This window comes from Neofelis nebulosa, chromosome 7, assembly GCF_028018385.1.
Source record: "Neofelis nebulosa isolate mNeoNeb1 chromosome 7, mNeoNeb1.pri, whole genome shotgun sequence".
In the NCBI taxonomy this organism is placed as follows: Eukaryota; Metazoa; Chordata; class Mammalia; order Carnivora; family Felidae; genus Neofelis; species Neofelis nebulosa.
Genome location: NC_080788.1, coordinates 56,411,871 through 57,565,303, shown reverse-complemented (window position 1 = coordinate 57,565,303; position 1,153,433 = coordinate 56,411,871). Strand labels below are relative to the sequence as shown.

General features: G+C 38.8%; 1 protein-coding gene, 1 long non-coding RNA gene and 1 pseudogene across 13 annotated transcripts; 2 read left to right on the top strand and 1 right to left on the bottom strand.

Annotated features, from left to right (window-relative positions):
• The first annotated feature begins 222,631 nt into the window (after nucleotides 1–222,631).
• SEMA6D (semaphorin 6D) lies at nucleotides 222,632–802,464 on the top strand. Of its 12 annotated transcripts, XM_058737838.1 has the most exons (22): nucleotides 222,632–222,747; nucleotides 423,006–423,086; nucleotides 494,082–494,153; nucleotides 626,952–626,983; nucleotides 787,792–787,954; nucleotides 788,370–788,481; nucleotides 789,041–789,101; nucleotides 789,201–789,263; nucleotides 789,372–789,473; nucleotides 789,699–789,789; nucleotides 790,460–790,579; nucleotides 791,272–791,360; nucleotides 792,097–792,314; nucleotides 792,424–792,555; nucleotides 792,862–793,017; nucleotides 793,108–793,281; nucleotides 794,078–794,218; nucleotides 794,314–794,391; nucleotides 794,832–794,932; nucleotides 795,297–795,353; nucleotides 796,815–796,982; nucleotides 798,767–802,464. In XM_058737838.1, exons 5-22 carry the CDS (start codon nucleotides 787,846–787,848, stop codon nucleotides 800,053–800,055), a joined length of 3,261 nt encoding a protein of 1,086 aa, XP_058593821.1. In that variant the 5' UTR covers nucleotides 222,632–222,747; nucleotides 423,006–423,086; nucleotides 494,082–494,153; nucleotides 626,952–626,983; nucleotides 787,792–787,845; the 3' UTR covers nucleotides 800,056–802,464. The 12 variants fall into 12 exon arrangements, with proteins under 12 accessions (XP_058593821.1, XP_058593824.1, XP_058593820.1 ...); XM_058737841.1 differs by lacking the exons at nucleotides 222,632–222,747; nucleotides 423,006–423,086; nucleotides 494,082–494,153; nucleotides 626,952–626,983 and adding an exon at nucleotides 748,236–748,432 and having other exon boundaries at nucleotides 796,815–796,970; XM_058737837.1 differs by lacking the exons at nucleotides 222,632–222,747; nucleotides 423,006–423,086; nucleotides 494,082–494,153; nucleotides 626,952–626,983 and adding an exon at nucleotides 748,236–748,432.
• Nucleotides 802,465–853,602: 51,138 nt separating this feature from the next.
• On the bottom strand, nucleotides 853,603–853,729 carry LOC131518564 (U2 spliceosomal RNA; annotated as a pseudogene).
• Nucleotides 853,730–996,816: 143,087 nt separating this feature from the next.
• On the top strand, nucleotides 996,817–998,657 carry LOC131518155 (uncharacterized). The gene is made up of 2 exons (XR_009264949.1): nucleotides 996,817–997,052; nucleotides 998,429–998,657. It is a non-coding gene; the product is annotated as an uncharacterized LOC131518155 (long non-coding RNA).
• The last annotated feature ends 154,776 nt before the right edge of the window (nucleotides 998,658–1,153,433 follow it).

The following is a 1,153,433-nucleotide window of genomic DNA, read 5'->3' as shown; positions in this document are numbered from 1 at the left end:
ACTAGATTGTCCTGCTCAGGATTTAGCCTATAAAGTACCAGTAGACTGTGTTCTCAGCCAGTTTTTTCTACCAATCTCCACCTTCCAACAAAACAGTCTGAAAGAGTGGGAATAAACATAAAGCTCACTACTCCACTTCTCTTAAGTATCATAGACCCTGAATCCCTGCCTGCATTGGTTGCTCTCCATTGCCTTCCAATAGTTTTGTTTGTTTTCTAACCTATTTTTTTTCCATTTTTTGTACTCTCTACTACTATTCTATACCTACTACTATACCTCCTATTCCCTCAGTGGGAAAGTTAATTTGATACAAACTTTTCTGTTATAGCTAGGACCTGAAGTCCATTTGTCTTCTTCACATATGAAGTATAATAACTTTAGGGGTGAAGAAACCTATCACATACTTCTACAATTCTTAGGCTACCTAATTCATTTCTCATGTCACAGTTTCTGCTCAGAAGTTTCTTGATTGCTTCATTTGAACTTGAATAAAGGAAAGAAAAACTGCAGACAGCAATTGTGGGCAAAGCACTGTGTGATAGAGAACCTCAATTAAATCCAGGGTTTCCTTCAGGTAGATGGATCTGTGGGAATCATCTTTCAGTGAATCAAGATTTTCTGATGCCTGGGGGTGCCTGGGTTAAGCATCTCACTCTTGGTTTCAGCTCAGGTCATTATCTCACAGTTCATGAGTTCTAGCTCCACGTTGGGATACATGCTGACAACGTGGGGTCTGCTTGGGATTCTCTCTCCCTCCCTCTCTGCCCCTACCCACCCCTCTCAAAACAAATAAATAAATATTTTTTTAAAAAAGATTTTTTAATGCCTCTCTGTATACCTTTCATTAGGAAATATGGGGCAGGAATGACAATTCCATTCAACATTGCATTTGTGATTCATAAATAGAAATGTGATCTACTTTCCTGAGAGGTTTCCAGAAACTTTATTCATAACAGAAGAGGCAACTAGGAATCAGAAAAGATAGAAACGTGGAATATGCAGCTGTCACTGAGTCCACACTGAGAATCATTACCCAGGTTTCTTATACAAAGTGTATTTTTTAATTCTCACAGTAATTTTCAGATAAATTAATTTTTTTATTTCAGTTTCTCAGGTAATAATAAAATTGTGCTGGAATTTGAATGTATCTTCTGGTTCATGCTCCAGTGCAGGTTCAGATATAATACTAATAGTACATATTAACCATAGAACAAGGTACTCAAAAACTTCCTGTATATTAAATTTGAAAGTACTAGAAGCAAAATATACAAGAACCACAAAACTGCTGATTGAAAACAAATTTAAGAAGCTCTTTGTGATGCAAGATAACTGAATATCAATGTGTGCTTTGGAACAACTCTCTTCTTTTCTAAAGGTGTAAGCATTTTCAAATGCGTCACCTAAGTACTGCATGTAGAGCTTGAAGATTTGCTGGAAAGTGCTACCATAAAACTAGAAAATATAAATCTAATATCACATGCTACCCAATATTTTTCTCTGAGGTTTTATGCTATTTAAAGGTAAACTACTCCCATTTGACCTACATCAGCACAGTGAACTGCAGCAGATACTTTAATTAAAACAGATATGAAAATGTATTTAAAAATTATAGGCAGTCTAAAAATACATTCACTGAAGTCAGATGGTCGAATGATTTACTGCATAATATCCTTTAGAATTTGGCCTTAAATAAAATCATAACCAACATGAAAATGGGAAAATTTTTTATAGTGCATAAAAATAGTTTTGCTAATCTCAAGTAATGAAATCAGTAGAGATTGTATCCTTTGATTATGAAATAGCATAAGAACTTCTGAATTTCCCACATGTGCTTCAACTGCACAATCAGATCCTGATTAGGTGTGCATGTGAGGGAACATGGGGAGAGCTAGAAAGAAGGATGGAAAAGTTTGTCACATTCTGGCCTTCAAGGCTGAGCCGCTCCTCCCTGTACTAAGTAAATACTGTCATGTTCTCCAGGAAACATGTTCTCCAGGAAAACTCCAACACAATCAAGTCTGTAATTTCTTCAGGTCAAGCAAGGAACCTTGATGTCTAGTAGAGAAGGCTTGCCCTCGCAACCATCATTTTCTTCTAAGGTTTTAACTTTTTCCTGCTAAGATATAGTGTTCCAAATCATAAAATCATTGACACTGAACTCCTTCCTGAAGCTGACTAAACTTGTGAAGGTCTAAGGTGATCACAGCTGTTCCAGATGAATGCCACGTAGGCCTCAGCAAACAAAACCTAAGATTTATACAGGGCCTTATTTAGGGAGGTCCAAGTCAACTAACATATTACCTCATTTATCGAAACACATAACCAAAAAAAGTATTCTAAGAAGGCAAACAAATACAAAAACATTCCATTCTTGCAAACACATTAAGTATTTATAGAAGTTCTAACGTACCACATTTTCCTTATTTCTCTCTTAAATATCAACAATCATCAGTGAAATATAAAGAAATAACTGGTAACATTATTCTAGCATCATCTTTACTATTTTCAGGTAACTGTTTTGTGGCTGTTCTATTTCATATTTTACCCTAACATTTCTTTTAAGGAATTAATTTCATTTTAAAATTCTCATGAGTTCTAGACATATCATACATTTAGCTTCTCTTACTGGTACTTGTTTTATTAAAGATTAACTCTGAAATTTCAACCTTTGTGTCTCTGGGACACACAAATTTTCCTCGAGACGGTTCTCCAAATCCTTGACATTCGAAATGTTCATATGTCAGTGTGTTAGTATATTTTCCTTTTTCCATATGGACCTCTCTTCAGTCAAACACCATGCTACCTACCCATTAAATCTATATCCTATTTCTTCTCTTTATTTTCTTCTTTATGACTCATCTTACCAAAAGTGTGGTTTTGGGCACCTGGGTGGCTCAGTCGGCTAAGCATCTGGCTTTGGCTCAGGTCGTGATCTCATGGTTCCTGAGTTTGAGCCGCATGTCATGCTCTGTACTGACAGCTCAGAGCCTGGAGCCTGCTTGGGATTCTGTGTCTCCCTCTCTCTCTGTCCTTCCAGCCCTTGTGTGCTCACTCACTCGCTCTCTCTCTCTCAAAAAAAAACATTACAAATTTTTAAAAATAAAAAACTGAAGTGTGGTTTATGTTTTTTCAATTATGTTTTTTTTTCAATCTGACTCACTCCCAGGATAATTTTTGTTTATATTTAGTTTGTTTTATATTGAGATCAGCAATAGCCTCTTAATTGCAAAAAAACGTCCTGTTTTAGGCCTGTCCTATTGACCATCCTCTTATCAGGTAAAAGCTCTGTTTCCTTAGCTTTTACTACACTGTCTTCTCCTGGCTCTTCTCCTCATTTTTATAACTATTCTTTCTTCATCTTGTTAAAGGACTCTTTATCCTGCTGCCTTTTAAGATTTATGTTCTAGTGGGCACTGCCTTTGAAACTCTCTTTACCACAAGTACCCTTTTCAAACTCTTTTTTTGTAGGTAGATACGTTGCAAAAACCTATTTTCCAAACTAACTTCTCTCTTGAGCTCTAATTATCCACTGAATATCTCCACCAAGATAGTCTTCAGACACCTCCAATGTGCTGATTTCCCCAAAAGGCATCTGATTCCACAGTCTTTGTATGTGTCCTGTACTTTTCAAACATGTCCTATATTACACAAATCAGTACATTCCAGTTGAATAATATACATTCCACTTCACCAGTGGAGGAAGTTTTGAGAACTGCACACTCTCCTAATTCCAGGGACTATCCATGCTGTATCTACCACCAGTGACGTGACATTCAGCTGCGTTGCTACACATTCAGCTTCAAATCCCACTTCAAAGTCTGCTTTTTCAAACTACCAACTATTACAGATCCAGTTTCCTAAGAACAGACTCTGAGATGAAATCTGTATAAAATAACTTAAATGAAAAAGCTCTCTGAGTCAGCACTTGTCAGAGAGAGTTAAGTAAGCAGAATTGGGCACAGAGAGAAGCTGAACTGTGATGCATTTCCTTTAGGGGCTCCGGCCCATTTTATATGATACTCTAGAGCTGGGAAGCACCTTCAAAATTTTCCTGACATTAAACAAATGGTATGAAGTCTATTACTCTTTCATTGACTGGTCATTAGATATGTGCTGCTCCCAAGAAAGTGGCGTGACCTTGAGCAAGTCCCAGGGAGGGATTCAGCTGAGGTCTGTCACATGGCAATATTCTGAGAAGCTAAGGAATGAGTGCTTCTGTCCCAGGCAGCATTCCCGTATCCCCTACCAGTTTCCTGTTTCTCTCAAACGACTTCCACCATATCCTTGTCTCAAGATCTGCTTCTGAGAGAGCTCTACCAAAGATAATTCTATTATAAAATAGGAAGCACCCTCAAAATATCTACCATTAATCTAACAAGCATTAAAAGAGTGCAGAGTAATGTAGTGGAAAGTGCAAGTGCCTAGAGTTAAAATAGCTGGGTTAAAGCTGTCTCCATGGCTTACATAAAGTGCTCGAACTTGAGTAGAGCTCCTAATCTATCTGAGTATCAATTTTCTTACCTATCCAACTAAGAATAATCATAATTCATTTCAATGTATCTCATAGAAGTACTAAGCTATCAAATGAGATAAAATTTTGCAGAGCTTTTTACATTACAGTTCTTACCCATAGAATCTAAACATAAAAAGCCATTATAGAAAATTCTACAAAACAAACTAAGTAGTTTTAAAAATAGTTTTGTTAGATTAGTACCTGCTAGAATTTCTATTGTCAGTCTGCAAAATATGAAGATATAAGGAGAGGCCTGACATCTTTGTAGAAAATTTAGAAATAGAAGGTTCTGTAGGAATTAAAATCAGAGAAATTATGTTTCACTCTTAGTCACCACTTCAAAATGTACTTTTAGATAAATCACTTAATCTCTCAATATCTAAATTTACTTACCAGTAAAATAATAAAAATAATATTAAATTGTTTATGTAAGATCTGCTTTCTCTGGCATGTAATATCAAATTATTAGCCATTACACTCAATCTTTATTGAGCACCTACTATGTGTTGATCATTGTTTTCAGTGTTAATAGCTATTTTTGTTCTTAAAATCATTATTTTTACTATGAATCCTTATTATTTTGCCATATGAATCCAGAAAACAAAAAGGGAAATGTCATATCTACTTATTTGCTTCCTGGTCTGCATTAAACTTTTGGGTCTTTAGCAGGGTATTTTCTACAAGAAGTTCTTTAATTTTATACCACCTGAACCATGATATTCCATGAAATTGGGCAAGATTTCCTGATTGTACAATTAACACATAACCAGTTATTAAAAGTTGGAAATGCTGTTTATTGTCTATTTGTTTTTGGCTTGTCTGGTTTCCTTAAATACCTGGCAGTCAGAGGTGTAATGAGCAGGCGTGGAGCCTCGAGCACAGTGACTTATTTTTAAATTCTCTGCTGGGTGACCTTGAAAAAGTTATCTGATCTCTTGTGCTTCAGTTTATTTATCTACAAAATGAGAAAGAATACTAGTAACTACTTTTTAAAGCTGTTGTAGAAATGAATTAGTATGTTCAAGGTGCTTGGAATGGAGCATGGCCCATAATCAGCACTCAACAAATGTTTCCTGTTCTTATCATGATAGTAGAATGTAACAAAAGATGGTCTCTAGTATACAACACTTGTGAATATTCTTATTTTAAGTTTATTCAATGGGACAGTATTCCATGGAGCCCCTCAAAGATTACTGCAATCCCCAGATACTCCATCATGGATTTCTTCAGTTATCAATTAGATGAGAGTTCAGACTTCCTTTCCCACTGGCAATGCCAACAACATAAAATTATGTGTCTTCACATCTCAGAGATTGAAGGCTAAACAGACAATAAGCAGCAAGAACATTTATTCAATATTCTTCACTGTTTTTCCTTTTAATCAGAACAAGATATTCTATAAGACATAGATTGCACAGTGACATAATTTTGTTTGTAGATCTCTTTTCAGAGAGATATTTGCCATAATGATGATAAAAGTATATAAAAGGTAAACTGAAAACCATCTGATAAACCATCCCAGTTAAACATTATACATATTTCAACAGTATTAGATCTTATGATCTCTTAGTCTTGTTTTTATTCTTTTTCATTGCTAACACTATTTCTACATTAATAGATTAATAAAATATTTTTATACTTGGTTATTTATTCTTTTGCTCTGTCTTTACTTAATTAACCATTCTGCATATGCTTTTATTGACCTCAGAACTAATTGCTGCTGTGCTCTCTCCAGTATACAGTACTGTAGTAAGCGTTGAAAGCTACAATGCAATATCTCAATCTCTCTTATTATTATTTGCATACTCCCTTATTCTCATTTATCAAAGAGTTGTCAAAGTTAATGATAGCTAAGTTTTATTGAATCCATATTATGTGCCAAGCATTGTACAATGCACCTTACATGTTATTTGTTATTCACAAAGTCTTTGAGGTCATTACTACCTCTCCCACTTGCAGTTAATAAAACTGATGTTCAGAGGATTTAAAATAATTTCCCTCATGTACATACAGCTGGTATCAAAAATACTATTCAAATAAAATTATATTTTTCACCAAAGCTCAGCATTGTATGGTCTTCCTCTGAGATTTCAATATTTTATGGAAAATACCCCTTGGATTAAATCATCTCCTCCTGTTACTCTTTCGTAGTATTTCCCTATAACAATAAAAATGTATTGGGTGAAAGGATTTATTCAGTTTTCCTCATCCTTGTTTTCCAGCACTAGCACAGTGCCTGGCACATAAGAGACACTCAATAAATATGTACTGAATGAATACATTTTTTATTTTTATTAAGTTATTTATTTTGAGAGACAGAGAGAGCAGAGGAGGGGCAGAGAGAGAGAGGGAGAGGGAGAATCCCAGGCAGGCTCCATGCTGTCAGAGTGGAGCCCTATGTGGGGCTTTAACTCAAACCATGAGATCACGACCTGAGCCAAAACCAAGAGTCAGACACTTAACCGACTGAGACACCCAGGCGCCCCTTTTTTTTAAAGATATATTTTTGCCTGAAAATTGAGGTCTGAATAGGAAGACATGCTTTACTTCTGCCATTCTAAAGGAATGGTCATACCTTCTACTGTAAGCATATCTTAACAACACAGGAGTCAATTACAGCTGAGAATTAGTGCAACATTGACTTTAAAATAAGGCAAAATTTTCTATTCTGAAATAATTATAGACTCCGAGGAAATTGCAAAAATAGTACATAAAGTCCCATGAAATTATTTTTAATAACATATACTGTATTGTCATTGTAGAGGATTTAAGGGAAAGTGAAGTTACAAAACCAAAATAATGATTTTTCTCCACAATGACAACAAGCAGTATCCATTGTTATTTCAGTGCATTACCTTCCACAATTGTCTATGTGTAACCATTTCTACAAAATTGGAATCAAATTGCATATAATTAGTATCCTGGTATTTTCACTCCAATTATGACATGAGCTTTTTCTTATTATATAAGGTAGCTCTGAAAAATGCCACTATAATGCCTAACCAAATAAATCGATCACAAATAATTTAATCATTCTATTATTTGGGTTATTTGGTTTATTCTTAATTTTATTTTATAAATAATGCTAACAATTACAGTTTGAAAACTCATCTATGACAAAAGTTTCTATTTCCCTAGGAGAGATTCCTTGATAGTGAAATATTTGATAAACAACATGATTACAAAAATTCTTGATTCATACTAGCAAATTTATTTCCATTAAACTTTAGTCAATTTATTTTTATGTAAGAAGTTTATGAGAATGATTATGCTAAATGACTCATAAAAAGTAGCTATTATACCTTTAAAATTTTTTTTGCTAATTTGATAAACAAAAACTAGGGTTTTAATCATGTTAACAAAACCACAGTATCAATGATGGACCTTGTCTTGTCCTAGAGCCAGCAGAATAGTTAGTGCATCCGGGGTGTAGAAGGAACCAGAAACTAGTACGATGTGGGGAGGCCAGAGACCCCAGGATTCCCTTCAGAGACTACTTCATCATATTTCTCTACCTATGCAGATCTTTGAAGGACAGCACTAAAGAACATCCCCAAAAAATCAGACACCAGAGAGTCATCTGATGGCATCACGTAGGGTCTGGTCACTGAGGAAAACAAAGATAGAAACTCTACCTTGTATAAATATAACCAGGTCTTTGTGAAGAGTAGCTCTTCACAACGATGGACACAGCTGCATTGTAGAAACAAAAAATCCAGGAAAAAGTACCCCAAGTCAACAGCTCTCCAAGAGAATCCATATACCTCTAGCTGCTCTAAGCTCTTGGGTTGGGGATCTTCCTTTCACAGGGAACCCACCTATAACCAACTCAGCCTGTTGACATACTGTGGAAATAAATGGTCTGTCATCCCTCCACAGACAGCATCCATAAATCAAGTAGCCCTAGCTCCTTAGGTTTTCATGTGGGGCTATTTTGAGGGTTATCTTTGGTTGGAACCTCCACTGCAGCCACTTTTAATCTCCTGTAATGTCATGTAGAGACACCTTCTGTCATTGTGCTAGGGCAAGATATCAGTCTCCTACCAAATGAACCTCTGGGGCTTTAACTAGGAATTACCTTAGAGTAGTTTCACATAATATGAACAAAGTTTCTCTATCAAAATTGGCCTATCAGTTCAGAATTTGCATACTCAGACTTTCCTCCAATACAAAACTATGCCCATCACCAAAACTGGCCACTTTCCTTTAGCCCATCACCAACTCCCCAGTTACTCCCACCTACAGTGAAGTCTGCTGCCACAGTTTTGGACACTGATTAGTCCCCCTTAGAAACCACTCCATATAGTCTAGTCAGCATTTATTGAGTTCTGCCTAGACACATCCATGTTGTAAATTTAACTTTGTTTATGTACCTCAGATATATTTATTGACTTCAGTAATACATACTTAATTCATGGATGTTTATGATTAATTCAGGCAAGGCCACTCCTTTACTTTTTAACTCATTAACCTCAAAACCTAACACTACTAGTCACCTACCAAATTACATTTTATAGAGATCTGTGACAACACACATATATAGGAGAACTACTATTTCTACTGTAAGGACTTAACTGCCTTGGACTTCACACCACAAACAACTATAAAAAGATGTAAATACCTACTAAATAGCTCTTTTGTTATACATTTGACTAATATAGAATGGGAATTGCTGAGATAAAGAAAACAAAGGGAGCCCTGCAATCACCCTTGTTTTTCTACACCATTCCAGCCTGTGAAAAAAAAGACAGCGAACCAAAGCAGAAAATGTCAATCACAATGAGTTGAGAAGACAGAGATTAGAGATGGGGAGAAAAAATAAGGTATCTGGAATTTATCGGGGAAGGTACAAAACCGAAGGGAGATCAGCAGAGATAGATCCAGAAATTGGTAAAGTTACACTTTGAGTCTGTCCCAAACAATAAATTGCAATGTATATAGTGAGATTCCAAGCAGCTAGGCAGAGGCAAGGAATTATCCTAGAGCTCATCCTGCACTAAGAGTCAAATTTTGAAAAACGAGAGTGGAGAGACCTGTGGAATATACAGGAAATTCACTAGAAACCCCCACAAGAGTTATGCTTTAAGAGTAAGATTAGATTGCTCTTAGCGTAAAGGCTACTCTAGATTTAACATAACAGTTCTTAAACCCAAGTCTCAAATGATCAACTTATCCACAAGTTATACATCTGCAAACTGCAACAAAACTCAATTCTCTTTTAAAAAGACAACAAAATACAGACACTCAAAAATGTAATATTTATAACAATAAGGATCCAATATTATTAGATACATGAAGAAGCAGCAGGAAAATCCATAACATGGAGAAAAATTGGTCAGTAGAAACATTAAAAAATGACAGAATGGTTGGATTAGCTGAGAAGAATTTTTAAATAATTACTACAAGTATATTCAGGAACTTATTAACATAGTGAGTGAAGGGAAAAAAAAAAGATAGGGTATAGAACCAGATGAAATTTTTGGAGCCAAAAAATAACATACTTGAAAAACTCACTGAAAACATTGTTTGGGCTAAAGAGAAGATAGGACAATACAAAGGAAATTATCACTAAACCTGCAAACAAAAGTAAAAGCTATTCATAGTGAATCACACAAGTAAAGCACTAAAAAAAACCCAACAGAGTCACAGTGATTTCTGTGATAATACAAAGCAATTTGACAAAAAATATAATGAGAATGACAGAGGAGAAAAAGGGGAGAAAAGTATCTTAAAAATAGACAAAACATTTCAAAACTTGATGAAAATTGTAACTCCCCAGGTTAAAGAAGGTAAATGAAATCAAAGCAAGATAATCACAAAGAAAAACACACTAACGCACATCATGATCACAAATAGTGCAGGCTAGAAGACAAAGCAATGAGATCACTAAAATGCTGAAAGTAAAACAAAGAACCTGTCAACCTAAAATTCAATATATAGTAAAAATATATTTCAAATACAAGTGGCAGAAAAATAAGCACTAAGAGAATTGGTTGCCTTCATACATGCACTACAAAAGATTTAAAGAAACTTCTTCAGAACAAGGAAAATTATATCAAAGGAAAGCTTATGCAAAGAAATGTAGATTACTGGAAATGATAACTATCTGGATAAATAAAAAAGACTTTTCTCATTTTTATTATTTCTTTAAAAGATCACTGATTAAAGTCAAAATAATATAATAATACATATAAAATGATGAATCTATAAAATATATAAGAAAACTATGTTGTGGGTTTAGGTTTCAAAATATATAGAGAAGCAAAATATATTATAATAAATGGAGATACATTGTAGTAAGGACACTGAATTGTATGTGAATTATTATGTTGTTATTATGAAATAGATTGATGTGCTAAATATGTATGTTGTATACTCTCAAGTAACCACTAAAAAAGCAAAACCAATAGGTTATAGCTAATAAGCTATAGCAGCTGGATCATTCTTATAATTAAAGTCATTAGCTCATCTTGTTTTGAACGTTAGATCTGTCTTTGTTGAGTTCTTGATTTTAGTAATTATGTTCTCTGTAAGATCTAAGCTGGTGTTCTTCAACTTTTCATAGCTTTACTGTTGGCTCTTTATTTCTGATGACTATTTATTTGGACTGTTCTTGTCTAACAATGACTCAAGTGTTTTCATACCAGTTTTGCACAGAGAGAGCTAAGCTTGTCAAAGACTTTAATTTCCCTTGAATTAACTCATAAAAGTTTTGGGGCAAACTTTTTTCTTTTATATAAAATAATCTTTCAACTGACTGAAAAAGTCTGAAAAAAAATTTGTAAAAGCCATACAAATGCCAGGTCCTGCTGCACTTCACACTGCCTCCCACAGGAACCTAAGTCTGAGCCTGACTTGCAGCACCATGGTGTATGGCTTTCCAAGAATCAGATGGAAGCCAAGCTCTGCTGTGTTTCAGAGTCTCTCCTTAGTGCCACAGCTTACCACAAAGCCCCATCTAGCCACTATGGTTCCATAAATCACAACAAATTAGAGAATACCTTAGATTTTTCCTGGAACCCAACCTGCATAGAACCATAACAGATCATTTATGGAGCTGGACAAGTTGAATACACCAGTAAAAAAATGTGCATATCTCCATTAATATTCATATTATTTTCCTCTTCTTTGTCTTAAAATTTTTTAATTAAAAGACATTTTTATTTAAAAATATAAACATAGGGGCACCTGGGTAGCTCAGTCCATTAAGTGTCTGACTCTTGATCTCAGCTGAGGTTATGACCTTACAGTTTGAGTGAGAGCCCCGCGTAGGCTCCATGTTAACATCATGGAGACTGGTTGGGATTCTCTCTCTCCCTCTCTCTGCCCCTCCCCCACTCCACTCTCTCTCAAGATATATATACACTTTAAGATATACACAAATATATGTTCACAATTATAAAATATATACTTTTATATGATACTATAAATATTATGAAATTAGAAACATTATAAAATATAAGCCTGAATTACAATATATTTCCTTCTTAGGACTGCCTTTGCTGCATCCCAAAGGTTTTGGACTGTCATGTTTTCATTTTCATTTGCTTCTAGGTATTTATTAATTTCTTCTTTAATTTCCTGGTTAACTCATTCAATCTTTAGTAGGTTGCTCTTTAACCTCCATGTATTTGAGAGCTTTACAAATTTTTTCTTATGGTTGATTTCAAGTTTCATAGCATTGTGATCTGAAAATACACACGGTATGATCTCGATCGTTTTATACTTGTTAAGGGCTGATTTGTGACTCAGTATGCAATCTATTTTGCAGAATGTTCCATGTACACTAGAAAAAAATGTGTATTTGGAGCCTTAAGATGCAATATCCTGAATATACATGTTAAGATCATCCAGTCCAGTGTGTCATTCAAAGCCATTATTTCCTTGTTGATTTTCTGCTCAGATGAGTTGTCCATTGTTGTAAGTGGGGTGCTGAAGTCTCCTACTATTGTATTGTCATCAATGAGTTTATGTTTGTTATTAATGGATTTATATATATATATATATATATATATATATATATATATATATATATATACACACACACACACACACACACACATATATGTGTGTGTGTGTGTGTGTGTATACACACATACACACGGGTGCTTTCAAGTGAGGGCATAAACATTTAAAATTGTTAAATCTTGATGGATAGATCCCTTCTTCATCTCGTTACAGCCTTTGTTTTAAATCTGGTTTGTCTGATAAAAGTATGGCTATTCTAGCTTTCTTAAAATATATTATACTAAAATTTTTTATTAAAAAAAATTTAAACATAAGGAAGAATGGGGGTCATATATCTGACTCTTCTCTTTCTCATTATAGAATGTGGATACAGATAAATATATAGATATAAATATAAATATTTATGTTTCCTAAGCCATTTTAAAATAAATTACAGATACTTGACACGTCAATATGCACCTATATCTTCCTGCATTATAAATACCCATATTATACATAAAAAAATAATTTCCTAATAGTATCTAACATTCAATCTATAGTCAAATTTTCACAATATAATCTCACTTTTTAAAATGAAATCTAACCAAGGATGGGCATTACATTTGGATGTTACATCTCTTAACCCTTTCTTTGTACAATTTTATTGATGCATACATACTTACATTCATACATATGTTTTGAGTCTCTTACTTTAAACAGAACCCTTCTCTTTATTTTTTATAATTTTTATTGCTGTTGAGATAAAACATATCTACAGCAAGATGTATATGTGACTATAAATGTTTCTCTAATAACTGATCTAACTGTATCCAACAAATTTAATATATTTCTTCTCATTATCATTATCATTGAAATACTTTAAATATTTTCTGGTCATGTATTTCTTTAAATCATGATTTATTTATAAGTGTATTGTTTAATTTCATCTGCTTCACTTTACTTTTTAAATCTATCATAAATGTTTTAATTACATATGACATTTAAGGGTGCCTGGTAGCTCAGTCAGTTAAGCATCTGACTCTTGATTTTGGCTCAGGTCATGATCTCATGGTCCTGAGACTGAGCTCTGTGTTGGACGCCATACTGAGCATGGAACCAGTTCAAGATTCTCTTTCCTTCTCTCTCTGCCCCTCCCCCACTCAATAGCACTCTCTCAAAGCAAACAAACAAAAACAAAAGTATATGTATTTAAATTGATTTAGACTAAACATGAGCTTTACCTTATGTTTTTATTATACAGTACTGTTCCATAGTCTTACTTTTAGACTGATTTATCAGTTGGAAGATTTACATTTAGCTTGTATCAGATTAAAGATTATTGCCTATATTATTGCTAATTGTTTTCATATCACAAATATTGTTGAAACTTATCAAATTATTTCCCTGAATCTATTAACATAATCGGATTTTTCCCCTAGGAGTCTAAAGAGTAATAGTCTAAGAGAGTGGTAAATCATATAGGAAAAAAAGTAATATCTCATTGTTGATTTATATTGGGTTTTTAATCAACAGTGAAACTGAAAGTTAAAGACAGAGAATAAGAACTCAGAGTGAGAAAAACTTGAACATTGTGTGGAGTCAATGAAACCAATGTTAAAGGTGTTTCTACTTCATTGATAAAGGATGAACAGTGAACTAAAAAGAGTGTTAATAAAGTGTCCAGTAAATTGTGCAACCCAAAAGGCAAATCTAGAAATATTAATTTTGCTGTGCTTTTGTGTAGTACTCTTTAAAAAAAGTAGTCTAAAGATATAATAGGAGGTGTCAAAATAAGAACTAAGCTTAATTATCTTCAATTATATACCTCTAACCCATAGGTTTTTGGTGTTTTTTTTTTTCATAAGAGAGAAGAAAACCTACACCATGGCAATTGTACCTTTCTTATCCTAAGTGCCATCCATCCACTGTCACACACACACACCACACACAAACCAAGTTTTTTTTTCCTTCAAGTCTCAAAAAAATAGTATGTACTAAAGAATTAACTGGTGCAAACATAACTGAGTATCATCCTAATGTGGCATTCTTACTTATCAGATATTGTCTTTGATTTCAAAAAGCTATTTACCATAAATATAAAGCAGAAAATTCTGAAGAAAAAAAAAGTTTATTTTTATATCTTAATATTATTTAATAAAGTAAAGCCGCATGTGACCGACCTTCAGGCAGAGGAAAAAAAATTGCATCTAGTAATTTGAAGCCATTTTTCCATTTCTCATAAATAGTCTGTTATTATATTACTTCCCTATAACAACCTAATTCTCGTTGATATTTTACTAAGCTCCCTCCAAAATTGAGATGTTAATCAAGACATGGATGGGAAAATGATGTAAATCCTTATGTTCAACACAATGAATATCTGGTTTATTCTTGCATAGTGACTTAAAAGATCTTATCCACAGGCTTTAGACCAGAATTAGTGTAATCACCCATTTTCAGGTCTAATGGATAGCAACCCAGCCTCCATTCAGCATTAATGTTAGTGGTACAAAACATTTAAAACCATTAATGGGATTTATAACTTAATGAACAAATTCTCTATTCATTTGCACTTCCATAGTTATGATAGAGTTCTTTTACATTTTTCTAAATCTATTAATTTGAATTTTGAAATATTAGATGGTGATTCACAAGTAGTTTTCCAATGTATAATATTCTGTCTTTTTAAATTCCTGGCAGACTTCCATGCTTAACCAATTTTAAGATTGCTGCCTCATGTGTGTGAAACTTCAAACAAGTAAGAAAACACAAGACCAGAAATACTATACATAAAGTACAACTATCAATTTCTTGAGAGAACCAAATGATAATTCTCACATCAAAAAAAAAAAAAAAAGATTCAAACTGTCATGGCTTTCCTTATTTCTAATTTTTGTTTTGGGAAATGGAAAGAATTTTTTTTTCAATCACTATTTACAGTAGAATATAATTGTGCTTGTAGAATATAATAGACCTAGAAATATGACATTTTGTATTTGACTACTTCCAAAGTTACATGCAAATAAAAAGTTCTTTCCTTGATATACATTTGTAGTGTCTTTATAAATTTTGGAGCTATTATGTAATAGATGAAGTTAGAAATTATGTTATGTGACCTATATTGCATTACTGAAATGACAAGTGCTTAAAATTATATAGTCACAGAAATGTCAATTTCTCACAGAAATTCCCTTTTAAACCAAAATTATATATAGTCAGTAAATCAGACTAAACTGACATCATCCACCTATAAAAAAAATATACGGGAATTTCAAAGAAAATATGAAAAAATATTTATATTCCAGAGCTAAGCTTGAAACCAAGAAGAAAAATATCTAGGTACCTAAAGTAGTTTACCTATAATTTAGAAGAGAATTGTAGGACCTGGAATCACACCCTCCACGCTCTTTACATTAAGAATGTTTCAAATGTTCAAAGGTAATTTTAAAAATGAAATGGAAACCATAAGGCAAGAGCAGGACAGTATGAAATAATTTCCTTTGTACTGTAAGTTAAGAAACAAGGGCTTTAAGCAGAACACTCAAAAAGATTAACATGTGTCCCTAAAGTCTGGGATAAGTCTCTGAATCTAGTCTAGAAAATTATAAAGGAATAGGGATTAGTGGATGGACCTGCTAATCCAAAGGTGGAACTGAAGGGTGAAGTGCTATTCCACTTTTACAGGCATTATCAGCGTCTTTCAAACACAAGAATGCATGAGTAATTCCCTTGGATTAGATGTGGGCCATATGGGAGACAAAACATCCCTGGAAGAATAAACATAATCATAATTGGAAAGCTGACATATTGCTAAATAGCTAGGCAATTAAGAGACAGCAACAACCTGTCATCAGGATGCATTCTTTCTAATCTGAGAAATGCAGATGGAAGTTCCCCACAAATTAAGCAGAGGTGAAGGAAATTAAAGAAAAAATATCTGAAGCCCCATTAAAGCATCCATGCGAGAAAGATTTAGCCCTATAGAGCTGATCCTGCCCTATATTCTTGAAGGCTGATCCATGTGGAGTGCGCCAAACCTCTTTCCAGAGGCTGGTTGGTTTCAGTGAGTAGAAATTACACACAGGATACTGGGGAAGAGGAGAATGAAAGAGAATTCGGTTTATTTATTCCCTTGGTTCCCTGCCAGCCCAGCTGTAAGCTGGCAGTGTTTGTATTTCTCCACCTAAGGCCAAAACTGTTGATGAGTGACCTATGATATTGTGGTATCTTTTCACTCTTATTAGCTATGGGGGGCTTTACCTTTTCTTTGAAAACACGTTCTTGACTAAACTCTTGGTAATCATTCCTTTTGGATGTGTCATCTATTTCCTGTCATGATGACTGATACAGACCTTTATCTGCTAAATCATATTTTTCTTCATCCCCTTATATCTCCTTCCCACCCAACCTCCTTTAACTCTGAAGGCCTTATAAACCAAGAGAAGCCCTATAGACATTCAAGGCAGAGAGAAAAGAAACAGGCTATATCTGTTCCATGTTAACCTCACATTTTTATTCATGCACCTGGCTCAAGTCAAGGTGGGGGAAGAGTTTCAACATTAAATGAAGTTTAGAGATTTAACTATTACACAAGACTCTAATGATCTCATAGAACTTGAAAATTATATTACCAAATTGAGACAGTATTTGGTGTCTCTAATAATCATATAATTCTTTATTAGCCACGGGCAGCCAGAAATGTCATCAACTACCAAGAATATTTGCCTGTTTCTTGGGAAGACTAAACACCCAGAGCATCAGCACAAAGAACAGGGGAGTCACAGAAGTTGCTTCATGATTAAGTCCCATATATTCATGTTTGTACAATTTACCAGTTATATAAAGAGGTAAAATGGAGGTTGGAAGGATATGCACCAAAATCCTGATGGCCCCTGGGCGGGGGGGGGGGGGGGGGGGGGTCAGAGTTAGTTTACCATTCATTACACAATCACCTACTTTATATCTTTTATCAGAAGCTATTAAAGCAGCAATGTTAATCCTTGTTTAAAAACTGTGGATGTGTGGGCATATGAATGTTTATTACATTATTCCTGATATTTTTCCCTCTGTCTCTTAAAACTGGCCTCTTATTATTAAATATATTCTTAGTCTTCACTAATCCTACTTTGTTTAATCTACAAAGACATGTTAACTTATATTGCTAGCCTGAAAAATGGCCCTACTTTTGGTCCTATCTTAGTTTACAATCTGTTTTCCAATTTCAAGAGTCCTCACAAAGACAGGAATTCAAAAATCCACTGCAATGATATAAATGCTAATGGGGAGCTAAAAGACATTGTTAGATATAGCTCATTTTGCAGTTTTAATTAGGGGCAGTCAGACATGGGGCTGTAACTCAAGAACTTATTAATGGGAATCCCTGAAGCAGAACCATTGAACTGACAAGTATGTCTGTAAGACTAGACCTAACACACCCCCAACAAGAATCTTTCACTGAAATGACTTCCTAAATTTAGAAATTGACACTTGTCTGTTTGGTAGCTCCTATTTAGAAAGAGATTTTTCCTTCACAAACCACTCCAAACCATTCAGTCAATATTAAATTGTTGTTTTCCAACTTTATTAAAAGCAAAATGGAAGCATTTTTGGTCTTTGACAAGATAGTCCCCATGCTCTGAGAATGATCAATGTGCATTGTACTTTGGTGCTACCTAAATTAAACTGAGCCATTAGTTGCCCAATTCCAGCTAGATGTCAAAACTTAAAAAAAAAAAAAACAAAAACAAAAAAAACAAAACCAACATGTTACCTGCACACCAAAAAATACATACATACATAGATACATTCACATAAAAAACTAGTAATATATTTCCTGAAGCCTATGGATGAGACACCAAAAGAGAAATTAAGCTGTATAACAAAGAGGAAAACTTTCTAAAAATTGTCTTTACACAATTCTCTTCTAAACCTCCTCATAATTTGGCACTACTCCCCAAACTCCCCTCTATCTCTGCCAAAGCTTCAACCCATCATTACATTCTATCTCTACCCCACTCCTCTTATTCTTATTCCAATCCTCACTTATCAGATCTACTTTCTTCTTCAGAAAGGATACTCCTATTTTTCTACTCAAAATAAATGTATCTTCTTTTACTAATTATTTAGTCTCTTCTTATCCAATACCCTAGTCAGAACAATAAAATCCCAATGGTTTTCCTAGGAGAACCTGGAAGAAGGGACATAGAGTTGCCAGGTTTTGCAAATAAAGAAACAGTTAAATATGGATTTCAAATTAAAAAAAATTTTAGTATAAAAATATCACAAAGAAACATTTTGGATATACTTATACTAAAAATATATTTGTTCTTTACCTGGAATTAAAATTTAACTGCTGTCCTGTATTTTATCTGCAACCCTTCAAGGGAAGATTTGTAAATATTTTCTGTTACTATTTTTTCCTGTGACACCTGTAAAACACAGGATCTTAGTAACACCCATGGTTGTTTACCTCAGCCTACTGTTAAATACTTGTGACAGAACAACTTCAATTCATATAGCACGCTACCTTTCTATGGGTTGGTTTCCTAAATTTTTCACTGGCATTTTTCATGTTTGATGCCTACAGTGAAGTCCTGCAAATCACTTAAGAAAATATTCTCACTTTTGAGTGCTTGTTATCAACTAAGGGACATTTATAGAAAACTGTAAGGACTGTCATTCAGGTCATCCCACTATTAAAAGCAAGGACTCTCATTGTTGTTGAAATCAAAACCTACATTAAAAACACTAAGACCTCTTTGCACTCTAAGAGAAAATAAAGGAAGATGGAAGAACTCAATTTCTAAAATGCCTTTAAACTGAGCACAAGGTAATTGATGTGGTCTAGAACATTCAGATTCAATTCCTGTGCTGAATTAGATGAATGATCTAATTTTCCTCCTCAATCTTTCCTAAGGAGAAGGAGGAGGAGGAGGAGGAGGAGGAGGAGGAGGAGGAGGAGGACGAGGAGGAGGAGAAGGAGGACGAGGAGGAGAAGGAGGAGGAGGAGGAGGAGGAGGAGGAGGAGGAGGAGGAGAAGGAGGAGGACGAGGAGGAGGAGGAGGAGGAGGAGGAGGAGAAGGAGGAGGAGGAGAAGGAGGAGGAGGAGGAGGAGGAGGAGGAGGAGGAGGAGGAGGAGGAGGAGGAGAAGGAGGAGGAGGAGGAGGAGGAGAAGGAGGAGGAGGAGGAGGAGGAGGAGGAGCGGAAGGAGTAGGAGGAGGAGGAGGAGGAGGAGGAGGAGGAGGAAGGGAGGGAGGAAGAAAGGAAACAAGGAAAGAAAGAAGAAAGAAGGCAGGGAGGGAGGGAGGGAGGGAGGTTGGAAAGGAAGGAGAGAGGGAGAGAGAAATTAAAAAAAAATTTAACAACTAAGGACTTTTAAAGCAATTGACCTAAAGTTCTCTGCTTTTGTGGCTTTCCTGTTAATGTACTTGGGCCAAGTTACTTAAGTTATAAAGCAATAGATTTAGGACAAATTTGAAATTGTTGGATTTTATTTCTGATTACACAGGCCATGCATACTATTAATTAAACTGGTTAAAAACACATTTTGGGGCAAGTGGCACATTTAATGCCAGAAGTTGCATATACAAAAATTAAGTGAAACTGGGTATGCCTTGACTTTATAGCTAATGCTCTATTAGCTGAAGAATGAATATTAAGAAAAAGGAAGATGAGGGTGTCTGAGTGGCTCAGTAGGTTAAGAGACTGACTTCAGCTTAGGTCAGGATCTTGCAGTTGGTGAGTTCGAGCCCCGTGTCAGGCTCTGTGCTGACAGCTCAGAGCCTGGAGCCTGCTTCGGATTCTGTGTCTCCCTCTCTCTCTGCCCCCTCCCCTGCTTGCACTCTGTCTGTATCTTGCAAAAATAAATAAACATTTTAGAAAAAATTATTAAAAGAAAAAAGGAAGGTGCAATGTGTTCATGTTTACAGAATTCGCTGTTCTCAAATTATATCCCATTGCCCCTTTAGTGAGAAGAAGGAAATGCACTGCTAAAAGTTAACCTATGGCAACAACATACAGACAACCCTATGGGTTTAGTACGCTATTTTATAGGATACAGCATACCTTTTAAAACAGGAGTCAAAATATGGTTCTTTCTCCATATAAGCCTAAGTTTCAAAAAAAAAAAAAAAAAAGGTAGGACTGACTTTTCTCCCTATTACTCCAACTAAACTAGTTGAAGAATCTGATTCCCGTCACTCTGATGTTGAGATCAATGGATTTACAGATCCTAAAGATAAGGGAAAGAGTATTCTTATTACCAAACACCATCATAATTCAAGTGATTTGGATTCTGCTACTATTACTGGCCATCTTAGATTCCATATAATACTAGACCAACATTCAGAGAAGGAGGTCATTTTACAGGTTAGGGTGATTTATCATGATTAGCAGGGCAAACTGTATTGGTGCTATGGAATAGACACAAAGAATACTATTTGGATCCCAGGAAATTCGTAATATTACTTTGCCCAAAAGTTATAATAAATGGGAAACTGCAGCAACCCAATAATGACTACGGAGTCAGATCCTAAAGGAATGAGGTGCTATGTCACCCAAAAGGTATAGGTAAGAATCACCATTAAGTGGATATGCCGGCAGATGGTATGGACAATGCGGAATGAGTATTGTAAGAGTATAGGTATGACTGCTGAGGAGGAGTAACCCATAACCAGCTACAGAAATGGTAGCAATGGTTTATACAGCAGCATCTATGATTTATATTAATTCATTATTTCATGTGCCTTCATTTTTCCCCATTATATAGCAGCTAACATTTTCAGTTTTAGATGAAAGTATGACTAAATTGAGATCATTCCATGGTGATGTGATAATTAATGTGACTTTGCATCCCCCCACATTGGACATGTAAACTTCTACCAGAGTAAATCAAGGGTGAGTGGATACTAAAGAGAACAGCGGTGAGAGATGCACAACCTAATTTACATTTGTCCTCCATATCCAGTGTCCACTTTTCTTTTTTTATTTAAATTCAATATTGGTAATTGGTGTAATATTGGTTTTAGGAGTAGAACCCAGCGATTCGTCACTTTCATATAATACCCAGTGCTCATCCCAACAAGTGCCCTCTTATGCCCCACCCATCCCCTCTCCAGCAACCCTCAGTTTGTTCTCTGCATTTAAGTCTCCTGTAGTTTGCCTCCCTCTGTTTTTATCTTATTTTTCCTTCCCTTCCCCTATGTTCATATGTTTTCTTAAATTCCACATATGAGTGAAATCAGAGGATATTTGTCTTTCTCTGACTGACTTATTTCACTTAGCAAGATACACTCTAGTTCCATCCACAGTGTTGCAAATGGCAAGATTTCATTATTTCAGATTGCTGAGTAATATTCCATTCTATATATATACCACATCTTCTTTATCCACTCATCAGTAGATGGATATCTGGGCTCTTCCCATAACTTGGTTATTGTTGATAGCACTGCTATAAATCCATTTTCTACTTGTCTTCATCTTGCTAGGGCTATGTACTAGCTTGGAAATCTTGGAAAGGATACTCAACTTTTTAAATATTAAGTTCTATATGTTATTTTATAAAGAAGACATATAATGTTAACAAAAGTTTTAAGAAATATAAAAAGACACACTTAATATTAATATAGATTTTAAAGGATATTTTTAATGAGCATCTCTAAGACCTCTACCCAAATAAAGAATGAGAATATTACCAACAGTTTTAATGCTGTACTTTTCATTCCTTTACTTCTGGTTATTTAACTTTTATAAACATTTGTTTTCTTATATATAAAAGAGATAATAACCTATACATCCTCAACTCTCATTTGTTCAATCTTCAAAATAAATCCAAAATCTAATCATACATTCTTACCTCTACCACTGAAACCTTAGACTCCCTAGACCAAGTCACTATATCTCTTGTTTGAACTAGTGTTGTAACTTCCTAACTTGTCTCCTAGATTTGTCTTTTGTCTCTTTGACCTCTTTGCTTCCTATACAAGCCAAAATGATTCTTTTAAAATACAAGTCAAATCATGTGATTCCTTGGCTGAATCATATCCTACTTCACTTAAAATAAAACCCTAATATCTCATAATGGATTAACAAGTGCCACATGATCTTGTCACTGCCTCCATCTCTAACCCCACCTTTTCCCACTCTTACCTCATCCATTCCACTTCAGCCACCTTTGCCTTCTCTCCATTTCTCAAATGTCTCTTTTGACAGTCTAACTTTTGTACTTACTGTTCCCTCTGACTGGAATGTCCTTCACTCACATTTCCTCAAAGCCCATTCCCTCACTTAGTTTACTTCTTGGTCTTTTTAAAAGCCATCTTCACAGAGAATCTTTTAGATAATGCTACTTAAAATAGCACTTGCTTATTATACCATCATTTTTTATCTCTTTTTCCTATAGCTATTCTATAGACATATTATGTATTATTCACAGTAAATTATCCACCCATATAATGTAAACAAAACAAAGATAGGAACTTTGCCTGTTTTTCACTGTTATGTTGTCAGCATGAAGAGTAATGCTCAGATACTGATCCTTGATACCACAGTTTCTGGATGGCTGAAGCCCCAGACTGTTTGCTGGAAGCAAACAGCATGTTTACTCCTGGTGTATTAACATAATAATTGCTTAAATGTACTGTCTTGTGATAATGCAAAATATTGGAAGGACTTGATTACAGAGAATAAAATAAATATGATATACAAATTCAACCTTTTACAAAAACTACTATGACAGTAATGCAAAACCTATAAAAACATGAAGATAAGTAAATACAAAACATAAAACACTGTGTCAGCAAATGTTTAATTCATAAATTAGTATCTCTGAAAATCGAATGCTGTTACAGGCATTCAATGTGATAATAACGTACCATGGGATGATATCACAAAGTTTTTTGAATGAAAGAAAACAGACACACAAATATCAATAGCAAGATTAAGATAATCCATGATATAAAGAACCACTATGTGATCACAAAAATATCAGTGGAAGGGATTTGAAAATAATGGAAGAGGTTACTGAGTATCTTTTCTTCACGTGCTATTGACCACAAAATACTGGACCTTTAAAGAAGGCAATGAAGACAAACTGGGCAGAAACATGCTACTTTGTTTTATTTAAAGGTATAGCTTTACAATCAGTGGAAACTCTGTAAAAGAAAGCTCAGACAGATAAAATATGTCTAAAATAATTGAAGGTACTGTAAAGACACATTCCATATAAGAATTCTTTAGGACATCTGCATGTATAAAAAGTTCATCAGAGAATCAATTCTGTATAGTTATAGGTAATTAAAGGTGTGTGTCCTTTTTATAAAAATCTTCTGATAGTATTTAAGTGCTATAATAAAACAATCATTTTATATCAATGTAACATATCTCCTATTTTTGAAGTCTCCACAGAGAAAAAGAAGAGTGGTAATGTCAGTTACCACCAACAGAATTTATTTTCAGTTCTGTTAAATATAATAGGAAAAACAAAATATAATAAGAATTAAAATTTAAAAAGCATGTGGATCCTGAGAAACTTAACAGAAACCCATGGGGGAGGGGAAGGAAAAAAAAAAGAGGTTAGAGTGGAAGAGAGCCAGAGCATAAGAGACTCCTAAAAACTGAGGACAAACTGAGGGTTGATGGGGGGTGGGAGGGAGGGGAGGGTGGGTGATGGGTATTGAGGAGGGCACCTTTTGGGATGAGCACTGGGTGTTGTATGGAAACCAATTTGACAATAAACTTCATATATTGAAAAAAAATTTAAAAAGCATAATGAACACAGACAGAAGCAGGTTATGACTTCAGAAGCTCAGTAAAATGTATGTAAATTTCCCCAAGAGGAGAATTCTGAACAAGACAGAGCTCAGTCACTTAAAAAAATTATGACCAAGGAGCAACATATTTGCCTATCAGGTGTACAACATCATCAATTTCTTAAACCATTCAAAAAGTTGCACAAATGCAATTATAACTTTTTTTTAGTGTAAAGACTGCACATTTTTCACTTCCCTCATAATATTTTTAATAATGTCCTATCAGATTTAGCATCTTTGCAGGAGCTTCTTCATGAATTTTCAGCATAAAATGGGGCATAGATGTTACACAGGAGTCATTAATCTATCAAGTAAATAGTAAACAGTGTTAATTTTGTCCACATACACTGCCACATCACAGTTCATTAAAAACAAGAAATCCTAGACATTGTGTCAAGTAAATTTGGACAAAATCTGTACCATGTCACAATGAAAAGAATATGTGTGTGTATACATGTATGTATATACACATACACACACACACACGCACATATAGAAGTCTTTCCCAAGAGACCTTTGTTGATATATTTATGGTGAATGTTATATAGTAAAAACAACTATAAAATTATTTGTATTCAAAATTCATGTGGCAGCCACTTAATTTTTTTATTACATATTGTTTACACTTCAAAGAGATGGGAGAATTTGAGTTGAATTATTCATTTTGTTTAGGAATTGTGTTTTGCTTTCAAGATACATTTAATATTTAACACAATTTTTTTTCTTATAATTTCTAACATGTTAATAATTTTCATCAGAAAAATATAGCCAAAGTCATAAAGTTCAACACATTAAAACAAGGGAGAAGATACTTACATTTTGAGGAGAAAATAAGCAGAATTAGGTATGCTCAGTTACCTCCTCCCTTTCTTTCTGATATTCAGAACATTTATTTCTATGTACTAATCTCTTTGCTGTAGAGGGTTGAGCATCATGATTATTTTACTTTTAGAATCTCAAGACTTAAGCATATAGAATCATTTCTTTGGTTTCTTTCAACGTTTAAAGGCTTCATTCATGTTGTTGCATGTATTGATGTCTAGTCCTTTTTATTATGAAATGGTACTTTATCACATGGATAGGCCATGATTTGCTTGTACATTTTCCTGTTACTGGATATTTTACTGTTTATAGTTCTCGGCTATTATGAATAACACTTATATAAAATTCTTGCACAGCTATTTTTGTGGACAGATACTTTCATTTTCCTTGGATATATAGCTGGGAGTGGATTTCCTAGAACTTAGGGATTTCTTAACATGGCAGAAGGGCCCTGCATCTTGATTGGGTGTTAAAGGAGTGTGTACATTTGTCAACATTCATTGAACTGTACACTTAAGATCTACACATTTTACTGTATATAATTTTATCTTTAAAAAAATACTTGGGATGTATTTCTCATAGTTTTACTCATTCATCAATAGTTTATTTATAATGCCCAAATTCAAGCACAGCAAATTATCAGCCCCATTTATAGAGTAATTTATGTTACTTAAAGAGCTTTTATGTATATCATTATAATCTTGAATTTTTGTGGCAACTCTGTTTTCTTGCTGAAGAAAATACTATCACTTATTTGTACACAAGGAAAGTAAGGCATCCAGATATTAAATGGCCTGACCAAGTCACATAACAACAGGTATTAGGAGAGCTCAGAGTCCTTGGTCCAGGGGAACAAACAACAATCAATACCATGGAGGTCTTTTTATGTAAATCCTTCTGTACCATGTTTATAAAATTTCTCAAATGAGTAAGTTTCAAAAAAATAAAGCCTCCAATTATAACCCAATGCACTGCTATTTCAAACTAAGTGCAATGATTAAGAGTCACTGACCTTTAGAGACTTTCTAAATGTACTTCAACCCAAATACTCTCTCATTCTCTCTTACTTGTTCACTGGTGTAATGCTGAAACAGAAGAGGTTTTGCAATTGCACACCCACTGTTGGTTCCATTCCATGAAACTTTTAGAAGGCTGAGGTAGAACTGGTAGAGATTGTTGGATTTACTATACCAATGAGAATATGCTATATGCTAACAAATTGGACAACTTACAAGAAATGGATAATTTATGAGAAATGGATAAAGTACCAAAACAGAAATAGGGAGAAATAGAAAATTTTAACAGACCAATAACCAGCAATGAGACTGAATGAGTAATCAAAATACTCCCAACAAACAAAATTCTAGGACCAGATGGCTTCAACGGGTGCATTCTACCAAACACTTAAAGAAAAGTTAGTCTTCTAACTTCTAACTTCTAACCTGGTCTTCTGAAATTATTCCAAAAAAACAGAAAGAGAAGGAAAATTTCCAAATTCATTCTATGAGACCAACATTACCCTGATACCAAAACCAGATAAAGACACCACCAAAAAAGAGAACTCACCCAATATGTCTCTGATGAACACAGATGCAAAAATTCTCAACAATATACTAGCAAATCTAATCCAACAATACATTAAAAAAATAATTCAGCATGATCAAGTAGAATTTATTCCTGGATTGCAATGGTGGTTCAATATTCGTAAATAAGTGAGATATATCACATTAATAAAAGAAAGGGTAAGAACCATAAGATCATTTCATAGATGCAAAAAAAAAATAAAAAACAAAAGCAAAAAAGCATTTGACAAAGTACAACATCCATCCATGATAAAAACCCTCAACAAAGTACATTCAAAGGGAACATACCTCAACATAATAAACACCAGATATGAAAAACCCACAGCTGATAGTATCATAAATGGGTAAAAACTGAAACCTTTTCCTCTCCAGTCAGGAACAAGACAAGGATGTGCACTCTCACCAATTTTTGAACATAGTATTGGAAGTCCTAGCCACAGAGGTAAGACAACAAAAAGATATAAAGAATATCCAAATCAGCAAAGAACTAAAATTTCACTATTTGCAGGTAACATGACATTATACATAGAAAACACAGAAGACTCCACCAAAAAAATTGCTAGAACTGATAAACGATTTCAGTAAAGTCACAGGCTACAAAATCAATACACAGAAATATGTTGCATTTAAATACACAAATAATTAAGCAGCAGAAATAGAAATTAAGGAATCAATCCCAGTAACAATTGCACCCAAAATAATAAGATACCTAGGAGTAAATGTAACCAAAAAGGTGAAGACCTGTACTCGGAAAACTATAAAACACTCATGAAAAAATTAAAAAACACAAATAAGTGGAAAGATATCCCATACTCATGGTTGGAAGAGCAAATATTGTTAAAATGTGTATACTTCCCGAAGCAACATACACATTTAATGCAATCACCATAAAAATGCCAACAGCATTTTTCACAGAGCTAGAACAAATGATCCTAAAATTTGTATAGAACCACAAAACGCCCAACTAGTCAAAGTAATCTTCAAAAGGAAATGCAAAGCGGGGCGCCTGGGTGGCGCAGTCGGTTAAGCGTCCGACTTCAGCCAGGTCACGATCTCGCGGTCCGTGAGTTCGAGCCCCGCGTCAGGCTCTGGGCTGATGGCTCGGAGCCTGGAGCCTGTTTCCGATTCTGTGTCTCCCTCTCTCTCTGCCCCTCCCCCGTTCATGCTCTGTCTCTCTCTGTCCCAAAAATAAATTAAAAACATTAAAAAAAAAAATTAATAAAAAAAAAAAGGAAATGCAAAGCTAGATGCATTACAATTCCGGACTTCAAGTTATATTACAAAGCTAAAGTAATCAAAACAATGTGGTACTGGTACAAAAATACACACATAGATCAATGGAACAGAATAGAAAACCCATAATTATATGGTCAATTAACCTTCAATAAAACAGGAAAGATTATCCAATGGAAAAAAGACCATCTCTTCAACAAATGGTGCTGGGAAACTCGACAGCAACATGAAAAAGAATGAAAGTGGACCACTAGCTCATACCACATTCAAAACAGATTAAAGACATAAATGTGAGACCTGAAATCATAAAATTTCTAGAAGAAAACACTGTCAGTAAGTTCTGTGATTGGCCATTGCAACTTCTTTCTAGATATGTCTCCTGAGGCAAGCGAAACAACAGTAAAAATAAACTATTGGGACCACATCAAAATAAAAAGCTTTTGCACACGGAAGGAAACAACAACAACAAAAAACTAAAATGCAACCTATAGAATGGGAGAAGATATTTGCAAATGGCATACCCAATAAAGTGTTAATATTCAAAATATGAACAGAACTTATACAACTAACTCAATAACAAAACAAAACAAACAAAAAAAACCAATACAACTAAAAAGGGGCAGAAGACACGAATAAACATTCTTCCAAAGAAGACATCCAGTTGGCCAATAGACACATGAAAAGATGCTCAACATCACTCATCAAGAAGGAAATGCAAATCGGGGCGCCTGGGTGGCGCAGTCGGTTAAGCGTCCGACTTCAGCCAGGTCACGATCTCGCGGTCCGTGAGTTCGAGCCCCACGTCAGGCTCTGGGCTGATGGCTCGGAGCCTGGAGCCTGTTTCCGATTCTGTATCTCCCTCTCTCTCTGCCCCTCCCCCGTTCATGCTTTGTCTCTCTCTGTCCCAAAAATAAATAAAAAACGTTGAAAAAAAAAAAAAATTTAAAAAAAGAAGGAAATGCAAATCAAAACTACAATGAGAAATCCTCTCACACCTGTCAGAATGGGTAAAATTCAACAACACAAGAAACAATCAAGTGTTGGCAAGGTGGAAAAAACAAGTGTTGCACTATTGGTGGAAATGCAAACTGGTACAGCCACTCAAAAACAGCGTGAAGTTTCCTCATAAGGATTAAAATAAAACTACCACTATGATCCAGCAATAACCACTACTGTGTATTTACCCAAAGAATACAAAAATACTAATTTGAAGGGATACATGCACCCCAATATTTTAGCATTATCTGCAGTAGTCAAATTATGGAAACAGCCCAAGTATCCACTGACAGATGACAGATAAAGAAGATATGGTATGTATGTATGTATGTATGTATGTATGTGTGTGTATGTATGTATATTCATATAATATAAATATATGTATAAATATAAATATATATAAAATATATATATCACATACAGTGTATATATATTCAATACAATATACATATTATAATATATATAATACATTATTCAGTCATATTGAAGAATGAAATCTTGCCATTTGCAAGGACATGGATGGAGCTACACAGTATTATGCTAAGTGAATAAGTCAATCAGAGAAAGACAAGTACCATATAATTTCACTCACTCATATGTGGAATTTAAGCAACAAAACAAATGAGCAAAGGGGAAAAAAGAAGCAAACCAAGAAACTTTTAACCGTAGAGAACCAACTTATGGTTAACAGAGTCGGGGGTAGTTTGGGGATGGGTTAAATAGGTGATGGGGATTAAGGAGTGCACCTGTGATGAGCAGCAGGTGAAAAAAGGAACTGCTGTATCGCTATATCTTACACCTGAAATTAATATTACACCTTATGTTAACTAACTAGAATTCAATAAAGACTAAAAAAAAGAAATACAAATTCAATACCCCGAAAATGAATAATATAATCAAATGCAGAAAACATGAACATGTATTTCCCCAAAGAAGACATACAGATGTGGCCAAAGGACACAAGGAAAGATTCCCAACATCACTCATCATCAGGCAAAGGCAAATCAAAACTACAATGAGATACCACCTCACACCTGTCAGAATGGCTACAGTCAAAAACACAAGAAACAACAAGTGTTGGTAAGGATGTGGAGAAAAAGGAACCCTTGTGCATTGTTGGTGGGAATTCAAACTGGTAACAGTGTGGACGTTCCTCAAAAAATAAAAAATAGAACTAGCCTATGATCCAATAATCACATTACTTTTTACCCCCCAAATATGAAAACACTAATTTAAAGGGATACATGTACCCCTATGTTTATTGCAGCATTATTGATAATAGCTAAATTATGTAAACACCCCAAGTATCTACCAATAGATGAATGGTAAAGAACATGTGGTATACATCTACAATGGAAAGTTATTCAGCCATAAAAAGAATGATATCTTGCCCTTGGCTACAATGTGGATAGAGGTAGAGAATATAATGAAATAAGTCAGTCAGAGAAAGACAAATACCATATGATTTCACTTACATGTAGAATTTGCAAAACAAAAGAAATAAGCAAAGGAAAAAAAAAAGAAAAAGACAAACTAAGAAACATATTCAATTACAGAGAACAAATTGATGGTTACCAGAGGAGAGGTGGGTGGAGGGATGGGTGAAATAAGGTAATGGGGATTAAAGAGTACATTTACCATGATGAAAATAAAATAAAATAAAAATAAAAATAAAAATAAAATAAATAAAATAAAAATAAAATAAGGTGTAAAAAAAAGCAGCACTAAGAATAACACAAATATTTAAAGAACTGGCACCTTACAGAGGCATTTCAAAAAGTTCTCCTATACTTTCTTCAGAATCTTCAGAATCAACAAAGATTTTTATTTATTTCTAAATTGTGACTTTGGATGCCATATTTATGTTCTAATTCTGGTTTTACCAGCTATAAGAACTTGGGAAGTTTTATACACTTTTTTGTTGAATCTGTTTCTACTTACATAAAAGGTAAGGGAAATGGAGTTGCATCTAGACCACGGGAAATGCCCAATAAACAGTTAGATGTATGCACATATATAAAAATAAGTCGTTTTATGTCAGATTACTTTCCAACTGAGGCCTCAATTTTCTCTTCCAACTTATTTTAAAAGGTAGGCCTTATATACCTACACTCTTCACTTAATTCATACTCCATTTAGCCTTTCTTTGCTACTACTCCACTGGAATAATTCTTGTCACATTCACAATGACTCCATCTTACCATATCAGTGGTCAACTTTTAGGCTTCAACCTATTTATTCTATCAAAATCATTTGACATATTTAATCAATCCTCCCCCTTGAAATAATGTCTTTACTTGGCTTTAAGGACTCAGTATTTGGGGGTGCCTGGGTGGCTCAGTTGGTTAAGTGGCTGACTTTGGCTCAGGCGTTGATCTCATGGTTCATGACTTCGAGCCCGTCATCAGGCTCGACATTTTCAGTTCAGAGACTGCTTGGGATTCTCTTTGTATCTCTGCCCCTCCCCCACTTGCACCTGCTCCCTCTGTCTTGAAATAAATGAATAAACGTAAAAGAAAAAAGTGGGGGGAGCTCAATACTCTAGTTTTCCCATACTTCATTGTCTGCTTTTTTTTTTTTTATTCCTCTTGTCCCTGAACTCTGAATACTGAATATTGGCAATAAATAAATAAATTTGGGTATGAATATAGACTGGCCAAGTTGTGTAACACAAGGAATTCTGTTAATTAATTCTGTAATATAATTTTATATAACCTCTTTAGAAAATTATTTGGAATTACCTTACAAATATGAAGATAAGCCTATTTTATTTAATAATTTCAAACCTATGTAAATTCCTTGGACAAATATAGTTTATGCTACAGTAGACACATTCATATTTGCACTATTCAGGATAGTTAAAATTGGACACAGTCCAATGCCTATCAAGAACAGAATAGGTACGTTATTGTGCATTCAAACAAAGAAATACAATGCAGCAATAAAAAAGAATGGTCTACAGATGCACATGTCATTATGGCTCAAATGGTATAACAAGGCATTAAAAATATAAGTTACAAAAGAGTATGTTCTATATAATCATTTACACAAAGTAGAAAGAAAAACAGGCAAAATATCAAAAATGTTGTCTTAGAACATAACATATATGGTAAATCTATTTAAAAAAAGCAGTGAAGAAGATGGAAAGTGATCTATTCATGGAGAAAACACATTAAAAATTATGTACTAGTCACTTTCTTATCTTTCTCATGTCATGTGTGATAGTGTCAATTTTATTATAATTTTAAATTATTCATCTGCTTTATACTTAATGTCCACTTTTTATATCTTTGGTATGTCACTAAACAAAAACAAATATAAAAACATGACAACCTTAAAAGTATCTATGGAGACTCCCATTTGAAGATAATGATAATAATTAAACAACTTCTACTTCTCTTTTTGAAATTATCTAAAGGCAGTGAGAATTTTTTAAGATTACTCCATTAGTTATGTAACAAAGACACAGGTAAAAACCTCACAACCTCATAAAAGAGGAAATTGAAATATGCAGTGAAAACAGGCTGGCATGTTTTTGAGAGGATGAGAGCAAACAGTGAGGCTGCTAACGTCAGACAAACTAGCAACCTACAGTCTTCACAGGTAAAAGGCACATCCTAAGGGATAAACCCTAAAATCTTTTTTTGTAAGAGTAGAAATAGGGTACATATGCTGCGATCTGAAATTTTCCCAAATGGGTTTAGAGTCTAAGAAGCACAGGAAATAGGGCTAACTAAAAGTCAGACAGACTAGCCATGTTTTCTAAGTAGTCTGCCTCAGTGGCTTTAAGGGAAAAGGAAGCCACTGCATTGAGAAAAATCCCAGAACCATATACCTATCACATTAAATGGCAAAAAGTAAAGACTACATGATCTCACATACAAAACCCTTGGAAATAAAGAAGATTCCAGCAAGTCACTCTTCCTTGTAATAAGCATTTAGGAAAACCTTTCGACTAGAGTGGGGGATGGGCAGGGGAGAGAATACTAACTTTATGACTTAAATGATTAATCAAAAAGAGAAAAAGAGAAAAAGAGAACAGCAGAAAGTCTGCATTGTACTACAAGAAAAGAAAATCTAGAAGATGGAAATTGTGGCCAAATTTTACCATGAGTTAAAAAAAAAAAAATTCAACCAAGCCAATGTTTCTCTGAAACAAAGCACAAGAACACAGCATGCAGAAGTCCAGGGAAGTGACTGCCAACAGCAAAAGAGCTTAACAGTGAGTAGACAGTGTTCAGGAATGGAAGTGCAAGACAAATACGAAACAAGACCATTACAGAAATTAAGGTAAATTTGAATGGAATGCAAGAAGAAACTGACAAAAACACGGAAATGATCATGAATTATAACAATAAAAAAATAAAGAAAAATAATATCAAAAAAATGTTTAAAAGATTTAAGGAGAAAATACTGGAGGGTAGAGAAAAGGATATCATACACATAAAACTGAGTACTCAAATTTTTTAAAATTTGATACAATAATTTAATTGCCATGTAACAAACTACCCTAAAATTTGGTGACTTGAAATAAGGACCATTTTACTTGCTTGGATTCTGAGGGTGAGGCAGAGCTGTGCTGGACAGCTCTTTTGCTCTCTGTCCCTTCAACTGCAGTCAGCTAGTGTCTAAGCTGGATTACAAATACCAAATATAGTTAGTTTCTATCTTTCTACATGGCTAACTGTGGCTTCATCCAAGGGTAGGCTTACTTACTTATGGTGGCTGGCTTCCAAAAGGGGTGAAAGCAGAAATTTCCAATTGTACAGTTTTACTCCTAACACATTCTCTTAGACAAAGACAGACACAGAGCCAGACCAGATTCAAAGGGTGGGAGAATATTCTCACCACTGAGTTTTGGTGGGAGGTGGCAAAGAATTTACAGCTATCTTTAATCTACTCAGTATGTACAAAATTAAAAAATAATAATACTGGAAACAAAAGAAAGTGTAAATAACATGCTGAAAGTACATGCTGTGTTCCAAGAACAACTGAACCTAAATAATTGTCATTAAAACACAGGCTTACCATTTTCACAGACTCCAAATTATATAGTTAACACTAAGGGTGTTACTTAGGAGCTATAATCTGACAACATAATGTTGTCAGATTGAGTAATAAAAATGTCTCATGCAGTGTTTGGGACATACTTATACTAAAAACAATTCATTGTTTACCTGAAGTTCAAAATTGAATTAGATGCCTTTTATTTTATCTGGCAACCCTTCTAAGCAGTAATTTAAGAAATATATTAGAAGTGGATCTCCAGTCAACTAAAAGATAATTATAAAACTAGAATAAAACAGCTGGCAGTAAGCATTAAATTTACTTAATAGCAATATAATACAACATGGTGATTAGTTTATTAAAACAGTATATAGATATATGCCCTGACCACAAAGAAAACATAGTAAACATTTGGAGAGAGAGAGAGAGAGAGAGACTGTGTGTGTGCATGTGTGTGTGTGTGTGTGTGTGTGTGTGTGTGTGTGTGTGTGTGTGTGTGGTGGGCAGGGGTTGGGGGATGCAATGTAAGTGGTAGCATAAATGTGTAGAGTTCTTAATTTTTAATGCCATGGAACCAGAGTTTACAAGTTGGAGGTGGGTATTATTCAAGAATGTAATAGAGTTTTAAGTATAGGTAATAGCACAATGATAGCTATTAAGAAAAATGATAATTAGATAAAATCCAGCAGTGGGAGAAATGGAGGGAGAGAAAAAAGAAGGAATTATGCTTATTTTAATCATTGCTTATAATAGACTCAGCAGTCAAGGGTCCAGTAGGAAAGAGATGACATACTAAAAATAGGAAAATTTGAGGTAGGTTTGTTTTCAAAGGAATAATGTATAATGTGTGAGTTTAGAGAAATAACAAGGAATAGAGGAAGAACCAGAATTACTACCAGTATCCCAGAAAGAACAAGGGAAGCAGTATAGAGGGTTATGTAGAATCAGTCACCATAAGAGGGTCAGTGATGGTAGGTCAGCAAAACAGACCTTCTCTCCTTCCTCCATACTATTTCTTACCAGAGCTCATCATTGGCTGAGCCGAACCAGAAGCCAGAGGTTATGGAATTTTATTGATATGGTCTGTAACAGTCACACTTCTGGACCAAAGAGAGAGAGTAAGAATATGGAAAGTACACTGAGGGGCACAAATCAGATATGTGGTGTGACAGATAATTAATAAATAATCCTGAAGAAACAGACCATGCAGTGGATAATATGACATTATAATTATAAAAATAACCACTATGGCAAAAATGTATTATGAGAAATATGTTAGTACACAAAACAAATAGCCAGATAAAACATCAAACATTTTTACAAACTATCAAAACACAAAAGAGATGATACAACAATTTGAGATAACTGTTAGACATATATATATATATATATATATATATATATATATACACACACACACACCTGTATATATATATATATATATATATATATATATATATATATATATGTATGTATATGTATAACATATCAATAAATGCAAATGGCTTATACTCTATAAAAAAATTCAGATTACCTTACAAATAAAAAAAGTTTTACATTATTTATAAGACACAATCTAAAACAAAGTGAGTTGGAAATTAAAAGGATTTGCAAAGAAATATTTGTATAATGCAAATTAAACAAACAAAAAAGAACAGTGGGCATAATCTTTATATAAGATAAAGATAAATTCACTTAAAAAACATTAAGCAAATTATAGAAGAGTACTTTCAACAATTAAGGGTAAATTTATGATGATGACACAACAGAAATGATTACCAAATAACACGGCATCAACAATCATAAAGCAAAGATTATTGGAGTTAAAAAGATGCTCACCAAAGAGAAATCATTTAGCACATTACTTTAATTCACTAATTTCAGTCTATAGCAGAGCAATGGATATTTTTTAAAAACCGAAAGATACAGATGACCTAATTGACACAATTAATAAGTTATATTTCTATATAAAACTAATACCATCCCTATTTCCTGAGTTGGTATATTATTAATATTTTTAGCTTTAAATATTTGATAGAATTTATAGGAAAAGCCATATGATCCTAGAGAAATATGTATATTTATCAAAGCTTACTGTGAAAAAATAGAAAATCAGAAAAGATAACTACAAAACAGAAAAAGGTGTCAAAGATCTACTCCCCGAAAAGCACTAGGCTAAGACAGTTTTCAGAAGAGAACTACATTTCCCAAGACCAGACAAGTTAATGCTATTTAATTTTTTCCAAAGCACAGAAAGAGAAAGCTTCTAAATTCTTTATGTGAAGTGAGGATAACAATTTAAAAACAATAGCAATAGCAACAAATATTGCAAGAAAAAATGATGTGGGCAAATTTCATCATGATGACTGATGATAAATTCTATGTAAAATATTAACAAACAGAAAGCAGCAGCATATTAAAAAGATTAATACAACAATATCAAGTGGGATTTTTTTCAAGAAATGCAACAATGTTTAAAAACAAAAGGAAACATACAATTAAACATATAGTTCAAAAAGGAAAAATAGGTTAATTCCTATAGATCACTAACAGGAATTGGTACTGTTATTAATGGTATTAATTTGTATTCCAAAAATATTAATAAAATAGGAAGATATAAATAACATGGTTATACAAATAACTCCAAAGCCAGCATGATGCATAATGAGGAAACACTAAATATATCCCCCGAAAATTTACAAGCAAGGTAAGATGTCAATTGTCACTATGATTATTTAGCAATGTTCTTAAGGTACTATCACTGCAGTTATAAAGCAGGGAAAGGAAAACAGGAGAATTATCTCTATTTTCTGAACACTAAAATTCTACATCCAAAAAAGATAAAACTGAAAATCAGTAAGAAATAGAATCGTGCAATGTGAGTAGATACTAATGTGATGCAAAGAAATCTAGTACAGTCATTTATTAAAACAACAGTTTAAAAGATAAACATCCGTTTTCAATAGAAAAAATGTTGAAGTATATTAGGAATAAAGATAATAAGTATGTCAGACCTCTACAGATCCAATCTGAAAGTTCTCCTAAGAGACTCAAAGTAAGACTATTAGAAACATAAAACAGATTTCTTATGGGAAATATTTTTATTTTGAAAATAAAAGCTTTACATAAAATAACCTTTAAATTTAACATGATTGCAATGAAAATACCAGAAGTACATGCAAGGTGATGTCAAAGATAAGTCAGACATAAGGGAAGAATATTGAGAAATAATCAGTTCAAGCATATATTAACACATATTATAAATATTAAGTAATTAAAACCATGACAATTTTGTTCAAAGATACATCAAAGACATGGAATGGAAATGTATAAACAGATCCAAGTATAGATTAGAATATAGTATATGATAAAATAGAGATCTAAATTAAAAGAGGAAAGTTGGAGGGGCACCTGGGTGGCTCAGTCAGTTAAGCATCTAACTTCTGCTCAGGTCATGATCTCAAGGTTCATGGGTTCGGTCTCTATGTAGGACTCTGTGCTGACAGCTCAGAGCCCGGAGCCTACTTTGGATTCTGTGTCTCCATCTCTCTCTGCTCCTCCCCTGCTCATGCTCTGTCTCTCCCTCTCTCTCAAAAATAAACATTAAAAAAAACATGTTTTAAAGGAGAAAGGATTATTTAATAAACTAAGTTGAAAATCTACATGGAAATAATAATTTTATCCAGATTAAGTTCCAATATAGCAAGCATTTATATGTAAATTAAGTAAATAAGTAAATAAAACCATAGTAGTATTTGAGGAAACCGGAAGAGGACTATAGAACAATGTATGTATGTATTTGATTGTGTATGCATAAAATATTTTTAGAAAAAGATTTAAGGGACAGAAAATATGATTTGTTATAGAGTAGAAAGAATTGTTTTACTGGGATCAGAGGTAGATTGAAAAGTGTTTGCTAAATAATTTCATATAATTTGAATTCTCTGCCATGTTCATGAATTACCTATCAGAAATCAAATATAAAATTCACGGTGAGTAGGAACAATTCTTAATCAAAAAATAAATCCAAAGCATTGACATAGATATTTATTGCATATTATAGGAGGACTTCCAATTCCTAAAATTAGTTGCTTGATGCTACCTGCTTCCTGTGACTACAGATAAGAGTCTCAGAAGAGCCCTGACTTACAATGCCCTATTCAGCCGCTACATCCGAAGGAACCTGGAAATTCATCTTGTGATTTTATTGAAAGGTTTGTTTTTTAAGTTTCCAAGTGTTTTATTTTTTAAATTTTATCTGGATTACTGTAATTAAAAATGAAACGACACAGATAAAAATTAATGTATTTCATGGTTATATTAAACTTTCCAAGAGCACAGAGATTTTGGTGTTGAGGGTTTTATTTCAGGAACCTGGGTCTCAATGGGTACCAAGTACCCACCAGCAGATGCATCTGCTGATCTCAGCTGAGGCCCTATTAGAATGATCTGAGACTCCTTTGTGGATATTTGCCTCTGATACAAAGCAGTCTTAAGTCAGGTTAGATTTATGTGCATTGGCAGAGCCAAGTAACAAAGGGAACGTGTTCTCACAGTATGTCTGGCCTGAGCTTGTGTGATTAAATCCTCACTTTGATGAATCCCAGACCTTCAGGGAGGAGAAAATAAAGTCCAAAGACAGTTGGTTAATAAGAAATTACTGAATCAGCCTGGCTCTAAGATGTAGCAACAGGGCAACCTTTAGTAAGTACACAGAGAAACAGAGAGGAAAAAATAGAAAATAAAGGTTATGTTTCTCAAAAAATGATAGTCCATCCTTCCCTCAATTTTGCTTTCACAACATTTTGGGTATTATAGATATGGAGGATATCTTATCATCCAAGCTAGGTCTTTTATTAAATTCAGAGGATTTAATTGTATTAGGAAAACATACAATCCTAGGACTGCTCTGGGAAATCCAACTTAATTGATTACTGAAAGTATGGCTCTTATTCCAAAACACTGCAAGATTTCTTTTAATGTTCACTTTTGAAAGAGACAGATAGACTGACCGACCAACCAACCCAGGGAGGGGCAGAGAGAGAGAACGGGAGACAGAGGCTCTGATGTGGTTCTGCACTGACAGCAGAGAGCCCAATGCAGGGCTCAAATCCACAAACTGTGAGATCATGACCTGAGCAAAAGTCAGATGCTTAACCAACTGAACCACCCAGGCACCCCAGAAGATTTTGTTTTATGTACCTGCCTCTTCACTATTCAGTGGATTCCTAAAAGAAAAAGACACTATGTGTTATTCTTCCTTATAACACCACTGGCCCATTTAATATTTAGTATATGGCCAAAATTTAATATTTTAGGGGGATAGGGGAAAATGAATGAATGGATTTCTAGATGGATAGATATATACTCGGGACACCCAATCTTTCTTATACTTTTAAATAATTATATTTTCAAATGATATGATAAAAAATGTTAGGTCAAACTAATTTTATTATACACATTATCAAGGCACATATGTATCAGAAAGATGATGCTGTAGTGATTCAAAGGGGTATAGCTGGTATTTTGAATGCTCAGATCTAAAAAACACATTCAACATGAAGTACTGCCCAGGATTTTTAAGTATTCTTAGTGGCCTGGCCATGGGTACTAGTGAGATTTATGCAGACAGCTACAATAATCATCATGGAGCCCCGTAAAATGTTAATTAAGTGAAATGCTTGAGATCAAATCAGCTGAAAAATATTTATGTCAATATCTAATAAAAATTATTCTAAAATTGAGCATCTCATTCTTCATAGTATCCTTAATAAGGGTACTTATAAAGATTTAGTTGTTATAGAACTAAAGGTCATTGTTTAAAACATCCATTTTAATGGCACAAACTGTAGACAGGCTATTTTAGGCTGTATGTGTATCAACACGAGGACAGTGGCTAAATTTAAAGTGTTATTTGGTACTATTTCCAATTAAAATTAGGAAGCCACAATACCAATATCAGATAAGGACAGCATAAGAACACTATCAAAAAATTCTAAATGAAATGTTTCAAAGCTTAAATGCAACAATGCATAGAGTACACATCTGTATGTGCTCAGGTCATGATCTCATGGTTCATGAGTTCCAGCCTTGCATCTGGCTTCTTGCTGACAGCACAGAGCCTGCATGGGATTCTCTCTCTCTTCCTCTCTCTGCCCCTTCCATACTGTCTCCCTCTCCCTCTCTAAATAAAAAAATAAACTTTAAGTAAACAAATAAAAAATATAAGACTACTCATTAAAAAAAAATCTATTAGGAGTGACATCAGTTAATATGGTGGAGCAAGGACCTCAAAAATTCTCTTCTCCACAAGCAGTGAGAACACTGGCAAAAATTATCAGGATAAAATTTTTGAGAATTCAAGGAATTAATGAAAGGTCTGTAGAAAACTAGGGAGAGACGACCCCCCACCTTGCCCACGACCCCGGCGTCCTCATAGCCAGCAGACTCTTAGAATACACAAACTGTTTTGCGTGCCCCACCACAACTATCTCCTCCCCAACCCCAGCGGGCCTTACCTGGTCAGAGGCCTCTGAGCACTGTCGACATCATGCAGGATTGGACCAACTTCAACCCAGGCATCTAAGGCCCAGCAGCAAGTGAGAATGATATTGATATAAAGATAACCTTGAGAGACAGGAGGAAGATGGTGCCGTAGGAGGATGCTGGGCTCACCTGTCCTGCTGATCACTTAGATTCCACCCACATCTGCCTAAAAAGACCCAGAAAACCACCAGAAGACTAGCAGAATGGACTCTCTGGAGCCAAGCATAGACAAGAGGCCCACGGAAGAGGGTAGGAAGGGCGGAGAGGTGGTGCGAGCTACACAGACTGGCAGGAAGGAGCCAGGGTGGTGGAGGGGCAGCCCGCCCAGCAAGGCAGAGCCCCTGAGTCTGGCTTGCAAAAGCAGAGGGGCTGGACGGAGTGTGTTCTGACAGCCAGTGGGACTTAACATCTGGAATAAGTCAACAGCTCTGCTCCAAGAGTGGGAGGGCTAGAGGACAACGGGAGGGAGAGTTGTTGAGCCCCAAGGACAGAGCTCAGCTTGGTGGGGAACAAAGGCGCTCACCAGTACCATCTCCCTTGCCCATCCCCCAGCCAAAATCCCAAAGGGAACCAGTTCCCATCATGGAACTTGCTTGCACCCCACAAACACCCAAGGCTGTGCTTCTGCAGATCCATCCCTCCAACGGTACGCCTCCCTCCCGGTGCCGCAGGGCACATCCTGAAGCAGACCACCAAAGGCAAAGCAAGCTGAGCCTACCCCTCCCACCCCTGTGCACCTTGCGGATCCACTTCAGCTAATACGCCAGATCCCATAAAAGCAGCACAAGCTTGGCAGTGTGCAAGTAGCCCAGACAGAGGCCACACCACTTCACAGTGAGTCCTGCCCCTAGGAGAGGGGAAGATAAGGTATACAACAGTCTGTGACCCCAGTGGTGGGCTGGGGGCAGACATCAGGTCTGATTGTGGCCCCGCCCACCACGCAAGTTACTCCAGACAGCACAGGGGAAGAGCCCTGCAGTTCCGCACCACTCCAAGGACTATCCAAAGTGATGAAACAGAAGAATTCTCCTCAAAAGAAACTCCAGGAAGTAGAGACAGCTAACGAACTGATCAAAAACGATTTAAGCCATATAGCAGAAAATGAATTTAAAATAATAGTCATAAAATTAATCGCTGGGCTTGAAAAAAGTATAGAGGACAGCAGAGAATCTACTGCTACAGAGATCAAGAAACAGGGGGAGCTAAAAACTCCTATAAATGAGGTGCAGAATAAAATGGAGGCGACCACAGCATGGATTGAAGAGGCAGAGGAGAGAATAGGTGAACTAGAAGATAAAATGATGGAAAAAGAGGAGGCTGAGAAAAAGATAAAAAATCCAGGAGTATGAGGGGAGAATTAGAGAACGAAGTGACAATTTTAAATACTATAACATACACATAATTGGGATTCCAGAGGAGGAAGAGAGAAGAAAAGGTGCTGAAGGTGTACTTGAAGAAATCATAACTGAGAACTTCCCTGATCTGGGGAAGGAAAAAGGCATTGAAATCCAAGAGGCACAGAGAACTCCCTTCAAATGTAACTTGAATCGATCTTCTGCACGACATATCATAGTGAAACTGGCAAAATACAAGGATAAAGAGAAAATTCTGAAAGCAGCTAGGGATAAACATGCTCTAACATATAAAGGGAGAGCGATAAGACTCGTGACAGATCTATCTACTGAAACTTGGCAGGCCAGAAAGGAATGTCAGGAAATCTTCAATGTGATGAACAGAAAAACAATGCAGCCAAGAACCCTTTATCCAGCAAGTCTGTCATTTAGAATAGAAGGAGAGATAAAGTCTTCCCAAACAAACAAAAACTGAAGGAATTCATCACCACTAAACCAGCCCTACAAGAGATCCTAAGGGGGAGCCTGTGACACAAGGTACCAGAGACATCACTACAAGCATGAAACCTACAGACGTCACAATGACTCTAAACCCGTATCTTTCTATAATAACACTGAATGTAAATGGACTAAATGCTCCAACCAAAGGACATAGGGTATCATAATGGATACAAAAAAAAAAAAAAAAAAAAAAAAAAAAAAAAACCAAAAAAAACAAGACCCATGTATTTGTGGTCTACAAGAGACTCATTTTAGACCTGAGGACACCTTCAGATTGAAAGTGAGGGGATGGAGAGCTATCTATCATGCTACTGGAAGTCAAAAGAAAGCTGGAGTAGCCATACTTATATCACACACACTAGATTTTAAATTAAAGGCTATAAGAAGAGATGAAGAAGGGCATTATATAGTAATTACAGGGTCTATCCATCAAGAAGAGCTAACAATTATAAACGTCTATGCGCCAAACATGGGAACCCCCAAATATATAAAACAATCACAAACATAAGCAACCTTATTGATAAGAATGTGGTAATTGTAGGGTACTTTAATACGCCACTAACAACAATGGATAGATCGTCTAGACACAGGATCAATAAAGAAACAAGGGCCCTGAATGATACATTGGATCAGATGGACTTGACAGACATATTTAGAACTCTGCATCCCAAAGCAACAGAACATACTTTCGTCTTGAGTGCATGTGGAACATTCTCCAAGATAGATCACATACTGGGTCACAAAACAGCCCTTCATAAGTATACAAGAATTGAAATTATATCATGCACACTTTCAGACCACAATGCCATGAAACTTGAAATCAACCACAGGAAAAAGTCTGGAAAACCTCCAAAAGCATGGAGGTTAAACACCCTACTAAAGAATGAGTGGGTCAACCAGGCAATTAGAGAAGAAATTAAAAAATATATGGAAACAAACGAAAATGAAAATACAACAATCCAAACGCTTTGGGACGCAGCGAAGGCAGTCCTGAGAGGAAAATACATTGCAATCCAGGCCTATCTCAAGAAACAAGAAAAATCCTAAATACAAAACCCAACAGCACACCTAAAGGAACTAGAAGCAGAAAAGCAAAGACACCCCAAACCCAGAAGAAGAAGAGAAATAATAAAGATCAGAGCAGAAATAAACAAAATAGAATCTAAAAAAATTGTAGACCAGATCAATGAAACCAAGAGTTGTTTTTTTGAAAAAATAAACAAAATTGATAAACCTCCAGCCAGGCCTCTCCAAAAGAAAATGGAGATAACCCAAATAGAAAAAAATTATGAATGAAAATGTAATTATTACAATCCTTCAGAAATACAAGCAATTATCAGGGAATACTATGAAAAATTATATGCCAACAAACTGGACAACTTGGAAGAAATGGACAAATTCCTAAACACCCACACACTCCCAAAACTCAAACAGGAAGAAATAGAAAGCTTGAATAGACCCATAACCAGTGAAGAAATTGAATCAGTTATCAAAAATCTCCCAACAAATAAGAGTCCAGGACCAGATGGCTTCCCTGGGGAATTCTATCAGACATTTAAAGCAGAAATAATACCTATTCTTCTCAAGCTATTCCAAGAAATAGAAAGGGAAGGAAAACTTCCAGACTCATTCTATGAAGCCAGCATTACTTTGATTCCTAAACCAGACAGAGACCCAGTAAAAAAAAGAGAACTACAGGGGCGCCTGGGTGGCTCAGTCGGTTAAGCGTCCGACTTCAGCTCAGGTCACGATCTCGCGGTCCGTGAGTTCGAGCCACACGTCGGGTTCTGGGCTGACAGCTCAGAGCCTGGAGCCTATTTCAGATTCTGTGTCTCTCTCTCTCTCTCTCTCTGCCCCTCTCCCATTCATGCTCTGTCTCTCTCTGTCCCAAAAATAAATAAACGTTAAAAAAAAAAAAAAAGAGAGAGAACTACAGGCCAATATCCCTGATGAATATGGATGCAAAAATTCTCAATAAGATATTAGCAAATCAAATTCAACAGCATATAAAAAGAATCATTCAGCATGATCAAGTGGGATTCATTCCTGGGCAGCAGGGCTGGTTCAACATTCACAAATCGATCAACGTGATACATCACATTAATAAAAGAAAAGATAAGAACCATATGATCCTGTCAATCAATGCAGAAAAAGCATTTGACAAAATTCAGCATCCTTTCTTAATAAAAACCCTCGAGAAAGTCGGGACAGAAGGAACATACTTAAACATCATAAAAGCCATTTATGAAAAGCTCACAGCTAATATCATCCTCAATGGGGAAAAACTGAGAGCTTTCTCCCTGAGATCAGGAACACGACAGGGATGCCCACTCTCACCGCTGTTGTTTAATATAGTGTTGGAAGTTCTAGCATCAGCAATCAGACAACAAAAGGAAATCAAAGGCATCAATATTGGCAAAGATGAAGTCAAGCTTTCACTTTTTGGAGATGACATGATACTATACATGGAAAATCCGATAGACTCCACCAAAAGTCTGCTAGAACTGATACATGAATTCAGCAAAATCACAGGATACAAAATCAATGTACAGAAATCAGTTGCATTCTTATACACTAGTAATGAAGCAACAGAAAGACAAATAAAGAAACCGATCCCATTCACAATTGCACCAAGAAGCATAAAATACCTAGGAATAAACCTAACCAAAGATGTAAAAGATCTGTATGCCGAAAACTATAGAAAGCTTATGAAGGAACTTGAAGAAGATATAAAGAAATGGAAAACCTTTCTGTGCTCATGGATTGGAAGAATAAACATTGTCAAAATCTCAATACTACCCAAAGCTAGCTACACATTCAATGCAATCCCAATCAAAATTGCACCAGCATTCTTCTCGAAGCTAGAACAAGCTATCCTAAAATTTGTATGGAATCACAAAAGACCCCAAATAGCCAAGGTAATATTGAAGAAGAAGACCAAAGCAGGAGACATCACAATCCCAGACTTTAGACTCTACTACAAAGCTGCAATCATCAAGACAGCGTGGTATTGGCACAAAAACAGACACATAGACCAATGGAATAGAATAGAAACCCCAGAACTAGACCCACAAAAGTATGGCCAACTAATCTTTGACAAAGCAGGAAAGAATATGCAATGGAAAAAAGACAGTCTCTTTAACAAATGGTGCTGGGAGAACTGGACAACAACATGCAGAAGGATGAAACTAGACCACTTTCTTACACCATTCACAGAAACAAACTCAAAATGGATAAAGGACCTGAATATGAGACAGGAAGCCATCAAAACCCTAGAGGAGAAAGCAGGAAAAAACCTCTCTGACCTCAGCCACAGCAATTTCTTACTTGACACATCCCCAAGGGCAAGGGAATTAAAAGCAAAAATGAACTATTGGGACCTCATGAAGATAAAAAGCTTCTGCACAGAAAAGGAAACAATCAAAAAACTAAAAGGAACCAATGGAATAGGAAAAGATATTTGCAAATGACATATAGGACAAAGGACTAGTATCCAAAATCTATAAAGAGCTCACCAAACTCCACACCCAAAAAAGAAATAATTCAGTGAAGAAATGGGAAGAAAACATGAATAGATACTTCTCTAATGAAGACATCCACATGGCCAACAGGCACATGAAAAAAAGCTCAATGTCGCTCCTCATCAGTGAAATACAAATCAAAACCACACTCAGATATCACCTCATGTCAGTCAGAGTGGCTAAAATGAACAAATCAGGAGATTATAGATGCTGGAGAGGATGTGGAGAAACGGCAAACTTCTTGCACTGTTGGTGGGAATGCAACTGGTGCAGCCGCTCTGGAAACCAGTGTGGAGGTTCCTCAAAAAATTAAAAATAGACCTACCCTATGACCCAGCAATAGCACTGCTAGGAATTTATCCAAGGGATACAGGAGTGCTGATGGACAGGGGCACTTGTACCCCAATGTTTATAGCAGCACTCTCAACAATAGCCAAATTATGGAAAGAGCCTAAATGTCCATCAACTGATAAATGGATAAAGAAATTATGGTTTATATACACAATGGAATACTACGTGGCAATGAGAAAGGATGAAATATGGCCCTTTGTAGCAAAGTGGATGGAACTGAAGATTGTTAAGTGAAGTAAGTCATACGTAGAAAGACAGATACCGTATGTTTTCACTCTTATGTAGATCCTGAGAAACTTAACAGAAGTCCATGGGGGAAGGGAAGGAAAAAAAAAAGAGGTTAGAGAGGGAGAGAGCCAAAGCATAAGAGACTCTTAAAAACTGAGAACAAACTAAGGGTTGATGGGGGGTGGGAGGGAGGGGAGGGTGGGTGATGGGTATTGAGGAGGGCACCTTTTGGGATGAGCACTGGGTGTTGTATGGAAACCAATTTCACAATAAATTTCACATTAAAAAAAAAAAGAAAACTAGGGAGAATGTATTCAAGATAAACAGCTGACTCTCTGTAAGTAACTGTGTTATTTTCACTTGTTCTAACCTCATTTTTCCTACCTCATGAGGCTTGCAGTATTCTTGAAAGCCAAAAAGCCTGCAATCACAGTGAAAATAAAGGACATACTGGTCACTAGAGGGGGCTAGTAAAGGGTTAGGGCTCTTTCGTAGCTCTAGTCACAGAAAAATTTTATTTGACTTACTGGTGTTTCCTTGGAAGATTACTCTTGCAAGGCTATCTTTATGTTCAGTGACTTAGAGAAACTGCATAGTGCTCACAGCCTTTTCCTCTGAGTAAAGGTAGGGGGAACATTTGTCAAAAACAGAGAGAAATGTTGAACATCATGATGGACGCTGAGATGTGGCTTAAGGGGATAGTTAACAATTAAAGTACACAATAAGCTCACCGAAAAGCTTCAAGAAAAAAATTAAGATGTTAATAGAAGATTTGGAAAAAACTCTGATTCACTTCTGGGAATCTAGAATACCATGCACACAGGGCTTTCTGAATTCCCAGTGCTGTGTACCACCTCAGGAAAGAGCTCAAAAGGCCCTACGCTCTCACTTATAGCTAATCATGACGCTTTGCACAAGCAGGAAAGTGAAGGCTAAAGCTGACTTTTAAACTCCCTGGTTGAATGGTAACAGGCATTCACTAACATGCATACAGAGCCCCTTCACAAGCAGCGGAATAATTACTGGTTTCAGATATCTACAAACTCTCTGCGCAGTCTCTAGCTGACCACTAAGCTACCTGAGCTGAAGCCTCTGTAGCCACAAATGACAAAGAATAAAAATTTTACAGAATCAGTTCAGAAAAAGTCACTAAACAAACACACTATAACAAACAGCAAAAACAAAAACCCCAATAAGGGGAAGAACATGAGTTCCCGAGTTTACAAAGCTTACTGTTTTTCAATTAAAAAAATATATATATGTATATATACACATATATATGTGTATATATATGTATAGATATATATGTGTATGTGTATATATGTGTATATATGTGTATATATGTATATGTACATATATACACATATGAGTATACATATATATGTATACACATATACATGTATATATATATATATATATATATACACACATATATATATGGAGGCAGATGTGTATATATACACATATATATATATGGAGGCATATATATATATATATATATATATACTGGAGGCAGAGAGTAATGTGTATGTGTGTATGTATGTGTATATGTGTATATCTATCTAGATCTAGATCTAGATCTAGATCTAGATATATATCTATTTCGAGGCACCTGGGTGGCTTAGTAAGTTAAGTGTTAGATTTTGGCTCAGGTCATGATCTTGTGGTTGGTGAGTTCAAGCCCTGCATCGGGCTCTTGGCTGACAGCTCAGAGGCTGGAGCCTGCTTCAGATTCTATGTCTCCCTCTCTCTCTGCCCCTTCCCACTCGTGCTCCTTCTCTGACTCTCAAAAATAAATTAAAAACATTAAAAAATGTTTATAAAGTGTTTATATATATGTGTATATAATATAGAAAAATAAGAAAATATGGTGCATGTGTATGTATGTGTGTATATGTATGTGTGTATGTATATATGTGTGTGTGTGTGTGTGTGTGTGTGTGTGTGTATAGACAGATAGATAGTAGAAAAATAAGAAAATATGTTCCATACCCAGAAGGGAAAAAAGGCAATCAGAATCTGTCCCTGAGGAAGCCCAGAAGTTGAACTTATTTGAAAAAGGCTTTACATCAGCTTTTCAAAATATGTTCAAAAAACTAAAAGAGACCATACGTAAAAATTTAGGGGAACATATTAACAAATACAGAGTATTAATAAAGACATGACATGGAAATTGTAAAACAAAACCAGGATATACATAATGAAAGCTCCAGGAGAGAGAGAAAAGGACCAAATGAATATTGAAGAAATAATAAAAACAAAAATATTCAAATTTGATGGAAACATTAACTAAATATTCAAAGGTCTCAATTAACTCAAAGTAGGTTAAACTCAGTGAAATCCAAACCTAGACATATCGTGACTAAACAGTTTAATAAACCAACAGATGAGAATCTTTGAAATAGCTACACAAAAGTGCTTCATCATATACAAGTGATCATAAATAAGATTATACTACCCTCGATCTTAGCCAGAAGGCCGAGAAGCGATGCATAAAATTATAAATTAACTTCTCATCAGAACCCATGGGGGTCAAAAGGCAGTGACAATATATTCAATGTGCTGAAAGAAAAAGACCATCAACCAAGAATTCTGTATCAGACAAAATTATCCTTTACAAATTAAGGAGAAATTAAAACATTTCCAGGAAAAACAAAAACTGAGAGTTCATTGTTAGTATACCTGCCTATAAGAAATACAAAAAGGAGTCCTTCAGGCTGAAACAAAGGTCAGTAAAAAGAAATTAAAAGCACTGGTAAAGGTAACCATATAAGGTAAAGTTTTTTCAAGTATAAATGTATGTTTGTAACTCTTTCCTCCTACCTGGTTAAAAGACAACTGTAAAAATAATCATTATACATCTGTGTTCGTAGGCATACAGCAGATAAGAATTTAATTTATATAATAATTACAGCACAAAGGAGTTGGAAGTGAACAGAGCTCATAAAGCAAAGGTGTAAAGAAAACCTACACTACTCATCCTATGTATCTCTTTTACTTGTACACTATCATACTCACAACACTCTGACACCAGATATGTGGGGTTTTTTCCCCCACATCAAACAATTCTACAACACCAGCTGGGAGTCCTACAATTTAACTCCGTTCTGACACTATCTCCTATAAATAGCATCAAATCCCACAGATTAAAAGCTCAGACCCACTTAATGTCCCCCATCCACTTTATATGCCATCTGCAAATCCATGTTGTCACCCATGTTTCTGAACAATCAGGTATAAGGGGTTCCAATCACCTTCTTCTCAAGTTGAATTAATTTGCTAGAGTGACTCACAGAACTCAGGAAAACAGCTTACTATTTATCAGTTTATTATAAAGAGGTATAATAATGGACACAGATGAACATCCAGATGGCAGAGATGTGTAGAGCAATGCCTGTGATAAAAGATGGAGAGCTTCCATGCATTCCCTGTACACACCACTTTCCCAGAACCTTCAGGTGTTCAGCAACTTGGAAGCTTTCTGAATCGCATATTTGGGGGATTTATATTGAGATTTCATCATAGGGGCATGATAGATTGACCATTAAGTCCATTTCTAGCCCCTTGCCCCTCTCTGGACCATGGGATGTAAAATTAAAATTTGCAAGCTTCTCATCATGATTTTGTCTTTCTAGTGACAGCCCCTATCCAGGAGTCAACCCAAAGTTACCTTATGAAGCAAAAGTCACTCCTATCACCCAGGAAATTCCAAGGGATTTAGAAACTCAATGTCAGGAACCAGGATCAAAGACCAAATACTACAACAAAAAAATGATCCTAGTGTTCGTTATTACTTAGGAAATCACAGGGCATTTAGGAGCTCTATACTAGGAACCGGAGGCAGAGAGCAATATATATGTCTTTTTTTCTATTGTTTCACACAAGATTTTGTATATTAATGAATTTGAATTTAAATTTATGTTAATCTGAATCAGATTATTATACATTAAAATATTATTTGTAAATTCCAGGAAAACCACTTAACTCAAAAAAACACCTTAAGAAATGACCAGGGAATAAAAACAGTACAGTAGAAAATGACTACTTAATACAAAAGAAAGCATTAATGGAGGAATAGAAGATAAATAGTGCAAGATATAAAAAAAAAAAGCAAAATTGCAGATGTAAATGCTACCTTATCAGTAATTACATGAAATATAAAGGGACTAGAGATTCCCAACAAATTGAGACAATGGCACAGATGGATTAAAAAAACTGCAAATTTAGTTGTTTAGTTTCACCAAGTAGCTTGAAAGTAAAAGGATGGAAAAAAATATATCATGCAAATAGTAACAAAGAGACAAGTGGCATGGCTAAACTATTAGATAAAATCAACTTTAGGACAAAAATGGTAACCGGAGACAAATAAGATTTTATAATCATAAAAGAGTAATTCCGTTAAGAATATATAACAAATATGAGCAAATATGTATCTAACAACAGAGCCAGAAAATACATGAAGTAGGAATTTACAGAATTAAAGGGAGAAATAGACAAAACAACTAGGATGGGTAGAGAATCCCATGCTGCAGTCTCAAAAATGAATAGCATAAGAAAACCCAAAAGAAAACAACATATGATCAAGACTATAAATCAACTGAACCAAACAGGCACGCATAAAATACTCCACCCAAAAAGAACAGAAATCATATCCTTCTTAAGTGTATAAAAAAAAAACATTATCCAGGATAGACCATAATAGCCCACAAGTCTTAATGAATTTAAACAAATGCAAAGCATACAAAGAATGGCCTCCAGCCACCACAAATGGTATTAGAAATCTACAATAGAAGAAAACTTGAGATTCACAAATATGTGGAAAACACACTTCTAAATAATCAATGGGATAAAAAAAGCACAAGGGAAATGAAAAAAATGTTGAGATAAATGAAGTAAAAACACAACATACCAGACTTATAGGATGCAGTAAGCTAGCTAGGGGAAATTTGTAGCTGGTAATACCTATATTAAAAAAGAAAGAAGGAACAATCATCAATTTTTTTTAATAATCATTAACCTTAAGAAATTAGAAGTGGAAGAGCAAATTATGCCCAGAGTAAGCAGAAGGAAATTGTAAAGAATAGAGCAGAAACATGCAAAATAAAGAACAGAAAAGCATTAGAGAAAATAAACAAGCCAAATGGTTCTCTGAAAAGGTCAACAAAAATGATGACGCTTTTGCTAGACTGACCAAGATTAAAAAGAAGAATCAAATTACTAAAATCTGAAATGAAAGAATAGGCATTACTACTGACATTTAGAAATAAAATGTATTATAAAGGAACCCCAAACTTTTATAAGTAAAAGAGGGAACACTCTCCAACTTATCCTATAAAATCAGTAACACCCTAATAAAAAAATCCCGTCAAAGACATCTGAAAACCACAAAGCAACAAAAAAACTGCAGATCAATATCCCTTATGAATATAGATATAAATATGAAAAGGATTATATACCATGACAAACTGGAATTTATCCCAGGAAAGCAAGACTGGTTCAATATACAAAACCCAATCAATATAATATACCACATTAATAAAGGACCAAAAATACATGGTCATCACAATATAGATAATGGATATACAGATAATACCTAATAGAAAAAAAATCACATCTCAGGAGATGTAGTAAAAGCAATTGAAAAAATCAAACACCCTTTATGATTGAAAGAAAAAAACATACAAAAAACTAAAAGCAGAAGGAACTTCTTCAACACGATAACAGAACTCTATAAAAAAAAAACAACAAAGAAAACACCACGTTTAGTGATAAAAGACCATGTACTTCCCCTTATGAGCAAGAGAAGATAAGGATATCCACTTTCACCACTTCTACTCAACGTTGTACTAAAGATCTTATGCAAGACAATTATACAAGAAACATAATTAAAAAGCATCCAGATTAGAAGGAATGAATTAAAACTGTCTATATTTGCAGATAATGTAATCTTATATATGGAAAATCCTAAAAAATACACTAAGAAACATGTAGAGCTAATAAATGAGTTCAGCGGAATTATAGGATACAAGAAGAACATACAAAAATCAACTTGTATTTTTGTATGCTTACACTGACCTGTCTAAAAATGAAGTTAGGAAAACAAAATTCATTTGCAATAGCACTTAAAAGAATAAAATACTGGAAATATATTTTTTAAGCCATAAGACACACACTGAAAACTACAAAACATCCTTGAAGGAATTAAAGACCTAAATAAATCAAAATACATCTTTTGTTGGATCAGAATGAATACTATTAAAATGCCAATACTCTCCAAACTGGTCTATGAATTCAATGCAATCCCTAGCAGAATCCCACCTCACTGCTTTATAGAAATTGACCTTTTCATTTCAACACACATAGGATTTCAAGGGACCCAGAATAGACAGAAAATCTTAAAAAAGAACAGCATGACGATTCACCGTTCTGATGTGAAAAGTTACTAAAGACAATGGTTCTGGCCTACTACTGACATAGAAGTGAGTGGAGTAGAATTGAGAGTTCAGAAATAGTCCCAAACATTATGGTCATGTGATTTTTAACTAGCGTGCCAACACCATTCAATGCAGAAAGAACAGTCTTTTGAATAAATACTGATAGAGCAGGATAGCCCCATGGGAAAGAATTAAATTGGGCACCAACCTCTTATTACACACAAAAATTAAAATCAAAATGGATCATAGACCTAAATGTATGAGTACAACTCTAAAACTTTGAGAATAAAACATAGTAGTAAATATTTGTGGCTTTGAATGGTCACATTTGATGACCACAATATGATCATCAATTAATATGATGACCACCTTAGATATGATACCAAAGACCTTAGATATGATACCCCACTTCCAAAATGAATAAACAGGATTTCATCAAACTTTAAATCTGCTGTGCTGCCAGAGACACTATAAAGAAACAAAAAAAAGGTGGGAATTCAAACTGGTGCAGCCACTCTGGAGAACAGTATGGAGGTTCCTGAAAAAACTCAACATAGAACTACCCTACATCCCAGCAATTGCACTACTAGGCATTTATCCACAGGATTCAGGTGTGCTGTTTCAAAGGGATACATGCACCCCCATGTTTATAGTAGCACTATCAACAATAGCCAAAATATGGAAAGATCCCAAATGCCCATCGATGGATGAATGGATAAAGAAGATGTGGTGTATATGTATATACAATGGAGTATTACTTGGCAATCAAAAAGAATGAAATCTTGCCATGTGCAACTACACGGATGGAACTAGAGGGTATTATGCTAAGTGAAATTAGTCAGAGAAAGATAAATATCATATGACTTCATTCATATGAGGACTTTAAGAGACAAAACAGATGAACATAAGGGAAGGGAAGCAAAAATAATAATAAAAACAGGAAGGGGTACAAAACAGAAGAGACTCATAAACATGGAGAACAAACAGAGGGTTACTGAGGGGTTGTGGGGTGGGGGGATGGGCTAAATGGGTAAGGGGCATTAAGGAATCTACTCCTGAAATCATTATTGCACTATATGCTATCATGAATGTAAATTTTAAAAGTAAATTAAATAAAAATCAAAAAAATTAAAATATTTTTAAAGAAAGAAACCAAAAAAGGTAACCCACAGAATAAGAAAAAATATCCAGAACAAAGACACAAAGGACTCTTACATCTCAACAATAAACCAAAAATAACCCAATTAAAAAATGTCTCCAAAGGAGACAAAGAAATGGCCAATAAAAATATGAAAAGTTTCTCAACATTTGTCATCAGGAAAATGTAAATTGAAACCACACCATGATTACCACTTCACACCAACTGGAATGACTGAAATCAAAATATAAGCAAAAACAAGAGTTGATAAGACTGAAGATATTAGAACCCTCACACATTATTGCTGAGAATGTAATGTCATGCAGCCTCTTTGGAAAAGTTTGGCACTAACAAAAACTTAAAGACAGACTTATAGCGTGACCCAGCAATTTCATTCCTCAGTATACAACCAGGAGAAACAAAAATGCATATCCAAACAAAAACCTATATGTGATATATAAATACATTTGTCCAAACCCATAGAATATACAACACCAAGAATCCTATGGTAAACTTTAACTATGGATTTTGATGATTAAGATGTATCAATGTAGGTTTATCCTTGGTAAAAATGTACCATTCTGGTGGGTGATGATGATAATGGGAAGATATATATATATCTATATATATCTATATCTATATAGATATATATAGATATATATATATATAGATATATATAGATATATAGATATATATAGATATATAGATACATACATACATACATACACACACACACACACACGCAGGGGGTGTATGGAAAGTATCTGAAACTTCTACTCATTTTTATTGTAAACATAAAACTGCTCTAAAGAATTGCCTTAAAAAAGTTTAATTTCCATATAAATGTTTATAGCAACATTATTCAGAATAGCCAAAATGTGGAAATAACTCAAAAGTCCTTAAACTGATGAACAGATAAATATGGTAAACCCACAGAATGAACTATTATTCAATAATCTAAAAAAAATAAAGCACTGAAACATTCTAAGCATAGATGAATCTTGAAAAATTGTTAGATGTTAAATGAAATGTTAAATAAAATAATTGTTATATTGTTAAATGAAGGAAGCCATTCAAAAGGCCACAGTCATATGATTCCATTCACTAGAAATGTCCAAGATAAACCCATAGAGATGGAAAGGATGAGTGGTGGTGAAGGACTGAGGAGAAAGAATGTCATGGAGGGACTACCCATGAGTATATGTCTTTTTGAGGTGATGAAAATGTTTTTGACGTCAACAATGGTGATGATCACACATCTTTGTGAATATATGAAAAACCATTAAATTGTATACTTTAAAAGGCTAAATTTTACAGTGTTATCTATACTCAATAAAATACAAAAATTAATGTGACTCACAAGTTGATGAATAAATGATGAATATTTGGTAAATTTTAAAACATTTCATAATTTTATTAACTTTTTAATAATTTTTTAATGTTTATTTATTTTTGAGACAGAGAGGGACAGAGCATGAGCAGAGGAGGGTAGAGAAAGAGAGGGAGACAGAGAATCCCAAGCAGGCTCCAGGCTCTGAGCTGTCAGCACAGAGCCTGACACGGGGCTGGAACTCATGAGCTGTGAGATCATGACCTGAGCTAAAGTCAGACACCCAACCAACTGAGCCACCCAGGTGCCCCTCATAATTTTATTAACTTTTAATTTTAATTCCAATATAGTTAACATACAGTTATAACTGTATAATATAGTTATATTAATTTCATGTGTACAATACAGTGATTCAACCATTCTATACATTACTCAGTGCTCATCATGATAAGTAAGTAAACTCTTTAATAGCTATCACCTATTTCACCATCCCCCACCCCCCCACCTCCTCTCTGGTAACCATTAGTTTATTCACTACAGTTAAAAGACTTGTTTCTTGGTTCTTTTTTTTTTTTTTTTCCCTGTGCTCATTTGTTTTGTTTCTTAAATTCTACCTATGAGTGAAATCATATGGTATCTGTCTTTCTCTGACTGGCTTATTTCACTTAGCATTATACTGTCTAGCTCCATCCATGTTATTGCAAATGACAATATTTTTCATCATTTTTTATAGCTGAATATTATCCATTATACACATATATCACATATTCTTTATCCATTCATCTATCAATGGACACTCGGGCTGCTTTCATAATTTGGCTATTGTAAATAATGCTGCTGTAAATATAGGGGTGCATGTGTTCTTCTAAATTAGTGTTTTTGTATTCTTTGTGTAAATAGTAGTAAAATTACTGGACCACGCGGAAGTTCCACTTTTAACTTTTTGCAGAATTTACGTACTGTTTTCCACAGTAGCTGCACCAGTTTGCATTCTCACCAACAGTGCAAGACAGTTCCTTTTACTCCACATCCTCATCAACACTTCTTTTGTCTTATGTTTTTGACTTTAGCCATTCTGACAGGTGTGAGGTACTATCCCATTGTAGTTTCAATTTGCATTTCCCTGATGATCAGTGATGTTGAATATCTTTACATATGTCTGTAGACCATCTAATATCTTCTTTGAAGAAATGTCTGTCTGTTCGTGTCTTCTGCCCATTTATTAATTGGATTATTTGTTTTGGGGTGTTGACTTTTATAAATTCTTTATATATTTTGGATACTAACCCTTTGTCAGATATGTCATTTGCAAATCTCTTCTCCCATTCCATAGGTTGCCTTTTAGTTTTGTTAACTGTTTTGTCATACAGAAGCTTTTTATTTTGAGGTAGTCCCAATAGTTTGTTTCTGCTTTTGTTTGCCTTACCTCAGGAGACGTATCTATAAAAATATTGCTAGGGGTTCCTGTGTGGCTCAGTCAGTTGAGCATCTGACTTCGGCTCAGGTCATGATCTCATGGTTGAGGAATTTGAGCCCCCTGTCTGGCTCTGTGCTGACAGCCTGGAGCCTGCTTCGGATTCTGTGTCTCCCTCTCTCTCTCTGCCCCTCCCCTGCTCCTGCTCTGTCTCTGTCTCAAAAATAAAGAAAAGTTTTGAGAAAGAAAAATATCACTAGGTCTGATACCAGAGAAATTACAGCTTTGTGCTCTTTTCTAAAATGTTTATACTTTCAAGTCTCACATTTAGGTCTATAATCCATTTTAAACATCTTTTTGTATAGTGTAAGCCAGTAGTCAAGTTTCATTATTTTGCATGTAGCTGTCTATTTCTCCTAACACTATTTGTTCAAGAGATGGACTTTTTCTCATTGGATATATTCTTTACTACTTTGTCAAAGATTAATTGACCATATAAACGTGGGATTATTTCTGGGATTTCTATTCTATCCCATAGATCAATGTGTCTATTTTTGTGCCAGTACCATACTGTTTTGCTAACTGAAGCTTTTTAGTATAACTTGAAATGTGGAATTGTAATACCTCCAGCTTTGTTTTTCTTTGGCAAGATTGTTTTGGTTACTTGGGGGTCTTTTGTGGTTCTGCACAAATTTTAGGATTGTTTGTTCCAGTTCTGTGAAAAAATGTTGTTAGTATGTTGATAAGGATTGCTTTCAATGTGTAGATTGCTTTGGGCAGTATGGGCATTTTAACAATATTCATTTTTCCAATCCATTGAATGTTTTTCCACTCGTTTGTGTCATCTTCAATATCTTTCATCAATGTTTTAGTTTTTATAGTACAGATCTTTCACCCTCTTGGCTATGTTTATTCCTAGATATGTTATTATCTTTCATGCAATTGTAAATGGAACTCATTTCTTAATTTCTTTGTTACTTCACTAGTAGTGTATAAAAATGCCACAGATTTCTGTACATAGATTTTATATCCTGCAACTTCACTGGATTCATTTACCAGTTCTAATAGTTTATTGGTGGAGTCTGTAGGGTTTTCTATATATAGTTTCATGTCATCTGCAAATAGTGAAAGTTTTACTTCTTCCTTACCAATTTGGATGACTTTCATTCCTTCCTCTTGCCTGAGTGCTATAGCTAGGATTCCCAGCACTGTGTTAAATAATAGTGGTAAGACAGTGGTAGACACCCCTGTCTTTCCTGACCTTAGGGGAAACACTCTTAGTATTTCCTCCATTGAATATAATGTTAGCTGTGAGTGTTTCATATATGGCCTCCAGTATGTTGAGGTATGTTTCTACAAAGGGCCGTATTTCGATCCTGAGAAACTTAACAGAAACCCATGGGGGAGGGGAAGGGAAAAAAAAAAAAGAGGTTAGAGTGGAAGAGAGCCAAAGCATAAGAGACTGTTAAAAACTGAGAACAAACTGAGGGTTGGTGGGGGGTGGGAGGGAGGGGAGGGTGGGTGATGGGTATTGAGGAGGGCACCTTTTGGGATGAGCACTGGGTGTTGTATGGAAACCAATTTGACAATAAATTTCATATATTAAAAAAATAATAAAATTAAATTAAATTAAAAAAATAAAAGCAAAAAAATAAAATAAAATAAAATAAAATAAACACGTTTGTTAAATGTTGAGGTATGTTTCCTCTAACCCCATTTTGATGAGGGTTTTTTATCATGAATGGTTTTTGTTAAATGCTTTTTCTACATAAATTGAAATCATATGGTTTCTATCCCCTATTTTATTGATGTGATGTATCACATTCATTGACTTCTGAAATATTGAACCCCCTTGCATCCCAGGGATAAATCCCACTTTATCATGGTGAACGATTCTTTTAATGTATCAATGGATTTAGTTTGCTAATATTTTATTAGGGATTTTTACATCTATGTTTCCAGAGATACTGGCCTGTAGTTACCTTTTTCTGTACTATCTTTATCTGGTTTTGGTATCAGGGTAATTCTGGCTTCATAGAATGAATTAGGAAGTTTTCTTTCCTCTTCTAAATTTTTGAATAGCGTGAGAATAGGTATTAACTTCTCTTTAAATATTTGGTAGAATTCACCTGTGAAGCCATCTGGTCCTGGACAATTTGTTTGCTGTGAGTTTTTTGATTACTAATTCAAGTTCATTTTGTTAATTAGTATGCTCAAATTTTCTCCATCATCCTGATTCAATTTGAGGAGGTTATGTATTTTTAAGAAATATCCATTTCTTCTAGCTTGTCCAACTTTTTGGTATATAACTTTTCATAATACTCTCTTACATTCTTTTGTATTTCTGTAGTGATTTATCCCCCTTCATTTCTGATTTTGAGTTCATTTGTTCTTTCTCTCTCTCTCTCTCTCTCTCTCTCTCTCTCTCTCTCTCTCATCTGGTTAAAGGTTTACTGATTTTGTTGACCTTTTCCAAAAAACAAATCCTGGTCTCATTGATCTATTCTATTGTATTTTTAGATTCTAGTTTGTTGATCTTTGCTCTGAACTCTACTATTTTCTTCCTTCTCTTGGTTTTGGGTTTTGTTGTTCTTTTTCCAGCTCCTTTGTAGGTAATTTTAGGCCATATATTTGGGATTTTTCTTGTTTTTCTTAAGGTAGGCCTATATTGTTAAAACTTCCCTCTTATCATCTTTTTCTTTTTATCCCAAACTTTTTAGACCATAGTGTCATTTTCATTTGTCTCCGTGTATTTTGTTATTTTGTCTTTGATTTCTTGGTTGACCCACTCATTGTTTAATAGCATGCTATTTAATCTCTATGTATATGTGTGCTTTCCAGATTTGTTTTCTTGTTGTTAATTTCTAGTTTCATAGAAACTAGTTTCTAGTTGTGGTCAGAAAAGGTTCACGGTATGACTTCAATCTTTTTGGATTGGTTGAGACTTGTTTTGAGGCCTAATATGTGCTCTATTCTGAAGAATGGTCTATGTGCACTTGAAAAGAAAGTGTACTATGCTGTTTAAAATGTAATGTTTTGGATATATCTGTTAGATCCATCTGACCTAATGTGTCATTCAAAGCCACGGTTTCCTTGCTGATTTTTCTGTTTGGATGATCTGACTACTGATATTAACGGGGTATTAAAGTCCACTATTATTGCAGTATTACTATAAATTAGTTCCCTTATGCTTGTTATTAACTGCTTTCTGTATTTGGGTACTCCCATGTTGGATGCATAAATATTTACAATTGTAACTTGTTGTTGGATTCTACCATTTATGATTGTATACTGTCCTTCTTTGTCCATTTTTTTACAGCCTTTGTTTTAAAGTCTTGTCCAATATCAGTATTGCTATTCTGGCTTTCTTTTTCCTTCCATTTTCATGATAATTTTTTTTCCATCCCTTCACTTTTGAAGACTGAAATTACTCTTCAATAGGCAGCATTTAGATGGGTCTTGCATTTTGTTCATTCCATCATCCTATGTCTTTTGATCAGGAATTTGTCCATTTACATTGAAAATAAGTATTGATATGTGTATATTTATTATCGTTTTGTAACTTGTTTTATGGTTGTTTTCTAGTTCCTCTCTGTTCTTTTCTATTCTCTTCTCTCATGATAAGTTGGCTTTCTTTAGTGAAATACTTGGATTCCTTACTCTTTATTTTTTTGCATATCTAGTACTGTTTTTGGATTTCTGGTTATCATTTGGTTTATACATAATACCTTCTGTGTATAGCAGTATTGTTAACCTGATGAATTCATTCTTTAAACCTCTCCACTCCACGTTTCAGATATTTGGTATCATATTTTATATCCTTGCATTTTGTGCTTCTCATAACTGATTTTTACAGATATACTTATTTTTTTCACTTTTCTCTTCCTATTTTTTCCTACTATTACATACGGTTTTTGCTTTCCTCTGAAAGAGTTCCTTTTAGTATTTCTTCTAGGGTTGGTTTAAAGGTCATAATTCTTTTAACTCTTCTCTGTCTGGGAAACGCTGTATCTCTCTATTATAAATGACAGCCTTGCTAGCTAGAGTATTGGCTGCAGATTCTTCCCTTTCAGCACTTTTAAATATATCCTGCCACTACCTTCTGGGCTACAAAGTTTCTGCTGAAAAATCAGCCAAGAGTCTTATGGGGTTTCCTTCATATGTAACTTTATTTTCTACTGCACCTTCAAAATTCTTTATGAATTTTTTTTTTTTTTTTGCCATTTTAATTACTATATATCTTGGTGTGGAGCTTCTTGGGTGGAATTTGTTGGGGGATCTCTGTGCCTCGTGAATCTGAATCTCTGGTTCCTCTACCAGATTTGGGAAATTTTCAGCTATTATTTCTTCAAATATATGTTCTTACCTCTTTTCCTTCTTCTCCTTCTGGGATCCCTGTTTGATTAATGTTATTATGCTTAATGGAGTCACTGAGTTCCCTAAGTCTATTCTCAGTATGAAGTATTTGTTTGTCTCCACCTCTTCAGCTTGATTGCTTTCCATTACTCTCTCTTCCAGGTTAATTATATGTCCTTCTGCTTCTTGTAACCTATTTGTTTCATCTCTTGTATTTTTAATTCCATTAGTTTACTTCTTTATCTCTTTTTTTTATCTCTTTGTCAAGGGTCTCAGTGATAGCCTCCACCCTTTTCTAAAATCCAATGAGTACCGTTATGATCATTACTTTAAACTATCAGACATACTATTTCTGTTTTGCTTAGATGTCCTGCTGTGATTTTGTCCTATTCTTTCATTTGAAACATATTTCTCTGCCCTCTTATTTTGTTTACCTCTCAGTGCCTGGTTCTGTGTGTTAGGAAAGTCAGCTACGTCTTCTGCTCTTGCAAGTAGTGGCTTTAGGGGCACCTGGGTGGCTCAGTCAGTTGAGCAACTGACTTCAGCTCAGATCATGACCTTGCATTTGTAAGTTCCAGCCCCATCAGGATCTCTGCTGTCACTGCAGAGCCCACCTCGGATCCTTGGTCTCCCCATCTCTGCCCTCCCCTGCTCATGCTTTCTCTGTCAAAAATAAATAAAAATTTAAAAAACAACAATAACAAAGAAAGTAGTGGCTTTATAAAGAAGAGGTACTTTAGTGTCTTGCAGTGCAGCATCCCTGTCCACCAGAACCTGGCATTTCAGGAGAGTCTCCTATATGTGTTGTTAGCAACATGATGTTCCATCTGAGTCATTTTTCTATCAGTACAGACATCTGCACTGACTCTTTGCCTAGAGAGATGGGTTGTGACCACAGAAGGGCTCAAGGACAGGGCAAGCAGTATTAGAAAAATATGCAGTATGCCCAGGGACTAGGACAGCAGGTTTGGAGTGTAGGAGTCCTAAGGAGAATGCATAGGTTGGATGTAGCGCTAGCAGGTTAGGTACCAAGTGTCTATGCACTGCCACTTCCTGCAAGTCACCCAATGTTTATGTGAGGGGAGTGGGAGAAAAATGGTGTCTGCCATATCCTCTGTTCCTAGAGAATTCCCCCAACATGCTCTGAAGTTGGTACAAATAGGTCCTCTTATTTGCCCAGCAACTGTGCAAGCTGCCACTTCCATGTTGCCTTACCCATCCTGAGGTTGCTTTAAGGGCAGGGACTCAGCTGTCATTGGCTCTCCTGGCTCACCAGTGCTGAGTCAACTAACTTTTAAAGCTCCAGGCTATAAGTCTCATTGATTATACACATTCATAGAATTCAGCCCTTCTGAATTTCAAAGCCAGACTTTATGGAGATTTGTCTTCTCCATTTGAGCTCCCTGGTGAGAGGGATGATTTCTAGCTTGCTTCTTCTTCTGGGAAGCTCCTGACGACTGTTTCTGCCCTTCTTAACCTCTCAGATGCAACTTCTTCTCTAGTTGTAGAGTTTGTTCTGACAGTTTTCAGATTTCTCTACATTTTATTTACACAGATGTGAGTGATATCTAGCTGTAAACATGGGACAGGGTGAACTTAGAATCCTCCTACTCCGCCATCCTCCCAAGCTCCATCACAATTCATAATCTTTAAATTAGTAGAAAAGTAATATTAGAATTAATCTCACTTAAATTGAATAGTATTCAAAAACATATAATAAATGACATACAAATAACACCCAGGGCTTACTAAAATTTCTAAAAACAATGTCTAAAACATTGTATTACACACATAGCATTTGTTAGGGTGATATGATCAAATATCACTGGAGGAAAGGGAGGTTGGGACACCACAGAAATAAATTTCAAGTAACCAAAATAGCATTAGAGTTTTACACTTGAGCTTTAAAATGATCATAATTAATTGTTAAATGACATAAATTAAAAGATACAAAATCATACCAGAGAACCCATATAAGTAAAAATATAAAATGCAAGTTTCAGAACTTAAATTACTATAAGTAAAGATGAAAATATAGTATATAGGCTTAAAAAAAGAGAAATGTAGCAGATAAAAGGATTAATTGATAACTCAATAGAATATATACAGACTGAAGCACAGAGAGAGAAGGGTATGACCAATAGAAAAATAGAAGTAAGAAACTTGTGGGCCATAGTGAGAAGGTCTATAATATGTGTAAAAGGAGTTTCAAAGGAAAGAAAAGAATAAATGGGATAAAAACAATAGTTGAAATGATATTGGCCAAGAATTTTCCAAAACTGAAGAAAACAACCAGCCACTTATAGATTCAAATAGCTCAATGAATTGTAGAAGGAAAAATACAAAACAAAACAAAATGAACAAACTCACTACCAACAACAAAAGCCAAGGCAGAATCAAAACTACTGAAAACTAAAGCTATAGAAGAAAATCTTAAAAGCAGCCATAGAAAAAAGCAGCACATTGCCTTTAAAGAGGAACAATAACCTTGTAGCTTACTTTGCATTGAAATTGATGAAAGTCAGAACAATAAGAAACAGTTAAAAGTGGCAAAGAAAAACAACTGTGAAATTAGAATTCTATATGCAGTCAGAATGTTCTTGAAGAACACAGTCACATGAAGGTGCTATTCAGCAAAAAAAGAAAAAGTGAAAGAACTCATCACCTGCTGAATCTTACTAAAAGGTTTACTAAAGCCACAAAGTAAATTCATCTGGCAAGGAGATAAATGATGCCCAATGGAAGTTAAAAAAAAAAAAATGCAGGTCGAATAAATGGTATATATGAGGTTAAATATAAGTAAATATTGACTGTATTTGAAGGTAATATTAATTTTGTGGGGTTAAAAATCTTATGTAAAAATAGAATAAATGCCCTCCCAAGCATAAAATTTAGTAGAAAGATAAATGGACTTAAGCATTCCAAGAATATTGCTTTGTCAGCAAAGTTGTAAATTCCCCAATTTAAGTTTTAATAAGTCAAGTATAGCAATTCCTATCAAAATAACACCAGCATTCTTCACAGAGTTAGAACAATCCTAAAATTGATATAGAACCAGAAGAGACCCCTAATAGCCAAAGCAATCTTGAAAGAAGGAAGCATCACAATCCAGGACTTCAAGACATATTACAAAGCTGTAATCATCAAGACAGTATGGTACTGGCATGAAAACAGACACTTGGATCAATGGAACAGAATAGAGAACCCAGAAATGGACCCACAAACGTTATGGCCAACTCATCTTTGACAAAGCAGGAAAGAATATCCAATGGAATAAAGACAGTCTCTTTAGCAAATGGTGCTGGGAAAACTGGATGGTGACATGCAGAAAAATGAACCTGGACCACTTTCTCAACGTTTTCAACGTTTTTTTATTTATTTTTGGGACAGAGAGAGACAGAGCATGAACGGGGGAGGGGCAGAGAGAGAGGGACACACAGAATCGGAAACAGGCTCCAGGCTCCAAGCCATCAGCCCAGAGCCTGACGTGGGGCTCGAACTCACAGACCGCAAAATCGTGACCCGGCTGAAGTCGGACGCTTAACCGACTGCGCCACCCAGGCGCCCCCACTTTCTTACATCATACACAAAAATAAACTCAAACTGGATGAAAGACCTAAATATAAGACAGGTAGCCATCAAAATCCTCAAGGAGAAAGCAGGCAAAAACCTCTTTGACTTTGGCCACAGCAACTTCTTCTTACTCAACACGTCTCCAGAGGCAAGCAAAAATGAACTATTGGGACTTCACCAAAATAAAAAGTTCTGCACAGCAAAGGAAACAATCAACATAACTAAAAGGCAACCTGTGGAATGGGAGAAGATATTTGCAAACGACATCAGATAAAGGGTTAGTATCCAAAATCTATAGAGAACTTATCAAACTCAACACCCAAAAAACAAATCATCCAATGGAGAAATGGGCAGAAGACATGAACAGACACATCTCCAAAGAAGATATCCAGATGGCCAACCGACACAGGAAAAAATGCTCAACATCATTCATCATCAGGGAAATGCAAATCAAAACCACAATGAGATACAACTTCACACCTCTCAGAATGGTTAAAATTAACTCAGGATACAATAGGTGTTGGCAAGGAGGAAGAGAAAGGGGAACACTCTTGTGCTGTTGGTGGGAATGCAAACTAGTACAGCTACTCTGAAAAACAGTATGGAGGTTCCTCAAGAAACTAAATACAGAACTTTCCTGTGAGCCAGCAATTGCACTATTAGGTGTTTACCCAAAGGATAGAAAAACAGATTTGAAGGAATAAATGTTCCCCAATTTTTATGGAAGCATTATCTACAATAGTCAAATTATGGAAACAGCTCTAGTGTTCGTCAACTGATGAATGGATAAGGAAGATGCCATGTATACATACAGTGGAATATTGGCCATAAATAAGAATGAAATCTTGCCATTTCCATCAACCTGGGTGGAAATGGAGTATTATACAAGTGAATAAGTCAGTCAAAGAAAGACAAACACCATATGATTTCACTCATATATGTTACCTAAGAAACAAAACAAATGTGCAAAGGGGGAGTGTGTGTGCACACATGCGTGTGCGCGTGCACACACACACACACACACAAGAGGCAAAAAGAAAGAGGGGCAAACTAGAGAACTGGTAGTTACCAGAGAGTTGGGTGGAGAATGGGTTAAATAGGTGATGAGGATTAGAGCGTGCACTTGCTGAGATGAGCACCAGGTTTTATATGGAATTATTGAATCAATATATTGTACACCTGAAACTAATATTATTATACTGTATGTCAACTAACTGGAATTTAAATTTAAAAAAAAAAATTGACAAGAAACAAAAACGTTAAGACTGATTTTTCTTGTTAACATATATACAAATTCTACTCCAAATAATGGTAAATCGAATTTTAAGATTTAGACAAAATATGAATAATTTGAGTTCTCTCATGAGTACTAGTGTGGTTTAACATTTTAAAATAGTAATGATTAATGCAATTCATTAACAGAAAAAAAATTTATGAACTCATTTCAACATGCCATAAAAAAACTTTTCATCAATTTCAGCATCTACTTAATGATAAAAACTTTCAAGTGACCGGTGGAGTCACTTCCACTCCATATTTGAATTATGAATACCATGAGTCTTTGAGGTAACTCTAAATATTGTGGGTGCAGTTTATCTCCCTGTCCTAGGATGTTTCACTTGACCATGTGGCTGCTTTGACCACTGCACTGTTAAAGAACTCAATCCAAACAGAGGTTTTACATATGCTTGTGTGGTTTAATTTAGCTCTTAGGCTTCTGCCACAAGTCATGAGAAGAATATGTCTTGGGTATCACTGGCCCAAAGAGAATAAGGACACATGTGGAGCAGTCTTGAATCCAAATGTCAGCCAGGAGCTAAGTTCAGCTAATCCCAACCTAGCCTAGCAAAACTACAGCCTGCTTGCACACCAATGAGAAAGAAATATATAGTATTATACCAGTATTATATCAGCTGGAACCTGACCAGTATAGCTTTCAAAAATATAATGGATCTGGAGCACCTGGGTGGCTTAGTTGGTTAAGCATCTGACTCTTGGGGTTCAGCTCAGGTGATGATCTCACATTTTTGTGAGTTCGAGCCCTGTGTTAGGCTCCACACTGACAGAGCAGAGCCTACTTGGGATTTTCTGTCTCTCATTCTCTCTGCCCCTTCCCCACTCACACTATCTCTCTCTCTCTCTCAAAATAAATAAACAAACTTAAAAAAAATTAATGGATCCGTGGGACTTCGAGGACTTTGAGAAATTAAACTAGAGATCATAAAAGACTGGAAAGTCAAATGACAGGTAAAGTAAAATAATATTATTTTAAAACATTATTTATTCTATGGTAGTAAATACTGCATGGCATTTTTATTTTCCACAATATTTTGATGCATTAACACATAGAAATGTATGTGTGATTATGTTGCATGATGGGGGAGGAGAGAAGAGGACACATTTTACCTCAATAGAATAATCCAACACTGCCTTTCTCCCTACAGTGAATGTTAAAACATTAAGAGGGTTCTTATTTACTTCTCCGGACATTTCTGACACTATTGCTCTTGTACGAAGTATGGGTGGAGATTGTAAGCAAGTGCATAGAGAGCCTGAGACCAGACATAAATATTGGTTCTATGCTTTTCTTTGGAAAAGTTTGGAACATCCCAATGTGCATTTTTGGCTTACACACTTATTTGTGACTTTGTCATAGCCTCAGTCTAACTGCATGATTTTTCCCATTATGTTTCTTTCACATGTAGCACAAGATGCCATATGCCAGTTTCCTCCAGCTGGGAGATCCCCAGAATCATATCCACCAGAGTTGCTATGCAGATATATTTTTATCACCACCTCCTCCTCCCAGTGCTGCCAGTAGCAAATGACGTATTAAATCCATTCTAGGCTTTCACACTGAAATCTCTTAGCATTTTGCAAGGCGGAAACACAGATGGGCACTATTTTTAATTTAAAAGCACAGTCAGATGTTGAAAAGCCAAGACTATCTCTGTAATAGGATAAAATTAATAAACATATTCTTTAAAAAAACAACTCAGCATGTTTTCTTTGCCCCAACTTGTAACAACTAGCCTTATTTTTAAATATCTTAATTGTCATTGTCTACAATCTTATTTTATACAAATTATTACATTTTAAAACACTTATTTTATTATATAAATATGGGCATAACCACACACATCAGCTATAGAAATTCTTAAGATGTCAACTGAAAGAAGACAAATATAGACTTTTATTACTAATATCTATTTTAGATGTCTAAAAAGTCTATAGAAATAAAAGACCCTTTTATAATGCTTAGTACCTAGAAGTGTATAAGTGTTTTTTTTTTTCACATCTTTATCCATTGAAAATATGGCAAATCAAATTCCGTGTAATTTTGAATGATTGTAGTATTCACTCTCCAATCATAGCACTCAATCACAGTGTGTCCTTTGTATTATTCTGGCTCTACATTTTTCTCTATTCAGGAGTTAAATTAGTATAGTTTGAGGTTCTTTTCCTCTAATATTTACTTATTTATTTTTGAATGTGAGGGAGAGACAGAGAAAGGGAGAGAAAGAGAAAGAAAGAATGCACATGAGCAGGGGAGGGGCAGAGAGAGACAGAGGGAGACAGAGAATCTGAGAGTCTGAAGCAGGCTCTGAGCTGTCAGGGCAGAGCCCTACATGGGGTTCAAATTCATGAATATTGAGATCATGACCCGAGCCGAAGTAAGACACTCAACTGACTGAGCCACCGAGGCACCCCTGAGAGAAATTTAATTACAAAATCCAATCAGACTTAACTAAGACATGCTCATTTTTTAAATTGAACTTGTTATTTACGATACTTGTAGATACACATGCAATTGTAAAAAGTAACAGAGACTCCATGTAAAATGGTAGTACATTACCACCATTAGAATACTGACATGGATAGAATCAAGACACAGGGCATTCCCATAACCACAATGATCTCACCTGTTGCATTTTATAACCATATTCATCTTACACCCACACTCACCCCCCCCTTAACCCATGGCAAACATTGATATGTTTTCCATTTCTAAACTTATGTCATTTAAATAAAGATTATAGAAATGGAATAATGCAGTATATAGCTCTTTGGGACTGGCTTTTTTCATTCAACACATAGTCCTTAGGAGATACAAGCAGGATGTTGCAGGTATCATTAATTTGTACCTTTTTGTTTCACAGTAGTATTTTGTAGTATGGATGTGTCATATCATAGTTTAAGCTTTGCGCATTGAAAGACATCTGGGTTTTTCCACTTTTGGCTATTGTAAATAAAACTGTTAAAAGCATTCAAGTACAGGTTTGTTTGTAAACATAAGTCTTTATTTCTCTGGGATAAATGCCTGGAAATGTAAGTGCTGGGTCATATGGCAATTGCAATTTTAGTTTTTAAAAAATCTGACAGGCTAGAAAACCAGAGTGAAACCAATCTTTCATCTCTGGAATAAACCCAGAACAATTACAATGCACAACCTTTACTATTGTTGAATTCCATTTGTAGTATATTTACGAGGAACATTAGTTTTTCTTTGGGTACTGTCTTTGTATAGTTTTTATATCAAACTAATACTATAGTTTCTAAAAAAGAACTGAAAAGTCTCTCCTCTACTATTTTCTAGAAGACATTATGTAGAATTTGTTTCACTTATTCTTAAACGTTTGGTAGATTTCTCTAGTGAAACCATCTGGCTTGAAAGATTTCTTTTTTGTTAGTTTTCAAATTACAAATTCAACTCCTTAACAGTTAGAATGCAATTAAAATGATCTATTCCATAATGATGAGCTGTTGTGTTTGCTTTAAAGGATTTGGCAATCTAGGTTGTCATTTATATATAGAGAGAGAATTGTTTGGGGTATTTTCTTTTTAACCTTTTGATGTCTACAGTCTACCTCCTTTTTCATTCCTGATGTTGGTAATTTGTGTCTTCTCTGTTCTTTGTAAGTCTTTTTAGAGGCTTGTCAATTTTATTATTGTTCTCATAGAAACGGTTATCTCCTTGATTTTATCCATTGATTTTTACGTTTTTAATTATTAATTTCTGTTCCTTTGCTTATTAATTCCTTCTGCAACCTATGGCTTTCGTTTGTTCTTCAATATTTATGTTCTTGAGTTAGGATCTTAAATTACTGACTTAAGCCTTTTCCTCTTTTCTGATATATGCATTTAGTGCTTTACAATTCCCTCTCAGCACAGGTTTAGCTTGGTCTTGTATATTTTGATATGCTGTATATCCATTTTCACTGAGTCCATAATTTATTTTTTTATTTCCTTTACAACTTCTTATTTGACCCACAGACTATTTAGAAGTATATTATTTTCCTTCCAAATGTTTGGAGGTTCATAGTATCTTTCTGACATTGATTTCTAGTTTGATTCTTCTGTGGTCAGTGTATAATATCACTGTATGATATCAACTCTTTTAAATTTGTTGAAGTTTGTTTTATGATCCTATACATGATTGGTATTTGTTCTGTAAGTACTTGAAAAGAACGCATATTTTGCTGTTTGAGGGTGAAGTGTTCTACAAATATCATTACATCACGTTAGTTGGTGGTATTGTTGAATTGTTCTACATACTTCTTAATTTGAGTCTAGTTCTTCTACCTAATTTTAAGGCTGTTGAAGTCTCCAATGATAATTGTGTAATTTGTCCATTTCTTCTTTCAATCATATCAGTTTTTGTCTCACATATTTTTGCAGCTCTGTTGTTTGCTGCATAAATATTCAGAATTATTAGGTCTTCTTTGTGCACTCTTTTATCATTATATAATGATGAAATGTCACTGATAATTTTCTCTGAAGTTGCCTTATGCTAATATCGTCACTGCTGCTTTCCTCTACTTAACGTTTACATGATATTTTTTTCTTTTATTTTCAACCCACCTATATTATTGTATCTGAAGTAGGTTTCTTGATATATATGAAGGCATATATATCATTGGGTCACATTTTTAATCCACTGTGCCATTATCTGTCCTTCAATTTGTATATTTAGATCATTTGTGTTGAATCTAATTATTGATATGTCAACGCTGACAACTTATTTGTTTTCTGTTTTCCCTGCTTTTATTTAACTTACTTTTTCCCACAATCCTGTGGGTAATTTGAACATATTTTTTAGAATTTAATGTTTCTTTATATAGTGGTTTTGAGTGTTGTTTATATTAATTTTTTAGTGATTGCTCTAGGTATTACATTATATACATAATTTACCACAGGCTACTGGTGTTTTCATTGACCAGTTTGAGTGAACTATAGAAATCACTTTTTGTGTCCCTTTATCTCCCTCATTTATAAAATAATTGGCATAAATATTTCCCTTTACATACATTTAGAATAAGAGAATGTTGTTAATTTTTGCTTCAATCATCAAACATAATGTAAAAAAGAGAGAGAGAAGAAGTGTCTATTATATTCACGTTTTTGCGAACCATGTTGTTTCTTCCTTCCTGATGTTCCAAAATACCTTCTTTTATCAGTTCAAGTTTAGAGAACATCCTTTAGCCATTCTTTTAGGGTAGGTCTCTTGGCAACAAATTCTCTTAAGTTTTCCTTCATCTGAAAATGTCTAGATCTGTCCTCCATTCCTAAAAAATCTGTCATTGGGTTTATGACCTATGTTGACCTTTTTTTTTTTTTCTTTTGATACCTTAAAAATATTATGTTACTTCTTTTGGGCTTCCATAATTTTTCATGAGAAATTTACTGTCATTCGGAATGCTTTCACCTATAGCTAATGTAGCAATTTTCTCTGAACTTATCAAGGTTTTTTTTCTTTTTGACCTGTAGTCTTCAAAACTGTGATTATGATGTGTTTTGCACTGATTTCTTTGGGTTAATCCAGTCGGGTTTGCTCAACTTCTTGAATCATTTTTTGTCTCTTGGCAAATTTGGAAACTTTACACCCATTATTTCCTCAAACACTTTTTTAGCCCTGTACTCCTCTCTTTCCTAAACTCAAAGACACAAATGCTAGATCTTTTATTGTAGATCCACAACACTTTTTACATTTTTAATTTTTCATCATTTTTTAATTGTTTAGATTGTCAATTTTCATTTTTCTTTCAATTCACTAATTGTTTTACTATTGAGATAATCCTTTGAACTCTTACTTCAGGTACTAGACTCTGTGGTTCTAAAGTTTCCATTTGCTTCTTCATAGTGTCGGTTTCTTTGTTGAGGCTTTCTATTTCTTTGCTGAGGCTTTCTATATTTTTATTTGTTTCAAGGGTGTTCTGTTGACGGGTTTTTATCATAGCTGCATTAAAATCCTTGTCATTTCTACAATTTCTGTCATCTCACTTTTAACAATGATTATCTTTCCTCATGCAGACTTATACCTCCCTGGTTTTTGTAATAACAAATGGTTTTTTTAAATTAAAATCTGGGCATTTTCATATTATAAGACTCTGGGTCTTATTAAGATCTCCTGTTTTAAATAGCTGTTTCTGACACTGCACATACAAAGGAATTGTGGAGACCATTTCTTTACTGCCAGTGGAAGTAGAAGTCCAAGTTATCCACATGGCCTCTATTGACACCAGAGGTGAGGAGCTCCTTGTTGCAAATGGGCAGAAAGGTGGGTTCTGGCTACCCAGATGGTCTCCATTGATAACATGGTAACAGTGGCCTTGTTACCAGTGGACAATGGTGAAAGTCCCAATTCTCCACCAGGCCTCCTCCGACGCAGCAGGGATATTGAAGAGTGTCATGCTTCTTTTCTATTCACAATAAACATGCTAATGAATTATTGACAATTCTTCACACATCCTTAAAATCACAGATGCCAATAATACAAATATTGTGCATTTAGCTTGCATGTCATTGTTAAGCCTACTTAAACATTACCTGAGAGAGTGAAAATGCTGTATTAGTTATTAATGCCACTGGTATTATGCTTGCAGACAATTTTCTTGAATGTTCCAAATATTAACATGATGTTTAACTTGTGCTAACTTATATTTTTTGTTATTTTGGGTACATCTTTGCAATTAATTTTATGAGTCTAGATGTTTTAGACACTTTAATTGAAAATGTGTGCATTACCAGCATAGCAACCATTTCACTTTTAACCTAATAAAAACCTTCAGCACTAAATATACACAAAAACACCAGAAAGTGGTTTTTAAATAAAAAGCATATGCTTCAATGCAAAACAATACGCCTTCATCCCATATTTTATTCCCTATATAATGAATACACCAATTTTCCTAAGGCTTTTATTAAGATTATGAATTCACTGGAAAGAATAGGCTTTTAGTTGCATTCAAAATTACAAGGCAACCATTTTTCAAGGTGAAACCTTGGTATTTTTCCACTTAAATGGTTTATAATGTGCATACAGGGAAATTAAATAGACATATTATTAACTTATTAAATGTTTTATAAAATATTTGATGATAACCAAGCAAAAATATATCAACACTAAGATAAGGGGGGACATTCCCCATATGTGCATTATTATTATTTGAATGGTTCTTCAAATTTTAAGATGCTTCAGCAGAGGATGTGGCTGCATCACTGACGGGTTGTTCTTCGTTCAGTCATTCAGAGCAAAGTGCCATAATGGGTACTGGAAAACAACGATGGCTGAGATACTAAGCCATAGGCAATTGTACAGAGATTGGTGCATTCAATAGATGTATAGGCTAAACTGTAGGCCTGCTAGTTTGCCTGAGATATGGGGGTGGAGGAGAGAGAAGGCCAAAGGGGATGAGAGAAATCAACCTAGAATCAGAAAAAAAATTCAAAATTTCAAATTCTGCTCCCATAAAGAAGCTGAAATTTAAGTGGGTTAGTGTATAAAGTAATTTATACCCCAGAGTATTGTTGAAAACAATGAATTAACCAGCTGTCAATTATGGAACTTAGCAGCTTTGTGTGGTCAGGTGAAGTGGAAGTCAAAGAGAGCCCTACCAAAACCATTGTCATCTGAGGTACAGCGGGCATAACCAAAGCTACACCACTTGGGCAACAACATCAGAGGCTTCACATTAAAATCATCTGGCCGGTCATAAACGTAGCAGCAAATAACAGTAACAAGTTCTAGAGATGGGGAGAGAGGATAGCAGTTTCCAGAGTTGCTACAATTATTATCTAAAATGCACATTTCCAGCATAAAATTATGAGGCATACAAAGAAACAGGAAAGTATGACTCAGACATCAGGAAAACAAAATCAGAGACTGCCTATGAAAGAATCCAGATGTCCAATTTAACAAGGAAAGCCGTCAAAGTATCCATTACAAATATATTCATAGAAAATCATGATTTAAAAAGTAAAGTATGATGACAATGCCACATCAAATAGGGAGTATCAGCAAAAAGACAGAAACCATAAAAAGAACCACAGAACTATTCTGTAATTGAAATAAAAATATAATCAACGGATTTTTTTTTACCTAAGTGCCAATGCCATTCAATGGAAAAGAATCATCTCAACAAATCCTGCTAGAACAACAGGAAAGTCACATACCAAGGAATGAAACAGAACCTTTGCCTTTCACGTATATAAAAATTTATACAAAATGGATCAAAGACCAAAATGTAATAGAGGCAAACATAAAAATCTTAGAAGAAAGCTTATGAGTAAATCTTTATAAACGTGGATTTGACAATGGGTTCTTAGATACAATAATAAAAGCACAAGCAACCAAAGAAAATAGAAATAAACTGGACTTCATCAAAATTAAAAACTTTTCTCTTCAAAGGGCACTATCAAGAAACAACCCACAGAATTTAAGAAAATATTTGCAAATTATATATAATGAGACTTATACTGAGAAAATAAAAACGTTTCTTAACAAATTAAAAAATGGGCAAAGGATTGTAATAGACGTTTCTCCAGGAAATATATACACATAATCAATAAGTACTTGAAAAGATACTCAATATGATTAGTCATCTAGAAAATGCAAATCAAAAGAGCAATGAGACATACCCAAATACCCAAATACATACCCAAAATGGGAGCACCAAAATACATAAAACAGTTAATAACAAACATAAAGGAATAAAAAATAATACAATAATAATAGTGGACTTTAACACTCCACTTGCATTAATGGATAAATGATTCAAACAGAAAATCAACAAGGAAACACTATCTTTGAATGACATACTGGACCAGATGGATTTAACAGGTATCTTGAGAACATCCCATCTTAAAACAGTATATTACATATTCTTTTCGAGTGCACATAAAACATTCTCCAGAATATATCACATATTAAGCCACAAAATTAATCTCAACAAATTCAAAATGACTGAAGGCACACCATGCATCTTTTCTGACAATACTGCTATGAAACTAGAAATCAACCACAAGAAAACACCTAGAAAGAGCACAAATACATGCTTAGTAGCATGTTAAATAACATGCTACTAAACAGTGAATGGTTCAACAAACAAATCAAAGAAAAATGAAAAATTACATGGAAACAAAACAAGAGAACAGAGGTCTATGAAACCAAGAGCTCATTCTTTTAAAAGGTCAACAAAATTGATAAACCTCATCAAAAAGACAAAAAGGGAGAAAGAATTCAAACAAAATCAGAAAAGAAATAACCAAAAGCACAGAAACACAAAGTATTATATGAGAATACTATAAAAAATTATATGCCAACCAACTGGACAACCTAGAAGAAATGAATGAATTCCTAAACACATGTAACCTACCAAAAATGAAACAGGAGGAAATAGAAAATTTGAATGGACCAATTACCAGCAATGAAACTGAATCAGTAATCAAAAACTTCCAATAAACAAAAGTACAGAATCAGATGCCTTCATAGGTGAATTCTCATAAACATTTAAAGAAGAGTTAATACTTATTCTTCTCAAACTATTCCAAAAAATAGAAGAGGAAGGAAAACTTTCAAATTCATTCTGAGACCAGCATTACCCTGATATCACAGCCAGATAAAGCCACCACACATAAAAAGACAACTATAGGCCATTATCTCTGATGAATACAGATGCAAAAAATCTTGAACACATCCTGAACAAAATCCTGAACAAAAGCAAACCAAGTCTAACAATACATTAAAAAATCATGCACCATGATCAAGTGGGATTTATTCCTGGGATGCAAGCAAAACAATCAACATGTTATATCACATCAACAAGAGAAAGGACAAAAACCATGCGATCGTTTCAATAGATGCAGAAGAAGCATCTAAGGAAGGACAACATCTATTCTTGATAAAAGCCCCCAAGAAAGTAGGTCTAGAGGGAACATACCTCAAAATAATGAAGGCTTTGTATGAAAATCCTACAGGCAATATCCGACTCAATAGGGAAAACCTGAGAACTTTACCCCAAAGATCAGGAACAAGACAAGGATGTTTACTCTCACCACTTTTATGTAACACAGTACTGGAAGTCCTAGGTACAGCAATCAGACAAGAAAAAACAACAAAAGACATCCAAATCGGTAAGAAATAAGTAAAACTTTCACTATTTGCAGATGACATGAGACTATATATAGAAAACCCTGAAGACTCCACCAAAAAACTACTAAAACTGATAAATAAACTCACAATTCTATGGTCAATTAATCTTGACCAAGGAAGAAAGAATAAACAATGGGAAAAAGACAGTCTGCTCAACAAATGATGCTGGGAAAACTGGACAGCTACATGCAAAAGAATGAAACTGGACCACTTTCTTACATCACACACAAAAATAAACTCAAATGGATTAAAGACGAAAGTGCAAGACTGAAGCCACAAAAATTTTAGAAGAGAGCATAGGCAGTAATCTCTCTTATATAGGCCATAGGAACATTTTTCGAGACATATCTCCTGAGGCAAGGGAAACAAAAGCAAACTATGGAACTCTATCAAAATAAAAAGCTTCTGCACAGTGAAGGAAACAACCAATAAAACTAAAAGGCAAACTACTGAATGGCAGACGTTATTTGCAAATGACATATCCAATAAAGGGTTAGTATCCAAATTACATAAAGAACTTGCAACTCAACGTCCAAAAAACAAATAATCCAATTAAATAATAGGTAGAAGACATGAACAGACACTTCTCCAAAGATATACAGATGGCCAACAGACACATGAAAAGATGCTCAACACCACTGATCATCAGGAAAATGCAAATCAAAACTACCATGACATATAACCTCACATCTGTCAGAATGGCTAGAATCAACAACACAAGAAACAACAGGGGTTGGTGAGGATTTGGAGAAAGAGGAACCCTCTTTGTACTATCAGGTGAGAATGTAAACTGGTACAGCCACTGTGGAAAACAGTATGGACGTTCCTCAAAAGTTAAAAATGGAACTACCCTACAAACCAGTAATATCGCTACTGGGTATTTAACCAAAGAATAAAAAAACAGTAATTTGAAGGGATACATGCATCCTTATGTTTATTGCAGCATTACTTACAATAGTCAAACTATGGAAGCAACTCAACTGTCCATTGATAGATCAATGGATAAAGAACACATGCTATATATATATACAATGGAATATTATTAAGCCATAAAAAATAATGAAATCTTTCCATTTGCAACAACATGGATGGAGCTATAGAGTATAATGCTAAGTTAAATAAGTCAGACAAAAATAAATATCATATGATTCACTCATATATGGAATTTAAGAAACAAAATAAAGGAAAAAAAGAAACAAACCAAGAAACAGACTCTTAACTATAGAGAACTGATGGTTATTGGAGGGGAGGTGGGTGGGTGAAACTGGTGAAGGGGAATAAAGAATATACTTATCTTGATGAGCACTGAGTAATTTTCTAGAATTGTTGAATCACTATATTATACACATGAAACTAACATAACACTGTATGTTAACTACAATGGAATTAAAATTTAAAAACTCAATAAAAAACTATACTTCAATCACATATTTAAATACTATCAGAAAGGCTTTCCTTGATCACTCTTCCATCATTCTATATACTCCTCCTGGTTTCATTTATATTTTATTACTATTTGAAGTAAAGGGTAGGGAATTTGTTTACTTTGTCCACAGCTATATTCCCAATGCCTAGAATGGTGCTTAATATAGATGTTCAATAAATATTTGTAGAATAAATAATGAATGTGCAAGTCATTTTACAGATATTTTCCATGTTAATACATAAAGATCTACCTTAATATTTCTAATGTTTCCATATTTTTCCTCTGTGCTGACATCTAGTACCATATAGGTAATCTGTCATATTGATAAGAGCCCCTGTGCCTCTACACAGGGTGTGTGTGTGTAAAACCACTGAATTCCAGTAAAAAAATGTTGGGTTGAACTCATGTTTAACCATAAAACAAGTACAACATGCTAAGAAAAACAAAAAAATGAATTTGAAGGGGTGTGTATATGTATATGTATATGTACATATTTGAGACCTAAGTAAATTTTTGTAAAAGAGGGTAGGGTTACCAGATTTAGTACATAAAATATACATAAGATGCTATAAATTGGGATGTCAGATAAACAACGAATAACTAGAAAGGAAAGAAAGAAGGAAGGAGGCAAGGGAAAGAGGAGAGAAATAAAGAGAGAAATAAAGAAACAATGAAATAAAAAAAGAGAAAGGGATAAAAACAATAATTATAGATTAATAGAGGGCTCTTAGAAGTTCAAATCATTGCTCAGATGCAATTTAAACAAAAATTTTAAGACTTTTCTCAAGAAGCAGAGAGAACAAAATTCATAAAATAAGCAAAATATGTTTTAATGCAGAGGATTAAATTAAGAAGCCCATTATCTAACTGATAAGAATTCCAGAAAGCAAAGACTCAATACTCAAATAATGCTATTTTAATGTATTTGGGTCTAAAGATGGAATAGATATGTCAAGTGCTCAGCAAAATGAATAAAAACATACATACATGACATCACCGAAAAGTTTCTGAAAATTAGAGTTAAGAGATGCTCCAAAAACCCAAAAAGGAAGAGATGAGACACAAAGAGACAAAATAAGAAGGGTATGAGACTACTCAGCAGGAGTATTGCTACCTTTTTTTTGATGAATATTTCCTTAGAAACTATCCTCAACCTAGAATTCTATACTCAGTTCTTGGGCATAGAAGTTAAAAAGAAAGCATAGTAAATGTATTTCCAAGCACATAATAAGGGCATAGCAATTTTGCTTTGATATATCTTTCTAAAATAGTGACATGAAGAGGGCACCGGGGTGGCCCAGTTGGTTAAGCCTCAGACTTTGGCTCAGGTCATGGTCTCAAGGTTCATGAGTTTGAGCTCCACATCTGGTTGTCTGCTGTCAGTGCAGAGCCTGCTTCGCATCCTCTGCCCCCCTTTTTCTGCTCTTCCATCTCTCACTCTCAAAAATAAACATTTTTTTTAAGTTACATGAAGGATGTAACAATAGAATAAAGATATAAACACAGAAAGTGAAAATCTTGGGCTTCAAGTAGCAATGAATCCATCCTTGCTAGAATGATACAATACAGTGAGTTTTTTTTATTATTTATTTTTTTTTAAATTTTTTTTTCAACGTTTTTAATTTATTTTTGGGACAGAGAGAGACAGAGCATGAACGGGGGAGGGGCAGAGAGAGAGGGAGACACAGAATCGGAAACAGGCTCCAGGCTCCGAGCCATCAGCCCAGAGCCCGACGTGGGGCTCGAACTCACAGACCGCGAGATCGTGACCTGGCTGAAGTCGGACGCTTAACCGACTGCGCCACCCAGGCGCCCCTACAGTGAGTTTTAAAATAAGCAGCGCCTACTGAACACAGTGGCAGACAGATCTCACTGACCCTCAATACACAGGACTAAAAAATAATTGATGTTAGAACAATTGAAATATTTCAAGAAAACAAAAAGAAAAATATTGAAAGAGAAAGAGACAAATGGAAATTAAAGAGCAAATAGTCTACTGAAGTAAGGAACTATGATTAGAATACACAGGCCAAGGGGGCCTTGGTGGCTCGGTCAGTTGGGCGTTCATTCTACTTTAGCTCAGGTCATGATCTCACAGTTCAGTTCCTGAGTTCCAGCCCCGCATGGAGCACTCTGCTGTGAGCACAGAGCCTCTGTCCCCCTCTCAGCCCCTTTCCCACTCATATTCTCTCGCGCTAGTTCACTCTGGCTCTCTCTCAATAAAAAAGAAAAAGAAAAAAGAATGTACAGGCCAGCTTGGCATCAAAGCATTTGAATAATTATATTAATATAAACCCTTTATATGGATTATAAATAGCGTTTTAACAATTTTGGAGGATGGGATAGAAGATATGAGGACAGTGTAAGAGAACTACATGTTCATCCACCATTTATAGCATATGTAAACAGATCATTTTTAAATTGAGTCTGGGCCTCATTTACTTGTGGATATTTTATTTTCCTTTTTTGTTAGTTACTGAAATTTGCTCTTCATTTTTAAAATTCTACATTAGCAGGGTATGCCAAGGTCTTTCTTCATTCATCATATTCATCCTTTGTTAGACTCTTTCAATTTGAATATTCTATTCACCCAAAACAAATATCCTTCTATTGTCTTTTAGATTTCTTTCCCTTACCTATCTCTGACTCCTTTTATTAGACATCCTATGATACAGATATGGGATACTGTAATCATTCTCCATGCCTCTTAACTTTTATCTCATGTTTTCTGACTTTTAATCTCTTTGCTCAGCATTCATGCAAATTTAGTGCATTTTTTGCAAATTTCCTTGACCTTATCTTACTTATATTACCAGACCTCTTTTGTTTTTTCAGTCACTCCAATAGTTACATAGAAGCATCTCATTGTGATTTTAGTTCGTATGTCCCTAAGAGTTATGGTACTGAGTCACTTTTCATGTTTATTTGTAATCTGTGTATCTTTTTTTGGTGAGGTATATGTTTACAACTCTTACCACTTTATATTAAGTTTTTATTATTCGACTTTTGGGAGTTTTAAAATATATTCTCAATACAAATTCTTAGTCAGAAATGTTTTAGGCAAATATTTTCTCCTGGTCTGTGTCATGCATTTTTATTTTCTTTACAGTGTCTTTCATTGAACAAAATTTTAATGTTGATAAATTTCAATATATCTTTTTTTTGAATCACGCTTTTGTGTTACATATAAAAGTCCGTGCCTAATTCAAGACTCATTTACAAAATTATTTTGATTATTCCACTTTCCATACTAATTTTGGAATCAGTTTGTCAATATCTATTTTTTAAAGTGGATGAGGTATTTGGTTGGAATTGCATTGAACCTATAGAAGAAAATAGTGAGAAGTGACACCAGCACATGAAGACATCTTATCTTATAGAGACATTCTTTGACATGTCTTCAATATTGCTAAACACTTTTGACGGTATATTGGAAATTTGGAGGCAGCCACAGTTATTCAAATGTAATTCTGCTAAATAATGTGGGTTTTCAAGTTGCATAATTCGATAAAGTTATAACTAAAAAGTAAATAGTTGGGGCGCCTGGGTGGCGCAGTCGGTTAAGCGTCCGACTTCAGCCAGGTCACGATCTCGCGGTCCGTGAGTTCGAGCCCCGCGTCAGGCTCTGGGCTGATGGCTCGGAGCCTGGAGCCTGTTTCCGATTCTGTGTCTCCCTCTCTCTCTGCCCCTCCCCCGTTCATGCTCTGTCTCTCTCTGTCCCAAAAATAAATTAAAAACGTTGAAAAAAAAAAATTTAAAAAAAAAAAAAATAAAAAGTAAATAGTGACATCTGCAAGATGACAAGAAGGAAGCCCTCCACCCTCCTTCTGCCAACACACAGAGAATCAGCAACAATTCACAGATAAATTCCTTTGTGAAAACCTAGAAACTAATTGAAAGGTTCCTGCACCCAAAGTGAATACAAAACCAGATCAACTGAAGCCTGTATGGAGATCAGGACACTTTTTTACTGGAGTTCCTGCCTCTGGCACAACACCATACAATCAAAAGAAGACCACTTAGCATCCAGTTTCCTCCAGGGGAGGAAGGAAAGTTCATGGACCTAGTGTCCCAACTTTACTGAGAGGAGTCCCCAGAGAACCGGCTTCTATCTTGGCAATCTTAGAGCTCTGATAGGTCTGGAAAAGTCCAGCAAACCAGTAGTAAACGGAGACAGAGGCTTCTCTGAAGACGGAGGCATGGGCTCACAGACACCATTCTCAGAACGAATGGATGAAAAATCCCAATTCTTAGCTGCCCGTTAGGGAGGCAAAGTGTTGGTCTCTGTGTCCAGTGCTCCAACTTTGTCAGTGTTGAGCAAAGAGCCAGCATCTGATTTACCAATTTTGGACAAATTTAGCTCAAAACCAAATTTGAACAAATTTGGACAATTTAGGTCAAAACCACATTGAGATATCATCTCACACACCTTTTAGGATAACTATTATCCATAATCAAATAGCAAGTGTTAGTAATGATGTGAAGAAACTGACACACTTGAAGACCCTTGGTAGGAATGTAAATGGTGCAGCCACTTACGGAACATAGTATGGAATTTCCTCAAAAAAAGATAAAAATAAAAATAGAACTATCATATGATCCAGCAATGCCAGCTCTGCGTATTTATTCAACAGAATTGAAACCAGCATCTCCAAGAGATATTAACAGTCTCATGTTCATCACGGCATCCCTCACATAAGCCAAGATGTGGAAACAATCTAAATATTCCTCCACAAGTAGATAAGTATATGAGGAAAATGTTGTAAAACATGCAATGGGACTTTACTGAGCCTTGAAAAGAAAGGAAATTCTGCAATATACCACAAGATGGATAAATCTTCAGGACATTTAGCTAAGTGAAATAAGCCAGTGACAGAAAGACAAATACGGCATGATTCCACTTACATGAGATGCCTGAAATAGTCAAACTCATATAATCAAAGACTGGAATAGTGGTTTCAAGGGAACAGAGGGAGAGGGATAGGAGGAGATACAAATTAATGGGAATAAAGTTTCAGTTAAGTAAGATGAGTAAGTTCTATAGATCTGTACAAACTGTCATATAGTCAATAATAATGCAACATGCACTCTATTTGCTAGGAGGATAGCTCTCATATTGTGTTCTTAACACAATAAAAGAAATTCTTAAATAGTTATTAAACAGTCCTCACAAATCTTATGAGGTTTCCAAAATAATTTTTGCAATGGAAATATTATGATAAAAGCTTCCTGAGTTTACAATACTAATTTGTATGCTTAAATATAGAATTATCTGCTCAGAGATTGCATTTTCGTATTTTCTGCTCACATGAACATTAACCTTTTTTACACTTTTCTATTAAACTGCAAATATATCGAGTGGAAATAAAATATTATTGTCATCTCTCCTGTGCCCCTGTCACAAGGATGTGCATTTGGTAGTCAACACTGTTGCTGAAGAAGTAAATTCGTAACAGAACTTGGAAAAGACTAAATGACTCCAAGTCAAAGTACTAAAATTTCCCTTTCATTTCTTAATCCTTCTAGATTATTCAGTCAATGTCAATGGGTTTGTTGGCCATAGTGACAGTACATAATACAGGGTTATTTGTCCTTGAGTTTCATAGATACAAGAAGAATACATTATCTAATTTGCAAAACCCTCAAATCCGTTTTGAAATTATGAAAGCCTACTATACTAAACAAGTATCCTAAAAGGAGGAAGGGGTGGTGGTTTGTTCACACATCCCCATAACAGTAAGCAGGATGGATTATGGAAGATGAGAAGCTAAAAGGACAACAAAATTAGTAGCATGTCTTATACATTATTTTCTTGCTCTGCCTTCATGAAGTAATAGAATAAATATAAGAAAATGTCTTAGTATAGTTTTGCAGAAATTCATTGTGAAAATTTGACATATTGGAAGGGTTTATTTTTGTGTGGTATTTACACATCCATACACTTTGTGTGTGTTTTACATGTGTGCATTATTTCTCTTCTTTGTTCCTTATGGGAATGTCAGGAATAATATTAGTTGCTTTTTCTTTTTTTTTCCTCCAGGGGAGTGACATAAATGATTTTTTTTCTTCAGGGGAGTCTTTTTTTTTTCAGGGGAGTCATTTAAAGGATCTTTTTAGTGTGATACATATATGATGAGTGTGTAAAAAAAACATTCACATCCTTATTAGAAATTTGACACATTGAATTCATAGAGATAAGAATTTTTTTTACTTCTTTCCATTTTGATGTAATAATATTAACTGATAAGAAGAGAGAAAGGAATAGTGTTTCTGATTTCTTCTTGCCAGGATATCTGCTAAAAAATGACCATCTACTTGGCTATTTAACAAAACGTGATTTTATTTGGATTCATGTATTTAATTAAATATAAATGTAACATGTATTACAACATGTAACATGTATTATAAATAAACATGTATTTAATTTAATTCATGTATTTAATTAAATTCATGTATTTAATTAAGAGAGATAACTGTTAATAACTGGAAAGTATGTGGAGGCCGGGTAAGATAAATGAAGGGAATTGTATTTTACTGAATGTCCCTGACTGCCAGACACTGTGTTAATCACTTTTTCAGCATTTTATTATCTTCAGTTTAGATGAAAGAAGTGAACCAACTAGCCTAATGTTCCACAACCAGTGAGTGAGACTCATCTACAGAACTCATGATTCTTCTCTAATTCCTGTACAAACTATTTGATGGCTTTGTGACTGACCAAACATATTTCCACTTATCATGGGATATGTTAGCAACCTTAAATCATGTCCTCAATCAGAATTATATCAAAATTCAAATTGGCAAGTTTTTAAAGATAAACTTATCTATAAAACAATATCTTAATGGATCACTCTTAGAAAAATGTGTAGTTGAAGAAAACTCCTTGGTTCTTCATATCCTTAAGCTTAACAACCAACCAAAAAACAAAGAACTCTCTCAATCTACTGGGCCCAGAGGCAAAAGAATGTAAGTCCCAGCCAGGAAAGGAGGAACTATGAGGACTGAGAAACAAGAGTAGTAGTCAGAAGAGCTCAGTTTGATCTTGTAAAAGGACAAAAGCAGGTGGGAGGCAGGGAGGTTCAGCTGACTGCCTCAGAGAACAAGCATTAATTTTATCTATCTGCTATCTTTGGGGTATAACAGAGGGAAGGGATGATAAACTTGTCACTGATGGAGAGCTACTGACAAGTCATTATTTATCAGAAAAGCTGCTTAAACTACAGTCAGTAATTCCCAGCTACACAGAGGATGAGAGAACCTAGGACAGGCAATGCAGCATTTAAAAAAAAATTTTGTATGTTTTTATTTATTTTTGAGAGAGACACACAGCACGAGTGGGGGAGGGGCAGAGAGAGAGAGAGAGGGGGAGACAGAATCTGAAGCAGGCTCCAGACTCTGAGCTGTCAGCATAGTGCCTGACACGGGGCTTGAACTCCTGAACAGCGAGTTCATAACCTGCGCTGAAGTCGGACGCTTAACTGACTAAGCCACCCAGGCTCCCCAATGTAGCATCTTCTAATACATCCAATGCAAGAGGTTCAGATAGGGACATCTTTATCGCACTACTCAAAGTTCAGGCCACTGAAGACCTGAACAGTGCCACGCTTCTCAAAAACCAGAAAGAGAAAGCTAAAACCTCAGAGGGTAAAAGGATAGTAACTGCTAGGGAGGCTGCTATGGAAGTCCTCAAGAATCAGGGCAAGCTGCCCTCAAACTTCCACTCAAATCATCTTTATGGGCCCTTACATATTTGTCAAGTGGACCCTGAAGTATGGCATCTTACTAACACTGAACAAAGTTAGACAAATCTTTAAAAGTACCAAATTTCTAACAAGCTACTGTAATGTAAGACAATAGAGACAAGAATAAATGCAATGAAATATGTGACATAAAATTACTAGTCTTCCTTTATATGTTCTTTTCCAATCATATTCATTATGATGAAATGTATCACATACTTTGAAATATTTCCTATACCTCACTAAAACATAAAAAAAATAAATAAAATATTTCTTATCTTTGCAACCACAAATTTTTTTCAGGTAGCTAAACAACGAACACACAAGAGAATTCTGAGTATAAATTCCTTTGTTCTGAATGACAGTTTGCATTTTTTTGGTAACATATTCTTAAATAATACAGCATTATCTGTCCTGGGAGAATCTTCCTCATAGTTTGTTTTCTATTTTGTGTAAGAAAATTTGCAAGCTGAATGCTACATTAACATATTCATTTAATAAGGCCATGAGATGCCATGTAAAGCCCCTTTCCTTCCAAATATATAAATTAAAAAAAAAAAAAAAACCTATTCAAATTGCAACCTTCAGGTTTCTGGCAAATGACACCATGCAGGAATTTAAGGATAGACATAATAAAGCAACAATTCTACTTTGCCACCTCACCTTTCTCTCAGCATAAGCAAGCCAGATTCTGTAGCTCAGAGTACAGAATGACGATGAGTCCATTTTTTTTTTCAATAAAGAAAATAACAGTAGGATTGTGATGATTTAGAGCCACAAAGCAAATAATGACAATCTTGTAGAGTCCTGTTCTCTACCACTTGACTTTCAGAAACAACCATTTCATAAAAGTCCTATTTACTTTTGCTTTAATTTACAATTATTGAAATTTTAATAAGGATTTTGCAGCAACACCAGCCATCACATACTTCCAGTGAGGAATTATAACTTTATTGCAGCCCACACTGACAGCCAACTCATAAAAATGAATGACATTCTATATCATAACATCTAGGCCGTTCAGAATGTTAATAGCTTACTTCATCTTTCTTTGGCATAATGAGGCAGACAGTGTAACAATATTCAACGCGAAAATGAAGATTAAGAAAATTTGAATTGAGGCAGGAAAGTAACATTTAACAGGATTCAGACAACATTCAGATTAAAAGTTTCAATTAAAACACTGTTAGCAAGCTTTTTATCAAAGAAGCAAAGCTTTGTCACCCAAGACCAATCACTATTTTGAATAATGTTTATCTGTAGACATTCTTAGATCTTCAGAAGCCTCTATTTCTACAATGTTCCAAAGTTTCTGACCCAGTTCAGCACCGCAAGGTTCAGTGGATCAGATGAAACTATAACAGGTAATTGAGTTAAAATAATGTCTTTGAGTTAAAACATGTCTTTTAGATACAGAAGCTGAGATAATAATTATCTCTATGAAAACCATTCTTTAATCCAGTAGCTTTAAACTTTTATACTTTTTTTAAATTCTGTAGTTTATCTTTGGGTTGAGATTAATCAAAAGGCAGTTGAGAGCAGGAGAAATTTTAAAACTGTAAATATGATATATGAATATAAAGTTTACATAAATATAAAAATATATTAAATAACATATTTTATGTGTCATATATTTTGCATTTCCATATGTATGGGAAAACGCAATAAGCATTAAGAATAATTGAAAACAAAGTTAGATACTCATAGTAGCATATGAAATTTGAAGCTCAGTATCCACCTTTGTAAAATTGTATTTCAACACTAAAAATAAGGTATTTCTGGTTCTCTATATCTTTACATAGAATTAAGAAATTCATTTTTCTCATCTATGTATTTGGGGTATCAATACAGAAAATTTTAGCTTGTTTGCCTGAACTGCCCAAATGAAGCAGACAGAGAAAGTGGCTGAAGCTAGCCACAGGTGGGGTAAATGTATTTTTGTATTCTATAGCTGAATACAGCGGTGCCTGGGTGGCTCAGTCGGTTAAGCGTCTGACTTCAGCTCAGGTCATGATCTCACAGTTCGTGGGTTCGGGCCCCACGTCAGGCTCTATGCTGACAGCTCAGAGCCTGGAGCCTGCTTCAGATTCTGTGTCTCCCTCTCTCTCTCTCTGCCTCACCCCTGCTCATGTTCTCTGTTTCTCAACAATAAATAAATGTTAAAAAAAATTAAAAAAAAAATAAAGCTGAATACAAATTCAGGGAGGTGGAAGGGGTTAGGGACAAATCCTCTATGACTAATAAACTTTCACTACAAATGAGATAATAAGAGAATGATAATGTGTCATATGTAAGTGTTGTCACATTTCTATAGCTTATGATATTAGAGGAAGCAAAATACTAGAAAATACAACTGTTATTTTACATTTTTTTAATTAAAAAAAAATTTTTAATGTTTCTATTTATTTTCAAAGGAGAGAGAGAGACAGAGCATGAGTGGGGAGGAGCAGAGAGAGAGGGAGACACAGAATTCGAAGCAGACTCCAGGCTCTAAGCTGTCAGCACAGAGCCCAATGAGGGGCTCAAATCTACAAACTGTGAGATCATGACCTGAGCCGAAGTCAGATGCTCAACCGACTGAGCCACCCAGGCACCATAACTATGATTATTGTAATCTAATTAAATTTGCTCCTCACTTTTTAAGATATTTAGAATCCCATCAGTAACCTTTTAATAAGTGTTATACCATCATTTGTAATGCAAGATTTTCCAAAATTGCTTATATAGTTACATTATTTAAATTTCTCTTCATTCTTCTTTATTTGAAAGGCATTTTTTTCCTATTCAGATGACTGCAGGATTTCCTGACTATATTAAACTTTTTTTTTCCTGATTTATGCTATTTATGCTAATTGCATTTTGTTTTCATGTATTATCCAATTGTCAGAGATCTTCACATTATAGCTAGTACTTTCATTTAGTACTTCAATTACTATGGACTCATAGGTCATTAAAAATTTTATGTTGGTACAATTACATAGCTACTTTTAAATAGATTTAACGATTTGTTGAATTCTTTTAATTTATCACATTTTGTTAAATTTTTCTTGGAAAATCTCTCTATACCCACCCATTATATTTAATATTTGTTGCATTTATGCATTTTAAACTCTTTTATCTGTAACTTCAGATTTTTAATAAAAAGCAGTAATTGCTTCTATTTTCTTTCCCTTCGTGATTATCCTATGATCCATATTGTATTTTGGATCCTAATCTTGGGAAATCAAAATTTATCCTTTTTAGGGATGGTGACCTCTCAACTTTATCCTTTTCTACAGTTAAGTTTTTAAAGAAAGATCTGCTGTCATTTGTAACACATCTTTGAGATCATGCAGTTTAATGTTCACTCACAGGAACAAAGAGAACACATATTTTCCCAAGAATTAAAATGCAAAGGAGAGGTATCACCTCCTTTACTGGCCCTAGTCATCATTGCTGATAACTGTTTAAGTAATTTAATATTTCAGCACATTAACTTTCTCATACATAAAATAGGTACATTCTTTTTGTTTTACCTATTTTTTCCTCTTTTCTTTCTTGTCAAATTGGAGCAGCTTTAAAAATTGCTACATTTCAAAAGAGTAAATTTACCTTTGGGAGAAACGTAGATCAAATCAAGGAGGGAGATGCAAAGAGGCAGTGCGACCATTTCAGTAAAACAATCAAGAAACAATAAGTAGTTCTATTTGAAGTATATCTCACAAAAGCATACAATATGGTGGCTACAGCATGGTTTTTAGAGTCATAATAATATAGAGACACCTGGGTGCCTCAGTCAGTTGAGGGTCCAGCTCTTGATTTTGGCTCAGGTCATGATCCCAGGGTGGGATGGAGCCCCACATGGGTTCCACACTCAGTATGGAGCCTGCTTGAGATTCTCTCTCTCCCCTTCTCTCCTGCTCATACTCTCTAATTTGTATACATACACATACACACGCACACATAGTCATAATAACATATATTTGAATCACATTTACAGTGTGGCTTTTGACACATTCCCTCTTACATCCTTCTGTATAGTTTTGCTTTTATAAATAAAATAAGGATAATAAAACCTTCCTATGAATGTGGGTACAAGAATTAATAAAACTGTGGAGGCAAATTGGTCAACATCATACTAGCAGATAAGAATTTTAAGTAATCAGCTATATGAATCTGTACGTATTAAGCCTTCATTCATTTGCATTTTAATGACAAGATTGTATGAAACAAAGAAAACCTACCCTGGCAGAACAACCAAAAAGTGACCTTTCTGTTTCATAATGTTTTAGTGGACTGCACTTATGTAAAATTCAAACAGCTCACCTAAGAAATAGCTCAAACTAACCCTTGTGAAAAATGTTCCTTTCTGGAAGAAACTACTTTGAAGATGATGAATGTAAAACTGTCTAGACGTGCAAATCTAGATGTGCAGTTTTCTGATGCAACTGTAGAATTAATCTGATAAAATAACATTATAAATCATTGCAAATGTACACTGGGTAGCTTCTAAAAATTAAATTGACATTCTTGCCTGAGTTGTGAAAATTATGTATTATGGTTTAGGTATGTCAAGTAGTAAACCCTTCTCGTGGAATAGGGGAAGGAAAGACATAAATCAAATCTTTCTGACTAATGATTTAAATAAAGGTATAATTTGATTTAATTTGAATCTCATTGATCCTAACTCTAGTCAATTTCTGATTAGCTGTGAGTAGAGATGCATAAAGCAAACAATTTGAATAGTTTAGGAACTGATGTAGCAAGTGATGTTATATTAGTCAAAGAGCCTCTAGCCTTCTGCTCATTGAAATCAAGAGACTAGTTATCCAATGGAAATCATGGGATAACTTCCAGAGTCATATCTTTATGTAGTAACAAATCAGACCTATTATTACTATGGAAAGAAGATAGCTTGGCTACTTTACAAAATAAAAATGAAAAGAAAAATAAAAGAACCTAAGAACTTACAGATAATATAACCTAAACAAAACCGTATGGCAGTACCCTGGCTTATTGAACTCACTGACATTGGAATCAGTCCAAACTCGGTTTGAATCTTGACACAGTCACTTATTAGCTGTGCTATCTTTAGCAAATCACTTAACATCTCTGAGCCTTAGCTTGGTCATCAGTAAATAGGATTTATAATACTTTATTCACATTGTTGTAAAAAAGATTAGAGATAATATATGCAAAGTATATTGGCAAAGAGTGTTTCATAAATTGTAGCAATTATTATAAATGGATGATGATGATGATTACCTCTTACCTATAAATTGCCCATTCTTGAGAGCCCTTATGATTCTTTTCTCCTGGGAAGCTTCCCTTTATGTTTGTTTTAACTAGATTTCACATATATAAATAAATGGACATAGAAAATAATGTAATACGAATTTTTAGAAACTTGTATTTCCACCCCTATCCTTCAGCCCCCACCCTGGTTGGTACTGCGAAAAGACTAGTAAGCTTGGCAGAAGCAGTTTCCTTTATTCTAATCAACGCTGCTCTCTAGTACATGTCTACTTTCAGTTATACCGCCATCCAAGAATGGAGAAACCAACTTTATTGGCTATCTCCTGCAAATTTACAGGACTAAAGGAAAATAGTTATATATGACAAGGTTCCACCAGCTTATAACACAAAACAAGATCTTGTTATTTGTTAGTCCTAAAATTATAATAACTCATCATCCCATCCCACTACTCTGCAGTAAGTACATTTTTAATGTTTTACTTTTAGTTTTGTTGATTTGTTCATTAGTCTCACTTCCCCAAATGCTTTCTTTATTCCCTAAAATTAGGCATATATATTCCACATATTATGATGACCTTGTAGTTCAGGCATCCAGTTGGTTGGCTATACTGCCCATCACCTTCACAGTTACTGAAGCACTTACACAGGTGCTAATGTGGACTTACATTGTTCCATAGGTGGGAACAAACACTTCCCTTAATCTTAACAATGATAGCTGAGACAATGCTGCACTACTTAAACAAGATTTAATAATTTCAAGTATAAAAGAATGTACATATAGCACACAGAGGGAAGTGCTGCACTTCACTACAAGCACACACACAGATTTAGACCTACAACTATTCTTAGAAGTTTCAAGTAGAATGTCACTTGCCTGATTCCCCAAATGCTCCCCTGAAGCAGAAGGTAAGTTACTTTGTTACCATGATGTATTCTTTCCATACTACACTGATTCCAAGGCCAATAGTCACAAACTTCAGAAAGGAAAAGAAAGGACCTCATGGTCACAGCCCACAATTCATCTTTCCAGTCCTCATGTTGTGTTCAATCTTTTAAGAACCATGTATGGTTGGCATTTTCAAAGCTCTCAGAAGATACTCATCTCCACTTCCTGGAGTGAAACTGCTTGATGAGTGTCCATGGAATAATCCCAGCAGCATACAACTGCACAATATGAACATCTTCCCTAAGAATGGGTATGCAGTCATATTTGGGACACCACCCAGCTAGTCCAAGTTGAGTTTTGGTTGCCCAGTCCAGTCTCCTTTTTACTATATTCTCACTGCTGCAGGATAAAAATCAAGCTTGCATGTCTTTTTTTTTTTTTTCCCTCCAATCTGTGTGGCACTTGTTGCCAATTTAGTAAAATAACTTGTTGGACAAAATAAAAAACAAACATTCTGACCAAGATTAAGTAATGATTTCCAGGGATGGTAAAATCTAAACCCTTACATTACGAAGAAACCACAAACTCACTGCAAAGCAGAATATCTGCCTAGACAGACCACCACTCACATGCACTAACGAGAATACTTGCTTTCCTGGTATTAAACTTTCTATTCACTGGTCCTAACAAGCTCAATTTCTCATTTTTGTCACTGATTTGTAGGAAGTAAATTTATTTTTCTTCTGAAATCCAGGGAAAATGTGTCAACATTTTAAAATAATCTAAAGTTTTGACACTTAGTGACACTGAGAAAAGTGTGTTTATTTTTTAAGTTTATTTATCTTGAGAGAAAGAGAGAGAGTGTGTGAGCAGGGCAGGGGCAAAGAGAGAGAGGGAGACAGAATCCCAGGCAGGATCCAGTTTGTCAGCACAGAGCCCAACACAGAGCTCCATCTCATGAAACTGTGAGATCATGACCCGGGCTGAAATCAAGAGTTGGACACTCAACGTACAGAACCACTCAGGCACCCCAAGAAAAATGTGTTTAAAAATAAAAGAATTCTTAAGTTAACTCAAGCTTTTCCCAGGAATAATTGATGGATACTTGTTTTACATTTATATAATTAAATAATCATATATTTGCAATTTTTTTACTAAGAAGTAAAACCTCAAAAATAAATCCATGTCATAACCTCTTTAAAACTTAAAATTGTACAGATCAGGTCATGATCTCACAGTTCATGAGTTCAAGCCCTGTGTTTGGCTCTGGGCTGACAGTGCAGAGCTTGCTTGGGATTCTCTCTCTCTTCCTCTCTCTCTGCTCCTTCACCATTCACTCCATGTCTCTCTCTCAAAATAGATAAACAAACTTAAAAAATGCATAAAATTGAAAAAAGTTTTGCAATTACTGTTTTCCATTAAATTTTCAGGAATAAAAAAAAGGAAGAGTCACAATATGTAAATATGCTTTTATAATTCTTTATGAAAATATGATATTCATTGTAAGAATTTGCTTTTGAAAGGGTAGTACCTTTGAAAGGGCATTTGGCTATCCCAAATGATTTTTTGTTTTGATATTTGTTTTGAGAGAGAGAGACAGAGAATCTTGAGCAGGCTCCATGGGGGCTTAATCTCACTACCATGAGATCATGACCTGAGCTGAAACCAAAAGTTGGATGCTTAACCCACTGAGCCAGGCAGGTGCCCCTTTAAAATAAACTCTAATTTCCCCAAATCTAAAGATTACTCTTCTGGGCTCTTACTTGTAATGAAATATATTAATTGTGTCAATTTATAATTATTCTGTTAAGTAGTTTATCAATATTTTTAAAGTTTCTTCATTTATTTTGAGAGAGACAGAAACAGTGCCAGTGGGAGAGGGGCAGAGAGAGGGAGAGTGAGAATCCCAAGCAGGCTCCATGTTCCCAGGGCAGAGCCTGGCTTGGGGCTTGAATTCGCAAAACAGTGAGCTCAGGACGTGAGCCAAAACCAAGAGTCAGACACTTACCTGACCAAGCCACCCAGGTGCCCCAGTAGTTTAGCAATATTCAATTAATCTTGTTTTGAATCAAAATAATTGTATTCTTCTAAGTCAAATTCTAAGTCTACTTAGACATTAGCCTGGAGTTCCAAGCTAGAAGCAAGGATTGAAAGGAATAATAAGAGGAAGAACCTAATTTATCAGTTAATTGCCATAGACTCTTTACCATCATAAAAAAGAAATGTGCCCTCACAAGAGGAGAAGCAAAACTAAAATTAACCAAATGTCCATCAAAAGAAATTGTACTACAAATTGCAGCAAATTGTAGTATATCACAGAATGGAATAGTATTCAGCAATAAAAACGAGCAAACTATCAATACACACAGAAATATAATGAATTCCAAAAACATCATCTGGACTGAAAGAAGTCAGACATAAAAAAACTACATATGCTATGGTTCCATTTATATCACATTCAAGAATTGGCAGAACCAGTTGGAGATCTTAGAAGTCAAATCACTGCTTGCCTTAGGCTTGGGGATTATTTCCTGGAACAAAGCATGAAGAAACTTTATGAGATGATAGAAACGTTGAATGTCCTGATTCAGGTGTGGGTTACCTGAGGCATATACATTTGAGATGTCTGTATTTCACTCTATAAATAGAATACCTCAGTAAATATAATAAAGTTGAAAACAGGTAAATAAGAGAAAAAAAAATGTCATGCTAAAGAAGAGGTTTGCCTCCAAAAGAGAAGCCCTAGCAGAGGTGCTTTAGCTAGAACAAAATTAAGACTTCTGAAGAAAAAAAGCAGATATCTGGAAAAGAGTAGCTTCTCTGTAAATCAAAAAAGAAAAAGCAGAAATAGATAAAAATCATTGTGGTTCTTATGACTTTAGTGCATAGCAAAGTAATAGGACTATATTTACAGACTTCAGCATAATGTGCTTTTCCAATCTGGCACAAGGATTTTCAGTCCTGCATCTCTTTGGCCCTAACTACGGAATCTGCTGTAATTGTTCAGTGCAAGAAAAAGTGAAAAATATCGTAAGAAAAAAGAACGAAGAAATCCGTCTTGGAATATTCACCAAAGCCTTAATTTGCAACCTGTAGTAGTGAGGGTACTGAGAAGAAATATAAGATACATTTAAATGGGTAATTTAAATGGAGTATAATAAAATGAGCTATTTCAAAGTCGCAGGTAGTACACAGATAAACCAAAAGGAATAATTCTATACGTACCTTGCAGCTGGTCCCATCTCTAGGCCTGAAGTGGCAGAGAAGAGCAGAAGTTATTCAAACCTGGATACAAAAGTGTTGTATGGCGATAGATACCTTTAAAAGCAGGGACTTTCGTTTCAGTAAGACCCATCCTGTGGCCACCCCAAAAGGAGAGAGATCATTTATCTCCTTCTTTGCTCACCACTGATAACATCCACCAGAAGCCAGAAGACAAGGAAGCACACTGATGTGCTCGATAGCAGCAGATTCCTAAGGTACTAAGTGTATGAACAAGGATGGAAAGAAAATGCCAGAGGGCCAATGGAAAGATAACCAACATTAGAACAACAGTGAGTTTTTCTTGGGCTGGGAGACCCAAGTAACCGCCTCAAAATCAAGCGCCCTCTATTTTCCACTTTACAGTATTCCATAACAGCAGAAAAACCACTATCCTTGTATTCTAGTGTGTTCATACACTCCATTTGCTTCACTTTGACCTATTCATGAAATGATTTAGAAGTGGAAGCAGACTACAAAATACTAAGGTGGTCTACTCAGTATCACAATGCTGTCTTTCTTATATATAAGTCACATAAACATGTAGTTTCTTTATTACAATTTTAAAAACAGAATTAGAATACCTAAGGGTGAAGTTGGCTGAATTATATAACTAGCTAGCTTTAGAAGTAACCACCAAAAAAGCAGAGTAAATTTTAAATTTTATACCTTATAATTTCTCCAGTGATATGTTAATACAAATGTCAAATGCTACTATCTTTCAACCATTGTTAGACTACTCATAATTCAAATCCTACATTAACATCTGTCAAAATAAAACAGAAGACCCCAAGATTATAATGGGAGAACACTAGTATAGAATGTGTCATTGCTATTTTTCCCATATGCTATTATACCTATGCATATACCTCATAGACAACTCCAAAGAAAATAAATACATCACATTATTTGATTTGAGGAGATGATATTCTAATACTCTATCTTTGTCTTAAAAATATAACATGCTGTTTTATATACCAAATGTTCTGCTTAAATATGTTTGCTTTTTATAGGTCTTTATCACTTTACTGTAGAAATATACATGTATGTAGGTATGTGAATACATGCATATATAAACATACATACATAGCCAGAGAACGCACACATCAGAATGTAAGTCTGCTGGACAGCTCTAGTCATTAGGACCATCCGTGGGTTAGCTCCATGGAACAAAGATGCAAACAAAACACGATTAGCTTAAATAAGATAGCTTTTATCTCCTCCACATGAAGTCCACAGTGGTATGGCAACCTGCTTCAAAAAGCCATTAGAAATGGGACCACTCCAGAGTTCTGTCATTGCTGCAAAGACGCAACTTTTTATTATACATTGCCCAAGAGTGTTGCAGCACCACATCCTCATTATAGTCAGAAAGAAAGATAAATTAAATGAGAAAGACACATGCATTCCCTTCAAAGGCATGAAATAGAATGACCCCCATCTCCTTTGCTCTTATCCTTTTATCCAGAACTTATCCACACCTTTTTGCAAGGGAGCATAAGAAATATAGTCTTTTTTTTTTTTTTTTTTTTAATTTTTTTTTTTCAATGTTTTTTATTTATTTTTTGGGACAGAGAGAGACAGAGCATGAACGGGGGAGGGGCAGAGAGAGAGGGAGACACAGAATGGGAAACAGGCTCCAGGCTCCGAGCCATCAGCCCAGAGCCTGACGCGGGGCTCAAACTCACGGACCGCGAGATCGTGACCTGGCTGAAGTCGGACGCTTAACCGACTGCGCCACCCAGGCGCCCCAGAAATATAGTCTTTATTTTGAGTGACCACAAGCTCAACAATGGAAGAGGGAAACATGAATATTGATAACAACTAGCCACCTCCAGGGGGAAAAAAATTCATTTGGAGTGACTCAGAAAGTACTCATCATGAACAATTTGTTCCTCTGCATTAGAAAAAAATGTCACAAGGAATTCATGACTATGTTAATCTAGATAGTACTCTATGTGAATTGTTGACACAGCACTAGGTTTCTCAGGGCTCACATTACCCTCAAACCTGCAAATGAAGGTTAAACATCATATGGGTGCAAGATAAAGTAATATAGACCAAGAAAGAAAATTAGAAAGAAAAATCATTAGAAGGGACAAGACAAGCAAGGACAGAAAAAAATAAGGAAGACAGAAACAAAGAGAAGAGAAGGGCATAGTATAATTGATAATGAATCCAATGAGGCACTGGGGACATGGAAATAGGCATGATTTTATAAATGTGTTTTTTTTCTCTCATTTAATAACTACAAATAAGAAGGAGAAATGAATGCTAATGGAATGTACATGAATAAGCTGGTTACTTCTATGTGCACTGAGGACTCAGTTACACTGGAGACACTGAAAGATGTAAAACATATCTCATAATTTTGACCTTATAAACTGTCTACCTGAGGAGTGAGTAAAATGTGTACTTACTGATTTTCCAATTTTATTTTCTTACTTACGGCTGTACCCTAGAGGAGTTAACTTTCTGGCATTTCTTGCCTGCCAGGAAGAATGCCCAGAGAATGACCTCAGGCAGTAAAGTGTTAAGGTAGAAAGGTCTTTAGGATATATAAAGACTAACAACTAAAGGGGCATATGATTTCCAGGATGGCTTTAAGGGGCATGAGTGGAGAATGAATAGCATTTGTTACAGGAAGTGAACAAGATATGCAATATCTCTGCTCTTATGAATCTGACTGTGCATGGGAATTGAGGTACAATTACCAAATAAACAAACACATGGATGAGGCCATTTCTGAGAGCAAAAGACACATGCTATCCTAACAAAACATAATCATGTGATAAAGACTGGAGGATAGGATGAGGGGGGAAAGGAAAAGGGAATAAACCAGGTTAGGTTCAGTTATCAAATAAAATCTCTCTGAAGAAGAACTTCAAATAAGTTCTGTAAAAATCTGGGAGTAGAACATTCCAAACAAAGCAAAATATAAGAACCAAGACCCTGAGGCAGGATCTTGGCATGCCCAGCACTCAGAAAAGCGAGAGCAGAGTAAGGAAGAGATAGAGAGTGATAACAAATAAAATTGGAGGGGATCAGATTATAGGGATTCATAGATCATTTTAAGCATAAAAATGGTATGATCTCATATTGTTAAAAAATCATTTAGTTACTCTGTAGAACATGTATCTTTTAAGGGCTAGAAGGAAGTGAGTTATCATAGTAAGTAGTCCAGACAAGAGATGGTGTTTGCTTAAACTGAGTTGGTACCAATGAAGCTGGAAAGTGCCAAGTAGATCAAGATATATTCTGGATCTTTAATTCACTGAATATGTTCATAGACTGGAGCATAAAAGGTAAATGATATTCTACTCTCGATCACTGTAAGAGAAATATAGACATATGGGGGGCAGGGCGGGGAATGGAGTATTGGTAGGTCAGGAGACTTAGTTCTTGATTTGACTTTAAATCTATCTAGATGCATGACCTTAGGTCAGCCAAGGAGCCGTTTTAAGGATTCTACTTCTTCATTCCTGAAGTGGTATCAATAATAACATTTCTATGGCAGAGTTGTTAAAGTTAGAAACTACAGAAGGAAAGGAGTCCTAACAATTTCAATGCAGCATATAAATTAAAAGTATTATTAGGGACGCCCTAAGTTGCTTTAAAAAAATTCTATGCTATTACTTCCTGCTCTTTTATAACCTTTTATTTATGGTAATTAATGTGATTAGTGTGCTAATTTTCTACAGTTGCGCCCTGGGGCAATCGTGCAACAGTTGTAATTTTAAAAATTGGGCAAATAAGTAAATGTCAACCTGTAATAAAATCCAAATGAGTCCTTGATGAATGTTGATGGTGACTGGTAATTTACTTGATAAAATATTGTAACTGCCCAGTTACCTTGGAATAGCTGATTTCTCAAAGTAATTACTGTGTTCTGCATATTGAAGTGTCATCAGAGGGAATTTCAACACATAGTGGTGATTTTTAATGTGCTGATTTAAATATCATATTTATTAATGAAATAGTAGCATTTTAATTCAGATTGTTATGTCCAAAAAGAGTAAGGCATATTACATACTATAGAGTGCATTGTGTGCAATGATAAGGCCCTCCCTTGGTCTTTTCCGGATGATTAGCATTGATATGACTTACAGTGAAGTTAGAAGTAATTGTTGCAGAAGAGGCCTGTTCATTTCTTACCTCTTTTTAACTATTATATATATATATATATATATATATATATATATATATATATATATATGTGTGTGTGTGTATGTGTATATATATATGTATATGTATGTATTATACATATATATGTATGTATATGGTAGTTTTTAACCATATATATATAACCATATATATATATATATATATATATATATATATATATATATATATATATGACTTCTCCCTGATAAAGATAAAATCTTATTAGATAAAGAGCTAAAAAGAAATTGGATACAGCCTCTTACTTGGAAGCTGACAAAATCTTAAGTCAAAAACATATTTAAGAAGTCAGTCTCTAATTTTCTGTTGTCTGAGTGTCATATGTTTGATTTCATTAGATCTACAAAGCATACTACAGAAGCCTACTGACAGTACGGTGTCCTAACATTTGCCATGGTAGTGTTCATGGCTCATCAAATTTTTGATTTGGCTTTGTGTTTTGGTTTTCAAAGAATAATTCTCACAGATACCATCAGTTCAAGAACTCCATGGAAGGGGAAAAAGCTTAAGATCCTGACTTGAAAACGAATTAAGGAAACACAAAGAAATTGCTTGGAATAAGTGTGTGGAAAGTAGGGACAAATGTAAAAGGACAGAAGTAGATTAGAAATAAATGTTAATACTTTTCAGTACATTTGGAATTACCTCCTGACAATGTTTTCCTTTGAGCATAATCAAAAACATGTAGTGAAGAATTAATTTTGGTTTGTAAATCTAGTCCAGGAAAATGAAAAATTTTCTCTAATGGCTCAAAAGTGCTTGTTTCTTATTCTTTCTCAGACTTTTTGTAATCAGTAATCACAACTCTGCACAAGTTATTAGTAATACATAGATAAGATACTACAGATTCTACCCATTGGTTTGAATTAACCCTTTCAGTGTTTAACAAACTAAAGATGTAAAACATTGGCAGAATATGAAATACATTTAATATTTTTAATTTAAGAATTTAAAAGTGAGAAAAAATTTGAACACTTCACCAGGTAAGATATACAAATGGCCCATAAACATGAAAAGATTATTAGCAACATTATTCATTTAAAGAAATCAATAAAACCGCAATAAGGTGCCACTATACATAGTTGACTAAAACTTGAAAATTAAATAAGGCTGAAAACACCAGGGCTAATAAGGATTTAGAGCAATAGAACTCTCCTATCTTGCTAGTGGGAATGCAGTCACTTTGGAAAACCATTCGGCAGTTTCTTATAATTTGAAACATATATACATTTAACACATAACCTAGAAATGCCTCTCCTAATAATTTACCCTAAAAAGGGGGTGGAAAGAAGCTCATGTAAATACCATTATGCAAATATTTATAGCATCATTATTCACAATACCCTAAAACAGGAAACAACCTAAAATGTACATCAGCAAACAACCTAAAATGTATATAAATTGTAACATATACAAAATTAATATTAGTAATTTTAAAAGGACAAATTTCAAATCTATGCACAAGTATAAATTAAGTTCCTAAAACACACAAAAAGGATAACTGTTTCATTTCATGATATGATATTCTGGAAAAGGCAGAACTATAGAGACAAATCAGATCAGTGGCTGCCAGGGTCTATAGGTAGGGTTTGGGGATTTAGTACAAAGGAACATGAAGGAACTCATTGGGATGACCGACATCTTCTACATTTTTATTTTGATGGTGGCTACCTATAACATGTATTTGTCAATAATCACAGAAATGATATACCTAAAACCAGTGACTTTTAATTCATGTAGACAATACATTAATAAACGTGATTTTTGGGGTGCCTGGGTGGTGCAGTTGGTTAAGCGTCTGACTCTGGATCTTGGCTCAGGTCATCATCTCACAGTTTGTGAGTTCGAGCCCCATGTTGGGCTCTGCGCTGATGGCACAGAGCCTGCTTGGGATTCTTTCTCTCCTCCTCTCTGCCCCTCCCTGGCTTGTGCTATCTCTCTCAAAATAAATAAATAACTTTAAAAAATGTTTTCTAATAAATAAATGTGATTTTAAAAAAATTATGAAGATGGTCTTATGAACTACTTTATGGCAATAATTTAAAAATTTAGAATAAATTCTAAGAAAAAATATAATACTAAAATAAACACAAGAAAAACTGAAAATCTGAGTACTATGATATATATTAATAAAATTAAATATTTACTATATTCAATTTTGGAATACTCCTAGCCAGAATTCATCTGCAACTTTTTTTTTAAATTAATAAAGTAATAATTCTAGACTAACATTTACAGAGAACAGAAACTGCAAAAACCCTTTCCAACACATTTTATGAAGCCAATAGTATCTGGATAGAATATCTGATAGGATACTGTATGAAAGAAAAACACAATCCGGTCTTATAAAACTTGATGCAAAAATCCTACACAAATATTTGCAAAACAAATCCAGCAACATATAAAAAATTTAATATAGCCTAAAAGATTTATCTTTTATTTTACAAATGTAAGGATGTTTTACTAAAACATCAATAAGTAAATTCTGGTTCTCATCACTGTGCTATGGGTATAGGCAGATGCCCTTTGCTTTCAGGAAATCAAGCTGATTAATTTAGGGATGAAGGCATAAATGTGGCAAATTAGTCTTAAATGATTCAGCAAGAGAGACAGGGAGAATCACAAACAAATGGGCAAATTTAAACATTTGGCAAACTTGAATTTTTTTTTAAGTTTTTATTTAAATTCCAGTTAGGCGGCACCTGGGTGGCTCAGGCAGTTAAGCATCTGACTTTGGCTCAGGTCATGATCTCGTAGTTCTTGAATTCAAGCCCGGTGTCTGACTCTGTGCTGACAGCTCAGAGCCTGAATCCTGCTTAGGATTTGGTATCTCCTTCTCTCCTCTCTCTCTGCCCCTCCCCTGCTCATGCTCACTCTCGAAGGCTCACTCTCTCTCTCACTCAAAAATAAACATTAAAAAATTATAAATAAATAAATTCCAGTTAGCTAACATACAATGTAATATCAATTTCAGGTGTACAATATAGTGATTCAATACTTCCATACAAAACCTTTTGCTCATCATAACTGCACTCCTTAATCCCCATCACCTGTTTAACCCATTCTCCCATCCACTTCCCCTCTGGTATCTATCAGTTTCTTCTCCATAGTTAAGAGTCTGTTTCTTGGCTTGCATCTCTCTCTTTTTTCCCCTTTGCTCCTTTGCTTTGTTTCCTAAATTCAACAAATGTGTGAAATCACACAGTCTTTCTCTCTTTGTCTTTCTCTGACTTACTTCACTTAGCATAATACTCTCTAGCTCCGTCCATATCATTGTAAATAACAAGATTTTGTTATTTTTATGGCTAAGTAATATTCCATTATATATATAAAATCTTCTCTATCAATTCATCAATGAATGGACACTTGGGCTATTTCCATAACGTGGCTATTGTAGATGATGCTTCTGTAAAAATCGGGGTACATGTATCCCTCTGAATTAGCGTTTTTGAATTTTTCTTGTAACTTCTCTGTAATTTTGAAACATTACCCTTGACCATCAAATATGCCAAAAATATACTTGAAAATCATTCAGAATAATCTAGTGAATGAAAAGACAAATCTGATGACATTCTAGTCTATGAAGAATGACATAGACTAGAAATCAAAACCAAGTTAGGTAAAGCCTTAGCAAACTTCAGAAGCAAAGTTTTTAATTTGATAAAATCATCTTCAAAAATATGAACATAATTTTCAGCAAAAATCCTTCTTAATGTGAAATGTTAAAATTTTTCCAAGGTAAAAGTGAAAGGGAAAAACATTTCCCTCCTAGATTACTTACTTTCATCATTTTCAATCCATTTCATCCTATTTTATTCAACTCCAATGCAGTAAAGCAATGAGTAAAAGAGTAATGGTAAGAAAGGGTAAAATGCAATTCTCATTTTCAGACCATATGTTTGGGTCCATGTAATGTCAAAGAGAATTTTCTTTCTACTAAATTATTATAAATAACACAGATTAAAAAAAAAAGAAATAACACAGTTTAGTATGGTTTCTAATATAAAGCCAGTATTAAAATTTTGTATTTCTACAGCAAATAGATTAAAATATAAAAATGATACACTTAGATTATCAAAACATCAAAATACTGAAATAAATCTAATCAAATATATGTAAAATCTCTATAAAACTACATAGCATTGAGTAAAATTGAATCAAACCTAAATAAATGGAGAGATAAAATATGTTCATAGATTTAAAACTCAAATTGATAAATGCAGTAATTTTCCTAAATTAATCTATTGATTACAATAATAATCATAGTTCTAGTAGGCTTATTTTCAAAAATTGACACAACACCTCTAAACTGTAGATGAAAATGCTAGAGACCAAGAATAGCTCACATCTTTAGAAAGAATAAACTACTTCTAGATATTATGTGTAATGAAAATATACAAAAATATAAATGTGAAGATTGTTGACTGACAGAGCAGGATAAAAAACAGTAACATAGGAAGTCTGCATTTGATAAAATACAACATGTAAGGAAGGCTAGAAGAAAATGTATTAATGGTGATCTCCAGGTGGAAGGAATATTTTACATATTTTATTCCTCTATATTTTCTAACTTTGTTACAATGCATTAATACATAGTGCTTTTGTAATAAAAAGTAATTTTTAAAAGGATCAAAGTTTCTGAACATAAAATTACTACACATGTACACATCAGGATAGGTAATAAATAGGACTCTTGTAACTAAATCTGTGCATCATCCAGCCAATATTGATGGCACATCTTACCTTACTTTTAAGATTTAATTATAAAATCCTGTGGCTATTAGTACAATGGATATGTTTGCCGAACTGGAAAAACTTCTAGGGTACAACTGCTTGCTTTTTTCTGAGTATTTTTAAATTATATATTAACTGTTGTATAATTTGGATATTTTGAATATTTGAACAATGCCTACTGTTTATTCAGCAAAATAGAAAATAATTATAAACAAAATGTAGAAATTTAAAATTGCAGGCAACATTAGTACCCAGAAATAATTTCTATTTCAGTTATGGAGTTTGTGTTTTAAATCAATGTATCTATCTATCTATCCATCCACCCATCCATCTGAATAGATATTAAACTGATACTGGCTTGAACAAATAAAATAAATAAAGAGATTTCTGTTTCATAATTTTGTGTGTTTACTTTAGGACTGTCTCTTGTTTTAAGAGCTTAAATAATAGTCTCTCTTTTTATTTCAGTTTAGTTTTTAACAATAACTCTTCAATATGCAAAGAGCCCAAATGTCCATCAAGTGATAAATGGATAATGAAGGTATGGTACATATACACAATAGAATAATACTCAGCAGTCAAAAAGAATGAAATGTTGCCATTTGCAACAATGTGGATGGAACTAGAGTGTATTATGCAAAGAGAAATAAGTCACTCAGAGAAAAACAAATACCATATTTCACTCATATGTGGAATTTATGAAATGCAGCACAACAGATGAACACGGGAGAAGGGAAGGAAAAATAAGATAAAATGAAAGAGGAAGGCAAACCATAAGAGGTTTAAATATAGAGAACAAATTGGGGGTTGCTAAAGGAGAAGTGGGTAGTGGGATGGGTAAATGGGGGCTGGACATTAAGGAGGACACTTACTGGGATGAGCACGGAGTATTATAAGTAAGTGATGAATCACTAAATTCTATTGCTAACACCGATACTACACTACATGTTAACTAACTTCAATTTAAATAAATAAAATAAAAAAACAAAAGATGTAAAAAAGTCATGTTTAAGAGAAAAAAAATAGAATATTGGATTGATTCAAATTATAGTTTTCTATATTCTAATTCACTCATTTCTATTTTTTAATGTTTATTTACTTATTTTGAGGGAAGGAGAGAACATGAGTGGGAAAGGGCCGGAGAGAGAGGGAGACAGAGATTCCCAAGCAGGTTCCCTGCTGTCAGCATACAGCCCAGTGTGGGGCTCGATCTCATGAACTGTGAGATCACGACCTGAGCTGAAATCAAGAGCTAGACACTTAACTATCTATACCACACACACCCACACACCCACCCACCCACACCCACACCCACACACACACACCTATTTATATTTTTATTCCTCATTTATCCTTTCAAAGGATAAACTCATTGTTATATTTTTAATTCTTTACTTGAATGCTCAATTTATTAATCTTATATTTTTATTTTTTATGTCAAATTATGTATTTAAAGTAACCAGCCTCTGAGTGCTACTATAGCCATATTCAATGTTTAAAAGCATGGTTCTTCATTATTATTTCTTAGTTAGATTACAATTTTAATTTTGATTTATTCTTTGTCCCAAGGACAGGACTAAGATTTTACACCAGGTGGCATGGATTTTCTGCTTATAATTATTATTAATAATTACTAGTTTTATTTCCTTGTCATCATAGACTAAGATCTATATTACTTTTCCTTTTTCAAATACTTTGAGGCCTTCCTTGAGGCTCAATACTTGGTCCACCTTAACCCATTCCATGAGCATTTAAATGAACATCCATGTATTACTTCTCTCCCATTAGTTACGTCTTCTTTAATCTCACTTCTGTTTTGCCCATTATAGCTTTCATCAGCTGAGGAAAGAGCACTGAAAAATTTATTTTAAAAATATGTTTATAATTAATGAATTTCTTAATTTATAAATTTTATAAGCAGGGTATTTAATTATTATTTATAAGTGTTTATATTATATAGATATTATCCTCTATATTAATATATACTGTCTCTGTCATATTTAAATATTTTTACCAACCACAAATGAAATTTACTTTTTATTAATATTGTAATCCTTGTTTTTTTCTTAGTTTTAATTTGCCTTCCATACCTTTGCCCAAAGCTTCACTTTCAAGCTTTTTGACTTAATTTTTATTATGTATGTTTCTCGTATATGATAAATCATTGGCATTGTTACTAGATAAAATCCTGAAAGGAATCCCAATTCTTCCCAGAGCATCAACTGCAGAGAACTGAATAAAGAACCTGTTTACAAAGACATAGCTAGGGTTAAAAATAGTAAGAGAAAGAGAGAGATGCTCAATAACAAGGAGACATAACCAACTACAGGAAGCCATGAAGGAACAAAAAGATGGAGAATGTCACCAGAGCCAAGTGAGTACGGGAGCTATGAGGAAAGGAGCCATATATGGAGAAATGCAACAAGAGGCACAGCACCAAAGGAGAAAACAGGAGGAAATACCCAGTTATCTCTCTCCCCACCTAGCTTGAACCCTGAAGGAACCTCACACTGAGTATATTCTGCACCAACTCAGCCGACAAAGAAACTCAGATGATGTAGATTGCAGCCACGACCCTGGAGCAAGTTAGAGAAGCAAAGAAAATAGACCCAGAAAGCAAAGAGAAATGTATCAAAAAACACTTTACCAATGCAGCTTCCATTCTTCGATTTTGCTAAGATTAAGAAATTTGCCTCCCAACCACAGAGGAAACCACAGTCCTATTATGACTTATATTGTGGTGGGGTATCAGTAATTCAGTCAACTCCCAACTAGAACATAAATTTTAATGTTACCTACCATCAGTACTTCCCACACCAGATAGCAAGGAGAGTGGGAGGAAAGAAATACTCAATTCATATAAGTTAATAACAAATGTTAATTAGTTGCCACTGATCATGAGGTCAAATTTGATCATCATTATCTCCTTTTTCTAGCATCCATTCCATGTTCAAACTACACTTTTCTAAACTTAGGCAGGATAGAAATTTTTGTCTCATGAAATGACACAAATCTTCATTTCATAGCACTGGAGTCCTTGGTGATTTGCCTTTATTTGGTGGCCACACTATTTTACTGACTCTTTTTATAGGACATAGCACAAGTGCTAAAAGGTTCCACAATGCATCTCCAGGATTCCAGACCTTCTAGCCAGATTTTCCCTTGTTAATCAGAATTAATCACCCCCCTAGGGTGTTTGGGCGGCTCAGTCAGTTAAGTCCCAGACTCTTGATTTTGGCTGAGGTCATGACCTCACGGTTCATGAGTTTGAACCCCACATGAGGCTCTGCGCTGACAGCATGGAGACTGCTTGGGATTCTCTCTCTCTCCCTCTCTCTCTGCCCCTCTCCAGCTTGCACTCCCCTTGACCCCATCTCTCAAACTAAATAAGTAAACTTTAAAAAAAAAAAATTTAATCACCCTAGCCAATAGAGTAAACTTCATTGTTGCCAGTTCAGTCAATGGTATTATTACAAGCAAAAAATGGTAAGGGTGCATTTTCAAATGCATTTTCACAATTTAACAAAGACCCCTATATTTCTTGGCAGACCTATTTCTCCCTTGGAAAGCAAAACCTCCAAAACCACTAAGGGAAGACAAACAAAATTAGTAAAATACTTCAAATGAAAAGAATACTGTAAATAGGATTATTACGTAAAATAACGAGAAAGATTTCTCTCAATTCTACATCTTAGTTCCTGAACCTGCATATTCTGGCTTTGGGGAATACAGCACCATAGATTGGCTTCTATCTACTAGAAATTAGTTGTAAGTTATTAGGCCAGCACCACCATTTCAAACAATATTATCTACCAGCTAACTGGCACTGTAATGGAGACTACAGGAGGCCATTTTATCATTCTATCAGGCCAGTTGTTTACTGGTGAAGGAAACATTAATTCCATTGCCAGGAATCTACTATGATAATACCTTTGCTGTAAAATGAGTTTCTTCATCAAAGACAATGTAGTATTGACATTATGGCAATGAATAAGGCTTTGTATAAGGCCATGCATGATGATACTGGTAGAAGCCTTGAGGGCAGGGGAAGAGGAAGCCATTTCTAGAATGCCTATTTGTGTTTATGTGGACAAACCATCATTCATCCCATAATGTAAATAGTTCAGAGTAATCACCGTGCCACCAAGCTGGAGTCAATATGGAATGGTGTCATATTAGGAGCTCAGCAATGCCCCTGGTATTGGATGACTGGACACTTAGTCATAGTGGCCAGATCAGGCTTGCTAAAGAGCAGTCCATTTTGTTGATAATGCATATTCACCATTCACGCCACCATGATTATTTTTAACATGGTCCATTAAGTAAGCACCAGGGTCACTTGGAGAAGAGGTTTACAGACATCACTCCATGGGAGAAGTCATACACTTGACCCACCTGATTATTGAGCACCTTCTTGTCAGAGGATTTCTCCAGTGAATACAAATGTGGGTTGGAAGAGATTTGGCAAAAAAGAAGGGGTATGTTATAGGAGTCTGACTCTCCTGCTCATTCAATGTACTTGTGATTCCCATTCCTGTTCACACTCAGTCTCATATATATAATTTCCATTACATATAACTTATAATGCTAACGTGCATGTACAAATTTAAGATTTGTTAACTCAGCACCCAGTTGGTATGAAAGTTCAAATCGCATAGGTACCTGGTGTCGCATTCTCAAGTATTTTATTCCTGAGGTGCCTGGGTGGCTCAGTGAAGCATACAACTCTTGATTTCAGCTCAGGTCATGATCTCACAGTTCATAAGTTCAAGTCCCGCATTGGGCTCTGTGCTGACAGCGCAGATCCTGTTTGGGATTCTGCCTCCCTCTCTCTCTGCCCCCCTCCTGATTGCTCTCTATCTCTCACTCAAAATAAATAAAAATAAAGTTTAAAAAAAGTACTGTATTCCTTCCTGGGCCCAATGGCAAACCAGAAACTGCTTCTCAAATAAGAATATCAAGCGGAAGGGAGTGTGGCTTTGCTCCAAAATCCTAGGTGAGTAAACTGAAATTCTCTTCTAGGGGCAAGCCAGAAACTTCAAACCATCACTGTCAGCCACAGAGATTTCAAGTACCACAAAATCTACTGAGTCCAAATGCACCTACAAGGCAGAAAAGCTCATAGGACTGACTGGACCGGCTGCAATGTGCTCTTTCTGCATGGTGGGCAGTACAAGGTACAGTTGCTTGGCATTCTCTTTACAGGGGATTTTTTTTTAGTGTTTATTCATTTTTGAGAGACAGAGCATGAGTGGGGGAGGATCAGAGAGAGAGGGAGACACAGAATCTGAAGCAAGCTGTAGGCTCTGAGCTGTCAGCAAAGAGCCCGACACAGGGCTCAAACTCACAAGCCTGAGAAGTCAGACACCCAGCTTAGTGAGCCACCCAGGTACCCCTAAAGAGGGATTTTCTTATATACTTCATTTTGTCATAGCTACTATATAAGTCAGGATCCTTGCAAGAAACAGAATTTTGCTTCAATGATCCACCACAGAGACTTTAATGAAAGTATTATTTACTTCAAAGTAAGTAGGTTTAGGGGACTCAAAAAAGGATGCCCCAGTCTAAGAGACCAGTAACAGTGAAAAGCTGTTAACATCCCAAGATCTGAATAGACAAGGAAATAAATAGCATTATTTAAGCCCAGAAGGAGCTGGTGGTATAGAAAGTTATTATCTGGTAGAATATACTCATACAAAAGCAGGAAGGGAATAGGGAAGAAATGCCATGATTCTATTCTCTCTGTGTGCCCAATGACTTCCTGCCAGTACCTTGAATTAATGCAATTTGACTAAAAGCCAGCTAGTGGGGGAACCAAGTGATAGAGTCTTAAGAGTTTGTGTCCTGGAACACAGAAAGCAGCAGCAAAGGTTAGAGAAGGAACCTGAGTAGAAGAAACAAAATAACCAACACATTTTTCCTTGTCTAATAGGAGTTTCTTCTTTAATTGTTAATTTTATTTCACTTATATATAACAGTGAAGATATGTCTAGTTTGAGTTATGTCTTCTGTAATGATCTCTGCTTTGAATGGTTTCATTTCCTTAACATGTTCCTATAATGTATTTCTCTTATATACACATATGTTTGTTTTCCATCATATTATGCATCTATGTATGAGTGTGTGTCAGTTACGAGGATTATTACCAAAAAAATGACAATTTACTTTTAAATTTGTAAATATGAATAAAGTAGAAATGCACCAAATAAATGTTTGGTCAAATGCTGAAAGGATGAGTGTCACTCATAAATCACCTGAAGTTAACAGTACTATCATAGAATGAATCCGAACTTTTATCAAATTCAGTTGTGACTGGAATTTTGTTACTGAAATTTTAAACCATAATTTTAAAGCTTGATATTATAGTTCTGGACAATAATCTCTTAACACTGCCAGCTGCTAAATTGCTCCTATGATCACCATTGCATAGGGAGATACTAACTTACCTACCTACTCTATTATCATACTTACAGAGATGGTTCCACGAAATTATTAAATTTTCCCTTTCTATATTAAAGATCTAAGGTACACATTTGACAATTCTGGATCTTGAAAATGTGGTTGATGATGATAACACAGCTTCACTGGGGCAATCCCACCAGCCAAAGTTTTGCACACTGACAATATTTTCAGAAGCAGAATTAGGATTGTTAACCTGATTTACATCTGTTTTTTTCTATATTTGCCTGTCCTAGTTGCTCCATAAAATCACTTGAGAATATCTGTCTATATGTCTTAGCTTTTAAAATGTGGCAATGGAAGAATGAAATTGGCTTTCAAGATAACTGTCTCTAACTTTTCAGCTACATCTCAAATTTCATCATGCACACTAATTTCAGCAACTTCCCCAGTTTAGGATGACAAGAAGGTCTTCTCAGCAGGTAACCCATAAGCAGTGTGTGCATTCTAAGGAAATATCTTATTATTTCCTCAGAAAATTCTAGGAAACAAACTAATTTCTTTGCAAACAATCATTGGATATCAGTAAGTCTTGTTATACAAAGTATTGTTATTAAGGTTTGTTCCAGACATTTTAACATGCAATTGTTGCTGACTTATCTTGTATAGGCTCATGTTAAAGCAGTTCCAAAATTGTAGGCACATCACATAGTATGTCTTTAGCTGAAGATTTTAAGATTTCACCTGGACAAAACAATTTTTGAAAGTAAATATTCATATATTTATTATAAATCTAAAGGACTGCAGGATCAATGATCTCATTCAAGTTCAAGGATGCCAGAAATGATAGTGTATTGGGTTTGTCTAATTTGATCTCCCAAGTCTGAGGCTAAATCTGAAGGTAAATGGAGATTTGGGTCAATACAGTGAGATAAAGCCAAAAACTGTTGCATTCTTTGTGTGTGCGCACATGTGTGTGCATATATATATATACGTATATATACGTATATATACGTATACGTATATATACGTATATATACGTATATATGTATATACGTATTTATATATTTATATATTTATATATTTATATATTTATATATTTATATATTTATATATTTATATATATGGGTGCATGTCTGTACTTACATGAGAAAGGAAATTTCCAGGGTCCTGGAAAAGCAGTAGCAAACATAGCCTGCTCAGAAATATGTGACCCTACGTTAATATACTTGGAAATATTGGTTCATGAGCTAATTCTACATCTCAGAGAAAGAATACAGATTTCTAATAAACACCAAAGAATTAGATAAGATATTGTTGAAGGTTCACTGCTTATTATGAGTAAAATCTCAAAATTATGGCATTATGGATGGTCTCGTGCATATGTTAATTTCTTCCACTGGGTAGGAAAGGGGGTGCCTTCCTCTTTTGTGAATTTGGATCTTTGTTCTAAATTTGGATTTGGCATATTTCTGGAACTTAAGAGGAACCGCAATCAACCAGAATCTAACCTTTCAATCCAGCCAAGAGTTTACTTCATCCACCCAATTAAAATGTAGCTCCTCTATAATGCCTATTCTCTATAATTCCTCCAGAGGTAATATAATATATATAATTCCTATAATATATATAATACCTAATCTCTTCTGGTCTGCATTTTCTCCATATTGCCCAACTCCCGCTCATCAGCTCCTGATTTACAGTGAAAGCCATTTTTAAGATTGTAGAATTAATTTTTGAATATGTATTTTCTAACTTTAGAGACTCATAAAATCCATCTTCACCTGTGTATTTCATTGCTTATTCATTTAGACCAGTGGTCAGAAAAAAAGATGGAGCATGTTTCACATATAACTTATTCACTGCCTCTTACTTCTTTTTGTTCCCCAGTCAAGGCAACATAAGAAAACAACAGGATGAAGGAGGAGGACAGATAATTGGAAAATATTATCTATTATCCTCCTCTTGAAAAGGTAGTCTAATGTACTAAAGGACGACTCTGTTTCTCAGGCTTTCATCTGTAAATCATAACTACTCTTGCTCTTTCAGTAACCAGAGGGAAAATCCCTTTATTTACGTTATGTTGTTTACCTTGGAAAGGAAAAGTATGAACTTTGTAATAACACCCAAGATAATAGTCTCATAGTAACCTATGTGATCACATAGGATGAATTTTATAGTTGTAGATTCCTTAAAAGACTGGGCTACAACAACTACAGAATATTTGATGTAAGGAGTAAGAACCAGGTAACATGAAGAGCAGATAAAGTAACTAGAGATGTTTAGCTTCAAAGAAAGAACTAAACATATTTGAAAGCTTGTCGGTAGATGATCACAAAGACAAGTTTTATACTGTCATAATGGGGAAAGAAAGAAATGATGGCTAGAAGTTTTAGGATTGCAAATTTGAACTACTATAAGGAATTAATGATAATAGATATTGATTGCGTTAAGGGGCCAAGGATAGAAATAGAAGAGTCATGGCAGTTTTGTTGTTAGCGATGCTGTAGAGGACATCTGGACTGAATGGGGAGTTAGACTAATTAGGCTTTATTGACCCTTTCAGTTCTGATGTTCTGTAATTGTTCAAAATTATACTGATATTTAAAGATCACAGCATTATTTTCATATCGGTTGGGCTAACAGGAGTGAAGACAATGCCTGATGAACATGGTAAAGTGACACCAGATTCAGAGTTGGAAACTTGGGGCTTGAAATCCACTTCTATCACAGACTCTAGTAACTTGGAATTTAAAAAAAAAAAAAAACTAACTTATCTAAGTCTTAGCTCTCTTATCAAAAATAATGATTATCATACTATCTATCTATCAAGGTCATTATGTGAGTTAAATTAGATGGTACCTATTCAATACAGCAAGCCTTTAAGGTAACCTAATGTGTGCAACACAGGGACAAGCAGAGACTGAAACATGAGAAAGAGGAAACTGGATCCTAAACTTTCACCAGGGTTTCTGGCAAATTAAGAAATAGCTATAAATCAACATGGTAAATGCTATAATAGAGGTGAATTTAAAAGTATCCTATGAAAAAATAAAGTTGAAAAAGTCAGTTTGGCTTGGGAGATGAATTAGGAAAAAAATGCAGAATAGATGTGCCATAAATTCCATAAGATAAACAGAATGTAGGCAGTATGCAAAGGATATACCAGAAATACTCAACATGACCAAATGCACAGTAATCAACAAAAGTCTGCCCTAAGCTTCTTCTTCCCAAAAGATAATAAAGTGTAAGTCTTACTTGGAGAACAGCAAATAGCAAAGGCTGACTTGATTATATATTTGAAAATGTTTTGTATGGTGCACAGCAGGTAGCAGGTATATAATACATGCTCTTTTAAAATCAGAGTGTTTGATTCCAGGTTCTGGTCATAACAAAATAATAGACTTGAGGCTTATTCTCTTACAATAAACAACTATAAACCTAGAAAAAATATATCCAACAGTTTCTAAGCATTGTACCCAACAAGCATTATAGAGCTGTGATCCTTAAAGTGAGCCCAATATTTAAGGTTGGACTTCTATATACATCTACTTTTAAAAGTGCAGGGAAGGAAGGAGAAACCCAAACAGATAGTAGTAATTTTTCTGGACAGAGGAACAGATTGTAGGATGAAGCTAAGATGGCTAGACTTTATGAGGAAGGTCCCAAAGAGGAACAAGTTGCAGTGAGAAGGAGATCCAAAATCCTACATATGAATCTTCTTCAAATTTTGACTGAATGCTCAATTGTACATATACAATGTGAGATTTCACATGGCTGGATTGAAAACAGTTACTGAGCACCAATGAGCTGAATGGAGATTCCACTGATTGTATAATGTTGGAAGGCATTACAGTTTCAACTAACCAAAGTATAGAAGACCTCAATCAGCATGCCCAGATATTTTATTAAGAACTCAGAACAGCAATGCCTCTGAATTAGGGATAATCGAGCCTCATCAGAAGTAATGTTCTAAAAGCAACCATAAAAAGCTTAAAACCAAGCAACAATGAATCAAAATGACCTGACAGGAAATTAACTGCCTGCTCAGAACAAAATTCAACACAATTTTATAGAAGACAAAAATCTAACTTCTCAAGTTGGTATGGGACATAAAAAGCATAAAAATAAAATAATTATTTAAAATGCAACAAAAAAGCAGGAAACTGTGACACAGAACAAACAAGCATTAGAAAAAGACCTACAGATAACCAGGAGGTTGTTAAAAGCAGAAAAGCACATACTAGATATTAAAACACATCAAATATTTAAAGGAAAAGATGGAAGAGAAAGAGGATATAGGGAATATCAGCAGAGAAATAAAAATTTTCACATCTTAAATGTAGCTGGCATGGAAGACACAGAACATAAAAGGGAATGATGATAAAGAATGCTGTTAACCTTACATGAGAACAAATTTAAGCCAGATGACACCTGGAAAAATATTTTAAGTACTGAAAAGAAAAAAAAATCATTCAAGAATTATAAAACCAGTGAAAATAACCTTCAAAAGCAAAGGCAAAATAAACAATTTTGTACTAAAAGATGAGAGAATTTGTTACCAACAGAACAGCACTAGAAGAAATGTTTAAAGGAGGTCTTTGAGGCAGAAGGGTAGTGATACAAAATGTAAAGTCAAATCTACTGAAGACATAGAATGCCAGAAATGGGCAAAGTGTGGATAAATAAAAAAATATTTTGTTTCATAATTTAAAAAAACAAATCACAAATAAAAATAATAATATATTGTGGAGCATATAACATATGTGTAATTAAAATACATGAGAGATGGTTCACAAGTGGCAGTAAGGGATAAATGGAAACAACCACACTGGCACATAGGTTGGTGTACATCAACATTAACCTTGCCCTCTTGGGTGTGTTAGTACCCCTGAGTTTATATCTCTACATGTGGTCACATAAAAACATGAGAAAATCCTAGAAAAGTGTTTATCAGTTTCAAATACTTATCTATATAAATAATATATAATGAGGATTGTTTTTCAGTATCTATACAGCAATGTCACCAAGTTTATAAACTGGAGAATCTAGAAATTATGAGAATGACAGTAGTTCTTTAAGTTATATAAATCACATTTATTATGTTTTTATCTTTCTGAATAACTAACCACAAGCGTATATGTGCATATACCTATCAAAATAAAAGCAGGACCACAATTGGTAGCTAATGTTTCTAGGTAGGTAATCTAAATTCAATAGGACTGCTTAAATAAATAAATTGAGCATTAATCTAAGAAAAAATGACTATGAAATGTTATCAAGCCCAGCAGTAATGAAGATAATAGTATCTCTGTTCCCAAAACCAAAAATTAAAAAGGAGTCAAATGCCCCAAAGTGAGATAATTTAAAAATAAAAATGATATAACCAAAAAACTGAGAAGTACTTATAAATACTAGAGCAATGGAAAGTAACGAGCTATTAATACAGACAACAAGAGAGAATCTGCAAAATACTCTGACAAACACACACAAAGTACATACCCTATGATAATAGTATCATATAAAGTTTAGAAAGGGCAAAATCAATCAACTGACTAATGGGCAAAGTGACAGAAATCAGAACAATGGTTGAGGGATGACGGGAATTGGTTAGAATGTGGCATGAGACATTTCTGAGGTAATGAAGATGTTCTTTATCTCGACTGGGGCATGGGTTACTCATATCTATGCTTTTGTCAAAAGTCATTGAACAATGGTTTTTGTATTTCCCTGTACCTAAAGTGTAGCACAATTAAAAAGAAGGGGGGAAAACAGTATCTAAAAACCTGGGAAAGTAAAACTCCATAGGTTAGTCTCAAAAAACAATGATTTCTTAAATTCTTCTTCCTCTCTTAATATGAGATTGAGCCCCATTTCAGGATCTGTCCGTGTCAGGCTCTGAGTTAGGCATGGAGCCTGCTTAAGATTCTCTCTCTCCTTCTTCCTCAGCCCGCTGCCTCCTCTCCCTCTCCCCTCCCCCGCTCTTCTCTGTCTCTCTCACTCAAAAAAGAAAACAAAAGCCCACTTCCTAATTACGGGAAGCTGTGAATATGAAAAAAGCTGTAATCAAGGGTAGCTGTAATTAAGTTTATTAAGGTTAGCTGTAATTAAGGCTACAAACCTTAAGACAGGAATAGTACCCTCGATTACCCAGGTGGGCCCAATCTAATCACATAATTAGAAGCTGAGAACTTTCTCCAACTGGAACAAAAGAAATATGGCAGGAGAAATTGGAGCTTCCAGGTGAGAAGGATTCAATGCGCCATAGCTGACTCCGAGAAGTAGGAGTTCACATGGGACAGGGGTGGGGCTTCTTGGAACTAAAAGCTGCCTCCAGCAGATGCCAGCAAGGAATCAGCAATCTACAACTGCACAAGAAAGTGAGAAAACACCGTAAACAACCTGAATGAACTTAGAAGCAGGTTTTTCCCCAAAGCTTTCCAATAAAAACCCCTCTGGCTGACACCTTGATTTGGATTCTGTGAGACCTCTATCCTAGGGAATTGTGAAGTAATAATTTACGTTGCTCAAGCCATTAAGTTTGCCGTAATGTGTTATGGAGGCAATAGAAAACTAAGACAAGATTTCCGAATGAGATTAGAACATTAAGGGATAGTGATTTTCAGGAAGGTTAAAAAATACCTCACAATATTGTGAAAACATGGAATATCTGGGGGAAAAGATGATATTGATAACATCTCTGACCCTTATATTTAATTTATATGAAATTCTGCTATACTATATCTATCAGCCATCCCTCTCCTTTTTGTTTTCCAAGAGCTTCTCACTGCTTGTATTAAAACCATCTCCAGGTATAAATTTTATTCTCAGTAAAACCTTGAGAATGTGGGTACACTTGGCATTTTAACTTCATTTGTATGTAGGATTTTTTTTAACTCTAAATTCTTCTTTTGATTATGCTTGTAATTCAGGGGAGCTGGTAGGGGAGGGAATGATGGAAAATATAGATATATTATTTGGAAACCGAACCAAAATCTTCGAATATAGCCTCAGGTCCTGTTTGTTAACCTCAAATCAATTTGGGAGAATCTGTATCACAAACTGGCATCAGAGACTGATACCTCAGGTTCCATTCTTGTTATTCTTCTCACCCCTCCCAGAAAATCATTACATCTAATTAAAAATTGAGCTTTCCCATTTTTCATCCTTGTCACCATTTTCAGAGACACTTTTATTGGCCATTGTTATCTAAAGCCATACAATGTCTTTTCTTGCCTATGAAGGGTACTTTCTCTTGCTGGAGAGAAGTGAAAGATTAGAAATTGAACCATATGCAATCTTGTCTACTCTAGTCACCAAGGAGGTAACTTTCCACCACTACTTGAGGCTAATGTTTTGTGGTTTTTGTTTTTTACAACTGAATCTGATCTCAAAATCTCTCAGTAAATGAAAAATACAAATCTAACTGAAAAAGGAACTGTTCCTTGAGTTATTATTCAAGGAACACTAACTTAAATAAGACATCTTCAAATTCTTTAATGTAGAAACACTTTGTTGCTGTTGTTAAAACATTAAATAGTGGCTTATTCACTCCATGATTACAAGCCCCAATGGACAGGTCTGCTATTTATCATTTTTTAAAAAGGGTAACAACTATAGAAGGATACCTGAATTTATTGGTTTTAATTATATGGTTTGTTCTAAACTGATGTAATTTAAACACAATCAATTAAAAAGATAAATCACATAATACTGACTTGCCTATCCACGTAAGGATTTTTATATTCTATTGTAAATAAGTCTGATATAGAGAAAAACATGAAGTCTCTAATGTTATCTGTTTTTTTTCTTTTAAAGCAACGATTTTAACACATTTGCCCTTAAATCTTAATTCTTAATTCAGATATCATTAGTTGCTTTCTGTTAGTAATTATTTTTCAGATATGGTTGTTTTATTTTTTTTAATCAAACTTAATGATGACCAGTAAATTGTCTCACTTATAAGGTTGAGTTCCTTTTTCAGGTATCTGAGAATCTGTCAAATTTGATTATCTGATACTAATTATAGTAATCATCTGAAAAATGGTTTTTGTTCATTAAAATTTTATATTTTTTTAACTTGAGTTTATTTATTTATTTTGAAAGAGAGATCAAGGGAGGGGCAGAGAGAGAGAGAGGAAGAGAGAAAATCTGAAGAAGACTCCAACACAGGGCTCAATCTCACAAACCCTGAGACTGTGACTTGAGCCAAAATCAAGAGTCAGATGCTTAACCAACTGAGCCACCCAGGCAACCCTGTTCATTAACATTTTAAACAAATGCTTGTATGATTTCATAACAATTGAAAAACTGAGGCTTATATTTTATCCCACAAATATTAGGAAGTATTTGTTCAAGTTCATTTCAGATGAATTTACAGGCATTTTTGTTAGTTATGTAAATAACTTTTACAGTTTATGGAGAACAGGTTTAGAAAGTAAAATTAAAATGTTTTCATCCCCTTGTTTCTCCTTTCCAACAAGTAAAAAACACATTGACATTCAGCAATATGAATTTCTGAAATTGTATGTACCATAATAACAATTTAACTGAATACTGAGTTTAGATCAGGAATCAGAGTTTAATAATCCTCTTGGTTACTACTTCCTCCTATGATAAGTAACCAAAGACCTCCTTCCCCTTTCACTATGTTTGAAGTATGAAACTGTTCTGAAACATAACTGTGTCAACTTCAAAAGAAGAAACTCTATCATTGATGTCTATGTAACACGTGACTATAGCAATTAAAAACACATAGAAGCACTGCAAAAAAAATTGTTTTAGTTCTACATCACAGAACTGAATACTACACTCTATGTACCATGTAGCATATTAGCTCTTTGGTATCATGTCGAAGAAAGTTCAAGAGAAGAAAAAGAAAATAAAATTGGTGTTTATTAAGTGCATGCTGTGGACTAGGCATGGGATTTTCTGTCCGTGGCATTTTTTCGCACAAGAACTTTATATATTGAAAATTACCCCCATTTTACAGGCAAGAAAGTTGAGACGCAGACAAGTAAAGTAATTCATCCAAGGTCACATAGGTGGAATTTCTACCCTTATTTGCCAATTATCTGGCTTCCTGGAAGAAGAAGAACAAGCTATAGAAGAGAAACAGTAAAACAAACAAAAAAACAATGAAGCAAGGAATCTCCAAACTCTGTAATGTAGTCAGTGGCATATAGCTATTTTTCTGGAACTAACAACAAAAGAATGGAGCCCTCTCCAAATATCTCTTACCAGCTCTTTGAAGTTGCAGAGAAACACAGAAACAAGGTCTCATCTGGCTATTAAATGCTAAGTGGATATAACTGTGAAATTTCTAGGTCTTGTGTGCAGGCCCTCATCTAGGGTGAAGCAGGCGAGAAGCTTGTCTCAGGTGCAAAACGTAAGAGGTGCCAAAAAAACCTCAGTAATCAAGTTAAATAGTATTATAATGCAGTATTTCGCTACGTCAAAAATAATGCAAAAAACCCATGATGAGCAACATGTCAACATTTTAAATAAAGGTAGAATCAGTGTTACTGATTTTTCCTTTTGCTTCAGGATCCCATATGATTTGCCAAGGCATGGTTACTAATCCTGCCAGACAACTAAAACTACCTCCTAGAGATGAAAAATGCTGAGTCAAAGAATTTATGCATTACAAGTTCAGATAATTATCATCTTTAATGACTGTACCTTTTTACATTTTAACACATTTGAAACTATAACGTATCTTCTAGAGGATCCTATATCATCATCACTGAGGTGAGGCAGCAATATTATATGGTTGTCACTGCTTATGCACGTAAATTTGGTTGTAGTTCTTGGTGGCATGACTAGACAAACACAACCTGCTTAGTTTTCTGACAACGAGCTACTTGTTATTTGCTGTTTGTTATCTGCAAGCCTTCCACTAGCACAAGATCAAACAAGGACTAGAACCAAAACTTGCAGAATGGCATGAAAGAAAGTCCTGATGACAGGACTGGAGCACTGTTTATAAGAAATGATTAATTGCCATGATGGTGGTAGGGTGTATAATGATGAGTGGACGAAGAGAAACAAAGATGACTCTGACTCAAAAAGTATTTAGAATGTTTAGATTGTTAATTCAAGGGAAACTTTTAAATATACCTTCTTTTTAATAGATGCATAATATATAATTTAAAAACCTATAATTAGGCAAATTTAAAGAATATAAAACAAAAACCCAATGTGATAAGAAAGTATTATATCATAGCTAATTGCTAGTATTGTAGTCTTTGTTCTTGGTACATAAAATAAAAGTTTGTCTTATAACTAATGACATCAATAAAAAAGAGTATTGCCAAAATGCACTACAAGTAAGATTTTCCTGTTAGTACTTTGCAGGTAGTTTCTACTAATCTATACCATGTCATTAACTTTGTTTATGATTGCTCTCATAGTTCAAAGTAGTGTTTTCTTAATATATTCAAATATACTCTTTCTATAAGTACTTCTTTTTATTATTTACACAGTCTCCTGTTTCCTACATTACAATATTATTCTATATTTTCTTTTTATACATTAAAAATTGTTATATTAGCCTTTAACATATATAGAATAAATAGAATTTATTTTGGTATATTCTTAGTGTAGGCTTCTAAATCACTGTCTTTGTCAGTATAATTAATAAGGTCACGAAGTTTTAAAATTTCTTCAGAATCTATAATCATAGTACCTTTTTCAATTTTAAAGATTTTCTTCTAATTTTTCCTTGAATTTGCTAAAAGGTTATATATTGGTCTTTTCAAGTATCATATTTTGAAAATTTTGATAAACTCTTCCTATTTCTACACATAATATACATATATGTATTTAATATACATATATATTTCATTGTAGATCTAAAGCTACAACAAGTTAGGGACAAGGGTGAGAGAATAATATGTGTTAAACATTATGCACTGTTTGCTTGACAAAGTAAAAATAATTTATCAAAAACAAGAAGAGTGGCCCCTGGGTGGTTCAGTCAGTTGAGTGTCTGACTCTTGATTTCAACTGAGTTATGATCCCAGGGTTGTGAGATTGAGCCCCATGTCAGGTTCCAGGCTAAGCATGGAGACTGTTCAAGACTTTCTTTTTCTTTTCTTTATCTTCTTTCTTTTCTTACTCTCTTTTCTTTATCTCTTTATCTCTCCCCCTCCCTCCCTCCCTCCTTCCCTCCCTCCCTTTCTCTCTCTCTCTCTTCCTCTGCCCTCTCCCAGGCTTGCATGCTCTCTGTCCCTAATAGAAAAAATAAAAAAATAAGTAAAAATAAGAAGAGAAGGAAAGGGAATAAGCTCATCTTTAAACTGTGTATCCAAGGTGCCTCTCTTGACTCGCCTGAAAAATCTAATAAATATGCAAAGCTGATCATTATTCATTAGGGAATTTCAAATTCAACTGTAAGGAGATACCACTGTACATACACCAGATTCTCCAACATTAAAAATACTAACAGTAACAATTATTGATGAAGATATACAACAACGAGAATTCTCATACCCTGCTAGAGAGAAAATGAGTGGGTAAAGCTATCCGTTTACAAATTTACACTGTAATACATATGCAAAAATGTTCACAGCAGCATTACTTGTAAAAAGAGAAAAAGGGGAATGAATATAAAAGTGGTATATTGAACATTACACAGCAGTGAAAATGAACAAATTAGAACTATATGTACCAACATCAATCTCACATGCATAATGTTAAACAAACAAAAAGAACGTCCATTAGTTTCCTGTGTCTATTCTAACAAATTACCACAAATTTAGTGACCTGAAACAACAGAAATGTATTCTCTCACAATTCAAGATGCCGGAGGTCCAATGTCAGTTTCCTTAGCCCAGTTTCAGAGCTGCACTACCTTTGGAGACTCCTGAAGATAATCTGTTCACTAACTTTCCCAGACTCAAACTGTATTCCTTGGCTCATGGACCCATATTCCATTTTCCAAACTGCAGCATCACACCTTCAGATCTCTTTGCTTCCACTGTCCCTTTGTCTTCTGCCTTCTCTTTGATGAAGACATGTGATGACATGTAGGGCCCCTCCACATAAACCCAGGATAATCTCATTTCAAAATCCTTAACTTAATCACATCTGCCAATACTTTTTTCAAATGAGGTAACACTTACAGGGATTAAGATGTGGACATATCTTTGCGGACCATTATCAGCCTACCACTGAGTGGGTATGTAAATTTCAAAAGAAAAGTATATTACAAATAGTGCATGTCTTTGAAGACAAAGAAAGAGGTGGTGATCTATTTTGCAGAAAATATTTCTTCAACTAAGTGGCAGTTGCTGAAGTGTTTGTTTTGTGATAATTCCTTGAGCTATATAAATTTCATGCACCTTTATGTTTTGGCCTTACATATACTTATATACATATATGTGTGAATAACACATAGATACAAACGTAATTAAAATCTGACAAGGAAATTATAAGGACTCAATCACCAACTGTTTTCCTATTTTTTTCTTAAAAGTGTGATCTTTTAGGAAATAAAGGAGTAAATAAATGTAGTACTTTTACTTACAATATCATAATCTCTATTATAAAATTATTTTGTATTATCTACTCTGCACTCTCTCTATATCCACCTTCCATCTATATACATATATACCAATCTATTCAGACTTTCTGGATGTATGAAATTTGAAACACATGTAACTTTTTTATGGCTTTTACAATAAAAGTACATGCTTACTATTTTTAAATAATACCAAAAAGTACAAAGAATAAACAAAAAAATCACCCAAAATGTATTTTGCCAACTCAACACTAGTTCTTTCTGGCAATTTTGGGTAACTTGTTTCTCCTACGTACATTTTTGATATTGTTCAAATTTTTTTAAATAATCATGTAGTTAGTATTCAGAAGTAACTACAAAAATCACTTAGATGAAACATATGCATACATTATGATGAAAATAACAAAAAGAGGAATAGCTGTAGCAACTTATTTAGTACCTACCATATATTATGCATCACTGTGTATCCACATTTACTTTCTAAATATGACAATAATCTTACAAGAAAAGCATATAAAACAGAGTATCTCATCTATTTTTAGATTGGTAAATAGTGCTTTGTGAGTTCAAGTAGCATAACCAACAAATATTGTTGGAACATATTCCCAAATATAAAAGAAGAAAAAATCTTACATGCTCCACTACCACCTAAAATGATTCAAATTCAGTTGTGATTGCATCAGATCAGTGTATTAGTATTTCATAGGTGCAGACTATTCAGTGAACTCATCATAAATTAGCTACATGTTTGTGTTCTTCCCAAATCTTGCTCTCCTTCTTCATCCTCCATTACCTAACTCCTCCCTCAAAATACATAATACGCACAAATAGTTCCTTGAGTGTTGAGGTCATAACTTACACATATTTTAATACCATACTCTGGCACAGTATCTTGTACTATAGAGTCATTCCCAAAATGCTTATTGTGAATGAACTAGTAATCAGATTTTAGTATAAAGCTATAACCATCAACTCTGCTGTCATCCACTCAGCAAGACTTAGGACCTCCACTGAAGCTGTGCCATTTTACTTGTGCAAAAGCACTGTGACCAAAATGAGAGCTTACGTTATTGAGCAGCAGTAATCCCTTCCCACTTCCCATACAACCCAATGCAACCCAATACAACCCAATCTATAGTTGTCACGTAGAAAGGTCACAAGATAGCAGTTATAAGAGCTCTCACAGCTATAGTCTTCCATAAGTGATGCCAACTGAAATTGAGAAATAGAGGCCAAATAATTATCAAAGAAAATCATGTAAGAGTCTGACCACATTATCTCCTTCAAGGCTTTAGATCGGAGAATATCATAGAGAAAAGCAATTCATAGGTAATCACATGCCTAATGCACAAATCAACACGCTAGTCTAATGCTTGACTTTACTAGAGCAGTGTTTTATAAATGCAGGAAAAACAATCTAAAGCCAAAGTGGCCTCTTACCAGGGAAAGTGCATTATAAGCATGTATTTCCACAAAATTCCAAATAGTACCGATTATTTAAGTCAGTATGCATTTGAAGCAGCAACAGCCACAATGCTCAACCTGTGAGGGGAACGTCATAAATCCCATGAACTCAAAATTTAATATCCCTAGTTGTCCCAATGTAAGTAACCATCAGTGAAAGAGCATGCAACCCTTTCTCTACAGAATCTCTAAGACTAACTTTTACTGAATTTTTAAAACAGTACATAGAAAGAGTCCAAAACACACACACACACACACACACACACACACACACACACAAAGACAAGAATTTCTAAAATGTAATTTGAAAGTCATTAAAATGATAGCACCAAACAATAGTTTTTCACAATTAGAATATTCTCTCAAGTTTATATCTTCTCACTACTGTATTTTTTTTTAATTTCTAGACATATTTGTGGAATTCTTATTTGGAAATCCTAATATCTAGAAAAACTTTGCTCAATGGACTTCCATACAATCAGAAATGTAATTCTAAGATGTAAATATTCTTCAGGACTCATAATTATATTTTTATTCTCTGTTGAACTACTAAAAATTGTACATTTTATTTTTATTTGAATGAAATTGAAGAAAATTAATTTTTTTTAAAATTTATTTATTTTTTTGAGACAGAGAGAGACAGAGCATGAACGGGGGAGGGTCAGAGAGAGAGGGAGACACAGAATCTGAAACAGGCTCCAGGCTCTGAGCTGTCAGCCCAGAGCCCGACGCGGGGCTCGAACTCACGGACCGCGAGATCATGACCTGAGCCGAAGTCAGACGTTCAACCGACTGAGCCACCCAGGCGCCCCAGAAAATTAATTTTTAAGAAATGACACTTTTCAGCATTTTACTCCTAGTAAATAACTAGTTCATCTTTGCAAAGCAAACTGCCCAACATTCTCAAAGAACAACTGTTTCATTATGACAAATAGGCAAATGATAACAGATATGCTTTCTTTGCCTCCAGTATACAGCAAAGAGAGAGACCAACTTGATGGACAGGGGAGAAAGATGATTTGTTCTAGAAGACAGACATGTAAGGTCAGGCATGAATTTTAGATAGGAGAACAGCTTCTCTTGTGAAAAGAGAAACAACTGGGTGATATGTAATGCACTTTCAATGTCAGAAAAAATAAAGCATTATGTCTCATCTTCAAAGTATCAAGTACTATACTATAGTTAAAACAATGGATGTGGATTTTGGGGGGAACCAAGGCCCAAGAACAAGACTTGGCTGCACTTCTTCTAGGTGTTTGCTCTGTGTGTTAATCAAATGAAGGCCCTATTCTATTTGGAGAATCATTGAAAGAACTTTAATAATCTGCTTCATTTTTGCCTTTCATCAGTTTCTTTCTTTCCTAGGAACTGGATTGATTGATTTTGATTTGTAAGAATTTCAAAAAAGATCTTTGGTGCTAAATGAAGGTACCCAATTTTTCAGGTACTGGAAATATTTTGTGAAGATGCATCCTTTCCACTGAGTTACTAAAGAAGTTAATTGGCCTCTCAAGTAATAGGTTTGGTTTAGAGGACTGATGCCAGGTTACAAAGTGTTGGCTAACTCAGATCTATATCTTTCAAGCTTAATGAACAGTCTCTGTTCAGCTTCCAAATACTCCTTATGGTTAATACTTGATAGAGCACAATATTTTCACCCAGAAAGGGAAGTTCAATACATGTACTCATAACTCCTAATTGAATAGCCAATTTAGAGTTAAAATTTAGTTTATATGTCTCTAGTAATTTATATGTTTGGGGGAATTCTAGGTTCACTAGATTTTGTACTCTGGGCACTTGCATAAAATGTGCTGCCAGAACATGCATGATTGATTTGGTTTCATTGCTGACACTTGCAAAATCTTGATTTCCCCTGACTTTCCATATGGCAAGCTAGTAGAGAAATATAATAGTGACAATATCATAGCACTTTTCTCTGAGGAGCTCAAAGTATTTTCCAACATTAATCCTCACAGCATTCCTATGAAGTTAGCCAGCAGAGAGACTACTTCTATTTTAGAGGAGGTATGAAAGTCTTCCATGGATACATTATTTATCCAGAGTTTTGTAGGTTATCAATGGAAAAGCAGGCTGAGAATTAGATTTCTCATATCTTGGATAACCTTATAATTTATTTTTCAAACTATGGCACTATGAAAGTGAAAAGGGCATTATTAATAATTACGCCAAGACAATAGTCATAAGCTGAGACATACAGACACACTACTGATAGCCCAGTGAATGGAATGATGACAAAGCCACAATGCCTACTAGAAAGTAATTGGGTTAAGACAGGAATATTGAACTTATTGATAAAAATAAAATGTGTGAGAACATAAAAATTCACAGGACTTGCTTCATTACTTCATTACAATAAAATTCTATGATGAGTAGTTGCTGCATTTACTTTCAATCTTGTATCATGCATTTTTTAGAAAATAGTTGAAATTATACTTTATATGTAATTTAGTATTCAGTTTTTAATTTGACAATCAAAATAATTTTCTAATTTACTAAAAATGCCTTATAAACTTCAAAAATTATCAAGTTCAAATATATGAATACACCATAATCAACATAACCATAATCTCATTATTGTTTTTAACTTTTTAGATTTACGAATAGTACTCCAATGAGAGTTTTACCATACCTTTTTTAATACATCTCTGATAATTTCATTAGGATATATTTCTTTGATTTTCTCTAATTATATTGTGAGTCTTTACTTATATATCTAATTCTTTATGCTTTTATTGGTACTTGTTTGGGTATTAGGTTGAAAGAAAAAAATCAGATGTTCTGTCACTGTTACTAAAAAAATTCTGTGGCACAAAAACAGACACCTAGATGAATGCAACAGAATAGAGGACCCGAAATGGACCCACAGATGTAGGGCCAACTAATCTTTGACAAAGCAGGAAAGAATATCCAATGGAATAAAGACAGTCTCTTCAGCAAGTGGTGCTGGGAAAACTGAACAGCGACATGCAGAAGAATGAACCTGGACCACGTTCTTACACCATACACAAAAATAAACCCAAATGGATGAAAGACCTAAATGCAAGACAGGAATCCATCAAAATCCTCAAGGAGAAAGCGGCCAAAAACCTCTTTAACCTCGACCACAGCAACTTCTTTTTCCACATGTCTCTGGAGGCAAAAATGGAACTACTGGGACCTCACCAAAATAAAAAGTTTCTGCACAATGAAGGGAACAATCAGCAAAACTAAAAGGCAACTGATGGAATGGGAAAAGACATTTGCAAATGACATATCAGATAAAGGGTTAGTATCCAAAATCTATAGAGAACTTATCAAACTCAACACCCAAAAAACAAATAATCCAGTGAAGAAATGGGCAAAATACATGAATAGATACTTCTTCAAAGAAGTTGGACATCCAGATGGCCAACCAACACATGAAAAATGCTCAACATCACTCATTATCTGTGAAATACAAATCAAAACCACAATGAAATACCACCTCACACCTGTCAGAGTGGCTAACATGAACAACTCAGGCAACAACACATATTGGCGAGGATACAGAGAAAGAGGATCTCTTTTGCACTGCTGGTAAGAATCCAAACTGGTGCAGCCACTCTGGAAAACAGTATGGAGGTTCCTCAAAAAATTAAAAATAGAATTACCCTATGACCCAGCAATTACACTACTAGGTATTTATCCAAGGGATACAGGTATGCCGTTTCGAAGGGGCACATGCACCCCAATATTATAGCAGCACTATCAACGATAGCCAAAGCATGGAAAGAGCCTAAATGTCCATCGATGGATGAATGGATAAAGAAGATGTGGTGTATATATAAAATGGAGTATTACTTGGCAATCAAAAAGAATGAACTCTTGCCATTTGCGTCTATGTGGAATGGAACTGGAGGGTACTATGCTAAGTGAAATTAGTCAGAGAAAGACAAATATCATTGACTTCACTCATATGAGGACTTTAAGAGAAAAAACAGGTGAACATAAGTGAAGGGAAGCAAAAATAATATAAAAACAGGGAGGAGGACAAAACATAAGAGACTCTTAAATATACAGAACAGAGGGTTGCTGGAGGGGTTGTGGGAACGGAGATGGGCTAAATGAATAAGGGGCATTAAGGAGTCTATTCCTGAAATCATTGTTGCACCATATGCTAACTAGCTTGGATGTAAATTAAAAAATAAATACATTATTAATAAGGAATGTGCTGTTCACATTACCCCCCCCAAAAAAATCTGTGATTAGATTTATCAATATTTCATTTTTATTTTTTCAGTTTTATATCAATACATTTTTAATTAATAAAGTCATTTTTATTTTACTTTTCAAAGGGATTATTTTACATTCTAATTTGAGGTTTTTGGTATGAATTATTTTCTTTGATATTGATTCTCTTCTTTATTCATTTCAAGCATTTAATACTATGTACAAAATTCTGAGCAGATCTATCATCTTATCCCCCAAATCCTGATGCAAAGTGTTAGAAATTTCCTAAATTACCTCTATTCTTTTTTGAACTTACCTTTTGAAGATCTCACCTGGTCAATGGTCTTACATAGTGCTCTCACTTTTTTGATTTTCTAGATTACCTATAATTTTTAAGTTCTTAACTCTGAATTTATTGATATTTGGCATGATTATATTAGTCCTTAATCTTGAGATGTTTTTAGTTTTTCTTACCTAAATTGTGGATTCTTATTTCCAGTTTTGGAATATTTTGTTATAAATAAAGAATACCATATGGAGTGTCTGGGTGGCTCAGTCAGCTGAGCATCCGACTTCTGCTCAGGTCATGGGTTTGAGCCCCATGTTGGGCTCTGCCCCAAAAGCTCAGAGCCTGGAGCCTGCTTCAGATTCTGTGTCTCTCTCTCTCTCTGCCCCTCCCCTGCTGGCAATCTCTTTCTCTCAAAAATAAATAAACTTAAAAAAAAAGATGAATACTATACAGTTTGAATTTTTCTATGTAATTGTTATTTCAGGGATATTTACTGACATATGTATAAGAAAGATAATATGGGTAAATATGTGCACGTTCAGTTTGTAAAGATTTTAGTCTTGAATTCTACTCTGAAATTAATATAGCTCATCTGATTTGATTCTTCTTTCCATTAAATAGGTATGTCTTCGTCCATCTTTAGCTCCTTACCCCCTGACAAATACTTGTCTTATTTCACTGGATTTTAAGATTATTTTCGTAAGCATCATAGGGCAAGAGATTGCTTTTTACTAATTCATTCTGGTATTCTTTGCCTTCTGGTATAGTAATAAAACCATTTATAATTGTCATCTTCCCTAATATTTGCTTGGATTTTATCATGTTTTCTATGCTTTGGGATGTTTTATATTGTACCTGAATTTTACCTTGTGTTCTGTTCTTGCAATCGAGTGAGAAAGTCTTTACATATTTTTAATGGCCTCAATTCTATAAAAAACTCCCTGAGGCAAATATCAGAGAATGATCATTCAATCAGGTCACACTATAGGATTGGTGGGAGGAATTGAGCCAGCCAAGTCTGTGACAGTATCTTAATTCCATTGTTTACTAGCTAGAACAGTGGCTTCTTCAATGGGATGGATGGATGTACTCCAGGGATAGAAAAGATTATCTAATTGGGTGCTGAAAAAATATTGTAAAAATTTTATTTACATTTACTTTTAAATCTAAAAATTGGGAAGGAGAATAAGCTTTCCTAACATTACCATATATAATCACACCATTGTCCCCAATTAGTTGATACATCGAAAATTTGTGTTTTATCCACAGCAACTAACCACTCCTGAGGACGATGGGAGTTCTACCTTGCAAAGGGGAGGGCAATAGTTTCTTTTTTTTATTTGTTATCTTTCAGCACATCATGATCTATTGCAACTGATGTGTACTCATTTAAATAGTTGTAACTAACCAACCTTGATAACATAATCAAGTAAATTAAGATTTTTGAAAAGATATTTAACATAATTTTAGTTACGCAAAAAGAAGAAAAAAAGGGCAAAACTGATGTTTTCCCTCCTTTTCAAATAAGCCAAGTCTTTGTCAGCCTTATTTCTAGGGTCAACACTGACAATCTAAACCTATCTGACAAAAGTTAGCCAAAATTATTTTAATTATCAAGAAAATCTTTAAATGGATTTATTCCCATAAATTTCCTTAATGATAGATGAAATGATAGAAATGATAGAAAAGGAAATTAAATACACTTAAAATTATTATTGCTTCATTATCACTTAATTTTAATATTACATTTATATTTCCATGGAGCACATGTACACTTGTAAGTTATATATGCTCAGTTTGCATAAAATGCTTTTACTCAGAGGGATTCAATGAACAAGGTTGGAAACCTTTGACATTTGGTCTTCTCCAGAGCCAGGAATATGTTTACATGGCTTATCCCTATATTCCCAATGCCCAGATCTACATACCATGTTATTCAATTCAAGAACATATACTTTTGCTGTGAACTAATCCCTAAAGATTTTTTCTATTCTCGGGGCACCTGGGTGGCTTAGTCGGTTAAGCATCTGACTTCGGCTCAGGTCATGATCTCATGGTTTGTGGGTAGATCCCTGCATCAGGCTCTGTGCTGACAGTTCAGAGCCTGAAGCCTGTTTCAGATTCTGAATCTCCCTATCTCTCTGACCCTCCCCTGCTTGTGCTCTCTCTCTCTCATAAATAAATAAACATTTTAAAAATATATTTTTTTCTATTCTATTGTGAATTGAGAATTAGTAATGATTCAGTGATTAAAGATAATTTGTAATAATTTCCTGGTTCTGTGTCTACATTTTCATGAGTAATGCATGGTAATCAGTACATGTTACTACTTTATTCTGCACTCTTTCTGGAATTTCTGGTGCCTCTGGAATTTTCCAGGATTTCAGGACATCTTCTTTCTAGGATTCTAGGATATCTGGGCATTGGATTTGGCAGCAACATTTCCTCATGGAGTCAAAAATAAAGTCATGAGGGGTGCCTGGGTGGCTCAGTTGGTTATGACTCCTGGTTTCAGCTCAGGTCATGATCTCACTGGTCATGAGTTCAAGCCCCACTTCAGGCTCTGCTCTGTCAGTGTGGAGCCTACTTGGCATTCTCTCTCTCTCTCTCTCTCTCTCTCTCTCATTCTCTGGCCCTCCTCCACTTGTTCTCTCTCTCAAAATAAACTTAATTTTTTTTTAAATAAAGTAATGAACAAAAAATTCCTAAAATGTTTGCAAATGAGATATCCACTGGAGGAAAAAAAAGTACACTTGACCCATGAATGGTGGTGGGTCCAGGGGTCCCAGCCCCTGGAAAATTGAATACAAATTTTGCCTCCCCAAAAACTTAACTACTAATACCATACTCTTGATTGGAAGTCTTACCAATAGCATAAACAATTAACACATATTTTGTATGCTATTTGTATCATATGTGTATTCTTATAACGTTATTAAGAAAATCCTATGGAAGAGGAAATACAGCATTGTACTATATTTACCTAAAAAAAAAACCACCCATATAAGCGGATCTGCACAGTTCAAATGCATGTTGTTCAAGGCCAACAGTAAAATAGAAAAAAAAAAATCACCTTACTTGATATGTATTACGTTTAAGCACTAATGATGAAATATGAGTAACCTATAGTACCGTCATTTGAAAAACAACATAAGAGCTTCAAAATTTGTGAGGCTACAAAAGCTGGTGCCACTTTATAACCCATGGAAAAAATTGTTTTCTGTAATATTACATTCGCCAACATGCTTTCCAGGATGATATTCACTGATTCGTAAATTCATGCTATTAAATTACGGCAACTGTTGCTTTTGTTTTGCCTTTAAGAATAGTACTTCTCCCAGATCAAATATGTCAAATGATTCTGAGACACTGACAGTTAGGTTTTACTTAAGATACATGCTATCTACACATAGAAACTGTATTTATAGCATGAATACATATATACACACATAGGAACGCACACACACAGATCTCTTGTATGTAGGAATCAAAAGCACTATCCATATGCTAGGCACCATGGATGCAAAGGAGAGTGAACTATCAGTGTAACTAGGGAGACCAGCATATAATCCAATCATTCAAAAACTGTATATAAATAGAAGTAAAAATAACATATGACAAAATGACAAGAAAAAAAAAGTCCCAAGTTCAACATAGAGATGGTATGGTGAATAAGGGCACATCCAAAGATTCAGGGAGGAGTTAACTCTGGAAGGAATATGAGAAAAATACAAGGGGAAAATGGCCATCAGTCAAGAGAGTGATTGCAGTAGGAAGTTGTAATGCATGCTGAAGTGTGTAGATTTCATCCTATAGTCAGTTGTGAACTACTGAAAGGTTTTAGGAGACTGAAGTAAAGGTAAATAATATGATCAAATTTGCATTTCCATAGATAACTCTCATACTAAAGTGAAGGTATGGCTGAAAGTGTCTTGCTTATTTATTTTTTCCACGTGTGCCTCATAAACAGGTTGTCTGAGTTCTAAATGAAAACCTGTGACAGATTGAGTTTTTTGATTAATTTAGGGAGACTTTCTAAAAATTTCTATTATTGAATCTTCTTTATCATCTTTGCCCATCAAAAGGATTTTAGATTTTCTTATTATACATACTTTTCACTTATGTTTTTCCTTAGTTTTTCCTAGTTAATGTTAATAGAAAGAGAAATTATTGATGTCCCTATGTTAATTTCATCACCAGTCACATTTTAAATTTGATTATGGATGTTTTAGTTAATTATTATAGGTTTTAAAATAAATTTAAAATATTTATAAATAATATAAATCTTGCCTCTTTCCAAATTGCCTATTTCTTATATCTTCCATGTTTTATTATTGTGCCCATTTTGCATAATACTAAATAATATGCAATGATATAACATGCAAAAAATAGTATGTTTAGAATTAACAATCTTAACTTTTTTTTCCTGAATTTAATGAAATTCTTCTCCTGTTTAAAAATGGTTCTGAATTTTGGGTTAAATTAGTTGTTTTATTATTTTTATTTTCTATTTTATTATCTATTTATTATCTGTTGCCATTCTGCTAAGATCATTTAATTGGTTATGAGGGTTGAAGTTTCTGAAGATGACCATTGTTGCTTTCCTTTGACCTATTAATATGGTGAATTACACTAAAGTATTTCCTAATAGTCACCATTATCACTACTGATGACTTCCACTTGATAATGAAGTATGATATTAATGTGCTTTGGACGTTTCATTGAAAAATTGATCATTAGAATATTTGCATATTAATATTCATAAGTGAGATAATCCTGCAATTTATTCTGTGTGGGGAGTGGGAAGAGAACGTATATTCAACTATCAGTTTTGGTGTCAAAACAATAATCATTCATAAATAGTTTTGGAAGTATTTTCATTTTCTGTGCTTAGAAACATTGAAGGCTAGGGATCTCTCTCTCTCTCTCTCTCTCTCTCTCTCTCTCTCTCTCTCTCTGTCATTTAGTCCTGCTGATACATTGTTTTTTTCATCAAAAGCCAGATACTGAAATAAAAAATTAGATACCTCCTTCCAAAGAAGTTGTAATTTTCTTTTGGCTTGGAGGCAGATGATCTTGGTCCAGAGACCAACATGAAATGTGCGAGGTTTGATTTCCATCCTTTTAGGGAATGATTCTCCTTTCTAGTTTGCTGGTTCTTTTCTAGGGATTAGCTTTCCAGAACTCTCAGTTCCTAGGATGATGCCTAGGCCCTCTTCCTTGGTGGCCCCTAAATTCTAAATTTTGCCTATCCTTTTGTTTACTTTTTTATTTTAGTCAGTTAAATGTCATTTTGTTTCTCCGTCTCTCACCCTCTGGAACTAGGGAATCATAAAAAGTTTTGAGGGAAGAAGCCATACAGAATGTCCTAGCAATTCCCCTTCTATTGGCCCGTTACCCTCTGTCTACCTTGGTAGTCAAGCATTCCATTTTTGTCCATGTAGATCTATGAAATTTTTACAGCTTTTGAGCCACTTTCTTCCTATCTGCTCAGCAAATGTTATCAAATGAAAAGGGGAGAAGAATGCTGGGATCACATCAATGTGTTTCTTTCATCTCTGGGAATATGGACATTCATTTCTGACTGCTACAATTAGTATCTGAGGCCTTTAAATAGTCTCTTATTTTTAATTAATTTTATCCAACTTTCATAATTATTCTTGCCAAGTATAATGGCTTGATACAATTTTTTTTGTCATAGCTGGATTTGTAAGTGAAAAAACTTTATTTTTTTCAAAGTTTATTTATTTATTTTGAGAGAAATAGAGAGAGAGAGAAAGAAAGAGAGGGAGAGAGAGAGAGGGAGAGGGAGAGGGAGAGAGAGAGGGAGAGGGAGAGGAAGAGGGAGAGGGAGAGGGAGAGGGAGAGAGAGAACCCCAAGCAGGCTGCACACTGTTAGCACAGAGCTTGATGCAGGGCTCAAACTCAAGAACCGCAAGATCATGAGCTAAGCCAAAACCAAGAGTCAGATGCTTAACTGAATGAGCGACCCAGGCGCCCCTGGAAGTAGAAAACTTTAAATGACATTGAGTTGTCAGTACCTTCATGTCTTAATATATTTCTACCTAAAAATATCTGTGTATGCTGCTTTGTTTGGCTTTTTGTTCATCTGTTTGTTGAGAGGAAAATATAAATACGTTTATAACTCTCTGTGTTAATAAGATATTGATTTTCTAACTCTTCTGGAAATGTTGGTCATTTATGTCTTACTAAGAAAAAACAATCTTATCATCCAGGGTTTCCAACAGACCCTTGAACAGTATGGGGGTTAAGGGGTACCAACCCCACACACAGTTGAAAACCTATGTATAACTTTTACCTACCCCAAAACTTAACCTAATCTTGCTTACAGCTGACTGGAATTCTAAACAGTAATATAACCATTCAATTGACACATCATTTATATATGTGTTATATATTCTTAAAATAATTGAAGCTAGACAAAAGAAAATGTTATTAAGAAAATAATCAAGAAAAAGTACATTTACAGTACTGCACTGTACTCATCTAAATAAATCCACATATAGGTGGAGCTGCACTGTTCAAACCCATGTTGTTTGAGGGTCAATCTGTATTTACAAAAGTTAAGAAAGTGATTTTGTGTAATGAGTTAATTTGATCAATATTTATGATTATTTTTCCATTTCTCTTCAATGTTTATTATGGATTTATTGCTTGTTTATCTAGAATGGAACGCTGAAGAATTATTTTACTGTTATAAATTGTTTTTTTTTATTTTACTGAAAGAACCAATTCCTGGGTTTCTTTGTTACCTTATCATTATATTTTCAAATTATGAATTCCTGCTTCAGTTAAAAAAATGTTATCATTCCTTTGAGATTATTTTGTTAGCATTTTACATTTTTTCATTGGCTGTGTTATTCAATATGTAACTTATGAAAATATAGAAGGAGGAGGGGGAGGAGGAGGGAGAGGAGGGGGAGGAGGGGGAGGAGGGGGAGGAGGGGGAGGAGGGGGAGGAGGAGGGGGAGGAGGGGGAGGAGGAGGGGGAGGAGGAGGGGGAGGGGGGGAGGAGGGGGAGGGGGGAGGAGGGGGAGGAGGGGGAGGGGGAGGAGGGGGAGGGGGAGGGGGGAGGGGGAGGGGGAGGGGAGGGGGAGGGGGGAGGGGGAGGGGGGAGGGGGAGGGGGAGGAGAAATTGGAAGAGGAGGGGAAGAAGAAGAAGAAAATATATAATAGGATTTATAAGGATACAAGAAATAAAGGGTATGGGCTTTGAGACTTACATTTGCAGACACAATGAAATAACTATTACCAATATCACTCTCTGGCCATAAAGAAAATTACAAAACTAAATAAAATATGTGCAACAACGTATGTTGGGCCAGTTTTGTCTGTCTTGAAATAACTCTAAATATTTTTCATACTTGTTATCTCTCTATTCTTTTCCATTTTGTTTGCTTGATTTTTTTCCTGCTTCTACTCCACTTAAGTAAATTTTGAAAATGTCTTCTCCATTTTGCTACTGTAATACATGCTTTGAAATTAAAGATATCTATTTCTTCATTTTTTCCTAAGCTCACTTTTAGTATATTTCATTTATCATATATCTACCTTAAGCCCTACTATTATTTTCCTTTTGATTATTTATATCATAGGAGTCCTATTGTTTGTGAAGTTGCTTGTTTTGATTTTAAGGGACAGTGTATTTTTTCATTAGCTTGCAACCTAATGGTAATTAATGTGGTATGTATTCTTGTCTAACTTCTGCTATGTTGCCCTGCTGCTTTTCTGTATTTAACTTGAAGAAAATTTTGCACAGGCCCAATGGTAGTATCTTTTTGATTATTACCTATGAATGGGCCCATTTTTACCTATGTTATTTGTTAAAATGGTAAAGTAGATAAAGCAGAGTAAACTATGTCAACAGGCAGCATAAATTAAGCTTTATATTCCCTGAACATTTTCTATGTCACTTAAATACCTATAAAAGTTATGATTACACCAACTAGTAAGAATATAAAAAGGACTCTGAAAAGAATTATATAATAAATTGATTTTTTAACCCAATCCAGTGCTTCAACAATCTGGACAGGGAGATGAGATATCAAAATCAGGCTGACTATAAGGCAATGTGAATGAGGTATAAGTAAGGTGAATCCAGTGACTATGAGTTGCATACCTATGTCATTTAGAGTTCATGGATTGGAAGCCACCATTTATTAGCATAACTCTATAAAAGTGCCAACTTTTCCATCATATTAATTTTAAAAAATCACCTTGAATACCTGCAGCTCTAGATCTCCTTTTCTAATCAAAATGTGTGTCAGGTAAAAAAACTTGGGAAAGTAGCTACAATTCACTCGGACTGATAACCCCATTCGCTTAAGAGAGCACAGTCATTTTCATATCATTCTTCCTTTTTTATTTTCTTTTCTTTTTTTTAACCTGGAAAACTTTTTTTTTTTTTTAATGGTACAGAGGTGATGTAAATCAAAACTATAATAATCATACTTTAGCGGTGTTAGCTCTTGGTCAGAGCCCATCCAAAGTGTTGCTACAAGCCTGGCATTGAGCAAGCAGCTCTTAACAGGGGTCAGCACCACTACAAAGTGACTTCTGCCCCAGGAAGATAGCCACACAGAACAATGAGACTGCAGCCCTGCAGTGGGCTGATGGCAGAAACCTGGTCTGATTGTAGGCTCACCCACCAATGAAAGCTTCTCAGGGACAACACAGGAAAAGCACTCTACAATTTGGTGCAACTGTATCTCTGGCAAACAGGTCTGACTCAGCTCAAGCCCAAGGCAGCCCCTGACTAGCCCACTAACAACACAGGGAGCAAACACTGCCCCAAACAGGCAAAGAGGCACTGCTGATTGGACAGGAGGCAAAGTGGCTGAGCCACAACAGCAGGGTACACACACCACACATAGGAAACACCCCTGAAGTACCAGGTTCTGGTGAACAGGGGGCACTGCACTATAGGGCACTAGAGAACTTCTTCATAAAGCCACATTTCAAGAATAGATGTGACTTTCCTAACACACAGAAACAGAGGGCTACACAAAATGAGGATGCAGACAAATATGTCCCAAAGGAAAGAACAGGACAAAATTACAGTAAGAGACCTAAGAGAAACAGATAAAAGTAATATGCCACAGAGAAAATTTAAAGTAATGGTCCTAAAGATACTCATGGGACTTGACAAAAAAGTGGAAAATCTCAGCTAAGACTCTCAATTAGTAGATAGAAAACATAAAAAAGAACCAAAGATGAAGAACTCAATAAATGAAATTAAAAATATACTAGAGTTAATAAACAATAGACTAGAAGAAGCAGAAGAACATATCAGTGACCTGGAAAGACAAAGTAATGGAAAGTAATCAAACTAAACAGGGGAGAAGGGAAAAAATAAGATGAAAATAGACTTACGGCACTCCGCTATTAACAGTGAGTGTAATAGCATTCTCATTATATGGATTTCAGAAGGAGAAGAAAGAAAAAAGGGGAAAGAAAATTTATTTTAAGAAATAATAGCTAAAGGCTTCCTGAATCTGGGGAAGGAAACAGAAATCCAGACCCAGGTGAAGGAAATTAACAGTACACTTATACTGATGAGCACCGAGTAATGTATAAGATTGTGGAATCACTATTTTCTATACCGGAAAGTAATACAACACTGTATGTTGACAATACTTGGTTTAAAATAAAATGAAAAATAAAAAATATATAACATTCACAAAAGAACTTTAAGTGATTTTATTAGCTAAATTGAAAATGGAACCAAACATTTTCAAAAATTGCCCTTAAAAATTATTTTTAGGAGCACCTGGGTGGCTGAGTCAATTAAGCAATGACTTCAACTCAGGTTATCTCATGGTTCCTGAGTTCAAGCCCTGTGTCAGGCTCTGTACTGACAGCTCAGAGCCTGGTGCCTGCTTCAGATTCTGTACCTCGCTCTCTCTCTGCCCCTACCCCACTCACTCACTTTCTTTGTCTCTCACAATTAAGTGTTAAAAAAAAATTAGAAATTATTTTTAAATGTGCTACTTTCATAGACTAAGATTTCATATTTCAATTCTGAATTTGAGTGCAGTTTTTTATTTTAATATTTTGCACATTAATATGAAATATATCAATTACTTTTTTTAATTTTTTAAATGTTTATTAATTTTTGAGAGAGAGAGAGAAAGAGAGAGAGAGAATGCAAACAGGGGAGGGACAGAGAGAGAGGGAAACACAAACTCTACTCCAATTGTCTAATGAATCTATCAAACCATTCAGAAGCATTAGGTATTTTATCAGTTTTTACCATCTTGAAGAATTCCTTCTTCAGTTCTGATTTACAATGATTGGCATTTACACATGCTCACTTCCTTAAATACCTGTAGATTCCTATGCCTTATGTCCTTCTCCTTCCCATTTACTATTCAATTTAGTGGAACATTCTTCAGTAACTTACTGAGATACTATGCATTGGTAGTATCATTTTGGATAATTGCATTTAAATGCCTTTTATTAGTTTCTCATATGTAACTGATAGTTTCTCTAGGCAACTGTAGAAACTGATAGTTTTTACATTGGAAATAATTTCTTACAGTTTATTTAGATTTTTTATCTTCTTATAACCTATTTTTGTTTTTCCTCTCAGAAAGCTAGAATTATCCTGTTTTATCTCAGTGTACTATTTTCTTCATTAGTTTTTTGGTGTTGGTATAGGTCTATTTTGATCCACTAGGTTGAACCATGACAAATACATTCAATTTCAAAACTCATGAACTTTAATTTTTACCCCTTTTTAAAAATTATTTATGTATATCATATGCCATTGTATTGTTCTTTCATTACAGATTTCTTTCATTCTATATGTTAGCTGTTGGTACTATTGGACTAATAATTTATTTCATTAAACTTTTCTTTCCTAATTTCAAACTACCTTATTTTTACTCACTTTCTTGGAAATGCAGTTGACTTTATCTTCAAATCAACTGTTAAGTTACACATTTTTGCAATAAAAATTTTAGTTAGCAAGAATTCTATTAAAATTTTTGATAATTCATATCTTATTGTGTAAGTGTATTACTTTTTATTTCAACTGTAGTTCACATACAATATCATATTAGTTTCAGATGTAAAACACTAATTCAACAATTATATAATTATCAAATGCTCACCATTGTAAGTGTAGTTACCATCTGTCACCATACAAAGTCATTACAATATCATTAACTATATTCCTTATGTTGTACTATATATCTGCATGACTTTTTACTTTATAAACTTTAAAACTCTAATCTCCTTCACCAATCTTGTCCATCTCCCCCACCCATCTCCCCCACCCATCTCCATACTGGCAGCCACTAATTTGTTCTCTAGATTTAAAATTTTGTTATATTCTGTTCATTTGTTTTGTTTCTGATTTATTTCACTTAGCTTCACTTTTATCTTCTAGGTCCACCTATGTTTTTGAAAATGGCAAGATTTTCTTTTTATGGCTCAATAGTATCCTACTCTGTGCATGTGTGCATGAGTGCGAGTGCATGTGCATGTGTGTGTAATGTCATCTTTATCCGTTCATCTATTGATGGATACTTACACTGCTTCCTCATACTGGTTATTGCAAATAATGCTGTAATAAAAATAAGGGTGCATAAAGCTTCTTGAATTAGTGTACTTACTCAGGTAAATACCTAGAAAAAAGTAGAATTGCTGAATTATATGGTATTTTTAATTTTCAGGAAACTCCCTGCTCTTTTCCATAGTGGTTGCACCAATTTATATTCCTACCAACAATGCACAATGGTTCCCATTTCTCCACGTCCTCACCAACATGTTATTTCTTCTCTTTTGATACTGGCCATTCTGACAGGTCTGAAGTGACATCTCACTGCTGTCTTCATTTGCATTTCCCTTATGGTTACTGATGCTGAGCATCTTATCATGTGCCTGTTGGCCATCTGTGTCTCTTCTTTTGAAAAATGTCCATTCAGGCTCTCTGTTCATTTTTTACTCAAATCTTTGTTTTTTGGCGTTCAGTTGTAGGAGTTCTTCATATAATTTGCATGTTAATGCATGTCATTTGCAAATATCTTCTGTCATTCAGTAGGTGGCATTTTCATTTCGTTGATGGTTTTCTTCGCTGTGCAAAAGCTCTTAAAGGAGTCTCAGTTGTTTATGCTTTTGTTACTCTTCCATAAGGTGACAAATGAAAAAATATCACTAAGACTGATATCTAAGCATTTATTGCCTATGTTTTCTTTTAGAAGTTTTATTATTTCAGTTCTCACATTTAGGTCTTTAACCCATTTTGAGTTTATTTTTGTGTAAGGTATAAAAAGCAGTCTAGTTCCATTCTTTTGCATGTAGCTACCCAGTTCTCCCAACACCATTTATTGAGGAGACTGTTTTTTCCTCTTTGTATATCTTGCTGTTTTGTCATAGACTAATTGACCATAGAAGTGTGAAGTTAATTCTCAACTCTTTGTTCCGTTGCAATGATCTATGTGTCTATATTTGTGCCACTACTACCCTGATTTGACTACAGTAACTTTGTAGTAAAGTTTGAAATCTGGGAGTGTGATGCCTCCAGTTTTGTTCTTTCTCAAGATTGTTTTCACTATTCAGGGTCTTTTGTAGTTCCATACAAACTCTAGGATTATTTGTTCTAGTCCTGTGCAAATGCTATAAGTACTTTGGGAATGAGGGCACTGTATCTGTAGATTGGTTTGGATAGTATGGAAATTTTAATATTAATTTTCCAATTCATTAACATGGTACATATTTCCATTGGTTGTGTTATCTTCAATCACTTTCCTCAGTGTCTTATAGTTTACAGAATATAGGTCTTTTACCTGCTTTAACCAAGGAGTAACCAAGTGTATTTCTAGGTATTTTATTCTTTTTGATACAATTATATATAGGATTATTTTCTTAATTTCTCTTTCTGCTTATTAGTGTATAGGAACAAAACAGATTTCTGTATATTAATTTTATATTCTGCAATTTTACTGAATTTGTTTATTAGTGTTCAGAGTTTTTAGGTGGTATCTTTAGGGTTTTCTCTACATAGTATCGTGTCATCTGCAAATAGTGACCAATATCCTTACCAATCTGGATACCTGTTACTTATTTTTCTTGTCTGGTAGCTGAGGCTAAGACTTCCAATACTAGGCCAAATGAAACTTGCATCTGTGTTCTGTTTTTCATCCTTGAGGAAAAGTTTTCAGCTTTTTACCACTGAGTATGATGTTAGCTCTAATTCTGTCTTATCTAGCCTTTATTGTGTTGAGGTATATTCCCTCTATGCCTACTTTGCTGAGAATTTCTATCATGAATGGATGTTGAATTTTGTCAAATCCCTTTTCTGTGTCTATTGAGATGACCCTATGATTTTTATCTTTTTTGTTAATGTGGCATATCATATTAATTGACTTGCAGATATTGAACCACACTTGCATCCCTAGAATAAATCTCACTTGATCATGGTGAATGAGCCTTTAAATATATTGATAAATTTGGCTTGCTGATATTTTGTAGAGGAATTTTGCATCCATTTCCAAAGGAGTATTGGCCTGCAGTTCTATTCGTTTGTAGTGTCTTTGTCTGATTTCAGTATCAGGTAATGCTGGCTTTGTAGAATGAACCTGGAAGCTTTCCATCCTCTTCAATTTTTTGGAATAGTTTGAAAAGGGTAAGTACTAACACTTCTTCAAATGTCTTGTAGAATTCCCTGTGAAGCCATCTGGTCCTTGACTTTTGTTTTTTGGGACTTTATTACTGGTTCAATTTTGTTATTAGTAGTCAGTCTGTTCAGAGTTTCCCTTTCGTTCTAATTTAGTCTTAGCAGATTGTATATTTTTGGGAATTGATTCATTTCTTCTATGTTGTCCAATTTGTTGGTGTAAAATTTTTTGTAGTTCTCTCATAATCTTTTGTTTCTGTGGTATAGATTGTAACTTCTCTTTCATCATTGATTTTATTTAAGTCTTATTTTTTTTTTTCGATAAGTCTAAAGTTTATCAATTTTGTTTATCTTTTCAAAGAACCAGCTCTTGGTTTCACCAATCTTTCCTATTTTTTTAAACTTCTATTTCATTTATTTCCACTCTGATCCTATTTCCTTCCTTCTACTAACTTTGAATTTTCTTTGATCTTTTTCTACTTCCTATAGGTGTAAGGTTAGGTTGTTTATGTGTGATTGCTCTTAGTTCTGAAGGTAGGCCTATGTCACTACAAATTTTCCTCTTAGAACTGCTTTTGCTGCATCCCAAAGATTTGGAATCCACTTTTCATTTCTCTCAAGGTATTGTTTATTTCCTCTTTGACTTCTTTATTGACCCATTGATTGTTGAGTAGCATGTTGTTTAGCCACCATGTGTTTGTGGTTTTTTCGTATAATCAATTTCTAGTTTCATACCATTATGGTTGTAAAAAATGTTTCCAAAGGTTTCAATCATCTTAATTTTATTGAGACTTGTTTTGTAACCTAACATATGATCTATCCTGGAGAATGTTCACTATGCACTTGAAAAGAAAGTTCATTCTGCTGTTTTGGAATAAAATGTTCTGTAAATATCTGTTTAGTCCATTCTGTATTTATTTTGTGTCTGGATGATGTGTTCATTGATTTAAGTGGGGTGTTAAAGTTCTTTAATACTATTATATTAATGTCAATATCTCATTGTACATCTGTTAGTATTTGCTTAATTTATTCAAGTGTTCCTGTACTGGGTGCATAGATATTTACAATTGTTATTTCTCATTTTATTGATTCCTTTATAATTATGTAATGCCCTTCTTTTTCTCTTATTACAGTTTTTGTTTTGAAGTTTATTTATCTGCTATAAGTATTGTTATCCTAGCTTTTTTTTAAATGTCCTTTTGTATGGAATATTTTTCTATCCCTTTACTTATAGTCTGTAGGCCTGATGAAAGTCTCCTTGAGGTAGCATATGAATGGGTCTTGTTTTATTTTATCCATTCAGTCACCCTAAGCCTTTTGATTGAAACATTTAGTCCATTTACATTTAAAGTAATTATTGATAGGAATGTATTTTTTGCCATTTTGTTGTCTTCTGGTTGTTTCAGTAGTGCTCTTCTGTTCCTTTCTTCTCTTCCTCTCTTCTCTTGTGATTTGATTACTTGTTTTAGTGTTATGCTTATATTCCTCTCTCTTTATTTTTGTGTATCTATAATAGGTCTTTGATTTGTGGTTACCTTGAGGTTCATATACACCCTATGTATACAGTAATCTATTCTAAGTTGATGGTCACTTAAGTTCAAACACATATTAAAAGCACTACTACATTTTAATACTCCTCTCAATGCTTTATTGTTTGATATCATATCTAACATCTTTTTATTTTGTGTATCGCTTAACTAATTATAAATATATGTGATATTACTACTTTTGTTTTTAATCTTCATACCAAATGTATAAGTGATTGATCTACTACCTTTAGTATATATTTGCTTTTATCAGTGAAATCTTTAACAAATTTCTTATTGCTAGTTAAGACATTTTCTTTTCCACTTACACAAGTCCCTTAAACTTTTCTTATAAGGTTGGTATGGATATATTATTTTATCTCTGAGAACATTAATGATAATCTTCTTTCCTCCCTGTATAAATTCTATTTACTTCTAATGTTTTATTTTTGTCTCTGTATTTCATTTTACTGGTTATCCCAAGATATTCACAGTTCTTAGTTATCTGTTTATGTTCAAGAACAATGTAATAAATTTTGATAGTAGTCTCTAAGTTCATGAGTAATAATTTTCAACTGTAGCTTCACCATGGAATAATCTACATGGATGATTTCCTTGGGAAAGTGCTTCATAACATACCCTATAGCCTATTCTTTGGGGCTAATCATGTTCCTCAAAGTAGATTCTGACAGTCTCCTAGAGAGCAGTAAAGAGGAGATCTTATGTTTCAGCAGTTAGTTTGTTTTAGCCCTTATTTTATATATAACCAACAAAGTTGATATCTCCCATCCTGAAATTCCCTTTTTGACCTCTTCAGAGGACAATACTTTTCTGCCAGGAGGTATAGAACGCACTCACAAGACTTGGTGGAATGGGCATGGCATTACAAACACACTACCAACCAACCTTCCTGAGTTTTATCTCTAGTTTTGCCTCTACTTTCACAGGGGTGATATGAATTTACAACCATTCCCATTTCTTCTGTATTGTTGGTTTCATTCCTCTACATTAAGTTTTATAAATTTTCTTAAAAGTTAATCTCTTTATACATTTTAACATTTGCCAAAATTTACACATTGCATTCTTTCAAAAATCTTAAATCATCCTATTTCTCATTCTTCTTGATGTATAAATCTATATTTTCTTTTTTATTGTCTAATGTATTTGTCTTTTCAAATAAACCTACCCTTGATTTACATTAAATTTCTATTGATTGGTGTGAGGAAAGGTTAAATCCTTAAATAGGAATATATTGCTTTGCAATTATAAGTAATACATGTTAACTGGAAAATAGGAAAATAGTGCAAAATTTCTTAAAATAGTGAAATACTTCATACTGTCGTGTTTGTCCAAAGGCTATAATTGGACCTTCAGACTAAACCATCCTCCCTTAAGTAGGACTATCAGGTCCAATGCAGGATGCAAAGCATCTCTAACCTCTACTTGGTAAATGCTAGGCATATCCTGTCATTGAATAAAACCAAATATGACCTACACTTCCCCAAGTACTCTTAAGAAGTGGTCCTGAGAAACAATCACTAACTCTCATTTGTCTTCTCAAACTGGAGCCTCATTAAATAACTAAACAAATATATGACCAGTATGTAAAAGGCTGTCCATTATACAATAGTTTATAAAACATAAAAAAAAAATGGAAATGCCCTAAATTTCCACCAATTATGGTTTATTTAAATGCAGGTAAAAATTAACACTTTACAATGATTTAAAAATCATGGCAAGGGGCACCTGGGTGGCTTAGTCAGTTGAACATCCAACTCTTGATTTCAGCTCAGGTCATCATTCCGGGGTGATGGAAATGAGCCCTGCATTAGGCTCTGTGCTGAGCATGAAGCCTGCTTAAGATTCTCTCTCCCTCTGCCACTCTCCCCCACTTGTGCTCTCTCTCTCTAAAACAACAACAATAATAATGGTAACATGTTTAATATATCTTTAACAAAGTTTTGATGATTATAAATCACAATTGGTATAATCATTTTTAAGAGGTACATTTATGTCTATTCATAAAATGAAGTATTGGGGACATAATCTAAATTTTTATCAGTGTTTTCTAACAGAGGAAAAAGTTGGCAAGTGGGTTAGTGAAGACAGGGAGATTTCAACTGATATTATATCCACACCTGGACTGTTTGAGTTTTTATAAAGATCCTTTGTAAAATGTTATTTCAATTAAACAGAAAAGAAAAAAAGGAATACCAGGTAACTACTGTAGCTATTTCAGTTTTCATAAATGACTATTTCTTACCTTCATGATGTGGTAACGAGTGCCTACTAAGAAAGAGGCAGATTCGACACTGTCTTTAGTGAGAATATAAGAATACACAAAAGGATGATTTCTCATCTGGGTGCCCTGACTTCCCCTACTTCCTGAGCAAGCTGGGAAGTCACCAGGTCTGAGCTTCTATATATACCACTGAAATAGAGATATCTTAGGCCAAAGGGTATTTTCATGATTTTGAAAATATGATGTTAGGCAAGAAAAAAGTACATTAAATATACAAAGAAAAACTGTGACTCAGTGATGGAAATTTTCAGTCCTCTGAGATCATGTAGTTATAGCCATAATACAAGGTAAGCTTGACTTGCAATAATTTCTGGCAAAAATAAAGAATGCTGTTGACTGCCTGCTTGTCCCCTGCCCACTATTATTCAAAAACTAAAACAAAAAATAATATTAAAAATAAAATCACAAGAGTATACAATTAAATCTTGCCTTTTAGGAGACAGGTTACAAGTACTGTGAAGAAACTCTGAAATGACAATCATCAAGGAGATAATAGGTAAGGAAAGAAGTTAATTAAGCCAGTCAGTGAAGGATGGCTAATAGTTATATGGCAGGATGGAGAAGAAAGAACATTTTGGCAAAAACACAAGAAAGAAGTGGTGGGTTTGACATAAGGAGAACAAATGGGAAGGACAGAAAAAAAAAAAAAAAAAAAAAAAAAAACCTGTCAGTGTGCTTGAGAGCAAAGTTGTAAATTTAAAATTTAAACACCAACTGGGGCGCCTGGGTGGCGCAGTCGGTTAAGCGTCCAACTTCAGCCAGGTCACGATCTCGCGGTCCGTGAGTTCGAGCCCCGCGTCAGGCTCTGGGCCGATGGCTCGGAGCCTGGAGCCTGTTTCCGATTCTGTGTCTCCCTCTCTCTCTGCCCCTCCCCCGTTCATGCTCTGTCTCTCTCTGTCCCAAAAATAAATAAAAAACGTTGAAAAAAAAAATTAAAAAAAAAAAAACCCAACTTGGTTAAATACTGTAGGACCAGAGAATAGAGAAAGATTAAAGCAATGAAGAATTTAAATATAAAGAGAAGAAAAGTGTAGGTTTCTGATAAAAAGATGTAATGATTAAAGTCATATTATAAATTACTCTTTCCAGAATCAATGATGGATTGAAAGGGATACATGTCAGAGAAACTAACTAGAAGCTTCTCTCTTAAGTGAACATAATTCTATTTTAGAGCTTAAAGAATTTATAGATCTATATTAATCAAGCACTAATATATGATTTATACAAAAAGTATATATGTATAAATTTAGGAAACCTAATTGCATGTTTTCCAAATAAGTAAAATATGTGATTTTACTACTTCAAGTAATATTTATTATAGATTAGTCCATCTCCTCCACATAAATCTCTCGATTAGGACTCACATTTCACCACCATGTTTTCAGTCTGATTTCCTTCCAGGAAGATATGACCCGTTACTCTGTCTCTTCAAACCACATAGCAATAATTAATATCGCCCATAACCAGATTTAACTCCAACACAGCAGTTGTGTCCTCGAACATCCATCTTCAAATGGTTCTCCTTTAACTAGCATCTTCACCTTACACTTAACTTACTTACATTTTTAGTCTCTACACTGGAAATGGCCTGAAAATTCTTCTTTAGTTTAAAAACCATGTGACTGTTTCATTCTCATAAGAACTAGACTGTTGAAGAAGGTAGAAACTATTATGGCAGAAAGGTCAATATAATATGAGCTCTGCATTGTACAAAGTTGGATGGAACTGAATGTTCAATAGTTACTAAAATGAGGCTCAATAGAAGATGATTAAAATTCACCACAGAATAGAGGGAGAAAACCTTAAGCTATTAAAATCACAACATATGGGAGAGAGATTTTGCCCATGTTATTCTGCCGAAAGAAAGGATTTGTTTATCATCATGGAAATGGAAATGTTTTAGCTATTTCAATGAGTAGTCTGATAAAAGTTAAAAGGATTTTTTAAAAGCTTATTGCTATAAAATATGAAAATAAATACTGGGTTACCACGTTTATTTGATCCTGCAGTGCCTTATCCATTCTGTTGGCATATAAAATCATTAACAAATATAGATATTTTAAAATACTGCAAATGAAGAATACTAAGTGACTTAATGTTTTTTAATTTTTTATGTGTATTTATTTATTTTGAGGGAGAGTATGTGCACACGCTCACAAGTAGAGAAGGGGCAGAGAGGCAGACAGAGAATCCCAAGCACTGCACTGACAGTGCAGAGCCCGACATGGGGCTGGACCTCATGAATTGTGCGATCATGACCTGAGCTGAAATCAAGCCAGACACTTGAACGACTAAGCCATCCAGGTGCCCAAATAATACTAAATAACTTTAATGTAAAATTTTGTCATATAAAGAATGTATTAATTTTGGTAGATTCTCTTTATTTAAATAGAACTGCTAACATTTTTAAAAGCTCTCTGTAGTTATTCATTATCTAAAAATGTTCCAAAAATTTTTGCTTATTTTGGTAGAATTATTCAGGAATCAAGAAAATTGCTTAAATTTTACTTTAGAATTTATAGATTAGAGTTCTAAAACAAAGTGTAACTCACATTCATCCAGGACATTTTTATATTTCTGGATAAAACTTGCTCCCTGAGTTAACTCACTGACTATTGACTTTCAATCTATTTTAAATTAAAAATAAACCAAACGCTGATAAAACAAATGATGAAAAAAGATGTTCAAAGTGAAAATGGAAAGATGGACCTAGAGCTTATCTGAAATAAGATTTCTTCTGACAGAGTAGAGACGATATTCACACAAAAAGCAAAACTTACAGTCTCTCACCAGAGGGGAAATAAAGCCTATTAGTTAATAGTTGATCTTACATGTATCTTTATTCACATGAAAGTAAAAAAGAAACTTACACTAAAAAGCCCTTTTAAATTCAAAGAGGTCCAAAAGTCTCAATGGTCTAATTCAGAGAATTAACGTCAGCTAAATTCCACCACAATACAATTCTCCATCAACCTTTCACCTAATGGTTTTAGCTTTCATTGTGAAACTTGGCTAACAATTATTTTACGAAATATAAGGGTAGTAAACAGTCTCGTTTGCTCTTTATTAGTGGGTATCATTCTAAAAAAAATTTCTCCCTAATATTTACTGGTTACCCCAAGTTTGAACAGAAAAAAACATGATAAATGCTTGATTTCCTCCCTTTTCAAAATAATGAATTAGTGCTTCAACAACTTTCACTAGTAATCATAAAATTATTTCCCATAACAAAAATTTTACTGTTTGTAAATCAATGACAAATAATAACTCCCCCAACAAATATTTCATGGGTGTCTATTATCTATCAGGGTCTATTCTCCAACAATGAGTAGAGGAGGGCCAGGTTAAAGATTCCTGTCCAGACATCAGCAAGATGGAGGAACACAAAAACCCTCATGGAGACACTGACCACTGACTCAACACCAACACAGACTAATTCTCTTTGTGAAAAATCCAGAAATCAGTTAGCTCCTGCAACCGAGGCAAGTTCTAAACCAGCTGCATCAAAGCTGGTAAGAAAAATTACAGCAACCATTAGTCACACTCCTTCCCCCAGGCCAGCACAATACAGTTGGAAGGAGCTCCCAATTCCTAGCTTCTCTTTCAGGAGAAAAAGACAAATATAGATATGATCATATGGATCAATATCAACAATCTGACTTTTCTGGAGGGACCTTCCCAAGTGACTGCCTTCTGTCTCGCCTGCATCTAAATGCTGACAGGAAAAAGTGTAAGGTGGGGGACCACTGAAAACAAAGCTGATGGTTTGGAGCATTCCTTCACTGTAGTCCCTACCTCTGAATTAGTGTGGAGTAGAGGAAAACTAAATCCTGGATTATCTCTGGGATGGAAAAGAGGTGTACATGTGTCCAAAGTTCCACCTTTTTCAGGGACTACCTAAGAGACTAGTTTCTGTCTTCCTGTCTCAGAGCACTGATGAGACCTGGCATATTCTAGATGCTTGGAAGCCAATAAAAACAAGAGAAGTAGGATGGCTTCCTACTGCTCCAAAGGGTCCACAGTATAACAAACAGAGGCTGATACAGCTCAGCAGCCTATCCCCTAAAGGACTAAAGAATAGAGCATTCATCCAACTTTCAGGCTTTTGTGGAAACTGCCTCCAGACTGTTTTCTGTTTCACCTGACTTGGAGCACTGGCGGGGCACAGCATACTCTACAAGCCCAGGGAGCCAATGAGAACAAAGAGAGGTGAGAAGAGCAGTTTCAGAGAATTTGCAATACTGCAAACAGACACCAGAGGGTGCAAGAGATTATAAACTCCTGACAAAAGGAACTGGCAAATCCCTTACTCTGAAATTAAAATGCATAAATCAGAAACTGCATCCACAGAAAAGGTTTGAGAGGTCCCCAGAATCTCTAGCCAAAATGGCGAAGAGCTTTACCTGTACAAAGCCAGTCTGTACAGACCCGGGAGAAGTGGCAGTTTTTTTCAGATGCTTTGATCCCAACACAAAGTTATAAAGAATTTGAAGAAACAGAGAAACATCCCCAACCAAAAGATGAAATGAATCTCCAAAAATCAACCCTAAAGAAAATGAAGTATAAGAATTGCCTAAAAAAGAATTAAAAGTAACTGCCATAAAGGTGCTCAAGGAACTCAGGAAAGTGAGGAAGAAAATGCATATATCAAAAAAGAGGTACAAAATATAAAAAAGAAACATTTTGAAGCTGAAGAATACAACTGAATTGAAAAATTCATTAGAAGGGTTCAACATCAGATTTGATCAATCAGAAGAAAGAATCGGTGAACTCAAGTATAGATAATTTGAAATTATTCAGAGGAACAAAAAGACACAGAATGCAAAAGAATGAAGAAAGAGTAGGGATTAAAGGACCCTATCAGAGGAACAATAAATGTGTTATGGTACTCCCAAAAGATGGAGAGAGAGAGAAAGGGGCTAAAGTTTATTTGAAGAAATAATGGCAGAAGACTTAAATCTGGGGGAGGAAATGAACATCAAGATTCAAGAAGCCCAACATGCTCCAATTAGAAAGAAACCAAAGAAGTCCAAATGAAGATACACATTATATTATAAATTGTCATAAGTCAAAAACAAAGAATTTCCAAAGCAGCAGCAGAACAGTGACTTGCCACATACAAGTGATCATCTATATAGACAGCATATTTCTCAGCAGAAAACCTGATGCCCAGGACAAGTGGTATAATATATTCAAAGTGATAAGGGATAAAAATAATCACCAAAAATATTATATCAGACAAAACCTTCCCTTCAAATATAAAGGAAAAATAAATATAAGAAAAACTAAAGTTGAAGGAATTTATCACCACTAGACCAATCTTACAAGAAATGTTAAAGGGAGAGGGGCACCTGGGTGGCTCAGTTGGTGAAGCATCAGACTTCGGCTCAGGTCATGATCTCGTGGTTCATGAGTTCTAGCCCCGTGTCGGGCTCTGTGCTGACAGCTCAGAGCCTGAAGCCTGCATCAGATTCTGTCTCCCTCTCTCTCTGCCCCTCCCCCACTCATGCTCTGTCTCTCTCTCTCTCTGTCTCTCTCTCTGTCAAAAATAAATTTTAAAAAAAACATTTAAAAAAATTTAAAAAAAGAAATGTTAAAGGGAGAACTTCAAGCTGCTGAAACAATAGGACACTTGGCATCAACTTAAAAGCATATGAAAGTGTAAAGGTCAAGGTCAAGGTATATATACAGCTAAATACAGAATGCTCTAAGAAATCAACAGTGTGACATAAATCAGTTTTCATTCTGTTATTTAAAAGACAGAAATATAAAATATAGCTATCACTACAAAAATTTGTTAATGGATGCAAATATAAAGAAGAGGTAATTTGTAGCACCAATAACATAAAGTTTGTAAATAGGGGAGAGGCCAAAAATTAGAACTTTTGTATTCAATTAAAGTTATCAGCTTAAAACAGATTTTTATAACTCTAGGATGTTTTATGCAAATTGCATGTTAACCATTAAAGAAAAAGAAGAACCTATAAAGTACACAAAAGAAAACAAGAAATCAAAACATATCACTACAAAAAAAGAACCCTCAAGATAGATAAAAAACATTTAATGAAATAGCAAGAGTAAGGCATTTACCAGTAATTATTTTAAAAGTAAATGAAATAAACAGTCCAACTATAAGACATGGAATGTTGAATGGTAAACACACAGATACAAACAAAACAAACAAACAAAAACAACAAGATCCAATTACATGCTGTCTATAAGGAACTCAGTATAGATTTAAGGACATATATAGGCTGAAAGGAAAAGGATGGAAAAAGATATTCTATTCAAATGTTAACCCAAAAGAGCAAAGATAGACATACTTCTATTAGACAAAACAGACTTTAAGCCAAGAACTGTCACAAGAGACAAGGAAAAACATTATATAATAATAAAAGAGTCAACCAGGAGAATAAAAACTATATAAATATATATGCACCCAACATCAGAGCACCCAAATATATGAATTAAACCTTGACAGACTGAAGGGAGATAGGCAGAAACATAATAATAGTAGGAAATTTTAATACCCCACTTTCAAAATGTATAGAATATGTAAGCAAAAGAACAATATGAGAGGACTTGAACACTATAGACCAAATAGAGCTAAAAGATATATATGCAAATTCCACATAAGAGCTGCAGAATACACATTCTTTCTAGTGTAACATCCTCCAGGATACACCACATGGTAGGTTACAAAAGAAGTCTTAACAAATTTATGATTGAAATTACAACAAGTAACTTTTCTGACCACAATGGAAAGAAACTAGAAATCAGCAGCAGCAGGAAAACTAGAAAATTCACAAATATGTGGAAAAGAAACCATAAAAACTGGAATAACCAATGAGTTAAAGAAGAAATGAAAAGGGAAATTAGAAAATATATTCAGAAAAATAAAAATGAAAACATACCAAAGCCTAAGGGATGCAGAAAAAAACAGTACTCAGAGAGAAATTGTTAGTGATAAATACCTACATTAAAAAGAAGAGGGGCACCTGGGGGGCTCAGTCAGTTGAATGTTTGACTCTTGATTTCGGCTCAGGTCATGATCCCATGGTTGTAGGACTGAGTCCTGCACTGGGTTCCATGCTGAGAGTGAACACTGCTTCTGATTCTCTCTCACACACTCTGCCCCTCTCCTCTGCTCATGCTCTTGTTCTCTCTCTTTCTCTCTCTCTCTCTCTCTCGCTCTCGCTCTCGCTCTCGCTCTCTCGCTCTCTCTAAAGTAGATTAAAAAAAGAAGAAAGACCTCTCAAATAATGAATCTAAATTTATACCTCAACTAACTAGAAAACAAAGAACAAACTAAGCCCACAGCAAAAGGAAGGAAGATTAGAAAAGGAATAAATTACATAGAAAATAGAAAAAAAAATGAAACAAAAAGTAGACTTCTAAAAGATCAACAAAATTAACAAACTTCCAGCTAGATTAAGGGAAAAAAAAGACTCAACTATATGAAATCATAAATGAAAGATAAGATGTTACAAAATATGGAAGTCCTTATTACTGAAATGGAGGGAAAAAATAGGCAAGAAAAAGGAAAGGCATTCAAATCAGAAAGGAAGAAGTAAAAGTATCTTTATTTGCAGATGACATGATCTCACATGTAGAAAACCCTAAGATTTCACACACACACACACACACACACACATCACCTGCTAGAACTAATAAACACATTTGGCAAAGTCACAGGATACAAAATCAACAATACTAAAAGCAGTTGCACATCCATGTACTAACAATGAACAATCTGAAAAGGAAAATAAGAACACAATCCCATTTACAGTAGTACCCAAAAGAACAAAATACTTAAGAATAAACTCAATCAAGGTGAAAGACTTGTACAATGAAACATAAAATGCGCCTGAAAGAGGGGCGGCTGCGTGGCTCAGTTGGTTAAGCGTCCGACTTCAGCTTAGGTCATGAACTCACAGTTCACGAGTCCAAGCCCTGTGTTGGGCTCTGTGCTGACAGCTCAGAGCCTGGAGCCTGCTTCAGATTCTGTGTTTCCCTCTCTCTGTTCCTCCCTCCCTCCCTCCCTCATGCCTCTCTCTCTCTCAAAAATAAATAAAACCTTAAAAGTTAAAAAAAAAAAAAAAGATTGCTGAAAGAAACAACAGAAGACACAAATAAATGGAATGACATGCCACATTCATAGATTGGAAGACTGAATACTGTTAAAATGTCTATACTATCCAAATGGCCCACAGACTCAATACAACCCCTATCAAAATTTCAATGGTATTTTTGCAGAAATGGAAAAACTTGTCCTAAAATTCATTTGGAACCACAAAGAACCCTAAAAAATCCAAAATATTCCTAAAAAGGCTCATACTCCTCGACTTGAAAACATACCACAAACCTACAGTAATCAAAGAAGTGTGGCAGCTGCATAAAGATAGTATACATACACACACACTCTCACCAATGGAACAGAACAGAGTCCAGAAATAAACCCCCTCATATATGGTCAGCGGATCTTCAACCAGGCTGCCAAGGCTACACAATAAAGGATAATTTTTTCAACAAATTGTGTTGGGAAAACTGTACATCCACATGCAGAAGAATGAAATTGGACCCTTATACCACACATGACAATCAACTCAAAATGGAATAAAGACTTAAAACAGAGGACCCAAAACTATAAAACCTCTAGAACAAAACAAGCAGAAATCTTCATAACATTGGTCATGGCAAAGATTTCTTGGATACAACATCAAAAGCACAGGCAACAAAACAAAAATAGACAAAGGGACTACATCAAAATAAAAAGCTACTGTGCAATAAAGGTAACAATCAACAGAGTAAAAAGGCAAACTATGGAATGTAAGAAAATAATTGCAACCTACATATATGACAAGGTGTAGTTCTTCAAAATATATAAAGAAACACAAACTCAATTTCTAAAATACATTTATACATATATACATACAGACACACATAAACAAATTAAATATGGGCAAAGACATGAAAAGTCATTTCTCCAAAGACATACAAATAGCCACAGACACATGAAAAAATGCTCTTCACTAATCATCAGAGAAATGCAAATCAAAACCAGAATGAGATATCATATCATACCTGTTAGAATGGGCATTATCATAAAAACAAAAAAACAAACCAAAAAAAAAAAATCCCAGAAAATAACAAATGTTAGTAAGAATGCGGATAAAGAGGAACTCTTGTGCACTGTTGGTGGAAATGTCAAATGGCACAGCAGCTATAGAAAACAGCACAGAGGTTCCTACAAAAATTAAAAATAGAACTAATGTATGACCCGACAATCCCACTTGTGAGTATCTGAAAGTATTGAAAATTCCAAACAGTATTGCACTCCCAGGTTCACTGCAGCATTATTCACAATAGCCCAGAGATAGAAACCACCTACATGTCCATTAACAGATGAAAGGATAAAGAAAATGTGTTATATCCATACAATAGAGTATTATTCAGATTTAGAAAAAAATCGTTTCATATGCTACACAACGCAACTTAAATGAGGTCTCTGAATTAGTAAAACACATAGACATAAAAAGTAAGATGTTGTCTGCCAGGGGCCAGCAGGAGAGAGAAATGCTGTTCAATGGGTATAGAGTTTCAGTTAAGAAGATAAGTTCTAGCGATAAGCTGCACAACACATGCAAATAGTTGACAATACTGGTATATACACTTTAATAATATTTAAGAGGGTAGATTTCATGCTGTGTTTCTTACAATAAAGAATAATTCTGTCCACATTGAACTTACATTTTAGTGGGAAAAGATGAACTAGTAAATAATAGCAATAAATGCTGCAAGGATGTTAGAAGTAAAAGAAGAAACTAAGGATGTGTGTGCAATTTTAGTGAGTCAGTATTTCTGTACTAAACTGGCATATGAGTGAAGACCTTGAGGGAAGTAAGGAAGTAAGCCACGTGGAATGCCCAAGGCATTCAGCAAGGCATGCAGAGAAAATAGTAAGGATAAAGACCCTGAATTGGAATCATGCTTCACTTACTTTAAAACAACAGCAAGGACATTGGTGTGACTGACAGGAGTGAGCAATGGGGAGGTTGAAGATTTTGTCAGAGAGGCAGCTGAGGGACAGGATCGTGTACAGGCTTGTAAGCTTGGCAAGAACTTTGAATTTTTTTCTGGATGGGAAGCCATTGATAGCAGAAGAGTGTTTTTAAGCTTTATATTTTCACAAGATCACTCTATCTACTCTACTCAAGTAGAGACTGCAGTGCAAACTAGAAGCAGTGAGACCAGCAAGGTGCTTATTGCATACTCCTAGGTGAGAAATAGTGTAAGTGATAAGAGGTCATCAGCCTCCAACTGTCATTTCTTCTAGATATCAGAGCTCAAAGACTCCCTCACAGTTTCCACATTCACTCTTCTGATGCAAACATAATCCCTTCACTTGTGTGGCATCTTAGATCTGGATCCTGGTTGGGGAGTTAGCAGTCCATGCCGGTTTACTATATTTTATCAGTATATATTTTGCTGATTATCAGGTAATGTTTTACTATTACCTGATATACTAACACAGAGGTTAGAGGAATGGCAAAGAGGACAAGTCCTCTCTGTGTTAAGACCAGCACTAGAAGAACAGAGATACATCTACATAGTTTTCTTACTGACATAGGTTCTTACGTTTTGTCAGGAAACCATTACAAGGGAAATATAAAGGACTTCTCTACTTAATTTCAGAAGGTCTTTTCTTGGCAGAAGAAAAAGCATAAAAAGAAGCATGACGTTTTTGCTTCTAATTGTCGCTTTTCACAAAGCCACCACAAATTCCCTACATTATCGATGCTTTCCTTAAACTGTAGCACAATGCTGACCTACATTCTAAATTTTCAGTGGCCTGAGTTCTCACCTTTACATTGCCCTCATGTTCATCTTGGTAAAAGGTTGGGACAGTCTGCAGCGGGGTCCCCTAATCGGATTTTGTTTTCATCTACCGTAATTTCTGAATAAGGTAAAAACATCAACACTTTTCTCCTGACTTTGCAAAGAATTTCCACAGAGAGGAAAAGAAATAAAAGCAGCTGCAAAATGTTACAAACCAAGGGACCATATGAGGTGAAAGTTAAAATGAGAAAAATGTCCACATTACTTTGGGCAATGCAACTCCAGGGAAAAAGTAACTCAGCACCTGAGAGCTAAATAATTCGAGAGGAATAAATATATGTTCTGGTATTCTGGGGGAAAATGACATCATAGAGAGATTAGGTCTATTAAAACATACATTTGTAGACATGTTGGTGTGAAAATTGCTTTTAGAGATGGGAAGAGGAGAAAAGCTCATCTTATTTGTCTAACAATTCTATTGGGTGCTTTTCACTAAAAGAGAACCATCCATATGTTTATAACAGGGAGAGTGTGAATTGCAATATGTTTCAAATTACATGAGAAACTAAAGAAAATTTATCAGTTTCAGGCCATTGAGTAATGCTTCTTTGTTTGGAGTTTGTCCCTAAATTTCGTGATTTTATGAGTAATTCAGAGCAATGATTTTACCTTCTTTCTCTACCATAGCATTTGGCAAGTTTCCACTTCATTTTTGTTACAAAGATACAGCTGAAGTTCTTACAATAGGAAATAATGTTTAGAATGTATTTTTCCATAATAAAAAAATATTATGAACAGGGCAATGAAGATATAGCTTATGGAGCCCTGAAGTATGATACTTAAAACAGTTTGAGCCTCAAGGAAAGCTGGTGTCTTGGTAACTGTTGATGGTGTGAGAAAAAGAAGATACAGCATTGGGCCAGCCTGGGGAAAGGTAAATTATATTTAGTTATAGATCTTTTACCCAAATAAAAACAAATTCAAGTTTAAATGAAACTGATGTTAATACTGAAACATTTATCAGATTGGTGGAGATAGACAAGGATGGCCATGTGAACAATCATTTTATTTTAGAGCAGATTCCAGCCACTGGAATATGAGACCAAAAAGTACTAGGCACTTTATCAGCACATCAATCAAAAACGTTTGGAATAATAATGTAGATCCAACAAAGGAATTGTTTTAATATGTAATCAAGACAAAGCAATAATCATAACTCCTGAGAAAATCCACTAGACTTGGTTCATGAGAAATCTATCATTCATCATGTACCTTGATACTGAACTTAAAGCAACAATCCTAAATCTAAATCTGCCTCAAGTATACTTCCATCTTCTCAAATGCTTCTAGCCTTTGGTAGGGACTGGCTTACTATTGAAGGTAGTCAAGCATGCAGATGTCTGCCTGGAGCAGAAAGAAGCCGGGAGAGGAAGGATTCTACTCTTGGAGAAACCGACCTGGAGCTAATATCCTTCCTTCCCAAAGGGAAGGGAAAACCAAAGTCTTCATCAGCAGCCATACTTACCACCACCACCCTCCCAGATGACCTCAAGGATCCAAGGAAATTAAAAGTAGTTTCTGCTGATAAAACCATTGGATTCTCTGATACTGTTTAAAAAAATTACTCTATGCCTTGCTTCAGCTATCTCCATCCCAGAATAACCTTTCTCTCTGTATGCAGCAATCAAAATTAATGCAATTTTCCAAGAAATCTTCCTACATGATTTCTCTCATCCCAGCCAGAAATTATATATATTTTTTTAAAAGTCAGCAACTAAGCCTTATATTAGATGTGTGAATCTTATCACAATATACATATTGAAAACAGTGCATGTCAAATGCAAATGGAACCCAATAAATGCTTTATCACAATTTCTCCAAAATATTAATCCTTCTCCTGGCATTACAACCAAATTAAAGAAATTTTATCTCTACTGAAAAAAAAAAAGTTTGTTGCTTTCATGCAACTATTGTACAATTGAAAATAATTCATGTTAAAGTTTTTCCTCAGTGTTAAAATTAAGTGTTCCTCTATGTGATTCTGTGTTTGAATTATTTTCTATTTTGTTGATAGACTTTGCCTCTGCTGATGTAATCCATTTAGCATTCTAGGTTTTTTGCTCTTTTCAAATGTGTGTTTTTGACAGGTATCTCAACTTTCAACCTTTGGACTATAGTAAACAGTTTTGAAAAAAAATAGTATTTGTATTGAATCACATATTTTAGCAAAAATTCCCTTGTAGAAATATAGCCTAAAGCCGAATAATAGCCAGCTGACATTCAGAATGGCCTTAGGCGTAAGTGTTAGACATATGAAAATTCTCACACAATGAACTACACAAGTTCATTTGTATTTTCATTCTTTGCTTTCACTAATTTCTTCTTTTTTTAAACTATATTCCAACATTAGCCTTTATTTTGCCAGCCATACCTTAAATTTAGTGTCACTATTTTTCTACCTCTTCTAATTGAGCTAGCTGCTACCACATTATTTAATTAGCAGTGCAACCATTATTCGCCCACCTTATTTTCATTCCATCTGGATTTCTGGGTCATTGTTCACTTTCACATCAATTCATATATGACTCATAAATCCACATAGACTTTTGGCTGATACTAAAATACCATTTGAACTTCCAGATCTACATTTTCCTTTACTTTTGGAAAAATATAACTATCATTGGGGCCTATTTTCTTATCCTTTCTCAAGAGTTGTTCACAATTCTTAATCAAATTCCACTCCCCGAAATGAGTAAAGATCTTCACTAAATGATTGGATTTAATGTATCATGTTTTCTCATCTGGTTTAAATAAGAAGTACTAACAACATCCCTTAACTAATCAATAAGTATAGAGAACACATGCAGTTAGGGGTATGTTTCTTTTCATTCTGATCCAGAATGACAAATACAGTGGTGTGGAGAATGGAGAAAAGAAATTAAACGCAGTTCCATCTGCAAGTAACAATTGCAGCCACTTTGTCAAGGGTAAAACAATCATCAATGAGCAATAGAGATTGTTTGTCACCAGAATAACTGAATCAAGAGGTTCCAATCCATTGATTTTTTTCATTCCCATATGCCTGAACATCTGGGACACAAAGAAACGGTGTGCATTTGTTAATAGGCAATTCAGTGGTAGTGACTTCTACCTACTAGAAGCAGTTATCCATTTTCTCTTTACTATGTAATTTAACAACAAAAAGAGTACATTTAGCTGATTTCTGAGGGAAACTAAGAAAGAATTATGGCATATATGAACATAATGGTAATAGACTATTGACAGAAAATTAGAGCTTAAAAATTTTATATGGACAGCATTTTGGGACAAACTATAAGCTTGATTTGAAAAGATAATATACATATATTGTTGAGTATAATACTCAACATTTTTGTATATAATTTCTAAAATTCAACAACTAGAGTTTAGTGGCAATAAAAATTGTAGAGAATGTTGGATTGCATTTCATGTTTATTGCTCGTCACAAGGCATCACATTTCCAATGGTTCATCAGGTGTTCAGTAAGTTAACATTTAAACTGTGAAAAGTACATGAATCATTATAGAAATACAGTAGGACATATACTTGAGGTTCCTCATATTCTCAAGTTTATAATTCAGTGTGGAGACTACACTATCTACCTGTATAAATACCATAATTATGCTCATAAATTTATTTTTTTGAAACATGCAAATTTATACGGTACCAACTGAATACATAAGTATGGGGACAAAGTATAAAGCAATGATCAATGCCAGTGGGATTAATCAAGGAAGATTTCTTGAGGGAAATGAATTCTAAACTGAATTTGACATATTTGTTTATTTAGCACTCATTTTATGTATTCTAATTATAAAAATAATATAATCTCATAGTAATAAATTTGTAATTTCAAATTAGGAAGAGGAATAAAAGAAACTAAGGATCCACTGTCCAAAGATAATCACTACCTAAGGCTCTGTTGTTTTCACTCCATTTTGTTCTCTGATATTTTCTACACAGATACCATAAAATCACATATTCAGTATTACAATTCTCTTTGTGTTTCAGCAGTGTCTATATGCTCAGACTTTGAACGATATAAATATTTCATAAAAATTAAGTTTAATGACAGTCCAAATATATGTACCATATGCATTTCCCTATAGCTAAATATTTAGGCTTTCCCAAATTTTTGTTAACATAAATACCTTCAAAAAACATTTATTTTCATAACTTTTTTCTTAGTATTGTTTTCTTAAGGTAGATTTCAACCATTTTTTTAAGCCTATTTATTTATTTTTGAGAGAGAGACACACAGAGAGTGAGTAGGGGAAGGGCATAGCGAGGGAAAGACAGAATCCCAGGCAGGCTCCGCACTGTCAGCAGCAGAGCCAGACTCAGGGCTTGGTCCCACAAGTGTGAGATCATGGCCTGAGATAAGATCAAGAGTCTGATGCTTAACCAAATGAGACACGCAGGCACCCCTAGATTTCAAACATTCTTATAACTCATCAGAGGTCATGATCACTTTAAGTTTCCTTTTATCTGTAATATTTATAAATAAAAACTATCATTTCTTTATAATTACTCATTCCTGTTTTTAATGTAATTGCATTGATCAGAATTCCCAGCAATGTGTCAAAATGTTATTCTTAGATTCCTGTCCATTTAATAGTAATAAATTCAGCATATATGATGTTTACAAATGTTATCGACATACTTGATATATTAGCTAAGTATACTGGTATTTATACTTCTATTAATTATTTTTTGTTGCTTTTTCTTTTATTTCTAATCAGAAATCAGTCTTGACCTTTGTTCAATAACTTATAATATTTCGATTTTAATATTACTTTGTTTTAATATAATGTCCAGATTGAAACATAACCTTTATGTAACAGAATAAGAGTAATTTCGCTGTAATATATTTTGGAATTTGACCAGGCTGCTTGGACTCTTAGATAAGTAGTGAAAGACCATTAGTGACGTTTGAGCAGAGAACTGATATGGTCACAGAATCTGATGACCAAAGTCATACACATTCTCAGCTTGGAGACCATGATTTTCAGATAACAGGAGAAGTCTGTATTAAGATGTGGCAATGAAAATGATAATGAAAGGAGAAATATTAAATACATTGCAAAGGAATACAAACTGGCTAGACTTGACAAACAATTAGTTACTCAAGGCATGGAAGAATGACGAACCACAGATGAGTATGAGGGTTATGAACTAGAGTGAATGGGAATAATACAGTATCATTTTTGGCAGAAAGTCTCAACCTTCAGACTTGAGACACACTGATGAAAAATGTCACAAGGAATGTATTACTGATAAGAAAGTCTCTTAATTATGAATAATTTATTCTCTCATGAGTTAAAGAAGATTCAAGGTTTTCCCCAGAATGACACCACCCACTTTCTGTATGCTTTCTTCAGACAGAAAGAGAAGTTTGCAGATGTATTGCTAATGTTGGGACTTAATATCTCTCCCACCCTAGCTGTCATCTTAGCAAATGAGCATAACTTGAATGATAGCAACAATTATACATTTATTCTCCTGGACTTTATTTCTCAGATAAGAGGAACTTTGGAGGAAAAACTAATCTGCAGGACAAGAAAGGAAAAATGATGTTTATGTTATGTGAAACATCTAGAAAGAAGTCACTTTTTAAAGGAGGCTTATGCCAGTAGATCCATGAGTGAAAAGCAGATTCTTTTCCAAACACAACTTGCTTATACTATCCTACTCCACCTTCCATGGGTGCAGAATTACTGCTCTCTGACCTTTGCACTGGACTATTAGAAGTTCCTTTTTCTGAAGTGCACATTTCCTGTTTTCATGTCTATAGCTCCAATACCCAGTACAAGCACAAAACCTGGCCCATTTACAAAACAGTTTTCAGGGCCAAAAGAAAGTCTTGTGGAATTTCACTGAGGAATTTATATTAATTCATATTCCTTTGAGAAGTAATAGTCTCAATGAGGATAGACTATTAATTCAGTACTGTTACTATATGTATTTTGTGAAAGATATACATGGCTGTTGGAAAAGAAAATAGTTTATGCCATAAACCAATATAAAACTATGTTTTCTTGAAATAAGACAATGTTTTCCCTGAAACATATTTATTTAGTAAATATATGTTTTCTTGACATTTTTTCTCATGATTCCATTTTATTTTGCTACATGTTGACTATATTGATGATGTTGGAGACTCTGAGGTTGTAAGAGACTTTCAAATACTGAAATTGTACATGTGAAGTATAGTAATACATTATCATGTGTCATAGAAGTAAAAATTCCTGAGTTCACTTTTTAAACTTCCTGAGTCATTTTTAAACTTAATTATCCTAAATATGATTGATGAATGAGGGATCTTATTAGCCACAAGTCAAATCTTCTCTAATTTTTTATTCACTCTACTTTTGAAAAATTAAATATTCACTGTTCAGCTAATCAGAATCTCAACATTGTTCATTACCCAATCTGTCCTGCCTGAAATAATTTCAAATTCAAATTCAAGTGTATTATTACAATAATGCATTTTTACATCAGTTTATTTGATGTTATTTAAATCTCAACGAGTATTTCATTTATTTTCTATCCTCTAATAAAAAATAAGAAATAATTACTTTGTCCTTACATGCAAAAATAATTAAGTTTTATTAAGTAATTTTTTAAATCCTAAGCAAAATAATCTAAGCAAAATATTTTTAAAATATAATATATTTTAGGGGCGCCTGGGTGGCGCAGTCGGTTAAGCGTCCGACTTCAGCCAGGTCACGATCTCGCGGTCCGTGAGTTCGAGCCCCGCGTCGGGCTCTGGGCTGATGGCTCGGAGCCTGGAGCCTGTTTCCGATTCTGTGTCTCCCTCTCTCTCTGCCCCTCCCCCATTCATGCTCTGTCTCTCTCTGTCCCAAAAATAAATAAAAAAAAAACGTTGAAAAAAAAAAATATAATATATTTTAATACTTTAAAATGAGTTTACTGTGATGAGGTTTTGTGAAGGCAGTATGACAGGTTTTTCAATGACTATCTTAGGAAAAAATAAAATAATTCAATACCACAGTTTCTAAGTTTGGGGCACATAGGATCACACATTTCCGATTAAAACACTGAGAATACTAGAAAAATTCCAAAGGTAATTATTCCTGTTAGTATTTAGTATGTATTTTTCTTTTTGATTTTGCTCACCTATATTTCTAAGTCATTTCTAATGAGTATGTATTATGGTGTAATGTTTAAAGGTCACTTTATTTACAACAAACTTTATATATGTTTTTATTATTTATTCTTTTTAAGCAAGGACTTGGAAATAGTGGAAACAAACTATATTTAAATGAGTCCTCACAAAACCCTGATTTGGGGCTAGTATGATGTGCCTCCTCAGTAAAGAAAACACAGGATTACAGCTATGAGAGTATGTTAAGCCTGGCACATATGAACCCATCTTTAGTTCTTAAAATGCAAATCGATAGAAAATATATGGTTCTAACATGCAGGACTTTAGTCTAAGGGTTACATTTTAGACACATCCTTTGCTTAAAAAAATATATCTATCTGTATTCAAAACAAATCATTCACTGTGAAGCAGAGTAAAATTGATCAGGCTCAAAATTTAAATCAAATTTTATTTTTTGAGGAGTTGTATTATCCTGGTTTGGAGTTTGCACCAGTATAACTCCATGGACATATCACCTTATAAAGACAGTTCTCAAAGTGTAATCTGGGACAACTGGGGGTACCCACACTCAAAACCATTTTCATAACAATGTTATGACATTCTTTTCCTTTTGCACTATCCATTACAAATGTGCAGTGGGATTTCACAAGGGCTGTATACATGTGTTATGAGAACAGATTGAATGCAGACATAAATATGAGATTCCCACAGTCTTCAATTAAGCCAAACATTGAAGAGATTTCTAAAAACATAAATAAATGTTAATCTTTTCACCAATTTTTCTTTGTAAAATATAGTTATTTTTCATTAAAATGTTATTCATTTTAATGTGAGAATAAAATAAATGTATTATGTCTATTATTAAATGAATATACAAATATTTTTAAATTCTGTTTTTAATTTAGAATATGATAAATATACATAGTTAAAACCAACATAAATAAGAGCTTTTTAAACTGTAAAGTGGCCCAGACACCAAAAAAGTTTGAGATACTATCTCTACCCCCAGGTTTAAGTGTCTGTGGTCCAAGTAAATAACCACTAGGTTCATTACTTGTGTTTTTAATACTATAACTTTTTCTATACCAGAGATCACCAAACTTTGTTATAAAGGGCTATGCGGGCCTGCAAATATTTTAGGCTTTGCAGGCCATACAGTCTCTGTCACAACCAGTCAATTCTCCCATAATATTTACAAGCATCTGCAGATACAATGTAAGCAAATGAGTGTGGCTATATTCAAATAAAACTGTATTTACTAAGACAGTAGGCCAGATTTAGCAGAAAGTTTATAAATTACAAAATTTTGACCTAATCCCAGATTTATGTTTTGGAGTATGTGCTTGGGGTAGGAGGGAGGAATTAGAAATAAAACTGATATTTATAGGTCATCTGTTGCATGTTTAACATTTATTAACAACTATATACTTTATAGATTACTTAATAGTTACATTTTTGTTGTTTGTTAAAAACAATTTTTACCCCATTTTACAGATGAGGAAACTATAATATAAAAGTATGGTACCCAGGGTGCCTGGGGGCTCACTTGGTTAAATGTTCAACTCTTAATTTTGGCTCTGGCCATAATCCCAGAGTTGTGGGTTGGAGCCCCACATTGGGCTCCATGCTGAGCATGGAGCTTGCTTAAGATTCTCTCTCCATCCCTCTGTCCCTCTCCCCTCCCTGCTTGCACGCTCTCAAAAAAAAAAAGAAAAAAAAAAAGTATGGTACACACTAAGTATAACAGCAACTTGGATTTGAACTCCAATCTGATTTTCAGTATGCTATAATCCTTGCCATCACCACCAGCACCAGTAGCAGTAAAAGGAACACTTAATATTTCATAGTACTTTTTTAGTATACAAGATGCAATCACACAGATTATCTTATTTACTTTCCACATACACACAAACCTCTCCGCCAGGTAAACCAAGTATTATTACCCCCACTTCACAGAGGAAGAAAATGAGGTTCAGAAAATACGATCTGCAGCTAGTCAGTAGTGGAGCCATGATTCTGACCCATATCTTTTTGTCCCCAATCCAAATGTTCTGTTTTTATAGATCCCATTGTGATTTATCTGAAGACTCCTGAGAATCAAATATTTCTCTCCTTTTTTGGATACTTAATATTTTAGCACAAAACATAAAAGTTATAATGTCCATTTCCCCAGTAGAGATATATGGGATGGAACAAAGAGTGGAAATGTGCATTTTATCTCCATCTCTATGAAACAGAATTCATGCTAAATCAGTGGAAAAGCATCAAAGGTCAAAGAGATGGAAAAGACCTCAGCTCAGAATTAGTAACATTTTCAATGATGTATTCTTCTTTGAAGCAGAAAGTAATGGGGATAACCAGGTCATCTGAGTGACCCAGAGTTAGAGTGGCTTTCATTCCTTTACTCCTACAATAGATGAGAGTAGAAACCACAGCATCCTACAGAACTGTGATTATAATCTGTGAATCTTTTATTGGCCATTTTAAATATCCCACAGTTAAAAGGTGATTCATCTCTTGGTGAATTTCAATATGTTTTGTACACGATACACTTAAAGATCCAATGTGGATAAATATCCACTTCAAGAAGGAACAATTTTCAAGTCTACAAACTGAATTAGAGTTTATATATTTTTCTGAACACTGGTAGTAAATGCAAGAAAGGAATTAACCAAATTCATAAGTTTAACAAAAAGTTCTTTGTGTTAACAATGCCAGGTAAAAAGGGAATATTTGAGGTTCCAAATATCCTCAGCATATTCCTCTAATAAGGCCAATTTTAGGTAACATTGTCTTTAGTGGCCCTCTCTCAGTAGTTTCTGTACTGAGTGATCCCATACTACACATCAGTCAAGCAGATGTCCCCTACTGTCTAGATTATTCCTCTTGGCATTTAATCTCATATGCTTTTCCCAACCCCCTCAAAGGGCTTTTTGGTATGATAGCAATGGGAAAGTAAGACCATTCACTTTTAACTTTTATCAAAAAATCTGACATCAGCGGCCAAGAGGCCACTATTTAATAAAAAGCTAGTGGACATCATGAGTCAACAGATGAAAATAGAAGGTAGAAAATAATTGAAAATATAATTGATCTCTGCCTTGTTTCTCACACATTGCTCCTAAATCTCTTGTAATATGCTAAATGGTAAGAGTACTAGGGACATCTTTAGTGCTAATATCTGATCTCTCTGACCTGGTTCTTGGCACAGAGCTCCTAAATCCCTTGGAATTTGCTGGGTGACAGTAGTGTCTTTTCTTCTGATGAGGCAACTCTTGCTGGGCTCAAGAATAACTTCAAGACGGGGGCTAGTCACCAGAGACCAAGCCATGATTGTAAGTTTGGAACTTTCAGGTCAACCCTTCATCCTCTGGAAAGCGATGAGGGGTTAGAGATTGAGTTAATGATCAATTATGCCTATGTGATGAAGCCTCCATAAAAATCCCAAAAGTACAGGGTTGGCAGAGCTTCTAGGCTGATAAATACATCCACATGCTTTGTGGGTGATATATTCCATGAAGACAGAAGCTCCTTCTGGACCCTTCCAGACTTCACCCTACATATCTCTTCATCTGGCTGTTTATCTGTATAATTTACTATATCCTTTATAATAAACCACCCATTCTAACAAATTATCAAACCCACAGAAGGGGTCATGGGAACCTCAACAGCTTGTCAGTCTGAAGTACAGTGACAACCTGGACATCTGAAGCAGGTGCAGTCTTGTGGGACTTAGCCCTTACCCTGTGAGAGATCTAATGCTATCTCCAGGTAGTTACTGTCAGAACTGAAGTGAATTACAGGACACCTATCTGGTGTCAGAGAATTGTTTAATTTGTGGAAAATCCACACATCTAGTATCCGAAGTGAAGTGTGTTGGTAGTATGAGAATAAAGGAGAAACACAGGAGTGTGTCTTTTCAACTTAGAAGAAATAGTTACATTACAACTCTAGAGAAACTTTGATCCTACAATTATTTGATTGCAGAAAACTCAGCCAAAAGAGCAGAAGCAGCCAGAAGTATAGCAGAAGCCAAATTGCTTAAAGCAATAAACTCAGCAAAACACTCAGTAAGCCTACCACAGTGACCAACATCTCCCTGGCAGGGCTGAAACCTAGGTGGTCTAATAGGTGTTTTCCATCATAATTTTCATGCTTCTCTGATAATTACAACTTTGCTTTCCTGCTGTGTTATTCTCCCCATTCGGAGAAACTACTTAGAATTCTTGAGTGAAATCCTGTGGAAATCAAGCTGAAAGGATTCTGAGAAGAAATGGTGAATGCTTGGTTATTTGGCAAGTTGTGGTTATTTTATTTAAAGGGAAATACTACTGAAATTTTGACTGGCTGTCATTGTAGTACTATTAAAATTCTCCCCCAAACAATTTCAAAATGAAGAAAGTATAAATTTAGGAATGGGGAAAGTATGATGACGAAAATATGCAGTGGTTGATTTCATGGAGGCTGGTTTGACCTCCGTGAGTAAAATCATTAATGCAGGAGAGCTCAAGTTAACATTTGCAACAACATAGATGGATCTAGAGGTTATGATGCTGAGGGAAATATACCAGAGAAATATAAATACCATATGATTTCATTTATATGTAGAATTTAAGAAACAAAACAAATGAACAAAGAAAAAAAGAAACAAAAAAAAGGACTCTTAAATACAGAGAACTGGTGTTTGCTAGAGGGGAGTTCAGTGCAGGGATGGGTAAAAAAGATAAAGAGGATCAAGGGTAACCTTATCTTGATAAGCACTAAGAAATGTACAGAATTGCTGCATCATTACATTGTACACCTGAAACTAACATAACACTGTATGTTAATTATACTCCAATTTTAAATAGCAAATAAAAAATAAAAGATCAACTGGCAACCACATAATGTATTTGCCTAAGATATAAGATGGTTTTAAAATGGGGTCGTTTAGGGGCACCTGGATGGCTCAGTTGGTTGAGCATGAGACTTTAGATTTAGGTTCAGGTCATGATCCCAGGGTTGTGGGATGGATCCCCACATTGGCTCTGCACTGAAAGTGGAGCCTGCTTAAGATTCACCCTGTCTCTCCCTTTGCTCTTCTCTCCCCAACCCTGCCAAATAAGTAAGTAAGTAAGTAAGTAAGTAAATAAATAAATAAATAAATAAATAAATATTAAAATGGGGTAGTTTGAAAATAAAATATTTTTTTTTTCCAATGGGGTAGTTTGAAAAGATTCCATCACTTCAGAGGAGTTCCAACATCAGGCTTCCTTCTGATGATCTCTGCTTCAGAAAGCTTTGGTTCTCAAGTTTTAGTGTGCCTAAAACTTAAATGGCTTCAAAAATAGTATGCTGAGGGAAGGAAAACAGAAGCATAAGACTATCTACTATAGGTTCCATTTTTGATGAGACTTAAAAATAGTATATCTATAAAGTCATACCTGTGTTCAACACAGTTTGGATTTTGAGGAGAATTGACTGGAAAGGGGCAAGAGAAACTTTCTGGAATGATGAAAATGTTCTGTCTTGGTCTTCATGGTCATCACAAATACTTTACTATGTATAGTTTTTTTTTGTTGTTTTTTTATTTTTTAGAGAGAGAGAGAGAGAGAGAGAAGAGGGGATAGGAGGGCAGAGGGAGAGAGAATCTTAAGCAGGCTCCATATTCAGTGCTGAGCCCCCAGGGGCTCGATTCGAAGACCCTGAGATCGTGACCTGAGCAGAAATCAAGAGTCAGACACTAAACCAACTGAGCCACCCAGGCATCCCCCATATATAGTTTTATTTCCGAGTTACTAAAAAAAAGAATCTGGTCGGGGCGCCTGGGTGGCGCAGTCGGTTAAGCGGCCGACTTCAGCCAGGTCACGATCTCGCGGTCCATGAGTTCGAGCCCCGCATCGGGCTCTGTGCTGACGGTTCGGAGCCTGGAGCCTGTTTCCGATTCTGTGTCTCCCTCTCTCTCTGCCCCTCCCCCGTTCATGCTCTGTCTCTCTCTGTCCCAAAAATAAATAAAAAACGTTGAAAAAAAAAATTAAAAAAAAAAAAAAGAATCTGGCTATCTGTATAGAAATGGAAATTCTTGAAACTCAACCTCAGAGATTCTGATTCAGGAGATACATGGGGATGGAGTCTCAGAAACCACAATTTGATCTTCAGTGAGGTAATCCTTGGACCACATTTTGAAATTTGTTGATAGAGTGAATACCAGTTTAATCTCAGACAGAGATAGTATAGGGCCTTCCAGGGCATACTGGAGATTTTTTTTCTCAGTTTCAGGAGGATATACTAGGTTCTTCCCCCTCCACCTCTCCATTAAAGTCAAGTGGATTGTTCTGTTCCTGCCTTTAGTCTCCTGAGGGTAATTAAAGTGGAATAAACATTCCTATCTCCTGTGTCTCTGTTTCCTGGTCTATAGGTTCTCACATGAGCCACTCATGGAGTTGAATCCTAATTTTGATAACTGACACAAGAGATGCTGCATGTTCTGTTTCTAAGTTTCTACAGGGTAATTGGCTGAGTTGTCAGGGTCATGGAAAGAAGCAAAATTTTGGAGTATTGATGAAAATATGTATACAAAGTTGTTATTTTATTTTCTCAAGAGAAATGTCAATTATCTGGAAGTTGACAAACTGTAATTCAAATGTTGGAAATATGAGCTCTAAAATGAGGTAACTTTCTTTTTTTAACTTTTATTTTTCAAAATATTTTATTGATTTATAAGACAGAAAAATTATTGTGTATACATTTAAATAAAATTTAAGAAACTATGGAATAACTTATTAATTTTTAAAAGATAATTACCAAAATAATTACTACTAGATACTATGTTCACACAAAACAAGAAGCTTTATGTATAATTTAACACTGAAGAGCCATTTTAATACACAAGCCATCAAATGTAACCATATTATGAAAATATAGCTTTGAAAAAGCATTAAAAATTAGCAACTTTTATCCAAATTTTGAGTATTTCTTCATAGTCATAAAATTTGGGAGGCAAGGAAGTTTTAGCTGTCTCAGGCTAGTTTAACTCGCTTTAAGAAATCTTTTTTTCCCCTCCCCCAATATATATATAAACCTTATCCCAAATTAGGAATCATGGCTCTAAATACATTTCTGGAAGAAAAAGCATAGTTACAGCATTTAGGTAAAGAAATATTTGTTTACATGTGTTCACATTTATTAATATGCTTAACAATTAATACATTTATATGTTTGTTGCCCAGATTTCTCAGTGCTGAATAACCGCAAAGAACTATCATTTCCTGACTGCCAAGTGTTCTTTCCTCTCCTCTGATCAGGGCTGACTGCCTACGACATTCCTATGATGAAGCTCATCTCAGCATGATTATCACAATCATGGGTAATGTATCTATTGAAATGGACTGTAGAGGACTCTGGGAAGAAGACAGAGTAGGAAGCATCATAAACCTGTCTCCTCACCCAGACAATAACTGCACTGGCAAAATCTATCTGATGTAACTATTTTGAACTCTGGAGTCTGTTAAAAGCTTGCAACTTCAAGAGAAAACCTTGGATGATACAGGGCAGTCAATTTCAGCTCTAAGTGCAGTAACAGCTACCTATCCCTCACCCCTCACCCCATGGCAAGCAGTTGTGCACAAGTTCCCAGAACACCTTACACATGGCTTGCTGGAGCCAGGGTGGACAAAAAGGGTCCTGTCCCTCCAAATATCAGGGATCTATGCTTTGATCACTGACTACTGCTATCGATCACAGTGGTATACACAGAGAGGTGGCGGCCATTGTTGCAACCATTCCTCATTGTTGCATGCCTCTCCCCCTATGGCTGAAGTGACTTCCAGGGAAATTTAAAGAGCCAGTGTCTTTTTCCCCCTTCATTTTTCTCTTTTTCCCCTTTTGGAAGCCAGGCATTGAAGACTAGGACATTCAAAAGCAAGGAGATATAAAGGAAATTACAAAGTCACCATACATGCCCAGGGAAAGGTACAGGGTCAAAAAGACCTGAGGAACCTTAAGTTTACAACTCAGGCTCATCTTCAGTACAGAGATAGTCTACCATCAAAAACAACAGAAAACAGGGGTACCTGGGTGGTTCAGTTGGTTAAGCATCCGACTCTTGATTTTAGCTCAGGTCACAATCTCACAGTTTATGAATTCAAGCCCTGTGTTAGGGTCTGTGCTGACGGCATAGAGCCTGCTTGGCTTGGGATTCTCAATCTCCCTCTTTTTCTGTTCCTCCCCTCTGCTCTCTCTCTCAAAATAAATAAATAAACTTAAAAAAACAAAAACAAAAACAGAAAACCCTGGCAAAGGGGGAGAATTCAAGTTCTAGAATAACCACATTAGACTGAAATAACAAGTTTTCAACAATAACATCACAAGGCATGAAAAGAAACAGGAAAGTATAGATCATTCAGTGGAGAAAAAAATAATAAGATAAACTATTCCTGAAGACCTGATGGTGAATCTACTACATAAAACTCTAAAACAACTTTCTTGGGGCGCCTGGGTGGCTCAGATGGTTAAGCTTAAGCATCCGACTTCAGCTCAGGTCATGATCTCGTGGTTCACGGATTTGAGGCCTGCATTGGACTCTGTGTTGACAGCTCAGAGCCTGGAGCCATGCTTCAGATTCTGAGTCTCCCTCTCTCTCTGCTTCTCCCCCACTCATACTCTGCCTCCCTCTCTCAAAAATAAAACCATTAAAAAAAGTTAAAACAACTTTCTTAAAGATGCTCAAAGAACAAAAGGAATACATGGAGAAAACCAAGAAAACAATGAAGGCACAAAATGGAAATATCTATAAAGAAAGTCTAAAAAGAAACCAAAAAGAAATTTTAGAGATGAAAAGTACAACTAAAATAAAAAATTCACTAGAGAGTCAAAGACATATTTGAACAGGCGGAAGAAAGAATCAATTACTTGATGTGACAGGACAATGGAAATTACTGAATTTGAGAAACAGAAAAAAAAAAAGTTTAAAGAAAAGTAAACAAAGCATAGGGACCTGTGGAACACCACTCAGTGGGCCAAGTTATGCATTAATTATAGGAATTCCACAAAGAGGAGACAGAATTTAAAGAAATAATGGCTGAAAACTTCCAAAATTTGATGAGACACATGAACATAAACATTCATGAAACTCAACAAATTCTATGTAGGATAAACTCAAAGAGACCCACACGAAGACATATTATAATTAAACTGTTCAAAGACAAAGATACAATTTTGAAAACAGCAAGAGAGAAGCAATTTATCACATCAAGAGCTCCTCAACAGGAGTAGCAGATTTCTCATCAGAAACTTTGGAGTCCAGAAGGAAGTGGGCTGATATATTCAAAATGCTAAAGGAAAAAATAACCCTGTTAAAACAAGAATCCTAAATCTGGCAAAAATGTCCTTGAAAAGTGAGGGAGAAATTAAGGCATCCCCAGATAAACAAAAGCCGAGTGTTTCTTAGCAGTAGAGTTGCCCTACAAGAAATGCTAGAGGAATCCTTCAGGTTGAAATGAAAGCACAGTGGCTCTAGTAATTTAAATACACATGAAGAAATAAAGACTTCAAGAAAGGTAAATACATGGGCAATTATAAAAGCTAGTATTATTGCAACAATGTTGTAAGTCTTCTTATTTTCTACGTGATTTAAGAAATTTAACTCTCCTAAAGTTATTTTAAAAGTATTTAAAAATATTACATTTTAGAAATATTAACAAATTAAATGCTTTTAAAAACCAACTATTAGTTTAAAAGCTAATATTACTGTAACTTTGGTTTGGAACTCCACAATTTATTTTCTACCCAATATTCCAGGTTAATGCATTAAAAAATTATCCATGTTTGGGGGCAAATAGGTACAAAGATGTAGTTCTGTAATATAACAACTCAAAAGAGTAAGATGGAGTTGTTAAAGAGTGTATGTTATTAAAATTAAGCTAGTATAAATTCAAATTAGACTGTTATAACTTTAGGATGTTAAATGCAATCCCCATGGTAACCACAAAAATATGGCTAAATAATGTACACAAAATGAAATGATTTTGCTGTACCACAAGTAGGAGAATATATTGACATTGGAATCAGCAATATAAATGCCCAGGCACTAGGAAGCAGAGAAGTGACAGAACATTAAACAGAGATGGCATGAAGCAGAGATGAAAGATGCATTTCCTGGTATAGTTAGATTCTAAAGCTCCAACAGTCCCATTCACCGATATATAACAGGAAGATTAAAATTTAAAAAAAAAACTAATTATTTGAGAACTATATGAAAGTGTGAAGGAGATGGCAGTGTTTTAGACCTTCCAGTGATCCCTCCCCCAATTCTCTATAACCTTTTCAGGTTAGCATTCCCCAGGGTTTAATTCTTGGTTCTCTTGTTTTCACTTTCCATATTCATTCCCTTGAGATCCTTAAATATCAACCATACACTCAAATACACAACTCAAGCCTAGACATTACTCCATAACTCCAGACCTACGTATCCAATCCAACTGTATAGCTAATATCTCTACCTGGATGTCTAATAGGCATCATATATTTGACTTCCACCTCATCCCCTAAGTCCTGCTGCAAATCCAGTTTAAAAAAAAAAGGAAATGAAAAAGGGATTTAAACAGTTCATTATAAAAAATTAAGCACAAAAGATGATAGTGCAGGAAATGAGAGACAAATAATCTATAAAGCATATAGAAAAATATCAAATGACAAAAATTAGAACCTTCCTTATCAATAACTACTTTAAATAAAAATGAATTAAACTCTCTAATCAAATGCTGGAGATTGGAGAATGTATATAAATACCTGATCCAACGGTATGTAGTCTACACCAGATTCACTTCAGAGGTAAAGACACAAATAGACTGACAGCAAAAAAATAAAAATAAAAATAAATAAATAAATAAATAAATAAAGATATTCCACGAAATAGTAACCAACAGCAAGAAGGTGTGGCTATACTAATATCAGACAAGATAAACTTTAAAATCAAAAGAGGTTGCAAGTGACAAAGAAGGTCATTATATATTAATAAAGTTAAGATATAACAATGTTATATATTTACATACCTAATAACATAGCATCAAAATATATGGAAGCAAAAAACTGACAGAATTGGGGAGAGAAATAAACAGTTCTAAAATGATAGCTGGAGGCTCTAATACCCATCTTACAATAATGCATAGAGCAATAAGACACGGGAGCCTGGGTGGCTCAGTCAGTTAAATGTCCAACTTCAGCTCAGGTCATGGTCTCATGGTTCAATTTGTGAGTTTGAGCCCAGCATTGGGTTCTGTGCCTGCTTTGGATTCTGTCTCCCTCTCTCTCTGCCCCTCCCCTGCTCCTGCTCCCAGGAGAGGGATCTCTATCTCAAAAATAGACATTTAAAAAAAAAAAAAAAGAACAAGACAGAAGGAAATAGAGATTTGAACAACACAATAAATCAACCAGATAAAACAGAATTCTCTACCAAATAACAATAGAATACACATTCTACTCAAGAGCAATATGGGGTATTTTACAGAACAGACAATATGTTAGGCTACAAATTAAATCTCACCAGATTTTATTTTTTGTTGTTGTTAAAGTTTATTTATTTTGAGAGAGAGAGAGAGAGAACAAGCAGGGAGGGCCAGAGAGGGAGGGAGAGAGAGAATCCCAAGCAGGCTCTGGACTGACAGTGTGGAGCCCAACATTGGGCTCAAATTCATAAACCATTAGATCATGACCTGAGCCAAGAGTAAGGTGCTCAACCAACTGAGCCACCCAGGCACCCCAAATCTCAACAGATTTTAAAAGATAAATGCCATACAAAGTATCTTCTCCAACCACAATGGTATGAAGTTAGAAATCAGTAACAGTAAGAGGGGTGCCTGGGTAGCTCAGTCGGTTGAGTGTCCGACTTCGGCTCAGGTCATGATCTCACAGCTTCGTGAGTTCGAGCCCCACATTGGGCTCTATGCTGACAGCTCAGAGCCTAGAGTCTGCTATGTATTCTGTGTCCCTTTCCCCCTCTGCTCCTCCCTCGCTGATTCTGTGTCCCTCTCTCAAGAATAAAACAGTGTAAAATATTTTTTTAAAAAAGAAAAAAAATCAGTAACAGGAAGAAAACTCAAAATTCACAAATTAGTGGAAATTAGACAAAACACTCAATCAATGGGTCATGAAAAGGGTCATTAAGTGACCAACGAAAACAAAAATACAACATATCAAAACTTATAGAACACAGTGAAAGAAGTGACAAAGGAGAAATTCATAGCTATAAATGCCTATAAGAAACCAGAAAGATCTCAAATCAATAATTACAAATTAATGAACTAGAAAAATAAGAATAAACCTAACCCAAAGCTACCAGAAGGAGGTAAATAATAAAGATTAGACCAGAGATAAAACAGAGAATAGGAGCACCTGGGTGGCTCAGTTGGTTGAGCTTCCAACTCTTGGTTTCAGCTCAGGTCCTATCTCAGAGCTCCTGGGATGGAGACTCACAAAGGGTTCTGCACTGATGGTGTGGAGCCTGCTTGGGATTCTGTCTCCCCACCCCCCCCACCCCCCAACTCTGCTCCTCCCTGCTCATGCTCTCTCTCCCCATCTCAAAACATATAAACATTTTTTTAAAAATCAGAATAAAAATGAAAGAAAACCAATGAAACTAAAAATTGGTTCTCAGATAAAAAAAATTAACAAATCTTCAGCTAAATGAACTAAGAGGGGGAAAAAGAGGACTCAAATTGATCAGAAATAAAAGTGGAGCATTACTGTGATTTTAGCAAGAAATATATTTCATCTTCATCCACATTTCTAGCACAGAGCTCCTAAAACCCTTGGAATTTTCTAAGGGATGAGAGCCATAAAAGTATCTTTTATTAAATTAATGAGGTGACTTTTACCTTGGAATATTAAAATGGTTCAAACAGGGGGGTTCTCCAATAAACCTCAACAGGTTCCTGTCTCTGAACCTGTTCCCTTTTGTTTAGGCCCTCTGATATACCCACTCTTTTCTCCCTCTTTCTTCCATCTCTATTCATTTCTTGGTCTGAGATTTCTTAGAAAAATATGTGGGAATTTCCTTCTCCCAAAAGGGGGGAAAACTCCAAAATTTAACAGTAGTGACCAAAATCGCCAACCAGGTGAATTAAATGACCCCTCCACATCTTTCGTCTGTTCCATTTATTTTTTTTTAATTTTTTTTAACATTTATTCATTTTAGAGACAGAGAGAGACAGAGCATGAATGGGGGAAGGTCAGAGAGAGAGGAAGACACAGAATCTGAAACAGGCTCCAGGCTCTGAGCTGTGAGCACAGAGCCCGACGCAGGGCTCGAACTCACAGACCGCAAGTTCATGACCTGAGCCGAAGTCGGTGGCCCAACCAACTGAGCCACCCAGGCGCCCCACATCTGTTCCATTTCTGATGGCACTACAGCTAAGTCTGGGAACACAGATGGTTTGTCCCCACTGGATCAGCTACCATCCCCTTTATAGGCAAAATCTTCAACTGATATTGGCAGAATCTACAGTGTACCTCCCATCAAGACTCAAATAGATTCCTCAAAACTTCACCCCCTTCTATAATTAATACTCTATATATTAAAAAAAAAAATCAAGGCATCGAGTCCATAACAAATTATAAGGTTCAGGGCTTCATCGTCTCCTGCATTTGTCCCTGTAATATCCCTATTTTACCTGTAAGAAAATCCAATAGCCAAGGATAGAGGTTTTCCAGGACCTCCAAGTGATAAGTAACATTGTTAACCCCTGACACCATATTGTTCCTAACTCCCATATATTACTAACAACTATTCCTACTAAAAGCAAATTTTTCAATGTAATCCATCTCTGCAATACAATTTTTAGTATTCCATTTAACAATGACAGCCAATATCCTTTTGCTTTCACCTGGGAAGAATGACAACACACCTGAACAGTAATGCTTCAGAATTTTACAGAGTCCTTCTTGCTTTTCAAAAACCTTAAAGGCAGATTTTATACAGGCTCTACTTTGTTACAATGCATAAATGATTTGCTCCTCTGCTCTGCTTCTCAGACCTCTTTGGAGGCAAACATTACCCATCTGTTTAAACTTGTGGCCTTAAAAGGACAAAAAGTGTCCAAAGAAAAATTGCAATCTTAGGTTCAATCAATACTTAGGTTACCTGATCTCAGAACAAGGACAACGTTTAGATCCAGGTGGGTTTCATGGCATCCTGAATTCCCCCAAACCTAAAATTATAAGCACCAATTATAAGGTTTTCTTAAACTAGCTGACCGGCGTCAAAAAAGGTTTGCAAACTTCTCTCTTATGGCTCAATCTATGTTTTACTTAAAAATGAAAAAACATTTGGTCATGATTTCATGGTTTATGGGTTCCAGCTCCGCGTCAGGCCCTGTGCTGACAGCTCAGAGCCTGGAGCCCGCTTTAGATCCTGTGTCTCCCTCTCTCTATTCCTCCCCTGCTCATGCTCTGTCTCTCTCCCTCTCTCTCAAAAATAAATAAACATTAAAAAAAAATTTTTTTAATGACAAAACTGACACTAGTATTTGGAAAGACTGGGATGACATAACTTTTGGGACTTTAAAGAAAAGCCAACTAAAGTCTGGACATCCTAATTATCAACTTCCCTTTTTCCTCTTTGTATGGGAAAAATAAGAAGGGAATGCCCTTGGAGTACTCACCCAAACACTTGGGACCATCATCAGCCTACAGGATATTACAGCCAACAACTAGTCCCTGTGGCATAGGGATGTCCCTCTTGCCCCAGCCTTTCCTGCCACTGCCCTTTTAGTTAAGGCCACTGTAGAAATAATCATGGGATGCCCTGTAACCATCCTTGTACCTCATGCAGTAGAAACCCCCCTAGATTCTCATCATACTCAACACTTTTCAGTCACCTCACCTATTAGGAAATTCTCTTGTTAACTGCTTCTCATATAACTCTGTCGTGCTGCTATAATCTTACCCCTGCTATTCTTCTCCCTTCCATCACAGATGAAACCCTTCAAGACTGCTTAATACCGGCAGATCACCTTTTGACTCCCTGTGACGATTTACAGGAAATTCGTCTAAACAGTGCAGTTTTTTCCTGGATTATTGACGGCTCTTATTTAAAGGACAAAAATGGTAAAAATGTTGGGTATACTATTGCAACTCCTTTGAAGTCATTAAGGCAGCACTTCTATCTTTGGCTACTTCAACAGGCTGAGTTCAATGTCCTTATTCAGTCTTTTACCTTAGCCTCAGGTAGAACTGCAAATATTTATACCAATGATCAGTAGGCCTTTGAGGTAGTTTATAATTTGGGAATGTAAAGAAACAACAATGTTTCCTTACTTCCAATGAGGATACAATTTAAATGGCTCCCATGTCCAAAATTTATTAGATGCTATACTTTCGCTAACTATTCTGCCTATTATTTTTTTTAACGTTTATTTATTTTTGAGAGAAAGAGAGCACACAAGTGGAAGAGGGGTAGAGAGAGGAGGAGACACAGAATCCGAAGCAGGCTTCACGCTCTGAGCTGTCACCACAGAGCCCGACATGGGGCCGACATGACCTGAGCCAAAGTCGGACACTCAACGAACTGAGCCACCCAGGCACCCCTGTTTTGGCTATTATTAAGGTTACTACCTGGCATTCCAAACTCAACACCCTGGAGTTCAAAAGAAACCACCTCACTCATATTTCTGCCAAAAATGCCACTTTCAAGGAAACCAACAGCCAAACCTTTGCCATGGTCCAAAAGGATGTTCCTTGAAATCACCATCAACACTGCCATCACCATCAACACTGCCATCACCATCATCATCAAATAAAAAATTGACCAGAGATGCCCAACAGTAGGCCACAGAAATAGGAAGACAATATTAGAAATCTAATAACCATTGGTTTGATAAAAAGAGAGAACTCTGATTTGGACCACATAACAATCCAGTCCTACCAGAAATTCAAAAATTCCCATAACTTACACTGTACAAGCATGAAACCATAGGCCTGACAAAATTATAGCATTCATGAAGCAATACTGGTGGAGAAATATTAATAAGGCTGGAAAAAGTGCCTACCTCATGTGTCCCACCTGTCCAAAGTGCAATTCAGGAAAACCTATTCAAACTGTTCCCACTTTGAATATCCCAGCTGACCATCTGAGATTTGGCAAATGGATTTCATACAGCTTCCTCCATCTCATGGATATAAATATATTTTAGTCATGGATTGCATATTTTCTCACTGGACCAAAGCCTTCACTTATATACAGGTACTGCTTCTTCTAGGGCTAAAATTCTATTAGAAAAGATTATCCTTATAGGGCGAACCCCTCTTAAACTTTGGGGTACCCATTTTACTAATCAGGTGCTTCAACAAGTCTGTGCTGTTTGGCTGGTTTTACAATACTTTCATTGTGCATATCATCCTCAGGGTTAGTCAAAGGCATTAATGGCACTATTAAGACTGAATTGGCAAAACATATAGACTCTCAAATACTTCACTAAAAGAATTACCATTGGTCCTTTTAAATCTCAGGTCCACCCTACTTGGAACTCGTAGGCTCTCACTCATTAACATAGTCATAAGAGTGCCCAAGGTACTTGGTTCAGCTTCCTTTGACCTATAGTTGATAAAAAACAATATACTTCAATATTGTAAAGACATAATTGCTTCTATTAAAAATAGCTATATATTGGTAGAGCAAATTTTCACAGTGCACTCCCAGGAGATGAAGACCTTAAGCAACACCTTGAAAGCTGGAGATTTCGACTATTGGAAAGACACCTCCAGAAACATTCTCCTAAACTTCACCAGAAAGGCCCCTAGCAGGTTCTTCTTATCAACGCTTTGCCACCAAACTCCTGGGAGCAGACTATTGGATTCACGTGCTACCACTAAAGAACGCACCAAACCCTGACTGGACCACACGCCATTCGGTGTTCAAAAAGTAAAGATTTCCCAGAATTAAAGCAGACAACATTTAATAAGGCAGTTTTCCCAAGATGTCAGAACCAAGCCTAGTAAAAGGTTCAGGATTCACAGAAGTCTTTCTTTTCCATCTGGACTATTAACTGACTCTGGATTTGTATCCAAATTTATGGTTTCTGAACTTAAAACCTTAGAGACTGTATTGCTGATTAACAGAAGACCATGGGGGACAGGAAGGCGGAAAAAAAAGTTACAGAGAGGGAAGGAGACAAACCATAAGAGACTCTTAAAAACTGAGAATAAACTGAGGGTTGATGGGGGGTGGGAGAGAGGGGAAAGTGGGTGATGGGCATTGAGGAGGGCACCTGTTGGGATGAGCACTGGGTGTTGTATAGAAACCAGCTTAACAATAAATTTAATATTAAAAAAAAATACATTTGGTTCCAAATAGTTGTTTTGAAATAACAATACTGTTTTAAAAACATTTTTCAAGTTTTGCCATTTTGCAGGAAGTTCATCAGCTATTGCTTCAGGTTTATACCTTCACAGTACCTACTCAAATGCACTTAATTTTTTCAGTGTGCTTTTGTAGTAGCAACTATTCTACTTTCGAGGCAAGTTTAAGAAGGGACTTTCAAGAGGCATATATGATTCCAGGTTTGTTTCCATTGGGAGAATATTTCTCCTCTAAATTGAAATAAATGCCAATAAATATTTTTAGTTGGCTACTTTCAGACATACGGTCCTGATTTAGAGCCAGCATACAATTTGGCATTGTCATGTTACTTCTGATTCTGTACTTGTCGCTTCTCAAACCTATATAAAAACAGTGCACCCAATAAGGATATGATCTCCAATGTTTAAAATCCTGATAGACTTTAGAAGGAAAGTGACTGAGAGTTCTCCTTCCTACCCCTCCTTCTTACTTGAATGTGATTTTAGTAGGTTTAGAGTCTGCACAATTTTCCTACAAAATGAGACTTGACACCCAGAAAGATCTCTCAGGCACCAAGTGACAAAAGATCACTGAATTAAGAAAACTTGGGGCGCCTGGGTGGCTCAGTCGGTTAAGCGTCCGACTTCGGCTCAGGTCACGATCTCGCGGTCCGTGGGTTCGAGCCCCGCATCGGGCTCTGTGCTGACAGCTCGGAGCCTGGAGCCTGGAGCCTGTTTCCGATTCTGTGTCTCCCTCTCTCTGACCCTCCCTCGTTCATGCTCTGTCTCTCTCTGTCTCAAAAATAAAAAATAAACGTTAAAAAAAAAATTAAAAAAAAAAAAAAGAAAACTTCACTTGATCAGCAATGCTTGTGGAGAAAAATCTTGATCAAAAGGGAGAAATGTGAAAATTAATATAGGAAAGCCTCTCTATAATGGAGTCAGGTGGCCAGAAGGGGGAGCTCTCACACCCTACCACTCAAGGTCAATCACAGAAAGAATTATCAATTACAGACCCCAAGAGGAAAAGATGTACATTGCAACTCCAACAAGAAATCAACTACCCCAGCAATGTATCCAATTAGAAACCATCACCACCTGAACTCTTAAATAGGACTTTTGATCACAACCCCTCCCCACTTTCTCTTTCATTTACATAAAGTAGCATTCCTCTCCTTGATTTGTTGATCTAGCCTATGGTTTTTGCTGTAGCTTGCTTTTTCAAATTGCAATTCTCCGCTATTCCTAAATAAACCTTTTTTTTTTTTTTTTTTTTTTTTGCTGGTAAAATAACTGACTCTTATTTTTAAGATCAATAAAGGCAACCTAGAGAATGGGAGAAAATATTTGCAAATTATGTATCTCATAAGGGATTAATAACTAGAATATATAGACAATTCCTAAAACACAAAAACAACCAATTCAAACATGGGCAAATAACCTTAGTACCCATTTCTCCAAAGAAGATATAAAAGTTGCCAATAAGAACATGAAAAGATGCTCATCATCACTAATCATTAGGGAAATGCAAATCAAAACTACAATGTGATACTATTCATACCCACCGCGGTGACTACTATCAAATAAATAAATACCAAATGTTGGTACAGATGTGGAGAAATTAGAACCCTTGTTCACTGCAAATGAGAATATAAAATGATACAGCCACTGTGGAAAAACAGTATGGTGGTTCTTCAAAAACTTAAAAATAGAATTAACATAGTATCCACCAGTTTCAACTGAACTTGAATTCAAAGCAGAATCTCAAATTGATATTTGTACATCCATGTTCACAGGAGCATTGTTCACAATATCTAAAACAGGGAAGCAACTTAAGTCTCCACCAAAGATGAATGAATAAGCAAGCAAATGCAGTATGCAGTATAATAAGAAAGAAAAACAGAAGGAAATTCTGACATGCTACAACATGGAAAAATCCCGAGGGTATTATGGTAAGTGAAATGGGCCAGTCACAGATAAATACTGCAGAAGTCCACTTATATGGGGCACTTAGAATAGAATCACAGAGAAATAAGATGGAATGGTAGCTGCTAGAAGCTATGGGTAGGAGGAAATGGGGAGTTACTGTTTAATGGAGTTTCAGTTTTATAAGATGAAGAGTTCTGGAGACGGACGGTGGTAAATTACACAACAATATACATGTAGCTGACACCACAGAACTGGACACTTAAAAATAATTATAATACATTTCATGTCATGTGTATTTTATCACAATAAAACAAAATCAAAAATGGAACTATAAGAATGTGAGAACCCTGAGGGTTGTGCTCTAAGAATATCTGGAATACCAAAATATCTCGAAACTTCCAGTTGGATACGTAAACTGATATGTAAATTATAGTCTATTAACTTCACTTATTTTTCATTTTAAAGCATAGACTACTTTATTATACAATAAATAACATAACGAAAATCCCTTCTATGTACTATTCACATTTAAGCCATACTTACAGTTTTCTGTATTTGTTTCAGATTATTCTCTTCATGTAAATGAATAGAAATGTACAAACACAGCTAAACCCACTCCAGAGCCATTTCCCTTCTTTCCTTTTCTAAAGGAACTACCATCTTGAATATGGGAAATATGATTTTAATCCATGTTTTTGTAGTTCTATTAAATATGTAGTTATCTTGAAGTTACACATTTGTGGGAGGGGGTAATTTACATAAATGATATTTCTCTTTTTGAAACTTTTTGCACCCAACACTATGTTTTTGAGTATTATCTGTACTGATTTTAAAAAGGGGAGAGATGGCTCCTCTGCGTGTGGCAGGGTCACCACCTGAACCAGCCTAAGGTCCGGCCTAAGAAACCCACGTGAGGAGCCCACCCGAGGAGCCAGACTGAGGAGGAAGCTACATCTGAAGGCTCAGACCCACGTGTCCACGGCAGGAGTGGTGTGGAGGCGCTCCAAGGGGAGGGAGGGGGTAGCAGACGGGGCAAAGGCGCAAGAGCAGACGCCAGCACCCTTCCACCCCACACCTGTGTGCCCAGCTCACCTGGCCCAGGACTGGGCTGCTGCGGACGTGCACGGTATTCGCGCCGGGCGGGACACAGACTCATGGACACATCGGGCGGGAAGACAACGTCGTCTTGACGGCAGGGCACGCGCTCGGCGTTCAAGGAGAAGAGACCCTTCGCCACGTCCTCTGAACGCCACAGACGCGAGTAGTGCCACGAGAAGGCATACAGGTGTGGAAAGAGCGTCAGGGCGGCTGGGTGGGCGTGCGTCGCTGAGCTCCGCCCCAGACAGGCTCTCCAACCAAGCCAAGTCCTGTGATGTGCCCTCCAATCAGACCCTGCCCCCAAGGCGTGCCCTTCGCCCCCTCCCCCCGCCCCCCAGTCAGGCCCCGCCTTGAGAAAAGGAGCTGGTGTAGCTGTTAAATCGCTGATTTTAATACATTTCGGTGATTAAATACACTTCATCTTACTGAAAAGTCATGCTGCTTGCAATTTTTCCTATTAAAACATTGCTAGTAAGAAGAAATGCTACTACGTGTACACATGTGCAATTTTTTTTTCTACACTGGAAATTAAGCAAAAGGAAATTAATCGATGGTAGTGTAGAGCACACTCATCTTAAACTTTAGGAGGTACTGCCGAATTACTCTTCAAAAAGAGTATTTAAAAACATTTATTAAGTGCACCTGGGTGGCTCAGTCGTTGGGCATTGACCGCCTTAAGCTCAGGTCATGATCGCACAGCTCCTGAATTCAAGCCCCGCGTGAGGCTCTGTGCTGACAGCTGGGAACCTGGAGTCGGCTTCTAATTCTGTAATTCCCTCTCTGACCCTTCCCTGCTCTCTCCCACCCTCTGTCTCTCTCTCTCTCTCAAAAATAAATAAACATTAAAAATAATTTTAAAACATTCTTGGCAAGGTTCTCACATAATGTATTGTGAAGGAAGGTAACGATTTTCTTCAGGAAGGACGTTCAAAAAATTCACATGGGTCAGACCTACTTAATTTGAAAGATCTCACCACTTTTTCTTCCAAGACAATTCTCATAGCCAAAAAGTGGTAGGAAAATTCTACACCTCAGTTAAAATGCTTTTCGACACTGGTAGGAAGGCTTATAAGGACACGAGAGAGGGAATAACTCTCGAGACCTGCAACACGAATGTCAGAGTATGTCTCCATTAGAGAAATACAGTAGATGCTTGAGCAAATTATACACGTAATTAACAAAAGGAAAAGTATATATTATGGTCTTTGATGAAAACTGTGTTAATTATTGACCCGATATATTCACAAATCTAGAGGTAGTCGTCCATAGTATATTTTGGAATGTCATAGTTTTTTGAGTTATTGGCTAACAGTAAGAAGTGAAATAGGGGTTGGGGCGCCTGGGTGACTCAGTCGACTAAGCCTCTGGCTTACAGCTCAGGTCACGATCCCGCGGTCCGTGGATTCGAGCCCCGCCTCTGGCTCTGTGCTGACAGTTTAGAGCCTGGAGCCTGCTTTGGATTCTTTGTCTCCCTCTCTCTGCCCCTCCGCAACTCATGCTCCGTCTCTCTCTTTCTCAAAAATAAATAAACATTATTTTTTTTTTTAAAGAAGTGAAATAGGGGTGCCTGGGTGGTTCAGTCAGTTAAGCCTCCAACTTTGGCTCAGGTGATGACCTGGCGGTTCACAGGTTTGAGCCCCAGGTCTGGAGGGCTCTGTGCCGACAGCCAGTGCCTGGAGCCTGCTTCAGATTCTATGTCCCCTTCTCTCTGCCTTTCCCCCACATATGCTCGCTTGCTCTCTCTCTCTCTCTCTCTCTCTCTCAAAAAATGAATACACATTTTAAAAAAAGAAGTAAAATAATCATTAAATAAATGCCACATTTGTTTACCTGACCTTGAAGTTTTAGACCTATATGATTAGGTGGTGAAAATGAAGGGCCAATGGTACCTTTAATGAGTTTAGGAACTGGGAAGGCAAGGCACGCCTGTTAGAGGCAATGTTTCAGTTATCCGTTGTCCTCCAAAATTCTGTAACAAACAACTTACATATTCAAAGTCACGCTTTATTTACTGCTGGAATGATCTATGGACATTATTCTGTTTTTCTTTTCCTTCTTTCCTTCCTCATTTCTCTGTTTATATGCACTTATCTTAAATGCAATTTATTATTTTTAAATAATAACTTTTGCACTTCAGGGTAACTGACACTTTCACAAAACTTATTTTAAAAATGAGGATACAAGGGCACTGGGTGGCTCAGTTGGTTAGGCGTCTGACTCTTAGTTTCTGCTTGGATCATGATTTCATGGTTCGTGAGTTTAAGCCTTATGTCAGGCTCTGTGCTGACAATGCAGAGCCTACTTGAGATTCTCTTTCTCTCCCTCACTCTCTGCCCCTCCCCCACTCACACTCTCTCTCAAAACAAACTTTAATATATATTATAATATATATTTATATATTAATATACATATATTTATACATATATATCAAGTTAGACCTTATTCTGGGAAATAAAACAAGTTTAAACAAATTCTAAAAGATTCAAGTCATACAAAGTATGTTCTCTAGCCATAAAGATATTAAACTAATACTGTGAACAGGACAATACCCAGAAAATCCCTAAATATTTGGATATTTGAAAACACAACTCTAAATAATCCATGAATAAAAGAGGAAGTCTCAAATGAAATTTAAAAATATCTTAAACTAAATAAATATAAAAATACAACATAGCTGTATCTGTGGGTTGCAGCTAAAGCAGTGTTTAAAGGGAAATGTATAGCACTAAATACTTATATCCAAAGAGAAGAAGGATAGAAAATCACTAGCCCAAACTTATACCTTAAGTACTTGAGAAAGAAGACAAAACCAGAAGTAAAACAGAAAAATAATCAGAGCAGAAATTAAAGCAAGCAAACAAAACAAACAAAAACAAAAAACAGAGATATTCAATGAAACCAAAATGTCAATCTTTGAAAAGATGAATGAAATTGATAGACGTCTATCCAGCTGATGAAAGAGGGATGACACAAATGACTAATAGCAACATTTAAAGAGGGGACATCCTGCTCCTACCATAGACGTCAAACGCAAAATAAGAAACACTTACTATGAACACTACCGCAATCAACTTGACAACTTATATACAATGGACCAGTTCCTTGAAAAAGACAAACTAGCAAAACTTCTATTAGAAGAAATAGATAACATAAATGGTTACATATCTAAAGAAATTGAATTTCTATTTAAAATCTACCAAAAGAGAAAACTGAATGCCCAGATAGTTTCACTGGAAAATCTACCATTTAGAGAAGAAACAGCTCCAAGTCTTTACAGTCTCCTCCAGAAAATAGAAGAAAAGGAAATACTTCAAAATTCATTTTATAAGGACAGCAATACTCCAATAAGAAGCCACACATAGCCATCATAAGGAAGAAAAATATTAATTATACCAATAAATAAAAATAATAATACATCAAGGATAAGGATAATACATCATGCTCAAGTGGAATTTATCCCAAGAATACTAGTCTTGTTCAACATTTAAAAATCACTACATGTAATTTGCCACATTAAACTAAGAAAAAAAAAACATGCTCATGTCAATAGATGCAAAAATATCGACAAAATATTGCAAAATTCAACATCTGTTTATAATAAAAACTCCCAGTAAACTATGAATAGAAATTCCTTTAACTAATAAAGGGCATCTTCAAAAAACCTACAGCTAATATCATTGCGCTATGATTTACACGGAGTTAAGTTTTCATTTAAAGTGTGAGATGTATGTTGAGGGTATGATTGTGGTGGTGGTTTCATGGGTATGTACATAGATCAATATTGATCAAATTGTACACATTAAATGCTTGCAGTTTATGGTATTGCAAGTATAACCCAATAAATTGTTTGATTTAGTGTTGTTAAATTTGGTTCTGGATATTTGACAATAAGCTGATAACCACCATGTCTCCTGCCCCACATTGTCACACACACCCCCAAAAAAATGGAGATTTCATGTGGACATCAATACATGGAATTCTAATAACCCTATCAGGACCAGTTCTTACTCTAAGGTCTATCTTTTCTAAATATATTCCAATAGCAAAGTAACCACATAATCACACATTTATAACCGAACACTCATCTAAGTTAAAGGGATATTTTTCCCCTGGAAGTCATAAATTGTAATGATATATTGCATCAGGCAATTACAATTTTGAAGAATGGATAGTGTCCCATTCAGAGTGGTTACTTAGGACATTATAATGGCAGTGTCACATTCATCACAGCATATAAGAGACATGACACTTAAATACAATGGAAAGGTCATTAATGTAGAAAGGTTTTAAAACTGTCATCAGATCCATTAGAGTTGATACCAGTGTTTTACATAAAAATTGCCTGCTGTGAAGATAAGGTATCTGAGATCAGATCTTTGAAGAAAATCAAATCAGATACTTGATTGCAGATGGCATAGCTGTTAAAAGGACAGACACAAATATATATGAATAGAAGCATGATGCATTGAAGGCAGAAATGTCAAGAGAAAAATTTCTTTAAGAAATAGACTGATTCTTGAGTTGGGAGCTAAAAAAAAAATGGAGACCCATTTTTCAAAATAGATCTGAGGATTATCCTTTTTGTCTATCATGGAAAAATATTCATAAATGTGTTCATATACTCTGGGCTCAGCCAAGTAATTCAATCAAGTAAGTTATCAAAGTGACCTTTGTTCTCTTCTTTCTTAAATCTTGACATGGAAAATGTCACTAGAAAGTTATTTAAGCCCTTAGTCTCTCAGTGGTAGGCTTCAAAATCAATATTAGGTTTTTCTTTCTGAATTCTGACATTGACTAAGGTGTGTAGTCTGATAAAGACCCAATATAAACAGATTAGTGCACAGTGCACTTCAATTTTTAATAACAAGAATGCTATCAGGGCTTATGTTTAATACAAAACTATATATATCTGGTGTCTGGAAAAAATGGGCTTTTTGGAGTTCTTGAATAAACCTTCCTTATCTTGGGAGTTATGTTCGGTATTAGCAGAATTATTAGGAGTTTCTCTAAGGCTACTATATTTCTTGTGCTTAAAAAGTAATAGACGTTTTATAAAGAGGCAACTGAAAAGGGAAGAAGAAAGTTTCACCTAACATGTTATCATGATAAGATCTTAGTAAGTTTATAATAGGGCTGTGATCCAAATTAGTTAATTCTTGAGTTTTCCTATGTGGAACTTCATTCAGACCTCTCCTATCATTAGCATTGCAAACCAGAATGAAGGCACATTCCTATGAAGAGCTCAAGGATCCTAACTTAAACACCTAGAATGTAAATGCCAAACATGGGAAGAAGGAATTAGGATAAAATTGCAAAGGTATATGCTATTAAAAAAAAAAAAAAAAAAAAAAAAAAAAAAAAAGCATTTTTGCCTAGAAAAGCAACGTAGTTGGGTTTAAAAAGGCCCAGGAATGGTCTTGCTCTTGTTCCTGCATCTTCCCCTTAAGAAAGCTGGCAGTAAATGGGGTGGCTCACAGAGTGATCCTTTCAGTTTCCCGTAGTAGTGCCTATAGCCCCTGCACCTTTCTTCAGTACTGTGGTCATTATGTTGCATATGTGGATGTACACCTAATCACCTTAGAGTCTGTATTTGTGCAACACGGTAATAATACCAGGGGATTTCTCAGAGTCATCCAAGCCACACAGGGCATTAAAATGTTAATCACTGAGGAGAAAGATCCTATGTGGTTTTTTTCCTTCTTTCTTTCTTCTACTTTACTCCATACCCAGAATATTTCAACTAAACCTGTGTTTATTTTTCAAAAAAGGAAAAGTTAAAGTAAACTTTAAAATAGGATGAATTCAAACTCACTGTAAAATTCCAGACATAAACCCGGCAGATAGCTAACTAAAGGCAACTTTTAAAACAGACATTACACATCTTCCATAAGACAATTTGGGTACATAATGAAGCAAAAGAAGAAAAGGAATGACCCAGCATCTGACTAATTGCTACAGTCTTCCAGTAAACATCTTTAGTTCAGGTCACTGTTTCCTAATTCATTATTTCATGTAAAACAAGGGCTTTTTACCTTACATTCCTTTAAAAGAAGAAAGAAATCTTTGTCTTAGTTGTTAACACTGTTGCAGACTATTGTGTTTTTGTGGTCATTCTTGGGAACAGCCCCATAAGCCTGCTGGTATTAAGTCCAAGATAGTGCACCCTAATGAGATGGCAGAATCCTCTTGATAGGTCCAATTTGCGATAACCTTCCTCTTAATTCTGTTTTGCAGTCTGTAAATCATTTTAAGCATATGCTACTTTGAGAATGTAGTCGGAAGCACATACTCCACTCAAACTTTTTTTGAATTGACATTTTCAGTTGGGAAATTGCTGTGGGCCATCTGTTAATAGCTTCTTATCTTGTTAGGATTACAAAATTCTTAGACTCATATGGTCACTAATGGTCCCAAATAAATTATGACCCATCATTACTTTGATTCTGATAGTGAAATAAGATATAGCTTTTATTATATATTAATTTTTAGTTCATAATATGAATAGCCCAATTTTGCATGCATATCTTTGTGTGTTTTTTTTATGTTCTGGAATAATGGCTTACACATGGTTGTATCAGTTATTTCCTTTTAATTCTCTTATTAATATCCTTTAATGCCCATTTAAGCCATCACCTCTAACTGGCTAACTGGTCAAAGCCTCAAATCACGCACACACTAATTAGAATGCACATCTTTTCATTTGTTCCGTAAAAATACTTTCTGAAAATGTAACAAAAAAATACAAAGTTCCTGTCTCTCAAATTCAGCTAAAGTTTTCATAGATCACAGACACTGGTAAATGTATTCTGCTAAAGCTGAGAACACTTCTAATTTAAAAAATAAAAAAAGGAAAGAAAGAAAGAAAAAAAGAAAGAAAGAAAAAAGAAAGAAAGAAAACACACCTGTTTTGGGTCCAATTATGAATTGCAGAGACCTATCATTCCTAATTACTAAATAGCTACAGAATTCCCATTTAAGTCAAGTCAGCTACACTTGAAAATAAACCGACAATTTACATGTTATAATTATTTATAATGCATGCTACTTCTGCACACAAAAATACGGCTCAATTCAAAAGCAAGCCTAGGGTAGGAATGTGCCTTACAAATATCTCTAGGTGGTTTTTAGCCCAGATGACACCAAAGACTGAAAAATAATGGGAGGCAGTTTATTTCCCCTTATGTAAATTAATCTTAATTTTGATAGCTTCCTCACCCCTCTACTGCAAAAAAGATAACCTGTAATAATTCTAAACATATTTTTTAATGTTACCACTTAAATCTTCTAGAAAATCCCAATCTGAAAGCATATTCAAGAGATTTCTGAACATAAAATAACTACTAACTTTTAACTCGTAAGAATGGGCATAATTAGATCTCAAAGGCAGAAGCAGAGAGCATCTATTACTTGTACATTAGTAGAATCAATGACCCAAAGAAATCCAATGATAATTTCTCAGGCAAAATTACTGAGGGTATGACTTTTAGACCTCAAATGCTGTTAATGTTCTCTTGGGAAAGACTAAAGGCTCCCGGTATCAATCTTTAATATCTAGGCATATCCCTCTAGATACTACCAATCAGTTCCCCCAATGAAGGCAGCTTTCATGTTGATTTGGAGACAGAAAATATTTCAGTCATTGCTTCTTGCCGTGTATCATGAAAATACACGTATTATAATTGCATCTTTCTTCAAAAAGGCCTTTAATTATACCCAAAACAATATGGGCTGCAATAAAGAATTTTTTGAAACAAAAACCAAAAACCAAAAACCAAAAAACAAAAAACAATAGCCACTTCTTTTTTAACTCGATCTTGTTAACCAAGCCTTCTTCTCTATAGGTGTAGACATGTTTATTTACCGTTACTTAAAATAAGGTCACAAGTAACTTTGCTGATTATACGAAATTCTCTTCCTCTAAAAATCACCTGATACAGCACATATTGTAACAAAAGCACACATTGTGGGATTGATTTATGAGGGAATCTGACACCACTCGGGTTAGGTAGATGGCAAAGTTTAGCATTCCCTTAAGATTCTGTGTGTACCTGACGATTTACAATCAGTTGAGTGCATCTTAAATTAAAACCTGTAGTACATCAACACCAAAAACATAAATTTCTTTGTTGTAATTTTGTTCCGTTTTCTTTCTGCATTTTTCCATGTAAGTAGTAGTGCTCTTGAGTTCACAAAAAAAGGTATGGAATCCCCAGGCCTGTGGTGGATATCAGAATAATCCTAGAAACCCTCACTAACCACTGCTAGGCATTAAAAAAAAAAAAAAATCTTCTGTTTTCTTTCTGCTATGTAGATCTGGGAGGGAGTGGCTCAGTTTACACACCTCATTCTCCAGCTTTTCTCCAATTATAAAGAAATTATTTAAGCAAAGACTTTGGAATTGACAGAAATTATTTGAGTTCTGGTTTTGCCCCTTGCTACGTGTGTAACTTTGGGCAAGTCACTAAGTATCTTTAGATCACTGTGTTATCTACCACTAGAATCAGGATAAAAATTGAATCAAATTTCTATATCAATATAGAGTATTTATAAATCAAATTTCTATATACGTATAGAGTACATATAAGTTGATGAAACAATACATGTAAAGACATTAGCAGGTAACACATAACAATAAATGTTACTGTTGTTATTTCTGAAAGTCCTACATTTTTGTCATGTTTATTACAATAAAATTCACCAGTGTTTACCTTGTATACAGTAACACAAGTAGACAACTGTACAATGTCTGCAATGTAGACAATAGTCATGAATACAACATTTCATCATCCTAAAAAGTTCCCACACTTAGTCAGACTTTTAAGACATGAACAAAGTTTTGTAGTATCTAGTCTAATCTTCTTATATTATAGTTGATGATACAAAGTCCTGTAAAGAACAGGAAGTTATCCATGTTTACCTATCTCAGCAGTGTCGAAGTCTGTTAACTATCTTCCTTGGGACTGAATTATTTTCTGCTTTACTACACCGACTCCAGAAAACCACAAGATTCTGGGGCAGGCTAGATGCTTCAAAGAGCTATAGAAAGAAATGCAGCAATACATAGGACCAGGACCAATGAACACAGGACCAGGAAAAAACAAACAGTGCCCTCATTTGGAATGCAAGCACTGAAGAGGTTATTTGCTCTTTTAGTGTGGCAGCTCCTGTAAAACTTTATTTTTGGAGTTCAGAAATTTCACTAGTGTATGTCGAAGGGCCAAAATTTAAGGAAAAATAATATGCATTTTAAATAAATAACCTATGACTTTGGGAATGGGATGGGTGTACAATAGAAAGACAACATTGTATTGGAAAAACAGGAAAGACTCTACCCACCATAGACACAAAACAAAAATCATATGAGTTTTTGATCAAACTCTGTTGTTCTTGGGAGGATCTAATGTTTCTTTGTTAGGAGAGACATTTGCTTATCTTATGCCAAAGTTTGGTGACCTTGTTTCCTGGCCCTGGTTGGGCTTTTTAAGCATTATAGAGTGTGTCAGTTAAGGTCACAGAAGTCACAGAATTCCAGAACTGCTGGTACCATTGAGATAAAAGGGTCTTGCACTTCCTATCATCATTCCTTCATCAAGAGCCTGGGTGAAAGAAATTAAATCTACATAAGGTAGAAAATATAGCAGCTTTCTAACATTTTATTTATATTCACTAAAATAATTTTGAAAAACTATGCATCGTCTGACATATTTTAAGTTGACATCCAAAGTTTTCTATAATTTTAGCTTTAAATAGTTTTAAATCTGTGTAAGAGCTGATGGTTTTTTTAAAATATTAACGTTTAAAACAAAAATGTTAGATGACTACTTTGCATGTTTTTATAATTAATATAATTATCATGGTGATTTGATGCCCACGATCATCTACTAAGAAAAAAATGAACATGTTAATCTTTAAAAATCTACCATCATTACTTTTTCATCTTGCTCTTGTACCCACTTCCCCATAAAATTTTATCCTTATATAAAATTAGTTTAGTGTATAAAAATCTTTTCCAGATAATTCTATAGTACTTAACTGCAGCAAATATGCACAAACAAATGTATTTGTTTATAATATTCTATGGTCCCTTATGTTGACCAAAGCAAAACAAATGTATTACAAATCTTAATATATAATCATCAAGGGCAATAGGTAAAATGTTAATAGAAATTCATTTCTTAGTGAAATAGATCATGGAGGCTCTTGTTTTGTTTCAATTAGTTTGCACTCTCTTCTAAAATAAAGCAGGTTTCAATATCAATTCTATTTTTTTTAGTTTTTATAGACATATTTATTGAGATAACTTGTTCTCATATAAATAGATGGGAATGAAAGGAGTTTCACTATGGGAAAGAAGCTCAATTCATTGAATTCCTTTCAAGTCTGAAGACAAAAATCACATATTGATCACTCATTAAAAATATATCTGTAGTGATCTAATTACTAGATTAGTTCTTTATTCAATTTTATTGAAAGCAAGAAATTAGAAGCCACCTGATTGGCAAAAGAAATTATTTTCTAGTCATTAGTATCATTTAAATTATCCTTTTGATTGGGCCCTCACCCAGAGCTAATGTACCATATAGATTCCCTTTGTGTGAAATCTATGACTTTCTTTTGTAAAGTGAGAGAAAAGCAATTATGAAAAAAGAAATCAGGAAAGGAGAATAGACAGGAAGCTTCTAGCATGATGCATTGACCACTGGCAAATTGTCAGGCACATCAATTCTAGGAAACTATACATATGGCAGTTGAAGATTTGGAAATGGATTTCCTTAAAATTATTCCTGCCTGAGTGCCTAGTGGAAAGTCTTAATGGACTCTCAGGGGAAAGCATATTCCAGCATAAGGACCACTGGAGTAACAAATATAAATCTAATTTTATCTATGAAAGATTTTTCTCTGTGTTTCTCTTCAGACCTCTATTAATTTACACCATCAGAAAGCTACATGCTACCCTAGAACCTTCCTCATTGAGATATATTCCTGATATTTTTAATGCTAAAACATGAAAAAAAATCATATACCATTAACTAGGAGTATAATTAACTCAAGACTGCACCTGAGGACCAATTGAAAAAAAAAAAAAAGTACTTAAGGATAGATTTGGCATTTTCTGTAAAGTGGTCATTAAAAAAAATTCAATTATGGTCCTTTCATTAAAGTCTCTTGCAATAAACTCTAAATAGTCATTTGCACTAGGAAATGTTTGTCAATCCTGAGTAATTAATATATTTTATTCTATGATATAAAAAAGATCAAAGAACATTTTGTGTTTCTACTTTTGTGTTGACTGCTAGGCTGCTGAGAGCCAAATTTAATGTGAAATCACTGTCAATATTTCTTTTAACTATAAACTATGCTTCCCTTTTTTCTTATGATTGTATCTTCATATAGTTTTCAATAACTTTGCTGCATATATGTAATTCATTTAAGCCAAATATTTTTTTTTTTCACATTTAAAGAGTAAGAGGATGGAGGAATTAAAATAAAAGTAATGAAAATATCCACAATCTAGCCACGTAGATGAGGAGGCTAAATGTGTTCCTATGAAAATTACTACATATTAGGAAACTGGTAGTTTATCTTGTTCAAGGTCAAATAATTAGGTATGACTTTCAAATGCTTGTCAAAGAAGCAGGAGATTACTATAACGTATATTTCACTCATGATATTGATGCTGTTCTGTAACCTAATGTGGATCTATCTACACATGGTAGCAACCAGCCACTGGTTTCTGACTGGAGCGGCTGCCAGCACTTCTGTCAAGACCCATGCCAACAAGAGTAATCACAGTAGGAAGCAGCAGTGGTAAAGAAACCTCATTGCCTTCCTCCTACTCTCCACCAATTTTGAGAGAAAGCTTGCAAATCTTGTCAAATTCACATGAGTTCCAGGATGTGAAAAAGTTATCTTTGGCATTATCCTTAATTAAGGACATACCATAGTTTATTGTTTAAAAACTATGTGAATTTCAGGGTGCCTAGCTGGCTCAGCTGGAAGAGCATGTGACTCTTGATCTCAGGGTCATGGGTTTGAGTCTCACATGGTGTGTAGAAATTAGTAAAAAATAAATAAACTTAAAAAAAATTGTGTGAATTTGGAGACTCAAAAGCCCAGTAGAAAGCCTTGAGCCCATTATGGGAACCTTGTCTATAAGTTCTCAAATTATAGGATCTAGGTCGTCAAACGTTAAAAAAAAAAAAAAAAAAAAAAGCTAGATGTATCAGATTAAAAGTCCATTCACAGCAAATGTTTTAGTTAACAGCCTTTTGGACCATTCTAAACTGAGTCATTCATTATATATATTTTTAGTGCATTAACAGATTTCTGAATGAATACTAACAATTGGAAAACAACAATTATCATATTTATTATGGGTCTAGATTATGCATCTAATGTGATAGATAGTTGTTTATAGGTTGGGTAAGACCCGATTCTCTGAATGTAACTTTATGGGGACAAATACTTTGAATTTAGTTAATGTAAGGAAATTAAAGACATTGAACTCAGACATTCCTATAAAATACTTCAATATTTTCTTTTATCTATAGATACTACTAAATAAAAATCATTAGAGACCTAAGTTCAGAGGATTGCAATATATACTATAAATATAAATATGATGTTTATTAATGAGTTTCTTTATAGCCTATTTATAGACTAATTTCCTATTTCTTTTTCTTTTAAAGTTTATTTATTTATTTTGAGACAGAGAAAGAGAGAGAGAGAATACACGGGAGAGGCAGGGAGAGGGAGAGAGTGAGAATCCCAAGAAAGCTCCTCACCATTAGTGCTGAGCCTGATGTGGAGCTCAAACTCACAAACTGTGAGATCATGACCTGAGCCAGAATCAAGAGTCGGACACTCAACCGACTAAGCTATCCAGGCATCCCCCTGCTTATTTGTTAAGTTCTAGCAGGCATAATGTGCAAAACAATTCCTAAAAAAATATAATTACTTCTATAGAATATGTGATTTCAACCCTACTCAAAAAGAAAAAGCTCATGTGGGGCACCTGGGTGGCTCAGTTGGTTGAGTGTCCAACTCTTAATTTCAGCTCAGGTCATGATCTCACTATCACGAGATCAAGCCTGCATCAGGCTCTGTGTTGGGTGTGGAACCTACTTAAGATTCTCTCTCATTCAGCTCAGTTGATTAAGCATCCAACTTCAGCCCAGGTCATGATCTCACAGCTGGTGAGTTTAAGCCCTGCATTGGGCTCTGTGCTGCATTGGGCTCTCCCTCCCCCTTTGCTCCTCCCTTCCCCCCATCTCTCTCTCTGTCTCTCTCTCTCTCTCGTTAACAAACAACAAAATAAAATGAAATGAAATCTTTAAAAAAATGAAAAAAAAAAAAAAAGTTCATATGTATGTGTGAAAATACCAGAAAACAACATACATATAAAGTGGCAGCAGCTATCACAATACAACTGATTTTTAATTTTTCTCCGTACTTTTCTATATTTTACAAATGCACTATGTGTGCATAAATAAATTTTAATATCAATGAATACAAATAGTTCAATATAAAAAAGTGATAGGATTCTGACTGACAATTTTTTTGTACAAGACAGAGACTTAGAATCACATATAGTCTAAGTTCCAACACTACCATTTATAGCTATACACCCTGTCAGGATATTGATTTATCATAATGTCATATTGTGGTACTGGGAGGATTCATAACAGAGGTGTCGTGTGTCGCTTCAGGACCTTCAGTATGGAGTTTTGCTTCTGTGGTAGGCCGCATGGCTATTGAGTATATGTAAGAATAAGCATCCCATGCCTAACCTGTTCCCTGTCTCTCCAGTCTCCCTACTATTGATTTGGGTGTCCTTTTTCTAGGTCAGACAAAACATGCAATTATCCCAATGAGCAGGAAAGTAATTAACTGGGTGAGAAATACGCCCAGAGTCCATTTTATCCCAAGTGTTCAATTAGTTAAGAGTAACCAGGCAAAAGATAAGCAGCCTTCTGAACAGTCTAATAAGGTAAAAACAGCTGGGTCAACCCCCTTATAACATAATAGGAACAAATACAATTACAATAAAGCCATGCTGAGACACCCTCACTTAAATAATGGAAAGAGTAGCCTTACAAAGGCAAGCTCTGGGACCACCTTACAATTCTACTAAGCCTGAGAAATTAAGGGAAGTCCTGTCCCTGATTCCTATCCCTGGTGGCAGATATAGATACTGTTAAATAAATGCACTTCTATCCAGAGAGAAAACATGGGGCAATATGAAGGAAAAAGTCAAGTGGTCAAACTTGTACAACAATGTGAATAACCAAGTTCCCAATACTGTGTTTAAGAGCATGAATTTTCTAATTGATTTTCTCAAATCTGCTATATATTCATTCATTTGTTCATTCATCCATTTACCAAACATGCATTGAGCACTCTTTAGGTATAAGGACCAGTTCTAAGGAGTTTCAAGCAAGTATCTTAAAAATGGGGGACAGGGCAGGGGAAACACAGGGAGGGGAAAATTTTGGCTTTGAATTTTGGTTCTGATGTAAACTCTTTGCATGGAATAGACCTAAGTTTTGGGATCTGAAGTTTATATAATGTATAGAGTCTGCTATAAGAAAAAGAATATAAAATTGGAACTACAGGCCCATGCAAGTGAGAAGCCTTGGAGCTTAAACTTCATCAAATTCATAGCTGGATGTGACTTTGTGCTTCAGTGTCCTTAGTCCAAAATCCTAATCCCAGCCTCACAGGTAGTTGGGATCTGTGTAAGTTGTGGCATCTGGCACATGGAACCCATGCAACTCTTTGTGAAATCTGGAGCTAATTAAAAAAAAAAAAAAAACAAAAAACCTATACCTGCATGTGTTTGGTCTGTACTTTGTCAATTTGCTCTCACGGGGATATCCTTGGCATTATCTGCCAAAGCAGTCAGCTGGGTGGCCACATGTTTGAGGGGTTAGACCCACTCCAACTAAGGTTACCAAAAATACAGGACACTCAAATGAATTTGAATTTAAGGTAAACAATGACTCATTTTTTGGTGTAAGCATGTCCCATACAATATTTGGGTGTCTTGAATTTCTTTGCTGTTGTATCTTGCAACTAACTAAGAAAGCTTATGTTTTAAGTCTTGGCTTAACTTGGTGGTATTATGTGACCTTACAGCAAGCTCTTTGAGACTCTGCTTTTTTTTTTTTTTTTCTTCTTTCTGTTCAATGGGGACAAAAATGTTCCTTCTAGTACTGTTGTGACAGTTAAATGAGACCATAAATGTATGCAAAGGGCTTTGCACAGTGCCTGGCATCAGGAGGGCTCGCATAAAATGGCAGTTAACAATGCTGTCAGAGAGCAGGCTACGGTGTTAGACCTCCGCATAGTTTACACAACCCACCACAAGCCATCACTGCTCCCTTTATTTTTTTTCTCCCAGAAAAGCACAGATAGTCTAGCTGATTTCTGAGAAGCCGAGACAAATGCTGGAATGCCCGAGTAAGTTTAAACAACATAGTGCCCTCTGGGAAGGAATAAAGGAGTGCATTTGGCCTTAGGTAGTCTTTTCTGCTCAGTTAATTGGATTCACTGAACTCTCTTTCACAAGGACAAAAAGCAAATGTTTGGAATAGAAACCTTTCCTGAGTCTAGTAGAACACCAACATTTCAAATAAACTTTTGATCAAACATTTCATCACACAGTTCGTATTTGCCCACCAAGAAGATTCTGCACCTATGTGCACTGGTTTTCTCCTTCCCAAAATATTTGCTTGGCATTTTCTGGACATGGGTTCAGGACACCAAAAGTGTAGTCTTTCTCTTTTCTTTTCTATTTCTTTCTTTAACAATCTATTGCGGGACTCACTCTCATTGTTTAATGATTTTTTTTTCCTTAGTGTTTTACTTGATTAAGGTTGATGGTACATGGTGAAGAATGCCTCACTCTGAGTGAATGAAATCTTTTACTAGGTTCTTTGGTTAATTTTCTTACTTCCTAGCTTGAAACTCTGGATCTTTCTCTTTCTTCCCATCTTTAGCCCAAGTTCTGCATCTATATTTTCCCTCTTTGATGGTTTCCTCATGTTGATTCTCCTACTTATTCAACAAAACTGTTTTCCAGATAATGTTTTAGACCCAGGAATACAAGGAGAAATAACTTTCAGTCTCTTTTCTTGAGGTGAACAGAGCCTGGAAGAAGAGACAAACAAAGGAGCTTGTCCACTGTATAATTAAAAATACGGTCACAGAAATATGCCCTACATATTAAGGAAGTACAAAAGAGAAAGTCCCTAAATGTGCCAGAGGATAGAATAAGATCAGAAGGGATGAGGACAGAGGAGGTAACAATAAAGACAAGTTTTAGACAGTAGGTGCAGGTTCATTAAAAGTGTACAAATAGCAATTGATTTACCAAGAGGGAAAAATCACATACATAAGAGAAAGTAGAAATAGCTTGATGAAACTGAAACATAAGGTATGTATAAGGCTAGAAAAATAGGCTGCACATGGATTTTTAAGACTTTCATTTCATTCTGGGGAGTTTCGGTTTTACTCTGTAGGAAATTGGGAATTTAGGACAAGATTTGTGTTTTAGAAATATTAGCCTGTAGGTTCTGTGGAAGTTGAATTGGCAGAAAGAGCTGGGGCAGGGAAAACAACTATAAAGGTATTAAAATAGTAAAAACAGGAGATGAGGAGCGTCTGAGCCAAAGTAGAGACACTGAGCATGCAGAGGAGAGGGTAAAATTAAATGTGATGTGGGAAGTAGAGTGAAAAAAATCAGAGACAGGGAAGTCATAGTTGATTCCTAGATTTCTACATCTCTTTGTGAGTCTTATAGAGAAATAGGATTCACATAAACATGCAAGCAAATACACAACACACCAAAGATATGCCTCTCAAAGTATGTTGTATGTATACATTGCACTAAAAATTCCTAAGCAAATTGCACCATTAAATGTGTTTAACCATTTATGAATGTTATTAATATTTAATTACTATGCTATTAATAGAACATGAGGCTAGAAAGCCACATGGCAATTTTCAGAAAATCTGAGATTAGTTACAGATTTTATACCTCTCCAAAAAGTTGCCAAGGTCTATTAATTTCTCGAGAAGAAGCTGTTCGTATGAGAAGTTGTAGTCTAGCCATTATGCTAAGTATGAGTTAAACCTAACATTTCCCATTTCTTTTTGTGTGATGTTATTTTGATTTTTAATTGTTTTATTAATTATTAAATATATGCAAAATTGTATTTATAATATATTGAACCATAATGATAATAATAAAATGAAGATCCAAATATTCTTCTACACAGCTCTAAACATGGAATATGGCCAATACTTTGAACTTTTTGTGTGCCCTCAGTGATCACACTGACATCCCTCCACACTCCATCCTTAGGTAACTACAAATTTGATTGTTTGAAATTAATTGTTTCCTTAACTTTTTTCCAGTTTAACCAATATCTTCATATTCTTAATCAATAGTGATCACTTCACCTATAAATAAATACATAATTCTATGTATGTCCTCTTGGCGATTTTTATCTTTTGCCAAACAACATGTTCTTGTGATTCATCCATGTTGGTGTGCTTATTCTTTCACTCTAGAGTATTTGTTATGAACATATTTTGATTTATTTATCCATTCACCTGTTGATTGGCCTATTATGAACATTCCTGCTTTGGACACTCTTGAGTGTGTTTCCTTATGCATATGGTAAGCTGTGATTTGCTTAGAATTTCCTGTTACATCTTTTTCTATATTTTACTTTCAAAGACATGAGTCCTTATATTTTAGGGATATATCTTGTTAACTTGTTAATTATATAATGATTCCCAATTCATGTATTTCTAAACTTTAGTATTTGTAAATTTTCTATCAAATACAAGTTTACCTACAAGAAAAAAAAAAAAAAAAAAAAAAAAAAAAAAAAAAAAAAAAAAAAAAAAACTACCGCCAACTAGAATTGGAAAGCTGCCGTTGTAAGAAAGAGTAAAATGTCACCCTACATTTAGGAGAAAAAATGAAACTTGATTAACATGATATCTATACTCAGCAGCAAGTAAGGGACACTAGGAAGGAACAGAGTATAAACATATGTAGTTCATCAGGAAATTGTAGCATGTGACAAAAAGCAGTGGTTACTGGAAGGAATTAGAGCCTTGTCTGGAGGAAGAAGGAAAAGAGGTGGTATAAAAAGAGCTTGTGCTTTTTGGGAGAAAGCTTGATAGTAAAGACTATTCTAGTTCTGGAAGATTGCCTGGGGAATGCATGCATCCAGAGGAACAGAATGTGACAATAGACATATGGTTGCATGCCAGGCTAAGGTTGAATGAAATTTACCATAACCATGAGTCAGCAGCACCTCAGAATGCCAGGAGGTCCTGAACTTGGGCTGACCTGGACTAGTTTGTGAGGTACAAGTGTTATGTTGTCTTTGATAGCACCACCATTTTTCTTTATTTGGTGAGGGCCCATTCTTAGGGCCGTCACACTGTCTGCTGACTGCATAGAACCCTTGAATCCCTGCCAACTAGCTGCGCATCCTTCCATCAAACATCAAACAGACATTTTCATTTTCCCATTTCGTTTTCCCACGGCAAACTTGCGCAATGTGCAAGACCAGAAATTCTCAGTCACTGTACCCCCAGATTTTTATCCAAGTATAAAATTTATTCTTGTAACTAAACTGCTCTTGCTTTGGCTTATAAAAGAACAATTTGTTGAATAGTTTGTGAGAGGTATAGAAAGCAAGGGAGCAAGAGATAAGCACTGTACTATGAGGTCAAGCTAATATCACGGAAAGGCAGAATGTTTACCAGGTTGTATGAGAACTTAGCCTCTTTATTATACAATAGAGTTTAGTGTAGATAGTAAACGGTTTTCAGAAAACAGAAGCATGGTATACTAAAGAGGTGACAAGTGAAGTATGTGATAATTGTGAACACTTTTATAGAGATGCAGTCTTACACTATGGTAAGACATATATGATTGTATATGAACATTTTAAGGTTTTTAATCTACGCAAATTCCAGCATTTGTAAGTATGTTGCAAATACCAAATGTCTGAGGATCTCAGCAGTAGATTTAAGCTCTGTTAGGTAGTGACCATTTCCCACTTAGTGAACAAAGGTACATGGGTAGTGCTAATAAAATATCAGTTGAATGAATTAATGCTTTTCCCTGACTTATTTTCTACAAGGGCCAATTTGATAAATTTATTTGGGCTAAGTCATTACGGTTGATAAAAGGTGGGAATTTTTAGCTAGGAGTTAAACATTTAACAGAAACTCAAAAGTTTATCCTAAAGAATCCTATTCAGATGATGAGGAATTTCAGACAAAGGTGTCAAGCTATTGGGAAACTAGGAATAAGGATAATATATAAATTCAGCTTACTTCCTAAATCACAATAATCAAAGACACGAGATTAGATAGGAGAACATGTGGCAGGATTTATTTATTTTATCAATTCTTTAAGTAAATATTAACACATTCTAAAGACAGACACCATGCTTAGTGAGAAGACACTGACAAAAAATATAAAACATGAGAAAATCATGTAGTATGTTAGAATGTGTTAAGTGCCGTGGAAAAAAATATTTAGAGCAACAGGGAGAGTTCAAGAAAGCAGCACAGAGGAAAATTAAACATTCAGTCATTCACTCACTTAGCCACTCAGCCAGCAGTTCTCAAGCATCTATTTTGTCCTCAGTAGTCAGAATATAAAAACAAATTAGACATGCCCCTGCTTAGTCTAGTTAACATACATGAACAACAGGAAGAGCCAAGCTGTTGTTTGTAAATTCTGGAATAAAAATGGGTGTAGAGTGCTATGGGGACTTTCGATAATAGCTAGCAATTCAGAGAAGCCTTCAGAGATAAACACCATTTGCATTAGATCTTAAGAACTGGGTAAGATTTAATCAGTTGAGAGGAGAGAAAGGACATTCCAGGAGGCAAAAAAATGCAACAGCATGGCGATAACAAAAGAGGACTGCAATTCAAGGTAAAGTAAAAAGTTTGTTGTAGTGAAAGCATAATTAGGACAGAAAGCTAACAAGGGGGCGTGGTGGAATCCTGTAGGGTGAAGAAGTGGTTCCTTAGCAAATGAGCTTGGAAAGGAATCCATCTAGCTAATACACATTAAGAGTTTCCACATACACTGAAAGCATTTGTATGCTGCCCTGTATTTTGATCATAGGAAACAGCAGGCTTAAAAGTACCGTGGAACAAAGCAGTATACTTTTGTGTTTACCATGGGTGTGCTTGGCTTTAACTAGACCCAGAATACAAAAATCCAAACTTACAAAACAGATAAAATGGGATGTGATTATTTTGTGAACAAAGGGATTCTTAACTTTATAAAAGGATTTACGTTCTTTGTTCTCAAGTACAAAAGTAGTGCCTGAGCTTGCGAATACCCTGAATGTCAGGAGTCTCCCATAATGGAATTATTCCTGACACGCTTCTGACTCTTCAGCAGAACTATTTTTTTCTCCTGCTTTGTTTTTAAAGTTAATATATATACAGAACCAATTCTATATAAGACATGAATTTGTATTTTCAATGTTTTAGTAAACATTGTGTTTAGCTCCCAGCCCTCCTCTCTCTTATCTATAAACAAACTGAAAAGCAGAAAGGGAAAGGAATCACTCAATGTAGGCTTCATGGGGTCAGATCAGAACATCCTGGAGTTGGGGCTGGAGAAGTGACAAATGAAGCTGATGGAGATGAAGGCCCGTGAATTTGGAAGAGACACCGTGGGCCCAATGGCACTGTGTAATAGCTGCACTAAGATTTCTGGTCACGATGGGGATTTGGGGTACAGGCAACATGAGGATAGTAATGTGAGTTTCTTCGTGAAATGAGATAAGCAAAACAAATGAGATAATCAACATCTCATAAGGAGCATCCGTATCTGGAAGATAAGCTTACAAAACTCCTTACTATAGTCATGTTTCACGGGAATATAGTGTTGCCAGGCAGTGTCTTTATCAGTTGGTATTCTTCAATATTTCAATTTTTAGAGAACTATTCTATGTATTTATTTTTTAATTTAAAAACTGCACAGACATGTGGAGGAATGGACAAAATGGTTGAAAGGGAGAGGCACATGTGGGGTTCCAGTTATGAAATGAATAACGTCATGGAAATAAAAAGCACAGCATGAAGAATATAGTCAATGATACTGTAATAGCAGTGCATGGTGACAGATGGTAGCTATGCTTGTGATGAGCACAGCATAATGCCTAGACGTATCTATTCACTGTGTGGCACATTTGAAACTAAAGCATCATTGCGTTTCAACCACACTCAAAAAATTAATAAGTTAATTAAAAATACATGAAAATAACACAAATAAAGGATTTGGGAATGACCTCCTTCAGGTATGCTTCCTGCCACACCTCTTCAAAATACTAGTTTTAATGTCTTAATTTGTTAAAAGCTCAAAGTTTAATGTTTGAGTTGATAGACAGTAATACTTTAAAAGTAATATTTAAATACACTAATAAGGCGGGGCGCCTGGGTGGCTCAGTCGGTTAAGCGTCCGACTTCAGCTCAGGTCATGATCTCACAGTCTGTGAGTTTGAGCCCCACATCGGGCTCTGTGCTGACAGCTCAGAGCCTGGATCCTGTTTCGGATTCCGTGTCTTCCTCTCTCTCTCCCGCTCACTCTCTCTCTCTCTCTCTCTCTCTCTCTCTCTCTCTCTCTCTCAAAAATAGCTAAACATTAAAAAAATTAAATTTCACCTTTTTTCTATAAAGATATCTATTTAGACATCTAATTGTCTTAACATTATATATTAAATAGACAGCTCAGAGCCTGAAGCTTGCTTCAGATTCTGTGTCTCCCTCTCTCTGCCCCTCCCCTGCTCATACCTGTCTCTCTCTGTCTCAAAATAAATAAAAAACATTTAAAAAATCAAAAAATAAATAAATATACTAATAAGGGTTCATATACACAAACCATTTACTGTACTGACCAAATATCTGTTTTTCCAAAACATTAAAATATGCGTGTGTGTGTGTTCAATACCTAACGGTAATATACTTAATGGTAAAAGACAGAATGCCTCTTAAGAGCACACCCTTGGTATCCTCAGACTGTTCATTCCCAGATGGTTTCCTTACCCAGGACTGCCACTGCGGGCCCCTGGTGCCACCTTTCCAGTCAGCCCCAGTGTGTTGCTCTACCCTCTTCTAGAGACACCTCGGTTCCTTGTCCTTAGCAGGTGTCAACAAAAACCAAAAAGTCATTCTCAGTCTCTGGCTTTATGGAAAAATTTTGTGCCCTGATCTTGTGAAGTGCTCCATTTCTGCCACCTAAAAGCTTGGCTGGGGCTTACCTAGGAATCTCTGCCTTTCATTCAGAGGCTGGTTTTGCTGTGAACTGTTCCTCTTTTTTCTCATCAGCTTCCAGTCTAGGTCTTTGCCATTACCAACGGTGTGGTCAGCTCTTTTCACAATTTTGGAAGGCCCTCTGACTTCTGCAACTTTAAAACTCTGTCCACATGAATCCAGATAGTGGTGTTATACATATAAGATATATATCCTTCATATATCTTACGTTATTCCTTTTGATGGTGGGAAAAAGAGATGCTCCAGAACCTTGAGTTCTTAGGTTTGACTCTTAAATAATATCTAAAGAGCTATTCTTTACATAAGTGAGTGTTGACTCTGATCTGTTTCTGATACCTTTCTAGGAAGAAGTCATTTGCTCAGGTATAGCAAAGAGGAAGAAAATTTGCTTCCCTGCTCTTTATAAAATTTTGCAGAACCTCTGGACCATATTCAGTTTCCAGAAGACACCTGAAGACCTTGGGCCAGAAGATTAAGTAGTTTAACAATGAAATCTCAACAGGCCAATTGCAGGATACTTGCCAGGAAAGATAATGGGCTGGCCAGAGTCATGGTGCTCTAACCTGTCAGACGGAAGTTTCTCCCAGTTGGCCCCTAAGGGCTACAGGCTTAGTTCTTATACTTCATTCATGTTGGACCAACAGTTAACAGAGGACAGAGTTTACGTGGGGGTGGCTATTGGTATGAGTGCCTACAAAGCTAATGCCAGGTGCTAAAGATACCTGCATTATTGTTAAAATTTTGAAAAGCAAAATGCTGAGTTTGTTTAGTCACACTCACAGTGGCCTAGACACTTAAGTGCCCGCAAGAGCCATCTGCTGAGCTTCAGCCCTTACGCATGGTACATTAGCATCTCTACACACGAGTTTGTTAACCAAAGAGAATTTCCTTGCCTTTGAACAGTCCTGTTCACCTGGAAGCCAAGAAACTCATTCCATGCCACTCTCTCAAGTATTTCCTGTCTCCACTTTTCAAATGGCCATTTGTAAGAAAGTTGTTTGGAATTCAGAGCGTATTTTTCCTGCATTAGAGAGTATCATAAATGGTGGTTAGGGTTTAAGCCCAACCACACTAACTTGCTAAACTTAACGCAATGTTCTAATGGTAGAAATGAACTACCATTTATGACTGTGTTTTGTTCTACTTTTTAATATGCAAGAAAATGATTCGTGAATTCTAAATTGGGTTTCCAGGAACCCTGACATGATAGTGCTGGCCCCTGAGGCTTTGCCCATGGCCTCAATGTCCACCCAGCGAGAGGAAGAGCTCTCTAATTCTGTTCACTTGCAGGGATCTCAGGTGGAGATGTGGGAACGAAGGCAAACATGAACTGTAGCAAGAGTCTCTGTGGGGCAAAGACAGATGTCCTGCCTTACTCTCCTCCCTATCTTCCCCTCCCTGGGGCTGTAGAAATGGGTTTAGAGTGCTTGGTAGTCTGGTCTCTGGGAGAAACAGGAGAGGAGTTTCTCCTGTGAGCCCAATGGCGGTGGCCATTTAAATTTGGAAAATGCTCTATACATTAGAAACTGCCTGTGTTTAGAAGATTCATTAACTCTTAGCATCCTGCTCTCAACCTCTAAGCTGCACTGAGAAATCATTAGTCTGCATTTTTATTAAGCCTTAAAACTATTTTTATGTGCATTTGGTGTCGATTTTTTTTCTAGAGCTGTATCAAAAATAAGAAGCCCAGGGGCGCCTGGGTGGCGCAGTCGGTTAAGCGTCCGACTTCAGCCAGGTCACGATCTCGCGGTCTGTGAGTTCGAGCCCCGCGTCGGGCTCTGGGCTGATGGCTCGGAGCCTGGAGCCTGTTTCCAATTCTGTGTGTCTCCCTCTCTCTCTGCCCCTTCCCCGTTCATGCTCTGTCTCTCTCTGTCCCAAAAATAAATAAAAAGTGTTGAAAAAAAAAATTAAAAAAAAAAAAAATAAGAAGCCTGTATTCACATCACAATTTAGTTTTGATAGGGGACATTTTGTTGCTTTTACAAGGCATGAGTGGATATAACCATTAAATTATACTTAGCAATCATGTAAAAAAAATAAGTGAATAATGTTGGGGCGCCTGGGTGGCTCAGTTGGTTAAACATCCGACTTCAGCTCAGGTCATGATCTCACAGTTCATGGATTCCAGCCCTGCATCAGGCTCTGTGCTGACAGCTCAGATTCTGTGTCTCCCTCTCTCTCTCTGCCCTCCTTTGTTCACACTATGTCTCTCTCTGTCTCAAGAATAAATAACCATTAAAAAAAAATAAAAATTATGAATTTAACAATGTTTAATTAACATTAAAAGAATAAACAGAATGATAGATCATTTTAAAAAATGAAAGACTGAAAATGTTAAAAAATTAATTTTTCCCAGATTAATCAATGTATTCAATGAAATCTCAAGTTTTAAAAAATAATTTAAAATGTTTTTATTTATTTTTGAGAGAGAGATAGAAAGAGTGAGTGGGGGAGGGGCAGAGAGAGAGGGGGGCAGAGGATCCAAAGCAGGCTCTGTGCTGACAGCAGAGAGCCCAATGTAGGACTTGAACTCATGAACCATGAGATCATGTCCTGAGCCAAAGTTGGACGCTTGACCAACTGAGCCACCCAGGTGCCCCTGAAATCTCAAATTTTTAGCAATGTTTTTTATTGATGAACTGATTCTAAAATTTATATGAGAAGCAAAAGGATTTAGACTAGTCAAAATTTTGAAAAAGAACAAAACTGAAGGATGTACATTGTCTGATTTCAAGACTTAGAGCTACAGCAATCATGATAACACTGTATTGGTATAATGATAAACCTACAAATCAATGGAACAGATTAGAGATTCCATAAATAGATCATACATATATTATCAAATAATTTTTGAAAACATGTCAATTCAATTCAATGAAGGAAAAAGGCTTTGCAACAGATGTGCTAAAACAACTGGGTATCCCTGTTGAAATTAATGAACCTCAACCCACTATCACATTATACACAAAATTTAATTTGAAATGTACCTGACCTAAATGTAAAAGCTAAAACTCTAACCTTTCTAGAAGAAAACAGAAGAGGAAAATTTCATGATCCTGAAGTAGGCAAAGATTTATTAGATAAGATAACATAAAAAAAGATATAACAAACTTCACCAACATTGATACCTTCCTGTCTTCAAATGACATTATCAAGAGAATAAAAAGGCCATGCATGGACTGGGAGAAAATATCTGTAATGAACGTATGTGACAAAAAATGCTTGAATCCCAATCATATAAAGAATCACTATACCTCAAGAATAAAAAGTCACCAACCCAATAAAAAATGGGCACTCATTTGAACACATACAAAAGAAAATATTCCCAACAAAAATCTTCATTTAGCTGTTACCCTCATAACCTGATCCCCAGCTTTTTCATCATGATTGTTTTCGATGATAACTCGGTGATAATACCCAAGCAAAATCTAGTGACGTAAAGGCAGAGAAACCTTTCTGCCTATAAGGGTAATAAGGTTTTACCGCGCTTGGGTGGCTCAGTCAGTTAAGTCCGGCTCTTGATTTTGGCTCAGATGACAATCTCATGGTTCCTGAGTTTGAACCCCTCCTCAGAACCTGCTTGGGATTCTCTGTCTCCCTCTCTCTGTCCCTCCCCTGCGCACACATGTGTGCCCGCATCCATGCATGCTCTCCCTCTTCCTCTCCCTCTCGCTACGGAGTTATCCAACCCACTACGGAGTTATCATTTAGCTTTATAGCATCACAGTCATGTAAAGGTTAACTGCAGGGCTTCATTCATGCTCTTCCCCTTATCCTGGAATTTTCCCAGGGCTATCCATTGAAGAGCAGATTGATCTCATATCAACCTCAACAGAACTGGATTAGGAATTTTACATTAAATTAACCAAACTGACATAATGCAATCCCTTTGCTGGATAAACAAAAATGCACCTAGAAATATTATTGTATTAGTGTATTTGAACACTAGATCTAATCAGAGCACAATTATTTAATTACTGTTTTATTACACAGTTAAGAAATGTCTATTAAATCAAGCCTCTTAATGTCATTCACACTTACATGATTCTAAGAAATAAGTTCTTGTTAGTTTTCTTAATAGAGGAAAAGCTATAAATAGGCACATCTCAAATTACAGAAGTATTGCCTTTAAATTTATAAACCATGTTATTACAATGAATCAATTTTATTTCCATTAATCTTTTAAATTTGAACTTTTTTCTGATTATGAAGATAATACATACTCATAAGAAAAAAATAAGAGTATGCAGACGTGTAAAGGAGAAAAAAATTTACTTAACCAAGTGATCCAGAAAAATTTTTTTTTAAATTATCAGTGCTACACTCAAAAAAAAAAAGCTTATTTATTTATTTTGAGAGAAATAAAAGAGAGCATGAGCAGGGCAGAGAGAGAGGGAGGGAGACAGAGAGAATCCCAGACAGGCTCCACACCGTCAGTGCAGAGCCTGATGTGGGGCTCGAACTCACAAAGTGTGAGATCACGAACTGAGCCAAAAACAAGAGCTGGATGCTTCACTGACTGAGCCACACAGGCGCCCTTATGAGTGCTACTTTTTATTGTTTTTTATAAATATTTCGTTGTGTACTCTAGATCAGATAGCAGACACATTTTTATGCAGCCTTTTTTATTAACCAATACATAAATTATATATTTTAATTACCTATTTAGTTTAAAATAGGGGTAATTTTGAATATACTTTTGGGACAAACAGACAATTATATGGCCTAAAACAAAAACTTCTCACAGCCAAGAGATGAGTTTTACTGTACATTGTTGTATTTCCATCCAATTCTTTTTCCGTGCTATTATTCCTACTTAGCATGTGTATGAGGTTTTAGGTCCTCAACTAATTTAATAACTATATTGTACACATTTTATTATACCCGTTAATAGCACTAGACCCTATAATTTTTAAAACCTATTGTTTAGTGATATATAGGTTTTGGTATATTAATTTCCATTTCTTTGTTTCTAATGAGGTAGGACATGTCATAGATTCTTTGGTATTTTTCCAATAGAGTATTACCACTTTGTTACTAGTCACACTTTCTTAGTCACACTTTTGTCTGGCGCATCAAACGTATAGTATTTTCCCACTTTGCCTTCTAATATGCTTCGTATTTTGCCATAAAGATGTTTTAAAATGATTGGTCAATCTACTAGATTGTGTAATTTTATATAATGCTTTCAAGCTTAGAAAGCCTCCATATATCCAGCCCTTTGTTGATATTTGCTTATGTTTCCTTCTTTTTAATAATTATATTTCCTAAATAGGTCTATTAAAAAATCCCTGCAAATTTCTATCTATTCACATATTTTTTTTTCCATTTACTGATCTATTACTTTCCTTTTTCTTGCCTTCCTTAGGGCTGCCTTCTTTAAAACTTTCTAACTTAATTTTTTTTTTAATTTTTACTTACTTTTGAGAGAGAGTGAGAGGGGGAGAGAGAGAGAGAGAGAGAGAGAGCGAGTGGGGGAGGAACAGAGAGAGAGGGAGACACAGAATCAGAAGCAGGCTCCAGGGTCTGAGCTGTCAGCCCAGAGCCCAATGCGGGGCTCGAACTCACAAACTGCGACCTCATGACCTGAGCTGAAATCAGAAGCTTAATTGACTGAGCCACCCAGGTGCCCAAAAACTTTCTAACTTCTTAAATAAAATGCTTATTTCATTCATTGATCTTTCTTAAATGATAGTCTAGGGATGTAAGCTTACCTTTGAGTATTTATTTTGGACTATCCTAGAAATTTTGATATATTCTATTCTCATTTCAATTATTTTCTAAAAACATTTTAATTGCATTTTATTCCCTCTTTAAATTGATACAATGGAATCTTAATTAATTTTTATTTTTGTTCATTTTTGGACAAAAGACGTACACTGGCCCTTCCAGCTTCCATTTTTTTTAAGACTTGAGGGTTTTTGTATGGCTTTGGATATGATTAAATTTTGTAGACATTTCTCACACATTTGACAAAATTTATATTTTTTATTTGTGAGGATAAATTTATATTGTTCACAAGTATTTGTGCTTATTTGCTTTGATTTATGTTGATTTGTCACAGTACTAAGCTAAAGCATCTCACTATAATTGTTTTTGTTGTCAAATTATTTATAATATTTTCTTTGTAATATTTTATGTGCGTGGAGATTTATTGTTATTATCTCTTCATAATGGTTTTTATCAAAAGAATTACCCACTGTCCCATTCAATGCTTTTATTCTCCTTGAGTTCCATTTTGCTATTATTGTTGTGACTTCTGCTTCGATCTCCTTCTTTTTTGCATTTGCTGTTAAAAGGGGAGTTTAACTCACATATCAATGTCATAATAAATATATTTAATCTTAGTTCTATTATCTTGTTGTATGCCTAACCTCTTCTTTTTTTTTCCTGACTAGGTACTTTGTATTTTTGTAGTTTTCTTTGTGGGCTTTATTTTATTTACTACCCCCACACCTTTGCCAAGTAGAAATTCTATTTTTAGTTCTACTTGGAGTTGTCCATAGGTTTAACAAATATTTAAATGCATTTCTTACTTTTTGAAGTTAATTACTTGGGAATATGCATTTAAAATAGATGTATTTAAACTGAGACCCAAATGATGCTGTGCATAGTTGGAGTAAGGCACAGCATAATGGATGGCTGATATATCTCTGTAAAAAACTGAAAAACGTGGGGCGCCTGGGTGGCGCAGTCGGTTAAGCGTCCGACTTCAGCCAGGTCACGATCTCGCGGTCCGTGAGTTCGAGCCCCGCGTCAGGCTCTGGGCTGACGGCTCGGAGCCTGGAGCCTGTTTCCGATTCTGTGTCTCCCTCTCTCTCGGAACCTCCCCTGTTCATACTCTGTCTCTGTCTCAGAAATAAATAAACATTAAAAAAAAAAAAAAACTGAAAAACGTAACTATTTATTATGAAAATAGGTCTATGGTTTGTTAATAAAAATATTCTTTGTAATTGTAATTATGCTAGAATTCTTAGACAGAGCATGAGTAGGGGAGGTGCAGAGAGAGAGGGAGTCACAGAATCCGAGGCAGTCTCCAGGCTCTGAGCTGTCAGCACAGAGCCTGATGCCAGGCTCAAACTCACGAATCATGATCATGACCTGAGCCCAACTCGGTCGCTTAACCCACTAAGCCACCCAGGTGCCCCATAACTCATGCATTTAAAATGTATTTAATGATTTCCTATTATGTTTGAGGGACTCGTGAACAAATTAGATGTGCTTCCTACCATTATGAAACATACAGCCTAGTTGGGGAAACGGGTAATAAACAAGTAAAAAAGGAACACACACACACACACACACACACACACACACACACACACACACCTTTTGTCTTTTGAGAAAATTTCAGATGTATTTTAATAAGGTGGGAAGAGACCACATATTAAGTAATACATGTGAATAAGCCCACATATTAACATGGAAGTTCTAACTTAAATTTTATCTTCAGTGGTGCTTTATTTCCACTGCTTGCCTTTCAGCTAGTTATAATCCTTAATATATTCACTTGAAATTTCTCCTGTCAGAATTTCCAGTAGCACTTAATACTTTGGCTTTCACAGAGCATGATACAACTGAAAGGAACCTTAGAGATATTTTAGGCTCAGGATATGGTAAATAAAGGCACTGATGTCACACTGTCACCTCCTAAGCCCATGCGAGACAATGGCAATCAGTATTGATGCCCACTTATTTTAAGGCTGAATATAGCTCGGGAATCACTTTCACCACAGCATTCTAGTTTGTACTAACCACCTGAAGTTTTTGAAATGAGATGAGACCTATTGGAAAAATTCTTGTTTTGGAGTGAGCAAACTTATTGATAACTAAAAATTAAAATATAATTAGTAAATCCATATTTACAAGAATCTTCTTGAGTAACAGTTTTGTGGGTCAGAATTTTCAAACTGGAATTAATCTGAAAGTGAGGCAAATCAAAATGTATTTTACCATTCTGTTTATTCTTAGCCCTATGCCTCTTCCAGCTCAGTTTTTAGGACTATTATTTGGAGATCCTGAACTAGAACTGTGGCATTAGAGCATCTGTACTCTATATTAGCTCAGAACAACACCCTCCTTCTTTTGGTGCAGATCTTTTCTCCAGTTTTGTTGTTGTTTTTTTTTTTTTTTCATACAACTCGCCCTTCATTTCTTATGCCATTAAGCATTATACTCTGTTATAACCACATGGCAATGCAGAGGCTGAACATCAATGTAGTCACAAAAGGCTTATTTAAGAATACATTGCACAAGTGAGAGTTGTATTGTTTATTCAACAAGTATTTATTGAGCGTCTTCTATGTGCTAGGTGATGTGCTGGGCTCATAAGTCATTTAACAGAAATGAAAAGCTTTCAGGCCATTGTAGGGCTTTCTAGGTGGACAAGGCAGAGATAGAACTAAATAATAAAATGCACAGTAAATTATGTTGTCTATTAGAAGGAGATTTTGGTCTAAACAAGACGAGAGCAGAGGAAGGAGATTGGAATAGCGAGATTAGTGGTGGGGTACAAATTTATTTATTTGTGTGTTTTTAAAGTATATTTATTTATTTTGAGACAGAGGATGAGTGGGGGAGGGTGAGAAAGAGAGGGAGAGAGAGAATCCCAAGCAGGCTCCACGCTGTCGGCACGGAGGCCAACATGGAACTTGATCCCACGTACCGTGAGGTCGTGACTTGAGCAGGAACCAAGAGTTGGACACTTAACCAACTGAGCCACCAAGGCACCACAGCCTGCAAATTTACATAGGCCTTTTGGAGAAGGTGAAATTCAGGCAAATATTTGAAAGAGGTGAAAGAGTCATATACACAGATGAAGGAAAGATGTTCCAGGCATCGGAAACAAGTGGGTCTGGTGTGTGTGAGGAACAGCAAAGATGCCAATGTGGCTGGAGCAGAGGAAGCATGAAAGGGGGTAGGAGATGGCAGGGGAGAGGAAGGGCAGATAACTTAGGGCATGTCACTTTGCACAGACAACCAAATTAGAACACAAGAAACAAGGATAGATATTAAATATGTTAATGTAATTATCACACTTACTATAATTACATGTAGTTAGTAGGTTTTAGACAAAAGGACAATAGGAACCTGATTCCATACAGGAATCTCCTCTCACTTTCAAGCCCTTTTAAAATTTTCCCCATCACTCCTTTAATTAAACAAGAGTCCAAGAGTCCTATTTTTTTAAATTTTTTTTTAATGTTTATTTATTTTTGAGACAGAGCATGAACAGGGAAGGGTCAGAGAGAAAGGGAGACACAGAATCCAAAACAGGCTCCAGGCTCTGAGCTGTCAGCACAGAGCCCGACGTGGGGCTTGAACTCAGGGACCGCAAGATCATGACCTGAGCCGAAGTCAGACCGACTGAGCCACCCAGGCGCCCCCAAGAGTCCTATTTTTTGAATGTTCTATTTCCCTAGTCTTTACAAACTGCCTTAATCTTTCCCACCACTTTTTTCTTTTACCCACCACTTTTCTAAATGCAACCTGTATAACAAATTTTCACATTCAGAGTTTTTTTCTACATCAAACATAATTACCTGTGAAGTATTTTGTGATATTCCTGCAAAATACATTATATTGCAGTTCATTTTGGGCTCCATGTACTACCTAAAACAATTGATTTTAATTCATTGCATCCCTGGCATGTGAACTGAAGGGGACATCATTAAAAATGCTAAAGGTGCCCCACATGTTCCCTTCAGACTTCTCTGGTAGTGTTGACACACGGTAATGATTTCATGCAAACACAATCAGCAACCTAAGTATCTCTGTACATCTCCTGCATTTGGTGCAAGAATGAGTCTCAACCCTGGGGGAAGCAGAGTGATGCCTGGAAATTCAACAGACATGAGTAAGACACAGCTCTCCTCCCACTTTCTGCATCCCTTCAGAAATAGCCATGCAGGAGCCGCACTCCAGGGAATACAGCATTCAGTCACACTGTGGGCAGCTAACGTGTGACGCAGTAACTCTCAGCCCAGTGCTGTAGAGGATACACTAAGATAAGGCAGCTCTCACATTTTTAGCATTTGTACCATGTTTTAAAATTTTCAAAACACACTCATGAATTTACCCTAAAAAGCTGTATAATGTGTTGCCTTTAGTTTTTCTAATTGGAAATAATTGGAGAGCCAAAGCTTCCATATGTAAAATAGACAATAATCAAGTTCCAAAATCTGCATCCCTAGCCATTATTGCATTCTCATGATGTGGAGTCAGCATAACTAGTTTTAAATCCTGACTCTGCTAGTTACTAAATCCATGACACTGGATAAATTACTAAAACTCCCTCTGCTCAGTTTCCTCATCTGCAGGTTTGGTCTAATTGCGAATTAGTAAGCATTATGCAAGGAGAGGCCTAATAAGTACTTGCACATTAGGGCTTGTCCTCTCAGAACCCCCCACCACCCCCTTTTTGGAAGCCAACCATCATGATATAAAGACACTTAGGCTAAAGAACAAAATAACGAAAGGCCAGATGGAGGGAGGCCCTAGAGAGGAAGAGGACATGGTGAATGTTTCAGCCACAACAAATCTTCCAGGTGAATGTTCCCACCTGAGTAACGTCAGCTATACTGTGTGCAACAGAACCACCCGGTTGATCCCAATAAACCCGCATAAGTGTGAGAAATAATGAAACATTGCCATTTTCGGCTATTAAGCTTTGGAGTGATTTGTTAGCAACAATAGATAACTGAAAGAGTCAACATTTCTTTCAATTTAATATTTAAACCACTTAAAAACTGCCAATGCAATAGATTTTTATTTATTGTACTGATTTAGACAACAGCAAGTCAAGGAGAAAAGAGAGGGTCTATCACTGGGACTGGGAATGGATTTAGGAATTAGGTATAATAAGATGAAGGAAAAAAGTTATTAATATCTGGCAGAATTTCTCTTAGGCTCAGAATTGCACTTGTTTAGAAAAAAAAGAAAATTCCTTGGTATGTATATCAAGTAGGATTAGGTTTGGCAGCGTGTAATAGAAAAAAACACACACAACACACAGTGGCTTAAATAAGATAGATGTTTATTCTTCTTGCATTCATAAACAAGACCAAAGGAAGGTAGTTCAGAGCTGACATGGTAGTTACTGGTTCTCTGGGACCCAGGCTTTTTCTATCCTGACACTCTGCCCTCTAATGGCTTTGCCTTATGGTCCACAATGGCTGGTCAGGCTCTGCAATCAGGTCTGTATTTCAATCAGCAGGGGGAAGAAAACAGAAGCGTGGAGGAACAAAAAAGCTGCACAAAACTTCTGTTTACATCTCAAGGAAACTAAGTTAAAAGGGCACTCATAGCTCACAGAAATGTAGAGAAAGGTATTCTTTTATATAGCTATGCAACATGTGGTATAATCCCTGCATATGACTGATAGCACTTCGTAAAGACTACTACCTTATTCAAACTACTTTGTGTGAAAGGAATATGTGTGTGTGTGTGCGTGTGTGTGTGATCTGGTGAAATAGTCATATACTAGAAGATATGGATAGCAGATCACCAACATGAGAGAAAACCCCAGAAGCAAAGGTGGCCAACTCAATGTAAATCTCTCAGAGTTTTCTGAAGAAATTTTGGGGAGGCCTTTATACTTCAGAAGTTTGTAAAATAGACACTCAAGCAATTTTTTCTTTACTTTTCATTATATAAATTTTAAGACATCCACAAGATTGGAAGTAATGATATAATGAAACCCACATATCCATCACCCAGTTTCAATAATCTTAACAGATGGCTGTTCTTGTTTCCTTTGTACACCCCTGACTTTTTATCCCTCCTAACCCCGGATTGTTCTGAAAAAAAAAAAATACAAGATGTAATATCACAACCTAATGTTTTCTAGATCACAAAGGATCCAAGACCCTAAAAGCATCTGGATTAAACATGGAAAATGCATAAAGTCAACAACTGCAGAGTCAAAGAACAGAGTTGGGCAACATTCACAGAAAATAGTGGATAGTATGAGCAGTTTAGAATTGAATAAAAATGAAATACATGAAGAACTTTAGGGTGTAACCCTAAAAGTAAGTAACCAATATAGGAAAAGGAAACAGACTGTGGATAACATAAAAGAGAAAGCACTGGGTTTATGGAATAGTGAAAAAGGCACACAGAAAGAGAGGAGATATTCAGGTTACAGAACATTCGATGAGTTGCCAATTGGATAACAAAGGAGGACTTGAAGATGAAAAGGAAAAGTAGAGAGGTCAATGGCAAATACCGCTAGTTGTTTGCCTAATACCCATCCTCTTCTTCCACCTGAGTAACAGAACCCTAATTGTATTCAGGCGGCAGTGTGTCCTGATAAAAGTGGCATTTCCCAGCTTCTCCTTGCACATAGCCCAGGTGAAATTCATTGCAGAGAGCTTTGGAAAGGCTCTTTCAAGAAGGTTGACTCAGCAGTGGAGGCTCACTTTCTACCCTTCCCCCCTTTAACCTTTCCCCTCTATCTCCAGTCTAGAGACAAGAGATAACTGGAATCCGAATGGCCATCGTCGGCCAAGAAGCAGTTCAGGGAAGTTGGAGCTCCCTCATGACTGTAGGGTCACCATATTGGCTATGGCCTGCTGAACTCCACTCTGACAAATGAAAACCACTTTTGTGGGGAAAGGGGGCGGTCTCTGTCAAATCTGAACAAAACTAATTTAGCTGATTATAGGCACAGTAAAAGAAGTAAAAAGCCTCTGAAGGAAGATTGGGAATTTTTATCCAGCAAAGAAGAATGAATGAAACATTTTCCATTGATCAGTAGATGTTGCTGTTCTGTCGACAGTGTCCCTCCCAGTTGAATTTTTAGGTGAAAAAGGTTAGGCATCAAACATTTCTTGCAAAGCAGTTCTCAAAGCTGAACCAGAATCAAAGACTCAGTGGTGTCACCTATTATTACTTATTAATTATTACTATTAGTACCAACCTCTCAAAATTCTATAACATTTAGTCAATTTCACAGCACTTTCATATAAATTACCTTATATCCATTTGTCCATGATTTTAACTAATATGCTTTGAGCACTTAATATGTGCACATGATTGTAGGAGACATGTCTGGGGAAAAAAGTATTTTGGATTCATAGTATCAGGTAAGGCCAAAAAAAATAGCTATCATTTATTGATTGATTAAACTATATGAGGCCTTATGTGAAACATTTTACAGATATTTTTCACATTTAATTTCATAACAACTTTTTAAAGATGATTATTGTTTGTTATCCCTCTGTTTTTGCTTGAGAATCTTTAAAAGAGATTAAAAACTTGCCAATTTCACTCAACCAGAAAGCTAAAGTACTGGTATTCAAATACCATGTCTCCAAATAATTTTAGTTCAAAATGGAGAATGTGAGATGTCTAAAAAAGATATAAATATAAGTGAAATATAAAGTAGAATGAGGATTTGTTTTCTATTCTTTCAGAAGAAGAAACTAAGTCTCAACGTAGTGATTTATCTGACTTGCTTTATTTGTCCTGCTCATGTTTCTAACACAGGCCACACAAATTATCCTTTCTGCCCCTGCTCTTTTGTACCACCCACTATACATCTAACTGCCAGAAATCATAGGGGAAAGGATGTAAAAGGAACAAAGAATATTTACTTACTGCTGGCCAGAATTATTGTACTACATCCAAAGGTCTGTGAATGATGGGGAAGTAGTTCAAAAGGGAAAAACAAGTCTTCACCTTAATCCAATCTACTATTTGTATGATAAATAGTAGCACATCTACTACTTTGTGTCACCTAATGGGAAATCCCCTAATGGTGGACTAGATTTACGCTTTATGATCAAATTTTAGAACACTCACATCATTCTCCCTCTTCTTCTTTGTGGAGCAAGGCTTCAGAACTTAGACCAGGAGTGAGGGGTTAAATTATGCTTTAGCCTTGCTAAGTGAACATAAATTAGTCCCAGTGAATAACTGAGGGGGAAAGGTGGAGGTTCTGGGGAAGGGAGAGAATGGGAAAATGCGTAAGCAACTGAAGAGTCAAAAATAGGATTGTTGGGGCACCTGGGTGGCTCAGTCGGTTAAACATCTGACTCTTGATTTTGGCTCAGGTCATGATCTCACCGCTGATGGGATCAAGCCCTACACCTGGCTCCACACTAATAGTGCAGAGCCTGCTTGGGATTCCTTCTCTCTCCTCTTCTCTCTGCCCCTCCTCTGCTTGCTCTCTCGCTTTCAAAATAAATAAACATTAAAAAAAATAAAGTCCCTCTCATGTATTTAAAAAAAAGTATTTACTAACATCTCTTAGGTATAAGGGATCACAGAAGGTAGAGAAAGAGAAGCCACTGAACAGACTCTCAGGAATCCAACCCTTGTTCTACTAATTACTGGCCATGTGACCCCACCTCTGTGCCTGTTTCCCATGTATAAAATAGTCTGGATAAGGTTGTTGACGATTAAATGAGCTAATATATGTGTAAAGTGCTCAGAGTAATGGCTGGCTGTTAGATGATGTCTCTAACTTAAGGTTAGCTGCTATTTATTTCAATGGAGGAGCCAAAGAAATAAATCCCTGTGTAAGATACAGAATAACTGAGTCAAAATACATGGGGAAAAATAGTAACTTTTTTTTTTTTAAGTGTAAGAGTTAAGACAATAAGTGCTTATAAAAGGTCTGAGTTTAGAGAAGTTTTCATTGTTGCTGTTGTTTTGTTTGTTTTTAGAACTCTGAATTAAGAGGCTCAAGAGTTACAAAAGAGGACAAAGGAAGGGAAAAATCCTACTTTGGAAAAAAGAGCTGTTTGGACAGGCTCTTCCATGGTAGATGACTTCATCATGTAGCATTGGGCAGTCAGGACAGGCTGGTAGTGTGATAAGAAAGCCAACCCCATTCAGCTTGTGCTAGTCTGAAGGAACGTGGAGCCCAGCTCTGAGTTTAGGAGTTTTGAACTTAATGACGTTCACCAAGTTAGAAAAGTGGGTAAAACCTACCAAGACTTGTTTTAAGGATTACATTAAAGAATGTATGAGAAATCACCTAGCCAAATGTAAAAAGGTATTAGTTTTCTCCATGACCTATTAGTTGAGATGCAGACAAGCAGCGCTGGCATCATATTTAAAGGGCATTCATTCCTTGAACAGTTTTTTGAGCATATAGTATGTACTGGGGATTACATTAGATGCTGCTGATAAGGTTAGAGTGTGACAAACTTCTGCCTGGAGAAACTTACCGACCAGTCGTGGAGGCAGTCACAGGAAGAGAGAATGCCACATATGGTATGGGTAGAAAGAATGATCATTGCAATATGAACAGTGCTGTGGGGAGCCCTTAGAGAGAAGTCTTTAAATTTGTCTGCAGGAACAGAGAAAAGTGGATATCAGAATATTTCTACAACAACAACAAAAAACAAAAAAGGAGAGGGGGCTCTCAGTAGAAAGTGGCATTAACAAAAATGGACTGGGCAAAAGATGGTTTTTCAGGAATTTTGCTGAGCTGTTTGCATATGGAAAAATCTGGACTGATAGGCCAGCCCCAAATGTCAATGCATAGCTGTGAGATGTTTCTTAAGTGACACGCAGTAATAAATGTTATTAAGAGTGATACATGGCATATTAAAAATACACATCCTTATATATAATACACAATATTAAGCCATCTTATTAACAAAACCAAAATAACGGGTTCTGCCTACTTAAGTGGTTGGGGGGGGGGGGGGTGGGATGTGGTCGATGACCTAAAGGTCAGCCGGCTGCTATGCTACCCCAGGACCTTCACCGTGCGTGGAGACCTCGGGTTTTCAGAGCAGGGGTGGGGGGGGGGCGGTGCGGGCCTTAGGCAGGGGAAGTTTAGAGCCGAGGGAGCGGCAGAAGCACGTGGGCTGAGGGGGTGGGAGGACGCAGACAGAGGAGTAACCGGTGGAAGTGTCAAAGAGGAAGGAGTGGAGGGCCGCTGAGGTGACAGGGTGTGGTCTGTGGGGGAGCAGCCGAACCCGGAGACGAGGGCAGACAGACCCACCAGGACAGAGGCGGCAGTGGGGAGCTTGCCTGCGTCGCTCGGTGCCGTGACAGCGGGGAGCGCCGCGCGGGGCCGGGTGGCGAGGGGAGTTTCCGTCCTCGCTCAAGTGGAGCCCGGCTCGGAGCTGCGCCAGCGCCTTCCGCCTGGGCCCGCGGTGCCAGACACCTGCCGAGTCCGAAGCGGGAGTCTGGCTGAGCCTTCGGCCGCCAAGTAAGTCTTGCCTTTTCTCTCCATTTCTCCTCCACGCCTAGGCGTCTTTCTCTGCGGAGCGTAAAGCTCCCGTTGGGGGGCTGCGCGCAAAGCGCACCAGGAGGCTCCGGTGGCGTCCAGGGATGCTCCCAGCCTCCGGGCGCGCCCCGGCCGGCGCGGGGACCCGGCCCCGAGGCCCCCGCCGCCACGTTCGCCTACGCAGCGCAGACGGAGGCGGCGGCGGAGTTGGTGGCACTGCTACTACCCGTCTTTTGTGTCTTGCCCGATCCCAGAGCCGTGCCAGGCCGGGGCGGGGGGCGGGGGGGGGGGAGGGAGCGGAAGCCACTTTATGGCTCCTGGCCCCACCTCTTGCCCCCACCCCAAATCCTTCGGGATTTCAATGAGTCGCGGACTCGGGCGTAAGTGCGTGCCAGACCCCCCAACTGGGCTAGTTACATCCGGGTGGCGGCCGGCGGGACCGCCACGCCGCCCCCTCTTCTGATTTTCTTTTTAGACACGGCACCTTTAACCGGGGGGTGCTGGCGGCAAGGCTGACTGAGTGATTACGGGAGTCGAGGTGTAGGGGAAGACCTACCTTCTCGTTTTTCTTGGGTTCTGGAGGGGAAAGGACGGGGGCAGCGGGATCCCCGAAGCCGGAGCGTCCCGCGCTAGCGGGCTTGCGCGCGGCTGGCGAGCAGGCGTTCGCTGGGTGGGTCCCTTCCCTGGCTCATTGTTCGCGGTGACTGTTCTTGGGGCCGGGCTGAGCGACACAGCCGCTGCTCACGGGGCCATAAATAAAAGTGATGAGTTGCAGGAGTGAGGTCAAGGCTGCTTGGAGAAAGGGCTTACCCAGTTTGCAGACGGACTTCTCTGGGCTGGGAGGGCAATAGTACTCGACAGCGAAAACCGCTCCCGAGTGTGAAACTTAGCTGTGACTCTGATTCTCAGAGACAACCCAGTGAATTAAACCCTCGGAAACAGGGCGCGTATTTCCCCGTAGAAATTGTTTTCAGAGTAAGGAAGATGGAGTTTTAAGTATTATTGGCAGCTGGCTGCTTTCTCTTGCTAGCACCTGTTTCTCTTAAAGGTTCCTGGGTGGGGTTTATTTTCTCGCCCCCCCCTCCCCCTCTAGTTTTGAATGTGTATTTATTCTGGTTGCGCTTTCAGCTAGTTGAATTGCATGGTTCTGGGGCGGCGGAGGGGGTGGGGAGTCCGTTTTTAAACACAAAGTGCAATTTCCACTCTACAAACGGCCAAGCACTAGTGTGCACATTCGTTTCTCTTCCACCCTAGCCGCGTGCTAACGTTCATGGAGGCAGACATGTGCACCTGGAGTCAAAGGGAGACGGCTGTCCGTAGTTGGAGATGCCAAAACACAGCTAGCGCTTGTTCGTTTTGTTGGAGAGTAGGACACTCTTGAGTTTTTCCATTTTTTCTAAATTACAGCGATATCACCTGTTCATGATGTCTATTCTTTAGCCCACTACAAAGGAGGGTGCATTTTCCTGAGGAGGATGTCTCTTCTTTCTCCAAGATCCATAGGTACTAATCAGTAAGCTCTTGACAAGATATATATATATATATATATATATATATATATATATATATATATATACACACACACACATACATGTGTATTATATACATACGTATTTATATACATACGTATACGTATATATACACACATATATGTGTGTGTGTATATATATATGTATATATATATACATATATATATACATATATACATATACATATATATATGTATATATATATATATATATATATATATATATATATATTTACTTATTTATGTTTGTAGCTGGTTGTAAATCCCAGGAGCTACTAACACACCCAGCTGCCCAGGTTATATTTTACTCTGACTTGCCTGATGGACGTGCTAAGTGCATCAGTCTGCTGAAGCCTGGAGTTGCAGCCCCCAGGAGAAATAATATGAACACCTCTCTCTGACCACGGTCTGATTCCACAGACGAGACCATGCAGAGTGGGGATGTTGTTTAGGGTATGGAAAGCCGTTTATTCTAGGGAAGGAAGAGAGAGTTAGGTAGAAGATAAATAAAAATGGAAACCTGAATAGGCAGCCAACATACCCAGTTCCATAAATGCACATGTGGAAAGTATATTGTGTTCTATCTCTCCCTCGCTCCTCATCACTCTTAATATTCCTTAATCTTTTCCATTGCAGTACTTGAGCCTCTAGGTTTTTTGTTTGCTTTGAAAAGAACTTTTATTTTCAGTCTGTTAATATTTTACAGTTCCAATATCAGTAGTGCTCATTGAGTGCATAGGATTATCTTTTAAGCTGTTCTATTGTTTGTCTACTTGTGAACCATGCCCAGTTTAGTATGAGACCACATGAACAATGAATCAGTCAGGTTCTAATGAAGATTAAGACATGGAAGGTATCCACAGCTATGTATAAACTGTATACTCATCTAATCACCTTCCCACATGACCAGTTTTATCTAGTTGCTTGTTCATCTTCTGAAATCTCCGGACTCCAAATTCTTACCCAGATTGATTGCTGCACTAAATCTTGATTGTACAAAAAGCAGAACTTAATTATTTTGGCCTCATTTATCAGTCAGCAATGTTTAGTGTTGCCAATTTAATTATATCATTGAAATATGCATGACTTTAAAGTATGTTGAAAAAGGTCCTTTTAAACGTGTTTCTTCGAAAAGAAAAAAAAGTCCTTGTGAAGCCATAATTTCACTGCTGTGAGGCCCCCTAGCCATTTGTGTTTATTGAGTTTACTCTTCCACATGAAGAAAGAACCATTGTTTTGTTGTCTAGGAGCTGAGGGAAGATGGAAAGTGAGAAAAGAAAATCAAGCACTTTAAAATGCTATTATTTTCTCTACTTGGGAAAAATGTATGTATTTTAAGTAAACAGTGATTATTTTCTTAAAGATATACTAAAACCTTACTAAAGGGTACTGAGGAAAAGACGTTTTCAAGGATAGAAATGCTAGCTGTTACTAAATACTCGTAGAAGGTTGTTGGTGCATACATATGTTTTTGAACCAATCTTATAACACATTTTCTTCTTTCTATAGAATTATGAAATGTTATCAAATTATTGATATTAAAATATTGTAATCTTATCAAAATCTATATTTAAATATACTGTCTTTTTGCAAGTGCTTTAATTGTAATAGCCTGTTTGTTGAGATTAAAAAGAACATCATTGATGTCATGGTGTGCTTTGCATTTTAAAATAGTAGCTAATGAATTACAAACATTCATTACTCCACAACCACTTGCTGAAATTTCTCAGGACCCCCAAATAGAGAATTATTTGTACTATATACTATCATTCAGACTCTTGCTGAGTTTATGTTGATCCTCTTTTCTTCTTCACAATTAATTTCCTTTTAAAGTAATACTCTGTTGACTCTGAATATTGTGTTATTTTTATTCTATGTCATAAATTTATGTGCAGATATCTTCAACATTGTCCGTAAGGGACTTCCTGTTGAAAACATGCAGGGATTAGCGGGGGGAAGAGTGAAGAGAGAGAGAACAACTTTTATTAAACCTGGAAAGAGTCAGAACCTAACACAGGAAGTGAAGGGCATGTTTCAATGAATAATTTCGTTGGGGAATACTTCTTTGACCTTTAAAAGCCCAAGCTATGTGGCACATAATATACATTTGAGTATTTCAGGCAGTATCTTCACATATCATAAGGCAAAGTAATAGAGCATCATAGTGCCTTTGCTTTGTTACATTTGAATGGTGACTTTAATTCCATTAATTTTTCTTCATATTAAGTAATGAAAACTACCCACTGTTTTCTTATGCTTTTTTTTTTTTTTTTTTTTTTTTTGGCCAGGTATAGGGTGTGGATGGGAGGCTGGAAAGGAGAGAGAAAACTATTCTATGTATATAAAAATGATAATTGGCAATGTTTATTTTGGAGACATTTTATTTAAAAAACTCAGTTTCCTCCTACACGTTTAGAACTTATTAAATGTTTAATAGGGAAGATGAAGTTTGACACTCAATTTTCATAACTAAATGCAACCATAAACAAATTGGTTAAATGATTCAAATAAGTGCATTTCAATCTTAAATTTAGTTTTCCTTCCCATAAACTAATATGGAAAAAAAGTATTGAATTAGATTTAGTTTTTAGTAGCCGATACTTGTTTAGATTTTCTTTAAAATAAAGATTAACATGAGTAATAATGTAAACACTTATGAAATGAAGATCTAAAGCAATACAAATTAATGATTGTGTATGCTTTTTATACATAGCTTTTTATGATAAATTATTATTTTTAATCTCAGGAGTAATGTGAATTTCTTAACTGATCACATGTCCTCTTTTGCTTTGGCCACTAGAAGGCTCAGAGCCAATCCGAGTCTAATTTGTTAATCATCTAACACTCTTTGGAAAGTGGGTGTATGTATGTTATATTTCTCAGTGACTTTATCTTACTCTACTTATGTATGTATTTTGTCAAAATGTCTATTTTTTATTGTCGGTGGGGGGAGACAGCCTCAAAATTAATATGAATATGTATTTAGAAATACAATCAAATCCACAAATAGTTATTAAGATCTAATATTGCAAATGTTGAGGGCATTAGGCAAACTTAGGGATGGCTTCTGATCTAAAGATATTTATATTTTAGCAGGATAGAGAAGCCATAAACACATAACGAATTAACTAATAGTGAGTCAACATATATTTGCACATCTGTTGCATTAAATTAAAAACCCAGACTTTATCTTTAATGAAGCTCAGCTTCCACTTTCTGGAAAAAAACACTATTAATAGTACCAACCAGTAAAAAAAAAGCGAAGTAACCAAATCTTTTCATTAGAAAGAATTCCCCTCTGGGGATACTAAACTCCAAATAGTCTGAGGATGTGAGAATGAAAATAAGTGTTGGAAAAATCCTTGTGATTCTTTGGTAGTGGAGACTTTCAGACATTTCTCTTCTCCTTCTCTCTTCCCCTCTTCCTCTGCTTCTGATTGGCTTTTCTGCTTGCTACCCAATCAGCCATTGGCTGGACCTGATTGACAGGTATGGCAATTCTGATGGCAGTCTCACTCCACCAGGCTGTCAGCTTATGAAATTTCTGGCTATGTAAATATAATATTTTTTCTAAGTACTGTACTTAAATACAGTAGTTAAATGTACGCGCCCACTGGTTGTTTCCCTTTGTACTTGAATCAACAGCCATTTTAAGCTTTTAGAAGGGACCACCCACAAAACTTCTTTTTGACTGTTGGAAAACTCAGGGAGAGAAAAAAAAAAGTAAAAACTTGAAGACAAATTAGGACTAAATTATTGACGCAAGGTGACATATTTATGGCTGAGGGCACAAACTCTGAATTAAACTTCCAAATCTAACTATAGATACCTCTGGGTATGAAATGATTTTCATCTTCTCTATCTCTCACATAGACACCATTTTTCCCCAGACATCTCAATTATGGTTAATGTTAAAAAATAATTTAGTCTAAAACACGGGTATTTTGTCCTGAACTGAAGCAAACTTTCAAACAGACAATGATAAATACTGATCATTTAAACTTGGCCTTTTAAGAAGCACGTTGGATATGATGAGAATCTGTGTATTGGTACAATTACTGTGCTTCCAATTATGATATAAATAGTGCATAAAGCTTTAAAATTTTCATCAAATTAATGTTTCAATGACATGCAAATTAGCTACTGACATCTAAGGTGCATGCCATGTGATGATTCCTAATTGGCAAGTGAACCTCAGAGGGTTATTTATAGATTACATTGCAACAAAGTACTGGTGTAAATTCTCATTGTGCAGCTCAATTCAAATTGATGTTTTAGCTTTGATTCTCTTCCCTTTTTTTCGTATCCCTTTTGATCTCTAAAGCCTCTCAGAAATAAGCTACCTAAGGTGCTAAATATGTAATTAATAACATTTGGATAGAGAATTTGTCTTCAAATTATCCCTAAGAGATTTGGAGACCAGTTAATATTCCTCACCAACTTGTTCAGGTACGCATAACTCTTGGGACTATGAATTTGAACTCAGAAATTTGGTAACATCCATCCAAAGCACATAGGATAAATGTTCACATAGAAAAAAAGTGAGGAAGAAACTTGGAACATTTATCAAGTGAATTAATTTTTAAGAATAGCTTCCTCTAAAGACCTGAGCTGAAGTCCTATTTTATTCTCTAATGGCCATTGAAGTTTCTTCTCTAGAATGCAGTGAGAGAAGAATAAGGTAACTGCAATTCTCATACTATAGTATTAGGTCAGAATTTGGCCTTTCCTTTCTCTAGTCCATGTCAATATCTTCCTAAAGGTAGAACAACCAAATAAAAAATGAAAAGGCAAATACTTCCTTCATTCTGCACATTTTGGTTCAGTATGTATTTTATACATGGTGTCAGGAAGCAAAGATATATGTGCTATAAATTTCAAAGATATAGCTTATTACAGAAGTTTATTATGTATTAACCTTTTGATTTTTCTTCATGCTATACTCAACTTGAAATGTCCCACTTTGCATACCAAATTGGTAAAATGCCTATCTTTGCCTAAAGGTTTATTTAAAATACACTTTCTGTTTGAAGGAATCCCATAGTTGGATTTGAACTTGACTTTTTTTTTTTTTTTGTAAGGGTGCCTGTGTGTGTATGTGTGTGTTGTGTGTGTTTTACAGCAATATTGTGAGAATAAAAATGTTTAGAAACATTTAAAGAATTCTATACAAATATAGTATTAATATAATAACTATTCTAGATCTACAAAGAGAGAAACTAAATGCCGGATTCAAGCTACACGTGGAAGTAAATACTTTTCTCATTTTGAACCCTTTTGACTGGTAGTTGAATACCAGTTCTGTTCTGGGGCCTGTTACTTTTTATTGAGAGAAGTACTAGTCATGTGTAGTATGGCATGGGTATGGTCAAGGCAACTGGATTTCTTGCTAATGAAGATTTATCAGGAAATTTGGCCTTTAATTAGGAAAATACACTTACCCAAATAAACATTCAATAAGGACTTCCTGTGGATGGGTACATATGCATTAATGTTAAATGTGTTCTTGAAGTTATCAGATACCCTTACTGCATTAGCTTACTTCATTCACTGTATGTCATACTTTCTCTTGTCTCCTTAAACACTCAGTACCTCTGCCTACACCCTCACTCTCAGATGAAGGCATTACTTCCTATTCACTGTGCAAGTGAAACAATCAAAAAAGATTTTTTGCAGACACCCACTGCCACGTTTATCCACCTGCTAGTACCTGCTCCCACATAATCTAATCTGCCTTCTTGCAGGTTCTCTCACACAGCACTGGTGGTATTTCAACTGTTACATTTTAGTGCAATACAAGGTAGAAACATGTAAATGCAGTTTGTCAGGGAATAAAACTATTCCATTAGACCTAAAACTTACAGTTTTAGTTGTTTAGCATTGGGAAATAATCAGGGTTGCAGTCAAAGATGAATGTAAAGTATGTTACTTGGAATAGTGAAAAATTAGAAGCAACACAACGGCCCAAAGATAGAATAAGAACGTACAGCTTGTATTTATAATAGAATGTTAAACATTATTTAAAACTATTTTTTTTCAAAAAATAATTGTTGACAAGGTAAAAGTAGATGATATAGTGTAAAAGAAAAAAAAATCCTAAACTTACATAGTACATCATAAAATTTTGTACGTGTTCATAGAAAAGACCAGATAAATTAGTGAGCCATGTTAAAAGGTTGTTCCAATGGACACTGAGATGAAAAGTGTTCTGTATAGCAAATATTTTGAATGTATTAGCTTGAAAGAAAAAACTTCTTCATGGGAAGATCCTGGTAATATAGAAAATGCACATTGAGTAAACAATAGCAAAAGCCGTCTCTGCAATGTGATTCTACTGTTGTTGAAATATTGGTCCCCACTAGGCATTCCCCTTGCCTGCCATGTTCAGTCCTGCAAGACCCATAGAATTTACCACTAAAATATATCATAAATTCATTTCATCTTTACCATCTTTACTGCCATCCTTCTGGAGTAAGACACCATAATATCTAGCCTGGATCATTGCCTTACCTTCCAACAAGTTCTTCCCACTCTTGCTCTGGCAGAAATGATGACATGAGAGGCTATATTGCATACTGTTTGAAGCATGGACTCCATGGGCAGGTGGCCTGATTATGAATCCCATTACTGCTACTTACTAGCTGTGAGACTGGGGGCAAATTACTTCACTTCTCTTTACTTCCTTTTTCCTATTGATAAAATTACTAATACCTATCCTGTAAGGTTGGTATGAGGATTAAGTGAGTGTCTGGCAGAAAGTAAGTACTAGTATGTATTACCTATTGTCAAGACCTAAATTAGATTTTATCTTTTCTTCTTTAAAACCATCCAAGGACTTCTCATTGGGCTTTGAATTAAACGTTATGATCACATACATCAACTTTAACTCCTGCTACTTTCTGTTTCCTTGCTATTTCCATAAAAACATCAAGTCCATTCTGTCACAGGGCCTTTGCCCATGCTGTTCCCTCTGCCTGCAACACCCTCCTCTGATTGTCCCCATAGTAGCTTTTTGTCCTACAGGTCTCAGCTTCTGCTGCCTCCCCTGAGAGCGCTTCCCTGCCTTCTACTTATCTAAAGGACAGGACACTTCCTTCTAGTCTCTTTTCACTCTTTATACCTTATGTTTCCTTAATAGACCTTATCACAATTTGAGCTTTTTGTTTGTTTGTTAATCTTTTCCCCCTCTATTTGACCACAAGAATTTAAATTCTCTGAAACAAATATAATGTCTTTGATGGTTACATTTGTTTCCCCTAATATCTAGCAGAGGGTCTGACATGTAGTACTAGGCAAATGAATAAATATTGGCTGGCTGGCTGGCTGGCTGGCTGGCTGGCTGAGACTCTGTTATAATCAAGGGATTGCATTTCTAGAAAGGCTAACTTTATATTTGCAAGTTCCATATGTCACTAAGGAGATACAAAAGGTTAAGTTATTAATACTTATCATTTTGGCTCTTAATATACAAGGCCTTAAATATACTTATCAGAACACAAGTACATTTTGAAAGAAATAGATTGCTTGGGAGTGGAGAGGAAAGTGATAGGTGGACTGGGGGACTCTAGACCTGAAGATGTTTCAGGCCAGGGATGGCCTAAGTGGAAACTGCAGTGCTGGGGTAGGGATATATGGTGGGCTTGAGGTGATGTTTCAGACCATTGATAGTTGAGGCATTCAAGAGGAAGTATCAGATTAACATTTCACAAAGAACCCGGTTAAAAATACTACATAAAGCAACTTCCATAGCATCTTACTTCTTAGCTTTAGGGAATGTTAGATTCTATATATACAATGCTAAAATAAGTGGATGAAAGATTTTTTAAGAATTAAAATTAGTTGATGTCGTGAAAAAAACCAAAAAATTCCTTCTTTGGATTTAGCTGGTTTTTAAAATGGAAGTCAGTCATACCTGAGTTTGTGTATATATGAGTGTGTGTCCGTCTTTGCAAACTTTTTTTTTTTAGGCAGGAAAACACTTCATATAAAAAAGATGTTTTCGTGTATTGCTTTTGATCATAAAATTGTAAAGGCATGGCAAGTTTTCTATCAAGTGATGTTCCCTTTCTCTTACCAGGAGGTGTCACTACAGCTCACTCAAACTTACTAGTGCATTCTGTAGGGACAAAGTAGTGCTAGCATTTTATCAGAATGTCAGTACCTACCCACCAAGTTCTCTACTGAGTTAGAGGAAATTTGATGAAAAAAGAAGTTTTTCCAGGTGCCTGTTTCTCCTCCAAACAAATGTTGTAATCATGAATTAGCTGAAAACATAAACACTTGTTTAATATTCTGGAAACAACATTCTTGCTTTCCTTTCAATGTTGAGTAGGGACAATGTGGAAGAAACAACAACAAGGAACAAGATACAGGAGGAGAGACAGTCATAGAGAAACATGAAAAGGAGAGTGAAATTGAAGTGTTTCCAGTGATAACATGCCCTTGAAGATCCCTAAACCCACTATTCTCTCACTGTCAGACTTAGTGTGCATTGTCCCTCTCTTCCCCCCTTCTCTGCCTGGATGAGTCCACCTTGCTCTGCCAGAGATATTATAATCAAAACAAAAACAACTACCTGGTGTTGGGGCGCCTGTGTGGCTCAGTTCGTTAAGGTCCAACTTTGGCTCAGGTCACGATCTCACCTCTTGTGAGTTTAAGCCCGGCGTGGGGCTCTGTGCTGACTACTCAGAGCCTGGAGCCTGCTTCAGATTCTGTGTCTCCCTCTCTCTCTGCCCCTCCCCCACTGTCTGTCTGTCTGTCTCTCTCTCTAAAAATAAACATTAAACATTTAAAAAATAAATAAATAAATAAAAACAACTGTGTTGAGCTGACATACTCTACTAGCTCTTTGACACATGTAATTTCTATCTCCTCTGAAATACCATTTATAATACCATTATAAAATAAGTGTTGTTATGAAAAAATTTCCAGGTCAAGAAAATAAAAGTTGGAAAAGTTGCTTGATTTGTATTTGTAGATATGATTTGACCACAGGCTCATCAGATTTCAAAGGAACACCCTTGTTCCTTCTATGATGCCTGTGAAGAGCCCTTCCCACTGGATACTTTCCTAACATCTCTGACTGATTTAGGTAATCCTTCCACTGTTCCCACAACATCACTTATCATGACTTATCATGACTTATCATGACTTATCATGACTTATCATGACTGGGCCATGACTGACTATTTTCTTTTCTCCCTCTTCACCCAGAGGAGCACTTTGAGAATGGGTATGATGTGTTGTCTCTAGAACAGAACATGAGACACCTAATGTTTATGTTGATGGATGGATGAACAAGAGAAAAGGTGCATTCAAAGATGGGGCTCCAGGATCCTTGAGGATGTGGATGAAGAAAGCATGGAAAGCAAGAACTGTTGGACTGCTGGCCTTCACCCACTGCTGTTGGCATTGCTTGTTCCACAAGCAACTGAACAATGCAGAGGAAAGTCCCAACGTTTTTGAGAGGAGGAAGAACAAGGTTAAGAGTTCAAGAAGGAGAGAATATTCACCATAGCCCACAAGCCTTACAATAGCTTTTCTCTAAAACTGGAGGGAAAAGACTGCCATCAGAGGAGTCGTGTTTTCTACTGACCTCCAGGTGGCAGCATGGCCCAGCTGTCAGAGAACAACTCAGTTCTTGGACACCCTTAATGCCGAAGGACTCAGGACTGTTCTCAGGGCATTTTTAGTGCCCTGGGAATGATTAATGGTGCTGCTCGCTCACTGCACCCCAAGGGTAATTGAGCTTGCAATATTTTGGAGGCTGCAGAGAGACTTCCCAAGCATCTGATAGAAGGGGCTGCAACATTTTGGACATTATATCCCTTCAGAGACCTCCTCGAGGTCTTTTTTTGTGCCCAGAATGCAATATTTGGCAAAACGTTTTAAAGGGGGAAAAAAGACCACATCACCACCTCTAAAATATGGGAAATTGAACAGTCTTTATGCTTTTTCAGATGTTTGGTTTGCTCTGCATTTCATATTCTTTTTTCTTTCCTTAGTTCTGAAATAATATTCCTTTCCACCTGACTTAAAGCAAATCCTCTGGAAGGTAGCTTATGTTAATTGACTGAGTATTTTGAAAGAGTGCAGGCAGAGCTATGTATAATGTCTTCATTTAAATAAGCTCTGCGTCCTTTTATATTGTAAACTGAGGTATTTAAAAGTAAGATGACTGGAAATTTCTAAAGTTGCACACAATTCAAGAGAATGTGAAACATGTTAGAATGAGTGACTGACACAAAGCTACAGCGTCCATTTATTCTAAATATACATGTAATATCAATTATAGAAGACAACCAACAAAAGATCTTAAGCTTGTCAGGTTGGGTTTGTGTGACTGCTTCTTTTCATTAGAATTTTTAGTAACTGGGAAAAATGCCAGATTCTAACCGTTGGAAAATGGTGTCTTGAATAGGATAGGATATACTAGTAGATCTTAGCACTGTTCAGGAAAAAAAAAAAAAAAAACTTAAGGATTCAGGAAATGTTTGTTCATCTATGCATTCAGATGGGGAATCTGAACCTCCTCCACCTTTCTGTAGTTTGGATTTACATACCTCTGATGGTTGGATGTAGGCAGTGATTCATAGCTTCTTCAGTGAATTCTTTAATATCACTTTGGTATTTCTGAGAACAATTGTTCTTGGCCTAAACCTGTGAGATTTTACTCTCCATCACAGAAGATTCCGTCATGGTGGACCATGATGATTTAAAGTTGTGTTCTGTGTGGGAAGTTACATTCTAGATGTTTAGAGAGCCAAACTTAACTGGTTCTTCGTGTGCTGACCCTTTTAAGTTTTAGCAGGCAGTAAATTTGGTCTCTTTAATTTTTTGGAATAGAGTAGGAAATCAGGACTTTTAGGATGGCCCCTCAGATTTTATTTTTAGATTAGATTGCAGGTGTTATACAGACTGCCATTCTGTCTTCCTTTGCTTTGTTATATTTGCCTTAGAGGTTAAGCTTGCAATAGTGTCTTTTTGTGATGAAGACTTAGGCTAGGGATTGAAAGTAAGGGGTGGAATTGGGGAATTAATTGAGATGGGTCTCAATGGTTTATTCATGGCTTCTGATTTAATTCCAACAATAATAACAAAATCAGTAGGAAAAAGATCCCAGCATAGCCTAAAATCCTGTTTGATGATCCGTGACTCACTGAAGGGCCCTTCCCACACTACCAGTTTCTATTTCTTTGAATGTTTTGGGCAGTTTATAAAAAATGTACTGATTTTATCCTTTGATATAAATATCTGAATTTCCATGCTGCCTTTAATTAATATACTGCTTAATGTATGTTACAGTGTTCTAAGTATTATTATTTATATTTCCTATTTTTTTCTAATTTTTCAAAATAGATTATGATTTTTCATTATCAATATTTAATTCACACTTGTATGGAACAGTTCTTGGATATATTTAAATCATTGCCTAATGGAGTCAAGAAGCCATTGCCTTGCAAAAGGACAGAGCTGGTACTACATTAAACAGAGAACTCACTGATCAGCTTTACATTTCAAAGCTTACCTTCTTCTTTCTTTAGAACAATAATGTTCTTGAAAATCAGGTATTGTTGAGGAAAAAGGATTTTCTAAACCCATTAGCTCTTGGGAAATCAAACACATTAACTCCCAACAAATCAAGAAACAAGAATGGTAGAATAGATCAGAGAGTTTTAGTGTGTTCCAAGGGGTAGAACAAACTCAAGATGAGATCAGAGAATATGGAAAACCTGCTCCTTTGGCCCTCAGGAATTTTGGCAGGAAAAACAGTTGTGGAGTTAGGGAATGAGGTGGTGGGTTTTTAAGATCCTGACCCTTGACTGGGAGAAATGGTTGTGCCTATGGACACCAATTGGGGGTACCTGCAGTTTCTTCCAAAAGACTAGGTGGGACACTGGGGCGCCTGGGTGGCTCAGTCAGTTGGGTGTCCGACTTCGGTCCAGGTCATGATCTCACAGTTTGTGGGTTCGAGCCCCGCGTCGGGCTCTGTGCCGACAGCTCAGAGACTGGAGCCTGCTTTGAATACTGTGTCTCCCTCTCTCTCTCTGCCCCTTCCCTACTCACGCTCTCTCTCTGTCTCTCAAAAATAAATAAACATTGTTAAAAAAATTAAAAAAAAAAAGACTAGGTGGGACATTCAAATTTCAGTAGTCACTCATAGGGCTTATATTTAGCAAGTCTACAATGGCATGGCTATATCATGTGTCAGTAACCATAGTCAGTGTCTCTTCTGATAGTTTTTATCGGACGTGCATCTGTTTTGATTGGTTCATGCTATGACATACATACTCATTGTTAAATATTTTGAATTTGCTTCGGAGTATCCACATAGGGAGCAGACTAGTCCTTCCACCCTGTTTCAGCAAGCTGAAAGCATCTGAAGTTAACTGGCATGGATTGAAGCTCCTTCTATTCATTGTCATAAAACCATAGTCAATCTAGGAATTATCTCAGGGAAGAAAGGGAGATGTTGAAGAACTATGAAAGACCGAGTAAATATTTATGATGAAAAGACTATATCCTCCAGAAAATGACTATATAAATTGCCCTCTTGAGTTAACTTTGAATAGACCCAATATTTAAATTCAAGGAGACTACTCAAGCTAGAAAAAAATTAAAATGTTGTGAATTAGTAAGTCCGAGTGGGCAATTTAAAGAATTGTATGAGAGAAATAAAGAAACTACATGTTCTTTTCACATCTCAGAATAAGATGAGTAAATCTCCTCCTACCTCCTACATCCTCCTGCTGAGTCCTCTACAGCAGCAGTTACTTTGGATCTATGGCCCAAGCCAACTCCTGATTCCTTTGTTTGTTCCTCTTGCTACTCATATGTGTACAGAAATGTATAGGGAATCATATGTTGCTCTGGATGGCCTCCTTCCTTAAGGGTCTTGATTATACTAGTCTTTTCCAAGTCTAATCCAGAGGTAGTGCCTTCAGCCCCTTTCCTTTTCTATTTTCCCTTCCTCCAAATACATAAATCCGAGTGGATCTATTTCCAGACCCAGTAATGAACCCATTTGTTTGGATTTGTCTCTTAACCTCTATTCTATTCTTCTCCTTTTTTTTTTTTTTTTTGAAAATTATGGATCCCATTGTGGCTAAGATCATGTTGTTCCCTCTAGATAGTGAATTAAGATGGTGAAACAAGTGGGAATACCAGCACCTTGAGTCTTATCTCTTTCATCTCTGAAACCCCCTCTGCTTAGAAGAGCTCCTGTGTTGGTTAATAGTAGGGTTAACTTTTAACTCTGCAGGTGTACAAAGCAGGGACCTGGATTCTCACTCACAGTTTGATGAGGTAATTTTGTTTTTCTTGCGTTTAGGGGAGGGTGAAAAGAGTTAATAAGTTAATAAGCAAGAGGGCCAATATTGAACCTTTCATTTTTCTGAATCTAGAGCCCCAGATTTTAATTCTAATTCATTGGCTCTAATATTTTTATAAAATTTTAGTAGCAAATGATAAGAAATACATATGTGACAGGAGAGAAGGGCAGCTATATGTCAGTATGTTTTGTGCCTCTCTGAAACCTCTAAGTGACAAAATTTTACTTAGTGTGAAGTCCCTTCCTTGGAAGGGGCTGTCTCTAAAAGCATCCCTCTGAAGACTTTAAATAGGCAAAAGGGAGAGGTGGAAGAGAGGAACCCTAGCCTCTTATATGTTTTCCCCTTACTGCTTGTGCCTATGTACCTAAGCATCTGCGGTAGGTAATTGGCCTTTAAGGCCATTGAAAGTTTCCATCAGCAAGCCCAATTGTTTGTTTGTTTGTTTGTTTGTTTGTTTGTTTCTGTGTCTTTATTTCTAACCTTTCCACAAAAATATTTGAGGTAGCAAAGCTGTTAGGATAGTTCAGCGGGCCTATTGACTAATGAAGAGGTTTATATTAAGGTAGTGAAGAAATTTATGAAAACAGATTGTTTCAGCTGCTTTCATTACCAACCATGAATTACACCACCTGAAAAACTCCACTATTCCTGTGAATTAATACCTTTTCAGCAAGCTGTTTGCTGAACAATCTTGGTGGGCAGATTGGGTTTCGAGGCAAACAAGGCAAAGCTTGACCCACTGACAATCTGTACCTGAGGAAGAGTGCATGTCTGTGCCTCACCTAAAATGACAGAGCATACCAGCATTCTTGTTTTACTTGCAATATGAACGAGCATTTAAATATCTAAGTGTGTGTGTGTGTGTGTGTGTGTGTGTGTGTAGTGTGACATTTTAGCAATGACTTCAAGAAAATGATGTCACTTCATTGTACGAACCTAATTGCAAAAGAGCTAAAGATGTATTTTCCCCAACTTGATCCATGCTGAACTTTTTCGTTTATTTGTTTATTTAGAGAGAGCACAAGCATGACCAGGGGAAGGTGAGGGGAGGAGCTTAGAGAGAATCCCAAGCAGACTCTGTGCTGTTAAGAAGAGCCTGTTGTGGGTCTCTGTCTCAGGAATTGTGAGATCATGACCTGAACCAAAATCAAGAATTGGATGCTTAACAGACTGAACCACCCAGGTGTCCCCATAAAAACTTTTTAAACTGAAGTAGGTCTCTTTTCTTTCATGCCTCCACGGAAAGAAAGTATAGATTTTATTCCAGAGTATTTGTGTATGTGTAAGTTGAGATATCTAATAAAAATAGTTGAAAAAAATTCATGCCATGTGCCCTTTACTCTGTTAGGTTAGGTAGTTACATACATTACCTCATTTTGTGCTTATGAAATTCCATATTAGTGCTGTTCGATAGATGAGAAAACCGAGTCATTGAGAGTTTCAAATAGTAAGTCCCACTTTCAGCTGTTTGGGATGGAATGGAGGCCAATTTCAGAGACCACACTATTCATCACCATGCCTCCTAAAGCAGATCAAGTCTTCAGGAAACTTGGAAGCAAGATTCCTCAAGGAAGGAGCAACAAAAGATTACCTATGTACTTACATTGCCGTAGAATAAGGGAAAGACCAATGGAGTGGATCAGAGGACCCAATGTTTAATCCAGCTCCTCTGCTTCCTCACTGTGTGAATATGTGATGTACTTAATTTATTGGATTGTTGGGAAGACTGACTACATCTCTGAAAATGTAGTTTTAAGACTAATAAAGGGCTGGGAAACAAAGTATAACCAACTAACCAAATTTAAGTGATACTTGTGTATAGGAGAATTGGCAATCCTTCTCTGGTTGGGATATTATATTTTATAAAATTCAGGTATCTTTTAGAAGCAAAATGCTTACTAAAAAGTGTAAAATATGCCTGGATTAAATTCAAAGTGCCACTTTTAACCTAATTCTTAGCATCTCAGTCAATGTTAACTATTGTTCACTACTTGATTTTAGCGAGTGGTTAAAATAAAGATAAATAGTTGTATACTGTTCCCACCAGCTCAGAATTTCTGGGATTGGGTCATTAAATGTTTAAACCTGGCATTAGAATACAATTGCCCATATTCCGCCATTTTACTTGTGCTGACATTTTCAGACTGAGTTTAAAAATCATGGCAGTTTTTTTTTTTAAGTGCCCTATAAACATCATGAGAATATATCCTACACATTTATAAGTATAAAAAGATCTTTCCTAAAGTTAACTTAGAATGTTGCCTTAAAGTTTCTTGGTTTCTATGCTCAACAAAATAATTCTTGGAGCACCTGGGTGGCTCAGTTGGGTGAATGTCAGACTCTTGATTTCGGCTTGGGTCATGATCCCAAGGTTGTGGGATCGAGTCCAGCACTTAACTTTCTTTCTCTTAAGATTCTCTCTGTCCCTCTGCCTCTCTCCCCTGCTCATGTGCTCTCTCTGTGTCTAAAATCATCATCATTATCATCATCATCCTCATCTTGATTGTTTTGAAAAAAAAAATTGCCAGAACACTATGATGCCTTAATGGTTTCTTCTTTTACTAGAGCTGCATGGTTTTCTGAGTGTGCTTAAGGGCAGAGGGGGAAGGGGTCGAGGATATGAGGAGGCAATATGTAAGCTGTACTCAAGGTAGTCTTTGTAGAAACAAGAGAAATCATCTTTCGCCTTGTCTTATCTGTTTAGTGGAAAACTTGTGTGATTTGCATTTTAGAATGTTCAATCCTTTTAATTTACTTCTAAATAATTTGTTTCTCCATTATGCTGCTTTGTTTGTAGAGAACAATACTTACACAAGTGTTTCATGAAGTAAAATGAACTAACACTGCACTCTACAAAGAGAATTTTGAAATAAAAACCATTAAGGATGAATGGCATGCATTGCAGAAATCTCTACCATATGTCTGAATGGGTCTGTTGTACAGGCTTATTTATGAAATTCATAGGCACTAATTTATCTAAGAAAGAGTAATAATGCTTTCAAGTCAAAGGGGGAGAGATGGAGTAAATGGAGAAGACACATTAATCTTTCCTGTGTCCCTGATTTGGGTCTTTTCTTTTTTTTTTCTTTTTTTTTTTTTAACGTTTATTTATTTTTGAGACAGAGAGAGACAGAGCATGAACGGGGGAGGGGCAGAGAGAGAGGAGGACACAGAATCCGAAGCAGGCTCCAGGCTCTGAGCCATCAGCCCAGAGCCCGATGTGGGGCTTGAACTCACGGACCGCGAGATCGTGACCTGAGCCAAAGTCAGATGCTTAACCGACTGAGCCACCCAGGTGCCCCTTGGGTCTTTTCTTTTAGATTTTCCATTATGAATCATATCAGAAGGGTTGGTTTAATGACATAGAAATTATTTAGGCCCACCAGAAATTTGGCAATATCAGCTACTGTTGGAGGTAGTTTGGCGGATGGAAGAACTTGGCCAAATTATATAATTTCTTGAATGACTGGGGTATAAAGCAGATTCTGTAACAATTACATAAAATAATATGTGTATCATTTACTATATTGCATGCCATATTTTAAGCACTCAGTTAATGATGCTAGTTGTTTTGGGGGAGGGTTAATAATGGAGAATAAATTTGTTGGATTATGGGCCTTGGTGGAATTTTTTAGGTGAAAGAATTTGAACCAAAAGAATATATTTACGGCCTTGGGGATGAAGGAGAAAGAGTCATAAAAATCACAATTTATTAAACAATTATTTGGACAGTGTAGCAAGCACAGAGAAAAAGAAAGCCATGAAAGTGGGAGAAGGAGATCATCAAAATGAAGATTTAGCTGATTACATTTCTTACCAATTCATTTATAAAACTTTCTGCCTCTGAAAATAATCTGGGCCATACCTTTAAAAGCAGTTTTCTAATTCATGGCATGGATTAAAAATTAGTTCTGATAATGAGAGAGGTCTAGTATATTTTTCTGAAAGTATGCTATTATGCAAAAATAATGACCTACTTTTTGTCTTCACATCTGTATCCATATGCCTCCTGGAACATGCTGTATTTAAGGAAATGACCACAGATGTGCTCAATGGATTTCTCTCTTTGAGAAACTGTACTATCAAAGGAAGGTATAACTTCAGATAGCCAGTGTCTCATATGTTATCATTCATAGTTGTACACAGTAAAATGTTTTTGAATGAATGAATGAGTGAATCAGTTAGAATGAATTAATGAACAGATGTATCTCCAGTTTAAGTCCACAGAGTTTTTATGAGAAGGGTCAAAACATTTACTGAGGACTCTGTCATATACTTCCTAGTTACATGTTGTATGTAACTACATACAACATGATACATAGTTACATAGTTACAAGGATACATAGTTATATACATCTGCCGGTTTAAAACGCATAAAATATTACATCATAAAAATGATCATCAGCAAAGATGATGAAGTCCTGGTAAAAATGAAGCGTGCATTCCTTGCTGGTGGCATTATCACTTGATAATCCCTTTGGTAACATGACCATTTGTAGCAAAAGCCACAGACATATTCATATCCATTGCCTGAGGTATTCTTCTTTTATGGAAGCATTTGAACAGAACCCAAACAAGCTAAACAGAAAAAAAAAATATTGCAATTGATATTAATAGCAAGAAGTTAGGGACAAAATAGAAGTTGAGCAAAATAATGATTTAATAGATTATGGTACATCAACACAGTTTAGTATTATGAAGCCATTCAAATGATAATTATGTAGAAACATCAAGTTAAGTTTATGAGACAATTTTGTGGAAATAGTGAAATATAAAATGCTATGTATACTATTACTGCGACTATAAATATCTATATGTGTAGAGATAATATGAATAAATAAAAGTAGTAGTTGTGTCAGGGTAATAAGATAAATGATTTTACATTTTGAAAACATTTATCTTCTATTACCTTTCAATACACTTCTAAAAATTATCCCATTTTCTTTTGTCATAAATAGATGCTGCATTGCATTTTCATCTGGTAAGTCAGTGTCTTTATAGGGCCTGCGATTCATCATCAGTTGTTCTCAACATCACTATACGGAAATTTTGTAATAGATGACTGGGTTAAATGTGTGTAATACTGATCTCTGGTTATATGTTTTGAGGGATGTTTTAAAACATAAATGCCTAAAGAATACATTATTTTTTCATATAGTTTGTTTTCCCTGAAAGTCAACTTAAAGCAAAAAGTCAAAGGTAAAAAGCCTTTGACTTTTTACCTTACAGATACAAATGTGTATGTATCTTTGTTAATCTGGAAGCAACAGGGGCGCCTGGGTGGCGCAGTCGGTTAAGCGTCCGACTTCAGCCAGGTCACGATCTCGCGGTCTGTGAGTTCGAGCCCCGCGTCAGGCTCTGGGCTGATGGCTCGGAGCCTGGAGCCTGTTTCCGATTCTGTGTGTCCCTCTCTCTCTGACCCTCCCCCGTTCATGCTCTGTCTCTCTCTGTCCCAAAAAAAAAAAAAAAATCTGGAAGCAACATATTATAATGTAAAAGGAACTGTTGGCCAACACTTGGCTCTGTTGATTCTACAGGTGGGGGAACTCTGTCAAATTACTCTGATGAAGTAATTTGGACAGGGCTACAATGCCAGTTAATGGCAGAGCCGCGATGAAAATGTGCATGTTCTGAGTGAGTTGAGAACTTTTCCACCTACTTCTCATCCAGAAAGCTTTCCCTATCACCCTCAAATGAGCTGTCAGCTTCCTTCCAGCGGCAGAGCCCATGAAGACTTTTCTCTGCCTGCAACATCACATCTGCATTACACTCTCATGTCTGTGGAAAACAGGTGTTTCCACCTCAGTCAGTAATTGCTACTTTGTACACAGTTGTACAGAGGTAAATGTGTAACTCTCAGGTAGTCTTGGCTACATGTTATCATTGGTTGCATCTTCTCGAAATCAGAAGTTATGTTTCTTAGCTCTATAGCATTATTGTGTTCACCTCACGGTAGCATTCTTTTCTGTCTCAGCAGCCTTCCTGCGGCCCCCCTCCCCACCATCCGCAGGCAGAAATCCTGGTCACAGCAAGCTGCTCCCACTGGGGTAGCTTCCAAAAATCCACAAAGAACAAATTAGTGTTCCTGATTTGCTTCAGAAACAAACAGCAAAGAAGCCTCCCTAAAATGCTTGAAAAACAAAAAACAAAAAACAAATAAGAGTGGAAAAATAGCTTCAAGGGAAAACCTACCGCTATTCTTAAAGGGATCTCTAGGAAAAGACTTCAAAAAGATAAATAGTTGCTGAGGAATGTTTGCCCATTAGCCTGTGGTGGGCCAATTAGGCAGCAGTGGAGGGGTAGATGAGTGGGTAGATTCATTTGAGGGTCCTATGGAGCCAGCCTTGAAAGAATTAAAAACAGCTACAATCACTTGAGTTAATGAATGCGGTAAAATGAACATAGATCTCTATATTGATGTGTAGTTTGTCCGACCGGGCATGATTTAAACATGGTTTCCTCTTCTGCTCCCATTTGTTCTTGCTCTTATTCCTTCCTTTGTGTCAAGATCGTGAATAAACCCTCTTACCATCTCCCATTTACAACGTTGTGGGAAAATTCATGATTCTTTTGTCATTAGAGCAATAGGTGATCAGTGGTCAGAAAACCCTTCTTAGTGTTTTTTTGGAAAATCGTTATTTGATTGCCTTTTTTTCAAGAAGATTCACCGAGGAATCTAGACAGTAAGTACTAACTGAGCATCTATGAATCAAGCCCTAGTCTCGCCCATGGAAGGTCCAGATCTGAGTAATGCTATGTTCTTGTCTTTAAGGAGTTCATAGTGTGAGAAAAGGGTATAAAGACTTCTGGGATAAGTTGTGATTTAGCCAGTATGTCTGGCTATGCTTTGTGTCCTTTCTTTCATGGCTTTTGTGATCCAGTGTCTTTGATATATAAGGCTAAGAGAGAAGGGCTCTAAATCCGTGGCTGCCAAACATGGGTCCTGGGACCTTTACCTCCAGATTAACCTGTTGTTCTTTTTGAAATTGCTTGATGTAGTATGGACCAGAGTATCTTGAAGAGAGAACTATGATGTCTATTTTAAAGATGCTCTCTAGGTGATTCTGATACTTCATCAGGTTTAGAAATCAACAATAGAGGAGTCAATGATTGGCAAGAGGGAATGGTTGTGAAAATGGATAAAGTAAATAAATAACCACCAGCAGACATGTATGAGCAATGTACATAATGGTTAAAGACTATCACCCATGGAGCCAGACCACTTGGATTTAAATCCCATCTCTGCTACTTAAAGCTATGAGATTTCGGGCAAGTTTAAAAATCTAGCTGGTTTTTAGTTTCCACATTTTGTATAATGAGAAAAATAATTCTTACCTACCATAAGGAATTATTATAGGGATTAAATGAGTAAACTTATTTAAAGCAGTTAGAACAGTACTGGAGATATAGAAAACACCCAATAAGTGTTACTGCTGCTGCTAATACTACTGCTCCTCCTCTCCCTCCTCATTATTATCCTTATCCTTATCCTTATCCTTATCCTTATCCTTATCCTTATCCTTATCCTTATCCTTATCCTTATCCTTATCCTTATCCTTATCCCTATCCTTATCCTTATCCCTATCCCTATCCCTATCCCTATCCCTATCCCTATCCTTATCATAAGGAAGCTTATGCTTAGAGTCTTAGAGAAATACAGATGAGGGGCAGGAGTTGGGCACTCTTTAACCTCCAGAATAAATAAAACAAAAACTGCTGATACATGAGACTCTATTAAACCCATTATACAATACACTGGGTGATTTCTAACTCATGGTTCCATAGAGCCTTGTAGGTTGTTTTGTGTTTTCTGTGCTCATTAGATGGGTGATATCTAGCAGCTGAACTCACCACTACACTATACTGCTGTGTATTATATTCCTCTCTGTATCTTCACTTCAAAGATCTTAGGATCCATAGAAATTATACAGCATAGAAGAAACATTGAAAAATATTTAAGTGTCTTCAGTTGTCCATTTCTCCACATGGCCTTATATGGGCCCCCAAATAATATTTATGTTCAATCATATTTGAGCCAATTAATCATCTTTCTGTTCATCATTGGGCAGAAGTTGATGTGGGCTGCTAGGAAGGACTCTGGCATCAGAATCAGAAGGCTGGTTCTCACTCCAGGGCTGCTCCTGACCACCAGGGTGGTCTTGGGTATTTTATGTAGTATATATAGGCTTATTATTTTCATTTGCAAATGAGATTGGGTGGATCTCTGGGGAGACTAAAGAACATCCCTCTTACCCCAGTGGTTTGTCTCCCTCTGCCTCCTGTCCAAATTTGAGTCACAATAAGGCAAGAATATCCACTCATGTGCGGTCCAATTTGAGGATGCTGATTGGGTCATAGATTTAGCATGTGGATCTTTCCTTTTTATCCCTTTTCTCTTTGAGATACTCACTGTCTTCTGTGGTTTCTGGGCCCAGAACCATTCCACTGTTCCAAACAGATAGGACTATCTAGTGTTTCCCAAAGTATCCTCTATATAGGACATTTATTCAATGACATTTGAGTAAGCACACAAAGAAAATATTTCCATGATTAAAAAGATTGAGAAATAATAAGTAAAACAAATTTAAACTGGTTCATTCTTTTGACTACTCGGAGTCTGCAATATGTAAATATACACTGTGAATTACCAATAGGAAAATGTAGTACAAAATGCTTCCAAAATGTTTTGATCACGAAATCCTAACTTTGGAGAAATGTCCCACAGGTAAGTATTCGATGGATATATAGTTGACACTTGAACAGTGTAGAGGTTAGGGTCACCAAGCTCCCCCAGTAAAAATCTGTGTATAACTTTTGACTCCCCTGAAACTTTACTACTAGTCTCCTGTTGACTGGAAGCTTTACTGATAACATCAGCAGTTTGATTAACATGTATTTTGTATACGTATTATGCACTGTAATCTTAAAGTAAGCTAGAGAAAAGAAAATGTTATCAAGAAAATCATAGGGAAGAGAAATACACTTACAGTACTATATTTATTGAAAAAAATCAAGTGTAAGTGGATCCACACAATTCAGACCCATGTTGTTCAAAGGTCATCTGTACTTTTGCAAATGTAAGAAGAGTATTTGCCAGTTTTGGCTTCTAAGCAAGTGGTAACCATATAAGAAGCTAGTTTTCTCTCTATGATTCTATGAGGAACAGTAACTTACCCAAAGACACATTCATTGAAAATGGCAAGTTTGAAAACTTTGTGTATTTATCTACCAGTAACACTATAACACATTCTCTTCTTTCAGTTGAAAAGTCTCAGGAAGAGTGTAAATTTTCTGAATATTTTGTTTAAGAATATATACAGATGTTGAATGTGAGGACAAAATCTTAAGCCCAAATTATTTTTTGGTCCCTATTGCCTGTTGAGGTCTGTAGTGCTCACCATCACCAATGTTCATATGCCAAACAAAACACAAAAGAGCTTACCTTTCTGACACCCAGTTTCTAAAAGCCTGCCAACCCTGACTTACTCTTTTTGTAAAAAAGGGAAAGATTGAAATTGTTACTCGTATTTGATTCATTGGGCCAAAGGAGTAATTGCCAAGAGCCCATGAGGCACGTTTTGTTCCAGTGTGAATATTAGGTTTTTGTCCTGGATGAAAGAAAATGTACTACACTCCCTTTCTTTGAAAAAGGGGGTTAGCGTAAGGAAAATGAGATAACAAGTCTGCTTGTGATAGATGTCCTATTTCTGAAAAGGTGCTATATCTCTTCCCTCATGACTTACCCTCTATATTTCAAACTTTAATATTCTTTGAATATAGTTAGCTTCTTAAATTCTCTAACATTTTCTTAAAATAAAGGGAGATATTGATAACTTTTACTGTATCTAGACTTTAGTGGAACCTTGAATGGGTTCAAAATCATATTTCATCCAATCCAGAATTCCTTTTTTTTTTTTAAATGTTTATTTTGAGACAGAGTGAGCAAGCACACGCATGCACACAAGCATGGGAGGGGCAGAGAGAGAGGGAGAGACAATTCCAAGCAGGCTCTGTGACGTTAGGGCAGAGCTAGACGAGGGGCTCCATCCCACAAACCATGAGATCCAGACTTGGGCCGAAATCAAGAGCCAGGTGTTTAACTGACTGAACCACCCAGGCTCTCCAAGCCAGAAATTCTTCTTTGTGCATATTTTTGTTTCAATCTGCAGGAAGGGGAACACACAAAAGGAGGTGGAGATTTGGAAAGTCATCATAAATAAATGGAGGATATTATGTGACCTCCTTTTATTTGAAGATATAAGCTGAGATTTTTGGTGGGGGAGAGTGGGCACTCATGACCAGCTGGTATTTCATTGACCAAATTGTGATGTATCCACACAAATATAGCTCTATTATTTTAGAAGATAACCCTTAAAAATCTAACCATTTGGTAAGGTGAATTTTGCATATAAATGATTGGTTGAACTTTCATCAATAATACAAAATATCATTTATGAAATGTATTTACACTTTTTTTGGGGGGGGAGGGAGAGAGAGTAGGGAAAACAAGAGGATTACAGTGTCAAGGCCCATATAATTCCTGGCGATATTTTCAAAAAGTAATACATGTACATGATTAGAAAGTTTAAATTACACGTTAAGTACAGAATAACATGCAAATTTCACCCCACCCTCCATAGAGGTAACTACTATTAAGAACTTTTTTTATATGTGATGCCTAATGATAATAATAATAATCTACCCACATTCATCCATCACTCTCTCTATGTCTTGTCTATCAATTTGACAATCATTCAGATTTTCAGGTTGCTTAAAAAAATGGTAGCGTGCATACACTTGTATACCTGACTGTGTTCACATAACTGTACAACTTGAATCTCTTTTGATACTAATAATTACAGAGTTTCTTAATTCTCTATAATGACGACACAATATTCTACCACAAAATCTGTCACAAATTAATTTAATCGATGGGGACAGTTTCTAAAGTTGTTTTATTTAAAATTTTTTTTTAATGTTTTATTTTTGAGAGAGAGAGAGACAGACAGAGCTTGAGTGGGGAGGTGCAGAGAGAGAGGGAGACACAGAATCTGAAGCAGGCTCCGAACTGGTGGCATAGAGCCCGACATGGGGCTCGAACCCATGAACCATGGGATCATGACCTGAGCCGAAGTCAGACACTTAACCGACTGAGCCACACAGGTGACCCTAAAGTTGTTTTATACACAAAATAGGAATATATTTTCCTCACTTTGTTTTAGTCCATTGATAAAAGGCAAAGTAGTATATTTCCAAGAATATATTTTCTTATTAAGATACATTTATATGCCTTTGATGTGTGATCCTAATTTGACCATCTTTTGAAATATATATAGCCTAAGTATCCTTTAGCATTAAGAGTAATTATAGCTATGAGATTTGAAAGTCAGAATTGGTAGTTATTCTCCCTATACCGTATTTATAGAAGATTTGGAATAGGAATTTTATTCTTCTCTGGTGACCTTGAGTCAGAGGAAAACAGTTTAGCCAAACTTACTCATAATCACAATTTACATTACAATCTGACCTAGTCAAGGAAGTAAGATTAGGAGAGGGAGATAAGGAACTAATTGTTCAGTGAGTTTTATGTGCCAAGGATTGGGTTTGGTGTTAACACATATATTACCTTTAATCAAGGGACTATTGTCATTGATTATTTAATAATTAGCTTTCCTGAAGTTATTTCCAGCCACTATGAGATGGGTATTACAGATAGTCAAGAGTCTTTATTATTTCCTTAAATGTACTCTCATCCTCTCATCCATAACAGTTCTGCCCCTATGACTGGTGATAAAAACAGCTAGAAAGGAGATAATATTAAGAAGGCCAAGATGGACTGAGATCCTTTCTAATATCAACAATAACCTGACAGGGCTGTTAAAGATGCATAAAAATTAAGCCATTCACCCAAACCTACCGACCTAGCAAATTTTAATGTCAGCTTTGAAAATGATTGTGAACACCACATACAAAGCTTAGGGAAAAAATTAGGACATGTGCAAGGATAATTAAAAAACAGGCAAATTAAAATTTAAATGAGGACTTTCAACAATGGCAGTGCATTTCTTCACTGACTGATATTGGACATTATCTTCTCTTTCATCACTTTGTTGTGTGTACCTGGGCGAAGGCTTTGGGAAATTTCACTTAAAAAGATAAGAAAGAGGTTAATCAGTCAGACCTTTCTGCTTTCCAGACTGCTATTTTATCTCTGACAGTGACATGCTCACCTGCGCTTCAGAGGGTGGCTGATTATGAGCATGAAGTATTGAGCACAGTAAGGATTCAACAAATGATAGCTATTGTTATGATGATCACTGTTACTACAATTTTAGTTTTGGCAATTCACTCATTTCTAGCTTCCGTTAATAATGAAACTATCAATCATTCATTTTCCATAATTCTGTTTCCTTTTAAGCCTATACCATCCCTCCCAGTAACACACTTTGCATGTTTGCTGCTGGATATATAAAACAGCATTTCCTCTTTTTTCATAGGTCTTAACGACATGGGACCTCATTGTTTAATGTACTTTATTCTGATAAATCTGTACTGACCATGTGAACACCATCCATGATTATACTGTGTCAAGAATTAGTGGAAATGAGATGGCAGGACGTGTCACATAGACGTGGATTCAAATGTGTTCTGAGCTTCTGCTGTTAGTTCAATAGCAATTTTGGGGCTGTAAGCATTAAATGAAGTGACATATGGGAAGCACATGACAAAGTGCTTGGCAGATAGCAGGTGGTGAAAAAATATTATTTTTCTGCCCCAGCATCACTCCTATTTCTTACATTCTTCCCTTCCCTCTTTTTGGCATCCCTGCATAAAGGATCCTGTGGTTCTAGAGCAGCACTGTACAGTACAACTTTCTGCAGTGATGGAAATGTTCTATATGTGTGGTAGCCACTGGCCACATATAGCTATTTACATTTACATTTAAATTTAACTTAATTAAAGTTAAGTTAAAATTTCAGTTCCTCATTTGTACTTACAACTATATTTCAAATGTTCGATAACCAGTGCTAGTGGCTGCACATATTGGACAGCACAAATACACAACAGTTTTCTTTTTTTATTTATTAAAATTTTTTTTAAAATTTTTTTAAAATATTCGTTTCTTTTTGAGAGAGAGAGAGAGAGACAGAGTGCAAACGGGGGAGAGGCAGAGAGAGAGGGAGACATAGAATCCTAAGCAGATTCCAGGCTCTGAGATGTCAGCACAGAGCCTGATGTGGGGTTCGAACTCATGAACCGCAAGATCATGAGCTGAGTCGAAGTCAGATGCTTAACCAACTGAGCCACCCAGGTGCCCCACAGTTTTCTTAAAAAAAAAAAAAAAAAAAAAAAAGATTTATTTTGAGAAGGAGAGGGCACAAGCAAGGGAGGGGCAGAGAGAGAGGGAAAGAGAATCCCAAGCCCAACGTGGGGCTCATCCCAAAAATGAACCCTGAGATCACGACCTGAGCCGAGATTAATAGACGCCTAACCGACTGAGCCACCCAGGCACCCCACATTTTGCTTTTCTTACAGTTCAGTTGGACAGCATATCAAACTATAGGCTATAAATGGGATTAGTATAACTACAGAACTGAATTTTAAATTTCATTATATTTTATTTTCATTATATTTAAATAGTCACAGCTGGCTACTGGCTACCTCATCGAACAGCATAATTCTAGAATATCACAAGCACTAGTTGACAACTTTGCAGATTGGCGTTTTGAGATTTTATCTGATTCCAGTGGTTTGAGGAGTAGGTAAATTCATCTGTCAACTCGAAATGTTTGTAATGTGTTTTGGTTCTCTTTCTTCTGCTGTGACTAGGTTTAAGTCTCCCCGTATCTGATATTCTCACATGCTTATCTGTCCCTAATTTTTTAATTCAAAAACTCGTATATATCTGATTGGATTTTACCGACCTCGCTTATTTTTAAACCTAGTTACAAAATCAGTTGTGGTGTGCCTAACATTGTTCATTAAATGACAAGGTTTGGAGAAAGTATATGAGAAAATGACAGTTTATAGCAGGAGGTCTTAACCACAGAAACACAATGCAGTGATGAGCTGTGATCATTTATGTGGTATGTGGTAAGTAATTTGTTGCTATTAATAAGCTGTCCACATTTGCAAATTATTCCCCTTTTTGTTTTAATAAATTAAAACAGCCCTGATCACTGGTATAATGATGTTGGTCTGACTCATTTACATTCTATCCTGCTCTCTTGATGAGAGAGAAAGGTGGGGTGGAGTTGCATCTAACTCACTGGGGTTGCTTCCATACCTGGGTTCACTTAAGAGATTGGGTCATTGATCAGAATGTCACCCATGTGTGTCACCATGGAGAAAACTGTTAAAAGCACCATAAGCAATATGATGTCAAGCAATACATTATACTGATGCCTGGTCTTGGGGACTAATCACCTCTCTCTCACTGCCTGAATCTTCTTATTTAAAAAAAATGAAAAAAGGAAGTTATTTAGTAATTAGACTATTTTAAGTGTAAAAAAATGCCTAACTTAAATGAGTGTGTTTTTAAGGTGAAATAGGGTCAAGGATTCATCTTGTTGGCAGAGAGAAGGGAAAGTGATGCAGTAGAAGAGGTATTAGGGGGATTAGGACAAAGTTGAAAAGCACCCAGTCTGGAAGGCTTCACAAGCAGAGAGATTTAAACATTTAATGGAAAAGGAGGAAAAGGTCACACGAAGACATGTCTGAAGGTCAGGAAGTAATATAATATTGGCAGCAGCATGCAGAATGATTATTTAACTGAGTTCTTGAGTGTGTTCAGGTTTTTGTTTGTAGATTTTGAAGACACTTGTGTTTAGCATGTACATAATGAGGGAATTTGGCATCTGTTCTTGCCTGGTTCCTTTATGTTACTTATGGGCAGAACAAAATTGGTATAGAAAAGATAACACGTTAGAAATTCTCATTGGACTCTGTAATCTTCCAGTCTAGATACAAATAAATGACCATCTACAATGAAGTTTCATCCTGAGGAAAACTGTGATTACTTCTGACTCCTTTTGTTAATAATGTAAACTGCATCAGAAGATTTATGTTTCCCCATTTTCTCAGGATAGCTTGTGGGTTCATTCCAGAAAATGCACATGGGCACAAAGACCATATCAGACCCGTTGACTGCTGGCAGAAGAGGGAAATTTGCTAATGTAGTATCATATGCCCACTTAGTTTGTTCTTTCCTTGATGACAGTTACATGGATTTAAAAGTCCATTAGGGAAGAAGCGTGTTCTGTCTGTAAGCAGTGGAAGCACATGATCTGATGACTGTTCTATAAACAGACCTAAGCTTCATTTTAGACAGGAATAGGTTTTCATTTATTTGGAGGCTAATTATAAATTGGAACGATATTCCTTTTGATGGACAATTCAATTGCATTTAAATTCAAATTAACATCTGCTGTTTATACTTTATATTGTGCAATCTACCTGAACCTAGACAGAAGCTACTAAAGATCTGTGGCTAGAGAATCTTTGTTCTCTGAGGACTTTAAAGGAAAAATGAGCATTTTCTAAACCCTGGTTATTGGAACCAGATTGTAGTTGCCCTTGAAAATCAAGGATGCTTCCCTTTGTCCACAAATGTATTAAAGGGGTTGTGCAACTAAGCACAAACACATTTTTCTACAAGGGGAGCTGTTAAAAATGTTTGGCACTTTTCAAATAATATTTTTTGAATGAATAATGCATACATTATGCTCTTTAATTTTTTTTTTATGTTTATTCCTGAGAGAGAGAGGGCATTAGTGGGGGAGGGGCAAAGAGAGAAGGAGACACAGAATCAGAAGCAGGCTCCAGGCTCTGAGCTGTCGGCACAGAGTCCAACACAGGGCTCCAACTCACAAACCGTGAGATCATGACCTGAGCCGAAGTCAGTTGCTCAACCGACTGAGCCACCCAGGCACCCCTATTATGCTCTTTATATATTTTTTTTGTTCAGATACTGTCTTACATAAGAATTTAGTTCATATACATTCATCAGTACATTTCAATCCATAGATATATTAATTCTATGCATACATTAATTCATTTATAGCTGTACTTCATATATATGAACCATGTACTCATAAATGGTAATACTTGTCAATGGGTAGATGGGTATAGATATGTATGCATGTATGCACATAATAAATCAGTATCAAAAATTTTTTTTTTTACTTTTAATATGAAATTTATTGTCAGATTGGTTTCTATACAACACCCAGTGCTCATCCCAACAGGTGCCCTCCTCAATACCCATCCCCCACCCTCCCCTCCCTCCCACCCCCATCAACCGTCAGTTTATTCTCGGTTTTTAAGAGTCTCTTATGGTTTGGCTCTCTCCCTCTCTGACTTTTTTTTTTCCTTCCCCTCCCCCATGGTCTTCCCTATGACCCAGCAATAGCACTGCTAGGAATTTGCCCAAGGGATACAGGAGTGGTGGTGCATAGGGGCACTTGTACCCCAATTATAGCAGCACTTTCAACAATAGCCAAATTATGGAAAGAGCTTAAATGTCCATAAACTGATGAATGGATAAAGAAATTATGGCTTATATGCACAATGGAGTACTACATGGCAATGAGAAAGAATGAAATACGGCCTTTTGTAGCAACGTGGATGGAACTGAAGAGTGTTATGCTAAGTGAAATAAGTCATACTGAGAAAGACAGATACCATATGTTTTCACTCTTATGTGGATCAAAATTTTAAAACTGGAAATAATTAGCTATTGCTCAGAGTTCTGGGTATTATGCTTTTCTTTCAATAATTCTGATTCCTTACATGCCACATGATAATATAGATCACATAGTAGCTGAGTATTCACATGTTGCCAAATGCTTGAAGAATGTGCTTTTCACCTAAGAAGCATGTAAAGCACAATGACCGAGGAGTAGAGAATCAATTCTCCAATAGAGTTGTGGGGAAAGATATATAATGTCTTATTATATATAATAATCCACTTGTAAATGTTATTTTTTAAATTATAGAATCCTAGAATTGGCATTTCCCCCCAAATATAAACAGATGATTTGTAAAATGACAGGCAATTCTTGTGTCATGACACTCAGGACTAAAATTAGTCCTGATATCTAATTTACAACTCTGCAGAGGTAACTGATCCTGTTGAATGGTCATTTTTATCTTTTAAAAACTGTACTAGGGTGATTTACTTTATTATTTGAAAAGGTTTTTAATGTGAAATGAGAATAAAATTATTAAAAATACAACAGATTGAAAAATACAGGAGATTTTGTATGAACCTGGATAAGACTTCAAGGTTTCAAATTATGTAAGTATTTATTTACTAATTATTTGTTTGACAGACTATGGTTTTGAAGCTATAAAATATGTAACTGATGTTAATCATTAATAATCTTGAACTGAGATGAGTAAATGTGAACCTTTATAAGGCTCTTGGGAAGAGCACAGAGTTCAGAGGTCCAGTGCTCCAAATCCCTTGAATCCTCCCTGTGCAACATCTAATCTTCTCTTTAAATGTTAAAAGCTACCTCATGCTCCTGAACAATCCATCTCCCCAGAATTCTTCCTGGTTAAGAAAGATCAACAATAACCCAAGCCCTACCTTTACATTTTTCTTCTACTGATGCCCAGAATGTTCCATAAAATTTGGAATGAAGAGGTGAAGGCAAGTTTGGAGAATTGCCAGAGAAAACTGACTGGCTGGCATATGGAACCTATGGCGTCACCTTGCTGAGTAGCATGAATGTGGAATTAACAATGACCCCATGAACTGCTCTTAGTCTTTTAGGATCAGAAAATGATTTCTTATCTGAAATGAATATAACACTGTATGTTAACTCTACTGGAATTAAATAAAAATAGAAAAGGAAAGAAAATGATTTCTTAGCTTACCAAAATTGGATCTGTCTCTAAGGAAAGCCTCAAAAATAACAGATTCAAAACAAACATATACACACAAACACACATAATTCTGAGCAGTATATTTAAATCTAGATTGCCAATGTATTACTTGATTAGAGGAAATATACCTCATACACATGCCAGAATATTCCTAATAGCACAACCAGAACATATTCTCTTGCAAGACAATTTAAGAGAAAATCAAATCATAATCAGAGATTTTGTTAAGATGAAATTGAAGTCAACGAGGTGGCTGGTTGGTAAAAAGAAAAAGATATGGAAGATGCATGAGAAACGAAGTGTCAGTTCATTAATTTTCAAAGAGCTTGTACAAATCAATAAGAAAAAATTAATGTCAGGTAAAAAGATGGGAAAAAAGATAGAGATTCCTAACAAGTGAACACAATTTGCAGAAATAAAGTACAGATAATCAGTAAACATATAAAATATGACAAACATCACGCATAATTAAATGAAAGTCAAAATAAGATACAGATTTTATTTTACGAGTTTGGCAGAAATGTAATCCAGTAATATTTAGTGTTGGTGAGTATGTGAAGAAAGAAGCTATCCCAGATAACATGTGTGGAACTAGGAACTGGTGCAACATTTTTGAAAGGAAATTTGTCATTGTTAATTGAAAATTTTAGTTCATAAGACCTTTGACCCAGCAACTTCACAGCTCAGGAACTACCCTAATAGTATGCTTGCACAAGTATGCTAAGATATCTGAACGGGATGTACCGTCAGTAGCAAACAATGGGAAAACACAAAATTCTTCATCAGTGGCGACTTCCAATAAATTAGGTTGCTGGGGTTTTTTAATCAATATGTTTTTTTTTATTTAAATCCAAGTTAGTTAACATATGGTGTAATAATGATTTCATAAATAGAATTTGGTGATTCATCACTTACATATAACACCCAGTGCTCATCCCAACAAGTACCCTCCTTAATGCCCATCACCTATTTAGCCATCCCCCACCCAATGCCCCACAGCAACATTCAGTTTGTTCTCTGTATTTAAGTCTCTTATGGGTTGTCTCCCTCGTTTTTGTCTCTTTTTTTTTTTTTTTGGCTTCCCCTCTCCTATGTTCATCTGTTTTGTTTCTTAAGTTACACATGAGTGAAATCATATGGTATTTGTCTTTCTCTGATTTAGTTTTGCACAGAGTATTCTGCATCTGTGAAAAGAATGAGTTTCATTTATTGATTATGATGTAGAGAAAGGGTTAAGATGTATCATTAAGTAATATACACAGTATGCAGTATATATTCTCCTTTGTGTCAGTATCTACAGTAGTCATATGTATTTTACTGGAAGAATACAGATAAAACTTCTAAGTGGTGGGAGATATTTGGCTTTCATTTTATACCTTCCTGTACTATTCGAAAAATTTTATATAATTTGCCTAGATTTCATTTAATCACATATATCTAAAAATACACATTATATAAATGTGCATATGTATAGGCACACACTTCTGTAGTGTATTCTTTAGCCAATAACTGGAAAGGATCTTCTATTTACGAAGATGGCACCACCTGAAATCTATTAGCTGAAGTTTTGTTTTCTGATCATTTCTCGATTAGTCACTGACCTAACTACATTCAAAATGGTCTTCTCTCATTACCTTCTTGTTATGTGACTTTGGACAAATTATCATTTAATATTTCAGAGCTTGTGGTTGTTATTGCTATTTATTTATGTTTATTGGGGAAATGCCTATGTCAAGGAGATGCTATAAGGATTAAATAATAAAAGTGCTATGCACATGGCTCAATGCCTGGAACCTAATGGATGAACCATAAATGTTATTTATTTTTCACTCATCCAATATTTTGGGATTTTTTTTCCTCTACATTTCCCTTCTCCCCTTCGTCATGACATCTTTCTCTTCTACCACATGAGGCTCTGCTCCTGGGACTCAGACTTAAAGTACTTTAGTCAACCATATTAGGGGTCAAGTTTACTCTTTTGAGGTGGCTTGAGAATCTAACCACCATCTATAAAATTGTTTCCAGAAAATGAGTCACAAATTTAGTTCTGGATTGCAATCCTTTGAAAATTGGAGTGTTCCTGGACTGTGACTAACAGCATGAAATAAAGATGCATTCTTTCTCCATTTTACTTATTATCTACAACTCAGTCATGCTTTTCATTGCCTCCAAAGAGTGTGATTGAGCTCTTGATAAAAATTCTTTCAATTTAAACACTATGATATCCAAAGCAAAGTACTCCAAGTATGCTTTGCCTTCAACATAGGGAACTGACAAGGTAAATGTATTGAGCACTTACTATATGTCAGACACTGTGTCTGATATTTGATGTGTGCCATCTCATTTAATCTTCAGAGTAACCCTCTGAGGCAAGCATTGCTTTCTTTTAAAATGTTTATTTATTTATTTGTGAGGGAGAAAGAGTACAAGCAGGGGAGGAGCAGAGAAAGAGAGGGAGACACATAATCCGAAGCAGGCTCCAGGCTCTGAGCTGTCAGTGCAGAGCCTGATGTGGGGCTTGAACTCATGAACTGAGAGATTATGACCTGAGCTGAAGTTGGGTACTTAGCCTACTGAGCCACCCAGATGCCCCCCAAACATTGCTTTTACCATCTTCCAAAACGTAAAAGAGACTCAGAGAGGTAAGCAATATGGACAAGGCCATCTAGCTTGTAAGAGGCAAAACTGAAGTTTAAATCCAGGTCTATCTGGTGCCAAAGCCCATGCTGTTTCCAGTGGTTGCTGATTGAAGTTTGCTACTCCAAATATACATCTTATACAAATACACATCTTATTTCCAAATCTGTTCTTTATATTTTTTTCTGTCAGCATTAGCACTACAACATTTAACCCATACATAGGCCTCCTGTACAGATTTAAACTTGCTGCTTAAATAAGTAAAGCTTTTCTGACCTTGGTAGAGGAATTTCTCAATGACTATCTTATAGAATACCTTTTTTGTTGGCAAGAGTTATTTTTGTTTGTCTGGTTGCCCATGTACTTGCCAAAAAGCATTTGGAGTGGATTTTCTATAAGGGTACTGTGTCAAGATGCTCACCACTCCTCTCCACAGTTGGCAGAGGTGGACCGTGACCCTAAAACTCTGCCCATACACAAAAACACATTCATTAAGATTCCATGAGGAGGTTAGAGGCCACCAGGTCATAAGCACTGTGGTTCTAGCATGACAAAATTCAAGGTTTTAGAAAACATTGATATAGAATACTTAAGAATGTGTTTTTTATCGCTCCCTTTTCTTTATGGACCGTGATTATGTCACTCCTTACGTATTGTACCTGGGTCTGTAACTGTTTCCCTCTCACATCAGCCCTATGTACAGATGTGAAGTGTTGAGAGTTGAATTTTTGTGCTACTTCCATTTTGTATTTTCTGTCAGAATCTCCTATTCATTTTTCAAGGACAAGAAACCTGACATTTTAATGCTACCCACATTCTTTCAATAATTGTTTTTAAAAATTGTGTACTACACTGAGCCCAGATAGAGTTATATTCTGTGCTTTGCTATATCAGTTAGCTGTTGGTGCATAACAAACCATCCCCAAAAGTAGTGGCTGAAAATAAGCATTTATATCATGGATGTTTGAGTGGGTCAGCAATATAATCTGGAGTCTACTGGGTACTGCTTCTAGTCTTGGCTAGACTTCTTTATTAATTTGTGGTCAGCTCAGGTCAGCTGTAGACCAGCTTTACCGATTTTGGCTTGGCTCTCACACATCTGAGGCCTTGGCGAGGACAAATGGGCTGACTTGATTCTGATCCACATGGTCTCTCATCCTCCAGCAGCTAGCTCAGGCTTGTTCACATGGCAGCTGGGCAGTGTTCCAAGAGAGTGAGCAGATGCAGACAAGGTCTCTTAACGCCTGGGCTCAGAACTGGCATACTGTTTTCCCTGCAATATTTTATTGTCCAAAGCAAATTGCAAGGGCACCAAGATACAGGAAGTGGGAAACAGACTCCACCCCCTTAAAGGGAGGCACTACAAAGCCCCATTGCAAATTGTGTGGGTGCAGGAAGGGGTGCAGAATTGGGGGCCTTTTTGCAAGCCATCAGCCAAGACTTCTTTAGTGTTCTTCTCTACCTCTCAACAAAGTAATTTTTAGCATTTGGCTAATCCATGCCAAGGTCCTGTCCTGGTGAGTCAGGTAACTTCAGTGGCAGGCACACAGTGGTTTATTCATGGTGTTTAAAAGCTGTGATTAGAGTGGTTGCCATGAGCTCATGTTCTCATTGGAAAGGCTGTAGAACACTCTTATTCGCCCAGGACACAAGCTGACCACTTGAGATACGTGAACTTCTTGCCAAATGAGTCTGGAGTTCCTGAGCTAGGTATGAGAAGATGGGCTTTCCATACTGCTAAGATGGCATGGACACTTTCTCAACAATCTCTGATGAAAAAGAAAAAAAAATAAATAAAGAGGACAATTTATTAAGGCCACATAGACATTTTCCTTCCACAGTGCTCATTCTTGACTCTCATTGCTGCCAAATAATTCTAGCTACTCCAGGATTCAGGTCTTTTTGACCTCTCACGGATATTTGCTAACTAATATGCTACCCTGGCTAGATAGCTAAATAACTTGATGCTGTAAAATACATGTCTCCAGAAAATCCTAGAGTGGCATCTGCAAACTTTTGTCCTACAGAATCTTAATCCTCCATGATGCACATTGGGAAATGGATCAAAGATAGCTTTGATAAACACTTCTTATTGAAATAATAATTAATACATGTATTGCGTCACAACAATGCATGCTAGTATTGAAGTATCTAGAAAAATCTACCCTAAAAAAATATCGCTAATGTGCTAGTTTTTCTCATGTTCCTTCCTATGCCAAGCCATTTTTCATCCTTCTTTGCCCTGCTATGGGTCCCCTGGAGGCTAACCCCAGTGAAAAGGCTCATCTAGGCTTTGTGCCAGCTGACCTTTTCTGTGGTTTGGCCAATAGAAGATCTGCAGAAGATAGAAAGGGCAGGAAGGACATGGATTTTTCTTCCTAGCTTTTTTTGCTGCTTTTGTGTCGGTTCTTTGGCCATGGCTGACTTCTTCTATGACCATAGTTACTATGGGGCAGGTCCTTCCCGTGACTCTAGCCCTCCCTCAGTCCTAGAAACACTAGTTCTCTTCCCTCCACTCAACCACAGGCTTCTCTGTTGTGATTCCCTGGGTGTTTCTGCATCCCTTTGATTGTTTTATTCACCCTGTTTGCACTTCCTTAAGACTTTGCATCATTAAAGTCTATCTTTAGGGGTTTTCTTATCCTGGGGTCCAAGGACTTCAATGACATTATAGATAGAAAACAGGAGATCAGTGAGCTTGAATAGGGGAAAAAAACTGTGCTATGAACTTGCTTAGTAAAAAAAAATGTACCTCTTTATTTTCACTAACACCTGAAAGAAATTTAGCATTTCCTTCAGTTATGAATGTAGGTAAAAGACACTAGCAGTACCTCTGATTTTGTCATCAGCAGATCTCACAGATATTTTCCTATCACATTGCATGTTTTATTGATATCTGGAAATATTGTTCATTATTATCAGTGGTTTGAAACTACATTAGTTTTGAGGCCTGCTGCCAGATCATACTATTTAAACAGGTTAGTAAAGAAGCGTACTTATTCCTATATTAAAATTTGGTTTTAAAATATTTGTTGACTGAATTTTAATTGGTATCCTTTTGTAATCTTTATGTATTTTGTTTCACTTATTTTCTGAAATGGGTCTTGTAGGCCTTAACCAGACTCCCACAGAGTTTCATCACACAGATGTATACATATGTATGTGCCACCCCTGCACACACACATGAAATTAAGAACTCCTGAGTCATCTGAGTGAATTATATATCCTGCAGAACCATGACTTATATAACATGAGCTTCCCAATTTATTTAACCAGGAAATCCATTTTTCATGTTCGTGGATTAGTATTTCATGGAACTAGTCTTTCACAAAACACACTTAAGAAAAAAGATATCCTACAAGAATAACCCATTATATGAGATTTCCAGATAAGAAGCAATCAGTCATGGAGATGTCTGCTCAGAAAGGGACTATTGCCCCTTCAGTCTCATTGGGTACAGGACTCAGGCTTCTCAGACTTTCTCTGCCACTTGAATTTTCCCCAACTTGTTTCCTTCCCAGACGCCACTTATTTTCTTCTTTGGTTCCATGCTCTTGCCATTTACCCCCTTTTCATGTTAGAATCTCTGCTTGAACCCCTCTCCCATATCCTGAACACTATCCACATATCCATTTTCCATCCCGTGGTGAGAGCACACTCATGGATTACAATTTTGGCTGCAGCCAAACACACCAAAACAAAACTCACCCAATAGCACCAAAAAGCCTCAATATTCATTTTTATCCCAGAACAAATTTGTTAGCTATTCTGCCTTTGTCACTGAAAACATAATTTAGCCCTGTCAGGATAGTCCAACAGTCTCACACATTTTTTTCTTAGCTCTGGTTCCCTACAGATTAACCACAAGGAGCTAGAGATGACCACTAGTGTGATACTACAAATGCACAATCTTATCCATTAACTGTGCTCTCTGAGAGCAGTGTTTCCCTTCATTTATTTCAGTACTCTCAGGTCCTAATACCAGGAGTTCAATTATGGTTATTGGATAAATAAATGAGATGCAAATTTAAGCCCGGGCAAGGAGGGTTTGCTTTGTCAACAGATTTAGTGACTGAAAAACAATACTGAAGGAACTTTAAGGAGAGCGTTCATAGTTTATTGATCATTAGACCCACTAAGGACCATGTACAGAATGTGGGATATTTCCTGACTGGGTGGTGACTGTGGGTTCCATCCTTATTTCCCAGAGGCAGAGCCAGAGTTTATACATTAACCCTTTACAAAGATAAACTACAATGCTGACCATTTTCCCCAAATATTTTGTTTCTTTGTAGATAATGAGAAAATCTTCACAAAGGTTGTCACTATCTTTGATTTTTTTTGGTCCCATCTAAATCAATGCTGAAACGTATCTATTTGAAGAGTAAGCTCCCAAATAAGAATTTTTGGTTATCTTCTTTAAGGAATAGAGAAAAAATGCATTATTTTAATTCCATACATGTAATATGTCAATATATATCTATAGATATACACACCCAGTAATATATTACATATAAATATTCCACAGTTTTCCCTCTTTGCTAACCATCCTCTATCATTTTCCCTATGCCTCTTTTTGACGAAAATTATTTTGACCTGTGAAAAATTCTGTTTTAAAACTCTTATTAAATTTCTAGAAATCATATATAGTGTCATAATTTGTAAGTTATTTTTATCTTTTAAAGTTAATTTCCTACCACACTTACCCTTTGAAGAATATTTTCTTCTTTTCATCTTGTCTTTCTCTTTTATGTCTCTAATTGTTATTCCCAAATATATTTACAGTCTCTTTTCCCCCAGAGTTGTTTGAGGGTCTTCCTGAAGTTTGAGTTCTCTCTGGATTTTCTCCCTTTGATTTCCATATTTGTTTGTCACATGTGGCAGCGCTCTTTAAGGATTTTTGAACTGTGTTTCACATGGCTGGTTTTCCGACGTCAAACTTGTGTGTTGTCATCTTCTGTCAGATGGGCTCTGAGTTACCCTTCAGCTTTGAAGGGGGAGGCTTAAAGATTGCCTTCCTGTGTGTGCACTCTAACTGTTGATAAGTGAAGTGATCATGTGCCTTTATCTTGCTCTTTTTGGTGGTCACTAGCTTGTTGTGAAACCTAAATTCTGCCTGGTGTATAAAACTGTAGATAGCTTGGCAGAGGATATTGTCCTGCATAATGTAATTCTTGGATTTACAAACGGCACATATATATTTTTGAATTATTCTTTTTATGTCTCCAGTTATATTCCCCTGCTGTATTCTCTCTTCTTTACCTTCTGAGGCAACATGTATAATTTATGAATCTTACCAATAACAGCGAATTCTTTTTTTTTTAATTTTCTATAAGGTTGTGATTAAAACACCACAGCATTTTAATTCTAGACAAATTTGGTGCCTATGGTAGAAAAGATGGAATGCTATGTTATTAAACTTCCATTGCTTTAACTTTCATCCTAATCCAGACTTCAAGGGCCAGGTTGAATATCATCTCCTTGGTGAATCCATTGTTACACTTTTCCCATCAGAATTAATTCTTCCCTTCCCTGTGCTACAGATATAATCATAATAGTATTAATTATTGATGTATCATAATAGCCATAATTATATTCATTTGAACTTAATGTTTTCCAGGCAATGTGCTAAGGACTTTCCATATAGTAGCTAACTTAATTCTAACAATAAAATTGTGAGTTAAATATTAATTATTGTCTCCATTTTATGCATAAGGAAACAAGTACAGACAGACTGAAGATGGGATTTTATCTCAGGTCTCTAACCTCAAAAGCTTAGCAGCCACTCATGACTGATACTTTAAAAGAAAGATTGTGGGGCACCTGGTGGCTCAGTCATTACACATCTGACTTCAGCTTAGGTCATCATTTCATGGTTTGTGAGTTTGAGACTCACATCTGGTGAGCTCAAGCCCTGCTTCTGATGAACACAAGCCCCACAAGCCACAATAAGGGTGGCCCTTATTCTCTCTCTCTCTCTCTCTCTCTGCCCCTTACTCACTTGCACCCTCTCTCTAAATAAATAAATACATAGAAAGAAAGAAAGAAAGAAAGAAAGAAAGAAAGAAAGAAAGAAAGAAAGAAAGAAAGAAAGAAAGGAAGGAAGGAAGATTGTAGTCTATTCACCATTTCATTCCCAGTCACCCAAATTCTTGTCACATGGTAGGTGCTCAGTGAGTATTTGTTGAATAAATGACTAGGAAAGGAAATTTTTCAGATCAATTATTCATTTAAACTTACAAATACTTCTAGGACCTACTAATAAATACAGCTCATCAAAAAATAGCTCTTTTATCCTTATTTAGTCTCATCTTGACCTCCTACTTCTTGTCACTCCATACCAATACTTCTGCCTTTCCTAACTTCTTCTTAGGTGCTCTGTCCCCCTCTTATTGCTCACTGAAGGTGTTGGTGTGTCAGAGGGGACCCCTCTTGGTTATGTACTAGCAGAAGGTCCATATTCTGATTTGTCAGGGCCTGAGCACACTCTACCTCTTCCCATAACACCTGCCTAGAAAGCTCCTGCCATCTTCTAGTCTTGAGTGGAGCAGAGCATGAAGCCACTGAGTCATGTGGTCTGCAAAGATTTGATGGGTCTGCCTTCTGTAACTGGGAACTCTGTCATTTCTAGAGATGTGAATAAGAAAAGGCTCCCCTCACCAAGGTCACATTTATATAGGAACCTAAGTAGAGCTCCTTTGCCTTTATAGAATACACACACACAGAAATATTATTGTTATGGGTTCAATTGTGTCTTTCCCTACTCCCAAAAGATAATGTTGAGGTCCTTACCCACATACCTCTAAATGCAGCCATATTTGGAAATGGGATCTTTGCATATGATCAAGGTCATTTAGGTAGACCCTAATATAATATGACTATGTCCTTACAAAAAGGGGACATTTGGACACAGAGAGACATACATGGAGAATGTCATGTCAAGATGAAGGCAGAGATCTAGGTGATGCATCTCCAAGTTGAGGAACACCAAAGACTGCCAGCAAACCACCAGAAGCTTGGGACAGATTTGCACTCACTGCCCCCAGAAGGCGCCAACCCTGCCAACATCCTGACCTCAGACTTCTATGTGAGAAAATAAATTTCTGTTGTTTAATCCATCCAGTTTGTGGCACTTCGTTATGGAAGTCTTGGGAAATGAATGTAATTATCTATCTATATTTGGCCATCTTCCTGTTTAAAACATAGATGAAATCCAGAAATAAACCATGAACTTATCTAAGTAGCTACAATAGATGTCATGGACAGACGCAGACATGAGTACTATGTTAGCCCTCATAGAAAGCCTGCTCATTCATTTTTAATACAGTGCTATTAACTGTTTGTTTTTCAAATCCATACTGTCACAGATGATTCAAAGGGCAAAGGGAAGTTTCCACATAGATACTGACTGGAAGATAGCAATATTCACTGATAAGATAGCAAGGGAGGAGTCAGAGAACCCATGAATAACCAAGTCAGAGACAATCAGGGAACATTGCTACTTAAGAAGATGAGCAACACCTGGCTTGTCATCCATAGACTTTGCTTTGGAGTCTCCCTTTCTCTAACTCTCTAGAGCCAATTCCTTCATCCCATTTCTTATCTTTACTCTGATTTGCACCAGGTATTGTGGCAGGCTTATATTCTGGCTTTACTTTTCTAATTGTCCTTTTTGGCTCAATCATGTTCTTTCTGAAATTTTAACCTGGCGAGTCCAGCCATTCCAGACAGCCAAGGGAAATAGGACTCATTTGTTAAAATGCCCACGACCACAAAAAGCAAAGTGATCAGGAGCTCATTAGGGTAGAGACATACATCCTTGAACACATGATTATCCTCAAGGGCATCACTGTATTTTACAAAGTACTATATGATTACCACAGTGACCCTGGGTCATTAAAATATTAAAAAGACAGCTACATATATAATAATTCAGCTTAGAAAAGCTTCTATTTTTGTTGTATAAATCATTAAAAGCTCAGTTGCCTTAAAGTCTTAGTGGTCCAAATTAACTCATGGGTATTGGAGAGCTGTTTCTGACTCTCTGTGTCTTGTGTTCTCTCCCTCTCCCTTTATTTTCCTTTTTTTCTCTCCTCCCCTCACTCCCACTTCCTCTGCCACCCCTCTCTCTCTCTCTCTCTCTCTCTCTCTCTCTCTCTCTCACACACACACACACACACACACACACACACACACACACTCCCCTCTCCTTTAAATAGCTCTACATCTGTATAGGACTGGAATGAGGTTCACTTGCCCCAAAGAATCTCCACATTCACCTGATTGCTATTTAGTACTTTCCAATCTTTGTTTCGGCTATAGTACGAATGCATATGGCATTGTGTGAGCAAATATTCCTGTGGCAGGAATTATATGTAACTCCTCACCTTGGGCTATAAATCTCCTACTTTGAACAAGAGCAAAAAAGCAGGTTGGAAGGAAGTCATTGAAGTTGACATTATTATAAATAAATTGATCTGTTTTTTTAAAGACTGTTTGTTACTTCAACTGTTACTAGTTGATATGCCACATGGCTATTTGAAACATACTGGCTACCTGGAGCCATGGCTGTGGATTACCCAATTTACTGGAAAGAGCATTGGTTTGGTATTAAGACAAATCTAGGTTACTTCTGGCCCTGGCACTTTTGACCTGGGGCAAGTTTACTGCATATTCATTCCTTGCCTCAACTTTATCTATAAGATAATAAACTGTTGTCACAAGACGGTTATGCAGATCCTATAAATTGATATGTGATAGCACTTAGCTCTGTCCTAGCACTAACAAGTCCTGATAAATGGTTATTTTCCTTCTGTTTGCTTTGTTTAATTTCAATCAATTTGTGATTGAAGTCATTAATATATAGAAAGGAAAAAAGATATAAGGCCACTTTTACCTTCAAATTGCCTGAATGTTGTCCCCTCCTTTCTTTGTTTAGGGTTTTGACACTTTTGAGTTCATCAGATGAATTAATTCTCACTCTGGAAAGTTGAGACCAGGAACCCCTAGTGAATGAAATGCAGACAGTGGAGTTTCCTTGAGGAAACTTAAGGGAAGGAGTAAAATAAACATAAAGGAGAGACGGCAGAACCAATCCTGGCAAATTGAGTTCAGTAGTCCAGAGGCCACACCCTCTATGGTGTGCCCAAGTAGGTCTCCCAGCGTAAAGATGGAGTAACTCCAAACTATTTGCTTTAGAGTTTTGCCTAGTGATGAATAAATAATTATGAATAAATAACTCTCTTTGTATCCATCACAGCTCCTAGCAAATTGCCTTACATATGGCAGGCTCTCAGTAAGTGTTTAATGAATGGATGATTTATTCAATTAATCACTGAATGTTAAATTGGAAGGGCCCTGAAAGATCATATAATTTCAAACTGTCACATTACATCTGGGAAACTGAAGCCCAGAGACTCACTTGTGAACATACTCAAGAGACTAGGACCCAGATCTACTGACTCAAGACCAAGGTCTGACACCATAGCACAGACCTTCATTTCAAACTAGAATCAGAAAATGCATTGGGACCAAACATTCTCTTATTTTCTAATTAAAAACACCCCAAGCATCAAGTTCTATTTCTTTGTCTTAAAGGCTCAGACTGTCTGGATATCCTGTGGTGTGCTTTGCATTCAAATCTCTCCATGTGGTCCTAGTGAAGTTGAAACAAAATGGGGATACAGTTGATGGTCATGGATATGTATTGAAATATTGATGAGGGTCAGTAATTGGACTATAAGAGGTCTTATGCTATACAGCTGGTGAGGGATTTGGCTCAATCTGTCACAAGTGATCTCCTTCCTTTCCCATTTGCCTGCTGTCCTTGGTCCAGATGCTACACTTCACATTCATGTTGTTTACCTCTTTTCTATAGCTTTATTACCAGATTTGGCTAATCAAATTCCACTTACCTTCAGCACCAGGTGAAGTCATATTTGCTGAAGGAGTTCCCCTTTCTTGGCTCTTCCAGTCACATTGGTCTCCTCTCTATTGCACTTAGAGCCTTTGCCATTTGGCCACCCTTTTATGCTTTGTTGTGTCATGTGGCACAGGATATGCTTTATGTTTCTATCTTCTTTATAAGTCTGATGATATATTAAATGTTCATTGAATGAATGTTTGGTCAGAGTCCCCTTGGATTAGAGTTTCCAGATAAGTACAGAACACCCAGTTAAATGTGAATTACAGATAACCAATGAGAAAGTTTTTAGTATAAGTTTGTTTCAAATAACAGACAAAACTGACATTAAAAAAAAAACAAAAAAAACCTCATTGTGTATCTGAAATTCACATTTGACTGGGTAACCTATATTTTTGTTTGCTAATTATGGCAACTCTAACTTGGATCTGTTTTCACTTTGACCTCTCCTAGAGAAATTCTCCTTTTGCATAAAGACTACTTGGGAAGAGGGGCACCTGGGTGGCTCAGTCGGTTAAGCGTCGGACTTCAGTTCCGGTCACGATCTCGCGGTCCGTGAGTTCGAGCCCCACGTCGGGCTCTGTGCTGACTGCTCAGAGCCTGGAGCCTGTTTCAGATTATGTCTCTCTCTCTCTCTCTCTCTCTCTCTCTCTCTCTCTCTCTCTCTCACCCTCCCCCGTTCATGCTCTCTCTCTGTCTCAAAAATAAATAAACGTTAAAAAAAATTTAAAAAAAAAGACTAGTTGGGAATTAAGCAACCAACTCAACTTTTACCTTTTAACCCTTGGAGTGTAGGTCTACCAGGATTTCTCGATTTAGTGCTCCACCTTTTGCTGTTTGATCCTCATACCTTCATTAATAGAATTTATTGTAACATTTTCTTCTTAAATAGAATCTGATATATGTGAAGTTGTATATCTTGGACTGAAATTCACAATACATTTTACTAATCCTGGACTTCCATGGTTACATATGAGAACAATTAGCATGTAAAATTTAAACAAAAATAACCTCACTACCAACAACTGAGATATAAACGCCTAAACATCAGTATTCTGTCAGCATTATGAGGGTAACTGTTTGCCTGTGCTGCCCTCTGTCTCTCACCTCCAGTACCTAGCACATGTAGCAGGTGCTCTATAAATAACTGGCTTGTGGTCTGCCTTACCTACTTTCACCTATCATTCTACAGACATTAGAGTCATAGGCTGTCAGGATTTCCTCCTTTGCTCTCTGCTTATCTAAGTTAGTGATTCTCAAAATGTGGTCCCTGGATCGGCAACCATCAGCCACACCAGGGAGCTTGTTAGAAATGCACAGTCTTGGGTTCCATCCCAGTCCTACGCCTGAGAAGCGCTAGGAGTGGGGCCAACAATCTGGGTTTTATCAAGCCCTCTGGGCAATTCTGGGACATTCTTAAAGAACCCGTAGGACAATGAATGGTTTCCTATGCCCTTATGTGTAAAATGCAGATAATGGATACGTGGGTAATTTTTGCACAGCTTATATGTAGTTGATGCAAATAAATCAAAGTCACTAGTCTCATTTTACTAGACTTTTCCTCTGTTTTCCTTTTATCGCCTCCTGTATTGTCTTCCTCACAAAGTAAACCTTGTTTCTTCACTTTCACCAAGTAGGTACACTGACAAGAAAAGTTCTGATCATCTTTCCTCTCCTCCTCCCCCTTCTCCTTCTCTTCCTCTCTCCCTTTCTTTTCCTCTCCCTTCTTTTCCCCTTGTCCTTCCCTCTCTATTTTATTTGATTGACATTTCCAGTTTAACCATCAAAATCCTTCAAGTAATTCTCCTATCCTCTCTCTCACATAATGACCCTGGGCTAGCATCTCCTCTGCTAATGCTAAAAACTCCTTCTCAACTCCTGCAACCTGACTGCTCTTAACCAGCCTATCTTGTCCCCCTTTCTGGTTCTGTGTCTTCTATACACTTCTCTCTTTATCATGCGACTCTGCCTTAATCTTTCAGGTCTCTGCTAGTGCCTGCTGTTCTGCAAGTCGCCACCCAGCAAACAATCCCCACTTGAACTATGCATTACCATCACTAAAACCCACTTTTCATCACCATTACTCCCACTTTTTCCAGGCAGGGATGCTTTTAAATTCACACACATAATTGAGGAAATGAAATTTGTCGGTTATACTTTCCAGAATTGGCCATTCACTGAGCTTCTATATATCTAATTCATAATTACTTTTGTTTCCTATGTAGGACAATTCTTCTATTTCTTATTACATGAAACTGTGCCCCAGCAGTTTATCCCTTCAGGAGATGTCAGTTAGAGCAAGAAATATTTCCTAATTCTTATCCTGTATTTGTTGTTTAAAAAAAAAAAAAAACTGTCTGAGCATAACCCGTAGGCTAAACAGAAATTAGAGTCTTTCTTTCGCAATTGATTCTTTATTTTTTGTTTTTTGCTTTACACAAAATTCACCATTTAAAAATATAAATTTCAGTGGTTTATAGTATATTCACAATATTATGTAAACATTACTACTATCTAGTTCCAGAACATTTCCATCACTTCAGTTAGTCCCAATATCCTCCTTCCTCTAGACTCTGGAAACCACTGATCTACTTAGTGACTCTGTAGACTTGCCTTTTCTGGACATTTCATTTAAATGGAGCATACAATATGTGAAATTTTCTGTCTGGCTCCTCTCATTTAGTATAGTTCATCCATACTTTATCATGTATCAGTGCCTTATTCTTCTTTATGGCTGTATAATATTTCACTATAAGAATATAAGGATATGCCATTTATCAATTGATATAATGAGTAGAACCGCTATTAAGTTTTTGTGGTGAAGTTTTTGTGTGGATACTTCTCCAGAGTATATACATAGGGATGGCATTTCTGGGTTATATGGTAACTCTATGTTGAAATTTTTGAGAACCTGTCAAATTGTTTTCCACCATTCCTATCAGTAATGAATGAGGGAATTTTTCTACATTCTAACATTTGTTATTTTATGTTTTGTTTTGTTTTTTAGTATTATACCCAATCTAGTGGTTGTGAAATGGTATCTCATTATGGCTTTGATTAGCATTTCTCTGATAAATAATTGGTGTTGAGCATGTGTTTCTCATCTGTGTATCTTGTTTGATGAAACTACTATTCAAAACCTTTGCCAACTTTTTTTTTTAATGTTTATTATTTTTGAGAGAGAGATGGAGCAGGAGAAGAGGAGGGGCAGAGAGAGAGAGGGAGAGTTAGAATCCGAAGCAGGCTCCAGGCTGTGAACTGTCAGCACAGAACCCTACGTGGGGCTTGAACCCACTAACCATGAGATCATGACCTGAGGTGAAGTCAGACGCTTAACTGACTGAGTCACCCAGGCACTGCAACCTTTGCCAATTTTTAAATCAGATTGTGTTTTTATCAATAAGTAAGAGTTCTTTATATATTGTGGATACTTCTCAGGTATCTATCTATCTATACATACACATTTATTTTATATATCAGATGTGCAAATGTTTTCTCCCATTCTGTGGGCTGTCTTTTCACTTTCTTCATGGTGTTCTTTGACACACAAAAATTTTATTATGATAATGTCTAATTTATTATTATTTTGTTATTGTTGCATGTACTTCTGGTGTCATATTTAAGAAACCACTGCCTGATCCAAATTCATTAGGATTTACTCCTGTGTTTCCTTGTAATAGTTTTATCCTTTTAACTCTTAAATTTAGGTCTTGAATTCATTTTGAGTTAATTTTTATATATGGTGTGAGATAGTGGTCCAAATTTATACTTTTGCATGTGGATATTCAGTTGCCCCAGCATCATTTGTTGAAAGGACAGTTTTTTGCAATAAAATGGGCTTGACATCCTTTATTGAAAATAAGTTGAATGTAGACATACAGTCTTTTTTCTGGACTCTCAATTTTATTCCATTTATCTCTTTATCTTTATGCTGGTACCACACTATTTTGATTACTGTACTTTTGTAATAAGTTTTGAAATCATGAAGTGTGATTCTTCCAACTTTGTTTTCCATTTTCAAGATTATTTTGGCTATTTGCAGTCTTTTGAATTGCCATATGAATTTTAAGATCAGCTCACCCATTTCTGCAAAAAAGACAGTTGAAATTTATATAGCGATGGCACTGTATCTGTAGATGAATGCCATCTTAATGGTATTGAATCTTCTAGTCTGTGGACATGAGATATTTTTCCATTTGTTTAAGTCTTTTTAAATTTATTTCCACAGTGTTTTGTAGTTTTTAATGTATAGGTCTTGTACTTCCTTGGTTAAATTTATTCCTAAGTATCTAATAATTTTAAATGATATTGTAAACGGAAATTATCTTTATTTCCTTTTCAGATTGTCCATTGCAAGTGTAAAGAAAATCAATGGAGTATGGAATTGTTGAATCACTATATTATACACCTGAAACTGATACAGCACTGTGTGCTAACTATACTGGAATTAAATTTAAAAAAATTAATGGGTTTTTGCTTATTGATCCTATGTCCTGCAACGTTGGTGAATTCTTATGGAGTGTGTGTGTGTGTGTGTTTTCTTTAGGATTTGGATATAAAATACCATGTTATCTGCAAATAGAATTAGTTTTATTCCTTCATTTCCAATTAGGATGCCTTTTATTTATTTTCCTTACTTAACTGCCCTGACCAGAACTTCCAGTACAATTTTTTTTTAAGTTTTTAATTTTAATTCCAGTATAGTTAACAGTGTTGAATAGAAGTGAATAGAGCAGATATCCTTGAATTATTCATAATCTTAGGGGTAAAGTTCAGTCTTTCATAGTTAACCAGGATGCTAGCTCTGTGTTTTTGTGGATACCCTTTATCAGTAGGGAATTTCTCTTCTGTTTTTAGTTTATGGAGAGGTTTTTTTCTTTATCATGAAAGGGTGTTGTATGTTGCCAAATGCTTTTGCTACACCTATTGAAATGATCATTTTAAAAATTCTATTAATAAGATGTATTACATTAATTGATCTTCATATATTGAGCCAATCTTTCATTCCTGGAATAAATCCTGATTATTCATGATGTGGGTAATCCCTTTATGCTGCTGGATTCACTTTGCTAACATGTTTGCATCTATATTCATAAGCAATATTTATATGTAGGCTTTTATTTCTTGTGGTGTCTATGTCTGACATTGGTGTCAGGGTAACACTGGCCTCGACAGAACAAGTTTGGCAGTATTCCTTTCTTTTCTATTTTATGAAAGAGGTATAAGAAAGATTGGTATTAATTCTTTAAAAATATTTGGTAGAAGCCACCAATGAAGCCATCTGAAAAGAAAATCCTGGGATACTTTTTGAATTTTTTTGATTACTAACTCCATCTTTTTGCTTGATTTTCTATTTCTTCTTGAGTCAGTTTGATAGTTTGTGTATTTTTAAAACATCATTCATTTCATTTGGGTTATCTTGTTTTTTGGCATACAATTGTTTATAGTATATACTCTTACATATATGTTTTATTTCTGTATAATAACACATATTTTCATTTCAGTAGTAATATCATTCCTGATGTTATCCACTTTCATTCCTGATTTTAATAATTTGAATGTTCTCTCATTTTTGCTATGTCTGTAAAGTTAAATGTTTGCCAATTTTGTTGATCTGTTCAGAGAACCAAATTTTGGTTTAATTTATTTTCTCTATTATTCTTCTGTTCTCTTTCTGTGCTCTAATTTTTATTATTTCCTTCCTGCTACTTGCTTTGGGTTTGGTTTGCTCTTGTTATTCTAGTTTCTTAAGATGCAATGTTCAGTTATTAATTTGAGATCTTTATTATATTTCAGAGTAGGCATTTACAGCTATAAATTTCCCTCCAAGCACTATGTCCCATAACTTTTTGTATGTTGTATTTTAATTGTTATTTATCTCAGTATTTTCTTTTTTTTTAAATTTTTTAAATATTTATTTATTTTTGAGAGAGAGACAGAGTGTGAGCAGGGGAGGAGCAGAGAGAGAGGCAGACACAGAATCTGAAGCAGGCTCCAGGCCCTGAGCTGTCAGCACAGAGCCCGACACGGGGCTTGAACCCACTAACCATGAGATCATGACCGAGCTGAAGTCGGACGCTCAACAGACTGAGCCACCCAGGCGCCCCTATCTCAGAGTATTTTCTAATTTCTCTTGTGACCTCTTCTCTGACCCATTAATTATTTACAAGTGTTTATTTTCTATAAATTTGTGAATTTTCCATATTTCATTCTCTTATTGACTTCTAATTTTATTCCATTGGGGTCAGAGAATATAATTTATATGATTTTATTCTTTTTGAGTTTACTGAGTATTCTTTTTGAGTTATTTTGTGTCTAACATATGCTCTATCCTGGTGGATGTTCCATGTGTGCTTGAGAAGAATGTACATTGTTCTGTTGCTGGGGGGGAATGTTCAGTAGATATCTGTTAAGTCCAGTTACAGTGTTGTCAGATCTTTTGTTTCCTATCTGATCTTCTGTATAGTTGTTTTTTTCTGTAACTGAAAGTGTGGTATGAAAGTCTCTCACTATAATTGTTGAACTGTTTTTTCCATCTCTCGTTCCTGTCAGTTTTCATTTCTGTATTTGGGGGCTCATGACAGGTGCATACATGTTCATAATTTTTCATGAAGGATTGACTCTTGTATCATTAGAAACTGACCCTATTTATCTGGCACAACATTTTTTGTCTTCAAGGCTATTTTGTGTAACTACCTCAGCTCTCTTTTGGTGACTGTTTGCATGGATTATCTTTCCCAACCTTTTACATTCAATTTATTTATGTCTCCGAATCTAAAGTGAGTCTCCACTCAGTAGCGTTTAGTTGGATGTTGATGAATGACCAATTCTGGGACAGAGCAAGTACACGATGATCCTGGAACATCTTGTACCAGAAAGCAAGAAAGTGCTCCTAATTCATAGAGCACATTTATTAAAACTGATAAACTAATAGTGATCCATTTATTATTAACTAAAGTCCATAATAGTTTGCATTATAATTCACTCATTGTGTTGTATAGTTCTTTTTGTTTTGACCAGTGCATGAGGCCAGTGAAACTATTGTGCATGGTACTGCCAAATTGTCTTCCAAAGCAGCTGCACCATTTTGCATTTCTACCAGCAGTGAATGAGTTTCCATTTTTCCACATCCACACCAGTATTTGGTTTGTCAGGTTTTTGGATTTTATCCATTCCAATAGGTGCATAGTGGTATCTCATTGTTCTCTTAATTTGTGGTTCCCTATTGGCATATGATGCTGAGCCTCCTTTCATCTGATTATTTGCCATCTAGTCTATAAATCTTCTTTGAAGGATGTTTGTTTAGATATATTGCCCATCTTTAAATTGGGTTGTTTATTTTCTTAAATTGGGTTGAATTTCAAGGGGTCTTTGTATATTTCAGATACAAGTCTTTTATCAGATATGTGTTCTGCAAGTACTCGCACTCTGTGGCTTGAGTTTCATTTTGTCAACAGTGTCTTTCAGAGTAGAGGGTTTTTATGTTAATGAAATATAATGTCAGGTTTTTTTCTTTCATAAATCATAATTTTAGTTTTATATTTAAAAGTTATTGCCAAATTCAAGATCACCTATATATTGTTCTGTATTATCTTATAAGTTTTATATTTTTGTGTCTTACAATTAGGTTTATGATTAATTTTGACTTAATTTTTATGAAAGGTTTAAGATTAATGTCTAGATCCATTCTCTCATATGTATATCAAAGTGTTCTAAGCACCATTTGTTGAAAAGACTGTCCTTTCTCCGTTGAATTGTCTTTGCTCCTTTGTCAAGGATCAGTTGACTATATTTGTGTGGGTCTATTTCTGGGCTATTTTGTTCCATTGATTTTTTTTTGTCTGTTCTTTCGCTAATACCACACTCTCTTGAACACTATAACTTTATTATAGGTCTTGAAGTCAAGTAGTGTCAGTCTTTGGACTTTGTTCTTTTACAGTATTGTGTGCTATTCTGAGTTGCCTTTCCATGTAAATTCTAGAATCTGTTTGTCAATATTCACAAAATAACTTGCTAGATTTTGATTGTGACTGCCTCACATCTGTAGATCAAGTTGGGAAGAACTGGTATCTTGACAATACTTAATTTTCCTATGCAAAAATATGAAATATCTCCATTTATTTGGATCTTGATTCCTGACATTAGCATTTTCTTGTTTTCCTCACGTAGATCTTATACATATTTTCTTAGATTTATACCTAAGTATTCCTTTTTTCTTTTAGCACTAATATATATAGTATTTACTAACCCAAACCCTTGGTAGGAAAGGCTGGGGAATGAGATACTTTGGGGAATAAGGGCTTTGAAAAATTCTGACATATTTCTGGGGTTCTTGAAGGTAATGTTCCGGCCCAGGGCTATCTACAAATTCAGAAATAGTTGAGCAGGCCTGAAGCTCCCACCTCTGGTTGACCTCCAGCCTCTGTGTACCCAAGAAGTAAAGGCTAGAGGCTAGACTGTAAGTGTTTTTGACAAAATCCCCAGGGATAACAGCTTTAGCACTAGGAAAGTTCCCATTCAGGTGAGATAAAGATAAGCCTTTTGAGCAGGTATTCTGGGGAGTCATGAGACACACCAAAGAAGAATTCTTTGCTAATGTATTCCATTATGTTCCTCAAGTATGGGTATCTTGAATGTGGAGTGTTATTTTCAAGGCCGCTGTTGAGCTGGTATTGAGGGATAGGAGTGGCATAAATTAAGACATAAGTCTGCCCTTCTTACTGAGAGTTAGCCAGTTTGTTTGTTTGTTTTGTTTTATCAAATGTTATTTGGATTGCTACAAAGTTTTAGTTAGATTCTAGAGTTCTGAAAAGGTTGGTTCCAATAGCTTTTGACATAATTTTCATTGCTTTTATAGAGGGGCAAACTTTTGGAGGTCCTTAATTTTTCATTTTCTTTGACATTTGAGAATTGATTCTTAATGGAAGATGAGATCCTCCCTTTCCTGAATAGCTTAAGAAATGGATCACACATATTGGGTATGTTTAGTCCTGCCAGAAGAGGGAAGATTCACAAGGGATTCTCTCTATCCCTGTATCTCTGTATTTATCCAGTATTGAATAGAATAGTATTTTAAGTATTTAATATTATGATTCACAACACTCAATGTGACCAATATCAGTAATAATACAATTAATAACCAAATCACAAATTTACAGTCTTTTAAGACTCCAACAACAGCCATCTATATTATCAGTTTGGTTTTTTATCTCTACCATATTGTATAAAGGAATTATGTTTTTTTCAACCTTCTAACATAAAGAATAAAAATATATTTATGTGACAATAATCCAGACTGCCTTTAGATAAATTCTGCTATTGCTGAAGGTTATCAAGAAGAGTAATTGCTCAAGAACATGTTATATGGAGAAAATCCTGCTGTAGGTGTGATTATTCTTCTTTGTAAAAGGGAATAAGAAAATGCTTGGGAATTCTTTGCCTATCAGTTAATAACTCCTATAGAAAAGAGAAAAACATAGATTATGAAGCTAGTTGGGCCAATAGCACTGGACTGGGAATCAGGATATAGTTAAAATCATGACTGTGTCACTAATTTATTGTATAGCCCCTAATACTCTATAAAGTTCAATTTATCATATAGTTACTGAAGGGATTTGTTAGATCAAAGCCACAAACAGGTGACAGTGACATTGGATCCATTCTGCTGGATAACACTTGCCTTTTAATGAATCAAACGAATACATATAGAACAAAATATTGCCATCCTGGAAAAAGTTTTATGCCCTTGAACAGGGTTTTATCAGAGTGTCCAATGACAAGAGCTAGGTTATATTATTCAACACCACTCTTAAGAATAAGGTTGAACTAGAGATGGGCCTAACCATACCATCTAGAATCCTAGTCAGGTTCTCAGTGTAGCCCAACTTCCTTTTGGCTGCCAGGTGTCAAGGTTACTAGTATTTTTGTATGTTCTATTCCAAGCGTAAGAACACAGGGTAGACATCTTGAAGCTGTTTGCTGTACTTATTGGTACGACATGCAGTAGTTTTCCCAGGAATATCTGACAAACCTCACAGGAGTTCTAACTTGCCAACATTGGAAAAATAGACTGTCATGATAATGTTCCTAATAATTGTCCCTCTTGTCTTTCCTTCAAATTGAAATACAAAAGGAGGCAAAGAGTTTATAAAAAGATCACTGGACTAGGACTAGGAATGTTAGTCCAGCTCTGCTGCTAGATAATTCTGTGGCCTTAGCTACTTCAATCACTGATCCTGCATATATAAAGTGGGCCAGATAAGTGGCTGTGAAGTGCAGAACTCAGAGGGTTCTGTAGAGTTGCTTCAGGCTGCGTAAGGATGTGAGGATGTTCTGAATAGGTAGGATTCCATCACTACCCCCCTTTCATCCAGAACAGTTCTACTATTGTTTGTTTTATAGATTTGAGCTTCTAGGTATGACGCTCTTTGAGGGAAGATTCTGAGGCTCTGAAAGTCTATTACAAATCTCCTTGGCTGAGTGTTGCTGAACTCCCTGTTTCTAGCTTCAGCATGACAAAACTGTACAACTTTAAAATTAATGGGAGTTCTACAAGTAGCAACCAAAGAACCAGCGGCAGCCTTTAAGAAAGGTCAGTAGAAGGAATTGTAGGACTGTGTAATGTGTGGAGCATGCTTGTCAAGTGTTCAATTTATTGATAATGATGATGACACAAGTATTCTGACAGTAGCTAGATATTTTGGGTATATGCGTGTTCTTTTTTGCTGTAGTGCATTTTTATTTTTGTCATATTTTGCCAAACAATAAATAAAGACAGCATTAATATTCATGAGAGGTTGCAGGAAGAAAATGTTGAGTTTATTTTGCTCTCAGGGACACAAACCACTGAAGAAAAGATGCTGTAAACTCATAGTTGGAGAATAAAATAGCAACAACAGTAATAATGATCTACCCAATTCTCCAGGGTATGTTAAAAGCACACAGGCTTGTCTAAATTCATTTATGAGAGTGAAGCACATGGTAAGGCACCATATCTCACCTTTATGTGCCTTGATTTCACCCCCAGAGTGTACCTGAATCTGTTCAAATTTTCCCACATATAGCAGAAACTTGAACTCGGGTACAGAGCCAGAAGGGCTTCTTAGTACTCTAATATGAATTATGCTTAGCTGCCAATATTTATATTTCCCCCACTGTATTGTGCTTTTCGTAAGGACAAGGAATCTGAGTTGTCCAAAATGCCTACCATAGTATTTCATAGCATGTTGTCCACAGTTGGACCTCAATACCTGTTTGTCAAAGTGAAAAGTTAAGGGCGATATAGGTCAAAATTTCATCTTCAGATTTAAAAGCATTTCTGCAGCACCTATTCAGGTTCTCTGACCCTAATTTTCTGGTAGCCATGCTTAGGCTGGGGCCACTGGCAATGGGCCAGGCCCTGCCTCAGTACCTACCCACAAGTTGCCTGATGAATCTGTTGAGAACTAAGGAGAGCTTTCATTCCAAGCAACAGGGCAAGTGCTCATCAACTCTTTTTCCTTCCTTAGGAAAGGTAGGCAACTCAGCTGAAAGCTCCCTTCAGTTTGCATGCATGATAAAATGAGCATATCCCTTCAGTAGAAATCCTGCCTCCCCTGAAATGCTGCCCATATTATTTTAATGAGCAGCCAGAGTTGAGAAACATGAAGACATAGAAAAAATAGTGGCTTTGGAGTTTAGGTCCAAAATTCAAATCCTCCATGGCCACTTACTGTCTGTATGATATTGACTATGGAGCAGTGGTTAAGAGCCTGGCTGTTGGAACCAGACTGCCTGGGTTTGGGGAAGTTACTTAGCCTCTCTGTATAGGAGTTTCCCATGTGGCATATAGGTATGATACTAGTGTTGGCCTCATAGACTAATTATGAAGATAAGGTGTTATATATGTAATATATAAGAATATGTAAGAGAGGAGTTAACGCCTGGCCCATTGTATATTATATACAAATATTTTCTGTTATTATTATTGTTGTTATCCACCTAAGCTTCAGTTACTTCATCTGTAAAATGAGGTTGTGATATTTACCTTTAAAGGTTACATGAGGCTTTGAAATAACATATTTGAAATCCCTGACATGCCATAGGAGTTCAATAAATTGAAGCTGTTATTTTTTTTTTAATTTTTTTTTCAACGTTTTTAATTTATTTTTGGGACAGAGAGAGACAGAGCATGAACGGGGGAGGGGCAGAGAGAGAGGGAGACACAGAATCGGAAACAGGCTCCAGGCTCCGAGCCATCCGCCCAGAGCCTGACGCGGGGCTCGAACTCACGGACCGGACCGCGAGATCGTGACCTGGCTGAAGTCGGACGCTTAACCGACTGCGCCACCCAGGCGCCCCTGAAGCTGTTATTTTTAATACAAGATTATTGTAAGTTCTGATCTCATTTATATGATATGTAGTTGGAATAAGCCTGATGTTCTCCTACATATAGAGTGATGTCATTCCCAAAGAGGGGTACACAGGTAGTCGTATCATTTCCCAGTTGTCTCTGTACAGGCTTTCAATCATGATCTCCCAGAGGGGAAAACTTGTTGGTCAGCTTGTGGGTATTTTGCTCCTGAAAGACTTACAGGTTTTTGGGGTTTGGTCTGGGGTTTGATAATAGCCACACCCCCTGAATTTGGGTAAGTTATTTCACCTTGCTGGCATTCACATTATTCTTAGGTAAAATGGGGGCTGTGATGGAGCAGAGGACTGAATACACGGTACAATAAAGCACTTAGCATCATACCTCTGGCTGCTCAGAACTTTTTGCTTCCCTTTTTTCCTCATCTGTAAAGTCAAGTCTTTGCACTAGCTTTTGGTTGTTCTTGTTTTTGTTTTTTTGTTTTTGTATTTGTTTTTTTTTAAGATCATCTCCTACTTCAGCATTCAGTCCCAATATGATATTATAGATTTGGTGTATTTTAATGCTTTGGCATCAACATGGAACTTTTGCATCTTGATTTCTCATCTCATCAGGGGAATTTTAGTCCAACAAAATGTATTTTAATGCTGTTGAATATTAACACTTATGTTCTAACAGTTGAAACATTTCCCTGACGATGGAGAAAGGGCAGATATTTGAAACATGTACATATTAATTGCTATTTGCCAAAAATTCAAATTCATTGATTAGTCACAGCCAAACATTTTAGGATCATCCAAGGATTTAGGGAAATTAATCCAATTATATGGGTCTGTTTCCTTTGTGAATCCTATTGATGACTGGGGGAAAATAGAATATGAAAACATAAATGTGGTTCAGACAGAAATCTTTTAAGCCAAAACATTATGAAGGGCTTTGCTGTAATCCATTCAGAAATTCTAGAAGTTAGATTGGATGTATCGTCCTTGCTTAACAACTGAGGAAATTAAAACACCAAAAGAATGAGAGATTCATCTATCTCCTAGCACGGCAGAGACAGAGCCAGGATTGGAATGCAAATGGCACTCTTATCCAGACTTATATTAAACAATGTACAGGGCGCCTGGGTGGCTCAGTTGGTTGAGAGTCCGACTGGATTTCAGCTCAGGTCATTTGATCAAGCCCTATGTCCAGCTTTGTGCTGAGCGTGAAGTCTGCTTAAGATTCTGTCTCTCCCTCTGCCCCTCTCCCCTGCTTGTGCTCTCTCTAAAAATAAATAAATAAAATAGGAAAATTAAAAATTAAACTAAAAAACTAAAAAATAAAACAATGTGCAGCCCAAAACATATATTTAAAAGACATTCCTTGTGTTAAATGGTTCTGTTGGAGTGTATTTTTCTTCTAACTATTCAGTAATCCATCCTCTTTACTTCTTGTAGGCACTATAAGACCCACAGAATTTTGAGCATGTAGAGAGCCTTGTAAATCAGAGTCTGTCTACTGGATTTCACAAAGGAAATGACTGAGAGCAAGAGAAGGAGAAAGAGAGCTGCCCACGTGGCAAAGCTAGACTATGTGCTAAGTGGTCACTCCCTACAGAGTAAAAGTGCCCTATATGGTTTTTTTTAATCCTGAAAGCTTTATTTTGTTTGCTAAGAACTGCAATAGGATTCTTATGCCCTATCTCTCTCCTTGCTGTTTTCAGTTCCAAATATATTCTAAGGCCAAGCACATGGAGAGGAACTACTGCAGACATGACCCGGAGTTGGGCTTGATTTTCATTGTGGAACCAGCAGGATTGGGGATGGGGGGCAAGGGAGGGAGGAGAGAAGAAAATGCTGAAAAAAAGAACCTCTAAAATCAACCTGTGACTCAGAGTGCTACTTACCAAATGCGTGGCTGGCTCATGGGGACCTTCTAGTTCTGCTTGAATCTACTTGGGCTACGTTTTCTACGCTAGAACACTTTTCCACAAAAGTCCTTATGAAATTAAGAAACAGTGGACAAAGAGGCTAATTGCTGTAGAGGAGGAAAAGTTTTCCTTGACCTTCTCAGGGGCCCTGGCTGTATCTGAAAATTAAACTGACAGACTAACAGAAGAAAAGCATCTGAATTTTACTGAATTTTTACATTGACATGGGAGCCTTCACAAGAGAATGAAGATCTGAAGAAGTGACCAGAGCAAGAAACTTTTATACCTTTTAGACAAAGAAACAATAGAATTGTAAAGGTTTGACAATACAAAGGGATTTGGGCTAGGAATAGTAAGTGGGGAAGAAGTAACTTGGAAGGTAAGGGTTAGTTCAACAAGGGTAGTTTGTACAGATTTCTAAGGCCCCATTCCCTCTCTCTAGTGATAAGGATGTCTCTTTTCTTCCTGGTATAGAAGGATACATTTCACAGGGGAGATTTATCTCCAGCCTTCCAGGGAGAAGTGGAAGGTGGGGAGGTCAGAGTACCTTCCTGTTTCTCCCATTATCTCAAACACTTTCAGCTTAAGATACTTAGCATGCCAAGGTACCATTTTTGTGCATGTCCTGAACTCCATCACTGGATAGAAAATTCTGTAACACATTAGCTTCCTTCCTTGCATTCCTGACCCTGGTGCTCTGAGTTTCCTGGCGGGACAAGATTCCCCAGGGACAGCTGGGTGTAAAGAAAAGAACTGAGGTCAGGAGTCAGGGAGATGGGTTTGTGAATTCCAGTGTTGCTGTTTACTACCTGTGTGACTTTAGGCAAGTCACTTAATCACTCTGGAATTGTAAACCTGCCTTAAAGGTGGCATAACAATAGTATCTACTTCCCAATGTTGCCGAGATATTGTGACAACAACCTGACACAGGAGTTAGCACTGATTGAGTACTTAAGGTAATAATTATTATATATAATAATTTTCTGGCTTTCATTTCTGTAGTTGCTTTATAAAGTTTTTAAGGTTCTCAAAGCTGAGCTACTTAATCAGAATTTTTCTCCTATTTGTTCCTTCTTGTTCTGCATACTGCTTTATGGACTTTGGTCAAGCTTAATCAAGTAAGGTTTCATGCTAATGACTTTGGTTGGTGTGTGATGAAGAAGGAGCCATAGGGCATATGCATATATATGCAAACTTGGGGGTCAGGATTGAAGTTTTTGTAACTGCAAAACACAGATACTGAGTTAAATTACAAACTAATGGTAATTTGCTCAGGGGTCTGAAGGAGAAAAAGAAATTCAGAGAAAAAGTTATTGGTATCCTTATGGTCAACTATGTGCTGGATTAGAAATACACTTTTTAAAATAATATTGTTTTTGATTATAAAACCAATCCCTGATCATTATAGAAAATTTGGAAAATTGAGACAACTAGAAGTAACCATTGTTAATAAAAAAGTGTATTATTTTAGTGCGTTATCTCAGCAAACATTTTCTTCATAGTGTATGGGTATATCCATTATATAAACTTTTTTTTTAGAAAACTGAAGTTAAACTATTATTTACAGCTGTGGTCTATAACTAAACCTTTTGAGCATAGCTAAAACAGAGAAGTGGGAATCTCCAAGCCTGAGTGGAGTTTGGGATTTAGGAAGCCATCTGGGAAGAAATGCTATTTCATTATTTTATTTTATTATTTTATTTTATTTTGTAATTTTTATTGATATGTAGTTGACTCACAATATTACATTAGTTTCAAGTGTACAGTATAGTAAATTGACAAGTTTGTCCATTATGCTGTGCTCACCACAAGTATAGTTACCCTCTGTCACCATACAATATTATTATAATGCCATTGACTATATTCCCTATGCTGGATATTATATCCTCATGACTTACTCATTCTATAACTGGAAGCCTGTATCTTCCACTCCCCTTTACCTTTTTTTCCCATCCCTCTACCCTCCTTCCTCTGGTATCGATTTGTTCTTTGTATTTATGTGTCTGTTTCTATTTTTTGTTATTTGTTTACTGTTGGGTTTTTTTTTCAGATTTCATAAGCAAGTGAAATCATATGGTATTTGTCTTTCTCTGTCTGACTTATTTCATTTAGCATAATACCATCTAGGTCTATCCAGGTGTATATCTGTGTATACACAGATACACACACACACACACACACACACACACACACACTAGAATATTATTCAACCATAAAAAAAGAATGAAATCTTGCCATTTGCAACAACATGGATAGATCTAGAGTGTATAATGCTAAGTGAGATAAGTCAGTCAGAGAATGACAAATACCAAATGATTTCACTCATATGTGGAATTTAAGAAACAAAACAAACAAAACAAAGGGAAAAAAAGACAAACCAAAAGATAGACTCTGAACTATGGAGAACAAACTGATAGTTACCAGAAGAGAGGTAGGTGGGGAGATGGGTGAAATAGGTGAAGGGGATTAAGAGTACTTATCTTGATGAGCACTGAATAATATATAGAATTGTTGAATCACTACATTGTACACCTGAAACTAATATAACACTGTATGTTAACTATACATGAATAAAAGTTTTAAAAAAGATTCCCTTGCTTCTCATAGCCTCCACTCATGAACTGGTTATTTGTGTATGTTTTGTGTCCTAACTTCTTACACCAGCACTAATTTGTGTTAAAATTTTAAGAACTTGGAAGGCAAAACAGGGACAATTTAATTTTCTTTTTTATAGTACCATGCAGAAATAAAAAACAAATGGTTTGTAATGATCTTATGGGGACCCAACTCTTTAGAAAGAATTGATTTGGACTTGAATAGCTATGTGATAGGAAGAAATGGAAATTTTCATTAGGCAAATTCAAGTCAGAATAGTTATGTTCAAAATAAAACAGGTGATAATAATTAGAATTTGAAACATAGCAGGAAATGAAACGAGTTGGTTTTAAAACAAAATGGGGAAGCTAGTAAAGATCCAGAAATGCCATAGTTAGCAGGTTCGAGTTGAGATATCCCAGCAAATGTCAAACACAGTAAGTATTTAAGTAGTAATGACAGAAAGGGTGGGGTGCCTGGGTGGCTCAGTCTTTGTGTCTGACTTTAGCTCAGGTCATGATCTCAGGGGTCTGGGTTCACGCCCCGCATCGGGCTCCGTGCTGACAGCTCAGAGCCTGGATCTTGCTTCAGATTCTGTGTCTTCCTCTCTCTCTCTCTCTCTGCCCCTCCCCTGCTTGTGCTCTCTCTCTCTCTCTCTCAAAAATAAATAAGCATTAAAAAATATAAAATGACAGAAAGTGTTTTCACTGCTCTGTGTACAGAAAATGATGTTAAATGGCAGAGACCAGCAAAGGGGAGATCTCTGATATGTGGGTATTATGCTCTGGTAAATGATTGTGACTATGAGTCTAGAAAGGAAATCGATAACTATGTGGAGTACTATTGTTGAGTGTAGTCAGTATATACTATTTGTTGAGAGACAGAGTTCCATTCATCCATTCATTCACTCACATGCCATCAAAAATATTTTTGAATGCCAGTCATGTTCTAGAATGCATTTTACATGCTATGTATACATGGGTAAGCAATAGACAAAACTGATCAAAGTCCTTACTTGTATGGAGTGTACAGTCTCAATGAAGAAGATGGAAAATAAGCAATAAATATATAACATAATGTCAGGTAGTGACAAGTGGTATGAATAAAATAAGGCAAAAGAAGCATTAGAGAGTGTGTGGTTATGCTAGTTTAGGATATTCGAAGTAGAGGGGAGAGAAAACCCTACAGTAAAGTAACCTGAGGGAAATGAACCTCAGGGTATTGACAGAACATTGGGATGGGCCATGGGAGGAGCCTACAACCTCACTGTTTAGAATAAAGAGGTCACAGCATGGGAGAGTGTGAATGACAAGCAGGGGTTTTAGGCTCAGGGAGATCTAGGTTTGAATCTTTTTCTACTGACAGGAACTTTGTGACTTTAGCCAACTTTCGTAAACTCTGTGAGCCTCAGTTTTATTGTCCGTAAAGAAAATACCTTTTCTGCAGAGTTTTTAAAGAATAATTATGTATGAAAATACATGACTTAATTTTCCTTTTACTATCCTTAACCCATTTACCGATTGTAGGCATGGTAAAGCCCTTCCTAGATATTGTCTCATTTAATCCTCACGACAACCCTGTGGTGGATACTACTATTACCCTCATCATACAGATGTGAAAACTTAGGCACAGACAAGTTAAGTAACTTGTCCAAGTGTGCACAGTTAAGTGATGGAGCCATGTTTTGAACTCCCAGGAAGCCTGACTCCATGATCCAAACTCTTTCAGGGTTTTCCTTGCCGTCTTTATGGACTGAAGGTGCCAGAGTAGATATTCCCTCAGCACCACCCGTTCTTGTGTTTCATGGCATATGAACACAGAGAAGAAGTAAATCTTACCTGAGTAGGAAGGCCCGGACAGCTGGACAGGGCCAGAATATGGTTATTTGGGAATGTCAGCTTCTGGCCACAGCTCAGAAAGATCTAGAACGCCTGGATATCTGAACTGATAAGGGAGGTGCTGTGCTGTTATTTTCCCTTCTTGTTACTCACAGTGTTTCTTTCATGAATGTGCCAATTTTGCACATGCTGAATATGGAATGTAGTTGGGCATAGACAAATTAGTGATCTTTGTAATTCTTATTCTGAGAATTTGATCTTCTTGTTTTTGGAGATGTGTTTGTGTTCTGAACATTGAATACCAAAAGGTGAAAGAGGATTTTAAGCACAAGAAATTGCAAACACAGAGAGTAAATACCCATCGAGAAAAAAAAAAATATTTCTGTATATAAGGCTGTAGTAGAGGGGTGAAAGTTGGGGTTGTGAGGATATAGGGACATTACAATATAAGGCAAAAAATCGGGGACATGCCTCATGGGAATGGAAAAGTCAAGAAATTCAAGTTTCTTTCAGGGGTCAGATGGTTTCTCACGACCCTTACCCTTGTCTTTCTACTATGTGTTCCTCTCTCAAGTACACATGACCTTTTAACAACCTTTCATAATGCTTTAAGGAAACAAGGCTGCCCCCAGCAGGGAACAGATTCATTCTGGACTGTTCAAATAAAAATAGTGTAATGGGAAACCACTAACAGAGGTGTGGGAAGAGTTAAGTGAACAAACACACAGTAGAGACCCCTCTAGAAACTAGCAAACAGTGGGAAACCATTACTATCTCTAAAGGTGAAGTGGTAAAGCAAGAAAATAGTAATGCCAGAGCCCAGTGGGAGCTGGATACATTGAAGAAGATCCAGCCAGTGACAGTGAGAGTCAGGAGGGGCATAGGTACAGCCAAAAGTACAGGGCTGAAATAGGGAGGGAGCAGGGAAGAAATCCACTCACTGCTCTTTTCTCTTTGTAGCCATACAAAGTCCTACCAGTGCCTCCCACTGACTGAATCCAACAGAGATCCAGCTAGAAGTAGAAACATAGTTATATTTCTTTCCTATTACTGCTGCTGTAACAAATTACCACAAACATGCTGGCTTAACCTTACAAGTTTAATATCTTATAGTTTTTGTAGGTCACAAATTCAACATGGCTCTCTCACTGGCCTAAAATCAAGATGTCCCCAGACTGAGGCCCTTTCTGAAGATTCCAGACAAGAATCAATTTCCTTATCTTTTCTCTCTTCTAGATACCATCTGCATTCCTTGGTGCATGGCACTTCCTCTGTCTCCAAAACTAGTGATTCAACAGGGTTGTGTCCTCATGTCACATCTCTCTGCCCCTGCATCTGTTACCACATTTCTTTTTCTGACTGCAGCTGGGAGAGGTTCTCTACTTTTAAGATTGTGTGTGACTGCATTAAGCCCACCAGAATAATATCCTCATCTCAATATATTTAACCTTAATCACATCTACAAAATCCCTTTTGCCATAAAGTAATATATTCACAGGTTCTGGGGGTTAGGCTATGGGCATCTTGCGGTGGGGAGCTGCTGGGCATTGTTTTGCCTACCACAGTAATCCACAGGGTTCTTCCTCATAAGGCACATAGCAGAGAGGTGGAAAATAGATCTGGGTGTGTGGAGAGGGACAAATGAAGAATAGCACAACAGCAATTTGACATCTGTTTCTCATCTATAAAGTGTACAAATACATCGAACTTGGCTATTTCAATGTTACCAATTTATCGACTTACATTTATTCATTTGTTACTTGATCACCTATTATGTAACTAGACCTTTGCTGGCTGTGCTAACTTCAAATAGAAAAACTATACTAGAAATGTAAGATACAGTCTTTGATCTGAGAAATTTACCATCTAACTGGGTCAAGAGATATATAGACCTGAAACTCTTAATGAGGGATCAAGGCAGGAAGTATTGGAGGAATGAAGAGAAAAGGGAGAAAAGAGTCTTGTGAAAATAATGGAAATTGTTTTATGAAAGTTTTAAGTTGAGCTAAACCCTGAAGGCTGATTAAGGTTTTTAAAAGGGAGAAAGTGTTGTAAGAATGTAGAAAAGGAAAGGAAAAATATGTCATTTTGCATATGTTGTTCCTCCTGGGTAGCAAGAGTAAAAATTAAAAAAAAAAAAATAATAATAACAATGCCATCCATTGAAAGTCAACCATGCCATAAAAATGTGTAATGTCCTACAAAGTATACTAAGGTTTCTTATTTCACACGAGTTACTTAGGAATTCTATTTAGTATACACTTTGACTGATGAAGGAAATGTAGGAGTCACTACAAACATACTTCCATTTTCATTTATGTCTCTATCTACCTATGGAACCATCTGATATTTGCTCACTTCTTGGTCTCATTTGACATTGCTTAATTTCTTCTAGTTCCTAAACTTCTATGTGTACCATGTGTAGCCAGATTAATAGTTGACATTTGATTTTAAAATATGAGAAGAAATAGTCTGAATCTAAGAATTCCATCACCATTTCATCATTTGTGATATTATCAGACCCTGTGGGGTCAATTCACTTTTAATAGACCAGAACATTTGCAGAGTGTAGCATGCTGGGAACTCTGTCAGGTTTTGGGGTCAAGAGTGAAGGGATGAAGTTTTAATTCCCTATATTGACTGTGGGGATGTGAATCTTTTAAGCCTCAAAGTTCTCATCTATGAAATATATGAAATCATTCTCACAGAAATGATCTGAGAAACAGATTGTTCAAATCTATGACATTGTTCTACAAAATACAAATACAGATTCAAATAAATACTTACAAGTCAGCTCTCTGCAACCTCATGGCCTCAACATGGCCATGATCCCAAAGGACCCCAAACTGAATGTCCATTTTAGCAAAAATAGGTGACAAAATATAAGCCAATGAAAATCAGAGACTCCTTGTTCTTATTTATTCCTAAATCAAAAAAAATCTTGGCTTCCCACATTCTAAGTTTGAGCAACTTAGAAGCAAAAACAAAATTAATAATTATAAAGGAAAGACAACAGCTATCATGCAACGAAGCATCACATCCTATTACCAAGCAAGGAGTGAGAAAAATGTTTAGCAAAAAACAATCAAAAGTAATGAAAGACATATTTTGTAGGTTTGGGAAAATCCAGCAGTCAGGGTCATTTCCTGCCATGCAAAGAGCACGATTTACTCCAAAGTGCCAGAAGGCACCACTGTTTATATGGTTTGGCATAATGAATGTTTGCAATGATTACATTAAATTATCAAGGAAAGGTTAAATTATGTTTGCTATGATTTGCTCAAGACAGCAGGGATATACATAATGTATTCTAGAAAGATATTCATTCAAAATGGTTAAAATTTTAATGATATTGGGAGACTTAAAGAGTGATTTGGAAAACAGCTCTCAGTAGCTGAAGTTTTATTACACTATTCTACTGATTTGCAGTACAGAATGTCAGACATGACAAACAGCATTTGTCTGGTTCCCTAAGATGTGTATATTTACAGGGTTGATTATGAGGTAATAGAAGTCTCTATGCTCCACGTGTCCTGTCACCTTGTTTGAAGAAGTTTGGTTAGCCTTGTCTGTAAGACTTTGGTCTCTCTGTGACATAGACAAAGAACTGAGTAGGTTGATGATGTGTTCTTAGTAACAATTACCAAATTCCACAACTTCAGTAAACAGTGGGCTGGCTGTGTTCTGGGGTCTTATAGTTGGCATGCCTAAAGAGAGTTCACCTGTGTTGCCTGCAGTTCAGTTGTATACTTATTAAATATTCATGAGTGCCTACTGTATGCCAGGCCTGTTGTTAGCACTGGGTTAGGCACTGGGGATGCAAAAGTGGATGAGGGGATAACCTGAGAAAAATTGGTTTTATTTTTCTGTGAGATCATTATAAACTTCCCACCCTGCCACACACACACACACACACACACACACACACACACACTTCAAGAAGGTGAGAAGGTGTCATCCTAGGTTCTAGGCCACCCTGTGTTTTAGGAAAGAGCCCCAAATCTTATAATCCCAGGAGCAAAAGATCTAGGCTCTGGGCCAGGAGTCCATGGTGGCTGAGTCCATGTCAGCAGAGGTGGAAGGATCAGAGAAGGGGCATGGGAAGAGATGACACAGAAAAGCTGGTAATCTTGAGAAACACATTAAAGGTCTTTGGCCAGATGAGGTACAGGGAATGTGTTGCTGTGAGAAAAGGAACTCTTACCTTTAACAGGACCTCTGGAATTTGGTTAATAACCTTCTCAACAACTAGTTCCAAGAACTAAAAACAGGGACTATGCCCCATATTTCTGTACAGTCTAAACATCCCTATCAAACAGTACTGGGCAGTAGCGAGCAGGGCAGATGCCTAGTTAGGATGTGGAATAATATTTAATTTTTATCTTAAACATAAAATAAGGTCATATACATGCACCAAGGAGTTGTGAAGCAACTTTATATCCATTAGAAATGAGTAGGTCACAGAGGAGCTAGTAGTCTAGAAGGATAATTCCTAGAAAATAAAACGAATCACTCTGTCAGACTTTTTACTGGCAGGTTTTCAAATGTTCACAGTAAACCTGAAAGGTGGGAATTGTCTGTTCCTTTAGTTATAAAGGAACATACAGGATGATTTATATGTTAATGAAAGTGTGTATGAGTCATGACATACAGTGGATAACCATGGAATGCCTAACTTCCTGGGATGTTGTCTATAAATAGAATTAAAACACACACACACACACACACACACACACACACACACACACACACATAAATGCTGAAAGAAAACACTTTCACATGCTGCCGTGGAGGAATGTTTCCAGTATGTTCATTTGTTTAAAAACTTTCTTCACATAATTTTTTCAAATACTTTGGAATGTGTGTAAAATGAATGACAGTACCTTTAAATAGCAATTGCTGTCACTGGCCTTCAGTTTGACTGAATGTTAGCTTGGAGAATAAAAGGAGTAAACAGTTTCCAATATGCTCCAAAGGTCTGCCATAGAAAGTCAGATGCACTGCCCCAGAGTGAGATCTGAAGACCAGAAGGAATGAAGGTCACCGAGTGTGGCTCTCTTCTGTCACATGCCAAGTGCTATTTGACATACTTGCGGGAACTCTAGCGTGAACAAATGCATGTTTTTGCCTTAGAAATTTTCTAGTTACATTTTCAAAAAGGTGGAGGGATGATGTGGAGAGAACCATTTCTCTCATTTATATGATGAAATATATGATGTGAAATAATTAATGCATTGAAACGTTTGGGGACCTTGATTCACATTGACATACAGTAGTCCCTTGAGCACAGGGTATATGTTCTGGGTCCCTGAGTGGATGCCTAAAACCATGATAGTGCCCTGAGTGGATGCCTAAAACCAGCCCTATGTATACTATGTTTCCCCCCGCTCCTATACATGTGTACCTATGGTAAAGTTTAATTTATAACTTAGACACAGTGTAAGAGATTAACAACAATAATAAAATGGGACAATTGTAACAGTATACTGTAGTAAAAAAGTGAATGTGGTCTCTCTCTCTCTAAATAGCTTATTGTACTTTATTCACCTTTTTATGATGATGTAAGATGATAAAATGCCTGTGTGATGAGACGAGGTAAGGTGGAAGACATGGGCATTATGATGTAGCTCTAGGCTATGGTTGACCCTCTGATGGTATGTCCCAAGGATCATCTGCTTTTGGACCACTAACAAACCATGAAAAGCGAAACCATAAATAAGAAGGGACTCTTGTATTGATTTACATCTTGAAGCATCAAATCAAAGCTGCCCAAGACCTGTCTTCCGGAGAGCACCTACAAGAGAGGGTACAAAGGGATAGGTCAGAAAGTCCCAGATACTCCATATCTAAGATTAATAGCAATTAATGTTTATTTATTTTTGAAAGAGAAAGAGACAGATTGTAAGTGGGGGATAGTCAAAGAGAGAGGGAGACGCAGAATCCAAAGCAGGCTCCAAGCTCTGAGACGTCAGTACAGAGCCTGACATGGGGCTCAAACTCACAAACAGTGAGGTCAGACCTGAGCCGAAGTCAGCTGCTTAACCAGCTGAGCCACCCAGGTGCCCCAAGATTAATAGCAATTAAAAATAGCCAGACACCTTTCTTTTCTTAAAGGTAGAATTCTAGTTAAATGGATCTTGGCAATCTACAATTCTAGTCTCCCTCTGAACTGCAGGCATCCTTTCTACAACATTTCTGACATTAAGTTCATCCTGCTTCTGTTTGAACTCATTCTGTACCTTGTGAGGCAAATTGATTATCAGGAAATCTGTTGCCATGGATGTTCTACTCATAGCTCTTGTTTCTAGAACATAATACGTAATATCTACTTTCCCTTCTATATGACAGCCTTCAACTAAAGTCCACTATTGTTCTTCCCCTCAAGTTACTTTAGTTCAGATTTCTTCAAACATGTCATTCTGTTTGTTCTTTTCTGGATGTGCAGTCATTTCCAGTTTCCTTTCTAGATTGTGTATAAAAGACTCAAATATAATCTATGTTAGTAGAGTAGTAGTATTGCTTATTTTATACTTTATTTTTATTTCAAAATTAATGACTTTATGATCTTTTAAACAATACATTACAAAAGTTTGAGCAATGCAAATAAATGCAAAGAAAAAAACCATAATTTGACCAAATTTCTTCCACCCCAAAAGAGCTAGTTTTTACATTTGGTGATCATTTTACACATCTCTCCATGCATATATACACTTGACTTTACTTGTAAGTTATGTATTAAATATTTCTACTTCTTTTTTCTCTATTTTTTATTATAACTACTATGAAAAGCATGTAGTTATACCTCATTTGGTTTAAATTTGCATTTCCCAGATGGCTAAGAATAATAAACCTCTTTTCATGTGTTTGTTTGCCGTTTGTACACCCCCTTCAATGTATATCATCTTTAGACATATCTGTTAGTATACTTTATCCATTTTCTAATTGGATTAAAAAATTTACTATTTAGTTTTGGGATTTCTTATATATTCTAGATATTAGCCCTTTTTTGTTTACATGGTTTGTAAATATTTTCTCCTGTCTGTAGCTTATCTTTCCATCCTGTTCACAAGATCTTCCACAGAGCTGAAGTTTTAAAATTTGTAACGTTTTTTTTTAAATTTATTTTTCCAGTATTTCTTTTAAGAATCATCCTGTAGTTGTCAAATCTAAGAACTCTTTGCCTACCCCCAAATTTAGAATATTTTCTCTTATGGTTTTTTCTTTTCTTTCTTTTTTTTTTAAATGTTTATTTATTTATTTTGAGAGAGAGAGCAGGGGAGGGGCAGAGAGAAAGGGAGAGAGAGAATCCCAAGCAGGCTCTGTGCTGCCAGCCCAGAGCCCAGTGATGGGCTTGAACCCATGAATTGTGAGATCATGACTTGAGCCAAAATCAAGAGTTAGACACTTACCTGACTGAGCCACCCAGGTGCCCCTCTCCTATGGTTATTTCTCAAAGTTTTATAATTTTGTGTTTTACATGTAAGTGTGATCCATTTTCTGTTAATTTTTATATAATGTGTGAGATTTAGATTAGTTCATTTTTATTGCCTCTGGATATCTAATTGTGCTAGCAGCCATTTCTTGGAATGGAATTGCTCCACAGAATTGTTTTATCACATTTTCCAAAAATCAGTTGAACATTTTTGTGTAGGTTGTTTCTGAGTTTCATATTCTGTTCCATTGATCAATGTATCTGTTCATCAACTAATTCCCCATAGCCTGATTAATGTTGCTATATAATAAGCCTTAATATTAGGTAGCATAATTCTTCTCACTCTATTTTTCTTTATTAAGATTGTTTTAGCTATTTTAGGCATATGTATTACCACAAAAATTTTAAAATAACCTTGTCTCTTTCAAAAAAAAATCTTGCTGAGATTTTGATAAGAATTGCATTAAATCTATAGATCAACTTGGGGAGAATGGATATCCTTAGTATGGTGTGTCTTCTATTCCATGAATATAGTATGTCTTTCCATTTATTTAGGTTACCTTTGATTTCTTTCATCACCATTTTACAATTTTCACTATGCATATCCTGTAACAGTTTTGTTAATTATATAGTTAAGTATTGCATTTTTGGGAACAATTATAATTAAAAAAATATGTTTCTACATGTACACTGTTAGTATACAGAGATGTAATTGATAATTGTGTATTGAATTTGTATTCTGTGACATTGCTGGAAGTACTTCATAAATCCAGATTCTTTTATAGATTCCTTTATGTTTTCTATGTATACAATCAGGTCATCGGCAAATCAGCACAGCTTTATTTCTTTCCAATCTATATGGATTTTGTTGATTGATTGATTTTGCTGTAGTGTGCTGGCTAAGACGTCTAGTGTTATGTTGAATAATAATGACAAGAACAGAAATTCCTACTTTGTTCCTAGTTCTAGGGGAAAGTATTCTGTTTTTCCTCATTAAGTATGTTAGCTGTAGGTTACTTTTAGATATTTTTTTAATCAACTAGAGGTAATTCCCTCTATTGCCAACTTTTATCATAAATGGTTGTTGGATTTTTGTCAAATATTCTTTTCATTGTTAATTGATTTGATCATTTGATTTTTGTTCCTTAGCCTGTTGATAGAGTGGATTATAATTGATTTTCTGTTGAACTAGCCTTGCATATCTGGAATAAATTCCACTTGTAATGGCATATGATTCTTTCTAAACATCGTTGGATTTGGTTTGCCATTATTTTGTTGAGGATTTTGTGTCTAGGTTCTTGAGAGATATTAGATTGTAGTTTTCTTCCTGTGTGCTGTCTTTGTTTAATTTTAAAATCAGGGTAATATTAGCCTCATAAAATGAGTTGGAAAGTATTTCCTCTTCTATTTTATGGGAGAGATTTGTAGAATTAGATTTAATTCTCCATTAAATGTTTTCTCAAAGTGTTTTCTAAAAGTTTGAAACTATCTGAGCATGGAGATTTTAACTATGAGTTCTCATTTTTAAAATGGTTATAGTACTTTTTGGATTATATGTTTCATATTTGTTGAGTTTTGGTAGTTTATGATTTTTGAGAAAATTGTCCAATTCTTCTAAATTGTCAAATTGGGTGGCCTAAAACAATAGAAATTTATTCTCTCACGGTTGCAGAAGACAGAAGTCTGAAATCAAGGTGTTGATAGTGCCATGCTCCCTCTAGAGTCTCTAGGGAAGAATCCCTTCCATGCCTCTTTCCTAGATTCTGGTGGCTGCAGAAATCCTGGCATTCCTTGTTGCCTCCATAGTCACATTGTCTTCTCCTCTCTGTTCTTCTCTCTTTGTGTCTGTGCCAGATCTCTGTGTGCCTCTTCTGGCTATCTGGGATAATCACCTTTTACCATGTAAATTGTATCATTCACAAGTTCCAGAGATTGACATGGATATTAATTGGTGATGATGGGGGAGTGATTTTTCCACCTACCACAAAAATTTTCAATTTTCTTGATCATTCAGAGAACGAGGTTTTGGTTTCATTGATTTTTCTGTATTGATTTTCTAATCTCTATTTGATTAATTTCTGATCAAATCTTTATTATTTCCTTTTTTCTGTTCGCTTTAGGTTCAGTTTTCTGCTTTTCCCCAGTCTCTGAAAGTAGAAGGTTATGTTATTAACTTGAGATCTTTCCGCTTTTTTAATGTACTTATTTTCAGATCTCTATAAGCCCTGCTTTGGCTGCATCCCATAAATTTTGGTATGTTATATATTTGTTTTCATTAAAAGCAAAGGTATGTCTATCCCTTTAAATGTATTGAGTTTTGTTTTATGGGCTAGCATATGCTCTATCCTGGAGAATGTTTCATATACACTTAAGAAACATTTTCTGCTGTTCTTGAGTGAGTGTTCTATTGATCTCTGTTAGGTCTAGTTGGTTTACTGTGTTATTGAAGTCTTCTATTTGTTGATTGATCTTTTGCCTAATTGTTGTTTTTGAGTGGGGTGTTGAATCTTCAATTATTATACTGAATTGTCTATTTCTCCTTTCATTTCTGTCAGTTTTGCTTCATATAGTTTGACGCTTTGCTATTAGGTGCATAAATGTTTATAATTGTTATACCTTCCTGATTTATTGACCCTTTTATCATTATAAAATGTCCTTCTTAATTAACTTAGCATTTTTTTTGTTTTAAAGCGTGCTGTTTCTAATATTATTATAGCCATTCCCTCTTTCTTGTGGTTGCTGTTTGCATTATAATATCTTTTTCCATCCTTCTATTTTTAATCTGTAAGTTTGAATCTAATGTGTCTCTTCCATAGACAGCATGTAGTTGGGTCTTCTTGTTTGTTTTTTTTAAATCCTATCTGACAGTTGATGACTTTTGATCAGATTATTTAATCCATTCACATTTAATGTTATTACTGATGTAAGTTGGGTTTATATCTGTCAGTTTTCTTTTGTGTTCTATGTATTTGTGCTTCTATTCCTCCTTATTGCTTCCCTTTGCATTAAGTGCACATCATCACAAAATCATTTAGTGTTTTTTTTTCAAGAAAAATTCATGCATATTCTCTGAGTTTTTCCATGATCAAGAATGTCTACCTGTTGCATTTGTACTTGAGTAAGATTAACCACTTAAAATACTCATGGTGTGTCCTTTGTTTTCCTTAAAACTTTGTAGACCTTCTTCCATTGTCTTTTGATATTGAAGAATGTTATGGAATAGTCTGGTCTCTGTTATTTTCTTTTTGTACTTTGAAGTAACTTCATTTTTTTCCTGCAAACTTTTTTCTTTATTCCTAAAGTTAAGTAACTTATTGAGGATGTATTTTAACTTATTGAGGATGTATTTTAACTTTAACAATATACATCCAGATGTATATTGTGTCCTTTCAAGCTACAGATTCATTTTTCCTGTTCATTTAAAAGAACATTTTCTATATGTCTCCGAATATCTTTTGATCCACTTATTGGATTTTTAAATTAGGAAATATCAATTATCTGTATTGAATTATCTATATTCCTTCTATCCATCATTTTCTCAATAATTGTTTTAATTTTTGACTTTTTTTTGTGTGGTTCACTCTGGTTATTTCACATCCCTAATTTATTTTTTTATTTTTTGTAAGTTCTTCAATAATTGGATAGCAATTTGTTCTCCATCTTTTCTCCTTAGCTTGGCATTCTCCCTTTCTATTTTTTTAAAAAATCTTTTGTCCTGTCATCTTAACTTTGAGCTGATATTTTATTCCTTTCAAATTCTTATTAAGTTCTAGAGCATATATCAACTTTCTAGATTTTGCTACTTTTTCCTTAATTGTATTTTTTTTCCCACTGGAATTTAACTGCCTTTGATTTTATGTTCCTTATCTTTCTTTCTTTGTTTGTCTCCTTTTTTCTTTTTAAAAAAATATATTGGGGCGCCTGGGTGGCTCAGTCAGTTAAGTGTCTGACTTCAGCTCAGGTCATGATCTCACACTCTATGAGTTCAAGCCCCACGTCGGGCTCTGTGCTGACAGCTCAGAGCCTGGTGCCTACTTCAGATTCTGTGTCTCCCCCTCTCTCTGCCCCTCCCCTGCTCATGCTCTGTCTCTCTCTGGCTCAAAAGTAAAAATAAAAACATTAAAAAAATTTTTTTTAATAAAAAAATATATATTTGTGTAATTTCCATGCTTTTCTCCTTTAATTTTTCTTAACTTTATATTATCAGTTCTATTTAGATTCTTGCTACCCACAATGTGGTCTTCACACCAGAAACATTGGTATCATCTAGAGGCTTATTAGAAATGTAGAATCAAAGACCCCACCAAGGATCTCCTGAAACAGAAACTGCATTTTAACAAGATCCCCAGATGATCATTATGCACATTAATGTTTGAGAGGCACTGCTCAAACTTCACTGCACACTGAAGTAAACTGGGAGCTTTTAAAGAATACTAATGCTTGATATTCTGATTTAATCAGTATGGGATATGGCCTAGGCATCATGAGAGTTATTTTCTAAATGCAGCAAAGTATGAGAATCACTGACCTAAGCCTTCCATTTATTTATGATATTGTGTGGGTCATTTTTTTCATCATTTTTCTCAATTTATTTAGTTTACCACTTATTCCTTCCATTCTACCCTCCTCTGTACATATCCAACAACCTAAGTATTGCTTCTATTTATTCTGTGATCTAAGAGGGAGTATTAAGAGGATAGAGTTGGAAGAGGAGGAGGGGTAGTTCAGTTATGTATGGTGGAACTGGACTCAAGTCCTTCTTTTGATATTCCATTAAATGTCTAACTTCACCAGCCAGGGATGCATCCCAATTCTTGTGGATGTCATCTTTGAAAATGGCAAGAATTTAGCTCCATTCAGTTGGGAGGCTGGGAGCTTTCACTTTTAAGGGTCATTCCTTTACTCATCTCAGGACAACCTATGTACCTTCTAGACAGACTTGCTTCTTCCTATGTTGTAGAAAATTAGTGAACAATTCTTAGGTTTTGTTTGTTTGTTTACCTTCTTGTCTTAGTACTACTGTGGCTTTATGGTCAGGTTAGGAGTTCTGTTAAACCATTTAATAACAAAATTTTCAGTTTCACTTAAAAATGTTAATAACTCAGGGTTGTCTAGCACTCTATCCTTTTTCTGGTGGTGAATGTTTACTCCTTTTTCCCTTCATTTCATTACAAAATTAATTAGATAGCCACTGCTTAATTTTACCATTAGTCTACATGCTATATGGCTATTCACATAAGCCAAGTTTGTGTTTGTATTTTAAGCAAAAATATTTGGCATTTTTGACATACGTTAGGCTGTAACTAGAGACTCCAGTAAGAATTTCTTTAAATATCAGCCATTTCATATTTGATTTTAAAAGTTTTCTATATTATGCTCTTAGTATTTATGCTTTAGTTTAAAAAATCATTATTCAAGCAACATAGGTCTATTTCTCAATCTTATAATTGTAAATATTGTGTGTCTGTGTATATGCACTATAGCAGATATATAAAAATAATCTGTCTTTCAAATAGGAGTACCTGCATATTCAGGAGTGTTCCTATTAATACTATTGTCAGTGCACCAGATGAGATCTATCCAAGCGTAAATAAAGTTGATTTACAACTCAAATAACAATGTGGCTCATTATTGGGAAAAAAAATTAACAGTTAAAAATAGAGCTCAATTAAAGGTAAAAGAGCTAAAACACCCTTACTGATTCTTAAAAAAATGAGTCTTATTACAGATTAAATTCTTTTATTAATATATAATAAATTATTTAAACTCACTATACATTAGTGAAGATTTTATTTTTACTTTAGTTTTTATCCCACTTCCTATATTTTTTAATTATGTAAATGTCTTTTAATTGATTTGTTTCCAGCTTTTAGTAAGGTTTTTCTGGGGTTAAAAAAGTTCTACCAGCTGAATATCTAATAAGTAAAGGTTCAATAATATGTCTAAGGTCAGTGACTAGATATATGGACACGGAAGACACTGAAATATGAGTTACCCACTAATTTAATGCTCCTTCAAATAAAACACCTTGTTTTGATGATACTTTGCAACATCAGCAAATTAAATGAATCCTTTTTATTTTATTTATTTATTTATTCTTTTAAAAAAAATTTTTTTTAATGTTTATTTATTTTTGAGACAGAGAGAGACAGAGCATGAACAGGGGAGGGTCACAGAGAGAGGGAGACACAGAATCTGAAACAGGCTCCAGGCTCCGAGCTGTCAGCACAGAGCCCGATGCGGGGCTCGAACCCACGGACCGTGAGATCATGACCTGAGCCGAAGTCGGATGCTCAACCGACTGAGCCACCCAGGCGCCCCTAAATGAATCCTTTTTAAATAAAAACCAGCTCTGTTGTCTTTAAAAGTCTCTAAAGATTTTCAAAATTTGAATAGCTGACATGTTTTAGTTTATTATTTTACCTTTACTGTCATAAGCCTGAGGTTACTGGAAATTTAGTAGAATATATGAATCAATTTGAGGAGAAGTGACATAAAAATTGAGTCTTCTAATTCAAAAACACATTATAGATTCATTTATTTAGATCTTTATTTTTCTTAGAAATGTTTCATAGTTTACAAAGTAGAGACCTTGAATATCTTTCACTATATTTAATTCCTAGGCATTTGATTTTGTTGTTATTGTTGTAAATGCCATTTAAAAATTTTTACTTTTGAGTATTTGTGCTAATATAAATTAGCGTTCACATATTGACCTTCTGTCCTATGACTTAAGTTTATTAACCAGTGCTAGTAATTGCTTTGTAGATTCTCTAGGATTTTCTACCTAGGTGATCCTACTGTCTGAAAGTTGAAAGTTTTATCTTCTTTATTCCAATTTTTATGCATTTATTCCTTTTCTTTCCTTATTGCACTAAGACCTATAGTACAAATTTGAACAAAAATAGAGAGGTTATCCTTGCTTTCTTCCCAGTCTTAGAAGAAAAGAATTCAGTATTTCACTATAAAGTTTGATGTGTATGCTAATAAACTCACCACCTAGATTCAGTAATTAACCTTTTACTGTATTTGCTTAATCACAAACTATTTAGCAATCCATCTATCGATGGATCAATCTATTTCCTTTTTTGAGTATAATCCAAAGTAAGTTGCAGATATTCATTTGCTTCACCCTAAACAACTAAGTGCACATAGCATTAATTATGGTTAATTGCTTATTTACATTCCTCCTTTTATCCCTTGAATCAAAATTTATATGTAATGAACTCTTCAAACCTGAATTGTGTCATTTCATGATTTTTTTCACAAATGCATGCATGCACTTGTGTATGTGTAACCTAGCCCTATTGTGGAAGACAAAATGCACTAGATAATTAAGGAGATTATTTTATTCAGTCTATTGTAATAGGGGAAATATTCATGAATGAGGAGTATCTCAAACAAAAAGATGTGGGCCTAGCATTTTACAGAGGTAGGTAAACAGGGGAATCATCCAGAAGTCTTATGGGAGTCATAAGGAAGGATAGTCTACAAGAGAATATGAAAGGTATTAGTGGTAGTTGGTAGTTAGCTGTTTTCAGGTAAACAAAAGGTGATGGAATTTAACTGTCTTTGATTTTGGGGAATCACAGGGCTCAGGTAAAATTCGACATTGTCAGTTTCCACTTTTGTTTAAGAAGAATGTTTTTTTGTTTGTTTTGTGGCTGTACTAGATAGTAAGCATCCTTAATGGAGCAAAGAAGAGTTTAAGAAATAGCTTCTCAAGGACACTTGTTGACATCATTTCTGTATAATCAGCTAGACTTATCTTTTGAGAGTTGGTGGCAAAACTCAGTTGTTTTAGAGTCTTAGAGATCAGGTATTTTAAAAGAGAGATGTCTGGGGGCACCTGGGTGGCTCAGTAGGTTAAGCATCCAACTTTGGCTCAGGTTATGATCTCATGGTTTGTGGGTTCAAGCCCCATGTCGAGCTCGAGCTCTGTGCTGACAGCTCAGAGCCTGGACCCTGTTTTGGAATCTGTGTCTGCCTCTCTCTCTGCTCCTCTCCCACTTGTGCTCTCTTTCTCTCTCAAAAATAAATAAACATTAAAAATTTTTTTTTTTAAAAAGTTGTACTAAGAAACAGAGTGGATCCTTGAAGGTAAGATGTGAGTAGAGGAAAATGTTTTGGTTATGAAGTAACATTCATTGAGTTTCTTGAAGCTCTCAAGTTGGGATATTGATGATTTTGGTGGCGTTAGCTACATTGTTATATGGGGGCATGTATGACCCAAGTATTTTGCTCGACTTTCTTTTCAAGGAGAATTTTGGCTCATGCATGATCTTCTGTGGTCTTGAGTTTTTTAGGCCTTATGCCAAATAGCCTGGCTTCCATTTGCAGGACTTCTTTAGATCTTGAGTAACAGGGCCGACTGCAAGGCAGCCAAAGGATGTTACTGGTTAGAATTTAGGTCTTGGTGATGGCAAGTTAGGAAGGAGGGAGGAAAACTAAAGGTGGTTTGTAGGATTATAGCCAGGTATTGAAGAAAACTGAAAAAATTGAAAAATTGGTAAGGATTGTTAATTTGTACAAGGAACAAAATCCAATTTACACCTAAGTACCGAGAATGATTTTTTTCTATCGTTGGAGAAGTTAATTATGTTTCTACCAGACAAAACAGAATTTGCCTATCAGTTACCTAGAATTTAGAGTTGCAAAATAGCTCAAAGATATTGAACAGAGGCTAGTCTCTGGTAAACTCAGAAAAGTTTGCTGGAGACGATAAATAGTTTTCCATTGAATACAACAATTCTCTCTGTAGTCACCCTTCTTTTGATCAAAAATAATCTCAAGGAAAAATTATTTTTAATCACATTAAATTTGATTTCATTATTTACATAGGTGCAGCAAGGATGGTAATATACTATACAGACCTTAAATTTGCTTTGCAGGAAATCTTCATAAGGAATCTCAGATTGGATTCTTTTAAAATTGTATTTTAATTCCAGTATAGTTAACAAACTACATTAGTTACCAAACTAACAATATAGTGATTAAGCAATTCTGTATATCACCCAATAGCCATTATAACAAGTACATTCCTTAATCTCCATCACCTGTTTCACCCATCCCCCCCTTACCTACCTCCCTTCTGGTTACATAAGTTCTCAAAAGTTAAGAGTCAATTTCTTGGCTTGTCTCTCTCTGTCTTTTTTTCCTTTGCTTGTTTGTTTTATTTGTTAAATTCCACATATGAGTGAAATCATATGGTATTTGTCTTTCTCTGACTGACTTATTTCACTTAGTATTATACTCTCTAGCTCTATCCATGTCACTGCAAATGGCAAGATTTCATTCTTTTTAATGGCTGAATAATATTTCTGTGTGTGTGTGTGTGTGTGTGTGTGTGTGTGTGTGTATCACATCTTCTTTATCCATTCACCTATCGATGGATATTTGGGCTGCTTTTATAATTTGGCTACTGTGAATAATAGTGCTATAAAACAGTATGGTACTGGCACAAAAATAGATACATAGATCAATGGAACAGAATAGAAAACCCAGAAGTAAACCCACAATTATATGGTCAATTAATCTTTGACAAAGCAGGAAAGAATATCCAATGGGAAAAAGACAGTCTTTTCAACAAATGGTGTTGGGAAAATTGGACAGGCACATGCAAAAGAATGAAACTGGACCACTTTCTTACACCATACACAAAAATTATTTCAAAATTGATTAAAGACCTGAATGTCAGATTGAACTTTTAAAAGCCTCTTAAAAATAGCAGCCAAGCCAAGAACTTGCCACTTGACTTCACCTATCTTGCTATAAATTTGAGTGAATTCCTCTTTTCTCAAGGTCCTCGCAATATCCAAGCCTGCCAGGACGTGACCTTCCTTATTCCCCCTGTGAGGTTGAGGACCTTTTAAGTTTATTCTTATTTATAACATTGTTTATTCATTAGTTTGTGGAAGCACCATTGCTATGAGTCTTCTAGGGAATTCTATGGGAAAATGTGCCCTTAGTTTCACCCTTCATTTCCAATTTTAATTCCTCAAGAGTGAGCTAACCCTTCTGAAGGGGGACCCTCTTTTGTCCTGCCTTAAGAAAATAGGCCCACAGAAATCTCTAGTACTTACAGTGCCCAAGTCTGTTACCCAGACAACATCTGCACTCTTCCCCTATAACATTAATTTTAATAGAGATTTCCTGGGTTTGGATACTTATAATTTATGTGAAGAGGACCTGAGAAAGGATGGATATCAACAGTCTCTGCTGCCTATGTTGAATAAAAGCTGTTGAAAGTACTAATAATTATACAGAGAGCAAAAATCCTTACCTTAATGAATAGTTGGCCTTTAGAATAACACTAAATCAAGATTGGTAATTTCTATTTGTTCATTCTCTGTAGACGTTAGCCAGAATTCTGTCCTTAGACAGAAAATATATTACTCCCCACATCAAAAAATAATCCTGTTATACTTCCAAAGCACTTAGCAACCTTTTATATGCCATTCAGGTGTAAATTAGTGAATGTTATTTTTTCTAATCACAGTAGCTATCATGATGTATTAACAGGAAAAGCTAATTGAATAGCAAAAATCTTTGCATGAAATAGCTCTTTCAGTCAGCCCTACTTTACCATATCATGGCAGCATTGCATTAAATCCTCATAAAGTACAACTGATTATTTAAAATGTAATAATTGACTGTCCTTGGAAAAGAAGTGATATGTGTAGTTGTGGGGAGGGGAACCTCTGTTATAGGCTATTCTACCTGCTGTTTTTCTCACAGTCAGAGCATCTCTTTGGTATGGGAGGGAGGGAAGCTGAAATGTACTGACCCCTTTGTAGAGCTGGGGATAAGGACCTAAAGGCTTCAGAGAAACATAGCACATGCTGAGCAGCCCACAAAGCCCCCATTATTACTGTGTGGGCAACTCCGTTTGCATCTCATTGAAAATGTTGTCTTGCACATCAACATAAGCAATTAAAAAATAAAAGAGGAAAAACATCCGCCTGCTTGTTTAAGATGCTCAGCAAAAGAAGGGAAGCTTGAGATTTGAGAGAAAAGGGAAGGTTTGTAGTATCAAAATTCCATGCTCACCCCCCCTACTGAAGCTCGCCCATAAAGCTACTTTTTTTTTTTTTTTTTTTTTTTTTTTTTTTTTTTTTTTTTAACATTTTTTATTTATTTTTGGGACAGAGAGAGACAGAGCATGAACGGGGGAGGGGCAGAGAGAGAGGGAGACACAGAATCGGAAACAGGCTCCAGGCTCTGAGCCATCAGCCCAGAGCCTGACGCGGGGCTCGAACTCACGGACCGTGAGATCGTGACCTGGCTGAAGTCGGACGCTTAACCGACTGCGCCACCCAGGCGCCCCATAAAGCTACTTTTTGAAAAGCCTTTAAAACAAGGAGGGGGAAGTACTGAAAGCAGCTTTCATGTCTGCCAAAATGTAGGTTCATTAACCAGTATATAAAGAAATGAAATTTTGGTTCACTTGCTGTGATATTAATTTCAAAATAAATTGAATACAGTGTATTTAATTTTTCAGGATGTTCCTCTGGGGCATGAGCACTGTTTATGGGCTCAGTAAATATATAATACCAAATCTGGATTGATAGAAAAATAGAAACATAAAGCTAAGAAAAATTGAAAAGGAATTCAAGAATCAGGGAGACAGAGCAGGGTATGTGAAAAGACATGGGATAAGAAGTTAGATAACGGGACTGTTAAGAAGATACAGGAGTTGTAAAGAATGCACGGGAATGAAGGGAAAGTAAAGAAGTGACCTTCATTTACCGTCTCATCTCTTCCATCTCTGCCTCCCCAGCTCTGCATAGCTGAGTTCCATAATGTTCCATCACCTCACCCTGGGTCATCCATGTCAGTCAGGAAGTTTGAAGATGTTCCAGTCTCTCAGCAGGTGGATTTGTCTATGAAGAGGGGAATCATTCATTAGCTGACTCTACCTAATTTCTAATAGAAGGGCAGGTTCTCCAAACTGACCTGTGGATGCACTTCATCCACCAGCACTGAAGTTGCAGTTTAGATCAATGGTGGAGGCTAATGAGATTTGCAGACTGGAATGAATCAGACCTGAATATGCTAAGTAGAGTTGAAGAACTATAAGCAAAATAGGCAAAGGAAACATTAATTAACATCCAGCCTCAAAATTCAAGGTAGTGGTTGTCCACGATGCTAACAATATGTGTGTGACAGAGATAGGATTTGGTTTAAAGGTTGCATTGCATGCCATTTTCTGTAAGAAGAGATGGAATGGCCTTGAAAAATGCACTTATAATATGTCACAAAATAGAAGATACACACACACACACACGCACACACACACACACACACACATACTGAGCAAGTGAGAAGAATGAAATTAGTGTTTTTTTCTTAATAGTCACTGTTAGCGCATATGATTTCTTTAAATTTTCACAACATTATAGTGTAGATATTTTTATCTGCACTTTACAAGCAAGGGAATTTAAGCACATAGAGGTTTACGCCATTACCGAACGAGTGGGCAGCTGATTCATGGTTCAATTCAGCTCTAACACCAGACCCTATCCTTTCTCCATTATAATACCATATTGCCTGCCATGGAAGAGTTACATCTATCCTTGTTACTACAAATTGCATGATAATTGCTTAGTGCCCTGCTTTTTAAACATGAAGAATGCATGCGTGCATATGCATGTCTATATTCTCCCTAAAAGCAGGGCATAGGCTAATTTTATGATAACAATTATGGTTAGGAACATTGTCAAGTCTCCAGAAACCTCCTTGTCACGACTCACCCCATCACCAAGAATACTCAAGGAAATTTTATGGAAAGGAAAAGTGCTAACATGTTTTGAGAATCTATTATGTGACACTTTGCCAGTTGCTTTCCTGGCAACTTTCAAGGTGGATGAGGTATGGATTTTTGTCTTTACCTTTCCTATCCCATTTTTTCCTCAAATCAGCTCTAAGATTACAACCATCTCTTTTTCATTTTTGGTGGGCTGTATCAGTGCTGTTAGGCAGCAAACTACACTTTTATGTGATCTCTCTCCTAAGCCCTCTCTTTAAACTAGTTCTCTGGCCACTCTGCTCCCTCTTCCTTGCTTTCCTCAGCCTTCTTCAAATCCTTACTGTCCTATCTGTCTGTTTATTCACCATGATTCCCTGATGTTGAGCATAACAGGATCTGAAATTTCTAGTCTCCAGAGTGACTTTTAGTCCTGGTCTCTCAGATGCAAAAACTGCTAGAAAATCCTCCATAATGGTTTCCTTTCCTTCATTTGAGGAACAGCAGTGCCCCATATTCTACCCTATCCCTATCTTTTTTTGTCCTATATCCTTAAGCCCTCTGAACCCCAACATGGCAGGACCTAGAGTGTGGTTGTTTGCCACACACACTGAACAAAATTGATGGGAGGAAAAGTGTGCATATGTGTGTGTGTTTTTTTACTCAAGCATGTGTCCCATTCTCAGTCACTAAATTTAAATACCCATGGGGGCTGTGGCACCACACGGGTCAGCTATAGGACATTGTGGACTATAGACAAAGAGTGGTTAATTGGTTGAATTCTTCTTTGACTTTCATTTGGAGACTGGTGTTTACGTATAGCTAACATCTATCTTCTTACTCAAGCTCTGCTACTATTCTTCCCATACTCTCATTTTCTTCACCTACAAGTCCCTTACTTCAATGACTTTCACATTCTATTGGAAGTGGTCAGAGGTGCTCTTGGGGTCTACTTGACCCTAAGAAGAAAGCCATGCCTCATTAGTAGTGGGTGGGCTGAGGCTCTGTTTGTTGCTTATGTTTTCCACTACATTAGAAGTGTCCAGCTGGAGAAAATTTGGGGCTAGACCAGAAATCCAGCAAGCACACCAACTTAACACTTCCCATATGTGTGAGCCTGTCTCAATCCTGTACTTAATCATAATCAGCCCACCCACTCGCCCTAATACAGCTGGCACATACAGACCATTCATAGACAGCATCTGCTCCAGGCTGTTACCCCAGACAGGGTCCTGAATACATCTGCTGCTACTCATGCACTTGTCTCCCTAAGACAGGAAGTCCTGAGTCCATAGCCCTGGTTTCTGTTTGACCTCCTATTTTTAACTCGCTTTCTTGGCTGAGTGGGCCTTGGCTTCCTTTTCTATTATCATCTCTACCCATCGCTCTAATTTTGGCTCTTCTATAGAGCCTTGGCCCTAGGAATTGCACAAACCTACCTATTATTCTCCAGACCACTACAGCACATTCAAATTCAGGGGTGTTGGACAGTAATTCTCCTTTTTTCGTGTAAAAAGAAGAACTGTCTATGAAGCAGGGTATTTGGCATTTTAGATGTAAAAAGGGGTTTGAGAATGTCTATGGAGTAGAAATTTAAACACTTGCTATTAACATCATACTATTTTTAAGATAATTTTTAAAAGTTATGGAGTATGGTAGAAAGAATACTGGGTAATAATTGAGTCTATAGTTCTGGTCTTATGTCTGCCACTGAGTCTCAGTTTCTTAACAACTTGTAAGAGTTTATTATAGTGGGTGATTCCTTTGGTCCTTTCTAGGTGTATGAGTCAGCAATGCTATTACTCAATCAGCAGACAAAAATGATAATGCTTCATGATCTAGGTTCTTCTGTAAGTTCTGGATTCTCCGATAAATTTTATGACTTCTTTTTTTAGTCACCCTACAATTAGAGAAGAACAATTCCAAAATAATTAGAAAGACTATATCCTAGTGAATGTGTTCCAGAGTTATGAAAATTTCTTACTCTGAGGCACCGGCTGTCATGACATTCCATTGTTGGTTTTTGCATTATTTTTCATATCTTCCTTTTAACCCAATTTCTTGTATTTCCTAGCAGACATAGGACATGGTTTCTTAAAGTATAACAACAATGATTTCCTTTATCATTCCGTGCTTTAGAACTTTGCTTCAGGTACTTTTAAATGAGCAGTCTCGAAATCTTGGAATTAAACTGCCAGTTATTAGAGATGATATTTCATGCCTCACATGGGGCGCACCTCCTTTTCATATTGCATTTGTGATAGACAGTTCTTTGCATGAATAATAGAATGGCCCTGAATGAATTCACGTCAGCTCTGCCTCAGGGAGAAATGCAAGGTGAGCTCGATGACTCCTAGTGTGATCCTTTGCCTGTTGACATTACTTTTAAACTTTTCTTCTTTAGGCTGCAGCCATGTGTATTAAATAAATGATAAACACCATTTCTCTCACAAGGCCGGCTCACCATTTGAGCGACAAAGAATGCTTTGCAGGTAGTTGAGAGGTTAATATCACTGAATTATTTATCTATTCTGTATAAACATCCCTGTTTTCTGCCTCCCTTTCTTTTTTTTTTCTTTTTTTTTCTTAACTTTTCTAGTGACTGATTCAGAGTAGAAAAAATATATAGTCTCCAGCAGGGACAGGTTACAAAGATGGCCTCTGTCTTGGGTGGAAGAAAAAGTACGGGTAACAAATCTTGCTTCTTCTTGTATTGGAGAGGAGTTCACATTTTTAAAAAACTATGCAAGAAAACATGTGGGAGGATATAGATGTTCAAAAAAGAAGAAAGGGAAGGAGAAGGTACCAGGACATCCTACTACAAGGGCAGACCCCAAAACTGTACAGAACTCTTGAAATCTGTGTTGTACGTTATCTTCATCCCCTCCCCCATATAACTTTTTATATTATTATTATTATTCAGATGAAAAGTGGATAGACTTAACAAGGGCATTCTTGAAGGGTAAATAAGAGAAGAAGAATTACACAAAGCATCACTCATCCTGAGGAATGAACTTGCCAGGCAGCCACTCCTGCACACCTTATCACTCTTTCAGAAGTCCTTCAAGCATCTCCAAATTTGCAAGTGGGAAAATCATTGCACAGGCTCCTGCCTTTCTTTCCTGTCTCATTTCTATCCTATCTTTACACTTTAAGTTATCCTTTTCCTATTAGTTATCTCTTTAATTTTTTTACTAAGACTTTGTAGCACATTGGATGACCATTTTCACAAAGAAGCAAAGTTTTTGTGATCATTTTTATGAGTGATCAAAGAGCAACCACATGGAGCTTATTCACAACTACATTATTCCCACATATCAGCTTTGTTCCTCACTCAGAATGCATGCCCCTAAAAGGACTCGTCCGAACTTTGAAAGTCTAAATTGGACTAGCCTAGCCTTCATGGTTTCTGATCTCAGTTCCAGAATCTACCTGTCTGACCGGCAGAGAATATGAGAACATAGGTTCTGAGTGGGTGCTTCCAGTCTACAGACATTTTGTAGCCCTATCCCCTGAGGGAGATTTCCCAGTGCACAGAAGTTCCAAAGGGCTGTATAAGACCACCATGAATTTGTCTAAAAAGCAGTTGTCAATTTTTTTGCTCGGAGGAAAGGAAATCTTAAAAATTGTTTAAAAACCTGATGCTAACTCTTTGGATGCCAGAGTTCTAGCTCATGTAAGCAGCTAGGTCTTTTAACTCCAGCTGAATAGACCTGTTTCTTCATCTGCCCCTGCTGCCTCCGTTGCTCTGGCTAGCTGGGTCTGAGAGCAGAGTGGAAACAAGGCAAAGAGAAGTCAAGGTGATTCCCTTCATTGTTCTACCCCAGGGTCAGCTCTGCCTCCAGTACTTAAACCTAAATTGCTTGACAAACTAATTTTTCTTTCTTGGTTGCTAGTTTCTCAGTGACACCACCATTCTCTGAGATTATCCAGTTTCAAAACACTGGAGGATTCCTTGACAGTTTCTACTGATTTATCATTCACTGTATTCTATTAATTAAAAAAAGGTCTCAGGGCACCTGGGTGCCCCAGTCAGTTAAGCGTTTGACTTTGCCTCAGGTCATGATCTCAAGGGTCACGAGTTCCAGCCCCGTGTTGGGCTCAGTACTGACAGCTCAGAGCCTGGAGGCTGCTTCAGATTCTGACTCCCTCTATCTCTGCCCCTCCCCCACTCATGCTCTGTCTCTCTCCTTCAAAAAGAAATAAACATTAAAAAAAGGTCTCCTATCTATCCAGTCCTCTTAATTACTACTGCTAAAGTTCCCTTCTTGTCTTGGCTTTATGCTTGAAATACAGCCACACACTAGCTAACACACCTCTGATTTTTCTCTCACATTCTAATGGCATGTGGTACAAGGGAAAGTGAATGAATGGAAGGTCTAACCTGACCAAATCACTGTAGTGGTTGTTTTGCATGATCTATCTTACTTAATCCTTACAATATCTATTTGAGGTAGGTTTTGATGACTTGATTTTACCAATGTTGAAATGAAGACCTAGAAAATTGGAGAAAATTAGTTCCGTGTCAGGTGGAAAGTGGTAGAGTTAGGAACGAAACCAATGTCAGGTTCACCCCAGAGTCGTTAGAATTTCTGTAGTAGCCTGCTGTCTCTCAATAAATATATAACTGAATGGATAAGGAGTGAGTGGGTGAATGTATGAATTCATGCATGAATACAGGAATGAGAGGAATAGTGGGCAAAAGACTTGTAATATAATTTTACGCCTTTTTGAAAATAGGGACTATGGCCTGTTAAGTGCTATTATATCATAAGTAGCTGCTGTCACCACTGCTGTGTGTCTTCAAGCCTGTGACAGTTCTTCCACCTGTACACTCCACAGTCCACATTCTTACTTAGGACAGCAAAGCGCAACTTAATCAGCTAGTATTGAAAGAATTCTGATTGGGAGCATACTAATGCTTCCTTCAATTAGTTTCCTCCAGAGTTAATCCCATTTACTTTTCCTGTTTGGGCAACCAGCTGTTTGAGGTTGCTGGGCAACCAAGAGTTGAAGGGAGGGAGGTTGGAGAGCAATGGAGACCCAGAAGCTTCAACCAAGGTGAATATTAAATGAGAATCAAATGTCAGAGAGGATTTATTTTAGGGCGCAAACAGATCATTCCAAAGTGAACATTAAAAAAGTGAGTTAAATCCAGTTTAGAACATTTGTTTTTCAGTATTTATATTCTTAGCATAATCTATTTTTTTTTTTTTTTCTGAAACAGTGTGGCAACAAAGAGCCAAGGGGATTAAATGTTGAGTGAAAGGAAAAAAGTGTGGCTTCAGGGAAAGCCAGAGCGGTTGTGAAATGGCAGCTCTCCTTTGGGATGATTATGTTGTTTCTGTAGAAGTAGATGAAACACCTGGGTGTGTTCAACCATACAGAAACTTCAGAAGCACAAAGCAGGGGGCTGGATCCTACAGGAGATACTAGTAGTATAGAGATACAAGTAAATAAATAAATGGATAAATAGATAAACAAATACATACATACATACATACATACATACATACATACATACATAAATAAATCAAACAAACAAACCTTGGAGGGGCAGGTGATCAAAGCATTACGTACAGGTACCAAAGATAAGAGGAGAAATGGAATGTGGGCATTCATGCCCTAGCTGCATACACTCTAGATACCCATCCCTTTCTATAGTCAATCCCGGGAGTATTGATGGTGGCGGCTGATCCTTAGAAGGTGGGCCACTATAGCTTCCTCCTGGGAGGAATGAAATAATTGCCTGGAAAAGACAGACTTCTTTCAAATACATTAGCTGAGTGTAAAAGAGAAGGACAGTACAATAACCCAGAAGTAAAGAAAAATCTCTCTGTGATCTTGGGTAAGAAATGTCTTTCTCTTTAGAGCCTCTGCAATATGTCTGCAACATGCTACCTATTTGACAGGGTTATTTTTCATCTAAGAAATACAAGAGTACATTCATGTCTCAAGTTAAGGCCTATACATAACAGAAATTGCAGGAATGGTTGCAAAAATTTCAACCAAAGCTAAAATTTCAAAGCTCACTGGGGGTCATTATGTCACATTTAGCATGTCAAACACTAATCCTGATTTGAAAACAATGCAGTATTCTTTTTCCTGTAAACAAAATGGAACGTTTCACTTAACTTCCATGGTAATTTAACTGAAGTTAAAGAGAGATAGAGAAATTGGGAGATTGAGAATTGTTCCGTTCTATGTAAGTAGAAGAATAACATGCTTGAAATGTAAACAATTATGTTATTTTTTAAGTTCACTTATTTATTTTCAGAGAGAGAGAGGGTAAGAGTGAGTATGAGTGGGGCAGAGACAGAGAGAGAGGGAGAGAGAGAATCCCAAGCAGACTCTGCACTCTCAGCCTGGGATGTGGGGCTCAAACTCACAAGCCAACCAGAAGATCGTGACCTGAGCCAAAATCAAGAGTCAGACACTTAACTGACTGAGCCACCCAGGTGCCCCAACTATATATCTTTTCAGTAATAAAAATTAAAACATTTTAAAACCTAAAATTAAATTATATATGTACAAATTATATATATATATATATATATATATATATATATATATATATATATATGTGTGTGTGTGTGTGTGTGTGCGTGTGTGTGTATGTGTGTGTGTGTGTCACTGGAAGTGATTTATATTTAGTAAATATAAATCTATTGTATATCATATGTATTTAAATATGTATTTGTATGCTTATATTTACATATAAATACATATTTATATATGTATTCAAATTTTATATATATATTCAAATTTAAGTCAAATACCCTTTTTACCATGCTGCTGTCAATTCACTTATTTGAACAAGTGACTGAGACAATATAAATGACCATAGCTTCATGAATTAACAGTTTCCATTAATCTTCTTTTCTCCAGTACATACAGCCAATATGTGGGAGAGTAAAACAAAACATGCACATTCACATATGTACACAGAGTAAGTAAAACATCTGTTCTGTTTGTTTCACATCTTTACTCAGAGCGTTGGGAGAAAGAACCACAGCATTATATTCTTTGTTTTAAAAGCTAGGTCTAACCACCCAATCGTTCAGCATAAAAACATTTCTTTGATGCCACATTAAAGAGGTGCATCCTAAAACTTTAGATCAAAATACAGGTCATTGAATCATCCAGTGCTGGAGCATTGATTCATTATCTCCATATGTGTTTGTAAACATTATGCAGTGTTTAGATGTCTTGATATTATGAGTGATTTTTAACATATGGTTTAGGACTTCCAAGCACAAAATTGGTCAATTGCCTTTGGTTAGTTGCAAGCTTCAGCAGTTGTCCCATGTACTTACACTAAGTTTGGTGGAGAAATTTGGAAGGAAATGATTCCTGGAACTAAGACACCTACTGTGCCCAATCCTTGTTCCATTTTCACAAGACAGAATAAAGCCACCAGAGGAATTGATTATAGAGAAGGGCGGGCACTCTGAGTGGTGATCTGCAGCATTTTCTGAAGCCAGAGATCCTTGAATTTACTTAATGACAATTTTGTCTTGATTCAAAAGAAACAGAAGTGCAGTGTGGTTCCCAGTGACTAGGATTGGTCTTCCATTGGTCTTTTTTGGTACTCAGATCCAAACTTTGTGAACTGGGATGGCTATAGAAGTAAAATTACCATTCTTTGGCCATTGGAACCATGGTTCCATTGAGACCCAGGAGGCCAGAGGAGCTTCATAGTCTTTTTATATCTTATAGAAGTATCTTTTACTAGATATATTACTGTTTGCAATTATTTACTCTCCAGTTTCCTGTAAGAGGATTATACATTCCTACCTTTATTGACTTTGAAGTTTGACAAATTATTTGCTTTAGCCAATGGAATGTGAGTGGTTGTGATCCACACCACTTCTGTGCAGAAGCTTTTAGAGACATCGTTTCTGCCACGACATTTACTTTTTCCCTCTGCCTGTTTCAGATTTGGGCTGCTTATTCAGTTCTTGAATGAGAAGACAGGTAGAGCTATAGCCAAACTGTGTCCAGCTGTAACATGAATGAGCAGTAAATGTGTATTTTGTATGGGGATTATTTGTTAGCAAGGCAAAGCTGACTAATACAGTTGCCTACCTTACAGTAGTCTCCCTTTAATTCTTTCCTGAAATAGCTAGAAAGCACATACACCTCTGATATTATCTATATTAAGGTATAATTTGCTTATCCCCTTCATCCCCTTGTGTCAGCCACTCTCAAATATTTCTTGTGATCCCAGAGACTTCTGGTCACAATAATGTAAATAAATTAGTGAACTGAATAAATGATTTAACTCATTAAGCGTTTTATTTAAGTCAAGCTCTATAAGATATGAAACGGACAAGATAAGGTGACTGTCCTCATGGAGAGGAGGGCCAGTGAAAATACTAATGCAGTGTGATCATTCTGTTTTTCTTTTTTTAAATTTATTTTTGGGACAGAGAGAGACAGAGCATGAACTGGGGAGGGGCAGAGAGAGAGGGAGACACAGAATCAGAAACAGGCTCCAGGCTCCGAGCCATCAGCCCAGAGCCTGATGCGGGGCTCGAACTCACGGACCGCGAGATCGTGACCTGGCTGAAGTCGGACGCTTAACCGACTGCGCCACCCAGGAGCCCCTGTGTGATCATTCTTAAGGTAGAGACACATCCAGGATATTGTGACAGTCCACCCATTCACTCAACAATGTACTCCTATACCTTACTAATCCTTCTTTATTTTCTCTCTACAGTTTTAAGCACCACAAATAAAAATACAGATTTATGCCAAAGGTGACCTAGAGACTGGTTCAGCTTTTGACTACCCTCTTCCTTAACCCCTCTTTCCCTCACATACCACATCATGTATTGCAGCCAGGAAAGAAGCCTGGGCTGAGGCCCAAGGTCTTACATTTGTTATCTGAAGCCTCATTGTCTTCTCCTTCCTCCTCACTCACATGATTCCAAAACCCATCCCCAAGGATGGAGGCTAAGAATTCTAGCAAAAGACTCTCACTCGCAGATGACATCTAACATAGGATGGAATACCTATTTGGGGATGTTATTAAGCCCATATTGTTGTCTACCTTTCCCTCTTCTCTCCTAACCAACTGCCTTTATTTGAAGCATTTGTTCTAGTTTTCTTCTGATGTGAGTTTTAGGGAATAGGGATCCCTCTTTTTAAACTGGTATCATCTTTACTTTTAAAGACTTAACTCTGCCTTTTGACTATTCTATTGTCCCACTAATATCTATAGCTTTTTAAATCCTTTTCTTTCTATACCTCCCACCACTCACACATTCGACATTATTTTAGAAGTTTATTTTTACTGTTCACATTTATTAACATCCTAACATGGTGATAGGTTTCTTGCTGTGTTTGATTATGTCTATCGAAGATAGATCTGTGTTTAGCTATACTCTCTCTGTCTTTTTCTATCCCAAGTGAAAACAAAGTACACAATGCTAAGCAAACTTTTGTCCTCTATTCTCCTGTGAAATCAAGTTATTATGCTTCACCTGTTGATACCTTTGCAAAAGAAATCTTGTACGTATGCCATACATCATTCAGAATTTCTACTCTTTGTTTCTGAAGAAATCTCTTCTATAGTGTAGGAAGAACACATTCAAATGGATAAATAATTCATGTTATTTTTAGTAAAATAAATGAATGTGTGATTTGAAGATGCAGTGTTTCACTCCTGGAAACATTGATTGAACTTTGAACATTGATTGAAAGGCCACTGTGTTCAGGGAAGTGTGACAGAAAATAAAGGATTATATAAAAGATGTGGTACCTTTCTTTTGAAAGGTTTACAGTGGGATGTAGGAAAAAAACACCTGTAAAAGTGAATAGCAGTGTATTTGGTTGATACCTACTGGCTATATAAAATTGCTTTTGGACATGTTTCGTGATTCCTCATAAAGCAAAGGCTTAATAAGTTTACTTGGCAGCTGATGGGCAAAGTTAAAAAAAAATCAAATGAGCTTTTTGTTTTCCTTTAAGCAGTTCCTGGCAATGTTTTCTTTTTTATTTTAAGCAGATGAGTTTTTAAAACAATGATTGCATTTAGGACCTTTATGAAAGCTTGTAAAGCATGGATTTGATGAGCTGGGCCCTGAGATCTGAACTGGGAGCTAGCTTGCTGCAGGCATTGCAGGGCCTAGAAGGTCTGGCATTTCCATGCATACAGACAGACAAACAAACACGATGAGGGCAGACATCAGCCTTGTACTATTTGAGTAGGAACCGTAACATATTTTGTTGCTCCGTGAACACTGGCAGCTTAAGCCAGGGTCTGGGTCCTGTCTACAGGGTGAGCAATGAAGGGTGACTGGACTTAGATGGAAAAAATATCTATCATTAGTTTTGATAGCTTTTTCATTAAAACCCCATTTCCTGAGTGGATGGTTATACCAATTTAAATATTTGCTATTCATTTCATGTTGCTCAGCAGTCTTTGTTTCCTTCGTATCGGGACCCGTTCGCTTGGCCATGCAGTCTGTCTCCCAAGAGTGCTCTTGATGAGATATTTTTTCTTTATCGGGAAATTGATTTTCTTGCATCTCTTTCTGAGATTACTGAATCCAATCTTGGAATGGAATAACTCAATTCTTGGAAAAATGTCTAATTTGGGAGCCTGGTGGTTGATTTTTTTTTCTTCCGGTCACAGCATCAAGGCTCAATGTGAGCATGCCAGTAAGAGAGGCAGAGTAGATGCTGCTTGCCTGCCTGGTCCTTCCCCTTCACGAACTCACCAGCTTCCTCCAGCAGTGCTCTTCCTCACACTGGGCTCTGAGCACCCTCTTTCTTCCCTAGGAAGCACCCTGCTCTGATGTAGCTTTTGACTCTCTTTCTTGTTCTAAATTTTAACTACACTGTCTCAGTCTTACCCTGGACTATCTGCCCTTACAGCTGTGTGTTTTGCCTTTTCGATTAGAATGGCCTAAACTCACCACTTTTCCTTGGTGATGAGAGTTGGATTGCTGGTCTAAGCTTTGGATTAATAAAAGCTGGACTCCTAGGGCCAAGACAGGCACAACAGTTGCACTCTGTGTCTTTCTAAAAGAGATGCACATAATTTTATTATGGGTAAGGGCCTTTGCCATGATACCTTTGAGAGGGGGGGATATGTATATTTATATCTCATCTTGATGTTTTATTAATGACCAATAGTTGTTTAGTCTACAGTGGCAGTAGGGAGTTGGAAATCAGTCTGTGTGTCTGGATCTAGTTTGCTTAAGTCCTAAAATCAGAACTGGTTTAATGCAGCACAATGGGTATGGTTATTATAAACAATTATGGCAAGAATGCCCATTTTTCTGTAATTAAAATGCCCAATGTATTCAATTCATTGGATTTTGTCCTGTGACCATTGTGCTGTTTCTCTCTGTGTGTAAAGAAGCGTATGCAATTAAGTCTTGCATAACATGCACTTTGTCAGTCCAAAAAAATTTTTTTTTCAAGTTGCTCGTGGTGTTGCTGGTATTTATTCTGCAGCATCAGCAATGCTTGAGGGCCAAATGCAGAGTGAAGACTGCAGTTGAAGCAACATTTTTGTTGTTGTTCACATTCCAACATTCTTAAGAACTGCCTGAAAAGAAATGTTGGAACTGTGTTCTGAAAGTACTTTTGAGAGCCCTGTACTATGGAGAAGTTAAGAACCTTATAGTTCTGAGGGCGGGGTGGGGGAGGGAAAGACTGTAGGAATCCTTCTCCCTCACCCTGCTTTGTGACAATGCTAGTTGTTTTAAATCTCTATCTCAAAACTAAAAAATAAAATTAAAAATGTTGCAGAATGAGTTTCGGTGCTGTTTCTCACTTTCTGGCTTCTTCTTATGGTAGGAAGCAGACATGTTTTGTTGTAAATAATGAGATGATTCTGCCTTGCGCAAAATAAAATAAAATAAAATAAAATAAAATAAAATAAAATAAAATAAAATAAAATAAAAAAGAAACTCAATGCACTCTATTGGAAAAATGCTTCTGGGTCTCTCCTGTAGGGCTTTGCCTCTGTAGTTACCAGAGACCTTCATTTCCTTCCTGTTTGTAGCTGAAAGGCCAGGGATAAGGTGGAATGTATATATTGCTTAAATTTTTGTTCTCTTCTTCTTAGCTATTCCCAACAATTGACAAAGACAGAGGTGGGAAGCAGCCATCTCAATATTTGAGAATGCTCATGTCTCTTATCCTGTGCCCAGAGTGGAACAAAATTTGAAACATTTAATTCTCTTGTGCAATATTTCCTTTGTCTTTGCTGCCTCCAATTTGAAAGGAATCGTTAAGACACCTCTCAGCCTTAGCCTGGCCCTAGGCTGTTATTAGAGTAGCAGGAGCCAAGAGTAGCAGAAAGACAGCAGGGCTAGAAAGAGGGGACATAAGGCTTGGAGTCACAGTCACTCACACGCTGGTTGAAAGGCCTGTATTCTCTATAGCAGTTTTGCCCACTTTACATAAATGTAATTATATGTCTTTTACAGAGGTTTGAAAAAATGCTTTGTTACATTTTTACATGTGTGAGTGTCAAGTGAGATCATGAATGAGAAATTATTTTTGAAAATTATAGATTAGGTAAATGTAAATTATTGACCTTCTTTCCCCATCTTCAGTGGGAGCCAGGATCCCACAGTTTGAAGAATGGAGATATTCTCCTTCTCCCACTCTGCTTCCCTCCATCCCTAACTAGACACATGGCTTGGCATAGTTTGGTCCTTTTCAAAGCCTAATATCACTATTAACTTATAGCCCTAAACTCTGGGAAGAATTATTGATAGATCTTTGGGAAAGTAGGCAAGACTTGTCCGTGGAAATAAACACTGTTGGAAGAATGAGGAGAGCTCCTATGGCAGAGAGATGGAGATCTTTAAACAGTAATTTAGAAATTATATTCAAAAACAGGTATGGGATGCTTGTAATGGGCCATACAATTATCCTGTGAAAAGTAAAATGTTAGAACTCAGCTCACTGTTAAAAATGGGGCACAAATCTAGACACAGTTACATTAACAATTTTGTTTGATTTATACTCGGTCCCACCGTTACAAGTCATTTAGTGGGGGCCATACCAAATTGCAGAAAATACTGTTTTTCCTGAGTTTGGCTAAGGGTTTTTTTCTCAGCCTTTCAGATACCTGTCACAAATCTGTTCTCTTTCTAGCTCCACCCTTGGAAGATTCTCCCATTATATATATAGGGGCCCAATATTGCCTCCATGACTAGTCTGTTGCCCTTATGCCGGTCCTTCCAGTTGGAATTTGGTTGTGTTTTCTCTCAGGTGGGTGCGCTCAACTACTCTTGACCCCAAATGGTGAAGGTGTCAGTTTCCTGATTTAAGTATGTACTTATGCTAACATTAGAGGTGGACGTCCATGTATTAAGTTTCTAGTTTTATTAAGGACTTGCATCTCAAGTCCAACCCCCTTTCTGTGGCTCCCCAGCTCACCTTGATTTTTTTTCTAGTTGTTTTTGTACAGGAAGACTTACTGTCTAGTGTAGAAGGTCACACAACTACAGACCTGAACAATATATTGATGTTTTTTGAAGAGATGGATGGATAAGTGTATTTGTGTATATATAACAGTTAGGCTGAGTTCTCCAAGCTTTAGAAATAGCAGTTGCTACCATATCGCCTCCTTTTCAGTAGATACTTGCTTGATACCATTAGGACAACCAGACACAACTTTAATACACTTCAAATTAATCACTTGAGAAAACCCATGGCTGTGTATGCAGTTGAGCCTGTCCAGATAATCAGCTGACATTTATACATTCATAGAAATTTGTGTAGGTGAAACAGAAAATAAAGCAAGAGGGAATGTTAACTAAAAGACAGTTTATGTGCCTGAGCATGTTTTATAGCAATGTAAAAGTAAAGATATATACTAGATATAGAGTCCAACAGAGGATTCCTTTAGAAAGGCAAAATATAATATGGTGAGTGTTTCAAGATATGAGACTTGTAATGGAAAAATATTCTTTCCTTTAATGGATGAGCAAACTCTGCCATAAATATTCACACAATTGGTCACCAAGTATAATTTAAGACCATGTTTAAGGAACATTTTCCATATGAATGTGCTTTAACACCTGCATCCCTTTAAAGCTCAATGTTTCAGTAAAGGAAACTGGTAGGCACGTGGCTGGGTGGAAAGGGAGAGAAGCAAATGGAGTTCTGAAAATCATCTTTACATTTTTGTCTGTAAAAAGGAAATTGAGTGACTGCAATTATAACACAATCCTCTCTTCCCCCAAAACAGTTCTCAACCCATTTTGAGAATTTCTTCCCACTTTTCAAAGTCAGTCATCAGAAAGGAGGTATTTTCCCTTGTTCAAGGGCACACAAACCTCAGCCAGAATCCCCCTTGCAAGCCTGTTTGGAGATAAGGTTATCATTCGTGACACACAGTGTAACGCAGAAATCAGGTTCTTTTAAAAGGAATAAATAACATTTAAAAATATATGTTTGTATTGGAAATATTTAGGCCCTAAAGGTATAAGACATTTTTATGATATCTCAATTGCTTTATAAAGCTGACATTTTACCTACATATATTTATTAGTTTTCAGTTCTGTTTCTTGTACAAGATTCCAGAAACTCTTTTTTAAACAGCTGTTTCCAGGTGATGTAGCTCTAATCAATGATTCTATGGCCTCTTTAGAGAACCCAATATTTTTTTCCCTCCTCTTCCATTCTGTGTGATCTTATAGCTATGCCCCCAAAATGTTTATAAAGAGATTGTGAGCATAATTATGAAACATCCTATTGTTTTGTATAAAATGGGTAAGTCTTGATGGAAACATTCATTTATTAAATGCTTAATCTATATATACTCTGTTGCTAGCATTGGCCAGGGTGCTGTGGATATAGCAGTGGTTTAGATGTTCCTTCTCACAAAGAACCAGCATTTTACTGAGCAAGTAAACGAATATACAAAATGAGTGCCCACTGTGATAAAAACTCTAAAGGTAGTAAAAACACAAATGAGTTAGAGAGTTAGCAGTGGTATTAGCTAAGGATTCCTTTATACTGGATGATCAGGGAAGCCCATCTGAGAAGGTGACATTTGAGATGAGTACAACTAGGCAGGATGGGACAAGGGAGAAAATATTCACACAAGGAGAGATAAATGCTTACAAATGAGGTAGGAAAGAGGTTGGTGTATTGGAATGACAGAAAATAGGCCAGTGGAGGCATGGAATGAGAGATCTATGGGTCCTAGATGAGTTGAAGATGTAAAGAAGGGCCAGAGCATGCTGGTCCCCTACAGCCTGTAGGTTGTGACTGGATTTTATTCTAAAGTGTAATGGTTTCATGTAGGTGAAGCAACATGATCTCATTTATGCTTTAATAGGATTGCTTTCAAAGGGGGAAGTTAATGATTAGGGCAGTATCAGTAAGCAATGGGAATAGGTGATAAGGGCTCATAGGAGACTAGTTCAGGACGCACAGGGATGAGGAGGAGCAAAGCTTGTACTGGGAAGAAGATTGTGCATTGATTACCTTTACATGGCTTCATGGAGCACTTTGGTGAGGTTGTTGGTGATCAGCTTGGACATTTCAGAGCTTAGTCTAATATAGACAAAATGTTTCTGTTGCTCACTGGGTACACATACCTTTATTCCAAACGTTAATAAAGAGGGAGTAAATAAAAAGTACCAAAGTCATTTAAGATAGCTTGCAGCATGAGCTACCTATAGGAAACAACTATTTGCTATGGAATAAGGTGTAATGTAGAGTTCCAAGCAGTGTGACTTAATGACTTGATTATATCCACTAGATAGAACATTCACCCCAGCCTTTCATAGAAGTCGCTGTGTTCTTATTTGCCCAGTGGTAAAATGGCCCATTATGTTAGAGTAATATGCTATCTGCTCTCTCAGCTCTCTTTTTACATCTGTCCTCCAGCAGGCTGAAGGGCTGGTGAGAGTTTGGGTTATGGTCATGTTTCAGGCCTCAGTCTTATATCCCTTTTCCCTCTGCCAGGGTTCCCTTAGCTCTGCTCTCAATAACAAAACCCGGCTCTGTGCCCAGCTTTTCCATCACCTTGATATTACCCATTGGTGAGGAGGATAACGATGATGATGATAGTAACTTACATTAATAAAGTACTTACTGTGTTTCAGACATTGTGCTGCTTTACCTAGTTCATTCATTCCTGAGGGCATCCCTGAAGCTGTCCTTAAATTTATAACATTAAAGCTTAGTATCAGAGGGACTGTGACTTGCCCATGGCCATGGTGGACCAGTGGAATAGATGAGGAAGAAAAAAGTTCATAGAGGAAAACCGGTGTGCAGGAAAGGTGCAGAGGAAAGGTTGGGGTGGGAGATGTTGAGGTGATTTCTTGGTGTGTGGAAACCAGGTGGACATGTGGGTTGATCTAGCCACAATGACACTTAGCACATAAATGAATCATGTGATTCTTAGAGATTAAACTAACCAGACACACCATTGCTTTCAAGATAATCAATTTATTTCCTGGTGTGTGTCCACACAAAAAAACCAGTTTAGGTTGAAATCCAGTATGCTTGGAATGACTTCAATTATTTAGGAACCTCAAACCTACTTAATAAGCCAAGTCTCCTTCATAGCACATAACCTTTGAAGACAGTTTTTACCCAAATGAAAGCAGAAATGATGCCCATATAAATTTTCATTCACTGTAATTTTGGATTCCTTTGGGGTATTTACCTTTGGCAGGGAAACTAAAGCTGATGTGCATGGCCAGTAAATAACAGTTGTTTCAGTAGGAACTACAGGAAGGCTTTGAGTTAAATGAAGATGAAAATAAGTAAATTTTGCTTAATGGACATATTCCAAAATATGGGCTGGTAAGGAAATAATTAGTGAATTCTAGATAAATCAAAATATATATATTGTTATTCTGGATGACAACTGCCATCCTTGGAATCTATTAAATACACTTGAGTAACTTACATCTTTAAAAAAGCTGTTTCTCCCTTATAGCTATTATCTATCAGAAGCCATCTTGTAAAATAATAAGATTCTATAGATACTTGATGAAAAATTGTGGGCACATATGTGCAAGCACTAAAAACAATCTAGAGTTAATGCGGAGAATTATTAAAGACATTTCCATTAGTTCTCTATTTAAGAAACCCTTAGCATTGTATAGAGGAGCCAGTATCCTCAGCTAATGACTGTGGGGTGTACACATTAACAGATTAGCATAAATTTATCCTTGATGTAGCTATTAGTGGGGCGTTAGGGAGCCTCAGAAGATTTGGAGATTCTGATTAATCTGGGCGAACATAGAGAATAATGGCATCACCGAATCTCTGGGATTGGATGTGTTCTGCCTGATCTGTGCCCTCCATGGCTTGGTTGCAGTGTTTGCCTGTCCCTCATGCTGAGGACTTTTTCCAGCAAGTGTTTTTAATGTCTGCTTTTCTAGTCTTTAGGGCATCTTATTCTTGGCTGATTGCTCTTGGATTGTCTGTAGTGCCAAGTGAACCTGGGCCACTTGAAAAATCAAGAGAAAGAGAAATTGAGAGTTTTGCCTATTTTAGGCAAGTGTAAAAGAATGCTGTCAAGTTAAAAACATTTACTGAGTGCCTGTTATGTGTACTGAACAGTGTTGAGTCCTGGGAGTGTTTGCAGAGACCTGGTGATGAGCAGAAGGAAGAGAAAAAAACCTGACTCAAACATAGTTCGTGCCATTCGACAACACACTTGCTTATATCTTAGAACTTTCTTTCTCTAGTTACACGGTTAGATGTTACTTTAATAGAACAGACAGCTTTGACACTTGAGATGAATTTTTTGAGCCTCTTATTCTGGTACCTGTAGATTTCACTTTATTAATCAGTGGTAGGTGCATGTTTGGAACGTGGATCTACTTTTCAGAGAGGATTGAGGAACATGTTTGCTTACCTTCCCTCTGATCACTCATCAACTTTTCCTTCCACCACCCATCTGCCTTCAGTATGTTCTCAAAGGCTAGTTAGGCCAACATAGTTGTATGTAATGTAGCCACCAAGCCCATCCATGGCACTGCATCTTCAATGAAATATTATTCCTGATGATCCTTACCATTCCTCTAAACCACCAGCAGAGAGTTACTGCATTTTACCTCCAGTCTTTTTATCTGCGAGAAAAGAATGTTTAATAGTAAACTCTGAAAATAACATGGTTAATCGCCTGCTCTCTCCATGCAGTGAGTTCATCTTAAGGTACAGAGGACAAGCAGCATAGACTCAAAGTATGAGTGAGGGAGGTGTCATGGAAAGAGAAGTGATTTGGGAGGCAGGTCAGCAGGATTCTAAGTTTTGTCTTTGGGCCAGCCACTCTCCTTTTCTAGGCCTCCATTTCCTTATCCCTCATATTAGGTGGTTGGATTCAGTGATCTCTAAGGAACAGATTGAGCTTTCAGTGGTTCTATGATTCATGTCAGCAAAGGTGAGAGAGAGAAACCAGTGTAAACAGTGACAGCTAGACCTCCATCAACCCCAGTGCTAACATGTGTCTAGATATCGGTCTTCACCCAGTGGGTGCAGAGGCTTCAGGGTCCACGCCATCCAAACTGTGTAATATGTCATATACTAGCCGTACTAGATATCTGGAGTTGAGGCATCTGGAGTTTAGCACCAACATAAGAGATGAACTCGACACTCATCAGAAATAGAGCAGAAGTGACAACAGGTAGCTGCTGTTCTTCCCTCCACCCAGGGTTTTCTGAAGAGGCAAGTGGCCCTGAAGGTCACCAGGCAGGTGTCCAGCTGCCCTAGGGGCAGTCTGATCTTGAATGTGCTTCTCAACTGATCTGAGCTTACTGGCTGCCTTCACCAGGAGGCGGGAGCATGGTTTCTCGGCTGCGCCTTTCTCTGTACAGACAGCTGCTGCCACTCTCTGCCAGGTGACTGTTCCTCTCAGAAGCAGCTGTGAGAGGCAAGAAAAGAGAAGGGGCAGTGACCGCAGGGCAGTTCTCTTAAAAATAGCTTCAGGGTTCATGTCATAGCATACTGATTTGGTGTTTGGGTAGATTTAATTTGCATAGTGAGTTCAAGAGTCCCCCAGACTCTAAAGGAGATAAAAAGCAGAAATATTTATTTAGGTCAAATGCAATATCTAGGACTAGTTTACATTGAAAAATAGTTTAAAACCTAAGTTTTTATTCAGAGACTAGATTAGAGGACCTAGGAAGCAAGCAAAAAGAAAAAAAATGCTGTTGATGATGCTAAGGACAAAAACAGTAACAGCAAAGTAAGTGACCAGTGCAGGCCATTGGCACATCAGTCCACATGGCATACAGGTGGTCCTGTCCTTCTCATAACAGCCCAACAGTTTACTTTAAGGAAACTGAGCTTCATAGTGCTGCACTTTACACATTATTAGAATATCCAAACAGGCAATGGTTACCTTAACTCCTTCATTCTTTCTTTTTAAGATCCTATAATCATATGCTGCCCTTCTAGGGACTATCATCCCAGAAAATTGTTTCTGCTTATATGTAAGAGGACTTTCTGTCTATTGCCAGTTTTTCAGCGACCGATGCAAACTTCTCTTATAAAAATTTGATCAGATCCAGAAAAGTGGGAAAAAAAGAAACAATAAAAAATATTTAAAAAAAAAAGAGCAAAGCATACTATGGTAGGTAGAGTAATGGCCCCCATATATATTCACATAGTAATCCTCAGAACCTATAAATATGTTGTCTTACACAGCAAAAGAAACTTTGCAGGTGTAATTAAGTTAGGACTTGGAGGATGTCCAGGATTACTGGATGGATTGAGTGTAATCACAAGGATGCTTAAAAGTAGGAGAGGGAGACAGAAGGATGTCCCAGAATCTGAGAAGGAGCAAGGTGAATGATGGGCTGTGAGGACTCAACTCAACTTCACTGGCTGTGAGGAGGGAGGAAAAGAAAAAAACAAGGAATTTGGACAGACTCTAGAATAGGGAAAAGGCATGGGAACGGATCCTCCCCAAAGTCTATAGAAAGTAATATGGCCCTGCCAACACCTTTATTTTTACCTGGAGAGTCCCATGTCAGGCTTCTGACCTACAGAACTGTAAGATAAAATTTACTGTTCTAAGCCACTAAGTAAGTGGTAATTTGTTACAGCAGCTATAGAAAATGAATTCACTATAGAAAATAGGGTAAATTTACCAGAAGTATCTGTGGCAAGGACTCATGGCTCCCACCATGAGCTGGTCCTGTGCTTATGCTCGTTGTTTTGGGGCAGATTAAAAATTATGATTTAAACCATCTTGCTTCTCCAGATTCATATGAGAACTTGTCCTTTCTAGGAGAAAAAGGAAAGATAGGAACAAAAATATGCCTGACAAGATTCCCAGAGATATACAGACACCAGACTTTACCACAGCCTTGCTCTCTAGAAGTCTAAGACAACTTAGAAAGCTGTGGAATTACTGAATGCACACTTCTCAGCAATACAATCTGAGAGTACACGTAGATTTGAATTTCCACGGTAGGTATTGATGCCTGTGTTGTGAAGCCACACCACGGATTTAGATGCTGACATTTTCAGGGTCTGTCATGATCTCCATGTCTCTTTGCACTTGCTGTTTCAGTTTCCTGGAATGCTCTTCCTGATGACTTCTACATGGGTTACTTCCTCACTTCTTCAAGTCTTTGCCCAATTGCCACTTTCTTAGCAAGACTGTCTCTAACCAATCTATTAAAAAATATTCTCCCATCCCTCTACCTTGGACTCCCCGCCCCTTTCTTTTTCTGTCTTTCTCCATGATCCTCATCACCATTGTATGCAGCATATATCTGACATTTATTTTCTTGACTTTTTCTCTCCTCTCATAAATTATATGCTTCATAAGAGCAGGATTTTTGTCTGTTTGTTTACTCATACATTTCCAGCATTGTCTAGCACTTGGTAGATACTCATTCAATATTTATTCAGTGAATAAGAATTGTTAGACTTGGGGGGAGTGTTGGTGAAGTATAAGCCTTCCCCTTTGAATTATGTCATTCATTATGCAAGTTCAGGCCCACTGTTGGTGATGAACTTGTTTTCTCAGTTCCAGGAAGACCAATCAATGAAGGGACTCAGAACTACTTACACCTGAGAGCTCAGGCTAATTTTTGCCACCTACTTTGATGTCAAAATAACTTTCCCACCTACCCCTATATGCACCATACCCCTGTATTACTCTCTGATCAGATCACATGGAACACCATATAGGATGCAAGGTTGAGTGAGTGTGCAGGATATTACATTTAAATACACTGCGTGAGAGACCAGACTAGCAGTAGTGTTTTAGCACAGGTTTTCCATCATTATGTGTAAATCACATTCTTTCTCCAGAAAAGGTTGTCATGTTATCTTAGTCATGTTGTAAGTAGCACCTTTGGGGATTCTGTGTCTAAAAGCTTCTGTTAGAGTCCATAGGGTGGCCGAGTGTTTATTCTCATCTCGATTTGGACCAAGCATGCCATATCTAGACTTTTCTGCTCAATATAGAGGCACATATTCTTCTGAGGAAAGGGGCCAATAAACCAGAAATAAACCAACAAAAACATTGTCGACAATACATTGATTTTGAAAGAACCACTACTTGTCTATATTAGGTATTTTCTTCAAACAAGTCCAGAATGCTCCAAGTTTTATCTTAAACTTTGGCTACACAGCTTACTATTTTTTATTTTCTCATTATTTATAAATCTCAGATTTCTAGACATTCTATTGTTCTGACGATGGATGCATATTCTTACTTCCTCAGTTGCATTTGAGTTGAAAGTCCAAATCAGATTCTTATCTGAACTATCACCTCACACCTCATCGCCCTCAAGTAAATGTATTTTACTGTGGTGCTGATGACTAAGGCTGTTCTGGTGTTGTGAAATACAGGAGGAAATTTGCCTACAAGACCTGCCAAGTTTGCAATCACTCAAATATATTCAACAACAATATTCAGTTCTGCTGAATTATTAATGGAGCAAAGCTGAAAGACTCACCCTGACCGTCTCTATTCATACTTAGATGAGAATTTATGAGGCAAACAAGAATATATGCTGAGTGTTGTTACACTAGCACCTGTTTTTCATTTATGTCTATCATAAAGGCTAGAAAGAATCATCTGGGTTGCTTATTAAAAAATGTAAATTCGTGGGGCTCTCCCCAGACCAATTGAATCGAATTCTCCATGAATAGGGCTTAAGAATCTACATTTTAAATAAATTTTATAGGTGGTTATTCTGTGTCTTAAAGTTTGATATGCTGGGTTAGAATACAGTGCATTCCTTCACCTATAAGCACTCTCATTGAGGTGGTGACTAGCAAGTAGGTGATTTGGTGTGGCATTGCCACGTGGCTTGCCATGGGTGTGGGCCATAGGATGATGGAGAATATCTGTAGGGAAATGTGGCACTGATGGCTTAGCTACACTTGCTTGGGCCATACCAAAGCTACATTGTGAAAGAAGCCAAGTCACTCCACTGGTCATTATCTCAGAAGTCACATCATCTGGTAGAAGAGAAATAAGAGCGCCCCCTTTTCCTTGGTTACCAGATTATGTTAACTAATGATAGAACTATTTTGTATTGTAAAATGCTGTAATTCAGCCCTGATTGTTTGTTCCATTTGCATTTTAGCAATTCACTATAGTGAATTAAGTAGAATTAGTTTAAGGTAGTATGTTTTTTTCTTATGGAAAACATTTTATTGAAGAATATTCCTCACTTGGCCGTTTTGTTGTCACCATCATAACAATCTTGCTTTGATGAAGCATTGCATGCTTTGAACTTATCTGACCACACCAAAGTTCTGGGTAAGATCTCTCTTGGAGATTGAGTTGCCATCAAGGCAGCCAAGATAAGCTGCTTGCCCAAAAGGGGTCTTTACTGTTCCTTCCTGTCTGAGCCGTCACACATTTGTCTGTGTCCTTGATACTACCACTTGCTCTTGGCTTTCCTCTCTTCTCTGTCACAGTGCCATAATGAATAATAAATTGAACTGAGAATTCTGGTGGATAATGCTCAGATAGCATTTGTATACTTTCGGTAGACTCTAAAGCGCTATGCAAAAGAAAGGGTTTTATTGAAAATAGGTAGGTGGGGCTTCCAATGGGAAGAGAGCCAAGGTTTAGTGGTAACATCTTCTGGCTGGCTCTGGTATTAGAGGGTTCTCCTAGGAATTCTAGGAAATTTTTTATTTCCCCCTGCCCACTGCTTTAATTATGCAAGCCATGTATATTCATTGTAAAAAGAAATAGAGAATACAGTTAAAAAATAAATAAGCATGTATATACAAATAAAAATAGAGATCAATCATAATCCCACCTAGTAGGGACAATCACTAACATTTTACTTTCTAACAACTTTTATACCTACCCTTATATAATATCAATTGTAGAATATGTGTCACTTTTCAACTCGATATAGATAGGAATATTTGCAATTTCAAAAACCGGTAGGTATTTTTTGAAAAGACAACTTATCTATGAACCTATTCCATTTTGCTGGTAGAAGTGTATTGTGGTATTTAAGAACACGAGCACTTGAGCCAGACTTCCTACAGTTGAATCCTTGTTCCCTCTCTAAATAGAGATGCGATCCAAATAGTAACTTAAATTCCATGTGCTTCCATTTCCTCAACTGTATAATGGGGATAATAATAGCATTTCTCTCATTTGGCTGTTGTGAGGATTCATGATATAATTAATTATATGTTAAGCACTTAAAAAGTGCCCTGCAAATAGGGGATAGTCATTAGATGTTAGCTGTTACTATTAATTACTTCTCTGTTACTACACATTTAGGCTAAGGGAGTTTGTTAACTGCAAGTGTATGACCTCATTTGGGCAAATCAAACCTCTTAGAATTAGTCTCTTATGTTGTCATTTTGGTAGCTGTTGTTAGGAACTAGACCATTCTAACCTAGGTTGGGAAACCTAGGGAAGGAAAAAAAAAAGATTGGATACACATTTGATACACATCTGAGAGATGGGTGGTGATGAAACTGTAGGAATTCCCAGAAATTTTCTTTACATTCTTCCCTGCCTTCCACTGCTTAATCCTAGGCCTATGGAAAAGTACTATGAATTTTCTCAGCTCGATGATGGGAAGATTTTTCCCTGAGTTTTTCAGGAAATTCACAAATGTACAAAACTGAGAAAGATAAGTGGCCAAACTTCAATATGTAAAGCAGGAAAGACAGTGACTGTCAATATGAACAGAATGTTCATTCAAGCCAGCTGCTTGATATAAGCTGAATAGTTAGGTAAAGGAGGTACAGTAAGGAAAAGAAAGAAGTTCTAGTGGCTTTTGTTAATATCTCCTCTTCTTGTCCAAAATATCTTTCATATCCTTCCAAGTAAAGGAAAATGACTGACTGTTACTTGCAAAATGACAATTATCCTAATTAGGATTCATTATTTGAAACCATCTTCTCAAAGATGATTTACAGGAATCACATAAAAGGGTTCTACATGTGATGACAAACTGGTTTGATCGAAGGGTACTTTTTGTAGCAGTTTATTCAGGAATCTTATGATGAGAAGTTTTGATGAGTTTTTGCATGTTTGCTGCCTGCAAAAATATGTCAGAATTTCACCTGGCTATTTTTTCGTTTTCAAAATGGTTGAGAGGTAAGCAACTTGACATTAAGCTTATATATTTCAAAGCATATTTTATAAAAAGTTAAGAAAACAAAGAAAAATCTAATATTTAAGTACTGACCTACCTAGTCTTTTCTCCCTGGTGTATGTTTTCTACATCACTGCAAAGACCCTTTGTTCAAATCCCAGCTCTGCCACATAGTTGTTATAAGCTGGTTGGAGAAATTACCATTTTCCCCCCAGACCTCAGTTTCCTATTGTGCTAATGAGAATGTGCCATCTTGGGGTTCAATGAGAGTAATATTAACTGCGTAATTTCTGGCATGTTGTAGACATTCAATAAATATTAAGGCTTTACTCTTCCTTATCTGTTGAGTCTTAAAACATCGTCTTCTACCTATCATGTCTAAAATAAATGAAGATTTGAGTAGGTATGTATTCTTAATTAAGCAAGCCAAGAAAATTCCCTTGAAATCTTTAGGACCAACCTCCTAAGACACAATGGCTCACTGGCAGAACAGTTCCATAACCACAGTAACCTTTGGACAAATGACTCAGATGCTTTTACATAACTGTTGGCAATGGCATCAGGGTATTGGGTTGGGCTCTTCAGGCATCTCTGTGAGCAGGCCATATGATCATTGACAGAAAATTGAGGTCAGATTTTTCCTTTTGTTCCTATAATTGTAGAAAGGGAGTTAATGGGGGGAAATGATGAAAGGGTAACTCTTCTCCATTAGATTAGAACTATTTTAGACAGGAACTATAATCAAAAAACTAAGTCAGTGTTGGCCCCAGTTATTTAAAATTTTATAACTAACCCATTTGAAAATTTTTATTTTCTTTTTTGTCATTTATTGGTTTGGCATCATATGGATATAGCCAATGTTAAAACACACATCTGCCAAATCTAACATCTTTCAAGCACAACCCCTTCAGCATTACTACAGGATTGACATTTACTTTCAGATATGCATTTATAAAATTATGAAGTATATCGTACCTGAGGTTAATACAGGATCATGCTTCTCCGAAGGACCCCTGATTGCTGTACACAAAATGGGACATGGTTCATCTTGACGCTCATTTTCAGTTTCCTCACTTAAAAAATTCTGTATTTCTGGTATGTGTGTGGTACAAAGGATATTCTTGTGAACACATCCTTTCAGATCTGTGGCAAGTAGAAGGCTAGATGAAGTGTGCCTTTTTCAAGTGACAAGTTGTCTGCTGGGTCCTGACAAAACCTCATACCTAACCCCAACTCAGAGACAGAAGGGCTGCAGACTCAGCTTACATTTAGAAACCATGCCCCCTGTCATAACTGTGACCTGGAAGAGGAGCTAAAAGTTGCAGAGGCTGGTGAAGAGAAGGATGTTAGATTCCTGGTCCAGGTTGTGTTTCCACCAGTGTCTACATTTGGTGAAGTAGGCATATCTCTATTTTAAAATGTGATATGTTACTTATTTGAAATGAGCCAACTGCTCTTTTCACATTTGTTCCCATGGTTTACCCAACTGGTAGACTGCTTTGAAGGGGTTTGTGAAATCCTGAAGGAATTGCCTGGGGGCAAAAATATTGCTTTCTAAATGCATACAGATACAGTTCATAATGTTTTTTAACCAAATATTGTATACTCTTTGAATAGTAATAGTTGTTATTGTTATGGTGAATCTACTATATATTAGACACTTTCATTTCCCTTACTCTTCATACCAGTCCTGTAAGGAGAGATAGTATTTTAGATATTTATATATTGTATATATTTTCAATCAGAAACTGAGACCTAAGATCACACAGCTTCTTTGCAAATGTTACACTATATCAGTGTATGAGAGACTGAGGTAGCATCCAAAGGGAAGAAATATCTGAGGATGATTTGCAGAAGTTGAAGACAGACATATAAATTCTAGTTCCTCCATTGTTCCTTTCTTTAAAAAATCATGGAACTATCCTTGCCTTGGATTTATGGCCATAGTTGAATACAGATTTTCTTGCTCTGGGATTGATTATATCACCAACTGCCTAATTCCTTGGCTGAAGCTCTGAATTTTGCCTCCCAAGTATGCACTGTATTTTTATAATACATATTTGAGAGGCAAAATTCCAAAGTGGGATAGCACCTTGATTTGGAATTGCAACCAAGGGCCATTCATTAAAGATCTCATCGTCCTATTGCTGCCTGTTCAAGATTTCCTATCACCACAACATGAAAAGAATTGGCCCAAAGAGTTTGATTGTTGTTGTATCATCTACACATTTTACCCTTTATGCAGTGATTTGATCGGTTGGTTTAGGTAGTGGAAGCATGTGCAAACATGTTATCTTCTATTCAGAGAGTTTATGTAGGTAAAGTAGGATCCATTTGTCCATGTACTCAATTTGACATCATTTGTGAAAGCTAACTTATTTTTAAAGGATTCAGGAGAAGTTATTAATGTAATTGCTATCTCAGAGACACAGCATTCATTTTAATACCCTTATTCGTCAAGTGTTTTCACCTCTGATTCTTGAATATAATCTGCTTTGGAGCCAATGGGGGATCATGGGAGGACATTGAATGTGATGCCTGCAGGAAAAATTGTGTGGATTTTTTTTAGCATATATTTTGATGTATTCAGTTCCAAAGTCAGGTCGTTTTGCAGATCAGCTCAGTGATATTTACCCTGAAGTAAAAGATGTATTTCCATTTCTTTTACAAATTAAAAGTTATCTTTTGGATTTGAAAATTTGAGTCATTTTCCTTAAACTTTGGGTCTCATTAAAATTACAGAAACAGGAATGAAAAAAAAATCCATATATAGCTTTTTTTTTCCCCCCCACACAGCAGTTAACAGCAAAAGTCAAGAAGTACCCTAGGCTGTTCACATTTCTTCCTTGCCTATGGTAAATCTCTTTTGGTGGGTTTTATCCTGTGTCTACATGAGGCAAACCAAATGTCTGTAGCAGCTAAAAGCCGCGGGAGACAGTCCTGGCAGTGGATGTTAATTATGGAGCTATCGTCAGCGACTTTGCCGTTTCCTGAAGCTCTTGTGAGAAGACTTTGCAACTTACCGTCTTCAGCAGTTTTGATCCAATAAAGCACCTCATAGGTATGTGCTAGGGCAGGAGAAGTGGTGTGGCCTGATGTCTCTGATGTCTCAGCTCCCAGTGTGATATCCTGACCACTCCAAATGATGGGCTCAGGTTTAGATTGCGACTTCAGTTGATGGCATTCATTTTTGCCTAGGCATCTATTTTTTTTTAGGTTTTCCTTTTCCTCTTCCCATTGCCTTCACCTACTCTAAAAATATATTTTACTGCTAGACAACAACCACGGCTCCCTCTCCCTTCTTGTCTTTAGTTTCTCTCTGTCTCCATTTCATCATGTGTACCAATGACTTAACTGTTCTTCCTAAAACACTCTTCTCATCCTGGTGGCACCTTTGCCAGCTGCTCTCTGCTTTACACTGCGGACATGCTTAGCCATATCCATTCATTATTCTCCACAATCGAATTCCCTTCTTTTTATGTGTCCATCTTTATGCATGTCTATTCCATCCAGGCTATTTTCTTCATCATGACCTGTCAAAATGATAATTGATCATGTCTTCAGTACTTCTGATTTTTCTGTTTCTTTTCCCAGTCTCTCAACAGCTTCTACTTCCAAACATGTGCCCAGACTAGCCTTGTTTCCTTCCTAACATCCTTAAATCCTACCACAATATTAAGGCTAGAGCCTTTAGACCAACACTGTCCGACAGAAATATAATGCAAGAAATATAATGCAACATATGTAATTATGTATGTAATTTTAACTTCCTAATAACTATATTTAGAAAGGTAATATAAACAGGTGAAAACAATTTTAATAATATTTTATTTAATCCAGTATTTCAAAATATTACTAGCTAAAGTATAATTAATATATAAGTTGTTAATGAGATTTTACTTTTTGAAATGAAATCGTTAGAATCGGGTGTGTTTTCACACAGCACATCTCGTTTAGACCAGCCAATTTTGGGGGCTCAGTTGCCACATGGGATTAGAGGCTTCAGTGTAGGGCAGCACAGCTTTAGACCATTTTAGATTGTGTTTTGGTGTTCATTTGTTGGTTTTGTTTGTTTGTTTTTCTTTTCTTCTGCTTTTCTGTTGCCTCCATTTCTCTGACTGCTCACTGAGTGTATCTGCAGGGATCTTCTCAAGTTCTCATATCCATGGAGACTTCATGAACTCCCTGTCTGTTTTCTTATCCCCACACCATCCACTTAGCAGCCTGGCCAGAAACCTTCTAGTCGTTGTTGAAATCCTCTTTTCTTCCCCTAAGGGGTCTGCTGTTAATAGTACACAATAGTGTTCTGACTTGTCTTCTTTTCTCTGTTGTTCTATTCCATATTTTACCTTTGCAGCAGCCGAAAATTATATCCCTCAATTTCACCTAATATGCAGTGATTCTTCATTGTCTATCTCATAAAGCCTTAGCTCCCCAGTGTATCATAAAGGTCCTCCTTGCCCTGGCCCTAGTCTGCTTTTCCAGCTGTAACTTTTACCCCCTTCTCCCACGGTACCATAGGCTGCAGTTACCCACAAATTTAATGACTCACAAATTTAATGACTTTTTATGCTTTCCTGACTTAATACCTGCTGTTCTTTATGCTTAGGATGCTCTTTCTCCCAACCTGTGTTCTTTCTTTAAAAATTCCCTTTTATCCATTAAGTCTTAGTTCAAACATCATCTCTTCTCTAGAGTCTTCCTTCTTCCATCCAGAAAGAGTTTAAGTGCCTCCTCTTTTTGTATTGCCTTTTTTTCCCCCTAATGTTTCCCTTAGGCTTGTGAATTCCTTGAGAGTAGAGAAAGTGTGTGTTTGTCTTCATCTCCCTAATACCAATCAGGGCCTGTTACATAGAAAGCAGTGATTCAACATATGGATATTTGCTGTAATGCTGAATGGCATATTGACCTCACCACATGGTTTGATACTTACATATTCTATGATTAATTTAAAATATTAATTTTGTCCTGTATGCTGAATTATAAACTACCTGATAATGAGATTATATTTCTTATTACTCACACAGCATTAGCCAGGTAAAATTTAATTTGTATATTAATATACTATTATATATTAATATGTATGTATGTATGTATGTATGTATGTATCTATCTATCAAGTTTCATTAACTTAGTCCAATCACTGGAAGCCCTTCTGATAAGGAGCACCTGGTACAGTCTTAGGGATTTAGTCCCATCTTTATGGTCTCTGTCTCTTGGTAGGTCAAATAAGACATAACTGAGTATCATCTAAATTGCAGACCTTAGAGTTGCTCTAGAAGAGGGGGATGCAGAGAATAATAGCCATAGGGTTTTGGATAGATACTTTAGGGATAGATAATGGAATACATTTATTTCATCAGCCATCATGCAACAGCATTTATTGAGTGAAGGAATGTGGTCATTAACCACAGTCTCAGAGTCTAAGAGGTCTATGGTCTATACCTGTTTCATTTTTTCCCTCTACAAAGAACCTATTAAAATAAATTATGTGCTACTATCTTCATTCTTATTAGAAAACTATGTGTGTTCCTCATAAGAAATGACCACAGAGTATAATGGGCATAAATTTAAAGAAGTGTTAATTCTTTTTTTTTTTTTTTTTTTTCATGTTTATTTATTTTTGAGAGAGAGAGAGAGAGACAGAGCATGAGCAGGGGAGGGGCAGAGAGAGAGGGAGACACAGAATCTGAAGCAGGCTCCAGGCTCTGAGCTGGCAGCACAGGGCCTGACATGGGGCTCGAACCCACAAACCGTGAGATCATGACCTGAGCCGCAGTCGGACGCTCAACCAACTAAGCCACCCAGGTGCCCCAAGAAGTGTTAGTTCTTTATGAGAAAAATAACTTTTACCTTTTCAGTATGAGGAGATGAAACACATAGTTGTTTTATGTTCCTTATTCACCAGTCAACACAAATTTATGTGACTAGCACTTATTTAGGTACCCCTCATTTATATTGTGATTGTTACAGAGGATGACGTGATAAACCTTCTCAACCCTATTAGATGGGGTTATTTTTTAAATGCTTAATGAAACAATCTCCCCCCTCCTCTAATGATCTGCAGAGAGCAGAAAAGCCCTGTCCTGATTAGAGGGCACCATTAAAACAGTGGGAGACACCATCATATCAGTTTAACACTATGGATTGTAAAAAGCCTCTTTTACCTGTGTTGTTAAGACTCAGGCAAGGTATATCTATGTTGACATAAAATAGAAAACTATGTGAAGACTTCAAAGTTTCTTTGACATCTATGGAACAAGAATCAAATTCAGAAGGAAGGCATGGCAATTCCCCCCTGTTTAAAAAACTTTTCATTTCCAAGTAATTTATTACTTAACTGAGAAGTTGCACAAATCATACACAGAGTTCACCAATTATACCCTTACCCAGCTTCCCCTAAAACTGGGAAATTAACACTGGTAAAATACTACTAGCCAAACTTCAGATCTTATTGGAATTCACCAGCTTTTTAAAAATTATCATTAATGTTATTTTTCTTGTCTAGGATCTAATCCAGAATCTCACATTGCCTTTAGTTGTTGCACCTCCTTAATTTATTCTAATATGTGACAGTTTCTTACTCTTTTCTTGTCTTTCATGACCTTGACACTTTTAATGAGGTCTGGCCAGTTATTTTGTACTGTGTATAAGTGTATAAGACACACTTATCTTAGATTTATCAGATGTTTCTTCATGAATCAACTGAGCTTATGCACTTTTGAGAAGAATACTACAGACATAAGGTTGCACCCTTTTTAGTGCATTATCCCGTGAGTACATTATGTCTGTATGTATTATTACTGGTGATTTTAACCTTTATCATTTGGTTAAGATAGTATCTGCTAGATTTCTCCACTGTAGAATGACTAATTTTCTCTTTCTTGTTGATAAATATCTTGAAGGAGATACTTTGAATGAATGCTAACATCCTGTTTCTGCTTAATCACCTGTACATTGATTTTAGCATCCACTTAGTGGATGTTGCCTGCAACTGTGGTATTTGCCTAATGATGATTTTGTGTGTCCCTCAAATGACAATTACTTTTCTATCTATCTGTCCCTGTGAGAGCACATTAACTACATTTACCTAGACCCCAGTGAGTACCACTGGGAGCTAAGAAGAACTCATTTAATGTTCTTGGCATTTTGCTTGGGATATCCTGGTTTTGTTAAAGTACTAGACAAGAAGAACAAAAAGAACAAATTTAAACACCAAAGTCAACCAAAGGCAGTCAAAATATAATATATAAAACAAGTTCACACCAATTTTCACAATCCAGAGATAACCATATTAACAATTTGTTGCTGTGTTGCTTACCCAAGGAATATTTGCTTACCCAAATATTTTTCTTTCATAAATATGAATTTATAAATGTATAAAAATAAACTTTAGTTTGTTGTCATCTCTTTATGCTTTACACACAAAAAAATGACTTGACCTGTGTTTACCTAATTTAGAGGTATATATGTGGTGGGAGAAGCCATGGTGGAAAAGCATATTGATTTCTAATATATAAAACAGAAAAAAAGCTTTAGATCTTCAAAACTGTAGACTTCAAAAATTCATAATCAATTGCTATCCATGTGGAAAATATTACTGCAAAGTCTAAGATGGGTAATAGTAGGGATTTATTTATTTAACAATGGTTAATGATTCTCTTAAGCAAACCCAGAGAAGCAAGTTAGTATATGATATATACATATATATGTATATATAAATTATATGATATATAAATGTATGCTATTTATGTTATATACTATCTAAATATCAAATGCTTATTATATATATGCATAAGTGTGTGTATATATAGTAAGTGTAGTATATATGTGTATATGTGCCTAGATATAGTAAGCATTGGATATAGTGTATTATAATCTACTGTTTTCTCTTAGAAATACATGGTGACAATTATTTTTTGATGGGCATTGAGGAGGTCACTTGTTGGGATGAGCACTGAGTATTGTGTGTAAGTGATAAATCATGGGAATCTACTCCCAAAGCCAAGAGCACACTGTATACACTGTATGTTAGCTAACTTGACAATAAATTATATATGAAAAAAAAAGAAAAAAAGAAATATGTGTGTACTTTAAATACTATAATTAATAGGAAAAAAAAGAAATGCATTGTGAGCTTCCTTCCATGCCAGTGAATATAGTTCAACATAATTTTTGAAGGCTGTTATTATTCCATTGTAATGTGGTTCCTTAATTTATTTGAAACCCTCTATTCAATGGAATTTGATTTTTGATTCTAGTGGTTGCTCTCACAGACACTCTTTAGCTGGACACATCTTTGTGGAGCTATTGAGTTAAAGGATAAGTCTATTTTTATCCAAATTTCTGAAATCACGCTTAGAAAGGTGGTACTAATTTTTCCTCCTGCCAATAGCACATGCACGTTCCAGACGTGCCACACTTTCTCCAGATACTGGTATCTTTGTTCTTGTTAATCTTTTTGCTGGGAAAAAAAATATTACCTCATTCTTTTATTTTCTCTGTCTTCCAGATAGTTTGAATATTTTTCTTCGTGTTTCTAGGCCATTTTTTTGTATATTTCTTTGAATTGCTTTGCTCAACATAATTCTGCAGAAATAAAATATTCTCTAATTTGATCTCTATCATAATCCCCTTCACTCATAGCAGGAACTTTAAACTCAACCCTGTAACACTTCTCCAATTGACTCAATTCATTGTTTTTATCTAGAATAGGCAACACTCAGTTATCCATTGTCCTTAACCATTACAAGATCTTTGGTTAGAAGAGCAACAGGGTAGGGTTTTCAGATCCATTATCTGTCAGTATTATTTCCTTTCACATGTCCTAATGAACTGTTACAGAATGCTTTCCCTTTACAATGCATTACCTACCAAGGCTTCTTCTTCAAAAATGAAAACAACCTTAAACCCTTTATGCCCTTTAAATAGCCCTTATCAGAATATGCTGATTCCCTGGCCATGCCTTCATTCTGTGGTTGGGTCCAAATGTTTGGTTTTGCCATTCCCAATGCTGTTTCCCTCCTGCACCTCCTGTGTGCCTGAAATTGCCAAATCATTAATGAAAGGACTGATTTACATGCTAGTATTTGATTTGCAATTGTTGTTTTATCTTTACAGCTTCTTCCATAGTCAAAAAATAAAATTTAAAATTTGCTTATAAGAGATGAATTTGTTGCCTGAAGCAGTTTCCCAGGTACCAGAAAACAACAACAGCAGCAACAACACAAAGAAAAACCTCATGTAACTAGTTATTAGAACCTGTACAGGTAATTGGATTTGGGTTTGTAGGAAATCAGAAGGTTTTCTAGAAAAGTAGCTGCTATTAAATTACTTTGAACATTAAGAGTCCCAACCAAAGCTGCCATCCACTCTTCCTTGTGAAAACCTCCCTAAGCTATATCACCTTGGAGAGGACCCATATGAGAAACCATTATGGAAATGGATTCCCTAATGCAATTTTCATTAATTTCTTTACTGCTGGGCATGAAAATAATGAACTAAATTCTCTCACAATCACGCTTAAAATTTCAAATCAGAGCAATTGTAAAAGAGTTAAAGAAATATTTTAATAAATGTTATTTCATTTTAGTTATGACAATAATGGCTCCACTATTAGCAATCACAGTACTCCTCTCAATCGGAAAGAAAAAGAGATCATTTCATCCCATCTGTCCTGGACTGTTAAAAGCATTTGCTATGCACATTCTTGTTCAAAAGGTGTTGCTTTTCTAATGTATTCACATGATGTGCAAAGATCAGAATTGCAAACAGGTCAAATGGGAAGTATTTCTTTCTCTTCTCCATTCTCAGATATGTTTACCATCCTCCATTAGGTTACAGCCTAGTTTACATTTACATTTTGTTAGTAAGAGCTGAGTTGTTTACAAGCAGTGTTGCCATGTGTACCTTGAAAATAGGAAATTTTGGAAGTGCCAAGCTCAAGTTCAGAATGTAGGAATCAAGTTTGTAACATGTTGGTTGTGAGGCACTGATTATTGAAGGAAAAACAGTGACTTAGAAGTGTGTGTGTGTGTGTGTGTGTGTGTGTGTATTTTGGCAATTGAGATTTGTTATCTTTTGTGGGAGAGAGATTTTCCCCATTTCAGATTAATTTACTTTGTCCACTCCACCTGCCCCCACAAAGGCATACAAGGCTGGTTATTCACATGGTTATAGTAGGTAGGTCATGAACACCTCTCTGGAAAATTCTGGGCCTATGCTGTGGACATCTGGATGTGCAATTTCTAAGGGATAGGCTCTAACAGCCATCCAGAGTTCTATGCCAGTTTATCTCATGACAGTAAGAGTTAGCTGAGTCAAGTTCTTGCTGTCCTATGGTGAGACCAGGCCCCTTGGGTGTTTCGGTGTTGTTTATATCAGTCATGTTCAAGCATTTGGGAAACAAATACTGCAAAGATACTATATATGTGCTTTGGGCCCGTCAGTCTGGGGCTAGTGCTCTGGCTCCCCAGTTACTGGCTAGATGTTCCTGGGTAAGTTATTTAGCCTCTTTGCTGAAATTTGTCACCTGCGAAATACTGATAACCCCATCTAAGTCATACATTATGATAAGAATCCGATCAGATAGTTAATGTAAACCACTCAGCATAGGCCAGTCACATGATAAGTATGATACACGTATTAGTTATTCTCATTGCATTAATAGACTTTCCCCCATATTTTCTAACTCTTTTGTTAAAATTCACAAATGAAAGGCCACTCTACTCCATTAACCTCATTTATTTATGAATAGACACCTATGTGTTTGAACTGAAGGTATTGTTTGTGTTTCTATTTATTTTAAAGGTTTTTTTTGAAGGTATGTTTGTAGAGGGGTGCCTGGGTGGCTTAGTTGTTTAAGTGCCTGACTTCAGCTCAGGTCATGATCCAGCTCAGAGCCTGGAGCCTGCTTTGTATTGGTGTATCCCTCTCTCTCTGCCCCTCTCCTGCTCTGTCTCTCTCTCTAAGAAATAAATAAACATTAAAAAATTAAAGGTATGTTCATAGAACACCTATGTTTGTACTTATAAACCTATTCAGATAGTGCTTTTTATCCCTAACTTGTGACTTAGGAGTAGAAAGTATGAATACAAGGTAAATATTGGATGAGATGCAAATAGTAAAAAAAACATTTTTTAGTTCATGGAGAAATCCTTTTCTCATTAAGGAAAAGAAAAGGGTGATATGCTGGACTGGGAAACATTGGTGGTAGTGGGACAGTGCTTCTGCCTGTCGGAGGAGGATTGCAGAATTCTCAATGTTAATATGCTCACAAGTGCCTTGCAGGCAAACAAGACATTTTCTGAGAAACTGGATAGGAGAGGGAAGTAATACTTATTGAACACTTACTCAGTGCCAAGATACCTTTATCCTTTCCTCATTTAATTTTCACAGAATTATACCTATTATGTTTGTTATTATTATCTCCATTTTACAAATGTGGAAAGTGAGGCTGGCTGATTTGTTCACTCATGGATATATTGTAAATAAAGAGCAGACCCAGAATTTGAATCCAGGTATGCTAGCTTTCAAGTGTATGCTCCTTTAAAGCTTAGGTCTTCGTTCACAAATATGAAGAAAGCTGCAGAACAAATTTTTAAAGTCTGATAATTCGGTATACCTTGGATGGAACAAAGAAGGCAGGAAACCTGATTTTTCTCAGGATGACTGTATAGCTAACAAGATCATGTCAGCTCTTCTCTGATGCCAAGCTGATATGAATTCTAAACTCCTAACCAAGAGAGTATATCAGAACACTTGGGGAAACTTTTCCAAAACACTAAAAACCAGGCTTTCTCCCTGAAAATTCTGCTTTTCCCGCCCAGCAGATGTAATTATGCTGTTTGGCAATAAACCAGAGATTCCCAAGAGAATGAAACTTCTTCAATGTTAATCAAGGTCCTAATTGAGCTTTGGAGGCATAAAGGGTCAATTTTAAGACAGAAACAATGGAGAATACTTAAACTGCTGTAAGTTAAAGCATTTGGTTTAGATCATCCTCAGAGCATCTCCCAGTACTCCTCAGGAAGGTAAACAAGGCTTGGCATGTAGCTCCTCTCGTCAGACCTCCAGCTCAGGTCCTACCTGTGGAGAGATGCTCCTTGATGTGGCTGGTTGGCCTGTCTCCCTCCAACCATAAGCTCTGGTGCACACCTCACCTCTCACTAATGTGAAGCTGAGTAGGAAGGAAACACATGGCCCACCAAAGAGGTAACAGTGGATTTGCCAGGGGAAAGAGTACCATGCTTGTTTTATCATTTCAATCTTTACTATCCTGTCATTTAATTATTTCTCCCTTTCGTCAACTTATTTAAGTAGGTTTTCATCAATCAAGATAGAATTCATTCATTCTTTCATTAATCCAAGCTTCTTAGTTAATGATTGTCTTCTCAGCCAAATTATCTTGAGGGTAGGTTTTCATCACTCAAGATAAAGCTTGTTCATTTTTTAAAAATTTTTAAAATTTTCATTTTAGAGAGAAAAAGAGGAAGGGGGGGAGGGGCAGAGGGCAAGAGGGAGAGAATCTCAGGCAGGCTCCACACTCAGCACAGAGCATGATGCAGGACTCAATCCCAAGATCCTGGAACCATAACCTGAGCCAAAATCAAGAGTCAGATGCTCAGCTGACTGAGCCATCCAGGTGCTCAAAGCTTTTTAATTCTTCTGAAAAAACTTAAGAACCTAAAATGTGCCAGGCGTTGTTCTTGATGCTGGCTGGAGACTGTTGAACAAGACAGATAAGAATCTGTCTTCATGGAGCTTTCTAGTTGGTGATCAAGACAGAGTGGGGGCAAATAATTTCAAGTATTACAAACACTAATTAGAGAAACTACAGGGTGATTTCATGTGGTAGAATGAGTTGAGGGATCATGGAAAGAAGTGTTTAAAATGAATGTAAAAAGCATCCTGTTACTGTTTTCTTAACTTCTTCACTGATAAGCCATGTAGCATGAACCTATAACAAAGGTGTCAGTGTTATCATGGTGGCACTGAATGTACTGACTATAAAATGTATACATGAGAAAATAAGTTAAAGTTTTGGCCTCATTATCTCAAGCCAATGAAGTAAAATTGATGGCCGGCTAATTTAGCTGAAGAAGAATAAGTCATTGCGATTTACTGTAATGATTGTGATATATCAAAGTGTGCATTGTTTGGGTTACATTAGGAAGTTTAGCTCACTGCCTCTTCCTTTCTTCTGTATTTCTTTGTATTCCCTTTATAGCAGCATTTCCTTTAAGAATGGCCCTCAGACCTAACTGAGAATACACTTGAGTGGTTGCTAAAAATGTCATTTCTTGGCCTCTACCACAGACTTACAGAGTCAAAATCACTTAGGGTAGGAACTATCTGCATTTTTAACAAGATCCCAAGACATTTCTCCTGCACACTAAAGTTTGAAAACACTGCTTTAGAGTCATATCTTTCTGCTGTTGTCTCATTAAGTTGCCATCATTGCCTCAATCAACTGATGAAGATGCTAGTTAAGAACTGCACACTGCCTTTGTGACCTGCCTGGTGCTTCCACATTGCCCACTTGGTAAGGTGACAGATTAAAAGAAAACAGAACTAAGCTGTGTATACTATGCTGCCTTTATTTAGAATTAGCAACCGGTGGCCCTTTGCTGACCACAGGTTTAACCCCTCTCTCTCCCATCCAGGGACCCATCTCTCATACACAAAATATTCACAATTTCTTGTTATGCTTTTTATTTTATATTCTGCTTTCCCCATTTAATTCTTTTTCTTTTTCTTCCTTTTGGTCTTGTTTGGGACTGTACATGTGTAAGTTTGCATGCAACTATATAAGTGAGTGACGTTTCTGTGTATCTTTGTGTGTCCACATGTGAGCATGTGTGTGTGTTTGTGTGTGCATAAAGTAGGTAATCCTTAGTCCATTGGTAATCAAGAACTCCATGTTTCTCTGTGTTGGATAAGACATTCAGGGAAAGGTACTGTCTCATGGAAAGGATCATCATGTAAGTCAGAGACCTTAAATAGTCGGGTTAGGGGCACCTGGGTGGCTCAGTTGGTTAAGCGTCCAACTTCAGCTCAGGTCATGATCTCACAGTTGGTGAGTTTGAACCCCGCGTTGGGCTCTGTGCTGACAGCTCAGAGCCTGGAGCCTGCTTCAGATTCTGTGTCTCCCTCTCTCTCTGCCCTTCCCCACTCATGCTCTGTCTCTCTGTCTTAAAAATAAATAAAACATTAAAAAAAAAATAGTCAGGTTATAGTGGTGATAGTGATCAGAAGTATTGATGGATAAAGGAGGCTAGCATAGCTGAGAGGACAGGCACTATGATGGAAGTCTCTGCTTTCATATTTTCCATGTTCTAAAACTGGCCGAGGAGCCTTTGGGGTTCTGAATGGGTATGTAGGCCATGGTTCGTGGTATTAATATCAGTCCAGATCACTACCCCTTAATTCAGCCAACAGTTATTAAATCCCTAGTATATACCAGAATCCATGGACCTACCAAGACAAGTAAGATACAGTCTCTGTTGTCATGGAGTAATGTTTGACGGTAATATGCACACACAGCCAAATAATGCTTTCTGAATATAAAATGTTATGGGATCTCAGAGGTAGCCACATGTTTTTAGAAAGGGTAGGGAGGCCTTCTCAGAGGAAATGAGGCTTCAGTTGTGTGCATTGTAAAATGCAAGATAGAGACAGGAGAGAGAAAGGGTTTCTGAATAGGGGATCCAGGATGTGGACACAGGCGTGGGCTGTATGCATCAACCAAGCATACTTAGTTAAAGATAGAATTACATGCCATCCTTAGAAGTGAGGCTTCTCCTCCATGTTGCACAGCCCTTTTTATGTTGCCCAGTTTCAGTCTTTAGCTGTGACGAGAGCATCGGATCTGAATAGTCTAGGTCATGAGTTTAATTTCTGATCCCGCTCCAATCTCACTGGCAAATTTTACTTGCCCTTAATTTCATAATGCACTCCACCTACATCCCAGGCCAGAGTGATAAAGGGTCACCATAGGAAAATCTGGATATCTTTTCCTATCCTGGATAGTCCAACCCTCGACCACATCATTCTGTTTTTTAATTTTCTTGAGCTAGCACTCATGAGCATGGACCTGACAGATGATTAAACATTTTCTGTTTTAAAAGTAGACTATAAGGAAATAATCTCATATGTGTGCCAAGATAAATACAGAGGGATATACAATGCGGAATTACTTGTAATAGTGAAAAATTAGAAACTAGTTAAAGTCCAAACAATTTACTTAAGCAAACATTGTGCATTCATATGTTAAAATATGATGCAATCATTAAATCTTATTTTCATCTGAATTATATGGGGAAATGTTCACTATATACCTTGTAAAAAAACAGGACACAAAACTAAATATATGTCATTATACCCAGTTTTTGGAAAAAATAACTCATGGACATATGTATAAATATGTGAGTGTGGAGATAGGATTATATAAGGAAAGGCAACAAAGCAAAATAATATTTTTGGGTGGTGTAATTATAGATGATTTTTATTATCCTCTCTGTATTTTTCTACACTCTCAACATTTTCTTTACTGAAAATACTTTTTAAAAATTAAAAAAAAAAAAAAAACAACTGAGGGATAAATAAGAACCAAAGCCAAAAATAGATCTGTGGTGAGTGTTTCTGTCCATAGCCTTATAAGAAGAGACAACATAGAAAAACATACTAACAGCAATAACCTATGTTTCCAGTCACTTAATACATTTCTGGTTCTCATATTGCACCAGTAGCAGCCTGATGTGGTGATAACTGAGTCAGTTAGAGTCTTGGAAGAAGGAGCTTATTAACAGAGGCCCGCCATTGCCCTAAAACTGTGCTCAACTTTGGCAGGAAACTCACCTCTCCTCTATATTACCATTCTTCCAATGTGTTAGGGTTTTGAATGAGAAGGGCTCAGGCTAAAGTCTGTTTCTAATTAGCTTACTTATCTGAAGAATGAGTGTAAATGGCATTAATACACCTAACAAGACATCTTTAGTGATTCTACTTTTCCTTAACTAATAGCACTACAGTGTGTATAGTGCCAACAGACACTGTGTCCTTGTTAACACAGTAACTGAGCTTTAATTGGTTTGTGCATATTTATGTGACCTTGAATGGAGATCAAAAACTGCTTGCAAAATTGCACAAACATGCTCAGGTTCCCACTCCAGCCTTGGACATTTCAGCCGGGGAAGTTCCATGAGAAAGGCAGGCTGCTCAAACACTGAGTCTGAGCAGTGAGTCCAGCCAGGAAGGCATGGGCCCTGGTCCTGACAGCTTATTTTTCAGTTCCAAGCTTTCACCTTAATTTTCTGTTGTGGACGTTGCTGCGGTTAAACAACCAGAAGGAACTTGGGAATGTGCCCCTGGGTGGCACACAAAGGGCGATATGGCAGCTTTTCTTTAACTGTTCAAACTGTGTTTTCCCCGCTTTGGGATGTAGCTCAAGATGATTTTCTAAGCCCACTTAAGCTTTAAATCAAGAACAGAGCCCTCCCTCTGGAATCTAGGTGCGGTGTGGGGTCATTTATTCTTAAGGAGTTATATGGGTGAGAAAGACAGCCCTTTCCATAATCTTGAAATCCTCCATCTGCCAGGTTAGGTCCTATGATGCCCACACAATAATCGTGTTTTTTTGGATAAGGGATTGTAGCAGTAGATCATGGCCGTACATGGCATGGGTTCTAAATCACAGAACAAATCTGCATACATATACAAACAGTACCCTAAACATAGGTGCCATTCAGCCGTATGCACGAGTATCCAGTCATTTACACACTTGCCACTCCAATGACTACTGCCCATCTAATTTATCTGTATTACTGGAAGGAGCCAGTGGAAGTCAACAAATTCAAATGATTATTATAATCAAATCTAAGATTATTAGATAAGATAGTAGAATAAAAACATACGTGAATGCTGTCACTTCTGTGGTTATTGTGTATTATTACTTTTTGGAAGAAATTCCTAAGTGAGGTAGGAGACTAGGTTTGGCAACCTTGGATTGTTCTTTATGACTCTAAAAATTCATGAGTTTAAAATATGCTCTATTCAAGTCTACAGGGCTTACTCCAGTTTAATTAAGCTACTGTTAATAAGATAGGATTTAATGAGTAAATATTCATTTATAATAGTCCATAGTGTTGTGATATATATGTCATAATGTAAAATAGAATAATTGATCAAAAACTCAAGAAAAATTGGTGAAAAACTTTAAGAAAAAATTCATAAACCATAAATGAGAGCTAGGGCATGCTAATGTATTTCCATTTTATTGACACGAAGTTCAGGTCCAGCAGTTCAGATCCAAAGGCTGTAGCTAAGACCTCACCATCCACTTTGTAACAGCTTATCCAAATATCTGGATGACAATAGTCTGATTAGTACTGGACCTGGAAGTGCCACCTAAATTTGATGGCAAGTGTCATAACAAATAATGGAAAAGTAGGTAGTTAATTTGGTGCCACACATCATTTATTCATTCAGTCATCCAGCAAAGATTTATTGATTACTTCCTTTTTCCAGATATCACTCTAAGACCTGGTGAGCATCAGGAAGCAAAACAGACAAAGCCCTTGCTGTCATGGAAGTTACATTCTAATAGGGGGAAGGCAATAAATAAACAAGTAAACAGATAAATGTATAATAGTCCAGACATTGCAAAGTGCCATAGAGAAAATGAAGCAAGACAAGGGGAATAGTGTTGGGAGTAGGGAGGTCACTATTTCTTACAAGGTGGTCTTTAATAAGGTGACATTTGAGCAAAAACCTAAATAAAGTGAAGAAGCCATGTGGCTATCTGGGGGAAAGAGGGGACATTAGGTTCAAAGGCACTGAGGTGCCAAAAGCTTGGCAGTTTCAAACAAGAGCAAGGATATATGGATGGAGTAGAGTGGGCAGAAGAAATAATGGTAGAAGATAAGGTTACAGAGCTGGGGGAGTGGAGTCAGTTGATGGGTAATAAGCTACGGTTAGAGAAGGAATTGCCTGGAAATTAAGGAGAGGGGAGAGTGTTAGAGATGGCAGTGAGCCAAGTTAATTTTTCCTCAGAACCAGCTTTGCCTGGAAACCAGGCAAAACAAACTATCCAAGTGCTAATTAAAAAAAGAAAAAGTCAAAGAAAAATTTGCTTGAGAGAATGCACAGTTGGAATGATAATTCTGCTGCAACCTTTCTAGGGAGAACAGAGGACCCTCTACTCTTCTCCTTAGTCATGTTTGTCATCTACTTGCTGTTTCCCCTTTCAGGAAAGTGGCCCAAGTCCTGCTGTCAGGAGAAAATGATATATATCTGTAACTTTACATTTCCAGTCAAAATCATTGTTTCTGCACCACGTTTACTTTTTTTCAGGGGTCAGGTCTGGAAACCGTCAGCTGAATCTCCAGAACTGGTTTCAGTTGGTTGATAGAAACATTATGCAGATTTAGGGCTATGGAGTTAAATCAAGCTGTTAGGGCCATAGCGCGTCAGGCTTCAAATAAACTATCCTGAGAAAAGAGAAGTGGGCAGTAGAAAAGCACTGATTCAAACAGAAATTGAAACACCAGTCTGTCTCCCTTAGATTTCTGTGTTTACTGATATAATATATAAAGTCTCACTGCACCGTTGGAAAGGGAGGTACTATTGGGAGATTTATAACTCCAGTTTGAGTGATCATTCCAAAATTATCTGGAGTAAGTAGAACTTTTTAAAATCCATTTTGGGTCTTAAAGACTTGGACCATTCAGTCATTAAAAATGTCTCTATATCATTATTGGAAATCCTTATTGGAGACTTAGAGACCTCTCAAGGCTGCCAGTGTATTCGGATTGTTTTTAACCCTGCCAGAGGACCAAAAATGGAATTTCCTAATTCCTATGTTGTATAGAAGTGATGAATCCCAAAATTCTGCTACTGAAACTAATATTACACTATATGTTAACTACCTTGAATTTAAATAAAAACTTAAAAAAGAGAATAAAAAGGAATGAGACCCAAACATATGTTTGCATGTTGTAAATAATACTAGCTTGGAGAGAAAGGTCTGTGATCCTTTGTAAGTTTTGCCAGTTTAGCAACTGTATGATTTTGGACAGGCCAAACCTTCTCATCTATACTGCAGGGATAATTATAACTCTTTCTCTCATTAGATTTTCCTGAGTATTAAAATTCAAATAAAATGTGATCAAGTAGAGGCACCTGGCTGGCTCAGTCTGTGGAGTGTGCAACTCTTGATCTTGGGGTTGTTGTTTGAGCTCCATGTTGGGTGCAGAGATTACTTAAAAATAAAATCTTTTGAAAATGCAATCAAATACTTTCTTAACTATAAAATTATGAACAAATATGTGCTTCTATTATTAAACAGCTTTGTAGAATTTAAAGAATTACTCTGTAGTGTTTCTTGTGCACCATTTGAATTGAAGTACTTGTTATTCTAGAAATGGTTACACAAAGCCAAATATTTGTTATGGGACTTCATAGGCCGCTGCTTTTAGATCCTTGATATCTATTGTGACATCTGGGAAATGAAGTGTCCCTAATGGTAAGCCCATGTTTTGTTTCCTTCCCATCCTCCGTCTGCCTTCAGTGCCCGAACCCTTTTGGGCTGCTCCAACTCTGAGTGTTTAAATTCAGAGAAATTGTTCCTTGTGTGTCCCAGAGTACCAGATTACTAATGGTCAGTTATCTGAAACGTAATGAACAATAACACCTTGTTCTTCTGTACTTTTTGAAACACTGTAAAGATGTTTTCATTGAATAAGTTATGCAAACCTCAAATTTTATCTCTGAAAGCAAGAATTTTAACAAAAATTTATTGAATTACTTCTAAAATGTATTATGATTACTTAATTTATCATAGTATTCTGAACCCAGTTTACCTTTTTTTTTATCTAAAATTATCATCACGAGCAACACTAATTCTTTAGTACAGTGATAACTAAAATAACTTTTGAGTGCAGCCCTCTTGCCTGTGCACTAAATAGACCCAAATTCCTTTCAAGGCATCTAGGTGTTTTGCTTCTTTGCTTAGAACCACCTGTATTTTCCCAGTTGATCCTCTTCCAACGTAAGACCTTACCCACTGCTGCTTTTAATTTACCCCCTATTATGGTGCTTCATAAACTTGATGATTTTAGTACTACCACTTTTTGCCACATAAGTTTTATCTGTATTAAAATTATACATGTAGTACTTTAAACAATAGACTAGTGTTTTTTACTTAAAATTGTTTTAAACGAAAATTGCATCACTATTCTACTACCAGTATAACTGCCACTTTTAGTATTCATTAAAATAAATATATAAGGACTTCCAGCCAAGATGAAATCCAGCCAAGGAATGGATTTATACTCCCACCTAAAACAACCACAAAAAAGTGCAACATATATGCGATCATGATTTTCAAGACCTAATGTGTAATAGGTAAGAAGGATAGCTTCCTGAGAGATGGAAAGAAAGTCAAATAGGGCCTATAACTGCCCCAACTACTTTTTGGGGAGTTACTAGGCCACAGTGCAAAGAGGGGACAGGAAGGAGGGCCATGATACACTTCCTGAGTTGAAGACACGAAGCTGAATGTGTGAGGGGACCAAGGTGGTGGGAGTTCCCAGGACAAAGATCCTGAGAAGAAAAAATTGCATGGAGAACTCTGGAGATCTGCAAAGTGTCCACCTTGAGGATTCAGTTAAGTTCTGATCAGTGCAATATTGCACTCGAAATTTTAGGCAGCAAAGTGTGGCAAAAAAAAAAAAAAAAAAAAGAAAGAAAAGAAAAAGAAAAAGTCATCTAAGTAGGACAAAAGAAATAAAACTTATTTGTAGAAAATATGAATATGTAGAAAATCTAGTGTAATATATTAAAAAAAACTACATAAACTAAGAAATGAATTTAGCAAGGTTATAGGATATATGCAAAAATCGATTGTATATGTATATGTATATATTAGCAATCAGTATTTAAAATTGAAATAAAAAGTCAAAGCCATTTAGAGTAGCATCAAAAATATGAAGTACTCAGGGATAAATCTGAATACAATTAAAATTATACAACATCAGTAAAGGAGATTAAAGATGACCTAAATAAATGGATTGATATACTAGATTTGTGGGTTAAAAGACATGATATTGTTAAGATGTCAGTTCTCCCTATATTTATCTGTAGATACAATTCCAAATCAAATTGCAGAAATCTTTTTGTAGAAATTGACAAACTGATTCTAAAATTCATATGAAAATGCAAATTATCTGTAATGCCAAAAGGACTTAGAAAAAGATAAATTTAGAGGACTAACACCATTAGATTGTAAGACTTATAATAAGACTGCAATAATCAATGCAGTACAGTAATGGAGTAATAATAGACAAATAGATCAGTGGGACAGAAGAGAGTATAGGGGCGCCTGGGTGGCTCGGTTGGTTAAGCATCCGACTTCAGCTCAGGTCATGATCTCATGGTCCGCGAGTTTGAGCCCCGCATCAGGCTCTGTGCCGACAGCTCAGAGCCTGGAGCCTGCTTCTGATTCTGTGTCTCCCTCTCTCTCTGACCCTCCCCTGTTCATGCACTGTCACTCTCGGTCTCAAAAATAAATAAACATTAAAAAAAATTAAAAAAAAAAGAGAGTACAGAAACAGATCCATTCATATATGGACACTTGCTTTCTAACACAGAACCGAGTGCAGTTCCATGGGAGAGTATAATTTTTTCAACAAATGCTGCTAGAACAAATAGCCATATGTAAAGAATAAAAAGAGCTTTGATCCATACTTCATAGTATATGCAACAAATTAATACCATATTATGTACAAAAAATTACTTGATTTTAGACCATAGGCAAATGTAAAGCCTAAAAATATAAAACATCAAGAAGATAACAACATAAGAGGAAACTTTTGTTTCCTTGGCCTAGGCAAAGTTTTCTCTGTTTTTAAATGTTTTTTTTCTTTATTTCAGTTTTTTAATGTTCATTTATTTTTGAGAAATAGAGACACAGCATAAGCCGGGAAGGGACAGAAAGAGAGAGAGGGAAACACAGAATTTGAAGGAGGCTCCAGTCTCTGAGCTGTCAGCACAGAGTCCTCTGCGGCGCTTGAACTCATGAACCATGAGATCATGACCTGAGCCAAAGTTGGATGCTCAACTGACTGAGCCACCCAGGTGCCCCTTTATTTATTTATTTCTGAGAGAGAGAGAGAGAGAGAGAGAGAGAGAGAGCGAGCACTAGCATGTACATGCATGAGCCTACAAGTGGGGGAGGGACATAAAGAGGGAAGGAGAGAGAGAATCCCAAGCAAGCTCCATGCTGACAGCATGGGGCCCAACATGGGGCTTAATCTCACAAAGGAACTGGAAGATCAAGACCTGAGCTGAAATCAAGAGTCGGACACTTAACTGACTGAGTCACCCAGGTGCCCCTAGGCAAAGATTTCTTAAATATGAAACCAAAAGCATGGTTCATAAAAAAAGAAATAAGTGAAAGTGAGTTTTATTAAAATTAAAATTTCTATTCTTCAACAGACACTGCTAAAGGAATGAAAATACAAGACACAGATTAAGCATATATCTGATGATGACCATATATTTGGAACTTATAAGAACTTGCAAGCTTAATAATAAAAAAAAACTAATAGCCTGATTAAAAGTTGGGCCAAAGAAGCAAAAACAAACTATTTGAGACTACACCAAAATAAAAAGCTTCTACACAGTAAAGGAAATAATCAACAAAATTAAAAGGCAACCGACAGAATGGGAGAAGATATTTGCAAATGACATATCGAATAAAGGGGTAGTATTCAAAATATATAAAGAACTTACACAGCTCAATACCTCCAAACCAAATAATCCAATTGAAAAATGGGCAGAAGACGTGGACAGAGCCAACAGACACATGAAAAGATGTTCACTCATCATCAGGGAAATGCAAATCAAAACCACAATGAGGTATCACCTCACACCTGTTAGAATGTCTAAAAAAAACACAAGAAACAAGTGTTGGCGAGGATGTGGAGAAATAGGAACCCTTATCCTCTGTTAGTAGGAATGCAAACTGGTACAGTCACTGTGGAAAACACTGTGGAGGTTCCTCAAAAAGTTAAAAATAGAACTACTCTGGGGCGCCTGGGTGGCGCAGTCGGTTAAGCGTCCGACTTCAGCCAGGTCACGATCTCGCGGTCCAGTCCGTGAGTTCGAGCCCCGCGTCAGGCTCTGGGCTGATGGCTCGGAGCCTGGAGCCTGTTTCCGATTCTGTGTCTCCCTCTCTCTCTGACCCTCCCCCGTTCATGCTCTGTCTCTCTCTGTCCCAAAAATAAAAATAAAAAACGTTGAAAAAAAAAATTAAAAAAAAAAAAATAGAACTACTCTAAGATCCAGTAACTGCACTACTGGGTATTTAGTTCCCCCCCACACACACCAAAAAATACAAAAAATGCTAATTCAAAGGGATACATGCACTCCTGTGTTTATAGTAGCATTATTTACAACAGCCAAATTATGGAAGCAGCCCAAGTGTCCATCGACTGATGAATGGATAAAGAGGAAGTGATAGATAGATAGATAGATAGATAGATAATGGAATATTACTCAGACATATAAAAAATAATGAGATCTTCCCATTTGCAGTGGATGGAGCTAGAAAGTATAATGCTGAGTGAGATAAGTCAGAGAAAGATAAATACCATATGCTTTAACTCCCATGTGGAATTTAAGAAATGAATGAACAAAGGAAAGAAAAAGAGACAAACCAAGAAACAGACTTTTAACTATAGAGAACAAATCGATGGTTGCCAGAAGGGAGGTGGATGCAGTTGGGGGGAAAAGGTGAAGGGGATTAAGAATACACTTATCTTGATTAGCACTGAGTAATGCATAGAACTGTTGAATTACTATATTGTACATTTAAACGTAATATAACACTATATGTTAACTCTACTGGAATTAGAAAAAAATTACATGGTCAACGAAAGGCTGAAGAAGTGTTACAAAATGAAGGGAACTGCAGAGACATGGAAGCTGTTAAACAAGGCCATTTAAGTGAAGTGGCTGTATTGCCATGGTGGCCTATATAAGCAGATTAAAATCTAAGCCTGTAAATGCCTCAAGGTTATGAAATTGTAACCTAAGGATAACCAGTCACAGCCAATGGGTGCCAATAGGCTTTCAGCTATAGTCAATCAAAAATGTCCTTACTTTGCTTTTCCCTTTTCTCTATAAAAGTCTATCCTTGAGGTCTTGCTGATGCAACGATCCTAACCACTTTCTAATTGCTGCCCAATTTGAGTAGATTTTTCTTCAAATAAGCTGTTAAAATTTTTAAAAAATGGGCAAAAGATTTGAATAGGCATTTCATAGGAGAAGACATACCTGTTGACAAATAAGCACATAACAAGTTCTCATCATCATTAGTCATTTGGGAGATACAAATTAAAATCACAATGAGGGGCATCTCATCTGTGTGGCTCAGTTGGTTAAGCATCTGACTCTTGATTTCAGATCAGGTCATGATCTCATGGTTTTTGAATTCGAGCCTCTGTGTAGGACTCAGGGTATAGAGCCTGCTTGGGATTCTCTCTCCATCCCTCCCCCACATGTGTGTGTGTATGCACTCTCTCTTAAAATAAATAAATAAAATCACAATAAGATATCACTACACATCTTTTTTTTTTTTTTTAATTTTTTTTTTTTTTATTTTTGGGACAGAGAGAGACAGAGCATGAACGGGGGAGGGTCAGAGAGAGAGGGAAACACAGAATCGGAAACAGGCTCCAGGCTCCGAGCCATCAGCCCAGAGCCTGACGCGGGGCTCGAACTCACGGACCGCGAGATCGTGACCTGGCTGAAGTCAGACGCTTAACCGACTGCGCCACCCAGGCGCCCCACTACACATCTTTTAAGTATGGCTAAAGTTAAAAGACTGACCATATCAAGTGTTGATAAGGATTTGGAGAACTGAACTTGTAGGAATGTAAAATGGTACAACCACTTGAGAAAACAACTTGACATTTTTTTTAAAGAAGTTAAGTGCACAGCCATTATATACGTAGATATTTACCTAAGAGAAATGACAGCATATGACCATATAGTTGTACATGAATGTTCATACCAACTTTATTTGTAATAGCCCAAAACTAGAAAAAAAGGTCCATCAACAAGTGAATGGATCAACAGGCATGGTGTATCCAAACAATGGAGTGCTACTTTGCAATTTAAAAAATGCACTATTGATACATGCAACAACATCAGTGAATCTCAATATAACAGAGTTGAGTTAAAGAAGACATACCCCCCAAAATCTGCATTGTATGATTATGCTTAACAAAAATTCTGGGAAATGCAAACTAATCTATTGTGACAGAAAGTGAATCAGTGGTTACCCAGGGATAGGGAGGCGGAAGGAGGGCAAGAGCAACACAAGGAAACTTTTGGGAGTGATGGATATATACGTTCATGTCTTGAGTATGGTAAAAATTTAACAGGTGTGTGTGTGTGTGTGTGTGTGTGTGTGTATGAGTTTATAAACTGTATGTTTTATGTATGAGCATTTTATTATGTTGATTATACCTCATACAACTATTAATATATTAAATATATGACCATTACAAAATGTATATTGCCCAAAGTTATCTTGTATATACCACTATCAGGACACCCTGTCACTACCTATGTCAGAGCTTATAGTTTTCAAAGGTTAGATAAGACAAAGACTTAGCTTAGTAATTCTGATTTTGCTAACCATATTACATCAATAAATTCTGGTTTCAGGTATGCCCATTCCTCCTAATAAGTAAGTAGAAGGACTCTAGGAGACAAGGTTTCCATGTTGCTCAGGATTTTCCTTTCAAAGGCAAAATGGATTTTTGGAAGGCTATGGAATAGCATCGGGAGACCAAGGTTTTTGGCCTAGCATCACCTGGATCTTTGCCTCCTTTTGTTCCATATGTCTAGGAAAGTCATTTAACATCTCTGCGTCACATATGGAAAACAAGGAGCTTAAATTTAATCCCCCAAAACTTCTTCCACAACTGTCATTTTGCCTCTAGGTTGTAGCTATGTTCAAGAGGGCTGAGGTGACTGGAAGTTCAACCAGATGATAGCACCAGGTAATGAGAGAAGAGTTATATGGCTTTAAATAAAAATTAAATAAAGGCAATTCAAATTTAGAAACAGAATAATTATAGTGATATTCTATGGTGACATAGTAAGAGTTGAATAAAAGATTTGCTAATCTCTCTATTTTTACAAAAAGAGTTTTAAAAGTACAATCTTCTCATCTAGGAACGGTGCCAGGTTTCTGTCTTAAGTGAATTTTTGTATTTTTTAACAACATTAAGAAGAAGTTAATACTGTCAGAGTCCTACCTAACTCTAGCAGAAGTGGTGTTTGTGTAATAGATGACAACCTGCAATCCTACCATAGCTTTTGTGATTCTACTGAAACCTATTTCTTAACATAAAACCATTTACCTTGGAATGTCAGGGACAGCTTTAGAGTAACTGGTAAAAATTAAAACGTAAATGAAACCCAAACCCAACATAGTTGGTATTTCTTCCAACAAATGGAGACCTATTCACAGCCAATGTTGAAAGTTAAATGGAGCAGGCTTTTCTGACAGAAAGTAGCTATTTCCCTCCAAATAACAATTGAGAATATCGATCAGCATTTCAGCTCATTTCAGATGATGGTACTTTTTTCAATGACTTGCTGGGCATCTATAATCACAATGCAGGCACCAGGTAGCGGAAACTCACTGGAGACACTTAAAAATCCATAGGTAATAGTAAGAGTGTGCAAGGTAGCAATGCTTTGTTCTGTATGCTTTCTTCTATAAACCCTGTGAGAATCTGCCCCTTCTTCCAGAATGGTGAATGCACACTGAACCATAGAAGCTGGGGAGGAGTCATGGAGTCCCTTCTGAGTCTTTTCCCTTCCTCATCATCTCTTTTCCCTTCTCCAGATCTGTCCTTGAAAAACCAGAGGTCACACATTCCCTGTATTTCTCTAAAGAAATTGGATCAACTGCTCCTAATAAATCACTAATATCTTAGTGTCAGTGAACATGGTGCATTACTTCCAGAAATTCAGCTATGTCTCTGTGGTAGAAATTCAAAGTCTTTGGCCATGTGGGGAAAATCCTATGGGGCCAGAGAGTTTCTGCGGTTCTTCCATCTCGCTGCATAAATATCTAGATACTCTGTTTTTTGGCAGTGCCTGTTGTTTGCCCTTCTTTTCTTCCGTTAAAATCTGGCTCTTTTGGTATAGTTCTTTTGATGTAATCTTTCTAATATAATATTTTCAAATTTTGCATCCTACATAATGTAGCCAACACATATTTAGGTATAGAGCTGAAAAACAACATATAGATCACTATTTGTTTATTTGCTCTTTACTTCATTTAACACTTACTTCAAGCCATGAGCTCTAGAGCCATACTGCCTGGGTTTAAATGGAACCTGTGTTGCTTACTAGACTGTGACTTTGGAAAACTTATCTAACATTTCTGTTTCTTTGTTTCCTCATCTGTACCTGGAGACATTGCTGCTTTATCATAGAGTCGTGAGGATTAACAACTTAATATGTAAAAACTCTTATAATAGTACCATACACCTAAGAGCTATATATATATACATAAGCTGTGACTATTTCTACTACTGTCTCTTTCTAGAAGGGCACTAATCCCATTCCTGAAGGCTCCTTATGACCTAATCACCACCTCAAATTTTGTCACATCAACGATTAAGATTTCAACATATGAAATTTTGGGGGACACAAACACTGAGTCCATATGTAATCTCATTTTATCTCAAAATAATCTGGTGCTCAAGATCATCCGATTAGTAACTGCCTAAGCCAGTATTTCAAAGCCAAGCCTCCTTGACTCAAGAGTGCATGTGTATGCACGCATGTGCGTGCACACACACAGACACGCGCGTACACACACACACACACACACACACATTGTTTTTTCCTACTGTACCACCAGTAACTAAATCTATGGAAAGACTCATGGAAAATCTTTCAAAGGAGGTGATGTTTAGGCAGTGTGTTGAGGAATAATGACAGCTATCAGGGAGAGAATGGAAAAGGTATTTGTGATGTAGAAATAACAGGATCACAGAAGTTAGAAACTTTGGGTAGCTGGCTTTCTTCTTAGCTGCGCCTGTCCTGTAGATCTGATCTTCAGGGATGTGGGATAGGAGGGCAAGGGAAAGAGATCAGGGCATCTAATGGCAGAATCTGCTTAGCTCCATTCTCCCCAACAATCCCAAAACGGATTCAGGGTGAAGGATCGCCACTTCTCTTCATTATTCTTTCCATGGTATAAACACAGAGTGGTTCATCCCATAGTCATTTATCTCGGCCTGCTTTCCCCACACAGAAGGGAATTATATTCCTTAGGAGCGATCCTTCAAAGCATATTGGTAACACTTTTCTTCTAAAAAGCAGAAGGCACTTTTTGTGGATTTGATTTGATTTCCTTATCAGAGCATGTTATTTGAGATTTTGCAGGTGCAGGCTAACAAATCTATGAGGAAGAGGCATTTTTGTTTATTTGTTCACTCTTAATGACTCTACAAGGCATGTTGGTGCATCTGGTTAAACCCAGGGAAGAAGCATTTGCAGGATCAAACCCACCATCATATCAGCGTGCCAAGATGTTTTGAATATAAAGACAGGGAAATACTATCCACTGGTTCTACTGATCGAAGTGCCTTTGTCTGATTGTTTTAAAATGTGAATACTTTTTCATAGAAAATACTGTATGTGGTTGTAGTATAAATAAGGTTTTACAATGAATTTTAACTGCATTTAAGCAGGCATTGCAGTACCAAAAGATGCAGGAGAGAAAGTGGAATGGAGATCATTATAAAAAATATGGATCTAGAGATAAGGCCTAATATAAAAACAGATTTTGGTAACTGCCTGGAGTAAATTGAAATTTGGTCTCAATGCTAATGTTGTTGAATACAATCTAGAATAAAATACTGTCCTGATCTTCTTTATCACTCCATGGAGATAAACTCCCCATCCATGGAATATGAAATAACCCTTGAAGGTTGCTGTGTCATGCACAAAACAACAACACAGAAACAATAAAAACAAATTACGTAAATGGGGTCTATTACTGGAGAATGATTTTGTGTAAACTTCAGGGAAGTTTACTCATTTCAGAAGTTAGTGTAATAAAAGAGCATTTTATTTTCCAATATGCATAAGGATATGTGTATATCTGTGTATATTTTGTATGTAAAGGTCGCGTAAGTATGTTTTCACGATAACTCAGTCATATCCCCTTGTCACAAATCAAGTTTCTAATTTAACTGATCTTGATTAAAAAGTCATAGAATCTCATAAGACAGATATCAAAAACAACAATGGGGATTAGTAAGCTTTTAATAAAATAGTCCTTTATCAGAATACCTGATCTAGATTCCTACACCAAGTCAGTCACTAGGGCAGAAACTAAACCACTTACAGGGACTTGAATCCACGAGCCTTATACTTTACATATCTACTAAATAGAAGTTGAAAAATTGAATTTCAAAGAGTAAACTTAAACACAGGATCAAACATTTGGATGTCTTTGGAATTTGATACTCAAGGTATTCTGTTAGCAAAGACTCATTTTTACATGGCTTCTGTGTTTCAGTTGACAGCAATAAACCATAGACCCTTCTGAGTCATTTATCTGTCTTCCACCAGCTGTCTCCATAGACCTGTCTCTTCCACTCAAACACAACTTTTGGTGTTTGCTTTTCTATATCACTTTCATAAAAAGGGTGTGAGGGAGGGGAAAAAGATGAAACCCTGTATGTACTGTAATGCCTGAAGTTCCAAAACCTCCCACAAAAGACCACCAGAGTCGTAAGTCAAAGCCAAGCGGCAAGGGTCGTTTATTGCAGGTTCGAACCTGGTCCTCTGCGCACTCGTCGCCGGTGACACAAGAGGCCACGATTAGGGTTGGTATAGCGTTTTTATAGACAGAGACAAATAGCACAGGGGAGGTTTTTACTTGTGGTGGGAGGAAGAAAGGGGGAAGGGGGTAGGTGAGGAATGTGCTAAGCAAGCAGGTTTACAGAAGCGAGAAATGCCGGTTAGTTTGTATACAATCACTCATTCCATTACATATCAGACTACATTTAGGAAGTTTTACAGCCCATTCTACAGCGGGTTACAATCAGGAAAGGTCTCACAATGCTCATAGCAAACAGCAAGCAAAACAGACTTCAGAAAAGAGAACCTAGCTTTAAACTAAGGCAGGGCTGTCATTTGGATTCAAAGCTGTTCCTTTCAGTACCCAGTTCAGAAGCTTTGGTTTACCTTTATTATTAATAATGGCAAAGCTTTATTTGCATTTTTATTAAGATACCTGAATTATTGGGCAAATGATATTTTTAAAAAGAACCGTAGCTGTTTCAATTAGTGCTATTGAGCTTAGGACAGATGTTTCAAATCCAAATAATTTGAACTTTAGTGTAAATACAAATTTTAAAGAAGATGTGATCATGAGTGGCTTTCTCTTAACTCATCAGGCCATTTTGTTTATAAGATTTTCTGTCCTAAGTAGCAGGTGGGACCACATCACATCTTTATTATTTTGGTTATATGTAATAACATTGATCATCAAAACTCCTGAAAGCCTCTGTATTTCCTACAGAGTCAAGGTCAGATTCCTATTTTGCATGGAGGCTAGCAGTACACTTTGACTCTTCTTTTCCCATACCATTGCCCAGCTCCCAAGCTGAGCAGTCTCTTATTCCCCTTGGAAACTTGGTGCTTTTATGGTTCTCTCAGTGCATCTTCTCCGTTCTAAAGAAAATCTTCTTCCCACCCACTTCCATGTGTTTATATCATATCTACCCTTAAATATTCAACTCAGGGGGACCTGGGGGCCCAGTCGATTAAGCATCCGACTTTGGCTCAGGTCATGATCTCGTGGTTTGTGAGTTCGAGCCCTGCATCGGGCTCTGTGCTGACAGCTTCAGATTCTGTCTCTCTGTCTCTCTGCCCCTTGCCCATTTCACTCTGTCTCTCACTCTCTCTCTCAAAAACAAATAAACATCAAAAAAAAAAAAAAAGATTCAACTCAAATGTCAAAACTTTTTGAATAATTTCCTGATTCTGAAGTTGGACGTTTCTATTTTTGTCTCATTTATAAATCTGTCACATATTAAATCTCATTTCATGATGCTTTCTTCTCCACCGTACCAATAACAACAATAATAATGATAAATATTAAAGGCTGTTCTATGATATGTAAAGCTCCTTATGTACATTATCTCATGTAATCCACAAAACAACCCCATAATGTAGATGCTATTATTATTCCTAATTCATCTGAGAAAAAAATCTTTAGAGAGGGCATAGCAGTTACACAATTATATAAATTTAATTTTTTAATGCTTATTTATTTTTGACAGAGAGAGAGAGGGAGAGACAGAGCATGAGTGGGGGAGAGGCAGAGAAAGAGGGAGACAGAATTTGAAGCAGCCTCCAGACTTTGAGCTGTCAGCACAGGGCCCGACACGGGGCTTGAACTCACGAGCCGTGAGATCATGACCTGAGCCAAAGTCAGACGCTCAACCGACTGAGCCACCCAGGCACCTCGAATTATATAGATTTATATCTGAACTTCTAATTCATAGGCCTTTTCCTTAACCAACAGCAAGACTGTGCCTCATAGCCATACCTCCTTTTGCTTGTCACATATCACTTTCTGCTTTGTTGTGTAATTACCCATGACCTGAGTTACTGTAGCTGTTGTTCTTTGAGGGCTAAATTTACGTTTGATATAACTGGTATTTAACATGATCTGACTCAGTGTCTGATACAAAAGTAAGGGTGGTCCAAAACAATTTGGTGAACAGCTGAAAAATTTAGAACCTTTTATACATTCTTTTATAGCTCTGACATGGAAGATTTCTGAGAGAGGAAAGTACTATGTTTAACTGTCATCAAAATAAAATGGAAAATACAGCTTGACCAAAAGAAATGACATGTTCCCAAAGAACAAAATTAAAACAGGATTTTAAAATCCATTATCCAGTCAATCTGAAAATAAATGAGAGTCCCATGACCAAAGGAGTAAAGTCTTTGAAACTTTCACTGTCACTGTATAACATACATACGTGTGGAAGCTGGAAGTCTATTTTCCACCGAAACAAAAGATTATATTTGATTAAAATAAAAATTAATATTAGTTAAACAATAGCTAATATTAATATTTTAATAATTAGTAGAAAAGTACATAATGACATTTTATGTATTTATATTTCTATCATTCCAGATGAATAATTGGCTGATTTTCATCAACATGCTGTCATTGAATTGACAGAGCCTTAATATTAAAGTAGGAGAAGGTGTTGAAGATAAGATGTCTTATCTGAAGACTAATAACCTTTTAATCTTTACCAAGCTATCTTATCTTCACTACTCTGCCTTAGAAACTCAAGAACAGTGGCAGCCTTGAATAAGCACTGCTATTTTCATCATCATGTCCTGAGACTGATTCACAGAGAAAATGTCCAATCAGAAGGATGGCATGTATTTCAGGCTTATGAGGTAGCAGGTAGACCTGTGAGGAGCTCATCTTCTAAGGTGAAGAAACTTCGGTTCTGGATCATTTATCTCAGTCATTCTAACTCCATCCACAATTGTACACTGAGTGCTAAAGAGAGTTAGACTTTCTTCAGCCATCTCCTGATCATGAGATATAAAGAAAGATAAGGATGAAGGATTAGTTGATTGACAGTTTTTTTATTGCATTTTCAAGGATGTAATTGAATTGTGTGTCCTGCAAAGCTTCCCGAACATTAAGTATATTCCCAATATTGGATATATTGTCCTATAAAGATCCAGTCACCCAGGAGAATTTATTCTGATTACTTTTTGCCTATATATTGTTAGCATCATGTAGATAGAACCAGGCAGATAGAATTTTCATGAAATAGTTTTTGGATGAATATTGTTTGGATACTGGGACATCAATATCTCTAATAAGTAATCTTCTATACAAAGGTTTATTTAGCTCAACATAGATGTCATGAAGACGACTCTTAGGGTCCTGATTTGCTGCTTTTATTTTCTACTGACAGTTTATTCATTAAATTATATATATATATATATATATATATATATATATATATATATATATATATATCTCCTGCCTTTAGTCAAATTCTGTTCATAAAGGAAAATTAACCTTTTCAAGATATCCCAAGGGCTTCACGAAAGATATTGAGTTTCAGGATGGCAAATTACATTGATACTTCCTAAGGAGTTACGTGTTTTGTCTTTTTAATGGAAGCCTTAGATTTCTTTAGACCTTTATCCCATTTAGGATTCTCTGACGATACTGAACAAGTTCAAGGGTTTCTTAGAGTCAACCAAATAAAAATCAAATTCCTTTTTCTGGCATAAGTAGTAGATAATGATATTTCTTCCTCTTTTTTCTATACCTTATGCATCTAAGAAGGAGGCACACCTCCAGTGCTTTCTACCTTGGTACCATTCCACCTTGGTACCCTTCCACATGCTGTTCCCATCAGGAATGTATCACACTCAAGTGATACGTTACCTTCTCCATGAAGAGTTTTTAGTTTTGTCTAGCAGAATTGGTCTCTTCATTCTCTAAACTTATACCTGTCTTAGAGCCCTTATCATATTATTTCAATTGTATTATACATATGATCTTCTCAGTGTGAGAATAAATCACTTGAAGCTGGGGAATATATTAATCTCATTTTTAAACTCACCTTGGCTCCTAGAGCAGTGCCTAAAAAAGGTAGAGAGTAAACATTTGTCAGGAAAGAATGAGTGAGTTGTCCTTTTTTTCTAAAGACAACAGTGAAGCCAATTTTGTACCATTTGTGTAAAATATTGGGTAAGTTTGTCAAGACTTTTCATGCAGAATCATTTCCTTTTTTATTGAGGCCATTAACATAGAGACAAGGGATATGGAGACAATTATGAAGTATATATCTGAAGATAAGTTGTGGAAAATAGTTACAAGATTTTGAAAAATCTATTTCACAAAGAACCAGATTTTAAATATTATTTAGTTATTTTCCTGTGGGATTAAGTCATCTCCATTAATAAGCTCGCTCTCTCTCTCTCTCTCTCTCTCTCTCTCTCTGACTTTTTCAGTTTCTCACTTAGGGACTCAAAGTCTTGGCATCATTCTGTGGTCTTTGGTGTGCTGGTACTTTCTCAGTAAGCCCTTTTGGGGCTATACCTTTTGGTGATTTAAGAATAGAAGGGGAGTGCAGTGCTTGGGTGGCTCAGTTGGTTAAGAATCCGGCTCTCGGTTTCAGGTCATGTCATGATCTCACAGTTTGTGGGCTCGAGCCCCGCATCAGGCTCTGCACTGAGAGCATGGAGCCTGCTTGGAATTTTCTCTCTACCCCCCTCTCTCTCTCCTTCTCTCTCTGCCCATGCCCTGCTCTCTCTCTTGCTCTTTCTCTCAAAAATAAATAAGCTTTAAAAAAAAAAGTAATGGAAGGAGAGGTAAAGAAGTGCACCTTCCCCTCTGAATGTCATAATGGCTTTCAACAGAGGTGGGTTGCTCATGATTCTCGCTTTTCCAATTCTTACTTTTCCCAGAGTAGAAAGCATATAGAGCCACAGATACTTATCTTTTAAATTTAACCATACCTTCTTATCATAATCTTTTAATGGGATGCTTTCTGAATGATTTGATGCACATGTGTGTGTTGAGGGGTGAGAACAAAGAATGTGATGAACTTGTGACTTCAGGGAAAGACACAGAGCAATAATTGAGACTTTGCAGTGGCTGCAGGGCATTTGCCCATATGCAATCTTGTGGGTCCTCAGTCTTAGGAAAAAAATACTATTGTGCTTTACTGAACCCTTATCTCAATTCCTGCTATACCTGCCTATAGCCTGATTCTTTTTCATGGTTCTCTATTTTACTTTGAACAATACACAGCAGAATGCATCATCAATAAAATGAGTAAGCTCTGATCCTCGTTGGGTATAACATATTTCCCCCCTCTGTATTACTTGTAGCTTCTCCTTGAACTAGTTTAGCTGTACTATTTACAGGAAACAGAGGTTAAATCCTCAAGCACCTCTGGTTACAGGAGGAGTATTCACTGCAATTATAAGGGTAATGTTTTCAGGCATTCTCTATTGTGAGGATAAAATTTGAGAAATGTACATCCAAATAGTATGCCCAAATTGTGTCCACGTGTTACCTAAGCACTTCATCAATTTATAGATAACTAGTAGAAAAATGTGTAAGTAAATAGTAGGATGTGATGGGAGCTAGAAGGACTGTAGACAATAGCACATCTATGTATCTCATTTTGAAGATGAGAAAAGTGAAATCCAAATGGGTTAATTGATTTTTCTCAATATCATTTAGCCATTAAGTGACAAAGCAAGGACCCCTGACTCCTGGTCCAGTGCTCTTTCCATCATACCATTAGATTCATATAAGGAAGAACTACCTTCAGTATTTGAATCTCTGATGCTCATTCAGTCTTTTCTTGAACAAATTAAGAGGCTTCAAACTCTATCCTCCCTTCCACTAAGATGTCCCATCCCATCTTTGGGTAGGTGTGATTCTTGTGAAGTGCTATCTAATATTCTTAACATTCTCAAAACCCAGTTTCCTGTACCTTCCACCCATTGGACCTGGTTCTTCTTCTTAGGGCCACAAATGCCAAACTTGTCCCTTCTTTCCAATTGTAGTACTACAACCATTCAAAAACAATTGAGGTTTCCTTTTCCCCAGACCCCATATCCCATGCCTCCTTACAATTTTCTTTTTCAGGATAAGTAGTCTCAGTTCCTTTATTCCTTGATATGATGGAAATAGAAAAAAAAAAAGATTTTTGGCTACCAGTTAATTGACTGGTTGGAATTTTCCCCTTGTTTTTAATTTTATATTTTGTGTTTAATTTTTACAAATCACAACTAACCATTTTCATGGCTCAGTTCTTCCCCCTGCCTCCCACCAGTCTCTCACTGATCTATTTTGAGGTTGAAACTTAAGATTAGGAGCCCACTGTTATTTGGCAGAGGAAAGGCAACTTGAGAGTTACCAGTGAACCAGAATATGTCCTTTTCCCTACAAGTTTTCAGTTTGTGTGTCTCCCCTCCGGTGAAGGGGATAAGGGTGAATCAGCAGTATGGTGCCAGCAATGATACAGGGGCATAACAGTTATGGTTAAAAGTGGCTGCTTGCCATTCTGCATAGAGGAGATGTGTGGTCAGCAAAAGGCCTTGCAGTCCACTTTGTGTCTCTATTGCTGGCAGCATAAGTGTAAGAAGAAAAAAAAAAGTGACAAAGTGGGTTTATTTAACAGCTTTAGGCAGCCTAAAATGTGTGTGTCCAGCCCTAAGGGACAGAATCATTCAAGAATTTGTGAAATTGTTCCAGTGAATTCATGAGGTTTTTTGTTTTATTTTGTTTTGGGTTTTTTTTGCATATTATTTGAAACCAATTAAAAGATTTAAGAGTCCAGGAAGGAATATTTGAATTCCTGTGATTAAAGGGACAACTGGGTGGCTCACTTGGTTAAGCATCTGACTCTTGATTTCGGCTCAGGTCATGATCTCACGGTTCATGAGTTTAAGCCCCAAGCACAGAGTCTGCTTGGGATTCTCTCTCTCTCCCTCCCTCTCTGCCCCTCCCTCACTGTGTGCACAAAGGTTCAAGATTTTCCATCTGGTGCACTGAACTGTAACCTTACATACCAAACTTCCATGTTTTCTGACTTTATTTTCTTCAGAGGTCTTACTTGGTGTTCAGGTTAGGTGAGGAAGAGTTAAGAGAGGGACAGGGGCTTTGAGAGGGAAGTGGGGGTGTAAAGGAAGCTGTAGATTTCAAGTAATGAACCAGGGATTCGAATAACTGAATTGCCAGTCGCTTAAATACAGATAAGAGTACTAAGATTCTAAGATGTTGAAATAAAAATTAAATTAAAAATAAAATAGTAGATGCTGATGCTAACTTCACTTCCTCAAAAATTTCCTGTGGAAGCTGTTTTCCTTTTGTTTCTACATAAAAATGAAAAGCTTCATGTTTTGTTTGCAACTGACATTGCCTAAGAGAGATATTCAGGATTCAAAGATCAGAGGTGGAAAATTATTCAGATTAGATGCTGTCAGAAGAAAGGGTGTGTATGTATATGTGTGTGTGAAAGGGGGAGTTTCAAAAGTGCACTTACCATTGGAGTCTTTTTAGAGCAGACATCGTCTCTAGTTCCCTAGTTCTTTTTTTTTTAATATTTATTTACTGTTGAGAGAGAGACAGAGACAGAGACAGGGACAGGGCGAGAGACAGGGAGACACATAATCTGAAGCAGGCTCCAGGCTCTGAGCTGACAGTACAGAACCCGACACAGGGCTCAAACTCAGGAGCCTTGAGGTTATGACCTGAGCCAAAGTCAGACACTTAGCTGACTGAGCCACCCAGGCACCCCTTTAGCTCTTTAGTTCTGCTATATCCTGCAACCCTCCTTTCTATTTTTTGTCTTCTCAGGACTATGCTTACCTGCTTAAATAGCTTTTATACCAGCTCTGAGAGGGGAAAAAAAGAAAAAACTCAATGCACTTGACTGTGGGGTTAGAGAACTGCTCTCTTAAATCTATCAAAGGTCCCTCATGATTTACATTGCAGATCAGCATGTACCAGGCCTTCACACTAGGAGGGCATGTAAATTAGAAGGCCATGTTTTCCCAATGCAAAGATTATAATTACAAAAACAATTTCAGGGGCAATATTTTGCTGTTTTGAATTGCTCTTCCAAGTAAGTCTCTGTTTACAGTATTTCTAGTTAAGCACGACATTCTACTCTTTATACCATTGTAGAAGGAGAAAACATCAGAATTTCAGAGCTCCAAATGGGGTCAGTCTAACCCAGAGGGAGATTTTGATAAACAGTGCGAGTTGGAAGCCTCTTCAATCTTTGGTCATTTGGGTATCCCTATTGTACTGCGAGTTCACCTCTTGGTCTTTCTCTCTCAATGGTCCTTTTCTTTTCTCCTTTCCCCACCCTTTTAATGTTCATGTGAGAGAGAGAGAAGGGAAAAAGGTGGGAACAAAAAGTAAAACTAAAACCTTTAGGGAAGATCATCCTTAAAATAGAAGGAAAATTGATCCCCACAAAATGTCAGTAAGTACCTACCATGTTTCTACTTAGTTCCACATAAATTAGACTAGGTCTCATCTCCCCCCAAAGAAGAACAGAGGAACTCTATAGCCAAGAAGACTAGCCAGTGAACATTTCAAAATACAAGAATAAGATCAAGCCTCGATTGTTTAAAGTTGTGTAGGGGGATAGAGATGTTGATTGCATCAAATGGGCAGATAATCTTCAAATCCTTTCTATTTGCAAACAAACAGACTTTAATGCTTACATAAAATGGTAGCTATGGATGGCATTTTGGTAAAACATTCCAAGAAAACCATACCCAAACCTCCAAAACGCCAAGAAAGTCACCCATTGAGAAGACCAGAGGAACCTGAGAAATGCTTAAATTATGTACAGGGCCATCTGCTCTATTTACTCTGTGATATCAGAGAACTGGCAGCTTTTCAGCCTCCAAAGCTATTAGCAACATCATCAGCTGATCCAACACAGAAGGTGATTTGGGTGGATATTTTCTCCTCAATTATCCTTAATAGGAAAGCATATCATAACAAAGTTTACTAATATATTGCAAACTAAATATATTTAAACTCAGTTTAGAAAAAGATGCACATTTCTATAGACTTTGGGAATTTTTAGAAACTATTTTTCAGAGTACCACAATTTATTCTAGGCCAAAGCTCTGAGTTTTCCTTGTAGGTGGATGATGTTATTCTCTAAACTCTTCACTTGCTTGTGCAAAGATTATGTGGATGCTATATGTGAAAGGAAGGCTCATGTCTCTGAATAAGAGAATGTTTGACCTTAGATGATTAGTAGTTACTTTGCTATGAAGAATGATCACCATGACCTTGTCATCCTAATCACCATTTATTTGTTGGCCTTTTTTTGTTCATAATCTGTCCTTTTATGCCCTCCCCTAGTTTATTTATAAAAAATAGTTTTTAAAGTTTATTTATTTTGAGACAGAGAGGGTGAGTGCATGCAAGCAGGGGAGGGACAGAGAGAGGGGGAGAGATTGAGAATCCCAAGCAGGCTTTGCACTAAAAGCATGGAGCCTGATGTGGGGCTTGAACTCATGAACCATGAGATCATAACCTGAGCCAAAGTCAGATGCTTAACCCACTGACCCACCCAGGTGTCCCTAGCAAAATATTTTTTTAGAAAAATATTTTTAAAGTAATAATAAAAATGATAGAGTTTAGCTTTCTAATCTAATTGCTTTCTAGTGATGATTCCCATATAAACATGGGGGTTTATCATGGTCTGTTGGAGAGGAGGGAAAGGAATGGACTAGGATGATAGGAAATATGATTCTTATTTTTTATCCTCCAAAGCTTTCTGAATCATCTGGTGAAAGGCTCATCTTTATATGTTTCACTTCCCTGGTTTCTGAAATGGGTAGGAGACCACCTGGCTGTAATTTATCTCCTAGGGCAGAAGCAGTCATGTGCAAATGAAGGGCTTTCAGCACATGGAGCACGTGTGCGTGCGCGCGCGCGCACACACACACACACACACACACACACACACACACACAGATCTGGATGTTATCAGTCTCAGAGGAAAGCACTGTGTGTTATCCAGGAGTCAGGGCCCTGATTAGGCATAATGGCTACAGCTATTTTATGCATCAGAACAGTAGAGTATTCTATGAGATTATTTTCATGGTTGAAACATAAATTTAAACATAAATTCATCTCTGCAGCATAGAGCCTCAATTCTGACCGGTGGGGTTATCAGAGACAAAAGACAGAAGAGAAGCTTTTCACTCCTGGTGAAAAGTTTTAGTTGTGACCGTATTTGGTCTGCCATATTACTTTTCATGAAATTTATCATGTCATCTCTGAATCTTAGATAGCCAGATGCATATTTTCTGCCCTTCCTGGACTAGACATTTCTTGAGGATAAGAACTATATCTCTTATGGCACCTAGCACAGTGCTGGGTATGTGTATATCTGGCACCAAATTGATAATTTATTGAATAATCAAGTTCCTTAGCCTCTCTGTACCTCACTTTCATCATCTTTGGTAGTGATTTCATGAGGAGTGCCATGAGGATTAAATGAGCTAGTCCTTTTATAATTCTTAGATCAGTGCCTAGCACATAATGGACAATAGATATTTACCTGGAATATGGAAAGTGTAGGGGACAGGGGTGGGACTCCTCTTTTCTCTGCTCCATGGGAGTGAAGCAGAATGAACATGAAGACTTAAGGTTCTGAGAGGAAGATGCTATGCAGTTAGAAGACATATTTTTTATATATTTCAGTCACTTAGAGCTATTATGAAAATTCAAATATGTAGTTTATACCAACTAAAAGATCTTATAGGGATTAGTATCTCCTGGATAGAATGAACATATAAAAGAGAAAAAGAAAAAAAATAATTATGGTTCTAGTTAGGTTATAATAGCTTTTCACTCAGAGATGCTTTTTCAAAGTTTGCCTCAATCTTATGACAAATTTTCTAGGAATACTCTGAAATTTAGCATAGTTTTGAGAGGATCAAATAGAGCTCAGGGAGAAAAAAAAAAACAAAAGCTCTTGAGCAGATTGTAATGTGGTTGGGTAAAAGATACAGAGCGATGCTGGACTGCATTCATGTCCACAGGCAAAGCTGATTTGGGCCCAGTGGAGATTTTGGAAGTGCTCTGTGTCTGACATAGTCCTTCAAGCTGAAAGTTTGTTTTGTTTTGTTTTGTTTTTTCTAGCCTTCTAAACAAGGATGTAAATTTTCTAGAATGCTCATTTCCCCATAAAATAATGTTCACACAGCTAGTCATATCAGACAAGTGCATCCTGCTCATCAGGGAAGGGATTCTAAAACTTAATGAATCCTTAAGTCCACTAATGATGTCTGGATGTTACTAAAGCTATTATCCCAGATTGCTTCTGACATTTGCTCCTTTATATCAGAGTGCCAGCATTCTTCAGCTTCCCCCAGTACATGCTGAACTTGCTTAGCAGGTAAGCATAGGACTATGTATGCAACTTATATTTACAGAACCTTTTAGCTCTGTGTTGTTCAATATATTAGCCATTAGCTATGAGGTGACTATTTTAAATTAAAATTAAGCAAAATTTAAAATCCAGTTCTTCTATCATCCTAGCCACATTTCAAGTGCTCAATTGTCACATATATCTAGTGGCTACTATATTAAACATCACAAATTTGAAACATACCTATTATTGTAGAAAATTATCTTCTATGATGCTACACTAGATTATAGGTGCAAGGCAAGAAAATTTACCAGTTGTCAATAGAAAACAAGTGTGTCTTGTTTTCAGAAAACCCAACCTGTGAAAATGCAGGCTTACAAAGACAATAATTTAGGAAGCATTCATTGTCATATGGCAATTCAGAATATGTTCTATTCATCTACCTCCATGGATTTTTAAGTATTTAGAAATTCTTAATTGTATTTAGAGAGCAGTCAAAAATAAAATAAAAAATAAAATAAAATAAATAAAATGTAAGGCTATAATGAAGCACTAAGTCATGGGAAACCATGCAGCAGGGAATTTTTATGAGGGAGGTGGAGTGGCTGTTTGAAGTATACATCTATATATTAGGATTTGGATCCTAACTTTGCCTCTTGAAAATGGCAGCCCTCATGGGCAGAAATGGGCAAAACTCACCCCACCAGATTGTCCTGAGGATTTATTGTAGAAGCACATATGCAATAAAGGTGATTGTTAACTACTAGCTTTTTTCCTAGTTCCTCTCTTCTTCCTCATCTCCTTTTCAGGGCCTTCTTTTTAAAATTAATGTATTTAAATTCAAGTTAGTTAACATACAGTGCAGTATTGGTTTCCAGAGTAGACCCCAGTGGTTCATCACTTACATACAATACCCAGTGCTCATCCCAACAAGTGCCCTCCTTAATGCTCATCACCCATTTAGCCCATCCCCCTACTCACCTTCCCTCCAGCAACCTGCAGTTTGTTCTCTGCATTTAAGAGTCTCTTATGGTTTGCCTCCCTCTCTGTTTTTATTTTTCCTTCCCTTCCCCTATGTTCATCTGTTTTGTTTCTTAAATTCCACATATGAGTGAAATCATATACCTGTTTTTCTCTGAGTTATTTCACTTAGCATAATACACTGTAGTTCCATCCATGCTGTTGTAAATGGCAAGATTTCATTCTTGTTGATTGCCAAGTAATTTTCCTGTGTGTGTGTGTGTGTGTGTGTGTGTGTGTGTGTGTGTGCGTGTGTGTGTGCATGCCACATCTGCTTTATCCATTCATCAGTCAATGGACATTTGGGCTTTTGCCATAATTTGGCTGTTGTTGATAGCACTGCTGTAAACATTGGGGTGCATGTGCCCCTTCGAAACAGCACACCTGTATCCTTTGGATAAATACCTAGTAGTGCAATTGCTAGGTCATAGGTAGTTCTATTTTTAATTTTTTGAGGAACTTCCATACTGTTCTCCAGAGTGGCTGCACCAGTTTGCATTCCTACCAATGGTGCAGAAGGGTTCCCCTTTCTGCACATCCTTGCCAACATCTCCTGTTTCTTGTGTTGTTGATTTTAGCCATTCTGACAGGTATAAAACCATCTCACTGTGGTTTTAATTTGTATTTCTCTGATGATGAGTGAGGTTGAGCATCTTTTCATGTGTCTGTTAGCCATCTGGATGTCTTCTTCTGTATTTATTTATTATTATTTTTTAATGTTTATATTTGTTTTTGAGAGAGAGAGAGGGAGAGCATGAGCAGGAGAGGTAGAGAGAGAGAGAGAGAGGGAGGGAGAATCACAAGCAGGCTCTGCACTGACAGCAGAGAGCCCCATGCCAGGCTCGAACTCATGAACTGTGAGATCCTAACCTGAGCTGAAGTCGGAGGCTTAACCTGAGCCATCCGGGTCTCCCTGGATGTCTTCTTTGAAGAAATGTCTATTCATGTCTTCTGCCCATTTCTTCACTGGATTATTTGGTTTTGTTGGGTGTTGAGTTTGATAAGTTCTTTATAGATTTTGGATACTAGCCCTTTATTGGATATGTCATCTGCAAATATCTTCTCCCATTCTGTCGGTTGCCTTTTAGTTTTGCTGATTGTTTCCTTTGCTGTGCAGAAGCTTTTTATCTTGATGAGGCCCCAATAGTTCAGGGCCTTCTTTTGCCTTCTTCCTCTCTTGCATCTGAGAGCCTAGAGCCTGGCATTTTCATGCTGGCCACTCTGTGTTTCAGGATTTAGCTGTGCTAGTGACATAAACTCCTCTTTTTCTGTGACATTCCCCTAACCACCCCTTCAGATAATACCCTATTTTCATTCAGTCAAAGTGTGCAAATCCCCTAGGGAAGGACAACCAGCTACAGGAAGACAATGCCCCATGGGAGGCCACTGATGGAGAAATTTTAGGCTGCTTTTTATTATTCCTTGGGTCACAACAAGAGAGGGTAAAATAAAATTAAAGTAGAAACCAGGAGAGCTGCTTGTAAGTCTCAGTGCTGACAATGATTTCTGCAAATCCTTTACCTCACAGAATAAGCCTTCATTTGTAAAATGGAAAGGTGCAGCTAGAAAGTCTCTTACTGCCCGTTTCCGTTCAAACTTTTGTAAGAACGACTTACAGACTCTCAGCTACACTGACAATTCTGTGTGGGTAGGGACTTGAGCTGTGTGCTCCCCACTGTATCTCTCAAGGTGTAGCATAGCACTGGTCACCCCATAGCTGCCCAGGGCATATTTGTGGACTGAATGAATGGATGGTTATGTGCTTTCCTGCTGGACCCAGTGGCCCTATCACCTGCTACCTTCACTCCACTAAGCTCTTGCATGACACTACTTCTAGTATTACCACTGCTTTATCTTCTCCTTTTAGAAAGTGCCAGAATCTCCGATGCACTGTACCACAATTTCTGGTTTCTCCATAAAGCTGGGGCTGGAAAACAAACTGCTCTGTGTAATCATCCTTGCAACGTTCTTCTCAAAGACTTCCAATTTAGTAGAATTACCAAGACTTAAAAAGATTAAAACAAAAATGAGCTTGTTAGAGTAAATTAGGCTTCATAAATGTGTTCCCTTTTTATTTCAAAACATTGATTTCTGTGGTCACCTTCTCTAAATTATTGAAGGCTGAGTGGACTGCCTTAATTGGCAAGGAGAAATGTCATCAAGCAACTACCATGGAAGCCAGGGAGGGGGTGAACAGGAATGAAAAAATTAAAAAAGAAGAATGGGGGCAGAGATGGCTAGATAGGTGAGTGGAAATCATCATGGGGAAAGAGTCTCCTGCCTTGGTGAAGCTCTCCTAGAATAATAACACTCATTTGGGCAAGGAGTGGATAAATAGTATGCTGAGGGATGCAATATAGATGTGGAGCTCTATGATTCCATAGGAAGAATAGGAATTCTTGTTTCCTCAGGAGGAAAATCTTTGTTCATGACCCTGGAACTTGGCCTAACACAGACTGACCAGCAGAACTTTCTGGGTTCCTAGGCCTGCCTCTTACCCAGGGCTCTCGGTATCCCTGTCTCACACAGTAAACGATGCCTGCTGACCCTACTCCTCACCGGGCTCTGGTGCGACTTTGCCAGCCCCAAACAATCTGCTTCAGGCCCTGAGCTTCTTGAAGATCATAGTAATCAGTGTGCAGAAAGCAAAGTAGCCCTCTCTGGAGCCTCCTAACCACCAGTTTGGAGAGGAGAGCGGTGGCTGTGGCCAACCATAATGAAGCTCCCACAGGGACTAGTCACAGGAAGGGTGGGGGCAGAGGCAGCTGCAAGCCTCTGAGTTGCTGCTGCCAATACACAATCATTTTCTCTGCTTGGGGATGAGCCCTACTTGATACTGGAGGCGTGGCTAGGAGAGAGAGAAGCTGTGTTTCTTGAATTAGGGCCAGTGGGAAATTCTAGAGGTGATGACTTCATGCTGCTCATTTGCTGTAGGGGGAAAATGTAGGTGCTCCCAGGCCAATGACCAAATCCTTGAGAGCTTGCTGAAACAGTCTGACTTCTTTAGGCAACTTTCTGAACACTGCTGCCCTTCCATACCTGGATTAAATTCAGTTAGAAAGAAAAAGATCTCCAAATAACAGCAACAAAACCAATAATAGTAGTAGCTGATACATAGCATTTAATGACTGCATGCCCGAAGCTGTTGTATGAACTTTATGTGTTAATTCAGTTTATCCCCACAAAAACTTTGTGAGATAGATTCTAGTAGTGTTTTGTCTATAGAGGAAGAATGTAAGACACAAAAAGATAACCTGTCTGAGATCACAAAGCTAGTAAGGGGTAGAGTCTGAAATTTGAACCTAAGTGTTTGGCTTCAGACTCTGGACTGTTAGTCACTATGTTAAGAACATTCCCCTAATTGAACATTCATTCAATACTCAGTATGGGCCTGGTACAGAGTAGGTATGATGGGGGTATATGAATCTATGTTCATTTCTGACATGGATAGGGTGGGGGAATACGTGCCCCATTCGGGACTAGGTAAATAACTTGTGGGGTTCCTTTTCTAAAAATTATGAAGACATTGATGGTGTCTTTAAGCCACATTGCCTTAAGCCAAACACAGTGACCTTCTGAAGATCAGCACAGCTCACATGCCCATGAAGCTGGCTCTGTCCCCATAACCCAGAAAAACAAAACAAAACAAGACCTACAGTACAAAGCAAGGAGCAGAATATTTGTAAAAAGGAATGGAAGTCCTGCACAGGGAATGATTTAGTCATTGTGAAGGCATCAAGGGATAAGTTAAATCAGTCAAAAAAGTGGAGGACATGCCTATGTGGGAAGGAAGGTTACAAATTAAGACACTTCCAGTTGGGAGCCAGGTGTAGCCGTGTTGAGCAAGACGGCACATGCACGTCGTGTTGACCTGAGGGTCACTCAGCTACACTTGTTCTGAGACAAAAATTTCTTCAGAAGTTCTGGCAGGATAGGTGTGGAAATATTTTCATACCTTTTCAGCTGCAGATCAAAATCAGTGGTGACGAATTCTGTGGGCAGCAGGAGTCCAGCTGTATTGTATTATCATGGCTTAAAATGACCATGCTCTACACAACGGTTTGTCTCATAATCAGTCACTCGAAAGATGCGAGAGACCAAAGAAGAAAAGGTCTAGAGGGGATTTTTAGTTCAAATAAGCTAGCTCCAGGGTTCTGCTTGGGGTCAACATGCAAGATGCTGGGGAAGGAGCAGCATAATTACCGTTATTTATAGCCCTGCACTGCAAATGTGGAATTTTATACAGTAGCTGTAATTTGTTTTCTATGGATCCAACATAGAATGTTTTCCATCCCCCCTGAAATGTGTGATTTAACACTGAGTAGAGCAGCGGGCCATCTCTCCACTCCAGGGCCTTCCTCCATTGCCCCTCTTCCAGTGCCTTCCCTCCTTGAGCCTCCCACCTACTTCCTGTCCCTCTCCATCCCTCACTACCCTCCCTCCTCTTGTTACTGGGCCCGGGATACAAATGAGTTCAGCCATCTTAGAACTGTCTTGCTGTGGTCTGTATGCTCTGGGCTGCATCTCAATAGGATCCGGGCACATCTGGCTGCACAGTAGGAGTGCCACACTCCAAAGTGCAAAAATAAAACCACAAAAGATCAAAAGAAAAGCATCGTAGGCAAGAAATTACCCTTATCTTTATCTCCACAGAATCCATCAAGTACAAGCATTTGAGAGACGGCAAGCAGTAAGATAACAAAAGGGAAGCCGGGAGGAAATTAAAAGCAGCCTCCAATCATTAGCCCTTCAGCTGGCCTGGTTAGGGCCTAAAAGGCTCTGAGAGGGTATCCCACAGACAGAACCTTCATTAGGAATGGATTGGAGCAAAATAGACAGCCTGCTGATCCTCAGACCTTAAGTTGACAGCCTGGCTAAGCAAAGTTAAAACAGGAAGGCCAATTTTATTTACACATTGCACAGTGTTTCAATTGTTTTCTCCCTTGTTTAGCATATGCACTCTTGCCTCTTCTTGGGGTTTGATGTTTTGCTTGGTGAAGTGTGGATAATCTTCATCTCCTTATACCTACAACTGTGCCCAGGGACCCCTGCAGGTGGACAACCCCGCTGAGGCCCAAAGAACTCCATCATAGCCATATAACAGCTGTGAATATCTCTTCCTCTTGTAGCAATTTGTTTCTAACATCCTCATCTAATCTCTTAAGTGGACCAAGTTTCTATATATTTATGATGAAGCCACACTGCCCATGCTTGAGCAAATTTAGGTGTAGTATCAGAAACAGAATCCATCAATTTTTTTCCAGAGCATGTTTTGTTTAGATGTTTAGACAATGTCTGGGTCAGTTATGAGTTGACTACACTCTTCAGAGTATCAATGTTTTATTCAAACTAGGATATAACTGATCAGAAATGACAAAGAAGGTTTGGACTGAAGTTCAATATTCTGTCATTCTGATTTTAGTTATTTATACACATGCCATGTGCTACAGCTCTTAGTCCATTTGTGCCATGTGCACTCACAAATTTTAATATCTTATTGTTAATACCAGGCTGTTGTGTTCAGCTGTGCAGGGAATGTCCTGTGCGACTTCAGAGGAGCCATTCACACTTGTAACTTTTGCAGATGGTGCCCTCTGGAGTTGTGCAGTTTAAAATCTGCATGGTCATATATGGTTGCTGTGATGATGTCTGTTCCTCTATAGGGATGAAGCAGTAATCTAGTAACAGAGTAAGAATATAGAGACGATGGTGAAGTTCCTGCCCATCAAAAGAACTATGACAAAGGCAAATATGTAAAGACAGAAAAACTGCACCAAATGCCCTAAGACTATATTTGTGGTAGGGACAGAGTGCTGTTGGGAAATAGTGAAGAGAGTTATTAACTCTGTTGAGGGAATCAGAGAAACTTCACAGAGGAGATGACATTAGACCCTGGTCTTGAGGGATGAGTAGATATTACATAGAGTGAATAAAGAATTTTAGGCAGAGAAATCCTTGTATAAAAGACTTAAGATAACAAAGAGCACAGCTTGTAGAGGCAAGAAATTCCTTCGTGCTGGAAAACAATGGAGACAGTGAGTACAGGCAAGAAGGGGTGTAATGAAAGAGTTAGAATGGTGGAGTAGAGCCAGATCACAAAGGACCATTGTTCAGCTGTTTGGACATCTAAGATAACATTTTATCAAGAAATAGATTCAGTTCTAACTGCTTGGCCAGTTAAGCTCCAGTGAGAAAAAATGACAGCCAGGAAGACTCTATTTTGCCTGTAGAGGTAGCAAAGTAGTAAGAGCACATGCTCTGGAATGGGAATGCATGGGTCATCCCTCATGGCTACTTAACCTCTCTCTATACTTTGGATTCATCAGCCAAAAGGGATTTCAAATCGTACCTGCTGCACAGAATTGAGCCAATCCACGATGCAATTCATTTGCCAGGGTGTCTGGTATTTAATAATTGTGCAGCAACTATTGGTGGATCTTCATACACTGATGCTGTTGTTGGTGATGTCCTGCCCTTGCCCTCCCCATCCTCTTCTAATTTTTACTGTTTTTATTGAAAACTTCACAGAGCTCACGGAACAGATTTTCTTCCTGATCCTGCTCTGATTAGATTATAAATAACGAGTCTAGTTTGAGTGGATGGCAAACCAGAGGTCATCTGCATATCTACTTGGTAAATGGAAGAAAATCAGATGTATCCCAACTTTTTTGCCTTCTTATATCAAATAACTGTTTTTAAAAACCCAGTTTTTTAAGCTCTACTGCCTTCTGGCATACTCAGCTATGGGGTATCTAAACTGTTTATCATCCAGTGCTTTACCAGACTTATCTTTTATTCCTAAACTATTATAAAAGTCAATTCAAGCTATTTTATTTTTTTAAATGCTTATTTATTTTTGACAGAGAGACTGTGCAGGAGGGGCAGAGAGAGAGAGAGAATGTTGTGCGGGCTTTGCACTACCAGCTCAGAGCCTGACGTGGGGCTCGATTTCATGAACTGTGAGATCCTGACCTGAGCTGAAACCAAGAGTCAGACTGACTGAGCTACCCAGGCACCCCATCAATAGTTCAAGCTATTTGAAAAGGAATTGCCGGGAGGAGAACTGTTAATCTGGGATTTTGCAGTGGTGACTACTCTCCCCTTACACACACACACACACACACACACACACACACACACACACACAGATGGAAAGAGAAACACACACACAGAGAGAGAGAGAGAGAGAGAGAGAGAGAGAGAGAGAGAGAGAGAGATTGATGATTGATACAATTGACTTCTTCCTTAAGAAATACTACAATCCAGGGGCGCCTGGGTGGCGCAGTCGGTTAAGCGTCCGACTTCAGCCAGGTCACGATCTCGCGGTCCGTGAGTTCGAGCCCCGCGTCAGGCTCTGGGCTGATGGCTCGGAGCCTGGAGCCTGTTTCCGATTCTGTGTCTCCCTCTCTCTCTGCCCCTCCCCCGTTCATGCTCTGTCTCTCTCTGTCCCAAAAATAAAAAAAAATAAAAAAATAAAAAAACGTTGAAAAAAAAAAATTAAAAAAAAAAAAAAAAAAAGAAATACTACAATCCATGCATTTAAGCTGACGACACAGGCATCTCTTTAACATTTTAATTAAACATTTCTGCTTTTCTGATGACAAGCCTTGGCTCACACTCAAAAACTCCCAAGTTTAGCTTTGACAAGATGAGGACACTTCTGAGAGACCAATGGCCCCCTGAAGCTTAATGCTCCCTTTTTCTTTTCATAAGAACATTTGGTGTGTGACTAGAACATAATGTTTGGGCCCAACATAAAATAGTAAGAGGACAAGCTTTTCAGAGGCTTTCAGATCTCTTTCCAATGGTACGCACAGCATTTCATCTTCCTATTTAGATACCAGTGTCCATAACCCTAACACCATTGCAGGAGTTACCTCTAAGATATGACAAACCAGCAACATTGTGCCAGGCTCCCCAGCTTTGGTGGGCCCAGCCATGCAAATGATTCAGGGAGGCAGCCAGTGGAGGAGAGGAGGCAGGTCCATCAGCTGGTGACTGAAAGCCTTGAGTCTCATAACTGTGAAGTCATTCCAGAATTCTTATTCCCCAGCACCTTCATTAGGGCAAAAAATGGGTTTGCCTGACTGCTTCTCTACTTTCCTCACATACTTCACATATCTGGACTACCCTTCTACATATCTTTTCCTCTGGAACAAAGGAAAGGGAAACCAGCCTTTACTGAACCATATGAAGGGTCCCTAGTATGAATTCCATAAAAGCTGCCCTGATCCTTGCATTAATTGCCAGATCTTTCCATTTCCATTTTCCCATTCTTGTGTATATGTGTGTGTGTGTGTGTGTGTGTGTGTGTGTGTGTGTGTGTGTGTGTGTATAAGTTCATACCAGAATAACAGAGCAAGAATTGGAGCCCAGATTTATCTGATCAAAAGTCTTTGACTTTTTGCTACCTTTCAGCACTTAACATTTCTTAATATTGCCCCTGGAGAGAGATGCAGTCTCCCGTAGAGATGTTTCTTGGTCACTTAAGACTCTCAGAGATCACAATGAACATTCTAAATGGTCTGTGGGTTCTTGGCAGGAAAGCTACATCATTGCTTTATAAGTAACTTGGGGGCTATGCAATATGGGTTAATGTCATAAACCATGTAGAACAAAAGAAGCCAGATAACTACTCTGTGGTTCCATTTATAAAAGTCCAAAAGGAGGTGAAACTAATTGATAGTATCAGAAATAAAGGTGGTAGTTATTTTCAGATGGTATGAGATGAAAGGGGCCCACGGGCTTCCGGGTTCTGGTCATGTTCTGTTTCATGATCTAGAACTGGTGACATGGGAGTATTTAGTTTGTAAAAATTAATCAAATTATACATCTATAATTCATGCACTTTTCTATATGTATGTTCTAATTCAGTAAAAACATTTTTAAAAGTTGCATCAGGCTTAAAGCTCAGAGGGTTTTGAAGCAACTTCTTTGAATTATCTGACACCTTTACAATGTATTGAAGTTTTCAGAGAAAAAAAAGACAATAATAGTTTATAAAAGAAAAAAACATCTTAGAAAATTGCCCTCCATATCTTTCCATTATTGCTGATGTTTCATCTACTATGTTGGGCTTAGTGTGAAAATTTGAATCCCAATCTGTTATCATGGTTTTAAATCCTCCCATTGAAATTCAAAAGTAACAATTCTCCTTTTTTCCTTCTACTATGAGACACCGATTATGATGAAATGTGGTTCATTTTTGAAACTTACTGATCATTATAGTAATCACTGATGTATTTTACCATATACATAAAAGGTGAGTACATTAGAATTGTGTTGGATTACCAGCCCCTGCTAAAGTATATGTTATTGCCACAAGAATAAAGGAAGTTCCTGCCCAAAAAGGAAAATTTTCCAATAGTGAGACACTATGATTCTGACTAGAAGATCTGTATACAATGCAGTTAAGCATTCATATCCTTTCTGGAGGCACATGCTACAAAGTAAGTATGAACATAGCCTGCATTAACTGAATGCTTATTATGTACCAGACACTGTTTTAAGCATATTGCATTGGGTTACCTTATTCGTATGCCTTATGAGAGAGGTCTCTTGTTATTTCAGTTTTATGGATGAGGAAACTAAGGCACACTTATGTTATGTAACTTACCTGAGGTTATATAGCCAGAAGGAGATAGAGCTGAGTTATAAACCTATTCACCTTGACTTCTCTCTTCTGGTAAAGGGAAAGTGGGTCATTCTCAAGGTGTCACTCCCTTACTCTCCAATACTTAGTAAACATCTGTTGATATTTCAGAAATATTTTAAATGAGAAAATTGTGAGGGCTTGGCAGCCTTGAGGTAGGAAAAATGGAGGGACAATCTCATAAATTAAAGGGTAGTGATGATTACTTGAAGAGAAGACTGAGTTCATTTGATGGAGAGGGAAGAATGGGGGATAATGCAGGAGGAAGCAAAGGGAATGATGTAACCTATGGTAACTTGGTAAAGGGCTCTGATGCAGATGGTGGGCTTTTGGATGCAACTTGCTGCCTAGTTAGTGCTCAGCTACTCAGCAGAATCTGTTCACCTGGTCCAGTGCCAAATAAAACAATGGATGGCCAAATATTACAGTTGGCCCAAATATTACAGTCCCTAATCAATGGACTCTTGGTTACTTTTCCTTCAGGGCTATTGTTTATGAAAAGCCAGTGTCCATGTGTTTTGGTAAACCAAGTTCTTAGCCTAGGATGACAATATGGATGACCTTTTTCTCTCCACCATAATGTTCATTCATTGCAAAAGTGCCCTGAAAATCCAGCTTCCTGCCAGGTGATGATGGTAGATATTTAACTCCCATCTCCATAGTTTCTACAGGAGCAGAAAGGTCTGTTAAGAAAATAAATGAACTATTATGTGATAGATTAATCAACCAAATGCATTAAGCCAATCAAACAAATGAATCAAGCCAGTGCTTGAGAAACCTTACACGTGCTTGCTACTCAGTTCCCTCAGTTAGGATCCCAGCCCGAATCAAGGAAATCATATACCTTCTTAAGAAAACCCTTCTAAAAGTGGTGTGAATGCCAGAAACTTCAGAAAGAGTAGAAGAAAGACACCCTTCATGTACAGGATCCTTAGGTACCCCTCGGTATTACTGTGGAGGCACTGTTCTCCTCCCTGGACCTGTGGTGCGGAGCAACCTGTTGACTTTTGTGTGCCATTACTTTCAGGGTGAACTCCTCACCGTGTAACTGGTGAGTCATTAAAAAACATATTCAGACATCCTAAGCATTTGGACGATAATGCTCGAGGCCCTCCTGTTTCAAGCTTAACTTTGCTGCTTATTGCTCTAGTTTGTGTTTGATGGTGATCATCGTATATAATATTTATTGAATACTTAATTGATTGTCAGGCATTGTGTGGAGTGCTTTGCAAACGTTTTCTCAAAAAGGAGAACGGTCCTACAAGGTAGGCAGTAATACTTTCCCCCATTTATAGATGAGGAAATGGAAGCTTAATGAGATCCAGTACTGTGCTCAGGGCCACACAAGTGTTAAGTGTTAGAGTCAGTATTTAAGGCCAAATGGTCCCAATCCCTAATCTGGCACCCACTGTGATATACTCTAACTGCCCTTAGCAACCCCACATCTTTGGGTTTCATCTCAGTTTTTCACACATTGATTAGACTTGATTAAAGCTTTGTATTCGGTGATTTTGACTTCAGAATTCTTTTTTTGTTGGCACCCAGTCTCTGGCTTTGTGACTGTACTATCTGATCAAACTCAGGTGCTAACCAGGCTTTTCCTGGTCTTCAGGGAAGTTTTGACATACCTGGATCTTCAAGGAGGAGATCAGACATACCTGGTCTGGGATATAACCTTTAATAGGAAATTCTAAAATTTCTTATGCTTGAACTGTTGGATGGAATAACGTGGAAATTGTGTCTTTCTTTTTTTATTTGCAAAGATGAAGCTGGACTTGAAGAGATAGATGCAAAGCAAAAACAAACTCCATATTTAGTTAGCCTCAAAATACACATGACCTGAGAGCTCCCTATTTAGCTCACCTCCCTGCTTCTGCTGCAAATGTTTGCTGATGCTACAGCTTACAAAGCACAAATCTGCAGGGGTGTCTGAGCCCCTTTGGTACACTCTTTGCCATGATTAGGTAAATGTCAGTGGAAAATCACCATGTATTTAGTGTTTTAATAAAATCACAATATTGTTTATTTTGTGGCCTCAGGTTTCAAAAGGGAAAGAAACAGCTACATTAAACTTTGCCCCTAAAACTCCAGCAACTCCCTCCAGGATACTTATAAATGTTATCCTCCTGCCACTGAGCTATGGTTTCACTAGAAATCCTCCACTGCTAATTCTAGTCGATAATCATAGGACTGGCCAGGGTCATTTTCAGGCTTGAGGAAAGAAATAGAATCCAGATTGTGTGTCACCAGAAACATAACTTTAATTCCTAAGTTCCACCTCCTTGATGACAAGGTCACCAAATGCCAAACTTAGATCATGGAACAGTAATTCTACCAAGAACACACAGGCAGGAAACCTATCTCAGCTTCTATTTGCCTGTGTAGCACTCAAAGGGCTTCATCATCACCTCCAACCCCACTGTTAAGCATTAGTTTTGTGCATCACACTGTCAGGGACACTGACAAGAATCAAGGGGTGAATAAGCCAGCTATACATGACTTCACAGGGCCCACTAGATCCAGGTAGCACTGAGATGTCATCTCAGGTGCTACTGATGCCATTATCCACTTGTGTTTGAGCAAATTGTCACATGGACAGTGGGATTTCCATGAGCCGGGAAGGCTTCTCTCCCACTCCTCCTCCGTCTGTTTTTCAATGCTTCTATATTTTTAAAAGAAACATGGACATAAATTACAGGTATTTTAAAATGTAAATATACCCTATATTTGAAACAACACCATGATATACATTAACTTTCCTACAGGACCATGATCGGCATCTTTTCAGAAAATTCATTTTTTTAAGGGGGAAAAGAGAACCCAATGGCTTTGGATACTGGAGTCCTGGTGTGGGAAGAAAGAAAGGTCTCTCACAGAGGATGAGAAAGGGATAAGATAGTGTCATTCTATTTCACTCCTCTGACAAACCTGTCCACATACAAACTGAATTGTATTTGGTACAGGTGTTAGAACATTACAAGGTTTCTGTGTATATGATATATAAATTGGATATTTCCCAACCTTGTGACTGAATATTACTATTTATCACCTAGTTACTGAACTGTTATTATTCATGATGCTTCCTGTTAAGTTCCAGGCTCCATTTCATACAGTTGTGTTTTCTTTTTCAATTTTTATAAAAATCTGTGTTTTATTTACTGTAAAACTTGCCCTGGCTTTTGAACAAAAGAGCTAAATGGAAGGGCTAACCTTTTCATTGGATAAATGTAAATAATTGGTTTCTTTCATTTCATTGGGGTTCTTAGGCAAGGCCATGAGCAGGGGTCATGGCACAAACCCACGCAGTGGTAAATAACTCATCCATGGATGGCTAAGGACTGAACCACGACAGATGTGAAGATTAACTGGCAGAAATCAACCTTATTTTGGACACGTGCTAGGACAGAGAATAGTGAAAACTAGCAAATAAACAGGAAAACATTTATTTTAGTTCTAAACATTCACTGTCTTCTAGAGTTAGGAACATATAACCGCTTCTCTGCATTATCCAGAATAAATGAGAAGGACATTAATGTAAGCAACTGGAACATTAATTTGGAAGGAGAGAAATGGGATCAGAATTAGGAAATTGGCTCTTGGAAGAAATCCCATAGAAGGAGTGAGGGTGTAAAAAGGAGATGGTAAAAAGAAGTCCTTTAACCTCTGTTTACCCTTTCATATAGCTGTGAGAGAAGAGAGAACCATGCATAAAATGGTGGCAGAGCTCATTTTTGGGTGAAGGGTGAATCTTCTCCCTTCTTTTGAAGGGACCTTTCTTAGTCAGCAATAATGGCAATGCACCTGTTTTCTGTGTTCAAGCCAAATGTAAACTGTTGGGATAAGTGCTTCCTTAACCCTATTGGACACACACCCTCTCTTCTTCCCTCATTTGCTGTCCAAGGCAGAGCTCTCCTTTTCTTCTCTGTCTAGGAGACCCCTACAAGGGCCAGTTGTCATGGATGTTAAAGCTTGATTTGGCTGCTTCTGCTGCATATGAGGCACACTTTATTCAATATAAGTGTTTCCTATGTAATTGGTAAGACCTTTAAGCACCTGTCCTAGACCCAGGGTTGCTGAGGCAAAATGAGGGGGAGGGGCATCAAGGACAAATTACCAATGTCCCATCTTTGAGGCTGGACGCCCTACTGATCCTGCCATCCCAGGACTCCAGGAGCCTAGGTGTGTGAACACTGAGCAGGTCTGGTGCATGAAGCTCTGTGGGAAGGGTAGGAAAATGACCACTGCTATATCTTTTCTCCTCCTGATCAGACTCCAACTCTGTCATGGACCTGTCACAGAGGCTCACGTGGGTGGTTAGCAGCAACTACTTCCTGCTCCCTTTCCTGGTCCCCATAGGGGTACTTCATAACTTCTCACCTCTGAACTCATATATCCTTTGTAGTCTGTGCCATTCTACTTATTTCTTAGTTATCTTTTGTCTGTATTGCTCGAGAGGTGTCTGAAAAATCTGACTTACCATCCTAGGAGTCTAACGTTTGGGAGACTAGAAGTCTCCAGGTGGTATAGATGCTGTAAAAGCAGAAACTACCTGGCCCCATAAAAATGGGTCAGGAGGAGGCTAGGAACAGCATGAGTATAAATCAGACTCTAGAAACCACAGGAGTGGTGTCGGTATAGAAGAAGTCTAAAATCTTGAGTGGTACATTTTCCAGCTGCCCATTTGTCAACCATGGAGCCTAATGCTGACTTTTCCCTTTCCCTCTTTCTGCTTCTCTTTCCCTTCTTTCCTCCTCCACCCTCTTCTTTCTATTTTCTCAAAGTCTCCATCTCCCTGTCTCAAATATACCTCCTCTATTCTTTCTTTCTTTCTAAAATTTTCTTAGTGTGGGGCGCCTGGGTGGCGCAGTCGGTTAAGCGTCCGACTTCAGCCAGGTCACGATCTCGCGGTCCGTGAGTTCGAGCCCCGCATCGGGCTCTGGGCCGATGGCTCGGAGCCTGGAGCCTGTTTCCGATTCTGTGTCTCCCTCTCTCTCTGCCCCTCCCCCGTTCATGCTCTGTCTCTCTCTGTCCCAAAAATAAATAAAAAAACGTTGAAAAAAAAAAAAAATTTAAAAAAAAAAAAAAATAAATAAAATTTTCTTAGTGTTTATTTATTTTTGAAAGAGAGAGAGAGAGGGAGAGAGAAAGAGAGGGAGCACAGGGGAGGGGCAGAGAGAGAGGCTCCAGGTTCGGAGCTGTCAGCACAGAGCCCAATGTGGGGCTCGAACTCACAAGCTGTGAGATCATGACCTGAGCTGAAGTCGGCCGCTTAACCAACTGAGCCACCTAGGCGCCCCTCTTATTTTTTCAAAAGAAGTTATTTTAAATGATCTTAATTATCTTAATATTTTGTCCACAGGCTTGCTAAATTCTAATATTGGTGCATATCCTAGTTACTGTGACCTGCTGGTGAGCAGAGAGCATGACTTCTCACCAGGCCAGAGAAGATAAAAAAGTCAAATTCAGTTTCCCAGCATTTCAGCAGAATTGGTCTATTGACCCTGTTACAATTCTAATTCTTTTAAGACAAAGAGACAGATGTGGATTTACTTACAGAAGTCTGTTAAAAATTAAATGGCCAGGGGTGCATAGCAAATAGAATTTTATTTCACTGATAAACTGTGTGGATTAGGACTTATAATGTACTGAAAATAATTTAAAGGACAAGACATTACATAAACATTTATACTCCATTGTCTTAATTGGAAAAAAAATTAATAAGAGTCAAATGCTCAAGTTTTATATATAGAAAAAAGAAAAACTTTGTGCCTTTCTAGGCTGAGTTTAGATCCACTCATCTTACCTGTTCCCAGCCTGCAACTGTGTGTTGCTTATATTAATAACTGCAGGACGTAACCCATGTAAAGAAGAATTGCTTAAAATGGAGCTGTACTGTGTCTTCGAACAGTGCACACTATTAAAATGGACTTAAAAGTTTTATAAATGCCTTTTAAGAGCAAACATTCCTCGAGCACCTGATCAGCTATTTTCAGGGACAAGAATTTGCAGGAGACAGTGGAAGGGAAGAGTGTTGCTGCCCTGGCTGGTTTGCATCCTCTTTGCTACAGTTCTCTTATTTGGATCGCCATCTGTCCTTCCTTTGACAAAGCTGTCTTTTGGGGGTGCTCCTTTTAATTTCTTTTCTTTATCACAACCTGCATTTGAATATAACTAATTCAGCCTGCTGCTTGATGCTGAGCACAGCAAGAAATCCACATCAGCACCCCCGGCACAGACCGCCTTCTACTTTTACAAAACCAAATGCCAAACTGGTTTCACAATGGAGATGTTGAACATAAAAGTTGGCTTCATCCTAATGTCCACCCGGTGGTTATGTGAATGGTTGTTTATAACTTGTGTTCAGCTTCCTAGCCAAGCACTAGTGTCGCCTAAAATTGCTACTGTGAGAAAACCAAAATGCTATTTTGTAAGCCCAGACTGTTCATCTAAGTTTTGGAAAACTGCTCTTCTTTCTGTAGAGCTTGCTAAAGAAAGATAAACAACTCTACCCAGACAATGGGTAGCTAGGGAGCAGTGGTTCTTTATTAGGTTACATATTACTGTGGAATGGGCAGATATATGTGCTTTAAAGGCGGTTGCCTTCTTGTGGGGTAAAATATGGTAAATATCAGCAGTCTCCACAGATCCCTGAGTTGACCTTTTGTGGATTTGTTGCTGAGAAGTTGATCAGCCCCTTTATTTTTCCCACGATCACATCAGAAGCATAATTTGGATATTTTCTTCTATTGTTCCTAGATTGTAATGATAATTTAAACAACTAATTTGGCTTAAAATAATCAATAATTGGTGCCTAACAGCTGATCAGTGACCCTATTTTCCCCCATAATTATTTGCCAGACATCATCTTGACTTCTGAAGAAGCTAAATATGATGAGTAATTGAATGCCTGGAGATATGTTGGATTTGTGTCTGAGGGCAGAATACAATTTTAAATAATTTATTTGACCTCCCTAGAATTATTAAATTCCAAATGAACAAATTAATAATAAAATCTGTGCAGGATGATAGTAATAATCTAATTTTTTTCAGTTAGCCTGAATTTTGAATCAAATATATAATTTATTCAGTAATAATTAATTTGTGTCTTAATAGCATGAAATGGCTTCAGGGATTGACTGTCATCTTTGGAACCATCAGGAAATAGGTACAAGTGGCCTCATGGGGAAATTCAGTAATTCCTAGCAATGCAATCAGATGGAAATAGTAACTTACGTCCATCACTGTTGCTGAGTGCCTCCTGGGTGACAGAGATGAGAAATAGAATTATTTATTTTTTTTTAGGGAAAAAATAAAAGTTGTTTCATGGAGACCTAAGGATCAGAGCCTATGAGTCCTTGCAGGGAAATAGCAGTGGGTATGTGGAAAATAAGGTGTCATAAAGTGAAAAGGCACTCCTGTCAATAAGTGGGAGGATCAGAAGTTGTCAGAAGGTGTCCTACCATCCTGCCTCATATGGAGTCAATCCCAAAGTAAAGCAGGGGGAGGGAGTGGCTGCGTGTAAAGTGGGATGGTGCCTGGGAATAGAATTAGCAACGTTACTTGAAGTCTAGAAGTAAGTACAAACTTAAAGGTGACCTCTAATTTGTTCCCTAAGAGTCTGAGGAGAATATTAAGGTGTTTATGCCTGGTGAGAGGAGTGGAGGCAAGTCACAAGGTTCATGGTTCTTAATTTCCTTTTGGCAAGATGGTTTTGTCCTTCCAGACTGATATTTGGGAAAGCTACCTGTTTTCTGAAGCTTCCACATGTTTATATTAAAGTGTTTAAAGGAAGCTTTATATCGCTTGGCCACTTTCAATTGAATATATTAAGTGGAAATGTCCTTAATGGGAGAAATGCTTAAAAACATAAACTTGAGCCTTGAAAATCATTTTAAAGCAGTAGACTAGGGTAATAATAAAAGCACAATTCTCTCCTTTCTAGAAGCGGAATATCCCCAGCAAGGATGACTAACAAAAGAAATTTGTTTAAAATAAATGCTGTTTTTCCTCTGTCTCCCTTTTTAAAATCAGACCAATGTCTGAATGTTAAAGATTGAAGGATCTTCCTGAGCACATGTTTGGCCAATTGTTTGGCGTATTATCATTAGGAAGTGTGCTTTGCACATCTTCTAAAACAGGTGAGTCTAGTCTCTCCTCCCAATGTAACAAATTTTCATGATAATTTAAAAATTCTCTAAATAGTTTTTTTTGTTGTTTTTTTTTTGTGTGTGTGTGTGCCTCACACTTGGTACCCACTTCTAAGATTTCTTACTACCTTGCTTACTTCAGCCAGGATAATGTAATGCATAAAACTGGCCTAAATACATTATTTTCCACCAGATGCTGCCATTCACTCTGTAATGTATAATGACCTGGAAAGATAAGATTCTACTAAATGAATCTACTGACTTAATCAATTCTGTGATCTGTAAAATGGGATTACAGAAATGGCAGAGAACTCTATTAGCATGATACTTGGTTCTGACATCACAACATTTAATGAGCTCCTTACTGGGCCTTACTTCCAGACATAAACTGGACCTTGTGGAAGCCACATGGCTTCGAGGTAAGCAATTTGTAGTCATTTAGCAAGGGGTCTATCAGAAGACATACAAAGCATAGTCTCATGTAATTCCCTCTTTCTCAAACCAGAGACTTTGTTTAAAACAGAGACAGAAAGGGTGGAATTATGTTGGAAAATTTTTTCTGGCTCTACAACTGCTGTAGCCAGGATATAATTTGCAACCTGGCTACAAACCTTTGGACTCTAAAGCCTTTGTTGACACCATTAACTGTGATTAAGACCTTTCCTATTATCTGACTACTAAATTAATTCAAATCTTTTACATTCCCCTGCCTAAATTTCCAAAGCTTTCAGGGTAGAAATAATGTGCTTGGGGGAACTTCTTATGTCTTTCTTAAAACTGGCATTTTCGGGGCCCCTGGATGGCTCAGTCAGTTAAGTGTCCAGGTTCAGTTCCTTGGACATGAGATCAGGATTCTGAGACATTTGCTAATCAGTATGTATCTAGTCTCTGTGGCTCTCAGGTTTCCCCCAAAACTGTATACAATTATCCCATCTTTACATACCTTAAGAAAAATCTTCCCCCAACCTCAATGCAATTTCCCTTTTGACAACAATTCTCTTTATTTTCATATTCATATTTAATTGTTGATTTAATTATAATCCAATTATATAAATGCCATAATAAGAACAACCATATTACTGGGTTTAGGAACATATATAAGTGACCACTGGAAAGCAGCCACATCATTTTATGGGAGTAAAAGTGTATGGGTTTACTAATGAAACCCTGCTGAATAAGAGAATTCAGTGTGGAGAGGGTCTGGTCTCACTTCATATATTTTGGAGATGAATGATATCAGTCAGTTAAGTAAAGATCAGTCAGTAGAGAGATACTCTACTGCAATAGCTATGGTAACAAAATTATGAAGGCAAACTCAAAGATGAGCCTAGATTTAGAAGTCAATTAAAAGGGACTCTAGAACTGGCAGTCAAAATAGCTGGAGGTCATCATACATCACCCACCACTCTCCTCCCTAGTGATGATAAATAAAATGCTAAAAAGAGAAAGTTAAAACAGCTGCATCCGGAAAAACAAGTTAAACATCTTTGTGGCCCAGAAACATAATAGAAATGCAAAACTGTGAATTAAGCCAGGCTGAAGCTACCAGTCTGCTGGGCTCAGGGCCAAACATTCTTTTAGTGGATTTTACACTTTGAACATCTGGTTCAACATTACTAGAGCTGAGGACTTAGACTGTGTCTATATGGTGAAAATTACAATGGCTTATGGTAGATTTATAATCTCAAAAACATACCACTTCCGAACAAATCTACAGGTTGCACCCAAAACTTCACTACTAAAATTAGTGGCAGCATATTTGTGGCTTTTGCTCATTGTTGGACAGAGCCAATAGGTGTAATTTCTATTTTTTTTATTTTTTTTTTAACGTTTATTTATTTTTGAGACAGAGAGAGATAGAGCATGAACGGGGGAGGGTCAGAGAGAGGGAGACACAGAATCTGAAACAGGCTCCAGACTCTGAGCTGTCAGCACAGAGCCTGACGTGGGGCTTGAACTCACGGACCGCGAGATCATGACCTGAGCCGAAGTCGGCCGCTTAACTGACTGAGCCACCCAGGTGCCCCGGTGTAATTTCTATTTTTGAGCAAAGCCCATCCACAGATAGCCCTTGCACACTGACCAAAAAGCCTAATTCTGTGGGGTCTTGCTTACTCAAATTAGTCTCTGGAGTGACAACTGCAGGATAATTTCCTGAGATCAGTCTAATCTGTGCCTCAGACCCAGGGGCACACTAGCACACCTGTGGCCTTGAGGAAGCTGCCGGAAGAGTCAGTGGGAAGGTGACCTTCTCTAATAGGAATGACTTGAGGGCTTTCTTGAAGATTTCAAAGTGTTGTATCAAGCGAGGTATCATGGGATGTTTAATAAATGGAAATTATTTTTAGCAGAGGAAAGAAATGTAACAGTTGTGACCACACTTAAAAAGAAGAATCATAGAAGTGTATGCAGATGCCAAAAATGTGATATCAATACAAAATTGTGGGAAAAATGAGTTGTAAATCTCAACATTTTACAATGAACTTGTAGCCACTGTGAACAGATCTTCTGAGGAGTGACTAATGAGGCAGTGGAAAACATATGGGCTAACTCTTCTGCATGATTATAAATGATCTTTGTCCTATTTGCCCCTCTCTGTTCATTCATTCAGTGAAGATGGGTTGAATGTTTACCCTGAGCCAGAGATGGTATTTGGGTTTAGAGGAGACAAAGGTGAATAAGACCTTGTAAATGCCCTGAGAATGTTTTGCATTGCTTTCCTCTTTGGTAAGAAAGTATTTGAGTGAATAAGGAAAGGAGATGCCAAATCATTGCTGCTTGCTTTCAGTAGAACATTACTAGATTAACATCTCAAAAGAGACACAGGAATAGTATATAAACTTAAACAATTATTACATGATAAATCAAGCCTCTTAAGAGGGGATCACTGAGGCATTTTTATGCCAAAGGAGATTTATTTTATTTTTTTAATGTTTATTTATTTTTGAGAGAGAGAGAGAGAGAGCACGAGCAGGGGAGGGGCAGAGAGAGAGGGAGACACAGAATCCAAAGCAGGCTCCAGGCTCTGCGCTGTCAGCACAGAGCCCGATGTAGGGTTCGAACCCACGAACCGTGAGATCATGACCTGAGACAAAATCGGACACTTAACAGACTAAGCCACCCAGGTGCCCCAAGGAGATTTCTTTAAAAGTACAAACCAAGTCAACAAACACTTCTAAGAGCTGTTAGGAGACCATTCAAATACTGCTCAAGTGCCCAAGTAGAAGAGACACATGGCTGAGACATGGTTTCATGTTCACAGAGCCCATGGCTGCTAGGTGGGACAAGAGAAAAGCATGATTTCAGAAGAATGTACCTCTGTACTTAACTCTTGCTTGTTAATCTTGTAGTACCACGTGGTGAAAACAGGTGACATTTACATGGTTCTGATTTTTCTCTCTCAAAATGATCCAGGGTGGCTTCCCTCTGTGCCTCCTGAGGAGGACAGAGAATTTTCTCTCGGCACCCTGGTATTCCACAACTTTGATGCAACTAAATGGACTTAGGCTGATCCCCTATTTCCAAGGATACGAGAATCATGGTTCCCTAGCATTTCCCTCAAAGAGGAAGGAAATTAGTCTCTTCACTTATGCTGTAGCTCATCTGGGAAGAGTTATGAGCAAAGGCTTCTAACAGAGTTTCTGATTCATCTTGGTGATTCAGTAGCTCTGATGGACACATGCAAGGTATGGGAGGATGCCACATTATAGTTCCTCCCATGTAGTGGGGAATGGGCATCAGCACTGTAATTGGTCCTTAACTCGTATCTCCTGGCTACCTACTGGTTGATTTTTAAAGCTTCCAGCACAGATGTTTCTGAAGAGGGCATACTATTCTTCTTTGAGATTAGACTTCCATTATTTTCACATCTGGCACTGGCAGAGGCTTAGTACTCACAATACTATAATAATAATCTATTGAGTGCTTCCCTTGTCTCAGATAATGAAGTCAATGCTTTATTTGCCTTACGTCACAGGAACCCTTCAAGTTAAATATAATCACCTGCACCCTATAAGATCATGAAAATTCAAGCTCAGAGAGGTTAACTAAATGTCCAGGTTTACAGATCCAGAGGTAAGACTGTATTCAAAGTTTGCCTTGTCTGATTCCATGACACAGAACTCTTAATCACCAGACTACACTGAAAGGTCTCCAGCATGCTAAGACATTTTAGCACACATTCAATTTCTCATAACCTTTTACCTTTGTTGTCAGAAGCATCTCTATGAGTCTCCTGGTCCAAGTTTAAGCTCCTGCCTCCACAAAGCACACAGGCATACATTCACACTTATACACCCTCATACACACAAATTCTGTCTTCACTGTCTCATTTACAATAGGTTCAGGTATTGCTTATATCCATCCCATTTGAGGCTGGGCCTTTAAATGCTTTTTAAATATTTAGAATTTCAGGGGCCTTCACAAAGTGGCTTAAGACCAACATGGTAGGGTTTGTTTTTTTAAACATCAGAATAGGCAACTGCCAGCTTCCACATCCTGTCTTCACCCTCCCCCCCCCCCCCCCCCCCCCCCCCCGCCACCACCACTCAGTGACAGCAGTTGTATCAAAAGAACAGAAAAGCCAAAATATTAGATGCATGTAAAAGGTGTTTTAAACAGACCTGGAAAAAAAGAGCAAATTCAAAATATTTGCTGCCTTTCTAGTGCCTATTCATTAAGTGTTCTCTTGTTCAGAGCTGGGAAGCTTCGTTTTTTTTTTTTTCCCCCACTTCACCTTTCCCTTTCCCCTGAAACATCTTTATCAGCTTCCCACTCTTCCATCTGTCGGAAGTTCCTATTTTCCTTTGAAATGATTTCTCAGCAAGCTGACCTCTGCAGATTCCGTCAGCCCCACTTGCTTGCACACGCTGTGACTCATTTTCACTAATTTGTGCAATGAGCAGCGAGCAGAGGCCAACAGAGACACTGCTGCCTGCAAAGGACTAATCACTACCAACTGTGGCATATGAGGGTGTCTGTGTGGGGAGCTCCTAATGCCTCTGTGTCTCCTGCCCAGAAGCTCCTCCCTCTGGATCTCTCACCCTTAGGTTTTGATTTTGAGTAAGTGGTGTGAAAGCAAACATCTCTAGCTCTGAGTCAGGCTTACAGTGCCAAAAACATAGAGTGTGTAGTTATTTTCCCATTTATCTATTTCAAAATTAACATTTGATCACTAAAGTTTTTTTTTTTTTTTTTTTTTTTTTTTTTAAGTAAAGAAAAAGAAATATGTTTCCTCTAGTCCTGGCAGATCATTTGTTGTTTTTCTCACCCCTCCTGTTTCTCTCAAGTGTATTTGTGAAATGAACGAAGGCTGATTTCTAGCAGAGAATATTTCATGGCTTAGTTTCTCATCAAGATGATAAATCAGACTGGGTGCCTGAATAATTACATTCATGGAGCCGGACTGTAATTTTTTTTACCGTAGAATTCACCAGGCAGTGTTCCGACTCATTATATACAACAGTTTTCATAACTCATGCAAATACTGTATCCAACTTTTGGATAGATAGAGGTGTATTTTTAGGAATTTTCATCAATACTTAATAATGCAATTTGCACTACAAACAGAACATTGCAATAAAGTATTCAAGAGTGAATAAGTGCCATTAAGTCAAGTAAGGGACTTCATAGACCTGGTTTCCACTTACAAAATACCTTGTCTCAAAACACATGAATATACATTTAAACATAGTCACCATAGACATTATGCTGTTCCTTTCTGCTATGAAGGCAACATAGTCTTTGCTCTGGGAACTGGGAGGACTGAGTTCCATTCTAAGTTCCAGAACCATATTGCTGTGTGAATTTGTAAATATTAATTTCTTTTTGTTTTAACAGAGAAAAGCACAACCTGGCTTCTACTTCCTCTGAGATCATTTTTATAGTTTGTTTTGGTTTTGTCAGAGAAATATATTTCCATGTTTCCATGCATCTGAACCCCAAAGTCCAGAAATTCTTGCTTGCTTTTTATACCTGCCCACACCCTCAAAAGAAAAGACTAATGTACATTAGAACTATGGCAATAAAGGGGACCCTGACTGGTCTAGTCAGTTCAGCATCTGACTCTTGATTTAGGCTCAGATCATCATCTCACAGCTTGTGAGATCAACGTCTGTAGCATAGGGCCTGCTTGGGATTACCCTTCTCCCTGCCTCTCTGCTCCCCCACCCCCACCTCAAAATAAATAAGTAAATTTTTTTTTCAAAAAGAACTATAGCAATAAAACAACAAAAAAATACATACCATTAAGATTAAGGCTACAGAACAAAAACTGAACCCCAGTGCAAAGGACGTCTGCTCCAAGGGGGCATGAAATTTAGCCCTCTGCTTCCTAAGACTTAAGATAAGAAACAGGCTGAGCTATCTAGCACTTATTATATATCAGCAAAGCTTTTGATAGGGATTAAATTATAATTTGAGCACAGGATTTAGTCTAAAAGCCCACATTCAAAATCAGGTCTGCTCCTAACTGTGTAGTTTTGGGCAAGTCATTTCATTTCTCTGGGCTTCAATTTTCTTCTCTGTAAAACGGAATTGATAAGGTATACCTAGCAGAGTGTCGATGAGGATTAATTAGATATGGAACATATGTATAACTCATGCACAATGCCTAGCGTGGAGTGCTACATGTATCAATAAGTTGTGATGCCATTACATTCAAGGGGCTCAACATCTGGTAGAGGAGATAAAATATTTACATAGACAACCATAATTTATGGTAAAATTGCTTAGGTATCCTGAAAGAAGTAAAGGTAAGAGGTAATAGGAGAAGCTTCCAGCTGGAGCTTGGGACTTGGGGGAATCAATTATTGCTCCATGGGAAAGGTCTGAAGGGTAGAATTAAGAGAAAGCTAAGCAGTGGGAAACATTATAAAATGTGTTAGTCTTGAGTCCTTTGAGCAGCGTTAGCCAATGTGGGATTAAATGTATGAGGATTTTATGAGAGGAAATGCCTGTGAATGACAATAAGGAGACAGAGGCAGAGTCTGGGTGAAATGTCTGACCTTGACCCAAGACTGGCTCCAATGAAGGAGAAAGGGAGGGGGAAGATCCTAGCCTGGCATGCATGCTCCCGAAAGCCATCGGGGAGACCTGCAGCCAAAGATGGCTGTTAGACAAGTCTGTCTCTCAGGCTCTGTCCTGTCTTAGGGTCCCTGCCTTCTCAGTCATTGACTGGCAGTAGCCTATGGGAAGCATGGCCTCTGGGCAGGACTGGTGTCAGATTTTAGGGGACAGCCATTGGGGGCCTTGGTTAGTTACATTCCCAGTAGTTGGGGGGGGGGGGTCTGTCCGACATGTTCTTATGGCTACCACATAAGTATTGTATGGAGGCTAGAAATTATGGGTTGTTTCATGGAGAATTAAACTATCCTGTAGGCTAGCTGGGCTTGGTTACAAAGGTAGGAACATTTATCTCTGTTCTTTGCTTACTTACAAATGCAGAAGGGATGAAAGAGTGGCGAATAAGGAAGCAGGGTCAACAGCACTGCCCGCGCAAACATGGTCATTATGAGGGCATGTGCACTTTCAGACCCTGCTCTTTGGGTGGCTCCATTATATTCCAGTAGTTTCTTTTTATCAAGCTAATTTAGGGAGCACCTTGGAGATGTGACTGTATCCCCAGGGGTAAGCAGTCTTCTAGGACACAAAAAATCCTTCATTAATAGCAACCCTGGGAAGTACTTTTACCCATCTAATTGTTAAATGTGGTCATCATGAGCACACTGTCTAGGAAATTTAAGGCAAGCCTTGTTTTTCCATTTTACTGATGAGAAGGTTGAGGTGCATTAAAGTTGTAATTTACCAAAGTCAGCCTTGTACTCTACTAGTGGAAAAAACAAAGCAAACATGAATTTGGAGGCATTTAGATTCAGTCCTAATTTTGACTTTGGATTGGTAACAAACCTTTTAAGTCCCAATATGTTCAAATTTAAATATGAACTTGACATTGTTATAAGAATTAAATGAATAATGTTTCAAGTGCCTAATCTCACACCTACTGTGTGGGAAGGATTCAATAAATGCTCATTTCTTTCCTCTAATTGGTTGACAGATTGATTCAGATAAATGTTACAGCAGGGTGGACAATGTTAAAAAGAAAAATCAGTAATAATTTTAAAGAAACTTGGGAGCTCATTGTCAGAATATATGTAAATATTGTGTAATTAATAACAAAGTTTGGACTGCTGAACAAACATCAGTTTAATTCCCAGGTCTGCTGTTTGGGAGCTCTGTGACTTTGGGCAAGTTTCTTAACCCCTTGAAACCTGTTTCCCCCTCTGTAACATGTATATGTGACAGAAAGGCTCTCATGGGAATGGTGTAAGGATTAAATCAGATAATTTGTTATAAAATGCTTAGTGATGACCTAAGTTCTGCTACTTAGAAGAGTAGTAAGCACTCAATAAATGTCGTCATCACCACCACCACCACCACCATCATCATCATCATTATCATTATTTAAGAATTTATATTACAGGGTGCCTGGGTGGCCCAGTCGGTTGAGCGTCTGACTTTAGCTCAGATCATGATCTCACAGTTTGTGGGTTTGAGCTCCACGTTGGGCTCTGTGCTGACAGTTCAGAGTCTGGAGACTGCTTCAGATTCTGTGTCTCCCTCTCTCTCTGTCGCTCCCCTGCTCACACTGTATCTCTCAAGAATAAATAAACATTAAAAAAAAAGAATTTATATTACTATTTTAAGGATTGTTATTATAATTCTTTTGTTCCAGTAGGACTTTCTTGGTTGGAAAAGGAGACTTTCAGTTACCATTTCTTGATCAAGTCTATCAAATATACCACTTAAAAAAATTGGAAGTGCCAGAGAACATTGTTAAAAGGAAGAACATTGTTAAAAGGAAAGCAAGCAAACAAATATATATCAATGAATTTCTACAGAATTCATAGACATGTTTTTATATTGATATTCTTTTTTTTTAAGACTTGCCTGAGTCTATGTATTTATTTATATCTCTCTTTGTTGCAGAAAGGATTTCAGGAAGCTTACAAGATATATAAAATCCACCACAGTGTAAATTAAAATTAGAAGTAAATGATGAAACAAGATAGGGTGGAGGCATAAGAGCGACCAGAAATGAGGATGTGTACAGAGCGAGGTATGTGCCCAAGTGGGCTAGATACTTGGCTACAGATCTTCTAGGTAGAAACTAATCAGTTACAATGTTCCTCCAAAAAAAGTCTACTATTTGCTTAGGAAAAATAAATAATTGTTTGGTATAAAAGTCATCAGATAAAAATCTACCATTTCCTTAGAATAAGCGCAAAGATTATTTGAAACAAAAGTGAGAAGCAATTTCTTTACAAGTGCAAATAAGTTACCTGTGGTGAACTAAGGGATGTTTTAGCATCATCCTTAGCACAGACATGGTGAATTCTACACAACTATTTCTTACCTTCTTAGAGACAAGTTATTTTGCATGTCAGTCTCAGATTCCTTAAAATAGGAATACTATTAGTATCTACTTCATAGAATTAGATCAGTTTATATATATAAATAAAGAGCCTAAAACAGTGTCTGACACATATGGAACATTTTATAAAAGTTTGCTGTTGGTATTATTAGGAACCTCAAGGAAGCTGTGCCATCTCACTAAAGCAAAATGTATTGTTCTTTGTGAATGTGTTTCTTCCACATTCTTCACTTCCTACCTGTGGGAAGGAATGGACTTCTCTGGAGGAAAAAAGAAAAGACATTACTGAAATGCATTGACCCAGTTATCCAATTTCTAGGAATCTACACCCTCCCCCCCCCCAAATTAAAACAGATGAAAATTAAATGTACTTAGAGGTTAAGTGTTGAGATTTTGATAAAAGAATAGAACAGGAAACAAAGGAATGTCCAACATAAAGTAATGGTTAAGTAATTTATGCTGTGCTGACTGTATAACTGTTTAAATTATTATTGTGAGAAAAATAGCAAAGTAGAAAACTCAAAGCATTCTATTCTTTTAAAATTTTTTAACATTTATTGAGAGAGAGAGAGAGAGAGAGAGCACGCGCAAGCACATGAGTGAGTGTGAATGCACAAGCCAGGGAGGGGCAGAGAGAGAAGCAGGCTCCAGGCTCTGAGCTGTCAGCACAAAGCAAGATGTGGGGCTCAAACTCACAGACTGTGAGATCATGACCCGGGCCGAAGTTGGACACTTAACCAACTGAGCCACCCAGGTGTCCCCAAAGGGTTCTATTCTGTACCCAGTTTTCCAGGCTGGAAACCTGGGAGTCACTCTTTAGTTCTTCACTTTCCTTTCTCTCTGTATATAACTCATGAGCAAGTATTATTGTTCTGTCTCCAAGATTTATGTCAAATACCTTTCTTCCCTTTTGCTCCATTGCTACCATTCTCTCCAAATGGATTATTCCTACTGCCTCTTCCTTGCTGGCCTCTCACAGCAGAGTGAGCTTCAATAACCATAATGCATATCATCTCACTCCCTACTTAAAACTTGTCAACTATTTTCCCACAAGCTCTGTTAGATGATCCTTCTATGGTCCATCAGCTATTCCCATAATAATGCTGTATAATAAGCAACTCCAAAAGTTGGTGGCTTCACACAACAATTATTCAGTCTTACTCGAGCATCTTCAGATCAGCTGGAGGTTGGCTGATCTAGGAAGGACTCAGCTGGACCTGGCTCCAAGCTGCAGTTTGGACATGCTGCTCATGTCTCTCATCATCTTGTCACCAGTGGGCTACCCAGGGCGTGTTCTTTCCCCACAGTGACAGCAGTGCCATAAAGCGAGCCTAACTGTGCAAGCACATTTTAAACACATTCTTGTGTCATATTTGCTAATGTCCCTTTTGATAAAGAAGTGACATGGCTGAGGCCAAAGCTTAAGGGTGAGCAAAGTTCACTCAGCCATTGGGAAGTCAAAGCAAGTTATATGGCCAAGTCCAACAACAGTGAAGTGGGCAAGTGTATTCATCCGTGGAAGTGGGTAGAAGGGTGGAAGTGAATATTTGCTTAAGAGTAATCTACCACATACACCTTCGTGACTTCACCTCAACTATTCACCTTGAATTAACCTCATTGTTGTTTCTCCCCCCAGTTCTTCACACAGGACAAGTTCTTTCCTGCCTCGGGAAATATTTGAAAATATAATTCCCTCAAGATCCAATGCTCCATAGGGTTCTTTCTAATTTTAGCTTAAATGTAAATTCCTCAGAGAAGTCTTTCCTAGAGACATTAGTAGGAGGTAGCCTCCTGTGATTCTCTCGGTAGCCTTCTTCCTTCATAGCATTTATATTAGTTTGTTATCATTGTTTTCTCTTTACCAGTTTGGAGATCTGTCTTCCCTACTGGACTGATATTTTTCCCCCTCCATTCTGTATTGTCTGAAATGTTAGCTTCCCTTTGTAATTAATAATCAAGAGGTGGGGGTGGGGATGTGAATCAGAAGCAGAGTCTGAGGCTTTGCAACAGTGCATGTGTGGCTTAAATTCTGTGGTAGCACAATTCCTATTCTCTTCATGCTCAAGAAGACCCATGGCTCTGCTTTGAGCTTTCCTTCCTGAATTTGGCACTTGTTTCCTCAGTGTACCACAGTCTGACAAGTTAACCCATTTTTCTCTGCTTTCTCTTTTGAAAGTGTTTCCTCTTAGGTTCTGAGATATTCCATCTTCTACTGGACAGCAGCTCCTGTTTCTCCTTGTAAAAGCTTACCCTATTGAAGCCATCAGTAACTGCACTCAACCAACTGGCCCCTCTGCTCTCTGAACTGCTGTCGGGGCACATGCACACTGGATACTGTCAGAGCCATGACTGCAGCCAGGCCTCTTGTCTACCACTATAGAACTCTTTCTTATACTAGAAAACATTCTAATGCCAAATTAAGTAGCCTAAAATTTATATCAGAGGCTTCACTCAGCTCTAAGTGAGTACTGACAGTCAATGAATCTTGCAGCCTTCTTGCTGAACATTATGTGATTATTGTAAGGATCAATCCATCCGACAATGGCTCATATTACTAGTTAAAAGACAATGTCAAGCGTACTAGGGAGAGGTGACTCTGCATAACTGGAGTGCTTTGGCTTCCAGTTGGCTGGAAATTAATACTGAATTGTATATAAACTCACACTGACTGGAATGACCTATCAACATTAAATTGAACGGCACATTTCACAAAGAGGCCCAAGATGAAATATGGGGACAGAAACAACTATTGATTTTTTTTTTTTTGCAAGAGGAGTGAAACTAGCTATTGTATGGTTTTTACACACATGCATTTTTTTGCCGAATATTTCTTGTGGGAGTATCCAGTGAAGTATGCAAGGGTCATTAGAATAAAGGCTAGACTTTTAAAAAAGAAAGAAAGACAACTTTGATAGCTGGTACATTTTTAGAAAAGATGGAATTTAGGGGCACCAGCTATTCATATTTACATTCTCTCCCACTCCTGTTACCCCATCTCTCTCTCTTAATAGATATATTTATATCCAACAATGCATCTTAAAATCACTACCATATGCTTTCTGGGCTCACACTTAATTTTCATGGTGTACATACTTTGCCTAGTTCTCTATCCAATTTTATAAAGAATCTGTAAAACTACTGTCACTAACAGTGTCTCATTTCCTGTTCATTTAAGGCACTGTTCTCACCAAGCACTCTTTCACTACTGAAATTGCTCATCCAATTCACAGGACACCAAAAATTATTTGAGTGACAGTTTTCTCAACTCTTCTGGGGATGACACATAACTAGCACCATTCTAGTTGCACAAGAGAGAAGTTAATTTATTATAAACAAAGGATGCCCAAGTAAGGGCCCCCCACACAAACATATTCACTTCTTAATCTCTAGAACCTGTGAGTCTGCTACTATACATGGAAAAAAGGACTTTGTAGAGGTGGTTAAGGATCCTGAGGGGCATCTGAGTGGCTCAGTAGGTTAAGTGGCTGACTCTTGGTTTCTGCTCAGGTCATGATCTGGTGGTTCCTGAGTATGAGACCCATTTGGGGCTCTGTGCTGACAGTACAGAGCCTGCTTGGGATTTTTCTCTCTTTCTCTCTCTCTGCCGCTCCCTTGCTCATGCTCTCTCTCATTCGTTCTCACAAAATAAATAAATAAACTTCAAAAAATGTTAAGGTTTGAGATGGGAAGATTATCCTAGGTTGCTTAGGTGACTTGTTTGTAACCGTAAGGGCCCCTATAAGTCAAAGAAAGGTCAGAGTCAGAGATGGATGTAAAGATTCTTATGCTCCTGGGAAGATGGAGGAAGGAACCATGAACCAGGGAATGCAGACAGCTTATAGAAGTTGGAAAATATGAGAAAATAGAGCTCCCTCGCACCCCCCAGAGCCTCCAGAAGGAACACAGCCCTGCTGACCCCTTGATTTTAGCCCAGTGAGACCCATTTCAGACCTCTGATTTTCAGAGTTATAAGATAATAAATTTGTGTTGTTTCAAGCCACTAATGTTGTGGCATTTTGTTACAGCAACAACAAAACAAACTAATATACATGATTTAGGGCATTGGGGCTTACTTCTATCTGGGAACCCCAGGTTGCCACCAGGGTAAGCAAAGTCATCTAATGAACATGAGGGATGTCTCTGGTTGCCTTTGCCATTCGGAGGGCCACTGAGTAGGTCTCTGGAGACAAACTCCTCTCTGGCAGGTTTGTGTTTTACTTCCATTTGGTCACCTTCATGTGACACACTTAGGAGATTTCATTGGTGAACTGATTCTAATCAAGAAGTCTCTGGCCTCTACAAATGACTTCACCAGTCCCTAAGAATCATCAATAGCAGAAATGTGTCCCTCAAGAAAATGGGAAAATATCTATAAGCAGGGGGAAATTCTAGCATTCCATAAGTATTCATAGTTGATCCAGAACCTGTATTATCCTTTTCTTTTATTTTTCTTTTATTTATTTTTTAATGTTTATTTATTTTTGAGAGAGAGAGAGAATGAGCAGGGGAGGGGCAGAGAAAGGGAGACACAGAATCCGAAGCAGGCTCCAGGCTCTGAGCTGTTAGCACAGAGCCCAATGCGGGGCTCAAACCGACGAACCGTGAGATCATGACCTGAGCTGAAGTCAGACGCTTAACCAACTCAGCCACCCAGGTGCCCCAGAACCTTTATTATCCTAACATCATCCTCTTAGTGTTCAAGCATATGCCTTGGTGGACAAACAAATAAACTGAAATATTCTGCAATCTCTACAGAGTGATTCCTTGGGCTTAGTTAAGCATTCAGACCCACAAGATTACCATAGAAGAGACTGGACAGCATATTCACTTAGAAGGACCAGGATGGGAAACCTAGCATATCAGCAGGACATCCTGAGCCATTTCTCTTCTGTGGGAATCTTCAGAGTTTTGTGTCACACAGGCCAGCTGCAAGGAGAAAGGGTCTACATTGGGTAGGTGTTTCAACACCTCATGCTCCAAGAGTCAATATCTCTTATAATAACAATAATATAGGCATAGTTTCCAGGGTCCCAACAAGGACATGTCAGTGACAAATTCAGCACACTCAGGAAAGTCCCACCAGGTATTTATAGTTCATGTATGTGCCTCCCAATCCAGATGCAATTTTTGAATCATGGGCCACATTTCATCATTAACAACATTCATTAGCAATACAGCCAACGTATTACTCTTAATAGATTAACCCAGCTTGAAAATTAAATGAAGGTCAAGTTCTCATGCAGAATGGAAAAGGTTTTGTTTACTCTTCACCCATAAGTATTTTGGAAATTGCCCATTTTCCATGTATAACTCTGCATTATCATCATTGTTATTGTTATTCATAGCTGCTATTTTTTTGAAGTTGAACATTTATGTAAAACTTTGTGCTTTATATGCATTGGCTTCTCAAGTCATCATATGAATCTTATGAAGAATGTATAATTAATGCTTTCTTTTCATAAGAACAATGAGATTCAGAGAGGCAGGGGAAACTTCTTAAAGATTTTTTAGCAAATGAGTGGCAGGATGGGCCTTTGACCCAGTTCTCTCTGGTTCTTAAGCCAAATGTCTTTATCATTTGCTGTACTTAACATCCTCCTTGTTGCCCAATCTGGGTTGTGGCCATTGTCACAGATACCTGTGTCTGCATCCAGGAGGAGGTGTGCCTTTCTTGGTCTATCAGACCCTACATGGCCAGTTTTGTTAGCTAAGGAGGGATTGACTCTGTGCCCATAAAACAAAGAATGATTTGTACATGCTTATTTTCTCAAACTGAAATGGAGTATCTTTAATGGTTAAAAAGGAAAAAAAAAGGAAAGAAAGGAGCTGAGGACACATGAACACTTCAATGGTTTACAATGGTCTTTTCTCCGTTACATTCAGCACTTGGTACAACTATGCAGCTAGAATGCAGGCAGAATCTGAAGAGTGCTGGATTTGTATCAAAAGAGAGTGGTGAATTAGTTGGGGAGAACAGTCCTGAACTTCATATGTAAAGGAAGGCTTGAATGTGGAGGTAGTGAGGGTCAACTGTATTCACTAATCACTTCCCTTACAAAAGAGGCTGCCTTCAGTTCTTGCTGACATCAATAGGAATACTAAATCCTACCACAGCATTTCAGCTGATTCCTTTCACAGCGGGATCACCACTGTTTCACCTCACTTTTGAAATCCTGCAGTCTTTGCTAGCTGTTTGGTGGAGTTATAAATGATTGTCTGTCTAAATCAACAAGTGGTAAATCTCCCTTAGTTATAATTTGATTTAAATTAGCTTACCTTGGGAAGCAGATCTCCACACGTGCAAATTACCATAAACAGCAGCCTTCTTTGATGATTTACATAATTAAATGAGAGAATATTAAGACATTACTGTGAAGTGGCAACCTATGATGCCAATTTTTTTAAGTGAAGAAAAAGGTAATTTTTCACTTCTTCTCTGTTGTCATTTTCTACCAAAGCAAACCTCATTAAGGTTGTTGTGGTCAGGGCACCTTGATGGCTCAGTCAGTTAAGCATCTAACTCCTGATTTAGGCTCAGGTCAAGATCTCACAGTTCCTGAGTTCAAGCCCTGTGTCCAGTTTTGCGTTGACAGTGTGGAGCCTGCTTAGGGTTCTACTCTCCCTGTCTCTCTGCCCGCCCCCCGCTTCTCTCAAAAATAAATAAATAAACATTAAAAAATATTGCTGTGGTTTTAGAGATACATTTTTCTGAGATGATGTCACCCAAAATGTGTAGCTTTCCTTGACCTTTTTTAAAAACTGAGAAATGATGAAATTCCCAAATACATAAAGGTAGAGAGTATTGCAGTATACCTGATTTATAAAATTACATACATAATAGGTATTTTAAAACGTAGGAAAATAAGAAAGACAAAGTGCTTCAATTAGTTGTACTTTGGAAAATATACGACATTGTTCTACTAAGCACTGTGAGGGGGAAGAGATTTTCTTCAAAAAGTACTCTTGGGATTTCAAAACCATTTCTGCTTTTGGGGAGTGAGAGTTTTAAAATGTCATTGGAAAGTTGTGAAATTTAAGATGTAAATCTTCATTGGCTTTGTCAATGGAGAAGTCATATGAAATCATCAAATCCTGTGGAGCAGACCCTGGTTTTCAAACCAGAAAGCTGTGATAAGAGGTTCACTGTGCATCTTTTTATTTTTTAGACTTTCTATGGATTGTCAGAAAGATATTTCATTAACTGTTACCTGGCATAAAAAGAACATATCCTTTTGAAAGAAAAAGAAACCACTTGAATATTATCGATTTTTCCTCTGGAGAATGCACACAGGCTAGAGAAGGCCTATGTAGGAGCCGAGTGCTATCATGTGGAGAAAGGCTGTGATGCCACAGTAGCCTCCAAGTCCATTGCCAGGCAAGCTATCCTAGAGGTCATGGAACAGAAGGTCCAAATGCTAATGCTCAGATCAATTTAAAACTCCCAGCAAGAAGCAAGGGGAAAGGAGAGAGGGGCAGGTTAGCACACCTAAGATGGAGTGCAAATATGGAGAAAGACCACACTGTCTGAATCTAAATTATGTGATATTCATACACAGGATCAGCTACTCAATTTACAAGCCCCAGTGCAAAATGAAAATGTGGGGACCCCTGTTCAAGAAACAGGAAAAATGTGCCACCAAAGATACTAAAATATCAAGGTTTTCCTTCCAGCGGGTTGTCTTCTCTCCTTATACACATGCTCCATTGCCTCATTGAATGTCTCATCCAAAACACAGGTTGAAAGATAACATTATTAAGAATCTCAGGACAGTGACAGCAGAATGTTACACCAAGTATGGGGCCTTTCTAGCTCTGTTCCTCTTATATCCTGTCTATTTCTCTGCCACAGTCCTTTTTTTTTTTTTTTTGCTGATGGCCTTGAACAATTAATAGAGGTTGGTGAAGGACTGAGGCAGGAATGGGAGAAATGGTCAAAGGGCCAGCTCTGATTTGGACACATTTGTTTGGAGAGCCCTCTTAGACATCTGTGTAGACAACCAACAGGCCTAGTTAGGCCTAGCAGGGTACATAGATCTTGCTCATAGTATAGGTCAGATAGAGATATCATTCAGATATTAGCCTGCGTAGAGATCTTATTCAAAGCTATCACCCAAATGAAATCACAAAGATAGAAAAAAGAAAGTACAGATGAGAAAAAATGTTTGTTTTTCTGACAAGATTTCAAGCTTCTTGAGGGCAGATCATATATTTCTAATTTGTTTTTGCAATTCTAGTGATGTCCCAAAATGTCTTACACAGAATACGTGTTAGATAAATGTTCAGAGAATGAATGGATATGTAAACAGCAATTTATTCAGAAGTATTATTATTTTTCTCACAGACTTTTTCTTAACTCTAATTTGGAAAGGGTTTGCTTTTCCAGCAGAAATTATACATTGATATATTATATGCATGCTTGTTAGAGGTGATTTTATTGTTTTATTTCTGTAAGTAATTAACCTGTTTTCCATGCCTTCTGTGATACCAATTAAGAATATTTAGTATGGAATAACTCACTCAGATGTAACTTCAGCATTTTCTTACTCTTTGCCACTTGTCATTGAAGATGTTGTAACATTGCTGTGATATCATATATCCATTATCTCTAGGAGCTTCATAAGCAATTTCCAGTGGCTATTTGCTTCACTGTTTGTTGAGATTTTGTTCCTCTGGAAAAATTTCCATTGCTGGTTTTCATTTCCTTTGGAAAGAGAAAAAAAGCAAAAATAGAACAACAGTATCTTTCAAAATGTGCTTTATGAACAAATATGCTTATAAAACCTAGTTTCTCAAATCGTTACACAAATTGAAAGGGCTTCAGCACTCACACCATCCCCCAACCCCCACTTTCCCTAGCAAAAATTCATCACAGTTTCTGCCTTATGAAAGATCTTTTAATCCCAGCCATGGCATTTGTGACTTGGCTAATTATGAAGTACAATTAAAAGATGATTAAGAATTGTTCCCTTCTTAACCAGAACTCAGGAAGTGTTCTCTTTGTTCTCACCTATTTAATCACCTCTGCAGTCTTTTTCAATCTAGCTTGACTCCTTTTGACATATCCCAAAATAGCCTTTTTAATTCTGGCCGGAGATGTTCTTTCTTCTTATCTGATCTGGCACTGTCTCCTTCTTTATTGGCTGCTATCAAATAAGATACCCTTACAAACCATCTAAAGTCACAGATGCCTCACTTTTCAGGCTATAAATTCCTGAACTTCTTCTTGTCTTTCATGAGTCTTCCGAGTAGGTCTAAGGGTCCCAGAGTCTGCGCCTGTGCCAATAAAATGAACAAGGGGTTTGTTGTTGTTTTGTTTTGTTTCTTAAGTAATCCTGAAAGCCTGATGAAAACCATTCTAATCCCTACTCCCCATGGCCCCAAGTCTTCATCTGAGAATTTTAAAAGAATGGAGAGATATGGCTTGGCACGCAAGAGGGAAGACATCATGATATTAGACACAGAGAAGGGTATGTATGAAGACTCAGAAGTGAGATCAAGGAAGTGGTACAGGGTGGTGCTATGGCAATTGCTGTGGGAGTCCTGAAGTCAGCTGATGGCTCCGAGTAGCTGTCCTCAGTCTCTCAGGAACCAACCAGATGCCTTTGCCTTTGTAACTCAGGTAAGCAACAGTGACTGCAGGGCCCCCATCTAGAGAGGAAGCAAGCTGCAGTATTTAGGGCCCCTGGCTCAGGAGCCAGACTGCCTGGATAAAATTACCACCAGCAAAACCTTGGCCACAATACTTACTCTCTTTGGGCCTTAAAAATAGTCATTAGAATGTACCAATGAAAGATTGGTGTGAATATGTTTTAGTTGACATTTGCGAGCCACCAGTGTTGCCAGATGCTTTCACATAAATTCTTTACGTGAGAGTATTTTGTAAATTTATAGGCACTTGTAAAAGTATAAAGCAGTATATATTTTCTCAGTTAAAGACAAAAATCTTTTTGCTGTTTTTATTATTTTTCTATTATCTGCATTTTAGTAATGAAAAAACAACAGAGAATAGAAGAGGTTAAGTGATTTGCTCAAGGTCACATAGCTGGTAATTCTAGGCCACAAACCCAGAGTGAGCTTTCTAGTCCAGTGAGATTCCCATGACAACTCAGCCCACAGCAATCTGCTCTTAATCAAGTGCCAAAGCAACTTTCAACTTACTGATTCTTCTACCAGCCACCATCCTGCTGAATCTCTCCAAGAATTTCACTCAACCAGGGCTTGGGAACTATCAATCAGCCACCTAAACCTCTTTTCTTCTCAAATCCGGGCCTCCTAGACTTCAACTCCTCTAACTTACTGGCTGATGCCCTAGATCTCCTTTCTGATCCTACCACATTTGTAAGACCAAAAATAGGGAATTTGTGGTTTGAGGATCCGTGCTTCCATAGTTATTATTTGTGACTATTCGCAGGGAAGAACATGCTCCCTTGGCCAGTCCTGAGACCCAGGCCAGTACCCTGTGCTGGGGAAAGCCTGGTCATGCTGGCCAAGACTGCTTGGGGAGAGGCAGTGCTCTAACGGTGTGGAACAAATTTGAAGGATAATTATGTTATCTCACTCATTAAAGTGGAATTACGTGAGGATGGATGTCAAACTAAAGAGCAGAATATCAGAAGAAAAGACATTTGGAAGAACTTCCTTGAGAGATGAGGCCTTTTGTGAGGTCAGTCAATAAAAACATCAATGTGTTAGGCTCATCTGGGCCCAGATTTTGGTAAAAACAGGGATGTGTTTTTGAAATTGAATCAGAGAAGGTCTTAAATAAGGAGAGTTGGAGTTTAGGTCATACACTGGAATGTGTTTGTTTTGAAGAATTTCATATCTAGGATACCCTCCTCTCCATCCATATGCTTAACTGAGTTCCAGTGAGTTCTAAGAAAGTTTTTTCAAGACTCCGCAGGCCTTGTATTGGACCATGATGCCTTAATTAAAAGAACAAAAATTATAGCAGCAAAAGATACTTCTCAGTGAACATCTATGTACTACGCACAGTGAAAAATCCTTTCTCTCTATTCTCTTAATATTTCTTACAAACCACTGAGGCACACATTAGCCCCATTTTCATAAGAAGAAGCTGACTTTTATGAGAGGTTGTTACAGGCAGCTATTGTTGAAGAATCTCTGGGATTGCTGTCATGTCTTGATTATCTGAGGAGGCTTTGAACCTACCTTTTTAATGATACACAACTTATCAAGCATTTGTCCATTTCTATCCAGATGGCCTTCTATGGAATAGTTCTACAGCACACATACTGGCTTACTGGCTTTCGTGGTGTGAGAAAGTTGTTTTTGAAGATCTGTACTTACATAAAATTATTTTGAAGCCATGCTGTGGTGGAAAATAATCCAATATAAAATCAGGCAGACTTTTGTCAAAGAATTTCTAACAGAGGCAGAACAGCCTGGAGGCCAAGGATATAGATTCAAGAGCTGGATGTCTGGGTTTGAATCCCATTCTGTCATTTATTAGCAGTGAGACAAATTTTTTAACTTGTTTATGCCTTCATTTCCTCATCTGTAAAAGGGAGATAGTAATGGTAGCCTACCTCGTAGGATTGTTGAGAGGATTAAATGATTAACTTATTTAAAGCACTTGGAATCATGCCTGATGTGTAGTAAATACTCTGTAAATATTAGCTATTATTTGGCTATTATTATTGGCATAGGTAATTGTCTTGTGTCTTATTTCTCTATACAATATAATCATTTTATTCTTCTGCTCAAATCCTTTCGTGGCTACACATTCCTTTTATAAACTATAGTAACTTTCTTTTTTGATTATTTCACATGTGGCACGCATTGTGACAAGCACATCGTCTCATTTAATCTACACAAAAATCATAAAAGTTTGGCAGGGTTATTAATACCATTTTACAGATGAGAAAAATGGGATTCAGAGAGATTTAAAAACTTTCCAAGAGAATAAAACTAACAGTGGCGAATTTTGAGTAGAAACCTAGTTCTGGATGTCAGTGCTATTAATCGCTGAGTGATAATTCCTAACACCCCTTCCTCCCACCGCCTGCTCACCTCATACCCTTTAGCTCACCGTGCCATCCACTTTGCCAGCCTGTTCTCACCCAACCTCTTCCTGGAAATTTACACTCCATTCCAGAAATACTAAATACCTTCTGCATGTACTGTTCTCACCACGTCCAGTGCCCTTTCCCCTAGTAAATTAGGAAAGTGACTACTCACTCTTCAAGAATCATGTCGTGTTACCTCTTCTTTGAGGTCTTCTCTTACTTTTTAAGGCAAGATTAGGCTGTTTTGTCTCCATGCACTCATAATATCCATTACTCAGTGCCCTGCTTTTTTCCTTTTTAAAAATAATTGTTGGGGCTCCTGGGTGGCTCAGTTGGTTAAGCCGCTGACTGTTGATTTTGGCTCAGGTCATGATCTCACGGTTTGTGAGTTCAAGCCCCACAGCAGGCTCTGCTCTGACAGTGCAGTGCCTACTTGGGATTCTCTGTCTCCCTCTCTTTCTGCCCCTAGCCCACTTGTGCTCTCTCCACCTCTCTCTCTCTCTCTTTCTCTCTCTCTCTCTCTCTCTCTCATAAATAAATAAAAATTAAAAAAAAATTATTAACCCACCAGACTGTGAGCCCTTCAAAAATAGCTAACTTTTACTTTTAATCTCTGCCTCCTCCAGAACCCAGGATTGAGTCTTTTTTTTTTTTTTTTAGGAGGGGAGAGAGAGAGAGAGACAGAGAGAGACAGAGAGAGACAGAGAGAGGGATGAGTCAGAGAGAGAGGCTGAAAGAGAGTGAATCCTAAGCAGGCTCCAGCTCAGTGCAGAGCTTGACACAGGGCTCAATCCCATGACCCTGAGATCATGACCTGAGCCAAAATCAAATTCAAGAGTCTGATGCTCAACTGACGGAGCCACCCAGATGCCCAAGAATTGGGTCTTTTACAAAGCAAGCAAGTCATAAAATTATAAAATAAATGAATCAATGAATAAAGATTTCAGATTACTTTCTAGAGCAGCACTGTCTAATAGAACTTTTTTATGATAATGAAAATGTTCAATATTTGTCCAATTGACATCATGAAATGTGGCTGATGCAACTATAGGACCGTAATTTATTTAGTTGTAAGTAATCTAAATTTAAATAACTACTTGTGGCTCATGGCTAATGCTCTGGACAGCACAGCTGTTGAGTTAGAGCTGGAGCGGGGTTTTATTGAGCGAGGTTCTTTTTGAGTATGTCTTATCTTTATTTCCTTCTCAGTTATATATAATATCTTAGATGTGGTCAAAGTCAGGGTGCTACATATGTTGGAGAATCGAGATGTTAAGATGCTGCAATGAGGCAGCAACACTATTCTATTAGCACACTATAGCTCCCCCACTGATGGGCTTCTCAGAGGGGAAATTTGGGCTCTTGGAGCCACCCAGATAGTTATAGCAATAATTTTTGTGATAGAGTTTGCCATTTTCTCCACAGTCTTTGGGTTCATGGGGGACATTTGGGGCCTGAGTAAGATGCCTGTGTTGTGTGCTTTCAGGTTTCCTGCAGAGCTAACACGTGGGAAAAGATATCAGCCTCTTTATCTGCTTGCAGTGGGCCCCTCTGACATTATGCACATAAATCTATTTTCCATTTGTCTTATTATACTGTCATTATTTGTTTATGTTCTGTTTTCTCTCCATCCTGGGTGACTTCATTGGAAGCCAAACTTTTTTTCTCATTCATCCTTATTTCCCTAGGACTCACCATAGCACTTGATATAAGGAAAGAGGGTCAATAAATGTTTCATGAATGAATGAATGAACATTGAATTGAGGAAGAAGCCAACAACTCCTGGGACTCCAGGAGGCCTAACACATTCATCACAGAAGAAGGAATATACCAGAGGGATCCAGCCTGCAGCAGTGTTACCCAATAGAAAGAGAGACATGTGGGCACAAAACCTGTTCACAGGACAATCACAAAGAGAAGCAGTTATGCATTCTAGGCCAGTCCAGGCAGTTACATTGGGTGGAGTTTCAGTCAAGTTGGCAATGTACCATCTTGCAGTCCACCTGAGGGATTTGGGGTTTAATGAATAGGAAGCAGTAAGATATTTTAACAAAAGCTGTTTTTCACAATCCTTGTGTTGGCTAGAGAGCTTGCCCAGCTTCCCTGGGGTCTGAAATGAACTTGACCAGTATATGTGCAAGTCTTCTTTCTTGCACAGTCTTTGTCTGAAAAAGCCATAGGGAAAAATGTGCGTGATAAAAAAGCCCCAGAAATGCACACACGTACACACACACACACACACCCAGCCTAGGAGGCGCCAGTCCCAAATTAAATGGAATGTGAACAGGGATTCATTTCAGTTCAATCTGATTCAATTCAGTAAAAATTTAGTGAGTATGTACCTTATGGGAAAATAAGTGAATAATTAAGACACAGTTTTTTCCTTTAAAGAATTCACAATCTAGTACACCAGAAAGACTGGTAAACTAATAACTTGTACCAGAATACGATGAATACAATAACAGAGATGATCTGGGTCCAGTGGTGGTACAAAGGACAAACTCGTTCTACTTGAGTTTGTCTTGAACCATGTATAGAAATTCTTTGGCTAGATGGGTTGGGGTGGGGTAGAAACTAGAAGGGAAGGGAAGGACTGCCAGTTAGAAGCAAGAGCATAGGAAAAGGCACAAGAGTGTGAAAGAGCATGGAGGGGATATTGGGGGAGAGGTGGCTAGTTCTCCCAGTGGGGACTACTAAGATTTCATCAGAAGATTGCTCCGCCTTAATGGAGTTTGAAAGATGATCCCCACTATTATATATACGATAGATTGAGAAGAGGAAAACCCCTAACTAGGAAGGTCAGCTAGGAAGCTGTTATAACAATTTTAGGGTGAGAGGTTTAGGGTCCCAGTTGGAATTATGGCTGTGAAAATAAAGAGCAAGACTTTCTGAGGTATATTCTAGAGAAGTGATTCTCATCTTCCTCTCTATCTGATAACTTCTGAGAAATAAAATATATATTCCTCTGTAACAGTCATAGTATACTACACAAGTGTTTCTAGAAAGGAACGTGGGGGGACATGGAAAATCACCCTAGATGATTCCGGTATATAAACATGTTGTAACCACTCCACCGAGGATAATCCCTATTCTAGAAAAAACAAAAACAAAACAAAAAACAAAAACAAAAAAACAGAACTTTGTGAGGGTTCAGAAGTGGAGGGTTTGTGGCCGAGGATGTAAAAAATAAATGTTACAGTTTACTGAGAACTTAAACAGGAGATGTTCTTAACAGCTATAATTTAATTTGATCTTGGTAGTAGCCTTAGAGGATAAGTATTCATCCTTATTTTACCAACAAGGGACCTGAAGTTCAGCTAGATTCTGAACCTTCCTCTGGTTCCAGTTACTACTGGAAGCCACACCTGGATTTGAGCCAAGGACCATCTGATTGAAAAAACCCAAGCTCTTTGCAGCATACAACACTGCCTCTCTCCTGGGAGCTTTAATCCTGTGTCCTGAGAAAGCCCTAGAATTATAGCAGTGGGGTGTCCTTTATAGTAAAGAAGAAGTTGGCAAAAGGGATAGGTTTCAGGACAAAGATGCCAAGCCAGTACTCTGATCTGTTGCCTTCTAGAGATAGCTTTTCTCTTCAACATCACCACCACTATAATACATTAAAAAATGATGAAGAATCGCATGCTAACTTGCTAAAAGCACATGGGAGGGTAATGAGGGGGTCATTCATTCATTTTTTTCAATCAACATATTTATTAAGCTAATATATCTTCAATATTTTGCTCTCTACGGAGGATAAAAAAGATGTATTTATAGGAATTGCTCTTGCACTCCGGAAATTCAGTTTTGTTCAGGCTAAAACATATATAAATATAATTCCAGTGGAGAGTGCTAGGTGGTCATGTAGAGATGTTTGCAGTGTCATGAGAATATAGCAGAGGGAATGACTAGTTCCTTCCTAGAGTTTGAGCAAGTTCTCACCTAGCTACTTATGTGGCAACAGTTTCTTAAAAGAATGAGTAGGAAATTTGTCCAGAGGAGAAGTGAGAAAGGGAGAGGGGACATCAGAACAAAAGCACAGTAAACTGAAAGTGTTTTAGGAGATGTAAGAAGCTCCATGTGTCCGGAATTGAAAAGACCAGGCAGGATTATAAAGGACTTCTATTATCCTCTAGGAGCAGGAATCTCCTTCCTGACTGAGGTGTTATTGGTGGGGAGGAGGTGTGAAGAAGTTGAGAGAGAGGGCATGAACTTGGTGTCTCAGAAAAAAATCTTGAGAGCCAGCAAGGAAGGATTTGATTGGAGGATGGTGCCAGAACAGGATTGGAGCCTAAAGTCCCACCTCAGGCAGAACTTCAGTGCATCCTAACTACCCACCAACCCCCCCCTCCCCCCCAGTCCACCTTCACACATTTCCTCAGAGGGTTAGGGAATTTTAGAGGCCAGGTGTGAATAGAGGAGGAGTTTTGCCCAGCACTTACTAGTAGGGAGAGTCCAAGGTTGAGGGCTGCATACCTGACTATAAAATGAATCAGTGCCTCAGGGCCTTTCCCTTGGTAACAAAATTAGTCCTTGACACCTAGACATTCTTACTTCTTTTGTTTTTGCTTCTCATGTTGCCGGAAGGCTCTTCTTTTGACTTGCATAATTCCCTCATCTAGCCAGAATGCCTCATAGAAACTCTGCGGCTGCTAATATTTCATTGTCATTTTCAGCTCTATTACATCTTTCTCTCAATCGTTCTTTAGAGCAGAAGATGTCATCTAGAGGGGTTCTGTGGCTTGCATAAATGAGTTATGAATCCTCATGATTTCAAGTGGGTTACCAAACCCCTTCCAGCAGAACCAGGCATCTGGTAACTCCAAAGTGTGAAAAGGACATTATGCATATGTATGCAGAGACACATGCCCTACAGCACTTCCCAAGTACACGCCACATTTTCATTCACACAGGCGCCATATGCAAGGGGACCTGAGAACTGCTCTTAGAAAGGAAAAATCTTCAACGTATCCTTTCTTGACTCTTGTCTTTCCAGTTTTTCAGTTTTCTCTTTCTGAATGCAGGAAAGGGGTAAGGAAAAGGTTTGTTTGAGCATGCACATTATGTGTTATATACAGCTTTGTGCATATATAGGTAGGTAACCATCAGTAGTTATAGGACAAAGTGAGAAAAGCAACAAAGCTCAGTCTACACAAAGACAACAAGGGAAACAAAATCAAGTAACTACATCACTTGACATCATTTTGCTTGAACTATATGATTATGGAGAGTGGCACTAAAACATTTTGACCATAAGTGTCAATAACTTGAACCTTTCTGTGTTTCAGAGTATGATACCAAGGCTGCAGTATGTCACAAAAGGCAAGGCATGGCAGGCTACAGAGTCCGGATGCTCAGACAGTGAGGACATCTCTGGAAATCAGATTACTTTATTTAGAATTGAGGTCAGATTTTGGTCGAGACTGTGGGCTTTGATTTAAACCTGGATTTGAATCCTAGCTCTGGTATTAACTTGTTTTATGACCTTAGGCAAGTCATTTTACCCACTTTAATCCTTGGATTATTCATTTGTATAAAGATAATAATGCCTACATCATGGAGTCGTTATGCAGACTAAGTAAGCAAATTTACATAACCTCTGCAATGGTGTGCCACCCATACATAGCAAGCCCTCAATAAATTCAACTTGTATTGTTTTTACATGGTGACACATTATCTGGGACACTTCATTTAGCTTCAATTTCCTGATTTAAAAAATTGGACTATAAATGTAACTCCATAAACTTTGGACTGACAACTGTCCAACTGATAGGGAATGTTGCTGTTTCTCAGAGGAACGGCTGCATTTACCCATCAAGCCCAATGCCTGTCCACCTTTTGGAGTGAAAAACTGCCAAATAGCTCATATGTGTATAAGGTGGATAATATTTGGAAATAAGAATCAGGGGATCCTGTGTTCCCTTTGAGAGTGGTAGAAGGTGGAAACGCAGTTTTATACATTTTACAACTGCAGGGCTGTTACCATTCCTGAAGCTTAAAGTTTTAACGTGATTACCGATGCCCATTTGATTGATAAGCAGCCAGAAGCTCAGATACTTGCAAATTCAGCCAGTCTTCCTGGCTTTCTTTCTGACAAAAATGGCATTCTCATGCCTTTCTTCATCTTCTCGGCCCTTCATAGTGGAGAGAGAATTGCTCTTAGAAGTATGCAATCGATCAGGCATTGGACCAAGTTGTTGAGGGCCTGTGGTTTGTTGCTGGGGCTGCCCAAATCCCCTTTCTCCGTGAATTTCCAGGCTTCCATGTCTCATCCCTGTGCCACCCCATGTTGAAGTAGAGGGGACTGTTGGAAAGGGACTGCCTTGGGCACAGTCCGGCATCCTCAGGCAGAGCTAGGTTTGAAACCCCCCTCTGCCAACTACCACTGGCAGTTGTTTGGTCTGGTTTAAGTTATTCACTCTGATACTTGCTTACTGCATCTGTAAATGGTGATGATAATATACATCCTGAGCAGGATCTTACTGAGAACTAGTTGAAATAATGTATTTAAAATATCTTCCATAGAACATAGTGCACAGCAAATGCTTTTTTGCTCTCCTGTTCTTTTCCTTTGATTCATAATCATTCATTAACAGTTACTCTGCAACTTTGTCTTTCTACACCACTGTTTCCTATGCGTAAAATGAAGTTAAACTCTATGACTTATAATTCCCGTATATTAGTGAAGCTCTAGAATTCCTACACTTCAAGTTCTGTGTGAGAGGAATAAGTGAGATTGCTCTGGACGTTCTTAGGTAGGTGCGATAAAGCCATGCTGGGAAATTGAACAAGGAGAATTTGATAAGCAAATGGGTTTTGAGAGAATGAGGAAAGACATACAGAGTCTAATGCTTTATTAGGTTCAACAAAAGCTATTTGGGTAAACTGATGCACACTAAGATAATAGAGATTCTCCTGAACTTTGTTTGAAAATTTGAAAAAGGGCAACTTAAAGGAAGCATCGGCGGTGCCTTTCTTGGGAAGGCGGTGCCTCTCCCTGGCCCTTAGTTCACACTGACAGGAATGCAGCATACTTTCCAGGATGCACAGTTTCTTGCTGGACAGTAATCTGAATGAGAGCAAGGACTCAGTCTGCTGTCACCGGGTGTATTTGCTGATTGTTGAACTTCGGATGAGTAAATGAATATCACTGATGTGCCTAAAATATTAATGTCTGAGTGCGGAGTAGGATCCAGAAGAAGAGAACCTAGCAATGGTTTTATAATAGTAATTCTCCTGGAACACTTCCTGAAGATACCCCAGAGCACTTTTGCAAATGCTGATTATTTTTTTTTAAGCTTGTAGACAGCTTTTTCTTGTCTGTTGTACAGCTGTGAGTGTGGGAGCACAATTCTCTGGGGACCCGAACATATGTTCCCTCCCTGTGAAAATCTGGGAGAGAACCCCAAAGGACACATTGTACCCCTCTCCCAGCCAAGAAAGTAAAATCCTGTTTGAAATATTCCCTTGGTCAATGAGTAAAACCATGAGCTGGGAATACAGCTTTATAAACTTTTTGTATGTTAGAATAAAGAGTGAATTGATGGATGAGTCTGAAATTCTGGGTTCAGTCCTTGATCTCTCAGCATAAGATATTGTTTGAAAAGCTCTCTGGGCTTTATTTTCTTCCCCATAAATAAGGAGATTAGGCCAATGGACATGGCAATATCCCTTCTATCTCAGTCCTCCCAGTTTTACTGGCTTTTCCTAGAATGGAGGAGCCAGAAGGATACTTAGATTTTTCTAGTTTAGCTTTCTCATTTCACAGATGAGAAAACTGAGGTGTCGAGAGGTGAAGTCATTTGCTGAAGTCGAGTTAGAAGCAGAGCTAGGATTAGAACCAACATCCTTAGACTGCCAATCCAAAATTTCTGAACCTTATGAGTCAGTGTCCCATCTTAAAAATCCCACAGCTGCTGTAGACCTTCTGGGAGTGGGGGATGGATGGAGGCCAAATGCCTCACAGGAACACATAACATTTGCACATTGTTTAAGGGGGAAGGGGGGGAGGAGGGTGATTCTAGGATTTCAGATGAAGAGCTTTTATGCTACACTTTATTACTCAAAGTAGATGCTGGAATCAGATGTTAAAAAGCGACATAGTTACATGCGATAGAAAGCATGCCTTCGGCTTTTTTTGGTTTAGTAACTTTATTTGTGCAGAAAAGCATCTCAACACAACTGGAACAAGTTTGGGTTTGTATTTCTCCAAATAAGTCTTACCTGTTTTGTCGTTGGCAGTGTCTGATTTTTAAAAAAGCCAGTTCCCCTTTTAAATATCACAGCTGTTGTTCCTCTTACATATACTTCTGCTAAATTCAGTGCTTGACTTATCTCAACTGTAGCCAGAAAACACGAGAAGGAGCTGGCTAAAAAAGTTTCTCTCATTAACTGGGTCTGAAAGTGGTCTCCACTAATTGGTTCTAGAGTTGAATCTTTATACCCACATTTGAAAAGTGCCTTCCTCAATATGTGCCCAAATATTTTCAGTCTTTAATAATACTAACACAAGGATCATTGTATCCTAAATAACTCTTGGTCTTTAAAATGTTAGGTTAATGCAGAATTTAGAAAGCATATTTGAGAAACATGAGTGTATTATGCTAAAGTTTGTAATCTTGTATTTTTCCAACAAAAAAACTTTTTCTGCTCAATTGAAATATAAGGACAAGAGGGGCTGTGGTATGGTTAATGCCATGATGGGCACTGTGCAGGGTGTAGAGACCTCTTTGGCCCTCATCTGAAGGGAGATTCCTCAATATATACACTTATTTTTATCTCCACAATCGCATATACTCTTGCCATTGAAGAATTATTCCCATAGTTCTGCTTTGTTTTTTTTTAATATAAAAGTATCAACTGTATAATTCCAAAACTTACTTTAGCAAATAGTGAATATAAAATTTATGTCTCCTCTTAGCATCAAACAAATAACACACACACACTCATACACTGGTAGAATAAAAACCCATATAAGAATTACCATGTCTGGGGCACCAGGGGGGCTCAGTTGGTTAAGAGCCCAACTCTCAATTTCAGCTCACGTCATGATCTCGCAGTTCGCACCCTGAATCCATTATTGTCCATGCAGAGCCTGCTTGAGATTCTCTCTCTCTCCCTCTCTCTTTGCCCCTCCCCCACTCACACTTGAACTTGCTCTCTCTCTCTCTCTCTCTCTCTCTCTCTCTCATAATAAATAAATAAACTAAAAAAGAAAAAGAATTAACATGTCTGACATTTTCTGACTTGAAAACACCTTAGATCTGAATGTGAAAGAAAAAAAATCTGTGGTCAACAAGTGAATGGATATCTGTTACTTTGGACCAAACTACTGAGTTACTCTGATGCGTTTGAAGTACATATCTTGGGTACCCTCCCACCAGTGAAATCCTTAGAAGCCCAGAGTGTGTCTGAAAGATCTGTAGTGAGTTGAGTGTTGTAGGCTGTGGGTTAAGTCTAATAGACTGCCCATTCCTGACCTAAGACTTCTCTGGTTTTCTAAGCAGCTTCAGAGAACTCCTGGAGATATTTATTCATCTACTTTTCACCCTCCTATATTTAGGTTTTGGATTCTTGAGTTTCCAAGTGGGTTCACATCCCTTGTATTTCTATATAGCCACTTTGGATTCAAATCCCCCTGTTCCAGTAGTGTCATCATCAGATCTGTCCATTCTTGCCTTCAAAGCTTCTATTCTAAGAGCAATAGAGAGAACTTGGAAGTAGTAATCTAGGGTGTCCTTAGGGTCCTATATGCACTCTGATGTGGCACTCAGTCAAAGCCCAGATGCCCTAGACTATCCAACGCTTGGCCCACAGAATGCCCACAGACTTTTCAGTTTCAGTCATGTAAGCACATACTTCATTAAGATTGGATTGGTTCCTTTTTTTTTCCCCCACAGAAACTATTGCAGTTTATTAAAACTACCCATGCAGTGTGCCATTATTCCTCCTGCTTGTATTCATGAATGGTTCCTATTCTCAATAGGAACATTCAGGTGGAGATCAATAATCAGTCAGTTAGGGAAGGAAAAAAAAAAAAAGAAAATCCATTGGTTGCACTGCATTTAGCTGTGTTTAAGAGGTCTTATCATTAAAACAGCAGCAGGCATTCATAAACCAAGCTTGCCGGCAGTGCTGGACATGCAGGATTAAAATAATCGTCCATCAGACTCTGTCTCATAAACGTTTTCCTTTGACTTTTGGCAGGATCGCCAACCTGAGCATATGCCAGTTGACATGGGAACACTGAGGACAGCAATTTAAGGATTTTCACATTTGCCTGTGGTGGTAAGATTTAAAGATACAACAATGCAGGACATTAAATATTACTGGGTTCTGGCTTTTTTCACTATATATGAAAATGAAGTATTTTATGTATAATAGTTTTTGACCCATACAGGTCTCTAATTATCTTGTATAAAATCACAGTAAACACAAGAGAAATCCATACTCCATAACTATTGAATTTACTATTGTTTGGGTTGGTGGAATAGGGAAACTAAGTAATATTAATTTTTTTTTTATTTCTCTATAGTTGGACCAATTGGGGGAAATGGTTTCCATTTTGAACTGTGTCTATTCAGAAGAGATATGATTATCAGAGCACATAGGGACCCAAAGCTTAAGATCAATGGGGAAAAAGAAAGAGGAAGTGATTCTGTCTTCAGTACCTTAAAAGACAGTCATGACCTCAATATGGATCCAGAGATTGGGTTTCTAAAAGAATAAAATCCGTGGTCAATTAACTTATTGCATAAAAATGAAGAATGCCTAATGCTGGTGGTGTGGTGATATACTGCATATTTGTTGATATCAGAGGTACAACCATGTGATGTTTCTTAAAAAGAGAGAGTCATGATGATGAATATATTGGTAGATGGATGGCAAATTGTGTTACTAGAAGATTGTTTTCAAAAGAGAAGTCTTCCACTGTGTGTGTGTGTGTATGTGTGTGTTTACATATGTGTGTTCACACACACAGTCTTAGACCTGAGGCTGAAATGTAATATTGAATAAAGTATTATTTCAGCATTCCATATTTTACAGAATAGAACATTGTCTGGATACATTTCAAATATAAAGTAGAAAATGCACCATGATGTGGTTAACTGGAGCCAAACAAGATCATTTAGGCCATAGGTAATTTGTTTGGACCCTGAACTTTTGAACTTAAAAGGTTAAATTTAGCAATAATTCCCATTCCATTACCAACTTCAAGTTGAACCAGATCTTCATAGGGTGAGACTATATTTGCATTTTCAGTTTTCTGATGGCTACCATTTTGGTATATTTTCCACATATGTTTGAGTCTCCATTTTCATATGGCCTTGTAGCAGTTCTGTGATACATTGAACAAAATGTGATTTAACCAACTCACTTGTCCATTTTTGTATACCGCACATGGCCTTATACCTGTGAATTTTCAAATGATATATTTTGGCAGTTCAGTATTCATATTTAGTCTTCTGAGTACATTCCTCTCAAATCGCCCTGCTGTTTTATTCACTTATATTATTGCAGTAACTTTTAGTTTAACAGCTTGTATTCACATAATCTATTTATGGAACAATGGAAGAATGATTATTAAATAGCCTGGAAAATACATTACTTAAACTGATACCTGAAAATGATGGTACAACTTCATACTTTCATACATATAAAAGTAAATGAATGTACTATTATGGTTTCTTTTATCTGAATACCACATTCCTTTTAAAAATTAAATTATTTTGCATTTGAGCTTAATGTTATATTTCATGATTTAGATGTGCTTTCTAGGAACTACCACCAAGTTCTAATTCCCATACATAAGTCATGGTTTCTCATATATACATGGAATTCAAGATAACATCCTAATGAAAGTCATTAAATCTCAAATATCAGAAGGGCTGGATTTAAACTGAACATGGCTTTTTAAAATCCCCAAGGCTGGGCAATTTGGGGAGAAAAATAAAAGTAGAAGAGGCATGGCCTTGATGAAACAACAAACCTCCATGGAAGTGGTCTAGTAACTCACTTCTGGACCACAGAAGTCACAGTTTCATCTGAGCTCTGAATATCGAATTATGTGTTTCGTTATCAAGAGTGAAAGCCTATGAGAGAAACCTAATAGATCATGCTACACTGATCTGTATCCTTTGGGATATGGGAAGGTTTTCTTGAAACTAGCCGTGGATCTCCTAATCGCTGTAGAGAATCAGGGGTACTGAATCCTGTGCCACTTGTGCAGTATGAGAACACTTTGTCAGCCAGACAGACTTGTTTCAGAAAGAATACATTGATGTTGAGTGGTATAATAGAAAGAGCAATGATTTAAGAATCAGTGGACCTAAATTCTAAACCTGACATTATAGCTGACTTAGCTAGAGAAGTTTTTGTTTTTTTGTTTTTTTCCTTGTTTTGCTTCCAAAATCTTAAATATTCAGTTAACTCTTGGACCTTAGTTTTTAATCTGTAAAATAAGGTTAATACTCATTGTATTCCTCTGTACGTTTATACAAAGATAACATAATAAAAGGAAAAGACTTTGAAGAACTTAAAATCATGACACAGAACTTAGTATTGCTAGAAAGTTGATTCCTTATTAATAGCACTTGTCTGATTTGAAAATAATGTCAAAAAGGCTCTTAATAGGTGTTCATAGATGCCTTTACATTGAACAAAGGCTTAGAGTTGCTCTGAGCTCTAATATATTTGTTTTTTCTCTAAATTGTGATAACTGCCTCTGACTTGTGTCTGAACCTGTCTCTAGTGTTTATGCTGCACTGACCCCAAATTTCAGTGTCCTAGAATTACTCCGAAAGGAGAACATGGGTGAGAGTGAAGAAATATTTACAATACATTCCTGTCAGCAAGGTGGGGAGAAAAAAGGTCTCTTGGGTTGATGATCTTTGAGGTGAATCAGTCTTTCTCAGGCCTCTCTCCCTCTGTTTTTTCAGATACATACTTTTTACTAAACTGGAATGTCTGCTGTCTTCCCGCCCCTTATCTTCCTCTCCACCCCCTCCCAGTCTCTTTTCCCTTCTCCTTCACACCTCAGAAAGCCCTTTACTTGTTTACAAATCCAGGTTTTTTTTTTTTTTTGATATTGACCCACAGCCTTCTGCTTCCATAAATTCCGCTTTAAGTGTTTGATCTCTAAGACAAATATACCCCCATAGCCCTGAGTTTACTTTCTGACTCCATTTCATTACAAGCATAGATAGTCAATATGAATTGGGGGGTGGAAGTGCCTTGGGTCAAAAAACACAATTTGCTTGAACACACGATAGTCTTTGCCCCTGCAAAGAACTGTTCATCACATGTCCTTTAAAAACAAAGCCGTAATTATTGGAAAACATCACCTAGATAATAAACAGGAAATTCCAACGTTACACACGTTACAGAAAATCTTCCAGAGTTCCCAGTTTATGTACTAATGTTAGAAGCAATCAGGGCTATTAATAATGGGTGTAGTTAAACATAGTAGTCCACATTTTTGTCCAAAGTGCCGGAGGATATTAACATAATGGCTTTGGGTCAGATAAATTGGCTGACATATGAAACACCAACCAAGGGTATCATCCATTTAGTTTTTTTAGGGATAAAATTTGAACACCATCCAAAGTTCACTCTTGTGGAGATATTTACCCGCATGTACTATCATCTTCTTCCCCAGTCCCAAGACCTCCAACTACATGGTAGTATCATTTTTACATTCTCTGTTAAACCCACCCTCATTCCTACCAAATTTTGTCTATGAAGATCCTTCAAGCTTTGTATGCCCCATTCTGTCCTTATGTTAGAACCTAGTTTAAATTTTCTTTGGGTCACAAAATTCTGCAACTAATCTGGAAGAGTAACCAAAGAGAATTAAGAAAGGAATAAAGTTAAATATGGAAAAGGCAATCTCAGGGTACTCCATGCAGATTTCCATGTGTTTATGACTGACCCAATTAGCCTGAAAATTGTAGTTTTTAATCATCACAGCAGACCATACTGCTGACAACTCAGTGAAACAATTTTTTTGGGATCTGGCCGATATGGATACTATTATTTTCAGTATTCCCAACTCAAAAGGTAATTTCTCTTTTCAATCATTGACCTCTGCTTCTCCCCAAAGATAAAATGGGGATGACATATAATCAACAAAAATGAATCCTTAAGACCCTTCCCAGTAATGGCATCATGAAATTATGGAAATTGATAGAAATTCAAGTAAGTTCTCAAAAATCTCAGTTACTTCCATTAGCATTTTACTGAAGCTCCAGAAAACTGTGAGTATTTTCTATTCTAGTCACCCATTATTACTTTGCAGCTGATCAAAATAACCCATGGCTAACAATAGGAACCAGAAAACCACCATATCTGCAATGGTCCCATCTATCACTCAGACATTTTTGGTGTAATAAAGTCAAGAGTGAATTTTCTCCTTTTATTTTTAAGTTTTGCATCTGACAAAATGTCATTAGAGTGCAATGACTTATGGAAAATTGGGATAGATTTAGAGCCTCTGATAAAAGACAATCTTTATATATCACTGGAGGATTCTACAGAATTAAGGGAGAAGGGGAGGAATAGTTTTAATAATGTGTTCTCTGGCATTTTATCAACCATCTGCAAAAAATTCTAATTAACTATCTAAAGACACATTATAAAAATATATTGTAAGGGCACAAATATGATCCTGGAAAACATTTTAAAAGCTTAAAAATATACATTTTGTCCGTTTTGGAGTGTGGAGGTCAAGGAGAGCTGGGAAACATAAATTATGTAAGCATACTGCAATTACATTCTAATATTAGGCAAGAAGACATGTTCTGACATCCCACCCCTGGATCATGTATGTCAGCTTTAAGACTTTATCTGATTATATTGTGTGTGTGTGTGTGTGTGTGTGTGTGTGTGTGAGAGAGAGAGAGAGAGAGAGAGAGAGAGAGAGAGAGAGAGAGAAAGAAAGAGTATGTCTGTGAAAGTAGGAAGTAGACATCAACAGAAGTGAAACTTTTGCAGGTTAAACCAAAAGAGCAAGATCTATGAAAACTCTTTTCTCAAGGAGTGACAGTTATTGCTAAGATTAAACATGGTAATTTTAGAATTGTTCAAGGATTTACTTTAATCTTGGTGTTTTTGTGTTGCTCAGTGAGCTATATTGTTATATTGTCACTGCATCACTGTGACAACTGTTGTATCCTAGGATTCTCCGAAAATCCCGACTTCATACACAGGAGATTTCATAGTAAATTAGACATCTCTAAATATTAATTTTCCATGTGAAAAACATTTATAACTTTCTGTTTTCTCTTTTCCTAGTCATTCATACACCCATTTATTTGTTGATTCTTTCATTGAACAAATATTTATCGATCACCAACTAGGCCTTGCTAGGCATTATTTTGTGTACTGGGGATACTGAAGTAAACCCAACAGATAAAAACTCTTGCTTCCATGGATTACTTTCTAGTAGAAAATATGAGCAGTAAGGAAGATACAAATCTAAAAGATATAGTGTATATATATTTTATACACCCATATGTATTTTATATATAGATGGGTGCTAGAGAGAAAAAATAGAGAAGGAGGCGTGGAGGGCAGGGTGAGGCAGGTGTTGAATTACAGATAGAGTGGCCTAGTAAAGCTTTTCTAGGTAGATCTTTTGAGACCTTTTGAAACAAGATTTGAAGGAAATGAGGAAGCAAGGCATACTTCTCTCTAGAATTTCCTAGGCAGTGAGAACAAAGGCAGTGAGTGCAAAGGCTCTGCAACAAAAGGGTGCCTGGCATATTTGTAAATCAGCAAGGAAGCCATTGAGGTTGGATCAGAGTGAAAGAGGGAGAGGTAGTAGGCAGTGTGGAATCAGATCATGCAGGGCACTAGTGCCATGGAAGAGTTGGCTCTTACTCAGTGAGACAGGAAGTCTTTGGAGGTTTTGAGTAGAGGAGTGGCATGATGGATCTAACTTACACTTTTATGGGGATCATTCTGGCTGCCATGTTGAACGTGGACAATAGGAGGGAACATATGGAGTGGGCAGGCAGGATGTAAGTGGGGAGATCACTTAGGAGCATGCTGCAGTAATTCTAGTAAGAGGAGAGGACAAGGTGACTTAGTGGAGAGGCTAAACTTGACTAACAGCATGGATAACTTATCCACAGTAACTGGAGACCTGAGGGTAGGTACAGATGTGGCAATGTGAGTGTGTGGAAGTTCTCATTTGATTATCTACCAAACATCATACCAGACTGCATGAATGTAGGCATTGAGTGGTTGCCTGATTGACTTTAATATGGGCTCTGATTTCACCAGGAAAGTTCACCAAAGCAAAAAAAGGAGTTATGATATGGTTATAATGATGATCTAGTCAACCTAAGCTGGCAAGGAGACAAGAGAGGATATCATGAGGAAGGTAACCCAGGGACACTAAGAGAGTGCCTTTTAGGTCCTGGTGGGCTTGCAGAATTGTAGGGTTTGAGATGTTAAAGGGAATGAGCAGGAGAGATAAAAGGTGATTAGAGAAAGGTTGTGACAGGGAAAGATTTTTCAGGAGATGTAGGTACTGGTAACAACAATGTTAAAGGTAAGACTGTATATGTGAGTGGGTCAGGAAGGATAGCTGATGAAATTTTTGGAAGAGAGGAAGTCCAGGAACTGAGAGGACAGGATGTTGAGGGGGTCATCCCATTGTATATGGAAATGTCCAAAAATTAAATAAGAGTAGTATTAGAGACAGTAATCATGAGCCAGGCACTAAAACTTTCAGTTAATGGAGGAGGAATGAACTGGAGAATAGTAAAGAAGTACCTGCATGAGTAGACGATGGTGTAGCCTGATGACATGGAAGTGAAAGCTGGAATTTTATAGATCAAGAAGAGAGAAATTTGTAGGTGCAGTAATGAGGACCATGGACAACACCTAACATACTTTCAGGCTCCTTGGTAAGAGGGATCTTTGAGAAGAAAAGCTACTCTTGGAAGGGATTAAGTGGAATCATTGTTATCAAGGAGAGCCAGGTTTCAACTAGTGCAAAAAGTGAAAGGGAAATTGCCAAAGGAAGTTGAGAATAAGTGGACTTACCAGTGATTGATCTGAAGCCCCAGAGAGGTCTGGGAAAAGGTGTCAAAACATGTGGGGCCAGGGTCAGAAAAAGTAGTGAACAAAATCCTGTGGGTATTAGAGAAGAAAGGACAAGAGATGACAGTGACTGACAGGCAGAGGCCTGATGATAGCTGTCCCCACTGCCCTCACAAATAGTGGTGAGGCTGTAAGTGTTCAGGGCAAGGAGAGTGTTGAATGCAAGATTCAAGGATGGTGAAGCAGACCTTTCCAAGAATATGAAGGGTTCTGATGTTCCCACTTTGTTGCTAAGGAGACAGTTGTCCTTCAAAGGAGTGGAATGACTCAGAACACACAGATACTCTCTTGACTTGAGCCAAACAGTGGTTTTCAGTAAAGTTGTCTCACACTGAGTGGGCTGGCTCCCTCTGAGTTCATCATTATAGAAAATAGTAGTTCACATTTAATCATAAGACCCCCCATAACTTTTTTTTTTTTTATCATTAGAACGTTGCACTATTTGGATACATCAGGTATAGACTCAAGTGAGAAACTCATTGTACTTTAATCATCTCATTTTGTGATTTTCCCCCCACTAACCTACTTATAAACCCTTCCTCTCTTCCCCATTTTTCTCCTCTGGCCTATTCTGTTCCATGATACAGTGAGTGAATGAATAACTGTCAACACCACGGTGTTCTCCACTTTTCTTTAGAAGTATTGCATTCTCTCATCCTGTGCATTCTCTAAAATACTGGTTACCTTACAGTTTTGCTCATCTTCAATGTCATGTGCTCTGAATTGAGTGAAGGTATGTGCTTTGCATGTTCTAGTGACCCTTTCTTTTGTCCTGACTTTCTTTCTTTACAGAACTGACTTGAGAACTTTAGCAGAGCCATAAATGCCTCTTAACTTTTCCTCTTACCCTCTAAGACGCTTTTAAAATCAACATTTTTTTGAGAGAGATGGTAATACTCATACAATTTTTGGAGGCACTTGTAGCTGGCCAGTCTATGGGACTAAAATAAAATGCAAGTTGTAATTAAAGCCTCAGGTCCAGTATCTCTGAAAAATAAAGCTGTTTTCTGTTTGTAGCTTTAGGAGCAAGTATTCAGTTCTCTGAAAAAATAAAATATATACATACGAAATAGATTATGAATAGAATGGGATCACAGCGACACAGACCATCAGTATCTGTGGGGTTATTGTAAATTATAAAATTGCTATTTCTCTTCTTTTCCTAAATGTAGAAATATTGCAAAAATTTTTAAGTATATTATTTTTGTACTTTTTATGGGAAGCAAATGCTATGAGTCAGTGAAGAACACATGATTTAGATGAATGAACTTTTCTTACCAGTTAAAATTATTCATTATTCATTCTCACCTATACCACTGGTTATTCCTCTCTCCCAACACCAAGATAAGATTCAATCTTCTTGTTATACTCTTCAGTCTCCTTTAATATGGTTCCCAGCAGCTGCAATATCTGAGGCAGTGTGATAGAGGTAAGAGCATGGGATGTGACATCAAAGGGCTGGTATTTGAATTCTGGCTTTGCTACTTACTAGCTGTACAATGTTGAGGAAGTTATGTAAGTGTTGTTATTCTCTGTTTTCTTATCACAGGGTTGCTGGGTTAACTGTTCTCATGTATTTGAAAGTGTTCAGCTCACTGTTATGAATAGTATGTGCTCAACAAATACGCCCTCATCATGTGCTCCTTGGTTTCAGCCTCAGGTAGTTGGTTAGTTTTCCTGTTTTCTGTTTCTCTGGTCACCTCAAATGTTTACTCCCTTTTTATACTTAAGCATTTTCTGCCTTTGCTCTCCACTTGACCAGTGCATGTGTGCCATATTAGCTGAGCTTTCTGATTGGGAAGGAGAGACGTTAGGAGTCTCTTTTAGATAAGGAGGATCTGAAGGAAAGGTGCTTATGATATGTAGGAGAAAACTAAATATTTATGTGGAACAAGGGAAAGTTAATGGGAATCTGAGTATCAGCCGATGGTATAAGGTTTTCATAAACCAAACTTGAGGCAGTGTCCACCATATGTAGAACCACCAAGGAGAAAAACCTGCCAAATAACATCACCTGTCTTTTCTAAAATCTGTCAATCAGTTTAGTGAAATAAAATGCTATTGTTTTCGTATAACTATGGATACCTAATTATGATATATAATACAGTTTTATTTCTTAACATGTCTCCCTCACATAGGCATAGCATAGAACTAAGACTAAGAATGTTTAAGAACTAGGAGTCAGAAACTGATCAGTGAGCAACGAGAGCTCAGTACCACAGTATTAAAGGCAGTCAGTATTTTGATGATGATGATTGTAGAGAATGAAAACTAAACAGCAGGTGATTTGAAATTAACCCTTTCTTGTTTGGACATTTTTTTCTGCATATTGTTAAGAGTCTTCAGTCCTGCATCATTGAATTAAAACCAAACCTGCTGATCACCATCCTTAAGTGACGAAATCTGTATAATGAAACTCTAAACAAAAGAGACGGTTGAAACAGATAAGTTTCCAAGCTCAGTTTCTTGATTGATATTGTCTTTTCAAAACAATTGGGTATTCCATGTCATTAAAATAGCAGGGGGAAAAGAGAATGTATTCTGCCTGACTGTGTCTCTTTGGTCATCTTTTCACACTCCATTAGAGGCTTTATCCAACTTTTGTATTCAGACTATTGTATTTTTCCGGTGCTAGAATAAACTTCAATGAGGACATGATGAATGTCCACATTAAATTGGATCCCCCTCCTCTTTTTAATTAAGTTCATTTAAATTTAATTTTGTAATTTTACTTCAGTAAACCATCTGACTCCAGATGTTGGATGCACTTTTTCTTATTTCTGTTCCCACATAATTGTACCTGTAAAAGATTTATAGCTGCAGGAGACATTTTGAAACCTTAAAGAGCATTTTCGGCATATGTTTCATGGATGACTGGTAACATGAGCAATTAACATCCTAAAATGTTGTTCTGCTCCCCAGAATATTTTTAGTGGGATAAGTTACTTTTATTAGCTTGAACTTTAAACAAATAATCATCTTAAAGGAAACATTATCATCAAAATAACTCAGTTGAAACGGAAGGCCAACACTCAAAGGAAATTGGTAAGAGAAAGAAGAAAAGACCCTTGGGCTAAAGAGCCTTTAACAAAGACATATAAATGAAAGGTGAGGTTTGGCCTTTTGCTAAAATAAGTGCTCTAAGCGGAGTTTCTGTTCCTTCTGATTGACTCTGAGTCACTGTAAAGTGTGTGTTGTACTGCACATTATAGATTTATGGGTCACACTTCTTGTGCTTGGGGAACATCTAACTCTGGATTTCAGTGATAGAACTCTCAGATAAAAGTGAACCACCCACTTTGCAGGAGACCAAAGGTGGAGGTTCTCCTAAGTGTGCTTGTGCATTTAAGAAACATATAGCTGCCTTGAGGCCTAGAACTCAAACTTATTGCACTGATAAATAATCTTTACCATCACCTTCTCTCAGGCATTCTTAAAACAACAAGAAGAAAGATTACTCACAATTAGTCTTTCTTGTTCTAAGAATTATCTGAATGCTTACATTCACTCTAAATCTGCTTCCTTGCTTTCTTAGTGAGAGTACACCTAATAACATACTTGCTAGCTCACCTGGGACCTTGTCTAATGAAACTTCTAGTCTTCATCAAAGAAACATATACTACAATTAAACCCTTAGATGACATACCAAAGAAAAACAGCAAGTACAAATCCACAGAATAAAGGAATCATTTCTTTTCCTTATGTGAGAATTTATACTCCATGTTTTTGATATTCTATAATGTGTCTTGGTATATATGACATATTCACCACTGCAGTAAATAAATTAGAATATGGATTTTTTCCCTCAGGCTTAAAGGATCTAGCACCAAGCTCTAATTCTGTTCTTTCACAGTCTTACTTTGCCTGGAATAAGTATTTGTGTATGCATTGGGGATGGGAGTTGTCTAAAAATGACTGGTGCTTGACGTTACTGTTTGCAAATGTTTTTATTGCTTTGAGTACTAAGTAATCCTAAAATCATTTAAAAATAACACCAACCTTTGGGACCAGGCAGCAGTTGTTTGCCTTTAATTGATAGACAAGAAACTCACAGTCTCCACTTGTTTCTAATATATCAAAACTAGCTTGTAGAATGATTTTGCTATTCCGAGAATTTTGCAACTTTATGAAAGATTAAGTAGAAAATCAGTGAAAGCCTAGAGAGGGAAACACGTGAAGCGGCAAATAGAACACAGCGTATAGAGTAGTATGGAATTGTGATCTTGCTCAGCGTTATTTGTTTACAGAGTAACTATACCATCTAGGAAAGTGCACTTACAACATTCCAGGTCTAGAGACAAGAGTCCTATTTACCAAAACCTATAATTCCTACAGGAAATTAAAATAGATGTGTGCCATGGAAATATAAAAGGAAGAAATTGGAACATATATGGAGCTTTAAAATGTTGCATATATTCTAAGTAATAGAAAAAAAGGAAATTTGTTTTGAAAATAAAAAATGCACTGTACTTTCAATTGTTTCTATCGATCATTTATGATGAAATAAAACAAATTTTAATGGAATAATATTTTTATCTACCATAAGTCTTGGTTAAATTAGAGCCTGTCAGTTTTATGATTACTTGGAAAGTATGTCCAGAGTAAATGTCTGAGACACTATCTGTGTCTTCAGCTTATTTTTTAAAATTTATGTATTAATTCACTGACCATGTACTGAATACTTCTTGGGGCAAAGCAAGTAGTAGAGCTTAAGAAACCTGAAATGAAAATCAGAAATGAATCTGACAAAGAGTTCTCATTTGAATGGGGGAGAGGAGACTATAAACCATGGTATAAGGAATGAATAAATGTTAGAAGAGGTCAAGATGAAGTGTTGGTCCCTCTTTATTTTTACTTGGACAAATTTTGTAAGTAAAAATATTACTGTAAGCTGACTTATTATAGATTGGCACCAGTTTCTAAAAACATTTTGATATATGAGAGACGACCCACAATATTGGTCAATGTTAAACCTCCTCATGCCTTGGAAAATTGGTACTGATGCTATATGAAATAGATAGAGTAAATCTGAATACGATGTATGAATTCTATCTATAACCTCCATGTTGGCCCACAAGGCTAATGGGCTAATGGAGGCTAATTAATGCTAATTCCTTATTCTGTGGTTTAGCTCTTTTACCCTTTGGGATAGTACTGGTGTGTTGTGTTTTGATATCCCTTACTTTCTCCTTGAATGCAACAGGGATTTGTTTTGCTGGACTTGAATAGTAAAGGGACCTTTTCTTCCACAGAATCCAAGTTTTCACAGAATCCAAGGACACTTTTAGGACTTCTCTTCAATGAATAATCTAAATTCTCCCTTCTAATTTCCCAGCCCAATAAACACCTGTTCTAATTACTTTCAATCATTCTCTGCTGGAGATTTTTGTGTGTTATTGACGATTGGCAGGTGTTCCATAATAATTGAGGGAAAGAACCTATAAGAAACTTTGCGTTTGTACTATTATGTACTGATAAATGTTGCTTTGTCTACATGTCTTATCCCTTGAAAACCTTTCTGCATTGTTTTCGCTATGTTCCCGAATTCCCGAAATATATACATACCGAGTTAGCACCTGAGATAGCTTAGTGCAAGAATTTTAGGTTTTTTTTCTGTTTTATTTGGTATTGCCGTCTAATGGTTGGCCATTTTATCACAAGAAACTGCAGAGATTCTGATGCAGAGGAAGACACACAATAGATTCAATTTTGATAATCAGTACCCTGCATGGAAGTATTTGGATTAATTGAACCAACTCCATCCTGATTCTATCATGTGGGCCACATGAGGATGTAGTCTTTAGAGAGAAAAAGATAGGGCCTCAGGACCATTGCTGGTAAAATCTTTCTTCCCAAGGGTTTCTGGTTAAAAGGCATAGGAATACAGAAGGAAATATTTAAAGATAGATTTTGGCCTTTTATTAACATTTTTTAAAATATAAAAGCACATCCCTGATGTGCACTTCCTATAGGGGATAGAAAATCAAAATCAGCCTTTCACACACACACACACACACACACACACACACACACACACAATACCAAATATTTTTTTCCCCCAAGTGAAGCCCAACACTAGCAAGGACTAGCTTCAGATTTGTTTTGTAAGAGCCTAAGGACTGCTGTGTCTCTTATTCTTGTTACCACTGTGGAAATGAATTGTATAAATTGCATAGTTTTTCTCTGCCAGATATAAGTCATAAATCTGAAGAGAATATTTTGGGTTCACAAGACATAAAGATCATTTTACTGATAGGATTTAAATGGTAGAAGGCACGTTCTTTTTTATACAGGTTAACCTGTTGTAAAAAGAAATTAATAAGTCAGGTACCAAATGCAATTTCAAATGCCAGTAGGGTGTAATAAGATATATTTGCATTTTATTTTGTGATCTTATTGAAGTAAGATCTATATTCAGTGGTAGCATCATTTCCTTTAATTTAAAGACATGGTATTGAAAAACTTTAAGAGGGAGCAAAGAGGCATTGGTAGAGATCAGTATTGCCCAAAATAAGTGTCCTGGGACACAAGTCTCAGGAGGTGTTGGTCACTATTGATCCATTGTTCATGTAAGTTTGAGAAACACTGAACACAGACCTGCTATGTACTACATGCTCCATAGTCTAATGACTCTGGGAAATGCTGCACACTCATGTAGAATCACAGCAGGGTAACAAACGTATCGGATCCCTTTCTTTCACATTTTACAATATCCCATGGAATTATGATTCTGTGCAAAACACTTTGGAAAACATTGGGCTCAATGATCTTGTCCTTTACATATCATAAATTATTTTTAAAAAAGGATAATATACACATGGGAAAGGATGCTGAATGTGACATCAGGAAACCTATGTTAGATTACTGCCTGCTCTTTGCTGAATATATGGCCCAGGGAATATCATTTAAGCCTGCTGGAAAATGGGAATAGTGTTATCATCTCTAACCCCAAGGGGGCTATTGGATACAAATTCCAAAAGAGGTAGTGCTCTTATTTATGGCTTTATTATTATTTATTATATAATATATAATATAATTAGTAACAATAATCATAATAATGCTAAGAGCTGCATCTCAGAAGTAGTCAAAAACTCTTACTTATCATATTGGAGCCCTTTCTGATTTACTAAACTTTCTTCCCAACCCTCTCTGAGGAGACTAAGAGAAACAGTATATTCTTCCTAGGGAAAAAGAAAAATGGAATGGGATATATGAAATAGGATAATTGAATAAATTGCTTTCAGACAAATTACTTTGAAATTGTTGGGTCCCCAGAGGAGGTCCAGGATTCAGATGTTTTATTGGATTATGTAAGAGACATAGCCTAAAAAAAATACAGAAAAAGAGAGAAGCTGAGCATTATTAATAATCACAATAAATAGGTGAATTTAGGTGTAAAATGGCCCATCTACCTGCCATATTACAATAGAATCACAGAGACCACTGATAAATCAATGACTGAGAACTTATATAGTATATCCAGGACGGTGGGAGATAAAAATAATGATATGATGTGTGCATGTTAACAACAGCAAAAAAAATCAACCTCTCTGTGGAGCTAATATGAACACATGGTGTAAATAGAGACCAACTGATACAGGCTTTGCAGGATACCAAAGTATTTCCAGTTACAACTGTATACTTATAAGAGCAAAAGGAGTTCTAAGAATAGGGAGGTAGGAAAGTCTTCAAGTGTGGATTTGGGCTTGAACAGATCCTTAAAAATGGGTGAGATGGGTGTCGTGATTTTTGTTTCCCCATTACTTGGTATTTATGTACATTGCATATTGTAGGTATTCCATACATAGTTGGCATTTAGTTAGATGAATAGACAAGCAAGTGAGAGGAAGGAATGGAGAGAGGGAGGGAGGGAGGAACAAAGGGAAGGAGGGAAGGGACAAATGGAGACCACTCCGAGCAACATAGAGCATTCCCACCTTGAAAGATACAGAGCAAGTGCTAGTGTATGTGAGGGCATGTGTGAGTCCAGGCCTGCCCACGTCCCAGAAACAGGAAAGCTGGAGGCAGCAGTGGTAATGACACAGTGCTCAGAGTACCAAAGTTATCATTAGAAGTTGTGAGCTGTTCATTTCCTGGCTCTACCATTCACTACCTGTGTGGTCTCTGGGAAGCCTCTTAAATTTTCTGAGTCCTCTTACACCGTAATGTACTTTTTGTTAGGATTCTTACGAGGATTAAATAAAGATATGTGAAGTGTATTAGTAAAACATCAGACAGCTGTGAGATAATGTTGTTATTTATGGAAGTGACATGAAATTCCAAGAGGTCATGAAATACAAAATCTAGCCAGTCCTTCAAAACTCTGGTGTGAATTTCTGAGGGATTTTATTTGACAAAGATTTGCAGTATCTGTGAATATACTGTACTGTTACACTACTCCATATTTCTTGGTAAGGCAATAGAGCACCAACAAAGTTGTACATTGACTATAAACAGTTGGCTCTGTGGGAAAAAACTGCCTGAGAAGGAATACAATAGGGCAGATGGTACCCTTCTGAATAAACTTTTGTTGCATTGTATGGTGTAGGACACTATGCTCTGTCCTAAGTCCATCAGTAACTAAAATGGTTCAAGGGTGTCTTTAAGAGGATTTTTCTTAAAAAAAAAAAAAAAAGTGTCTGTTTTTGTCCCTGGGAGTTTTAAAGCTTTCAGAATTTTGTGACCAAACCAGTTGAACTTCCCAGTGATTAGAAAGGTATGGTCTTACCTAGTGGTAACTGAGCAGGCATCCATGGAAAGTTTTCTTACTTTTTTGCACCTTTACATGATATAACACAGCCAAAGTATCTTTTATGTTGGTTTGGAGCCAATCATTATAAGGGGCCCATACGGTTTTATCAGTAAGTGAGAGGCCCCTGTGGTGAGCTTTCTCACCTGATTTAGCAACCATTCCCATGAGTGCCTTGAGGTGTTGGACTTTGATAGAATGAGGGAAAGTCATAAAAGTGCAGTGTGCCAGCTACTTTTTGGCTTTAGCATTAAATCCTTATTCTTCCTTTCCTACTTTACTCCATTCTCCAAAAAGTCTCCTTGATAGACCAAACCATTTGCTCTGCTATAGAGAGGGAAAACAAAGAGAATTCCTTTTTTCTAGCATAAGACCCTACAGCAGAAGAGGAGGGGAACATTCATACTTTGCCCAGGGAGCCATTTTTACTTGCACAGTTACTGCAAACTATCACTTCCTTGGTATGTGTTTGTTTGCTTATTGTCTATGATCATCCAGGAAGTATTTTTCTTTCTTTAGCATCTCATCAGGCTCAGGCTGGTTTGGGAGAAGCAAGTTAATTGTGCCTCCTCCAATATAAAATATGTATGGTTTTTAATGAGGCAGCTGGAAGGGCAGAAACAATGGGACACAGACAGGCTCGTGTGAGCTGTGTCTCCCATGTAGCAGGTCGAACTCACGTGTCTCTGCCTGGAGGTGCTAAGGCAGAGCAGAGAGACAGGAAGAAAACATGTAAAATGCTGGAAAATAAAGAACATATGTTTCCTCTCTGGGTAATAATGTGTTCCCCCTGCCTCTGTTCCCACCCCAGTCCCCCACAGGCCCAAGGTAATGTTTCAGGTCCAGATGAACATTGATAAGATGTGAAACAGCTACATACTTTCTGAAACTTATGTACATATTCTATTTGCTGTCTATTTAAATGCAAAATCTGAGAGATAGAAAGAAAAGCATGAGACTACTAAAACCATATCAAATGCTACCACTGCTCCTCACTATTCACCATCCCTCCACCATTTTAGCAATGTAGCCTCTTGGATGGGTCAGGTGCTGAACTGCAGGAACACACACTCTTGCCTGGGAAGCCTGTGTCTGGCCAGAGAAAGCTCTGCTGGTCAGGATCCCTAGTCACTAAGTCCCCTTGTGAAGCAAATCATTCAGGCCAGTCCTCTGGATCACAGATGGTGTTCATTTCTACAACTATTAAAAAACCAATAACCTCTGTTTGGGTTAGACTCTGTTTGGATCTCAAGATAGGATTTTTCTTCATCTTGGTTGAACCACATATTTACTTTTTTTTTTTTTTTCTTGAAGAACATAATGAAACTTGTCACTTTTCTAGTCTTAAAAGATACCTGTGGCTATGAGGTTTGGGTTCACTTTTCCCTCTACCTCATGCTAGGCTTCTTTTTTGAGGATGGATGGCTGTATATATGTAAGGCAATTTGAAATGGGAGTCTTAAGTCTTCTCTATAAAACTTTGATTTCTGAGGCTTTTGCCATATGGTTGGGTATTCCTATTTAATTTAATAAGAAATAATAAAGTAAAATTTTATTTTTTCAGAATCAGATTAACATTTCAAAGCACAATTTGAGCATAACACCAGTTGAAACCTGATCCCTCTCCCCTTCTAACATTGCATAGAACCTAAATCATTCCAAATCTAAATCTCTACCCCTTGCTCTGTGTCCTCGTTATGAACACACTTCTCTGTCTGCTCCTCTTCCCATCGTTCAGCAAACCTACATCTTCCTACAGTGATCCCAGATTGTCCACTAACCACATCTTCCTAGTTGGATGGATGGAGCTGTGGGCTGGACGTAGGGTTGACTGGCAGCCTAGCAAATGCAGACAGCAGGGACCGTTTTGTCATTGACCCTTAAGGTCCAGCATGTGGATGTGGGTGAATCATGCTGACCTCAATTCCAAAGGCACCCACAAAAATATTTTCTGTGTGATGTTTCCAATATCCCTTGTTGATTCACATGCCCAAAGGAAATGAACAGTTTAGATTTTAGGTACAGTACAGTTGAAAATGCCTCTGACATCAAGTCGTCTTATGTGTCTAAAAGGTATCTTAGTGTTTCTGTTGAAACAAGGATAATAATTATAAACAAGCCTCTTCATTTTATAAATATTCTGTGTATGTATAAGACTTTCCATTCATTGAGACAACCCTGAAATGTGTTAAAAGTAATAGTGGCTTTTTTTTCATTCTTTTAAATATCCTTTTCAACCACCAACAATGATACCTGGCTCGATGGGTGATGTTCCAGTGCATTGAGCAATGAGTGAGACTACTGAGTCCTAAAAGATGTTTTCTTCTTTACAAGGAGAGCTGTGTGTTTGTGAAAATCATTAACTGAATCCAAAAGAGCCAAGAGCAATTTCTGACCTGTTAATGCACTCATTGAAAAAAACTGGCAGGAGGTGCCAGGGTGGCTCAGTCAGTTAAGTGTCCGACTTCTGCTCAGGTCATGATCTCACAGTTCGTGGGTTTGAGCCCTGCATCAGGCTCTGTGCTGACAGCTCAGAGCCTGGAGCTGTGTTAGATGCTGGGTCTCCCTCTCTGTCTGCCCCTCCCCTGCTCATGCTCTGTGTCTCTCTGTTTCTCAAAAATGAATAAACATTAAAAAAATTAAAAAATAAACTGGCAGAATAGCCAGTGTCCACTCTATAAAACTATATATATTTGACTCTTACATCCTTTATTTTTACAATATAGATATAAGAAGAGAGGGCTACCCTGAATAAATATGCCTTATAAAAATGGATCAATAGAAACAAATAAAGAATAATTTATGTTTAGGCTGATGAACTTTAGAGAATTTTTCTTATTAAAAGTTGACAGTTTTCTTATTCATTCTCTCCTTCCACCTTTTCTGTATATATACGTATATATAATAAAAATAAAATACTTATGTATGTATACATATACATTGGCTTTGTCTGAGAGGAAGCATAATAGGCAAATGTGCTAAAAAGATCATGTGACCACACTTGAGCTGAAAAAGCAGCTCTAAAACCAACCATTCCAAATTATGAGCTGGTCTGGGCATCTCTTGGGAGAACTGCTGTGTTTTCCAAATTAAAACAGTTCAGCTTAGAAAAACTAAAAATCTGAATGATCAAATGTAAGTGTTCTTTGCTTTGGTGAGAAGTGTGAATTTTTAAGATATGAAAAATTATTTTTAAAACCATAAAATTAACTGGGCCATTAGTGATTGTCAAAAACTTAAGCTAGTTTTAAAGGGGGGGTAAAGTGAATGGATCTTTCCAATGTTTGTAAGGTACATTGTAAGGTGTTTGTAAGGAATTGATTCATTCCACAAAAATTTTCTGAACATCTGTATCAGCCACTGGGCTAAGTGCTGAGATTACAGTGATAAACTATTATTTATAAGCTATTATTAAACTATAACCTGTAATCACCAATTGCAATAAATACTATCAGTTCTTCAGTATTTTAGATATCACTTCTTGCATAATTATACTTTTAGTTTCTTTTGCTGAGCTCTTCTTGTGAACAGTGCAAGTGTAAGTTTGCATCAAGCCCTGGAGTTAGTTGCATTACTAGAATACTAAAAAAAGGTTTTATATTTCTCGATACTTAGGAATATATCCAAATATGTTACCATTTATAAAATGTGTCTTCTAAACAACAGCTTGTCATGCAGAATAACAGAAATAAAAGCAACAATGGAGACTTCACTGGCTTTTCATTAACCAGTCAACTTCTCTAGCTAAATAAATAATAGCTTTGCCTCAAAACACTGGGGTTTAGATTTTAATAAAAAGTGGCCCATTTTAGAATTTTGTGTGATGGATGCATTTGATGTATCTTATATTTTATTTTGCCAGAGTCTTTTTCTGTCAAACATTGCAATTCAGTGTTTCCTGAAACACACATTCTGGGACGGAGTTTTAGCTGAGGTTAATAATTAATTAGACAAAGAACTCACTGGAGGTGTGGAGAATGGGGAATGCCTGATTTACATAGATAGAGGTGCACCGTTACCACTGGGGAATCCCTGGATAACTGTTAGTCTCTTTTCGAAGAGTAATGGTGTCCACATAAAATATGTTTAGATGTTAAAATCAGTTCAATGATAAGATGTGGAAAAGATTAAGAGAAAGAGATCCTTAGTCCTGTGAGAGATGCATTCTGTCCACAGATCCCTTATGATTTTGAAAATGCAAGCTATGAGATGGGCATTCAGTAATTACATCAAAAATCTGAATGGTAAGATTTTTAGCAAGGACATAAGTTTTCATTATCTCAGTACACTCCAATGTCCCAAGAAAGTGAGCTAAAATCATAAATGATGGTGTAGAGTTGGCACAATTAAAAGTGAGAAAGCCAAGTATGAACCAACGATGACAGTCTAGGTACAAAAGATGAGGCCTCAGTTAGGACGGTGACATTGATAACAGAAGGTGAGAATTGATGTTTTATAATATTGGGCAGAGTAACTATGTTTGGGAGCTGAAAGAGAAGGGGAAAAACATCATAACTATGGTTTCAAATCTGGTGATAAATGTTGAGAAGACTGACAAAAATAAGAAAGTTTAAAGAAAGCAGTTTGGAAATAAGGGTTTAATCCTGTTGAAATGGGTGCATTCTAGATCATTCCCATTGTAATACTCAATAGGCTGACAGTGAAGTGGAATGGAAGCAGAGGGAACAGGGTTCTGGCTCTAAAGGAGTAAACTAACTGAGTCAAGGCAGATATATTTTCCTTCTTCCATCTTCTATCCCTCTGTCTCTTTTCTTGCTACATGCCATCCTGATACTTTTCTATTTTTCCTTATTTTGATTGCCTGCATGAGCAGTGATGTATAAATATGAATTTGTTTTCCTCAGTCTTCAGGAAGATTAACTAAATGCAGGTGATAAGCTATTGGACTAAAGCTACTTCATGAGTTAAGTCTGTGTTTGGTCCACTTTATATCCCACACAGCATATAAATAGTGTCTGGAATATAGAATTCATTCTACAAATAGATAATGTGTGGTCCCACATGGCATAGCTCCCTCTGAATCATATGTGAGGGCCCATTGACTAACCCAGAATCAATCCAAGGGCAAGACCTAGTGCACAAGAGGAATATGTGTGTTTATATCAGTGTGTTCTTTGTAAGAAATATGCCAGATGGGAAGAAAAATGGCGCTTCTTTTGACCTTTAAGAGGGACTAAACACAGCTGGTTATCAGAAATAACACACACACACACACACACACACACACACACACACATATACTGACACACACACAGAGACAGAGAGACAGAGACAGAGACAGACACCACCGTTCTTTAACAGCTTGATCCCTAGGAAGATAATAAATGTTCAAAATAAGTCGCTGGACTGTAAATTAGTAGAGAATGGCCAGATTAAACTAAGCCATGTTGGAAACATCACATTCAAGTTTCAGTCCCTTTTTATACTTTGCCTTATTCTTCATAGATTTTGTGGTTTGCATTAGGTGGTGGGAAAGCTGGGATTTTCTTGGAAGGTCATACGTGAAAAAACCATTTTCCCAAATGAAGAAAGAAATATTCTAAATCACAGTCTGAAATTTCTGTGAGGTTGCTGTGGTAGAAGCAGCCTGGTTTGTGAACCATCAGTCCTTGTCTCTAAGCCACAATCCTTCAAACTATTAGCAACATAGAGTATGGTCTCCCTCCACTCTATCTCCATTTTCCATGATGAAATTTGACTTCATGGAATAGTTGAAATTCTGTTTTTCAGATATAACTTGTATCTTGTAATATACATGCTCCAAGGCCCTGATAAGAAACAGTGAACTGCTTATGGCAAGTATAAGGCTGTGTGACTCCCTATATGACTGGACCCCATTCATTTCTTTCTGAGCACTTTAGCTAAAGGAGGTACTCAACCTACTGCCTGCTAGATGCTCAGAATGCTCTAGCTCAGTTTGCTTATTTTGGTCTGGCTCTTGAGAGAGGTAGGATTCCTATGGGGCTTTTTCTGGGTAGAAGCACTACTAACTAGAACAACTTGATCCTTTTGTCTGACTTTTATTAAGAATTTAGAAAGGTTTTTTTTTTTTTAATGGTTTTCACTGGCTTCTGTGTACATTTAATTAATTAATTAATTAATTAACTAGTTAATTAAATTGGTTTCTGTATTCATTTTAAAGTAGAAACATACTTCAATTGGCTAAGACCATACCTCCAAGCCATGTTATTATGTTTTCATTTCCTTAAAAGTAAATACAAAGATAGTATAAAAAAGAAAACTACTCACCAAATACTCCTTATATTCCCAGGATCCTTTTAGTTTAGTAGGAGTGGTATGATTAGCTTTGGCCTAAGGGCTGTTAAGGGACGTTGCATGAGACACTTTCAGGCTGAGGGAGTAAGAAACCAGAAACCAATGCTCACTGAAGCAGTATCTCATCCCCTGAGGAGGCTACGTGTTCCACACTTTGATCTCCAAGTGACTCTAAAGAGGAGAGCCCCGATCGTATTAGAGACACAATGTAAATAAAAACTTGATTTCTCTTTTAAGGTGCTGAGATCTGAGGGTTGTTATCACATCATTATTAGCCTGACCTAATAAAACTGGCATCGGTGATGCTTTGATAGGCTTTAAATGATTAATATATATTTTCAATATTTATCTAAGTAGAAATTTATGAATCTTATGATGTAGAAAAATACTGTGGGAAAATGATTGCTTGGAATCTTATGATGTAGAAAAATACTGTGGAACAATGAATGAATCTTATGAATCTTATGATGTAGAAAAATACTGTGGAAAAATGATTGCTTGGAACTAACATTAAAAATGATGGTTCAATTGTCTGTCCCTCACTGACACTTAAAAGAGGATTTCTTTCCCCACCCTATAAGAGGAATTTCTAGTGTTTCATGAAGCTAAACACCTCATTAGCCAATTGTTGTCTTGTGACTTTTCCAAATAGTGTTATGTGCCCATTCAGATTATTGTAAGAAATAGCCTTAATATAGGTTTGGAAAGCCCACAGTTCTCTTGAGGGCAAGGATCATGTCTTACTATGTTTTTTACTCACACCACTAATACAATCTATGATGTTACTGAGCAATATTAAATGTTTATTGTTGAATGAATCAGTGTGTCAAAATTATTAGTTATCTACAAGCATGTCAGAAATATTTTTGAATAATCAGTCACAGTCTAACTGAAAATAAATGGTATAAATTTCTCTCTGCACATTTGCCTACATAATATTAATGCAGTTCTTTCATCCCAAATCATTACCCACCCACAACAGTCTGAAGTTAGCAAAGGAACTAAGCAGTGTCTAGTTTGAGAGGAAAAAGAAATGATCTCCCACCTTGGATACCAACCTCACTGGCTGGCTCTTGTCACTTTCATTTCTTCCGACTAAATGAGAACCTCTTTCAAGAGACCTGTACAGCATTGATTTGTCTGAGTCATACCACAGTGAAGATGAGTCAGATAATTTACTATAATTATGAATTTTATTCTTCCTAGAGGTGAGACAAAATAAAAAGCTCGGTCTTGATTTTTCTTCTCAACAACATACTGTATTCCCATTCTCTCTACTGTTTCCTTTGAAAGCACAAAAACAATACCCTAAAAATCTCTTTGATTCATGAGCCTACTGTAGATGTTTTCCTTCTCACTCTGTGCCCTTGCTGTGACTTAAGCGTCTAACAAAATCTGGGATAAGTTAGGAGGTGACTTATAAAACCTGTCTTATTCTTGGGACTTCTAATTTATAACTGCTGCCAAATTTGGATACTGTGAATGAATTGTTTGACTTTACATATCTTAAAGTGAATTTCTGATCTTTCCCCCAAAATTTATTCAACTTGCAGTCTTCCTCATCTCACTTGCTCAGACCAAAGCACCTTGGAGTTATTCTGGACCCCTTTCTTCTCTCAAATCTCACGTACAATCTTTCAGAAGAGTCCTGTTGACGCCATTCAAAATACATCCTTAATCTTACCACTTCTCACCACCTTCATTGCAACCACTCTGTTATAAGCTGCCATCATCTCTTGGTGGCAAAAGCCTCCAAATTGTCTCTCAGCTTCCCCTCTTGATTCCCTAGAAGCTATCTCAACATAGCAGCCAGAATGATCTTTTAAAATATAGATAAGACCCTGTCACTCCTCTACTCAAAATCCCATAATGGATTTTCATCTCACACACTGTAAAAGCCAAAGTCCTTTTAACAGCTCATTATGTCCTATGAGGTTTGACTCTTTCATATGTCTCCCCTCTGCTCTTATGATGCCTCCCACCCCCCTCTGCTCTAGCCACACTGCTCTGCTTGCCATCCCTGAAACCTCTTGACATGCTCCTGCCCCAAGACCTTTGCACTTGCTGTTCTTCTCCAAGGGATGCTCTTTCCACAGATGGCTGACTCCTCCACCTCTTTCAGGTCTGCTCAGATACTCCCTTAATGAAAGCTACCGTGATCATTTGTCCTTGCCCTCACCCTGAGTATCCCTAACTCCACTTACCCACATAATTTTCTCCTTCATTTCATTTATTGTTTGTTTTCTCTCTGGAATGTAAGCTCCATGTGGGAGAGAATTTTTTGTTGACGTAGCCCACTATTATATCCCAAATGCCTAGAACAGTATCTGTAACACATATGTGCATGATATTTAGTGGATGCATTTGATGTAGTTCTATCTCCCAGCAATACCTTGCAGTGGATAAGCAGCTGGAGTGGTGGGTTGACATTTTAGGAAAGAGTGGAAGAGGAAAGAATAAAAACATCTGAGTCTACCAATTCATCTATTTATTTCTTTATTTACTTACTTATTTAAGTTTGTTTATTTATTTATTTATTGATTGATTGATTGATTGATTGATTGAGAGAGAGAGCACACAAGCTGGGGAGGGGCAGAGAGAGAGGGAGAGAGAGAAAATCCCAAGTAGGCTCCACACTGCCAGCCCAGAGCCTAATATGGGGCTTGAACCCATGAACTGTGAGATCATGACCTGAGCTGAAGTCAAGAGCCAGACACCTAACTGACTGAGCCACCCAGGTGTCCTGAGTCTACAAATTTAAAGAGAAAAACTAAAAAGTCATTTGAGAACTGGAACTTTTTTGAATTTTTAATTTGTGATTTCTATGCAATGAAAGAAGGGAATCACCTTGTATTCTTTGCATGTTGTAATTAGACCACTGTGCCAATTAATTTGAGCATATAATCTGGAAATGATTTCATTAGCTATGTTTTATTTTGTAATCAAATAATAGCTATGTACCCAGAAGTGAGTAGTTTGTGTACATTTTTAATAATGTTTGTGAGTCATCTCACTTCTTTTTAAAAACCTATATAAACTGAATACTTACAATCTCTGTATTTATACAGATCAGTTCTCCAGAAGTCTTTAATTATGTGCTGCTCAAGATTCTGTACTTCTGTTTATATGGTTACTAGAAACAACCAATACAGTTTGGCCTGAGCTGTTCCAACACTGTAATTTTGGATGTATTTTCTTCTCTAAATGTGTGAACTCTACTTTACAGAGAAAATTTATCATGTGACCTAAGTGATGATATGATCTGTACAATATCCTCTTGGCCATGGTGTATCTTTTCATTACAGCCTTTTCCGTGCGGGATTTCCCAATCGCTTTGCAAAGGCAGAGCTAGAAGTAGACAATGCATTATTGACTAAGCGCCGATGCTGTTCTCATGACTGAACACTTTTATACCTAATTTCTGCCCTGTGGGTTTAGAGGGCAAATTAAGCAGACAATAAAAGCAGATAAAAAGTAACAGTGAGGCCTCAAAAAAAAAAAAAAAAGACTCACTTAAATCTTTAAAAATCCTACACCAAGATACTACTAAATTTTTTTTTCCCAAAAGATCACAGTTACCAAGAAGAATTTGGATACAAGGAGGAATTGTAGTTTCATTTCAGAAAGCACTACAGGCACTAAGGGAAAAAAGGAAAAAAATATACAGTGCATCTAACATATAGTCTTAAGTGACAGGAAATGTCAGTCTCCAACATTTATTGAGCACACACTTTATGATGACTCTGGAGAGTTACAGAAAAGCAAATTGCTCACCTATCAGTTGAACTTGGGAGAACAAAAGGAAGAATGGACACCAGGGGGTGGTGGTGAATACCCTTGAGCGGTAATGAATGTGTTAGAGATTAGATGAAGGCAGTGGTTTCAGAAATAGAGGAAGAAACATGTCTAAGACCCACAAGGGACAGAGAAATAGAGGGACTTGGCAGAATGAAGTAATGAAAGAGAGAACCTGAAGATATCCTCCCATGGGTAAGGACACAAGGATGCGAGAGATTATCCTCATCATCTATAAGTCAAACAAAATGACATGAATGTGGGCGTTTGCCATGATCTGGGAATAGGGACTTTATAACAATCTTGGCTCTGGTTATATTCCACTTATTATTGGCAAGAAATTTGTGTGATGACAAGCTATAGTCAGGAAGAAATATTGGAGCGAGGACTGCATTGGGAGAGTTACGTACAAACATGTATTGGGTGGCATGTGAGAATTATTGGCTGGAAAAGAATAGAGCGTTGAAGAAAGAGCACAAGATCCCCGACTAAAATTTGGAAGAGAACTGCCATGTATGCATGAGGGAGTTGGGAGGACACTTTTTAAGAATGGCTTTAGCAGGCATCAATTTAGAAAGGAAAGCAAAGGTACAGTGTTTCTGAAGATAAAGTCAAAAAGATGGTGGTGAATGAAGCGTAGTACAGGAGAGGCTGGGCTCAAGAGAAGAAAACAGACAGACAGATAAGGTCCTTGGTGACCTCTGAGGACTTCTTGATCAAAATGAAATGCAACCAGGTTGTCCTCCTGGTAAGGACACGGAGACAATTTAGAGTATGTGCATTCAGATTGTTTAGCAGATGAAAAGAAAAAAGCAAAAGGAATGAGAATTGTGACAGATTTGTGGAACCTGCAGGAGAACCTATTGCTGAGACTCACACTTACTCTTTTTGTGACCTTTAGGAGACCAAACACTTCAATTGTTTGTCATCCCCTTGTATGTAACTTGCTCTTTCTTCCTTTTATCATTTTTTAAAAAAATTTTTAAACGTTTATTTATTTTTGAGACTGAGAGAGACAGAGCATGAACGGGGGAAGGTCAGAGAGAGAGGGAGACACAGAATCTGAAACAGGCTCCAGGCTCTGAGCTGTCAGCACAGAGCCCCATGTGGGGCTTGAACTCACGGAGCACAGGATCATGACCTGAGCTGAAGTTGGATGCTTAACCCACTGAGCCACACAGACATCCCCTTCCTTTTATCTTTGAAATGCCACCATCTCTCTGATAGTCTGCTTGACCCTTTCCTTTACATGGCAGCCCTGTGGGGTTACTCATAGTGTCCTGTCCTGTTAGCTTTTAGACACTCACTTTACATAATGCAATTTTGTATCTTTTTATGAGTCTCATTTGGTGGTTCTTAGGTATATGTGAACTATGTCACCTATGTAGATCACATGCCCTCCAAGACAAGTATCTCTCTTACCTGGGCAATCATTCCTAATCCCACCTTGTAATAGGCATTTAATGGAAAAATAATCATCTATAAAGTGCAAGACTAGTTAAACAGAGAAGGGAAATACAGGGCAAATAACGTTGGAAAGAAACTAAAGTGGACAAAGTCAGAAGTTAAAAAAAATTGTAATGCAAATGGAGGGGGATGGGAACAAGATGCAGTGAGAAATAACGAATGCAGAGACAAAATGGAAGGTTCCTGTTACAAAAAGCAGGATAAATGATATCTTTATTACTGTAAAAGAATGTAGACACGATGTCATTTATATAATAGCTTGATATACTATTTGTTTTTTAAATGTTTATGGGCAGAAGTTTCAAAATGCACAGCTGTCTTTCAACTATAGACATTGCGTGATTTTTGGCAACGGCAGATCTCAATTGACTGAAAAAGAAAACTGGCTTTAGAGGACTCTGTAAATTGAAATGTTTTATGGAATCATAGCAAACAGATTTAATTTTTTAATAAGGTTGATTTGAATATGTTCCAAACCATAATATTTTATGAATATCTGTTAATATGATATCTTTCAATTCAAGGAGTAAAGCAGAGAAAGCGTGTGTAGTCTATCTAAGGCTGATTTCCCTCCTAGCTCTTTTGGTTGGGAGGGATGGCATATAGGAGAGGACTGCCACGTCTCTACACTGAGATCACCTGTAACCCCAAATTCTTTAGTTTACTATTGATATTGGAATAACTAAATAAGATAATTAGCCAAGTTTTAAACATATGAATTATGAGGCTTTTCCTCCCACTTTACCACATCTCCCTCATTGTGTATAATTTCTGGCATTATAAAGGCAGCTAAAATTCATCCTCATTTCATTCAGTGTATTATAATGGGCATAAATAGCTCCGGAAGAGATTCTGAATGACTAGAAAACCTTGTATTCACAGTATGTCAGCAATATTTCCACAGAAGCTTGGTTAAAATCTGTTAACAATATTAATTGCATAGTACACATCAAATGCTGATGTTTCCTACGTTTGTTACCTCCTTGACAGTCTTTGAGACACTTAGAATCCTGAGACTTCCCCTTCACCTCCTTCTCCTATGAGAGGAGTGGGCTATAACTACACTTCTAAAGGATACCCTTTATGATGCATGGAAAAGGGAGACTCAGCTACTTCCTCCATGTCTCTGCAGCCACAGAAGAATTTACACCTGTTCTACCCCACAAAGCTGAGCAGGAAGAGCCCTGTTCTGCAGTTGGGGGTCCTAAGTTCTTATCCCCCTCTGCCACCAGCTAGCCATATGACCTGTGCCACGTGATCTCCATCTCTCTCCTTTTCCTCATCATTCAAAGGAGAGTAACACCTGCCCTACATAGCTGTATTATAAAGAAACAACATCTGTGGAAGTGCTACCGAACCAAAACTTTAAAGTTCTAAATATTGCAAGTTGGCATTGTTTAGGTTAATAGCCATCTTCTAGGGTGGAAAGTGCTATAGAGGTCTACATTACTGTTCTTAGCTAAGTCAGAAATGCTAAGACTAGAAGTGTATTTTCCATAGTCCTCCACTGCAACACAAGAGTCATCTTTTTTGGGTGTTGATTCTTTGTATAGAAAAAGATTTGCTATGAAATAGGGAAAACCTTGCTGTGACACAGCAAGGCCCTAAAAACCTATAACGCTAGGAATTCCAAATGGACCAGAGTTATCACTTATTGTCCCTTTAGGGGTGTTATACTGAGTGGCATTCTCCAGAACCAAAACAGGCAGTCTAATCCCACTCTAAGCAGGAGTAGTTTCAGATTGTTACAGAAGAGTGCACTGACTAGATAGTTATCCTTTTTTTTTTTATTTTTTTGCCAGTGATAGTAGAAACTGCATTCCAGTTTCGCAAGTTGAAATGATTACTAATCACATGGAATGCAATGATGCATATATAACCTTGTGATAGATGGCATTTCCAAAGATGGTCACAACACTATCTCCCATCCCTGCATCCCTCCCATTGAGAGGTGGGGTCTATATTGTGTTTCCTCCCCCTCGGGATGTGGCAAGTTGTTGTGTTGGCCAATAGAGAACAGTTCAGAATGACTCTTGAGACTTGGTTGTAAAAGGCAGTGCAATTTTCACTTTGTCCAGTGGAATTAACTCTTCTGAAGAGTTACCATTCAAACAGTCTGCTTAAAGTCACCATAGTCTGAGGAAGACCAAATTCACCCTTCTGGAGTGACCACATGGAGAGGTCTTGAGACTACATGAACAGAGAGATGCCTAACCAGCTCCAGTTTCTGTAGCACCTGCTGCCCCAGGTCTAGTCACCATCTGACTCCAGCCTCACAAGGGACCCAGTCAGAACCGCCTAGCTAAGCCCTTTCCAAATCCAGGGGACATAATAAAATTACTATTGTTTTGACCCTCTTATTTTTAGGATGGTTTTTATATAGTAATAAGTAACTGGAAACACTGGGAAAATATTAACATAAGCTCTTAAACACTTAACAAGGTTTTTCTTTAAGTTTATTTATTTTGGGGGAGGGGAGAGGAAGAGAGACAGAGAGAGAGGGACAGAGCGAATCCTAAGCAGACTCCACACTGTCAGCACAGAGACTGATATGGGGCTCGAACTCATGAACTGTGAGATCATGGCCTGAACCAAAACCATGAGTCAGATGCTTGACCAGCTGAGCCACCCAGGAGCCCCAAGAGGGTTTTCCATCAAGATAATCACTAAACGTTACCAACTGTGGAAGTCCCTCAGTTTTTTTAAGGTAAAGGAGTGTACCCACAAATCAGGTAGTTTTAGGAAATTAATTAGTAATGGCTACTTACCTTGGGAATTTGTCTTTCAAACATTACTTTTTACTAATAGCCTATCATTTGTAGACCAAAGTGGGTGCAAAGAGAGTACATAAGGATGACAAATGGATGACCTAGAAGACAGTCACAGTATCTTTGGAATGTGGTCAGAATCCTAATAGAGGCTCACTTAACTTTTTAGAGTCAGCCACATCCTTATTCTGGAAATGATGTGACTGAGTATACTGTTGTCTTGCTCGTCAACAAGTGTATCTTGGATCTTTTCTCCTATGCCTGTTTGCTACATGCAGGACACTCACTAGGTGTAATTCAGAGAAAAATAACAAAGTGTCATGGAACTTATAATCAACACACACATATATACACACACCCTCATACCTACACACACAGAGTTAATAACAGTACAAAGTAGATTATGACCCTCAAATAAGTAGTATGGACAGGCTGTTGGTATTCAAAAAGGAGAAAGTTCAGGGGTGCCTGGGTGGCTCAGTCGGTTAAGCATCCGACTTCAGCTCAGGTCATGATCTCACAGTTCGTGAATTCGAGCCTCACATCAGGCTCTGTGCTGCCAGTTCAGAGCCTGGAGGCTGTTTCCCATTCTGTCTGTCTGTCTCTCTCTCTCTCTCTCTCTCTGCCCTTCCCTGACTCATGCACTGTCTCTCTCAAAAATAAATAAACATTGAAAAAAAAATTTTTAAAAAGGAGAAAGTTCATTTTGCCTGGAATGAGTAAGGATGGCTTGTCAATGGAGGTGGGATATATAAGCTTTCAATAAAGTGTCAGTCAGTGAAGAATAGTTGAGAGTGTTGGGTTAGCTGATTTCCTTTAACCCCTCTGATTGCCAAGATAAGCTTTCAAGGATGAAAGGCTTCTTCTCCATCCTCATTTCTTTGAGTATCACAAGTACATATCGTCACACAGGTACGGCAAATGCTTAGTTGTCTCCAGAATGAGCTGAACTAGTTTATTTTATTGGGAAAAGCACAAACTTATGACGTATCACACAAAGTCCTGATTGTATCACCGATTTTTAAAATATTAAAAATTTTTATGCTGTTTTCATGATACGATCGTTATGTTATGATGCTATCACTGAAGAAAACTTCTGGAAAATAGGAAAAAGAGAAAGTAAGTAAAACTCACTCATCTCCCTACTGTGGTAATACACCAACACTTTTCATCTTAATATGTCTGTCCCTGCTCAGGGCTTATCCATTCCTGCATCTGTTTCACATTTTGGCATTATGGTGTATACCAGTTTGTGTTTTATACACTTGATTTACCATAGTACTTGGTTACTAGCATTAATTTACTTAGTACTAACTTAGCTGCATGTTATTCCATCTTTCTGTGTGTTACCTATTATTGAGACATTTCCCTTTTGTATGCTGTTTAGATTGTTTTCAGCACTTTTTAATTTTTACTACTTTGGCTCAAATTTTTAACTTAAAAAAAAAACAGATGCCATTTCAGAAATCAAGGCATGTCCTCCCCCTAAGCATATCTTGTCCCCTTTTCAAGCTCCATATATGTGACAAATATCACCAGTTTCAAAAGGTTATGTTTGAAGGGTGAGATGGCTCACTTGTGATACAAGTTACATCATGATACAAGTTAGGGGGTGGATGATAAGCATAAAAGTACTTTGGACTCATAAAGAATGACCACCTTCCACTTCTCTTTCACTAAAGGGAAATAAATACACAATCCTTGTGCAAGAGAAAATAAATAACTGTGCACAACTCTTTTCTTTACTGCATGAAAATTTCCACTTGCTCCTGGGTGATCAACCTTGCTGGTGCACTTCTCACTGGCAGGCTGTCCCCTCAACCCTTGCTTGATGGAATGGGGAGACACTGACTGCTTCCAGGAGAAGGGGGGATTCCTCCTTGACCACTGTGATGGGGGATGCTGGCCTGTACCACTGGGGGTGTGCATGGGATACTCTATTCTGTGCAGGTCCCAGGGATGAACATGAGTATATTTATGTTAGTGTATGTATTATGATCTTTAATTGCACTGCTAATTTGTACGTATACACAATATAAATTATGCATACATTTTAATCATTTAATTAGCCAAATGGGTGTTTAGAACCTTTTTCTTTTTATTTCTTTTCAGTGTTTATTTTATTTTATTTAAGTTTTTCTCATATTTGGTTAGTTAACATAACAGTGTTATATTAGTATTAGGTATACAACATAGTAGTTCATTTCCATACATCACCTATTGCTCATCACAAGTGCACTCCTTAAACCCCATCACCTATTTAACCCATCCCCAGCCTCTCTCCTGTCTGATAAGTTTGTTCTCTACAATTAAGAGTCTGTTTCTCAATTTGTCTTTCTCTGTTTTTTCCTTTTGCTCATTTGTTTTGTTTCTTAAATTTCATATATAAGTGAATTTCTTAGCAAATTTCTTATAAGAAACCATATAAGTCTTTGACTGACTTATTTCCCTTAGCAGTATACTCTGTAGCTCCCTCCATGTTGTTGCAAATGGCAAGATTTCTTTCTTTTTATGGCTGAATAATATTTCATTGTATATATATACACCACTTTTTCTTTATTCATTTATTAATCAATGGACACTTGGGATGCTTCCATGTTTTGGCTATTGTAAATAATGCTGCTGTAAACATAGGGATGCATGCATCTCTCTGAATTGGTGTTTTTTTATTCTTGGGTAAATACCCAGGAGTGTGATTGCTGGATCATAGAGTAGTTCTATTTTTAACTTTCTGAGGAAACTTTCTACTGTTTTCCACAGTGGCTGCACCAGTTTGCGTTCCCATCAACAGTGCAAGAGGATTCCTTTTCCTCCACATCTTTGCCAACACTTGTTGTTTCTTTTTGTTTGTTTGTTTGTTTTATTTTAACCATTATTAAAGGTTTGAGGTGATATCATAGTTTTGATTGGCATTTTCCTGATGGTAAGTGATGATGAGAATCTTTACATGTCTCTGTTGGCCATCTGTATGTCTTCATTAGAGAAATGTCTGTTCATGTCTTCTGCCCATTTTTAATTGGATTATTTGTTTTGGGGATGCTGAGTCTTGTAAGTTCTGTATTTATTTTGGATACTAACCCTTTATCTGGTAATGTCATTTGGAAATACTTTCTTCCATTCCTTAGGTTACCTTTTAGTTTTGTTGATTGTTTTGTTTGCGATGCAGAAGCTTTTTATTTTGATGAAGTCCTAATAGTTTATTTTTGCTTTTTGTCTCCCTTGCCTCAGGGGACCTATCCAGAAAAAAGTTGCTACAGGCAATGTCAAAGAGGTTACTACCTGTGTCCTGTTTAGAATTTTTATGGTACCAAGTCTCACATTTAGATCTTTAATCCATTTTGAATTTATTTTTGTGTATGGTGCAATAAAGTGGTCTAATTTCATTCCTTTCCATGTTGCTGTCCAGTTTTCCTACCACCATTGCTTGAAGAGACTGTCTTTTTTCCCACTGGATATTCTTTCCTGCTTTGTGGAAGATAAATCGATCATGTGCCAGTATCATGCTGTTTTGATCACTATAGCTTTGTAACATAACTTGAAGTATGGAATTGGGATACCTCCAGCTTTGTTTTTCTTTTTCAAGATTGCTTTGTCTATTCAGGGTGTTTTGTGGTTCCATAGAAAGTTTAGGATAGTTTGTTTTAGTTCTGTGAAGAATGCTATTGGTCTTTTGATAAGGATTGTATTAAATTTATAAATTGCTCTGAGTAGTATAGACATTTTAACAAGCATATTAATCATATTTGTTCTTCTGAACCATGAGCATGGAATGTTTTTCCATTTGTTTATGTTGTTTTCAATTTCTTTCATCAGTGCTTTATAATTTTCAGAGTACAGGTCTTTCACCTTTTTGGTTAGGTTTATTCCTATGTATCTTATTATTTTTGGCATAATTGTAAAATGGGATTGTTTTCTTAATTTCTCTTTCTTCTGCTTCATTATTAGTATATAGAAATGCAACAGATTTCTGTACATTGATTTTGTATCCTGTGAATTTACTGAAGTCACTTATCAGTTCTAGCAGCTTTTTGGTAGACTCTTTCAGGTTTTCTACATATAGTATCATATCATCTGCAAATAGTGAAAGCTTGACTTCTTCCTTACTGATTTGGATGCTGTTTATTTCCTTTCAGTGGCTGGCAATTGTGGCTAGGACTTCTAGTACTATACTGAATAAAAGTGGTGAGAATATCCTTGTATTGTTACAGACCTTAGGGGAAAGGCTCTCAGTTTTTTCCAATTGAGGATGATTTTAACTGTGGGTTTTTCACAAATGTCCTTTATTGCGTTGAATTATGTTCCTTCTAAATCTACTTTCTTAAGGGGTTTTATCATGAAGGGATATTGTACTTTGTCAAATCCTTTTTCTAAGTCTATTGAAATGATCATATGGTTCTTAATCTCTTATTGATATGATGTATCAATGTTGATTGATTTGCAAATATTGAACCACCCTTGCAATTCAGGGATAAATCCCACTGGATCATGGTGAATGACTTTTTAATGTATTTTTGGATTTAGTTTGCTATTAGTTTGTTGAGAATTTTTGCATATATGTTCACCAGAGATATTGGCCTGTATTTCTCTTTTTTTGTTTTGTTTTGTTTTGTTTTGTTTTGGTATCAGGGTAATGCTGGCCTCATAGAATGAATTTGTAAGTTTTCCTTCCTTTTCTATTTCTTGGAATAGTTTGAGAAAAATAGGTATTAACTCTTGTTTAAATGTTTGGCAGAATTCACCTGTGAAGCCATTTGGTCTTGAATGTTGGTTTGTTGAAAGTTTTTTGATAACTGATTCAGTTTCTTGGCTGATAATCAGTCTTTTAAAAATTTTCTATTTCTTCCTGTTTCATTTTTGGTAATTTGTATGTTTATAGGAATTTATCCATTTCTTCTAGGTTGTCAATTTTTTTGGCATACAGTTTTTCACAATATTCTCTTATAATTGTTTGTATCTCTGTGATGTTGATTGTTATTTCTGTTATTTCTCCTGGTCATTTGTTATTTTATTTGAGTCATTTCTCTTTTTTTCTTGGCAAGTCTGGTGAGACTATCAATTTTGTTGATTCTTTTTCAAAGAACCAACTCATGGTTTCATTGATCTGTTCTATTGCTTTTTTTAGTTTCTATACCATTTATTTCTGCTCTAATCTTTATTATTTCCTTCATTCTGATGGTTTTAGGTTTTGTTTGTTGTTATTTTTCTAGCTCCTTTAGGTGTAATGTTAGGTTGTTTATTTGAGATTTTTCTGGCTTTTTCAGGTAGACCTCTATTGCCATAAGCTTCTGTCTTAGAACTGCTTTTGCTGCATCCCAAAGGTTTTGAGTTGTTGTGTTTTTATTTTTATTTGTTTTCATGTACTTTTTATTTTATTTTTTTGTTATTTTCTGGTTGACCCATTCATTGTTCAGTAACATTTTATTTAACCGCCATGTATTTGTGGTCTTTCCAGATTTTTTTCTTCTGGTTGACTTCTAGTTTCATGGTGTTGTGGTCAGAAAAGATGTATCATATGACTTCTATCTTTTTGAATTTGCTGAGACTTGTTTTGTGTCCTAACATTTGATCTATTCTGGATAATGTTCCATGTGCACTTAAAAAAAATGTGTATTTTGCTGTTTTAAGATGGAATGTTCTGATTATATCTGTTAAGTCCATACGTCCCAGTGTGTCATTCGAAGCCATTGTTTCCTTGTTCATTTTCTGTTTAGATGATCTGTCCATTGATGTGATTGGCATGTTAAAGTCCCCTACTATTATTGTATTATTATTAATTAGTTCCTTTATGTTTTCTATTAACTATTTTATGTATGTGGGTATCTACAAGTTGGGTACATAAATATTTACAATCGTTACATCTTCTCGTTGGATTATCCCCTTTATTATTATATGTCCTGTTATTGTTTCCTGTTACAGTCTTTGTTTTAAAGTATATTTTGTCTGATATAACTATTGCTACTCTGGCCTTCTTTTGACATCCATTTTCAAGATGGGTGTTTCTCCATCCTCTCACTTTCAATCTGCATGTGTCTTTACACCTGAAGTAAGTCTCTTGTAGGCAGCATATAGATGGGTCTTGTTTTCTTAATTCATTTTGTCACCCTATGTCTTTTGATTGGAGCACTTAGTCCGTTTACATTCAAAGTAATTATTGATATAAGTATACTTATTGTAATTTTATTACTTGTTTTGTGGTTGTTTCTGAAGATCTTCTCTGAAGGTCTTGTCTTTCTCTTTTCATGGTTTGCTGGTTTTCTTTAATGATATATTTAGATATCTTTCTCTTTATTCTTTGCATATTTATTAGTGGTTTTGGGTTTGCGGTTACCAGTAGGTTTGCAAAGAATGTCTTGTGCATATAGCAGTCTATATTAAGTTGATGGTTATTTAAGTTTGAGCCCATTCGTTACTCCTCTCCATGTTCTAGGCATATGGTGTCATATCTCACATCCTTTTATTTTGTGAGTTCCTTGGCTGATATTTTACAAATATGTTTATTTTTAAATCTGTTTGTTTCCTACCTTCATACTGTCACTTTTGGTTTTTCTTTTCCACTCAGAGTCCCCTTTAATATTTTTGGTAAGTCTGGTTTAGTGGTCATGAACTCCTTTAGTTGTGTTTATCTGGGAAATGCTTTTTCTCTATTTCTATTCTGAATGATAGCCTTGCTGGATAGAGTATTTTTGGCTGCAGATTATTCCAGTTCAGCACTTTGAATATATGATGCCACTCCTTTCTGGCTTGGAAAGTTTCTGCTGAAAAATCCCCTGAGAGTCTCATGTAGGCTTCCTTCATATACAACTATCTAATTTTGTGTTGCTGCTTTTAAATTTTTTTATCACTATATTTCATCATTTTAATTATAATATGTCTTGATATGGGTCTACTTTTGTTGATTTTGTAGGGAGCTCTCTGTGCCTCTTGGATATGGATATCTCTTTTCTTCCCCAGATTAGGGAAGTTTTCAGTTATTATTTATCCAAATAAATTTTCTGCCCCCTTTTCTCTCTGTTCTTCTCCTGGGACTCCTATAATGTGAATGTTATTGCATTTGATGAAGTCACTGAGTTTGCTAAGTCTCTTCTTGTTTTGCATTGTTCTTTTTTCTCTCTTTTGTTCAGCTTGATTAGTTTTCAGTACTCTGATTTCTGTGTCATTAGTTTGTTCATCTGCTTCATCCAGCCTGCTGTTCATTCCATCAAGCATGTTTCTCATTTCATTTATTGATCCCTCTGTCTCTGCTGTGTTATTCCTTATTTCTGTGTTAAGAGTCTCACTCATGTCTTCCACTCTTTTTTCAAGTCCAATGAGTATCTTTATGATCATTACTTTAAATTCTCTACCAAGTATGTTAATATATCTGTTCCACTTATATCTCTGGCCATGGCCTTGTCTTATTATTTCATTTGGAACAAATTCCTCTTTCTTTTCATTTTTTCTAAATCGCTGTGCCTGCTTCTGTGTCACCAAAGTCAGCTACTTCTATTCTTCAGGATAATGGCCTTATGAAGAAGAAACTCTCAGGTCACAAGATACAGTGTGAGCAGCAGTTTGGGCTGGTCTTCTGGGGGAATGGACCCACTGTACTAGGACTTAGGCAAGCCTGACTATGAAGGACAGTTCCACCAGAGAGCTGGGGGTAGGTTCTTGGTGTAAGCAAGTTAGGTAATGAGTATAGGCACTGAGCTCATTCCCAGGTGACTTTGTGTTTATGCTGAGGGACAGGGGAAGGAAATGGCCTCTGCCCGTTTCCTTGTTCCCGGAGAGGTCTCCTCATGAATGCTGCCTCTCTGGGACACACTGGGACATGAGCAAATACCTCCCCACTGTGTGACCCTGGCCCTTTTCAGATCATTGTCCTTGCTATTTGTCCATAGACTGTTTCCCTGCCTTCTCTCCAAGAGAAGCAAAATGCCCTCACAGCTCTCCCTGCACCAACCCTGCTGACCTTTAAACCTCCAGGCATTAAGCCCCACTGGTTGTAAGAACTCACAAAATTTGGCCCTTCTTCCTTTCCAAGCCAATTATTATGGGAATTTGTCTTCCCATTGTGGCTCCCTCATATGTTAGTCTGTATTTCTCCTTTCATGACCATGACTTCCTCCCCAGCACAGTGGCCAAGGTCCATTTTTCTCCCAAACTGTATCTTTGGACTACCTACCTTCTTTGATGTAGCCTGTTCTTTACCTTTAGTTGTGATTTGTTCTGCCAGTCATCAGGTGGATTTCTAGGGTATTTAGGATGATCTGATAGTTATCTAGTTACATTTGTGGGGCAAGGTGAACCTATGGTCCTCCTACTGTTTAGCTATCTCCCTGGACTCCCTATACTTTTTAAGATAAGAGCTACCATGTATGCAAATATGTGTTTGTAACAGTGGTGGTCACTCATTGTCATCACACACTGGTAGGCCCAAATCTGTTGTAGACCAGTATTTAGTTACTCATAGTAATTTATTAGTAAACTTCACAGTTTGTTTTCTTTTCAATATTATCCTTATGATAAATTATCCTTCCCTTTGCTTGAAATCCAACAAGCTTTCTTCAGAGATAGAAAGCAATGGAGTTATAGCTAGTGTGCCAGAAATTAAACATAGCATCACCTACCCTACTTATAATAACATTTCATGGAACCAAGCTGCAAGTGGAAATCTGTCATGTGTATTATAGTGATTTTCAGAATATTGTTTTGAAATACTCATCAAAGTGATAAGGAATTCAACAGACCCGATCTATTCTAAAATACATTTCCCTTCTTAAAAATCTTCAATAATTCCCAGTTGCATAGAGGATAAATTTTAGAAATCTCATCATGTCATAAAAGTCTTCCATGATCTTTTCCTTACCTACATGTGCGATCTCTTTCTCGAGCCATATCCCCACAGACACCCCATACTGTGACCATATGGAACTGCATACAGTTCTCCATTTATGTCATGCCATTTTTCAGGTCATTTCCTCCAGTGGAATGTCTTACCCCAGTTAACATGCTGGCACTGCCATTCATCCTTCAGGAACCTCTCATCTCTGTCAGCCTTTCCTTTTTGAAGCATTCTCATCTGCATAATTGGTCTCCTTTTTACATTTGCCTCTACTGAACATGACATACATCTGCTATTGTACTTCTTTCTCTGTTACTATGAACTTCGACTGCCCCCATGCTTCTTGAGGCAGAGCCTGTGCCTTATTTACTTCAGGCCTCTGATACTGTTCATGGTCCAGAGAATCTCTTAGTGAATGTTTGATGAATAAATAACCTGGCAATTTATCGGGATCTTAAAGCCAATGTCCACTTTAAGGTAGACCCCACACCTACTCTTTCCAAACTATATGGAACATTTCCTTCTCCAAAAGAATGTGCCCAGTGTTGTCCTATCAGTGTGGGTGTAAAACTATAAGGCACTCTCAGACAAACAAGAAATCTACCCAATTATACTGCACTTCTGAGGGCAACGTAAGGTCCTCTTGTCATAGATGTACTAACATTAGCTTCATGAAGGCTGCCTTGCTAATCTTATTTTGTACTGCTCAGCATTCACCTTGCTACCCTCCGGTCATTCTGCACTCCTTTCTATAGTCTTCCACTCAGATATTAATTCCAGTGTATCATGAATCTTAGGCCACAGACTTTGTTTATGCCTGTGTGGCAAATGAATGGAGAAGAGCTGGCTCTTTTCCAGTAAAAATAATCTCAGTATGATCTGACTCAGCTAATTGGCCAGGCTTCAGGTGGAGGTTATTCTGGGAGGCTGAGTAGTCTGTGGCATGGCTTTAGTAATGCTTGGGACGTCCAGTTATCGACATCTGAACCATTAGCGATGGGGCACGCTCTTTAAACAAGTAGCTGTTGGAGAAATAGTGCCTAATCAAAATCATTTGTTTCTCAGCCTGGTATACTGTTGGAGCTCAATAAACATTGTCAAATAAAAAGGAGATGAATCTGTTTATCACAATATTTTTTTGGTAGCATAGCCTCATTGTTGTGAGGGGAGAGAAATGAGGGCTCTGGGGACTTAATATGGAGACCAGAGAAAAGGAAAGTTTGCAGAAAAAAAAAAAAAACAACAAGCATAGCTAGCTGAAGGAAGAGCCTTGTTTTAGTGGATGCTCGCTATTTAGGGACTGCCCTGCCTGTAGAAGATACCTTTTTTCAGGGAGAAGACTGGAGCCTTCACCTTTGTTCTGAAACAGCTTCTGCCGGTGCCTCAAACTGAGGGGTGTGGAAAATTCTCTTTCCCTTACTCTCTGGCCTAATCTCTCAGGGGGTCATGTTGCTTTCTCCATCAAAATCTCATTCTGACAAACAAGCAGATGAAAACTCATCCTCTGCCCCACTCATTGCTTCTCTTGTGGTCAAAAGGAATTTCTGACATGTGCTGGTATGGTTGCAGTCTTTGACTCTCTTCTCTGCATGTTTTGAACAGACTATCATGAAGCAAGAAATGTCTAGATAAGATATACTTCCTGTGAGGATGCTTCCCAATTTGGGCTGACTTCTCCAAGGACCTGAATATTTACTGAGGGATGGAGACAAAAAAACTCAGCATTTGTACACTGATGTTTTATTAAAATAAAGCATAGGGGCGCCTGGGTGACTTATTGGTTTAGTGTCTAACCCTTGACTTCTGCTCAGGTCATGATCGCAAGGTTCATGAGTTTGAGCTCCATGTTGGGCTCTGCACTGACAGTGCAGGGCCTGCTTGGGATTCTCTCTCTCTCTCTCTCTCTCTCTCTCTCTCTCTCTCTCTCTCTCTCTCTCTTCTCTCTGTCTCTCCCTCCCCTGCTTTTCTCTCTGCATCTCTCTCAAAATAAATAAATAAACTTAAAAAAATAAAGCATAGATTAACTTTACTGATATTCAGTATACATAGTATGAGCTGATGAATATACATTTACTGGAGATATATTTGTAAAAATATTTTACTAATGGAGTACATAATAAAAAATGCTGATGTCCACTGCACTAGACAATAGTAAGGTATATGTGCCCAGAGCCAAAAGGATCTGACTGGTGAGGGGTTGCAGGATCTTACATAGGAACTTGAATTTAGCCATCTGCATAAAAAGGCAGGTTCTATCTCCCACCTATAATTGTGGGCAGGCTTCTGCTCATAGATTGCCTTGAATCTGGCTGACCCAGTTCATGTGGGTTGTGTTTGCCCATTTATGGGCTGACATGTGAGCAACAGTATTGCATTATTTATAAGGAAAACAAAATATCCTGAGCTCCTCACCGCATACCTTGTCTTTATGAAGAATGGGCTTTGCGTCACATGTGGAATTTGAGATTCTCCATGCTTCCCTGATGGTGTCTTGTTACCATCTCTTATCATACATCCTGGTCTATCAGGGAAATAGCATGAATTTTTTAAGAGACTGAACACATATAATGCAATAGAGCACAATCTTTCCAAAGGAGTTATTATAAAGCTCTTTATTCCTTGTAAGAAAATCCCTAAATACATATTTATAATATGTATTAGAAGTCTCTGAATACATATTTAGATGACAAGTTATGTGTTTAGTTGTCCCAGAGTACTTATTTTAAAATGTTACAAAGAATTAGGGAAACTCCCAGAGACATATCACGGTTTCTACAACTATCAAGCCAGAGAAAGTTGTTTTGAGGAGTGACTGACCTCTTATTCTTAGGGGACTGTTTGGCACTGTTTTAATTGCCTTTTAAAAATAGAATTAGACATGAAACAAATAGAGCAAATTCAGTGCTCACTGCACAGGCAAAGAACTTCTCAAGACAGGGTTATCTTAAATGCACATTTAATAAATCAGGTAACCCCGTTTAAAATAAACCAAAATGTCTGACTCATCCATTCCCTGTTCTTCTTTATGTGCACAGATTATGTAACATAATTTCCCTCTTTTCATATATTCATTCAAGACCTATTTATTTGTTGATTACCTATGATGTGCTAGATGATATTGGGGAACGATATTCCTTGGTAGCTCCCACCCACCCACCCTATTATGCTCGTCATAGGCAGTATTGTGCTTCTCAATGTCACTTTGTTACTGTATTTATAGACAGTTGGTCCCTAAAGCAGAGCACTGTTCTGCTGTGAGTCTCCTTGGAAGGAGTCCTCTGTGAAATAATGACTCAAAGGAGGTGAGTTCTCCTCTCAGAAACTGGCTCCTCCTGGCCATGTATAGTCCAGATCTCTTCTCAGTTTTATGGGCTTTTCCAATGTCTGGATGTTTGCCTCTGTGTGTTGGATATTTCATAAGATGGCCTCAAGTGGCCACCATCGTTTATTATAATTCTAAAAGAGAAAGGGTATAGTTTGACTTAAGGGAAGGCAGTGTGCAATCCTAGAATATGGAGCTCAAAGGCATTATCCAATCCAGCCATTTCTCATTTGAAATTTGAGCTTACTGGGGATACCCAGCAAGGTTTGTGACCTTTGCAATGTCAGGCCCATAGCTACCGGGGGAAAACAAGACTCAGCGGAACCATGGAATGCCTTGTGTTCTCTCCACCCTTTGGTGCATCTTTTCTCAGCAAGCTGCACATCCCTCCCTAACCCCACAAGTCTTTCTTCAGAACCTTATTTCCTTGTGCAAAGTAGTGGCATGTCTCCACCTCCAACGCAAGGGAAGATAAGGTGTTATAAAAGCTCTAAAACATGCTTTGCAGAGAAAATGCTAATGTAGCACTTACAAGTGGTGATGCAGAGGCTTTCCTGATTCTTTGTGCACAGGGTGAGATATTTGCTCCTGGTCTGCTCAGAGCAGGAAGGTGCAGAAAAATGCATGGTTATGGGAATATTTTACACACTGAATACCGAAGACAGTCTTTACAGTCCAGAAATGGGTTTTGGGGGTCCAGGAACCACCTGAAATTGAATGCAAAACTATGTGTTGAGGTGCATGTTACTAGGGGAAACATCAAAAGTTTCCTCAGAGAGGTCTGTGATCCCCAGAAGTGTAAGAACTACACAAGTAGAATCGTGGCTAGGATTCATGGACATAGGATAGTGGTTGGAGCTACCAGTGTGATCCAGCTTGCAGCTCCTCAGTACAGCAGGACTCTGTATGTGTCATTTTCATTCTATAAATATATGCATGGATGGGCCTCAGTTGTGATAAGATGAATGATGAGAAACAAGGAAAAGACTACTAGAAAGGAAGAGTTACCTGGGCAAGTGGGTGGCTGTCCCTGCCCCCACAATTCCAACTAGCTTCTCCTTCCCTGCCTGGAAATTTTATTTAGACTTACAACCTGGAATTTTAATAGTTGGGAAATTCATCTGACTTAAGTCCTCTCTGTGTTCTGACTATTGCCCTTACCCTTTCCACTTTCCATATTTTAAAAATCCTGTCAAATGTATGAGGCCAAGGGTGGGAGGAGAGACTGCCTGCAGAAAAGCTGGAGGGAAACTTGTGGGGGGCAATGGAAATGCTCTTGGATTTGACTGTGGTGGTCAATGAATAGTACACAGAAAACGGATACATTTTATTATATGTAAATTATACCTCAAAGATAGTTGGCTTATCACCAAAGCCAAAAATTGACCTATTTGTTGTTCATTCCAGCTCCCAGCTCATCACTTCTTTTCGTGGAGGTAACTGGTACTTAGAATTAGTGTGCTTGTTTCATGCACACATAAACCTTCTGTCACTACTTCGTTTCCTGGCTGGCTCCCTCTCAGATCCTCTCTTCTAACCTCTCAGATCCTTAAGGCCTAGCCCACAGCCTACTCCTCTCACTTCTCTGAGTTCTCCATAGCAGCAAGCACTGCTCTAAAGGAATACCTGTTGATGATAGCGAGGCAGAGGCAACGAAAGAAAGGAGCTTATCAATGTCACTTAATCATATAGAAGACAGTTGTCATTGCTTTTGAAGTGACTGAGGAAAGAAAGGTGTGTTTCATCATCAAAAAGTGGATTCAAACTCAGATGATTTGTATTCGAGCCCCAGCTTTGACACTTAGCATCCCACTTAGATTTGGGATGGTTTCTTCACTTTTTTGAGCTCCACTTCATGTCTTTAAATAGAGATATAAGGAATCCTTTTTTTAATTGCCTCTTCAGGAGATATATATGCCGATATCTCCACAAATCATAAAGCTATATTTGTGTTTTTATAGTGTACTCGATGATAAATATTTTTTTCTTTCCTTTAAGAAAATACTGACATTTTAAGGAAAATGAATCTTCCGTTTTGAACTTTAACAGGGAATTTTTTTTTAATTTTTAAAATACTTCTTAAAACTCCTGGAATACTTTCATTACCTGATTATGTGACCAAACATGAAAAAGTATTTTAAGTTATAAATAGCAAATTGTTTCATCTATTTCTTCATTTTGGTATATTTTGAAAATGGTTACTTATTGTTATTACCATTGTCATTTTTATTTGACCTACTGAAAAATAGATATTCCAGTTTCTGTTCAGAAATTTATTATGTTTATCAACATCAAATAAAAATATTAAATTGCAATAGGAACACTTTTATATATTTTTTTTCCAGAAAGATTATCTTTTATTTATTTGTTTTTATTTTATTTTTTAAATTTACATCCAAGTTAGCGTATAGTGCAACAATGATTTCAGGAGTAGATTCCTTAATGCCCCTTATCCATTTAGCCCATCCCGCCTCCCACAACCCCTCCAGTAACCGTCTGTTTGTTCTCCATATTTAAGAGTCTCTTATGTTTTGTCCATGTCCCTGTTTTTATATTAGTTTTGCTTCCCTTCCCTTGTGTTCATCTGTTCTGTGTCTTAAAGTCCTCATATGAGTGAAGTCATATGATATTTGTCTTTCTCTGACTGACTAATTTCGCTTAGCATAATACCCTTTAGTTCCATTCACGTAGTTGCAAATGGCAAGATTTCATTCTTTTTGACTGCTGAGTAATACTCCATTGTGTGTGTGTGTGTGTGTGTGTGTGTGTGTGTGTGTGTGTATACTACATCTTCTTTATCCATTCATCTGTCCATGGACATTTGGGCTCTTTCCATACTTTGGCTTTTGTCTATAGTGCCACTATAAACATTGGGGTGCATGTGTCCCTTCAAAACAGCATACCTGTATCCCTTGGGTAAATACCTAGTAGTGAAATTGCTGGAACACTTTTATGTTTTTTAAGTGAGTATATTTACATTTGAAATTATTCTTATGGGTGTTTTTTGTTTGTTTTAGTTAATTTTTTATGATCTCATTATTTTTTACATTCACCATTACCTTCTTCTTTGCAATTTATTTAAAAAGGAAAGTGGGATGCCTGGGTGGCTCAGTTGGTTAATCATCCAACTCTTTGTTTTGGCTCAGGCCATGATCTCATGTTTCATGAGACTGAGGCCTGCATTGGTCTCTGTGCTGACAGCACGGAACCCATTTGTGATTCTCTCTCTCCCTCTCTCTGCCCCTCTCTGCACACAGACACACTCTTTCTCTCAAAACAAACAAATCAACATCTAAATAAATAGATAATAAAAAAGTAAATCTTATACTATAATAGATAAATTTTCAAATTTGTTATCATTTCTTGTTTTAAACCTCAAGTGATTTTGAAAAGAAATCTGTGCTTTTTCAACTTTGTTCAGAATCTAAAACAATGTCCGTGTTTGCCAAGTTGGAAAGTAAAATATTAGGAGAAAATTTAATTTCCAAGTTCCCAAAAGGTCACGTAGAGGCAAATGAGGAAGATAAATTTAATTAATTTATTTTAAATAAAAATGACTTTAATGCCCTTTAGAAGAAAAGCACCATTTCAACAAACATGTTTTAAACGGAAGTGACAATTTCTATCGCTTTGGGAACAGATATGAATAAAAAGTAAATCAACAATGCTAAGCCCACATAATAATCCACAGTGAGTCAGTAGAGGTTATGACAACAGCGGCCTGAAGGGTACAAATCAGCTATTAAAATATCTGAGTTGATTATGTGCACAAAAGCTTTGTATCCTACTGAGAGCAAAGAGCTGGGAATGGTACTTAGGACCTATCTTTATTTCCTGTTCATAGAAGAGTCCGATTTTAAGTAGTAACAGCATGTCTGCAAGTATTCAGTTTTATTCCTAAACTAAAACAAATAGCCCCACTCCACAAAGAGGGAGAATCAAATGTCACGGTTTGATCTATTTCAAAACATCTTGTTTTATCACAGGAGCCACTTCTAACAACTCTTTTCAAAAAGATAGAATAGGAGGGGGATCAAGAGCCCATGCAAGTCCCATCCTGTGGCCAGAATTTCTGGCAAGCTATACACAAGCTTGAAAGCTATTGTAGATAAAGCTGTAAGGTAGTGTGATAACTAAACAAACATCTGTTGGAAATAGGAGCTCTCCTCAGATGAAGCTCAGAGAGCCATGCTCTTTACAAAGCTCATTCCCTATTGATGATGTCTTTGGTCACGAGTATCTGACATACCAGTGATTTGTGGCAACCATTGCTTCATAGGACTAAAGAACAAATGAGCAAAGGCATGCTGCTACCCAGCTAATGTTCTAAGTAATGCAAGATCTGTGGTGCAGTCAGCAGAGAACATGCAGTTTGAAACAGTGTAGTTTTTTCATGTACTCAATGAGCATTTATAGAAAGCCTGGTTGTTACATACTCGGATCTGTACTAGTAACATTCGAATGTGAATCAATGGCTATGAATGTCTGCTTTCTTTTTTTTTTTTTTTTTTTCCAACGTTATTTATTTATTTTTGGGACAGAGAGAGACAGAGCGTGAACGGGGGAGGGGCAGAGAGAGAGGGAGACATAGAATCGGAAACAGGCTCCAGGCTCCGAGCCATCAGCCCAGAGCCCGACGCGGGGCTCAAACTCGCGGACCGCGAGATCGTGACCTGGCTGAAGTCGGACGCTTAACCGACTGCGCCACCCAGGCGCCCCAGAATGTCTGCTTTCTTAAAGTTTTGTAATACATTTCAAGAACTTGTATTTCAGTTTTGGTAATTGAGTTCTTGATCATTAGTCATCCTTATAGTGATGCAGCCTTTTGTTTCCCTGAAAGTAGCTTAATTACTAAGGTTATTTTTGATGTTCCCTGGTTTTATTCCTGTGGCCAGAATACAGTCTTCATTCCTTAAACACTTTTTGCTAAACAAATTTCTGGGGCAATGTACAGATCTTTATTGAGGAGGACTGCCTGTCATGGTATGAAGACTAGCCAGCAAGAAAGCAATGAGATATCTTGAGATGAGGCTTTAAGGATGCTTTCATAGGAAGAGCTCAGTGCCCTGGTATGCAGGTGTATATGTGCACACATGCACACACACAGCTTTTGATACTAATATTTATACATAGGACATGCTGGTGTGGGTTTTTTTTTAATTTTTTTTTAATTTTTTTTAATTTTTTTTAATATATGAAATTTATTGTCAAATTGGTTTCCATACAACATGGTGTGGGTTTTTTAGGATTTTTATTTACCTCAATCTCCTAATGTACCACACTTTGATTTATATCTCTGTGACTGTTGAAGGCTTTTCATTATAGAATGATGTTTTTTTTTTTTAAATGCAGGGGCATTCTAAATGAACCTTCAAATTTATTCTACTACAGTAAGGTGGTACGGTGGCTAAGTAGTTTTGAGCCTAAGTTCTGGAGTCAGAATGCTCAAATTTGAATCCTGGGTCTGCTGCTCATTACTGTGTGACCCTGAACACTTTGCCTGGATCCTGGGAACATCAATTTCCCAATCTGTGAAATGGAGGTGATGATAATACCTATATTTAGGGATTGTGAAAGGATTGATTGAGATGATACAGTTACATCTCAGCACCTGGAACATAGTAAACATTCAATACATTTTAGTAGTTACTGTAATTAACATTATTAATTAGGCACAAACAGCTGTGTTGGAGCTAGAGATTAATAGGAATAACAGACTAAAAGGGGAAGGTTAGGAGGGTATAATTAGAGGACGAATGACAGAAGTTGGCAGGGCAGTTGGAAAGTCACTAAAGAACAATGAAACAGGTTATTTTCCCTGTTCACTCCATTGTACCTCTCTTTTCTACATCCTAGCATGAGAACATACTTTATTTAGTAGCTAAAATATAAAAATTTGTAGCAATATCTGGAGTTGTTATTATCTTTTATTCTTTATTATTCTTTTATTTTATTATATATATATTTTTTATAAAGTAAAAAGTTATCTGTTTACTTTATTTTCATTTTCAAAGGATTCCTAGAAAATAAAACTACATTTATTCTTGGTTTTGATACATTTATATGGAACATCCACTATGTGCCATTCCATTGCTAGGTGATGGTAATAGAATAAGGAGTAACATAAACAGGGCCTTCTGCTCTCTGTTTTCTGTCCCCGGTCCAGTCTAATACACCTGCTACTGGGAACATGGAAAATAATCCCTCCAGGAGTCATACATACACTCAGTGAAGGGCTCTGAGGACTGAGGCTAGGCCTGTTAGTGGTTCTTTCCTGTCTCTACCACCCCTCCAGATTTCCCCACATGATTGCTTCCAACTTAATGAGGACAGAGATCACTCTACCATCATGGTTAACTGATGAGATTTATGAAGATGAAGAAGAGGAGAATGTTAGAAGGGTCCATGGACCTCCGTGGTGTTCATGGATAAGGCAGAGACCCATGAACATCGATAAGAAAAAAGGCATCTTAAATTTCGCTAACCTCTAACTGAAATTTAGCATTCCTTTAATTATGAATACAGTATCTAAATCTGAGTAGTATTAGCAGTTCTTGTGATTTTTGTCACCAATAGAAATTGAAAATATTTTCATAACACATATAGTTGCTGCAGATATCTGGAAATTTTATTTATGCTCAACACTGCTTCAGATTTTAGTAATTATTAGACTTGCTGCTAGAATTTTTAAATGTTTTAATAAGAAGCACATGTATTACAGTAACATAATTATTTATAAAAATATTTTGATAAATGTATTTCAAGATAATTGGTTTATTTTGCTATCCTATGCTTTCATTATATGAATTTAATATCAACATTCTGAGAAGAGTGCATAGATTTCACCAGGCTGCCGATAGAGCCATGGCACAAAATGAAAAGATTAAGGATCCTTGCACATTTCCCCTTCTAGTAATGGTGAGGGGCCAAAACTACATTATGCACCCACCTTAAACAATGAAAAAAATAGATGGCGACAGTTTTAAGGTATTAAACAAGAGACAGTATAATGCAATGATACCTGTGGAAAGTAAAAAAAATAAAAAGAAGAAAATAAGAAAGAAAATAAAAAGAAGAAAATAAGAAAGAAAAGAAAAAAGAAAAAAAATAAGAAGAAGAGGCATGTCATATGATGGTCTCAGGTTAGTGCCCCAAGAATTTCGAGGAAGGGACTAGAACCAGATCCCAGTAGTCTCCTGGAACTGAGAGGATGGGATTGAGAATTCAGGGAGGCTAAAGAGGCAAGAATTTGCAGGGCAGAGCACTAGAGAGAGGCTAAAGAGGCAAGAATTTGCAGGGCAGAGCACTAGAGAGGCGAGAACTGCAGAGAGAGAGGACTTGTTAAATCTCCAAAGTATTCTCCTTTTCTACTGTGTTCTGTTCAGCACAAAGATGTGATGAAATCACTACATCTGGAGAAATAATCCATAAAGGATTGGGTAAAATAGTCACAAGAGATTATATAGGGCTTGTAATAAGTTTTGTTCCTACCAGCCAGAGTGGAGGAACCTTGTAATACATAGGGCACTGGGTAGAGTACTCAGAATTGTATTGTCTTAGTAGCAGTGAAAAATTAGCCCTAAAGTAAAAACTATTCTGATTTTTTATATCAAAATTTATAGGTTATCCTTGAAAAGCTTATCAAATAACTTGTTTGAGTCTCAGAATAAAGTTGAAACATACTACAAAGAATGTTAAAAATATCCAGCATCCAAAAATATAAAATTCACATGTAAAGCATCCAATAAAAATATTCTCATAAATGCAAAGATGCAGGAAAATACTCCCTATATAAAAGATTAATCGATATAAGAAGACTCAGAAATGACCCAGAGATTAAAAAAAAAACTGTTAAACTTCAAAGTAAATAGGATGGTATTATCAGAATATTGGACACTATGGAAGAAAAGGTTAGTGACTTTGAAGACATGACAATGGACAATAACCACAATGAAACACAAAAAGGAAGAAAAGACTGAAAAGTGAAAAAATAAACAGAGCATCAGTGAGATGTAGGAAATTTTCAGTCAGACTAATATATTTGTTATTGGAGTCCTCAAAAAGGAGAAAGGCAAAGAAAAATATTTGAAGAAATAAAGGTAAAAAAAATTTGATGAAAAATATAAGCCCAGAGATCCAAGAAACTCAATAAATCCCAGGCATAAAAACATGAAGAAAACTACACCAAGGCATATCATAATCAAATTGGCAAAACCAGTAAGTAATAAAAAGAAAATCCTAAAAGTAGCCAAAGCAAAAATGGTGTAGCCCACACAGAGGGAAAAAAGTTAAGAATGATTGTAGATTTCTCATTGGAAACAATGAAGGCCAGAAGACAGAAGAACAACATCCTTAAAGTACTAAAAGGACAAAATTGTCAACCTAGAGTCTATACAACAGGAATATCTCTCAAACACCAAAGCAAAAAGACTTTTTTTCAGACAAAAGCTGAAATCTAAATCTCATTTAAATCTAAATTTCAGACAAAAGCTGAAATTTTCATTTCATTTGAAGAGCACGGAAAGAAATGAAATGAAGAGCACTGGAAAATGTAAACATGGAGACATATATTAAAATACTTTTATATATATATATATATATATATAAAGATATATATATATCTTTAGCAGAGCTTGGGTGGCTCAGTAGGTTAAGCATCCGAGTTCGGCTCAGGTCATGATCTTATGTGGGTTTCAGCCCCATGTCAGGTTGGGCTCTATGCTGGCAACTTAAAGCCTGGAGCCTGCTTCAAATTCTGTGTCTCCCTCTCTCTGCCCCACCCCACTCACGCAAGTGCATGCACACACACACTCTCTTTCTCTCTCAAAAATAAACATTAAAAAATATTTTTAATATCTTTAAAATATAATTGATTATTTAAAGCAGAAATAATCACAACATATTGAGGAGGTTTATATATGACAAGAAAAGTGAAAGAATGGGAAAGGAGAAATGGGTGTATACTGTTGTAATTGCCTGACACTCTCCATGAAGTGGCATAATATTACTTGAAGGTCTATATTTTAAAGATGTATGTATGGTAAACTCTTTAAGTAGCCACTATAAAAAAAGAAGTATGTCTACTAAGCCAACAAAAGATATGAAGGATAGTAATTTTAAAGTATATTCAATTAATCTAAAAGAAAGCAGAGAAAAGGGGTGTTTTAGTCTGCTCAGGATGCCATAACAAAATACCATAGACTGAGGCCTTAAACAACAGAAATTTATTTCTCACAATTCTGAAAGCTGGTAAGTCCAAGATTAAGATGCCAGCCGAGGCACTGTTTCTGGTGAGATCTCTCTTCCTGACTTGAAGATAACTACCTTCCTTCTATGTCTTCACATGTCCTTTCCTTTGTGGAAAGGTAGATATCTCTATCTTCCTTTTTTTATAAGGCCACCAGTCTCATCATGAGACCATGAGGGTCCCATCTTCATGACTTAATCTAACTCTGTCTCCCAAAGGCCCCATCCCCAAACATCATCACATTGTAGGTTAGGGTTTTAACATGAATTTTGTGGAGGGGACACACTCAGTCCATAACAAAGGGAGAAGGGAAACAAAGAAGAGATGGAATACATATAAAACAAAGAACATCATAATAGATTTAAATATAATGATACTAATAATGATATTTAATGTAAATGGTTTAAACACCCAATTCAAAATGAGAAAATACTAGATTGAATAAAAAAGCAAGATCCAAGATATGCTACCTATAAGAAAATAGGAAACTTAAAATTTAAAAACATAAATTGGTTAAAAGTAAGTCATACAAAAAGTTATACTGTGCTAACTCTAATTCAAATAAAGCTGAGTGGCTGTATTGATATTGGAAAAGGATATGACCAGGGATAAAGAGTACCATTTCATAATGACACAGAGTTCGGTTCATCAAGAGAACATAACAATCTTAAATATTTTTGCACTTAAAAACAGAGCTTCCAAAAACATGAAACAGAAACTGATAGAAGTAAGATGATTATACAAATATACATCATTGGAGATTTTAATGACCCTCTTTAGATAAATAATGGAAAATGTACATTAAATTAGGATATAGAAGACTTAACAGTATCAACCAATTTGACCTAACTTATATTCATGGAAGTCTCAACCAATCAGCCCTAACTTAGATTTATGGAAGTCTCTACCCAATAACAGAAGGATTGTTTTCAAGTGCTTATGGAATATTTATGAAGATAGACAATATTCTGACCACAAAACAGGCCTCTTTAATTCAAAAAGGTTTCAATATATATAAAATATATTTTCTGATCATAATGAACTTAAGTTAGAAATAAATAACAGAAAGCTCTGGAAAATCCTGAAGTATTTGGAAACAAGCTAGTACACTTCTAATTAAGTTATGTGTAAAAGATGAGATCAAAAAGGAAGTCAGGATTATTTTTAATTGAATGAAAATAAAAACAAAACAAATTAAAACGTATAGGATGCTGCTATCACAGTGATTGGAGGGCAATTTATAGCACTAAACACCTTTATTAGGAAAGAAGAATTGTCTGAAATCAATGGCCTAAGGCTTCCACCTAAAGAAACTAGGGGGGCAGGGAAGAGCAATTTAAATGAAAATAAACAAAATAAATAATACGAATACAAGCCTCAAACAACAAAATAAAAAGCTATGATAAAGAATATAAATTAAAATGTGGCAGACAGACTCTAACATAAATCCCAGTGATTCCTACCTCCTTGTGTTCATGTCTTTGTGTAATCCCCTCCCCTTGAGTGTGAGTGGGGTTTGTGATTTTTTTCTAGCCATATAAATATGGTAAAGGTGACGGGATGTCATTCCTGTAATTAGGTTATATTATATGGAAAAGATGATAGGATGTAACCCCCATCATAATGTTATATAAAACTCTGTCTTAGCAGACTTGAACCAGGAATTCTCCTTATAGGCTCAATGGAGTGGATGGCTGTGTTGGAGAACCCCATGTGGAAAGGGCGTACGGTGTCCACTACAATCTGAGAGCAGCCTTCAGACAGTAGTCAGAAATAGCCGCCTCAGTCAAAAAGCTGCACAGAAATGAATTCTGCTTAAGCTGATTCTGAATAAGCATGGAATCAGATTCTCTCCAGTTGAGACTCCAGAGGAGAACACAGCCCAGCAACTCCTTGATTGCAGCTTTGTGACATATTTTGTAGGATGAGTCAATAGGACTTGCAGATGGATTGGATGTGGATGGAGCTGAAGGAAGCTCTGAGAGGGAGGAATCAAGTATGATCTAGTTTGATTTGGCACTGGGTACATTGTGATTTACTAAGCTAGGACTGACCATGGAGTAACGGATGGATGGTGAGCCCAGGTATCAAGACTTTTGTACTAAACAGATAAACATAAGGGAAGGGAAACAAAAATAATATCAACATGGAGGGGGAAAAACATAAGAGACTTAAATATGGAGAACAAACTGAGGGTTACTGGAGGGGTTGTGGGAGGGGGAATGGGCTAAATGCATACAGGGCATTAAGGAATCTACTCCTGAAATCGTTGTTGCATTATATGCTAACTAACTTGGATATAAATTAAAAAAATAAATTAAAATTAAAAAAAACCAAAAGACTTCTGTACTGCCTGTGATAACTGCAAGGGGAAATATTTAAATTTAAACCTTGTAAAATAACCACAAAACAAATGATAGATTTTCTCCCTTTTTCCCCTGAAGCCTTCCACTTAAACCAATATTAAATTCTATTAACAATTTCTGTGAGACTCTATTAAGTTCTGTTTAAAATGATTTCATTTCTGTGGCAATATCAGAGGTAACTATCTGGGGGAAAATGTGGAGTAGTGCAGAATATACTATATTTGGTCCTTCTACTTCAATTTTCTAAATAACACATGAATTTATGAAATAAAATCCATTCCTTAAAAATCAATTCTACTAACTCGTCCATTGACCTTTTAAGCTCTGTAGATCCCTATATTCAAATCCCTGTGTCAGAGAGTTTTAAAATCTTACGCAAAGACTAAGGAAAATGTCTGTTTTCTAGGTTTTGTTAAGACATAGTGAGGTGAGGTTAAAGTCTTCTAATTAGCCATCCCACAGCTGTGTCTTCTCATTTGCAACCAAATGACACTCAACCAAGAGGAGGAATTCTCCTCCTGTGAATTCTCCAAAATTATTTAGAATTACTTAGAATCTAATTTTTATACCCGGGGAGATTCATAAGAAGGAGTCAGGCTCATTACTGCTTATCAGAAATTACTTTTCGTCTCAAGTCCTTTTTTACCCTGAAAGGCCAATTTTGATAAGAAGTGGAGATCTGAGTCAACGAGAGGGGAAAATCATTGCAAGCAGTGATCAATGGAGTCCAGTTTGCCAGGCTTATTTAAGAGTTGCCAAGAAATCTTCTTGCCAATGACCAAATCTTACAAAATAATAAGTACCCTACTCTAAATGTGCTTTGAAAGCACTGAAGGAAAATCATGTATCTGCTGTGATTAAAGCTACATCACGATGCTGTATGCTTGAGGACAGAGTATAAGAAGGAGCAAAGACAACTGAAAATAGGTGATTTGTTAGTGTTATGTTATCATAGATTTTTTTTCTTTGTTTTCCACACTTCTGTGTAAATAATATTGTGAGAGAGGGTGGGAGCAATGAAATACTTTGCAGAAATCTTATACTTTCTTAAGCATAAATCAGCTTATAAAATTGTATGAACAGATCTCTGTTTTGGTAAATGTTATATTTCTAGTAAAATGTTTGTCACCAAAAAGTATCATATCATACAAGAGCAGATATAATGCTAGAAATTAATTCAACTAAATTTGCTTTGATCTTATGAAATCACTGTTAGTATTTGCCCTAAGCAGGCATATTGAGTCATTTCCATGGCCCACAAGGCCCCACATGGTCTAACTCCTGCCTTCTTCCTCTTCCTGCTTTTTCCAACCAGTACCCCTCTTATTCTGCTCTAGCCATCCTGGCCTTTTCCTCCTGGAACAAGCTCATTTCTATCCCAGGACCTTTGTACTCACTCTTCTGTCTGGCTGGACCATTCTCCCCTTAGTCTTCACATCGCTGTCTCTATTCAATTCTTAGTTGAAATATGACCTTCTCAGAGAGGCCTTTGGTGACCACATCATCTAAAATAATTATATGTCCACTCAATGACCACCCTCTGCAATCATTCTGCATCTCATCACACCATCATCTACAAAGCAGACACCTCACAATCTAAATGACTTTTATTAATTGAATTACTGTTTATTGTCTCTCTCCCCCCAACACACTTGTGTGCAGTCACACACACAAACACACACGGATGCAAACTGCATGAACACATAGATGTTGTAGCTTTCCTCTTCACCATTATATCTGCAGTGCCTGAAATATCACATACTATAGAGCAGACATTCTGTAATATTTATTGGACAAGTGGTTGAAACCTGCAGAACAAGAAATCTGAGGTTTGTCTGTCAGATTTGATAATCGTATGACAGGATTACAGAGCACATGGAACCAGAGTCTTTCCAGCATTAAAATTAGTAGGTAGTAGTAATAATCATAGCCGTCATCATAATTCTGAGTGAATTCTTATTGATAAAGTGAGGTGTACCAGATGTTAGGAGGAGGCTTCTTCTTGGAAATTTAATTGCTTTATGTCTTTGGATCAGTCATGTTCTTTGGAATGGAAAACCTGGTCCTTGCATGTTAATTTAAGAAAGATGAACTGAGGTCAATACAAACACACAAATAGTCCCAAAGGGATAAAATCCATAAGATTAGAGCCTCCACCTGCAGGACACAGGTATTTTATTTTATTTGTAAAATTGTATTTGTACAAGTTTGTACAAATTTTTATTTTATTTGTACAAATTTTACTTGTAAAATAAGTGAGGAATAGATGTTTCTGTTTGCATACTCAATTTATTTTTTTTTTTTATTTTTTATTTTTTATTTTTTAATTTTTTTTAATATATGAAATTTACTGTCAAATTGGTTTCCATACAACACCCAGTGCTCATCCCAAAAGGTGCCCTCCTCAATACCCATCACCCACCCTGCCCTCCCTCCCACCCCCCATCAACCCTCAGTTTGTTCTCAGTTTTTAACAGTCTCTTATGCTTTGGCTCTCTCCCACTCTAACCTCTTTTTTTTTTTTTCCCTTCCCCTCCCCCATGGGTTTCTGTTACGTTTCTCAGGATCTACATAAGAGTGAAACCATATGGTATCTGTCTTTCTCTGTATGGCTTATTTCACTTAGCATCACACTCTCCAGTTCCATCCACGTTGCTACAAAAGGCCATATTTCATTCTTTCTCATTGCCACGTAGTATTCCATTGTGTATATAAACCACAATTTCTTTATCCATTCATCAGTTGATGGACATTTAGGCTCTTTCCATAATTTGGCTATTGTCGAGAGTGCTGCTATAAACATTGGGGTACAAGTGCCCCTATGCATCAGTACTCCTGTATCCCTTGGATAAATTCCTAGCAGTGCTATTGCTGGGTCATAGGGTAGGTCTATTTTTAATTTTCTGAGGAACCTCCACACTGCTTTCCAGAGCGGCTGCACCAATTTGCATTCCCACCAACAGTGCAAGAGGGTTCCCGTTTCTCCACATCCTCTCCAGCATCTATAGTCTCCTGATTTCTTCATTTTGGCCACTCTGACTGGCGTGAGGTGGTATCTGAGTGTGGTTTTGATTTGTATTTCCCTGATGAGGAGCGACGTTGAACATCTTTTCATGTGCCTGTTGGCCATCCGGATGTCTTCTTTAGAGAAGTGTCTATTCATGTTTTCTGCCCATTTCTTCACTGGGTTATTTGTTTTTCGGGTGTGGAGTTTGATGAGCTCTTTATAGATTTTGGATACTAGCCCTTTGTCCGATGTGTCATTTGCAAATATCTTTTCCCATTCCGTTGGTTGCCTTTTAGTTTTGTTGGTTGTTTCCTTTGCTGTGCAGAAGCTTTTTATCTTCATAAGGTCCCAGTAATTCACTTTTGCTTTTAATTCCCTTGCCTTTGGGGATGTGCCGAGTAAGAGATTGCTACGGCTGAGGTCAGAGAGGTCTTTTCCTGCTTTCTCCTCTAGGGTTTTGATGGTTTCCTGTCTCACATTCAGGTCCTTTATCCATTTTGAGTTTATTTTTGTGAATGGTGTGAGAAAGTGGTCTAGTTTCAACCTTCTGCATGTTGCTGTCCAGTTCTCCCAGCACCATTTGTTAAAGAGACTGTCTTTTTTCCATTGGATGTTCTTTCCTGCTTTGTCAAAAATGAGTTGGCCATACGTTTGTGGGTCTAGTTCTGGGGTTTCTATTCGATTCCATTGGTCTATGTGTCTGTTTTTATGCCAATACCATGCTGTCTTGATGATGACAGCTTTGTAGTAGAAGCTAAAGTCTGGGATTGTGATGCCTCCTGCTTTGGTCTTCTTCTTCAAAATTACTTTGGCTATTCGGGGCCTTTTGTGGTTCCATATGAATTTTAGGATTGCTTGTTCTAGTTTCGAGAAGAATGCTGGTGCAATTTTGATTGGGATTGCATTGAATGTGTAGATAGCTTTGGGTAGTATTGACATTTTGACAATATTTATTCTTCCAATCCATGAGCAGGGAATGTCTTTCCATTTCTTTATATCTTCTTCAATTACCTGCATAAGCTTTCTATAGTTTTCAGCATACAGATCTTTTACATCTTTGGTTAGATTTATTCCTAGGTATTTTATGCTTCTTGGTGCAATTGTGAATGGGATCAGTTTCTTTATTTGTCTTTCTGTTGCTTCATTGTTAGTGTATAAGAATGCAACTGATTTCTGTACATTGACTTTGTATCCTGCAACTTTGCTGAATTCATGTATCAGTTCTAGCAGACTTTTGGTGGAGTCTATCGGATTTTCCATGTATAATATCATGTCATCTGCAAAAAGCGAAAGCTTGACTTCATCTTTGCCAATTTTGATGCCTTTGATTTCCTTTTGTTGTCTGATTGCTGATGCTAGAACTTCCAGCACTATATTAAACAGCAGCGGTGAGAGTGGGCATCCCTGTCGTGTTCCTGATCTCAGGGAAAAAGCTCTCAGTTTTTCCCCATTGAGGATGATGTTAGCTGTGGGCTTTTCATAAATGGCTTTTATGATCTTTAAGTATGTTCCTTCTATCCCGACTTTCTCAAGGGTTTTTATTAAGAAAGGGTGCTGGATTTTGTCAAAGGCCTTTTCTGCATCGATTGACAGGATCATATGGTTCTTCTCTTTTTTTTTGTTAATGTGATGTATCACGTTGATCGATTTGCGAATGTTGAACCAGCCCTGCATCCCAGGAATGAATCCCACTTGATCATGGTGAATAATTCTTTTTATATGCTGTTGAATTCGATTTGCTAGTATCTTATTGAGAATTTTTGCATCCATATTCATCAGGGATATTGGCCTGTAGTTCTCTTTTTTTACTGGGTCTCTGTCTGGTTTAGGAATCAAAGTAATACTGGCTTCATAGAATGAGTCTGGAAGTTTTCCTTCCCTTTCTATTTCTTGGAATAGCTTGAGAAGGATAGGTATTATCTCTGCTTTAAACGTCTGGTAGAACTCCCCTGGGAAGCCATCTGGTCCTGGACTCTTATTTGTTGGGAGATTTTTGATAACCGATTCAATTTCTTCGCTGGTTATGGGTCTGTTCAAGCTTTCTATTTCCTCCTGATTGAGTTTTGGAAGAGTGTGGGTGTTTAGGAATTTGTCCATTTCTTCCAGGTTGTCCAATTTGTTGGCATATAATTTTTCATAGTATTCCCTGATAATTGTTTGTATCTCTGAGGGATTGGTTGTAATAATTCCATTTTCATTCATGATTTTATCTATTTGGGTCATCTCCCTTTTCTTTTTGAGAAGCCTGGCTAGAGGTTTGTCAATTTTGTTTATTTTTTCAAAAAACCAACTCTTGGTTTCGTTGATCTGCTCTACAGTTTTTTTAGATTCTATATTGTTTATTTCTGCTCTGATCTTTATGATTTCTCTTCTTCTGCTGGGTTTAGGCTGCCTTTGCTGTTCTGCTTCTATTTCCTTTAGGTGTGCTGTTAGATTTTGTATTTGGGATTTTTCTTGTTTCTTGAGATAGGCCTGGATTGCAATGTATTTTCCTCTCAGGACTGCCTTCGCTGCGTCCCAAAGCGTTTGGATTGTTGTATTTTCATTTTCGTTTGTTTCCATATATTTTTTAATTTCTTCTCTAATTGCCTGGTTGACCCACTCATTCGTTAGTAGGGTGTTCTTTAACCTCCATGCTTTTGGAGGTTTTCCAGACTTTTTCCTGTGGTTGATTTCAAGCTTCATAGCATTGTGGTCTGAAAGTATGCATGGTATAATTTCAATTCTTGTAAACTTATGAAGGGCTGTTTTGTGACCCAGTATATGATCTATCTTGGAGAATGTTCCATGTGCACTCGAGAAGAAAGTATATTCTGTTGCTTTGGGATGCAGAGTTCTAAATATATCTGTCAAGTCCATCTGATCCAATGTATCATTCAGGGCCCTTGTTTCTTTATTGACTGTGTGTCTAGATGATCTATCCATTTCTGTAAGGGGAGTGTTAAAGTCCCCTGCAATGACCACATTCTTATCAATAAGGTTGCTTATGTTTATGAGTAACTGTTTTATATATCTGGGGGCTCCGGTATTTGGCGCATAGACATTTATAATTGTTAGCTCTTCCTGATGGATAGACCCTGTAATTATTATATAATGCCCTTCTTCATCTCTTGTTACAGCCTTTAATTTAAAGTCTAGTTTGTCTGATATAAGTATGGCTACTCCAGCTTTCTTTTGGCTTCCAGTAGCATGATAAATAGTTCTCCATCCCCTCACTCTCAATCTAAAGGTGTCCTCAGATCTAAAATGAGTCTCTTGTAGACAGCAAATAGATGGGTCTTGTTTTTTTATCCATTCTGATACCCTATGTCTTTTGGTTGGCGCATTTAATCCATTTACATTCAGTGTTATTATAGAAAGATACGGGTTTAGAGTCATTGTGATGTCTGTATGTTTTATGCTTGTAGTGATGTCTCTGGTACTTTGTCTCACAGGATCCCCCTTAGGATCTCTTGTAGGGCTGGTTTCGTGGTGACAAATTCCTTCAGTTTTTGTTTGTTTCGGAAGACCTTTATCTCTCCTTCTATTCTAAATGACAGACTTGCTGGATAAAGGATTCTCGGCTGCATATTTTTTCTGTTTAGCACACTGAAGATATCGTGCCAAGCCTTTCTGGCCTGCCAAGTTTCAAAAGAGAGATCAGTCACGAGTCTTATAGGTCTCCCTTTATATGTGAGGGCACGTTTATCCCTTGCTGCTTTCAGAATTTTCTCTTTATCCTTGTATTTTGCCAGTTTCACTATGATATGTCGTGCAGAAGATCGATTCAAGTTACGTCTGAAGGGAGTTCTCTGTGCCTCTTGGATTTCAATGCCTTTTTCCTTCCCCAGTTCAGGGAAGTTCTCAGCTATAATTTCTTCAAGTACCCCTTCAGCACCTTTCCCTCTCTCTTCCTCCTCTGGGATACCAATTATGCGTATATTATTTCTTTTTAGTGTATCACTTAGTTCTCTAATTTTCCCCTCATACTCCTGGATTTTTTTATCTCTCTTTCTTTCAGCTTCCTCTTTCTCCATAACTTTATCTTCTAGTTCACCTATTCTCTCCTCTGCCTCTTCAATCCGAGCCGTCGTGGTTTCCATTTTGTTTTGCATTTCGTTTAAAGCGTTTTTCAGCTCCTCGTGACTGTTCCTTAGTCCCTTGATCTCTGTAGCAAGAGATTCTCTGCTGTCCTGTATACTGTTTTCAAGCCCAGCGATTAATTTTATGACTATTATTCTAAATTCACTTTCTGTTATATTGTTTAAATCCTTTTTGATCAGTTCATTAGCTGTTGTTATTTCCTGGAGATTCTTCTGAGGGGAATTCTTCCGTTTGGTCATTTTGGACAGTCCCTGGAGTGGTGAGGACCCGCAGGGCACTTCCCCCGTGCTGTGGTGTATAACTGGAGTTGGTGGGTGGGGCCGCAGTCCGACCTGATGTCTGCCCCCAGCCCACCGCTGGGGCCACAGTCAGACTGGTGTGTGCCTTCTCTTCCCCTCTCCTAGGGGCGGGATTCACTGTGGGGTGGTGTGGCCCATCTGGTCTACTTGCACACTGCCAGGCTTGTGGTGCTGGGGAGCTGGCGTATTAGCTGGGGTGGGTAGGCAAGGTGCACGGGGGCGGGAGGGGCAGGCTTAGCTCGCTTCTCCTTAGGTGATCCACTTCAGGAGGGGCCCTGTGGCAGCGGGAGGGAGTCAGATCCGCTGCCGGAGGTTTGGCTCCGCAGAAGCACAGAGTTGGGTGTTTGCGCGGAGCGAGCAAGTTCCCTGGCAGGAACTGGTTCTCTTTGGGATTTTGGCTGGGGGATGGGCGGGGGAGATGGCGCTGGCGAGCGCCTTTGTTCCCCGCCAAGCTGAGCTCTGCCGTCCGGGGGGCTCAGCAGCTCTCCCTCCCTTTGTCCTCCAGCCTTCCCGCTTTCTGAGCAGAGCTGTTAACTTCTGACCTCCCAGACGCTAAGTCGCGCTTGCTGTCGGAACACAGTCCGTCCGGCCCCTCCGCTTTTGCCAGCCCGACTCGGGGGCTCTGCTTGGCCGGCGAGCCGCCCCTCCGCCCCGGCTCCCTCCCGCCGGTCCGTGGAGCGCGCACCGCCTCGCCGCCCTTCCTACCCTCTTCCGTGGGCCTCTCGTCTGCGCTTGGCTCCGGAGACTCCGTTCTGCTAATCCTCTGGCGGTTTTCTGGGTTCTTTAGGCAGGTGTAGGTGGAATCTAAGTGATCAGCAGGACGCGCGGTGAGCCCAGCGTCCTCCTACGCCGCCATCTTCCCTACCTATCTATTCGCATACTCAATTTATATGGTGATGGATGAAAAAGGCTTGTTGATGTTTACTGGTTCAAGTCAATGCATATTAGATTTGATCCTACAACATGAGCAAGACGATCCTTATACATTACCAGTGTATACTGAATATACATAAAGGCACCATTTGGTGATTCTAGATATTGATTTTTTTAAAATACTCATCTAGCATGATTCATTTCAAATCTTGGTGCTGCCATGGCGTTTTTCCAGACCACTTCAGTGTGGTGTGTTCTCTCCATTTCTCTGACATCCTGTAGCAATTATTGATAATTAAATGTGTCCTGTCTTGTGCTATTTTTGCTTTCTTGAACTCTTACTTGGGGTTCTTTTTGTTTTGATTGTTTGGGGCTATTGTTTAAAATTTAAGACATTTTGTCTCATCTCTCAAACTGGATTTTTAAGACAGAGATCATGCTTTAAACCTGTTTTTATACACCACAGTTTATGGCACTGTGCCTTGCACAGCAGGAAAGCAATACAGATGTTGCCTGGCCAGCGATTCCAGAGGGTGGTTGCCACACCCCAAATGCCCCATCTCAGCCTCTCTGTTCTGAGGTGGGAAATACACAGTAGGTGTTTTTGCAAAAAAAAAAAAAAAAAAAAAAAAAAAGAACCTCTTTCCCACAGTCTCTGTGAGTATTGATCTGGAGTGACATCGTTACAACCTCGAACATAAACATATTTCTTGCTACTGTGCCATCGAAGATTAAATCTTTGGATGTAATGAACTAGAGTCAGACTACCAAGTTCTTCAGGTCCTCAGATAAAATGAAAAACACATTAGTTGTGGTGGTTTGTTGTTATTGTTTTTTCCTGTTTCTGTGAGCCATAGCAAATTGTGATTACTCTGTTCCCAATGAATAGATAAAAGGCCTTCTCTTTTTCATTATTATGTTAGGCAAGAGTGCAGGTAATTTTATCTCTTGTAAAGATTACTTAATTCACCTTCCTGGAGAAGGAAGGGCTGAAGTAAAGCTAAAACCTGTTTTTCAAGAATGGGGTCTCTGTGGCCCTATATGTTGCTGGCCTGGCTTGTAATTCATTAAATCCTTTAGCAAAACAGATGGCATTGAAGGAGACACGTGGACAGAAAGAAAATGCCTGGCCACAAAGAGATGTAGCTACAAAACCAATTCAGTAATGAATTTGAATATGGGAAGGATTTTTTTTTAAGAAAGGGATCTTCAGAAAGTAAATAAGAATACCTCAGATTCCAGAAGGGATAGTAACAATCCACTCTAGCAATAACAGAAACAATCAGGATCTAAATCTAATTAGTTTCTCATTTTAGTACAATATTTTCAATTGCAAGCTGGGTTACACAGTGTACTGTGTATGGAGCTTGTAATTTTCCCCTTGAAATATTGCTTAAGCCATTCTTCAGAGACTCCACAATGTAATACCTGGTCTTTCACAATTATCCAATTATGTGCATCCTTTTCCTCACAATTCAAAGCCTTCTTCTCCATAAACTCTTCCCTGATCATCTCTGCCTATAACAAGTTCTCTTGACTCAGTTCCTATAGCCCTTACTGCATATACTTCTCATTGAAATCTTAATATATCCAGTTTTAATGCATTTCCAAATGGAAGGTGGTGTTGACTAAAGCAGATGGTAAGTATCTTGCAAGGCCAAGAGCTAAACAGCTGCAGCAAGTACTGATGGTATAGAGGAGGCATCCCAGCAAGGCTCAAAAAGACAGATTTTAAAGCCAGACAAACTTAGATCTGAAACATGTCTCCTCCTTTTACTAGATCATTATGTGGCTGTATTAGTTTCCTATGGTGGTGGTAAGAAACTATCAGAGTGGGTAGCTGGGAACAGATATGTGTGCCGTCACAATTCCGGAGGCCAGAACTGAGATCAAGGTGTTGGAAGAGCTGCCCCTTGCCTCTTCGAGCTTCTGGTGACTCCAGGCTTGTGGTTGCACTGCTCCAGTCTTTACCTTGATGATTGTATCGCTTCCTCTTCTGTGTGTCCTCTCCTCTGTGTGTCTGTTTCAAAATTCCCTCTGCTTCTTTCTTTAAAAAAAAAATAATGTTTATTCTTTTTGAGAGACAGAGAGAGACAGAGCGCAAGTGGAGGAAGGGCAGAGAAAGAGAGGGAGACACGGAATCCGAAGCGGACTCCAGGCTCTGAGCTGTCAGCACAGAGCCCAGTGTGGGGCTCGATCTCACAAACTGAGATCATGACCTGAGCCAAAGTCGGATGCTCAACGAACTGAGCCACTCAGGTGCCTCTCTGCTTCTCTCTTATGAGGATATATGCGATTGCATTTAAGACTCATTTGGATAATCCTGAATAAGCTCTTTCTCTCACTATTCTTATTCTTAATCATATCTTTTGCCATACAAGGTAATACAGGTCCTATGGGTTAGGGCGTGCATGTATCTTTTTAGGGCCCACTGTACAACCTGTATGGTAACCTTAATGAAATTTCTTTTTTTTTTTTTTTGAGCTACAGTTTCTTATCAGTAAGAGGAGGACAATGTCCTTCCATTATCGTGGCTGTTAAATATATTTTTTGTGGAAAACATGTTTTGTGAGGTCACATAAATGGTATTTCTCTGATGGACCACCCACAGCTATTGTAATAAATTCAGCCCCTGCAGCACCTTGTCCCTAGTAGTGTGTTGCATGTGTGTTCGTTAAGAAATGTGTTCAGTTATCAGATGCCATTAGTCATCTCACCACCACCAACCACTACCGCCAGACCCTGCTTCAAGTACCTTGGAGGAGCCATTGCTGCCAGCACACAGGTCCATGCCAAGGGCCCTGCTTCCCGACATCCCCACCTCTGCCAGTGAAGTATTCCACAGCCAGGTCTACTTTTCACTCTTCTGAGATTATTATTTTGAGGAGCTGCGGGTATGTTGCCATGGTGGACTACATGCTGCCACCACCGTGGTGTAGCTGGTTTACTCAATCTCTCAAGGTGTCAAAGTTGTACTATATTCTTTGTAGTCTTCCATGTGCACACACTACTCTGCATCCCTACCAAAATGGAGACTTTGTTCTCTGTCTCCAACTTAATATAATTACCTCTGTAATAGACGAGTCCCGTATACATGAGTCCATGTACGGTTAGGACAGAACACAAATCACAGTGGCAGTCCCGTGGATTGTCCTACCTCATTGATAAATGAGGTACTGTCATGGCTCAAGCCAGTTTGTCTGAATTAGTACTCTCTTAAAGGGTTCTTACCTCCCTTGTGCCAATAGACAGATAATGCTATGAGTTTGCCAGATGAATCCCAGTGATGAGTATAGCTGAGACTCAAGCTAGAATACTCCATTCCTCTTTCTCTTACACCTTCTATCTCCCTGTCCTTCCACCTTCCCCTGCTCACAAATATAAGTAAATGCACCTTGCATGGCATTGAGAATATGATAGGTGCTCAATAAATACAAACCATTTTCTATCCTATATCCACAGGGCTCTGCATGCATTAAATAGTCCATAAATATGGTTTTACCAGTGAATATTTAAATCTCTGTTATATAAGAAAAATAGAAATATCCCTCATAAAATTGCATTTACTTCAACTGGGCCTCTGACTTTAAGGTCTACTACTGTTAATTTTCTGGTTATTAATAATAAGCCCCAATATAGACCTTTGTACATTCATATGTGTGTAAGTAATTGCACACATGCCATTTAAAATTCTTACTTCCTAAACATTTGCTTTGCAACATTGCTAGCTGTACTAAACTCTTTTACCTATAAGAGGGAAAGGTCTCTGACTTTTATGTTGTAAACCCAGCAAAGGGTTTTGCCAGTTTTATAATAATATTTATCTAATGCTTTTCTCCAAGGAAAAACAAGCGTTTTTTGACGTTTTTCAGGTGCCAAAATGTCCATATTTGCAATTATTCATGGACAAAAAGTAAAGATAAGGATTTTGACCCTTGTTTTATAAATGAGAACCTGAAGACCTAGAAAATTGTGACTTACTCACATCAATGTAAAAGTGTTGTGCCCTCCCTGATGCAAACTTGGGATCATTTCAGCATCAGTGTGCCAAGTTTCTAAGCATTTACTGTAATTTTTGTTTCATGGACAAGTAATCATCTCTTACCCCTGAAATCACTGTGGAATGACACACTCCAGGTCTAGTTGGGGCCAAGGGAATTAAAGTAATTATGATGTAAACATGTTGGTATTTATGCTAATGCTTGCTAGAAAATGCAACCTAGAGAAGGTGGATTGACATAAGGCCTTATACCCAGTGTGTTCTCATTAAACATGTGAAGGCTGAAAATGCAAGAAGGCTGGCAAATTTGTGGGAAAAAAATAAATTGAAAATGTTACTTAAACGGCTGACTTAAAAGTAGAGGAAGGGATGGAAGAATTTAAAAAGGCTGTTTAATTAGGGAAAAACGTTTAAGACTTGATCTAGATACATGGGAAATGGGAGTGGGATTATTTCTCTACCTTCATCACATCCCTTTTACACATCATGGCATTTTGCTTCAGATTAGGACACTGTCTCTTTTCTTTCCCTGATGGGATGTTAAGAGAAATTTGATAGAATTTTTATCATCGTGGGTTTTTGTAGGACCTAATCCAACAACATTGGTGCCATTTAGTAGATGTGCCTGCTAACGCAGGAGGCAGAAAGAAGATAGGTTTGAACCCCTTCCCCTACTAGCTATGTGATCTGGAAAAAGTTTCTTTGTTTTTATGGGCCTTCTTGTTTTCTCTCATCTGTAGTATGGGAAATAATATCAACAGGGCTGTTATGAGATTCAGATGAGACAGTTTATATAACAGTGCTGGTAAAGCATTGGCCAGTACATATGTTATATAATAATGAGCTTGTGTCACTGTCATTTACCGCACTAGACCTTTTTTCTTATTGGAAAAAAGAATATAATCAAGCAAATCAACTTCAGCCTCCTTTCTAATTTAAATCGTATGTGTTCATATGTATGTATATACATGTACCTATATATGTGTGTATGTATGTGTATATATATGATATTCATATCTATGTTTCTTCATTGTTGAAAAATTGGGTACACACAGTTGACAGTGATTTCCATCCTTGGGGTTTTCTCATAATAGAATATCTGGCTTGAGTTAACAGCATTAGATAGAAGTGGAGACTGCGTCAACCATTGTAATTGAATAGGAAGTAAGATGTTATGGGACAGTGGTTTAAACCCTGAGTACTAACTCAACCAGGAGGCAGGCATTAAGAAGCAAGAATTATCAGATCCATGGCCTCAGTTTAAGTGAGTGAGTACTGGGATCAGAGAAGGGAGACAATTTAGCAAGACAATTCAGAGCCAGCCGAAATGATAGCCCCCAAAGAGTTAACACTAGATATGAAGTGAGCTGGGTTATAGAGAGCAAGTTCAGAACAAGAGGGACATATCAAAAGCAGCTACTTCAAGACTTTCCATAGGAACGCTTACTGATAAAAACCCCTTAATTGGTATTCTTTGCTGTTGATAGGCTGTGCAGATATTAAGGCAGCACTTCCTTGGTTATCGTCTATAGCAATGATATCAAGGAAAGCACAGAACAGTCACCAATATCCAATATCCAAGGTTTGGATGGCACAGATAAAATTGTTCCACAACTGGTAGACACTCAGGCCAGAGGAAGTGGTCCTGCCCCTGGGCTTTATCTGTTTACCTTCACCAACACACTGGAAAGCCATGTATTTTTTTTTTTTTACTTTTGTTAATGCTTTTATTTTTGAGAGAGAGAGAAAGAGAGAGAGAGAGAGAGAGAGAGAGCATGATTGGGGGAGAGGCAGAGATAGAGGGAGACACAGAATCCATAGCAGCTCCAGGCTCCAAGCTGTCAGCACAGAGCCTGACAGGGGGCTCGAACTCACAAACTATGACATCGTGACCTGAGCGGAAGGCGGATGCTTAACCGACTGAGCTACCCAGGTGCCCCTAAATGTTTATTTATTTTGAGAGAGAGAGAGAGAGCGCGCGTGTGCACATGCACACAAGCAGGGGGCGGGGCAGAAAAAGAGGAGACACAGAATCCCAATCCATGCTGATAGTGTGGAGCCTGACCTGAGGCTCTATCTCATGAAACAATGCTCAGTTCAACCAACTGAGCCACCCGGGCACCTCTGGAAATCCATTTAGGGTGATTCCCAACATAAACCTCTCTACACTACCCTATCTAAGATGCCTTGCAATTTTCTCTGTAAGAAAGCTTTCCTATATTTCCCTTTACGTCAACCCTTGAATTCTTGAGGGCTCTGGTTACAGAAAGTCTGTCACTTCCAAATTTTTCATCACCATAACTTCTTAGTTTAGGTAAAGAGCCCATCTTTTTTGATCTCTGTGTTGTATCAGATGGGAGGCAGTAGAGCAACCTGCCTGTTGGGGAGTATTTTATTCCTGACATGATTGAGAATTGTCAGTGCATGGCAGTGATAAAAAGCAGGTCAACTTTTAGTTGGATGTATTATTGTTTCTTTAAAATTCTCTACAGTAGTGCACCCTCTTATTTTCTGAACCTCAGATAGATCCCCCTCTACTCCTGCTTTGGAACACCATTGTCAAAACACAGACTTTTGGAACTATTGCTATAAGTTCTTTTTGTTTTGTTGGGGGGTGGTAGCAACAAAGCATGGCCTTTATGTTTTGTATTTTTATTTTTGAGAATTTTTTAAGACACTTAAGCCTGCTCAACAGCCAAGTGTTTGTAGAGTATCTGTGGAGTCCTGTTAGATCAAGGACCTGTACTAGATACTAGAATTACAGTGAATCAGCCCTGCTCCATGCCCACTGGCAGCTCAGACATCTAAACACCTTCCAGATTGTCCAGAAGCTTTTTTTCCCTCTGTTTCTTTATTTTTGAAAATATTCAACCTTGCCCACAGCAACTTCTTACTCAACATGTCTCCAGAGGTGAGGGAAACAAAAGCAAAAATGAACTATTGGGACCTCATCAAGATAAAAAGCTTCTGCATGGCAAAGGAAGCAATCAGCAAAAATAAAGGGAAGCCAACAGAATGGAAGAAGATAATCAGATAACAGATTAGTATCCAAAATCTATAAAGAACTTATCAAACTCAACACCCAAAAAACAAATAATACAGTGAAGAAATGGGCAAAAGGCATGAATAGACACTTTTCCAAAGAAAACATCCAGATGGCCAACAGACACATGAAAAAATGCTCAACATCACTCATCCTCAGGGAAATGCAAATCAAAACCACAATGAGATACCACCTCACATCAGTCAGAATGTCTAAAATTAACAACTCAGGCATTGGCAGATGTTGGCAAGGATGCAGAGAAAGAGGATCCCTTTTGCACTGCTCGTGGTAATGCAAACTGGTGCAGCTACTCTGAAGAACAGTATGGAGGTTCCTCAAAAAATTAAAAATAGAACTACCCTACGACCCAGCAATTAAACTACTAAGTATTTATCCAAGGGATACAGGTGTGCTGTTTTGAAGGGGCATATGCACCCCAATGTTTATAGTGGCACTATAGACAAAAGCCAAAATATGGAAAGAGCCCAAATGTCCATGGACAGATGAATGGATAAATAAGATGTATATATATATATACACACACACACACACACACACACACACACACACACACACACACACACATATACATACAAGGGAGTATTACTCGGCAATCAAAAAGAATGAAATCTTGCTATTTGCAACAACATGTGTGGAACTAGAGTGTATTATGCTAAGTGAAATTGGTCAGAGGAAGACAAATATATGACTTTACTCATGTGGAATTTAAGATACAAAACAGATGAACATAAGGGAAAGGAAATAAAAAGAGGGAGGAGGACAAAACGTAAGAGAATCTTAAATAAAGAGAACAAACTGAGGGTTGCTGATGGGTTGTGGGTAGGTGGATGTGCTAAATGGGCAAGGGAGCATTAAGGAAGACACTTGTTGGGATGAACACTGGGTGTTATACGTAGAGGATGAATCACTGGATTCTACTCCTGAAATCATTATTGCACTATATGCTAACTAACTTGGATGTAAATTTTAAAAAATAAATAAATATATTTTAAAAAAGAAAATATTTATCTAGTACCTTCTAAGTGCCATGTACTGCACCAGATATTGGAGATCGGGTTAATATAGAAATACTTGACTATCATGATGTAGCTTCCAATCTCCCATAGATGCTTACCTTTCTCATTTATATAAATAAAATGATAAAAACTTAGTCACCTACTTATTACCCTCATTGGCATATCAAAAGTATTATGTACTTTAGATTTTATTTAAATTAACACACTCTTAAATTTAGAATCATTTTAAAAGAAAACACTTTGTCTCTAAATATGTAAATCAATATTTCTATGGCTTGTGATAAATATAATACATGTAAAGATAAAAAATATGATGGAAACAAACCCAATTAATAATTTCTAGCTGTATCTTGTGATCTGCCAAGACCTAGGTTAGTTAAAAGAGAGATTAGCAAAGATTAGAGATAAACGTTAACCAATGTAAAACATTTTCCTTGAACTCATCACAAGTATTGACAAGGAAATAATGTTGTCATATGTGCCTTGGCATTATTTTATTGCTTCTCCTGTTCCACCTAACATGGTCTTTTTCCTTCAGTAGCCACACTGCATGCTTTCTAACACCCTGTATGAAGTTACTGGTTTACATACTGTTTTTGTGTTGAGAAATATTTTTTTTATTTTTTTTTAATGTTTATTTATTTTTGAGACAGAGGGAGACAGAGTGTGAGTGGGGGAGGGGCAGAGAGAGAGGGAGACACAGAATCTGAAACAGGCTCCAGGCTCTGAGCTGTCAGCACAGAGCCTGACATGGGACTTGAACCCATGAACCATGAGATCATGATCTCAGCTGAAGTCGGATGCTCAACCAACTGAGCCAGCCAGGCGCCCCGAGAAATATTTTTTTGTTGTTGAAGGCCTAGAATTCCTTAAATAGGGGTTATGAACCTAATTCTAATTTACCTTCTATTTCTCTAGTAACTTGTAAGCAATACACTTGCACTGCATTTGTAGCTATCCCACTATCTCTTCGTTCATTTTCTTTTCTATTTACTGTAGAATGCAGAGTCCTGGATCTCTTGGCCACAGTTTGACAGCCTGGAATCCTAAGGAAGACCAAGACTTCTAACAGTAAGGCATGAGTCTTTTGCAGTTGTGCTTCCTCCACATGGGATGATACTACGATTTGATTTAAGCTTGAATTTGGAAGGTTCATTCTTCTCAGGGAAATATATGTCATCTCTGGACTTTTGCCTCATACTGGCAGTAGGCATACTTAACTAAGTAGTCAGGCTGGGTTAGCTTTCAAGATTGGTTTCTTGATTTAGTATAGATCAAAATTCAAGTTTTATTATGATGTTTAAACTCTCTTTGCCAGTTTAGAACAAAACACGATAGAAGGAGAATAAAGATGAATAACAGAAACACTGCTTCAAGCATACCATTTGAATAACAATCTAGGTCGTTTTGCTGCATGCTGTACACTGAAAATATATGGCACTTCTTCACGTGTTTCAAATTTTTAATCAATATGAAGTTATGCTTTCAGGAACTAAATAAATATACCGTAATGACCATGTCTAGCAGGCAATTGCTGGAGCAAGACAGGTTGTGTGGTGTCCATAGAGGAAAATACTACTGGTTTTGACCAAGTGATAAGAAACAATCAAGTACCAAAGAAAGACTGTTAATTGACTGGGACATGTGACTATTTTGCCTCATGAATATTTGAGGGAACAGAGTCAGGACAAGTAAGCATTTCTATTCAAATAGCGACAGTGGTATCGGGTAACTGAATGAATATCGTAGTATCTGTGAACTTCTGCACAGACCCTGTGAGACAGCAGTAGACTGTCCTAGTGATTTTGTTGCAATCATTACTAACTGTTTGTTGCAGTTTTAAGTTTGTTGGTTACTATAAACATATCTTTAAGATCCTATTTTTAAAGTTGCTGCTTCCCTGAAAAAAACATGGGACTTTCAGGATTCCCCTTTTCCTACATCATGTTTTCCTTTTTCTTGAATCAAGTGCTGATATACTCCTTGCTAAAACTATAACTCATTCAGTAGTTCTTTAGTTATTTTCAACTCATGTCCTAAGTAATCTGTTATGAAGACTGTTGTTCTGGAGGGTAGGACCCTTCATAATTTGTCTACTTTGTCTAGGAGAGTCTGCACCAACTGAGAAGTTAATTCTCAGAAAAAGGCTGGCTTACCATGAGATGGCAGTAGAGAGCAGCTTGGCATACAGACCCATTTGACTAGGTTTTTGAGCCAGACTGGGGGCTGGGCCCTGTGGGAGGAGCTAGACAACCAAGGTAAACTACTTCCATTGTGCTCTTTGTATTTATGTGGGAGTGCCTTTTGGACGAAGGGGCATAGCTGTTAAGAAAAGTCCCTTATAGACACATCCGAGATGGATAAATCAAAAGAAAGAGAGATAATTCCTGAAATACACCAACTTCAGTTGATCAGAGTTCTGCTTCTCTCTCTCTTACACACACACACACACACACACACACACACACGCACGCACCACTGCACAGTGCACACACAGAAAGGAGAGACAGAGAAGGAGGAGGAAGGGCAGAAAGAGAGAGAAGAGAAGAGACATACGTGTTTGATCATTGAAAAGCAAGGCTAACTGAGATCAGCAAGAAGCCAGAAGGCAGTTGTGACTGATCAGGAGCCACATACAACAGCTAAGTTTCGAGGCCACATACCTTAGCAATGCGTTTTCCATCCTTAAAGGTGTCAAAGCATCAATGGAGTAGACAGTAGGGTGTAGGTTTTATCATCCTTTACATTTTGGTATCTTCTATTGTGCAGAGAAATCAGGAAAGTTAATGATAGATGGCATTTTCAAAAGCTGTAGCCCAGGAGGTGACGTGTATTACCCATGCTCTTTTAGTTTAACTAGTTAAACTAGTTAATTCGGACTAGAGAGTCACTTGTCCTAATTATCAATAGCCTATCCTTTCCAAATCATAAGAGCAGAGGAAATTTGATATTCTCTCCCAAATGTAAAATGTATTAAAAGAGTTTGAAATACATTCATTCTCATTTTCCTTAATTAATATTTTGGTCTATGAGACAAAATTTGAGCCACAAGGGAGTATAGGGTATCATGTCTGATTGTCTAGTAAGTTAGCATGATAATCAATTAATGTGTCACAGGATCCCTCAGAAATTTTATCCTTCGAGGATATCTCATCAGTCATATATCACTGTCCCAACTCTTATTTTTTTCCTAAATAAGAAGTCTGAAATAGGAGAACAAATGATATAGTATTCTGTATTCCAACTTTTCTTACCTTCAAGGGAAATCTTTTATGAAAACCCAATGTGTAAAACAGGTAAGGTAAACATGGAAGACATAACGAGGATGAGAGAATAGAATCTTAACAGATGAAGTAAACATGGAAGAGATAGTGATGATGGTAGAAAAAAGTCTTACTTGTTTCCCAACCGTGCCATCCCTCTTCATACAAAATGGCCCCAGGACTGTATTAGAGGAATGTGAATGGTAGAGGCAAAGGAGCTTTGTGGACAAAGACAACTGGAGTCAAATCTAGCGTCCATCTTTTATAATCTGTGTGACACTGATATTGTTACTTGATTTATCCTGAGTTTCAGCTTCCTCATCTAAAAAATATGAATGACACTGATATAATAAGGCTACATGGAAGATTAAATGAGACATGTATATAAAGGATTGATAGGTGAAAACTGGATCTTAAAATTGTTGAAGCTCAAAAATGTTGATTTGGTGACTGGAACTGGATTCTGCAGTTTAAGTTAACAAAGTCAATTCATTTGTAAGGTTGAATGTACTTTTGTTTTGTCAAGAACTACTTGCCTGGTTGCTTATAGTTATGTAGACATAGAGTAAGTAGAGATCCTTTTTTTTTTTTAATGAAGAGAGACCTCAAGAGTATACCTTTGCCTTGTCTAGGACCTAGCCTTAGAAACTGTAAGTAAATGAAGTTAGACAGTACTCTGTTCCTGTAAGAGTCATGGAAGCTTTCCTAGGAAAAAGAGATTCAGACAGTGCCTCTTCTCCAGGGTGAGCCTGAGGAAAAAGAATATACATTGCTAATACTGTTGGTGGCTTCAGAGTGGAGACAAGAGCAAGAGGAGGAGACAGACATTCAGTTCTCCATGGAAAGGTATGGTGGTCTCACATTGGCCACACAGCTCTTCAGTTCCTGTTACTCACTGGGCCTTTCCCCTTGGCCACCACAGAGGCAGCTTTGATTCCAGTCCAGAACTGGTCCTGGAGAAGAGTTGGAATTTACAGAGCCTAGTGGACCCTGGATAACACCAGACCAAATCAGAGATTCAGCACCACTTGAGAGAGCTCTGTTGCTGGGCCAGGGAGGTTCCTGGGCCAAGACACCAAAGCCAGCCTTGGAAAAGATCTACATCACACGTCAAATCAAACAGTCATGCTTGAGTCCCCTGTTGCACGTTAACATGATCTGAAGGAGTGTCTCTAGCTGCTTTCCCACCAGGTCCCCAGGAAGTCTGCATGTGAAACAGAGATGTGGTAGCAATGTTTATACCTCTTCATAAAATATCAACTTAAATTTTATTAAGAGAATTTGGATTAAGAGAATCCCATTAGAGAATTGGGATTAATGCTCAAAAAGAAAGGTTCTCATAAAATAAAACTGATGAAATAGGGCACTGAACAGATCTCAGAGGCACATCTTCCAGCCTGCCTGGGGTCCCTTGGAAGGAAAAGGTTTTCTGATTATCAGCAGACTATGGAAAACCATGACTACGCTGCTAGAAACTCACCACTTTCTTTATTTTTCTATGACCCAGAAACGCTTTCTTTCCCCTTGGTCTCTTAAAGCCTCTATTAGTGACCATTTTGTGACAGTGGCTTTGTAATCTCCCAATTCTGGCTCTCAAGTGGGAAAAAAAGGGGCTATTGGCGAGCTCTCAGGGTCTGGAAAGGCCGTTCCTTTCCCAGCTGGCCAGGAGTGCCGGAAGCCTGAGAAGGCTGTCCACGGGCTGTCTGGCGAGGGTAAAGGAAGAGGGGAGGAGGAGGCTTAATTCCTGGCTGGCTGGACCTCGGAAGGTGGCCTCCTTTCCCTTGGCTCATGAAACAGAATAGAAGGCCAAGAATCCTGGCTTAGTTCCTGTCAGATTGTCGCCTTGTTTGTGGGCTTGTGGACTGAACTGAGTTCCGGAAGAAGCTTGAGGGCTGCCTGAGACAGGCTTACAACTGAGCCTTGAGGAAGAAAGACCCTCCCTGTCGCCACTGGGGTCAGAATCTCTTAGCCAGAAGCCTCTCTCCTTTCAGTTTAGAGGAGAAGTGGATTGAGGAGTAAATGGCCTAATTAGTAGTGGAATGTTTGCTCAGTACGTTAGGATCTTTTCTATGTTCCCATGAAATTACCATAAACATAAACACTTTTATTTCTAAGCATCTCAAACCTCATTGCATATATCAAAGGGTAAATGGCATTAACACTTTTAAAATTATGAATATATTTTTTGCAGCAAACGTTACATGACTCCAAAAAGTCATCTTAAAATATAATTCTTCTCAAAGAGACTGGTGTGACCTCAATGAAATGCTCATTTATGCAACATCACTTTAGTAGGTACTGGCTTTATTAAAACCATTCAGTATCTATCCAACCTGCTCTATACAAGAAGGCAGTAAGTCTTAATCATTTCTCTTTTTTTCCAGTGCTTAATAAGAGTATTTATTTACAACTTTATCGAAATATAATTGGTAGACAAAAAAAATCACACATTTTTAATGTATACAATTTGATGAGTTTAGACATGTCCATATACCCATATCATCATCACAATCAAGGTTATAAACATATCCACCACCTCCAGAAGATTCCTTATTTCCTTTCCTTTTTGTTTTTGTTTTATTTCTGTTTTATGATCAGAGCATTTAACATGAGACCTACCCTCTTAATAAATTTTTAAGTGCATGATTTGTAGTGTTAACAATAGCCACTATGTTGTACAACACATTTCTAGAACTTACTCATCTTGTATAAGTGTAATTTTATACCCATTGAGCAATTCCCTGTTTCCCCCTCCCCCCATTGCCGTTATGTTTTCGTCTGTAAGTTTGACTATTTTAGGTACCTCATATAAGTAAAATCATACATTATTTGTCCTTCTTGGACTGGCTTATCTCACTTAGCATTATATCTTCCCAGTCCACCCATATCACATATGGTAGGATTTCCTTCTTTCTTAGAGCTGAATAATATTCTGTTGTATTTAGATACCACATTTTCCTTATCCATCCTACCATTGATGGACATTTAGTTTATTTCCTTATTTTAGCTATTGTAAATAATTCTGTGGTGAACATGGGAACGAAGATATCTTTCTGAGATCCTGATTTTAATGTTTTTGTATATATACTCCCAGACATGGGATTTCTTGATCATGTGATAGTTCTATTTTTAATTTTTGAGGAACCTCCACACTGTTATCCATAGCAGCTGCAGCATTTTACATTCCCACCAACAACATATAAGAGTTCCGGTTTCTCCAAAATCTTGCCAATACTTACTATCTTCTTGTTTGTTTGTTGTAGCCATTCTAACTGGTGTAAGATGATATCTCATTGTAGTTTTAATTTGCATTTCCTTGATGATGAGTGATGTTGAGCACCTTTCCTTGTACCCCTTAGCCATTCGTATGTCTTCTTTGAAGAAATGTCTATTCAAATCTTTTGTTCATTTTCTAATTGGGCTTTTTTTTTCTATTGAGTTGTGGAGGTTCCTTATGTATTTTGAAAATTAACCCTTTGTCAGATATTTTGCAGTTATTTCTCCCATTCCATAGGTTGCCTTTTCACTCTGTTGGTTGTTTCCTTTATAGTGTAGAATTTTTATAGCTTTGTGATGGAGTCCCACTTGTCTATTTTTGCTTTTGTTGCTTGTACTTTTGTTGTCATATCCAAAAAAATAATTGCCAAGACCAACGTCATGAATTTTTCTCCTGTGTTTTTTTTTTCTGAGAGTTTAATAGTTTCAAGTCATTTAAGCCTTCAATCCCTTTTAAGTTGATTTTTATGTATGATATAAGATAGTGGCTTGATTTCTTTCTTTTGTATGGATATCTGATTTTTTTGATACAATTTGTTGAAGAGTCTATCCTTTCCCCTTTGTGTACTCCTGACACTCTTACCCAAACTTGGTTAAGTTTTAATGTATATATGGGTTTACTTCTGGGTCTCTGTTTTGTTCTATTGGTCTTTATGTCTGTCTTTATGCCAGTACCATACTATTTTAATTACTATAGTTTTGTAATATATTTTGAAATTAGGAAGTGTGATATCTCCGGCTTTGTTCTTTTTTTTTCTTTCTCAAGATTACTTTGGCTACTCTGAATCTTTTGTGATTCTATAAGAATTTTAGGATTGTTTCTTCTGTTTCTATAAAAAATGTCATTTGGGTCTTTGACAAGAGTAGCACTTAATCTGTAGATTGCTTCAGGAAGTATGGACATTTTAACAATTTTTAATAGAAATATTAAGGCAAAGATAGCACCACTCAGCGGATATTCCCTTTGTTCCCCTGTGTTCTTTGACCCTTTTGCAATTAGAGCACTGTGGCCAATTCTAGCCAATGACATGTAAGTGGAAGTGATGAATTTGTCATTTCTGGACTGAGAGAGTAAAAACCCATATGCAGTTTTTTATGATTTTATGGCATTATTTCATGGCATGATTTTATAACCATCAAACAAGCCCACGTTCTGGATGGCATAACTACAGGATGGTGGCATTTCCATCAACTTGGATCTCTGAGTAGCTATGTGGAGCAGAGTCCCTACTAACCCTGCATGGGACATAAATTATGAGCAAGAAATAAGATTCTGTCTTATTAAGTTAAGTTACAGAAATTTGGAGCTCAGTTTGTGACTTGCATAATGGAGCTTCTCCTAACTAATACAACTGCCAACCAAGTCATGAGTACTTCCCTCAAGTGGTTCAAAATGGTGCTCCTAAATGGTGGGGCAATGGTGGGAGTTTGTACAAAGTGTGGTTAGAAAAAAAGAAAATCTGGGGGGAAGACCTGTGCCACAGGGGAGGTAATATTGATCCTAGATCTTGATGGAGATATGGACATATTTTAGACAAAGAAAGTAGGAGGGCATTCTAAGCAAAGGCAAAGAGGTGGGAAAGGGTTTTCTGTATTTGTTATGTTAAGGCTTCATCCATTTATTCATTTTTTTTTTAATTTTTTTTTCAACGTTTTTTATTTATTTTTGGGACAGAGAGAGACAGAGCATGAACGGGGGAGGGGCAGAGAGAGAGGGAGACACAGAATTGGAAACAGGCTCCAGGCTCCGAGCCATCAGCCCAGAGCCTGACGCGGGGCTCGAACTCACGGACCGCAAGATCGTGACCTGGCTGAAGTCGGACGCTTAACCGACTGCGCCACCCAGGCGCCCCATTTATTCATTTATTCATTTATTCATTCATTTAACTTTACTGTTGACACTGGTCATTAGCTGAAGCATAATTTCATGGGTGAAATGGTAGAATGGACTGAAAAAGTGGTTTACGATCAGGTTGGGAAGGGCTTTGTTTCCCTTGCTGATTTGGAGGTTTAATTTAAGGGGAATTTTAAATGACCCTTACAACTTTAATATATAAGTTTTTATTTGGTGAAAGGAGATGGACTCAACTATTGTATTCATGTTATATATGTTAGAAATTTGGGAATTTGATATACACTATTTTCAGGTTCAATTAAACACAAATCAATGGTGGAGCTTATAACCAACTTAGAATTATGTACTGTTTCTTCCATCTACTTGTCACCCTATCTACAATCTCCCCCATGTTCCTGTCTCCTCAAAAAACACCCTACAAAAAGTGAGTGAAAAAAACCCTGAAGTCATTTTAGGAACAAACACCGGGAATGGGGGTAGGGAAGTATGGATATAGATGAGCTAACACACTCCAAGCATGCTGTTTGATTTAATTCAGTCAGTTGTTGTTTTTTTTTTTTTTTTTTTTTGTCCATGGACTCATCCCATTCATCCCAGCCTAAGACAACTCCTCTTCATACCTTAGAATTTTTTCTTGGCTCTGATCCTTTTACTTTCTTAGCACCACCTCACTTCCTTCCTTTACAGAAAGGTCTTGGGCAGATGATATCTTTTAAATACAAATCTATCTTTCCTCCAAAAATATGTTGGCATTTGAAGAAAGAGGAGATAGTAATACTTAGTAGTCAGGTAAAAAGATCATAGTGTATGATGAGGGAACAATGTGGGTGAATCAGAAAACTGACATTTTATAATACAGAATGTATTTTCTTTTCCCTAGAATATTATTTCATTTAACCAGAATTTATTGACTAGAATCACAAACTAGATATTTTCAAAATATTAGGAAAATATATTTTCCTTGGAATTATTTACAGTATTTGGGTTTTTATTATTCCAAAAAGATGAGTAATTATTACTCCACATGAACTCCACAGTAAGTGGCATGTAAATTATGTTATCAGTCCTGTCCTAATAACCTGGGCAGAATGTGCAATGAGGAACACCTGGGTACTAATGACACCTCCTTCTTGAGTTTACCTGGATGGGGTAACACATTTAAATTGCCTTTCTGTAGCTTCAGAGAGCCCACAGGTTCAACTCTGGCCAGCTTCCTCTGAAGTGTTTCCATTAGTCTACAGCAGGGAAAGATCACGAATGATCTGGCATAACCCATTTTCACCGCAAGAAAAGAATTCAAATCATAAATTCCAGTAATTAGGGATTAACATCATGATTCTATATTTGGAGAAAAGCATATTGCTATCATTACAAATAAATTTAATCTATTCAATATTTTAAAAAACAAGAGAACTATGCAGAAAGTATTAAATAGCCACAGAATTAAACATTTTTACAATGACTTTGTTGTTGTTGTTGAAGTGATGCAGTGAAGAGCATCTAACTAACCATTCTCGGTACCTTTCATTCTCCAAGCTGCCCCAAGAAAATATTTTTCAGTTGGCTTCGTCATTAAACCTGACCCAAAGACGATCTGGGATAAACTGTTTTTATACTAGATATTGTAAGGTAATCTAGTAAACTATAGCAGAGAGAATATTGGCTTAGTCTCCTCATAGTTCAGCTCTTTCTATGTAAATGCCCAATCAGGTGCTCATAAAAACTGAAATTATGACCTTCATTTTCTGTGGCTTGAATTTAGAGCAAAAGTGTTCCATCAATAAAATCTTCAATGGTTTTTCGATCCTCATAATATCACCCAGCAATTCTCTCCCTGAGTTGAGATAATAGCAGCAATTAAGCAGCTTTTATTTCTCAACCCCTTTTAACTTTGCTGTCTTATAAATGAACACACTGCATATATATCTATCCACTATAGAAAGAATGCTGACCAGTGTCAGAAGCAGGGAAAAACAATTAGTCCATTCATGAATTATCCTTTATTTTTCACTTTAGCCCCAAAGGTTAAATGTGAATGTGCTTAGTTGCCTCACTTTCTATTTTGACCACATGTGAAAGCTTTGATGGAGTTCTACAGAGAATAAGAAAAGTAAGATTTGTGACAAACACACTTGCATTTATTAATGGTCACTAATGGCATGTAATTAAAGTAATTACAGGAAGGCAAACAGACAATTAACTTGTTGGAAGTGTCAAGGAAGGGCAATAACAGAGTTTAAAGTTCTTGTCTGTCTGGTTCATCTTTAAGTCCCACAAATATCATAAAGAAAGAGTGATGCTAACCAGAAGGGTCAGGCTAATATTAGACCTTTATGAAGCAACTATGGAGTCTGAAGGGAAAAGCAAATGGCCAAGGGCAAAAAGCTGGGGTAGTATGGGTTTGAAGGAAGGGAGCTACAACCAAAACCAGGCTTCATGAATGACGATGGCTTTATCAGAGCTTTGACAAGGATTAACTACAGCAGATGGCAAACAAAAAATGATGAACATGTCTTTCTTTTCCATCAGTGTGTGTACTTCAAGTGTGAATCACATTATTCAGCCCTGACTGGTCTTCGTCTGAAAGTCATTTCATGTGTATATTAATTTTATATAACCGAGTGAGTTACAAGCTCTCAGGGAACAAAACTTTCATTTTAGGAATCTTCCATGTGTTCTACCGTGCTCAGTACATTGGGTGTCATTTGATGAGCTGGAGTTCCTGAATTACCCATCCTGCATCCCTCTCTCCAAAATCTTTCTGTGTTCAGTGAGGAATAGGCATGATGTGCTAATAACTAAGTACCCCATCTCACTTATTGAAATTCACCTTTTATGGAACACATACACAGCCACTGACACCCAGTAACTCACTAGTGCTAATAAATATGTACCTATCAATTCACTTCTGAGCACTACCCACTTTCTTGTTATCTCATCAGAACAACTCTAGGAGATTGTTTTACAAAGGGTGGGAGAAATCTGATTTTTATTATGTCTATGTAAAATCAGTTGAAATTTTAGAGTAGCAACTTGGAAACCAACCTTTGTGATGAGTAAATTGGGAGCTCTTTTGTTAACCAAATGATTGCAATAGACTAGGCCTAGGGGCCATTTGTAGTAATAAGAATGCAGGTGGATGGGGTGACTGGGTGGCTCAGTCAGTTAAGCATCCAACTTTGGCTCAGGTCATGATCTCACAGGTTTGTGAGTTCAAGCCCTGGGTTGGGCTCTCTGCTGTCAGCGCAGAGCCCATTTTGGATCCTCTGTCTCCCTCTCTCTCTGCCCCTCCCCTGCATGCTCTTTCTCTTTCTCTCTCCCTCACACTCAAAAAAAAAAAAAAAAATGTAGGGGTAAGAAGAGGGCCCCTCCTCCCTAAATGAAAATACTTATCTCAAGACAAATGCAAGTGGTTTGCAATTCTGTGAAATCATATATTTCTTAAATATGATTTCTTAAATTATCTATTTCTTAAATTTCTTATGTTCTCACCATTGTTATTTCACTACCTGTGTTCTTTGTTATTTCTTAACTAGAGAAAAGCGGTGCTTTCAAAGCAGCTTCCTTAATTCCATCTCCCCATCTCCGATGTATTTGATGGTGCTTCTTTCTGACTGGTATTTCCTATGTAATGTGTAATTCTGATCATATTACTGTCCCACTCAGACATCTTCAGTGGCTCTCCATGGTCTACATGACACAGTCCACTCATCTTATCTTCACAGTCACAATTACCCACAAGCCGGGCCCAACTTGCCTTCTGTACCTGATCTTCCACTCCTCTCCTTCAGACATCCTGCATTTCAATTTGAATAGCACTTTTCATATGCCCTGTACATTCTTTGAGCTGTCTCATCTCCATTCCCTGGCTTATGCTATCTCAACGATTTTTCCACACTGAAATTCTGCCTTTATTTCAAGATCTCTCTCACATATCACACTAATGGCACATCCTTACCTAATTTCTCTCCCTGCCCTCCACTTCTGCCAGAACTCCCAAGGTTCTTATCTGTACCATTTTCACTTGCATGTATGTATGTGTGTACATATGTATGTATTTATAGATCCGACTCATTTCTAGAATAGCACTGTAACATTCTGTGGAGATGAACTTTATCCCAGTTCTCATTGTATCTTCATAATGAAAGTATGATAACTTAAATAAACTCACTCCCCCCAATTTAACTATGAAGACCCAGTTTGAATATCACCTCCTGCAGAAAGTCTTCTTAAAACTTCAAGCCTGGGTTAAATGCACTTTTGTGTTTTCTCATTGTCCTTTGTTCATACTTTCCTCTTGGATCTATATCCTCATAATGAAATTTTATAATTATAGGGCTGTCTTCACTATTAGATTCAAAATCCCCCCAAGGAATTATATAGTATTAAATTTCCTAAGCCTCTAAGGATCATAGTTACCATATTATAGGTGCTCAGTACATTCTGAAAGACTTTTTTTATGGGCTCAGATCCATGACTCTTTCCTGATGAGACTGGAGATAGTGGGTGAGGGCAGTTGAGATAAGATTAGAGAACCCTTTTTGAGATGAGCAACCATAAAACACTTCCAGTTTTCAAGGTCTAAAATTATGTTCAGCCTGGGCTTTGTCATCTTGAACTTCACAGCTACCCCCATTTAAAGCTACAAAGTATTTCTGGGCTGGAGTACACGAAGAGGATAAGTACTTTTGGCAGATTTGAAGGAGTTTGGATGGATTCTAGAGAGTGGTGAATGTTTTAAACTCTTAAGCTTTTTTTAGACACCTGAGCTCCATTTATTTGCACTGGGACATTTCCTGTGGTTCTTCTTCTCAAACCATACTTGACGAGTGTTTCCAAGAATTTGAAATTGATGGATGCAAGCCTGTTTAAATTCATGACCACTGCAGTTTCCAAACACCTGGCCCTGAAGTCAGGTCCCTGCCAACCCCAGTCACCTCTAACTTGCAAATCCATTGAGCTCTGTTACTGAGTATGTCTGCAGTGCTCTGAACAGGGGGAGAAAGTGGTATGGCGTAGTCTGTAATCAGTGTAGACTATTTCCTTCTACATGCTAAACCCTAGGGAAGAATGTAGGTACATGCTATGCATAGTTAAGCCCTGCCTATTAAAGATAGAGCTCTATGTTTGTGTACAAAATTATATTTGAAACAAAATAAAATAAGGGTAACACAGGAGTCCTGAGGAAGGGTAGAGTGGAAGTGTTATTTGTCAGATCTTATTAATTAGAGAAATCTTCCTAGAAGAAGTCATTTTTCTGAGCAATTAGAAGGAGTATTTGGAAAGGGAGGGCAATCATTTTGGGTGCACCATGGAGCATGGCTTCATGAGATTTGGATAGTGTTAAGCAAGGCATGCAAGAAAACAGACAGATCCTTTGATTAGGACAAGGATTCTGGGTAGATAAATCATAAGTGATTAAAACTCTGAGAATGGGGCAGGGGTGTTTAGTAAATGATAAGTCTAGAATTTAGACTAAAGATATGAATTGACATAATGATAAAGAAATCCATTAGAAGTTATTGAATGAGGGGCACCTGGGTGGCTCAGTCGGTTAAGCATCCAACTTTGGCTCAGGTCATGATCTTGTGGTCCATGAGTTTGAGCCTCGTGTCAGGCTCTGTGCTGACAGCTCGGAGCCTGGAGCCTGCTTCGGAACCTGTGTCTCCGTAGTTCTCTGCCCCTGCCCCACTCATGCTCTGTCTCTCTCTCTCTCTCTCTCAAAAATAAATAAACATTTAAAAAATGACTTTAAAAACTAAATACAAATGAAAATTATTGAATGAGGAGAAATATAAAATATTTTTGAGGAAGATTGTTTTAAAACTTTTATATTAAATATATTAAGGAGGAAAGATCTAAAACTTGGGTACTAGGAAAGTGTTTGATCCATTAAATGTGTGAGCTGATGAGGGCTTAGGCCAGTAATGACATGCCATAGTTACCTGTTTTCTGATGGGTATCCCTATTCAAAAGCAAATGCTTTCAGAATGGTACCAGAATCCTTCTCACCACAGCCCTCTGGCAAACCTCTATCAAACAATTTGAGTTGGCAAGCTAGATGATACCTACATGCTGTTCCTGTTTTAGACTATGGTGTAATGTGTGGAAATGAATATAATGGACACCATTATGTAGAAGCCATATGTAGGCTATGTTAACAGGACAACGTGAATACAGAGGATGAGGGAACTTGAAGAATAGAAAGTCACTGAAAATGCAGAAGTATAAGGGGCTACAAAGTGTTGTTCCAAGAAGAGAAGTAAGGGAGGAATTCTTGTTTTGATAAGAAAATGAGTTATTTATTAATCTCTGAGGCCTAGCTCCGTATGATTATAATTGACTAGATAGAAATGCCTTAGAGAAAGGATGAAGTATAATAATAATATTGGGTTGATAAGTTTCTTCACTCAACACTTTAAATAAATATATTTTGAGCAATTAACTCTGCACCAGATACTTTTTTGGGGTGTCTGGGATACATCAGTGAACAAGACTGGGGCATAAATTGCAACAATGAAGGGAGACAGACAACTAACAATAGATACAATAAATAATCACCTAGTCTATTTGAAAACTAAAAATGCATAACAGCATAAGAATGATCAGGAATTCAGGGGATGTGGAGGGAATTAGAAGTCAGTCAATTATAGATCTTCATCACTTGATCTACTGTCAGATTATTTGCTAAATTAACTCCATACAACTTAAGAAATACTAACAATTAATTTTCTTACCTCTGATAATGGAAACTCTCTAGCCATAAACCCTGCAGACTACAGAGATATGTGTTAGGATTTTTTAGGAGACCAGAGATTGATCACTGTGTCTCTTATACTGATCTTGTTGCCTTCCAGCAAGAGAAAGAAAAATTTAGATAATCTCCAATGATTGAATAATATGGAACATTTGGCCTATTGGGTTCTTCATGTTGATAAATTGATAACTTTATGCTACAAAGGATGATGAGGGCAGATTGGCTGATTTTGCCCCTTCAGGACACCGCAGTCTTAAATGCAATAGTTAAATATAGTCTATTCAAATTTCTATCAATTACAACACCTAGAGGAGATTTTTAGTGAAGGACATTTTGACGATCATGGAGGGATTTGTTGAGGAATCCAAGCTAGTCTTGGGAATGGGAACTATATGGATTTTACCATTCAATTACCATCAGACCACCTTTGCTGTAGAATGACCATAAATATCACTCACTTGTGTTCAGATTTCCATCTTCACCCCCTTCTCAGCAAAGATTTGTTAAAATCTCTCTCAACTCCTGTGGCAAAGAAATGGTATCTGTGCTGGCTCACTCTAAACTCTTTTCTTCTTTTGTTGTTCCTCTTTCTTGGAGCCTCTTTGCTTTTCTGCAAATGTCCTGCCTTATTTCTTTCATACTGGGGCATGGGTTCCTGATTTCAGCGTTCCTATTTATAGTTCTTGGGCTTCCTATCTGCAAGAGCTTAATGGTCACTTCACATTGAACTTTTACAGAGATTTTTGTTCAGCTCACCAAAATTTTGGCTGCCTGCTTTACATGCTTTGGTCTATTTGCTTGGCCCTACAACTCTTCTCATGCAGGAGGGCTCCCTCCTCTCTCCATTCTTTTTGGCACAGTCAGCATTTTCTTTGCATTTTGCAGCATTCTAAGCATACTCTGGCAGCAGGAAGGTATTTTCAGTCTCTTTTTGGCAGTAAGAGTTATCTTATGCCTGGCACCAAGCTGAAAACATTCCCCGTTGTGTAGTGCTTTGACATTGTCTCAGCAGTAGCAGAGTAGAGGTACTTCCTGTGTAACATCATTAAATATCCCTGCTCCATCAACAACCCTTTAGAGACATTTCCTGTGTAGCACTATTGAAATTCCTGCCCCATAAATAGCAATGCAGGGATACTCCTGTGGCACTTCAGGGACACATCCTATGTGACATTATTACAGTCCTTACACCAAGAGGAGTAGTTTCAAGGATACTTTTGGTTTTGATTAAATATTCTGTTGCGATGGCCACGTAGCAACTCAGGATCCTTATTTTTTATTTCATTTCCAATATTGTTGGCATTCTTTACAAGCATATAAACTACTATTACTATTTAGTTGATTAATCTAATATTTTATTCCCTTGTCAGAGTCACTGAAGCCATAGGTACCCAGGCATGGAAATTATGGGATCCAATCAGATTTAAGGTCCCAAGAAACCTCTAAATTCAGAGTAGCATTCAAGAAGAAAGCAAAACCTGTACTATTTATATCTTGAGCATTTTTTATTATGTTCCTTATTCCTTAACAATAAACAATAAATAAAAATACAGCCTAAGCCCTATCATTGTCAAGAGAATAGTCAATTCAAAGAGCACTTTCAAATTGTACAGTTATGGGGATAGGAGAAGAGAATGCTATGCAATATCCTGTGGGATAAATCCTGACTCTGATTTGAAAAGTTACTTATTAAGCCTTTTCTGTGCATTCTTCAAAGGCTACAGTGATGGTGATAGCATATCACACTGGACAAACATATCTTAGATTAATGTGAACATAATAGGAATAATAGGAATATTCAATCTCAAGAACACTTCAAATTGGTGTTTGTTTAGATGTGGCTTTTATGATATAGAAGATATAGGTTTATGGTGTTCTCAGATGACATATCTGTTTCACCATGACTAAACTGAATATGATTAATTATGTGGTCAAAATCAGAGTCACTCTGACCTGCAAAGCAGGCAAAGCAACATTTCCAGGTCCACATTAAGGTAACAGGTCACACTGCATGAAACCAACCAACATTTCTTTGGGTCACATCCATGTTTCTCAGGTATCTAGCATGGTCTACTTTTGGGGAAGTGGTTAATATCTTGGAATAATGAATAAATATAAAATGACCACAATTAATTAGAGACATAATCCCGATCCTTCAGAAAAAAATGAAAATCACCCGGAACAGGTACATAATAAAATATTTTGCAAAAAGAGTGACATACTACGCTTTAATTATAACTAAATCCATACCAAAGAAAGTTACACTTTATTTAACCCAAATAGAGTTTTGTCAGGCTCAATTATGTTGTATGTCTGGTTTTCTAGAATGATGCCATTAAGTTGGGTTAGCTTGACTACTGTCCAGAACTTGTGACGCAAGGAGAGAAACAAAGCAGAAAACCCAAGTAAGCTAGTTTGTAAGTCTTTCATGGGAGTGGCAGATAGGTATAGCACTGAACTACAGGGACATCGCAGTCTGGTCCATGCTGTATTCATATAGCCAACAGATGTGACACTGCTCTCTACAGTGCACCCAACCTTGTGAGCTTTTTCATCAGTCACAGTTAACATGATAGGAGAAGACAATATTGTTTTCCGAAAGGAGCCAGAAAGATTCAGTCCACAAGGCCATTGACACTGTTTATTGCAAGTTCACATTATTGAACTGTGTCTGTAGAAACCAAATAGCTGGTTTCTAGTGAAGTGAATTATGGCAGCAGGGGCAGGTAGGAGAGAGGTAGTTAGGAGAAATACCGAAGTATCTTATAAAAACCACAGTCTGCTAAAGTCCGTAGTTACAGCTACTAAGAAAGTGGGATTGCTGTTAGTGACCAGGCATAAGAACTCATCATTAGTTAAAGCATAAAAAAAAGGTATACAAGGCAGAATTGAAAACAGTATCAGACTATGAAAAGGACAGCTGCAGTCAATGTTCCCACTAATATTTTCCATCCATGTATGAAGTGAATTTGTAATGTGCAAGTTATATCAAGGAAAACAAACAGATGTGCACCATAAGCAGGAACAACAATGAAAAAACTTACATAGATTTTATGAAGACTGGACTTTTGATGTTGATTCTGTTAGTAAGAGGGTATTGTAGCAAAAGATCTCCCATTTGTAAATTTGTCTACTATTAAGGAAGATGAAGTTGTTGATATTCCCCAACAACCCAAAGTGTTTTGAACTCTTTCTGGTGGATCTGTGCCAACTTGGAAACACCCTGTCACCCATTCCCATTGTGTAGGTTGCCAGACAGCTGGATGTGCATTGCAATGAAGAAAATAGGCCTACCAAAGAATCACATCTGTTATCTTGGCCTCATATGCACCCTGATGAAACCAGTTTTTCCACCTGGCAAAAGACATGGGAGGGTACAATTATATTTTAATGAATCCTTGATGTTAGAAAACTCTCTAAGTTTGTGCATTTTTATAGGCAGAAGAATTTAGACTAGACATATAATTGATGCCACTAATGCTAATTCTATACTATCATTGGCTGTGAATATATTGCAAGGCTTAAAAAGTTCTTCATAATTTGTCCTTTATATACTTATCACCTTTGTTAGCCTTGCCATTCCCTAAACATCCTACAGTAAAGCCATATACCCAATTTGATATTACCATAATATACCATTTTTCAAAATAAGTATTCATTGAGTAATTACTGTATGGGAGGCATGGACCCTATTTTTACAGTGGTCCCTGCCCTCAAGCCTAATGGGTAAAATATAAAAAGAGATATTTTAAATATCTTAAACAAATATATTAAATATATTAAACAAATATAAAAATAGATACTTAAATCAGCGTGACATTTTTATACAAGTAACTCATTAATACTTTCTCTTTGTAAAGACAATCAGACTATATAAATACATACAGTCAAAATGATAGTGCCTAGATTAGTGAATATTTTCAGTTCCAAGTGAAAGAGGTCAAATCAAATTAAGAAAAGTGAATTTATGGTTCATATAACTGGTAGATTCAGAGATGGGCTGGCTTTAAGGCATGACCACTCAATAGATAGCTAGATGCAAAGACTCAAATGATTGGTCTCTTTCCCTCCTCCCCTCTTCTCTCACTTCCTCCTAGTCCAGGAAGGCAGGGATTGGGAGCATGGCTTCAGACAGCTGGAGATTAATTATACTCAGGTTGGCAGTGGCCATAGAGAAAAGAGAATGCTTTCTTCTCCCAGTGTCCATATATAAAATCTTAGGGAAGGACCCTGATTGGGCCTTCTTAAGTCATATGACCATCCTTAGCAATTCGTGTGCAAGAGAATATATACTGTGTTTGGCATCCCCACAAGAATCTTAAAGAAGAGGGGAATAGTAGCCTCCTAAAGGAAAGTTGAGGAAATGATGACTAATCAGGTAATATCTATAGATGTCCCTCCTTCTAACCCCACTATCTCTAAAGGGGTGACCACTGTAAAAGTTAGTTTCTGTTTTTCCAAGCCTATGTACACACATTTCTAATGCACATACCTATATACATTTATACATATATCTGTGCATATACAGAGTTATGTATGTGTGTATGCATATCTACATGTGCACTCACATATACATACATTTATGCATATGTGTAAGTGTATAGCTTCTTTTTAAAGATATAAATTCAGTTTTATCATATGTATTATAATTTTCTTTACTTGAATTATATACTGAAGACTTTTCTATGTCACTAAATGTTTTGACAGAATGCCTATGCCACTTCATTGTTTTGAATGCTAAAAAAAATGCACCATAATAAAGACGTATTACATTTTACCTAATCTTACCCCTATTTTTGGCTATTTAGGTTATTTCTAATTTTGGGTTACAATGCTTCAATGAACACCTTTATACATTCTTCTGTATCCTCACATGCAAGCATTTTTCAGGTGTAGTTATCTAACAATATTTATCTAGTCTGTATTGCTTATGAAAATTATTTCAGTCCCAGTATCATAAAATATATTCTCTTGTGTATTCTTCTAATATTTCTCATAATTTTGCTACTTATATTTAGCTCTTTCTTTCATTGGACTTTCAGTGAATGGTTAGAAGCAAGAATCTATTATCTGCTTTTCCTTAGCCCTCATGACTTACCAGTCACTTGCCTCATTAACTGACCTATTTGTGGCTGATTTGAGAGGCTACTTCTACCAAATACTAAATCTCCAATATGTGTGCACCCGTTTCTAGACTCTCTGTTCTTTTCTACTGGTCTATTTGTACATCCCTGAATAAATCATAAATTTTTTTACTTATTTTTGTTTCTGTCATACTATTTCTGTTATGCATGTAATATGTAACTTTTTCTTTGCACATGGTTGAAAAGAGTACAGAAACATTCAGAGGGAATATGAAAGACTCTTTCTTCTCCTCATTACTCCCCTTGCATTCCTCCCAACTGTCGATAGTTGGGAAATAATATTCTGGTTTCTCTCATGTGTTTCCATATACACATAAAGCTATGTAGATGTATCTATTATGTTCTTTTTATTGCTATCAGTAGGGTCATACTATACATATGACTTCAACTTGCTTTTGTCACTTCACAATCTTGGAGATATTTTCTTATCAGTGCATAGTCAGACCTTTTTTTTTTAACAACTTTATAGGATTCCGTAGTATTATATACTATGAGATATTTATCTACTTTTTTTCCTAAAGACATTGTTTTAATTAATGCAGATTTCTATTATTTAAATATGGAAGGCTATAGCAGGATAATTGTTATTTGAGGATCAGAGAAGAAAGCCTGACATTCAAAGAGGAGACCGAAGTAGTTAGAGAAAGAGAGGAAGGAAGAGCAGCTACAGCAGAAGGACCAATGTGCAAACAGCCTGAACACAGAAAAGCATGGCCTGAAAGAGATTCTAGAAGACTGCTGTGACCAGAGCATAGTAAGTTTAGCAAGGGAGGGAGTGAGATGAAGACTGAGTGAGAGACAGTGGTCAGATCCTTAGGGTTCTGTTGGCTATATAAAAGAATCAATGTTTTGTTCTAAAACAGTAGAATCATTGTAAGATTTTAGACATAGAAGTGACATTCTGTAATGGGTTGAATTGTGACCCAGGAAAAGATATGTCCAAGTCCAAACTGCACGTACCTGTAAATGTGACCTTATTTGGGAAAAAGCTCTTTGCAGTTGTAACTAAGTTAAGGATCTCAGGATGGGATCATCCTGGGATTACTTGAGTGGATCCTAAGTCCAGTGGTAAGTGTCCTTCAAAGAAGAGGAAAACACAGCGGAGGAGGCCAGAGGAAGAAGAAAGCAGAGACTGGAGTTACGCTTAGACAAGCCAAGGAACACCTGGAGCCACCAGAAGCTGGAAGAGATAAGGAAGGATTCTCCCCTGGAGTCTTTGGAGGGAGAGTGGCCTGACTCACATCTTGATTTCGACCTCTGGTTTCCAGAAGTGAGAGAATAAACTTCTGTTATTTTAAGCCACCAAGTTTGTGGCACTTTGTTGTGGCAGCCTTAAGAAACTGATATGCATTGCTTCCTTTATCCTTTTATTCATTTGCTCGGATATTCAACAAACACCTATTGAAAGTGTTCACTATGTATCAAAGCTGTTCAAAGTCCTGAGGATACAGCAATGGATAAAGAAACACACAAAAATTCCCTGCATTTGTAAGCTTATATTTCTTTACAACACATCACCTATCAATGTGGGACCCAGGAGGTTGCAGTCTTTAATGCTTCTCTTTTTTTCACTCTTACCAGTTGCCATGTTGGGTTGATTTTTACCTGCAGTTTCCCACTGTGGGTTTTTATGTCACTGGGCCTTGGCATATACTGATAAAATTTCTTTCTTCCAGTTGTTCAGTAGTAGCTTAAATATTTCATCAATTTCTATGACGCTTCCCTGATTGTCTTTAGTAAGTTTTTTCTGCCTCTAACAGCAGGTGTCATGCTATTTTGTAATCAATCATTTACCCATTCTACTTTCTCAGTAGACTTTTGAGCTTCTTGAGTGAAAGGACTACTTTTGTTTTAATTTTTATATTCCCAGGGCTTGTTATAACCCATGCATATAATGAGTGCTCAGTATTTATTTAAATTATGAAATCAATGCATAAAAGAAATGATTGATAAATTGGAGTTTATTAAATTAAAAACTGTTCTCTAAAAGACACTTTAAAAATTGGAAATACAAGCCATAAACTAGTAAAGTGCTATTTGTAAAACACACAACTGGCAAGGGATTAGTATTTAGAGTTTATAAAATACTCCACCACGCAAATAAGGGAAACAAAAATGATACAATCAAAAAGTGGATTTAAGGGGCATCTGGGTGGCTCAGTCGGTTAAGTGTCTCACTTCGGCTCAGGTCACATGACTCAAGGCTCGAGTTTGAGCCCCACATCAGGCTCTGTGCTGACAGCTCAGAACCTGGAGCCTGCTTCAGATTCTGTGTCTCCCTCTCTCTGCCCCTCCTCTGCTCACACTCTGTCTCTGTCTTGCTCAAAAATAAATAAACATCAGAAAAAGTGGACTTAAGAAACTTCATTAGGCATTTTAGAGAAGAATAAATACATTTGGTTCATATACATACGAAGATCTAACTAATCTTGATCTAACTAATAATCAGAAATGTAAACTTGCAATACCATTTACATCCTCTCAGCTGGAAAAAAAAAAATCTGAGAAATCTGATCAAATCAAGTGCTGGAGATGATAAGGTTCTGCGAGGTCTCTTTAAAATTGTTAGTGTAATTCAATGCAATTCCAATCAAAATTGCACCAGCATTCTTCTCGAAACTAGAACAAGCGATCCTAAAATTCATATGGAACCACAAAAGGCCCCGAATAGCCAAAGTAATTTTGAAGAAGACCAAAGCAGGAGGCATCACGATCCCAGACTTTAGCCTCTACTACAAAGCTGTCATCATCAAGACAGCATGGTGTTGGCACAAAAACAGACACATAGACCAATGGAATAGAATAGAAACCCCTGAACTAGACTCACAAACGTATGGCCAACTAATCTTTGACAAAGCAGGAAAGAACATCCAATGGAAAAAAGACCGTCTCTTTAACAAATGGTGCTGGGAGAACTGGACAGCAACATGCAGAAGGTTGAAAGTAGACCACTTTCTCACACCATTCACAAAAATAAACTCAAAATGGATAAAGGACCTGAATGTGAGACAGGAAACCATCAAAACCTTAGAGGAGAAAGCAGGAAAAGACCTCTCTGACCTCAGCCGTAGCAATCTCTTACTCGGCACATCCCCAAAGGCAAGGGAATTAAAAGCAAAAGTGAATTACTGGGACCTTATGAAGATAAAAAGCTTCTGCACAGCAAAGGAAACAACCAACAAAACTAAAAGGCAACCAACGGAATGGGAAAAGATATTTGCAAATGACACATCGGACAAAGGGCTAGTATCCAAAATCTATAAAGAGCTCATCAAACTCCACACCCGAAAAACAAATAACCCAGTGAAGAAATGGGCAGAAAACATGAATAGACACTTCTCTAAAGAAGACATCCGGATGGCCAACAGGCACATGAAAAGATGTTCAACGTCGCTCCTCATCAGGGAAATACAAATCAAGACCACACTCAGATACCACCTCACGCCAGTCAGAGTGGCCAAAATGAAGAAATCAGGAGACTATAGATGCTGGAGAGGATGTGGAGAGACGGGAACCCTCTTGCACTGTTGGTGGGAATGCAAATTGGTGCAGCCGCTCTGGAAAGCAGTGTGGAGGTTCCTCAAAAAATTAAAAATAGACCTACCCTATGACCCAGCAATAGCACTGCTAGGAATTTATCCAAGGGATACAGGAGTACTGATGCATAGGGGCACTTGTACCCCAATGTTTATAGCAGCACTCTCAACAATCGCCAAATTATGGAAAGAGCCTAAATGTCCATCAACTGATGAATGGATAAAGAAATTGTGGTTTATATACACAATGGAATACTACGTGGCAATGAGAAAGAATGAAATATGGCCTTTTGTAGCAACGTGGATGGAACTGGAGAGTGTGATGCTAAGTGAAATAAGCCATACAGAGAAAGACAGATACCATATGGTTTCACTCTTATGTGGATCCTGAGAAACGTAACAGAAACCCATGGGGGAGGGGAAGGGAAAAAAAAAAAAAAAGAGGTTAGAGTGGGAGAGAGCCAAAGCATAAGAGACTGTTAAAAACTGAGAACAAACTGAGGGTTGATGGGGGGTGGGAGGGAGGGCAGGGTGGGTGATGGGTATTGAGGAGGGCACCTTTTGGGATGAGCACTGGGTGTTGTATGGAAACCAATTTGACAGTAAATTTCATATATTAAAAAATAAAAAAAATAAAATAAAAAATAAAAAATAAAAAATAAAAAATAAAAATAAAATAATTAAATTGAAATAAGGTGAATGAGCCACGTATAGAGCAACAATAACTTATAAATGAAGGCTAGGGTTCATCTAATTAAGTCTGTCCATTCAGTGTTTCATATATATGTATATATGTGTATATATACATGTGTACATATAGATTCATGTGTGGTACATATATAAATACATAAATATGTGTGATTTCACTTCAAAATAAGCTTTGTTGCTAATTTATGCCAAAGAAATCTCGTTCTGTGTAAATCATTTTTCCTTTGGTCAGTGCTCTAATTTTTCCTCGTTTATATAGTTCCTCACTTACATAGTTTGTCTCTCCCTGGAGCAAAAAGCACTTTAAAAAATAAACCTGCTAGTTGAATTAATTCATAAACCCATGCATTTGGGCTCTACTTCTTTCTGTTATAGCTAGCTATTACCTTTGTGAAGTGATGGGCCTTGATCATAAGTGCTGGATATTAAGCTTCAGAGTTTTAGAATCTGTCATGAAATGCAAGATGTGGAAATTCAAGAAAACAATTATTTTCTAACTAGTATTTATGATTACAATAAAGTCAGGTTATATTTTTTTAAGTTTATTTATTTAGAGAGAGGGAGAGAGAGAGCACTCATGCAAGTTGGGGAGTGGCAAAGGGAGAGGCAAAGAGAGAGAATCCTGAGCAGGCTCCGTATTGTCAGCACAGAGCCAGACATGAGGCTTAATCCCAAGAACCGAGAGATCATGCCCTAAACTGTTATCAAGAGTCAGACACTCAACCAGCTGAGCCACCCAGGCACCCTGTCAGGTCACCTTAAAGTAAGAAAACGCATGAATAGCTTTGGCCACAGAAGCATAGGAATATCCAAATTAGAAATGTCCAATTTAAATACTGTTACATGAAGTTACCCAGAATGAAAGAAAAACATCCAGATTAGACTGAAAACTAGATAAATCTAAACTTGGTATAAATTAGGATAGAGGCAAAAAACCGGAGATGTCTTCCGTAAGATCCCACTGAGCCACAGTATTGAAATACAGAATAGCCTCTCCAATTCCTGGCAAAGGGAGCAAAAATAAAACTGCGATTAATACTTAAAAAGCTCTCTCCCACATGCAGTCCACAAGGGAGGGAAGTACACATTTCTGAGGCAAATGCACAAAGTGCTTGTCCCAGCTCTCTGAACATTTGATCTTTAGCCAGGACCTTAAATTGTGTGTATTTTTTTACCCAGCCCTTTCTGTATTTTTATACCTTTCCAAGCAGTATATAAAGATGTTTTGAAAAACTACTTGAGAAACTGAATGTGGCTTTGTTTCTTTTAACCATTTTAAAACTCTGGAAATACTGACTTCAAGTGAATTTTAAAAATATACTCAGATAATGAGATTTGGAATAGTGTATTCTATATTCACATACAGATTTGTAGGTAGCTTTCAATGCCTGGGTACTGGGGGTTTTATGGTGAAAACATTGACATAACTTTAATTGGTATCCTTTGAATGGAAGAGCAGAATGTGGCAGAGAGTTCATAGTGAACATTTAAAAAGAAAGAATCAATGTTTTACATATAATTTTGATGATCGCCTTGCTCCCAACTTTGGTTTAGATATTTGCCAAGTAAGATTCTTTTCGTCCATAGGGTATTAAATTCCTCCATATCCATTACCAAGGTCCTCCCAGCAGGGGGAATAAGGAAAGAAACTAAGCTTCCTTCTGCATCCAGCCTGAAAAGAGCTTGAAAAGAAAGGCACTTGAATTTCCAAAAATGCCAAAAAAACAAACAAACAAAAAAGATTGGCTGCAGAATAGGAATGGAGTAGAAGAATCAGCTGCCACAATCAAGACTCTTCACAGATCCATGGAGGCCCAGCTCCTCCTAAGAGGCTCCCATCCCTTGGGCTTGGCATTCTGTAACAGTGGGATGGTGGACACATCAGCAGGAGGCACAGGTGAAGGATGGCCCATTCTCAGAGTTTGGCACTTTCATGGGAAGGGTTATGCCTCCTGAAAACATACCTCTGCCATAGAAATGCACGATGTAAGATTTTGTCAGCAACTTTCACCCCTAGATCATTTCATCTTGTGGTCTTTCTCTGATGGCAAGTAAAAACATAATCAGGGTCAGACATGGAGGTTTCTATTTAGAATTGAAAATTATATCAGCACAATATCTTAGCTAGAAAATCACATTATAATGTATTTCAAGCAAATACCAATGGTGGGCATCAGAAGCAGATTAGTTATACCCTACCATTTACAGAGACGCTAAGTAGAGAAATCAGTCAATAAGCTGAACGATAGTTTATAGAAAAGACTTACATATGTATGTGAGTTCATAATTACACCTGCTAACAGTTCTGAGCATGTTCCATTTGCCAGAAACTCTTATTACCTTCTTCATGTGAGTTATTTAATTTATTCCTCATTATATCCTGGGAGGTAGAAAACAATGATCCCACTTTAAAGGTGAGGAAACTGAAGTTCAGAGAAACCCAACTAATTTATCTAAGACCAATTAAGATTTGATCCTAGGTCAGCCTCATCCAAAGTTCATACTCATCATTAATCTACTATTCTGCCTATCCTAGAATTTTTTTGAAAGTACACTGGAGTCTTATGTAAAATTTATGCTAAGGCTGTTGGAAATGGAGGATAGGTTGCAAAACTGCAACTTGAATAAAATATGTGATGGAAAATTTAAACCTCAAATGTACGCAGCATGGCTTCAGTAAGACAAAGAAAGTCAGAATGGTGTTTCATATATCTCTGTAACATACTTTTCAAAGTCAGTTCCGTTCCACAAAGCAAAGACTTCAAAGTGTATTGAGGACCCAAGTGCTTGTGGGTTCAGGCTTATCTACAGCTGACAACATGCGCTACCAGTTATTACAGTGGCCTGACGATCATCTTGGCACCATCTTCTCTACATTTCGCAAATGTCCGTCAAACAGTAAAGACTAGGAATTACTATCAACAGCAAGAGTGCAGTTTCGATGGCGATGGCTTTCTATATTCTAGAAATGCAATCTTACACTCTACCTTAAAATTGGATATAGCACATGAGCTCCCTCAACCATGCAGAAAGTGAAAATGTATATTATAGCCATCCCTGCTGTCTGTAAAACAGCTGATGAAGAGTCACAAAAGGAGTTTTAAATGCCCTGAAGAAATGCCTAAGCAGCGTTAAAGTCACAAATAGGGTACATGTCAAAAGTCCTTGTCAGCCTTCACAAGTTTTCATGTTAAGTCTTATGCATCTTGGGCATAGTTTATTGACATATAATTTGAGGAATTTTCGATATACATGACTACTGAATACTTTAACTTATTTTACGTGATAAATGGCTGTTGAAGGATTTGGCAATGTTATTATAATTTTAAATAATTGCATTATTTTTTCTTATTTGAATTCTTATCCCCAAAATGCAATGAAAAATCTGGAGATTGTGCACACACACACACACACACTAATTGATGAATCATTCTGCAAATGATAACAGGTCTTTGGGTTTTGTAATAATACTTGATGATTCCCAGGCTTTGATTACCTGTTCCCATACTTTATCATACCAGTCAGTATCCCAGGGGAAGAAAACACAATGGACAGCCAATAAAAATACTGAATTTTTTTAAGGGCAACTACATAAGGGACTAAGTTTCTGATGCCTTACCATTTTTATTTTGAAAATCTGCTTTAAATGGGAAATAGAAAACCTGGAAGCCATTCATTTGACCATGCATGATTAAAGGTATTGTATAAATAATCATTCTTGCAACCATCCATTCAGAGAAATAGCAGTGTTTCTCACTATACATTATTCTTTTTAAAGGAAAGGAAAGTAAAAGAAAGAAAAATGGTTTTCTATTTACTGATGAGTTCTATTCTCCCTTAAAGGCTACGTTATGCCCTGATTGTAAATTGAGACTTAGGGAGTTGAGTCGACTTTGTACTGATGCCTAAGAACTTATTTTCCAAACTGAGGATATAGAGATGGAGGGGTTAGCTGCTGTATTTCAAGGATTGATTTTAGTCCTTTTCCCTACGAGCTCTTTTGCTATTTATGTTAGAACTCTTGTTACTAGGTGGTGTTCATGATTCTGTAAGATCATAAATGGGATGACATAAAATTTGGAAAAGGTAAAAAAAGAAAAGAAGGAAGTTCTTTAGGACTCTTCTTGACTTTTCTGTTTTCTGTTGACCTCTCTTTTAGCCAAGTGTAGTTTATCATTCTCTTCATGAATATTTTTTTAATATTTATTCATTTTTGAGAGAGAGAGACAAGAGTGTGAATGGGGGTGGGGCAGAGAGAGGAAGGCACAGAATCTGAAGTAGGCTCCAGGCTCTGAGCTGTCAGCACAGAGCCCGACATGGGGTTTGAAGCCAGGAACACTGAGATCATGACCCAAGCTGAAGTCAGACGCTTAACCAACTAAGCCACCCAGGTGCCCCTCTTCATGGGTATTTTTAAAAATAAGGCAAAGATCAAGTTATTTTTAATTCTGAATAACCGTACAAATAAATATGATACAGAAGAGTGACACATATTTTAATATTCTACATTTTAACTTTAGTCTTACAAGTACCCAATTCTCATAAATTTCGAGGTGTTTAAAAGGTGCCCTTCATTGCACTTAAAAGTATTATTCGGCTTTGAATAGTTTAAAGATCTACCTAATGCTCTTAAAAGGTTAATCAAATTTAATGAGATTGTTAAACTAATCAATATTTCTTTTATAGACACATTTTTCACTTGGTCTCCTAAAGGAAATTCTCCAAAGAAGATAGAAACAATGTTCACTAGAAAATGGAGTATAATGAAAACAGTAGGGACTCACCTCCATTTTTTTCATTAAACTTCTTTTTTAAATCTCTGATTACTAATGCTAATGTATCCTAATGGAACACAGGAGCTAATTTATTATACTTTCAGATTCAATATTTTCTCTAGCTGGTCAGAGACTAAGCAGCACAGTGATTTTTCATGATATCCATGATTAGACCTAAACCATATTTTGTTGTCTCTAAAAGTGCTGATCCTGTCTAATCAGGGGCCATCCAACCATTGATTCACTCAATGGAGGTACACCTATTTTTTGAAATGTTTGTTCTTTGTGTGTTTATAATATCTTCATTATTTCATTGAAAATTCACCAACACTTTGTAATGTTCTCGGTGACTTCAGAACCTTCCTCTTGGTTACCGTCCTTCTGGGAGCTAAGCTTCTCCCTAAATTTAATATCTACCCCTCTATGTTTCAGCTCCAGAAACATATTTCATTCTATCTCAGACACCAATGACTTAGTATCTTAGATCTCATCATATTTGAAATGCTCCTAATTCACCTCTGATGTTAAGTTTCTACTCTTCACCTAAATCTGATGTTTACCCTCTATATCCTTTCTGGTATTTGAGTCTCATTTTTCTGGTTTCCCTTTTTCCATTGTTTTCCTAGTTTCTGCTTAGCCTCAACTTCCTTTCAGAAAATTTAGCATTGGAGTCAGGATGATTCAAGGATATCTCACCTACTTGACCTTCTACTCTCCCACCTTGTTGGTCTCCAGTACAAAAGATCTTTGGATTCTTTGACTTCTGGGTAACTGAACAGCCAAGGAAGCCCTTTTGCTTCCTTGCTTCCTAGCTTCCTTTGCTCAAGGGTAGCCTTGAGCTATCATGGCTGCATTGCCATCCCCTTATTCACCACTAGTTGTCCTCAGCCAAACTCCCAGCAATGATTTTAAGCACTCTTATTGTCTCACAATCTCACTCAGTTATTTCTCCATAGTTTTAATAAGTAAACTCATGTATAACACAGTTCCCTTGATTTTCTCTCTTATGCTTCATGAGTGATTATTCATTTGCCATCTCTTCCTTTCTCTGTCTGTGAGACAGAAGGGTTCCTATTTATTGTCAGAATTCATCCTTCCTTCCCTTGTGTTGGATTCCACTTTTGCTGCTTCTGTTAACCTCTTGCTCCATAAGCCATTTTTTTACTCTGGAATTTTCTACATAATTTTTATGCTCTCTTCCTCACACTAAAAAAATTAAAATGGAAAAAGAATTAAAAAGCTTTGTTCAGGCATATCACTTACCCAAGCTAATGCCTTATTTCTTTTCTCCTTGCCTTCAGTGTCAAACAAAATCTATACCCTTGGCTCTCTTTCGGCCATCTTTTTTTCAGTGATCATTTGCTTTGACCTTACAACCTTGACACTGCTATTTAGTTCCTTTCTGAAATTTCTACTTTCCTGTCATTGTTGTTTTCTGGCTCTCTTTTTTGACTGCCTTTTCCTCCTGTAAATATATACCGTCTCCCTCAGTAAATTAATTCATTTCTTGGTGGTAAATATCTCCCTAATAGATGATTCTTTAAGTATATTTGTGGAGCCCTAGTCTCCTTACACAGCTTCAGATCTCCATGCCCAATGCATCTTGACCAATTCTGTGACAGCTTTTGGCACCTCAACCAATATATGTAAAATCAAGCACACTTTCCACTATAATTAGTGTCTTTTAATTCTGTTTACTGCAGCACCTTACTCCCGGCCAACCACTGCTGAAGTCTTGGAAGCATCCTAATCTTCCTTCTCTCTTTCTCATGCTTCCCTTGTTGGTCCCCTTTGGGCTCTAGTCAGTTTCCAGTAGGTTCTGCTTCTACAAAAGTTATCTCTGTCTTTCTAAATCAAATACTATATGGGACCTCAAGGCTTCCCATTGGAACTACTGTACAATAAATATCCTCCCTGATTTTCTGTCTCTTTGTACACGCTGCTGTCAGATTGTTTTCTTAAACCATGACTCCAATACCACTAAAACCCTTATAGATTCCCCACTGTCCATGTTCCAAAATGTGGTAATCATTGTCTTCATACTTTTGGGCATTCTAGTTTAACAACCTCACTTCCTACTTACACCACTTTAAGACCATGTATTTCCATAACAATAAAATGAATGATATGATTATAACCTAGATTTCTATCTTTTTACACTTCAATATTCCCAAAATTTAGCAATGGAGAGGCATACGTATATACCCTGTGCTTCCCAAAGAAAGAAATAACCTCCTCTCTCTCTCTCTCTTGCTCTCTTAAGAAAACCTTCTTTATGTATGTATGTATGTATGTATGTATGTATGTATGTATGTATTTCTTTTAGAGAGGGATGAGAGAAAGAGAGAAAGAGAGAAAGAGAGAGAGAGAGAGAGAGAGAGAGAATCCCAAGAAGGCTCCACATGGAGCTGGACATGGGGCTCAATCCCACAACTCTGGGATGATAACCTGAGCTGAAATCAAGAGCTGGACACTCAACCAAATGAGCCATCCAGGTGCCCCAGAAATAGCTTCCTTTCTATCATGGGGTTGAGAGTTATGTACCAGCCTGAAACAAAACTAAAAAAAAAACAGGTAAACTTGATTTTGGTACATCTCAACTCCTTTTCTGCTTTTCTCACCACTGTTGATAAGTACATCAGACTATCAAATCTATATGTCAAGGCTATGAAGTTCGGAGTGGGAAAGGGAGGGCCTTTTTGTGACCTCATTTTAGAATGAGGAATCCCAGGAACCTAAATCCCTCTGGCTTATAGATACCTGGCATTATTCAGGAGATAATAATACTGTCAACTACTGCTAATAAAAGTATATTTCTTCTTCCATGTTACCACAAATAATGAAAATTGATAGACATATATTCACCCAACTTGAAGATGTTGTTATAAAGGACTGACTCAAAATATTTGTTACAATGCGTGTGAAAGATTTACTTTGAGGGGATCTGGGAAAAACACCATGAATATCCTAAATAGGTACCTGATGTACAAGAGGATCCCATGACTACAGAGCAGGAGAGTTGTGATGTGGGTACAGACTATGGCCTGAAATATGAGCGAGTAATTAAAAGTTGCACGGTAAGTATTGCAGGTCGATTTGTAGTTGCACTGCTCCTTATGTTGTCACCTATTTGTACCTTACACTATAGTTTGTAATAGCAAACTTTATTTATTGACTGATAGTTAATGATTCTGTTAAGACATTCAGTGGAGACCAGTTATGAATAATTACATAAATTATTGTTGCCATTTTTTGTGTACTTACTGTGCACTTTGCTCATCTCTTTCTATGAGTCATTTTAATTTATCCCCTAAAACAATTTTATGAGATTATTGTCTATTACTACTTTGAGATGAGGAGGCTGAAGATCATTGTCTTAGTCCATTTAGGCTGCTATAACAAAAACCCACAGATTTGGTGGCTTATAAACAACAGAAACTTATTCTGACAGTTCTAGAGACTGGGAAGGCCAAGATCAAGGTGCCAGCATGGTCAGGGTCTGATGGAGTCCCTCTTTCAGGTTCACAGCCAGTGACTTCTCACTGCATCTTTGCATGGTGAAAGGAGTGAGGGATCTCCCTGGAGCCTCTTTTTTTTTTAATTAATTTTTCTTAATTTTTATTTATTTTTGAGACTGAGAGAGAAACAGAGTGCTAGCAGGAGAGGGCAGAGAGACACACACACACAGAATCCAAAGCAGGCTCCAGGCTCTGAGCTGTCAGCACAGAGCCTGATGTGAGGCTCAAACTCAAGAGCCATGAGATCATGACCTGAGAAGTGGTTGATGGAGCTACCCAGGCACCCCTCTCTGGAGCCTCTTTTATAAGAACAGTAATCTCGTTCGTGAATGCTCCACCTTCACGATTTAAACACCTCCCTAAGGCCCCACCTACTAATACCATCTCATTGGGCATTAGGATTTCAGCATTTGAATTTGGGGGGAGGGAAGGGACATAAACATTCAGATTATAGCAGTCATAAAGATTGAAAAATTTTCTAGTAAATGGTGGGACAGGACTAAGACCAAGATCTAAGAGCAAAGATCTCGTCTTCCTCTAAGCATCTCGTCTGTCCCCAGAAATGGTCTTTCTCTCCCAGTTTCTACACCTTTCTCAGGCTCATTCACTCAAGATTTCCCCTTGCTCCCGCTCACAGACTCTGCAAATTTTCCACTGCTTACCTGCAAAGCCAGATAAGACCAGCCGTAGATAATACATTTATGTCATTTGTAACAAAAATTAATTAGCGACTTATTAATTTGTAACATCATCAAATTATAACTCAAAACAAACATTTGAATGGGATTATTAATGTCATTGTGATATTTTGCATTTAAACATTTTGCTTCATAAAATACAATGAATAAATCATGCTTTCAGGGCTAATTTGAGATTATTTTAATGCTTTCAGTTACATGATTTTAAGTCATATATTTCTCAAGATTATATCCCTTATGAACCTTGGGGTTCAGCTATATCTATAAATTGCTTATAGTTTCTTGGATGGAAACAAAACACTACATAAAAGATAGAGTTGTGTCTGTAAGGCTTGATATTGCATTTCTAAAGCTTTTGCAGGTAAATCATGTCTTTATAGCCTGTTATTTTTCCCCTGTACAGCAGCAGGCTCACAGATGGTGATATGAGTGATTATTCTGGTGGTTCTAGCTTTTTTAATTTTTTTTTTCCTCTAGTGAATAAAGGCAGTACCAATATTCCTACCCACAGAATTTCTTAACATCACCATGGCTACTTGGCAGATAGTTGCTCCCAAACTGGCTCTTAACCTATCAATGTTGAACCCAAATCTTCCTCCTCAGCCAGGATTCCTTTTGCTACATACAATACTACCAGCCCTTAAGGTTCCTTGAGAAGTCATTTTCATAGCCAGTCAGATGGGACATCAGTAGAGTGACCCCTCTGGTGAAAAGAGGAGGTTTTGACTGGTTAGAAGCCATGCTGCCCTTGAGAAGTCTCCCTTTGCATAATAGGTACTTGGTGGGTCATACAGGACCTGTACTGCACTTTCATTCTGTCTGCAGTTATTCAACAAAGTAATTACGCGGCTAAATTATAAATGAAAAAAGTGTAAAGATACTAATATCTGCTGAGAATTCCTGAATTACATGTTTCTATTCCCAATAATTGTGATTATGTCATATATTTATATTAATTTAAGATAACTGAGACCACAATATAATATATATTAATTTATTCATGCTTATATCAAATATTCAAACTGAAACAATTTTGTAATAATTTAATAAAAAGGATATCACTCTAATTGCCTTCTTCGCTGCTTTCCAATACCTCACTAGCCAAGATTGCATTTTAGTAGGTTAGTATTTATTAGAATTGCTTGGATATGCATTTATGGGACAATTTTGGGGTTCTCAGTTCTGTTCCATTGATCTCTGTGTCTGTTTTTTGTGTCAGTACCATACTGTCTTGATGATTATAGCTTTGTAATACAGCTTGAAGTCCAGAATTGTGATGCCTCCAGCTTTGGTTTTCTTTTTCAACATGACTTGAGCTATTCGGGGTCTTTTCTGGTTTCATACAAATTTTAAGATGGTTTGTTCTAGCTCTTTGAAGAATACTCATTTTTAAAAATTTTTTTTTAACGTTTTATTTATTTTTGAGACAGAGAGAGACAGAGCATGAACGGGGGAGGGGCAGAGAGAGAGGGAGACACAGAATTGGAAGCAGGCTCCAGGCTCTGAGCCATCAGCCCAGAGCCCGACGCGGGGCTCAAATTCACGGACCGCAAGATGGTGACCTGAGCTGAAGTCGGACGCTTAACCGACTGAGCCACCCAGGCGCCCCAATACTCATTTTTTTCAATAGGGATTGCATTGAATATATAGATTGTTTTGGGTAGTATCAACATTTTAACAGTATTTGTTCATCCAGTTCATGAGCATGGAATGTTTTTTCATTTCTTTGTGTCTTCTTCAATTTCTTTTATAAGCCTTCTATAGTTTTCAGCATACAGATCTTTTACATCTGTGGTTAGGTTTATTTCTAGGTATCTTATGGTTTTTGGTGCAATTGTAAATGGGACATATTCCTTGATTTCTCTTTCTTTTGCTTCATTATTGGTATATAGAAATTCAACCAGTTTTTGTACATTGATTTTACATTCTGCAACTTTGCTGAACTCACATGTCAATTCTAGCAGTTTTTTGGTGGAGTCTTTCAGGTTTTCCATAGGGAGTAAATACCATGTCATCTGTGAAGAGTGAAAATTTGGCTTCTTCTTTGCCAATTTGTATGCCTTTTATTTCTTTCTGTTGTCTGCTGAGGCTGGGACTTCCAGTACAATGTTGAAAAACAGTGGTGAGAGTGGACATCCCTGTCATTTTCCTGATCTTAGGGGGAAAGCTCTCAGTTTTTCCCCACTGAGGATGGTATTAGCTGTGGACCTTTCATATATGGCCTTTATGATGCTGAGGGATGTTCCTTCAAATGCATGGCCAACTAACCTTCGACAAAACAGGAAAGAGTATCCAGGGGAAAAATTCTCTTCAGCAAATGGTGCTGGGAGAACTGAACAGCGACATGGAGAAGAATGAACCTGGACCACTTTCTTACACCATAGACAAAAATAAACTCAAAATGGATGAAAGACCTAAATTTGAGACAGGAAACCATCAAAATCCTGGAGGAGAAAACAGGCAGTAACCTCTTCGACCTCAGCTGCAGCAACTTCTTACTAGACATATCTTCAGAGGCAAGGGAAATAAAAACAAAAATGAACCATGGGGACCTCATCAAGATAAAAAGCTTCTGCACAGCGAAGGAAACGATCAACAAACCTGAAAGACAATTGACAAATGGGAGAAGACATATCGGGTGACATATCAGATAAAAGATTAGTATCCAAAATCTATAAAGGACTTATCAAACTCAACACCCAAAAAAACAAATAATCCAGTGAAGAAATTGTCAGAAGATATGAATAGACACTTTTCCAAAGAAGACATCCAGATGGCTAACAGACACATGAAAAGATGCTCAACATCATTCATCATCAGAGAAATACAAATCAGAACCACAATGAGATACCACCTCATGCCTGTCAGAATGATTAAAATTAACAACTCAAGAAACAACAGATATGTCAAGGATGCAGAGAAAGGGGAACCCTTTTGCACTGTTGGTGGGAATGCAAACTGGTGCAGCCACTCTGGAAAACAGTATGGAGGTTCCTCAAAAAATTAAAAATAGAACTACCCTATGACCTAGCAGTTACACTACTAGGTATTTATCGAAAGGATACAAAAATAGTGATTTGAAGGGGCACATGCACCTCAGTGTTTATAGCAGTGTTATCAACAATAGCCAAATTATGGAAGGAGCCCAAATGTCCATCGTCAGTTAAATGGATAAATAAGATGTGGTATACATAGATAATGGGATATTACTTGGTGATAAAAAAGAATGAAATTTTGCCATTTGGAACAATGTGGATGGAACTAGAGTGTATTATGCTAAACAAGATAAGTCAGAGAAAGACAAATATATGATTTCACTCATGTAGAATTTAAGAAACACAACAGATGAACATAGGGGAAGGGAAGGAAAAATAAGATAAAAATAGAGAGGAAGGCAAACCATAAGAGACTCTTAAATATAGAGAACAAACTGAGGTTGCTGGAGGGGGATGGGCTAAATGGGTGATGGGCATTAAGGAGGCCACTGGTTGGAATGAGCACTGGGTGTTTTATGTAAGTGATGAATCACTGGGTTCTACTTCTGAAACCAGTATTACACTGTATGTTAATCAATCTGAATTTAAATAAATTAATTAATTTAAAATTTTAAAAATTAAAAAGAATAATTGCTTGGAAATTTTAGTAAATACTACTGTCCCAGTTCCACTGACAGAGGTTCTGATATAATCAGTATAATGTTAGACCCACACTTGAGTATATACATATACATACCTTGATAATTTGTCCCTCTTTTCTTAAATCTATTTCAAAGATTTATTTTTTCCACATCTCATATCTTCACTTAACAGAGTCAGTTGGTTAAGATTTACATTCAGAAACATAGATTTGCCTACACTTACCTAGCGCTGTTCCACAGAGGTGAGAGTTTTGAATAATTTCTAATCTTTTCCTTTGAATTTACTATGCAAAAGTCAACTTAACACTTATGCCTCAGTTTCTACACCTGTGAAACAGGTATGCTATTTTGTATAAATAATTCTGGTTGACTCATGTTGTAGAATTGCTTTTAAGCAGTAGAGGGAAGTATTGGTCTGGATATTTCTAGAAAAGTCAATGCAGAGAAGTGAAGTAACTTTTGGCACCTGGGCAAATGGGGAATCCCAAAACAATTTTTTTTCTTTTAATCAGTTCAGCCAAGTTCTTCAGTTCTTTAATTTGCATTATAAATACAGCTTTCAGGGCTCCAGACTTAAAATTAATCAGAGAACTATGTAAATACTAGGAGATGTATCACTGACTAGAGTTATTTTCAGAGGTGGAATTTTCCCTTCTTGTCAAGTTTCTTGTAAGTTTCTCACTTCCCTTTCTTGTCTCGTGTGTTATTTCATTCTCTACTTTTTCATCAAAGAATATAAAATAAATTACACACAAGAGAATACTTGAGGACTGATGGGGGATTTGTCTGTAACACAGCAAAAACTTGCAGTGGTCTCAGGGGAAAGGATTCTACATGGGACCAAAGAGAGTTTCTCCTATATTTTGAGAATGGGGCATCACTCTGTCTTCTTACTTTACAAGTTCAGATTAAGTTTGAGACATAGGGTCTAGTTCAGAATCTACATCTATATTTGCACTTGATTAACACCTAGGATCAAACTTCTCCCTTCCTTTTGGATTTCGGTGGATGGAGAAGTCAGCAGAGTTTGCCTGGAACTTGTTAGCAACATTAACAAATGAGCTGGTTATCCAGGGCCAAAGAGCTGGATATGATTTCTTTCTTTTTTTCAAATTTTTTTTTTAACGTTTATTTATTTTTGAGACAGAGACAGAGCATGAACGGGGGAGGGTCAGAGAGAGAGGGAGACACAGAATCTGAAACAGGCTCCTGGCTCTGAGCTGTCAGCACAGAGCCCGACGCGGGGCTTGAACTCACAGACCGCTAGATCATGACCTGAGCCGAAGTCGGCCGCCTAACCTACTGAGCCACCCAGGCGCCCCTGGATATGATTTCTTTAATAAACCACTATGTGATACAGCAGAAGAAATTAAATTACGTTAGTTAAATTAACTGACAAGGCAATTAGCAAGCTGTTCATCAAGCCCAAAGTAGCCAAACACTATAAATTGTGGCACCACCTGCTGGCTGGAGGAGTTTTTGTTTTTGTTTCCCACTATAGGCTTCCTTCACATTATTATTTCTCCACCAACATCCGGTCTGTAGACCTTCCTGTCTTTGCAGTGCCTTTTTGGTCATCAGTTATTGTGATTCAGAGATCAGAAGGTAATTTTGGCTTTCACTAGTTAAACTCAGAGTGGAATAAAGAAAACATGTCCCCATGTTTCCTCAGTATTTAGTATCCACGCTAACAACAATTTCAATATTTACCCAGAGACAGATGAAATAATGAGCCTAGCAAATCTGTGCCATACACATATTTCAGCAGTGACCGTAAAAAGACATCACACTTATCATATTCAGCTCGGTTCCCAAAATACATTTTTTGACAGAAGACAAATTAGATCATCGCACTGCATGGTGATGGGACCCATCTCTCTACAAGGGTTTGATTAAATGCCTTTGACCCGTGTCATTGACCACAGAAAGGAGAGAGAGAACATAAATAAATTCTGTGATTTAAAAGTACACTACAAAAAGTGGGCTTCTCTGGGAATCCAGCACATTTAGCTGCATGGTCTGTGCTTTGTTTTGTCCTGGCCCCAGATGAAAGGGCTTCCCGGGATAAGGCCACATGGAAGGAAAGATACTATCCTCCCATCACTGGCCTGAGGTGTGAATGGAAGAAAATTGATATGGGATGAAAACTTTAAAGGCTATGCAATAATTGGTAAAATCTGTGACCCAAACCATGTGAATATGACAAGGGCATGTCACATCATCTTTGAAAGATGGTTCCCTTCTACCCAGATGAATGGAATATCTTTTGTAACAAATTTTCAAATTCATTCAGACTAAGAATGTTCACTGGTTCATGAAATGTCTTCTAGACGTTACCTCCACATATTAATGTTGTTCCTGCCTTCTGCTATTCCGGGTCCTGTGACCCAAACTGTTAGGTCAAGACATTACATGTGCCCATTGATTTTGAGGAATATTTCGTCAAACTGTTTTCTCACTGTAACTTCCCCATAAAAACTGAGCCAAATAAGAATACAAAAGATGGGTAGACCGTAGTCATCTCCTACCCCTCATCCAATCTCATTTTTGTTTAAAGCCTGGCCTCATTTTCTACTTTTTTGTCTTGACACTTGACACAAAATATTAGTAAAATCAGTAATTATATTTAGTTGTGTTGATATACTTTAGAACCAATACAGTTTCTTTATTTTTTAAGTTTATCCATTTTGAGGGAGAGAGAGAGAGAGAATACAGAGAGAGAAAGAGAGAGAGAGAGAGAGAGAATGACAGAGAGAGAAAGAGAGAGAGAGAGAGAGAGAGAGAGAGAGAGAGAGAGAGAGAGAGAGAGAACCAAGCAGGCCCCACACTGTCAGTGCGTAGCCTGACATGACCTGAGCCAAAATCAAGAGTTGGATGCTTAGCGGACTGTGCCATCCATGTGCCTGACTAATACAGTTTCTTTTCTGCCTTTAATGGTGTCTATTTTATGAGTTATACACTATCTTATATTTACTTTATTCAAGTAGTAGCATAATACAAAAATCTGTATCAACCAGACTTTTGGAACTCAAGTTATATGCTGGATATCTTATGGAAAGTTATTCATTAGTAATATCCTGTGATGAATTCTGAGATAAACTTGAATACCCTCTGCTAATACATCTACTTCAGGAAAAAAATGGTTTTCTCTATGTTGATTTTTCTTGAAGTGACATATACCTAAGTCCCCATTCATCATATTGAGCCTTCATTTCAAATGCAAACTTTTCTTTTACAAAGAAAGACAAAGAAAGTGAGTGAGACCACACCAGACCTCTGTGAATCTGTTGCTTATAGAAAATGTGAGATTGTCAGTGTGCTGAAGTCAAAGAGGACAGACTGATCTGTCACTCACTGGCTAGAAGGCTTTGGGAAAATTCAGGTTCCTGTATCTTTAAAATTAGGTTAATAGATAATATTTACAGTATTTCATGTTTGCTTGATGCCTGCCACTTGTTAAATGCTTCATTCATGTAGTAAATGTTTAATAAATGAATGTTAGGGTATAAGATGTGCTTAATGAAGAGTTAGATTCCCATATTTGGGGTACCTTGGCTAGGCCAGGATACCAAGAACAATCCTGAGTGTTAATCTTCTAGCCTGAGTTATGGACTCAGGCTAAGTTCTGATACCTACTGGGAGCCCATGACATTGGGCTAGATGTAGGAAGTTTGGGCCTCTCCTGGTCCTAGTTTTTATTTCAGAGACATGTCTGGGCTTTTTGCCAGTGTTGACAGAATAGGATAAGAAGGATAGCACCCCTTCCAGAGTAGAAGTCCCAACTGAGGAGCCTCTGGAGCTGACACCTGACCACGGGACTTTGATATTGTTGATCTGATGTGTTTATACTGAGCCTTATCTCTGAAAGGACACTAGCATCTCTACTGCTCTTTGTAACACTTTATGAGTTTGGTGGAACAGGCATTCAGAGATGGGCGGAAACAGACTCAGAGAGGTCAGGTGACTTGCTCACAGTCCTGGGCGTAGTACAGAGAGGAGCCACGACTAGAACCCAGGTCTCCTGACCCGCAGTATCTTGCATTCTCTAACACAGGGCCCTGCAGTTCTCCAGACTGTGGCTGTTGCTGCTGTTATGCAGCAAAGCTTGCCCAGTGGACAGGCATCTTCCTGAAAGATAAGAGTTACCGTCCAGCAGACGTGTAGGTATTCTGGTCACCAAGGAGAAAGAAGCTTACACATTTGAGCATCGATTCAGTGGTATTATTAAAATGTGTGTCATTTCACCTTGATAGCAAGCTGAGGGATATACATCAATAGTTGTACTTTACAGATGAGGAAAATAAGAGCTAAAGCGTTTAAGTACTTGGCCAGGTTCAGGAAGAGGAACCAAAGATTTCAAACACATTTTCCTTCATGTTTTGTCCCTCATCTGCATTCAAAGCCTGCGTACTTTAAGGAGCACCTCACATTCCCATGATGAAGATAGCCATGGTTTGGGGAGATCCTGAGAAAAAAGCGACATGATCCAGGCAGACCCCAGAGAAGTCTATTGGCCAGTGGCGGGGGAGAATCAGGCAGTGCAAGAGAGGGCCCACCATTGTCCTCTTATTCCTCTCCATATTGAGGGTAGTGGTGGCCCTGATTCTGCTCTTGAAGGTGCTGTGACAAAATAACTATATCTCTAGCTGCTTGTATCAGGTCAAAGGAGTGCGGGTGTCACCCTAGGACTCTGGGAGAGGAAAGTGCATGATGCTGTACTTTGCTGTCTTTCACACGCTCACATAGAAATCAGATCTCTCTCCTCCTAGCCAGAAAGTCTGTGCTTGGAGCATACATTCATTTCATTTCCTTGCATCCCCTGCTAACTGCTGTGAAAGAGAGAAACCCTAAAATAAAGAATAAAATGGGAGCATCACAGGGGAAAAAGAATAAAATGGCAGTAGCACAAGAAATTGAGGGTGGTCAGCATTTAGCTGTAGCTGAGCATTTTCATTATATCCATACACATACACCTGCGCATACACACACAAACACATGTTCAGTCTCTGTATGATTTATGAACCCTGTGTATGGTTTTTGCTCCTTCTAAAGACAAATGGAAATCCCCCTTCTCTTAATGATATCAACCTTGGGAGAAGTTCCACAACTAATGTAATGCCACTGGGCAGCAAACCTCATTTATTTAGTCACAGACTAGACATTTGAGTTAGCAATCCCTTCAGTTGCCACAATGCAAGATTTCGGCCCATTCTTTCTAACGCAGAATATTTGATAGGCAGGGGGAGAACATAATGTGGAGTTTAGTGATGTCTGTCAAAGGTTCATGTATCAGATTAATTTGTTCTCCAGTATACTTTAAAGATTTTTATATGTCCAGAAAGGCAATTTTCTGACTCTGGATTGATGCAAGCACTATGTAAAATTGGGAGTTTTTGTTGGAAAATTTCCCAAGTAATTAGAGACTCAAAGCCTCCTTTGAAGACTTCCTAAGACAACTCCTGTCCCCGGGACCACAACCTACACACACATCTCCACAAAGCAATGGCAGATATTTTCTAATTTGAGATTCTAACCCAACCCCATGTTAATTACGAGATGAGGAGCCGAGGCCCACTAAGGCTTTCTCCAATATAGCAACCTATTGACAAAGCACTACTGTCAGCTCCAGCCCACATTTGATTGAGTTCTGAATATTGCCAGGAATGACAACCTCAAACAATAGCACAAGGTAGTCCTCATTGTTATTTCATAAATGAGGACAATGAGACTTAAGGAAATCGAGTAACTTACCAAAGTCACCAAATTAATAAACGACAGAACTGTGTCTAGAACTGCCTGTCATTAACCTGCACACCCTACTGTTTGGTACTCACAGAAAAGAACAGAACATGTCTACCCTTTTACTAGATACTTCCTTTGTGCCATGCACTGTGTAAGCCCCGTGATCACAGGGTCTCAAAAGTTTCACTTGAGAAACCAAACCCTATCATCAAACCTGCCCAGCACACGCCAAGGAGGCAATGAATGATTCTAGTCAGGACTCGGGGAGCACACCAAGGGCCTGGGGTCATTTTGTTCATACTCTCTGGGAAGAAAAACAAGCGTATGTGTGTGGTAGAGGTGGAAGTGATGGTATTTGCCAAACTATTCAAGTATTGGCAGCCATGCAGAGATAGCATGAACAGTAACTTCACTCTTCCTTGGGGGAAACATCAATATCTTTGCTTGTGTCTGTGTGTGCACGTGTACACACACTCACACACACACACACACATCACATCCCTATGTGTGACAGCTCAAGACCTACACATCCTCACCTCTGCTTTGAATAACATCATTGTCTTTCATTTCTTCTCACACTCAGAGACAAGCCAGACATCGCTCAGGATCATTTAAAGCCTTAGTGATGTAAGCAAAAGGTTGAGAGACCCCAATCCTTATATTTACTGTCACTTAAGCTTAATCCCACCCCCAAACCCCCGACTAACAACAGGCCATTTTTCTTTGTATCTAAGGGGAAGTCTTTGTTAGAAAGAACAGCTCAGTCACCTCCTGGTAAAGAAGCCCAAGTGTCTCCAGAGAACCTGGTAGGAACCCAAGGCTCAGTTTGCATAGCAAATGCATTAGCCTTTGGCAGCCAGACATAAAGCCCCCTGCTCCTCCGCTGCCGTCCAGCAACCACCCGCCCGGTCTCCAAAGATGATGTGCTATACTGCTGTTCAGCCAGACCTGCCCTTTCCCCACAGAGTTTAAAATGGGGAGTCAGCCTGTCCATTTGCAACTTCTTTGCACCTGCTTAAAATAATCATGAGCCTCTCCTCCCACCTTCTGAATTCTGTGGAGTCTCCTGGCAGATCAGCTGGCTGGGGCTCAACTTAAGCTGGCTAGCTGCCTCTGTCCTCACCACCCCCACCCTGCCTGAGCAGCCCTGAGTTCTCCCCATTGTCCCACAGCCTAGGCAACCCGTTATACCCTTCAAGAGGGAAGAGTTCAGTGCAGACACAGCATCCATTCCACCCCATGGTGAGGGCAGGGGGAAACTTGTGTTGCTCTATTATGGTTAATACTCTGATCAGAAAGTTGGGGATTCAGAGAGCCAACAAATAAGACCATTTAGCCCTCCTGAGATAGAAAACAACAGGGAATTGCAGGCACCAGACAGATAAATATCAAAATAGCAGCTTTATTTTTGATGAAGCTAATTTGAGAACATGACATGGCTTTGATATGCCACCACACAGGCCTCTTACTCTGCTCTATACGCTGACCATGACCTGCCTAACTGCACCCACCATGCATGCAGTCACACACAGAGTCTAACGAGAGCATGTAAGTGTGTCCGCTCAGACAGGCAGCTTGGAGCAAAAGAGGAATGGGCTAGCCAGGCATGCTCAGATCTGAGTCACTTCACAGAGGAGGGAGTCCAGTAGAGTCTCACCACAGTTTTTCTCTTTGTGGAGGGGAGTGGAAATTCCCTGTCCTTGATGGGAAAAAGGAGAAGTGGGGAGTATGGGCTTGTCACCATCAGGAGAATTTGTCTGGTTCCTGTCATAATTACAGTGGCTCAACATGGCTGTTTGCATGAGAAGCGGATATAGATTAGGAGTAAGGAAGGAAATCAGGCCTCATGTGAGCTGGAGTTACAGCACTGGGGGGATCTGAAATGAAGGCAGGAAAAAGGACCATAAACGTGCTCTTCTGCCCTGGTTCCTCTGGCTGGTCCTGGGCTGGGTGTCTGCCCTCCATCAAGTCATCTGGAATCTTCATTCTTTACCTTAAGTGAAAATAAGAACATAAGACTTAACAGTGTCCAGTGATGTTTGAGACCACTGAGGAGGTAGCAAAAGCGATAATACTTACTGACATTTACAGCAGTAAGCCCATTCTGCAAAACCACTGGCCTAGACCTTCCATAAACATCAGTATGGCACATAAAAGTCCTGTAACAGACACGTGGGACAAATGGGGAAATGTGAACATGGGCTGTATATTAGCTAGTCGTAGAGTATCAGTGTTAAATTTCCTAAGTGCGATGGTCATAACTGTGATTATCTAGCTAATGTCCTTATTCTTAGGGGATGAATTGAAAATACCGAGGAGTGAAGGAGTTGGGATGCCCAACTAACTCTCAAATGGTTCAGCAACACAACCCAAAATACCACATACATCGTACATGCACACACCCCCCCCCCACACACATACAAGGAAAGAGATAAAGGAAAAATAAAGTATAAGCGCCAAGGTGACACACAGTGAAGGTGATACACCTGTTCATCGTTCATCATCATCATATTCATGGAGCTCCTCTGTAGATGTGAAATATTTAAAAAATAAAAAGCAGTGGAGAGTGGAGAGGAAGCACCAACCAGGAGGAAAGGCTGATACGGGGGTTACTGCTGCAAGACAACTGAAGTCTCAACATGCCGAGAAGTTGGGGAGTCAAGGGGCAGGGGGATGACAGTGCACAGGGGAACTTTGATCTGTTGGGCTGGGGGGTGGTCAGAGGAAAGGAGGCAGAACAGCAACATCCTAATGGGGAGCTGGGAGGCATGAGAAATGAATCTTGCCCTCTTCTCATTTCTCCCCTGGGCTAGGCCTCTCTGAGAGTGTAACCCCTGGGCTGCCACACTGTGTACTCTGAGCCCCAAGGGAGGGCCTTTCCTGTATCAAAACTTACATATTTACACAATAGCCAATTTTATCCCTTTGCCTCAAAATTTCTTGGCACCAGGAGCCATCAGATCTCAGAGAGGCACCTTCAGGTTTGTTTTGTCTTTTCCTAAATCCATCAAGTAACATGCCTTCATGTTAGATTTTAGAATCGTTTTGTGACTGTGGTGGCACCAGAGAAACCTTTGCTAAATTTAGCCTTGTTGCTAATTAGGAACAGAGGACATGTTAAGCTTCAGGCTTAAATACAGAACTTGGCGGGAGGCCAAAATATGGAATCAAGTCGTCATTTCAGACTGGGGGAAGATCCAAGGCTAGATCACCTTGGTGGCTAACCCCGCATATTGTCATTTTGGTCTTCCAAACCTCCCAAACTGTGCAGGCACACACGCACACACACATCATTGTTAAGTATCATGCTCATCCTCCAGAATCCCCCATGCTTCCTTTTCTAAATGAAGAGGCAGTGGAGCCTAGGGATAGAAACAGGGTTAGAGAAAGAGTGTCTATGTTGACTTTATACTGGAAGCTATTATTGTATGGAGTGCTGTGCATAATGACATGCCATACCCATTGACAAGAGGCACTGACCACATTCTTAGTTACGTTACTGCAAGAGTTATATTATTCCTGTTGCCATATTTACATCACTTTAGACCCAGACAGAGACTGCAACCACAATAGCTATACTCATCCTCTAATCCAAGCATAAAGTAGGTCTTTCAAGTCAGGCTTTAGGCATCTACACAGCTGTATCTAATGCTACAGTGCTGCTAGTATTTAAAGAATGAAGGGAGCAGTGCCCGAGATATTTGTCACTGTAGGGTCTCCATCATTTAACCAAAATAACTTGAAAAGGGTGTTGTTCTCATCTCTTGGAGTCATGTGCATTTCCCTGGGGTATTAGGGGGGCTCCTGGAGCTGTCAGCTTCTAGCCTTTCTTCCTCCCTTCCTTTCCTCCAATGCTACCATATTTGACATGACAATTGGAAAGCAAAATAAATAGAATGGAGATGAAAAGGGAAGATAGGCAAATAGAATAAAGAGTAGAAAGAAGATCTGAGGCTGTTGCCATTGCCTCGGATTCTGCTCAGCCTCTTCCACCCGGGCAACCAGCTCTGCTCTCAAGTGGGACCCTCCTTATATTCTTTGGCTGAGACCACATGCTGCCTGGGCTGGAGACTGGCTTCTGGCCTCCACTGCAGAATTGCCATTCCAACTGGAAGACCAGGTTTCCAACTTAGAAACCGGGTTTCTAAGTGCGGGAGCCAGAGCAAGAGAAAGGCAGTGCATTGAAACGAGGCCTGTCCCTCCAATGTTGTTCTCAAGCATGTCTACGGAGGAGTATTTATCATCAAGGAAGAAAACAGTAATAGCCCAGAACTGTCTGTTTGTTCAACTCCAACTTGAATGATACCAAAGATTAAATCTTGGTTTCCAATTGTTTCATGCCAAGGCTGTTATATTTAAGGTCCAAATATGTGCACCATATGTCATACTGTAGCTTGACAATTACCTCAACAGGCAGTGTCAGACAGATGGTAAACATTACTACCAGGCATACGTACATTTAGAATTAGACATTTAAATAAATTCAGGCCTGTCTTAAGCTTATTAAAAGGATTTGGGTCTGTAAAGCCATTTCGGGCATCTGCATATGCTAAAGTGTCTTTTGCATCCTGAACAGATTTGGTTTGATTCAAGCACCTTCCGGCTACAGATGGCAAGTGACATGCGTTCTCTTTGAGCCCCGTACCTGCAATTAGGCCAATAATGGCAATTAAGCAGAACGAAAAGAGATTTCAACTTGAGTTCTTTGTATCACAACCATGTATTCCTTCCCACGAAATGACAGAAAATCCTCCGCAGGGAACATCACCAACCTCTCTTAAAAGCCCTGAACTTCAGAGAGAGAGAGATTAGAAAGCTACAAAGGTACCTGCCTCAGGACCAAGTCAGAATCTCTCTGGTTTAAACCTCAGGCTATAGCAAGCTTCTGACATGAATCTCACAAACTGCAAATAAAGGTTAGCATTCCATGGGAGAATTGAAAGAAGACTTCAGATGCATGTGTTTTAAGGTGTTTTTTTCCCATAACTATATAAAAGCCCTCTTTGCACTCTCTTCTTCCAGGGGGTTTTGAATCCTATTTGGCATTGCAAAAAGGTTCAGTACAGTTTGTGATAGGAAACTCAATGAGACTGGGGACGAGGTCCTGGAATTTTATTAAGTTGCAAGTGTAGCCAAAGCTGCACTGTGAGAGGGTGGCCCCATGGAGTGGTTTGATCTTTTTGAAGACCCTGTATACTGGCCACATATGGGGTTCACTGCTAAAATTATTTCTTTGCTGAGAACAGCTGCTTCGTTCAACTTTTAAAAAGCAGCTTCAATTTATGTGCATAGTGCCTGGCAAACATAGATGTTCAATAATTCGGGAAGGCAGTGGGAAGAGAGAAAAGGAGGGAAGAGGAATGAGGGACAAATCGAGACTATTTTTCAAATGCACGTGTAGCCTCAGGATCTTGCACAACTCAGAGTGCAAACCTAGCATGGTGGTTAAACACACAGATGCTGATTCGGGGCCTTTCTGACTTCAAATCCTGGCTCCACCTCTTACTAGCTGTGTGACCTTGTCATATTTCTCTACTTCTCTGTGTCTTAGTTTTCTCATCTGTAAAATGAAGGTAGCGATCATCTCTTGTGAGGATTAAATAGCACGATGTATTTATTGTGTTTAGAATAGCGTCTAGCACTATGTGTTGGCTTTCATTTTTATTTGGGGAGACAGAGTTCAAACCCAACTTTTTCATTCAAACAGAACCTGATGGGAAAGTTCAATACCCCTTTCCTCCTCTTTAGCTCTACTTGGTGCATCGTGTTTCCATTCTGGACAGCTCATGATTTGACTTAGAGAAGTATCCTACCCTGTGCATTTGGCAGCGCTTCCACACCTATGCATTTAGCACTGGGGCTAAATCCTAACTTCACAGCTACAGACTCGTGTGGGTGTGTGAAGAGGCGTATTCTAAATTCTGGCATACCTGTGTGTTTCTGTGTGTATGAGTGATAATAAAAGCAGAATCCCAAAACCCTGGGCAATGATCAAATTGAGACCTTTGTCCTGCTTACTCAGATGAACTCCAGAAACATATGGAGCGGCTTTCGGATGAACACATGTCTCAGTTCTATTTTGGTTTCCCTTAATAAAGACAGATTGGTTTAGTGGCTTAATTATCAAGCCCTGTTGTCCATTCTCCATTGTTGCCTGTTGTCAGCCTTTCCTTGGAATCTGTGTACAACAGTCCCGTGTTCTCTATCACCCAATAAGGAACCCAGGTTCCATGGCATGACATTGAAGGTGCCCAAAATAATGCCCCTGGATTCTGGGAATCTCATCTCTGCATACAGCTATTTGCCATCTCTAAACATTGTGGGTGCTTCCATATCTCTACCTCTCTTACTCATAGTGCTTACTTGGCAGTGTCCCCTCCAGTCCTTTCAAAAAGATAAAAATAACTGCTGAGATGCTTTTCATTATTTCAGGCCTATTTGCCTTTTAGCCCAGTGGTTCTCAAAGTATTGCCCCTGAGCTAGGGTTAGTTCATCACCTAGGGACTAGTGAGAAATGCAAATGTTGAGGCCATTTCCAAAACTGAATAAGGAATTCTGGAAGTGGAGCTTAGTCTGATGTGCCCTTCAGGTGATTCCAATGCATGCTGCAGTTTGAGAACCATCTTTTGCAATGAATTGCTCTCTCCTCTTTGGTTGCAAAATGGTTTGTTCTTTTTTTTTTCACTACCTTTGTGTCTCAGTGATTATGTGCACACGTTTTTCTCTTTTAAGTCCCTTGGTAAATACTTAAGACAGAGATCCTCTAATCTGTTAGTGTGTCTCCCAACCTGGCCCACAGACTCTTCAAAAGTCTATGAAATTAGTTCTATTCAAAACATGTTTGTTGAGCATTAAATATGTGCCCTCCTCCAATGCCCGGCCCTTGAAAAGATAAAAGAGCAATGCATCACAGGATCTTCGTCTGAAGGAGCTTACAATCTAATCAGAATGTCAAGACTTACATATATGTGATTAGAGAAAAACATACAATGGTCAGGATGCAGGGGTTCATTATCAAGTGCAGGCAGTAAGTGCCTCTGGACATCAGGAAGAGGGGTACTGCAGGCTGGCTTGGTGGAGGCTGCTCTGGGAAAAATGGAGCTTGAGCTAAATCTAATAGGCAGAAGACATCAGTGGACTTGAAAAATATGGGTGTCTTTCCTTGAACAGAAGTGTGGAGACTCATCTGTGAACCTCATCCTCTGACACCACCTTCCATATGGCACTTGGTTCTTAGCGAGCTGAATAAGATCTATAAACACTTTATTTTTATGACTCAGATTAATGTGATATTAATACCTTGCTAGAATTAACCACGCACATTATAATCTAATTTATGAGAGGCAAATCTAGGCATATAATAAGTATTCGCAATACCACCTTCTGAATGAATGCCAAGGTGTATGGTTTCCAGGTTCCTTATGTTTTAAATGGTGCCTATGAAATCACCTTTTCAATTACACATGGCTGTTGCTTGAGCGCCTACTTTGCAATTAAGCATTCATCTTCGTTCAGAGCTGCCTAGGAGGGAATAGTGGAGGAGGTGGAGTTGGTTTGGGACATTCCTCCACCCTGGTTGGGGATTCCTATGCCATCAGTTTAGTCTGTGTCCTTGGGCTGTCTGAAGATCCCCACTGAGGGACTCCACGACAAAACAAGCTTCAACTGCCAATTTATAATCTGTGATTTAGTGGTGGAAAATACCTTAGATGTGTTCTAACTCAACTCCCTCATCTTTACAGTTGAAAGGGCAGATGCCCAGAGATTAGCATGGCTTGGCCATGGTTGCACTGTGGTTAGTAGTGTAACCTCCACTGGATCCCACATCTCCTGACTCTCAGATCAATTTCCACTTCCTTAAATATATTAGGTTGCCCCTATGTCTTGAGATTATTGTTTCCTGTCCTTGCCCATTACATCTGGCCTGTAGCATATCCCTTCAGAACCATATACATGAACCATTGAGTTAACATTGCTTTGTGTTAAGATGAATACTAATGGACTTCTAAGATAAATTTGGGGGGCTAGGGGGATGGAGGAGCAAGTGAGGGAGCTAAGTGGGGCTCCAATTCAGTTAGTCCTAAAACCTGACTTTAATGTGGAGGAGCTATGTCCTGTGGCAGGTGGGAGGAGGAAATGATTGAAAGCAACAATGCCTTTGGCACACCTCAGGCCACACATATGCTCCGAGGACCAGTACAGTCTGAAACATGTACTGTATCATTTCAGAATGAAGCCACCTGTCCTGGGCAAACAGCCTGCCTCAATCATGACAATTTTAATTCTTACTGTCTGTTAAATTATTTAACTTTACTAAGTGTTCAGGATTAGGCATACTGCCTCACTTGTTTTTCTTTGGAATCTGACTCTGTTATTAGGCTATAATTAAAGTTTATCTGGCTTTGAGTCAGCATTCCCGAACTTAAATGCTGATGATATGTTAAACACTGATGCATAAGCTGATAACCACTTAACTTTCTATAAGCACAGTCTCTAAGTTATATCCCCAGGATATCAAGCTGTGGTTAGCATCAGGGTTGCTGCATAGCACAACTCCAGGGGGTGCCGTTTACATTGCGATATGCTGTACCTTTCAGACATTGCATATGTTGTCCTCTGCAATTGAGCAGTATGTAACCTGCACAGCAGTAAGCAGTGCTCAGGTTAATATTCCTTATTTCACTTGCTCATAGTGAAGCTCATAGTAGAGCAAGTATCTTTCATGCCTCACTCCTGGCCTGCACATAGTTAAACCAGTAACAACAGATGGATCCAGAAAGCAGTGAGTGTAGAGGATCAGATATGAAACACCATGCAGTGCTGATAGGTGGGAAGAGCACAGAAATGTGGGATCATGAAGCAGGCAGACATGCAAACAGGCAGCATCAGGCAGTTCCAGTGTTCAGGGCTAGGATTCCCATCACCCCAGCCCTGGGGAAAAAAGGCAGGAGATATTCCTAGAAGGCTGGGAGTAGTACTGGGAAGGTTACCAAGCTGGGGACCTCAACACAAAGGAGCAAGACAAAGATTATGCTGCCAGAACTAGGGTACAAGGTAGGGAGCTGATCTCAGGAATAAGACAGAAACTCATTTATAGAACTGGGTCATGCTGTCTAATGAACTGGCAGCTACAGTGATTTGATTCTGAGTCAGTGTTGAAGGAGAACTGTTTAAATCCTTGTGATTAAAGATAGGATTGGCCCTAGAGCCTGGGGCAGGGCTTTGTCTATAGGTGGGAGGAATGTGTGCCATGCAGTTGGGAGAGGTAGGCTAGGGGAACAGAAACCAAAGCAGGCCTTGACAGATTTCTTCTCCATTGTCACTTTCCAGTGATACATTAAATGTTATGTCATTACCCCCCAGAGATGGCACATTCTAAAATGTCAATAGTTTCAGGAAAGATATAGATAAATTCATGGATGAGAGACCCAGAGTGAATTACTAATAGAAACCAGGCACTCTTAACCATTGGAGGGATATCAGAGAATGACAATATTCTCCAAAAATGGTACCATAGTCTGAGATGGAACATAAGACAAAATAGACCAAAGGTCCATAAGTTACATAATAGCATCTATGCTGCTCATAGTCCACATCTATGTGTACATCAAATTAAATAATCACTCATTTGTTAAGCAATCATGTAATACTAATCTCTATTATACCATAATTTTCTTAAGGAGAGTTCCTAATTATCTCCAGTACTGAGTAAACAGAGGGCCTACAGCTTTGCCCACCCTGGATCTTGGGAACTACAGCTGGCCTTAGGCATGGGTAGAACTGAGCCAAATATGCATTCCAGGAAAATAGATGAGCCTAAAGTTCAATTAGCAAGGTAGCAGGTAGATAAAACAAAGGTCATAAAGGGATAAATCTGCAAAAGAAGCTTAGCCAGAGAGAATGAGTAGGTTTGAGTAGGTTCCAAGATAGATTCCCAGGGGCAGGTGTGTGTGTGTGTGTGTGTGTGTGTGTGTGTGTGTGTGTGTGTGTGTGTGTAGTTTGTTCTTAAAGCATCTCAGCCAAGCTCAGCTGTTAATATTATTAAAGTGGTTAGGTAGGTAAGATCTATAGGTAATGTTCTCTGTAGCTTCTGTATTGTTTAGGCCGGACACTGTGTGTCAACACTCTGTGTAGTTGAATGAATAAGTAAATGTTTGTGCTACTACCTTTCCAAGGGTGATTTTTCACTTGTTTCAACAAACTCCGAAGAGACTCCAAGTTGTTGACCATTCAGATAATAATTCATGCTGATAGATGTAGCTTCATCATAGAAACTTAAACTGTAGAGGGTGGGAAAGTACACTTTTTCTCCCTCTCTACATGTGTCCATATGCCATTATTAAAGACACAATGGGGGCGCCTGGGTGGCTCAGTCGGTTAAGCTTCCAACTTCGGCTCAGGTCACGATCTCGCAGTATGTGAGTTCGTCGCGTCGGGCTGTGTGCTGACTGCTCAGAGCCTGGAACCTGTTTCAGATTCTGTGTCTCCCTCTCTCTCTGACCCTCCCCCATTCATGCTCTGTCTCTCTCTGTCTCAAAAATAAATAAACGTTAAAAAAAATATTAAAAAAAAAAAAGACACAATGGCCTTGTTACCCATATGACTGGGAGGTGTATGGGAAATGTGGAAGGACACTTCAAACGCAGTTCACAAGCGTGGCTTCCAGTGAAACCGGAGAGAGAATCCACTTTCCAGCCTTCCTCTGTGTTGTCTCCTAGGGACAGAAGACTCCCTGATGGAAGTCCAAGAGATGAGTGCCCAAGGCTATTACTTTTCTATCTACACACTCATCCAGTTTTATGGCTTTAAATACATTCTGTCAACTACTCCCACATTCATGTCCAGTCCAACCCTCTCTTTCAAATTCCAGACTTTGCCTTTTTAACATCATCACATGTATCATGTCCAAACTGAACTCCTAACCTACATTCTAGAACATATTCCACTTGCAGCAGTCCCCATTTCAAGTTGATGGCCACTCTATTTCCCAGTTGCTCAGGTCAAACACTTTAGCATCATTTTGTCTCCTGCCTCTCTTACACACGACTTCTAATCCATCAGGAAATTGTTATAGCTCTACTCTCAACATATATCCAGAGTCTAATTACTTCCACTGATAGCTCCTTAATCCAAGTCATCACTATCCCTTGCCTGTATTACTACAATAGTCTCCTAACTGGTCTCCCTTCTTCTCCGCTTTTCCCCCATTGCAGTCTGTCCTCAACAGTCACAGAATTTTTCAGTGTATTCCCTACATTATTCAGAGTGAAAGTCATTTACAGTGGTTGGAAGTTCTGCTACTCGAAGTATGGGCAATTGAGCGGCAGCACCAGAGGCAAACTGGGAACTTGTTAGAGATGGAAAATCTCAGGCCCTGCCCCTCACCAAGTGGATATGACTCTTCGTTTTCACAAGATCCCAGATGATCTACATCCATTTCAAAGTTTGAGAATCACTGATCTACAAGACTCCACATGACCTGGACTCCTATTATTCTTTGACCTCATCTCCTATAGCACCCCACTGCCCCACTAACACCCCCACAGTCACACTAGAAGAGTCCACATTGGCCTCTTAGACTTTCTCAAAACATGGTATTCATGATTTTGACTTAGGGCTTTCTCACTAGATGTTCCCTCTGCATGAAATGATCTTCCATACATTGGTATCACCAACTTTTTCATCTCCTTCAAGCCTTTGCTCAAGTATACCTTTCAAAGGAACTGGCCAGAATACCATATTCTAAAATTGCTAAATCCCCTCTTCCTGGAATTCCCAATCCCCTTATTGAGATCTGTTTTATTTTTCTTAGCCCTTATCACCTACTAATATATTCATACTTATTATGTCTATTGTTATTCTCTGTCTTCCCACTACCCTTGCCAGGAATGCCAACTCCACATGGACCTTCACTGATATAAAGTGCCTGAAATCATCCCTGAGATATAACAGGCTCTCAATAAGTACTACAGAATGAATTAATGAATGTAGCGGGTATTCTGCTAGTTGATAATTTGGGGCTGGATATAAATTTCTACATAGACCCTTACATAACAATAGGGACTCTTTAGCCCCAGAAAGAGCACAGAGGCCTGAAACTGAAAGGAAGGACCCCCTCCTGGAGGCAGCCCCAGCAGAGGGGCATTGTGCAGTTTTCCTTTCCTCTGAGAATTTCTGAGGAGTTGGAGCAAAGTTAGCCTCTTCCTAGAACATGATCTGCAACAGGCTATTGGGAGCATATGTCTTCAGTTAGTGAAAGACATGAGCCATGCATAGGACAACTTTTCAGTGAGGCTGTCTTGTGTCATTTCGATATGTTTTGACTCTGCGGGCTAGACTTGAAGCAGAACAAGTAAATGGTGCAATTATTTTTTTTTTTAAATACCTTTTTCACTATGCAGTCATTTTTCCAACGCTTCTTCACAGCCAAAGCTATAATTTGGGTGGATCTGAAAAGGAAGACAGAGATAGAAAGTTACTTTTAGAAACCAGAAAACCACACCTCAAATTGTGGGCAACAGGTTGGCTGCAGAATGAAGCCTTTGACTTCTGAGTGACTGGGCTCTACATTCACGGTTACCCCTGTTGAGCCTTGTGGAATGGATGGTTTTTGTTGAGAGCAACACCTTTTTTATAGTGACTTTATAGACCCAGATATCAGGAGTGTCAGATTCATACATACACCATTTCGTAATGGTGTAAGTTGCATTGGCACCCAGTTACCTTGATGTAAGCTTAGCTCATTATCATGCTGAACCCCCCAGTACTTAAGTTGACTTCCCCAATATGAGTAGTCTGGCCTGAAAACTAACTTAAATGAAATTACAAAAGGATCCTGTGGAATTAAATGGTATGCATTATCCATTTGCTCTCAGATGGTCATAGCAGTCACAGGCACATCAAAGTGACAGAGTCAACTTACTTTTCAGTGCTATTGATGTTCTGGTTTGAATTTAACCATTACTGTCAAACTGAGTTGATTTAACAAAAGTCTAATTTACTATCTCATCAATTTGGTGTACCTTCCCAGGGAATAAGAAGAAGCCTAGAATACTAACTGTTCAGAGCTCCTCCCCAGTGTTCTCTATGGATAGACAGCTAAGGGACAGAAAAGTCCCATCTATCTGGTAGGGACACTGTGAATTAGTATGTGTCATAGAAGTGTGCCCTTGGCTACAGCTCTACCAAGCTAATAAGTGAGGTGCCTCAATTAAAAGAAATTATTTAGAAAAAAGACATCATTAAAGTGCTAAGTAACTGATGCATTAGTCATAAGACTTGCTCATGCAAAATAATTATGAAGTGGCCAAAATATTCTCCTGGAAGCTGAACCAGAGCCTTGTATCATCAGTGTGGCAAGGAGTCCACACTCAAAAGGAGCTGTGTTGAGTAATGCATTTTCTTTAATTTTTTTGTGTGAAAAAGAAGAAACAAAACAAAACAAAACAAAACAAAAAAAAACATTAAGTACCCAAGAATAAGGCTTGTTGAGGGATGTGCTGGACTGAAGCACTTTCCTTGGGTGTAGAGCAGTGCTTTCTAGAAAAACACCATTTTCAAGGGCCAGTGATGCTCTCTAATTTTGCAACTTCCAGCTACACTTCTAGGAAAAGTAATACCATGGTCAGGAGAGTTTTCAGGTCTTTAGCTTTATAATGAATAAGGAATGAACCTCTATCTATGATCCTTAGATATTCAGAGGAAAGACACTGTTGTAGGCAGTTGCATGGCTGCCCCTGATTCCCTGGCTGCCTGAGTTTTCCATTGTGGTCACATTGTCAGGTATTGCTTACTAGGAGTTTTCCAGGTGGGTTTGTTGGAAATTAGATCATAGACTCTCAGATTGGAAGGCAGATGTCTTTGAGGTCGAACAGGCCCACTCTGAAATCCACCTACTTGAAGGACTCTAGGATGACAGCTGATTGTGTGCTTTTTTTTTTTATAGGAAAACCTATTTGCTCCCTTCCGTGCATTCATTACACACCTATATTGTGGTACAAGGAATGCAGTGAATTCTATTTTGAGCTTTCCTTTTTCTTTTTTGGAGTTACCTCAGGAAACTGAGACTGGGAGCAAAATATAGCCTTAAAATCATCAGATGGAAAGGTTTTTGTTTTTGTTGCCTTTTTTGTTGCTTATTTGTTTCCTACTCCTTCCTCTCTTCCTCTTCCCCACCAGGAAATTTGTATCTGAGAGGAGACTCTTCTCCTGACCTTGGAATGACCCTTAACTGTTGTATATCCTTCACATCAGTTTTGTTTTCTTAAGAAGAGTGACCTGTACCCAGTGCCTCTGGATCCTTACCATGCAGTCTCCTTAACCCTTTATAGACTGACCTCCACCCTCAATAAGTAATAAAACTGCTTTTCCAGCATTAGTGAGTTGGGGGAGTTGTCCTTTACCAAAGCCATTTCCTCCATATGCTTTCCTCCCCCAATTAGTCCACCCTGACCCACTGTTTGTTGTCCAGGCTGGGCCATACCAGTTTATTTCAAGAGGTGGATTGCCCTGGAGGCAGAGACTGGGCTTGCTTCAGCAATTTGTGGCCAGTATCGTGTCCTCAACTTCATAGGAACCCATTAAATGTTGATAATGGTACAGAGATGGGGATAATCACAGCTGCCAGGGATATGGCCATTTATTTCCTTTTTAAACTGGAATTGCATGAGCATTTGTGGAGGTGAATAGAGCATGGAATAGGAATTTAATTTTTAATAACAAGGAGGAAAACAAGGAGGACTTGGAAAGACTGCAGAGAGTGAGCCAACAAGGTAGAGAAGGAGATATTTAGACTAGAGAAGCCCAGAGAAGACTTTGTCTTCTTTATTTTTTAAAGGACAGTGACTAAGCATGAAAAGATCTTTGGCTCATTCTTTTTGGACAACAAGAACCCAGGAACAAGAACTCAGATGGTAATCGGGGAATGATAAGTAGTTGTTAATACTGATGGCAATCAGAGAGTTAAGGGGAAATCCAGTAAATGCTAGTTGGTGGATACCAGGTTTTATGCAGTGAAAAATACCGGACAGCAAAGATGACTTCAAAATATAAGACCAGACAGGCTTTAATCAGTGATAAATAGTTGTCCAAAGTGCCATTTATAAAAATTGGGTGCACCGACTTGTCTGGAGGTCTCCTAGAGGATATTGCTTCAGGCTTGAGAGTGGGCCAAGCCCCCCCACTTGCCTTTCACTGTTTGGTTACAAGGGGCAACGAACAATTTATAAGGCTCTAGTTCAATGTGATGGCTTACTCTGCTGCTGCCATTTATATCATATTAGTGCCTGCCCTCTTCCTTCCTCATGGGGAAGTGGCAAGGATGATTGATGTGACTGTGAAATTCCTTGAGTTTCTTTGGAGAAATAAAAGATTTTTCCATTATTATTATCATCACAGAATACTTGAAAACATTTTAACACTGTGTTTCATATTAGGACAGACCCTATTTTCAACATTGGATTCTCAGCCAATGTTTATCCTTCCTCATGCTGCAGACCTTCCAAGTCCCTCCCTAAAGGAGCTCAGAAAAGAAGGAGAATCATTTACTCAGTGAGCCATTTAGGACAATGATGGATGGAATCCCCACATCTTCTTGGGCCTGTTCATGTACAATTCCGTGTCTCCATGAAATCTGGGCCATTCTCACCAGCCAGAGTAATGGGGAAAACAGTGGATGATACAAAATCAGTTTTCCTTTGGTTTTAAAATATAGTTAAAATTTACTTTAGGGAATAATTTTCTGGGAATTTATTTTACACATAACAAGGTCAAATAGTAAAAGACTACTATGAGGAAATTGAGACCCAGAGAAGCTGAGGCCCTAGGCCTTCAGCAATGGCAGTGTTGAGGAGTAGGAACTAGGTCTCTGAGGACACAAACTTGTGCTCCTTTCTTTCTCATCATATCACACGTTCCCAGTGTGAGAAGACATAAGATGGACATAGATGCTTTAACATTTTTTTATTCACGTCTTGGACAAGACCTATAGAATGTATTTTGAGCTACCAGAAGGCTGACTCTAAAAAATTTACCTCCAATTCCACCTGTCAGAATGCGGTGCAGAAAATGGCCAGGAGAAGAGATATTGCATTGTGTGCATTGATCTTCAGAAAATTCTGCAAGCTAGTTATTTCTGATAAGTATCCCATAATCTCAACCACAAATGGCAGGGCCTTGAGGGGATGCTGTGAAACTGAGGAGCTGAGGCTGAAGGGATCAAAGGTCAAATAATGGGAAATTACAGTGAAGAATCTAACAGATACCATGCATTTTCCCCCCTTGGGGAATTAAAGCAAAAGAGAGTGGAAGGTGTTAGAAGAAAGCTAGCATCTAGCAAAGCTGAATGTGCCTGCTTATGGTGTGTCTGCACTGGCTGTTTTGGAGGCAGAAGAGAGTCTTCAAAGACTGAAGAGAAAACTTAGGTTTTGTGTTTCTTCAGCTTTAATTAACCTGCTTTTGGCAGGGTGAGTAGAGTTAGAATTGGGGTTGGGATTTTAGAAAAGTTGCCTTGTTGTATTACTATACCAGAGTCGAACCACCTTCTCTAGTGGGTTTTGGCTCAGAGGTGCCCTGTTGATAAGAACAATTATTTACAGGGTCACCTTGAATGTATATGGCCCAATATTGGCTCATTCAGTTTTTCATTAATGCACATAACCATGCTGGACATAGGCTGCAGTGCTCTTTGAGGGCACTTGGAAGGGGAAGAGATGGCATAACAAAGTGCTGGAGGGACAGTTGTAGAGGGAGTACCCTGGGTTCTACAGAAGCTTGGATTCTTTCAGTAATCTTTCAGTAAACATTAATTGAGCATCTCCTCTGTCCCAGGCATGTGGGAGCTGCTGGGAATAGGAGAGTGAATGAATAAAGTCCCGTGCCTACCTCCAGGGGGCTTGCAGTGTAGTGGACAGAAGTGTGCTTGAAGAGGACATAGGTGATGAGGTTGCTGAGCAAGCACATGGAGAGATCTTCCCTAAATTCCGGGCTTGTTCAGTGAGGACTTCCCCATGGAGACCACATTTATACTGTGACTTGAAGGCTGGGGAGGAGATAGGGTGGGTTGAAGGAAGAAAGGAGGAGTGGTTGGGAAGGAGTGCAGGGTTCCATGTGGAGGAAATGACAGGTGCAAAGTCGGGAGGTAAAAGAGAGCATGATCCTTTTGTGGAACTCTTGACAGTGCACCCAAACTTAAACAGGATGACTGGGTGGTTCTCAGCATTGGTTGTTTACTCCACAAACCTGTCCCCCCACCATATGCTTTTAGAAAGTAAATAAAGAACACTTGATGGGTTCACCAGGCATGTAAAAAAGCCTGATTTTTGTGAGCATTCCCTTTTGTGGATCCACCAGAACACTCCCAGACACCCCTTCAGTGATGATTGTCATCTCTTCTAAGTGTAAAAGGAGCCAGAATTTCTGCCTATTATTTTCAGATTGCTTCCTCTGCAGGAAATTGTGTCAATTCATTTGGACGTTTGTGGTTTCACTGTACTCCCAGAGCCATTACATCATGATGTGGTAACTCAGAACTCCAGTGGCACATTATCAGAGCTGACTATTTCTGGAAGCCAGGAGATAACAAACAAAGCGGCTTCATTTGGCCTATAAGCATGTTAAACATCCTCGGCAGAGGACAGTGGAATACAAATATGCCTTCCTCCTGACTTTTATCAAGGAGAGGCGAGAGACGTGGGGTAGATATAAATTATGTGCCCTGGTTCAGTGTAGGATCTATCATAAAATCTATTGCCACCGATGCAAACTGGCTTCAGTGTATAATTTAGTGACAGTTTTGTGCATTATGTTTCCTCACTGACAAGATTGCTGCATGGTGAAATGTTGCCATATCTAGGTATGGATGGAACTGCCTAAAGATTTAAGCCATTTTATTCCATCCTGAATTAACATGCTCAGCCTAATCCTCATCTCCCCGGGAGACTGCGGTTGGTGAGGGAAGATGAGCAGAGGCTTTGCATGCAGGTGGCTGGGGCCCGTGTTTCCACTTGCCTGCATACCATTCCCCCTTGTGAGGCCGCTCATTGAAACTTACTCGGAGATTACCTTGGTAATAATTTGAGCCTTATCAGGAAAAAAAACACACACACACACACAACAAATTAATGAGGTTTCTGCCGATAAAAGAAATATAAAGGGCTTACTTTCCTAAAGATGCCTGATACCATGGATAAATCATAGACAAATAGAAAGCTTGCTGTAGTTGATGCCTAATTATAAATGACTTAATACCAAGTCAGACCCAAAAGATTCAGGGGTGTGATCATTCTGAAACCTAATTAGTTAGAGAGAGACAGTACTACACTATCAAGATTTTCATTAATGCAGGGAAGTCTCTTCTCTACTCATATTTACCATTATCCTGGTAGCAAAAAAGGAAATTTATCTTCCTGAGTAGATGAATTGGGCACAGGCTACTAAAATCTATTGGTTAATAATTGTTTTATTAGACTAGGCCAATGTAGCAAATATTAGGGCCTTTCCTGAGACCAGTGATCACAAAAGGTGACTTAGTTTGGGTTTTTCTCACAGAATACCAATATGTTGGGTGGCTGAAAAAACTGAAGTTTATTTCTCACACTTCTGGAGGCTGGAAGTCTGAGATCAGGATGGCAGCCTAGTCAGGCTGTTAGGGAGGGCTCCCTTCCTGGTTTGCACATGGCTGTCTTCCCATTGTGTCCCCACAGGGCCCAGAGAGGAGAGAGATCTAGTCTCTTTCTCTTCTCCTAATGGACACTAATCCCACCTTGAGGTCTCCACCCTCATGACCTCAACTAATCCTGATTATCTCCCAAAGGTCCCACCTCCAACCACCATCCCACCTGAGCTGGAGTTTCTACATACGACTTTTGGTAACAAAACATGCAGCCCGTAAAGAAGGTATTTCTGTCTTGCTACCCAGGAATCAGGGGAACATGAGCATGTAATGAGATGACAGAGTATCTGCTCATGGTAATGTTGATGGACCAAGTTTAGTCACATTCATAGAGACCTGAGTGTCTCTCCAGGTTGCTCTCCTCCTACAAAGGGGTTGACTGGGTAGGAAACAGGCTGCCTTTCTGCTTTTATTTCTGTCTTTTCACGGCCACAGAGTGTCTCTGCCTCTGCCATTTCAGTGTCTTCACCTGTTACCCTTCGCGTGGCTAGGGCCCCCAGCCGGCCCCCAGGCTGCCCCCAGGCAGCCTCTCCCTCTCTGCCTTTACCCCCTTCTATCGTGGTTGAACTAGATAAATGAGAATACAGGATTTAAAAAGAGAGAAAAGATGACAAATGATTGCCTCTAAGGTAGCAGAAATAGGAGATTTATAATTATCTGAGGATGGTTTCAAGTCACCAGGGATTTTTTAAAGGTAAACATAGCTATGGTCCTCATCTCTTTGCAAACAACTGCTTCATAAAGAAGATACTTCTGGGTCAAGCTGGGTGGGAACTCAGCTGCATAGTTGGTTTCCAGGACACAGTCTTTAGGGCTTCCTCTTGAACTCTTCAGATTCTTCTATCACCTGGGTGAGTAGCCCTCCTGTTTCTGCTCTCTGTCTCTTCGAGCTCCTTTTCTCAAATCCTGCTTTTCAGTGTGGATTTTAAAAACTCATCCACAAAGAAGAGTTGGAAGTTGAAAATAAGTATTTTCATTTGAACAGGGAACCTCACTTCCAAAATAATTGTTCTCCACTACTCATCTGCTACAGAAGGTTAAGAAAGGGTCGTTAAATTGGCTGGAGCCTGATTTAAAATGCTCTCAGAGGTCTAGCCCCACTGTAAAATCCTGGAATTCTGTTTATACCATTTCAGCTTCCATCAAGGTTATTCGCAGAAGCAAGAGAACCTCACAGAGGTCTCTGAAATCGGAGGCAGCTTCTCCTGTATTGATGTGTATGGTCATTTAAAATAGTCTTTAAAAGACACACAAACAGAAAGCCAGTCCCGTGATATGGAAAAAGGGAAGGGACAGACTACCTTTTCTAGAAGCTCTCTGCATCTCTTAGGGAAGAAACCTCCTCAGATAAAACACCCACCTTCTCTTTGGTAAGTTTCAGGATTTCAGTAAGCAAGGTAGGTTACTGAAAAGAAATTTCATGCTTTCAAACTAGTATTTGGGCTCTTCGCTGAGTCAGTCTTTGGCATCTTCTTACCTCTAATACCTGTACCTTAATTCCTTATTTCCATCCTTTTTGTTGTTGTTATTTTTCAACTTTTGAAGTTTATTATTATTATTATTATTATCATCATCATTATTTTGTTTTTGTTGTTCAAATTTACCTCTTACAGTAAAACTATTGAGGTGACCGCCATACCCTGCCACCTCTCTTTCTTTCCATTCTTGTTTCCCTCCTTGATACCAGCTGGTACCCCATTCCTATAGGACTTAGCTCTCACCCATCTGTCACAAATTCCCTCATTCTGAACTACTAAAAGCCTGTAGCCATCCTTCTTAGAATGTTTTGCCTCTTATTAGGGAACTTGTTGAGGGCCCCAAAACTTTCTCTCAATCATGTACCATATTTCAAAAAAAATAGTTAGAAAGGGGAGATTTTTTGAGGGCTGAGACTCCAGAGCAGCATGTCTAAGAATGTTCCATGTAAGCAAATATCTATGCATAAAAGGCTAACTTTGAGGTAGGCTGTGACTTGAGAAGCACTACTAGGGACCTGGATGTTATTAATAATCTTTCCGAAGGACCAGACCTCAGGTCAAAATGTCTAACTAATCCTTTAGAGACATAGCCAATATTCAGCAATGCTGTTAAAATGTGATGAATATTTTAATTTCAAATCTGTCATTAGTAGATAGTATCATCGTTATGACACTGGGCAACCAGTTGTCCTGGCCTGCCAGAATTGTTCTTTGCTTGTTTTGGACTTGGGTTTTGGTGTTGTTGTTTGGCACCAAAAGGGAACTACTGATTCTTAACTGAACTGTCCTTCATTTACCCAGTCTCTCAGGATTTTGCTCAACAACTAACTCCTGACAGGAATTACCCCCAAGAGAGGAATTTTTGCCAAATACTTTATGTCCTGTCAGGTTGAACGGATGCAGACTGAGCCTAAACTGTGAGGAATATATTTTCTAACAAAAAGGCAGAAACAGACAAAATAAGACAAAATAGTCTGCTCCAAAAAAATGGGGCTCTAAATTTCAAACTGGCAGTGACAGCATGAAGCATGTAAATTTGCTTGGAGGAAATATTGAAAAGAAACAAAGTAAATGTTTTGTTTATGTTATATAAGTGTTGTTAAAATCTATGAATATCTCAGATACATGTTTTGGCAAGAGACTGTTCTGACCCACAATTGTATGGAAATGCCAAAAAGAAAAAAAAATCTTATGATACCATATGTAGATTGTTCTGGAGTTTGTTATAAATGTAGTTCTAAGGGAGAACAAGAAAACCAACCTCTCAAAGATTTCTGTGAGAGTAATTGATGAAAGGTATTCTTGTCTGTGTGTTTTTGGGTTTGGGTTTCTTCTCCTAGAGAAAATAAAGTGTTTGATTGAGTTCCCAGCACAAAATGAGGAAGGCAATTTTGTATGCCAATCTTATAAAACTCATAGCCTTACTTTATTTCCCTACCACATTTGTTCCCTTTAGGGCACTCTGAACAGTGGGAGGAAAAAAAAAAAAAAAAGGAAACTAAATTTGTATTCCTCCTTAGATGCTTCCTGAAGAAAGAAGGGAGAAAAGGAATACTGGAAAATGCATATGAATTTTTTTTCATGAGAATTTCCGTAAAATAATCTACTGTTGAAACTGCTAACAGCTGTATTTTCACACTCTATAACCCCCAGCAGGTAGGAAAATCCCCCGCAGATTTCAAGATATTGCATGTCAGTATGTATGGTAAAGCACAAGTCTTTATTATTATTTTTTTAAGACCAGGTTTCCAGTATTACTTCAACAAGATAAGTTCCTGTGCTGTGTGAGTAACTGCTTCATAGATGACAAAAGGTAGTATCATTTTATTGCCAGCCAGACTCTGGGTGGGAGGATCAGTACTTCAGCTCCTCATGCTTGACGGCACCCAGAACAAAGCCGAGGAAAAAGTAAGGCACCTGGTTGATGTAATCCCAAGTCTCTATTTTAAACTTTAATGCGGACTGCATTCATTTTCAACTCCGTGAGGGCGATGCTTCATCTCTCCCTATACTCATTCACTATGTAAATAATCAGAAACATAATCAATTCTTATGTATTTTTAGTTTACTTTTTTTTTTCCCTGAGGCAATAACTGAGGACAGAATTTCCAAGAGGAAAGTCTCCCATACCTAGATCTTTCTCATCACTCCATGTCTTGTAAGGTTAGATGTCCACTCCCTCTCTTAAGGCAACTTAGGGCATAGCCCTTAAACTTTAATGAAAGATGTCAACTTGAAGTTGTTCAATTTGTGTCTTACCTTTACCATTTTATTCCTCTTCTTGCTCTCAGTTGGCCAACATTTAAGAGACTTAGGATTGTAAGCTTCTGTAACTTTGGAATGAAGGCATATTTCTCTCTCTATGGCCCAAGAAGTTTCACTGCCATGTAGCTGGATGGAGGAAGGGAAAGGCCCCTTCTTTAAGGCTGCACTACAGAAATTTGAAGTATCATTTCCTCTCTTGTCCCATTGACCAGAACCAGGCAACATCTAGTTGCAAAGGGAGCTGGGAAATGTAGTCTTTACCCTCAGTGTTCAGGTGCCCAGCTGATCATTCTATTACTATGGAAGAAGAGAAAGTAGATATTGGGTAACAAGACTTCAGCTGTTTGTTAGGGGAGACTGGGCTGGGGAAGGTAGGAGAAGGGAAGCTTCAACACAGGCTGTCATCTGTTTCCTAGAGCTAACCTGCTCAGAAAAGAGGTTCCTATTCTTCTGGCTTTCTCCCTATTTTAGTCCTAAGTAGCTGTCTCACTAAAAGAGTCAGCCTTACTTTGAGGCTTTTTTTTTTTTTACTTAATTTATTTTCTCAGTCTTTAATTAATGATGTCTTCAGGAGCTCTATTTGAAAGGAATTTTTGTTCTACATCTGAGAATCATTGCTATAAGCCTCTTGGAGATGGTTGGGTTTGGGGAAGAATATCATTTACTTTTGAAAACCTACATTTCTCTTAATCTTTAGGTTATTTCATGTGAAGGAGTGATTGTTCCATCAATTTTCTGTGAGTTTGGAAGCGTGTGTTTCAGGAAGATATTTAAAGTCTCACATATTTTGTCTTCATTCTTTGCATGATAGTCTCAGTCTGAGCAGCTCCCATGACAAGTCATGATTGAATCTCAAGCTTGCTGAGCTCTGCAGGGAGGAGAAGATGGTCTCCACAGCCCTGCTCAGCTGTTGGGACCAAACCAAAAGAATCACATACCTTGATTTCCTTCCATGCTTCTGGACCAAGAAGGTCCTTGTTTGGTGATCCTCTCAGGCCCTGCATCACATGGCAGAACAGGAGAAGCTGTTTGGTATGACTCATACCCACCAAGGAGTAGAGGAAGGGTAATTCCAGTTCAATAGAATCTCCTTTAGAAATGCTGTACTTTATATTTTAAAAATCTTCCCTGCATTTCTCCCTGTCATGACAAACTTCTTTAGACAGAATATCTAACTTCTGAGCAACCCAAAGGGACTCGAACAAATGCGTTAACATAATTCATTCTAAATACCAAATGTCCTGGTTTAAAATAACAGAATTAGGCACTTCATAATTAACTAATGGCCCCCTAAATTGGACCATTTGTGCAAAAGCCTGTTGTCCTATAAAATGTACACCTAAACTCAAACTCTCCTGCTCCTTAAAAAATATCCTCCATGATTATTTCTTTGACATAGTTATTATTTTATATACTTAAGATCATAAGACATTTAAAGAGACCTCAGATGGATTTTGAATACATTGTGTATTAAAGGACATATCCAAAGGTTACAAGTCACAAGTGATGTTTTTAAGATCCAGTTTTCCAGAATGTAAAATTTAGTTTAAATCATGTGCCTTTATAGATGAGAGAGAGAGAGAGAGAGAGAGAGTAAATAATGTGGCTTAATAGTTATTATGGTAAAGTTTGAAAACAGCCAAGCTTGAGTTGAGTCCTCCCACTGCTACTCATTAGCTGCTATGATTTTGGAGGAAGTTATAAAACCTCTTCTAGCCTCTGTTTCCTGATCTAAGATGGTGCTAATAATGATGCCTGTTCCATATCAGTTGTTGACAGAGTTAAATGAAATAATTCAAGTTAGGAACTTAGCACACTGTCGGGCCAAGATAAGCCTTCAATAATTGTATACTACTATTGGTATAATTATTTTACTTTATTTACATATGAAAATAAATTTACACCAAAAATAAAAAACAAGCACAAATGAATCATGACACTCTATCCAATTTGCCTTTAAACAATCAAAACAAAATCTAAGTGAGAATAAAAATAGGTCAAAGATGTATACTGTTTACATATGCATGCAAAGTTTCCTACCAAATGAGACTCCAGTGAAGAAATCTATATATTGTCAAGTTGCTATAAATACACGTATAGCGAATAGACACTTTAAAATTATATGTGCAAAATATCAGCCTAAAGTTAAGATTGTGATTTGAAGTGCAAAGGAAAGTAGAATTAAAGCAGGAAATCTTCATCACAACCTCATTTCTGCTCCTTGTCTCCATACGCATAGAAAAATTATATTTGGACTTTCATCACATGACCACACACACTGGACTCTGTAACACAGTTATGACCAGAATTATTGGGTATGAGAAAGGAGCTGCACATTTGGCAGATGCTATTATACTAACACTTTATATCATTGCATATATTTTCAGGCAAAAGGACCATGCACGTATGCATGTGCATTTGTGATTATCTCCATTTTTCCAAACTATCCAACAGTTTAGCCAGCACTCCCTCTCTGTGGTTGATCATTAGAATCAGGATTGGAGAGAGAAGGGAAAATCCCTAGTCTCTATGCTAACTCATCCTCTCTAGGGGGTCAGTGTCAGGACAAAAATGGAGTGTTAGTAAACAGTGGGAGAGAAAGCCCTGGCTGGTTACAACCTGCCTTCCCTTCTTCCTGCCCATCCCCACCCCACCATCATTATTTATTCACTTTCCAAATGAGCTACCTTTTGGAGATCATGTTGCTTTGCATTGTCCTGTGGTGTGTGTGTGTGTGTGTGTGTGTGTGTGTGTGTGTGTGTAGAGAGAGAGTGTGTGTGTGAATGTGCCAGGAGAGCGCAGGTGACTCTGGTTCTAAGACACCCAGTGGACGAATAGAATGTTCCTCATGGTTGAATGGTTGAATGGCACCCATAACCTTCTTTCCACTCTATATATCTCAGCCCCACTCCTAGCTCATAATCCCTTCTACCTCTCTCTTTTTGGCATCCAAAGATCTTGGCCACTGCAGACTCCTGGAGGACTTTCTCAAGCATTGATTTGAAATCAAATCATAATCTGGGAAGTTTTCTTATAATGGACATTAATATATTTTAATCCTCTAAAAATGAGCTTGTCTTAGTTGACTAGTGTCTTTGTCAAGGATAGCTGAGCTTTAACCACCCCTCTTCCCCCCTCGGAAATCAGCTCAGTGAATAAAAGCATTAATTAAAAGACTTTGGTTAAATCTCATAAAATCTAATTTCATGTAGTCTGACTTTCTTAGAACTTCTGTCTCTCTTCCTCTTCCTCTGAGTTTACACTGTTAGTTACCTAGGCTGTACATTGGTTCCATTCTCACTGCGTGAGGCTCTTATTTCCAACTCCCCATCACTTTGGCTTTCATGAGAAGCTCCGAGTTGTTATGGCACTGCTCCTGACCCCAACCTTTATCAAATGTCAGAGTTGAATCCTACGTTGTTATTCTGATTCTCTCAGTTCAGACTCTTAAGAGAGAATATCTAATTGGTGGCTGGTCAATGAGTGGATTTTATCCTCCTGGTCTCTTGTCCACTTCTGGCCTAATCAGCAGTGGCTGGTAGAGATCCTGTGGAGATATACCCTTCCAGGCTATTTTCTATGGCAGATTAAGTAAGAAGAGGAAGTCGCATATGCCTGACAAATTGACTAAATATCTCAATTTCACTGAAAGTTTTTATTAAGCTGAACATTTCAAATCTCAATACTGCTGGATAACAGAAAATTCACTATATATACACTTCAGTGTTCTCATTGCCCATTTTAGTTGTCATGGGTATAAAGTGAAGCGTATATCATTCAGCAGCACAATGGCATTCCAATTTGATCATTTAATAAAAATTGCTCAATGATATTGATAATGTTGATGATATGATGAGATTGCTAAGTAAGGAAGAATGAGACCACCTTGTATGTCACATTCACAAGTAAAATAGGAAAAAGTCCTCAGATGTTATTAATATTTTATATGCTACTACTGATAACCCATAGGATGGCTATAATAAAACCGAGAAACCCTTGGTATCTAAAAATTTTATTCCTGACATAATGTTTTATTTTATTTTCTTATATGCCTAATAGATCTAGTAGATGATAAACCATAATGATCACTTGGTTGAAAATTGGCAAAAAGAAAACTTTAATCTAGTTCAGGAAGTATAGGTGTAAACCAGTCAGCCCAACAAAAATGTATTACAAGGCAACAGAGAAGCAGTCCTTACTCTTTGCTAGAAATTATTAACATGATTTTTAAAATATGTAAAAGAAAACTTCCAGCATAGGCATAGTGATAATAAATTGAATACAGTGTTTATCTGTAAAATATATCATGGATATTGTTAACTTCTGCTTATGGTTATTTTATCTTTTGAAATTTAGAGAGTACAATAGTCAGAAAGTTTTCACTTGGTCATATTCTCTAAAGTTCAAAATAAAGTCTGTAGGCTTGTTTTCTGTGTAGTGTGTGGGAAGTCCAGGAAGCAAAGACACAGAGAAGTGACAGTTCACTGAGCTGAGATGGGATATACATGGATGGATGGCCGCTTGAGGGTGTGAGGGCTGTTACCACTTGCCAAAACTGTACCCTTCGACTTTGCTCACACCAAACCATTATATTCTACTTGTGGAAGGACAGGGGTCAGTTGGGAGAAAAAAATACTGTGCAAAGAGAAGCTTTTTGGCTTCTTAAATGGGAGGGGGGTGGGTGGAACTTATTTACGGAGTTTAACATTGAAGCCAAAACTGGGATGTCACTCACATAGGTCTGTCATACTCGGACTGAATGTGCTATGACTGCTCTAACTGAATAAAAGACTCAAAATTCAAAATGGCAGAATTGTGTCAGATTTGTGAGTAATATAAGTGTTTTTAAAACTTTTACTGGAAAATGTACTGACATGTTAATTTTAACTGAGATGCATGTGCATTTGTCATTTTTTCATCACATATGAAATAAATCCAAAGTCATGTAGTTCTTTGTGACACAGATTGTCAGGGTGCTTATTACCTAAAGAGGGAGCAGGGCAGAGAGCAGAATGTAGATATGTACTAAGTCTGTGTCCACCTATACGATGTCAACAGCGAAAATGAATCCAAACCAACAAGTATTTATTCCTTAAAATTGAATGCTAAAGCAGCATAACAATATAATTTCCACTAAAAAGAAATAGAATAGTTACTAACATTAATAACATTATATTAAATATTTGTTAATGTGTTGACTGTCATAACCAAATGCTCATGTAAACAAGTTGTTTGGGCTTACAGCATTTTACTGTTGAGGAAACCATGTAATGCTTTGAATATTTCTGATACTTGAAGAAGTTTCCTATGTGGAAAGTTAGTTTTTCACCTAGTCTGAGTTTTTACTCTATCTCACTCCCCCTACCTGGATACACATACACAAATTCCTTTTATAATACTATTTCCACCACAGTATTGTCTCCTTATCTCTCTCTGACATACTGATAAAAAACCCATTCATCTGCATATTACAGATCTACCAATTTGTTTGATACATGGACATTAGCCTATGCATAATAAATGTAAATGAAGCTATTTGTAATATTAAACTCAGGAAAACTAGAAATAAACTTAATAAGGAATATAACAGCTCCAGGGGTGGGGGGGGGGGGGAAATCTTTCAACAGCAGATAATTCAGGATCAGGCAAATGAGAGGGATGAAAGGAAAAAATGTGACAGGAAACCAGTGAGATGAAAGGGAATGACCTTTCAGAAAATTAGTAATAGAATCTGAGAAAACTGCTCTGAGGGGTTGAGCTAATGCTTATGTGATACCTACTATGTACCAGGTACTATTGTAAGTTTTTAAAATATATGTTACTCATTAAATTGCAAACCCTATGCAGTAGATATGAACGTTACCCCATTCCACAGGTAAGAACATGTAGGCAGACAGGGTCAAGTAACTTGCTCAAGTTCACTAGCTAGGAAGAAGCAGAGATGGGATACAGACTGAGTCACTTTGCTTCAAAGTCCATGATATTTACCACTTTATTATACAGACCCTAATCCGTGTCCCTAAAATAAGGCAGAGGATCTCAGTATTTCTTGATTCTGGGAAACCATTCTATTAGCAATTCAACAAATACATTTTTAAGCGCTTGCTATGCATAAATAATAGGTACCTTGGAGAAGTAAACGATAAATCAAATAGGCCACTACCCTAAAGAAAGTTAAGACAGCTATAAAAACTACTTAAAACTAGATAGAATGTGATATAAGTATAAAAAATGCAGACACTGATGAACAGCATGGGAGTTTTCAAAAGAGAGCAATTAATCTCCAGTTCATAGGGATTAAGGTATGTGGGCAAAGAGGGAGAGTGTTTGAAGAAAAAAACCTTATAAAAGGGACATTCAGGTGGTCACTGGATTTAGATATATAAAGCTTGAATGAATATTCAGCTAAGGGAAAACAATGTTAGAAAAATTGGGGTGGTTACAGGGAACAGTGGGTAGTTTTGTCTGTGTTGCCTTCATAAAGAGTAGTGGTCAGTGAGGCAGGAAAAAGTGGATCAGATTCAGGTCATGAGGAGTCTTGAATTGCATATCTGGATTTTACTTGGTTGGGAACTATGAAAAAATTTTCAGCTATGCTTTGGGAAGATTAATTCATTATTTAGAATGGCATGGTTACTTGAAATGCTAATGTCTGGGGTGTATAAAGCTGTTCTTTGTGTTCAATTCAATGGAACAATTATGTAAGACCTCCTATGAACATAGTTCTATGGTGGATTTGGGGAATACAGAAATAAATAAGATATCCCTGATTTCAAGGAGCTCTTTCCAGGTATTTTGTTATGAAGATGTGCAAACTTCTGTGAAGGCTCAGAGGAAAGGGATATTAATTTTGACTGAGGTACAGGAAGGCTTGTGGTGGATTACACTCCGAGAATTCTGTTTCCTCTCTCTTAGCCAATGCAAGCTCGGTCACAGTTGTCGGATTGTACAGTTGGATTCCAGACTCAGACCAAATGACTTTCTATCACTGAGGGACAATTTGGAAGAACCTATTAAGTGTGCACAAATCAGTAACAAGGTCCATTGTCTTCATGTGGAGAGTGTGTCTCATTATTGGTCCCAAGATGTCTTTTCCAGGATCAATATTGATTATGAATAGTGAGAAAACAAAATGTAGTCAAGAACAAAACACAATCAGCTATTCCACATCTATTATAATGAAGCCAATCAGAATGTATTTAGGTTACTAGCAATAAAATCCACAGTTTCCAAAGACAATATTCTTCTACAAAGCAGTAATCACTGAGAAGGCTGGGAACATGAAAAAAAAAAAAAAAAAGAAGAAGAAGATGAAGAAAGGGACCCAACTCAGATGAGCCATCTTTGAATATTTAGGGAATAATTGTTCCATGTGCAAGTAATGCATACTTTAAAAAAAATTTCTGTTCCTTTATTTTATAAAATATTTACTTTTTTGAAAATTATGTTATCAATTTTATATTCATTCCTCAGGTCTAGTAGGGAATTACTTGGAACTATTTTGATTTCACTATCAAATATCTTAATTTTTATAAAGAATAAAAATAATTCAAACTGTTACAACTTGCCTAAGTTAAAGACTCTTCATGATATATTTAAATAGCAGTGCATGAAGCATTTAATTAAGAAAGTATCAGTGTGATGCATCTGTAAGCATTTAGATATAGAAGTCAGAAAGGACCAAGTGGTATAAAAAGCATCTTAGAAGAGTATAGCCTGTGACTTTCAATAGTGAATGTCGGTTACTACAACTTCTTAGAGGTAGTACATAATTTAGAAAATCACAATAAATATGAATTAATTTTATGTTTGGAAAGGAAGAAAAACAAACATTCTTATATTCACAATATTAATAATGGAGAGTAAAGCTTGACAAATACAGTAGGCATGGGTTTACACAGATTATAAAACAGCAAAGTAGATCTATATTTTAAAAAAATCTGTATTGGTTAGGGTAGGGAAGAATGTTTCTTGGTCAGGAAACATGGCAAATTAAAGTACAAGGTAGAAGGTAGAGGTTAGCCCAGCTTGAGATAGAGGCAGTGAGGAAGAGTTTAGATTAGATATTGTAAAGTATTGTGGAACCCTTGTAAATTCTTAAAATGGAGAAAGATGTTTAAAATTTATTTATGGAATGTTACACAGATGTTTCTAGAATAAACTGGAGGGAAGAAATCCCTGGAGCCTAGGAGAACAGATAAAAGGCTCTGCTATGGGTCAGGCATTAAGCTACATGGGCCTGGACCGGGATGTTGGCAACTGGAATAAGAAATGGGGCAAACTTGAGAGTTATATCACAGGATAAATTGTGAGATTTGGTGGTAGACTGGCTACGGAGGTGCAAGGAAGGGAAGCAGTCAAGGAAGACCAAAGCATGCTTCAAGGGTTTCTGCCTTTGTATCTGAAACAATACATGGCTTTTATGCTAGGCTAGAGATTCTGTAGAGAGGGGAGAGGTATAGTTTGTTTGGTTTGAGATATGTGGAGTTGGGGTTGACAACAGATTATCCAAATTTAAAATATGTGTTGTGCAGGAAAGCAGTCAGGGTTGGAGGAGTAGGTTTGAAAGTCAATGATATGGCTGTGGTCATGAGATATGAGATTATGTGCTCTTCAAGGGGGTGATTCAGATCCCCCAGGATGGGGGGGCCCCTGGGTGGCTCAGTTGGTTAAGCATCCGACTTTGGCTCAGGTCATGATCTCACGGCTTGTGAGTTTGAGCCCCGTGTCAGGCTCTGTGCTGACAGAGCCTGGAGCCTGGAGCCTGCTTCAGATTCTGTGTCTTCATCTCTCTCTGCCCCTCCCCTGCTCATGCTGTCTCTCTCTGTCTCTCAAAAATAAATAAATATTTAAAAAATTAATAAAATAAAATGAACATTAAAAAAATTTTTTAAGAAAGAAGCCAGGATGGAAGACCAAAGCTTGAGAGCAAATATAGAATTGGAGTCCACGTAGGGAGACTGAGGAGATGTGATCAGAGATCAGAGAGGTAGAAGGGCAAGCATGATGAGATATTTTCTCAAAAATTATAGTAATTTGATATAACAACATATTTTCTGATTTCTCAAGACCAGGAACATTCTGAATACAGTCAACAGTTCAGATTTCTATTCCCTCATTTCTCTTTCTATCAAGATCCCTCCTGATTCTGATGTTGCTACACATCCATCTCTGTTCTCATTCCTTCTCTTTTATAAATCTTAGCTGGTTCCTATCACCATCATCTCAACAAATCCCATATGGTCTATACATCTAGATCTTGAAGTCTATTGTGAAAAGTTCTGTCAACTGTACGTTTTTTATATCTCTCATCCCTGTCTTTCCTTTCTTCCTCACCCTTTCTTTTCTCTCTGTCCTATGTCTTTCTATACATTACATATTATTTTCCACTTGTCCTGAGCTCTCAGCTCTTTATACCAGTCCTCTCAACCCTTCTTGAGTTTCTACAATAGATAACTCAAATTTGTTATCAGTTACTTCTATTTAGATAAAATCTGTTTATATACTTTCATCAAATCATATTTCTCTCTTTGGAAACACCTGCCATAGATGTAATTTTCTTTTTTAGTATGATTATCTGAATAATATGGTTGTTCCATTTGTATCTGAGTCACTGGGGCATATAAAATGTGTCTGTGTTGGCTCATACTGTCTCTCCCACATCTAACACATGACTCGTCATTCATATTTACCATAAAAAATTTGAAGAACTTGATGGGGCGCCTGGGTGACTCAATCGGTTAAGTGTCCGACTTGGTTTGGGTCATGATCTCACAGCTTGAAGGGACACGAGTTTGGGCCCTGCATCGGGTTCTGTGCTGGCAGCTCACAGTGCGGAGTCTGCTTCAGATTCTGTGTCCGTCTTGTGCTTTGCCCCTCTCCTGCTCATGCTCATGCTCTGTCTCTCTCTCTCAAGAATAAATAAACACTAAAATTTTTTTTAAAAAAATTTGAAGAACTTGAGAGTTGTCCTAGAATGGTTAGAGGCTTTTGCAATATGTCTCACTTTCCATTCTAATTTCCATAGTACCCGGGAGCATATCAGGCAAGTTCAGAGGTAGAGTAGTCACAGATATTCTATAGCTCTTTGGCTTCGAATTCAAACCAAATCCAAGGAGTGAACTTGAATTATGCCAACTTCAGAAAAGAAAGCCAACAGCTTAGCCAAAGTCTCTTTTAGAGTCAAACTAATTATCTGCACCAGAATTCACTGGTTTGTTGATTGGTGTGTGAGGTAAGCACAATAGCTATGGATATTTATCATAATATATGAGAGAGTATGGTTGTTTAAAACAACAATGAATAGGCTCAGGTCAGGCAAACTTAATACTCTAATAGAGAAGTTCTTTTTTATTGAGCTTAATAACAAACACTTTTTCAGGATGTTCCAATTGTCATAAAATCTACTAAAATTATTATTTTGTGGGGCACCTGGGTGGCTCAGTCAGTTAAGCGTTGGACTTCGGTTCAGGTCAAGACCTCATGGTTCATGGGTTTGAGCACTTGTCAAGCTCTGTGCTAACAGCTCGGAGCCTGGATCCTGCTTTGGATTCTGTTTCTCTCTCTCTCTCTCTCTCTCTCTCTCTCTCTCTCTCTCTGTCCCTCCCCCACTCACACTCTGCCTCTATCAAAAATAAATAAACATTAAAAATAAATAAAATTATTATTTTGTGTCAGCACACTGATATATGGCAAAATACTAGCAAACAATACGGTTTTAGAAAACTCAATTATTTAAAGAGAAAGACAGCATAGACACACCTTCAACAGCCATACATAAAATATAAACCCAGAGGAAGAAAAGAAATAATTTCCCTGGTATCAAGAAGATCTACTTAAACCTTAGGGGATAAAATTAAGAAAAGGAACAATAAGCTAAGAATCCTGAAAAATCCTCTTTTTAGTGAAAATGTTCAAGCTATGACTTAAGCTTCAGAGAAATTGGTAACCATGCCTTTCCTGGACAAGGTGTTAGAAAGCATATTGCAAGAAATACCCTACTTTGCTGAATTTCATGAGCTAGCCAGATTATTTAGAACATAAAAATTTTATTTCAGTAGTTTCTATATTGTGATATGCTTGTCATCACCTGGTACTGCCTTGAAAATTTCTACTGACATCTGCTTACAACTATATCACTAGCTACCACACACCCTGGTGACAATTAAAACATTGTGAATTTATTCTCAAATGAAGTGAGCTCATGTAATCAAAAGATTAATAATATTATAATAACGTAATTTTAAATGCCTCTGAGACAAAGCCCATTCACCATAAAACCCTGGGCTCAGTTTTATACCAAGGGAGTAAACATGGAAACAGGAAGAGAGGAGGGAAGCACAATTCTTGACTGTGTGCTTAGCATGGTTGAAAACACAGGTGCAACTACAGAGAAATGTAGCAAAAAGATACCAGACAGAAGACATGAGTCTCGGTCTGATCCAGGAGACAGTGGATCTGGGACCTTTTTGTCATTATTGAGTTGCATTTCCCTAGGTGAACTACTTACCCTGTTTATTGGTTCCTGTTTACTCATCTGTAAAAGGGAATGATACCAGCTTACCTAGCCTCATAAAATGCATGAGAATGTACTTTGAAGAACTGGAAGGACTCTACTCCTGTAAGAAATGAGTAGGAGCATGGTCCAAAAAGTTTTTACATTTAGCTCTATAATGTGCTTTTTAAATTTTATTTTGAACTTACATTTGAATATGGATGTGTCTGGTGCTCTGGGGATTCACAACACTTCAAACCATGTAATGAAGCCACACCGTGAACACTTAATTAATTTAGAGTAGGTGCTAATTCTTAATAAGAACTTTAAAACATGGTTTATTGTGAATAAACCATAATTCAGAGAATCCACCCACATATAAATGAGATTTGCCTGTAGCTTAGAAAGATCCACCCTACACAGGGTCTGAATAAAATGTCCAGAAACTTTATTTCCAGGTTTCCTTATGGTCAGTGACCTCTGAATGTGAGAGAATATTTCAAAATTAGAAAATCATCCTTTGCCACCAACAGACAAGTTAGTAAGTTATTCCATGAACTCACATTGAAAAAGAAACATTCGTTCATCCATTCATTTATTCTTTAATCCATGAAATCTCTCAATGTGTTCAATAAATGGTGAATGAGTGTATGGTAGCTGCTGCTGCTGGCAACGCAGGCAGGCTACACTCAGCCAGCATAGGCTACTCACAGATGAACTGGATGTGTAACTGGTGTCCTAACTGGTCAATGCCTGTATATCACTTCTGAATACAAGAATGAGAAGACAAGGCTCTGGACCCAGGGAGCGTTCTATCTCATTGAGCAGCAATATGATCAATCCTATAATGAAATAATTCACATTATGCTCAGGAAGAGCTAAGAAGAGGACATGTAAGGCTGCCCTGGGGATGTTGAAGAAGGCTTCCAAAGGCAAGTCATAATGAATGGGAAGAACAAATGGAGCCTCCCAGACAGAAATGGAGAGCATATTCCAAACATCAAAAGCAACAAGTGTGAGCAAATGTAGAGGTGACTAATTCATTTATTGATGGAGAAGAAAACTGATGGAATAGAATGCAGGAGATAAGACCGAACAGGAAGTAAAAATCAAGTGTAAGTTCAAGATTTATGGCAAAGATAAAAGGGAACCATGGAGGAATTTTAATGACTTGATCAACTTTTGATGAACATTTTGCAAGGACGCTGTGTTTAATAAGAGATGTAGACCCCTCCCTCAGGGAGCTTTCTGACTTTGGAACATGACAGAAAATTTATGTGCAACAAAGAAAATTGCAAATAAGGAATATTCAAGCATTTCGTTCTGAAAGTGATATTAGGCAGACTCCTGGAGGTGGGCAGAAAGTTTTCCAGAAAGATATTTTAGCTCCATTACACTAAAAAAGTCAACAGGATAATTTGATTCCTATAACTTCTAAAAGTGTTCCTATGAAGACCATATGAATATAAACAGTTATCCAAAGAATTTGAGATGAAAGAATCCTGATAGTAAATAAAGACATTTCATGCCCAGAATCATCCAGATTCTCTGTTATTCTGAGGCTCCAAAAATTGCTTGATCTCTATTTGGTTTTTGTGTGGACTTGGCCAAAACTGATGTGTCTAACAGCAATTTCCATGGAGCTAAGTAAAATGGTTCCAGAGACATAGGAGAGAAAGGTATAGAGGGGAAAAAAGAACTATGAATGAATCCTCTTTGCAATTTTGGCTTTTCTTCAGAGATGGCCATGGTCTTCCCCTTTGCAAAATAGCATTCAAAAAATGAATCTTATAACTGCAGATGATCTAGGGGAGTAGCCCAGCTGTGCTTTTCATATATGCACCTAACTTATTTCAAGGGTGTTTTTGTTTTATTTTTACAGCTGCAAAGTGTTAGCAATCCGAAAAGAGCTGCCAAGAGTACAATCAGACGAATTAGCTTAGGGCTGGTTTTCATGGTATATTCAGAGCTGTTCTAAATAAGTTCCCTGTGCAGTTGCTGAATACCCTGAGTGATCAGAGCTGTTTCCCAAACAGAGTTGGAATGGTTATTTCCCCATTTGCAGCTGCTTATTTGATTTTTAAAAAGACCCTTCGAAACATTTTCACATTCCCTTAAAAAACTGTTATATATGCATATATACAGACTGAAGTTGCTGTTATAACAAGAAAAATGAAGACATTGACTGCCAATGAAATCCTCATGAAGACCAATCACAGAACTTAACTGCAGGTGCACGTCAGTTTATGGCTGTAATAATCAGCCAATCATAAGTTCCTATAATATTATACTTTTATTTTCTTCTGACTTTCACTTATAATATTCAAGAAACATTTCTTTCCAAAGCAAAATAACCCAATGATATGACAAGAATATTTTTGTTGACGAACTGATTACACAAAAGCCAATCCTGTGGTATCTGGAATATATAAATTCTGGAGAGTTTATACGGTTTCTTGAACTACCAACAAGTCACCACCCATAGAATCTCCTTTCTTCTATAGCTCTACTCCCTTTCAGCTGACGGTGGAAATGCATCTTATTCCTGATTCTGCACTTGCAGTTTGTAGACCCTAGCCCTTGTGAATCCTGGTGATTTACAAGGATTGGTTGATCCTGTGTGCAGCTCACTAGTAATGACACCATTGAACATGTGAGCTATTTTGGCTTAACATCTTACCAAGCTAGACGTTTTGGCATTCCTACTTTTCTTTCTTATCCATCGAAAAAATTAGAATACTGTTTGCTTAAAGAAGTGTTATTCTCTTTTTTTCTAAGGTGTTTGGGGGTTTTGCTGTTTTTAGCCAATTTTTTCTGCTGGGTATAGTCAATATTACATAAAGCAGATCACTAGACTGTCACAAAAGCGCAAATGTGACTCTGGGGAAACATGACGAATAAGTCAGATGTTCTTTTCAGAAATGATTCCATGTAGTGATGGAACTTTGAAGAGGAACCATAGTTCAGGTGCCTGCCCCGGCTTCAGGTTGACTTACGTGCCCTGCTACACGTTTCCACAAGGCCTATAAGTTTACACTGCTGGCAGTTACCTCTTTAGACATCTATTGTAGTCATTAGAATGTGAGCGCCCTGAGGGCAGGGACAGGGCAGTAAGTATTGTCACTCTAGCACTGTCTTGTATCTCTGCATCATCAGTGCTTTAGCAGTATCTGTCACATTATAGATGTGTAATAAAAGGGGTCTCAAATGGGTTAATGATTCCATGACTAACGATGAAACTTCATGGTATAGAAGAATCCTGGAATAAGAATTACAGGGCCTACATTTTAGTCTAAACTTGCAACAACTTATTAAATCAAATCTGTTTTTTTTTTTTTTTAAACTAAAGGGCTTGGACTAAATGATCTCTAGTGTTTTTTTCCAGTTCTGGAATTATATTACTGTTGGGGGGATTATTTCAGTCCTATGACTCTATGATAGGATGCTAACCTACTAAAGTTGATTCTGGATACTTTCACAATGCTAAATTGGGTGGGGACAGCTTTCTTTCAAAGAGTAAAAATAAAACTAAAATGTTTTATATGAGAGATAAGACAATGAGGAATTGGCCAGACCAGAGAAAGAAGTGAGTTACCTAAACAAAGAAACTGTAGTTCATTAATAGGCTTGTCTTGCAGTATTCAGAACACTATGGTTGATCAGAAGCATCCAAGTAAATAAAGAAATTATTTTCATAATCTTGAGCACTAGAATCATCCAAACAAAACAACTTAGGCTCAAAGTTATATATTTTAAACTCAGTTAGAACATTTTAATGCCTGCTAAATGGATGTTACTAGGTATCTTAAAAAATCTATTTTTATGAAATTAGTTTTATTAACCTTACCTGTGGTAGATCAGGTACCCAATAACATTCAGCATTTAGCATACCTTCTGGAGTATCTTAATCCCAAAATAATCCTTTGAAGTGTTTGGTAACACTCAAACCCCTCTGAGTTTTGGTAACACCATCATTATAAACCTCTTTGGGTTAAAATTTTGAAAAACCTTGTTAGAATATAAATAAGTATCCTTATTCTTTGATTCAACAATAGCTATTGAATACTTATTATGGGCTCAAAATTGAGTACTATTTGTCATTCACCGTGCTGGCAAGTTTGGACTCAAAAGGAAATTAAAATATCTTGGTCTTTCTCTTATGGAGCTTGTTATTTTATAATATTGAAGCATTAGTATATCAAGCCACCATAGCCCATTACCCGTGAGATCAAATAATTGAGATTAGTACTTGTCATCCAAGAACTCCTGGGAAAATGGAACTCAGGATGGTTAAACTTTGATGGAAAAAGGAGCCAGGTGTTTTTCTAGAATATGGAGGATTTTGGAAATACAGAATAGGGTGGGGTGATCACATACATGGCTCTAGTGACATGGGCATCAGCTTCAGGAGAGCCAGTAGAATCAGACAGAAAGAGAGAGGCATATGGGCAAGGAGATTTGTGGTTTTGTTTGTTTGTTTGTTTGTTTGTTGACCGTCTTTAATACAGCTAGAGCCTAAAGCAAGTATTTTTGTCTTAAGGATTTAGATCACCAATCCTGTAAGTGATCTGAATGGTTGTGTCAATCAACAAATAGACAGACACTTTTTAAAGACAACTATAGGGGAAAATCTAAACCTGGAAAAAAAGGGCAAGTTGTCATTAAAATTATAGATTTATCTACAGCTGCCATATTGGGAAATTATTATACATGATTGGTTTCTTTGCAAGATGGAACGGGGTAGGGAAAGAGGATGTGGACTTTTACTTATACAAGTGGGTCAGTAAGTGAACAAATCTATAGCTTGGCACTTTCCAGGAAAATGTAAACATATACCAAAGAGTTGAGATTTTATTCCTAAAATAAATAATCCTTTTGGACTCTGAATTGACCCAGGGTGACACTTCAATCTTCTTTGATTGAAAATTGATTAACACTTTGGGGGAAAATATGTAACCAATTGAATTGCAAATTAAGGTAAATTAAAATAGGTTGCTAAGTTATTCATCACTGGTTGAATACAGTGGACACTTAACGATTTGTACTCTATCTACCAATTCCTATGCTGGATTGGATGATCAATAACAAAGGTTGTTGGTGGTCTGTCATGAAAGAAATATTCCTCAGCATATAATACCTGATCGGATTAGAATTTGCCTCATGCAACATCAGTCTTACCGCAGGGTAGTAACAAGACATCACACTTTCTTGATATTAATAGTTATTAGCTCAGAATATCAACATATATTCCCAGTTTGTCAGTTTCTGAATTGAATTATATAGTCTTCTTTTACTTTGCATGTCCACAAATAGGTTACTCAAAATCTAGCTTCTAAGATTTAAGTATGTGTGATCAATTTTAATGTATACTCATAGTATCCCTTTTTTTATATTTTATGAAAGAACTAGGAGACTATATATATAGAGAGAGAGAGCGCCCTGGAGTCGACACTTGAGGACATCCTATCTTGTTCTAGTTCAGATGTTGTTTTCTGTCCTTAGCCCATGACACCACCTTTTCCTAACACTTTTCCCTCATTTTTTTCTTCCCCTCCCAATATGGCAACAGTGCTGGGCCACATGAGAGGAAGCAAGCGGAAAGCTGTACCCAACTGAAGGTGGAAAAGTGTAGAGGCATGGAGATAAGCGCTGCCTGGAGCTGTCATCTCCAACACATACACACATGTGCACATAACTACATGTGTGTAGTGCTGGGAGTGGAGGAGGTTAGAGCTCACCCTGCTAGGAGGAGAGAGGAGTTTTCAGAGTTGTTATGAACTCGCATAGGAAGTTTTCATTTAAAGAAACTTAAAACTCCAAAACCCTGTAAATGGAAAGAGCTGGAAAACACTGTGAGGAATGACAAAGAGAAATTTGGAGTATCACTAAACCCAAATGGGGAAAAGATAGATATCAAACAAATTCCATTTTATGGTTTGGGAAACTGAGCCTCTGTAAATTATTTAACTTTCCCAAGGTTATAGAAAGTAGTATGGAGTTGGGATTCTAATTTACATTTGTCTGACTACAAAGCTGAGCTTTTTTTAACTTCACTGGCTTGCCTTCCTAACTAATGAAATCTAGCCCATAAAACCATATTGGATAGATATAGCTATATATCTTTAAGTGTATTACAGTTGTAAGTATTTTGAAATGGATTCCCTCTCAGTACATAGCATGTTCCAATGTGGATGACCTAGAAAATAATGCCACAGAACCCATCCCCCACCAACCCTTTACATTTAGGACACAGCCCTTGTAGCCATGGAGGAGAAACCTGTTGTGGTGGAGCATATGCATTTTGTGTGATCTCAGTGGATACAACTGATCATACTGGACCATTCACACTTGGATTTCTTTTGAGATCAACCATACACAGCTCCCAATCAGATGACCAAGGGGCATCTGTACCCCTAGGACACAGTTGTATCATCTGTACAAAGCTAATTGCTATGCAGCCTGTGACCTTGACCCCATCACTCCATGTTACAACCCAGTTCTGTCTAGTACTTTGTGCCTCAAGAGCCAGACATTCTAGCTGACAGAAATAGCCTCTTCCCAGCTTAGCCTGCTCTGGGGAGGGTCAATGGTGGGGCGGGGTGGGGGGTGGGGGGTGGGGATCATTGCTTATAAAAATACACACACAGAAATATCTCTAACTTTATGTGCACTTGTGAAATGATACTATTTTTACATGTAAATCAAATTATACATATATAAATACTACTTGTAAGGATTATTATTATTTCTGGGGAATCCTGTTTATATTAGGACAAGATAGCCTTGAATATAGGCAGAAAGTGATGAAAATACTCTACCCATCTCAAAATTCACCAGTTTATAAACTTTCATACCATAGAAACCCCTTATATCCTTCCAGAAACATTAACAATAACACCACTACCACTAATCACAGGAAAATTGTGGGGTTAAATTAATATTCACGGCTTAGTTTTATATAGCCCAAAGCTTAAGAAAGACCTTCCTACAGAGAAAAATGCCTTGTTTTCCAACTTTACTACTAATTTCTTTGATACAGTATTTTTGCTTTTGTTTTTATTTTACACATCAAATATTCCAGCACTGCTCCTGTTTCTGTGCTATATTGGTTTTTGACTATTTTTTTTAACTTTCAACATTTGGTAAGTCCCAATAAAATGGAAGAAAATGTGTTCATCCATCTTTGTTCTTCTCTAATAGAGATTTGTTTCAATCATGTTGTTATCTGCACTTGAAAATAGCTGGCTCATAGAATCTTAGTTTGAAGCTCAAAAACGTGCAAAGAGCATAAAGGAAATCTTTTTGAAAAAAACCCAGCCACGTTGGCCTAAGGCCTTTAAAACCCTTATAAAAATGTATGTCTGAAGCATTATTAACATCCATCTCCTACCTGCACGAAAGCAATCAAAATGAAGTCAGTTTCAGCTCACTGTGGCTCTTACCCACATTAACCATATAAAGAAGAAAAGAAGACTCCATTTTTTTTTTTTTTTACCTACATTTGTGCTGAGTTTAGTCCTGAAACAGAAAATTCTGGAATTTCCCACCTCTGAGGTGAAACCTTCTTTTCCCCAAAAATACATAACTGCTGATATTCTTTCCTTTGATTCAGTTTTAATCTGTGTCCTTTTATTTGCCACAAGCTCTTTGAGGAAAATTATGTGCTTACGATAAAACAATGTGCTCTGCCTAGCATACTTGATGGGAACCGGTTGAAATGAAGAGCTTTTCAAACTTTCCTAATTTAGTAGCTGGGAATCCCCAGTGATGGGCTAAGCAGTAAGAAGATCAAATGGTGGGAAACACAGAAGTGGGTCCGCTTAGTGTCTGAAGCCAAGAACACTTCCAAAGCAGGCTTTAGCGGGTAGCGTAGAGAGGCAGCTGCTGCTCAGCTGAGGGGACTGCTGGTTGCTACATGTTTTTATTATCTTCAAATCCTCACACCTGCCAGAAACACCTCCCTCTGGAACAAGTTCAGCTCTTTCTTGGCCCTTTCCCTTCTGGAAGCAAACACAGAAATGGGGAAGTATACAAAGTGTAGGCAAGGGAATTTGCACATGTTCAAAAATATGGAGAGAGCCATTCCCCTCTCAGGGAAGCCTTCACGGAACTCTCCAGAGTCATGCCAGTTGCCATTTGGACATTCTTCAAAGCAGCATGAATGCTCTCAGGACAGCACATTGTGCCCCCAAAACATGGTTGACAGAATAAGAGAATCCCCTTCAGTGTGGATATATACATATATATCTCACATACCCATATGTATACGTACATATTTATGTAATGATTATACACATACACATAAGTGTATAATTTTTTCTGAACCTAAAAGTACACGTGTGTATTGTAAACATTTAGAAAAATATAGGAAAGTACGATCCAATTAAATTATAATGGACTTTCTTGGGAGAACTTTTGTCTCTTACTATTATTATTATTATTATTATTATTATTATTATTATTATTTATAATGTCATCATTATCACCAAATTATTAACAGCACCAGCCGTGGAGCATGAAGCACAGCATTCATGCTTTCCAAGTCACCTTATGAATTATAAGTACATGCTGCCGAAGATCATTACACTTTGATGTGAATCAACCCATCCGACCCTTGGGGCTGAAAATATATGTATTCACTTAGCTAAGTGGATCACGGGGTATTTCCCAGCCCCTAAGAAGCCGACCATATACTTTTTCCCATAGCAGCTAGCAAAGAAAACACATGACCAGAAGACCTGCGATCACCTCCGGGAGCAGGGATGGAAGGCCTGGCTTCCCTGTTAATGGAAACCTAGGAAACTTTGTGCCAGCAGTGCACAGGAAAAGAAGATTCCCAACCTTCTGGCAACAAGGTGTTGGCACCCTCGAGGGTCTTTTTCTTTCCCCAGAAGTCTGCTTACTTCCTATGAAACTCCTATCAGGGCATGAAGCCACACTGTAATGAGTCTATGGAGATGTCCAGTTCTCTGTGACTACAGTGCTATTCCATGTCATAGAGCTATTATAGGGTGGGGGTGGGGGGGGGATCAATTAGTCCCTTTTTATAGGAAATGGAAGAAATGTTTTAAATACAATTTTTTAAAATCTAGAATGTCAACAGATTTTTGACTGTGTGTTTTTTTAATGTATTTTGTTTTTTCTTTTTGAGAAAGAGGGAGAGACAGGGAGAGGGGCAGAGGAAGAGAGAGAGAGAATCTTTTTTTTTTTTAAGTTTATTTCTTTATTTTGGGAGAGACAGAGACAGCCTGAGGGGGGAGGGGCAGAGACAGAGGGAGAGAGAATTCCAAGCAGGCTCTGCACTGCCAGCACAGAGCCCGATGTAGGGCTCAAACTCATGAAACTGAGATCATGACCTGAGCCAAAACTAAAAGTCAGACACTTAGCTGACTGAGCCACCCAGGATCTCCAGAAAGAGAGAACCTTAAGCACGCTCCATGCTCAGTGTAAAGCCTGACACAGGGCTGGATCCTACATGACCTGAGCCATGACCTGAGCCAAAACCAAGAGTCGGACATTCAACTCACTGAGCCACCTTGGCACCCCTCACTGTGGGTTTTATGCACAAGGAAATAAATTCACTCCTATGCAACCAAATAGCACAGCTGTATCCAACTATGGGTCAGTTTTAGAAAACTGTATCAGTTTTAGAGTTATTGAAACAAAAATTATGATTATGAACACTTACAATACTAATTTATATAACCTTTCCTCTCTCCCACCCCAGATCTTTTAACTTTAAGAAAATTAAAGAAGTTCCAGAAGTATGAAATGTGGATCTTTCCTCACTATCGACCTGGGCAAATGACATTCACTTGTGAGAGTCTACTCCTTTTATTAAAGTCCCAATACTTGCCTAAAGTTGCACAGGCAATATGACAAAGGTCATTGAAGTCTGGATCTCCCACTTAGTGTTCCCTTCTTTCATCCTCAAAGTGCTCAATGGGCAATCTAAGTTCTCATTAAGGAGAGAGAAGAGAGGTGTTGCTGCCCAAGTGCTGGCCTGTTTGAGAGAATATAGAACATGATGTTATGGTACTTTATAACTCTTCAAGAGATTTTACTTTTATATCATAGGAAGCTAAAAATGAAAGTAAGCATAAGCGATTGAAAAAAATAACTTTTTGAGCTAGGGTTTCTTTCCTTCCAAGTTTTAAAGTTTTGATCTGGCAGAAGAATGGCCAGTCATCTTTTCTGGGTCCATTCTTTGATATTGGTTGTGTGGAGTAAAACAAAACTCCAGTACTCTATCACTGCAGGCCAAGCAGGAGAGGTAAAAGAGAGTCATACTCAGATATCATGTTCTTCCTCACTTCTTTCCATTAAGTGAAAAACAGCTCAATGCTATTTGCTCCTACTTGCAGTTAATTTTGTATATAGATCTTTATAGAGACAGCACCTTTTTAATAGGATATATAATGTATTCCTAATGTGAGAACCAAACTTTAGCAAAAGAATCTGGGAGTGTGCTCTTGAGTACCTCCGTGATTGAATTCATCTGCACTGATGAGCTGGTCCAGTGGCTAAGCCCACCCACCCGTCTGTGTGGGTCCAATTCTAAGCTGCAGTGGACAAGAGAGCATCATATTGAACAAAGGGGTATAGAGCAGTTCTTTTTTCAAGCTCAGGTTACCCTCGAAGGTCATTTGCAAGAATTATTCCAGAGGTACATGGTGCCTGTTATCTCGGTCTCTTGTGGCTGGGAACCTGATGCCCTATGAACTCCGAAAAGCTGATACTTGTGATTGCTGTCCCAAGGAGAAATTTCCCCCAATTGGGGAAGAATTCTATGTGCAAGAAAATGTAAAGGTAAATATAGCATTATCATTTTCAAAGGTGCACATTTTCTCTAATAGCATGCATTATCCATAATATTATAATAAAAATTAGACTCGAAGCATCATATATGAAAGGTGAACGCTATAACGTTTTATGAGAGCGAGAACAATTCAAGGTATCAGTAAGCTTTGCTCCTTACACCTCTAGTTATATGGAAGTTTTCACCTTTTGACTGCATTGATTCAAACTTATTTCTATCTCCTGTGGCCCGTGAGTGACCCATATGAAATGAGGTACTGGCTCTGTTCCAGTCTCTCATGATTAGATGACTATCACTCATGATCTGTATGGGTGGGAGCCTAGCAAGCTCATCCATTGCTTGGCCACCCAGGAGCACGTTTATCCCCTGTGCTGTTCTGTAGTCCAGGGGCCTGCTCCGTGCTTAGCTCCACGGACAGCCCTTTGTGCACATGACTGGGAGCAGTTTGTGGTTGCGGGGAGGGATGGACTGAATATATACATATTCTCATGGTGACATTCAGAGGTAGTTAGAATCTGGACCAAGAGCAATACACAAAGGCTGGTGTCCTGCCATGAATGAAAGAGAACACAGTCTTGACAGGAGCTAGAGTTTAGGACAGTTAAGTGGTGCAGAGAAGAGGTGAGAAGAAAATGAGAAAGCCTGGAGACCAAACACCACATACTACATTTCATTTTCCTTTGCATCTTTGTACTTCCAATATTATATGAGGGCAAATATCTGACTCCTATCTCACTGCTGGTCTGAAATCTGGGGCTGTGTATGTGTGTGTTCCTGTGTGTACTTGCATTTGAATACTGTGCTAGTAACACCCATGAAAGCTGCAGGAGCAAAAGGCCTTCCACCAAGGCCAAAGATTAGGAGACACAGTAAATGACTTATAATTATCTATAATATCACTTGCTATGAATATAAATAAACATGTTGCTATGATATTGAAATACACAGAGGTATAGATGAACTTATATATTGCTAGAGTTCATGTAAATTGATAAAGTACTTTGAAAAGCAATTTGACCTTAGGCGTCAAGATCTTCCAAAGTAAAAAGTGCATACATTTTAACCTTTTATCCCACTAGTGGGACTCTAGCCCAGAGAAATAGAATAAAAGAAAGAGAAAGCCATAGCATAAAAATGTTCATCGCAGCACTATGCACAATAGTGAAATACTAGAAACCATTGAAGTGCCCCACAATAGAAGAATCGTAAAATGAATTATGATGTAGTCATTCAAAAGAATATTTGGCAGCTTGTTAAAATGATGGTCATGGAGACTAACAACACTAAAAATGCACAATATAAAGTATTGAGGAAAAACACAATATTGTCTATACCCTATAGTTGCAATTGTGTAAAAATGTAAATGTACATAAGCAGAGACAAAAACGGTAATGAGCAATCATAAAATAGCTATGTAGAAGATATGATAGTAGGTAATTTCTTTTTTTTTAATGGCTCACGGCTTCCAGTGTACCTTTTAACAAGAATAAGAGGAGAAAGTGTAAGCTTCTGCTTACCATCAAAAAAAGTGGCAAAAAAAAAAGATAAGGCAGGGGACTGAGAACTGTGTATGTATACAACAAAAGTGTGTATGCATGTGCACGTGCACACCTTATTTTGGGTTTCTTTTGGAAAGATGACATTTTTACTTATTTACTTTTAAGTTTATTTATGAAGAGAGAGTGCGCACAAGTAGGGGAGGGGAATAGTGAGAGGGAGAGAGAGAATCCCAAGCAGACTCTACATTGTTGGCGAACTGTGAGATCGTGACCTGAGCAGAAATTTAGAGTTGGATGCTCAACCCACTGAGCCACTCAGGTGCCCCAGAAAGATGGCATTTTTAAATCTTAAATTTCAAATTGTGGTTGTTTAGAAAATATATATTTTAAGCATGAGAACTATGACTGTTAGACATTCGTGAGCACTAAATTCAAGGAAAATTACAAGGGGGAGATAGGTTTGATTTTATTTCACAGTGGCAACCTGTTTCAATTTTATGCCCTTAGTCACAGAACTAATCTTTCAAAAGTTGCAGGTGAAATTACTTAAAAATTTGTCACACTTCAAATGACAGTTTTGGAGCTCTAAAGAACATAAATATTTTTACTTTATCACATAATTGCCTCTAACTACCAGTTAATTTAACTATATGACTGTAAAATTGTTTTCTAAAGTGATGATGTCCCAGTGGGGTTGCATAGAACACCTTTTGCCCACACCCACGCCTATCACCCTTTTCCTTTTAGCTGACGTGTTATAGCCCTGCTAATAGCTTGTATTCCCTGCCCCCAAAAAAGATATTTTAAAGCTACTAATGTATTGCACCAGTGAATATTGGACTTGAAAGAGAGAACATCATAGGGGTAAGAAGACCATGATTAGAAATGAAGCCGAAGCTATGTTTGGGGTGCAAACCAGGCTTCAATCAACTGTGTGTGAGGCTAAAGCATATTATTCTATATTCTTCCCATCATCCAAAGAAGCATATTTCAGTGTCGTTTGATAAGAAGGCAAAAGAATGGCAAAATGTTTGTAAATGAATAGATTGCATCTGAGGGGCTTTCCCAAACTGCATTACAAAAAATGGGTTAAATATAAAGATCTATATGTTCTAAGAAAAATATAAGGCCCCGGAGAAAACCATCCCAGGGGGCATGTCCCTGTGCACTGTGCTCTTAGCAACCCATTTTAGGAGGAAAGGTGACAAATGAGGGTGACCTAAGGAGGAAGACAGGGGTGTGACAAAATATAGAATAGCATGGGGAAGGAAACAAACTTCCATATAAACACATACTGTGTGCAGGGTATCTCTAAGTATTAGCTCATTTAACCCTCTCTGACCACCCCATGAGGTAGCTGTAATGTCACATTTTGATGAGAACTTTGACAAACAGGAGGGTTGAATTACTTGCCCGAGGCCACACAGCTGCTGGGTGGTGGAGATGAAATTTGAACACAGGCACTCTAGCTCAAAAGCCCATATTCATAATCATTATGCTGCCCAGCTTCTCTACTTAGTCATGAGAAAAGAGTAGAAGACTGCACATAGTTAGCCAGGAAAAGAGCAGGAACAAGGTGTGAATGTCAGCTACATGAAGACGCGTCGTTTGGTCAGTCGGTGTAGTGCGAGAAAATGAATGGTTGGCACTCTGAAAAAGGAGATACAATCTGGGGACAAGAAGGTGTGGCAATGGCAGAAAACCAACTTTGCCAAAGGGTAAATCCACCTAAGGCTGGTCCTGGCCCTACCTAGACAGCAAATATATGTTAACTTCAGGATTCACTGTTCTTTTAATGCCCAAGGGAGCAGCTTTATGTTTTCACTCTTCTATCATCCTACTGCTCATTTTTAGCAAGGCAAGTGGCTGTGCAGCCAAATGCAAAGTGACACACAGATACTGAATGGTGGCATTACGTGAAGGGTGCACACACCCTGAGGTCCTCTGTTGTATGTCGCCTGCTGTAGGTAACATCTTTGATCGTCTCAGGTAAAGGTTTTGTTTTGGTCATGTAGCTTCTGTGTATTTTCTCTAATAAGCCCTCAGTGGGGAAGAGCTAAAGCAAGAAGGTCTATGTTCTCAGGGGGATTATGGTTATCCTAGGATGGAACCACGCTCAGCAGGGCTCAAGCCAGGATAAATGATTCATAATTATACGTGAAAACAAGATTGGAGCTGCACATTATTTTTGCTCTGAGTGAAAATGGCTTTGCATCTTATAAGAAGGTAATGTTTCTGGACAAGAATTGAAGCTTCCACGCAGGCCTGTTTTAAATACTAAATCCCTAATATATGTTCAGAGAATGGATACACCCACCTTTTACAATAACGGGAGGTAGAAGGGAACCATTCCCCAAGGAGGACATTGAACTGATTTGAATGCATGGGATGCTGGTCTGAGTAGTCTAAAAGGTTGGTAAGCTTTGTATGCGGGACCTGGATTTATTTCTCCCTTTCAAGAATGTCCTGATTTGTATTTCCCTGATGATGAGCAATGTTGAGCATCTTTTCCTCTTCACACCAGTCAGAGTGGCTAAAATGAACGCCTCAGGAAACTACAGATGATGGCGAGGATGTGGAGAAACGGGAACCCTCTCGCACTGTTGGTGGGAATGCAAACTGGCGCAGCTGCTCTGGAAAGTGTGGAGTTTATCAAAAAGTTAAAAATAGGACTACCCTATGACCCAGCAACCACACTACTAGGTATTTATCCAAAGGATTCAGGAGTGCTGATTCACAGGGGCACATGCACCCCAATGTTTATAGCAGCACTGTCGACAATAGCCAAAGTGTGGAAAGAGCCCAAATGTCCATCAACTGATGAACAGATAAAGAAGATCTGGTGTGTATGGAATACTACTAGTCAATGAAAAAGAATGAAATCTTGCCATTTGCAGCAACATGGATGGAACTGGAGAGTGTTATGCTAAGTGAAATAAGTCAGTCAGAGAAAGACAGATATCCTATGGTTTCACTCATATGAGGAATTTGAGAAACTTAACAGAAGATCATGGGGGAAGGGTAGGGAAAAAAGTAGCTACAAACTGAGAAGGAGTCAAACCATAAAAGACTCCTAAATACAGGGAACAAACTGAGGGCTCATGGGGGGGCAGGGGAAGGGGAAAATGGGTGATGGGCATTGAGGAGGGCGTTTGTTGGGATGAACACTCAACATTGTATGTAAGTCATGAATTATGGGAATCTGCTCCCAAAGCCAAGAGCACACTGTGTACTCTGTATGTGAGCTAACTTGACAATAAATTATATTTAAAAAAAGAACGTGCTAAAACTGTGCACCCCAAACTACCTCTGTCATAACTTCTCCTACCCCACAGTCATTTCATCTTCTCATAACTGCTCTCCAGTTAAACTCCCAAACCCTAAGAATCTGTTTTTTTTCCCAAGGCAAACTAATAAATTAATTCAATCTAACATATTAATGGCATACAGCATTTTAAAACACCACCCTTTTTATGCAACACATTTGTGTTTAAATAACTTTTCTTTTTTAACCTGAAATAGTAAATGAGTTATGTGAACTAAGTGATCAGCCCTGAAAAAAGTAAAATATTAGACCCTTTGGCAAATGCAGGGAAGGGACAAAGTAGGATATGTTTAGTGCAGGGGTTCTCAAAATGCACTAATCGTCAGAATCACCTGGAAGGCTTGTGGGCCCACTTCCCAGAGTTTCTGATTTGAAAGACTTAGGGGTGGGAGTATTTGCATTTCTAACAAGCCCCCAGAGTTGCTACTCTGGGGCAATACTTTGAAAGCCTAGTGCTTAGACCTTGCACTGCTGTTGTGCATTATCAAATAACATGATGTCATAGTGACAACAGCATTTGGGGTCAAATTCTGTTAAGGAACTCTTGAGTATAGATGCTTTCATGGTAGTCAGTGTAGATTATTTAGAAGCGAGCTACAGGACCATGTCTATCAAGCTCTCAGGCCCAGAGACAACAGAATGGCTTCCAGTGCAGCAACTGGTAGGATGCCCTGGGTCCCTTGGCATCCACGTGTTTAGCCAGCCCTCATCAGCACTTCCTTCCATTAACACAGTTAGTTGGGAGTTGATTGTATTTTGTGACAAGGATAAAGATCTCATTAGAAGCCAGAATTCCAGCAGAAATAGAAATGCCACGTTTATGCTTCCTGATGGTGTTGGCACACACCTTACATATTTTAATTGATATTCACAGTTATACTTTTAAAAATTATGTATTGCATAAACAACACCATCATGGCTTTAGTAGGAATCAACACAGAAGAAGAAAATAATCCCACAGTTCTGCCACACCAACAAAGTGTTGCTTCCATTTTGTACTCCCTTCCAGTTATTTTCAACATTCACTCATAATTTTTTTCTTCTGGTAATCATAGCATGGGTAAGATTTTATTCTATGCTTTTTCCACTTAACATTATAACCATGCATAATGAATAGACAAAGATCATATGAAATAGACCAAGAAGTGATTTTTTGTGATAATACTTTCTTATCAAAAATGTCATATTTGTGTATATTGCTCACCTGTTATGTGTGGGACACCCTGGCATTGTGTATATCATACAGTAATAAAAGATTCCTTGGCTTTCCTGAAATTTTTGTTGTTATTGTCTATAGGTCACACTATAGAAGTATACCATGGATGGCTCCCCAAAGATATTTTTGGCATGCATACAAGACTGAGAAAAATTATACAAAGCCCCTTTTCCTTGTTATTTTCTATTATGGAGCCCCTTTTCCCAAATGAAAGTCCTCTAGGGCAAGGGCTGCAAGCTTCTTTTCCCCAAGGTTAGGACAAAGAAGATGGAGACTGGTAACTGGAAATGATGTCTTTTGGGTGCACAAAGTCAAAATCAAGGATGAAAATATGAAATTATGTTGGCGTGCAGACTGTTGGGTGTTCAAACCTGTCTTTACTCCTTACTGCCTATGTGATCCTGAACAAGTCAGTTAATTTCTCTAAGTCTTGGGCATTTCATCTCTAAAATGCATGTAACAATGCTTACAATGAAAAGATTTGCTGTGATTAAATGAGACAGTGTGAGGTATCTAGTAGAGGGCCTGGCATAATAATACATTATCAGTGAAAACAGTTATCTCTAGTTATAGTATTCTCGTGTGCTATAGGAAGAATCAGCATGGTGCAGAGGGGCAGAATGGGTAGGGAATTAGGAAAAATTCTACAATAGATTATTATAAGATGTAAGCATGGGTTGTTTTAAAAGCACAGGAGGAAAGTGTCTAACTATGGGGGTGTCTGTCATACTCTGTCAGTGACCTTTCCCAAAGTACCCTTGCTTTATTAAAATGAAAGCATAGATTTGACCGCTACCAACTTAATTTGAAGAGCCTACAATTGTGATTTTACTATTTCTCTAATTTGAGGTTAACATGCTCTTAAACATGAGCAATCTGGTAAAGACAACGTTCTGCTGTTCCGCCTGAACCAGTTAGGTATATAAGCTTTTCGCTTGAAGTTGATGTCTTGCGTGCTGCCTTCATTAAGTACAGCTAGAATATGGCCCGCATTAGCTCATTAATGCTCGGCCACCTGCCAAGTGCAGTGAAATCAGCCTGAATTCCAATCTTTATAATAGATGAACTGACGACTTACTTTTGCCCTCATCAAGCAGAACTGATATTGTCATTAAAGTTTAGTAGCTGTACACTTCACAGAGAGTGGGGTCTATTTGCTCTCTGTTTTGGTTAGGGAAATCACATCAGGTTTACATTTTCTTGTTAGTTTTGAATTTACTTCCTTGTTAAGGGCCAGTCAATACATTGGGGTCTATTAACATCTTTTCATCAAAGGCAATGCCTTGGTTGCTAGACCTGGTAACTCTGCTGTTAGAATGGGCCCATTAATTTGTTACCCTACAGTGAATACAAGGCCAGTCCTACTTTTGGTGGTGAAAGGATTTGAATATAAATCCATTGACATAAAGAGAAGCACGAAGTGACACTTGGAATTCTGATGAAGCCAAGAGTTGCTCGTAATGTGCACAAAGCCACAGTTTCATTCTGCATCCCTGAGGGAAGACAGGGTAAAAACATGTGAAACAACCTCATCAGCCATCCAGAGACCTCAGTTACTAATTTGCTGAATCAAGTCATTTTACTTAACTAGACTCCAGTGATTCCATCTGAAAAGGAACTATTTTAGACCATCCGTAAGTTCTTTTCCTGTGCTGACCTCCTATGACTTCACAAGACACACTTTCTATATTCAACTACTATATTCTATAAACTGAGTACAATTTATAAAGCCAAGATTGAGCCTCCCTCATTATTTATTTATTTACTGTACAAGTACCAAGTTAATTTTATACCAGGACATTCTACCAGTAAGGTTACAGAGATAAATCCTTGCCTGAAGTGGATGCTCATAGCTAAGAGAAAAGGGCATGTACATAAAGCTGTGATGTAGAAAGAGTGACAAACACCACGGGCAAAGTACAGGATATATTGCCAATTCAGAAAAAAGGGAATCAGGAAAGACTTCATGAAGGAGGTATTTTATCTAGACTTTGAAAAGTTGGGTGGCTTAGGCATGCAGAGACTCGCATCGTGTGAAGGAGTATAAAACAGCTTTTTATGATTTCAGCATTTCTAAAAGTATACGACATGATCACCAATTAGGCAACCATTCACTTGATCATATTCAGTTCAACCTACCAACTCTAAATTGTGCACTAGTTATATATAGGATTGCAGTAAAATCTATGGGACATGCAAAATAATAGCTTTGCTTCTACCTTCAATAAATGTGATCTCCCTGGGGAGATAAGAAAGAATAGTGCATAAAAGAATACTTAGGAGAAGAATATAAGATAGGATCTGTGTAATTTCCAAAAATAATGGCAAAAATAAGAACCAATGACTTCAAAGAAAAGGGAAGTTGGAGGAGGTTGAAGTAATTAGAAATGACTTTATAAAGGAGGATAATCTTGAGCAGAGTCTGAGAACAGCAATTGGTATGAAAAGGGAAGATAATACATTTCAGAGAGTGCTAATTGATGGGAAAAAACTCATGGGTGTTTGAAAAGCTTGTTATTTTCTAAGATAAAGTAAGAGATTAGAAATGAAGGTTCTGTCCATTTTGTTTGGTTCAGCTATCTTCAGCATTGGTGAGTCTACCTCCCAAGCTGCTAGGACCAAAAACATTTGAGAAAATTATCATTGTAAGGACACAGCAAAGAGTCAGTGCACAGTGCTGAAGAAATCAAAGACAAGATGATAAAAAAAACTCCTGAAATTAGAGATTCTCTCCAATCATGAAAGTATGGGTAACTCTCTCCCCTAAAGAAACTATAATACTTGACAAAAAAATCAGATACCACCATTAAGTGCTCTGAAAATAAGCCAAAGGCATACAATGTATTAAGAAGTATTTATTCTTGAAAAATACTGAATTTCAGTTAGTATTAATATATGTCTTTAGTGTTCTTGTCAGTGGCTTCTTCCATGTCTCAGTCCTGTTAGCTCATGATAAACCATCAGCCTTGCTACTCATGCAGTAGAATGCTCACCTATGTTGGAGCATTGACAGTTAAAATGGTCAACTTAATAGCAAGCCAATAGGGACTCCACTATGGATTCCCAGAGGCTCCACTAGCCTGAGGTTGCAGTCCTGCCTGGGCCAAGCTATGCACTAGACTGTCATAAAAGGGCAATGTGCAGGAAAGACTGGTACAGACTGAAGCCATTCAGACATTCCTGATTGGTGTAACACACACACATAGAAGAGAGCCTGGAAGGAAGAAAAAGGGAGGATGAATTTGAGAATGGCCTGAAATTTAAATGTACTCCCCAGCCTATACCCACATCCATTAGCAGAGAGTGGAAGCCTTATTGGCTCAAGGTGTTTGAGCATAACTTCTGACCTGTCTTTACCTGAACACTAAATGATGCAGACAAAGGGATGATACCTAGGAAGCTGGCCTAAAAATAAATACAAAACAAATGAAAACATTGAATAGGGACAGCAACAGCTATAACTTGCAGGGGAGACAGGGTTCACAAATTTAGATTACTACGGTAGATTATGTAAACTGTATTCATCGAAAATTCCAAAACATGTAAAGAAACAAGGAAGTTTGACCAATATTCGGGGGGGGAAGGCAGTCAATAAGAACTTCCCTGATTATCCCCAGATGTTAGAGTTAGCTGACAAAATCTTCAAAAAAGCTTTTATTAATAAGCTCAACAAATTAAAGGAATCTATGTCTAAACAACAAAAGAAATGCATGATGACAACAGCTCAACAAATAGAGAATTTCAACAAAAAGATAGAAATTATAAAAGGGGACCAAAAGGGAACTCTAGAGTCAAAAATTACAATATATGAATTAAAAAATTTCACTAGAGACCTCAAGAGCAGATCTGAGATGAAAGAAGGAAAAAAAAATGTGAACTTGAAGATAAATCAATAGAGATTACCCAGTCTGAAAAAGAGAGAAAAATACTGAAGAAAAATGAACAGAGCCTCAGAGACTTATAGCATAGCATCAAGCATACCATCATACATGTAACTACTATATCAGAGGACAGGAGAGAGCAAAAGGGGAGTGTTATGGATTGAATTGTGTCTTCCAAAAAGTCCTAACTCCCACCACCTGTGATGTGATGTTATGTGAAACGAAGGAGTTTGAATGAAGATACAGTTAAGATGAAGTCATTAGGGTGGGCCTTAATGCATTATGACTGGCACTCTTCTAAAAAGGGGAAATTTGGACACAGAGAAAGACTTGCACAGAAGGAAGACAATGTGGTGACACAAAAGCCCGTTTCTACCAGAAGATAGGAGAGAGTCATGGAACAATTTCTCTCTCACGTCTCTAAGAAGGAACAAAATGCTAACACTTTGATTTCAGACTTCCAGCCTCCAGAATTGAGAGACAATACATTTCTGTTGTTTAAACCACCCAGTTTGTGGCATGTCATTAAAGTAGCCCAGGAAACTAATACAGAACATAAAAAAAATATTTGAAGAAATGATTTGGCAGTTTCCCCGAATTTAATAAAAATATTAATCTATAGGTCTAAAAAGATCCATGAATCTCATTTAGAAAAATCAAAATGATCCACATCTAGACACATTTTAGATTGTTTATAATCAAAGGAAAAGAGAAAAATTTTAAAGCAGTAAGAAAGAAAGGACTCATCACATATCGGGGAATGATTAACAGCTGATTTATCATCAGAAACAGTTGAATCCAGGAAGTTAGTGGACTGATACCTAAAACTGAAAGAAAAAAATTCTTGCCAATCATATTTTCTTTCTCCAGGAAAAGCATTCTGCAAAAATGAAGGTGAAATAAAGATATTTCTAGATAAACAAAGACTAAAAGAATTAGTTACTAAAAGATATGCCTCACAATAAATACTAAAGAAAGTCAAACAGGCTGAAAGGAATGATAGCAGACAGTAACAAAAATCTGAAGAACTGACAAGTACACAAAATGTTAAAAGTGGGCAAATATGAAAGATTCTATAAATGTATTTTTCACTTTTTTCTAATTTCTTTTACATAGGTAATATTGTAAAATCAATAATTAAAACATTATGCTGTTGGATCTATAACATATACAGATGTGAAATATAAGACAAAATAGCACAAAATAACACAAAAGAGGACTATATCGGAATGAAGTTTCTATAGTTTACCAGAACTAAGTTGGTATTTTTCTGGAGTATATTGTGATGAGTTAAGAGGCATGTTATAATCCCTGGAGCAACCACTAAGAAAAAGTATATATAACAACAAAGTAATTAAAATAGTACACCAAAAATATATTTAGTTAAAAGAAGAAAGCAAGGGAAAAATAGAGGAACAAAGGGACACGCAACAAATAGAAAACAAATAGCAAACTGGCAAGTGTAAATGCAATCATATTAATAATTACAGTAATTCTGAGTAGACTAAACACCTCACTCAAAAGGCAGAGATAATCAGACTGATAAAAAAGGAAGTATATGCTGTATACAAGAGGCATACTTTCAGTTTGAAGAGAAATAGTTGAAAGTAAAGGATAGAAAAAATACACCATGCAAATGGTAACAAAGCTTGAGTGGCTATATTAATAGCAGATAAAACAGACTCTAAGACAAGAAATATTACTAGAGACAAAGAGGAGCATACATAGATGCAAAGGTCCTTATCAAAAGTACTTGAATTCCACAAAACATAAAATAAAAAAAGATTTACACTCATATCTGAGTTATCCCAGGAAAGTATGTTTAGTTAACATTCAAAAATAGATTAACATGCTACCTCATATTAGTAGACTGAAGGATAAAAACTACATGATGATTTCACTAGATGCAGAAAAGTCATTGACATAATCCAACACTTACTGATAATAAAAACTCTAAATAAACTAGGAATAGAAGAAAATGTCCTCAGTATGATCAATGACATTTATGAAAATCTCTAGCTAACCTTATACCTCACGCTGAAAGACTAAATGTTTTCCTCCCTAAAATCAGGACCAAGTCAAAGATAGTCATTCATGATACTTCCATTCAACATTGTACTACATGCTGTATCTAGCCAAGAATAAAACATTCTAGAATGAATAAATGAGCTTGACAAGATCACAGGATACAAAGCCAATATATAAAAATCAATTTTATGTATATACCAGTAAAGATAAAACTGAATAATTTCATTTGCAAAAGCATAACAATAATAAAATCAACTATGAATAAATGTAACATAAGAAGTACTAGGTTTATACAGTAAAAACTACATGGAGTTGCTGAGAAATTTAAAGAAGATATAAATAGATGGAGAAATATTTTATGTCTATGGATTTGAAGACAATATTTTTATGATACCAAATCTTCCCAAATTGATCTATAGATTTAATGAAATCCCTTTCAAAATCCCAGAAGGCCTCATTTGTTTTCTTGTAATAAGTCCTGAATGCTTTTTTAAAAAATATATAATTTATCGTCAAGTTAGTTAACATACAGTGTATACAGTGAGCTCTTGGCTTGGGGGGTAGATTGCCATAACTCATTGCTTACATACAATACCCAGTGCTCATCCCAGCAAGGGCACTCCTCAATGCCCAACACCCATTTTCCCCTTTCCCCTGTCCCCCATCAACCTTCAGTTTGTTCTCTGTATTTAAGAGTCTCCTATGGTTTGCCTCCCTCCCTGTTTGAAACTATTTTTCCCCTTCCCTTCCTCCATGGTTTTCTGTTAAGTTTCTCAAGTTCCACATATGAGTGGAAACATATGATACCTGTCTTTCTCTGACTGACTTATTTCATAATACCCTCCCATTCTTTCCACGGTGTTGTGAAATACTTTTTTAATAGAAATTGATAAATGAATTCTAAAATTCAAAGGATCTAAGTTCTAAAATTCAAAAAGAATGGCCAAATAATATTAAAAAAAGAACAAAGAGCACTGATACTGCCTTATTTGAAAGTATTTTATAAAGCTACAATAATCAATATAGTGTAATATTGGCATGAAAGTAGACAACTCAGTGGGACAAAGTAGAGAGTCCACACACATGAACAACTGTTTTTCAACAATATCAAGGTAATTCAAAAGAGAAGACATCGTCTTTTTAACAATCAGTACTTGGACAATTTGGTATCCATTTGCAAAAAAATAATAATAATAATAAAAATAAAGTAAATTTGGATTCTTACATCACACCATTCTAAACCTTTTTTAATGTTTATTTATTTTTGAGACAGAGACAGAACATGAATGGGGGAGGGGCAGATAGAGAGGGAGACACAGAATCGGAAGCAGGCTCTGAGCCATCAGCCCAGAGCCTGACGCAGGGCTTGAACTCACGGACCGTGAGATCATGACCTGAGCTCAAGTCGGATGCTTAACCAACTGAGCCACCCAGGCGCCCCACATCACACCATTCTAAAAACCTAACTCAAAATGCATCATAGACCTAAGTGGAAGAACTCAAACCATAAAACTTCTAGAAGAAAACATAGAAACTTTCCACTATCTTAGATTAATCAATATCTTCTTAGATTCAACACTAAAAGCAAGATCCATAAAAAAAGATAAATTGTATTCATTAAAATTAATGATTTTTGTGTTTCAAAGGACACCTTTAAGAAAATGAAAAGCCAAGGCAAGGACTAGGGGGAAAATTGCAAATTATACATTTGATAAGAGTTGTATAGACCTATCAAAATTGACACACGTATGGCCTGTAAGCACATGAGACAGTGCTCAATATCATTAATCATTCAGATAATACAAATTTAAATCACAATGAATTACACACTAGAATGACTATAATAAAAACGATAGACAATGCCAAGTGTTGGAAAGGAAGTGGAAAAACATAAACCCTCATGGTTACTAGCAGGAATGAGAAATGATACAACCATTTTGGAAACAATTTGGCAGTTTCCTAAAAGCTTAAATGTAAAGTTTCCATAAAATCAAGAAATCTTAGTAGATTTAGTAATCTAAGAGAAATTAAAACATATATCCAAACAGAAACTTGAGAATATTTATAGCATTACTCCTAATAGCCAACAATTGGAAGCTATACAAGTGTCCATCAGCTGGTGAATATGTAATCACGGTGTGGCATATCCATGTAATGAAATATGATTCAAAAGCCACAGAATGAACTACTTATATTTGTTACAGCATGAGTGAACCTCAAAAACTTTAAGAGACAGATGCCAGATGCAAAAGACTACATAATGTACGATTTCATTTAGTTCATCTTTTCAGAAAGGGAAAATTTCTAAATAGCAGATCAGTGATTGCCTCAGCTAAGGGTAGGAGCAAGAACTGACTATAAATGAGCTCAAAAAATATTGCTAGGTGATATAAGTGTTCTAAAACTGAGTGGTGATGATGGTTGCTCCACTTTATAAATTTACTAAAAATAATTGAATCACAAAGTCTTGAAGACGATTAAATAATGAAGAAAAAAAATTTGAAGAATTAGGGAAATAAATAAGGATTACATAATGGGAATTAGAGAAGAGAGATTAAAAATGAAGATTACATAAATATGGATTACAAATATAGGCATATAGATAGTTTTCTAATAAGGAATCCCAGAAGATAAAACACCCAGTAGCGTTGATTCATTATGTCCCTTCCATCTGAAATGCCTTCCTCCATACATCCAATCCTCTCCAATACTACCCCTTCTCTAGTCATCTCCAAAGCTCTTCCTGAACTTTTTGGTCAGATGACCATATTTTTAGCTCCCACAGCACTTTATTTATTGATTTCTTCTGACTGTATTCATTCTCTACTTTGTATTAAAATTATGTCTTTGTGTGCCTTATCTCTTCATCCGTCTCTTCCTCTTGAGGACATTATGAAAACATTAAATAAGTTTACTTATTTTGGTATTCCCCGTAGGTTCTAGCACCATAATGGTATTTGGAATGCTTAACCAACATTCATAGAATTAATAACATTATCATATTTGCATGTCATTTACCATCATAAAGATCCACACAGTGTGCACCCTTCCCAACCAATGATGACTCTTTGACCGATGTCCTTGTGGCAGTAGGTAGGGAATTTCCTTCTTTCTTCACCCTCCTTGGCAAAGAAAATAATTGACAGGTAGAAGCTTCTCAATTTTGTAAATATAAATCCATGAACAACATCTCCTTTGTCATACCTCCTTTGAGAAGTTCTGACCACCATCTTAATTGTGAATTCAGAGAAGCCAGACCCTACCTCTCTGCATCTCCAAACCGTCTCTTTTGTGCTCATTTGTAAGCTTTGGCATTCATTTGTTCATAGGCCTTTAGTTTGTTTACCTTGTACATAATGCTGTTCAAGCCCTCCTGGACTATAGTAAAAATACAAAACACAAGTATCAGCCTGCCTGTGTTTGTATAAGCTTTCCCTCCATCTCTTTGAGAGAAGAAACTCCCTCCCTTGGATGCAGGAATGAGAAGAGAGGGTGGTGTTGAGGGCTTTGGTGTCCAGTCCCACTTCTGGCATGGAACTGTGGGAACTTAGGCAATTACTTAAACTCTAAGCCTCTATTTCTTCATTTGTGATATGAAAATAGTACAGGATATTAATGTAGATCCCCAACCCCTTATCTGCAATTTCAAATTCCAGAAATCTCTCAAAACAGAGCTTTTTAAATAATTCATTTGATGTCAAAACCTGACCTGATCTGAACTTGGTTGGCTGAAAAACCTTACTTGAACCAATGAGAGGCTATTTATAGTCTTCGTTTAATCCCACTTAATGAGAATATTCATATTTTGGCTGAATAAATACAAATGTATTTGATTACAGGATGTTATCCCAGATGCTATTGGAAATGTTTTGTAATTTATGATACGTGGATTGCCTTTCTGAAATCTGAACAATTCTGAATCTGGGAGACATCTATAAGGATTTTAGATAAAAGATGTGGGACCTGTTCTTCTTCATACATTTTGGAGGGAGAAATTAAATGAGACAACAAGTAGTGTATTATGTATTGCTCTCTTCTTTTTCTTTTTTCCTGCCTCCATCATTGTAAAATTCCATAAAAGTAGCACTGGAAATACAAAATAGATTTTATCCAGTGCAAACCAGGAAGTGAGCAAAATTTGTCTTCATCCCTCCACTTCCCTTTGAGACCTTCTCCCCCCCCTTTGTTGACCATCAACCCTGTCACTACTCATATTTTTTCTCAGTTTTCAATTTATAAAGTTTAAATATTTTTAAAAATATCTCAAAGCCCACAGTGAAATACTCTAATGTGTAATAAAAGAAGTGGCTTATTAAACCATGGCTTCAATCCTTTATAGTCACTTCCTCAGCACATGACTTTGGCTTGGTCATGTAATATCACAGAGTCCCAGTTACCTCATCATCAAAATTGAGATAATGTCTGACACCTGACAAAGGCAGATGGCTGGATGAAGTGATCTTTTGAGGTCACTTCCAGCTCTAAAATCTGTGAGTTTCTGGGTTCACAGGAGACATAGGACATTCCCAAATCTTTAGTTGTGAGTGTTTGGGTTTCCACCTGCTCTGCTAACCTCATCATGCACCCACCTCAGGCTACACTGAGTAAGAGAGAGATCTAAAGACTTTGGGAACATCTTCTACCTCTTGTGAACCCAGAAGTTTACAGGTTTGGGAGCCAGAAGTGACTTCAAAAGAGTTCCCTTCTTGCCAGCAGTCATGAATGGAAAGGGTATGAAGTAGTTAATGGGGAAGAGGAAGAGAAAATGAGGGGGTAAAGCTAGAGTGCGTTCACGTGAACAGAGTGTGCCTTAGGCCAGTCTACATGTTAGTGAATTGCAAAATGTGCTTGCATCAAGGACTCAGAGCCCAAGTCAAGCTCCCACATGTGCAGGGACAAGGAAAGAGCATGTGCCTGGGGCTTTCCAAATTGAAGGAAAGCACAGAGGCCTTCTCAAGAGCTTTTATGGCAGGTCATTTTGCTTTCATACTAAATGGGTGCCTGTTTGAGATCAGACACCTGGCTCAAATCTGGACTGCACCATTTACACTGTATGACTTTGAGCAAGTCATTTAACCTTCCTGAGTCTGAGTTTCCACATCTGAAAAGTGATGGTGATAAATACCTCCCCCAGGGCTAATGTATGGAAAGTGCTTCATACAGTGCCTGTGACATGCTAGTGTGCATAAAGCCTAGTGCTCTAGTACTGACAAAAACCTGAGCTCTGCTAGAGAATGGAGGATGTTTTTGTTTGAGAAAAGAACAAAATCAGGGAAAAGAAAAACAACAGGCCTCCCCTTTTCCTTTTAGGGACAAGGTGTGAAAATATCAGCTTCCATCTACCCTGTAGGATGAGATCATTGTTGGAAGCTGAAACTTGCTGTTTGGAATTATTCTGCCACCAATATTTATAGTGGCTATGGTATGGCATGGAAGAAATCACTAAGAAAAACATAACCAACTAAGAAATCTACAAAAATTTTAAATAGGTGGCGTGTAGAAGTGGAAATCCACATGGCTAATAATCATATGAAAAATGTTCAATTTCATTAATAGAGAGAAATCCTAATTAAACAAATAATGTGATATTATTTAACCTCCATTCAATTTTTAAAATTTAAAAAACAGGCCAGTTCCAATTTTGATGAGAACATAGGTATATCCAAATTTTCATACTGCTGGTAGGAATGTAACTTAGAGACCAAAGTGGCAATATCTTGTAAAACTTATGCTCATGCCCTGTAAACTAACATTGTCTCCTCTAGAGAAAGTATTTCAGTTATGGCCATGTTGGTCTCTTTAGCAATGTTTATAACAGTGTACAGTTAGAAACCACTCGAATGCCCATCATTCGGAGAAAGCATAACTAAATTATAGTGGAATCAAATTATGTGATATTATTAAATAGCAGTAAAATGATCTAATGTCAAATGGCAATGCAAGTTTTCCAGGGAGAAGGATCTTTATAAATTAAAACTTACAAAGCAATTCTTTGTATCACTTACAAATAGAATAAGAATCTGACCTATATGACATTAATTGTACTGGTTCTTCTGCGGATAAAATATTTGAGGCTAAGGAGGAAAACACATGGGAGCTCTTTGTGTGTAATTTTATATTTCCTAAACAATGACATCTCAAGTAGCTATGACAAAAGTTAATACTTCCTCATTTCGGGTTATAAGAATATAAGTTGTTTGTTATGTGTCCTCAGTACTTTTTTTGTGTTTTTGTTTTATCAAATTAAAAGATACCACCAACAACAACAAAAAGGCACTGAATTTACGGATTCTGTGCCCAGAGCAAGTTGCTTCATCATAAGAATTAGGGTATATACTTCATCTACTTGCAGACATTAAGTGATATAACATACGTAAAAGTGCTTTTTAAACTGCAGAGCAATGTGTCCTCTTCATTAGTAATGTTGTCATCACCATTACCAGTTCTTCACTAATGCTCACTAAGTGCAATCTCAGTTTTCAAACTGTGCTCCACAGAACTCCAGAGAACGTCATGGAATCCAAAGGCATCTGTGTCTCCTCTTAGGAACTATTTATAGGGTAAACAGGAATGCAGAGTTTCAGGCCTCCTCATGACCTGTTTCAATTTGAAAAAGCTTCAATTTTTACCTCTTTTCATGTTGGGCTTCCAAATAAGTCTTCCCTTAAATAAAAATTATATAGTTTTTCATAAGTATACATCGTTAATCATCATGTGGAGGTGTAAGAAATGTATATTATTTTTTAAAATTAAATTAAATTAAATCTGATTTGATTCTGTAACTCCATTCCACCTGGCAGATAAGAAATTCAGTGTCTGTTAGTGGCTCTCCCGTCTACCTTGCCCTTTATCCCACAGGATCATGGAAGGTTCTATGGGTCTTATGCAAGGCAGGACATTTTGAGGGACCCTCTGGCCTACAGTACACGTGGTCATTTCTGATACGCTTTTCATACAAACTGATATGAACACTGAAGTGGCTCAGTGGATCCTGAACAACCTGGAGAACAGGACATCTACAGTGACTACAGACCATGTGTTTGACTCTAGCCACCTGAGGGGACCATGCAGCAATTTGCCTCAGAGGACCAGACACCACTGCAAGATACCTTGTAGGTTCCAAGAGGTCCCTGATACTTGAGGACTCCCCTAAACACATTTTCCTTGTAGCAGGATCAATTACCTCCACTTTTACAAAAGCACAGAAGCTGGCCACCTTCTTGGAATAGAGGAGAGGGGTGCAACAAGGGAAATATACACACACATTAATACTTTAGTAAATTAATGAATCAATACTTTAATAAAAATTACCTCATGGTAGATGTTTTTACCAAGATTTGAAAATTGCTGACCCGGAGCAGTATTTCTCTGTGGTTTTATTCTTCTTTTTTTTTTTCTTTTTGGTGCAAATCCTCTTTTTTTAATATCAAGAAATTTCAGAGCCCTTTGCTGCCTACCCTATCTCCCCTCCAATGACCCAGCAGTCACTTACGGTGTCTTTGTTTTTCAATATATGAAATTTATTGTCAAATTGGTTTCCATACAACACCCAGTGCTCATCCCAAAAGGTGATGAGCACCTCCTCAATACCTATCACCCACCCTCCCCTCCCTCCCACCCCCCATCAACCCTCAGTTTGTTCTCAGTTTTTAAGAGTCTCTTATGCTTTGGCTCTCTCCCACTCTAACCTCTTTTTTTTCCTTCCCCTCCCTCATGGGTTTCTGTTAAGTTTCTCAGGATCCACATAAGAGTGAAAACATATGGTATCTGGCTTTCTCTGTATGGCTTATTTCACTTAGCATCACACTCTCCAGTTCCATCCACGTTGCTACAAAGGGACATATTTCATTCTTTCTCATTGCCACGTAGTACTCCATTGTGTATATAAACCACAATTTCTTTATCCATTCATCAGTTGATGGACATTTAGGCTCTTTCCATAATTTGGCTATTGTTGAGAGTGCTGCTATAAACATTGGGGTACAAGTGCCCCTATGCATCAGTACTCCTGTATCCCTAGGGTAAATTCCCAGCAGTGCTATTGCTGGGTCATAGGGTAGGTCTATTTGACTGTGTATCCATAAAGCCTTATGGCTGGCTCCAAGCTGCATGCCCTGCTATCTCCCGTAGGGCCCTTATGCCCCTGGATCAGGCTTTAGATATCATCTTCAAGTGAGATAATATGTAAGTCGGGGGGTGGTGTACTGACTGAGTTAAAATAAGGAGTTCAGACCTGAACTTAAATTGTGACCATTACCAGTCAAACTGCTTGTAGTGAATTCTATAATGATACATTTGTTGTAAATCCTATAATTACCTTTTGAACAGTACCATTACATGGATTGTTTTGTGTGTTTAGTGTTTTGTTGTCATTGTTCTGTTTAGATTTAAACATTTAAATATTCAATGATTGGTGAAATTTCATCTTGGCTTTTCTCCATTTTTTAGCATATGTTAGGCTGAAAAAAAAAGAAAATAAGGTACCACTTGACTCCTGAGAGTTCCCTAAGGCTCTGCACATCCTAAGGATTAGACCTCTAATTTAATCATTTCCTCTTTTTTCAGGGATCCACTGGTCAGCCCCAGTGCTTCACAACCCTGTGGTTACAGCCCTGGCCGCATCTGGTCATCTTCCCCCCCACCAGTAAAGGCATACTCAGTTTACTTCTGAGTCCAGGAGGCTGTCCCTTGATGGAAGATAAATTGGGGTGCTCTATAGTTCTTCTCATACTGCACAGTCCCCATGATTAAGCAGTGGCTGAAAGACCCAGCAAGGACCAACCTAATGTTTTAGTTGGTGGAAGAGGTCTGGGGAGCAGTGGTGATGTAGTGGTCTGATGCTATGGTAAAGGCTCAATGTTACACTACTCTGAAAGAAGTCATCGAGGTGCAGATGCTTCTGTGCTCTACCAAATATACATCTAGGTCTGGGGAGTTTTTGACTCCATGAACAGATCCAAAAGCTGACATAAATATTGGACCATGTACAATCCAAAATGGTACAAAACAACAAACTTCATCTGAACTCCTTCCCATGCCCCCTCCCCTCTTGCCTGTGTGCAAGCTATGCCTCACACCTTTATCTTGCACATTAACCATGACTTTTTTCTTTTAATTGACAGAGTCAATAAGTTCATTTCTCATGGACAATCACTCTTTAGCCCACTTATTAAAATATATTTGAGCCCAATATTAAGAGCGTAGCTATACTCACTCTGTAACTGGAATAGAAAAAAAAAATTCTGAGCCCAATTTGGATGAAAGCACTTGAAAATAAAACAAAGGATATTTTCAGAGGTTAATGTCCCTAGAATTTATACAAGTTGTGGCCACGGCCACTGACCTTGAGAATGCCAATTACAGATGCTCTGCTGTCTGATTAGAGAATTCTCAAGTTCAGAGCAGTACATTAAGTCAAAGTGTAGGTCTTTGAATTTTGATTAATGAATCTGATTAACTATTTACAATTACAGAGTGGTTTAAAAGCATCCCAGAACCATCACTGATCTTTAATCTGGGTTTAAGAAAGCCAAATATCTAATGCTGAGAACTATTTTGTGGCCGGGATGGTTTCCTGAAAAAGCATTGCAGAAAATATTCTGTTAAATAGTTTCACTTAACAGCTGTGGTTAGGCGTATTTCGAGTTCCATAGACCTCAATGGATAATGTTCACGGGACCACAAATATTAAAGTTTTGTAAGATCATTTTTTGGTAAGGAATAGGAAATTGCCCAAATGTTGGTTAAATTATGAAAATTGGGCATCTGAGATTGCACAAGTGTGTGTGTGTGTGTGTATGTGTGTGTGCATGCATGTGCATGTGTGTGTGTGTGTGTGTATACATATACATCCTTTAGTTTATCCTTACCAGGAACTTACAAAAAATATGATTTGTTCTTCTAGCAAAAAGTCCTTGAAAAACAAAACCTATTATTTTCTGGTTGGAGCTAAATTTCCTATCCAATATTTAGTTCAAGGTATTATAGAAACAGAAGCCAAATTACACATTCTCATTGGTTTAGAACAGCATCACTTTGACACTAGATGAGGTTGAAAATTTCAGTTTAAGAAACCCCTCCTTGATCACGTGGCAGTATGTGTTTCTGAAAGTAAAGACCATGGGGTTATTGTACTAACAGTAATCTCAGGATTAGATGTCATCTCCAGGGAATGACTAAACATAAAATGTTCTTTTTTCCCCCCCTCTTTTAAAGTTTATTTACTTATTTTGAAAGGGGGAGAGAAAAACTGGGGGGGGGGGCAGGGAGGGCCAAAGAGAAGGAGAGAGAGAATCCCAAGCAGGCTCTACGCTGTCAGTGTGGGTTCCAAAGCAGGGTTCGAACTCATGAACTGCGAGATTATGACCAAAGCCAAAATCCAGAGTCGGAGGCTTAATTTACTGAGACACCCAGGCTCAGATCCAAAATTTTCTTAAAACATATCTGTGATAGTAGCTAGTTTTCTCTGACCTGATGTATATTAAATGAGATTTATAGGTCATTTTTAATTTTTAAAAGACATTTAAGCCTTGATTACTTTAGAAATAAATTATTTGTGTACTATTATTTTTGCTACATTTAGAACTTAGTATTGTGACAAAGCATACAAAAAAGCATGTGGAAAATATTTTGTACATTTATAATTATTTTACTTAGATTGTTAGTGTTTTGAAAAAAGATTTGATTTTAGATGGCAGTTTAATATTGATCACAGAGGCTGTGATAGAGCCTAGCTCTTCCTTTATGAGTCCACCTCTGCCACCATCTATCTGGAGGATACCTACCACCTTCTCTTCTGCTTTCCTAGGTAACTGCAGTCAGAAATAGGCAGTTCTCTTGTAACACATTAAGCATCAAATCACATGCATTCACATATATAGACATGCAAACACATAGGCACACACAACTGTTTCTTTCAATACAAGAGAACCATAAACACAGAATACGTACTGTTGCTTTTTCAGGAAGTGTTAATGTATTTAAATCCCTGGACTCATTATTTTTAATAAGAATAATAGTACGTATCCAGTCAGGCTTTTGTGAATTGGTGAGGCGATACACATGAAGCCTAGCACACATTAGAGCTCTGTGCTTGCTAATTATCTTAATCATTAAGCAAGAACTGGATGGATTTTGCAGGCTGATGTACAATGAAACAATTATTGAGTAAGACCTAAGTTCTTCTGGATAGAGACCGATCTTGTCTTCAGGGCTCTGGTGTCCCCCAGTTTTTCCACCAGAGTAGGAATGGTCAATATGGAAAGAGTAGTTTTTGTTTGGTATTAGTTGGATCTGAAAACACTGACCTACCCTGGAAAGGATTGATCAATTTTAGTTTTGGCTGAACCTTGGTTAAGATTGTAAAGTCCCCAAAAAGTCTTAGCATCTTGACAAGCAAGCATAACATTAAAAATATGATCCAGAATGTTTATTGAATGAGAAGACTTTCAAATGTAGTTTGCTAGTTATACCTATGAAGTGAAAGCAGATCTGGTGATCAAGTCACTGAGCCGATGGAAACAAGGGCACTGTGGACACAACTATCATTTCATTCATTGAAACAAATTAACCATATCAATTATGTAGTAATCTATTCCACTCTATCTCTTGATTCTTTTGATGGTACTGAAAGAGGATCAGAGTATGCACAGCATTCTCCCAGCACGTAGTTTTTCTGAAATATTGTAAAGCTGCTGGACGGTGTGGAAGTGGAAGTAACATCAGTAAGAGAGTCAAGACTATCTTAGCAGAAGTGTCTGCAAAGCCTGGATGTGGGGTGGGCTAAAGGGATCCAGGCTAGAAGGCACAGGGAGGTGCAGGTGACTGGAGGCTGGCTAGTACACGATGTGGGTGCTCTAGCAGTAAGAGCCCTGAGGTAGCATCCAGGAGATCTCATAAAGAAATCAGTAAACATTGTGGAGCCTCACCTTTGTAAGTATAGAAGCAGAATGAGGAACACGCAGGTTTAAAAATTAACAGAAAGGAACATGTTGTAGGTACTCTGTATTATTTAAGTAAATATATACCATCTTTTCTGTCTTTCAGTTTTTCCAGCCTTGCTTGATAAGGAGACATGATAGAGACAATTCTGGATTTAGCCAAATGAAATATTTTCATCACAAAATTTTTATGTGACCAAATGATTCACAATAGTCCTTTAAGCTATAAGTTTCTAAAAGCATTACTAATTGACCATGATTTATTAAAAAAACATTCTGACATCGGGGCTCCTGGGTAGCTCAGTCAGTTACACGTCTGACTTCAGCTCAGGTCATGATATCACGGTTCGTGGGTTCGAGCCCCGCATCGGGCACTGTGCTGACAATTCAGAACCTGGAGCCTGCTTCAGATTCTGTGTCTCCCTCTCTCTCCCTGCTCCTCCCCCACTAGTGCTCTGTCTCTCTGTCTTTCAAAAAAAAATAAATGTTAAAAAAAATTTAAAAATTCAGGCATCAACTTATTATCTTTATTTATTTTAATTTTAGCAGAAACCCACCTTTTGTAATGTTTAGCATCTAGTGTGGAACTTATGCTAGATGCAGAGCATCTTTAGAATGCAGAGTAGTGGAGATACAGAACTGAAATAAAGAAAAACTAAAATGGTTTGTTAAGACTCTGGTCGAAATGCAGCTGAATTCAGCATATCTTGTCATCACAGGTAAAGGAGGCCAAGGGGCAAATCCATGCAGATGGGGGCTAATGCAGGACCAGGTGCCAAGGCAAGCCCTTAGGTGTTGATCAAAATGAAGATGTTGATCAGTGCAGGGGGAAGGAGGGCAGGGTGGTCTGATCAGCTCAGAGGCCACTTGACAACAGAGAACACCCTGCCTCCTGGGCCAGAGGTCACCGGGGCTCTGGTTCTGCTGGCAAACATAGGATCAAATTAGAAGAGCCTTTGTGATTCTGAGGTTTCTTTTATTCAGATGTTTGCTCCTTGGGCCTGGGCTAGAAGTAGCAGAATACTTTTAGGCAGGGTTTTCTCAGACGTGGTGAAAAGGACTAACCCTTTTTCATTCTCTCCGTGTCCAGACTATGCCATCCAAGCCTTTTCTGCACTGCTTATCAATCCAGAACAACATGAGCCCTGTGTGGTTCTCAGATCTGAGCAGGTAGATGCTCCCTTTTGTTTCTGAGCTCTCATTGCCTGTGATCATATTTTATGTTCATGTATGTTGTGCACTTACAGAAATACATCTCTGTATTTATGCACACGTGGAATGCTTGCTCTTACTCACAGAAGAAACCTGCTGTCAGCAAAAGTATTAATTATGTTTCTGTTTATGCTTCTAATCCCCAAGCTAGGATTTTTGTTTAATAAGAAGTTGTGCCTTAATTATAAATGTTAGTAAGTGAGAAATGTTTGCATACATATATATATGTATATTTCACAATCTTTATAGCAGAAAGTCCCATGAAATATAATATTTACTTGCATAATTTTCTCCCCTTTTCCCTTGATATTTTCACTTCAGCAATAAGGGTGAACAAAGTTATACAAGCATATATGTTCACCCTAACAATCATCATTAATCTTTGCTTTCCTCATTCTTGTTTACTATAAGACTGAGTTAAAGTGTATCTGGACTTGCTCAAATTTTTCCACAGCAATGCTTCACATTTTTGAACAAGTAATTTTCAGCAAAAGATGGCAGGAAAGGCACATGGTTATGAGAGTGTTTCTGAGAAAAAGACAGACATCATTTACAAGTGATAGAAAGCTGATATTTACGGTGTTTAGGATGTTTTTTTAAGCTGGAACATAAGCATTTCCAACTCACTGGAAGAGGCAGTGGGAGGCCATAGGATTATATCCCTCCCCAGTCCTGGGACCGAAGGTGCCCTGGAGAAACAGTCTTATGCCTCACAGTCCAGAAAGGATGGGGGCAGGCAGGGAGGAGTGTAAGAGGAACTGGACAGTGATTGAGGAATGATGGCTAAAATTAGTTCTTGTTTCCCCTCCCTTACCATTAGCAGACAGTCTGCTTCTCCAGCTGGCTTCTCTTGAAGTCAAAAAGTTAACCTTTTCCCTGCCTTGCAAGGACAAAGCATGTTATCCTCTTGCCTGTCAGTGTGGTTGGAGTTTTTAAATGTGAGAAGGAAGATGTGTGTAAAATTGTCTTAGTGATTTTTCTTTTCAGATTAGGTCCAATAAAGTACAAGTGCTAAATATCTGAACGCAGTATTTTCATGTTTAATACAACAATAGCAGCTACATTTTTGAGACTTTTATAGATGGTGGCAGTGTTTTAAGCACTTGGCATGCATTATGTTCTTTTTCTGCAAAGGAACCCTCTAAGGCAGACATGATTTTCCCTAATTTACAATGAAGAGAGTGAACCACAGAGGTAACTTGCACCTTGTCTTTGTCTATGCAGGCTGCTGTAACCAAATACCACAGACTGGGTGTCTTATGAACAAGAAAAATTAATTTTGCACAGTCCTAAAGGCCAGATGTCTGACATCAGCATGGCAACATGGTCAGGTGAGGGACCTCTACCGAGGCACAGACTTTTAGCTGTATGGACACATGGTAGAAGGAGCTCTTTGGGGTCTCTTTAAGAGAGGCACTAACCCCATTCATGGTGGCTCTAGCCCCATGACCTCATCACCTCCCAAAGGCCCCACCTACTTATACCATCACCTTTGGGGGTAGGATTTCAACATAAGAATTTGGGGGGCACACAGACATTCAGACCACAACACCCATGGTTTCCTAACTAATAAAGGGTGGGACTGGAGTCCCCTGACTCCAGATCCTGTGCCCTTAACCACTCTGCTGACCAATTAAGGAAATAAGAATTATTGAATAAATGGGTATAGAAAGTAAAATTATGTCACATAGAGTAAGTGTCCAGGAAATAAAATGTTGAATGAAGTTTGCCCTTGTTGAGACCAGGAGGTAAATCACTATTTAGCCTCTGGCCCTTCCTCGTACTTCTGTCCTTCAGATTTTGTGTATGTTTGTGTCTGCGTGTGTTCACTAAAATCTAAGAGATCTAAGCTAAATTGAATGTAGATGGTCTATGCATAATATAAACTCACAGGGAATATCAACATACAAGACTTCTGTATCCTCACAAGTGAGATTAAAGATACATGTCAAAGTACAGTAACACAAACTAGCCACTTAGTGAAAAAACAGAAAAATTTGTGCCATCTGGGACCCCATTTTTCCCACCTGTTATGGGTAGAGGTGACCCTGCTGCTCAGAGTATTTTGCGAATGGCAGGAAGATGCTCTCCCATAGCAGAGAGCACATAAAACACCTCGGGGACTTGCTAGGACACAGACTCTATGGCCTCGCCTCCTAGGACTCTTTATGTCTGGGTTGGGGCTTCAGACATTTGTATTCGTAATGAGCACCAATCTTTGAGAAATGTTGATCTAGTTCATTGAGGAAGAGCCCTAAGTTTAGAAGGGCTGCTTCTATTTGCTCTCCCAAGACAGGAAGTCAGGTCCCTGTACTTTGCTTCATAAAACCACATGCATCATTTTGCTTGTATTAAATAAAATTTTGACTGCATTCATTTTGCTTGATAAGTGGCATGTGACTACAGTACATAGTAATTACATGTTCCTGAAGACTACTTGGTAATTTGCACTTAATAAGACCAAAAATAATTACCCTGTACTCCAATCTAGAAAACATAAATAATCGTAAATATATGGTACTCACCATGTAATTACTTTGCCACTCCACTCAACTCTCCATAAGATTGAGCAGTTACTGAGGAAGTAAAGAATCATAACAAAATATTCTCTATTTTGCCTGATAAACTAAAGCAAGTCAATCACAACATTTGCATTTTCAGGCACATTTTCTTAGGTTCAGAATTTAAATCAGAGAGAATTTGGAAGAAAGAACATTCCTTAGCTCTTTTGGGACTTTCTGATTTGACCTTTCACTTAGTAGTGCTAGACCATTTCTGTGAAATTCAAACAGTTTTCAAACCCTTTAGGAATATGACATAACCCACCTGTCCGGGATGACCTTTCAAAGCCACTTCTAATTCTGTCCTCTGACTTAGTCGAAGAGTGATTAGATTTTAGGTCTCAGACATACTTGTATGGAGAGGAGAGACAGAAGCTAGAATTTCCCAGAAAATTTAGCCTACTTACAGTTAGACTTGAGTCTTCCTTCACTCCTGATGAAATGAATTGCAGGAGGCTTTCCACATAACACAGGGCTCTGTGTGGTGGTATTTCTGCCTTCCTTCATCCATAGTTCTGCACAGACTCTTCAGGACAATCCATAACTAGAAATATGTATTTGCAATGCACACAAGGAATGTTAGAGATCTTCCATGACTACAAAAGTTGAAGGACCTGGGTGGCTATCATAATAATTTGCAGTAGTTTGGGTTTTGTTTTTGTTTTCATTTTTGCATTTGTCTTCAAAGAACATTTGCCCCAACACAGCAATTTTGAAATTCCCGTCATCCTATTATTACCTTCTCACCAAGAGCAACCCCCACACTGATGAGAATAACTGTAACCCTTGAAAGAGTACTCTGGTCGGTGGGGAAAGAAGAAAGTCAAAAGAAGAGCTATTCATTCATTCATTCATTCATTCATTCACTTGCTGAATGCAGCAAATACCAGCTGAAAACCTACTATGTGCCAGGTGTTTAAGATACAGGAGTATAGCAATGAATGAAACAGGAAAGTTCTCTGATCATGTGGAGCTTAAATTCTAGTGAGCGGAGCAAGCAAATGCCATCAGATCTCCTATTAATGCTCAATTGGAAAATGTGAATTTATTCCAACGCTAATGACATATAAGGGAACAGTTTCAGCACCATGTGAATTTCATGTTTGCCTATGCATGATTTCATCTATGGGAAATATTGAAACACAGAAGACCACAGCAAGCTCAACTGAGTCACATAGGATAGGAATATGCCAAATGGGTGTGTGCACCCACCTCAGACATCTGCCAGCCACCTCGGTTTTCTGAGTGTGTTATGAGCCACTTCTGGCATTTCAGCTGTCCATCTGGCTTCACATCACCCCCTTCCAGCACTTCACAAGAACTCACAAGCTGCAGCTCTCCCCATGCCTCCTTCCACAGGCAAACCTCAAGTCTTTTTCAAGGTAACGTGACATATTTACTGCAGTGTATGTGTATATCTTGAACATTTAACATAAATAACACCACATTACTATTTTTATTGTTTTCATCTTTTTTTAATGTGTCACTGATGAAGTTTTTGAGTATTGGGCCCACAACCCCATTTTTGCCATAATACCCTGTGGTTCACATTGTACAATGCAGGTAGCAGTGATTTTTAGGAACACATAAGTGACGTTATGGCAGAACTATTTGCAAACAAGCACACTACCAAATAAACAAGGTAATTCCAGGTAGTGGTAAGTGCTTTGCAAAAAAAAAAAAAAATTAAATCAGGAAATGAGATTGAGTGGCCATGGAAAGCTCTCTGGAAAGGTCACATATGAACTGACATCTGAATAACAACAAGGGGCCAGTCATGCAAAAATCTGGGGCAACAGAATTTCATGTGGAGAGGTGGGACCTGGAGGGGAATTTGAGGGAGGGGATGTGTGCAGAGGTGTGTGTCCCAAAGCAGGACGCACACCTCTGTGTGTGCTTGGAGTGCTGGAGGAACAAAGAAGGCAGGTGCACAAAACAGAGAGGTGGGAACAGTAGCTGGGCCTCAAATCCTATAGATATTGTAAGTCATCGGAATTTTAAGTGTGATGAAGAGCCATTAGGAGATTTTTTTTCACTACTGAGAGCGGAGCCCACTCCGTTTACAGATGAATATGAAGTCTGGAGAGTTTACACTTCTTATACAAGGTTACATCCCAAGCCAGAACCTAGGTCTTCTATCTTTCTGATGGGCATAGAATACATATGCAGCAATCTACAGATGAGTCCTTCATTTGAACACTGAGGAAGAAGATATCGATTGGAAATTTTTCTCAGATTGTCCAAAAACAGATTCCGAATCCATCAATTGCTTCCTCAAGCATGATGATAGTGGGAAGAAGTCCAGTTTAACCGGGCTCTGCCTGGTATCCTGTTTCTTTCCACTGGTACAAGGAAAATAGACCAGACAAAATGTCAACTAAGCCATCATAGATGTTAGCAAGATTTGTAAGGCAGCCAGTTCTGCTCAGAGCAGCTGCCGGAGCCCAGATCTGCCTGGCCGGAGTAGCGCTCTTACGAAGTCTAATGATGCAGTCAGTGGGTATGTGGATTGTTCTCTCTGTTCTGCTAAGTGACATCAGACAGGAGGCATGAGAATTCCCTGACAGTAGATTACAAGGCCTAGCAATGAGTCATTGAAAGAAGTTACAGGAGGGGCGCCTGGGTGGCGCAGTCGGTTAAGCGTCCGACTTCAGCCAGGTCACGATCTCGCGGTCTGTGAGTTCGAGCCCCGCGTCGGGCTCTGGGCTGATGGCTCGGAGCCTGGAGCCTGTTTCCGATTCTGTGTCTCCCTCTTTCTCTGCCCCTCCCCCGTTCATGCTCTGTCTCTCTCTGTCCCAAAAATAAATAAAAAACGTTGAAAAAAAAAAAATTTTAAAAAAAAAAAAAAAAAGAAAGAAGTTACAGGATTTGTCTTCTTAGATGGAGTGACACTTGTTTTTTTTTATCAAAGTCAGTCAGAAGATAAAAGAATAAATTTAACCAGACAATAGGCTAAATGCCACAGGGTAAATGCTTTGGTCAAAAGCAGCCTGTTTGGGGTTTCATTCTACACGAAGCAAAACAGGCAACTGCCTCTAGGGTGTGGTGTTAAGAGAGTGCTCAATATCCGCTGTGGGTAAGGGGAGGTGTCACCTGTGTGCACCACCCTACAGCCTTGAGCTCCCCGCACTGCTTTTTCTTCCTTGTTCTGCCTTCTTTCGGCCAGTCACTGCTCCTCATTCAGGACTTTCTTTTCTGTAGAAGCCTAGTGAGGGGAAGGTGAATGGTGAGATGCTAAGCAGAGCTGTGAGTCTCAGGCTAAGCTTCAAAGAGTTTCTTTCCAATCCTGCCCCTCACCCTCAGCCTGTCAACTCCTTGAGGCTATGGCAAGATCCACATGTGATTACTTACTTTCAACTCCTAAACCTCATTCTCCAAGTTCTCTATTGCCTCATTTCACATCTACATAATCCGGAGTCCTTTACGCAGTCACTGCTATACCTTTATAGCTTTTCCAAAGCTATTATTCACTAAAAAAATATTACCAAGCCCTTTACTCACACAGGGTACCAGGAGAGAGGACAGGTCTCCATTCATTACATAAATCAATACATGTTTATTGAATGTAGAATCTGAGCTGTATCCCCTTCAAGTGCTAGGAGTTCATCTATGAATAAGACAGACACCTGTACTTCTAGACCTTCTCCTAGAATGTATGTCCTTTTGGCAGTATAGCTCTAGGGTGGCCCTAAGAGCATTCCTCAGAGGCTGTTGTGTTGCTTACTAAAAATTCAAATTCCAGGACTCACTCCAGAACTTCTGAAGAAACAGTTGCTAAGGATGGAGCCTTGGAATCTGCACTTTTGTAAGCTTCTATAAAAACTAAGGTTTAAGAACTGCTCTGAGGAATGAAAGGCTGTAGCTAAAGAGGTTCTTTCTCCACCGTAACAGTCTAGCTCAGGAGCTAGCAGATCTGCTGCTGGTAAACCCTTCAAGGATGTCTTCTCTAGGGACTCCTTGCCTTCTAGATACACAGGGCTGGAAGTTGTTTGGATCCTGGATTTGAGGACACCCAGAAAGCTCTCATGTCAGCAAGGAGCCATGTATTTTGTGAAGATTACTTACTTTGGTCCTCTTTTAAAATCAGATAGTCCTAGGCGTGGCTTGGCAACACAGTGGCTAATTATTTTTCTCTTGGTGGAGATAAGGGCTCTGTATCCATACTGTTGTCGATAGCTAACAGAGAGCAGAGTCCTACAGAAATGGGCATTTGTATCCCAGAATATGTCACTAAGATGACGTGCCAGTCTTCTGGGAAGCTAGGCAGCTGTGACAGCATTAGGGCTTAGGGTGTCCAGATGGGAAGGGAAGGAGGGGGGAGAGGATGGAGAGAGTGCCAGGAGGACAAAGAAATGTCTGGGAAGTCTGAGTTCTCCTACATAGCTTTGCCAGTAGCCTGATCTGCTTCAGCTAGGGTCTCCTTAGGACACACGAGGAGTAGACGCAGCCTCCTCTGACGTCCTTTGACCACACTTCTCTGCAACTTGCCCACATCACTGATCCCTTCTGCCCGATATGGGAGAGTTTAGGTTTGTGTCTTATCCAGACATACATCGCTATCACCTGCCCTTGTTCAAGGTCCCTTACGCCAGTCTGTAAACTTCTTGAGGGCAGGGCAGTATCCATCTGTGATTCATTTTTGCCACCCCCACACTGCCTAACAGCACTTACATGTAGAATGTGTTGAATAAATATTTGTCAAAAGAATGAATGAACAAAAACTGAACGGATGGAAATTTATAGAGGTCAGAGCCTGGCTCTGCCTGATTTATTCAGCCCCTGGCATAGCATCCCATGCAAATAGCCATTTAATACTCGTTTTTGTTGATCATGAAAGTGATGATAAAACCCTGCAAGGGATGACTGAGGATAAGACTCTTTATTGCTGGTATCTTTTGTTGTAAGCTGCCTCAAATCTTTTTTAGAAGCAGGCAGGGTATAAATAATAAGTAAGTGGATAGGGCTTTAAACCCTTGGGTCTGCTCCAGACTCTTCAGCCCCTCTTTCAACCCCAGGGCTAAGCATCCTTCTGGGGTTGGGAGGTGAAGAGAATTTTTTTTTTCATTCATTCAACAAATAAAGTTTGAAAGCCAGGCCCTGCTTCTCTTAAGCAATCACCTTGCTCCAGGGTTTCTTGATGAAGTAACTTCTTGCAGTCTCCTTCAAGGCTATGATTCTTGATTCTGCTAGGAAATGTTGGGGATATTGATGAAGTAATATTGATAAAGTCGCAGAAGTGTCAGAGATTCAGCTGGCAGTGTCTCAATATTCTCTCCGTCTATCTAAATACACCAGCACCTGGTGAAATTGCTTTAACGCTTTGTTTGGCAGCTGTTTATGTCAAGTCCGATCTTCTCCTAACGCCCCAATGAAACCTGATGTGACCTCGCATCATGTAGTAGACGTGTCACCTTGTACCAAACCCAGAACAAAGGTCTTACTTCTTTTTCAAATGCATCAAAATGGGAATTATTTATGATCAGATTTACCTTTCCTGAACATTTTGCTTCTGGTGGAAGCTAAATTATACCAGCTGATTAAAACAGGCAATCAATGTCTGTCTATCAGAGGTGTCTTAACTTGCTATATATACTTTTGGTAAATATCACAACATTATTTTAATCTGTAAATCGGATTTGTCAGGTCTGATTCACTTAAATGGCTCACATGCCCCAAATTCTCTCTGACAGCCCAGATGTGGGAGTGTGTCCTCATCTTGAAAAGGTAATATTGCCTGGGGCTTGTTGCGAGCTTAACAGAGGCAAGAACACTATCTGGCAAGAAATAAGAGAAAGACAGACCACCTTTCCTATAACAGGTTTCGGCAAGCATCCAATGCATCAGCCATGAAGCATCTTTTCACAGAAATGGGAAAGTACTGACTGAGGTAGGAGAGAGGCCAAACCTAGATTATTTCTATCAACAGTACTATTGATAACAATAACAAAAATTTATCCACCAATTACTGTGTGTCACGTACTGTGCTAAGTAATTTATAAAAATTAATTATCCCATTCAATCCCTACAGCAACTTTGTAAAGTAAATACTAATTTATATGTTCTCAGGTTGAGAAAAGTTTAGAACCTTACTCAGGATCTATCCTTGTCCAGACTAGAGCCCTAATTCTAGGCACACAACCTCTCTATATGGTGTTATTATAATTAATTGACTTTTTGGCAAAATGATGGGACCAAGGGAAACCATTTATTCAGGATTATATCCCTACCCAAGCTTCCTGTGGTTCCCCAAAACCTGGCAGTACTCACTTCAGTAAACCTTGTTTGTTTATTGTTTCTCAGCATTTTTAGATGAGCAACTCTTTCTATAATTAAAAAAAAAAAAGATACTTACCTTTAATATCTGTTGTATGTAAAAATGACAAAAGGTGCCTTTTAAATGCGTTAATTATATGCGATTTATTGTGGCTTCTTTAGATGTGTCTGTGGTGTATCCTTTATTTATTGTATAGACAGTGCATAGTGGGCATAAGAATTCAGGGGCCTCTTGCAAGAAGTGACAGGGGCCCATGATGAGATAAGAACCAGCATCTAATTTAGAAAACACAGCAAGAATGCTAGAGAAAATTCCAAGAACTCAGCAATCAAAGCCTCAGTTAGTGTGCTCTTCTTATCATAAGGCAGTGAACCTCACTGAGTCTTCATTCACTTACGTTGCCACAGGAATAGCATGTTACCTACCTCCCAGATTGGCTTGCAAGACGAAATAGGGTCATCTCTGTGAAAGTGCTTTATATGTTGTGAAATATTACACAAATGCAAATAAATACAAAGCGGTCGTATTATCCACATGTTCTGATGGCCAGTCATTGTATAAACAAGATTTTACTTTGGGAAGGTTAAACTACTTTTAAATCAACACTATTTTAAATTGGAGTTCTATGAGCAAAGCCTCCCGCATGCGCCAGCAGCTGGCTCATAGTAACAGTGCTTCACTGAATTCAACTGAATTTTCTTCAACAAAATTCCTACAGAACAGATGCATTCACAAGCGCCCCCCCCCCTGCCCCTTAGCCATCAATTTGCAAAGAAAACTCTGTTTTGCTACTTGTTTTGTGCTAGAACTGTTATTTAAATGCAGGGTGAGATTTTCAAAATGAAATCTGACAGGTTTTTTACAAGACCTGCCTGTGTTTATGTTCATTCTCTTCTCCCCAGGGTACTTCCAGTGGGCTGGGAAAGCTGCCAGAGGGGTAAGCTGGAGGTGGTAATCTCCAGGGGATCTGAGTTTGAGGGCGAGGAAGGGAAGAACAGAGGACGATCACAAAATAGGAGCAACAGACAGGAAGACAGGGCTTTGGCATTCCTGGATAGGTGACCAGGGAAGAAGCCCCGTCCCCCAGCTGGGGGAGCCTTGGGCCCATGAAAGGAGCAAACCTGGAAAAAAAACCAGGATGGCTGGGAATGGAGAAGAGTCCTGGGAGACAAAGCTCCCTCCATCCTGCCTTGACCCCAGGCCATGTGACTCTTCCTGGGTTTACAAAGAACCATCACCTTGTGTTCAGTCCTCCCATCCAGACACTCCTTGTCTCATCTTTCTTCATTCCACTTTACATCCCTGCAGACCTGCAGGTCCACACTACACCGTGCTGCCGCGTTCCAGACCTTTCTGGAAAGCACTAATTTTTTTTTAAAGTAAGGAAATCTAAATAGGTCTTCTACAAAAACTATTAGTCTTATATTGAAAACTTCACATTCTATTTAAGTACAGCTAAAGCACAGAGAAGAAAAGCAGGCAACTGGATGGAATATTAAAAACAAATGGGCCTTCAATACCCTGGAGCTGCGTTGGCAAGCTTTTTATGTAAAGAGCAAGATAGTTAATACGTCAGACTTTCCAGAATCTAGAATAATCTATTCTGCCATTGTAAGCAGCCAAAGATGATGTGAGTGTGGCTGTGTTCCCATAAAATTTTATTTACAAAAATAGATGGTGGGCTTAGAGTTAGCTGACCTCTCCTGTGAAGCAATAACAGTTTTTTTAAGAGGTACCACTTTGACATCTTGGTAAATTGTAAAATGCCTGGATCACTTTCCCCTTCTCCGTGTGCATGGCAGTGAGCTTGCTGTTACAGTTAATGAGAGTTGAGCTGACAACATTGATTCACCTGGACAGATGTGTTACTTCTGGAAAGAGCCACTGGAAGGTTACACGTGTGCATTGACTTTCATAGGAAAACTCTAAAGAAAGATAACTGAATGCCTAACTAATGAGGAAATTCCCCCGCTGCCTATGGAAACACCAAGTTGAAGGGGCCTCTTCTCCTTACACCTGCCCCTCCCCCAACACACACTCCCAATCCCGCTAGTGGGAGTTGGCCTGCCAGAAGGATCCCCCTACAGACTCTGGCCATGACCCCAGTGAAGTTTCTTTTCTCACTCTCCAGGAGTCCTTCCACCTTACCCTTCATCTCCAGGAGTGTGGGTGAGGCTCGTCTTTCCTGGCATTTAGCTCAAATGAAATTTCAGCAAGGCCTGCTGTCTAGGGGCAGAATTTTAGCCCTTTTTCTTCTCTACCCCAACCCTTCAGAGAATACTTTATGCCCACCACTGACTTCACTTCTCAGGAGTCGAATCTCTGGTACCAGCCTTTCAACCTCCCACTCCTACCTTTCCTCTTTTGTAAGCCATGCTCCTTGGGCTCCATCAGGTCTTTACTCAGGGAGAAGTTTTGAGCTAGCACAAGAACTGCACGTATTTGAAACCACAAATCACATGTTTAAGAGTGCCGAGAGCTTCCCTCGCAGGCATTTGCAAGTGCTGTGTGAAGACCAACATCTGGATGTTGTCTGCAAGTCTATGCCTCTATCGTGGCTCTGTCTGTGAAGGAAAGTCAAGTCCCTGGAAGAATTTAGAGAGTGGGAGCAGGAGCTGAGAAGGCAGTTACAATTCGACCTGACCAGTATTTCCTTAAAGGATGGACTTTTATGGTGTCCTAGGAATAAGCAGAGAGCCAGAGAGGGGGTTTGTCAGTCGTGAACTGATTCTCAAAGGAGGCAATTTGGCAATGTCTACAGACATTTTTGGTTGTCACAACCCAGGGAGGGGGTGGTGGAGGCATACTGAATGGCATCTTGTGGGTAGAAGATAAGAATGTTCCTTGCCCTACATCCTACAATGCACAAGACAGATCCCACAACAAAGAATTGTCTGGACCCAAATGTCAATAGTGCCCAAGTTGGGAAACACAGAATTAAAAGTGTCTCTCATTCTGAAACAGTTCTGCACTATCAGGAGTGAAATGATATCATGAGTGAATAGGCTGACTTAATCACATGAGGGTCCCCTCAGGGCAAGTTTCCTTCAGGGTGTGAGGGTGGCTGGACAGCAGAGGGCACCACACCTGCCTGGATTGTGGCTGCAGGAAAGGGTAAGTGGATGAGAGGAAGCACTTTATTGGCTCCTGCCCCTGTGTTAAGCTGTTGGCCCCCTCTCGAATTTGTTTTCTCCCTGTCTGTGGAGTTCTGCCTTTATTGCGGACACTGCCTCTTGCCCCTCTGATTCCAACCCCCAAGGTAGGAGACCCCCAAGGAAAGCTCCCACTTTATTTTTGTAACTACTGTACATGAAGAAGGAGCATGTCTGTTCTTCATGGGGGGAGTGACAAAGAGGAGAGGCTTCTCATCCTGCTTCCTGGCAAAGCCTTCTGATCTTGCCGACTCAGAGCCTGGTTTCTTCCCTGGGCTCTGAGGAGACTGCAAGTGTCACCATTTCAGAGGCCTTCTGCTTGGCCTATTGAGCTATGGGTTCCCTGGCTGTGTTTTTGCATCTTCTTTCCAATTCTGTCTGCTTTCAGTCTAGGAAATGCTTCAAATTTCTGTCTGTTGATGTCACCTTTCTTTGTTTTTCAGGGATTTGATGAATTTATTCTTATATCCCAATTGCTTTGGTCATTTTGATGGACTACAGGGAGGAAGGGAAGTAGATGTATAGGCCATGTCATCTTTCTGAAATGGTACCTCTGTCCCTTGAGTTAAAACCAAGGAGGTCACTGTGACCTTGTCAGTAGAATGTGTTGGCAGAAGCCAGATTGCAGTAAGTTGAAATGATTTCTGTAAAGAAAGGCATTTTGGTTATCCATTGCTATGGGACACACCACCCTAAAACTTAATGGTTTAAACCACAATTTATTGTTATCTCTCATGGTTTTGTGGGTTGGCTGGGTTCAGCTGGAGGGATCTAGATTGAGGTCTGTTATGAGCTGAATTGTGTCCCTCAAAAACATACATTGAAGTCCTAATCCTAAGTACCTCAAAATGTGACCTTACTTAGAAATAAGGTCTTTATAGATATAGTTAAGATGAGGTCATCCTGGAGTAGAGTGGGTTTTAATCCAATACGATTGACATTCTTATAAGAGGAAAGAAACACACAGGGGCAATGCCGTGTGATGACAGAGGCAGAGAATGAATCAATGCAGCTGTAATCCAAGGAATGCCAAAGATTGATGGCCACCATCAGAAGCTAGGAAAAGGCAAGGAAGGATTCTTTGCAGAGTCTCAGAGGGAGTATGGCCCTGCTTACACTTAATTTCAGACTTCTAGCCTTCAGAACTGTGAGAGAATAAATTTCTGCTATTCTAAGTTATGCAATCTGTGGTACTTTGTTACAGTATTCCTAGGAAACTAATACAAACTAATACAGGATCTCTCTCCTACAATTGCAGACAGATCTTGACTGGAACTGCAGTCATCTGAAGGTTCTATTGGGCTAAATGTCTAAGAGGACTTCCTTCACTCACAGGGGATGCCTCACCTGGGATGATAGGAACTGCTGGGGGCTGGATGGATATCGTTCTCTTTCTCCACTCCACCTCTCCACATAGCCAGTTTGGGTTTTGAAATAGTACAGTAATCTCGTGTTGATTAGACTCTTTATATGGCATCTAGCTTCCCTAAGAGCAAGTGTTACAGGAGATCCAGGTGAGAAGTGCAAAACTTCTTTTGACCTACCCTCAGAAGTCACATGATATAACTTTTTTGCATTCTTCTAGCCAAAAAGTAAGTTCTAAGTCCTTCTCAGCTTCACAGAGAGGAAACTACACAGTGACATGAATACCAGGAGAAATCGTTTGTTGTAGGGTCCTTTTTATGGACTGGCTAACACAGAATGAGGATTGGAGGCAATTCTTTAAAGAAGTGTGACTTACAAGGACTAAAAAGGTTGATAGAAAGTTTTCATTTGTTTTTTGATTGGAGATATTGACGGAAAGATGTACTAAAAGTTGAAAGCTTTAGATGGTAGGAGAAATACCTCTTTCATTGTATCAGGAGAGAAGCAGGGGAGGATGGGTAGAGACACATAAATGTGTGAATAAAGATTGCGATGTGGATGTATGGAAGTTTCAGGATGTTGAGAGCCCCCATGTATTGACTTCTACTGTCTCTGGGTTTGAAGAAGCAAGATTATCTACTGACACTGATAAGAAATGTAGAAGAGAGAGAACCTGGGGACAGTGACTTTTTGAGAGAGCCACAGTAGAAAACAGAACAGGAAAGAGACTTAACTGTAGTAAAAATAGGACAAAAGACCCCAACACTAGTCAGTATAAAATAATAAACTGTGCAGGGGTAGGAGTGAAATCCATGGGGGAGCAATTATTGCCCACTGTCTGGCATTCTTGCTGATATTTTCTGAGTCTTCTAGCTATAATGTGAATCCCAAACGTGAACTAGATGTTATTTCTGAAATCAAGGTAATGGGAGCTGGGAAAATATGATCATTGTTTCATAAGTACATTTCATTAAAAATCAATACCTTTATATTTGGTAGGCCATAAGAGAAGGGTTAGTGGGTAAGAAAAATGTGAAAAAGAGTTTGCACATCTTATCTAAACACATTTAGAGAATGCCCTGCCCTGTTGTGGACCAATACCCCTTCATTGCATTCAACTGTACTTGGAGTGGGAAAACAAGACTGAAGTATGCATTTTTTTTTCTGACTCAGACAGCACAGATTAATTGTATCTCATACAAACTTGGAAGTCATGGTTGAGCCATTTTGCTGTGAATGACTTCCTGGGTGTGGGTGAAAGACAGATCTATTTTACTCAGTGTTAATTTCAGCTGTAAGTGTGACCATTTTTGTCAATGATCATGGACTGAGTTTCTGTGATTAGTCATTTAACTGAATGGTACTTGCAAGCTAAATAGAGTGTTTACAACAAACCCCTTACTTAGGAGATGGAGACTACGTCAAATTGCATCCTATGAAAATTACATAAATAAAAATTTGCATCTAGAAGGGCCCTTCATGAAAATTATGAAAAGATTGTAGCATTTTTTATGTGCATTGTATAGTAGCTTTGTAATTGACAAATTGTAAATGTAGTCCATAATACTTTACATCCCACAATTATGCATCAAAACTGCATATGTATATATTGCCTGGTTCATTAAGAAAAGTGACAATGTTGGCAATCACATTAATTGTTTTTCTTATCAGATTAGTGACAAAGTACCATAATGAACATAACCTTCCAGAAAGCATTCAGTGATGGAATAAACAAGAAGCTAGGTCTTGGCACAGGACAGATCATGAAAAGATTGACTTGCCTATATGCCTCTTCCTGAGACCCACAGGACTACTTCTCATCTCTGATAAGTGTCCTTGATTCTAACTCAGTCTGGAATTTCAGAAGTATTCATTCCTCTTTGTCCCATGGTTATTCAAGAGAAGATCTATATTCTCAATCCAAATAGGAGTTACATGAGAAATTTGGAAAATGAGCATTTTAATTTAAGCTCTTGGATTTGGACAATTGCCTGAAAAGACTTTCATTTTTTAAATAATCAGAAGAAAAGCTTCAAATGTTAGGACATTCTCCTTTCTTTCAAAAAATTGAAAGAAATGATTTCAAGGTGAAGTGACATCACAGTCAATTATGCCTGAGGAAATTTAAATTCATCAGTGCATAGACAACATAACTCACCATCTCCTGCTCAGCAAGAGGGACAGGTGCCGTTAAGTCGTACAAACTTGGAAGGATAATATTTGTTTCTCTGTAAAGCTGAAATCGTTATAGGACTCATTTTGCCCAATTTTCCCAGGTACAAACATATTCCTTGCCTTGAGTGTAGAAATTTCACTTCTTTTGCCCTGATCCCAGGGGGGATTCTCATTCCCCTCCTTCTCCATCTTTTGCTTTTCAAAGGCCAGTACTTACTCTGAAAATACTTCCCCATTTCTGAAGTTACCAAACCCAACATGTTACTAACAAGTGAGATACTTACATGTTTCTCAGGGACATCCACAGGTATACTGTAAATAGGTGTTAATTACAATCATTAAATCAGTGAGAGAATTTACAGAAAACATTCATTCATTTGTGCTTTGAATCTGCTGTTATTTGGAACCCATTGGACCCTGACACTGTCCTAAGCTCTACACTTTAGGATATGAACTTCCCAACACAAAGTGGACATTTAATGTTTATTGAATAGGTAACAGTGCCTGCTTCCAAGAAGCTTCCCATCTAATGTGGGAGGCAGATGTGTACACAGAAAATTACAATACAATTTGATGAGTATTCTAGAATAGGAATACCTACAATGAGAGCACAGGGAAGCAAGGAGCCAGGCTTGGGGAAGTTGCAAGAGACCCAACAAGAGTGGTGTGTAGGTTAGATTTTGAGGAACGCCTGGGTGTTTTTCAAATGAAAAATAAGGTTGGAAAAAGTGTGTCTGAGGGTGTGTGTGTGTGTGTGTGTGTGTGTGTGTGTGTGTATGTAGGAGTTCTAACACAGGCATTCTAAGCAAGGGGAATAGTGTGCGCAAAGGTGTGGAGGACAAAACAATGTGGTCTGTTCTGGAAATGGTGTTTACCGTAACTGAAATCCAGAAAGTGTCCGGATGAGGGATTGCAGAGTTTAAGAGTTTAAGCTTTGCCACTGGGGAATCAGATGATGGTCTAGTGAGAGACAAAGGTCACATAAAAAAAATTAGTAATTCTTCTAGTTAGGTGGGGGTAGACTAGGTTGAAGAGAATCAGTAGGCGGGACAGAGGTAATTAGGAGGCTACTGCAGGAGTCCGGGTACAGCTGATGGGGCCTGAAACAGACCCATGACTGGAGAACTCAGAGGAGGAGCCTGCTTTGGAAAAATGCTTCCTGAGGAAGAAAGCACAGGCATCATGGTAACAAGTCATTTGGGTTAATGTGTACAATGGAATCATCTTAGGGTACAGTGAATGAAGCATTGAGAGAGAAGGAGCCTGGGTTCCTGGAAGACCCCTTGGTACAGAGTCCTCATTCTACCAGGCCTATTTCTGAACCAGTGGTTCTAGAAGTTTTGTATCAGAATCACCCAGAGGGCTTGACAAGCCTCTAAGTAGTTAAGGCAAGCATCTCAAAAATTTGCATTTCAGGGCGCCTGGGTGGCTCAGTCGGTTGAGCGTCCAACTTCCAATTTTGGCTCCAGTCATGATCTCACAGTTCATGAGTTTGAGCCCCATGTTGGGTTCTGCACTGACAGCACAGCCTGCTTAGGATTCTCTCTCTTTCCCTCTCTGCCACTCCCCTGCTCTCAAAATAAATACATAAACTTTTTTTATAAAGGAAAAAAATGGCATTTCTAACAAGTTCCCAGGTGATGCTGGTGTCCTTCCCTGGGGCCGCATTTTGAGAACCACTGCACAGAACAATGTAATTGTATATACCAGAGAAAAACAGAAGTTATGTTGTTTAAGCCAATGTTATTTTGGTCTCCTTACACGCAGCTGAACTTCCCAAAATTATCGGGAAGAAAGAAGACCTGGAAGACATGGCTTGCCCTGATAGGGGTGGGAGAGCACCATCCCACTTATGAAGACCTACCTTCCTCCAGGACTTGATTCTGGACTGGCCTTGTGGTGCCACCTGCAGTGTTGGCTCACCCCCAGTTCACTTCACCAGTATTTCTTGAGTGTAGGTCAAAGATTCCTCCGGCATTACCATTAGGGAATGGCAGAATGGTGGGCCTGTTAGCTATAACTGGCATGTCAGGATGTGGAGCTGATTGTGGGAAAATCATAGAATGCTTGTCTGCAGAACACTAGTTTTGCAGAATGAAACACAGGTACTGTGTTTCCTGGGGTAAATAATTTTTTAAATGATAGATGAAATTAAGTTAACATTTTGCCTTATTTCAAGAGAACTCTAAATCTGTAATATTTTTCACTAAGAATTTATGGAAGGGGGTTATACTGTGAGGCACCCATAACCACCACCACACCCTTTTGTTCTAAAACCAGGAAATCCTTTATTTAGAAGCATCTCAGGGGATGAGCATTGTATCAAATAAACCCAGGAGAATACTGTCCTTAAGTTCTTTGTAGAAGAATTTCAGAGCAGTGGCTCCCAAAAGGTAGTTCATAGACCACCACTGGTTTGTGACCAAGTTATTATGAATCTATAGCACTATGGGAAACTTAAGGATAATACAATATTTTACTAAGTTTTTCTTTCAAGTTAAAAGTGGTCTTTATTTTGAAATTAGGTGCTTCCTATGCTTTTAGTGTTAAAGTTTTCCTTTTCAGTGAAATGATGGCCGTAGGAGAGATAATCAGTTTTCAACATTTTTATATGTGTTTTAAATTTAAAGTTGGCATCTTTATACTAGTCCTTTTGTTTTAGCTTAATTATATCATTCTGTTAGATTCCTATATATCATCTAGTCTGAATCTAACATTTATTGATAAAGGAAGTGACGTCCTGAGGCTGATAAAAAGTGTTAATAATATGTTTATTATCATTTATGTAAACTATGTGTATCAGGAACTTCATGGCACGTCTATGGACACATGAGTGCCTTTCATAACATTAATTATGCTAGGAAGCTGAAGGGTTTGTGTTGTCACAAGGAAAGCATGAAGTGTTTCATGAATTGATGGAAAATTAGAACCAGCAGGATGCCATGTGTCCATTTCACTATTTTGGTTTGAAGCAAATGCAAGACAGTACATGATTGATTATGATTAATTGTATTTACTTACATAGGTCTTTTTGTGGATATTTCTATCTGAACTGAGAAGGGGTAAAAATTAAGCAGACACCTGGGAATTATTTAAGATCACAGTTAAAATTTTCCATTAATCTTTCACATCACCCCTTTTGTAAAATAATCCTGAAGTTAGTTAACCTTCCTGCATAAAAGCTGCTTCACCTGAAAAAATGAAATGATTGGGCTAATTTTTTTTCTGAAGTCCTTCCAACTGTAAACTTCAAGGACTCAATGACTTTACCTGGAGTTAAACAATGAATAAGGACCACATTAATTAGTGTCTATATTCCATAAACTTTCTCCTTTTTCAGTGATTTATAGATAACCAAAGCATAATAATGTTTAGGGCAGGTCAGATATCTGGAAATCATAAAGGAGAAGGAAAAACATCTGCAAATAATGTACAAGTTGTACTTATATATTAAATACTATTTTTTTCAAACTTAAAATTCATTGCATGTGTATTTTAAGATGGAATATCATTTTTTTCACATTAGAGAATTGTTTTACTCAAATATAATATTCACACATAAAACCATATTATAAATATTCAGCTTAATGAATTTTCTCAAACTGAAGACACTCCTATAGCCAACAACTTAGAAATTCCCACACCTGTGCTACCTTCTAGCCATCCCCTCCCATCACCCAAATAACCACTATTTTGACCCTAACACCATATATCATTTTTTGTTTTTGTACTTTAAATAAATGTTTCAGATATAATATCTTAGTTAATGTCAGTCATTTTTTATTAAAGCATAATTGACATACAATGTTATATTACTTTCAGGTATATAACATTGATTCAATAATTCTACACATTACTCAGTGTTCACCATAATAAATGTAGTCACTATTACCATACAATGTTATTACAATATTATTGGCTATATTCCCTATGCTCTACTTTTCAACTCTATAACTTATTTAGTTTATAGCTAGAAGTCTGTACCTTTTAATCCCCCTTATCTATTTCATCTGTCCCCCACCCCCTTCTCCTCTGTCAACCACCAATTTGTTCTCTGTATTTAAGTCTGTTTGCTTTTTGTGTGTGTTTGTTTGTTTGTTTTATATTTTAGATTCCGCATATAAGTGAAATCATTTGATATTTCTACATCTGAATTATTCCATTTAGTGTAATATCCTCTAGGTCCATCCATGTTGTCACAAATAGCAAGATCTGATGGGCATTGAGGAGGGCACCTGTTGGGATGAGGACTGGGTGTTGCATGGAAACCAATTTGACAATAAATTTAATATTAATAAAAAACCAAAACAAATAGCAAGATCTCATTTCTTTTTATGGTTAATATTCCATTGTCTGTGTGTGTGTGTATATACACATACATGCCATATATATATATGAGAATATATATATATATATATATATATATTTATTTATATAAGAATTTTAATACACTTTCAGAACTTGCTTTTTCTATTTCCTTCCCTTTTTGAACTTTCCTGTATTCTTGAATGTGGATTTTCTTTTTCTTTTTAAAATCCAGTCCACTGTTGTGTACAAAGCACTCTTTCTGCCCTAAGGCTAAGAATGTTCTAGGTGAGCTAATCAATCAATTTTTGCCCATTAAGAAGGAGCACTGAAATAAAAAGAATGCTAACCTTTAGATTGATTTGGTAGTGGTTTGTTAAATAGTTTTCTTTTTCTTTTTCTTTTTTTTTCTAATGGCAAAACATCAAGAGGAAAAAGAGTCATACCTTAAAGGAAGGAAAAGCTCCTGGTCCCGGGGAATTGTGTGACATTTGGGGAAATTTTTTCAAATCTTGAAGTATTGATCAACCCTATATAGCATCACTTGGTGGTGGTAGTGTTATTTTAAATTGTTTCTAGTCCAAGTTAGAAGGTATGCATATTTAAAATGTAAAATAAATGCTTTCGGCCCAGGAAACTAGGAACATGACATGATGTGCAGCTTAACTGAACACCTAACTCAGCAACAGCTTTTGCACGATGCTGTTCAAAATACCTTCCTTCAATTTTCAGACACTTAGGCTTATAGAATTGATAGAGTAACTGATTTATTTTGTAGGATGTGAAGCTTCCAACTTGTTATTTCCAAGTGTGGGGTGTTATATGACTGATCCTAATGTGTGCTCTTCCAGCCCAACTGTTAAATTAGAGCAGTTCATGAAGAAAAATGAGATACGATGCTGCATTTCATGACACAGGGTGTTTCAGCATGAAGAAAAAATTTTCTCATCTGTGTAGGGAGATAAAATAAGACAGAGTGGACCAGAGATCTTCAAGTTGTTGAAAGTTAAAGAAAATAATAATGTTTGACAGCTACAGTGTCTACTCTGCCACAGTTTTTTATTCAAGAGGATGCTTTTCCTTGGCCCAACATATTCCTAACTTAATAGAGGAACTAAATACAGCAATTGGATTCAGGTCAGAATCCAGCTTGCCTTACACCATTCTATTACTTCAGGCAAGAGAAAATGACACGTGGATTTGCTAAATTAATAGACATACCACAGCTGTATTTAATACGGTATCATGGTGGCAAAAGTCAGAATAATAGAAAATTAATCCATCTTTCTTTTCTTTTTTCAGATTTTTGACCACACAAGCCAACCTTCTCCAAGGTAAGCAACATTATACTCTTCTCTAATTGTTGGAAAAATCCAATTTCATTTGATTGGCTTTGGATACATTTTTACTGGTGTTTCAAAATCATGAGTGTCACATACAAATGTGCCTAAAATTAGGTTTTTATTGGTGGTGTTAGTGATGAGAGCACCCTAGCACCTTGATGGCTAGACTACGCAGTGGACCGGAGGGCGGGAGGGAGACAGAGAGGAGAGAGAAAGGGAGAGGGAGAGGGAGAGAGACTGTCTTTTTCTTGCTTGATTAGCCCTTTTATGAGACAGCAGACTCTTCGTCTCTGATGTTCAGAGACAGAAGATTTCTTTGTGAGCAGCCGCTGTGGCAAGGCTTCCACCTCTACTCGAGCCTCCTTTGGAAGGATTAAAAGCAGGGTGCCCCTCAGCATGGCCCACAGCTCCTCAGCTCAGCTGAGGCCTTCCTGTCCAGGGCCAGCAGGACAGTGTTTGGCAAGTTGTTTAACTTTCCAGGAGTATCTGTCAAAAGTTGCAATTGAGGATGCGTTAATCTTATTAAAGAACACAATAGGAATCCTTTTTTTTTTTTTTTTTTTTTTTCATTAGGAAGTCAGGATGCATTTGATGTGCACCATCTGGTTTGTGAATACAGGAATAAGTTTTTCAAAAGGGCACATTTCCAAGTTCTATGTTTCATATGCTTCAGAAGGAAGAACCCGTAAGCAGCTCTATTTTTAATGAGAGCAATGCAAAAGTTAATAAGATTGGGGTGGATTTCCAGTATGTGCCATTTCTCCTAAACTACATGTGTTTGCAGTACGTTTGGCAGACTTGTCCTGTTTAGAGGCTGGGCTTCCAATTGAAAATTTTTAAAGTTCTCCATGTGTTAATTGGAAAATAGAGAGAGGCATTATTGGAGTAAGGCAGCTGGCTCCTTAGGCATTAATTATAGCTCCATCTATCATAAAGACTAGGATTTTAAAATTACCTCCTGTTATTTATTGTGTTACTTTTAGAAACTGTAAATTTTCCAATCATAAAAAAAATAAAGTTAAACTTTGCTGTGTATTGTATTTTTTTTGACAAAAATCTCTTTTAGGATGCCATCACTATTTATAAACAGTAAATAGTAACAAAACAGTGCGAAAATACAGTTTGCTATTGGCCCTCTCTGTCAAGTCCTTCAAAATAGTTTTTTTTTATTCAAATAAAAAAAAAACAGCTCTGGAATGTAGCCATCTCACTCTATACTTTATAGCATATACAGGAACATCTTTGGATCAGAAAAGCTGCTTTACAGGACAATTCCTTCAGCTCCCTACATAATTTTTAAAATCCTATACAGTAACAAACATGATTTGTGAGGCAATATGACGCTCTGCTTAACCTCTCAGTAATTGGAGGCATCTTCTGTTGTATTCCACAAGTCCAGCGCAGGCTGATGAAGGAAGCATAATTACATTACAGGCAATCTCATCTAAGGTAATTACAATTGTCGCCATCAATCCAATTAAAGAGGATAACCAGCTCTACTGAGTCAGAGCCATAAAGCTTTCCAACTAAGTCTAGGCTTTGGGATAAGGGTGTGATTGAGGATTCTGAGAATTTTCATTTGCCAGAATACTGTTGCTTATTAAAATAGATAACAATGTTGAGAGCGAGGGGTATGGAAAGAGATTTCATGTTGGTAGAGGTGTTTGTTTTTTTTTTTTCATTAGCTAATAACTCTCTTATTTGTAACTACAGAAATCACTGTAGATTCTCAACACCAAAGCTTCAGGCCACACACAATATTTACGAAGAGATTAACAGAGCATCACAACACCATAACAGTCCACCATACCCATCTGGCATCTTATCGTCAATTGGCTCTCCATCCCATTGAGCCCTTCTGTCTTGTCCCACTAAGAGATACATTACACCATCTCCTGAGCTCCATCCCTGTCTTTGTGCTCTATGGAGGAAGCTGGCTCGAGTAGCACCTCCCTGGAAGCTCTTGCACTGGTTTAGGTGGGGTCCTTGTGGGTGGCAATATGGAATATTGCTAAGAATTATAGAGGTGTAGTGGCGAGTAGATATGATGTCCTTCTTAACGACTTCATTCTCCTCGGTCTGTGTGGTCCAGACCAAATATAAGCTTTAGATATAGGACCCAGAAAACAAGAAATGAGAATGATGTCACTCACTGTGACTAAGATTTAGAAAGGGTCCAAGAGGGATTGTATTATGTCTGCATTGGATGATGGACCACATGAAGACACTGTTGTTTTCTTTATGTTTGTTCATGTTTGAAGAGATGTAAGAGGTAAACTTCTTAGTCAAGGAGGCAGGAGGGGGGAGTTTGCTGTCTAATATCAATGGTTCCCTTAGTCACCACTTGACATTCTTTCAGTGTTTCATACCCTGTCTTTTCTATTTTATATCCAGAACCTTCCACCTACTTGACCATTTCCTTCTCATATATTTTCATGCTCTCCCATGGGCATTGGGACTCCTTGCCAATGTTGGATGTATCTTTTCTTTTCCACATAGAGATTTCCAACCTGCTTTAGAACTTAACTCCAGGGAACCAATTCACCATGGTGAATGGTGGAGGAAGGACCAAAGAAAGGACTAGGTAGAAAGACATCTGGGCTCAATTTTCTATTCCTCTCCTACCAGCTCTGTGACACTGAACAAGCCACTAAAGCCAGCTGAGTCACAGTTTCCTTATCCGTAAAATTAAGCTGCTAATATCTAACCTGCCAACCTCATTTTAAAGAATATCTCAAATGAAATTATAAATGTGGGGAAAATCCTTCATAACATATAAAATTCCATACAAATGTGAGGGATTATATATACATGTGTTTATTATTATTAAGCCCACTCTACAGTGGTCATTTCCTCCTGTGGATTCCTTCAGCCCTTGCAGTTTAAATGGTACGTCTTAAAATGCTCCATTTGTGTTTCTTGGTTTATTGTTTTTGCAGTTCCTGTTTGCCATTGAGTGTTTAAGAAACCTGAAGGCTGGCACCATGTTGCTTACTTCTTTTCTGTTTTTCCCATCATTTAACTTGTTCTGTAACTGCCTGCCATAGGATGATTTGTTGAGGCATTGTATAGTGTTTGTTCTCTCTGTGGTTTTCCTCCCACCACTGCAAGCACATGGCCCAGCTTGGGCCTGAAGAAAACATGCTGCACTATCAGACAATAAGCACATAAAGGGCCAGGGTAGGAACAGAAGGCCAGAGGTCCTCTTCTTTGCTTTGGCAATGACTAAGACCATGGCCAGATGCTGAAAGATGGAGAGGAAGAGGCTTCAATAATAACTGAGCTTAGATTTCTCATCTGTCTAGTAACATAGAAATCAGGGACCAAATTAACTTGATTTTTTTAAATGAAGAAATGAGACATTTTGTGCACATCTAACTGTTTGGATTAAATAAGGCTTTACATAAAGAAATGATCAACATGTAACTGTTATTACAGAATGTAACTCCTAAAATGATTCTAGAACCCATCTGATCAGATGAAAATAAAGCCTCAAGAAAAAAATAGAGCCTAAAATTCTTGAAGCTACTTAATTTCTTAGGAGTAGAAGGTACGATATATCATCACTTCTGCTCTATTCTGTTGGTCACATGGACCAACTATAATACAGTGTGGCAGGGAACCACACAAGGGCATGAATCCCAAGAAGCAGGGATCACTGTGGGCTATACTGGAGGCTGGGTTCATATCTACTGTGATTTTGCTTTCTTTATATACAGATGTTTTAAGGAAATCTGGTGTCCCCATGACTGTGGTTTCAGTATTATCAAGAGTGTGATTTTTTGGTAGGTGATGATCTGACATCCATTTATTTTACTAACCTCTTACTGGCATTTGAACATGTGAGCTACTGAAACAAAAGCCTGCTGGTGATCCTCACTGGAATTCTCAAAGCCTAACAATGAGCCATGTGTCCAAATCAGACTTCTAAAGGTAGATTCTGGCAATGGAAAGATCACTAGGCACAAACTGTGGGACCTGGGCTCTGGTACTATTCTTGCTACTGAGTGGTAGTATGACCTCAGTTATCCCATCTCTAAAATCTGAGAGTCAGAGGAAATGATCTATGTTGTGCCAGCTGGTACTAAAATGTATACAATTCTAAGTCTCAAAAGTGTTTAAATCAAGTGATAAGGATCACATCAGATGTTTTTGGTCAATATGAGATCAAGGACCTTGGAATGTGGTTAGTTGACTCGGGGAGAGTAAGACCTTATATTTCTTTTTTAAAAGTGTATGAAAAACATATATGCCTCCTTCCGTCTGTACCAAATCCTCTAAGTGACTCTCAAAATGGTATTTCCAGCATGCCATTTGGAATTGACTGGTGTGGATAGATCACAGATCATCAAACTAACAAACAACCTTATAAATTTCCTGCTCAATCAATTCATAGTTCTAGAAACTGAGGCCCAGGAAGTTTAAGATACTGTCCTAAGGTGACAAAGTATGTTAGTGGCAGCAGCAGATTGCAATAGGAAATGCCTTGAATCCTTGTCCCTTTCTACACATACCAAGCAGTTGGTGTATTTTTCCTCCATTTATCATAAGGAAATATATGCTTATCTTTTATTTAAACAAACACACATGTCAAGAAGTAGAGAATTATAGGGGGCCTAGGTGGCTCAGTTGGTTGAGTGTCCAACTTCAGCTTCAAGTCATGATCTCGCAGCTTGTGAGTTCAAGCCCAGTGTCAGGCTCTGTGCTGACAGCTCAGAGCCTGGAGCCTGCTTTGGATTCTGTGTCTCCCTCCTTCTCTGCCCCTCCCCCGCTCACGAGCTTTGTGTGTGTGTGTGTGTGTGTGTGTGTGTGTGTGTGTCTGTGTCTCAGAAATAAACATTAATTTTTTTTAAATGTTTATAAGTTTTAATGTGTTTAAGAAGATATTTTCATTAAAAAAAAAGAAAATGTTTTCATTGAGTAGTACAGGCTTCATTACAATATAGTTCCCTGTTTTGTGAATCTTGTAAATGAGAAATTTTGTTCTTATGAGAAGAAACTTCTTTGGAGAACCATGCAATATGGGCTTGTTTGGGCCTATTTATTTTGATACGTTTGGTACTGATGAGGCATTGGAAGGGGGTCACTGGCATTTTTTTCAGGCAAGGGAAGCTGGTGGTGGATGAGGGCTGCAGACAAGCAGAAGGCCTCGGGAGAAGATGTCAGGCTTACGCTGGGCTTCTGCCAAACATTTTTCTGGCGACTTTGTTTTCCTGTCTCTTCTCTTTGTCCCTTTCTTATCTCTTTTTGGAGCTCTTTGTACTGTCTTTGATTATAACTGAGGTCATAATTTGGCCTCAGAGAGTGTACTATATTCTCCATTCTCAGGATTTTTATTTAAAAGTTTTCCAGCTTACATGTAAACAAAGATTCTGTTCCTTTCACAGTCAAGATAATATTATTATGGAATGGCTCATTTGTGTGCCAAATGGGAGTAGACTTGGATTCTCTTCCATTTCCTTAAAGGGGCATCATTATAATTTACTTACTTCAATGATTTAAAATATGTAGAAGTCTTTCATCCATAGATTATTGATCATAAACTTATCTTCCTTATCACTAGCAATTATCTTTCCTAGACTGACCTAAATGACCTGGTAATGACCAAGGACTAGACTAATTATATATACTAGGATTAGTTTTACTTGTAGAGGAATTTTCACCTGTAGATTTCAACAATAAACTCTGAACTCCCTCCCTCCTTACTTCTACTGGAAAGAGACAACAGTTCTACAATACCTGATATTCTAGAAAAGTTACCAGCTATATTTTGGGTTTTTTCTCCATTATTCCGGAAGGAAAGAGACTATATTTTTGGTTTTTCTCCATTATTCTCTTCATAATTACCATAATTCTCATTTTTTCATAAGTTAAGTAGTAGCATGTCAAAACTTATAAGCATCAAACAACCCCCTATGTGTAACTATGAATATATATATATATATATATATATATATATATATATATAATATTTAATTATTACCTATAAATATATATTATTCACAAAGCATAGGTGCATTTAACTCTTATATAAGATTTTCTCTGGGTCCAAATTCAACCAAACATCTCAATCTCCTCCCTCTCTCAAAAAAAGCAACATTTTACTTATCTGATATATATGTATTTTAACCATACTGTCAGCACTTTCTGTGTTTCTGGTTCAACTACATGAACATATGTATGTTGAATCCTTTTCCTTTTGAGTTCCATTGTAATCCCTAGTAATTTCCTAAAGGAAAAACTATCAATTCTATTAAAATCATCATAAACACATTTACTCCTAGAATTATTACAAAGCACCCTGCTTTTGTTTAGTCTGTACTCATATATCTTATTCTGGTTCACACTTTTCAAAGAAAAACTAGGCAAAGAGTTAAGGATTTGATGTGTTCCTCCTGTAGTCACAAAACTTCCATAAACACTAAATGCAGTAGTTTAAAATTGTATTGTGAATTTTCATTGATGTCAGACTTGAAATGTTCAAGTGGCCACACTAGTTCTGCTGACTCAGATTGTGTAACAAAAAGAAGAATGGAATAGCAATAAGATTAGTGACTGTACTTTATGCATCGCTATTATCTACACCATCCATCACGTAGAGCTTAATAAGTAAAACTTTAAATAAATGAAATAAGAAGGTATAGAGGGAGGGATGGTGAGCGTACCAGACTCCAGCAGGAGAAACCATGTTGAGATAGACATGTTGGGCATAATTCACTGGTTTATCATTACCATCATGTTCCTATGTATACAGAGCTTGATATAAAGTACAAATCTGGATCCATCCATTTAGAAACAGAAAACAGAAGCCCTTTTCAGAGGCCATTTTATCAGTCTTTCTATTTGAGTATGCATTACTTCAAGCTGCCCCTCTATTGAGGAATAACTCCCTTAAATATTTGAAGGTACATATGCAGGTATTAATTGACCCCAAGGGAGATCTTTGAAATTCACTGCTTCTAAAACTTATTTAAATTTGAAGTGTTTCTGCACTAAAATGGTATATGTATGTGATATGTAAATCATAGGATTTAACTAAATTTTACCACCTATAACCCAATTAACCTGGCTCCATTCCCTAGCTGCTCATGCACAAACTCCAGTACTCAGTACATTTCCGCCTCCCCACATCCTCCTGGGAGTTTCCAGGTGATGCCTCCCATATGCGCAGAAGCAACTTTCATAACATAAGTATTTACTTGAGGCTCCACCAGGGACAACACCACCCACCCTCTTCCCCCTCCCAGCCCTCCCCCCTGCTATTGACCATGCTGCTTCCACAGCTCCGCTGCCTTTTGCCACACCTACCAGGCACTGTGCATATGCTCACTTCTGCATAATGGGCCTGTCGTTCTTGCTGGCCTATCTGGCCTGGTCATTGTCTCCTGGTGATTCCTTTAAAAATATCCAGACTGTTCCATAGCCTACAATAGAGTAAAGAGAATGGATTTGTTTTATGGTTAAAGAAGGGTACTAAAGAAGTGTGACTGGAATCCCAATGAGCTAGACAGTTTAGGTTCTTTCAGATTTTCCTTCTATTCCCCTCTGTCCCCAGGACCTGACCATGTTTCCAGGACTCTAGGTCAGAGACTAATTTGAGTCATAAGTACCATGCCATAGGCAGGCTTCCTGTTCCTCACCAACACCTAAGACTTTTTTTTACATGGGCAGGAGCAACTCAACTGAATCTCTCTTTCTTTCATTGGGATAGGTTCTTCCTGGTAAAATATTTAGTGCCATGCTCACCCCCCAACCTACCTGCACTAGACTTCCAATGGACCACAATATAAGTTCAACACACAATGCAACAGTGGATTCACCTTTAACCACATCTCCCACCCTTACGAAAAACTTTGGGCTCCATATGAGTAAACTTTATTTATATATTTACTATCAGTGTGATAAAGATTTGCAGACATGTCTGAACCTTAGAAGCAGAAAGTAACAGGCTGAGGCCCAAGCTACATCCCCACTACAATGTACATTTATAGTTTTCCTTCTTTTAAATAAATACTTTCCATAATCTGCTTCCTTCCTAGATACATTATCTTACTCATTCATAGCATAGTAATTTATTCTTGGTACCATTTTTCTTCCAAACTCTTAATAGCAACACTTTGTGCTGAAATATTAAAGAGGAAATTTTCTCAGCCTTTACTTATTTTTCTACTGCTGAAGAATATAGTTAATAAACTATAGAAATGCCTGATATGATTGTTTCCAATGTAGAGTGCAGAATGAAAGAAAACAGGACAGGCAAAGGAAACAGATACTCATATAGCTCACTTCAAAGTGGATTAAGTTATTTAAGGAATGGCTTTATGTTATATGGCTGTTAAAAAGATTTTAAAACAGCTAGATGTTTCAGAACATATGTCTTTATATGGCAAATGGCACACAGATGACTGAGGTTCTAGCAGCATTCCTAATGTAAACAGCACCTGAATGAGAGCACACAAAACCCCATCTTACTGGAAACAACAGCAGAGGCACCTGTGCCAAAGTTGCACTTATTAGATTAGCCTACCACCCTAGCCTTCACACACACACACACACACACACACACACACACACACACAGGAGTCTAGAACTTTGCTTCAGACTCTCAAAGATATCACAGTCTTTGCCCTTCTCCACATTTCAGCTGCAAAATATCTTGACTCTTTTACATCCTAAATATGTAACAGTAAAGATATGATTCAACAATGACAATGATATATTTTTGTGACCAAAACCCTGTATGTGTTAAAATGTTTTCTTAGTAAATTTTTAATGATGTGGAAAAATACTCAGGCTAAAACATTAAGTGAAAAACCAAACTATAGAACTTTACATACCATGTGTGTGCATGTTTATGTGTATGAAGTACACAACATGCTTGTCATTTGGCTGATGTAATTACAAGGAATTTTTTTAGTATATTTTTTCTGTGGGGTCCATATTTTCATAACAAGCCTATTTTAATTAAATAAAGGGAAAAGGGGACATTATAGGAAAGTAAATATTATAATAGAACAATTGTTTACAGATACTTAAGACGCATAGGATTATTGCAAACATTATAGTCCTAGAGTGCTAGAAAAAGCATTAATGTCTGAAGGAGGAAAGTTCATCCCTTAGGAGCCGGTAAGGTAAAAGTTGAGAATGAAATGGAGTAGAGTGGAGAGGAAGGGGAAGGAATGGAATGGAATGGAATGGAATGGAATGGAATGGAATGGAATGTTATGTTCTTGAGAGAATAGTATGCTGACTACAGTTTTACAGTAAAACACTCCCCTTTCTGCCGATCCTGTGGCTGTACCATTTTCTCTTGCATGTTTGGATTTGTAATAGATTCCTTTAAAGAACTGAAAGTGAATTAAATTATGGTGACCTAACCTCAGGGCTCATGGTGACTAAGACAGAAATTTCTACTAAGAAAATAAGCATTTTTTAGAATAAAATACACTTACAATACAACCATCAGCCCTTGCCTACCTAAATGGAAGAAATTCAGTGTATTTATTACTTTGGGGCAAACTTAGCACAATACATTTCTGCATAGGAGAGTAATGCCCTTAAAAACTGGTGTGCTGTAAAAAGCTCTTGTCCAAAATGATTTCAGGAGGACTAACCTTGTAGACATCTTGTGTTCCTTTTCACTTATTTTCTTTAACTTCTTTTCTCTAACTTTCTGGCTCTTTGGTATTGTTTCTCACTGTCTCCAGCAGCCTCCAAGCCCTTCTCATTTGCCCCTTGCATTGTGCCTGGGTTTGGAATCTGTTGGTTAGCATTGTTTCTGAGCACAAAGTCCCAAGGGGCTTTCGTGTGGGTGGAGGGCATGGGCTTTAGCCATCAGACTTTTAAAAAGACTGTTTTGACAAAGCCAAGGATGTTTTTTACTTATTTTTTACCTTTTTTTTTTGTTTTATTCTAGATAATTGAGATTGACAACTAGTGGCTTCTTTTTTTTAATTTTTTTTTAATGTTTTATTTTATTTTGGAGAGACAGAGAGAGAAGGCATGAGTGGGGGAGGAGCAGAGAGAGAGGGAGACACAGAATCCGAAGCAGGCTCCAGGCTCTGAGCTGTCTGCACAAAGCCCGATGCAGGGCTTGAACCCACAAACTGTGAGATCATGACCTGAGCTGAAGTCGGACGCCTAACTGACTGAGCCACCCAGGCGCCCCAGTAGTGGCTTCTTTTAAGGGAAGAGATATCAAGCCATTGTGCTCTTGCCAACTGCTACAAATCTGGAACTTTTATAACTTTTTTCTGGATCTCAGTGTTATAAAAAGCTCACCAATACTACATTTAGAGCCCACGTAAATGTGTTTATGAGAAACATAGATAACGTTTCATGGCACTGAATTTTGAGCTATATGGAGCCTAAAACTACAGATTATTTCGTTTTCCATTATATTTGGAAGAAAGAATGCTGCCAATTAGTCTAAAATCTAAGGAACTTTAAAAATGTACATTTACATAACAGAGCTAAATAGCTACAAGCACAGTACTGAGAAACACCCTCCCTCCCCCCCCCCCCCCCCCACACACACTCGTGCAAAATAAGCAGATTTCTTCTGAACTCATGGCGTCCTACCTCTTTAAGTTGCTGGGGAAGGGAGGGTGTTGGGACCTCATTTATTCATTCATTAGGAAATGTTTTAGGCTCCTACCATATTTCTAGCACTGTGTTAATTGATAGGCTATTAATCCATCACCAAATGTTTACTGAGCTCTTGTACCCCTCCACCCTTCCAGGTGTGGGAGATAGAGTGGCGACCAACACACACAGGGTCTAAACTTCCATTGAGGAAAGACAACAGGAACAAGAACACATTCATGATACAAAAATATTAGGTAGTGTCAGTCTAGGGTGAGATTCTGAGATGGGTAACAATTGGCCTTTGCCATCGTGGGTCTTACAGGATAAATTGCAAGTAAGAAAGGTGTTTGTTTATAAATGTAATCTATCTGGACTGTTCAGAGTTCTTCAGACTTTTGTTTTCTTTTAAATATTATTTTTCGGGGGGAATATTTGAACGTAGTACAATTAGTATTCGGGGGCAGTTACCTTTCATTCCCAGTTTCAGTTCCTTTAAAAATGTCAGCTAGTTCACGGGTGAAGGACGGAAAGACCCCTTTAAGAAACTTAAACAAGCAAAGATTGAATCAGGGAGAAGCACGCACGTACACAAAGCCCTGCCTTTTTCTTTAAAATTTTTTTCTTTATTCTTGAGAGAGAGACAGGGTGTGAGCAGGGGAGGAGCATAGAGAGAGGGAGACACAGAATCCGAAGCAGGCTCCAGGCTCTGAGCTGTCAGCACAGAGCCTGATGTGGGGCTTGACTCATGAACTGCGAGATCATGACCTGAGCTGAAGTCCGACGCTCAACCGACTGAGCCACCCAGGCGCCCCATAAAGCCCTGCTTTGTAACATGGTTACAAAGTATGTCCCCAAGCCTCTCCCCTGGCACCTCTCTGGGTGATCAAAAAGCAGCGTCTTTGTTTGCAAGCCCCTCCTTGCAGCAGAGCTGTGGGCTTTCCCCTCTGTCTGGTCATGGCAGGCAATCTAACAATTTAGATGGTTCAAATGGGTCAGCTTTGCTAGTTTGTTGTATCAAGGGCCAAACTCGTTCTTTAAATTGACAACCCTGATTTAATTCTTTGCAGCTCAAATCTGTCTTTCTCTTCAGGTCTAAGTCACTTTAGATTCTGCACCAGCCAGAAGACTAAGCAGTTCACTGATAAGCCCCTCCTCCTTGCTCCACTGTCTTCTACAAGTGTCCTCGTAACTCCCCCTTCTTGCTGAGTATCTTTGTGCACCTTTGAACTCTCTCTCCAGTACCATGCCAGCTCCTTGAGAGTTACCACCCTATAGGTTATGTGGGTCCAGGATCTAGCACAGTGCAGGACATATAGTCATTGTAAGGCAAGGCTTACCAGTCAGAGCACTCTGCATTGGAAGTTAGACTCTGCCATTTAGGATGTGTGACCTTAACAATTTACTTAATCCTTGGAGCCTCACTCTTTTCATATGTAAAATGGGATTGATGACAGTAACCAACTCATGGGTTTGATCTAAAGATAAAATAATATTACTATCGTTTGCCAGTATTTGGCCATTGTTTTTATTAATATTTGCTCAATAGATACATTCAATAGATACTTTTTTTAAGTGCCCTGGTATGTGTCAGCCACAACCTATTAAAGAATAAACCTGAAATGCTTTGCAACTCAGGGTGACTCCCAGGAGCATTCTAGAAAGTTTCCTTCAACCCCATACATACCAACTTTCATGACTTTACCATGACGCCTTCCTCATAGTCATAATTATAAAAATTAAGATTTCATTTATATATACACAAACTTGAATGTTTAAAGAAAAAGTGCTGTGTATGTGTTTATTTTTCAAAAATGAAGAAGTTTTAGCTTTTTTCCCCACCTATCCCAAAAAATAGCCTTATCAAAGAAAGCAGATAAGGAAGACCCAAGGGGCATGAATTCTAATATATTTGAATACTTGGTTTCAGGATCTTTTATTACTACATCAATCCAAATGATGATAATAAAAGGAAGAGGAAGTGTGCCATACATAAGAAGGAAATTCTGTTTTATTTAACACTCAGCAAGGCCTGGGCAGAAATTTTCTCTTTGTGAAAGCATTTGCATTAATAAAGCAAAAAGATGAAAACCATTTCAGATGGATTGTTAAAAGTCTGAAATGGATGTGAGCTTTGCCTTTTAAATGAAAATAATATACAATGACATGCAGTAGCCAATTACTAAAGACTGTATTTTTCTTGTGCATGCCCGGTAAACTCCTAACACACATTAAGGCTCAATTCAGATACTCATGTATCACCTCCACCTTGAAGCCTTCCTATAGATTAGCTATATCCATTTTGGAGAACCTTCAGTCTTCTGTGCATATTCGAGTATGATTATGTCATATTTGAATCAATCATTTGCTAACCTCTCACCCTCTTTCAACTGTGACCTTCTCAATTAGCTGAACCTTGGCTTAAAAAAATCTCTATTTCCAGTGCTCTACTTGGCTACGGCACAATGTGGATTCTTAAAAATAAGAGTGGGTGGATTGTTGACTACTTGCCATTATTCCCCAAAGGGCTGAACCTGAAGACAAAGTTACAGATGAGGCTGGACAGGGTGTCATTTAATTGTGTAGATATTTATGTGTGTAAATGATGCATGCACTAGAGGTCTGGGTAAGACAGGATTTGGATGTGTGCTTTCTATGTGCTGGAACTCTTGGTGTCCAAGATGAAAAAGTCGATGTTGAAAATACAAGACTGGACACCCAGTGTCTATTGTACACTTTTCTTCCTACCTCCCCCACCGTTCCCCCTTCATGGGATTCAAGCCCCAGCCTTCTCATCTTCTCTCGACAGTTCTGTGACTTTTAGACAGCACAGCACATATGTTGAGAAGTATTATTTTAGATTTCCTCAGCTGCTTCAACTCAACTGCTAAGAAACAGCTGATTTTGGCATACGTGCTTTTTTACACCTGAATTTCTAGTCACATATTAGCCCAGGGCCAAGACTTGCAGCAGCAAACTTAGCTCCCAGGCGTGAACATTAGCAGGCGTGAGCTGTTGCCTTCTCTGAGCTCAACAGTGAGTTGCCTGCCAAAGTCCTCACTCTACCTTGATCTCATTGTTAGTTGAGTTCAGGATTCCTCTCAGAAGCTGGAGCTTATTATTGCTTCTCCAAAGTCTCCTCCAAGGTTACCTATAGTCTGCAGGAGAGGATTAGAAGGATTCATCACCTTTCAGACTTCAGTCTGTTGCTTGGATGCTTGTAGAAAACTGGCTGAGGAAGTCAGAAAAGTTGATTATGGGATGATGAAAAGTAAAGGGTTTAAGGGGACCATGAAAAGTAGCTGCTAATGGGACAAAGTTTTGCAGTGTATTGTGTGGTGAAATTCACCCTCTTCCTTGCCTCTTTAAGGGAGGGGTCAGTTAAAATTTGTATTATTTTTCAGAGCTGCTATAGACAAATTTTTACTTGCTTTGAATGTGACATGGTAACAGAAACAGGCTTTAAGGAAAGAAGGAAATGGCCAGGTTTATACATTTAGTTTGGTTTCTTTGCCCACCACCCCCCACCCGCTACCTTAAAATATAAGGGAATACTGAAGAACATTCTTTCTTTGAGAAGTATTTAGCACAGTGCTTAAATACACCTTGCAGAGTTAAGTTACTTAGTCTAGATCCCAGTTCTGTTGACCAAGGGTAAATCACCTTGGGAAAACTCCGTCTGCCATCTGTAAAGTGGGGGTGATACCTAACTCTAAGGACTGAACTAAAGATTAAATGACTTAGAACAGTGCCTGGCGCAAAGTAAGGGCTAGATGCTGTATAACTATTAGGTACTCTTAACATCTTCATCTCATTTGAGTTCATTTCCTCCAGTTGAGATTTCACTAGGCATCCATTTGGTATGGTCCTGATAAGATGTCTGTTCTAATTCCTGTCTGTTCTTCCCTAATTGAGTTGTTTCTCAAGGTTAATCTCAATGCATCTTCATTGATTAATCCCTGTGAAGGCAGAAGATGGTTCAGAGAACATTCAAACTGGGAGAAACAATTTTGGCTCCAATCTACCTTGCTGGGTGACCTAACCCTCTCTAGCCTTTCATGCCCCATCTGATATACAATGAGGATAATACTGTGGGCCCTCTTTCAGTGTTTGGGTTGCTAATAAAAAAGGAACATAGCAATTTGTAAATGTAAAGTCAACAGGTACTTAGTAATTGAAATAAGACTATCCTGGAAGATGAGCCCATCTGTTTGAAAAACCATCCAGTCCAAGGAGAGGTGCTCAGATCCTAACCTAGGTAAGCAGACCTCTGACTGAGTTTCTAAAAAGACTGCCTGGGGAAACAGAGGAGGCTGGCCAAGCAAACCAATTGGTTGGTGCCATGGTAACACTTTCTGAGGAGATTTCCTGTGCTATATCTACACAAGCCTCTGAAAAATAAAACATTCAATCAATGAGTTGTATTGTTCGCTTGACTCTTCAACCGATCAATGTAGCTGATCTCATCACTGAATTAATTGGGTGGCTTTTCTGTAATGTAACTATAGGGATTTGGGGTGTTTCTTCTTACAGAGATAGTAGAGTTAATCTCCACTCTGCATTTAGCTTCACGTTTGACCTTTGCCACCTCTCTGTGTTGGAAAGAGTAGAAAGAAGAACACAGCTGAATGAGAATAATCTTACAAAGAAGTTTACGGTGCAGCCAGAGTGGACTGACTGCTGTGGTACAGAATCACCTACTGGGTAACATTGAACACATTTACTGAGCATAAATATCAGTTTCTTCATCTAAAAAAATGGAGCTAATAATAGCTTTTTCTTAGGGTTGGTATGAAGATTCAAAGCGATGATGCATTTGAGCATGCCTTATAAAAATACAGTCTGATGGAACAAAAATAACTCTGTCCATCCAGGTTACTTCCTGAATGGAGGTAAAGATGGCCTTCCTGGAGGTAGACCCAAGGGCCAGCAGAGCTGTGAGCTGAGGCCCTTTTGAGTAAAGGAGTGTCGAAAACTCAGTTGATAACTGACTGCAGGTAGCTCTGTGTGTCAAGTAGTTTCCAAGGCAGTAAAATTCTGGCAGAAACAGTGAAACCACTAAAAGGAAGACCTGTCTTCGTCACCACTTAGGCCAGACAAACACAACTTCCCTGTCTCTGGTGCCTTCCCTCGTGGGTATCCCCACCTGTCCCCTTTGGAGGAAATGATGCTACTAATTCAGTGAGTATGTTGGGGAGGTGGTGGAGGACAGCCTTACATCCATCTTTAAGCCTTTAGTTAGAGCCACAGAGCAGGGGGTGGGATTCTTCAGACCCCACCCCCTGACATATGCTTTGATATGTAGTGGGAAGGATGTGGCATCAGGTGAACAGTTATACTCGGTCAGTGGGTCTGTAGACAAAAGCCCATGAGGGAATATTTGTATGAGGAAATATTCTTTGGCCCCAGACAAAATAAGTATAAGCACAAATAAGATCTAAGCAAGCTGATTTTATTTTCTTTACAGCAGTGTTCCCTGACATGTGACCCACAGACCAGCAATATCAGCATGACCTGGGAACTTTTTATAAATGTAGAATTCAAGCCCCCAACCTTATGAATCTGCATCTCTGGGGGTAAGGCCCAAGGGTCTATTTTTAACAAGCTGTCCTGATGATTTGGACACTCGCTGACATCTGAGAAACTCTGGTTTACAAGACTGCCTGAATTGGGGGCGTTAAAATACCTTTTTAAAATGAATTGATGTTGAACGCAAGGGGAGTTTTTGTTTGTGTTTGTTATAATATCCTTACTTACAAAAACATAAAATTAGCAACCCTGTGTCAGTTTTGATGGCCTGGGAAATCCAAAGGTCCAGCACACAGAATTCCTTTGAAGACCTTCCAAATTCCAGATTTTATTATTTTATTTCGTTTCTCCACTCATGTTACATCTACTGGTCAATACAGGATATGAGTGAGGGAACATGTTTTAGAAAAGAGTGATGGTGTCATTGAAACTATAGTATGGCACCTAGATCTGAGCTCAACATTTGAGGTGTTAGCAGGTCACAGTACAGTGACACTCTTGCCCTTTGCACAGACTCTAAGCATCTACTAACGCAATCTAAGCCTGCACTCACTCCCTAAAGAGCAATGTGCAAGGTCCATGCCTAGTGTGCACCTGCCCTGGGTATGTGAATTGGTGTTTTGAACTCTGTAACAGAGTGTGTCCTTTTGCAAGCGCTCTACCCCCTTGTGTGGGTGTAGCCCAGAGGGAGGGCTCCTGAAGGGAGGGGGTGAGAACATCCACTCTAGTACATCAACACTCAGCCCCACTTTTTCTCAGTGTCAAGGCACTGGTGACTTCTTGTAATTTCAGGGCACAGGGGAAAGAATAACTAATATTTAAAGTTTGAAAATTAAGATGAACATGAAGCCTCTGGTTACTTATTGATCGAGTCCTGGGCTATTTTTAAAAAGCAAATCAGCCAGCTGTGCTGACACTCAGTGTATCCATCTTCCCTACTTCATCATGCTGTCAGCGCAACATGATCTAGTGGGTACTAAAGGCAATAAATTAGGGGGTGGTTGTTGCAGCTGAGTGGTTGTGCTTGCTTTTTTTTTAATTATCTTCTATTTGTGCAAATACTATTTCATTGGTGTGGTTTTTTTTTTTTTTTTTTTTTTTTTTTTTTTTTTTTTTTTTTTTTTTTTTTTTTTTTTTTTTTTTTTACTGTGCATTCAGGGGGATATACTGCATTTACCTGCCTCTCCCATGTGGCAAGAGGAAGCTGGGGCAGACCAAACTCTAGCGTGACTCAGGCTAGATGACTAGTGACCAGTCCTGGAAAGAGATACTCAGTCTGAGTGCCCTGCTGTATGCCATCCTGTGTCCCAGTGCTTGACAGCAAGGAATCCTGAATGTATGGGGGTAGGAAGGACCGAACGGAAGGGGAGGACGGACAGTGGGCAATACCCAGGGTTGTGTGAAAGGACACCTGTGTGGTGCACACAGTGAGCATATTAACTCACACAGATGGGATCTAATAGTCTCGTTAGTTCACAGTCAGTGGTAAGAAAATATCCTAGAACTAACTTAGCCTGTTGCAGTCTAAATGGTAGCATTTTCTCAAGTATCCCCCGGGTGAACCCATGGCACCTAGTTACAACAGGTGAGAACCCCAGCAGCTAAAACATGCAATACTCATTTGTGTCACAGATACTTGTCTCTAAGGTTTTACTAAATAGAACAAAAGGATCACCACATGTCATAAACCACAGTCGCAACCAGAAACAGAAATGTGGGAATTATAAGCTCTAACATGTCCAGACTCTTCTCCCAGGACACAGAATCTTTATTTTAGCTGAATTAGCTAAATACATAAGCCCAGTGAATCAACAGTGACAACCCACTTTAGGTCAACCTTGGCAAGGAAGTCTAAATCTGTGCAAAGAAATCGCTTGTGTCGGAGAAAGCCATTCTGGGGCTGCAATTTCTGGAGGCCCCGGACTGTCTGAGTTCACAGGCAGTTTATCTCACTTCCACGGGCTCCTGTGTTTTAGAGAACAGAGAAGTAGCTACCATCTCATCCCACACTCCCTGGCCAAACCCCTCTGCACAGAACACACAATCAAGACTCCCTGATTCCATTCAACTCCCAGCTCTCCGTCTTCCCTTTCTGTGGCTCTAAGGACCTCACTTGACCTTTTCTTTGCTTCACTTTTCTTACCTGTCAGATGGACACAATTCAGTCGATTCTACCTTCTTCACAATATTGTTATAAAGAGCTACCAAGGTAGCACATATAAAAGTACTTTGTAGCATTAAAAGTTTATGAAAATTAAATTATGAGTCTTAAAGTACAACACTTAAACTTCAGCTCTGACTTCCAGAGACTATGAAAGCTAGGAGCTACTGCCTCCTTGATAGGTGGGGTGGTAACACAGAGGGTTCTGATAATGAGTTAGAAATTCCTGGTGGCACCACCAAAAGGGCTGACTCAATAGAACAAAAAGTTACCCAGGAATCATCAGGGTAAATTGCTGGTGGTTGAGGTTATAAATGACTTCCTGACCGAAGCCTTTTGTGGTAGCTTTAAACCAGTGAGCCTCTGGAATCTATACAGGCCAAACCCAGCCATTGAAAATATGGGAGGGATTCATCTGATTCAGCTACCCTCATTCACAGGGAATCTCAACACTTGAGAATAAGAGGAACCAAAGTGCAATTTCCTTGTCTCCAAATGAGGCTGAAATTCTGCTTGTTTTCCATAAGCTTTCCTCTAACACTGCTTCTGTCCTGAACATGAAAGAGGAGTGTACCAGAGCCAGGCAATTCAGCCAAGCCTGAAAAACCAGCACAAAAGCTACTAGAGAACCAGCCCACATCTGGAGGAAGCTAAGTTCATTCTTAGTACCCCTCGATGCCTCTTTCCAACGTTCCATCTCTTTGCTCCTAGCACCTGTCTCAGGATTCCTATAAGAAGCAAATCCCAAAACAAGCATGTGAGTATGAGTGACTGACTTAGGAAGGGTTCTGGGGGAAACCAGCAAGGGAGGAGGCAAGCAGGACAGAGAAGTTCAGCAGGTGTATGAATTCAGGCAAAGTCCTAACCCTGCTCTGATCCCATGGGGAGCTCTGGAGCATAAATAATACCTTAGGGTTTGTTCTAGTGAAGCCTGGGAATCTGGGCTTTCATAGGCCTCACTGGTAAGTCATTGGTAAGGCCACCTGGGAGTTGTAAGGCCACTCTGACACTTATCTGTAGCTAAGACAATTATAATAATCACAACTCAATACTTAGCATTTACTGAGTAGCTTGTGCACTTTACTTATATTAACTGATTTAATGCTCACAATAACCCCACTGTATAGGTAAAATTATCACTCTCAGTTTACAGATAAGGCCACAGAAGAAAATAATGGTTTTCTGATAGCCAACATATCCCAACTGATATGCAAGCCAACAGAACAGTCATTCTTAGAATGGAGAGCATCATGAAGTGAATGATTAGCAGTGGCTTAGAAAATGAAAGCCTCTTTCATACAACAGTGTACAAGATATAAACGGTGTTTTGTGAAGAGCATATATGTCCAGATGAGTTTAATGTTTTCCTATAACAGAGTGGTAGCCATGATCGACAAGAGAGAAGGTACAGATGTGATATATCCATAACATATTTTCAAGGGCTGATGCCCTTGAAGGAAACAAGAAGCTCCCATATTTAGGAGTACTTGGAGCCCAGAAGGACAGATATGACATACATACAGATAGCTGTAATATCCCTCTGCTTGAAATTTGGCCCTCTCTATAATCTGTTCTTCACTCTGAAGGGAGAATAATTTTTAATTTCCCTACAAAACAATCTGAAGGCATCAGCGTCCTGCTTTAAAAGTGCTTTGGTGTCTTCCCAGTGACCTCCAAGTCCATCCTTACTCTGGCTGACAAGGTGCCCCAGGAACCAGACGTGCCAATCTCTCCAGCCTCATCTCTCACCAGCACACCTAGTCCTCTCTGCCATACAGAATGGCTGTCAGTACCCAGAAGAAATGTGGTCCGGCACTCTCACCTTCAGACCTTTGCACCTACTTTATGGCATATTCTTCTTGCCCGCCCCCCCCCCTGCTTTTTTAACCTGTCTCTGCATAGATGTCACAGGGTTTTAGAAAACCCTTGATCTCCCAAAACTGTGTTAGGAACCATACCTGCATGTCCCCACAGCTATGGGTATCTACCCATATTATTGCACTTATTATCCCACTGCCTTGCATGTTTCTTTTAGCCTAAGGGAAGAAGACAAAATGAGTTATTAATGGCATTGACCTGGGAAGCTCTATCAAACACTTTTTGGTAGGAGATATGTAATTTTTTATCATCTTTATGAAACACTTACAAATGTATTCATCAAATTTGTACATAATACTAAGTTAGATGGGGTTACCAGAATTCTAGATATGGGGAAAAAATAGAAAGTGTTGTTGAAAGATTAGGAAATTAATTCATCAACAAAGCTGAATTGTAATATAGCAAATGCCAGGTCATCCTCCAAAGAACACAAATCCAGTAACAAAAACACAGGATGGCTAAATGCAAATATAGTAGAAAAACACTTAGGACACAGAACTAACCCTGAGATATATGTGAGTAAGCAATAAAGTGCCATTATAGAAGGAAAATGCAGGACAAATTCATATTTCCCAGATGCATTAAATGAGGTTTGACATATTGGTCTGGGAAGAAATTTTTACCTCCATGTGGCTCCAGCAGACCGGGCATCCACTTTTGGCCACCAAGCCGTAGACGAATGAAATATATTTTGAGGAGATATTAAGAAAATGATATTATTGAGCATATACTGGAAGAGGGAGTTACTGTTTCTGAGAATCCAAATGCTGCTACATTATTAACTGGTTCCAATTAACAACATGCTACATTAATGAAATTATGTCATCTAGTTTTTACAACAGCCTTGTAGGTTAAAAATATTTAACCTAAATATTTAATGATTGTCATCATTTCACAGTTTTGATTTTTGTTTTTCTTTTTGTTTTGTTTTGTTTTGTTTTGTTTTAATGAGAAGGATGAATTGATCTTTTGTGTTCAGGAGAAATCAAATGGGCCTAAGATTCTAGTTGACAAATCATTTTTCTCCCAAAGACTCTTTGGGGAAATATCTTGCTCATGGGGAGGAAGAATAATTCCAAATCAAAGCCATTTACCTAGCTTATCATCTAATTGTTATATGCTATAATAATTTTTAAGAGATTAAAGTGAATGAATACATAAATGTAGACAGCGATAAAATATTTAGAGTAGTCACTACTGATGTTTGCAAAATGTCTCTCCCTGAAAATATAGGCAATCATCTGCCAAGCATGGTTTAGATGCATGGTCTCCATATTTTTTTTTTTTTAATTTTTTTTTTCAACATTTTTTATTTATTTTTGGGACAGAGAGAGACAGAGCATGAACGGGGGAGGGGCAGAGAGAGAGGAAGACACAGAATCGGAAACAGGCTCCAGGCTCCGAGCCATCAGCCCAGAGCCTGACGCGGGGCTCGAACTCATGGACCGCGAGATCGTGACCTGGCTGAAGTCGGACGCTTAACCGACTGCGCCACCCAGGCGCCCCATGGTCTCCATATTTTTGATTAGTAAAATATTCATTGAGCATAAATACAAAAACATCATTTTATTTACTTATAAATCATATGCATGATTCTGTACTACTAAATTGTGTATTTACAAAAATGGAATTCAAAAGGATGCCAAAAAGTATAGGCAAATATAACTGCATGTATTTTCCTTTTATACTCCAATAGCAATAACAATAATAATAATAATAATAATAATAATAATACTTTTAATACCTCTGAGGCAACCACACCTCACTTTGGAGACCACTAGTTAAGACATCCACCAGCTGAATATTTCTCTAGGCTTGAAGAGGCAAGAGATTCTGAAAAGCCAGGAAAGGGGGTCAAGGAGGATGAGAGAAAGAAAAGGAGGGAAGAGAGAGAAAAGAGAGATCCTGAGAATTAACAGACGTTTTAAATATTTAAGTTGTGCTTAGATCATCATGGCATACAGAACTGCTTTCATGACCCATGAGAAAAGCTCCTTCCAGCCAGAGTTCTTTGGCCAGAAGAGTTCTCTAGTCAGCCTGGTAAGACACGGGCCCTGGGAATACAAATGCATCGCTTACTCAGGGGTTCTCAGGGCATGGTAGGAAGGGCTGTCCCAGCCTTGCTGGCTCTACATGCAGTCAGGACTCTGTCTACTTCCCTAACGAAAGCTGGGAACAGAATAGCAGTCATGGGGTTCCCTGGATGTACTGATGCTATGATCAGTCACATAAAAGAATGTGAGTTCTCTGAGCCTGTGGCTACCTTCCAATGGGCATGTCACTGATAGTCCAGCTCAGAGGTCCTCTTTTTAGTAAAACTGGCCGGCAACACTAGGACTGTGAACTTTCTGAATGATCAGCAGCAGCAGCTTTCCAAATACTTGGAAAAACGGAGGCCATTCAATAAAACCTTTCACTTGTCATCCTAAATATATATACATACATACATATATATATATGATTACCTATACATACATATATATGTATATATATATACATATATATGTATATATATATACATATATATGTATATATATATACATATATATGTATATATATATACATATATATGTATATATATATGTATATATATATAGTTTTTAAAAAATAAGTTTTCAATAAATATTTTCATTTGACCAAGAAACCAAGAAAGATGAATTAAGAAGAGACCTGAGACAGTAGGTTTGTTGTTGTGGTGGCTGCTACCGTTAGTATTATATTTTCCTGAATTGCCCTTCTACACACAGCATGCCTATTTTACACCGTTTTAATTTTGGAAGTGCATAACAAGTCCTCTTGTTCAAGAGGGTCGGGTGTTATCCAAGTAACTGGGAGTCAACCTTAAATTATCTACCAAAAAAAAAAAAAAAGTCAGTGCATTGACTGTGGAGACATTCCACAATACGTGCCATTTTAAGGGATGTTCAGAATTCAGTTTCCCAATATTTAAAATCATTTGACAGAACGGGAGGAACAACGGAATGCTAACAGTGGGGACATTGTATGAAACAAGAAAGAGAGTTACTTACCAAAAAAGTTTAGTTCTGTAAAAACAAGGTGGTAGAAGAAAGAGAGCTCGCTTTATCACCACAGCCAAGTTTTCCTTGTTTGGAGTTATGAGAGTGATTAGTGAGACAGCTGTCACAGGTGGTGGCACTGACTTACTTAGCAATTACTACCACCCTCCTCCTGCTCTGGTGATGTGGGTTGAAGACGGGGGCGGGGGGGGGGGGATGTGTAAAGAAACAAAAATAAATTCATCTTTGTCTTGGACGTGATTATTCTCAGATCCGTTTATAGCAAATGCTGCTTTGAGATCAGTCTCTTAAAGGAACACCACTGAGAATATGTAATGTTCCACATCATGGTGATGTAGAAATAGGTAAATGAAACAATTGATCACATTGATCTGTGTTCTAACTTTTTAAGTTGGACCACGGTTAAAATTCTAGCTATGCCTCTATCAATTATGTTTCCTATCAATTTAATCTCATCTCTAAGCCACTGCAGTTTCCCATCTGTTAAATGGGACAATGATCCATAGCTCACAGGGATACTGTGAGGATATATGCTCTGTTAAAAGCATTCAGCTAAGTGTCTGCCACATAAGTGCTCAGTAAGTACTAGCCCTCCTCTCACCATTTGATTTTTTTAATTCAATGTTTCATTTTGAGCTAATTGTAGACTCATATGCAGTTGTAAGAAATAATACACATGCAGTTGTAAGAAATAGTAATATCTTACAAAACAATGGTAACAATATACACAAGATATCAACATTAGTCAAGATAGAGTACAGTTCCATCACCACAGGGATCCCTCCACTTTCCCTTTTGTAGCTACCCCCAACCCTCTCCCCATCCCTTGGTTCCTAACTCCCGGCAACCACTTAACCTGTGCTCCATTTCTATAATTTTATCATTTCAAGAATGTTGTATATAAATAGAATTATACAGTGTGTAACCTATTGGGATTAGCTTTTTTCACCCAGAATGATTACCTGAAGATTCATGTACAATGTTGCATGTATCAATAATTTGCTCCCCCCTCTTTTTTGCTGAATAGTATTGCATGTTATCCGATCCTGTTGACCTACACATCCACTAATATCACACATTTTGATTTAATGCTATGGATGTATCACAGTTTAACCATTCACCCATTGAGAGATATTGGGGTTGCTTTTAGTTTGGGGCTACTATGAATATAACTATTATAAAACTATTATTGTAAAATAAAACTAGCATGAACATTTGCGTACAGGTTTTTGTGTGAACATAAGTTTTCATTTCTCAAAGAAAAATGCCCAAGATTGTAATTGCCAGGTTAAATGGTAGTTGCATGTTTCCTTTTTCTAAGAAACTGCCGGACTATTTTCCAGAGTAGCTGTACCATTTTACATTCCCCTCAACAATGTGTGTGATTCAGTTTCTCTGCATTCTCATCAACATTCAGTGTTGTCACTGTTTTTTATTTTAGTCATTTCGATTGATGTGTAGTAATAGTATTATCTCATTGTGGTTTTAATTTGCATTTCCCAAATGACTAGTGATGTTGAACATTTCATCATGTGCTTATTAGCTGTCTATGTGTCTGTCCTCTTCAGTGAATTCTCCCCATTTTCTAATTGGATTATTTGATTTTTACTATTTAGTTTTGATGGCTTTTAAAATATTCTAGATCTTAGTTCTTGTGGTTTGGAAATCTCTTCCCTCAGTCCATAACCTGTCTTTTTACCCTCTTATGTGGTCTTTTGCAGAGCAAAAATTTTTAATTTTGAAGAGGTCTGATGTATTTTTTTTTAAGGATTTTATTTCAGTGTCAAGTCTATGAATTTTTTGCTTAGCCTTCAATCTTGAAGACTTGTTTTTTTCTTAAAAAGTTTATAGTTTTACATTTTACATTTAAGTCTGTGATGTATTTAGAGCCAGTTGTGAGATTTAGATCAAGATAAATAAAAATTGTGAGATTTAGATCAAGATTCTATCTATCTATCCATCCATCCATCCATCCATCTATCCATGTATCTATCTATCATCTATCTATTTCTCTATTTAATGTTTGCTTATTGCTTCAGCACCATTTGTGGAAAAAACAATCCTTCCTCTAATGAGTTGCTTTCTATACCTTTGTCAAAAATCAATTGCACAATTTGTTTGGGTCTATTTCTAGGTTCTGTATTTTGTGTCATTGATCTGTGTGTATATCCCTCCACTACACTCTTGATTATTGTAGCTATATAATAAATCATGAAATTGGGTAGCCTGATTTCTCCCACTATATACTGGGCTCTAATTTTAGAGTGAGTGGTTCCTCCCACTTTATTATTCTTTTTGAGATTGTTTTAGCTAGTATAAAGCCTGTGCTTGTCCATATAAATTTTTATAATAAGCTTGTCTGTGAATACAAAAAAAAAATCCTAGGAGCCATAGAGAAATTGCATTAAACCAGCAGATGAATTTGGAGGAGACAATTGACATTTTTACTACCTTGAGTCTTCCATTCATGGATATGGTGTATCTCCTGATTTTTTTTATGTTTACTTTAATTTCTTTCATCAGTATTTTTAATTTCCATCACACAGATCATGTACATATTTTGTTATTTTATCTAAGTATTTTATTTTTTAGGGGTGAGTTTCATGATACTGCCTTTTTTTTTAAGTTTATTTATTTATTTTGAGAGAGACAGAGACAATATGAGTAGGGGAGGGGTAGAAAGAGAGGGAGACAGAAGCTCAAGCAGGCTCCATGCTGCTAGCCCAGAACTGGATACAGGGCTCAGACCCATGAAACCATGACATCATGAGCTGAGTCAAAACCAAGAGTCGGATGCTTAACCAACTGAGCCACCCAAATGCCCATGTCTTTTTAATTTTCAGTTTTACATGTTCATTGTTAATTATGTAGAAATGAGATATTGATCTTATATCCTGTGACCTTATGAGCTCACTAGTAGTAGGGGTTTTCAATGTAGATTCTTTGAGATTTTCTATTTTGACAGTCATGTTATCAGCAAAAGGAACAGTTTTATTTCTTCCTTTCCAGTTGCTATGCCTTTTATTTCTTTTCCTTGCTGCTGCAGTGACTAGGAATGCCAGTACTATGTTGAATAAGAGTAGTAAAAGTGGGAAAAAAAAAAGACTAGTAAGAATAGGTGTCCCTGTTTGGTTCCCAGAGTTAGGACATTATTCAGTCTTTCACTATGTGTGATATCATTTGTTGGCTTTTTGCATATTTTTAAAATAAAGTTTCCCTCTATCAATTCTTCTATTGCTAAGGTTTTTTATTATTTTTATTTTTTTAAGTTTATTTATTTTGAGAGAGAGAGAGACAGCATGGAAGCCAGAGGGGAAGAGCAGAGAAAGAAAGAGGGAGAGAGAGAATCCCAAGTAGGCTCCTCGCTGTGGGTACAGAACCCAACATGGGTTCAGTCTCATGACTGTGAGGTCATGACCTGAGCCAAAATCAAGAGTTGGACACTTAACTGACTGAGCCACCAGGAACCCTTTCTACTGCTAAGTTTTTAAAATTATAGATAGAGTTTAGATTTTGGCAAATGCTTTTTCTGTATTAATTGATATGATCATGTGATTTTTTTTTTTTTTGTCTTTTACTCTGTTGGTACAGTGTATTACATTGATTGATTTTTGAATGTTTGACCTGGCTTTCATATATAGATATGAAATCTCACCTGGTGATGGTATATAATTCTTTTTATACATTTTTGGATTTTCTAAAAATTTTTGAAGATTTTGCACCTAAGTTCATGACACATATTGGTTTGTAATTTTTTTGTACTATCTTTGTCTTATTTTGTTATAACTCATAAGTAAGTTATGATATGTTTCATCTTTATTATCTAGAAGAGATTATATAAGATTGGTGTTAATTCTTTAAATGTTTAGTATAATTCTTCAGTGATGACTTCTGGGCCTGGAAATTTCCATTTAAGCCACTTTATAATTAATCATCTGATTTCTTCAGTGATTATAAGACTATTCAGGTTTTCTGCTTCATTTTGGTTGAGTTTGGGCTGTTTACGATTTTTGAAATCCATTTATTCTAAATTGTGTAATTTAGGAGCATGAAGTTATTTGTTGTATTCTATAGTAGGTTAAGTAATTGCCTTCAAAGGTATTCAGATTCTAATTCCTGGAATCTGTAAAATATTAGCCTATATATATTTGTATATATATAGCATATATATGTAGGTATATATGTATATATATGTTATACAAGAGGCTTTGCTGATGTAATTTAAATACCTTGAAATGAGGAGATTGTCCTGGATTATACAGGTGGGCAGTAAATGCAATCACCTGTGTCCTTATAAGATGGAGGCTATAGGGAGGGATCTATTTCCTTGCCTTTTCCAGCTTCTAGCTCTTTCTTTCTTGTACTCTATTGGTTCATGGTATCTTCTTCCATCTTAAAAGCCAGCACCTTAGTTTCTTGGTTCAGTCATCACATTGCCTTCTCCTTTTTTTAGGCCAAACTCCCTCAGCCTTCTGATCTCCAGAACCATGAGAGAATAAATGTGTGTTGTTTTAAACCACCACGTTTGTGTTAATTTGTTACAGCAGGCATAGGAACTAATACATACTTCATTATTCTGGTGGTAGGATCTGAAGTGATATCCCCTGTCTCATTCCTAATATAGATGATTTGTGTCTTCTTTCTTTTTATCTTCATCAGTCTTGCTAAAGATTTGTCAATTTTATTGATTTTCTTTTTAATAGGTGTAGTTTTGCCTCATTGATTTTTTTTTCCTATCATTTTCCACTTTTCTGTTTCATTGATTTATGCTCTTATCTTCATGGTTTTCTTTCTCTTGCTTGCTTTGGATGTATTTTGCCTTTCTTTTTAGTTTCTTGAGATAGGAACTTAGGTTAGTGATTTTAAACATGTTCTTATTTCTAATGTAAGCATTTGGTACTATAACATTTCCTCTCACCCCTGGCTTTGGCTGCATCCCACATATTTTGATGTGCTGTATTTCTATTTTTATTTAGCTCTCTCTGTATATTTTTTAATTTCCTTTGAGACTTCCTATTTCACCATGGCTTATTTAGAAGTGTGTTGTTTAATTCTCAAGTATTTCAAGATTTTCCTATTTTATTTCTGTTTTTTTTTTTTTTTTCTAGTTTGATTCCACTCTAGCAGAGAACACAATAAGATTTAAGTTCTGTTAAATTTGTTGAGGTTTGTTCTATGGTCTGTCTTGGATGGCATACCGTGGGAACTTACTAAATGTGTATCCTATTTTGGAGTAGAATGTGTTATGTGTGTTAATTAGATCTTATTGATTGGTTGTGTTGTTCAGGTCTGGTATAGCCTGGCTGATTTTCTGTCTAGTATTCCTATTAGTTGCTGCAAAGTGGGTGTTGAGGCCTCCAGCTATAATTGTGTGCTTGTCTATTTTGCTTTTCAACCCTACTGGCTTTTGGTTCATGTGAGGCTCTTTTATTTGATGTGTACATATTTAGGATCATTTTATCTTCCTGGTGAATTGATCCTTCTGTGTCTCTAGTAATTTTTCTTTACTGTGAATTCTATTTTATCTGATATTAAAATAGCGACTTCCAACTTTTTTTTGGCTACTGTTTGCATGGTATATCTTTTCCATCCTTTTACTTCCAACATTTCTATGTCATTGAATTTGAAGCGAGTTTCTTGTAGGCAGCATATAGTTAAGCCATGTTTTTTTTTCCTTATCAGTTCTGCCAATCTTTATTTATCTGCAGGTGTATGTAAATTTTTCACTTTGTTTTAATTTGTTTTAATTTTTATTTTATAGAAGTGCGGAGGGGTGGAGAGAGAGAATCCTAAGCAGGCTCCATGCTCAGTGCAGAGCCCCATGCAGGGCTCTATCTCACAGCTGTGAAATCTTGACCTGAAATCAAGAGTCAGACAATTAATTGACTGAGCCACCCAGGCACCCCTATTGGCAGGTGTATTTATATTATTTACATTTAAGATAATGATTGGGGCACCTGGGTGGCTCAGTCAGTTGAGCATCCGACTTCAGCTCAGGTCATGATCTCACAGCTCGTGAGTTCAAGCCCCGCGTCTAGTTCTGGGCTGACACCTAAGAGCCTGGAGCCTGCTTCAAACTCTGTGTCTCCCTCTCTCTCTGCCCCTCCCCCACTCATGCTCGCTCTCTCTCTCTCTCTCTCTCTCTCTCAAAAATAAATAAATATTGGAAAGATTTTTTAAAAAAGATAATGATTGGCATCTTCAGCCTTAAATTTGTCACTTTATTATTTGCTTTCTGCTTCCACTCTGTCCTATTACTCTTTCTTTTTTCAGATCTTACTGTGGGTTATTTGACTATTTTTAGGATTCTAACATGATTTATAGTGTGTGTGAGTATATTACTACCTACAGTTTTCTCTATGTTTGCTTTAATTATTGTAATATACATACATAACTTATCACAGTCTGCTGGTATCATTATTTTACCTCTTCAAGTGGAGTGTAGAAACCCTACTTTCATTTAGATTCCTTTACCCTCCCCACTTTTAAAGCATAATTGTCTTAGGGATAGCCTCTACATATATTTAGCACCACATTAGATGGTGTTATTATAATTTTTGTTTCAGCCACCAAATATGTTTTAAAAAATCAATGAGAAGATATTCAATTATATTTACTCCTAATGTTCTTATGTTCTTTCCTTTATGAATGTCCAAAATTTTTCTGTTCTTATTTACTTTCTTTAGCCATATTTCCTCCTCAGCCATTCTTCACAGGTGATTTTTCTGATAACAGATTCTCCTCATTTCTTTTGTCTGAGAATGTCTTTATTTCCCTTTTATTGTTAAAGGATAGTATCACTGGATATAGAAATCATAGTTGATAGTTCCTTCCTTCAGTAGTTCAAAATGATGGGGCACTTCTTCTGGCTTTTATGCTTTCAGATAAGATATCTGCTGTCTTTCTAATTGGTGTTCCCTCTAAGTTATGTCATTTCTCTATGGCTACTTTCACAATATTTTTGTCTTTAGTTTTCAGAAATTGAATTATAATGTGTCTTGATATGAATTTCATTAGGCTTCCCCTATTCAGGATTCACTCAACTTCTTAAATTGGTAGATTTATGTCACTTGTCAAATCAATGGAATTTTCAATTATTATTTAGTTTTCAGTAAAATACTCTCTATCTTTTCCTTCTGAGATCTGAAGATACAAATGCTACTTTGTTATTGTCCCACAGGTCCCTTAAGACTCAGTTAATTTTTCACTCTATTTTCTCTCTGTTCAGAGTAGGTAAATTCTATTGATCTCTCCTCAGGTTCATTGATTCTACTCTCTGTCATTTCCACTCTACTATTGAACCCATTTAGTGAGTTTTTATTACATTTTTTAGTTCTGTAATTTTCATTTGGTTCTTTTTTTGCAATTTGTTTCTTTGCTTATATTGCCTTTTTCTGCATTTATTTCAAGGTAACTTATAATTATTTGTTGAAAACTTTTTTATGATGGCTGCTTTAAAGACCTTGTCAGATAACTCCAACATCTGATTCATCTTCATTTTGATGTCTTTAGGTTATCTTTTCTCATTCATGTTGTGATTTTCCTGTTTCTTGGTATGATTAGTGATTTTTCTATGGTATCTGGAATATTTGATATGTTATATTCTGAGACTTTGGGTCCTATTTTATTCTTTCTTTCTGGCAGACAATCTCCCCATTGGTGCATATAGTGAAGTTCAGGTGGGTGTGTATGAATAGCTTCCTGCTAGACCACACCAACACAACACCAGCAAAAGTGGGGCACTTTCTCATAGTGCTTTGTTCTAGATGGGTAGAATAGGCATTCACCTCTCCCCTGGGGGCTACTAATACCTTCCCGGCAAAAGTGGAGCACCAATTTGCACTCCCTCTTTGTCTTAAGTTGGGTAGAAGATCACCACCCATTGGTCCACCGGAGAAGGGTAGAAGGAGGATCGACTCACCATTTTGTTGCTACAGGGTAAAACAGAAGTTCCCCTCTGCACTGGGGCCTACTGCCACCATAGGAGGAGAGGAGAGGATGCAAAGTGCCACTAATCCTTCCTCAAACCCTTATTGATTCTAGGGATGTGTTGGAGTAGAGGATCAGTTACCTACTGTATCCCATGATACACCACGTGTGGGGACAGCAGGGAGAACAGGAGTATCAATTAACCTTGTTCGGTCTCATTGTTGCTGGATAGGTACAGGGGCCCAGCTCACTGCCAGACCCTGCTGGCACTACCCTACCTCTGGGGGAAATTGGAACACTGTGTGTGTCTGCCGGCTAAGAAATAACAGATCAGCTTCCTGCCCATCAACACCACCAGGCAAAGGGATTAGAACACTGCCCACTTCTCCAGATGTGGGGTATGGGGTGGAAGATCAATTCTCCATTGCCCTATTGAAATCTCATGGGGAAGTGATAGTGTCGGTGTCCATTGGTGTTTGACAGGAGTATGGCAGATATTGCCAAAAAGGTTTTCTGGTTTTTGTTTGCTTGCTTGTTTGTTTGGGGTAACAGGCCTTTTTTGGCACTTTTTAAGTCAGCACTTGTTGGCTTCTGAAGTCCCCTGTGAAGGATATATGGTACATAATACAGAAATCCAGGGAGCTCAACACCTTGTCATTCCTCAAGTCCTGATGTTCCTATATAGTTTTCCCTTTTTCATCTTTCAGAGCCTACCTGTGCTTGTCGTTGTATGATGTCCTGGGTTTTTATTTGTAAAAGGGAAGATCTGGGAGTAATGGGGCTACTCCATCCTGGGTGAACCAGAAGTTCCCTTTCTGTCTGTGATTTCGTTAACACAAAAGTCCCTAACAGTAATTGCCAAATTTATATTGTAATCCTCACCAGAAGATGGCACTTTGAAGACATCATACATATGGTAAGTAAAACATATTTTAAGTGAAATCCGTTCAATTGGAAGATTCCATTAGAGGGATGTGTCATCACATGTGATTTTCATTTAGGATCCTCATTTTAGAGATACTCTTATCAGTAAAGATGACATATTCTAGTTATTAGAATCACAGAGATAAATAACAAATGAATGAAATAAACCACTGACCCTTTAACTGGGACAGTGAACACCAGAACTCTGTTAATAGCTTGGAGCTACCTTGAACTGTCCTACCTCATCATCTCAATGCTATGGCCTTTGAGTGTTAGACTCTGCTCCTCCATGATAAATCTATGTGGATGGTCTTCTCTACTCCCTAACAGAGGCTAGATGTATAAACCTTTAACTTTCCTTTAGGAAATAATTATACCATTTCATGGAAAATTTAGAAGGCACAGACTTGAGATACAAACACCCTTCATTTATGAAACAGTCCTGCAAATTACTATTAAAATCAGGGTAGGTTATTCCATGGATCTATTTTAGCACACTTTTATTCCCAGACCTTGGGTTGACTGTTCATATGAAATGTGTCAAGCCTACTGTACAAATGTATACCAAGTACACACTTTGTATGCCAGAGTGGTGTGTATTGGAACATGGGATGTATTTATTTTGGCCCTCACTGATTTTTGCATAAATCCCTTAAGGTATTTGCCAACCTCAAATTCTTTGTAGAATAAGTAAAGAATAAGGAATCTTTGTTAAACATATAAATGTATACCTGTATTTTTTCAATAGAATGGTTATTTTTCCTTCTAGAATAAGAAAGGAAAGGAAAGAAAGGTTATTTTTCCTTCTAGCATAATAAGACATAAAAGTTGTCTATGAAATTTGAGGATAAGTCATATACTGGGACTGTAATGCCTATTCCACATTCTCTACCTATAACAGACTCATGTTTCAAAGCCCAGCCCACAGGCCTCCACCTCTTTAAAACCTTCTCTACTGCCTTTAGTCAAAATTAATTATTTATTTATCATGTCTTCATAGAATGGTAATATAGCTTCTTACCACATTTCTTTGTTTTGTAATATATGCACCCATTTATCTGATATTAACTCTAGATTAGAAACCCCTGGAGATATTGGAATAAGTTTTATTTCCCTTCATAATTGCCATAAAGTTCAGTATCGCCCCTGCTAAGCATAGAGAAGGTGATCAACAGATATTTCACAGTGATTATCAAATTCAGCCATACTTAAGACTCACCTAGAGCACTTTTAAAATTACCCAGACCCAGACCCTACTAAAATCAACTAGATCAGAATCTAGAGGTATTAGCCTATGAACTGAGACTTTTTAAAGTGGTCCCAGGTATTATATCATAGAAAGACATATATTTGTGCCCAGTTCCTGGCATAGAGCTCCTAAAACTCTTGGAATTCCCTGAATGATCAAGGTTATAAGAGTATATTTTGTTCTAATGAGGTGACTCTTGGTAGACACTATGTAGCTTCAGAAAGAGACTGGTCATGAGAAAGATCAAGCCTTGATTAGAAGTGTGGAATTTTCAGCCTCACCCCCAAACTCCAGAGAGACAACAGGGGCTAGAGACTGAGTCAGTCACCAGTGGCAAGTGATTTAATTAACCATGTCTGCATAACAAGGCATCCATAAAAAGAAAAGAAAAACCCTTAAATGATGGGGTTCTGAGAACTTCCAGGTTAGTGAGCACATCCATGTGCTGGGAAGTGTGCCTCAGCTCCCCAGAACAAAAGGTCCTGCACTTGGGAACCTCTAGGACCTCACCCTGGATACCTCTTCATCTGGTTATTGATCTGTATCCTATATAATGCCCTTTATAACGAAATAGTAAAAGTAAGTAAACTGTGTTCCTGAGTTCCTTGAGCTGTTTTAACAAATTATCAAAACTGAGGAAGGGGTCATGGGAATCCTTGATGTATAGCCAGTCAGTCAAAACTACAGGAGTTCCAGGACTTATGACTGGCATCTGAAGTGGGGGATAGTCTTGTGGGACTGAACTCTTAAGCTTTGAGGTCTCCTAATTCTGGGCAGTTGGCATCATAATTGAACTGTTGAACGTGCAGTTGGTGTCCAGGGAAATCAGAGAATTGGTTGCTGGTGTTGGAAAATACCCTACACCAGGGCATGAAAATGCAGAGCCAAAACTGAGGATCTGATTTTTGGCAGGAAGGCAGCCACATCAGCAGGTATACGTGATAGATGTTATGCACATTTTAACTAAATATAGGTGAGTCAGAAATTCTCTCCTGGTTGTCAGTATCAACAAAGACTGCCCTTGACCAAAAAAATAAAAATTTGTAAAACTTAAATGCTAAAAAAAAATCTTATTACTAATGAAGAACATTCAGTTTAGGGACCCCAGCACACAGTTGTTTTCACAGATGCAATCTTGAATAGTCAGCCTGTCTGTATTGCTTAAGCTCTCAAAACTGTTGCACATAAGGAGTAGGATTGACTACAGACAGGCACAAGAAACTTTCAGAGATGATGGAGATGTTCTAAAACTGGATTATAGTGATGGTTGCACAACTTTATGTATTTACTAAAAATTATTAAATTATAAAAAATTAAAATGGTAATAAAATAAAAAGCACCAAAGATAAAATGTCCTATTTTCTGAATCAATAGCAGTTTTTAAAACTTGAATTCTATTGGGACGCCTAGGTGACTCCGTTGTTTAAGAGTCTGACTCTTGATATTGGCTCGGGTCACGATCTGAGGAACCGTGAGACCACGGTGCTGGCGGCATGAAGCCTGCTTGGTATTCTCTCTCTCTGTCTCTCTGCCCCTCCCTCATTTGTATTCTCTCTCTCTCTCTCTCAAAATAAATAAACTTTAAACAAAAAACTTTAATTACATTCTTGAAGATTAATGCTGATCGTAGATGAACTAGCATTATACCCAAAGAAGACATGAATGTACTTCTTGGTCCCTGGAAAAGCTCTTGTTAAAGCCAAGCATGAGGAGAATTATGAAAGAAATACAAAGTGTTTGCAAGGTGCTTTCTTTCGCTGACTCTCTCTCTCTCCCTCTCTCTCTCTCTTTCTTTCTGTCTCTCCTTTACAACATAGATTATAGCCATCCCCTGAATTTGCCTACCCCAGATTTCTCATCAAGCTGAACCTACCCTCCTTGGCTACAGTACATTCTCAGGGCTCCCTGCCTCTGCAATTACCCAAACCCCAGGTGATGCCTTCTGGCCAGTCCTCTTCTTCCGTATATGATTCCATGCCTCTAACATCAAGAACATCTTGTGACCAAGGCAAGAAGCTGTTCTTGACCCCAGTGCAGTTTTACTGGTTCCCGCAGGCAGCTCTTTACCAGGGTCAGAGAAGAGAAGCCACATGCTGGCTTTTGTCCTACCACAGCACTAGGACCTGCCATGCAAAAGGGCCCGGGAGCCCAACCTGATGCGTATACAAATCTCATATCCATGTTGCTAGCTGATCTCCCCTTGTTGGAGGTTTCCCTAATTATTTCCTGTCAAGCCCATATCTGCTCATGGCTATTGTAGGCTGGGCTGGGATATGTGGACACACTTAGCAGGTGAATAAATTGATATCCAGTTAACTCAGTGTTCTTGAAATAGTGGTTGAGACTGAAGTGGAAGTGAGTTCAATGCTGTTGAGAGAAGAGCAGAAAAAGGAGCCCAAGCAATAATAAACTCAGATCCCAGTTATGGTTCTCAGCAACTCAGCTCTGGACACAACTTTTGCACATCTTCTCAATGAGACAAAAGGTCCACTTTGATCTTAGAACATCGTCTACAAAGCCAGTGTAGCTGCCACCTACTGTTACCAGCACATGCTACAGAAGGCCCCAACTTATTTACTCCAGCACCTAATAAAGTACTCCTTTCTACTCCAACCAGCATTTTTCCTGAGAGGTTCTGATTTAGGTGATATTTTGAATCTTGTCTTATTTCTACCCATGCTCCATCACCCTTTGTGGACTGAGAATCATGGGCAGCTGCTCGGCTGGCCCATCCACTACTCAGTCTATGCTTTTAGAGCAAGGTTAGTGCTCCCAGGTAAACCACTTGTCTGATACAGGACACACTTTTTTCCTTGTGTATCAGTGGCAGAGAACTCATGGGCCTTCCTCTGTGTTGAGGAAATGGGAACATTCACACTCACCTTCTGTCACAAGCATCTTACCATTTTTCCAATGGGAATGGCTTTCACGTTGAGAATCACAGTTCAGATTGTAAACAGGTATGATGCTGTGATAAGCTTTTGGGGGAAGATATTTTCAGAAGGGCTTTTAGGACCTTTCAGTCATGCAAATAAGGTAGTTGCCCACTGGCCAAATATAAACTGTCCTTTCTTCTAAGTATCCCTAATTCCATTACCAGTTCTTTATGGAGGGAACATCTGATGCTTCCAGACCACACTTGGCAGTCTTCGTCAATGACCCACACTCCAACACAGTTAATGAGCTACTTGCCTAATGTACATCCTAGAAAAAAACACATCACAAGACTTTATTACAGTGCCTAAGCTGTATTCAGCAAACCATAGCCAGAATAATATCCAAGTAGAAATGTTATGCTGCTGGCACAAACAGACTATCTGTAGAATATATATTGTATAAGCCGATTTGACCAAGAATACCTGAGGAAAAAAACAAAATTGTATTTGTCTAGTGACTGACTGTTTATGCTGCCCATGTCTTAATTTCATTTTGCTTATATAAGACATTATATTTCTGATTTCCCCAGACTCTAGGATAGCAGGTTCATAACAGTTTCTCTCTGGGATCTTTTTGAGAAATGATGATATGGTATGTGATGATGCCATTATATCTGTTCAGTAATATTCCCTGATAACCTGAACCTCCTTGCTGTAGGCTTTACACTGAAGAAGCTAGAAGGGTGGATGAGACAAATCAGGATGTGAAATTCTTTGAGATTCTCCAGTGACAAGCACAGTGAAAGATTATTGTTACATATTGTGTATGGCTCAATAGTCTTCATTAAACTTGAAATTTTGGAATGATAGTAGAATATTCCAGTCACTGCATTAATGAAACAGACACTAGCACCCCTTAACAACATAACAAATGTGTACGAATCATTTATACAATTTTTTTCTGTCCGATGATGTTTGACAATAATCAGATGATAATGAAATGTATAATTAATAATAAAAATGCCAACATCTGTTAGCTTGTTATTACAGACTGATTTTGCAGTGCGCTATTTCAAATGTGTCACCATTAACCTAATTTATATTAAAATCTGCTAAATACAATCTGCTTTCATTAGTTGTTAATTTCGGTTGGCACAGGACACCAAGGAGATGCTTCTCTCTGCTCTCCCTATTTCTCACTCCTGTCTAAACCGAAGATTTCCCCCAAATGTCTTTAAAAACTGGCTGCTTTAAATGTTCTGTGAGCAGATGGATCAGGTTGGCTATGCGGTTGCTCTCAGCTGCGAATGATCAGTCCTCTGAGCCTGAGAAAGGAGGACTTGGCCTCAGGAAGAGAAGTAGCCCTGGACTGCAGTCTCCTTCTGCTGCTTTTCTGTCCAGTCACCTGCATGTCTGTGGCATCCTCCCTCACATTCATGCACAGTGACACCTGGAGCCTAGTCCACTTTCTCATTTAAGAGGATGCAACTCTGCTTCCATAAGGTACCAGTCAGTGTGGGGTTTTAAACTACATCCCCTCTCAGGCTCATTCAAAGGCTGAGGGCAAATCTCTTTAAAGGGACAACTGCTGGTGAGCAGATGTTTTCCACCAATGAAAGGCACGTGTACGAGATGAGTCTGGAGCATCTTGTAGTGCCAGAAAATAGGGACATGCTTAAAACAAGTAAAGCTGTTTAAAAGCCAACATATTGATAGGAGAATCTGAAAGGGGCACAGACGCCAACTGAAAGAGCTCCCAGTGGCCAAAGTTGAAACAATCTGAATAACAGAATATATAAAGTGGTATTGAGTCATAACCCAAAATATAAAGTAAATATCCGTGAACCCATACTTGTTATAAATAAATGATTGACTACATTAACGAACAGTGAGTAAGCGTCAAATCTCTCAGGCAGAAAAATTCCAAGTAATATATGGAGGTACACCATAAGGAGGACAGGGAACATAACCCCACTCCTTAGGTATCGGCCGCACATAGTGACTTCCTTCCAAAGAAGACCGAATGGAAAGGGGGATGTGGAGGGCGAGTATCTTTACAGCAAAGAAACCTGACAAGTACTACCTCAGCCAGGTGATCAATGCCAACATCAACTGTTACAAATCATGTTGACAGTTTGTACCCTTGATATGATGTGATGAAAATGGCACTCTATTTGTGTGGTCTTCCTCCCAAGAACCCATAGCTCCAATATTATCATGAAAGAAGCATCATATAAATCCCAATAGTGGGGCATTCTTCAAAATACCCAATGAGCACTCCTCAAAATTGTCAACGTCATCAAAAACAGTCTGAGAAACTGCCACAGACAGGAGGAGCCTAAAGAGACATGACAACTAAATGTGATGTGGTATCCTGGACAGGACCTTGAGACAGAAAAGGGACATTAGGTAAAAACTAAGGACATCTAAATAAATTATGGACCTTAGGGAATAACAATGTGTCAAAATTGATTTATTAATATAACAAATATGTTAACGTAAGCTGTTAATAATAGAGAAACCTGGGTACAGGGATGTATGGAAGTCTCTGTAACCATCTTTTACATTTTTCTGCATAGACAAAACTGTTCTAAAAAATAAAGTCTGTTTTTTAAAAATCATGTGTAATTTTTTTTTTCTTTTAAGAAATATTGGACACCAAGGATAATTCACAGTGTAAGGAACAAACAGGCTGGGACTGAGGCGAGATTCCCATGTACAAATCATGTCACCATCTGTGGGGAAATCCCTGCAGATGGAATGAACCAAGGTGTCTCAGGAAGAGGATATATAAGGAATTAGGCAGTCGTTAAGATACAAACATGTCTGTTATCTTCAAATACTTGCTCTGCTTTTTGAGCAACCTCTGAGATCCTGCCCAACCTCACCTTAAGGTGAACTTATAAAATTATCTGAGCCTGGAGGGATCTCAGAGAAATGCCTCGTATTCTAGTGAAATTGGTGATTCTCTCACGAATAGATCAGTACCCCCTGAAAAAGCTTTCAGTGTGCCTAAGGGATCACTATAAAGGAAGTTGTTTATTAATTTAGAAAATTCTTATATATTGATAATGTCTTTTCAAATACTCTGCCTTATCAGCCTGAGCTGATGTATTGCAGATATTTCTTTCTCTCTTTTATCAACTAGAGGTCATCAGGGTTGGCTACCTCTGATTCCTTGCTGCTGAGTAATGGAGCAAAGATGATGTTATGTAATATGCTTCCCAAGTCAAGAGTTAACTAGTCATAAAAAACATCCTAATTATGTGCACCCAAAAGAATATGATGTTAATGTTAAATATGGCCATAGGCCAGTCTGGGAGAAAAGCTGAAAATTACATATATTTTTTTTTAAAGATCGCTTCTTGAACAGAAAGTGGTAATAATAATGTTACACACCTACACAGTCCTTTATGTACAAGAAATCTCAAAGTACTTCGCCAATTATTCTTCATATCCACAGGGCTCACATTTCTTGGAAAAGGAAGTCACTAGTGATAAAAACCTGGTACCCAATGGTCTGCCTTTTCAAAGCCAAGTTAAATGGAGCAGAGTGGGAGGGGGGAGGAGCTTCACCAGGTCCCCACAGATTCTTCTGGCCCCAAGGGCACAGCTGCAGCGTCCATCCCTTCTTTATCCCCTTCCCACATGTTTACGCAGCTTGGGGATCAGGGTGAAATAATGAGGGGCCATGGTGAGCAGCAAGGACAGCAGGAAACAAGAACCACTTATAGAAATATCATGGCTTTAAGCAGATTTTAAAAACACATGGAAACTTTTCAAAGTTGGAGGCTAAAAAGGAGTGAAAATTGGGTTTGTTGGCAGAGGATCTCTCTGTGAATCCTGGGTCTGTTATTTGCTGTTTGTGTAGCCTTCGGAATGTCTCTGTCTTCTCCTTGTCTCTATTTCTGTCTTTCTGTGTTTATGTTTTTATCTCCACCTTTTCCAAAATTTCTAATTCCTAATTTCTGCCTCATGCTTATGAGAGTTAACTGGGGTAGTGCCTGGGGCTTGGTGAAGGTTAACAGAATCCTTATCTTGGCAAGGCTTAGATCCAGGCTGGCTGGATTTAAGAGTCCTTGGCTGGGACTTTGGGGGGATATGCAGCCCATTTTGTGAGGAAGAGGGAATTCCCCTGGCTTGTCCCACCCACACTCACATTCCTTAGCCAGGAATCCAGGTTGACAGGACTATTACGCCCTCCTCCTCTTTTTTTTTTTTTTTAATTTTTAAATATTTTTGTTTATTTTTGAGAGGGAGAGAGAGACAGAGTATGAGAGGGGTAGGGGCAGAGAGAGAGGGAGACACAGAATCCAAAGCAGGCTCCAGGCGCTGAACTGTCAGCAAAGAGCCTGATGTGGGGCTCGAATTCATGAACCACAAGATCATGACCTGAGCTGAAGTAGGATGCTTAATTGACTGAACCACCCAGGCACCCCTCCCTCTTCCCCCTCTTCCTCTTGAGTATCTGCCTCTTGACCTTCAACTTCCTTGAACTGTTTTTATTTCCCCCAGTCTCATGACTGTACCTATTACTCCCACCGCCATGAGATACTGTGCTCCCCACCACTGCCTACTGGTATTACTCACTCTATAGAAAACTCACCAGAACCAGTAACTCTTGGTTAATCCCCAGAACTCCCACTGTCTGATGGTGCTCTGTGTGTACCTCTGAGGTAGAACAGTGCATGCCGTGCTGTAATTCTTGGCTTCTTTGTTTGCTACCCCTCTCTGCCCTTGAGGACTGTATCACCAGGGCTCAACACAGTGCCTGGCACATGTAGCTCTATAAATGTTTGCTGAATTAATCATGATCTGTTTCCCCAGCCTTCTTAATGGAGACATTAACTTGGTGATGATGATAGGATCAGATTATTTTTTTTCTATTTTAGAGACAAATTGATGGACATGATTATTCTGTCCACAGATATGTCATATGCCTATTACAGTGGGTTTTAAATTTTTTTAACGTTTATTTTTGAGACAGAGAGAGAGAGACAGAGCATGAACAGGGGAGGGTCAGAGAGAGAGAGGGAGACACAGAATCTGAAACAGGCTCCAGGCTCTGAGCTGTCAGCACAGAGCCCGACGCAGGGCTCGAACTCACGGACCGCGAGATCATGACCTGAGCCGAAGTCGGACGCTTAACTGACTGAGCCACCCAGGCGCCCCTAAAGTGGGTTTTAAAGCAGCCATTGCCAGGAGAGGCTTTATCTGAGAATACCAACAGAAATAGAGCAAGTCAGAGCTGAAAAAAAATGTAGACATGACTAACGCAATGCCCTCTTTTTACAGGTGTGTAAACGAAGTGCAGGGTTTAAATATCATGATGAAGGTCATTAGAGAGCACAGTGGATTTTTGACTCAGAGCTCAGTGCCTTTTCTACTCTTCTCCACCCTGTGATAGAAACAAAGGAGATACACACACACACCAAACCCACAGCTGCTGAGTACTCACTGTCAGTACAGTAGGGTGCACAGCTTTTTGAGCACCCAAAAGCCACAGGCCTTACCCTCAAAGGCTTCTCTAACTGGAGAGGCAAGGCATGCACAAATCTAGATAAAGCAGCACAGCAATCCGAGAGGAGGAACAATATGTCAGAAGGCCAGGAGTGGTTCAGCCGGGAGTCTGTGAGAGAAAGAGAGAGCAAATGGGGACGGTGTAGTAGAGCAGAAAAATAATGGGCCACGCCCTCTGGGGGCATGGAGAAGGCCCTTCCAGGAGAGCAAGTGCAAGACAGTAGTAAGGCAGGAGGGATTGAGGTGATGTATGATTTTAGCCTGTGCTTTTACTCTGAACTGCTTCAGATAGTGCTTGGAAAGTGGCTGAGAAGCTAGATATATTGAGAGGTAGAGATGGAGATGGAAATAGGGAGAAAGAGAGACGGACAGACAGAAATAGGGACAGGCATGGGCATTGTTGCACAGATGCACTACCAGGAAGGATTCCCCAAGCACACAAGACAAAGGAGACTGGAATCGTGTGAGTCTCTACTGAGTCATAGGACGTCTTTTTCTGTGATCATCACACTTGTATTGACAAGAAGATAGTGCGTGATGAATACACGGCACATAGTCTGTGCAGAGGCTTAAATCTATTTCTTTGCACATGTGACCTCTGCTTCTCTAATGAAAAACATATTTTGGGCTAATTACCATGAATGAACTTGGCTCTCTCTGCCACTTAAATTATCTAGGAAGATCTGACAAAGGGAGGAACATGTGTCTGGTCTATAGAAGGCAGCCTCTCAGTGCCTCCAGCAAAGCCTCTGAGGCAGGTTTGAAGGAGGACGGTGGCGAGGCTTCAAATGTAGAATCCAGCTGTAGCGTGTGACATGGTAGAGCAGGTCTTCTCAAACTTCTGTGTACTTGCTAGTCACCTGGAGACCTCATTAAGATGCAGATTCTGATTCAACTGATCTATCGTGAGGCCTGGGATTCTGCATTCAGAACAAACTTCCAGCGGATGATGACACTGGTCTTAAACAAGGTCAGAAAGCATGTCTTCAAAGCCAGTCAGTTAGCTCCCTCTGCTATAGACTACCCTCACCCCTGAGTAACCCCGGGGGGCTTTTAAAAGCCCAGCCTTTCTGTTTTATCTGCTGTGAAGTCATAAAAACATTCAAAGATCAAAATATTTGTACCATGCTTTATCCTCCTACTTAACATTTACTCCTGCAAAGATCATAAACGTAAGCAATTGATCAGTTTCTGGCATCTTGTGAATCCTTAGTCAATGCATGGTTGATAGATGCGTGAAAATGACACACAGATGTAAAATGCATACATAATATCCTGTCGACCTTAAAAATCATTGTGTTATGGATCATGTCATATCATTTATGTAAAAGTGTTTAATTGTGATAAAAGTGGATTGTGTCAACTGTACATTTTGATAGAATTAATTCTAGCTTTCTACTCACTTACAGTAAGGAGGGCCCTTCCACATCAAATAGTTTATACTGGTAGGTCGTGGAAAAAATTCAGGTGGCTCATTGAGTCTGTCCTGTTCCCGTCACCTGTAGGTGTTTTCCTTTTGGAGGCGTGAGTCAGTTTTGAAGGACCAAACGAAGCTCACTAACATTAAAAGAGGGACTAAAATTAGCATATTGGAGACTTTTCAGGGACACAACGTGCTGATCTGTGTGTCTCTAAAAGGGCAAACACATCTGTTTCCAAGACAACAAAAGAACATCCACTCTGGTGATGTTGAGATCAGCCTGTCTACAGTGAAGTGCGCATGTGGGTGCTGGGACTCTGTCAGAGACCTGGTTGGGTTCCAAATCTGTTCCTTTGCTTGCAGCTTTGGAAATCCAAAGAAGAAGGAAAAAGGAAGCTTGGCTGAATTATGTGCTTCTTTAGCTCCTTATTGGAAACATCTTTAAGAAAACAGTCAAGTTGTGGATAATGACCATCTTCCTTTCTTCTTCTTCCCCTTCACATCTTTTGTGTTATTGCTGTTGTCATTGCTGCAAAACAGTTTCTAACTTAAGGGACCACTCCCCCTTCTCCGAAGCCACCAGAGCAAGCATATGCTGCTGTGTGTAATTCACAAAACATCTAGAAAACAGTGGCATCTTCCAGAGTTGCTCTTTGCCTTACTCACTCCCTGGCCTTCTGTCCCATCGTTTCTTTACATAGACTAACTGACCTGAAGATTGACTCCAAGGTAGTGGCAGAGTGGGTGAGAAATACATGCCATGAAGTCTCAAGAAGGATATTGGAGGTTATAATGCCCACCTCGACCTGAGAACTGACTGAACACATTTGGAAATATCTCCATGTGTAAATAAGAAAAAGACACCTCTGAGAAAGGAAACATTAGTAGAATCATTTGGGGGAAGGAGAAAATCGGATGGTATTTTCAAGATTTGTAGAGTGGAAAGAAGAAAATCAAATTGCTGTAGCTAAGCTAGAAATGTTCTGTGAATGGTATAATTCTGAATCGCAGTATTTCTCTCGAAGCCCAAAGGGCTGAGGATATACTGATCCATATTCATACTTAGAAACATGCATTCACTTTCTCGGATATGATGACAAAAGCATCCAGGGAGTTCAACTTCAGGATAAGAATGAAAGGAAATGACTGTTTCTGTAAGTATGACTGGATTTACTTATTCACTAGGCAAACGTGTCCCCTTTGGCAAAATCTGTCACTAGCTGAAAAATGTATCACTATCCACCATCTTCTCTGAGAGAAAGCTGTGGTAAACAAATTTCATGGACGAACAGGATTTTCAGAGACTAAAAAAGGTCGGCATTTATGTTTCATCCAGACTGCAGCTGTGACCAAAAATAATCAAGCAGAACCGTGGTTAATTGTGCAGCAGCCTACACCCTCCATATTCCACTAAATCCCCAGGTGATAATTTTTTTTTTTTCTCGTCACTGCTGATTCAATGACAGGTACAATTTTAGCTTAGTATAGGTTTCCAAAGATAAGACAAAGCAACATAGTTTGGCTATGAAGTCTAAACTTTGTAATTACAATTTTCCTATGAGAGCAATATTTTGCATATAAAGTGTACTTTACAATGTAGTAGGTTTTAACTACCAAGATATACACTTCCTAAGTAGGCCCTATTAAAACAATTTAATAGTACGTCAACATGTACCGATGTGTACATAAAAACAGAATTGTGTGGTTTGTTTTCATGCAGTGATCTAGTTCTGCTGGGGCCTGTCAAGGGCTATTGAAACTCACTTTGAACTAGCAGGATTACCTGATTGTAGTTGTGTTCGTTGAGGATCTTTATTTTTCAGGCTGACAGATGAAATACCTGATAAGTTATGGAGCATACACTTAAGAGGTATTGAGTATTTTTTGCATGTGCAAATGTAATGCAAAAATATTTAATATTCAAATTAACATGGGCATATTGATGTTCAGGGACAAAACACATGAATAAAATAGAAAGAGGAGAAAATTGAAACCTATTACTTCTTTTTTTTAATTTTATTTTTGAGAGAGAGAGCAAACAGGAGAGGGGCAAAGAGAGAGGGAGACACAGAATCTGAAGCAGGCTCCAGGCTCTGAGCTGTCAGCATAGACCCTGATGCGGGTCACAAGATCATGACCTGAGCCAAAGTCGGACAGTTAACCGACTGAGCCACCCAGGCGCCCCGAAACACATTAATTCTTAAATCAGCATGGTCAATTGCAGATGAAACTAAATTCACACATTTTTAATAGTTAAAATTCTACTGAATGGACGTTTCCTAGATCAGCATTCACACCAAGCACACCCAATTGTGGACAAAGGAAATCAGCACTGACAGCCTTCATGGAGGCAAATTATGCAGTGGATCCAAATAGCTTCAATTATTCTCCAGATTGTAAGATGGCCATGGCTTCTTATATAGCACAGCTCAGAAGCAGCAGAACACTCCCTGAAGTGTAACAGAACTACAAAAGTAGATTTAACATTTCATCCCAAAGCAGGGACAGAGGGTTGGTGGCTGAAATATTCCTTTCTGCACATGCACATGTTCATATTCTGGACAACTTTAGGAATATAAAACCTAACAGAAGAGGAATGTAAAACTGTTTGATGATCAAACATATCTATTTATATTTGTGTGTGTGTATATATATATATTTATACATAAAAAATTTATTTCTGTATAAATATAAATTATGAATTTATAATTACATTTATAAATAATAAATGTATATATATATATATGTTTTATGTGCCTTTGGCGATATTGATGATGCAGTATATAGAGAACACATCCATATGGTATTTGAAAGTGAATACATATCTATTTCTGTATGTAAATGTGCCCGTATGCATACAAGCATGTGTCTCTGTATACTTTCAGTGGGCCTGTTTTTTTTTTTTTAATGTTTATTTATTTTTGAGAGAGAGAGAGCGAGTGAGCAGGGGCAGGGGAGGGACAGAGAGAGACAGACAGAAAGACAGAACTCGGAGCAGACTCCAGGCGTTCTGCTGTCAGCACAGAGCCCAACACAGGGCTTGAACTCACCAACTGTGAGATCATGACCTAAGCCGAAGTCAGACGCTTAACTGACTGAGCCACCCAGACACCCCAATATATAAATATATTATAAATATATAATATTGAAGTTCTGACCATGAGGAACCCATTTAATAATGTGAATAAATGGTCATTCCTGTAGCTCTGTGTGACTGTCTCAATGGCATAAGGAAGAGAAGAGTTATAGAAAAGCTTAGGTATAAAGAATTGGATACAAAGCTTTATGTGTCACTTAAACAGAAGCATTGAGCCAGATAGACAGATGGAGGGACACATCTCAGAGATGGATCTGTGGGGCAAAATGTACTAAAAATAAATGCTTGACACAGATGACACTGAGTCATTCAAAGCTGAACTGCACGAGCCATTGGAACATTATCAGCTGACACGAGAGCAGAGCAGCTATCCAACACCAAAGTGGCCTGCACAGGAAGGGGCTTCCCTCGGAGACCTACACAAAAATAGAAAAAAAAAAAAAAAAAAAAGAGGGCACCAGCCACACATCATCAAAAGAAAGGGCTACAACTCTTTCTTGTGCAAATGCCCGCAGGACCAACAGATGGCAGTTCACTTTCATAGAAGCCAAATGCCTACAACTTTTCAAAAGTGTTGGTACAAAATAGTTCCTGTAGGCAGTTTCCATAATGAATCAGTGAGGGCTAGTAGTGTGTTCTTACAACTTCTTTCCCCATCAGCCCAGTGTCTTGGCTGAAAAAAATTTACATGAAAAAGTATAGGCTGCACTGAAAGGATTTCTTGTGAACATAGCTGTTTACTATATCCAGGTAATAAAATCAAGGTTGGAAATCCTATTATTGGCCCCTGGTGTCCTTTCTCAACCACCATCACCAACATAGGCATTTACTGAGCACCTGTGATGGCATCAGTAATGTGCTAAGCACTTACAGGCATGGTCACATTTTATCTTCCCAGAAATCTTGCAAAGAAGATTCTAGCACTGAATTAATTGACTTGTGCAAGGTTACATTGCTAGTAAGTGCAGGATTCAGGAGTAGGCCACAGTTTCCCGATTGAAATGGTATTCATTAAAGGTTCTTTATTTTTCAGCTTCATTATTTAGGTTTGCCTTACTCTAGACATCTTGCCCATGAGTGCCATGCTACATGACCTCATCCACCATGTCCATATATCAATGCAAAGATGAAGCTATCAGAATCACCTTGGGAGGGGCTTTGATGCAAAAAGCATGCCCCCCCCCCCAATCCAAGAAATGACTCTGGCTATATGGGAACTCATAGCTGAGTGATATTTGCTGAATTCAATTCTGGAAATATACTGCCTCACACATAAGAGATGTTCAATATAAAGGTCAATATATATTATATATATAATAAGTATATTATATATATATGCACACATATATTATTATTACACATACACACATAGCTGACTCCCAACTCAGTAATTAATTGCTGATTTCCCTCTCAATTGATTCAGGTACCATGCATTTACATAGTGGTTTGTACCATAGGAGATCTTCATTTCCAAACTCACATTTATTAACTCCTTTTGTCTTTACAGTATCATTGGAAAATAGCAAGACAGTCATTTTTGTCTTCACTGTACATATTAGGAAAATAAGGAATTAATTAACTCACCAAACCACAAGGCTAGCAACAGACCAACCTGAAGCATAAATTCAGGGTGATATTTCTCTTACTCTGCTACATCTCAAGTCTGCTCAGATCATACTTCCCTCTGGAAAATATGAAAATAATGTTCAGATTTGCTGACATGTTATAAGAAGGAACTTTAAAAGTATTTGTAAGTTAATATTAATTGTACTGTGTTTGCATCTGTTCTTTATTACTTGCTAGTGAATGTGTTTGTAATTGTCCATGTGCTCTTTTCTTGTTTACAATCTTATTAAGAAATTTTAGACAGAGCTTTACGTTAATAACATGAGGAGAGAAAGGTTCATTTTCCTCTTCCTTTACTGTAATCTATGAACCATCAAAAAATTAATAAGCTTCAAGTGATGGGACACAAATACAAACATGAAATAAACAAAGAGCCTTTCCTCAAAGAGCTTCTACCAGTGGAAATTATTCTGTCTTAGTCCTAATCCACTCGTGACTGATCTGATTGAGGCCTTTTAACCAAGGTTAAACTGCCTTTGCATTATGAATCATGACACCTAGGAGTGTTCTAGAGTAAGACAATTACTCAGGATCTTTCCAGGTCCTGCCCCTATTTTCAATGCTAGCTTATCCTTGGTGGATCTACTTCTAGGTCAGACCTCCTGATTCTACTATATGATATTCTAGCCATGTTCTTTACTAGATATGGCACCCTTTCTGTTGTTCCTCTTACCAGTTTTCCACTTTCTGCATCCTAAACATTTTCTGATTTACTATTGAAAGTAGCATTTCCAATTGTTTCAGTGTAGGACTTCTTGCCTTGCTATCCAGTCCCAAGGAAACCCACCCCTCCACCCTGTGAAGGGCAAGGGTTTCAGAGTGCTAGTTTACTTCTGTGGGACAGTACATATTTCATAGAAGACACTCATTAACATTTGTTAAATGAATCAATGACTATAATCCAAGATACGTTACACCACACTCTTTGTGCAACAAAAACAGCTAATCTTCACCCTTCGTACCTCTGGGAAATAAAACTGTGAGATAATGACAGATGAATGAGTAGTGTTCAAACATTAGTTCCTTTTAGATATGGAAAAATCATAACATGTCAACATGTTACCAATCCATCTGTTTACCAGTATTGTTACTCTGTATGCTCCTCCCTTCCATGATGAACATGTTTTGCCAAGTTATTACCTAAAGAAGTTATATTTCACATACATTATAGAGGATTATCTAATAAATCTATTTGTATTTTCCCAGTGATGGTCTAATTGATATGGGGAATACAATGAAAATAAACAAAGTAATGTCTTATGTTTAGGCAATTGTAGACGTGGAGATAAAAGACTAAGATTCAAAAAAAATTAGAGAACATATTAGTTACGAATAAACTGAATTATGTGTGTGTTAGACGGTGTATTCCAAAAATTCAGAAAAGTGAAATGTTCAATAAAAGCTTAATGGCAATCAGGAGTTAGGTTGAGTCTAGATTGTTCTCTTGCCCTGTGTGCCATGTCTGCATATCAGTTACCAAGACATGGGGATCCTTGCTTTGCGACCTTTTCTATCCATCTCTGCTTCTTTTTCCCAGAGCTACCACCTCAGTTCATAGACTTGAGCTCCTAGTGGCACAGTAGGGACTGTGATAAATTGGAAGAATTCCCTGGTGTACAGCCTCACACAGAGTAGTGTTTGAGCTCCGGTTTTGCCAAGAAAGGCGTGAAATTTTTTGAGGCCCAGTTCCCCCTACTTATTACACTGAGTAAAATGCGGAAGGACTTCATAAAAGGCAAAGTTCTGTACATATGTGTAGGATTATCATTCTTATCCCCGCAAACGGCACTGTGTATCCTATCTTGTCCTGTCTCTAAACAATACCACATGCCAACAAGGCAATCATTTTCCTAAAGCATCCTCTCTATCATATGCTTCTTAGTCTGAAGGACTTCATCACTCTACATAGTTAGGCCCCATCCTCACTATTCAGCTTTATCAACCACTGCCATGCCATTTCAACCTTCTTTCAGCACAACCATAAGACTTACTTCCTTGCACTTTACGACCACTGCATCTTTCTCCTGCCCGAACACACCTTGGCCAATGAGAAGTCTGTGTTCAGCATTCTTCAGCAAGAATGGCCTGCTTGGGGTGCCTTGGGGGCTCAGTTGATTGAGTATCTGACTCTTGATTTCAGTTCAGGTCCTGGCCCCAGGGTCGTGGGATTGAGCCCCATGTCGGGCTGTGGATTGAATGTGGAGTCTGCTTAAGATTCTCTCTCTCTCTCCCTCTGACCCTCTCCCCCACTGACTCTCTCTCTCTCTCTCTCTCTCTCTCTCTCTCTCTCAAATAAATAAACAAATAATAAAAGAATAGCCTGCTTAAATATTAGAACACTTCTCTAATTTCCCACATTGGTGGTGATCTCATCCTACTTCTAATATTCATAACCTTATTTTCTGAATCATATATTTTTTTGGCTACACATATACTGCTCTATCTTCACTGGGAAATTATAACTCCTTGTAGTTCAGTAAGTAATTCTTAAATTTGGGATTCCCCACTCTCTTGAAACAGTGTTTTGCATATAGAAGGTTCACTCAGTTCATATTGAGTGAATGAATGGTTCCAAGATATAGAAAGAGGAGAAAGAAAACGAGAAAACAAAATCCATTCTTTTCACAAGATATGCCACCTGGCCTTTGTGTGGTTTTCTGAGTTTGCAGGGTATTAGTATATTAAGGGTTAAGAAGAGTTTTACTAACAAGTGCAGCTGTTTGTGGAGGAGTTCAAGGACATTATAAGATTAGCAGGAATCAGACTTTGAAGTCTGTGCAAGTCTCTGCAATTCCCCAGTCTCCTCCCCAGCCCCCACCTACCTTATCCTCTTCTTTAAAATTCCAACCCTCTCCACTTTCCAGGGAGTACTCAAGATGCAACTATGGAATTATGTAGGTAGATAGTGCTTAGTACTTTTGAGTCATATATACACAGAGGTCCTTGCTGGGCCTTCTTGGATCCACCTCAAATATAGACTGTGCTCCTGTGGCACTCACTATTACCTAAAGTAATGATAATAATAATACTCGAAGACTTCGCATTTAGCTTGTGTCCCATACATCTCAAAAAAAAGAAAAAAAAAAAAAAGCAAAGTCCAAATAAAAATTCAAGGACTTGCGTTGTGTACAGTTGCCTCATTGGTGTCTCACTTATTTAAGGAATTGATCATTTTGGTCTCTGCTTTCCCTCAGAGTGAGATATACGTCCATAATGTTGTTCCCCATCAGTAAGTAGAAGTATTTTTGAGGAGCCCTCAGTCCAACTACGATAAAGCTGGCTTCAAGTCAAATCACCACTCAGTGGCAGCAACCAAAATTATTTAAATAGTGAAACATACAAGAGCTTAGTACTCCTTGTACACAGAGTTTGTGGTGCTGAGCCCTCAGGAACACTGAGAAACCTGCTCTTCAAGCATACTTATTCCTCCCGGTTCTCCTTGGGGAGGAAAGGGTATGGTAAAAATAATTCTGTCTTCTTAGCAGATAAACATACGCATACACCTGGCAAGGTATAATTGAAGGAAGATCAGTTTACAAGGAAAATGCAAGATAATGAGAAATTTTCTTAAATCAAGACTAAATCGCTCTTTACCCAGAAAAACTTCAAATAGAACTGTAACCTGAAGCTATCCGCATGTAAGCATGCTTAATGTGCGATGGAATCTGCACATAAAAAGAAACTTGACTCCGCAGGAAATAATAGAGACTCTTCAAATATAGGATGAAAATACAAATCACAAAAAGCAGGGAAAATTTACTGTTGGTGCTCATTCACTAGAACCCACGCACTCTTCCCAGCCCCGGTGAAAATGCTAATTCCTTCATAGCAAGGCCTGTAGAGAATAGAGCTGATGCCACTAGAGTCTCCTTCGTGTGTTGAACGTCCCTTTGACTGACTTGCTCTTTTCTGTGCAGAACCTGCAGGTTCTCCAGGAGACCCAATGCCTCTGTAAAGCTTTGCCTAAACACTCCAGTAACAAGTATTGTCAGAGCAATACTTATTATCTTGTGATCCAGTGTGATGGTGTTAAAATAATTATTTAATATGGATTACTAAGATTTTATATACCTTGCCCATGCAACAATATTATAAGTTTCTTGGTGGTTTCTTTTATATGTGTGTATATCTATATATGTGTATGTATGTATGTGTGTGTATATATATATATATATATATGGCACAGTAAACAAACACACAGAAGGCATGCAAGCACATAGAAGAGATGCTCTCTATGAATAAATGAATGAAGAATTAATCAAGGATTAAAGGCCCCTGCCTCATTCATTCTCAGATCAGTGCAATGCGTTATTAATATATTTAATACATATTTAATGAGACTTAACATTTTTCCAGGCACTGTGCTGGCCTCTGGAAATTCGGTGGCAAGCAAGATAGGTATAGTCCTTGCCCTGGGACATTTACAGTGATATGGAATCTTCTCTTCTGTGTTGATGTGGTTGTAAATCTTCTACCAAAGACCCATGCTTAGGTCTTAATTTAAAATGAGGAAAAAAGAAGGGATGATGATAATCTTTCAATTCCAAATTAGAAGGTTCTTCTTTCAGTTTAATTCAGTGGTGGTAGATTATCATTTACACCACTATTCAGCCAGTTTTGTAATTCTATGATGGATCTTTACTCTTTTTTCCATACCTTTCAGGGCCCCTCATTGAGGAAAATGGAGTAAACAGGCTCGGATGGTTTCTAAGTCCCCTGCAGTTCAATGGATTCAACCTGGCTTCACATTCAAATAACCTGGAATGTTTTTAAATACATTATAGATGCCTGGGTCTCACCCACAGAGATTCTGAATAATTGGCCCAGGTTCGGATTTGGGAATTCATATCTCCTTATTTAACATCCCAAGTGATTCTGATTTGAAGCCCAGGTTAAGAACTATAATCATAATTCCTGCCTTTCCATAATTATATTCTTAAACTCTTCCAAACTGAAAGTCAGGAACTTAAGAGGGAATAATATGTGCATATGTATTATTGGTGTAAATACCAAGGTACAAGAATCCCAAGAAAATGACATCAATCACTATTTTCTTATTTTTAAGTGAGCATACACCCTGTTTTAAATATTGCAAATATATTCAGGTTTCCTCAAAGAAAATTAGTTAGAAGGTAACATTGTTCATATTTGAAAAACAGTCATGGGAGGAATGAAAGTCTTAGACTTAAACAAAGTGCCACATATTATTAACATGTTCTTGAAGGTTCTTTATTATGAAGCCTCTCTATACCTCAGCTTTCTCATCTGTAAGTTGGGGATACCAAGATTTTATCTTTGAGAGTTTTTTAAAATATTAAATGAAAATCCAAATACAAATGATTCTCATTATTCATGGATTCAGTGATTGTGAATTAGCCTACTTGCCAAAATTTATTTGTAACTCCAAAATCCAATGCTCATGGCACTTTCCTGGCCATTTACGGACGTGCACAAAGTGGTGAAAACTTAGAGTTGCCCGACACACATTCCCAGCTGAATTTGAACAAAGCTATATTCTGCCTTCCTGTTTCAGCGCTCATACTGTAAACAGTTGTCCCTCCATGGTCTATTTAGTGGCATGGTTTTGGGTTTCTTTGTTTGGTTGGTTGATTGGTTGGTTGATTGGTTGGTTTTGCTTTTTATTGGCAATTTCACTGCTTCATATATGGCTTCCAAGTGTAGTGTTGAAGTGCTGGTCTGATGTTTCTATGTACAAGGCTGTGATGTGTCTTTTGGAAAAAAATGCACGTGTTAGATAAGTTTTACTCAGGCCTGAGGTATAGTCTTGTTGGCCATGAGTTCAATGTCAATAAATCAGTGAACAATGAACAATATATATTGAATAAGGTGACTTTAGATAAAAACACCCATATGACAAGGCTATATATTTATTAGTTGACATAAATGTTGTGACAGAGGCTCTCAGGAACCTAACCCTGTATTTTCCATAGAGGCAATGGTTCCATAGCCTCTAATTCAGTGGTTGTGGTGACTTTACAGAACATACATACCATGAATAATTAGAATGGGCTGTACAAAGTATCTAGCATGATGGCCTAGAAGGTAACCCTTGTTATAAAATGTTAGCCTCCATGCCTTTCTTTTTTTAATGTTTGTTTATTTATTTATGTTGAAAGAGAGAGCTGTCAGCACAGAGCCCCCCACAAGTCTCAGTCTCAGGAACCGCAAGATCATGACCTGAGCCAAAATCAAAGGTCAGACGCTTAACCAACTGAGCCACCCAGGTGCCCTGTCCATGCCCTTTTTATGTATTCTTAGGATTTTTCATCTTAGAATAATTCTTAATTAAGTCCAGATATCAATGAACATATTGATTCTATTTATAATAAAGCTTGCATTTTTTTCTTATCTGTAAAGACAGTTCCATGTAAGCTTTTACTGCCCAGAATTGAGCTTTCTAGAATAGCCAGACTTCCAGAAAGCCTTCAAACTCATAAATACCTGGAAAAATGCATGAAACTGTTTAGCAGCAAAGAAGCAGCCCAGCACCAAATGCAGCTGATACCAGTTGCAACATGGATGGGAAGAGCCCTTTGATGAAATACTAAGCCTGCCTTTTGCAAAAAGCTACACAACATGCAAAGGAGATGTATGGTGATCATAATGGTGGCATCAATTAGAAGCAGAAACAGGCATAGAAACTAGTAGACACTCTGATAGTGGAAAATAACAAGTGACAAAAGAGAAAAAAAGAAAATAGCTGCAATGATTAGGGCACAAAGAATGCCCTGTGTAATGCCTATAATCTTAGAGGATGTCAGACTGCCATGTTGAAAACATGTCATCCAACAAAGAGTTTTCTCTAGGTCACCCATTGTATCAAATGTTAGAGTTACCCTAAATATGCTACTCTGAAGAATAGAATGTGTGCAATCTCTGCAGTGGATCAAGAGTGGGGGAAATTGTAGTCTGATTTTCGTCCTGTAGTGAAAAGCAAAAGACAGAAGCAAAAGTGTTAATACTAACATTAATAGACAAAAATGGGTGAGCACAGACAAACGACAATGAGTCAGCTGAATAGTAAACTTTTAAGCTCTAATATCAGAATCAAGAACAGGAAGCTGTTAAATATGTGTAGGCTCTAAGTGCCTTAAAACCATATATGTGACATACCTGGGATTTCTATATAAAGAAGCAGTATTATTCTTCATGTTTTTAAGTTGCTCTTCTGTCTTTAGCAGTTTTAGGGTCTTCTTCAATTTGTTCCTACTCATTGAAGTTTTCCATAGGTTTTTATAAGTATTACTGTCGCCATGAATAATATTTTCCCCCCTTTGAACTAGAGGGTGACAAGAGTATAAGGAATGTATTGGTTTTTGCATTTTTTAAATTTTATTAAATTTACTTTAAAATTTAATACAGAAAAAGGAAGAATATATCTTGAAAAGAATGCATATTCTCCTCCTTTGCAAATTTGTACCTCTTTTGATCCAACAAAACTTAAGCTAGACTTGATAAAAACATTTATTCCATGCAATGATAGAAGGAACTCATTTTTTCATTCTGACTTTAATATAACATTTGTATGTAGTGTCTTATTATAAGAATGATGGTGGTAATTGGTTTAAGATATTTTTATGATGATAGTAAAGTATCATTCTTTATCTAATATGTTATTAACTTATTTAAGAAATCAGATATTAGATCTTATCCAAATCTTTCAACATCTCTCAGTGAGTTCATACATTTATTTTATCCTTTGAACAACAGATGTAATTAATCATATTAACAAATATAATAAGCCATCCTTGCTTTCTTGGAGTGGGAGGGTGGGGAACCTACATGACTATAATGTATTATAGTATTTTTCTTAAGTCTTAGATGTCATCAATTATTACGGTAAAGAAACTTTCAACAGGAAAAAGGGACATTACATTATTATGTTAGATTTACATATAGATTATAAGGTACTTTTAAACTTCAAAGACATTAAAATGTAAAAACTATTTATAGCTTAGGAATAAAGAAATAAGCAACTCCTGAACTTAAATTTCAAGAATTTATTTTTTTAGTTTTTTTTAATGTTTTTATTTATTTTTGAGAGGCAGAGAAAGACAGCATGAGTGGGGAAGGGGCAGTGAGAGAGTGAAACACAGAATCCGAAGCAGGCTCCAGGTTCTGAGCTTTCAGCACAGAGCCCGAAGTGGGGCTCAAACTCATGAACCACGAGATCATGACCTGAGCTGAAGACAGGTGCTTAACTGACTGAGCCACCCAGGCACCCTAAGAATTTATTTTTAATTTTAGCAATGACATTCATAAATGACACTGGACAAAGCTATATTTGTCCAATTTTGGACAATCATTACCCCCCACACTTGTACAGCTTTGATTCATCATCTTGTAGCATTTATTATGATATCTTACATAGTTATAGTTTATCATGTTAGTCACAGAAGTCTACATACTTTCAGCAATTTGTGTTAGAGGAAAAATTAATTTTATTGGGCATATTCTGTTTAAGAAGGCATAGGGACTATTTTTCAACTTCCCCAGATTTATACACACAACAGTTTAAAATATATAATGGAAGAAAAGATTTTAAATAACAATGAAAAAAATATTTGGGAATAAGCTGAACAAGAAATCAGCATGATTTTTATAAAGAAAACTATTGAGGAACAAAAAGGGCATACCTTATCCTTGAACAGAAGGTCTCAATATTGTTAAGATGCCAGTTTTCAAATTAATGAATTTGACAGAATCCAAAATAAAATATCAATGGAATATTTTAAATTAGAAAAACAGATACTAAGGTCTTTGTGGAAAAATGAACACATGAGTATACCCAGAAAAGTTCAGAAAAATAAATAATAAGTGAAGTATAACTCAATTGCCTTATAAACATATTTCTACATTAAGCAATTTGGTGTTAGCATATTTTATACAAATAGAACAGTAAGATAGGACAGACAGTCCAGTTCCAAATATATAGAGAAAATTTAGTATATAATAAATGTAATGCTAAAATCGATGGAGAAACAGGAATTGCTCAATAAAATGGCATTGGGAAAGTGTCCAGCCATCTGCAAAAGAATAAAGCTACATCTGTTACCAAATACTAATGGATCCACCAATCAAACATTAAAAAGAAAATGAAAGTATGAGAAGAATAAGTTGGATTTTAATTTTTGTAATTTTTTAAATGTTTATTTATTTTGAGAAAAAGAGAGCATGAGCGGTGGAGGAACAGAAGAGAGAGAGAATCCCAACAGGCTGTGCACTGTCAGTGCAGAGCTTGACATGGGGCTCAATCTCATGAACCATGAAATCATGACCTGAGCCAAAATCGAGAGTCAGACACCCAACCAGCTGAGCCACACAGGTGCCCCTGTTTTTTTTGTCTGTTTGTTTTGTTTAAAAATTTGGAGTGCAAAAGGTTTTTGTAAACAAGTGATGGTTTATGAATTTGATTACAGAATTAAGTTTTCGCACATCAAAAACATTTCTGATGTCAAATTTATATTTGTGCCCTATGACAAAAGGATGATTTCCTCTATGTATACAAAGTTCTTGAAATTCAATGAAGGAAAGAGTGAAGACCACAAATACGTAGGCCACAGAAAAAGAAATACAAATGACTTATAAATATAAGAAAGATGCTTAACTTCACTTACAATTAAAAATACATAAATTAAAAAAAAATTTTTAACCTAAAAAGTAGAAAAGTTTGATTATACATGTTGGCAGGGGTGGATGGAAACAGATACTGCCATCTTATTTATTTATTTATTTTTGGTCAGGAATGCCCTGTGTCAGGCAGTTGTTTATTTTTTTTTAATATGAAATTTGTTGTCAAATTGGTTTCCATACAACACCCAGTGCTCATCCCAACAGGTGCCCTCCTCAATATCCATCACCCACCCTTCTCTCCCTCCCACCCCCAATCAACCCTCAGATTGTTCTCAGTTTTCAAGAGTCTTTTATGGTTTGGCTCCCTCCCTATCTAACTTTTTTTTTTCTTTCCCCTCCCCCATGGTATGGAGGTTCCTCAAAAAATTAAAAATAGACCTACCCTATGACCAGCAATAGCACTGCTAGGAATTTACCCAAGGGATACAGGAGTGCTGATGCATAGGGGCACTTGTATCCCAATGTTTATAGCAGCACTTTCAACAATAGCCAAATTATGCAAAGAGCCTAAATGTCCATCAACTGATGAATGGATAAAGAAATTGTGGTTTATATACACAATGGAGTACTACGTGGCAATGAGAAAGAATGAAATATGGCCCTTTGTAGCAACGTGGATGGAACTGGAGAGTGTGATGCTAAGTGAAATAAGTCACACAGAAAAAGACAGATACCATGTGTTTTCACTCGTATGTGGATACTGTCATTTTAATTTGATGTGTTTCTTTAAAGGGTAACTTGATGATATATATTAAAGCTTGAAATGCACATGCTCTGGGACCCAGAATTTGCTTTTGTATGAATTTATGTAAAATATGTAATTATATATATACTCAAATATAATATTAGTAATAATAGCTATTACTTATTGAACATTCATCTTACACCAAATTAGTCTAAGTGCTTTACATGTAGTATCCATTTATTTAATCCACACAACCACCTATAACTATGTATCAGTTAGGAGTGCTATTAGCTGCAAGTAACCAAATACCCACTGAAATGTGGGCTAACCAATTTAGAAATTAATTACACAAGAAGTTTGGAGGTAAATGATCTCAGGTGCAAATCTGTGGTATAGCAGTCTGGGTTCTGGTTGATGCCTGGACAGTTCTCTGGGCCTTCTCACAGTGACAAGATGGCTGCAGAAGCTCTGATCATCATAGTCTTACACAACATCACATGATAGCATCAGAAGCAAGAAGCAGGCCAATGTCTTCTTAGTCTGCCTCTTTGATGAGGAACATATATCTTTTTAGAAGGCACTTCACTGGACAGGTAATATTAATAGTAGTATTTATCAAGTACTTAATAATTACCAGACACTGCTCTAAGTTCTTTATGTCCATTCACTCATTTAATCTTCACAATATCCTTTATACAGGAGGTCCTTTAGTATCCTGAGGATCAACGTGTTCAAGTAACTTGCCCAAGTTTACACAACTAATGAATGCTGGACCCAGGGTTCTTATTCAGGCAACTGACTTCAGAGGCATACTCTTATCTTTATTTTAATTATATTACATTTTATTTTGTTTTATTTTGTTTTTTGCGTGGCTTTGGATTTCAATTTCTATTTATTTCTTTTCTGCAATAAAATTAACATAGAGTTATATTAGTTTCTGGTATACAATGTAATGATTCAACAATTCAATACATTACTTGGGGCTCATCACAATAAGTGTACTCTTTTTTTTTTTTTTTTTTTTTTAATTTTTTTTTTCAACTTTTATTTATTTTTTGGGACAGAGAGAGACAGAGCATGAACGGGGGAGGGACAGAGAGAGAGGGAGACACAGAACGGAAACAGGCTCCAGGCTCTGAGCCATCAGCCCAGAGCCTGACGCGGGGCTCGAACTCACGGACCGTGAGATCGTGACCTGGCTGAAGTCGGACGCTTAACCGACTGCGCCACCCAGGCGCCCCACAATAAGTGTACTCTTAATCCTCTTTATGTACTTCATCCAACACTCACGACCCCGCTGGTAACCACCGTTTTTTTCTCTGTATTTAAATCTGGGGATGGAGGGGTGTCTCTTTTTGTTTGTTTATTGTTTTTTGTTTTGGTTTTTTGTTTCTTAAATTCCACATATGAGTGGAATCATATGGCATTTGTCTTTTTATGACTGACTTAATTCACTCAGCATTATACCCTTCTAGGTCTATCCATGTTGTTGCAAATGATAAGATCTCATTCTTTTTTATGGCTGGGTAATATTTCAGTGTGTACAGGTGTGTGTGTGTGTGTGTATACCACATCTTCCTTATCTATTTACCTATTGATGTACACTTGGGTTACTTCCGTACCGTGACTATTAGAAATAATGCTATAATAAACATATGGGTGCATATATCTTTTCAGATTAATGTTTTCATTTCCTTTGGGTAAATACCCAGTAGTGGAATTAATGGATCATATGATAATTATATTTTTAATTTTTTGAGGTAATTCTATACTGTTTTCCACAGTGGCTGAACCAATTTGCATTTCCAACAGTATACAAGGGTTAGTTTTTCTCTATATCCTCGGCATCACTTGTTATTTCTTGTCTCTTTTATTTTAACCATTCTGACAGGTGTCAGGTGATACCTCATTGTGGTTTTGATTTGAATTTCCCTGATGAATAGTGATGCTGAGCACCTTTTCATGTGTCTGTTGGCCATTTGTATGTCCCCTTTGGAAAAATGTCTTTTCAGGTACCCTGCCCATTTTTAATTGGATTATTTGTGGGGTTTTTGGTGTGGAGTTGTATATGTTCTTTATATACTTTGGATATTAACCCATTATATTAATCCCTTATGTTAATGGATATATCATTTGCAAATATCTTCTCACATTCAGTAGGTTGCCTTGTCATTTTGTTAATGATATCCTTTGCTGTGCAAAAACTTTTTATTCTAGTGTCGTCCAAAGTTTAATTTTGCTTTTGTATCCCTGGCCTGAGGAGACATATCTAGACAAATGTTTCTATCACCAATATCAAAGAAATTATTGCCTATGTTTTCTTCTAGGAGTTTCATGGTTTCAAGTCTCACATGTAGATCTTTAATCCATTTAGAGTTTATTTTAATGCATGATGTAAGAAAGTGGTCCAGTTTTCTCAGCACCATTTGTTGAAGAGAGAGTTTTTTCCTCTATTGAATATTCTTGCCTCCTTTGTCATAGATTAATTGACGATATATACATGGATTTATTTCCAGGCCCTCTATTCTGTTCTATTAATCTATGTGTCTGTTTTTGTGCCAGTACTATACCATGTTGATTGCTACAGCTTTATAGTATATCTTGAAATCTAGGATTGTGATACCTTCAGCTTTGTTCATCTTTCTCATGATTACCTTGGCTACTTGTGGTCTTTTATGGTTCTATACAAATTTTAGTATTATTTGTTCTAGTTCTGTGAAAAATGTGGCAGGCATTTTCATAGAGATTGAATTAAATCTGTAGATTGCTCCGGGAAGTATGGATATTTTAACACTATTGGTTCTTCCAATCCATGAACATAGAATACTTTTTCCATCTGTGTCGTCTTCAGTTTCTTTCATCAATGTTTGATAGACTTTAAACTGCAAGTCTTTCACCTCCTTGGTTAAACTTATTCTTAGGCATTTTATTGTTTTTGATAAAAATTATTGTTTTCTTCATTTCTCTTTCTGCTTCATTAGTGTGAAGAAATGCAATAGATTTGTGTTTAATTTTGTATCCTGTGACTTTACTCAATTCATTTATCAGTTCTAGTCGTTTTTGGTGGAGTCTTTAGGGTTTTGTATATAATATCGTGTCATCTACAATAGTGAAAGTTTTACTTCTTCATTGCTGATTTGGATGCCTTGTATTTCTTTTTCTTGTCTGATCGCTGTGGCTATGACTTCCAGTACTAGTGGTGAAAGTGGACATCCTTGTCTTATTCCTGATCTTAGAGAAAAAGCTCTCAGTTTTTCACCATTGAGTATGATGTTAGCTGTGGGTTTTTCATTTATGACCTTTATTATGTTAAGTTATCTTCCATTAAACCTACTTCACTGAGAGTTTTAATAGGTTTAGAAGGAATATACCCCAACATAATAAACTCCAGTGTTACACTTATAAATAATTAATTATATCACCAGATATTGTGCCTAGGTTTAAACTGATCCCTAACAAAGGGGAATGTAATTGCCAATCTTGCTAAAACAAATATATTTTTTTTTTATCCTCTAGGACTAGGGGAGGGACTCAACTTACCTGAGCATGTTGTGTAGCCACAAAGACGGAGTCAGGATTCTAAAACTTAAAAAAGGAGGAGGAGAAGTACCTGGGTGGCTCAGTCAGTTAAGTGTCAGACTTGGGTTCAGGTCATGATTTCATGGTTCCTGAGCTCGAGCCCCACATCGGGCTCTGCACTGACAGAGCAGAGCTTGCCTGGGATTCTCTCCCTGTCTCTCTTTATCTCTCTCTCTCTCTGCCCCTCCCCCACTTGCACTCTTTTTCTCTCTCTCTCTTTCTCAAAATAAATAAATAAACAAATAAAAAAGGAAGAAATAGTTGCTGGATAGGCAATCAAAAGTATTTGCCATAGATAAGTACTACTGTTGTCCCCAATTAACAAATAAAGAAATGGAGATATAGATTAAATAATTTTGCCTGAGGTCATGCTTATTGTAAGGGGCATAAAAAACTTCATGAAAAGTTGATATAAACCTGTGGAAATAATCTAAATATGTATTAACAGGAGGCCAAATTAAATAAATTATGGAGATTGACACAATGTGATAATTTGTATTTTTATAAGTATATATAGAGACCTATGGTATGTTCTAAGATTGAAAGATAAGAGTAGAAAGGTAGAGAAAAGCATACGTCATATGTAGGCAAAAATAAGACACATGGAGACCCACAGGTGCTTGCACAAATAGGTTCTATTTATCTACTTTTGTATGGATAAACAAGTAACTAATAACAGGAGTTTCTCGAAGGACGTGGTCTCAATTACCAGGGTATGGAGAAAACTTACTGTTTGGTGGACAGTTTTTGGTCATATTTAAAATTTTGCCATCTACAGGTATTGCTTTTTCAATTAAAATATGTAGTTTATTGGGGCACCTGGGTGGCTCAGTCGGTTGAGCGTCCAGCTTCAGTTCAAGGCATGATCTCACGGTTCATGGGTTCGAGCCCTGTGTCGGGCTCTGTGCTGACAGCTTGCTCAGAGCCTGGCGCTTGTTACAGATTCTGTGTCTCCTTCTCTCTCTGCCCCTCCCCCATTTGCGCTCTGTCTCTCAAAAATAAATAAACGTAAAAATATGTGATTTATTTAAGAACTAGTTTTGATGTCACAAGTGATATTTTTCTGCATGGTGAATGACTCACAAACTTCTTGAAGATCTTGAAGAGTTGGCTTTTCACTATGTTTCTTTACACTTGTTTGGACAGACAGTTCAGAAGAACCCATGTTTTCATACACAAATTTAAGTCATTTGACAAGCAAGCAGAGTCCGCTGCTTTCATCTGTTAATAAAGTTAGGTTTTGGATAAAGAAACACAGTCACATTTGCCAAATGTCTTTGTAGAGCAAAAGAGAGTCAGTCAGTTTTGAACTCTTAGTCACAGATAGCAGTTCTTTCTCATATTCACTTAATTTTCTTAGGAAGCCAAGTAAAAGAAAAGGAAGTTTTCTTTCTTAATCAGCTTTAGGCACCACCTTTATCATTGCACATTTCTTCAGGGAACATTTACCTGCTGATCCCCTTACCCACCCCCTCCTCCAGGAATTTCCAATAGGCACTTCCCTGGGAAACCGTGTCATATGAGATGTATACAAAGATTGAACTTGACTCTGTTTGTTGCTGAGAGGGCCTAATTTAAATGTTGTTTTCTTCCAAACTTATAAATCTTTTAATTTCTCCTGTAATAAAAACGAACTAAAACCTGGTGATGATGAAAATATTGATGATGTAATCTCTGCCTGCCAGGCTGAATTAACATTTTAAAAATCCATTTTGTTTTTGACACCTTGGAACTGCCCTGCTAAATCGACAGTCCTTAAGATTTTCTGGGTGAGGGGTGAAGCTATGGAAACTGCATGAAGAGCTGGCTTCTCGCATTCTCTCCTGAAGGGAGAAACTCAGGGAGAAAAACAGTATTAGTGAAAAGCTCATTCTAGGAAGTGAACAGAGGAACTGAAGCACTGGCTGTGGGAAAATGGAGACTTTGAAGGTAATAATGTTTGTGCGTCCAAGAAGAATAATGACCAGCTTGTGTCCCGAGAAGGTGATGCTGGAGTCCTTTTATTCAAAGCAAAACCACGTTGCCTAGTTACAGAGAGATTTTGCTCTAAGTGTCAAAAGTGCCAGCAGGAGTAGAATTAGAACCCACGTCCCTAAAATAAAGCAAAAAAAAAAAAAAAATATTTAAATGATGCTAATACAGAACTTTGTTATTGAGACACACTTCTTGTCCCAGACCATCAGCCCAGATGTCTTCCACAGATCACTTAGTTAGAAGTGCTCAGTTGCATCTTCATTTCTTTTCTGGGATTCCTAACACCCGCAGAGAATTGACTGGAGGCCCATTCCAAGCCCTAGCAAATGCAAGGTATGTTTCCCATGCGCCTCCCCTTGGAAGCACAAATAGAGCTGGTAAGGTTGGATGTTCAAGTTTATCAGTGTGTGTCTGCTGTGTTTGGCAACGTGACAGGTTGCAATGTTTCCAAAGCTGTGCATCCAGAAGAGAGGCAATGTTGGAGAAGAAGTATGGCCACCATCACCCTGCACGCACACACTCTCTGGCAGAGTCCTGTGTGTGTGTTTGTGTTGTGTCCTCCCAGTCTTAGTACCATCCCCAAAAGCAGCAGGACAGCAGTGGTAAATCCATTTCTGTGTTTCTGCCACCATCTTCTTTTTTTTTTTAATTTTTTTTTACATTTTATTTATTTTTGAGAGAGAGAGAGAGAGCACAAGTGGGGGAGGGACAGAGAGAGGGAGACACAGAATCTGAAGCAGGCTCCAGGCTCCCAGCTGTCAGGACAGAGCCCGATGCAGGGCTCGAACCCACGACCCATGAGATCATGACCTGAGCCGAAGTCAGTTGCTTAACCGACTGAGCCACCCAGGCACTCCCCCTGCCTGGTGCATCTTCTAATGCACCACTGAAACCTAAAATTAGCCGAGTCTTTATGAAATGACATTCATCTCAGTTTTATCTGCTAATGACAGTGTTGTAAAATCAGGAAGGCCAGAAAATTCTGTTATTAGCTCATCACTCTTTATGCATCCTTTATAGAATTTATCTTCCTCTGTCTCTCTTTGATCCCTAAATATGTCCAAAAACATTTCAGCGATAACTTGCCTCATTAGGCATTCTATATGTGTACATATTTACATCATTTCTTGGAGTTAATTTTTTGTAAACTTCTATTTTAAACACAAAATATGTGAACTCAACTCAGTATATATATTTTGAGTACTACTGTATACCAACTTTGAGTTGAGTAGAGTACGAAAGACTTTTTTTTTTTAAGTAGATGGCATTTAACCTAGATTGAGGGGGTAGGTTTTAGGAGAGAGGAAGGATCTTAAAGTAAGTAGCTATTGTCCACACACACACACACACACACACACACACATTGACTCATATGGGATGATAAAAGCTATAGATAAGGCAAATCACGTGATTTGAGAATAGCATATAGTTCTGTTAGTATGAAACAACCTTATGCTACATGTTGGTGGAAAGTAGGCTCAAAAGCTAAGTTGAGACCATACTACAGAAGCCATTGAAAATCAGAGTAAAATAACTCATATTTTAAAGCAATTTTGATGACAAAATGAAACAACATACATAAGGCATTTAATAGTGTCTGGTATAATGTTGGTGCCCAGTAAACATCAGTTCCTTTAATTTTGCGGGCAATGGGAGCCCTTAAAGATGACGCAGACATTAACAATTTCCAGAAAGAATGCTCCAAAAACATTGCTTACAGTGAAAAAGGCCAGTCATGTATAGCAATGGAAGATTACCTTGTTCCAACCAGAAAGATACTTGAAATCTTTCACTCCTTTTGGCCAGTAAGCTGTTTATTCTGACTCAAGTCAGTATCACTAGAACTGAATCATGTTATTTCCTGATCCTGAATTAATCTTGGATTGATCTTTGAGGTAACAGATTCAGATGCTTTGTTTTGTTTCCACAGTAGCAATGGAGTTGGGAACTTTGAAAAAAAGACATTTGTATGTAAACTGGTGTTAGATCTTCTGGTGCCCAGAAATAAAAACCTGTGAAGCTTAGTGTCATAGGAAGGAAATACCTAGAATACAGTGATGAGAGTTCTTCACTAAAATTCTGGAATTCTAGTCATTTGTCTCTTAACTTCTGGATCTCCTTATATTTTACTGTGTTGGACTTTTTCATCATGACCGAGTAGATATATTTCTTATGAATAAAAAATCCAGAAGTCAGTCTTAGACCAAGTCTGAAGACAAGTAACAGCAGATACATTAATAGAGACTCAAAAGAACAGTTTTCAATCCACGGTGTTGTATCTACTGTAGATATTATTTAGTTACAGTTATTTCTTCTCAACTAACATATATTTACACCTGCATATACACACACATAAAATGGTGACATTTGTTTTACATTTGTAAGGTGCCACGCTTATGCTTTATAACAGGCACAACTACAGATGAATTTGCTCTGATTGGTTTATTTTTGAAGATTCCTCACCTTATAACAACTAAGTTCTGTTTCTAGAATATTTAGTGAGCTCCTACTACATGTGCCAGGCAAAGTCCAGGTAGTAGTGATTCCACTTAAGACTTCTTAACTTAAAAAAAACAATAAAGTAATTATGTAGTCAAATTGTCCTGTGATGGGAACTGAAGCATTTATCATGTATTACAGCTATAAAATATTCAAAAATACGTAGCATACAACTGTAGGTACAGCTATAATTTGTACCACATAACAGCCCCACCGCAGTAGGATGTGACCCTGGGAGGGATCATTTAGCACCTCTGTGAAGGCGCTCCCTTAGAAGGAATGAGATCTCTTCTTTGGTCTTGCTTTCAGCTTCCCTCTTTCTTTGTGCCCACTGCGTACCTGAGCTGCTCTCTTCACTTGAACCCTGCCAATCTGTGGTGGGTAGCCACTTTCTACTATCAACAGTGAACGTCTAATTGCAAGGTTTTCATGCATTCTCTTTGTATTTGTTCAAAAGTCATCTTTAGAGTTGAGTTCTATCAACCAATTCTTTATACTGTTCACAGCATTTGCATTATTTGGAAAGATGAATGCAAATGCTGGGCAGGCTCAGTGGATTACCTCAGCAACCATGGCCTCTACAGAACTCCTCTAATTGCACTTGTCTCCCCAGCTTTAATGGGGGTGTGGAGGAAATAGGGCAGAATTCCCAAGTGTCACCTAGAAGATCCTCTCTCATCTCTCTCTCAAAAGCCCTTTATGGTTCATAATGTAATGCCTTTCTCTGTCAAATATCCCCTCTGGCCATAGCAAATATGTGCTGACTCTGTGGGATTGTTATTTAACTGTTTAATGGAAAACATGATTATGAGTGATTCTTGGTATTCTCAGCCCTGGAATAAGAAGGGAGGCCAAAGGAAAACCATTCTTCAGTCTTCTGTTTGAAGCTATAGGTGATCTCCTCTACCCTTAAGTGTTTTAAGCTATTGCTTTCTGTCTTTCTCTTTCCTTCCTGCTTTTTCTCCCCTTACCTATCTTTATTCACGTTGTTGTCTTTTATTGTCTGCGTGTCCCTTCCAGCCTTTCTCCCATCCTCTAACCCTTTCAGGAAGACAGAACCTCAGGTGGACAAAGAGCAAGATCATGGTTAGAGAGAGGGTGTGGGCAGACTTCACCTAAGGTAAATACATTTGGGGCCCTTCGAAATAATTGTTTACCCTTAGAGCCTAGCCAAGAAGAACGAGTCAGTGTTAGATCAGTTTTGGCACTCACATTTTTACAGATGAAGACGCAACCTTAGGGAATTAAGTTTGGCAACACTACAGCCAAGAGTATCCAGAATAAACCCAGAGTTCCTGGGTTCTTCCTATTGTTAGACCATATGTCCCGACTCCTAGTCTGTAAAATGTCGCTGTCCTAAAACTAGTGCTTGCCAATAATACATAGATGGTCCCAGCTGCATGGGAATTTGGATTTCCGAAACATCCATAGTAAAATTTTCAGCCAGTAGTTAGGGAAATGTTGTGTGACGTGTTTTTCTGAACTTACAAAAATGCTTGTTTACAAATTCCTACTCAAATATCCTGCTCTAACGGTGTTTGTGTCTTCACAATGTCATAACAATGCTCTGTGGGAAAACAAGAAATCGAACTATCTTCCTGCTACAGGAAGTTGGGCCCAGACACGTCTCTATACGTAATGGCAAGACCAGTGCCCTGAGAAAAATCCCGGTTTTACCCCATTGAGTAATTGTGCTAGGAATTATATTTAGCACCAACCTGGCTGGGGAAAAATTGTGACATTTAAAGATAACCCCATGCTTAATCACCAATTCCTTTATTTTCACTTACGAGAAGAAATGGGGAACATTGACAAGAAGAACTGGGGAGGCTATGGCCAAGAGAATGCTTTTAAGCAAGCCGACTCCTATGGGATTGTGGCATCTTTGGGAACCAGAACTGTGCAAGACAGAGACAAGGACCATAAGTATATACACTCTTAGTGTGCAGAGTACAGTGCTAAATGTTTCTGCTCTCCTAGAATTATTTTTCTTAGAGTTCTCAAAATACAGATAAATTGCTTCCACTCTGACCCACTTAGGAGAATTTCCTGCTTCTTTGGCTCTTGCTCCCAAATCTCTACATTTAGGGAATGTGTTCATCACATGAACAGCAAATGAAGCTTCTCAATGTGAATGCGCTTTACATATTTGAAAGAAAAGTGCTTTCTAAACTATTATCATCACGATCATGGCCCTTTCATGGCTTTTACATGGCCCTAAGTAAGCTTCCATGTAGGATGTTCAGCTACCCTGAGGCTGCTATGCTGGAAAGAGCCCAAGTGACATGGAGAGGCCATTCATAGGCACTCCAATCAACAGTCCTAACTGGGCTCAGCCTTAGAGTCCTCATGGCCTGACCATCCAACATAGGAGTGAGGAAGCTTCCAGACGATCCCAGCACGTAGCTGTCCAAGCCTTTCCAGCTGAAGCACCAAAAATCATGGAGCACAGCCCAGCCATCCCCACTGTGCCGTGTCCAAACTCCTGACCCCCAGAATCTGTGAGCATGATCAAGTGGTCATTTTACACTACTGCATTTTGGAGTGGTTTGTTACACAGTGAGAATAACTGGAACAATCACCACCATCATTAATGCACTTGTCATTCTGAAGTTTTGATTTGCCGAAACACTAAATGGCTGTACAGAACTCGGAAAGTATTTTAAAAACACTATTGAAGTGCAACATAGCCTAATTCTAATTCTGTGTGAAGCTATAAGCATTCTCTAGCACATCAGGCCTCACGCTTCATAGAGAGCCACATGAAGATGCCTAATTCCTCAGACTGGGTGGTCCCCAGGAGAGACCAGACAGCTCTAAAAACCGTGACACTGAGGGAGGAGTCCGAGGTCCTGTGGGCCCATTTGGGCAGGCTCCGTGATGAGGAAAGTTTTTCCTTCTCCATTTATTCCCATATGCTTATTCTGTGTCTCTATACTTACATGTTAAAAGTTTTAATTCTTTGCTTTAAAATCATCTTTTTTTAAATTTTTTTTTAATGTTTCTTTATTTTTGAGAGAGACAGAGACAGAATGCGAGTGGGTTAGGGGCAGAGAGAGAGGGAGACACAGAAGCAGAAGCAGGCTCCAGGCTCTGAGCTGTCAGCACAGAGCCCGACACAGGGCTTGAACTCATGAGCCTTGAGATGACCTGAGCCGAAGTCAGACGCTCAACCGACGAAGCACTCAGGCACCCCTAAGATCATCTTAAAGAAATGCAATTAATTACAACTTCCATGAAATTTGCTTTGAAAAAGTTAATGCCTTACAAGTGCAATGGTGGAGTATTTCTTTATCTCCAAGATGACTCAGAAGTATCACTGGTACTGAATTCCACTGACTTTATTTCCCCTTTGATGTACCTTGCAGTTTGGAATATACTCTGTTAACACAATAATCTAGAACAAAGCCCAGTATTAATGGCTCTGAAATAACTTGAGTCAGTTTGTTCCATGCCATACTATAAATGTCTAGTTGATCTAACACTGGAAAGTGTTAATACCAAAATGAAGTCTGACCTATTTCAGTTCTTGGCCAACTAATTTCCACTCCACTGTTTATAACATATATACTATTCCAACCTCTTATGGATAAAGAGCTGGGTAATATAGGGCTCTGTTCTGCTTCTGAGCTGCTTGCCCTGGTTTCATACATCTCAGAAATTACAAAATCAATGAGATAAATGCCATCTTGCCTTCCATCCACCTCTCTCTGCATGCTCCACTTCAAGAAACAAAAAGCTTATTTGAACCTATAGAGTGAGACCCTCTGCAGATTGGGAAGGAACAGTCTCTTCCAAATGCCTCAATATCACTGTTCTTTGACTTAATGAATAGCTCCTTTTCCTGACCATGACTGGCCTCTCTCTGCCGCTGCTCTCCCCACTTCTCCCGCTTGGAGGAAGGTTCTAACCTTTCCAAGAATGAGTGCTGCTGCTTGCCGTCCCCACCAGGGCTGAGTTTACCCTCCATGCTCTCATAGCTCCTTCTGACTGGGTACCCTCCCATCTTTCAAATTACACTTCAGTTCTCATTGTAAGATGCCTCCTTTTATTCTCCGCCACCTTGAAAAAAATTTTTTTTAAATCCAAACTTACAGAAAAGTTGGGAAATATTATAAGGGACACCTGTACCGATTCACCAGCTGCTATCATTTCGCTACTTTTGGCTTTATGCACATCTTCTTTTTTTTTAATCCACATATTTCTGTCTCTCTTTTCTCTTGCTGGATAGTTTGGAAGCAAATTGGGCAAGGCCATCAGGCCATTTCATCTGTGACTATTTTGGCATGGAACTCCTCAGAACAAGGGTATTTTTAAAGCGCCACCTTCTGAAGTGCTCCCTGGAACCCACTCCCTCCACACAAATGGAATCTTCAGTCCTTCCTTTCTGCATCCCCCTCTCGTTTTTCACATATATACCTTGATCTTAGCATCCGTAACTAGTCCTTGCATGGAGTTGTGTATAAAGCTGTATCTTCTTGATCAGCTGTAAGCTCCTAAGGGCAGGGCTCCGTTTCTGATTTTTTTCTGCATTGTGAGTTCCTGGCCCAGTGCCTGATGTACGGTGCATGTTTGTTAACTGCTACCCAAATGAATGAATGGCTAAATGAGGATAGTCCTCTTTTGGTTTCCCATCCCGGAACTCCAAAGCCCCTCATCCCCTTGGCCACCTGCCATGCCTTCCCTGACAATACAAAGACTTCCTTTCCCCTTCTCCATGGCTACTATTCAGAACTCTCATCCCTCTCTCACCCCATTTGTATCCCTTTTACTATCAAAAGATGATCCGGCCTATCTGTTCACACATATCTGTCGACTGCTCCATCCCCTTCCTTCTCCTCCACACCTTTATCTGTCCTTTCCTTCTCAGTTATTTCAGAAAAAGAAACATCCTTCTTCGTTTACTGAGCAACACTTGCATCTGTGCCTCAACACATCCCAATCTATGTGGTGTAGAACAAACTGCCGTGAAGTCTGACCTGGACTTGAATCCTCACTCTAACATTTTGCAGCCATTACCAGCCTCTCTTCTTCCAGAATATGGGGTTTGTATTGTTATCCTAGGTAATTGTAATTTTATGAGACAACTACCTGGCATATGCTAGCCAGTAAGTTGGCATTGGTCCCCCATGCTTGTCTGGTTCTCCAAGCACATTGAATTCTTTCACTCATTATGCACCTTTGGGCATGTTGCCTTACCTGAGATATCCCTAGCACTCTTCTGGTTGGAGAAATTCCAGCTATGGTTCAAGATCTTTTTCAAATGCCCCACTCACTGTGAAGCATTCCTGGAGTATAACCCCCTCCTCTTAAACACCCAAGAACAAACAAAATAAATAGTCAATCCCTTCTCTATGCTCCCTTAACCTTCATTACCACTGTTAGAAAATATTCATTATTTTGCTTTGTGAACACTTGCTTTGTGAACTTGCCATGTTCGCTACTCTGTGAGCTGTAGTGTCTTCATTTGTTTCATACACACATCTGCTAACCCCACCACCAGGAATGTGGTGCATTTTCTGAGAGAGAGTTACATACAGAGTATGTGGGGGTAAAAAGGGTATAGTTTCCTTGTGTCTGTCCTTGCTTGGTTATTGGCATGACTGACCAAAAAAACCAAGGTGAAGACTCCTGGGGCTAACTCACAGCAGAAGCCAATGAGAAATGGGGAAGCACTGCTTTAATGATGTCTTTCCACCACTGTGTACTCCCTTGAAATGGCGCTAAGTAGATTTTCTGTTTCCACGATGTGCACAAGAAAAATCATCTAAGGGATTAATACAGTTAAGGAATTGAAGTTTGAAGAACAAAAGAAAGTTCTAGTGCCACCCTCCTGTATGTAAAAGCACACTTCAACACTTACAAGCCTACTTGCCTTCCTCTTTTCTCATTTTTAAAGGGCTGTGCTAAATTCCCAAGTCCACTGACTTTCTTGTGGGTATCAGCTTTTACCTCCTGCTGTGTTAGTTACTAAGCATTAGCCAATCCTATTTTTTTGTAGCGAGAAATTCTACACAGTAATGTTTTGGAAGGATTTTCGTTTCCATTTAATTACTTTCAATAAGTACATTTTGTAAACCGAGTTTGCATTCTTGAGAAAACAATGGTATTGTCTAGATGATAGCTTTGGATTTAGATTTTATTTTGATAATAGAATATAGAAGAAATATCTTTGTGTTTTTATTCCATTTTCAAAGAAATTGGTGGTGGGTTTTTCCCTTCTAATTTAAACATTTCCCTGCAGTGTTGATAACTCAAAGCAAATCTCATTATACACAGTGCATAAGAACCAGAAAATGATGCTGAATTGAGTTGAAAAATGAAACTGAGTAGTTTAGGCTAGATTGTTGTTCGAAGAAATAGTTGTTCTAAGAATTTTTGAAATACCCACCATTTTCCTTGTCACTATCCTAGGCAATGGAGGGTATACAAGACAATTTTCAGAAGTGGCTAATGCTCTCCAGGGTATATACAAAATGTGGACACAGGTCAGATTATAAAATAATGCAGTACAATATTTGTTCCTTTGGCAAATATATAAAAGGTATAGATGAGACCTACAGGAATTGGCATAATGAGAAATACTTGAGGGATAGAAAGAGAAACTTAATCACAAAAGCAGGTGGTAGGGTTTGACTTGGAGGGGGGACTTCAGACAAAAGAAAAGCGATCATGCTTATAGCTTTTTGGGAGCATGAGGAATAAATCAGGCTCGCTGGAGCACTGGGTAATGAAAGGAAATAACATATTTGGGACCCAGAGATGGAAAGCTTAGGTTGACAAAATAAGGAATCTGGACAGTGGGGATCCAAGTGGTAAGTGAGCAGGAAAAACATGTCTTTTACTACCACGAAGGATAGATTGGAATGGGAGAAATTACAGGCAGGAATAGCAGTTCAGAAGCTATTACAATATTTTAAGTTTGAAAACCTGGTGGTGGTAGCAATAAAATGGAACTGAAGAGATGTGAGAATAGAAGCTTAGAGGCTTGGTAACTGGGTCGATAAAAGAATAAGTAAGAGAGAAAGATTTTGAGTGGCAGAGAGGAATATGATACCAATGCTTACAGTAAACTAGAAAGTCGCGATGTTCTGCTTCGAGGACAAGCGTGTGTGGCTGTTTGTAAGAATAACAACTCCTACTATTTATCGAGCATTTACTGCATATGAGGTAGTCTGCTAATAATAATAGCAAATACTACCTATATGTATTCATAGACCTTTAAAATCCCTATGTGATATTATTGTCACTTATAATTCTTATAATATCCCTGTGTGATACAGTCATCTCTCTTTTACACAGGAAGGGACTGAAGTATAGAGAGGTTAAGTGACTTGCCGGAGGTTACACACAAAACCAGGATTCAAAACCAGGTAGCCTGGCTCCAGAGTTTGAGCTCAACTGCTGTGCTATGCTGCAAAGCATTTTAGAGACTTTCATCACTCCAGGCAGAGTCCAACAATAGTGAGAAATAACTTTCCTGATCATTCCCACTTTACATATTAACAATTGACTCTTGGGGTTCCCGGTGGCTTAGTAGGCTAAGTAAGCATCCAATTCTTGGTTTCGGCTCAGGTCATGATCTCACTGTTCGGGAGTTCGAGCCCCAAATCGGGCTCTGCGCTGACAGCGCAGAGCCTACTTGGGATTCTGTCTCCCTATTTCTCTGCCTCTTCTCTGCTCGCTCAATCTCTCTCTCTCTCTCTCTCTCTCTGCTCGCTCAATCTCTCTCTCTCTCTCTCTCTCTCTCTCTCTCTCTCTCTCTCTCAAAAATAAATAAGCATTTAAAAAAACTGACTCTTAAAAAGTGAAGTATTGTGGGAAATGCCCGCTGCCCTCTGGGCGATAGACCACAAAAGGTATGAAAAATAAAAGAAAACAAAACCAAAACAAAGTTCAGTGTAGAAGTCAACTACATGCAAACTGGAACCCTGAAAGTAGTGCAAATAGTGAAGAACACAGGGTTAAATCCTGAATTTTAAGAGAAATTTATGCCACCAATATTTTAATTAACTTGAAATCATTATTTTAGTGATGTAATTTATCCTATCACCAAGTTGTATTAAAATGTTTATTGGCAGTCCTGAGCACATGTATTAATGATATCAATAAAAACGTTGGGACTAAGTTTTATTTTCCTAATTGCATCAGCTTCTCTTTCTGGTTAAATAATGATAATTATATAACATCAATATGAAAATTTCACTCAACCTGAATTGCTTCTTTTTATTTTTCCACTCTAGGCAATGTCTTAATAATTATCAGAATAATTCAGTGCAACATAATAAATATGACCTAATAATATTTAATCACATTAATAATGTAAATGGCAAAAATTAAATGACATTCAGAAATGTTCCTACAATTTTAACAAATAGGCTGGGTTATCAGAAAGACAAGGAACTTTCTCAAATGGGATTTTCATTGCAAGCCAGACTCCTTTAGCTTCTGATGCCAGAGGCAGAAAGATCCGTCATCTCCCTGGTTGCTGTCGAAAACACGGGAGGACCACTTCTGTGTGTTTCATCGGGTCCTGAACAACATATGCCCATAGCCTGGCAATCTTCCCTCAGACCCAGAAAATCCCCCAATGGCTAGCTATCCACTTGAGCCACGTCCCTACAATTAATCTTTGCAAAGGGAAAAAAGAACTAAATTATTTGCAAGAGTAAAATCTGTACCCAATCATAAGAAGCCTGAGGCTAAAAATCTGTTGTATACTTTTCTTCCTTCTGAAATAATATTAAGCTCAGGCATATATAATTATACAGGAACCACCAGGCTGTGAAGGATGAGAAAATATAACACAATTATCTCTTCACAAACCTCAACTGAAATCTGACAGAAAGCAACACGAGCTGAGAACCCTCCTCCCCTCCCCTTTTCCCTCTCCAACTTAACCCCTGCTTTCAAATGGCTGTCTACCAGAATCCATGTCTGGGAATGCTGCCTACACGCCTGTCACACAAGGACTGGGCTGGTCCACAAATCATTTAGTGGGATATGTCACGTTCAATTCAGGGATAAGGTTTGCAGGGAATGCTTGTTGTTTTGATGCGGTGGCAACACTGTAAGCTTCATAATCTGCTGAAAACCAGCCCAGTCTATGGGGCAAAGCCAGTTCTGCTCAGGAACTTGCAGTGGGGTAGGAAAAGGAAAGAGGGAGCTGCCAAGCGGTGGTGGTTGCGGGGAGGGGCTGTGGATTAGCACCAGGATAACTGGGAGAAGAAAGATAATGAAAAGAAACCAAGGAGTTAATTTCCCAACCGGCCTGATGCCTGCAGGCAGAAATGCCCTTCTGCCTACATAGGAAAACTTGCATACAAGCAGTATAAAGGTTTCTGTGGGAGAGGTAATGCTATCTTCGGTTCCTTAGGATTTGTCTTAAGGCTTTTCCCCCCAGGAACAGTGCTTCTCAGGCTGGCTTTTCTGTGTCTTGGTACCTCCCCTTTTTATCTCATTGCTTCCCATCTGGTTCTTTGCATCCTGTCCTTCCGGCAGTTTCACCGAAGGCTGTCCCGGGACACTCCCTATAGATCTCCCATATTACTTTGGTGGTCTATGGACCACCCCATTCTGCACAAAACAAGAGCTGGCTCCCAGGACCCATTCGTGGGGAAAGTGCTCCAGGGGCCCATTGGTATGAACCCATAGAAAGTGAAATAGGGAAAATATGCTGTTGATAGCAAAAGCATTTCCAAGTACTTCAAAAATCAGTTTTAGGGTAGTTTTAAAGCCTTTGAAGGACCCTTGGGCCTGACTTTTTCTCCTGGTAGAAGGGAGAGCGGCAAAGAAGAGTTGGAAGGGAAGAAGTGGATTATGGAAAGAGCATCCGATCCTTCACCCACCATCACCATTGCCATCAAAGTCACTGGGGCCATGTTAAACCTGTAAATCATCTTGAATAAAGCACAGCTTTGAGAAAGCTTGGTTCAGATTGAAAACCTCATCCATTAACTGTTCTTTGATTAAGAGGATAACTTGAAATTCCCACCTACTGTGTCACTTTTGCCCCCTTCACTGACATTCTGACTGCCTCTTCTTTCTCGTACCCAGTTTGTAGCCATCGTGGTTGGAAGGGTCAGGATTCTGTTTATCACCACTCAAGATCACTTATTAGATTTTGCCCTTTAAACCAAAACACTTAATTACATCTCCAGAAGCAGCATGGTCCAGCCAAAAGCAAGCGTAGAGGCGAGGAATGGCAGCTGGACGAGACTGGGCTTTTGTAGTCTCAGAAGGCATTGTGTACATGAGGATTAAGGTGGAGCTAATTATAGGAGCAAACTATGGAAGCCACACCATTTTGCAGCTGCCCCTTTATTAAGGATTCAGGAGCATCTGCATCCCTTTCCCAGCAGAAGTGGGAATTCCTGTTCCTTGAGGGGTTACTGAATAATTAGCACCTGCCAAATCCTAGGTCTCTTGGAAGATCTCCTCCCTCAGTGATCTAAGTGATAACTAATGGTGGGCCCCCACATGAGCAACTAAAGCAGGCTGAGTTACATAATGGCATATCCGCAATGCAAAACACAGAGCAAGGTCAAGGAGTGACCACAGTATCATAATGCCCCATAACAGTGTTTCTTACATTATTTGCTTCTTGGTCTGATCCACACTATTATTTGTCCTACTTAGCATATACAGTTTTGATCGACTTAATTCTCAAATTTTCTGATTTTTCTCTTAATCCTTGTTATGGGCTGAATTGTGTCCCCTCCAAAAATTCATGTGTTGAAGCCCTAACCCCCCGCACCTCAGAACGTGACTAATAAAAAGTCATTTGAAGAGGTAACTAAGTTAAAATGAGGCCATTAGGGTGTGTCCTACTCCAATCTGACTGGTGTCTTAAAATGTGGACACACAGAGAGACACTAGGGGTGTGTGCAGACAGAAGGAAGGGTATGTGAGGATGAGGTGGCAAGGTGGCTATCTGCAAGCCAGGGAGAGAAGCCTCGGAAAACAACAAACATGCTGACACCTTGATCTTGAACTTTCAGCCTCTAGAACTGTGGGAAAATAAATTTCCATTGTTTAAGCGACCCAGTCTATGGTATTTTGCTAGAGTAGCCTTAGTAAATATACTCCCCTCCCTAAGAGACATTAATATCAGTACTATGTTTTGCTGTATGTAAGAGAAAATCCAAAGTAATAACATCTTGTAGACGAGTGGCATTTTTCTCACATGGCAATTCCGTGATCATCAGGGCTTAGTCTCCTTCTAGCTTTCTCTTTCACCATTCCTGCACTGGCTTCTGTGGTGCTCCTGGGCTAATTTGGCCACGGGGTCATTTTTAACTTTTCCCTGATCTGCCTTGTACTGGCGGGAAGCTGGCCCCTGCAGCTAGGATTTCCCTGGATCCTAAGATTATTAACCCTAGTTGCATCTAGCCAATGGGAAGTATTGGCCAGAGTCCGGGAGACAAGAGGAAGGATGAAGCTTTTCTGCCTTGGGCTGCTCCTTTGGAGCGGCTGTGCCTCTCTGGGGTTCTAGTCCCAGCAGGATAGGTCCTCAGTGTTACAGTTTGTATTGGGGGACTCTGCCACTCTAGGCTCCAACAACACTGTCTCGTTCCTTTGTCTTCCACCATGGCACTGGTAGTGGCTACCTACTATTGCTAATTTCTAAATCTTCTCACCATTCTGTTTGGCTTTTCAGCTCTTCCAATACCTATGCAACCAATTCCCTGTTTTTAATTCAATCAGTGTTAAATACAAAGCGTGGCTTTGTTATTCTGGTTAGACCCTGCCAGACGCAACTTCTATCCTCAGTGTCACATCATTGTCCAAGCTAGATGCTGGCACTCCACCCACCATGTCTAGTTCTGGGACAGAAGAAGGAAACCGAAGAAGAATGAAAAGATCTTACCTCCCGGCTACATCAATTCTTTTAAGCAATGTTTCAGAAAATCACATATAACAATTCTGCCTATACTTCACTGGACAAAAGTTTGTCACGTGACTACTCCTAACAGCAAAAGTAGCTGAGAAATGCAGTGTACTAAGTGGGGTCACTGAAACAACGAATAAATTCGGATTCTGTTACCAAAGAAGATGGGGATAGTAGATATCAAGTGGCAAATAGCTGTTTCTGCCAACATGTCTTTAAAAAGTACTTCCATATCTCCATGATTGACTCCTTTCATATTAAACTTGAGGAGGTATGATACTTTTAGAGACAGCTAGTCTAATATTGGCCATCTGAGAAACCAAGGCTAGTTTTCCATACAAGCAAAACATGGGAAGTTACAATTTGTGAAGCTTCAAGAATTCTGACATGAGTTATTCCTCTAGTCAAACTCAATTTGCCTCTCACTTTCAATTCCGTGCAACATTTGAGACCAGGGTACTAATAACATTAACCTGTTAATCCCAGATAGTTTGAGAAATAGTATAGAACCAAAAGGAAGCAGTGTGGAATTTAAAAGCCAATGAAATGTAGGAGTACTCTTAGATACATTGCTGTATAGCATAACACCCCAAAACTTAGATCTTAAAACAAATATTCATTATCTTATGGTTCTATGGGTAGTCTGGACTCAAATGAGGAATTCTATTTTGGGGTGTCTCATGGGGTCACAGATTGTGGCTGGGTTTTTTGTCTTTTGATGGTTCTACTGAGCTGAACGTCTAAGAAAATTCACACTTTTGGCTAGCAGTAGCTTCTGGTTTGGGGCTGGGAGCTTGGCTGGGGCTGTTGACTATATTGCCTATGCATGGCTTCTCCATGTGGCTTGGGCTTCTCACAACATGGGGGCTGAGTTCTAAGGGAGAGCATCCCAAGAGGCCCAGGCATAAGCTACTGAGGTCCCTCGTGCCTTAGTCTTGCTATTTTCTGATGTTGCTTTTGCCACATTGTATTGGTTAAGAAGATTCAAGGGGAAAGGAATTAGCCTCCCTATCTTAATGGAAGAGTAGCCAAAAATCACACTACATATGGGAAAGGGAAATAATGTTACTACTATCTTTAGAAAATGCCATTTGTCATAGTTACTAAGAACCAGGGAATTGGAGTCCATTCCTGTGTGACCTTGGTTTAGATGCCTTCTCTCTCTGAGCCCCAGGATCTTCAATTCTTAAATGAGCTAATTGAACAAGATGCTTTTTACAGTTCATTCACACTAAAAATATTCAGCGTTTTGTTCATTATGAACAACGACATCTGTATCTATCTAGCTATAGGTCCTGAAAACCAAGAAATCATATAAAAGGAAAAGTTTAAATTGCCAGCAATTCTCATGATGTAGCTTTTAGACAGAGAATGTAAGAAATTAGATGATTAAAGACTTTTCACAAAAGCACACCATGTTTGAAAGCTGTAGAACAGCAAAGAAGCATTATAATTCCACTAAATTAAAAGCCTCAATAGAAAAAGGGAGTGTGAAAACGGGGAGTATCCTTTCTCAACGAGAGCCACCCTGTGAACATTAATTTTCTCCTGCAAATCTCAAAGTATTTGACACATTCACTAGCCTAAGGTTTTACTATTTTCTTTTTATTGAAGAGACACCACTGGCACAGGAACATAATTTTATCATAGAAAATTAGAGCTGAAGGGGACCTCAAGGTCATCTTATCCAATGCAATGATACAGGGCAGAAGAGTACAAATTATATACACCCACTGAGATCGCAATCTAAGAGATTAAATGATTTCCCAGCATCAAACAATAAGTCAGTGGCTGAGCTGTGGCAAGAAGGTAAAGCAACTTTCCAGCCACAGACTAACAGAGTCCCTTTCTTAGCCCCCAACAGTCAAAAATGCTTTAGGATTGTCTACTATTTTCATATCCATTCTTCTTCCTTCCTTCATTCCTCCCTTCCTCCCTTCTTCTCATCCTTCTTGTCTTTCTTACACCTTTCTTCTGGGCATGTTATATATCAGAAAGTGCTATCTAAATTATTTCTTCGGATGTTTACATCAATCCTGTGATATCCCTAACTGCTACTGCCCCATTCCCATAACTGAGGGAAAAGGAGCCCTTGTAAATTAAGAGACTTGTCAAAGAAGACCTAGCTGGTAAGTAGCAAAGTGTTGCTGTTGGACTGGTGCAGTGCTGATTCTCATTCTAGCACACTTTCTCTGTCCTTTAATCACAACTATAGTTACAATGGCTGTTTATTGAGTCTTTTCTATGTGGTTTGATCTGAATTAGACTTACTTTTAATATCTTATTTAATCCTCACAATAATATTATTGTGGGATAGTTGCTATTATTAGGCCCATTTACATATGAGTAAACTGAGGCAGTGAAATTCAGGTCCCAAGGTCATGAGGCTACTGAGTATTAGAAACAGGAATAAAGGACGTGATGTCTATTACCAGATTTCAACTATTTGTAAGGTAGATTCTAAAATCCTAGTGAACTCTGCTCATCTGAGAAGGTGAATCTGTACTTGTACTTCTAGACTCTTGAAAAATAAGAATTTGATATTAAAACTTGGTCCAATGTAATACACTGTGTATATATGCACACAGAATTAACTTCTGTTTGCTGCTGCAAATGTAAGTGCTTTGCCTACCTTTTGCTATAGATATGTTTTTTAATATAAATTCAATTTTTGCGAAGTGTAAAACATTGAATTCAAAATCAGAAGACCCTAGGCTCTACCACATAGAGCTGTGTGACTCTGAAGGAGTTCATCACCCTCCTCCAACAAGTGGACAGTCATCTTATACATAAAATAAAGGGATAGGTTAAGTAGTCAGGAAGATGATTCTGAGATTCAGAATCATCCATATATTCTGGCTGAGAAAGACAGAGAATACTTTGGCCTTAGTTCTGGCATTCTTCCAAATGAGTCTCTCACATTTTCATGGAGAAAACAAGAAAGATCCTGTTTTCCCAGGAGCTCTACTGTGGCTCTTCAGCCACCTTCCGTCTCTTCTGATGCACACCCTTGCCAGAGAGGCAACACCGCATCATTCTCTTCTGAGAAGAGAATGCAGCTTCCCTATTTTCTCTTCAAGTGGTTCACTGGGCACATTTTTTTTTTAATTGGTGAAAGTTAAAATCAATTTCTCCATGACAAATTTTGTAAATGCTGAGACACCTGAAGGAAAAATGATTATAATAATCACTAATAGGGGCGCCTGGGTGGCTCAGTCAGTTAAGCATCCAACTTCCACTCAGGTCATGATTCATAGGTTCGAGCCCTGGAACCTGCTTCAGATTCTGTCTCCCTCTCTCTCTGCCTTTCCCCCACTCAAGCTCTGTCTCTCTGTCTCTCTGTCTCTCTGTCTCTCTCAAAGATAAATAAATATTAAAATAATGATAATAGGGTCACCTGGGTGGCTCAGTTGGCTGAGCATCCAACTTTGTCTCAGGTCATGATCTCGTGGTTTGTGAGTTAGAGTCCTGCATTGGGCTCTGTGCTCACAGCTCAGAGCCTACAGCCTACTTTGGATTCTGTGTCTCCTTCTCTCTGCCCTTCCCCTGCTCTCTCTCTCTCTCTCTCTCTCTCTCTCCCAAAACTAAAGATTAATTTTTTTTAAATAAATAAAAATAAAATATAATAATATAATAATATCTATGATATCTATAACATTCTATATATGGTAAATCATTTCCCCACTGCTTGGCTCATTTGGTCTTCATGCCAATCCTGGTTTTTACAGACAAGCAAACTGGGGATCCAGAAGGGTTAAGTTCATGTGGTTTTCTAGATTGTTTCATGTCTCCAAGCTATTAAACGGCAGAATTGGTCCTTAAAACATCACTGAATCCAGTTAAGTCCATGCCAAGGATCAAAGGTCTAAAAATCACCAGATAATCCTCATCATGGAATTGCCCCCACTGACCTGCATAAGACCCTAAAGACGATGTACCAGAGTGTAAGCCCCTTCTATGTTGTCCAGGTAAGCTTATAGAGACTATCTTCCTCTCTCCATGACAAGACTGCAAACTTTTGCCTCTGTTGCCCTTTTCATCACTCGCCCATGGTAGCAACGAGCCTATGTTCAGAATCTTCATATGATTCTTCGTATTATTTCTTATGATTCAGAAGCTATCCCTGAAATGCATCCCCATATCCCAAAACCTGTTCTCCTAAGTGTATCTCATATCCTTCAACTGAATTGACCCTTCTCACCCACTAGAGTTCTTATATTTGGTTGTCACATCATTTATGAATTCTGCTCTGAACCAAAGAACATGATAGAAACCTAATCAATAATTCATTTTTATATGAAATTGTGAGTACTAATTGGTTAATAAATCGCCCCTTCCAGATGACATGCATGCATTGAAAGCCTTTCTGTCCTTACCCTTAAAACAATGAGGCCAATCATATAAATGTAGCTATTTGGGCACATCAAAAAGTCAGATATTTATTGGCAAGGTTTCACCTTCTCAGTAACTCAATGTAGACAGTTACTAGATGGTATAGTAGAAAGAGAAGATATAGGCAAACCATACATCTGATAAATGGTTAATATCTAAATATATAAGGAACTCCTATGACCCAATAGCAAAACACACACACACACACACACACACACACACACACACACACACACAAATAACCTGATTTAAAAATGGACAAAGACCTTGAATAGACATTTCTCCAAAGAAGACATACAGATGGCAAACTGATATATGAAAACATGGTCAACATCACTAATTATCAGGAAAATGCAAATCAAAATCACAATTACATATTACTTCCCATCTTTCAGCATGACCATTATTTAAAAAAGAAACAAAATAACAAGTGTTGCCGAGGATGTGGAGAAACTGGAACCCTGTCCACTGTTGGTAGGAATGTCAAATGGTGGATGTCTATGGAAAACAGTATGGAAGTTCCTGGAAAAAAATAGAAATAGAATAATCATATGATCCAGCAATCCCACTTCTGGGTATTTATCCAGAAGAACTGACATCAGTTTCTCAGAGAGGTATTTGCATTCCCACACAAATTATTGCAGCATTATTCACAATAGCCAGGAGGTGAAAACAACCTAAATCCCATTGACAGATGAATCAGAAAAGATAATATGGTATATACATATAATGGAATATTAATCTGCCTTAAAAAGGAAGGAAAATCTGACACAGGCTTCAATATGATAAACCTTGAGGACATTAAGCTCAAGGAAATAAGCCAGTCACAGAAGGTCAAAGAATGCATTGTTCAACTTCTATGAAGTATCTAAAGCAACCACACTCATAGAAACAAAGTAGAATAGTGGTTGTCAGGGGTTGGTGGGAGAGGGAAATGGGTAGTTGCTGATCAATGGGTACAGAGTTTCAGTCATGCAAGATGAAAGGGTTCTAAAGACCTGCTATACAACATTGTGCTTAACAGTACTAAAAGATTTTTCATGAGAGTAGATCTCATGTTATGTGTTATTTATCACAGTAAAAAAAGAAAAAAAAATGAAGGGGTGGATGAGTGAATGCCTACTTCAGACCAATCTGTGTCACTCATTCACTGTATATTGGATATGATATTTAACCTCCCCAATCCTTAGATAGTAACATCTTCTATACAGTATTGATGTAAGGTTACAATGAAATGATTATTAATTGAAAAGCATTATGAAATGAAAGCTGAGTTTATTATTGCTATCATAAACTGCGTTAGTATTTCTTCACCTAAAGGAGAGATCATCATGGGGATGTAGTTGATGTTGACAAAATTTCCCAAGTGTGATCAGTGCAAAAAATATTTATCCTAAAAATTACTCTCTAAGAAAAAGCTTTTAGATCTAATGGCCTAGTTGTTTAAGATAATATTCAATTTTTATAGTCAAGTTTCACCTCCGTAACATTAATCTTACTAAGTGTGACTGAGTAAGGTGTGATTTAGGAAATATACATAAACTCCTAAAGAGTAAAGTTAGCTGTTAGGTTTCTTCTCAACTAGTTAATATTTCAGCATACAATCCGTGCCACTTTTGTATCAGTTGTGTCTGAAATACACATGTCATTCTAAATCATATCTTCAAATCACAAACTAAAATGTGTCAAGAATTGATGACTTCAGTGACATTCTTTGGTCCCCCATTTCCAGGGTTTGGTTCACTTGCTCTCCTCACTCTAAATACCAAGTCTGGGATGGTTCTTTACCAGAATGGCTTAACCGTATCATTCTGTACAAGTAAAAGACCCATTAAACTATCGCAAGCCAATCTATATTGTACTCTAAGAATAACACAACTCTGCCAAATAATAATATCCTAGTTCAGCTGAAAATTAAATCATTTTTTGATCTGAGTCATTTGGCCTGAGCAGTACATAAAACTCTTCTCACAAATGTCCACTGAGAGAAATGAAGATAGAAACCGGGACACCACACAAAAACCATTTGAGGGAAGGGGGCCTATTTCCCCAGGAGAAGAACATGCTCACCACTAATGCTGAGCATATAAATGCTGTTGATTGATTTCCTAAACAGAGTGAATTCACTCGTGTTTAATTCCCGTGGCTGCATCAAAACTCCGAACAGCAGACCATGAAGAGAAATTATTAGTCTGTGTGCGTATTTTTATGTCAAGATCTCCACCTAAAAGCAGTGATGTCCACGTTCTGAAAATAGAAAAGCTAGTAGTTTATGAAAATCTCAAAATCCTTAAATTTCTGTTGTACTATAAACTTTGCAAACTGGAAAGCATAGTATTTTTGTGTTAACTACCTCCTGCTTATCTGAATGTGACATAAGTTTTAGTTTATCTTAGGCTGCATTATTTTCAGAAAAAAAAATCATCTTTGAACATTTTATTGGGTTTGTACTGATATTTGCCCCGTTTTTAATCAACAGAAGTCACATATATGAGCACACTCAAAATAATTACTTAAGTATTACTACTGTTAGAATTACTTTTCCTACGTATTAGTGTGGTTGTACTAAAACATGAATGATTCATTCCTCTCTGGGAGTCCAGTCATTAAAGGCCATGACTGAATGAAATATTGACTACACAAAGAAAATTATTTGTGTCTTCATTCAGTTCAGTTCTGGTAATGTGTAACTAATGTTAACATTTTTTAGCAACATGCACTGAGCAACACTCCTAAAGTTTAATACCCAGTGATCGCAAAATCCAAGAGGACTGAAGATAGATGACAAAAGAGGCAGGATTCTTTAAAGGAATGGATATGTTTTGTACTGATTGACATGGAGTCATCTTCAGAAAAGCAGGCTCATGGTCTTCACCCCTAAGCAGTTTTAGCCAAAAGAAAAGTATTAGAGGCTTCATTCCCCTCTCCCTAAAAGATGTTGATGCTTTCCAAAGCTCATATCAAATATTGCCTGCACCAAATGGGTGGTCATGCTTACATTATCTTCATGTGGGCTGTGCAGTTTTAAGACACATTCCCCAGGCTAATAATAAAAAAAATCAACAATAACAACTACTGGCATTTACTGAGTGTCGACTATATATTGGGTAGTACCTTAAAAACTATGGATGTGTGTGTGTGTATAATCATGTTTTTCTTTTTTAATTTTACTTATATATTTTGAGAGAGAGAGGGGGAGAGAGAGAGAAGAAGAAGAAGAGAGAGAGAGAGAGAGAGAGAGAGAGAGCGCATAAATAGGGGAAGGTCAGAGGAAGAGGGGGAGAGAGAGAATCCCAAGCAGACTCTGCACTGTCAGCATGGAACCTGACACGAGGCTTGGACTCACAAACCGTGAGATCATGACCCAAGCTGAAATCAAGAGTTGGTTGCCTATATGACTGAGCCACCCAGGTAGCCCCATTTTTTTTCTTTTTAAAGCAGGTTGACATAGGGAGTATACCCATTTTACAGCTAGTATTAAAGCACAGAGACATGACACAGAACATAAGCTCCATGAACACAGGAGCAGTTGACTGTTTAGTACACTGCTTTGTTGCCCAGAGTCTGTAATAATGCCCGGCACATACCATGGTCTCCATAATTATTTGTTGAATATACGAATGAATGTAGCTTGTTAGTGATTACTATGCCAGCAATTATGCAATAATAACTGAAAGTTAAATATTTAACAAATTATAAGACCTTTTAATATGAGAATTCCATTTTTTAAAAAAAATTGGAAGATTTATTACAACTATAACCAGTTTTAGTTATTCAATCTAATCATTATGGTAGGGAAAGAAAGTTATTCCATCCCCTCATTTATTCACTCATTCATTCACTTACAGATCAACTTTTAAAATATTTATTAGTTGGATTCTATATGCCAGGCTCAATGCCAAATATGAGAGACATGAGGAAACTTATTTTTAAAAAGCTAGCAATAAACCAAGTGAAATAATTATTGTGTCACAAAAAAAGGAAGAGGAGGAAGGAAGGGTGGACTAAAATTCAAGATTAAATAATATGTTGAAAATCTCACACTTTATTCCAGTCTTTCTTAAATGTTTTTACTGAAGAATTTCTAACATAGATGAGAACAAACCTGTCTTCCAAGAGGTCTGGTTGAATATCATGAGGGTCCTTTTTAAGCATTAACTATCTTTGGAGAGTCATGTTTTATCATAAAATTCATGAAAATTTTTTCCAATACCATCCAATAAGTTTTTGCACAATCCCTAGAAAACAGCCTGAGGCAAATGCTTTCATGCTAACACTTCATTGGTTAGTGAAATTCCAGGGAGGCAGGTGGAAAGGAGAAAAAGGATGAGGCAGAGAAGGCGAGAGAGTGAACATGGAGGGACATCACCAAGTTAGCCTTCCCTTGTATCAGTAATTGTGTGGTCTGGCCAGAAGTGTTTTTAAAGGCCATATGGGGACAGTCCATTGGAGGGGGTGGAGGAAGGAAGGAATGGGAGGAATTTATCTGCTGATTCCCTACCATATTTATTAAAATTTGACCCACATGCAGTTAACCCCCCTAATGCTGAATTAGACCACATAGCCCTTTCAATAAGCCATGGAACAAGTCACATCTCCCATAAGGGAGGTAGTGCTTTGTCTGAGTCCAGAAGTGGTGGAAAGGTCTTGAGACCCCTACCAGGAATCTCAAACCAAAATACCTCTGGGAAAACATGTGACCAAGGATCCTAGAGACAGGTGACGCCCAGAGGATCTGGGGCTGACCACATGAACAGTGTAGTAAAACCCATAAGTAAAACTGACCACAGGAAGATGTGCCACATTCTTGGTTTCGCTTTGTACCTCCTTGAGACTTCACTCAACATCTCCAGGAGAACTTGTAATGGGGGGAGAAAATTCAGCCTAACTAAAAGAAGCATATCTGAGAAATGGGCCAGGGGAGGAGTGTATGATTACTGACAAAAAGTCCACTGGAGAGGCTCTTGGGTAGTTCAGTTGATTAAGTGTCTGGCTCTTGATTTCAGCTCAGGTCATGATCCCGTGATTCGTGGGTTGGGGCCCCATGTTGGGCTCCATGCTGACAGCATGGAGCCTGCTTGGGATTCTTTCTCTCTCTCCCTCTCTGCCCCTCCCCCGCTTGTGTTTTCTCTTTCTCTCTCTCAAAAATAAACAAATATACATTTAAAAAATAAAGCCCACTGGAGAGCAAGTGGGTCTGGATTTGCAAAGAGGAATAAAAATGAAAATATTGGATATTATTTATTTATTTATTTATTTAAATAAAAATGTGGATATTCAATCTCAGCCACTATCTGGATGGAAGAAGAGGTTGATACATTCCTGCACATGGCAAAATATATATCAAATCATTCATAAGCTACCTTGTTCCCAGGAGAATAAGTCATATTCTAAAATCATTTGCAATGATTCACAAGTAAAATTAAAAGTAAATCATAAACCAGGGTAAAAGGAAAAATCTTTCAGCATTTAGATGTTTTAGAAGGGTCATTTAACCAAGTTCCAACCTTCTGAAACTTTCTTAAAGTGCATCAGTGAAAGTTTCATCCCTAGACATGAAGAGTTAGGCATCTAACCATAGTTAGACCAAATGCACTGTGTAGAGGACATGATATGGTTCAGGGGTGTGGGGTTCTGCAAGAAAAGCTACCTCAAAGAGGATTGGCTGGGAATTAGCCAAGTAAAGCAGAGCTATAGAGTGTTCCAGAAGGGAACAGTATGTGGCTTGGTTTATTCAAAGAATTGGAAAATATAGCAAAAGCCAGATCATGAAAGTCCTCTTAAGTCATGTTAAGTGACTAGATTTTATTAGAAAAGAATGGGAATCCATTGAACAGCTTTAAGCAGGAAAGCAACATGATCACATATGAATCTTTGAAGTATTGACCTGGAATCATATGGAAACTAGGCGTGTATAGGGGATATCCAGGCAAGACAGCCTAATAGCCAGTAACAGGAAGAATGGAGACAAGTCAGAAGAGATATATGATGTTGAAGCAGCTAGATGTGCTGAATTATTGGATATGAGGCGTAAGGGGAATGTTTTTGGCTTAAGAATCTGCTTATATGATTGTGCCATTCTGTGAAATGAAATTATTGGGGAACTGTAGTTTAGGGAGAGAAAATAATGACTCAAACTTGAGTCCTATGGAATTTGACATTCCTGTGGGTTATATAAGCACAGATGACAACGGTACAATTGGACATAAGAATTTGGAACTCAAGAATGAGATCTAAGCTCACTGAATGTGGTACATGTTTGATAGTCAACATATATGTTATAAGGAAAGCCATGGGAGTAAATGAGGCCAGAAAATTAGCGATAGAATATATAGGGAGTACATTTTTAATATATACGACATTCAAAGAGTCAACAATGTGATATGGCTTTACAAAAAGGTAAAGTGATGATAGCATACATTAATATCATATTTGGCACTAAAGTAAGATAATGGAGAGTCCTGTTCTCCTTGGAGCATCATATTCCCTGTTGGGCACTGTACTAGAGGCAGATTCAGAATTGAAGGTCTAGGTAATGAAGTGACTGAAAACCAAGATGAAAACTGAGAATTACTGAAGCGAGCACGTGTGCTCAGTCTAAATAAAAGATGATTCCTCTTCAAATATTAAAAAGGCAATTGCATAGGAGCTGTATTAAAATTATTATGTATTCATTTATTTCACAATTATTTATTAAAGGCATGGAGGTAGTACATTCCTTGTTACAGAAGGTATGTAAGCACAGTCAGGTGAAGACCTAGTAAGGATCTTGTGGAGACAATGACAAGCTCAGATGAATGGGTGGGTTAATACGACTTTAATGTACTTTCCAACATGGCATTCTACGATTCACACTGGAGATGAGAGAGGGGCTTACATGAAGCAACAAAATTTTAGTGAACAACCTGGAAGAAGACTTGTTTTCTAGTTTTGAGTCAACCATTTAATAATGCAACCTGGCAACCTCACCAGACTGTGCTTCAGTTTCCTCAGTGAAAGATGAGGAGGGGCGCCAGGGTGGCTCAGTCAGTTGAGTGCCAGACTCTTGGTTTCTGCTCAGGTGATGATCTCAAGGTTTTGTGAGTTTGAACCCCGTGTTGGGCTCTCTGCTGGTAGTGCCGAGCCTGCTTTGGATTCTCTCTCTTTCCCTCTCTCTCACTGGCCCTCCTCTGCTTGCACCGTCTCTGTCTCTCTCAAAATAAATACATAAACTTAAAAAATAAAAAAAGATGAGGAATTCAAAGTGTTTGCTAAAGTCTTTAAAATCTGTGAAGAGCCATACTCTTTAGCTAATACTCCTGACTAGACTGTCTACCCACATGTAACCAATACACTTCAATTATGCAAATGTATCACATACATGGTTCGGTTGGATGAAAGAACTTAAAGGAAAAAAAAAGACTTCTGGGGAGGCAAAGGAAATGAAGCTTGGCTCATTGTGCAAGTTGACAAAAACAGTGTAAACCAATACTGAGTCATAGATAAGCCATTTGAATCATGACAAGTTTAATGGATTTACTATTGCTCAAAGACCCACCCAGGAAAAGGAGGATGGGGAGGCAGTGGCAGATATTAGCTTAGACTTTACACTGCAAAATGTATCAGTGATATCTGTTCACACTCACTATACTCAACAATTATACTTATATTCAGATGCTTTTAAATTTATGCTTCTGATTTTAGTCACTCCTTTGAATTTCATTTTCATATGGATAGTTGGAACATCTCTAGGTGCTGATGACCTGTTCAAAAAAGGATGAAGTTCTAAAAGTTGCTATGGGAAGGCAGTCTCAGCATGTAACAAGTTGGTTTGATTCCTTCATGAACGAGTGCATATAAAATCCTACCAGTCAGATGGCAGTTCCCAGAGAATTTTGTTCATGCTTAGCCAATTGATTATATCTTGGAAGGAGGGATCCTGACTTCTAGTTCAATGAGGTAATAAGAAAAAAAAAATAGAAAATAAGCAGACCCTGGTTTGCTTTCTGTATTATCTTGCCCAATAGGGAGCAAGAGCAATTGCTTCCACTGAACAATGAGGAAAATTAAGAAGGGCTTCTCCTCCCTTCAGAGCTTTCATAAAGAGCCCCAGTCAACCTAAAAGTTCTAGCAGAGGGAGTGATTTGGCCTTTAACAAGCCTAATTTTCTCTGGCCACTACCTGCAGCTGCATTTCCTTATTTGGGAAATGAGCTGGACTATATGTTTTACAGCAAGGTCCCAACTGCCTTCATGCACCTTCTCCTTAACTTGCCACTCCTCAAATCATCAGTTTCCACAATAGTCTGATGAAATGAGCTTGCTGGGGCCCACAGCTTTTCTGTATGCATGAATTTGCTCATCATCACCTCTTTCCTATTCACAGCTCTGCATGGGGTTCCAGGGCCTCAGGAGATTTGCTATGGGGAGGAGAAAGCAAGGATTTAGAGCGAAGTATTTCCCTGAAACATACTGCCTGGGAAGCCTGGTTCTGCTGTTGCAAAGCTCTTTCATGGCCATACGCCTCCTTTCCTCTATTAACTGCAGTGTTACTGTCATATAGATAGAGGCACCGGCTCCCTCCATCAATTACACCCAGTGCCGCCCATCTGTAGGCATGGCATTGTGCCCATTGTGAAGCTATAGGCCAGCTACAGTAGGAAGCAACTTGCATCTACTGCAAAGCACAGAGGCTTCAAAACTTAAGTGATTTGAGAAGTCATTGTTCCCATAGTGGCTTATCGTGAACCTTTTCTTGGTGTGTTTCAGGAGTGGTATGTATGGTAAAGATAGGGAAGGGGTAGCACTTGAATTAGTCTATCATGACAGATGGAGAAAAGAGGAACCACCAATCTTAAGAGATTTAGTTGTTACATTGGCAGTCAGTGTCCATTTCTTGATTTTTTACTTTATCTACATTCTCCACAAGGAATTCCTCACTTTCCCAAGAGTGGGGGGGTGGGGGGGCAGAATCAAAGACTGTTTTCATTCATATGTGCAGAGATATACTGTTGACTCCACAGGTTTTTTTCTGGATTCCTCCTCTAGGAGACACAATAATAACAAAGCATTGTACCTTCAGAATCCACTAAGCAACCTTTGGCACTATCCAGTGGTTCCCAGTGGCACCAAACATAGAGATCCCAACTTATAAGAAAACATTGTCCTAAACTCCCTTTGGTAGGTTGTGTTTTAGTTTACTTTCTTGAAATCGGAACATCTTTATTATTTTTTGAGAAACTAGACTGTTTCTTTAGCACTTCATTTTGCCATCATTTTAAACTTAAAGCTATAAAAATATAAGGTAGCAACTCAGTTGTCCGTCCATAGATGAACGGATGAAGAAGATGCTCGCATAGACACAATAGAGTATTATCGAGAGATAAAAATGAAATCTTGCCATTTGTAACGACATGGATGGATCTAGAGGGTATAATGCTAGAGGGTATAAGTGAAAAAGGTCAGTCAGAGAAAGACAAATACGTGATTTCACTCATACGTGCAATTTAAGAAACACAACAGATGAACTAACAAAAGGGGAGAAAAAGAAAGACAAACAAACCAGACTCCTAAATACAAAGAACAAAGTGGTGTTGCCGGAGGAGAAATTGGGGAGAAGGGAAATGGGTGAAATGATAAAGGAGACTAAGAGTACATTTACCTTGATGAGCACTGAGAAGTGTATGGAATTGTTGAATCATATTGTACACCTGAAACTAATATAACACTGTGTTAATTATACTCAATAAAAAAAGTTACAATATACACACAGTTCTATCATACCCTCCACCTAACTTTCCCATCACCACCACTACCACAGAACAATAATCCAAACCAGGAAAATGACAGGGATACAATAGCGTTAACTGATCTGTAGACTTTATTTGAATTTCGGTGATCATTCCAGTAACATCCTCCTTCTGGTTCAGGAGTCAACCCAGAATCCACTCTGCATTTAATTGTCATGTCTCCTTGGTCTCCCCTAGTCTGGGACTGTTCCTCAGTATCATATGAAGCATTTGATGAGTTCTGGCGAGTCATTTGTTAGAAATATGACTCGGTTTGGAGTTGTCTAGGTTGACTCATGATTAAAATGAGGTTATGCATTTTTTCCAAAAATACCAAAGAAGTAATATTAAGCCCATCTCAGAGAATCACATCAGAAGGTACTTGATGTCAGTATATCTTATTACTAATGACGTCAATTTTGATTACTTGCTTGAAGTGGTGACTCCCAGGTTTCTCTATTGTAAAAGTTACTATTTTTCCCTTTGAAACTATTATTTTAAAAGCTAGAGTTGCAGGGACACCCGGGTGGCTCAGTCGGTTAAGCATCCAACTTTGGCTCAGGTCATGATCTCACGGCTTGTGGGTTCAAGCCCCGCGTCGGGCTCTCTGCTGACAGCTTAGAACCTGGAGCCTGCTTTGGATTCTGTGTCTCCCTCTCTCTCTGCTCCTCGCCTGCTCGCACTCTGACCCTCTTTCTCTCAGAAATAAACATTTTTTTTTTTCATTTTAAATGAACAAATAAATAAATAAAAGTTAGAGTTCCAGGATGATACCCCAAAACCAATGTAGCCACGTCATAGTAGTCACTGTGCACTTCAGAGTGCTTGTAACCAAGCTGAAACATGGTCTTTCTCATTTGTATCTATGTTTACTGAGGGTGGTAGGCAGTGTGAACACGTCTTTCATCTTTGCCACTGCCACCGGCTGCTTTTGTCTATGTAGTTGCAGGAGAACATAGTGACTTAAGGGACAATTATTAGTACTCTCATGATAAAATGAGAATGACATGAGTCGCATTATCCTCGCTTTAAATCAGAGGTCTGTGGTCCTGGACAGGTATTAGCCTTCTCTTCTTCAAAATACTGATAGTAGTATCTATCTTGCAGGATTAATTTGAATATTAAAGATTATACACTTGATCTTAGCCAAAAGGCCGAAAAGTGATGAATATTAAAGATTATAAATAAAATCTTCCCATGTAGGGTCAGGCCCATTGTAGGAGCTTAATAAAAAGAATTCACCATGTGTGATGGGACACAGGGTAGATGTTTCTGTTCCTGTGTAACATTGGTCAGCTGTACTTGTTCATGAAACCTTTATTTTAGCCTGACTCGTTCATTCATTCATTCAAAAAATCTGTATTGAGTGTGTACCAGAAGCTAGGTGCTGGTTGTAAAGTCTCTGCCTTCACGGAACTTACATGGTAATGAAAGAAAAGCCAGTAAATAGAAAGCATATACAATGTAATTCTCTTATAAAAGAAAAATGGGAGAGGGAATACATATAGACATAATGGTAAAAGGAAACTTCACTCGGGGCACCTGGGTGGCTCAGTCAGTTGAGCAACTGACTTCAGCTCAGGTTATGATCTCACAGTTTGTGGGTTCGAGCCCCGCCGTCGGGCTCTGTGCGGACAGCTCAGAGCCTGGAGCCTGCTTCCGATTCTGTGTCTCCCTCTCTCTCTGCCCCTCTCCTGTTCATGTTCTGTTTCTCTCTGTCTCAGAAATAAATAAACATTAAAAAAAATTAAAAACAGAAAAACAAGAAAACTTCACTCAAGAGGTGATATTTATAATGCAACCCAAAAGGTGGCAAGGATTGCTTTGTCCAAAGAGCCAGAAGAAAAGCATTTCTAGGAGAAGCAACAACAAAGGCAAAGACTGTTAAGATGGGAAGGAGCTTATGATGCTTGAGAAAATGAGAGATGGCCAGAATGCCTGGAACACAGTGAAGAGAAGAGTTTAAGAGCTACCTGTACTTAATAGCCAAAACTCTTCAGAAAGCGTATTCACATGTTTGGGTTTTGTGGGGTTTTTTTGTTTTTTTGTTTGTTTGTTGGTTTTCCCCTCTTAGTTACTGACCATCTAGCATTCTGCTCAGATTTGGGCATTTTTCTAAGTCATTGGTGGTATTAGAAATGTATTTCTTCCCCTACCCCAGCCATTACCTTAATTGTGCTCATTGGTGAGAGTGTTCTTTATTCCACAAGGCCTTTCTTCCTCCACTGTGAACATATCAGAATATTTAAGGTGCACCCACTTACCATCTTTGCTTTCCCACATCTTCCGTGCCAATTACGGTTTTGCCGCCCTGGTAATGATCTTGCTAAGGTCCACTTGCTGATTACACAATTTTCTCTGCTTAAAAAAAAAATCCCTAAGCATGCTGCAGACTTAGCATCCCTTCAGCACAGAGAGTTAAGCTGTGAAAACAAGGTTGTCTAGCACCTTAAATATTGTCACGTTACATTAAAAACACATTATACCCGATTCTCTAGTGCTCAGAATAAAGCAGAGTCATGTAAACCTGTCAGAAAATTCTTGGCTGGCTGAACTGGAAAGAGTGTTCAAGTTTTCTTGGGATTGGTTGTAGATATGACCCATGGTGTCAGCTGGGTGGGCCATCTATTGCATACCAATGACCGTCTATTTTCTAGTTGTTTAGCAATGACCCTGGGACCTCCTTCTGGTATCTCAATGCTCTGCTTCAAAAGCATAGCATGAAGCTTGGAATCTGCAATTACAAGCTGAGAAGAAAATATTTACAAAAGATTGATTTTCTTTTTTTTTTTCATGTTTATATTTATTTTTGGGAGAAAGAGAGAGAGAGAGAGAGAGAGAGAGAGAGAGAGAGAGAGAGAGAGAGAGAATGAGCAAAGGAGGGGCAGAAAGAGAGGGAGATACAGAATCTGAAGCAAGCTCCAGGCTCTGAGCTGTCAGCACAGAGCCTGACATGGGGCTCAAACTCGAACTCATGAACCAGGAGATCATGATGAGCCAAAGTTGGGCGCTTAACCAACTGAACCAGTCCAGGCACCCTAAGATTGATTTTCTACAATTATAGAGGGCTTTGGTTTAAATGGGAAATCTTCAGAAAGGATCAGAGAGTATTCCTCTCCCACCCCCAGGTACTTGGAATTTTAGAAACAACAGTATTAGAGTTAGAGACTGAACTGCACTTCCCTCAAAATTCATGTGTTGAAGTCCTGACTCCCACTACCTCAGAATGTAACCCATATGGACATAGGATCTTTGCTGGGCTAATCAAATTAAAATTAGGTCATTAGGGTTAGTCCTAATCCAGTTGGACTGGCATCCTTATAAAAATTTGGACATGTGCACAGAGGGAAAACAATTTGAATAGACACAGGGAAAAGACCACCACCTACAAGGCAAGAAGAGAGACATAGAATAGAACCTTCCCTCACAACCCTCAGAAGGAACTAACCCTGCAGACACCTTGACTTTGGATTTCTGGTCTGCAGAACTGTGGAACAATAAATTACCATTATATAAGCCACCCAGTCTGTGACACTTTATACAGCAGCCCAGGCAAACTCAGGCAACTGTTTATTGCCTGAGATGGAAGAAAAAAACAGATGGCTAAATCATTGAAAGTGAGAGGGGTCTTCTATTTCAATACATCCCCTCCCCCACTATCATACCAACTCTGTTCCTCTCAGGGAGGGATTCTAAGCCCGGCCTCACGTTATTGGAACTACTTCGAGAATTTTGAAACAAAACAAAACAAAACAAAACAATGCCTGGGCTCCCCAGATCAATCAAATGAGAATTTGGGGGAGCAGAGACTAGGGCTTGGTATTTTTTTAAAAACTACCCCCAAGTGATTCTAGGTTGGAAACCTTGCATTAGTTTAGTTCATTGCTCGTCAAAGTGTGGCCCCAGACCAGTTGCATCAGAGTCATGTGGAAAATTATGGAAAATGCAGATTCTCAGGCCCCACAGCAGACCCACTGAATCAGAAACTCTTGGGGTTCAAGGATCAGTATTTCAACAATCTCTCCAGATGATGCTGGTGCATGCTCACATTTGAAAAACACTGATCTAGTACATCGATAGTTCACATGTTGGGAGCTCATGAGAATCTGAAAAGTTGTGGATGCTTTCCACACACACGCAAAAATGTACATCTGCCCCAAATTTTGTATTAAATATCAGAGAGTTTGCAGTATACCTGCCATATATATGGATATCATAGGCACAAAAGATCCCAGTTTAAGAACTTGAGACCCCTCCTCTCCACCTCCCACCCACCAAACTATAAATTTAGAAGAGAGCATTTTGCCCTTCTTGATTGCAAAATCAGCACCCTTCCCAGGACAAGGTTTCTTCTGTCCTGCCACATGCCCCCTCCAGCTGAGTTGGGGGCTGCTTGGGAGAAACCTAAGCCTCCTGCTTGTGGCCACCAATCTCCATGGCCTGTGTCTGAGCCGTGCATTCACTCACCTGATACAAATGGCAATATTTTTCCTAGGCTCACATGAATACAAACAACCCAGCTGTGAAAAGATCAACGCATGTGTCTGTTGTAGCCAGTCAACTGCAAGTTATTTTTTGCAGCAGGGCACAGGAAGAATACAGCATCTTTTCTCAAATCAGAATCATTTTTATATGAAAGTGACGAAGATGAAAAGTCATGGCAGAGAAGGTTGGTAATTAAAATACCTCTGTGTCCAATTAGAGCGCATGTTACAATGATCGAGATAGTAGTGATGTATGGCGGTAGCAGGGAGAGGATCCAGAGCCCCAAACATGATAGGCTTGAGCAAGACATTGCCTTAGGCAAAAATTAAGGTAATATTGATGGAGGTTATTTATTCATTGAACGGTAACATTGTGCCTGACATATGCCCCTAGGGCTTAAAACCTAAGTTACACAGACAAGCAGATTGTCTAGTCACTAGGTGGTCAATGCTTGTTGAGTGGGCATACTGAATGAAATGCCTCATTTGTTTCCAAATGTAAATCAAACTTCTGTGGACCCAAACTGATTTGTAATACCAATGCCAAATCTAAATTCTATTTTTTCGAGTGAAGAAAAGAAGCAAAAGGTAGTGTGTTCCTGTTCTTGTTTGCCTGTAAGAATCTTGGTAGCATAGTCCTGTAAATTCTGTTCCCTTCAATGAGGCTGTATTTCAGGCCCTAATAGGTTATGGGGATAGATAATGTAGGGACAAAGTTAGGGTATATTCATTCCCCTACAAGGTACCAAGAATTGTCTCTGCTAAAATCAGCTGAAAGAGATTTGCTAATTTGAATTATGGAAGCCCTGATAACTTCTCATTAGGAAAGAGAGGTGTTGTGTGTACATGTGCGCGCACACACACACACACACACACATTTATAGGTTTCGTTAAATGAAGATGTTGGTTTTTATCATCATCTGATGACTTCCCTTCCACTGTCAAGTTTTCCAAATGAAATCTAAACATAAGTTTTATTATTTTTCTAACAAAATATAAAATGTATTTTAATCCCTAAAGCTAGTAGAGTATAGGAAGGAAAAATGAAGAGTCATATGACTAAAGGTCCATATTGCTGTAGGATTTGACTGGTTGGATGTGACAGCAAGTTGATTCATATTGGATTGTGTATATTCTGGAGCATGTAATGAGTTATTGATCTATGATAAACTAAGCTGACATTTTTGTAACCAGTAAGCGATCAGTATATCCAGTAAGCATGGGTTTCAGTAATGCATTGATGCAATCAGGTCCTTGGTAGTTTTAGTACACATTTGAAAACATTTGTTGCTGGAAAAAAACACATACATATTTATAAATGTGCGTGTATATCTCTACTGTTTAATTCTCACCTCTACCCACTAGGAAATATATTTTACCTCACCACAAGAGAAGTCTTCTCTTCATTCACCTCTGGTGTGCTTCCATGATGTGAGTTGATGATGCATTAATAGGGTGAGCTGAACTCCACTTTGTCCAGGTTTTTATTAGAGACCTACAAACTTATTTTCAACCCAAAGTCTCTTTAGATGACTCAGCCTTCAATTTACCAGGTCACATTACAAATTTACAACATCCGGGTGTTGGTCGGATGTTCTGCATTCTCCATCCTTCCCCAGAGGTGCAAGTTGTGTGACACTGAAATTCTGAAAGTCTCCTGAGGAACAAGGTCTCTTGCTAAGTTCAAAGGGGAAGAGAGACTTCCAGGGGTTTCTATCAGCCTGAACAAAGTATTTTAGACATTGCGTTCAGGATTACGACTCTTAGCAGCTATTTTTAGAAGCAGGGGTGAGAGGGGGAAGCAAGAGGGGTTCTCTGTGGTGAGAAGATTTGGCAAAAGCTTCTAGTGACTTCTTTTGCTGCCAAAGGTGAAGAGAAAGGGTGGAGGCAGTAGAAAGGATCTGACATATGTTCTGCGGCTTCTTGGAGGCCAAGTACTGTGAAAGGCGCTTCGGCAACAACCCTGCTGTGTGGGAATTAATATTCCCATTTTGCACATAAGAAGCTGAGACTCTAAGAGTTCAGTTACTTTCTCTACTCACACAGGTAGTGATAGACCTGGCATTTGAACCACCGCTTGCCCATTTCATAGATATACCTACATTACTGGTGATAAAAATGCTTACCTCATAGATTTAGTATGCAGATTAATATTTGTAAAGTATCTAATTAAGTTCTTGACACAGTAGGGGCTCAATACACAGAAACTCCTATTATCCTTATTATCATTGTAATCATCATCGTGTAAGTCCCACCCAGGCCCCTATTACTATGTGATGGTGTGCTCATCACTTCCTAAGCATCCAATAAACTGCTGTGAAATTATCAAATTATCAAACAGAGAAAAGCATGTCTTTATTGTTCCTCTCACTCTCACACCAGGCCTGGGTTTTAAAGAATGTACCAGGATGTGTCAGCTGCACGCCCCCCACACACACACACACGCACACCTTGTCCAGGAAAGGCAAGAGCAATGCATATCTGTGAACTTGCTAGAAACAAGGAAACAGGGTGTGGGGTTGTGAATCTCTCCTCACTGCCAGAGCAGAGAAGCAGAGGAAGGCATGTCTGCTCACAGCGTAGTCTGATCTGCATTCTGAGGATTAGCAGTCATCCTACTCTCCTGAAAAGAGCCAGTCCTACCTCACTTCTGTCTCTGAACTCCCCTAAAAACCTCTCAGGATAACCAGTGTGCCCACAATGATCATTTGTGGCCATCTTGTCCTCCTGCCTCTTCTCTCCCACTAGCAAATGTTATGGCAGTTATTTTCCTAATTTATTATTGACTGACAGGCATTGGATTCCAAAGTTGATTCTATTTTTACTTCTAACTTTGAATTATCTTCAAATAATACTCCAATAAACTACATGTGTTATGGTTCAGACTCCAAAACCCCTTTAGTTCATTGCTTTTCAACTGTCCATTAGTCTCTTTCCAAATCTCTCTTCCTATAGTTAGAAACTCTGCTGATCGGACATTAATCCTAATTAATCCAATTCTATGTCTGTTGCTATTTAAACCTTCCTCATTTTTCCACCTGAACCTACCTAGTCCTTCTGTTACATAAGCCCTCTAGCATCCTGAATACACATCCTTATCGTCTTACTTCTGACACAGCTCTTTTCGGGGGCAGTGACATTTGATAGAAAATGCTATGATTGAGTGTCAAGAGACTTGGGTTCCATTTCAACATGATGCTTACCTAACTCACTAAGACCAAAGGATCACTAACTTCCCTGAGCCACAGTTTTCCCACCAGTAAAATAGAAGACTTGACCATAGATCATCTTTAGAATCTGTTCAATTTTGAGTTTATTCTATCAGAAATCCCTTGATCTTTAACATATGCTTGTAGAAACTATGCATACTTTTTTTATTTGCCCTCGAAATAGATATTTCCCATTATTAAAATATGGGTTTGGTGAGATCCCTCCGGGATTATATATATTTTGCATAATCCATGAAATTTAATATTTGAACAGGGCTCATGGAGAAGTGGAGGATTGGTCAATAAACATTTAAATGCAAGCTATTTTAGATGTTCTGCCTCTATCTTTATGTAACCAATGTAAGAGATGAGAAAATGAGAAAAAGAGGGCCGGTGTAAGCTTAGATATTATTGAACAGACCAAATGATCAAACTCTCCAATGGCAAGAACAAAATTTTATAAATGCTTTTTGCTTCTATGGCAAAACCTCTAGCAATAAAAATAAAACTCTCTTAAGACTTCTTCAGGGTATGGCTACTAAAATCTTCCTACCAAGGAAAACTCCTCAAGAGGGAAATGAAAAATTTTTGATGTAGATGGGACCTAAAAATGTGAATCCACTAAACGAGAAACATTTATAAAATTGATTATTCCCTTCCTGTCTGGAAATCACCTGTTCCTTTTTTCCCTTCCTCCATTTTTCCTCCGGTGTAGCTGACTCGCATATATGAAATGGACATACGTAGTACATAGGTATCTAGTGCATGTTGTTGTACCCATGGCAGGCATAACTAATCAATCAGGGTTCTTCCCCACCCGTCCTCCTGAGGCCACAGCATCTTCCTTAGTCAGTACAGCATCCCATGCAGTCACTATCTAGCAGAGTTGGCACAATATATTACACTTACTTGCCTCCTATGAGCCAGAGACTAACTAGGTCCCTAATGGTATGGTTTTCCAGGCTCTGTTTTCGCCTACCACTGCCAAAGTAGTAGCTATAACATTCTCCACTGTATGATAATCTTAACATCTAAAATGGCTGTGAGAGCAAGAGCAGGCAAAAGGGAAGTGACTATGATTATAAAAGAGGGAGAACACGAAAAGAGAGTAACACTTAAATTGCTTTTTTATCCTAATTATCTATATAATTTTTTGAACATCTACTCCGTGCCCAGCCCCATGAAGATGTGAAGGGTAAGCCTATGCCAGCTTTCAAAGATCTTTATTTCACTTCCCTGTTATTTAACACTGTTCATTTAGCACCTGTGTTTCATCTCTGAAACTAACCTCCATATAATCATAGGATTTAAGTAAAATAACACAAGACCTAATATGTATTGCAAACCTACTGTGTGCTGAGCATTATGCTAAGTGCTTTGCCAATGCTATCTCATTTGGGTGTTTATGTCAGTCCTATGAGGATTGATATTATTCCTATCTTACACATGAGGAAATTAAAATGTATTAAATTAAAGTAACTTTTCCAACAGCTATTAAGGAATGGAATTGGGATATAAACCTGGTTTTATTTGTCTCCATGCAGTGCTCTTTCCTCTACACCAAATTACCTCTAAAAAATACCTTAGACATTTGGCACTCTTTTTATTAATAGATCAACAAACTGAATCTTGGAAACATAAGCTACCAGCAACAGAGAATAGTGGCTGCCCCTCCAAGTCATGCCTAAACAAGCAGCCTAAATTGCCTTCTTGCATTTAGTATCAATTTGGTAGGAAAAGAAGGAAAATATTTGGCGGGAGAAAAGAAAACAGAGGAAAAGCAAGAAAACCCAATTCAAGATATTTTTGCTTTCCAATCACCTTCTTATAGGAGAATGTTTGTCAGTGGTTCCAAAAATGATTATTTTTAAAAAATTTTTTAATATTTATTTATTTTTGAGAGAGAGAGAGTGAGCGGAGGAGGAGCAGAGAGAGAGGGAGACACAGAATCTGAAGCAGGCTCAGGCTCTGAGCTGTCAGCACAGTGCCAGACACAGGGCTCAAACCCATGAGCCCTGTCATGAGATCATGACCTGAGCCAAAGTCAGACGCTCAACTGACTGAGCCACCCAGGCGTCCCCAGAAATGATTATGATACAATTTGTGTGTGTGTTTAAAAAAAAGGATATATGGAAAGGTTTTGAATACATCCTATGAATTTATTATTAATAAAAGCATTCTTATTTCAAATTTCCATGTACAACTTCTTCAAAAAAGACAGTCTATTTAAACATTTCTCCAAAAGAATTTCTAAAGTCCAAAGCAGATGTACATATTGTTAATCAAGTGTTTAATGTTTGCTCAAGCTAACCCATTAGCTTTAGCTAACTGTAGTTTATGGCATGGTGGAATTGTATTTTTATAAGCTTTATAGGCTATACATTCATTTCATAGTTCTTTGGGACCTTTTGTATAATCAATAAAAATATTTTCACATTTTTTGTATAGGACATGAAATATAATTTTCTTTTTTAAAGCAAATGTAAAGGGGCACATTTGCATATTTGAATTTTTGACATTGGCTAAAGCTGTTATTTATGTCATAATATCAATTACATGACACATTTTGATCAGCTCTGTGAACTTTTACACATACCACTGTTCCTATGGAAAAAGAGAACAGAATCCATCATGAAGCAGCTCACTTTGTGACCATTTCCAGAAACCTCATGTGGGGGAAAATGAAGCCTGTGAAAGATGGCTCCTACTCTTTGAACTTACATTTTTGAAAGGGAAAGTAGGGAATTAATACAATTACCCAGATAATTCTGGGAGGAAAAAAACTCTACTGAAATATCCAAATCTATAATGGAGATAGAAATAACATTTGGGTTCAATACTAAGTAATGCACCAATTTTCTCTCTCTTTTTTGGAGAGGAAGGAAGATGGGGTTGGTTTATGTGCGTATATGCGTCATATGTGGCAATATATTGAAAGTTTTACAAGGTTTGACTTTGTCAAAAACAATTAAGTTTTTTCTACTAATAAAATTAATTCCCTCTCCATAAAAAGAAAAAAAAAATTCTGATAATACATGGACATGTGTAGAAGAAAGAAAATTACCTGTCTTAAAACCATAGGGATTTTTAACGTTTTTATTTATACACACACACACACACACACACACACACACTCACTCCTCATTTTGGTTTTGCTTTCAAAATATGAAAGCATATGAAATAAACTGTTCTCTAGTCTATCTCTTCATATGCAGTGGATGTATTTCTATACACAAAATATTAATATGCCCCATCAGTTTCAATAGCTATCTAGCATTCCACTGACCGAATACACCATGATTTCAATATTTCCCCTAATGGTAAATATTAAGGTTATTTGAAATGTATTTGTTATTTGAAATGTATTTGTTATTTGAAATGTATTGCCTTTATAAATAGTCATAAGTATGTAAGTGGCCTAATTCTTTTTTTAAAAGTTAATTCATGGAGATGGACCTTCTGGGTGAAAGAAAAGTACATCTTACGTTCAGATACATGGTGCCATTGCTCCCACCTATAAATGCAAGATAGTGTACGTCCCCATACTTCCTCAACGTTGGGTTTTACCCATCTTTCTAATTAATGGTAAACTTATTGAATAGAAATGATAACTCATTGTTTTAATTTGCATTTTGATTACTTTTTGAAGCCATTATCTTTTCAGAGGTCAGTTGGTTGAAATTATCTGCTCAATATCATTTGTCCATGTTATTATTGACATTTTTGCATTTTTTTCTCTTTGAAGTGCACTTAAGATGTTAAGAATAATATTTTTACATGCACAATAATGAACTTGGACTCGTACCTCACACCATATAAAATTAACTCAAAATAGATAATAGATCTATATGTAAAAGCTAAAACTGTTATACTCTTAGAAGACATAGGAGTAAAGCCTCATGACCCTGGATTAGGCAATGGTTTCTTAGATATGACACCAAATGCACAAACAACAAAATACGAAATAGATAAATTAGGCTTCATCAAAATGTTTAACTTTTGTGCTTCAAGGGACACAATCAAGAAAGTGAAAAGACAACCCATGGAATGAGAGAAGACATTTGCAGATCATATATCTGGTGAGGGACTTTGCCTATAATATACAAAGACTTCTTATGATTCATTAATAAGAAGACAATCCAGTTTTTAAATGGGTGAAGTATTTAAATAGACATTTCTCTAAAATATATACAAATGGCCAACGAGCTCATGGAAGGATGTTCAGCACCATTAGTTATTAGAAAAATGCAAAACAATACCACAGTCAGATGTTACTTTACACACACTAAGATGGCTGTAATCAAAAGGACAGACAGTAATAAGTGTTGATGATGATATAAAGAAATTAGGACCCTAATACACTGCTAATAGTAATATAAAATCATTCAGCCAATATATAAAACAGTTTGGTAGTCCTTCAATAAATTGAAGACAGGTTTATCATAGCAAGTCCACTCCTAGGTATATGCCCAAAAGAAAGGAAAACATATATCCATGCAAAATCTTGTATATAAATTTTCGGATCAGTATTATTTATAAGGGCCCAGAAGAAAAACAACCCAAATGTCCAACTGATGAGTGATAAACAAATGTGGTATATCCATACAAAACAATATTGTTCAGCCCTAAAAAGAATAAAATATCAATGCATGATACAACATGGATGAAATCTTGAAAGCTTTATCTAAGTGAAAGGAGCCGGACACAAAAGGCCACATATTATGATTCCACATGTATGAAATGTCCAGAATAGGGAAATCTATAGAGACAAAAAGTAGATTAGTGGTCCGGCAAAGGAAGGGATGAGAAGTGACTGCTGACGGGTACAGGGTTTCTTTTGGGGATGATGAGAATATGCTGGAATTAGATTGTGGTGATAGATGCACAGCTCTGTCAATATATTAAAAGCCAGGGTAGCTCAGTCAGTTAAGCGTCCTGCTCTGAATTTCAGCTCAGATCATGATCTCATGGTTTGTGGGTTCCAGCCCTGCATCGGGCTGTGCACTGACAGCATGGAGCGTGCTTGGATTCTCTCTCTCCCTCTCTGCCCCTCCCTGCTTGTGCATGGGTGCTCACTCTGTCTCTTTCTCTCTCAAAATAGGTAAATAAACATTTTTTTAAAATATACTCTAAAACTTATCATTGAATTGTATGCTGTAAAAGAGTGAATTTTTAGTATGTGAATTATATGTTAGTACAGCAGTTATTTAGAAAAGAATATTAATCCTTTTGTTTTTATATTGCAAAGAGTTTCTAGTTGGTGTTTTAAGTTTTAGTGTGTTTTTTACTGTATAAAAATTTTCATGTTTATATAGGAAAAATATCAATCTTTTACTCTATGATTTTTGGCTTTTTGTCATATTTATAAACTCTCTACCTTAGGTTTGTGGAAATAATCACTGACACTTTTTTATAATCTCTTTTTAAAATTTAGATATTTGATCCATTAGAAATGTATTTGTCAGCGGACAATGAGGTATGAAATAGGATTCCAGCTGTTTTTTTTCCCCCACAACAGATAGCCAGTTGTTTCTGCGTGTTTATTTAATAATTGATCCTTTCCCTGTTACTTGAAATGCTACCATATTTATATTTTAATTTGCATATTAATGAATTTAAAATTATATAAAGATTCATGTCATTCCCTGTACCCTACTCCGTTCTGTTAACTTGGATGCTGCTTCCTGAATCACCATGGCATTGTTTTAGTTGTCATAACTCTACCATCCATGTTAGTGCTCGATTAGGAAAGAGTCACCATCTTTGTCTACAACCACCTAGATTAGTCACATAGCACAATTCTAAATGGGTTTTAAAGCAGTATTCAATTCCCCCACAAAATAAAGAATTGGGAATTTAATTACAGGAATACTGTATTTCAGGTTTGATTTAGAGATCATAGATATATTTATTGAGATTTACCATGTAAGAATAAAATCTGGCACCTCATTTACTCATCTTTTATGTTCCTCTGAAGAGCATTATTGTTTTCTTAATATACAACCAGCGCATTTCTTTCCAAGTTTATCCTCAGGTAATCCATGTTTCATTTGTCTTTGTGAATGTGATATTTTCCCATTACATGTTGCAATATTTGGGTGGTATTTGGTATATAGGAAGACTAGTGATTTTTGTATTATTTTATAAATTACTAACCTTATAAGCTCTCTTACAATGTTTGTATTATTTTATAAATTACTAACCTTATAAGCTCTCTTACAGAGCTTATAAGCTCTTTTACAATGTTTGCCTCCTTCTTTCTGGTATTTATGACTGTATTTTACTTTCTTGACTTACTGCTTTGGCTAGCACATTCAAAATTATGGTATTTTGAATATAAAAGAACTTGATAGCTAATATCCATGGCTTTTTATTTTTAAGAGGAATTCTCATATTTTACCACTAGGAACTTGTTGGATTTTGATATGAGTGGCTTACATTTTGATCATGTTGAAGAATTATCCTATTCTCGTTTTTTTTTTTTCCAGAGCCGTAGTTAAAGTGTATTTAAAGTTTTTAAAAGATGTACTCTAGTAGTAGAAATGCATTCAGTTTTCTGGCAATAATCTCTGTGTTGTCATTTAAACTCTCCATTCGATAAATATGTATTTAGCCAGAGACTGTTCTAAGTGCTAGAGGTACAAGTATGGCTTTCTAGCACTCACTTCTGAAAGCAGCTACTTTTACCCTTTTCATTACTCTGAAAAAACTTATGGGACACAGTGTAACAGTGGATCACTAAAGTAATAAAACTGAATGAGAGAGAAGAGAAGGACATTACATGGACAGATCATAATGGTGAAGGAAGGGAAGAGTTTGTGACACATCTGGCTTAACAAAGCATCTCAAATGATTATTATATGGCCACCAGGTCAGCCCTTGAACTTTGGTAATATCTAACCTTAATATAAAGTTTTACAGTTTTAATCTGTGAAACCTACATAATGTTTTCACATGTTGATTACTTCAGTCCTAACAATAACCTCATGTTAAATATTTCAACACTACAGAAGAGGAAACTAGAACTTGGAATTGTTAGGATACCAAAGCTAAGCAAAATCCCAAACCTGTGCACTCACCCTCATAAAACAATTGAATAATGAAATATATGACTTATTTTCATGATCTTTGACAGAGGGTTCTAGAATTCATTTTCCCCTGCTTTTTTAACCCAAAAGCTCACCATTTCCCACTTCAACCAGAGAATCACCTGCTAATCACACGAGGCCATCCCAACCAGTGCTTTCCTCAATCCCTCTGATTTGCAGGAGTACCTAAGACCAGCCCTCTGTGAAAGCCCTGTGTTCTTGTCCCACATTGATTTGTGCCAATAAGAGGCAAAGGAGGGTCCAGATGACTCGAATTGGGTCCAAATTCTAGGCTGCAGTATGAAAAATGTTGGCTTTTCAACAAGCCCTCAACACTAAGGCCATTTCCAGGGAGTCACAAACCTTTTCTGGCAGCCATACTCCTGTGCCTCAAACCAAGAACAAGTTACTTCTCCAGAGTGAGGACTGACTCAGTCCCAGGGTCCTTTCCCTAATCTACTTCATTTGCACAGTACACATAGGACACTGTTTGAGCAACAGGGTGTTGTATTTTTCTACTTCTCTGCAACTTAAGGAATATCAGGGGAAGAAAAGTGGAGAGGGGGCTCAGGAGGCCAGATCAGCAGTTCAGTCTCTGCTGAAAACTGCTCCAGATCTCACTGCTCAAGTGGAATCTTGAGAGCTCCTTGGCATGTTAAATATTCATCAAAAGCCAAACACTACTTTTTCAACATTTGACTGAGTAATACAAGTGTACATTTGCCCCATCTCTACTCTCGGGTCGCTCAGATATACCTAGCGATAAATTAAGGTCCTAATGAAGTCCGCTTAAAAGATGAGGAAAGAATCCTTTGTAGTTTATGCCTGCCTCTCATTTCCTCTTAATTTAACCATAAACTAAACGGATTCATAAAATGTTTATAGAGGGTAATAAAGTGATGTTTTTTAATACAAAGGTTGCTTATGTAATTAAACATACATTCTATGACATTCCGTGCAATTTGAAATGGGTTGCACAAAATTATATCTGTTTTATTTCTCCTTCCATTAATGGCAAATAATAAACCAAAAAGGGGAAAAACGTAAGTTCCTGCCAAGGTAAGTACCTACAGTTCAGAGACTGAGCCTGCAGATGTTGCTAAAGACTTTATCTTTCTCTTGGAAATGTGCCATTAATTTTATTTTATTTTATTTTTTTTTTAATTTTTTTTTTTTTCAACGTTTTTTTATTTATTTTTGGGACAGAGAGAGACAGAGCATGAACGGGGGAGGGGCAGAGAGAGAGGGAGACACAGAATTGGAAACAGGCTCCAGGCTCTGAGCTGTCAGCACAGAGCCCGACGCGGGGCTCGAACTCACGGACCGCAAGATCGTGACCTGGCTGAAGTCGGCCGCTTAACCGACTGCGCCACCCAGGCGCCCCAATTTTAATTAGATTTCTCATTTGCCTTCCTTTTCTTTCATTTTGTCGCTCTACTTTTTTTCTGCTCCCACCTCCTTTTTTCCCTCCTGTCTCTCTCCCTTAAGCGTTGGGGGAGAACACTCTATGTTTTTAACCTACATAACATAAATGAAGAAACTTACCTGATCCCGTAACTGTTACATTATAAATTGTCTTGAAAGAAGTTACTCTGAAGCTTTCACTCTACCATTCAATACTATCATGATGTTCATGGCCCCACACTCACTTTTCATACACTTTCTTTTTCAAAACAAATAGAAAAACTAATCTTGAAGAATTTAAGGTCATATTGTTTTATTTCCAATTTTTTCGTAAAGAGGAATTGGCTGTGATCTAATCTTTACTGTTTTAGAATTTTATCATCTGGCTGTCAAGATGTGATTTCTTGCTCTGAAATGATCCACTCTCTATTATATTTCACGTTAACATTTAAAATCAAGTAAAATGGCGATATTCACATTGTTCAGAATAATTGAGAGAAGAAACCACTGAACTGTTATTTCTCTGAGTTCATTTAGACTTCAGTAGCAAATATTGATAATCAGACCCTAAGGATACCTAATTTTACTTGGAGTTATCATGGCTTAAATCCATTAATTTTTGGACATTTTTCTCATCTACACCACATTAAGAAACATCAGAGTTTCCCTAGAATTCTAAAAGAATGATTTTGAATAGTTTCACAAAAAAAAGTTTTAAAAGTATACATCAGCATTTTTCTAGAACAGTGGCAGGTGGAAAAGATATCACTGAACAGTTGGCCCAAAAGGTATTAGATAAAATATGATGAATTGCCAGGTCTACTTTTCCTGTTTGTGTCATATGGGTGAGAAATGGGGAATAACTCTGTAATTCTCCAGTGTGTATTTTCCATATTGTAAGAAACAGTCCATGGGAAAGATTAAAGTTTCTTGCCTGAGCATCTCTGACCATGTGAGACTTAGGAGGGCATAAAGGCTAATATAGCATAAATTTCCTTTTACTTTATTCTATGTATTTTGCTCATTTAGGTTTTGCTGTTTCTCTGGAAAAGAGGAAGTATCCCCCGTCCACGAACTATAATTCTAAGAATAATTTCCAATTTGCTGTTGCCCCTCAGGGATACCATGCCAGCATTTTAAGTTCTACTTCTCCAAAGCCAAACTCAATTATCCTCTCCGTAAACCTGCTCCGCTTCCTGTGTCTCCATCTCTGACAATAACTCAACTTTTCTTAAATGTGGCCAGACCCAGAAAACTTAGAAAAATCTCTCACACCGCACACCGATAGTCAAATATCAGCTCATTCTGCTGTGTCTCTGGCATCGACTGATTCCAGCACCACCGAAGTCATCTTCTGTCCTGACTCCTGTTCTAGCATCATTACTCTGAAATCTCCTGCTTCTCCAAGCTCTTCCACCCCTTGGCTTGAGCACTGTCTCTCAAAAGTGCAGCCTGGGTTATGATCATCTTTTCTTCAAAAATCTATGACTTCTAAACACCCCAAGAAAGGCCTTCAAATCCCAGCAAGTACCAATTCAGAAAGTCCATGCTATGATCCTATCTTGTCCTTCCAGCCACATCTCTGACTACTTGTCTCCAGAAATATCAATCGTGCCCACCTCCACCATGCCCTCCCACCCTCTCCTGCCTCTGCTCTCCCCTTGGCCCACAATAACTTGGCTGTAGTTCTCTGCCTTTGACACTTGTCTTTCAGTGTGCTTGGCTCAGCTCATATGACCCCACATCATGAAGTCTTTTACAACCCAAGCTGTTACCTATTCCCCCTTTTTCTGTTCATTCAGAGCACTTTCTTTCTACCTCTGGATTTGGCATTGGCAACATTCTGCTGTGTATGATGTTAGTTAGCTTCGTGCATCTGTCTCTCCAGTTAGGTTGAATGCTCTCTCCATTCTATCCATCAGATGTTTCCAGGATTCCTATCCCAGCTGCTGTTCTATACACTAATGATACAAAGACCTAGTCCTGTGTCTCAAGAAGCTAAGTCTAGTAAGTGATAAAACATGTTAAGGGTGTCTGGGTGACTCAGTTGGTGAAGTGTCTGATTCTTGATTTTGGCTCAGGTCATTAGCTCACAGTTCATGAGTTCAAGCCCCACGTCCAGCTCTGCACTGACCATGCAGAGCCCGATTGGGATTCTCTCTCCTGTTCCTCAGTCCCTCCCTCTCTCTCTCTCAAAATAAATAAACTTAAGAAAAACATGTCAATAACTCAATATGAGAAGCATGACAAGGAACTCCAAAGAGAGGAGAATAGAGAGATAGGTTGATAAGCACCCAGACTTAGATTCAGAAGACTCCAGTTCAAGGGCCGGCTCTGTTATGTAACTAAGTTACGATGGGCAACTCTTCTACTTTGAGTTTTCTCATTTGCAAAATTAGAGTTTCTACCACCTACTATTCCATAGGAATCAAAATAAAATTAAATAATGGGTTTCCATTTATTCTACCAGGTCCACCCTCTGTCCTTTTTCTCTCCTCTGTGCCTCTAGAAATTGACCTCTGAGCAAGGGTCTCCTCCACACTGCCTCTGTGTCTCTAGGTTCTGCTAATTGCTCCCTCCTCTGGCTCCTTAGGCCCTAGGGGTAGTCAGGCCCCTGGGTACCTCTCCTTGTGGTTTCCCTGCACTCTACCCACACCTTTACAAATAATCCCTTTATTAAAGGCTCCTCAAATTACAGGAGTCAAATGTGCCATCTGTTCCCTGCCAGGGCTCTGACTGATAAAGCTGCTTTTCAAACTCTAAGTTGCTGTCTAAATGCAAGGTATATCTCATTTATCTCTGCACAGTGCTTTACACAAAGCAGATTGCTGCTATTAATAACAAATGGTAAAATGAACATATGTAAGGATGAATGAGTGAATGATCCTGCCCTCTTCCACATTACATTCTTATCTGGAGGATCTCTTCTTGTAACCTTGATTGGATTTTGTAATGCCCTGCTTTGATTTATATGGTTCTCTGTTCCTTTGGAACTCACTGTCTCTTAGTGGAAACGTTTCTACAGGTAGTCTCTCTCAGCTCTGGTATGTTTCCAGTGGTTTAACTTGAAAGGATTAACTTTGTTTGAAATTTCCAGGAAATACACTCCCTTTATAGGCTGTACACTTACCTGATATCAAAATGGATTACTAATTTTTTTTTTTTTTTTTTTTTTTTTTGGTTATCAACATCAAAGTTGATAAATCAGAAGCAAGCAAACTGATTGTTCCTTATTACCTGGGAACCAAGAGCATATTTAAGGGAATCCATAGCCTGGGGTAGTTTTTTCAAAAGCACAATAAATAAACATGGGGCAAATGATCACCTCCACTACTCCTTTCCTAGGCAAAAGCCTAGCCAGTGAATGGGCAATTGGGTAGCTTTGCCAAATGATCTAAAAGAGGTAAATCACAGAATTCAGTATTCTTTTTGAGGAGCTGAAATCATGAGTGATTAGACTTTAATATTAATTTATTCCCAGCAACCATCCTTGTCTTCTGAATCCTTACGTATCTCAATAAAATAACAGATAAACATTTTCCTGTTATTTTAAATATAAGGTTAATGACTTAAAAATGAGGAACTGACCATAGAAAGTATCTTTAGCAAACATACTTTTGAGTAAACATATTTAATAGTATGCTTTGGTACTGAGTAGGTATTATTTATTAGCAAGTAATTGCATAACTAGAATTCTTAATTAAAATTTGTGATGAGAAATGAAGCTGTTTATTCTGTAATTATGACCCAGAAATTCAGAACACATTGGGGTAGTTTATGAGCACAGTTCCAAAGATTTTAATATAGCAAAAGAACTCACTAACACTTTAAACAAGAATTCTTAGAATTCAAACACAGTGTGTATGTGTGTGTGTGTGTGTGTGTGTGTGTGTGTGTGTATCCAGATGCAATAAGCTTTAAAAGCCAACCACTGAATACAACTATAACATGGAAAGATTCTATTTAATGGGTGTGTGATACTGTTAAAAGCCTCTAAACAGTCCTTCTGGACCTCTTCTGGGTTTTACAGAAAGGCTTCAAGCCAGTTTCTTCTCTTAGCTTTGTAATTGAAATACAAGTTAAGATAGTGGCAAACTCTGAGGCTCCTTTTTAAAGGTTCCTAAGAATAAGATTGAAGTGATTTTTTTTTCAACACACATCAAACTTTTAGAGGACAGCCGTTGAGGAGCTCATCCTTGGCTACATGAAAGTAAATCGGATAATGTTTAAATATAACTTGGTTGCTAGGACCATCCCAGTAAGAAAAGTCTGTTGTAAAATTGATGATCCTTAACTGTTTTTACTTGCTGACTGTCAACTGATGATGGGTTCCGGTTTCGAAGGCCAGAGAGATCTGGGGAGACCACTTTGGGGAACCAACAAAAGGTTAGACAAACAGCAGGTCTATTCTAAGCATTCTCCTAAGACATAAATGAAACCCCAGTAGCTGGGGCTGGTGGAGAGAGCATTACCTCCTGTCACCTCGTTTGTGTCACTGCTGACTCAGTGACACAATATCCCAGACCCAGATTTGAACACTTGCTGGCCAAATGTATCTCCCCCTGTGCTGCTATGTCTTGCCACCTCATCACAGTTTAATAAGGCATTTGGGATTTTAGACAGCTTCTATAATTACACCAGAATGCTAACAGTGTTTGCTATTGATTTTTATTCCAAATGTCAACTTTTTCCTGTGCTCCATACACATATTACCCTTCACTCCCTTGCACATTACCAGTGTCATTTTTTAAATCTCTCATAGAGTCAATATTAATCAAATGTCCATAATGGAAAACATCCTGAGAAGGCAAAAGGAAAGGAAAAAAGGTATCCTTGCATGCCTTGTTTGGAAGGATGGAAATTACCCAGAATCCTATTCTTTTTTTTTTTTTTTTTTTTTTAGGCCAACAGGTGGCACTGGTGATTTCTAGCAATGAATTGGCTCTATAGCTCTAATGTATGGAAGTTCTCACATGTAGTAGCATTTAGAGGTTAGGATTTTTTTTTTTTTTTTTGGCAAAAGGTGCCATCATATGGCCCTAACCATTAATTGAAACACTTGTAGCCTACCCAGTGTTTTTTTTTTTTTTTCATGTTTATTCATTTATTCTGAGAGAAAGAGAAAGAGAGCAAGTGCAAGCTGGAGGGGCAGAGAGAGAGAGGGAAAGAGAGAATCCCAAGCAGGCTCCAAACTGTCAGCACCTAGCTGGATGTGGGGCTCGAAGTTACGAACTGTGAGATCATGACTTGAGTGAGCTAAGATCAAGAGTTAAGCACTTAACTGACTGAGCAACCCAGGTGCCTCCCTCAGTGGAGTTTATTTTAATATAAATTTGCATGCTGTTAAATAGGTTTTTTTTTTTACTTATTTATAAGCGATCCAGAGGAGTTATGTGGGCAATATATGTAAATGCATATAATGTAAAGAAGTTTGAAGTATGCTATAAACCCTGTTGCACAGTTCCTGATGCTAGTTTGTATGTGACAAATGACAACTATCAAAGAACTGGAAACTGAAGCACACATTTTTAACTTAGCACTGAGAGTGTAGTTGTAGGTTTTAAATATTTGTATTTCCTGTCTTATCTGAGACACATTGCTTTGCAAACCTGTTCTCTTTTCATTTTTTTATAGCACAGTGTCCTAGAAAGCAAATTAGACTTGAGAGCCAAGCAGACCTACCGTAGATTCTAGAGTCCATCATCTATGAGGTTGCACACCCTGACAAGATGGTTAGCTCAAACAAGCCTGGGTTTCTTCATCCCTAAATGATGTCTATCTCCAAGAGATGTGGCAAAAATTAAGTGATAGTATTGTAGCTAGTCAGTATCTAGGATGTAATATGTACCCAGTTAGTTTCTTTTCCCTTTGTTGATTTGAATTTTAACATTGGCTGAGGCAAAAAAAAAAAAAAAAGTAAGAAGAAGAAGGAGAGGGGGACGGGGAGGAGAAGGAGATGATTAGGCACGGAGGTCTATTGTTAAAAAATAAAATAAAAAGTATATATTTAAAAAAACATTAAATGTTCTAATTCTCTACCACTTTGGATTATTTGTATTACCTTTCATTTTTATGAAGAGATTCTAGCATTTAATAGATATGATTTAGCCTCAATTCCTCAAGGTCAGGGGCTTGGTTACTGTAAATTTGTGGAGAGAAGGCTCTGGGGAATTTACACAGAGTCTCAGCTTCCGTCTCTCTGCAGGCATCAGCTAGCATCCTGGCATTTAAGCGCGCTTTCCCAAAGTATATATAAGTACAATTAAGCAACTCGGACTGAGTTATCACACTTTTGTTTGACCCTGCCTCTAAAAAGTTTATCTGCTTCTGCTTTTTCAAAAGATCTTTAATAAAATGGTGATAATATTCCTGATCTCTTGCCTATTAAAAAAAACACTAGTATTATTAGGAACATCTAAACTGCTCATCTTTCTGATGAGAAAAAAAGACCAATTTTTTTTTACATTTATTTATTTTTGAATGACAGAGTGAGACAGAGAGTGAGTGGAGGAGGGGCAGAGAGAGGAAGAGACACAGAATCTGAAGCAGGCTCCAGGCTCTGAGCAAGCATTCAGCACAGAGCCTGATGTGGGGCTCAAACCCACGAACCATGAGATCATGACCTCAGTTGAAGTCGGATGCTTACCGACTGAGCCATCCAGAGACCCCAAAGACTGATTCTTTTTATTTGACTTGATCACTCAGTGTCCTTCCACATAGTGGCACTTGTGGGGTCATTAGCAAAATTAAAGAAGTAACTGATTTATTATTTCCATAAATGCACAGTGCATTCCTTTTACTCTGAGTATACAGCAAAAACTGTTCATGGTAAGGAATAGTAATCAAAATGACTAAAAAGGCACATTTTTATCATCCAAACATAAGCATAGCTGTGGTGGTATCTTATCAGAGTACATAATAATAGAAATGAATTATGTCGGTAAAATCTTGAGGTTTAAGATTTACCATGATAAATATTTTTCATTAAAGTGAAATATCTTGGCAGAGTCACTTTCATATGCAGACTGTTGACACAAGGAGGCCAGCTGTGCCCATGCAGATGCCGAGATTTGGGTCTATATTATTAATGATTTATCATGTCATGGAGAGCTTAGATTAGTTTTGAAAGCAATCCCTTGCCACAAAAGCACTTTCTATAACGTGTGAATGCAAGGAATACTATATGTGCATTCCAAACTAAAGTAATCATAGAAGCTGTAGCTACCTTTGAAATGTCAATACCTCTCTTTTTATTCTGGAACATGAAATTCTAGATCCTAAACTGTATTGTTCATTAAAATTTATACAAAAATGTTATTGCATATCAACTGGATAGTGAGCAGTGGGTGTATCTGAATTAACACATCTATAGACATAGATGATGGAATGAAGGAGATAGAATGGAACAAAAATGTATTGCAAACCTATTGTATACCATGTGCTTTTGCCCTAAATCTCACATTTAATGTGAGGTTGGATTAAGTTTCCCAATCCATTCTGCAGGATTCCAAGATTGCACTGCCTTCAGGGCATGTGTAATAACATTGGCTAATATTTATTCAGTGCTTGCTGTGTTCCAGGTAAGATGCTAAACACTTTACATGCATTATCAAATTCAGTCTTCATAAGATCCATCTGAAATATTGTTATCACCCCTGGTTCACAGATAAGAAGACAGAAGCAGAGTGCAGTGAAATAAATTATCCCAAGAGAGAAGGAGCCTGGACTTGAATCCAGGTTGTCTGATGTTTTAAAGCCTTCACTATTAACTATTGCTGTTAACGGTGACCTCACCATTAACCACTATTACAACTAAGCAAGAAGTAGAATTCTGATCCTACTTAGTTACTACCTGTGTGGCCTTAGGCAAGTCACTTGAAGTGTGTAAGCCTCAATTTCTTCTTCTATAAAATGAAGATAATAATACTATTCACCTCACAGAATTGTTGTGAGTTAATACTTGTAAAATGCTAAGAACAGACTTTGGCACATATTAAGCACTGATGCTTTGTACGGTAATATTTAATGAGTTGTACTCTTTGATAATTGATATACTTTCATTGACTATTACACACAGATTCTCTATAATTTTCAGATAGCTTTTATTCTGAAAACTAGATTGGAAATGAAATATAGAAATTAAATTCTCGGGGTGCTTAGGTGGCTCAGTTGGTTAAGCGTCCGACTCTTGACTTCGGCTTAGGTCATGATCTCATGGTTCATGAGCTGAAACCCCCGATGGGGCTCCAAGCTGACAGTGTGGAGCCTACTGAGGATTCTCTCTCTCTCCCTCTCCCTCTGCCCCTCCCCTGCACGTTCTCTCTCTCTCTCTCTGTCTCAAAATAAATACACTTAAAAAAATGTTTAAGAAATTAAATTCTGAAGTTTACTCCTAAAGAAAACAAACAAAAGATTATGAATTAAGTTACTACTTATCACTGATGGGAGATGTATGCAAAGCATAATTGCTAGCCATCTATAGCACTAGTCCTTTAAGTATTCTTTCTGGGTGTGGAAAGAGCCAGATATCTTCCTCCTTTTTCTTTCTTCCTTTCTTTCTTTCTTTCTTTCTTTCTTTCTTTCTTTCTTTCTTTCTTTCTTTCTTTCTTTCTTTCTTTCTTTCTTTTTCTTTCTTTCTTTCTTTCTTTCTTTTTCTTTCTTTCTCCCTCCCTCCCTCCTTCCTCCCTCCCTTCCTTCCTTCCTTCCTTCTTCCTTCCTTCCTTTCTTTCCTTCTTCCCTCATTATTCACTCATTAAACCAACATCCTTACAAGGGTACTATGCTTGCCCTGGGGATACAGGTGAGTAAGTCCTTACTCTGGAGGAGCACACAGTCTAGAAATGACTATACTCTTTGGTTTAGCACATAAAAGAGTGTGAGAAGGTTGTAGGTTCCGTCATCTGATCCGTTTCACAAGTATTTAGGGTGCCCACTAAATGCCAGGCACTGTGCTAGGCACTGGGGCTGTTCAGGTAAAAAGACAAGATTCCTGCAGTTAAGAAGCAGCCAGTAGGGAAGACATGCTGAACAGATATTTTCCTTACAATTTGGCAAATTACATAAATGAACTTGCTGGGACAGCACAGAAAAGAGTTGCTGAAACCCATCCCGGGGCTAGTAGAATGAAGGAAATTTTGATACTTAAACAAAATTTTTGGTAAAAGTTAAGTAAAACAGAAATTAAAGTACCTGAAATGATGGGAAAAGAGCACCCCCAGAAAGCAGAGATACCACAGGTGAGGACATGGTGACCTGAAACAACATGACACAGTGGGGGACTGCAAGGGGCCACACAATGCTAAAGCCTAAAGCACAAAGTGGGACAGCATGCGGGGCTAGAGGAGTAAAGGGGCCAAAAGGTTAAAAGTGTATAAAAGCAATGGAAAGGACCAAATGCCAACAAACTACATAGAGTGAGCACTTTCCTTAGATTTCTTTCCACTAAAAGCCAAATTAAAAGAGTGTCATTTTCCTGACCGTCAAGATTCCGGGAACCAAGGAAATGATGAATCCTTAAGAATAATGTTTGGATCCTGACCGAAAGATAAAGGGTACTAATCTTCCGATGTCAGCGGATTGTCCACTTCCCTGCTTCTCTCCCCCAGTGAACCAAACATCAAGATTGGCTCAGAGGCCTAGACTGATAGCCAGACTGGGAACGTGTCTAATCCTTGGCTCCAAATGACCTATTAGCACACAGCCTTCTGCAACCTAAGTTTTTTTTTATTCCTGGCTTTAAGAACTCAGTCCAGGGTAAATTGCATTCACAGGGAGTGGTGCTCCCCTAAAGTTGGCCATCGTGGAATTTCTGCAAAGAATTCAGGCATCTAAAGAATTGAACTTTTTTTTTCTTTGCTACCATGGCAGACACAGAACAACTCCTAAGGGTTCTGCCTCCAGGTGGGAGGCAGTTTGACTCTCATCAAGCCCCTGGTCACCCCCTAGCATCTTCATTCAGTGCACAGAGCCCTCTGCCTGCAGCGGGGGGGGGGGGGGGGGGGGGGGGGGCTTCCTTTCTTGATGGAGAAAATACGAAATGACTGGATGCCAGTAAAACAGGCACAGCTTTCTGGGTCAGAAGTTGGCTGGGGAAGGGCCCTGACTGCCAAGTAACTTGCAATGATGTCAGAGCCGAGCACAACCAGAAAACACCAGCCAGCCAGCCAACAAAAGCCTTAACAACAACAGAAAAATCACAGAGCTGCCTTGCCAAAGCTGTTCTTTCCGCCCCCTACCCCTTTCTTCGAATAGGAAGAACAGCAGGAAGAGAGTTTATATTTTAAAAGACTCTCCCTCCTCCTCCCTCTTTCTTCCTTTTGGTAACAAAGTGTTAACTAGTGAGGAAACAGTGCTCAGGATGGGTCCCCCAGCAGTTCCTTGGGGTGTCTTTTTTGAGTTCCTTTTCAAGGCTGTCAGTGGAAGTTTCAGAAACAACTCAGAACAAGGGTACTTTTTCTAAATGTGAGCATGTAACTTTGTGCAGGGGAGAAAGCAGGAACCATTGAAGAGAGGAAAATCCTTTCTCTTGCCCCCTTCACTCTTTCACGGTAACTAACCATACTCAAATGAAAAGGAAAAGTTTGGTGGAAAAGCTCTTCTTTCTTTTTCTTTAAATAGGGGTATCTTGGTTCATTCCAGCCATTTAGAGTCCTCAGTGATTCATAACTCAACTGGAAATTAATAAAACACAGCCCCCGTTCTTGGAAAAGAAGTTTGGATTAAAATCTTCTTGTTTTGGAATATATGGCCTTTTTTTCTTTTTTTTTTTTTCATTTGTGACAGTCAATTTTAAATGATGTCACTTCAAGGACATTTTCATTTCTCCCACAACATATTACACGAAACACTTGCCTGTAAAACCGGCTCATTAGCCTGCAAAATTATACTGTACTGAATGGCTTTCATTCAAAGTAGAAATGGGATTTTTAGTAGGCAATTTCTGTATTTTATAAAGATAAAGCAATGTTTGATTGCTTCTTCCCAGCTGTTTTGCTTAGTGGTTATAAAGAGAAATTGGAGGGGGTTGGGGGGGGTGGCGAGAAAGGTAATATGGGGGCGGGGTGCGTAAGGGTGTGTTTAAAAAATAAATCTTAGATTAGGAAACCGAGGCAGAACTTCACAGAACAACTGGGCCTGCTGCTCCTCGAGGCTGCAAGGATTTGTCCTTTGGATTGTCTGGAGGAAAGCGCTGAAAAAAAGTGAGGGAAGGAGAAAAAGAGGGAAAGAGGGAGGGACGCGACAGGGCTGCTTGTCTGGCGGCGGCAGCCACAGCGAGCTGGATGACTGAGGCTCCGGGAGTTGCTGAAAGAGCAGCCCTTCAGAGGCGGGGAGAGGGAGGGTGCGCGGCAGAGCGCCGGGGAGGAGGGACGCGGAGGCCACCGCGGGGTCAGCGGGGCCGCGGCGCCGGGCTGGGGGCCTCCAGGCGGCGCTGGCCGCGGCGCTCGGGCGAGGGTGAGCGCGCCGGGCCGCCCGCGCCTCCTGCCGTCCGAGCCCGGGGGTGGGCCCCGCGCCGCGAGCCGCCTAGTGCGGGGAGGGAACCAGCTCCAGCTCGCCTGATGGATTGACTTGGAGATGGATCGAATTACACCATTTGCCTTGCCTCGATTTGTTTTGCTCCCGCTCCGTCCCGCTGCTGCTGCTGCTGCTGCTGCTGCTGTCGCTGCTGCAAGGACTGGTGGTGGCGAGTTGCAGGATCATATCGAGGAAGCCAAGACCTAAAGAGAGAGAGGGCTATATATTTTTTCTTTTATTTTCTTTTTTCCCTGCGCGTGACAGGCTGCTTTTTTTCCCCTTTTTTTCTTTTTTCCTTTTTTTTTTTTTAATTGTTACCAGCTGACCCCCCATGAGGTAAGACCATCTTTAATCTGCTAATGCTCTGGGCTCCTGGTGGGGATCGGACCCAGATCCTCAGAGCCCGAATCGCAGCCCGTGTGTGTGTGTGTGTGCGTGTGTGTGTGCGTGTGTGCGCGCGCGCGCGTGTGTGTGTTGTCACTGGAGAGTTGATTTCTATTGCCAGCAGCTCTGTCCGCCTGCGGACGCGCAGCGGGCTGGAGAGGTTTGGCGGACCCGTCAAAACTGGCAATGGGGGAGGCCTAAGGGGAGGGGCACATGGACTTGGAGACCCCCCTCCACTGTGCACCCCCCACCCGGGAACAAAAAAAGGGCGGAAGGAGGGGGGCAAGTAAAAGTTTCTTGCCAGGCAGCGCCGGCTCGGCGCTCCCCCGCACGCTATCAGTGGGAACCCGGGCTGCTCGGGTGCTCGGGCACGGCGTCTCCAGCCGGGGCGGGAGCCGCGCCGAGGCCGAAGAGCCGGCTGCGGACTCGGCCGCCCCCTTCCGCCCGCCGGCCCCGAAGCCGACGCCGGGACCATCGGGGTAGCGCAGCGCCCGCAAGGCTAGGAGGGGGCCCGCGAGCATTCGCCTGCGCCCGTAGAGGGGGCGCAGCGCTGGCACCGAGACCCTAGCGGCTCACCGCGGAAGCCCGCTACCTGTCGGTGCGCCCCGGGCTCGGACGGTCCCCGGCAGCGCCTGGGGGCGGGGGCGGGGGCTCGGGTCCTCGGCCCCTCCTGCCCCCAGCCCCCCAGCCCCCCGGGCTGCAGTCCGGAGGGCAGCCACTTCCCACCCGCCCTCTCCCCCTGCTGGCCGAGCGCGCCGCGGGCGGGCGCTGGGGCCCGGAGCTGCCCACAGCCCACCCCCCACCGCCCACCCGGCGCCCCGGTTTCTTCTGCCGGCCACTCTCCCCCGCAACTTTCCGTGCTTTGTTCTACGGCTGGAAATGATTTACGGAAGCGTCTTGGATGGGGTCTCCGCCAGGCGGCAAGAGCCCAGCGCTGAGATGTGTGACGTTCTCATCTACCCATCAATTATGGATGGAAACAAATAAGGAAGAGTCAATTTTGCATGAGCCCCTTCTCCGGCAGCGAGAGGCGTCCTGCAGCCGGGAGGGAGACGCCGCTCGCGTCGGCAGGGGGATGGTGAGGAGGAAGGTAGGGAAACTTTTATTTCCCGTCTTGACAGCGATGATGTTTGTTCCTAGTCTGCAGAAACTGATATAGCAGCCGCCTTGGGTAATTTCGAAGGGCTTAAAGCTTGCTGTGTCGTGTGTAAGTGTTGGATTGAAATAAAAGGTCATAAAAGACTTGGTGTGGATGAGAACTGGGTTTTAAGAATTTCTTCTACTAAACCGACTCTCAGGACCACCTCTGTCAGGTGATTGTTTAAATACCGAACTTGTAAAGAGCTGAATGTCATGGAACTAGAGGAAAATGAAGTAGCAGTATTAATTAAGGCATTAAAGGAGCTGAGGGTAGCACTGTCTGTTTCTGAGGTGACCAGTCAGCAACCCCAGTTGCCCTCACCAGTCTCAGGCGGGTGACTTTCACAGAAGGGACAGTAGATCGTTATTATAGATATATAGACTTTGTAAACAGTAATTGGACCTCATGCCCACCACTATGGACGGCTGCTTTCTCTTTAAAATAACGGTAGTGGGGCGCCTGGGTGGCGCAGTCGGTTAAGCGTCCGACTTCAGCCAGGTCACGATCTCGCGGTCTGTGAGTTCGAGCCCCGCGTCAGGCTCTGGGCTGATGGCTCGGAGCCTGGAGCCTGTTTCCGATTCTGTGTCTCCCTCTCTCTCTGCCCCTCCCCCGTTCATGCTCTGTCTCTCTCTGTCCCAAAAATAAATAAAAAACGTTGAAAAAAAATTAAAAAAAAATAAAATAAAATAACGGTAGTGTTTCCAGTTATTTGGGAAAAGAAAGGTCTGGGGCAATTTTCCTAAGAACTTCTGGGTACTAAGAATCTTAAGTCTGCAGTAAAAAGTCTAGGTGCTTTTTGAAGGACTGTCCTTCCCTCTGCTTGTCCTTTGGAGTAGTAAAGTGGATTATTGTGTTTATTTCAAGGCTAAAGTCCTAGGGAAAGGTTTAACACTTTTTTTTTCTAAACTGTTTTCGTCTCTGCTCCTCGGAATAGGAGAAATACTTGTTTGGAGAAATTTTTCCAGGTTTCTTCCTTATAGAACTGAGAAAAACCTCAGACAGTTCAAGGTGAGGATTTCACTGTCCTTTTTGGTAGTTTAAACAATAGGTTTCGATGGTGGTCTGTTCAAGTTGTTAAAAAATCCTATTGCTCTCTTAGGTGTCTAACTCGGGAAATTAAGTTGTATGTAGTTCTGTTTAACATAGTGAGTGACAGGCATATTCTGTCAGGCTGACAAATATTACACAAACATTTACCCGGCTTAGATAAATAGAAGTTGCCAAGTAAACTCTGAGATTTGGCCCCAGATTATCATGCATTTAAAACATCTTAAGGTAAATAAACTATTTACCTTAAGCCATAGCTGGGTTTTGTTTTTTATAGTTAATGTCTGTGCTTTGATTTAGGTCCCTGGCTTGTGCTGTCAGAAAGACAGTTAAGTAAATCACCCTAGGATCTCCAAAATGTGTTGTTTAGCAAACCATTTTCTTCCATTAGCACGTTTAGTTAGATTAACAGCCAGTTACTGTTTCTTACTGGATTCTGCAGAATATTGCCACCGGTCATCGCTTCTACCAGAGATGCTACATAGATTACCTTTTTTGAGGAACATTTCTGTGATGCAGGACAGTATGCCAGGAATATTGTGACTTCTCCATCACCAAACATCTGGTTAACTCCAGTTTGATTTCGATTTGTGGGCATTCTGCCCTCTTCCTTTTTTTTTCTTTCTGTCTTCTCTCTTTCTTTCATTTTTTTTTCTTTGTTTTTGTTTGTTTTTTGGTTTTTTGGTGGGTTTTTTTGGTGCCCACTAATAGCACCATCTGGTCATGTCTCCCTGGTTTGATGGATTTGAAAGATGCCTGTGATGTAAACCTATTAGTCCTTAGAGTGAGGGCAACTTAGAAATCCGGTGGACTTCAGTTCACTGGCCGCTTGCAGCGCAGGAAGGATCTGTCCAGTAACTGTGCTCTGGGTAACTGGGCCCCTGCATCCTTGTGTGGTGGTTTCTATTGCTTGAAAGGCACACAGGCAAGTAAGCAGGAACCAGAGCTTTGGTTCACAAAGATGCCCATCATTGTTAAGGACTTCTTGAAACTGGAGAAGTTCTTCACTTCTTGCTGCTCCATCATAATGAACGCTGGTAATTAGCTTAGTCATTGTTCTTGCATGTGAGTTTCACTGAGATACAAAGAGTGAAAAATGCATCTGAAATGGGGTCATTTTTTACCCTTCTGATGCATTTAACACAGACTTAGGAGCCTGGCTGAGTGCCTAACCATTATTGGTGTCACCGTGGGAGGTGAACTCCCTCCCTTGCATATTGCAGGATAAAATATTACCTTTTATTCCAATTAATAGACTTTAAGGCTGAATATTCTAGGTTCATTTCTAGAGGAAGCAAGAGGTACTCGGGGTATGCCAGCCGGTAGGTGTTTATTGAGTACCTGTCATTTGCAAGGAGCTGTGCTAGCCAATGTTTCAACACCAGGTGAGGCAGACATGTTTCTGTATGTTCAACTTAAGTAAGAATGCAAAGAAATAGAGAATGGCAAAATGGATCCCTTGGCAAGAAATGTAAATATGCATCATTTTTTGAACCATGTTGTTTAATCCTAAAGATTCACACTAAGAATTCAACATCCTATTAGTGTAGTTCACGAGTTGAAACTGTCATTAGAGCAGGAGAACTCATGTGAATGGAGACTGAGCATTGAAATCTACCAAAGCCAGTGTCTTAGGTTGCTGCTTATTTCATGAACGGCTGCCTACTTCTCGTTCGGAGGGAAAAAAGTGCTCTTTGATTTGTTCCCATGACACATAGAGAGAATAAAATTCATAGGACTGTGTTAAGCATATCAGAACCCTCTTCAGTTGAGGTGGCTGTTGTTGGGCGGACTGTTTTGTCCTCAGACCTGACAACAGCTAATACGTGCAGCTGATACAAGTGGGGCCGCTTCTACTTCCCCCTCGTCCAACAGGAAAACTAGGAAATGTCCTTGCTTTGAAAAGTGACCATTTATGTAACCAAGGGCGATCAAATCAGTGGTCCACATAGATACCACATGAGGTGGACTTATTTCTCAAACTCTTCGTTTCTATTAAGCTTTTGTTAGCTCACCCAGATTAGCATTTTAACAACCCTGAAGTGAACTTCTGCCATTCTCTCTACTTGGACACAGTGTGTAGATCATCCATCATCCTGTCCTTGGCTACAACAGGCTGCTGGCTCCATCACCATTTGGAGCTACACAGAATCCATCCGACTGTGAACAGCACAGCTGGCTACAGCAATTTTTTCTTCCACACCACTGGCAGCATTGTCTGGCTGTGGTAACTAAAGTTAACACCCAGAACGGGAAGTTTCCATTGTTTGGCAACCTGTGCTGGGCCCCTCGTCCAGTTCTGGGCACACACCTGCAGTAAGACTCTGCTGACTTGCAACGGTGCGCTCCACGTGAGCGAGGACGTGCCACAGCCTGGTACAGCCCAGAGCAAAGCCTCTTTGGGCTCGATACAATTACAGCACCAGAATTACAGAATCAGAAGGCTTTCAGACACCATTCTTCATTCACCGTCAGAATGCAGTCTTTTGGAAAAAGGGAAGAACAGAATGAAAGTAGCCTTTAGCCCGTGACTCCAAATGACAGAAAACAGAAAAGGACTTTGTCAGAGTTCTTTGGAGAACTGAACATGTCATTGCTTCCTCCCTTTTCCCAAAGAGCATGTGATGTAACTAAATCTGGGGCCCATGTCTAATAGAACCCAGTGCTTTCTATCACCTTTTTTTTTTTTTTTGGCTTTCTTCTTTTTTCTAAGAAGATAACCTGTTACAGCAGTAATTGTTTGATAAAACAAGAGTGACATGAGGTGGATACGTTTGTTAAGTTATGTTGCAAAACTTTAAAAACCAACTTTTATAATTGGAAGTACTGCTTTTAGAGTTTGATGTGAGAGGGGGAGACTGCCTGGTATTTTGGTCAGGATAGTCTTCTCGCTTCTCTCCCTGATATTTGCTACTGAAATCAGCCACAGATCAGCTGGGATGATATGACAGTGATGAAGGTGATAGAGAAAGGGGAAGGGGGAAAACAGCAACAACCATAATACCTACCACTTACTGTTAGTCTTGATCTTAATTACATTGTGTAACCTTCAATCAACTGCACTATGTGGGCTCTGTTATTATTATCACTGCTTTATCTAAAAAGAAAACTCAGGGACCTGAGAAGCCAGGTCATTTTCCTGAGGCTGTACAGCAGGGAGGTAGGAGGTAGAGTCAGGATATGAACTTAGGTCTGCCTCACATGTCAGCCCACACCCTTTAGTCACGACCCTGAATTGTTTCTGGGAACATGGACCACGCTACTATTTTGTGACTCCCTGATATTTCTGACTTTTGTTTTCAATAAAAGAGTCCTACTTTGAGGGAGAATTTTACACTGAATGAAATTATATGTACAGTGTGGCTGTCCTCTTAAATTTTAACCTTGCTCTAAACTAAATCATATTGTTGCACTCTTCTTTCACTTTTATTCCTGGTGGCCAAATAATTATGACACTCTTCTTTTCAAGTGTCCTAGAACAGCATCTTCTTCTCCCGCCATTTTTCTCCATGGTAGGCTTTCCTGTCCAAGATTACAGTGGCATAGGACAAATGGCAATATTCATCACTCTCCACCAAAAAAGTGAGTCTGCATCAGGGTGCAATTGACATTCATTTCCCTGATCTTGGCAGGTGAAGATCCATTATGTATCCCTGTCCCATTTCCCAGGAGTATTTATGGGCCCCATCAGCAAAGACAGTGAGAGGTGCAGCTGTTCACGCATTAGTGGCACCAGGATGGAAAGTGTATTATTGAAGCTTGACTATGTATTATATTGTAATACGCATTTTTCTTACTTATGGCTGCAGGAGAGTCCTTTTACCTATACGAGTAATCACACACATTGTTGAGAAATTGTCACTGGTGCCTCAGCATTTCTCTGGTTGCCCTTTTTTTTTTTTTTTCTTATTCAGGATTCCTATGGGAGGGAGAACAACAAATACACATTACCACTACACAGAATGCTGAAATTTAAGGTGTTCAACATATATTTACGGGAAAGAAATACGGGTTTTAAGAAGTTCAGTATGTTGGTACATGTATAATAAGGCCTCGGGAAGATCTGCAATTACTTAGCCTATTACTGGAGTCTGTATTTAAAAATAAAGTCAGGAATTTCTACTCAGACGAAGAACTGGCACATATGAACCAGAGCAGATGAAGCTCTTTGAGAAAATAACACTTCCATTCCCAGGAGCCGGCTGTCAGCAGACCAGAGACTGACTCCCCCCCTGCGTCTGCGTTGGCCTAGGCACCACTTGTCATTATAGGGGTCTCTGGAAGCTTTTTTGGTCTGCAGAGTTGTCTACACCTATCAGTAAGTCCCCAAACCTCCTCCCCTGGGTAATTGGTAGATCAAGTAAATAGGTGTTTAAAAGCTACAGAAGGAGGAGAGGGAGGAGGAGAAGGAGGGGCAGAAGAAGGAATAAAGAATGTTGCAGTTGTTTCTGTTTTTGTCATTGCTGGGGTAACCATTTGTTCACTCAGTCATCTTTTACCAAGTGTCTGCTCTGACAAAGTAGGTGCCAGGGTGGGGAAATGGTTCAAAGAGGAACTGACACAGAGTTCCAGAGCTCAAGGGTCTTATTGAGTGGTATAGAAAAGACGAGGTGAACACATAGCCAAAATAAAATGGCGAGCATTGTAAGTGCCAGAAAACATGCACACAGACCTATGGAAATTGAGAGGAGTGAGAAGTTATTTCTGGCTAGGGTAGTCAGGGAAAGCTTTATAGAGCCACTGATATTTGAGCTGGTCCTTGAACTAGGTGGGATTTGGACAGGTGGACTGTGAGGGGCAGTGGGGGAGGTGGTGAGAGGGAGGGCATTCCAAGCATAGAGAACAGCTTAGGCAAAGGCCCTGGGGTGAGGGTGGGGGCAGGGATCTAGATCAGTTGTCCACATTTGAGTTATAACCTAGCACAGACTTGTCTTTCAGGTGTGAAGAGGCAGTTTGCCAGGCAATCCACAAATATTTATTGAGTATCTCTGGTCTACTCCTCTTAGCCATTCAGCAGATGACCCCGAGGCTTAAGCCATCAGAATGAATGGGATCAATCTTGTGGCGATTCAGTAGACTGCTCTGTGATCAGTGCTAAAAACTCCATATCAACTGCCAACTGGTTCAGTGTTGCACGAGAACATTGCAAGGGAAAATACGATTTTTGCCTCAAGATGGTTCCCCCCACGGGGTTGTGTAGCAGAGCCAAACTAGAAGGCTCCTGCCTCATTGGTTTCATCTTTTTTAACCTGAAATAACTCTAGACATAGACTCTATAAGGAATAGATTGCGTACATCTATGAGGAGGATTGGAGATGGGAAAGGGGGATATGGAGAGAGGAAGCTGAAGAGAGTAGAAATAGCATGAGCTGGACTCTAGGTGCTCAGTCCACCCTGCAGGTCCCATGAGGCTGGATTGCCTGTTCATCCCTGAAAGGTAGCACAACGAGTGATGTGCAACAAATATCTTAGTAAATGTGTCTATCGAGTTTAACATTTTATTACACTGCAGATGTAGCCTATCATGCCTGGTAAACTCTGCAAAAAATGAGGTTGGAGCTGACAGTTTTTTCCCAATAAAATGAAAACGTAGCAGTGAACAACTTGGAAAGTTACTAATGCTTCCTTTTGGAAAATCTCATCCTCCAGAGACCCTGGGGTTTCAGCTCCACTTTCTGGGTCTGAGCTTTCAAGATAAACTCAGCCCCATCGGTGGCTGCCCACAACCCCACCTTTCCAGCTCCCTCCCCACCTCCCTTCTCCCTCCTATGCCCAGCCCTACTCCAAGATAGGCTGTTGGGTATGAGGGTTTCCAAGCCATCGTTAACCCCTCAAGTTAACATAAATTGTAATCAAACCACTTAACCACAGTTAAGTTTAATGGTGGAGGTACTAAGCTTCATGGAAAGAAAGACGGGTCATTCAGTATAGTATAAGCATGCTTATTAGAACGCATAATAAAGGAAAAATAAAATGAAAACAATTACATTAAGGCATGATTAAGCCAATTACTTTGCCAAGAATTGTTCCAGCGGTTCAATTTTCCTTGGTATATTTAAGTCTTTTACAAGCTAATAGTTACGTGACAGACAGTCTGAGAGAAGACTTAGGTCTAAAGAATCACTGCCAATGAAAGATCAATCAGAAATTATAAAATAGGTCAATGGGGAAAAAGGATTAAGCATATACAAGTTCAATATCAGGAACTTTTCAGGAATATTCCAGTGACATAAAGCAAAGAACCTGTTCAGTCAAATAATTAGTCTGGCTCCCACCCAGTTATTTTTTGAAGCCAAGGACACGCTGCCTCCCCCTGCATAAAAAGCACAGTTGCCTTCCAGACAGGACCTAAAATAAACTGGCCTGGCTCAACTGCGCTAATAATAGGAGCTAGCGCTTACTGTGTGCCATGGCGCTGTGCCCAGCACTCTAAATATGTTATCTAATTTAATCCTCAGGCCACCCCTGAGAGTATAGGACTGATAGGTAACCTCGAGCTAGCATCTACTGAGTGCTCACTGTGTGCCTGATACACTTTTAAGTGCATATACTAAATGATTTGATCAGCGTGCGTTGAGGGAGGTATGATTATTAATAATATCCTAGTTTTATACAGGAAACTGACGTCGGGGAGGTTAAGTAATTTTCCTAGGGTCAAACCCCAGGGGACTTAGGTCCATGAGAAAGAGCATAGCAGGGTGTTTAACACCTTGAACTCTGGAGCCAGCCTGTAGGGTGTGAGTCCTGGCTGTGAGTCCTGGCTGTGTGACTGATCAGCTGTGATCTTGAGCAAATTATTTGACCTCTCTGAGCCTCAGTGTCACCACATAAAAGGTGGCTGATGTTGGTAGTCCCCACCTGGAAGGGTTGTTGTGGGACCTAAATGAATTAATAGTTGAACAGCAGTTAGAATAGCGCTTGGCAGGTAGTGAGTGCTATGTATACGTCAGTGTCTGTTAAACAAAAGTAAATGCAGTCTGGCTCCAGAGCCCATGCTTTTAGCCCTTATCCTGTGCTGTCTCTTCACAGGTGACTTTATCATATCTCTTAACTGATACAGAGACCTTGAGGCCAGTTTCACAACCAGCTACCCTCTACCCTCATGCACCATACTTGCTATAAATTCAGCCAGACTGGAAAGGAGAGTTTGGCTGGGGAGGTGCAGCAGCCTGGAGATTTAACCCAGACCTTGATGCCTGGTTGCATATCCCTGACCCTGATGTCAGTCATTTCAGATTCATGATGGCAGAAATCTGGCTTCTACTGTTGATTGTTTTGAAGGCCGATATAGATGATTGGTATGTGTTCTGTGCTGGTTGCCCCCTGGGCTGATGAAAAGCTGAATAACACCCCGAAAATCTAGGCACAGTCCCAGACTATTCCTGTCATTACCCACATCTTCGATCTCTACCAGTGGTCCTCTCATCAGAATCACACATGGTTAAAATGCAGATTCCCAGGGCCCCAGCACTAGGAGCTCTGTTCTGCTGGGTCTGGAGTCTGTGTTTGCAACCAACATCTCAGGTGACTCACACCCTGCAGGCCCTTGACCATGCTTTGGGAAATGATGCTGTGGTGTGCCCAGAGCACGGATCCCCACCCTGACAAAGTGCTAGACTTCAAGTCTAGTGTTGGCAGGCCACTAGGTAGCAGATCTGAAACCTCTCCCCTAAGGCACGGGAAGAATGGTGATGAGCCAGAGGCATCCCAGCTAGCTCATGAAAGAGTGAAGAAAGTTATAAAATCTGCTCAAAGCTAAAGAGGCTTTTTTCCCCCTAGTTGGCAAAAAAAAAAAAGAAAAGAAAAGAAAAGAAAAAAAAAAAACAACACAACTTCACAGTGAGCAGAAATTAAGAAAGAAAAAGGGCACTCACTTATTTCTGCTGACTGGCCTATATCATTTCATAAATGGAGTCCTAGGCCAGTATTCATAGCAACAGTTTTTGATTTAATGATAAACTGAGATAAGGGTAATCAAACTTCATGCTTCAGGGCATAAGGTGATTGCCTGCTGCGGTCAGGATGGAATTTTTCCCCCTGTGCTTTGCACAATTGACTAGATGCATTAGACAGAGTACTCAGGCTGCACTGGAGAGCTGGGGCTGGAGGCCCTAGTGGAAACTGAGCTGGGCGAGATCATATGGGAAATGGGCTGGTATGTGATGAATAACCCCACCATCCTTTGCCTTCATCATTTTTGTTTCATGTGAGGATTCTGCATACCATGACTGTGTATTTCTGTAAACCACATGATGAGATTGGGAGTGTACTATGTTTGGAATCAGATGACCTGTGGCCAACAGAGTGCTCTCTGAGTGACTGAAGAAAGCACTGTCCCCTCGGACCCTCAGTCTCCTCCTCTGTGGACTCACAATTATAATAAGCATCACATAAGACATCAGAGGTGAATGTGCTCCATAAAAGCCAGCTAAGTGCTACTCTTATGTAAGGTATTATTATGATAAAATGAATTACATTTTGTGGAATCACCATTTATTATAATCAGCAATATGTAAATCCCTAATCTACATGATGATATCAAATGCATAATCACAGTGTACATTCTTTGAGTTTTTAATCTGCCAAGCACTGAAGTGTTTTATTTATATCCTCTTAATGTAATCATCACATCAGCCCTTTGGGGCACATTATTTTTTATTCCCATTTTATAGATCAGGACACAGATGCTCGAGGAGCATCAGTTAGACTCCTATTGCTGTTATAACAAATGATCACAAATTTAGATGCTTACAACAACACAACTGTATTACCTCACAGTTCTGGAGGTGAGAAGGCCCGGATGGGTTTCACTGGGCTAAAGCAGGACTGTGTTTCTTCGGCAGGCTCTAGGGGAGAAGCCATTTCCTTGTCTTTTCCACCTTCTAGAGGCTGCCTTCATTTCTTCACTTGTGGTCCCTTCCTCCAGCTTCAAAGCCAGCCATCCCTGACTCTGACTTCTCCTTCTATGGTCACATCTCTTTCTTGGATGTATGCCTCCCCCTTCCATCTTTTAAGGACCCTTCTGATTACATTGGGCCCGCCCAGATAATCCAGGAAAATCTCCCTCTTTTAAGATCCTTTGCTTAATCACATATACAAAATCCCTCTTGCCGGGTAAAGCAGCTTCTTCACAGGTTCCAGGGATCAGGGTGTGGACGTCTTTGGGGAGGGGTTGGGACAATATTCTGTCTGCCACAGTTCAGTACCTCACTAGGAGATGGCAGAGGCAGTCAGAATTCATGCCCAAGCCTGTCTGACTTCAAAGCCCACCGTCTCAGCCACTCACTATAAAACCTTCTTGAGTCAATCAATGGAAGATACAGTAAAGTCATAGAACATAAGTGCTCAGGAGGGCCCTGTTACTTTTAGAATAATCAATTGGGGCTTTTAAAAACAATCATTATAGTAGTAACAAAACAAAAGTTAACCATACTGATCTTCATGTCCTACTTTGTACTAAGCGTACTATACATAGTCTTTCATTTATTTTGTGTGAGTTTCAGTATTATTTACCTGATTAACTGCATTTACAGAGTCCCTGAATCAAGGTGTCTTTCATGGGATGATTGAATAAAGAAGAAGAATTTAGGGGACTAGAGGACAATTTTGGAGGATTGTAAGGAAGGTGTTTTAATGGGTTTACCAGACATCTATGGGCAAGGCACTGGCCTTGTTGCCCTTAGTTCTCTCATTAGAACAAAGTGAAGTAGAAATGGGCAGCACAGAGTCTAGAGAATCTCCAAGATTCTTTCTAGTAGCAGGACCTCTTAATGCTATATTAACTTTCATATTTTAATTACCTTGGTAGTAGGATCAAATCTATTGGTGATTTTTAAAAATTTGAATTCACTTCATAAAGAGACACATTCTAAAAATGTGTCCGCAAAAAGAGACAGACACACAGATAGTCCAACTTCAAATTTATTATCGCCATTTATATTTTACAACACTTTGCTCTTTTCTTTTGGGATCACTTAAACTTCATCGCCGCTAATATAGTTTTTAGACTCAATTTTCAGGAATACATAGATAGTATTTTCAGTTAGCAGTAATTTCACTCATTCAGCTCTCAGGGGTTGATAAACTACCATTGCACAATTTCCCTGTAATTTCAGTTACATCCCTGAAGAGCCATCCCCCATTGAACATGTAGGACAGATAGGGCAAATGAGTTTCAAAGTAGAGAGCCAAACCTGACGGATTGGTAGTGGCTGTTGCAGCTTGCATTGTAGAAATTTGTGAGACTGCATCCAAGGTCAGAGAGAAAAGGAAAGCCTTGACTGATTAGTAAAATCTTCTGTGAAAAGGGTATGGTGAATGGTAGCCCCTTTACAGCAAATTTGCCGTCTTTGATTCAGTATTTTCTTTAGGGACACATATCTCCCTTGCAACACTCATAGTCACTAATGGTATCCATATAGGTTGATAGTATTTAGTGCAGATGTCATCTGGCGTGATGTTGATGTCTCAGCTAGCCCCGAGAACAGAGCTTGAATTATCTGACCCATGAGAAGGAAAATAAGTAACTCCCAATGGAAAAGAAAACCTGGTAATGATTTCTTTTCCCAGTTCTTGCCATTTGCTTTCTTTTGTTGCATATTCCCTCAGTAATGCCTGTGTGTAACGTTTTATGTTAAACATGTTTATGTTCAGCGTTTTAACATTTCAGACTCCAAAATGTGATAAATGATTGTGCCGCTACGGATAACACCCTCACCATAGGTATATAAACATGGATGTGTATAAAAATGGAACATCACCACACATGTACACAAACACATACAGAGATTTTAAATGATAACTTTCAAAGACATGCAGACTAGGGTTGGAATCCTGCCCTATCTGCTAACTAGATGTGAGTAATTGGGTATATCATTAGTTTCTCTAATTCCTAGTTTCCTTTTGTGTTAAGTAGAGAAAATATCACTTAGCTTAGAGATGTGAAATCAATTAGAGATATTGCATGGAAATTGGCCAGAATAGTCCTTAGAACATAATAGGTGTTAGTCATGTTGGGTTTGGCAACCAGTAACAGAAAATCCAACTCAAAGTTGCCTCAACAATGAGGACATGTGTATATTAAGTCGCATTATAAGAAGTCATGAGACAGAGTGGCTCCAGGACTGGTAACTTCTTTGGTTCAATAATGTCATCAAAGACTCAGGTGCTTTCTGTGTTCTCTGCCATTCTCAGCCTGTCATCTTGTCCTTGGTGAGCTCTTTTCATATTCCCAATAAAACTGACACATTCTATGTGAGTATCCAACAGATCAAGAGACCAAGTCTAACTAAGAAACCTTTCCTAGTAACACATTTCTCCTTGGTCTCTGTGGATAGAATCATTGACATCTTTTCATGGCTGAAGCCCAAAGTAGTCTTGGGCAGGGGGATGGGTCCACCGCAATGGACTTAGATGGGGAAGACTTTCTTATCTACAGACATGTGAACAAAATCAGCATTTTGTTACAAACTGTGTTTGTATGTATACATTGTTATATATGCATAATGTGTACACACAGTGTCTATTACATAAACGTGTTCATGAGTGTGCTCAATCTATAAAATTTTGGTGTTTGGCCAAAAATATTTTTCTGCCATTATTTGAAAATTTTGCATATCTAAAGCAGATTTTTTTTATTTAATCAGTCTGGCAATTAAAAATTATAAAAGATATGACACCAGAGGACAATGCTACAAAATGTGGACAGAACATATATACAATGAATTTAAGGAGCATCTGAGTGGTTTAGTCAGTTTAGTGTCTGCCTTCAGCTCAATTCATGATCTCACGGCTCTTGAGCTCAAGCCCATGTCAGGCTTTGTGCTGACAGCTCAGTACCTGGAGCCTGCTGTGTCTCCCTCTCTCTCTGCCCCTCTCCCATTCATAGTTAACACCCTCTGTCTGTCTGTCTCTCTCTCTCTCTGTCTCAAAAATAAACATTAAAAATTTTTAATAAAAAAATGAATTTGCTTTTGCTATGCTTCTACATTTTTCCTTTATTTTCCCCCGTAGGTTGTTTTAAATAAGAAGTAAGATACCCTTGCCACTTTGAAATGTCATAATAAATACAAGCCATAATTATGAAGGCACCCTTATCACTTGAGAGGTAGATACAGAAACACTAACTGTATTTTCTTCAATTCTGAGACATTTCATGATTTTAAACTCACATTTTCTTATGGTTCCTACTTCAAAAAACCATTAGCCCCTAAATCTCTGTGAAGTTTCATGTGTTTCTGTTACATATTGTAAATCTGTATCTACTGAGGAAAGTTACCCACTTTTTTTTTTTTAATCTTTCTTGTCTCTTAATGAAACAAATATACTACAAACTACCTGAGTGGAAATCTTAGCTTGGCTCTGAGCCTCCTTTCACTCTGTACTGTTAACCTCTTTTCCCGGTATAGTAATGCAATAAATCAGTCCTAAGGCCCCATAAAATGTGGGCAAGGAGGCTCCTCCTTTACCTGCCTTTGTACAACTGATCTGCCTTTGTAGTAAGCTGAAAATTAACCGCCTAGATTTTCATTTCTGTTCACCAAAGTGAAACTTCACTCAGGCCTTATCAAATAAAAGTCTCATTCTTTCAAGTCAAGCAATAGCTCCTGTTCTGCTCTTCTCGGTATATCCAACCTGCACTATTTTCCTTTCAAAGAACCGTGAGTCTCCAGGAATCCAAATAGTCTAAGGTCAAATTCTGATTCCACCACTCAGCCTCTCAGAGCCTTGTTTTCCTCACTGGAAGATCAGGGTAATATATCTACCTCATAGAGATGTTATAGGGTCTTCTTCAGGAGTAAATATATTCAAAGCACTTGACATGATATCTGACATAATAAAAACTCAATATACTGTAGTAGTTTTATTGTTATTACTATTGTTTTTAAATCAAAGATGCCTGGCAATGTATGAAATATTCATATCTGAAGGGCTTGCAGATTTTGCACATGGGTAGGTTCCATAAAATATATCTGGACGGCTACTTCCAAAAGCAGAAAGAGAAAAAAAGCCAAAACCATCCTGGTAGGAAGTTGGCGTCTCTCAAGCACATAGTAGCACGGTAGTGCCACCACATGGGTGCATTGCCATTCACGTCCTGGACATAGATCTGGCAAGTTATCTGTATTGGGACTGGGAAGGTTTATTATGTTATGCGGTATTTTCAGATTATGAATTGCGACACTTAAATAATGGACCAAGCACTCGCAGTGACTTGCTGTATTAACTCAGCCTGACGCTGAGTCTTAGCCGTAGTCTCCAAGATGCATTCCTTCCCTCATTTCCTTATTCACTCATTCACTTACCCACGTGACAGATAATTTTGGAGCATTTCCAGCATTCGAAGAGCCTTTCTTCCCTTTTGCCTTCCATGAGTCCAAGTCCAGTAAACAATTAAATAATCGTACCCAGGGTCAGTTTCCTGGGTATGTTACCTGTGCAGTCACACTTGGCCCCATGCCAAGAACACTCTGCTGTAGCCATCTTAAAATTCATAATAATTTTTTAATAAGGACCTCCATGTTTTCATTTTGCACCGGACTGGCCCCTGCAGATCATGTAGCCTGTCCTGATGGCTGCTTTTCAACAATGGCATTTGTTTTGTATTGATCTGAGTAGATGGACATGAGTTGTAAAGAGTCCTGGGCTCTGGCTCTGAGTTCCCGCTGCATCATCTACTCAGACAAACCATGTAATTTCCCTGGGCCTTGGTCCTTTCAGTTGTAAACTAAGGCAGAATAGACATGGCCTCCAGGGTCACTGCCGGCAATCCTCACACTTCAGTAGACTAAAATACTAGTATAAAATTATGTCAGGCCTGCATTTGGATTGTAATTGTGATGATTACACTCTCAAGACTTCATATTAAGACATGGGGATTATGGAAGCAAAAGAAACACAGTGGAAATCACAACTCCTTTTGAGAATTTGAGCTGTATAGCTGAAACCTTTGACCTCTAGACTAGGCCTACAAGCTTTTGGGTGGTTTTACAACATAAAATCAAATTCATTGAGATGGGCATTATTCTGCTCATTTCATTTGGATCTGTCCTTTCCTCTCTCTAGATTTTTATGCTGATATTCCAGAGGAGACTTAACTAACTCCAGTACTTTGGCTGCACTTAAAAAGAAATCTATATCTAAGGCCTTAAAATTCTAATGTATAAATGCCGGCATCCTTGAGAATTTTCTAATTTACTATCCAAGAAGTTTGGTATATTGCAGGGTGATAGCCAAAATATTTAGCCAGCCCTCTGGCGTGGGTACTGACCAATGAAAACAGACTCCAAACGCGATACCAAGTGAACACCAGCTCAGGGTATATACCATGTAGTCTGACACTCAGTGTTAACTGTTAGAAAGGTACCACCATACTCAGGGTGGCCTGGATGTCTGCACAGACTCGGCCTCCCCAAGGTGTAAAAAATAAGGTACCGCTATGCAATCTACATTTCCTTAGTGTGAGAACCAAGATATCTTCTGGTTCAGTCATCCTGACATCTCTGAGAGCACAGTTACAAATCCTGTATTAAAGCTTACAGCTATTTAATGGCAAGCACAGACTTAAGATGCACTCGTGTTTGTGTGTTTGTTTTTCATCAAGTTGAGGTCACCAGCAAATTGCAATGAGTAAAGACATTTCAAAGAAAAACAGCCTTTAAATTAACTGAGATTCAGCGTCCTTGTTTTGAGATACACCTTCAGCTCTACCGGAAGCCACCTTCTACTTTAGTAAATTTTAAATCACAAGACAAGTTGATGCTCCAAGTGTGTCTAATCACCCACCTAAACGTTTGCATCATCAAGTGGGCTTCTCCACTTTATAGGCACGCTGTTGGCCTGTTTGAGCGAAGAGATGGGGTCCGTCTGCAGGGTTAAAAGCCTGCAAACAACTCTGGTGTAAGACTAGCAGGAGCCAATTAAGATCAAAGCCATGATGCTTAGTGCCATGGATTTCATCACTTAAATTTTAAGGAATTTTTCCTTTGGCCTTGATCAAGAAGTGTTAATGTAGATTCTTTTAAACAACTGAAATAGTTTAGGGCGTTTGTGTGTGTATGTGAGAGAGAGAGAGGTAATTTTTCTACGTTCAAGAGCTACAACTATCATGTCTTTAGGCCTCCTAAAATGTATCCATTTTAGGGGGTTGTGTATTTATTTACTTACTCTAATTTAACTTAACCTTATTTAATTTTATTTTCTCCTGATGGAAAACATCTTGACTTCTGCCTATTTTACTGTGTGCAATAGAGTGCTTCACTTAGAAGCCTTGGAACCAAATGGGAGCTCACATTTTAGCTCCCAAGAGATTTCTTCAGTCCTAATGGTTGGTGGAATGATGTGTTTACATTTGCATTAGCATTGAGTGGGCTGATTTGAAAAGGGCTGTAGAGAGAGCTGAAGTCTGACTTCTTGTTGCTCTAACAGCTAGTGACAGAGGTACAGAATTATCCTTATCTGCTGTGGTATTTATTTTATGACTAAGAAAAATGGCTCAGTGTGACGAAATTCTGAAATAGATTCAGTGTTCCAGCAGCCACTTATCTCTAAGGTAAAATATATAAACAGTTCTGCTTGGAAATTAGTTTATAAAAACATGTACTTAATGTTTTGCTACACATTCAAATGAAAGTTAATCTAACGCTTAGATTGTCACTTGGTTGGATCACGGTGAAGGAAGGTGATGACTACACAGTGAGCAGGAAAGCTGGCAGAGAAAGTGTCCTTACTTCCTGCCACTCCACTCACAGGGCTTTAAGTGGAAATTTGGGATTTGAATGAGCCAGGTCTTCCTTCTCCACTTCCCTGTGCATGATTTTAGAGTCGAGAAAGGAGACCGTAATGCCAGTGTTTGAACCGTTGGGGTAAAAATGGTTTTGGCTTTAAATATCCAAGTACTCGATGGCAATCAGTTTTCCACTTGCTTTTGCTGGTGTACATTTGACCACTAAGAAGTCGAAGCCAAGTTTTCTTTCTCCTGTGTGACTGTAATTCTTAATTTTTAATGCAAAAGACAATCACTGTATTACTAGCACCAAGAGAAGAGCAGTGATTTTGAATTGGCATGGATCTTTGTGAAAATTGGATTAAAGTTCACTCTAAAAATAGAAACTGTTGTTGCTGGTTTTATTTTGGCAGTTTATATTTTGAAAGTCTAGGAAGGGAAAAGTAGAAGGTTGGGAGGGGAGAGGAACAAAGCCAAAATTATAATGTGCTAATTTAACTTCAATTTCTGAATTACCTCCATTTTCTCTGACTGAACACCCAGAGTATAAATATGATACAAAATGATAGAGGACTTATTCTCTAGGAAGTTACTGCCTAAAATAAGCTGTTTTTCATAGGATCCAAGTATCAGTTCTTGGTTTTATTCAACAGAAGGGCAATAACCATCTTGACCACAATGGTCAATTAACTGCTTAATTGAGTTGGAGGGTAATTTTAATTTGTTTAATGGCTCGTCTCTCCATCCCACCTTCTTTAAATATTAAAAAAAATACAAAGTTTTGTTTTTAAAAGGCAAAAATACTGATACAAGCTATTACATAAAATACCTTCTTTATCTTTTCCATTTTAATATTTGCTTTATATGTATCTCTGTCTTTATAAAGTTGTAGCCAGTAGATTTGCAGTTTTATATTCTGATTCTTTCCCCACTTAGTATTATTACACCATAAGCCAAGGATTGCTGGTCTTCCTTACTGTCATCTTAATGGTTGCATAATATTCCACAAGGCTGATGTAATATACTTTTGATATAATTTCTTCTCCATGTTTAGAAATTTAACCTGCTTCCAGTTTTATCACTGTGATGAATAAGACTACAGTGAACATCTTCCTCGATTAAGTTTCTTTATTTTTCCTTCTTTAGATTATTTACTTAGGATAAATCATTAGAGGTAAAATTACTGAGTCAACGGTTAGTTTTTTCTAAATAGTTGTACTAAGTTACCCTGCTATGTGCAATATATTGATTGAGATATATTGCAATCCCAGCTTCACTAGCATTAAATAGTATCTTTTTTTCAAAAAAAAAAAAGCTAATTTAAGATAGTACCTCATTGATATAATTTGCTTTTCTATGATTAATAACAAGAAGACATTATCTTAAGAGACTGGGACAAAACATCTTAGGGACAAGTTTTGTACTGCTTGACACGTAGAAAAACAATCTGAAAATTGCTGCTGAGGAATTGTCATGGCATCTGCATTCTGACCAAAGGCTCCCTCTGTTTCTGCAATACTGCCAGCAGTATCTTCTGCAGTATATCTGACAGCTAGCTAATTTGAGTCTTTTGCTGGTCTAAGAGGAGAAAGCAAAGAAAGCAATATTTCAAGATAGAATACCTAGAAAAGATCCAGGAAGGGATTCTCACCTAAACATGGAGTCTACAAATTATCTAGCTGCATTAGAAACCATCTCAAAACCAGGTGTTTAAAACAAAAACAATCAAGGAGCACCTGGCTGGCTCGATCGGTGGAGCATTCTCCTCTTGATCTCGGGGTCATGAGTCCCAGCCCCACGTTGGGCACAGCATTGACTAAAAAAAAAAAAAAATCATTTATTTGACTCATGGATCTGCTTTTTGGAAGACACTACTCTGCTCCACGTAGGATCATCTGGGATGGCTCAACCAGGGACTGTAGGATCCAGTTCTGAGACAGCCCATTCACATGGGGCCCAGTGGTGTTGCTCTTCAGCAGTGAGTTCACCAAGGACTGGCCTGAGTTCCTCATTATAGGGGCCTCTCCACGAGCAGCTTGAGCCTCCTCATACAATGGTGACTGGTCAACATCAAGTATCTGAAGAAATCGGAAGTGGAAGGTGCCCATTTATTACATCCTGGGCCCAGAAACTGGCACATCACTTCCAGCATATTCCATTATTCAAGTAGTCATATGCCAGATTCAAGGGGAGGATATGGAGATATATATAGATATCTATATATAGATATCTATATATATCTCCATATCTCCACTTCTAAATGGGAACAGTGTAAAAATATTCGGTGGCCATGTTTTTATTTATTTTTTTTTTTTTAATTTTTTTTTTCAACGTTTTTTATTTATTTTTGGGACAGAGAGAGACAAAGCATGAACGGGGGAGGGGCAGAGAGAGAGGGAGACACAGAATCGGAAACAGGCTCCAGGCTCCGAGCCATCAGCCCAGAGCCTGACGCGGGGCTCGAACTCACGGACCGCGAGATCGTGACCTGGCTGAAGTCGGACGCTTAACCGACTGCGCCACCCAGGCGCCCCATGGTGGCCATGTTTTTAAAGTGCTATACAGAATTTCTAACCCTTTGAGAGGTTGAAAATCTAGATACTTGGAACATCACGGTCTGGGATGTATTGTAGCAGTAATTCCCACTCCCTACTTTTCAGAATTCCTCAGGAGTGAGATCTCCATTGACCCCATTTACCTTTCCCACAAGAAATTCAGCCCAGCATCTCTTGGACTAACATTTCTGCTACTGGGAATCTAGCAGTATTCCTTCTATTATGCAGCCTTCTTCAGGAAGCCAGGTCTCAGTGCTATTAATCATCGGTTGTCAGGGCTCTTTTCTATTAAGATAGATATTAGAGATGGGCTTGAGTGTGTGATGTGTCTCCAGAAGAATAATGACATTAAATATATTTGGTGCATTTATACTGGCAAAATGCTTAACTTCTAATGTGCCGACAGCCATCTTTATGAGGATCTTGCCTGATTGCTGAGTGGTTGACTTAGGTGTTTCCATTGCTACTACCACGAAAAGGGAAATTATTTGAAGTCAGTTTCTTTGTCCAGTCTTCCAAAGAATATTACAAGGGAGAATTTGGAACTGAAATCTCTAGAGTTTATATGCAGAAAAGATTAGATTATCACAGGGCAGGGAACAGAGCAGAGAGAAAACAGAGTGATGCTAATAATAATACCAACAGCAATAACCATGCTAATAGCTAGTACTCACTGTGCTTATTCACCAGGCAGTTCTAAAGGTTCGCTGTATATTAAGCCTACAACCCTCAGAACAATCCTTTAGGATAAGTGGAATCATTTTCTATTTTTCAGAGATGCAAGGTTAAGTAATTTTTCCAAGGCCACACATCTAGTGGGTGGTGGAACCAGAATATTTTTCAAATGTGTTTCCTCGTTGGATTGGATAAGAGGATTTCTTCTCAGGAGTGGTGAAAAGATGGACCATCATCCCGTTGCTCTTTCCTTGGGTTCCATGCAGCGACAGCGCATTTCCAGCCATTTTACGGGGCTGAAGTGGGAGGTGGGTGAGAACTTCCCCTTTGATGTCCTCTTATTGGTCCTTGAAGACAGAAACTTGAAAAGCGGACAAGCTCTCTAGAGGCAGAGACTACCTTGCCGCGCGCCTCCCCCTCACATCTGCTCTGCCTGGCCTGCCAGACATTTAAAGGAACAGGTTCCCAAGCCAGGCTTTCTTGAGCTTTGAAGGACCTGGGAGCAAAGAGGCCTTCCACCTTCCATCAGGCCTTCCACCCTAGTCTATGCGTACACAAGAGCACCCGAACAGGGAGATTCCCTGGCCCCGGAGGCGGGTCCCTGCTGCATCCCTGCTGTGGCATCCTTGGAAACAACTGAAAGACTGCTGATTATGTCAAGGATGGTAGGGAAGTGGCCTCTCACTGCTTCAACGGTGGAGACAGGGGGAAGAGGTGGAAGCCAGCCCCCAAGACTTAGGGAGGCAGGATCTTGGCTCTCGTCCTGCATGAAAGTCCTCTTACTATTTTATGTTTTTCACAGAACCTTTATTTGCTACCATTACCTGCTATGTCATCAGGCTGAAAGAAGGGATGCAAGGGAACTAATGCAGTCCATATCTTAAAACAACAATGATAAAATCAAGCTAAAGATAGGTATTTTTCTTTTCTTAGCAAATTACAAATGCCTCTTCTCTCCTCTCCTGTCCATTTCTTCTGCCGTACCTTTTCCGGGTGTAGTGATTAAGACCACAGACATTGGAGTCAAACTGACCTAAGCCCCGCTATTTAGTTTTGGGACTGAAGGCCGACTGCCTCTTTATTTCCTCATCTGCAAATTTGGAGAAATAGCACCAGCAACCTAGGGGGCGCTGAGCACAATGTCTCTCGCCTCCTTAGCATTCATCCATGGCTTGTCATGGATCATTACGGCCTCCACTTCTCCAGCCCAGCCTCCAGCTTGTGCAGATTACACAGGACCCCAGACGCGTCGCCTGTAAACCGAAGGAGTATGTTATCGATGGCCACCTTTGCTCTCTTAGTGGGGCGGGCGTGGGCAATATCTCACGTACTGGCATACGAGCTTATTTCCACTAAGAAGTCCTACATCCTGCTTCCAGGAACTCACAGTCTAATCAGAAAGGGAGCAAGAAGGTGGCCAGTGCTACCCACCATGGCAAATCCATAGTTGAAATGGATAGGGTGTTGTGAAAGGAGACTAGAGAGAGATGGAAAGTGGCCCGAACCGGTGATGGGCCCTAAGGGATGATTAGGAACTTGCCAGTCAGAGCATCCTCACTCGGAAGGCATTCTAGGTCCAGAGAACAGCAGGAGCAAAGGGCAGGAGGCCCCGAAGGCCGGCCACTCGAGGAGCAGCTGCATCTGTGGAATGAGGAATGTTCATATTGATTTGAGCCAAAGCGTAAGCGATGTCAGTGTACCGTGCTGATGCAGACTCCAACTAAATAAAGCACCGATAATAATACTACTTCTTCACACTTGTATAGCACCTTTACAGTCTACAAAGTATTTTTACTTCCATTTTCTCACTTGTCCCTTTAAAAAACTGTGGCGAGGCACTCAGCAGCAATGCTCCCTAATCTCATCTCAGAAGAGGTGACAGATCTGGCCTGGGAGCGTGGGAGGGCACAGAAGCCCACGCTGCTGGGGCCCCTTCTGTCCAGCCCTCAGGTGCTCCACAGCGCCCTTGTTTCCTCCCCTGCCTTGGAAGGTTGGGGGCTCAGAAAGACACAGGAAGCAGAGAAGGTGGTACAGGCTCTTTTGAGATACAGTTTAGGGCCTGGGAACCTTTGATCAGAATGCCTCTGAAAAGCGGTCTCCCCACCCACATTGGAGTGAAGATTGTGCCTGTGTTAATGGCCTCCTCTTCTTGGGTCCCCACTACCCCAAAAGCTCTCTGGGACCTTCAGCATGTGCAACAGGAAAGAGGCAGCGTTCCCTCTCTCCCCAGCTTGGAAGAGACACAACTTGGGAAGAAACCTACAGGTCCCTCCTGTTTGCTTTCCCTCAGTCCTGGTAGAGTTCTTTGCCTATGCTTTTTATAATCCCTCTTTGTCCCTGTATCCTTTACATAAAAGACCCCCAAACCTTCCACCTTCCTGGTTTTATAATTATTTTTACCAAGGAGCTGCAAGTCTGTAATAAGGGTAAGTGGTGAAAAGGAAAGTCAGCCACACTTTTCTCTCCAAAAGTAATTAGACTAATTTCCGTCAATCTTTCTTCTGTAATGTTCAGCCTGTTTGCATGTGGTAAGCAACACTGTGTGTGTGTGTGCGTGTGTGTGCGTGTGTGTGTGTGTGTGTGTGTGTGTGTGTGTACCTTCCCAGGGTGCTTCCACTTCCTATATGGCTGGGATGGAATTTGGAGCCGCAGGTCCAAGGCTCAGGTCATCGTAGAAAATGGGCCAGATAATATTACTGGATGTGTATTTATTAATACACATTAATAATATTATAATATTATTATTATACACAGGAGTATAATAATATTACTCTTGTGTATTTATCTCCGCAATTGCAGCAATCACAACATCAGCAGGAGCCTGTGTCTTACTGTGGTCACATTCGGCAGCTATGAGCACGAGTGCCTCCCACACACACGGCCGCATAATTTCATGCCGGTGTGTATTCATTACTGGTGCGTATGGGTGACCATTGCTACCGGCTCATCATTAGTGGGAAAAGTGCTCTTTGGAGATTTTTAAACTTTTTTTTTTTTTTATAAGGTACAGGGTTGCACACAACAATTCATTCAACAAACAATTATTAAAAACCTGTATCCCAACCACTTTTTAGGAATTTATTTATGGATATAAGAGACAGTCCCTGAACTCAAGGATCTTACAGCGTGGGGCTGGGGAAAAGAAAGGAAGCTGAGGAAATGAGGAAGCCTAACATTGTGTGGTATGTGTTCTAACAAAGGCAAACTCAGATTTTGGTGGCAGAAGGCAGGAAAGGGAAAATCTTGGTGGAAAGTGACTTCTGATTAGGAGCTGGTGAGGAAAAGATAGGAAAGACATTCCAAGTGGCAGGCACAGCACATGCAAAGGCAGCGAGGCAGGGGAAGCAGGCTCATTTTGGAATTGGGTGACTCCATACACCCAGAATGTGCATGGCTAAGAGAGGCATCATCCAAATGCTGCCCGCTGCTCCCTCTTAGGCCTCGAATTTGTAAGGTCACTGCTGAATGTCGCTGTGGAACCTAGTTTTTATGTTTGTCTATGCAATTCCATTTTGAGCCTCTCTGAGATTAGCCACTGAGGTGATAGAAAGAGCAACAGACCCGAAGACAGATGATCCAGCAGCCTCTTTTTAACAGCCTAACCTCAAGCAGTTCTTTAACTTCTCATCTGTGTGGTGGAAATTCATGCACTAACTCGGTAAACATTCTGTGAGTAGGTATCTGGTACCAGATACCATGGTGGTTATAAAGATAAAAGCCAAGAACAGAACAGACGTAACTTGTGTCCTCATGAAGCTGACATGAAATTCAGTGGAGGTAATCATTTCTGTCCTAAGCCTTTAAGGACCAAAATAGACAAGGCATTTTTGTTTTAAAAGCATAAAACACAATAAAAGTGAAAGCTTCATTGGCCCAGTCCCTGGAGTAGGATGAATATCCCTGATACCTGGGGGCTGTTCTCACACACAGAAGTTAATGAAATACCTTTGTCAGCTATGAAGTACATGTGGGGACAGAGAGAGTTGAAGAGACCTAGGGCTTCTGGGTGTATGTGAGCTAAGCTTCCCACAAGTATATCATGAAATTTAAAGACATTGGAAGTGATCTGTTGACCTGTGGGAGGGCTTGCACCACCTGATCCCCAGTTCCAAAGAAGCTAGAGACAGCACTTAAAGCTAGTATTTCTCAAAGCCACGTGACCGTGAGGGAAAAAATTTACCCTCTGCCGTTGCATCTGGTACACCATCAGAATGCCACATCCCCATTCATACATGCCAGTGGAGACTCATTCCATGTTCAGCCCATCAGTTTGTACTGCGAAGCCTGTCTGTGGTTTGGCGTTTCACGTCAGAGGCAGTGATCACAGCGCTCCCCAGTCCCCGGGATTCAGAGGGAGTACTTGCACTTTGTATCCTAGGCAACATCAGTGCTATAGGAAAAATTCAGAAGTGTGAATTGGGAATCATTTTGCTTTTGGTAAAGAGCCTTTCTCAAACCAGGCACATAAGATCAGAATCATAAAAGCTAATGACTTGGAGGAGTCCGTAGAGACTTTGGACATTCTAGCCCAACCCTCTCATCATCATATAGGTGAGGAAACTGAAGGCAGAGAATGTACGTTAGCTTTCTTGTGGCCTCTCAGCTAGCTCAAGCTGAATCAAAGGTAGAATCCAGGGATGCCTGGGTGGCTCAATCAGTTAAGCATCCGACTTCAGCTCAGGTCATGACCTCCTGGTGAGTTCGAGCCCCGTGTTGAGCTCTGTGCTAACAGCTCAGAGCCTGGAGTCTGCTTCAGATTCTGTATCTCCCTCTCTCTCTGCCCCTCCCCTGCTCATGCTCTGTCTCTCTCTGTGTCTCAATAATAAATAAACATTAAAAAAAAATTTTAAAGGTAGAATCCAGATTTCCTAACTCCCTATTATCTCCAGGTGTATTTGATGTCTGGGGTAAGATTAGTACCCACCCCCCGCCACCGAGGTGATTCATAAGGTGAGGCCAGAATAGATGTAGATAGGGGTAATATAACGTTTGAAGCATAATTACCTCCAGCACTAGCACTGGAAGCACACAACCCTTTCTCAAGGCTGTGCCTTCAGCCTTGCGCCATCTTCCTAGTACTCGCCCAATCACATAACGTGTGCTGGGAATTCTGTATGCTGCTTTAATAACTCATTCCATCCTCAGACCAACTCTGTGAGAAAGCTGCTAACATTATTCCTGGTTTACAGGGAAGTGAGGTACAGAGTAGTTAACCACTTGCTCAAGAGCAAACAGCTAATTAAGTGGCAAAGCTGGGACTCCTACCTAGACATTGTGGCTCCAGAGTCCATGTTCCCAACCCCCATACTTTAGTCAGGCCCCACCCTTCATAGAAGGAAGGGCCCAGCTTTTCTCATACCCTCTGGGTGTTGAGTTGAGTTAGTTAAAAATCAGGAATCAGCATCAATCTACCTAAGCTCCCATTTTGTCTCTGTGGCCCCCGATGTTTCAAAAATCTACAGGTAAACTAACCCAGGCCTAGGCTGGGCCCTCACAGAGGTTGTGCCGCTCATAAAATACACTTGGGCCATTATTCTCACTCTTGATTACAACCTCTCTTTCAGTCTAGGACTTTTGGGCTAACATAACTCACCAGGGATCTTGTTTCTATCAGTAGGGACAAAACACTTTTTTTAGCAAATGTTTATTTTTGAGAGAGAAAGAGAGAGGGAGTGGGGGTGATGGGCAGAGAGAAGGGGACAGAGGATCAGAAGCAGGCTCTGCGTTGACAGCAGAGAGCCCGATGTGGGGCTCGAACCCATCAACTGCAAGATCGTGACCTGAGCTGAAGTTAGACACTCAACCAGCTGAGCCACCCAGGCTCCCTGGGACAAAATAGTTTTCTTTTAAAAAATTATTTTGAGGGGCAACAGGGTTGGTCAGTCAGTTAAGCATCTGATTTCGGCTCAGGTCATGATCTCACAGTTTGTGAGTTTGAGCCCCGCGTCGGGCTCTGTGCTGACAGCTCAGAGCCTGGAGCCTGCTTCAGATTCTGTGTCTCCCTCTCTCTCTGCCCCTCCCCTGCTCATACTCACTCTCTCTCTCTCTCTCTATCAAAAATAAATAAACAGGTAAAAAAAAATCTTTAAAAAATTATTTTGAGGGGCACCTGGATGACTCAGTCCATTTAGCATCCAGCTTCAGCTGAGGTCATGATCTTGCGGTTTGTGAGTTTGAGAGCACTGTGTCAGGTTCTGTGTTGACAGCTCAGAGCCTGAAGTCTGCTTTGGATTCTGTGTCTTCCTCCATGCCCCTCCCCTGCTTGTGCTCTCTCTCCTCTCTCTCTCTTTCTCAAAAATAAACATTTAAAAAATTTTAATAAATAAATAAATAATTATTTCAAAATAATTATAACCTCACAGGGAGTTGCAACAATAGTACAAAGGCCACGTACTCTTGACGCAGGAAGGGCATTTTTAAAAACAAAGTGGAACTGAATTTTCTAATGGAATGTGGATAACAGTAATGCTTTAGGTCCTTTGAAACCATTAATAATCGTTCTCCACATTTGCCACGGACAAGCAACCATTACTGTTGGCTTACTCAAATGCAGAAGGCAGATAAAAGCCATGTTTTTGGCAGCTGAAAATCACAGGATTTGAACCGGGAATTTTTGACTTTTAAAATTTTAAGAAAGGCTGCTTCTCTCACTCTGGATTGTTAGAGTTTAACCCTTCTCTAAACCCTCGGACACTGTTTTAAATCATGACATCATCTGGAAATCTCTGGTGAGGTGGTTTGCAGAATATAAAACGTGAAGACACGAGCTCTTTAATGCAGAACAATTGCTATTGTTGTTGGCAGTGGCTGTAAGCATAGATCACTGGACTCTTGTGACATCTAGGTTCTGCACTGGCTTCACCACTCTTGGAGTAGAAGTTCCTTCATTTATCTGCTTCTTCTCTCCCAGGAATAGTAGCAGCAGCTCATCCTAGTCTTTCCTTGCCTCAGTGTTGTTCATGTTCTTTGGAAAGCTGAAAAAGACACCATGGAGGATATTGAAAGCAGCATCGGAAAGTCAGTAGTGGTGGCGGCATCAGAAAGTCAGTAGAATCAGAACAAACCTGCTCTACTTCTGTCATCCTAGCCCAGAGGGCAGAAGCAGGCATGGACCCAGGCCCTTTTATCCTGAACAGAATGTCACGCGCAGGCCATATGGCAGCCCCAGCAGGTCATCTGGTAGAATAAGCCAATGTTCCAAAGACAGGCTGAGTCCTTTGGCATCTCAGTCATCCCTTGGAACCCTGAGCTCTTCCTTTGTCTAGAATGGTTCCTCTCCTGGAGGCCCTGGGGAAGCAGCCGGGATTGGCCAGAGCTCCCTGTGTGGAGGAGATAATAAAAGAAAAGGCTTTTAATTTCTGTTGTCACCAAGTTAGCCTCGAAAGCCCCGCAGTCCTCCCTGAAAAGAGGGCACACTGTTGTGTGAGTATCTGCCACAGCAATCTTCTGCTATCTAATTTGGTTTTCTTTGTCAATCATAGAAGGTTCCTATGGTTTGTATTTTCACAAAGCTAGTCCTCATCTTGATCTCTTAAGAAGCTGATGTGTTTGTCATCTGCCTGGATGGCGGGTTCTCTCTGCTTAGATGTGGGGCTCGTCCTCTCATTAGTTTCTTGTGTTACTTTCTCATTAAATGAAGATCGTTTCTAGGACAATTTTGCTTTCAAATGTTACCCAATCTGAGTTAGGGCCGACCGGCAGAACTTCTAGACAAGTTGTCACTAGAATTACATTCCCCGGAGCCATGGCTCTAATCAGAGGTCCAATTCTGAGATCCCTGTTTCTGATTTGCTCAGAATTTGGCAAAGACAGGTTAGATCCTGTTTTATGTACCTTCCTGCTCAGTTCCTTTTAAGTTCAATTCCTTTTTGAATTATTAATATTTGACCAGAAGCATTACTGATGGAGATATTGGTATGCTTTGCTTAAAAAAAAATTCAGACTTAAACTGAAAACCTTACATAAAAAGCTGCTTTAATTTTCAGAAAACTTTTTTAAAATAGTCAGCTTTCCTAATGCATGTAAAATGAAATTAAAATAAACAAAATTGACCCAACTTTGAGGAAAGCATCAATTATAAGAACAAGGCATTAATAAAGAACACAACAGGCTTCCGCACCCTACAGCATGCCCCTGCCTCCCTTCCATGGCATCTAGTCCCACCTTTCCTTTTTCTCCTATTAGAATCTAGTCCAAAGAAAAGATCTTAGGAAGGTATTCGTCCTGATTTCTGGCTTATACAGTGTGCTTTAGCGCTACTTACTTTATAACTGGACAAAAGGCCATCTGCCAAAGAAAAGAATTTCCCATTGCAGGATCTCAGACATCAGCCAGCCATTAGGCAGGCTAACTTTTATTTTATTTTTGTTTGTTGGGTAGTGGAGAGCCAAGCAGGCTTCTTTCTCTGCCAGTCCCATATACCCTGTTCTTTAATCTCAGGAACAGCTCTGCTTTCCTTTTCTTTGTTCTGGGGAAGCTTCAAAATGAACAGGAATTCCAGTGGAGGGGCGAGGTGTGTGTGGCAGAAATCGCTTAACTCCTTTGGCCCTTGTTACCCATGGCTCCTGGATCAAAGAGCAATTTGTTAATGATGGCTAAGTGTGAAAAGAGACATCTGTTGCCGTTTGTAAAGAACCTGTTGGTTTTGCAGCACCTGGAAACTCATGGATTGGGGGCTGATGAGGATTGTGTGCTAGGAGAGCAATTGTAGGCTCAAGACTCTAGGTGTTTGAGGCAATGGTAGAGAGATGTTCATGTGGCACCTGTGCCATAGCAGAGTCCTGTCACATGTACAACCTCTTTTGTAGATTTACCTCTTCCTGTATTCATTAAATACTGACTGAAGACCTCCTAGATGCCAGTTCCTGTCCTGATGCTGGGATAGAGGATGAATAAGATCTGCTCTCTCCCAGAAGCATCCCAGCAGAGAAGCTGTGAAAACAAGTAATTACTATGAAATGATAAGATCTGTAATACAAGTATTTATGTGGTACTACAGTATGATTAGCCATCATTAGGAGAGCAGTGTGGCCAGAGAAGAGGGATTAGGGGTTGGGGGGAAGAATGGCCAGAAGTAAAGACCAGGGACAGTTTGTGGTGATAAGTAGACAATTTCCAAGACGGGCATTTGAGGGACAGAAGCTGGCAAGTATCAGCTTGTGAAGAACCTTGTAAATCTTGGAAATGAACTTGGATTTTATCATAGAGGACTTTAGAAACCATTAAACTGTTTTTAGAAAAAAAGTAACATGATACTATTTGTGCTTTGGAAAGATCATTCTAGTGGCTTTTTGGAGAATGAACTTAAGTCTAGGAGAGCAAAAACCAGTTAAGAGTGCATTCTAGAATGAGGAAGAGAAAAATCAATAGGGTGTGCTAACAGATTAGAGAGGATGAAGGGGAGAAATCTAGGATGACTCTCAAATTTAAGGCTTAAGTGATGGAGTAGGATATTTAAAATATCAATAAGAACAATACTAGTAGTTGTAATTATTGAATCCTTATCATGTACAAAAGGTTTAGTTATATGTGTTGCATAGATTATTTCATTGAGGCACTGTAATGATGTAAGTGCTACAATTATCCTCATTTTTGGTGAGAAAACTTGGGACTTTAAGAGATGAAATAATATATCCAAGGTCACATGTTTGGAAGTTATAGTACATGAATTTGAACCCTGGCACTTTGAGCTGAGACCATGTGCTCTATAAGGTATTTAGCAGGAGGACAAGTCAGGGCAACATATATGAAGTTCAGGCTTGCCCCTTCTGAATTTAAATTGCTTATATCTTACTGAGGTCAAAATATCTGGCAAAGAATTGAACAGCTGGCTCTATAACTGAGGAATGTGGTTTGTGCTGGACATGTGGGTTTGGGATTCATCAGTTAATTGGTGGTAGTGAAAAAGGTGGGTGTAAGGTGAGTGAATCTCCAAAGAGCCAAGTGGAACCGTGAAGAATCCCATCTAAGAGTGAGTGTGTTGGGATGAGTTGGGGAAGTTTGCTGAATAGGAGTAGCTAGATAGATAAGGAAAAAACTATGAAGGCCAGAGGTAGACATTCAAGAACTGAGGAGAGGTCAACATGATTAAATACCTTGCGGAGATGAAAGAAGGTTTAGAATGAGGGTTGAGTTGGGTTTGCCAATTAGGTGGTTGATGGGCAAGAGTTGAAGTTAAACTGAAGTGGGTTAAAAATTTAATAAAAAGTGGAGACAAATGGGCTCAGACATCTCTTCAAAGAAACTTGGTGGAGGAGGTGAAAGACAGGGAGATAACAGAAACCGCCTCAGGATCAGGGAAAATTCTGTTTGTGATGGGAGTCACTTGGGATGCTCACACATTGAGGAGAAAGAACCTGTGGGTCAGTGGGGATTACCCCAGGACATTTATCTGAGTAGGCAGGGGAAGCAATAATCTCTCCTCCAGCCTTCAGGAGATCATGACTCTTAAGAGAAAGAAGTGTTCCTACATTTCCAACTCCCCGCCCCCTTCCTTTTTATTATATGAAGAAACCTAAGCCAGAGATGTGAAATGACTTGGCGATCACGCAGCAAGTCTGTGATCCCAAATCTCCTGGTTCCCGGTGCTTTTCCTCTCCTTCCAGTGTCAGTGGGAGAAGAATCCCCGACAGGTTCTTTGTTCCAAGTCCCCAGTTCCCCACGGGGACTCTTCCCTGCTCCTTGAAGATGCATGTCCTTCCAGATTCTAATCTGTCAGCAGGAACTCAGCTGTGTGGAGGGTGAGTCAGAGAGCTGATTTGTCATTTCCTCAACATGCCATGGGGCAGTGTTTTAAATGGTTGATTATCAAGTGACATTAACATCACAGCTCTCGAAGCCTTTTCCTCTCACCTGGGCACCCAAGTTCCCAGAAGACGGAAAGGTCTCAGACTCAAGGGCCTTTCAGCCACCTCTTCCTGGCCCAGAGTAAGAGAGGGTATATTTGTTCATATATGGCACCTGGTCCCCAAGCTTGTGTGCAAGGGAGGATTGGGTGGAGGTCAGTGGGGTAGCAGTAGAGATTCCTTAAACAAGAGACTCCAAGAGACTCCATCAGTCCAGAGTCACTTGGTGAGCCTGGATTCAGGGAGCTCCTTAGAAGGTCCCAGAATACCTACCTCACCTCTGCTTAAGCGTCTTCTGGACTAATAGTGGTTCATTATCTCTTCCTCTCACTTTCTTATATTTAACAGGCTATGCTGTCAGCCTGGTTGTCATATAATTCTGACTAAACATTTACTAAAACCTACAGCCCTAACCAGGACATACTGCATAGAATCCAGACAAGTGAATGCTGTATAAACATAAGCCTTTTGTAATTGACCTTCAGTTACAACCCTGTCTTGGTTGGCTCCAAAGAATGGCAACTAATTTGCTTCTCTTTGCTCTTTTTCAGTCAACCGAAACCCGTTGCTACCTTTCCATTCTGTCCTGGGGGTGGGGGGCTGTTAGGCAGTAGACCTATAGCTCCTGTAACTCCAGGAGCTGGCTATCATTCTCAGTGTGAACAGTGCCCCCTGGAATTTCATGTGCTATAGAATGAATGCTGTCCCTGGTGCTGCAGCTCTGGTTCTACCCCCATTCTTTCATTTAGCTCACAGAATATTCAACTAAAAGAAATAGTGCTATTTGGGAGTCGAACCTAGGGTTCCCTGGGTCTGCTGTTCTTTGTTATACCTGTTTGTTTTTTTTTTCAACAGTATTAAATACATTTAGATTAGATGGGAGTCCAAAATTCTGATCTTTCCCTGAGAGATTCAGCAGGGCTCATGGTGATTCAGGACACCTGATTAGTTCTTTTGTTTCTTCCTTCGTTCACCTTTCATTCATAATTGTCTCAAGTATAGACAACTGTGACACATGCTTATCCCCTGACACTGAGAAGAATACCCTCTAGACTCTAAAAACTTAGTAAGGCTTAACTAAGCCAAAGATGAGAGACAAGAAGGGCCATCCAGAGTGAAAGTAGGAACAAAGTACTTGATGGAAGTAGGTGGAATGATACATTGCCGGGCCAGACACAGGGCCAGAGTGGTAGAACACAAGTAAAGAAGGATATAGGCTCAAATTAGACTGGAGAAGGAGACAGGACTCAGAACACGGAAAGTCTTACAGCCCCATTACACAGATCAGGGCCTTCTAAGAGTAAGAGAAAGTTACTGGAGGACTGTGAAATAATAGTATGGGATTTATATTCTGAAAAGATAATGCTTGTTTCATCTAGAAATACATGAGAGACAAACGAAGGGCAGACCGAATAGGCAAGAGGTCAGAAGAATGTGATATAAGGGAAGTTGGTGTTTTAAAAAGCTGTGAACAGTCAACTGTGTCTAAAGCTACTGAGCAATCCTAGGAGACAGAACTGGAAGCATCCATTGCATTTAGCTACCTGGAGGTCATCCTGTCTTTACTGAAAGGCGTTATTGACAGAGGAGCTAGAACAGAGAAAGTAGAAGAATGAGTGGGAGGTGAGGAAATGACAGCAGTGAGAATACAAAACTTTTTTAAGTGCCCGTGAATGGAAAGAAAAAGGAAGGTGGGGGCTAGAGAAGAATCTGGGGTCACAGGAGCTTTTTTACCATTTTTTTTGAGATGAGAGAAGCTTAGACAGATTAAGTGCTGACGGATAGTATTTAATCAATGAAAAGTTAGAGAATATACCAGAGAGAGGAAAATATAATCCATGTTTTTGTCATTTTTTTTTCTATTCCAGGAAAGACAGAAAAGGTTGGGTTTAAAGCACAGGAGAGGACTTGGGAAGTGAAAGCCTCTCTTAAAACAGGACAGGAGGAAGAAACACTAGATAAGGATGCAGACAGTGAATCTGTTTGGTAATGGGAAGGGGACAGGAGAGGTAAAGAAGTTCCTATCCCATGGCTTTTACTTTCTGAGTGAGGTAGCTGTGGGGCATCTAGAAAGAGTGTAGTAAAGTGAGAAGGAACAGATGAGGGTTTTTCAGACAATAGGAAAAGCTTAAACGTATTCATTTGGGGAGCAGGCATACCTCATAGGGAAATATAGCATCCCCACAAGATGATCGTGCTAGATGTAGTGGGGGGCCAAGAATTCTGTGGTGTTACTACCAAATTGCCCCGGTGTGTGGTTGTCTTGACTGGTTCTCAGCTGTTCTGGGGCAGTGCAGAAGGTGAATGATTGACTCCATCCAAGGAAAGAACTTTTCAACAAAGTCTGACAAGGATACAAAGGATGAAGGAGTCTAGAATATAAGCTAAAGTATTATTGAAATGATTGACTATTGCCGGTTACATCTAAGAAGGATAAGGTGATATGTCCAGATTGCAAAAGGCTAGTGAATTAGAAGAAATTAGATCGGTTGGTAGACTGATGACCCTGATGAGAAGGAGGAGCAGTCACAGTGAAAGTGGTCAGACAAGCAAGCGTTAAGGACAAGAGATTGACAGCAGAGCATGCAGTGCTTGACTTAATGAGTTTTGGGGTGAAGAAGCTAAAGCTTTTGACACATGCCAAAGTGGAAGCATAGACTGAGGCTACTAAAATCTTTGAAAATTCTGTTAGAGAAAGTGACTAGGAAGTTACCAGTTAAAAAGGAGGAGAAGAGGTAGAACCTCAAATAGAAAGTTGTTGTTGTTTTTTGTTTTCGTTTTTGTTTGTTTGTTTGTTTGTTTGTTTGCAAGAGCATGAAGGTCCAAGATCTGGAGAAGTGATTGGGAAAGTGGGAGGAACCAACTCCACTTTCAGATCCTGAGGTGTATGCAGCATGATAGCCTGAACACCTCTTCAAGAAGTGGCATCTCCAGAAGATAGCTAGGGTAGAGCTTTAAAATCAGCATCTCTCTGGTGTGTCCCTGGGGTCTTTGGGCTGGGGATAAAGTATGGCTACTTCATTCCTGAATTCTCACTTCTTTGCACAAATATAAGTTTCAAAGAGACAAGAACTCTAAACCAATTTATTTATCTGGGATTCATGAATTTCAAATTTGGCCACTATGCTATAATCATAAAAAGAACTTGTGTTAACCAACCCTATATGTTATCCTGCTTAAAGAACTCCCTTTCAGTATTCCTTTTAGTTTGGATCTGCTAACAACAAATCTGACTTTTATGTGTCTAAGATGTCTTGATTTTGCCTTCATTTTTGAGGAATATTTTCACTGGTAATAGAACTCTAGCCCCCAAATTTATTTGCTTTCAGCACTTTAAAAATGTCATTCTGTGGCCTATTGGATTGTATCATTTCTATTGATAAGTCAGCTGTCAGTACTATTCTTGTTTCTTCGAAGGTAAAATGTCTTTCAGCTTCTAACATTGTTTTGGTCTTTGTTTTCAGCATCTTGACTATGATGTGTTTAACTGTGTTTTTCTTTGTATTTAGAAATTCTAGTTTCTTGAATGTGAGACTTACATGTTTGGTTTTTTTTGTCAGTTTTGAAAAAGAATGCGGCCATTATCTGTCAAATATTGCTTTTGTCCACTTCTCTCTCTCTTTTCACTCTCAGGCACTCTAATGTTAGATGTTTTCATAAGATCCTATGTGTGTCTTACTCCCTAATCTGTATTTCCCGACCTTTTTGCTCTCCATGTTTCTATCTGATATTTTCTGTTAACCCATCTTCTAGTTCACTAATCTTTTCTTCGGCTACAAGAAATGTGTTGCTAAACACATCTATTAAGATGCTTGATGACTGTGCTTTTGTGTTGTAGAATTTCCATTTAGTTCTTTTTTAATAAAGTCCAGTTCTCTGGTGAAATTATCTTGTCATCTTTTTTCTTGAACAAAATAAACAATTATTTTTTTAACTTATGTTTAATAACTATAATATCTGGGTACCTATGAGCCTATTTCTGTTGTTTTCTCTCTTAGTCTTAGTTATTGGAATGTTTAGTAATTGCTGTTAAGCATTTTGTATAAAAAAAATGTACACTCCAGATAACATTATTTTCCTCTAGAGAGGACTCGCCTCATCTTTTATGCAAGGAGCTAGAGTGGTGGGAGATTACATCTGTTCAATCCAGGATTTATTTTATTGGACCCCAAGTTGGAGTTTTTGTAGTTTGGTCTACCTCATGTTTGCTTCCTCTCCTTAGGAAGGATCTTCCTGAGATGTAGATCTTCAGAGATCCAAAAGAGAGCCTGTTGGTATTTATGGGGGCTCCTTCTTGGTCCTCAACTTGATACTGCCCAAAATCTGGCTTTTCTGGATAGCTACACTCTCCTTTTTAGATACCTTAAGAATGAACAAATTCCATAATATAAAATCAAGTGCCAAGTGTGGATCCAATTTCCTGCCACCCTTCCTTCTCTCAAGGATTCTGCCATTCAAGCCCTTGCTATCTTGACAGCTCTGAACTGCTTTTAAGAGCTCCTCTCATTACATTTAGGCTTTAACCTCAGAAATATGTGGGAGATGCCTATGTATAATACCAAAAATATACTTACTCAGTTTCCCCTGTTCTCTGGCTAAAGGGAAAAATCTCTTATCAGCATGTTCTTTACTGTAACCTTACGCATGAGGAAGGTGGCTTGCTCCTCTTCCTTGGAAGCATCTATGTCCATGAAGCAGTACCTTAATCCTCTAGGAGCACCCCTACCATTGTTACGATGGTATACATAAATGATTTGTGAACAGTTGTACAAGATAAAAGAGAAAGCATTTCTTTCTCCTTCTAGGGCCATTCTTGCCCAATATAATATATAACAATAATAGTCATAATGATACCTGTGAAAATCTACTAGAGGTTTACTATGGGCCAGGTTCTATGTTAGGTGTTTTATACAGATTGTCTCATTTCATCCTCAGAAGAGCCTATGAGGTAGTAATGGCAATTTTCCTAATTTGCACTTAAGGAAACTGAGGCTTAAAGAGGTGAAGTCAACCTAAACAAGGTCCCAGAGCCAGGAAGTAAATGGCACAAGCAAGTGTGAACTCAGACTTTTCAAACCCCGAGGTCTATATTCTTTTCCAGCATTTTGCCCTGCCTCTTAACTTGTCCTCCTTCAGCAAAACCAGTCTTATGATTTTCCTGGGCCCTGCAATTCTGAGATACTTCCTTAAATAAGGTAAAAGCCAGATATTCTGAGGGGTTTGCATGCAAGAAGTTCTCTTTGGTTAATTTCTCTCAGGTATTTGGTTATTTCTAGATCCGTGCCTCCCCCGTTTAGTCTTACTTTGATGTATATTTTACATTAAATACTTCCATTTATAATTTCTATGGCAAATCTGAAAGTATTTTTTTTTTTTTAAATAAAGCTTTATGCAGGGACAGGAAGCAATTAGTGGTGGGGCTTTATTTTTAGAGGATGAGATGGGTGGGGGTGGGGTATGGGGAGAAATTGCTTTCTGCAGTGTCAGATGAATGAGTTATAGGAAATGATAGCTCAGCCGGCAACTTAGTGCTTGCCAGTGAGTCAGCAGTGATTTCATCCTCAGCCTCAATGCCGGAATCACAGATGTGAGAGACACCCTTCCTGGTGAGGGCCCCTCCCTGTCCTGAGGTCTGGGACATCAAGGCTCTGCCCACATGATGTGAACTTACCTGTCATGGTGGAAAAAGATTCACAGAACTATCTGCCTCTTGTTTTCACACAAATATTTCTAAGTGTCCTTAGGATGGATGGGTGTTCCTGATCTTTACCCCTGTTACCCAGCAGAAACACCCAGTGACCTTCCATCCAGAGGGTGAAGTTTGGGATGCATATCATAGCAGAATTTTCTTCTTATGGCGACATTTCATATTTTTTACTACTTCAGCTTTCCAGGGCCTGTATAAATGGCAAAACATGGAAGCATGGTGGAAAAGTGAGACAGGAAGACGCTGCTTCAGAAAAACTGGTACATTAAAAGAGGTCACCTTGTCATGATTGGAAATATGTGCATGTGGCAAGAAGGTAGAACCAAATCATTTCGTTTGTTGCATTAGGATGGTAGGATTGACAGTGATTGTTTTTTACCTTCTTTTCTAGGTTCGATAAATAGGCTCAAGTTGTACAAAATTATTCTAAACATAATATTTTTGTATTTTAAAGAAATCCTTTGAGAAAAAAAATGGCCAAATAGCTTTAATATTTTAGGACATCTTTTTCCCAGACTCTGCCCGGATTCTTAAGGTCAAGGTCATGTGATGATGTCCCCTAGGCAATGGGTGAGGAGGACTGACTGTGCTCAGAATTTGAATGAAGGAGACAGTCAGTTCCTTTTCACCAAGTGGATGAGGTGGTATTATCCACATGTTGCAAATAAAGACACGAATGCTCAAAGAGACTGAAGAAGCTTCCCCCAGCCAAACAGCTCGTAATGGTGGATGTCCATCCAAGCCCAAGTCCGAGTTTGCCAACGTTCACACTCTTTCGCCTTGAGTACAAAACGATGCTGCCACGGATCCCACTCCACCATGCTTTTTGCAGGGCATTTTCAGTGTGTTGACTTACTGCTGGATTCATCCTCCACTAGGAAAAAATGTATTGCAATATTGTTCTCTCTTTTTGCAAAACTAGAATTCTAAAACTCCCATATTACTTGCCTTCTACTTTAGTTAAAAAGACCAACACTGAGAGTATTGCATAGCTTACACGCCTGTACATCTGTGTGTTTGACATTAAGATGATAGAAGAGGCATAGTAAGTACCCAGCTGAGTGGTTGGACTCACCCACAATTTGAAGTGATCTCCTAAAGTTAGGAAATGAGGGAAATGAGACTGTGACAAAGCTAAATGTTATACCATTCAGTACAGTAGCTGTGACAAGTATGGCTAAGGAAGGGGTAGTATTGTTGTAGAATAGAGCATTTATGGTCTCAAAAAAAAAAAAAAAAAAACCTATCCCATTGCCCCAACAGAGCTCTAATTTACTTTTTAAATAAATTAGCACCAGCTAAAGATTTTTTTTTAATTTTTGACGGTTAATATTATACAGTTAATGCTATGAACTTTGTTGAGATACTGACATACAATATACTGCACATATGTAAATGTGCAGTTGAAATGTAACATATGCAGGGCACATGGGTGGCTCAGTTGGTTAAGCGTCAGACTAGCTCAGGTCATGATCTCGCGGTTCGTGGATTCGAGCCCTGCGTCAGACTCTGTGCTGACAGCTCAGAGCCTGGAGCCTGCTTCAGATTCTGTGTCTCCCTCTCTTTCTGTCCCTCCCCAACTCACACCCTGTCTCTCTCTCTCTCTCTGTCTCTGTCTCTGTCTGTCTCTCTCAAAAATAAACATTAAAAAAATTAATAAAATAAAATGTAACTTATGCATACACATGTGAAACATCACTTTAACAAAGATAATGAATGTATTCATTACCCCCAAAATATTTTTTGTAATGCTGTTTTTTGAAGAGAAAAAAAAAGTCAGTTAATTTCATCATGTAATTTGATGAAAAGAGCCCGGATGGGGACACAGGTGATGTAAGTCTATACCCTGATCATGTTCTAAATAGCTCCCTGAAATTCAGTGAGTCCCTTAATTTTTCCAGCCCTTGGCTTTCTCATCTGAAAAATGAGGGGGTTGGACTAGATGGTCCCTAAGGCCCCCTACGGTTCTAAAGTTCAATAAAGCTAAGAGGATAGGCATACTTAGGGTATTGGTTTGTGTCCAAATGGTTTTATGTAAAGAGGTAGACATCCCCAGTGGTCTGGTGTCAGCTGTGACTCCTCAGTGCTGTCCTGCTTAATTGATAGATCGTGAAATCATTTCATTTCTTTTAATTCTCTTTCACCCAGATTCAATGTCATTCATGTCATTGCCTCCATATTGGTCTTAGTAAGCTAAGGGAACTGTTCAACTTTAGGATTTAGGACGAAGGCTTAAGTAATGCTGGGAATCTGGCAATGCCTTTAGCAAAGGTCTGATGAGAGGCGACAGGACCGTCAGCTCCCTGGAAATTTGTGAGGCAGCTTGGGCATTTTATGGTGGGGGGTGGGGTGGGGTCAAGAGACAAGCTGTACTGGTTGTATTTCAGGCTGGGGGAAGGGAAGCAGATTGGAGTTTAATTAAAATTCTAATCCCAACTTAGCCCATCTTCTTGCCAAGTCAGCAGCCAGCGTTTCTGTTTGTGGTTCTGGTGATCTTGCTGCGATGACATACGTAGTTACCTCAAAAAACTCTTGCAAATGTGCCTAAACCTTCAATATGCTCACCAGATGCTTTAATCAGACCTGGCATGGTGCCATCTTTTGCCTGTATTTTCAGAGATACCTCACCCAGCCCTGCCAGGATTCCTGGCTGGAGGAGGGCCCTGGAGAGAGCTGGTGGTGCAAATGGAGCTGATTACAAATGAGAAAGTTTCATTACACCATAGAGATCTTTCCAACTTGTTTCTGGTTTCCAGGTAGCTAAGTGGGATTTCTGAGGAGGGGCTGCTCTGACTTCACCTTGGCCCACCATGAGGTGCTTCTTGCTCTGTGCCTACATGCTGCTCCTGATGATTTCCCAGCTGAGGGCAGTCAGCTTTCCCGAAGATGATGAACCCCTTAATACAGTCGACTATCACTGTAAGTAACCTTAAGAACGTTCCCCTTTTCTGAGAAGGGAGCGTTTTTCATTTTGATTTTCTAGGGTATTTGTTTTTAGAAAGAGAGGGTTTTTTGTTTTGTTTTTTTTTTTTTATGTCTAATCAATGTTTTGCATATTAATTTATCCATAATCATTTCTTAGTGTTTAGAGAAAGTGGGACAGCTTTGTTGGCTGCTTTTCTAAAGCAACCCATGTATAGGTTATATATTTCCAGTTAAAAGAAAAAGACCATTTGCTCACACTCCCTGTCTTTTATTCATTTATATTCAAGACCTTAAGAGAGGAATTTAGTTAAAACCCTTCTACAACTAGTATATACAGCTAATCAATGCTGTATATTGATTCTTCAGCTCCATAATCCTGACTGATGGTTTAGCCCATTTTTACTTGCAGATTCAAGGCAATATCCGGTTTTTAGAGGACGCCCTTCGGGCAATGAATCCCAGCACAGGCTGGACTTTCAGCTGATGTTGAAAATTCGAGACACACTTTATATTGCTGGCAGGTAATTTTCCTCTGGTTGGTTTATTAGATTAAAATTCTTTTCTCTTGTGGTGCTTGCATTAATGTGTCTAGTTCATGAAAAACTAATATGTGATTGTGATCAAAAATTGCAAGTAGCCAAAAATATTCACTGAGAAGAGGCAGTGTTGTGTACCAGGAACAAAATACAGAGCTAAAGCCTTCAGCGGTGCTATTTTATTACTGCCATCGAGAAATCATACACCATTCTTTATTCCTAAAGCAGCAGGAAAAAAAATCTTTCTTTATTCTTTTTTAACTTGGAATTATTCAAGCAAATATTAGAAGTATGTCTATGCTAATACCAAGTAGCAGCTTGACCCATGCCTGAAGAGAAGAGCGTTCTTTGCTCTCTAACCACAGCAATATATAAAAGCATCTCACTAATGAAAAAGTACTCTTTGTTGACTTTGTGGGAGACATAGAAAATCCAAATGATCTCCCAAATACAATAAAGGCAGATCTGTAAAAATAAAATAAGAAGAAGCAGCTTAACATTTTTATGCATTCACATATTTGACGTACTGCCTTGTTTCCAACAGGGATCAAGTTTATACGGTAAACTTAAATGAAATCCCCAAAACAGAAGTCATACCAAACAAGGTGAGCGAGTGAAATTTATTTGCATTCCCTCAGAACTTGAATAATGTCCAAGATTTTTCAGTTAAAATATTGAACTTTGGTTTTGCTTGATTACTACAGAAACTGACGTGGCGGTCAAGACAACAGGACCGAGAAAACTGTGCCATGAAAGGCAAACATAAAGTAAGTAAAACAGACGAGTGTCTGCCAGAGTTAGTCTTTATGTGGGCCTCATCCCACGGTGTCCACCTATGGAATGTCTAATATTAATTGAATTATTACTTTCTTTAGGATGAATGCCACAACTTTATTAAAGTATTTGTCCCAAGAAACGACGAGATGGTTTTTGTATGTGGTACCAATGCATTCAATCCCATGTGTAGATACTATAGGGTAAGTATATTTCATACGGTGTGCTTTTTGTACCAACTTTTTTTTTCCCCTCACTGCCATGCTGTTAGAGTTGAATCCTTTCTGCTATAACCCATTTATCTCTAATGCTATGGAATAATAAAGACAAAATTCTTCAAATAGAATTTCAGTACAAATAAAGGAGCATTGCCTTCAAACAGGTACATTGAACAGATGTGACACTGGCTATTTATTTTTCTTTTATAGTTGAATACCTTAGAGTATGACGGGGAGGAAATTAGTGGCCTGGCAAGATGCCCATTTGATGCCAGACAAACCAATGTTGCCCTTTTTGCTGGTAAGATCCTTTAGTGTAATGAATATAAATGATTAATGACATTGAAGGTAAAAAGGAATTTAAAGGAAGAAAAAAAGCTCATAACTAGGGTAGCTACCTTGATATAGGTGTTTCGAAGTCTAGGAGCTATGAAAAAAAATTTCCCAAAAACAGGGATTAAAAGTGAACATATAAGGCACCCAGGGGCGCCTAGATGGCTCAGTCAGTTAAGCGTTCACCTTAAGCTCAGGTCATGATCTCACATTTCCTGGGTTCCAGCCCTCATCAGACTCTAAGCTGATAGCACAGAGCCTGCTTGGATTTCTCTCCCCCTCTCTCTCTGCCGCTCCCCACTTGTGCTGTCTCTGTCTCTCTCAAAATAAGTAAAAAACTTAAAAAAATTATTTTAAACAGTGAACATATTATAAATAGTCTCACACATGGCTCTGTTGTTAACTAGGTCAGTGACCCTGAATAAGTTGCTTAACTTATTGATACTTAGATCCCTCACCTGTAAAATTAGGTAATACCATGGGCCGACTTGTCGCAGGTTGATGATGAGCATCAGATCTAGGTTTATTTGTATGCATAGGGATAACAGGTGAAAACACTCTGAAGGAAAGCACTACATAGGATAACACACTACAGGATTAGTATGGTCATCTTACCCAAATTACAACTCTGGTTTCAGATGGGAAGCTATATTCTGCCACGGTGGCTGACTTCTTGGCCAGTGATGCTGTTATTTATCGAAGCATGGGGGATGGATCTGCCCTTCGCACAATAAAATATGATTCCAAATGGATAAAAGGTACCTTTGGAAAGCAGGGTGTGCGAATGCCAAGGGTGGTGGGATGACCAAGTGGGAACAGGAGCCGTGGCATCAGGAGGTTCAGTGCATGACTTTATATTGTTTACAGAGGGCAAGTCCAAGTTGCTTCAGTTGTGAACAGGAGCATTGACAAGGAAAGAGGAGACTAGTAGCCATGTTGGGAAAGTAGATTCATCTACGATTTTATACTAGTGACTTCAAAAAAGAGAGATCTCATTTCTGTGTGCCAAAGTGCCTACCTCTAAGTGCACATATGCTCCTGGTCCACACCCACCTACCTATCCTGCAGAGTTAGTAGTGAGAATCAATTAGTTCATATCTGCAGATCCGTCTTGTTCTTTGGAGTCCAGATATCAAGACTTTTTTATTCTCAGTGTAAGGAGTTTTCTTCCCCAGTTAAATAGGTTAATGAATAAATCTGTTAAAACAAAGACCTTTGCTGTAGTTCAGTTCCTGTAGGCTTTTTACAGTCCATTAGCTGACATTAAAGACTCTGGGTTCCTTGAAGCTTCCACACCCCCATACTGGCACTCCTGGAGCTCACTGTGTATTGAAATTCACATTGGCTTGTATATAGCCATGCAGTATCTGTCAGTCATGCCTAGCAGTTGGGGTCTTATGCGAATTGGAGTATCCTTTAGAAACCAGTTTGTTTTCAATTTTTCTTTCAGAGCCACATTTTCTTCATGCCATAGAATATGGAAACTATGTGTATTTCTTCTTCCGAGAAATTGCTGTGGAACATAATAATTTAGGCAAGGCAAGTATATGCACTTGACTCATCTTATGGACTTGCCCTGCGTGGAATCGAGCCCGCTTCGGTAGAGTTATGCTCTCTGTGTATTTTCCAGCACTCAGTGCATTTAGGGTCAAGTGCAAAGAAGTGAGTTGCTTATCATGAGAATAATTGCTGGAAAACACCTGAACAACGACCAGAGTGAGAACAGCAGCCTTGGGCCTTGAGAAGGTTTCATTTTTTCTGTCACTACAGAGAGTGTTCTTCAGGCACCCTTGAGCTATGGATGCTTCTTTAACACTTTAGAAATCTGTTGGTAGTTTATTCTTTGTCAGAGTCAAAAGACAGAATGGAAAGTAGAGGCCACTTTTCAATTTTGAGTGCTTCAGCAGAAGCCCATGTAATTTGAAAGTATCACGACGTCGTTATGCCAAGTTTAAGGATGGTACATTTCATTAACAATACAAGAAACAGGGTGGGAGGCAAAGTGTGGGAATGGTTTGCATTCACTCAGGCATTTCCAGAGCTCGCTTCTTGGGGAGCTTGTTTGGCAGAACAGGGAAATGGCCTTTTTTTTTCCTTACAGGTAAAACTAGTTTTACATTCTAACTGTACAAATCCCTAGAGAGAAGATTGCTAGATTCTTTGCAGCCAGACATATCTTTAGCATTTCTGTGTCCCTCCCTTAAATTGCAGCTTTTTGTTTCCATTCCCCCTCCAAGCTCATAACCCTGTTGCTTTGCTTTTGTCCCTTGGGTAGGCTGTCTATTCCCGTGTGGCCCGCATATGTAAAAATGACATGGGTGGCTCCCAGCGGGTCCTGGAGAAACACTGGACTTCATTTCTGAAGGCTCGGCTTAACTGTTCTGTCCCCGGAGATTCGTTTTTCTACTTTGATGTCCTGCAGTCTATCACAGACATAATACAAATCAATGGCATCCCCACTGTGGTCGGGGTGTTTACCACACAGCTCAACAGGTGAGGACAGATCCCTGGCACTTCAAAAGCTGTTCTGTGCTTGCCTAAGGGACCCAAGAGTGGGCCTATGATTGCCTGATGGTTTTCCTGATGGTTTCCCCCTTTTCAGCATTCCTGGTTCTGCAGTGTGTGCATTTAGCATGGATGACATTGAAAAAGTATTCAAAGGACGGTTTAAAGAACAGAAAACCCCAGATTCTGTTTGGACAGCAGTCCCTGAAGACAAAGTACCAAAGCCAAGGTAAAGAAAAAAGACAGAAAGTGTTTTTGTCTTTAACAAAACCCTCTGGTCACTGGAAGCAGCCATCCTCAGAGAGCAGAGGGGGCCAACCTCCCATGCCAGGATGGGGTCCCTGGGCAGCACTGCAGACAAAGTCAGTAAACATAGCCCTGCAGGGGTGAGTGTAGAGAATCCAGTGAGTGCAGGGAGATAGCGATGCTCCTTGGTTTCGCTCATTCTCCTTTCTTCCTTGGCCTCTTCTTTCAGAATGGACACTTATTCCTTAGATAGTTTGTGAGGGGAAAAAACACACTGTTTTCCTTTCAGGCCTGGCTGTTGTGCAAAGCATGGCCTTGCTGAAGCCTATAAAACTTCCATTGATTTCCCTGATGAAACCCTGTCCTTCATCAAATCCCACCCGCTAATGGACTCTGCCGTCCCACCCATCGCCGATGAGCCCTGGTTCACAAAGACTCGGATCAGGTAAGACTGCAGGAAACAGCAGCCCACCGCCCTCAAAGGCCCTCTCTTCCTGTCGGCCTCCCCTTTGACTTGGCACACCTCCTCTGGCAGGTACAGACTGACGGCCATCGCTGTTGACCATTCTGCTGGGCCCCACCGGAACTATACAGTCATCTTTGTTGGCTCTGAAGCTGGCGTGGTGCTTAAAGTTTTGGCAAAGACCAGTCCTTTCTCTTTGAATGACAGCATATTACTGGAAGAGATTGAAGCGTACAACCACGCAAAGTAGGTGTATTTTACGAGAATGCTTTTCAGCACTGCTCAAAGCTTTCCGGTGTGTGTTTCATCCAGCAATTTCCTTTTAGTCCTTGAAATTAGCAGTGGTTTGGCATATTAAGTGTTTTGGGGTTTTTTCCCCCTCCCTGAAATAAATCCTGAGTTTGTTGTGCTTCCTGAGTCCACTGGGGCTAAAATGGTGGACAGTTGACGAGTTTAAAATAACTCACCCCATGTTGTTCACCTGTGGGCAATGAGAACATGTTAGCACCACCCCTGACACCTTCAGGTATGTTTCAGGACGTCACCTGCTGCAGACAGTAGCTAGTAGTATGCACACACACACACACGCAATACCACTCTTCCAACCTCAGATATAAAAAAATAATGGCCACTAAAACAAAGAAGAAATAGGTGATGGAGATGGAGCAAAGGAGACTAAAGAGAGACCCAGAAACATCTAGCGCAGCGAAATTTAAGTGCATTGAAACACTGTCCTTTTTCTTCCCTGTAGTCCAATGTGGTCTTCACAAACATAGTTCCCTTCGGTCACCAGAATAAGAAAGCGATCTTAAAAAAAACTCTTTGTCCAACCTGAAATTGAACCAACCGTGCAGAGCATCAGAAGTTGAACCACAGATTTATTACTTCCCAAACTCTGTACCTACCTGGTTTGCTACCGGGAATATTCCTTAAGATACCTCAGCTCTTAGTAATTGCACAACCAAACCCCACTTGTCTTGTACATTTCATGTAGCTTTTGATTTACTAAACATATGGCTTCAAAATGCATCCCAAAATATAGGTGTAATGCTGAGAATGAGGAGGACAGAAAGGTCATCTCATTACAGTTGGATAAAGATCATCATGCTGTGTATGTGGCGTTCTCTAGCTGCGTTATTCGCCTCCCCCTCAGTCGCTGTGAGCGTTATGGATCCTGTAAAAAGTAAGCTGAGGGTTCTTTACTTATCATGAGTCTTGCAGCATCTTGACCTTCAATGATGAGAAAATCCAAGTTATGTTCTGTTTGTTTTTATATAGGTCTTGTATTGCATCTCGGGACCCATACTGTGGCTGGTTAAGCCAGGGGGCTTGTGGCAGAGTGACCCCAGGGATGCTGTAAGTATGTTTTGTTACATTAGCTGAGAGCTTCTGAGAGCTGCCTCTGTCTTCTCTAGGGTCTCTAAAGCTAGAAATGTTAGAAAAATTCCGATAATACTACTTTTGTTTTTTTTCTTCCTTTCTTTTCTTCATTTTCTTTTCTTTCTTTCTTTCTTTCTTTCTTTCTTTCTTTCTTTCTTTCTTTCTTTCTTTCTTTTTTATGGGAGAAATAAACAAGAAAATCGGGAGTTGTAAGAAGGAAGGGAGATTGTAGACAGTAGCCTAAGAGAAATGGATGGAGAGAAAAAACAATTCTCTCCCCTGTCTTAAACATTTTAGTGGCCAGATGTTGAACAGGAATCCTCGTTTTAGCAAGCTGTGTTGAAATGTCCATTTTTTCCTACTAATCAGTCTGTGTTCTTGATTCTGCTCTGGTTGTCACTTGTGTCCCTATGAAGGCTGTTAACCGAAGACTTCTTTGCTTTCCATAACCACAGTGCTGGAGGATATGAACAAGACACAGAATACGGCAACACGGCCCACCTAGGGGACTGCCACGGTAAGACCGGATCTTCCTTTCCCTCCTGGCAATTCTTTTAACCACATTTGCACGTGAACATTATTTTACAATCAGCCTTTTAATGACTCAGGACACATAACCACATAGCATTTAACTTAAACTTCGCAAAAGCTGAGCTGTTTGGTCATGGGGATACATTAGAGAAGAGTCTTACCTTTTTTTTTTTTTTTTTCCTTCACCATTTACAATTTGGTAGAAAATCTAGAGAAAGGTAGTCTAACCAGTAGGTTAATCTTTTTATTTATAGTCTTTTCTTTTGACTTTTTTAGTTAATTGGAATTCATAAATTTTTGCTTTCTTTTGGTTACTTTTTACTGATTACTTGTTCCTTTAATTCTTTTAGAAATTTTGCCTACTTCAACTACACCAGATTACAAAATATTTGGCGGTCCAACATCTGGTTAGTTTTTTTTAATTTTTTTGAATTAACAACCTTTTCTTTCCTTCAGTTCAGCATTTTCAGCCCCTTCTCCCCTCCTTTTGCGCAGTTTGGCAGCCCTTCATGTTTCTGCTTTGACTCATAATCCCACTGATGGTACTGAAAGACTTTTTCTTACTCAGCACTCCACCTCTGTGTAGCATGTTAACAGTTCATCATTGACCAAGGCACATCCCCTACGAAAAATCAAATGGATTCACATAGACTGCATTCCAGCTGCACGCCTGCCCACCTGAGCTTCCTTCTCTCTCACCCTTGTGCATTGTGGATGTTCCCTCTGGCCATCTATATCCAATGGATGGCAGAATTTCATTATTTTCCCCTTCTTTCCTTACCTTTCCTAAGACCCAGTAAACAAATACACATTTCCCCAAAATGTGTATTTATACATTTTAGACATCTTTTTTGAATGGTTTGTGGGGATCCCGGGAATCTTTGAATGTTGTGGTCTCAGTGTTGTGAAAAAGGCTCCTGTTGAAGGAAGCCGGTATCTGATGTATTAAGGTGTTCAACGACCCGCTGTCTGTATCTGTTCTGGAGCCTTCGTCTGTGACCATCGTGCCACTCTGAACGGGGGTCTCCAGAGTTTTAATCTAAAACCGTATGCTTACATTCTGAGGGCAAAGCTACTTTGTGGAAATCAGTAACACACGTGCTAAGAGGTTAAGTTCCTTCTGGTCCGATTGCTGCTTCCAAAACTCACAGCAGTTTCATTCTTCAGAAGGGAGAAAAGGATGGCAGGTCTTATGTATCAGAACATCCTTATCTGGCTTATGAATGCCATTTCTTTTGCATGAGTTGCTGCTAATTCTTTGGAATAAATTCCCCGAGCATTTTGAAGGGTACAGGCAAGGTTCATCCGTGCTTCGGTGCTTTACCATGGATGGTGTGAGGCCTCAGTGCACAGATGGATGGGGAGTCCGTGGTAAAGCAGAGCAACCTGCTTTATCAGGTCAAAACCCAAGTGTTGACACGGACATAACCAGGTGTTTCCTGATGGAGTTACACTGTAGGTTCCCCAGTGAAGGATACATCTCTAACAGTCCATGGAAATGCTTTTAAACATATACACAAAAAGAAAGGAAATGATGCTGTCTCACAAAATAACGAGAAAAAAGCAATTAATCTCTGGGATTTGTGTTACCCATTCCATGAGGGTCATTAATCACCTGAGGGGCTTCAGTAGGAGTGTTTTGAATGTCTTTAATTTTGAAATCTGCTTAATACGTCTTTTTTGTTCATTTTTAGTTTTTCCTTTTCCCTTGCAAGAAAGCAATTTGGTGTAGTCTCTTTGGATGTGTTTTTATGAAATCATAGAATAGGATTTCTCATAAAATTGACTTAAACTTTACTTAAAAATGCAACAGACCAGTCAGAAAAAAAAATCTACCCACGTTAATAAAAATCTGTTTGCCACCACAGACATGGAGGTATCTTCATCATCTGTTACCACAATGGCAAGTATCCCAGAAATTACACCTAAAGTGATTGATACCTGGAGACCTAAACTGACGAGCTCCCGGAAATTTGTAGTTCAAGATGACCCAAACACTTCTGATTTTACTGATCCTTTATCAGGTATCCCAAAGGGTAAGGCCTCACCAGGGAACTCATCTCTCGCTGAGTGGAAACCTGATTCCTGATATCTCTGAGGAGCTAGTGGACTTAGGGTTTCCCAGAGGTGAACCAAAACAGAGCCCTGCTGTTGTTCACGCCACCTCCGCTGGCTGCCTCGCTCTGCTTTCTGTGCTTGTATCGGAGTGCATTCCTCCACAGATGAAAGAGGTGGGAAGCTGTGAAAGAAAGAGGTGATGACGTAGCCACTCAGACAATCTCATCTGTGTTGGTTTCTGCCCGAAGACACTGAGAGTCTGCTCAATGGCAGAGAATTTCCAGGGCCACCCCAACAACATCAAAACACAAAACTCATTAATTGCAAATATCCTGATATCAGATGTTTTGTCTAAAAGCCTTTCCCAGCCTTCTGTTTAACTTCAATTCCGAATGCAATATGAAAAGGATATATGAGGTGCTAGTAAGTTGCTTGAATGTCACAAGCAATAAAACATAACAGAGCACTTGTCCCTAACTATCATTTTCTGCCCTTAATAGAAGCAGTTATACAACAGTTGCCTGGATGAGGTAGCTTATTAGACATCTTACTCTGGGGGAAAAAAAATCTATTCTTTGGTGCTTAGTAAACTATGGTATCAGGTTTCCAATCAGTTTTTATGCCAGTGCATTGTCATTTATGATTTACATCTGTTGATTTGGGTTTTATATGTTTCCATTGTAAGCAATTTTATAATCATTCTTTCTGTTTTGTTTTCCTTAGTAATATCATTTCTTTCTGCTTTTCCTTCTTTGTCTTTTCCAATGACACTGAATGCCATAATCCCGAACAGTGATTAAAAACAACTAATGACCAAAGGCCTTAGTACTAACCTAAAACAACAGAATCTTCAGAATTCTTCTGACTTACCTTATACTGGGATAACTGTGCTTATAGCATGTAACAGACTTGGATACCTCTTAAACTAACATTTCTTTGATTGACTGTTAGATGTCTGTGGTTGCATTGAAAATCCCAATAATTATAAACTAATTCACTCTCCGTCTGGTCTAACTTAAATATTTCTTAAATAACTCAAGACAATTGGATAATATTACTTAACTGATACATATTAAACTTCTTTAGACTGTCTGGATTTCTTTCATAGCAGGCAATTCAAGAGTACTTCACCTGAAGGTGGAATGAAAAAAATTAGCAAAGTAAACATGAAAGTCCATATTTGTAGCTAACAGTGACCAAGCAGGTGCTTTTAGTTTGTGAACCAATTGTGTGTCTTTATTCTAGTTAAGATAGCATAAGTTTATTTGCTTAATTATTTTAGCATAATGGACATTCATGCCAATCCATACGTTTTCCTAATTCCAGCAGTTGCCCTTTAATCCTGATTTATGAATTAGGAGAAAATCATGAGACAAAACATTTCTTGAATTTAAAGTTGGCCATTTAGAAAATACCTACTTTCTAACTCTTAATTTTTAGGCAAAAAAAACAAAAACAAAAAACCTTGGAGTTTTGGATGTTAGATAACTACTTACAAGAGATTTTGGGGGGAAAGACAGGCACGTAGGAATCAGTGGGAGATCAGAGTTATCCTGGCATTTGCAGCAATCCTATATGTCTCTGGGGATCCGATCGCGATTAAAGAAAAATGTGTAGGTGGACTTTTAGAGTCTCCCTGACCCTCCAAGCTAAGCATATGGACCATGTGAAGGTAGTGCTGGCTCACAGGAAGCCATTTGCTGGCTGATACTGTCTGAAAGAAGCACCTCACTCAGACTTTTTTCCTGTGTATCTGTTGCAGGTGTACGATGGGAAGTCCAGTCTGGAGAGTCCAACCAGATGGTCCACATGAATGTCCTCATCACCTGTGTCTTTGCTGCTTTTGTTTTGGGTGCGTTCATTGCAGGGGTGGCAGTATACTGCTATCGCGACATGTTCGTTCGGAAAAACAGAAAGATTCATAAAGATGCAGAATCTGCCCAGTCGTGCACAGACTCCAGTGGAAGCTTTGCCAAACTGAATGGTCTCTTTGACAGCCCAGTCAAGGAATATCAACAGAATATTGATTCTCCCAAATTGTATAGTAACCTGTTGACCAGTCGGAAAGAGCTGCCACCCAGTGGAGATACCAAATCCATGGTAATGGACCATCGGGGCCAACCTCCCGAACTGGCTGCTCTCCCCACGCCTGAGTCTACACCTGTGCTTCACCAGAAGACCCTGCAGGCCATGAAGAGCCACTCAGACAAGGCCCACGGCCATGGGGCTTCAAGGAAAGAAACCCCCCAGTTTTTTCCTTCTAGTCCACCACCCCATTCCCCATTAAGTCATGGGCATATCCCCAGTGCCATTGTTCTTCCTAATGCCACTCATGACTACAACACGTCTTTCTCAAACTCCAATGCTCACAAAGCTGAAAAGAAGCTTCAGAACATTGACCACCCGCTTACAAAGTCATCCAGCAAAAGAGATCACCGGCGTTCTGTGGATTCCAGAAATACCCTCAATGATCTCCTGAAGCATCTAAATGACCCAAATAGCAACCCCAAAGCCATCATGGGAGACATCCAGATGGCCCACCAGACCCTAATGCTGGATCCTGTGGGACCTATGTCTGAGGTCCCACCCAAGGTCCCTAACCGGGAAGCATCGCTGTACTCTCCTCCTTCAACTCTCCCCAGAAACAGCCCAACCAAGCGAGTGGACGTCCCCACCACTCCTGGAGTCCCAATGACTTCTCTGGAAAGACAAAGGGGTTATCACAAAAATTCCTCCCAGAGGCACTCTATATCTGCTATGCCTAAAAACTTAAACTCACCAAATGGTGTTTTGTTATCTAGACAGCCGAGTATGAACCGTGGAGGGTACCTGCCCACCTCCACAGGGGCAAAGGTGGACTATATTCAGGGAACACCAGTGAGTGTTCATCTGCAGCCTTCCCTCTCCAGACAGAGCAGCTATACCAGTAATGGCACCCTTCCTAGGACGGGACTAAAGAGGACACCGTCCTTAAAACCTGATGTGCCACCAAAGCCTTCCTTTGTTCCTCAAACCACATCTGTCAGACCACTGAACAAATACACTTACTAGGCCTCAAGTGTGTGCTATTCTCCGTGTGGCTTTATCCTGTCCATGTTGTTGAGAGGATGATGTTGTAAGGGTACCTTAAGACAAGAGACTCCCTTGTATTTTAAGAGAACCAAGTAGCCAAAGAAACTCTTTCTAACTTTGGCAACATCAGAACTTGCCACATGTAGCTACTACAGCAAAGCTTCTGTGTACTTGCCTGAAAACAAAGGAAGGTGCTGGTCATTCCATTTCTTTTGTTTGAAGCTAAAGAGATGTGTAGCACCCAGGGGGCTACCTTACCAGTATAGAGAGCTGATACAGTACTCAGAAGAGTCTGTGAGCAAATACTTGAAAATGGGTTCAACTTAGACTACCATGATGTGTGGTCTTCCCATTAAATGTGAACATTTTAATTGTATGCATTCACCTTGCCTCTTGCACAAATGTCAAAAAACAATGGTAATGTCTCAAAGAAATGAACTTGTAGATTACCAATTTGCTAAAACTCCAGTCTTTGACCCAAACTGTAGCATTTTTTTCAAAGGGTGGCATTTTTTTTCATGCCACCAATGGACTGTGTTGCCTGTGTGCATGTGTGTGTGCGTGCGTGCGTGCGTGTGTGCGTGTGTGTGTTCTGTACCCATGAGGATTTGTTCTGGTGCCCATTGCATCTTTTTGTGCTATGGACTTGTTTACATTGCGCATGACTGAACAAGAGACAATAACTTCTTCCCACAGCAGTCCATTGGGTTCAGCTTTGAGAAAGAAATAAAATCAAGGCTGATCTGACCATCAAAATGATTAACTTAACTTACATGGTCCCCAATGCCAGAATGTAAGAGTTCTAAGTAATTTTGTGCTGCTATTCATTAAAACTTCTATTACAGTCTTGCCAGCTTAAGGAGATAGAGATGTTAAGAGGGATCCTTGATTTATCCACCAGTATTCAGTAGTAAAATTTACCTGTCCACTGTGAATCCAAGCCTGACTCACTGTATTTAACCTTGGACACACTAATAAGGTTTTATTTTGATGTTGTTTGGTTTCTCCCATGTAGTACAATTTCTCTTTCTTTAACTCCTCCTACCCCCAAGATAAATGAACAAAACAGAAGACAGAGGAAGGAAGTATGAAAGCGATTATAATTGGCCTAACAGAGAGTGTCTATGAAAACCGAACAGTGGTGCAATCATGTTGTCTATGTTGTGTTAATATGAGAGTTTTCTTTGAAGTCATGCAGGTAATGACAATATACTGTAAATATTACATGTGAGTTTACCTGAATCTGTGCATTTTGTGCCTTATTCATGAGAATGATAGAAGTACTAAAATATGTCAAGTGTTTTCAGTAGAGCACATCATTTGCCGAGTGCCAGTTGTAAATGTTTTTCAACCAGCACCTGAAAAGACTTTTAAAAAATCGTTAAAACAACCTAGAACAATTAATTGTGAAACAATCCACTCAAATAGCAGCATTACATCCTTTGCCATGATAAACATTCCACTCCTGCTTTCCTAAGGATGAAACAGTGATAATGTGAAGTCAAATGAGGTTTCTTGGGTAATGTGACACCTGTGGAAACCATAGAGTCATTTATTGGTAGTTTTGCAGAAGCCACTTACAGCTGATGATGTGTAACCCTGATGCAGTTAATATGCTGCACACCACACCATGGTTTATTGAACCTAATCTAGAAAGTATCCAGGCAGAGGAATGCTCCTGACTTAAGTCAGACAAATAAGTTCAACCGATTTCTTGGGATAACAATGATGATACATATGACTTGGGGGAGGATGGGTTGCAGAAGACCAGAGCATTTTTATACAGATTGTAGAATACTGATAGAGTTATTCTTTTCCTTTGAGAATATTGCTTTCTAAAGAATGTGATTCCCTGAGATCTGTGGAAGCTCAAAATCTAGAACTTCTGTTCTCGAAACACTTCAGCTTTGCAACTAAAATGTTACAGATTAATCGTATATTAAACCAACCAACGGTAAACACTACTCAGCCCACCGCCAACAAATGCGTTTGAGTTCACCTTACCGATATTAATCCCGGCGTGCAGAAAACGGAACAGTAACTCTATGTGAACCCAGATAACATTTTGTAACATTGTGCTGCCTTGTAGTTTGTAATGTGAGTTCGATCAGTATTTATGTTGAAATTTCTAACATAAAATCTAGTCTCTATCCTGTTAATTTAATTTTTAAATGCTTTATCCATTTGTGCAAAGGTAAACACAGATTGTATCTTTTTTAATGGTACGGCATAAAAAGTAACCCTAAAGTGAAGTGGCTCTATACTGTTTTATAGAGTACTTTAACATGTATAGATATCTTGTAAACTTGTATTGTGGATGTGTAAATAATATGTACTTTGGGTTTTTAACACCGCATGTAAAGTCAAAATAAAATATACAAATCATTACACCCTGCCTCTTGGTATTGAAGAGATTTATGACTTAACCATGTTTTAAAAATATTTTATAGTCCATCAGCACCAGTGAGAGTTTCTTTTAAAATGTACCAGAATATTCTTATCTGCAATGTTTGCTATTTGGTAATGGTTATACCACCATTCTCTTTGTGGAAAGCTGATACTGAAAAACTGAGACACGAGTCAGAAAACCAGATGAATTATGCTGATCAGCAGTCAAATGCGTGAGGCAGGCGTACCAGTGACTCACCTTGTCCGCGTATCTAGTTCAGCAGACATTTTTTAAATCTGTGATTTGTATTCCCCCATGAAAATTTTAATGTCATTTTAGTCCAGAATCATAGCTGACAAACCAGGTTCCTGTGAACATTTCTTGCTGTTTGGTATCTGGCATTTCTCGATTCCATTGTTTTCATTGAATAGAACATATTAAGAGGTACATCCCCCCGTACTGAAATGGAAGATAAAATTACGATTCCATTTGCTCCTTCGCTTGGCATGGAATGAGTTGGCAGCCGCTGTCATGGCCTCTTGTGGGTGTTGAATGTGTGGCGAAATTTCTGGGAGAGAGGATGAGCGTGTTTGTAGCAGCCTCTGTGCTCTGGCTTCCAGCTGCTGCTCCTGACCGAAGCCCATGTCTGCCTCCATCCAGGCCAGGTTTTCTCCAAGAGCCCCAGCAGTATTTCTACACATTCCTGTTGGGGACTTGCTCTCTTTCATGATGTCCTCTAATTTGGGGGCTGTATTTCAACATTAGTTCAGTGTATCAGGGGTCGTTTTTCACTCCCATCATGGCACACTGTCATCTAAAGATGTGAGGAAGGGTATGCAAGGATCCTATCATGACAGGCAAAGTACGTGAGATGGCGATTTGCCCCTTTTTACAGCTGGTAGGCAGCAAGGCAGTGCCACCGGTCATGGAGCCCGACTTGGCACCCTGAACCCTGCCCTACTGTTGCAGGCAGTCTGGGTCAACCTGGACCCTCAGGTGTGGTGCTGGAGAAGAAGGTGGAAGGTGTTTTCCTATCCCACTTACTTGCAGAAGTGGATTTGTAGCTCAGCTCTTGGACAAATGAAGGAAGGTAGAGACAAGGGAACTGTGTCTTCAACCTTGTTTCTTCCTGGGATTCTTAAGCATTGGACTCCCTTTTCATTCACATTGCCTGTTTCTATTAAATTGATGTTTATTAGACCTTTTGGTCATCATGCTGTTTTCCTGGGTTCAGTGATTTTTTTTTTTTCCTTCTAGAAAGTGCATCTTTCTCCTCTCCCTTTATAGCAGATCTTTTTGGACCTTTTGCAATCATGGATATCTTTGATAATTTAATGAATACTATAGACTGGGAGCTGAATTTCACTTGCCTTTTCGGGGGATTTACAGGCCCCTAAAACCACATCTATTAAACCTCAAGGTAAATGCTTAGATGCCATTTTAGAGAAGTGGGATTAGAGAACTTGGAGCTTTTCATAAGTAAGACCTAGTAAAGGCATGCTCAAAAATTTAACCACGACAGACCACCTGTACTCTGGTTCCAGAAATCCCATTGATTGGCATTTAGGTTACTCTGGGAAATGGAGGTTTTGAAGGCAAGTGGCGTACTTGAGAATGCCTGTATGGGCTAAGAAGAAAGAGTGTCTCCCAGCCACGTGTCTCCCATAGTGGGCCTTGTGTGGCCTAGGTGCTGGCCAGGTGCCAGGAGGACTCGCCTTCCTGCCATCTGAGAGTGGCCATCTTTCTGTGTTTCCCTCCCAGCTCATCTTCTTCATCCCCTTGGTCAGAGCAGGGCGACAAAGGAGGTGCCCAAAATAACTCTGGCTCCACATGTGGGAGCTGGGTTCTAATCCTGACTCTGTCACTCAGCAAGTAACTTTGTGGCACTGCACTGCTCTCGATTTCAGTTTTCTCATTTTTGAAAGGAGATGGCTCAGAATCCATTTTGTTGACAGTTCCGTGATATCTGTCAACGCTACAATTCCATTACGTACTTTATGAATGCCATGCTTAAATATTACTCTTTCAATAGCTTGGTTTGTAGGCTTTTTATGGGTGTGTGAGGCCTGTTCCCTGTTAGATGTGAGATATATGTGAGATTAGCAATAAAATAAGGCATGATAAACAATGCACTTTAAGCCATTTAGCTCCGGTCTATATTTGATGTTTACCCTTTTTGCATATATAACATGCAAAACACTTAAATCTCTGCCAGTGTTGCATTCTTTATCAAATAGATGTGATACCATAAACAAGAAGGAAATGGGCCTATAATAAAATCAATCTTTAATTCACAGAGAAATGGGGGAGGTGAGAGGATGGGGGGGCAGTCAAATCCTGGATATTCAGACCATGAATCAATTGGGATTCACACATAAAAGAAAATAGAATATTTCTAGTCCCTGGCCTGTGATCTAATTCTTTTTTAAAATTAAATATTGATTAATGGTTGATAAATCTCTTTGTAACATGCCCTTTGGTTTATCTTACCCTCTTACACTGAATGAAGGAAAGAAATTATGAAAACATGGCATTCGTTGCCTATGCACTGTCGCTTAGGAGTTTTCTTCATTTGTATGAGATGGAACCACGTGATTACTGTAAATATGGACTTGAGGCTAGTTAGCATAGTGGTGAGAGGACAGATTTGTCAGTGTCAAGAAGCACTGTCCAGTGGAACCTTCTGTACCAGTAGAGATGTTCCGTATATGTGCTGTCCACTATTGTAGCCACTGGCATGCAGTGTATGGCTTCTGAGCATGTGGAATATAGCCAGTGCCATTGAGATGCTATATTGGACAGCACTGGTCCAGAAAGCCACTGCTTCTGCTGCCACAACTGTCAGAGGTCAGACTGCTGCTCTGAATACAACAATTCCAAGGGGTATTGGACTCTGATTAAAAGGTAAGATACACCTTGTGCCTTTTGTATATTGACCCTTGTCCTTCCCAGTGATCTGGGCTCACAATCACCCAATCACAGATCTAGTTTGAGGATGTGGTGTTTGTTTTTCTTTTTTCTTATTTAGAAACCGCGGCGAGCCCATCCATTGGTACCTGCGAGATTCAGGAGGTTGGGAGGACAGACTTCTCTTGGTTTTTCTGAGTGCTCTTGAGCCCTATGCAGTTGAAACAGGACAAGATTTGTCCTTCCCATTTTCAAGGCATAGAAGTTGAGGTCAATGGGGCTGACAACTATGGAAACATAGATGACAGCCGATTCACAAATCAGGGCTAATTCACATGTTCTCACACTCATGCCCTGTGCATAAACCAAAACACCCTTCATGAAAGGGCTGACAGGGAATATCAGTGTTCAATCAGGAAGAATGGCCTCTCTCCAACACTTCATGCATAGTGAGGCAAAACAAAAAAGGTAGGATAATTACAGTATCCAGGAGTACGTGCCAAGCATCCAGTGAAAAATGAAACATTCAGTGAATCAGTCACATGCTGGGCCATCTTAATGAACACGCCAAGTCAATTATTTGGAAAAAAATCCATGGATTGAGTTGACACAGTGTAGGCTGAAAGCAACCAAAGAGGATGAGTGCAGAGCTGTTGAAAGAAACCAACCTGATGTGCCCAAGTTGTACCCATCTAAGTCTCTGGGCATCCTGCCAGATCGACATCTGTGCACTGTCGGTGTCTCAGGGGAGCATTCATTTTATTTCTTATTTTGGAATTTCTTCATATTGAGCTGGGGTTACATGTTGGGAGTTAAATACGGTTGTAATTTTTTGACTGCTTCTTCTAGTTGGGGAGCTAGAGCAGTGAGACTTTATCTTCAAGGAGAAGGTTTCCTGATGACCTGAGCTGCCTGGCCTCCATGAGGCACAGAGTAAGCACACAGAAAATGTCTGTTGAAGCACCAAATTTAATGATGACTCCAGAGTTTTATCCTGTCAGGTAGCACAGCTTCGCCGGACATTTGCAACTGTTAATGCTAATAAGCACAGTAGAAGCATATTACCCCCCCCCTTAGAATTTGTAAAATCGGGTTCCCAAATAAAAGGATTATAGAATTCTTTAAACATTCTGGGAAAGGAGCATTCCATGGGTTTGGGGAAGTGGAACGCACGGAGTACTTTCGCAGATGTGAAAGCCTCCAGTGCTAGTGAACATTTGGAATTTCAGTCAGGCTCCAAAGCTCAATAACATCTCAGGGTGAAAAATAGGACCATTTGCTGGCCCAGGCAACTGGATGTTTGTAGGTCTTTATGTACCTGCAGCAACTCATAAAATTAAAGTCAAAACTTTAGATTCAACATGACTTGATGATGGTCTCTTCAGTTAAGGCTGCCCCTTCATTAACTCCATCTGATTGCCAGGATTTACTCAGAGATTATTTCCAATTACCTTTGCAACCCACCTCCAGAGAGGTATAAACAGTTGAACTCTTGACGTTTGCTTAATTTACATAAATATTTATTAGAAATCTATTCAATGAAAATAGCAAAATGCCAAACTGAATGCAATAGCATTCAAATCATTTTACATATAGAAAGGAGTCTAGAAAGAAACATACATGGGGTACCTGTATGGCTGGTGGCTCACATGTGGCTCAGTCGGTTAAGCATCCGACTTAGGCTCAAGGTCATGATCTTGCGTTTCGTGGGTTCAAGCCCCGTGTCAAGCTCTGTGCTGACAGCTAGGAGCCTGGAACCTGTTTCTAATTCTGTGTCTCCCTTTCTCTCTACCCCTGCCCCACTCACGTGTTCTCTCTCTCACTCTCTCTCTAAACTAAATAAACATTTAAAAAAAAGAAAAGAAAAAGAAAAAGAAACAGAGGTGCCTGGGTGGCTCAGTCAGTTAAACATCCGATTTCAGCTTAGGTCATGATATCACAGTTCATGAGTTTGAGCCTGTCATCCAGCTCTGTCCTGGTGGCTCAGAGCATGGAGCCCGTTTAGAGCCAATTCTGTGTCTCCCTCTCTCTCTGCCCCTGCCCTCTTGCTCATGTTCTCTCTCTCTCTCTCTCAAAAATTAACATTTAAATAAATAAACAAATAAATAAGAAACATACAAAAATATTGAAAACTGGTTATAATCAGTAAAATTGACATATCTTTTTTTGAAATGTAGCTTCACTCAAACATATATTTTGCAAAAGTTTCTTTAAGTTTGATTCTAAGCAAGAAAAAACCTTGGAAACAGACTCTGACTTTGCTTGTTTATCTGGTCTCAAGAAAGGATGAAGTCTATTGGTGGCCAAAACCAAACTCCTAGAAGGTATAATTTAGCTACAAGGGAGAGGTCTGTGATCTCCTTTGGTTTCTAAAGTGTCTACACAGTATTTCTTTTTTAGTTGGAGATGCTAAGACTGAACTGATGAAATATGGAAACTTTGAAAATACTGAAAGGCGGAAGGAAAAGAGGCTTCCAAGGGACAGAACATGACTGCGACAGATTAGCTGGGGCAGCAGTGGCTGAGCAGGCTGAGAGGAACCCAGAGTGGAGAAGCTGAGTCAGCTTCAAAGAGCAAGGACACAAAACCCTGTAAAGCCCCATTTTCTCCTTTGTCTTCTTGTCCCTGGCCTCCAGGATAACAAAAACAAGGAAGCTGATGAATGGAGAGCAGGTAGCTCTGAGGACAATGAGACTGTTATAATACTGATAACTTGTGAAAATATGAAATAATTAGTAGAGCAAAATCCTCTCCTCTGTGGCTATCAGGAAAGCCACACCCCCTTCCAAAAGTCCCTGAGTTTCCTCCCCTCCACCTACTTCTTAAAAAATGAATTTTAGGGGCGCCTGGGTGTCTCAGTCAGTGAAGCACTCGACTTCAGCTCAGGTCATCATCTCACGGCTCTTGGGTTCGAGCCCCGAGTCAGGCTCTGTGCTCACAGCCCAGAACCTGGAGTCCGCCTGGATTCTGTGTCTCCCTCTCTCTCTGCCCCTCCCCCACTTACACCCTGTCTCTCTCTTTCTCAAAAATAAATAAACATTTAAAAATAAATAAATTTTAGAGCACCTGACTGGCTCTGTTGGAGGAGTGTGAAACTCGTGACCTCAGGTGTCATGGGTTAAAGTCCCACACTGGGTGTAGAGATTCCTTAAATAAATAAAACTTTGAAAAAGGACTCAATTTTCTCAATTTAACAGGCTCTCCCTTTGAAGAAGGGGCTTTGCTCTTCCTATCTATTGAAGCAGTGGACCACAGAGATTAAAGGTGTTTGGATCATCTTAACCAGGATAGCCAGCCAAAGTGGAATTCAGGAGCCTAGCTGTATGTAGTCATATTTTTTCTTTTTTTTTTTTCATTGAAGAATAATTAACATACAGTGTTACATTAGTTTCAAGCGTATAATGATTCAATAATTTTTTAGGTTACTCAGTGCTCCTCATGATAAATGTACACAATCCCCTTCACCTATTTCACCCATCCCCCCATTTACCTTCGCTTTGGAGGCCACTAGTTTGTTCTCTCTATTCAAGAGTCTGGTTTGTTTGTCTCTTTTATCATTCGTTTATTTGTGTGTTTTTTTTCTTAAATTCCACATATGAGTGAAATCATATAGTATTTGTCTTTTTCTGACTTATTTCACTTAGCATAATACTCTCTAGCCCCATCCATATTGCCCCAAATAGCAAGATTTCAGTCTTTTTGATGGCTGAGCAATATTCCTATATATATATATATATATATATATGCCACTATTTCTTTATCCATTCATCTATCCATAGACACTTTGGTTGCTTCCATATCTTGGCTATTGTAAATAATGCTACAATAAACATAAGGGTGAATATGTCTTTTCAAAGTAGTGTTTTCAATTTTTTCTTTTTTTTTGGTGGGGGTAAATACCTAGCAGTTGAATTACTGAATCATATGATAATTCTATTTTTAATTTTTTAAGGGGCCTCCATATTGCTTTCTTCAGTGGTTGCACCAGCTTGCATTCCTACCAACAGTGCACAGCCTTACCAGCACTTGTGTTTTCTTGTCTTTTTGATTCTAGCCATTCTGGCAGGTGTAAGGTGATATCTCATTGTGCTTTTGATTTGCATTTCCCTGTTGCTAAGTGATTTGTATTATATTTTTTCATTGGTATTTCCTCTGTTCTAACTTGCATTAAGATTGTCAATTACCAAGACAATTCAATTTCTTTTTCTCTGAAAATAAGCTTGGGATATAAAAGGAAGAATGCAGCCACTGTAAAGAAAATTACCCTCTGTATGAAGAACATTTTAATTAGTCACATAACTGGACTTGTCTCTTGGTTTTAGACTGGTCACCTACTACCAGGGAATTAAGAGATCTCTCTCAAGAGAGTACTTTTCCCATATTTACATATGAAATCACCCCAACAGAATAATTTTAATTTCTCAATCCCCAATACCGAAAAATAGTTGGCCTGGGTACACTAAAAACACATCAGTTACAACTTTTCTAGACCCCTGCTCCTCTTGGATCATTCATGTTTGATTAAAATCTGGTCAAATTCTAATACAACAAAGCCCTATGCCTGAACTGAAGGTGGCCAGGAATCCCAATTTTGTTGGAATCTTTTTTGAATGTGTTATGTCTTTTCCACTGATAGGGTCTTTTGCTTCTTTTCTTCTCTTCTCAGACACTGTATATTGAGGGAGTGGTTTGGAAGAAACATATCATTCAGGTTAACTGTGTTTGACAGAAATCTATAACATAACTCCTATATAAATGTTTCTAACAACTGTTTGGTTTTGTTCACATCTAACTAAAAAATAAATGAAAACCCATAGCTCCTAAAAACAAATAACAATAAAACAAAACAAAAACCCTTGGCAGAACAGTTGAATTTTAGAGCTTTGTGAAGAAACTCTCCTTTGGAATAAACATGGGAAAAGAAGAAAAAGGGTCTGAAAGAACAAATTCCTCTCCAGCCTGCAATAGGAAACTTCAACCATTTGGGCAGCAAAAGTCATGGGAAAATGTGGCATGTTTAGAAATGCAAAAATTCATCCCAAGTTCTTATATTCCCCTAGGAGCGAATGTAGCTTCTAGAAGCTTAGGAAGGACAAAATTGATGGCAGGAGACCCAGAAAACTTCTCTGCATGTGAGCAGTTAGTCAGATGAAGTTAGTTCATGAGAGCCAGTTGAAGCTAGAGGAGTACATCGAGGACCCTTGGCTTCATAACACTGTTGCCCTGACATCCCAAACAACAAAGTAGGAGTTAGGCTAGAGAGCTCCATACTCAGTCTTAATTGGGCTCTTTGATAAAAGCTGAAGGAAGTGGAGAGTTGAATCAGAGGAAACAGGGAAAAGTTGAGAACTAATGGGTAACATTTAGAGATTAGAAAGCAAGATACCTAAGTGTATATACTTGACTTGAAAAAATTGCCATAAGGTGCTACATGATCCTATTGTGTTAAATAAATGACACCCCCCCACCTCCATCACATAACTATATGCATTTTTTTATGCTTTATATAAGCCCTGAGAAAAGCACTGAAGGATAGGTGTGAACATTTGTTACTGGGGTTATGTGCAGTGAGTCAAAACTATAATAATAATAGCACAATGTGAGAGGGAGAATGACTACAGTGAAGAACATCTATGATATAATCCCATTCATGTGTGTGTATCTATATATGCAAACATAAATAAATGTTTTTATGTGAGCATAAGGAGATGTGTGAAAGAATTGACATGGTTGTTAATCTACCCAGTAACTATCCACCCACCTTCTCCTGCTTCTAACTTGCTGGGAAAGCCCACTCACCTCCCACTACAGAAGCTAAAAATGTCAAATACTTCTTTTCTATTCTCTCTTGCAGTGAGGACATGAATATAACCCAATTCTGGCCAGTAGAACCTAAATGAAACCATGGGAAAGTTTTGGGGGAAGGTGTTCCTTCCCTAATAGAGAATACATGAGGAGAAACTTCATCTCTTTGGATGATGCCATAACATACATTCCATGGATCAGTAGCCACCATATTGGTACTATAAAGGCAAACTAGGAGAAAGACCACATGCTGAAAATGGCAGACCAAAGAGATGGAAAGCCCTTAAGTCCTTGGTGGCTGTGTAGAGCTCCTGAACTAGTCAACATTAAAGCCCCTCATATCCGGATTTGCTATTAAGGGATAGATTAATGTTCTTGTCCCATTGCCGAAAGTGCTCTAACTGATAGAGGCATTGTGATACTGTGGTTTCTCATAAGAAATATGTATGTGGTCATCCAACTCTTGGCACAAAGCTCCTAAAACCCTAGGAACTTCCAGTGATGAGAAAGATGAAGATGTCTTTTTTTTATGTTAATGAGGCAGCCTTGGGAAAGCCCTAGAACCTAAGGATGGGAATCAGTTGCCAGTGGAGTCAACCATGATTAGAGGGTTAGATCTTTCCATCTTGTGCCACGGCAGGGTTTCCAAGTAGGGTAGAGGGATTAGAGGTTTCACTGGTGGCCAACGGTTGATTATCTGGTCAGTTTTGCTAATGTAATGAAGCTTCTATAAAAACCTGACAGGGTAGGGTTCAGAGAGCTTCCAGGTTGGTTAACACATGGAGGTACAGGGAGAAGTGCACGCCTGGAGAGGGCGGAAGTCCCACATCCTTTCCCCAGACTTTGCCCTGTGCATCTCTTTTATCTTGCTGTTCCCGAGTTAAACCCTTTTATAATAAACACATAACCTACTAAGCAAAATGTTTCTCTGAGTTCTATAAGCCACTCTAGTGAATTCATTGAACCTAAGAAGAGGGGTTGTTCGAACCTCCAGTCTATAGCCAGTCAGAATCACAGGCAACAACCTGAACTTGTAACTGGCAACTGAAGAAGAGGGATGAAGAGCAGTTTTGTAGGATCAAATAACCTGTGGAATCTGGTACTACCTTCAAGTAGGTAGTGTCAGAACTGAGGTGAATTGTAGGACACCCTGCCAGTGTCTGAGAATTGCTGGGTATGGGGAAGAAACCCTCGTATTAGAATTCATAGTAGAATGTTAGTCACCAGCATGTTCTTAAGATGGTTATGTCAGTGTGGAGGGTGATGGGAGCTGATGGGGTGACAATCTTCCTCTCCCATCTATCTGTCCATATATATTTTGTTCTATATTAGTGGTTTTCAAGTCTAGCTGGATGTTAGAATCACCTGGGGAGCTTTTCAAAAATACCAATGCCTGGGCCACATCCCAGAACAATTAAATCAATTAAATCAGCATCTCTGGGGTGGGCCCAGGCATTAATATTTTTGGAGTGCTTTCCACAAGATTTCAATGTGCAGCCAGAATGGAAATCCCCTACTTTGTGTTGTGTGTTTCCATGTGTTGTAAAAAAAAAAAAAAATGTTAGTGTGTGTGTTTGTCATCCAGGACTATAAAATAAACTGTATAAATTTTCTACTGTTGAATAACAAATTAGCATAGATATAGAGACTTATTAGCACACCATTATGTAGGTCAGAGATAATGTGGGCAGGTTTGACTGGGTTCTCTGCTCAGGGTCTCACAAGGCTGAAATCAAGGTCTTGGCTAAACTAGGCTCTTATGTGGATGTTCTGGACAAGAATCTGCTTTTAACTCTTTTTAGGCTCTGTAGGATTCCATTTCTTGTGGTTGTCTGACTGAGATCCCACTTCTCTTGTTAGGCAGCAGCTGACTCTGCTCGGAGCTTCTAGAGGCTCCTATATTTCTTGTCACGTGGCCCCTTCTATCTGTGAACCAGCAAAGGTACAGCAACTCCTTCTCATTCTTTGAATCTTTTTGATGTACCCTTCTGTAACAAGTCAGAAAAAAACTCACTGCTTTTGAAGTGTTCATTTCAGCGTTTTAAATGATCATGTCAAGGCCATATCACCAGGTCAGCTGACTTGGGGCTTTAATTATATTGAAAACTCTGTCCACAGCAGTCCCTACTTTAGTATTTGATTGAATAACAAGAGAAGGAGAATCTTGGCAGGAGGGCATCTTTAGAATTCTGTCTGCCACAATACTCCAAAATTTCCTGGCTGACAACAATAACCATTTATTTCTCACAATTCTGTAGGTTGGCAGTCAGGCTCAGCGAGGACAGCTCACCTCTGCTCCACATGGGGTGAGCGGGGCTCACTCATGTATTTGCAGTCAGTTGGTAGAGCTGACTGTGATACTGGCTGGTCCTTGATTACTTCACATACCTTGGGCCTCAGCTGGTATGTCTGGGATGGCCTCGCCTCAATTATCACATGGTCTTTGTTTTGCTCTCACACCACAGGTTCTTTATCTTCAAAGAGGCTAGCCTGGGCTTGCCTCAAGATGTAGAGGTCCAAGAGAGTGAGAGTGGAAGCTCTAAGATCTCTTTTGAAAATCGCACAAAATCACGTCTGCCACTTCCTTTTGGTCAAAGCAAGTCATGAGGCCACTTGAGACTCGGGAAGTAGGGGAGACAGACTCCACTACTTGACAGAAGGAGCAGTAAAACATTTATAGCTGTGTATAACATATCATAGTGAGTAATCGGTATTTATGATGATATGTTAACAAAAGAGTGTTGGGTGTGGTTTTAGAGGCACAGAGAGCACAAGTAGATGGATCTGAGCTTTTCTCAGCTAGAGCCCAAAATATTTCAGGTCGCTCTGAGAAAATCCCAAGTGACTGACCAAAACTATGTGAAGGTATGACCATCAGGTGCAAGCTACTCAGATGGCAGAAACAAACAATCAGCTGCTCCAAGTCTAAGCTTTCAAATCTTAGCGACATTGTGCAACTTGCTGTACAGCTCTTGAAAGAGCCACAAGAATCAAAGAATTATCTTTCCCAGATGAATGTCAAATAGTGAGAAGAGGAGCATTTCTCTCCATTAGTTTGAGGAGACCTTTGTTGCCATTAAGGATTTAGGAGTCCCTCCTAACCTTATAACTTTGCTGAAATGATAAATAATTGAACATATTTAGTTAACATTTGTTTCATGAGGACATGTTGTCTTCCACAACTATACAACACTCTTCGACCATGAAAGGCGAATAAAGTATATTTATTTCCATTACTTGAAAGGTGGGTAAAGTGCTTTTATTTCCATTAATAGACAATAGAGTCAAGGCAGCCACATCTGTTAAACTAAAAAGTCCTTTGTTCACTGAAATTTCCATTGTCACATTTGGAAATCAACAGTAGCTTGGATGTTGCTCCACAGCAATTGATCTTTTACATCACCATCAGAATGATTTTTCTAAATGGCCTTGGTCACTAAATTACTCCCTTATTGCTTAAAAAAGCTCCCATCATTGCCTGTAGCAAAAAAAATAAAAAATAAATCCCAACTTCCTTAGTCTTGTATACAAGGCCTTTGCCAAAATGGCCTCAACGATGGGACCTTATCATCTCCCGTTATTTCTCTAAATCATGCTTGGAAGCCAGGATTGTTCATTCATTAATTTAGTTATTCATTCATTCACACAAGTATGCTCTGAGGGCCTATTGTGAGCATTTGATAGTCATCTAGTTCCTAGAGATTCAAAGATGAACAAAGTATTGTTTCTTTTCCCAATCCGGATGAGGCTTACTGGAGAAAATAACAAAGATAATAAATGACAATTAAAGTGGACACAGTGTGGTAATTATGATGGTTCTTCAACCTAGATACCCTTTTGCAAACATTCCTTTATTCAATGTACATTTGGTGAGTGCCTACTGCTGAGCATTGTGAAAGTACCTAGAGAAACCAGTGGGAAGACATTGAGCTTTAATTGGACCCTCCATGGTGAATGAAGAAACAAACCAGAAGGAGGAGGAGGAGGAGGAAGAGAAGGAGAAGTAGGAGGAAGGGTAGTAGGAGGGGGAGGGGTAGGAGGAGGGTGGGAAGAAAGTGTATAAAGGTAGATTCAGGAGAGCTTATCTGTCTTTCCTTGGGCAGCACTGTCCTGTGACAGGAAGAACCTCTAGTCTGGGTGATTGTAGAGCATGTTAGAAAATGCTGCTGCCCTGTGACCCATGAGAAAGCATGTGACTCAAGTACTGACCTGGTTGTCCACATTGGTGGGGTTGTGACATGAAAATGTTTTCCCTGGGGGCGCCTGGGTGGCGCAGTCGGTTAAGCGTCCGACTTCAGCCAGGTCACGATCTCGCGGTCTGTGAGTTCGAGCCCCGCGTCGGGCTCTGGGCTGATGGCTCGGAGCCTGGAGCCTGTTTCCGATTCTGTGTCTCCCTCTCTCTCTGCCCCTCCCCCGTTCATGCTCTGTCTCTCTCTGTCCCAAAAATAAACAAAAAAAAAAAAAAAAAAAAAATGTTAAAAAAAAAAAAAAAAAAAAGAAAATGTTTTCCCTGAAAGTGTTAGTGGCAGACTTGGGACAAAGGACAGGCTAACATTCTCTCTCAAATCTGTTTCCCTTCTGTTCTCCCAAGTTTTCTGATTGTGGTTCTTGGAAAATGGGGAGAGAAGCAGAGGAATTGGGTTAAAGAGATAAAGTAAATTGCCTTCATTCTGGGGTTGTTTTGTATCTTGTCCCGATTATTTCCCATCCTGTCAAGTGATGGGAAGTCTGGACTAGGACTGAGCTGGAGCCTGGGAAATCCAGGCATAGCCTGCCATCTGATACTGCATGGAGCCCCCCTTCACTCCCATCTGCCCTTCCACCCAAAGCTTTCTCATAAGGAAAATGAGAACGTCAATGTAAGACAGAACGAGTAGGTGTAGGTTGAAAGAGGAAAGGAGAAGGGCAAGAGGGTGAAGATTCGACAGATTCACAGAAATGACAAATCTAAATCCCCTTTTAATGCCCGGGGCTCCTATCAAACCAAACTTCCTATTGCCTGCATAGGTAGGGTTTTGCCATTGTCTTCACTGCTACATGTGTGAATCCTGTCCCTGCTTTAAGGTCCAGGGCAAGCACAGCCACCTCTTCTCTGACATTTCCTCTGATGTGCTGACTGGAAGCAGTCTAGCCCCTGATCTCCTTGGTCTCCCTATGAACTCCTTTGATGGCTTTATTATTGTCTACATCACAATCAGATCTCAAGTGCATGCCATTTCCCATTTTTGAGTGTGATCTTAAATCAGTGGCAGACTCCAATAGCTAGCACACCTTTGTAATTCTCCCCAACAATTCCTAACCTAATCCTGCATGTAATTAGATGCTTATATGTCTCAGGGCCAGGAAACTGAAGTTTTAGCTCATTCTGGCTGCCTGCTCCACACAGCCCTCTCTGCCTCTGAGTGACTAGCCATGCTCTGTTGCCTCCTGTGGGTCTAGAGTTGATGATCATGTTTGCTCTTACTAGACCCCAGACACTGGACTTCTCTTCTCGTTTCCCCACACCTTACTCACAGTTTGTAAATTCTGCCTCTGTGAGACTCTACTCAGATTATCCTAATATGAGTGTGTTGTCCGTTTCTTCCTCAGACCCTAACTGACATAGTATTTTGTCAACGACAGTAATAACAGCTACTATTTGTGGGACCACTTTATATATATATTTTCCCTCTCCTTTGTTCTTATAATAAACTAAAAGTTGGATAATTTTAACCTAATTTTACCCTCCAGGGATTCAGTAAAGTTAAGTAATTTATCTGAAGTTATCTAAAGTTGTAAGGTCTCAATTCATGTTGCCTTCTTACAGGAGTTCTTAGTACTTGAAATATCCCCTTCCTCCTGAGCTCTACCTTGACTTTTTTATCCCTTTTATAACACCATCAGATATTCTCTAACTTGTTGGTGTATTATTGACTTGTCTCATCCAATCAGAATGTGTGCTCTGCAGAAGCAGGACTTCATTTCATTCAGGGCTTTACCCTCTGGAACATACTTGATACTCAGTAACTATATGTTGAATGAATGAGAGACACTCTTCAATCCTGTAAACCTTCCTTTACACTAGGAGTAGCCTGGGATTGTGTCCTTTCCATTTGCAACAAGATCTTCAAACCCAGAGTTTAAATTATGAAATTATATCCACATCCACTCTTTGGGCCCAAAATAGGGAATCTCAAGTTGATTTTGATACTGTAACAGAAAAATTAAAAAGCCAATCAAGAAAAAGCAGAGTTGAGAGACAGGTGGGGGTGGGAAATAAGAGGTAGGGTGGTGCAAAGACTTCAAAGGTTGTTGACATTGCACCTTAAAGCAACAGCAAAGTAAAAATAGTCACAATTTAATAAATAAATAAATAAATAAATAAAATTGAATAAACAATTTAATAAATAAGTAACCCCTGTAGAATTTCAAAACCAAACAATCCACTCTCTTGAAAAAAAATCAATTGAGAATAGAGTATGTAGTATATATTCTGTAAATACTCTGCAATCTATTCCCTGTGGAAAAAAATTTCCACATGCTCTACTAAATTTACTGCTAGTGACTATTGTATACACCTACACAATGTCACATTTAAAATATTTTAAAATTTCAAATGAAAATATTTCAAATCCATATGATCCTTCCATACATATAAGTAGTCATCTCCCCCCACCCAAACCAATTTTGGTCTTAAAAAATTCTTGACAATCCTTTCATTTTGTCCCATAACCAGTCTCTCTGCATAGAGCTGGCCCTGTCTGATGGATGTATACATGAACCTTTATTCTGGGCTTTTTTTTTTTTTCTTTTTTTTTTGTCTAGGAAGGACAGGAATAAGTTAAACTCTCATTTTTCCATCATGTTGTTAGAGGCAGTTAGGTTCTAACCGGATGCCTGGAGGCCAGCAAGGAGGAAGTCATGGCCAGCTATCGGGAAAGTCAGAGGCCTGTCCTGGCAGCATTCCAAAATAAAGCCACAAGAAGCCAGATCAAACCATGCAGGCCCAAGATGGCTGACCAAGGCAGCCGGAAACCCCTGACCAAATAAGGAAGAAAAAGCAGGAAACCTTGCTTCCAAGAAATCTCTGCCCCAAGTAATGATTATTCCAGTCCCTTGTTAACAACTCTCAGTAAAAGACAGAAACCAAACCCCAGCATGCAGCTCTCTCTGGAGCTTGCCTGCCCTCACATCGTGAGAGTGTACTTTTGCTATAATAAACTTTCCTGCTTGTACTGCTTATCCTCTGTGTTGTGTCTGTCCTTGAATTCCTTCTCATGATGAGAACAGGAGCTTTGGACAGGCTAAGTCAAGGTCTAAGGGCCTGGGACCTCCTCAATCCACCGGTCAACACTGTGTTCCCTGCTCCCCACTGCAAATTCCCCACAGACATCACTGCAAGGACATCCCTGGGAGCTTCCTCAAAACTATAGTCTGTAGTTCTCCAGGCTGTAAATCCTTGAGCCTGGGAACCTAGTACTGTGCTTGGCACATAAATGGAACGATTCGGTTGGCTACCCGGAGGAACTTAGGGCTTCCTCAAAAGAATAAATAACTTACGGCTATCATGTTTTTTCCTTTCCATATAAGTTATTGCTCTATTAGAAGTCTCTGTTTTGATACTATATTAACTGGTTAGATATAAAGGCCTTTGCTCCTTAAAAACTGTTCCTGAGTGAATTCAAAAGGAGCCTTAAAATCCCTGGCATTGGCACGGAGCAGCATGAACGTCTGCAGAAAAGCACTGCAGTTTAGGATAAGAATAGTGTACAGATGACACCATGGGACAGGGACAAGCCTGAGTGACTCCCTTGCTGGCTAGTCTTAACTGGACCCAAAGGCTCCGGTCCCTGCTGACATCAAACAAAGGCTGCAAATAAAGACCACATCCATGCAAGTCATAAGCAAACCTAGATAACTTGTGTGAAGTATTTACTGTTTTTTTTTTCTTGTCAGATAGTTTTCTGTATCTAAAATCCTTGTAAACTCCATAGACACACTGTGAAGAAATCCTTGCCATCACTGTCCTGTTACCTGACCGCACACCATCACTTCTGGAGAAGAAAATCCATGCATCCTATGTCCCAAAGGTGAACCATGGCTTCTGCCCATCTCCATGACTGTGAGGACACAATCTGTGGACAGCACATGCAGCTGCGACCAACTTGACTTTCAGCGAGTCCCTTGGCTTAGCACATCTGTGTTAGCACCTCTGGGGCTTAGCGGGTTCTCCAAAGGTGGTTTTGCATATACATGCAGCAGCAGTACAAAATCTGCATAAAAATTGTGAATTGTCAGTGACCTACAGTTCCTTGAATCAATCTGACTTTTGGCCAATAAAATTTATATTTCTTTCAGAAAATACACATAGTGGTACGTTTTGGGCTGTCCTCATATACATTTTTTCAAGCAAATTGTCATTGTCTTGAGATGAATGAGCTTTAACGGCTGCTGTTCCAAACAAAAGTTACAAAAAGGCAGAGGGAGAGGGCAGGGAGTGTTATACAGAACATCTAGCTCAAAGAGTTTTAGGGGCACTTGGGTGGTTCAGTCAGTTAAGCCTCAGGTCGTGATCTCACTGCTCAGTGAATTTGGGCCCCACATAGGGCTCTGTGCTGACAGCTGGAGCCTGCTTCAGACTCTGGGTCTCCCTCTGTCTCTGACCCCTCCTCCTCCCCCTGCTAGCGTTCTCTTTCTCTCTCTCTCTCTCTCTCTCTCTCTCTCAAAAATTAAAAAAAAAGGCATCAAAGAGTTTTGCTGTTTTTGTTTTTCAGCTATTTTTGCTGTGCCATCTATGCTGTGCGAGTTCAAATCCTCAATTTCCTAAGTAACAAGATTATATCAACCAAGATCTAACATGTTTCAAGTCTAACTTTATACTGCAGAAGCCGGTTGACCTGGGGTTGCCCCATGATCTCGGCGATTTATGAGCCTATATGCCGTGCAAATTTGCCCTTCTCCAAAAAATAAACTAACCAGTTTCTTCATCTGTTAAATGGGTATGATAATAGCGTACATCCTTCTTAGAGAGTTTATGGAGATTAAATGAGTTTCTATGTATAAAGTGTTCAGGCAGCATTGGCACCAGGAAATACACTCTATATATTAGCTATTAGCTAAATATTTTAATTTTTATTATTGTTCTGTCTTCATTGAGGAAAGCTAATCCAAAGTTTCTCATTGCCAGGGGTAATGCAGGCCCAGTGATTGTGTGACTGTTCTTGTAGGCATGCATTTGAGTAGCAAAGATTTGTGGAGGGGCTTCAGTTTTATGATATATGGATGAAAGAGATGTGAATGTCCTTGAAACTCTGCAAAAAATAGTCACAAATGTGAACCTTTTCCCAGTGACGTTACTTCTTTCTGGATAAACAAGTCAAGACCCCTTCCAGTGAAATCATTCTAAGTGAAGACTATCTTTTTTGTGTGTGTGTGATAGGAGTCTGAAATAAGCATTTCAATTAGATTCATTAAGACAGTTATTACTTGGTAATTGAATAGCAACAGATTGCAAAGGAATACTTATTGAGGTCTAATAAGTATGTAGGAGAGAAATCTTCTCCTGCTGTAATTCCATCAGCTATAAACCAGTGTAATTAGATTCTTACTAACACATTTAAATTGAAGGGAATGTTGAGGCATATAATTGGCACTTAGGAAGATACCTGTATTACGTTAAGGTGCTTTCCATTTACATACTTATTAAGTGTCAGTTTAAGTTGTTGAATAATTGAGACTAGTGGACAATGGTAGGTCAAGTGGTTAAGCAAGAATTAAGTTATTACACGTATTAATAAATTGGGGTCAGATAATTTTAAAATATAAAATGCAAGTTTGTTGTGTTCATAAATTTGCATCAATACCAATAAAATTTCAGTGCAACTCATGGACAAATTCAGAACTCAAATTCATGAATTATTTTCTCAAGTATAATAGATTTATTCATTCACTTACACTCATCTTTTGAGAAACTACTACTTAAAAAAAAGCATGTTACTTACAATCAGTTTGATAATGGAGATAAGTTCTTTGTATAAAAAATCCATAATTTGAGACACGAGTATGCTGGGAGAGCAAAACAGAAGAAAAAAAACGAATTATTTTCATGGCACACAATCCTATTTAGGATTTCAATTTTCTACCAGCGATACAACTAGATATTTCTTTTTCCAAATCAATGTACAAATTTCAGAGGCAGACCTCTACTCTTTATTTTTGATACAAAATGATTAACAGATGCTATGTGTATAGCAAGTTAAATTAAGTACTTATGAAACCACAGATAACTTTTCATAATAAAAATGTATTTAATTGTTGGGGAAGTTACATTTAATGCAATTATATTAAGAAGCAACCAAAATTTGGATAATGTAATTTGTCTTTTGTTGAAACCATTCGTAAGAAAATATAATTTCTTGGGGCGCCTGGGTGGCGCAGTCGGTTAAGCGTCCGACTTCAGCCAGGTCACGATCTCGCGGTCCGTGAGTTCGAGCCCCGCGTCGGGCTCTGGGCTGATGGCTCAGAGCCTGGAGCCTGTTTCCGATTCTGTGTCTCCCTCTCTCTCTGCCCCTCCCCCGTTCATGCTCTGTCTCTCTCTGTCCCAAAAATAAATAAAAAACGTTGAAAAAAAAAAAAAAAAAAAAGAAAATATAATTTCTTTTTAAATCCAGGACACTAGTCTCCCAGAAAATCCACAGGGAAATGCAGGAAAACAAACACTGAAGTGACTGCACATGTGTGGTTGTTGTGACTGGTTCAGACTGCATTTACAAGGCAGAAGGCTCATTTGATTGACAACTGGTGCAAAAAAGTACCGTTTTTGCTACCAAAGTGCCTGGGAAGCAAAGAAAAGCCAACAACCATCTCCAACCCCGTTCCCCAGACACCAAAAACTAGAACTTGATAATATCTATTTTTGAAATTTTCTAATGAGTAAACCTTGCCAGAATGTGTACAGATGGCTAAAAGTTCGCATTGTGTGAAACATTTCCCCCTCGCCTCTCTTTTTAACTGCTTACTTTTCTACGAGAGGACAGAGAGAAGAGAATATGTCTTCTTTACTCTTCTGGCACCATTTTGATTTTACTATCAAAGCTCTGGTGATACCACTACCTTATGTTTATAAATCCAGTGCCTTATCGGACAGACCGACCTCTCCCCTCTCCCTGTTTGTCAGAGATGCCATTGTCTCCCTCATCTTTCATGCTCACTATCACAGACCTGCATCTGACACTGCCCTTTTCTCCCCGTCACTAAGAAATAAATGTCACTAAGCCTTGTCACTTTTCCTTTGTAACATCTCTAAAGTTCTGTCCTAGCTCTCCAAGTCTGTTAAACCCTTACCCATGTTTTATCCTGTGCGAAGACATAAAACGGGCTTATGTGACAACTGGAGGGATTTACCTTGAATGTAAGGGAGAATTTCTTGACCATGAAACATTGGAAAAGGCTCCTAAGAGAGTCTTGTAATGTTTAAGAATGACAGACTCACCTTGGACAGGAACCAGTTTAAATGTTCTGAAACCCAACTTTACTCATCTGCTTATTTGTGGTCATTCTTCTCTCTTCTAGGCAGCCCTCACATCACTCCTTCTTCTAGCTCGTATTTCTGCCTTCATTATTTCCCCCTCAACCACATAAATGGATTTCTCTATTATTGATACCTTAACATTTCCTTACAAAATCCTGTGAATAACTCCCTCAAGAGTCAATTAAATGACCTTTGCAATAGAGGCTCATATTTATTAAGCACTGACTATGAGCCAGACAGTGTCATAAGCATGTTGCATATGTTATTTCATTTAATGCCATAACAGCCATTTAAGGCCAGTTAATATCTCATTTTCCAAGTTGGGGAAATGAGATTCAAGTTAAACAACTTGTCCAAATTCTCATAGTTAACGCACGTGAATGGGTTTTCACCCAGGAAGTTCCCCTCTTAACTATCACGGCATAAAATAAGTCACGTCATCACACTTCAGCTTTGTTTCCAATAGAGCAGGCGTTTGCTGGTCATTTATCCAGGGTCCATCCCCCTCTCGTTTCTTAATAGTACCCAGGATTTCATGAAAAACCAAAAGGTCACTCATCCCCAAATTGTCCCAGTACTTGTGAGAAACTGACCCCGCTTACAGCTCCAACAATGGACCCTTGTTGACTGAAACTAATCAAGGTATTCCATGTCCATTCCATTCATTTATATAATGGTAGACATGTGACATAAGTGTCCAAACCTCGGGGCACCTGGGTGGCTCCGTCGGTTAAGCGTCCGACTTCAGCTCAGGTCATTATCTTGCAGTACTTGAGTTCGAGCCCCCGTCGGGCTCTGTGCTGACAGAATCCTGCTTCGAATTCTGTGTCTCCCTCTCTTTCTCTGCCCCTCCCCCACTTGCACTCTGCTCTCTCAACAACAAATAAACGTTTTTTAAAAATTAAAAATAAATAAATAAATGTCTAAACCTCAAACTTCTTGCTTGGAAGGCCAGAGCAGAAGCATTCTCCCTGTTCTTAATGTGAAAGCAGCAGCATGACATTCCAATTGCTACAGACACTCATCCTAGGAGCACAAGAAACACCAGTCCTAGGATAAAGTGCTATCCAGAAGGCAGAGTGGAGGTATTGGAAGAAACTGATTGAGCTGTTTTGAAACCTGCTCAGCCTCAGGAGTTCTTGTTATCTGGACTAGTGAAATCCCCTTTATGGCTTAAGTCAACTTGAATTGGGGTATTGTAAGGGTGAAACTGTGTCCCATTTGTCTAGGACAGTCCAGGTTGATACCTGTTATCCTGGAATAATTATTAGCAATGCCTGCTTTCATTCTTAAAGTATCCTACTTTGGGTAATAAATCATATGGCCACCCTACTTTTTCTATAACTTGAAAGAACAAGTCCTAACCGATTCAGTTCTTTTTCAGTCAGACTTTATTTCTTCTTATGTTTTTCACAAATACTGTGCAACTGGCTGTGAGAAGATCAGAAAATAATTAAAGATCCCTGATAAACAGAGCATGATAACTTTGGCATGTCAAATTCCTGACTCCTTCTTTCTTTCAGTCAGCTAAGAAAAGGTCTCTCCGTGCACAAATCTAATGAAAAGGCCATTTGGGGATCTAAGATCCAGTGAGCTCCTGCCTGCTATAAGCCACACCCAACCTCAGCTGATCACTGGTCATGAGCATCACTGCTGTGAATCTAGAAGCATCTCACCCACATTCATTTTGTCAGCAGGTGAAGATTTAGTCTGTTTCTTGTTGTTCTATAAACAGTCAAACGTAGCCCTTAGAATAGAAAGAACTATGCATCACTGAACATCATATTGATGCCCCAGCATAGCACATCAATGCCAACACCCTGGGAACCAGATTGAAAAGGTGTTCTGGCATCTGAGTCAGAGCTAGAGCGATGTACTGAGTTAACTATGGATCCCAGCTAGGAACGCTAATTTTAGCAGGGGAAGAGAAAGAGAAATTGGGAAGAAAATAGCTCTAATGGAGAATATTAATTGAGAACTTTTAGATCTCTTATCTTGAAATGCAGCACAGGCTTTAGGAATCAGAGTGTGGGGAAGAGAAAACATAATGATTACAAAGGAAAAATAAGGAAGGAGTAAAGTACCATAATTATTCATGTACTTTCCATCCTTGAGTATTTCCTTCCACTCAAATTCTAAGAAAATTTTTGAAAATATTTACGTTTTCTCCTGATTAATCTTCATCTCCTAAACTTCCCCCCACCCAACTTTAAGAAAAAGCTTTAAAATAGCAATTATTACAACTAGTAAAATAAACATAGCAGGGTATCCTGGCTGGGCAGAGAATGGGGCTCCAATATTTTGAGTGTGTCTCTTTCCATATAGTAATTGTACCTACAATTACTAGTAGAACATACGTTGCAACTTATCTAATGAGCCTGGTTGGTGCCATGTGGACTATACTTCTAGGGGCCCCAAAAGGTCTGCACCCAGGGGAAAGGAATCTGTTGAGGAAGGTCAGATAAGAAACAGGCCTAGGTCCTGAAAGGGATTGGGGGTTCTGAGCACAGCTTGAAGGTGCCTGTAGAAGTGGTCCTTATCCAGGACTCCAGGAACCTATGGCTGGATAACAGAGTATTCCCCAGTTTAGTAAATTAAAGCAACAACCATTGTATAAAGGACTGGGTTTGGCCAATTCCTCTGCATCAGGTGGCATTACTGAGGTCACCCTGTGTTATTCAGCCAGTGACCGGGTTCACATGCTTGGGGCCTTGGCAGGATGGCTGGAAGGCTGGACTCAGCAGAGCCCACTTCCTCTCCACATAGTTTCTCCAGCAGGGTTGTTGGATTTAGAGGACGGTGCAGTGTTCCAAGAGGTCAGGGCAGAGGTGTGAAGATCAGGCCAAGATCCACTGTAGATTCACCTCCCTGTACTTTCAGCCAAACACAGGCCAGCTAGATTCATGGGCAAAAGTGCATCAGAGAGTTTGCCCACATCTACAGTCTGCCACATCCGGCTGTGTGTGTGTGTGTGTGTGGACAATAAAAGAACAGATCTTCAAACACTTGAGGGCCGTTCATATAATCATACGCTGGAGATTTCGTCTTTTTCAAAGTTAAAAGTGAAGTCATTTTCTACCCTTTGTTTCAAGCACATCTGGCACACCACCTTAGACCTCGGCGAGGTGACGGCAGTACTCACCACTGCGGTGATACAAGCAGATTTCCACCTCACATCTGTATCTCTGAGGAACTGCTGACCTGTGGACTGCTCATCTGGTAGGGGGGACTATGCCTCACCTAGGGAGGAAGAAAGAGCTGGATCACTGATTGTGGTGATATTTTGAAGCTCAATCTGACTTTCTGCAGGAAATCCTGCCTTCCACTCTCAACATGACCGGCCCCTTCCTCCCCTTCTGATAAGGCTGTCTGGGTAGCACTCCAGTTTCCCTGACATGGAAAACGGTTAATTTTCAATTTCTGCGGGATTCAAGCAACAGTAACTGAGACAGGAATTGCATTCTTTCTAGAATCAGAATGGTCTCTCCCTAGAAACATCAGGGCAGGGCTACAGAGTCTTGGTGAGATAGAGACCAGGTTTAGAAAGTGGTAGAGATGAACCAAAAAAGACCAGTTACCCTGGAGATGGAGTGGGGTGAGGTATGCAGTTAAATATGTAAGGGACTTGGAGCCTTTGAGATCTGGGTGTTCAAACAACTTTGGCTGATTGGCTGGTGGAGCCTGAGTTGAGCACCTTACATAGATGGGATCTTTTTTCTTTTCCCTTTTCTTTTCTTTTCTTTTCTTTTCTTTTCTTTTCTTCTCTTTTCTTTCCTTTTCTTTATTTTCTCTTCTTTTCTTTTTCTTCTTTCTTTCTTTCTTTCTTTCTTTCTTCCAACTTACTTTAGTGAACAGAATTAAAATAAAACATCAGCTAGCTACTGACACCTGACGTAGCAAAAGGAAAAGTGAAAACAATAGAAGAGTGATGTAAAATCATGTCCTTTCTTCCACTCCATTGCCTTCCTTCTCCACATGGACAGTTTGTGTTTCAGACCTCATCAGAGAGGCGGGAGGTCCTCCTGAGCTCCAGTTACAGGCTTTTGCAGAGGTCCCTTGGGCATCCACAAAGTGATCCTGCTTCAGGCTGGAAACAGGCTGAACATCCCTACATCTTTTTTCCCCTTGGATTATAAGTGCGTAAATTGTAAACCTGAAACTTGAAAAACAAAAAGGAAAATCTTAATGGAAGCATCATTTGTAACCATGTCCTGCTAAGTCCCTCTTCTCGTTTATTTTTCATAAATATGAATATCACATTTCACTATATATAGTCATTTCATGAAGGGGAGAAGTTAATAAAGGGAAGGTATTGGCAATCTAATCGTCCATCTCCTTCTCCTTCTTCTCTTTTTTCCCTCCAACTTCTTATGTTGAAATTTTAAGCATACAACCAACTTGGAAGAATGCTGCTGTGAACAACTGTATATCCAATAAGATTATACCATTAACATTGTGAATATACTTGCTTTATCACATATATATCATCAGTTGAGATGATCTTAGTTTTAAACTTCAATTTGAATTGCAGTGTAACTCAGTTTCCATTAATGAGGTCACAATTTCATAATAGTTGTTGTTGTGATTTCCAATGGACTTGAGGCAATGCTGTGTTTAATATTCTCTTTTCTCTCCTTCCTCTTTAAGACAACTTTCTCAAAAAGGTAAAGAATAAGCCTACTAATATTTAGATGTATTATTTAGGAATAACAACTATAGAAATGAGAAGAGAATAAATTGTTTAGATCAAAAATGATCTTTTGATTCAACATTCATATGTTAGAGAGGACATATGGAGAAACCACAGACATGTGTGTATCTGTATACATATGTACATGTAGAGAAGGAGAGAGAAAAAATAACCACTCCTTGTGTGAGAGAGAGAATTTATCTCTCAGATAGCATGATGAAAAAGTCAGTTCATCTTTTGAAAAGAAAATAAAAACTAGGGGAAAGAAAAGACCATGAGTCATTGTGTAGGCTGAACATACAAATACCTCCGAATCATTAAGTAACTTGCCCCAGCTTTACTGAGACATAATTGATATATAACTACTGTGTATGTTTAAAGTATACAACATGATGATTTGATACAACTATATATCGTGAAACAGCTACCACAATAAGGTTAAGTGAATACATCCATCACCTCACATAATTACCATTTTTGTGTATGAGAACATTTAAGATCTACTCTCTAAGCATCTTTCAAGTATATAATACACTGTTGCTAATTATAGTCACGTGCTGCCCATTATATCCCCAGAACTTACTATTTTACAATTAGAAGTTTGTGCCCTTTAACAAACATCTTCTCATTTTCCCCAACTTCCAGCCCCTCACAACAATTCTACACTCTGTTTCTATGAGTTTGGCTTTTTTAGATTCCACATGTAAGTAATATACAGTTTTTGTCTTTCTTTGTCTCACTTATTTCACTTATCATAATGCCCCCATGGTCTACCCATGTTGTCACAAATGTCAGGAGTTTCTTTTTTTATGGCCAAATAATATACCATTGTGTATATAAACACCACATCTTCTTTATCCATTCATCTGTCAATGCACACAAGTTGTTTTCATGTCTTGGCTATTATGGATACTGTTGCAGTGAACACAGGAGTACAGATATCTCTTCAAGACAGTGATTTCATTTCCCTTGGATATAGACGCAGAAGTGGAATTACTGGATCATATGGTAGTTTTATTTTTAATTTTTAAAAGGAAATTCCATACTGCTTTCCACAGTGGCTGTACCAGTTTGCATCCCCACCAACATTGCACAAGGGTTCTCTTCTCTCTGTGTTCTTACTAACACTGGTTATCCCTTATCTTTTTTACAAAAGCCATTCTTACAGATGTGAACTGATATCTCGCCACTTTGATTTGCATTTCCTTGATGATTAATGATGTTGAGGATCTTTTCATGTACCTGTTGGTCTTTTGCATGTCCTTTGGGAAAATATCTATTCAAGTACTCTGCCTACCTTTAAATCAGATTACTTGTTTGTTTGGTTGCCTAAGTCATACAAGTCTGTCACGAAGGTAAAATGATAGGTAAAATAATAGGATAACTACCAGGTATGTCTCCTGTAGCTTTTGGATGTAATACTGAAGCGGGAGTGGCAAATTCAGTGGGAAGTGATTCCTTTGGATGGCAAGAAATGTGGGAAGACGGCATAAACCTGAATACAGGTCTTCAAGTACAGAATACAGACAAGGTCTGAAAAGTAAGAGCAGAGGGCAATTCATCCCCACTGCACCACCAGGTACCCCAGCTGGCTGGGGTTATGGTTGATGGTTCAAGTATGAGTCCATTTATATAGATTTTTCTGACCTGCGCCGCTCATTTTGTCAACGGTCTTTGTTTATGACTATTATAAAACTAAATGAATTAACATGGAAATGGAGAGAGCCTTCATCATATCTGCTGCCACCATTCTCTTTGATTTATGGAAGGTATTTGCTCTCCTGAACTTCTATGCTAGTGGTGATACATACAAAGGAACACTGGGGGAAAACATTAACAGGATGATTCAGAAAGCGATAGGCTTAGACATTGGAATGTTATTAAGATGAGGAGAGAACTGGCTTTAGAGAGTGTGGTCAGGGAAAGACCTCTCTGAGGATAAGGCCTTTAAGTTTAGCTCTGAGTAGAGGAAGACAGACATGCAATTTTCTGGGAAAGGAGAGGTCTGGAGAAAAGGGGCGGTAAGGAGGCCCACAGATGAGATGAGTTCCTCTGGCTGCAGTAGAGGAAGTGAGGAAGAAATGGAGTCAGAAGTGGAGACAGAGGTCAAAGTTCTCAATGCCCTGTTTGGATTTTCTCTCAAAGCCATCTGAGTGCTTTGCAATGGGAGATGAACTGTGGTGATAATCTGAGAAAAGTTTATGAAAAGATCAGCCTGCTTCCCTGTGACGTGCAAAGCTGGTAGACCAGTCAAAGGACAGGTATAGCCTAGAGATAATGGATTAAGGCTGTGGTGGACAAGCTCCCAGGGGATCCCGATGCTGCTGGTCTGAGGACCACATTTCAAGAAGCACCAATTCTTTCAGTGGTTCCTAAACTTGGCCACGCACCAGAATGACTTAGGGAATTTAAGAATCCCAATGCCCCATCTGTCCTCCATATGGATTATATCAGAATTTTTGTGGGGTAGGATCAAGGCATTGGCGTTTTCTAAAACTCTCCCGGTGATTCAAATGCACAAACAAGTTTAAGAACTTGTGGTTGCAGGTACTGACAGGACGAGTCAATCGGTGACTGAGCTGGGGAATGGGCAGGCAGGAGCATTTGTGGAATGCCAACAGCCTGTTGCTTTTCAAGTTATGGTATAGGGACAGGGAGAGGAACTGTTTCATGGGGGTGGGGGTGTTTTTGGGTGAAGAGACCCACTCAAAATTTAGAAGTGGAAAGTTCAGTAAGAAGTCTTCACTTGGTTACGTTTTCTGTTTCCTATTCCATTTCAGAGAAGGCCAGCAGTCCGCTTACTCTGTCCAGCCTGAGTCCCTTCCTTAACTCCTCTCCCACTTTCAGAGCTGGAGCCTGTGATCTAGAAGAAACTGAATACAAACCAAGCCTAACGGTAGCTTGTAGCTCATAAACTAAAAGTAAGCAAATTTGATTATGTGAATGCCATGCAGTGCAGTGTGACATTACCCCAGATTTTGTGGCATATTTAAATCATAAAAGTATGTTATGCTTCTTTTCCCTTAGTCCCCCAAACCTTCATTGCTACATGGCCTCCCTGCTTTTTCACGTGTGTATTAGAGGCTTATGGGTTCTTCATTTTTAATAAATGAGATATTGATTTGTTTTGCAAAATGCTCCAACAGGTAAACCTTAATTGACTGTTCCTAAAGACTCAGGTTATAAAAAATCCATCAGACCCCACAATTACACTCTTGAGTTTTTTCTCCAAACTTCAGGAGACATGAAAAAGCATTCCCACTTCCATGACATCCGACAGAATGGCTCAGCTCCCTTATAAACAGAAGTTTCACTCGCTCCCAGAGATGTCCCACGGAACTCTGACCTCTCACATTCCATCATTTCCAGAGTGAATTTTCAACTCAGATGCTTCAGTTTGGCTTGAGGGGGAGGGGGGGTCTCAGCTCTGAGCAAGTGCACACATTGGGGAGGGGAAAAAGCAGCGATTTTCTCAAGAATCTAGAGGTCAAGTGCCTCATGTTGATCAAGGAAAAGGGTGAAGTTTCAGAGTGTAAAGGGATTACTGGTGCCCTGTGGCCTGCCTACTTGAGCAGGCATTTCTCTGAGATAAGTGTAAAATCACATCCACACTCTGCAACCTACTGAAATGCTTGCCCATTGACAGTGCAAAAGGGAGGCAGGAAGACGGCAGGGTTGTAGGATAGATAGGATCATCTGAGCATTATGTTCCAGAGCATGCAACCAGATCTTCCAGTCAGATAATTAGGCATTAAACTATGACACAAAAATGTAAACACGTGGTTATTAAACTAATGCACGAGGCCATTGGGCTAAATAGAGAATCCAATTTGTAGTTGCATTCTTGGTCCCGAGACTATACCTTTGGGTTTTGAGGCATGGACTGAAATGTTCGTTTTTCAAAATATGGCAAAAATCAGGACTCCACATCACCAACAAGGCTTAAACAGCTCATGAATAAGAACCTTCAGGAGATCTCACGTTCACGCTGCAGAAATGCTCTAAGTGGCCCTCAAGCCATTCCCAACCAAATGTTGTCTAGATATCCTGAACAGATTAGTGCCAGCATTTGGTGGTGGAGTAAACCTAATTGTCTAGTTACTGCTTCCTTAATTTGATTACAGTTTTCCCCCAGTTTGGCCTACCTGCTGTAATAGTGGTTATCCTGTCAAAAGGAATTACTTCATACTGTGCAAAGATTCAGTTGGGACAGCATATGGTACTATGCAAATCACCAAGAATGATGCAAATCAGGTCAGATGGAATCTGAATGAGATGACATAGGCTGATATCATCAAACCAGGGAACCCCAATTCAACAGATCATGGAACGATTACTGTGCCCTGGTAGATGAAGCTAATATAATTGTCTTTGTCTTCTCTAAACACATATATACACACACACTTTTACTTACTTTTTTTTGAAAAAGTGATTGCTGCCAGTTGCGGGGCCAGCGGAAATCAAGCAATACAGAGTACAAAGAGCAAAGCAAAAACAAACAAACAAACAAACCACATGAAGGCTCCCCATATAAATAGCCCCAGAGAGGTATCAGGGAACTTAAGGGAACATCATTCCAGAGATCTATATACATATAGAAGAACGAAGGATGGAAAACAAATTTCACAAAAATGAAGTTGCTATACAAGTTATTTTTATCAAAATGTATCAAGTTTAATTTACCTAATTTATCAAGTTTAATTTTACCTTTTAACAGGATAAAAGCCAATAAAACATACACCGGTCTTCAGGTAAAATGTTTTTTAATTTCTAAGACGCCTAAAATTTGAAAGTGAAGATTATGGGTAGCATTTATAGACTGAGAATTATTTTTCAAAAAATTCCTGTTTTGACTTTCCTGTTTATTGATTCCCTCCTAGAAATTATAAGGAAATCAGCATCCCACTCTTTCTCCCCACCTCTTGATTATTATTATTTAAGCTAGTCAATCCAGCCCAAACATTTGTGAGGTCTGTGGCAACAATAAAATAAAAACTTACTTAACCTGTGCCTAAACATTTAAGTGTTATAAATGCTAGCTGTCAAATGAAATTCTCTTTAACCTCCTACTTCAACAAACATACCTTCATAATGACAAAATTTAAAAATGTGTGAAACTATAGTTTCTGCATATGGCTGACAGTTGGCGAATATCATAGACAAGTGTATATAATTATTTTTGCTTCTACTGATGTTTTCTAATGTTTAAATAAGTGATCAAATACATACATAATTTATGAAGTATTAGGTATTTATTTTTTGTATTTTAGCCAAATCACCTATTACGTTTTTATAACTGAGATTTTCACATAACATGTATTCTACTCACAGTAGTGAGATAAAGAATTAACACAAAATGTAATTTTCATATACTATGTGAATATGTTTGGGTCAGAAGTGTAAATTAAGGTAAACATAAACATAAAACAATCAAAATTATTTTTCATATGGATTTCTCACAAGTGGTCAATTGTAGTTTATTATTACATGTTGTCATGGATTAGTGTGAGGTCACTCATATTTTTTCTTATACTTATTAATAGCTTGGATTGCTATAAGATTCTTTTTTAAAAAATCCTTTATCACGAATTATTTTGATGTAGATCACTTTATTAGGTTTTTTCGTGACACAGTAAGTTATTTTGTATAGCCTGACACCCAATGAATGTCATATGATATTTTACTATTACTCTTAATGTTTCAATAAAAGTTTCTTTTATTATATCTCTGAATATTTTAAGGCTCCATTTGTCTTGTATCACGTGAGGGGCTGTATAGGACAGCAGTTTAGAACATGGACCCCGGAACCAGATTGCAGGTTTCAAACATCAACTCTGCTGCTTACCTTCTTTTTTTTTTTTTTTTTTTTTTTTAAAGGTACACAGGGTGAGATCTGGAAGGGTCGTAAGGGCAGGAGATTCTGTCCCTGTAGAATTCCAGCATGTAGATGTGTCACCAATCTGGAAGCTCTCCAAACCCCATAGTTTAAGGATTTTTTAGGGAGGCTTCGTCATGTAGGTATGATCAATTTATTTTTTTTTTTCCAACGTTTTTTATTTATTTTTGGGACAGAGAGAGACAGAGCATGAACGAGGGAGGGGCAGAGAGAGAGGGAGACACAGAATCGGAAACAGGCTCCAGGCTCCGAGCCATCAGCCCAGAGCCTGACGCGGGGCTCGAACTCACGGACCGTGAGATCGTGACCTGGCTGAAGTCGGACGCTTAACCGACTGCGCCACCCAGGCGCCCCTGCTGCTTACCTTCTAAGTGAACTTGGCTATGTTACTGAACCTCTTTGTGCCTTGTTTTTTTATCACCTATTGTGTAAGTCTGTATCGACCACTGTAACAAAATACTGTAGACTGTGTGGCTTAAATAACAGGCATTAATTTCTCTGGAGACTGGAAGTCTGAGATCAGTACGCCATCATGGCTGGGTTCTGGGGAGCATCGTCCTGCTCACATGGTCCAGAGTGAGAGAGCAAGAGCGAGAACAAGAACAGACAAACAGAGACAGAATGTGAGCTCTCTGGGGTCTCCTCTTGTAAGGACACATCCTATTGGGTCAAGGCCCTATGCTTATTGTAACCTTAATTACTCCCTTAGAGGGCCATCTCCAAACACAGCCACACTAGGCTTAAAATATGAATTTGGGGAGGGGGGGGCACAAACATTCAGTCCAGTATACTTATGAAATTGACATCTACTTTCATGTATATACAGTTGCCTTTGTATGCCTTCTGCTTTCATATTTTTCACTGTATTATTATCACTTTACTTTTAAAAAACATTTCCTATGATTCTTAAGTGATAATTCCCTCAGGCTTGTTATTCATGTTTCTGATGTTTCCAACCAGTTTCTTCTTACCTTTTGTATTTTCTTTACATGGATTGCTTCTTTCCGATGGTTGGATTCTTCTCTTCCATTTCTTTTCTCTGCCAACCAGCTCACTTTTCAACTTTTTAGCTGTCTCACTATGAGCTATGTGACATTTCTGTTACTATACAAGGGGCAGGCGATTGAGTCCAAATTTGGACAAAAGGGCCATGCCTACCCTGCAGAAGACTGAGGTGCATTTAATGTAAAATCTCCACCAGTCAGCAGTATGTACAAGCACGTTCCTAACAGACCCTGAGAATATCCAGATTTGGGGTTGCTTTCATCGTGTTTCTCCAGAAGAGAAACTGGAGGCTGATGTGAGCAGGCACTCCCTCTTTCTCCCTTCAAATCAAATAAGGTGAACTATTCAGAAGCCACACTCTCATTCCTGGAGGCCATTGGCTGAACACATGTTGTCTTCACCTTCAGAACTAGGGCCTGGGAACCCCCCACCAATCTCCAGGCCAAACAGAGCTCCTTTTGACCCCATCCCTGGCCTGCACATGCTGTTCTCAGGCAGGGCCTGGCTCAGGCACAAATTTCGAAGACTCCCCTCTCAACACCTTTCCCTTTTTCTTGCCACCCTGCTTAGTCCCTAGTGTGTGTCCTCTGTTTTCTTGCCTCCAAATCTTGTGTTCAGCTAGCTGTCATTTACTTGTTGACAAATTGCTGGAAGTATTACCTGATGCATTTTACTTATCTCACTCAGAAGCATTACATTTTTTTGTTTTAAATTTTAGAGCATGAGGGAGGGAGAGGGTCAAAGGAAGAGACAGAGAGAATCTTAAGCAGTTTTCACACCCAGGATAGAGTCCCACATGGGGCTCAATCCCACGACCCTGGGATCATGACCTGAGCCAAAATCAAGGGCCAGATGCTCTCAACCAACTGAACCACCCAGGAACATTACATTTTAATAGTGCTGATTTAACACAAAGACATCATCAGGGTGCCTGGGTGGCTCAGTAGGTTAAAGGTCCAGCTCTTGATTTCAGTTCAGGTCATGATCCCAGGGTCATGGGATACAGCCCCATGTCAGACTCTTTGCTGACAGTGCAGAGACTGCTTAAGATTCTCTCTCTCCCTCTGCCCCTTTCCCTTACTCTTTCCCTCTCTCTCTGTCTCTCTCTCTCTCCCAAAAACAGACATAATCAATACCCAAAGAAATAAATCTTGAACAGTGAATTCTAAGCACTGTGGGTAAAAATGGTGCTGTATAGGGTCAGAGGGAGATTTTGTACTGAGGAGGTCCTGATCTTTGCTCTTCAAATCACTGCTCATAGGTCAAGTCTGCTTTGACAGTTCAATCTTATTCATTACCTTCTCTCCTCCCTCCCCTTCCATGCTCTGTTTCCAAACCCATGGCTCATATACCATTTCTCCTCTGGAATCCATTCCAGCTCTCCGGTGCAGCTACTCATATCCACCTGCCCCTTCTCCTAAAAACTGGCCTCCATTCCCATCTCCCTGCCTTCATTTAGGCTGTCCATTTTGTAGGGGTGCCTTTCTTATCCTTCTTCTTTTTACCTTTCCTGAATTTCAAAATCGGATTCAGCCCTGTGAGTGCCAACATAAAGACCCCTTCCTCTGCAAAGACTTTGCCCAAATTCCTCAGTCAGAGCTCATTATATCTGCCTCCCAGGACCCTCCCAGTCCAGAGGATTTCAGGTGGAGCACATGCTGTAAAGTGTTTCATTCCTGTTCATGGTACATGGTGCCTCCATAGAGAGTGGCCACTGGGTCCTAGCCAACTTGGAATGTTTGGCTTCCAGTAGAAGTTTGGGCACTCTGGCATCCAGTAGTTTGTGTGTTTGTCTGCTTTTAAAGAATGCTATTTATAGTTTCTTTCACTAACTAGCTCTGCACTCTTAGCTAAATCATTGCCATTTTTCTGGCCTCAGTTTCCTCCATTTTACAATGAGGAAGTTGGACAAGAATTGTCCTAAAGCCTTTCCCAACAATAAAATGCTGTGACACAGCATAATGGTCAATCTCTCCAAAGTGAAGAATTAGTATTTTCTTCATAATATGATAAGAATGGTTTTTTAAGAGAACTGTTGACATATATCTGTGCAAATAAATTCACGTTGCCCTCTCCATCTACTCATTTGGCCTGGACCCACAAGTTCTCATACTGAAGAGAACTGAGAAGGGATGCAAGAGACATACTTTCTATCTTATCAGGATAGGAGAGTACCATATCCCATGTTTATTCTATGAGTGTTTGCCATGGTTGTCCACCCACTGTGCAGATGGGAAAGTTCTGGATGGCTTCTCCAGGGCAACATGAGGGTTAAGGATGGCTGCCAACGCATTGAGATATCATCACACCTGTCCTTCTCCTTGTTTTCTTTGCTCAGAATATTACAATGGAAATGCAGAAGAAAGCCTGAAGGAAATGTGAAGTTGAGAGGGACATTGCTTTCTGGCCATGACCATGTTCCTCTGATGATTTCATTTGGCTGACCGTTTTGCCCAGCCTTGATGGGTGTGAACCAATACCCATTTCCAAGGAAATGACATTAAACCTGACTTTTTCTGTCTGCCCACTATTAAACCATTTCCCTCTCCTGTACCCACACTCTGCTCCTATGGCAGATGCTGTGGGGGCCTGGCCCAGTGCTCCTACCCCACCCGCTGTGAGAGGTGGCTGTTAATGACTCACAGCTACCCCCTTCTCCAGAGAACCACCCTCAGAGGACAGAATCTGTCTTGCCTCAGAAGATAAATTCCCTCCCTAGAGGCCCATATGATGTCGACAGCCATAGAGAGAGATGACCTCCCTGCCTAAAAGGGGACGGGTGTTCTATGTAGCACGCACTCCAGAACATTTCTCCCATGAATAGATCAAAGCCAGGCTTTACCCAAGACCACATCCTTGCTAGGCTTCTCCCCCTACCCTGCCCTGTGTCAGGCTTTGCTTCTAAGGGACCCAGCCTGACTCAGCTCATCTCTCCTCAGACATTCCATATAATCCCCTTCTAGAAAAGCCACTTTAACTGGTAGACAGAATGCTTTGCTGCATGGCTGCCCTTTGGAGGCTTTATGTAATCCTAACAAATTTCCTCTGTGGTTCATCTACACTTAAGGGGCTAGTGGGTCTCTGGTAGTAATGGTTTCAGATCACTGGGGAGAAGAAAACGATGCTACATCCTGTAGTGTAGGAGAGCTGGCTTAGAATGAGAAGGGGCTGGGTCCAGTTCCATTACAAACACTCATTTCATTAAGAGATAAGTTGGTGTAGCTCTTGGGTCTCAGTTTTCCCCTCTGTCAAGTGGAGAGAAGGAGAATATGAGCCTGAAAGTCCCTTCCTATTCTTCCATTCTAGGACTTGATGATTCACACTCTTTCTGTTTCTGCCCAGAAGGAACGTGTGCAGGAACAGATATGTACAGCGGTGAACCCTGAACTCTGTTATTCATTTTCTTTCTGCTTTAAAGCAGAGCAGCCAAATGTATACTTTAGTGGCATTTATTCAGCACTTAGTGCCTTCAAAGAACTGGTTTTGGATAACATGGTCCAAGCACTTACTTCTTGGTGGAAGCTGATGAAGGGGCTTCCTCTCTTCCTGCTGGTAACCAGTCTCTCCATGTCCCAGGCATTCACAGAACTGTGTGAGAGCCTGTTGAAAAAGCCAAAACCTGCTCAGATCAGCACAAGATTCATCCTCAACACAGGGTGGGGAGGGGTGCTTATTGAGTCAGTCATAGGCCACAACATTCATTTGAAAAGTAGACCGTTCACTTGTTTTTTCTTTCCCTTTAATTTTTCAAAATGCCTTCACATCCATTCCTCCATCTGGGCTTCCTGGCAAACTTGTACCACGCTACCTTGCCACTACTTGTTACCTTGTAATATATTTCTATCTGGAAAACAAAGAAACGGGGGAAAGGTGGGGTTGTGTGACTTCATTGTCGAATCACGGAGCTTTAACGTCCAAAGTAGTGCGAGAGCACAACTGTCAGGCTCTTAGCTGTCTGAATTTCTACCAAGTCACAAGTCCTTTCTCAATAGTCGAGAGCCTGCCTAAGTGTTCTCTAAGGATTTCAAGTTCCTTGGAAGGTGGATAATTGTGATACAGAGGGGAGTGGTCTATGATGAAATAAGTTTGGCACATGATTGCTATGTTAAGCAGGCTGCTTTACAATCAGACATTTTGGAGCCTTCATGCTACTTACGTGTTCCAAGACAAAGCAATGCATGTAGCGATCCAAATGCACACGACCATATAGACCTTTACTTCCAGATCATCTTGCATCTTGGAAAGCACTCCAAGAAAGGATATTCACTGGTGTATATGATACCCAATGTTTGGATATTTGGCTGATTTCTAGTACCGAGGAAGCATGACCTACTATTCAAATTATTTCAATGACCAGTAACTTAATGCCTCGGTTTTCTGTTTTTTGAGTACGGGCATGCCTATATGCCGGCGAGCCCTACTTGGTTGCAATATCATGAGTGTCATCTCTAGCCCTTTGTCTTTGAAAGCTTTGCCACAGAGGACAGAGAGACGACTCTTGCAGAATTGATTCAGATCTCACAGTCACAAAGGTTGCAGTGGGCTAAAGGGGCCTCCTGATTTCCAATAGTCTGGGCAATCAGGGTTCACCACTCCTGAAGCAGCTTGTAGTATCTGAATAATAAACTTTATCCAAGCGGCTTTCCCCCAAGAAGCTCCACAGCCCTCCCAAATAGGTTGACGACCATCTCTAATTACAAGCATGTAATTATCCACGTATAATAAAATTCCAAGGACTCTCATCATTGTCTCTATATAGACATATACTTCTTTCAATTAAATAGCCAAGTATCTGTGTTCGACTCAGTTTATGTTCCTCTCCAGATTACTCTGCCCCTCACATCCCTAGGTCTTGCATTTTGCTCAGTGGAGAGTCCTGGCTATTGCCACCCTGCTTTCTATCACCACCAGCAGTAGCTCAGGTGCCCTAGACAGACTTTAGTGGATCCACCAAGGGTCAGTCCCTCTTCATTTTGAGGCATGGATTAAACACCACGACATGAGGCAGGGGTTTGGCCCTCTCTCAGAAGGGCTAACACAACCTGGTAGTGCTTGTGTGTGTTCGTGTCGGGGGGAGGAGGGCTCTGAGGTTGGTGGGATTAACACCCAATAAGGCAACACATGACCAGGAAGAGGCAGGAGGCAGGAAGAAGCCAACAGGAAAACTCTGCTTCTGTCCCCACCTCAAGAGATTGTTCTAAAATGCAGTGGTTGCTTTTGACATCTTGAGAGCCCTTTGTAGCAACCAGCTGCATTTTCTTGTGGAGCTGTGGTCTGCTCAGAAAGCATCACCCTTGACTTGCTCTGCCTGCTTCCCTTGCCTTACTTCCTATGCCCTGCAGTTGTACCCCCCTGATAAAATGTCAGCATTTAAACCCTGCCTTAAGCTCTGTTCTAGGGGACCCAGGCCAGCAGTTCCACATATATCCAAGGGTTTTCCCTATTTTTAAGACAATCATCCTTATAATTGTAGCTCAGGCATACTGAACCTTACTCTACAGAATTTTACACGTAATACTCCTTACTTGCCCATTTGAAAAGAATAAAATTGGGATAGGCCACTACTTATAACCCTTTGTTTACTCTTAAGGGTGCTAAAGTGGATCTCTCCCAAAGCTTCTCCTGCAGAGCACAGATAGATGTAGAAGTTCATTAAGAAAATAATTATGCTCTAGAAAATGCTGCCAGGTTTTATTACTGTTGAATCATGATTGGCCATGATCTTCCACCTCAATTCTGTGCAAGGGATAAAGTGCATTCAGATAAAAAGTGGAAATAGCATACACACACATGGTGGAGAGGCTGTAGGTTGAACATAGGCCTAGAAAGGAAGACAGATTCACTTAATAGTAAACTTTAACAAAGCCACAGGAAAAAAAACTAGTTAATTTTCTATCTTTCCACAGTAACATCACATAAAGCTGAAATTTTTTATAGAACGTTGGTTCTTTCTTGTGGCCCACATAACATATACTTTCTGGACTGGAAGTGAGAAGGGTTTTTTCCAACAGTCATCTACAAAGATGTTTCTATGAACTGGAAACATGATTGTTTCTGTTGGCAGCCAGAAGCCCCCCTCTTCCCAGAGCTTAGGAGAGTCAGGTAGAACAGAGCAGGCCATGCTGCCATAACAAGCAAGGCAATTCTCTTACTCTCCCTGTACGTTCATCACGGGTTGTCAGGGGCTCGGTTCCAAGTCATTCTCACTTTGAAACCAGCCATCACCAGACCATTGCCAGTCACCGTGGCAGGTAAGAGAAGAGGTTCAGTAACTTTAAAGCTTCAACAGAAAGTGGCAAAATTATTTCCACTCACATTTTAGTGAGGAAGGCAAATCAGATGGCCACAGCTCATTTCAAAGGGGCCGGCGGAAAATAGTTCTGCCAAATTTCCTAAAGGAGTACTGGAATATTTGCTTTCAGCCCTAATGACTAGCTCTGTGCACTGTCACCAAAGAAAGCAATCAAATCCTGGGAAAGGAAAGTCAGTAAACATTTTGTTCTAAGTATAGCTGGCTCTCTTTGAGGTCAGAGTAGATATCCAGGTGTTCTCACGTATTGAAAGGTGCTACCACGCAAGCATAACATTACCGCTATGACAACATACACACGCTCTTCCTCAGATTGGCTCGTGTGTGTGTGTTTACTTAACCCTCCATATGAGAGGGAGGAGAATTGGACACCCCCACTCTGTGTTGAAAAGCTAAGAAGGGGGAAAAATAGAAGCTTCCCAGTCCCCTTTTGGGGCAGAATGGTGTTCAGAAATCATGCCCTGCTTGTCTTCCGCTGTGGCGAGGGCTTCCTCCTCTTCCTACAGACTTAGCCTTGGCGGTAGAACAAAGTCCCCAATGATCTGACACCCAGAGTCCATTGCATCCAGATGCCTCAGTCTCCTCTGGAAACCTTTGTAAATGCAATCCCCAAGATCTTTATAGACAGCTTCCAGTCAACCTGGGAGTTGGCTTGTTTTCTGTGGTGCTTTCTTAGCAAAAAGCAATTTTCCAGTGGGTACCTGTGAATGGTTCCTATAAACTGGAGTTAAAAGACACCATGGCCAGAGGTCTTTTAAAGAAATTTCTGTTCTTTCTTCTCCAAGCTTTTAGAAGATCTCATCTTCAGAAGCCATTTTCTCTATCTATCTATGGCTAAGTAGAGAATTCTATAGGACTGAGACAGAAGGAGAATTTTCTTTATAAAAAAGAAAGGAAGAAAGAAAGAAAGAAAGAAAGAAAGAAAGAAAGAAAGAAAGAAAGAAAGAAAAGAACAAATCATAAAGCATTTTTAGGTACAGGAACCTGGAAGCTTTGATACTGGGGATATTTTTATCACTCTATAAAAAAAAAATCTTTGTTTCTTCTTCAACTCCATTAAATGGGACAAAGGAGAAAAGTACATTTCTCATTTTCTTCTCTGAGGTTATCCCCCCATAACGCTGCCCATGTGCCCAGAGGTTAGTGCATTAGCATCACTGAGACCCACAAAGGTCTTGCCTCCCCCTGCTCATCACCTTTCAGATCCTCTCTGGCTGCTTGGAAAGCAGGCAGCAGTTTAATGAGACAAATCCCCCTTGGAGACTCCTCTTCCCTCTAGGAATTCAGTAAGTGCTTTATATAAAACAGTAATAGGATGGCTCAGCCAGACTCTCTGGCTCACATACACTAACTGGTGTTCCCTTTGGGAAGAAGGAGCAGGTAGCCGAGTGATAAGGCCATTAGGACTGACTGCACCCTGTGTGCTGCTAGTCCCTGAAGCCACTTTTCTTGCTGTTGTAAGTATGAAAAGAAGTCGGTGAACGGCTGATCAGAACAGACTTCCTGGTGGGATATAAAGATGTCCATGGGCAAACTCTGGATAATAATGGGCAGAGAGTGATTTAGTACTGTGATTATTGCTCAGCGCAGGCCGGAAGCGCTGGGCCCCGGAAGCTCAGAGGAACTGCAGAAGAGTGATGAGTGAGAAAGCAGATGCGCTGGCCCCACACAGGTGAGAGTATCTGCTCCCATCATTAGAAGAGGGTATCCTCTGGGAGGCCTTAGCCACGCCTCCCAGAACTCCAGGAGACAGCAGGTAAAAGAGGATCACATCTGTGAGAATTTCTCTCCTCCTACATATCACTTCACCTTTTTCCTCTGGATGCATAGGCTTTATGACTCCAGACTTTAGGGGTACCTGGGCCTCTGCCTGTGTCGAGTTCTTTTCCCTAAGGAGCTGAGAGGTCTCAATGTTGTAAGATCTCAGCAACCGTAAGATCGACAGCTGGAGTTAAGGAGAAAGCTAGTTAAAGCCAGTAGCAGTGTCAGAGTGGGGTGAGGGCTGGGGATGGAGCTTGAAAGTTAGTGGAGGAGAATAAAGAGTAACATGAATTGGGGCACCTGGGGGGCTCAGTTGGTTAAATGACCAAGTCTGGATTTCGGCTCAGTTCGTCATCTCACGAGTTCAAGGGTCTGAGCCCTGTGTCAGCCTCTGTCCTGCTTGGGATTCTCTCTCTCTCTCTCTCTCCCTTGCTCTCTCTCTGGCCCACCCCTGCTCATGCCCGCTCTCTCTCTCAAAACAAACAAACAAACAAACAAACAAAAAAGAGTAACGGGAATAGAGCTGTGCTTTTCTTTTTCTTTCTTTTCTTCTTCTTTTTAAAATGTCTGTTGTTTATTGATATCTCCATATCAACTGCACAGATTAGAAATTCTGCTCAACCAGTGAGATGATTTTAAGATATGTCCACAAATTCATTGACACCTCTCCCTTTCAGAGACGGAGACTAATTCCCTTCCGCTTGAGTGTGGACTGGACTTAGTGCTTGTTTCTAACAAATAGAATAAAGCACACGTGTGACTTCAGAGACTAGATCATAGAAGGCCTTGTGGCTTTATGCTTATTCTTTTTCACTCTCTCACTTGGAGCATTTGTTCTGCAGGAAGCCAGTTGCCAGGCCATGAAAACTCTCAGGCAACCTATGGAGAGGTCCCCACTGCAAGGAACTGAACCTTCTGCCAACAGCAATGGGAAGTGCCATCTTGGAAGCAGATCTTCCAGCTCCATTCAAACCTTCATTGCCTGTAGCCCCAGCCAACATCCTGACTGCAACCTCACAACAGATCCTGAGCTAGACCACCCAGACCGTTCTCAAACTTCTGACCAGCAGAAATTTGAGACAGTATGTTTGCAGGTGTAAGCCACGAAGTGTTAGGATGATGTATTATTCAGCAATTGATATCTCCAGCAACTGGGACAATAGTCACTGTGACACCGACTGTGTCCAAAGTAACAGATGACCATTATAGGGTGTACCAATATTTCTCTACTTAATGCCATAGTTCATTAACACCTCAAAAATCTGATGAGGATGAAAATGAGCCAAAACTTTTCCATTCAGTACTTGTTCTGGCAACGTGAACTTGTGACTTAAAACATCTTAAGATTTGTTTCAGTGTAGTTTTCCTTGGGCCAGGTGAAAAAGTCCTCACACCCAAAGCTGTGGTTATTTATTCATGTGATCGTCCTTCAAATAGTTTGGAAGATGTATTTTCCTATTCTGGGTTTAGAGAGTCTTAAATTGGCAAAATTGGAGCAGAAAGGAAGAAGGGAAGGAGGAAAAGAGGAGAGAGAAATGCGTAAAAGTAAGATCTATATTTTATATTAGCTTGTCTGTGAAGCACCAAAAAAAAAAAAAAAAAAAAAAAAGGAAGGAAATTTCATATTCCAGCAGCTAGGGAAAAGGTGTCCTCCTGCAGTTCAAGCTTTTATGAATTTTGTCCCTAAGCTTTTCATACCTACCTTGATTTATTAGCCTTTCTCAGCATTATATCTTGAAGACCTGCCAGAAGAACACAGTGGAATGAAACATCTGGCAAATTTTCCCAGATCCTATTATGAAATATCTTCAATTTTCAATTCAGTGAAAAGTAAACAAGTCATTGTCTTTCCCAGAAGTGATTCACTCTGCTGTCAGAACCCATGGGCCGTAGGCGATGGAGGTTTCTGAGTCCCTCTTCGGGCTGATGGGCACGTGGGGCCCTGTCTCTTACAGTCTGGGTTAGCTGCAAGGGTTAGGTAACTCTTGGATGCTTCACCTAAACAAATACATCTGCTTGCTCAGTGAAGTGGTTATTTTTTTATATTTCCAAGTGATTTGCTTTGATGCTATTAAAAGGTCACTTATGAATTGACATTATATCAGCAAATAGTAATTGCTTAATTTCTGCAAAAATGTCTAGTTTCATATCCATTCCAACTTTTCAACCACACACACACACATATGCTGCTAGGCTTAAAGAAGGCAACGAAGATAACATGGCCATCTACAGTGGCTTGTGATAGTATCACATAGCCAGATTCTTTCTCAAAGGAAAGAATTCCAGCCGACCTTTTCAATGTCAGTCTGTCCTGAAGGCAAATTTAAATGCACAATATTTCTGAAATATTTATATTCATTAAACAGAAAACAATGCCAGATTACTGGAAAGGAAACGATTATGCTGTATTTCCAGGGATTTTTTTTTTCCAATAAGGCATCTTTATAGATATAACACATGCAGATACGAGGCAGATACACCTGACAGGGAGGGCTGAACGATAATGGCTTGAAACGAGCACACCCTAGCTTTCAAGTGTGCCGAGCCCCTGCCAAGACACTGAATGAGTTAAAACTAGATGGTTCTGTAACTACGCATAGGGAAAAACTGAGGTCGAATATGGGAAAGCAATTCGGTCAGTGTTTCATGTGAGTAATGTCACTATGGTGCAAAGAGTTCAGATATAGGATGTTGGGGGAAAGGGCAGAGATACACACCTCCCAAATTAGAGTGGATGAATGAGCTGGACCTTAAAATCACCACAGCAACCCCACCGCAGAGACGCAGGAATGACTCACACCAGGACACTAGTTAAAATGTTGCTAGCACCTGATCTGTGTGGATCACTGAAGGCTGTCTCAGCAATCCCAGAAGTAGAAGGCCTTCTTTCACAAAGATGAGCTCTAGTTCATTCTCAGAGAGAGTCAATTATAAAGACGCGAAGAGGGGAAGCTTTTTAATAGTTCTCTCATCGAGCACAGTGCTGGGCACATGCTTGGCATTCAATAAATGTTGAGATGAAAATATAGAATAGTTCCCTTCATTTTGGATCACATCCTCTCCGTTAGCTATGTCCTTCTTCACTCCTTCTTCTTCTTGATGCTAAATGAAGGCAGAAAGAGGCTCTAACACTCCCCAAAGTGCTTTTCTTGAAGCAAACAAGCCAGCGGAAACCCTCAAACTTTAGGTCTCTAGGAATATTGTTCATGCTGTTTCTCTGTGTTTCTTTCATTTTGATTTCACCTTAATAAGCACTAAGCCTATTAATGCTTCCACCCAGGGTAGCAAGCAAGGGAAAGAAGAAGGAACACAACCAGCATTTTGTTTTCCTTGTCTCAGAGTCAAATTATGTAATTTTTGTAAAAGCACCTCTCCTCTTTTCCTATCATGAGCTAAGGTCACCTGGTCATCTGGAAGAATGGCTTGACGTGGGGCTGCTTATCTTGGTAGGGGATCTGGAGGTGGGCCTTTCAAGTTGCCCCAAGCTGAGCTGGATGTCCGCAACTCCTATTGCTACTTATTTTAAATTAAAAAAGAAAGAAAGAAAGAAAAAAATGAAGAGTCATGGCTGTCTCCTCTGATGCACTGGTGTAGAAAATGCTAGTGAACATTTTCATTTTCAGCTCCGGTTTCTTATTCTTTATAATGGAAGAAAATACAGGTGAGTCAGCTCAAAGCATCACAGTTCCCATGTTCACACTGCACTTTTTTGTATTTAAATATTGTTAGAAGCACCTGGAAAGGAGGATAAAGGCATAGGAGAATGTCTAAAGGCAGTCTAAGAGGGCTCCAACTAGCAGTATTTTCTTCTGTCCCGAATACTTATCCTTTTTACGGAGGTTGTTTGAAAATGCTAATCCAGGTTTGTTTATAGATGGCCTCAGCCTGTAGCAAGGCAGCCCCAAGTAACCCTGTTTTCTGTTCCAGCCTCATCTATGGGTCAGAACTCTTGTAGAAAAAGAGTTTGCCACAGTATAAAACCAAGAGCAGTTGACGCTGGTGCTAACAGCAAATGGCCTTGGTGTTTTCTTATTTTCCATGAAAAAAAAAGGGCAAAGCTTATTCCCAAACTGCTTCAGGAGACCAGCCTTTGGAAAACAGTGGTCAGGAAAAATCAGATCAGGCTCTATTCAGTAGTAAAAATAATCTTGCTTCCCTCACCAGGTGCCTCACACAAGGACCAGAGAAGAGAGCCTGCGTGAAAGCCACCGACCAGCTGCCAAGCATTTAATACAGATGCGTGGGCTTATTGTATGCTTCCAAGCGGGGGCAGCTTGGCTGCCCATGGCAGCCGCCCCTTCCTTCAGTTCATGTGCCTGGTGCTCCTTGGCCTGGAGGAAAGGCCCCAAGTGACAGAGGCAGACACTGGCTCATCTAATCCCAGTGCTCAGAAAATTGAGAAATTAAGTGCCTCCACAGCCAGGCAAGAGGATAGACGCAGGCAGAGCTCAGAGAAGCTGCCTTCTCCTCCCGGTCATCTAACCCTGTGTTACGCTGTGTTCCCATAGGATGCTGAGCTTCTTATGCAAACCAAATGGTAATCACAAATCAAAAACCAGTAACAGATATGCAAAAAATAAAGAGGAAGAAATCCAAGTATATCACTAAAGAAAGCCAATTAACCATGAGAGAGGAGAGCGAGTGAAGAAAGGAACAGAGAAGAACTGCGAACACAGCCATGAAATGAGCAGCAAAATGGCGCTAGGTATACACCTATCAATACAAGGCTGAGCATCCACCAACATCTAGCCCAAATGGCACCAGCGTTAGGAAAACTAATTAAAAGCTGAAGACAAAAGAGCTAAAGGGAAGGAAAAAATACTATTTTGTGAAGCTGAAGACAGTTTTTCAGCCTAACAGGTAGAGGGTTTCTATGCATGCAGAAATCATGAGTGAGGTCAGACAGGCACTACTCTTTTATTTAAGGGGTTTTTGTTAGGGAGACAAGGGCAAAGGACGGGCTTGTCAAGACAAAGAACCTAAACTATTATGCACAGTAAGGCAATCGTGAGATTGAGAGCTTGCTTTCATGTGAAATGAGGTTTTCATTTCCTCTGTCCCAGCCTCAGGAGCAGAGCGGGGCAGGGATGGAGGGGTTCAATAAGGCTAATAAGAGGAGGAAGCCGGGCCTGAGGAAACAGCTGCTATGAAAGGTCTCCCCGTGATAGGGAACCCAACACTGAGAGAGAGCTCAGCAACTCAGATGTTCCACAGCCAGTAGCAGTCTATCTCCAGAATGTGCCACAATCCCTTTCCGTGTTCCCACTCGCTAGTTCTAGAGAGCTGGAGGAGCCATTAGGTTTAGGTCCGCCTGATGAAAACACTGCTGCAGTGCACTGTGCTCATGGGTCCCAAGACCCCAGAGGCCGACAGGGATTGAGACAGTGAGCCAGGTTTGGAGAGAGTGCTCAGGGGGACCACCGAGGAATTCTCTGATATGCCCAGGGGGACACTAAAGGTGTGGCAGTCAAGATGGGGGATGGGCTGGAGCCATCATCCTTTAATGGTAAAACCAAAGCTAACCTGGAAGTCTAAGACTAGAGGGTATCATGTCCCTTGACCCTGTGTGCTCCTCCTGGGGATGGAAGACACAGAAACCACTTCATTCCGTGAGCACAGTGGTGGCCTCAGCCCCAAGCACAGCAGGGCGGACTAACCACATCTGGTTTCAGACATGCTGATTTAGCTACCTCTGCCATCATGTAATTCCTAGGCAGACTTCCTCAACTCCCTGACTCCTCTCCTCTAGGCTCTTTCTCAGGTCCCCATAGCTGTACAGCAATTAGCAGGCCTGGTGGGTGCAGGGCCTGCCAAGCCCAGCGGCTACACCATCAGTCAGCAACTTACCACCGGCCAAGACGTGTGGGAGGCTGCGATGATTTATTAGATTTATTATTTCCACCAATATGAGTAAACAGGCCAAACAATTTTTTTTTAAGGCCAGGAGTGAAACTACTACTCCTGAGGTACCATTAAGCTGAAATAAAATGATTGGTGGAGAGTTTCTTGTAATATCACGCCAAATGTGTAATGGTATGAGGTTAAATTGCTGTCTGCTCTCTGCTCTTTTTGTCTTACAGTCTGATACTCTGTGTGATATCATCTCCTGATACATATTTTCCATCACTAAAAGAAGAGAATATGTGACTTCAGTGTCCTGAGACTTGATGAACGTCAAGTGGTGTTTTTTAAGTTGCTATATTGGGGGCATATTTCTTTCTGTTCTTCATCTTATTGAGTTGAATTTACATACAGATGGTGAGTTCTGACAAATGTATATACCTGTGTAACCATTTCCTTAATCAAGGTATAGAAAACCTCCATCATCCCAGGGAGCTGTCTTTTGTCTCTCTCTAATTACTCCCAACCACCTCTATCCCCTGCATGGGAAACACTGTTCTTATTCCAAAGGTTTGTATTGTCTGTTCTTGAACTTCATATCAATAGAAACATACTGAACATGGCTTTTGGCGTCTAATTCCCTTACTCAAAAAGTTTTGAATATTCATCCATGTCGTTATATGGCGTGTACACATATATGTACATGTATACATAATTTGTTCATTTTTACCTCTGAGTTGTATTCTATTATATAAATGTACTACAATTTGTATATTCCTTCCCCTGTGGATGGAGTGTTGGGTAGTTTCCAGGTTGGGGTTATTGTGAATAGAGCTACTCTAGGCATTCTTACGCAAATCATGTGGGTACATTTTCACTTCTCTTGGGTAGAATAGCAAGATCAAAGGCCAGGTATATGTGTAACATTATAAGGAACTGACATGTAGTTTTCCAAAGTGGTATAACATGTTTCATTTCCACCAGCAGTAGTTTGAGGGCTCCAGTTGTGCCACACCCTGGACACATTATTTTGACTTGGACCATTCTAGTCAATGTGGAATGGCATTTCATTGCGGTTTTAATTTTCATTTCCCTAATGATAACAAGGTTGAGGGGTTTTTTTCATGTGATTACTGGCCATTTACATATTTCTTTGGAGAAGTGTCTATTCAAATTTTCCCCATTTCACTATTAAATTTTCTTTTTATTATCTTATTTATAGAAGTTTTTTTATATATTCTAGAGACAAGCTCTTTGCTATATTATGAATATGTTCTCTAGTCCTGTGGCTTACCTTTTCATTTTCTTATCAGTATTTTAAAATGAGTTTTAAGTTTTTATAAAGTCCAGTTTATCAACTCATTTGTGTTGAGCAATTTTGTTTCCTTTAGAAAATCTTTGTTTCCCTGTTGGGGTGGGTTTTTTTTTTTTTCTGAAACTGTTTAAAGTACATTTTCTAAGTATTCTCAATAATAAAAATTTCTGATTATCTGTGTTCACAAAATATGTCTTTATTTTCATTCTTTTCTTTTTAATTTTTTTGATTTTGTTTTTAATGTATGTTTGAGAAAGAGAGAGAGAGAGAAAAAAAGCATGAGCAGGGGAGGGGTGGAGAGTGAAGGAGACACAGAATCTGAAGCAGGCTCCAGGCTCTGAGCCGTCAGCACAGAGCCTGACGTGGGGCTTGAACTCATGAATGGTGAGATCATGACCTGAGCCGAAGTAGGATGCTCAACCGACTGAGCCACCCAGGCGTCCCAATTCTCATTATTTTCACTTTAATTACCCAAATGCCATTGTGTCTAGTAACCTGGCTTTTGGGGTTGGGGAGAAGCCCTGATTTGTGTAGCTTTTGCCAATTTCCATGGTGGAAACACTCCCACTATGATTTTATTTAACACTACCAATGGTTTAACAAGTGGCTTACAAAATTCCTGAATATTTAGCAGTCAGTTCTCACTGGCTATTATGATTCCCTCCAGCACATCACTGCAAATGCCACAGGAAAACAAGTGATGAGAGATAAACCCTGAGGTGGAGGGCTGTTCCCTGGGACAGTGGAAAGATGCCATGTTTTGAGGGACACCTGGCCACAAAAATAGGAGAGTCAGTGGCCATGACTAACAACCTGACATGACTTTCAACTGTGGCTGATATAAATAAAAGTGCAGATATGAGTGTGTATGAGTTAAGAAATAAACGTTTCAAATGAGGAACCCACTGTCCGGGAAAATTGGTGTAAAAGCAGAGGCTCTGCTGATACTCTCATTTTGGGGGACCTCAAGAGACACCTTAGTCCTGAAAATGAGTGGATGAGAATGGACGTTTAGGCTGTAGACAAAGGGAGCAGAATAGACACCAACAGGGAGTAACTGAAGGAGTGACCCCTGGATACACCTTGTATAGCCTGTTCACTTGGAGTAGGAATTAAACAGTAAATAGCACGAGCCCAGTGAGATGGTAAATGAACACATTTCATCCACAGCTGCTGTGGCCAGGTGGTATGCTTGATGTTGTGACACAGGGAATAGCCAAGGAATCAGGACCTCTGAGTCATAAGAAAGAGTCCCACAGGTGACTTTCTTTTTCCCCAAGAACGCAAGAAAATTTACAGTAGCCTCCTACCACAGCAGTAAGCAGAAGGAAGCTTTTTGTTGCAACTGTTCTACACAGAATTTTCATATGAGGGTAGAAAAACCTGGATATTTGCAGCTGTGCATGGTTTTCTGTAGGAGCTATAATGGAAATAGAGTAAGGGAAACACATTTTAAAATCTTTATTCTCAAAATTAAGCTTTGGCCAATTTTACATATTAGATATTAAATATATGTATTATATGTATGTTTTATTTATTTTACTAAGTATATCATATATGCAGACACACACATTTAACTTAGTTCAAATTATAATAATAAAATGACTGCACTTATGCTCACCATCAAGCTTATATACTAAAACATCACTGCCAAACATCAATGCCAATACTTGATAGCCATCCCTTGATCCATTTTCCTCACTCCTTCCATCATAAAGGGAACTCTTCTCCATTTCAAGTCTCAGTGGTTTTCCTAACTTTACTGCCTACACAGCCATTCTTCAGAGAGAATTTAATGCAGGGAATTGGTAACCCAAGTGATGGAGCAGCTGAGTACCAATCAGGAGATAATGAGATAACCCAGAGACTAGCAACAGCAGGGAGCCAGTATCATACCCAGGCAAGAGAGACAAAGGGAGGAGGGGGGGTGGTACTGGAGCCTAGGGGTGGGGCCATGTCCAGGGGATCCTATCCGGTGAGAGCTGAAGACAAGGAGGAGGCATAGCTACTGCCAGAGAAACTATCCAAAGCAGAGTGGAATGAGGGGAAGTAGCCTGGTATCTTCTTTCCACATGTCCTATAACCTTCTGTTAGTGTCTTCCACTAGGTGAATTCAGCCCACAGCCAAATGACCCTCAGGCCTGCCATGAGGAGCAGAGCAGAGGGGGATGGACATAAACCTGAGCACAGACCTGGTGTAGTGTGGCAGCAAGGAATGCCTTCCATCTTCAGCAGAGTTAAATAACCATGCGTATCCTGTGTGCAAAGTCTAAATGCTCGACAATAGATAAATGTTTAATTAATTATGAAATATTATGTGGGCTTTGAAAAACACTATTTAAAAGAAATCCATAATTATATGAGAAAAAAGTTTAAGTAAAAATATAGAAAAATATTGCACATAAGTTCAAATTATAATTTCAAATAAATGCACACTAATGTAATAATATGAAATATTGTGCATTATTTCAACTACTTAAACTATACACAGAAAAAAACTGGAAAGATTAATACCAAAAGGTAAGCAATGTTCTGCTTTGAAATAATAGGTATTTGTATTTTCTTATCCATGTATTTTTGTATCGGGCAAATGATCAACACCTATTGCTTTCATAATCAGATCTAAAGATTTTCCTCCTCAGCACCTGGGATATGGAAGCTCCCAGGGAAATTATCTGCCATTTGGGGACATTACTATTAGAGTAGTTATGATGCTTTCATGCTTCTTATCATATTTACATTTTGTAAAGCACTTTTAGTATTTTTTTTTTGTAATAACCACATGACCTAGGTTTTCCTTCCATGCAGATAAAGAAATAGAACAATACAAGGTAAGACTGGTGGTAAAAGGGAAACCAAAGTCAGAGCATGGGCCTTGATGTCCCTTGCCAAAAGGACACTATGGGAGTCATTAGTGTTCTTCTCCAAATATTTCATACTTCTTTCAAGACATGTGGTAGAGATTCTCCATCTCCTGGAAAGTATGATCATGTGATTTGCTTTGGCCAGTGACATGTGAGCAGAAAGGATATGTTTCACATCCCGGTAGAAACATTAAAAGCCAGTATACAATTAACCATAGTCTCTAACCATAATCTCTTCCTACAACTATGGAAATCACGAGAACACATTTTTTAATGTTTATTTATTTTTGGGAGAGAGAAAGAGACAGCACACAAGTGGAGGAGGGGCAGAGAGAGAGGGATACAAAGGAGGATATGAAGTGAGCTCTGTGCTGACAGCAGAGAGCCTGACGTCGGGCTCGAACTCCCCAACCCTGAGATCATGTTCTGAACTGAAGCCGGATGCTCAGCTGACTGAGCTACCCAGGTGCCCAACGGGAGTACATTTGGAAAAAAAGCCTCTAACAGTCTAGGTCTCCGAGATCTCCATATTTTCACCTGCTTTGGGCATGCTGCATGAACAAGAACTAAGCTTTTGTTGTGTTAAGCTACTGAGATTTTGGGGATACATGTTTGTACAGCCTAACAACCCATTTTGATCAAAGAGAAAATTATTCTCTTCACAGCACTAAACGGGGTGTCTTATTTTCCCATCTATTTTCAAAGACAATTGACTAGTAACTATTTGTAAAAAGAGCAACACACATCGACAAAATAAAAATAATGGAGCAAAATAGTCAAAGATACATTTTTAAATTATTTAAGATTGTTTCACAAATAGTAAAGAAGTAATCGTCTAAGTTCAAAGAGACATGGAAATAACACACGTGGTTTGGATAAAAGCTCTTAGCACTGTGCTTTTGCTTTTTCTCTTCCCTTCTTAAAAAATATTTCTTGGTTTATTTATTTCCTTTATCAAAAAGACACTAAGGCATTCACAAGTATGTAGGTTATCTGAAGGAGGCAGGCCCAAGAAGGAGCTGGGCTCACAACAAGCAGCATAGCAGCCCGGTGAGGTCAGGAGATTGGTTATATACAGAGTGATGAAAATCCTGGAGCCAAATTTCTCACTGTCGCGAAAGGAAGTACAAGTATAGAAAGGAGGAAAGTTAGAATAAACCCTGTGGTGTTGTACTAGAATCAGAAGAATCAGTGAGTACCCATGGTTTTCAATATAGTTAGAAAGAGAATAAATATAGAATATGTATATATGCATGTATGTACACACATATGCATATATACACACATGTATATATGCATACATACATATATATACACATATAAACATACACTCGATCTTAGCCAAAAGGCCAAGAAGCGATGTATACACATATAAACATAAATGACTGATTCCCCAGGGTTGGGTCAGGCAAAGAACAAAGTGAGTCTGGAATATCTTTTTAATGACAGAAAGTAAGGAAATTATGGAGGGATGATGAAGACATGCCAAAAGTTCACATATATAAGGACTTCCAATGGCCAAACTTGGACATTTTGAGCATGAACAAATAGATAATAATATGGGAGTGCATTACAACATGTTGAATAAAATAGGAAGCCATGAGCCCACACTGATATAAATAAATGAATGAATAAATTAATGAGTTGAGAGACAAAGTCTTTTTTTGGGGGGGGCGGATAGGAAATCAAATAATGCATGTAGACGGAATAATAGTATTGGATAAATGCAATTTCCATCACAGTAATAATCAATTCAGGCAAAAAAACATACCCAAAGGATGCCAAAACTTGTGGGCAAAAATTGGATGAGAAACAGCTTTTTACATAATCTCTTACATCTATGATATTCCCTCCACAAAATATATCATTGTGGCCTAATCTTGAGGAAGCACTGGAAAACTAAATTGATGAAAAGTCCATAAAATGACTAGACTACAGTTTTAAGAATGTGAAGGTCATGGAGATTAGGGAAGGCTAAGGAACATTCCAGGTTAAAAGACAGGGACACTGATAACTGGCTCAGTAGACACTCCTTTTATGGACCTTCTGCTAATAAGGGATGTTGATGAGACATTTAGCAAAACTTGAATGGGGCTCTGAGTCAAGAGGCTATGGGAAGTTCTTCTACTATTTATGTAACTTTTCTGTAAGTTGAAACTGTCAAAATAAAATATTACCCAAATCTCTTTGCATAGTAGGTTCCCTGTAGCCAATAAAGAGATGATGAGAAGCAGGGAGAAGAGAGGGGACACTGTACCCGGGAGAGGCCATGAGGCATTTCCAGTATTGCTCACAGTATTGTCCAGCTAAATCAATCTCTTGTGAGCAACCACTGTTTCACTGCAATGAGCGGTGATGGGGACTGGGGTTGGGGGAGGGTGGGTACAGAGACTTTCTAATTTCTGGCAATCGTGTTTTGCACAATCAGGTAAGAGAAATTTAGTGAGCATAGGCAAGAGAAGGAGGAGGGTAAGGGCACAGCGGTAAATGAACGGAGTCTGAGAAAAGCTGTGTCCCAAGCAGCTCAGCAGCACACAGACCCCTGGTGAGCAAGGGCAGGATCAGTAAGCAGCAGAACAAGAGCCTGGGGGTGGAGGGGCCTCTACAAAAGAGATGAAGGGGAAGGTGAGGGTCTGAAGAGCCAAAATTAGGTAGCCATGGTACTAAACTGGGTGAAAAGAAGCCACACCAGAGAACTGAGGCAAAAATATGTAAAAACCGAAGACAAAAAATAAAAATGTATCACGTTGATAAGAAGCAATAGGTCAGCAAGTCCTCAAAGTGATAGGTGGACTATTTATTGATGTTAGAAGCTGAGATTCCAGAAAATTGAAAGAAATTCTCTGCCTAAGCATTCATGGGAAAGGCTGGCAGATAGGAGACAGAAATACATTTTAGGAGGGGAGAAGGCACAGTCAAAAAAAGTAAGGGATATGATAAGACCTAAGATTTGGAATGACCACAGCCTAGTGTTCAAAAGTGGCAGAGAGAAAAAAAAACAAAAAACAAAACCAAAAAACACAGATATTTCCCTTTGAAATTGCATCCCAATAGAAAGGAAACCTGTTCATATCTCGCTCAGTAACTAGATGAACACCAAGTACTCAAAACATCATTCTGGGGTTGCCTGGGTGGCTCAGTCAGTTAAGCGTCTGACTCTTGATTTCAGGTCAGGTCATGATCTCATGGTTTGTGAGTTCCAGCCCCACATCCAGCTCTTGCTGACAGAGTGGAGCCTGCTTGGGATTGTCTCTCTGCCCCTCTCCCACTCACATGCACACACACTCTCTCTCTCTCAAAATAAATAAATAAACATTTTTTTGAAAGTTACATTAAAGCTACCTTTTAGCTTTCATTTTAAAACATTTTGAAACAAATGCCTGTGAAGATTTTAGCCAGTAATTTATCGCTCTAAATTGCAGGTCTGGTAACCATTTCTAGCCTGTCTTAAGAGAGTGCTATATAAAATTTCAAATAGACCCTGACTATGGAAAAGAAAATAAATGATTTTGGAGAGAAAGATATATATATATTTTTTTTTCAAAGGCAAAAGTGGAAAGCTGTCCTTTTCTGATAGGAAAGACTAAGTTGCAAGGAAATCAGGAAAGATAGAATCTTGAAAGTCATAAAGAATAGTAGACCATCCTGAAAGGTAAAAAGGCAGACAGGGCTATCAATTTGATTACTTCTGTTGACCTCTGTTGATGGGGAAATGCTGGAGGTCGAAGATAAATGGCCAGAAGGGACCAGATATCAAGTTGTCCTAAAGTCACAAAGCCACAGTCACATCATGATAAGGGACTGTAATAGTCAGTATTCTCCAGAGAAACAGAATCAAATGTATGTATATAAAGAAATTTGTTACCAGGAATTGGCTCACATAGTTGTGGAGTCTGGGAGATTCCACAACTTGCCATCTACAATCTGGGGACATAGCAAAGCTGGTGGTTGTAAATTCCAATCTGAGTCCAGAGACCTGAGACTCTGGTGTAAGTCTCAGTCTAAGGGCAAAAGGCCAGTGTTTCAGCTCCAGCGGTCAGGCAGAGAGAGAGAGTGAATTCTGCCTTCGACCACTTTTTTGTTCTGTTCAGGAACTCAACAGATTGGATAATGCCTACCAGCACTGAGGAGGACAACTGGCTTTACTCAGTCTACAGATCCCAATGCTAATCTCATCTGGAAGCACTCTCACAGACACCCAGAAATCATCTTTAGCCAAATATCTGGGCACCCTGTGAACCAGTCAGTTGACACATAAAATTAGCCATCACAGGGACGGATTCAAAGAAAGTGAGTCAGAGAGAATCTGAAAGATACATTGCACTATAAACTGAAGTTAAACATACTAACCTTTAACTAACAATAAAGGGTGCAGAATTATCGATTAAATAATGCTTGCTTTAAAAAATATTCCCTAAGTGAAAAAAAAAAAAAAAACAGCTTCTTATTTCTCATTGATTTGGCTGGGGAATCAAACCAAAACAAAAAACTATGAGGGCATATACTGATTATAAAAGACCTTTAATACTGAATTCTACAAAACCAGAACTCAAATCAATGGTGACAGGAAAAGTCATGGTGAGAACAAGTTTCATTAAAAACCTAAAATATTAATTGAATTCCATTCTGCAGAGTGGAGAGCTCTCAAGATGAATGAATCAATATAGAACTCAATCTTCTCTTTCTCTTCCGAGCAGAGTTCACTCCTTGCCACCCTCTCACTGGATTAGCTTTGTCTTCCGAAAATCCAACTCTGGCCCATAGGCTGGATGGAAGATCCAAGCAGATAGGAACTTAGTGTGTTCTAAACAGCTGAGGTGGACTGACTCCCTTGGTAGCCATACTTCAGGAAGGAAGTCAAGGAAGACACCAGGGAGCCAGAATTCCCTGCAGGATCCTATAGCAATTCTCATGGAAAACCTTTGATTAGATACGACTTCGAGACACTGAGGTGGAAGGAATCTCCTGCCTCCATAGTAGTTATGGAGCACCTACTATGTGCAAAGCACTCTTCTTGACACTAGGGCTCTGTTTCTAACTTGGAATGCCAAGTGGATGTCATTGTCACCGATGAAGTATATAACTGAATCGTAGGGAGAAGACAGCAGACAGTGAAGGCTAAGGTGAAAATGGGAAAATAGCTGTTCTCTCTCTGCTAAGAACTAGGAAAATTAAAACTGGAGTGTTAGGGTGCATAGATGTGTGCAACATGCATTGATTAGGTGAGAGACTTCTCTGCATTTTTAGACCAGTTTTTTTTATTGGCTTTCTATTAGAGTAACTTGCATACCACTACAAGACAGAATGATGGGGTGAAATTTTGAGGTCATTCCAGATTAAAAATTCTGTGTGCTTATATTTTCTATCTTGCTTTATTTGTAGACTGTTTCTATGCTTAAATATGCATAATACTTATGAAGGACAAGTCACTGAGCTAAGCAACTTGAGGCCCAAAGAATGAATGAGGCATGGCCTCTGACTTTAGGGTCTTAAAGGAAGACAAAAGCAAGTGCCCAAATAATATTCTGTTTTTAAATTGCTATCAAAGCAATAAAAATAAATCAAAGACCACTTCAGACCAGGCAATCAGAAAAGTTGTGGTTGAGTGATTAAAAAAAAAAATTTTCCAATTTTTCATTCTTTCTCTCCACGCCCATGACAATGTGATTTTGCAGTCCCTTCCAAAAGGGGTAGAGTCTAGTTCCCCACCCCTTCGAATTGAATTGACCTTGTGACTTGCTTTGGCCAACAGGAAGTGGCAGAAGTGACTGTGTGCCAGTTTTGAGCCTATACCTCAGGGTACCTTGCATATTTCCTCTGTCTCTCAGACGCTGTCACAATCACGAGACCAAGCGCAAGGTAAATTTCTGGAGGATGAGAGGTCATATGGAGGAAAGCACAATTGTCCCAGAAAGGCTATCCTAAGCCACCTCGCAGACAGCTAACCACCTCATTCATATGTGAGAGAGCCCAGCCAAGATGACCAGACCTTTCTGTCATCACATAACTTCCTGCAGATACCTGGGTGAACCTAACTGAGACCATAAGAACCATGCCGTTGACCTCTACTTATAAGGAACGATGTTTACCGTAGTTTGCTATTCCTATATGATTATTTGTTTGTTTCTCAGCTTTATCATAGCAATGGATACCAAAGTCTTCATGAGGTGCAGTCTTTCAACAAAGCCATAAAGAATGAGGAGGATTGTGACAGGCAGTGTAAATAGGGAGGATTTCAGGCCAAAGGAATAGCATCAATAAAACCAATGAAAGAGAAAGCCCAAGATATGGTCCCAAGATATGGCAACAACCCAGTTTAACGAAAAGGGCTCAGAATTTCAAAATGACCACTATCATAATATCAACTACAAGAACTGATCCGGAAGCGGTGGCTAGCCTATGGAGAAGTGGTTCTGTCAAAAGAGGGTTCATTCTGACACAAGCCCCCTTCGATGCTGGGGGCTGTGGGATATACTTTGCACTCCTTGTTGAGCTGGGCCAAGGAGGCGCAAGAAATGGAAAGCTTCAAATCTTGTAGGTGCACCTGTTTTGACACATGCATCTGAGCAGGGCAGGAAAGCAAACACTTTCTTGAAATGAAGATAACAGGACTGGATGGTGGAACAGAGAACTGGAACAAGTGAATACAGATGTTTTCCCTGAGACAAATTTTTTATTTCCCTGGAACTTAAAAGCACACAAATCATATTCTTGTATTGGCTCATTGTTATTTTGCCACGAAATTAAATTTAGGAGCATGCAGGTGTTACTGAGATGCTCTCACATTGGACTGCCTCAAAAATCTGTGGGGAAGTAGGCGGCAGGTGAATAATCAATACATAACTAATCCCTTTCTAGAGAAACTGGAAGAAAACACAAAAACACAGTGTTGACTTTCTCATAGTGATTGTTTGTTTTTACTTTATGTTTCCTCCCTCCCATTTCCTGTACTTGCCAGGATGCTAGGTGACCTTTCTGTGTTTAATTACCCAAAAGAAACATGCAAGAAATGAATGCCAGAGGAAGAGGGAGGTCCTTATTCCTGAGTGTTTTGTCAGAATAACCACCCTTAATCTTTTTCTGTGGGACATGTGATGCTTATTTGAAATGAAGAGAAAATGAAATGGATAAAGCATAGGGCTGGGAGCCTAGAGAAGGTGGAATAGGGTGGGGGACAGCTAAGCAAAAACATGTCTCCGCAAGTAAGAGTCTCAGTGTCATTCTTTGGAATACAGTGGCTCCTAAATAGAACATTCCTGGGAATTCTTAAAACAGAATTCTCAACTCAGACACTTCTATCAGAGAGCTCTCAGTAATTAGATCCAGTTATCTTGCCCAACCACATGACCCTTTGAACCTGGTTATTGCATACACAGAGACTCTTGCATAAACAGTGCTGAAGAGAATAAGGAAGATGTTTCAAAGATATTGCTTCTCAGTCAAGTGTCACACACCACTGTTTCCAACGAGCACATAGACAATAATATTAATTTCCTCTGTCATTATTTTATTTGCATCTGATGCCTTAGGTGCCTAATAAAAGCTACTTTACTACCCTGGATTATTTCTTGACTTAGTGACTATTTTATTTCAGTATTACGGGGCTTGATAAGGAGTGCAGGGAGTGACACAGGAGAACTTCAATTTGAATTGTAAGATTTCTCATCTGCAGTTTGGGCACTGAGACAGAACAGCTCGGCTCCATTTCACAGCCCTCCAGCCAGAGTCCACACGGGCAGGGAGACAGTTCAGGCTCCTTGAGCGTGTAGCTTCCAGGGGGCAGTAAGTCTGTAGGAAACAACTCAAGAATCAAGAATGTTTAGTGGGAGTTAAAAGAACAAAGGAGTTTGGGGAGCAGGTGAAGGGACAAAGGAAAGAATTATGTCTGTTAAGGAATCCAATACTTGTTTGAGCAGGCTGGAGACTTTGTCTCGTATCCACTCGAAGAGTGCCAGAGCTAAACGGGTCTTAGGGATTATAACCTCCAAACTCCTCATTCCACCATAGAGGAACTGAGGCCAATAGAGGAAAAGATGTATGCCAAACGTCGATCTCCCATCTCCTATTTCAGGACACCTCTACACAGTGAGCTTTGTCTGGAGTCATTTATGTTCCAGCCTAAGGATGTGCCTTTCACCATCTACCTACACACACACACACACACACACACACACACACACACACCAGGTCCCACTGGCCTTAGATTTCTGAGCACTGACACATTCATCCCCATCATGCCATTCCCAAAGCCAACAACCCAAAAGGGCACACCTCAGTTTATGTGTTTGATTTGCCACCTCAGTGACTAATCCAGATTGATGGGCTCCACCAAATGGATGCCCATCACAGCCAGGCTCCTTGGATCACATGCTCTTAAACTCAGTCCCAGAACACTGCTTGACCTACTTCACATTGCTTTCCCTTATCTCAGCAGATTGCCTGTTGATTGAAAGGAAATAAATATCCTCATCCATTCTGTATTGGACACTTTCTTCAGGCTCCTGTCCACTGGCGGGATGATGGCCATAGGGTTTCCTCATGAAACTCGTAATCCCAGCTGTCTGATCAAAAGGCCTGGAAGTTCAGTCTTCAGGTTCTAGCTTGAAGAAGGAACAAGTTCCAAGACTGCTCATGAAATAAGGCTTCTTCTTTTGCTCACAAAAGGGGCCTCATAAAGCTAGTTGACAATATGGTTTTCGGGTTAGTGATTCTTCACCTGTACAAGGGAGCAACTACTTTTTCCCCCAATCTTCTTTTGCCAATAATCATTTCACTTCACCTATGGAGGACAGATTCATCAGCATACTAGCAACCTTCTTTGGACACGTTAGAAGCAGTATTGGGAATAGGCTTCATAGTATCTACCTTCTCGTCATATCCTCTTTGACAAATGCCTCCTTGTCTCCAATTTCCATGTGTAAGAATATCTATTTTCATGTCTCAGCTTGATTTAAATCCCTGATTTATTTTTACTCCCATCCCCAGTGCCAGTGTGAGAGAGTTCAGACGTGTTTTCAAATGCACTGAGATGTCAAAGAAATTAAAGAAGAGGCAGATTTTTCATATCAGTCAAAGACTAATTACAACTGTGCTTTCCAGCAAACCAGTGATTGTAGGCTAATTTTCAGTTATGAAACAGAAACGGAGGTTAATGAGGCTAATTGTGTTTACCAGAAATTTTGAACAAAAGAAAAGAAGCCAACTCAATTTTGAAGAGAGTTCTTTGTCAGGAACAAATTGGGGGAAATTGCTACAGTTGTATCAGCATTTCCTAAAACTGCTTAGTGCCTTGCTTGAGAAACGAACATCCTTGAACACAAGCTAGCAGTCCAGAAAGTCAAGTCCTTCGTCAGTGAGTCTTCCGCGATCCAAAGAGCATTGCTGCATGACAGTGATAACTGAAATCTTGAAAACAATGTCATGAAGATTCAAGTGGCCAGCCCTCTGTTCTGTTCCATTGTGCAAGGGGGGGGAGAGGCATAGGAATCTCCATTTGCTGATGTCTGATAAACCAAGATCTGCTTTTGCTGACTTCTAAAGGTTGAGGGAGGTGACCCAGGCCAGGAGTCACCTGGAAGAATACTGCATCCAATTCGAGACTAACGTGGCCCCGACATCACTGTGAGGTGATGACAGTACTGACTGCCTAATGTCTGGGGTTGTCCATGAATGAAAGGTTCATCCATCCTTTCCAACAATTCTATCGAGCAAGAAGACTGGCTATAACAACTCCTAGGAAATATCGTTAGCCAAGAAGCCTGAGCTCCCCCAAGTCCATGAACAGTTGTGCCATGTAACAGAACAAGCATCGGCTGAATGCCAGGTTCATGGAAGAAGGAAAAATGCTTCTGTGATAAAATTTGGCTGCAGTCTGGAATTGGAGGCAGTGGGACTGCCCCTATTTCCCACATGGGCTTTGCCCACTTGCTCTGAAGGCTCCTCCCCTTTGATCATAACGGACCACTGGGCAGAGTTAGCTGTGCTCTGGACAAGGCTGATACGCTGCCACCAACATCAGGTTACTTTGGTTCTAAATTTAGGTTCTAAGATCTCAGTATCTCTAAAGAGGCCTCTATAGAGGGTTCCTGGGGAGAATCAGGCAGGCTCTAGTGGTGCAACAGCTTTAAAGAGGACAGTAGTATTTTGAAACACTCAACTGGCCTATTATGATTCGAATTTTTTTAAACGTTTATTTATTTTTGGGAGAGGAAGAGAGAGCATGAGCGGGTGAGGGGCAGAGAGAAGGGGACACAGAATCTGAAGCAGGCTCCAGGCTGCTTCAGCACAGAACCCAATGTGGAGCTCGAACTCAGAAACTGTGAGATCATGACCTGAGCCCAAGTCAGATGCTTAACAGAGTGAGCCGCCCAGGCACCCCTGGCCTTTTGTGATTCTAAACAACAAACCCTGTTTTAAAGGAGGTCTTGGGTTCTTAACTCAGATTGTTTGAAGTAACCCAATCTATTGATTCTCATCATGAGGATGATGCTGTGTCTATGACCAGGCCAGGGCTAATTGAGCACATGCTGTGTCCCTGAGGAATAAAAGTGAAAACAATGACAGGGCTTGCACCAAGGGGGTTTACTCCCTGCCTGGGAGAGAGCCATCCATGGGTGACAATATTGGGCATGAAACAGATCCTATATTTTAAAAGACTGTCACATTATGTTTAATGAAATACATTGTATTAATTAAATTCTCCGGTGGAAGGTACCGCAGGTAGTGAAAATGATCAGAAATCAAAGATTTTCACATTCAGCAAGGCTGAGTTCAAACGCAACCTGTGTGGTGTCCCTCATCTCCAGTCTCAGACCCATTTTCCCTAGGGTCCCCAAAGTACAGGGTTGCAACTTTGTTTTGGCATTTACTTCACCACACCTTATTGGTATACTTGTCTACCTCACTGATTTCTTCTTTAAATTGAAGCTCTTTAGGACAGGGACCCTAGCCTACCTTTATGTTCTTCACAGCACACAATACTGACATAGAGTAGGCATTCGATAAATATTTACTAAAATGAAAATGACAGAAGGGGAGTTATTCGTGTTTTCTGGAGATTGTGGGGGAAAAGAGTTCCGGATAATATGAAAAACAAGGCAGAGCCACAAGAGTTAGAGGGAGAAGGATTTAGGGAAGAGAAGGAGAGGCTGACTTTTTAAGCAAGGGGGACTAGATTGAGCAAACAAAGTAACAAAGTGTGGATGAATGGGGGGGGAGGGGGCAATAATAGGAGATCTGATGATAGACACAGATGGACAAAAGCTGAGACTGGTTTTGGAGACTTTGGAGAAATTAGTTTAAGTATAAGAAGCTTAAGTTTGCCAAAATTCAATTCATTGATCTCTTACATCCCTTTCTGAAGTGCATGAAGGTGATACTGGGGTGGGCTTATGTGAGCTCAGAAAAATGTTTGTAGCTGTGAGCTTACAAGTCTGTATGCCTGCAACCCTGGTCCTTTAAAGGTTGGAGGAGTAGGGTGCTGAGATCAGCAACAAAGACTTAGAATTAACCCTATGTACAATGAAGTGCTTTATCAAAAGTCAGGCCAAGATAGTATTTATTGTTGGAACCCAGGCTGTGTCTGTATGCACAAAATAACTTGGCCACTCTGATTAGTTTAGTCTGACTGCATACTAATGTGGTTTGGCTCTTAAGATCCGAGCAGCTCAGCAGTCAACAAAATTAATCAGTCATTTTCCATCGTGCTGGCTTTTCAGATACAACCTGTATAGAGCATAGATTTCACATTCGATTTTTCTACATTCCCATGGGATTTACAGCCTCAGTTTGGGAGAAAACAAGCCTATGATTAGGCTAGATTGCAAAGACTACATAATCATCTAGGGACAGTGGATCAGCTCCTTTTTCTGTGGCCACAGGCCGAAGTGTGAACATCCCCATTCATGCTAAGGGCCATTTGGTCACAATGGGGCTTTGAGGTCACTTGAATTCTGACATTCTACTCAGCAATCTCTAGAGCTCTCCATGGCAGAGCTGGCCCATGGGTGGCTCCCCATGGACAAAGAAACTCAGCTCATTAACATTTTATGTCTATGAGATAACAGCATTTTGTTTTTGAATAGAAAACCAGTACAGAGTGGTACCCGAATTTCCGTATGTCTAGGCATTCTATGCACTATTGTTTGCAAAATTATTACAAAAAGACACATTCTTACTATTTTATAGAGAGAGGAGGAGGAAGAAGCCACCCCTGCTGCCACCACCACCAAAATGTAGCCATGCTTGTTTCTCATATTTTCCAGTCTAGAATTCTGGAAGGCTGTCTAATCTCCATCTTTAGACCTAGATTTAAAAGCATTCCAAAGGTCAGGAGAAAAGGATGCAAGTTCCCAGGGCAGGTCCAGCCCTGAGGCTCTTCACAACCTGCCCACTCTTGGCTCTGTGGCCTTGACTCCCAACTAGCCAGTCAGTGCACACCACCTGTTGCTCCCCACACATGCCCTGTGCTTTCCTGCTTTGTTCACTCTGGCCGGGCTGCAGCCCCCACCCCCTCTGCCAAGTGCCAGAAGTGCACAGCATTCTTGAAAGCCTGGCCCAAATACCATCTCTTCTGGGAGGTGGGTAGAGTTCGTCCCTCCCTCCCCCGAACGCCCATGGCATGGTATCTTGAACACTTGTCCATTACCTAATTTGTCATGTGGCAGTCAAGTCAGTGTTTCGATAAACGTGTCCCCTTGCTCACTTGTGAGTTCAATAAGTATGGAATGGGTTTACTCTCCTCTACAGTGGCTGGCATGAAGCATGTATTCAGAAATAACGTTTGCTAAATGAGCGAATGAATAGGTAAGTTAATTAAACAGTAAGGTTTAAAGAGAAAAGAGCTCTCCATTTTCACCTGAGTAAAACCCTTTCTAAATGAGACAAGGATACCATTTAGCACTCTGTGGATTCTTCTAAGGCCTAAACTACTCTTTGACCATAGAACTAATGTCTTTGAACTGGCTTCAGAGGAATCTGATAACTGATAGGACGGAAAGAACCCAAGAAGAGAAAACAAGTTCCAGAGGCACTCTGTTGCCTCACCTGGGAATGTAGACAGCACATCTGTTAGAAGAGTGGATTCTGCTATTGCTGTGTGTGTGTGTGTGTGTGTGTGTGTGTGTGCATGCATGTGTGTGCACATGAGGCCATGAGGCATGTGTGAGGGAAATGTGTGTATATGGGGTAGGAGGCAGGCATGAATGAGGGGTGTAGAGCACACAGAGGACAGATTTGAGTAGACAGAGTTAGTAAGAGAAGATCCATAAGTATAGAAAGCACTTACACATCAAAAATAATCATAACACAAATATCAAAATTAAAACTTGCCAATTTCTAGAAACAGCCTTAACCTTAGTAATTTAAAAAAATAAATAAAAATGAATGCTTGTTATTACAAAATACATTATCTCACTCTTCTCCATCAGCTTTATTTCTTTATATGCTTATATGTGTTTATTTATGTATTTTAATTCTAGTTAGTTAACATACAGTGTTATATTAGTTTCATGTGTACAATATAGTGATTCAACACTTCCATACATCACCCTCTGCTCATCTCAACAAGTACACTCCTTCATCCCTATTTAACCAACCTCCCCACCCCCCACCCCTGCAGCAACCTCCCCTCTGGTAACTACCCATCTATATATGCTTTTATTTTTTAAAAATGTTAATCTTTGTCTCCCAGACTAAAATCAGGGAGAATTGCCAGCTGTCTGGCTGAACTGAGTTCTGTTTTGCCAGCATTATGGAGGTGAGTGTTCAGCACCAAGCAGGCCCAGACTTCATGAGAGTTTATTCCTGGCAATAAACAGGAAGCAAAATGTATTGATTTAGTATTTATGGAGAAGTGATTATCATAAGTCAGCATTTTCCAGGTCCACTGAGTTCCACAGTATAGAAAATCTGTCTATTTGCAATTTGTAATTTCATACATAAATGTATAGTTATAATTCCATTTAAAAAAATGAGCTACCATTACTAACATATATCATTCAGTCAAAAAAGATCATAGATGAGTCCTACATGCTATAGAGGGTGAAAATTTATTTAGCCTAATTTATACTAACAAATAGTTATACCATTAAGCCTTACTTCTAGTCAAGAAATAAGGGATTAAAGAGATTATTTCTTCTTCACTGCCCCTCAAAAATATTTTCATCACTTTGTCTCTAAAATTATTTGAATGGTTGCCTAAATTCCTTAATTCTCTCTGTATGTGTAGCTATAGAGGAAAACTTGTTTCTCTGAAAATAAAATGCTTCCTAAAGCATTTTTTAATTCTTTCTAAATAAAGGCCAAAAAAGAAAAAATACTATGCTTTGTTGGAAGAACGTCTCAAGTTTAATTCAATTACAGAATCACATGATTCAAAGGAACTTGAGAGATCATCTGATAGAAGCCTTCATTCAATTATTGAATCCTAGAGCAAGGAGACATTAGCCTGCACTTGGCTCTTCTAATGACAAGATGTACAAGGCAGGGCATCTCATGTGTTTCCAGAAAGTTCTTATTGTTTCAAGTTTTGAGTACAATCTGCCTCCTTGAAATTCAGTTCTAGTACCGCATACTGGAACCACACAAAAACTTCCTCTTTTACATATCAGCTTCACATACCACCTTCAGCCTTGAGTGGAATTAACACAGTCAGGAGTGTGCCACTCAAGAAGTCAGGTTCTGCCTGAGTGATAATACCCCTTTGCGAGAAAACTAGGGCAAGTTCCTGGCCAGCACCTATAAGCTTTTGAGAATCTATACGGCTGTTCCATCTAGTAGGGTAATCATTGGCTATATGTGATTATTGAGTACTTGAAATATGGCTGGTCTGAATTGAGATGTCCCATGTGTGTAAAGTACACAGCTGGGGTTTTAAGACTTGTGTAAAGGGGCGCCTAGGTGGCTCAGTCAGTTAAGTGGCCGACTTCGGCTCAGGTCATGATCTCACGGTCCGTGAGTTTGAGCCCCGCATTGGGCTCTGTGCTGACAACTCAGAGCCTGGAGCCTGTTTCAGATTCTGTGTCTCCCTCTCTCTGACCCTCCCCCATTCATGCTCTGTCTCTCTCTCAAAAATAAACAAACGTTAAAGAAAAATAAAAAAAAAATGACTTGTGTAAAATAAGGAAAATATTAATTTTTCACCCATACTGATTACATGTTGGAAAATAGTATTTTGGATATGCATAAATAAAAAATAAACATATTTTTATTAAAATTAATTTCACCAGTTTTTCCACATTTTTACATAGTTATTAGAGAATTTAAAATCACAGATCCTCCAGTCATAAAACTTTCACCATAGAATTTACCACAACTTATACCAGACGTTATTGTACATGCAGGTATGCATGTGTGCGTGTGTGTGTGTTTATGTATTTGCTTAATATCTGTCTCCCTTGTCAAGTATGAGCTCCATGAAGGAGGAGACTCCACCTCATTCACTTTCCTATTCCCAATGATCAGCACAGTACCTAGCATATCATACCTACAAAAAAAATTTATTGTATGTTTGAGCAAACGGAGCTTAGCAGATCTAAGGCCAGTTTGTGCATCGTTAGAGTCCTCATACAGGTAGTTCTGAGTTCTGAGTATTCAGCTGAGGAGCCATATAAAAATTTGAGACTTTGTTGGACAATAGTGAGGATAAAGACAAGACATGCTACCAAATGCACAGAACAAGGGACATGGGCTGGTAGGATTGGGGAAAGACAGAAGCAGGCAAAGACAAAGCAGAAACTAGGCTAGTCTTGCATTTGCCACCCCCTTATAGCTTTGTTTCCTATAAAAATACAATGTTAGGGACCCCTGGGTTGCTCAGTCAGTTGAGCATCGGACTCTTGATTTCAGCTCAGGTCATGGTATCAAGGTTTGTAAGATTGAGCTCCACATCGGGGTCTATGCTGACAGCACAGAGCCTGCTTGGAATCCTCTTTCTCCTTCTCTCTGCCCCTCCCCTGCTCATTCTGTCTCTCTCTCTCTCTCTCTCTCTCTCTCTCTGAAAATAAATAAATAAATACACATTAAAAAATACAATGTTAGCCACATATGTGAGCTTATAGAGGAACTCATAGAGAGGACTTTTAAGAAGTGTCATTAAAGGGAAGATCTGGAAGTAGGAAGGAGTCATTCAGGTGGAAACAAAGAAGGAATTTTTCAGCAGTGTGAAAGCCTTACAGTGAGAAAGAGTGGTCACATTTAACTAATTGCAAGAAGGTCAGCATAACTGGAGTGTGGGAATCAGGAGGAGAATGGGCCACATTCTGGAGCCTGAAGAAGGAATCAAGGGCCGTATCAAAACACCTTATAAAATACATTAAGAAACTTGGACCTTAAGCTCAACAGTGACATGGTGAAATCTATGGGTTTGGGTTTTTTAAAGATCATTCTAACAGCCATGTGCAGAATGAACTGCAAACGTACAAGAAAGGGATTGGGGAGACCAATGAGATTATCATTGTCCAGGAAAGAGATGTGGGTGGGCATTCAGACCTGAGGGAATGGGAGTGTAGACAGTGAATGAACTCAAAATAAGGTCTATAGAATTTGGAACAGACTGGATAGTGTGTGTGATAAAAATATAAAGATGAAGGATTGCTCACTGGTTTCTGACTTCTGCACTTGGAAAGATGAAGATACATTCACTGAGTGGAAGAGGCAGATGAAGGAGCAGTGGACAGAAAGGTCAAGAGTTACGTTTACAAAGTCCAAGAACTCTGTTATTAGCAAGCTGCACACACTATGGTGAAGAGGTGTTGGGGACGGGGTGGAAGTCAAGGGTATGTGAAAAATGGTCAGTAATAGTCACCATTCTCCTCACAGGTGAGAATGAACAATCCTCTGGACCAATCCTGCAGTTCTGAAAAGATTGCCTAATTTTATGACCAAGGGAACATCTGCTCATCTGATTGTAACAGGATTGGTGGCACTGAGACCATCCAGCAAGCTTTGTATTTGCTTTCAGATCTTTTTCTCAAATGTTTATAAAAATGATTTAAAAATTCTGTGAGGCACCTAGGTGGCTCAGTCGGTTGAGCATCTGACTCATGATTTTGGCTCAAGTCGTGATCCCAGGGTCATGGGATTGAGGCCCACGTTGGGCTCCTTGCTGAGGGTGGAGCCTGCTTAAGATTCTCTCTCTCCCTCTGTCTGCTTCTCTCCCCTGCTCATGCTCTCTCTCTCTCTAAAATTAAAAAAAATTTTTCAATTATTTTCTGAATGTAAGGGCACCTGGGTGGCACAGCTGGTTAAGCAACCAACTCTTGGTTTCAGCTCAGGTCATGATCTCACAGTTCCTGAGTTGCAGCCCGATATGGGTCTGACAGTGTGGAGTCTGCTTGGGATTCTCTCCCTCTTTCTCTCTCTCTCTCCCTCTTTCTCTGTCTCCCTACTTGTGCTCTCTCTTTCTCTAAATAAGTTAAATAAACTTAAAAAAAAAAGAATTCTTAATGTAACATTGAAGACACAGTATTAGGTAAAAGTAAAAATACTAGAAGCACGAGCCTCCCAGGAAGCTTATAAAAACCAGATCATCGTGTGTTTTCTGGTTGGTAACAGGAGTAAATGTCTGCCTAACATACCTAGAGGGCTTCCTAATCACCACACTGCTGTACATACAGGAGATCCAGTGAAAACAGAGCAAGTCCACTAACCTCCCAGGAAATCAAATATAGTTAAGCCTGTTGTGTCTTTCTTAGAGCCACAAAGAATGCTCCATGGAAAGAAAGAAGCAGCACAAAAACTCAATCAGATGGAAGGTGATGGAAGACTTTTAATGATGAAAAAGGCAGGTACCACCCTGTATGCATAAGGAGAGCCTCTCTGTGGGTCCATTGCCTGCCAAATCCTAAGTTCCTATTGGAAAGATGCCCCATCACTTAGGTTCCTCTCTGTTTTTGTTCTTTCTCAAATTCTTCAGTGAGATACTCACCAGATTCTCATGTCTTTTGGAGAGAGAATGCTGCCCCACCCCCATACTTTCAGCCACCAGTTCCCCTCCCCACACGCGCTGCCACCCACCTCATATTCTAGCCATATTATTCTAGAATCTCCGAATATGAATGCTGTTGTTTCTTACGCTGTGTTAACTCTTTGAGTTAACTATGCTATCCATGTTCTACACATTCACATCTATTAAGTAAACATTTTTTTAAATAAGCAAAGATTATTTAAAATTGTCTATGAACAATTAAGAAAGATGTCAAGCACACAATAAGGGCTTGTCAAGATTGAAATAGTACCGAGGAAAAGTGTTTCAAGGCAGACAAACTGACCTAAATTCACAGTCGATTGTTCTGTATTGTTAGGATTTCACTAATGATTGTATTTGTTCCATCTTGTCAAGGTTGATCCGCCATTTATGCAATGCATTGATCTACAGACAAGAATTAATTATGGAATTCAACAACTTCTGTCAAAGTAAGGTTCTTTGTTTGAAAATATAGTTTTCTTTGGCAGATCTTTATTGGTGGCTTCTAAAATTGAAATTCAGGAGGTAACAACATGAAAGAAGAAAGAAAGAAAGAAAGAAAGAAAGAAAGAAAGAAAGAAAGAAAGAAAGAAAGAAAGAAAGAAAGAGAAAAGGAGAGAGGGAGAGGGGGAGGAAGGAAGAAAGAAAGAAAATCACTCTATGCAAATCTATATTTGCCAAAAGGAATTTGAAAACTTATTTGTCCTATTTTCACAATGAGCTCACATATATTACATACCTAAAATGTCTCTTTAACATCTTTATGGGAATAATTTTCAGTAAAATTAAAATAAACCATTGCTCTTTAGTTGTGTACCTGACAAAAATAAAAAAGGGGACATGCCATAAGCTATTTTTTAAATAATCCTGGTTTTGAATCTGTTTTTAATATGTTTTTCTTCTGATGAAACAAAGGAAATAAATGAATGTCATTTTGGTAATTTTTCCATCAAAGATGCTTATTTATTTAGTTTTAATTTAATGTTTATCCAAGTTACATATACACATAATAACAACTCAAGAGATAATGATAGAAAGCAGGACTCCTTATCTTACGTCCCTTTACTCCAGTCCCACTCCCCAAAAGCAATCCCAAATCTAGTTGGTTTTCAGTTGTTCTGAGGTCATCATCATACCTCTAGAGAGAGGCTTGTCACACCATGTCTCAATTTGTTAAATTTAGAAACTTTTCTATTGACTTCCAAATATGAAAGATGAGGATCTGAGTCACTTACCCTGTCCCCTTCTCTTCTTCTGTTCCCAAAATCTGATAGTTAAATTTGTTTCAAAAAATGTTTAGTGTTGCGGTGCCTGGGTGGCTCAGTCAGTTAAGCGTCTGACTCTTGATCTTGACTCAGGTCATGATCTCAGCAGTTCATGGGATCAAGCCCTGTGTCAGGCTCCATGCCTACAGCATGAAACCTGCTTGGGATTCTCTCTCTTCTTGTCTCTCTGCCCCTCCCTTGCTTGTGCATATGCTCTCCCTTTCTCTCTCTCTCTCAAAATAAATAAATAAACATCTTTAAAAATTTTTCTAGTGTCTCTCTTTGTAGCTTTAAATGTTCTCCTATTTCTTGTCCCACTGACTTCCAGTATATTACTTATAAGGTTGAGGATATTTGTGTCCCACCTTTTCCCCCACCCTTTCTCCTACTCTCTACACCTCTCTTTCATTCACCCACACTTTGGCATTTACATTTGCATTCTGTGGTACAATCACAAGCAAGTGTACTTTATTCGTAAACTGATGGTAAACATCAAATGCAACAAGGAACAAGCAAGATTTTGTTCCTCCCTGTGTCACATAGTACTGGAGGATTATGTTCTTTCTTTGCTGATCTCACCTCCTGATCCCTGAGTCATTGGTAGGAAAATTTCTAACATCGTAGTTTAAAAGCACTTTATTCCATTATACGCAATCAATTACATAACATCGAATATTCTACTTTGCTTTATAGTGCGACCTTTATGTTCCTTTGCTTTTGTTTGTTATCTTGAAGTTTTCAATTTTATTTTTTATTTTAGTTTGCATTTTGGCCTTTAAGATATCACGAAATTATCTTGGGAATTTTTTAAACTCAGAATATAACCTCTCTTTTTATGTATGGGGAATTTTCTACTGGTTGAGGCTTTGGGGAGTCAAAGCCCAAGTTCCTCTAATGGACCTCAAAATGCCTACAACCCACTTTTCTAATCTTCTCGGCATGGACAAGTTACCTATGATTTACCTTCAGATTTCCCTACTCAGCACTTTGAATTGGAAGCTAGTGACTCAAAGAAACAGAGACCCTGGAGAATTTGCTCTGGATGGGATGGTGGTATTGGTGGCAGTGGCCAGTGTACTGGATTCCAGTACTCTACAGTATTCTGTGGATTCCAAGGTAGAGAGTGAGGGTCCAGGGTCCAGCGCCAGCAGCAGCAGTAAGACAAGCCATGTGGTCAGTGTCCCATGGTGTCCTACCTAACTAACTTAGTTGTCATCTAATTCGGGCAACTCTCTGGTTGTTGTGGAGTGCCTCCTTCCCCTCTAATTTTCTCAGGATGATGCTTCAAACTTGCCAATCACAAGATATACATTTTCTGAGTCTTTGATACCTGAAAAGGTTTCTGTTTAGACTTCCCACTTGAGTGGGCATAAAATTCTAGGTTGAACATTATTTTCCTCAAAACTTTGAAGTTGCTTGCTCCATTGTCTTCTTCCATCCAAAGTTGTTTTTGAGAAGAGTGATGTCAATCAGATTCTTTTGTTTTGTTTCATTTTGTAGGTTTAACAAAAATTCTGAAATGTGTAAGGGTCTTCTTTTTATCCTTGGTGTTCTGGATTCACAAGGCTATTTGTAGATAAGGATTTCTTTCCATTATTTGGTCAGATCTTTGTGTGCTTCCAACTTAATTGGAAGATCCCAGTATTTTGACTCTGGGAAAATCTCTTTTCTTATTATGTACTTCCCTTTGTTTTCTCAATTCTTCCTTTCTAGGAAGCTTATTGATCCAACGAACTCTCTGGATGTTTCCTTTCCCTATGTCTCTTACCTTTCCTTGCATTTTTCTCCCTCTGTCTTTTTCCTCTATTTTCTGAGAAATTTCTTAGGTTTAATCCTTTTATTGATTTTTCCTTTACTTTAGGCAATGTGTTTTAATTAGTAGGAACCTTTTCCTTTTTCTTATTCTCTGAGTGTTTCTTTTTCATAGAATTCAAATCTTTTTAAAGTATATTTTCAAATCTCCCTGAGTTTATTAGCTAGGATATTTTTAAGATATTCTCTTTCATTTCATGACTTATTTCTTTTCTCTGTAGATTTTCGATGGTTCGGTTTCTGGTTGTTCTCTGTTGCTTTGTGCTTTTTAGCTGTCTAGTTACTAATTACACAAAAGATTGGGTAACAGCAATGGTGTTCTTCTGATATAGTGAAAGTAAAACCATGACTTGCCAAGATACAACACAATTTAAATTTGCAAGACTATCTCATTTGCTCCCATGAGAAATCTGTGAAATTATAATTTACATATGATGAAAGTGAGGTGCTTCTCTGGACACATCTTTTTCATAAGAAACACAACACAGGATGGAAGGGTGAAGTCTTTATGAAACCGAAACACAGACACAAAAACCAAAATACATTCTCTCTGAGCCAGGTTCATGTTATAATGTTCATACTTGCAAGTGGTCTGAGAATCACCCCTTACTGCTGACAGATCTTCCCCTACTCTCTCTCTCTTTCTCTCTCTCTCTCTCTCTCTCTCTCTCATTACAATTGACCTCTAATCTCTATCAGTCACCTATCAGCTACCAAATTTAAGAAAACTTTGTCTAGATCAGTGGGTTTTAATATGTTCTGGGACACTGACTGCTTTGAGAATCTGATAAGAACATCAGTTCTTTTTCCTAGAAAAATATACGTATCCAAAATTTCTCACATATAATTATAAGGATTTCAGCCCATTCACTGAAAGTTAAAAGTTGTTTTCTATGTTCTGTAAAGTCCAAGTTAGAACACTAATACACAGGCATCACAAATATTAAACTATATCAGAAAGGCACTACCAACATTACTCTGCGAAAAATGAGCAAAGAAGTCTGATATAGCACTTTATCAAAAGATCTTCTGATAAGGAGAGCTAAAAAATAAACTAAATGTCTGGAGCACAAGGGTTAGAAATTCCAGGACTTCCCTGTCAAGGAAATTTAGACTATGTGAAATGTGCTTCAGAATTAGTTCCCAGTCTGATTTTGTGCCTCTGGCCTGAGAATAAACCAGCTATCTGGTCCAGTGACACAGGGACATCATTCTGGAATTGGTGTGAACACAGGGCTGAATTTGGTTCACAGAAGAAGCTACGCAGGGTGGGAAGCCAATTCCACAGAATTGCTGTGGGTCTGACCCAGATCACTGTTCTCTATGAACTCTTGTCCCTTGGCTTGTCCTTCTGAAAAGAACGTTCCACCCAGTCTGCCTTCTACTCTGGGTGCTGGGAGATAGTCTTGTAGTCCAGAAGATAAAGTTTCACGATAGAAAATTGCATCTAGGTCAAGAGTCACTATTATCCTTGCAGGTAATGTTAGGGGATATAATTTCTCTTCTTGAAGTTTGTGTGAAGGCAGCAAGATAAACAGGTACTTGATACTGAATATCCTTGCCCACTTCCCCTTCTACCTGGAGGAATGAGTTCTCTACAAGACACCTAATATTGCTCTAATACACCTTAACTTCTGTTAAGTACTTGGAGAAGTACATGACCTTTGAAATTGATTCATTTAGAAGTAACCACTAACTAGCTATGAAAACACATTTTGAATTGCTAATAAAAATGCCCACGCAACTTACTTATATTAAAATATAAGTGATAATTTCCTGGCACACACCTTGCACGTTAGAGCTACTTAACCACTATGTTACAAAGGTGTCTGATAGCCTTGGGTCACTGCTGAATGGCAAAAGCAAAGGACCTCCATGGGGTTATTTTGGCTATAATTTACCACCTTGCTCAGGACTTGCTTGTGCCAGAATCAGGAGATGTTGACCTTTTATAATTGAGGCAATCTCCTCAAAGGTCAGTCCTGACAGAAAATGCTGTAATTGCTGTGGTTGGAATTGCTGAATCCCAGGGCTATGTCTACTTACAGGGTGTTTGCTGTTTCCTTTTACTGCTCCACAGACAGCAAATCTACTTAGGCCACCTGGGGTTTTTATATCACCAACTAGGGGGAAAAATGGGTCAAACACAATAGCCACCACTCCTTGAGGGCAGGGATTGTGTCCTTTTCCATCATGGTGTCTATAGTATTTAGTCCAGTGCCCAAGGTTTATTAAATATTTGTTCTCTCCCTGACTGAATAAACAAATGAGCACATGTTCTTATAATACTTAGCTATGAAATGTTGGTACTTCCCTGGAATTTTCCTGGAGGGATTTCACCATTTCCTGAAACACCAATGACTCTAAGTTACCTGTGCCTAAAAGCAAAACAGGGAGATAAATTTTCTCACGGTCTCATCCTGTGCTCCCTTTCATGAGGAAGAGCCTGCTTTGTACCTTCATAACCACCCCCTCAATATATGTCATGGTTCTCATTTTACAGATGAGGAAAGAGAGGCTCAGGAAGATGAAAGAACTTCCGAAGAACATACGGATAAGTACGTGCAGATCTGGGATTTCAAATTCCAGTCTATCAGAATCTGACATCTCAAGATTTCTTGAACAAAACGCAATACTGAGGTAACCTTCTGAGTGGTTCTACTTGTCCCCAAATGCCTTTAACTTCATCCTAAATTCCTATCACCGACAAAGATGGAAACGATGTCTCCACTAGGCTACAGGTCAGATACAGCATAACGTTTATCTAATGGTGGGCTTGTAGCCTTTTACCACTGGCTCTTTATTAAGTCAAATTTCAGTTAGGATGAACTCAAGTGTGCCATGCTCCAGATTAGAACGAAGACTGAGGGTACAGAGCATGAAATAAATGCCTGCACTCACAGACAGCTTCTTAGATGGACAACACCATAGACAATCTTCCATTGCTAGGGCAATCATAGAGCCCATCCAGTGCGTCTTCAGCAACCTGATCCTAAATGCATCCAATATCCTTCAGAGGAAGAGGTCCTGTGCAATAGGGAGTGTTCTTGACTCTACCAACAGAAGTCCATGAACTGCCATGAGAACATCAGAAACCAAGATCAACAAAATGCCTAAGAAGAGGCACCATGCGCAGAAGCTCATCCAGGAGGCTGCACAGCTCCAGGGACAGTGGGGCACCCAGGTCAGCTGTGGGTCCTGAAGGCTGCTGAGTGGCCCAGAAACTCAGTGAACTCTTTCCCAAGGTATGGGTGCAGGTATTTCACTCTGAGGGACCTCTTACCTCCCCTGGCATTCAGCAACGTGTAACAGGAAGTCAGGTGCTCCTGAGAATGACTAATTAGCTCTCTTGCTACCAGACTGGGATGATTTTGTCTGGTTCCAGTTCAACCCAAATACACTTCAGTAAACAGTGTTTTTTACTGAAGATTGCCTATTCCTGTCTTTTACCTCTCTTGCATGTGGCAAGGAGAAATAAGATAATATATGTGCAATGCTTTGAGCTCCTTGGGAAAGGAGCTCTCTCTAAGTGCACGATATTAATAATAGCAATATTTCTGTTACCACGAAGACAGGCTGAGTCCATCTTTCATGTGTCCTTTCAAGTCATTTTCCCTGCGGCTGCCTCTTCTGGTAAAATGGTTCTGAATGAGCCATACAAATCTCTAGTTTTAAAATACTCATTGGGGAAAACACTAGTTAGGCTCTGTATTACCTGGAAGGGGAATATTTAGATATTTGTTTCTTGAAATGATAGGGCTTTAGTAGGTCAGGAATGTGAGCACAGTCAACCCCTAGGTAACAGAGCTGTGAAAGAGGCAAGTGGTGGTGAGGGAAATAGAAATCCATGGAAGCCCTTTCCACCGTGTTCAGAATCCCAGGCCCACTCTCTGCAGAACAATGTGGTCGAGGGACAAGAAAGTCTTTTCTTGGGAGTCATGAAACACAAGTGTTCTTGCCTTAAGAAAATACGCCCAGGTTCCTACTGAAAGAGGACTTCAGTTACCTCCATTTTGACCTTGGTCAGTACTTTCCAACTGATTAAGATATTCTTTCCAGCTTATCTCTTTAACTTAGGCAAAGGACCCTGCGGGCAAAGCATTCTGCGGTGGGTGCAGGAACTACCTCCTCAAAGCAATAGGGACTGGTGTCACCAGATTGACCCCAAGGCAATGATCCACCTGACCTTTCTTGCTCACCTGCACGTACCCATGGACATTTGTCCCACATTGTCCTTATGTAAACCTACAAGTATTTTCAGCATTTTGGAGATAGTCTTTGAGATGTTGGTCCACTGTCTTCCCAGTATTGGACTCACTGAAATAAATCTCTTTCTTGTTTCAATACCACCTTCAGATTGTGTTGGTGGTGAGACACTGACCCTTGTCTGTTTGGGACTCTTGGGAGCCAGGTGCTCTTGTGCCTTTGGGCTCATTTCACCACAACCGGTTAGCCAAGAGCCTCATTCTATTACAAACCTGCCTGAAATTACCATTCCCAACATTGGGAAAATACCATGATGGTGACAATAATGATAGCCACCATTTATCAAAAGCCTGCCCCATCCAGAGACTGAGCTAACCTTTTTATACTCATTGTCTCATTTTATTTAATTATCTCAAGAAAATTGCGTGATCATATGGTTATTTTTAAAAGTCATAGACATTTAGTACCTTGCTCAACGCCACACAGCAACAACTTACAATTTGAGGTTCAAGCTAAAAGAACTAAGCTACGGTAATTCTTCTAAAAAAGAAAAAAAGTGGGACCTACTCCTTTGCAGTGATCCCCACCCCTCCCCATCACTGCCTTCCATCCATGCAAATGCATTTGATGCTTTTTGCACATATGTTAGGTAGTGTTAGTTTCAGGGAATACAGTGATGAATCCATAGATGTCTGCATCCTGGAGGAGCAGGAAGCAACCCCAAATGATAATGTGAGGGCTTAAAGTGAGGTCTGTGAGCTTGAACACAGAAGCGAAGTCTGTGTTTCTTGGTTCGCTTCTGGGAAAACCCCCTGAAGGGAAGTCTGTAAGCCTGTGGCTTCTAAGCATTCAGCTTCTGTGCCTGGACTCTGCTCTTCTAATGCCTTCCTTCCTTAGGAGGCTGCAAACATATCACACACACACACACACACACACACACACACACCAGGCTTCAGTGTAAATTAAAGTTGAATTTGAACTCTGGGTCTACCACCTACTTGCTGTGTATCTGTGAGCAAGTCACAACCTGAGTCTCATCTGCTCATATTTTAAATGGTGATAATACTACACATTGCAAAGGATTATTGAAAGCATTAAATGAGCTATTGCTTACAAAGGGCTTGGCAGCCACAGGCTCCTCAATTATGATAAATGTTCTTTCTGTTGTAAAATCCAAGAAGACAACGTTCAAAAACAACCGGGCTTTAAGAGCAAAAACCTACTGGCAACTGGCAAAGTGCCAGCGTGATCATTCTGAGGCCCTGTGAAGTTTGTAACATAACCTCCTTCCAGCATCCACACTTGTCCGAAACTCCTCTGCACAGGGAGATTGCTAATAAAATAGGAACAAAAGAAATCATGAGGAAACCATCCATTCAGGCACTAAATAAAGCCAATGTAAAACCACCCACTGTCCCCTACCACAACAGACTGGTGGGCCACAAGGCAGGGGGCCAGGAGTGGCTGGAGAGCCCCTTATTAAACAGAGCCCTGAAGAGAGGGCATCCATTCACTGGCTGCAGCCCCTGGGGTCTCAGGATTTTCCCCCCTTTCCTAACAAACATCACGTCATCCATAGAGGATTGACACAGCACTGGGAATAATTAACCATCTTCTAATTCACCCCAGTCCTGGGCCCTGTTCTTAGGAAGCTGAGAACAACTTTGATATTTTGCCTTTCATGGAGGAAAACAAGCTCAAGTGTGAAAAAAACCCTCCGACTTTCTTGTGTCACTTGCAAGTGTATCTGGTCTTACTCTTTCACACTGACCACAAACTCTATTTTTCTTTCCTTGCCGAAGGATGTCATTGTGAGGCAGACCAAGTATGACAATTTAAATGTATACCCCGGGGCTTAAGTAGCACAATGTCAAAAATTCTCGTGATCCTGGTTGATACAGACAGTCTGACCCCCAGCTGCAGCCCTTGGAAAAGGAAACTCTGCTGCCCAGAACACAGAACAAATAAGACCTTTTTTATAAAGGGTTCTGTCAAGTGTCTTTTTTATTTATTTTGCCTTTTGTCACACTCAATCAGAAGTCTGAGTATTAAAATTCTTTCCTGCTGTTCTTGGTCTATTTTCCTTTTCTCATTAAAAATATTCAGGCGGCTGGGTGGCTCAGTCGGTTAAGCGTCCCAGCTTCGTCTCGGGTCATGATCTCATGGTTCACGAGTTTGAGCCCCGAGTCGGGCTCTGTGATGACAGCTCAGAGCCTGGAGCCTGCTTTGGATTCTGTGTCTCCCTCTCTCTCTGAACCTCCCCCACTCATATTCTCTCTCTCTCTCTCTCTTAAAAATAAATAAAACATTAAAAATAAATAAAATACAATAAAAATTTTCCATGCTTCCTTGGGAAAAAAAGATACACAGACAAATAAAGTTAATTATTTTAAGGGAGAGCTTTAAAATGACGACTGATTAAAAGGAAATGGATCATACTGACCTACGTACTGGCAAAAATAGTAGCAATCTTAGGAAGTTCCACAAATACACCAAAGATGCTGAAGCGGATCTCTAGGTATTAATGGCCTTTTCTCCCCGCTGACAGGGATGTAATTTGGTTTTGGCATCTACTCTTTCCTCTCATGAGTCATGGACACATCCTGAATTGCATAAACCAGTGATGGAGATACCATTTTCCTTCATTTAGAGGTGGGCAAGGACGCCAGTCCTGGTCAATGAAATGTGCAGAGAGGCCTGCTGGGTGTCTTCATGGGAAGGTTTTAAAAAAGAATTAGCAAGCCTAAGAACCATCTTACTTTCATTTTCTTATGTAAGATAATAATTTTTTCCCATTCTTTAAGCTTGTAGAGTTGGAGGTCTCTTATCTGTCACTGAAAACATTCAAACTAATAAACTATAACTACTCAACTCATATGTGATCTCCACCATGGAAAACGCTGTCAGAATCAATGTAACACCATCACAAGGAAATTTGTGTAACAGTTACCTGTTGTCACTGTTTAGCATCCGTTCCCCTTTCTTAGCTATCAGTGCTTCCCAAAATCGAATGTGCAGATGAGTCATCTGGGGGTCTTGTGAAAACAGATTCTGATTCAGTAGGTCTGGGTGGGACCTAAGACTCTGCTTTTCTTCCTGGTGAGGCCCACACACCACCAATGTTTTGTTCAGCTAGAGTCTGTATTTCCTTCTCCACAGACGCATGAGCTCTGACATGTTTGCCTAACTCACATTTTCCAGGTCCAGCGGTCTGCAGATACACCTGGTTAACAGAAGCTCAACACAAAATTTTTTCTGGCTCCACCTCACCACATTTATTCCATGGGAAATTTGTCCCTCTTCAAATCCTCAAAGGGTTCTTATAGCTATAACCTCTGTGGGCTCTGGATATTAGCCTTGTGGTTACACTTCCAAAAGTTCTTGCCTCTTCTTCTCTAGATGTCTGTGGTAATAACAAAGATGACAGCTAGGCCATGTCAAGGGACCATCATGGAAGCACATGGTTCTACCACTGTCTTCTAAGTTCAGGTACTGAGTCTTAGGTCAATGGCACTGATATTACAGCCCTCAGCACTATATCATGTGCATTAGTGACTAATGACGACACACTGAAGCTTTGCTGCTGCCTCACTTTTGCTCCTGGGTGCTTATTCTAGTCTACTGCCATCTCCACTTGGATAAAATGGCTTGGCTTTTTCAAGGTAATTTCCTCCTTGACAATCTTATCACAGCTTCCTTGACCTACAATTTAGGCATGAGATTTTTTCAGGTGGGCCTAATGGTAGGCCAAATAATGATCCCCCAAAGATAGACAGGCCCCAATCCGTGGCCTCTGTGAGTTTTGCCTTGAATGGCAAAAGAGACTTTGTGGCTATGATTAAGTTCAGGATTTTGAGATGGAGGAAGTATTCTGAGTTATGTTGCCAGGCCCTAAATGTAATTACACATGTCCTTAAAAGAGGGGACAGGGGGCACCTGGGTGGCTCAGTTGGTTAAGCGTCCCACTCTTGGTTTCAGCTCAGGTCATGATCTCACGGTTTTGTGAGTTCAAGCCCTGAGTTGGGCTCTTTACTGACAACACAGAGCCTGCTTGGGATTCTCTCTCTCTCTCTCTCTCTCTCTCTCTCTCTCTCTCTCCCTCCCTCCCTCCCTCTCTTTCTGCCTGTCCCTCACTCGTGCTATCCTGTCTCTCTCAAAATAAATAAATAAAATAAAATAAAAACCGGTATTAAAAAAAATAGGGGGCAAAGGGAGATTTGTTTAAAGAAGAAGAGAAAGTGATGTGACAAAGCAGAGATTAGAGTGATGTGGCCACAGACCAAGGAATGCCTGCAGCCACCAAATGCTGGAAGAGACAAAAATGGGATTTTCCCTGAAAGCCTCTAGAAGGAACCACCCTTAACTTGCTCTTGACTTTAGCCCCACAAATTTCAATTAGAACTTTGGACCTCCAAATTCTCAGAAATATACAGTACGTTGTTGTTTTAAGCCCCTAAATTGTGGTAATTTCCTACAGCGGCAACAAGAAACAATACAGGCCTAGAGATGGTCATCCTTGTATTCAGAACTTTCCATTCCTTCCAACATCCTTGGATCAGCTGTTTCCTTAGGTCGCTTTTATTAGGATACCCCTGGCAGGCCCACCCTACCCTTCCTCTGAACATAACCACATATACCTAAATCCAAGCTTATGCTAATGCAAGGAAATCTTGATACTTATTTCTTTATAAGTTACTCCTATTACTTTTATAAATGACCCTAGGATGGTAGCATTTTGAAATATCCTATCATTATTTTTCTCCTCAGTTCACTCAAACTCAAGTTAAATCATATTAGTGAGAATAAGGAGACAGATTGTCCACCCACATTCTAAAGTACTTTGTAGGTCAATGTTGCTATGGTTCTTTCATGAAGAGAATGCAAAACAATAAATGTCATACTCCTCATGGGAGTGGTCTGCAATGCAGAGTGGTCTTCTAGGAAGAGGCACCCTGGTGTTACAGAGAAGGACCCCTAGTCAATTTGGCAGAATGTATCAAAAGACTTTAATAAATATGTGTAGATTTCACCCAAAAAGGTACTGCTAGGAATATATTATAATCAGATTAACCCAGATGTGCATGAAGAAGTGTCTGCAAGGATGTTTATCACAATTTAGTTTGACATTACAAAAGGGAAGAATGAAAAAAAAATATCTCCTTATAACAGGAGATCCATTAAATAGATCATGCTACCACTTTATATGCAGCCATTAAGATGATGTTATAAAAAATTAATGACATGGGAAATCTTCACATGAAATTATAAAGAGAAAAAAAACAGGCTGTAAAACAATGTTTATATTAGGTTACCATGTACACACACACACACACACACACACACACACACACAAACAAAAAGACTGGTACGACATACATTAAAATATAAAAAGTGTTTATTCCTTGGTCATGGGATTAAAGGTAATTTTCATTTTCTTGTACATGTCTGCATTTTTTAGGTTTTCTACAATGACGATGTTATTTATGTGATCTAAATGAAAAACGTGAATTAAAAAATAAAAATATCCCTAATCTGAGTCAGAATCCTAAATTCCATTCCTATCTCCATCAAAAACCAGTTGGGTGACCTTCGATAAGTCATTTAATTTCTCTGGAATTTAATGCCTCATCAAAAAGAGCCCCAGGGTTGCACTCAGGTGTCTGAGGGGAGGTTGAGTATACAGACACTGTGGAACCCCCATCCCTGCTTCATCAGATCAGTTGTCCTTTTACCTGCTCTCCGCTTGGGTCTTGGATCTTATATTTTCTTTTCTTTCTTTCTTTCTTTCTTTCTTTCTTTCTTTCTTTCTTTCTTTCTTTCTTTCTTTCTTTCTTTTTTTTTTATCTCATGTTTTCTTTGAGAAAAACAGGTTAAGATAATTTTTTTAATGTTAAGAATTACTGATTGAGATAGCTTCCAAGATTCTTCTCAGCGAGAATACACTTTGATGTAGTGACATACTTGTAAGAATTTCCCAAAGTATGCAATAATGATCAGGAATTCAGACCATGTCCTCCTTGACTTGGAGGCAGCTACCAAGTGGACCTGAGATAAGGTAAAAGTCCCAGAAAGAAGAGTAAGAAAGTTCATCCGCAGAGTTCTGGCATGGGGATGCAGCATGTCAAGACCATTTTGAGTGTGGATTTGATCATCCATCCTATAAGCCCACCTCTGCTTGGTGCCCTCCATGAGTGAGGTCTGTAGCTCACTTTTGGCTCACTCTGCCAACAGTCTATGTGTTCTGCGGATGGATGATCATCTTGGGTCTTTTTCGTCCTTCTTAATGACAACCAACATCAACAGCCGGACATGTGAGTGAAGATGCTTCCAGATGATTTCAGCCTCCAGCTGTCAAGTCACTGTCAACCTTTGATTCCCCCAGCTGAGGCCCCACACACCACGTCTCTGCTGCTGTCTCTCCACATTCCTGACCCATAGAATATGTAAGCAAAATACAGTGGTCGTGTTATGCCACTAACTTTTAAGGTGATGTGTTGTTCAGCAACACTAACTAGTGTGTCCGTAGGCCTCATCAGCTATGGATTCCAATGAAATTGTATTACCTTTAATAAACCAGCTCCTCTGCTTTTACACTCACCTGTTTAACACAGGCCCTCCAACCCCTGTCAGATCCCCTTGGAGTTTCCAGAGGAGTGTCAGGTGTCTTTTACCGGCCTCTTCCCAGGGCTCGGATGATGATCAATCCTGTCCTCTGGGCATTCACAGTGTCTGACGAGTATCCACCATCTCCTCCAGGTGCCCTGCCACCTCTGCTCCCCGTGCAGGTGAGAGCTGTCCTGTTCTGTGCGCCCTCTTATCTTCTGGACAGGAACTGAAGGTGCACCTGGGTGGCCCAGTCAGTTAAATGTCCGACTTCGTTTGAGGCTGCGATCTCATGGTTCTTGGGTTTGAGCTCCGCATTGGGCTCTGTGCTGTCAGCCCGGAGCCTGCTTGGGATTCTGGCTCCATGCTGAGCCCCCAGAAGCTAAAACTGTAACTATAGTGCCTACTACCTGTGTTTTAGCTCAGGAGAAATCAGGGGCTGGTAGTTGACAACCTGGTGTGTCCCAGGCTGGCTTACCAGAAGAGGGGTGGGGGAAACTTTGACCCTCAGTTTTTGTTTATGATTGAAACTGTCCTCTGGCACCTCTGCTTACAAGCTCCTCAGCCTCTGCCTAACAAATACAAAACCACCATCTGCTAACTCAGAGAAAGCCCAAAGACAGGAAGTTGGCATCTGGGTTTGGCCTCAGGTTTGCCGTGTGATTTTGAGAAGGCTCTTTCTTCTCATCTGTACTTGGGACTGATACCACCTACCTTAGGCTTGTTGGGAGAAGCAATGTACTATGAATCTCTGCAATGTCTGAAAATGTAACACCATTATGTATTACCAGAAAGAAAACTTTCATTCAACAGCCACACATACACATGGAATCCAGAGGATGATGTGAAATGTGTTTTGTTATCTCTCACCCAGCTGACTTCTGGCCCAAACAGACCCAAACCTGGATAACATCTGAGAGCCTTTTCTCTCCATGGTCTCCCCCTCTTCCCTTTTCTTCCTGTCTGCCCTCACCCAGAAATTCCTGGCCCCAGCAGGGGTATCTGTTGTTTGCTGAGAGCCACACAATCAAATCATGGTGACCATTTTCCTAACTCCACCCTGGTAGGATGTGTGAATGCAAGTTCCCTCTGTCTCAGGATGACCGTAACATGCCAGCAAGTGCTATAAGCAACCTCGGATCATTCTGTCACTCTCTGTGGCCCCCTGAAGTGTTCCCTCCTGGCATCTCTGACTCTTTCTCTTTGCAGGGATTGCTCCTCTCCTTGTTTAGCTGTCCGGTGCATGACCCCACTTCACCCCAACATGCTGGCATGTGAGTCAGAGTGGTCAAAGAGAACCTATCTTAAGGGATTGTTAAAATGCTTAAGAGAAAGAGAGAGACAGGAGCTCTCCTCATGTAGGGAGACCATGTACAACTGGAGCTCCTGGGGCTCGTTTTGATGCCACATGGAAAGAATCAGTCTGAAGACGAAACCAAGACAGAGAAGCATGGAGAAGCATGATGGGAAGTATCTGAGATTGGACTGGCTAGAAGAAGAGCCTGAGAAGAGGATCCTTGTCCAAGTTCTTTATTAAGGAACTGCTCTCAAAAAAAGGAGGGTAGGTGGTGAGGAAAGGAGACCAGGACAAGGAAATAAAGGTAAGCAAAGATATTATCTCAACTGAGACCTGGTTCTACAAACAACTCTGGAGCAGAAATCGCATGTGGCGGGTGGTTAGAACTTGCGACAAGGGGGGCTTTCGCACTCCCAAGCTGGCCAATTAGTGCTATGAGCTACTCTTGGAATTGAAGAGGTAGGGAGGGGGTTATTACCTCCCGGGGGTTGAGAAGGCCATGAACTGTTAAGTCAATACTGACAGTACTTAGTGGGTGGTGCACTGCCTGCTAAAGGGCTATCTGCTGTAGAGAAGGAGAGAGAAAGCAAATGTTGATGAAAAGGGCAGGGATGAAGGGCGTGAGCTTTAGGGCCCATATGCCTGGATTTGCATCACACCTCCTATACTTGCTCTCTGTATCACCTTGGGAAATTACTTAACTTTTTGTGCCGTGGTTTCTTTACTTGCCAGATGGGAATACTAGTGACACCTATATAATGAGAAAATGTGAATCAAACACAAAGGCCTGTGCTTGCCACTCAGAACAGATGTGTATCCCTGCACTAGGGCAAGGCAGCCCCTAAGACAGCCAGTTCCCAGAACATCTGATGAACTCCTAATGGGCCCCTGAGCCTCCCCCTTTCTTCCTATCCATGGAAAGGGAGGAAAGAAGTAAACAACAAAAATATCCAGGAGTCTCCTGCGTTACTGGGGTTTGATAATACCAGGAACAAGTGTCTCTAGAGAGGCGCTTTTCGGAGACACTTAGCGGAGGGAGAGGGAGGGGGGAAAGAAAGAAGAATTGTTCACTGGGCATTCCCTTGAGTGATTTCTGAGGGTTCATTTCTAAAGGCAAATACAATAAACTGTCCCCCTAAGGAGTGACCCAGTGTACCAGAGGCTCAGAAAATATGCAGATGGAATTTCTGGGATTCGCAATGTTGCAATCGTTGTTTTCCCTTTTTTCAAGAGGCAGCCCCAGGGGAGCTGGGAGCAAGCTCTTCTCAATACCAGAGATAAGCAAAAAGCAGCTGAAAGAGACTCTCTTGCCAGTCCCCAAGGTACAGACAGGCTAGTGACGCAGCAGAGCACACAAAGGGACAAAATTGGCATTGACGCTAACGATGCCACGCAGCTCTAATCCTGTGCCCTTTGACCCTGCACTATATTCCAATAGGTCAGAACATCCTTGCTCGGCTTCCCTAATGCATATTATCCTCTCTGGTCAATAAAATTCCCCTCTGTCTCTGCGCTGACAATAGATGTGAAGGTCAGCTTGCCCCTCCAGCTGCAACAGTGTCTGAGCTGTCAGTGGGAATTTACATTAAGGATATAGGTAATCATTTCCTTGCTTTTAGGCAAAAATGGAAGAGTCTGTTGCTTTGGTTGCAATCAGATTCTCGAGAGAGAACTGAAAAGATCTCTAGGCTCCCAAGGGAAAATATTTTAAAGTGCCTGAGGGGGTCTTAAGCACACAGTGGCCTTAAGTGGTAAATTTCCTACGAGAGAGACTAGCCGTTTCATACTGAAAGCTGCGACCAGAAAAGGAAGGCAAGTGGAAAGGAAGACATGGCTGGAGAAGTGGGAAGGGGTGGGACAGGATGCAGATCTGGGGGCCTAGGCTCCAGGCCCCTGCAACTGACCATTTGTGGGACCTTGAGCAGATCTATTAACCTCCCCGGAATTCTGTCCTTACCAGCAAAATGATTCGACTGAGGTTAAAAGTTCTCAAGGATCCTTTAGGGTCCCAGTATTTCTTAAGCTTAAAACTCATTTCAGCTTAGAGTTGTGTAGTGTGCACTCGTCTTTTTTAGAAAGACAGGATGAGAGATGTGGTTTGCCCTCCAAATCCTCAAATCCCATAAAACTGAGCTGGAACGGAGCTCCACAGATTATCCTGTCCAGCCTGCTCATTTAGAAGATGGAGAAACCAAAGTGACTTTTCTACTTAGCTTTTTAAACCAAAAATTTCCCCTTGATCTCCCTTTTCTCTCTTCCCTGTCTCCCTAGCTCTCTTTTCTTGACCTCTACTGATGGAAGATCTTCAAACTCAGTTCAGATTTTCTCAAGAAGTCAGTGAGAACTAGAGTAAAACGACAGAGAGAGAAGGAAGTTAGTTCCCACTTCTTTAAAAAGAATCAGAAGAAGATTTCTATTGCACACTTTATATAGAGAATTTCCAGGATGACTAAACATTTAATTGCAAAAATCAAACAGCAAAATACTAGATTAAAACACAGAACAAAAAAATATTAACCTTGCAATATGGGTAAGGATTTTTGAACATGATGCTAAAGGCAGAAACCAAATATATTCATATAGTGTAGTCATATAAAAATTAAAAAGAATTGCACATCAAAACACCTACACACAATTAAACGTGAAAAGAAAGTCATGGGGGGAAAGGTGCAATTTGGCTGATCATGACAGTCTTCTCAATACATAAAGATTTCTTACAACTTAACAAGAAAAACACGAGCACAGAGTAAAAGGAACAAAAGGTATAAATTGTAAGTTACAGAAGAAATGTAGATGACCATGAAAATATAAAGATGCCCCACCCTAATAATTTCCAAATAGATAAAAACTTTAACAGCTGTCAGGTGTGCATTGCTGATGAAGTTAACAAGGTTTATTTTGCTTTCATCTTTTATGGTAATAATAGCCAACATTGGTAAATGTGGTAAAATGAGTACTTTAAAAAACTCTTAGAAGTGTAAATGGGCATAGTTGGTATACTGGGCAACACATGTAAACAGTCTTTAAACCTGAATATACCCCTTAACCCAGAAATTCTACATGAAGGAATAGGACTCTGTACTTCTCGGGGACTCTGTACTTCTACATCAAGGAGTTAATTCCAAGGGAATGATCAGAGGTGCATTATGAAAGCCCCTTTCCACACCTACTGCAGGAGGACATCACATCTCAGCCTAAGGATAAATGAGCTCTGACCTATGCAAACCCACAGTGGCTCCCAGAATAGACAAAGTTTTCTCTCCATCCCCTTATCATAACCTCCTCAACAAGGCCATGGAAGAGAGACCAGTCTACTCACCTGCTTAAAGAAGCTGGAAGTCTAAGACTGAGGTGCTAGGGTCGGTTTCTGGTGAGAGCATTCTTCTGGTGGTGTAGATGGTAACCTTCTCACTATGCCTTCCTTCAAAAGGCCTTTCCTCTGTGTGTGCATGTGAAAAGAGAAGGAGATCACTGGGGTCTTTCCTCTTTCTTAAAAAGACACCAGTCCTATCAGATTAGGGGCCCAACTTTATGACCTTGTTTCACTTTAATTATGTCCTTCAAGGCCCTGTCTCCAAAGGCAATAACATTGGAGTTAAGGCGTTAACGTATGAATTTTGAAAGGACAAGATTCAGTCCGTAACGCCCCAAGGGAGCCTCATTATTAGGTCATTCAGTTGTTTGTTTTGCCATTATTTACCAACCAGCAATAATTTCCCAGCAGGGTGCTACATCTGGGGTGTGCAGTTAATACACTTGTCTTTCTTCCTTGGTCTGTGAGGTGTGGGAATTCCGGTGGAGTTTACCTAACCCCAATTTTCAAAGTTCCATGCTAAAAAATAGTGTTGACACAAAAACCTGCACATGGATGCTTACAGCAGCTTTTTTCATAGTTGATAAAACTTGGAAGTAACCAAGATGCCCTTCACTAGGTGAATGGATAAATGAACTGTGGCACATCCAGACAATGGAATATTAGTGGGCAATAGAAAGAAATGAGCTATCAAGCCATGAAAATACATAAAGGAGCCAACTGGATATTACAAAGTGAAAGAAGCTAACCTGAAAAGGCTGCATTCTGTATGATTCCAATTATATCACGTGCTGGAAAAGGAAAAACTATGGAGACAGTAAAGAGATCAATGGTTGCCAGAGAAAGGAGGGACACACAGGCAGGGCACAGAAGATTTTGAGGGAAATGAAACTATTCTGTATGACATTGCAGTGGAGGATCCATGTCATTATACATTTGCCCAAACCCACAGAATATACAAGAACAAGAGCAAACCCTCCTTAAACCATGGGCTTGAATTCATACTTGGGTATGGCTCATTTGTGTGGCCAAAAATACCACACTAATGCAAGATGGTCATAGTAAGGAAAACTGTGGGGGAAGGTGAGGGAGTACATGGGAGTTCTCTATACTTCCCATGTATTTTTCTGGAAACGTAAAACCCCCTAAAAATGAGTCTATTAATTTATTTTTAAAAGGGAGGAAAACAGACTGTCAGAAAGAATTCCTCTCTGTACCCTTTCTCGAACTCTCCATGTGCACTTATATATGTTCATTCAGTGTTCAATGTTAAGTGAGAAGGCTTAAAATCTGAGTATCTTCACACTTGGGACCCTGTCCCAGGCTGCCTGTCCGGGTTGCTCTTCCTTCAGTCTGGCACTGTGTACACTCATTTGTCTACATGCTAGAGAGAAATTCAGCCACAGCTACTTTGTTCGCTATTCTCCAAGGTCAGTCTGGGGATGCCAAAACAACTCCATGACGCCCCTGGCGTGGTAGGTCAGCCCAGGAAACATGTCCGAAAAGGATGACCCCTCCTCCCTACTGCTGCCTTTTGGTTCTCAAAATCGCTTACAGGCAGGAGAGCTCTGTCAAGGCACAGTGGAGTTAAGCTCGGAGGTCAGTGGTCAGGAGGAAAAAAACTGAAAAGGAGATTGCTAAGGATTTGGGGTTAGCCGATCTTGGGATTTTCTTTTTCAACTCATGCAATAGAAGCCCGTTGTCTTTTAAGAATAGTGAAATCTGCATCTGAAGCTTAATGGTTTATGAATGGGTTCAGAAATCTGTTACATAACACAAAAATTAGCATGTCAAAGAGTTTTCTATCCAACTCCAATGCCCACTGCTCAGCCTGGTCATCAGACCTTCACATGGATATCTCAAGGCATGGCTCATTTCCTCATGTCCTGTTGGCAGCAGTGGGCGCTGACCACTGGCTGGCTCTCTACCCCATCCCCCATGTTCCATGGTTGGTCCTGTGGACGGTAGGTGAGAAAATACTTAGTCTTATCTGAAAGAACACAGGACAAGGAGCATGGTCCCACTTCCGAATCTCTCTTCCTCAGACAGATAAGGGCATTTGATTGCCAATGCAATTCTGGCCTTAAAGAAAAGAAATACACCCAATGACAAGCAAAAGGAGCAAGTGATGCTTTCAGATACCGTGTCCAAAGTGGTTTTTGATTACTAGATATTTACTGTCAGTATTTGGGACTTTAAAAAAATACTATAATTATAAAAGCCCAAATTTATGTCTTAGTTAAGTGCAAGCTGCCTCCCCTGCCCCACAGTTGACAATAATATATGGAGCTACTCTCCCTGGAATTGGCATGACTAGATATGGTTAGGAGGATGTCAGAGGCCAAGTTTAACTGACATTTTTCCACCTCCCACAGAAAGGGCCATTCTGCTCCCTTGCAAGGGTAAGAGTGCATTACTGTGGTAATAATGCATTAAATCGTATTCTGCATGGCCTTAAATAGTTAATAGGCCTCTTTAAGCACCTAACTTGTTCCTGGGGAGGGATTCAGACAGAGGGGATGATGGCGCTTATAGCTTATTATCTGTACTGCACAGGCTTCAGATGACCAATGAGAGCTCACGTTCTAGCCCCTTAGTAATATCACTGCAAATTGGAATGCATTGAGCATCTCTGTCTGTAAACTACTCAAAATTGAAGCTGTGTCTAATCAGCTGGAACGAAAAGACCATAGAGCAATAGAACCCGTCACTTTGGATCACTGTGGCCTGTCTACTCAATCCAGATGGATGTGTCTCATGTGCCCCGACCACTCAGAGAGTGATGCCCTGTTAAGATGGTGCCGTGGCTGGCTCGGTGATGCTTCCGGATGGTTGTTTCACTGCCCAGAGCCACGACCTTGAATCAAGCCATTCATTCTAACTGTCTGGCAAATAGTGTTCAAAGATATAAGTATTTAAAATTTTAAACTGATGGCTCTTCTCCCCTCCAAATGATATGCCAGAAAAAAATAATTATGTCTGAAAACTAACATTCATCTATCCTAAGGGCTGCTAAGTTAATGTCTTTATGTGAAGGTTTGCTTAGGGAAAAGGGGAAGAGCTTTCTGTCCCTTCCACAGACCCATCCAGGCCTGCTGGATAAATTGGCCCTAACTGGCCCCAACCAGAGCCATGGCCTTTTTCTTTTTTCAGTCTCCAGCATCCATTGTCCATTTGTCCAGTTGTGCTAGTGGGTGACAGACTGGAAGGAGAATGAGGTTCTGCCAAATGTCCTGGTTTTACGGGTCTGGCTTCTTGTGCCAGTCGATTTTATTGACATAATTGTTTGTCCCAGTTTCAGTATATAATTGGCTAATTTTTTATCTGTGACTGTGAGTCACTCATTTCTCTTTGATGTTAATTGTATGGAAAGCAGTTGAAAGGAGAGTTCTGTGTTTCTCCTCTATCTAATAGGAAGCAGGGCTGAAAGTCAGAAGAGAGGAAAATGAGAGGATCTGATTAGTCAAATGTGCCTTTGGAAGATAAATGGCGGTCATTGATTGTGTTAGAAGATTCGATTTCTGAATGATCCCCAATGCTCAGAAGTGCAGCACGGGGCTAACGCCATTTGACGTCACATTGCAGGTCAGCAATTGATCAGCTTTCAGACAAAAACCAACTCCAGATTCTAGTCTGCTGAATTTCAGCAGGAATGTCTGCTGAAAATGTGACTCAAAGTGCATTCTGCTTTAACCAAAGGCCATCTCTTACTTCAGTGTTCACAGAGGGTCTATTCTGATTTGGGAACTATCCAAATGAGGAGTACCAAGTGTACAGAACATAAGACATTTTCCACTTTCCATTCAGATAAATAAGTGTCATTGAAAACTGATATTTCAGAGACCATACAGAAAAGCCTGGAGAAATGGGCAGTCAAACTGCTTAAAAGACATTTGTCTTTGATTATTACTATGTTTATCTAAAAAAATATTTCCTAGCCTACAGAATTCAGGTCTTTGACTTTTAAATATGTTCTATGATCTCTGGCTTGTCAGTTATGTCAGTCTTTTCCTGAAGTCTGTCTGACAATACCCTCAGAAGAATCCTGTAAAGATAATTCCACCATTCCCTGGCAACCATTTCAGGAAATTTTCAACTGAGAAAATGGTGATTGGAAATTGAAATCAGTAAATCTGTGGATTAAAAAAAAAAAAAATCTAAGCCCAAGTCAAAATATTCTTCATGTTTCAGATGCAAAGATTTAACCTGAGTTCAAGTATATATTAATGCTTTTACAGGGAATCTTTAATTGTTTTTTAACATTTATTTATTTTTGAAGAGAGAGAGAGAGAGCATGAGCAGGGGAGGGGCAGAGGGAGAGGGAGAGGGAGACACAGAATCTGAAGCAGGCTCCAGGTTCTGAGCTGTCAGCACAGAGCCCCACATGGGACTTGAATCCACAAACCTTGAGATCATGACCTGAGCTGATGTTGGACACTTAATAGACTCAGCCACACAGGTGTCTCTACAGGGAATCTTAAAGTAATGGAATAACTGTTACAGTATATGAGGACCAAGATAACTATACATAACCACAAAATTGATATAAGCCTCATGTTCATTGTCATGTAACGATCACACTTTTGCCTAATTATCATATCTAGTCTATTTTTGTTTGAGCTCACACGGTATATTGAGTGCTTGATTGACTAATGATTTACACTATACAATTGCTAAGGATCATGATAGTAGCAATTTAGAAGCATATCAGTGCAATTTGTTTGTTGTACTGCATCAGTCAAAATATTGTTCCCAGTTTCTTTTTAATGGTTTTACTGAAGTAATTTAGAATATTCTAGCTATCCATCTTTGACACTTTAATTTTTGAAGTTACCAAAGAATTTCAGATTTACGGTGTGGGTAGAGATCTATGGATTTCCATACACAGAAATCTGTTCTTATTTTCATTTAAAGCATTTCTATTAACTTTGTTCTATAGACAATTTCCTTACAGTATTGCTTGGAAATAGGAAGTGACTTGATGAAGTATAACAGGGCGATTGGCTGGGCTGGACTTAGGGGTCAGATATTTCTGATCACTAACTTGGTAAGTAACACTTTTTACTCCCTAATATATATAGATAGATAGATAGATATTTATCCCCTGCCTCATGTAGGGAATAGAGATAGTCCTGGCAGTGGGCGGGTGGCGGCGGGGGGGAGGAGGCAATGAGCAAAAACATAGTGTGGGAAAGACACATTTAATCAGGGTCACAAAATGAATTTATAATTATAGACTATGATTAGTGCCCTTACATTGAGAACACACTAAAAGAGGTCAAGAAAAACTTTCTGGAGAAGTGATGTTTCAGTTCACATCTAAAAAAGAAATAGAAACAGTTAGGTGAAGAGGGGCAGTTTGGAAATAGAGGTATGTGGACAGAAAAAACTATGTGAGCAAAGGCCATGTTTTAGGAAGGAGTAGGCGGCATCTAGAAACATGGAGAAGTCTGGTATGGTTGGCTCACAGAGTGCCAGGAGGGCATTGATGAGTGAGGCTAAGGAAGTAGGTAGAGGCTGGATTATATACTGCCTTTTTAGGGATTCTGGTCTTAAAGACAAGAAAAAGCCACTAAAAGTGTCCTTTAAGCACGGTCACATTTGCATTAGATTATTCTGGCTCTATGTAGGAGTAAAGTGGAGGAAGCCAGTTAACATAGTAAGCTGTTTAGGTGAAAGACAATGTAGCTGGAACCAGTATAGGAGATACATGGAGACAAGTTGACAGTTTCAAGGCATTTAGGAGACAGAATATCAGGCCTAGTGATAAAAGCATATGGTAGGGAGGTAGGTGAAGCAGGTGGTTTCTAGTTTGTCACTTGCATAACTGGATGGTTGTGATATTTGCTAACTAGATAACCCTCAAAGAGGACCAATTAGGGAGGTGGTGTGAATTTGTTTTTGGATAAATTAAACTTGAGATGCCCTTGAGACATCCAAGACATCCAAATCAAGATGTCATATAGACAGTGGACTGCATAGTCTAGGGCCCAAAGAAAATATATGGGCGATAAATATATTTTCTATCACTGGCATATAAATAGTAATTAAAGGACATGAGTATGTTTCTTAGGAGGAATGTATAGAATCAGAAGAAAAGAAGAGCAGTGTTCAGCCTTGAAGAACTCAAGTATTAATCACCAGGTGAAGGGAGATATCAAGGAGAGTCTTTGGACAAAGAGAAGCCAGATAGCCACCAGGAATATATGAAAAATATGGTACCACAGTGACCAAAGGATAAAATACCTTCACGAAAAAGGGATCGTGGTCAATTGTAAAAGAATTGCCAATCAATTGGATATAAAGGACACTGAAAAATATTCTATGGTGACATGAAAGCCATTATCAGAACTGCCCCTAGCACCTAGCAGGATGGAATCAGAGACCAGGCTGGAGCAAGTTAAGAAAAGTGAGGAAATAGAGACCTCAGGTAGAGAAATCCTTGTCAACTTATGAGTCCCTGTGTGGATTCCTAGGAGTGTATAAGGAGGAGAACTATAAAAATATGTCACCCTACTAGAAACTCAGACCAGTAAGTTCTAGGTGTTAGTGTCTACATTAGTTTATCTGTACGGACTTCAGGCTGAAGCTTTATTAGTATTCCACAAAGCTACTAATCCTTAAACAATTAACCAAAATATGATCAGATCACATTTTGCCACCTTAAAAGCTAAATTACATCATTGAGCACAGCAAACCAGTTGATTACCAGTTGACCTCTAAAAGATCTATCTAGGCAAACATAGTCTTTGGTTCTGAATTGCATCTACCATAAGCACAGTTACACATCTATGCATGGGGGCATTTGGTCCTAACCAATGTGGAAGAAGGTAAACAAATGGTATCTCCATGAGAAAGGTGTCCACGGAGGACACACAGGTAATTCAAATGATAGAAAAACAATTGTGGGAAACTGGAGGGAAAAACTAAACTAAAGGGTCAGCTGCCATTCTTTTCAAGGTGCTTATAGCCATGGGAAATTGCCAGACATCCAGGGTTTTACATGAAATCTGCCAATAGGCGACTGTGTCAAAAATTTAGCTATTTCTGGCCTGTGGCTGGCCAGTTTGTAACTTCTGTTGCAGGACTACAAATATGAATTTCGTGGCTGTTTCATGAGTACCTGCTATTTGCAAACCCTCGTGCAAGAGATGGCATGGCCCCTGTCCTCCCAGAGACCATTATCTAGTGAGAGGATGGCATGAAACAGCTATCATATGAGGCAGAGGGACAGAAATGCTAGAAGGAGGTACAAATTACAAGTTTCCAGAATGCGGAGAATTGAGCTGTTAATTTTGGATGGAGAGAGGGCTGTCAGAAGACTCCATGAAGGTGACATTTGTGCTTGGCTTTGAAAGATGCAGTGGGGAGGAAGGGCATGGGAGGAATAAATAAAACTTCTCAGCAGTACCCCAAACCTCCTTTATAATATGAAATGTAACCTTCAGAATCAAAACAAGTGCCAGCACAATGTATAACTTTAATAGTTGCAAAAAGCTATGCTTTGACATGGTAATAGTGCCAAAGCAGGTAGAATCCTTCCATCAAGAGATGATTAATTAGCAAGTGACATCACCTAGTAATTTGCTGATTGCTGTTAATGATAAGAGTAGCAACTAACACAGGTACTGCTTTATAATTTATCTACAGCTTTCACCTCCTTTTACTCATTCAGATACAATTTAGCCAAGACCATCCCAAGCCATGATGGCTACCTCAGCACCCAACTTGTCTTAGTTGTTCCTGGCCAGCACACCCTGCCCTCTGGTTATGTTAATGAACAGTGTGATTTGCAATGCCTTGCAAGAGCTCACCTCCTGGTAAACAGTTCCCAGGGCTTGTCCAGTTTGGTTCCTTGTACTCTTTCTAGGTCCTTTTCCATGGGAGGGGCCAGGTATTTTTTCATGTGTTGAACAAATTCTTTATCCAAGTAAAATTCAGTGTGTGCCTGGATGGTGCAGGAGGGCTGACCTACGTGCAGGTTCTTAGGAACAGCATATTCTCATTGGCCATAAATCTCTGAACTTCCATCTCACTCCTGGGGAAGTTTAGCCTATGAAGTCTTGGAGTTGAGCCTGAGACAGAATGTATAGAGTGGGGTCGGTCTGGGATGGTATAGTCCTGCCCTGCTACCCTTCCTTCATCTCCCTGGTGGGCCCTAGCCCCAGGGTAAGTTCCTGTCAGGTGTGGTGGTGCACAAGTTATTTTTAATAGTTCTCTGGAGCTCTGTCCAGAAGAGAGAGGCATATTTCCTTCAAGGTAGTGGCTCAAGACCCCACAAGCAAGGAAACGTCAGGAGCTTCTTGGGCCCAGAGTATCTGCTTCACGTGTTTCATCATAAGAGCAAGACCAGCTTGGTTTAAAAAAAAAAAAGTTTGGATTTTAAGACTGGCCTGGTCAAAATGTCCCTAGTGGTTCCCAATCCAGTGAATGATTCAGATGGTCCCAAGCATAGAAGGTAAGTAATAAAAATATGGCCATTATAACATAGTATTTCCACAGAGAACATGGGTGACAACCCTGAATCCCAACTCATAGCTAGGTGGTTCTCAAACATTGCTGTGCCCCCAAATTCACATAAGCCTTGTAATAAAAGCAAACTCTGGAGTCTCACCCAAGGAATGTTGACTCAGAGGTCTTAAGTGGAACTTAAGAATCTGAATTTCTAATGGGAATTCTAGATTTATTCTGAAGCAAGTGACCATTCAGGGACTTACCTTTGAGAACCACTGGTAAGAATCACCCATTTCCGGGGCGCCTGGGTGGCATAGTCGGTTAAGCGTCCGACTTCAACCAGGTCACGATCTCGCAGTCCGTGAGTTCGAGCCCCGTGTCAGGCTCTGGGCTGATGGCTCGGAGCCTGGAGCCTGTTTCCGATTCTGTGTCTCCCTCTCTCTCTGCCCCTCCCCCGTTCATGCTCTGTCTCTCTCTGTCCCAAAAATAAAAAAAAATAAAAAAAATTAAAAAAAAAAAACAACGTTGAAAAAAAAAAAAAAGAATCACCCATTTCCTCCAGTCACTCCCACTCTCAGACCTTACTCATCATCATGAACAGGTAGAAATGAAGCCAGGTGATAGACTATCAGGAATGTGCAAGCAACAGAGGTCCTTGTGGCCGGGGTCTCCCATTCCATGGTTGCCTGAAATTTAGATTTCTGACATTATCTCCAAATGAAGTTATTTGTATATGTAATTACAGAGATGAACTAACAGGATTGGAAAAGATGACATTCATCGAATAATTTTAAACTTTTGTTCCGTTACCAGATTATACTACTTATAGGCGACAATAATTTAGGTTTTAAAATAATAAATCCTCTAATTATGTTTGAAATAGTACAATTATATTAAGCTCTATTTTCTGTGTTCAAAGTGCTAATATCTTAAATGCAAATATTTAAATTGTATCAGCTTTTGTAATTTTTATTTTGGCATTTTTTTAATTTTATAATTCACCAAGAGCTCCCCACCCCCAACCTCTGCCCAAAATGTGGTAGTGACCTGGATATCTCTCAATGTCTGTATAGAAGCCATCTTAGGAGAGCAGAAAATAAATGATAAACTTTCAAAAATTCTGCTTGGTAGGATTTTAAACATGCACCACTAAACTCTTGTCATTTATTTCATCTCAGAGTTTCAGCCTTAGTGTGGCCAAATTCCTTCCCAACTGTACCATAGTACAATAGGAATGTATCTACATTAAGATGAAGAAAACAACTTATCATTTTCAAAAATGGAACCAAAAGAAACCTTTCCATAGTGATTACTAAGCTGACCTATCCCTTGACACCTTGTAGTAAAATATTCATTCACAATTAGAAGATCCAGAATGTTTGCCTACTCTTACTGAGTGTTTACCATCTATGTATGGTCTTATGCTCTCTTGCCCACTCTCTCTCTGTCTCTGTCTCTCTTTCTCAATCACACATACACATAGCCCACACCCAAACATGAAAACAAGTCCTTCAGTTGGTAGAACTGGTGCGTCAATGGTATATAAGCCATTTCCCCCTTCTTATTTTATGACTTCCAGAATTCTGGTGGGGAGTTCATTCCACTCTCAGTTTCCTTAGCACATTCCAGAGAGGTGCCCATGGTGGATATTTAGCAGAGCTGTACAGTTAATGAGCTGCTGGGCAATTTTGTCAAACTGGTTGTTTTCTGGTGACTTATCTGTAATACTGAGGGAGCTACACAATGTTATCTGTTTGTAAATAATTGGAAATCCTTCCTGAGCTTGCAGAGGGAAATGCTTTATGGCTAAATGGAGTTGATTCCCCTGGTAGTTTAGTTTTCTTACATAAATCTCCTTGCTGACCTCAAACCAATACTTACCTTTTCTCATCTTTTTTTCACCCTGGAGGAGGAAAAAAAAAAAAAAAAAAAAAGCCAGACTTGTTAGAATACAATACTTTGTTAAGAGTGAGCTAGATCACTAGGCGATTAGTGTTGTTTTAATTAAATAGGATACAAAGATGGAGCCCATGGGAGGTTATTTACCTTTTGAGGAAATAAATTTGGAATGAGAGATTATTATGGAGCTTCTACTGGGGAAGAATTTTTGTTTTGCAGTTTGGTGGTCACTGGTTTTTTAGGATTACACTGGATCTGGAGACCAAGAACGTTTAGATAATTTTTAAACATTTAATTCCTGGAGGTCATTTAAAATAACAATGTTTTACATTTGTGCCATGTTTTACAATTAATAGTATGCCTTTAAATAGATACATTTTTTCTTTCTCAATACCCTATCTTGAAGCATCAAACTGGGTGGCCTTTATCCCATCTAGAGCAATTACATCAAATAATAGTCCCTAGTTGAAATCTTAAAGTTCTTTTAAATGAGTTTCAATGGAGAGTAGTAATCTTCAAAAAATATTTTTAATTTTTAATTAAAATGCTCTCTTTAGGTTGGTGTATATTTTCCATTTTGTGACTTAAAAGTAATCTACCACCTGAGGGGCACCTGGGTGGCTCAGTCAGTTAAGCGTCCAACTTCGGCTAAGGTCATGATCTCACGACTTGTTGGTTCAAGCCCTGCATAGGGCTCTGTGCTGACAGCTCAGAGCCTGGAGCCTGCTTCAGATTCTGTGTCTCCCTTTCTCTCTGCCCCTCTCCAGCTCACACTGTCTCTCTCCCCTAAAATTAAATAAACATTTTTAAAAACCTTAAAATAATAATCCACCACCTGAAAACTGTATCTCTATGTTCTGGGCACAACCCAGTGGAGACAGAAATAAAGACACCCTTCTCAGAAGCCGTCTGCTTCTTCATGACTCTGAAAAGCAGGCAGCCAGAAATTGTGGAGACACTGGTAATTTTCAGTCAGGAAGAAGGGGGTTGGTATGAAAATATGCATCCAGATAATCATCAAATGAATTCAGCCCACAGTGTTAAATAACAGCTGGAAAGAGGAGCCTCCTTCAATGGGTCCAGACCGCAAAAGGACTGTCATGTGTGAGTGTGTGCGTGAGATACAGCTGCCATTGAACAGAGGCCATCGAGGAGGGGAGTGAAGCAGAATCTAGCAGCCCACTTGATTCTCCTGCCTTGAAGAAAGGCTGGGAGCCCAATCAGGAGTTTCTTTTGCATGAAGAACATTTTAGAGAAAAGTAAGAATTAATGAAGGCTTTTTAAAATTGTAAAATAGAGGCACCTGGATGGCACTGTCAGTTGAGCATCTGACTCAATTTCTGTTTGGGTCATGATCCCAGAGTTGTGGGATTGAGCCCTGCATCAGGCTGCACACCGAGTGTGGAGTCTGTTTAGAATTCTCTCTCTCTCCCTCTGCCCCTCTCCCCTACTCTTGTGCTCTCTCTCTCTTTCAAATTAAATAAATAAATAAATAAATAATCAATAAAATTGTAAAGTACCCAAGAAGATGTAAATAAGCTAGAAAGGGGGTCATGGAAGGGGAACCCAGACCTAGAAATACATGTATTTAGTTGAGGACACCCAGAAAGTAAATAATCCTCCTTCAGAGAAAATTAGCTTTAAAATCACAATATCAAGAACTCATCAACATCCATCTCCCAGCACCCTCCTCTTATGTATCTCTCTGCCTCTTTCTTGCACCAGAGGTTGGCAGTCAACCCAAGGCCAGCAGTCATGGTGGCAGACACATTCCAGATGGAAAGATCATTTCATTTCTAGACACTATAACAAAGAACTTGGCAGTTGGTGAGTAACCCTCCTGCTGGGAGCAGGTGTCTTCCCTTTGACAAGATTGCATTTTATACAGAAGAGCTTAAAATGGACTGTAACTAGGAGCAGGTCAAACAAGTTGGGATTTTTGAAGAGGCTTGGCTAGCCAGCTTGAGGTAAAAAGCAATGACATGGGAAATGAATTACCTGCTTACTAACTAATGTCACAATAATTCACGCATTCATTTTGACTGGAGCATGCAGTGTTAAGGCTCCTTACTGTCGTGCTCAGGTTCCAACCACTGAAGGACTCAACAGAAACTGTTGGTCAGGAGGACAGTATATCCAAACACACATGCACGCACATACACACACACAGAAAAATATAACCTAGATTTTGGAAAATAATTCCTTAATTCTAAAGCTCCCACACTTTTCAAAGGTGAATTTATTACCTTTGAGTTAATGTTTTCTGCAACCAATTCAACACAACCAAAAATCATTAGGGTAACTATCCAAATACCCAACAAGAACAGAACATTAAATACATGTGATATATTTGCACCATGGATGAATTACAAATAAAGGCAATGCTGTGGGTGATCCCCACAAGCACAAGATTTAGCAAAAGAATTCAGACCTTCTAAATACATACTGCATCATTCCACTTATATGTACATAACAGGAAATATTAGCGTAAGTAGTTACAAGAAAGGAGGGTGGGTACTCTGGGGACAAGGGTGGGGTTGTTAGGGACTGAAAGGGGGGCTGCAGGGGATGCTTATATTGGGTTGCTTCTTCACCTGGGTGTTGCTGAAATAAGTGTGCTCAGTTTGTGATGATTCATCAAACCAAAACCTTATATGCACTTTCTTATATGTATATTGTACCTTAATTCAAACTTAGAACATGACATTTTCCTATTACATAAGATGTTCTGATTAATAAAATATAATTTGTATATTATTTTAAAAATTGGATAACAACCTATTGAACTGCTTGGCAAAATAAGTCAGCCATCAGATTTCATTCTTGATGTGTGATGGCTGTGTCTATGGCTCAGAGAGTCCTGGATCATGAATGGACTTGAGTCATGGGGCATCTGAAACAAGCAATGAGTATATTGTAGTTAACTTCAAACATGTGTTTTCAATTCCCTTACCAACAAAGTTCTAACCATGACCTATCTTGAGTTAACCTTAAATTGGTAATGCACTCTACTTCTGTCTCATGTTGAATGTAAAATCGTGCCCAACATATAAAGGTGAATTATTTGAAAAAAGTATATATATGAACTTGGAGAACAAAGTCGAATTGAGCCTTTTTTCCCCCTGGATTCTTCTACTCCCTATTACATGAATATCCATCTACAAATCTTTTTCCCATTCCATGGATTGGAAGTTGCTACTGTAACTTGAGTTTTACTAAATGGTGAATTGCATCGCAGAGATGGGATCATAATGAACTCAGACAGGTCCCGAGAATTGATGTTCAATCCCAGCTTTTCCACATTCTCACACTGGAATCTTAGTAAACCACTTCCTCTCTCAGAGTCCTCAGTTTCTTCATCTGTAGAATGAGCTAGTTGAACTGAAAAACCTCTTTCTTTTTTTAAAAATTTTTTAATGTTTATTTATTTTTTGAGAGAGAGAGAGAGACAGAGCAAGTGGGGAGGGGAAGAGAGAGAGGGAGACACTGAATCCGAAGCAGGCTCCAGATTCTGAGCTGTCAGCACAGAGCCTGATGTGAGATCAAACCCATGAACTGCGACATTATGACCTGAGCCAAAGTCGGATGCTTAACCAATTGAGCAACGCAGGTGTCCCAAACTGAACAACCTCTTGAAGATTCACGAATCAACACAAATAAATAGACAAAGGTCTGATTAAGGTAGGTATAATGCACTAAAACTATCCCACTGAAAGGATTTCTCAGATTCTTTTACTGGATGATTTTTAGGGGGTGAGGGGAAGAAAGACCCTAAGATTGATTGGATTATGACAGAGTTTTCTTGCCTATCCTAGAATAGAAATTATTTTAAATTGTCTTGGGATGGCAGTGGAAGGTTCAGAAGTGATGACTAGATTTTTTCTTGTGCCTCAGTTCTGTCTTTATCCCTGTCCATTATTCATTATTGTCCTTACTGAAAACACTGCGGTTCTAATAAAGAGAGAAGAAAATAGCCCCCAAGAATGAAATATGTCAAGCCAGAATGACCTTTGTCCTTCAAAGTCAAGGAAGTAAGTCTTAACCTGAAGCTCGGGTACCCTATAATTATAGTAAATCCACCCCATCAGCTTACAACCAGGATCATAGTATTGGGTTGGGCCATACTCTCATCCCCTAGAGGAGAAGTGGTTTATGATGGACTGGCATGTTTGAGGTTAAGGGAATGCTCTTGGCTCAAATAGATATGGAACTGAGCAATACCATTGTCACAAAGGGGCCATTTTCAACACTATAAATTTTCCTTATTTCTTCTAAGACTTAGAGTTGGTATAAGGTACAAGGCTATCAGAGGAGAGGACCTAAGTCCTTCTGGGCATATAATTCAGGCATAACATGAAAAATGTCAAGTCTTGGATGTGAGAAGAGCTGCCAGGTCAAATTGGTTCAAACCTATTTCCATCTGGCAACATTGACAATTGGCTGCCGCTTATCATTTATTCACGGAAAACCAGAAACAAACAAAAAGCAGAATTTCTTGGGGCCATTTTAATCAGAAAAGCTACCTCTCATCTCCCTGCAGTTTGATACTTGGAAGCAATTTCAAGGTATCCCATTCAGCTCGTTTATTACAGTTTAAAAAAAGTGAGGGTGACTGGCTCTGATTTTTCTCAAGGTGGTAGCATATCCATGAGATTAGCCTCCTTCTTGGAGTTTTCTTCTTAGAATTAGAAATATCTCCAGAAGAATTGCCTGTGTGACTCTTGGAATTAACCCAGAATCCTGTCTGCTGCAGGACCTCATAGAATGTCCATAATGCATCTTTTCTGATAGGTGAAGGGAACACAACTGAAAACAGGCCCCTGAGTAGTCACGGTTGTTTTTTCAAAACTCTTGTCAGGTTAGGATTTTGAACTCCCTACTGATGATACTTACAAGGCCTAAAAAGTAGGCGTTTTACTTTGTCCAAGTTACAATGGCTTATTCGGTTTGGGGGAGAAGAAGGGCTGTTATTGGTTTATATCGGGGTGAAATTAAGTCAATTCTCCCACTTGTATAATATGGATCTTGTACACAAAAGATGATGACAACATTGGGCTTGAAATCCCAATTTGTGTTCAGTTTTGTTTTAGTTGTTCCTAAAGCAGTTAGCTTCCCCCTTAGGGTGAATTATTTGCATTCAGTAACATATTTAAGTCAGTGCACGTGTTTAAAATGTTGGGTGGTAATTTCAGCTTTACATCTGTATACGCCCTATTCATTCTTTCATTCTGATCTCATTAAATGAACTCTTTTTGTAAACAACTTCTACATTTGATTCCCACATTATTTCACTTAGGCTCTACTTAGAGTATAGCTGGACTCTACTGGATTGTTAAACAGACCTTATACTTTTTAAATACAAAATGAGATGCTGTCTGGCTCCCAGCACACATTCTTCCTTTTTAATAATAATCCTTGAAAACGAGCTATACGTGTAAACTTCATTGTCTGAACTAATCTCATCTGATCTAATTTCATCTGAACCAACATCTGAACTAATTTCAGATATAGGCTCCAAAGATACCCCATGTAGGTATTGTTTGCTTCTAAAGTAAACATGACAATTAGTACAAATGGTACATTACTGAAATGGTGTTGTATGTATTGGATAAGAGGTGTTATAACTGGCGCCTTTATTTGTGGTTAGAGGAAACAGGACTTTCAATTAAGGAAAAGTTAACAGAATTTGAGTCCTGTGAGGTATGCATACATATTCAAAGGGTTGTAACATGTCACTGGGGACTACCCATTATTAAAATATTGAAATACTTCCTCCTTACCAATTGAAACACAGCCACTCCCCCCCAGCGCCAAGGAGGCTGCCCCAGCTCTTTCCTAAGATTCCAGAATTTGCCTGTGATCTAGCAATTAAAGGGGTTTAACTGGCACAGCAAGAGGCCTACAGGGCTCAGTGGAGCATTATCACCTTATCTGACTGAATTAGGGATTGCTGATAAGCCAGAGCCAGCAAGAATGTATGAATGCGCTATCAATTAATAGCATGGGCTTTGAGCCAGCATTCTGGCTCCTCAAATTATTAGCTGAGTGACCTTGGGCAGGTAACTTAACCTTTCTGTTCCTCAGTTTCCTTACCTATAAAATGAGGATAATAATAGTGTCTACCTCATGGAATTGTGGATACAATTAAACTGAGTTTATGCAGGTAAAATGCTTATAACAGGGTCTACAATAAGTGTTGGGATGATTATGCTGGTAAAGTTAATGAAAATGGTGACTGGTCTGGACACAAACAAAGCCACCTGACCATGAGGCAATCTCTGATTTAGTAATGTGTTTGACACTGACGGTGAAAGCTAACTCAATCATATCTTCTCTCTTGGGAGTAATGATTACTCATTGGCACTGAGCCTAAGCATTCTTTGTTTGAGCAATATTCCAAACAGTAGAGAGCTACCATTCTTATTCTCAATGAGACTGAGTGGATATACCACAGGGATTGCACGAAACCCCCATTATCAAAGGTATTCTGGAATTGTACCCATGTTGTCTTAAAAGAACAAACATGGTACAAGTAGATGAAGGATCGTTCTGATTGATAAATAACATACCTATGCAAAATGCTTATTACTGGAATCTTTCAAGATAACAGAAATTCCTAGAGCAGTGGTCTCACTCTTTAGAATGTCTGCTGGTTTTCTAGAGTCCTCTAGACTACCTATAGAGAAGTATAGGGTGATAGCTTTGGTCTGGTTGAAATTCATGGACAGTCTAAGTTTTAAAAAAGAAGAAGAAAGGAGAAGGGAAGAAAAGAAAAGAAAAGAAAAGAAAAGAAAAGAAAAGAAAATTGTGTAACTTGTGTGTTTATAGCAATTTGTTCCCAATAGATGGAGAGTGCTCTGGATAGATTCGCAGTGATGTCCCGATTATTACTGGTTTGTGCACCATAAGGTCCTTTGAGACTAAGGCAAGGAATACTGTCCAGAGGTTAGGAGTAAGTGTGGATGAAAGAAAGTACATCTGATGGGCCAGCCTAAGCCCATTTTGTATTTAATTCCCATTCACTGTTCCCCTCCCCTGCATCCCCTTTTCCTTTTCAGTGCTCCACCAGTAGACACAAGCCAAAAATAAAGTAACAGAGCATGACCCCAATAAGCATGACTGGAGTGGATCAAGGGGCACTGTCTTTGGGATTGAGACTATTGAAGAAATCACCTGCCCCATGACTGTTTTTATGCCCTCGGTCCATTTCCTCTACAGTACTAAGCAGGTTCACAAAAGAATACAGGAACTTTGTCTCAAAGAAGTCCATGTAGTCCAAAAACTGGAGAAGGACTCTTCTTGAAAAATTAAAGTGTATTTTATGGCTCAGTGCCATCCCAGAGAGCTAGATAGGGAAAACGCCCACGGGGAATAAAGAACAACAAACGTGTGTCATTCAGATGTTCTACCTACACTGTATTGCCTGCTCTAGTCATATTCCTCATATGCAGTGAGATTACATCTGAAAGATGAAAAACAGTGGTGCAAATGCACTCAGAATATTAATAGCATTTTCCCCTTTGCTCTGTACCTCTGTTTGCAAGAGAGTTCTTTGCCAAATTGTCAGGGAGCATGTGACTCTGCCATTGATCTTGCTTATATTTTTAAAGACTTAACCCACAAAGAGAAAATAAGTTTACTTTTGGTGTGAACAAGAATTCTATTTACTAAATAGTCTAACAGTACAAGTTCAAATGGGAGAAAAATGCAGGTGCCCTGGAAGATTCTGATCAAGAGACTCTCTTGTTGCCGCACACAGCTTTTCTCATTTATCAGAGCAGAGTAAGAACGTAGTTTTCTCATTTTCCCGATTCCCAAAATATGTCAAGGGTAGGGAGCCCACAGAGCAATATGAATGGCAAAGGAAATACAGTTAGCAGATCTTCTCTAATTCAATACATAGTCTTGAGAGCCCTGAACAGATTATGGAACGTTGGTCACCAAGCTCAGAACGCTGAAAAGCAGCAGAACTGATCCTTAGGCAAGGTAAAGATCCTTATCCCTAAATGTTTTGTCCATGTTGGAGTCTTTGTTTCATCAAGGGGCTAAGGAATGAGGCAAAGCTGTCAAGAGGACATAAAGATTACCCCCAATTGCTGACAACAGATGGTGGCTAATGGCAAGTGTTTTTAACGGAGCTTTATTGTTCCAGGTTGAGGCGTTTACATGTCTCCGTGGGGTTTTTCTGGCTTTATTTATTTATTTTCTATTTAAAAAGTCACTTTGTAAAATGACAGTGTGACACGCATTGTAATTTCTGCCTGCACCGGGCTCCCGTGTCAAATTTGTCTTCTCATTTTCTTGATGTGGGGGTGGTATTTGGGATCCAACCAAAAGCAAATTTGTGTTATTTTGGGCATTGACAATTAGTAAGGAAAGCATCAGTTCTTCCAAATCAGAGCGAGGAACTGTTTCCGGTTTTCAGAGCAATTGCAAGAGCTTTGAAATCAAAGTAAATATAGCTTGTTTCCACACGTGAAGTGGGCTTTATATCACTCAATGCAGCCCCAAACCTGTTAGTACCAACTACAACTGTTTAGTAGACTTAGAAGAAAAAGCTTCTTAACACTTTTATTTCCTTAACAAAGCAACTTTATTCACTGCAGATTTAAATCTGATTTCTGGGTGGTTATCTTTTTGTTTGATTTTTAAATCCCAACTCTTTGGTTGGACTCCAGCAAGTTGTAACTAAAGCAAAGGGCAGTTGATTAACATAGACACAAAAGAAAGCTGAAAATGGAGAGTGTCTGAGACTCTTAGACGCTTTTTCACACTTTCCTCCCCTACGGGAGCCCATCCCAATTACCAACAGAAGAAAATCATAAGAAGTGAGAGAGAGCCTCCCTTCCACCCTCCCTGCTCCAGTCCAGAGACCCTGCAAGTCTCCGACTCAGCAGCCCAACTGCAGATGTAGAACACTAGTGGTAAGTTAGGGACCTCAGTGATACTAAGGGAGCATTTTCTGAATCTCTCATAAATAATTCCTGGGCACAATCTGATACATGTTGCTCAGTTCTAGAATATTTCTTCCCTTCTCCCCCTACCTCCTACTCCTGACCCTCCCCCTCACCCCCCCTCCTCTACCAAAAACTTAGGACATGTCTTCATGTCTGAAAAACTAGACGCAGCAGAGTTGTGATAACAAGTACTCTGGGATCCTACCTACAACCAGGTGTCTCTGGTTGTTACAACTGATTGGAGGGAGTAACAGGAAGGAAGGATGGCTATCTGTCACTCCTGGGATATTTTTCTGTTTGGGCATGAACATTTAGAGCATGGCCTTCCTAGGAAGGAAATTCTGGCATGAATCCTTCATTCTTGGGTAGATATCTTCCCTGCTGCACGGGAATTTGGGCAGCCCCAAGGACCTGCCTCAGTCTGTCCAGGAAGGCTCCACAGTTGGAAGCCTGAGATCTCCCTGGCTGTCAACCGATTCCAATTTTAAGAGGAAATACCAAGCAAACAAAACAAAACAAAAGATAAGGTTCTTATTTGGCAGTCATCAGCTGCTTAGAACTGTCGTATTCACTCAGGAGAAGTTGGAGAAAGTCGCCCGCTCTTTTCAAACTGCAAAACAAGCGTCTCACCCTCTTAGACTTCAATATTGCCTCAGTGTGACGGTGCCAGATAAACAGATTTTCCGCATCCCTCTTTCCTCCCCGCAGTGTCAGGCATCTTGGACAGTGTTTGTACCACAGGAGAAAAGAAAGAAATGGAGAATTTTGTACTTTTGATGCAGGCAAGAGCCCCATTACTAATTAAACCACAGCAGCCTGAACATGGAATGATCAGCTAGTGGGTACCTCCAGCAGAGTTAGAAGGTTCTGTTGAAATGGGTAATGGAGTTTTTGCACCTCAGATAGAATTCTAGAAATAGCCTTGATGTTACACCCTACAGCCTCATCATTTCACATCTATCATCCCTCCCCACACTAGGCTGTCTGGGAAGGAAAAAGATCTCTCAATGCCTTTCTGCCCCTGTCCTCCAAATCTTACAAGGGCCAGGTGATTGGTGATTAAGCCAAGACCTTTCAAGATTGCTATTGTCTCAATTAGGATGACTTGGGCTATAAATATCAGAAAATCCTACCTCATCTGGCTTAAACAGTAAGGACAACTACAACCTTATATAACAAGAAATCCTAGCATAAGTTGGCTCTATGGTGGCTCAATAAAGCTGCTCAAGGACATCAAGACCCTGGTTCATTCTTCTTTCTACTATTTCAACCTCAGTTTGCCTTTGACAAACTCCTCCTCAAACTTGCAAGACGACTTCCAAAACTACAAACATTATCGGCAAACAATACTGTCTGGTCAAAGGAGAGTGTTGTTTAGTATCATTTGTCCTTTTTAAAGAAAGATTCCTGGGGTGCCTGGGTGGCGCAGTCGGTTAAGCATCTGACTTCAGCCAGGTCACGATCTCGCGGTCCGTGAGTTCGAGCCCCGCGTCAGGCTCTGGGCTGACAGCTCGGAGCCTGGAGCCTGTTTCCGATTCTGTGTCTCCCTCTCTCTCTGCCCCTCCCCCGTTCATGCTCTGTCTCCCTCTGTCCCAAAAATAAATAAAAAACGTTGAAAAAAAAATTTTTTTTAAATAAAGAAAGATTCCTTTGCTAGCAAATGCCCACCAGATTTCCTCTTAATTCTCACTGGCTGAGTCACATTCCCTAACTACCCCTACCCATTTACTGGCTGGGATAATGGGACTGGAGTGATTAACTAAGATGAAGCAGGATTTTTACCAGAGCCACATGGGGAAAAGGTAGGAACCTGAATGAGATTAGAGATTTTGTGAACAAAGAAGAGTAAATGGCTGTCGGTTGTGTAACCAGCATACTTCAAGAGCCAAATAACCTCCTGAATGCCATTTAACCACTATTCCAGTAAGTCTTTTAGGAGGAAGGCCCTCTCTGCCAAGAGTAGGGATAAAAGAAAGAAATGCTTACCTATTCACGTTGTGTGGCTCCAGTGCTCAAAATTTCAAGATGTAAGAATATGTAGAATGATTAAGACTAGAACAGAAACAAATACGGTACATATTATTTATTTCTCTAGGTTTATCTTTTTTCACATTGAAACCTTTGCGGTTTCAGAGACATGCTTTTGATGATATTATCTTATTTTCAAGATTTTTTTTCCTTTCTTCAAGTTTCTAGAGAAGCAAGTTGTTCTTTCTGTCTACTGAATAAATGCAGTTAGTGTATAGATGGGAGCCTCTATTCTTTTCAGCGAGGATGTGTGGATCTTGCCTGGTAGAACTTTTCTATACCATTAAGGTCCACACACTTCCCATCCATCTTTTCTTCTAGGTGGTCACCCATTCCTGAATTAACAATTCAGAATGGGGCACAATTTTGACTCAGCCACAGGACATTGTCATAGTGATGGGAGACAAAATACACATGGAGCTGCGAACTCATCAATATTAGTATTTTTAATAAATCCCATAGCTTATAAATCCCATGCCAAACGGGATGATTTTTCTTGACTACCAAGGCCATAAAGAAGAATTTCTTGTGTCTGTTTTACTAAACAATAATTATATTTTCTACTGCATGGCATAGTTTTAAAAATAATGTATAGAAATGGTGAATCATGCTGTGATGGTTAATTTTATATGTCAACTTGTCCGAGCTAAGGGATGCCCAGATAGCAGGTAGAATATTATTTCTGGGTTTGTCTGTGAGGGTGTTTCCAGACGAGATTAGCATGTGAATTGGCATACTGAGTTAAAAAGATTGCCCTTATCAATGCAAGTGGGCGTCATCCAATCTGTTAAGGCCCTGAATAGAACAGAAGGCAGAGGAAGGGGAAATTCGCTCTCCTTGGTTGAGCTGGAAATCCATTTTACTCTGTTCTGGGACAGTTTCTTGGGCCTTTACATTCTGACCTGGACTTACACCACTTGTGCTCTGTTCTCAGGCCTTTGGACTTAGACTGAATTACACCACTGGTTTTCTTGGTTCTCCAGCTTACAGAGAGCAGATGTGGGACTTCTTGGCCTCCATAATTGTGTGAGTCAATTCCTATAAAATATCCCTTAAAAAATTGTTTTAATGTCTGTTTATTTTTGAGAGACAGAGACAGAGAAAGAGAAGGGGAGGGGCAGAGACAGAGGAAGATACAGAATCTGAAGCAAGCTCCAGGCTCTGAGCTGTCAGCACAGAGCCCGATGTGGGGCTCAAACTCACAAGCTGTGAGATCATGACCTGAGCCAAAGCTGGATGCCCAACTGACTGAACCACCCAGGCATCCCTAAATATCCCTGTATGTATGTATATGTATATCTATATCTATATCTATATATCTATATATCTATATATCTATATATCTATATATATATATATATATATATATATATATATATATATACTGTTGGCTCTGTTTCTCTGGAGAATCCTTGCCAACAGATACAAATTTTCCAGTGTCTGTTGTTTGGCAAATCCATCTACCAGAATCGTTTAGAACTCTCTGTACTTATGGACTTTATAGACTATGTTGCTACCCAGCCAGGCAGGCTGGTAAAGACTTGTAATGGGAGGAGTTCTGGTCTTGGCAAGATGGTAGATGAAGATAATATGACCATCCCCCCAGCTGTAAAGAAAGAAAATGCTGCAAAAATATAACAACACAAAATGTTTAAATGCACAGTGAACTCACGCGTAAGAACACCCAAGTTGCCTAAAATAAAGAAGAAGCTAAAATAACATTTGGAAGCACACAAGCTAAAGGATCAGGAGTATCCTCCTGTGCAGGGACAGGAGACAGAGCCTTGGAACCAGGTGAGAAGGGAGTAGGAACCAAGACTCTAGAAAAGAGGTGGGAGCTCCCAAGGGTGGCAGCTTCATTGGAAGAGTGGACTTGAAGATGATATCCTTGTTAGGGCTTAACATAGAAGCTTATCTGTCTCTGCCTGAGGTTTTGGTGGGAAAACAGTTCTTCCCTGGGACAGAAAAATTGAAAGCAGCCCTTTACTTAGGATAATCAGTTATCTCAGATTGCCTGGGGCTGTCCAGGCTTTGCATTTGAAAGCCCTGCATCCTTGAAACCTCCTCAGTTCTAGGCCAACCCTCGCCCTACCTGTACCTTGTGCTGTCCAGGCATCCAAATTCACACTAGCCCATTTCCAAGATCTCCTGCACCAAGTAATTAACGTAGCATAGTCTGAAACCTGGTACTTAGCAGAAGCAAATGCACCTCTCAGGTCTCACAGCCTGAGCATTGGGGGTTGCTGGGGAGGGGACAGTGTCCGTTTAAGATGAGTCTACAATGAAAATCATTATAAATACGCAAGGAGTCAATCTACCATGTGCAAGAGTCATCAGATAAAACAGGACTAAAGCCCCAGAAACTAGAATAACAGGACAAGAACGTGGAAGAGAATATAGGTAAGAATGTTCAAAAACCACTAAAGATAATGTGTATGTGTATATGTGTGTGCACGCATACCCTAAGAAAATCACTAGGTGCTAAGTAACAGCACAGGTAGATTTGAAAAGGAAACAATATGGTTGTCTACGTGTTATTTTCACTTTGTAACTTTGTCAGTTTTCTTTTGTATATTTTGACAACATGTTGGGATTACAAATCAGTAACACATATTATATATATATATATATATATATATATATATATATATATATATATATATATATTACTCCTGGTAAATAATTCCTTTTATCATAAAATTATGGCTTTCTTTAGGAATTCTTTGTGCCTTGCCATCTTTTGCTAACATCAACATAGTATAACAGGTCTGTTTTTTTGTCATTTGATAATGTTTCATGTTTGATAATGTAGGGAGGTGTAGCCTACAAGCCCAGGCCCTGCATACCTCCAAGATGCTATTAAACAGGCAAGAAATTTATTTTTTTCAGAGAAAATGTTGAGAGAACTGGGAGAAGCTGAAAGCCTACAATACAACCCTGACCCTGAGTGGAGGAAGAGGAAGGAAGGAAGGGAGTGGAAGCATCTTAGATTGCGGTCCAGCCTAAAAAAGTTTTGACAAGGCCATTAGAGGGTCCTCCAGCAAGTCACCTGTCAGAGGACACCCATGTCTCCAGGGAACTGGCCTGTTGATGTATACTTGCCACATGGAGCCAGTGGCTGGGAGTAGCCTTTGGGATGCTTGGATCCGGAGCACAGCTGCCCTTGCCCTTGATCAACTACTCCCCCTACAGTGAGAGATCTGACAGGTGCACTCTCATGTCTGCCAAAGTTAGTATTGCACCAATATTTTTGTATTTATCATCCCTTTATTTTCACTTTTTCACAGCATTTGGAATGTGTCAGTTGTAAATAGTGTATAGCTGGACTTTTAAATTTCCAGCCTGAAAGTCTCTATTTTACAACTAGTGAGTTTAGTTCATTTACAATAATTATAATTTCTGATATAATTGACTTTGTTTCTTCTATGACATTTGTTCTTCTAATTTACTGTATTTTTTTCTTTGCCTCTGTTTCCTTCCTAACTGCATTCAAATGATGACTTTCAGGGTCTGTAAAATAAAGGTACTAATAAAATAGTAAAATAGAGGCGCCTGGGTGGCTCAGTTGGTTAAGCATCTGACTTCAGCTCAGGTCATGATCTTACAGTTCATATAGGGCTCTCTGTTGTCGGCACAGAGCCTGCTGTGGATCCTCTGTGCTCCTCTCTCTCTCTGACCCTCCCCCACTTGCATGCTCTTTCTGTCTCTATCAAAATAAATAAATATTTTTTTAATTAAAAAAAATAAAACAGTAAACATAACATGTAAAAAAAACAGTGTATGATTGTGAAGATGTCAATTTACAAGACTGTGCTTTTTTTCTTTCCTTTTTGCTTTGGACTGGTTTAGAAGTTACATGTTCCATTTCTAGTTTTTAATGGTTACTCTTGGAATTTTAGATTGTATTCTTATCTCAACAAAGTCTACAGTTAATCAATTTTCTCCAAATTAATCTTAATTCAATGCAATTATGAGAAAAACACCAGCAGGCTTTTTCTGGAACTTAACAAGTGTGCATTAGCAATTGTGATATGATTCTAAAATATATATGGAAAAATTAAAAGACTGTGAATAGCCTAGATAACTTTAAAGATAAAGAAGAGGAATCAGGGAGAGAGGAAGGATTCACCTTCTCAGATAAGAATTTCTATAGAACTAAAATAAAGTGGTATTACCACAGTGATACACAAACAGAGCAGAATAGAGGGCCCAGAAATAGTCTCTCCCTTACTCCCCTCTCCCTCCCTTCCCCTACCACAGGTACACACACATGCAAACACACACACACACACACACACACACACACACACACGTGCTTGCACACAACACACACACATACACAGGCACACATATACACACAATATTGGGTTTTGACAAAAATGGCATTTGAAGACAATGAGGAAAAAATAGTCTATTTAATATATGATGTTAAGACAATTAGATGTCTAAATAGATATCTTTATAGAAAAAAGGTGAAATTTAATTTTTTTAATGTTTAGCTATTTTTGAGAGAGAGAGAGAGACAGTGTGAGCAGGAGAGAGAGAGGAAGACACAGAATCCAAAACAGGATCAGGCTCTGAGCTGTCAGCACAGAGACCGATGCAGGGCTCCAACCCATGAACTGTGAGATCATGACCTAAGCCAAAGTTGGATGCTTAACCCACTGAGCCACCCAGGCACCCCAGTGAAATTGAATTTTTAACTCATCCCATGACAACACACACACACACACACACACACACACAATTCCAAATGAATTAGACTTAAATGTGAAAAAAAGCAAAACTTAGCACTTAAGAAAAAAGTACAGGAGACTAATGTAAGATTGTGAAAGGAAACAATTTTCAAACTAAGATACAAAATATATAAGTTATGAGGGAAAACTGATAAATTTGATATGAAAAACTAAAACCAATGTGTCATGAAAAGCATTTTAAAAGTTGGGAAGCATTTGTGGCAACATAGATGGCCCTTGAGGGCATTACACTAAGTGAAATATGTCTAACAGTGAAAGACAAATACATATGATCTCACTTATATGTGAAGCCTAAAAAAGTTGAACTCAGAGAGTAGAATGATGGTTGTCAGGAGCTGTGGGCTGAGGGAAAAAGGGAGATGTCAGTCAAAGGTACAAACTCTCAGTTGTAAGATAAACAGGTTTTGGGGACCTAATGCAGAGCATGATGACTATAATTAATAATATTGTATTACGTACTTGAAAGGTGCCAAGAGAGTAGATCTTAAATGTTCTCACCACAAAAGCAAAGTGGAAATGATGAGAAGGGATGAATGTATGCACTAACTCCATTGTGGTGATTATTTTGCACTATATAAATGGATCAAATTATCACATTCTATACCTTCAGTTTATACAATGTTTTGTCAATTACATTTCAATTAAGCTGGAACAATTTTAAATTAAAAAAAATAAGTTTATTTTTGAGACAGAGAGAGAGACAGAGTGTGAGCAGGGGAGGGGCAGAGAGAGAGGGAGACGCAGAATCTGAAGCAGGCTCCAGGCTCTGAGCTGTCAGCACAGAGCCCGATGCGGGGCTTGAACCCATGAACCACAAGATCATGACCTGAGCCAGATGCTCAACCGACTGAGCCACCTAGGTGTCTCAAGCTGGAAAAAATTTAATTTTTAAGTTGGGAAAACACTTTAGACCAGAAGATATCTGCAATCTTGTTTAACAGATATAAAATTAGTATCTGAAAGGGCTCTTACAAATTAATAAGAGAGAAACTATAACCCAATCAAGAACAGACAAAAACAATAAAAAGGCAATTCACCACACAGCAAATGGTAAGAACCAGTAAACACAAGAATATGCTCAAATTCACTAATAACAGAAAAATGCACATTGGAGCAAACCAATGAAATACCAATTCACCCTTATCACACTGGCAAAAAATAGTTGCCAGATAACACTGCATTTTGGGAAAATGTGGAGAAATAAGAATGTTTATCTCACTGGTAAATGTAACTATGTTTGCCTCAATGTTGATGAGAAATTTCACAGTACCTAGAAAGATTCCAGATGTGTTCACCCTCCACCTACAGGGGTCTTCTCTTGAGAGTCCCTGTGTTTTCACAAAGAAGCACATATAAGGACATCACTGCAGCACTGCGAGCCAAAGACAAGGAGAACAAATCACCAAACTGTCCATTAGTAGGAAAAGAGGGAAATAAAATGAGGCCTATTAATGCAATGTAGCACCATAAGGCAGTTCCATCAACTGGATCTACATGTATCAAAACCTAGTGCTGTGTCCTAGGAATATACCCAAGAGAAATGAGGACAGCTGTCCACAAAACAGTATGTACCTGAATGTTGATAGCAGCATTGCTTATAATAGCCAAAAGATGGAAACAACCCATATGCCCATCAACTCATGAATGGATCATTGTGGTATGTCCATATAAGGAGATTTTACAACATGGAAAACCATGAAAATGTTATGCTAAGTAGAAGTGGCCCATCACAAAAACTAGAAACTAGCTTAATGGCTGCTTACAACTGGGGACAGGGGAAAGATTGACAAAAGAACAGGGGTGATAGCTAAAGGGTACAGGATTTCTTTTTGAAGTGATTAAAATATTATAAAATTGACTGTGGTGACAGTTGCAAATATCTGTAAAGATGCTAAAAGCCATTAAAATGTACACTTTAAATGAATGAATTATGTGTTATGTGAATTGTATCTCAATATTTTTTTTTAAAAAAATACAACATTTAGGGAAGAAAACAAAAGTAGATGTTATAAAACTTCACAACACATATTGCAGTGATGTACATCAAATTCAACATAGAAGGTGCCATTGTGGAGGGCAGGAGGGGACAGATGGGAGAATGCTTGAAACTATCTATAACATAGCATTTCTTTTAAAAAGGTATATCAAAAAAAGGGTGCCTGGTGGCTCAGTCAGTTCAGCTTATTAACCAATAGTCACTACTGGTTTTGACTCATAACATGATCTCAGGATTCATGGGATTGAGCCCTGGGTTAGGCTCTGAGCTGAAAGCATAGAGCCTGCTTGGGATTCTGTCTCCCTCTCTCTCAGCCCCTCTGCACCCTCTCTCTTAAAATAAATAAATAAACTTAAAAAAGTATATACCAGAAAAAATGTAGAAAAATGTAATACAAGTTTACTCTTGACTATTCATACGTAGATGCTATTAGATTATTCTCTGGGTTTGAAATCTTTCATAATTAATTTCGTAAAATTTAAAACAAAAACCAATTTCTTATAGCCTACTGAACTCATTGAAATGAAACTTGAACCTTTAAGAATGAAACAAAGTATTTTATCTCCTTGCTCTAATCTTGTAGACAATAATCCATCCTCTTTCTCCCTCTGACTATGTTTTACATTTTTATTATTTTTTAAAAAGTTTTTAAGTTTATTTATTTATTCTGAGAGAGAGAAAGAGCATGTGCAAGCAGGGGACAGGGATATATACAGAGAAAGAGAGAACCCCAAGCAGGCTCCGTGCTGTCAGCACAAAGCTTGACACAGGGCTCCATCCCACAAATTGTGAGGTCATGACCTGAACTGAAACCAAGAGTTGGACACTTAACCAACTGAACCACCCAGGTGCCCCTACGTTTTATAATTTTAGAGGGTGGTCTCAGATGATAGACATTTCAGCCCATAGAGTGATTTTTATATGTATCACAGACCTTTGGGGTGAATGTGGTGTAATTCCAGCAATAGAAAACTACAGAATGATGCTTTTTGTCCGTTTGGAACATATTTTTGTTATCCCTTCAGGAACAATGTTAATTCAATCATTCTTTCCCATGATAATATGATAGCACAATTTAGCCTCAGCTTAGAAAGGAATCACGTTGGATTGTTTTTCCAAAATGTAGATTATTAAAAGGTGATGATAAGAAAAAAATCAGGCATGTGGACGTTTTTGTAAATGGAAGAAGAGTCGGGAGTCTCTTTGCATTCAATCTGTCAAAACGGGAACTTGTTGGTTGTGAAAAATGTAAATATTTTGTAGTCCAACTGAATCCAAGTTTGAAATGTGAAAGGCACATAAAAATCAGTATCGTGCTCTCTTCTCAGAAAGGACTTCTTTTATTGCAAACTGTAAAACAGATTCAGCTACTCTAGTCCTTCTGAAATGGCATCTTAAACTGATATCTGTGCTGTTCTGCGGATTTCATGAATACAGGAAAGAAAATGATATAAATATGTGCTGTGTAATAAAAGAAAACTAATTGTAAAATGTACACCATTCAGAATTATTTTTGTCAGAAGAGTCACTGGGTAGATCTTGTTGGGGGAAGTATTTATGGCCAGTCCCTAGAGCCTCTGGATTCACTGTGTAAGATGCTGGCAAAATCCACTGTGCTTACTGGCTTAGCTGACCATCACACCCAAGAGGAAAGATTTTTATGGAGAGAAGTCTTTTAAATATGTGGCTGACTGCTAATAGACGGAACCAATTACCCAAGAAATTAAAATGAATAGATGGTTAGTCATCACTGCTTGGATTACTATAATAGTCTGTTTGTGACTAAGACTTCTTTCTGCATAGACAATGATATCCCCTCTTAGGACAAATACCAAAGTCCTAAAGATCATTGATAGCTCATAATTTCCTTCTGGAAATTACTCTTGGTCGACTCCTTTGCACCTCTGTAATCCACCAACATGTTGGTTTATAATGAACTTCAGCATACTCTGTATATACCCCTTGAACCAACCAGCATAAAGTCTATTCTTTTTTACTGGACCATTTTCAAAAGAAGTTTTTGAGCAATTGGCTCAGCCTTATAATCAATATGATGTGTTCTTAAGGCAGCCTAAAACACTGGATCAAGTATACTTAGAGCTAATGTTTAAAGCACATAAACATTCCCCTGATCAACGAATTAATAGAGCAGTCCCAAGAGTGTGAATAATTCGCTTCAGATGCAGTACATGAAGGTATTGGATTCATTCATGCTTTCATGATTGACATCAAATTCATATTATATCAGTGAAAAAGCAGAGAGGAATGCAATTTCTTAATGCATGTGGGAAGTTTCTGAAAATGTTCTCTAGGCTGGCAACTTGAGAATAGAAGACAATAATATCCTTTCAAAATAACTATGAGTTAATTATCCAGTTAATAATTCAGAAATTATTTGGATCATCTTTTCTCAAAACATGCTCAATATCATGCAACCCCCAGGAAATTCTACTAAAGTGGGGGGAGGGTCAAAGGAGAGGGGCTCTGTGATCAAATTTTTTCAGAAATCAGCATATTCTGGCCTCTTTGTGGAGAGTTCCAGTATATATCAGGAGATAAAGGACTCTGAGAAGTCTTGTAACAAAAACGGTAACCCTATCTCAGCATTATCCATATTTATTTGATCAATGAGTCCTATTTTCCCCTAACACTTATTCCACACAGTACAAAATGGAAAATATCAATACAGGCCAATCTATCTCTTAGGGATAAAGGCCTAGAAAAGTTCAACTTACTTACCCAAGACCATGAGCACTTTGTTGAGTCAGGAGTCCTGGCTCTCAATCAGGACTACTTCCTTGGATGAGCCAGGTAAGGTAAGGTTATCTAAAAGATACTCCTAAATTTTATGAACATTTTGAACAACAAATCAGAGTGGTTTAGGAGTTATTAAGAAATCAAAGAATATTTTGGTATTGTCCTCTCTGGTTTAGGATTAGCTTGGTAATAGGTAAGACAAATGGAGTAGAAATCCTACATTATAGAGCAGATAATACCATCTCACTCTGAAGCATATCTCCCTCCCTGCTTTCCTCTACTTTTTCATCATCCATATGAATACTGCAGATCCAAGCACAGTTCTCAACTGAAAATTTTTTTTTTTTTTTAAATTAAAGAGTGGCCTCAGATCGCAGAAACAGTGATGGTACCAAGACCTTGATAACCCAGAGGCTGAGCATGGCTCTGGTTCTCTTTCTTACATCATGCTTCCATTTATACATCAGTATTGTAGGAGACCCTCAGGAAAGTCCCCTTCTGTGCCTGAGACCCTCTGACTTCACCATGTAACCATTTTTCCTTCCCGTCAGAAGCAGATGGAATTAATGGACTGTGACAATTGTCTATTGTTCTAAGCAAGTTACAGCACGATCTGTATGCCTCTTTCCCAGTAGATGGACAGCGGAATGTAACAAGGAATGAGAATGTGTCACGTCTGCAACTTTCTTGTTAAATGTCCCTCTTTGTTTGGAGATTATACTACTTTGGCTTTCTGTGTTCTATCAGATAACACAAGAATCGCGATCCTCAGTGTCCCGGATGAAATTAGACTCATGATTGGGTGTCACCAAAGTCTCATGTTTTTCGGCCTTGAGGAAGAATAAAATGGGTCAGAACATCTCCTCCCCGGAAAGGAGGTCTGCAGACCACCCTCATCCCACCACAGAGCCAGGTACCCCATCTGTCATTCTGTCTGCCCCCTACAGAGAGAGCCAAGTCAGCTGGGGCTCAGAATCACTCAGATAATTGAAGAACCCACCTTCAGGCAGAGGGCTAGAAGCTGTGTACGTAACATCTGCATGTTCTCACCTTCGTCTTTGATAGCTTAATCTTTGGTGAGGAATAAAGATTGGTGAGGCCCTTTGCCTTTGGGTTTCTTTGAAATCTTGATCTCATTTTAGACGGCCTGGATTCAAAAGGATGTCACCCCCGATTCATGCAGTTTCTAAGTCTGCATGATTACATTTTTTCCACAGTGATTAGTTTGTATAGTTCATGCTTCTGTTTTAATAAATAGTGCATATTTTAATGGGAGAAGTCTGGCTTGGGAATATCTGCTCATATCAATTATTAATGCCTGTTTACCCCTTGCACTTACAAAAATTGCCTGCCTAGAGCTCCATAAGAAACCTAGGAAGGTGGAATAAAATAAACTAGTATTTATTTAGCATCTACTGATGTCAGGCACATGTGCTAGGTCTTCCACATTACACCATTAATGTTAATTTTCAATCCAACATTGGAAAAGGAAACTTCATTGCCACATTGCCATCACTACTATAAATGATACAACTAAGAATCAGAAAGAGTCATTCATTCAATCAGCATTTGTTACCCACTAATTTGGAGGAGGAGGAGAAATAAGAGGGGAATTTAAAGAAGCAGAGAGGCTATGGGAAGCCTGGGTGGCTCAGTCGGTTAAGCATCTGACTTCGGCTCAGGTCACGATCTCACTGTTCATGAGTTCGATCTCCGCATCAGGTTCTGTGCTGACAGCTCAGAGCCTGGAGCCTGCTTTGATTCTGTGCCTCCCTCTCTCTCTGCCCCTCCCCACTCATGCTCTGTCTCTCCCCATCTCAGAAATAAACATTAAAAAAAAAAAAAAAAAAGAAGCAGAGAGGCTTAAGTAATCTACATTCTTGCTCCCCAGAATGTAGCACACATCAACGTCACCTAGACACTTAGAAATGCAGACTCTGGGGCACCTGAGTGGCTCGTAAGCGTCTGACTCTTGATTTCGGCTCAGGTCATGATCTGATGGTTTATGAGTTCCAGGCTCAGGTCATGATCTCATGGTTCGTGAGTTCAAGCTCCACATTGGGCTCTGTGCTGACAGTGGGGAGCCTGCTTGGGATTCTCTCTCTCCCTCTTTCTCTGCCTCTCCCTCACCTTGCATGCATATGCACATGCTCACTCGTGCACTTTCTCTCTCTCTCTCTCAAAATAAATAAACTTAAAAAAAGAAATGCAGATTCAGGGTGCCTGGGTGGCTCAGTCGGTTAGGCATCCAACTCTTGATCTCAGCTCAAGTCTTGATCTCAGAGTCATTAGTTCAAGCACCACGTTGGGCTCTGTGCCAGGCATGAAGCCTACTTTAAAAAAAAAAGAAAAGAAATGCAGATTCTTGGGCCACTCTTCATCTACTGTGTCAGAGTGTATTTTAACAAGATCCCAGGTGATTCATATGCCTTTAAAGTCTGAGAAGCGGTGTCTACCCAACTAAAACTGATCCAGAGGGAAGGGTGGAGAGAAGAAAAAGAAAGTCTCCATGGGCAAGACTGGGAGAGGCACAGAGTTGTGAGAAATGTGAGATCAAAGATCTTGAAGGCTGTTGTGTTATGTCTAGGAGACTGAGAAGGTGGTTGGGAAAGTACCATTCTAATATTTTTTTTTTCTGTGCTGTTTAAATTAGATTCCCTTTTAATGTTTTTCAGAAGAAAATAATACAATTTTGAATTTTATTTTCAATTATTCTTCATTTCTGGTCTGACCCTGGCCTTTCACTGCACCAGGAAGCTGACTGACTTTCAAATAGGTTGTCACTTAACCAAGCTTGTTGAGCTGACTGGAATTGAAAGACCAGATGAGGGGCACCTGGCTGGCTCTCTTCAAAGAGAGTGCAACTCTTGATCTCAAGGTCATGAGTTTGAGCCTTATGTTGGGTGTAGACATTAAATAAAACTTGAAAGGAAGGAAGGAAGGAAGGAAGGAAGGAAGGAAGGAAGGAAGGAAGGAAGGAAGGAAGGAAGGAAGGAAGGAAGGAAGGAAAAGGAAAGAAGGGAGGAAGAAAAGAAGGCCCAATGAGATCTGCTGATTCTGCAAGAGGAGAACGAAGCTTATAATGCTCATGTCCTCCTTATGTTCCCTCAGTTTATTAGATGTGGGACGTTTGGCCCTATAAGCTTGATTTTACCTAGAAAACCACAGAGGAGTCCAATTTGGGGCAGCAAATTGACATCCATGAACTGCTCAGAGTCTAGGGAGCCATGTCACTTAACATGTCCTCTGACTGCCCCAGGACCCCACAGAGTCTTGTTATTTGATGTATGAGTCAATGGACAAGCAGCACTGGCATCACCGAGGACTCTGTTAGGAACGCAGCATCTAAGCCTCTTCTTAAACCTACTGAATCAGAATACCCATTTTACCAATATACACTCAGGTAATCCATGTGCATGTCAGTCTGACAACCCTGCCCTAGCAGTAATTGTATTATTTTTCTTAACCTCTTCCCTTAAATTAACCCCCTTCCCATCTTAGTTCAGGCTGCTATAACAAAACACTCAGACTGCTAAACAACAGAAATTTACTTCTCCCAGTTCTGGAGGCTGGAAGTCTAGGGTCAGGGTGCAGCGGGATGGGTGAGCGTTGTCTTCTGTCTCAGACATCTTCTTGTGTCCTCACCTGGTGGAGCCCTCTGGAGCATCTTTTACCAGAACACCAATCCCGCTCAGGAGGGCTCTGCCTTAGAGACCTAATCACCTCTTACGGCCTTCACCTCCTGGTACCATCTCCTTGCTGTGGGTTTCAGTATGTGAATTGGGTGGGGAGGTACATTTAGACCACACCACCTCCCAAAGCTCTCTCTCTCCCAAACCTGTCCTAGGCACACACATGGGAACGTGGTTAATTTTTTTTTCCTACAACTATTTCTACGAATTTTCTATAATTATCTCCCAGGCCAGATCTCTCAAAGTGCCTCAGGAGAGAGTGTGATTCTGAACACATGCCAAATGCAATTTTTGGCAGAGGTAGAGCAAAAATCCTGGATTATCTACTCTGTGCCGGAGGGCAAAGGGATGTTACTGTTCCTGGGTTTTGTTTACTTAATTATAAAGCCATTTATGCTGTGGCTATTCCAGCAAATCTGACTCCAAGTTCTGAATCTAAATATAAAAGATTTTGCCACTATCTAATTTGGAGGCTTGGGGATTTTCATATTCAATGTCTGCTTTGGTTTGAGTGATGTTGATAACAGGGACTTCTTTTTGTAGTGATGCAGACAAATGACTGGCTTTACCATATGACCCAGAAACTCCATTTCTAAGTATATGCCCAAGAAAAACAAAAACATAGAACCTCACAAAACTTTGCGCGTGAATGTTCTTAGCGGCGTTATTCATAATAGCCCCCAAATGGAAACAACTCAAGTGTCCATCAACTGATGAGTGGATAAATTAAATGCAGTATATACATTCAATGGAAGGTTATTTAGCCATAAAAAGGAATGAAGTACTAATGCATGATACGAAATGGATGAGCCTTAAATACATTATGCTAAGTAAAATAAGCCGGACATTAAAGGACAAATATTGTATGATCCCATTTATTTTAAATATCTAGAATAGACACATCCATAGAGACAGAAAGTAGATTAGTGGTTGTCGGGGGTGATATGGGGGGGCACTGGAGAATGACTGCTAATGGGTATGGGATTTTTTTCAGGGGCGCTGAAAAATTGACCATAGTGATGACTGTGCAACTCTATGACTATATTAAAGAGGCACCGATTTGTACACTTTGAATTTTATAGTATGTGAATTATAGTATAATAAAGTTGTTTTAAGAAATTACTAGCAATGAAACAAGAGCAGCTCCACCTTGGAGGGGAAGTCGGCTGGAGGAGGGTGTACAGGCCCCACCCAGAACAAGGGACATGGAGAGGAGCAGCTCACATGGCCATCAGCTTGTATCCTACAGGCCCAGCACCGGCCACTGAACATGGGAGAAGCTTCTTAGCACCCAAGATCCCAAGATCCCAGAGATGGGGGCGTTCTCAGTATAACCTCCTCCTCCCTGATTGAGGCAGGTGTTTCTGACACTGATTCCTTTTCTTTCCACAAAATTGAACCTCACTTAGTTTTTCACTAAGTCGCTTTGCCAGGATGTAGATGTCTGATGCGGTAATAGTAAAGAAGATAATCTTTACTGGAAATGTGCTATTAATTCTCCTCTATTCTAAGTGTAGCTTAAGCCCCATTGTGGAGAGTTATTAGACCCTGCAGAGAAATTGCTCCCCAAATGAATCAACTCTGCATCGTGAGGTAGGTCCCATCACAGACCGAAGACAGGCACAGCATAATTTGTGGGTCCTCGTGAAAAATGAAAATGCAGGATCCCTTGTGCATAAATTAATAATTTCAAAACAGTGACAGCAGAGCCAGCAGAGAGACCTTCAAGTATATGATTATACAAATCTACCACGAAGCTGGCCCTGGATATTTATACAGATGAGAGAGAGAGAGAGGAAGTTCCTGTTCTTATGTACGTGAGAATAATTCCATGTCCTTTATTGGGCATGCTATTTCTTGTTAATAAAAGCAACTTCAAAATGGTATATTTCTAGGGAGTGCCTGGGGGTAATAGTATGAAATATAATCTTCTTTTTAAGGAACTCTTCCGATATTTTATTAAAATAGTCTTTTTGAGGGTTTTAATTTGCAAATTATTTTATTTTACCTCCCAACAGTACTGTGATGTTGAAAGAGACAAAATTTCAGCATCCATTTTACATATAGAGAAATTGTGATGGAAAGCATTTTAGGGGGATATCCAAAGGCAAGGGAACACAGAGGAAGGGGAAGCATTTAACATTTCCCCCCTATCTTTTTATGATAAGCTACTCTGTCCGTGAGAGTAGTATGGAGATATTTCATATTAATTCATAATACTGATGTGTGAGGTATTAATAATTAATTAATAACATGTTATCTAATGTTCATCATGCACTGTGTTAATCCCTTTATATATTTTATAGTGTTCGTTTTTCAATTTGAAACTCTTGCCCAAGTTGATCATTTGCGAACTGAGACGTTAAGTACTTGTCTGTGTCAATTTGTATGTGGGTTTGCATGTGTGTTGTTGTGTGTCGGCAGAGTGCAAGCCTAAATGAGCTTTAGTTAGGAGTAATTCTAACAGAAATATTTTATGGAAACGGTTCCAAAAATATCCTAAAAGTCGACCACTGATAATATCGTGAACCTAAAGTGGCCTCCTGAGTCAGAGAGGCAGCATAGCATGATGGTGAAGAATGTGGACTCAGGGGTCAGAATATCTGGGCTTCAAACTCAGCCATTTGCTCACGAGCTGTGTGACCTTGAGCACGCCAATCACCCTCTCTGTGAAGGGGTTTGCCTCCTTATAAGAATTACAGTAGTACTCAGCATAGGGTTGTTATAAGGACCAAATGAGTATATATCTAAAGTAGAGTATATCTGCGTTAACTGTTGTTGCTGCTGCTATAATTTTTGTTACATAGAAAATCAGATATTAACATCACAAGTTATCAGTTGATATTATCTACCAGCATTGTTCTTATGTACAAAGTATGTCTCGATAATTGATTAAATTGTATTTAAGTGCAATGTATGAGGATTCTCCAAGAAGCAAGATAACCAACTGCCAGGGCAAAATGAGTGCTGGGAGAATAATGGGGCTGAGTGCTGGACTAGGAAGAACACGTAAAGAACAGTACCAAGCCTTTTTAAACAGTGTTTAAACCAGCACCCATCTTGGTCACGGTTTAAGGGACAGTTGGTTACCAACTGGGGCTCCCAATCAGCAAGGGACAGTGGCCCAAGATTCAGACAGCAGAGCATTAGTGAGACAGAGGACCATCTTGCAAAGCTTCTCTGGGAAATAATATCCCAGCAACTGGGCAGGGGTCAGGGGTAAAACTTCCCATCTCACAGAGGAGGAGTGATCGTCAAGAGTGAGGCGTAGCCATGAGCCCTGAGTCCAGGTACCTGAAAATAGCAGGACTCTGGACCTAGAAGAGCAGGGAACTGAGCAGGAAGTAGGTTGTAACTTGAAGGCTGTGATTTCAGGCATCGCTCCACACCAAGTGGTCTGTAACTGGTTCGTGGATAAAGTATAATGTTAGGATCCTACAGGTGTGTCTGGGTCAGGTCTGTAATGGTGACATAAATCTAGGCGGACAACTCCTGTGGGAGAAAGAGAGCATGGCTGTAGACATACTTTCAGTCTCCATAAGGAGTGGCAAAGAACGGGACGAAGATGGAAACTACAAAAGAGGAAATCAGTGGTCTAGTTATGACCAAATGGGGAGCCAGAGGCAGAGGAAACAAGATAGAAGCAGCACTACGAGCCTGCCCTTTCTTGTCACCTGTGCCCACCTGACCTCCGGTCTCCACTCAGATCCTTGTGACTCTGTGAGCCGTGTGTGTTGTGGCCCCCCTGGACAAGAGCAACCTCTCTATTCTTCTCCTCTAAGAAGAAGAGCACTTGCTTTCAAGGCCAAACTGAGACTCCACACACGTATGTGTTGACCTTCCCTGCTTTCCCTTTTCTTTGGGGAAGCTCTGCTGAGTACCTGCTAGTGACTTAGACAGGATGCAGGTGAGGAATGATGTGGGGGCCGTACAGTGGATGCCAAACTCCTGAGTTCTATCGGTCATCATAGAACCTCCTTTCCTCTGTTCCCCATAAAACCCAAAGCACACGTGGGTAATGTGAGTCAGTCCTTCATCTTTACATTTGCTTTGCAGTCTGCAAGCTGTCTTTATGGTACTCTTTTTTATGTCCCACATTGAAATTAAGATGAGCCTAATATTGCCTAAATAAAAATATTGGAGAGAGGAGGGTACAATTGGAAGAAAACAATGTAATTTGCTTTGGACCTGAGTCTCTGAAATGGCCTGAGCTAGATCTTTGTACCGCAGGCACATAGTAGGAACTCCAAAATGCTTCTTAATAAGTACATGGATAAATAATTCTTATTAATATTCTGAGTTCATAGTAGGCTGTCTAATGTCTAAGGGCTCTGTTGAACAAGAGAAGAATCAGTGTATTAGGGTAATGCATTTACATAATGAGGTTTAAAAAATGCTTAGAACATCTTCGAGCAGAAATCATTACCTTTTCCTTAGATGCTGTGTCATTGTGCCCACGCTTCAGCTTAAGTCTAATGGGAAAGGCAGTGGGGGGGGAGGGGGAGATTCAAGGCCCCAACCTAGGATGGAATCAGGAGAATGGGAGCCCTTGGGTAAAGCACATGTGATGTATATAAATGTGTATTTTTAATTCCCTAAATTGCTTAGACAGTGTGCCCACATGTCTCATGCCAGCTTATGTAAAGCTCACGCCCCACACCACAAAGGGCAGATGATCCTGAGCACATCCACTAACTTCACAGTGACAGAAATGAAAAGTGACAGCAGCTTCCTGAGAGCTTTGTGAACTGACACATTAAAACCTGCCTATTGGCAACAACTGAAGTGGGGGGTGGCAGTAAGCAATCTGAGTGTGATGTTTTGTGAGCAACAGTTTTAGCAGGCTGCTTCTCAAAAGCAGAATGTGCTAAAAATGCCCGTGCCTGAGGTTTACCTCAAACAGCCGAACCTGAGGTCATGAAGACTAACTTTCAGAGAAGTTGGGGAACTTCTGCAATATCAGCAATTTAACCTTATAGCCTAGGAACTCGCAATGAACATTTGGGGTTCAATAAAATGATGACATAAAGAAAAACACACATACTGTTTTTAATGAACTATGGTCAGCCTGGGGTGTGTTTCTGTCAGTCAATAGGTCAGAAATGATATTGGCTCCTGCTCTCCAAGGGAAAGACTTGAGACTTTTATGAGATGCAGAGACTCTATCTGGTGTGTAATGAATTCAGATGGGAATTACACCAGGCTGTGAGTTGAAATCAGCTGTGTAAATTCAGCTGGACTCTCTTTTGCTGATTCCCATAATTATGGTCCTAATGGTTTCTGTTTTCCTTTCACCTCCTAAAGCAGAGAAGCATTGGCACATTCTATTACATTCAGAGGGGAAAGCTTTTGAACTCGCCGATGTCATCACCCTCCATGTGTGCTGCTGAGATTTTAGGAGTTACACAGAAATGAACTATTTATGATTTCTCCTGAAGTCTCTAACTTAGTATGGTTTTCCAGGAGCAGCAGTTTAGAATCATTTCTGTGTTCCAGAAGGGTATGATGTACCCTAATAAATGACTCCAATGTGTCCCATGAAATTACTAAATCATTGACAATGGAGATATTTGTGCCTAAGAATATATAATGTGTTAATTAATCTAGTCAATAAATATGTAGCCATTAAGAGAGGCATAATGAAATCCCCATGCTTTAAATCCCTAGACACATCTGTGCAAAACCAGAATATATAAACATCATCTTAAATGCTCATCAGCAAAACCAAACACCCACATATGTGAAAGCAAGGTGAACAGAGTTCTATCTGTGAGCAAAAACATCAACAACAAAAAGTCTATAGACAGTTTGTAGAAGTAGAGTCAATATGCTAAGAAATAGCCCAGTTTCGGGGCGCCTGGGTGGCGCAGTCGGTTAAGTGTCCGACTTCAGCCAGGTCACGATCTCGCGGTCCGTGAGTTCGAGCCCCGCGTCAGGCTCTGGGCTGATGGCTCGGAGCCTGGAGCCTGTTTCCGATTCTGTGTCTCCCTCTCTCTCTGCCCCTCCCCCGTTCATGCTTTGTCTCTCTCTGTCCCAAAAATAAATAAAAAACGTTGAAAAAAAAAAATTTAAAAAAAAAAAAAAAAAAAAAGAAATAGCCCAGTTTCCCTGATCCAGGCAATTCCAGGTGGATTCAGTTTGCTTGACCTTCACTGGAAAAATTCCAGCTAATTCCAGCAGTTATATTTTCATCATCTCTTTTTGCAGCAGCCATTGGTCATACTTGTTAGTCAATGACATCAGGGTTGGCCAGAGCTACTGGCATGGAAATCCCTCTCTTATATAATACACAGCAAGCACTCACAAGCCTTGTAACATAATCTGAAGAAGACCACTGGTCTCCCATTCTCTAGTTACCCATCAACATTACAGCTCCTTGCTTCTCTCTCCAAAGCATTCACAATGAATCAGGACATCCCTAAATGCAAATATACACTAAGGCCTAGAGTATCACAATCCCCTGGTAGTTTTATAGAAAAGAAAGAGACCCAAGTAAATTTCCAGGCTGACCGAGTCCTTGTCCTTCGGAGACAGTCCACATTTGGATCACTTGTAGCTGGACCTGGACAGCCAGCTGTCGATAGAGGAAGCTTAGAAATTCACTCCAACTCTTCTTTCTTGAGGGAATAGATTGTCATCTAATATCTTAGCCTAGGCTCCCTTATTGCACAAAACAGAACTCCACATAAAATAGGTTAGGCCAAGCAGTCAATTTCATTGATAGCAGCCTCTCCTAAGACAAAACAGTGAGGGTCAAGAACTGAGGCTGCTTGTCTGCCTGTCTCTAAATGAACCCCATGGATTTTGACTTGTTTTCTACTCTTCTTTTTGCAGATTGAGAAGCTTCTCTGTTTCCCCAAAGTTTCAGCTTGCATAGGATTTTGCTTGGCCCCAAACTGACATGACTTCAGTCCGCATTTCCTCCGTGACATAATTCTGGCCCCCTCAAATTGTGTCCACAGACCATCTGTGAAAGATTTTTACCATTCCGTATAAGAAAAGAAAAAGCACAGAAATTGAGAATAAATGTTAAGAAACTCTTATAGCAATTTGATCTTGGCCCCCCATCCAATCTGGGGCATGATGAGTGGATCTGCCTTTTTGGGTAAGATAGAGACTAGTGTGGGTGTTAACAAACTGAAGTTGGGAGTTGCCTGAGACACACATCATCTGCCGCAGAACCATGTTACAACATGTGACAGTATAAGGTGATTTTGTCAACTGTAACCCCAAAATGTACAAAATCCCAAATTCCTTTAGCTCATACAAGATTATATTCAATTGTAACTTAGTAGGTTTCAGGTTTGGGAAATGGGCTACTGAATCAAACTGAAGGTAACACTTAAAACTACACTACCATCTCCTTCATTTGGGATAAAATTAATATCTTGAGCTTGTGAAAATCACTTTGAAACATCTTCCATTTCCAGCCACCTACTTTTGTAAGGCTTATTTCTCTACTATAAGCACTATTAAAATAAAACACGGAAGCAACTGAGACATATTATCTTTTGTAAATAGTGTCGTCATCAACGCAACCCAGGTTACATTAGTTAACAAGCAAGAAGTAGGCTCATTTTTTACATTAAAAACTTTAAGTGTTGATATGCATGGTGTTTATTAAAACAGGTATGCACTAGGGAGCATTACTATTAAAATCATAACCTTTAGTTTAGCTAAGATTCTGAAACACCCAGAAGCTACAAGTATAACAATGACTGTCTGTATTAATTGCATATATGTGTATTTCTAATGAATCATGAGCACAATTTTTATAATTATTTTTCCCTATATGTTATGTTTGTTCTATTTATATTTGTTGAAAAGTAATTTTATGTCTGCTGAATCTAATAATAAAAATTGGGGTCTTGGGGCGCCTGGGTGGCTGTCGGTTAAGCGTCAGACTTCGGTTCAGGTCATGATCTCACCATCCCAGAGTTCAAGTCCCGCGTCAGGCTCTGTGTTGACAACTCAGAGCCTGGAACCTGCTTTGGATTCTGTGTCTCTCTCTCTGTCTCTGTCCCTCTCCCACTCATGCTTTGTCTCTCTCTCTCTCTCTCTCTCTCTCTCTCTGTCTCTCTCTCAAAAATAAATAAACATTAATAATTTTTTTTTTTAAAATTGGGGGCTTATGGTCTGCATATCATTCAATTGATTTTTTTTTTTTTGGTAATTCACGTTTACCATATTTTACAATAATATTGGTCCACAGTGCTTCAGAAATTAAGGAAATCTCTGAGGATGTCCACGGAACTTAAGAAAGTATATATGTATTATCCCCCCTGTGATACATAGTATGAGGGTAGGTCTCCATAACAAGGGACAGGACTCAAAAAGCAACTTAATAATTTAGGAAACATGTCCATATTAATTAGCTGCTATGGACCATTCTCTATGCTATGTTCTTTTTTAAAAAACAAAAAGGAAAATAATAATGGCTTTTTTTTCCCTTCAAGGAGCTCAAGATCCACTTAGAAAACAACACGATATGTAAGTGCCTAAGGTACACACGTGATGTGATACCTTGATTCCCCTTCGAGGAAAGTCTTATGGCCCAGTTGCAGATTATGTGCTCCCAGATGGGTTCCAGCTGTCAGCTTCTACAGGGTCAACCTCAGCTGCAAAGAGCTGCCTTGCCCAAAGTCACACCCTTCCTGGGGCACCCACATCCAGTGATTGACTCAGACAAGGTTATAAAATCCTGGCCATTTTGGCCCCCAAATAGACATTCTGATGGGCAATGCCCTTTCCAGAGTTCCCACTGGATTGGCCAAGGCTTTATCAGATCTGAGTCATAGCTTAATGTCTTTCTTTACCCCATTTGCTTCCTCTGTTTTCCATTCACAAATGTTGACTTTGAATAAATATGTTGTACCCCAAACTCTGTATCAGTGTCTGCTCCCAAAGAATTGACCTGCACAATGTCACTTCAGCCTGACATATGAGGGGCATGTAAGTCCAGAGAAAGAAATATGAACCAGAGCAGCTCAGAAAAGACTCTCTAGGAAGGAATAACATTTCAGCTGAATCTGGAAAAATAAGTACAACATTGAGGCAGGGAGCAGCATGAGGTAACCACATTCCTCTGGGTATACAGGTAATGGTAATGGTACAAGGAGGCATGGTTTGGGCCAGTGGGCTTTTGTCACTTGGGTCTCAGCTGAACAATCACCTCCTCTAGAAGTCTTTCTTCTCTGACCTTCTAATTTAGGGTAGCTATTCCTGTCCCTGACTAAATCACTCTCACATCCCATGGAGATGTTAAGAAGCGTATCTGGAATTATACATGAGGAGTAGACCAGAAAGGGCTGAGAAGTCAGGACTCAGTTCTGAGGGCCACAGGAAGACCTTGGAGGATTGGAAGTGCCCTTCCTGTACCGTCTGAGTTTTGCCTTAGAAATGCACACGGTAGCCGAATGAAGACAGAAATAAGTGGAGTAAGAGTGGTGACAGGAGATCAATTAGTTCAAAGGCTTTTTCTGTGACACAGATTTACAAGATAGAGTCCAAAGGAAGGTGTAACAGACCACAAAAGCAATAGTCCCCAAATGTTAAAGTATATTTGAGTCACCTGGGAATCATGTTAAAATGCACATTCTGATGCAGGAGGTCCAGTTTCAAGATTCTGCATTTCCAACAAGCCTCCCAGTGATGATACCACCGCTGGTCTACAAGGACATCAAAGATCTCTTTGGGAAGTTGTTAACCAATAGGTTATGTGGACTGAACTCACATGGAGAGAACTACAGATGTTCATAATTCTGTAAGGCCTGACCACCCTCTCTGATACCAAATGACCAGGATAGATATGCACAGGGCTTTGATGCATAGATGGTTGGAGACATACCAGTCAAAGAGATATCTATCTCATCTCAAATGACATAACTCCCCAAGGGTGACATTCTGCTATGTTGTTCATTTAACTATGGCTTCATGTTGCCCACTATTGACCAGGGATTAGATCATTTAACTACAAATGGATTGAGTCAGCTTTTGGCTTCTGGTAGAGCCCTAGATTCCTTACAGTTTCAGCTGTTGTTAGTTCATCAAAAATGGTTTTCACAGAAAAAGAGAAAACAAAAAAACAAAAAAACACTGCTAGCTGAATTGTTGTCTCAGTTACTATAACGCAACATTAGTTTTTTTAATTTTTTTAATGTTTATTTATTTTTGAGAGGGAGAGAGAGACAGAGTGTGAGTGGGGAAGGGGGAGAGAGAGAGACACACAGAATCCGAAGCAGGCTCCAGGCCATGAGCTGTCAGCACAGAGCCAGATGCGGGGCTCGAACTCACGAACCACAAGATCATGACCTGAGCCAAAGTTGGACGCTTAACTGACTGAGCCACCCAGGCACCCCTAAAAATTCTTAATTCTAGGGGCGCCTGGGTAGCTCAGTTGATTAAGTGTCCAACTATTGATTTCAGCTCAGGTCCTGATCTCACGGGTCGTGAGTTCGAGCCCCACATTGGGCTCCGGGCTGACAGCACGGAGTCTGCTTGGGATTTCTCTTTCCCTCTCTCTCTGCCCCTCCCCTGCTTGCTCTCTTATCTCTTTCTCAAAATAAATAAAATAAACTTTAAAAAAATAAATAAAAATCCTTAATTCTATACACACGTGTGTGTTCATATGCACATATATTGCTGTAATAGAATTTGGATTCACACACACCAAAATATTTTAACTTTAAAAATAAGACTTTTTAAACTAGGGACTTTGAGGTAAGGATCAATATATTTACATGCAATTATGCAGGTATTGTTTGGATTTTATTTTTTCATCGTCTCTTTGGGGAAAAATGAAAAGCACATCTTGCTATTTTCAGTTCACATATAGCAACATAAATCTGTAAAGAATAAACACTTGCAAGTACTGTGAAGTACCACTAGGACTGACAATTTCACACAGGGAGGAAGGACAGGAAATATTAATTATAAGGTTCTGATTCAATTCGGAAGACTCTAAGGATATTGTCTAAATTTAGAATGAATGTGCCATAGAGTGTTAGTAATCTGCCCCTCGCTGCTAGTCATTTCCGCTTGTATCCTGAACTTGGTTTAATTAAGATTGAACTTTGTGAACTGAACAACATATAACATTGTTAAAAGAGCAAACTGGAAGGATCACGGGGTTTTAGGATGAAATTAGAAATTCTATATAGAGCTAATAGCTACTTCTGAGGCAAAAATAATAGTACAAGCAAATGAATGTATATGAAAACTGCTTTGAAAGGTACACAGTCCTATAAGTGTAGAGGATTATCACCATTATTACTTAAAGGAAGGCTGTGAGAAGGAAACAAGCCTCTTGGTGGGAGAATCACAAATCTTCAGGCTGGGAAAATAAAATAAGTGCATACCTCTGGCACAAGAAACAATACTAAATGTGAAAAGCAAACAGCAGCCAAGTGATACCCGTTCACATACCCATGGCTGGAGTGTTTTCACGAGCACCAGTTGAATGTTGTAGGCCACTGGAGTTCGGCCCTGCTGTGGCTATCACTAAGGGATTTTTCATTCCCACAGAATATTTCCAGAGGACCCAGGAACAAAGACACAGAGTGCTGCAAAGACACAATTGCGCAATCAGCTGGGATTTTCATACTGTGATTAGCGGTGGATTGAGCCCGGGGTTAATAAAGTTGATGCTTCAAGGCTCTTCATTGGCATGGGCCCCCCAGGATGCTGGGAGTTGTAGAGTGTTCTAGGTGGCAAGGGGAAGGCAGACAGACGGCATTAGGTACTATTTCTGTGTAAGCATTCCTAGTAAACTCTCTGAAGAGATCACAGGAAAAAGGGTCCCTCATTGCCAGAGCTCCAGGCATTTGCTGTGATTTCATTTCTCATTCTAAGTAAATATTTACAGCCATATCTGTTTTTGTATTTGAAACATAAATGAGGCATCTGACTTGATTTCTTTCCTTTGATTCATATATTTCCACATTACCTGAAGTTTAGTAAAAGTGGACCTGTCTCAGCTCTTCAATAAAAACTCTAAAATGCCCACATGTCTAATTTATCAGTCAGTCACCAAGTCTTTATAGAACAAATACAATTGTCAACAGACCATTTAGAATGGTCTAGATGTTTTGCTCAGGGCACCTAGTACGAGGCACACACCACACTGACCCTGCTGTAAGTCTTGTCTCTTTTCTCATTGCACAACAAACATCTACCCTTTTGCCAAGCCTTGCTCTCAGTGTTTTATAGATATTATTTGATGACAACCCCAAAAGATAGGTATTTACATCACCCCCCATTTTAGAAAACCCAAGGGAAGCCACACAGCTGGTAAGTGGTTTGGTCTTGACTTAAGACAAGGGGTCTACCTCCAGAGGACAACGTAACCACTAGTTGCACTGGCTCAGTGACTTGAAACCTTCCTGACCTCCTGTTGGCTTTCTTTCTCCAGGACATCTTGGTTCTAATCTATCCATTAAACCCATGTTTCTCAACTAGAGGCCATTTTTTCTCCAGTGGACACTTGGCAAGGTTGGAGACACTTTTTTTAAAGTAAGCTCTGTCCCCAACGTGGGGCTCGATCTCATGACCCTGAGATCAAGAGTCGTGCACTCTACCGAATGAACCAACCAGGCGTCTCTATCGGAGACATTTTCATAGTCCTAACTAGGGAGGTGCTACGCATCTAGCAGGAGAGACCAGGGAGACTGCTATACATCCTACAGTGCACAGGGAAACCCCACAAGAAAGAATTGTCTAGCGCAAACATCAATAGTACCACCGTTGAGAAACCCTGAGTTAAATCAATACCAAATAATCCACCTCAAACACATCATCTCTTTTTTGTGACTCCTCATTCCTTTCCAAATCAAACTGGTAAGTTTTGCACATAAATCCTCTGCCTTCCGTAAGATATTTTTTCTATTTTTCCATTTTTATGTTTTCAATTCTGCCGCCACCATCTGTAACCCAAGGTAGCCTGTATCATTACACCGAACCGAGAGACTGAAACCTGGGCTTTGCTCCTGGCTCTATCACCAGTGGGCTCTGTAACTACTAGAATATCACACAACCTCTGTAAGCCTCAGTTTCCTCATCTGTGAAATGATGGAATTGGGCTATGTGCTCCCGTGGACCTCTTCCATAAGAGCCGTTTGTCCTGGTTTTCCTCGGCAGGAAGACGCACTCCCAGCAGGAAGGCTGATCTCTTTGACTAGCACCTGACTGATGACCAGATGTGTTTCTAGAGCAAGGAGGAACAGAAGTACACCAAAGGAGGAGACTAAGGCTGCAGGTGGGAGGGGAGGCAAAAGATCAAGAGCCATGGGGAGGAAGAGAATGTGAACTAGAGTTGTTGCAGTGTAGGTCATGTGAAAAGAAAGAATGAGCAAAATAGGAATTATGGAGGCTCATTCCCTTCAGGTGTCAGACACCTGCATGGCAGAACATGTGTCAAGATTGTGAGTGGACTCAGTGTGCTTTGCACTGTACCCAGAACAGCCCAGGGTGCCAGGGATGAGGGAGCCTGCTCCCCGACCCCCCATGGATTGGGACATGATGACCAACAATGACAGGACATTGGTTTAGCCATCAAAACCATCACAGACAACTCCACCAATCTGACCCAGTGGGCTTCACTAGCTGGAACCAAGGCCCCACCCACTTCCCAGTTCTGTGTTGTCTCATCATTCCAGAGACCCCCTAACAAATGGGAGCTCTATGCTAGCTGTGGCTAACAGAGCTAGGCTAAAACAGCTGTGTGTGTGTGTGTGTGTGTGTGTGTGTGTGTGTGTGTGTGTGTGAGAGAGAGAGAGAGAGAGAGAGAGAGAAACAATCTCACATGTACAAAAAAATTGCAAGAACAGTACAAGAACATTTTTTCTGAACCACTGAAGAGTAACTTGTTAACATGATGCCCCATCACTCCTGAATGCTTTCGTGTACTGTTCCTACAAACAAGGACTAATTCTCCCACATAACTCACTACAACCATCAAAACAGGGAAAGTAACATTGATGCACATTTAATTCTGAGGCCCATTCAAGTCTCACCTGCTGTGACAATAATGTCCTTTATAGCAAAATAAACCAGTCTCTAAAATCACAAGTTGCATTTAGTTATCCTGTCTCGTTAGTGTTCTTTAACATGAAAGAGCCTTTCAGTCTTTCATAACCTGGACATTTTTTAATTACAGACCAGTTATTTTATAGATTGTCCCTCAATGTGGAGTTGTCAGATGATTCCTCATGATTATATTTATATTATGCATCTTTGGCAGGAATGCCACTGAGGTGCTGCTGTGTTCTTTTTACTGTGTCCTATTAGATGGCACATGATTTCAATTTGTCCCATCACTGATGATGCTGACTTTGATCAGTTGATTAAGGTGGCATCTGCCGACTTCTCCACTGTAAAGTTTCTTTGTATTACTGAGTGTTTTGTAGAGAGGTACTTTGAAACTTGATAAAATTTTCCATTTCTCATCAAACTTTCAACCTATTTATTTGCTTATTGATATCAGCATGGAGTAATGGATGCTGATTCTATTCAGCGGTTTAGAATCCATTACAATCGTTATTTGTTTTGATGCTCAAATTGTCCCAGATTTGGTCAATGGGATTTCCTCAAGCTAGTTTCTTTGACATGCCCTCATCATTCAAAGACCACATCACTACTTTCTGGCACTATGCAATGTCCCTGGATTACCTGTGTTTTCTTTGCCCCATCTCTGGGGATTCTTCAGGGATCTTTTTGAGTGGAGAATGGCATTTAGCTACTAAGATCCGGTGTTTGATGTGTTTATTGCTATTGGAGTGTCACTGCTCCCAGACTGTCTCCAGGGATACAGTTAGAGAATATATGCTTGCCATACAGACATTTACATCCATATCTATCAATTGATTGATCTATGTATCAAAAACTATGACTTCACATCATTATCTCCAATTCCAACTTATTACCATAGGGTTCATTCTAGTTTTCTTCCTTTTCAGATTTTAACTCCCTGACAGTGAGAAATCTTGCTTCCATCACCTTTAAAATATTTACTTCTTTGCTTCACATCTCTATGTCCAACATTCTGTCACTGCTGGATTTATTCTCCCCTTATTCACAGATGCCCTCTTTATCCCATTCAGGCTCTGAAACTGTATAGGTGGCTGCCCACCCCTCTCCCCTCACACATACATTCACATACACTCTCACAGATGTCCTTCTCATCTTTTCATGCTCCAGTCACCCCACATCAGGCCACTGCCAATTCTGCTGACCTCCATGGATGCTCTTCTCACTCTGGGCTCCAATACCTTGCCCTGGCTCCTCCCACCCTAGCCGTGCACACACAGAGACAATATCTTCACCGTTCTCGGGGTGCGCGCCTTCCTCACCTCATTGAAGCTCTGATGGCATCTCTATGCTTGGACACACTCCTCATTTTGCTTGGCTTTGATGGCCCACACCCAACCACCAATGCCACCATCCTCCTCACCCCACATGAGCTCTAATGCCACTCCAGGATACCTCCTATCCCATGGATGTTTATCTTGCTCTGTCCACATAATGACTTCTGGATTGATACTCTTTTATCAGTAGGTATCTATTTGAGGTAATTGGATGCTTACATGTTCACTGGAAAAAAGAAGCAAGTCCAGACTGAGCCTTTGGAAATGATTTCTGAACAAAATGCAGGCCTGGGGCTGCTGTTGGAACCATACTGACTGGAGCTCAGAGCTGCAGCCCCTTCCACAGCAGCTTCTAGACACCTTGACACCTAGAGAGGACACCTAAAAATGTTACCCACGTGTCAGATAGTCAAAGCAAGAGAGCCGCTGCTAGCACCAAGATTCTTGACACCCTGGAAGCTGGAAAGTAAATTCCAGAAGTTGCTGCAGAAAAACTACAGTCTTCCTAACCAGTGGCAACAACCTGAAGCCAGTTTGGTGGTTCTAAGTCACACAATGGCATCTCATCAGAGCAAATGCATTATCTAGGGCTCCGGTTCAAAAGATCCCAGTAGATGTTTTGGGTTCTGGTAGATGCATTTTGTTTTGCTCCATAGACTTCGTTATTTTAGATTTCCAATCTATTCAAACAGAAGGAGGGTGAAGTGGAGTTTGAGTGGCTGATCTCAAGAACTCCCCTCTCCCTTGCTTTCCCTCCCCGCTATTGTATCCAGTTATTTACTATGTTAGGGGATCTATCTCTTACAGTAAATCTAACAAAATATCAGCATTTGAATACTCAAAATATCCAAATATTTTCATAGATGTTCCAAATATACACATTATTTGGTATCTTAAGTCAATGTCTATATTTTTCTTTCAAAGTCGGACAGTATCACCTACAGAGATCTCCAAACCCTGGCACGGCCCCCGTGGCATGGCCTATGCCCAAATTCCTATGCAGCTGCTCTACCTGAAATTCTCTACCACCCAGCATCCGGATCCATCCCTCAGTCAATCCCCTTCAGATCCTGCTTCTTTTTTTGCAGCCAGCTTTCCCCTCCTTTCAGTTTTCCCTCCACCTCCCTTAGAGTCTTCTTTCACTTTTTTTTTTACATTTTCAAGTTACCCCCACCCCCAACACATACACAGATAAGAACAAGATTTTCCCTCATTGCTTCTTGTCCACCTTTTAGGAGTCACTATTCCATGAAAACATAGGTCCATTTGCATTGAACAGGCAGTGACGGACTTTGCCTAAGGTGGTCATGGGAGTTGTTATCGGTAACGTTTAGTCCCAGGATGCCCGGAGTGGGGATGCTGCCGGTGCTCCCCCCACACCCTCAAGTCCTTCTAACATTCTGCACACAACCGCTTTCAGTGTGTTTCCACTTCCAGTAGCCAGAACCTGCGTCTCTTTGTCAGAAGGCTGCCCTCCAGCTGCTGGAACCCACTTTGCCTGCACGTACGGAGGGTGGAAAGTAAGCAGTGCCTGGAAGAGTCCATGTGCTCTTTATGAGCACCTTAAACAACAACTGACGATGGGGAGGAATAAATAAATGCTCCAGCTCCCTAGGTCCCTGACTGGGTGACGCTGAGTATGACTCCAGGGCAATCCTGAAAGCCCCTGCCATGGTTACCTTCCATTTGACCTAGCTTGATATCTCACACTAGCTTTGCTTCTTTCCTGTCCCAAGCCCACTTCCCTGCTGCCCCCCTGCATTTTCTTGGAAACATTTCCTAATAAATCACTTTCACATTAATCCTCTGGGGTTGATTCTGGAGAACTGACTTAAGACACATGGAGAGACTGAACCCATTCCTCAGTTCCATCCCAAACAGGGCATTTCTTAAGCATAAATACTCTTGCTAATGCTTCTACTTCTATCAGCATAGGTTTACTTAAGAGTTACTGTTTCTATTTGAAAGACCTGTCCACTATCCATTGAAACCGTTATCAACACTTGCAGAACATTAAGAGAGGCTAACAAGATTCTCAATATGCACATGATTTTCTAAGAAAAACAATCTTGTTTGCTATCTTGAAGGTAAAGATGAAAAAACCTTCAATTTCTCTAGAAATAAAGTAATACAAGTAAAGTCAAAAAGAAATGCCATTTCTTACTGATCCAATTAACAAAGATTTTGAAAATTAGCTTATTCATTCCTGGTGAGGTGAGATACATTCAGACACCACTGATGGGAGTGTAAATTGGTACCACCCTCTGGAAAAGCAATTTGTCAAAATATGTCAAGAGTCTTACAAATGTTCCAGCCCTTTGGCTCAGTTTACACACCTTTAGGAACATATCCTGAGGAAAATAATTTGAAATTTTATGTGAAGATTTATGCACAAAGATGCATATCATTCTGCTTTGGAAATAAGTGTTCCAAAGAGTATAGTGATTGAGTAAATGAAGGCACAGTTGTTTGACGGAAGAATTTTATGCAGCTGTTATAGATATGAGAATGTTTAATAATAGAATAGGTTTTTAAAAATGGATTAATGAGGCACACCTGGGTGGCTCAGTTGGTTAAGCGCCCGACTTGGCTCAGGTCATGATCTCACAGTTTGTGAGTTTGAACCCCACATTGGGCTCTGTGCTGACAGCTTCAGATTCTGTGTCTCCCTCTCTCTCTGCCCCTCACCTGCTCACAGTCTGTCTCTCTCTCTCTCTCAAAAATAAATAAACATTAAAAAAATTTTAATGGATTAATGAGCTGCATAAACCATCTAGAAACAGTTGTTTAACTACACAAAAATTTAGCCTCAGAAAAAAAGATAGGAAGAAAATACAGCAAAATCCAAAATGAAAATAGGCATATTTTTTGTCTACTTTTAGAGGAAATATAGATTCTGGACGATTATTTTTCTTTCTTTCCTTACTCTCAATATTTTCTGTAATAGGCATATATTAGTTGTCTATTTAAAAATATATACTTCAGGGGCGCCTGGGTGGCTCAGTCGGTTAAGTGTCCGACTTCGGCTCAGGTCATGATCTCACAGTTTGTGGGTTCAAGCCCCGTGTCAGGCTTTGTGCTGACAGCTCAGAGCTGGAGCTTGCTTCGGATTCTATGTCTCCCTCTTTCTCTGCCCCTCCCCTACTCGCACTCTGTCTCTATCTCTCAAAAATGAATAAACATTAAAAAAATTTTTTTAAATATATGCTTTAAATCATCACGAGTTTTTCATCCTCTGAATGTCTCCAGGACGCACACTCTTGAACCATGCTTGTTTTCCTATTTTTTCTTCATCTCCATAATACCACTTTTAAGGTTTACTTCAAGAGGAAGCTTTCTTGTAAACAGTTCATCGAAAGGCAGGTGACAGTCTATATTAAGCACTAAGGAAACATCTTAGATACAACTCTGGGCACACAGCTCTCTTTGTATAAGAGACTCTCTTTCACTCTTCCTTCATTATACATTTATATGGAAAAAAAGTTTGTGGAATTTTAAGAGTATTCCTCCATTTTAGTGCCTATCCTGTCACAAAAACCATAGGAGGTATAACAGAAGTCATGCAATCCGCTGATAATGGCTTCTCAACCTTTATATCTGCCAAGAAGGAAATGACAGAGACAAGACAAGGAGCCAGGAAACACAAAGCTTAGTTTAAAAAAAAAAAGTAATAAAACAACAAATATGGAAAAAATAATACATGCAAAATAAAATCGGAACATTATTCCATTGTGTGGTTTATCAAATTTTCTTATGGAGTCTGAGCATTGTAAGGAAATCTATGGTTTTCTCCTATTTAACACTTACTAATCATAAATTAAATTATATCTGAATATAATGAAAAACAGACTCTTCTGTATTACAATTCCCATGCCCTGCTAAACTACCTCAGAAAAGGATCAAATAGTACAAGGCAAACTTTTAAAAACAACAACAAAAGATTATAATGAAAATCACCATCTTTTCCAATTCTATACTCATTGGAAATATACTCTGATTCTCTCAGTTGACAAAAAGAACTGACTTTAAAGTCTTTAGACAAGACAATAGATGTGATGTGTCATCAGTGGTTGAAGCCAGGGGACAAAAAGCAAGGAAATGGCAATCGGATATACTTGTGTAGTGAGTCCCTAAAGGGGGAGAGATCCTTAAAAGAAAGCGGATCAAGGAAAAGGATGAGATAAACCTAGGAAAATGAGCTGTGGTGGGTGGCCAGGAAGTCAGCAGCTGGCGTTTAAAAGTGGCCAAGAGAGAGAAGAGGAGAGAGAGTACTGAAGAGGGACTTGAGAGATTGAGGGGGCCCAGGGAGAGAAGTGTGTTCAAAAGGTCCTGGGAAGTAATCCAAGGAACGATGCACCAGTTTAACAAGGCCCCAGCGGTTGCTAAGAGCGTGGATTTGGCCCAGACTTGCGGGTTGGGCTTGGAACCCTATAGAAAAGAACAAATAATCCCAGTAAAGGCCACTGCTAAGATTCAATTGTCTGACCCCGAGGGGAAAGACAAGAGAGGGAGAGAGGGCGGGAGAGAGACAGAGAGAAGAGAGAAGGACAGAGACAGAGAGGCTCCTTGTGAGACTAATCTCAATCAGTCTAAGTGAGCAGGCTGGGTCCGTGTGCTTTGCTTTTTCTCTAGGAGCCTTTGGTGGCCAATATTTCTTTGGCCTCCTTTGGTCTGGGGGTATCTTGGAACAATAGATGATGCACAATGAGAAGGAGAAGTGATTACAAAGTTTTCTGGAACTCTGAAGCCCGGCATCACAGAGAGAGAGTGATGAGTTCCTTGTGCAACACCCTGGGAAGGTGCCCAGAAGTGGTATAAATGATCGCCAGCAGCCTGCGGTGTGTGAGCAGGCAGAAGGGGCCTTGAGTGAACTGGGGGTGATGCTCAGCGCCTCGTGCGCTGCCTCTCCCGGCCGCTCCAAGGGCCTTATCTATAACCCAGAAGCCGTTCTTTCCTGATGGAAACACTGATGCCCAGAATTTTTATTCTTCTGGTTATAATGAGAAAGGAAAATTCTCTATGCCTTGAGTAATTCCTGTTTGAGAGTGCCTTACCGACTCTCCTTTCAGAATCCTCCACCCCAGGAGGAAGGCAGCAAAAGTTAGAGCTGTGAGCAGAGATGCACCCACCTTGAACTTGGACCTGGCTTTGTTGTCTGTTTATTTAAAGGAGAATTACTGCTAGTGCTCCATGTCCTCTACCAGGTCCCTCCATAATCTCCCTGCATCTGTCAGAGGGAATTAAGAACATCTGCCCTAGGGACAGTGCTTGGGCAGAGTTCATTCAAGCTTTTGCAACTAAGGTGCGACTCCTTGGAGCGTGAGGCTGACAGCTCACCCGGGTGGCTGGTGTGTCAATGCCAGACAGAGGTGTGGACCTGCACGGAGATGAAAAGATACAGGCCCTACCTAGGAGATCTGTGAATGCAGTGAGAAAACACAGAAGTTGAGATTCCTCTATTTTTATCTGGCAGTCAGGGGGCTCATCCTGAGGCAAGCTCCCTGGCAGGGAGAGTCCCAGCATCTCCCTGGGAGTGTTTGTAGCTTCCTGGTATCATTATCTATTAGAGGGGCAAATGTTGGAGGCGCCTTGCTGAGAAGACACGCTATGCATGGGGACTTTGCATGCGAGTCAAGAAAGGGGGAAGGTTGTATTGATACTTTCTCTCAGAATCTGGGCTTGGCTTCTTCTATGAATTTCAAGACCCAAGTGTGAAGTAAGCCAAGTTCACTATCAGTATTTTCCCATTCTCCTTCTTGTCTCCCTATTCTGTTACTGTCCATGTCACTCAGGACTTCCAGGCTGGCTTGGCTGCCCAGGATCTCTTCATGCATTGTCCTCTCCTTCGTCATTCAGACATGTACTAAACACCTAATACAACCAAAGCATTTTAGCCAATTGCTAGATATATGGAGATGAATAAGAAGCAACCCATGCCATTGGGAGCCCAGAGTTTTGTATTGAGATAAACATAGAGATAAACAAGGGTGCCAACCCTTAAACCCTAGGATAAAGGTAATCAACATACTACAGGATCACAAGGGAGGGGAACCAAAGTTTGCATATCCAAGAAACAGAGCCTAGGGTTGGGGAGTAAAGAGTGCAGGTGGTTCTTGCTTTTCAAAAGAGATGACATTTCAGTCAGGGAAGAAACGGACCCAGAGAACAGCATGAGCAAAGGTCTGGGGTTAGTGTACAAGGCACTCCAGGAAGGCAGAGGGCAGAGGAAACCAGGGAGGTTAAAGCATGGCATAACTGAGGCTGGGAGGAGGGGCAGAGTGGCCAGGAGGAAGCCTAACTGGAAGGTTTGAGTGTTTTGAAAGCCATATTAAAAAGTTTGGACTTTCTAGATAGTGGTGCATCCCTGAATCCTTAAAGCAGAATAATGTATTTTTGTAGAAAGAGCACTGTGATAGCAGGATGGAAAATGAATAGTAGGAGGAGAAATATGGTTAGGTGGTTAATTCAATGGATAGGAATGATGAGAATCTAAAATAGGGAAGAGGCAGTGAAGAAGAGGGGAGAGGGCTGTTTGGAAAGACAGTTAAGAAAATATTAACAGCACTGGTCGATCATGAAATGTGAGTGTTGAGAAGTATTGAAATACAAGATAATGTTGGTTTCTGGCACTGGTGGTGGCTAGAGTGGTTTGTCCAAAGACTGAGACTGGGGTTTGGAGGAAATGCACACAGGAACTGATGAGCTCAGATGGAGAATGTGCAGTTGCAGGTATCTACAAGATGGCCAGATGTATTGAGGTCCAAAGCTGAGGGAAGGGCCAAGGCTGTAGATATCATTTAGAGAATCACTGAGCACATTGTTGAGAGGTGCATGGAGAAAACAGAAAACATCAACCAGGGAAGGCCTTTAAGTCGTATTTTGAACAATGCTTTCTATTTCAAAATGACTTCTCTCTATCTGTCCTATGAATTAAAACTTTCAGTCCTTCCATGATACAATCTCCACACACACTTACGAGGAAACTGGATGTCTATGTTATTTCTAACTAAAGGGTAAATGACGATTGCTAGTTTGTTGAGGAGAATTTGCCTTTGAGGTCAAATCTAAAATCCAGTGGATAAGAGTGAATAAAGGTTTAGAAAGAAGAATACAATGTACATATTACCTGAACTAACATCACCATCATGTAACTTTATAATACCCTCAGGAGGCAGCTGGAACTAAAACTATTAGTTGTAGTCCATAGATGAGTAATCTGAGATTCAATATTTCAATGACAGTCTAAGTTTTAGAGTAACTTCATGACTAGTCTGAGGTTAAACATGACAGAAATGGGATTTGAATTCTGTTTTCCTAAATCCTAGTCCTGTATTTTTCTCACTTACACCAGTCTGCTCTTCAAAAACAATAGGTAGCTGTTGGGAATTAGGAAACAACTTTCTTTCTTATTGTGAAGGAGGAAAGTGAGGTCAGTGGAAAGTTTATGATGTCAAAAAATGCCCAAGAAGTCACATTTTGGAAGTATTTCTCCAGCTTTACTTTCTTACAGAATTTCAAAGGTGTGTTGTAACACAAATGGGGCTCCTAGGTCACAACATCCAAATGCCCACTCTGTAGCTTTCTCTCCAAAATCTGCCCGGTCATTCAGTTCTCAAAAGAACTGCAATGTATCTATGCATATTTTCAACCCAAATCAGTCAAATATCAATGCTAAAACAAAAACTAGTACTTTTAGAGTTATGTGTGTTGGAAATATTCCACGGTTTTCAATCCCATAGTAAAGAGATTAATCTTAAAACTGTTTCATTCTAATACACTATTGTTCACCCAACTTGATTTGAAAAAGAGAAAGAGAAAGACCTTGACCTTTTGCAGTTTTTAAAAAGTGTATTTTATAGTCTGCATAATAAGGCGGTGGTTGTTTCGGCTATATTTTGTCCTGTAATCAATGTTAGAGATGGCTTCACCAGAGACTCGCAATGGGATTTTTATTTGATTTACATTTTTATATTTACAATGCAATTTTCTCTGGCATGTGATTTCTCTTGTAAGTTGCACTAAAACATGATGTAAAATAAGTAGATTACATTGCTAAAGAACAGAAAGAAAAAACATTAAAAATGAACTATAAACAGAATAATTAGACATTTTTAAGAAGCATCAATATACACATTTGATTATGCTTAGAAGCCAGCAAAGTTAAAAAGATATAAAACACTAATAATTCTGAAATGGCCTTATAAACTAGCAAGACATAATAGTACAAAATATACATCAGTTTTACCATGACTTCATTGGCATTTTACATTCAACAGATATTTATTAAACACTTAGTAAGTTACAATCACTGAGCAGAGTGCTCAGGATAAAAGCAGTCAATCACACAGAAGTAGTTTTATCCCTCATGAAACTTTTATAACCTAGTAGGGTAGAGTATACATGTGTGTATGTGTATTCAGATATACATGTATATACATGTTTATACTTACACACATATGTACATGTTACTTAATTACACTTATATTCTTCCAATATACTAATTTAATGAGGAGATAGCATTATTGTAATTTTAGCTGACATTTGATTTCTAGTAAGCTTTAATATTCTTTCATGATTTTTTCCAGTTATGTTTCCTCTTAAAAAATTGGCTATTCATATGTGTTACTTACTCCTGGCTTAGTGCTTTTCTTATCTAATTTGAATGATATATTTATATAATCATGTCGTATTTACTGAAAATGTTTCCCAGTTTCATATACATATACATGAAACTGCTACCTAGATGAACATAGAGAAGTTTATATATAATCAGCCCTATCAATCTTTTCCTTTCTTATTTGTGTTCTTATTTCCAAACTTAGTTCTCACCCAGCACCCCTACTTACACTGCTTCTTCCAACCTGAATCCCAGAAAGAAGAATCTTAAAATATATCACATTTTAAGACCCTACCTCTATGTAAACTGATTTATGTGTATACACTACTTAATATGTATAATTTCATAGACAGTAAAAATGGGATAATAACATACTTACTATCTTTTAACCTGGGACTTTTTTTTACCTTTCTTAAAATAATAAATACTTTCCTATGCGAATAACTACATATCTAGGGGCGCCTGGGTGGCTCGGTAGGTTAAGTGTCTGACTTCAGCTCAGGTCATGATCTCACAGTTCATGAGTTCAAGCCCCTCATCGGGTTCTGTGCTGACAGCTCAGAGCCTGGAGCCTGCTTCGGATACTGTGTCTCCATCCTCTCTGACTCTCACCCACTCACACTCTGTCTCCCTCTCAAAAATAAATGTTAATAACTATATATCTAATCATGTTTGTTGACTATATGTAATACCCTTCAATTAATAAATATGTGTATTTGTTTCTAATTAAAATTTGAGATGGACAGATTTGCATATGTTTTTTTTCTCTTTTTCTCAGATTCTTTGATTCTTTTCTTAAAACATACTTTCATAAAGAGAATTTAGGGGTCAATTTATTTTAGATTTCTTTACATGTGCTGCCAAAATGCTCTCCAAAAAGGTTATGCACCTGGTAAGAGATAAAGATTTAAAGACAGAGAGAACTGTGAGAATAAGAGGTCATGGACTCTAAGACAGAGCAAGTTGGCAAGTGGTGACTGAAGCTGAGTCAGGTGACAGCCATGGAGTTGAAGAGACCTAGGCAAAGCATCAAATGGGCCACTTAGATGTATACTGAGCCCATCCAGGAGGATTCAATCATTTACTCACTTAGATATTTGTTAAACAAATATACCAGGGCTTATATGAAGTATAAGTGTTATATAAGTTCATATAAGCTTATATGAAGTAGGACTGTTTTAAAGAAAGAATACAGACAAAATTACTGTCTCCATGGAGCTTATATTTTTGTTCTAATGAGAGAAACAGACAATAAGCAAATAAATAAAAGATTTATTATGTCACATAGAAGAAGAGTTTTGAAAAAAACCAAAGAATAGATAAGAGATAGAGAATGTTAAATTGGGAAGCTTATAGTTTAAAAATGAATGTCAGAGAAGGCCTCACTGAGAAGATGGAAATTAACTGAAAGCCATGTAGAAATCTAGGTGGATGGTGATTCAGGAAAAGGGAACCGCATTAGCAAAGGCCCTTGAGGCAGTTTGCCTGTGAATTGGAAAAGTAGCAAGAAGACAAGTTAAAGAGAGTTTGATACCAATGAAGGAGGGTGAGACACCTGGAGGATGATAGAGAGCAAAAATGAGAGTGGTAAGGTAAGAGTGATCTTCAATGGAGGATATTGTACAAAGTATGGGGAAAGCAGTGGTCTGAAAGCAGCAATGACAAACTAAAAGAACGATACTATTCCCTTTCCATCCTGAAGTACACACAGGGTGTGCAAAATAGCTACAAATAAAATGACATCTTTAGAGGGAAATCAGATTTCAGTTGGGGCGGAAAAAATGTCTTCTGTTACAACACTGAGAATGAAGAGGAGTTTCTGAAAAAAAGAAAAAGAAAGGTCATTACACATGTCAGAGTGCCTTTGCCAGCTTGTGTGCTGATGGTGGGGGAAATGGGGTGCAGGAGGGCTAAGAACGATGAGGGAATGGCACCTTGAAAGTTTCCATGGGCTGATGGGAGAAAGAAAATGAAGAATGAAAATGAACTGGCCAGTGACCTAGCCAATTAAGTAGGATAAAAACCTACCTCAGTGGTTTATGAGAAAAAAAAAGCCAAGAGGAAAATTTTTTAAAAAGCACTTTATGAAAAATAGAGTGATCAGCTGTGGCAAATGAGATTGAGAGGATGAGTAATTCAAGTGTTGAGAATTGTCCATCGGACTTGGCAGGATGTAAGTTGCTAGTGGTCTTGATAGAATTTTAGTGGTATGTTGGGATTGAACGTCTGAAGAGGTAAGAGGAAGAAAGGACAAGTTGACAATGAATTAGAGCAAGTTCCTTGGGATGTCTGACTTTAATGGAGGACATTTCTAATAATCAGGCAGAGATGGAGAAAGACAAGTTCTAGGGAATATTGGGAAGGGGAATATCCCCCTTCATATCTGCCCAAATTCTGAATCTGTGAGAGATAGGAAACAGGCAAACATCAAAATATTACTTCTTTACTGACAAAACTATTGGAATAGGTGGACTTAAATCAATTAGCCAAATATTATTGATAATATTTTACAGAGAATTAAGCAGACTTACCTGCCCAGGTCCTGGCGGCACTGAGCAACTGGTAGACCTTCCCTACTGGGGAACTTGTAATTTTATAGGAAGGAATTAAATGTGGGCTTTCTTTAGGCAGGTGGAGCTTAAAGAGGAAAGGAGAAGAAGGGACTCAGCTGAGCTCCTCTATTCACCAATCAGATCCTTTGTCTTCCTTTCCTGGAGGATGAATGAGGCATTCTCCCTAACCAGAGATCTCCCACCATCACCATATCTGTTTATTGATAGAAATGACCCAGTAGAAAGGATAAAACTGATGATTCAGGAGAGGAGAGGAAGACCAGACTTCTTGAGTAGGTTAAAGGAGATGAGACCCAGTACATAACCATTTGATAGGAACAAGTAAGATTATCCCACTTACCAGGAGAGAAGGCAGAAGATACATGGGTGTTGGAAGATACATTTTTCTCTTCTGATTGTTCCTACTCCTCAGTGAAACAAAGAGTGAGATCATCAGTTATGAGTGAGAAGGGAAGAACGGGACTGAAGAGACAGAAGGTGAGAAATAAGCCTCTCAAAGAGTGGGAAAGGAAATTGACTAGAGACAGGAAGAAGATTGGCTGAGCAGAGCGGAGGATCCACTTCAGCTTTATAAATTCAGGTTGTAAATTTCAGATTGTAAATTTAGAGTGACTCCATGCAAGATGGTGATAGATTTTTTTCCCCCTGGCCACTCTGCTCAGATGCAGGAAAAGAGGACACAGAAATTTTCATTTAACCAGGGTTGTGATTTTGCCAGGTGATTCTTATAGAAAGAGTAAAAGAATGATTGGGTGTATGCAAGGGAGTGATGGAGCATGGAAGTTGGTCTAGTCAAAGAGGATAGGAATATGAAAAAGTACAATATAAAGGAAAGAGAGGTGTGGGCAATGAACTGAAGTTCCCAATGGAGTCAAATAAATGTGATTAGAGCACCAGAAGTAAACATGTTGGAAAGCTAGGAGTGATTGTTAAAAGAAAATGCTTGAAATTAAGATTTGGAGATGTTGAAGGTAATGAGGCCTAGAGTTTAATTATGAAAGTAGGTAGCCAAAGTGGGTTGGTGGAAGATATCATTTCAAGTAAAGATATCCAGTTGTTGAATGGATCATCTACATAATTGTTGAAATCACCAAGAACGATAACAGCAATAGTGACAGAGAGAGATTGTAAGCCAAGTCCTAAAAGCTTCAATGAGCTGTATGACTGAAAGATCATGAAACAATTGCAAGAAGAAGAGAAGGTAGTTCTGTCCAAAGGTATATGCTCAAAATATTTGGGGTTTTGAGAGAAGATCTAAAATAAAAGATCTGGGAAAACAATGATGAATAAGGAGGGCACCAACTGAGATGTCTTGGGTCCACAGCATGGGCACGGTTTAAGTAAAAGTAGGTACAACGTCAGAGGGCTTTAGGGAAAATAGTTGGAATCTACTGTCCTTGACTTTTTTAAAGATCATGATATAAAGGGCAGAATCAGGTTTTAGATAAGTTATAAGACAATGGGATGAGTGTTCAGAAGACAGACTAAGGATGTCAAAGATTATGCCAGAGACAGAACATAAGTGAGCGGAAAGATTTAGATCATAAGGAGATGCAAATCCTTATATATGAAGGTATTCCTTTGTGTTCTTTGATGACATGGGTTCTTGGACTTCTGGAAGAGATTAAGGTAAATGAAGCACACTGGCATTATTTCCAATGGTTTCTTAGGGGAAGGTGGGTCATTGATTCGATTTACATCTTTTTTCTTGGGTTATCATAGGATAGAACCCTATGTCATCTGATGATGAGAGTGGTGTTCTTACCATGGGTCCATGAAAATCTGGAAAGTTCCTTAAGTCCTGCTGAGGGGAGTATTACAGCACATTGCGCTACCTACTTTGCTCATTTCTTTCCAGAATTTTCTTTGATATTGTGGTATGTTTATTGTATTGCATTTAATGTAATATTATATTGCAAATTCTCCCAAAACTCCATCTTGGGTTTTGATATTGATTAATTCTTAAGATCGATTTGGAGCTTAGTAGAAAAATATTATGTCCTCATCTTCCTTCCACCAAAATAACTTCTCTCCCTCCTCTAAATTTCTCAAAACTCTTTACTTGAATCTCCCTTGTAGCATTTTATCATAATTGTTTTATTGATGTCTCATATTTATGATTTATACAATGTTCTATTATACTACAGTGCCCAACACAGTACCTTACATATAGTGGGTCTTAAATAAACATATGTGGAGGCATGAATAAAAAAGTAATGAACAAGCTGGGAATCAGAAAGCCTGCATTAGAGAATCATTCTGCCTCTCACTCTGTATGTAACCTCGAGCAAGTTATTTAACTTCTCATATTTGCCTCTGTAGGGGGGGAATAAAAATGGTCCTGTCTACCTACAGGCTGCTGAAGATGTAAGAAGTGTGAGAACTAGATGCAGCATTTGAAAATGCTTTGAGAACTGCTTCTAAACAAGTGATTTAAAAACTGACATTTAAAACAATATTATCATTCATTACAGGACACTATGATAATTTACAGGAAGCACTCCATTATATGTCTGGCTATTTTTTTGGCTCAGGCACATCTGGAAATAAAATGCCTTGATAGGGCTCAGATAATAAGTAGGCTGTCTCACTCTGCTCCTGGCACCTTCTGTTAGCATACAAGTACTGCTGAAGGAAACAGCCATGAACAACTATAGCTTTCAATTCCAAATTCAACAAAAATTTTCTGTGGCTTTGCATCATACCTGAAATCTCAATGCTTACTAATTTATTCCCTGGAGTTAAACATTGTCTTTATTCTTTGAATTCTACTTCAAAGAAAACAGAGTAGTAACAGTACATGTGGCTTGGATTTGAATCCCAGTTTTGTGGTTTAGTGGCTCTATGACTTTTACAGAATTTCCTAATTTGTAATATATATATATATATACACACACACACACACACACATATATGTATATATGTGTATAAATATATATATATATGATAATATCTTCCTTCTAAAGTCATCATAAGGACAAAATGAAATTATATATGAGATATGTATGTAAGCATTTTGATATGGTACCTGGTCAATGACAATTTGTCAATACATTTTAGGTATATTTTAAGTTATAAAATCTCTAATAACATAATGACGATGATAGATGAAATAAAAAAACAAAGATGTAATACAGAGAGTCAACATATCCAAAGACTTTTCTTGGAAAAAGATTAATAAAATAACCAAACCTAGGGGGAAATTGATCAAAAAAACTAGAGGAAGAACACACAATAAATGCTAGAAATTAAAGAGGGATATAACTGCGGATACAGAATAGATTAAAATTTAATAAGAGAATATTGTTAATAATTAATTCCAATAAATCTGAAAACTGAGACAAAATAGATATATTTCTAGAAAAATACTAAATTACCAAACTTGAGAAGAAGTTGGAAGTTAGAATATTCCTATAACTATTAAAGAGATTGAATCAGTAGTTTCAAATCTCATAACAGGTCCAGATAATTTTATAAATGAGTTATACCGAAGTTTCAGGGAACTAATAACACCTGTCTTATTCAACCTAGAGAATAGAGAAAGAGGTAATACTCCCCCAACTCATTTTATAAGATGACTATAACTTTGATATCAGAACCAGCAAGAAGATGAAAAAATAAAACTGCAGAATAATCTCATTAATAAACATAGATTCAATAATCTTACCTGAACCAAACAGTAGAAACCTAGCCCATCAAAACAGAAAAATATGTATAAAATATGTTTATCCAAGAGATAAAGGATTAGAAAAATTTTAAATCTATTACTATAATTTAACAAATTAATATATTTTAAGAAAAATCATATGGTCATCTTAATAGATGCAGATAAAGTGGTTGATAAAATCTGACAACCTTAGCAAAACAAGAATTGAAGGAATCTTCCTTAACTTAATACAGTGTGCCTGATAGAAACATATAGAAAGCATGGTGGTAATGGTAAAAAGTTAAAAGTGTTTCTTTTAAGTTCAGGAATAAAGTGAACGTACCTATCATTACTAGTTTCAGTCAACAATATCCTAGAGATAGAGCTGAACACTATGGCAAGAGAAAAGATGTGATTATATGGAAAGGAAGTTTATTAGTCTGCTCAGGCTGCTATAACAACATATCATAAACTGGGTGGCTTCAACAACAGACCAATGTACTGGCCTATTCGGTTCCTGGTGACGTCTCACTTCCTGGCTTGCAAACAGCCATCATCCTGCTGCCTCTTCACATGGCAGAGAGAAAGCAAGCTCTCTGGTCAGTCCTTACACGGGTACTAATCCCATTGTGAGGACCCCACCCTCATGACCTCATCTAAACCCAATTATCTCCCAAAGACCCCACCCCCAAATATTATCACACTGGGGGTTAGGGTTTCAACATATGAATTGGGGATGGGGGACAACAATTTAGTCCATAATAAAAAAAAATACAAAAATGTCTGCAAATGATAGATCCATTTTTGATGGATCTATAGTCAAATACTGCCAATAACTGTGATTGGCAAAATGACTAAAATAGGATTAATATACAAAAATTGTTCACATTTTCTTCTACCAGACACAAACCAACTATAAATATTTTGAAATATAGAACTTACAGTAGCAATAAAAAAAACATAGGTTATCTAAGAATAAATCTTAGAAAGTATGGGTAAAAATTCATAGAGCAAATTGGAAAACTTTTAAAAAATAACATTAAAGAAGACTTAAATAAAGGGAGAGAAGACAAATGACCAGCCACACAGAATAGAGTGCCCAGGACACAGGAGAACTTACATATATGACAAAGTGGCACCATAAGTCAGTGTGGAAAGAATGTATTATTTAGTAGATAGTGCTAGAAAAACTGACTTACTATAGGAAAACAATGAATGTGGACCCTGTATAATAGTTATAAAGGTGAACTATAGATGGATTAAAAATCTAACTAAAAACTTCACTATAAAATTCTTAAATGGAAACACAGGAAAATAGCTTTATGATTTAGTACATTGGTTTTATATTGCTGTTATAACAAATTACCACAAACTGAGTGGCTGAAACAATTCAAATTTATTGTCAAAAGTTTTAAAAACTAAGGTTCCAGCAGGACTGGCTTCCTTCTGAAGGCTCTAGAAAAGAACCCTGTTTCTTGTCTCTTCCAGCTTCTAGAGGCAACATGAATTCCTTGGCTTGTGGCCCCTTCTTTCATCATCAAAGCCAACAGCATAGTGCTTTCAAATCTCTCTCCCTGACCTCTGCTTCTGCCATTACATCTCCTTCTTTAACTCTTAATCTCCTGCTTCCTTCTCCCTTTATAAGAACCCTGTGATTACAGTGGGCCCACCCACATAATCAAACATCTTCTTCCCATGGCAAGATTTTTAACTTAATCACATCTGCAAAGTCTCTTTTTCCATGTAAAGTAATCTATTCATACATTCTGGGGATTAAGATAGAGATATCTTTGGGATCATTATTCTGTCCACCACACTGAGGAATAGGAAAGGACTTCCTGGCAATATTTCAAAAAGTCAAACCATAAGGAAAAATAGGATTGATTTGATTATATCACAGCAAAGAACTCCTGAAAGAAATTGAAGAAGACATGAATCACTGGAAACTTATTGCATGCTCATGGACTGGAAGAACTAATATTGTTGAAAAGTCCATTCCACCCATAGTGACCTAAAGATTCAAAGCAATCCCTATGAAAATTCCAATAGCATTTTTCATAAAAATAGAATGAACAATCCTAAAATTTGTATGGAACCACAAAAGACCCCAAATGTTGACTATATGCATACTCTGTGACACAGCACCCCTGCCTCTGAGTGAGTAACACCCGCAAAGAAACTCACCTACACCCACCTGCATGAAGTTGCTCATGGTACTATTATTTGTGTGTAAGGAGGGCAGAATGAGTTGAAGTTAATCTGTATACGGATAACTTGGGGAGTGAACAGGCAAAATAAGGTAGTTTCATGTGTTGTATTCTATGCAGCAGTTAGCAAGAACTGCCTTCTAGCAAGAAATGCCTAGACATTTAACATATAAACACTTAAGTGTATCTGAAAAACAGGACTAAGAAGGAAAACATTATAAATAATATTATACAATAACATTTACAGAAACTAGAATACATGCAAAAGCATATGCTATAAAAACATATACATACCAAAAAATCCACAAGAAACAAATTAAAATGTTTGCCTATGATGGGGAAAATGGGGAAGGGAAGGAGGGAGAAAGAAAAGGTGGGAGGGAAAGAGGGAGGAAGGAAGGGAAGAAGGAAAGGAGGAAAGGAAAGGAGAGAGGAAGGAGGGGCAGAGGAATGAAGGAAGCATGTTCTAGGATTCAAACACTCAATATTGTAATACTTAGACTCTCTCCAAATTGAGTTACAGATTGGATAAAATTCTAATAGAAATTCTTACAGGGTTTCTAGTGAAACATGACAAGTTGATTCTAAAATTTACGTTGAAGAACAAAAGGTTGAGAATAGTCACTATATTCCTAGGGAAGAATAATAAGGCAAGCAGATGACAAAAATCAAGACTTACTGCAAAGCTTTAATAGTTAAGAATGTGATCTTGGCACAGGTAGCAAACAGACCCATGGAATATAATATAGAACCCTGAGTGGAGTATAGTATAGATCCCCATGTATATGGAAATCTGAGCTATAACAGAAGTGGGATGGAGGGTATATGCACCACATGGTAAATAGTAATGCGGTAAGGCACTTGGTTATCCATTTTTTAAAAAATGGATTCCTTTCTATGCCACACATAAAAACTAGTTACAAATGTAGTAAAAGCTTAAGTGTGAAAACAAAACTTGAAAAATTTTAGAAGACAAAATAGAGTATATTTATGATCTTGATGTAGGGCATGATTCCTCAAACAAGATGAACAAGGTAACTATAACTTAAAAAACTGGAAATTCTGACTGTGTTAAAATTAAAAACATCTGTTTATCAAAGGGGTTTATACAGAAAGTTAAAAAAAATTATCAATAACTAAAGAACAAAAAAATCCTAGAGCAAAATAGCCAAAAGACATAATTTTTAAAAAGAGAGTATGAATGGCCAATAAAAATACAGAAAGGTGTTCAGGCTCATCAGTATTCAGGGAAGCACAAATTAAAATCCTAACAATGTACTATTTCATACACATCAAATTGGCACGCATTCTAAAGTCTGGCAGCACCAAATGTCGGTAAGGATGTAGAACAGCCTGAACTTTCATGTATTGCTGGTGGGAACGTACATTTTGCACAACCACTTTGGAAAGCAATTTGGCATTAGGCGGTAAAAAAGATGGTGGCCTACCCCATGACACTACTCCCTCACACATATTGTGTTGCCTAGAGAAACATACACATGTGTACACGAGGAGTCAGGGAAGAGAACGTTCATAGAAGCACAGCCTCTGTGAGCCAAGAAATCAGAGTACGATGTTCACAAATGATAGAACGGGTAACACAGTGGGATGCAGTCATAACATAAAATGGTGGGAATGAATGAACTACATTCATTCATTCATTCATTCCTACACGTTCAACATATGCTATATAGATTGGCATGAATGAATCTCACAGTATTATTGAGTGGAAAAAGCAAGGTGCAGGCAACCACATTAAGTATCTATTTATGTAAATTCTTAAACACATGCACGTAACAATGCTTGTTCAGGGATACTTGTATATGTAACCAAGTACAAGGAAATGAAAGAGAACTGTAAACATTGGAAAGAATGAATAAGAATTCAACTGAGATACATCAAAGGTATAGAGAAACTTCTATTTTTTTCTTTTATTTCTTAAGCAGCATATTTTGATGTGATGTACATGGGTGTTGATTTTTTGCTATGTATTATATACATATATAGACATAGAATTACGTAAATATGTTATGTTCATTCACATATTTATATTCATTATATTCACTGTGTAGTATGTATGTACTATTTCATAGTAAAACTACAAAGAAAGAAAGAAAAAAGTGAAGGTTCCTGCTAGCATATAAAAGGTTTCCAATATATAAGTCATGACAATTGATGTTCAGGCTCTATTTCTTCTCTGAGACTAGAAGTCACCTTACCTTGTGGCTTTATGCTAAAATAATTCAAAAAAGCCTGTGGCTGGGAATATACACACTTATATGGGTCCAGAAACACACACACGCACACACACACACACACACACTCACACAGTGCAGCTACAATGGTCACAACTGTCTTTCCCCCATCTAGGTCCACGGCCGAGACTAGCAAATTAGCAGTCCTCCATCATGAACGGAAGAACAAAGCCGGCCGAAATGCTGGCCATGTAGATTTCCTTCTAGACTTGAAGGAGGAGAAGGCTTGGGTACTAGGAAGGGAAACTTGGCAGAGCCTAAGGGGTTTTCATGCAGGAGGGAGCTGTTTGAAGAGGCCTAGGGAATGTTGGCCTGTGGGGAAGGCATGTGTGGAGTTGACCTTCTGACCAGTATCAGGCGTATCAAATGCACTCACCATTCTGAGATTCTTTTTTCCCCTTGACTGTTGCTAAAAATGGAATCAGCTGCAAACAGTATGTGACTGTGTATGGTAATTTACGTAAAGCTTGTCAAGTGTAACATTTTGCTGGAAACATGGTAGGGTCTGGGATCAAAATATTATTTTTAAGATGAAATGGAGTAGCATTCTGGCAAAGCCAGTGCAACCTCAGAAGAGTATCTGACCCTTTCAAAACTTTGCTTTCTCCCAAGATACCTCTCCAAACCCTGGCAGTGGCTAGGCATGCCTTTCCAGTAGCTGGCTGTGCTGGAGGTAAAAACACGTCACTCACTTTGTGTACGGTCCCAGGTGACCACCTCTTACTAACACGTCAGTCCCAAAGCAGAGTGCAGTGAAATTCAGGAGAACTGGGTAGATTTTTAAAGCGGTTACAGCTTGTGAAGTCACCATGTTCTTTCTATAACTTTTTTTCTTGTGAATTGAGACCACATGGCAGAACAAGTTACATTTAGACCTTTGACTAAAACATAATCTTTGACATGATGTGTCTGCCTTTGGTTCACAGTAAGTCTATCTCTGCTCACAAATACACTTAACTTTAGATGTTTTAAATTATAGGAACTGGAAAACCTAGGAGTACTGCCCATCAGACGTAATAAATTTGTATGAACTCTAAGAACTGAGAAGCTTTTAAAGAAAGAAGAGTTCCTTGGGTTTTCTCCTAATCAGTCAAGTATGTCACCGGATGTAATAAAATTATACCACATTGTGTTTTATTTTGTCACAATGAAGACTGACCTTGAGGGACATGCCGTGATGTGCCTAAGTAATGGGATTAGCTTGAGTGGAATCTGTATTTAATGTCAACCTGGTGAATGGGTAGCATGGCTTGGATCTCCAGGTGCCTTGATGGCCCAATCTGTTTGGGCTGCTGTAACAAAATACCACAGACTGGGTAGCTTATAAGCAACATACATTCATTTCTCACAGTTCTGAAGTCTGAAAGTCCAAGATCGGAATGCCGGCATGGTTGAGTGAAGGCTCTCCTCTGGATTCATTTGCTGAATCCTCACATGTTGGAAGAGAGGAAAGCTAGCTTTCCAGGGGCTCTTTGTGAGAACATTCATCCCACTCATAAGGGCTCCACTCTGACCAAGTCACCTCCCCAAATTCCCCACCTTCTAACACCCTCACCTGGGGCATTAGGTTTTCAACATACAAACTTCAGGGAGACACAAACATTTAGCCCATAGCCCTTGGGTTACTTCTCCAACCTCTGATTGGTTCCCCTGGATGCAGTAGTACAAAATAGGGAATATTTGAAAAGTAAGAAAAAGAAGAAAGAAAAGGTGGAAAGAAAAAACTACACGTTCTTATGCTATATGTATGCATTACTGATGTCTGACCATAAAAGGGGAGGAAGGAGAGAGAAGAGAAAGAAGAAAGATGGAGAGAAAGAGAAGACCAAGATCAAGGGAGAGAAGGAGAGTATGAAGCAGGAAAAAAAGCAGCTGAAAGAAACAGGACAGGAGAAATCAGAGGTGAAGCACCTATTTAACACCTCAAACTGAGCAAGTTCCCCGCAAGGCTCAGGAGGCTCCCCGTGACACTGCCTCCTCCCCTTGGTAGAAGCATCAAATCAAAGGTTTTACTGCAAAGTATTTTTACTTGTTTTGTCCCTAAGAGAAAGTGCTCTATTAGATTAACAAGTAATTTGAGCTTGGAGCCTGCCTGGACTAGTCTAATTAAGATCTAGTTCCCAGCAAGTAAGGCCAAGGTGCACTGTATTCTGAGCCCACATGCTCCTGCTTGACCGTCTGACCTGTTCAGCAATGCTCAGAGTGACACAAAATAGACAGCTCACAATCAAGGTTTGCAAAAACAGAATTTAATCTGGAAGATATGGGTTTTTTTCCCACTGAGTTTTGTTTATTTAACTTAAACACATGCATGTGTACACACACACACACACACACACACACACACACACAAAGTGCTTGAAACTAAGGCTTTTCAAGTAATTAAGCAGAGGTGTATTATACATCATTGTGTCTTTCCATAGCACAATAACATACCAGTGTTTTCAGGCCAATTGTGATGTCCCCTCAATGATTTCTGTAAACAAGACCATCCCTCCACATAATCACTGTCTAGTTGACTTTGGTGCCCCATCTTCTCTTGTGTCAGCAGCCCTGAATGACAATGCCACTCTTTCTTATGGTTCTAAGGACACTCAGATAGGGAGTCTGTTATTTACTTGCTCAACAAAAAGAAAAGCTCATTTCAAAAGCACACAGTGAAGGGGAGCTGGGCTGTACTAGCTAAATCCTACTTTTGTATTTTGTGAGTCTTATTGAGGATTTGCATACTCAAAAAGGAAAATTGAGAGACACTCACTCTGCTTCATGTTATTTCCTATCCTATCACTGCCCAGTTTGAACTTCTGGAATGTTCCTCTTAATTTTTAAAGTTTTGCCATGCCCACAGGGGTACAACCTTAGCAATGTCACCAAAATGAAATGGTGGGGGATAGATAATGTCTTTTACAAGTGATATTGGAAAGGAGAAAAAGATTCATAGTTCCATAGCTAAAAATCTAACATTTGTTTAATAGTAAATTATTTACTATTAGATTTTTAGAACATTATTAAGTTGTTATTGAAAGGGATACATGCAGGGGCACCTGGGTGGCTCAGTTGGTTGAGTGTCCGACTTCAGCTCAGGTCATCAGTTCAGGGTTTGTGAGTTCAAGCCCCATGTTGAGCTCATTACTGTCAGTGTGGAGCCTGCTTTGGATCCTCTGTCACCCTCTCTCTTTCTGCCCCTTCCCTGCTTGTGTGCTCTCTCTCTCTCAGAAAAAAAAGGGGGGGGGGTTTGCATGCAGAGTATAGCTTTATTTCTCTCACTCTTATATGGTGCCAATCACTGTGTACACAGCTTTACACATTATCTCTTATAGTCTTCATTACAAACCTGAGAGGCAAGGATCATTATCCCCATTTTACAGATGAATAACCTGAAGCTTAAAAAGTGAAGTGATTTGCCAAGGTCATTGGCCAGTCAGTGGAAGAACAGGGGTTCAAACTCTGGCTGATGGACTCTAAAACAAGGACCTCTCCTCTGCCTGACCCATGTCTTGGATTAGACTGTCTGCATTCAAATCCTGGCTCAGCTATGCTGTATGCATGCATTACTGATGTATGACCATGAGCTGGTCACTAACCTCTTTGTCATGATATGCAAATAATAATAGGAGCTACCAGCATAGAGTTGCAAGAGTCACATGAAATGATACAAGTTAAGTGCTTAGAACAGTGCACTTAACCATGTGCATGATAAGCTCCCATAATGTAGCATTGTTAAAAATGCTTATAATTAATAGATATAATCACCCTTCATTGTATGGCATTTGTTCCTTTATCCTGGTTCTAACAGTTCTATTGTACATGTGCCTTTTATTGAAAACTTACTCAAATCTGTTTTGGAAGCAAAATGGGTATAAGTAACAAATGCATGAATTAATCTCAAATTTTGTTTCACTGAAGGGACAGTTGTAGACATCTTTCCCCTGTCCCCTTTCAGGGGACCTGAGTAGGAACTGTCCATCCACATGAGGACACCATCTGGTGGTACTGAAACAGTGCCCTTACTACATCCCATCACCAGAAAGATGGACAACAGATGATTAGTGAAAATAAAATTTTAGTTGGAAACTATTCGGGAAGGGTTCTATTTTCACATATGGACGCAGCCTGACTGGAGCTGGGGAGATCTTCTCTTTTTGGTTCCTTTTCAAGGTCTTGAGAGGAGCTCTGAAAAATATCTCAGGCCATCTGGCCTGTTTTATCATAATTGTGACTCCTAAAAGTAAATGTGGTCAGATAAGATATTTGGAATAAAAGAAACTGATGAAACTCTTACAACTTCATGGGGCTGGTCTGAGTCCCAATCACTTATTCACTTACTTTTTCTCTTTATTCTCCTAATCAGCAATTCTGAAGCATCTATTATGTACAAAGAAGTGTGAGGATGTAGGAAATTCAAAGATGAACCTGTTGCTAGTGACCATGTATTGAATCTCTGTTTATTTAGCACACTGTGAGGAACAGAAAACCCTACTCAAACTAGCTTAGGCAAAATAAGAAATTTATGGGGGGGGGGGGGCACGGTGCCTGGATGGCTCAGTCTGTTAAGCATCCAACCCTTGATTACAGCTCAGGTCATGATTTCATGGTTTGTGAGTTCAAGCCCCAGGTCAGGCTCTGTGCTGGCAGTGCAGAGCCTGCTTGGGATTCTCTCTTCCTGTCTCTTTCTCTGCCCCTTTTCTGCTCTCTCTACCTCTCAAAATGAATAAATAAACTTTTAAAAAATTATTAATTTTTAAAAAAAAAATTTATGAGAACATGTAAATAAAACATTTGGGGCAGATCTTAGCCTTAAGTGGGGCTTGATCTGGGGCCTCGAGTGATGTCATCAGGATACTTCCTCTCTGCCTCTCAGCTCTGCTTCTCTCCTTCCCTCCACAATGGCTCTGGAGTCTACAGCCTCCAATTTATCCCCTCATGGCTTCAAGGCTGCAGTGGCAGAGAGGACACGCCTCTTTGTCACTTGCTCCAGCAAAGTTTCAGGATTCACTCTGAATAGGGCTGCACCACATAGGGCCTGACACCACAGCCCACACCCATTTCTGGCTCGTAGGTCCTGGTGCATTTGTCCTCCCCTGGAGTCTGGAATAAGATTTACCTGAAGCTCATAGATCATGATGGACAAGGATGGCGCCCAGGGGAAGAACAAGATATTATAATGAGAAAAAGAGAAATGCAGGGGAAAAAACAATAGATGTCCATTATGATTCGATGGCAGAGAAAGCTCTGCCAAACACATTCTCCTCTAATTTTTAGTTGGGCTCAAGGCCACATAGACTAAAAGAAACAAGCTTGAAGTTCCCTTGAAGATAGGTTGGCTACAGGGCTAAGTTATGGGGTGTTAGCGGAAGGGTAGGTGGAAGTTTCCAGGCCATCTTCCTTAAAAGACAGGACACCTTTGCCTTGCCTTTACACCTTTCATCCTCATCCCCCCTCCTTTAGTGTCTGGCTGCATTCTGGATAAGAGGCAGATGGCCATACCCTAGGGCCAGCTCGAAGAAGCCAAAACTGCCAAGGCCAGAATTCAAGCAGTGATTGAGTCCAATGCTCTTTCCACAGAGCCATCTTATCAAGGTCTGTACACAAAAGCTTCTTTAGTAAAAGACCTAAGACAAGTGGACAAAGAGCCATCAGAGTAAAATCTGATCAGGATCACAGCTCAATATTGACTTTGTGAACTTTGGAGTGAGAAGCTTCCCTACTTACTAAGTGTAATTATGGGCAAGTAAATCAACCTTTCTAAGCCCCCATTTCACATCTATAAAGTGAATAATGGTATTTCAAAGATTGAATGAAATAAGAAATGTAAAGTGCCTGGAACAGTCCTTGACACAAATATTGTGGCCACCCTCTGCCTTCATCACCTCCTCCTCCTCCAAGTTAGAATATGATAAGTACCAGAACAAAAAGCACTCAGTGTTTTAGTGAGACAAGATAGTTTGAGTGAAATATTAAGAATAATGACATTTCTGTTTTTTAGATAATCAGGTCCTACCCCTATTTCTAGGGAATTAGTCCTAAAAATCTGCACTGAAAACAGAACCTTTGTCAGGGCGCTTGTGTGGCTCAGTCGGTTAAGCAACCAACCTCAGCTCAGGTCATGTCTTGCAGTTTGTGAGTTTGAGCCCTGTGTCAGACTCTGTGCTGATAGCTCAGAGCCTGGGGTCTGCTTCAGATTCTGTGTCTCCCTCTCTCTCTGCACTGTCTCCCACCATTTGCTCTCTCTCTCCCTCTCAAAAATATATAAACATTAAAAAAAAAAAAACCTGAATCATTGTTGATTCTTCTTCAGGTGAACCATGGACCATATTTTGAGAAACACTTAATTAGGAGATAACATTGGAGTAATGGGTGGAAGGAAGGAAGGAAGGAAGGACAGAAAACGAGAGAGAAAATACAGACCAAAGGTGAGTACTGGAAAGCTCTACATGCTGAGCTACAAAATTGAACTCAATAGTTCATGGAGCCATTTCATGTTTTTAAATAGAGCTTGTAATCCAATCTTTGATTTTGGAAATATAATCTGGTAATTGTGTGTTGGAAGGTTCGAAGGAAGGTAACTGAATTAGGCACCTCATGTATGGTTGTTGAAAGGCTAGGTAACAGAAGAAACTAACTAAAATTGGAAGTTTTTAAAAATGTTGTTTGGAAAGTGAATGATGATAAACTTGGGCTCAAATGTGGTCTACTTAAGATGTCATCAGGACACATAAGCCAGTGAAAAGGCATATCTATAGTTGTTAAAAGAGAAGTCAATAAAATCTATTCGTCCCCAAGTTTGGGAATTTTTCCTTTTTAAAATGATGACTATGATGATGATGATGATGATGATAATGGAAGCAACAGCAAATATAATAATTGGGGCAAAAAGTGACTATGGTTAACTCTACTTAGCACATTCAACTACTTTGGGGTCACACGGTCGGTTTGAACTTGAACTGTCATCACTCAGCACGTACGTGAGCTGCCTTCAAGCAGTTGAAGAGCAGAGCAAAGTGGAATGTGTGTAACCCAATCCCACCAGTGGAGCCAACCCACAGAGAGCATACAGTTGCCTATAGCTGATACCACATGCCTGAGCCTGTAACTCAATAATATTGTCAAAGTAATTGGCCACAGGTGGTCCACAGTTGGGTGAACAGCTGAGCCCGTTCACTATTTTTGAGGTCGTCCTAACAAGTTGCTCAAAGTTGGGTGTGTATGATTTCTCTACTGTAGTGGTTCTCACCTAGGAGCAACTTTGCCCCTCAGGGAACATTTGGCAATAGCTGAAGACCTATTTTATCGCCATGACTAGAGGAGATGTTGCTACTGGCATCTATAGGGCAGAGGCCAGAGATGTTGCTGAACAGCTTACAATGCCTAGGACAGTCCCCACATAACAAATAATTACTCATCCCAAAATGTCAATAGAGCCAAAGTGGAGAAACCGTGCTCTCTTAAAGCACAGACATGGGCTCTGTGTCTTCCTGTAATTTATTTTGTTTAACAGAACACAATGGCTGTGTGATGATCAGCAACCAAGATGAAGAAGACCTATCCCAGCCATGAACTTGGAAAATGTATTAATGGTCCTGAACTTGGCAACAGAAAAATGTATTTAACCTCATTCATGTGTGGTGTGTGTGTGTGTGTGTGTGTGTGTGTGTGTGTGTGTGTGTATGTGTGTGTGTGTGTGAGAGAGAGAGAGAGAGAGAGAGAGAGAGAGAGAGAGAGAGAAGAGAAGAGAAGAGGAGTCTTTGTGAAAAAAGAATTTGTAAGCAGAGACCGCAATCTAAATCTGAACGAAGAAAATCATTTAATGTTAAGCCCCAGCAGCACATGCACAGCAATGTCAGGATAGTGAATGATTGGGATGAATCTAATCCAATAACCTCTCATAAAATGCATATGAACTGTGTGCAAAAGGCAGAATCCCCCCTCCTCCTCAACAATAATGAATAAGAAACAACTATGCAAATTCAGTCCTTCAAAAAAATTCATCCTGTAATTTTCTACAGATTAGCAGTGATCGCAGGAATAAGGTAACAAGAATATTGAAAGAGCAGAGAAGAAATGACTCTTACCAGAAGCAATCAGTGCTGACAGCACTTGGTCTCTAAGGTAGGCATTGGGAGCTTCCTGATGGGTCACATAGTATCTGCCCAGTGGGTGGTGCTGGAGTAGCCAAGCAGGTAAGGCTCAACAGGACACAAAATAATAGGAATGGTAGGCTGTAGGATAATCCTGTTGTAGTCTGACCCCAGGAAGTCTGTAGATAGAAAGGCTCTGGAACTATGGTTTGGAAAGAGCAGACAGATAAACAAGTCTGGAGGCAATGTGATGGGATTATGAAGAAAAAACATTGTTCTTCCCACTTTACATTGGTCCCCTTCCCACCAATCTTACCCCTTAATGCTGCGTCAAGAAAATGACCCTACCTTCCTTGAAAGCTGGCTAGAATAGTCCTGAAAAGACTACAGAAGCTATCACCTCTAGAATCTGTCACTTTGGGATTGGTAACGATGGGTGAGGAAGATTTTCTTAAGAAATTCAGACTGAGGGGACGCCTGGGTGGCTCATTTGGTTAAATGTTCAACTTCGGCTCAAGTCATGATCTCGTGGTTCATGAATTTGAGCTCCTTGTCAGGCTCTGTGCTGACAACTCAGAGCCTGGACCCTGCTTCAAATTCTGTGTCTCCCTCTCTCTCTGCCCCTTCCTCACTTGCTCTCTCTCTCTCTCTCTCTCTCTCTCTCAAAAATGAATAAACATTAAAAAAAGTTTTTTTTAAAAAGTTCAGACTGAGGTTGCCAGTGAATTTTCCTTTACAAAAGAAACATTGGCTTCTCCTAGGACATCTTCTGCTCCTCTCATTGCTGTGATTTCGGGGTGCTTTCCTGTCCACTGCCTTGACATCTGTATTAGCTTCCTATGGCTGCTGCCATAACAAATTACTACAAACTTAGTGGCTTAAAATAACACAAATTTATTATCTTGCAGTTCTGGAGGTGAGAAGTCCAACATGGGTCTCTCTGGGCTAAAATCAAGGTGTCAACAGAACAGAATTCCCTCTGGAGGATCTATAGGAGAATCTGTTTCCTTGCTTTTCCCAAGTTCCAGAGGTCACCTGCATTCTTACTCATGCCCCTTTCCATCTTTAAAGCTAGCAGTGGCCAGTTCAGTTTTTCTCACATGGCATCTCTTTGACAGTGACCCCTTTGCCTCCTTTCATTTTTTAAGAACACTTGTGATTACATTGAGTCCAAACAAATAATCCAAGATAACATTCTAACATTCCTATTTTAAGGTCACCTGATCACCAACACAAATTCCATCTGCAGACCTTAATTCTGCCCCCACCATGTATATATATATACATGGTGTATATATGTATATGTATATACATATATACTTATATGTAATATATGTAAATATGTCATATTTATATGTATATATATATAAATAATATATATGGGTGTGTATATATTTATACATTCATTTATTTTTGTATGTTAAAATGTAGACATTTTTGGAGGGTCCATTATTCTATTAACCACAGGTTCCCTGTTTGACCTCTCCTTTGCAATTTTGGGTTGGCAGCTGACTGAGGGCATGTGCAGTGCCAATAGCTGTCTATAAATAAATATGTGCTAAATGAATAAATTAAGCATTGGGTGGGGAAATGAAGTGTTAATATTCATCTTCCTGACTCAGCTTTATAAATCCTGAAAATAAATGTAATTACTAGAGGCTCTAAATTCTCACCCATACCACTGGCAAAAACCCTTCAGAGACCCTGTGTCCCATCCTGTGGACAGCTTAGCCATGTTTCCAGCTTCACTTCTGAACTTTGTGACTCTGCCTCTTGGCCTTTTCCGGATCTAGTAGTTTGCAGCCCAAATGGGCAAGATGGCTTTCCCAGCTTCCCCACATAATCAAGACTCAATTATGCAAACTTTGTCCTCCCACAGCTCTACCCTTTATCCATTTGTATGGTTTTAATCACCTTGATTCAGGGTGTTTCTTAAAAAAAAAAATCCCATGAATTTATTCTAACTAATTAACCTCTTTTCCATTCATTCCAGTGTTTGGGCTTAGGAGTAGTGACTTGAATGAGGTTGGCAGGTCACTGTAGACTTTTTATTTACTAGATTCCTTTGGAAAGTATTGAGCCATTCTGGACTCAGATTTATTTTCCTATTAAGTTGTAGGAAATTCTGACAGCTGCAAAAATAATTATGATGCTAAAATAGAACATAAATACATGTGTAGAGAAAAACATTTTATCCTTCCTCAATTAAAAGAAATGATTTGCCCTTTCATACTAGAGGCTCTTAAAGACATCTTTAACTCTCTGTGTTCTGCAGGGGACAATTTGATCAATGGAGATTTTGCTGGAAGCATGCACTCCCAAGCTTGTTTTATTCACTAGTCATTTATGTCCAAAATTACCTCATTTAGGTAACTGGTTTATGGATGTTAATTTTTAATATTAGTGTAAGTAAAATACATACCACAAATACTGTACTTATTTGCCTAATTCTATGATTCACCCCCTTTCTCTGAAATGTTTGCTCTAAAACAGAGGGAATATGTAAACATCTGGCTACAAGCTGTGACAGTCATTAATCTTAATACGTTTCACACCCCCATTCATTAAAGAATTGCAGTTGGCCCAAAGTTACCAAAAATCAGTGACGAAGTTAATTGGAAGTTACATATTCCCACACCTTCCTTTCTCAGTTCCCAACCCGCGTATCAGCATCCACCTCCCAGCAGTGACATTGATTGTGGGTAGTAACAGCCGCCACTGGTTCGGCTTGAGCCTTTTCTGGAGATCAAGCCTTCTATGATACCTTGAGTACATTTTCACTGAATTCCCTACATTCATAGGAGGAACGTATTATTGTTCCATTTTACAGATAAGGAAACTAGAGCTTAGAGACAGTAGGTAATTTGCTGTCATACCACTGAAAAGTGGCAGACTAGAAACTTAATTTTTTGTTTTTTTTTTTGAGAGAGAGGAGAGGAGTAGAGGGAGAAAGACAGAATCTTAAGCAGTCTCCACACACCTAGTGGAGCCCAATGCAGGGCTTGATCTCATGACTGTGAGATCATGACCTGAGCCGAAATCAAGAGTCAGAAGCAGCACTGACTGAGCCACCCAAGCACCCCTAGAAATTTAACATTGTAGAAATGAGTGACCACAAAACCCAGATCCTTAACCTCTTTTCTAATTCTTAAAGATATGTTTACCCGTCTTAAATTAAAATAAGAAATGAATAAAGATTATAATAGGAATTATTTTTCATAATGGAATGGGAAAATATTTTTGTGGGATAAAATTTTTAAACATTATTTTAAAATGTCCTTTACGGGGGCGCCTGGGTAGCTCAGCCGGTTGGGCGGTGTCTGGGTAGCTCAGTCGGTTGGGCGGCCGACTTCGGTTCAGGTCATGATCTCGCGGTCTGTGAGTTCGAGTCCCGCGTCGGGCTCTGTGCTGACAGCTCGGAGCCTGGAGCCTGTTTCAGATTCTGTGTCTCCCTCTCTCTGACCCTCCCCCGTTCATGCTCTGTCTCTCTCTGTCTTAAAAATAAATAAACGTTAAAAAAAAATAAAAAATAAAATAAAATGTCCTTTACGTTATCCCCTGCTTTGTAGTATTATCTATAGCCTTTTTGCTATTAGAATGGCGAGTTAGGACATGCCCCATGTGATTTGCCTTCATCTTGGACTTTCCAACTCAATGCCCTCACTCCACAGTGCTGTTCTGTGCTGATTAAACCTGCACTTACATTATTGGGGGATGGGAGCTCCCTATACATTTTTTAGTGGTTCCCATCTATCACTGGTGGCAGTATTTAGTTCTAGCTCTTTGCTCTCTGGCCTGCTCGCAGCACACTTCCTGCTTCTTACAAACATGTACCCCATTTCCAGGCTTCTTTGCCATCCCATTTTCTCCTACATTTTCTTTTCATTTGTCTACTTGCATCCCATCTTTTATGGTCAAGTCCCAGTTAGCTGTTACTCTCTGTTCTCTCTTGTCTTAACTCAGCAGGCATCCGTTCAGGGCCTGTTGTATTTGCAACTCTATGTTCCACGTGCTGTGCTCCAATCTTTCTTCTTTTCTTCTATTTTTCTTACTTTTCTGTGGTTGCACTATTCTTTTTTAGTCAGGCCCCAATAAGTAGCAAGTAGGGGTAAGGGACCAGCTCATGTGTGTATATATGTGTGGGGAGCAGGAATTGTGGTCCATGACTGCTTAGGCATTCACATGGCTTGTGGGTCACCCAAGGACCCTCTCCATACCTCTGTCTTCTTCCTTCAAGTTCATAGTATACCTTTCAGAATGGGGTCCAGGATTATTGCCAACGAGACTCATTCCAACCCAGAATACTAAACCACTGTAATGTTCTCACAGACAACATCATCACTTAAAATCAAAGATGTTAATATTTGCAGGAAATCTAATGTGGGGAGTACCTTTTTTCCTCTCAACAAGAAAATCCACAGTATCTCATAAGGTAGAACAAATTTTATATAACTCTGTGCAGACCTTTCTTTCACAAACTTCAGTAATACCTGACCATACCTTGTTCCGGGATTCTGTTATTTCATAAAAGAATTGCATTAAAAAATAATACTCTTTTTAAAAAATTTGTATTCATTTATTTTTAATTCCAGTATAATTAAAATTCAGTATATCAGTTTCAGATGTACAATACAGTGATTCAACAATTGTACCCATTACTCAGTGCTCATCAAGATAAGTGTACTCTTAATCCCTTTTATCTATTTCATCCATCCCCCCCACCCACCTTTCCTCTGGCAGCCACCAGTTTGTTCTCTATAAAAAATATTGCTCTTTCATAAAAATGTAATGGCTCTAAAATGAGATGTTCTATTCATTGATTTATCCAACAGATATTTATTATTCCCCTTTTGTGCACAAGACAAGGTGTTAGGCTTTATTGATAATACAGAAATATACGCCACCTACTTCACTATTTTCCTCGGAAACATTCCTACTTATAAAACCCACTGAGAGGTAGATAGTCTAAGTGTTTGCCCAATATTACTGTAGATATTCCATTTGCTACTGGCTGGTCCTTTCTTCTTCACGTTTACCCTTTGGTTCAGAGTAATCTAAGTGGCCAGCTATTACTTGAAAGTGACTCTACTCCCATAAAGTGACTTCTTCCACAGAGCAAATTATGGTTTAGGAGACAGAGGATAGTAATACCTGTTCCTTTCTTAGGGGCCCAAATTATGGCTCTGCTATTCTTGTAGGAGTGGCAACTAATACAAAGCTTTTCTGGCACCTCCCAAAGCTGGCCCATAGAAGAAATGAAGGATGGATGAGCCCTTCAGGGTGTTCTCCAAGATTAGGAAAGGCATCATTTCAGAAAAATCAAAAAGGCCCTAACAATGCAGGAAGAAGAGACCTTTGTGAGACTAAATGGAGGTGGAATAGTTTGGAAAAAGCTACTGCACAAATAATTTTTAAAAAAATTTTTTAATGTTTATTTCTGAGACAGAGACAGAGCATTAGCAGGGGAGGGCAGAGAGAGAGGGAGACAAACAATCCGAAGAAGGCTCCAGGCTCTGAGCTGTCAGCACAGAGACTGATGCGGGGCTCGAACTCACAAACCGTGAGATCATGACCTGAGCTGAAGTCAGTCACTCAACTGACTGAGCCACCCAGGCACCCCTGCACAAATAATTTGAAAAGCCTTCTTTCTCTCTGGTGAGTGGCCCACTCAGAGGACACTTGAGCCTGTTACAAACCCCGGGAAGGACCTACTGACTGCAGGTTGTAAGCACAGCTCTCCTGTGACCCAAGGGCCAAGACCTCTGGGAAAGATAAGAAGTCCTTCTCCCCAAATCTTCAGCTTCTTCATTGGCAACTACCATGCTCAGTAATTCTGAAAGCCAAAACAACTCTTCCTCCTCAGCTCAAGCACAGGGGTCCCTGTCTGCCCCCTCCATCTGAGCTGACCTTTCATTTTCCTGAACTCCTTCAGACCTCATAATTTACCACTCACCAATACACAATTAAAAATAGCCTTATTCTTCATCTCAAATACTTTTTGGGAATAAGTCAAAGTATTGTTTAATGTGTCATGTTGTCTATTGTTTCATATGTGCTAATCTTCTTTCTCCAGATTAGTAACTCTTCGAAGGCAGAACAAATACTTTTGCAAATCTCAAAAGCTGGTGTGAATCTTATTTCCTAAATTAAAATTCAGCTCATTATGGGTTTACAAATACCAGTTCATGTATGAGAAAAATTGGACAGAATATTCTTTTTTTTCAGACAGAATATTCTACATTTGAAATGTCTCTGAATATCCGTGTGGTCACTATGCTCATGTTTCCCGGTGTCATATTCTTACATTGGAGCCAGCACATTGCTGGGGCCTACAACGGTCTATTGAGGATGCAAACCATCTTAAATAAATATCGTTCAGGGAATTTCTATTTTCTGGTTCCACAGTAAGGAGCTTAGAAGTCACACTCCATCCTAACAATAAATAACAACTTTTCTTAGATCCATAAGAGAAGGGAGAACACAGGACAAAGCACTGCCCAAGATTGGAGAGACAGGTGAATACAGGAGTCATAGTTTACCAGAGCAGACTCATGAGTGGAGACTGCTTGGGAAACCTGTACCAGGTTAGAAAAATCTGAAATGTAATTGATGAATTGCTGAGGGTAGAGTATAGACAAGCCTGAAAGTTAAACATTTTAAAGAAACCAAGTCTCTTGTGAGTTTTACTTCTAGAAGCCTAATCAGGTTCTCACAGTAATTACAGAGAAAATTCCCCTCTTGCTTCTGGTAGGGCCAGAAGAAAAGGAACTATTTTAAAGCATGCCAAAACAGTCTGTTCTTAACAAGGTCAGCCCTCAGCAGAAACTAACTAGAACCTAATCTGCTGGGATATTATCAGAGCTTAACTCATCTGGGGGAAGGAAAATACCCAGCTCTGGCTCACTCTAGCCTTTCCTGTGGGAGAAGGGGAATAATCAACTATGGTCTACTCTGGCCATCTTGTCCCACCTAAAGAGAGAGGGAAAAAATAAAAACTAAGAAACAGTTGTGAAATTCACAGTCCAAGGGATCACTGAAAAAATTAGACCTAGTCATAGGACTACAGACCACTTCCTCTCTCCCCACACCTGACAACCACATTACTAAATGTCTATTTACAAAACTTCCTTTTACCTGATATTTCATACTTGACTATCAAGGAAAAGTTACAAGGCATACTAAAAGAAAAAAAAAAATCCCACAATTTGAAGACACAGAGCAAACACTGGAACCAGTACATGGCAAGAAAGTTGGGATTATCTTACTGGGAATTTAAAACAATTGGGAATTGAAAAGCATGCAAGAACAGATAGGCAATGTAGGTAGAGACATAAGAATTCTAGGAAAGAACCAAAAATAAATGCTAGAGATCAAAAATATTGTAACAGAAATGAAGAATATCTTTGATGAACTTATTAGTAAAATAGACATGGCTGAGGAAAGAATCTCTGAGCTCAAGGATATATCAATAAAACCTCCAGAACTGAAAAGCAAAGAGAACAAAGACTGACAAAACAAAACAAAAGAAAACAAAACAAAACAGAACAGTTCTGGAGAGTGGGAAGTCCAAAATAAAGGCATCAACATGGTCACATTCTGATGAGAATGCTGTTCCTATTTCATAGCCAATGCCTTCTCACTGTGTCCACACATGATGGAAAGGGCAAGGTATCTCTGTGGTATCTTCTTCTTATAAGAACACTAATCCCGTTCATGAAGCTTCCACCCTCATGACCTAAGTACCGTCCAAAGATCCCACCTGCAAAACCATCATCTTTGGGGATTTCAATATATGAATTTGTAGGGGACACAAACATTCAGACCATAGAAGAGATTAACTAGGAACAAAGGAGAGAGGACACTAATGACTAATATCAGAATGAAAGAGACACCACTACAGATTTTGTGGACATTAAAAGGATAATAAAGGAATATTACGAACAACTCTATGTCCACAGAATTCGATGGCAAATTTGACACCTAGATGAAATAGACCAATTCTTTGAAAGACAATCTACCAAAATTCACACAAGAAGAAAGAGACCTTCTGAGTAGAATTACATTTATTAAGGAACTAAATATATAATTAATAACCTTTCAAAATAAAGAGCACCACCCAAATGGGTTCACAGGTGAATTTGACAAAACATTTAAAAAATAAATTATACTAATTTTCTTCAATCTGTTTCAGAGACTAGAAACAAAGGGAATACCTCCAACTTACTCTATGAGGCCAGACTTACCCTAATACCAAAACGAGACATAGACATTCCATTAAAAAAAAAAACAAAAAAACTACAGACTACTACTATATCTCATGAACATAGATATAAAAATGCTCAACTAAATATTAGCAAATTGAATACACAATATATAAAAAGAATCATACTACACAACCAAGTGGGATTTATCCCAGGTATGCAAGATTGATTCAACATTCAAAAATCAGTTAATGTTATTCATCATATCAACAAGCTATAAAAGAAAAATCACATGACGGGACCTTGGGTGACTCAGTTGGTTAAGCATCCAACTCTTGATTTCAGCTCTGATCATGATCTTGCAGTTCACAGGTTTGAGCCCTGCATTGGGCTGTCAGTGCAGAGCTTACTTGGGATTCTGTCTCCCTCTCTCTCAGTTCCTCCTCCACTTGCGCTTGCTCTCTCTCTCTCTCAAAAATAAATAAACATAAAAATAGGAAAAATCACGTGGCCATCTAAATAGATTGAAAAAAAAGCATTTGACAAAATCCAATCCCCCAATTCATGATAAAAACTCTCAGTAAACTAGGAATTCTTCCACAATGTGACAATTATCTATCATTTACATCTACAGTTTACATAATGTTTAATGGTAAGAAACTGAACGCTTTCCTGCTAAGATCAGCAACAAGACCAGGAGGTCTTCTCCATCACTTCTTTTCCACTTCATACTGAAAATTCTTGCTAATGCAATAAGATAAGAAGAGGAAATAAAAGTATACAGATTGCAAAGAAAGAAATAAAATTATCTTTGTTCACAGATGACATGGTTGTCTATATGAAAAATTCAAATATTTGACAAAAAAAACTTCTGAAACTAAACAGTGATTATGGCAAGGGCATACAGTTAATACACAAAAGTCATTTACTTTCTTAAATACCAGCAATGAACAAGTAAAATTTGAAATTCAAAACACAATGTCATTTACATTAACACCTCAAAATTAAGTACTTAGGTCTAAATCTAACGAAATATGTACAAGATCTGTATGAGGGAAGCTACAAAATTCCGAGGAACAAAATTAAAGAACTGAAGAAATGGAGAGATATTTCATGTTCATGATTAGGAAGACTCCATATTGTCAAGTTATCAGTTCTTCCCAACCTGATCCACAGATTCAGTGAAATCCCAATCAAAATCTCAGCAAGTGGGACTCCTAGGTGGCTCATTCAGTTAAGCATCCAACTCTTGGTTTTGTGTCAGGTCATGATCTCACGATTATGTGGGTTTGAGCCCTGCTTCAGGCTCTGTAGTGGCAGCGCAGAGCCTCCTTGGAATTTTCTCTCTCTCCCTCTCTCTCTGCCCCTTCCCTGCTCACACAGTCTCTATCTCTTTCAAAATAAATAAATAAACTTAAAAAAAAAATCTCAGCAAGCTATTTTTGTGGATATTGACAAACTGGTGCTAAAGTTTCTGTGGAGAAGCGAAGATCCAGAATAGCCAACACAATGTTGAAGAACAAAGTTGGAGGACTGACACTACTCAACTTGAAGTCTTACTATAAAGCAACAGTAATCAAGAACGTGTGATATTGGCAAAAGAGTAGAGAAGTATATCAATAGAGCAATAGAAAGTTAAGAAATACACCTACATAAATATAGTCAATTGATTTTTGACAAAGGAACAAAGGCAACACAGTAGAGAGAAGACAGTCTTTTCAACAAACGGGAAGGGAACAACTGTTCATCCACATGCCAAAAAAAAGTAATCTAGACACAGACAGAATTAGCTCTTCACAAAAATTAACACAAGTGATCAGAGACTTCAATGTAAAACGCAGAACTACAAAACTCCTAAAAGATAATAACACAGGAGAAAACCTAAATGACCTTGGGTATGGCAATGACTTTTTAGATACGACACCAACAGCACAGTGGTCGTCCAAAACTACAAAAAAAACTTTGAAAACTCAACAATAAGAAAGCAAGCAACCCAATTTAAAAATGGGCCAAACACCTTAACAGATAGCTCAGCAAAGAAGAACATGTGGAACACAATGTTCCACATCACATATTTTCAGGAAAACACAAAGCAAAACAATGAGATACTACTACACACCTATTAGAATGGCCAAAATTTGGACCACTGGAAACACCAAGTGCTAGTGAACCCTGGTGAGAATGCAAAATGGTTACAGCCACTTGGGAGGACAGCTTAGCGGTGTCTTACTTAAACTAGATACACTTTTATTACACCATCCAGCAATCACACTTTTTGGTATTTACCCAAAGAAGTTGAAAACTTGTGTCCACAAAAACCTGCAAACAAATGTTTATAGCAACTTCATTCATAATTGCCAAACCCGGAAACAATCAAGACATCCTCCCAGAAGTGAATGAGTTAAACTGGTACATGCAGACAATGGAATACTATTCAACACTAAAAAGAAATGAGCTATCCAGCCATGAAAAGACATGGAGCAATGGAGCAAATTTAAATGCATATTATTAAGTGAAAGAAGTCAATCTGAAAAGGTTACGTTCTATATGATTCCACATTCTGGAAAAGGCAAAACTATGGAGACGGTTAAAAATCAGTGGTTGGTGGAGCAGGGAGGGATGAATAGGTAGAACGGAAATGATATTTAGGGCAGTAAAACTATTCTGTATGATGCCATAATGATAAATACCTATCACTAATACATTTGTCCAAACCCATAGAATCTACAACGCCAAGAGTGAACCCTAAGGTAAACTATGAATTTCAGGTGTAAATGGTGTGTCCATGCAAATTTGTCAGTTATAACAAATGTACCACCTTGGTGGGGGACATTGACAACAGGAAGACTATGCATGTGTAGAGACAGGTTATACAGAAAATCTCCTTGTCTCTTTACTTTCCTCTTAATTTAGCTGTGAATCTGAAGCTGTTTTTTTTTTTTTTAAAGAAGACTTTTAGGGGCACCTGGATGGCTTAGTCGGTTAAGTGTTTGACTTCAACTCAGGTCATGATCTCGCAGCTCTTGAGTTCCAGCCCTGCTTTGAACTCTGTGCTGATAACTCAGAGCCTGGAGCCTGCTTTGAATTCCATGTCTCCCTCCATCTCTGGCCCTCTCTTGTTTGTGCTCACTCTCGCTTTCTCTCTCTCTCTCTCTCACAAAAAATGAATAAACGTTAACAATTTTTTTTAAATAAAAAAGACTTTTAAATATACAAGCAGAAAAAAAAAAACATCCAGCGGCATTGCTTTTATTCTACGGTAAATAATCTAAATACTCTTAATATTATTTTTAAAAGTAGCATATTCATACTATTTCCTAAGGTAAAACTTGATTTGGTTGAAATTTTATATTTGCTGAAGGCCTCTCAGCTTATACCAACACCCCTGCCCCATGCCTGCACCAAGCTCTCCACAGACTCCACATTCTTCTGCTCTTGGTAATACTTATATTCATATTTGCGAAGCTCTGCTCTTCCACTCCTACGACAAGAGGGTACAGAATAGAGGCTTGATAAGTATTTATTGACAAATTGATTCATTTGTTTTTCAAAATTCAGAGAAGCTACAGGAAGTTGAAGTCAAATCTTTTAGGTGAAGGTGGAAAGAGTAATAATGGCCTTTCTGGCACTGGAGAAGCATCCTACTAGAGAAATGTTCTGCTTGGCTACCACGTGATGGTTTCCCCACCAGTGAGATGGTTTTAAGATTGTGGACACGGTTCAAGGGAAGAAGGAACCTCGGAGAGTTGGAACAGGAGGAAAGATGAGGCACCTATAACAAAAAGGAGCACAGCTCAGAGAGGCTAGCCTCAGAAGAAGCAAACACCCTCAAGCAAAGGAACAAGCAAGTCTTGTTTTCCCTCCAAACTCAAATCTTCAAGAAACAAACAATCGGCTTTTGTTGTCTTTGGGCTTTGTTTTTGTTTTGCTTTTGTGCCTCAGAAAGAACCGGAAAAACACACTGGCTCAGGTGAAAACTTTGTGTCAGCAGGAAAGACAAAAACCAAATTAACCGCCTTGGCAGCCCTTCCCTCAGCAACTCCCAACCATAGAGCAAGCACCCTCTAGTGTTTCAAGAAATCCCAGCCAAACACAAAATTGCTTAGCCAAATTTGCCAAGTGGAACTTGAGTTAACACAATTGTTTTAAACCTCATAATTCAGTAATTTGCAAGTTACCACAACTTCCCACATAAAAATGAGCCCGTGACCTTGTTTCAGGTGTGATATGAAGAAACTTATTGGTGGCACCTATTTGTGCAACACCGCCCTGAGCTCCCTACACTGTCTCTAAGTAGAATTACAGTGTCTGGGGAAAGGGGCGTGGCCCATCTGGAGTCTCTATATTAGCAGCCAAGGATGCCAGTGGACCTGTGTTCTCAAAGCTGCCATCGGGAGTGTGTTAGTATCACTGACTGCTATGGATTTCACCCAGTTTGTCAACTTGCCTGGCAGAAATTGGTCCTTTAGGGAATAGTACTAGGAACAGTCCTGCCAGGCCTGGCTTCCAGAAACAGGTGACAGAGTGCTGTGAAGGGAGAATGCAGTGGCCTGAGAAGCACAAGGGTGGGATGGGGGCTGCGAGTGAGACAGTAGCCACCCCAGTCTGTGCTCTGCTTGCACACGGGGGCATTTTACAGTTATGCCCTGGGAGGATTTTAGGGATCATCTAATCCCTAGCTCTCATTAGGAGTTAAAGCTGAATCCCAAAGAGGTCGAATGATATACTAAAGGTTAGACAACAAGCTATTTGTGGGGAATAAGAATAGAATTAACTTTGCTTTTGCTTTTGGAGGGAAGTACTCTCAATATGCCAGACACTTTTCTAGATGATTTGCATAATTTGCCTTTTTAAACTTCACAAACATGTATGCTAGGTAATCTCATCATTGTTATGATCCTGTTTTAGAGAGAAAGATACAGGTTCTGAAAGGCAAGTTATATTTGAATCTGCATCTGTCTACAAAGCCCATGCTTTTTCCTCTATGCACCAGATGTTCATCTCCAGCTTAGCAGAATCTAGTGACATCTTCCCCAAAAGCGAATGCAAGGGCAGAGAACTGGGCTCCTGCTGGCATGTGGAAGGCAGTGAAGGGGCAGGATGCTATCCCTAGGGTTGCAAGTCGTATCTAAGAATATGTTAATGGGTAGAAATAATATAAGTTGATGTGTAAGTTTCCACTGTGGTGACTAGGACCATCATGCATTAAATAAATAACCTTATCAACCTTCTTTGAGTGTAAAGACATACTCTGAGTTCCTGATAACTGATTTCCTTTTGTGTGCCTGTTAGATATGTTATTAAAAGGCAGATTCAGGCTCAGTAGATCTGCACGGAGTTCAAAAATTCTATATTTGTACAAGCTCCCAGCTGTTGCTGATGCTGCCAGTCCATGGACCACAATGAGTAGCAAAACTTTGCACCACATCCAATACATGAATAGAGTACTCACTCTACATTGCAAGAGCTAATTAGGCTGAAGCGCTTTTTTTGTTTTGTTTTTCAATGGGGCTAACCCTAAAACAGGTTCTAGTCTTCTGTTTGGAAAAACTGTCCAGCTTCCAATTCAATAAGCCACTGCCCACACCTAATATTCCACCTTCAAGACACATGTAAACTCTGCAAAAAATTTTACCTTCCAAAGCTTAACAAGGAAATTCCATTTCTGTGCTTTTGGGCACAGGTGTGCCAGCTGGTGACAGTCCTTCTTCTCTTTACAACAATCAAGCCAAAGTTTAACAAGTTCCATTTTTAAAGTCTCTGAATGAGCAGTGCATCCCCTTCTAGAAGCTTCCCCCTTCTCCTCCTACAGGATGAGGGCCTTTCAGCCCCATCTTCTCAATGAACCCCTCATTCGAACATGCTGCAGCAAGCATGTCCCCTTTTTAACTTGTATCTGCTTTACACCTTTGACTTATAACGTCCTTTTACTGAATCATCTTTCCTTATTCGTTCATCTTGTCTTCCCAACCAAATCCCAAGCTCTTTGAGGACAGAGGCTCTAATGTCATTTTGTATCTTGCTTCAATGCCTAGGCCAGTGTTTTACTCAAATAATGGGCTGAGTAATTATCTCTTAATTCCCTGAAAGTTTTTTTTTTTTCCAATTGTGTGAGAATGTAAGTTCCCAGTGGGTCTATAAAGAGTGTCTATGAGGACCACAGGTTGGAATCTTCAATTATTACTGGGTCAACAAATTAATATCTTACCTCTAATAAGGATGGGATTCTATAAACTCACACCAGAATTCACCTCAGTAGTGTGCAAGGACCACATGAGATAATGCATGTGAAAGCACTGGATAAAGTATAAAGCCCTCTTCAAATGTAAGGTATAATCCTGTTGTGGTTATGATTTAGGGCATATGTTTCTACCAGAAATGAACAACCATGGGATCACCAAGAAATGATAGACAGGCTTTAACTATACCCCAAACCCACTCCATCTGAAAAGGGCTTTTCTTTTTTCATTCATTCATCCTTGAATTATAAGTCAATAAACTGAGACTCTCTCCTGGGCCAGGAAATGGAGGAAAGAGGAAAATGTGGGGATGGATGTGTAAACTGAATGCTAGTATCACATGGCAACTCCCATTTCCTGAAGTTCAGGGGTAGTCAGGTACAATTTAATATGGTCAGGGGAGCTATTTCATGGACTGAGAGAGGCAGTGAGAATGGATGTCTTCCCAGCAGGACAGCATAATAGCATCCATGTGTTTGTCTGAATATACACAGACATTCCATATGTCCAACTCTTTCACCTTCTTGAATAAGTCAGGCTACCTCTTGCTTTTCGCCTGCTTGGCATTCTTCCCCTGCCCCTACTTTCCCTCTCACTGCAGTTTCTTTATTATCAATGACTTGGAGTCATCTGGGGCTATGTCTCCTATGCACCCTGCTGATATTCTGGAATATCAGTGGCTTCTACCTGCTTTCCTGCCTTTGAAGACCCATATCCCAGATACACTTCCTGTTTGGTTCCATCAGGCTGTTATGACCAGCACTCCCTCTCAGATTTATCAAAGTTACCTTAAACTTGGTGTGCCCTAAACAGACACCATGTTTCCTGCCAGACCCTCTCCATTCCTAACTATCCCTTGCTCAGAGAATGGCACCACCAGCCACTCAGAAAACTGAGAGTGACTAGGACAGGACGACATTGGCAGCCCCTCAAAGCAGCATTTGTTCAATGACTATCTGACATTTGGGAGGAGTCCTTCAGAGCTTTCTGTGGGAAGAGAGCCGGAGGACCACTTGTGGCTGTGACAATGACTCCTCAGTGTCCTGAGCGGTTCAGTTCTGACCTCACACCTTCAAGCCACAATTAAGCAGACCCATTCCCTTAGGGTGACCAACTCATCCCAGTTTACTCTGGACTTCCCTGATTTTATCATTGGAAATCTTATGTCCTAAGAAACCCTGCAGTCTCAGGCAAATCTGGACAGTTGGTCACTCTGAGTTCCCTTAGAAGGCAGTTTGGAGACCATCTGTGCTTATGTGGTATGTTAGCTTCCTAAGGCTGAATGACAAATACCATCGACTGAGTGGCTGAAAACAATACAAAATTATTCTCATAGTACTGGCAGCTATAAATTCAAAATCAAGATGTCAGCAGGGTTGATACCTTCTGGGATCAGTAAGGAAGACTATTCCAGGCCTCTCTCCTAGCTTTCAGTGGTTTGCTGCCAGTCTTTGGCATTATTTGCCTTGTAGAGACATAACCCTGATCTCTGCCTTCATCTTCACATGGCATTGTCCCTGTGCATGTGTCTGGGTCCAAATTTCCCCTTTATGAAAGAATACCAGTCAAATTGTGTTAAGGGACCACCACCTCCTATATGACCTCATCTTAGCTTAACTAATTACATCAGCAGTGATCCTATTTCCAAATAAGTTCACATTCTTATTTGAGAAGGGATTAATGTTTCTACATATGAATGGGGGGCATAATTCAACCCATAACACTCGATGTCCGTTACTTGGGCCTCGAAGCCTCCCAACCCCATTTCATCCATGTCAAATAGTACCTGGAGGCTATGCACCATGAACTACAGTCAGGAATATCTCTAAATGAAAGTGGGCAATATAATTTTCACCATTTCATCTCATTTTCTGTGTTTTTTTTTTAATGAACCTTTCTATTTTGGCTTCCAGGCAACTGACAAACCAGGCCCCAGACTTTGCCTGGGAGTCTCCTAGACTCTCCCACTCACTACTATTTTTGGTTTTATCTCTTAAATATCTCTCAAATTAATCTCTACCACCAGGAGCACCTGGGTGGCTCAGTTGGTTAAACACCCAAATCTTGATTTCAACTCAGGTCATGATCTTATGGTTCATAGGATCCAGCCCCATGACAGGCTTTGTGCTGACAGTGAGGCACCTGCGTGGTATTCTCTCTCCCTCTCTCTCTGCCCTTCCCCTGTCTCAAAATAAATAAATAAACATTTAAAAACTATTCTCTAGTACCAGTGTCTTAACTCAGACTCTCATCACATCTAGCATTGATCACAATAACCTAACTCACTTTTTTTCTATTTCCGGTCCAGTGGTCCCCCTGCTAGCCTCCCTGCACCCTGCTGCTGGGATCATCCTGCTAGGATGCACAAAGAAGACACCGCCACACATAAAGCCCATAGTGGCTCCCCAAAGGGCAGGTAAAGTTCAAATGTCTTTGCTTAACACCTGGGCCCTGCGAGACCTCACTCCTGTCTGCCTTCTCAGACTCACTCATCCTTGCCCTGCCCACAAGCACAGCAAACACCAGAAACACTCAGTCTGGGGTTTACTGGGTCACATTGTTGTCTCCTGTTCCTGCCTTTTGCATGCACTCTTTCCTCTGCCCTCAATGCCCTTCTCCCCATGGCGTCCCATGTATGTTCCTACTTATCCTTTAAACTCAGCTGAGGTATACCTTCTTCTGGGAAACCTCTCCTGATCCTGTAGAGTGATTTATGCTAGTCCCATAGAACTTCCCACTGCACTACCACAAATCAATATATTTCTCATCTATCTCTTCCTCTTGGCCAGAGGACAAGAAGTTCATGAACCATCAAAAACTGTACCAAAATTGCACTTTGTACCCTCTCTCCCCTCATTATTAGAGTGTACCTTGGAACATGTTATTTAACTCCTTTAAGCCAAGGGGGTTTCTACTGAAATGTGTAGATAGCGAAAGTACCCACTCATGACGTTGTTAGTAAATGAAATAATTAACACGGAGCTTAGTACAAGACATCGATTCTCAAAAACCGTTGTTGTTACCATATTGTTTTTGTTGTTGATTTCAGAAACACCATTATCCTGGATGAAAAATGTGGGCTTCAGGTTTGTACTGCCTGGGAGTGAACTGTGGGTCCCACCACTTAATTAGCCATGTGTCCTCATGCATGGTTCTTTATTTCTTCATCTGTATATGCAGGTAATAACAATTACCTCATAGATATTTGAGGACAAAATACACTACTTGTGAAACACTTGGAAAAGAACTTGGCACATATTAAGTGCTTAGTAAATACGGGTCCATAATATAATCGATTTTCATCAGATTCCTAAAGGGTTCCATGGCTGCAGACAAGATTGGAAATCCATGCTCTAGTCTGTGAACTCCTTGAGGGAGGGATCTTGTATTACTCTTTGTATTCTAATTATATAGTACAGCACTGAGCACGCAGTAGATGCTTGATAATTTTTTTTAATGAATGGATGAATTGTGAATTGAGCAAAAAACACCAAGTTAAATAATGTTACTTTTCAAGAGGTCACAGCTGAGCAACTTCATCCCTTGAGAACATGGCTAGGAATCAGGAAATGGGGAAAGTACATGTTCCAAAACGGCACATAAAAGCTCACACACTTTATTCAGAGGAATCATAAAATGTTAGAGCTGGACTGGACCTCAGCAACGATCTGTTACAACTCTCTTACACTGTAGGTGAGGAAAAGGAGCCGACTCTCAGAACTTATCTCCTTTCCCTTTATGTATAATTCTAAGAAGCTTCGTTATCTGGCTTCCTGGCCAAAGCACATAAAGGAGAGCAAATTTGGACAGGAAAAGAGAGAGCTAGAACTATGTATTCCCATGATAAGTATTGAGAAGCAAAAGCTCCACTAAGGACAGGAAAACTATGTAAAAAGCAGACGCAAAAACTGAAAAATCACCAAAGCCTTTAACACTGCAGTGGCTGGGGTAGGGTGAAAGTGCTTCCTCCTCAACAGACCTTCTGGACCTGACCTGGAGCCAGTCCCAACTGTGTAGTAAATTGCATGATGCTTCACAAAAGCAAAATTTGCCAGAAAGTGAACTTATTTTAGTTCATAATCATTTCTATCCAGGGCCCCTATCCTACTGACCAGATTGGGAATGCAAACCACAAGCTTTCATGGCACCCCTCCACCTCATTCTGAGGTTATGTCAGAGACCCCAAGAGATGTCAATAATATCAAAACATTGATGAAGTGGTCCCTGAGTCACCTGCACACACAGGTGAGGTCTCTGTTCCTGTCAGCATGCCTGTTCCCCACCCTAGCCTTGGTCCACTGCTTCTTCTGATCCAGTCTTGGAGAACAAAGATCTTTCTGGTGCTTCTCCCTGGATGTACCACTCAAGCATTCCTTTCCAGGCCCAGATGTTTGTGCTCTGTCTCCACTCCTCTCTTCTCTTCCCAAGACTTCCCCCTTCTCTCCTTCCCTCTGCCTCTTCTCTGCTCTTCCCCCTTTTACTCCCTCTGCTTGGGGGTACATTTATTCTTAGTCTGGGGGATTATCTTTATCTTCTCATGTTTCTATGTCCTGAAGACGTTTCTTGCACCCCCTCTGCAAATCCTTTAAGTTTTTCTAAGAGCCTGACCCTTTGGAACACAAAAGTCAGATGGCTGTACAGGCTAATTCTGCCTTCCACCCTGCTATATTCCCTCTCTGAGGCAGTGAACCAAAGAAGGCTGACCCTGTTTGGATCTGGGAAAGGGAAAAGGATAAGTGTGGAGAAGAAAAAAATATAGTGAACATCTCAGAATGGTATCCCATCATGTATGTGATATATTCCAGAAAAATTGTTGACCAAATGGTATTCAAAAGAGAGTTAATTTTTAGTCATCCAGAAAATTCATAGCTGCACAATAACTCATTCTCTTACGTGTTAAGTAAATAAGTACCATGCTACTGTATGTTCATACTAGCATTAAGCAGCATCTCCCAAAACCTTTTGCATGGAGTGCTTAAACTCTAATTTTGGGCCACGTAGAAAAGTCTTCTATAGTCATAGGAATTTTTTAAATGCCACTCTTCTTGGAGATTTAGAAAACATCTTAGCATATTAAAGACTCTGTGAAACTGAAACTGATCCTGCATTATCTGACCATGGAAACCTGATTTGACTGATCTCCTGTGGAGTGAGTATCGTGTGGAACACACTTTGGAAAGATCTGGCTGATATTCACGCTGATGACCAATTCAAGGTGAAGAAAGGCAGAAGTTTTCATGGCATGTATGCTCAGGACAGAAATGGGATTGGGTAAATCACCACTTCCAAGGAAGGATTAGACAAGCAATAACCCCTGGAGCACTGAACCCTTATTTCCTCCTCAGCCTGAAGGGTTCCATAGCCCAGACTGTACCTGCCAAAGCTGTCAGGTCCACTGTTCAATGAATCACATGGGGGCTACTGAGGTGTAGAGCATGGATCTTGGTTTCATGCTGCCCTTTCCCCACCCAGGATGATAGCTATTTGGATATTCAAAGCCATTACAGCACACACTCTTTTGGATGCTCAAGAAATCAAAAAAGAAAGAATTATTTCAGATGTTTCTACCTCCGGCCTTATTTCCAAACAGAACAAGCAGTTATTTGGATTACCTCATCTTTCCTTTGTACAGGGAGGACAAAACTCAAACTAGACAAGAAATGATAGAATTGTTCTCTGAAAAGATGGAAGGCACCGAAACTATGTAATAATAGGTCAAGAAAGGTGCTAAAATACTCTGGCTGCTGAAACAGTGAGCTCATCAGAAAGCCGTAGGCGCAAGTTCGGGAACTTATGACTCACATTCAATATACTTGCAAAGTAGTTTCAATTTGAAGAAGATTATTTGGACAACTCATAAATGTTACCACTCTGCTAGGCACTATGGGAATCATAAAATGTAAAACTCAATTTGCTGTTGTTATTACTATCACAATTATCAGAGAAGCTTTGTGGATATTAGAACATGTTTACACTAGCCATTATGGGAAGTGCCCAGGAAAATCAATAGGAAATTGATATTGTACAGCACATGAACTTCAGTGGGCATAGTCAGTGTGGCCCTGTGTCTTTTTTCAGGAAGCAGAGAATAGAGAGGCAGGGAGCAGAGAAAGTGGGAATTTACCCCAGGGGTTGGGGGCAAAGCAATGTGACAAAACACAAAATTAAGATGACAAAACTCCAGAATAGTTATGGAAACAACACTAAAGTTGCCAAATACAGAGTTCTAGCCAGGCAAGGAGTCAAGAGAAGCTAGGCATGGGCTCATGGGCCAATTACAGGCCAAGAGAGTAACCCTTATCAATTTATTAAGGCTAGAGTTATTGGCTTCCAAGTCATTCTCTATTGGAAGTGTCTATTAGATTTGGCAGTGAGAACCAGGAGTTATTTGGCCTAGAGTAAGTATAAGATATTCTTCTAAGTAAAGGAATGGATCTAGAAATAGGATATAATTGTTCCAGACTTCCTTCCCATCCATGTTCTGTTCTTTCCTTCTCAACACTATCCCAGATACCCAAAGACCCAAAGCAAGTGAAGACCATTGAGGGGAGTGGAAGATACAGAAATGCTAAAGAATAAGTTCAGTCCCTGATGGAGTGGAAAGAGGGCCAAAGGAAGTCTCTGTCGGGAAGGAGGAGACATCGAGGTGAAGATCTTCACTGTCACCTGAGGTCCTTTTGACTCTTTTAATGCCAATTTCTTACCAAAAAAGTAGCATTTCTTTATCATTTTGTTTTTCATTTCTTTGGTTGGTAGTAAAATTGAATGTTTAATTCATATGTGAATTGTCTGCATTTTTTTTTTTTACCAATTTTCCAATGGAGATCTTATAGTTTTTATATTGATTTGGAAAAGCTCTTTATACATTTATGATATCAGCCCCATGCCATATTTATCACAAGTTCCCCCAATTTGACATTTACTATTTAATAGTGTTTATAGTCAATTCCAACAAACTGAATTCTTGAATTATTATGTAGTCAAACCTACTTTTTTCCTTCATATTTTTCCCATTGCTTTAGAGAGGCTTTTCTGGCATGGAATAAGTAAATATTTATCTATATTCTTCTTATATTTTGAGGATCTCATGTTTTTTGTTTTGTTTTGTTTTTATATTTAAGTATTATGTTAGACTAGAATTTTTTTTTATTTTGGTTTATGGAGCTGCTAAGGGAGAATTACATTATTTTCCAAATATGAAAATAATTCTGAATAATCTTTTTTTTCTCCTGTCTATAAGATACTGTTTTTTTTAACTAAAGATTTTAAGAGTTAAGATACCTTGATACTCAAAAAACCTTAACATGCAATTTCAGGTTATTTGGTTAGTGGTGGGTTATATTTCAATTTTTGAAGGAGATAAGAGGAGATAAGTAGGGAAGATTGCTCAACATCTCTCAGATCATCCCAAGCAAGCTCTAAATAAGCTTCCTTGGGTTGGACACTCTATCATTATTCTTGCATTTAAAATCAAACATCATAAAGGAGAGTAGGACAGGCGAATTGTGATATTTTAAAGTACAACCTCTACACAGAATAAGGTCCAGAGCATGTTGGTCTAGTTCAGGAAAGCATACGTGGGTCCTCAATAAATAATCAATAATCAATTTTGTGCCCACAGGAGTGTAAGCTCCCCAAAGATGGAGACTCTTTGTTCTATTTCTACCCTCTAGCTCCTCTTACATAATTCCCTACACGCCAAACCTGCCCTCTTGACCAGTAAGTGTTCAGGAACTGGTGACCAAATCTGAACACTACTCCCGGGCCCCAGACACATGTTGCCTCAATCTCTTTTCTCAACCCCTTACACTTTCTTTCTTCCCTTGGTTCCAGTCCCTGATGCCCTGCCTCCACCTAGAAGAAAGAGGCTCATTTGTTATCATTTGTTTTTCTAGGAAGAGCCTCTGAGGCTCAGATGAAGGAATAGGCAGGGGAAAGAACAGCTAAACCTATGGGTCAAGGAGCCAGGGTGTGGCTCCAAGATGAAAGCCCGATTATTTTTTCTATGTTTATTTAATTTTTTTAATTTTTTTTAACATTCATTTATTTTTGAGACAGAGAGAGACAGAGCATGAACGGGGGAGGGTCAGAGAGAGAGAGGGAGACACACAATCCGAAACAGGCTCCAGGCTCTGAGCAGTCAGCACAGAGCCCGATGCGGGGCTTGAACTCACGGACCGCGAGATCATGACCTGAGCTGAAGTCGGACACTTAACCAACTGAGCCACCCAGGCGCCCCTATGTTTATTTATTTTTGAGAGCGAGAGAGAGCAAGCGGGGGGGGGGGGGGGGAGGGGGGCGGGGCAGAGAGAGGGAGACACAGAATCTGAAGCAGGCTCCAGGCTCTGAGCTGTCAGCACAGAGCCTGACTCAGGGCTCGAACCCATGAACTGTGAGATCATGACCTGAACCAAAGGCAGACTCTCAACCAACTGAGCCACTCGGGTGTCCCGTGAAAGTCCAATTCTGACCTCATCAACAGGGCAAGATGACCACTGCAGTCTTATAGCTGCCAGCAGAGAACAAAACAGAGGAGAAGTCTGGCTTCTCCCCAGTCATTTTCCTGGGTGGCAGCTGTGATTTCTCAGAGCTGAACACATCAGACATCAATGATCAGAAATAACAATTTAAATCCCTGCCTTTCTTAGTGATATAATTTAGTGACCTAGAAGGGTTGGAACTTGGAGGGAAGGGAAGAAGAGTGTCCTGAAGCTGGGGAGGAGCCAAGATGGCAGAACAGCATGGAAGTTTTTTGTGTGTCTCGCATCCATGAAATACAGCCAGACCAACACTAAACCATCCTGCACACCTAGAAAACTGATTGAAGGATTAACACAGCAATCTGCACAACCTGAACCACAGAAGTTAGCAGGTACACGGCGCAGAGGGGTGAACTTGGGGAGCGAGAAGGCACGGGAAGGGAAGTGCTTTTGTGAGTGGAGAGAGGATGGAGACTGGGGCGGGTGGGGGAAGAAAATGGGAAAAGCACCCCTCCCCAAAAGCAGCTGGAGAGAAAGTGAAAAATTCGAAACAGCCACAAGTTCTAAACTAATAAGGGAGAAAGAAGAAAGGAGAAAGGAGAGGGTTTAAATTCCATTAAGACTGTAAATAAGGGGAGCACAAAGTCTGCAGCTCCTCAGCTCGATACCTGGCAGTGCTCTGGTGGGAAGGGTGAATCTCCAGAAACAGAGTGGGGTCCGGGAGGTTCTCGGGCCACACGGGAAAAAGCAGTTCCACTTCTGGGAGGACATTTGGCAGACTGTTGAAGCCACCTAGTCCCAGAAGACCCCAGAAAACGGCTACATTCGCTGGTGCTAGAACAAGGACGTTAAGGGTGAAGCCTGGTGCCAGATGTGTGTTGTGATTTTCCATAATCCCTGAAAAGCTGCTGCCACACTATCTCACAAACTTTTTCTGGGGCGGGCTGGCACCTGGCCGCAGTCGGGGCACCGGCAGCAGCAGGGTCCAGCAAGCATTCCTGGGTGCAGCCGACATTTGGCTATTGCTCAGTGAGACCCTCCCGCAGAGGGGTGGAATGGGTCAAAGCCACAGTCCTTCAGAAGTAAGGGACCAGGGAAAACAGCCGCATCTAAGACAAAACTCAGGAGAGAGGTACTGCCTGGGGCCTGGTGACCGATAGTGAAAATGTGGGGAGTGAACAAAAGCTGAAGACAGAGGACGGGGGCACGATTGCTGATCCAGGAGAACAGACTGGGTGGCTGGGTGGCGCCATTTTCACTGCTTCCACTCATGCGCATACGCACCTACGAGCGCCACAACAATCCACCCCAGTAGGCTAGCAGCGCCATCTAGTGGAGAACGGAGCCATTACACTGAGCCCTGCCCAACTGGATCAACCTCGCTCTTCAGAACACAAGTCTCACCACCTACTTAGTTTATGGACTATAAAGCACTACATAGTCTGACTTCTAGGGGAAAATGAAGTAATTTCAGTCCTATTTCAATCTGCTAGCAGGTCCATCTATTCAATTTTCTTTCTTTTTTTTCCTTCTCTTTTACACTTTTTCTTGAATACAGAAAGAGAAAAAATTCATTTTTATTTTCAATTTTTATTAAAAATATTTTTCTTTAATTTTTTACTATTTTTTTTAATTTTGTGTAAATTTTTTCAAATTCTATTTTACTTTCATCATTTTATTTTAGTCTACTTCAGTGTATTCACCTTTCAAATTTTCAAATGATTTCCTTTTTTTTCTTTTTCTTTTTTCTCTTTTTTGTTTCTTTCCTTTTTCTTGAATGCAGAAAGAGAAAAACTTCATTTTTACTTGAAATTTCTATTAAAAACATTTTTTTAATTTTTTTACTATATTTTTTGCTTTTATGTAAATGTTTTCAAATTCTATTTTATTTCCATCATTTTATTTTGGTCTACCACAGTGTATTCACTTTTTCAAATTTTCAAAAGTTTCCTTTTTTTCCTCTCTTTTTTCTTTTTCATTTCTTTTCTTTTCTTTGAATACAGAAAGAGAAAAATTCATTTTTAATTTTTATTAAAAATATTTTTCTTTAATTTTTTTCTACTATATTCTTTACTTTTGTGTAATTTTTTTCAAACTCTATTTTACTCCCATCATCTCATTTTAGTCTACTTCAGTGTATTCATTTTTTCAAATTCTCAAACGATTTCCTTTTTCTCCCTCTTTTTTTCTTCAATCTGTCAAACCACTTTCAACACCCAGACCAAAACACACCTAGGATCTAGCATCATTTATTTGATTTGTGTGTGTGTGTATGTGTGTTTAATTTTTTAATTTTAATATTTTTTTAATTTTAATTTTTTTTAATTTTAATGTTTCTAACTCATTAATTCCTTTTCTTCCTCCAAAATGACAAAAAGAAGGGATTCACCACAAAAGAAAGAGCACGAAGAAACAACAGCCAGGGATTTAACCAACACAGATGCAAGCAAGATGTCTGAACCAGAACTTAGAATCATGATAATAAGAATACTAGCTGGAGTTGAAAATAGATTAGAATCCTTTTCTGCAGAGATAAAAGAAGTAAAAAATAGTCAGAATGAAATTAAAAATGCTATAACTGAGCTGCAATCGTGAATGCATGCAGCAGCAGCAAGGATGGATGAGGCAGAACAGAGAATCAGTGATACAGAGGACAAACTTATAGAGAATAATGAAACAGAAAAAAAGAGGGAGATTAAGGCAAAAGAGCACGATTTAAGAATTAGAGAAATCAGTGACTCATTAAAAAGGAACAACATCAGAATCATAGGGGTCCCAGAAGAGGAAGAGAGAGAAATAGGGGTAGAAGGGTTATGTGAGCAAATCATAGAGGAAAACTTTCCTAACCCGGGAAAGACACAGACATCAAAATCCAGGAAACACAGAGGACACCCATGAGATTCAACAAAAACTGACCATCAACAAGGCATATCATAATCAAATTTACAAAATACTCAGGTAAGGAGAGAATCATGAAAGTAGCAAGGGAAAAAAGTCCTTAACCTACAAGAGAAGACAGATGAGGTTTACAGCAGACCTAGCCACAGAAATTTGGCAGGCCGTAAACAAGTGGCAGGATATATTCAATGTGCTAAATCAAGAAAATATGCAACCAATAATTCTTTATCCAGCTAGGCTGTCATTCAAAAAGAAAGAGATAAAAAGTTTCCCAGACAAACAAAGATTAAAGGAGTTTGTGACCACTAAACCATCCCTGCAAGAAATTTTAAGGAGGACTCTCTGAGGGGAGAAAAGATGATATATATATATATATATATATATATATATATATATATATATATATACATATATACATATATATACATATATATACATGTATATATATGTATATATGTATATATATATATATATATATATATATACACATATATATACACCAGAGAACACCTCCAGAAAGTCCAACTCCATCATAATGGCAATAAATTCATATTTTTCAGTACTCGCTCTAAATGTCAATAGACTCAATGCTCCAATCAAAAGACATAGGGTAACAGAATAGATAAGAAAACAAGATCCATATATATGCTGTTTACAAGAGAACCATGTTAGACCTAAAGACACCTTCAGATTGAAAATAAGGGGATGGAGAACCATCTGTCATGTTAATGGTCAACAAAAGAAAGCCAGAGTAGCCATACTTATATCAGACATCCAGACTTTAAAATAAAGATTGTATCAAGAGACAAAGAAGGGCATCATATCATAATCAAGTAGTCTATCCACCAAGAAGACCTAACAATTGTAAATATTTATGGGCCAAATGTGGAGGCACCCACATCGAAATATACAAATCGATTAATCACAAACATAAAGAAATTCATCAAGAGTAATACCATAATAGTAGGAGACTTCAACACCCCACTCACAGCAATGGACAGATCATCTAATCAAAAATCAATAAAGAAACAATGGCTTTGAATGACACATGTGACTAGATGTACTTAACAGATATATTCAGAACATTTCATCCTAAAGTAGCAGAATATACATTCTTCTCCAGTGCACATGGAACGTTCTCCAGAATAGACCATATACTGGGACACAAATCAGCCCTAGGTAAGTACAAAAAGATCAAGATCATACCGTGCATATTTTCAGACCACAACACTATGAAACTTGAAATCAACCACAAGAAAAAATTTGGAAAGGTAACAAATACTTGGAGACTGAAGAACATCCTACTAAAGAATAAATGGGCTAACCAAGAAGTTAAAGAGGAAATTAAAAAGTATATGGAAGTCAAGGAAAATGATAACACTACAACCCAAAACCTCTGGGACACACCAAAGGCAGTCATAAGAGGAAAGTATATAGCAATCCAGGCCTTCCTAAAGAAGGAAGAAAGATCTAAAATACACAACCTAACCTTACACCTTAAGGAGCTGGAAAAAGAACAGCAAATAAAACCCAAACCCAGCAGAAGACAGGAAATAATAAAGATTAGAGCAGAAATTAATGCTATCAAAATAAAAAACAAACAAACAAACAAACAAACAGTAGAACAGATCAATGAAACCAGAAGCTGGTTCTTTGAAAGAATTAACAAAATTGATAAACCACTAGCCAGTTTGGACCAAAATAAATAAAATCAAGAATGAAAGATGGGAGATCACAGCCAACACAGCAGAAATAAAAACAATAATAAGAGAATATTATGAGCAATTATATGCCAACAAAATGGGCAATCTGGAAGAAATGGACAAATTCCTAGAAACATACACACTACTAAAACTGAAACAGGAAGAAATAGAAAATTTGAACAGACCCATAACCAGTAAGGAAATTGAATTAGTAATCAAAAATCTGCCAAAAAAACAAGAGTTCAGGGCCAGATGGTTTTCCAGGGGAATTCTACCAAACATTTAAGGAAGAGTTAACACCTATTCTCTTGAAGCTGTTCCAAAAAATAGAAGTGGAAGGAAAACTGCCAAACTCTTTCTATGAAGCCGGCATTACCTTGATTCCAAAACCAGACAGACACCCCACTAAAAAGGAGAACTATAGACCAATTTCCCTGATGAACATGGATGCAAAAATCCTCAACAAGATATTAGCCAACCGGATCCAACAATACATTAAAAAAATTATTCACCACGACCAAGTGGGATTTATACCTGGGATGCAGGGCTGGTTCAATATCCACAAAACAATCAATGTGATTCATCACATCAATAAAAGAAAGGACAAGAACCACACGATCCTCTCTATAGACGCAGAGAAAGCATTTGACAAAATATAGCATCGTTTCTTGATAAAAACCCTCAAGAAAGTAGGGATAGAAGGATCATACCTCAAGATCATAAAAGCCATATAGGAAAGACCCAACACTAATAACATCTTTAATGGGGAAAAACTGAGAGCTTTTCCCCTAGGGTCAGCAACAAGACAGGGATGTCCACTCTCACCACTGTTATTCAACATAGGATTGGAAGTCTTAGCCTCAGCCATCAGACAACACAAAGAAATAAAAGGCATCCAAATCAGCCAGGAGGAGGTCAAACTTTCACTCTTCACAGATGACATGGTACTCTATATGGAAAACCCAAAAGATTCCACTAAGAAACCGCTAGAACTGATCCATGAGTTCTGCAAAGTTGCAGGATATAAAATCAATGCACAGAAATTGGTTGAATTCCTATACACTAACAATGAAGCAACAGAAAGAGAAATCAAGGAATAGATCCCATTTACAATTGCACCAAAAACCATAAAATACCTAGGAATAAATCTAACCAAAGAGGTGAAAAGTCTATACACTGAAAGCTTATGAAAAAAACTTGAAGAAGGCCCCCCCCAAATTGAAAAATATTCCATGCTCCTAGATAGTAAGAACAAATATTGTTAAAATGTCAATACTACCCAAAGCAATCTACATATTCAATGCAATCCCTATCAAAATAACACCAGCATTCTTCACAGAGCTAGAGCAAATAATCCTAAAATTGGTATGGAACCAGAAAAGACCCCAAATAGCCAAAGCAATCTTGAAAAAGAAAACCAAAGCAGGAGGCATCACAATCCCAGACTTCAAGCTATCCTACAAAGCTGTAATAATCAAGACAGTATGTACTGGCACAAGAACAGACACTCAAATCAATGGAACAGGATAGAGAACCCAGACATGGACCCACAAACGTATGGCCAACTAATCTTTGGCAAAGCAGGAAAGAATATCCAACGGAATAAAGACAGTCTCTTCAGCAAGTGGTGCTGGGAAAACTGGACAGCGACATGCAGAAGAATCAACCTGGACCACTTTCTTACACCATACACAAAAATAAACTCAAAACGGATGAAAGAACTCAGTGTAAGACAGGAAGCCATCAAAATCCTCGAGGAGAAAGCAGGCAAAAACCTCTTTGATCTTGGCCACAGCAACTTCTTACTGAACACATCTCTGGAGGCAAGGGAAACAAAAGCAAAAATGAACTATTGGGACCTCATCAAAATAAAAAGCTTCTGCACAGTGAAGGAAACAATCAGCAAAACTAAAAGGCAACCGACAGAATGGGAGAAGATATTTGCAAATGACATATCAGATAAAGGGTTAGTATCCAAAATCTGTAAAGAACTTATCAAACTCAACACCCAAAAAACAAATAATCCAGTGAAGAAATGGGCAAAAGACATGAACAGACATTTCTCCAAAGAAGACATCCAGATGGCCAACCGACACATGAAAAAAATGTTCAACATCACTCATCATCAGGGAAATACAAATCAAAACCATAATGAGATACCACCTCACACCTGTCAGAATGGCTAACATTAACAACTCAGGCAACAACAGATATTGGCAAGGATGCAGGGAAAGAGGATATCTTTTGCACTGCTGGTGGGAATGCAAGCTGATGCAGTCACTCTGGAAAACAGTACGGAGGTTCCTCAAAAAACTAAAAATAGAACTACCCTAGGACCGAGCAATTGCACTACTAGGCATGTACCCAAGGGATACAGGTGTGCTGTTTCGAAGGGAGATAGCATCCCCATGTTTATAGCAGCACTATCAACAATAGCCAAAGTATAGAAAGAGCCCAAATGTCCCATCAATGGATGAATGGATAAATAAGATGTGGTACATATATACAATGGAGTATTACTCGGCAATCAAAAAGAATGAAATCTTGCCATTTGCAACTACGTGGATGGAACTGGAGGGTATTATGCTAAATGATATAAGTCAGTCAGAGAAAGACAAAAATCATATGACTTCACTCATATGAGGACTTTAAGAGACAAAACAGATGAACATAAGGGAAGAGAAACAAAATAATATAAAAACAGGGAGGGAGGACAAAACAGAAGAGACTCATAAATATGGAGAACAAACTGAGGGTTACTGGAGGGGTTGTAGGAGGGGGCATGGGCTAAATGGGTAAGAAGCACTAAGGAATCAACTCCCGAAATCATTGTTGCACTATATGCTAACTAATTTGGATGTAAATTTTTAAAAATAAAAAATAAAATGAAAAAAAAAAAGAATGGCCTGAAGCCAGCACTGGACCCCTGAAGCTAAGATCTTTACTTGATGCCTAGAAGGGAGCCCATGTGTATAGGGGCTCAGCTGCCCCTCTGAGCTAGGGGCCTGCCTTGCCCTACCTCTCCCACGTGGAGTAGGAACATAGAACCAGGCCTGGTTGACTAGAGTTGCCATCCAGCCAAGAATCCTGGATCCCCAAAGAAGAGTGAAAAGAGCCAGATATCATGTTTTATCACAATAGAGAGGGTTCTGAGGATGGAACCAGGGTCTGTGTGAAGAATGTATCATACACATAACTCCATGCGTGAAGGGCACCTCTTCCAGCACCCACTCACAGGTTTTTGCCTGTGCCTTCAGCTACACATGGTTTCCCAGCTGCAGTGCATATACCTTTTTGGAGAGATGCCACACTCCCACCTGGGAGGGGAATACGAGTGGATGAGGACAAGTAGGCCGAGGACATGGTTCCCTGGCAACAGGGCCAGCCCAACAGGAGGGGCAGGCTCCAGGGACGGGTCAGCTTTGGGGTATGTTTAAGAGGGAATGAGAAATGCTTCTATTGATCCTATCCAAGTTTCTAAAGTTATGTTTCTCTTCAGTGAAACTGGTGGATGCCCAAGTTAACATTTTAATGGCATGGCTTTCTATATTCACCAAGATCATCCAGAAACTCTGTAGAATTAGTTCATCAAGTCAAAGCAACTTTTTACATTTACACTGTTTGGGACTCTGTATAATATGCAAGAACATATAAAATCCAAACTTTAACTTCAAGGAAACTTTGTAACAGGAGAACCAACATATCAAGTCTTAAAGAGCTGAATAGACATTTTAAATGACAATGGAAGGCAGCAATAGAAAAGCGATATCACAACAGCAAATGATTGTCAATGGATAGTAGAGACAATCACTTGCTGAGGGACTCATATAGGGCAAGTATAAATCTTGGAAGGCTTTACAAAGGAGGCAGGATCTGAGGTGGGCTTAGGATGGGTAAGACCTGCCTGGCTACAAAGAATGCAAGAGAAGGAGCAGTCCAGAAGAAAGCTAAAGCATAGAGCAGAAAGCAGAAGGCCTGCTCAGGGAATAGTGAGTTGACCTCTCTGGCTTAAGTCAGATGTTCAGGTGGGGCTATGTGAGCTTATTGCAATGGCTCCAGTCTCAGGGTAAAGGCAAAGAATGACACATATTTGATAGCCAGAAGGAGGGTGAGCATGGGAACGAGAGTGGGGGTGATCAGGACCATCAGGGAGAAGCAGGCACTGGGTCCTCAAGGGATGGGACACCAACCGCGTCAGTGAGCCCATAAATTTACCCAGTTTTGTAGCTATGCTGCAGATCAGTGCTAGGGACGAGAAACCAGTAACACATTCATTCCAGAACCAGCTTATTGGCATGTAGGAAGGCATTACTTCTGACTGCCCTGGGAGCTTAACTGGTGCTTAGTGAAGGCTAAATGTTGCCTTTAATAATATTACAAACACGGAAACCATCCTGATTGATAATAAGATCATATGTGCATGTAAGTATTGCATGTATGTCTATGCTATCTTAACTTTCCATATGTATGTGTGTGTATAATATTGAACTCCAGCAGCAGCTTAACACCATTGTTTCTTGGCTAAGCACCCTCATACCTTTTTGTCAGAAGCCATTTCAAGCATCTTTAAATGCAAGAATCCACAGAATCTTACAAAAGACAAACCATTCCCACCCACTCACCCACCCCCACCCCGTTAAGAATGTGGCATGCCCGCTTCCTTTCCTTACCAACAGTGGAAAGAATCTCAAGCTGAATCATGTCCCATCTTCCATTTTCTGGCCCACAGGGATTTATTTGGATATTCAAGGATATTTAGTTTTTCCTGATCTCTGCCTCTGATGTGTATGATTTATACTATAGGGATTGTGCCATCTGAGGTATCAGCATCTCTTAGAGGTTGTTGGAAATGCAGAATCTCAGGCTTCACCTCAGACTAACTGAATCATAATCTGCCACTTGACAAGACCTGGGAGATTTGTGTGCCTGCTAATATTTGAGAAGCATTTTCTCTGGAAGACAAGAACTTAATTTTGTATTTCACTTATATTTGCATTTCCTTGTAATTAAATGGAACCATGGTGGCCATGAAGTAGATTTAACATATTCTTATTGAACTTAGTTGATGTGGTCCTCAATGGCCAACCATTCTTCCAAAGGAGAATGTGCCCTAACCATTTTATATAATTCAAACAACCACCTAGGGAGACATGCAAAACACTTTTTCATTCTCATTTTACAAATAAAGAAATGGAGACTCAGAGGGCTTCATAAATTTTTAAGTTCAAACAACTGAAATGTAGAAAATACTTAGAAAAAATTATTTTTAATTTGGAAAAAGGACTTTCAAAGGAAATTGAGTTAAGTTATAATTAAAGACAGATGGTGACTAGCAAAAAATGAAGAAAGGAAAATTTGGAAATGAATCGAAAACATATTAACATTTAAGAAAATTTTTACTCTGGTTTATCTTTTAATCTTAATTTCAAACTTTTGATCTCCTTTACATGCTGCACACACTCGAAAAAAAAATGCTGAAGAAACAGTGTAGAATTTCCAAATAGTATCTTTGAGTAAATATACTCCTGGGCCCTGGACTACACATGCAGACATTGATTGAACCCATGGCAGTACTAAATTATCTTTGGTCAAGTATTGACTAAAAAGATTTATAACTTATGTTGGTATTTCTAACTGCCTCATCCCAAAATAACCTTACCTAAAATGTGAAGCATCCTTTACTCAAGATATCTTTGAGGAAGGAAAAGGAGGAGCTAAAATTTTTCTTATTTGGGTTTTCTCCAGGATGAATGCAAACTATTTTCAAACCAAAAATATCTAGTTGAGTTTTTTTAACCCACTTTTTAAAAACATAGCACTAGAAATGCTAGTGGTATGAACTGGAGAAAAGTAGAATAAATTTTCCTGGAAGGATGATAATAACTTCTTAGGAAAAAAAACAAAAAACAAATATAACACTCAATTGCATTCTTTTAGACCCATGACAAATAGCTAGAGACACAATAAAAAAGATTCTATTACAACTGAAATCATTAAATGCATATTTATATAATTCAAGACATAAATGATTTAATTATTCAAATAAAATTTAAAATTCCTAATGGGAGAAATAAAAGATGAGAAGAATAATTGGAGAGATATATATTGCTTCTTATTGGAAAAACCAAATACAGTAGCAATGACAATAATTCCTAAGCAAATATTTATAGATTTTATGCAAAACCAAGATCCCAAATGAATACATTATAGACTCTGACAAACTCACAGTGTAATTCATTTAGAAGAATAAACTATCAAGAATATCGAAGTGTTCTTTTAACCAACATAATTATAATGGCTTGCTATACCAGATTTTAAAACATGATTTATAGCTACTATTATCAAAATAATTAGTTATTGGGTTAAAAATAAGAAAAGTTGGCCAGTGGTTTGGAATAGTGATTCTAAACTAAGTACTTGATAAACTTAAAAGAACTAAAGCAATAGCCATATTACACTAATGACTTGTATTGAACTTATTATCAACTAAGAGCTCAAATCTTTTTTGCATATTGTATCCTACCCAAGTTATTCTCATTCTTTCTTTTATTAAAGATAACTCTCAAAATAAGTAAATTGCAATTCTTGCATAAAAATAAAGTGGACATGTGTTAAATACTTATTTAAATCACTAATGAGGGAAACAAGCTCAAACGAGAATCCAAAGAACACATTGATAGATTGGGAATATTGAAATGAATTTGCAAATGGACACAAGACTTGTCAATCCACAGAGTCCATTGAAACTCCACCAGACAAACTCATTTGCAAATGTATAGAAAAGAATTATTGTGCACTGCTATAGCTTATCTGCAATGTACATAATTGTAAAATATCTCAAAAGCAAGGAAAGCTGCAAAATCTCCATAGAACCAGATACTCCAGAAGATAATCCAGAAGACTGTGCTGTAAACAATGCATAGTTAGCCACTGAAGCACATATTTTTCCTTGAATTGTGGACAGTTTTCTTTTTTGTACTCAACTGAAGAGTTTAACAGTTGTGTTTACTAGATCCCATATTGATAGATTTAGCCTATCACAACCTCCTTCCCTCCCAGCTTTATGCATATGTGTCCTCTATCAGGATGTTATCAGTGCCATCATCCAGAGCACTGATATTTTGGGTTTTTTTTTTAAGTTTAAATTTTTTAATGTATATTTCTATTTGAGAGAGAGAGAGAGAGAGAGAGAGAGAGAGAGAGAAGCAGAGGAATCAGAGACAGAAACCAAAGCAGGCTCAAGGCTCTGAGCTGTCAGAACAGAGCCGGACGCAGGTATCAAACCCATAAGTTGTGAGATCATGACCTGAGCTGAAGTTGGGTACTCAACCAACTGAGCCACCCAGGTGCCCCAGCACTGATGTTTTGAAAGCAAGTTGAACAGCACAGAAAATCAAAGCATACCTCTGAGATGAGAAATCTTTTTTTTCTTCTTTTCTTCTTTTAAATTTTACTTAAATCCAAGTTAGCTAACATATAGTTAACATATAGTATAATGATGGTTTCAGAAGTAGAATTTAGTGATTCATTACTTACATATAACACTCATCCCAACACGTGCTCTCCTTAATGCCCATCATTCATTTAGCCCATCCCCCCCCGCCTATCTCCCCTCCAGCAATCTTCAGATTGTTCTCCGTAATTAAGACTTTCTTATAGTTTGCCTCCCTCTCTGTTTTTATCTTATTTTTCCTTCCCTTCCCTTATGTTCATCTGTTGTGTTTCTTAAATTCCATACAAGTGAAATCATACGATATTTATCTTCCTCTGACTGACTTATTTTGCTTAGTATAATACATTCTAGTTCCATTCACATTGTTGGATTTCATTCTGACTGAGCCACCCAGGTGCCCCAAAACATGATTTATAGTAAGTATTATCAAAACAATTAGTTATTGGCTTAAAAATGCGAAAAGTTGACCAGGGGTTTGGAATAGTGATTCTAAACTAAGTACTTAATATCCAAAGAACCAAAGCAACAGCCATGTTATATTGAACTTACTGTCAACTAAGACCTCAAATCTTTTTCACATATTGTATTTTTCTGAGAACCACTGAGTGCCAGGCACTGTGCTAGGTGCTGAGGGCACTGTGACAAATGGAAGACAAAGCCTTGCAGTCAGAGAGAGTTATAGGCTGGGGTGAAATGGGACTAACAGACATTAAACAATCTCTCCATTAGAATACTCTATAGTAAGTGATGTGCCTAATGTGGTGAGGGATATCAGGAAGAATTTCAGGCTGCTAAGCAAGGGTAGAGAGGGTAGATATGAACATATTAATCATCCTCATTTGTTTCAACCTTGTAGCTATTAGGTCTCTATCCTTTATTTTCTCTGTCTTTGGGAGAATGTAAGGATGTTGGAAGTACAGACAAAAAGAAAGAGTTGTGAGATGAGAGAGACTGCTACTTAATTTCATAATGACAATGCCCAGTGGCTTGCCTGGTTTTCTCCTCTTTCAGAACAACCAAATCGTACTGGTCAAGTGCTTCGTTTAGGTAGGAGGTACCTGATGAAGACAAAGCCTTAGTTGTTCAGATTCTAATGTAGTGAATCATATAAAACACTACCAGCCCTACACTAGGATATAAAATAGTTTTGTTATATTGCAACAGAAATTTACTTTTCCCATGATGATAGAGCTATCTATGTATACGTATGTGATGAACATTGAAAATAATAGCATAATTTTATGAAGAAATTAAAATTTGACTCACATTTGCCACACTAATGGCAAAGGATTAATATATAAGCTATTTAAATAATCTATAAAATTAATAATCAATCCCATAAAAAACTAGACAGTTCATGGAAGAAGAAGTACTTATGGCCAATAACCATATGAAAATATGTTTGACCTCATCAAAAGAGAGAATTTATATTAAAACCACAACTATTTTGCTTCCACCAGATGGCAAAAATGCAGAAGTCTGGCAACAGCAAGGGTTGAAGACACTGTGGAGCAATGAGAATTCCTATATACTGCTGGCACAGTGTTAGGAAAACCATTTGTCACTACCTAATCAAATGGAAGATGTGCATTTCCTACTACATAACTATTCTGATCTTGGGAGGCACTTGCACATGTGTTCCAGTAAACATGGACAAGAATGTTCATGTCAGCTTTTTTGGAATTGTAATATCCAGAAAGAGCCTAAGTGTCCTTTAACAAGAGTCTGGACAAATAAACTGTGGTATTCTTAAAATGAAATACCACACAGCAGTAAAAGACAGAATTCTCAAAGCACAAAAATGAGAGGGGAAAGTTTCCAGGAGAATATACCTACGGTATTATCTTCCACTTGTATAAAGTTTAAAACTAAACTATTAGGGATTTGGATGTGGTAAAAATTCAAAATAGTGGTTAGCTCTAGAAGGCAGGTAGAGGGATCAGAGGAGGATGAACATACAGGGGCATCAGATGTTGTATTTTTTAAGCTTACCGATTAATCCATTAGTGTTCATTTCATTATTAGCCTTTAAACTTTACATATAAATTATATATATTATTTTTATATATATTATGTTTAATAAAAATAAATGTGGATGTATGTATGTGTATATATATGTATACATATATGCATGTATATATATGTATGTATGTATATATATTGTTTGTTAATGCAGTTACTAATGCTTAGAGGTCAGCCTTCAAACAACGTGGGGTTTACTTGTTTGTGGTTGCTTTTAATGTATTTCTCTTGGTCTAGGCATTTTGGTTACTCCTTTCCTATTTCATACACATGCAAAGCTGAAATTCTCCAGGTCTATTTTACTCCAATACGAAAATGTTTCTGCAAAATAATTGCTATAAAATGCCTTCTCCTCTGCATTGCTGTGGTGGGAAGGTGTTATGAATTATCTTAAATTTTGGATGAAAAGAAAATAATTTCTAACATGAGTGCTATCTGGAAAGCTCTTCCTGCACACTCTGAAGTTCTTTATGGTGATTTCTCGTGTCATACATTCAAACATACCACCTGGCTGCAGCAGCTGTGGATAAAACCTATCCACTTGCATTCTCATGGGGCTTGTGTTCTTTAATATTTTAATTCCTACTCCAAATGGGTCTTACCAGGAGAAGTTGTGTCTACGGGTCTGGGGTCTCTCCCTGAGTTATTGTTGAGATCTCCTCTCCCGTTGTCTCCCTCCAAACTGAACACTCCTCTTCCAGCCTGACCAAGTCCTGCCGGCCACCTCATGGTATTCACTGCTCCATCATAGTCTCCATCTGGAAATTTGAAGACAAATTAATCCCCTGACATCTCAAATAAGCAGTGTCTCTGCTTGTGTGCTAAATAACAAAGCGATTGGCTCTTTCTTTAAAGCTTTTTTTTTTCACTTTTACATCACTTATTTCCATGTTTAGTTGCACTGACCAACCTCAGTGAGGCAGTTCTGTCAGTCATTGTCACTGATTCTCGAGTTGGATTACCAAGCCTCACACATGTTATGACACCTTTTCAACACCCTTCCCATGGGGCTGGACAGCCCTTTCCTAAGGAATCACCTCCTATTTACCCCAGTTTTACCCGGTTTCATCCCCATTATTACAGCAAACACAAAGATACGTCACTGGAGATTATTAAGGATACATGTTCCTAGGAGTCATAAGAGATTTTCCAGCACATTGTCAGGTATACATGTCTTTGGCCCCATGGTCTGCTCTGTGACATAATGGAAGAATTGACCACTCTTGCAATTGATATCAAATGCATGCAGGGCCAAGTTTCTCACATTAAAACATAGGACATGTTCAAAAAGTTCATTTTTAGGTCAGTCACTGAAATGTGAAACTCGTTTTCTTCTAAAAACAGTTTTTGTAAGTGTTGGAGCTGACCACATATTTGGCTGCAATACCCTCTCTAACCCACAAAGTATCAGAAATAGCACACTATTGTAATGAAAATAAGTAGAATGCAAGATTGTTTCAAAACCGATAACAAAACATATAATAGTCACAAACAAATCATGTTTACTTACTTAATTCTGGTGCTTGAGGAAAGGTCAGTTCATCTAGGAGAGATAAAGAGGTAGATGAAAACGTCTGTGAATATTCTGGAAGGGAATTCAGACAACTTTCCAGGATTTGGAGACCCTGAAGATGCTGGTTTTGTGGTGGTAGGAGGAGAACGGTCACTCAAGCTCTTCACTTCAACATTGTTGTCTTGTCCTTGATACAAACCCATTACTTGTAGAACTCAAGTTATTTTTGTTGGTTCACAAGGAAATAATAGAGGGGGGAAAGGCTGAAGTTGGGAAAGGAGGGGCTTCCCAGAAGAAACGACAGAAGCATCTTTTCTATTTTTTTTTATTTTAGAGAGAGAGTGTGAGAGAAGGAGCATATAAGCAGGGAGGAAGAGGGAGAGAGACAGAGAGAGAGAGAGAGAGAGAGAGAGAGAGAGAGAGAGAGAGAGAGAGAGAATCCTAAGCAGGCTCCATGCTCCGTGCAGAGCCAGATGTGAGGCTCAATCCCACAACCCTGGGATCACAACTTGAGCTGAAATCAAGAGTCAGATGCTCAACTGACTGAGCCACCCAGTGCTTGAAAGAAACATCCGATTCATTGATTAAAAACCCACACATTTTTACTCAGCATCTACTATCTGCCCAGCTTTAGGCCAGGTCTTAGGGATATGAAGACGAATGAGACAGTCACTACTATCACATCAATGACCTATTGTGGAGGAGGGTGCAGGGGGGAAAGGGACAAAATGAGGCGAGGGGCTGGGAGAAAGACACATCAACATATGCATTACCTATAACGTGCTCTATGAAAGGAAGACCATGGTGCTGGCCTGGGGGTTCTGGAAATGATTCCCCCAAATGACAGTTAATCCTCAAAAATGAACAGGAATTTTTCAGAAGGAACAAAATGTACAAAACCACAGGCATGAAATCATTTTGGAAATGATGGGAGGTTCAGAGTGAGTGCAGAGAAGGAGGGTAGGAAATAGAAGGAGATGAGGCTGAAGAAATAAGATGGAAACTAACATCCTTGAATGCCAAATGAGAGGTTAAGGTCAACTCTGGGTAACCTGGGGACGACAGCTTCAGTTTGTAACAGTATGGTAGTATGTAACAGTATGTTAGTAGTTAGTAATAGTAACATACTAGGAAATTAACTGAGATGGAATTAATTGAGCTTTGCATGACCTGAAAGAGAGAAATCAGTACTGGGGAATCATGATTCCCTTTGTGGAGGCAGAAAGGAGGGAATGTTCAAAAGGCATCAGATCAGAATGTTTCTCTGGCATGGAAGCAGCGGGGACAGTTCAGTGACTTTCAAGGGAAGTTGGGAAAGGGACCGACCTTGGGGTCTTTGAGAGGCAGAGCACACAAGTATGCAGGGCTAGGTGTTTGCAAGCACACACCTCAGACTCTTACAATGTGACTTCATTTTCATTTTGAACGCACAGGGAATGTTACATTTCATGTCAGTGACTGCTGACGAAATGGAAATCACATACCAACAGGTCATCTGCAAGTCCCAGGGTCATATGGAAATGGGGAATTCATGTTTAATCATTGACTGTAGCTAATGAACAATCACTCACTTGTTTGAACCTCCCTTCGGCATCTCTGCAATGTGGCTTCTAGAATCATACTTTCCTTTTTTCTCCCTCCCCGCCCCCAACTTGCACCAATAAAAGGGTGCTTTGGTGGACAGAAACCTCTCCCATAAAGAATGCTCTCTTACAATAAATAAATTTGTGGCATTTCAGTAGTTCCACGTCTCTATGTCTCTGGTTCCGGGCTTTTCACAGAGCTTAAGTTGTAATACCTTGTGCAAAGAATAAGAATGGAACTAGTTAAACAAAAAAATCAGAAAATAATAACATTAAAATTAAAAAATTAAAAAAAAAAAAACCCTCACGTAGGATCAAGAACAATACAGTTCTCAGCATATTAAATCCTGTTATCTGATTCCGCTGTCCCTGGAGGAGCTGTCCTGGGCCAGGTAGGTGGCCTAATCTCTCCCGCTGTAGGTGGTGCAGCCTTCCCAGAGCCTCGAGAAATGAAACTGGTCGAGCCTCTAGCTGCACATACAGAAGGAAGGCACTGCCACCTACAGGCTGTAAGATCAAGGACGTAAGAAATTAGTAGTTTAAAGAAAAATATTATTTTATTAATGTAACATTTTCATAGCCTTAAGCCCCTCAAAGTTAGCTGGTTTGTCCTGACTGGGGGAAGATCTGTTCCTAAATATGCAAGAACTTTTGCTGAGATTAGAGGCGCTCAGCTCTCCAACAATTAAAATCTCAGACTGGGGAGGGGAGGGTGGGTGATGGGTAGTGAGGAGGGCACCTTTTGGGATGAGCACTGGGTGTTGTATGGAAACCAGTTTGACAATAAATTTCATATATTGAAAAAAAATAAAAAAACAAAAAAAATACAATAAAATAAAATCTCAGACCGGACTCAGCACAGAGTGAGCGGGGAGGGCCTTCTAATACACTTTTTAAACTCAGAATTCTCTGGGCCTCGGGTTCCTCATTTGTAAACAGAGATAATGGATTCGATGGGTCGTTCTCAAAGTGTGGCCCCTGGACCAATATCATCAGCATCACCTGGGACTTCTTAAATATGCAAGTCTCTCTGGTTCTGTCTCAAGCCCCAGACCTACTGAATTGGATACCCTGTGGGTAGGATCCAGCAATCTGTGTAACAAGACCTCCAAATAATCGTGATGTACACCCAAGTGGGAGAATCACTGGATTAGACGATGTAGAAATACCCGTTGTGCAATTTCCCACCACTGGACTGATGTCACTTGCAGTTCAACCGCCAGCCTATGGCGGCGCTGTCTCCCTGGGAAGACTGCCCTTAGTGGAAGAGAAGGTAAAAGTTGGAGCTACAGAAGCAAGTTGACAACTCCATGGAATGACCATGTGGCCACTGATGGATCATCTTGATGGTCAACTGAGTGTTTAAAAACTATTGTTCCAACAAAAAGTTTTTCAACCTAGCTCATCAATACATAATTGTACCTGGCCATCACTCTGATTTGTCTGCCTTTGTGTCAATTAATGTCTCCTCTCAGCTGAACTCCAACTCCCAACTCCCAACTGAGCCCTGAAGTCCACAGCAGAAAATGTAGTACTTAATGATATATCATCATGGACTATTCTCACATTATTTCCCATGTTTATCTCATCTTGCTCCCCAGATCTCCCTAAGGATTTTTCCTTATATAGCTCATATACTACCCCTAGACTTCTGACAAGTCCCCACCATATGTCTGGCACAAATTGGTGTTTAACAAATTGTCGATGATTGGTTTTAGATGGTTCTGTGGAAAACACAAATTTGAGTCTTTTTTTTAATGTTTATTTATTTTTGAGAGGAGAGAGAGAGGAGGGGAGGGGCAGAGAGAGAGACACACACACAGAATCTGAAGCAGGCTCCAGGCTCCCAGCTGTCAGCACAGTGCCTGATGCGGGGCTCGAACCCACAAACGATGAGATCATTAACTGAGCCAAAGTCGGATGCTTAACCAACTGAGTCACCCAGGAACCCCCAAATTTGAGTCTTTGAACAGACTTTAAGCCATCACAATGTTCTTCCTCCTTCTCCCACTGTGCTCCTGAGGGATTCTGTGAAGGGATTCTGTGAACTTTAAAAGTAGCCAACACCCACAAAAGCAGTAGGAATTAAAGAGCTAAGGGGGTGGGTGTTCTAAGCACTATATTAGACCCACATACACAGATCCCTGGAATAGTCACAATGCAAACTTCCTTTGTTATGGGACATTTATTTGGGCAGTTAAAGAAATAAAATCTAAACAACACAATAAAAATCTGAATCATCCCTTTGAAGAAAACTTAATAAAAATTATGCTTGGCTGTAGTTAGCACTAGAAGAGAAACCCAAATGCCAGCAGTCATTTCTGGTATCATAACTATAAGGTTTTTATGTAAGAATTATTGAAAAGCTCCCCAAACTTGCTCTGGATTTCCTCTGAATAGTAAGAGGGAAACTGAGGGTGGGCTCAAGTAGCCTTTGGCTGTCAGGGCTATTCTAGATGGCTGTTTGGCCTGGAGAGGCCCATCTGTTGTGAACAAGAGTCAAGGGTCTGAAATTACCCCCAAGCCCTTTCCTTTTACATCAGGAAGGTGAACATCTGAATGTGCGTGACTTTAAGGTCAGAAACTGTCCTCTTCATGTTAGCCTCTCAGCTCCCAGCCCGTTCTGGCACATGGCAAACTTTTGTGGAAACGCATTAGGCAAAACACACTGATATCCATAATTCTTTGGAGACAGGACCAAGTAAAGCTAATTATACCACTCTCACATTTTATTTATACAACTCTCATTGTAAGAGGCCCAATTGTTTATAATGGAGACCACTTTGAATAGGGCAAAAATGAACAGGGTCAAAGTTTGGATCTTCATTCCAAAACAAACTAACATCATATTATTGAATTCAGTCTGGACTCTCTTAGAATTGTTTGGGAGGTTGCTTTAAGTGTGTGTGTGTGTGTGTGTGTGTGTGTGTGTGTGTGTGTGTGTGTTACGAAGCTCTAGGCTTTCCTATAACCTGCAGGCCTTGGTGCTGTCCCAGGCCCTCATCAGAGTATGACATTCTAAATGACCTACAATTGAGAGATGTTTTCTGTACAGTTCAGAACAGCTGTGTGGCAGCTGCCCAGCGGAGGTGGTGGCATTTCAACAGCACTGGTCAATGAAAGACCCTTTATTATCTAGTGGCAGAGGACCAGGCTATAAAGTGTATTGTGTGCTCAGGAATCCTTTGAGATAAAAGGTGCAGAAGAAGGAGAATGGACTCTATTCAGCTTCATGGAGGACAGAACAGAGACTGTCTTCATAGGGTTGGATTCTGTGCTTTGGGTGGAAGAGGGCACTGGCAGAGCCTCGTGGGCAAAGAGGGGTGAGGGACCCTCTTGGGGCTCCTCTGGGTGGCCCTGAGTCCAGGCATACAAAAGCATTGCTTAAGAATCACTGCCCTGTTGCAAGAAGCTTCTGTGATCCCCCTGAAAGGCATTTTCTATCCTCCCACGGGAGAGGAAAGGCAGAGGTCTCCATGAGGGGCAGAGCAGTGGGGACCACACAGCGCAAGGAATCATGCAGAATGCCCAGCACTTCACTTTGCATAGCACTGCCCAGGCTACGGTTCCTTTCCGAGGCAGACCTCAGTAAGTCCTGCAACACCTCTGGGAAACATGCAGGCAGGTGTTTATCCTTCCATTTAATAGGTGTGGAAAGAGGGGTCCAAGAGCTTAAGTGATTTGCCCAAACTCACAGAGCAAATGAATCAGGATAACTGGGACCAGAACACAAATCTTCCCATCCTAGTTAAACATTCTTCCTGCACCACCAGGTAGCTTCTCAGAGACTGCTTTTCAGGCATAGCCCGGAGCCAGAAGCTACATGGTCCCATTGTCTGTGGAGGGGTACCTTCTGATGGGTTCTATCTTCCTGCCCACTCACCTCCTTTCTCCCCGTGCTTTCCACTCCTGGTCCAATATGCATTGATCACAGTACACCCTTGAGTATGCTGGGAAGTAGACAGGACATGCAACTACCGTGGCAGGAGCAAACCCACACTAATGTCCCCAAAGGGCAAGCAGTCTTGCCTTTTAAAGTAGAGCTTCCAGCCCCTAACCCCAACATCTGGGCCTTGTGGAAGCTTTCAAATTTTAAGCAAAGGCAAACAGGAAATCAGCCTCAGGTTGTTGACCCCTTCTATGGAAGGGACTGGAAAGGCACTAGCTCTAGTGAGCATAACAAAAAGGAACTTTGCAAATAAAGCAAAAGTAGTCCAAGATTCTCCACATCTCCAGTCACTCCAAGAGGCCTCCAAAAAGATTTACAGAACTTCAGAATGCATGAGAGAAAATAGCCTTATCAATGGAGACATGTCCATTCCTGAATGAGACCTTACAGAATTTGTGCATTGGATGTTTCCTGAAAATTCAAAACCAAAATCACTCTGGCTCCTGGGGATCAAACAGCTGTGTGGTTGGGGACAGTTTCCTTACCCATTAAAATGGAGAATATGATTGGACACCTGCTCTGTTGGTTTCACAAAGGTGGTGTGTGTGTGTGTGTGTGTGTGTGTGTGTGTGTGTGTGTGTAGAGAAAGAGAGAGAGAGAGAGAGAGAGAGAGAGAGAGAGAGAGAGAGAGAGAGAGAGAATGAGAGGACAGGTAACACTACTTGCAAAAGTTCTCTTTAAAATATCAAGAACTTGGGGCTCCTGGGTGGCTCAGTCGGTTAAGCATTCGACTTCAGCTCAGGACATGGTCTCGTGATTCGTGAGTTCGGGTCCCATGTCAGGCTCTGTGCTGACAGTCCAGAGACTGGAGCCTGCTTCAGATTCTGTGTCTCCCTCTCTCTCTGCCCCTTCCCCACTCGTTCTCTCCCTCCCTCCTCCCCCCAAAATAAATTAACATTTAAAAAAATAAAAGTAAAAGTAAGTAGGTCATTTGTTTGCAAACTTCAGCTGGCATCAGAAACTCCCAGGAATTTGTTTCTGATTGCTACCCCAACCCCAGAGTTTCTGATTCAGTAGATCTGGGGTGGGACCCAAGAATTTTACATTTCTGATTTTCCTAGGTGATGCGGAGGTTACTGGTCTGAGGGTCATGCTTTCAAAACCTCTAAAATAGGGAATTACAAAACAAACTGAAGAAGAAGCTGTATTTAGAAAGTTATTCTAGGAGGGCCCAAAAGTCCGGCCAGAGTGGCCCAGGGATGTTAGAATCCACTTTTACTCTGGGTGACTTTGGAGAGGGGAACAAGGCAGTCGCCACCTTCTCAATGACACTGCCTACGGCGCTGCAATCTGTTTCCAATTTAAAGGAAGAGGGCAAGTGTTCTGCACGCGCTGAGCTCAATAAACCTGTCGTCGACAGCAGCCCTGCACCTGGAGCGGAGCTGACGTGACGCTTCCGGCTTTCAGAGAACTTGGTGAAGACTGTTACTGCTGCCTTCTACCTTGCAAGAGATTTTGTTATGAGTCACTGGTCTAAACACCTCTCAGAAGCCCAGAAGCTCCAGACACAATTATGAGTGAGACCTGCATTCTGCTTCCACCTTCCCAGTGCCTCATCCTTCTGTCTTCCATAAAACTGATCTCTCTATACCCACCCCTCCCTCCTGCCTTCAGGCAGCACTTTTCAAAAGCAGTGATCCCCCAGATTACCTGGGGATCTTGTTGAAATGCAGATCCTGATTTAGCTGGTCTGATTCGGTGGGGCCCAAAGCCCTGCAGGTCTTCCAGGCTCCCAAGGGATGCCAATGCGTCTGGTTTCTGGAATACACTTTCAGCAGCAAGGCATCATATAAATGGGAGCTTCTTAAGATCATCCGTAAATCCTATCTTTCATTCCCCAGTTACCCTTCTGTCAGGTGAGACTGGATGGTAATGGAAAATCACATCTACTTCTGTTAGATATAAGCCTGGCAACCATTTCCTCTCCTGGCGATAAGAGGCTAGAATGTGCGGGCTTTCGGGGGCCCCCATAAGGAATGACACTGTACAGGGACTGACCTTTCAGTGAGGTCAGTCTCAAGTTTGGGACCAGTTCTTATTCCCCTTGTCTAGGTCTGACCTCCATTTGCCGAGAAAGGAACTAATTCTTAAGGGGATGAGTTGACCTGATTATTTATTTATTTGCAATTTATATCCTGTCTCCTTCTCACATGGATTTAAAGCAAAGAGTTCTGATTAAGGATCAGTTTATCTGACTGGTAAAGTCAGGCGAAAATCCTTCCTCTATGTTCTCAAGCATCCTCTTTTGATGGAGAAGGTGGAAGGTGGGGGGAGAGGAGGGGATGGTGCCCTTTTCCTCGCTTGCCTATGGGTTTGTGCTCAGACATTCTTTCACTTCTCGGGTAATACATTCTATCAGATCAAATTCTCAATTGTTCTCTTCCTGTTATTTTATCTGAAAAACGCCAGCCCAAATCAAAACAACCCGATGCCAAGAACCAAATGAGAGAGATGATTTATCAATAATTTATGGAGTCTTCTCTGACCCTTTATTCTCCCCTGCGCCCTTGCCCCCATCTGTCACAATGCCCCGTCTGTGCTGCCTTTCACATCCCCCCACGTTCGCCCTCCCTGCCTCACTTCCATGCCTACCAAACAGGCCAGCCTCACGACCTCACGTCAGAATATCATTATTAATACACAGCATTTATTGGCAATCTGGCTGGGGCAGCACTCTGCCAGTTCTTTGTGCACAAGTCCTTCTGGTTCTCACTGCACGTTGTAGATGCTGTCAGTATCCCCTTTTTACAGTTGGCAAGTCTGAGGCTTACAGGCGAATTAACTGACCCCAGTTTCCATAGCTAGCAAGGCATCCAGTAGTGGACTGGAGTCTTCACCTCGGGCTCTGGAGCTGAAGCACACCTCCACGACTAGACGGTACCACCTCCTGCGCTCTGGATGAATCTGCCTGTCCGTGTATCTGTCTGTGTGCTTATTGGTCTGTCTGTCTCAGCTTATGCCCCTCAAGATTGAGACTGCTTAGAGAGAATCTATATGAAGGGTGCCTGGATGGTTCAGTCAGTTAAGCATCTGACTTCGGCCCAGGTCATGATCTCATGGTTCATGAGTTTGAGCCCCACATGGGGCTCTGTGCTGACGGCTTGGAGCCTGTAGCCTGCTTCAGATTCTGTGTCTCCCTCTCTTTCTGCCCCTCCCCTGCTCATGGTCTGTCTGTCTCTGTCTCTCTCTTTCTCAAAAATAAATAAACATTAAAAAAATTAAAGAATACTTTAAAAAAGAAAGAAATTATCTATATGAGACTAGAGTTCTCCTCCCTTGGTGAGACACCATGACAAGGTAATCAGATCATTCCTATACCACTCCTTATGTAGTCCCTCCCTTTCAATCTCTCTCGTACAATCTGTCCTAAAAACTCCGCCAGGCCTATTTCCCCAAAACGCTGTGTTTAGTCAGCTCCAACTGCTATAACAAGATACCATGGACCAGGGTGACTTAACCAAAAGACAATTCTTTCTCACGGTTGTGGAGGCTGGAAGTCCAAGGTCAAGGTGCTGGCAGATTCCATTCTTGGTAAGGGCCTTCTTCCTTCTGTGCAGCTGACCATCTTCTGGTTTTATCTTCACATGGAAAGCAGAGAGAGGAGCATGTTCTCTTGTGTGTTTTCTTATAAGGGCTGTAATCCCATCATAAGGACTCTACCCTTAAGGTCTAACTGCTCACAAAAGTCCCATCTCCAAATACCATCATAATAGAGGGTAGGGCTTTTATACATGAATTTGGGGAGAACACAAACATGTAGTACACTAACACATGGTTTTCCTCACATTGCTCTCCTGTTTTAGAATGGACAAGGCCCCAGGGGATAATCCTTGTCATTTGTCTTACTGCCTAGTACTTGAATGCTCTTTCCATGTTTGGGGAACCCTCTACCTTAAAAAGCAGAGATCACTGCTGCAAGGTGCATTGCTAACCTTCCTTGCAACTAAAGCCTGGACATGTAACCTAGGACCCACCATCAGACAGCAAGCACCCCCTCTGTTTTAAATTGGGAAAAGCCTGGGCCTTGGAGAGCTCATTCTGGCAAAGGCTGGTGGTGGCTATGCCTGCTTTCCAAAAGCAAGTGTGGCTGCTGTTTAAGCAGCAGAGTCTAGGACTGTGGCGCAGGGAAACAAGCTGAGCCCCGATACCCAATGGCAGTTAGAGAGGTGTCTTCAGGGGCGCCTGGGTGGCTCAGTCGGTTGAGTATCTGACCTTGGCTCAGGTCATGATCTCACAGTTCGTGGGTTCAAACCCTGCGTTGGGCTCTGTGTTGACAGCTCAGAGCCTAGAGCCTGCTTCAGATTCAGCATCTCCGTCTCTCACTACCCTCCCCCTCAAAAATAAATAAAACATTAAAAAAAATCTAGAGAGATGCCTGGGTGGCTCATTTGATTAAGTGTCTGACTTCACCTCAGTTCATGATCTGGCAGTCCGTGAGTTTGAGCCCCACCTCAGACTCTGTGCTGACAGCTCAGAGCCTGGAGCCTGCTTTGGATTGTGTGTGTGTCTCTCTCTTTGCCCCTCCCCCACTCACACTCTATCTCTCAAAAATGAATAAATATTAAAAACAAAATTTAAAGAGGTGTCTTCAATGACCAAGTAGGTTATACCTGGTACTACAGCTTCCAAACCCTCCTGGAGAAACTCAGAGCTCCCCGCTATTGTCTGATCATACCTCTCCTGAATGAAATAAGCTGTATTTGGGTTTTGACCTTGCTACTAAGGATGCTGCCTGCTACAGACTCCTTACCTCATCAGTGAGAGGGCAGCCCCTCCTATCTACCACATGAGGCTCTCACACACAGAAGTGGAGACACAAAGGGAGCCCCACAAGAGACAAATCTTGACTTCTCTTTTGTTTTAGCATTTTCAGTGACAGACTCACTTACATTGATCTGTCATGCCCTGACCTAGTATAGGGGGATTGCTGTGGACTCTGACACAGGCATATGCTATGACCACAGCAGGACAGGCAGAAAGAATGCCAGGGCCTTCTGTGCCCATCACCCCAGGAACTGGAGCCTCAGAACCCCAATCTACCTACCACCTACCAGAAAGGCTAGGGAAACTAGTAGGCATGAGAGCATGGCAAAATGTGCCACTCACAGTGCCTGCCCTGCCCCAGCTCCTGCTGAAAGACACCCCTGTGCTAACCACATGGGCCTGACGCCTTCTGGTCTCCCACAGGGACCACAGCTGTGATTAGCTGCACATACTCCATGGGAGCCAATCAACTGACTCACCAGTGACCCATACTTTGTTTTTGTTTTTTTTTATTTTATTCTCTTTTTTAATGTTTGTTTATTTATTTATTTATTTATTTATTTATTTATTTATTTATTTTACCCTGTTGTTCCAATAGACTTATTTTTTTTCCTTTTTTTTCAATATATGAAGTTTATTGTCAAATTGGTTTCCATACAACACCCAGTGCTCATCCCAAAATGTGCCCTCCTCAATACCCATCACCCACCCTCCCCTCCCTCCCACCCCCCATCAACCCTCAGTTTGTTCTCAGTTTTTAAGACTCTCTTATGCTTTGGCTCTCTCCCACTCTAACCTCTTTTTTTTTTTTCTTCCGCTTCCCCATGGACTTCTGTTAAGTTTCTCAGGATCCACATAAGAGTGAAACCATATGGTATCTGTCTTTCTCTGTATGGCTCATTTCACTTAGCATCACACTCTCCAGTTCCATCCACGTTGCAACAAAGGGCCATATTTTGTTCTTTCTCATTGCCATGTAGTACTCCATTGTGTATATAAACCACAATTTCTTTATCCATTCATCAGTTGATGGACATTTAGGCTATCTCCATAATTTGGCTATTGTTGAGAGTGCTGCTATAAACATTGGGGTACAAGTGCCCCTATGCATCAGTACTCCTGTATCCCTTGGGTAAATTCCTACCAGTGCTATTGCTGCAGTGACCCATACTTTGATTGTGGTGATGGTTTCATGGGTGTTTGTTTATGTCCAAACTCATCAAATATACACATTACATATTTTCAGTTCTCTGTATCTTAATTATATCTCAATAAAGCTGTTCTTTAAAAAAGAAGAAGAAGAAGAAGAAGAAGAAGAAGAAGAAGAAGAAGAAGAAGAAGAAGAAGAAGAAGAAGAAGAGGAGGAGGAGGAGGAAGAAGAAGAAGAAGTAAAATGGCTTGGCACAAAATAAAACGAGCTGGTCCTTTCAGATTTTCTCTGTGGGAAGCTGAAATTGGGAAAGAATAAATAAATGAAATAGATATGAGCAGGCAATTTGCAATAAGAAACAAGCTGAAAGGCCATGTTGTAAGACAAGAGCAGGGGCCATCGTGGGCTATGAAGAAGCCAAGTAATGAGGAGGCAGACACCCTGAGTGAACAGAGCAGTAAGGCCAAGGAAGAGGGGAGCAAGCATTGGGAATGTAGTGGAGTCCCATTAACGGAGAGATCAGGGTAAAGTGCCCCGAACCGTAGCAAGGCTAATGGCCACCTTGGCTCTGGAAGACTGCCCCATCCTGCTTGTCTGTCAGTCTGCTTGCTTTCCTTAAGTGTCCATCGTAGGCGTCCTGACCACACAATGCCCAGGGCTCAAGGTCACTTGAGGTCAGCTACGTTCTTCTGTTTTTTTTTTCTTTTAAAACTCTGTTTATTTGTGATTTGACATTAATTACCATTACATCTAAGAGCAATATCAGATAGCATTTATACGTTTTCCACAGGACACAGAGTTTTATTGGTTCATTTTTTATGTCAATGCAGGTAAATAGAGGCATTAACAAAAGATACAAACAGTTCACTGTTGTGTTTAAAAAACATTTATGCGTGCTGCATTTATTTAAGATGTGTGTGTGTGTGTGTGTGTGTGTGTGTGTGTGTGTGTGTGTTTTAAGGTTATGGAAAAGCATAATTCATAGGTTACTGTTTCCACATACCTTGTAGTAGAACATAAATGAATATGGGGACACACATCTCTGCCAAAACAAGGCTCTGCTTCCTAAGCATCCTGACTTCAGGGTTGACTTCTTCCTCCCAAGGCACAGAAAGAACACAGAGGCTGGCCATTCCAAATGTCAGTGGGGCACACAGAAGCAGAAACACGGGCAGTGTGAAATTAAGGGATGCTTCCTCCTAGGAAAACAACGCTGATGAGAAACTAAATTAGCATGGTTAAAAACAAATACCATAGCATCACATTCTCCTCACATCTAGAGTTTCACTTGGTTTCCTTAATTACTTCTGTTTTATTTCCTTTCCATTTCCCAGTACAGTGGTCCGGCGACTTTGCCCTCAGCTTCCATGTGCAGAATGACTGTTGGGACACTAACACACAGCAATGGCCTGCAACTGCATAGAGGCTTGGTCCCTGCCTCTGGACCAGTTGCTAGTCCCTGGCTTCCTGAGCTAGGGCTGAACTCTTGGACTGCTTCTGAAAGCCCTTCCTAGCCGGACCGCCCTCCTTATCCAACTTTATTTCCCTTGCCAATAATAACCCATTAACTCAGGCCCAAACTTCCATCTTTATAAAAAGGCTCGTGTAGATTTGCTACAAGCAGATAATTTGTCAGAACTTCTAAGCCCATTATGCCCCTGGGACAGGGCTGGAAAAATAACGTCTGGGCCCTTGAAGATATTTCTTTGCCTTGCTGTTGTCACAGCTAAATGGAGTGATTCATTAGCCCTTGTGAGAAACGCCTGACTGTCATTCTTAGAAGATATTACTGTTACTATGCCGTAGCAAGTCAATATTCAAAGAAAGCTGAAATCTTCCCCTTCTCTGAACTCCCATGGTACTTTGGGTTTACAATTCCCACAGCTCTTATCAACAGAGCCTTGTGCCTTGGCTCTGTCCACACTGGGCTCGGCCACCACCCAACTTCCCTCTACAACAACCAGGTCAGGACAGCACCTTGTCCCTAAGTGTACCTGGCACTGCCAAGGTAATCACAATTGTTCTTTTTTACTGAAATGAACCATTCCTGAAACCCAGCTTTTCTTCCTCCTTTTTAAAGAAACTACACTTATTAACCACCATCCCTGCTCCAGACAAGAGGCTAAATGATTTATACATCCAGTTGAATTATCTCCCCAAATCCCTAGAACATGCTTAAGAGGTAGACATGAGTTTTGTGTCAGAAACCATGACTATAGTGAGCATTCCTTCACTAGTAAACCTATCACTTAGTCCTTCTTCTGTTTTTCCAGTGGCTAAGAAAGTAAATGAGGTCTTCAAAGTAAGAGAAAAACACAACTTCAACAGCAAGCAATGCAAATTAACATCTTCAACCTGCTTGCAAGTGTTTCTCCAAGTGTGGACCTCAGGAAATGACGGATTCACAGATTGAACCAGAATTTCTGTGAGCGGTTTAACATACAATTCAAATGCAGATTCCTGGGCCCCTGCCTCAGATATATGCGATCAGAAGCTTTGGGGTGATCTTTAAAGCACTGAAGGTGGTTTTCATGAAGACATAAGTTTGAGAAATGGTCTGAAACTTAGTCTGTGTATTGGTCAGAATAGGCTTGTTATGCTGCAGTAACAAACAATACCAAAATCTCAGTGGCTTAAGGCAAGAAAAGTTAATATGTCACTCACACAGGTCTGCTATGGGTGTGGGTAACTCTCCAGGGAGTTGTCCTCTATGAGGTAACTCAGTGATCTTGTGACCCTTCCAATCATTCACTGTGTCAAAAGAAAGGAACTTGCCTATAGAGGGAGTGTGAAACAATATTCCACATTCACAATCTTCAGAAAAAAAAGAACTGAAAATACTAGTGATTACCAGTAAAATGTACCTTAGATAAGACTGTGTTTAAGTTCCCATGAGCATATCCCACCCTTCCAGGAAGCCCTAATTTGTTCTCTAGCTTATGAAATCCTAGAGTGACGGGTGAGAAAGGTATAAGTTAGTATTTGCATCTTCCAGGTCCATTCCAGGAGCATTTCGGACCTCCAGAGAGGAGGGCCAAGGCAAAAGACAATGATCATTTGTCTCACCATCTTCCTTTCTTTGTGTTTCCATGTCAAGAAAATGAACTAGAGGTGGAATTTGCCTCATGTAATGTTCACAAGGAGGACAAGATGCTACTATTGCTAAGGAACTGCAAAGGAAGCTTCCAGATGCTGCATACTTGCCTGGACCTCTTCTAGACCCTGAAGTTGACTCAAGGACAGTTCCCTTGCAGGACTTGTGGTTGGACTACCCACTCCCTGCCTTTGCTCCTTTCCCTCCCTCACCTCAGAGTTTTCCTCCTCCTTGGTTTATTATGGAGCAGACAAATCTACAGTTTCTCCTTCTCTCCCACCTCCCTGAAGAAAGCACACAAGCCCTCTGGTTTGCAGGTTACAAAAGAGAAATTGCCACAGGTCAACATAATAAGGAAGACAGAAAGTATAAGAAAATGCCTGTCTTGGGGAAAAGCCTGGTAAAATGGAGGTCATATAAAGGCATATGTTAATCTGCCTGAATTGTCCTCTCTCTCCTCCAGGAGGAAGGGACCACATGCCCTTCGGCTGAGCAGAAGCTGGATGGAGGAAAGGATCAGTGAACAGAAGACAGAGGCCAACTGTGTTTCCAATTACATCTCGGGAGGATGCCAGAGACTCTAGAACAGTGTTCTCCACAAGATCCTTGAAAGGACTTTTGCAAGCTCTGTAAGTTTGTTATTTTTTTGGTCTCCTCAGATAAGAAATGGCATCCCATGCTTCAACCAGATTTGTATGTACTATGTGTGTACGAATGCATGTGTGTACATACTAGAAGGTTCTATAAGAAAGGATGGAGGGTGCTAGAACCAGTTTGGCCTGAAAAGGGGGCCCGGGTATAACCCTGGGAAGGGCTCAGTGGCAGCTCCAACAGGAAGTTACAAAGTAATATAAATTTTTTTTATTTCAAAAGTTTTGTTCAATAACCCACCCAAAGGTGAAACTGAAATTGACGTACCTCTGATTTTGCTTTTAGGAGATGGTGTTGCTTACACCCTCTACATTTGTTAGATATGAGGACTGAAGGGGACCTTAGAGACTGAGTCCAGAAGCCTCATTTTATGGACGAGGAAACTGAGGCACAGAACTGTTTGTGGTAGATGAGCCAGTCCTTCAGCCCAGGGTTCTTTCCCAACAACCCACTGCCACTCGATCCCAAAGAGACAGTGAAACAATGTGACACTTGAACAGTCCCTGCCCTCTATTCTCAGGATGGGTTTCTGTAAGTGTTCCTCTCTTCACATAGTGTATCTTATTCTTTTCTCTGTAATGGAGTTAAAAATAAAGCTTAATGATGGGCAACTAAACTGATCACATTTCAGCCTCAGGCCCCAGACTCAGGGAGTCTTTTGGTTTCTGGCAGGGAAGTGATCTGCACTGAGTCACTGACAAGGAAATACAATGAGAGGCCAGGCATAGGGTCCACATTTACCTTCTCACTTCCTCCCTAAAAATATTTTTCTGGTACTTCTAATGCTGCACAGCCAGCTTAAGGCTGAATACAAGGGGAAAGTTAGGCCAAAACGATCTCATCTCCCTGTGGTTCCTCCTTTGAACAAGAAATAATAGTGCTAAATTCCATCCTTTTGGGAAGAAGCCTAAGACAGATAATCACTCACCACTCTGTTTCCAGGTTGCCAAGATGAAGCTGGCTTACCATGCCTGCAGAGTCCATTAAAACTCTTATTTCACCAAAGAGGGGAGTCCCAGGTACCTTCAGCTTCATGCATCCATCCCACCATGGCCCTCATAACCAGGGCAGACCCACATGTCAACCACTCTGGAGACGCAGAGAGACTTCTCTGAAAACAGAGACTTTGTTCTTGTGTGTGGACTTCCTAAGTTTTCTGTTCAGCTGCTAGAGACCCTTGCTTCTTACCCAAAATAGTTTAATAAGTTGAAGCCAATGCTGGTAGAGGAAATTATGCAAGAACGAAACAAATAGAATATTCATGGGATATTTTTAGCACTAGAATATTTCATCAACTCTTCACCCCAAGCCTGATACCAGATCACACCTAAGATTTTATCCCACCTTTACAGACATGTGGCTATGACTGCCATCAGACGCATTCCATATTCCTTCATGAAGAAGTAAAGCTGTTGACTGGATGTGCTAACCCTGCCTTCTGCCTTATCTACAGCTCCCTTCAAGGAAGTTCACCACCTACCAGTGATGCAGACCTCTAAGACTTCATTTCCTCACCTATAAACTGAAAATAGTCATAGAACAACCTCATGAATTAAGTGAATGTGAAAGTGAATTAAATGAATACTGATTAAATTAATGTGATGATAAAATAAAATAATACATATAAAATGCTCAGAACAGTACTCAGTAAACCTTAGCTACTCTTATTATATGATATCATTATGCAACTAGGCTCCTCCCCCCAGGCATAGCCAGTTGGACCATTACTGGGCACCTGAACCTAGGACAGCAACTGAACTCATCTATTGCACAACAACTTATGCTATGGCCCGTCAGTGGGCATCTTCTTGTCCACACAGCTTACCCTGGAAATCTGAAATCAGAAACCTGGTGAGAGAAGGATGTGGGTAGAAATGGAAGCAGACATGGAAAGTAAAGATAGAGAAAAGCAGAAGCTGAGCACCAGGGCCAAGACCCCTGAGTCTGCTTGTTGTGGAATTGTAGGGTTTTTATTTTCTTAAGTTTATGTATTTATTTTGAAAGAGTGTGTGTGTGCACATGTAGGGAAGGGAGAGAGAGACAGTGAGGACAGCAGAGAGAGCAAATTCCAAGCAGGTTCCCTACCACCAGCCTGATGTAGGGCTTGAACTCACGAACCCAACCATGAGATCATGACCTGAGCCAAAGTCAGATGCTTAACTGACTGAGCCACCCAGGCACCCCTGGAATTGTAGTTTCTTGAGGCCTGCTCTTCCTGGGGCAAGGCCTTTCCTAAGATTCCTGAGCCCATGTATTGTTACAATAAGCCATCTGTTATTTGAAATACCTCCAGTAGATCTCCTTTTCTTGCACCCAAATTAAAACAAACAAAAAACCCCCAAAAAACCGAGGTGCCTGGGTGGCTCAGGTGGTTAAGCATCCGACTTCAGCTAACTCATGATCTCACTCATGGTCTGCGAGTTTGAGCGCCTTGACGAGCTCTGCACTGATAGCTCAGGTCATGATCTCATGGTTTGTGGGTTCGAACACCTTGTTGGGCTCTGTGCTCAGGTCAGTCAGAGCCTGCTTTGGATTCTCTGTCTCCTTCTCTCTCTCCTCCTTCCCCACTTTCGTGTGGCCTCTCTCTCTCTCTCTGTCTCTCTCTGTCTCTCTCTCTAAAATAAATAAACATTAAAAACAAACACAACAACAACAAAAACAAAAATGCACAATCTGACTCCAGCCTACTTTTCCGCTCCTCCATCACCTTCAGAGCCTTTGTTCATGCGATGACTCAGCCTGGAATGCCCTTTCCATCCACCTCACATCATCCTCATGTACCTCGGGTGAGATGGACACTGCTAGTACTTCACCCAGATTCCTATTATTGTTTCTGCACACCTGGCCCCAATTTTCTGTACGCTTTTGTTTATAATGGTCAACACCTGCAATAACCTTCAGAGACCTACCCTCTGGCAACTAGAACAAATCTGCCCTTAAGCTCTTCCCAAACCTGTCCATCATGGCTTTTGGCCAATGACCAACTAACATGAGACGATGAAAGCCCAGTTCCTTTGCCTGGAAGCCAGGGGCAAACTGAGGTATAAATTATTCCCTAGAGTTCCCTCACAGCATCAGGCTAACCTACTCTCCATGGGAGTGAGCCAGAAATCTCATCTTTGCTTGGGTCTTCTCCTGACCCTCTCATCCTCTCTCTCTATACTCCCTTGTTAGGTCTTCCCAGGAACACTTCCTTAAGAAATCACTTGCCCACTCACCCTCTTCTGGGAACCCAAGCTAAGACACGGTGAACATGATCTCCCTTCAAAGCTTCCCCTGGCAGTTCCCTTTTGCCCCCATAATTGCACCACAACATTAGTAACAACAATAGTATACTTACTGCTTTCCATGTCTGTCTAGATGGTTGAGTTTCTCAGAGGGGAGGGGTTTGTCTTGCTGATTCTTATTTCCCCAGTGCTTAGCACAATCCTTGAAAACCATTTTTTTTAAATGTATGTGTTGTACAACTATCTACAATAGCCCTAGAGCTATAGAAGAGAAAAATTACATAAAGTTACTGACTTCCAAGAGCCTCTGGGCTTCAAATTTCTCATATTTGAGGAAGTGATTATCTCTAAGGCTCCCCCAATCTATGATCTTATATTTAAGCAGGATGATGACAATTTCTCATAATCAGCCCTCCCGTTTAGTGTCCCATATGCAAGGAAGGCTTGAAAACCTGAATAGTTGTCTTTTACCTCTGAATCGAGAGATCTGATTATCCAGCAACAACTTATAAATTTTCAATTTTATAAATGTCTAATCTATGACTTGGAGGGGTACAAAAATACTTTGAAGATTCAGGCTCACAAATTCATTTATTGGTTTATTATCTAACAAATATTTATTGAATGACTACTGTGCCCAAGGCACTGTAAACAACAAGGTGATAAAACAGGCTTGGATATACAACAGTTTAAATATGCCTCACAATTTACTGTTATGCTTTCATACACATTAACTCCATGCATAATAAAACTGTGAGGTCATGAATATGATCTGCATTTTTTCTAGGTCCCCTAGCCAGGGCTCACACAAGATCACACGGTCAATCAACGAAGAGCTTGAGCTTTCTAGGTCTCTGGCTTCAATCCCCTGCCATTTCCACTTCACCACGTTGCTTTCTTTTGCAAAACATCCACGAGTATCAGCCTTTACCATATTTTCTCATTTGTTTCAGCTCTAGAGCTAGAGGTCACCTTGAAATTTCTCAGAACATCATCCTTTAGCATGGGCCTTTTTAAATGATAAATGCTAAAAACACTACTTAATAAGGTAAAAACTGCTCGTGTTCATTTAAGCTCAAAATAATGTGATTTTATTCCTAAGGAAAAGTGACACATTCTTTCTGGGGCACATGTACCAATTGAATAGAAATGTAGAAGCTTATAATAGATCACACGTGTAAATAAAGTTATATCTTTATAGATGAATTCAGTTATAATAATAAGTCATACATAAGGATACATTTAGTTACAGAAATCTAAACATATGTTTATATGAGATGCCAACATATTTCTAGATAATGGTATCTGGCAAGAGCACAAAAAGCTTTAAAGCACTTGTTATTTATTCCCAGGAAACCATGATCAGGTTCAGAACATTCAAAGAGTAAGGTGGGGAAAAATGACATAAAACATAAGTAACACAAAAACACCAACACAATAACAACCAATGAAACATCTAAATTAGGGTCAAACAACATACAATGGGAATCAGGTCTATCAGCCCCCACTAAGTGTATCCAAGTTTTAATCTCTGTCAGAATAAAAACAAACAAACAAACCTAACATTTCGGAGACTGGGTGGGGAGTGGAGGTATGGAGATACAGAGGGGGAAGAGGGCCAGCTTTGTAAAGGAGAGGGCCAAAATGTTTAGGGAAATAAGAACTAAGGCTTTTGCAATGAGAAGGTCAAGAAATTCAAATATGAAGTTAGCAAACGTGCCTCAGTAGCAACGAAGTTGCTTCTTTGGTGGCAAAGAAAGGTCCAGTTTCAGCAATATCATCATTTAGGGCTCTGCAGAATGAGGTGCTTAACCACTGATTGGATGGTCTGTATGGCACAGATAGAGTTTGCCCACCATGGGCCACCCTACAGGATGAGGTGGATCTGATCATCTATCAGAGGATTCCCCAAATGTCCAAATCTTTAGGTCCTTTCTCTGAGGTCAGTTCCCTTTGAGAGGAATTTTCCAGTCTCCTACCTGGGGTATTGGGTAGAAGCCTAGCTTCCAGAAGGCTGGGAGGCAATCAGGAGAAGGGGGTTTGTGAAATCCTGCCATGCACTATGCAAACTTTAATTTAAACCTCTGCTTCCACCAGTGTCTCTTCCCAGGCTTTGGCTATAGCTGGCATGTCTGACTCCAGAGTTTTTCTGGCTTACATTCTACAGAATATACTTTACTCAGGCAGTCTGCTTAGGTCAGAGAGAAGGGGTCGTGCGGCTGGGAGCAGGGAGGTGGCCTCACTTCTTTTTCCTGTACTCAGTAGCACTCAGCACTTTCATCTTTATTCTTTCTGAGATTCTGCAGTGCGACCTGTCCTGCATCTTATTGACTTCCCACTGACATCCCTATATCCCACCCTGTTCCCACTGCACCCGTCCCCACCCCTAGACATTTGGGTTTTAGATTTCTCTGCGATGCCGGGTCATTTATTGTTCATCCATCCAGTTTTCATCTTCCACATTTTGTTTGAGATCCTCACTAGCCTTTTCTTTCTCCCTGTAGGTTTATCCTTCTTTATTCCTCTGCTTTGGTTTCTAGAGAGAAGTAAACATTTGTGTGCAATTCACCATGTTAAATTAGAAGCACAATAATTTAAGAAGGCTCAGTTGCAGATATGTAAAGAGAGATTTGCAAAGGCATAATCAAGTCAATCTGGAAAGATCATAAGCAGCAGCCACAAAAGCAGCTTTGGGTTCAAGGATAGTTTTCATCATGATTATGCCAAATTACAGGAGCTCTCTGAGACAGAGACTTGGGGTAAAAGGTTTTCACATTTTGCTGGTGGCAGGACATGCAGGAGGCATAGCAGGTGTGAGTGGATTCAGACCCAGGCCCAGGCTTCTTACTGACTGTGTGATATTGGGCAAGTTGCTGACTCCTTCAGTTGCTTCTTTGGAAAATAGAATTAATTGCATCTCCTTCACTGGGTTGTGAAAATTAAATGAGATCATGCCTGTGAAAGTGCCCAGCACAGTGCCAGGCACATAGGCACCCAGGGCTCAACAATCGAAGCTGATTCTTTCATGGCCCTTGGAACCAAATGTGGGCCTAGCGGGCATCCATTTGTCTCTGCTTACTGCTCTTTGCCCCAGTAGAAACGGGGTTATAGGGAAAGAAAAATAGAGCAATAAATCACACATGCTGTAACCTTCAAAGTCTGAAGAACACTGCCCCAGGCAACTCCTGCACCGTCCAGTGAAGTGTGCTGGGTTCCTCTCTCATCCACATCACACACCAGAAGGCTGCCTGGCTCTGCTCACTGTAAGTGGAGAGTGAGACTTACTGGGACTTAGATGTTTTCTAAACCCTTCAAGCATGATCTTACCCCTGAGGATATGGGTCAAATGACCTCTGAGGAGAGGAGAAAGGGAAGGGAAATGCATTCCATATTCATGTGACTCTTGACCCACTTAAAGGTCACTCCCCAAGCTACATCACCCCTTTCTGGGAACACTTAGCACCTGACTCTTGATGGGGTGGTTGGCCTCTTCCTTGTGATTTAATTAGTTACCCACAGGGTGGTTGGCTGAAAGCCCACATTTCATACAATCTCATAACTGGGAGGAACCTTCAGGATCACCCATTCAGGGCTTAAGTCTCCTCTACAACATCATCAAGTGGTTGTCTGCCTTGTCTGGAGCCCTAGTAAATGATAGGACATTTAATAGAGGGAGAAGTATGCTGTCTGTGGACAGCTCTGAGAGCTGTAAAGTTCTTATTTAGATGAGTTTATCCTTTCATTGATTTTTTTAAAACACTTCAAAAGGTTATGACCAGCAAAGAACACTGGAGTCACTGCTGCTATCAGGGAGCTGATGAGGGAGGAGATGGACATTAAACGAGCATAGGAAACTCTAAAAGTGGGAAAGATATAATGAATGCTACAGAAGTAAAAACTGGGTGCTCTGGAAACACTGGTCTAGAGCGCTGGTTCTCAACTGCATTAGGGAAAAGGAGAACAATTTAACTCTCAAGGGACCATCAGCAATATCTAGAGACATTTGTTATTGTCACAACTGAAGGAATGCTACCAGCATCTAGTGGGCAGAGGCCAGGGCTACTACTAAGCATCCTACAATGCACACCCCCCCTACAACAAAGAATTATCCTGCCCAAAATAGTACCACTTAAAGAAACCTGATCTGAAGGATTTAAGGAAGGGCCCCCACTCCAGGGAAGTGAAGTATAAGCCTTTACCCAAAGGAGGAGTCAAGGTTATCCAGGGAGAGTGTTCCAGCAAAGGGAACACAGAGGACATTCAGCATAGCCAGAAATTGGAGACCGAAGGTAATTTGGGAATTGGATTTATGACTCAGCCAAGTTCCACCCATCAGGAGCCCACAGGGCAAGTTCAGTCCTCCTTCCTCAGGAGGAAGTATCTGAGTATCCGAGGACAGCCATGATGGTCTTGTTGATTTTTTCTTCTCAAAACCCTTTGATGTTTCTCTAATAGAGAGCTTTGCGACTCTCCCAATCTGGGTTACATTTCTGATTGTGTCTCCTGATTCAGGGCCATGCTGATAGTCAAGGCATCCCACCAGGTGTGAGATGATGGACATAGAAACATGTGAGCTCGTCATCACTTCCAGAGGTGCCAACAAGATCATGCGGCTATTTCCCTACAGATGTTTTTCTGGGTAGAAGGAATCAACCCTGTAGGCACACCATGTTTGTCACACCTGTATGGAAAACGAACCCTGGCTATGGTTGACCTTGAGTGTTCCTGGCCCTGGCCCAAAAAACTTGGCTAGAAATCTGTGCATGCAGAGTGAGCCAGCCAGTTTCAGTTCTTCAAACCTAACTTTAGGGTCAGGAAGGAAGAGGAAGAGACAATGGAAAGAAGGAAGGGCTTTCTCCTTACACCAGGCCTGACCTTCAGCCTTTCCAACCAAGAGTGCACACCCATGTGAAGCCACCACCTCCAGGCTGCACACTTCTGTCAAATGCTTTGTCAGTCCCTTTCCTGACCAAGGGCCAGCCTCCACAGACTCAAAGTAAGGCAGCTTAAGGTAGGACATAGGAGTCAGTTTACAGAGGTAGGGAGTTGGGGCAAAGAGTAGACTATCAGAAATAGGTTTCTCCTCCCGAGGTGGAAGAGGCTAGGCTAAGGTCAGCCCTGGGGTATAGGGGAAGTAGCATGTAGGTCTGCTTGTGAAAAGTACCCAAGACTTAGAGTCACAAGCCAGTTACCCCTGGCTGTGTGGGACAACCTCTGTTCACACAGATAGGTCTAACATGTAATTACATCTGTGATTTAAATTAACTTACCAATGGCCAATGTAATATTTCATCATTGAAACCAGCAATTATTCTTTCTTCAAGTATTTTGAGTTAAATGCATTTTGCTTATTATTATTATTTTTTTAAGCTGTCAAGGGATAGAAATTATTGGTAAGGGATATGACTTCAGTAAGTCAATTTAACTCAACAAACAAATAGTGATCATCTCCAATGTGCCAAGCTCTGTTTTAGTTCCTGGGAGGGACAAAGATGAACAGGAAATGTATCCCCAAGGCAGAATATATCCTTATGTAGGATGGCTAAGTAAGACCATAGAAGTACAAAGTGTTAAAGATCATAGAGGAAAGAGAGAATCTGAGAAAGGAAAGCAAAGATGTCATGGAAGAAGTAGCATGTGAGCTGGGTCTTGGAGGATGAGTAGGATTTTGATGAAGGAAGGGAATTTTATATGTGGAAGGGAGAAAACAAGGATATGTGTGGAAGGGGAGAAAAGCCGAAGAGAAAGATCCAGTGTGGATAAAGGGAGTAGGCTTTCTTTTTCCATCCTCTTTCCCTATAGACTCTGAGACCTTCCTGGTGGTGACACCTGTTCACCCATAAATTTCCAGTCTGATTAAGATCATATGTCAGGTTTCATTTCACCTTCCCTGTGCAATCCTAGTTAAGATAAAAGTCTAGTTCTGTGGGCTCCACCCTAACTGGCCCACTGGCTATATGGTTCACCTCAAAAACTTTTAAAATGTATTTGCTGGGGCATATCCCAGACTTATTAAAATGGTAGGCTATGGCCCAGGTAACTGAACTTTTTAACAAGCTTTCCAGATTTTTCTGATGCCTATCAAGGATTCACTGGGGTCCAGTGAAGATGCCTGTTCACTCATGACAGTTCTACCCATGTCCATGGGGCCCAATCACATTTAGCATTTTAAAAATGGTGTTGAGGCACCTGTGTGACTCAGTCGGTTAAGCATACGACTTCAGCTCAGGTCATGATCTCTTAGTTCGTTAGTTGGAGCCCCACATCAGGCTCTGTTCTGACAGCTCAGAGGCTGGAACCTGCTTCAGATTCTGTGTCTCCCTAGCTCTCTGCCCATTCCCTGCTCATGCTCTGTCTCTGTCTCAAAAATAAATAAACATTAAAAAAAAAATTTTAAGAGTGTTGAATGAACACATGTGGGCCTAATTCAACATGAGGACCAGACAAGGGGACAGGTCCTCTATATTCGAGTCCTGCTTCTCATTTTCCTATGTGAGTTTGGGCAAATCCCTAAATTCTTTCTCCCTTACTTTCCTCATCTGACAAATGGAGACTACAGTCATTTGCCATACATGGTATGAAAATGCAATGGGATAGTGTTTGAAATAAGTGCATTGAAAAGCAAAGGCATTCTATACATATTTTGTTATAAGGCATTATTATGTACTCACCTGCTTCTAGCTCCTTGTGGGCAAGGAGTACTATCTCATTCCTCTAGAAGGAGCCATCAGGCAGGGCTCTACACACAGTAGTCCATGGTGGGCACTTCAACAAATGAAAATCCACTGAGCTAAGGCTGTCCTCTGCCAAGACACTAAAATGTCCCCTTTGTCTGAGGGTAATAACTGCAGTTACTATTTAATTAAGAAAGACTTCCAAGGAAGAATAATCAATTTGCAAATTACATTGGGTAAAAAGCAGACGAGGAATTGCTCTACCATCATGGTAGTCGATGCATACTAAGTGAGGGAGGGGAGAGTTCCAGCACACAGACCTGCCTGCCCACTCTCTGCCTTTGCAGATTTACAGTCTCCAAAGTTCATCCAAGTTGTCAGCTTAGGGAATTTTGATGCATTGGTATATTTCTTAGGTCAGGGGCCAAACCCACTGGGTAGAACACTGTCCCTTTATCAGTGGGAGAAATGATCAATCTGGAAAAGAATATATAATTCATGGCCAAATAGAGCAAAGCATTAAATCAGGAAGCCGACACTAGCCCAATTTATGGCATTGCTTTACTAAGTGTATTCCCCACTGTATCATCCAACAGCCCATCTTGATCTAAAAACACCTGCTTTGGAGAATGGGTCTCTCTTCAGTGCTGGGGAGAAAGCAAATCGCCTCCATCAGCAGCCATTTCTGTTGATGGAAAACCTTGTGGCCCTATGCCAACAACATATAAAAGTAAATAAAAATTGAAGTGCAGGTCTGAAAGAAACAGCGACACAGTATGGCTACATTAAAATATTTATGCCCTCAGACTTTTAGACATCCATTATCTACAGTATGTTAATAAGAGTGCTAAACTGACCTTGGCTGGGACACAAAACTTCCAGTGCCCTGCAAAACAACTCTGTCCTCCCACATGCCTTCGTTTACAGAGAAGTACACAAGGGAGCAGGTGAACAGAAAGACTCCCAGCCTGGACGCCTGGGGGCAACTCGTGACTGGGGAGCAGAGTTTGAGTCCCGATAATGAGTGAGGTGACACTGGCAGGTGGCTTTGCCTCTCTAGGCTTCTGTCTCTGCTCTTGTGCATTAGGAAAGGGTTCCAGAAGATCAGAGAGTCCCCAACCTGGCTATTTGTTTTCAGATTTGAAATGAGATATTTGAACACACAGATGGCCAGACTCCCCACCCCTGACTTAATCAGCACCCGAAGTGGGTGGGTGGCCCCGCTTCTCACCCACATTCCACATTCCAGATGGTCCAAGAGTGAAGGGAATCCTGGCCTTGAACTCTGAACTGCCCTTCCCTCTGAGGCAGGCTCCTATTCCGTGACATTTCTAGCTCACAAACCCACCTGGGAAAAACTTCAAATGCTTCTGGTTGCTTACAAATCAGCGGCTCTGGATCTGGTTCAGACTCGCAGGTGACATTCACCGCCCTTTGCGCTGGAGGCTGCCATTGACTCTCCTGGCTCATTCCTTCACCACCAACTGTGCTCTTGCAACTTATTCCCGACACAAGTCATTTTATTTCAGACCTCCACACACTTACATAAGCAATCCTCACTTCCCCAAATGCTCCCCTCCCCACCCCCCGGCCCTCAAAATCGGGAGCCCTTTCTTCAAGACCCAGTTTTAGCATCTTTTTCTAAACAAATATCAAGGGGGATTATGAGAAGTTATTCTGCCACAACTAGAGCCAAGACTTGTGCCTGCATTATCCCTGGGTCTCTGGGACCGTGGGAGTACTCCAGGGAGGACTTTGAGAAACACTGCCAGGGCTGCTGACAGTCATCCCTCACATCTCCCCCTTTCCTCATCTTCAACACTATTCCTGGCACGTGGGAAATGGCTCAGTAGATTTGTATTTGTTCACTAATTGAATGAAAAAGTGGACAGATGGATTAGGAACAGTGAAGTCCATGCAAAAAAAAAAAAATAGTTTTATCACACCAAATGTCAAAGTTTTCATCTAATACCAACCTCTCTTTAATACAATAAAAGTAATATGCACTGTCACTGTAGGCCACTTGGCCCTAAATAACAATTTGAAACTTGCATGGGCTGGGATGCAGTAGGATTCTGTTAGGACTCCGTTGGATGAGAAAAAATGAAAGCTGCCTGGAGCAGGCTCCCACCCTCCCTGATTCCTGAAGGCACCTTCTGGGTCACAGAGACCATTCAGCCTGGAACAAGCCCAGCAGATTGCCTGAGGGGAGAATGGCTACTGAGCGGAAAAACAAAAACTGGAAAGGCTTTTAGCAACCTCAGGCTAACTAAACTTGCTCAGTCATTGGTGAAAGTTAGTGAGGAGAAATGGGGCATCTGGGGGAAGACTGCCTTGAAAGCCACATTCCAGAAGAGAGGCAGAAACTCTGGGCTGAAGGACCAAGTATCAAGGTCCCCTTTCCTGTGTCCGCATTTGTAGACATGGCCATGTGCCTGCAGACCGGAAAAGTAAACTGAAAACTGAACTGAATAACCCCTCACAGTTAAACTCTAAGGCAAAATTGATTAAAGCTGAAACCAAATCGGACAAATCGGGCTTGGAGTGGCATTTATAAGCAGAAGGAATAAAAATTGAACAAGAGCCTTCCTATCACTTTTTCCCTGCTGCCTGCATTCTGCCTCCTCCAGCTCTGATCTTGCTTCCATTTTTGGCCTCCCTGGCCCACCTGGGCATCCCTCTGTCTCCTTCTCTCTTTCCCTCCCCTTGTTTTTGTTTTTGGGTTTTTTTTTTAAGTTTATTTATTTATTTTGAGAGCAAGAGAGAGAGAGAAAGAGAGAGAGAGAACAAGGATGAGGCAGAGAGAGAGAGGGAGAGAGAGAATCCCAAGTAGACTCCACACTGTCAGCACACAGCCTGATGTGGGGCTTGAACCCACGAACCACGAGACCATGATCTGAGCCGAGGTCGGACGCTTAACCGACTGAGCCACCCAGGCACCCCACTCTCTCCCTCCCCTTTTAATCAAACCTTCTCCAAGGCCTTGCCTGCTGTATGTCTCTCAGTCTTCCCACCTCCTGCCCTCCTTGGCCAGTACCCTGCTCCACGGCTGCTTCTCTCTCTCCTAAACTGAGACAATAGCGTACCTGGGGTCCCTGCACCTGTCAGGTACCCCCCTCAATCCTTCTCCAACGTGCAGGGAGAGCCCCTGTGCTTAAAGCCCTTTTTGTCTTCTCATTGTCCATAGACTTCAGGTCCCAAACCCTGACCCTAATCGCCTCTCCCTCACCAATCGCACCTCACCTTCACTTCTCCTCACCTTCAGTTCTTCAGACATCACCTTCTTTCAGACCACCAGAGTGACAGACCTAGGTGTGCCATGTGCCTTCTGCCTTGAAAGCTCCCCCAGGCCCCATTTTCCTTGTTTTCCTCCTCTCCTCTTTCAGCTCTTCCCTGACCTCTCCCTCTAGACCGAATCCCCTCCCTTCCAGCACTTGTCACAGGCGTGACATGCCCACTGCAGAGAGAACTTTCATCCATGTGTTTCTTTCACAATAAATTGGAAACTCCAGGAAAGCAAAGATTATGTGGTTTTGTTCACCATTTTGCCACGAATATTTTGAACTATTCCATAGTAGACACTTAATAAATATTTGTAGAATGAGTGAGTGAATGAATGAGCAAGCTGGAAGAATCCATGCGCCCATGGCAGCATCAGCTGTTACTATGGCCTCATCAGGAGGTGAGTCTGACCTTTCCTTATACGGTGACACAGAGACCACGTGATGAAGGAGAAAAGGTGGTCCCAGCCAGTCAGCAGCTACTGTGGTTGGAGATTATGACTCGGTAGACCCTCCCACAAGAGTGATTCCCTGATGCCAAAGCTGTCCTGCTTTCCACCAATCTACCCTTCTGCCAGACATACCCAATAAATTCTATTGTTTGTTCTGGAGATTCCAACTACAGATCTCAGTCCTCCGCAGGCCCAAGCTTTAGGCAGCCAGAAATGCTTCTGGTTGAGTCAGATGATGGAAGCAGTGGGACTCTTTCTTTAAAGAGCTCAAAGACACAGTCCCCTTCCAGGAGAGATATAAATGTAGATATAGATACAGATACAGATAACAGGTAACAGAGAGGCAGTACAGTAGAAGAAGGGATTAACTCGATTGTTAACGCCTGATGAGTTCTATAATTTTGTACCTTGCATAACACTTAGGTCACTGCTTACCTTAGTATCAGTTAAACTGGATTGACTCAAAAAAGACCTAAAGAGAAGCTATAATGACACTCAGTCAGCTAAAACAACCAAGCAACTATTGTATGTCAAGCCCTGGGCACAGTGTCACCTGTTCCCTAGCTGTTCTCCCTCTCTCTGTGATGTGAATGAATAAGACAATGTCTAAGTTTCATGAGGCCCTTAGATTAATTGCAATTGTTAGTGCTCGAATATTATCATAACAAGACTTTAGGATTGGAAGGATTTTAGAAAGGCATCATCCAGCTGAGTGAAAATTTCTCCCTCAGGGAAACTTCTCCTCCTCCTCCTCCTCATCATCATATAATGGCACCATTGGAAAGCTTGACATGAAGTCCTGAGATTTTGCACTATCCTATGAAATTAGAAGAGCAAGGATCGTAGGAAATCTATTAACCAAACCCCCAAAATCAAAATGTACTTTCCAACGACAAAGCAGCTCTAAAGATAAAGGTTCTTGATGATAATCTTTCACTTACATACCACCCCACAATCATATCCATTAGTCACTTGAAACCCCAACCATCCTTATAATCCCCCACTTCACAAAGCAAGAAATTAAGACTTATAAAGGCTAACTGTCTTGCCCAAGGTCATCTAGCTAATTAGCAGGATATCTAGGAGGCAAGCCCAAATCTTTTGATTTCACAACCAGGCCACTTTCCACAACACTCTGCTTCCCAACAGGACAGAATCATGCTCATTTCATTAATATTTTTAAATTAAGTCCTCATATATGTATTTGTAACCAATGCCCTAAAATTTTAGTATTAAGAAAAATAATAGCAGGGCACCTGGGTGGCTCAGTTGGTTGAGCATCTGACTTCAGCTCAGGTCATGATCTCACAGTTCATGAGTTTGTGCTGAGCTGTCAGCACAGAGCCTGGAGCCTGCTTCAGATTCTGTGTCTCCCTCTCTCTCTGACCCTCCCCACTTGCATTCTGTCTCTCTCTCAAAAATAAACATTAAAAAATTTAAAATAATTTTAAAAAATAAAATGAAAAAGAATAGTGATATGTCCTAAAAATATTGCCTCTTCTCCTGCAAAGCAAAAATGTCAGTCGTGTCCCACCAGTTGAAAATGCTTTCCAGTTGGCACTGGCCAAAAAAGGAGAAAACATGTTAGCAATGCATCATAAGTATTGAAAGATGTCAGCATTCCTCAGGTGAATGAAAACTCCTGGTCCTGTAAGGACAGATTTTTCCAGATAGCAAGACATCATACTAAATGCCAACTCCATTTCACTTAACATGCTGGGCCAGGAGTTCCCCTAAACTGTCAGTCAAATCAAGTCTGCGGCTGCCTTGTGTACTTGAACTGACCAACCACTCTGGGTCCTAGAGAAGAAGCAGAGGGCAGGGAAAAATATCCTTGACTGGTTAACATAAGCTGCATTTCAAAACAGATTTAAAAGGAATTTAAGCCAAGCCATAGAAAAGCTCACACTTTAACGAGAACAAGTGTTTTATTTCAGGTTCAAGGGACTTTCAAACTGCAGTATTTAGGCTCCAAAGATGATACTCATGCTATTGTAGTCATGAAGAAAATTCACTACCAGGTGCAATGAAGGAACAGTGCCACTGAAATCTTTATGAGTAATCTGAAATGAAATGTTTTAAAGCAACTCACTTCTCATCTGAGGCTCTGTGGATGCTACACAGAGGACATCTTTCTCATCATAAAGATGATGGAAAGTGCACAAAAGCGGTCTTCAAAACCAAAGATTACCAGAGATCGCCTTCGTTTAGAAGTAGCAGCACAGACCTGGGCTCCATCCTGGGAAATGACATTTCTTGTCTCTTCACAACCACTTGGTCTAAAATGTCATGAGGATTTTCAAGGTTATGACTATTGAATCAACAATCAGGACTCAGTGAGGTTCAGACACATATAACCTAGGTGCAGACCTTGTGCAGAAAGAACCTGTAGGCCTCCCCAGGAGGACAGAGTGTGGACAACAGGCTCACATCTTTATATTCAAATACATCCACACGTGACAGTTGTCACACATTTTGTCCTCACCCCATCCTGTGCATTGCTAAGATAGGTATTTCCCACATTTTCCACCTTTTTCAGAGAACACAGTGAGGGAACTGGCAGGTTAACCTATTTGCCCCAGGTCATACAGACAGTGTTCGAGTCAGGACTTGAACTCAGCTCCTCCGACTTGAGATACCATTTATTTTCAATACAACGAGATGCCTCTGTGACTGACATAGCACTTGTCTGTAGCACTTTATAATTCACAAGCCCTTATACTGCACTCTCATTTGTCTTCCCTGAAACCAGAGTACAAACATGCATTTTCCTCCCAATGAACTCTATCCTCTAAGTAGGATGACTAAGAGTGACCAATTTTCCAGGAAGAAAGAATTGGTGGGATGGGAAACCGGGGTTCCTTCCTGAGCTGTTATCAGAGTATTTATATCTGTGCCTCACGCAGACCATGGGCTAGGTTGGGAAGCATTATAAGAACTTATAAAGCAGGAAGATTTGCATTTTTTTAAACTAAGACTGCCACTATTTACTACCACACCACAAGAGAATATTCAAGCATCTTTCACTAAGCTAGCCCGTTGACATAGTCCAAATTACTATGAAGTTGGAAACAATAATAATGCACTCTTTGAAGGCACACTGTAATATCTGACCAGCCTCTGGCTTGGTTCATGTAAATAATGAAAGTCAGGTGGTATGCACTCATATGTTACATTAAATGGTGCTTACAGTTTACAAATACTTTCACATGCATAATCTTATTTGATTCCTATGACAATATAATTGTTAGTTATTATTAGTGTCAGCGAGCCCTCTTGCTCAACCAAAGACCTCAATAGTTAAAACCAGAAATAGACAAGACCATTTAACTCATGCTCTAACTAAAACCCACGGTGCTTATTTCTTACTGTGCTTTCTTGAGGCATCGATGAAGGTGTTTTGCAATGACCAGGAACATTCCAAGACACCAGACCCTGAAAGCCCTGACAGCCTAGAAGACCACACCCCACATGTCCACTTCTCTTGATAACGGACTAAACACCTAGCAACCCCCATCCACGATCACATGCTCTCTGCCTGCCATCTTGTACCTGAACGCCTCCTGTAAACTCTAGGTGTCCATCTTTCTGGTGGAGAGGGTGGTTGTTAAGCTTGAGCGTGCCACCTCCCTGGGCTGCAGACACCCGAAATAAATTTCTCCCCTTCTCTTTTCCAACACTTTCCCCACCATCTCTTGATTGAGTTTGTCTGAGTTTGTTCAGCAACAGTGTTGGCAAACCCAGCCAGGAGCCATGCTTTTAACTTGTCTAGCCCCCTTGAAGTTCCCTGGATAGAGCAGGTGATTGGGACAGTGCCAGGGCTCACCCATTCATTTCCTGAGTTAGTGATCTATGATACTGATCTGTGATAGATGGGTAACATCAGTGAATGTTTATACTTGAGATGATTGACGTTCAAGGATACGCATGATTTGCCTGTCTTCTTACCACTAGGAAATACCAGAGCCCAGGCGCCTTCGAGTTACCCCCTGAGCAGTATCACTGGAGGTGCCCATGGGTTGAACTTAGCCTTCCATCTGTCATTGACCAAATCTAGAAGATGCCTGACTTGACCTACCTCTCTGGCATGGCTCTGTTCCATTTTTCACTTATGCACATTACTTTTCTTTCATTTTTTAAATCCCTTTCTTTAGTCCTCAATCCAAGCTATTTCCACCTTACATGCCTCCACACAACCTTCCTCACCTCTGCAAAAAAACTTATTCAAACCCTAACCCTCCTCCTCGATGGTCTCCCTGACTCAGAAGCAGCCAGAAGTTTGCCTGAACATGAGTACCCATAAATATGAGAAACCAGTGAAAACAGAAATAGTGAGAAAAACACACAAATGTTATCTATCCTTTCCAGCCATGGACAAGGTTTTAAGGGTTGTGTCTGAGGTGTTTCCTGTGATCTTGTCAGCTGGAGACATTGCCCCTAGGCCTTGTAAATGTGATTTTCCTTTTGCACGTTCTCCCTCACTACTGCTTTCTCGTCCTTGTCCTCAAGGTCCAAGGACTCAGAGAGAGGTGAGCCAGCCTGTAGGAGCGAGGCAGGAGCCCTCACTGCTGGGAGAGCACCTCTTGCTGCCAACAGCTACGTGACTTTTCAGAGGACACACTTTGCCCTAAGAAATGAACCCTCACAGTGGGGGTAAGAGTAGAGACTGGAAGGCAGTATTGGAAAATCTCTCCTACCTCAGCCTGGTGTGTTTGCACATGCTCCGGCCATGTGCTGAAACACAGACCTTTTCTGTTGGAAAACCATACACACAATATTTCTTTTTCCAATGCTCAGGAAACACAGAAAGATTAGGGTGCATCTAACACCATGCAAGGGAACGGTTACCAGCTGCTAAATGGGATTTAAAAGTGTGAAGACAATTGGCCACAGATATTTCCAGTTTAGGAGTTTGTGGATAGCCTTTATCCAGTCTTTTATTACTTCTAATAGTCATTTGATGGGAAGCAAAGTGACTATAAATTAGTGCCAACTAATTCATTGTAATAGAACAGAGGTCAATTTGTCTTTTGAAAAAAAAAAAAATGCACAGGCTTGGAGAACTAATGAATCAATTCCCAGGGTCCCTGGTGACTTTCTGGGGTTTGGGATGAGTAAGGGAGCTGCTCTGAGTCTTGATTTGAGGTACAAAATGTCACAAAATCCTACGACAAAGAGAAAGTACACCTGAAATTAATGTAATCTTGTTATCCTCCAAACTTTGATTAAAATTGTTTAAAACATTAAAACAAAAATCATAGAGCCTCTGTCAAAAATAAAAATAGAATGAAGATTGTAAAAGTTTAAGAGAGAGAGAAATGAAGCCATGCATTCACCCAGGTAAATTCATCTAATCACCAGGGCCAGCAGCTGCTTGGCCTAACTAAGCACGAGAAGAGTGGTAACACTTTAGATACTGAAAACAACAGAAACAATGACAAATTTCGTGTCTGTCCTTATTCATGGGCCTAGGGGACCCAAGTGAGTGACGACCCTATGGAGAACACAAAGAAGTTGCATCCTCAGGCTCTTTGAGAACAATGAGAGACCAGGCCCTACAGTGCACTCCTCCTTCAGTGTCTGCTTGGCCTGCCCAGTGCTCCTTCAAGACAGCCTGTGAAGACTTTTCCCTAATGTCCCACAGAGAGAGGCTCAGGTCCTGCCTCTGACTGTGCAGCAGGCTCACTGAATAGTAAAATAGCTCCACGAAGCTATGGGTCAAGCTTTGCAACACGCCCACCTCCTTCCCACTGCCTGGCATCCCAGCCCACACACCTGAGTCAAGAGCAACCACTCTGCCTTTGACCTTGAGCACCAGACCAAGGTTATGGCTCCCATGTGGGGATCTGAGTCTAGCAGGGCTGCCCCCAGCCTCTCTCTTTCCAGTCTAATTAAGTCCAGTCCCTTCCATGTCTCCTAAAGGGCTTTCAACTGATCTCATTGTTAGTCACCATAGAGGCGCCTACATAGTCCTATTTCTGTGCCTTTACTCATTTCATTCTCTCTACCCCAAGTATCATCTCCTTCGTATCTGTGTATTTTGAATATACCTACCTATTCTTTACAAGTCTGTTTTCATGCATCTGGCACCATTCCCCAGGTGGCTCTCACACTCCAAAACTATAAAGAAGAGGGCAGAGTCATTTGGGATTTAGTGCCAGGACGAGCTGTGGAGTTCACAATAATTCCTGTTTATTGAGCACTTACCACACGCCAGCAGCTTTGCCTGAGGTTTTATGCATATGATTTTAGTTGATCCTTACCGCGGCTCTAGCAGATAGTAATCCTGCTCTATAGGTGAGGAGGCTGAAACTCCAAGCTGTTAAAAGCTTAACCTGGGATGCGGAGGTGGTAGGTCACAGAGCCTGAGCTCTTAGGAACCACAGCACATTGCCGTCTCACCTTCTTGTTTCATAAAATGCCCACTTAAAACACACTTGAGTTTCAATAACCAAACTTAGAATGCACAAGGCTCTGAATAAACATTTCTCCAAAGAAAATATGTAAATGGCCACTAAGCACATGAAAAGATGCCCAACATCATTAGTCATTCAGGAAATGCAAATCCAAACCATGGTGAAATACAACTTCACACCTACTGGAGTAACTATAAGCAAAAAAGGCACACAATAACAAGTGTTGAAGAGGAGGGGAGCAATTGGGGCCCTCCAACATTTCTGGTAGGGACGTAAAAGGAGCCAGCTGCTTTCTAAAATAGTCTGCAAGTTCCTCAAAATGTTAAACAGCGAGTTTCCATATGACCCAGCAACTCCACATCTAGGTATTTTCACACACACACAAAAAGGGAAAACCTATGTCCACAGAAAAACATGCACACAATTGTTCGTAGCAATATTATTCATTACAGCCAAAATTGGAAGCAAACTTAATGTCTATCAACAGAAAAATGGATAAATCAATGTGGGATATAACCATGCAATGGAATATTATTCAGCCATAAAAAGTGCTGACACATTCTTCAACATGAATGAACCTTGAAAACACTATGCTAATTAGAAGAACCCAGACACAAAGGGCCACATTTGATAGGATTTCAGTATATGGAATGTCTAGAACAGCCAAATTCGTAGAGACAGAAGATAGATTAGGGATTTCCTTGGACCAGGAGGGGTACAAGGGTGGAGGAATGTATAGTGACAGCTATTGGGTACAGGATTTTTTCTTGGGATAATAAAAATGTTCTAAAATCAGATTTAGGTGATGACTGCACAATTCTGTGAATATACGGAAAAGCACTGAGTGCATTCTTGTTAAGTTTTATTTTGAGGTGCACTATTATATTGTTCTATCAAACTCACATATAAAATTTGATCATCAGTAAAAATTATCATGATGTTGACTCTAATGAAAATATCTTCGTTCTCGAGGTCAAAAGAATACTGTCAAAAAAAAGAAACACTATACATGTTTCATCTTTTTATAGTAAAAGATTATTTTTCATGTTAAATTAATGTTAATTTGAATGTGATGGCTTTTGTGGATTTGTTTGTATGATATTTGTGAATTTGTTTTGGTTTCATAGCTAGAAAGTTGGTATGGAAGCATATAAATTTATCCTTAATTTTATATTGAAACACAATAATTTATGTTCATAATACTAGGAACAATGAAAATGATTTTTCCTTTTAAAAGGGTCAAAACTTTATACAAGGCTGAGAAATATTACATTACAATAGTTCCTATTTTCCTTTCACATCCATAAAACGTACAAAAGTGTCCCTATATATACCCCTAGATTCTCAAGAGCCAGAGTAACTCTCTGCTCAATCCTAGGTTTTCCATGGATCTGATTTAAAATCAGCTGAAAAGAAAAATTATTCCCCAATAGCCAAGAACTCTGGGAACTATAAGACTTTCCTTCACTGCTTCAAAATGGTGGACAAGAACTGGATGCAGAAGGCCACAGGACAGACCACGTGTGCTGCTTACACAGATACTTTATCCACACTGGGCACCCTTAGGCTCTGAGGCCCCTGAACACTTATTCAGATCCACCCACATGTCACCTCCACACTCATGCTCCACCCACTGTCACCTCCAGAAATAGGAAGACCTTCCCCCAGCCTCACCCATAGCTGAAGGCCTTCCTTTTACACATTTCAGGAAAACATATGAGCTTCTCAGAAGCAACAGGAGCATGTTACAGATCCCATCAGGCCTGATGTCCCAGCATGTTCAGTCAGCTTATCCACTACAGGAAGGTGTTTATGGAGTTTCAAATAAACTGATGTTGCAGTAACTTCTTTCCAGTATTTCCCACAGCTACCCTCAATAGAAACTATTTTGAAGGGTAGTAATTTGCCAGTAAGTGGAATTGTCACATTGGAATTAGGATAATTCAAATAGAATCTGAAACTCACTTAAAAGAAAGTAAATGAAGTTTGTTATGGACGAAATTGTTGAAGTCCTAACCCCCAGTACCTCAGAATGTGACTGTATCTGGAGATCGGATCATTGAAGAGGTAATTAAGGGTAAAAGAGGCCATTGGGGTGGGCCCTAATCCTGTATCACTGATATCCTTACAAGAAGAGCAGATGGGGACACAGGCCACGTCCAGAGGAAAGACCACTGGATGAAGACAGCCACCTACAAGCCAAGGAGAGAGGCCACAGAGGCCACCCCTGTTGACACCATGGTCTTGGACTTCCAGCCTGCAGGCAGAAATAAATTTCTGTTACGACACCCAGTCTGTGGTACTTTGTTATGATAGGCTTAGAAAATGAATACAAGGCTATCCCAAATAAATCCTTTAATTTACAAACTGCTTCTTCATTACAAAAACCTTCCACTTACTTTACCTTGTTTAATCTTAACAATTACCCTCATTTCCAAACCCCCCCTACTTTTTTTTTTATGGTGAGAAAATGGAGACTTCGATTTGCACAAATTCATACAGCGAAATTAGTGCCAGAGCTAGAAATCAAAGCCGCGCCTCTTTATCCCTACTTCTGGCTCTTACTACCAGGCCTTTAGGACTTTGGGCTATGAATTTGAAATAACAAACAAGACTGCAATAATGCCTTACATACGAAAGAGATCACACTATTTTAAGTACATCCACGTAAATGAGAGATTTGATCAGTATACCCCTTAGGCTGGGGCAAAAAGGTCTTGAGTCCTGGATGAATTAGAGAAAACACCAGCAGTAAATATGTTAAAGAACACATGGACACCCTGGTCACTCAAGATCTGGCACTTAGCACTGACACTGCCTGACCCGAAAATTTAAACATCTGCTCTGGTAAGCTAACACCGTTTGGGTCTCATCAAATGCTACTTTGCATCTCTAGCCCTAAGTCCTCATTTTGCAATATAAACAGATATCGAATCATTATGTTGTACACCTGAAACTTATATGGGATATGTCAATTATATGTCAGTGAAAAACAAACAAGAAACAAAAGACAAGTGTAGCTGAATGCCATGAAGGTTTGTGGATTTTGCCACTTGTCAGACACTTGGAAGCAGACACAGCTTCGGGGTGTGGGGAGGAATTGTGCTTAGCTAAGAGAAAAGACTAATTAAGTTGTCAAATCCTTTCTCTAAGCGTGAACAGTGGAATTCTTCATAATGAAGTACTATTTCCCAGTAGCACTGAGAGTGCTTTTTCCTGCTTCCGTTCACATTTCAGTGTGTAGTTCCACATGGACTCGTGAATTACAAAGGTTTTCACAACAGTTGCATGTGGCAATTGAGGAATGTTTTGTAATGGTTAATGCATATTGCTTTTAAATATATATGTATCATATATATAAATATATATGCTTTTATTTTATTTTATTTTATTTTTTTTAATTTTTTTTTTCAACGTTTTTTTATTTATTTTTTTTGGGACAGAGAGAGACAGAGCATGAACGGGGGAGGGGCAGAGAGAGAGAGGGAGACACAGAATCGGAAACAGGCTCCAGGCTCCGAGCCATCAGCCCAGAGCCTGACGCGGGGCTCGAACTCACGGACCGCGAGATCGTGACCTGGCTGAAGTCGGACGCTTAACCGACTGCGCCACCCAGGCGCCCAATATATATGCTTTTAAGTATATATATTCTTATATATAAATATATATGCTTTTAAGTATATATATACATAATATATATATTTTTATATATACTTTATATATATTTTATATATATATATATTTTATATATATACTTTATATATATACTTTTGTATATATAATGTGTGTGTATGTGTGTGTATATATATATATATATATATATATATATATATAATGCTTCAAGAATGATACTGAGGTTTTATACTAATGCCTAGATGGACATTGAATGCTAGAAATACAAATTTCTTTTAGGAAACATCTAATAAGATTTAGCGCACTATTCAAAAGTCAAAATTGAAAATGTTAGTTTTATTTCTGATTGCATTAAAACATTTTGAAAATATACATAAAAATAATTCAAATTTTATATTTTGACTTTGATGTTCATTTATCTTTTCATGAAAATATATTAAAATACATTTAAAATATATCTTGAATACAACTATGTTTTTAATCCTTTAGATGATTTCTATGAATAGAACTCAAATTATGTGAAAATCACATAATTAGGGATTTTTGCTCAAGTTAAGTGAAGAGAATAAATTTAATGGAATAAATATATGGTAATTTATGAATTATGTATGTCTTCATTTTATTCTCATGCAAATGTCACCAACTCATCAAGAGAGTTCTCAGACATGTGCATTAATAATTAAATTCAGTCATCTTTGGTATTTTGCCTATTTTCAGTCATTAAAAACAGAACTTGATGCATATTTGGTATTGCCATGATGAGGATATGTTTATCAAGGTAGGAAGAGAGCACTTCTTTTACAGAACAGTTTGTTAGCTTGATTTATAATTGTTAAATATTTAGACATATGGTATACAGGCCTTCACTTACACTGTTGCTCTGGGACTCACAAATGTGAGGGTAGGCGTGCATCTTACAGCTTTCCAAAGGCATGCTCTGAGCTAGGTTCTAAGAAGCAGAAAGGCCTTCACAAAGACAGAGAATGCATGTGAAGGAAGGAGACATACGGCACCACAGCTCTGACAGGGGTTCAAGCAGCATGTGGCTGGAAGCAAAAGTGGGAACAGCAGGAACCATGGCTGCAGCAGCCTTGTAGACCATGCCGAGGCAACTCAAACATATTCCCTATGGTTGATGGGGACCTCTGAAGTTTTGTCAGCAAGAGAATACAATTAATATATTTGAATTGAGAAAAGAACACACTTGAGGTGCTGTGGAAAACTGATTATAGAGAGAAGGGGTTGGAAGGAGGAAGAACAATTAGGTTTGGGCAGTTATCCGGGGAAGAAAGGAAGGGCCCAGAAAGAGGATGGCAGTAGGGATGGACCCAAAAGAACAGACTTGAGAGGTGCTTTACCTTTTCAAGTTCTATTTGTTAGCCAAACGTGATTTCTTAAATCCATACATATTGGTGGAAGTGTGTGTACGCACATGTGTGTGTGTGGTCAAGCTGTTCGCTCAACTCAGAAATCTTCCCTAGAAGATCCCAGATGGCTGACATACAGGTGTAGCAGGAAGGCTTGCAGTAAAAGATGATAGAACTATTTCTAGGGGTCATCCATCCTGCCATTAGACCACCCTGGCTTCTAGAAAATGATCTTCTGCATTAGTAGAAACCTACCACTATAAAACTTTACTTATTGCCCAATTCTATCCTTTGTAGTAACAGAATTCTAGGTGCTAGAAATTAGAACCGATAGCTTTTCATGTAATTCGGGAGCTGTGGTATTTCCCCTTAGTTGCCTATTTCCAGGCTAACCACTGCTGGTCCTTTATTCCTCACAAACTGTGTTCAGGGGCCTTATCGCCCTCACTAAGTACACCCACCTGCCACTGCCAGTGGCCCAGTCACACGGGCCTCAGCTGCATTCTGGCTTGTCAGTGTCTTTCCCAGCATGCAGCACCTAGAAGTAATTCATAATTCATATTTTTTCCCAAATCGCACTGTCCTTTCTCATAATTAATATAGACAGCTGAGGCTTGAATGCAATTTTTCATCTCCAGGGTACATTTTTATGAGATTTACCACAAAGGTTTCGTTTCTCCACTCAGAATATAGGAAAATTTTTAATTTACTCCACCAACAGGAGACAGAGAGGATGTCTCCTTGGTCAGAGATCTGGGATTACAATTTAAACAGAGCTCCCCAAAGGAGGTAACTTGCCAACAAGGAAGTAGCTGTTGACAATCTTGAGAGACTGTGGGTCTTGCTAATTGGTTTCACTTTTGTTGCACTAAAGTTTCTTAAATTGTTTAGAAATATCCCAGGGTGGACTTGCTCTCCTTCATTTTCTTTCTTTTTCTAGGGCTCCAAGGGGTAGGCTCTGCCTGGGTTCTTAGCCTGGCTCCCTCCCTCACCAGCGAGGTGAACTTGAGTCAGTCTTTGTACTGCTTTGAGTCTCAGCTTCCTCATCTAGAAGCAAAGGGCAGTTGTTGTTACCTGACAGCAGTTCTGTGCAGCTTAAATGAGATGATATGTGGAAAATGCTTAGCCTTTGGCTGGGAACATAGTTGGAATGGCCGCATAAAATCCAAGACACTTAGTTAAACTTGAATTGTGGATAAATGGTGAATAACTTTTAGTGTAAATGTGTCCTGGATATGGCATCACTGTCTCTTTCCTCTTCTCATCCTAGCTTTTGTTGTCCTTTCCTCTCCTTTCTCTCCTTCTCCTCCTGTTCCTTTTCTTTCTTTCATCCTCTCTTCCTTCCTAGCACCTAGTTCTAATCTTACAAACATACCAATAGTAACATAACAACATTCTAAGTTTTATTTTTCTCAGAGCAACTGTACCCATTACCAGTGGTAGGGCCGAGCGGCCTTGGAGGCAGTCAAGGAGACACAAGATGGTGGCAAGATATCAGTGGCATGTGGGCTAGAGGGTGGCTGGAGGGTTGTTTTACCCCGCTTCCTTTTTTAGAGTCTTGCTTAGTGACTAAAAATCCAAGTTTTCTCACATGAACAGCTCATTTCCACCTGCTCAAGCCTTAGCCAGAAATGGAAACTTTTGTTTCAAACATCAGCACACTTCAAAAAAATCAATGTATTATGGAATACTTTTCGTTTTTGCTGCCTTCCTTCATCTTTTCTTAGTTTGCTTCTTCATGAAATCTCCAAACAAAGGCTATGAGGAATATTCAAAACCACTAAAATCATGCACCACACTCAATATTCTCCTGCTCTAGCCAAGAATCGTGAAGCCCAAACCACTCCAAACTCATAGAGTTGGCAGATTCACAGGATCCCCCAACGATGATGATACATCCTTCTATGGATCTTGCTTCCAGACTTTAAATACACCTACATACATACAATATACCATGGGCTCCCTGATATATAACCAAGATTGCTTGCCCACAATTTAATGAAACACACACGCAAACACACACACACACACACACACACACACACACACTTTTTCTTGTCCTTTTTCAAAGGGAAGGAAAGGGTCTCCCAGATTTTCACTTTTATGAAAACAATAAGACTTTATTCCATTCCCAGAAATCCCATTTTTTTATCTGAGCATCCTATGACCCAGAAGGGATCTTCTCCCTGCATGTATATGGCAAACCACGAAATGTCAGCCAACAGGAGGACCATGCATTCCAATATTAAATTCTCCTTCCATTAGTGAAGAGATCTATAGCACTCTCCTTGAAGGAAGAAAAAAATATTAAAATGCCTCATTTCTTTCCCAGGATATATAAATTAGTATAGTTATTCTCTCAGAATAAAAACATGTTTAGATGGATTCAGGACACTCCATTTAAAATATCCGTTACCCTCAAATCAAATTTTCGCTGCCGTTGAGTGGCAAGGGGCAATGCCCTGGGATCAGCGAGCTGCTAAGATTCCTTCTGCTGGAGTGTTTAATTTCATTTTACTTTCCACAAATAAGCATGCTTGGAGACGCTGCCTTTCCTTCCTCTAGAGTAATCGAAAAATTTAATTCACATTAAGCCAGAGAGGATGGTGTTTTTCCCTAAGGTCACCCAAGGCAAACATTTTAAACCTCTAACAGCCCATCAGTCAGAGATGCATGTCTCATCCTTTCCTGATGAGGTGCCTCCTGGAGCCAGACAAAGCCTTCTGCCCAGCCCCACACCATCTTCCACACTCCGCCCACTCAGCAGCTGGCTGAAGGTCACCCAGACAAGCCAGTGGGTGCATCTCTAGATTCAGTCCCCACTCTGATTCCTAAGATGCCTACAGTATATGTCCCAGGCATCACCCCCACTTGAAGATATATGAGTTTCTAGGCTTCATTTCTTCTTAAAAGATTAATGTGAGTGGGGACCAAAAGCCTCTTTGCTACTGCAATTTGAACTGCAAGCAGCTTACCCAAGAATGAGTATTTTACCGGGGCTAGGTTATGCTTCCAATCTTATCCCTTCCCTAAAAACTAATAACATTTTGCACCTATAAGATGCCTTTCATCAGCCCCAGGTAATATGCCCCACACCACCTTAAGTCAGAGATGAGTAAGTCATTAATTGTTCATAATGCCTCACATAAGCACTTTCAGATCATCATGCATAAAGACTCAATCAAGCACAATGGCATCTAAGCATATTTCTCTTTTATTCAGGTATAAAATGTGTGCAGTGATTTAGAAACTACAAATTCCTCATGGACACGGCCAAAAACATATCACCAAGATGATCAGGAACCACAAAGGCGGAAGATACCTGGATCACAGGACTTTTTATCAGAAAGACTCGAGAAGCTTCTAAGGAAGAAGAAAGGAGTAGGAAATATCTAAGTATTCTTATTTAGAAAACCACCTAAGCAGCTAGATTCTCCTTCTGTCAGCAGAGCATAGCATTTCTCAGCCACTTCTTCAAAGATAATACATTTATTTTTTCTTTTTTTAAGAAAGAAAAGGTAATGTAAAACAGTGACATCTTGTAACAACTCCATCTGATTCCGCTCCTGGATTTCTCTTTACTTCCATTATGGAGTTAGAATTTATGTGGCAGAGGTTAGAACCAGGTGGCCACAGGGGTTGAATCGGAGAATCAGGGGTGAATCCCCCTGGAAGGAAGGTGGAGGGACATTTAGAAAGGATGGGGGTGTGCCTGATTCAGTGTGGGCAGTTATTCCTCCTGGTTTCACATCCCTCGCCTGGGCAGAGAACCTGCAAGTGGAATGACAACGCTTTGTGTTCCCAAACCATCTTTGCCAAATTCGAGTCAGGTAGGATGGCTTTGCTAGCTCTTCTCCATTTGAGCCAGATTCACTCTCTACCCTTCTCTACTTGTGTAAGGTTCATTGCTTCAGGCTGCATCAACCCTGCGGGTGCTGTAGCATCTCAGCCATGGTAACCACAGGCCCTCCCACAGATCACAGAAACCCCAAATCCCTCCAAACCCCTTCTCCACACTTTGCCATGGGGCATGGGCTTCCCCACTCCTGGTGTCCACCATGTCCCCCACGGCTCCAGCTGTGGGCTCCCTGGTAGCTCCTCTGCTCTGGGTCTCCTGCCCATCACCATCCCCTTCTCTATTCTACTCCATATAGAGAGGTAGCAGCGTGTGCATTTTCTTCTCCTTGCCCATAGGGAATTCTATTACTGGACTGTAAACACCCCTGCCCTAAGTCCTCAGTTTTCAGGACTTGACGGAGACTTGGGATGCATTTGTTTCCTTTGGCTTCTTGTTTATTACAGCCATCCTCATCACTACATCCCCTCCCCTACAGATTCGGGGCCATCATCTAACCTGGGACTGGGCCTTAGACACTGCAGAATTAAGGTCCTTTTGTCCGCCAATGACAGAAATCCACAACATTAATTTAAACAAAAATGGAAATGTGCCATATTTAATTTTTAATATATGATCTCACTGAGCCCCAGGGCAAAGATACTGAGGGGCCTCCAGAACAGATCAGGACTAGAATGCCTTTCTGTCTGCTTCTCTGAGTTTTTCCTCTCCATGTTTTCAAAAACATACATGCTTTCAAATACTCTTTTTTGCTGCCAGTCATCTTCCCAGGCCCCCCACAGTTCCCTCTGAGGTTGGAACCTCTAAGTCCCAATTCCAGATTACCAGGGGAAGAACCATGACTGACCCAGTGTGGCTTGGGGGCTCAGTCTGGACTAACCAGCTGTGGCAGGGAGGTCAAGATGACGTCATATAATATGGTTGTCATGGGAGTCAGCAGAGTAGAGAGACAGTTTTCAGAAAAAGCAGAAACCGAGCAAACGGCTCCTGAAGTATGTAAAACAGATCCACCAGTGTTGGTGCACGACTGAGCTTATGTGTTTCAGCTCTCCCTCCCTGTAGGCAGAGCTCCTTCTTCACATTATAAATACCATGGCATAGAGGTCATTGCTGCTGGCTCTATCCAGGAGAGAAAGACTTCAGCCCCAGACCCCAGTCAGTGTGGCTCCCATAAAGCATCTTCGCACCCTTCCCCAATTCTGTTAGTTCTCCTCCAACCCCTAGATGGCAGTTATTCCATGATGGGCTCCACAGACTGCTGCACCACACTCCTTGTAGATACACTGGGCCACATGGTCCTCTGGGATCAGGCCAGTTTGCTTCTGATGTTAGTTCCATTACTTACCAGCTGGGGGCCTTTAGGCCAGCTATGTATCCTTTCTGTACCTCAGTTTCATCATCTACAAATGGACACAACAATACCCATTTCAAAGGGTTGAAATGAGCTAACCTATGCCAGCCAGTGAAAACAGTGCCCGGTGAGAGGTGCCTGGGTGGTTCAGTCAGTTGAGCACAGGACTCTTGGTTTCAGTGCAGGTCATGATGTCACAGCTCAGGTCATGATCTCACGGTTGGTGAGATCTAGCTCTGTATAGGGGTCCGTGCTGACAGTACAGAACCTGCTTGGGATTCTTTCTCTCTGCCCTTCCCCTGTGGGCACTCTCTCTTTCTCTCTTAAAAATAGATAAATAGGGGGCACCTGGATGGCTCAATCTGTTAAGCACCCAACTTCAGTTCAGGGCATGATCTCATGGCTCATGAGTTCAAGCCCCGCGTAGGGCTCTGTGCTAACAGCTGGGAGCCCGGAACCTGCTTCAGATTCTGTCTCCCTGTCTCTGCCCCTCCCCTGCTTGTGCACTTTCTCTCTCTCTCTCTCTCTCTCTCTCTCTCAAATATAAATATAAATCAAATATAAATAAACATTTAAATAAATAAATAAACTAAAAACAAACAAAAACAAAAAAACACACAAAAAAAACAGTGCCTGGTGAATTTCAGGTGCTTAACAGAAGGTTCCTTTTGTTACTGTAATTATTATTATTGTCGTTAATATTAACCTTTATAATGAAAACTACAAATGCCATTTAAAAATAGGCATATGCCTGAAACTAACGTAACACCGTACATTAACTACACAGGAATTATAACAAAAAGTACAACAATAGATTTGGCAAACATTCTTCAGGTTGATTTCGTAACTACAGAGCCTACATCATGTTCTGAAAACACTGGATAGCACATTCTAATAAAGCAAATGGCTACAAAACAGAACGAAAACAGATGGTAAATGTTAAGGCCTTTTTGTCTTGTTTTTTGTTTGTGTTTTCTGACACCTGCAGAGAATGTCATCTCCTAATCGGAACTGTAAGAACAAAATAAGAAAAAATACATAAAGGGCTAAGCACTGTGCCTAGACATCAGACATATTCAACATTCGGTGGCTGTTGCTTTATTACTATAACTAGTATGATTATTATTATTATTATTATTAGTCCCTAGGGGAAAGGTGCTTCAATATTCATTGGCAAACTCTTTAAGGTGATCACTTCATTGACTACTGTGCAAAGCCATGAAGCTTCCCTACCTAGTTAAGTTTGAAATTAATGTATATATGTGGGATTGGATATAAATAAATATATAAAAAAGTGATTTAAAAAATATTTTTTTAGATGCAAAGGGAATCATCAATTAACACAGCACAGAGAAGAATAGTTGCTCTGGGAAGCCGACAGTTTTTTGGTGGTTATTGCTAGATGTAGCTCCTGCTAAGTTCCATACTTACTGCCTTACTGCATAATACTGCCTTTTTGCTCAGGCAGCTTCCTGGCTTCTGTTAGAAATAAGTGCCTTAAAACCCCAAGGCAAAATATACAACTTTCCACCACACCTTGAACAACTTATCTCCGGTGTCTGTGACCTAGATTCACCATAATGCGAAAGGGAGGCATGAATGTTGGCCTTTAAAACGCAGGATGCCTCCCTCCACTCTGGGCTTCCACCGGGACCTGCAGGCTGATCTGGAGTGAGTTCTAAGGTGATCACTGGGCAGAAATTCTGTAAAGGGAGGTGCCCAGCGTGGACCATACTGTAAAAATAATTTCTCCTCTACAAAGAAAATCTACTGGCTGGTGGCAGCCATTATGTTTCTTGGCCAGGGCCTGCAAGAGATATCTTCTTCAGGCAGGCACAAGGGAAACGCTGCCTCTCTGGTGTTGCTAGATTTGTTCTCTGTGTTCGGTATTGATTTTTCCTTCAGTGGAATAACAAAGGCATGAGAGCATGAAGGAAAGAGGGGTGGGTTCCCTTCCCTCACCACAGGCTCAGAGTGATGACTCAAAGCAAAATGATGACACTGACCCACTCCTTATCTTCCACATGCTAAGAGAACTTGAGCTGGGAGTCTCCTCCAGTTAGAGATAGCTATGAGAACAGGAGTGCGCAATGAGGCTCTCTGAGAAACATGCTTACCCCCCGCCTCTTATCATGCTGTCTCTAGTCACATACAGTCTGTTTAGGGTGTTGATAACCATATGACAATCATCCACATGCAATTTCACTGTGGATGAAAGCATGCTCCATTTAGAGTTGATTTTCCTTCCAATGCAGAAAATTGTTGTCTTCTTTATTTCCTATAGTTTCTCAAGAATTCTGCAAATTGTGAAGCATATTTATTAAAATATTTTTTTCATATCAGAGAGACTGATCCATACAAAGCAAAGGTTTATGCTAGGCAGATCCATGATTCTGCCTCTTTGATAAGGAGAAATTGCTTCTGTGCAAGAACTAATACCCACCTGGTTTCAAACCTCAGCCTCTGGCAAATATGTCATAGTAAGAGACATTTCCTGTTTCATTGACAGATTGGCCCAGGGCTGAAATTTAATCTAATATGTCAAAAGTGGTAGGTGGGAGGGGGGAGAAAGGCAGAGAAACACTAAACCTCCCCAGATTTTTACAGTAGTTTGAGACAAGTGTGGGTATTGGTTGGTGTTGATAAGCAGTAAAAGTAAACACTGCAAGATGAACAATAAAGAACCTAAATAAACCACTGCATTTGTATTTCTTAAATGATAAAAGATTTACACCAAAAGTAAGAAGATGTGGATTTTACATGCAACAAAAAAAAAAAAAAAAAAAGGATCTAGGAACAGACTTTACATCCTTCACAAAAATTAACTCAAAATAGATCACAGAGCTAAATGTAAAATGCAAAACTATGAAAGTCCTAGAAGATAGAGGAGAAAATCTAGATGACCTTGGGTATGACAACGACTTTTTAGATACAACACCAGAAGCACAATCCATGAAAGAAATAATTGATGAACTGGACTTCATTAAAATTTTAAACTTCTGCCCTGGAAAAGACACTGTTAAGGGAATGAGAAGGACAGCCACAGACTGGGAGAAAATATTTGCAAAGGACACATCTGATAAAGGACTAGTGTCCAATTTCTACAAAGAACACTTAAAACTCAACAAAAAGAAAACAAACAACCCAATTTAAAAGTAGGGAAAAGTACTGAACAGACACCTCACCTAAGAAGGTATACAGATGGCAAACAGCATATGGAAAGATGCTGCACATCGTATGTCATCAGGGAAATGCAAATGGAGTAACAGTAAGCTACCACTACCCTCCCAAATGCGGAACATCCGCCATGACGCAAATCCACTGCCCCACCCTTGTCTTTTTTGACAAATCCACATGAGATGGCCACATGTTCCCATCTCATCATTGTTCCTTTTTCTTCCCTGGTCTTGCCTTCCGCTCCTGCTGGTTCCCTTTTTGTTTCATCTTCAGATTTGTACTTGTTCCCTGCTGACGGGACACATCTGCATTCCAAATCCCCACAACCTTTCTCGCATTGGCTGCCCTTCAGAGTGTGATTTCTGGACTCTGCACCCCTCTTCCCATACTATAATTAGGAAGTTTAGTCATTTCGCTGACTCGGAAGCAGGCACCCCATGACTTGGATGGGGTGGAATGACACTGGAGCCAGCATCTTACTACACCTACACACAAATCATCAGAGAGCAATCGGGGTGGGGGGCGGGGATAGCAATTTTCTAAAAGAATATCTATGTTGCACTTATTTTTAAATATGACTAACATAAATAGATTGACTTCCCTAATTAATTCCATAAATCTCATGGAGGCACTGAGGACATAAGGTTGCTGACTTTGGGGAGAAGAAGATTGTCTTTTAAGATAGACTTATATGCAAATAATTATTGTCTGTTGTGCCCAGTTCCGCATTGGAGGATTATTCAGAGAAAGATGATTATGGAGAACATCATCAACATTGTACAGAAGCGATAAAGAAAAGACAGACTTCCCAAAGGAAGGGGCATTTAAGAGGAAGCTGGAAGGAAACACAAGCATTTCCCAGGCCATCTGGGCAGGGAAAAGACAATACAGCTGAGGATACAGCCAAGGTTCCAAAGCAAGAAAGCATGTGCAGTGCTAGAAAATGTACCAGTATTTCTGAAGCAGGGAGGCAGGGGAGGAGGAGGCAGGGGATGAGGCTGGGTAGGGAGGGGTCAGATAAGCAAAGGCCTTCAGGTCATGCTAAGGGAGTTGGCCATCACTCTGGGAGAAGCCTTTGAAGGATTTAAGCAGGAACTAGAGGAAGGGACACTAGGAGGCCACCTCAGAAAGCCAAACAAGAGACAAGATGGCAACAGTGCTGATGGAGAGAAGAATGAGATAAGAAATCTGAAGAAAGGGAGAATGAGTAAGATGTGTTCTTTGGGAAAGGGAAGTGTGGGAAAGCGAGAAGCTAAGGATGCACCAAGTTATGTGGCTCAGGAGGCTCATTACATGGCTGGGTTGTTCACTAAGGTATGGACCAGAGGGCCGGAGGGAATGCAGCCTTTCTAAGGAGATGGGAGATGCCAGTTCCTGGCATCAGGAGGTACTCATTAGCTAAATGAGTGAGTGTTGAATGGATGAAATGTCAAAGAGCAACAGTTTGGTTAAATGCACTGCTCATCCTTAGTGTTGTGTCCATATGGCATGAACATAGGAACAACCTAATTTGTAGAATCAATAGACTGACAGCCAACCACCAATGTTATATCTCAAACCCAGGCCTCATTATCTCAGAGCTCAACTTCTTCCCACCCCTGCCCCCCAACCCTGCCACAGTCAAAAGCCCCAGCCCCACCCCCAGCTTGAGCAGGAGGCCATAACCTCTGCAGTTCACATAACTCCATATCCCGCCTGGGAACCATGTGCAAGATGCACCTTCTCTGTCTCAGGTCCTCATTGTTATTAAAGAAACAATAATGCCCACCCCACCCACGGCACACCCTCCCTTTATGGGCATTTTGAAAAGATAAATTATCTAATACAACTGGTTACATTGTGCATTGCAAAAGTAACTGCGTTAATGTCAGTCCACTTAAGAGACACTATTCCAGAAGAACTTAGCTTTATATTCCAAATCAGGTTGCTTTTAGTGAAGTTCATTCCTTAATGTCTTATTCTTGCTAAAAGAGCACGATCTCAGCTTTTATCTCCAAAGTACTAGCACCGTGGCCAGTACTTCAGGCTGCTGTTGTTATAAATTGGTAACCATCACTGAGCACTTGTTACTAGGTAAGCAGTAGGCTACATTCCACCCTTACAACAACATCACAGCAATGTTAGGTATCTCCATCTTTCAGTTGAGGTCACTGAACCTCCAAACTGTTCATTAGAATGCTGAAGATCCCACGCTAAGTAAATGGAGAAGTGAGGGTTTGCATCAGTTGTCTAAACCTCCCAGTCATAAAGCTGCACTTGAGTCAAATGGGGAATCACTACTTCAGAACTGCCCAAGGAGAAGAATGTCACTTCTCTGGCTAAAGCCTAAAAGTGTGTGGTAGATTTTCCTATTCCCTGCAGCTGCTTGAAGTCTCCCTGCTTAGAAATGCATAGAATATCGAAGCGAAAGGCAAAATGTTTCAAAGAGCCGTCAGATGTGCTTTGTACCTTGTAGACAGTGCAATTTTTACTTTTAAGAAAATAACAAGGACACCTTCATCTAAAACTTCCTCCAGTGCTCACATTTCAGAGTGTGTGTTGTGTGTGTGCGTTCGCACACGTGCACGTGTGTGTGTACGTGAGCATGGATGCACACACACATGATGCAATACTACTCCCAACTTTTTACCTGCAAAGAGCTGCCATTAAATGCAAGCTGACAGGAGAGGAAAGGAGGCATAATCACCAGCTATCTACACAATTTTTTAACCACTCAAACAGGGCCATCATCTGAGCTGAGATTAATCCTGGCACCCAAAAGCTACAAAGGAAAGTTTCTTTCCTCAGGAGACACCTTCATCAAGACCCTGACCAATGTCAGATAGAAATCTCCCCTAGAATATTAGAAAACCATTGCCGTGTGAAGCCTCAAGTTGGTCAAATGCACTGCCCCTCTATTCCCAGCCCCCATTTTGAAACTGGCATTTGTCTTCTGATTTTCTTTCCCTTTCAATTTGTTTTCCTGTCAAAGGGATCACTCTCCCCTCCCCTACTCCACAGCACCACCTGATTGAATTCCATTCAGGGCTCCTGGTGGTCCTGTTCTCCAAGCCGACTTGATGGAGCCCTTTTGCCTGTTTCATACCATCCATCTCTCTGGGCAACTGAAATTGAGCTACAAAATGTAGAGCTCCTTCGTGGGACCTCATTAACACCAGCTCCAAGGGAATGGACTTCAGCAGAGGAGGCATTAAGCATCTAAACAGCACACTGAGACAGCAAAGACTTCAGGAGCATGGCAGACAAGTGATAGAAATCGAGTCACTGATATAAAAAGCTGGGCGGTACACAAAGGGCCAAGGGAAGCTTTTCAATTTATATGTCGTGTTGATACTACATTTGTTCCCACGTATCAAGGATAGGTCCTGAAAATAGAGGGATGGCAGAGAGGTGGTGTGCCTCGTGCGTCCCTAGATTGGCCTGAACTAAAGCCAGAAATAATATCATAAAACTAATTTAGCCATCACACCAATAGGGCTCCTCAGCCATGAGACAGACTGGATAATTATATGTTTCCTGCAATTTCTGACACTTGGCTAGTTTCAGCAAATGGCACTTCTAAATATATACTGCTTTGTCACAGCTACCTGTCTACCTCAGTTTTTCTTCAAGCAAAAGAAACTGAACAGAAAGTTAATTATGAAGATGGAAAACCCAAGTCATTTCATCAGAACAGTCTAAATTAATTAACAGGTCCTAAAGTCCAATCTCTTTGGTGATCGAGGACAGAAGGTAATAAAGCCACAGGTTCTTAAAGTGCATGCAGGTGGTACCATCTCACTGCAATTGCTCTGCCCCTGAGACTGCATCTGGAAGACAGGAGATTGGACTAAAGACCCTCTGCAGTTCTGTCCCGTATGATCACCGATGCTCTGTCAGCCACTACCTTGTCCTACCTGATTGTGTTTCTCTATTATCTGTCTTAAGGCAGAACGATTTCCCCAACCTTTTATGCTGCCTGTCCGCTGGTTCCCCTGAATCCTTATGGAAAGATACCCCATTTTCTCAAGTGTCTTTCAAAATAAATTTTGATTTACAGAGCTAGTCACACACACTGCAATGAACAAAAGTCAAGAGCTCTCCTTTGGCAGAACAGGTGATGTCGTGAAGATAAGGGCAAAGCTGAACCCTGGATGCCAAAGTTTCTGGCCAGTCTCTGGTCCTTCCTACTCAAAGATGCATGCCCAGCAGAATTTGCCCCATCTTCCACATTAAGCAAAAGCAGGTTACACAGAACCACGGAGAAAAACAGCCAACGGGAGAAATTAACATTTTTCCTATCCAACAACCAAGGGAAAAAAAATGTGTCATGAAATATGTTTCTAAATTACAGCTGACCCATAAAAATGATATTTGCTGAGAGCTAATATGCCAACTGCTGTTCTAAGGATTTAATTCCTTAATTCACTAATCCATGATAGCAACTCTGTGAAGAAGGAACTGTTACTACCCCCATTTTATTGATGGGAAAACTAGGATACAGAGAAGTTAAACAAACTGCCTGAGGTCAAACAGCTGGTAAATGGAAGAGGTGAGATTTGAACCGAGACATTCAGATTTAAAAACCTGTACATTACTGCTGCACTATATTAACTGTTATGAAGACTTACTATTATGTGCCTAGGAAACAATGATAAAATCCAGAATATAATGTGGAGAGCTTCTCCTGGAGTGCATAAAGCATGTCTATACATGGAGTGCATGTACTGATATTCAGATTCCTGTATATTGATGGCCAGAAGTTAATTAGGGACTGAATAGTAACGAGCACGCATACAGCAAGCAGAGGCAGAATGACTCTGGTCCCAGGCTGAAAGAGGACTATGATGGAGAAGAGTTACTTGAGGAGTAAGTCCTGGGAGAATAAGGATCTCTGGGAGAATAAGGATCTGGGACAATAAAACAGCCTACAATAGTATAAAGTCATACACTAGTCACAGAGCCTACAGAGGCACAAAGATGGAAGCTTGAATCCCAGATCATCCATAGACTAGCTTAGTTTTTTTGTTTTATTGCTATGTCACACACCATCCTAAAACTTAGTATTTAGTACAATGATGTTTACTTTGCTTATGAATCTACAATCAGGTCAAGACTTAGCAGGATTAGCTTGTCTCTGCTACACCCAGCTCCAGCTGGGGTGGCTTGAGGTTGCGGGCTGGAATCATTAGAAATCTCAGCACTTGGTTGTTGGCTGTGACCTTAGCCAGTGCTATTGGACAGCACGTCCACATGTGACCTCTCCATGTAGCCTGGGCTTCCTCAAAACATGGTGGCTGGGTTACCATGGTAAGTATTCCTAAAGGAAGAGAAAGAGCTAGACAGAACAATGTCACCTTTTACTAAACCAAACTGAGAAGTCATGCAGCATCACTTCTACAACATCCTACATGTTGAGGCAATCACAAAACCTGCCAAGTTTACAGGGGAGAGAACATGAACTTCCCCTCTGAGTGGGTAAGTGGCAAGACTCTGGATGAGCCATGCCACAGAAAATATTACTAAGACCATATTTTGGAACCATAACCTGCCATACTTGGATTAAGTCAAATAATTCTTTTGAATTCTTCAGTTTCTTTATCTGAAGACTTGGGATAATAACATTTCATAGAGTTCTTATAAAGATTAGAGATAATGTAGGTTATATGCTTACACACACTATATGTTCAACACCAATTTCAGGGAAGATTGGGGGCTGGATGTGGGACAGCAGAAATGATCTCTTGCTTGCCTCTGATAACTGTTGATACACTTGTACCTGGACAAGGAACAGAGCTTATTAGAACTAGAATAAGACTAAAGGCCAAACCATACATCCTTCAGGCTCTTCCTAATTATCCCAGGAACATCTCACAAGAATCTTATCTTCAGGAGGCATCAGCTCAGTTCTGGAATTAAGACAGTTCATTTCTCCCATTACCACACCTATGTTAGGGCTTTTAGGCTGAATGTAAACGAGTAACTAAATATGAATAGTTAAATGATAGGATTTAGAAGGAATCTTGATCTCATTTTTGGATTTTTGGTAATGTAAGGAGGAAAACTCTTTACAAATGCTCTGACAGGATAAGCTTCTGGTATTAATCCCAGGATCAAAAATTCTCCCTAAATAAGTTTTGAGCCTGGGATATTCATAGTGGTTCATGGCAGACCAGTTTAAGATATTTAAAATACAAAAATCTGATGTGATGAACTTGATTCAGATTCCAATTTTCAGATGAGAAAACCCATTGATTTTTTTAAATGTTTTTATTTATTTTTGAGACAGAGAGAGACAGAGCATTAGTGGGGAGGGGCAGAGAAAGAGAGAGGGAGACACAGAATCCGAAGCAGGCTCCGGGCTCCGAGCTGTCAGCACAGAGCCTGACGTGGGGCTCAAACTCACGGACTGTGAGATCATGACCTGAGCTGAAGTCAGATGCTTAACTGACTGAGGCACCCAGTCTCACCAAAACCCATTAATTTTTAAAGACAAGTCCACAGCCTTCTGGGGTAACTCCATGAGTTTCCAGTAAGGTACAGAAGCAATCTGAGATGTAGCCCCCGGAATAATTCAGCAGATGTGACAAACTTATGCTTCAGGGAAATTACCTCGTTTTTAGCCCAAGTTAGCAGTGCAGTTTCATGGAAGGCTCCCTCTGCTAAGCAGGAGTTTTCTCACTGATTCCGACTTTCCACTCCTTCTGTAAGGGCTGAGGAAGAAAAGCAAAACAAATGGGTTAAAACACATTCTGTCTCAAGACACCATTTGTGAGGAGACCCCACAAAGAAGTTGTTCAAAAGAGAGAGATGAAAGGGGGTCCAGCTTTCTGCTGGCATTTGGGCTGGCATTTGCAGCATTACCTTATGACTTTGAGCAGGCCTGAGAAGCTCTTTGATTGCCAAAGAACAGTCGCACCTCTGTCAGAGCAGCCCTCATGACTCATGTGGCTTAGCAGCAAAGGAGGGATAAGAGCAGATGTGAGGGGGAAGATCACAGCAGAAGGGAAATAACTTGAATACAAACCAAAAGGCAGTCAGGGCAGGCAGGGGGGTGGAGGGAGAACACAAAAGAGGAGGAACATGAGGAAACAAGGAAAAGAAATGTTTGTTGTACTCTGGCAGAGCACCTGTTGTCTTTAGAGACAACAGCACACCCAGGAGGAAGTGAACTGTTCTTTCTTGATTGTGAAATTGAACAACAATGCCCAGAAAATGTCTCAGGGGTAGCACACGCCAACTTCGTCTGCTGGTTTTATGCAGCAGAAGCTTGATCTATGTAGGAGAGTGTGGGGAACATATTTATGTATTTTTCTTAAAAAAATCAATACTTTAATAGCACTTACTGTGTGCCAGGTGTTTTGTTAAACTCTTTTTCATCTTCTCAACAATCTAAGAGGCAGATAAGGCAACTGACACCCTTGTCTCTTCCAGGTGATCATCATGGTTATCACCATCTTCGTCCATCACCACCACATAAGCAACGATCATTTTTTAGCTTTTACTGTGTATCAGGTGTGTCTTACATCATCTTACAGACCTTATCATTTCAGGTCTTTCAGCGACCTTATGATATGGCCTCTATTTTTATTTACATTTTTCAATGGAATGTAAATATTATCACTTTATAAGGGCTTAGAAAGGTTCTCATACATAAAGTGATAAAACTAATGAGTGGCAGTCCAAGGAAAGGGCCCAGTTCAGCCTGTCCTCAAAGCCAGGGCCCAAACCAACATGACTCTCAGCCACAAACCCACAAGGCAATAAACACTCCTTGCTATTTCTCATGCATTAAGCATTTGAGAGACTCTGCTCCTGGGGAATTCAGTCAGAGCCATAAAGTTCCCTACTATTTCCACTCTCTGGTGGGTAAGTTACCAGAAAACAGGCACTGAGTCATAGAACACTGGAGCCTCCCCTTTCCACTCCACCCCCATTATACCCACACAGAAACTGAGGTCCATGGTATCAAATAAAGTCAAAATCAGGATTCAAATCTCAGGACTTCAGTCTATCACCCTCTTTCAGGAAATCACTGGCTCAGAAAAATGGGTCTATATTGATCAAGTCAAATTTCACTGAATGTTTCTATCTTAGCCACACGACAAAGCAGAGGACCCAGGACTGGAACATGAATTTCACATCCACTTTCATTGCTATCATGTTTAGAGACCTTCTTCTATCCTGTTTTCTGAGTGGTGTGGAAAGGGAGTCTTATTTTATCTTCTGCAGACAAAACTCACTTGCTGGAATAACTTCTGAAAATTCCAGAAATGGACTTAATTTCATTAAAATTAATTCAGAATTGTCAGGAAAGTTTACTTCAAAATGTTTGTTAATTGTTTTGTTTCCAGATAACAGATAACCACAAAGCAAATCCAAGATGTACGCTGACATTTTTTAGTAGCAGTCCCAAGTTTGGTCATGATCAATTGACAGTTCTCCTGAAACTTTATTCATTTGTTTATTAAAAACAAAACCAACCTTTTGCTTTGTACATTTGTACCCTGTGTAGTGACAGGCAGCAAGAGACACACAAGGACAAGACAGGTCCTGGCCCCTACAGAGTTCCCTATATCACTGAGGGGACCGACAAGTCTACAGAGGAAATCCAACAGAAGAGCATCCTTATAGCAAGTTAATCAAAGACCTTTATACAGAGAAGCCTTAAGAATAGGGACATGAACAAGGATGGAGTTCAAAGATCTCTTTCTAATTCCATCAGCTGGGTAATAATCAAATGACCATTTACCAAAATGATTTGAAATTACAGAATCCCCTGATCTGTCTTCAGAATTAATGCTCAGATAATGAATGCCCAGTTCCTTCAGATATTTAATTACTGAAGAGCCTTACTCTCAAAAGAGAGGCTATACAAACTCAGGAAGTGACATGGAATCTTAATTAGATGTGATCTTGAGAGGTCATATAATTAAGGCTCCATCTTTAGGCAAGACTCTTGTTTTTAAAAACCTCAGGGAGAGAAACTTGAGAACCTTCCTTGTTGACAGTTTTGACAACCCTCAGATGGGTCTGTAATGGTAGTTTTTAGAGTATGTCCCTCCATCATGGCCTCTAGGGTACTTTGTAGAGACTTGACAAGAGAAAGGCCTGTATATATCTTGCGTCTGGAACTGAGGTCCTTGGTCCCTTCAGTTATGTAGGGTGATCTGACTCAGCAACTGGAGGGGTTGGAGATTGGGGGGCCAAAGCCAAAGCAGAAGGGCCGTCGTGTGTTTCATGGAGAAAGGGAGATGGACCTGGGCCCTGGAGCCCATGACAGTAGCTGAATCTTCACATTCAGTAATAACTCACATCTGGATAAAAGTTTATACTTTTACAAAGTTCTTTGACATACACCATCATTTGGCTTCCAAAGCAAGATTGGGAAAACAGCTTTGTCATATAGATTACTATCCAATTTTATTGAATGGAAAATGAAACATAGATGATTTAATTTAGGTAGATATGAGTCTACCATTACTCCTGTACTACTATTCCTGATAATAGTAACAAGAATGATAATATGTGCGCGTTCCAGCCACTTTGCATGGAATGTTTCATCTAATCTTTAGAATGGCCTGGCAAGGTGGATAATTTCTAAAATCCCCACTTTCCACAAGGTGAAACTAGGATTTGAAAGTATTAGATAATTTGTCTGTGGCCTCACACCTAACAAGTGAAATGGAATTCAAATCCAGGTAATTTGACATCTAACTCCATGCTCCTGCTATATTCGTTAGCATTTTATTTATTATCTTTTCATTAACATTTTAGAAAATAACCATTTCTGTCAAGAGGGATTCAAAACCCTAATAAATCCCTGATCATGTTTTCCTGACATGCATTCTAATCAACTGCAACAGTGGAAAACCTCATGTCTCCCAGTGTCCTGAACACTGCCTACCTAGAGATGCCTACCTAATCTCTACCTGCCTAGTGCATCCTTGCACCCCAACCCAAAATTCCATTACCCTTACTTCTTTATGCATTAAAAATGAGCTGGGTTGATGCTATCCCTCCCCACAAGCAGGACACAAAGATTTGAACTGCCATTCTCCTGCCTTGAGGAACAGGCAGGACCCTCAAAGAATAATACAGACCATTGGTAACGTTCTTTCCAAAACACTTTCCCAACTAGGATTCCTTTAAATGTTGAGTTTTATAGAGGAGATGCTCGATGATACATGGAAAAGATAAATACTTGCCCAAAGTCACAAAGAAGTTAGAGGCAGAGCAGGGACTTAACTCTGGGTCTCCAGACCCATTGACTCTATAATACACTGGCCAACAAATCGATTCAACAAACATTCACCGTAGGGCTGCTATGATCCAGGTGTTGCATTCAGTTCCCCAAGGCTCACAAAGAGATCCATTCATTTATTCAAGTAACCCTTATTGAGTACCTATAAGTGACCAGGGACAGCTGGACACTTGAGGTAAAACAGAAGACAAAGCAGTGCTGTTGCTTTCCTGAAGCTAACATGCTGGTGGGGGAAGAGAGACAACAAACACATAAACAAGAAAATAAACATATGTCAGATGCTAGTAAATGCAGGGAGGAAAACAAAGCAAGGTGATGGGGATAGGGAGTATGAAAGTGGGAGTTACTGCTAATACAGGGTGATGAACTGAATATAGGCAGAGACCTGAGTTGTGCAGACACAGGGAGGCATCCCAGGCAGAGGGAAGAGTGAATGCAAAGGCCTGGAGACAGATGTGTGCTGCCATCTCCAAGCAGCAGCAGAAAGGCTACTCTGATGGGAGTAAAATGGAAAGGGAAATATTTGTAGAACATGAAGTTAGACAGGGAGGCCAGACCAGGTGGGGCCTTGCTGGCTCTTGCATGGACTTTGGCTTTACTTTGAGTAATCTGAGTAGCTAAAGGAGGGTGAAACAGAGAAATCACATGACCTAATTGATATCCTAAGTACTGGCTCTACAAAGTCAACAGGTGGCTGATGGCCTGCCATTCTACTGCCTCCTTCTCCCCTCTCATTTCCTGCAGTATAACTAGCCAGGATACCCTAATCAAGACCAGTCTCCAGGACATGATGGAGAAAGAAAAAACTCCTTTCTATTCCTAGCCTGAGTAAGTCTGACTCTTAATGATAAGGGCCAAAACTGGATATGATATTCTAATCATGGCTTTACCATGCTTTAGAATTTCTAGATATATCCAATACTGTGCTTGCCTTCTTGGCAAAAACACTGGGTTACATTCTCATGCCTTGTTTGTTCATTATTTGTCTTTAGCTCTTTTTTATGTAGTCACAATGGAGTGACCCATCTTGTATTTACAGCCTGTCTCTATTAAATTTTATTGTTCATTTATGGCCACTTGTACAACTAGCCAAGGTCTTGGTCTAAGGTGACTGATTTCTAGAACCATATCTGAAACCCCTACACTGGAGTCATCTGGGAAGTCTATGGGTATGTGCACCTAATAAATCAGCATGATTTTTAAAAATGTATGGTGGATTAAATATGACCACAAATTCTTTCCTGCTCCTTTCAATGAGAGATAAATTTATTTCTCCTTTCCTTTGAATCTGGGTTGTCTCTGTGTCTTGCTTTGCCTGGAATACTGCAGAAGTAATTTTCTGGGACTTCCGAACCCAAGCCTTAAACAAAATGTCAGCATCAGATTTTTCTTTCTTGGGAGTTGGATGCAAAGGTGGCTAAGAAGATTGGGCTAGATTACAAATGATGAGAGAACACATGGAGAGGTGCTCATAGAAAGACCATCCTGGACATTTCAGCTTCACTGGAGTAGCCACCTGAATGCAGCCACCTGAGTCACCATATGGAACAGAAGAACCACCCAGCTGATCCCAGTCAACTCACAGAATTGTGAAAAACAATATGTTGTTATTATTGTTTGCTGCTATAGGGCACTAAGTTTGGGAGCAGTTTATTAGGCAGCAATAGAAAACTGGAAAACTATCCTTGACTTGGGTGCTCCCAGAAGGAGGGAAAGGAGAGAGGAGGAGCCAGCTGGCCTGGCATTTACACTGCAGTTTGGTTCCTAGCTTTTTCTTCATGCATCACGAAGCTCTTACCAATGGTTTCCTAACATTGGTCTTCAGATCAGAGCTGACTGCATAGAATTTTCTGAAAAAGTTGATGAAAATTATAATTTCTGAAACTCCCCTTCTTGGCAATTTGATTTAGAAGGTCTGAGATGGGGCCTAGAAATCTGTATTCTCACAAGTGATTCTGATGAGCATCATAATTGGCTATCTTGTCTCTAACTGAACTACTTGAGGCTGGAAGTAGGTTTGTCTATCTACCTAGTTGGCCTGGTAGAGTGTCTGAGATGTATAGGAACTACATTCATGTTTGAGGATGGGCGAGTAAATGAAAGAATGAACAAATGAATAGATGAATCTGAAATAAACAGGAATATCTGTGGGTATCTTGTTCAGATCATCTCTCCCCTGCCTTTGCCCCCTCAGTGTCCGTGATCATATTCTGCTTGTATCTCCTTCTTCCCTCCCTTTGTTACATGGCTCCCCAGTTAGGAATCTTGTGGGAGTGAGAAGGGTGTGCAGAGTTTGAGAGAGGGGGTAGGTGTGAGGGTAAAGCATCAGGGCAATGCATGTATGCAAAAATAAACAAAACAAAACAACACACACACACACACACACACACACACACACACAGAGCTTGGCACAGTCCTTGAGCTATTTGTCTCACTAAAAGTAGCCCCTGAGAACTGGAAAATAAACTCATTTTCTCTCCTTACTTCCCTAAACGATTCTGCTTTCTTTGGGAAGAAGTCCAAATTCAAGGACAGTGGCAGTTTAGGGAGCTGGGAGGGGGAGGAGTAGAGAAAGGGCAGAGGTGTGTTTGACAGAGGAGAAGAGCAGAGAAAGCCCAGGACATGTGGGGAGATGGGAGGGACCACAGGGATAATATCTTCGCCAAGGCGATTTGCTTGCTTTTTGCACCAAATTCTGTTCCTGTCATGCCTAGGAAGCTCAGTCTAAGGCCTTGGAGACCTGCATTTTAAAAACCTGAGAACCTGAAAGCCTTCCTCTCCCACTTGGGCTTTCAATCTTCCCTGAATACAAAAGACTGAAAAAAAGCAAAGATCTTGAAAAACAGTCCCAAATCATTTCCTGCAGCCTGATTCATTCTGATCCACACCTACTCAAATTACATTGGTGGCTTTGTTCTGGCTGCTTTACTTACCAGATGAAAAGGCAAGTTTTCTAGGTGCAGGGAGGAAACAGATACAGAGAGAGGACCCAGTGCAAAAAAATGATCCAAGTTGAAATTTTAAAAACTGACCCAAATTGAAACCAAAATATGAAACCAGTTGAAATACACTGTACAGAAATTTTAAATACCCAGCTAGGAATGTGGCTGCTGTCTATTTCCAAAATGGCTTCAGATTTAAGAACATCTACTCAAAACTTTGGCATCAAACAACAAAGTGTATATTTTATTACACAAGACATATACATTTATGGTAAAAAATAAGAATATAAAGATTAGCAAAAAAGGGAAAAACTGTCCATAATCCCACCATCTAAAGATAAGTATTGCTAAAATTCTAGATATAACCATCCAGATAATTATATGTATGGCTATATTTACAAAATGTGACACTATACCTTTTTTCATGCAGTGAAAAAACTAAACAATTTCCTTGGTTAATTTAGATGCATTTATGTCACTAACGACAGTATAGTACAGTGTAAATATATTCTGTTTTTAAAAATTCGCTCTTATTATCATTACAGCATCAGAATGATGTATATATTATTAATTAATATACCATTAACATATATTAACATATATATTTACATATTTTCTCAAACTAAATTGCTGTCAGTAGCATTGTTGGATCAAAGCTTTTGGTAAATATTGCAAAGTAGCTCTGGAAAATTTGTATTGCTCAGTATTCTCACTAGCTATATGGCAATGACAATTTCCCCATGTTTTTGTCACTTAGGACAGCAGCTTTTCTTACTCTTGGCTTAAGAGTCAGAGGAAAAATGCTTTCTCTTTATTGGAATGCTTCATTTTTCCTTCACTGGTGAGACTGTAAAGTTGAAGTTCTTCTAACGTATCTATCGGTCATTATTTTTCTTCTTTACATTGGGCTCTTGAATGTTCTAATCGAGTGTCCATATATTCATTATCAGTTTGTAACAGACCTTTTTCAAGTAGGGATAGGGACCTTTGCCATTAGTGACACTTTTCCTAGGTTGTCACTGTCTTCCACATTTATTTAAAGAATAGTGGGTTTGAACAAGCTGGATTCAAATCTTTGCTTTTTCATGACCTGGTTATGTGAACATAGGTAAATGGGTCTTTAGTCCTCAGTTTCCTCATCTATAAAATAGGAAACACAATAGTACCTTGATCATAGGATTAGATGGCAAATCATATCAAGTCCTGATAACAGTATCTGGTACATAATAAGCTTTTAGTCAATTCTAGTTTTATCAAGTATAGTAAGTTTGTTGCCATTGTAAGCTGTTAATCATAGTTGGAGTTAATATTTCTTCTTTTATAAATTCTGACTTTAAGATCATGCTTAGGAGGTCCTCTACTCCCTTTATAACATTACATTTTTTACTAGTACTATTAAGTTTTATTTTCTATACTGAGATGGATTTTAATCCATCTAAAATGAACTTTAAGGTATAAGATTGGTAATCTAACTTCATTTTTATTTCAATACCATTTATTGAATAATCATTCATGCCCTACTATACTGAGGGACCACATGTACTATGTGCATGCAATGGTCTGTTTCTGTTTCACTGATCAGTCTCTCAATGTCTATGCCAATAATTTACTCTTTTAATGATTGTAGATAGCTTCACAGTATAACTTATGGGCAAGATTTCTCCCATATTTTAGATGAACTTTACTGATAGAACTTTTGTCCAATTTCCTGCATGGGGTGAATGTTGTGATCCTCCTTCAGGAATAGAAGATTATTCTCTCAGCTGCTGGGAGTGCTGCCAAAGATGACCCTCAGATAAAGAAAATCACCACACCTATGATTAAGCCTCCTTCCAGAAGCAGCCTGCATTTGATGAATGATCAATTGGGGGTTAGGGGAGTCCCAACTTGGTATAACTAAAGACTCAAGCTAGTGCCAGAGCTCACAATGGGGACAGAGGAAGCCTGACACTGTTTTGCAGACCAATTCCTCCTTCTGTCCAGCCTTGCTTCTCCCCACTATCTTTCTTTGGTCCATAAGCACTCCAAAATAAATGCCTTGCATGCTGAACTAAGGCTCAGTCAGCATCCTGGAAAGCCCTATCTGCAAAATATTCCCGTCTAAAGGATAAATTTTTGGGGTCTGAATAAGAAGTACATTATATCTAAAGATTAATTTGGCAACAATCAGCATTTTTATGGTATTGTCTTCTCATTGTGTATTTCCTCATTTGCTTCCATTTTTTCTTATATTTTCAAAAAGATTGTGAAATTTTCTGCACATAAATCCCAGAATTTCTTTTTAAGTTTATTTCTAAGCATTTTGCATTTGCCATTGACACTATTAGTGAGTTCTAGTATTTTTCCCTTGTAGAAAATAAATTTATAATCCCAGACTGCCTTGTTGAAGAAATTACATTCATTTTGTGTGACTTCAAAGGCTAGAACTCATACAATGGAAACAAATCACAGACCCAATCCAGTTCATTATTTACACATTTCTAAGAACTAGAGCGGTCTCCTCATTCCATCTCCAAGGAAGAAACAAGAAGGACTGTCTTTAGAGATTGGGAATCCCATAACCTTGGAAGCACACAAGAAGGTACCAAATAATTCCTTCATGGATGTAGTACACTGGAATTACATGTATACTTGGACTAGATTCAGCAACCAGGCTGCAGAGTGAAGACAGATTGTGTGTGTTCAACATCTCTCTCCCTGTTCTCTTGGACAGAGACTTGTATATCACTCTTTCTATTCTTTTGCCTCTGAATAATTCATCTATATTAGGATCTGCTAAGCAAAAAAAAAAAAAAAAAAAAAAAAAAAAAAAAAAAAACCAAAAACAAACCTGAAGTGTTTTTTATTAGAGAAATAGATCTTAAGTAAGGGAATAGGACACGTGACTGCTTGAAATGTGAATTAAGCTTCATCACGAGCTATGATGGTATGATGACCTGAAATGAACTCGTAAATCAAGAACCAGAGAAATACAGCCGACAGGGACAAGAACTAAAAAATCTGCCAACACTTAGAAGCAGGAATTGGCAAACAGAAGCCCACAGGTCAAATCTAATTTTCCACGTGTTTTTCAAATAAAGCTTTATTGGAACAGAAGCACACTTTTTTATTTATATATTATCAGTGGCTGTTTTGGGGCTCCAGGCAAAATGGAATAGTTTCAAGGGAAATCACATGACCTGCAGAGCCTAAAATATTTATCTGGTCCTTTAGAAAAAATAAGTTTGTTAACTCCTGGATTACACACAAAGTAACCAGAGTAACCTAGTGGTTAAAACATGAATTTTGGAGTCAGGCTAAGCCTTAAATTCTGATTCCATAATTTAGTAGCTATATCATTTTCCAACTGCAGTTACCTCTTCTACTAACTGGTGAAAAGTGATAACAGTGGTGTTTTTGTCTGCCTAAATATAATTGCATTTGGGGTAGTATTTGACACATAATATAATGTAATACATATAATATATTTAAAATGAGTTTCTGGTGATAGCACATGTTTGTTGGTGTTGCTATTATTGTTTTTAAATCTGACAGTATTTGTCTCCATTTGGTGTGCTTAAACCATGAGAACACTAATCAAGAAAAAAAAAAGCTAAGGGGAAAAAGAAAACTGGAATCATTTTTAATATCAAAGTAGACTTCAGAACAAGAAAAATTAACAAGCATAAAGAGAGATGTTACAAATTAATAAAAGTTCAATTCATCAAGAAGACATAATAGTTCTGAGTTAGGGTTGCCGGATAAAATACAAATGTTGCATAGGATGTACTTATATGAACAAATTATTCATTGTGTATCTAAAATTTATCCTAGTCTTTTTTTTGTTTTGTCCTCATTTTTGCTAAATCTGACAACTGTATTCTTAACATATATTGCATCTAACAACAGAGCTTTAAACTACATGAAGCAAGGGGCATCTGGGTGGTTCAGTTGGTTGAGCATCTGACTTCGGCTCAGGTCATGATCTCACAGCTCACGAGTTCAAGCCCCGCATGGTGCTCTGTGCTGACAGCTCAGAGCCTGGAGCCTGCTTTGGATTCTGTGTCTCCCTCTCTCTCTGCCCCTCCCCAACTTGTGCATGCTCACTCACTCTCTCTCTCTCAAAAATAAATAAAACATTAAAAATACATAAGTGAAATAAACTATATGAAGCAAAAAGAAGTAGAAGTGAAAGGAGAAATGGACAAATCCACAGAAAGAGTTGGAAACTTCACACTGTTCTCTCAGTAAGCAATAGAACAAGTGGACAAAGAATCAACAAGAATATAGAACTGAGCAACACTCTCAACCAAATTGACCTGACATTCCTAGAACAGTCCACCTAACAAGAGCAGGATACAAATTGTTTTCAAGTGCACGTGACACATTCACCAAGGTAGATCATATCCTAGGTCATAAAACAAACTTCAACAAATTTAAAAGAATAATAAAAACCATACAGAGTGTTTCTCTGACTCTAGTAGAATTAAAATAAAAATCAATAACAGAATAATAATTAGAAAGCCTCCAAATAGTTGGGTATTAGACAACATACTTCTAATTAATCTGTGAGTCAAAAAAAGGAAGTCTCAGAGAAAATTAGGAAATATTCGAACTGAACACAAATTAAAATATACATAACAAAGTGTGTGGGATGTAGCTTATGCAGTGCTTACAGGGATATTTATAACATTAAATGTCTATGTTAGAAAAGAAAAAGGTTTTAAATCAAAGGTCTAAGATTACATCTTAAGAAAGTAAAAAGAGAGGGGCACCTGGGTGGCTCAGTCAGTTAAGTGTCCAACTCTTGTTTTCGGCTCAGGTCATGATCTTGCGGTTTCAGGAGTTCAAGCCCCACATTAGGCTCCAAGTTGACAGTGGTGAGCCTGTTTAGGATTCTCTGTCTCCCTATCTCTCTGCCCCTCCCCTACTAGTGCTGTCTCTGTCTCTCTCAAAATAAATAAATAAACCTAAAAAAAAAAAAGTAAGAAGAGAAGAGCAAAAGAAAATCAAGGCAAGCATAAAGAAAAAAATAATGAAATTTAGAAGAGAAAATCAATGAAACTAAAATCTGCTTCCTTGAAAAAAATAAGTAAAATTGATAAATCTCTAGCCAGACAAAGAAAAAAGAATGAAGATATTAATTACCAATATTAAGAATAAAAGAAAGAACATTTCATCATACCCCTATAGCTATACAAATATCTGTGCACACAATAATTCAACAACTTAGATTAAATGTATCAATTCCTTACAAGACACCAACTATGAAAATTCATCTAAGATGAAATAGACAAAGAATTCTATAACTATTCTATAAGAATTCTATTCTATAAGAATAACTATTCTATAAGAATTCTATAACTATTAAGGAAATTTATTAATTTTTAAAACCTTCAGAAAAGGAAATCTCCAGGCTCAGATGGTTTCATTGGAGAATTCTATCAAACATTTAAAGAAGCTATAAACGAATTCTACACAATCTTTAGTAGAAAATAGATAAGAAGGGAATATTTCCCAATTCATTTTGAGACCAGACAAAATCAAAACCAAGGACACTAAACACCAAGATAGTACCAAACAACAACAAAAACAACAAAAAACAAACAAAAAACTGTAGATCAGTTTCCTTCATTAATATATGTGTTGGAAGTCCTAGCCAATGCAATAAGTTGAGAAAAATAAAAGGCAGACAGATGGGAAAGGAAAAAAAATAAAGTGTGACTTTATTTTTTTTTTAACGTTTATTTATTTTTGAGACAGAGAGAGACAGAGCTTGAACAGGGGAGGGGCAGAGAGAGAGGGAGACAGAGAATCCGAAACAGGCTCCAGGCTCTGAGCTGTCAGCACAGAGCCCGACGCAGGGCTCGAACTCACAGACCGCGAGATCATGACCTGAGCCGAAGTCAGACACTTAACCAACTGAGCCACCCAGGCACCCCAAGTGTGACTTTAAATAGATTACATGATTGTCTACATAGAAAATCTCAAGGTATGTATTTTAAAAAGTAACTCTTAGAACTAATAAATGAAATAAGTAAAATCTCAGTATACACAACCACACACAGAAGTCAGGCAATGAACCATATGCAGGCAATGAACAATAACTGGGAGTGGAAAATTTTGTAAATACCATTTTCAATAAGTACTCCTAAAAATGAAATAGTTCTGGGGCGCCTGGGTGGTGCAGTTGGTTAAGCGTCCGACTTCAGCCAGGTCACCATCTCGCGGTCCGTGAGTTCGAGCCCCGCGTCAGGCTCTGGGCTGATGGCTCGGAGCCTGGAGCCTGTTTCCGATTCTGTGTCTCCCTCTCTCCCTGCCTCTCCCCCGTTCATGCTCTGTCTCTCTCTGTCCCAAAAATAAATAAAAAACGTTGAAAAAAAATTTTAAAAAAGAAATAGTTCTGTAAAAATATAATAAAACATGTGCAGCACATGTAAGCTGTAAACTACAAAATGCTGATGTAAGAAATTTTTAAAGACCTAAATAAATGGAGAGACATACTGTTTTAATGTATTCACAGATTCAAATTATTCTATGGATTTAATGCAATTACAATAAAATCCAAGAAAGATTTTTGTTAGATATATACAAACTGACTCTAAAATTTATATGAAAAGGCAAAGGAGCTAGAGAATAGTCAATTTTGAAGAAAAAAGGAAGCACAAATGTCGATAAATTGCACTGTGTAATTATAAGACTTACTACAAATCTACAGTTATCAGACCAGCGTGGTACTGCTAGATAGCTAGACATCTCAATAAATTGAATAGAGTAGAGAATCCAGAAATATGACCAATTTACCTTTGAGAAAGGTGCAAAGGTAGTTCATTCAATAGAGAAAGCTCAATCTGTCCAACAATCAGCATTGAAACAATTGGGCATCCACATGTGAAAAACTGGATTTTGACATATCCTTCACAACTTATACAAAAATAACTCAAAAAGGATCACAGATATAAATGTAAAAGTATAAAGTTTAGAAGAAAATAGTAGAAAATATTTAGGCAAAAGTTCAAGGATATGACTCCAAAAGCACTATCCAGTAAAGAAAAAAAAAAGATAAATTGGACCTCACCAAAATAACACTGTTAAGATAATTAAAGGACAAACTATTAATTGGAAAAAATATTTGTAATGTATAACTAACAAAGGACTTGTCAGAACATAAAAACTACCCTCAAAACTTAACAGTAGGAATACAAACAACACAATTTTTATAATAGGCCAAAGAACTGAACAAACACTTCAACAGAGAGAACATACAGATGACAAATAAGCACATGGAAATTTGTTCAACATCATTAACCATTAGAGAAAAGCAAATTAAACCATATGATACCAATACACATTCTATTAAAATGGTTCCCCCTCAGGCACCTTAGCAGCTCAGTCAGTTGAGCATATAACTTCGTCTCAGATCATGATCTCAGGGTTCATGAATTCAAGCTCCACATTGGGCTCAGGCTGTCAGAGAATCCCAAGCAGGCTCCATAGTTGGTCACGTGGAGCCCAATGTGGGACTCAATCTCACAACATGAGATCATGACCTGAGCTGAAATCAAGAGTTGGATCCTCATCCTACTGAGCCACCTAAGCAACTCTCATTTCCCCTCTTTTTTTTTTTTTTTTGAAGTTTTTTCTTTAATGTCTTATTTATTTTTTGAGAGAGAGAGATGCAGAATGTGAGCAGGGGAGGGGCAGAAAGCGAGGGAGACACAGAATCCAAAGCAGGCTCCAGGCTCTGAGCTGTCAGCACAGAGCACCATGCGGGGCTTGAACTCGTGAGCTGTGAGATCATGACCTGAGCTGAAATCAAGAGTTGGATCCTCATCCTACTGAGCCACCTAAGCAACTCTCATTTCCCCTCTTTTTTTTTTTTTTTTTTGAAGTTTTTTCTTTAATGTCTTATTTATTTTTTGAGAGAGAGAGATGCAGAATGTGAGCAGGGGAGGGGCAGAAAGCGAGGGAGACACAGAATCCAAAGCAGGCTCCAGGCTCTGAGCTGTCAGCACAGAGCCTAATGCGGGGTTCAAATGTACAAGCTGTGAGATCATGAATAGAGCTGAAGTCAGAGGCTTAACCAACTGAGCCATCTGGATGCCCCTCCCCTCGTTTTGAATTGGAATGTCTATAGCCATTATCATATGCCAGTCCCCTCATTGTGTGCTGGGTGTGGGGAGAAGACAACTTGTTCCTTTAAGTTTCATAAGTGAAAAGGAACTGTACTTGAGGAGTTGCATTTAAGGAACTATACCTGAAAAACCTCTTCCTCTCCTGGACCTGATTTAGATAACAAAATCCTGGATTTCAAGCTGGAACTTTAATGAGATACATTGGGGGAACTTGTGCAAGAATGAATGTGTACTGCTTGTGGGAATGATGTGAATCATTAGGGACCCAGAGGGTAGAATATGCTAATCAACTCCCAAGATGATTCCCAAGGAACCCATATTCTGTTACTCATACCCTTGTGTAGTCTATACATACATTGTACCAATGTTGATCTGTATGCCCAACACCATACAGAAAGGATAATATGCCACTTCTATTATTAGGTTATAAAAGCCCTGGCTTCCGTCTTGAGCACTCTTACTCAGTCACATGGCTCACCCTGTCTGGAGGAACCAGCCAGTTGCCATTCTCTGTAGGTAGCCCTGCAAAGAAGCCAACTCAGCAAGGAAAAGAAACCCCAAGCAAACAGACATGTTCATAATTTTGGAAGTGGATTCTCCAACCCAATCAAGTCTCAGAAGACTGCAGCCCTGGCTGACCCTTTGATTGCTGCATTGTGAGAAATCTTGAACCATAATAACCCAACCAAGCCACTCCCAGCCTCCTGGCCCACCAAAACTATGAGATTAAATGTTTATTGTTTCAAGCCGCCAAGTTTTCCGGTAGTTTGTCACACAGATATATATAACTAAAACACTTGCTCACCCTCTGTTAAATCCTAAGTCAGTCCTTTGCAAGCATCTCTCAAATTTAGAGATAAACAGCTGAGTGCAAGGAAAGGGAGGAACCTGAGTCAATAACAAATCAGTTGGGAACACATATGGAGCCTAGTAAGGATATACTTAAAGCAAGAGCCCCAGAAAATTGTGGATAAGGATGATCTTCTTGAAAAATCATAACACATCCCGTGTATAAATCAGGAGCCAGAGATTCCAAACTCTGTTTTCCAGAGCAGAACAGTCAAGCAGAAAGTACCAGGTATTTAAATGTAAATAAACAGATACCTGTCCAATTCTTAAGCTCCAGGTTAATTTAATGCAGCAATAAATTTTGGAGAATGGAATTTTCATCACTGTCAGAGCAAGAATAGAATTCAGTTCAATCCAACAAATATGTAGTGGTCACCATTTCTGTGGCAGAGGAAATGACTGATGCTCTAAAACAGAAACTGGATCATCAATGGCATTTCTACAGAGCATTTAATCACTCCACCAGGCTCCCCTCACCCGGTAATAAAAGTAGTGCCTGGGCATATTTGCTAGATTGCTACAGTCGGGATTTAAAAGCTTGAAGTAAGACAAAAAGACAATGGACAATGGAAGAGGCTAGAATTCAGGGGAGGACCTCAGAAAAAAAGAAGAGAGAGAGAAAGATTCCCTCTCTGAAGATGGAGTGTCGGGAAATACGTTAAGTCTAAAAATAGTGTTTAGGATTGACTCTGAATAGGTATTTCCAAGAGAGCAAAGAATAGTAATCATCATCATCACCATCATCATCATCAACATGGCAAATGTTAAGGACTCATCTATATGTCAGGCATTGTTTTAAACGTATTTCATGGATTAATTTATTTAATCTTCAATGACCCTATTTGATAGCTGCTATTTCCTTCCTCCTTTAATGAGCACTGAAGTATAGAAGCTACATAAATTTTCCAGAGTCACAAAGCTGCTGAGAGGCAGAGCTGCTCTTCAAATCCAGACGTCCTAACCCCACAATCAATGCTATGCTGCCTCTCAGTGAGTCAGTGTGGACTACTGGCCTGCGTCACTGACCACTTGTTCCTTAGAGCATGAACTTACACTTTCACCAGAGAAAGCCAAACATGAAAAAGTAAAATGGGAATCACAGCCCCAGATCTGGTTTTGGTTTTGTTTTTCTGTTCAGCTCACCTAAGTCAGATATGGAAGAGGTTTTATTTAAAAATGTCTCTGAGGGGGCCTGGGTGGCTCAGTCGGTTAAGCATGTGACTTCAGCTCAGGTCATGATCTAAAGGTTCATGGGTTTGATCCCGGTGTCAGGCTCAAGCCTGGAGCCTGCTTCAGATTTTGTGTGTGTCTCTCTCTATGCCTCTCCCCAACTCGTTCTCTCTCTCTCTCTCTCTCTCTCTCTCAAAAAATAAATAAACGTTAAAAAAAAAAGTTTAAAAATGACTTTGAGGGGCGCCTGGGTGGCTCAGTCGGTTGAGCGCCGACTTCGGCTCAGGTCACGATCTCACGGTCCGTGAGTTCAAGCCCCGCATCAGGCCCCTGTGCTGACAGCTCAGAGCCCGGAGCCTGTTTCAGATTCTGTGTCTCCCTCTCTCTGACCCTCCCCCATTCATGCTCTGTCTCTCTCTGTCTCAAAAATGAATAAAAACGTTAAAAAAATTTTTTTTTAATTTAAAAAAAAATTAAAAAAAATAAAAATGACTTTGAGGTCAGCCATATACACCTGCCACCATTGGTATTGCTGGGACCCAGGTTTGCCCTTTCCCACCCTAGGAAGACCAATCCAGTGAAAAGGAATGTTGAGGGGCTCCCAAGTGCCTCAGTCGGTTAAGCATCCAACTTTGGCTCAGGTTATAATCTCATGGTTCGTGGCTTTGAGCCCCATGTCAGGCTCTGTGCTGATAGCTCAGAGCCTGGAATCAGCTTTGGATTCTGTGTCTATCTCTGTCCCTCCTCTGCTCACACTCTCTCTCTCTCTCAAAATAAATAAATAGACATTTAAATTATTAAAAAAAAAAAAAAAAAAAAAAAAAAAGGAATGGCTCAGAGGGCACCCGTTTCTCAGGCCTTGCTGGGAGGCTTGCCATTTGAACCAATGCAGGGACCTGGCCTTGCAAAGCTGCACCAGATCACAGCTTTCAGACTACTTAAAAATTAAAGAATCTTTTATTTTTTTTTAACTCTATCCTATGCAGGATACCCTGAAAAAATAATGTTTTAATAATACACATAAGACAATTGGTAATAAAGCAAAATTAATACCTGTGTGTATATACTGTTTTTAAGAGAAAGCTGAAATGTCATTACTACTAATAATAAAATAAGTAAAAACAAAAACAAAAACAAAAGAGCTAAACTGGAAATATAGTAACATGGTTTTTGTTGTTGTTGTTATTGTTCCCTTGGTTCCCTGCTTATGTGGTAGCAAAAAAAAAAGGATGTAAAAATTCTCTTTGGTTAATTATACATTTGTTCTAGTAACCTTAAGGAAACGGAATATTGTGCTTCTTTTATAATCCCCTGCTCAATGCTCCAGGAATACCCTTGGGTACATCCTTACCTCCATATTCTCCCCAAAGTCATGTGCTGATGTCTGTGCATCTCCTCTGTTCCCTTTCCTAGAACAGGGGTGGGTAAACAGTTCAGTCTTTGTGGCTCATACAACCTCTGTAGTAAGTACTCAACTCTGCCATTGTAGCGGGAAAGCAGCCGCACACAATACATGAATGAATGAGCAAGGCCGTGTTCCAATAACACCTTATTCATACACACTGAAATTTGAACTCATGCAATTTTCACATATCAGGAAATATTAGTCTCTTGATCCCCCCCCCCCCACAACCATTTAAAAATATAAAAGCCATTGTTAGCTCATAGACCATACAAAAGCAGAAAGTTCATTGGATTTGTCCCAAGGGCTGTACTTTTCTGACCTGTGCTTTAGATTCTAAGCTGTTTAGAGACAAGGAAAAGAACTCATTCATAGTTATCTCCCATTGCCCAATGCAGAGCCTTCATCAGGGCAGGAGCTCAATATCCATATCTTTAATGGCAGAAGTAGGCAGAAGTAATAATTCCTCCCAGTGAAGATCTGGGTATATATCATGATGTTCTTTGCCAATCTGATTTGATTTCTGATACAAATTCCCATGTTTCTAATTACTGCACCTTAACTTCAATCTCATTTCCAGGTGTGGGGCTCATACCCAAATTTGTTTCTTGCCTTCATAATGGACTCTTGGTTCATCTTCCTACCTGCTCATTTCCACAGAATACTGGCTTTTCTACCTTGAACTTTGTGTCGTTCAGTTTGGGCCCAGTGGCTATATTCCTAAGGCCAGCTGCTCCAGATTTTCTCAGGCCATCTTGTTTTCAAAGATGCATGTGTGTGTGTGTAACAAGATGTCTTGGTTTGGCAGGTCCAGGTCTCATAGGCCCACGGTGAGTGGAAGGTGCATGCACGAATATCCTTAGATTTATATGGGACTAGGAGATGAGTACAGCTTGTGAGGTGGATGCAGAATTGCAAAAGAACCTCTGGTTTGAGAAGAACTGAAAGAATTGACTGGATAAACACTGTAATTCTTAAGGCTCAAGCAACCTGAGCTCAGTGTGCTGGAGAAGGAACACATTCAGTCATGACAGGCCAACATCTCAGAGCACAGGGCTCCATCCCAGGGGCACCAACATCGCATCCAGTTCTCCAGCTCCAACAGCACTGAGGCTATATACCTGGAGGCAGCCATGGAAATGGAAACAAAATTTTGACTCAGAGTAGCTACTCTGTACATTGAGGCCAAGTCTACAGAACTCTAGCTTAACCAACAGAGCAACAAGTTATGCCCAAGAGTGATCAGCAGACCCATGGGAGACACCTGGGTACTCCCAGGAATTCTTAGGGTCAGACTCAGTAATACCTCATTTCCCAAGTATATGTGATCACAAATGTATATGATCATGAACTGACAGAATATAAACCATAGGCACATGCCTGGTATGAAGCAGCTCTCAATAAGCCTCTGTTGACAGAACAATTGATTACTATCTCTGGTCAGTATTTTGTCTGCTTAGTCTGCATCATATCCAGCACCTAAAACCATGCCTGGCAAATACTCAATAAGTATTTATTTGTTGAATGAATAAAAGTTGAATTTGTACTTTTTCCGTTCATTTTACTGTTTCCTATAAATGTGATTTATTAATGAGAATATCTTTTAAAGATGTAAATAAATTAATGAATCGGGGGAAAGTCCTTTGTCCTATGTCCTGATTTATGTTTTAAAACATGTGGTCACTCTTCCTAATGTCATTCCTGTGATCCACTTTCCTTTGAACGCGCAGCTACCATTATCCCCTTGTACAGGAGCTTATAAATTAGACCAGTCCTCCGTGGGTAACAGTGCTGACGATGTTTGAATATCCATTTAACAGCAACTAGTGCTGGCGTTTTCTTAATGTGGTTTCTCCTGTAATTCTGACAGCTTTATGAATGCTCCAGTAACTTTCAGCTAAATCATCATGGAGTTTCAATTTCCATCTTTAAGCCCCGCAGATAGATCTGTAACCATATTATGCTAATAAATAACCGCATCGCAGGTGGATGGTGGAAAATGGTCTAAACTAACGTGCAAGGTAATAATGCCAGTCCTTAAGCTTGTGCCAGCCCTCATTCACTTATTTCCCCTTCAGTGATCAAAGGCATATAAGCCAATTAAAAGTAAAATTGGTAAATGGTGCTGACATGATTTCATTCTTGCTGTTTACTCTTGAAAGGACAACATTTCCGGTGAGTCAGTGCTCTCTGGGCAATTTCCTACCAACATCACAAAGTACTGGGGGAGAGGAGCAGGAATATGTGGGTGGCTGTGTTTCTCAGCTAGTGGAAGAGAAAAGAGATTCTGCACTTATTGTTTAAGGAGCTGACTGCATTTGTGGACCCAGCTTCTCTATGTCTTAATATTCCCATTTGAAAAATAAGAAACTCTGACCCTGAAAGGATGCCATTAAACATCCCCCCCAAAATCTTAGATGCGTATTATTTGCTGGGTTATCTTCTATTTATTTTAGAGTGACTTGCTTTAAAATGTACTTTTTCATTCCATAACACTTCAGAGTTTCAAAAGTCCAACTAGATTAATTCAAAGCTTTCTGTTTGTAACAGAAGGGGGGGGTGGACAAGAAACAACAAAGTGTGCTATGAACAACAAAATGTACCATGTAGATGACTTTCTTTGGGGATCTCTAATTCCCAGGCATGGAGTCTATCAGGAGAGTTGTTTATACATTTCCAGAATATACTGTGTAATCTCTGTCCAGTAAACTACATTATTCCTCTCGTCCCAAGTGCAACTTACTCAGACTTGCTACACTCTCCACTCTCCTTGCACTGAATTCAATCCTCTGCTGTTCTAAGGATGAGCTGCTCATCAGCAAAAACTAGTTGAACATCCAGGAGCACATTCTGCACCACCAAAGAATACATATTCAGGGTCATAGGTTCAATGGTGGCCCCAAAAGATATGTCTATACCCTAATCCCTAGAACCTGTGAATGTGACCTTATTTGGGAAAAGAGATTTTGTAAGTGGAATTAAGCTAAAAATCTTGGAGATTATCCTTGATTAGTATGCATCCTAAATCCAATGATGGTGTCCTCACAACAAAAGACAGGTGGAGGTTTCAGATACAGAGACACACACAGAAGGTCATGTGAAGATAGAGGCAGAGTAGAGTTATGTAGAATCAAGCTAAGAACACCTGGAGCCTCCAGAAGCTAGAACAGACAAGGAAGTGTTCTCCCTGCGACACCTCAGGAGGAATGTGACTCTGAAAACACCTTGGTTTTGAACTTTGGTCTCCAAAACTCTGAGAAAATAAATTTCTCGGGGCGCCTGGGTGGCGCAGTCGGTTAAGCGTCCGACTTCAGCCAGGTCACGATCTCGCGGTCCGTGAGTTCGAGCCCCACGTCAGGCTCTGGGCTGATGGCTCGGAGCCTGGAGCCTGTTTCCGATTCTGTGTCTCCCTCTCTCTCTGCCCCTCCCCCGTTCATGCTCTGTCTCTCTCTGTCCCAAAAATAAATTAAAAACGTTGAGGGGCGCCTGGGTGGCGCAGTCGGTTAAGCGTCCGACTTCAGCCAGGTCACGATCTCACGGTCCGTGAGTTCGAGCCCCGCGTCAGGCTCTGGGCTGACGGCTCGGAGCCTGGAGCCTGTTTCCGATTCTGTGTCTCCCTCTCTCTCTGCCCCTCCCCCGTTCATGCTCTGTCTCTCTCTGTCCCAAAAATAAATTTTAAAAAGTTGAAAAAAAAAAAAAAAAAAAAAAAAAAAAACGTTGAAAAAAAATTAAAAAAAAAAAAAAGAAAATAAATTTCTCCTGTTTTTAAGCCACCTAGTGTGTGGTCATTTGGTACATCAGGAAAAGCTAGGAAAGCAATGTAGAGTCAGACACCAACTTCAACACTTCATGCTTGAAGACATGTTTAGGATTTGAATCTCATGGATTTACTAGAATCCTTTCTGTTTTGACAAGCAATTTCCCAACTCTAACCACCATTCCCCTACCATGCCCTGCCCCAAAGAAAAACAATCCTTTCTTGTATTTACTTTAAGCATGCTAGCACATAATGTTACCAAAAGAACATAGCTACGAATTACTGACAACCTATTGCTGATAATTAAGTTGGTTAATTGTTTCTTTTACCCTTGGGTGGTCCTTCTTGTCCTCTTATTTAGCATGTAAAAGATACTGTTGTCATAATATTTCTAGTTGCTCTTTGATGAATCAACAGCTCTAAGAGAGAAGGAAAGTCCAGACTGATGAAGTAAGAACATGCAAAAGACTAATTTCAGCCAATTCCTGGCCTTGAGCATTTGGGTTTCCATGAATATTATTATAGAATTTGGTGATTTCCATATGTTGCCATATATGTCCTGTCACATACGCATTTCAATGTCCATCAAGAGACTAGTAAGGAAAGCAGGCATGATTCCCACCCCTTTGGGTAGTGAGTGATGAAAGTCTTCTTCCCAAGGATACGTTATTGCCAAAAGTCAAAGCCCAGCAAACACACTTCCGGGCTGGAATGGAGAAATTGCCTGATCAAAGACCTCTTGACAGTTGCTAACAATAAGGATGTCTTCTAGGCCCAAGGAGAAACCCAGAACAGTAAAACTGGAAAAGACTAAACCACAACTTCTGAACCACTTAATTGGATTTCCAACTGTTACTATTAACTTCATTAACAAAGTAAAGCAGAGCAAAACAAAACTCCCAGCTAAACAGGGCTACATTCTGCTTATACATCTTTCAAACAAGGCAATGTAGCATTTCTCCAAATATGTCCCACATTCCCTGTCTCCTTGCCTTTGCGCTCCCTCTTTTTTTCACCAGAACACCACTGTTACGTCTCGTATGTCTACCTATTGAAATCCTACCCCATTCAACATCTGGCTTAAATGCCACCTCTCCCAGAAGGACACCCCTCAGCTCCTGTGTGCCAGTGGCATACAAGACCTGCCTTTCAATCCCAGACCACTTACTTGTGTCCTCTTCTTTACCTCAGCCCTGCCATTCTTTTCATGCTCCTCTGACTATCCTCAAAAGCTGGGAGATCCTGGGGAAAGGGAAGGAGTCAATCTCTTACTCACCTTTGTGACTCAATACATATCCCACGTTAGAATCAAAAGAAATAGCTACTATGGGGCACCTGGGTGGCTCAGTCAGTTAAGCGTCCCACTTCAACTCAGGTCATGATCCTGTAGTTTGTGGGTTCGAGCCCTGCATCAGGCTCTGTGCTGACAGCTCAGAGCTTGGAGCCTGCTTCTGGTTCTGTGTCTCCCTCTCTCTCTGTCCCTTCCCTGCTCGTGCTCTGTCTCTCTCTGTCTCAAACACAAAAATAAACATTTTTAAAACATTTAAAATTTTTTTTAAAACAGAAAGAAATAGCTACCAAATGAAACAAAGCCAAAGGAATCATTACACTACCCAAAGGTGTTCATAGAGAATCAATAATCCTAGGTCCTTTCCCCCTCATTCATACTTCATGGAAGATATGAACTACAACATTCAATCATCTCTGATTTCCCTTCAAAGGGAATAGAAGGGATGGCTTGGGTTCTCCTCTAAGTCTCTTTTCCAGTTGGGAAAAAGACTATGTCTGATCACCTTTGTTGCTCCTGTATTGCTTGTCTCACACAAGACAAGAGAGTAAGCACTTATAAATGTTTGTGAATATTGAACTGAGAAGCTTTCCAGCCAATAGGAATCCGTATATAGAAACACACAATCGTTTCCTGATACCTCACTACATTTGGTCCCCACAGCATTGCCAAATCCTGCTCAGTCTCCCTCAGGACCATTCTCTACAGCTCATCTTTCCATTTCTATTCACACTGCCACAGTTCTTTCCCTTGTACACTTCTATGTTGACGATCTTCCCATCCTGGAAGGAAGACTCAGCTTCTTACAGCAAAATTTGCCATGTTCATTCATCTGTCTACTGGAAAATAGCTTCCGGTGGTTACATATCTGACCAAATCAAGTCAAACTTCTCATCTTGTGTCAGAGATGTTACAGCAACTTGCCTTGGCCAACTCTTCCAGGATTTTCACTATTTCCCTTAAGAAACCTGAGGCTTTAGCCAAACTAAGCATTATTCACTTCCCAAATATTCCAGAAGTTTCCATCTCCCCATATGTACTCAGGTGGACATCCACCAACAGTGCCCACCACACCTGTATGGTTACAAGTGTCCACTGTGCTTTAAGGCCAGCCCATGTGTTGCCTCTACCTTTACACCTCCCTCAGGCACTACAGCCAAGAAAGAGTTTCTGACCCTTTTGTATTGTGTTTATAGCACCTAGGTGGCCCTTAATTTCCTTGTATTAGAGTTGCCTGCTTCCATTTATGAGCCATTCTTTGAAGCCGACTCAACCCCATGCATTGTGCTATAGGCGTGTCTCATCTACGCTCTCACCCCTAGAATTCTCCCCAGCACCTTTACCCCAAGGGCCCAGGCAGAGTAATGTTCCCAGTGAGTATTTGCTGAATGAAAGAATAAATTAAAGTAGAAGCCATGTATCTCTTATCTCAAAAAGTCAACTTTGATTATTGGAGAAGGAATAGACTCTATACAAAAAGGAGTTAATAAATAGTCCTGGGGTATAGCACCATTGCTTGTGCCTTCTCACTGTCCTCTCCTTGCCGTTGGAGAAATGACCACATGGGAAGACAGAGGACCTTCCTCAGGCATGGCCCCAAGCCTTGGGAGCTTCCCTGCACCATGACTAGGTGCTACAGTCACCTAGAGTCATCATACACCTAAAGTCACAGTGCATCCTTTCCCTCCCCCTCCTACCTCCTCTGGCCTTGCTGCCACCACCACCCCCACCCCCCACTCCCTCTGTGGCAAAGGAAGAAGCAGAAGGGAGATGGGATCTGCTAACAAAGCAGGTCAAACATCAGACCTAAAGAGCATGTGGTGAGCCCCAGGGTGTGGCAAAGGCAGCAACAGAAACACCAGGAATGTCTGCCCCCTGGCTGCCACTTGGCCGGTTCCCAAGTCTCCAGGGAGGTCTGTCCCTTGGGGCTGGACTATGGCCCCAAGCCTCCTCTCTGACCTCCTCATCACCGCAGGCTCACAGAACTCACAGATTCCTCCTGGCTGGCAGCAGGGCCACTGTGGCTGGAGTGGAGGGATGTCCTTTCCCTGGGTCAGAGCCAGCAGTTCACCCTGGGGCAGACCAGACCAAGGTGGTGGTTACACTGGATTGTCTCCAGCCCTGAGCAGAGGCAGTGGGGAGGCGACCCACATCCTGTGTGGGCAATGATGGTGGAGAGAAAAGAGGGGCCATAGAGCAGTTCTGGGGACCTGGGCCAGACAGCAGGAAAAGGGCTTAAACGGGCTGTGGAGAGGCCGAGGGTTTGGCATGTGATGTGAGACCAGTACCAGCAAGTGTGAGAAAAAGTGCAGGGTCAGACTCCTGAGAGACTAGATCATCTCCTTATTCATGCCCTGCCATCCCTGGTCTAGGAGACACCAGCTGGTGACAAACGGGTCATGGCACCTTAGCATCTCATGATTGGAATCCAGTCCCTCTTAAAGAGAACCGCAGGGGAGCCAGTAGACAGAAGACAACCATCTAGCTCTGCTGCATGAGAAATTCTGCCGGATGAGGAAAGGAGACAGAGAAGCCCTCAAAGAAGGAAAAATGCCCAGCACTGGTATACAGACAACTGGGGACTGCTCAGCAATGAGAGGGAAAGAAAGAGCTTTCCAGGCCGTGGCAGTAGCAGAGTGCAGAGGGAGCTCCACGTGTACTTGGAGAAGAAAGCCTTCCTCAAGCAAAGATAAGAAGACAGAATGCTGCATGGTCCAGAAGAAGATATGTCCCAGGGACCGGGTAGACGAGGAGAGGCAAAGTGGGCCTAAGTGATGGAAGTTCCATCCTAGATTGGGTCTGGGGTCCAGATGAGGAATTTTCTGTGTTTTCCAGACTTGCCTGAGACATTTATTAAAATACAGGTTCCTAGGTTTCTCCCAGAGAGATTCTGATTCTGTAAATCTGGGTTTGGGTCCTGGAACCATAAACCACTAGGAGCTATTGAAACATAAGCGTCCGGATGAGTGAAACCTGGGTGGGAGGCTATAACAGCAAATACAGCAATAGTGACAATCATAGTAATAACTATATGCCAAGCATGGTTGTAAACTCTGTTACTTGTTTGATCTGCATATCAGCCTTACTGGCTCCATTTTACAAAAAAAGGAAACTGGGGCACCAAGAAGTTAAGGCCCTTGAGTAAGATACAATGGCAGCATCAGATGTGACCCAGGAAATTCTGTCTTGAAAGCCTGTGCTCTGAGCCACTCTGTCACTGAGGCTGGACACAGTCCTCTGTGTTATACCCTCCTTTTATATTGTCTCCTGGGTGCACAGTGCCCCCTTCACATCGGATCACTGCCTCCTCACTCCCACAGTCTAGCGGTTTGTCCAGTTAGGTGGAATGTGATGGAACTATCCAGCACCTCCTTTTGGCTCTACCTTCCCTGCCTGTTAGCTGAGAAAAACTGACACTTCCTCCAGAGCATGTGCCATTTTTTTCTTTCTGATGTTAATCTAAACAGGTCCCTTATCTCCTTAGGCCAATTGATTGTGCAGCTCTGACAGCAAATAGTCTGGGAATTAAGCAACCAGAATCTAAAGATTAAACCAAACCCTACTTATCTGGGTCAGACACATCCCCAGGTTCTTAGGCTGCAATTTGGGTGGTTTCCCCCTCTGGGGCATCTTTAGGATGCCTTTCCATCCAAATGTATTCTGCTGAAATCTTTGGCTTTCCTCAGGTTTCTTCCCTGTCTTTAATCTGAAAGTTCTCTTTAAACCATAAGCAATTCAAAAGTGGAGTTACCTCTATTGGGAATTTATGATTCTTGGTTTATCATTAAAGTGGCTCAGGAGTGAGGAGAGCAACACCAGACTTGGGAACAAGTGCCTGTAAAGTGGAAAAGTCACTTATAGATGCTTTGGGGTCAAAATGGGAATGCCCTTGGGAAGCTTCAATGAAGCTGCGAGGAGATTCATTCTTTATAAGTAGCAAAGCACCAGCATTTCCTATAGTCTAATAGATCCTCTCTAAGGCCAGGCCAGTTTGTAAAAAAACAAACAACAACAAAAAAAAACAACCCTGGTGCTGGCCCAGGTTTGTGCATAATCTCACCATCTTGCACCTGCTTGGGGAAGGACGCCAGGGTCTAGATTTCAAGACCTCACCTGTGCACAACTGTGAGTCAGAGGCCAGATCAAACAGTAGAGCAGTCCAGGAAACCCTCAAGCACCTTTTCTTCAGAGTTAACCTGTCCTTGAACAGTTAGGGGAGGCTGGGAGGAGTGTCATTCTGACCATAAATATAATAAAGTGGACGACAGGTATATTGCTAGGAGGATCCTGGAGACCCTGTCCCCTCCAAGGCAGAGGCAGGACAAATTGGGTCATTTCATTGCAGTGGCATGTGGGATGCAAAGCCAGAGCACAAATTATGGTGGTGTTCGTAGTTCTAGCCCACTAAACATCAGCACAGGTGGCAACTTCAAAACACCTGTGCCTGGTGTGGATGATATTTTGAATGTTTATTAGGCTGATCTGGGGCTGTTGACTGTTTCCAAAGAGCAATATTGTCTCATGAAGTTCTCCACAATTGCATACATGAGTTTGGAATATGAATACTAATAAAATAAAGTGATACACCTTCCACTAAAACTTTATTTGTAGATTTTATTTTCTGCTTACAGGAACATTGATGTGAGTGCTTAGGTCTTTGCTGCATTTAAAGTGCCTCTTTAAAAATCTCATCTGGAGCAAATATTCCATTAATGTTTTGTAGTATTTGGCTCTGTTCCTTTGTGTCTTGTTTGTTTGCCTCCCTGCTTCAAGGGAGGGATGGGAAAAGGGGAAAAGGAAGGCAGAGTTCTGGCTATCAAAAAGGCAATGTATACATCACCAGGCAACAGAACAGGATGAAACAGAGTCCAGCAAGATAAATTCTTGTAATAGCAAAGGCAAATCTTGAGGGAAAATTTCACTCTTCCCATAGTCCCCAAACACCAATCACCAATTCTTTATTTTGATTATTTTTTTTTATTTATAACCATGTTCCAGAATGGATTTTCAGTGGCTTCAAGGAGTTGTTGTGATTAATTTATTTTGGTAGTTGATGAAACCATCTCTTGGAGTTCCCAAATATTTGGCCAAATGAATCATGCTCCCTGGGATCTGGGTAGAATGGAGCCAGCCATCTTTCCAACCCAGTTCTGATAACCAGGTGAGACCTGTTCAAGGGCTCCTAAAAATAAAACTGATAATTGGGATGGAGTCATCCCAGAGTTTGGGTGAAATACTCCATCACACAGAAGCCCTGAAGGAAACTCATCACTGATTTGTCTCCTTTCATCAGTGCTATTTGGAAGTTTTCATAGTGTCTCACCACATATATACCTATAGCCCAGGAAGGCAAGGAGCATTGGCGGGGTTCATACCTTCCCCAAAAGCTCTTTGCAGGAAGCCCAAGCAAAGGGGACCAGAGCTCGCTGTTTCATGAGGCAAAGCATTATCACAGAACTCACAGGGCAGATTAAAACCCTGCTTTACTCTGACCCTAGAAGAAGGTCTTGAGAGACCCAAGACCACAGCTGAGGTCTGGTGCCTCTTAGCTACTATACTACATGGCTCCTTAGAGAGAAGAAAATATTCACACCAGGGCACTCTTGGAGGGCAAGGTAGCAGAATGTTGACCCTAAGTCTTAACCCAAATAGTCCCAGAGAGTATCAGAATCAAGCCATTTGTGCTATGCAACTTCCACTAGGAAAAGGGCCAAGGTGCAAAGGTGGTGCAGTAACAGGCTGGGGGGCAGTCATGGCGTGGAGCACTTCCTCCTACTCTATGTGGCCATTTGCACTAGCAACCTTGGTTAGTCAGGATGTAAAAAATCCTAAAAACCATATAAACACAAAATTAATAAGCCTAAAACTGTGAGGTCTTGATGCCACCTCTGTTACTTACCCAGACTTAACAGGCATGCTATTGTTTCCTTTCCTACTGCAAAGCCTGCCCAGAGGTGGGGTGGGGAGGTGGAGGCCGGTCATGGCAGAGCCCACACCACTGGGGCACTTCTCCCAGCCATCAATATTCAAGTTCTATGAGAAAAAGGACTTGTCTGTGTGGTTTAGGGCTGGATCTACAGTAATAGCAAAGTGCCTGGCACCTCATAAGTGATCAATAATATCAGCTGAATAAATGAATGAATGGAGTCTGCCCTCAAAAGAAACCTAAAAAACTACTTCAGCGTACCTTCTATTGTTGTATTTATGGTTTGAAAAAGAAAATTCCAAGGACTGGATCATAGAAGTCAAATGATGTCTGGGCTTCTAGGAGCAGAAATGAATATACTGAGACAGCTCAGCCAGGCCACCAGAGAAGGATGGCAGTGAGCAAGGCAAGGATAAATCACGTCATATCACCAGGAGAACCCTGATGCATCCACATTCCTAGAATCTTGGCTCTTGAAAGGATGGTCGATGTCATCTCCTCCATCTTCCTTGTCAATGAAAGGACTCCTTTTCTGTAGGTTCCCTCCAAACAGAATAGGATGCAACAAAACCCCCCAGGGAAGTTTTTAGGTTGCAAATAGATAGTAAATGAGCATCCCTCACCCCACAAAATCAGAATATCAGAGGGATATCAGTATAATCAGAAAGAATAATATCAAAACGGTATTATCTGTAGAATATTTGATTCACTTGTTCAACAAATATTTATGGTGTCCAGGTCTCCTGAGGATAAAACAGTGGTTGAGACCTAAACTCTGGCCCCTGGAGTAAGGTACCACTTGTATATGTAAAGCTTATGCTGTTTACAAGCAATTTGATTTGATTTGATCGTATGGCGACATCAGAAGTTGCCAATAAAACTGTTTTGGAGTATAGTCTGTTGAATAAACGTCTTCATGGTGAGGGTACAGAGAAAGTGGCTTCCTCCTGAGGTCCTAAAACCTAACCACCCATCATGCCTGGAAGTTTTCAGTCAAAGGGTAGCAAATATTCATCATCCTGTAACCTGGAGTCCCCTCTCTTTGCCTTAATCCTTCAGATCAATAATATAATCATGCTCTAGTCTGCAGGTTTTACATTTTCTATTATTCTTGTTGATTTCCGGTCAATTTTTAAAGTTTATTTTTAACTTAATGGTTTTTGTGGATTTTCTGGTTCATTAAAGATTTTTGGTTTTATGGTAGATTTAAAGGAACAGAAGAATATAATTTTATCTGATTTTCTTTCCTGGCCTACAAATCTTAATTTGACAATATTTGTCAAGGGTGACTTTTTGTAAGTGAGTGTGCTCCAGGGACCATTATTTCCACGAAGGTATTAGAGTTGGGTACAAAGAATATAATTCTCTTTTGTGAAATAGCAATTTGGGAGTCTGAAGAAATTAGGGTGATTCAAGGTGTGAAAATGGAGATGGGCTCAATTTGGGGGAAATCAAGTAGAGAAGGATCTGTCTGGTTTGACTGCCATCTCTATGACATTGGGCAGGCCACCTACCCTTCCTGAACTCTGAATTTCCCATCTGCCAAATAAAAATAAGTGATGCCAAGATTCTGGATAGTATGTACAAGCACCGCAAGTCCAGCTAGCAGCAGCTATCACAGTGGGAAGTGTGTGCCATGAACCCACACTCAGGAGCTGCAGGACTGGTGCTTCAGGCTTGTTATCTAGACACTGACTTTCCATGCAGGGTGATGGGTACCTCTGCTGCAGCAATGCTAATGTAGACAGTCCTCTGGCAGTTCTGAAGACTGAGCTGAGGCTACTCAGCAATGGAGCATGAGGTTTGTCTCAGTCTCAGAGAGCTAAAAAGAACCATCTAGACCAAGGTGCCCATTTGGGGGGCACCCGGGTGGCTCAGTCAGTTAAGCATCCGACTCTTGACTTTGGCTCAGGTCATGATCTCACAGTTCATGAGTTCGAGCCCCACGTCAGGATCCACAATGACAATGAGAAGCCTGCTTGGGGTTCTTGCTCTCTCCCTCCCTTGCTGCCCCTCCCCTGCTCGCTTGCTCACTCTCTCTCTCTCTCTCTCTCTCTCCCAAAATAAATAAATAAACTTAAAAAAAAAAAAAAAGGCCAACAGGCCCATATTTGGTAAGCAAGGTCAACTGCCTGAGGAAGAGCCAACACCCATCTTCTAACTCACCTAACCCGGTGCTATTCTCACTCCACGACAAAATTCCTCATGTCTGCTCCCCTTGTTTTCCTCAGCCTCCAAACCAGGTGGTAAAGCCCGATTGCTACCCAGCTTTTTGTTCTTTGAGATTTTAACAGTGCCCCCCTCCATTGTGTGCCCTCAGCTCACACTGCTCACACACACACCTCTTTAGCATGTTTTGGGAGAGTCCAGGGTGTGAGCTCTGGAGTGACGCCATAATACAGGTTCCACCAATTCCTACACTGGGCTCAGCCCAGCACAGCACGAATGTCAGTTTGTACTGGGACCTTACTTGTGCTGCCTGCTTCTACTGTTCCACCTAAGAAACCAGACCTACGGTCGAGCACTCCTTCTGGTCCCAACCCCAGTTCACAAACACCCTCTTCACACACTTTCACTCTCAGGTACCCCTTCACTCCCCGGATTCTCCAGAGGAGTCTCTCCTGCTGTCCCCAGATCCTACAGGTCTGAATGTATTTTGGGGAGCCGTTCTCTTTAGACATCCAGGAACCTGGCTTTGCCCCCTTGTAAAGATGCCCCAAGAGAGCCTCTGGTTAACCCAGCTCTACAGTCCCTGTCTTCAGCGTATTCACATGTCCTGACCCAGCCTTTCAGATCATAATCCATGTCATCTTCCAAGACTGACCAGGTCTAGGGTCTTCCAAATAGGTCTGCCTCATTTTAATATCACCCCGGTTCTTCTGTTTTCCTGGTCACTTCTCTTCAGCATCTCTCCATCTCAGAACCTCAAAACACAACGTGAGTCCACTCAGTCAGGCTCGGTTAGGCACAAAACAATCCACTTTACTACAAGAGTGTAGACTCTCTAAGGAACAAAATCTATTCAACTACATAAAAGTAGACAAATCACAGCCACACATTACCTAAAAGCAGAGGCTTGGAGTCTGTTTCATCCCATGTTCTTCTCTCATCCCCACCCTCTCCCAGACCGTGCCCACCCCCCAACACGCAGCCCTCCTCAAAACCCCAGCAAAACGTAGCATCTGTCATAATGGTGTAGGTCAGTATGAATGCACCCTCCTCCCTGTCTGGTTTCTCTGCATCTTATCAGTTGAGGCTAGGCTGCACTCCAAATCACCCTGACATCTGGAGAAGGGTTCCTCTCTCTGCCTCCCACAGACTTCTCCCCAGATTCCTCTCCCCACTGACTCTCAGTCTCCTCCTCCATCTCCTAAACTACTCCAGATTGTCTCCTTTAGACTTGCCTTTGGTCACTCTTTTTTTTAAATTTTTTTTTTTAACGTTTATTTATTTTTGAGACAGAGAGAGACAGAGCATGAACGGGGGAGGGGCAGAGAAAGAGGGAGACACAGAATCGGAAACAGGCTCCAGGCTCTGAGCCATCAGCCCAGAGCCTGACGCGGGGCTTGAACTCACGGACGGCGAGATCGTGACCTGAGCCGAAGTCGGACGCTTAACCGACTGAGCCACCCAGGCGCCCCATGGTCACTCTTGACCAAGGCACATCCTTGGGCTTTCAGGGCCCAGGCTCTCAAAATTGCCTCCCCTTCTCTTCATCTCTGCCCCACATAAGGAAGTGCCTTTGTCCAGGCTCATTATCAGGGTCTCAGCAAGTTTCCCCTTTGGGGAGACAGAATCTTGGCAAGGGGAGCAAAGGCTAGATTTCAACCCTGACTTGCCCCCAGAGTGGGTTTCTTAAGCTCCATAACTGTAAACAGACTCTCTGCCCAAGACATATACTTTGACTATTAAACAAGGAAGAGACCATAGGAAGGGGAGTCCCCAGGAGATTGAGTTACTCTCCCAAAGTCATACATCAATTAGGATCCAACTCACAACTATACCCTATGTCTCCTGAGTCCTAGGCATGGGCTTCTTGCACTATTCCACAAATGCTGGCGATCACTGGTCTTCCCTGACATCATTACCACACTATACTCACATGTAAATCCAGAGAGGTTTATGCCTCAATCAGATTCAAGTCACAGAGCAGCACAAGATGAGGGGTGGCATTTCCAAGATTGCCATTTATGGATTATATCCAGGGTAGTGCTGGTTCCAGCTTACCTAAGCATGCTGTTATTTTGACATGTAAAATTCTTAAGAAGAAGGAGGTTTATTGTATTGGAGGAAGAGAAGAAAAAAGAAAGAAAGAAAAGAGGGAAAATAGAGTAGAGAGGTTTCAATTTTCATTGATCTTCCTTTTTGGGTTAATTTTGATGTAAATATAAAACATCTTTTGATTTATTTTAAACCAATTAAGTATCTATTTGCTGTTAGGAAAACAAATCTCTGAACGGCTCTTAATGCTTTTGTCCTAAGTCAAAACATCTGTCTTTGTTTTGGGGCCTGGGATTTTTTTTTCTTGTTTTTCCTTCTTTCTCTCTTTTTGATAGTCCTCAAGACAGCCACCCCAATGCCACAGTGTCATTAACTCAGTTACAGCTTGGATTCTGCTGGCTCTTTCCCGTGGTTCCCGCAGCTGTCGCCAGCCCATTGTTTTACCCTGAGAGGGGTCAACAGAAGCTGCAGCTCATGGGCTGTGGCATATGAAGAGATACCAGGGAGCCATCATCCAGGCTTTCAGAATGGGCAAGAGATCTCACTGCTGAGAGCTTTGATGTGGCAAGGAATCAGTAAAGAGCAAGGCTTCTGCCACCTCTGTCGCTCTGTTCGAGGCACGGTCTCACCAATGGCCTGAGAGAATGAAAAAGCCTCAGTCTTGACAGCTGAAATCAGCCTTAGCTTCTCCTAAGATGCTACAGGACCACCTACCAGGTGTCCAGTCCTGTGCTGGTCACTCTTTTATATCATCTTTCATTTTCCTTCCATTTTTTTTCAGATGAGGATACTCAAGCTAAAAGAAAGTGATGTCACATCATCAAGAGATAAGTTCACAGAAGGCAAAATTGTTACAGATAAATTAAGACTGAAATGGGCCCAGGAAGCAGGACGAGGCCATTAGAAAATGAAAGAGGAGAGGCGCCTGGGTGGCCTCAGTCAGTTAAGTGTCTGACTCTTGATTTGGGCTCAGGTCATCATCTCATGGTTTCATGAGTTTGTCTCCCACATCAGGCTCTATGCTGACAGCGTGGAGTGTGCTTAGGATTCTCTCTCCCCTCTCTCTGCCCCTCCCCTGCTCACTCTGTCTCTGTCTCTGTCTCTCTCAAAATTAAATAAATTTTAAAAAAGAATGAAAGAAAGAAAGAAAGAAAGAAAGAAAGAAAGAAAGAAAGAAAGAAAGAAAGAAAGAAAGAAAGAAAAAAGAAAGAAAATGAAAGAAGGGAGGAAAAGAATAAAAATGACTCTATTCACCATTAGGCCAGAATTTAGGTGCCAGGGCATCTGGTAACTTGAACCTGAACTCATATTGTGGGCTGGTGCTCAGATGATATTTAAACGTCCCATGGCCCTGCTCTTAATCTAGGCCTGGGTGAAGCATCAAGCAGCTACCTTCCTAACCCCCTATAATCTGGTTTGCTCACTTGTGTGCACATGGCTTGCTCCTTAGAACCAAGAACGTTTACATCTACTTTGTCCAATGATACACAATGTCTCAACTCTTTCTCCAGACTCCTCAGGGAAGAGATAAAACTTCCCATTTGGGGGCCATTGGCTTCTACCCTGAAGCCTTTATCCCAAATGGATTTGCATCTGGCTAACCACCTAGGACAGACAGGTGATATCCATATTTTCAGTTCACCCAGACCATCTGCTCACTTTGCAATAACATTGTCCTCTAGTCTGTGCTAAGGGACCATTTAAGAAAATGCTGCTTTAGTAACTAAGCCCTTTGGTGAGAATTTAAGGTGGATCCTTATTACAATTAACTTGATCTGATAGCCCATAAAACTATGGTGGGTTTCCAATAAAGTCCTAATTCTCTCCATGAAATGGAGACAAAAAAGGAATTAGTAAAGGAAGATCTTTTTGCCTCCTAGACACCAACTGAGTCACTGCTTAAGTCCAGCATCAGAACAGCATTGTTGCCCAGTTTATTGATTTCCACAAGCATATATTGACTATCATACACAAAAGTTCCTGATAAACACACCAAGGGAAACAGCCTTGATAAGATGAACTAAAACCCTCAAGGAAGTTTGAAAAACAACAACAACAACAACAAAAAAAAAACATGTGACCCTCATCAGGCTAACATGGCAGGTTTTATTTTGCTGACTAGTTGTTTTTACTCTGACTAGAGACTGGTTGTAGAAGGGGGAGGAGACAAAGTGGACAAATATGCTGCCTCATATAGACATTTGATTGTCATGCTGTGTGACTTATGATGGATTCTCACTTCCAATAAATACCTCACAAAACTTTTGACAAAATCTACATTTTTGTCAATGTTTAGAGTTTGAGTTCTTTCCATGAATAGATGCTTCGGAATGCTATATTGGCAGAGACTTCTAAGGAGGACCCAGCTACGTGGGTATTATGCAAAAGGAGATGAATGTGATTCCTGCCCTCGAGGAATCCATGATCTGGTAGGACTGATAAAACAATTAAAGAATACCATGGATATGGGGAGGCTTTGGTCAGTACCCAAGCTAGGTGCAAAGTCAAAGTAGTTCAGAGCAGAGTATGCTGTTATTTTGACATTGCTTATATCATAAGCATGACCTCAGTACTGATTTTTATCATCCCATCTGGTGAAGTCAAGGATGAAGCGAATAAGGAAGGGTGAAGATGTCTGTTTTTCATCTTACTTGATATAACCTGAAAATGTGTGGTTGTAAAAGTAATATGAGACAACTCACATAAATAGTTCTATCCATTGGGATGGAGGGACTTCTAAGCACTATGCCAAAACCATAAAATGAAGGAAAAGATGGTGATTTGACAATGATATCTCACATAAGCATATATATATATATGTATATACATATATATGTATATACACATATATATACACAAACACCCAAACTTATATATATATATATATATATATATATACACACACATATATATATACAAACATCCAAACTTAAATCTAGTTTTAAATAAAACTGAATAAATATTTGCAATGTATATCACACACTGTCATTTAATTTTCAATTTGTTTAAGTTTACCTTGATTTTATACTTGGATTCTTACCAAGCTCTGCCCTGAATCAATATAACAATGGTTTCTTCAAATCATTAATAGAAATATATGCACCTGAGAAACTTTCATTGACCAGAGAAGACAACGGGGAAATAAACACCAAATACAATGTGGAATCCTGGACTGGATCCTGGAACAGAAGAAGCGTATGTACCCCAATAAGAAAATGAACAAAGGATAGGTACAGATAATTCAAAAGAAGAAATAAATAAAAGTGAATATAGCCAATGAAATACAAAAAATGTTTCACCTCACTAATAATCAAAGGAAAATTATTTAAGTTATACATATAATCCATATTATATGTGTAATATATATGTCATATATATATTACACACGCATTGGATTGGCAAAGACAGATCAGTGACATCCACTATGATTCTGGTATTGGTCAAATTATAAAATCATCCACTTTTCTGTATTTCTGCCTTGATCACATTATTGTCTGTAATTCACACTAGTTTAAGCTAGTGTCATCTGTCACTTGAATGACTACAATAGCCTCCTAACTTGTCAACCGTGTTCATTTATGTGTGTTGATCAGTTCTCTACTCAACCAAAGTTATCTTTTTAAAATACAAATATGACCCCTAAACCCTGTTTATATCTCCCCTTGCTGCTGGAACAACAATAAGTCCTTAGCAAAACCTACAAATGCATCTGTGCCCTGCTCCCTATCCATATCTCCAGCCTCACCTCACACTGGGCTGCCCTTCCCTTTCCACACCAGCTATGCAAACTTTCTGCAAATGCCCTGCAGCCACATTTGCACAGGCTGTGGTTGAAGAACTCTTATGGCTCCCACTAGTCTACTTAACTACCATTTAAGCTTTAGGCCTTATCTGAAATGTCTCTTCCTCCAGAAAGCCATCCTTGAACTTCCCAAATCTGCCAAATCCTCTCTACCGCCGTCTCTAACAGGACTATGTGTCTTTCCTTAGTAACACTTACACCAAACTCCACGAGTCTAGGCAGGGATCACATCTGTCATTACTCACCATTGTATCCTAAATATCTAGCACGTGGCACTTGGCACACACTCGCACCTCAATAACTATTGTTGAATGAAATATAAATTTTTCTGAAGATCAGTTTGGCAACATACGCCAAAATTTTAAATATGTATATCTTTGACCCAGGAATCTGCTTCAGAAATTTATCTTTCCTTTATTCTCTCTCTCTCTCTCTCTCTCTCTCTCTCACAGACACACACACACACACACACACACACACACGGAGTAAGTCATGAGATTTTCCACTTTTTTAAGTATGTGCATATTACTTACATAATCAAAAACAATGAAAATGTTTTCATTCTTGGAGAAAATGTAAGTTAATAGTGTCTTCTGTAGGTTGTATCAAAGTGTCCCCAGGTTAAAATAGCTGCATCAAAAAGAGGACATCAAAATATCATTGCCACTCCAGAAATAACCTCAGAATGCTGTGGCAAAAGTCATAGCAGGCAGAGATTTTCAAGTAGGGATGGGGGATTGTTGAGGGCTCAAGGATGTCATCAGAAAAGGTAGCATGCGCCGGAAGATGGCGGCGTAGGAGGACGCTGGGCTCACCGCGCGTCCTGCTAATCACTTAGATTCCACCTACACCTGCCTAAAGAACCCAGAAAACCGCCAGAGGATTAGCAGAACGGAGTCTCCGGAGCCAAGCGCAGACGAGAGGCCCACGGAAGAGGGTAGGAAGGGCGGCGAGGCGGTGCGCGCTCCACGGACTGGCGGGAGGGAGCCGGGGCGGAGGGGCGGCTCGCCGGCCAAGCAGAGCCCCCGAGTCGGGCTGGCAAAAGCGGAGGGGCCGGACGGACTGTGTTCCGACAGCAAGCGCGACTTAGCGTCTGGGAGGTCAGAAGTTAACAGCTCTGCTCAGAAAGCGGGAAGGCTGGAGGACAAAGGGAGGGAGAGCTGCTGAGCCCCCGGACGGACGGCAGAGCTCAGCTTGGCGGGGAACAAAGGCGCTCGCCAGCGCCATCTCCCCCGCCCATCCCCCAGCCAAAATCCCAAAGAGAACCAGTTCCTGCCAGGGAACTTGCTCGCTCCGCGCAAACACCCAACTCTGTGCTTCTGCGGAGCCAAACCTCCGGCAGCGGATCTGACTCCCTCCCGCTGCCACAGGGCCCCTCCTGAAGTGGATCACCTAAGGAGAAGCGAGCTAAGCCTGCCCCTCCCGCCCCCGTGCACCTTGCCTACCCACCCCAGCTAATACGCCAGATCCCCAGCACCACAAGCCTGGCAGTGTGCAAGTAGCCCAGACGGGCCACGCCACCCCACAGTGAATCCTGCCCCTAGGAGAGGGGAAGAGAAGGCACTCACCAGTCTGACTGTGGCCCCAGCGGTGGGCTGGGGGCAGACATCAGGTCTGACTGCGGCCCCACCCACCAACTCCAGTTATACACCACAGCACGGGGGAAGTGCCCTGCAGGTCCTCACCGCTCCAGGGACTATCCAAAATGACCAAACGGAAGAATTCCCCTCAGAAGAATCTCCAGGAAATAACAACAGCTAATGAACTGATCAAAAAGGATTTAAATAATATAACAGAAAGTGAATTTAGAATAATAGTCATAAAATTAATCGCTGGGCTTGAAAACAGTATACAGGACAGCAGAGAATCTCTTGCTACAGAGATCAAGGGACTAAGGAACAGTCACGAGGAGCTGAAAAACGCTTTAAACGAAATGCAAAACAAAATGGAAACCACCACGGCTCGGATTGAAGAGGCAGAGGAGAGAATAGGTGAACTAGAAGATAAAGTTATGGAGAAAGAGGAAGCTGAAAGAAAGAGAGATAAAAAAATCCAGGAGTATGAGGGGAAAATTAGAGAACTAAGTGATACACTAAAAAGAAATAATATACGCATAATTGGTATCCCAGAGGAGGAAGAGAGAGGGAAAGGTGCTGAAGGGGTACTTGAAGAAATTATAGCTGAGAACTTCCCTGAACTGGGGAAGGAAAAAGGCATTGAAATCCAAGAGGCACAGAGAACTCCCTTCAGACGTAACTTGAATCGATCTTCTGCACGACATATCATAGTGAAACTGGCAAAATACAAGGATAAAGAGAAAATTCTGAAAGCAGCAAGGGATAAACGTGCCCTCACATATAAAGGGAGACCTATAAGACTCGTGACTGATCTCTCCTTTGAAACTTGGCAGGCCAGAAAGGCTTGGCACGATATCTTCAGTGTGCTAAACAGAAAAAATATGCAGCCGAGAATCCTTTATCCAGCAAGTCTGTCATTTAGAATAGAAGGAGAGATAAAGGTCTTCCCAAACAAACAAAAACTGAAGGAATTTGTCACCACGAAACCAGCCCTACAAGAGATCCTAAGGGGGATCCTGTGAAACAAAGTACCAGAGACATCACTACAAGCATAAAACATACAGACATCACAATGACTCTAAACCTGTATCTTTCTATAATAACACTGAATGTAAATGGATTAAACGCGCCAACCAAAAGACATAGGGTATCAGAATGGATAAAAAAACAAGACCCATCTATTTGCTGTCTACAAGAGACTCATTTGAGATCTGAGGACACCTTTAGATTGAGAGTGAGGGGATGGAGAACTATTTATCATGCTACTGGAAGCCAAAAGAAAGCTGGAGTAGCCATACTTATATCAGACAAACTAGACTTTAAATTAAAGGCTGTAACAAGAGATGAAGAAGGGCATTATATAATAATTACAGGGTCTATCCATCAGGAAGAGCTAACAATTATAAATGTCTATGCGCCAAATACCGGAGCCCCCAGATATATAAAACAGTTACTCATAAACATAAGCAACCTTATTGATAAGAATGTGGTCATTGCAGGGGACTTTAACACCCCACTTACAGAAATGGATAGATCATCTAGACACACGGTCAATAAAGAAACAAGGGCCCTGAATGATACATTGAATCAGATGGACTTGACAGATATATTTAGAACTCTGCATCCCAAAGCAACAGAATATACTTTCTTCTCGAGTGCACATGGAACATTCTCCAAGATAGATCATATACTGGGTCACAAAACAGCCCTTCATAAGTTTACAAGAATTGAAATTATACCATGCATACTTTCAGACCACAATGCTATGAAGCTTGAAATCAACCACAGGAAAAAGTCTGGAAAACCTCCAAAAGCATGGAGGTTAAAGAACACCCTACTAACGAATGAGTGGGTCAACCAGGCAATTAGAGAAGAAATTAAAAAATATATGGAAACAAACGAAAACGAAAATACAACAATCCAAACTCTTTGGGACGCAGCGAAGGCAGTCCTGAGAGGAAAATACATTGCAATCCAGGCCTATCTCAAGAAACAAGAAAAATCCCAAATACAAAATCTAACAGCACACCTAAAGGAAATAGAAGCAGAACAGCAAAGGCAGCCTAAACCCAGCAGAAGAAGAGAAATCATAAAGATCAGAGCAGAAATAAACAATATAGAATCTAAAAAAACTGTAGAGCAGATCAACGAAACCAAGAGTTGGTTTTTTGAAAAAATAAACAAAATTGATAAACCTCTAGCCAGGCTTCTCAAAAAGAAAAGGGAGATGACCCAAATAGATAAAATCATGAATGAAAATGGAATTATTACAACCAATCCCTCAGAGATACAAGCAATTATCAGGGAATACTATGAAAAATTATATGCCAACAAACTGGACAACCTGGAAGAAATGGACAAATTCCTAAACACCCACACGCTTCCAAAACTCAATCAGGAGGAAATAGAAAGCTTGAACAGACCCATAACCAGTGAAGAAATTGAATCAGTCATCAAAAATCTCCCAACAAATAAGAGTCCAGGACCAGATGGCTTCCCAGGGGAGTTCTACCAGACGTTTAAAGCAGAGATAATACCTATCCTTCTCAAGCTATTCCAAGAAATAGAAAGGGAAGGAAAACTTCCAGACTCATTCTATGAAGCCAGTATTACTTTGATTCCTAAACCAGACAGAGACCCAGTAAAAAAAGAGAACTACAGGCCAATATCCCTGATGAATATGGATGCAAAAATTCTCAATAAGATACTAGCAAATCGAATTCAACAGCATATAAAAAGAATTATTCACCATGATCAAGTGGGATTCATTCCTGGGATGCAGGGCTGGTTCAACATTCGCAAATCGATCAACGTGATACATCACATTAACAAAAAAAAAGAGAAGAACCATATGATCCTGTCAATCGATGCAGAAAAGGCCTTTGACAAAATCCAGCACCCTTTCTTAATAAAAACCCTTGAGAAAGTCGGGATAGAAGGAACATACTTAAAGATCATAAAAGCCATTTATGAAAAGCCCACAGCTAACATCATCCTCAATGGGGAAAAACTGAGAGCTTTTTCCCTGAGATCAGGAACACGACAGGGATGCCCACTCTCACCGCTGTTGTTTAATATAGTGCTGGAAGTTCTAGCATCAGCAATCAGACAACAAAAGGAAATCAAAGGCATCAAAATTGGCAAAGATGAAGTCAAGCTTTCGCTTTTTGCAGATGACATGATATTATACATGGAAAATCCGATAGACTCCACCAAAAGTCTGCTAGAACTGATACATGAATTCAGCAAAGTTGCAGGATACAAAATCAATGTACAGAAATCAGTTGCATTCTTATACACTAACAATGAAGCAACAGAAAGACAAATAAAGAAACTGATCCCATTCACAATTGCACCAAGAAGCATAAAATACCTAGGAATAAATCTAACCAAAGATGTAAAAGATCTGTATGCTGAAAACTATAGAAAGCTTATGCAGGTAATTGAAGAAGATATAAAGAAATGGAAAGACATTCCCTGCTCATGGATTGGAAGAATAAATATTGTCAAAATGTCAATACTACCCAAAGCTATCTACACATTCAATGCAATCCCAATCAAAATTGCACCAGCATTCTTCTTGAAACTAGAACAAGCAATCCTAAAATTCATATGGAACCACAAAAGGCCCCGAATAGCCAAAGTAATTTTGAAGAAGAAGACCAAAGCAGGAGGCATCACAATCCCAGACTTTAGCCTCTACTACAAAGCTGTCATCATCAAGACAGCATGGTATTGGCATAAAAACAGACACATAGACCAATGGAATCGAATAGAAACCCCAGAACTAGACCCACAAACGTATGGCCAACTCATTTTTGACAAAGCAGGAAAGAACATCCAATGGAAAAAAGACAGTCTCTTTAACAAATGGTGCTGGGAGAACTGGATAGCAACATGCAGAAGGTTGAAACTAGACCACTTTCTCACACCATTCACAAAAATAAACTCAAAATGGATAAAGGACCTGAATGTGAGACAGGAAACCATCAAAACCTTAGAGGAGAAAGCAGGAAAAGACCTCTCTGACCTCAGCCGTAGCAATCTCTTACTCGGCACATCCCCAAAGGCAAGGGAATTAAAAGCAAAAGTGAATTACTGGGACCTTATGAAGATAAAAAGCTTCTGCACAGCAAAGGAAACAACCAACAAAACTAAAAGGCAACCAACGGAATGGGAAAAGATATTTGCAAATGACACATCGGACAAAGGGCTAGTATCCAAAATCTATAAAGAGCTCATCAAACTCCACACCCGAAAAACAAATAACCCAGTGAAGAAATGGGCAGAAAACATGAATAGACACTTCTCTAAAGAAGACATCCGGATGGCCAACAGGCACATGAAAAGATGTTCAACGTCGCTCCTCATCAGGGAAATACAAATCAAAACCACACTCAGATACCACCTCACGCCAGTCAGAGTGGCCAAAATGAACAAATCAGGAGACTATAGATGCTGGAGAGGATGTGGAGAAACGGGAACCCTCTTGCACTGTTGGTGGGAATGCAAATTGGTGCAGCCGCTCTGGAAAGCAGTGTGGAGGTTCCTCAGAAAATTAAAAATAGACCTACCCTATGACCCAGCAATAGCACTGCTAGGAATTTATCCAAGGGATACAGGAGTACTGATGCATAGGGGCACTTGTACCCCAATGTTTATAGCAGCACTCTCAACAATAGCCAAATTATGGAAAGAGCCTAAATGTCCATCAACTGATGAATGGATAAAGAAATTGTGGTTTATATACACAATGGAATACTACGTGGCAATGAGAAAAAATGAAATATGGCCTTTTGTAGCAACGTGGATGGAACTGGAGAGTGTGATGCTAAGTGAAATAAGCCATACAGAGAAAGACAGATACCATATGGTTTCACTCTTATGTGGATCCTGAGAAACGTAACAGAAACCCATGGGGGAGGGGAAGGGAAAAAAAAAAAAAAAAGAGGTTAGAGTGGGAGAGAGCCAAAGCATAAGAGACTGTTAAAAACTGAGAACAAACTGAGGGTTGATGGGGGGTGGGAGGGAGGGCAGGGTGGGTGATGGGTATTGAGGAGGGCACCTTTTGGGATGAGCACTGGGTGTTGTATGGAAACCAATTTGACAGTAAATTTCATATATTAAAAAATAAATAAATAAATAAATAAAAAAAAAAAAAAAAAAAAAAAAAAAAAGAAAAGGTAGCATGCAAGTCAGGTTATAAAGGAGAGTTAGGACTCACATAGATGAAGAGGGGAGTGGTGGGGAAGAGTGCAAGAGCATCAGCACCAAGAGAGGTATGGATATAGGACCTGCAGGGCAGCAATGTAGTCATTTGGTTGAGTATAACAAATGTAGAAAGAAGCAAGATGCAAGACAGAAAAGGCAGGCTGAGGCCAGATCACAAAACCTTCAACACCCTAAGAGAAAACAATCAGTGGGGAAGGAGCAGGGGGAGGGGGGAGGGTTGTGTAGAGGGTAAACATGGCAGGTCCCATGCTTCACTGTTTTTTCATTTCTTTTTTTGAGATGGTAAAATACGCTGTTGCACTCAGTGCTACAGTGAATATCCTTAGACATTTCTTCAGGCACAAGCTTAAACATAATTGTAGGAGACATTTTTAAACATGGAATTGATGTATGGAAGGGTATGCACATTTCAAATGTTGATAAATATTCTGAAATTGCTCTCTTTAGAGTTGTATCAATTTACATACCTTAAAAATGTACAGATGTCTGTTTTTCTATACTGTTATCAAAAACAAGTTGTAAAAATGCATTTTAAGAAACTTTGGATATTAGGTGAAAATTGTAGTTTTAGTGTGCATTTGTTTATTGTGTAGGAACATAGGCATCTTTTCAAGTATCTTAGTACCATTTGTATTTCTTTTTGTGAGTTATTTGTTCATGTTCTTTACCACTTTTTCTAGTAGAGCGTTGATCTTTTTTCTTATTGATTTGTAGAAGTCCTTTATGTTTTAACAAATTTAGCCCTTTGTCTGACATGGTTGTTATAAATATTTTCCCCTGATTTTGATTGGTCTTTTGACTTTATTTATAGTGTTTCCTATCATGCAGAAATCTTTGATTTTTAGAGCCAAATTTATCAGTCTCTTCTTTATGTCTCCTGAATTTTATCATGCTTCAAAAGTTCTTTTCCACTCCCAGATTACAAAAATGTTTTCCATTTTTTTTCCTAGAACCTTGATCGTTTAATTTTCATGTTGATAGTCCATCTGGCACTTATTTTTAGCTTAAAGGAGTTAGGAGAATACAACTTTATTAATTTCCAGATGGCTACCCAATTGTCTCAACACCATTTATTGAATTGTAAATTTCTCCCTACTAATTTAGATATGCGGCCTTTATCAAATACTGTTTTCATAAAACTTTTGGGATCAGTTTCTGATTCTATTCTGTCTTTGTTCTCATTTATTATGTACAGTTAAGCTATATTAATTATGGTCACTTTTTAATAATTTTAATATCTTTTAGAATTCATTCCCTCCTTTTATTTCTTCTTTTCATAATTTTCCTACAATATTTTATCATACTTATTTTTCCATAAAAACTCTCAGATCAGCTTATCTGGTTACAGAAAAATATTTTAAAAAACCCTCCTATTGGTATTTTTATTGAAGCCTCATCAAATTTATAGATTAATTTGGGGAGAATTGGAAGCTTTGTAATAATTTATGCTCTTGGCCTTTCCATCTATGAAAACTTTTTCTGTGTGTGTCCCTCATTAGCATTTAAAAGTTTTCCTCACATAGATCTTAGGAGTGCCACTCTCTATGAAGATTATTTCTCAGGTACTAGATAGGAGAGGAATGAAGCTGGAGGTGAGGTGGTCAGTGAAGAGAGAACTCCCCAGGCAAGACGTAATGTATAACAGAGCTCTATGAAGTCAGTCAAACTCAAAATAGCAATTTTTTTTTTACTTATTGGGAACTAGAAGCAAGGGAGAAAAAAAGGAATCAAAATCTTCCCTAAGGTTTTGTGCTTAAGGAACAAGGGGTTTGGGAGGTAGTGTTATCAGAAAAAGAAAACAAGGAGGACGAGATTGTAAGCAAAAAGATGATATATTTGGTTCAGGAAATACTGGCACTCAGGTTCCAGCAAGATGTCTGGGTGAAATGTCCATTAAGCAAGTCGAAATAAATGTCTGAAGATACAGACACAGACTTAGAAAGTAAACCCATAGGGTGAAGATCAAATCTCTTCGGGGGGAGGGGGTTAGCTAGAGGCGGGAGGACAAGGGCAGGACCTGGGAGACAAGGAGAGACCATGTGTGAGAAGAAGGAAAAAGAGCCAACAAAAAGAGCCAACTCTGCTCTGAGCAGCCAGAGTAGTGGAAGAAATAGTCCAGGAGAAGAGAAGAAACAAAGGTGAATGAAAACACGGCTGTATTTGTCAGACACAAAACATTCTCATAAACTTGCATTAGGGACTGGTCAAATCTTGACCCCATTACCTATGAGTTCTATGACTTGAGGCAAGTTAATTAAGCTTTCCGAGCCTCGATTCCCTCTTCTGTAAAATGGAGATAATAATAGTACCTGTTTAATTGAGCCATTGTAATGATTAAAAGAAATATTTCTGGGGTGCCTGGGTGGCTCAGTCAGTTAAGTGTTGGACTCTTGGATTCGGCTCAGGTCATGATCTCACCACTTGTGAGTTCAAGCCCCATGTCGGGCTCTGTGCTAACAGCTTGGAGCCTGGAGCCCGCTTCAGATTCCGTGTCTCCCTCTCTCTCTGTCCCTTCCCCATTCGCACTCTGTCTCTCTCTGTCTCTCAAAACTAAATAAAAGCATTTTAAAAAATTAAAAAATAAATAAAATAAAATAAAATAAAACAAGTAAAGAGATACTTCTGCAAAGATTGCAGGCACTCAGAAATACTAGCTCCCTCCTTCTTCCCTGTCTCTATCTGAGGTTCATAAAGGTTAAGCAGAAGCATTCCCAAGCATGCACAGCTAGTGAACAGCAGAATTTGTGACTGTACTATATTAGAAATACTTCATTCTGAAGGGGTATATGGTCAACAGGAAGCAAAGACATCGAGGAGGTTGAGAGTTTAGCAATTAATTAGGACATTATAGGTGAGCCAGTGTGAAGATTTTCCTTCACAACAGTGGGTACAAAAGCCAGATTCCAAGAGATTAAGAAATGAGTGTCAACTGGGTACGTACCCAGAGGAAAAAAAAATTGTATCTCAAACAGATATACACACTCCCACATTTCCTGAAGCATTATTCACAATAGCCAAGATATGGAAACAACCCAAATGCTGATCAGTGGATGAATGCATAAAAAGATGTGGTATGTGTATATATACATATATATAATGGAATATTATTCAACCACAAGAAAGCAGGATATTTTGCCATTTGCAACAACATGGATGGACTTTGAGCACTTTATGCTAAATGAGATAAGTCAGAGAAAAACAAATAATGCACACTATCACTTATGTGTGGAATATGAAAAAGTCGAACTCATAAAAAAATAGAGTAAAATGGTAGTTACCAAGGGATCATGGACTGGAGGATAAATTGATGTGATCTGAGGTTACAAACTTGCAAAGCATAGTAAATAAGCCATAGTGATAGAATGCACAGTAAAATGAATACAGATAATATTGTACTATAATTATGTAATGTGATATATACCAATACAATGACAATCATATCACAATATATAACTGTATCAAAGTAACACATGATACACCACAAATTTATACGGTGCTATATGTCAAATATATGCAATTAAGAAAAAAAGAAGTGAGTGGCTTATTCCCTCCTGTGATCTCTCTTCTTGCTCTCCCCTCAGCTTGTTTTCTCGTGTATCCTGCCTTTTGTGTATACACATATTACATGAATTAAAATGGAGTACACCACATACTGTGTTCTGACTTTTACTAACAAATGTATTGGAGCCTTTTCCATCTCTGTGTATAGAGAGCATCGTCTCTCTTTTATACAGTTGCATCCCAGTGTGTGGATATATTATGATTTAGTCTGGTCTCCATTAATGAACAATTGGGTTGTTTCCAATCTCCTGCTTTCATAAATAATGCTGAAATGGTTAACTGTGTGCACATGTTGCTTCACACAGCAGTTCTATCTCTGAATAAATTCCCCAAAGTAAAGTTGCTACAGGACAAAATCTTCACCAGACCTACAAAGAGAATCAACATATAAATACAGAAACCATAATTCTTCTGTAGGGTGTCCAGTTTAACACAGGAACAGATAACTAAAAATCCCTACAGGAAAAGTATGCCTTACTTCCTCTCTTTACAAAAACAGAAAACAAACCCAAACACCCGTGATGAATGTGCATTTTACTCCCCATTTAATGTGCTTAGCTCCAGATGTTATAGAAATCATTGGGTTTGATGTACTCTGCTATAATTTTTATTCACAATGCTGTTCGAAGTCTTTTGAATAGCATTAGGGAGGTGGCTGAGCTTTGCAGGAATTAATATACAGAAACCTGAGCTGGAGTTTGTGAGAGTGACAACTATAGAGCCCTTTTATGATGACATAACTTCAGCAATCATGTATCCCTACATTGAGTTATTGGGTTAGTGGTTGGCAAGCATGCAAGTTTAAATTCATATTGTTCTCCCACTCCTTTCCTGGTGGTTTCCAGCACACTGACCCCAGAAACAACTGTATAACCCTCAATTTATAACAAGAAGCCTGTTCTTCCATGAGGCTTCGAGCACTAAGCCAGCTATCATGTCCATGGCTGCTGAGAGTGGAGACTTGGCACTTTCAGTGTGTGGGACTGAAGAGCCAGAAGGGACTCAAGAGCCAAGGGGTGGCCTGCTTTACTTATTCCTGACATCAATCATTTCCTTCTAGATGATTCTGACAATAAAAGCCGAATTTTTCCAGAGGAGCTCCATCCCCGGTCATGTCCTCATAAATCAGAATGAACTCCCCTCCCACAGTTCTACTCCAAGGACAAGCTCTGCAGGCTAAGCAGAAGGCCAACTCAGACACCCCAAAAAGAATGCAAGGGGTCCTTACCCAAGAGGGATTTGAAAAACAGAAGAAAAACAGCTAAGCTGGCAAAAGTATAAAAGTATTCAAGGGTTGTGCTTTGTAGCATTTTCTTATCAAATTAAAAAAAAAAAATTATAACCACAAAGAAGTTAGAAAACAGCCCTCAAGGAAGAAGGAACAGAGAGATTGTCACACAGAGCTGGATGTAACCAGTAGCGTAATTCTGTAGATGGTGCCACCTGGTGAGAACTCAGAGCGACTGTAGGGTTAAAGAAAGCAGCTCAAGAAACTCCAGCGTGCTGGGAAAGCAGGGAAGAAAGGCACCAAAAATCAAAGTGCAGCTGCTCCTTTTGCTGTTTAAATCATTATATATTAGCTGAAATTTTAGTTTGTTGGCCAACACTCAAAAGTGACATATGGCCAATAAAAGGTTTGCTGGAGTGTTCCATCTGCCGTTCAACTTTACCATGGCGTCCACGTGTACAGCTCAGTGTCAGGGCGGGCTGCGCTTCGCAGTCCTTGCATGAGCTGCATGTAGGCTGTTAAATGGGCACGATCCTACGCCAACATATGCCACCCACCCAGCAGAACATTTGACAAGTTAACGTGCGTGTTCCCTGGGATTTGGTCTCCACTCAGATCCAACCAGCATCCGGGAGCCACAGAACAAAAAGCGTGTGAGTGGACCAGCCCTCTGGAGTGGTGCAGGTGCGGATGCCACAAGTTCTACAAGCAGAGTTCTCCTGAGGCGTCATCTGGACACTCTGCAAAAAGCTCAGGAGAGACAACTACATGCTGGGTGCTCATTAAACTCCACTCCAAATGCAGAGGAATTGGCAAGTGCCAGTGGCTCAATTTTGGAAACCATATTTATTGGGATTACAATGCAAAGAGAAGAGGTTTATTTTCCTGGCTCGGGCTTGTTTATCTCACCCACCTCAGAAGCAGAATTGCCTGCATTGAGCAAATTGGCCCTCTGCCACCAGTATTCAGGGACCCCTCCGTGGTCCTCCTGCACTCTCATTTTTATAGCCACCTGCAGTGGTGGACACATTTTGACTCCAAATCCTGGAATGGGAAATATCTAAGATACTCAAAATCATTCTAATCCTTTTCTCACTGTTGTGCTCTTAAAAGCAGAATTGAAGGGTTACTGATATCTGCAGCAACTTCTTTGTTTAAGTAAAAGAACAAAAGTTGTCCCCAAAGGTGACTTCACTGTAACCCAAAGGAACACTAGCAAGAGAAATGGTGATGCACACTACTATATCTGCTTGCATTTTGCATGATGCTGTCATTCCTCTTGTCTGCTCTGCACCTGTCAGAAATACACTGCCAGAGGCAGAGTGAGATTCGGGGCTAGACAAAGAAAGCCCTGTCGAGGACTCCTGTTTGGAATCTGTTGGCAGAGACGATGGAAGGGCAGGAGGGAGACAGAGGAGGAAAAAAAAGACCTGTTGAAATACTCCATAGGAATTGATGTAAAAAAATGAAAAGTCCCTGAGTCTGTGAGGAGGTGGCACAAATTACAACAATGAATCATTTGCACAGAAATGGGTTCTCAGTTCTGACAGACAGCGAGGATTTAGGAAGACGGATTCCTCCCGGGTTCAGCAAGAAGCGAAGGCAAGGAAGCCAGTGGCGCTTGGGGTTTGGCAGACAGTCACAGACTCTTTCTCCAACGTGCTGACTTGGCAAAAACTCAGTCCTCAAGGAGCCAGGCTCTCCAGAGACTATAATTTTTTTAACCCATGTGTATTTGAGGGAAAATTTAATCTCTCTGCCTCTGACTCATTTACACTTAACTCATCAAAAACTTGTTTGCTTAGTGCTATTTGATGGCCGGTAAGTTAGAGTCTAATTTAGAAACAGCCTCTGGTCCTGGAAAAAAACCCAAACCCGGATGAGAGACTCAGATAGAGCATCTGCTTTCATTACAAAGGCTGGGAGGTTACTTGTTTGGGTACCAACACCGCAGGAAAAGGGGTCATCGTGTTTTAACTCCCAGCTCCCATGCTCCCAACACCCAGTACTCACACATACACACAATCAGCTAAGGCACCAGGCCTGGTAGGAAGTCTTTGGAACAGGGGCCTGAAAGGCACTGTCCCCTAATCAAATAAGGTCATATTAAAGCTGCAAAGAGCAATCATTAAGATACATCATCCTTCACCATTAACTTATAGGCACAGAATCTGGATGCAGACTGCCTTGGGTTCAAGTTATGCCTCTGCCCTTATTATAGTACTTTAGACAGATTACTTCATCCTTATGTGCATCAGTTTCTTCACTTGTGAAATATGGACAATGGTGATAGTGTCTGGGTCACAACGGTGAGGCTTAAATGCATTGATTCACACGTAGTGCTCAGCACAGATTCTGCACAGGGTAAATACTTACTTGGTGGCAGTTTAAAATCAATGAACTGTAACCCTTCTTGCCAGGTGCAGCAGACATCACCCAACACCTGTATGTGTCACCTCAACCTCTCCTGACTTCTGCCCCAGCTGCCACTGCTCCTGGAGCACTGCACAGGTGTCATATGGCAGGACTCACCACATGCCCACATCATGCAACTCTCACCTACGGGCTTGGGTTAAGTTCTCCTAAAAGCAGATCCGGAGAGAAGAGTTTAGGGTGGATGCTAGGAACACTGATAACAGATGGAAAAAAAGCCAGGGCTAATGGGAGGTGTTAGAGTAGGTACCTAGGCCTGCAGGCCGCTGGAAGCCTCTGGAAGAAGGCACCAGAGTATTTAGCACGAACTCTTCGCTCCCAGGAAAGTTAACTCCCTAGTATGTGGGCCACACGTGCTTCTGCAACCACAGACTCAAGCAGACAGCTGCAAAATAGGGGGTGCTGATGAATACCAGAGAGCAAAGTGTCCACATCTGTGACTGAACCCTGGGGTTTCTCAGGATTCCACTCAGGGCCTATACATGCAACCAGGAAGCACAGGGGAACTACAAACCTATGGATAAACCTTTCAGGGGATGGTGGGAAGATAAGAGCTGGTGGATAAATTCTTCCTCTTTTCTTGCCTCAGGGTTCACTGTCCTGGCAAAGGACCCGGTTTATACATCTTCTTGGAAAATGGTGTCACGAGATGAAAAGACCATCTCACTTACAGGAGGTGAGCTCCACAGCCCATCTTCACCCCACTCACACCCCTCCTCCTCCTCCCACCCTCAGTTCCCTCAGCCCTCCCTCTTACTCCCTGGAATCCATTGTTCCAGTAAGCCTCTAGGGAATCCTGGCTAGACAATGGGGTTACTTATTAATTCCAACCTCCACCACTGCACCAACCTCAAAAAAACTAGATCTTAGTTAAGGTGAACAGAGGTACAATGTGAGATATCAAGTCACATGTGACCTATGAAGAAGGCTTAAGACCTTCTAAGTAATCCAGGAGAAAAGATTAGATCCCAGTACCTGTGTGCCCCTAAGAAGGGAGATACAGTTCCTGTAGAGAATGGTCCACCAAATGCAGGTCCCTCGATTTAGGAAAAGTAAAATTAATGCAGCAACCGAGGGGTCACATTTAGTGACTTCTTGGAATGGCTGCATTCTAGCCATTCAGTTCTGTCCACAACAACTGCAAGGCACCTCTGAAGCTAACCAGCAGACAGCAAAGATTGCCTGATGGAATATGGTCCTTGACAAACGTATAATAAAGCAGATACTGCAGTTAACTTCATCTTCACATGTTTCAAGACTAGTTTCAGTTTTTGTTATGTTGCAGGTATTTTGAAAGAGAAATGATGTCCCTTCTCTACCCTGGTGAAGGAAACAACTGTCTGGACACATAACTGTTCCATGTCTGTGGCACCGAAGCACCAACCCCTGCAGTCCTCCTGCTCTGTACTCCTGGCACCAAGATGATGGTCCCATCCCAGGGTCTCCCTGCTGCCTGCCACCCATAAAATACCCTCTTCAATATGACCAGCACATCGCTTTGGTCCGCAAGGATGCTTGTCAGTTTCTCACTCACCAAAGTGCAAATGGCTATTCAACGAGAATTGTGGCCTCCGTGGCCCATCTTGAAGGGGCAGGAGAAGCAGTGACCCATGTGATGTGATTTCCGGATGCTCCTCCTGCCCAGAATTCAACATGGGAAGACACCCGGAACCTGCAGGAAAGGAAATTGCCATTTATCGAGAGCCTCTGTGCCAAGTCCTGCAGTGGAGCCCTCCCCCACAGGTTAGCCCAGGGATGGGCAAAATCTTCCTATAAAGCCCAGACAGCAAGTGTTGTAGGCTTGGTGGTCCATACCATCCGGGCAGTAACTACTCTACCCTGCCCCCGGCTCAGCGTCCAAGCAGCCATAGACAGTCAATACACGGAAGGGTGCAGCTGTGTTCCCATTTAGTTACTAAATCAGGATTTGGCCTGCAGGCTGTAGTGTGCTGACCCCCGAGCTAGCAGAAGTCACCTTCAGAAGCACTCACAGTGGTAAGCACTGTGTTCCCAATGGAGTTTCTTGTCCAGTGCAATCACTCTCGAGAGACATCACTCAGCAAATCTCAAATGTCTTGGCATGATTCAATTCACTATCCACGCTTCCAGAGATGAGGAATGAAGGAGGAAGGAGACACAACTTTTCAGGATAAATGCGAGTATCAGGAGATGAAAAGTCAAAGGGACATGAAAGGACAAGGTAATCAACTCTGAGCTTGGTGAGGGAGGCGGAGGGGATGAATCTGGGCGGGAAGGAGAAGGGGGGCTTTAAGGACACATTGTTGCTGGGTTGGATCATCCCAACTTTTCCCAGGAGGGCTGTAGGCACTATCCCACCATGGTTCAAACATGGTCTTGAGTGGCTCAGTCAGTTAAGCATCAGACACTTGATTTTGGTTCAGGACATGATGTCACAGTTTGGAAGTTTGAGCCCCACATCAGGCTCTGCACTGGCCATTCAGATCCTGCTTGGGATCCTCTCTCTCTCTCTCTCTCCCTCTCTCTCTCTCTCTCTCTTAAAATAAATAAATAAACTTTAAAAAAAACATTTCTGGAAGTCACTTGATATAATGGGCTCTGCTTCTGACAGGTGGTGGGAATTTAGATAAATTGTTAGTCTCAGGCACCAGGCTTCTCATCTGTCAAGTGGGGATTCCTAAGATTGAAGAGAGGATCCAGTTAGATAATTCATGGAAAGGGCTTGGCCATGTGCTTGGTGTGATGTGAGCACTCCATAAAAGCTGGCTGTTATTGCCATTTTTACCTAGAATGAGCCTACGGAAGTAAAGGCTATCCGAATGAAAATACCAACCCTAGGTCTGCAGATGCTCTTTGTGGATGTTCTATAGCTCCTCTCTCCTCATAAGTAAGAAACCTATCAGTGAGTCCGCTGGCCTGTCTGGGCTCATAATAATCATAAATAGAGACACACACTCAGACAGAGGTTCCTCCATAAGGCAGCATACATCAAACTTTGCCCCAAGAAGTTTCCCTTCCCTGACTATACACTTAAACGTATTACATCTTAGCAGTTGATCACTGATGCCACAGGGAGTGCTTCTGTGGATCCAACCTAAATGCTGGGGCTTGTGTATTCAGTCATTTATTTCAAGCATGCTTTCTGGAGGGCTTACTGGGGCTTGAGTAGAAATACAAGAAAGTATACAAATTAGATAAAATCTAGTGTTTAGAGTACAAAAACTAATTGCTTTTTAATTCTCTTTGCATGAATTCAGATGAAACCCTGTTCATGGCTCTTGAACCAAAGGGGTCAACATGAGACAAGAACATTTAGGACCAAGTTTCTATGAGAAAATGTAGCTACCACCAGAAAAATAGGAAAATGAGAATTGGAAATGGGATGTTTTCCTGGGCTCAAAACACTCATTTATTGTGGAACCCCACTGGCCTCATCAATCCCTCCCAGCCTTTGAGGACTCACGTGTATTCTGCCTTCTCCAGGAAACCTGAATTCACAGCTCAAGTCCAGACTGGTTCCTGACTTCTCTCACTGCCTACAAGACATATAGCAGTTGCTCTCAATCCTAGGTGTGTATTAAAATAATCTAGGGAGCTTTTAAAAATGCTAATGCCTGAGGCACCTGGGTGGCTCAGTAGGTTAAGCATCCAACTCTTGATTTTGGCTCAGATCATGATCTCACAGTTTGTGAGTTTGAGCTCCATGTCAGGCTCTGTGCTGACAGCATGGAGCCTGCTTGGTATTCTCTCTCTCCCCCTCTCTCTCTGTCTCTCCCCTGCTTGTGCTCTCTGTCTCTTTCTCAATAAATAAATAAATTTTAAAAAATTGTTTTAAATACTAATGCCCAAGAAACCTGATTTAGTTAGTCTAGGTAGGAGTAGATATCAGAATAGCTTTTAACTTCTTATTGAAATAAAATATTATTTACAGAAAGTGCATACACGTGTTCAGTTTGATAAATTTTCATAATGAAACATGCCCCTGTAACTAGTATACAGATCAAGACTCAGAACATTACCAATATCCCCACAGTGCCCTCCTGTACCCCTGCAGACCCCACTCCTTCCCGGGAAAACACTTTCCTGACTTCAAACAGCATAAGACAAATTTTGTCTTTTTATTTGACATAAATGGAATCATACAGTATGATGTTTTTATATTTAAATAAAACATTTAAATTTTAGAACAATTTATTCTTACAGAAAAGGTATAGATAGTACAGAGAGTTCCTGTATACCCTGTACACAGGTTCCCCTCTTGTTAACATCTTACATTACAATGGCACATTGAAATATGATATTTTTTTTACCTGGTTTCTTTCACTCAACATTATACTGAAGAGATTTATCCACATCGGTGTGTGTAGTTGTCAATCTTTCATTCTCTCTGCTGAATGACACTCCATTATGTGAATAATCCATAATTATTTATCCAAACTACTGTTGATGTGCATTTGGAGAGTTTCCAGTTTGGAGCTCTTACAAGTTGTGCTACTATGAACATTCCCAGAGGCATCTGCATTTTTTAAAGATCTCTTCAGGGAATACATCCAGAATATATCCGGAACTGGAAACCACTGATACAATCTAGGCCAAACAATTCATCCCTCCTTGGATTGTCGTTCTGTTATTTCTCATCCCTATCTCTTCTCTTCCATGTTAGGGGGGAGGAACATGGTGTTCTCATACTCCTCACGGTGCACAGGATAGTGATGGAGACAAAATGGGTCTTCAACAAATGCCTGCTTCCTGATTAGTCAATCGATCATGCTTTCATATTTCACATCACCATTTGTTCCGGGTTTGAGGAAAGCATCTCTGTGAAGCAGTACCTGTCCGGCTGATGGGGCAAGCTATGCAGTGCCCACCTTGACTTCATCTGGCCTGCTATTGGCCTGCATCTTCAGGATACACTTGAAAGACCAAATTTTGAGCACAAGTTTAAGGGGAGGCATGATGCACAATGAGCCCAGGTCATCCTAGTGGTGATTTATCAGATTCTTCTTTTATATATTGATTGTTTCTCAATTTTCCTCACTTTTCCAAAAGGCATTTATCTTTTCTTTACTGATTTTTTGGTAGCTGCTTTTCATATCAAAGGAAATTAACCCATTTTCCTATCAGAGAAGTTCCACTTATTTTCAGTGTGTTTGCCTTTGGCTTTCATATTAGTATCCCCTGGAAACGTTGTATCTAAGCCTTTCTTTTCCTTCCATGGTCCTCCCCAAAGCTCTGCCAATGTGCCTGGCACCGTAAACATTCCAAACTACTCCCAGAATGGGACATCAGACCCTAATTCCTCCTGGGAAATGTGGCTCGGACGCCGCTGAGTTTAGATATATATTAGTTCCCTAGGGTTACTATAACAAACTACCATAAACCAGGTGGCTTAAAAAAACATAAATGTGTTCTCACAGTTCAGGAGGATAGAAGTCCAAAATCAAGATAGTGGCAGGATTGATTCCTTCTCGAATCTGTGGGATAGTCCTAATCTTTGAGGTTTCCAGCAGTCTTGGTGTTTCTTGGCTTGTAGACAGATCACTCCAATCTCCGCTTCCATCTTTACATTAGTTTCATCCCTGTGTGCCTGATTGTCTGTGATAGTTAATTTTATGTGTCAGTTTGGATGGGCCATGTTGCCCAGATATTTGGGCAAACATTATTCTGGATGTTTCTGTGAGGGTATTTTGAGATAAGGATAACAATTAAATTGACAGGTTTTGAGTAAAGCAGATTACCCTCTATCAAGGAGATTGAGACTCACTCGGTCAATTGAAGGCCTAGGTACAACAAAAGATTGACCTCCCCATGAACCCAGTTGGACCTCCAATCATCCCTAACCACTCACCAAGAGAGAGTTCCACCAGCAGGTGATCTCAAACTGCAATATCAGCTCTTCCTTGGGCCATCAGGCTGATGGCCTACTCTTAAGATTCTGGATTTGCCTGCCTCCATAATCCATAAGCCAGTTCCTCAAAATAAACCTTTCCCCTCTCTCTTCTGCAGTATATTCTCTTAGTATTTCTTCTCATCACTCTGTATTACCCACCCATATTCATCATAAAAGAAGCACTCAAACGTGTTGCCATTGTCCACCATCTTCACATGCCTTGCTGAGTGGGGCTGAATCATACCCACATGGCTCTGGACACATGAGTTAGCTATGCCACAAAGCTCCAGTACTGGAAACTTCATCTTGGCCCTTGTCATTGCTATTGTACCTACATTATTGAACAGGAGTATTTCCATCCTTTTGGGGATATAGAAAATCTACCTATAAAGTGACGATGTCGACCTGCCCAATAATAGAAATTAACTAAGTTCATAACTAAGGGGGAAAAAAGACATAAACAACTGAGACATGACGGAAGATCCCAAAATGTCTGAATTCCACCCCCCAGACAGATGGCAATGCAAGCAGGTAGTGTCCAAAGTGTAAGCCAGATGGCTAGATAAATTTCTTAGAAAGCCCAAAATATAGGATGAGAACTGGCATTAAAATTCCTTATGCCTCTGATGAGAGGTGCTGCAGGATTTTAAGTATATTCCTGGATTCTCGGTGCAGTGACATTTAGGACTGCTAGCCACTAAGCAAGGAAGAAACAAGCAACTCTGACTTCTCTCTACAAGCCCTCTCTACATTGCCACCAAAGATGTTGTTCTCTACTCTGATCACACCCCTGTACTGATTCAAATGGCCGAGCGCCCCTCCCTATTTCATACAGGTCTAAGCATAATCCAGGCCCAGACTTCCTCTAGAGCAATAGTCACTCCATGCTCCTTACCCACACCTAACCATGCCACTGTATTCTCCATTACACAAACACACAGGGCTGTCACTCCTCCATGCCTTGGCTCATGCTATTCCCCTGTGTTGTATTTCCATCTTCTTTTATTCTGCTGGAGTATATATATATTTCCACTATACTACATTGTAATGAATCAATCAGAACTAGAAACCACGGTAAACTTTTTTTAGGGGGGGAAGATGGTGTAAAAACAAGTACTACAAAGATACTCATAGCCTATGGGCATGCAAGAGCTTCAGTGAATTTTGGAAGCATGTTCGACAACAGCCTCCTACCTTCCCCCTGTTCACACTGCTTAAAGTGGGGTTGACGCTCAATCCCACTGGTGATAAAGGCTGGAACACATCATAATGCTTTCAGTGCTTTCTCACCGTTAGGGCTTAGTCACGAACTCCTGTTATATTACCTTAGACAACCAAATGTCCTAATCAGATTCCAAGCTCCACTGAGGGCTGTCACTAAAGCTCTGCTTCACATAAAACATGACATTATGAAGCAGCCAATTTGAGTTTTAAAAATTGGATTTAAAAAATTCGTCTGAACAACACACAGTCCTGATTCTTACCTCACCTCTCATCCTACCCAGCCTTGGCTGCCCACCATCCCTGTGCCTCCATGAGCTTAAATAAGCCTTTACTCCCACCTTCTCCCTTATCTCATCCTTAATGGGGTGAGTATCAGAGTTGTAACAGTTATAAGGGTTATAAGGGAAGAGGTGAGGCGTGCAATGATGTATTGTGCATGAGTGTTATTTGATAACTTCTTTAAAGGTGAAAGTTTAATTGGTTATTTTATAGTCAAGTCAAAATACTCTCAGTTTATCTGAACCAAGATGTCATGTGACACAAGGCAAAAAAAACAGTAATTGCTGTGGCTAGGGAATGGGGTTGGAGGGACCTTCACTTTTCAATATATATTATTAACACCTTTTGCATTTTGTATTATATGCAAGCATTACTTTTTACCAAAATATAAGTGAATTTTCTTTATGATTGTGTATGCCCTTAAGAGACCCCCTGTGCTGGGATCCTAGCGAATAGTGCTTGATGTCTCCAGGAGGGGACAAGGTCAGTTAAAATTCCTGTTAATTCCATTGTATTTGTACCATTGCTTTGGTGGAGATGTAAATTTGAAAGTTCTCTTAGAAATATTCTCTCAGGGGGGCGCCTGGGTGGCGCAGTCGGTTAAGCGTCCGACTTCAGCCAGGTCACGATCTCGCGGTCCGTGAGTTCGAGCCCCGCGTCAGGCTCTGGGCTGATGGCTCAGAGCCTGGAGCCTGTTTCCGATTCTGTGTCTCCCTCTCTCTCTGCCCCTCCCCCGTTCATGCTATGTCTCTCTCTGTCCCAAAAATAAAAAAAAAAAAGAAATATTCTCTCAGGGCACCTGGGTGGCTCAGTCAGTTGAGCGTCTGAGTTTGGCTCAGGTCATGATCTCACAGTGGTTTCGAGCCCCACATCAGGCTCTGTGCTGACCGTTTGCTCAGAGCCTGGAGCCTGTTTCAGATTCTGTGTCTCCTTCTCTCTCTGCCCCTCCCCTGCTCACGCTTTGTCTCACTCTGTTTCTCAAAGATAAATAAATGTAAAAGAAAAATTTTTTAAAAAAAGAAATGTTCTCTCTTTGTAATATTGGAATTGGAGTCTAGAATTGGCTGTCAACTTGTAAACAGCAACTGAACCTAGGATATAGGTTCAATATCACTCCTCCTAGAGGAAGCTGAAGAATTATACAAATATGTGTCTGAGAAGAAAAGGCATATTGAGGGATGCAAACTCATGTTTCCTGATTGGTGAATAAGTATTACAATCCTGTAACTCAACACACAGCCAGTAACCTCCAGTGGTGGAGTTTATTGGCTTATTTATTTTTCAGAAACTAAACCAGCAAAAACATGCTGCAAATACGTTTCATTTGCTCTCTTCAGTCAACCCCAAGTGAGTTATTAAGAATGTTACTCTTTTATAGGCTATCGATACTTTTTCCATCAAAAAGCTATTTTAATTCATTATTGATGCTTTTTAAAAATGCCACTGGCTAGCCACCACCCTATCGATGGCAGAGGATAAAAGAGAAAACGTCTGAGGAAATGCATGAGTACAACCATTGCTTTTGTTTTAATACGGTTTGTTAAATGATCTCTCCTGATGCATGTAAACTCAGTGACGTCTCCATTACCAACCGCAATGCTGGGAGCACTAACAGAAATCCCCTATACACACCCTGCTCTGCTCTCCTAAAACCAGACAGTCAGCGTGGCATTAAGAATTACACCTTGGAGCTCTAGAGCCACACTTCATTGCTTCACTAGATACTAGCTAATAACCTTGGCTAATTGTCTTAACTTTTCTGCTAAGTTTCCCATCTATAAAATAGGGATAACAGCTATATCTCCTGCATGGGGTAGTTATGTGCAGTAAATAAGATAATGCGTGTCAAGAGCTAGGCAGCAAGTGAGTGCTCCATAAATATTAGTTATTATGATTATATTATAATAGGACATCCAAACTCAGTACTATTATATCTGGAAATTTTTCTATTCAAGTAGTTCTCCATTTCACCACTGCCTCACTGATGATCCAAAACGTGTGGAGAGCACACTTGTATTAGTCACCATGTTCCCCACGTTTCATTGCCTCATTCTGCCTCAGGCCTTCCCCGTATTTGGTATTCAGCAATTTATAGCTGAGCAACCTGGAGACACTGATTCTCTTCTACCCCTTCCTCTTCTCTGCTCTGATGCTGTTCTTAAGCACAGGCAGGATGGTGAGGGCCAGTGGCATATCATTCCAAGGCATAAGGGAGCTCTAAACCTCCCTTTGTCTCCAGTCATACCTGATCTCTGGAGAATGCCTGAACTCACACCACTGGCTCCATTAATTCTTCGGTTAAAAAGAATGAAAAGGAAGAAGGAAATGGAATGAAAACTCTCCTAAAGAGAAATGGAACAGTCTTACCTTATTCCTGTCTACCTTAAACTCAGGCTTAAGATGTGATGGACAAATATGGTGATTTGGGTTGCCTATGAGTTATCTTAAGAACCAAATCCATAGGCTTTAGTTATAAAACTTCATGAAAAATAAAATAAAATAAAATAAAATAAAACTTCATGAATAATAGAAACATAAGCTACCTTTTGCCTTCGCCCACCCAAATCCTCTGCATCATTCAGGACTATTCTACATAATCTGTCCAGGAATAAACCCTGCTTTTTTTGAATGCCCATCATGCCTTATAACTTAACTACAGCCCTTATTAATCCCTGTCTTATTTTAAGGTTCTGTGTTATGGGTATTGGTGATGTGTTCTAAGTCTTCCACACTGAGCTCTCAGAAAGCTGAGGTCAGGGCTCCCATCCTTATTTCTCATCCACAGCTTGTAATCCATGTTCATTTTCATAGTGTGTCATCCTAATCATCCAGCCCTGCGCTGATAGCCTCATTTGATGCATAAGCAGTAACTACTAGAGATCCAAACTTATAGTGACTTTATATTCACACAGCCTTGGAAACCATGACATAAACCAAGGAATAATCAATGGCATCGTATTAAATAGTACAGCTAAAAATGGATTACCTGCTCCTACACAAAGAGGAACAATTATAGCTCGTGCTGCTACAGAGAGGAGGGATGGTGCTTAATAATGTGATAGAGGAGATCTCATAAAGCTATAGAAATGGGTTATCTATGCTCAGCTCCAACCTGGAAGGCACTTTTCCCACACAAAGGGGTTACGGACCCCATTAATAACCACAGTGCTTAAAAATTCAGATTCTGGCACCCAAGCCAATAATCCTCACGAAGAGAACAAGGTAGTCCAAACAATCTCATTTTCAATCTATAAAACTCAGAAATTTATACGACCCTTGTCAGCATGTTGGAGGAATATTGAAAGGAAACAAGGTCTTCTCAAAAAAATGAATCTGATGGACTCAGAGCCAGTGACGTCAGAGCCAAAAACAGCATTTTCTTTTCACCAACATAAATCCACCTCAAAGCTCGTGCCATCCAGGGCTGGAGATACACGGCCTCTCAGACTTTCATTCCAGTCTCTTTCCCCTTCACTACTTGGAAGATTTACAAGGAGCCCTGGAAGAGGGGCAAGTCCTCATTTCTCCCCACAGCTCCCTCTGACATCTTAGAAGTCTATGTCCACATGGTCCCCTGAAGGGTGACTGCTCCAAAGCAGAGAGTTTCTGCTGGTCTTGCTGGTGCTGCAGTGGCCTTTACCTTTGCAAGCCTTGTCTCCCCCAGAGCACTGCTGGGGAGCAGGCTGTGGGTCCCAACCAAGCCCCAGGCTGGCTGGCCTCCAGACCCTTCTTAATACCTGGGCCTCCGCTACCCTCAACTTGTCCTCAGAGATGCTCCCTCTGCACCACTTTTCTCCAGAATACCCAATGCTGTCTACAACGAGTTCAAGATTTTATAACATGCCAGAGGGGCTGTTGCCCTCAAGCAGCTTCTCCTCACTGCCCTGCAAACGTTTCCAGGACAAAGAAATGCAACAACCTTGATTCCCATGGTAACCAAGAAGAGGGGCGGGGAGAGGGGGGGCAGGAGAAAAACAAAACAGAGAAAACCTGCACCAATTAATATCTCAATCCTTTATTCTGCCATAAACAAAGACTCTGTAAATAAAGGTGTAAGCAGGATGCAGACACCCCAGGGTAGACAGGACCTTTTCAGATAAAAGCAACAGGAGACACGCAGAAAAGAAACTAGTTCGTACCAGAACTAATCCAGTGAAAGGTTATCTCCAACTTCTGCAGTGAGGAGGGAAAAGAGAAATGAGCAGAATCTGCTGCATATCTTCCTTTGCAGCTTGAGTTTGATACATAAGAACAGTGAATGGCGTTTCACTTCATTTTCCACAACGTGTTTACGATCTTCATAAAACCCAAGATACAGAATCCTTTCTAAAAGTTTCAGAAATAGACACTAGATTCTGGCGAGGCACACTTGAACACTAGAGTCACAGCAGTGGGTGAAAGCAAATAAGCAGCTCCCCCAAGGAAGACCAGCCTAAACCCAGATTATTTCCATCTGTGTGTGCAGAATATGAAAATCACACAGTTTCTGAAAAGGAATCCAGGTGTCCGGGTGAGACTTTTGCACAGCACAGATGACTTGAAAAATAGCAGATGCTTTTATCCAATTTATTACATTGCTCAGTTACTAAGGAAATAGAAATTCTGGAAATTTGCCAGCAATGCTTAATCTAAAGATATGTGCTTTCCAAAAAGGAGCAGAGATAAGCCTGGCTTGTCTTTCAAATCACAGACATGGCCTGCACACGGCAGAAGTTTTCCAACCATAATATATGATCCACAAACTTTTTTTTTCTGTTTTCCTGAGTTGTTGGCCAAATAGTCCCAAATAGAATGACAGAAGAATCTTAAGGTGTGGTGAACAGTCAACCAGCCAGTGTGCATACATGTGGAGAAATAATGTATAACCTTATATTGATTGCACAAGTCATAGAGTAATACATGTTGGTTTTTTTTTTTTAAAAAAAGCCAAAACCCTAGAAATTATATAGATAAGCCAATAGTAAGAGTCAAGAATTACTTATTATCCTACCACCCAGCAATAACACTATTAACATCTTGGTAGAGGGGCACCTGGTGGCTCAGTTGGTTGAGCTTCTGACTTCAGCTCAGGTCATGATCTCACGGTTCGTAGGTTCAAGCCCTGCATCAGGCTCTGTGCTGACAGCTCAGAGCCTGGAGCCTGCTTCTGATTCTGTGTCTCCCTCTCTCTCTCTGCCCCTCCCCTGATCACACTGTCTCTCTCTGTCTCTCAAAAATAAATAAATGTAAAAAAAAAATCTTGGTAGATATCTTTCTGGACTTTGTTCATACAGATTATACATCACATTTTTACAAGATTAGAGTCATTGTACATATTACTTAGTAAACTAATTTTTCATTTAGGAATAAGTTTCCATAAAAACAAATAAACTTCTGTTTATTCCTTTTAACATCTATAAAGCTCCCCATTATACCATTATTATTTCAGGAGAAAATGTAGATGATCTCCAGTTTTTTGACATTATAAAAAATACTCCAATGAATGAATACTCTAGATGCATTTCTGACCATTCCCTTAGGACGAATTCTTTAAAAAAGAATTTGAGGTCAGTGCTTTGCAGATGTCATAGGTTGTTTTGATGTACATTACCAAATTGCCCTTCAGAAGGGCTGCTCCAATTTATACTCCCACCTAAGTGGTGTGGCTAAGTGTCCAAAGCATTAGTACCCATGCTGTGCAGTAAACTCACTGTCAGAACCAACTTCTTTTTTTTTTTTTTTTAAATTTTTTTTAACGTTTATTTATTTTTGAGACAGAGAGAGACAGAGCATGAATGGGGGAGGGTCAGAGAGAGGGAGACACAGAATCCGAAACAGGCTCCGGGCTCTGAGCTGTCAGCACAGGGGCCCGATGCGGGGCTCGAACTCACGGACCGCGAGATCGTGACCTGAGCCGAAGTCGGCGCTCAACCGACTGAGCCACCCAGGCGCCCCAGAACCAACTTCTTTTTTTTTTTTTTTTTTTTTTTAAGAATTCTAGGATTTTTATTTAATTTGACATGTATCCAGTAACTGTACCTTAATACAGCTGACCCATTATGAGCCAAGGAAATTTATAACCCAGATACAAATGTGGCCCAGAAATACAAAGTAAAATTAAATTGAATCCCATACCATTCCACACTGTCTGGGCGTTCAAACTTTGGACGAATTCCTGAGGAGCATCTCTGTATTTTCTCAGGCTTTTAAGCACATCTTTCCAGTGAGCTGTCTGATATCTCCACCCAGGCTCTGTTCAGAGCTTCAGAATTGTCTGCCTTTCCCCATACCTTGTTAGTTCTGCACATATACAATCTCTTGAAGTTTCATCTTCTATCCCAAGTAATTAAATAATTATTTTCCCCTGAACAATACTATTTTACTCTCTACAGAAAGATTTAGCATCACCTATTTACATAATAAAATGTCTCCCAATTATCTTTCAGTGAGTTATGTTAAAAAATCATAGACTTTATTATTGTGACATGACTAGATTTTTAATAGACAAATCATATTCTCAGATTTTATTAATCACTCAATTTGTTACCATGTCTAATTCAGTAGTATCTTATTTAGGATATTAACATATTTATTTGTGAGATAGGTTTATAATTGTTAGATTGTGTTCACATGTGCTTTCAGTTCTTGCTTTTTTTTTTTTTTTTTTTTTTTTATTTTTTAATATATGAAATTTACTGTCAAATTGGTTTCCATACAACACCCAGTGCTCATCCCAAAAGGTGCCCTCCTCAATACCCATCACCCACCCTGCCCTCCCTCCCACCCCCCATCAACCCTCAGTTTGTTCTCAGTTTTTAACAGTCTCTTATGCTTTGGCTCTCTCCCACTCTAACCTCTTTTTTTTTTTTTTTCCCTTCCCCTCCCCCATGGGTTTCTGTTACGTTTCTCAGGATCCACATAAGAGTGAAACCATATGGTATCTGTCTTTCTCTGTATGGCTTATTTCACTTAGCATCACACTCTCCAGTTCCATCCACATTGCTACAAAAGGCCATATTTCATTTTTTCTCATTGCCATGTAGTATTCCATTGTGTATATAAACCACAATTTCTTTATCCATTCATCAGTTGATGGACATTTAGGCTCTTTCCATAATTTGGCGATTGTTGAGAGTGCTGCTATAAACATTGGGGTACAAGTGCCCCTATGCATCAGTACTCCTGTATCCCTTGGATAAATTCCTAGCAGTGCTATTGCTGGGTCATAGGGTAGGTCTATTTTTAATTTTCTGAGGAACCTCCACACTGCTTTCCAGAGCGGCTGCACCAATTTGCATTCCCACCAACAGTGCAAGAGGGTTCCCGTCTCTCCACATCCTCTCCAGCATCTATAGTCTCCTGATTTCTTCATTTTGGCCACTCTGACTGGCGTGAGGTGGTATCTGAGTGTGGTTTTGATTTGTATTTCCCTGATGAGGAGCGACGTTGAACATCTTTTCAAGTGCCTGTTGGCCATCCGGATGTCTTCTTTAGAGAAGTGTCTATTCATGTTTTCTGCCCATTTCTTCACTGGGTTATTTGTTTTTCGGGTGTGGAGTTTGATGAGCTCTTTATAGATTTTGGATACTAGCCCTTTGTCCGATGTGACATTTGCAAATATCTTTTCCCATTCCGTTGGTTGCCTTTTAGTTTTGTTGGTTGTTTCCTTTGCTGTGCAGAAGCTTTTTATCTTCATAAGGTCCCAGTAATTCACTTTTGCTTTTAATTCCCTTGCCTTTGGGGATGTGCCGAGTAAGAGATTGCTACGGCTGAGGTCAGAGAGGTCTTTTCCTGCTTTCTCCTCTAAGGTTTTGATGGTTTCCTGTCTCACATTCAGGTCCTTTATCAATTTTGAGTTTATTTTTGTGAATGGTGTGAGAAAGTGGTCTAGTTTCAACCTTCTGCATGTTGCTGTCCAGTTCTCCCAGCACCATTTGTTAAAGAGACTGTCTTTTTTCCATTGGATGTTCTTTCCTGCTTTGTCAAAAATGAGTTGGCCATACGTTTGTGGGTCTAGTTCTGGGGTTTCTATTCGATTCCATTGGTCTATGTGTCTGTTTTTATGCCAATACCATGCTGTCTTGATGATGACAGCTTTGTAGTAGAGGCTAAAGTCTGGGATTGTGATGCCTCCTGCTTTGGTCTTCTTCTTCAAAATTACTTTGGCTATTCGGGGCCTTTTGTGGTTCCATATGAATTTTAGGATTGCTTGTTCTAGTTTCAAGAAGAATGCTGGTGCAATTTTGATTGGGATTGCATTGAATGTGTAGATAGCTTTGGGTAGTATTGACATTTTGACAATATTTATTCTTCCAATCCATGAGCAGGGAATGTCTTTCCATTTCTTTATATCTTCTTCAATTACCTGCATAAGCTTTCTATAGTTTTCAGCATACAGATCTTTTACATCTTTGGTTAGATTTATTCCTAGGTATTTTATGCTTCTTGGTGCAATTGTGAATGGGATCAGTTTCTTTATTTGTCTTTCTGTTGCTTCATTGTTAGTGTATAAGAATGCAACTGATTTCTGTACATTGATTTTGTATCCTGCAACTTTGCTGAATTCATGTATCAGTTCTAGCAGACTTTTGGTGGAGTCTATCGGATTTTCCATGTATAATATCATGTCATCTGCAAAAAGCGAAAGCTTGACTTCATCTTTGCCAATTTTGATGCCTTTGATTTCCTTTTGTTGTCTGATTGCTGATGCTAGAACTTCCAGCACTATATTAAACAACAGCGGTGAGAGTGGGCATCCCTGTCGTGTTCCTGATCTCAGGGAAAAAGCTCTCAGTTTTTCCCCATTGAGGATGATGTTAGCTGTGGGCTTTTCATAAATGGCTTTTATGATCTTTAAGTATGTTCCTTCTATCCCGACTTTCTCAAGGGTTTTTATTAAGAAAGGGTGCTGGATTTTGTCAAAGGCCTTTTCTGCATCGATTGACAGGATCATATGGTTCTTCTCTTTTTTTTTGTTAATGTGATGTATCACGTTGATCGATTTGCGAATGTTGAACCAGCCCTGCATCCCAGGAATGAATCCCACTTGATCATGGTGAATAATTCTTTTTATATGCTGTTGAATTCGATTTGCTAGTATCTTATTGAGAATTTTTGCATCCATATTCATCAGGGATATTGGCCTGTAGTTCTCTTTTTTTACTGGGTCTCTGTCTGGTTTAGGAATCAAAGTAATACTGGCTTCATAGAATGAGTCTGGAAGTTTTCCTTCCCTTTCTATTTCTTGGAATAGCTTGAGAAGGATAGGTATTATCTCTGCTTTAAACGTCTGGTAGAACTCCCCTGGGAAGCCATCTGGTCCTGGACTCTTATTTGTTGGGAGATTTTTGATGACTGATTCAATTTCTTCACTGGTTATGGGTCTGTTCAAGCTTTCTATTTCCTCCTGATTGAGTTTTGGAAGCGTGTGGGTGTTTAGGAATTTGTCCATTTCTTCCAGGTTGTCCAGTTTGTTGGCATATAATTTTTCATAGTATTCCCTGATAATTGCTTGTATCTCTGAGGGATTGGTTGTAATAATTCCATTTTCATTCATGATTTTATCTATTTGGGTCATCTCCCTTTTCTTTTTGAGAAGCCTGGCTAGAGGTTTATCAATTTTGTTTATTTTTTCAAAAAACCAACTCTTGGTTTCGTTGATCTGCTCTACCGTTTTTTTAGATTCTATATTGTTTATTTCTGCTCTGATCTTTATGATTTCTCTTCTTCTGCTGGGTTTAGGCTGCCTTTGCTGTTCTGCTTCTATTTCCTTTAGGTGTGCTGTTAGATTTTGTATTTGGGATTTTTCTTGTTTCTTGAGATAGGCCTGGATTGCAATGTATTTTCCTCTCAGGACTGCCTTCGCTGCGTCCCAAAGAGTTTGGATTGTTGTATTTTCATTTTCGTTTGTTTCCATATATTTTTTAATTTCTTTTCTAATTGCCTGGTTGACCCACTCATTCGTTAGTAGGGTGTTCTTTAACCTCCATGCTTTTGGAGGTTTTCCAGACTTTTTCCTGTGGTTGATTTCAAGCTTCATAGCATTGTGGTCTGAAAGTATGCATGGTATAATTTCAATTCTTGTAAACTTATGAAGGGCTGTTTTGTGACCCAGTATATGATCTATCTTGGAGAATGTTCCATGTGCACTCGAGAAGAAAGTATATTCTGTTGCTTTGGGATGCAGAGTTCTAAATATATCTGTCAAGTCCATCTGATCCAATGTATCATTCAGGGCCCTTGTTTCTTTATTGACTGTGTGTCTAGATGATCTATCCATTTCTGTAAGTGGGGTGTTAAAGTCCCCTGCAATGACCACATTCTTATCAATAAGGTTGCTTATGTTTATGAGTAACTGTTTTATATATCTGGGGGCTCCGGTATTTGGCGCATAGACATTTATAATTGTTAGCTCTTCATGATGGATAGACCCTGTAATTATTATATAATGCCCTTCTTCATCTCTTGTTACAGCCTTTAATTTAAAGTCTAGTTTGTCTGATATAAGTATGGCTACTCCAGCTTTCTTTTGGCTTCCAGTAGCATGATAAATAGTTCTCCATCCCCTCACTCTCAATCTAAAGGTGTCCTCAGATCTAAAATGAGTCTCTTGTAGACAGCAAATAGATGGGTCTTGTTTTTTTATCCATTCTGATACCCTATGTCTTTTGGTTGGCGCGTTTAATCCATTTACATTCAGTGTTATTATAGAAAGATACGGGTTTAGAGTCATTGTGATGTCTGTATGTTTTATGCTTGTAGTGATGTCTCTGGTACTTTGTCTCACAGGATCCCCCTTAGGATCTCTTGTAGGGCTGGTTTCGTGGTGACAAATTCCTTCAGTTTTTGTTTGTTTGGGAAGACCTTTATCTCTCCTTCTATTCTAAATGACAGACTTGCTGGATAAAGGATTCTCGGCTGCATATTTTTTCTGTTTAGCACACTGAAGATATCGTGCCAAGCCTTTCTGGCCTGCCAAGTTTCAAAGGAGAGATCAGTCACGAGTCTTATAGGTCTCCCTTTATATGTGAGGGCACGTTTATCCCTTGCTGCTTTCAGAATTTTCTCTTTATCCTTGTATTTTGCCAGTTTCACTATGATATGTCGTGCAGAAGATCGATTCAAGTTACGTCTGAAGGGAGTTCTCTGTGCCTCTTGGATTTCAATGCCTTTTTCCTTCCCCAGTTCAGGGAAGTTCTCAGCTATAATTTCTTCAAGTACCCCTTCAGCACCTTTCCCTCTCTCTTCCTCCTCTGGGATACCAATTATGCGTATATTATTTCTTTTTAGTGTATCACTTAGTTCTCTAATTTTCCCCTCATACTCCTGGATTTTTTTATCTCTCTTTCTTTCAGCTTCCTCTTTCTCCATAACTTTATCTTCTAGTTCACCTATTCTCTCCTCTGCCTCTTCAATCCGAGCCGTGGTGGTTTCCATTTTGTTTTGCATTTCGTTTAAAGCGTTTTTCAGCTCCTCGTGACTGTTCCTTAGTCCCTTGATCTCTGTCGCAAGAGATTCTCTGCTGTCCTGTATACTGTTTTCAAGCCCAGCGATTAATTTTATGACTATTATTCTAAATTCACTTTCTGTTATATTATTTAAATCCTTTTTGATCAGTTCATTAGCTGTTGTTATTTCCTGGAGATTCTTCTGAGGGGAATTCTTCCGTTTGGTCATTTTGGACAGTCCCTGGAGCGGTGAGGACCTGCAGGGCACTTCCCCCGTGCTGTGGTGTATAACTGGAGTTGGTGGGCGGGGCCGCAGTCCGACCTGATGTCTGCCCCCAGCCCACCGCTGGGGCCACAGTCAGACTGGTGAGTGCCTTCTCTTCCCCTCTCCTAGGGGCGGGATTCACTGTGGGGTGGCGTGGCCCGTCTGGGCTACTTGCACACTGTCAGGCTTGTGGTGCTGGGGAGCTGGCGTATTAGCTGGGGTGGGTAGGCAAGGTGCACGGGGGCAGGAGGGGCAGGCTTAGCTCGCTTCTCCTTAGGTGATCCACTTCAGGAGGGGCCCTGTGGCAGCGGGAGGGAGTCAGATCCGCTGCCGGAGGTTTGGCTCCGCAGAAGCACAGAGTTGGGTGTTTGCGCGGAGCGAGCAAGTTCCCTGGCAGGAACTGGTTCTCTTTGGGATTTTGGCTGGGGGATGGGCGGGGGAGATGGCGCTGGCGAGCGCCTTTGTTCCCCGCCAAGCTGAGCTCTGCCGTCCGTCCGGGGGCTCAGCAGCTCTCCCTCCCTTTGTCCTCCAGCCTTCCCGCTTTCTGAGCAGAGCTGTTAACTTCTGACCTCCCAGACGCTAAGTCGCGCTTGCTGTCGGAACACAGTCCGTCCGTCCCCTCCGCTTTTGCCAGCCCGACTCGGGGGCTCTGCTTGGCCGGCGAGCCGCCCCTCCGCCCCGGCTCCCTCCCGCCAGTCTGTGGAGCGCGCACCGCCTCGCCGCCCTTCCTACCCTCTTCCGTGGGCCTCTCGTCTGCGCTTGGCTCCGGAGACTCCGTTCTGCTAATCCTCTGGCGGTTTTCTGGGTTCTTTAGGCAGGTGTAGGTGGAATCTAAGTGATTAGCAGGACGCGCGGTGAGCCCAGCGTCCTCCTACGCCGCCATCTTCCGGAACCTCTCCCAGAACCAACTTCTTATGGCTGTAAGAATCTGCAGCCCTATGACACATTGTTCATCATTTGCACACAAGCACACCTAAGGAGAAAAACGTGTATGCTGATAAATAATACATACGTGTGCAAACAAAACAAAAATCTCCAGGAATTTCTCATTTGGCAATAACTGAAATCATCTTCTGTTTTCAAATATCTAGTTTAAATTTTTTTTTTAACATTTATTTATTTTTTGAGACAGAGAGAGAGAGAGAGAGAGAGCATGAACAGGGGAGGGTCAGAGAAAGAGGGAGACACAGAATCTGAAACAGGCTCCAGGCTCTGAGCTGTCAGCACAGAGCCCGACACGGGGCTCAAACCCACAGACCGTGAGATCATGACCTGAGCCGAAGTCGGATGCTTAACCGACTGAGCCACCCAGGCGCCCCTAAATATCTAGTTTAATCAAGGGACCATCTGGGTGACAGGTTCATTATCCACTAAATGTTCCCCACACCTACGGTTCCATGTCCACAGGGGGAGAGAAAAAGCCTGAGACCCTGTGCCTGGCCCAGGCCCTCTCCAGTCAGCCCTCCCCCAGAACCCCAGTTGCCTGTAGGGGTATCTCATGCCCCAGTGCTGTGTCCTGAACCAACCAGGCCACTTCTGAGTTCTGTCTTTAGATATGCTATCCCCTCTGTTTTAGAAGACTGAGTTTCATTCTTTCCTTCTCTGGCAAATTCTACATCTCCACCAAGGTCCATCCTCAACAGCACCTCCTGTGGAGCTGCTCTGAACCACCCAACAAGTCACTTTTTGTGTTTCTGACATCACCCCTGTGTGTGCCTCTTTTATACGACTTGTAATACTGAATGTGATGGTCTTGGTTACATCTGTCTGTCCCATGAAGCTGCATGTGTTCTACCTTCTGGGATAAGGACTGTGTTGTGCATATTGAAGGTGCCTGATAAGTACTTGAAAAAAGTGCAAATGAGCAAATGAACACAGGTTACAATTCTCCCAAGCCCTTCTGTGACCTCTCCAGAAACTTCAGAGATTTATTCAAAATTTACTCAATAAGAAGACTGTTATTTTGCATTTTTAGGGGCCAGGCTTTCCTTGGGGGCTTATCCCAGATCCAGGCTCCCACCAATAGTATGCTCTCCCTTCCTTCTTATGAACAAGCACCACCACTGTTCTCATTCCTAGACTAGGAAAGAAGGGGATGAAACCCAGTCCATACATGCAATGCCATGGGACCAGCCAGGGACTACCCATCTTCTGTATCGAGGGTATCAGGAAAAGAAGAGGAGGTGACAAGAATTCTAGTTCAACAAAGGTGGGCTGTTAAGTGTAAATGGGACAGTCTTTGCACTGCCTTCCAGCAGCAACTATAGCATGACAGGGACAATAAGTGAGAGGAGATTAAAGGGGGTAAATGTGTTTCCATTCTATCAACTTGATCCTGTAGGACTGGACTAAGGATGCGACACGAATTACCCTCAAGCAATGTGAACATTCTGCAGATATATCATCAAGCAATGCTTTAGAAGTGCTGACACTACACCACACAGTCCCTGGAAGACACTCCCCCTCTCACCGTTTTCACACAGCCAAACAGATCCCAGCTTCTTTTCAAATCTGTTTTCATCAAAGACGTGTTCACCTTTTTGCCATGAAATTGCAGCCTGGGCACAGTGCCATGGCTCCAGCAGGCCTGCCACTGGGCATCAGCGAACAGCAAGCCCTGACTTTGGAAGACGGAATTCCTGGGCTTGAATTCCAGCTCTGCCATTTTCTATCTGTATGACCCTTCCCAAGTCACTTAGCCTTTTTTGAGTTTGTGTTTATGAAATGACTCATTTTCTCACTGTATGCAGTCACCTCCTCAAATGTCATCTCTTTGGAGAGGCCCTCCCAGACCGCTTTTTGAAATTATAGTCCCTATCCCCCTCTACACTTCTCTTGGCATGTATTACTACTGGTATTCTGTTAGATTCTGTGTCCATTATTCTCCATCAGTAAGGAAACACCAAGAAAGTAAGATCTTTGTCTCACTCACTAAAAAAGTTGCTGGCACGTATTAGGAACTCAATAAATATTTGCCACTTGCATGAGTGGGAATAGTGATGATCCCTCTCATTGGATTACGATGAGGATCAAATGAATAAGCCACAAAAAATGTTTAGCATTTGCTTAGCACATCAGAAGCACACAATGTACGATAGCTACTAGTTCTAATGGTACTAATAATGAACATTCCATTTCCAGAGTCATTTATTTTAAATCAATACTGAAAATATGACCTTATATAGTCTGGTTTTTTTTTTTTAATTTTTTTTAACGTTTATTTATTATTGAAAGACAGAGAGACAGAACATGAGCGTGGAAGGGGCAGAGAGAGGGAGACACAGAATTTGAAGCAGGCTCCAGGCTCCAAGCTGTCAGCACACAGCCCGACGTGGGGCTCGAACCCACAAAGCGCGAGATCATGACCTGAGCCGAAGTCAGACGTTTAACCAACTGAGCCACCCAGGCGCCCCTGCATTCTTTAACAAATAGCCCAGCTTCTCCCAAGAAAGGATTTGAGGTAGCTTACAAAAAGATGTAAAACGTGCTTTGCCAACATATCTTACACCGCTCTGGAATATTTTTACAGTTGTTGATAAAATATTAATGCATTTTCTTTTCCTGTGCATATATTTCATGGCCAACACAATCAACAGTCTCATTCTTCTCATAGGCAACACTTAATTGAGACCAGTGATCAGACTTTGTAGAAAGAAGCTTATAGGCGTCCCCAACCAGATCACCCACAGTGGCCTGGTCACGGCCCCAGTGGTGTGGGCCCCTTTGCTGAGCTGTCCTTGTATATCACCCTCCATCCTATGGGTTCCACATTTCCATCTGCAGAAAACAACTCTTGTAAAATATAATAGGTGTCTCAGCTAACATTCTGGAATAAACCTTCACATAATGACAGTATTTATGTACTCCCTCAATGTATTTAATGACTCTCCAATACTGTGTGTTGCAAAGCTCACAGCTGTCACACGTTTCCTCTGTTTTTCCTTTTCATTTTCTTTACAGTGTGTAGATTTTTGTGCCCCGTATTCCTCTGTGATTAGTCCTGTAGAGTCTCCCATGTCCTCTCACTTCTGTTCATCCTTCTTATTCTGCAGTGGCCTCTGTCCAAATTTGTCATCTTGATCTCTGCCTTATTATTGCATTTGCATTTCTAATAAGGCTCCCAAAGTCCTTAGTCATGACTTAGTTCTTTTTATTCTTCTTCAATTATTTGATTAAACAAGCATATGCCCCCCCAAATTTATAAGATTCTGTAATTAAATGAATAAAGGCTCAGATAGGACCTTTTGATTTAATTGATACATGCTCAAAACTGTGTTTGCCTTTTGTAAGCAATTTTGTGCTTGATATTAACTCCAAAATAGGTGACATGTTTAACATTCTATGTTGTATGAATTACAAGCTGAACTCAAAAAGATTAGCTCAATACATTCTGAGACATATGTATTGTTTACAAATGGTTATAATCTAAATATTCACTACTACAGTTTATGAAATAACGAGCTTGCTTTTCACATGATCACCAGAAACATGCATCAGTTGAAGTGGTCAGAATAAAATTCCATCCAGCTGAACCTTGGGAAAACACCTTAGCATTAAATATTCAAGAAATATTCTAGAAGAGAAATGAAACATGAGAAGAAATCACTCAGTTGAGGAAATCAGGAAAAGATAACAAGATAAAGCAAAGGGTAAAATTATTCCTAAGAAATAGATACCATATTTTTCTGCATAATTGCTGAAGGTGAGCCTGAGGCACAAATCTGGCTGTAATGGGCAAAGCAGAGAGGAATACATATTTGCTTATGAGGCTTACAAAGTGTCTGTTCACTTAAGAGAGCCACAGGTCTTCCTAGCAATGAAATCTTAGAAAAGTTTCCCTTGTGGGTCCTGATTAAGGGAATTCTGTGTAAAGGAGTGAATTACTTCCTCAGCAAGCCCTGTCTTAAATACCAAGGAGAATTAAACAGGAGTGCTTCCATAGCAGCAGTAAATGCCATTACCCACAAGGCAGCTCGCAGAAAGTGGTCCATAAGGAGTCAAGACAATGGTCCTAGGGTGAGCTCTCAATTCAGGAATAACTTCTAGAATTTTTAAAAGAATGGACTTATTTGCTCATTTGGTAAACATTTATTGAGTATTTTATGGGTCAGGTGCTGAGCTGAGCATTAGGGAGTAAACAGTGACAAGACAAATGTAGTTCCTTCCTTCAGAGAATAACATACTTGTTGGAAAGACCAAAAACCACAAAACATTGAGAGGTGTGCAAAATAAGGCAGCTAAATGCTGAATTTTCAGCTCCTTAACGTTCTCCTCTCCAGTTGCTTTACCCTCCACAGTATTACAACTGAGCTCGTCTTATCATCACACACTACCTTGTTCTTATTACAACCATGCCACCTTTAAATCTGTTTCATTAAAGGCAGTCTCTAACCCACACCTTCTCCCCTAGCTCCAGCTCACCTACATAATTCTTTAACCTCACTGATATCTCCACACCATCAACCACATTCCCATTAGCCACCAAACAGTCCTCTCTTTTTATTTTCCTTCTGAATCCTTTAGATCACCTGATCTATAATTATTTTCACCTCCTTGAAAATTATTATCACCTCCTTTACATCTCTCTCTTGTCCCATCTGCATGTAATAAAACCAAGCCTGGTGGAGTCCAGTTCATCCACACCTATATTTAGAAAATAGAATATTCCTGGAGGAAACACACACATGAAATATAGTTGACTGGTTTCACTCTAAATTCATTACCAGAAGCCTGAACAAAACACTCAACACTCTTCTTATGTTTCCTCAGTAAATTAGCTTTTCCAGACTCATCATGATTAGTTTATACCTTCTATAGTCTCTCTCCTCAAACCTTCTTCAAATGTGAGTTAAACATGATTTTTAAAATGTTCTTTATGATTAAAAGATAGAAACCATCAGATAATAATTTGTAATCTTCCACCCTACCAAGTCCATAAGTTTGCCTCGTTTATGCCCGTCTTCTCCATTCGTCTTGCTCTAGAGGAGGAAGCAGAGCTCCCCCAACAAAGGCCAGGACACCCTCTGGAGCTCTGGAGCCCTGATCCCTGGCACCTTCTCAAGGTTTCCCTTGTCTTCACTGCACTTTCACTCTCTTGCTTGTCATTGGATCATCCTCATCAATGCATAAACATGCAATAAAATCCCTGTGGTAAAAACAAGTAAACAAATAAAAACCCAAATCCCTTACCCAATATTTTCCTCCAGCTGCTATTCAATTTCTTTCTCACATAAAACAAACAAACAAAACAAACTGCTTCTTTCCTTCTCAGGGTTTATTCTCATTTTACTTATCCACAGGACTCTAATGAAACTTCTTGGTTAAGGTCACCCGTGATCTCTGTGCTGCCAAATATAATGCACTGTTTAGTGTTTCACCTTACCTCTAACCAACTCCCTGCTTGAAAACCACCCATTTTCCACTCTGCAATACCACAGTCCTCTGGTTCTCCTCCTACCTCAGTGACTGGCGTGCTGAAATTCATTAGCTAGATCCTCCTCTTCTTTTAGGCTGCACCTCTGAGCTGTATGCTCCTATATCAATTGCCTACTTGACACACAAGGATAGTGGGCTTTAGAGATGACACCCTCGTCAGGAGACTATTCTAGAACTCTGGGCAACAAATGGTGGTAACAATGGACATGGAGAGAAGTATGTTGACCCAAGAGGTGTTTAGGAGAAAGAAATGTCTGGACTTGGAGATTGAGAGATATGGCAGGGGCTGGGAAAATTAGGAAGAGTCAAGGATGCCAGTCAGGGTGATGGCATTCACTAAGATTGGGAACTTGGAAGGAAAATGGGCTGCATATAATACAACCTTCAAAAATTTTCCAGAAACCTAGTTTCTCCCAGCTAAGCATTTAAGAAAAATTAGGCAGTAAGCAGAGGGTTTGAAATGTATTCCCCAGCAAAAAAAACTTGGTATGCAAGTACTGGCCCTGAGGAACCATATGTCTTGACCATCTTTAACTTCCAAAAGTTCAGGGAGCAGGTCTGCTTTGTTCAGCACTCTATCCTCCAGTGCTGGCATTGCAGCTGGCATACAGCAGGTGCTTAGTGAATAGTTATTGAGTAAATGAAAAGAAAACGTAGCTATCAATAAAATAAAGATATAACCCACCCACTCCAAAAAAAAAAAAAAAAAAAGAAAACGAAGAAAGAAAAAAGGAAAACATAGTTAGCAACTCTTTATGAACACTTAGAAACTGAACCAGGATGGATGCCTGCTTCTTTTGCCTCTCTTTCCTCATGTATAAAATGGTAATATTGGTAGCAACTTTATTTTAGAGTTACTGTAAGAATTAAGTACAGTAATAACTGTAAAGGCTTAGAACAGTGCGTGGATCATAGCAGATGCTCAATAAAAACATTTTTATTATTGACTTTTTTTTAACAAAACCTCTACTCTGTCATGTAGAAGTACCAAATGACTTCCGTGATTTTTTTTTAAAGAAAACTTTAATTCTTAAAGAAAGAGAGGAAGAATCCTGGCTAGAACTGGTAAGCACTGCTTCAGTCTCCCTGTCACATAAAGACCTGGACTCCATAAAAAATCAGCTGAGATACTCTACCTGCATGGTAGCCCTTTTCCTATGTGTTTGGTGACCTCTCCTCAAAGGAAGCCAAGGCTCCTAAGGGGATGCTGAGTGAACGCTCACTGTTGCAGCTAAATTCCTTGTAAAGGGAATCCAAGTTGCTGGTCTTTTAGGGTTCTCCCACGTCATACCTCCCTGTGACACGAGTCCATATGCAGGACAAATTGATGGCTGCACAAGTCACACAAGCCACAGAAAGAGAGGTGACCCTTTAAAAACAAACTCCATTTGTATCTAGGAGAAAAGTCTGAAAACCTCCAGATTAGAAGGATCCACCAGAGCCACAAAATAAGCTCATGAGCAAAAGGAGAGCAGAAAGCAATAGACAGGGGCTGAAATTAACATATTGTAACTAGATTAAGCCATGTCTGCCATCATGGCCGCTGCTCCCCTCCTCCCTAAACAGCCTCCCAAAGCATCTGGGAACAAAGTTGGCTGCGGAAGAGATCTAAATGAGGCCAGCTCCATTGTTCAGTGGACCACAACATGGTGGAAGGGACAGCACTCATCCATCAAAAGAGCAACAATTATCAGGGTTTGCCTAGCACTCCACAGTTTACAAAGCTCTATAATATAGATACAATGGGTATCATGTTTTTGAAATCTTTCAAACTCTTTTTTCTTCCATTTCCTCTTGCCCTGTGACTAACCACTCATCCATGGAATCAATGGCATGCATGGCTTCAAGGAAAGGATAGACACAGCCTGGACAAAGAAGTGATTCCTCAACTTTGAGTTTCAAATTCAACTCATTTTTTTTTCTGCCCTTCGGGGTAGACACAGCCTAGAACAAAGAAGCCATTCCTCAGCTTTGAGTTTCAAATTCAACTTGTTTTTTTCTACCCTTAGACAACAACATTTTTGAAAGCCAAGATGAGTTGAAGGAAAAAAAAGCAATTTCTAAAATCTAAAATCCACCATTATATATATACCAAGAGTAGATTTCTCCCAAGCTACAAGGCGGGTAAGAGTCTGCATAGATAGGTAGGTGTCTCTGAAGCTGTCACTGAGATGCAGTTGGGGTGTAAGATGTTTACTGGGAGTTAGCATCTGTGAGAGGAAAAGGAGGAAGTAGGATTTGGGGGTGGAAGAAGTTAAACTTCGAAGCAGGTGAATGTAGCCACAACCAAACCAGTGAGAAACTCTGAAATGAGCACTAATCGTCAGAGTTGTCTATGCCAGGCTAAAATGTTTAGGCTTCTACATCCCAGCCTTATTTGGATGTGGGCTGTCCTGGGAGTAATGTGATCTCAGGTGAGGCGGCTCTCTGCTGCTCAGGCAGCTCCTCAAGGGGCTAAGAGGTGGAGGCCATTGGCTGGAGGCCACCCACAGCGCTGGGGCAACACTCCTCCCTTGAAGGGGATCTGGGAAACACATGGGAGACCTTCCAGCTTGGAGAAGAACTGGAAAAAGAGGCAGAGAAGGAAAAACAATGTGATATGTGTGTCCTTAGGTTCAAGAAAATGGTAATATTTTTCGAGTTCCTTGGGAATATCTAGTCAAAGACAGAGCAGAACAAGTAGCCCAGTGGTATGGAAAGCAAGGGCCCTTTTCACAGAGACTTGTGCAGACCATGTCTTCTAGAGACTGACAAAGACTGACCACAGCCACAGTCCCAGCAGCAGCCCTGGACGGCATGGGCATGGTTCACTAAGCTACTCTTATTACAGTGGTTGATCTTTTGGGTCCACTTCCCTGCTTCTCCTCTAGCTCCAAACTCCCACGCCCACACACGATAGAGCTAGGACAACCTCTTTCTCTGTGTGCTAAGGAAGGACTTCAAAGCTCACAGTATGATATGCATGGCCTATCCCAGCATGGAGAGAAATACAAAGCACTGACTGGCTTTCTCTCTTCAGGGCCAGATTCTCTTATGTTCAGTTCTCATGAGCTCTAGACCTCACCCTAGGGCTCTTGAGTTCCCAGCCTAGGGGAGAAGCTCTAAGGCCAGCAAATTTTGAAGAATCCCTGATAAATGCCTTCGTCCCGATTATTTATAGTAAAGGAGGCATCAATCTCCTCACGTCGTGTTGGCAGCCTTCAGAGAGCAGACTAAGGAAAAATGATGGTGCTAAGTCAGACCCTGAGGGGGTTTATTATATTAAAGTGAAGAAAATAAATCTCCACACTCCAGCATATTTTAGTCAGGGCCCCTCTACTTCTTGTCTCACTTGCCATCCCTTCTGAACACCTCAGTGAAATAGAGCTGGAGGAGGAAATGCAAAGTCAGGCCAAGGCAGGCCTTTTTCCAGATCATTCATTCAACCACCAAGTACTGAGACACTCAGGAAAGGCTTTTCTTTGGAGTCTGAGGACAAAGACAAAGAAAGACTACCTCAATTAAGTATGAAGAAGCAGACTAAAAGCAAAATTGAAATCTGTGTAAATACAGCTAATGAAAATCCCTCACCATTTTGTTCCCCAGCTGATAGCCTACCTGATACATTCGATTGCACTGAGAGCAAGTTCTGCTAACATAGAATGTGCTCCTATGGAGTTGCAGTGCAGAGGGGAAGGGGACAAATATTTATATTTTAGGTCTGTCATCACATAGCCTAAAATGCATGTGGTATTATCCCCACTTAGTACACTTCAGAAAGAATGAAGAAGGGGAGAGTTAACTGAGGTTTAGTTAATTCTAAAATTATTTTCACTCCAAAGTAGTTTTTTAAATAATAGGTGATCTGAAAACCTTGAACTCCTCCTTAGTACTCACAGAATTGGAATATGCCCTCCAGTAAAAGGGGGGGGAAATACAAATTTTGAGAAGACGGTGAAGACCTTCTAGGAATTGAAAATGTTTCGACTAATTCTCACTGAGGATTCCCAGGCTACTCCCATAAGCAAGCAGCCTGAGGGAGGATCACATATAGATGCCAGCAACTGAGACACTGAAGCCTCCCTCTGCCAATGCACTCACATTTCAACACTCACTCTGCCCCAACCTTTCCAGATTGTTCTGAACATGGTGACAGTCAATCCCTCACCTTGTTAAGGGTTACCTGTGGGACTTGATTCTGCATGTTTAAACTGCAAAATGCAATGCCAAAATATATGCATTTTTCAAAATATATGCATGCATAAATTATATGTGTGTATATATTACATATGCGTGAAAAGTTAAAAAATAAAGTTCTATCAACAAGCTGGAGTCAGAGTATGGGGGCAGCCTTAGCCATCTGCTTTGTTCTCTTCCTCTGTCCTCACAGTAATAGGGGAAGGCTATGAAAGCTTTCACTTAAAGGTGCAGATACTAAAAGCCAGGGGGTGGCAGACATCGCTAGCTTTCATTCTATGGAAGAGAATCAAAATATCTTTTCAAATGACAGATTTCACAGGTCTTCTAATAGATTTGTCCATATTTCCTCCAATAGGAAGTTGGAGAGCCCAACTGTGTTTGAAGAATCAGCAGGTGGAGCTGGAGAGCTAATTGAGCTGCTCGGCTTGGGGACGCTTCAGACAAATGCTTAGACAACAGACCAAATGGCCTTTGGATGAGATAAAAGACCCTGTGTATTCTTATGAGGTCCCATGGATGTTGTCAAGGAAAAGTCACTGTGAAATTCCTTATGGGGGCACTTGGGTGGCTCAGTCAGTTAAGTGTCCAATGTCCAACTTCAGCTCAGGTCATGATCTCATGGTTCATGAGTTTGAGCATGCTGTCAGCACAGAGTTCCCTTCGGTCTCTCTCTCTCTCCCAGGCTCTCTCTCTCTCTTTCCCTCTCTCTCTCACAGCTCAATAAGCACCTCTGTACTGATTTTAATGGGTTACTTAAAATGTGAGGTCCAAATTAGGTTGGTCTCATTCACTGCTGTGTGGGTCCAACTCAGTGAGAACTATTCAAAACATTTTCAAGGCAGCTTATTTTGGAGGTTCTCTATTTGTTTATTTATTTTAATTTCCATTCTGAGTACAAACCACCACTGAGAGTCTAATAATGTTGAATACTAGCAAGTGCTAATAAGAAGAATTAAGAACATATCCAGTCCAGGCCTTCCATATTACAAATGAGCACAAGAAGCCCAAAGATTGTCCCAAGATCAAACATCCAATAGGTTCACAGTTTTGTTTTGCTTGCAGTGTGAACCTCAGTAACAGTTTAGCTGTGTGCAACTTTACATAATAGATGAGTTTCCTACTGGTTGTATGTAAATAGAATCTTTGTCAAGTAAACCATATGTTCAGTGTGCTAAAAAAATTCTGGTTAAAAAAATACAACCATGGATTCCTTTGGTTTAAAAAAAAAAAGGTGTTTCGAGAGACAGGAGTGGCACACTTTCTCAATCTTTCCAAATCTCCACTTAGAAACAAACAAAGCAACTAGATAACAAAGACCCACTAACAACATTAAAAATAAAATTGTGTCGGGGCACCTGGGTGGCTCAGTCAAACATCTGACTTCGGCTTAGGTCATGATCTCACAGTTTGTGAGTTCAAGTCCCACATCGGGCTCTGAGCTGACAGTGTGGAGCCTGCTTGGGATTCTCTCTCTTCCTCTCTCTCTGCTCCTCCCTCACTCTTGCTCTCTCAAAAAAAAAAATAAAATAAAAGTGTCAAGCTATCATCACCACCAGCCCCAAATACAAATGAGTGGGGACAAAGAACCCTCATGACACCAAATAGGCCACCAAATATGCACAGTATCAGCTTCTATGTAGGAAAAGGACAGGGAAGGCATAGGGAATCTGACTGACCTAACAGTAAGACACCCCAAAATAACAATAAAAGTTTGATAAAGTACAACAGGACTCTTTGTGAAGGGAGTTAAACCCAAAAATGGTTTGACTCAGTCTGACAGTAGTTGAGTCCAAGGGGTCACAATAAAGTTCGATACATATGAACTCTCAAAACTGATCAAGCAGGACTCCCTTCTAGGATAGGGCTGACACACAGAGATTTGAACCACATGTTTAAACTTCTGGTCATGGAATAAAAGCTAACCAGATAGAGACAGTAGGAGAAAAGGGAAAGAAAAGGCCCCAATAAAAGTAGGAGTGGAGAACAGAACCAGTTAATTTGAGAGAGCAAGCCATGATATGTTTGAACACTACAAGAAAACAATAGAAGAGCGATCTCTGCAGACTGAAAGAAGCTACACTTAACAACACCTTCTTCTTAAAGTTTAGGAAAAATTAGAGGCACCTGAGTGGCTCAGTTGGTTAAGCATAGGACTCTTGGTTTTGGCTCAGGTCATGACCTCACAGTTCAGGAGTTCGAGTCCCTGCTTCTATGCAAAACATTCTGCTTCTGTCTCCCTCTCTCTCTGTCCATCCCCTGCTCACTCTCTTTCTCTCTCTCTCTCTCAAAAATAAATAAATAAACATTAAAAACAGTTTAGGAAAAATTAGTTTCACATAAAAATGAGAAAAAGAATGATGTGGAGGTCAAATCCCACACAAAGTGACTAAAAGAATTAAAGAGAACAGGGGCAGAAATAGCACTGCTTCAGACATGGGTAGCATGCCAGGAAGACATGACCACACAAGAGACCAAATTATAATGAAATCTAAAAGACATGAAGAAAATCATACAAGATAAGAACAGCATAAATCAGAATGAGAAAGAAAAAAATTCAGCAATGAGGTTGTAGTGATCTGGAAATACTAGATATAAAAGAAAAATTTTTGAAAAATTGAGTGTGAAACTAGAGGGAACACAGGGGCAAAAAACACAACACATAGTATCTTAAAAGAAATAGAAAGGAAAGAATGAAAATTTTTTAAATCAAAAAGAAATGAAGAAAAAGATAAAAAAGATTTATGACCAAGTAACAATATTGAAGATACCCAAAGAATATCCAACACAGAAATAATGGAAGTCCCTGAAAGGAAAAGCTCCAAAGAAAGAGAACAGAACCAATACAGAAAACTATAATTCAATAAAACTTTCCTGAAATAGATTTGAAACTACATATTGAAAGAGCACATTCCATACCTGAGATTATTGACTTAAAATGACCAACGCTATGATATATTCTAGTAAAATTACTGAACTTTAAGGAAAAAGAAAAAAAAGTCAGGGTATCTAGGAAAAAAAGAACAAATGACTTCTAAGGAGAAGAAACTTATAATTATCAGCTTGTCAACAACGTTTTCTGCCATAAGAAAACAGAGTAACGTGTTTAAGATACTCAAGGGGGAAAAATGTGAGCCGGTGATTTTATATCCAGCATAGCTGACTTTCAAGTATAAAGACCATTGACAAATCATTGTGACGTGAAAGAACTTAAGGAACACTGTTCCCATGAGTTCTTCCAAGGGATTCAGTAGAAAGCATCAAATGTCTAGAGAAACATCAAGCTTAGAACGATGGCAAACATTAAAAATGTTGCTACTTGTAGTACCAAGTCTAAATAGGGGTTAAAGGGAGTCATTTAATGACTGTATGCTCAGGCAATGCAGATAGGTTTTAGCTCTCAGAAGAGGAGTAGGGTATAAGCAAAAATTTCTAACTTTTTTCAGTAATTATATTAGTGGTGGTAGAATCAATTTCATTATTTTGAGACTCATATATGTAATTTTGGACCAGTAAATAAGTAATTACAAAACACTAGATATTCTAATTCTACCATCCCCTATGTCCTCGGAAATAGGACCTTTGTATGGAAAGTATGAATATGAACTCATGAGTCATTTTATTAAGAGATATGGTGGGATGGGGCAGGGAGGATTGCAAACAATGAATGATCTAGTAACAATGAGCATTCCTAGCAACCCAGATTCTTAGATCATAATCCACTTACTTACACATACTTTCCACTTAAAGAAAATGAGGCATTTTGGATAAATGACTGGTTTTATGTATAAGAGCCTGGAACATCTCTTTTATGTCAGGTAATAAAAAAAAGCTATCAAAAACTAAAGGTCATGTCAAAGGCTCTCAGAAGCCAGCCTAAAGACAAAGCTCCCACCAGCTAACGATGAGAGAATTTGAAATTCAAAAAAGATAATAGTTGCAAATGGAATCCATCAAATATATTTAAATACATTGATTCATAATAACTTTTTAAAATCTAGTTGGTTATTTTTGGAAGAAAATTGAGAGCCAATTAACTTGAGAAGTGTTCAGTAGAGGAAAAGGATCAGTCACATATCTTATCTTTTCTATATAAACTGGGTACCCCAAGAGTAGATGATAGAAATCGTCTCACTGTAAAATATTCCAAGTAACAAGTGAAGAAGAAACTATAGAATGAGAACGTGGCTGTTTTGCAATCTCTAAGGAGGGAATAGCTGCTAACATCACAAAAGGAAAGACAAGCAGACTTCATGAGCTTTCTGAGGAAAGATCATACCACCTACCCCGTTTGGTCTTGCCAGTTGGACAGAACACAGTCTGGTCAAGCCTCTGCACCCAGCTGCCAATTAACAAAAGCAAAGGTAACGGAAGGACATATTGAGCTATACTGTAGGACACACTCAACAAAATCAGGACAGATCCAGTGCCCTGGGGTTTTCCAACAGATAAATTATAAAGAAAAGAAAAAGGAGGAGGAGAAATCTATAAACGAAAAGAAACTTAAAAGTCTTTTTTTCCCTAAGGCTAAACTATAGTGTCCCCCATTTAGGAGTGGGTGATAAACGATTAAAAATGCACACACACAGAAAGTGATCACTATGGAAGTCGGTAGCTGTTTACTTTTAGAGAAAAGGAAGAGAGGGGATTGAGGCATATGAAGGAGCTTCTGGGATGGTTGGCAAAGTTCTATTTCTTGATCAGGGGTGTTTACAAAAGAGTCCCCTCTTATAAAATAACGAGAATAATATAACCATAAACTCTACATTTATTTCCTGTGGCTTTATCTGTGTTTCATTTTACAATACAAAGCTTTTGTTAAGATCCTTTTGAAAAATGAAGAATAAATGTATAAAGCAAATCTAATTAGCCTTCTAAATTCTTTTTCCTTGGTACATTCATATTTTATTTTATAGTTTGTTCAGAGCAATTTCTGGGAATGCGTTTTTAAGAATCATTACAACGTAATTGAACAGCAAATGTTTATTAAGTACCTACTATGAGGGGAGCAGCCAACATGGCGGAACAGCATGGAAGTTTTTTGTGTGTCTCGAATCCATGAAATACAGCCAGACCAACACTAAACCATCCTGCACACCTAGAAAACTGATTGGAGGATTAACACAACAATCTGCACAACCTGAACCACAGAATTCAGCAGGTATGTGGCGCGGAGATGTGAACTTGGGGAGAGAGAAGCCCTGAGGGCAGGGAGGTGCTTTTGTGGGCGGAGAGAGGACGGAGATGGGGGGGGGGGATATGGGAAAACGCACCCCTCCCCTAAAGCAGCTGGAGAGAAAGTGGAAAATTGGTAACAGCCGCAGGAACTGAACTAAAAAGGGAGAAAGAAGAGGGTTTAAATTCCATTAAGACTATAAACAGGGGGAGTACAGAGTCTGAAACGCCGCAGCTCCATACCTGGCGGTGCTCTGGTGGGAAGGGCGAATCCCCAGGAGCAGAGTGGAGTCCGGGGTTCTTCAGGCCACACGGGGAGAGGCGGTTCCTCTGCTGGAAGGACACCTGGTAGCGGCTGTGTGGGTCCCCCATAGGCAAGGCCCCAGTGTACCCGGGAGAACAACCACATTTGCTGGTGCTGGAACAAGGTCGTTAAGGGTGAAGCCTGGTGCCAGATGTGTGTTGTGATTTTACATAATCCCTGAGGCGCTGCTGCTACACTATCTCGCGAACTTTTCCTGGGGCGGGCTGGCACCTGGCCGCAGTCTCTGGACTTCGGCAGCAGCATGGTCCCACAAATGTTCCTGGGTGCAGCCTGCACCCGTCCATTTCTCGGTGAGACCATCCTCAGAGTGGCAGAACGGGTCAAAGAGGCAGTCCCTCAGAAGTAAGGGGCAGAGAAAAACAGCCACATCTGAGACAAACCTCAGGAGGAAGGTGCTGCCTGGGGCTTGGTCACGGACTGCGTAAAAGCGGGGAGTGGACAGAAGCCGAAGACAAAGGACGGGTGAGCGATTGCTGATTGGGGAAAACGGAATTCCAACACTAGAGGCTCGATATCTGGATGACGCCATTTTCACCATTCCCGGGCATGCGCATACACGCCTACAAGCACCACAACAACCTACCCCAGCAAGCTAGGCAGCGCCATCTAGTGGAGAACGGAACCATTACGCTAAGCCCCGCCCAACTGGGCCAACCTTGCTCTTCAGGAACACAAGTCTCTCCGCCTGCTTAGTTTATGGACTATAAAGCACTTCATGGTTTGACTTCTAGAGGAAAACCAAGTAATTTCAGACATACTGTAGTCTGTTCACCAGTCCATCTATTCAATTTTTTTTCTTTTTTTTCTCTTTTTCATTTCTTTTCTTTTTCTTGAGTCAGAAAGAGATAAAACTCATCTTTATTTTCAATTTTTATTAAAAATATTTTCCTTTTTCTCTACTATACTTTTTACTTTTGTGCAAATTTTTTCAAATTCTAGTTTACTTCCATGATTTCATTTTAGTCTACTTCAGTGTATTCATTTTTTCAAATTTTCAAATGATTTCCTTTTTTTTTTCTTTCCCTTTTTCTCTAATCTGTCAAGCCCCTTTCAACACCCAGACCAAACCACACTTAGGATCTAGCATCATTTATCGACTTTTTGTGTGTGTGTGTTTGTTTTTAATTTTTTAATTTTAATTTTTTAATTTTAATTTTTTTAATTTTAAATTTTTTTAATTTTTTTTACATCATTAATTCTTTTGCTCCCTTCAAAATGACTAAATGAAGGAATTGAACCCAAAAGAAAGAGCAGGAAGAAACGACAGCCAGGGACTTAATCCACACAGATACAAACAAGATGTCTGAACCAGAATTTAGAATCACAATAATAAGAATACCAGCTGGGGTCAAAAATAGATTAGAATCCCTTTCTGTGGACATAAAAAAGTAAAAGCTAGTCAGGATGAAATAAAAAATGCTATAACTGAGATGCAAACACGGATGGATGCCACAGTGGCTTGGATGAACAAGGCAGAACAGAGAATCAGTGATATACAGGAGAAACTTATAGAGAATAATGAAGCAGAAAAAAAGAGGGAGATTAAGCAAAAGATCATGATTTAAGAATTAGAGAAATCAGTGATTCATTAAGAAGGAACAACATCAGAATCATAGGGGTCCCAGAAGACGAAGAGAGAGAAATAGGGGTAGAAGGGTTATGTGAGCAAATCATAGAGGAAAACTTTATTGACCTGGGTAAAGACACAGACATCAAATCCAGGAAGCACAGAGGACTCCCATTACATTCGCCAAAAACTGGCCATCCACAAGGCATATTATAATCAAATTCACAAAATACTCAGGCAAGGAGAGAATTATGAAAGCAGCAAGGGAAAAGAAGTCCTTAACCTACAAGGGAAGACAATTCAGGTTTGCAGCAGAACTTTCCACAGAAACTTGGCAGGCCAGAGAGGAGTGGCAGGATATAGTCAATGTGCTAAATTAGAAAAATATGCAGCCAATAATTATCCAGCAAGGCTGTCATTCAAAATAGAAGGAGAGATAAAAAGTTGCCCAGACAAACAAAAATTAAAGGAGTTTGTGACCACTAAACCAGCCCTGCAAGAAATTTTAAGGGGGACTCTCTGAGGGGAGAAACGATGAAAAACAAACAAACAAAAAGAAACAAACAAACAAATAAATAAATAAATACCAAAAGCAACAAAGACTAGAAAGGACCAGAGAACACCACCAGAAACTCCAACTCTACAAGCAACATAATGGCAATACATTCATATCTTTCAGTACTTACTCTAAATGTCAATGGACTAAATGCTCCAATCAAAAGATATAGGGTGACAGGATGGATAAGAAAACAAGATCCAACTATACGCTGTTTACAAGAGACCCACTTCAGACCTAAAGACACCTTCAGATTGAAAGTAAGGGGACAGAGAAACATCTATTATGCTAATGGTTGACAAAAGAAAGCTGGAGTAGCCATACTTGTATCAGACAATCTAGACTTTAAAATAAAGATTATATCATGAGATGAAGACGGGCATTATATCATAATTAAAGGGTCTATCCACCAAGAAAACCTAACAATTGTAAACATTCACACGCCAAATGTGGAGGTACCCAAATAAAAAAATTAATCACAAACATAAAGAAACTCATTGATAGTAATACCATCATAGTAGGGGACTTCAACACCCCACTCATAGCAATGGACAGATCATCTAATCAAAAAATCAACAAGGCAACAATGGCTTTGAATGACACACTGGACAAGATGGACTTAACAGATATATTCAAAACATTTCCTAAATCAGCAAAATATACATCCTAAAGCAGAAGAATATACATTCTTCTCCAGTGCACATAAAATATTCTCCAGAATATACCACATACTAGGAGCAAATCAGCCCTCAACAAGTACAAAAAGATCGAGACCATGCCATGCATATTTTCAGACCACAATTCTATGAATCTCGAAATCATTGACAAGAAAAAATTTGGAAAGTTAACAAATACTTGGAGACTGAAGAGCATCTTACTAAAGAATGAATGGGCTAACCGAGAAGTTAAAGAGGAAATTAAAAAGTATATGGAAGCCAATGAAAATGATAACACCACAACCCAAAACCTCTGGGATGCGGGAAAGGCAGTCATAAGAGGGGAAATATATAGCAATTCAGGCCTTCCTAAAGAAGGAAGAAAGATCTCAGATACACAACCTAAACTTACACCTTAATGAGGTAGAAAAGGAACATCAAATAAAACCCAAAACCAGCAAAAGACAGGAAATAATAAAGATTAGAGCATAAATTAATGTTGAAACCAAAAAAATAGTAGAACAGATCAATGAAACCAGAAGATGGTTCTTTGAAAGAATTAACAAAATTGATAAACCACTAGCCAGTTTGATCAAAAAGAAAAAGGAAAGGACCCAAATAAATAAAATCAAAAATGAAAGAGGAGAGATCACACCCAACACAGCAGAAATACAAACAATAATAAGAGAATATTATGAGCAATTATATGCCAGTAAAATGGGTAATCAGGAAGAAATAGACAAATTCCTAGAAACATATACACTACCAAAACTGAAACAGGAAGAAATAGAAAATTTGAACAGACCCATAACCAGTAAGGAAATCAAATTAGTAGTCAAAAATCTGCCAAAAAAACACAAAAGTCCAGGGCCAGATGGCTCTCCAGGGGAATTCTACCAAACATTTAAGGAAGACTTAACACCTATTCTCTTGAAGCTGTTCCAAAAAATAGAAATGGAAGGAAAACTTCCAAATTCTTTCTATGAAGCCAGCATTACCTTGATTTCAAAACAAGATAAAGACCTCACTAAAAAGGATAACTATAGACCAATTTCCCTGATGAACATGGATGCAAAAATCCTCAACAAGATATCAGTCAGCTGGATCCAACAATACATTACAAAAATTATTCACCACAACCAAGTGGGATTTATACCTGTGATGCAAGGCTCGTTCAATATCCACAAAGCAATCAATATGATTGATCACATCAATAAAAGAAAGGACAAGAACCACATGATCTTCTCAATAGATGCAGAGAAAGCATTTGACAAAATACAGCATCGTTTCTTGATAAAAACCCTCAAGAAAGTAAAGACAGAAGGATCATACCTCGATATCATATACGAAAGACCATATACGAAAGACCCAATGCTAATCTCATCCTCAATGTGGAAAAACTGAGAGCTTTCTCCCTAAAGTCAGGAACAAAACAGGGATGTCCATTCTCACCACTGTTATCCAACTTAGTATTGGAAGTCTTAGCCTCTGCAATCAGACAACACAAAGAAATAAAAGGTATCCAAATCAGTCAGGAGGAGTTTAAACTTTCACTCTTTGCAGAGGACATGATACTCTACATGGAAAACCCAAAAGATTCCACCAAAAAACTGCTAGCGCTGATTCATGAATTCAGCAAATTTGCAGGATATAAAATCAATGCATGGAAATCAGTTGCATTCCTATACACCAACAATGAAGCAACAGAAAGAGAAATCAAGGAATAGATCCCATTTATAATTGCCCCCAAAACCATAAAATACCTAGGAATAAATCTAACCAAAGAGGTGAAAAATCTATACACTGAAAACTATAGAAAGCTTATGAAAGAAATTGAAAAAGACACAATAAAATGGAAAAGGATTCCATGCTCCTGGATAGGAAGAAAAAATATTGTTAATATGATGATACTACCCAAAGCAATCTACGTATTCAATGCAATCCCTATCAAGATAGCGCCAGCCTTCTTCACAGAGCTAGAACAAACAATCCTAAAATTTGTATGGAACCAGAAAAGACCCTGAATAGCCAAAACAATCTTGAAAAAGAAAACCAAAGCAGGAGGCATCACAATCCCAGACTTCAAGCTATCCTACAAAGCTGTAATCATCGAGACAGTATTGTACTGGCACAAGAACAGACCCTTAGATCAATGGAACAGAATAGAGAACCCAGACATGGACCCACAAACGTATGGCCAACTAATCTTTGGCAAAGCAGGAAAGAATATCCAATGGAATAAAGACAGTCTCTTCAGCAAGTGGTGCTGGGAAAACTGGACAGCGACATGCAGAAGAATCAACCTGGACCACTTTCTTACACCATACACAAAAATAAACTCAAAATGGATGAAAGACCTCAATGTAAGACAGGAAGCCATCAAAATCCTCGAGGAGAAAGCAGGCAAAAACCTCTTTGATATTGTCCGCAGCAATTTCTTACTGAACATGTCTCTGGAGGCAAGGGAAACAAAAGCAAAAATGAACTATTGGGACCTCATCAAAATAAAAAGCTTCTACACAGTGAAGGAAACAATCAGCAAAACTAAAAGGCAACCAATGGAATGGGAGAAGATATTTGCAAATGACATATCAGATAAAGGGTTAGTAACCAAAATCTATAAAGAACTTACCAAACTCAACACCCAAAAAACAAATAATCCAGTGAGGAAATGGGCAAAATACACGAATAGACCCTTCTCCAAAAAAGTTGGACATCCACATGGCCAATCAACACATGAAAAAATGCTCAACATCACTCATCATCAGGGAAATACCAATCATAGCCACAATGAGATACCACCTCACACCTTGTCAGAATGGCTAACTTTAACAACTCAGGTAACGACAGATGTTGGTGAGGATGCAGAGAAAGAGGATCTCTTTTGCCCTGCTGGTAGGAATGAAAGTTGGTGCAGTCACTCTGGAAAAGTTTGGAGGTTCCTCAAAAAACTAAAAATAGAACTAGCGTACGACCCAGCAATTGCACCACTAGCTATTTATCCAAGGGATACAGGTATGCTGTTTCAAAGGGACATATGCACCCCAATGTTTATAGCAGCACTATTAACAATAGCCAAAGTATGGAAAGAGCCCAATGTCCATCGATGGGTGAATGGATAAAGATGTGGTACACACACACACACACACACACACACACACACACACACACACACAATGGAGTATTACTCGGCAATCAAAAAGAATGTAATCTTGTCATTTGCAACTACATGGCGGGAAGTAGAGGGTATTATGCTAAGCAAAATTAGTGAGAGAAAGACAAATATATGACTTCACTTATATGAGGACTTTAAGACACAGAACAGATGAACATAAGGGAAAGGAAACAAACATAGTATAAAAACAGGGAGGGGGACAAAACATAAGAGACTCTTAAAAATGGAGAACAAACAGAAGGTTACTGGAGGGGTTGTGGGAGGGGAGATGGGCTAAATAGGTACGAGGCATTAAGGAATCTACTGAAATCATTTTTGCACTATATGCTAACTAATTTGGATGTAAATTTTAAAAATAAAATTAAAAAAAAGTACCTACTCTGTGCAAGGCACTCCTATTCCATTGTAATTGGCTTGTATCTTTGAATATTTGCTCTTTCCTGGATTAATATTTTGCACTGGAAATACTTACTGTGGGTTTGAATTTTTGTACTATTTTGTTTGTTTATAATGTTTAGTCTTATAATTGGTTGAACTACTGCATTTTGGAGAGGAAAGGCTCATAATTCACTTCCACTCAGCACAAAAGTGACCTCTACCCCTGGCCTTAGCCACTGCTGGCACTGAGGCTATGATCCAGTGGTCCAGGGCGCCACCTCCTGTGGCAGTCGGCAGCCAGAACACTGTTTGCTGAGCCTCTGCTCTGTTCTGGTCTACACTTGGTGACTCATCATCCCAACCTCACAACCACACCACACATCTGGATAGACGGTTCCTAGAAATGACAGTTTCAGAGAGGTTTATAATGGCTACCATTCCCAGCAGAACAAAAGGGCATTTGAGAATTTTTACCAATCTAACATCATAAACATCCGGAAGCAACTTAACTCCTTTCCACCAGAAAAATGCAGTTTCTAAATCTAAAACTTAGCAAGCACATCAATTTTTATTTTTTTTCTGCAAAGCAAAGGAACCGTGAGAGTTGCAAAACCTAAAAAGAAGCCCTTTGGCCAAGAAGCTTTTCTCTTAATTGAGAGTGATACATTAATAATTATAATATAGACGATAGACAGATAACATTAACCATGTGGCAGAGACGGCTCTAAGCAGATTACGTGCATTCATTTATGTAATCCTCACCACAGAAATGAAGTGGTTCTAACCTTCCTTTTTTACAGATAGTGGAACTGAGGAGCAGAGAGGTTAAATAACTTACCCAAGGACACATAACTAGTAAGTAGCAGTGCTAGGACTCAAACTATGTGGTCTGGCTTCAGAACCTGTGCTGTTAGGCACATATTACTTCACATGTTACTGCCCCA

Excerpts from the sequence above, each read along its gene's own strand:
- SEMA6D (XM_058737838.1), top strand. The coding sequence starts at position 787,846 with ATGAGGTGCTTCTTGCTCTGTGCCTACATGCTGCTCCTGATGATTTCC. Across the intron at positions 789,790-790,459 it reads CAATGTTGCCCTTTTTGCTG|ATGGGAAGCTATATTCTGCC; the intron begins GTAAGATCCTTT and ends CTCTGGTTTCAG. Across the intron at positions 790,580-791,271 it reads TGATTCCAAATGGATAAAAG|AGCCACATTTTCTTCATGCC; the intron begins GTACCTTTGGAA and ends TTTTTCTTTCAG.